Source organism: Dasypus novemcinctus, chromosome 3, assembly GCF_030445035.2.
Source record: "Dasypus novemcinctus isolate mDasNov1 chromosome 3, mDasNov1.1.hap2, whole genome shotgun sequence".
NCBI lineage: Eukaryota > Metazoa > Chordata > Mammalia > Cingulata > Dasypodidae > Dasypus > Dasypus novemcinctus.
This window is the reverse complement of record NC_080675.1, coordinates 76,723,920-77,572,551: the sequence shown is the minus strand read 5'-3', so window position 1 is coordinate 77,572,551 and position 848,632 is coordinate 76,723,920. Positions and strand designations below refer to the sequence as shown.

At 37.1% G+C, this 848,632-nt stretch overlaps 3 protein-coding genes and 3 pseudogenes across 14 annotated transcripts; 4 read left to right on the top strand and 2 right to left on the bottom strand.

Annotated features, from left to right (window-relative positions):
- The first annotated feature begins 9,683 nt into the window (after positions 1-9,683).
- On the top strand, positions 9,684-387,203 carry MIPOL1 (mirror-image polydactyly 1). Of its 12 annotated transcripts, none has more exons than XM_071213961.1 (14): positions 9,684-9,839; positions 75,124-75,167; positions 95,077-95,149; positions 101,535-101,613; positions 121,623-121,851; positions 123,452-123,587; positions 124,865-124,970; positions 153,142-153,271; positions 173,156-173,189; positions 173,448-173,618; positions 218,124-218,231; positions 275,539-275,633; positions 337,552-337,782; positions 383,145-387,203. In XM_071213961.1, the coding sequence occupies exons 4-14, from the start codon at positions 101,595-101,597 to the stop codon at positions 383,209-383,211; spliced, it is 1,326 nt and encodes a 441-aa protein (XP_071070062.1). In that variant the 5' UTR covers positions 9,684-9,839; positions 75,124-75,167; positions 95,077-95,149; positions 101,535-101,594; the 3' UTR covers positions 383,212-387,203. The 12 variants fall into 12 exon arrangements, with proteins under 12 accessions (XP_071070062.1, XP_071070061.1, XP_004465840.1 ...); XM_071213960.1 differs by lacking the exon at positions 75,124-75,167 and adding an exon at positions 10,312-10,381; XM_004465783.3 differs by lacking the exon at positions 75,124-75,167.
- LOC131276267 (large ribosomal subunit protein uL13-like) lies at positions 386,304-403,658 on the bottom strand (annotated as a pseudogene).
- Positions 403,659-408,016: 4,358 nt separating this feature from the next.
- TTC6 (tetratricopeptide repeat domain 6) lies at positions 408,017-785,917 on the top strand. Its single transcript, XM_071213958.1, has 32 exons — positions 408,017-408,576; positions 478,686-479,660; positions 567,010-567,102; positions 572,262-572,474; positions 578,010-578,137; positions 581,169-581,363; positions 629,157-629,298; positions 657,611-657,715; positions 671,756-671,851; positions 680,708-680,782; positions 683,068-683,441; positions 699,650-700,112; positions 700,996-701,125; positions 702,290-702,462; positions 704,683-704,819; positions 730,733-730,902; positions 733,415-733,535; positions 735,475-735,625; positions 739,938-740,020; positions 740,898-740,974; positions 741,392-741,552; positions 750,039-750,173; positions 751,951-752,100; positions 753,570-753,710; positions 756,474-756,587; positions 760,090-760,209; positions 764,983-765,056; positions 771,234-771,444; positions 774,885-775,037; positions 775,872-776,042; positions 785,070-785,295; positions 785,729-785,917. Exons 2-32 carry the CDS (start codon positions 478,701-478,703, stop codon positions 785,863-785,865), a joined length of 5,679 nt encoding a protein of 1,892 aa, XP_071070059.1. The 5' UTR covers positions 408,017-408,576; positions 478,686-478,700; the 3' UTR covers positions 785,866-785,917.
- On the top strand, positions 417,417-420,397 carry LOC139437652 (tigger transposable element-derived protein 1-like; annotated as a pseudogene).
- Positions 442,524-448,786, bottom strand: FOXA1 (forkhead box A1). The gene is made up of 2 exons (XM_004453838.4): positions 447,540-448,786; positions 442,524-445,224 (listed from the first exon to the last, which is right to left on the bottom strand). The coding sequence occupies exons 1-2, from the start codon at positions 447,609-447,611 to the stop codon at positions 443,887-443,889; spliced, it is 1,410 nt and encodes a 469-aa protein (XP_004453895.1). The 5' UTR covers positions 447,612-448,786; the 3' UTR covers positions 442,524-443,886.
- Positions 492,726-493,509, top strand: LOC139438667 (alpha- and gamma-adaptin-binding protein p34 pseudogene; annotated as a pseudogene).
- Positions 785,918-848,632: the final 62,715 nt, after the last annotated feature.

Genomic DNA, 848,632 nt, shown 5'->3' with positions numbered 1-848,632 from the left:
CAAGTTTTAATTTTCTCCTCTACTTAGATATTTTTAAGTCCTTATATTGTTTGACCATCCCTCATTCTATAGTTGACTACTCTTACTCTTTGTAATAATAAATTTTATTTTTAGAGAAGTTTAGATTTACAGAACAATTACACCAAAAATATAGGAATTCCCATATAACCCCCCGCACCCAAACCACTTCCCCTATGTGGCAGTTTGAGATTATTTTGTGAATCCCCAAAAAGAGAAAGATCATGTTTTTAAACTAACCTATACCTGTGGGTGTAAAACCCTTTGATTGTATTAAATTCAGTTGTGGGTCCTTTAGTTGTGTTACTTGGTAAGATAAGTTTAGGGCTTTTGATTGGTTTACGTCAGGGGGGCATGATTCTTGTTGAGCCCCTACCTTCTTGCTGGGTTTAATAAAAATGGAGACACAGAGAAAGAGGGTCAATTAAGCACAAAGCCCCCAAGAGGCTGGGCCCATGGAGAAGCTCAAGAGGAGATGGAGACAATGGACTAAATTAGATTTATTATTATTCTACTATAGACTTATTATTTTTCCAGCAATGGAAGAACTTCTGTCATTGATATAAAGGCAGTGCTCATCAGAGGTTCTTAGGGGAAGGAGAGGGAAGAATAGGTATAACATGGGGGCATTTTGGGGCATAGAAATTGTCTTGCATGACATTGCAATGATGGATACAGGCCATTATACCTTTTGTTAAAACCTGTAAAATCATGCAGGGCAGATTGTAAACTATAATGTAAACTATACTCCATGGTTAGTAACAATGCTTCATTATGTGTTCATCAATTGTAACAAATGTACCACACTAATGAAAGATGCTGTTAATGTGGGAAAGTGTGGGAGGGGGAGGGAGTGGGGCATATGGGAATCGCCTATATTTCTGATCTAACATTTATGTAATCTAAAGTTTCATTAAAAAAAAGGAGATGATAAACCCAGAGGGGAAGACTGAGACCTCAGCAGAGATTGATGGCCAACTTGCTTTGCCACATGCCCAGACAACAGAACTAATAGTAGCTGATTTTGGTGAGAAAGTACCTTTTATGGTGCATTTGTCTGAACTTTTAATGGCCTTTGAACTGTAAGCTTTTACCCCAGATAAATCCCCTTTATAAAAATCTACCCATTTCTAGTACTTTGCATCAGCAGCCCTTTGGCAAACCGAAATAGAAAATGGCACCAGGAGAGTAGAGTCATGCTGCTGCAATGACCAAAAATGCTGTAACGGTTTTATAAGTGGGTAAGTGGTGTTTTTTGGGAGGAACTATAAGATACTTGATAGAAAAGGCCTAGTTTGCTTTGAAGAGACTATTGGTAGGAATATGGACCCAATAGTTATTTCCAATAAGGCCTTAGAAGGAAATGATGAAACTATTATTGGAAACTAGGGTAAAGGTGATCCTTGTTTTAATGTTGCAGAGAACTTAACAAAATTGAGTCCTGATGTTTGATGGAAACAGAATTTGAAAATGATGAGCTTGGACATTTAGCTGAGGAGATTTCCAAAGTAAATGTGGAAAAACGTGGCCTGGCTTCTCCTTGCAGCTTATGGCACAATGCGAGAAGAGATAAGATGAGAGCTAAATTGGTAAGCACAAAGAAATCATTAGTGTGGTAAATTTGTTAAAACTGATGAACCAATATTGAAGCATTGCTACTAACTAAAGTCTATAGTTTACATTGTGGCTTACACTTCATGCTGCACAGTTTTATATGCTTTGACAAGTGTGTAATGTTGTGTGCCTGTCATTGCAGTATCTTAATGAACAATTTCACTGCCCTAAGAAAACCCTGTGTTCCACTTATTCATCCCTCCCCCATTTTTATGTACCCCTGGTAACCACTATCTTTATATCAGTGTTACAGATTTGTCCCTTAACACAAGATATTTGCAATATCAACAAATCTACTTTGGTCCATGGTTATGCTCCCCTCTTATGTTCGTTCATTCCTCAGTCTTAATGGATTTGGAATGATATCCACTCCAACTGCATCAGGCTGTGAGGGAACTTAGATATTATGGGGCAGGTGAAATTGTTTTGCTTGCCATTGTGGATATTCCTTGTTTTTTTTGGAATGGGGTCTACTCTTTCTTTCATATCTGATACTCCCCATTTAAAATTGTTTCCTTCTACTTCTTTGCTCTTTACCTTGTCTCCTTTGAAGGCTAGTCCTTCTCTACCTGACACTTAAATGTTGGAATTCTCGTCCTAAGCCCTCTTTTATTATTCTATAGAGAATCTTTTGGTCATTAACTTCCACAGCTTCAGTTATCTTCTATATACTGATGCCTCCTACCTCTAATCTACATATCTCCACTAAACTCCACACTGAGCCCATTTCTCCTTATTTACCTCACCTGTAACTCAAATTGAACTTAGGCAAAAGTCTATCTTATTTACGCTCCTCTTTGACTCTAACATCCCTTTTTCTTTCTGTTATCACTCAAACTTTTATCCTCATCCTTCTTATACTTCTTCTAATCTGTCCCCGAATCAGAGCCCTCTCCAATTTCTCAAATTCTCCTGCTAGACTCCTGATGATGTGGTTTATCATCAACAAGCATCTTGTCCCTGAATATTTACTTCACCTTCTTGTTCTAATTGAAAAGTGTTTCCCCTGAAGACACTAATTTCCTTTCTTTCTTCTCAGGGGAAGGTTTATTTCCTACATGTTCACTTCCCATCTGGATGTGGGGTGGATGTCTTCCAGCTCTCCATTCAAAACTATTTCTGCTACTTTTACATAAAAAAAAATACCTCCTTTGAAGTTTGTCACTTCAGATCATAACATTACCTCTCTGATTCATCTTTCTACTTCAGGTAACTCTCTGGGGATGGCCAATATGGATGACATATTCAAAATTCTAATGTCAAGAACTGTGAAAGGTTGAGATTTTACCCTAGTTGTAGCTCACAAGTTAGCCAACCACAGTTTCATAGATTCTGGCAGAAGACATGAGCCTCATGAGTCAGAGACAAAAAAACTTTATTGATCATGACACAACAGGTATCATGAGCTTCAGGTTTTCATCAGTTCTACTTGGCCCTTCTTTCCCACACCAAGTCACATGGTGGCAATACAAATGCAGGCCCAGGTGGATGCTGCACACATGGTGGATTTATGTCAGAGCTGAGAAAGCTAGAGCTTAGAGGATTCTCAGTCTTATAAGGAGGATATTAACAAACCTGTCCAGCCTTTGCTTCAGAGGAAGACATTATATATATTACACTAGTCAAGGAACAAATATGTCTGCTACATTGGGGGAAGACATTATCTCTGTCTTTCATAACTATTTGCTATAAAAAATATCCTTGAAAAGGTAGTCCAAAACAAAAGTTATTAAAAGACATGCAGAAATGCAAGAGGCACATGGAGAACTGTCTTCCAAGACCTGGACCCTCGCCTTCTATGATCTTTTCTTTACCAAGTTCCTGACTTTCTTTCACTCCTGGATCTTGTTATCAGTAAATTAAGAACATCTCCAAAGCACTGATTTTAAGCATACCAACTTTGACTACCATCTCTTATCTTTCCAGCATACTCTCTCAAAACCAACTGCAGGGACTGAGCCTCCCACATGGAAGGTATTAGAAAATGTACTGTCTCTAAACCAATTCTCTGTTCCTCATCACAGATATATATTCAAAGAAGTAGCTGTACAGCATTTGCTGTTTCTTCTTCTCTTCTCTTCAATCCACTTTAAAGTAGATTCCCGTCTGACCAATTCACATGCAGAAATAAATGAATCTAGAGACTGACCTCATACCTTTAACAAAAATTAACTCAAAATGGATTATAGGCCTAAATATAAAATACAAACTATAAAACTTCTAGAAGATAACACAGGAGAAAATCTAGGTGGCCTTGGGCTTGGTGATAAATTTTTAGATACAATAGCAAGAGCACAATTCATGAAAGAAAAAAATTATGTTTGATATCATTAAAATAAAAAATGTCAGATTTGTGAAAGACACTATAAAGAAGATAGGAAGACAAGCCACAAACTGGGGAAAAATATTTGCAAAACATATATGTTACCAAAATATATAAGGAATTCTTAAAACTCAAAAGTAAGAAAACAGCCCAGTTACAAAGTGGGCAAAATATCTCAACAGATATCTCACCAAAAAAGACACACAGCAAATAAACATGTAAAAGATGCTCAGCATCATATGTTATTAAGGAATTGCAAATTAAAACAATGAGATACTACTGTATACCTATTAGAATGTCTAAAATCCAAAAGCAAATGACAATATCAAATGTTGATGAGGATGTGGAGCAATAGGAATGCTCATTCATTGCTGGTAGGAAGGCAGTTTGGCAGTTTCTTACATAACTAAACATAAATTTTTTTTTTTTTTAAGATTTATTATTTCTCCCCTCCTCCCCAGTTGTTTGTGCTCACTGTCTGCTCTCTATGTCTGTTCATCTTCTTTTTAGGAGGCACAGGGAACCAAACCTGGGACCTCCCATGTGGAAGGGAACTGCCCAGTCGCTTGAGCTACATCTGCTCCCTGCTTGTTGGGTCTCTCATGTCATCTTGTTGCATCATCATGTTACATTGGCTCACTGCCACCAGCCCACTGCATCAGTCCATCGTGTCAGCCTGCTGAGTTGCTTGTCTTCTTTAGGAGGCACTGGCAATTGAACCTGGGACCTCCCATGTGGTAGGTGGACACCCAACTGCTTAAGCCACATAATCTTACCATGCAATCCAGTTATTGTGATCATAGGTATTTACCCAAATTAGCTGAAACTGTATGTCCACACAAAAACCTGCATGTGAATTTTTGTAGCAACTTTATTTATCACTGCCCAAACTACAAGCAACAACATGCCCTTCGAAAGGTGAACGGATAAACAACTATGGTACATCCATACAATGGGATATTATTCAGCTATGACAAGTAATGAATGAAAAAAAGAAAAATAATGAACTATCAAGCCACAGAAAGACATGGAGGAGTCTTAAATGTATATTGCTTAGTGAAATGAGCCTGTCTGAAAAGGTTACATACTTTATGATTCCAACTATGTGACATGGTGGAAAAGAAAAAACTATAGAGACAGTAAAAATAATAATAGTTACCAGAGTTTTAGTGGGGGTTGTGGGGAGAGAGGGATGAATAGGTGGAGCACAGGGGATTTTTAGGGCAATGAAACTATTCTGTATGATACTGTAATGTAATGCATTTGTCAAAACCCATAGAACTGTATAACATAAAGAGTGAGCCCTTATGTAAACTATGGACTTTACTTAATACTGTATCAATATTGGTTTATTAATTGTAACAAAAGTACCAAAGTAATGCAAGAGGTTAATAATATGAGAAACTGTGAGAGGGGTGGGAAGATTTGGTATATGGGGATTCTCTACTATCTCAAATTTCTGTGAACTTAAAACTGATCTAAAAAATAAAGACTATTAACTTAAAAGAAATAAATCATAATCCTTTAGATAGATGGCTTATAACAGGGTTACTATAATACATTAGAATACTATGGGACTTGATTTGAAATTTTAATAGTAGTTTTAACTATCACTTCTATGCTAATTATTCCCATGTCTTTTATCCAGTAAGACCACTTCCTTGAATACAAGTTGTATGTCTAATGGACTGCTGGAAAGCTCCTCTTAGATATTCCCCTAAGAACTCAAATCCAATCTATTCAAAATTGAACTTACTTATTCACTCATTTGCTTAATATCATCACCTCCCTCTTCCTCAACCATCCCTTTACTAAATTCTGCAAACTTTATTTCTTCTTCATAAATCCATCCTTTTCCATCCAACCTGTCCTATCTCATACCTTTTGACATTTTCCACCTGGATTAAGTATTCTTGTCACCTTGGGATTTGATTCTGAAATTCATTCTCCAAATTAACAATAGAATGATTTACCCAAAGTGCAACTCTGATCACATTACATCCCTGTTTAACTTTCAATTCCCAGTAACTATAGAATCAAGTTCAAGGTACTTAAAATGAAATGAAAGGCATCCCATAATCTCTCCAACCCTCTTTTCCACCACTTTTCTCCTTAAATTCTATATTGTCGTAATACTAAAGTGCTTACAAATCTTTGTAGTATCTCCTATTCATACTGATTCATCTACAAGGAATCCATTTGCCCAGCACCCCATTCCCACCTCTTCACCTGGCTGCCCTATTCATCCTTCTAGCTGACTCAGGCATTATCTCCTCCAGATATTCCCTGATTCTGTCTTCCTCATTTCTAAGCCTCCTTCTCTCAAAAGCATTTATTAGTTTACATAACATTACCAACTAATGGTGTGCATAATTTTCATTCATTACTTTATTTCCATAACCAAAGAGAGTGCCTGGCACATTTAAGCCCGATATTTGTGGGCTTGAGAGTATTCCTGATCTGACATTCCTTTGCTCCCTATAATGAAAGAGGGGTTCATATTCTTTTTTCCTCTCATTCTCATACTTATTTCTGCAAAGCCAAATTTATAGGAGGGATGAGGACTTGAAAGGAGGAAAGAAAGCCCTAACTATTCTCTTCCCTTTCTTATAGACAGGCAACTTTTAGCAGGATGGAGAGTAAAGAAATGTTTATGTGGATTGTATTAGTCAGCCAAAGGGGTGCTGATGCAAAATACCAGAAATTGGTTGGTTTTTATAAAGGGTATTTATTTGGGGTAGAAGCTTACAATCACAAGGCCCCAAAGAGTCCAACTTGAGGTACCATAAGAGGTACTTTCTCGGGAAGCGGACTTGGCCTAGTGGTTAGGGTGTCCGTCTACCACATGGGAGGTCTGCGGTTCAAACCCTGGGCCTCCTTGACCCATGTGGAGCTGGCCCATGCGCAGTGCTGATGCGCGCAAGGAGTGCCATGCGCAAGGAGTGCTGTGCCACGCAGGGGTGTCCCCCGTGTAGGGGAGCCCCGCATGTAAGGAGTGCGCCCCATAAGGAGAGCCGCCCAGCCTGAAAGAAAGTGCAGCCTGCCCAGGAATGGCGGCACCCACATGGAGAGCTGACACAAGGTGATGCAACTAAAAGAGACACAGATTCCCGTGCCGCTGACAACAACAGAAGCGGACAAAAAAGAACACGCAGCAAATGGACACAGAGAAAAGACAACTGACGGGGACTGGGGAAGGGGAGAAAAATAAATAAAGATAAATTAAAAAAATAAAATAAAAGAGGTACTTTCTCACCCGAAGTCATTGATGACATGTTGGACCAAGATGGTGTGTGATGTCTGCCTTCCGTCGTCCTCTTAAGACTCTGTGGTCCCAGTTTCTTCCAATATCAGCTGTAGGCTGGGACAAGTCTCTTCTCTCTCTCAGGGCTCATTTCTCTCCAGGCTTAGCTGCTCAGGGCTGTGATCTTAGCAGCTGCAAACTGTCAGGGGAACAGCTAGTCTCTCTTTCCCCGGCCTCTGCTGTGTCTAATGGAGTCTTCTGTCTCTCCTCAAGTAGCTCCTTCTCTGCATATTTATTAATACTTCCAGGACTCCAGCCTCAAAAACTCCAACTAACTCCTCTGCTCAGTTGTTTTCTCTGTGAGTCCCTGCCTACTTGGGACATCCTTCTGACCTGGCACAATCAAAGCCTTAATCATTATTTAATCAAGTAAAAGCAAAACCTCTGAATTTAATACAACCTAATACACCTAGAGGAACAGATCAGTTTACAAACACAATCCAGTATCTGTTTTTGGAATTCATAAACAATATCAAACTGCTACATGGATGATGGTGGTAGTGGAGAGGGGAGGGAAAAAATTAGCTATTGTGGTGTGAAAAACTTAGGAAAAGAGCAGAAAAGAGCTAACTACCTCAGGTCACTGGAAGGAATAGGTAGAATGAGGCCTACTGTTGGAACTCACTGCATAAAAAGTGGGGGGAGCAAAAATCAAACAATTTACTGAAAGGAAAAAAACCATTTGATTTGTTTTTACTCTGGAGACTTTTAGCACCCAGATAATGAACTTTTAAAAAATGAGGATTGATGTTCCTTTACTTAAAGAAAAATAGTAAAATCTCTCTCTCTAAATTTATGCTATCAGTTCATTATTTGCTTTGAACTTTCTCAATATTGTAGTCACTATCTCTTCTTATTTCTGGTTATTCCCTTGCTAGGATAAGCAAGTTTTTCTCATTTTATACATATTTTGATTTAGCCTTCAACTTTTGCACATTCTTCCTGGTTCAAGTGCCCTTCCCATCCATGTAACAAACTACGCCATTCTTCTTTGTTTCATATAATTAAAAAAAAAAAAGGTTTATTTTTAAAATTTATTTCTCTCCCCTTCCCTCCCCTGGTTGTCTGCTCTCTGTGTCCATTTGCTGTGCATTCTTCTGTGACCGCTTCTATCCTTATCAGTGGCACCGGGAATCTGTTTCTTTTTGTTGCATCATCTTGTGTCAGCTTTCTGTGTGTGCGGTGCCATTCCGGGGCAGGCTGCGCTTTCTTTTGTGCTGGGCGGCTCTCCTTATGGGGCGCGCTCCTTACAGGGCACACTCCTTGCGCGTGGGGCTCCCCTACATGGGGGACGCCCCTGCGTGGCATGGGACTCCTTGCGTGCATCAGCACTGCGCACGGGCCAGCTCCACACGGGTCAAGGAGGCCTGGGGTTTGAACCGCGGACCTCTCAGGTGGTAGGCAGATGCCCTAACCACTGGGCCAAGGTAACTTCCCTGTTTCATATAATTTTATGGTACCTTGTTTATATCCACAACTATCTGATTCAGACCCTGATTGGCAAAAATGTAATTCAAAGCAAAACCTATAGCAAAGCCCCTCAGAGCAGTGTACCTTCATTACAACATAAATAATAGACAGGATTTTGTAATTATATTTTGTTCCAATTAATTCACATCCAATTTTTCGTCTATTTTTTTTCCAGTTCCTAACTACTAAAATATAAGTTAATGTTCCTTTCATTAACATCTAATCACTCTAACTTGGTAACCCATCGTTACTTCATGTTATACCTAGGGATGTGTAAAAAAAAACACTGTTGCTTATTATCCAGAATATAGAAGAGTACCTGGTACATACTATGTGTTCAAAAATTATTTCCTGTCTGAAGGAATGAATAACAGGAGATAAAAGTGACATTTATAAAAGCAATACTTTATTCTGTGGAACCAGAAAACCATATTTGAATTACTAGTAGTTAAGTATCCCAGTTTCTTTCTGTTTCAACACCGAAGTACAATGAAGAGAGGACTTTACACGCCCTTTCCCCTCCGCCCATGCCCCGCCTCATTCTCATCCCGCTTTCGCTCCCTAAACCACACACAGAACCGTACACCCGCGCGCACACCCCCTCACACCATGATTCTGCCAGCTCGGGTGGTGACTCCGTAAAGTTAAAGGTCCCAATTCGCATTTTTATTTTCTTCCTTTTTTCATGACGCGTTTATTCCCTCGTCTTCTCAGATCAGGCTGTGTTCAGACAATATGTCCCTCTCCTAGAATCGGCCTGTCCTCTCTGACTCCACTACAGCGCTTTGATCCAGCAGCTACATTAACCCCACAACCGCCTACTTCCTCCGCCTAAGTCTACAGTGGACTTTGCAAGCTCCCTCCCTCTCCTAGAAACTCCGCCCCGAGGCCGGGCGGCGTGGCTTGCGCATGCCCATGCGTGCCTTCTCCTCCTCCCCCGCCGCGCCCCGCCCCGTCGCTCCCGGACACGCGCCTTCTCGCGCGGGTGATCCGGGAGTCCGGAGGCGGCGAGAGAGCGGCGATTGGTTGTCGCTGTGTCTGCGCCTCCTGTTTGAGAAACTGGGGGAGTGCGCGAAGCCGGTTACCCGGGAGGTGCTGTGGGCATCCCAGGTAAAAGAGGTGCTGGGAGATTTGGGCTACCCTGGAAGGATAGAGTGGGCAGAGACGAGCCCTGGAATTTCCGGCCGCAGCCTTTTAGTAGAAGCAGGGGCCGCTCGGAATCTGCACCCGGGGAATGTTTGTTTACTGCGCGCGGCCTGGGGTTGATGGGGTGTACTCCAAGGTCAGCGTCGTGGGGTCCTCAGGTGAAATTTAAAAACTTTCTGGGCGGCATATTCTCCTGTTATCTTTTACAAGAGATCAGTAGGCTTAGCGTTTATTGAAGGGTGTAGGTTTTAGTTTGCTTGTTTTTTCCCTTAAGTCGCGATCTCTTAGAGGATTCTGGTCCTTGTTCAAGCTCTGACTCTGTGCCCTTGAGGGAGTCGTTCACTCGTTTTTTATTTTAGTTCTCACACTTGTAAATTTGGGTAGAGTGCAGTGTTGTAGAAAGCTACTGTTACCGTTTTTTTTTTTTTTGGTTCAGAATGTCTGCGGGCTCACATTTTTCTGACCAGAGAGTGACAGCACCCAGCACTGTTTGTGAAGTACTTTGAGTAAGTTCGAGGGATGGAAGGAACAGTAAACAAAGATAGCATTATTAGACAAAGATGGTAGAAAGGACCAACGTTTTACAAGTTTAGATTTCTTTGAAAACCTCCTTTGACCATTTTATGCAGATTAAATCACATATTAGACAAAGGTAAACCAAAACAAAACGAACTAAAACAAAAAAACTATGCTTCAAGGATGTTTCTTTTTACCCCACATAACTTTAGCATGCTATCACAAATTATCGGCTTTTCAGAATTTCTCCTTGAAATATTCAAATAATCATGGATATCCTAGGAAATAATATGCTGATAAAATTAATTAAAACAAAGCTGACTTTAATATGTAAGGTAAAAGTAATTAAGATACTTCATTGGTGAAAGATGATGGCAAATCAGGAAGGTAGAGGGAAATATACACAATTTTCCTTCAAAGGCATAGAATTTATAGAAAAATGTTTAGTGTGTTAATTTTTAAACTTTAATATGCATACAGAAAAGTGCATGAATCATAAGTGTACAGCCTACCAAAATTTCCTGAAGTGTACATACCCATGTAACTACTATCTAGATCAAGAAAGAACAGAAGGCTCACCCATGTCTCCTTTCCAAAGGAATCCATTGTCCTGATTTCTAACATTATGGTTGAGTTTTATTGTCTGTTGAATTTATGTAAATGGACTCATACTGTCCTTTGTATCCGACTTTTGCTCAGTATTTGTGGGAGTCATACAAGGTATGTAACATTAATTTGTTCATTCTAATGCTGTGTAGTATTTGATCCAAGTTTTGGTGATTTGTCAATAGGGAGGCTTATAAACATTTTTGTAAGTATTTTGGTTAACCAATGTATATATTTTTTGGGGTAAAATGGTTGTATTATAGGATATGCAGTTATTTAGATTTAGTATATACTACCAAAAGTTATTCAAATTGGTTATGTCAGTTTATACTACTGCTAGTAGTGCCTGAGAATTCTGGTTCCTCTAAATCCCTTCAATACCTAATATTGCCCTATCTTTTTCATTTTTATCATGCTGGTACATATATAGTAACTTCACTTTTTGCTTTTGTTTTTTTTTTTAAGATTTATTTATTTATTTCTCTCCCCTTACCCCCACCCCCACCCCCACGCCGGTTGTCTGTTCTGTCTATTTGCTGTGTCTTCTTTTGTCTGCTTCTGTTGTTGTAAGTGGCATGGGAATCTGTGTTTCGTTTTGTTGCATCACCTTGTTGTGTCAGCTCTCCGTGTGTGTGGCACCATTCTTGGGCAGGCTGCACTTTCTTTCGCTCTGGGTGGCCTTCCTTATGGGGAGGACTCCTTATGTGTGGGGCTCCCCTATGTGTGGGACTCCTTTCGCTCCTCAGCACTGCGCATGGGCCAGCTCCACACGGGTCAAGGAGGCCCGGGTTTTGAACCACGGACATCCCATGTGGTAGATGGACGCCCTAACCACTGGGCCAGGTACGCTTCCCTAAATATCTGTTTTTTTCTTGTTATTTATTGCTGTATAGCATTTTATCCCAAAATAGCTTAAAACAACTGCCATGTTACTATTTCTCATGATTCTGTGTTTTGACTGGTACTTGGCTGACCAGTATTTCTGCTGATCTTGCATCATATGGTGACTGAGATTGAAATGCCCAAGATGCCTTTCTCACATATCAGGCACTTGGCCTGGAAGGCTGGGATGTCTTATTCTTACTTCATGTAGTCTTTTCATGTGACTAGGTTGGGCTTTTTACTTGGTGTCTGGATCCTAAGAGCCAGACTTCCAAGAGGACAAATCTCAGTGTACAAGAACTTAATCCTGCCTTTGCTTGTATTTTGCTTACTAATGTCCTATTGACCAAGCCTAGTTAGGGCCCCGCCAACATAATAATCAAGGATAACTATCAAGATTGTCAATAGTCAGTCAACATCGGTTTACATTTACTCACATATTAACCCATTCCATTATTTTTCATTCTTCTCCACAGATGTACGGTTTTCTCTTGGATCATTTTATTTTTTTCCTGAGGAAGTTTTAGTATTTCTTTCAGTTAAATTTTTTTGCTAACAAATTCTCCAAGTTTATTGTTGAAATAGTTTATATTGAAATAGTTTGACATTCAACAAGTTACAAAAATATAACACAAATTTCCTGTGTAGTCTTTACCCAGCTTCCTCCAGTGACAATATCCTATATAACTGCAGTACGTTAGCTAAGCCAGAAATTGGCATTGGTACAATATTATTTACTTACATACAATCTTATTTGGATTTCATTACTTTTTATATGCTCTCTGTTTTTGGGAGAAGAGGGATATACTTCTATGAAATTTTATTACGTGTAGATTCATGTAACCATATATACACAAATCAGCATAGGTAGAGAAGATTTGAACACTACCATAAACAATAAAAGTCCTCTTTTGTTACCTGTTAATAGTCATGCTGTTCCCCAAGCAAGCCCTATTCCCTAGCAGCCACAGATCTGTTTTCTATCACTATAACTTAGTCACTTTGTGTTTATTATATAAATACAATTATATAGTGTATAACCCTTTGAAAGGACTTTTTTTTAACTTAGTAAAATGCCCTTGAGGTACATCCAAGTATTTCCTCCTTTATCAATAATCCATTCCTTTTTATTGCTGAGTAGTATTCCATTGTTTGGATTTATCTCAGTTTGTTTATCCATTCATTCTTTGAAGGGCATTTGGCTGTTTTTCAGTTTTTAGCTAGCACTGACAAAGCTACTGTGAACATTTGTGTACTTGTTTTTGTATGAACATGAATTTTAATTTTTCTAGAATAAGTGCATAGGTATACAATTATTAGATCACATTGTAAATGTATTTTAACTTTATAAGAAACTGTCAAATTGTTTTCCACAATTGTGTACCAGTTTACATTCCCATCAGCTGTATATGAGAAATCCCATATCTCTACAACCTAGTTAGCATTTGATATTTTAATTTTTTTATTTTAGCCATTCTAATAGGTGTAAGTATTGTACCTCTTTTTTGCTTGTGGTAAAATACATGTAACATAAAATCTATTATTTTAGCCATGTTAAATTATACAATTTAGTATCATTAAGTACATCGACAATGTTGTGCAACCATCCTCACTATCTAGTTACAGAACTATTTCATCCATAAAGGATAAACAGTTATTCCCATTCCCATACTTCCCTGGCAACCACTAATGTACTTCCTATCTCTGTGAATCTGCCTATTTAGGATATTTTGTTTAAATAGAATCTTAGTTTATGGTCTTTGTGTATGGCTTCTTTCATTTCACTTAATGTTTTCAAGGTTCATCCTTGTTGCAGCATGTATCCTTGTTGCAGCATGTATCAGTACATGTATCAGTACATGTATCAGTACATCATTCCTTTTTTTCAGCTGTTGTATGGACATTCCACATTTTGTTTATCCATTCATCAGTTAATGGACATTTGGGTTGTTTTGCCTGAGTTCCTGTTTTCAGTTCTTCTGAGAATATAGCTAGGAGTAGACTTGCTAGGTCATATGGAAATTCTATCTTTAATTTATTGAAAAACCGCAAAATGGTTTCCACAGTGGCTATACCATTTTACATTCCTACCAGCAATGTGCAGGATTCTACTTTCTAAACATCTCCCCCAAGACTTGTTATTTTCTAATTTTTTTGATAATTTTCTTAGTGGGTATAGTTTTGATCTTCATTTCCCTAATGACTAATGATGTTGAACAAGGTGCTTATTGGCCATTTGTCTTCTTTGAAGAAATGTCCATTCATCTCCTTTGCCCATTTTTAAGTTGGGTCATTTGTCTTTTGTGTTATTGAGTTGTAGGAGTGCTTTATTCTGGATACTAATACTTTATCAGATATGTGATTTGCAAATATTTTCTCCCATTCTCTTGGTAGTCTTTTGCTTTTTTGGTATTTTTTTAGTTTTGATGAAAAATCAGTTTATATGTACAACCTTATAATATATAATTTAATATTCTTTCAGGTGACAATACTTTTTTCTTAAATGTACAATGAGAAGAAAGTCAAAATTGCTTTTTACGTTTTATATGACTTTTAAGAAAACACTATTTTGTGGCCCATTTACCTTAAATATTAAAAACATAAAAAAATTATCTAAATCAGGGATCAAGAATTTTGGTCTGTGAGCCCAAATCTGGCTTGCCACTTGTTTTTGTACAACGTACAAAGTAACAATGGATTTACATTTTTAAATTGTTTCAAAAAATTGTTCTGTTGTATATAAAAAATTATATGAAATTCAAATTTTGTTTTTCACAATTAAAGTTTATTAGAACACAGCCACAGTCACGAGTCTAAGTATTGTCTATGGCTGCTTTTTATGCTACAACTGTAGGAGTAGTTATGATAGATACCATATGACCTTGACAGTTTAAAATGCTTACGATCTATACCTTTTTTATAAAAAGTTTCCTGACCCCTCCTCTGGTTTATGGTTATTATCATTATAATGATATACAGCCAGTTTTCAATGTTAACTGTTTGATTTTATTCTTCAGGGGGAATGGTACTTGATTCAAGATGAATTCTTGCTCTTTTGAATATTCTGAATCCTTTTGAATTCTGAATATTAAAGATGCTACTGATAAATTGCTTAATCTGAACTTTATTAGCTGTCCCCCCCACCATGTATATAAATTTCTTCATTTTTGTGGACATTTGCAAGCATGGAGAAATACTTCTAGTGAGATTATGAAACAATTTCCTTTTTTGGTTATGGTTGTTTTCATGGTTTTCCCCCTTTTTATTTTATTTTGGTGATTCATCTATTAAACTTCCTTTGATAGTTACCTGCTTTTATTTTTTTTAAGAGTGGGTGATAGGTTGTTCTCAACTGCATCTAAAAGAATAACCTTAAGTGTTAGTAATGATAATATCAGGCATTGTAGGTTTCTCTAAGAATAGGGAAGAAATGTAGTTATATAAAAATAACCTTGTATGAGATAAGAAATGGTTCATGACTTACTCATGAATCATCACCCAGGTTTCATCAGATATATGTTTTCCAGGGCCTATGTATATGGCATGTAGTGCCTGTCCTTTCTATTAATGGACATAGGCTTAAATGCTGAATTCATTTTAGGACTTATTGGCTGTTATATATCTCCTGGATATCGATATCTAGTATAGCACTGTAAAAGATAGAGCTGTGCTGTGAATAAATTCATGACTTGACTTTTTGGATTTTTTCTTTTTTCTCACACTTTGCTGTTTTTCAGATACATACTTGTTCCTCTGATTTTTATTCTAGTCTACAATATTTATCATATAAAATATTTACGTGTACTGTTCTTTTATTTTTAAAATAGATAAGAAATATGCCAATGCTTTATTGCAGAATTTTAAACAATACAGCATTATATAAACCTAAAAGCATAATATCATTCCACTTTGCTCCCAGAGTAATTATTTTTCATAGTTTGGAATGTATCCTTTGAGACCTTTCTTAATACATTTCCTTACACATGCATATATATTCAGACACATGGTTTTGATTTGTTTGCTTTTAAAATTTTAATATAAAAATTGTTACACTTTGTTGTACAACTTTCCTTTTATCATTTCATAATATCTTAGAGACTTTTCTTTCTAAGTATATGTATGCATAGTGTTCATAGTATGTAAATACCATAGTTCCATCTAATCAGACCTTAACTGGTAGACATTTATACTGTTCCTAATTTTTTTAATATTTCAAACTATACTGCAGTTTATATTGTATGTATATACTTGCACCCTTTGCTAAAAGCATAGATTTCTAGAAGTGGAATTATGGAATCAAAAGAGTTTGTACATTTAAAGCTTTAATTGATATTCTGGGACATTCGTTGTATTTTTTTAATGACATAATTATTTATAAAAATGATGCGTGCTGCTTATAAACTCTTCAGACAACATAGGTACATAAAAAGATGACAGCAAAACATTACCCCAGATTCTATCACCTTGAAACAGCCATCACCAAAAATCAGGTGTATATCGTGCTAAGAATGCTCATTTAAAAAAAAAAAGACCCATAGGCACATGTTTGGGAAGTTTCATAACACAGATGAAAAGAAAATTCTGAAGGATTCAAAAGAGAAAAAACAAAAACAGGATACTAATAAAGAATTGAATAATACCAATATCAGTCTTCTTAACTGCTTTATTGGCTACTAGATAGCAGTATTGCAATGATTTCAAAATTTTGAGGGAAAATACTTTTCAATCCCCAAACGTGTGTCTAGTTAATGATTAGTGAGGTATAGAGGTAAAATAAATACATTTTCAGGCATGAAAAGCCTAAGAAGTTTCTTGAAGTTATGCTCTAGCAAAAAAAGAAGTGAAAGAAAGACTTGGAGTATCAGAAATAGGAGATCCAGACAAGGAAAACAGTGAAATGATGTTCCAGGAGGAACAGCTGTGTAGCTGTTCTAGAGGACGATCAGTCCAGATTAGAATCCTCCAAGGAAGGAGGTTTCCAAGAAATAAAGGAGATATAAGAGATCTTACAATTGTCTAGGCCTGGAATGTTTTCTATTGTAAGATTTTTAAACTATGAATTCAATTTCTTTAATAGATATGTCTAATATGGTATCTATCTCTTATTAAGTTAACTTAGGTTGATTATATCTGACAAGGAATTTGTCCTTTTCCTCTAAGCTGTCAAATTTATGAGAATGAAATTGTTTGTAATATTGACTTTTTATCTTTTTAATGCCCATAGGATCTAATTGATATTCCCTCTTTTCTTCTTGGCATTGGTAACTTATTATCTTAATCAGTCTGGCTAGAGGTTTACCAATTTCATTGATTTTTTCAGAGAATCAGTTTTTGGTTTCAATGATTTTTCTCTTTTGTTTCTTCAATTTAATTTTATTTCTGCTCTTTACCTTTTCCTTCCTTTTGCTTGCTTTGTATTTAATTTTATCTTTGTTTTCTATACTTTTTCAAGGGGAAACTTAAGTCATTGTTACAAGGTTTTATTTATTATTTAATACTGTAATATTCCCTCTAAGCACTTATGTAACTTCATTCCTCAAATTTCGATGTTTTGTTTTCATTTTTATGAAGTTGAAAATATTTTTCACTTTCCCTTTTGACTCCTGTTTTGACCCATGGGAGGTATTTGGGCATTTTCCAGATATGTTTTGGTTATCAATTTTTAGTTTATTTTAGTGTGGTAATATAACATATTTTGAAATCAATCAATTTCAACTTTTATAAATTTGTTGATGTTTGCTTTTTGACCTAGAGTATAGTCTGTTTTGATAAATGTGCCTTATATTCTTGAAAGGATTGTGTAGTCTTCTGTTGAGTGGAATTTTCTTTAAATGTCAGGTCACATTGTATAATAGTGTTAAATGTTCTATATCCATACTGGTTTCTTTTTTTTTCTTTTCTTTTTTAATGTATTTTTTATTTTTTAAAAAGATACTTAGATTACACAAACTGCTACACAAATATAAGGGATTCCCATATGCCCCACTCCCCACACCTCCCACCCTTCCCCACATTAACAACTTCTTTCATTAGTGTCGTGCATTCATTACAATTGCAGAACACATTCGGAGCATTGCCACTTAGCATGGTTTAACTTACTTTGTAGTTTACACTCTTTCTCACTCAATTCTGTAGGTTATATATAATGGTCTGTATCTGTCATTGCAGCATCATTCAGGACAATTCCAAGTCCCCAAAATGCCCCCATATTACACCTCTTTTTGCCTCTCCCTGCTTTCAGTACCTCCAGTGGCCACTGTCTCCATATCAATGATATAATTTCTTTTATTGCAAGAATCACAATAAGTTTATAGTAGAATACCAGTAACTCAGCTCTAGTCTGTATTTTATTCCCCAATCCTGAAGATTCTGGGATGGTGATACCCAGTCCACACCTAATTGAGAGGGGGCCTCAATCCCATAGGCTGATGGGTGGGACTTTCTTGCTTGCAGTTGTGGACTCTCTCAGTTCCTTGGTATGGTGGTTGTCCATCCTCACCACCTTGTTAGGTTTTCTGGGTGAGTCCAATGAATTGGAGACTAGGTGTTGCAACTCTGCTGAGGCTCAGGACCCAACTGGCACATGGACAGTCCAGAGATTAAAGTCTCTTGGAGGTACACCAACCAACTCCAGCACCAATTGTAGGTTCAAATAGAAGGGACAGAAGAGGCATGCGTGGAGAAGTCACATCTGAGTCCCACACTGTCACACTTGGGTACACAAACTCTAAAGTACGGCCAGTGGCAAGGCACTAAACTCCAGAGCTATCTGTCATGAATGTAGGACCTGAGTGTCTCCAGAGCCCTCAGGAACCCCGTTGTTTGGGGGTAGTATCTACTTTGGCAAACTGTGAGATCCTGCTGAAACATGTATAAGAGTTACCTCTGGAATGACCTCCCGGCTCACTTTGAAGTCTCTTAGTCATATAAACTCATTTGTCTTTACCTTTCCCCATTTTTATTCAAGGTCTTTTCCCATGCATTCTAATTGGTGCTGGGTAGCAATCCCTTGGTGCCCAGGAGGCTCATCCCTGGGAGTTATGTCCTATGCTGGGGGAAAGGTAATGCATTTATATGCTGAGTTTGGTTTAGAGAGATGCCACATTTGATGGACATGGAGACTCTCAGGAGGTAACTCTTAGGCATCCTACAGTACTAGGCTAAGTTGCAATTTCAGGAGCAAAGGCTCCTAAGCATAGTTGTCAATATCAAGGGCCCATTAATAGACCATCCTTCTTCACTAGTCATTGCCCTTGTACTTGGGGGATTGTTGCTGTTCCATTGGAGAATGTGGTAGAGCTCCACAGGATGGGAATTCAATATTCTTTCTATTATTGTGCAGATCTACGCCCACTGTGACAATGCCACATGAATGTTTGAACACATTTATGTACCTTATATGTATGCCCAGGTGAACTTCCTCCTGTGTATCCCCCATCCCTGACACCCCACACCAATGATCCTCCCCTGCCACAGTTGTAATAAACCCTTCTGTGATCTGATCCAAAATTTCTTCAAAAATGAAGCCAAGAATATTGTCAAATACAATTAATAGGAAAAGGAAATAATGATAGGTTTAAACATAAATAAAATACATAATCTAGAAAAACAAACTAAAATAAAATTTAAGAATTGGAATATTAAAATAATGAAAAATACTAAAAAAAATTTATTTTGACATTTTGCTTTTCATCACTGGAATATCTTTTGTCCTGTATGTACAGTGACATTTTCTTCCATTTCTTCCCCAGTGACTTAATTTTTTTCATTTTGTCTTCAGAGAAGTTTTAGGTCACAGTAAAGTCACATACAGAACACAGGGAACTCCCATATACTCAACATCCTCCCCCTTTTCCCCTTCCCGTATCAATAACCTTTTTATACGTGAATGGTACATTTGTTACAACTAATGTACAAATATTGAAACATAGCCATTATCCATGGTCAATGGTTTACATTGTCCGTACTGGTTTTCTGACTAGTATTCTGATGATTACTGAGAGAGGAGTGTTGATGTTTCCAACTCTAATTGGATTTCTCTGTTGCTTGTTTCATTAGTCTTTGCCTCATGTATTTTGGAGGTACTCTTTTAAATGCTTACACATTTAGAATTATATATGTTGTTTGGGTGAATTAAATCCTTTAATTACTTTTTTGGTCTTGCTAATATTCCTTGTTTTACTTTGATATTAATATAGCCCTTCCTGCTTTTGTTTGATTAGTGTTTGCATGCTCTTTTAAAGACTGGTTTTTATTTGTTTATCCTCCCCCTCCGCCCCCCCCCCCGCCCTTTTTGCAGTTGCTGTCTCTGCGTCTATTAGTTGCGTGCTCTCTGTATCTGCTCATATTCTGTTTAGGAGGCACCTTATCTGCTCATATTCTGTTTAGGAGGCACCTAAACCTGAACCTGGGACCTCCTGTTTGGTAGGGGGGCACCCAATTGCTTGAGCTACCTCCATTCCCTGCTTATTTTGTCTCCCATTGTGTTTCCTCGATGTGTCTCCTCATTGTGTTATTTTTTTGCGTCAGCTTGCTATGCCAGCCTGTTGGGTCAACTTGCTGTCTTGCTCATCTTCTTTAGGAGGCATTGGGAACTGAACTTGGGACCTCCCATATGGTAGGTGGGTGCCCTACTGCTTGAGCCACATCTGCTTCCCTGTGTTTGCATGCTTTTTGCATTGTGCTTTATTGTTACAAGCAGTATATAGTTAGAAAAGAGTAATTTGTGGAATATTTTCATTTTGTGTGCTTTTTTGTTATGCATTGATTTTGAATAACATTTTGATTTTAGGAAATACCTTGTCGGTGTTACCAAATATAATTTTATGTTAAAGTACAAGGATATAAGTGTTCATAACATAATAGAAACATTTTTGCATTATTACTTTAGTTCTTGAATGGAATTTGCTTAGTAATTTCTTATAGAAGCTATTTACATTTGAGTACTGAAATATTTTTCTTGAAGTCTCAACTATTTGCATATAAACCAGAAAACATTTAAATTCTTTTTTTATGAAGTATTTTCCACAGTGTGACACACCTGTCATTTAAGTAGTGTCTTTTGAAACTAATAGTACTTTAATACTTGTAATATATTTTAAATTTATTGTAAATTGATGCCACTTCTTTAACTTATGTCAAACAGCTTATTGACGGTGTGGAAGCTGCAGATACTGTGTACCATAGCTTTTGATATTTCAAAGTAGAATTTTTATTCAGTGGCATGCGCTGGCACAGTGGGCAAGATTATTTTCATTCATCTAAGTAAGTGAATGTTAGTTTTGGAAATTCATATATAAAAACTCACTGGGTTTCTTTGTGATTCTTTATGGTAAGAAACTCAGGGCTCAGGATTTTAATGTCTTAATTTCTGTTGACTTTATTTCATGCAGGCGATTAATTTTCATCTTACTTTAAGTTAAAATCTGCATACATATACACATAAGTTTTTATTTGTTAACCATTTGCGTGAAAACCTCATTTAAAAAGTATTTTGTTGCAGGGTTACTAACTGGTTGGTTCTGGAAGCTCATGGTCTAGATGTGAATGCCTTGAAAAATTAGAGAAAATTACTTATTTTCTTCACTAAAGATTTTTGAAATAGTTTTTCTTCTAAAATATGCTTTTAATTTTAGGAAGTACTTTATGAGAAACTAAAGACTATATTACTATATTAGTTTCCTAGGGCTACCATAACAAAAGTAGCAAAACAGTCACTTAAAACCACAGAAATTTATTCTATCACAGTTCTGGGATCTAAAATCAAGTTGTTATAAGGTCCATGCTCCCTCCTAACTTCTAGGGAGGATGATCTTTGCCTCTTTCACCTTCTGGTAACTCCAGGTTTTCCTTGGATTGTGACAACATAACTTTAATCTCTACCTTCATCTTCACATGATCGTTCTCTTTTTGTGTCTGCAAGTCTGGTCCAAATTTCCTAAGGAATTTGGAATTAGGATTTACTCTAATCCATTGTGACATCATCTTAATTTTATTATATTACATTTGCAAAAACTCTATTTCTGAAGGTCACATTTTACGGTTCTGGGTGGACCTGAAAAGGGTGTGTGGGGGCATTATTCAACCCAGTACATTTACCTGTAAGTGAATAATAAGTTTAGACTATTCTTTTTTTTTTTTTTTTAAAGATTTATTTTTATTTATTTAATTCCCCTCCCCTCCCCCGGTTGTCTGTTTTCTGTGTCTTTTTGCTGCGTCTTGTTTCTTTGTCCGCTTCTGTTGTTGTCAGCGGCACGGGAAGTGTGGGCGGCGCCACTCCTTCGCTGGGCGGCTCTCCTCATGGGTGCACTCCTTGCGCGTGGGGCTCCCCTACGCGGGGGACACCCCTGCGTGGCAGGGCACTCTTGCGCGCATCAGCACTGCGCATGGGCCAGCTCCACACGGGTCAAGGAGGCCCGGAGCTTGAACCGCGCGCGCGGGCCTCCCATGTGGTAGACAGACGCCCTAACCACTGGGCCAAAGTCCTTTTCCCTAGACTATTCTTTAACATATGGCACATTTAATATTAAGGGGACTAAAAGGAACTGCCACATAGGTGTTCATTGTAGTGCTATTTATAAAAGAGAAAACAATGATATTGCCATCCAATAGAATAGTAAATGACCATTGAAGTGATGGTTAAAAGAAAAATATTTATGATATACCATTATATTGAGAAAATCAAGTATCTCAGTTGTAGAGATTGAGTACATACATTTAAATATGTGAAACAAACTACAAGGGGAATGCACTAAGATTTTAAGAGTATTTTATATTTTGGTGATTATAAGGCGTGATCTTTTTCCTTTCTTTCTACTTTTGTTTTTGTATATTCTGGCCTGATTATGATGGGATAGTCATTTGGGCAATGCTTAGAATGGTAGATATTCTATTCTAGGTTTTGGTTTTGCTCTCCTGATTGCTCTAACTGTGTTTATCGAGAAATTCTGGGATATTGAAAAAGTATGCTACCTCTACCACCATTTTCCCAGAGACCTCCTGCCTTTCTTATAAAAGAGAGATTTATTCAGTTTAAAAGTTTGTCCTTTTAGAAAGTATGTCCTGCTAAAATTTCATATTTTATGAAAGACGGGTCATTGTAGATGGTGGTTGCTTCTTTTTTATTTTTTTTTTAAAGTTCTTTATAAAATAAAATCTGGCAACACATTTTGTTTTGTTTTTTAGTAGTTTGTGAAATCTAAAGTTTTGTGATGAGTTCTGTCCTAAAACAAGAAAAAATGTGGTTTGCCAAAGGCTGTAGATTTCATAAGTGGCAGTACCTATATTTAATGATTCCACAAAAATGAATCCTGAACTAGAGACTAGAGACACTGAGGAAAAAGGTCTCTGTTCAGAAAGTGTTTTATCCATCAGCTAACATACTTCCATGCTGGGTTGGGACTTTATCTGGGTGGAATCAGAATCCCACCAAGGAGATGGAGTTATACTTTTGGGCAGGTTCCTGATCATCAAGAATTCAGTTTCCAGTTAATTCATGACTGTGATCCCATCTCTTTTAAATTTCTTCTGTAAGCGAAGTTGAAAAATATCTCTGAGCATGCTAAGTACATTGAGAACTGGATAATTCACAAAGCTATGTATCAGTTTCCTATTGCTGCTGTAACAAGTTACTACAAATTTAGTGGCCTAAAACAACACAAATTTGTTATCTTACGGTTCTGGAGGTAAGAAGTCTGAAATGTTTCTCACTAAGCTAAAATGAGGGTATCAGGCTGTGTTCCTTTTTGGGGTCTGTTTCTTGCCTTTTCCAGCTCCTAAGGGATTCCTGCTATTCAAATGAAACAGTACCTTTCTCCAATGGGGTAGTCAATATGCATTTTATAGTCTGTTCATGTATTAAATCATGTATTAAATTTATTCAGTGTAGTTAATTATTTTATTCAGCTAGCACATAGTCTCTGTGTACTTTCTCCCCATGTCTGGGATTTGGAAATGGTGAGACTGAACAGAGACATAGCCAAGGTCTAAAAAAATGAAGCCTGTGTATGTGTATGTATAAATGTGTATTTGTGTATTTTCAGGAGAGGAGATGGGTTGAGCTCAGGATTAGAGAAACCCAGGTACCACCAAATGACTGTTGATTTCTCCTGTTTATTATTACGCTACCAAGAAACTCCTGGTCAACATTGTTTGTCGGGGAGCAGGGTTGGCATTCTCTTTGAGTATTAGAATAGAAAAGGCTATGTTGCACAGCCTCCAAATCTCCCTGATTTGACAACACAAGTTTATTTCTCACCCATGTAGAATTGACTCAGAGATTAAACCATCTCAACATGTGGCTTCCAAGGTTGGTGTGGGGTGGGAAGAGAGGACTAGAGGAATTCATAGAAAGCTATTAATGGTGAGTCTTGAAAGTGGCCTGCATCAATTCTGCCCACACTACTTTGGCCAAGACTCAGTTACATGCCCCAAATGTATAAAGAAGGCTGAGAAATGCAGGTTTTCTGCATGAACTAGTCAGGGTTCTCTAGGGAAACAGAACTGACAGGATATTTATATTTATTTGTATTTATATGTTATGTAAATATTATGAGATTATAGGAATTGGCTCATATGACTGTGGGGATTGGCAAATTCAAATTCCATAGAGCAGGCTGCAAGCTGGGAACTCCGATGAAGGGTTTCAATGAATTCCCCAGGAGAAGCTACTGGCTAAAGTAGAGATGGAAATTCTCCCTTCTAACAGCTGAAATCATCACTTCTCCTTTTAAGGCCTCCAACTGATTGGATGAGACCTCTCTCATTGTTGAAGGCAATCTCCTTAGTTTATTGTAGATATAATCAGCCATAGATAACAATTAACGGATTTATGTTTTAAATCGATGGAATATACTCATAGTAACAATCAGGCTAGTGCTTGCTTGACTAAACAATTGGACACATAAACTGGCCCAGTTGGCACATTAACTTAACCGTTACTCTGCCAATTTGGGAATGGGAACTGGTGTAGTTGTAATTCGTCCAGTGTGGGGTTTTAGAAGGGGAGAGGATAGAAGAGAGAAATGTCAGTCAGATCTCATCCCAGCAGGGGTTTTGTTCTACTCTGACATTACCTAATGGCACCTGCAGCTTAAACAATTGCTGCTAATTTCTGTATTGGCAGGGCAGAAAAGAATTGTCTTAAACTATTGTGAGGGAAAGAGAAGAGCCACACAGATTTTTCTCTAACCTGTTCTTTCATCATGAGTGTTTGCTCTCCACCCAAGTCAGGAGTCCTCCCCTCTCCATTTCCTACTTCAAGGCATTTGACACTTTCTAGGATTTCTTGAAGTTTTTGGTTGGTTCCTTATTTCCATGATTCCTTTTCTCTTCTCTAGTTTTTCTAGGTTGATTTTAGGGGAGAGTCAGCAACCTTTTGTAATTCACTGTCTTAAGAGGACCTAGAAACTTCCTTAATTTAGAAATAAAACATCTTTAGGAAAAATACAACCTTTTCTTAACTGAGGGGGAAAAGGTCTGTTTCATTTCTGTTTCTTCCTCCCCCTTCCCCTGCTCTGTTTTTTTTTTTTTTTCCCTCCCTTGTCTGTATCCATTTGCTGTGTGATCTTCTGTGTCTGTTTCTCTTTTTTTGTTTTCTCCTCTAGGATTCACCAGAATTCGATTCTGGGGAACCGATGTGGAGAGAGGTTCCCCGTTACTTGCACCACTCGTTCCTGGTTTCTTTTGTACCTTGCCTTGAGTCTCCCCTTTGTCTCTCTTTTTCTGTGTCATCATCTTGCTGTGTGGCTTGCCGTACAGGCCTGCCTTTACCAGAAGGCCCCAGGGCTTGAACCTGGGTCCTCCATATGAAAGATGGAAGCCCAATCATTTGACCCACATCCACCTCCCTGTTTCTTTTCTTGTCCCTGTTACTAGAAAGAATAAACAGTTTATTCTTAGGCTGTGATGGTAACTTCAATCAACTAATATCTTTGGGTATCTGGAAGTCAAACAGTTTGATTTGACAAAATAAGACCCCTGACAAATAAAGAAAATTTACAATGTTGACTACGTTAAAAGTTTCTACAATATTCCTGCAATTTCATAGAAAGCATTACCTTAGCTTGTTCATTTAAAACATATAATCTGGGAAGCTGATGTGGCTCAAGCAGCTGGACTCCTGCCTACCATATGGGAGGTCCCAGGTTCGGTTCCTGGTGCCTTCTAAAGAAGATGAGCGAGATGGTGAGCTGACACAACAAGATCATGCAACAAGATGTCACAGTGAGATGATGCAATGAAGAGACACAACACAGAAACACAATGAGAGACACAACAAACAGGAAGCAGTGGTGGCTCAAGTGATTATGCAATTATGCACCTTTCTCTCACATGGGAGGCCCTGGGTTTAGTTCCTGGTGTCTCCTAAAAAAAGATGAGCAGACAGCAAGTGCAAACAATGAAGTGAGTCACATGAATTTTTTGTGCATATAAAAGTTATTTTTGTACTGTAATGTAGTCTATTAAGTGTAAAATAGTATAATGTCTAAAAAACAATGTACATACTTTAATTAAAAAATATTTTATTGCTAAAAATGCTAACCATTATCTTAACCTCGAGTGAGTTGTATAGTCTTTTTGCTGATGGAGGGTCTTGCCTTAATGTTGGTGGCTACACTGATCAGAGTGGTGGTTACTAAAGGTTGGGGTGGCTATGGCAATTTCTTAAATTAAGAAAACAGTGAAATTTGCTGCATTTATTGGCTCTTCCTTTCACAAAAGATTTCTCTGTAGCATGCAATACTGTTTAACAGCATTTTACCCACACTAGAACTTCTTTCAAAATTAGGTTCAGTCATCTCACATCCTGCCTCTGCTTTATCAACTAACTTAATGTAATATTCTAAATGTTTTGTTGCCATTTCACAGTGTTCATAGTATCTTAACTAGGAGTAGATTCCATTTCAAGAAATCATTTTCTTTGCTCATCCATAAGAAGTAACTCCTCATTCGTTCAAGTTTTATCAGGAGATGGTAGCAATTCAGTCACATCTTCAGGCTTCTCTTATAATTCTAATTCTAGTTCATAGCATCTACAATTACTTCCTCCACTGAAGTCTTGATTCCCTCAAAGTCATCCATGAGACTTGGAATCAACTTCTTTGACCTCCTCCCATGAATCACAAATGTTCTTACTAGCCTTTAGAGTGGTCAGTCCCTTCCAGAAGGTTTTCAACTTACTGTGCCCAGATCCATCAGAGAAATCACTATCTGTGGCAGCTACATCCTTAGAAATATGTTTCTTAAAGAATAAAACTTGAAAGTTGAAATGACTCCTTGATCCATGGGCTGCAGAATGGATGTTGTATTAGCAGACTTAAAAACAACATTCTTCTCGTTGTACATATCTATCAGAGAGACCTCTTGAGTGACTAGGTGCATTGTCAATGAGCTGTAATGTTTTGAAAGGAATCTTTTTTTCTGAGAAGTAGGTCTCAACAATGGGCTTAAAATATTTTTAAACCTTGTTGTAAACAGATCTGCTGTCTTCCAGGCTTTGTTCTGTTTATAGAGCATAGGCAGGGTAGATTTAGCATAATTTTTAAGGGTCCTAGGATTTTTGGAATGGTAAAAGAACACTGGCTTCAACTTAAAAGTCACCAGCTGTATTAGTCCCTAAAAAGAGAGTCAGCCTGTCCTTTGAAGCTTTGAAGCCAGGCATTGACTTTTCCTCTCTTCAGCAAGAAATTCCTAGATGGCATATTTTAATATAATGCTGCTTCTTCTACACTGAAGTTCTGTTGTTTAGTGTAGCCGCCTTCATGATTATCTTACCTAGATCTTATGGATAACTTGCTACAGCTTCTGCGTTAGCATGTGTGGCTTTACCTTGCTCTTTTATGTTATGGAGACAGCATCTTTCCTTAAACCTCATGCATGAGTCTCTACCAGTTTCAAATTTTTCTTCTGCAGCTTCCTCACTTCTCTCAGCTTTCCTGGTTTTGAAGAGAGAGCATGGCTCTGGATTAGGCTTTGGCTTGAGAGAATGTTGTGGTTGGTTTGATCTCTCCATACCACTAAGTCTTTTTTCTTATTAGCAGTAAGACTGTTTTGCTTTCTTATCACTGTTGTAGCACTTTTAATTTCCTTTAAGCACTCTTCCTTTGCATTCACAGCTTGGCTAACTCTTTGGCGCAAAAGACCTAACTTTTAGCCTGTCTCAGCTTTTAACATGCCTTCCTCAATAAGCTTAATCATCTAGCTTTTGATTTTAAGTGAGAGAGGTGGGACTCTTCCTTTTACTCGTACATTTAGAGGACATTGTAGGGTTATTAATTGGCCTAATTTCAATATTGTTGTGTCTCAGGGAACAGGGTGGCCTGAAGAAAGGGAGAGAGATGGGGGGAAAGGAACACATGCAACATTTATTTATTAAGTTCGCTGTCTTATATAGGTGCAATTTGTGGCTCCCCAAAACAATGGCAACAGTAATATCAGTTTTCTTTAATTAGGGAGGCAGACATGGCTTAACTGATCAAGCAGCCGCCTACTATATGGGAGTTCCAGGGTTCGAACCCAGGGCCTCCTGGCCCATGTGGCGAGCTGGCCCACATGCAGTGCTGCCGCGTGCAAGGAGTGCTGTGCCATGCAGGGGTGTCCCCTGCATAGGGGAGCCCCATGTGCAAGGAGTACGCCCTGTGTTGAGCTGCCCCATGCAAAAAAAGCTCAGCCTACCCAGGAGTGGCGCTGCACACACAAAGAGCTGACACAGTAAGATTATGCAACAAAAAGAGACACAGATTCCCAGTGCTGCCGAGAATGCAAGTGGACACAGAAGAACACACAGTGAATGGACACAGAGCAGACAGTGGGTGGGGGGGGGGGGGGGGGGGGAGTGGGGAGGAAGGGAAAGAAATAAATAAAATAACTCTTTTAGAAAAAAATTTTTTCATTAATCACATTATCATAACAGATAAAATAATGAAAAAGTTTGAAATATTGGGAGAAATACTAAAATGTGACCCAGAGACAAAGAGTACATGCTATTGGAAAAATGGACCAATAGACTTGCTCAATGCAGGGTTACCACAAACCTTTAACTTGTGAGAAAAGCAGTATCTGTGGAGTGCAGTAAAAGGAAAGGGCAATAAGGTGGTTATGTTTGAATTGGTGATAAATTTCTTGAATAAACTGTGCTTAAGATGATTACCTAAGTGTTCATAGGAAATATGCTTGAAAGTATTATGATGTGTATAACCTGCTCTCAAATGTTCAGAAAACTGATAAGATTATAGATAGATATGTAGATAGAAAAAAGAAAGAATGATATGACAAAGGTGACAAAATGTTAAAATTGGTGGATTTGGATATATGGTAGCGGTGAGGGTTGTTGGAGTTTTTTGTACAGGGCTTGTATCATTTTCACAACTGTCCTGTAACTTCGAAATTATTTCAAAGTAAAAAGTTAAAAAGTAGATATATTTATTTTGCAGTTTGAGATTATCCAAAATCCAAAAAAGATAAGAATTATGTTTCTAAACTGGTCTGTACCTCAGGACGTGATGCCCTTTGATTGTATTAGAGTCAGTGGAGATTGTCTTTGATTAAATTATGTTAAGGTTAGGGCTTTGATTCTACCACATCACTCCCTTGGTGGGCTGATAAGAACTGGCATTTACTCAAGAAGACACAGAAGAAGATAGGAAGAGAGAGAGCCCCATAAACAAGGTAGAAAAGAGAACTTTGATACTGTGGACCCCAGAAGAGAGGTGAGCTGTTTGCCTGATAGTTTGCAGCTGAGCAAACCTCAAGGAACAAGCCATATGCCAGCCTGTAGCTGAGAGAGAGGAAGTCTGAATCCTTGCAGAGATCGCTTGCCATCTTGCTTCAATATGTGGCAACAGACTAGGTGAGAAAATAACCTTAAGTTGGACTGTTTATGGCCTTAAAACTAAAACCTTGCACCCCAAATAAATAACCTTTATAAAAGTCAACAGATTTCTAGTACTTTGCATCAGCCCTCTTTGGCTGAATAATACAGTTTAAGAATAGTTATTTTAGAGAAAATGCTTACGTATAATTATTTGTCTGCTATAACATTAATATAAATTTTTATTAAATTTTAACAAGATAACAAAAAAATTTCGTATTATTAGTGAGGAAAAGTAAAAATACTGTTTAGAAACCCTGTTTGTTTTTTTTTAAACTCTATATCCCTACATTTTTATTTTGACCATAGGAACTTTGAACAGAGTTTCATGTTGGCATCTCTTTACAGGATATTGCTATATACTTGTATTTTTGAGGAGGAACTTTTGAATATTTTTTCCTCTTTTTATGACAATATGAATACTCAGTTCTTTTTGGCAACATTAACTGAGACTATTTTTCCTGTGAAGAAAAAAACCAATTTGCAGGGTAAAAAATCTTGCTTTTTCAAGTTTTAGTATGTTGTGCTGTTTTTGAAGTAAGGTGTTCAGAGTGGTGGTATAATAAATGTTATTAAATCCAGGCAGATTGAAGTTAATGAGAAATTAAATGTTTAAGCATTAACTAAATGTTAGTGATATGGTTAATTTTTAACACATTTATTTGTATTTATTTTTTATTTGTGTTAAATTATTTATTTTTAAGATTAATTTTTATTTATTCTCCCTCCTCCTTGTTGTTTGTGCTTGCTTTTTGCTCTCTGGGTACATTTATTGTGCGCTCTCTGTGTCTGCTTGTCTTCTCTTTAGGAGGCACCAGGAACTGAACTTGAGCCACCTTAGCTCTCTGCTTTGTTGTGTCTCTTATTGTCTTTCCTCTTTTGTATCTCCTTGTTGCATCAGCTCCACATGTCTACTTGTTCCGCCAGCTTGCTGTCTTGTTCATCTTCTCCAGGAGGAACTGGGGACTGAACCTGTGATCTCCCATGTGGTAGGCAGGGGCTCAACTGCTTGAGTCACATCCACTTCCCTATTTGTGTTTAAATTTCTAGGTTTCCTCTTTTAACACCAAATATTTCTTCTGCTACTAATAAAAGAGAACATATTTGATAACATCTAATTTATTACTTCTCTTTTCCTTCTAAAAGGAAAATTTGATTATGTTGAGAAAATCCAGAGATTCAAAAATATCATTAATCAAATGAAAATATTTGGTCATAATATTTTTTTTAAAGATTTATTTATTTCTCTCCTCTTCTCCCCCCCCCCCAATTGTCTGCTCTCTGTGTCCATTTGCTGTGTATTCTTCTGTGACCACTTCTATCCTTATCAGTGGCACCGGAAATCTGTGTTTCTTTTTGTTGCGTCATTTTGCTGTGTCAGCTCTCCGTATGTGCAGCGCCATTCTTGGGCAGGCTGCACTTTCTTTCCTGCTGGGTGGCTCTCCTTACAGGGCACACTCCTTGCGCGTGGGGCTCCCCTACGCGGGGGACACTCCTGCATGGCAGGGCATTCCTTGTGCACATCAGCACTGCACACGGGCCAGCTCCACACGGGTCAAGGAGGCCCAGGGTTTGAACCGCTGACCTCCAGTGTGGTAGGTGAACGCTCTATCCGTTGGGCCAAGTCTGCCTCCCTGTTTATAATATTGATTAGGAAAATATATTTGTAAATTATATGTTGTAATAGAAAGCTGCCATTTTTAAAGTTAAGCTTTGTTAGGCTTAGTGACTGACACATAAGTTCTGGAATGGTTATTTCTCTACTAGGTGGAGTTGTTTACTAATGATATTGTGCTATAACAAAGGACATATGATGAGATTAGGTTAAGGCTAAATTTAAATAAACCAATTTATTAATAAGTTTAAAGAATTAGTCCATTACTTGGTATAGTTGTAGGTAAATATAATTTTATCCATTTTATAAAAAATGTTATTTATCAGCCATTGGTTGGAAATGTGTATAGTTGATTTTCTAGTAGAGTTGGTAAATTCCTCTCTTATACTTTCAGTTAGTACCCTAGCAGTCAAAAGTGGTTTCTTATACTTTGATCAATATCCTAGTGGCCAAAAATTATCAAGAATATTGAAATGATCTCAGATACCTTCCACATAACCTATTTACCAGAATAAATAAAGTTTGGCATTCCCTTAGGTATGCCCGTGGTATGCTCAGTGCTCAATACTAGTGATCCTTTGTAGATGATTCTTTGTTCACTAGTTGAGTTGAATTGTATACTTACGAAGAGTCAGTTGTGTTTCTTCCCAAACCTCTTTATTCTAATTGTTTTTGTGATCATAGTTATATACATGTCATAAATCTAAAGAAACTAACGGAAGTATCATTATAAAACATTCTGTGGAAACTAAGTTGAATGTTTTGGAACACTCAGTAAAAGATGAATTGCTAAAAACTATTACTATCAAATTAGGTTTGAGTGAGAAAGCTGTGAATGAATAAAAAAGATGAGAGATTCTGCACTTGTTTCCGAGGCAGAAAATGCTTGGAATTCTGTACAAAACGTGCTTTTATTTAAAGTTGTAATTATAAATGCATAAGTTTCACATTTTGGTACTTAATACCGAGAAAGAGTTTTCCAGGATATTTTACTTGCAATGCCAGAAGTGAATGTCTTAAGTGAAAGGTTAAAATTTAAAAATTTTCTTAATTGCTTAATAGTTTTATAATTTGTTTCTCCCTTAGACACAAATAAAATCAGAAATGGGGGGGGGGGGGCGCATTCTGACTGACCCCCCAGAAATAAGAGCGATCATAAGAGGATACTATGAACAACAGTATTGAACTGTATTGAAGAAGAAAAATCACATGATACTCTTGATTGATGCAGAAAAGGCATTTGACAAAACACAGAACCTCTTTTTTGATAAAAGCATTCCATAAGATAGGAATAGAAGGAAAGCTTCTGAATTTGGTAAAATTCATATATGAAAAACATATAGCTAGCATTGTACATATTGGTAAAAGACGGAAAGCTTTCCCACTTTCAGACAAGGATGCCCACTGTCACCATTGTTATTCAGTATTGCGCTGGAGGTTCTAGCTAGAGCATTTAGGCTAGATAAAGAATTAAAAGTGGCGGTGGACTTGGCCCAGTGGTTAGGGCTTCCACCTACCACATGGGAGGTCCACGGTTCAAACCGGGGCCTCCTTGACCTGTGTGGGGCTGGCCCATGTGCAGTGCTGATGCGCACAAGGAGTGCCTTGCCATGCAGGGGTGTCCCCCACGTAGGGGAACCCCATGCGCAAGGTGTGTGCCGCATAAGGAGAGCTGCCCAGTGTGAAAGAAGGTGCAGCCTGCCCAGGAATGGTGCTGCACACATGGAGAACTGACACAACAAGATGATGCAACCAAAAAGAGAAAACACAGATTCCCGTGCTGCTGACAACAACCGAAGCAGACAAAGAAGATGCAGCAAATAGACAGAACAGACAACCAGGGTGGGGGGAGGGAGGGGAGAGAAATAAATAAATAAATAAATAAATCTTAAAAAAAAAAAAAGAATTAAAAGTCACCCAAATAGGAAAGGAGGAAGTCAAACTTTCACTCTTTCTTGGGGAATGATCCTGTATCTAGAATCTCCTGAAAATTCAAGACAAAGCTGCTAGAACTAACAGACAAGGTAAGTGAAGTGGTGGGATACAAGATTAATATGCAAAAATCAATTGCGTTTCTGTATACTACTGATGTGCAATCTGAGGAGGGAATCAGAAAAAAAAATTCCATTTTATAATAGTGACTGAAAAAATCAAACATTTAGAAATAAACTTAACCAAGGACATAAAGATTCTGTTTTCAGAAAACTACAAAACATTGCTAAAAGAAATCAAAGGTGATGTAAATAAATGGAAGGACATTCCATGTTAATGGATTGGAAGACTAAATATCATTACGATGTCAGTTTATCCAAACTGATTTACAGATTCAATGCAATCCCCCCAAAAATCTCAACAGCTTTTTTTGCAGAAATGGAAAAATCATTCAAATTTATTTGGATGGGTAAAGGTCTCTGAATAGCCAAAAATGTCTTCAAAAAGAACAAAGTTGGAAGACTCTCACTTCTGGAGTTACCTAGCTCCAGTGATAAAAGCAGCATGGTACTGGCATAAAAACAGACACATTGACCAATGGAACTGAATCAGGAACTCAGAAATAGATCCTCACTACAGTGAAGTGATTTCTGATAAGGCGGTTAAGCCCTCCAAGCTGGGCCAGAAACGGTATATTCAACATATGGTGCTGGGAGAACTGGATATCCATATCCAAAAGAAAGAAAGGGGATCCCTGTCTCATACGTTATACATAATTGAACCCAAAATGGATCAAGGACCTAAATTTAAAAGGTACAGACATAAAACTAGAAGAAATTGTAGGAAAGATCTGGTGGTAGGTGGTAGTTTCTTAAGCCTTATAACCAAAGCACAAGCAACAAAAGAAAAATACATAAATAGGACCTCAAAATCACTTCTGCACCTCAAAGGACTTTGTAAAAAGGGTATAAAGGCAGCAGACTCAATGGAAGAAAATATTTGGCAATCACATAACCCATAAGGTCTTAATATCCTGATATACAAAGAGATCATACAACTCAATGATAAAAAGACAAGCTACTTTATTAAAAAATGGGCCAAATACTTGAAAGGACAATTTTCTCAAGAAGAAATACAAATGGTGAACCAATACATGAAAAAATGCTCAACATTACTAGTGACTAGGGAAATGCAGATCAAAACTACAATGAGATATCATTTCATACCTATTAACCTGGCTGCTATTAAAAAGGCAGAAAACTGTCAGTGTTGGAGAGGATGTAGAGAGATAGGAATGCTTTTTCACTGTTGGTGGGCATGTAAAATGGCACAGCCACTGTGGAGGACTCTTTGGCAGTTCCTAAGGAAGTTGTAAAAAGACTTGCTATTATTAGGCAATACCATTACTAGGTATATACCCAGAAGAACTGAGAGCAGAGACATGAACAGACATCTGCACACCAATATTCATAGCAGTGTTATTCACGATTGCCAAAAGTTGGAAAGAACCCAGGTGTCCATCACCTGATCAATGGGTAAACAAATTGTGGTGTATGCACACGATGGAATATTATGCAGCAGTAAGAAGAAAAGTCGTGAGACATATGACAGCATGGATGAACCTGAAGGGCATGTTGTGTGAATCAAGCCAGACACAAAAAGAAAAATACTGTTTGTGCTATTATGAACTAAATATATTGTATAAATTTATGGAGTTAATAATTAGAATATAGGCCACCAGAAAATAGAAGGAGGGTAGAGAATGAAAAGCTGAGGGTTAATCTGTGCAGAATTGGTAAAAAGATTGTTTGTAAATCTTTGGAAATGAATAGAAATTGTAGCAATTTGATATTATCGATGAATTTCAAAAAGAAATATTGTATTATGTTTGTAAACTGGTCTTTTCCTCTGGGCATATGAGATTATATTGGATTCAGAGGTTTACTTTATTACTTAATCAAGTAAACCTCTTGTGTCAATAGGGCATTGAGTCCCTGCCCCTTGGTGGGTAGATACTTACAGATAAAAGGCATGGCAAAAGACAGAGTTAGAGAATTTTTGATGTTGGAATTTGATGCTGATAAGCTGGAGCGCCAGGAAGTAAACTCACAGAGGAAAGAGAAGGAAGCCCCAGGAAGAGAGGAACCATGGGCCCAGGAAGAAGCAAGCCCTGGGAAGAGAGGAACTCCGAACCCAGAAAGAAGCAAGACCCTGAAAGGGAGGAACCTAGGAAGCCTTAACCCTCTCAGATATTGGCAGCTATATGTTCCAACATGTGAAAATAGACTTTGGTGAGGAAAATAACTTATGCTTTATGGCCTGGTATCTGTAAGCTCCTACCCCAAATAAATACTCTTTATAAAAACCAACCAATTTCTGGTATTTTGCATCAGCACCCTTTTGGCTGACTAATACAGAAAAGGTGAAAACATATCATGGTGTTTGTAACTAGCAAAGCAATTATATGTGTATGACAGTCTAAGGTCATGTATATTACTAGAAGAAAAGCTAAAAACTGTAGCATGGGACTGTATAAGATAGTAAAACCTCCTGTGAATGAATATACATGATATTGCATATATAAGACTTTTTACAAAATGTAAGCACAAATATACTAGAGAGAAGGAAAAAGAATAGCTACGTATGGTAGGGTAAGCACAGGGAGATCGAGAAGTGATGAGTTTTGTTTGCTTGTTTATTTTTTGTTTATTAGAATAATGAGAGTGCTCTAAGAATGATTGAAGTGATGAATACAGAAATATGTGATTACACTGAATACCTTTGATTGTACACTTTGGATGAATTTATGCTTTATTAATATGTGTCAAAATTGATTTGTTTAAATTTGCTTCTCCTGTAATATTACTATCTTACTATCATTTGTAATGCATGTGTTGACTATTATTTAAAATAAAGCAAATGAAAAGTAGCAACAGAGTACAAATTATGGAATCAATAATGTAAGTAAAAAAAAGCAATGTCAGTTTTTCTAGGTATTTAGATGGAAGAAAATAAAACTAATACTTTATTAAAGGCTGCAGATAACACTGCTTTTTCAGTCTTAATTTTGAGTAACTGTAAATGGTTTCTGTCTTTCATTGCAATTTTATGATCCATTGCCACATTGTATTTTAGCCAGAGGTTTTGAAATTTACTCCTTAAGTTCATAGGCTTCTTCAAGTATCAGTAGCAAGGGATCATCTTCCTCCAGATGTGGAAGAAAGGCAGTTCAAGCATTCCTCTCTAATAGTTCTTCCTTCCCTGCTCTGGTAGACAACTATAATCTTGTCATTTTTTAAAAATGTAGTGGATTTTTTCTACTTTTATTGAAAGAATATGAGACTAGGAGACAGAAGGTCTAGAATTTTAGTCCTAGAATCTAGAACCTAGAACAAAATATTTGCTGAACAAATTAGTGAATGAATGTTTTTCTACTTAACCATTGTGAAAGCATAGCCTGGTGATTTAACCTTTCTTTGAACCTTATCTTTAACATGAGATTTATTAACTCAACATATATTTCTTGAGTATTATGTCAGTAAAGACAGTGAGAAAAATAAGCCTCCTTCAAGATAATCAGACTGCTTAATTGGGAGAGACAAGTAAATAATATGTATTGTCACAAGTGCTCCAATAGAGTACGTATAGGTAGAGCTGGACCTAGGCAAGTGGGAAGTCCCATAAACCTGTATTGGTCAAATATTCATTTAGTGGGTAGAAGGTTAAAATACTAATTTTCTCTCACTAGTGGAAGAAGTGAACGTTTCTGAAAAAGGTTTTGCAAAAACAGTTTTCACTTTTATGCAGTTCATATTTTCACTTTTGAACCAATGGTTTCTTGGTAAGCATATAAGTAAGTTTCAAAATTAGATAATAAAATAAGTACCAGGGAAATATTATGAATTGTTTTCAGAATTTTAACTGCCTGCAAGTACATGTGTAGTAGACACCGTCTAGGAATATTTTAAAATTTCCACGCAAGGAAAGACTGACATCTGGGAAACTTAGTTAATTGCTGTCATATTTCTAATTTATCTTTAGTGGCCCTCAGAGATTGCTTACCTCCCATTTACTACCGTATGCCATCCACCTAAGTGGCTTGCCTACATTTAATTTGAACTGAATGAATACTTTATAATTTTGAGTTTTCCAATCCATGTCTATGGTAAATCTCACTAATTTTGGCTTTATACCTCTCAATGAAGTTTTATCATTTTCTCCCAAGGAGTCTTGCTCTGTTGTGATGACAAGAACCTTCACTGTTAACTGAAAAGAACCATGGGTAGTCAAGAGTCTTTATTCTAGTATCAAAGAAACAGTTTTTTATGTTTAAGCAGGACTGCATGCTGAATTTTATCAGATGCTTTATTTGCATCTATTTTTCCCTATCCTTTGATATTTTCTAAGTTTTAATTCTTTAAATTTTGATTCTACTTGCTTCATATCTCAGAATATGGTCAATGTAATATCCTTTGTGCTTAAAAAGAATGTGTATTCTGGATGTTGGGTACAGCATTAATGTATGTTTATGTTTGCTAGGTCAAGTTTCTTAATATATATGAAGCTTGTATATAATCTTACTGGTCTTTTGTCTTATTCCATCATCATGGATTTGTCCACTTTCTCCTTGAGGTTCTATCCATTTCTGCTATACTTTTATATATAGGCAATGTTATGGAATTATAGACATTTATAATTCTTGGGTTATCCTTATAAATCGAACCTTTATTTTGAAATGACTTTCTATCTTAAAGTTTTTTTTCTCAAAATAATGTAACTACAGATCTTTTGCTTGTTATTTGCATGTGTATTTTTTTATATCCCTTTTTTTCCTTTAACTTTCTGAACCTTTCATTTTAGATGAATTTTGTAAACATCATGTAGTTGGACTTTTAAAAATATAATCTTACAATATCTTAAGTTTATATTTTAAATTATCAAGCAGATTGACTTTTCTTTTGTTGTATAGTTGTATAAAATTTTTGAGAAATAAGGATTTACCTAACCATACCTATAATCAGGATACTGAAAAAATAATTCCATCATCTCCAAAAACTTCCTGGTGCTATCCTGTTATAGTTGCACCCTCTCCCCTGTCCCCTACTCCACACCCTGTCATTAATCGTCCATCTCATATGTTTTCTCATTCCAAGAATGTTACATAAATGGAATCATGAGGTAACTATTTGTGGCTGACTTTTTTTTTTTTTAGCTTAATGTCTTTGAGGATCATCCAATTGTTGTATGGATCATAGTTTGTTCTTTTTTATTGCTGAGTAGTATACCGTTGTATGGATGTACCACAGTTTGTTTATTCATCTGATGAAGGGCAATGGAATTGTTTCCAGTTTTTGGCTATGAAAAATAAAGATACTATGAACATTTGTGTTTAGGTTTTGTGTGAATATATGTTTTCATTTCTTTAGACTAAATACCCAGGAATGGGATTGCTGGGTCATGTGCTTAAATGTATGTTTAACTTTCTAAGAAAGTGCCAAACTGTTTTCTGGAATAGGTGTGCCATTTTGCATTCCCACGAGTAATTTATGAGAATTTCACATATTTCCTCATCTTTGACAGCACTTGCTATTGTCAATATTATTTTTCTTTCAGGCATTCAAATATGTGTGTAGGGGTATTTCACTGTGGTTTTAATTAGCATTTCTCTAATGGCTGATTATATTAAGCATCTTTGCATGTGCTTGTCAACCTTATATCCTTTTTAGTGAATTATTTATTCAAGTCCTTTGACTATGTTTTCTTGTTTTGACTCTTGACAGTTCTTGACATTTTCTGAGTACAAGCCCTTTGTCAAGTTCATGATTTGTAAATATTTTCCCATTCTATTAATATAATGTCTTTTAATCCATTTGACAGCTTCTTGACAGAGAAATTTTTATAAAGACTTATTTACCAATTTTTTCTTTTGTGGGTCATGCTTTTGATGTCATATCTAAAAAGTCTGATAAAGATTTCTTTTAGTTTTCTTATAATAATTATTTTTAATTAGGGTGAGTTGTCTAAAAATTTTTTATAGATTTACTGCTTACATCTAGATCTGTGACCCAGTTTTAATTCATCTCTGTATAATGTGCAAGTTTTAGGTTGAAGTTAATTTTTTTTTTTTGGCACATGGATGACTAGTTGTTCCAACATCATTTGTTGGAAGACCATCCTCTCTCCATTCAGTTACTTTTGCACCTTTGTCAAAGGTCAAATGACTTTATTCCTTTGGGTCTACTTCTGGTGTCCCTATTATCTCTCATTGACTGTGTCTTTCCTTTTGCCAATACCACATTGTCTTGATTATGGTAGCTTTATAGTAAGTCTTAAAATTGAGTAGTGTGTTTTCTCCAACTTTTTTTTTTTTTTAAGAATTGTGTTAGCAGTATTAGTTCCTTTGAGCTTTTCATATAAATTTTAGAATCACTTTATATATATATCCACCAAAAAAATTCCTGCTGGGATTTTTACTGGTATTTCTTTAGAGATATGAATCACCTTGGGGAAAATTGCCATCTTTATTTGGTAAGTCTTTCTTGAACAGGGTATGTTTCTCCACTTATTTAGGTTTTGTTTTCATCAGTATAGTTTTCAACATACAGATTCTATACTGCCTAAGTGTCTCACTTTGGAAGTTATTATAAAAAATATTGTTTCTTTCATTTCCATTTTAGATGTTCATTGCTTGTATGTAGAAATAGGATTGATTTTTGCGTGTTGACTTTGTATCCTGCAACCTTGCAAAACTCACTTAGTTCTGTGAGAATTTTTGTTTTGTGTATAGGTACCCTGTGTGAGTTTGAAGGTTTTTATGGGTCCCAGAAAAGATCATGTTCTTGAAGCTAATCCATTCTTGTGGCTGTAAGATGCTTTGATTGGATTAGATTCAGTTTGGGGCTTTTCGTTGGATTACTTCTGTGAGGCATGACCCAGGGTGGGTCTTGGTCCTCTTGCTGAAGTCCTTTATAAACGGAGAGAGGAAAAGCTGCAGACACAGAAAACAAGAAATAAGTGGCAGAGACAGAGAAACCCTGAGAGGCTCAGAGTGTTCCCAAGAGACTGGAATCAGCAGAGCACAAAGACACGGAAACCTCTTAGAGGCTGAGCGAGGCTTAGAGGATTGGAGAGAGACAAACCATATGCCTGTTCGCCCAGCCATATGCCTGAGGTCAGGGACACAGTAAGCTTGGAGACGAAGGCAGAGACTCCAGATTGGACAACCACCATTGTGTCTTGCCACATGGCATGAGTCCAGGATGCTAGCAGCTGACCTTTGATGAGACAGCATCTCTGATGACACTTTGATTTGGATATTTTCACAGTCTCAGCTTTTAATCCCATAATTTCCCGTTGTAAAAGCCAACCCATTTCTTTTATATTGCTCGTAGCAGCTTTTAGCAAACTCAGATACCCTGGGATTTTCTGCTTAGATAACCTTGCTGTTTGTGAATATGAACAGGTTCATTTTTTTTTTCTTCCTTTCCTCTGTGTATGCTGTTCTTAACTATTGCTCTGGCTAAGATTACCAATAAATGTACTGTTAAATAGGAGAGGTGAGAGTGGTTAGATACCCCTGCCTTAATTACTCCTGACATTGGGGGAAAGTGTTCAGTTACAGCGTTTTGCCATTAAGTATGATGCTAGCTTTAGAATTTTTGTAGGTGCCATTCATCAGGTTGAGAATCTTCCTCTTATTCTTAGTTTGCTTAGAGTTTTCATAATGAATGGTGGTGTTTTTAGCAAGGATTGTTTTTTCTTGCTTAGTATATTAATGTAGTGGATTAAATCATTGATTTTTGAACATTGAACTAGCCTGAAAAGTCTTTGTTTCACCTTGGATTTTGAAAAATATTTTTCTGGCTGTAGAATTTTATTTTATTTTTTTAATTTTTAATTTTTAAAAATTTATTGAAATATAGCACAAATTTTAGATTGACATCTTTTTCTTTCAGTACTTAAAGTAGTCACTCTACTTTCTTCTCTCTTGCATTGTTGATGAGAAATCCGCTGTTATCCTTATCTTTGTTCCTCTACATGTAACTTCTTTTTTCTTTTTCTGGTTTTAAGAATTTGTCTCTAATATTGGTTTTGAGAACTTTGATTGTGATATGCCATTATATCATTTTCTTTTTCTTTTATTTTTTGGTACTTGAACTTTGTTCAACTTCTTGGATCTGTGGTTTTATAGTTTTATGCTGTGAGTACTGTTTTCTTTGCTTGTCTAATAATTCTGTTGTATATTTTTTTTAATTAGAGAAATTGTAGGTTTACAGAAAAATCATGCAGATACAGAGTTCCCATATGCCTCACTCACACGAACAGTTTTCCCTATTATTAACACTCGGTATTAGTGTGGTGCATTTATTAGAATTGATGAAACAGTATTATTATATAGTGCCCATAGCTTACATCAGGGTTCACTGTATTGTACAGTTCTCTTTAAAAACATTTTTTAATTCTGGTAATATATTTACAACCTAAAATTTCCCATTTTAACCACGTTCAAATGTACAATTTAGTTGTGTTAATTACATGCACAATGTTACACTATTATCACCATCATCCATTACTAAAACTTCCATTGAAGAGTGTTGTTATTTTCCTAGGAGGCAACTAATTTTTTGGGTATAAGCTACAAACTGACATTTCAGTATTGAGTGTTAGCTGCTGTCCTTACCTAGTTCTTTCTTTTTTAAAAAATTTCTCTCCCCTTCCCCCCCACCCCCCAATGCCAGTTGTCTGTTCTCTATGTCCATTCATGTGTGTTCTTCTTTTTTTTTTTTGGCATATTCTTTTTTTTTTTTTAAGATTATTTATTTATTTCTCTCCCCCTCCCCCCCCACCCCAGTTGTCTGTTCTCTGTGTCCATTTGCTGCGTCCTCTTTGTCCGCTGCTGTTGTTGTCAGCGGCATGGCAATCTGTGTTTCTTTTTGTTGCATCATCTTTTGTGTCAACTCTCCATGTGTGCGGCACCATTCCTGGGCAGGCTGCGCTCCCCGCGCACATCAGCACTGCGCACGGGCCAGCTCCACACAGGTCCAGGAGGCCCGGAGTTTGAACGGCAGACCTCCCATGTGGTAGACGGATGCCCTTACCACTGGGCCAAGTCCGCGGCCTGTGTGTTCTTCTATGTCCGCTTCTATCCTCATCAGCAGCACAGGGAATCTGTGTTTCTTTTTGTTGCATCATCTTGTTGTGTCAGCTCTCCGTGTGGGCAGCACCATTCTTAGGCAGGCTGCACTTTCTTTTGCATGGGGCAGCTCTCCTTACAGGGCGCACTCCTTGCGCATGGGGCTCCCCTGCGCGGGGGACACCCCTGCATGGCAGGGCACTCCTTGCACTGCGCATGGGCCAGCTCCACATGGATCAAGGAGGCCCAGGGTTTGAACCGCAGACTGCCCATGTAGTAGGCGGACGCCCTATCCATTGGGCCAAGTCTGCTTCCCCTTACACAGTTCTTAATCTTTCACATGCTGTTCTTTTTAGCCCAGTCACTGGGCTATGTAGTTTGTATGGCCTATGTAGTTTGGTGGTCAAGCAAAGATTTGAGTGATAATCAGGTTTTGGAACTCATACTTTTTTGTTTTCCTTGTGTCACCTTAATTTCCCACTGCTCTGCCATATCTTGGGCTCTATCCTCTGACAGTTTTAGCTTCAGCCTTGTTTTCTTGTAGCCTTGCTACCTACTGTTTGGGGAGTACACTCAGTTAACAAAGCAAAAGTTTCCTAAATCTCACCCATTGTGGCTCTGTCTTTCAAGGATAGTCTACTTTTTGGTCCCTCCACCCTTCCCTCCCTCCCTATCTCTGTGTTTGCAAGAGATTTGGGCAGAGTTTATACTCAGGTTTAGATTTCCACTGCTTCTGTAAATCTCTTGCAGTCAGGGTCTTCTCTCACATTTTCAGCTCTTCTAGTCTTGAACTTTATTCTCAGTGATCTCAAGCAAACAAGGTTGTGATCATTGTTTGACTGACATAGCAGTGAAGGTTGGGAACAAACCTGCTTTGGTTTTTTTCAACCAAAAAAACCCCATAAACTCATAATTCTTAGCTCTTGAAGTTCCAGTTTTTCAAGATTAGTCTGTTTTTTCCCAAATTGGGATACGTTCCCGTGTCTTTATTATGCCCAGATTTTGTAATTATCTCTTGTAAAGTTTGTTCAGCCACTTCAATCTGTTGCCATTACTGCAAGTTACCACACATTTAACTTTATCTTTTGGTGGTTATATTTTTTTAATAGAGGTTTCACTTTCTTTTCATATCTGCTAGGATGACTTTTTTTTTTAAAGATTTATTTTTATTTATTTCTCTCCCCTTCCCCCACCTAGTTGTTCTCTGTGTCCATTTGCTGCATGTTCTTTTTTGTCCGCTTCTGTTGTCAGTGGCAGCAGAATCTGTGTTTCTTTTTGTTGTGTCATCTTGCTGTGTCAGCTCTCCATGTGGGCGGCACCATTTTTGGGCAGGCTGCTCTTTCTTTCGTGCTGGGCAGCTCTTCTTATGGGGCGCACTCCTTGCGCATGGGGCTCCCCTACCGGGGGGACACCCCTGCACGGCAGGGTACTCCTTGCGTGCATCAGCACTGCGAATGGGCCAGCTCCACACGGGTCAAGGAGGCTGGGGGTTTGAACTGCGGACCTCCCATGTAGTAGGCGGATGCCCTGTCCATTGGGCCAAGTCTGTTCCCTAGGATCACCTTTTTTTTTTTAGCTCTTACATTTACTATAATACATTTGGCCCTGAAGTTACACTTATATATATACATATATTTAGTTGAACAGTTGTTTTTTTTGTCTTTATTTTTTTAATATTACATTAAAAAAATACGAGGTCCCCATATACTCCCCACCCCCCTCACCCTTCTCCTCCCTCCATAACAACAACCTCCATCATCATGAGACATTCATTGCATTTAGTGAATACATCTCTGAGCACCACTGCACCTCATGGTCAATGGTCCATATCATAGCCCACACACTCCCACAGTCCACTCAGTGGGCCATGGGAGGACAAGCAGTGTCCGGTAACTGTCCCTGCAGCACCACCCAGGACAACTCCAAGTCCCAAAAATGCCCCCACATCACATCTCTTCCTCCCACTCCCTACCCCCAGCAGCCACCATGGCCACTTTCTCCACACCAATGCCACATTTTCTTTGATTACTAATCACAATAGTACATGAATAGAATATCAGTAACTCCACTCTAATCCATACTCTATTCCTCCATCCTGTGGACCTTAGAATGGTTGTATCCACTCCACATCTATATCAAGAGGGGGCCTAGATTCCAGATGGATGCTGGATGCAATTCTCCTGCTTTCAATTGTAGGCACTCTTGACTCCCTGGTGTGGTGGTTGACCTTCAGCTCCATGTTAGCCGAGTGGGGTAAGTTCAATAAACCAGAGAGTAGGAGTTGCAAGTCTGTTGAGGCTTAGGGCCTGGCTATCACATGGTCAGTCCAGAGATTCAGGTGCCCTGGGTATACATTAAACCCCAGCGCCAACTATAGTTCTGGTAAAAGTAACAGGAGAAACTTGTGGACAAAGATAGGATCACTTTTTATTGCTTCATGTTCCCTGCAGTTATTTTACAGTTTGTCCTTATTTATTTAAACATAACAAACCTGTTTTTGTTATTTATGTCTTATAACTGCAAATGCTGAAGTATTTGTAGCTTATTTTTGCAGTCTCTTTTTATTCTGGTGGTTTTCTATTTTAGTGCATTATTTCTTGTGTACTAAGACAACAAGAAATTTGTGACTGCGCTGTTCATTGTTCATTAAAAGGTTTGTGTGTTTGTGTGTGGGGGCAGTCTTTGATGCTCAGCATGAATCTCTTTTCTCCAGATATTTCTTTCACTTGTGCCAGTTGCCAAAGGATACTATCATTCTAGATCCATTTAATTATAAATTTAATGTTTGACATTTAAAGAAGACATGCAATACTCTTTTTTTTTCCAAGGAGGTACCGGGGATTGAACCTGGGATTGTGACCTTGTACATGGAAAGCAGGTGCTCAGTCACTGAGCTATATCCAATACCTGCATGATATTCTTTATTGTAAATCCCACATAAGCTGCTGATTCACACATACTGCTTTCAATGTTTTTTTTTCTGAACTCTTATATTCCTAGCTAATGTATGGTTGCACTTGATGAAGGAATGTATTTCTGATATGAATGTTGATTGTATTTTCACTTATATCAATAAGTAAAATGAAAGTGAAATCAATGAAGATGACTGTCAGAACTTTATTCCTTTATCAATTAGGTGAATGGTGTATTTGCTGAATCAGACTTTTGAAACTGTAAAAAAATTTTCTGAATGCTTTATTATTCACAAAGTAACAGCTATGAACATTACCCACTTTTACATTGAATCAGCATTTTTAACATTTCCCCCATCACTTTCTTAAGTCTAGACAACCATTTTGAATTATTTGTGTTGAATTTTAAGTTTGGGTCCAGGTGGAGGTCAGGTATGACACAATGGGAAACCAAAGCCATAATACATGAGAAAAGATAATTTGTTACCCACATGGCCCAGAGAGAGGAATGCCATGAGAGGTTAACAGGAAATGCGATTAACTCAGGTGGCTCAGTGAGCAGGTGGGGAATACACAAGTAGAACAAGAGGGACCCATGGGTTTATGTCTTTATAGTGGTCCAGGATGGAGGTTAGTAGATATTCTGTGAGAGTCAAGGGTTGGTTAATTTAAAGCAAACATACATGAAGAGATGAAGGGACTGGGGTTGTGAAGGCGGTGGGGATGGCTAGCTCATCAAATTCAGGACCAACTTTGAGTTTTGGTTGAAGTATGTGTGTTTACTTTGGGTAGTGGCCACAGGTGCAGGTTTGGGTTCTGGGGAGTTCATGCCCCAAGGCTGAAAAGTTGCTTATTAACTAAGCTAAAAGTCAGTTTTGAGCTGACTGGCTTAGCCAAAGTAAGAGGGATGCTGAGGCAGCACTAAAAATTTTTTGATAGTCATGATGACAATTGACAAAACAATAAATCAAATCTTGATTGGTAGCTTTGCTCATTTCTGTTGTATAAATACTTCTACCATGGTGTCACTGAATATGCAGTTTGGAGGCAATGGACACACCATTATGTAGTATTTCCATCATTCATGTAACAGATGTGAATAAGTTCAAGAACTTGTGTAACAGTAAGTGTTATAAAATAATTAGGAAATTATGTGTTTTCAGTATTTAATACCTTTATTTTTGAGAATCTATTACCGTGTTAGTCAGCCAAAGGGGTGCTTATGCAAAATACCAGAAATTGGTTGGTTTTTAGAAAGGGTATTTATTTGGGGTAGGAGCTTACAGATACCAGGCCATAAAGCATAAGTTACTTCCCTCACCAGAGTCTCTTTCCACGTGTTGGGGCAAGATGTCTGCGGACGTCTGTGAGGTTTCTCCCTTCCACAGCCGCCTTTTTCCTGGGCTCAGGGTTCCTGTCTTTCTGGGGCTTGCTTTTGTTTCTTCTGTGAGCTTACTTCCTGGGGCTCCAGCTTAGGGCTTCAGCATCAAACTCCACCATCAAAAACCCACAACTCTGTCCTTTGACATGCCTTTTATCTATGAGTCCCCCTCCACCAAAGGGCGGGGTCTCAATGCCCTACTGGAACAAGAGTTTTACTTGATTAAGTAATCAAGTAAATATAATCTAATATATTCCAATTAGATTCAAATCCAGTGTAATCTAATATGTCCAGAGAAAAAGACCAGTTTACAAACATCCAATATTTCTTTTTGGAATTCATCAGTATTATCAAACTGCTACAATTTCCTTTGTTTTTTTATAGGGAGATATTTAACAAATGTTTTAAAAATGTACAAAACACCCTGTACCACAAGGTAAAAACTTTGCTTCCCTCGCTCCCTGTAACACAGGAAGGTCGATCCTGGAAAGGCCGACTGAGTACTTTGATAATCCAAAGAAACCACATGGAGAAGACAGCAGCAGTCACACCATTTATTATTCACATGTCCAGTCCCAATGACAGCTGGTCAGGCAGTTTCTGTATCATACAATGGGAAGACAAAAATTAAATAAGGCTAGACAGGGAAACGGACTTTGGCCCAGTGGTTAGGGCATCCGTCTACCACATGGGAGGTCCGCGGTTCAAACCCCGGGCCTCCTTGACCCTTGTGGAGCTGGCCCATGCGCAGTGCTGATGCACGCAAGGAGTGCCGTGCCACCCAGGGGTGTCCCCCGCGTAGGGGAGCCCCACGCGCAAGGAGTGCACCCCGTAAGGAGAGCCGCCCAGCGCGAAAGAAAATGCAGCCTGCCGAGGAATGGCGCCGCCCACACTTCCCGTGCTGCTGACGACAACAGAAGCGGACAAAGAAACAAGACGCAGCAAAAAGACACAGAAAAACAGACAACCGGGGGAGGGGAGGGAAATTAAATAAATAAAAATAAATCTTTAAAAAAAAAAAAAAAAAATAAGGCTAGACAGCACAAAGAAGGAGTTTTAACTAATGCACAGAGCAGCTCAAAGGTGCACATAGCTTAGTAAATAATTAACAGTGAGAGGCTGCATGTACACAACAGTCAGAGGCCACATGTATGCAACAGTGAGGGGCAGCACATATGCAGGTTAATGATTACTATGCCTAGAGTCCTGTGTGACTGTAGTGGAACCTTCCAGGATGGATTGCTGGCCAATTCTACCCCACCCTTTCCAGCAGTCTACACAGATAAATAGTGGGAGGGGGAAGTGGACATTTGATGTCTCTACCCTTCACCACTATGCCCCTTCTGCCTTTCATTATATGTGTAAATCTTCTGAGATGCCACCCAAGCAGTTAGGGCATTGAAACATTGCATTTAGATTTTATAATAACAATATAAAAGACTACAGAATAATAGTGATAACATACATACAATATTGAACACTAATGCTTGACAGTGAAATTATACAATTCAGGGGTAACAATTTCATTTTATAGACTTTTGTTTTTTCACACAGATGGGGGCAGATTATGCTGGCCTAACAGTCTGTAAGTGGGAATGTTGAGGCAGATGCCCTCATGAAGGTCTAGGGCCACACTACTGAGATCCAAGAAAGAGCAGAGTGCCACCAAAGGAAAAGTGAACATTGTGGCTGCCAAACCCAGTGGCAGCAGTTTTTAGCTGCCTGTTACTCGTCAACCACTCGTGGGTGTCACCCTTGAGTGTCTATCATGCTCACTCTAACAAATGCAACAATTACCTCACCACATGGGACATACTAGCAAAGTAGACTTCAGTAACATGATGGCAAGTGTATTATATCGGTACCTTCCCACTCTCAGAAGGGGCAAGGTATGCTTTCATTGCTGCAGATTCTACCATGGGACTCTTGTAACCAGCCAGCTATCTGCTGCCTAAAAATATAAGTATCTTATAATGGGATGCCAGCCCAGATTGACAGTGATCAAGAAACTATTTACCAGTCACCTCATCCAGTCTTAAAACTATGGGACTTTCTATGGAAAGATGAATAGCTTTTTAAAGAAACAGATAAAAAATGATAAGGGATCTTTACAACAATGTATTAAGTTTAAGTGTGACCCCTCTGATGATCTCCCGACTCTTTTGGAGTCTTATAGCCATATAAACTCATTTTTCCTTCCCATTTCACCCTTTTATTCAAGGAAGAAAAGCAGTTTTTAACACCTGATATTACACATAGGCTGAGATATTCTCCTAGTCTGAGTTGACCCTTTTATTCAAGGTCATTGTCTAATTACATCATCAGGTGGTGCTTGGTAGTAATCCCTCGGTACCAGGGAGGCTCATCTCCAGGAGTCATATCCCACGTTTGGGGGAAGGTAATGCATTTACATGCTGAGTTTGGCTTCGAGAATGGCCACATTTGAGCAACATGGAGGCTCCTCTTAGGCACTAGGCCTAGTTCATTCATATTTCAGGCATACAGGCTCATAAGCATAGTCATCAGTATCAAGGGCTCATTGTGACCATCTTTCTTTATTGGTCTTTGCCATTGCACTTGGGAGCTTGTTGCTGTTCCATTGGGGAATGTGATAGAGCTCCCCTGGCTAGGAATTCAGCGCTCCCTCAGTTGTCTTTTTTAACTGTAACTACTATGAAAATATCCAAACATTTTTATGTACCCTGTGTACATGCCCTGGAGAACTCCTAACCATGTACCCCCCATCAATAATACCCCACACCAGTGTTTTTCCCCTACAATAGTTGAACCTCTCTGTGGTCCAAAATTTTTTCAAAAATGAAGCCTAATATATTGTCAAGTTCCATTAATAATAAAATGGAATATAGAAAATGGATTTAAACATAGTATCCTATATTGTATATGTGTGAATTACTGTGATCTAAAACTTTTGTGAAGACAAACTTAATAATTAGAAAAAGAAAAAAAGGATGTAGACACTGAGGAAGAAAGGAAAAAAATTGCCTTGCCACTGTACATACAGGGCAATACCTATTGCAGTGATGAAAGGCAAGACATCAAAAATAAAGCTTTTTCCTTTTTTCATTTTTTTGATACCCCAGTTTATTTTTACTTTAGTTTTTCTAAATGAGTATGTATTCTATATTTTTAAAAGCAGGCACACAAAAGCTGCTAGCATTTTTTCTTTTATTTTTTAGTGGGGTTGTCCAGTTCAAAAGTTACTAAACTTTAACAGCACTAATTTTATCAGTGTGGCTATCCAGGCCCAATTAGAATGGAAAAAACCACAACATTAATGTTGCTAAGTTTTTCTACTCTTCCGGCAGTTTAATTCTATCAGCCCCTACTAGCCCACAGCCACACCATTCAGGCAGCAGGAGGTTTGCAGAATTGCTGCTGAAATATTTTATCTTAGTTAACTCTTCAACAGAATGTTTTCTTATAAGCAGGGTTTCATAGACAAGTGCCTTATTTAGCACTTCTGCTTGTATGTGTGATATAGGATTCCTTTGCACAAGTGGCTTAACATGATTTACATTCTTCTGTAGTTTCTACATTTGAATCACTATCCCCTTCTTACCTACTTGCTTAGAGAGACCTGTCACTAAGGCAGAGGTGAAAGTCTGCAAATTCCTTTCTAGTTGTAATTCTTCTTTCTTTTAACCCTAGCATATTGACAGACCATTATCTGCACCTGTTCCATTGCTTCCCCTGATTTCTTAGTTAAATCTTCCTTCTGATCTACTTGTGTTAGTTGGAGATCCAGTTCCAGCCTTATCTCCTCCTCCAGTTGCCTTGCTCTTGCTTCAGCTGCTAACTGCTTTTAGTACTATCAAGCAAGGCAAGGAGGAAGGGCCACACAGCGGCTGCAGCGACTGCACATTGCTCTTTCTTCTTAATAAAAGTTCTCTTTACTCTCTTCTCTAACTGCACTACTCCAGTGAGAGTGTATGGGGTGTCTGTCAACTCCCTCACAGGTCCCCAAGTGTTTACCAGCTGGGCAAGCTCATACCACATTGACGTCACGGCCACCCCGGAATTTCCCCTGCAGACTCTTCTGTGTACTGTAGGGTCTCCCCTACAGTGTCTGGAGTGGCTGACATGCTTTCAACTGCCTTATCCCTGATGACATTCTCTGGTATATCCTGCTGGCTATGCCAATTGTAAAGCAGGAAGGTCGAGTCCAGAAAGGCTGACTGAATACTTTGATATTCCAGAGAAACCACATGGAGAGGACAGCAGCAGTCATGCCATTTAATTTACTCACATGTCCAGTTACCATACCATATGGTGGGAAGACAAAGATTATATAGGACTAGACAGCACAAGGAAGGGGTTTAACTAATGCATAGAGCAGCTCAGGGCTGCACATAGCCTAGTAAATGATTAACAGTGAGAGGCTGCACGTGTGCAACAGTCAGAGGCCACATGTATGCAAGAGTGAAGGGCAGCACATACGCAGGTTAATGATTACTATACCTAGAGTACTGTGTGCACTGTAGCAGAACCTTCCAGAATGGATTGCTGACCAATTCCACCCCACCCTTTCCAGCAGTCTATACAGATAACTAGTGGGAAGCGGAAGCAGGCATTTGATGTCCCTACACCCCCCATCCCTGGTAACCTCTAAGATACCTTTTGTCTCTGAATTTCCTGACTAGATCTCTCATATCAGTGATATCATAGAACATTTATCTTTTTGCCATGCTTATTTCACTGAGCATAATGTTTTCAGGTTTCTTCCATGTTGTAGCGTGTCTTAGAACTTCATTCCTTGTTATGACCAAATAATGTTTCATTGCTCATACATTCATTTATTAAAGGATATTTTGGGTTGTTTCTATCCTTTGGCTATTGTGAATAATGCTTCTATAAATGTTGGTGTACAGGTATCTGTTTGAGACCCTGTTTTCACTTTCTTTGGTGATATACCTAGGAATGGAAATGCCAGTTCTTATGGTAATTCTATATTCAATTTTATGAGGAACTTCTGTGTTCCTTTCCACAGTTGCTGTATCATTTTACTTTGAAACCAAAATGTTGTAAGAGTTCCGATTTTTTCCTTCCTCTCCGACACATATCATTTTCCATTAAAAAAAATATATATATATATATGTATATATATCCATCCTTGTGATTGTGAAGTAGTATCAGACATTTTTTTTCCTGCTCCTTTCTTTGTCTCTTGTCCTTTTAGAACTCCAGTGATGGGTATGCTGGTGTGCTTGATGGTATCCCATGTGCTCCTCAGGCTCTTTTCATTATTTTTTTCTTTTTTCTCACACTGGGTTATTTTGATTCTCTTGTCTTCATGGTCACTGATCATTTCTTCTGCCTATTCAAATCTGTTGTTGAATCCATATAGTCAGTTTTTCATTTCTAGTTTCATTTTCAACTACTTTGCAGCTTCAAAATTTATTTGGTTCCCTTTTATAATTTCTATTTTATTCAGACAATGTTTTCCTCATTTCTTTTAGAGGATTCCTTTAGCTCATCAAACATATATAAAACCATTGATTTAAAGTCTTTGACTAATAGTTCCATGTATGTATTTCCTCAAGGATGGTTTCTGGCAAATTCTTTTAGTCTGGTGAATGGGACCATTCTTTCCTGTTTCTTTGTGTGTTTTGTATTTTCTTGTGGACATTTTGAGCATTATGTTGTTAGAACTCTGGAAATCTATTACAACTCCTCTGGGATTGCTAGTTTTTTTAGTTTTTGAGGGCTGGAACCATCAATTTGTGACTTTTCCAAACAGATTTTGCTCTCAAATGGGGAATGGAATGAGAAAAGTGGGGGGGGGGGGGGGGGGGGGACGGGAATAAATCCTGCCTCTTTAAGACTTCTCTGCTGCTTTTGCCTTAGGAGGTTTGAAACAATGTTCCTCCCTTGGAGCCAGCTCCTGAGCAATCATAAGTAGCTGATCAAAAGTAGTAATAAGGTATCAAACCACACATCCCAGATTTTGGAGGTGTAAATCCTTATAGTCCACCCTGGTACAGCCAGTTGTGCCAGGTGTCTGCCTGTCATGTCTTTGGGGGATGAGGGATGATAGCAGCTACTGGAGGGTGAAATGTACCAGTATTTATTGCAATTTACCAGCCTCTTAGTCCGGGTCTCCTTGGATGCTGCATGTGTCCCATTAGATTCCAGAATTCCAGAATAGTTAATTCAGCTAGTTCCTGCCAGTTCAATAGCGTTTTGGTGGAGGGACCAATTCCTGGAGCTTCCTGCTTTACCATGTTGCCACAATACTTTTTTTGTAAATAAAGTCTTTTTGAACAGAGTCATGCACATTCATTTATATGTTGTTTATGGCTACTTTCTTGCTACAATGGCAGAGTTGACCTACAAAGCTTAAAACATTTGGTATCTGGGCTTTTTCAGAGTAAGCTTGCCAGCCTCTGCTTTAGATAAATACTGTACGTTGGCCAATAATTGATATACTACAAAGAGTTCTAGACTTGTAGTCCAGGGTTCTAAATTTGCCATTGTTTGTTTCTTTAATTAGACTTGTAGTCAAGAAATCTAAATTTGCCATTGTTTGGTTCTTTGTCTTTTGCCAGGGCTGCTCTGACAAATACCACACAATAGGTTGGCTTAAACATTGGGAATTTATTGTTTCATGGTTTTGGGCCTAGAAGTCCAAAATCAAGGTCTTGGCAGATATGCTTTCTCCCAGAGTCTGTAGCATTCTTTTGCTAGCTTGTCGGAGTTCTTGGGGTTCTGTGGTTTGGATCTCTGCCTTCCTCACATGAAATCTGCCAGATTCTCTTGTTTTCCTGACTTCTGGCTTTTACTGACTGTCTGCATCTGGTTTCCCTCTGCCTTATAAGGACTTCAGTCATATAGATTTAGGCTCTGCCCTGATTCAATTTGGCCTCATCTAAATAGGATATTTTGAAGATCCCATTCACAAATGAGTCCATACCTTAACTAATAACTCTTCAAAGGTCCTCATTACAAATGGGTTCTCACCTGCAGGTATGTGGATTAGAACTTGAATGTCTATTTTATGAGGGACATGATTCAGTCTCTAATAAGGGAAATTGTTTTATCTTCCTAACCTGATTTTCTTCATCTGTATGATGGGATACTACTTTTATTAGTCACAGTTGATCAGAAAACTAGAACCAACAGGGTATATAATTTTTTTAATAAGGAATTGACTCATCTGATCATGGGGCTGGCAAGTCTGAATTCTGTAGGAGAAGCTGCAGGCTGGATGTTCAAATCATTAATCCACATTCTTCCAGAGAAGCTGGCTGGCTCGAAATACTGGCAAGAACTAATGTTGAAGTCGAGGCAGGAATTTTTCTTCTAACCTGTGAAATCCTAAATTCTGTTTTTTTAAGACTTCCAGATGATTGAATGAGATTACCCATATTACTGAGGTGAGATTACCCTCATTACTGAGGATAGTCTTCTTTATTGACTGGAGATGGCAGTCGATTGTAGATGTAAATCCCATCTATGAAATACTTCACAGTTAACAAGTAGGCCCTATTTGACAAACCGCTGGACACCATAACCTAGCCAACCTGACACATGAAATTAAATATCACGTTATTAAATGATTCGTAAAGTCCTTTCAACTTCTGAAGTCCTGAGAAATGTTGTAATATAAGGGTTTAAGAACCTGTTGGCAAGCATGAGTAGATATAAAACAAATGTGCAGATGGACCAGAAAATGATAGAGATGCAGAGATTTTCTTAGGGTTTAATAAATGTAGGGCTCTTCTTTTGCAAATCTAATCTGTTCCTGAAAATTTGTTAAATTGTGAATTTTTATAATAGTAGGAGAGTCTGTGTTCCATTGTATTAAATGGAACATAGGCTAAATAATGTGTTATTAGCCCATCACCAAACCCTAACCACACATTCCCCAAATATCACTAAAATACTCTTCTAAAACCTGGATCGTGATTGCTGGGGTCTGAGACAGGCCCCTCAGTCAGAGTGGGAGAGTCAGGGTTGTTAGCAAAGAAGAAGGCATGCGGAGCTGTGGGGAGTTTATGCATATTGAGTTTATTCCATGGTTCTACTCCTTTAAGCTTTCTTTATTCTCTCCACTCCTCTGTTTCCATGGGAGCTGCTTTTATGTTATTACTATCAGAGTATATGATTGGCTCTTACAGTGGCATACTATCATGTTACATATACAGATTAGCTGGTGTATGGGTCAGTTGGAATCAGGTCCACCCCGGAAGCTGAGTATAGTTTTGCTGTGTCACTGGATGTGGCCAAGAAGTATCCAGGATGCTTAGGCTGTTTAACTCTTGGGCTCTAGCTGCCCCTACAGTGATATATAGTTGTTGTCATATTATGACACTTAAAATACCACTTACCTAAGTGTATAGTACTTTATGAACTCAATAGTGGGCATGTAATATAGTATGGCATGTAATTATGCTTTCCTCCTACACTTAATGTGTACTGTTTTGTAGTGTATGATGAAATACTTAAAGATACATTATGGATTTCAAGTAGTACTTAGAATAATCAAACGGTTCAAAGAAGAGGTTACTACAGATTGAAGAGTTATCTTTCAGCTAAAATATTTCATAGATCATGATTTATAAGGAGTACTGGTTAAGGTCATACTGTCTTAGGCATCCTTTAGGAGTATATTAGTCAGCCAGACGGGTGCTAATGTAAAATACCAGAAATCTGTTAGGTTTATAAAAGGTATTTATCTGGGATAGAAGCTTCCAGTTACCAGGACATAAAACATAAGGTCCCTCACCAAAGTTTCTTGCCATGTGTTGGAGCAGGATAGCTGCCGACTTCAGCCTTCCTCTTCCTCTTAAGACTCCGTGGCCCCAGCTTCTTCCAGTATCAGCTGTAGGCTGGGATATTTTGTCTCTCTCCTGGGACTCATTTCTGTCCGGGCTCACCTGCTCTGTTTTCTCCACAAGGTTAGCTTTAGGTTCTTTAGGCTTTTTCTTTCTCCCCCGGCTTAATTCTCTCCGGCTCAGCTGTTCTGCTCCCTCCACAAGGCCAGCTGGGAACTATTCAGGTGAATGGCTCAGCTCGTGTCTCTCTTCCTGTGGGCTCTGCCCTAAGGAGCTGTCTCTGTTCTTCTGTGTTCTTCTCCTGTGTGTTTACTTCCTGGGAGCCAATATCTAAAACTCCCAACTCTGTCCTTTGCCATGTCCTTTTCCCTACTGACATGGCCAAATCAAAGCCTTAATCATTATTTAATCAAGTAAAAGTGAAACCTCTGAATCCAATACAATCTAATGTGCAAACAGGTCAGTTTACAAACAATACAATACCTATTTTTGGAATTCATAAACAATATCCAACTGCTACAAGGAGGGCGAAACCAAATTATCGGTCAGTTTAACTCTCTCCTTCGCAGTCCACTACCTCTCCCGTATCAGTATCTCTTTGCCACATATTTCTCAGTCATCTTCTCATGATTTGTCTTAAAAGGGTAACCATACTTATATCCCAGTGGTCACCAGGACATGAGCCATTCAATTGCAATTATATTCTTCACAGGTCTTTTAAAAACATTTGACTATGCATGTACAGGGTACCGACATAGACATATACCTTGTAATAATCAAAGGAACAAAAGAAGTTTTCAACACAGTAAGCTGCAGAATGCATGTACAGGGTACCGACATAGACATATACCTTGTAATAATCAAAGGAACAAAAGAAGTTTTCAACACAGTAAGCTGCAGAATATTTTTGCCTTCATATCCCTCATTTTCCCACTGGTTCATCCTGAGGCAGTAACACAGTATACCAGTTGTCTACTACCTATAGTCTGCCCCACCTGATTCAAAGATAGAATCTTTGTTACGTGCTACAGAGGAACCACTGTGATAACATAACCACCATAATCTACAACCATTTGGATAGTCATTAAGACACTGTTCTTTTATAGCCTTTCTCCAGATCACCTAGGTAGAATCTTCAGGTGCTTGTTATAATTTGGCATTGGTTCAATTTTCTTTTTCTTTGGAATACAGGACAGCTCTGTCAGTATTGTTCTTTTGATCTGAAAAGTTTTCATGGGAAATGAATAACATTCTTCTTTGGTCTCATAACCCATTTCTTTGCTACTTTTTAACATTGACTACTTTTCCTTTTTGTTCCCACTTATTATCCATTTCAGCCTCTACTTTTCCTCCCTGGGTGGGATGCTCTAGTTTTGACTATACTACCTAGTCAGTCATAGGGTAGCAGTTGCAGCAGCCTTGCCAGGACTTCTGCTTTTGTTTGTTCCTGGAGCAACTTTGACAGGTACAGAATTACAGTACTATCTCTTGCTTGGTAATGAAGCATCATTTACCGTTGATCTCAATTTAGCTGCATGCAGTGAAGTTGTGAGCCACTTCAAAATGCTTTTTGAATGAGTACAATCAAGTTCAGCCCTATGGATAATGTCATGTGCAGTAATATCTCCCTCTGCTGGTACATGTAAGTACTATCCTGGTCCTGGTTCAACTGGGTTAAACAAGATAAAAGAAAAATTTTGTTTGGTAGCAAAGATGTAAAGTTGTCAGTTGTATCACCCCCATTCCCTCATTGCCATTTCGAGATCCTAGAAACCTTTCCAGTGGAGTCCCCTCTGTACTTCCTGTCATATTTAATATAAGAACACAGTGGCCAAATTGAACTAGAGAACTTTGATACCTTTATCTCATTTTAAATAGCAAATACCAATTTTAATTTTTAATTGCCCATTCTAATTTTCAATGAGACCATTACTTTGAGGGTGATAATGAATATGCTCTGTTTGTGTAATATTTTATTTGCCAAGTTTTGTACATAAGTAGCAATCAAAGGAACTGTATCAAGGACCAAACTGATAAATTACTTCTCTTTTCCAGGTCTTTAATTGAATCTCAGCAGTTGCTTTGGTTATGGGATAAGTAAAACCTGGAATACATTAAATGTCAATTCCAGTTACCCTTCATATGTAGCTCCCTAGTTCCACTGGTAGAGGTCTAATGTAGTCCATCTGCCAACTTCTTAAAAGAGAAGCTCTCACACCTTTATTGTTTTGATTTTTGTTGTAATTGGGTTTTTTTTGGGTTTTTTTGGATGAGGTGTTTGGTGTCGCAGGTAATTTTTTCGTGGTGTCTCTAAGCTGCTCTCCTTTCCTGTTCTACATTGATTCTTGCATGACATTTGCTTTATATCCCACCAACCAGTGAAAACCCATATCTGCAATAACATTGAAAAGAATGTAGCAAGATCTAATATTGTAACAGTGAACTTCTTCAAACTAGTAGCTCACATGATGTTCAACAGGTGTTGCTTTGTTTTCCTTGAAAATGTAAAAAATACTCCATGACTCCCCTATGAGTTTGCTGCTGTGCTCTGGCATGCTTTGACACACAGTTTGGGAATCAGGCCATAGTCATCTTCAGACCGCTCATGTTGACTGTTAACAAAGTTTTACATTATATCTGTGCAGGAAGAATATATTATCCTTTGTCTTATCTTTGCATTGCTTGTGTTCTCTAATTCATGAACAGCTAGGAGGTTAATTCCAGAAGTATACCTACGGTATTTGCCTTAGTATTACAACCCTCTTCAAAGCTAGCATTTTCAATTTTTCACTCCCCCTCAAGGATTTCTATAACATATGTGGGTGGTTTTTAATTGCTCAATTATCTTGGGCTAATTATCTGACCATACATGCATACAAAGGAATATCCAGACCTTTTCTCAAAGGTCCAAGCCTAATTCCTCTTGTATCACTTAAGTACACAGTTTTCACTATGGCCCATCTTCCATCATGAGTTTTGCTGTCTGAAAGCTATGTACAACTGATTTCCAGAAACATCCCCATCCTCCATTATATAATAATGTGCTGGTATGTGTTTAAGGACTGGATTTCTGGGGGGAAATAAGCCCCACTGGATCTCTGGGGGGAAATAAGCCCCTATTTGTACCTTTTGTCATTTTTGGTGGTATAAACAGTCCCGCTGTGGCCCATTTCAGGTTAGAACCATGGCTTCATTGATCTTGGCTTTGGGAAGAGACTCAAATGGTTTTTTTTGGTTTGTTTTTTGTTTTTAAGGATTTATTTCTCCCCGCCCCTCCTCATTGTCTGCTCTCTTTGTCTGCTTGCTGTGCATTCTTCTGTATCTGCTTGTCTTTTCTTTAGGGTGGCACTGGGAACCGATCCTGGGACTTTCCAGAGTAGGAGTGAGGTGCTTAATCTCCTGCGCCACTTCAGCTCCCTGGTCTGCTGCATCTCTTATTGTCTCTCCTCTGTGTCTCTTTTTGTTGTGTCATTTTGCTGCACCAGCTCTCTTCACAGGCCAGCACTCTCGTGCAGGCCAGCACTCTGCTTGGGCCAGCTCTCTGCATGGGCCTGCTTGCCTTCACCAGAGGCCCCGGAAATTGAACCCTAGACCTCCCATATGGTAGATGGGATCCCAATTGCTTGAGCTACATCTGCTTCCCCAGATGGTTCGAGAACTGGCTTCAGTACCCCACTACAAATAGGGAACTCCTGTTGTTAAACCAAGTGGACTGCTCTCTCCATATAGCAATCAAACTCTCCATACAGAAATCCTGAGAGGACATTTCTGTCACTGGCCTGAAAGATGGTGAAATGCCTATTTTTGAATGCAGTGAACTCTTCCTCATCTTACCCTTAGAGCATGCTTGTGCATATAACATTTCAATTTTATCAAACAGCTCTGCTGAGATGCCTTTCTTATTTGAAAGACTTTTTGACAGCATCCAGGATATGATGCTGTTTTTCTTACCCCTGGATTCCAGATAATTCCTATTATTAACACTATGTATTAGTATTGTACATTCATTATAGTTCATGAAAGCACCCTCTCATGTTTTACTGTTAACCACAGTCCATCTTCTACCATGGTTCACTGTGTTATACAGTCCCATGCTTTGTACATTCTATCCAAAGTGTGCACTCAATGGCTGTTATTTTCATAAGTGTTGTGCAGTCATTGCCTCAGTAAATTTTTGAACATTTTTCTTAATCTAAAAGAAAATTCCCATACCCCCTATTATTGATCCTTAGTATTGGTATAGTACCTTCTTTGACATGTTTTTTTTTCAAATGCCATTCTATGAGGTGTGAGATGATATCTCCTTGTCATTTGATTTGCATTTACCTAATAGTGAAATTGAACATTTTTACATGTGCTTTTTCTCCATTTGTTTTTCCTATTGGTAAAAATGTCTATTTAAGTCTTTTGCCCATTTTTTAATTGAGTTGCTTGCTTTTTTGTTGAGTTGTATGATCTCTTTATATAGCATAGAAATCAGACCTTTATCAGATATATGTGGTTTCTAAATATTTTCTCCCATTGAGTGGGTTGACTTTACAACTTCTTGATGTCTGTCCTCCCTCTCTCCCTCGTTGTTTTTGTGCTTACTGTGTGCTGTCTGTGTTTGTTCATCCTGTGCTCTCTGTGTTTGCTCGTCTTCTTTTTAGGAGGCACCAGAAAACAAACCCAGAACCTTCCATGTAGGAGGGAGATGCCCAATTACTTGAGCCACCTCCACTCCCTGATTGTTATAGCTTTCATTGTGTTTCCTCATTGCATCTCCTTCAGTCATCTTGTTGTGTCATCTTGTTGCATCAGCTCATGGCACCAGCCTTTTGGCATCAGCTTGCTGTCTTGCTCATCTTCTTTAGGAGGCACCAGAAACTGAACCTGGGACCTCCCAAGTGGTAGGCAGGCACCCAACTGCTTGAACCACATTCACTTTCCCTTGATGAAGTCCATTGAAGCACAAAAGTGTTTAAGTTTGAAGAGGTACCAGTTTTCTATTTTTCCTTCCATTGCTCATGATTTCAGTGTAAGATTTAAGAAACAACCTTCTACTACCAGGTCTTGAAGATATTTTCCAACATTTTCTTCTAGGAGTTTTGTGGTTTTAGCTTTTATATTTAGGCCAGGAGTTTTATGGTCCTAGCTTTTATATTTAGGTCTTTGATCCATTTCAAAGTAATTTTTTGATAAAGTGTGAGGTAGGGGTCCTCTTTCTTTCTTTTGCATATGGATATTCAGTTCTCCCAACACCATTTGTTGAATAGACTGTTCTGACAAAGCTGGGTGGGTTTGATAGCCTTGTCAAAAATCACTTGACTGTAGATGTGAGGGTCTGTTTCTGAACAATCAGTTCATTTTCATTGGTCTAAGTTTTTTTTATATGTGAGCACCATGCTCTTTTTACCACTGTAGCTAGGTAATATGATTCAAAATCTGTAAATGAGTGTTCTCCAACTTTGTTCTTCATTGGTAAGATTTTTCTGGCTATTCAGGGTCCCTTATCCTTCCAAATAAATTTGATAATTGGGTTTTCCATTTATTTTAAAAAGGCTGTTGGAATTTTTATTGAGATTGCATTAAATCTTTATATCAGTTTGGATAGAATTGGTGTCATAACCATATTTAGTCTTCTAATCCATGAATGTGGGATGTTATTCCATTTATTAAGGTTTTCTTTGATTTCTTTTAGCAATGCATTGTAGTTTTCTGGATATAAGTACTTTATGTCCTTGGTTAAATTTATTCCTAAATATTTGATTCTTTTCGTTGCTATTGTAAATGGAATCCGCCCCCCCCACTTCCTTCTCAGATTATTCATTTACTAGCGTGTAGAGACATTACTGATTAATCTTTTATCCTGCCACTCTGTTGATTCAATCATTAGCTCTAGTAGCTTTGTTGTAGATTTTTCAGGATTTTCTAGGTATAAGATCATATCTGTGAATAGTGCAAAGTTTACTTCTTCCTTTCCAATTTGGATGCCTTTTATTTCTTTTTCTTGCCTGATTATTCTGGCTAGAACCTTTAATAGTATATTGAACAATATTGATGACAATGGGCATCCGTGCCTTATTTCTGTTGTCAACGGGAAAGCTTTCAGTCTTTGACCGTTGAGTACAATGTTAGCTGTGGGTTTTCCATATATGCCCTTTATCATGTTGAGAGAGTTTCCTTCCATTCCTATCTTCTGGATTGTTTTTATCAAGAAAGGATGTTGGATTTTATCAAATACCTTCTCTTTACCAATTGAGATGATCATGTGATTTTTCTTCTTTGATTTATTAATGTGTTGTATCACGCTGATTTATTTTCTTGTGTTGAACCACCCTCACTTGCCTGGGGTAAAACCCACTTGATCATCATGAATAATTATTTTTTGTGTGTTTTTGGATTCAGTTAGCGAGTGATTTGTTGAGGATTTTTACATCCATATTCATTAGGGAAATGGGTCAGTAATTTTCTGGCTTTGGTAATAGGGTGATATTGGCTTCATAGAATGAGCTTGGTAGTGTTAATTCCTGTTCAGTTTTTTGGAAGAGTTTGAATAAGATTAGTATTAAATCTTCTCTGGATGTTTGGTAGGATTCACCTGTGAAATCATCTGGTCCTGGCTTTTCATTTTGGGAAGTTGTTTGATGACTCTTTCAATCTCTTTGCTTGTGATTGGTTTGTTGAGGTATTCTGTTTTTTCCAGGTTCAGTGTAGGTTGTTTGTTTGTTCTAGGAAATTTTCCATTTTATCTACATTGTCTAGTGTGTTGTCGTATAGTTGTTCATAGTACCCTCTTATAATTTCTTTTATTTCTTGGGGTCAGTAGTATGTTCCCCTTCTCATTTCTGATTTTATTTATTTCCATCTTCTCTTTTTTTTCTTTGTTAGTCTAACTAAGAGTTTGTCAATTTTGTTCTTCTTCAAGAACTAACTTTTGGTTTTGATAATTGTTTCTATTGTTTGTTTTTTGTTCTCAATTTAATTTATTTCTGCTCTGATCTTAGTTATTTCATTTCTTCTGTTTGCTTTGGCATAGTTTGCTGTTCTTTTTCTACTTCCTTCAGCTTTGTAGTTAGGTTGTTGATTTTAGCTCTTTCTTCTTTTTTAATGTAAGTATTGAGGGCTATAAATTTTCCTTTCAGTCCTTCTTTCGCTGCATCCCATAGGTTCGGATATGTTGTATTCTCATTTTCATTCATCTTGAGATATTTATTGATTTCTCTTGCATTTTCTTCTTTGACCCACTGATTATTTAATAGTGTATTGTTTAATCTCCTTATATTTGAATTTTCCCTTTTTGTGTCTGTTGTTGACTTCCAGCTTTATTCCATTATGATCTGAGAAAGTGCTTTGTATAATTTCCATCTTTTAAAATTGATTGAGGGAAACGGATATGGCTCAACCACTTGGACTCCTGTCTACCATATAGGAGGTCCAGGGTTCGACGCCCAGCGCCTCCTGGTGATGGGAAGCTGGCCCATGCGGAGTGCTGGCCCATGTGGGAATGCTGCCCCACGTAGGAGTGCTGGCTGACACAGAGAGCCCGTGCAGCAAGATGATGCAACAAAAGACACAGAGGAGAGTAAATAAGAAGATGTAGCAGAACAGGGAGCTGAGGTGGCGCAAAAGAGTAATCACCTCTCTCCCACTCTGGAAGGTCCCAGGATCAGTTCCCAGGATCAGTTCCCGGAGCCATCTAATGAGAATATAAGCAGATGCAGAAGAACACACAGGGAATGGACACAGAGAGCAGACAATGGGGGAATGGGGAGGGGGGAGAAATCTTAAAAAAAAAATTGAGTTTCCTTTGTGACTGAACATATTGTCTCTCCTGAAGAATGATCCATTAGCACTTGAGAAGAATATATTCCCTGCTGTTTTGGGTGCAATGTTCTGTATATGTCTATTAGATTTTGTTTGTTAATTTTATTATTTAAGCTGTTTTTTTATTGATCTTCTGCCTGTATAATCAATCCAGTGATAAGAGTGGTGTATTAAGTCTCCAACTATTATAGTAGAGACATCTATTTCTCCCTTCAGTTTTGCCTCTGTTTGCCTCATGTAATTTTGGGCATCCTTTTTAGGTGTATATGCATTAATGACTTTTATTTCCTCCGGGGACTTGCCCCTTCTATTAGTATATAATGATCTTCCTTGTCTGTAGTAACAGCTTTGTTTTTAAAATTATTTCATCTCATATAAATATGACTATTCTAGCCCAGCCTTTTTTTTTTTTTTTTTGTATGAGTGGAATATCTTTTTCCAGCCCTTCACTTTCAATCTGTTTGTATCTTTGTGTTGAAGATGAGTCTCTTCTAGAGAGCATGTAGATGGGTTATGCTTTCTTATGCATTCTGCTAGTGTCTTTTGATTGGGATGCTTAATCCATTAATGTTCAATATTATTATGCTATAGGCATTTCTTACTTCACCCATTTTGATTTTTGGGTTTTATCTGTCATATCTTGTTTTCACCACTGGTTTTACACTTTCAGTTACTTTTAGTGATGTAATCTTTATTACTAGACTTTTTTCCAGGCTTCTTACTCCTGTGTTTTCTTTTCAGGCTGTACCACTCCCTTTAATATTTCCTGCAGAGCTGGTCTCTTGGTTTCAAACTCTCTCAGTTTCTTTTTATCCATGAGTATTCTAAATGCGCTCTTATTTTTGAAAGATAGTCCTGTTGGATATAAGATTTTTGGCTTGTGGTTTTTCTTCTCCAGTATCTTACATTTATCATTCCTCTGCCTTCTTGCCTCTCTGATGTCTGATGAGAAATCTCATTGGGCATCCCTTATATGTGATGCATTGCTTTTCTCTTGCTGCTCTCAAGATTCTTTCTTTATCTTTGGCCTTTGACATTCTGATTACTGTGTGTTTCAGTGTAGGTCTGTTTGGTTATATTTGGATGGGAGTATGTTGCACTTCTTGGAAATGGATATCTGTGTCCTTCAATAAGGTTGGGAAATTTTCTACCATTATTTCCTCAAATATTCCTTCTGTGTTTTCTCCTACTCTTCTCCTTCTGGGACACCCATGACATGTATGTGTGCATGTCTCTTTCTGCCATTTAATTCCCTGAGACCCTGTTCAATTTTTTCCATTCTTTCCTTTACCTATTCTTTTGTATGTTTGCTTTCAGAGGCTCTGTCTTCAATTCACTGATCATGGGACCTTGCATGTAGGAAAGAGGCGCTTAATCGCTTGAGCGACCTCTGCTCCCTGCTTTATTGTGTCTCTCATTGTCTTTCCTCTTTGTGTCTCCTTGTGTCATCTCATTGCATCAGCTTGCCATGCCTGCTCATTGTGCCAGCTTGCTATCTTGCTTGTCTTCTCCAGGAGGCACCGGGAACTGAACCGAGGACCTCCCATGTGGTATGTGGGAGCTCAATCCTTTGAACTACGTGCACTTGCCCCAGTGTCTTCTTGATGTCCTTAATCTTTTAGACCATCTCATTGAATTTATCAATGAAATTTATTTGGATGTCTATGATTGTCTCAATTCCTTTTTTGCAGGTTTCTCAGCATCTGATTTACTAGATATCTTTATTCTTGACCCCTTTACTTTCTTTAGTCTAGGGCTCTCTATTTGATTGACTTTGTGCTACAGCCCTTGTTTGATACTTGGTTCAAATTAATTTAAAAGTTTATAGTGGCTCGTATTTAGACCTGAACTTTTAAGCTTTCATCTGTTTCTTGCAGTTTTCCCTTGCTGGTTGCATAATAGGAGCTGAAGATGTGGTTGGTAGTGTAATCTATGGAGTTGGAAGCTTCCCACATTGCCCCAGAAACCAGTGAAGCTTCTTCCAGCTTTCTCTTCTGATTGGGTTAGGGATGAAACCAAAGCCATGTGCAGTAATCCAGTCTGTGCAGGCCAAGACACTATGTAGTTGTCTGGAGAGACTGATGAAGTTCACTCCCCTCCTCCCCAGCCTGAGGCAGGGATGGAGCCACAAGTGTGGGAAGCAAATTATGCCTTGTGATGTAAAACTGACTGCACTTGCCCAGGTAGACTAAGTACCAACGCTCTTCCTCCCCTGCCAGTGTGGGTATGAAGCCTCCACGTGCCCAGCAATCTAGTCCATGCTTGCCATAAGTGACTGCATATGCCTGGAGAGGGTGAGGAAGCACTGTCCCTCCTTCTGCTCTTTCAGGGTAGGGATAGAGCCAAGATGTGTCCAATAATCTAGTTTTTGTGGGCCAAAAATTCCTACAGTTGCCTGAAGAGGTTGAGGAAACCCCACTCCCCTCCTATCCTATTGGGAATGGAGATGTATCCACAGGTTTGCCCACCAGTCTGTGCAGCCTGTGCAGGCTGAAAGCAACTGCACTTTCCCAGAGAGGCTAAGGGCACGCTATCCCTCTTCCTCTCTCCTATAATATTGGGGTTTATAATTACCTAAATGGTTATCTTTACTGTGGCCTTTATTTCTTCATGCCACTTTGAATCACTGTCTAGTGTCCTTTCCTTTCAGTGTGAGGAATTCCTTTTTAGCATTGCTTATAGAGTAGGTCTAATGGTGATGAGCTCCCTTAGCTTTGGTTTATCTGGGAATGTCTTAATCTTTCCACTATTTTTGATAGAAAATCTCACCAGATAAAGAATTCTTGGTTGGAAGTTTTTGAGCACTTGAAGTATTTCAGTCCCCTGTCATCTTGCCTCCATGGTTTCTGATAAGAAGTCAGCACTTAATCTAATTGGGACTCCTTGTACATAACACATTGCTTTTCTCTTGCAGCTTTCCGAAATTTCTTCTTAATCTTTGCATTTGATAGTGTGGTCAATATATGATTGGGTATATTTTTCTTCATGTTTATCCTTCTGGTTTTCTCTGGGATTCTTGGATGTGCATGTTCATCTCTTTTGCTAAGTTTAGGAAATTCCCTGTCATTATTTCTTTGGAAATTCCTCCTTCCCATTTTTCTCTCTTTTCTCCTTCTGTGATTTCCATAATGTGTGTATTGGAACACTTGATGGTGTCCTGGAAGTGTCTTATCACATTTTAAAACTATTTTTTCTTTCTGCTCCTCAGCCTGACTCATTTCAAGTTTTTTTGTCTTTGAGTTCACTGATACTTTGGCCCACTCTAATCTGCTCTTGATACCTACTTGGGTATTTTTCATTTCAGTTATTGTTTACTTCAACTCCAGTAGTTCTGTTTACTTTTAAAATTGTATCTCTTTTCTAAGATTCTCATATTGCTTATTCATTGTTTTCCTGATATTCTTTAGTTCTTTATCTTTATTTTCCTTCATCTCCTTGTACATTTTTAAGATTTTTTTAAAGGCTTTTTATGGTCGGTCCACATTCTGGTATCCTTCCTTGGCATTTTCTATATTTTTATACTCTTCCTTTGGGTGGGCCATCTTTTACTATTTCTTTTTTTTTGGTCTTATACTCTTTTGTTGTACACTTTACATTTTAATATTTTAAAATGTTAGCTCTGGGGGAAGCGGCTGTGGCTCAATCAGTTGGGATCCCATCTACCATATGGGAGGCCCTGGGTTCATGTCCCGCGGCCTCCTTGTGAAGGCAGGCTTGCTGGCAAGTGCCGTGGAATTCCGCCTGGCCCGCGGGCGCCATGGAGTATCGACTCAGCAAGGTGACGCAACAACAAAAAAAAGGGAGACAAGCAAAAACACAGAAGAGCGCGCAGAGAGTGGACACAGAGAGCAGACAACGGGCAAGCTGCAAGTGGGGGGGAATAAATAAAAATAAATCAGACACAGAATAATGCGCAGCGAGTGGACACAGAGAGCAGAGAGCAAGCAAAAAGCTGCAAGGGGAGAGGGGGAGAATGTTAGCGCTGGGGTTTTTTCCCTGAGATATTTGTTTCTTGATTTTGTAAAAACAACTTTAAGACCAATTTTCTTGAGCTTTTAGCTCTCCTGTCAGGAAGGTCTATCTGAGGTGAATGCAATGTGCAGGGTTTTTCCCTGTCTTTCTGGGCCTGTGACTTTTCCTGGCCTTTTGTTTGTTAGTTGTTTTGGAATTCCCTGTTTACAGGAGTTTGCTTGTCACCTCTGTTTTCCAGGAGACAGACCTTCCTCTCCCAGTTGTGTGAAGCCAGCAAGCCTTTGCTCCAAATAGTCTACTTCTGTAGTATCATACCCTGTTTTCATTGTTTCAAGTTGCTTTTGCCTGGAGGTCAATTTCTGGAAAGAGTGGCACTCCAGAGAGAATTTTCCCAAGTCAGTCTTTCCTGGCTGAAACAACCAGGGGCCCATGATGGGCGCACAGAGCAGCTCCAAAATGTCTTGGGGACGGGTCAGCAAGGTTACCAAGATCTTCTTCCATGGCTCCTACAGTTGCACTTTCTTAGCCTACCCAGCAATGCAGCCCTTTCACCTAACTGTCCCCCATAACCCTTAGGAAGCATGTCATCTTTCATCTCCTCTGTCATGGCCTTTGTAAGTGGCAGTTTAAGACAATGGCTGCTGCTGCCTCTGTCCAGGGTGGGTTGAAGCAATGGCTGCTCTCCAAGCCAGGCCCCCCAGTGATCTGAAGTTGATAAGCAAAAGCTGTTTTCAGTAATCAGCTATGCCACCTCTGATTTTGGGGAAAAGGATTTTTATGTCCCTTTCTGTCACCAGGGAGCTAACCAGGGACAGTTCCCTGTGGCAACCTGCCACAAGAGTGGGGGATTGACCCCAGTAACTTCATGGAGAGGACAACTTACTTTCTTACTTTCTTTACTGTAATTTATCAGCCTCTTCTTCCTGCTCTTCCTTGGATACTGAACAGTGTTCTTCTGGCCTTTGCAGTTTCAAAATAGTTGCTTCAAACAGTTCCTGCCTGTTTAATAATAGTTGTTCTGATGGGAGGACTAAGTCCCTATTTTATCATCTTCCCATAATCTCTTCCCTTTCCAGAACTTTTGATTATAGCTACAATGGTGTATATATATGATATATAATGACTTCTCATTATGGCTTTAATTTCTTTTGCTCAGTGATGTTGGGCAACATTTTGCATGTTAAATGTCATTCTTATTTATCCTTGTCAAATGACTGTTCAGTTTATTTGCATATTTTAGTGTGTTGTCTTTTAATATTGTTTATATGAGTTTTTAAAATATGTTTTGAATATGAGTCCTTTTTCAATTAAATATGCTGTAAATCTCTTCTCCCATTCTGTTGCTTGCTTTTCCATTCTCATATTGGTATTTTTATTTCTCTTTTTAAAATTATTGTTGTTATTATCTTTAAAGAAGTTTAGATTACATAAATGTTATATTGAAAATACAGTGGATAGTGGATTCCCATATAACTCCCTCCCTCCCCCTCCTACACTTTTCCCCATTAATTACATCTTTCATTAGTGTGGTACATTTGTTACAATTGATGAGCACATGTTAAAGTATAGCTACTAACCGTGATCTGTAGTTTACATTATGGCTTACACTTTGCATCTCACAATTTCATAGGCTTTGACAAAATGTATAATGGCTTATATCCATCATTACAATGTGTTGTAGAACAAATCTCATGTCCCAGAAGTGCCCCATATTAACACCTATTTTTCTCTGTCCCCTCAGAACCTCTGGTGACCACTGCTTTTATATCAATGTTACAGGTTTTTCCATTGCTAGAATATTGATGTCTACTTTAGTCCATAGTTGCATTCCCTCTTATGTTTGTTCATTCTTCAGTCTTGAGTATTTTGGAATTGTGATGCCCACTCTGTTCTAGTTGAGAGGGAGCTTAGATCCCATGGGGCAGATGGATGGAACTGTTTTGCTTGCAGTTGTAGATAGCCTCTGTTTTTGGGATCGGTGTTTCCATCATCATCTTTTTGTTAGTCGTCCTGAGTGAGTATGATAAATTGCAGAGTAGGTGTCAGGCAACTATGCTGAGATTCAGGGCTCAAATGGCATATGAAAGAGCTGAAACATTTAAGTCTCTGGGACACATATTTAATGGATATAGTGCTAATTATAGGTTCAAATAAAAGAGGCATGTATTAGTAAGCCAAAGGGGGTGTTGATGTAAAATACCAGAAATTTGTTGGTTTTTTTTAAAGGGTATTTATTTGGGAGCTTACAGATACCAGGCCATAACGCATAAGCTACTTCCCTCACCAAAGTCTGTTTTCACGTTTTCACATGTTGGAGCAAGGTGTCTGCCCATGTCTGCCAGGGTTCAGGCTTCCTGGGTTCCTCCCTTCCTAGGGCTTGCTTCTCTATCCTCTGTGTGCTTACTTCTTGGAACTCCAACTTAAGGCTTCAGCATCAAACTCCAACGTCAAAACTCCAGCATCAAAAACCCTCACCTCTGTCCTTCGCCATGCCTTTTATCTTAGAGTCCCCACCCACCAAGGGGTAGGTACTCAACACCGTACTGACACAGTATAGTCTCATATGCCCAGAGGAAAAGATCAGTTTACAAACATAATCCAGTATTTCTTTTTGGAAATCATCAATAATATCAAATTGCTACAGGGCATAAGAAGCATATGTAGGATAATTATAAATGAGTCCAACTCTAATACGTTGCGGGGATAGGTTATATATTCCAAGGTAAGGTCCACTAACAGGGTGCCAAATTCCTGGTGTTGTCTGCCCTGACTCTAGTGCCCAGATGTCTCTAGAGCCCTCAGGAGCAATCCTTGTTGAGGCACTGTTTACTGTGGCAGTCCTGAGACCCTTCCAAGACATGTGTAAGTGTAACCTCTGGAATGACCTCTGGACTCACTTTTAAATCTCTTAGCCATAAAAACTCATTTGTATTTAATATTTACTCCTTTTGATCAAGGTCTTTTTGATCAAGGTCTTTTTCCAGATGCTTTGCTAGCTGGCACTTGGTGATAATTCCTTACTGCCAGGGAGGCTCATCTCCCCCCATGCCGGGTTGAATGGACTGAGTTTATATGCGGACTTTGGCTTAGATACCACATTAGAGCAACAAGGAGGCTTTCAGGAGGTAACTTTCAAGCCATATATAATACTAGACTAAGTTTCAGTTTCCCAGGAACAAGGTTCATAAGACAAGCATTAATATCAAACACCTGGTGTATTGGTCTGTCCTCCTTCGTTAGGTACTGCCTATGTACTCTAGGGATTCTTGCCACTTTATTAGATAACGTAGCAGGACTCCCCAGGATAGGGATTCAATGTTCTTTGGTTATTGTGCAGGTCTCTACCCACTGAGATAATACCCCATGACAACCTGAATACATTTATATTCCACAGAGGCTTTCCCCAGCTGCACCTCTCCCCACACATCCCCCCCACCACTGTCACTGTGTACCAGTGATCCTCCCCTGCCACAGTTGCAACTCTTCTGCAATCCAAAACCTCCCCAAAAACAAAGCCCCCAAAAATAAAAATAAAAAAAACAAAACCTCTCCTTTTATTGTTGCTTGCTTTTCCATTCTCATATTGGTACTTTTTTGATAAAAATCTTAATTTTAATGAAGTCCAATTATTTACTCTTTTCTAATTGGTGTTTTGTATCCTGCTTAAGAAATCCATCCATAAGTCAATAGGATATTTTCCTTTGTTTTCTTGTATAAGCAGGATTTTTTACTTTTAGGTCCATGGTATATCTCATTAATTTTGTGGTATGTTATGAGGCAGGGTTTAAGGGTAATTTTTTCCATATTGATATCTGTGACAGTTTGATGTTTTTTGTGGATTCCAGAAAAGATCATGTTCTTGGAGCTAATCCATTCCTGTGGGTGTAGGAATCTTTGATTGTATTGGATTCAGTTGGGGATCCTTTCATTGGATTATTCTGTGAGGCATGACCCTGGATGGGTCTTGGTCCTCTTGCTGGAGTCTTTTCTAAAAGGAGGACTGAAAGCAGCAGACATGGAGAGAAGGAACCCAGGAGCTCAGAGAGGAACCCGGGAGAAAGGAAGTCACAGGCAGAGCAGCCAGAAGTAGAAGCAACAAGACCCAGAAGAGAAGCATTGCCTCCATGTGCCTTGCCATCTGAGAGAGGAGTCCAGGATTGCCAGCTGCTGACCTTCAGTAAGACCATTTCTAATGATGCCTTGGTTTGGACATTTTCACAGCCTCAGAACTGTAAGCTTTTAATCTAATATATTCCCATTATAAAAGCCAACCCATTTCTGCTATATTGCTCCCAGCAGCTTTTAGGTATCTGAAATTGAATTTGGTGCCAGGAACATGGGGTGCTGCTATGGAAATACCAAAAATGTTGGAATGATTTTATTGATGGGTAATGGGTAGATTCTGAAACAATTTTGAGGTGCTTGATAGAAATGCTCAGATTATTTTGAAGAGACTTTTGGTAAAAATGTCGACATGAAAGTTACTTCTGATGAGGTCTGTAGCAGTTTGATATTATTTATGAATTTTAAAAAAGATATTATGTTTGTAAACTGGTCTCTTTCTCTGGGTGTGATACCCTTTGAATGCATTAGACTCTGCTGGCATATCTTGATTAACTTAATCAAGATTAATCTAATTAATTAATTAATTATTGGTTTAAGATTAGGGCTTTTATACGATCATGTCCATAGGGTTTGGCTCAGGGTTGAGACCCTGCCCCCTTGGTGGGCTGATATAAACAGTCACCCAAGAACAAATGCAGGAGACCCAGGAAGAGAGAGTGAGTTCCAAAAACAAGGCAGAGGAGAACTTTGATCCTGTGGCCCCAGGAAGAAAGATGAGCCATTCGCCTGATAGTTTGCAGCTGAGACTGGAAAGAAATAAGCCCTGTGCCAGCCTGTAGCTAAGAGAGAGGAAGACTGAAACGTCACAGAGCTCGCCTGCCATCCTCCTTCAAAATGTGGCAATTGACTTTGGTGAGAAAACAACCTGAATTTGACTCTAGGACCTTGTAACTAAGTTTTTACCCCAAATAAATACCCTTTATAAAAGCCAACAGATTTCTGGTACTTTGCATCAGCATCCCTTGGGCTGACTAATACAAGGCTTTAGAGTGAAATGATGACTGTGTCATTGCAAACTGCAAGTAACGTGTTCCTTGCTTTAAAGTGGCAGAGGACTTGACAAAATGGATTCCTGCTGTTTGATGAAAGGCAGAATTTGAAAGTGACAAGCTTGGATATTTAATTAAGAAGATATCCAAATTAAATATAGAAAGTGTAACCTGGCTTCTCTTTGAAGTTTATAGCAATATGTGAGAGGAATGGGATAAGCTGAGACCTGAACTCCTAGGCACAAAGAACCCATAAATTACTGGTTTGGGAAATTCCAAGCTTCCAGAAATTGATTCCCCTGGAATAGGGCCCCATGTGAGGACTTAACTGAATATGGAACCAGCCAATTTTTTTCAGTACAAGCCAGGATTGGAGATGCATTTACCTGGAAAGGATTTGTGGAAAGTCCCATTGTCTGCTGGCTGGGACCCTTGTGAACTGCGTGCAAAACCACTAAGCCTTGTGCAAGATCTGTATGATTGTCAGCCTGAACTTAAAGAGATAGGAAAGGGAGAGATTGAAAAATGAATTCAAAAGCAAAACCGTGGAAGCTGAGGTATGGGCTTAAGACATCTTCTTGGGAAATGTGTGTGGAAAGCATGAGTTTGCCCTAGCATTTGAAGAGGATAGGCCTTCTGCTCCATTGTTCAGGGCCGGTGCTGCTACCCCAGGCTTTACAGAGGGTGGAGCATAATTTTCCCGGGGTTGGGGAAAAGTAGGTTGCCATTCCATTGTTCTGAGGGAGTTGGACCTGTTACCCCATAGATTGGGAAGAGTGTAGCTATCACCCTAGTCTTTTCTCAGGGTTGTGACCTAGAGTTAGGTGGCTACCCAGATGCTTGATGAGGGTAGAGCTGAGAAGATGGCTACTGGGCAAGCCCTTGAAAGGTATGGGACTCCCTCTCCAAGTGACCCTGAGGAGAAGAAAGCAGCTTTCTATACATGACTTTCAGATTTTGAAATCTAATGGAGTATGCCCTGTAGATTTTTGGACCTGCTTGGGACATGGGACCCCTGTTTTCCTTCCACTTTCTCCCTATGGTAATGGAAACATTTAAACTAGGATTCCTTTGTATATTGGAAGTAGATATCTTATTTTCTAAGTTTCACAAGTCTACAGCCAGAGGGGAATTTGACCCAAGATGGACTACATGCCTATAACTGATTTTTATGAGATTTTGTACTTAGCTTTGATACTGAAATGATTTAAGGGTTTTTGAAATACTGTGAAGGACTGATGTATTTTGCATATGGAAAGAACATATCTTTTTGGGATCCAGAGGTTGAGTGTGACAGTTTGAAGGTGTTTCTTGATCCCAGAAAAGATCATATTCTTGCAGCAAATCCATTCTTGTGGATGTGGGCCCTTTGATTGGATTGGATTCAGTTGGGGAGCCTTTGATTGTATTACTTTGGTGCAGTGTTACCTAGGGTGGGTCTTGGACCTCTTGTTGGAGTCTTTTATAAACAGAGGACTAAAAGCAGCCGACACACAGAGAATAAGCTGCAGATACACAGAGAGAACACAGGATCTCAGAGAGGATCCTGGGAGAAGGAAGCCACAGATGGAGCAGCCAGAAGCTGTAACAAGACCAAGAAGAGAAGCATGTGCCTCCATGTGCCTTGCCATCTGAGAGGGAAGTCCAGGATTGCTGGATTCCAACCTTCGGTGAGGCAGTATTTCTGATGATACCCTGATTTGGACATTTTCACAGCCTCAGAACTGGGGACTTTTATTCTAATAAATTCCCATTATAAATGCCAACCCATTTTTACTTTTTTGCTTTCAGCAGCTTTTAGCAATTCAAATATCCATGTGACCCTACATCATTTATTTAAAAACATCACCTTGTCTTCCCTAAATTAACTGGATCCTTTGCCATAAATCAGGTGACCATATATATGTATGGGTCTATGTAGCAGTTTGATATGGTTATGAATTCCAAAAATAGATATTGGATAATGTTTGTAACCTGATCTTTACCTGGGTGTGATTAAGTTATGATTAGGGCTTTGATTGGGCCACATCATGAGATGGGGACTCACAGGTAAAAGGACAGAGTTGAGGGGTTTTGATGTTGGGAGTTTGATGCTGAAGCCTTAAGCTGGAGCCCCAGGAAGTAAGCTCATAGAGGAAAGAGAAGCAAGCCCCAGGAAGAGAGGAACCATGAGCCCAGGAAGAAGTAAGTCCTGGGAAGAGAAGAACCTTGAACCCAGAGAGAAGCAAGACCCTGGAAGGGAGGAACCCAGGAAGCCTGAACCCTTGCAGACATTGGAAGACATCTTGCTCCAACACATGAAAATAGACTTTGGTGAGGGAATTAACTTATGCTTTATGACCTGATATCTGCTTAAGCTCCTACCCCAAATAAATACCCTTTATAAAAACCAATGAATTTCTGGTATTTTGTATCAGCACCCCTTTGGCTGATTATTATTAGTCTTTTTATGGTCTCTTTAGTCTATTGATCTATCTTTGTATCTTGCATCATGTCATGTATCCTAATGACTAACTTTATAGAAATAAGTAGACTGTCTTGGAAGCAAGAAGTTAAAATGTTTTTATTAGCAGATGGCATTATCATATAGGTATGTAATCCTTAGGATTCTATAGTAAAGTGGTAGAACTTAGAAATGAATTTAGCAAAGTTGTAAGGTTCAAAGTCCATATGTAAAATTCAGTTTAAATTTAAATTTAATTTTTATTTTTTTAGGAGGTATCGGAAAATGAACCCAGGACCTTGTACATGGGAAGCAGGTACTCAAATGAGTGTGACTGAGCTACAGCTGCTCCCAGTTTTATTTTTATATACTAGGAAGGAGTATTTGGAAAAATAAAATAAGAACAAATAAATATATAATTTTGAGGAAATATACATATACATATATACATACCTACATACATATATATGTATATATGTATTAGCCAAAATGGTGCCGATGCAAAATACCAGAAATTTGTTGGCTTTTATAAAGGGTATTTATTTGGGGTAGAAGCTTACAGTTACCAGACCATAAAGCATTAAGTTACTTACCTCACCAAAGTCTGTTGCCACGTGTTAGAACAAGATGGCTGCAGACGTTCAGCCTTCCTCTTCCTCTTAAGGCGCTATGGTCCCAGCTTCTTCCAGTATCAGCTGTAGGCTGAGATTAGTTTCTCTCTCCTGGGGCTCATTTCTCTCTGGGCTCAGCTGGTCTGCTCTCTCCTGTGGTGGCTTGCTTGGTCGGTGGCGGTGGGGTCTGGCTGCGGACGAGGGGTCGGTCCAGCTTTGGACGAGGGGTCGGTCTGGCTTGGGAGGAGGGGTCGGTCCGGCTTGGGACGAGGGGTCGGTCCGGCAGCAGACGAGGGGTCGGTCTCACAGGGGTTGCGCGGTTCGGCTGATGGGGTCACCCGGCGAAGCCGGCGACGAAGGGGTCGCCCGGCGAAGTCGGCGACGAACTGGGGACAAGGGAGGCCAGGCCCTTGTCGGGGGCTCTCAGGACTGGAGGGCACACGGCAGAAGAACTACCGCGGAGACGAGGTAAACACGCAGGTCCAACTTTATTGAGGAAGTGGCTACAGTTTTATAGGGGCTGGGGAAGGCTGATTGGTCGAAGTTATGCCGTGTTCTGATTGGCTGCCGCAAGCAGTTACTGGGGAGAAAGGTCAGTGGGAGGTACTGGAAGGGGGAGGGGTGGTTAGGGATTGGCTGTTGCTGTTGCTGGGGGAAGTGGCAGGGTTTAGGGATTGGTGGCTGCTGTTGCTGGGGTGGAGGGCAGACTTGAGTTTCCCGCCTTGTGCCTGGCTGTTGCTGCTGGGGGGGGGGAGGCAGACTGGAATTTTCCGCCCTGCGCCTGCACAGGGAGAAAGAAGAAGAAGGGTGTTGCCTCATAAGGCATCGTGTGGCGCTATCCGGGAGGAGGGGCGGCCGCGGAAGCATGGCTGCCGAGAAGGGGAAACCACTCTGCGCCCATGCCGAGCTCCCTTCAGGGGTGGCGGTGAGTCCGACCAGCCACCCTATTATGGGGGCAGCGGCTTGGAATTAGGCCTACTGCGGCTGCTCCCCCGCCAGGCCAGCAAACCACACTTCAGCTTGAGGGGTGACCGCATCTCCCATATGTTTACTTCCTGGGCTCTAGTTCAAAACTCCAACTTCCCTTCTTTGCTGTGTGATTTCTCTGTGATTTCCTGCCCACAGGTGGGCGGGGACTCAATATCCTACTGAGTGGTCCAATCAAAGCCTTAATCATTTTTTAATCAAGTAAAAGTGAATCCTCTGAATTCAGTATAATCTAATATGCAGCAAACCAGTTTATAACATAACCCAATGTATATTTTTGTAATTCATAAGCTATCAAATTGCTACAATATATCTTTTTTTTTTAGGAAGTACGAGGGCTTGAACCTAGGACCTTGTGCATGGGAAGCACATGCTCAACCACTGAGCTACATCTGCTCCCCAATGAGAGTTGGTTTTTCCATTTGTTTATTTTTGTTTTAGGAGGTATCAGAGATTGAACCCAGGACTTTGTACATGGGAAGCAGGCGCTCAACCAGTTGAGCTACATCCGCTCCCCTAACAATTATATTTTACAGTATTGTATTAGTCAGCAAAAGAGATGCTGATGCAAAGTAGCAGAAATCTGTTTAAAAGGATATATATTTGGGGTAAAAACTTACAAGGCCCTAAAGAGTCCAACTCAAGGTACCATAAGAGGTACTTTTCCTACCCAAGTCAGTTGCCAGAAGTTGGAGTTAGGGGGGTGCCTAGTCTCTCCTTCCTTCTTCTTCTTAAGGATCCATGGGCCCAGCTACTTCTGATCTCAGTGATAGGCTGGCATAGGGCTTCCTCAGAGCATATGTTCTGTTCTTTTCAGCTGCAAACTATCAGGCATATGGCTCATATCTCTTCCCGGGACTGCAGGAGTTTTCTCCTTTGCCATGTCTGTGGAACTCTCTTTCTTCCTATACTGACTTCTGTGTGTCTTCTTGAGTGAGTATCCATTTATATAGCCTACCAAGGTTGTGGGGATTTAAACTGAGTTACACTATACTAGTGTGGTTGAATCAAAGCCCTAATCTTAACATAATTTAATCAAAGACATCTCAGCTGTATCTAATACAGTCAAAGGGGATCATGCCCAGAACAGACCAGTATACAACATAATTTTCATTTTTGGAATTCATAAATAATATCAAACTGCTGGAATATCATAAAAAATGCAAAATACTTGGGGGTAAATTTTATTAAATATGTTCAAGGCTTTTACAAAGAAAGGTATAAAACATTGCTGAGAGAAATTAAAGATGGCATAAATAAATGGAGAGATGTACTTTTTTAATGGATTGGATGGCTTACTATGGCTAACTTTTTCATTTCTTAATTGTTCTACTTTAAAATTCCAGCTTGCTTTTTTTAAAAAAAATTACAAGCCCATTTTAATGTTTATATGAAAATGCTGATAATAACATTAGAAAAAGAACAGAGTTAAATGACTTTACCTGATTTTAAGAGTTACTGCAAAGCTTACATAATCAAGAGAGTTCGTTTCAGTGAAAGGATAGACATGAAATCTTGTAAGAACCCAGAAATAGACATGCACATATATAGTCAATTGATTTTCAACAAAGGTGCCAAGGCAATTCAATGGGACAAAATACTGTTTTTAGCAAATGATCCTGGAATAACTGGATATCCAGTTGGGAATGGGGTGGGGAAGAACCTTACCGCTTACCTCATGACTATTTGCAAAATTTGAAATTAGTCCACCTAATTGTAAAGCCTAAGCCAGTAAAAATTTTTCTAGGAAGATAAACAGCAAAGAAAGTTGTTTAGGTTGGTAAATATTTATTGGAACACTAAGAGTATTAAACACAAAAGGAAAAAATGATAAATCGGACTTCTTTAAAATAAAAATGTCTTCCCACATAACACTGTTAACTATTAATAAATGTACAGGCAACCTATAGACTGAAAAAATACTAGTAATACATAAATCTGTTAGAGGACTTGTATTCAGAATATATAAAGAACTTTTTTTAAAATAGATTAAAAAATTTTATAGATACATAGATCATACAAAATGTTACATTAAAAATGTAAGAGGATCACATATACCCTCACTCCCCATCTCCCCCCCCACTCCTCCCACATGACCAAATTCTTTCATCAGTGTGGCACATTCATTGCATTTGATGGATATATTTTGGAGACTGCTACACTGCGTGGATTATAGTTTACATTGTAGTTTACACTTTCTCCTAGTTCATCAAGTGGGTTATGGCAGAATATATGATATCCTGCATTTGTTTCTGCCGTATCATTCAGGACAACTCCAAGTCCTGAAAATGCCCCCATATCACACCTCTACTTCCCTCTCCCTGCCCTGAGCAATTCCTGTGGTGCCAGGGAGGCTCATCCCTGGAGTCATGTCCCAAGCTGGGGGAGAAAGTAATGTATTTATGTGCTGAGTTTGGCTTAGAGAGTGGCCACATTTGAGCAACATGGAGACTCTCAGGAGGTAACTCTTAGGCACCCTGCAGCTCTGGGCCTACTTGAAATTTCCAGCACGCAGGCTCCTAAGCATAGTCATCAGTATCAAGGGCCCATTATTGGGCCATCCTTCTTCACTGCTGAATTCAATTAATAGGAAAATGAAATAGCGATAAGTTTAAAGATTAGAAATAAAATACATAATAATTTAGAAAAACTAAAATAAAGTAAAAATAAATTGGGGTATTAAAAAATGAAAAATACCATAAGAAATTTTTTTTGACGTTTTACCTTTCATCACTATAATAGGTGTTGTCCTGTATGTACAGTGGCAAGGCAATCTCTTCCATTTCTTCCTCAATGTCTACATCCTTCTTTTTTTTTATTATGTCTTCAAAAAAAGTTTTAGGTCACAGTAAAGTCACATATAGAATATAGGGAACCCCCATATACTCAACATCTAACCCTTTTCCCCCTTCCCTGGCAATGATCTTTTTACATGTGGATATTACGTTTGCTGCAACTGATGTACAGATATTGAAACATAGCTACCAACCGTGGTACCATTATAGTTTACATTATGGTTTACATTTTAGACTGTATACTTTTATAAATTTTTGGTGAAGTTTAACATAGCCTGTATCCATCATTGCAGGATCAACATAGAACACTTCCATTGTCCCCCAGTTACCCCTCTTCCAACTATTCTATTCCTCTCACCCCCTCCCCTCAGGGCCCACAGTGACAACCATGCTTCACTGCTTGAAGGACAAGATTACTAGAAACTTGCAACAATTCTGAGGGCTTAACACACTAGTCTGTCCTCTCCAATTCAGAGTGACCCATGCTCTTGAGAGATACCCTCCCCTCTGTTTGAGAATATCAAACCTCCCCAGGATGGGAATTCAACACCTTCCTGCTCATTGTATGGGTCTCCACCCATTGATATAACACACTATGACATGATGAGCACTCACACACTCCCTAGAAGTCTACCACATGTGCACCCTGTGACAGATGCCCCAGTCAAACACTTTAAACCAGTAACCCTTCCTTATTATATTTTCTGAAGTTTCTCAACATTATAGTTTCAACCACATAGTCAACCATCTCCTGTGTTCACCTGCTCCCCCCAATCCTCCCCCCAATTCCATGGACCAACTGACCCATCCTCCCAAACCTACCCTCCTCAAGCCTACAAAGCCCAATCCAATAGTATCCCTATGCCCCCATCTTCTCCCTTCACTGTATATCTACTTACCTCAACTTTATCATAGATTTAGCCTATGTGGGCGTTGGTTCACTCCCTTCCTCTTCCCTCCCCTTCCCCCCCCCCCCCCTATTTTCTATAAGCCTATCTTCCAGTCTCTGGCTCTCTGAGACAGCTTGATTTGCTTAATTCATGTCAGAGAGTCATTCAGTACTTGTCCTTCAATGTCTGGCTTGCTTTGCTCAACATAAAGTCCTCAGGGTTCATCCATGTTATCCCATGTGTTAGTACTGTTTTCCTTCTTACTGCTGAGTAGTATTCCATTGTATGTATATACCACATTTTGTTTAACCATTCATCTGTTGATGGGTATTTGGGTTGATTCCAACTTTTCGCAATAGTGAATAATTCTGTTGTGAACATTGGTGGCATATATCGGTTTGTGTCCTTGTTTTCAGTTCTTCCAGGTATGTACCCAACAGTGGAATTGCTGGATCATATGGCAAATCTATGGCTAGTTTTTTGAGGAACCGCCAAACTGTCCTCTAGAATGGCTGGATCCTTCTACATTCCCACCAGCAGTGGATGAGGACTCCCATTCCTCCACATCCTCTCCAACACTTGTAGTCCTCTGTTTTTTTAATAGCTGCAAGTATAATGAGTGTAAGATGGTATTTCATTGTAGTTTTGATTTGCATTTCCCTAATAGCTAGTGATGTTGAGCATCTTTTCATGTGCTTTTTAGCCATTTGTATTTCTTCTTTGGAGAAGCGTCTGTTCAAATCTCTTGCCCATTTTTTAAATGGGTTGTTTGTCTTTTTATTTTTGAGATACAGGATTTCTTCATATATGCTGAATATTAGACTCCTATCAGCTATATGGTTACCAAATATTTTCTCCCTTTGGGTAGGCTGTCTTTTCACTTTCTTGATAAACTGCTTTGAGATACAAAAGGCTTTAATTTTAAGGAGGTCCCATTTATCTGTTTTTTCTTTCTCTGCTTGTGCTTTGAATATGAAGTTCATGAAGCCATTTCCTATTAACAAGGTCCTATAGATGCTTCCCTACATTGTCTTCCAAGATCTTCATGGTCTTGGCTCTTATATTTAGATCTTTGACCCATCTTGAGATTATTTTTGTATAAGGTGTGAGATGGTAATCCTCTCTTATTCTTTTGTGTATGGATATCCAGTTCTCCAAGCACCATTTGTTGAAGAGGCCATTCTCTCCCAGTTGTGTGGACTTTCTACCCTTGTCAAATATCAGATGACTGTATATGCAAGGATCTATATCTGAACTCTCAGTTTGGTTCCATTGGTCAGTATGTCTGTCCTTGTGCCAATACCATGCTGTTTTAATCACTATAGCTTTATATATGGTTTAAAGTTAGGTAATGTGATACTTCCAGTTTCATTTTTCTTTTTCATATGTCTTTGGCTATTCAGGGCCTTTTTCCCTTCCAAATCAATTTCATAGTTAGTGTTTCCAGTTCAGTAAAAAATGCTGTTGATTTTTATTGGGATTGCATTAAATCTGTAGATCAGTTTCAGTAAGATAGAAATCTTAATGATATTTACTCTTCCTATCTATCCATGAACAGGGAATATTCTTCCATTTATTTAAGTTGTCTTTGACTTCCTTTAACAGTATTGTGTAGTTTTCTGTGTATAAGTCTCTTACATCTTTTGTTAAATTTATTCCTAGGTATTTGATTTTTTAATTTATTATATTGTAAACAGTATTTTTTTTTCTTGATTTCTTCCTCAGATTGTTCATTATTGGTATACAGAAATGCTACTGATTTTTACATATTGATCTTATAACCTGCAACTTTACTGAACTCATTTATAAGCTCTAGAAGCTCTGTTGTAGATTTCTCAGGGCTTTCTATGTGTTGGATCATGACATCTGCAAATAGTGAAATTTTGACTTCTTTCTTTCCAATTTGAATGCCTTTTATATCTGTTTCTTGCCTCAGTGCTCAAGCAAGGACTTGTAACACAGTGTTAAATAGGAGGGGTGATAGTGGGCATCCTTGTCTTGTTCCTGATCTTAGAGGGAAAGATTTTAGGATTTCACCATTGTAAATGATGTTTCCTGTGGGTTTTTCATATATACCCTTGATCATGTTTAGAAAGTTTCCTTCTATTCCAATCTTTTGCAGTGTTTTTATCAGGATAGGGTGCTGTATTTTGTCAAATGCTTTTTCTGCATCTATAGATATGATCATGTGGTTTTTCCCCTTCGATCTGTTTATGTGGTATATTACATTGATTGATTTTCTTTTGTTGAGCCATCCTTGCATACCAGGGATGAAACCCACTCGTTATGGTGTATAATTCATTCCATGTGTTTGTCGAATACGATTAGCAAGTATTTTGTTGTGGGTTTTATCATGAAGGTTCATTAGAGAGATTGGTCTGTAATTTTCTGGTGTTGTCTCTGTTTGGCTTTTGTATTACGGTAATGTTGGCATCATAGAATGAGTTAGGCAATATTCCTTCTGTTTTGATTTTTTGGAAGATTTTAAGCAAGGCTGGTGTTAGTTCTTTCTAGAATGTTTCCTAGAATTCACCTGTGAGTCCATCTGGCCCTGGGCTCTTCTTAGTTGGGAGGTTTTTAATGACTGAGTCTATTTCTTTACTTGTGATTGGTTTGTTGAGATCATCAATTTCTTCTTTTGTCAATGTAGGCTGCTTATGTGTTTCTAGGAATTTGACCATTTCCTCCAAATTGTCCTTCTTGTTGGCTTATAGTTTTTCAAAGTATCCTCTTATGATAGTCTTTATTTCTGTGGGGTCAGTGCTGATATCCCCTTTCTCATTTCTTATTTTGTGTATTTGTATCTTCTCTCCTTTTTTGTTAGTCTAGGTAAGGGTTTGTCAGTTTTATTGATCTTATCAAAGAACTAGCTTTTTAAAAAATTTTTTCTAGTGCTTTATTTTCTATTTCATTTAGTTCTGCTCTGATCTTTGTTATTTCTTTCTTCTTCCTTTGGGGTTTGTTTTTTTACTAATTCATCCAAGTGTGCAGTTAGGTCTCCAATTTTAGCTCTTCTTTTTTGATGTATGAATTTCCCTCTCAGTACAGCTTTTGCTGAACCCCATAAGTTTTGGTATGTTGTGTTGTCATTTTCATTAGTTTCAAGGTAGTTACTGATTTCTTTTGAGAATCCTCCTTGACCCATTGTTTGTCTAAGAGTGTGTGCTTAACTTCCATATCTTTGTGCGTAATCTGGGTCTCTGGCCCTTGTAGATTTCCAGCTTCATTCCACTGGTCAATGAAATTATTTTGTATGATTTCAACCTTTCTGAATTCATTGAAACTTTCTTTGTGGCCTAGCATGTGGTCTGTCTTGGAGAATGATCCATGTGCACATGACAAGAATGTATATCCTGCTGTATTTGGGTGTAGTGCTCTGTATATGTGTATTAGGTCCATATCCTCTAATATGTCATTCAAAGTCTTTGTTTCTTTTTTGATTTTCTGTTGAGATGTTCTCTCTAATCGTGATAATGGTATATTAAAATTACCCACTATAATTGTAGAGGCATCTTTTCCTCCACTTAGTTTTTCTGGTGTTTGCCTCACGTAGTTTTAGGTGCCCTGATTAGGTGCATAAATGTTTATGATTGTTCTTTCTTCTTGAAAGCTTACCCCTTTTACCAATATGTAATGTCCATATTTGTCTCTCTGAATAGTTTTGTATGTAAAGTCTATTTTGTTGGATATTAGTATAGCTACTCCTGCCCTTTTTTTAGGTAATTGTTTGCTTATAAGATTGTTTTCCAGATGTTCATTTTCAACCTCCTTGAATCCCTGCATCTAAGGTAGGTTTCTTATATAGATGGATCATATTTCCTTATCCATTTTGCCCATCTGTGTTTATTGACAGATGAGTTTAATCCATTAAATTCAATGTTATTACGCTAAAGGAATTACATATATTAGCCGTATTTTCTTTAGATTTGTGTTTGTCATATGTTGTTTTTATGTCTCTTTTTTTCTTTTTAGTTGTTCTTACATTGTCCTCCAACTCTGTCTTTCCTGTTTTTTTCTTTTCTCCTGCAGAACTCCCTTTAGTATTTCTTGAAGGGCAGGTTTCTTATTGGCCTACTCTCTTAGTTTGTTTATTTGTGAATATTTTGAACTCACCATCATTTTTGAATGCCTGCTTTGCTGGATAGAGTATTCTTGTCTGGAAATTTTTTCTTTTAGTACCTTGCCTATGTCATACCACTGCCTTCTTGCCTCTGTGGTTTCAAATGAGAAATCAGCACTTAGTCTTGAGTTTCCCTTGTATGTGTTGGTTCTTTTTTCTCTTGCTGCCTTCAGTATTTTCTCTTTGTCTTGAGCATTGGATAATTTGACAAGTATATGTCTTCGGGTAGGCCTGTTGGGATTTATACTGTTTGGGGTGCACTGCACTTCTTGGACATGTGCATCTGTTTCCTTCAGTAGGTTTGAGAAGTTTTCAGCCATGATTCCCTCCAACACCCCTTATGTCCCCCTTTCCCTTCTCTTCTCCTTCTGGAATGCATATAATATGTATGTTTGTGTGTTTTGTGTTGTCATTCAAATCCCTAATGCCCTCCTGGATTTTTTCTATCTTTTATCTATCAGTTCTACAATGTTTGATTTTGGTTGTACTGTCTTCCACATCACTAATTCTTTCCTCTGCTTCTTCAAATCTGTTGTTATTTGCTGAGAGTGTATTTTTGATTTCTTGAATTGTGCCATTCATCACCATCATATCTGTTATCTTTTTGTGTATGTTTACAATTTCTTCAATATGTTGTCCAAGTGTTTTCTTAATATCCTTAATCTCTTCCTTCACTTCATTAAGTTGGTCCGTGATATTTGTTTGGAGAGCTTTGATTAGTTGTTAAATGTTCTGTTCCTCTTCCTGGTTTTTAATTTGTTCATTGAACTGGGCCATGTCTTCCTGATTATTGGTGTGGTTTGTAATTTTTTGTTGTGTCTGGTCATCACATTATCTTGGTGGGTTTGTTCAGTTCATTAGCTTCTCCCTCTAGTCTCAGATTTTTTTAGGTGCTGTTTTTCTGTGTAAGTTTTCTCTTTGATACTTCGTTCTTCTTCTGTTTCTTTGTTGTTGTTGAAGTTACCTTGAAGGAAAAAGATTAGGGCCAGGGAAAGCAAAAGACCTAAGAAAAGAAAAAGTATAAGTAGGATTGGTAGTAAATGTAACAGAAGAACCATATTAAGACCTAGGAGACTAAATTTTAAACTCATGTAAGTAGTGTGTAGTTATCGGAATAAGAAAGTGGAGTACTTACAGTGAATTGGGAAACTGAATATGGACAGGAGTATAGTATGATTTAAAAGGCTAGCATGATCAGGAGAGAGGGAAAGAGAAAAAGGACAGAAACATAAAGAGTTAATGAAAGATAGAAAACAGAATAGAAGTGTTAGAAATAAAAGACCAGAAAAATTGGGAGCTAAACAATGAGGTGGAATATTAGAGCAACAAGGTAGAAGGTAGAAACATGTAGGAAGGAAAAGAGAAAGCCTTGGTAGCCAAAATCAGTATACACAGAAAAGAGGAAATTGAGAAGGAGGAAGCACAGCAAACAATAAACAAGCTTGCAGCACCTAATCAAAAAAAGAAAAAAAAGAAAAGAAAGGGTGGGGGGATAAAGAGGAAGGAAAGACAAGATAACAAGAAAAAAAAAAGCAAACACAAGCCCTCAAGCGAGGAGTCAACCAAACAAACAATTAAAAAACCAGACTTCCCTCTTTAAGCTCTTATTTAGGGAAAATAAGAGGCCCAAGGGAAGCTAATACAAGGATCATATCTATGTTTTCCCTGTCTCAAAGTATCAGGTAACATCCCAGTGGGTCCTAGTCCTAAGAGGAGCTGGGAACTGAATCTGAGACCGTGCACATTCAAGACTGAAATTCCTCCTCTGAGCCAAACCCTCCTTTCCTGTCAACCTGCTCCTCAAAAAAGTCCCCTTTCAGGGGCAGGATTGACTCTTTGCAGTTGAATAAATTGATTAGGAATCTGTCCTTCCCCCTTTCTCCCTTTCTCACTTCCCTCTCTCTCAGAGCAGCAAGAAGCCCATGTGATAACTCCTCTCCAAAATTCAAATGGGACCCTAGTGAACCAAATCGCCACAGAAAATAAAGTAATGACTCTCAGTCTCTTTGAGAGAGAGGACCCATACCTTGTTGGGAATCCTAAATATGCTCTTGGAAGCCTACCAAGTGCTTCCTACTGTCCCCCTCCCTTAGGTGTGTTGCACAGGACTAGTTAATTGCCTGGCTCCATCTTCTCCCAGACGTAACCCACAGAGGTTAGGAAATCCGGCTGTCTCAGCAAATTTGCCTCTCCCCGCTTCCTGGTTTCCTCAAGCCAGCTGATATGCTCCTCAAAGCCCAAAACGGGAGTCCAGACAATTGAACCTGCACTCATAGGACTCCTCCCTATGCTTCACCAGAACCCTCCCACTCAGGCGGAGTTTTTTTTCTTTCAGTGGTGTGCCCAGTGAGGTTCTGGGAAAGCCACAGCTTCTTGCCCTGGGGGAAGGGCAGAAACCTGTAATTTTACCTTGAGCTATTGCTTTTTATGTCCAGCAGCCTCCTGCTTTCTGGGTTCCCAGAACAGCTCTCTCAGGTAGGATTTTGTCCCCGCTCAGCCATTTTTTTTGTAGGAGAGATGATATGGGTGCACTTACTCTGATGCCATCTTTACCCACCTCTAATAAAGAACTCTTAATAGTTATTAATAAGAAAAAAAAATAGCCCAAAGAGTTGAATAGACACTTTATATATATTTATATATTAAAAGAAAATATATAAATGGCAATAAGCACTTAAAAAGATGGATAACATCATTAATTAGGTTAATGCAAATTAAAACTTCAATGAGATACAACTGCATGCACAACTGAAAGGCCAAATTTAGAAAAACCAGCCACACAAAGTGTTAGTGAGGATGTGGAGCAACTATAATTCTTAAGGCTGGTGGTTGTGTAAAATGGTGCAGTCACCGAAGAAAACAATTTGATGATTAATAAAATTAATAATGTTCAGCAATTCCATTCTGGGTATTTTTCCAAGAGAAATATTGAAAATACATGTCTACAAAAAGGTTTGTACCAGAACATTCATTACTGCTTTATTCATAAATAGTCAGCAACTGGAAATACTCATATCTATCAACAGATGAATGGGCAAACAAATTGCAGTAAATTTGAAGCTTTTTGCCGATCCCAGAAAAGATTATGTCCTTAGAGCCTATCCATTCCTGTGCAAGTAAACCTATTGGAGGTGAGAACTCTTGATTAAATTACTTCTGTTTAGGGCCTTTGATTAGATTGCAATCTCAGGGTGGGTATTAATCCTCTTACTGGAGTCTTTTATAAATGGAGGAGTAAAAGCAGCAGAAATAGGAAAAAAGATGCAGAGACAGAGAAACCCCAAGAGGCTGAGATATCCCAGATGTCAGAGCCTAGAATCAGCAGAGCACAGAGGCACAGAAAGAGTCCCCTGAGAAGCTGAGAGAGATGAAGAGTGGAGGAGAGTGGAGAGATGAGCCATGTTTTTTATTGCCCACACCTGTGCTTGGAGAGAAAGTAAGCATAGAGGAGAAGGCAGAGAGCTGCCATTATGCCCTGCCAGGTCCTGATCACCCACCGCTGCAACTTGGTAAGACAGCTTCTCTTGATAATGCCTTGATTTGGACAATAATGCCTTCCATGGCCTCAGAACTGTAAGCTTTCAGCCTGGTAAATTCCCATTATAAAAGCCGTTTCACTTCGGGTATATTGCTTACAGCATCTTTTAGCAAACTAAAACAAGTATATTCATATAATACAATGGAATACTATTGAGCAATAGAAAGGAACAACCAGCTGTTTTATACAACTTGAATGAATTTCAAAACCTTAATGCTGAGTGAAAGAATTAAAAGTATATGCTATATGATTCTATTTATATGAAACTCTAGAAGTGACATCAAATGTATTTAGCAAAAAAACCACACATTAGGGGTTACCTGGGGTTTGTAAGTGGGGTAGATTTACTGCAAAGGTGTATGAGGAAACTTTTTGATCGCATTGTCTGTTATACCCTTGTAGATAGTTTTCAAAGCTCATCAAATGTACACTTAAAATAGATGTATTGGGAGCAGACGTGGCTCAAGTGGTTGAGTGCCTGCCTCCCACATGGGAGTTCCCAGGTTCACTTCCTGGTGTTTCCTGAAAAACCAAATAACCAACAAGCAAAAGAAACGAAAAAACCAACTCAGGGAAGCCTGAAGCAATGAGCTTCAGCACTGGCCCTCCCACATACGAAGTGCCAGGTTCAGCCCCCGGTAACTTAAAAAAAAAAGAAATCTTGTATTTATTTAATGTAAATTATATCTCAAAGTTGAGTTTTAAGTTAAAAGAAATAAAGTTGTTTAGTTGAATCTTAAGAGTGATGAAAATATTAATGTGTTTACTGTAACTCACAATTTTGAACTATACGTCATGAACAGAACTGTGGTGAATATGGGTTGGATAAAGTAATGTGATATATATGATTTCATCCAACCAACTGTAAAGAAAAGTTAGATTAGGAAGGATCATGATTACTATTTGAAGTTTTGTTTTAACTGAACTTTGTTCTCGTCATATTTTCGGTAATGAAACTTGGTCATCTAGTGGCATGAAACTTTCTTATATTAAAAAATATCTTTCCTTGTTTTATTTGCCCATTTTTTAGAGTCTATCTCCTCTTTTTTGAACAAATTGCTCCTGGAGCTTTCTTAATCCCTCTGGTTTGGAAAGATTTCCCTGTATGCTTGGTGTATAGGTATTATCTTGTGCTTTCCCTCAATATGACCCTGGGAATTTCTTTCAATTCTTTTTTGTAGTGGACTCCTTGTTTCCAGAAACCAGTGTCTTCCTCTTTTTTTGCTTTCCTTTCTTGTTTTGGTGGAATATATCCTCTACCAGGGTGGGATGAAGTGGATTTTTTAAAATGTTCTTTTTATCTGTCTTTATAAAGAAATACTTTATAGAGTAGAACTGCACTAATATGTATTTCCTTTGCTCTGTCTCTTTTCTGTGAGAACCAAGGCTGCAGACTGCACTATATCTTCTCAACTTTCTGTGGTTTTTGTATTCTGCCATTTATTTTGATTTTTGACAGTTTTGTCCAAGTTTACTGGCAAGAAGCGTACAAGAAATAATGCTGGACCTACTGTAAAAAATGAAGAAACAGCATCATGCTGGATGTTAACATGTAGTTATAATGATGACTACGTAAAGGTTGAGGAAGGAGGGTAAAGATCAACAGGCTTAGAATTGTTGAACTTTGATATTATGAAGAGCATTGTATGTATCATTCTATAATTTGCAGCTAACAAAACAATGGAAATGTGCCATAATTTCAGGAAAAAAAAAAAGAAAAAGAAAAAGCATTGCCAGAAGTTGATGCCAGGAATAAATCTCCATTCAATTTATGTGATATTGATCCTTTCTAACTCTGATTCACTTATTCTTTTCCAGGGATGTATTTTCCATACTAATTGAAGTACGATTTATTTACTTCTCTTTCTAATCTTCCCTTCTGTAACCCTTATTGACATATATTAGACTTTTTATTTTATCATTTGACCCGACCCGCGGGTCAGTCGAACCAAGACCTGAGGGAGGGAGCGGGAATGAAAGGGACAAGAGACACAAAGAATGGAGACAAGACAGGATTCTGATCAAGTTTCAGTTATTGAGGGTCAATCAGGGGTATTTATAGCCAGGGACGAATGAGGTTTCGTGCCACAGATCTGATTGGTCCACGTCACGAAGTCTTTTTGCCGACGTTTCAAAACAACGGTCTGAGTGGCATGAGGATAGAAACGTAATTACTACAGGGAGGGTGGGGAAACGGAAACTTAACCGGGTTAGTATCTAGAAATAGCGCTTAGCAACAAGATGGCCAATACAACACCAGTGCCAGAGGCAGCTTCCCACAATCATTTATGTTTCAACTTCTCTTTCATATTTCCCAACTCTGTTTCTTTGTGCTATATGCTGGGTAATTTCTTCAATTCTGCCTTCCATATAATTAATTCTTGTTTACCTGTTCCCTAGTTTTTACTTCATTTATTCAGTCTTCTACTTCAAGGAATATATTTTTCACTTCGTAATTTCTATTTAGTTCTTTTTCATACATAGATTTACTTAACAACCCACTGCTCTTATTTCATGGATTGTATTCCTTTATCTATTTGGCAAATTTTTAAAATTCCCATTTTAAAGATTGATTTCAGATTGCTTTGTTATTTATGGTTATTCAAGTGAATTCTTCTGCTGCCCATCCCCCAGCTTTGCTTTTATGCTGGTACTGTTTTTCCTTATATCAGACTTCCTGAAATGTCAAATATGTATATTTGTTATGTTAAGCTGGAGTGTGTGGTTATGAGGCTCTTAATCAGTTTTATGTTGGTTGATTGGTCTAAGTACAGATTTGGATTACCTGCTCCACCTGATCTTAGGTAGATGTAGATACTTGGTGGGGGCCTTATGTATGAGTTGAAGCAAGTGCTTTAAGATCATCTCATTGCTTTTTTTGTTTGTGTATAGAATATTTTATTACAAATGTGATATTAATATTTTGTAGGCTGATTTCCTTCCAACATTATAACTAACTCTCTTTGCATAGCAATAAACATGAATCTACATTATTATTTTTGAAGTCCAATTTATCTTTTATTTTTTTAACAAATCAGTTTTATTGATATGTATTAATAAAGCGTACAGCCATCCAAAATGTGTAGTCAGTAGTATTAGGTATAATCACATAGTTGTGAATTCACCACTTCAGTCATTTTTAGAGCATTTTCATTATTCCAATAATAATAATTCTTACTGCTTTTTAAGGAAGGGTAGAGTCAATGTAGTTTAACCCTAGCCCTTAAAGCCTATTTGGTCTCAACATTCTTGTGGAATACTTTGCTTTAAGTCCAACACTCTAACTGGTTGTGGTTTGATTTTGATGTATAGATGATGTTTTCCTTTCTTTCAAGTTTGTCTATGTTCAGAAAAATATATTTTAAATATTTTAGTTAAGCTTGCAAGGTTTGAAATGGTAGGTGTCAGGGACATTGTGGCAAATAATTCTTTCAACTGGAGTGAGATTTGAGTTCGCAGGCCCTCAAATAGAAAGTAAAAAAAAAATTCAACTGGATGTGAGACCTGATCTATGATAAGGTATCATTTCACCCTGGTGAAAGATTACAGATATACTCCTTTCTTTCACTGAATGTTAAAGAGTTATTTACTTAAATACTTTATTTTAAAATTGTGATTAATTATAAATATTACCTAAATTTGTTGGCTCTAGTAAAGGTGTAGCACCTATTAAATGATAAAAGGTGCTGAAATTTTGAGACATAGTAATATAATCATTGTTACTCTCTCTGCTTATGAATTTTTAGTGAACGTCACAATCTTTGTTAATTAAAAAATATATTGTGCATCTACAAGGAAGTATGACTGTTGTACAATGAAAAGTAGCTCATCTACAGTGAAAATAAACATCTTTTAAAATAAAATTAGGCATGGGAATAAAATATAGACTAGAGTATACTTACTGGTATTCTACTATAAACTTATTGTGATTCTAACAATGAAAGAAATTAAATCATTGATGTGGAGACAGTGTCCACTGGAACTGCTGAATTTAGGGAGAGGGAAAAAGAGGTGTAATAATGGGGTCCTTTGCAGGCCTTGGAATTGACCTGAATGACATTTCAATGACAAATACAGGCCAATCTATATACTGTCATAACTTACAGAATTGAGTGGGAGAGAATGTAAACTACAATGTGTTTATAATCCATGTTTAGTGGCTGTGCTCCAAAATTTATTCATCAGTTACAGTGAATGTACCATACTAATGAAAGAAGTTATTAATGTAGGGAAAAGTGGGCGGTGTGGAGAGTGGGGCATATGGGAATCCCTTATATTTTTTTAATGTAACATTTTATGTAATCTAAGTATCTTTTAAAAATATATTTTAAAAATTTAGGAAATATTTTAGATTCATATAATTAATGACTTTTATCAAATGATAAATTTGATTACTTACATTGTATGTTAGTAGCATTAACTAACTAGGATGTTGCTTCAAGGTGTAGCACTTGGTTTCGAAGTAGCCTTGGGAAAAATATTTGCTAAAGGAGACAGAATGTACCTACCTTGTTGCCCATATGCACTAGGTAGTTGGTAATGGACTTAGCTTTAGGAATTTGTTAAATATAAGGTCAGGGATTAATTCTAAAGCATTTTGAAAAATACATGTTCCTCAGCTGATAATATTTTCTTTGTAGTTCCCACATGCTGCAATGAAATTTATAGGCATTTCTCTAAATGACATACAGTATAGAATCCGTGTATGTATGTTTATAAAAAACATTGTGCAGTATTTGTTCACAGTATTTTCTGTGTGTGTGTATAAAATATATATCAAACATGAGATAATGATTTTTTTAAATTTTGTAAAAGTTTTATTTGGACAACAATTTGCAAATCAGACAGTGCCAAACTGAAAAGTGGTAAGAAGTTCCTATTGATGGGGTTTTGATATCATTATAATATAATATAAAAATGAGTGTTTACTTTTTGTATTGCTCTGTATTAGTTAGGGTTCTTTAGGGAAACAGAATCAATAGTCGAAATTTGTCAATAATATGGGATCTTATAAGAGTCTCTTACATGACTGTGGGGATGCGCAAGTTCAGGTTCTGTAGGTAGGCTGTAAACTAGGGGCTTTGATGAAAGTCTAATGAAGGTTTATGATGAGTTTCTGGGAGATCTTGGTTGTTCAAAGATGAGCTGGGGAATTCTCTCTGAGTGTTGAAATTACTTCCTTTTTAAGGCATTCAGCTGATTGGATAAAGCTCCACTCATTGGTGACAGCAATCTTCCTGATTGATGTAGATGTAATTAACTATCTATGCTAACTTACAGGTGACTAAAGTCCATAAATGTTCTTGTCTTACAGTTAGCCCAGTGCTTGCTTGACCAAACAACTGGCCCCAGATTACTGGCCGAATTGACACATGAGCCTAACCATCACAAGCTCTATACAATTAAATAACTTATTGGAATACTCATTGCTAGTTCTGTGAAAGATTATTCAACTCATTTTGTTAAAAATAAATTGTACAGTATATTTTAAACTATTGTGGAAATTTCAAATATATATACAAGGGTAGATAAGTAGAATAATGAACTCCTGTGTACCCATTAGGAATCCTCAACAGTTATCGTTCGTGGTTCATGTTGGTTAATCTTGTTTTATCTACACTTCCATATTTTGATTGCTCTGTGAACCCTACCCCCAACTTCTACCTACCTCTGACCCAGAGTAATACTTATTAGTTAGTGTTATTTACTTCCATAAGGCAGCATATGGTGTGTTTTTGTTATTTTTCAATAGTTTTAACATTTATGATATAGTAGGGTTCAGTTTAACCTACTACCATCCCCTTTTGGTGTGGTTTATAAAAGATTTTCTTGTGGAATTAATAGTGTAAAATGTCAGGTTACTGTTAGAGCCATTTCACTATAATCATGATTTTATTACTTAAATTAGTATATCAGACACAATTTTCTTGAGAGAGGTGAAATTCTTCTCTTTTTAAAAATGAAAGATAGGGTCTTTGGAAATGTCTTCCCATAATCAACACCTTCTTAATTTATTTAATACTTTGGAATTCTATGCAGTTGTACTACTATTGGTTTTTTAGGTAACATTTTAAATTCAGTCACTATTTTATTTTGAGTATTTTGAGAATACAGAACAATGTATTTTCTGAAACAGATTTCTTATAAGTATATACTTCTGTGTCCTAATAAAATCTTTATAGTATGGGAAAAATATAATTTATAGTTGAAATTATCCCATAATTTTCTGAGGTTGTAAAAGTAACAAAAATAATTGCTTTCTAAAGAAAATTTCTGTATAAAGAGAATTTCTGTATATAGTTTTCCTTCTTACTGTAGTTTTCTTCTACGTGACTATGGAATATTTATTTTAGGGTCATACTCATAATTTTCATTAAAAAATCATTTATTAAGAATGACATGAGATTATATAAGCCTTTGTAGTTTCTCAGAAAAATGAATAGTGGGAGCTGTTACTTGATGTTGAATAAGAAATTAGAGCTATAAGCTTAGCATTCATTTTATTATCTTTAAAGATTTTATTATCTTTAAAGTTACTAGTAATTGTGTTCTATAATCTGTAAGTTTTTTTTTTAATATCACAGTGTCAAAAGTGTAATACGTAGGTTGTGGTGCAGCACAATAAATGGGAATGACTGGATAGAGTATTACTTATAAAATTGTTGTTAAGTGTTTCAAAATATAAATTGTTATTAGAGTATGTTTATTTTACTGGAGTATATTTGTCTCTGTTAGTGTCTTTTTGTTAGTACTTACGTTTAAACTATAGAAACCAAAAAGAATTACGAAACAGCTTTAGTTCAGCTTGAGAAAATCTGCTAGTAACCATTATGGTGTTTGATGAACAAATTAAGACCTTATATATTATTTTTACTATATTTTAGAAAGACCTTTTCTGATAGCTATTGTTTTATTTGATTTCAAGTGACTACTCACTTCGATTGTCACTTATAGATTGATTTAACTTGCTCTAATACTTTTTTTACCGTAGATTTGCTAAGAACTTCAGTTGGTTTTGTGGAAATATAAGCGTTTGTATGAAGGAGTGTGTCATTGCATCAGAACTTGGCACCCATACAGATATTAAGAAAACAGGCTGTTTCTTCCCTGGAGAACATATTTTATAAACTGACTTTGTTTTTATATTCTGTACCATGTTAGATTAAGTGATTTACTTTAGTTTGGCCTTGGGCAAAACATTTTAGGATATTTTAGAAAATCTTGGTATCTGATTAGCCCTCTAAAAGTAATACTAGTTTAAAGTTTTGCTTTTTTTGTCCGTAGGCTATGCAGTGCCATATCCAGTCTGAAAGTGTCATTTGCAACTGGCAATGAAGACTATTACAATATTTAAATGGTATGTTGTTTTGTCCTCCAAACTTTAAAAATGTGAAAGTCATGTATTAATATTTTAAACACTAAATGCTTCTTTTCTCTTAATTTGATATGCTTATTTAAGCATGACTTTCAGTGATTAGAAATAATTCAGTTTTTTTTATTAGTAATTTTTTGATTACTAAAGCATATGAGGGGAACTGTGACAGGCATACAATAGTCATAATATAGAGCAATTTATTTTTATTATGAACTCTTTAAACGTTAGTTTCTGAACATTGACTATTATAAATTGTCCCCAATTGAACAATGCAATGTCAGGAAAGTCTTTCATACATTTTGAACTTTTCTATTCCAAAAACTTGGACTTCTCTCTTTTAATAACTTACTAGATATTTCAAAGTTATTTCTTTTAATATTCCTGCCATATATGTGTTTATTTTATACTTTTCACTCTACTTAAACCAACCAGCCAAGCAAGCACGCAAGCAAACAACTCTACCAAAGTATAATTATAAAAGGTTAATTTGGCAATAATAATTTTTTCAGAACTTTAAAGGAGTTGCAAAGATTATATCCTATATATTCATTTTGGATGTCACAAAAAGTGTCATATGGCTTTTTTCACAGTGTCCTATTAAATTCCAAAATTATTAATAAATAATACAATTGCACAGATAGATGAAATATAAATGTTTCTTCCCTTCATTTTGTAAACTTGGCTCACCCCCACCCCATCAACTCTTAGGCTTTTTCCTCAAAATAACTACTATGTGTCCTTCTAGAAAAAACACTTTGCTGCTTATTCAAACATGTCTGTATATGTAATTTTTTTCATTTTTCTTTTCTTTTTTTTTCCCGTGTTCTTATGTACCTATATGGTTCCAGTTAAAGATATATTTTGGGCAGGAGATTTGTTTGTGTGATTCACCATCTTAAGTCTAAGCCCTAGAACAATGTCCGGCCTATAAGTAAATAGGTGCTTAACAAATGTTTGTTGAAATAATCTTACACATATTGTACATATGAATCTCTGGCATTTGTGGTTTTTGTCTGATTGTACCACAGTTTTTTTTTCCAATTCTCTATTGGTGGAAATTTATGTTATTTCTAGTTTTCTGCTGATTATCAATTCATATGTCCATCTGTCCATCAAATATATACTAAGTACCTATTGTGTGCCAGACACTCTTCTAGGAATACAGAATGCAGGAGAAAATCAAGGTCCCTGCTTGCATGCAACTTACATATATAGTGTTGGTTGAGATGCATCAAAATCAATGAAATAAAACAAATCAGTTTCATGAAGACAGTAGCATAGGGTAATATGATGATAGAGGAGTTTCTTCTTTGGTTAGAATGACTGGGTAAAACCTTTTTTTTTTTTTTTTTTAAAAGATTTATTTATTTATTTATTTCTCTCCCCTTTCCCCCTACCGCAGTTGTCTGTTCTCTGTGTCTATTTGCTGTGTCTTCTTTGTCCGCTTCTGTTGTTTGCAGCGGCAGGGGAATCTGTTTTTCTTTTTGTTGCATCATCTTGTTGTGTCAACTTTCCGTGTGGGTGGCACCATTCTTAGTCAGGCTGCACTTTCTTTTGCGCTGGGCGGTTCTCCTTGTGGGGCGCACTCCTTGCATATGGGGCTCCCCTACATGGGGGACACCCCTGCGTGGCAGGGCAGTCCTTGAGCGCATCAGCACTGCGCATGGGCCAGCCCCACCGGGTCAAGGAGACCCTGGGTTTGAACCGCGGACCTCCTATGTGGTAGACGGATGCCCTAACCACTGGGCCAAGTCTGCTTCCCTGGGCAAAACTTTTTAAAAACGGTTGAAGAAATAATTTTTTGAACAAGGCCTGCATGATGAGAAAAGTGGTTTAGAGATCTAGAAAACAATTCTGGGTAGAGGGAATAACAAGTATAAAAGCTTTTTGGCATATTAAGCTTTGTTCCTTCTTTGAGGAACAAATAGAAGTCCAAAATGACTGGACCATAAGTGAGTATATGCTCTTACAAATAAATACTTACGTGAATTTCTTTGTATATAATGATACGTTCTGCATGTTTTTCTAAGTATTTTTAGTAGTGGAACTGAAGGATCAAATAATATATACAGTCTTAATTTTGATTGCTATGGTGCAGGTCCACTTTTAATCTCTTATCTTTTTTCCCCAACCTAACACTCCTCTTGCTTTCCCTGGCTTTAAGGAACTTAGGTTTCTTGAAACTTGGTAGAGGGTGAGCTGTGATGTGAGGCACATAGGGTCAAAGGAATTCTTTTTGGAAGAGGATGTGCAAGGGGCTGTGAATATTTGAGAGTTTTTAATAATAAGATGAAAATCCAGCAGTAGAATATATGCTTATATGTGTTGTGATATAGAATAATCGACTCTTAGAAAGACAGTGCTTTTCATTGGCCATGTCATGAAACCATTTCATGCAGATATTACCAACATTTCTTAATCAAGGAAATAACAAAATTTACAGTTGCTTAAAGAGTAATAGTTGGAAAAGGTATAGTATAAGTGATTCCTAGATTCACACAACAGGATTTAATTTATACAAGCGTGTGCTTAAACTAGAGTCCTGAAAAAAATTCTGTCAACTGAAGTCAGCCAAAAAGCTTTGCCAGAATGTGGCTTTTATGGAGGAAAGTGAGAAGGGCATCTCCTATTTAAAACAACTTTTTAAAAACCTTGGAAGCTGTCACATTGGAAAATTAATTCCCATTTTTAAATACCTTTTTATCAAAAAAAGCATTTGTTTTTTAAGTAGAAATGCCAGAATTACTTATAATTTCTTAGGCATATGTTAGAAATTTTAGACTGGTCAAGGAACAAATTTTGTTTCATGAACTGTTTTCTCAAGTTATATTTGACAGCATTGAGTTGTTTGTTTAAGTTTTTTCAATCTACATTTTTTGATGTGTATAAATATAGGAAATTTTGGCAGATATATTGAGAATCCCATGTATAGAGAGAGGAGGAGTATACAGTTTGTTTAATTATTATTTTTCCTTCTACTTAATGAGACTCACTTCCTTTGATACTTAAAAATACGGAGGAATGGGTTTAGGAGTCTGTGATCAAAAATAATTTAATCTAAGTTAATATGGTAAGTTCCTTTTGTTAGTGTTTTCTCTTACTCTTTTTTTTTTTCTTTTTTAAACATGGTCGATTTGTTTCACCACAACTTACAAACAAAACATTAATTGGAAATTGATTTTGGTTTACTTCTAGAATTGGTATTTACTAGTAATATCGAAGGAATTAGTATTTTGTCTCTAATGTAATAAGCTAGCATTTTGATTAAGAAACCTAGTTTATCTGATTAATTGTATACTACAGAATCATCACACTAATTTTAATGTGAATATATAATTTTAGATTAAAAACAAGTTCTTTGATATCAACTCTTCACGGAGAGTGTAAGGATGGAAATTAGTATTTTATTAGTATTAATCCTTTGTCCTAATGAGGATAGGAGTGTAAAATATCTTGCATATTTACAGATATCTTGCGTTTCTATTATAGTATGTAGATATGTTTTATTGTTTAAATCATTAGAACATCTCATTTTTGCATAAGAATATGTAAATGTTCGATTAAATCTCTTTTTTAAGATTTTTCCAGTTTAATGTCTGAATCCAAATTCATAAAGAGTTGGAAAAATGAGATGTCTGAGCTATAGGATTCACAGGGATTTCATATGAAGCCTATTTAATCGGGATAACACTGTTATTAATATTCATAATGTCAGCTGGAACACAAATGACAGTCTATGGGGCCTTAAATTTTTACTTGGTGAATTTATTAAAAGTAGCTTAAAAAATTAATGGAATTTAAGTAAAGTTGGCAACTATGAAAAAATGTTAGCAGAAAAAAATCTCTGTTAGAACTTTCTTTAAGATCACTTTGCACTGACGTTTTTTGACATATTTCATTGGTACTTAAAGAAGAACGATGCATGAATGGTCATTTAAGAGGATTTAGACACATTGGCACATTAATTTTTACATGAATAATAAGTACTTTCCAAAAGCAATTAACTTACAGTGTACAAGATATGAATTGAAAAATAAGACTGTGACATCAAAGGGCAAAGTAAATGTGCTGTACATTTTAAACTTGGTGGCAGGACTTTTTAATATTTTGATTTATTTTATTTTTATAGTTTTCCCAGGATGTAACCTAGAATATGGTTATTTTAAAGCATTTGAAAGCAAATTAGAAAGACAATAATTTAATGCTTCCCCCAACCTCCATTATTGGTAGTGTTTCACATTATCCTCTGCAAATACCATTTGCATTTATTTATTGGAGAATTAAACATTTGCTGTGTTATTGGCAATATTTTATCAGAGAAGATGTTCAATACTGTGAAAAGGCAAAGGAACAATACTGACTGGGTTTACTGCAACAAATACATTAGTTTTTAACGCAGACTTATTGGTTATACCTATACATAACTTAAAAGTATAATAAAGAAGCTTCTGAAAGTTTATTGTCAAAAATTTATGTGAGAACCGTCTGAGTAGTATACAAGTAAATTTGTACTGAATTTTAGCCTAAGAAAGTGAGAATATTGGAATGGCTTAAATAAAAACTGGATGCATTTTATTTTGTGTAGTACCTGTTACTTAACCTTTTAAAATATGCTTCTATTGGTAGTTAATACAACAGTGTTCAAATTTTTATTTTTATTGTTGAGGTTCATTAAAAACAATTTTAAACCATTACGTAAAGTCACAGTGCTACTGATTATTCTGTATATTTTTCAGAGGTTATTTTTCTGTGGAAAATTTATTAGTTATTATCTATAACAATAAAGTGAGGCTTTACCTATGAGAAGACACAGGTGTTGGTCTGGCAGTACAGTTGGGTACCAGAGGTTTCACTTGTTTCTCTCCCAGCGTTTTATGTGAATAATATAGTTTTCATCAGAAGGTATAAGAATTGCCTGGTATGTTTTGGTACTTACACCCAGAGCTTTTTGGGAAAATAGTTAATTATCTGGGTATCTAAATTATAATATAAGCCATATATTAAAATTTTTGTTTATGGAATGAAATTAATTGATACACTGGTTATTACTAATTTTTGTAGTTGGCTTTAAAAAAGTTAGCGTGTTTTTTTTTTGGTCTCTGAGATATTCACTAAAATGCCCAGGAGAGGGCAGCATTTTACTGTGTCAGGCTCGAAAGAATTTGCCCTGCCTAGACTGTCAATGTTTCTTGTAATTACTCCCAGTATATTTGTTGCTTGCTTATGAATTAACTTGCATTTATGGAACTAAATCATTCCAATCATTTAATTACACCTGAGGAGCTGAACTATAATTGCTTGCTTCCAACTAGGATCTGATATGGCTTGAGCAGTATTAATTTCATGTTTACTTTTCTGAGTGCTAAAAGCATTAAAATGATTGTGCAATGGGATTACATTTTACTAATTGCTGGCATTCATTAGCTGGGTAAATGATGAGGAAGAGTGACTGTATATTGCAGAGGGATAAAATTATGGTTTTAAATAGTATATTACTAGGCACATTAAGGCCTGTAAGACATGTTTTAAAATACTCCAGAGGTTATTAAAGACTGTATTTTCTACATGTCTTGATATATGAATCTCTTATTAAAAGACTGCAATTATTATTAACCTTTTTGGGCAATATGTAGGGAAATGGCTTCATTGACTGGAACATATTTCTTTGATATTAATAACTTCCTATATTTTCAGCTAATCCGAAAGTAAATGAGGAACTTAGAAAAAAATTGCCAACTCCATATCAACATATTTAGATAGATTGGAAAAGGAGATGCTTACTAGAGCTTTATTTGAGGGTTTTTTAAAGAACACAAGGTTCTAGCTTTGAGGTAAATCTAATTTTATTCTCCTGAAAAGCTCGCAACAAAATACTTGCATAGCTTTTCATATTTAATATTAAATCCAAAGAGAAATGCTAGTAATTCCACAAGTTAGTGAGGGCATTTATTTTTAAAATTAGAATAGCATTATTAAATTACTTCTGTAAGTTTTATATGAGTATGTACATAGTAAATTCAAATTAATCCATTAAATGTAAGTTTTTTGTTGTAAAATTTATGGCAAATATAGTGAAAATTTTATTTTTCTTTCATATTTGAAGTTATAGATGGAGAAGACTTAAATAAATTAAATGGTCTTACACCCAAAAGAGTAAAGATGTCTAGAATTTTAACCTGAACTGTTTTTACTAAAATATATGTGAAGGAAAAAAAAAACTTTTTTTTTTGAGAAAAAGATTTAATTTCACCTGTTGAAATACACAGTTAATTGTCCTATTATAAATCCCTGTTAAACAAAGGTAAAATTTAGGTGTGTTCTGATACATCGTTTTAAGTTTATTTATCTAGAGTTGGCTTTATTTTAGCATCAAATCTTGGAGCAAAATTCAGACACACTGCCAGAGTAAACAAGAACAGAAGTACAAATGGAGGAATGGTCAAAAGGTAAGGACTTTTAAGGTATTAATACCAAACCCAAGGTGTTGTGCTAGTTCAAGGCACTGAATAAAGTATATATGATCTAACTAGTATATTAGACAGAGGCAAACTGACACACACATACACAAAGAGATACACACAAAGGCATCTTTATATTGAAAATTGAAAAAGAGACACCCAGAAAAAGACATGCAGAGGAGATGAACATACAGAGAGAAAGAGCACATGCAAAGAAATAGATATTGAGACAGAAGTAGGAAGAAAAGACAAGCAGAAAGAAAGAAAACATACACACAAAGACAGAAAAAGGGGACTAAGAAAATAACAGGTAGAGAGACACACAGAATACGTAGAGAAAGAAAGAAACACAGTTAAAGACACACAGAGGAAAACACAGGGAGAGAGATACTCAGATACTCAGAGACATAGACATGCAAGGAGACGCACACGTAAAGACTGACAGAGAAAGAGAGAGATACCAGAGTAAGAGAGACAGTAAGAATGACACAGACATGGAGTGAGGGAGAGATACAGAGAGAATAGGGATAAAAGACACAGAGACACAAGCATTCTCACAGACATATGCAGAGAAAGATACATATAGAGACACAGAGACAAGAGACTCACAGTGAAAGAAACACATACACATATACAGACAGACGACAGGCACCCCCCCCCCCCTTCCCAGATGAACAAGACAGAAAGAGAAGGACACTGGAGAAAAAGAGGTAATAGAGAGGGAAACATGCAAACCCATAAAGTGAGGAGGGAGAGGTAGAGAAGAGAGTAAGAGAGACAGACATGTACATAGAAACAGAGGTTAAAAAGAGAAACATACACCTATACTTACAGAGAAACATACAGATAGATGCATAAAGAGGGACACATACAGAGACATACATAGAGACACATGCACACCGAGAGTGACACACAGAGGCACTCATAAAAAGAGATTTGCACATAGCTAGAGATACACACAGAGACAGAGAGATCAGAGACAGAGAGCCACGCAGAGCCAGAGATGTGCAGAGTTGTGTAGATGGAAACAGAGGCACTCAGAGGCAAAGAGGCACAGAGAGAAAAAAATATACATGAATATGCATAAGCAGAGCAGCATAACCTGACTGATAGAGAATAGACAGAAACTGTTTGAAAAACTTTATGAAAGGCAGAGACAGACAGAGGCAGCCTGAAAAACAGGTAGAAGATAGATAGATAATCAGAGTCTGCATATGTGTACTCATGCATGAGGGAAAGGTTTAAAAAAAATTATTTTTTGGTTTGTTTTTTTTTCTTGGGGACTGTTATTGTAAAATGTTGCAAATTTGGAATCTTTGGAAAATGAATCATTCTCAATATATAATATATTTAGTGGTAGGTTTAAATATTTATGTACTTATTTTTTATTTCCTCTTAATTTTATTATTTTAAAAGTAGAATCCTTGCTAAAACATATTGCCTACATCTTTCACTTTTTTTGATTCCTCTTCTCTTGAATCCCCTGACAGGGTTCCTTGTTTCAGCACATAATCGACCATGTTCTTACCTTTTCTAGAAGGCTTAAGGACATTTTGGGGCACTACTCTACAACATTGTATAATTAATAATAATTGCACATTCTTTTGGGTTATAGAAGGATGCTATGCTTTCAGGCTACCTTTTAAAAAAATTTCTGCCTTTGGTTTTGATTTCCATATTGTTTTAAATTTTCTTGCTGTTTGTACTTACCATTAGCAACCTTTCTCTTGCATGTGACTTTGGGTTATTTGCTGTGAGTATAGAATCCAGGCAACTGATTGCATTGTGTACAAAACAAACAAAACAATAGTAAATAATATCTGAGTGAGGTAGAAGTTTATAATTCACAGTTAATAGTATTAACTTAAGGACTTTGTGGCACGTAATTCTGGTCCAATTATTTTACATCAGGTTTGTGATGAGGATGTATTGGTGTGGAGCTGGGAACTAATTTGTTTTAACTCTTTATTTATTTATTTAAATAAGTAAGAAACATTCCCCTTTCTTGAAAGCACTTAAAACATTTATATTAAATTTATATATTGAAATAAGAAAAAAGGGAGTAAATAATGATGCCTCTGTTGCTTATGCTCCCTATTCATAGATCACATTGCTGTGAAAGTCATACTGTCAAAATTAGAGGTAAAAGGATCTTTAAAGAGCCAAAGGAACCATTTTTAATAAGAGCCTAGAGGTTAGAGAGGAAATACTTTTCATAAATATAGACTAACCATTACTGGTGTTAAGGAAGGGACACACTAAAGCTCTAGAACACTTAGGAAAAGGAAGGTTTTTAAGGTTGAAGATAAATAGTTTGCAGAAGACACAGATTACTAACAGAGGTGGCCAAAAACATCATTAAGAAAATTTGCATTTTACAAGTATTTTTTAAATATGGGAAATAGGGATAAGGTATGAGGGAGTGGTAATGAAACATTTTTAAGAAATAAAACAGTTAAGGGCAAGTTCTTTTGAGTTTTGTGATATCTGATTTGTTGAAACAGTAAAATCTCACACGGTCATCCACTTGATAGCAAGGCTGAAGCATTTAGCTTAAAATACAAATGACTTCAAAGCTTTATCTTGCACTAATGTTCATGGTCTGCTCTGGTAAATAGTTTTTTAAATTTAATATTATTTTACTTATTTTTATGAAATTGAGCTAATTAAGTACTTGTATTTCCTCAAAATGCCTTTAAGAAGAAAATGCCAATAGGTAGATTAATGTATTTCCAATTTAAAATATAAGAGCCATAAATTTCAGTTATGAAAGTGAGTAAAAAGTATCTTGATGGTCCCAGATGTGAAAAATTAATAATTAGTCTGACTTGCTTCTTACAGAGCTCATTATAAGGAGTATTTAAGTGGCCATTCTTTTCCTAGCTTTACTGTAGAAACATTGCTGAAATATTTTAAGTCAAAGAGTCAATGAGATATATAATGTAACAGATAGAACCATTTCCATTTTTCTTTGTTTTTTTTTTTTTGCCTCTAATGACAATTTGGAAAATGTAAAATTAAGGTTGGTAGGTGGGATGAGTGAAGTCATCTCAAAGTGTCTGAATTTGTCATCTTCAAAATTTGTTTAGGTTTCTTTAAGAAATTAAAAGCTACTCTGAATAAATAAACTTTAACTTGATGAAAGCAAAATGTGAGTGAATAAATAAGTGAGAATTAGCAACATCTTGGAACCTCTTAAGAAGTTAATGCTAATTTGCCCTATTTCTGAAAACTTTCTTTTCAGGGTTCTTTTTTCCCCTGCTGTCTTAGGAAGAAAATGGAATGTCATAATTAAAGGTGTTTGTACTTATGTAAAGTTAACCTTAGAAAGATCATGAGTTGTGATATGATTGGTTGTTTAACTTTTTGTTGAACTTGCTTATTATTTACTTTCCTGTATTAGAGAAATAGCACAGGGCTTAGAAATCTCTTATGCGTAATTATTTGGAATAGCATGATAAATTTCTAAATATTTCTTATTAAATTTTGGTGTTTTTAAAAAATAAGTTAGCAGAAACATCTAATTATTATATAGTACACAAAAATTCAATGGAAATAGTTTACATATTTATGGATAAACATGTTTGCAATAAGTTTATATTCTTAGAAAAATGTAGGTAAAAATTAGATCCAGACCAGTTACGTTTAGAAAACTGTGAAATTTTTTAAAATTTAGAACCTTTAGGGGTCAGTGTTCCCTAAGAAAGGTTAAAAAGGTTATTGTGCCTATCAAAGTTAAATATTGTCCGCTATATTTTAAATATTTCTTACCAACTGAAGATAAGAAATGGCAGGAATCCTATATGTAGTTTGAAAATGCTTTAGACAAAAGCTTTTCAATTGTATGAGTTTCTTCAATATTTTTTTTCTTTGGTTTATTATTTCAGGAAATCATTATTTTTGATATAAATTTTATACACAGAGTAGTTAATTTATATATTATCTAAATTTAGATATGCATCACATTTTTTAAAGCAAATTTTCCTTTAAGCCTACAAGATGAACATGATTCTAAATCAGAAATATTGTATTCATCTGAAATGAGAAAAACTTTAGGAAAAACCACTTTTCTATGTTAATAGAACTCTTACCGTTTATTGGAAGCTAGCAAATATTTTTTTTTAAATCGTATCTTTAATTTAAGAGAAAGCAATATTGCTACTCTTTATTTTAGAATTAGATTAACAATTATTTTGTAGTCTTGATTCTTAAGTTTTTCTATAGGACAAAATAAATAGGATTAAAATCTAGTGAAAAGGAACTTGAAAGTGGTTGGTTTGTTTATTATTTAGTCTGAGTCCTGTTTATTTTTGCTTGTCGTTTTTGAACCTGTGTGCCACCATTAACCTCTTTTATTATTTGCTACTGCTGCTGTTTTGCATTGGTCTTTTTCTCTTGGACAAAGTACAAATTCTTTTTATGGTTACCTTTTGTCCATTATTGTGTAACAATTGTATCTAAAACTATTGCATTATTTGTAAGTGTTCTATAAGAATAGACATCTAGAGAAACAATATAGAAAAACATCTATGATGCTCTTAAATGTCTTTAATCATTATAACTAAAATATGATTGTAGAATTTCTTATGTTAATAAACTGTTTTATGTTTAGTGTGGAGAGGAAGGGGATGGCAAGTTCCTTAAAATGGATATCTGTTTTGGCTCAAGGAAGTTGGCAAAAAATTTCCTAGGTGTAATGATTATATACTCCTTGAAATTCAAGATATTGGAAATATCTAGATTAATAATCAGTCTGTGTTAAATTTCAATATCTTTAAAGTTGTATTTAACATTTGTCTTTCTAATAAGTATATTTTCCCTAAATAGGTAATTTAATGTTTTTTGAAGACTTACCACAGAAGGTAAATTATACTGAAAAACTAGTGAATTTTAATAGTTGCATTGAAGTGTTATAGTAGAAAGAACAGGGTTTTTAAAAAATATTTTTATTGTCTTTTTTTTTTAAAGATACATAGATCACACAAAATGTTACATTAAAAAATGTAAGAGGTTTCCATATACCCCAGTCCCCACAACCCCCACTCCTCCCACATGAACAACCCCTTTCATCAGTGTGGCACAATTGTTGCATTTGATGAATACATTTTGGAGCAGTGCTACACAGCATGGATTATAGTTTATATTGTAGTTTACACTCTCCCAGTCCATTCAGTGAGTTATAGCAGCATATACAATGTCTTGCATCTGTCCCTGCAGTATCATTCAGGACAACTTCAAGTCCTGAAAATGCCCCCATACCATACCTCTTCTTTCCCTCTCCCTGCCCTCAGCAACTCCCGTGGCCACAGTCTCCACATCAATGATACACTTTCTTCCATTGCTAGAGTCAAAATAATTCTATAGTAGAATACCAGTAAGTCCACTCTAATCCATATTTTATTCTTCCATCCTGAGCACCTTGGGATGGCAATGTGCAATCCACCTCTAAATCAAGAGGAGTTTTAGAATCCCGCATGGCTGATGGATGGAATTCCAACGAACAGGATTTTGAAGCTAGATAAACCTGTGTTCCAGTTCTTTAATATTTTATTTATTACCTACCTGGCCTTTGATGCAATGCTCTTAACTATTATGAACTTCATTTTCTTCTTTGAAAATAGGGAGATAATTTCTTTAGTGCTGTTGTAGATAATAGAGATGGTGTATGTAAAGGCCCTAATATGCCTCAAACAGGAAATTAGTTAATGAGTTTATTTCATATGTATTTTATATACTAGAGTAATTATTTTCACTGATATAGGTAGTGGTGGTGGTTTTAACAGATCCCTGCGAATAGGTTTTTATATTTTACGGAGCCTAAATAAATGATGGTGGTAGTTGTCATTGTTAGTCCATCCAGATAAAAAAGGTAAGTCTATAAAAAATTTTCAAAGTATTAAGAAGCATAATACTAGTACTTGAAAGTTACTAGTTTCATAAATGGTTCTTTTAAATATAATTTTCAGAATATCATAGAAATTTTATTTTTCAAAGTGGTATAGCTTATATGAAGTAGATTTGATAGAATGTATTACAAAATAAATGTTATTCAGTTAGAATAAAATCTAATTTTGTCTGTATTCACATTCCAGTTGTAATAAAAAATCTTCAGATGAATGGCATCACAAAATATATTATGTATCCTTTTTTGGGACAAGTTTGAATTTAAGAATGCATGTTTTATTTTCTAGATGAAATAGAGGAGTTAAAAAAGAACATAGCTGAGGTTGATTAAATTTATTGTTTAACTCCATAGGACCTAGTTAATAGAGAGTAGCTTCTCACATATGACCATCTTTATACTTGAGAGGGTAGTTTAGAATCAGTGGCAGCTGACCAACAAGGATTGATTGATTTCTAGAAGAAAGACTGAGGCTACTCTTCTAAGAATGACTGAGTTTATACTCCTTTGTAAAAAGAAAAAAACATTTCTGTTATTTTAAATGTTTACTTAAATAAATGGAATTCTGGGCTTCTTTTTTCTTTTTCTTTTTAAATATGAGTGATTCTGTTACTATTCTTGGCCTTAGAAGAAAAATGGAATGAAAAAAATATTTATTACAAGGGCAACTTAGTTTTCTAACTGGTTATAGTTTGTTTTAAACTCTGCTTTGATATTCATCATTTCTGATGTAAATAATTCACCTTACTATATTTACACCATAGTTTCTCGAGGGAAAAGTTTGTGAGATAATAAGAGCTATTTCTTTCTCTCTCTCTTTCTGTTTCTGTCTTTCAATAAATTTAGCACTGTAGGTCAGTTGAGGCTGGAATTCTTACTGTACCTTTGGTCCTCCTTTTTGTAGATATTATAATTACTAAGAAGAATTAGCATGTAAAACTGGCAAATTTCCTTTTTTAATAGATTCTCTCCAATTTCTCTGCTCTTGGTGGGATCCTCTATGTATACTATATGACTATTTCTTTTGTTTAAGGAAATACCAACTCTTCTCTTAATATGGAAGCTCTTTCAAACTTATTTGTGGCCTTGAAAATATGAAATGATATTTTGAAATTGAAAAAAAAACTACTTGGCAATTCCAAAAGTTTTTTGTTTTGTTTTAAATTCTCCAACCTTAAGTGCCTGAGTTCTTCAATAAAATTGCTCATTCACTTCTGGTTATGGCCTTTTCATGCCAGAACATTTCCTAGAATACATATGAATCTTAATTTAATGTTTTTGAATCTTTAACTTTCTAGAAATTAGAATTTCAGTTTATTACCTTTAAAATGACTGTGGCAATATTTATTCCTTTTAGTATAATTGTTATAAAGTTTTGTTGATTTTGGATATCTCAATATATATTGTTGTAGCCACTGGTATTTAGGGGTATTTACAGAGATGGTCCAAGTTGCTTGACTGTTTGTTTAGTGGTCTGGTGTGACTTCCTGGATTTATAAATACTTTTTTTTTTTTCATAAATGGCAAAATTATGTATTTTAATGTATGTTTACTCACAGTTCTTGTTCGTAAATTGCTCTATAATAGTTAAACAAAAAACTTGGGAGGGTCATCAAATACTCCATCTTTTTTAGAACTTTAGAATCAACCTATTATATAGGACATTATTATGCTTTGGGGAGAAGTTTCAGATACAGTTTATTTGTGTTTTCCCTTTTTCATGTGTTTTCCCCTTGGGAATATGAAAAGCAAACATAAAATAAACTAGTCTTCATAATTTTGAAATTGGTTGTGTAGATTACTTTATAGTCTGAATGATTCAATTAAAAATAGTATATAATCTGTAACTTTTGAGTAAAATTAATAATCCCTTGCCAAAAGGTAAAATTATGCTAGCAAGATGTAGGGTAAAATAAAAAAATAATTTAAAAAAATAATTTACTTTTCATTTCTATCTTTTTTATTCTCGTTTTCACCTATTGTAAACCTTTGGTGCTGTAAAATTATGATGCTACCAGGTAAGGAGTTAGAAATGATTGGTTCATATTGATAAAATATACTTGTTGCCTAGGAACTGAAGTTTTGCTAATTTTACATATATTTAAATTAAAATACAGTTTTCGCTGGCTCTACCTACAGTAATTTGATGTACTCCAAAATTAACTGGCATAGTATGTTTATTGATTTAAGCATTTTTCATACAGAAATACGAACAAAGTTAAGCCTAAAATATTCTTATTTCCTTCTTTAATTAACATCCTTTGTCCCACCCTGTTATCACAAATTTTAGATTAATAGGTTAGTATAGGTAAGGGCATTTATTATTAGTTTCCTTGAACCAACAGCATGTGTTAAAGGAAATATGATAGGAAAGACAGACTTGTATACAAATTTTAGGATTTGGAATATGGAGTATATACTGTTCTGTGCTTTTGCCACAGATTAATGTGAGTGTAAAGATTTTACCATTTGAAATAATTCTATTTAAAGCAGAATAGGTAGTTAAAAATGTTTATCAAGAAAACAAATGTTCCAAAATTTGGAGTCATTGGCAGCCTCCTAGTCAATTACTTTTAAGAGTTCAAAGTTTAAAAAAAAGAAAAAAACAATAATATTTACAGTTTAGGAAATGTTTGTTTCCTTTCAGAAAATTTCATTACCTATATTTTATAATTAACCATTACAGAGCTAATACCAGGGTAAGGCTTCATTAGCCCAGGTAAGATAAGCAAAGACGAAACAAAAATTTTCATTAAAAAAGCACTCCTTGATCCCCTGAGAATGCGCTAAGACTAGTGCCAGAGACTTCCTCTGCATTTTTAATGGCCCTTTCGCTTTCTATGATGTCCTAAATTGGACCTTTATTACTTTTTACTTTTTGAAAAATTTATGCCCCTCCTCCAGGTAATTTGAAATGAATCCATTGATAAACTCCAATAAAGTTTCAAAAATTCTTTACTCTTCTCAGGCTTTTTTGTCTCAATACTTTTGTTTGAAGTTTAAGATACTGACTGTAACAAGGGACTGGTGAGGCTAGAGTGTCACTGACTAACAAGGCACAGCAGATTAATGAAATGGGAGCCCCTACCTTTTCCTTTTTATGCTTTTGGGTCCCCCCCCCCCCCCCAGGAGGTAAATGGTGAATTTGAATAAAACACACATCATTTGCATAGAAAGTTATATAATGATGCCATATAGAGTAATATGATTTCCTAAAATCTTATTATTTAAAGTAACTTGAATTACAATGAGATAAACAGAATATTTACCCATCCCTTATGAGCTGCTGCTGATATGTAAATTTATTCTTCTACTTTGCACAAATATACTTTTGAGCTACTGCTTAAACACTTTTAGGTCCTTAGTCAAACAGTTTTAACGATGCTTCCAATATTATGAAAGTGTGACATTTGATGAATGTCTCATATAGTTTTGATATCTGGGCACATGACAGCAAAAAAATTGAACACTGGTTTGTCATGCAACACCTAGACAATTTATAATTTTACTGTTTATATCCATCTTGACATTTTTTATCTGCCAAAGGCAGGTTTCATTTGGAATCTTAATCTGAGATTTATTTGGTGGATCTGGAAATCATAGCTAGGGTTCCCACAGGAAATGGTCCATCTACCAACAGATTAAATGGCAGTCCTGCAGTTGTTAGGGGAGCTCTGCATTTAACACACATGCATACTCATTCAGTCAGCACTGTGGAGAAAAATTAAAGTAGTAACCCAGGTTTAGGAACAATGTAGCTAAAAAGTCCCATATTTGCTGAATGACAAAGGGTTATATAGCAGCATTTCATTTTATTATTCGTGCTTGAATTTCTTGTTTGCTTTGTTGAGTCTGCTGACGAATACTAATAAATGCCTGCAACAATCCAGACGAGAGATGCCTGGCAACAAAGCTATGCTGTGGACCTCCCTGATCTTCTCCAGTTCACAACCTGACCTTTTGAAAAATTGGCTGGGCTAAGCTGTAGAATTTGGGTGTAATGGTTATTGTTAACTCCAGCTTTAGGATTTATTAATTTGTGTGATCAAGACTTACCTATACTTCAAAGTTTCAAAAGACCAAACACAATCATCCATCCATTAGAACTAACATTGTGTTTCAGTGATTCCCACTTAGTATCTGACTGGTGATTCCTCTGTTTTGATGTTTTCAGAGTGTAAGGATTGTAAAAATGCTCTTATATAAAATAAGAGGCACATATAAATCAAATCTATTTTTTCCCTTTATAGTTATTATTGAGAAAGTCCTATCCAGCAATGATTTATGGACTTAATGAATTCACAATTGGTATGTGTTTATAGTTAAATAATATAGTTATTAAACCTATTTTGCTCGCAGTTATAGAAAGTTAAGACTTATCCCATTCATTCATGTTTTCAATTGCCTTATAGAAATTATTTCTATGATGAGAATATTTCAGAAAGGCCAAAAGAGTTAAAAGTAACTAAATTATATATCATTGGGAGAAAAAAGAATAAAAATTGTGTGTGATAGTTAATTAAGATTTAAGACAGTTTTCAGAGCCATTTTAGCCTAATTAATATTCGTGATGTTTTAAATAGGGCAATGTAAGTTTTAAACAACCTTTGTTTAGTGTTATATGTTAATTAGGTAGCCCTAAGCTTTAGGCCTTCATATGGTAAGGATGTCGAAAAGCTTAAACAGTATAGAACTTCACAAATGCTTATATACTTTGAATACTATTTACACAGAAATCTAAACTTTTTCCAAATAGAATGAATATTGATATGTTCATGATTATGTAAGACTTGAAACAAAAACTTTTAAAAATTTGGTGTAATACCACCATTTAAAATAGCTTTATAATAGAAAACAAAATGTCAATAAAGTAATTTCCATGAAAAGCCAAGGAACAATTAGGAACATGGTATTCTAGGGCATTGAATTGTTATAATCAAAGATAAAATAACCTTATTACTTCTTTTTGACATGTGTGTTTATCTAGATATACAACCATGTAAAGGAGTATAAGGGGTGCAGTTTATTTTGGATGTATAATTCTAATGCCCAAATTATGTGATATTGACAGGTTTCATAGTTTTCTGTTCAGTGGCAGATTTATCGACTTTATAAAGCTTTATTTCAAAATCTTATAGCTACATATCACATCTATCTTTCATATGTTTTTTGACTCCCCCTTTATGTTTATAAATATAATGCATCTTACTAGAACTGCATCAGAATCTATGAATCCATATCTGCTTTCCTTTATAGTAGCCACATGAGGCTGTTACGCACTTGAAATGTGGCTAGTGCAAATTGAGATATACCATAAGTATAGTACAAAAAAAGAATGTAAAATTTATCAGTAATAATTTTTATATTGATTGCATGTTGAAATGATAATTTTTTAAATAAATATATGAACATTAATTAAACTCTTTTTTAATTACTGGTTTTCTGGGGGGTCTTTTTTTTTATTTTTAGAGGTACCGGAAATTTAATCCAGGACCTTGTACATGGGAAGCAGGTGCTCAACCACTGAGCTACATCCACTCTCCTCTAGTTACTTTTTAATGTGGCTCCTAGAAGTTTTAAAATTATATTAGGGGCTTGCATCTGTATTTCTTCCCATTGATTAATTTCATTTCAGTAAATAGAAGGTCTAATATAGCCACAGGTTTTTGTGTGTTTTTTTTAAAATGTGGTTTAGAAGATAAGTTTGCATAGCTTACAGTCTGAAAAGGGAGCAACTATGGGGTGATAAGATGAAACTGTATATACCACATCTATGTAATTCTGTTTCTACAATTCGTCCAACTGTGACACATTCATGTTAACTTGGTTATGAGATTGAAAAATAGGCAAAGGTAAATTATTCTCTTGCAATTTCGTTTTTGCTTTATGTGGAGACAAAAGTACATGTGGAAGATGTTTTTCAAGTTGAGATGAAGTATGCAGACCAATGAAAGTGAATGTTGTAGTTTTTTTTTCTCTTAATGGCTGTTCAAACTGAAAAACAATTAAATCCTTGAGAGAGTTAGTACACAGTAGCTAAGTATCAAGTCTGCTTTTTTTAAGGCAAGGCTCCAAAGTTACCTAATTTCCTGTGACCCCTAAATTTATTCTCTGAAGGATAAGTGCCTATGATCTACTTGCTGTGATCCTTACTAATATCAAATGCCATTTTATTTTTCAATCCCATGTCTTCTAATATTTTAATAAAAAATGTTAATTTTTTCTGAAGATTTTTCTGCATAGTTGATAACTTTTTCTTGAAGAAAAAATTTAATGACTGCATAATAGCTTGGTAGATTTGGGTAGCTGTACTGATTTTAGCTGCACAACTCTGTGATGGCCATAGATCATCAAATAAATTTGTCTAGGAAACTGAGACATTTTAAATTTTGAAAGCTAGGATAATACCTCTGATAATAGATGTCCTTGATTTTATTCTTAATACTTGAGAGAAATTAAAGATATACCTTTAAATTGAGATAAATTAATGATATGTTTGAATTGAAAGTTTGAATGTGATCTCAAGATGATGATACTTGTGATCTCAACGAAAGGAAGGAGAAATTAAACAGGGAAACAAGATTTAAGCCAATCAGATTTTAACAGATAATAATACCTAATATTTATTGAGTGTGCTTTTTGTGCTAACATTTTTTAAGAGATTTATGTTAATTTAAATATTTTAATCCTCATTACTACCTTTTGAGGCAGGTACTATTACATACATTTTACATGTAGGGAAATTGATAAGAGATGTTAAATAATTTGCAAAAGGTCTTTTAGCTAAGTGGTAGAACCACAATTGAGACCCTGCAGTCTGGCTTCAGAAGCCATCCATGCACTTTGGTTTTGTCTGGAAGGTCTAAAACACATCAGTGTTTTCTTTGGACATTCTTAACTTTTCTCTTGTATATACTAATATTAGGTCATTTGGCAGAAGTTTCTGATGTGTTTTTCTTTTATCTATGGTAGAATACAAAAACACGATGAAATTCATCTATGTGGAAAACTAACCTTCTTCCCTACAAAAAGGAAATAAGTAGTAGGAAATAAATAACATTTATACACACATACACCCACAGAGAGAGAGAGAAAGAGAGGGAGAACCTACATTTAACTTAAGGTATTGGTAGAAGTCATTCAGAGTCACGAGTTGCTTTTGTTCATACTTGAACTAATGTTCATAAAAATCCTTAACCATTGAAAAAAGAGATCTTTTGTTTAAAATGTGGGACTATTCTAATAATTCTATCACATCAGATTTATACTCTTAATAGCAAAAAGCATGTTTTATCATTTTGATAATTTATATATATGATGGTGTTAGACATTATAGAAAAGAAAGAAGTAGTAAAAACAAGGCTTTTGCTCTTTGTGGTTTTATAAAATCATATGTAAAGCTATAAAAGATGAAAAATTTTAAGAAGTGGTGGCCAGTCATGTTATCAGGAGTGGGAAATACTGACAAATTGCTTCCATTATAATTCACTTTAGCTATAAATACTCTGAAGTAGCCCCTGCATCTTTAGAGATGAGAGATCCATTTATGTGAATGTACTTGCCTACAGTACTTCTATCCCCCTTTCTTTTTTCTATCCCTGACCTCTTAGGTAGCTGGGATGTTGCTATTCTGAGTAACCCTGGTAGGATCCCGAGAGACAATTCTAGCTCAACCACTCTGAAGAAACAGCTCTGTCAACAGTATTGACCCCCCAGGGGAGCATCAAATCCGTTTACACAGATACCAGTTGTCACAAACTATTTACAAAGCCTGGCAGGACAGAATTTCTCAGCTTCTAAGAATCCCTATTTTATTCTAGCCATCTCCTCACTTCTGTATAGTAGTTGCAAAAGGAAATAACAATTGTTTTGGGCCAAGAGTCAGATATCTTTGGTAGCATCAATTTAACTCAGTATATTATTATACATTAATATATAATTGTCTGGAGAATTGAATTCAAAGAGAATCCCAAAGCTTTCTTTCCTGGAATAGTACATAGTATCTTAAAACTGCTAACTTTGTAGACTATAGAACTGAGGGTGTAATAGCAGCATATTGGCATCGAGATAGTTGGCAATACTGATAGCTCCAGAAGTAAAGAGAATTCGTTAGATCAAGTAAATGGTCCATTGAAAACAACATGAAGGTCACAGAGAGATACAAGGTCTTCACAACATATAATGCAGCTAGTCTAGGCACATGTATTTAGTATTAAGATTCAAAAAAAGATAATTTTATTAAGTCCACCTTGTTTGCCAAATGAATAAACTATCTCTTAAGTAATAGTGGTTGGTAGCATTTTAGAGGAATACCTAGTTGTAGTCTTCTATAATGCCACTTTCAGATGGTTGCAGGATAAATGTATATGGCAATGATAGCATTAGATAGTAATAGCAAATTTGGGAAATCATTTTTTTAACTTGAAGTGGTTAAATTTTTATGTCCAAATTAAAATGTTGACTGAAGAGCAAATGAAGTAAATTAAGGGCTTGGTGATTGTCATCAAAAAATTTCCTGTTGCTTAACTTTGTGAAAAAAAAAGACTTTATAGACTTAGGAATTTTATTTATTTATTTATTTTTAAAGATTTATTTTATTTATCCCCCCCTTGCCACTTGCTTACTGTCTGCTCTCTGTGTCCATTCACTCACATTCTTCTGTGTCTGCTTGTCTCGCTTTGATGCATCACCTTTCTGCACCAGCTCTCCGCAGGCACTGGCTGTCAGCTCTCTGGGGTCACGGGCCAGCTTGCCTTCACAAGGAGGCCCTGGGAATCGAACCCTGGGCCTCCCATATGGTAGACGGGAGCCCAATCGATCGAGCCACAGCCACTTTCCAACTTAAAAATTTTAAAGAAGAGACTGATAATTTATTTTCAAGTCCACATGGAGAAATGAATTTAAATAGTATTGAGAGAATTTGGTTTGTCATTTGCTAGAACACTTACCAATGATGTTGAAGTCATCTGAAGCAGATTACTAACAAAGGTTATTGAGTTTCTATTTCAAATCACATGACCGAGAGAAAGAGAGAGAGAGAGGCAGGCATCAATAGAATTTTTTTTTTTTGAGGTGCCAGGGATTGAACTCAGGACCTCTTATGTGGAAAACCTGCACTCAACCATGGACCCACATCAGCTCCCTTGAGTTGGTTTTTTCATTTGTTTGCTTGTTGTTTATTGTTTGTTTGTTTTTAGGAAGCATGAGGTGAACCTGAAACCTTCCATGTGGGAAGCAGGCACTCAACCATTTCAGCCACATCCACTCCCCAGTAGAATGGTTTTAATCTTTCATCTACATAGAGTTAAGAATTTCAATAAATAATTAATGTCTTTCTGTTTAACATTTATCTAATTTTTTGTTTTTAATTGACCAGTTTCCTAAACAGACCTATAACTTCACTTATTGAACATTTTATTGACTTATATGTTTATATTTCTATGTGCAATTCTATTTCAAGTGATGGGACAATACAAACAGCTCAAGTAAAGCTTTTGTACCTTCATCCCATTATCACTTCATAAAGATCCTTCTCCTGGGCTGCAGAGTTAGATAGATGAACTAGCTGGGTTAGGGAGGTGGGGGGGGGAGGCATGTGTGTAGGTGGGTAGATGGGTACATATAGAGAGAATGAATAATAAAGAATGATAAAATGTTAGCATTTAGGGAATCTGGGTGAAGGATATGCAGGAATTCTTTGTACTATTTTTTTAAACAGTTTTTGTAATACTGAAATTATTTCAAAAGCTAAAAATAATCACTCAATTATGTACTGTCGGTTCTTGTCAGCTTCCTCATCTCTTGTCTTTGTCTTCATTAGTCATTAATGTCTTTTGCATTTGGCTCTCATTTCTCCTCTCCATTTACTGCCATTTTTCTGAATGACATCAGTATCTTCAAGGATAAGTCTTTCAACACCCTAATTCCTTGATTTTCCTCTTTCACCATCAATCTATTCATTATCGTCATTCACCACCAATCTATTTCTCCTTCACCATCAATCTATTTCATCAACCCATTCCTAGATGACCACATCTTGGACTTTGACTTTACCTATTGCTCGTTTTAGAAATTTTCTTTCCCTGACTCTTAATATCTTGCCCTTTGAATGCAGGAAATATCTCTGTTCTTCCTAAATCTTTTCCTTCTCCTCTGTACTTCTTCCTATTCTTCTTCTCTTCTTATTCTTAAACAGTTTGTCAGCATTTTCTTTTCATCGCCTAACTAGAACCATTTGGCAGTTCATTACTTTGCGTATTCCTGGTTGTCCTTCTTTTGGAAATAGATGCCTTTGTGTGGTCTTTCCAGAGTGTTTCAGTAGACTGTCGGTATGCCTAGCAGATTAAGTATTTGGTCTCTGTAGCCATAGTATAGTCATAACTACATTGATTTCAAATCAGACTCATATGCCTTTCACTCTGTACTACAAAGTCCTTGAAGGGTAAGTCTGAGTCATCTTTGTTTTCTCACTATCTATCAGAAGCTACATCATACTCTAGATTCTCCATGAATGATTATTACAATAATAAATTACTTATTTAGAGGGGTCAGACTTCTTACAAATGACTGAATTCTGAAATAGGTAAATGCAGTATGGCAGAGTAGAAAGCACATTGAGAGCATTCAGAGAATTTAAGCAATAATTTGCTGAAATCATATTTGCCAAAATAGTTTAATTCCAAAAAAAAGTTAGCATTTGCCCTTTTGGTCCAAAAAAAGGCAAGCAGGTGGGAAAGTTTTATGTATCTGCCTTGTTTAAAATAAAATTAATTCCCAGTAGAAGAATGTGGATAGTCTGATTTGCAGAGCAGACTCCAAATGTCTTATGAACAGTTTTTAATTAGGAATCTAGATGCTCTTACTGCAGAACAAACTTAGAATACCCAGAAATAATCAGAACCAAATCACACAGAGTATAAGGCCCTCGAAAATATTAAACATGATGGATTTAGAAGTGTGTCAGAATGCGATGGGTTTATTTTAATAATACGTCACAGGCTTATAATTACTGAGATCCAGAAGGGATCCGCAAAGAGTCCTCTTAGCTGGGAATCTCCTACATCTGCTCTAAGATTTTGGAGACGATAGCACAGTCATAGGTGAAATGGCAGTGATTATCAAAAGTTTAAGAGATAACAAAAGGACCTGAGCTTAAATCTGAAATAAGAAAGAGAGCTATAAAACCAGTAAACAAATAGCAAGTGTAGCTATTAGGGATGGGGTTAAGTAAACACTAGAGGTTAGGAATAAAAAGTTGAAAGGAGAAAGATGCTGAACTAGATGCAAAAATACAGAGCTAATGACAAGGAACAAGTGGTAGATAACGTCAAATATGGTTTCAGAAGCAGGTCACAGAGTCAAGACTTCAGAGTCTGAAGCAGTTGGTGTATTGTAATGGGAGTTGGGGGCCTTTTTAGCTGGCAGTGCTCTGTGCCTCATCCTTTACACTTTTGCAGAATCTCTGCACCTCATACACTAAAGAATAACGTGAGCCCTAATGGTTAATTTTCAATATGTTTATTGAGACAATTTTTGCTCTTTTTGGTATTGCTGTCAGTAACTGTAATTTCTTGCATTCAAATTACTTATAAAGTTACATTTTAACGTTAGAAAATCATAGAAATAGACATAGAAGTATTCCTTAGTGTCAATTTATAAAATACCCTTACTCAAATTATGGACGTCCTATTCTGTTGATACCTATCCTAGAAAAATAGGATGGTGAACATCTTAAGCAAACCAAGTGAGTTTTGAAATGTCAAAAACCAAAATAATCTTAAGATATAAAATTTCTGTCCCAATAATTGTTAAAGTTTAAGTCAAAACAAAATATAATGTTGAAAGTTAATCCATAGCACATCGTGTGCAATTATGACAGCACGTTTTCTCTTCCAACTCCCTCCAAGTGAAATCAAGAGTTATTTACGAAAACAAATGTTTCTGATTTAACTTACAGCCATGACCATTAAAAATAATATCTAGTACTTGGTGTTCATAACTATCTAGTTTCATCATATATACAACCAGAGAATTTCTCATTAAAGAATGAGTATGAGAGGTACCTTATTTAGAAGTACCCCTCCGTTTTCTTTTATTCTAAAACAATTTCTTTATTCTGCCACAAGATTTCAAGTTTAGTAGGTTGGAAAAGGCATCACCAACAAGAAAGTGAAGGTCATCTACTTTTTAAAGTTTAAGAATTATTTGCTATTAATAATAAACTAGTTAAAATCAGTATTTACACCAGTTGATGATTTACCAATGTAAGAGTTTGTATGTGTGAGAGAGAGACATAGAGACAGAGGTTTTTCTCCTCAAAACTTCACTATAGCATTAAATATGCACTATTCCTTTGAAATAATATTTGCTGATTATAGTTTAAAATAGTTTTTATGAAATAGCCAGGATTTTGAAATAGATTTTGTAATGTGCAATATATGTCTGAAAAATGGTGTATAGAAATAATAATTCTTAAAATGTATCATTATAATATGATAGTGGTGATTACAAAAATAATAGCTAACAGGATATATTGATGTGCCAAATACTTTGAGTACTTTAACTCAGTCCTCACAATTCAGTGAAGTAAGTGCTGTTATACTGCCATTTGCAAATAAACTGTGGCACAGATCGGTTAAGTAACTTGCCCAAAGTTATGCAGCTTGGCAAAGCTAGAATTCAGATCTAGGTTCTCTGTACCAGAGGCTTGTGCATTTTTTTTTAAGTCAACTTCAAAAATTAAAATATCAGTCAAAAGACAGCATAACAAATTATGGAAATATTACTTTAAAAAAATTTGTAAAGGCACATTTATCCAATTTAATTCTAAAAACAAACTCAGTTATTTCTCCAGTGTTCAGAAAGATACCTAAATGAGCACACATTGGCTAAATGACATAACCAAAGTCTCCTTGTTAATGAAATAAATTCATATCTCATAAAACTAAACTCATATTCTTTTTTTGACCTTTAGTAGTAACTTCTTTGCCATTGCTTACAAAGCTATACAATATTACTGTTAACTATAGTCTGTAAATTACATTAGTTGTATTTTCCCATTTATCACCATTTCTTAACACCTTGTAATAGAGGAACATTTTTAAAATATTTTATTCTCATACATTGTCTTTCAGTCCCATACATTTTGTTATTTTCCTTTTCATGCTTTCATATTCTTCTTTGTGCTCACCAGTGCCTTCTCCACCCCCCTGCACCCATGGCTCCCTTGTCTGATTGCTTGTTATTTGTTTGTTCGTTCTTTCTTTTTTTTTTGCTCATTGTCTACTCATTGCTTTTTTCTTGCTGTTTTTTTGCTCCATGTCTGATCATTGTTTGTCTTTTTTAGGAGGCACCGGAAATCAAACCCAGGACCTCCTATATGGGAGGAGTGTACTCTACTGCTTGAGCCACATGTGCTTCGCCAGAGAAACATTTTTGATTCTTGTATTTATATCATTAACCACAACCTTTATCTACCACCAAAATCACTATGTTATACAGTTCCTAGGATATCCTCTGCTTGTCTTTCAGTTAACTGATAGGAACTAAATATTATGAGTAAACTTACAGAGTTAAATTATAGAGTATAGGTTAGTAAGAGACAGAATGAGAAACTGATATTCATGCATATTTTTAACTTACTTTTTCTGAGAAATCTAGAAAAGTAATCTAGAAAAAATACCTTTAAGCCATTGGTTCCCAACCTTTGTTATACTCTGGGGAGTTTCAAAATCATGACTGGGTTCTACTCTGAGAGATACTTATTTAATTAGTATAAGATATGATCTGTACCATAGAATTTTTGAAACTTTTAGGTTATTCTAACAAGCAGCTATTGTTGTCAATCACTGTCCTAAAGTCAATAGACTTTTAGGAATTGGAATAGGAGTTGGAATCTGGAATTGGAAATACTAATGGCAAAATCTGCAACATTGCATGCTTATCTGATTACAATAGGAATGAAGTTATTAAAGTATGTGTTTAACGCTATGAAAACATTTACTTTCACAAAAATATTCCTGTGATTAAATAATTTAATATGCAGCTATGGTATTTCAAATACCACTTTTTTTTTTTTTAATATATATATATACAGATACAGCCCATAGTTATCTCGAACCAGAAACTGAGGGGAAAAAAAGTACACAACCAGATGAGCTACTGAGTATGAATTCTGCAGGAAGCATGCATCAGATATTCAGTCAAATAGTTAATGAAGTCACATATGAGGACACAGAACTACCGGGGCAGAGGTCAAAGAATTTTGAGGTCATCAGTTCCTGTGCAAGTGAAGAGACAGATTATTGCAGTACTGAAAAGTCCAAGTAAGTGCTAGCAGTCTAAGACTTAGAAAGTAAAATCAGGAGAACTTTCTCTTCCTTCTTTTTTTTTTTTTCTTTCTTTCTTTTTCTGTGGACTAAATTTGACATATCATTTACTTAACATTTGAGGAATCTGCCAAGGTTTTCTCTGGTTTCCATTGCATTGTTGTAATGAGTCTAGATAACTGAATGAAAAAGTAAAGATGAGTTTGAAGGGCAAAAGTTTTATTTGTTTCTTGTTGAATATTTTTTTATTTGATCTTTCATTCTGAATTTGGAAATTATTGTTAAACTGATAGAAATGTGGTATGATTCATTAGAGTTTAAAAACTGGCAGCCCCTAGAAAAATTAAGCCCAAAGATGTGTTTTGGTTAGTATAATATTTCTTTTAAATGATTTCAAATACTTTTAGAAGATCCTTATATTCTCCCATTTGTCTTCCAGCTATTCTGCATTCTGCAGCTTTTACCCCCATTCACATTTCCCCATGAAGGGATTTGAATTCATGACACCTGTAACGTTTACCTATGGAATTAAAGTGCTTTGGTTATTTGTCATGTGCAGTGAAAATATTATTACACTTTTCCAATGAACAATTAATATAATTATATTTTCAGCCCAGCCACAAGTCATATTTTATAGGATACTTAACTGAGTTTTATAGGACTACAGCTATTTCTGTTTACTTAAAAATTATTCAGTTATTTATTCATCTGGTTTTAATTAGTTTAATATAAAAATGTTGAAGTGGATAAATTAATATGTTCCCATCTCTTAGCAATTAGAATCAGTGATGTTGCTCTTAGTGTTGCATTTGTAAGGGAGTGGATAAATGAAGAAGGGATAAACATTTCATAAGCAGATGAGAAAAATAAATAGGAGAGATGGGGCTAAAGCCAGGTTATAAGAGATCTAGTGTAATTGCAACAGAAGACATACATGATAGGTATAGCTGCACTGACTCTTCCAGGCATCACTGCTTAATTTATTCTTGGTGACTCTGAGATTTACCTGTTCTTACAAATTTAATATAATGCCTTCACAAAACAACCCATGTCTTCTCCCTTTCCTTCCCTTATAGTACCCACTAACAAGTTAATACTGTTCTTAACTATTTTACAAAATGTTAAAAAATATTTTCGTTTTAATTTACTATTGAATGTTACAGAAATAGGTTTTGGTTTTTCTTATGTCTTGAATTTAACAATGAAAATATATTGTCAACTGACTTTATAAAAAAGTCTGATTTTTGTTCCAAGTTTCAGAAAAGTAAGAAATATATCTAGAATCCTGACTAGATACAGAAATTGAATTAATATCCACAACCCCTGAAACCTGAATTATTTGTTTAGTATACTTGTTTATAAATGGCACATGTTTTCCACAAATTTAGCTCTCAGTTGATTAACATATTTCTATGAAATTGATATATTTTTTCTTTTTTCATATTATTTGCTTTCAGTACATAAGAGAAATTTAAAATTGGATGATTATATTATTATTAAAAATAAATTTGTCTCCTCTATTTGTAGGGTAGAATTTTTATAGCCTGTATAGTAGAAATTGTATGTACATATTACTTAATAGTTTTCTTTATTACAGCATTATGGAACATAGAAATAATGATTTGCATTATGAATTCTTGACTCCTTGTCAAGTTACTTCAGACTTAAATAAAGAGACAACAATTGCATTTCTTCTAAAAGAATTGGACATTCTCAGAACAACCAATAAAAAGGTACTAAATAGAAAGTCTGATGATTAAACTGTATGGTTTTTGCTTTCAACCTACTAAGTGTGCTTTGGTGCCCATCATAATCCAATTATATTGTATATGCTAATAAATTTAACAGTAACTTTATGTCATTGCCCGTTGCTCCATTGGGGTATGGTTGAGTTGAAGGACTGACTATAGAAAATAATTTTTTATTTTTTTGCTTTCCTGCCTTGCTGGTTTGCAGTACTACTTCCTTCTTCATAAATCTCTGGTACCTTGGAAAAAAAAAAAAGTTCATACAAGTTTTTTTGTAGTTCCTTCAGAATTATGGAGAATGAGAATTATGTATTAGTTTCATGTTACTTTATTAACTTTTAAAAATTAATATCTGTGCCCTGTTTTTCATTTCAATTATATATATAATTAAAGTAGCAGGACTTGACAGTATTGCTCTTTACCTTACATTCTCTTATACCATTGCATTTTGCCCTATCCAATGTCATGTTTTATCTTCTTCTCTGACTTTTTTCTGTTTATAGTCCTTTGAGCATAACTACCTTTAATGCTCATATTTGGTGTCTTTTTTTTTTTTTTTAACCTCTACATACTCTGTGATTTCAGTATTCTAGTTGCTTGACCTAATCAACCTGAAGCATGATGTTAGGAATATTGATCTTTCTGAAGGAAACCACAAAATGACAAAAGCATAGGTAGAAGTTAAAAAAAGGACATTTGGAGGTGTTCTGTATGAGAGTGTGAGATACTTTACTTTCATTTAGCATTTTTTTATTACATGCTTATTATGAGCTAGGTGCCAGTGCTAATTTAAATGGAATATGATAGGACAGCCTTCTCTTAAAGGGAGATTTGTGTCAGATATTAAGATTATTATCTTAATTAACTTTGTTTCAAAATATTAAATTACTAAATGAAACTGTAAAGCTGTGTTTATGATTTTATTAGTGTAGTCCCTTCAAAATCTTTTGCTTTAAGACAAAAGAACAGATAAGATTACTTTCTGAAGTAATTTTTGATAATGTTCCTCTTAATTCCAGTTGCCTGTATTTATAAACTAATGTATAAATTAAATCTATATTAAAATATTTTCAAAATTACTATATTAGTATATGTAATTTTTATAAAATATCTTAAAACCTTTAAATATTTTTATTATGTTTTTAAGTCCTGAAATGTAATATTATGTAAGGGTTTAGAAAAAACAAAGCTTTAATTTGAGTTTCATTATACTTGTTCAGGAAATTTTTCAGAAAAAAATGTTTCCTTTCAATATGTTTCAGCTTCAACAAAAATTGACTGAAGAAGATAAAGAACAGAGAAAACTAAAGCTTAAGCTGGAACTCCAAGAGAAAGCAACAGAAGCTAAAATTGCTGAAAAGACAGCAGGTATAGTAGATGGCCTTAAGATTCATATACAAGGTTCATATAATAATATGATGACTTGGTGAGTACTAACATATTTGCTAAAGGAGGGGAAGATCTGTCTCTCTCTTTTTTTTTTGGCTTCTTAGAAAATAGGTGGCTTTAACATCCTGGTACTGGTATTAGTGAGAGCTTTACCTGTATTCATACTGATTTGGGCATTAAATGCATTGTTAACACCATGTCAATCCAATCACAAAAAGGTTGTTTGTTTTGTTGGAAGGGCCTGAACAAACAAGGGGAAATAATGATTACCAGTGGCTCTACCTTTCAACCAGCAGTTCAAATACCACTTATTGTTTTAGCTTTTTGAGAGGAAATACTTCTCCTTTGTATGGAGATAGTCATACATTCATTGCCAGTAGAAACCTACATTTAATTCAAAAAGTCTGTTTTGTAAAATTAATAAGTTTTCATCTGATGATGTAAATGACAAAGGTAATACGTTCCCTGAGAATATTAAAGTGAGATGTTGCCAAAGGTTAAAATTATGAATGACTTACGTATATTTTGGAGTCTGTCTTTATTCACAGGTCTTTGCAAGGAGAAATTATTTTACCATAGCTGAGATTTGTTACAGATATAATCATATCTTTCTCAGTAGGCTGTGATTGCCATAACAGTTTTAGTGTGTTAGAGAAATTTCATAGCATAACAGATATTAAGATTCAGCAACATTCTAGAGATCACGTTTCTATATCAATTTGAATAATTTTAAGAAACAACTATATTTTGTGATTAGTCTGAGATTATAATCATACCTTATAAGTTATTTACACTGATCACAAATGTGAAAGAATTTGATATTTTAGGTTAGAGATCCGATTAAAAAGTCTAGCCTATCTTCAAAATATTACTATGGAAAATAGAACTAAATATCACTGAAAATATAAGCAAAATAACCATTAATAAATACTGCAGCTGAACACTAGATGGTTACTTTTCTGATATTAAAATACCAGAAAGTTCATATTTCTTTTAGTGAGGAAATGTTAGAGTAAGATATTTTAAAGGAAATTAACAGTATGTTGAAAATGAGTATTTCAAATATAAATTTGGAACGATTTGGAAGTTTCTTAAATTTTTTAGAGACAGGTATAAACTAATTGCTAGGATGGTGTTATAAGAAGTACATTTGTTTTAATTTGCGTATTTAATTTAGAGTATGTCTTACAGAAGTAATTTTTAAAATTTGGGTCATCATGACTTACTGAAAATCATGAACTAATATGTTTGCATAGCCTACCTATTTCTTGGAGGGGGAACTCATTTAGTGATAATATTTATTCTACCTTAAACTTTTTTATAATATTGCTAAATATATTATAAATATATAGTTACAGCTTCCTAAATTGATGAAAATAACAGTGCTATACAGTTTCCTTGGAACAAAGCAATATAATTAAATGATGTAGGTCCAACCACTTTGTTACAAATATGACACGAAGTTAAATTTCCCCAAATTTAAAAAATGTATAAATTTTCAAAATATATATTTACTTTTTAATGTTTCAGTTCTGTCTTACAAAAAGGGATTAAAGATCCTTTATTTGTGTTATTAGAGTATTATTGTACTATGTCAAGATGAAAAATATGCAGAATTGTTTAAGAAATCCGTGAAACTACATGAAATTTAATAACTGATTTTTGAAGTGCTCTGGAACTTTTTCATATTTTTTCAAATATGTGCTCAAATAAACTTATCTTCTACCTGATCAGTGCCATGTGCAATTAAAAAACAAAACAACAGGTATGTCCGTACTTTTACAGAAAGAGGAACATTATAGGACTATGATTACATATAATAATGCTTCATTCAGTGTCATGTGAAAGAACAAATAACCACATAAGCATAATTGTTTGTTTCTATCACTGCTTATTTTTGTATTAAAAATAAAAAGTGTATTTACCGAAGTATAGTGTAAACATTCACATGCATAATGTACTTAAGCCAAATATAAATGTTTAAAAAAATCTACTCCAAATGAAAAGAAATACTTGTAAAAATCTCTGAACCAAACATTGGAAATAGCAAATAGGATACAAAAATGTATGTCTATAGAGTTAAAAAATAAAATATTAATTAAAATGTGAGCTACACTAAGGAAATGGGAACCAAAGATTTATATACAAGGATATTATCTCAGTATTAGCTAGCAAGAGGAATCTAATTTAAGTAAAGGATTATTTGGTACTTTTAAGCTGTGAGACATCATGCAATAATTGAAATCCATTTTTAATATTATTTGATAATATTAAAAAAACTTCATTAGTCAATATTAAGTGAAAGAAGTAGGAAGAATTATTGTATTATAATAAATTTTGTTTAGAAGGATATATATATATATTATAAAATGAGAAACAAAGTTTAGTGGACTTTAAGTGTTTTAGCTAACAATTTTTTGCCTTTTTCCGGTTTTCCATAATGAGTTTGGATTAGATTTGGAATTAGAATAAGTAAACATTATTTGTAATAGATGTGATACTGCTTTTTTAAATTACTTCTTATCTAATCTTAAAATAATTCCTGGGCTAAGTTTCAGATATAAAGGCCACAAATCAAAGTTTTATGAAATCCTTGTGAAGGATATGATCAAGTCTCGCTGTAGTTCCTATGCCATTTTTTTCTTATCTTTCAGATTTCCCCCTTGTTTTTATATCTTTATGTGCATAATGTAACTTGCATTATGTATTTACTAGTCCAGCTTGTCTTCACAGCTTATTGTATAATTTATAAGAATAAGAAACCTGTATAGTCAAAACCACATAAAATAAAAGACACCCATTTCTCGAGAAGCAGTTTGAAGCAATGGAAAGAACAAAAGCTATGGAGTCAGATTGATGCAGGTTTAAATCACAAGTTTGACACTGAATATTGACTGTGCCTTTGGGCAAGTTCCTTAATCTCTGCAAGCCTATTTTCCTACATGTAGAATGTGAATATTAGGTAATTCACAAGGTTATTTTAAGAATGAGAGATAACATATACCTAGTAAATAACTGATAAGTTGTAGTGGATATTAAGATCATTTTATTTTTCCTGTTATGATAGTCTTAAACCTTTGATAATGTCATGATTGCCAGAAGTCTTAAAATTTTTTTTGTTTATCTTTTAATTAAAAATTAATGATTTGTTAGATTTTAAAAAGGAAATGAGATGAAATAAAAATTTGAAACAAAGGGTTCAATGGTGAGGAAAATTTTTATTGAGATATATATGTATTAGCATTGATCATCTTACTTAAGTGTGAACCTGAAATAAAGGAGATGGGTCACAAAGAGTTTGGGCTTTAATCCATTGTGTACCTATAATAAATCTTCATGTAGACTATATTCTCCTCTTCAAGCCTGCTTCCATTTCTCCCTGATGATTCTTACATAATGTGACTACTGTCATTCTAATGTGATCTGAGAGTTTGAAACTCATTTGTGTCCTCTATTATGAGAAAATCTCAGATGGCTGGCCCTTTTACCTTCCCCTCCTTTTCTTACATCACACCTTTATCATCATTGTCGTCATTATTTAGTATTTTACAGGAACTACACTAACTTCTGTACAAATGGAGCAAGATATTTATTGAGGGTCTTTTATCTACTAGGCACTGAGTTAGGCACTGAATATACTTCAGTGAATAAGAATGATATCTTAAGTGTTTCTTTTTGGCTATAGTTACTTCTCAATCATAGTAACAGTTGTACGGGGTAGTGGTTAAAAGTTCAAACTTTGGATTCAAACCTTTGTTCTGCTCTTTTCACTACTTGAGCAAATGACAACCTCATTAACTTTGGTTAAAACCTACATTATAGATTGCTGTGGCGTTTAAGTGGGATAATGTTTATGCAGTCCTTAACCCAAAGAAGATGCTCAATAAATGGTATTAAAATTATGATGGTAAGATGTTGATGATAATGTCACCATCGTGTTTTCTCAGACTTCTTGATATAATAGAGGACATGTTCAATGTGTTCATAATAGCTTATTTATATTGGTTTGTTTCACAAAGACTTTACTTGTGTGTCTTTTTAAAAAATAGTTTATTAAACATATTTTAATAATTTGCTCATCACTGTTAGTATTTTTCCTTGATTTTCAGATGTATTTTTTTTTAGAATTTTGAGGAAAGATATTTTTTAAAGGACTACAAAAAAGAAAGGAAAAAAGCATGATAACTAGTTTCTATTTAACATAGGTTAAACTATGTTGCTTTGCTCATTCTCTGTATATTAACATTGGGAAAATTTTTCTTAACATACCCATTTAGGACTTTTTATTGTGTTGAAATTATATGTGGGGATAATATTATTTGATAATTATTAGCTTGTATGATTTTTAAATATTGCAAAATATTTTATAGAAGAACAGCAAAACATTGACTATTTGTCACAGGTATTTCTTCTCACCTAAATAGAGTTATTAAACCATGAATATTTCAAATTTTGGTTTTGTTAAATTGACTATAAAAATAAATTGTATTGGATGACCTGATTTGTACCATTAATTTATTCTTATAGTAGTGATATGGTTGTAACTTTTAAAAAGACCTTGTTCACTTAAACCTTTTCTTTTTCCTAAACAGTCTTAGTGAAAATTGTCTAATGTGAAGGGTAACTCTTTAATTTTTATTATTCTATTACATTTTCAATACACAGCTAATGTTTACATTTCACATGAAAGTGTATTTAAATTGTTTTTCTTATAAGTTACTTTTCTGATATTTAAAATATTGATGTTTCTTTAAAAGCCACACTCTTCTGTTTCTTAAAAACTCACACTATAGTCTCTGCTTTAGATGTTAGTTATTTTCCTTTCTCGCATGTCATCCATTAAAGATTAGTTGTGGAAGGTTGGAGCATGGAGAGATTATGAATGACAGAGCAACTCCTGTAGAATAATAATCAGTTTTTGGTATTTAATGCTGTTTGACTTTTGCAGACACATTTCTTATTAACCTTTGGTACAAAGAGAAATCCAGGTTCCTGATATCTCATGGAGAAGATGAATTTGAGATCCTCTTCCAATTAAATTGAAATAAGGCCAATATTGGGTTTTAGCCAAAAGGACTTCTTAGTTCCTAAGTATTGTGTTTATAAATCAATCAATCTCTCTTTCTCTACCTACATACCTACTTACCTAGCTATTCCTCTTCCTACATTTTATTCATCTATCAATCATCTATCTTAACATATAATTCAATGTTTATATACATAATTGCCTTGCTTTCACTGATGGTACAAGCGTTTAATCTGCTTTTTTTTCTTTACACATAGATTCTTTTCTGTCAGTCCAAATTTAGACTAATATTTTGCAAATACAAAAATATTGCCAAGCCTTTATTATTACAGAATATGCTTGTTTGTTTTTGGTGGTAAGGAGAGGAATTTACTTGATTGTCCAACTGATCAATATATAGGTTCCCTGAAACTTATAATTTTAATTTATCTATAAATTACAGAAAGTTAAAATATAACTTTAAAGAGTAGATATGTAATCCACCATTAGAGCAGATATATTAAGAGATCCAAATGAATGAACATGGAAAAAAATTGTTGTATAGTAGGATATCTTTATGTTGTTAAGAAGATTATTCATTGCTGTATATTATCTCTCACATTCTGTCAACCAGTTCATGATTAAGAAGGCAGAGTGAGTTTTATATGCCAAAAGAATAGAAAATAACATTATTTACTATTAGAAAAAAATATATATATCGGAATCCCACTTTTTGCTTATGTAGTGGGCATTAGTAAAATACGATAACCTTTAATTTAATACATGAATGCCTTAAATTACATTTATTAAGTATATATTATATATTTACATATAAATATATATTTAATTTGGAAGTAAAAAAGGATTCAAGAACATAACTGACAATTTCAGATAAAAACAGAAAGATCTGTCTCTATTAAATATAGTAGGTAATAATATTAATAGGTAGAATGTTGATTATATTACCATCTTTGGCTGCAGAGTCCTATGAATATGAATTGGTATTAATAAGGTCAAATGCTCCGTGAGATAATGCTTGAGGGTAGAGTGTGACCAGTTTTGTTTCCTTCCTCTATAGAAAAGTGTTTATTTTTTTCCCTTCTGGAAAAACAGAACAAAACCTGAATAGAGAAACAATTAAATAACTAACAATTAGAAACTATTTTATTAGGTATGGTTTACGAAGGAATTTAACATGATATTTCAGTTATTTGAGAGTATGTAATGTAATTAATATATTTAAAGCATAAAATGCAAATATAAAAGAAAATGATTTTAATAATTTTTCAAATGTTTGATTATTGACACTACAGGGAAATAATCTTGGAAAAAGGTTAGGTAGCAGTTATATTTCGCAATGTTTTCATATTGATATGTATTAAATTTACATGTAAGTATTCTGTGCTGTAATAAGTCAAGTACCTGTTAAGATTGTATTTCTAAAGTACGTAAAATAATTTATACTGATTTTTATGTGTCAGAGACAAGCATATGTTAAATGTCTGAGTATAAATATAGAGCAGATTTTTTAAAGTGTTCTTATATGGTTTTAGGCTTATTTATACTTAATATATGTATACAGTAATTGAGAGTGTAGAAACAGTTCTTATTTGTATAGATTTGAAACAAACTTAAATTTTGTTAAATTTCCTAATTAATCTTTAAAACTTTTATACTGTCAGGATACATTTATAGCACAGTTACAGAACTAAGTTTGACAGCATATATTGTTTAAAAGGCTGACTTTTAATGTTGTATTCATACTTGCGGAATTTTTTCTGAAGTAATTACCTATGTGTATACGTAAAGATTTGTGTGCACAGATGTTCATTACACTGTTATTTATATGGTGAAAAACTGAGAGCAGTGTAAAATCTAAAATTAGGAACATCTTAGTTGAATAAAATTCCACATACTATTTTATGTTTCTTGAAAAATACTGAAAATATGAGAACATATCCTGTGAATTTTATTTTTATTTTTTTTATTCCCGACCTCCCTGTTCCCCTGATGTCTGCTTTCAATGTCTATTTGCTGTGTATTCTCCTGTGTCTGCTTGTATTCTCATTAGGCAACTCTGGGAACCGATCCTGGGACCTTCCAGAGTGGGAGAGAGTCAGTTATCTCTTTCATCACCATAGCTCCCCTGTTCTGCTATGTCTTCTTTTCTCTCCTCTGTGTCTCTTGTAGCATCATCTCGCTGCACCAGCTCTCCGCGTTGGCTGGCACTCCTGTGCCTGGCAGCTTTCCTGCACGGGACAACATTCCCACACAGGGCAGCACTCCTGGGCGGGGCCACATTCCCCCACGGGCCAGGCACTCTGTGTAGGCCAGCTCGCCACTTGGGCCATCTTGTGCTCACCAGGAGGCTCTGGGGACCGAGCCCTGGACCTCCTATGTTGTAGACAGGAGCCCAGTTGGTTGAGCCACATCGGTTTCCCCTGTGAATTTTAAATATCCACAGAAAGTTAGAAAATTATGCAGTTTGTCTTCTCCGAATTTTTACTTTTTCTTTGTATTAGTGTATTAAGCTATTATTTTTTAATCAGAAAATATATTTTAAAATAGTTATGTGCGCTGCTGAAAATTCAAACCCAGATTTGGATTTGAAAAATATAATAGTATGCTCTGTAGAAGAAATTCTAGAAGGGTAAGTTGAATTCAGTATTGTAATTGTAAAAATAGAAACATCAGATTATTTGAAAGAAATTTGGTTAATTTTCTACTGGTGTAGGGCATTTAGCATCTATGATAAAATTTCCAATTTCAAATGCAACAAACAAGATATTACAATTTTTTAAAGGAAAATTATAAAAAGACATAATGTTTGCGGTCTTAGAATATATGTGGTATCTTTCTAAAACACGTTATTATAATATTTCTTATTTGCAAAGAATCCACTTAGGATCATTATAAATATCTTCAAATGGTTATTGCTCATATAAGCAGTAAGTGTAGATATTCATAGAATCTGAGATCATTTCATATATAGTAAAAGGTCTGTCTTTTGCAAAATTATTGTCTATAGTACATTTGTTGCTTAGAATTTTGGAACATGAGTTGTATTCAGTGATTATTTGATATGTTTCAAATCCTAATGATTTCTTCAGCTTTTTAAATTTACATAATAACCTTGGGGGTGTTAAAAACAGATTCTTTTCCCTGGGAAATATCTATCCAAATTGTTATTTAGAGAATTATGTCCTACTGCTTAAACTAGAATGATTTTCAATATGCTGTCTCACTTCTGTATTTTAAAAATAGTTTGAGAATTGCAGTATATGGGTGTGTCAATAGACTTGTGTTCTACTAAGGAAATATGTACTTTGCCTTTACTCAATGAACTCATACTTGGTATGGTTCAACTTATTCATATTAGTTTTACCTATATTAGAAAACAATTAGCTTATTAAAAAAATTTGAATATTTGGTGGGGAACGGGGGTTATCCTCTCTGAATCTTTCTCATTTGACTAAGAATTATAGGATATTTGATAACCATGTTTAAAAATGGAGATATCCAAATATTATTGTAAACACCCAATGATTTGTTTTACCTACAATATAAGTATTTTACTTGGTTGGCTTACATAGTAGCTAATAATATTTGTTAATGTAATTTAACTGCTGTGAACCTTTACTGAACAAATATTGAAATTTATTCAAGTCAAAGAAAGAGAATCTCTAATGACTTTTGTTAAAGCTTCTATTTAATAGTTAAGGATAAAAGTTTGTATGACATACGAGATGCAATTAACAGTAGATTTTACATTTAATAAAAAGAAAGAAGCATGCGTATTTGCTTTATTCATTCCATCATAATTTGCATTAGAGCTGTGGGTGTTTAATGAGCAAATTCCAACTAAAATGCTATATTGATTTTCTAGTGAACTTTGTAATAGTCATCTACCTTGGAAAAGCTCAGTGTTTACAATTAAATTTTCTTTACTAAAAATGTTTGAGAGTTGCATATTGATCCCTTGAAAGGATCAGGTTTTTCATAACCAACAAATTTCACATATACGATGTTAAAAAATTGTCACTGAATACCTTAATTTTGGAAGAATTTTCTCATTCTTTCTAAAATGTATAACCAGATTATATATATATATATTTTTTTCTTAAATTTAAAAATTAACCTTAGAGTACTCAAAAGATAATTTCTTTTAAATATACATGCTATATACATCTTTAGATTTGAAATAGCACCATTAGAGGAAAAAATGTTTTCTCTTGATCACACAGGACCAAATAAGCCCTCTTTGTTAATCACTTACCTTTAAGCACAGAGATAACTAGACTATTATTAAAGCCCTTGATATTGCTAGTCTTCCCTTTTTTCATCAGGTGATACTGCATATAAAGTGGAACACAGCTTATATTAAATGTCACTTTATAAAGATCTCATCACACTTTACAGAAGTCATTGAAAGTCTATTGGCATTTAAGATTTAGTAATTAGTGTTTTAGTCTTTCAATATAGCAGAATATTTCAAGGCAATACTATATACCTGTTAATCTGTACCAAGAACACTATTTAGCTTCATTTTGCAATCCTATATGGCCCAGTGTAAAAAATTGAGAATATCATGATATTATGTATAAATTAGTGTATGGAATGAGTTCTGAAAATGTTTTTCTTTCAGTTACTATTTCTAATTTTTACATGCCAATAAAATGTAGAATATTAGGAATTTTGAATAGAATATTTACTTTTTAATGATTGTTCCAAATTAATCAAAATTCCATTTCTAATGTGACTAGGAATGAAGTTGAATTGTGATTCTGTGGGTTGATGTTAGTGGAGGAATAGAGCTAACATTTGTTGAGAATCAACTTATTTGGCTGAGGGATTGGCCATATTGTCTAATTAAATTTTCCCTTACAACTATAACTGATGGTATTATATCCATTTTATATACTTGAACTGTGGCAAATGCTTTAAGAAATCATGAGTGCCTAACTTTAGTGCGTTAACACTTTGATCTGAATCAAAGCCCATATTCTTCCCAATACACTGTCTTGCTTTCTCTGAGCTGTTGCTAGTGTTCTTCCTGGGAGGTGATTGTTTAGAAATAGAAGGGAAAAATAAAATTCATTGTTGCATAATTCACATGGGGCTGAAGTTTCTTTCAAACCAGCAGGATGAATTGATTTATGATAGCAGAATAGTATAGTCACATGGTGATAATGAAACTACCTTAAAATAAGAAATAAAACTATGAAAATTGTGCTGTGAAGTACTGGTTCTTCCAAAAGATATGTTCTTAACAAAAATCACTTAAACTTTTCTAAACTGTCAAAAGAAGCATTCAATTTTACGTATACCTGATTGTTTTCAGCACAGTTTATCATATAGTTTGTCAGTTAACCTGTTGATAGAAATTTGACTTGTTTCCAGTTTGACCATTATAAGTATAAATGGTAAAAATATTCATGATCAAATCTTTGTATGACATATGCTTTAATTTCTCTTGGAAAAAATCCAGTCATTTAGTAGGTACATTTAACTTTTTTATTATTATGTTTTATTGTCATATATATTTTTTATTAGAGAAGTTGTGAACTTACAAAACAATCATGAATAATATGCAGAATTCCCATACATCACCCCTCCGCCAGTACCTTGCATTGTTGTGGAACATTTGTTCAGATTATGAGAGAACATCATCAGAGTATCACTACTAATCAAGGTCCATAGCTTACATTCAGTATGTTTTTCCTTATTATTCCCTGATTATTATACCATGTTTTAGTATTATACATTTGTTATAGTTCATGAGAGAACACTCTGTATTGTTAACCAACCAGTCCATTTTCCACCATATGGTTCACTGTGTTATACAGTCCATGCCTTGTACATTCAATTCAAAGTGTACACTCAGTGGCTCTCACTTTCATAAGTATTGTGCAGTCATTGCTACAGTAAATTTTGAATGTTTACCTTAGTCCAAAAGAAAAAACTCGTACTCCCCTGTTTTTGACCCTTAGCGTTGATATAGTCCCTTCTTTCACAATGATGCAAGAACATTACAATATTGCTGTGAACTAGAGGTCGTAAGTTACATTCATTGCTTTTTGCATTCCTCACCATGTTCTTACCACCTTGTAATAGTGACATACGTTTGTTCTAATTCATAGACGAACGTTCTTGTATTTATACTATTAACCATAATCCTCATTCACCTCTGGGTTCGCTATATTTTTTAGTTCCTAGATTATCCTCTAGCTTTCTTTCAGTTGACATTTACATCCCTAAACTACCCCTTTCAGCCACAATCCATTTATAAACCAGCCATGTTAGTTATACTCACTTTAATGTGTTACCATCAACTCTATTTCCACATTTTTATAGTCAAGTTAATTAAAAATTCTACATACATTAAGTATCTACCTGTTCGCAGCCCTCATCTTCACTCCTAGTAACCTATAGTCTAGGTTTTAACTTTGCTTATTCTTTGTATTTAGTTCATATTAATGTGAGGCCATACAATATTTGTCCTTTTGTGTCTGGCTAATTTCATTCAGCATCATGTCCTCAAGATTCATCCACGTTGTCATATGAATCCCAATTTCATTTCATCTTACTGCAGCATAGTGTGACATTGTATGTATATACTATACTTTGTTTATCCATTCCTCCATTGATGGACACTTGGGTTGTATCCATCTTTTGGCAATTGTGAATAATGCTGCTATGAACATCAGTGTGCAAATGTATGTTTTTGTTACTATTTTCATTTCTTCTGGGTATATTCCTAGTAGAAGGATTGCTGGATCATATCACAGTTCTATATTTAGCTTCCTGAGGAACCACCAAATTGTCTTCCACAGAGGCTGCACCATTCTACATTCCCACCAACAATGAAGGAGTGTTCCAATTTCTCCACAAGCTCTCCAGCACTTGTAGTGTCCTGTTTTTTAAATGGGCATTCTGTGAAGTGTGATATATCTCATTGTAGTTTTGAATTGCATTTCCCTAATAACTAGTGATAATTGAACATTTTTTCATGTCCTTTTTTGCCTTTTGTATTTCCTCAGGAGAAATGTCTTTTTGAGACTTTTGCCCATTTTAAAATTGGATTGCTTGCTTTTATTGTTGAATTGTATGATCTCTTTATATACATTGTGAATCAAGCCCTTATTGCATATATGGTTTCCAAAAATTTACTCCCCATTGAGTGGACTGCCTTTTTACCTTCTTGGCAGATTCCTTTGAAGCACAAAAGTTTGAGGAGGTCCTGTTTATCCATGTTTTCTTTCATTGCCTGTGCTTTTGGTATAAGGTTTAAGAAACCACCACCTACCACCAGATCTTGAAGATGCTTCCCTACATTTTCTTGTAGGAGTTTTATGGTTCTAGCTTTTATGTTTAGATCTTTGGTCCATTTTGAATTAATTTGTGTGTAAGGTATGAGATAGGAGTCTTCTTTCTTTCTTTTCAATAGGGATGTCCAGTTTTTCCAGCACAATTAGTTGAATAGACTGTTCTGGCCCAGCTGTTATTGACAGCCTTGTGAAAAATCACTTGACCATAGATGTGAGGGTGTGTTTCTGAACCACTAATTCATTTCCATTGCTCTATATGTCTTATTTTTATGCAAGTACCATGCTTTTTTTTTTTTTTTAAACCACTGTAGCTAGGTAGCTAGGTAATATGGTTTAAAATACAGAAGTGGGAATACTCCCAACTTTGTTCTTCGTTTTTAAAGATGTTTCTGTCTATTCAGGTCCCCTTACCCTTCCAAATAAATTCAATAATTGGGTTTTCCATTTCTTTAAAAAAGGCTGTTGAAATTTTTATCAGGATTGCACTGAATCTGTAAATCAATTTGGGTAGCATTAACATCTTAATGATATTTTGTCTTCCAATTCATGAACATGGAAAGTTATCCATTTATTTAGGTCTTTTTGGATTTGCTTTAGCAATGCATTGTAGTTTTCTGAATACAAGTGCTTTATGTCCTTGGTTAAATTTACTCCTAAATATTTGATTCTTTTAGTCACTTGTAAATGGAATTTTTTTCCAGACTTCCTCCTCAGATTGTTCATTACTACTGTATAGAAACATTACTGATTTTCCATATTATTCTTGTATCCTGCCACTCTGCTGAACTTATTAGCTCTAGTAGCTTTTTTTTGTAGATTTTTCAGGGTTTTCTAGGTATAGGATCATATCAGTGAATAATGAAAGTTTTGCTTCTTCCTCTTAAATTTGGATGTGTGTTTTTTTTTTCTTGCATGTTTGCTTTAGCTGTTAGAACCTCTAGCACTATATTAAACAGCAGCAGTGACAGTGGGTATCCTTGCCTTGTTCCCAATCTCAATGGTAAAACTTTCAGTTTTGCACTATTGAGTACAATGTTACCTGTGGGTTTTTCATATATGCCCTTTATCACATTGAGAGAAATTCCTTCAATTCCTATTTTTGGAATACTTTTTATCATGAAAGGATGCTGAATTTTGTCAAATGCCTTTTGCGCATCAATAGAAATGATCATGTGATTTTTCCCTTTGGTTTATTAATATGATGTATTACACTGGTTGATTTTCTTGTTTTGAATCAAACTTGCATGCCTTGGGTAAAACCCACTTGATCATGATGAATTATTCTTTTATTGTGTTGTTGGAGTCAGTTTGCAAGTATTTTGTTGAGGATTTTTGTATCTATATTCATTAGGGATATAGGTCTGTAATTTCCTTTTTTTGTAATATCTTTATCTTGGTTTTGTATTAGGGTGATATTGACTTCATAGAATGAGCATGGTAACATTATTTCCTGTTCAATGTTCTTTGGAAGAGTTTGAGTAAGCTTGGTATTAAACTTCTTTGAATGCTTGGCAGAATTCACCTGTGAAACCATCTGGTCCTGGGCTTTTCATTTTGGGGAATTGTTTAATGACTGTTTACATTTCTTTACTTTGGTTTGTTGAGCTTTTCAGTTTCTTCTAGTGTCACTGTGTGGTGTTTTTTTTTTTCACTCGTCAATTTCAGCTGCTCTGTCTTCGATATCACTTATTATTTCTTCTGTCATTTCAAGTCTGCTTTTTTATGCCTCTGATGTGTCTTTTGTCTCACCTATTGTATCTTTCATTCCCATGAGCTCTGTTAATTTTCTGTTCAGGATTTCAAATTCTTCTGTGTGCTCACTCAATGTCTTCTTGATGTCATTTATCTCTTTAGTTATATTGCCTTTCAACTTATTAATTTGATTTTGAAAATTTGTGCACATCTTGCTAATTAGTTCTCTCAAGTCTTGTCTCTCTTCTGGGGCTTTGATATATTCCTTTTCTTGAACTGTCTTCCATTTTCTTAGTATAGCTTGTAATTTTTTGCTGATGTGTAGGCCTCTGATTAGGACATAGTTTATTCCAATGCTCAGTTTCTTCTTAGGGATTTAGTGGCAGAAGGCTGTGTGTTACCACTGCTCTTTGATTCTTTGTTCAATCTGGACTGTTAGGGTTATCCCTGCTAGTTGCTCACACCTGGGCTCTGGATCCAATAATTGGTTGCAGACCCACTTCCTAAGACCTTGGGGAGGGAAGCTGTAAAGGCCGGAGCAAGCCTTTCTTATTTTTAATTTTCTCACATGCACTTCCTTGAACTGCCAGCAGTCAGAGCTCTTTGGCAACTCTCAGTTCACTGCCTGGTCTGAGTGTATTTTTTGGGACACTGACTGGATCAATGTGATAGAGCTTCCTGCCTTGAGGCTAAGGGCTTTGTAATTCAAAATTTCTCATAGCCAGTTCTTCAGCCTTATCTGGTGGCCTCTCCCTTTTCCCCAGGTAGGAAATATTTCCACTTTCTCTGAGTCCTCAACAATGAACCCTGGATAATAGGTAAGAAGATTGGGAGGGTTGTATATCTTTAGCCCCTTACTCTCTCCCAAGGCAAACAATGGTGGGGCCCCACCACCTGGAAGGGCTCCTGGGACACAGAGGACCAAATCTGTGGGTCAAATGCTGAGTCAGCTTTAGTCTGTGTCCCTTTCTTTCCCCTTTCCTGGGGCAGTGGATCCCTGGGGCCCTCTCTGTAGCCAGCCCAGAGGCCTGAGAATTCTAAAGTGTCTTTAGTGTGGGGAGGGTCCTGGCAGCAACAGCCACAGTTCTGTCATCGTGATTCCCCTCCTTTGTCCCTTTCTCCTTTAGGTAGGTCCAGCCTTTGCCTGATGTCCTAAACTCTCAATCTTTTCTTTCAGGCTATTTTAGCCTATCCTCTAGCTATTTTTCTGGAGGAGAAGAGTGTCCTGTCTTTCTAGTCCACCATTTCCTGGAAGTCCAGGTTGTTCATATGTTCCTAGGAACTTTTCCATTTTATCTATATTGTCTAGTTTGCTGGCATACAGTTGTTCGTAGTATACTTTATGATCCCTTTTATTTCTTTGGGATCAGTAGTAATGTCCCCAATTCCATTTCTGTTGTCATTTGCGTCTTTTTTTTTTCTTTGTTTTTCTGGTGAATTGCCCCTTTTATTAATATATAATGCCCTTCCTTGTTGCTAATAAAAGCTTTCCTATTAAAGTCTATTTCATCTGATGTAAGTATAGCTATTCCAGCTTTGCGTGTGTGTGTGTGGGGGGAGGGTTCTGTATGCCTGGAATATCCTTTTCTAGCCTTTCAGTCAATTTGTATTATGGGTTTAAAGTAGCTCTCTTGTAGACAGCATATAAATGGTTCATATTTTATTATCCATTCTGCCAGTTTGTGTCTTCTGATTGGGAAGTTTAATCCATTGACATTCAATGTTATTACCATAAAGGCAGTTCTTCACCCATTTTGTCCTTTGGGTTTTGTATGCCATATCTTATTTTTAATCACTCTTTTTAGTTACTTTCACTGATGTCATCTTCATTTCTAGAGTCTCTTCTAAGCCTCTTTCTCTTGCCTTTTCAGGCTGTAGCACAACCTTTAGTATTTCCTGCAGGGCTGGTCTCTTGATTACACACACTCTCAGTTTCTCTTTATCATGTATCTTGGTGTAGGTCTATTTGGATTCATTTAATGGGAGTACACTCTGTTTCTTGGACATGGATATCTGTACCCTGTTGGATTTTTTCCATTCTTTTATCCATTTTTTCCTTCTTTAAGGATTTCCTTCTTTAAGGATTATGGGGGATTTAACCTGGATCCTCCTATCTTGTATATGCAAAGCAGGCACTCAACCACTGAGCTACACCCACTCCCCTCTCTGTTCTTTTCACTCTTGGAGTATCTGTCATGTACTTCTTCAAATCTGCTATTATATGACTCCAGTATATTTTTAATTTCATTTGTTGTACCTTCCTTTTTCGTAAGATCTGCTGTTTTTCTGTATATACTTTCAAATTTTTTTGTGCTCACTCAGTGTCTTCTTATCCTTAGTCTCTTTAGCCATCTCATTGAATTTATTAAGGACATTTGTTTGAACATCTATGATTAGTTGTCTCAACTCTTTTATTTTATGGAGCCTTAGTTTGTTCCTTTGACTAGACCATATCTCCCTGTTTCTTAATATGGATTGTAATTTTTTGTTGCCATCTCTGCATCTGATTTCCCTCATGTATTTATTCTGGGCTCAGGTTCCCTCTTTAGTCTAGGGCTTTCTGTTTGATGGGCTTTGTGCTGCAGTCCTTCTTTGATACTTGATTCAAATTAATTTCAAACTTTATAGCGGCTCATGTTTAGCCAATCTGTATTTTTTAGCTCTTTTTAATTTGTTTTCTTGCCCTTTTCTTGCTGCTAGTGGAGCAGGAGCCGAGGAGATAGAGGCTGAAGCTGCCCTTTTGACCCAGGAACTAGTGAAGCTTCTCCCAACTTTTCCCCCTGCCAGGGGTAGGGATGGAGCCACAGCAGTGTGCAGTAATCCAAGCCTTGTAGGCCAAGACCATCTGTAGTTGCCCAGACAGAATGATGAAGTTCCTTGCCCTTCTTCCCTTGCCTGGAGCAGGAATGGATCTGTAGGTATGGGCAGTAAACTAAGCCGTGTGGGTCAAAACTCTTTTACAGACAGACTGATGAAGCACTGACTCCTCCCCTCCCCTGCCAGGGGTGGGGAGGGAGCCACAGATGTGCTAAAAAATCTAGTCTCTGCAGGTTGAAAGTGACTGCAGTTGCTTGGAGAGGGTGATGGTCCAGTGTCCCTCCTACTGCTCTATCAGGATTGGGGATAAAACCACTGATGTGCCCACTAAGCTAGTCCATGCAGGCTGAAAGCAACTGCAGTTGGCCCTCAGAGGCTGAGGGAGCACTATCCGTCTTCTTCCCTGTTGGGGCAGGTTTAGGTCCACAAATGTATCCACCAGTCTGGTCCATGATGGCCAAAAGCAGCTGCAATTGCTCAGAGAGACTGAGGGAGCACTATCTTTCTCTCTGCTATGACAGGGATGGAGCCACAGATGTTTCTAACAGTCTAGTCAGTGCAGACAGAAAGTGCCTGCAGTTGCCAGATAGGCTGGGGAAAACCAACCCTCTCCTGTCTTATTAGGGGTGGGGATAGAGGCACAGATGTGCAATAATCTAGTCTGTGTGGGCTGAAAGCACCTGCAGTTGTTGGAGAAGGTAAAGAAACACCACTCCCACTCCCGTCCTTTTGGGGGTGGGATTGTAGCTACATAGGTGCCCAAAATTCACAATCTAGTCCATATGGGCCAAAATCGACTACATTTGCCTGGACAGACTGGTACAAGTTCCTCCCTGGTTCCTCCCTGCCAGAGGCTGGAAGAAGCCAGTCCCTACCTTCACTGTGATTTTCAATCAGTTCTGCTTCCCATCATGCTAAGGGCAGAGTTAAAATGGAGACTATTGGCCTCTTTCTGTCTTGGACAGGCTTAAACTTTAGCTTTTCTTAGAATTGGACTTTAGTCATCCAAATTTATGGATCAGTAGCTGAAGTCAGTGCCTGACTTTCTCTTCCTCCTCTGTTTTTTGGAAATTGAGCTTCTAACGCCAGCCAGGGAATAGCTCCTGTGGTATCTAGCTGTGCTAGTGGGGCATGAGCACCAGTCTCCATGGTGTGGAGTACTCTACTTACAAATCTTCATTGCAGATGGGCATCTCATTCAGTTCTTCCAAAGGATGATGCATGATGTTTTTCTGGTTTCCTGGGTCCCCCCAAACAGGTGGTTTAGATAGCTTTGGCTGATTACTAACTGCATTCTAAGATGAGCTGACTTTTGGAGCTCCCTACTCTACTGTCATCTTGCCCCTCCTCCTCCATGTTAAACTTTTGATGTTTGTACCATCTACATTTCTACTAGCAGTATATGAGAGTTTAGTTTCTTCACATTCTTGGCAATAATTGCTAAAATCAATCTTAATTTTATCCAGTTAAATATGTATATGATAGTTTTTTCATTGTGTTTTAATTTCCCTAATGACTAAAGATGTGCACCTGTTAATGTGCTTATTTGCCGTCTGTATAACTACTTTGATAGAGTCTGTTTAGATCTTTTGCCTATATTTTAATTAGGTTGTATGTTTCCTTAATTGATGAGTTTTTAGTGATGCTTTATGTATTCTGGATGCTAGCCTTTTATCAGATATTTGCTTTACAGTTATTTTTTTACAGTACATGACTTGTCTTCACTCTCTTATTAGTGTCTTTTTGAAGAGCAGGAAACTTTAATTGAATTATTTTGCTGTCCAGTTTATCAATTTTATTAATGGCTTATGCATTGGTATCTTAACTAAGAAATCTTTGCCTAACCCAAGCACAGAGGCTTTCTCATATTTTCTTTCAGAAATTTTACAGTTTTTGGTTGTACATTTAAGTTTGTGATTCATTCTGTGTAATGTAAAGTTGGTTTACCATTTGAAAATCAATCAATGTAATTTACTAAATTAATAAACCAAGAAAAGAAAAATCATATGATAATCTTAGTAGGCCCAGAAAAGGCATGTGATAAAATCTAACATCTTGAGTGAGCTTGGATAATTAGCAGCTTTCAAGGAACTTGTCCATTTCATATGTTGGTAAATTTATTGGTATAGCATTGTTCATAATAGTCCCTTATCTTACTATCTGTAGAATCTGTTGTAATGTCACCTTTTTCACTGCTGATGTGTATAAATTTTTGTCTTTTGATTTTTCCCTGATTAAGTAGAAGTTTATTAAATTCATTGATATTCTCAAAAGACCAGTTATTGTTGTGATTAATTTTCTCTATTGATTTTTTAGTTTTCAATTTTATTTATTTCTGTTCCTTATTGCTTTCTTCTTTCTGCTTGGTTTGAAATTATTTTTCTTTCTTTTCTATCTTCTTGCACAAACTTAGATTATTGAATTTGAGATCTTCTAATGCTGTAAATATCCCTTTAACCACTGCTTTAGCTCCATCACACAGTATTTGATGTATATTCATTCTTTTTTTAGTACAAAATATTTTCTTATTTTCCTGGAGACTTCCTATTTGATACATTGATTATTTAGAAATGTTTAAAGGTTTATCTGTAATCCTTTGTGTTTGTTTTCTACTTTAATTCTTTTATGGTCAGAAACAATACTTTGTATGATTTCTGTTTGTTTGTTTTTAATTTGAAGGTTTAATTTTTGACTGAAAATTTGGTATATCTGACTTAATTCTTCTACATGCACTTGAAAAGAATGTATATTCTGTTGTTGCTGTGTGAGATGTTTTAAAAATGTCAATTAGATCCTCCTGCTTGATAGTATCCTTCAGTTTTTTTATGTTCTTGGTCATTTCCTGTCTGCTCTTTCTGTTAGAGAGTACTGAAATCTCCAAATATAATTGTGCATTTGTTTTATTTTTCCCATCATTTCTGTCACTTTTTTCTTCAGATAAATGCATACACATTTAGACATGTAGTCTCTTTGGTTATGTGACCCTTTCATAAATTTGGTAATTTTCTTTGCTCCAAAGTCTACTTTATCTGAATTAATTTGGCCATGCCAACTTTCTTTTGGTTTCTTTTTGTGTTGTATATATTTTTTTACATCCTTTTATTTTTTTGCCTACCTGTGTCATTATATTTGAAGTGAGTTCTTATAGACATATAGTTGGATCATTTTTAAAAATCCAAACTGATAATCTGTCTTTTAATTTGTGTGTTTGAGTGATATATTTAGATTAATTGGCACCATTTTATTATTTGATTTTTTTTGTTGTTGCTTTCTTTTCTTTCTGCCTTATTTTAGGGTATGTGACCTTTTTTAGTCTTCTGTTTTGATTTATCAACTATGAGTTTTGGACTGTATCCCTTAGAATATATTTTTAGTGGTCGCTCTAAGTATTGCAAAATAAATATTTAACTTTTCACAATTTATTTAGAATCAGTATTTTACCACTTCAATTGGAATATAGACATATTATCATAATATAGTTTACTTTAATCTCTTCCTTTTTTTTTTTTTTGGTTATCTTATATATTACATGTATATATATTGAAAACCCCACCAAACAATGCTTTTTTGCTTTCAGCAACCAAGCATATTATAAAGAAGTGAAGAATTGTCTATCCTTTTTTTTTTTTTTCTGTTATTTATGATGTTCAGCGTTTCCTTTTGTTATAATTTCTCTTCTCTCTGAAGAATTTTCTTTACCAGTCATTTTGGAACAGTTCTGCTGGTTATGCATTCCATTAGTTTTCCTTCATCTGAGAATGTCTTTATATCACCTTCATCCCTGGAGGATATTTTTACGGTATGTAGAGTTCTGAGTTTATGACTCTTTTCTTTCAATACCTTAAACTATAATCCATGCTTAGTGGTAATGCTCCAGAATGTGTTCATCAATCGTAATAAATGTATCACACTAATGAAGGATGTTGTTGATGTGGGAAAATGTGGCGGGGTAGGGAGCAGGGCATGTGGGAATCCCCTGTATTTTTTTATATAACATTTATGTAATCGAAGTACCTTTAAAAAATGTATATTAAAAAAATGCATTGCCTCTTCTTCCTGGTCTCTGTGGTTTCTGATGATATATCTGTGGTCATTTGAATCCTTCTTTTCTCATAGACAAGCATTGTTTTTTTCTGATTGGGATTATAATATGTCTAGGTTCTTTGCATTTATCCTGTTTGGATTCTCTTGTCTTATGTCTTATGTAGGTTTATGTCTTTTGCAAATTTGGTTATTTTTTAACTCTTATTTCCTCAAATATTTTTTAACAATATGCTCTTTTCACCTTAAGGATCTCTGATGATTTTTTCCCCCTACCATTCTCTGAGATTGTTTGTTTGGTTTTTGGTACTTTTTCTCTCTCTGATTCAGACTATGATTTATATTGATCTGTCTTTAAATTCACTGACTCCTTTTTCTGTCATCTTTTGTTATTTTTTTGAGGCTATTCAGTAAGTTATTTCAGTTGTAATTTTTAGTTCAAAAATTTTTATTTGGTTCTCTTTATTTCTTTTTAGATACTTTTTCTTTAACCTTCTTTCAAGAATGTTCAAAGCTATTCTGCTTATTTGTTGTATTTTTATAAAAAGTTCCTAAGTGTTCTGCTCATTTTCATAATACCTACGTTAGTCTTTGTCAGGTAATTCAAACACCTATGTCATCTTGGTGTGCTACTCTCTTGCTTTTCTCATGTGAGTTGAGATTTTTGTGGTTTTTAAAATTTCAAGTAATTTTGCATTCTGTCATGAACAATTTGAATATTATGAGACTCTGGGTCTTGTTTACATCCTGTTGATAATATTTTAGCTCACAGTCAATCTCATTAGGTTCAGGCAGCAACTTCTGACCTTTTCTCTGGACTGTGGTTCTGATGTCACTTAACTTTTTGAAGCCTTTGCAGTGCTATTCAAATCTCTTTTGTATTTATGTCTACTAGTGATCAGTCTGGGACCTGGTTTGAATTTTATTTATGTTCTTAGTTCTCAAGATTTTTGCTACACTAATTAGGATCAGATCCAGGCATGTGCAGGGGAGGGCTGAGTACAGGAGTTCATTAATAATTTTATGGTATTGCTTTCCTGGGCTCCTCCTTCTCTTTCTCTCTTTATTTTCTGGATCTTTGGGCCTCCGCCTTTTCATTCTCTGGCATTAACCACTGACTTTCATGGTTGTAGTACAGTGAGGGGAAGACAAACAGAAAAAAACAGTGTTTGACACCCTCCCTGGAGCTGCAGCCCCATCAAATGAGATAGATTCTTTTGTCTCATAATTTTGTCTCCTTTACTTACCCATTGCCAACTGAGTTCATGGTTGAGCTGTTGGCTGCTGCCTTCCTGTGAGACTGCCTAGGTGTTGAGCTTTAGTAATTTCCTTTTCCCCTATCCTGCTAGAACCATAGTGTTTCTTCTGCAACTCTATCTCTGTATGTGTATCACAGTGCACACTTCAAGGTTTTGGACTATCTTGAGTTCAGGCTTTAAGATATCAAAGGAAAATTAAGTGTTAAGCTCATGGCCAGTTCAGTGGTTGTTTGAATTCGGACAGTCTTTGTTAGTTTGTCTGCTGTTTAATTTATAGAGACCTCAAATAGCTGCGCCTTGTATTCTTTCCAGGTTTTCAGTTTCATTCATTTGGAGAGAGTGTTTGGCATGTGTTTCTCCATCTCATCCAGAACCATAATTTTTTTCTACTTGTTTTGTTTCCCATATCCTCTTATTTTGAATTAGTTGAATATTTTAAATGATTTTATTTAGTGTCTTTTATTGCCTTATTAGCTGTAACTCTTTGTTTTGTTATTTTGGTGGTTGATTTAGGTTTTATAGTATGCATATGTAACTTATTATACATACCTTTTAGTAATATTGTACTATTTCACATATAGTATGAAAACTTTTCAGTAATATACTTTCACTTTTCCTATCCTACCTTTGGGCTATTGTTCTCATACATTTTTTAAAAAAGAATTTATTTATTTTTCCCCTCCCCACCCTGCTGTTTTTGCTATCTGTATCTAATTCTCTGTGTGATCATCTGTTATCTATTTCTTTTTTTTTGTCTTCTCATCTTTCTCCTCTAGGATTCAGAGGGGTTCGATCCTGCAGACCTCTCATGTGGAGAGAGGTTCCCTGTCAATTGTGCCATCTCAGTTCCTGGTCTCTGCTATGCTTCACCTTGACTATCCCCTTCGTCTCTGTCTCGTTGCATCATCATCTTGCTCAACGTGACTTACTTCGGTGGACATTGGCTCAACACATGGGCACTCTTTTTTTTTTTTTTTTTTAAAGATTTTATTTTTATTTATTTAATTCCCGTCCCCTCCCTGGTTGTCTGTTTTCTGTGTCTTTTTGCTGCGTCTTGTTTTCTTTTGTCCGCTTCTGTTGTTGTCAGCGGCACGGGAAGTGTGGGCGGCGCCATTCCTGGGCAGGCTGCTCCCTCCTTCGCGCTGGGCGGCTCTCCTTATGGGTGCACTCCTTGCGCGTGGGGCTCCCCTACGCGGGGGACACCCCTGTGTAGCACGGCACTCCTTGCGCGCATCAGCACTGCGCATGGGCCAGCTCCACACGGGTCAAGGAGGCCCGGGGCTTGAACCGCGAACCTCCCATGTGGTAGACGGACGCCCTAACCACTGGGCCAAAATCCGTTTCCCCACATGGGCACTCTTGTGGGCACTTGGCTCACCATGCAGTCACTTGCACGGGCACTTGACTCACCACACAGGCACTGGCATTCCACACAGGCACGCTTTCTCTTCTTTGTTACCAGGATGTCCCAGGTATCGAACCTGGGTCCTTCTGTATGGTCAGCAGAGGCCTTATCACTTGAGCCACATCTATTTCCCTGTTCTCATATATTTTATTTTTACTTATCTAAGAAACCTCATGCTACATTATTATTTTTGTTTGTATTTTAAAATTTTAATAATTTAAATCATTTTTACCCATGTCGGTGCCATTTTAAATTATTTTTTACTACTTTATACACATCCATATTTCCATTGGTATCATTTTCTTTCCCTTTGAAGGATTTCCATTAATAGTCCTTGTAGATCTGCTGCTGATGAATTCTTTCTGCTTTTTTTTCCCTTAATATCTAAAAAAGCCTATTTCACCTTTATGTTTGAAATATTTTTCTCATTCTTTATAGAATTTCTGGCTTGACTGTTTTTGTCTTAGTATTTTTTTTTTTAAGATTTTTTATTTATTTCTCTCCCCTTCCCCACCCCCATTGTCTGCTCTCTGTGTTCTTCTGTAACTGCTTCTATCCTTATCAGTGGCAACAGGAATCTGTGTTTCTTTTTGTTGTGTCATCTTGTTGTGTCAGCTCTCCATGTATGTGGTATGTGGCGCCATTCGTGGGCAGACTGCACTTTTTTTCATGCTGGGCAGCTCTCCCCACGGGGCGCCCTCCTTGCACATGGGGCTCCCCTACGTGGGGGACACCCCTGTGTGGCACAGCACTGTGCATGGGCCAGCTCCACACGGGTCAAGGAGACCCGGGGTTTAAACTGCAGACCTCCCATGTGGTAGGCAGACGCTGTATCCTTTGGGCCAAGTCTGCTTCCCTGTCTTAGTATTTTAAAGGCATTGTTTCACTCTCTTCTCGTATGCATTATTTCCAACAAGAAATCTGCTATTATCCTTCTCTCTCTCTCTCTTTTTTTTAAGATTTATTTATTTCTCCCTCACCCCTTGTTGTTTGTGCTCACTGTCTGCTTTCCATGTTAGTTCATTGTGTGCTCATCGTCTTTAGGAGGCACTGAGAACCCAGCCCAAGACCTCCCATGTGACAGGCAGGGGCCCAACTGCTTGAGCCACATGCATTTCCCTATCCTTGTCTTTGTTCCTCTGGATGTGATGTCTTTTTCACTCTTGATGTTCTTAAAAATTTGTGGTTAGTATTGGTATTGTACAGTTTAATTACAGTATGCCTTGATGTTCTTCGTGTTTCCTGTGGGTTTGTTGAGTATCTTGGATCTGTCAGATTATAGTTTCCACCAAATATAGTTAATTTTTAGCCTTTGCTCCTTCATATATATATATGTATGTATGTTTATTTTTTTTTTTTACCCCGGCCACCTCCTTTTTAATCAGAAACTCCCCTTACATGTGCATAAGGCCTTTTGAAATTGTCCCATGGTTCATTGGAATTCTCTTCCATGCAAATAAAATTCTATTCTTCACTTTTTTGTTTTGGATATTTCTACATTGTCTTTAAGTTCATCTTTCCCCCTGCAATATCTAATCTATTAATCCCATCCAATGTATTTTTATCTCATACTTTGTAGTTTTCATCTCTAGAAATTTGTTTTGCTTCATTTTATACCTTTCCTATCTCTTTTTAACTTTTTGAATATATGGAATACAATTTTAATAACTTTTTAGTGTCTTTTCCTACGAAGTCATACATCTTTATCTGTTTTGGTCAGTTTAGTTGATTTTTCTCTTTACTATTTGGGTGCCAGGCATTATGAATTTTACCATTTTAAGTGGTAGGTATTTTTGTATTCTTATAAAATATTCCTGAGTTTTGTTCTTAGTTGTAGTTAAGTTTCTTGGAAACAGATCGCCTCTTTTCAGATATCGTGCTTTTAAGATTTATTAGGTTGCACTAGAGCAGTTTCTAAAATACATATCTGATTGAGTTGTTTCTAGTATGGAAGACCTTCGGTATAATATCCAGACTCTAGGATAACATGTCTACTTATTTCTAGATAGTTATTAATAAAAGTTCCAGGGAATGGGTTATTCCTGTAAGCTGTTGATGAGAATTCTTGCTTAGATAGTTACTATACTTTCTAACTGGTCTCATTGCTTCTACTCTTGCCCATCTACAGACTATTTCTCAGCTAGAAGCTAGAATATTCCTTTTCAAACATAAATTTTTTTCCTGTCATTTCCTTGCTCAGAACCCTCTAATGGTTTCTAGCACATATAAATGATATCTAAAATCCTAAATACATTTTTCAAGGCCTAACATGATCTCCCATATCTCTTACTCTCACTCATGGAGGTCCAGCCACATTGGTCTTGCTGTTCATTTGTGTTTGTTATTTCTTTGCTTTGTCTACCTTCATATATTCATTAGCTAATATGACATCTTTCCCTTTAATTGACAAAGTGCTCAAATTTTACTTAAGGTCTTTTATGCCACTTCTAAAATAGTAATTTGTTCTATTCCCCCTGTCAAATTTCTCTTTATTTTCTTATATATCCTTATTTTTCTTCAAAACCTTTGCTACCTGTAAGCTATCAGACTCTCCATCCATCCATCAACTCATCCGTCCATTTATCTATATTCCACCTATCATCTCTCTAAGTTTTCTTTCTCATAATATTCCTTGTAATAGAATATGTCCTCTAGGATGATAAGGACTTTGTTTAGACCACTATATTCATAAACCTTAAAAGCTCAAGAGATTTGGCTCCTGCCCTATTGCATGGCATATCCCAGGTTCAGTTTCCAGTGCCTCCTGGAGAAGACAAGCAAGACAGCAAGCTGGTGCAATGGTCAGGCTAGCTGATGCAACAAGATGGTGCAAGAAGGAGACACAAAGAGGAATAGAGAAGCAGATATGGCTCAAGCAATTGGGCTCTTGTCTCCCACATGGGAGGTCCCTGGTTTGGTTTCCAGTGCCTTCTAAAGAAACAAGGAAGACAGACAGCAAGTGCAAATAGTGGGTGGGGGAGGGGGGATAAAATAAATAAATCTTTTTTTTTTTAAATGGATGAATGGCTGTTACATAAGCTTGATGAATATTTGGTAAATGAATTAATGACATCTTTCCAAAAACATGTAGCTCTAATTCTTTCATTTTACTGGCTGGTTTCATTCCTGCTCATGTTGATGGACACTTGGGTTACTTCTAAGTTTTTGCTATTTCTTTTAAATTAAATAACTTTATTTCAAATTCAAGAAAATAGATAGAGGTTAAAAGATGCTCAACAACTTATGGAAACATTGCTCCTAAAAAGTTCTATGTAGCCTTTATGTCATCTAATTCCAACTACCAACTCAGTTATTCCTCCAGTGTTCAGAAATATACACAGACGAGCACAGGTTAGTCAAATGACTTAGAGTCTCCTTATCAATGAAAAAGATACATATATAACATTTAATTTATAGGCTATAGTTAATAACAACATTGTAATGTTTTTGTAGCAAGGGCAAAGTTGGTACTATTAATGCTAAAGGTAAAAAAAAAAAGAATATGGGAGGGAAGCGGACTTGGCCCAATGGATAGGGTGTCTGCCTACCACATGGGAAGTCCGCAGTTCAAACCCTGGGCCTCCTTGACCCGTGTGATAAGCTGGTCCATGCGCAGTGCTGATGCGCACAAGGAGTGCCGTGCCGCTCAGGGGTGCCCCCCGCGTCGAGGAGCCCCATGCGCAAGGAGTGTGTCCCATAAGGAGAGCCGCCCAGTGTGAAAGAAAGTGCAGCCTGCCCAAGAGTGGTGCCACACACTCGGAGAGCTGACACAACAAGATGACGCAACAAAAAGAAAAACAGATCTCCGGTGCCTCTGATAAGGATAGAAGTGGTCAGGCAATAACACATAGCGAATGGACACAGAGAGCAAACAACAGGGGGTAGGGGGAAGGGGAGAGAAATAAATTTTTTAAAAATCTTAAAAAAAGTGTATGGGGTTTGGTTTTATGTGATGTGATTATGATTAAGCAGTTTTTTCTACATGTTTGCCATTAAGAACATTTTTGCAGGGAACAATGTAGTTTAAGTGATTGAGAGCCCATTTCCAGGGTCCAAGATCCCAGGTTTGATCCTTGGTACCTCCTAAAAGAAAACAAATGATAAAACCAGCTCTCACTGAGGAGTGGATATAGCTCAGTAGTTGAGTGCCTGCTTCCCATGTAAGAGATCCTAGGTACCTCCTTAAAAAACATTGCTGCAATACAAAATTTTTATACTTTTTAAATTTTTTACATTTGCAGGAATTTCTCTAGATCACATACCAAAGAGGATAATTGTTAGGTTGTACGTTAGGCTTATCTTCAACTTTAATAAATGTTGTCAAATTATCCCCTGGTAGTTGTAAAAATATATGCTCCTATAAATCAACAGTATATAAGGGAGTTTCCTTTATTCCATAGCCTCACATTTGTAATTAGAGTTTTTGATTTTTGCTATTTTATGGATGTAAAATGGTATCAATTTTGTAGTAGTTTTTAAAAAATGTTTTCTGAAGGTATTGCTCTTTCCTCAAAGTAACTGAACTACTTTTGCTTTTTGTTTTTGCTTAAAAGTATTCATTTCTCATATTCACTAATTAATTGTGGATTGTATATTTTGGTAGCTCTGGTTGAAGAAGTATGTTTGGCACAGAGGGAACGTGATGAAGCTATTATGTCGAGACTGCGATTAGCCAATGAGGAGAGAGATGAAGCTATCTCACGAGTCAAGCATATGGAAATGTCTCTAAAAGCGTATGTACACATTTAAAATTATCTATGATATAAGCATTTATAAAATACATGATTATGTAGTGGTATCATATTTAAGAGTATTACTCATTTTATATAGTATTCTAGGAAATTCCATACCCCCAATGTCTTTTTCTTTTTTTTTCTTCTTTTTTTTAATTACGTCTCTCTCTTCCCCTTTCCCCGTTGTCTGCCCTCTGTGTCCATTTGCTGTGTGTTCTTCAGCGTCTGCTTGTATTGTCAGGTGGCACCGGGAAACTGCATCTCTTTTATGTTGCTTCATCTTGCTGCATCAGCTTTTCATGGGTGCGGTGCCACTCCTGAGTGGATTTTGCTTTTTTCACGTGGGGCGGCTCTCCTTGCGGGGTGCACTCCTTGCATGTGGGGCACCCCTACGTGGGGGCGCCCCTGCATGGCATGGCATTCCTTGCATGCAGCAGCACTGCACATGGGCCAGCTTACCACACAGGTCAGGAGGCCTTGGGTATCGAACCCTGGACCCTCCATATGGTAGGTGGACCCTCTATCAGTTGAGCCCCGTCCGCTTCCCTCCCAATGTCTTTTTTCAAAATCTTTGGCATTATTCTAGTAGTTGAAATGTCAGGGATAACTTTTTTAAAAAAAGGCACTTCTGTAAAGTACACTTTCCTTACTTTATAATTCTGTTGTGGATGTCTTTATCCTACCTTCCTTTGAGACTCTTCTTTCTTCTTCTTACTATCTTATTTTATTTTAGCAATCTGGGTACTTACACTGCTCTCGGTATATTATCTCCACTATTTTCTATCTCTAGGTTATTTAGCGTGGCTCTTAAATGTTAGTGATCCCTAGAATAAGGTGGAAGCTTTAAGTATTTTAACAAACTATCCAGTTGATTCTGATATAGGTATATAATGAACCACATTTAAAGAAACAGTGCCTTAGAAATAAATACATTCAAATTTCAATGTGCACATGAATCACCTGGGGATATTGTGAGAATGCAGATTCTAGTTCTGTAGGACTGGAATGGGGCCTGAGATTCTGGATTTCTAACAAGTTTCCAGGTGGTGTGAATACTGCTTGTCTAAGGAATAGGCGTTTAGTCATCTAGAAATAGGTTACCTGTAAGAACAGAATTAGTAGTTTAATGTTTTATAACGATCAGTTATACTTACTGTGTGTTTGCTGTGCTCACATTGTGCTTGACTCTGGTGGGGGTAAGAATAAAGTACTAAGTAAAAAATGGTTCATTAGAGAAAATACTAAAGTCATTAAATAATACATGGCAATGTTCAAACTGTGATTAGGTAACATGATTTATTTTTTGTTTTTGAAGACTGATAGAAGTCATTTTTAACTCATGAATGATAGAAATAAAGAAACAAAAAAATTCACCTTAATTCCACACTCCTGCTCCCAAATAACCATTGGTATCATTATGGAAACATTATTCCAAATATTTCTCTTTGCTTATATACTTAATGCTATTATCTATAAGGATGCTTGGTAGTTGAATGAATGTATAGATAGAATTAATTTAATAAAAATCAAATCATTCTCTACATACTGCTTTATTCAAGAGGTAGTATAGTATGGAGGTTAAAAGGACAGATTCTGGAGTCTAGTCATTTGTGTTCAGATCCTGCTCTGCTACTTCCTAGCTGTGCAGTCTCTCTGAGATTCCATTTTTCTTTTACAAAATGGGTATAATGATGCTTATCTTATAGATTGTTATGAGAACTAAATGACTTAAACACTGAAAAGTGCCTGCTTATAGCAAATGCTGTATATGTGTTCCTTAATTTAAGAGTAATAGTAAATTGAAGTGAAACTGAAGAAATTTCTGAAGTTAATGCAATGTTTTCTCTAGATACAATATGTTAATTCCCTAAGAATCCCTCTAAAGGTAAGAAAAGAGACTGAAAAATGTTAAGGTAATGGATTCATCAATATATTTCATGCAGTGTTTCAACTAAACAGTATCATTTGATACTATGCTATACTTAGCTACAAAATAAATAAGCACTTTTTAACTTCCTCCTTTTTTCTTTTTCTTTCAATATTTTTACTTTTAAAATATCTTTAAAGGTTGTATTACGTTCTTTAGCTAAAGTACCCCCTGTTGTTTAAACTTAATTTTATTTTTAAAGGGCTTTAATAATCATTACTGGAATTTTTATCATAAATGGCATTTCTATAAACTGAGTTCTTTATTGTGGAGGTTACTGCATGACTGAATTTCATTTCCAAACAGTTTTTTGAGGAAAGACTGGTTGTGTGTTGCTCTTATAATGTAATTGATTGTGTATAAAATCCTTGTGTCAAATATTCTTTCCTTCTAAACGTTGTGAAAATGTTCATCTCTTATCTTCTTTCTTTGAGTTTTCTAAAAAGTCTGTTTTGTGTTTTTTTTTCCCTCTCCCTTGTGGTTGGTTTTTTAAATCTGCCTGGATATCTGAAGGATTCTTTCTTTATTCTTGAAGTAGAACTTAATCAGGAAGTTTGTGTTGATCATTCTGTAATAACATTTCTGAGACCACAGCATGGCCTTTTAAAGTACTATTTTGAGTCTTCATTTCTGGGAAATTATGTATTTGTGAATTTTCTTTACCATTTGTTAGGTTTTCTATTTTAGGGACTCCAGTTATCGTTATATTAGCACTTTTGTTCTCATCTGTTACCTGCTCCATAATTATTTTAATCTCTTTTTCCCTGAATTCACTGATTTTCTGAAGCCTTTATATTAATAATTCCAATTGCCGCTTTCTCTTCCGTTATTTCCAGTTCATTTATTAAATTTTCATAGTATTTATTTTTTGTCCTTAATTTGTTTCCTTAAGTCTTCAATTTGCATTTTCATTACATTCTGTTGTTTTAGTTCTTCTCTTTGAACATTGTATTATTGAATTCATGTTATTATGTTCTTCTAAATTTGGCAACCACTGGTAAAAAAAACTTTTTCTTCTTTCTCGTGATTTGTGTTTTATGTTACGATCTTTGTCTCTTTTGCATGATATGTTTTGTGATGTATTTGAAGTATGTGTGCAGTTGCAATGTCGTTTGTTTTCAACTTGCTCTTCTTTAAAATAGGCAGTCTGCCATCTAATTGGAAACTTACTTGCCTTCTCCTCTAAATAACTGTTTCTTGATTGGTTTTTGCTTCCTTTGTCACCTTTCTTTTTAGCCTTCAAAAATAGGGTGAGGATGGACATTGGGAAGGCTGTGTACTCCATTTGTTGGAGGATCTAGCCTCTACTTTCTCTTACAGGATTTTGTTTGGTATCTTGCAGGAGGGTTCACTCTATCTGGTCTTGTGTATGTCCGGATTCCATGGGCTTCACACATTTAGGCTTTCTTTTGTTCCACCCTGATAGTGAAAAATGGCCAGTCTTGATGGATTCTTGTTTCCTATGTATAGAATCTTCAGTAATACTAGTTTCTCCTCTGGGCTGTCTACTTATCTCATTAGTCTCTCAGATTATTTGCAGATTAGATGGTATCCCTGGAAAGTTCTCAGGATTTGATTAACTATCTTTTTTAATACCCCTTTTCATGGGTAAAAGTAAGAAGAGTTAGGTGAACCTAGCTAAAATAATTTCTCCACCTCCAACCCCTTTCCCACTTTTAAAAATTACTGTATGAGGTTCTACTTCCTTTACTATTTGATTAATTTTTATCTTCTGTTCATGTAGTTACATGGTACAGGAAATATATTTCTGTGTTTAAATTTCATCCCACTCTCTTTACTTAGACTTCCAATTTTTTTTAAATGTTTTTTATTTTAGAATTGTTTTTCATTTTCAGAAAAGTTATGAAGATAGTAGAGAGTTCCTGTATACCTCTCATCTAGTTCCCCTTATTATTAACATCTTATATGACTACAGATGTTTATCACAAAGGAAAGACTAGTATTAATACATAACTATTAAGTAAATTTCATCTTTTATTCAGATTTCACTAGTTTTTCCCTGATGTTCTTTTTATGTTCCAGGATCCTTTTCAGGATACTACATTACATTTAGATGTCAGGACTTCTTAGTGTCCTCTGGTGTGTGGCAATTTCTTATACTTTCCTTGTTTTTTAATGGTCTTGACATTTTGGAGGAAGGTTGTCAAGTATTTTGTAGAATTTTTCTCAATTTTGGTTTGTCTGAAAATTTTCTCATGGTTAGATTGGGGCTATGGGTTTTTTTTTTTCCTGGCTGCAAAAACCAATACCATGCAGTGGGTTGGCTTAAACAGAAGGAAATTTTTGGCTCATAGTTTTGAGGTTAGAAGATGCCCCAAATCAAGGCATCATCCAGATGACGCTTTCACCTGGAAGACTAGGGCATTCTAGGGCTGGTCCTTGCCTTTTCTGTTACATGATAATGCATTCCATAGCTTCTCCTGGCCTGTCAATTCCATTGACTTCAGCTCCTGGCTACTCCCTGCTGCTTTTTTCCTCTTGGACTTCCCGTTTATAAAGAACTCCAGTAATCCAAATTAAAATTTAAAAAACTAATACATTTGAGCCATACTTTAACTGAAGTTGTATCTTGAAGAGATCTTATTTACAGTGCTTCCACAACCACAGGAATGGATTCATTTAAAGGTCATGTTTTCCTGGGGTACATAGCTCTAGAGCACCACTTGAATTTTGGATATGAACACAACACAAGTGAAATGCCATTCTCATCATTATTTTAAGAGTTCATGCTATCAGAATGACTTTTCAACAATGGTTTAACCTTTGGCAATGGATAGTGGTGATGGTAACACAATATTGTGAATGTAATTAGCAGCACTGATTATATATTTGAATGTGTTAAAAAGGTGGAAATTTTAGGTTGTATATATGTTACTAGAAAATAATTTTTTTTGAAAAAAGCTGTATTAATAAAGATGGTATATACTGGTATAAAGATAAACATAAAGATCAGTGCAACAGAGTAGAAAACCAAGAAATAGAACCACATATCTCTGGTCAACAGATTTGGACAAAATACCAAGTCTATTCAATTGGGGGAAAATAATCCTTTCATCTAATAGTTCTGGAAAATCTAGATATCTTTGTGGCCAAAAGATAGGAAAGATAAAGTTTTCTTAAAGAAACAAAAAAGCGTGAACCACAAATGAAAGTATTATAAGTTGGACTTCATCAACTTTTATTTTTTACAAATAAAAAATTTGTATTGCTAAAAAATCACAGTAAATTGTTTTACATTCTCTTCACAAAGTCCTTTGATGCTCAAATTTTTTTAATTTTGAGGAGTCCCATTTGTCTATTTTTTTTTGTTGCTTGTGCTTTGGATATAAAGTCTCAGAAACTATTGCCTACCACAAAATCTTGAAGATGATTCTCTACATTTTATTCTGTGAGTTTCATATTCCTGGTTCTTATTATTTTTATTTTTTGCCTTTGAGAATAATTTTCTTCTTTTTTTTTAAACCTTTATTTTAAAAGAAGTGTTAGTTTGCATAAATGTTACATTGGAAGTATAGGGGATTCACATATATCCCACCCTCTCCCCTTTCCACACTTTCCCCCACTAACAACATCTTTCATGAGTATGGTACACTTGTTATAATTGATCACATATTGAAGAATTGCTACAAACCATGGTCTATAGTTTACATTATGGTTTACAGTCTACACTGCACAATTTTATAGTTTTGGCAAAATGTATAATGGCCTGTGTCTGTCATTGCGATATCAGGCAAAACCATTCCAGCATCCCCAAAATGCTCATGTTACACCTGTTTTCCCTCTCCCTCCCCTCAGAACCTCTGGTAACTACCGTCTTTATATCTTATGTTACAAGTTCTTCCATTACTAGAATAATAATAATAATAATACATAGTTGTATTCCCTTCTTATGTTTGTTCATTACTTAGTCTTGAGGACTTTGGGATGGAGATGCTTACTCTGTTTCCAATTGAGAGGTTGCTTACTTCCCATGGGGCAGATGAATGAAACTGTTTTGTTTGCAGTTGTACATACTCTCTGTTTTTGGGGGATGGGTATTGTCCATCATCATCCTTTAGTTAGTTGTCCTGGGTGAGTCTGCTGAACTGGAGAGTAGGTATCGACTACAACCCTGGTGAGATTCAGGGTTCAACTGGCTTATGAACAGCTGGAAAATTTAAGTCTTTGGGACATATATTTAACAGGTATAATGCTAATTATAGGTTTAGATAATCATGTGGGAAAATTATATTTATGTGTTTGATCCATTTTGAGTTAATTTTTATATTTGGTGTGAGATAGGGGTCTTCTTTCAATCTTTCACATATGGACATCCAGTTCTCCCATCATTTGTTGATGAGATTTGGCAGCCCTGTCAAAAATCAATTGATCAGGGAAGCGGCTGTGACTCAATTAGTTGAGCTCCTGTCTACCTTTTGGGAGGCCCTGGGTTCACGTCCCGGGCCCTCCTTGTGAAGGCAGGCTCGCCCGGGCGCCACGGAGTGCTACCGACCCACCAGCACCATGGAGAGCCAACTCAGCAAGGTGATGCAACAAAAAGGGAGACAAGCAAAAAAGCAAAAAAAAAAAAAAAACACAGAAGAGCATGCAGCAAATGGACACAGAGAGCAGACAACAAGCAAACCGCAAGGGAGCTAGGGAAATAATAAATAAATACAGACACAGAAGAACGCACAGCAAATGGACACAGAGAGCAGACAGCAAGGAAAAAAAAAAAGCCACATAGGGGGGTGGAGGACTAAAAAGAAATCAATTGACCATAGATGGTGAAGGTCTATTTCTGAATTCCCAATTTTATTCCATTGGTCAATAGATCTATTCTTATGCTGGCACAATGCTGTTTTGACCACTGTAGCTTTGTAATAGTCTTTAAAGATAGGAAGTATGATTCTTCCAAATTCTTCTTTTTCAAAATTTTTTTGGTATTTGGGACCCTTAGCCTTCCAAATCCATTTGATAATTGGCTTTACACTTCTGCAAAGTAAGCTGTTGGAATTTTGGTTGGGATTGTGTTTAATCTGTAAATCAATTTGGGTAGAATTGACATGTTAGTGATATTTAGTCTTCGTACCCATGAACACAGAATGTCCTTTCATTTATTTAGGTCTTCTTTGATTTCTTTTAGGAATGTTTTGTTGTTTGCTGAATACAAGTCCTTTCTTCTCTGGTTAGATTTATTCTTTGATATGTGATTCTTTTAGTTGCTATTGTAAATTGAACTTTTTTCTTGATTTCTTCTTCATGTTGCTTATTTCTAGAGTATAGAAACACTGCAGATTTTTATGTGTTAATCTTGTATCCACCCAATTTGCTGAATTTGTTTATTAGCTCTAGTAACTTTGTTGTAGATTTCTCAGATCTTTCTATACATAGGATCATGTCATCTGCAAATAGGTAAAATTTTACTTATTCCTTTCAAATTTCAGAGGCCTTTTATTTCTTTTTTTGCCTAACTGCTCTAGCTAGTGCTTCTAGCAGTGTCAAATAACAGTCATGACAGTGGGCATCCTTATCTTGTTCCACATCTTAGGGGGAAAGCTTTCAGTCTTTCACCATTGAGTATGTTGTTAGCTGTGGACTTTTCGTATATGCCGTTTATCCTGTTAAGGAAGTGTTTCCTTCTATTCCTGTTTTTCTAAAAATTTTTTGTCAAGAAAGGACGCTGTATTTTGTCAAATGCCTTTTCTGTGTCAATAGAGATAATCATGTACCTTTTCCCTTTTGTTTTGTTAGTTTGGTTCATACGTTAATTCATTTTCTTGTGTTGAGCACCCTTGCATACCTGGAATAAAACCGATGTGATCTTGGTGAGTAATTCTTTAAATATGCTATTTAAGATTCACTTTGCAAATATTTAGTTGAGGATGGGAGAAAATATTTGGAAACCACATATTCAATAAGGGTTTAATATCCAGAATATATAAAGAAATCCTACAACTCAACAATAAAAAAGGCAACCCCATTGAAAAGTAGTACACTTTAAAAAAAGTGCTATCAGCAATCATAACAAATGTTGCACACCAGTGCAAGGTGTTGTGATGGGGTGTGCAAATCCTATATTTTATATGCGATTGTTTTATAAACTTATAATGTCCCTAATAAAAAAATATTAAAGAAAATGAGAAGGGAAAACACAGACTGAGAGAAAACAGTTGCAATACATATATCTCACAAAGGACTTGTATCCAAAAAATGTAAAGAAACTTACAACTCAATAGTAAGAAGACAAAGAAGCCAATTTAAAAAAAAAAAAGTTTTCAGCTGGTATTTCACGCCAAGAAAATGTGAATGGCTACTAAACACATGAAAAGTTGCTCAACATGATTAGTTAGAAGGAAAATGCAAATAAAGCACTTAATGATATCTAACCAAGTCTGTAAAGGACATGTATACAAGAAAGTACAAAACATTGCTAAAGGAATTCAAAGAAGGCCTAAATAAATGGTAGGTCATTCTGTTTTCATAGATTGTGCTACTAAATATCATCAAGATGTCAGTCTTACCCAAAGCAATTTATAGATTCCACTCAATCTCAGTCAAAATCCCAACAACTTTCTTTGCAGAAATGGAAAAGCCAATCATCAAATTTATATGGAAAAGTAAAGGACCTTTAGTAGCTAAAGCCATCTTGAAAAAGAATGAATTTGGGAGACTCACACTAATAACTGATTTTAAAACTTATTACAAAGCCCAGTAATAAAAAACAACATAAAACTGCCACAAGGACTTACAGACCAGTGGAATCAGATTGAGAGCTCAGAAATCAACCTTCACATTTATGGCCAATTGATTTTTGACAAGATGGCAAACCCCCTCAATTGGGAAAGAATAGTCTCTTCAGTAAATGGTGCTGGGAGAACTGAATGTCTGTTTGGAAAATAAGGATGATCCCTGTCTCACACTTTATACAAAAATAAACTCAAAATGGATCAAAGACCTAAATATAAGAGCCAGAACTAACAAACTTCTTAAAGAAAACATATATATATATATATGGTAACATAATAATGATCTTAAAAATCCTTGGAACTACATCACACAATGAACCCTGGGTTAAGCCATAGACTATAGTTAATAATACAATTATAAAAAATGTGCTTTTATCACTCATAACAAGTGTTCCTTACCAATACAACATGTTAATAATAGGGTAGTATATGGGAATCATGTATTTTATACATGATTTCCTTGTAAACCCACAACTTCTCTAATAATGAAAAAAAAAACTTAATGAGATACTACTTCACACTTAATAGTAAGGTCAAAATTTTAAAAACTCAATCTCCAGCATTAGTAACAATGTGGAGCTACTGGTACTCTCATACTAGATGAAGTAGACGTTGTTCCAACTACTTTGGAAAACAGTTTGGCAATGTCTTATAAAAGTAAATAAATACTTACACAGCCAGGCAATTCTACCCAAAAGAAAACATACCCACTTCATTTCTTGAATACAAATATTTAAACTAGCTTTTTTCACAATGTTATGAACTAGAAACAACCCAAATGTCCATCATCAGGTGAATGGATAAACATATTTGGATATATCCATTTAATGGAATACTACTCAGCAATAAAAAGGAATAAACTACCAATGCAAGCAGCAACATAGATGGATCTTAAAAGCATGTTGAGAGCAATAAGTCAGACATAAAAGAGTGCATATGCTATAAATTCTACTTATGTGCAGTTCCAGGAATGGGAAAACTAAGCTGTCATGACAGAAAGCAGAAAGCAGTGGCTGTCTGGGGCCAGGGGTATTGGTATGCAGGAGATTGACTTCAAAGGGGTATGGATACTTTTCAAGGTTGAGGAAATTGTTCTATATGTTGATTGTGGTGGTATTTATATGGGTGAATAAAGGTCACTGAATTATATAATTAATATATCTTCATTTTATTTTGTGTAGTTTTTTTTTGATAAAGTTTATTTTCTATTAATTTTTTTTAAAAGAGTACACACTATCAACATGACTTAGTACCAGTGATTTTAACCAGGAACTGTTTGCCAGGTTTCTTCATCATAAAGTTACTTCCCCCAATTCCCTTTCCATACTCTACTCTTTGGAAACAAATCACTAGGAGCAACCCATACTCAAAGGTGGTGGGAGCGTCACGGTAAGTTTTATCTCCTGAAGAAGAGAATATCTACATAAATTCTTTGAAATTTTTTTGAACATGAGATTTATCTCTTTTTCCCCATTTACTATTTTTATTCAATTTTTTAGTTATTTCAGTGTGGACTTGTAGATATTTATTTTATACTTTGGATTAGTACTGTATTATTAATTTTGTTGCTCAGATTATTCCAGTTTTTTGAGTGCTCCTGCAGATGGGCTCCTATATTTCTTTGACATATCTCCATCTTTTTAAGTTTTGGCACTGTCTTTCTCTTTGGCATTGCAAGATACTCCAAGGTCTTCCTGTATTTTCCATGCCACACCCTTGTAGCCATTTCTACAAGGAGATCTGATTCCCTTTATTTTTAAGACCTATTTATTTATTTATGTAATTATTTAGTTATTTTTCTACCCCCCCCACCCCCACCCTGTTTTCTGTCTGCTCTCTCTGTTCATTTGCTGTGTCTGCTTGTCTTCTCTTTAGGCAGCACAAGGAACTGATGCTGGGATCTTCCAGAGTGGAAGAAAGATGCTCAATCTTTTATGCCACCTCAGCTCCCTGGTCTGCTGTGTCTCTTATTGTCTCTCCTCTGTGTTTCCTTTTGTTGCATCATCTTGCTATGCTAGCTACCTGCTCAGGCCAGCACTCCTGTGTGGGCCAGCTCTCTGCGTGGGCCACTCTGCATGGGCCAGTTTGCCTTCACCAGGAGGACCCAGAATTTGAACTCTGGACCTCTGATATGGTAGACAGGAGCCCAATTGCTTGAGCCACATCCGCTTTCCCTGATTACTTTTATTAGAGAACTGGGAGTCCTCGTTCTTGGGGTGTAACTAATTCTAGGCCCTCTGAGTGGACAGAGCTAGGAAATATATGCATATGCTAGCTGAAACATACACACATATCTATAATTATTTGTGTTTCTATCCACCCATTTCTGTATTAAGCTAAACATGAGTTAATTCTGTCTCCAACTGTAATCTAGTACTACATCATTTATTCTAGCCTTCCCCACTTTGCATATCTGTAACTTCCATTTCCAAAAGTGGGAAACCTGCCTTCCACCAGCCACCCTCTATTTACTTATTTATTCAACTCCATTATACATGTACACCTCTTTCAAAATCATTAAGCCTTACTCCTGTGAACAAGTTTACCAATTAAAGCACACTTTTTATTTTCAGTCCCTTTTAGTCTTTAGTCCTCGTTTCCAACCAATACACCAATTCCAAAGTTACTTAGTTGGGGTTCCTCCTTAAGCAAGGCTATGCCAAATATTTTTAATAAAGTTATGTTCCTTTGTCACAATCTGCATTTTATCCTGGGATCCCTGGACCTCTGGGTTAATTTTATTTGCATTCTTTAAGGTTCTCTCTTCATACTGTAAAGTTCTGGGTTTTAACAAATGCATAATGATATATGAAGAGTAGTACAGTACTTTCACAATCTCCTGGGGAAGATAGTAGCTCAAGTGGTTGAGTGCTTGCTTCCCATGTATGAGGTCCCAGGTTTGATCCCTGGTACCTCACCAAAACAAAACAAACACACAAGAATAACTCAGGGGAGCTGGTGTAGCTCAGTGGTTGAGTGCCAGCTTCCTACATATGAGATCCCAGATTTAATCCCTGGCCCCAGTACCTAAAAAAAAAACCCAAAAACTAAAACAAAAAAATACCTCCTTGTGCTTCCTCAAGTCAAATACTCCCTCCTTCCCAAACCCCTGGCAACCACTGATTTGTTTTCTGTTCCTATTGTTTTGCTTTTTTAGAATGTCATATAAATGAAATTGGACAATATATAGCCATTTGAGTCTGGCTTCTTTCAGTTAGCAAAATGTGTCCATGTTTTGCCTGAATTAATAGCCTGTGCCTTTTTATCACTGAATATTTGATTACAAGAATGTACCACAGTTTATTCATTAAATTACACAAGGGATTTCTTGGTTGCTTCCAGTTTCAGTGAAATTGCTGTAAGCATTTTTATGCAGGTTTTTATGTGGACATATGTATTCAGATCAGTTGTGTAAACCTAGTAGTATGACTGCTAGCTTCTATGTTAATGTCTGTATTAACTTTATAAGAAACTGCCAAACTCTTCCAAAGTAGCTGTGCCATTGTGCATTCTCACCTGCAGTGAATCAGAGGTACTATTGCTCTGCATCCTTGCCACCATTTGGAATGTTGTTTGTGGATGTATTTTTTGCCATTCTAATAGATTTGTATAAGTATTGCATTATCTTATTTTGCCTTTCCTTAATGACAAATGATATTGAGCACCTTTTTGTATGTTTATTTGCCATCTCTAAAGTTTTTCTTTGTTTTGTCAATTTTATCAAATTGGTTTTGTATTTTTAGGTTTGAGTTTTAAGGTTTATATGTATATAATCTGAGTACAAGCCTTTCTGAGAAATGCGGTTTGCAAATATTTTCTTCCAGTCCATTTATTTTCATTCTCTTAACAGTGTATTTGGCAGAAAAAAAGTTTTTACTTTTGGTAAAGCCCAATTATCAATTTTTTCATTCATAGATTATGCTTTCGGTATTAAATCTAAAAACTCATTGCCAAATCCAAGGTTTGGGTTTTCCCTCTCCTAAGTTTTCTTCTAGAAGTTATAAGTTTTGTGTTTTCCATTTAGTTCTGTGATCGATTTTGACTTAAATTTTGCATAAGGTGTGAGGTATGTGTGGAGGTTCATTGTTTTTTTTTCCTTAATGAACATTCTGTTGTTCTAACACAATTGAACAGGATGTTATTTTTTAATTGAATTACTTTTATACATTTGTCAAAAATTAGTGGGCTAGGGGAAAAGATATAGCTCAATGGTAGACCACATATGAGGTCCTGACTTCAATCCCCGGTGCCTCCTTAAAAAAAAGAATAGTTGGCTATCTTTGGGTCAAATTCTGGGCTCTCTGTTCTATATCTTTCATCTATATATCTTTTCTTCCAACAATACCATACAGCCTTGATTACTGAAGCTTTATGTAAGTCTTAAAATCAGATGTTGTCAGTCCTCCAACTTTGCTCTTCTTTTACAGAATTGCTTTTGCCATTCTTGCCCCTTTGCCATTCCATATACCTTTTAGAATTCATCTGTTTATATCTGCAAAAGTTCTTGTTGACATCAAAAGTTTTAAACATTCTTTTCTTCAAAGTAGGTGCCTTGTTACTTATTTCAGTAATCTAATCATTATAATATTAGAACTCTAGAAATTTGCAAGTCCTATTCACTTTATCAGCTGCTGAACGGTTTGGTATTATTTTTACATCTAATTTATGGTGATAAATTCTGTTATCTAGATTTCACCAAGTTTATTCATGACATTTAGTTCTAGATGAATTTTGACATTGTTCATAAATCAAAATCACCCCTGAATGATAACAGTCAGTCTTTCATACAATTCACAACCTTTTTGTGGTAGGTGATATTAGGGATTTGTAGGTTAGAAAGCTTAGAGCAGTTAACTGCTTACCAAAGACTCCTAAATTCCATTAATTGCTCTTTGTCACGTTTTTCTACCTCAGATTTACACAAGCCTGTGCACAATGGTACTAATATATTCATCCTTGAGACTTGATCCTCCTTAATCCTCAGTCTTGATCAGTGGCACAATTACCTACCCACATATCGAAGCCAAAACTTCTTTTTAGAAACCATGTTAAATTGGTCTCTTAGTTTTGTTCCTTCTGTCTCTTCAACGGAAAGTCCTGAGTCAAGCCTATCCTTCTCTAACTTTTGTCAGAGCCTTTTGGATTTCGTTCTTTGTAGCATTAATATTAAGGGAGAAATTGGAAAGGAGGAAAAGGGAAATGACTACTCTTTTTAACTAATTAATCCATTCAGCAAATATTAAATGTATAGTCTGTGTCAAGCACACTGAAACTTGCTGGGGACATAGCCTTAATGTCCCTGTTTAGTTAGAAAGATTGACATTAAGTAAATAATTGAATAAATATTTAAAATATTTATTGATGACTATTATTGATTCCTAGGAACAATTTATAAAAAGTTTCCTAATATATCATATTTTTTGGGATTCAGGTGAGGGTCAGGAAAAGTTCCATATACAATGCAAAAATAACAAAAAAAGAAGTGTATGTCAGTATAGTTTTAAACGGTACTGTGCAGCATCCTTTTTCCTTCTCATCTGAGTCTATAGGTTCTGAACCTTCAAGTGTGCATTTTAGAATAAATTCTAAATGTAGAACTGATTCATAATTAAGGTTGCATGATTGAAAGGCATATTTTGAAGTGTTCAGTATAAAATGAAATTATATTATTTCAAATCTCCTTTTGCTCTTAATTCCCTATTTCTTGCCTCCTATAATATTCAAATGCCTTCCATCTTTTTTGTCATCTTCGCTACTTTTGATCCACTTTGTGACTCTCTTATAATGTCTTTTATCTGCCTTGCCTTACTTCCCTTTAATCTTTAGTGCACTTTTCCCCTTTTTTCCCCTTCTTTTGTCCTCTATCCACAACTATAAAAAAAGTAGAAATAATTCAAGTTAAAATGACTATATACGCATACTAATATACAAGTTGTGTAGTATATTACAGATTTTGAGTGCTTTATAATCTTTTTTCATTCTCTTTGTGTTGTTGATATTTTTCTTTTTAACATATAAAGGTTAACAGATAAGAGAGATAAAAAGCAAACAATATGGAATTTTCTGATTAGTAGATCACTAGTTCTTTTTATGATTTCAGGTTTAAGTTTTGCTTCCTACCTCTGAACAAGGTAAATGACTATAGGTTCAGGAAGGGAAAAGCTGATATTGACTGATTTAGGGATAAATCAAGAAATGTGACATTTCATGCATGGCTGTTTTCTCTTAGAGTGCAAGCCTGTCAGTCAGAATTTGCACTGTATAGGAAATCAATTGAAACTTGAGCCCATGGACATTTACATCAGCAAAATTCTTACTAATTATCTTGACTATGTCACTTTAGAATTGTGTAGGCATATTTTAGAGTTGAAGAAAGGTTTAAAGTCTTCTCTATAACTGTAAACTTCATATTAATGAGATATAATTTAAAGTTTGTCAGCCACATTTCATATAATTATTTTAAGTCTTTATTTAAACCAATATAAAACATTATGGTTTACATGCTTTAGTATCTCCATAAAGTCATTTCATATAGAAAGTTAAGTGTTTTGTATACTGTTTTAAATTGTCTTATTTAAAGTATGTTTTTTTAAAATTTTAGGTTGTCTTATATGATAGAATTGTTGTAGGCCTGCATTTAATTTTTTGGAAACCACTGTTTTTGAATTTTAATCTTTAACTAGATATTTGTGCTCTCCTGCCCCGCCAGCGGGTGTACGGAGACCACGAGGACAACAGGGTACCCGAGAGAGGGAGTGGGCAGATGGCGGGGAAGAACCACTCAGAGCCGCACCATGGTGTGTCATCTTCTTCCGTTTATTCTTTTTGTACAGACCAAGCTTATATAGCATCTTAAGCATTCGTGTTGCAAGAGGATTGGTCAGGGCTGGAACAAGACCTTATATGGCTTGGAAAGTGTTCCGGGGGAAAAAGGGGCGGGGAGAGGGCAGGAAGCAGGGGGAAACAGTGCTGAATCATGCCGCCCGCCATTTTTTCTACTGATGTGGGGCGGTCCGCAAAATGGCGGGCACGCCCCCAACAGATATTGAATGATCCAGTTCAGAAAAATAAATATACTGCATTGGTACTTACAGTGTATTAATGTTAAAGATCTAAATTCCTATACTCTATATCAGGAGTTGGCAAACTAAGGATCTGTGGTGCAAATTTAGCCTGCCACCTATTTTTGTAAATAAAGTTTTTTAAAACTTGGCTACACCCTATCATTTACATATTATCTTTGGATACCTTTGTGCAATAAGGGCCAAGTTGAACAATTGTGCAATAAGGGCCAAATGTATGTTATATGACCCTTTATAAGAAAAGTTTGCTGACCTCTGCTCTCTATAATATAGTTGAGACTAAATTAGGAAGTAGTCGATCTTTGATATGTGACAAATGCTTCCTGAGACTTGTATTTTTTTTATTTTTTATTTTTTTAAAGATTTATTTTTTATTAATTTTTCTCCCTTCCCGCACCCCCCCCCACCCAAGTTGTCTGCTCTCTGTGTCCATTCACTGTGTGTTCTTCTGTGACCACTTCTATCCTTATCAGCGGCACAGGGAATCTGTGTTTCTTTTTGTTGCGTCATCTTGTTGTGTCAGCTCTCCGTGTGTGCGGCACCATTCTTGGGCAGGCTGCACTTTCTTTCACGCTGGGTGGTTCTCCTTACGGGGCGCACTCCTTGCACGTGGGGCTCCCCAGCGTGGGGGACACCCCTACATGGCAGGGCACTCCTTGCATGCATCAGCACTGTGCATGGGCCAGCTCCACATGGGTCAAGGAGGCCCAGGGTTTGAATTGCAGACCTTCCATGTGGTGGTAGGTGGACGCCCTATCCATTGGGCCAAGTCTGCTTACCCTGAGACTTTTAAAGAAATACATATAGAGAAATGGATCAGATCTTTCTTTTTCCAGATTCATGTTTCTATTGAAAGTTACTTGTTTCCTATGTAAATTTTCAAATCACAAATTAACCTTTTTTTAAAATTTTCTGTAAATTTTTCTCTTGGTGGTCATTTATCACTATATCTACAGCAACTGTAGACAAAAATAATAAAATGAGGCTGGATTCCAAATGCTAACTGGTTCACTTGGCTCACCTCTGGCCTCCATGCTAGACCTAGAACATTAGCCTGACCAAAACATGATTCAAATTCATGCATCAGAAAAATGATAAATAACCATATAAAATGGACCTTTAGAAACAATCACATGAATTATTTAAAGTCTGAATTCTAAATTCATATGCCAAGGATATACTCTATTTCTTTTTTTAACTTAGCTAACGTATGAGTGGCTCTTCATAAGAAAATTTTATTTTGAGGTGTTTTTTTTTTTTTAATTTTAGTTGTTAGCCTAGAGTGTTAACTTTTGACTGAATATCAGACAGGTGTTCATTTAAAGCATTAAACTTTTTACATGCTGCTCTTTAAAGTAATAATGCTTCATACTGTAGTGCTTGAAGATAAGTTATAAATATTCCATAGAAATTCCATATACTTTTTGTTGTTTTGATTATTTGGCATATGCAAATTAGGTAGCCTACTTACACTGTTTTCCTTGTGTAATTCTTTGAAACTGAAAATAGAATTACTAACCTAGAGAACTAAATATAATTTCTTTTGCAAAGATTCCCAGGAATCTACCAATCTTAATATTTAATTATCATGTATTTGATCACATTTTAAATAATGAAGTTTGACAAAATGGTTGTGAAACTAATACAAATTAAAATTGAATTTTATTTCGAAATTGCCTGAACCAGCAGTTTTAGTCTAACTTCATCTAAAATGACCATTAAGATAAATACTCCTTACTACATATGGTTTCCTTAAAAATCCTATTTAACCACCAATAACTGATGGAAAAATGTTATTGGTGTTCTTTTAAATAATTTTAAATACTTTTAAATAGTTTTACTCCAAATCTCAAAATGTTTAAGAATTTCATTATCATATGCGTCTCTGGTATGTTCTCTGAGTAAAGTAGAAGTGGTTATTTTCACAGTTCCTTTGGTATAAGCCTTTATGAAGCAGGATCTTTGAATCTTGTTAAGTTATTTTGGGAGAAAATGATAAAAGGTAAAGATTTATGCCTTTATTGAAGTGACAATCCAAGGGGACATTAGTTGTTTGATACACATTAAATATATATGGGAAGCAAATTTGGCCCAACAGATAGGGAGTACACCTACCACATGGGAGGTGCAAGGTTCAAACCCATCACACTCCTGACCCATGTGATGAACTGGCCCATGCGCAGTGCTGATGTGTGCGAAGAGTGCCGTGCCACACAGGAGTGTCCCCCGTGTGGGGCAGTGCGCCCCATAAGAAGATCCGCTCAGCGCGAAAAAAGTACAGCCTACCCAGGAATGGTGCTGCACACATGGAGAGCTGACGCAGCAAGATGACGGAACAAAAATGAGACACAGATTCCAGGTGCCTGAGAAGAATACAAGCAGACACAGAAAAACACACAGCGGATGGACACAGAAAGCAGACAACTGAGGGCGGGGAAGGGGAGAGAAATAAATCTTAAAAAAAAAAATATATATATATATATATATATATATATGATTTAAAAGTTCTATGCCCTGCTATTAATTTTTACCATTTAAGATGTATGGAAGAGTTGTTTGATATGATTTTTTTTTTTTTTGCCTGTTTAAATAGCATGTTCTAAAATTTATGCTTTCTCTCCGTTAGTGTAGTGATGTCATTTAATTGTATAGGTTGGAATAATTTTGTAATGTATTTATTGAAGGCCTTTGATTATCTTCCTAGTATTGTTTTTTTTTTTTGGTCATAGATGTTAAATCATAGCAGCACAGAAATGTAAGAGAGAGAGAGGAAGGAAGGAAGAGAGAGAGGGAGGGAGAGAATGGAAGGAGGAAATGGGAAAAACAGGAACATGAGTATCTGCACTTTTTAGTAGAATTTTAAGATCTTTGAGACTAATTCTAGAACATATATCATTCCATTAATACATGTACAGATTTTCTGTTAATTTAATTGTTGCTTAAATTATATTAGAGGCAGCGGACTTGGCCCAGTGGTTAGGGCATCCGCCTACCATATGGGAGGTCCGCGCCTCAAATCCCGGGCCTCCTTGACCTGTGTGGAGCTGGCCCATGCATAGTGCTAATGTGCGCAAGGAGTGCCGTGCCACGCAGGGGTGTCCCCAGCCTAGGGGAGCCCCACGCGCAAGGAGTGTGCCCCATAAGGAGAGCCACCCAGCGTGAAAGAAAGTGCAGTCTGCCCAGGAATGGTGCCGCACACACGGAGAGCTGACACAGCAAGATGACACAACAAAAAGAAAAACAGATTCCCGTGTTGCTGACAACAACAGAAGTGGACAAAGAAGACGCAGCAAATAGACACAGAGAACAGACAGCCTGGGTGGGGGAGGGGAGGGGAGAGAAATAAATAAATAAATACATCTTTTTAAAAAATTTATTTTAGAGATATTTTCTAAGAATAATTTCAGAGTACTTATCATTTAGAGCTCTTTCCTTTACCTCTGGTGTATTCCTTTGACTCATCAACATAAACATTTTGGCAAGTTCTGACTTTTATAAGATAAAATGCATTCATTAGGGAACCAATTTACTTTGTCTTTAAACTGAATAATTATACATATGATATAAAAAAGGAAAACTATACTATTAGTCATTCAAAATCCTGTTCCAGTTTGTTCAGCCTTTCTACATAGGATATTTGTTTTCGCAAGTAGATAGCAGCAAGAGATTTTCTGATCAAATTTTGTGGTGATTATTTGTCATTGCTTTTGAGGGAACATAGTTAAACTTTGTAATAAATATACTTATTTGTGATGATGTGCATAAAAGAGAGGAAATACAGTTTCTGATAAAAATTGAAAGTCCAGGAATAAATATAATGATGAGAATGAGTGCTCCTATCACTGGGGAACTTTCTTCATCTAAGCACATATGAACAGTTGATCCTTGTAGTCATATATACCAGTAAACATTAATAACTTAACAGTCTGAAGTCAGTGCAGAAGATATGGAGCATTATTGAAAGATGGAGTCGAGCAGGTGGCACTTTAATATGTTCAGTGTCATGGTTGACTCTAAAGACTAGTCGAATGAAATTACTTGAGGTTCTAAAGATTTAAAAAGCGAACTCATTTTGCTGCACTGAGGAAATGCTACTGATCAGGCTTTCTGTGTCCCTTTTTTCTAGGCTAGAAAATATTAACCCTGAAGAAAATGACATGGTAAGCCATTCTCTGAGGAGATTTCTTGATGTCAGTCTTATATCTTAGAGGCTTAAGTTCAATTGAGTGGGTTTCAGGAACTAAGATGTGGGAAAAAGAAAAATTGACACACTAATAATGTACATCTTTGCTGCAATATGAAAATTCAATAACTTCACTCAGTCAATTTACAATTCACATGTGCCTATTAATTAAAACCTATATTAAATAAAATATATTAAAACTTCATGTCTGACTAACATATTATGGTGTTGGTAGACATTACAGGAATTACTGAACAGAATAAACAATGCAGACACAGGGATAGCTATTCGGCAGAATGGAGCTGTAATTGTGGATAGAGTCTACAAGACCAAAGAATGTAAAAAGAGAATAACTGCAGAAGAAATGAATGCAGTGATAGAAGAACGGAACGCTGCTTTGTCTCAGGTAACTCTGCATGTATCTGAAAAAGCATATACTCAGATTACTTCTCCCTCCTTTTTTACCATGAAAAAAAAATTACTTTTCCTTAGTAATTCTTAATTCACACTAGTTTTTAGCATGGAATTAATTTCAAAATGATTAGAAATATTAAGGTAATTGTATATTTTATTATACTACTATTTAAATATATTCACCCTAATTTTTAAATAAAACTGTTGTTATAAGTATTTAGTTAATTCTGTGAAGTCATCATTTTTTATGAGACTCATTAGGGTCTTGGTTTTGTGAGGCCTGAGATTATATCTTTAATATTGCTTTATTCCCATTGCCTAATTTTAATGCCCTTTTGTAAACATTGAAAAAGAATCAAATTATTAATGTTTTTTTTTTCTGTCCATTACCTTAACCTTCTTGCTCTAACAAACCTGATTACCTCTCTGAGGATACTGCTTCCACTGCAGTGATCTGAAGTAGGGATTCGTCCACACCAGTTATATCACTAGACTTGTAAGATTGTTTCTCATTAGTCCTTTTAGACCAGGTGTCTAGTTGTCTGCCTAGACACCTTTGGAGGACTATTTTATCTCTTCTCCTTTCTCCTCTGTTATCTAATCCCTTCACCCCAAACAAAAAGAGAACAGGTCCTCACAATTTCATCTACTACCCTACTTGCGTATGTACCCACATACTCTGTCTTCTTTATTTTACTGTGTATGGATCAATGCCCCAACTTTTATTCTAGGGCAATCTCTGTACTTCTGTGCTAATTCGCATCTTTTCATGCCTCCTAAAGATTAACCCTTAACCAGCTCTTCTTCCTGTCTCCTACTTCATGAACTGCTTCCTATTTCTTCATTACTGTCACCATCCAAAATGCTTTACTATCTCCCATGGAGGCTAGATGAAAGTTTTGATAAGTTTTGGTCTACTTCAGGCTCACTCTGTATTTTAGATGAGGCCTCTGGGCTGTCAAACTGAGAAATGAGTATTCCCCAAGCCTCTCTATTCCTGGCAGATCCTGTACTCTAATCTTTGTCCCCTTTGCATTGTAAGACTGTGGAAAAATCCCACTACTCTTTTCAGAGGACTCAGCTTCTTAACCTCCCATCCTGGACAGGTTTGGAATTTGGCAAATGATTTGAGGGGGAAGCTAGGCTCACATCTCCAATTTTGTCATTTAAGCCCTGTAAACTGCCAAAAGTTAGACTAGTTTCTGTCCTCCCACAGGGGCCCTCTTCCTAGGCAAAGCCTGATTTCTCAGCCCCTCGCTCATGTCTAGAATCTGCAAAACTCCCAGAGGAAAATAAGTGACTGTAGATTCTCAAATCTCCTCTCTCCAGTTAACCCCTCTTTAGAATCTTAGGCACTCAAGTAATTGTTGCATCAACAGCCCTCTGATGCCTTTAAAGCAGTGATTTTTGTATTTAATTTGGCTCTTTTTGTTCTTGGCTGTAGTGTTGGTCTGCACAAATGATTCTTTCCTACCTAGAAGTAGAAGCCTATCTTCAGGCTAGAATTGGAAGAGGCACTTGAAATTTTAAAATAATCAATTGTTTCACCGTATTATACCCTACCGAGTATATTCAATTTCAGATCATCCCGTAGATTGCTGAAGAGATAGGCACAGCTGTTTTGTGTGCTTGGAAACAAATATTATAGTATAAACTCAAATATTTGACCTTTTAAATCATTTATTTTCTTAGGTTGCCTAAAAATAAATATATGGAGCATAATTAAATATTGACTGCCACCCATTCCCTCTTCTCTTTGCCCACACTGCCTTTTTGGCATAAAAAGATAAAAGACATCAACATTTGGTAATATTTGCAAGCATGTCTTTATTTATAAATAGATATTATGTACCATGCAGTATGTATATATGGTTATGTTTTATGGAGAAGCAGAAGTAGTTACTTATTTTGATTATTTATATTATATATATTTGTTTCATTTATTTATTGTCTACATTTATTTTGTATCTGTATACTTGGAAAGTCCCTTGACTCAAGTTGTATCCATTTTGGTTTTTATGTAATAATCATTCTATGTTTAAACTTAACTTTTTCTGAATGGTACCTATTTTTAGCTTGATTTTTTTAAAAAACCTTTTTAGAGTTACAGAAAAATTTCAAAAATAGTACAGTACAGAGGGTTCCTTTATACTCTGCACTCATTTCAGTTTTCCTTAACTTTATTGTTTTTTATTACTATGGTATATTTGTCAAAAGTAGCAAACCAATAGTACACGACTATTAACTCATCTCTGGGTTTTACTCAGATTTCACCAGTTTTTCATTAATATTCTTATGTTTCAGGATCCAGTCCAGGGTATCACACTGTACTTAGTTGTCATGTTTTCTCAGTCTTCTCTGGTCTGTGACAATCAGTCTTTTTTTTTTTTCCATGACTTTGACAGTTTCAAGGAGTGCTGGTAGTTCGTAGAATGTTTTTCAATTTGGGATTGTCTGATTTTTTTTTTATTAGACTGAGATTATGAGATTTTTGGAAAGAATACCACAGAGATTTTTATCTTAGTTTTAAAGAATTATTTAGCATTGGATAATTTCTGATTATACTGTGTCTTCTGTAAAATGCCAGAGAGCTGTTGAAAATATTTAAATTCAGTAAGAATTTCATGATTTTGATACATTTGTCATCTTATTTTGCAAATGAATTAAAATCATTTGTATACTTGAACTAATAACCTAGTTAGAATCCTTTTCAGATAAAATTTTATCTTTTTCAGATGAATCTTTATTGAATGAATATTTACTTTTTAATTTTTTATTGATGAATCCTTGTTTATTCTAATTTTTTTCTCATTTCTATCTTAAAATGAGAACTGAAAGACTTAAATTCTTTTACAGGACAAATTTAACATGTTATAATTGGCATTTTTTGGGTCAAAGAATTATCTTTCCAACCAGTGCTTCATTCTTTGTCATTTTATTGGTCTAGGCATGCTCATATATTTTATTGAGATTATAGAAATACCTCAAAATAGAGGATAAAGCTAGGAATGTCCATTCCTTCACTATCTTCCTTTCTTAGGATTTTTCAGTTTATCCTTCTATACAAACATAAAATTTTGAGTTTTAAGTGGAAACATTTTCATAAAGTCATAGCATTTTAAGTTACATAGAACCTTAGAGGCCATTTATTTAAATTATCTGGGAAGCAGTTTTGGCCCAACGGGATAGGGCCTCCGCCTAACTCGTGGGAGGTCCAAGGTTCAAACCCAGGGCTTCCTGACCCATGTGCTGAGCTGGCCCATGCGTGGCACAGGAGTGCTGTGCCACGCAGGGGTGTCCCCCATGTAGGGGAGCCCCACGCATAAAGAGTGCACCCCGTGAGGCCCGCAGTTCAAACCCCAGGCCTCCTTGACCCGTGTGGAGCTGGCCCATGCGCAGTGCTGATGCGCGCAAGGAGTGCCGTGCCACACAGAGGTGTCCCCAGCGAAGGGGAGCCCCACGCGCAAGGAGTGCACCCATAAGGAGAGCCGCCCAGCGCGAAGGAGGGAGCAGCCTGCCGAGGAATGGCGCCGCCCACACTTCCCGTGCCGCTGACGACAACAGAAGCGGACAGAGAAACAAGACACAGCAAAAAGACACAGAAAACAGACAACCAGGGGGAGGGGGGGAATTAAATAAATAAAAATAAATCTTTAAAAAAAAAAAAAAAAAGAGTGCGCCCCGTAAGGAGAGCCAGCCAGGCGAAAAAAGTGCAGCCTGCCAGGAATGGTGCCGCATTCTTGCTGACGCAAGAAGATGACTCAACAACAAAGAGACACAGATTCCGGGTGCCATTGACAAGAATACAGGCGGACACAGAAAAACATGCAGCGAATGGACACAGAGAGCAGACAATTGGGAAGGGGGGAGAGAGAGAAATAAATAAAAAATAAATCTTTAATAAATAAATAATCTACTAAATTGAGCACTCCTATCTATGGCAGTTTTCAATTTAGCCAGACATCCGTCTTTTCTTAATATCTAGCCATTTATATCTAGAGCATTTGGCTGATAAATGATATTGAAGCACATAAATTGAAATATCTGTATTACCAGTAATGTCCTAAGTCAGACAGGCTAGGCTTAGAGCCATTATTGTCTCTAAGGCACACACCAAAAAGGAAAACAAAAATTGGAGCTAGCCAGGATTGGTGGATTTAGCTTTGACAGCTGATTTTATTGGGAGCTACAGTAATCCAGATAACCATTCCTAGGGGTTCTGGCAAAATTAGAATAGCTTTAGGCTACTTTTTATGTCCAAGAACTTGCATAGATTTGAGGAGGGGCTGGCAGCAGGAGGCTTTGGGCCTATTGATACTTGTAGTTGATGATATAGATTTTTTTTGTAGGATCCCAGCTAGAGCCTAGCATATTAGCTGAGTGGTCCAACCCCTGAAACCTGAAATTAGCAAAAGCTAGTTGTGGTTAAAGGGATTTGAAAATGGGCTTTAGCCAAAAGGACTGGGAAGTAGGGAGGGTTGGTAAAATAAAGTATATTCAAAACACCACAGCAAAAGTCTTGTCACAAAGATTTGGGATTCAGCAGGGATGAGGGAAGAAAGTGGTAGTCTGTATGCACATGGATGTTTGGAATCTATTCTAAGCATAAGGCATAATATCTGTGACTATAGCCTAATTTCATCCCTGCCTAGTAATAAGGCTGGGGCTTTGAGTATATTGCCAGGTTTGATCCAATTAGTTCAGGAATGCAAAGCAGAGGTAGCAGGCTAAAAATTTTAGGCAAGGGCAGAAACTACCACTATTTTCTTTTTTTTTAAGTTAAATATCTCAGCATGCTTTAATATAACCTGGCTTCTTCAAAACCTTTTACTTTTATGTCTCCTAGATGTTAGTTTCCTCTTGTTGGTCTGTCAAGGCTGAATGAATATAAGGTGATCATGCATTCTTATTTTATTAGCACAGAATCTTAACTCTCTATTATTCTAAGAAAATGAGTCATTCCCAATATCTAAAATTTATAGGTAACCGAATATCAACCCTTTAAATGTGCACTTCTATTTTTTTTGTTGTTGGTTGTTGAAAATATTGTCAAAACATTTATGTCCCTCCTTTTAAACAGAATAAAATGATCACAGTTTTTTTTGATAATTTAGTGACTTCATTTTTGTCAAATGCCATAAAGATAACAGTGAATCCAGATGTATTCAAAGTCTAGAGTTAACAATATAAAAACCATTGAAGAGAACAAGAAAGATGGTGGCAGAGTAAGAAGCTCCTAGAGTCAGCTCCTGCTACAGGGTAGTTAGTAAACACCCAGAGCTCTATGGAGCTAGCTGAAGTACCTGTTTTGGGGGCTCCAGGAGGCAAGAAGAGCATCCTGCAACATTCTTGAAGGAATGGAAGGAGGAGGCTGCCCATCTGCAGAGAAGACTTGTAAGTAGAGTATGCCACGCCACAGAGGCTGGTGCCCATCCTCCCCTGCAGGCACAAGCCACCTTGGGAGCTGTTTCGCAGCTGGAATTGGATGCTCCACTTCCCAAAAATGGGAGAGGAAGAGATGGTTGGACACCAACTTCAGCTACTGATTAGTATAATTCAGCGTGGTAAAATATAAGCCTGAGAACAGCTAAAGTTTGAGCCTGTCCAAGTCAGAAAGAGGCCGGTAGCCACCATCTTAACTCTGCACCTGGCACGAGGGGAAGCGGGGCAGACTGAAAATCCCAGTGCTGGTGGACACCAGCTTCTCTCCATCCAGATCAGATTGTAGCTCTAGCCTAGTCCCCAATGCCACCTCCAGCAGGGAGGAAACTGTGGGGACCTGCACGAGCCTCTCTGGGGAATTACCAGCCAAGCCACAGAGGCCAGTGATTATCATACTGTGGCGGCACAAGCTGCCCCAGGAGCTGTTCTGTGGCTGGAATTGGAAGCTCCATTTCCCAAAAACAGGGGAGGAGGACATGATTGCCTGCTGATTTCAGCTACTAATTGGTGGACTCAACTGGCTAAGGTATAACCCTGAGAACAGTTGGTGTGTGAAACTGCCGAAGTCAGAAAGAGGCTGGTGGCTGCCATTTTGACTACACGCCCATCCTGAGGGGTAGCCCAGCTGACCGAAAATCACAGTGACCATAGGACCAGTTTCTTTCACTGAGATTGGCTTTCAGCCCTTGACTAGGCTTCAGCCCCACCTCTGGCAGGGAGGAGGGTGAGGAGCCCTGTACCAGCCTATACAGGTAACTGCGGTACATTTGGCTGGCAATGACTGAATAATCGAAAGTCTACAGGGGCAACTGCAGTCATCTAGGACCCACAGTGCATAGATTGCTGCCCACACCTGCAGCTCCATCCCCACCCCAGACAGGGGAGAAAGGGACGAGAAGCTTCATCAGTCTCTCTGGGCAACCACAGTCTAGGCCTGCACGACTTGGGTTATTCCACACAGATGTGATTCTGTCCCTATCCCTGGCAAAGGAGGAAGTTGGGAAAAGCTTCATCGGTCCCTGGGGCAATGAGGGCAATTTGAGCCTCCACAATTTATAGCACAAATTACAACCTTGGCTTCTCCTGTTCAGCCAGCAAGGGAGAAAGGGCAGGAAGCCTTAAACTAGGAGAAAAAGTACACCCAGAATAAGTACTCTAGTAATCCAGATGCCAAGACACCAACAAAAAATTACAGTTCATACCAAAAAACAGGAAACTATGGCCCAGTTAAAGGAACAAGATAAGCCTCCAGATGACGTAAAGGAGTTGAGACAACTAATCATAGATGTTCAAACATCTTAATAAAATTGAATGAGATAGCTAAAGAGATTAAGGATATTAAGAAGACACTGGATGAACACAAAGAATTTGAAAGCATACATAGAAAAATAGCAGATCTTATGGGAATGAAAGGTACAATCAATGAAATTAAAAAAACATTGGAATCATTTAATAGCAGATTCGAAGAAGCAGAAGAAAGGATTGCTGAGCTTGAAGAAATGGCCTTTGAAAGTAAACATACAAAGAACAGATGAAGAAAAGAATGGAAGGGAAACGGACTTGGCCCAGTGGTTAGGGCATCGGTCTACCACATGGGAGGTCCGCGCTTCAAACCCCGGGCCTCCTTGACCCGTGTGGAGCTGGCCCATGCGCAGTGCTGATTCACGCAAGGAGTGCTGCGCCACGCAGGGGTGTCCCCAGCGTAGGGGAGCCCACGCGCAAGGAGTGCACCCGTAAGGAGAGCCGCCCAGCGCAAAAGAAAGTGCAGCCTGCCCAGGAATGGCACCGCCCACACTTCCCATGCCGCTGACGACAACAGAAGCGGACAAAGAAACAAGACGCAGCAGATAGACACAGAGAGCAGACAACAGGGCGGGGGGTGGGGATTAAATAAATCTTTAAAAAAAAAAAAAAGAAAAGAATGCAAAAAATTGTACAAGGTCTCAGGGAACTAAATGACAGCAAAAGGTATGCAAACATACCTGTCATTGGTGTCCAAGAAAGAGAAGAGAAAGGAAAAGGGTCAGAAGGAATATTTGAAGAAATAATGGTAGAAAATTTCCCAGCCCTATTGAAGGACATAGATATTCATGTCCAAGAAGCACAACATACTCCCATCCGAAAAAATCCGAATAGACCAACTCTGAGACAGATACTCATCAGAATGCCAAATGCCAAAGACAAAGAGAGACTTCTGAGAACAGTAAGAGAATAGCAATGCATAATATATAAGTGATACCCAATAAGATTAAGTGCTGATTTCTCACTAGAAACCATGGAGACAAGAAGACAGTGGTCTTATATATTTAAGATACTATGAGAGGGAAGCGAACTTGGCCCAGTGGATAGGGCGTCTGTCTACCACGTGGGAGGTCCACAGTTCAAACCCCGGGCCTCCTTGGCCCGTTGGGAGCTGGCCCACACCCAGTGCTGATGCACGCAAGGAATGCCCTGCCACACAGGGGTGCCCCCGTGTAGGGGAGCCCCATGCACAAGGAGTGTGCCCCGTAAGGAGAGCTGCCCAGCGTGAAAGAAAGTGCAGCCTGCCCAGGAATGGTGCTGCACATACGGAGAGCTGACACACAAGATGATGCAACAACAAAAAAAGAAAAAACACAAATTCCTGTGCTTCTGACAGCAACAGAAGCGGACAAAGAAGAACACTCAGCAAATGGACACAGAGAGCAGACAACGGGGCAGGGCGGGGGGCGGGGGGAGGTCGGACGGGAAGATGAGAGAAATAAAAAAAAAAAAAACTATATGAGAGAAAATCTTCCTGCCAAGAATCTTATATCCCAACAAGACTGTCTTTCGAAAATGAGGGTGAGGTTAGAATATTCATAGGTAAACAGAAATAGAGAATTTCTAAGCAAGAGACCAGATTTTCAGGAAATGCTAAAGGGTGTGTTAGAGTCTGAAAAGAAAAGACAGAAAAGAGAGGCCTCAAAGAGAGTCTACGAAATGAAGATTATATCAATAAAAGTAACTAAAGTGTCTAAAGAGTAGTGAAAATAAAACATGATAAAATTCAAATAGGAATAAACTTAACCAACAATGTAAAGCACTTGTATTCAGAAAACTGCAACTCAGTGTTAAAAGAAATCAAAAAAGGCCTAAATAATTGGAAGAACAATTCTATGCTCATGGATTAGAAGACTAGATATCATTAAGATGTCAATTCTACTCAAATTGATATATGGATTCAATGCATTTCTGATAAAAATTCCACTAGCATTAGAAAAAAATTGAAAACATGATCCTCAAATTTATTTGGAAGGCAAGGGGTCCTGAATAGCCAGAAACATCATAAAAAGGAAAAGCGAACCCTCATCTCCAGACTGTAAATCATAATACCTACCTGTAGTGGTAAAAACAGCATGGTACTGGCATGAAGACTGACACATAGACCAATGGAACCAAATTTATGGTTCAGAAACAGACCCTCACAAGTATGGTCAACTGATTTTTGACTAGCCTGTCAAGCCCACACAGACAAAACAGTCCATTCAACAAATGGTGCTGAAAGAATTGCATATCCATAGCCGAAAGAAGGAAGGAGGACCTCTGTCTCACACCTTATCCAAAAATTAACTCAAAATGGATAAAAAACCTAAAAATAAAAGCAAGAACCATAAAATTTCTAGAACAAATTGTAGGAAAATAACTTCAAGACCTCATGGTCGGTGGTAGATTATTAAAGGAGATAGGAGTACTGAGATGGACTACTGATGTTTAATGTATGTAGAAGTTTTAATTAGCTTTACTGTAAAAGTGTGGAAATGCATAGAGTAGATGGTAACACATAATGAGTAACAGCTAGTTTATAAATGGGGATGTGGCTGAAAATGGTAGTCTAAGTATGTAAACGCCAATTGACAGAATGCTAGAGAATAATCTAGGAACTGAATAGCACAGTCAATCAAGAGGTAGATGAGAATTGTGGTTGATGGTACAGTGCAAGAGTGTCCTTTGTGAACAAGAGCAAATGTATATCACTACTGTAGGGTGTTGGGAATGTGGAGAAGCGTGGGAAAAATACAACTGGAGTGACCTATGGACTGTGGTTAGCAGTAATATAATATTCTTGCATCTATGTGAAAGATATACTGTGTTGATAATGAGGCAGTATGGAAAATGTGAGTCAAATGTACACTATGAACATGGTAACAATCAGTTGATATTATCTTACCTATAGCAAATATTCCACCACAGTGTGGTGTGTTGATGGAGGGGTGTTGTTTGGGAATTCTGCACATGTGCATGATTGTTTTGTGAGTTCACAGCAATAATAATACACATATATACACATGTTGCCTCCCACCCCTAAGTAATAGGGATAAGACCTTGAAGAGGAGGAGGATGCAATTAAATGATGTGGGAGGATTTCCTTTTTTTAAGTTGGAGGTTCTGGGACATATGGTTGGTATATCAATAAAAATGAACCAGGAAAGAATGAAAAGGTGATGTTTTAAGGGAGAAAGAGAAAAAATTTTCAGAATCAAAGGTTGGAGTAGATGACTATATTGAGAAGGGATAGGATTTAGATCATAATTGGAAGTTACCTTTTGCTGGATGTTTTTTTTTCATTGTTACAGAGGAATACGATGAATTTGATGGATACAAATGCTGGGAAGTAGGTAAATTTGGTGGTGTGAAGATTGGGGTTGGGGACATGCATCCCTTTTCTTAATGTAAAAATTGTTAGTTTTTTCTCTCAGTGTGATGGTTAGTGGGTGGTGCTGGAGATTTTAAAAAAGGAGACAATTTGAAATATTTGTCTTGGTGAGTGGTAAATGAATGTAACTTAGAAAATGCAGGATGGCGAGGCAGAGCTGCCTGCCCCTTTGAGAAGGAGGGTAATGAATTTAAAGTGAAATCTGTCAGGAAAGTTGTTATGATTTCTTCTACCAACATTCAGATCCTCAGTATAGTTTGATATTGTAGATATTTGACTCTAACTAGGGCTTTTGATGGGTGATGGGCGGGGAATCGTGTGTACCGTATAATTTCCTTTTGGTTAAGAGACAGAGGGCCTGATGAGTGAAGTAGAAGGAAACTGAAGAGAGTGTGCTATCTCAGAAGCAAAATGCTAGGTAGGGAAAAACTGACAAATCCATGAATTGGGTATCTTGGTTTGTTAACTGTAATGAGTTGTAATAAAGAGAAAAGAAAGACACTTGAAATGAAGAACTTGAAGATAATATAATTATTAGGGTCAATGTATTCCACATGTTTTTCTATGTAATTGTTAATAAGATTTAGAGGAAAGACCTAAATGGTGGTATAATAACACAATGAATAAGCCACACCCAAAAGTGACAAAGGAAAGGGAACACATCTGAGGAAAAAGTATGAATGGTTTAAAAATTGAAGGGAATTTTCTTTCTTTACCTCTCTTTTTTGTACACAGTATAGAAATTAAGGTCTGATAAGATAAATATAATGAAATTTATGTTTTAAGAGCCTAAAGTCTGCTAAAACATTTCTTGGGCTGTTTATGAACTTCTTATTTGATATTTCATGTGACCAAAGGTAATTGAGAAAAAAAACAGTTTTAGATTAGGGAATGTAGTGTAAGCCAATAAACTCACTTGAAGAGCAAACCCAGAATCTTGGCCAGTGATGAAACCATCAAAGTTAATCATGTGCTTTTACAGAGGAAATGCTTAAATAACATAGTTCCTTAATGTCTCCTTTTATTAATGTTGCCTTCACTCTGTCTCACAGTTAGAATAGTGCTTATCATGTAAAATAGATATGAAATAATGGTTTGTTAAATTATTAGAAGTTTGACAATAAGTTTATTCTTTTTTTTTTAAAGATTTATTTATTTATTTCTCTCCCCTCCCCCCCATCCCAGTTGTCTGTTCTCTGTGTCTATTTTCTGCGTCTTCTTTGTCCGCTTCTGTTGTTGTCAGTGGCATTGGGAATCTGTGTTTCTTTTTGTTGTGTCATCTTGTTGTGTCAGTTCTCCATGTGTGCGGCACCATTCCTGGGCAGGCTGCACTTTCTTTCGTGCTGGGCGGCTCTCCTTATGGGGCGCACTCCTTGTGCATGGGGCTCCCCGATGTGGGGGACACCCCTGCGTGGCAGGGCACTCCTTGCGCACATCAGCACTGCACATGGGCCAGCTCCACACAGGTCAAGGAGGCCCGGGGTTTGAACCGCGGACCTCCCATGTGGTAGATGGATGCCCTAACCACTGGGCCAAGTCCGCCGCCAATAATAAGTTTATTCTTAAAAAATCATTTAGAGTTTCATTTTTCAGGAAAAGTAGGAAGCATGTTTAAAATTATTATAGTGTCTGTAAAATTTTTAATTTTCCCCATCAATTTGCTAATTTACCTTCCTCTTTATCACATAATTATTTGCATGTGTGTTTTTTCCAATCCGTCTTGCTAAAATATATTGTTAATATTTCATCTAGTCTAATAATACTTCTTTTTTCTTATTATAGAAGTTTTACAACTTTTTGAAAGTAAAGTTAACTTTGGGAAGGATGAGCAAACATATGAAAAAACTGCCCATAAACTCACTTTTTAGAATAATTATGTATACATTCTTTAACTTTTTTCAATGCATATTAAGTCCTAAATACTACCATCTAACCGACTTTTCACTAATTGATTTTACATTTTGTCAGAAATTGTTATATTATTATAATGTGGAAGTGTTAAGGTTTCTTGAACTCATCTGCTAATTTTTAGGTTTTGGGTTTTTTTTCCTACTTTTTGATAGTGTGAACATTTTTGTAGCTAAACTTTTATGTACATCCATGATTATTTCCTTACGGAAGATTCCTAGAAGTGGAAATGCTGGATAAAAGGATATAAACATTTAAAAATAAATACATATTTCCAAATTTCCTTCTTAAAAAAGTTGTACCAAGAAATGCTATTTGAGACTTCTTTCAAGGAGGCTTTGAGTGAATAAAATACTAAAGCGGTTGGGCTTTATTCTCCATTAGTGCAAATTTTCTGGTGGTTTTGAATTTTCTCATGATACCTAAAGTGCTTTTTCTTCAGGAAGATTTCTGGTCAGCACTCCATAAAGTGACTTGAGTAGTATAAGACTAGGGCTGAAGAGACCAGTTGGAAACCTTTTAATAATAGTTTAAACAAGAGGTGGGTCTAAATGAGAAACAGAGCCAAATGAATATGATCACTATGAAAGTAAAAGACAAAATACATTGTATTTGTTTTTTTTCCCAATGGAAGTATAATTTGCAGTAAAGTGTGCAAGCCTTAAGTGAAGGTCTTCATGAATTTTTACATATGTATATTCCTATGTAAGCAGCACCAGGTCAAAATAGAGAACATTTCCAGTGTCCTTAAGTTTCTTTGTCTTTTCCCAGTCTAATCCCTCATTTAGGGTAATCACTATTTTTACTTCTATTGCCATAGATCATTTGCCTGTTTTTAAACTTCTTATTAAAGTGAATCATATGCCTGTTTTCATTTTTATTTTTTCACTTTTTTTATTTTTTAAAAGACACGTTGATTACCTAAATGTTAGAGAATATATAGGAGATTCCCATATGCCCTGTTCCCCACACCCCCCACATTTTCCCACATTAAGAACATCTTTCATCAGTATGGTACATTCACTGCAATTGATAAACACATTTTGAAGCTTTGCCACTAAGCATGGATTATACTTTCCGTTGTAGTTACACTCTCTCCCTTTTAACCCTGTAGGTTATGGCCAGATATATAATGGCCTGTATCTGTCATTGTAATGTCATTCAGGATGATTTCCAAGTCCCAAAAATGCCCCCTATTGCATCTGTGTTTTCCTCTCCCTAACCCCAGAACATCCAGGGTCACTGCCTTTACAACAGTAGTATTTCTTCCATTGCTAGAATTGCAGTAAGTCTATAGTAGAATAGTAGTAAGTTTATTTTAGTCCATAGTTCGTTTCCTAATCCTGAGGACTCTGGGATGGTGATATCCACTCTGCCATTAATTGAGTAGGGGCTTTGATCCCATGCATCCGATGGATTGGACTCTCTTGATTGCAGCTGTAGGCATTCTCAGTTCCTTGGTATGTTGTTTGTCCATCATCCCCTCCCTGTTAGTTGTCCTAGGTGAGTCCATTGAACTGGAGAGTAGGTTTTGCAACTCTGTTGAGATTCAGGGCTCAATTGGCCCATGGACAGTCCAAAGATTTAAGTCTCTTGGATGTACACCTACCAACTCTGGTATTAATTATAGGTTCAAATAGGACAGAAGAGTCATGCATAGGGAAACCACTGCTGAGTCTGTCACACTGTGGAGCATAAATGCCAAATTAAGGCCCTCTGGCAAGGGCCAAATTCCTGAGCTATCTGCCCTGACTACAGTGTCTGGATGGCTCCCTATCCCTGAGGAGCTTCGTTATTTGGGGTAGTATCTACTTTGACTGTCAATGAGATCCTGTTGAGATGTGCATAAGCGCTGCCGCTGGGATGGCCTCCCAACTTACTATGAAGTCTCTTAGCCATACAAACTCATTGGTCTTTAGCTTTTCCCCCTTTTGGTCAAGGTCTTCCTCCCCCTTTCCCCCCGATGCATTGCTTTTTGGTACTTTGGTAGCAATCCTTCAGTGCCAGGGAGGCTTATACCTGGGAGTCATGTTCCACACTGGGGGGAACTTACTGCTTTTATATGCTGAGTTTGGCTTAGAGAGAGCGATCCAAAATATAAACCATAATGTGAGCCATTGATGATGGTTTGGAGCTATGTTTCAATATTTGTGCGTCAGTTGTAACAAATGTACCATCCACACACAAAATGTTATTGATGGGCAAGTGGAGGGGAGGGGGAAAGGGGGAACACGTTGGGTATATGGGAATCCCATGTGTTATGTATGTGACTCTACTGTAACCTAAAACTTCTTTGAAGAAAATATGAAAAAAAAGTAAGACACTGGGGCAATAAATGGAAGAAAATGTCACTGTCATTGTGCATACAGGACAACAGTCTTATAGTGGTGAAAGGCAAAATGTAAAAAAAGTTTGCTTTAAATGTTTTTTCATTATTCTTTAATACACCAATTTTTAAAATATTACTTTATTTTTCCTTTTTACTGATTTTTATGTACTTATGTATAAAACTATCATTATTTTCTTATTTTTTTGTATTTTATTTTCTTATTGTATTTGGCTATTTTATTGGCTTCATTTTTTAAGAGGTTTTATTTTTTTTTTAAGATTTTTTATTTATTTCTCTCCCCTTGCTCCCCCCTCCCCCCACTCCCCTGTTGTCTGCTCTTTGTGAACATTCACTGTGTTCTTCTGTGTCTCCTTGCATTCTTGTCTGCGGCACCAGGAATCTGTGTCTTTTTTTGTTATGTCATCTTGCTACATCACCTTTCCATGTGTGCAGCACCACTCCTGGGCAGGCTGCGCTTTTTTTGCGTGGGGTGGCTCTCCTCCCAGGGCGCCCTCCTTGCATGTGGGGCTCCCCTACACAGGGGCACCCCTGCATGGCACGGCATTCCTTGCGCACATCAGTACTTCAAGTGGGCATGCTCACCACATGGGTCAGGAGGCCCTGGGTTTGAACCCTGGACCTCCCGTATGGTAGGTGGACGCTCTATCAGTTGAGCCACTTCTCTTAAGAGGTTTTAGATCACAGAAGGGTTACAACTGTGGCAGGGGAGGATCATTGGTGTGGATTGTCAGTGAGGGGGATTTCATGGGAGGAAGTTCACCTGGGTGTACACTTAAGGCTTATAAATGTGTTCACATGTTCATGGGGCATTGTCATGGTGGGTGGAGATTCATAAATAACCAAAAGAACATCAGATTCTCATCCGGGGAACTCTGCTGCATTCTCTAATGAAACAATAAGAATGCCTCAAGTATGGGGAAAATGACTTGTGAAGAAGGATGGTCCATTGAAGGACCCTTGATATTGATGACTATGCTTATGAGCATTTGCTCTTGAAATTGAAACTTAGCCTAGTGACATGGGGTGCCTAAGAATTACCTACTGAGAACTTCCTTGTTACTCAAACATGCCTGTTTTTTGGTTTTTTTTTTAAAGATTATTTATTCCTCCCCTATCCCCACCCCCCGCTGTCTGCTTTCTGTGTCCATTTGCTTTGCGTTCTTCTGTGTCTGCTTATCTTCTCTTTAAGCCACACCAGGAACTGTTCCTGGAACCTCCCAGAATGAGAGAGAGGTGCTCAATCTCTTGTGCCACCTCAGTTCCCTGGTCTGCTGCATCTTTTATTGTCTCTTCTCCGTGTCTCTTTTTGCATCATCTTGATGCACCAGCTCTCCGCTCAGGCCAGCTTGCCATGCCAGCTAGCACTCCTGAGCAGGCCAGCTCTCCACACAGGCCAGTTTGCCTTCACCAGGAGGCCCCGGGAATCAAACCCTGGACCTCCCATATGGTAAAAGGGGGTCCAGTCACTTAAGCCACATCCACTTCCCAATATGCATGTTTTTTAAATGTCATATTAAAGTGAATTGTATGATTTGTATTTCTTTGTGTCTGACTTGTTTCACCCAAGGTATTACCTGTGCGATTGATTTGTATTATTGTATCAGTAATTTTTCTTTTTCATTGTTGTATAACATTCTATTGAGTGAATATACCATAATTTATTTACATATTCACTAGATGATAGAAAATCAGGTTGCTTCCAGTTTGGAGTTATTATGAATGAAGTATTATAGATACACATGTGTATTGGGCAAGCATTCATTTCTTTTGGTACATATATATAGGAGAAGAATAACTGAGTTTAGCTTTAATAGGTACTGCCAGACATTTTCCCAAAGTTGTGCCAATGTACAATCACATAGGGAATGTAAGAGAGTTGCCCCAGTGTAGAGTGTCACTACTTGATATCATTGTTCACTTTTAATTTCTATCATTCTAATGGGCATGCAATGTTACTCATTGTGGTTTTAGTTTGTATTTCCATGACTATTGATGTTGAGAACCTTTTCACATGTGTATTGTCCATTTTGGTTTCCCCTTTTGTGAAGTCTATTCAAGGCTTTTGCCCATTTTTTAATTGGGTTGTCTATCTTTTTCTTATTGATTATATAATGTGGATATAAATAATTGTATATCTTTGACTTATATTTTAACTCTCTTAATGGTATCTTTAGATGGCAAAATTTTTTTTATCCCCCCTTCCTTGAGGCTTTTTGCCCGCTGTCTGCTCTTTGTCCATTTGCTGTACATTCTTCTGTGTTTGTATTTATTTTTATTTTTATTCCCCTCCCCCTTGCGGCTTGCTTGTTGTCTACTCTCTGTGTCCATCCGCTGCACGCTCTTCTGTGTTTTTTTACTTGTCTCCCTTTTTTTGTTGTTGTTGCGTCACCTTGCTGAGTCAGCACTCCGCCGTGCTTGCAGGCCTGCGGCGCTCTGCAGCATGAGAGCAAGCCTGCTTTTGTAAGGAGGCCCCAGGACACGAACCCAGGGCCTCTCATATGGTAGACAGAAGCCCAACTGATTGAGCTACAGCTGCTTCCCAACTAATGTTTTAATTTAATGTTTTAACAAGTCCAATTTATCATTGTTTCCAATGTTTAATATATTCTGTATTCTATTTAAGAAACTCTTGCCATTCCTACAGTAATGAAGATAATCTATTGTGTTTTCTTTTAGAAACTCTATTACTTTAGCCTTCAAATTTAGGTCTATGATATTTTTCAAATTAATTTTTGTTTGATCAAGATACATTTTCTTCATAAGTATGTCCAGTTTACTTGATCCAGCATCACCAGCTGGGTAAATTGCAGTTGAGCCCTTGTAATAAATCAGGAAGCTGTATATATGTCGGTCTGTTTCTGGACTGTTGAATTCCATTGGTGCAGTTTTGTATCCTTGCACTATAACCACACTATGTCTTCATTTTTGTGGCATTATAATAGGTTTTGATTTGTGGTAGTATAAAGATCCAGCTCCATTGTTACTCCTCAGAATTTCATTGGCTATTATACATGTAAGTTTGAGAATCAGCTTGTCATTCTCCATAAAAAAATCTGTTTGATGGGGATTGCATGGAATCTAAAGAGCAAGTAAAGGAACATTTACACCTGAGCAATATTGAGTCTTCCAAATCGTGACTATACCCGTCCATGTAATTTGGTCATATTTAATTTATCTTAGAAGTGTTTTACAGTATTCTGTGTAAAGGTTTTATCTATCTTTCTTTTCATCTATTCTTATATTTAACAGTTTTTTTGTTTTTATAAATGGCATTTTTCTAAAATATAGAGATACAAGTGATTTTTGCATCTGAATATTGAATACAGCAATCTTGCTAAATTCACTTACTATTTCTCCATGTTGGTTTGTAATGTATTTTGGGTTTTCTGATAGCACATTCATGTCATCTATAAATAATGGTAGTTTTGTTACTTTCTTTTTCATCCTTATTCCTTTATTTACTGTCTTACTGAAATGCCTATGACTTCCAGTTTAATGTTAAATAGAAACTGTGAGAATGAACATCATTTTCTTGTTCCCAAACTCAGGCAGAAATAGATCACTATTTTACCATTAGGAAGTTCTTAGACTCTTCCTAGTTTGCTGAAAGTTTTTTATCAAGTGGAGATTAGATTCTATCCATTGTTTTTCTTCATTTTATTAAGATGATTTTATGATTTTTCTCCTTGGCAACTTTTTATGCATATATTCATGGTAATTTCTGATTTATAATTTTCCTTAGTTTACTGTCCTTATGTTTTGGTAAAAGATTATGCATACTTCATGAAATGAGTTGCAAAAGTGTTCCTGTTTTTCTATACTCTGTGTAAGTTTGTGTTAAATTGACATTTTTTCTTGCTATCCCTTCGGACAAGATCACCGATGAAGTCATGTAGGCCTTAGAACAGTGCTTCTCAGTGGGGGTGGGAGGTGGAAATTGGGAAAGATTTTGCTTCCAGGGATATTTTCCAGTATCTTAGGAGACACTTTTGGTTGTTAAAACTGGGGCAAATTGCTGTCTTTAGTGGGTAGAGACCAGAGATGGTGCTAAACATCCTGCAATGCACAAAATAGCCAACTACAACAGAGAATTATGTAGCCCAAAATGTCAGTAGTACCAAGGTTAAGAAACCCTGGCCAGACCTTTTATGTCTTCAGTTTTATTACATGTCTGTTTTCCTTTCTCTAGGTTTAATTTACTGTTTTTTTCTAGCATTTTCAGTCAAAAACCTAATGATTGATTTTTCAAAATTACTTCAATCTATGTCTATACTGATATGTTTATGTATTTAAAATTATTAATTTTTCATTACTCATTGCTTTAGCTGCATCCACAGGTTTTGACGTGTTGCATTTCATTATTATATACCTCAAAATATTTTTCAGTTTCCATTGTGATTTTTTTTCTTTGACCCATGAATCGTTTAGAAATGTGTTGCTTAATATTTAAATATCTGGGGAAGCAGACTTGGCCCAATGGAAAGGGCATCTGCCTACTACATGGGAGGTCCACGGTTCAAACCCCGGGTCTCCCTGACCCATGTGGAGCTGGCCCATGCACAGTGCTGATGCACGCAAGGAGTGCCATGCCACGCAGGGGTGTCCCCCATGTAGGGGAGCCCCACGCGCAAGGAATGTGCCCTCTAAGGAGAGCCACCCAGCGCAAAAGAAAGTACAGCCTGCCCAAGAACGGGGCCACACACGCGGAGAGCTGACACAGCAAGATGAGGCAACAAAAAGAAACACAGATTCCCAGTGCTGCTGATAAGGATAGAAGCTGTCACAGAAGAACATGCAGTGAATGGACACAGAGAGCAGACAGCTGGGGGCGGGGGGGGAAGGAGAGAAAAAAATAAAAAAACAAATCTTTTAAAAAAATTTAAGTATCTGGAAATTTTCTAGTTATCTCTAGAAATTTCTAGTTATTTCTAGGAGGAATTTAATTCCATGGTGGTGCCAGAACATAAATGGTATGATTTTAATCCTTAAAAATTTATTGGTATTTGTCTTATGACCCAAGAATATATTCTATTCTCTTAGATGATTGAGCCACATACCATTCTAAAGATTTTATATTCTACATGTTTTAGACATGGTGTTCTCTATATGTCATTTAGGCCAATTAGGTTAATAATCTTTTTAAAGACTTCTGTATTCATAGATGTATTGTCTGATTTTTATATCAATTACCGAGAGAGATTTATAAATTATCTAGTGATTATTATGGATTTCCTCCTTTTATGTCTGTCAATTTTTGTTTTATATATTTTGAAGCCATGTTATTAGGTGCATAGATCTTTAGGATTGCTATACCCTCCTGTTCAATAGACTGTTTTATCATTATGAAATGCCCATTTTTATCGTTTATAATACATCATCTCTTAAAGTCTGTGTAAATGTTTGAATGTCATATCCTTTTCCATTGTTGCTTTCAACATTTTCCCCAACTATGTATTATGAAAATTTTCAGACATACAAAAGTGAGAAGCATTTTGCAGTAAACATCTGTGTTCACCCAGATTCTATTAATATTTTTCTAAACTTGAATTTTCATTATCCGCCCATTTATCCATCTTTCTCTCTATTTGTTAGTACATCTCACTTATTTGGTGCTTTTCAAGTAACTGTAGGCATCAATACATTTGGCTCCTAAATACTTCAGTAAAGCATATGAGTAGCTAAAGTTTGATACTGTTACAGTTTTTTCTTTTAATTTAAAAATTACATATACGAAATGTACAAACTCTAAGCATGCATTCTCTTAATTTTTATAAATGCATTTGACAAATGTGTAACCACCACCACAATCATCATATAGAATATTCCCATCATACCAGAAAGTTTCTTCATGCCGTTTCCAATCAATCCATGCTTCCAAACACCAGTGACAATCACTGATCAGATTTTTTGTACACCATGGTTTAGTTGTATCTTTTCTAGAAAGTTGTATGTTTAAGATCACCATATATCTAGTATGATCATATTTTTGGCATTTTTTTTTCTATTCTTGTGCATGTAAGAAATGTCTTTTCTAAGCTTGCATCTTTTGAGTAATCTGGTCAGTGTGGTCAATTAGGGCAGCGAGCCAATCTGAAAGTAACAAGGCTTTAATCATTTACTGGTATCATGCAAGCAGGAGGCAAAAATAAGCGCCAGCTCCCCAGTGTTCCATTTTTCCCCCATTGAGTGGCACCAGGCCATAGTCAGAGGGATGGAAAGCAGATGGGGGAATCATCTCTGCCAAGGAGCACTGAACAAAAAGCCTATTGCCTCTTTTTGGACCTGTGGGTCAGGAGGAAGGAAAGGGGAAAAGGCTAGGATTGGAAAAGTACTGAGTCAGAGTAGAGAAAAATACCTAAGCTGAGGTCCCTCTTAAATAAGGAAGCCTCTGAATGGAGGCACCTGAGTGCGACAGTGAGGCGGAGGGGAAGGTGGGGGGGGGGGGGGAATTGACTGCACTTTCTTCCAGAAAACTGCTGTACACAGTCTGGTGTAGGGACAGCAACTTCCCCCCCATGATGCCTGCCAGGCAATCTTTATAATTGCCTAAAATCTGTCCTGAAAGAGTACATGTAGGATTTTGGCCTCGGGCCAGATGGTGCTGTTAAGGACTGGCATTTTTTGTTTGTTTGGATTTTCTTTATTTTATGAAATAAGTCTAAGTTTTCTGTTTTTTCCATGTATTAATTTATCTAGTACATTATGCTTTAAAGTTTATCACTTCTAAAGATTTACCTACAGGTTTAGCATTTTAATATGCTTGAGATATCACAAGCTGAAATTTCCCTTAAAAATTAGTCTTTACCAGCATTACATATAGCACTATTTTTTTGTATAATAGACTGTATTAATTACATAATACCATTTTCTTTTGAATGTGTTAGTGTTAATAATAAACCCACCCTAGACTTTGAAGAAGAGGCAACATTCTTCTAGCAGCAAATGATATAAGACGGCAAAAAGAGTTCATTTGAGCCATGAACTCAGTATGAATAGAGCTTTTAATTGGTATGTCTGTCTAAATGTTGTGGAACCTGTATCATATACTTTTTTTTTTTTTTAAAGATTTATTTATTTATTTAATTTCCCCCCCTCCCCTGGTTGTCTGTTCTTGGTGTCTATTTGCTGCATCTTGTTTCTTTGTCCGCTTCTGTTCGGCGCCATTCCTGGGCAGGCTGCACTTTCTTTCACGCTGGGCGGCTCTCCTAACGGGCGCACTCCTTGCGCATGGGGCTCCCGCACGCGGGGGACACCCTTGCGTGGCACGGCACTCCTTGCGCGCATCAGCACTGCGCATGGCCAGCTCCACACGGGTCAAGGAGGCCCGGGGTTTGAACCGCGGACCTCCCATATGGTAGACGGACGCCCTAACCACTGGGCCAAAGTCCGTTTCCCTGTATCATATACTTTTGTCATGAAAGCATCTTTACTCTGAAGATTGGAATTTATAAAAGTAATTGAAATTTTATATTAGTATCATTAGAAAATGAATTGAAAGTTCACATCATAAACTGTCATTTATGTATATAAATTCAAGTTGGTGTGGTTTTCTTTCTTTAATACATCTCTTAATTTCACAGGAATTTTTCAAACATTTTAGTAGATTTTATTTACACAAACTTTTATCTTCAAAAACACAATTACATCCTAACAAATAGCACAATTTCCTCCTATACTTAAACACAAATATGTCAGGTAGAATGTAATGATATATGAATATATCATTCATATTGAAACTTATCTTTAGTAAAAAGTATCAGGACACATTAAAATAAAACTTTCTTTCTCAGTGCAGTATATCAAGGCCTCTACTCTTTTGAAAAAGCACTCTGTGACCGTACTTGTACATTTGCATATAGGTCTGTTTTATTAATTGCTACTTGACTCATCTATCATAGTTCTAAGCTCTGGGATCACAAAAAGATCAGACTTCCAAACCACTTCCTAAAATTAATTTAAATGTTTAATGTCAAAATCTTGAAAAGATTTAGGGAAAAATGATTTTTATTATTACTAGTAACCTGTTTCAGTATTGTAATCCCATGAGAACGGTATATGTTAACTCATCATTAATATTACATAGCTCATGGTGATAAAAATTTCTAATCTTATAAATAGGTTAAAATCTGTAATAAAATATACTTTTAAATTCTAATTTCTTTAGAAACCTTTTTCCATAAATATCTATAAATCATAAATAATTTATTGATTTTCATTAGTGTGTTTGTAAATTTGTTGAGTTTTGATAGATGCATATACCCATGTAACTCCATCACCATAAGAATAAAAAACATTTCTATCAGCCCAGAAAAATCTTTTAATTCATATTCTTGCCCTATTCCCCTGACTCACCCAAATAATTTTTCTGATTTTTTTAAACCATAGATTTTGCTTTGCCTTATCTAGAACTTCATATAAGTCTATCATACAATGTCTGCCTTTTTTTACTCAGCACAATATTTGATTCATCCATATTGTTCTGTGTATCAGTAGTTCCTTTTTATTGCTAAGTAATATTTCATTGTATGATAATACATTTATTATTATTCTGTTGGACATTTTTTTTGCCATTTTTTAAATTATGAATATTATATTAGCATGTTGTACAAGTCTTTATATGGATATACATTTTCATTTTTCTTGATAAATACCTAAGAATGAAATTGCTGAATCATAGAATAGGTACATATTTGTTTTTAAAAAGGAAATGCCAGTTTTTAATCAAAAGTGATTTTATCATTTTACACACTCATCAGCAATTTATGGGAGTTCCGGTTGCTCCACATTCTCATCAACATTGGTATTGTCAGTATTTTTAATTTTAACAATTTTAGTAGGGATGTAATTGTATTTCATTATGGTTTTAATTTACATCTCTCAGTAACTAATGATTTTGAACATTTTTTTTTTCACATTTATTCAACTAATATATTTAAGCAACTGGGAAGTATTTCTAAGGGTTTGTAACTATAATTTTAATGGTTACAAACTGTAGCAGGTATACAAAAACTTATAATGTTCATACTTAAATCAACATATCAGAATTATATTCACTTTGAACATTTTTTTGATGTAGTTATTGACCATTCATATATCTTCCATTTTAAAATATCCATTCAAGTCTTGTCTTTTTTTATATTTAATTGGATGGTTTGTCTTTTTATTATAGATTTGAAGGAGTCCTTTGTATATTGTGGATAAAGTCTATTATAAGATATATGTACTACAAATATTTTCTATCTTTTAATGGACAGAAGTGTACTTTTTTTTTTTCCCCCGAGGTACTGAAACTGGGGATTGAACCCAGGACCTCATATGTGGAAAGCCAATGCTCAACTACTGGGTCACATCAACTCCCCTGAGTTGGATTTTTCATTGGTTTCCTTGTTTGATTGATTTTTAGTTTTTGAGAAGGCACTGGAAACCAAACCCGGGGCCCTCCATGTGGGAAGCAGGCACCCACCTGCTTGAGCTCTATCTGCTCCCCTGTAAAATTTTAATGAGGTCTAATTTATCAGTTTTTATGTGTTCTGCATAAGAAATCTTTCCTTATTCGTAGATTGCAAAGATATTATCCTACGTTTTGATCTGTAAGTGTTATTGTTTTAATTTTTACTTTCAGTCTGTGATTTACTTTGAGTTAGTTTTTGAATATGGGTATAAGGTAAGGATTGAGATACATTTTTTCTTTTTGACAGAAGAATACCAAGTTGTAACAGTATTTGTTGAAAAGATCACCCCCTCCCCCACCATTGAATGACTTTAGTGCCTGTAGCAGTGTGATACAGTTTATGAATTCCAAACAAGATAGCAGATTATGTTTGTAAACTGGTCTGTACCTGGGCATGATTAAATTATGATCAGGGCTTTGATTGGGCCGTATCAGTAAGGTGTTGGTGGGTGGAGACTCACAGATAAAAGGTATTTCAAAGGACAGAGTTGAGTTTTGAAGTTGCAGTTTTAATGTTGTAGTTCTTGATGCTGGAGTTTTGAGCTGGAGCCCAGGAAGTGAACACACAGAACACAGAGGAAAAGAGACAGCCCCTTAGACACGGCAGAAGCCCTGGGGAGAGAGACAGAGCCGGTTGTGTGATAGTCTACAGCTGGCCTTGTGGAGAGAGGCAAAGCCTTGAGAGCCTCATAGTCTACACTGACCTTCTTGAAAAAACAGAGGAGTGGGCCCAGAGAGAAATGAACCCTGGAAGAGAGGAATCCAGGAAGCTTGAACCTTGGCAGGTGTCAGCAGCCATCTTGTTCCAACATATGGCAGTAGACCTTGGTGAGGGAAGTGACTTATCTTTATGCCTGGTAGCTGTAAGCTTCAGGCCCAAATAAATACCCTTTATAAAAACCAACCCATTTCTGGTATTTTGCATCAGCACCCCTTTGGCTGACTAATACAGTGCCTTTTCTTTTTAATTAACGGAGCATGTTTGTGTGTGTCTGTTCCTGGACATGCTATTTTTTTCTGATGTTCTATTTTCCTTCCCTAATTGGATTGCTGTAGTTTTCCACTGACTTTAATCAGGGACGTCGGAATACGAGATGTCCTGTATTCCTAGAGATCTCCTGTATTCCAGACATACTCCTGTATGTTCCCATTGTGTAGTAGCAGTCCACTTTCCCCTTAGTAGTCATGATCATTCACCACAGCCAGTACTGTAACTTTCTTCCTTGCCTGTTGTTTAGAGACATGAAGAATGCTGAGTAGCCACATGGAAGTTGACTTCCAGTTAAACTGAATCATTGTTAGGTTCTCAGGTGGAAGCGTTTCTCCCTTTGGGACTAAGTCTTTGAGATCAGCATAGACTAAGGTTATAGGGATGGGAAGCAAAATTTTGCTAGTGGATCACTAGGGTAATAGTGAGTGGTGTCACTCTGGTTTCCACCCCTTGATTCCTCTACCCATGAATCCAGGCTATGGGAGAAACAGCCTCACATTCTGGGTGTTGAATTAGAGCATATTCTGCATCCTGAAGCATACTGCCCCCCCCCCATAAGATATTAGCACTTAGTTGGCACTGTAGCTGAATCTTCAAAAGATCATTCCACTGTTCTAATAAGTCAGTTGCTTAAGGTTCATGGGGGACATGGTCAGACTAGTGAATCCCATGAGCATAGCTCATTGCTGCACTTCATTTGTTGTAAAGTGAATTCCTTCATCAGAAGCAATGGTGTGTGGTATATTATGGCAGTGGTTAAGGCATTCTCTAAGTGCACTGATGTTATTTTTGAAGAAAGATGGCATGCGGGAAAGAAAAATCCAAACCCAGAGAAAGTATTTATTCCAGTAAAGATAGTGGGTTGAATTTTCTTTCTGTAGTGGGTTCAATTTTTGCCTCCCCTTCCCCGTCAAAGATGTCTACATCCTAATCCTCAGAACATATACATATGACCTTATTTGGAAAAAGGGTCTTTGAAGATATAATTAGGTTAAGGGTCTTAAGATGTGATCATCCTATATTATTTGGGTGCACCCTGTATCTAATTACAAGTATCCCTACAAGAGAAGAGCAGAGATTTTGAGACAAAAAAAGAGGAGAAGGTCATGTAAAGACAGAGTCAGAGATGGAAATTATGCAGCCTCAAGCTAAGGAATCCCTGGAACCACCAGAAGCTATCAATAGCAAGGAAGAATTTTTCCTTAAAGCCTTTGGAGGAATTGTGACCTGCTGACATCTTGATTTCAGACTCTGCCCTCTAGAAATACGAGAATAAATTTATGTTGCTTTAAACCATGCAATTTATAGTCATTTGTTATGGAAGCCCTAGGAAACTAACACACATTAAAGATGGAAGCATTCCAATGTGATCAACCTGCCATCATTCTTTGAGTTGTGCATACTGGTCTGTGATGCCATATTTGGGGCTCATTTTTGGTCTCTGCTGCTGGCAGAATGGACATTGAGTAGTGGCTCTAGTCAGATCAGCCTTGGTGAGTAGAAATTCGTGTTGCTGAGTTCATATATAAACTCCATGCCTGCCACCATGTCCATTTTTTTTCATGAACTCATTGATCAGTGACAGGAGAATGGCAGGGAAAAAGACTGATTTATATGCACAGAATGGGTCATCCTATTCACTTGATTGTTGAAATCCTCCTTTGCTGAGGTCACCTTTGTTGAACCTTCACATGTGAATGCTTTACCTTAAAATGTAAATTATATTTCAAAAAAATTTTGTGATGTAAAGAACTAAAGAGGTGATAACTTATAGTGAAAATTGAAAAGAACCCCCACCCCTTTGCTTAAGTGAGTGCTGAATATTTTTTATAGTCTGAGAAGGAAGGAAAGGGCTTTATGGCAGAATCCTTAATTTGGCAAAGCCTTAGAGAAGGCAGGAAGAAATGAACTCAGACAACAGATAAAGGAGTGATGATCAAAATAAATAAATTCATTTATGAGTGGCTAGAGATGGAAGTCAGAATTTTATGCTTAATGCCATTCATTTCTTATTTGATGTACGTTATTTATTGGAATTAGGAGGTAAAGAGTAGGATTTAGGGTCTTGAGATGAGGAAAACTTCTGTAGAGAAAGGAGAAAAATCAAGGTAAGAATAAGTGAAAGCTGTGGATTGATTATTCAAGGAATGGAACTGTTTAAGACAGTGAACCATGTAGCGGAATATGGACTGTATTTGACAGTACAAATATGAGACTATTCTCTCATGAACTATAGTAATTGTACACTACTATTGCAGGGTGTAATAATGGGGTGGGGGGTATGGACAAAATATACCAAATGTAAGCTATGGACCAGTTACTGTTAATAATCCAATGATGTTCTCTCATTATCTGTAACAAATGTTCCACAACAATGTAAGTTGTTAGTGGAGGGGTTATGTGTGGGAATTCTGCATATCAGGCATGATTGTTTTGTAAACTCATGACTTCTCTAATAGATATACATATATATTACAAAAAAAAATAAGTGAAAGGATTACTATGCAGCATTTCATGTAAAGGTGGAAATAATAAATTCAAGCAGTCTTTAACTTATATTAACAGTTGAGAAAATGGGTATTTACTCAGTCCTACCAGAAGCCACTCTAACATCTAAGATTACAAGATATTTATCCTGAGTTGAAGATTGGCAAGGTCTCTAGTGTAAGAAATTGAGGATGCCCATGAAAATGTCTGAAATAGTGAACCAGGTGGTCTAGCAAAGAGAAAAGGGAATCTTGAAAGAAACTAATAAAGATAGTGCTCTTTTTATAGAGCAGTTTTAATAGGAAGGTAAAAGAATAGAAATTTGAGAGCTAGGAATACAGTGGGAATTAAATATTAAAGCGACCTAAGAGCAGAGTGCTAGTTACAGGCATTGTTTTAAAGGAAAATTTGTTAAAATAAAGGGTCAAGAAATTATGGAGTTAGTGTCTTAGATAGGTGACCATTGTTTTTATCTGAAATATTAGCAGGGAATTTTTTTTTTAAACTATGGAAAAGTAAATTTGGTTGTCCATAGCTCACAGTGGAACAAATGAGAAGCAACTCATCTATATCAGTGCTTTTCATATTACCTGTGGTGAAGGGTCCCCCTCCCCCATTTAAATTTCCTAATGGGTTTTAGACCACTATTTTTATTAAAAAAGAATTACCAAAAAATATCAACATAGAATAACCAAACACTTACTCTGTGATTGGGTTCAACAGATGTAAAATAAATCTGTCAAATTCCTAAGCAATTTCTAATTGCTTACTTCCAATTTTTATACTAGCTTCATTGCAGTAATGAACGTTTCTGACCAGTACTAGTCCCAGGACCACACTGAGTAGCACTGCTGTAAATCAACAGCAGAAACTTCAGAAGTGGAAGGGTCATTTAATGAAGGATCAGTGTATTGGAAATGGCAGTTGGTAACCAGGAAAATGGAGACCCTTTTTTCTGTTTCTAAAATAAGTATGAAGAAGAATGTACAAGAAGGAACATTCTCTATTAGTGAGGGTCCAAAGGGAAATGTCACAGGAAATAAAGTGATTTTTCTATTGAGTTGAGACAAAGTGGTTACGTGTAAGAATATATGGAAGTATGTTGGTGATGACAAAGTACTTCCAAATACCACAGAGGACAGAACTGCAAGGAAAATAGATAAGGGGAAGACCTAAGTCCAGAGGAAAATTAACAGTTTTATGGACATAGTTGACTTGAATGGGTTGAATATAATGAAGGCTATTTTTCATTGATTTTCCTTGAAGTTATGCCTGTTAGATGGTTTGGATATGTTCCTACCCTTGCATGTACACATCAATAAAATAATTTTTAAAACATATAAAAATAAAAGCAAATATACGTAAATGATTGACTTTAATGAAAAAAGTAGAAAGTATTCTGAGAACTGGCCTAAGTTCCCAAAGTTTTTTTACAGCAGTCAGTGAATCAGTCCACAAGTATTTACTGGTTTCTTCAAAAACAACTGGAGTCTAATCTTTCAGAGGATAGCTTATGTAATATTTAACCTGTTGAACCTTTGATTTGCCGTACTATTTCTTAGTTTTTGTCTTCTTGTAATCTTAGAAGCTAGAGTGGCTTCTGTTAGGATTTAACTAATGTTTGGGGACACACATTATACATCAAGAAAATTAAGAATGAGCACCTAAGTAATTGACAGCTCTATTGAGATTGCAACATTTATAATGGTAAACATATAAAGTTTGCAAACCAGCAGGAAGCATCTGTGATTCCAGGAATACAATAACTGAACAAGAGCTTAATAAACTATTAAACTGTGGCTATAATCCAGTGAGTAATAATACTGTTTTCTGAACTCTGCTTTATATTTTAAAATGGTATAAGAAACATCTCTGTCCTTTTGTGCAATAACTGCCAACTTAGCATTTAGGTTATACTGTTGTTTGTTTATGGATTTTGAGAAAATCCATTGAAGTTTACTTAAGAACCAACTCATTACAATGGTATTATTTACTGAATTTTGTTTTCCTGACCATCAGCTTACTGCAGGGTTCAGCATTGCAAGGTTATAACTGTACAAAAAGGATAGAAATACCACATCCTAGTAGTTGCATATATGCATGTACCAGAGAATTAAAGTCATCATCTTAAAAAATGAATGCTTTATAGCCCTGAAGAGATTGTAGAAAATGACCAAGCTAGATCAGACCCCTCATGTGATAATTTGATAATCCTTATTTTAATCATATAAAATATTCTACATTTTAATTTCGTTCTTGTGATTAATATATTAAGTTCCAGATATGCAGTACTTTCCCAGTATAATTCATATCAAAACAAAACATTCAGAACTGTTCTAAAATGTTCACTTTTACTAAATCCGAAAAAAAAATAGTTAATGAATTAACTTTTAATGAACTAGTAAAATTGTTGATCTTAAAAGCTTTTAGATGACCATCTTAAACAGTGAAATCTGGAAATTAGAAAAATACAAACCCAGTGTCATTACCTTTACTCAAAGATATTTCTAGCATATCTTTAATGTATTACATATAATTTTTAATACATATAATTAATAATTATTATTATAATTAAGTCATTATTTAGACATGAGATATTCTACCCTTGGTGTTTGGATTGTCTGTTCTTGTTAGACTTGAGAACTATTCCTGATCAAGAAGCTGTGGTGGGGCGGCGGACTTGGCCCAGTGGTTAGGGCGTCAATCTACCACATGGGAGGTCCGCAGTTCAAACCCTGGGCCTCCTTGACCCGTGTGGAGCTGGCCCATGCGCAGTGCTGATGTGATGTGCGCAAAAGGAGTGCCCTGCCACGCAGGGGTGTCCCCCGCGTAGGGGAGCCCCACCTGCAAGGAGTGCACCCCATAAGGAGAGCCGCCAAGCACAAAAGAAAGTGCAGCCTGCCCAGGAATGGTGCCACACACACGGAGAACTGACACAACAAGATGATACAACAAAAAGATATACAGATTCCAAGTGCACTGACAACAACAGAAGCAGATAAAGAAGACGCAGCAAATAGACACAGAGAACAGACAACGGCCGGGGGGGTGGGGCCAGGGGGGATAAATAAATAAATCTCAAAAAAAAAAGCTGTGGTAGAAAGAGTATCTCTTAACAGAACATCATATACTGCTTAAATCAAGAGACAATGTAGGGAAACGGACTTGGCCCAGTGGTTAGTGCATCCGTCTACCACATGGGAGGTCCGCGGTTCAAACCCCGGGCCTCCTTGACCCATGTGGAGCTGGCCCATGCGCAGTGCTGATGCGCACAAGGAGTGCCCTGCTACGCAGGGGTGTCCCCCGCGTAGGGGAGCCCCACGCGCAAGGAGTGCACCCCATAAGGAGAGCCGCCCAGCGAGAAAGAAAGTACAGCCTGCCCAGGAATGTCGCTGCCCACACTTCCCATGCCACTGACAACAGAAGCGGCAAAGAAACAAGACGCAGCAAATAGACACCCAGAACACACAACTGGGGGAGGGGGGGAATTAAATAAATAAAAAAAATAAATCTTTAAAAAAAAAAAGAGAGAGACAATGTAGCTTCTGTTTTTGGACCTCCTCCATTTTTTGGCAGCCTGTTTAGATTACCTCCTTGGGCTTACCATCCCCTTCATTTCCCCCCTGAACTTGGTGGCAGAATATATAGCCAGGTAGACTACACAGTCAGAGAATTAAGATGCTAGGGAGAAGAGATCAGAGAGGAATGGGCTGCACAGACAGTTGCTGAGTAGTTTTATCTGGATTTTGTGTTCAGGGAAGGGTTAGTTGAATTTAAAGGACTAAGAGCAGACATCTGGGATATATTGAATTTTTCTGTTTTTGTCCCATGTATTATTATTACCAGTTCAAATATTAGGGATTGTTTCTAAATGTGTTCAAATTAAAATCCAGAAAAGGTGTTATTTTATAACTCATCACTTTGTTAAATTCAGTAAACACATTTGTTGGTTAGCTGTCTCCAGTTATTAGATGCTAATTAAAGACCATTAATAGAGGCCCCTCATTGTAATTTACTAAAGTTGTCAGTTTACCTGTTGTACAAATCCTGGGGTGGGGGAGGGAATTCTAAGGAGATATGTAGGAATTTCTGTACATAATTTCATTCCCTCTTAACTATTCAAGAAAATCACCACCTTTAACAGATAGTAAGACAAGATATATTGAACAACTTATAGGAAATTGGGGGGGGGGTGGAATTGCCTTCAATGTTAAAGCAGTTTGGGGCAAATGTAAGCTTACCGTGTCCAGTCAGATAATCAGATTTTGTACTACAGGAACCTTTTCTATATAGTAAAAAATTTCTTTTGGTCCCTTGAAAACCAATAGAGGCTTTTTACCTTGGTGCAGTAACTGGTACCTGTCTTGCCATCCTGCTATAAGCAACTAAAACTGGACAAAATATATGAAAAACAAGCTGCATTGGAATGTAAAGAGGTAATCTCAATGATTGCCCTGGTTGTGTGTGTAGGTACTTGTTTGCTAATTCAGGTACCACCCTGGCAGTGTGGCTATCTTGCTTCTTTAAAGAAAGAGAAACTTAGGGGTGGGCCTTTGAAGCAGCTAGAATTTGCAAGTGATGGTACTAAATGAGTGGAAGCTATGTGTGTGGGGTGGGGCCAGGCACCAGAAATCTTCAGTCCTTGGCAAGGGCTATGTATATAGGGTTTCATAGCACATGGTTTAGAAGAGATTGTCTTCTAAGGTCTGCAGGTCTGAGAGGTAAATGGGAAAGTTGCAGCCTGGCCTAACCAGAGCAGAGAGTAGAGAAACATTGATGAGCACCTGAGGCATTCAGCTGATTTCAGTAGAACTTTCTACAATGATGGAAATGTTTCCTGTGCTGTTCAATTTGATAGCCATGAGACATATGTGGCTCTTGAGCACTTGAAATGTAGCTGGTACAAAAGAATATTTGAATTCTAAATTTTATTTCAGATTAATTAGTATACATTTAAATTTAAATAGTCCCATGAAGCTCAAGGCTACTGTGTCAGATAGAGCAGCTCTAGAGTAAGGGCCAGGTCATTGGACTCTAGTTCAAACCTGGAATAGACCTATCCAAATAAATTATAAAACCAAGGCTGAAAGAACTAAAGAAGTCGAACCATAACTGTCTGCTAAATCAACATTCTTTAAAAGCAAACAGCAACAATTTAGATGGCTTACTGTGTACAATCCACGTTATCCAGCATATAATTAAAAATACTAGACATATGAAGTAAGAAATTGTGACCCATAACATAATTAAAGAGAAATAAAAGGTCAGTCAAAATAAGTCTTATGGAACCTCAGCATGTCAGAATTTGCAGAAATTTACTTGAAAGCAACCATTCTCTTTCTTAAAGGACTTAAAGGGAAAGATGGTAAAAATGAGTGAACTGATGGGGAGTTTCAGCAAAGAAATAAAAATTCTAAAAAGGGACCTAATAGAAGTTGTAGAACTGAAAATACATCTGAAGTGGAAAAGCAACAACTCCCACTGAAATCTGAAAACTATCCAGATTTTCTGTTTCCTTTTGTGTCAGTTTGATAAGTTGTGTTTTTCAAGGAATTTGTCCTTCTCATTTAGGTTATGAGTCATTTCATAAAATATTAATAGATGAGCAATTAAATTAAAAGTAAGATGGTAGACCTAAACCTATCTATATCAGTAATTACATTTGTACAAGAAACAGGTAAGTTCAAAGTAAAAGGATAGAAAAGGTGATACGCAAATAATAGGCAGAAGAAAGCTACTGTGGGCAACCAGCAAGATGGTGGTGGAATAAGGAATGTCTAGAGTCAGCTCCTGCTAAAGGGTAGTTAGTAAACACCCAGGGCTATTTAAAGCACCTGTTTGGGGCCTCCAGGAGACCAGGAGAGCATCCTGCAACATCCTTGAAGGAATGGACGGAGGAGACTACTCATCTGCATAGAAGATTCATAAGTAAAGCACTTCACACCACAGAGGCTGGTGCCCATCCTCGACTGGAGGCACAGGCCACCTCAGGAGCTATTCTGCAGCTGGATTTGGAAGCTCCACTTCCCAAAAATGGGGGAGCAAGAGACAGACAGCGGACTGAAAATCACAGTGCTGGTAGGGACCGGCTGCTTTCCATCCAGGTCCGATTGCAGCTCTAGCATAAGCCCCAGCCCCACCTCTGGCAGGGAAGAAGCAGAGGGGACCTGCACCAGCTTATCTGGGAAATTAGAGGCCATGCCACAGAGGTCAGTGATCATCCTACTTTGGTAGTGCAAGCCATCCCAGGAGCTATTCTGTGGCTGGAATTGGAAGCTCCATTTCCCAAAAACGGGAGAAAGAGATGGTTGGCCACCAACTTCAGCTACTGATTAGTAAATTCAGCAGGCTAAAGTATAATCCTAAGAACAGCTTAAGTTTGAGCCTGTGCACGTCAGAAAGAGGCCAATAGCCCTCATCTTAACTCCCCACCTGGCATGAGGGGAAGGCGGGCTGACCGAAAATCACAGTGACAGTAGGGACTGGTTTCTTATACCCAGAGCAGCCTGCAGCCCTAGCCTGGGCTTCAACCCCACCTCTGGCAGGGAGGAAGCTGGCAGGCCCTGCACCAGTCTGTGCAGGTAACTGCAGGCACATTTGGCTGGTACAGACTGAATAATCAGAAGTCTACTGGGGCAACTGCCATCATCTAGAACCTGCACTGCATAGATTGCTGCCTACACCTGCAGCTCCATCCCTGCCCTGGGCAGCAGAGAAAGGGACGTGAAACTTCATCAGTCTCTCTGGGCAATGACAGTCTAGGCCTGCATGACTTGGATTATTCCACAGAGCTGTGACTCTGTCCCTACCCCTGGCAAAGGAGAAAGTTGGGAGAAGCTTCATTGGTCCCTGGGGCAATGAGGGCGGCTTGAGCTCCACAGCTTATAGTCCCACTACATCCTTGGCTCCTCTGTACAACCAGCAAGGGAGAAAGGGCAGAAAGCCCTAAACTAAAGAGAAAAGCTGCACCCAGAATAATTACTCTAGTGCCATATGCCAAGACACCAACAAAAAATTACAGTCAACACCAAGAAACAGGAAGATATGACCCAGTTAAAGGAAAAAGATAAGCCTCCAGATGTCTTAAAGGAGTTGAGACAGCTAATCATAGATGTTCAAACAAATCTCCCTAATAAATTCAATGAGATGGCTAAAGAGAATAAATATATTAAGAAAACATTGGATGAGCACGAAGAATAATTTGAAAGCATACATAGAAAAATAGATCTTAGGGGAATCAAAGGCACAATAAATGAAATAAAATACATTGGAATCATATAATAGCAGATTTGAGGAGGCAGAAGAAAGACTTGGTGAGGTTGAAGAAATGGCATCTGAAAGCAAACATATGAAAACCAGATAAAAAAAGAATGGAAAAATTTGAACAAGGTTTCAGGGAACTAAATGACAGCAAGAGACATGTAAGTATACATGTCATTGATGTTCCAGGAGGAGAAGGGAAAAGGGGCAGAAGGAATATTTGAAGAAATAATGGTAGAAAATTTCCCAACCCTTTTGAAGGACATAGATATCCCTGTCCAAGAAGCACAACGTACTCCCATCTGAAAAATCTGAATAGATTAACTCTGAGACACATAATAATCAGAATCTCAAATGCCAAAGACAAAGAGAATTCTGAGAATAGCAAGAGAAAAGCAATGCATAACATATAAGGGATACCAAATAAGATTAAGTGCTGATTTCTCACCAGAAACCATGGAGGCAAGAAGACAGTGGTCTAATATATTTAAGATCCTACAAGAGAAGCTTCCATCCAAGAATCTTATATCTGGCAAGATTGTCTTTAAGAAATGAAGATGAGTTTAGAATATTCACAGATAAAAAATGAGTGAATTTCTGACCGAAAGACTGGATTTTCAGGAAATACTAAAGGGTGTGCTAGAGCCTGAAAAGAAAAGACAGGAGAGGCCTGAAAGAGAGTCCAGAAATGAAGATTTTTATCAATTAAAGTAACTAAAAGTGTCAAAAGAGTGGTGAAAATAAAATATGACAGATAAAACCCAAATATTCAGGAATAAACTTTACCAATGATGTAAAGCACTTGTATTCAGAAAACTACAACTCAGTGTTAAAATATATCAAAAGCCTAAATAATTGGAAGAACATTCCATGCTTACATATTGGAAGACTAAATATCATTAAGATGTCGGTTCTACTCAAAATGATATACAGATTCAATGCAATCCTGAAAAATTTCCACTAGCATATTTTAAGTAAATTGAAAACATGATTATCAAATTTATTTGGAAAGATAAAGGCTTCTGAATAGCCAGAAACATCTTAAAAAGGAAAATGAGGTTGGAGGATTCTCATCTCCAGACTTTAAATCATATTACATAGCTACAGTGATGAAAACAGCATGGTACTGGCATAAAGACAGACACGTAGACCAATGAAAACAAGTCGATGGTTCAGAAACATACATTCACTTGTATGGTCAAGTGATTTTTGACTAGCCTGTCAAACCCACCCACCTCGGGCAGAACAGTCCATTCAGCAAACGGTGCTGAGAGAATCAGATATCCATAGCCAAAGGAAGGAAAGATGATCCAAAAAACAATTCATAATGGATCAAAAATCTAAAAATAAAAGCAACCATAAAGCTTATAGAAGAAAATGTAGGAAAATATCTTCAAGACCGGGTATGTTTTAATTAGTTTTAATTAGCTTTACTGTAAAAGTATGGAAATGTATAGAGTGCATGGTAACACAGTGAGTAATAGCTAGTTTATAAATGGGCTGAAAATGGTAGTCAAGGGATGTAAATGTCAATTGACAGACTGCTAGAGAATGATCTATGAACTGAATAGCACAGTAAGCCCAGAGGTGGGGGAGAATTTTGGTTGATGGTACAAATGCAAGAGTGTCCTTTGTTATCTAGAGCAAATGTTCATCACTGTTGGAGGGTGGTGGAAATGTGGAGAAGCATGGAAAAAATACAACTGGAGTGACGTGTGAACTGTGGTTAGCAGTAAAAATGTAATATTCTTCCATCTATGCCAAAGATGTACTGTGTTGATAATGGGGCAGTATGGTTAATGTGTGCCAAATGTACACTATGGATGTGGTAACAATCAAATGATATTATCTTATAATATATAACAAATGTTCCACCACAGTGTGGTGTATTGTTAGAGGGGTGTTTCTGGGAACTCTGCACATATGAATGATTATTTTGTAAGTTTACAACTTTTGTTATAAAAACATATTTAAAAAATAGTAATTGGGTGGGTTAGGAGAAAAATGCACCAAATGTAAGATAAGGACTATAATTAGTAGTAAGATTTTGACAATATTCTTTCATAATTTGTATCAAATGTCTCACAACAATGCAAGGTGTTGGTGAAGGATTAATGTATGAGACCCCTGTATGATGTTATGCACATCTGCTTTGTAAGTTCACAACTTTTACTATACACTTATTTATGTATGTTCATATATAAATGATGTAAAGATGATAATAGGATGTGTTAGGGGAATAGACTTTGGTTAGTAGTAATATTTTGACGATGCTCTTTAATCGTTAGTTAAAAATGTTTAACAACAATGCAAGCTATTGGTAGTAGGATGAGGTATGAAAGTCCTGTGTGTTGTAATATATTGACCGGGCCCACAGGTCAAACAAACCGGTACCTGAAAGAGGGAGTGGGAATTGGGGGACAAGAGGCGAGAGAAACGGAGACAAGACAGGATTCTGATCAAGTCTCTGTTTATTGAGGGTAGAGCATCAGAATATATACTAAGGGGAGGGTATTAGCAGGGGGTGATAGGCTGATGAAGCGGCTCTTCCATATAAGGCAATAAAATGCTGTTACACCACTTGCTATAGGTTGCGAGTCTTCAATGCTGGTCATGGCTTCAACATCTTGTTGAGCAGGCGCGACACTTTTTGCCCGGGAAACTGGGGAAAGGGGAAGAAGAAGGCGGAAGCACGGGGGTGGAGTAGGCGTAGTTATGAAAACCGCCATGTTGCTGGAGACCACAAATGCACGTAGCTCCGGGCGGCTCCCCACAATATATGTTTGTTTTCTAAGATCACAACTATTATTATACACATATCATTTATGTATGTTTATGTATGAGTGATATACTTCAATAAATTTTTTATTAAAAACTGCTATGGCTATATTAATATCTGACAAGTTAGGCTTTATAGTTAAGGAGTATTATGAGAGATTAAAGTGAACATTTCATCAGAAAGACATGAAAATCCCAAATAGTTGTATACATAATAACAGTTCTGAAGCAAAAACTGATAAAATTAAAGGGAGAAATACACAATTTAACATTCATAGTTGATGTCAACGTGCTGTCCATAATTAATAGAACATTTAGACAGAATTCATTAAGGTATAGAAGAATACACATTCTTTTCAAGTTCATGTGAAAAGGATGTATGCTGAATCATGAAATATGTCACAATAAATTTCAAAAGATTGAAATTATAAGGAGAATATATTCTGTCCATAAAGGATATTAATAAGCATAAGCTATCTAGGAAATCCCTAAATTTATTTGGGAATTAGTGCCCTTTAAGGAATCTGAGGGCCAGTGAAAGTAGGAAAGGAAATTTTAAAAATATTACAAACTTAAGTTTACAGAATACAATGTATCAAAAATTTAGCTAGGGAAGCGAACTTGGCCCGGTGGATAGGGTGTCCGCCTACCACATGGGAGATGCGCGGTTCAAACCCTGGGCCTCCTTCACTTGTGTGGAGCTGGCCCACGCGCAGTGCTGATACGCGCAAGGGGTGCCCTGCCAGGCAGGGGTGTCCCCCGAGTAGGGCAGCCCCACGCGTAAGGAGTGCACCCCTTAGGGAGAGCCACCAAGCGCAAAAGAAAGTGCAGCCTGCCCACTAATGGCGCCACACACATGGAGAACTGACGCCGCAAGATGATGCAACAAAAAGAGACACAGATTCCCATGCTGCTGACAACAACAGAATCGGACAAAAGAACACGCAGCAAAATGGACAGAGAGAACAGACAACTGGGGCGGGCAGGGGGAGGGGAAGGGGAGAGAAACAAATAAAAAATGTTAAAAAAATTAGCTAAAGCATTGCTTCTAGGAAAATTTATGTAGCTTTCATTGCTTACATTAGGAAAAATACTCAAAATTAATAATTTTCAGAAGAAAGAAAAAGAGCCAACTAAGCCCAAAGTAATTTTAACAAGGTAATAAAAAGAGCAGAAGTTAAATGAAATAGTAACAAAAGCAGTAGAGAAAAACAGTAAGCCAAATATGGTTTTCATGAAAAGATTAAAATTGGTAAACTCTAGTACAATTGATCAAGAAAAAGGAGAAAACAGAAATAGCAATATTAGGAATGCAAGAGATTATAATTTCTACATATATTAAAAGGATAAAATGGGAGAAAGATGAAAAGCTTAGTGATAATTCATTTGATAGCCTAGGTGGACAAATTCCTTGAAAAATGCAACTAACCAAAACTTCAGATTTTCTGTTTCCTCTCATGTCAGTTTGGTAAATTGTATTTTTCAAAGAATTTGGCCTTCTCATTTAAGTTATGAGTCATTTCACAAAATAATAAAATTTACAACCAATTAAAATTTTATATCAAATTATAAAGGGTCTAGAATAGCTAAAACAATTGTGGAAAAGAATAAAATTTAAAGATTCCATACTAACTTATTTCAAGACTTAATCTAAAATGAACATAATCAGGATGGTGTGACTTATGCATTTACAAATCAGTGAAACGGTGTAGAGAGTCCAGAAATCCACTCATGCAAATAATTTTTTCATTTTTAACAGCTTTACTTTAATTCACATACCATGCCATTCAGTTATTTAGATTGTATATTGAATGGTTTTTAGTATATTTACAGGGTTGTGCAACTATCACTAAAATTTTAGAACATTTGTATTACCCCCAAAAGAAACACTGAATTCATTAATAGTTATTCCTCATCTCCCTCAAGACCCACTCTGCTCCACTGGCCCCAGCCCTAGGCCACCACTAATCTACTATCTGTCTCCATAGACTTGCCTATTATGGATAATTCACATAAATATAATCATATAATATGTGGTGTTTTGCAACTGGCTTCTTTCACTTAATATGATGTTTTCAAGATTCATCCATGTTGTAGCATGTATTATTCCTCTTTTTGATGAACAATAACTAGATACACTGCATCTTGTTTATTCATCAGTTGATGGACTTTGAAGTTTCCACTTTTCAGCTTTTATGAATAATACTGTTATGAGCATTAGTGTACAAGTTTTTGCATGGACAAAAACATCAACTGATATAGTAGCTTCCTGTGTGGACTTTATGTTTCTGCTCTTGACCCCAATAATTTGTATTTCCACATAATTGCCAAAGTGGTCTTTGAAACTTGAATATCTGCTCAGAACCTCCCACAATTTTCTATCAGCAGACTAAAATCTAAATTATTTACAATAATCTATAGGATTCTGTGTGATCTGACCATACCCAACTCTGATCTCTTACCATTTTTCTTCTTGATTTCATTTCTCATATCTATACCTTCGAGTGGAATTGCTGGGTCATATGGTTACTCTATGTTTTGTGTTTTCAGGAACTGTTAAACTGTAATCCAAAGTGACTTCACTAGTTTAAATTTCCACCAACAATGTGTGAAGGTTCCAGTCGTTCTATATCTTTGCCAATGCTTATTATTAGATGTCTTTTTAAATCATAGCCATCATAGTAGGTATGAAGTAGTAGCTCATTGTCATATAAGCAGTCCTGGTTCACAGTATAAGTTTAACTAGTAGCTATTTTGGTTAATATTGTCTGTATGGTGTATGGCATACTATTTAGGGCTTGTTGATAAACTGAATTATACTGCCTGAATTTGAATCCTCCTAGCTCATATGGTTCACAAGAATATTACTGATTTAATACATATGATGTGCTTAGAACTTGGCACATACTAATTTCTCACTAAGAGTTGAGATAACCTGTTAACAATATATGTTATTGCTACTATTAAAAATATATTGTGTTAATTTTGATGTTAATATCATTAACAATAAATGTTATATTATTCATTCTGAGAGAGACCAAACCATGATTTTCAAATGAATAGTTCTTTATGAATACATCTGACATAATAACCTTAAAAAGTAATATCTAAGAATAATATTTATAATATAGCAACCAAAATAAATACCTCTATACATCTTGGTACCTTTTTAAATAATTAACTGTCATATTTACTCTGTGATATAAAATATTTCTTCAATTTTATTTAAAATATGAATGTAAATTACTGTATTTGTTACTGGATCCCAAGTTAATTAATTTCATATGCTATTTTGGGTATGAACATAGGGATTATAATATATACATATAAAGAAACATTATTGCTCGGCACGTTGCCTGGTTGGTATGGATACATTGCTCAGTGTATAGTTATTGAACAATTTAGTTATATATACACATATATAAATACATGTGTATATAAATATGGATATATATATCAGCTGCAACTTGTAGTTTCAGGTATGCGTTCAAGTATTTTTTTTAATTCTTGGGGTTTTTAAAGCCTCTATTATATAAATATTCATTTAAACTGAGTTGATACTTTATCAGGCTTTGAAGAAAAAAGTTACCTTTTAGAATTTAAAAGGTCATTACATGTTATTCTATGTGGGGAAACATTCTAATTGTTTTTTAAACTAAAATGAAGTTATTTGTTTTACCTCTTTATGTGAAAAGGAATAAAAAGTTTTTATGTAATCCTAAGTGCTTCCCAGTGCCTACAGTTCAAAGTACATAGTTCACATTTACACCAAAGTTGAGTTTCTATTTTTAATGGAAGAGCCTGATACTGCTTTTGTCTGCAAACAAAAAATACTAGGTCAGTTTTCCTGGAGGATTTCCCAGTTTTGTTGATTGCATCCCTATTATGTCATTTAACTTGTTCATCTGTTCTCTCTTTTCTTATAAATATGCTGATTAGATCTAGAGTTTTGATCAGATTAAATTTTTTATTGGCAAGACTATTTTATAGGTGATATAGTGTTTTTCCACCAGGAAACACATCAAGTGGTGCTTCTTTCTGAGTTGTTAGCAGTTCTCATTGTCTAATTCTCTTGACTTATTAACAGTTCCAAAATGGCGATGTTCTAATTATAACATTCCTTTTTTGTTTATTAGCTGGAATACTTCTGTAAAAGAGAAACCTTCTTCCCTACAGTTGATTACCTAGTGGTAAAGGATGGATAAATGCTTGGTTCAGTATTATCCTCCAACAATGACAATTCATTTTAAAATTGTTGGTCATTTTAAATTCCTTAAACCCAAAATATAAGTGTGCAGTTATTATCCTTATTGGTTCTCAAATTGTTTTATCTCTAGCTAGTAAGTAGTTTTCCAGATTTGTTCAAAAGTCCTTTCTGATTCTCTTTGGTATTTCTTAGTTATATGGTCTGACCAAATGTTCCAGGATCATCTTGTGTATTTCTTGCAGCAGAACTAGAGCATATATTCAAGAAGTTCTTATTCCTTTTAGTAGCAGATCTTACTTGAAAACCACAGTCCAGATTCTAGGGGTCCTCATTCTCAGTGGGGTTCCCATTATTTCTAGCCTTTTTCAGTGGGCAGAACTAGGAAATACACACACACATCTTTTAAAGATAAAGTTCTTCATGTCTTCATATCAATACTTCCATTTTCTATTCTGAACTAAAGAGTTTTTACTCAGTTTCTTTTATTGTATATCTGGGTTTTGTTTTGTGTTTTTTTTTTTGTCTCCCATGTGAAAATACCTGTACTCAAGGACACTGTGACTGCTAGATTACATTTATCACACAGTACACACAACAACAGTCCCAGAATAACAGTAACAACACTACGACTAAACATTGATTACTGTAAACAATTAAAAAAATTTTTTTTGCTAATTGCTATGTCTTAAAGTCAATAGGAATAGTTGTCTCTGTGTGATTATGCTAAGTCGATATACCAGGTTCATTTGCTTTTGAACTTGAGGAATTGTTTTTTTCTTGAATTGTGTTTCATAATTATATAAAATATTTTCATGGTCCAAAGACAAATTTATAAGACATATACATGTCAACAACATAGTATATTCAGAGAATTCTTATTTTTATCTCTGATCCCTGTTTCTAATGTTAATTTTAAGATTTATCCTTCCACCATTTAAGTTTTATATGTATGTAGGCATATATTCACAGTATATACACACTTTTCCCCATTCAATTTTTTTTAATTGAACAATATATTTTGGAGGTTGCTTCATAATATAGGTAAGCCTATTTACGTTTACTAATTAACTGCTATGTTTGACCACAGTTCTGTCATATTGTTTTATGTTATATTCATAATGTATGTCTTATTTAAAGTCTTTTAATATGTAATCTTTCATTTTCTAACTCTTTTTTAATATTTTAGAAAATTTGCATTTTATTCTGATTACTTTCATGCCACTACCTTTAATATATAATTTTTAAAATGGTGTTATCTGTTGGATTCCTTCTTTAAGAAATTTTATAACTAGCTGGGAAACTTTCTATTCCCTTTCCCCTCTGTCAGTATCTGATTTAAGGGAATATTCTTCACTTTCATTTAATAAACGTGAAGTAGTGAGCAAGTTAATTTTAGTTTTCTTATACTCTTTCAATTCCCTTCCTCTATCTTCCACACTTTTATTAATTGTAAGGTATCCATATTGTCAGAGTATGTAGCCATTAACTGTAAAACTCTACTCGTAATAATCATCATTTAGTCTTAGTCTCTAGGTAAAAAATTTATTTAATGTTCACCACCAGAACATAAATAAATGTATCTCCACTCATTTTGATTGCTTGAAGTTTGTCTTCTAATAGATTGCTCTGGAAGGTTCCATTGAAACAGTAATGTCTGTCTTTCGTATTTGTTACGAAATACGACCTTGATAAAGGTCAGTTTATCAATATCATTAACATCATTACTTAATTTAAGTCCATATCATGAGTCTGGTAAGACTTGTTCTTTGGAAAGGATTTGTTTATTACTCAAGGTTTAGAAATATTGATCTAGACAGTGTAATATTATGGAGATGAAATGCAAAGTAGAACAATGTTAGAGTAGTAAAAATACCGATTTGGATTAAGGCTGAATCATAATAAGGAATCTTTTTGATTCTTACAACAACTAATCATCTGTGAAACAATCTGCAAATAACTTTATCCAGGTTTTTAATCAATATGTACACTTATTGCTTGTTATTTAATTATCACAATTAAAAAATAAAGGAATGGTTTCTTTAACTTTTTTGTTTATAAGGACTGATTTTTAACTTTTTCTGAAACATGAGTTTAGTACTTTATTCCTTTAGTCAACCACCAATGTCTTCCTATTGTCCCAATTTGCAACATATCAGTTTATATCCTGTACAATTATTGTGTTAAAATGGTTGATATATTCATATTAAAGCTTGTATATTAATATTACAGTCTTGTATTCAAATGATACTTCAATAATTTTTTGAAGATAGAATTTTTTTAGTCTCATCTGTACTTTTATTTATAATTTCTATTGTTGGTGTTTTCTTATATTCCAAGTAAGTCAATGTGTCATTTCACATGTTTATCACTTGTTTTACTTAAAAATAAGTTTTGTCAAAACAGGAGAAATTAATTTGTTTCCTTCTTCGTTTCTACATCTTTTAGCACTCTTTGGCTATTACTTTTTCTTCCTACAAAATTGTTTTTTTTAGATATTTCTAAAAACCTGAAAGATGTCTTAATATATTTGTATGATAATTTTTATTTATAAAAAATTAATAAAAATTTACCATAATAAATCATATAGTTTATTTAGACATCAAAGTGTATTTCAGAAAGCATGATTAGGAGAATGCTTTTATTCAACTAGAGATATATAATAAAAACCATTTGAGTTATAAGGAAAATCATTTTAAATATACATTGAACTTAATTTTATAAAAGTAAGTATTATGATATATATAATCATAGTTAGATTAGTAAAAGAATGAAAATCACAATTGAATTACTGAAGTGCTATAAATATTAGTTTGTATTAGATATTACTTTAAACAATATTCTTGTTACAAAAAATACCCTGTTTTATATAGAATACAATGATATTATTTAGTTTGGTGGGGAAAAATGCTGTAACTCCTTTACTTAATGGGATTCTTCCCTTGTGACAGTGCAAATGCCTAGAGCAGGAGCTTCATCATCTCAAAGAGCAGAACCAGACTTCAGCAAACACCGTGAGACATCTGACTGCTGAAAACAATCAAGAACGTGCTCTGAAGGTAAATCTCCATTCCTTCTTGCAGGCAAATTAAGGTTGTAAGCCCTTGGTGCCAGCTTTCTATGCTGCATATATCAGTTGTGTACATTTCAGCAGAAGTGAGCTGTGGTGTTTGCCAACAACTTCTTCTTTAAACACAGATACAGCACCCTTCTGTTATGGTATTATTTTATTTTGTGTATGTAGACATGAAAACAGCATATTTTCTGAATTTCGAGTGATGGTATAGAAATAACTTTAAGTAGATGTTCATTCTGTATCTCTGTTTTTATAATATATTATTAACTTTTTGTTAATTAAAAGTGGTCTCAATTAAAGAAAAAATTTTAAATATTGGGTCTTATTTTTGCTTCAGTATTTATCACAGTAATTTTTAAATGACTGGTAATATTTATAACTCACAGAACTGATACACCTTTTCAAGTATGTGTATGTTTGAGAATCAAGGATATGTTTAGAGTATTACGTATAAGAAAAGAATATATGAAAGATAATATATGCTAAAACTTGAAAAAATTAAAGCTTGTATCTCCTTGTCCTATAGATCTATGAAAAGAACATTATTTCAGTTCTACTAATCATGCTTTATCTTAAGATGCTCATGACTTTCCATTCTTTTTTTCTTTGCTCAGTTCTCAGCAGAGTGCCAGGGACATAGTAGGTACTCACTGAATGCTATTTAGATCATAAATGCTCTTTTTATTTTTTTGTTACTTTGTTTCTAAATATTCTTTTTAACTTACATCATTTTGATCTTTTAAATGGTTATAGAGAGGAAGACAGAGGTATACTTTTCCCTTTTTTTAAAAAAAATTCATTTATTAAAGTTTGTTTCCCTCTTTGTGATAACCACCTATTCTGAAGGCAGTGCTATCTTTTTAGGTCATTTAGTAAACATGAATGTAAAATAGTTCATCTAAATAATATAGTCTGAGATGTCTTTGTTTTAGTTTTTCATAGAATGAGCAAAGATATAACTTGAAATTCTGAGTAAACTAGAATCTTTGAATGTCTACGTATTTAGACTTTGAAGGCTAAATTCATAGAAGATATTTTAATTATTTGAAGAATACTTTCCAAAGTATGGTTTGATTAACAAAATATGGTGAACTACTTATTGGATCATCCAATAAATTGTTATGATTTGCATTAGTTGTGGTAAAATTTTAGAACTAATAAAAACAGTTGTGCCAAGTTGAAATTATATTACTAAAAATTTTAATTTGAAATTTCATGGCTGTTGTTCATATTTTCCAACTTATGACTTAGAAGTCATTTATCCTAAGAACTTTTTGATTCCTGAATTTGCAAATATCTTAATATTCAAAAGAAAGATATGTTTGAATCACATTTCTCTTTAGAGTCTTATCATTATTCACATCACAAGCTAACTAGCTTTTCAATTTTCATTAAAGTTTTCTCACTCAATGTACATTTTTCATTAATAATATATTTCCTTTTGCAAATTATTGCCTAAGTCATGATGGGTAGAAAACACCAAATCCATGGTGAAATGCTAGTATTACAGGTTAACAAGGCTCATTGACCAGTTAAATGTACCAGCCAAATCACAAATTTGGCATATCTCCATGGACTTAAGAATCAGTTTTAAATGTTAAATATTTCACAACATTTTTATTGTATTACAAAACATTTGAACTCCAAAAGCAGAAGTGTAATAATACATGGAAATATAAACCTTTTTAACTAAAATTCCATTTTCTCTAAAATCTGCTAACCTAAGATTTAGTGACAGTTCTTTATTTCATAATTTATGTAGTCTGAAAATGACAATATAGCTTATATACATTAGATACTTTAATGACAAATATCCCTGGAAAATATAGTTTTTATATTATTAGTAATACCACTGATTCTATAGAGTTTTTCTTTTTAAAATTTTTTTTAACTCTTATTTTTTATGCACTTCAGTTTTTTGTCTTTTTTTTAAAGATAACATTTTTCTTAATATGTAGCTAATATTTTTTGATAGAAGCAAGTAAAGAAGAACGCAAAGCCCTACCTTTTAATTCCTCTACTTAAATTCACTTTCTAGGTGATTTCATTCAGTCTTATGGCTCTAAATACTATATGCTGATGACTCTAAATTTAAATTTCCAGTCCTAGTCTCTCTCCTGAGCTTCAGAATTATATATATGTAATTGGCTATTTATCACTTCTTTTTCAGTATTAAAAAAACCTCACACCTAACAACTGAAACAGAACTTTCAGTTTTGTTCCTCACCCAGTATTTTCCATTTTAGAAAATGTATTACTCTTTATCCTCCCCCCACACCCTCACAACATACTTCAAGTCCTAGTCAATCTACCTTTTAAACATATCTGGGTTCAAATCACATTCCACTTCTTATATTGTTGACTCCTTAACCCAGGCCAACAATATTTCCCATCTCAGTTACTACAAGAGCTTCTTGCCTGGCCTTGATGTTTCTTCACTTGACCCGGCTAGTCTGTGTCTCTACATAATAGCCAGTGATCTTTGAAAATCAAATCATATCTGCTCAAAATCTCCCAAGACTTTCCATCATCACATCGACTAAAATCCAAACTTTTTACAATAACTCATAAAGTTTTGCCTAACTCTGATCTCTTCTGCCACTTTTCTGTTTGATTTCTTTGCCTTAAATGCTAGACATACTGGCTTTGCTGCATTTTCTGTAATATATACACATTTATTCCTTATCACTTTTGAAAATCTGTTCTCTGTGCATTTGTGACCTATATTTGCTGTCAGTAAATCCAGAATTTTGCATGCTAATTTAGTTTTAATTTGTCAAGGATTTTGTTTTGGTACTATAATAATCACTGAGAGAGAACAAAAAAGAAATACTAGACGTGGTCTCTGCTGTCAAGGAGCTTACATTTTATTAGCTGGTAAAAAAAAAGTATTCAATGAACAGAGAAGATTCATCATTTTTGTTGTATAGTCAGAAAAGAAATGCTGTCAAGAGGATTGTATTGTATTTTGTTGTCTTAAAATTATTTTTTTGCGGTATATTACAGAGAAATATCACTAAGCCAGAATCATCTACCAAAATTGAGAAAAATGGTGACATTTAGACGTGGAAAAAAAATGTGTGGTCTGGGAGAAGTCAAATTTTTCTATTAAATGTGTTTAACTTCATTTTGAAATTTCGTTTGCAGTAGGTTTTTAATAACTTATTGTTTAATATACCTTCTGTTCTTTTCTGTTGAACTTATAGATAGTATAAAACTATAAATTAGAAAGGAAAAAATTATATGTTGCTGTAATTTTTTTTTAATTAACCCCAAGGAGGTTACTGTTTATGAACAAAATTCATGTACACTTGTAAAACTGAAGGTGATGTTTTAAAGGTAGTTTCTGTAACATATGATAATTATCAGCTTTAGGTGTCATATTTTATGTACTCTATGTAATATGGCTAATTCCATTTAAAAAGTGACCTAAAATTAAAATTCCAACAAAAAAAAATCCAGTTTATTAAGTATATATTCAAGTAGTTGCATGATCTTCATTCTGACATATTTGGTAGTATGTTTATGTTAAATTTAATTAAATGGTAGTTGTTATTTATGGAGAGAAATTGATTTACATCTCTAAGGGGCTATTAAAATGAGAAGGAAAGTTGTAGACCAAAAGTTCCCTTAAAGTTGAAAGTAAAACAAAGCAAAAACTGTACATCCATAAGTAGAAATCTTTTTAAACTGTGGTCTATAAAATGTAAAGTGATGTGTAAGCAAAACCAATTAATCCTGAAAAATATACTACATTAAAATCTTTTCTAGTTTCTCATCTTTTTTGCAAAAGTCTTGGGTTTTTCTGTGTTGTAGAGTAAGGATGGAAGGAAAGACTCATTTTTTTTTTAACTTTCTTATCAACCCAATCTTTCTTTACCTTCTGTGTTCATTTTAACTCTTAAAATTGTCTGTCTTGCCTAACACTGACTTTGAATAAGTTTTTAGTTATTTTATACCATTTTTCTTCATGTGAAACCTTAAATTTATTAAGAAAATTAGGTCAGTTATGATTTATCTGCTTTATTTTGAATCTTTTGTTTCTTGAAAAATATTCTTATGTTTCTGGATGTTCTTCATTTGGTGTTTTATTATGAATAATAAGTTTATTATCAATCTATATGGTGAATAACCTCTGGTCGTCGCATTTCTGAGCATTGTGATTATGTTTTATAATTCACTTAAGATGTCATTTTTCGTTTGTTAATTGAGTTATCATTTACTTATTATTTAAATAAGCTTTAGGGGTAGTTAAAAAAAAGGGTCACCGTCTATAGGAGCTTTCAATCTATTAATATTTCTAATATTTTATCATGAACAGTACTGCTATTTCTGTGTGTGATTTTTTAAATTGTCTTTTTTTTTTTTTTTAAAGATACATAGATCACATAAAATGCCACATTAAAAAATATAAGAGGTTCCCATATACCCCACGCTCCCATTCTTCCCATATCAACCTCTTTCTTTCATCATTGTGGCACAATCATTGCATTTGGTGAAGACATTCTGGAACACTGCTGCATTACATGGATTATAGTTTACAATGTAGATTACACTCTCCCCAGTCCATTCAGTGGGTTATGGCAGGATATATAATGTCCAGCAAAAAATAAGCCTGGGCAAGGTGAGACCTGAAGAATTCATCCTTTATTTCATTGCTTTACAGTAAAATTCCTAGGGGAAATTAGTCCTAGAGATATGTTTGGAAAAAGTCAGATTAATGGTGGTACATATATATTACATAGAACTTTAAAAAAGAAAATTTTTGAAATTTCACATAAATAACCATAGAAAAGCCATACAATTACCGTGTAAAGAAATATATATTTTAATCTTGTACCATTCATAGTAATTTCTCTGCTTATTTTAATAATCCCAACATTCTTTCTAAGTTATTTTTATGGTAGAGCATAAAATTAGATTATTTGTTCTCATGTCTAATTTTTTTTTTAAGATTTTTTTTTTAAATTTCTCTCCCCTTCCTCCCCCCAGTTGTCTGCTCTCTGTGTCCATTCCCTGTGTGTTCTTCTGTGACTGCTTCTATCCTTCTCAGTGGCACCGGGAATTTGTGTTTCTTTTTGTTACATCATCTTCTGTCAGCTCTCTTTGTGTGTGGTGCCATTCTTGGGCAGGCTGCACTTTCTTTCGCACTGGGTGGCTCTCCTTATGGGGCGCACTCTGTCCCGGCCAGCGGGACGATCAACGGGAGCTCTAGATCCTTTGAGGGAAGAATGGTATGGGACAAGAGACACAAAGAACGACAGCAAGACAGTATTCTGATCAAGCTGCAAAATTTTATTGAGGGGACAGAGCATATATACTCTAGGGAGGAGGGAGGTGGTGGGTAAGGATAGGTGGCAGTCTGGGATTGGCAGCTGCTGTTGCTAGGGCGGAAGGCAGACAGGTGGGTAAGCACTTTTGGCGCAAACTAGTTCCGCAAAGAAGGGAGAGGGTGACCTAAGCTATTGTTGTATCAGTCTGGGCGGCCATGTTACCGGCATTGCTGAAAGGTAGATTCTATGCATGCTGCCTTAATCACCCACAACAGCACTCCTTGCACGTGGGGCTTCCCTACGCGGGGGACACCCCTGCGTGGCATGGCACTCCTTGTGTGCATCAGTACTGCGCATGGGCCCACTCCACACGAGTCAAGGAAACCGGGGGTTGAACTGCAGACCTCCCATGTGGTAGGTGGATGCCCTAACCATTGGTCCAATTCCACTTCCCTCATCTCTAATTTTTGAAGTAATGTGGTATTATTCTAATTTAATTTGCTAGACATGACACTGTTTCTCTAGTCATATATGTGTTTCCAATTTCCCATTTTAACAATGCACATATTTCTTCAGTATCTACGGTGCTTGGAAGACTTGGGTATTTATTTGTTTTAATTTTGTCTTCATTTTCAATATTTGTGCCCAATTAAAGCTTTCTAGAGGGATTTCCATTCTGTGCTAAAGTTTATTGGCTCTTGATTTCAGCAATAGAGTATCAGGAATTCTAGTTTTTCATTATTGGCTTAAAAATATGGATAGAAAAAGGTTTTTGTTCATTTTATCATTTGCTGTTCAGAGGTCATTGCAGAATAAACTTTTTTTAAAAAAGTCTAGATAAATATCAAGCACTATTCATAGTGGCCTCTCTCTAAGCCAAACCCAGCATATAAAGTCACTACCTTCCTCCTGAAGTGGGACATGCATCCCAGGAATGAGCCTCCCTGACACTGAGGGATTACTACCAAGTGCCAGCTAGCCATGCAATTAGAAGAAAACCTTGATCAAATGGGGGGAAAGGTAAAAACAAATTAATTTATATGACTAAGAGACTTCAAAATGAGTTAGGAGGTCATTCCAGAGGTTACGCTTATGCACATCTCAGCAGAACCTCATTGACTGCCAAAGTAAATACTACCTTGAGACACTATAGGCAGGGTCTATAGCTCAAGAGTTAGGCACCTTGCCAGTTGTCCCTACTTTGAAATTTATGCTTCCCACTGTGACTGATTTGGACTCAGTTATGGTTTCCTTATACACAGCTCTTCTGACACTTCTATTTGAACCTGTAGTTAGTACTAGAGTTGCTAGGTATGTGTCCCAGCGAGTTAAATCTTTGGGCTATCCATGTGCCAGTGGGCCCTGATTCTCAGCAGAGTTTGCAATACCTATTCTCCAGTTCATTGAACTGACCTAGGATAACTAACAGAATAATGATGTTTTTAATAATAAAATCATATATTGAGATGAATTGCTAGTCATTTTTAGGACCATTCTAATGTATTATACTATCTGTGATATGCCCAGAAAATACCACCCTTCTATTGTCAGCAGAATATGGCTTTGGGTTATTTTCTAGTAGCTAATCTAGTAAGAGATTTGTTGTTGTTGTTTTTGCTCATTATATATATATATATATATATTTTTTTAACTTGATAGATTTCTTTTTTAAGATTTATTTTTTTGTTTCTCCCCTTCTCTGCCCGCCCCCCGCCCCCCGCCCCCAGTTGTCTGCTCTGTGTGTCCATTTGCTGTGTGTTCTTCTTTATCTGCATGTATTTTTGTCAGCAGCACCAGGAATCTGTGACTCTTTTTGTTGCATTATCTTGCTGCGTCAGCTCTCTGTGTGTGTGGTGCCAGTCCTGGGCAGGCTGCACTTTTTTTTGCACTGGGTGGCTCTCCTTATGGGGTGCACTCCTTGTGCGTGGAGCTCCCTTCCATGGGGGACACCACTGCATGGCACGGTACTCCTTGTGCACATCAGCACTGCGCATGGGCCTGCTCATCACATGGGTCAGGAGGCCCTGGGTTTGAACCCTGGACCTCCCATGTGGTAGGCGGATGCTCTATCCGTTGAGCCAAATCTGCTTCCCTAGATTGTGAATTAAAAATTTTTCCTCTTCCTTTTACTCACTCTGCTGCATGGGAAAAGGCACTTGTCTGAGTATTGTTTTCTATATTTGTATGATAATATAGCAGGAATATTGTTAGATTGAAGTGGTACAGTGTATGTGCAGTCTATTTGTAAACTGTGACATATTATGCCAGAATTACATGGGTGTTATGTGATACACCTGGTCTGGGCATTAAGAGACCTGTATTTGGCTCTTGACTCTTTCATGAACAAACTATATGATCTTCATCATATATTTTTTTCCCTTTGGCTCTCAGGGGCCCCAGGGCTTTATTTAAATTTTTAAAAATTTAATTGAAATATATCCCTCATACATAAACAATAAATGCATAATAGTTGTGAACCATCATATTATTTTAAATCTTCACAATGAGGGAGTTGTATAACATTCAAAGTCATTTAATCTGTAAAACACTGATTTTAGAATTTGTATTGATAGACCATATTTATATTTATTTATTCAACACTATATATTTCTAAGATGGTCTCAATTCAGGCCCACATAGATTCTGAATTTAGGGAAGAACAATCACCCTTCAAACTAGTATAGTCATAGAAAGGTTAACCAGATAATATTCTTTAAACCTTTGAGTACATAGAACTACACACACACACACACACACACACACAAGTGCATGTAAGACTGGTGAAATCTGAATAAGCTCTGTACTGTTTCCTGATATAGATACAATACTGTGGTTGTATGTTAACCATTGAGGGAAGTTGGCTGGAGGGCACACAGACCTCTGTACAATTTTTTGCAACCCTTATGAAGATATAATTATTTCAAAATAGAAAGTTATATTTTTTAAAAAGTGAACCACTAAGTCCAACCCACACTCAAGGGGAAGGATTATGAAGGGCATGAATAACAGCAGGCAGAGCTGATTAGGAGCCATTTTAGAGATTGCCTGTCACAACTTGGATGTATATAAATATCTGAAACTTAACATTTCAAAACTCCTGGTCTCACCCTCTGTGTTAGGGTTCATCAGAAAATAGAGCCAACAGGATTCTGTATGTAAATTTATTTTAAAGAAGTCTATGTACCAATTTTAAGAAATTATTTCACACAATTGAGGGCTTGGCAAGTCAAAAATCCATAGGAGAGGCCTGTAGGTTGTAAAATCAGAGATGTAGATAGTGTAGAGGCTAATTTCTCCTTCCTTCTGGAACCCTCAGTTTTTTGTTTTTAAGGCCTCCAACTGAATGGATGAGATCTATCCTCAGTGAGGATACTTTCCTTTACTTTAAGTCATTGATTGTAGATGCTAATGATGTCTACAAGATAACTCCACAATATCTAAGCCAGTATTTGACCAAATAACTGGACACCATAACCTAACCAAATTGACATATTAAAATTACCATTACACCCACCATACTTGTTCAGTCTGTAAACTACCTGAGAAGAACATCCCTATCCTTCCAGTTGCTCAGGCCAGAATCTTGGCATTATCCTTGACTTTGCTCTCTTTCTCATGTGCCACATCCTATCTCTAAACAAATTCTCTTGGCTCTACTTTTAGTATGTATTGAGAATCCAGTCACTTCTCACCAGTTCCAGGCTCCATTATCTTTTGTCTGGATTATCATAAAAGCCTTCTAATGGTTATCTGTTACTGTCTTGCCCTGATCAGTTCTCAGCACAGCATCCTGAACGATCCTATTAAAATGTAAATTAGATTTGTTACTCCTGCGCTAAGAACCTTCTGTTCCTTGACATTTCACTCAAAGGAAAAGCCTGCAAGACCTCTTCATCTGACCCTCAGTTACCTCCCTGACATAATACTCCATTTCAGTCAGTGGAACCTCCTGCTGTTCCTCAAACATACCAGGCATGCTTCCATCATAGGGCCATTGTACCTTCTCAGTGAGGCTTACCTGACCACCCTATTTTAAATCTCATCCCATACCCCATATCAGAATTTCCTTTCTTTCTTCCCTGCTTTTTTTCCAAAGGATTTATCATCATCTACTAGGTACATATTTTACTTATTTATTATATTTATTATCTATTTTCCTGATAGGAATGTATGCTTCATGAGGTCAGGGATTTTTGTTTATTTTGTACTTTTCTGTATCAAGTGATGGTATTAAAAATATTTGACAGTAGATATGACAAGGATACTGATCAATTAGAGCAGATACCAGCTGTACCTGTGCATATCAGCTGAAAAATAGCCCTGGCTATGTCTCCTACATGAGTGCTTGGCATTTAGTAGAATAGATATATAGCATATTTTTATTCAATATATAGAATAAATATTTGTTGAATGAATGCAATTTAGTATCCTGCTTTCCTACTTAATATTTCATAAGCATATTCCAGTTAAGTTAAATACTCATTATAAAAATACATTAAAATGCTACATAAGGGGAGTGAATATGGCTCAAGTGGTTGAACGCCTGCATCCCACATGGGAAGTCCTGGGTTCGGTTCCCAGTACCTCCTAAAAACAAACAAAAACAACAATAAGAAAAATAAAAAATAAAAAACAACTCAAGGGAGCTGATGTGGCTCAGTGGTTGAGCGTCAGTTTCCCACATACAAGGTCCCTGGTTCAATCCCCGACCCTGGGACTGCAAAAAAAAAAAAAGGCTACATAATTTGCAATGCATAAATATACCATAATTTTTTAAAAAGATTTATTTATTTTATTTATTTCTCTCCCCTTCCCCCCTCCCGCCCCAGTTGCCTGTTTTCTGTGTCTATTTGCTGCGTGTTCTTCTTTGTTTGCTTCTGTTGTTGTCAGCAGCACGGGAATCTGTGTTTCTTTTTGTTGCATCATCTTGTTGTATCAGCTCTCTACGTGTGCAGCGCCATTCCTGGGCAGGCTGTACTTTCTTTCACACTGCGCGGCTCTCCTTACAGGGCTCACTCCTTGCACGAGGTTCCCCTACGCAGGGGACAAGGAGTCCCAGGGTTTGAACCGCGGACCTCCCATGTAGTAGACGGATGCCCTAACCACTGGGCCAAGTCCACTTCCGAATATTGCATAATTTTTTTTAACTCTATGATTTCATTTATATACAGTCTGAAATGACATTGTTTCAAAATAAAAAGTTATTTAAAATGTGTAAATGTTCCCCACTGGCAGTGAAAAATTGCTAATATAGAAAGAAAATTTTAATATCCGCGTTTCCCCTCACTGTTCCTAAATGTATCGAATTAATCTTGAATAGAAATTACAGTAGTGGCTATCCCTGTCTTTTAGCTAATTTTACTGGGAATGGTTTCAACATTTCACCAATTAGTTTGATATTTACCATGTAAATTTATATTTACCTTCGTATTTTAAATTATCTATTTGATAGTTCCAATATATAGGTCCTCTCTGAGTCTGGTTTCCTGATTGCTTTATCTTTTGACAATATTTCTTTGGTTTAGTTTGGTTTGCCTTATTTGAGAGTCTAGTAATTTTTTATTGAATGCTGAATATTGTGAATAGAGCAAAGGTTCTCTGGTTAATAATGTGAGCATTGAGTTGATCCATTCAAGAGTTAAGCTGGATTTGGGTTTTGTTTTTGCTGTGGATACTGCCATGCATCATAGGTTTCTAATTGCTGTTGCCTTACAGTTAGAGTGGAAGAAGGTCCTGAAGGATATCTTTCAGTGTTCATGTTCCATCCTTCACTTTGAGTTGGCTTATATGCTTATATTCTCTACAGTCTTGTACTTCTCCCAAAAGAAGATATTTTATAGGCTGGCCTTGTGGGACAGAGAGTTCTCTGTTTCTTTCTTAGACAGTCCTTGTATACTTGGGGTGGCAGTATCTCAACATTCCTTCTCATGACAGCCCAACTGCCTTGTATTATGTTGGAGGTCTTGTGCAGGAGAGAATTTCCTGCCCCTTCTCCAGTGGATGGAGATATCTAATGGTTTTGGTATAGGACACTGGGCATAGGTCTGTTTCCTGCCACTCATAAAGAAATAGAGGGATTTTTTTCTTCTGCCATTCACCAGCCACAGTGGGATTTTCCCTGTGCCTGGAGATTTTGCTGCCCCTCTCTCAGCCACATAGGGCTTTTGCTTCCATTTACTGAAGGGTCTGGGCAACGGGAGATATTGTTCCTTTTCCACAGCAGCAGCCAATGTCTACCCCTACCCCTGCATGCCTGCACCCCTGAGGGAGGCTATCTCTGGTCTCTTATCAAGCCCTTGATATTTCTCATGAGTACCCTGTAGAGATGTCTGAAGTAGAGCCTATCAGTGAGTCCAAACCCCCCTTCTGTCCAGAGATTCCTTTAGGCTCTATATGATTATAGCAGCACATACTTGGCAGTAAGAAACTGCTGATTTCTTACCAGAATATATGACTGGTAATATATTTGCCAATACTCTACCTTAAGTGTGCTAGTCTGTGCATTCCATTTCTCCTTAGAGGGGCTTTTCCCTCATTGAAATTCAGACTGTTCTGGTGCCCTGTGACTTTGATTGTATAATGGACTTGAGAAATAAATATGACTTTGTAAGGTATTTGGCTTTCCTTGCTGTTAGAAGTAGAACATCTACTGTTAGATTTTAATGAATATCTTTATCATATTTAAGTAGTTTACTTATAGAACTATTTTCTAAAAGTTTTATTAGTTGATGTAAAAAGTGATATTGAAAAAAAGGTATATTGAGTTCTTGGTATGGAACAATTCATTGAATAAATTGTGTTCAAATGTATTCATTTTTTTTTAATACTGTCAGATTTGATTCATCATTGTTTTCTTGTGAAATTTTTGTATTATATTTATAATAATCTATCCTCAAATGGCACTTACTGAGTACCAGCCACTGTTTCCTTTGTCCTTTCAATTCCTTAAATTTTCTTTGTTTACCGTTTGATTTTATCTTTATTCTCTCTTCTTACTGTCATTTGGTTTACTTTGTTGTTTTTCTATTTTTTAACATTAATTTGCTCATTTCAGTCATTTTAAAAAATAATAAAATAATATGGGACTACACATTTTACTCTGATTAATTCCAACTTTGTCTTTTAGTTCTGGGGGAAAAGTATTCTTTTTTTTTTTTAATTATAACCTAGATAATTTAATTCTGTTTCAACTTTTGGTTTGATACGGGATCATTTAGGAATATAATTTAATTACCTACATTTTAAAATATATTAATGTTTTATTTCTTGCTAAGTAAATAATATTTTTTTCCCAATTTCAACACCTGGAGAAAACAAATTTCATTCTCTGTTCACAGGGTAAGAGGTTCAATATATATTCAATTGAACTCATATTATTCAGGTCCCTTATAGTTATTATTTTTTATTGACTGTCAAATTCTGAGGGAAGAGTATTAAATTCTTCCATTCTAATTGAGTTTTTATTAATCTCCCATGTTTCTAGGATTTATTTTGCTTTATACATTTGACTGATCTATTATTTGCTGCATAAATTTTCATGATTATTATGTCTTTTTGGGCTATACATATGCATTCTGCCAATACATAAAACTCTTCTTTGTCAGGCTTAAAGCTTTAGACCTTATATTCACTTGTTCTGATATAGGCATCATCACTACTTTTTTTATTTTTTTTTTATTTTTTATTTATTTCTCTTCCCTTCCCGCCACCCCCCCCCCAGTTGTCTACTTTCTGTGTCCATTCTCTGTGTGTTCTTCTGTGACTGCTTCTATCCTTATCAGCAGCACCAGGAATCTGTGTTTCTTTTTGTCACATCATCTTGTTGTGTCAGCTCCCCATGTGTGCGGCACCATTCTTGGGCAGGCTGCACTTTCTTTTGCACTGGGCGGCTCTCCTTACGGGGCGCACTCCTTGTGTGTGGGGCTCCCATACACGAGGGACTCCCCTGCATGGCACAGCACTCCTTGTGCGCATCAGCACTGCGCATGGGCCAGCTCCACATGGGTCAAGGAGGCCTGGGGTTTGAACCACAGACCTCCCATGTGGTAGGCGGACTCCCTATCCATTGGGCCAAGTCCGCTTCCCCACCCTCTTTTTATCTTCCATTTACCTATTGTAGTGGTGTTCCTTAGCAGTAATTATGTTGCTCAGAGTTTATTTGCCCATCACCAGACTTTTATAATCCTAGTTGTCCTGTAAGAAACCAATCATCCTCCATCCTCAGATGTGCTTTTGTTTGAGGTGATATTACTCTGGTCTCAGGCCTGCCTAATCAAAACATCCAATTCTGTTGGCCACAGTGATTATTTCAGAAATGGGTACATATACCATTCAAAGCCGATGACTCCAGGCTTTTTTCCTTATGTGGTTATGAATTATATTAGAATAACTTACCCATTTATCATATATATCTTTCTGTAACTCAGTGGAGATCTGCATCATCCTTTTATTGGCTACATAGGATCCCAGTGCCTCCATACACAATAGTTAAATTATATAACAGTTCATTATTTTCAGACATCTTGATTTTCAATATTTTGATATATTGATAATATTTTCAGTATTATAAATAAGTTTGAAAAGTGTCCTTGTATGTACATCTTTCACTTAGTGCATAAGTGACCATATAGTGGGAAGTACAGGGGCAAGAAATTAGTTTGGAGAGAGAACCAAAGCAAATCTTTTAGTTTAAACCATAGACATGTATGGAAATATTCAGCAGTCAGATTTGGAAGAATAAGAGAAATGAGAGAAGGATAAAATGATAGTGAATCCAACATTTAAGTGATACACACATCCAAAGTATAGTTGCAAAGGAGACTGAAGGATAACCAGAAAGATAGGAAGATGACCAAGAGGTTGTTATCAAAGAATCCAGAATAGGATAAAATTTCATGTAGGGAGTGGTTAATAGCGTCAAATGTTCTAGAGAAGTCAGGTAAATCAAAAGTGTCCATTTGATTTGGCCATTGTTAGGGCAAGTGATTTGTCATTGTAGTTTCAGTGCAGAGGTCATGGTAGAAATCTTGACTCCAGTGAGTTGGAAAATAAATGAGAAGTTTAAAAAGTAGGAAAAAAAATGTAGATTATTCTTTGAGGAACTAACGTATGAAGAAAATGTATGAGGGTTAGAATATAATATGAATGTAACATTGAGGTGCATTTGTTTTACAGAATTGGGTGTTTAGCAGATATTTTTATTGTCTTTTCAAATGTGTTTACGTATCTCCCAACCATTGTCCTTCTATAGAAATCTGATGCATGACTGTCTGACCCAAAGCTCGCCAGTGATCTTGTCTGTATGGCCTGGTTCAAAGATTGTTCTCTCAATAATTTCCCATTGGGAAACAGAGATAATGGTCCAGTTAGCTTTGAATGCTGAGCTGAACAGTCCTGAAGTAGGCTTAGATGAGGTTGGTTGCAATGGACCATGTGCAATCTGAAGTTATAAAGCAGCTATTTGGAAAAAACAGAAAGGAGTCATTACATAAAGAAAACACATACTTAGGAACTCTGAACAAGGGAGATGGAGAAAATTTCTGCCTTGTTTCCTGAAAGTGTTCTGTTCCCTTGCCAGGCTTTGTTTTCCTTACAGTAAGTTTTTTTCTAGACAGCTTGTCTTTCTTTACAAGCAAGAGACTCAGCTAAACCAGGTTTACAGTCTTTACCTACAGAATGGGAAACTGCCAAGACAACATTCATTATGGGCTTTCTGGAATGAGCAGTTACACTGAAAGGTGGCTCTTTAAATAACAGAACCAGATTTAGCAAAATCATCAAAACCCATGGAAGTACATGAAATCCATCAACACATAATAAAAACTGAATGAGTTTCAGGTAGAACAACTGTGAACTATAACTTCTGCTATCGAAGGAATCCAGTATTATTATGGGAAACTCACAAGTTACAAATGCAGTACTTGTGAATACCTGGATTTAATTGTCCTTAGTATTGACTGCTAATGATATTTTTCTAATCTTGAGTTTCACAGTCAGTATTATTTTAGGAATTTGATATTTAATTTGATAAATAATAATAGAAATATATAATTATATTCCAAGCTTCCTACAGGCAGTTTTATACATTTTGTAAAGTGCCAAAAAATTAATCAAAATGAGTACTTGAACAAACTCATACATTTACAATAGGATTCTGAATTTTAAGCATACCTGACAGATTTATTATTATGAGACTGGTATTAGATATATCCTGGAACCCTTTTTCCAGTCTTGTAACACCTGGCTTTGGACCTGGTATTTCCTCTTGCTAAATACTCACTATTACCTATTCCCCTGTTGTTTTGCACAGCTAATACCTACTCATCCTTCATCTTTTAGCCACAGTACTCTTATCTATGGCCAAACTGAAGAGGGATTAAGGTGATAGAATGGAATTGTTTTAATAACAAAATGAATACTGACCTGAGAAAAAAATGGAATATTAGAAAAATTGTCAGTACTCCCAGGCCTTCCTGTCAGACCTTTCCTACCTGTGCCCACATCAGCATTTCACCTTCAGTCCTACCTCCCTCCTTAACTTCTGTTCTCACTTATTATCTCCCTCACCCCTTTTCCTGCCCTGTTGATTTTTAGTATTACACTGGCCAAGATGATGTAGAAGAGCAGATGTCCATGATATATTGTTAACAACAGTATCCTGAGTACCTTTAAAAGCAAATCATAACTGATGGCCAGTTGATTAGTAGTTAGGTAATGGATATAGACTAATGTTCTTAACAGAGCCATGATCAAAATCTTCAAAGTAATAAGTCTAGACCTGACCCAAAGCCCACTGATATGGAATATATCAATCTGAACTTGAAGACCTGCTGACATTGACTGTGTGTTTGAAAAGTAAAGTAGGAACAAAATATTTCCCTTTCTTTTAGGCATATGGATTTTTTCTCATTTTTAAACCAATGCATTTTGTTTTCTACCAATTTTACTTTTTCATTTTCATTCTATTAGTTTAATTTCTACTTAATTTCAGTATTAGGCTGATGCCAGAATTTTGCTGGCATTATCAGTTTATAATATTTTTAATATTTTCCTTTGTAATTAGGGGTAAATTGGTTGAGGCTGCATAGGGAATGCTGGTTAAATGGTAGTTTTTTTTCTTTGTTTTAGCCTTTTCCAGTGATCAAATACTACATAAGTTTCCCTTAAAGTGCTTTAGAATACATGACTTAATAAATTCTCTTATAAATTGCAGTATAGTAATGCTCTAAAAAGGTTGGTGCAGTCCAGATGGTTACCTAAAATATTATGAAATTTAATTTGATGAATTTTTTAAAATTACATTTCCTTTCCAAACTAAAATATATATTTTTTCAAGAAAACAAACTTTAATCCTTCATAAACAGTTCACTTACTTTAGCTACTAAGTAAAATGTTTCTGATTTGAGGAGAAGCAGTTGAATCATTCATTAGACACTACATAAAATTCCAATAAATGTAACTAAATTTATCAGCTTAGTTTTCTGTTCCAAACAATCCATATTCAAGGCTTTTTGACACGATGTTGATTTTCAGAAAGAGTTTTTATCAATGCATCTATTAGAACTTTAATATACATGTTTATTATTTAAAAATGATCATTCACTAATTGATATAACTCCAGTATACCAAAATAAGTTCATTGTGTTGTTCAGTGTTGCTTACTTTTCCTGTTATGTTGATGCATTAAAACAGATATTAAATTTTATCATTAATTCAGTGCCTGGTCTCTCATCAAATCCCCTTAATTACAAATTGACTCCAAGGATTACACAGCATGGATTTTAATTTTAACTGAAACAAAAAGGCAGCTTGAAAAATTACTCTAGCCATATTACCTCATAGACACATTTTAAAAGAGTCTGCCATTTATTGCTTAGTATTTAAAGTTGAATACAAGTGCATAACACCAACATTTTTATTCTTTTGTATTTATATTAAATACATATCCTAGACTATATTTCACCATCTTGAAAAAAAATTATATTTTTGGGTGAATAGCTGCTTCTAAGAGTTTTTATAACTTATATAAAGTCGTTTTCTTAGAAAATGTTAAGTTTGAATCTTGCACAACCACGGATATATATGAATGATGTTTATATTATCTTGTACTTCTACTTCCTTAATAATTTCATAAGATCTTACAGTGTAGTTTTATATTTTCTGTGGAAATGTTTCCAGTATAATTGAGTATCCACTTTCCAGCATCATTTGTGGTTTATGAATAGTGACATCTTCACTTTTGATACTTGCTATTTTACTTTATAGTCCAGAATCACTTTTATGCATTTTACTTTCAAGATATATCAACATTGCTGTCCTTCTTCTTAAAAGTGCTAAATTTTTAAAACTTTAAGTTTCGTTACAGAAATTATCCACTTTCAATATTGTGGTAACTGTTGATTTCTGTTAGAATCAGAGGATGATGAAATTGTCATATTACAGTGATTAAAAGTTACATTGTTCATTTCCTTTTTTTCCTGTACATGTTGGTTGGCTTTTAACTCTGAGATTGTTCTTCAAAAATTCACTTATTTATTCTGAATAATTTCTGTAATCTAATTGTATCAGTTACTTGTATTTATACCTAGATCCATAAGTTTTCAGGTAATCACTATATTTTTGAAAGAACAAGAAATAATTACTAAAAAGGCCCAAGTACTCAGAGATAAATCATTTTTTATTAAATTCTTTCGCTTTAATTACCTTTAACTTTTGAGAGGCCCTTAAAAAAAAAGTAGTGTTCTTTTCAAGTAAGCAACTGTTTGTTGCATATCATATATTTTTGTTAGTTTGATTATAAATAGCATTCCTGTATGAGTTGTTGTTAAACTAGATTTTTATGTCCTGAAAGATATTTAGTGTACAAATTAGCTCATCATGGCAGAGGAAAAAATAAATTGCCTAGAAACAGATTGTTTATGTAATATTAGATGGTAATATAAAGTAACAAAAGCAAGGAAATTAACTTCTAAGACTGACACACTGCCCTTTCCTTGCTCCTTTGTGCCTATAGGTATCATATGTGTGTCAATATCAAAGTACAGTGGACTCAGTAAAGAATTGTCTTAATTCTAAATTTCTTAGCTTGGTTGGTTTATGTTACAACTTAACTTTATTATTTTGCTTCTTAATGCTATGTAATGTTCTTCACATATGAGACAAAGCTGTGCTTGGGTGGATTTAAACAAGATGGTAAAAGTTTATTTGCTTTTCTCTTATTTACAATTGGTTGCCTCTAGTTAGCCAAATATCATGTAGCTCTGATAGTCTTTGCATTTTGAAAAAATGTAGTCATATGAAAATCGTATTCATTTTTTAAATTAATTTTGATTCCTTTTTATTTTGTTTTCTCATTTTCTTACCATTTTGAAAGGGATATATATCTTTTTATTAAAAAATAGAGCAAAAGAAACTACTGGTGTTTTACTAGAAATAATGAAATACACAAGTATGATTTCACAAATCGGTTCCCATTTCTCTTCCACAAAAGACTTACTTGTGAACTCTTGTGGGTAACCTAAACCTTCCAGAATAACTTCCAAGATAAGTAATTTGGGATCTGATAAATACTTCATCATTTTCTTGATAACTCCTGTTTCTTGACAGTTATGTTAAAAGGTAAAGAATTCATTCTACTTTGGTTTTTTATATTCCTTAGTTAAATAGTAGCTTATTGATTTTTAAATTCATTTGATATTGTTATAAGGACTAGCTTACTTCAATATTTGAAAGTTGATTACACTTATTTCTGTAACTCCATGTTTTGTAGCAGATTGGAAATTATTTTGCTTTCTGTTTTTCTCCATAAAAGATTTTTTCTACTTCTATTTAAGTATCCATCAAGACACATAGTTTTCTGAAAAAGAATTATATATCCTAAAGCTTTGAATTTTTCTTAGTCTAAATATCTCCTTACATGGTAACCAAAGGTACTTAACTACTTTTTTAAAAGAATCATATTCATTTCTGATATATATGCTAAACAACACAGGAACAAAGCAGATATTTTCTGTAAAAATAATAAAAATTAAATAGAGTAAATGATTTAAACATGGTCAAAAAGATTTTACTCTAAAAAACTAAACAAAATGGTATAAAATATGGTAGAGGGGGGTGTAAGTTTGGGGTGTGGTAATTCTCTAATAAATTCTACTTTTATGTAATTAATATTAAATTAACTACATTTAAAAGTAGTGAAAAAGTGATCTATTTGCTGGAGATTTGCAAAACAGTACGTTAAGCTCTTACTTATTTTGAGGTGTTGAAAGGTGAAACATTTGACATTTTCTTTTCGGACAGTGTTTAAAAAACAGGGTGGGAGAGAGGCGTTGCCACATCAGAGTTAAGGGTGTTTGTGGTTGTCCGTGGCAGCAGCTCTAGTTTTAAAACACCTGTGTTTACTTTCCAGCTTTTCAGAATCTGCCTGAAAGTGGCCTAAGTAAGAATGGCACAGGCCTGCATGATGGCTGGGTTTTTAAATAATAGGTAAAAAGAAGTAAATTTTATAGTTTTTCTTACTTTTTTTTTCTTTTTTACTTTTGTTCACTGACTAGAAAAGCTGGTGAAGGATTGTACAAATGTATTTTTATTTATAATTTAAAGAAGTTTGTGAAAAAATGAAAAAAATTCACAAGCCTTTTGGGGGAGAAATGAAACAAAAATTCAGAAACCATATGTGGATTAACATGTATTATATTATTTTATTAATTTATTATCCTTTAGAAGGAATTTCTCAGTTTTTACCTTTGTATTTTTTTTATCATTTTTAAACATATTTATAAATCTACAAATGTAATTTTCCTTTTGCTAATTTATTTCTCAGTGTTTTATCTAACTAAGCTTATAGATTGATGATTCAGCTTACCTATCATTGCTTAGCTGGCCAATGTGTCCAATTTACAGACATGTTTTTTTTTTTCTACACGTACTATTTTATGACATTCAAATGACCTCCACATATTTTATCAACTTAAATATTCTCAAGACTTAGACTAATAACATTGTTTTCACTGAATTGTTTCATAATTTTTCATTTCCAGACCACTAATTCTTTATTATGGTAGACACAAGCCAGATATCCTGTATTTTGTAATACTTCGACATTCATATTCTTGATTATAGTAGCAAGACATTTCCACAAGTTCACAGTTAATGTCAAGCCTGTTTGACATATAAAAGGAATCATTCTGTCTTTTGACAGGAGATTGTTGTCCTTTATTTGCCCATATATCTAGTTTTTAACATTTGAGGTATTAGAAACCCTTCTGAAAAGTAAATGCAAGCTTTGAATCTTCTCTCTGGTAACATGTACATACAGCAAACTTGGTGTATAATTAAAAGGAGTGTATTCCCTACTAAGCCCTTCCATGAATCTTAGGTTAAGAACCCCTATTCTAGGTCTTATTTTCTTTAGATCAAGATTTCTTAACCAGGGGTCCGTGAGCTTGAATTGAAATTCAAGAAAACATTATTCTTGTGGGGATGTGTTCGTGCAGGTGTGATATATTTATTAAATAATACATAGTATAGTGTGGACTTAGTAATGGAGCTGTGGTTTTCACCTGACTGGCAAAGGGGTCCATGGAACAAAAAAGTTAAGAACCCCTGCTTTAGATAGTTGTAAATTTTTAGATTTTTTCTTTAGAATAGTTGTTTAGGTAATTGTTAACATAGTTGATCACAGAGAAGCACTGAGTCAAATATAGAGTACTGTTTAAGTGCTTAGTTGATAACATGTCACTGTGCTGGTTATTGAACATAAAGCAGTCATTATGTTCCTCTAGGAGGCTTAAATATAAATAGGATTTTAACAATGGAGTTCATATCCCATGGTGGCTACATAGATATCTGAGTCCTAATCCTAGCCCCTCTGGATTTGAAATACAAATTATAATTTCTCATTTTTCAGAGGCAAGTGGCAGTTATTTCAATTATATTATTAAAAAGTAAATTCGAATAGTATTATTGCATAAAAACTGAAAAAATGATGTTTTGACTTCAAGAAGTTAATCATTTTGGTATAGGAAACCATCTAGGTAGAAAACACTCAGCTGCAGACAGCATGTAGGGGTATTTTAAGATAATAATGAAACCCTGAGGCAAGTTGCTTTATTAATTGAGGTTTGAATATATTAAAGCATTCATAAAAACAAATATAAAGGTTTTTTAAGCATAGTTGAAAAGTAGTAAAATTTTAAGTGACAAGTTATATAACAACTGAAATATATTAACAAGGATTTCTAATGATACACTATTGTATATAGTTTAATGTAGACTGGAAGAAGATCTCTTTGAGTCAGATGAAACTTCTGAGAAAAAGGATAATTTTATTTAAGATCCTCTAGTTTTCATTCTTTCTGGACTACTGATGAGGAAGTAAAAGAGAGAAAAGAGTCTTTTAGTGCTGTCCTACATTTCCAGAAACTCTCAAATTGCTTAAGTCATGAAACCTGATACAGTATTTCCACTGGGTATGTCACTTTTGTCCCTATGGCAGTTCCCATCAATTAATGAGTATATTATTTGTGATCTATGTTTCAGCCTAACTCATGTATATACACTTTATTGTATAATATAAGATTTTTAATTCTAGCAGGAAAATTTAACATGTGTATCTGTCTTGAGGACATTTTCCGATTCCCAAGTTATAATGCTGTAGTTCTGCCTGCAATTATAGCAGGTTTTCTCAATCTTAAACCTATCAGTCCTCTTTTTGTATTCATTGTAAAATATTGTGTGTTTTAATTTGTACTTCCCTAAAACTAATATTTTCCAATGTACGTCTAAACGTGAAATGGGAACACTTTTAAAATCCAAAAGAGAGTTGAAAATATAAAATAAGATTTGAGGTAGAAATTAGGTTAAGTAAGCCAAGAGGAGAGAAAACCAAAAATACGACTTGTAACAATGAAAATGTTTGCTGATTATTAGAGAAATATGTATTTTCTTTTCCAGAAAGAAATAAATGGGAACAGAAAAAAAAAAATTAAATCAGATACCAGAAAAGACATTATGTAAGAATTCTTAGTGTAACGGTTTAAGAAACATTGTTGAAATCTCTTTATTTTTTCATTTTTATTTTTTTAAGATTTATTTATTTTATTTATTTCTCTCTCCTTCCCCGCTCCTGCCCCAGTTGTCTGTTTTCTGTGTCTATTTGCTGCGTGGTCTTCTTTGTCCGCTTCTGTTGTCAGCGGGACGGGAATCTGTGTTTCTTTTTGTCATATTGTTGTGTCAGCTCTCCGTGTGTGCGGCGCCATTCCTGGGCAGGCTGAACTTTCTTTCACGCTGGGCAGCTCTCTTTACGGGGCGCACTCCTTGCACGTGGGGCTCCCCTACACGGGGGCACCCCTATGCGGCACGGCACTCCTTGCGCACATCAGCACTGCGTGTGGGCCAGCTCCACATGGGTCAAGGAGGCCCAGGGTTTGAACCACGGACCTCCCATATGGTAAACGGACACTCTAACCATTGGACCAAGTCTGCTTACCAGACTCTCATTTTAGAAAGGATTAAAAATAAAACTTGAATTAATTAGCATTCTTGGAGAACCTCTGTTATTATTAAAAAGACTATCATTGACATTAATCACCCATAAGCCTTTTTATTTCACCTTATTGACTGCCTTTCAAAAATGCATTAATATATTTTTTTGCCATAGTAAATTCTGTAAACTGAATGTAATTGTATCAGATAGGCTATACCAATTGAAAAGATCTGAAAACTACATAAAAAAATTGCTTACACAAAAATGAAACCTCTTCACATGACTGAAAAGACCAGAATAGGGCTAATTTCCAGAAGCTGCTTTTTATTTGTTTTTATTTTTGTTTCAGTCAATTTTATTGAGGTATAATTTACATATAATAAAATGCAGCTACTTAATGTGTACAGTCCAAATGCGTTTTGACAGGAATAGTGCATTTGTGAAACCACTGCCATACTCAAGATATGAAATCTTTCTATCCCCCCCACGAGATTGTTTATGCCACCTGTCAGCCTATACCTCTCTCCACCTCCAACCCCATGCAACTATGCATCTGTGTTTTGTCATTATAGATGAGTTTGCATTTTCTGGGATGTTATATGAGTAGAATCATGCAATATGTACTCTTTTGTGTCTGCCCTTTTTCAGGGTGATATTTTAAGACTCAAGACATGTTGTATGTGTAAATAGTTCATTCTTTTTTTACTTCAAGAGAGTCTTGCTCAAGACTAAAAAGGTTTTGTTCTGGCTTGAAGTTATGTTTCTTTTGCTCTGTTTATTGGTTTTATTTTCAGGTTATATGGAGTTAAAGACTGTGGCCATTACGCTTTGAGAGAATCCAAAATGAAAGAAAAAGTTATTTCTCAGAAATACAAACAGAAATCCTTGAATTGGGGCTTATTAGCTTGGATTGGCCTGTTTTTGGGTCGGGCTTAATCAGTTACTTCTTAACTAATTGCTGTGGCCAAAGAATATAATATACTTACAACTTTAGAAAAATCAAGGCCTACCCCTAAAGTTTGGCTAAGAGTGAGGGGAAAATGGTTTTCCAAAAGAAATTTGAGATGTTGGTTTACCAGAAGACTGGGGAAAGAAAGAAGGGTGGCAAAAACCAACAAACCAAAACACTGTATACTATATGCTGTAATAATAGGTCTACTTTATATGACCCAAAAAATCTGTTCTGATACATAGGAAAGCTGGATTTACCTTTCATTTCTTACAGAAAGTTAATCAGTTTTAACATATGCATAATATATAATATATATTTATACTCATTTATATCTATATACATATATTATGACTAAAGACATGGTTTATATGAGATAGATTTATGCTTTTCAAACTGGATTATTCCATTACAGTCTGTCAATTTGGGTCTGTATTCTCTTTCATCTCTATTTTTATTGCATATATTCTACATTTTACTATCTTAGAATTGCTTTTTGATTCTTGAAAATCCATCTTTTTCTAAAGGCTTTAGCTTTTAGTTCTGCTTTTGGATGGGATCAAGTGGTTTATACCAACCAGCATTCCTGTTAAGTACAATTAAAGAAATTATTTGTTTGATGGTATGAGGGAGCAGTTGCAATAATGAGAACTGGAGAGGCTAAGATAGTAGAAGTACAAAACCTGAAAGATTATTTTTGCAGTCACTTTTACACTGTAGGCATATGCTGATTATCTGCCAGCAGGAATTTGAATATTCTAGCTTTATACTTATGCTAACGTACAGAAAATCCAGCAGATTTTTGATGGAGATATTGGCATCAAGCACAGATCCAGTATTGCTTTCTGGACATCCAGGGCTGAACAAGGTAGGTTAAAAACATTTTTTTAAAGTGTCTGTAAAGCAGAATAGATTTTACAGCAGTTTTATGAAAACCAGAGGCTATAAACTGGCATCTACTTCCACAGAACTTCATTGGACTTAAGTGATCAACCTTCACTCAATATGCCTATCAGAGGTAAGGCTGAACTCTCCAAAGAAAATAGTGTCTAGAATCTCTTACAGTTTTTTGTAAACAAAAGCAACTATTCATTTGAAAATTACTAGACACACAAAAAGATAAGACTACTTGAGGAAAACCAAGAGAAAACTATACTATATAAACTGATTCAAAGTTGACCAAGAGAAAACTATGCTATATAAATTGATTCAAAGTTGATGCAAATACTGGAGTTAGCAGACCAGGACTTTATAATAGCTATAATTGAAATATTTATAAAGGTAGAGGAAAGGAAGAAGAAAATAGATGAAAAGTTGAAGCATTTTACCAGAAAATTGTATATCTATGAAAGAATCAAATGGAAAGTCTAGAATTGTAGAACACAATATTTGAAACTATAGATTGGTTAAATAGGTATAGCAGACAAGATTAGCAAGCTAGATAACAGGCCAATAGTAAAATTTTAAATTGAAGCACAGCAAGAAAAAAGAATTGAGGAAAAACAACAAAGCTAAAAAACAAAACAAAAACAGGTGGGGTCTGTTAATCTAACATATGTATAATTGGAGTCCCTAAAACAGAGAAGAAAAACAATGAGGCAGAAACAATATTTGAATAGATACTAGCCAAAATTTTTCCAAAACTGATGAAGACTTTCAAACAAATTCTTTTAGTTCTAAGAATTCGAAGCAGAATTAAACATACATGTACACATTCATGCACACCCATATATAAACGTAAGGAAAACATGGTAAAAGCTATAAACATCAGCGAAGAGGAGAAAATCTTAAAACCAGACTGAGGTAAAAAGACATACTACTTTAAAAGAATAGCAGTAAGACTGCAGAATTCTTGATAGAAATAATGAAAGCCAGAAGATAGTACAATGACATTTTTAAAGTTCTGGAAAAAAGACAATGTAGAATTCTATACCCAGTTTAAATTTCCTTCAAAGTAGAAAATGAAATATAAATATTTTTTCAAATACTGAACTGCTTGCTGTTTGCCTTAAAAGAGTAGTAAAAGGAATTCTTCAGACAAATGGAAAATGATTCCAGACATAAACATAGAATGCAGGAAGGAATGAAGAGCAACTAGAAAAATAAATACTTGGGTAAATATTAAAATATTGACAAACGTAACCTATTTAAAACAATAATATCTTCTTGGGATTAACGTGCAAGAAGAATTCAAATACATGATAGCAGTAACACCAAATATGAGAGGTCAGTAATGGTATCACATGTTCCAAGGTTCTAACATTACTGGGTAAGTGATAGGTATGATCATTCATGTTCAACTTATAGGTAGGAAAAACAAGTTGGAATTTCTAAGTAACCAAAAGAAGTATGTTTAAGAAGTAATAAAGGGAGAAAGTATTATAACAAAATATACCTGAATAATCCAAGAGAAGATAATAAGAAAAAAAGGAACACAAAAGTCAGGTCTGAGAGAAACCAAAAATTGATATTGTAAATATAATCCTAAACATAGCATTAATTTGCTAAATTAAATGGACTAAATACTCCAATTACAAGCAAGGATTGTTGGACTATATAACAAAACAAAACCCAACCATGCACTGCTTAAAAGAAATACATCTTAAATTTTAAAAGGCACAGGGAAACGGACTTTGGCCCAGTAGTTAGGGCGTCCGTCTACCACATGGGAGGTTCGTGGTTCAAGCCCCGGGCCTCCTTGACCCGTGTGGAGCTGGCCCATGCGCAGGGCTGATGCGCACAGGGAGTGCCCTGCTACACAGGGGTGTCCCCCGCGTAGGGGAGCCCCACGCGCAAGGAGTGCACCCATAAGGAGAGCCGCCCAGCGCGAAGGAGGGAGCAGCCTGCCCAGGAATGGCGCCACCCACACTTCCCGTGCCGCTGACGACAACAGAAGCGGACAAAGAAACAAGATGCAGCAAAAAGACACAGAAAACAGACAACCGGGGGAGGGGAGGGAAATTAAATAAATAAAAATAAATCTTTAAAAAAAAAAAAATTTAAAAGGCACAAAAGGTTGAAAGTCACAGGATGGAAAATATACACCATGCAAATGTTAAAAGAAATCTGAGATAATTATAAAAACAAAGTAGACTTTATGTCAAAAGAATCATTTTTAGAAATAAGTTTGTATAATTATTAAACAAAATTAAACAAGTTCCATTTCTTCTGTGGGATTTCTTGTAGATTTACATGTTTCTAAAACAAAGATTTATGGCAGGGATGCTGATGTGACCAAAAGGCTCTTTGTTCCTTTAGCACCAGCTATTATCTCCTATTACCAGAATTTCCTGTAACCCAGTTTGGGAATGATGGCATTTTAGAGGTTCCAGTGTGGTCCGAAGTATAGATCCATCACAGATTTATACTATTATCTTTTTGGGGTGGAAGGAAGGCCACCAGATACATACAATCCAGTTATCTATTTTCTATTGTTAAGCTGCTCTGAAAATAATAAATAATATAATGTATAAAAATAATCACATAATTGAGCCAATTGACTATTGACTGTAGATTTATCTATAATCTCCATTTTGTCCTCAGTGACCCTTAATAATTCTTTCACCACTTCCTCTGTAGTAACCTTTCCTAACTTATATTGATTGTTCTTTCGGGACCCTTAGCCTACTGTAAACTTGGCTCTTAACTTCAGAGAGAAAATAGGGTCTAGTAAGTATGAACGCTCAACCTCTCATCTTCATTTCCTTTGTTCCAATCTCAGAGAAGACGGTATCTCTACTTACTTGCTGCTGACCTCAATCACCTGTCAAGTTTGCATGACAGTGGTTTCCAAATGCTAGTCTATGAATCAGTTGTGTACCAAAATCACCTAGAGAACCTTTTGAAAATACAGATTTTGAGGCTCTGACCTCAGAGGGTCTGATTCAGTAGGTGATAGGGCCTGGATATCTGGAATTTTGATGTATTGGTTAATTCTTTTCATGGTGGCTTATGGAGGGTAAATGTTTTTGAGTTTGAAGAAGTACAGTTTATCAAATTTTTAAAAACTTTATTTCAACTTCAAAAAATAAAAAGGCAGCTTAACAAATTATGGAAGCATTACTTTAAAAATCATATTTAATCCTAATAACAAACTTAGTTGTTTCTCCAGTGTTCAGAAAGATGAATAAATGAGCATGGATTGGTTAAATGACATGACCAAGATATCCTTATTAATGAAGAAAATGAAAGGAAAAAAAATGCTTGAACATATTCACACCTCATAAAACTAAATCCCTTATTCTTTTTTTTTTTTTTACTACCTTTAAACTTCTTTGCCTTTGCTGCAAAAATGTTGCAATATTACTCTTAACTATAGACTCTAAGTTACTCTGGTTGTGTTTTTTCTATGTATCACCATATTCTTAATAGCTTATAATAGAGAAAAATTCTTGTATTTATATTATTAACTTCAATCCTCATCTACAGCCAAAATCCCTGTATTATACAGGCCCTAGATTATCCTCTAGCTATCTTTCAGTTAACATTAACCTCTCTGCCTATCCTTTTCAGCCACAATCACATTTATCAATCAGCAGTGGTAGTTATACTGATTATAATGTGTTAACGTCAATTCTGTCCCAAATGTTTAATGGCTTGTGCTTTTGATGTTATGTCTAATAAGTCTGCCTAACTCTAGGTCATGAAGATATTCTTCTTAATTTTCTTCTAAAGCTTTTATAGGTTTACATTTAAATCTGTGACCCATTTTGAATTAGTATTTATCTAAGGTATAAGACTTAGGTTCAAAGTTTTTGTTTTTCATATGGATGGCCAACTGTTCTAACCCATTTTTTGAAAAAACTATACTTTCTCCATTGAATTGGTTTTGTACCTTTATTAAAAGACAATTGACCATATTTGTGTGAGTCAGTTTCTGGACTAGTTAAATCTGCTTTATTTGTCTATGCATCCTTTTACAATACCACACTGTCTTGATTGTTGTGGCTTTATAGTAAGTCTTAAATTTGGGTGGTGTGATTACTCCAACTTTATTCTTCTTTTCAAAAGTCTTTTAACTATTCAAGTTTCTTTGCCTTTCCATATAAAATTTAAAATTAGCTTGTCTATATCTACAAAAAAATCTTGCTGGAAGTTTGATAGGAATTGATCTAGAGATAAGTTCAGGGAAAGTATTTTTTTCCAATGCCAAGTATTCCCATCAAGTATTCCCATCCATGAATATGATATGTCTTTTATTTAGGGCTTTTTAAAATTTCTTTAATTAGCATAGTTTTCAGCAAATATGTCCTATACTTGTTTTCTTAGATTTACACCTCAGTATTTAATTCTTTGGAGGTGTTACAAATGATATTTTTAAAAAAATTTTGGTTGCCAGTTGCACATTCCTAGCAATCGAAATACTATTTAATTTTGTATGTTTATCTTGCATCTTTGATGAACTCAGTTATTTTTAAAAATTATAGGGTTTTTTGGACATCTTTTTCATAGATTCCTTGAAATTTTGAATATAGACAATCATGTTATCTGCAAAAAGGAACATTTTACTTTTTCTTTTCCAATATGTATGTCTTTTTTTTTTTCCTTGCTTTATTGTACTGGCTATAGCTCATGGCACTATGAGGACTGTATCTTAGGGGGAAGACATTCATTCATTCACCATTAAGTATGATGTTAGGTGTAGGTTTTTTGTAAATATCTTTTTTGCAAATGAAGAATTTCTATGCTCTGACTAGTTTACTGAGAGTTTTTATTATGAATGGATATTGAACTTTGTCATGTCTTTTCTGCATACATTGGTGTGATCAAGTGCAGTTTTATTTAAACTGTTAATAATAAACCAGCTTTACATTGTTAGGATAAATCCCACTTGGTCTTTTTATATATTGTTGGAATCAGTTTGTTAATATTTAGGGGGGGGGTTGCATTTGTGTTCAAGTGCTTTGTCAGATAATTCCAACATTTGTGTTGTCTTGGTATCAGCTTCTGCTGATTGTTTTTCTAGGCAAATTGAGATTTTCCTGGTTTTGCATATGCTAAGTAATTTGGATTCCATCTGGGTGATTTTGCTTATTATGTTATAAGACTGTGGGTCTTGTTTAAATGGTATGGAGAATCTTGATATTTTTGTTTTTGCACACAACCAACACGTTTAGATTCATGCCACAAGTTACAATCTACATTTTATGGGGTATTTGGATGTGTGTTTGCCACCCAGCTGTTATTCGGGGACCTACATGATGGACTATCTGTTAGTTTCCAAAGTCTTTGGTATGCTATTTAGGATTAGATCCATGCATGCACAATTCAGGTGTGAGCCCAGAGTTTCTAAACAACTATGGGGTTACTTTCCCAAGCTCCTTTCTCTGTGAGCCCGTACTCTCCAGTTTCCTGTAGCTCCTTTTTTTAATCCGCCAGCCAAAAAGCTGAGGTTTTTATTTACCACACTCTTCCTTGCACTTCTGATTACCCTGTCCATATCTGGGGCCATGTGGCAGAGAACAAGAAGTGGAAAATGGTCAACTCAGTACTGGTTTGTTCCTTGCGCGTGGGGCTCCCCTACGCGGGATTCTTATCTTCCCATCTGCCTGCTGTTTATCTCTCCCAGTCCTCAAATAGCTGCTCCATGCATTCTATCCAGGTTTTATACCTATAGTCGGTAGAAAAGAGAGGAAGGAGTATACTTACTCTTTCTTACTCTGAACTAGAATCCTTATTCATCAGTTATAATTCCCTTTCTCATGTTTTCAGTCTCTTACTCTCTTCTGGCTTCTCAAGTGCCTATAAGATGAATTTCAAGTATCATCATAAAAACACCCCATTCTTGGTACCACCCTATCTTTCTCCTTCCTGACCACTCTTTTTAGCAGAATAGGCAATGTTCACAGGCACCTTGAATTTGCTGTTTCCCCTTTGGTACATTATAATCAGTCACCTGCCCTCACTACTCCACTGAAACATCTCAGACAAAGATCACCTAATAATTTCATAATTACAAAATCAGTAGACTCTTTTAGTTTTACTTATTGAGCACTTGATGTTATTACGCATCTTCTGTAAATCTTGCCCCCTCTAACTTTTTGTCTCCTTTTTCTGTTGCTCTTTTTCTGATAATTCCATTACTATTTAAATTTGTATGACTCCTTAGGATAATGTCTTTGACCCTCTTCTCAAGCTATATGATTTCCTTGGTTTCATCTACCACTAATATGCTTTCAACTTCATCTTCTTATTTCCAGTCTTAGTTTACCCTTTATCATTCTCTGTGATTCTTACTATCCTAAATAACTGTCACATTGATCTACTTGCAGCTTTCTGACTATACTGTGTTTCTTTGTGGATTATACCTTTACATGTGCTTTTTTTTTTTAAAGATTTATTTATTTTATTTAATTCCCCCCCCCCCCCTCCCCCGGTTGTCTGTTTTCTGTGTCTATTTGCTGCGTCTTGTTCCTTTGTCCGCTTCTGTTGTGGTCAGCGGCTCAGGAATTGTGGGCGGTGCCATTCCTGGGCAGGCTGCACTTTCTTTCGCGCTGGGCGGCTCTCCTTACAGGGGCATTCCTTGTGCGTGGGGCTCCCCTACGCGGGGGACACCCTGCATGGCAGGGCACTCCTTGCGCGCATCAGCACTGCGCATGGGCCAGCTCCACACGGGTCAGGGAGGCCCGGGGTTTGAACCATGGACCTCCCATGTGGTAGACGGATGCCCTAACCACTGGGCCAAGTTCGTTTCCTACGTGTGCTTTTCTTCTGCCTTGAACACATGTTCCTCTAACTCATCCTTCAAAACTCTACTGGGTAAAAATAACTCTACATGGGAAAAAATAAGACATAATTTATAGAATATAGTTAACAACAATATTGTAATATTTTTATAGCAAAAGCAAAGAAGGTACTATATTAATGCTAAAGGTACGAAAAAGAATATGGAGGTTGGTTTTGTGAGATGAATGTAATTAAGCATTTTTTTCTCCTCTTTTTTTTTATTATAAGGAGACCTTGACTATGTCCTTTGTTCATATCTGTGTATCTTTCTGAACACCGAAGGAACAATTGTTTGTTGGTGGAATTAGATGAGATAACAGTGCCTGAATAGGAAAAAAAAAAAAAGACCTCTACTGGGATTTTATCACTTCTCCCCACTCAGTTTGAGAATATTTATTCTTCCCCTTTAGGTTCCCTTTCTCACATAACATTTTTCTCATAATTGCAGTTTATTTTCCTGGGTACACAGTAGTCTTTAAGAGTAGAAATTATATGTCTTATTTCTGTATATCCATTGCATCACATATTGTTTAACATAAAACTATTCAGTAAATATTTTGGATTGAATAGAAACTGGGAGGACAGTTAAGATGGTACTACAGGAATCTCCATGACAGACGATGGGAATAGGAAAGAATAAGTGAGACATTTTGAAATAGATAGCAAATCTTGTTAACTTGCTCCCTGAATATTGAAAATGAGAGGTTTAATACATCTTCAGGTTTTGAAGACTGGGTCATTGGAGAAATGGTACTGTCACTGATAAAAAATAGGAAATTGAGAGGTTGGTTTGATTTTGGATACAAATGAATTTAGAATGCTGACTTTAAAGCATAAGGAAGGTATATAGTTGGTATTAGAAGATATCAGGACTGGAGCTTATTGATAAGGACAGGACAAAGTGAACACTCTGAGAGACCTATACTAATTCCCTATGGAATCACCAAAAGGATATTTTGCCACTTGTACAGAAGCAAAATAAGCACAACTTTACAAGGTTTGGACTAAGAATAGACAAATAAGCAATGAGAGATGAATTCAGTGAAAGTGTAACTTTAACGAGAAAGTACTGGTAGTATTGCCTAGTGAAAATCAATCTAACTTGGTTCTGTTTGCAAGCAGGAAATAGTGAATAATGAATTAAGTGAATCGTGTTTGTTTTTACTATTTTTTTACTATGATTGCCTGAGGTCTAATGGATCCTCACCGATCTTGGAAAGTAACTCCCTCTTTCCAGTTAATAATTGTGCTGTAAGAGAAATTCACCAGTCTTCTTATGAAAAGAAACTACTACTCTTGCTCATCACATACTATTACTATGACAGTTTTGAAATTTGATGAGGGAACAAATATTAGTTGATTGAATAGGCATGAGAGGCTACGTGTTATTCAGGGAGTTTGATTGCTTTGGGTGGAAAGAGCACATTGTAACATGTAGTTGGCCCCAATTCTTTTATTGAAGAGTCAAAAAGATATTTTGATGGAATGTGATTTTTTTAATGTCAGAGTTTTAAAAAATATAGGTGATTTGAATAATAAAATGATCAGGGACAAAAATCTAATTAGAAAAGCAAATGGAGGAACACTGAACAAAAACAGAAAGAAATGGAATAAAATGATAAGAAACAAAGAACACCTAATATGTGGAAAACAGGAATATCTATAGAACAGAAAAGAGTAGATTGAGAGAAACTATATTCAAAGAAATAATGAAAAAATTTTCCTAAGCTGAAGAAAGACTTGAGTTATCTGATTTAAAGTGCATGGCCAGGACTGTATAGAAAAACAATTTTAATGACATCTTTACATAAGTAAATTTATGTTTATTTGTTATATATATGAATATATCTTAGGAAAATATCTGTACTCTAATGGTGAAAAGAAAGTGTTATACTTATCTAATGTAAAATTGATTTACAAAGGAAAGAATATCAGACTGGCATTAAATTTCTCACCTGCAACAGTGGAAAGTAGGTTGGCAGAATTATGTTTATAAACCTGGAGGAAAAGACTATACTTTAAACATCCCATATCTAGTAAAAAAATACCATTTTGTAAAGAAGGTGAAAAGGTTTTTTTTAACAAGTAAGTCTAAGAAAGTACCTATTTATCCTTTCTGGAGAAATTACTTAAGTATTATGGCCAAAAGATAATTAAATCAAAACAGATTTTAAAGCTACATACAAATAAGAAAAATCCAAAACATGGCATGGAACTAGAGTTTTAAACTATTACAAGTATAAAAGTGGGAGGAGGTGAGGATGGAAGAAATAAATGGAGAAGATGCTAAAAGACCTTTTTCTGGTTTTAAATTTTTCCTTTATCAGGTTTATCAATCATGAGATGATACAAAACTGGAGTTAGTGTCTTAAATATGAGATTCTGTAAAAGCAAATTGATTATTTCAGTTAAGAGACTAGATTTTCCTATTCTTTGGGATATATATGTGTCTTAATTTGCCATAACAAAGTACCACACACTGGGTGGCTTAAAACAACAGAATTTTACTGTCTCACAGTTCTGGAGGCTAGAAATGCAAAATCAAGTTGTCAGCAGGGCCATGTTCCTCTGAAGTCTGTAGGGAAGAATCTTTCCTTATCTCCCTTCTACCTACAGGTGGTGACTTCCTGGCAATCCATGGCATTTGATCACATGATATATTCTTCCCTCTGTTTCGGATTCTCTCCTTATAAAGACACAAGCCATATTGACTCTTATCTTCAAATAAGGTCACATTTACAGGACTGGGATTTAGTACTTCAATATGTCTTTCTAGGGACACAATTCAAACTATAACAGTATGCTAGAATAAAGAAATCCTGTCTTTATTTTTAAAATTTACTTCCTTGAGCAGTTATTAAACAAAGGTATCTTTCTGATTTTTTAGTATTTTTTATTCACTCAAAATGTTTAATGAGCACTTATTTTATGCTGCATGCCGGGAATATAAAAAGGAAAAGAAATTTGCCAGTTATTGAGGAGATAAATGTACCAAAAAATGCATATATAATTAGGTGAGTGCTGTAATAGATATATACAGAAGGTGAAGTGAAGCATAGGAAAAAAAAATAGCTATTTGAGGGAGATGTGAAAAGCTTAACTGAGGAAATATATGAAAGTCTGCCAATTAACAAAATGGAAAAAGCTTGCTGAAAAGTGTGAATATATTAATGTTATGAATGAGAAAACACAGGTATTTATCATATGTAATTTAACCATACATGAAATTCTTACATTGAAATGCATTGAAATTGGTGGGAAAATGAGACATCTCAGATACCCCCTTTTGAAACCATCAATGAATACTTCAGTACTGTTCTGAGTTAATGCCTGGGTACATTTACATTTCAAAAATGGCAGCACTTAGAGGAATTATGTACAAAAATTACATGTTCACTATACATTGACAGTTTTGTTGTTTTTCCTCTCAAAGGAGAGAGGATATTATATATACATCCTGGTTTATTTTTATAAAGCAATGAGCTTAGAAACATGACTTCAAATGAGTTTTCATGCTGATTTCTCTCTTTAAGTCACCTATGACGTAATGATTAAAGGACAGTCTTCTTGCTTTAGTAGTAGCCATGCTGCCCTGCATGCCTACTAAGACGTGGTAGCCTTATCGATGGTAATCCAACCCATTCTTTTCCACAGAGAAGAGAAATGCATGATAGCCTGCTATATCACTTGCATACTTTTCCAATATTCCTGCCTAGTGCAGAGGGAAAGGAAGGCTGTTCCAATGGAAGATAATTGCTCTTACTACTACTGTGTTGAGAAATTAGGTCTTAGAATTGAGAAATCGCAGAATAAATTCTATTATCTAATAAAGATTTTCAAATATGAAATCTCAGTTTGTTCCTTACACATTGTTGTTACCTTCTGTATATCAGGGGATTCTCTGTAAATTCTAGATCTTAAATATTATGAGTTCTAGTGGGAAGTTAGTTTCATAGAGATGGATAACCTTTTTTTTTTTTTAATGTATGATGTGCTTATCTATCTTGTTTGTCATTATATAAATATTGAAATCCCTATTTTAGGAAACAGTTATGTACACTGGTGAAAAAGTTTGCTAGCTAATATTTTTTTTATAGCAGCATCCATAGTGCCCAAATGGAAACCCAACAATACTGCCTTAGAAAGTTTGTTTTTATTACTTTTTATTACAACCTCTTTGGGTTAAATAATTTATTTAAATATTTTTAATGTTTCCATCTGTATTAATTGTCCTGATGCCTAACCGAGGCGTCCAGTACTGATAATCAGTGGGATTTTCTATTTAAAGCTGGAAGAACAAGCTGCTTATGATGACCCAACAGAGGCATGAGGAAGGTTTTTGAAAAGGGTGTATTCATCCAGCTCTAATCCTTGTTTTCAGAAAGGCACTGTCTTTAAGTGTTCTCTAATTAGTGAATAGATATGGTTGTAAATTCTTGTAGACACCTCTTTTGTAAGACAGAGATGGATTGCCTGGCTTGTTTAAATCTTAGTTTTACATTTCTTTTTTAAATGAAGTTTTAATGTGAACATCTGAAAATAAAAAAAAGTAAAAGTTATTTTAAAACATGTACTTATTGCTGTTTTATTTGTATGATCCATTGTGATTTCTTTTTTATCATAATTAGAGACAAGTATTTTATATCATTAAATGGTCTCTACAAAATAAATTGTGGTTTTGTTTTGTTTTTTCTGCTTGCTTGCTTGTTTGCTTTGCTGATCTCTTTGTATACATAAAATAATGTTTGCCGATATGAAATAAATTCTTTTTTTGGTTTGGTAAAATTGCTTCTATCAGTCACCCAGGAAATGTAAGCTACGGAACAAGACACTGATATTTAGGGATAGCAGGAGGAAATATATTGCTTCAGTGAACTGAATATAAAACATGACCAATGAAAACACCTGGAAATAAAAAAGAACAGATTTTAGTTATGCTTCTCTTTTTCAAAGAACTTAAGTGCTTAGCTATTATTGTTAGTACTAAAGAAGTAAGTTGGCAGTGACATTTGAAATATGATAAATAAAAGCCTACAGAATGTCTGCTTCTACTTTTAGCACTTGTCTGATTCCTCCTCCAGAAATTGCGTAATAGAAACTACTGTACAGTTAATGCTACTTGATATATCAACCTTACTTCTTTTAAGTGTATCCTCTCTATTAATATATAATGATAAAACCATGGTTATTGAAATGGCCAAAGTTATTGAAACTGAGGGATAGGAGGTTTTTGCCTTTATCACCTGTATTATTAATTGGAGATAATTACTGCAGAGCAGCTGGCTGTTGGTTTTAGGGAGCATCAATTGTTCTTCTCTCCCAGCTGTTGACTAATAAGGGTAGTCAACACATCTGTTTCAACAGCTGGTAATTAACAAAAGCCTAATTGCAGCAACTCTTTTAACATCCAATCTGTGAAAGAGAAGGGATGTAGAGGAATATTATTTACTTTGTACTTTGCATTTTCTGAGACCAGTTTCTTTCTCCTTTCTCCCCCAACTTTTTTTTTTCTTTTTTTACTTTGAACACCACTGCCTTTGTATGAAACATTGAATGGCAGGAGAACACAATATGGTAATCCAGAGCTTAACTTTTTCAGATCTTTGTTGGTGTTTCTTATTGCAACATTTCTTTGCTAACTTGCAAGATAAAATGGATCAAAAGCATTTTGAGTAGTTCCATCCAACAGTTAAAATTCACAGCAGTATGCCCTAGGCTGTGTTGCTGTTGTCAGCAGCATCCAAAAGGAAACAGGGAATTCTTTTTTCTTATGTTTTCACATGCTTAGGAAAAAAATAAAATAAAATAATTTCCAGATTTAGAAAGACTATTTGTATACAGAATTTTTGCTTAAATTATTGCATATATTGATTAAAATAAATGAAGTTAGACTTAACAAGCCCTTTACTTTGGGTATAAAACTATTGAAACTGCATTTCTTAAAAATTGTAGTCTTGCCTATGTTAGTCCCATTATGTCAGCCTAAAATATTTAAGAATATTTTCAGTATATTCATATTGATTGGTCTTTAATTTAAATTGTGATTTGGTCTTTCTGAATATTTAATTGAGATAACTTCTGTTATTTCTTAATGATTTTTATAATAAACTGGAAGTTTATTGCTTTGGTCTTAGAGACCTGGATAAAACTGTTCCACAAATGAAAGGCTTAATAAATTAACGTTCTTTCAGTACTCTTAATTATGAACTGTTTCAGCAAAACTACCTTTATATAGCCTTAGTTATAGGCGTTTTTATTTAGACTTTTTTACCATTATAAGTTTAGCTTATAATGCATATATCAAAAGTCAGTTTGTCTCCTGTTTTTATATTTACCATGTAAAATATAACTTCATAAACTGTTATTTTCCTCTCCCGGAGAATTTTTTTTTTCAGTTATCATGACTAATTTTTCTATTGCTCGTTTACATTTACATTTTACATTTTCTTTGTAGCCTCTATAAAAACTTTTTGATAAATGAAAAATTTATTTTTATTAATTAGAGATCACATAATCATACTGATTCTCCTTTGAATGCAGTCATAAAACTTTAGAGTAATGTTAAGGTAATTTGATAGATAATGATTATGGTACTTATTTGATATGAGTATCCAAAAAGTTCTTTCTTATAATGTTATTTAGTCCTTTTCACTTGATTAAAGTCTCCACAAAGTTTTCAGTTGGCAATATTTCTCTGCAGGCAGTTCTTTAATTGTCTGTTAGGTATGTTGAAAGGTATAGGAGAAATTCTACCCAAGTGCTTGCCATGGACTGAATTGCAGATTGCATAATTTCAAAAATTTTTGCTGGCAAGACAGGTTTAGTTCAGCAGGTGTTCAGGTCATGAAGTGTACTATAGGTACAGTGAAAAAAAAATACACAATCCTAAACAAATAAACAAAATACTGTTGGCTAAAATTCTAACTAAATAGAAGGTCACTGGCATGTAGAGAAATGTTTACTATGAAAGTACAAAGGAGGAGAATATTGTCATTTTGGGAAATGTTTGCTTCTTGAGTTTAAATAAGAATTTAATTTTCTCTGTGTGCTCATGTTCTTAGGTAGTACCAGAGAAATTGAAAGGATTGTATCATGCTTAAGAAAGGAGAATGGACTTGGAGGGGATGGGGAGGGGGCACAACATTCTAGCTGATGTTTTAAGTGTTTTTGCATATAAACTATTTATTCTGAGAAAATGATCTCAGGGATAGGCGATGGTAGAAAGAAATTCAATAATCGAATAGATGTTTTCTGGACACCACAAGTACTACATGATTAACCTATTTTTCTGGATGTAAACGAGGCAAATATTAAACACTGGATGGATTAGTGAGGCTGAGGAGATGATCAATGGTTTTGTACATTTCATTATGAATGACTTTTGGAGTCTTAGCAAGATATGTCAAGAACCAGACATTTAACTTCCATTAAACCAGTAACAAATTTAAGTGTCTTCTGAGGTAGAGCTCATTCAACCTAAATGATATAAGGAAAAGAGAACACCTCCGCATTTGAATTAATGGACAAATAAATGGTTTGACAAAGATATTAAATTAGGGAGGCGGACTTGGCCCAATGGATGGGGCGTCCGCCTACCCCATGGGAGGTCCGCGGTTCAAATCCCGGGCCTCCTTGACCCGTGTGGAGCTGGCCCATGCGCAGTGCTGGTGCACGCTGGGAGTGCCTTGCCGTGCAGGGGTGTTCCCCACATAGGCGAGCCCCACTCATGGGGAGTGTGCCCCGAGAGGAGACCCGCCCAGCATGAAGGAGAGTGCAGCCTGCCCAGGAATGGCGCCACGCATGCGGAGAGCTGATGCAGCAGGATGATGCGACGGAGGGAGACATAGATTCCTGGTGCCACTGATAAGGATGGAAGCGGTCACAGGGGAGCGCACGGCGAATGGACACAGAGAGCAGACAGCTGGGGGCGGGGGAGTGGAGAGAAATAAATAAAAAATAATTAAAAAAAAAAGATATTACTCATGGCTTAAAAAGTATATAATATCAGATACTAAAAATAAAAAGCTTTCAAACTAAATTGTAGTGTGCAGGAAAAAAGCTAAAAATTGGAGTGAGTAACGTCATGTTTTTGCTCCACCAAATTATGGAAGTTGAACCAGAGGCAACTTTCACTCCAGTAGTAAACAAACAGAATGGCCACAACTGCACTAGTAGCAAATATCTACTGCAGCAGTTTGATCTTCATTTGGAATCCTAATTCTTGAACCAGCAGCAAGGCTAAGAAGCTGAACCAGAAACTCCTGCATTAATCCAGGCCTCTTGAACTTTCTCTAGAAATTATGTCTGGTTCCCTGCTGAAACAGACAAAAATCCTTCTCAGAGGAAGCCATCCCCAATTTATTCCATTGAGAATCCCATAGAAAATTACTAAGAAAACATGAGTTCATAATCAAAAGTCAATCAAGGGGGAGCAGATATGGCTCAAGCAGTTGAGTTCCCACCTCCCACCTGGGAGGTCTGGGTTTAGTTCCTGGTGCATCCAGAAAAAACAAAAATAAGCAAAACAAACAAAAATACCAACTCAGGGAAGCCAGTGTGGCTCAGTGGTTGAGCACCAGCTTCCCACATACAAGGTCCCAGGTTCAATCCCCGGCCCCCAGTACCTCAAAAAAAGAAAGGAAAAAGATAAGTTAAGGGGAGTGGATGTATTATACCTCAGTGGTTGAGTGCCTGCCTCCTAATCTCTGGTACCTCCAAATTAATTAAATAAATTAAATAAATAAATATATCACAATACATTTTTTTAAAAAGTCAAGCACATGAAGGAGAAAACCATCACATGTGACAGTAAACACAGCAAACTCAAAGGATACAACTAACAAAAAAGGTGTGATATAAAGAATATAGGATATTTATGCATGAAATGTTTAAATGAATATGTTTAAATATTTAAATGAATGTCACAACCATAAATAAGCCACAAGCATCTTCTAGGAAATACCAGACAGATCTGAAAAAGAGCCAAATGCAAGTTCTAGAAATACCAAAAAAAATTAAAAGGAGCTAAAGCATTCCAGGACAGCTTAACCAGATTATACACAGCTAAAGAAAGAATTAGTGAGCCGGAAGGCATATGAATTGCAATTTATATGTAAAATAACCCACAATACAACACAGAGAGATGAAAGAAAAATTAAGAGGTTTAGGGTAAGGTAGTCTTAAAAAAAAGCATTCAATTGGGCTCCCAGAAGAACAGAATAAAGGAAAAAAGACAGCCCAGGAAAAGCAATATTAGAACTAGTAATGACTAAGAATTTTCTAAAACTGATAGAAGACACCCATCTACAGAAAGATTAAAAATAAATCCATATCTAATCACTTCTTAATGAAATTTAAAAATTCTAACATCAAATGGACAACCATAAAAGTAGTCAGCCAGAGGGGAAAGACAGATTACTTTCAAATGAGCAATGATTAGATTTCCAGATGACTTCTCAACAGAACATGATTAGATTTACAGATGACTTCTCAACAGAACAGTGGAACTTAGGAGACATTGGAATAATGCCTTCAATGTGCCAAAGGAAAATAACTCCCCTTCTAGAATTATACTACTCAGCATGAATTTTCTTCAGGAATGGATATGAAATAAAGACACTGGCCAGAAAAACAAAACAAAACAAAATACTTTGTCACCTTCATCTTTCAAGGGCTGTTGTTTGGGCATGATCCTATTAGAAGGTTAGGGACCAAGAAGGAATGGCATGTGCAAAAGTAAAGGGACAAGGGAAGCGGACTTGGCCCAATGGATAGAGCGTCCACCTACCACATGGGAGGTCTGCAGTTCAAACCCTGGGCCTCCTTGACCCATGTGGAGCTGGCCCATGCGCGGTGCTGATGCACGCAAGGAGTGCAGTGTCACTCAGGGGTGTCCCCCGCGTAGGGGAGCCCCACACACAAGGAGTGCACCCCATAAGGAGAGCCACCCAGTGCAAAAGAAAGTGCAGCCTGCCCAAGAATGGCGCCATACACACGGAGAGCTGACACAACAAGATGACGCAACAAAAAGAAACACAGATTCCCTGTGCTGCTGATGAGGATAGAAGCAGTCACAGAAGAACACACAGCGAATGATACAGAGAGCAGATAACTGGGGGCAGGGGGTGGGGGGAAGAGAGGGAAATAAATCTTTAAAAAAAAAGTAAAGGTACAAATATAAATGAACATTGATTCAACAAAACAGAATTAATAATGTTCCTTGGAGAGTAGAACTATATAAAAAGAAAGACTTGGAATACGTTTTTTAAAGTGATTTATAGACCAAGAGGGGAGTCCATAGAGGTAACTCTATTAAGGTCTTCTCCGTGTTCAGGAGTAGAAGATATTGGCTAATATTATATTTTTGATAATTCAAAGTTTCATTTTATAAAATCTTATAAATATTTTTGTAGATAGTATAAGTTGGATTGGATTTTTAATAAAATCACTAAAATTACAGGTTTGTAATCCCTTATCAGCAATGCTAACATCCAAAAGCTCTGAAAAATAGAAATTTTGGGATATAGAAACTCATTGATGGAAAACCTAAGTGAAATGAAATCTTCATTGGTCTCATTTAATGTAAATATTTACATTTTGCTATTTCATTATGGGATATTTCCGGGCCCCCCTAGAATTACTGTATAATATGCAATATATGCAACTTAAAATTTTCTAAAATCTGAAAAAATTAGAATTATAAAACATATCTGGCCCTGGTGATTTTGTGTAAGTCATTATGGACACGTGATTGATATGAAATATTTTCATTTAAAATGGCTTCTTTTAGACTCACCAAAAAAGGACAATGGTTTTTTTTATCTTAATGGAATTCCTATTATTATTTTTACTTCTCTTGTAAGAATTTATGAGTCAAAGATAAGAGTTAGGAAATACTAGAGAAGATAAACTCTAAAGACCTTAAAGTAATTTTATGACTGGCATAGGTTCTAGGCAGTCTTATTGTTGTGGGCCAATCTAAAGCATATAAAACATATAAACACCTTTAGATGGTTGAGTTAAATTGTAGTTAACTTTTTTACATAATGTTATAGCATCTAGATATTTAAATATACATTGATTTTTATTTTACAATCTTTTCATGTTTAGCCAGTTTTAAAAAAAAAGTTAAGTCCCAATCATTTGTAGGCCTTTGAAAAGTCTCTTAGCTTTAAGCATCATATTTATAAGATAAGACAGTCCAATAAAGCCTCTAAGTCTTAGGAATTGCCTTGTTTCCCGATTTCTCATTCCAACCAGATATTCTCACTTGATCCCACCTGTGGTCTCGTACCCACATGTGCTTTGGGACCAGCTCTTACCCCGAGTGTGATAGGTAGACTAATGGCCCCCACAATTTCTACTCCTAGAAACCTGTGAAAATAGGTTATTTGGCAAAGAGGAATTAAGTTTGCTAATCATCTAACCTTGAGATGGGAAGATTATTTTGGATTATTATGAAGGTCAATATAATAGAAAGGTCCTAATAAAAAGAAGGAGGCAGAAGAAAGAGAACCATTCCCATTCCCATTTTCTTTTTCATCAGGGAAATCTGAAGTTAAGAAAGTTCACGCTGCTATTAAATATCAGAGCCTGGATTGTACATGGGGTTTCTTATTTGAAAATTTTCCATTTACTGGACTGCTAATATTTTTCAAAATGGTTTCACATAGGTTCATATAATTTTATCCACTCAGCAATGCTTTAACTTAACAGAGAAGTAATTATTATTTTCATTTTACATATGAGAACAGTAGCCAACTCTGGAGGAGCAGTAGCTCTAATATTTAGGTATTTTGTAGGGAGGGGGAACTATTGTAAAATCACAAAAATTATGTTGAAAGAAACTTCTGAGATTCTAATTAACCATTTATTAATATTCTCTGCACCATCACTGAAAAATGTTATTATTCTGCTTGAATACTTCTAGGGACTTGTAGGCACAGGTTTTTGAGGGACTGGAGGTTTATACAATTTGGGGAGATCCACTTTAAGAAAAAGAGCACAAAATTATAAGTAAAAAGGAGAAATGAGAATGTGGAAGTCATCTCAAGGAAAACTTGGAAACTTTGAGATTCAGATTATTTTCTTCTGAGACCACCTTAGACAATTTGCTAGAAATTCTTCCTGGTTTCTCTTCCCCACCATATAACTCTCTGCAGTTCTCAGCACTCACTAGGACCCCATAACAAGTGAGTGGCCTTGAATGTGAGTTTCACAGCTTAAGAGTAAATCTGCCTTTGGTGGCATGGAGTTCACTACTAACTAAGAGGCCATTTTTTAAAATAGAAGAATAATTTTTAGGGAGCAGATGTGGCTCAAGAGATTGAGTGCCTGCCTCCCATGTGGGAACTCCGAGTTCAGTTCCCAGTACCTCCTGAGGAAAAAAAAAAAAAGGCAAAATGAATGAGGAAAGGAAAAAAAAAACCCAACTCGAGGAAGCCAATGTGCCTCAGTGATTGAGTGCCAACTTCCCACTTGTGAGATCCCAGGTTCATTCCCCAGAACCTCAGTAAATAATAATTTTTATATGAAGTGTACAAACCATAACTATCACCACCTAGAAAAAGATATGGAACACTTTCACTTACCCAGGGGGTTCCCTTGTGCTCCTTCCCAGGCAGAACATTTCTAGGGCAACAAATATTTTGACTTCTATGATACAGACTGGTTTTACCTCTTCTTGACCTTCATATAAATGAAATTGTGTAGTATGTGCTTTTTTGTTTCTGACTTCTTTTGTTCAATACGATACCTGTAAGATTTATCCTTATAAACATTCTTATACGTGTTGTTTGGTAGGCATAAGCTTTCATTTTTGTGAGGTATATACCAGGAGTTTAATTGCTGGGTCATAGATTATAGGTATTGTCAGAGTTTCCCAAAGGTGTTATACTAATTTATACTCCCACCAGTAATTTAAGAGAATTCCAGTCATTTAACATCCTAGCCAATACCTCTTAGTACTATCATTTTAATTTTGGTTATTCTTTAGGGTGGGGTGTAGTGATATATTAGGATTTAAATTTTATTTTCCTTGATAACTAATGATGTTGACTAGATTTTCATGTTTATTGGCCATGTGGATATTTTCTTCTGTGAAATATCTGTTCAAGTTTTTTCTTTCATCACTTTGAATATTTCATCCCATTGCCTCAGGACTCAAGGGTTTCTCATAAGAAATCAGTTCTTAAACTTATTATAAATGATGAGTAACTTCTCTCACTGTTTTCAAGGGTTTTTTTTGTGTGTGTGTGTATGGTTTTTGTTTTGTTTTGTTTTGTTTTTTGGAGGTACTGGGGATTGACCCCAGGACCTCATATATGGGAAACAGGCAATCAACCACTTAGCAGCATCCACTCCCCCTTGTGTTTGTGTTTGTGTTTGACTGCTAAGGTAGAAACATAATTACGTGTTTATACATCTATATTTTTTCGTTTCGTGTTTGGAAAACATCAAAGAATTGCTTTGGGGAGAAAATGTCCCTTAATACGAGGAACTAGGATTGAATGGTTTGAACAGTATAAGAGTGACCACAGTCAAGAATTGTAGTGGAATAAATAGTGTTCAAGCTACAAATTATGACTTGGAAGCCAAGTAGATTTAGAAATGGGACATTAAAATGGTGATATCAAAATTTAGAGTGTCAGAAAAAATGGAGTCACAAAACTGTGAAAATTAGGCCAACAATGTCTTTATCAAGTAGTAGAACATAGATACAAGCATAGTTAGAAGAAACACCTAGAGGTTAGTGTTTATAGATCCAAACAGAACAGGCAGAAACTAAAAGTGACTAGACATAGGTATAGATTCAAGATGAAGGCAAGTACTAGGAAACAAGCACAGAATGGAATTCAGGCTAGTTGACTGAGAATGGTGTCTTAAAACCTAGAACAAACTCACGAAACAAGCAGAATAAATAGCTGCTATATCATTGCTTGATCCCATTGGAGCATTTTTTTTCTCTTTCCCTTCTTTACCCACGCACAAGGTGAAACTTGTACTACACCTCTACTCCTGGCCCCCAAACAAAATACAGCATTTGAGAGAAATTGTCATCATACTCATAAGTGTTATTCCTTAAGTTAAGTTATATTTTATTATAGATATTTCTGAAAACCCATAGATTACTTTTTGTCAAGAGTATGCAAAGTTGAGGAAAACACTATCAATGGCCTTTTGTCACTAAATGTATTAACACCCAAGAACTATGCGTATGCCCCCAAGAAAGACTTGGATGCTATATTAAGATAGCTGTGTGAGTTATTATAAAAGATAATTCTTATACCACTTTCTTGAAATAAGGTTAGGTAATATGGCCTGTTAATAATAATTAGCACCAGATTAAAAAGCACAAAGTGTTGCCTAGTGTTTATAGCATTGTAATTAAGAAAATGGACTTTGGAGCCAGACTTCTTAAGTTCAACTCCTGACTCCTCCACTCACTAGCTGGGAGGCCTTTGGTAAGTTATTTAATATTTTCTTCATCTGTAAAATAGAAATAATCAAAATAGCTACTACACAGATATATTGTGAAGATTAAGTAAATGAGTATATATAATGGACTTAGAATACTTCCTCTTGATATTCATATGTATAAAACTATAGCATCATATTGTAACTTGACTTAGAAGAAGGTCAGGGTTTGTTGCCATGTTCTGCCACTCATTAAAGACATTTTGTATAATTAACAAACTCCTACATCTTACTTTCTTTTCCTGTCTTCCTAAAATAATGGAAATGGGATTATTCATTTATTCATTCAATAAGTGTTTATGCTCCTACTATCTCAAGCTAGTCTTTTGTAAACTACCCATCACTATGCATATTTAAGATATTATTATAACTGCTGATACTGGTATTGATAATAAACAGCATTCAGCTTAAAGAAAGATATCCCTTAAAATTAAGTATTGAAGTGTTTTATCTTTTTAAGATGTTCATTAAAATCCCATGACATATATTAAAAAGAGATTCTTGAGAAATGCCACATTTTGTATATGAGTTTTGTTGGGAAGGAAAATCACATGATCTATTGCATAGAACAGAAATGTGTTCATACATTACCTTAGTCAATCAGGTATCATTGTAAAAAAAATACATAGAATCATGAGGAAAACCATAAACAAAAGGCCTTATAAGGGCTCATATCTTTCAAGATGTGAAAAGGTTTTTGGAATACAATTTAGATCTACACTGAATTTTTATTTCTTGACCTGTTTTGCTGCAAATCTCCATTGCTTCCTTATATGCTGAACCACCGATTTGATGATTCAGCTATTTTTGTTCTCCTAATATTTATTTAGCAAACACTGATTAAAGCACTTACTATGTGTCAGTCACCATTTTTAAGTGCTTTACAGATATTAACTCATTTTTCTCACACATCATCCATCTAAGATGTAGAGTACAATTACCCCAATTTTTGTATGTGAGGAAGTTGAGGCGCGTAAAGACAAACTTGGCAACCTCAAACTATTTGTAAGCAGTAGAACCAGAATAGAATCTCAGTCATTTTGGTTCCGCAGTTTATGCTCTTAATCGCTGTGCTGTGCTGTCTTTCTGGAGTACTTCTCTGTACACTCCCTTTCTGTTTCATGGCTTCTGCTTTCTAGCTATGAACCACTTTTTGACTATGAATGTTTTGATTTCTGCTTCCATTGTAAACTTTTCTATCCTCTCTCATGTCAGACCACTTCATAGATCCTTAAATAGTCCATACATGACTGCTTTTGAGTGAGGATTCTGATCATCCCTGGTCTGATAAATCAGGTGGCATGACATGAGGATAAAACATAATAACCTCTAAAAAAACAACTCTACAGAGTGATACAGTGGGGTAAGCAACCCAAGTCTTCCTAGTAGAGCAGCCATAACTGGCAGGAGCCAAAATTGATACCTCAGTCATTTTTATCCTTCTTGTTCTAGCTTGTAATTTTTTAGATACCCTTTTCCAAGGTATTAATTATATTTCTTTTCTACTAGGTACTTAACCTGCTAGGGTTAAAACATAGAATACACGGGTATTGCAGCCATATTGTTTAAGCAATTACCTAATTAGACATATGGTTTGAAAATGTCTACTTAGATATCTTATAGCTGTGTTTAATAGTGTCAAAGTATAGCACAGTCATATATATTTATGGCTACTCTGTAAAATAATTCTGTTAAAACAGTGAATATACATATTAAATTATGCTATATTGAAATGCAGTTTTGTTTGGATACTTGTAGTCTAATTCCAACTTTTCCTCTAACCAACTGTGAAACCTCTGACAATTTCTGAGTGTTTCTCAGAAATATCATAACAATTTCTTTATCCATAAAAGTAGGAGACTTAGTATGACCCCTAAGATCCTTTCCAGGTCTAAAATTTACTTGGTTCTGTGATTTAATTTGTACTGTATGATTCTGTATTTAGTAGATACCACACATAATGTCATATGCCTCTGTTCTCTATAGTGTGTGTGTGTGAGTGTGTGTGTATGTATAGTACAAAGGGTTGTCCTATTTAGATGTCACTACTCAAGATTTTAAGAATCTTAATATTTTAACAGATGTTTAAGAAATTTTCCAAACATTGTTTAACCAATCTTTTTTTTTCAATAACTTAAAGTATAGTAAGAGGATACTGAAGATGTAAAACACACTTTGATTAGTATGTAAACTTCCATCACTGTGAATAACTCTTTTATCAAATATTCATTATTCACCTGGAATTCAGTGGCTTCTTTCAAGTTTTTAGGAAACACCTATTCCATGTGGAAAGCACCTCCAGGTTGTAATCAAAACTTGAAAGCTTTCCCTATGTAGAAAACAAAAGAAAAGATAAAAAATGTTGCAGCTTTTTATTTAATGAAGAATTGTGTTCAAGATAAAAGGACAAGGTGGATTTTTGTGTGTGGGCAGGGTGGGGAAATGAGAAAAATTTTAAAACACATGCTGCAGGCAGGGAATGATAGTTGGTGTTGCTTAGAAGGGAACTTCATTGTATTAGAGGTGGGGAATGTATTATGTCAAGAACCACTGATGCCAAGATGCATATGTTTTAGCACTGCTGGATGCTTGCCTCAAGAAGTTGTCGGACAAGTATAATTAGGAATATTTTCGTACATAAAATTATGGTATGTTTAAAAAATCAGTAGCATCTTAGATTTAATGAAATTTGGTAGTAAGTTTATAAAACGTATTGGTTTAGAGGGCTTGTAAAGTATAATTGTGATTATATATGCTTAGAAATATTTTCTGATAAATAGTAATATCAATTTTGGAGAACATGTCTTAGTCAAGAAGACACATTTTTTTGTAGACAAATTTTGGTGAGGGAAGCAGCAGAATGTTTTTATATTGTTACTACTGGTAGAGATGACCCAGTAACAATTTGAATATGACAATGAAGCAGAAGATCCATCTAAGACTAAATACAATCCTGACTCTACTTAGCCCAATTACTAAGACTATATACACAGATGACCTAGTTACTCCTCCTTCATGCCAGTGACAGTATATGAATCCAAAACAAATGGAAATAATTCAAATAATTACCAGAAGCACAGTAACATTTTTAATTTGGTGGGGAGGGATTAAGGTAAAGTTTTGGAGGAGCTTAAGTAAAGAATAAGTAAAATTGTAGAAGGGCTTCAGTGACATATAAAAAGCCAACATGTTCAAAAGTATCTGGTATATATCAGCTTGTCCTTTCCCTGCAAGTGTGGCTGTGGCATTTATAAATGAATCAGTTATTTTTGAACCCATAATTTGCATTGTTTTTCTAATTCATGAATGTTTTTGTCTATCTTACGTTCTTTTTAAAATATATATATGTAAACTTTATTTTTAAAGAGGTTTTAGATTACAAAAAAGTTACATTGAAAGTAGGAAGGATTTCCATATACCTCCCTCCCTCTCCTACATCAGCCCCTATTTTTTTAAAATGTAGTACCACAATTTATCACGATGTATCTGTAAAATCCAGTCATTAAAAAAAATGCACATTTAAAAAATGACTCACTTGTGGTAAGGATTAACCTACCTACAGTAATAAATCTAAAAAATAAAAGCATCATTGGTGAACTTAATCAGTACTTCACACACCTAACAGATACAGAAGGAGGCAACTACCATTGTATAACTTCTTTAAAGCCCAAAACTTAAGCACAAATTAGAATTAAGAGAAACTTGACAATGCTCACATTTGCATGCATTTTTGGCTGAACTTTCAAAGATTCCACATATAACAAAACCACAATTTTGAACCAAAATGAATATTAAAAACATTTAAGCCTTGTAACAGACTTACTCTACAGAACCAAGGAAAACAGAGTTAATAGGAACAGCAGTATATTTCTAGGAGAGTAAGTATTCACTTATTTCCTTTATCATAAAACAAAAGTAAATGAGTCAACATTTTAACACCGACCAAGTTATTTACTATTCAAGAATTTGCTTTTCGAGTTGTGTCGTTAAAATGTTCCCATCCATTTAATTGGATTAAATTAAATGTATACATCAAAAACATTTTGATGTTTTTGAATTCTAATCTTAAGTATAAACCGTAACTTAGCAAACATAGTGTAAGCACTATACAATAATGCTACCATTTAGATTTATGTGTATCATCTGAAAAACTTACCTGATAAACAGTAGTTTTGCCCTGTCTCTCCAAAATAAATGTCTCTGTGTCTAAAACTTTGAATGATAATTTAAAAAGACAGATTCAGATAATTCATGCTATGCATTTTCCTTCATCGGCCTTTGATAAAAACCGAGCCATCTGGTATTGAAGCACCATCTTCCTTCACAGTTGCAGTCTCTACAGACCCAGAAGCAGACAAAATAACTATCATTATATTTGTTGAAGCTGTCTTCTTTTTCTCAGCAGTAGCTGCAAAAACACTAACAATCTCATCACTTTCAAAGTCAAAGTCAGGAATTGACTTTGGTGAGAATACTGTTACTTCTGTTGATGATTCACTCTTTTTAATCCTTTCTGCCACTTTCTGCTGCTCCTGGAGTATTCTTTCCCAAGAAGTCTTTTTTCCCTATTTCAGGGTTCAGTGGATAGATGTGATGGACAATTGATAACTTCAAATTGCTTCAAACATTTTGCCTTTGGCTCTCTTGTCATAGTATTCTATTGTGTATCTTATCCTTTAGTTTACCCTTCCTAATAATCTTCGTTTCTAAATTCTTCTCTAAATCTCTCACCTTTGTTTATTCCTTTTAGACTGCAGCACCCCGTTTAGTATCTCTCACAAATCTGGTCTTTTGGCAGCATATTCTATCAATTTTTGTTTGTCTATGAAGACTTTGAGGGAAACGGACTTGGCCCAGTGGTTAGGGCATCCGTCTACCACCTGGGAGGTCCGCGGTTCAAACCCCGGGCCTCCTTGACCCGTGAGGAGCTGGCCCATGCACAGTGCTGATGCGTGCAAGGAGTGCCGTGCCATGCAGGGGTGTCCCCCACATAGGGGAGCCCCATGCGCAAGGAGTACACCCCGTAAGGAGAGCTGCCCAGCGCAAAAGAAAGTGCAGCCTGCCCAGGAATGGTGCTGCCCACACTTCCCGTGCCGCTGACGACAACAGAAGCAGACAAAAGAAACAAGATGCAGCAAATAGACACAGAGAACAGACAACCGGGGGAGGGGGGAATTAAATAAAAATAAATAAATCTATGAAGACTTTGAACTCACCCTTGTTTTTGAAGGACAGCTTTGCCGAATACAGAATTCTTGGCTGGCAGTTTTTCAGTACCTTAAATATATCATACCACTTTCTTCTCTCTTCCATGATTTCTGATGAAAGGTTGGCACTTAATCTTACCAAGTGTCCCTTGTATGTGATGCTTTGCTTTTCTCTTGCTGCTTCCAGAATCCTCTCCATTTGTCTTCTGAATAGTAGGTTATCTCATGGTAGGTCTACTTGGATACATTTTGTTTGGAGGCATTGTCCTTCTTGGATATTGATATTTATGTTCTTGGTTATTATTTCCTCAAATATACTTTCTGCCCCTTTTCCATTCTTTTCTCCTTCTGTTTGTGCATTTTGCATTGTCATTCAATTCCCTGAGACTTTCATTTTTTCCATTCTCTTTCTGTTTTCCTCTCTTTTCTGGCTCAGATGTTCTGCCTTTGAAATCACTAATTCTGTGATTTCATATCTGCTCTTATGTTCCTCTAACGTATTTTTAATCTCATCCATCTTGTCTTTCATTCCCATAAGGTTTCTTACTTTTTATTGCAGGCTTTTTAATTGTTCTTTGTGCTCTCCCAGTGTTGTCTTATTATCCTTTATTTCTTTAGTCATATTTTCTTGTAATGCTTTGAAGTGATTTAGGTGAATTATGTGATTATCACAGATTAATTGTACAAAATCCTGTATTTCTTCAGAACATTTGTTTTTTTCTTTGGGCTGGGCCATCTCTTCCTATTTCCTAGTATGGCTTGTTATTTTTTGCTGATATCTAGGCATCTGAATGTGTTGGTGTATTTACTCTGATGACTAATTTCTCTCTATTGTTTTTTTTTCCACTGCTCTTTTTTGATATTTGGTTCAACTTATTCTCAGTCTTTAAAATTGTCCAGCTTAAGTTTTCGAAATTGGACCAGCAACTCAGTAGTGGGGCGCAGATTTTCATCCAGGAGTTGGATACAGAGACCAGTTTTTGTCCATGCAGTTTCCAGACAGGCCAGCAGATGGTGCTAGTCAGCTCACTTTCCATGGAGGCGTTTCAGTCTCCACTTTGCTTGTGTTCCTGGGTTGAATCTCCAGATTAAAAGTGGCACTGCTGGCCGAATTCACTGGAAAAAAGCACCCCTATTGCCCCTCCCATTTCCCTTGAAACAGCTAAAAGGAAGGAAGTTTTCTGTTCCCCTCTCATTCTGTTACAGTGAGACAGGGCTTTTATCCCAGCTTAATATATCTTGGAGGTGGGGGAGGGGAGCCTTTCCTGGCTGCCTTCTGGGCTTAGTAACTCACTTTTGTCTTTTCAGTTTCTTCAGGAGAGGTCCCTTGCCCTCCTATGAGTTGCGTAGCACTGTCCTGGTCTGCTGACCCCCAAAAATCAGTTCCCTCATATAACTTTTGGCTCTTCCTCTGTAGTTTTTGTGAAAGCATTCAGCTCTGCCTGTTAGTCCATCACCATCTTCCCACAATCTTACCATAGGTTCTTGAGAACAGAGTATATTATACTTCTATGTTATTATAAATAACATAGGTATATGTATATATATGATGCCCAGAATGTTGTCATTCCATCTCCTGGTAACCTGTATTCTAGATTCTGATTCTACGAGTTTGTTTATTCTCATTATTTCATATCATACAATATTTGTCCTTTTGTTTCTGGCTAAGTTCACTCATATGATGTCTTCCGAGTTCATCATGAAAAACAGAGATAATAAGAATTATTTCATAGGCTGGCTGTGAGGAGAGATTATAGAAATATATTTCAGGCCCTTGGTGTAGTGCCCAGTGCAAGGTAGGCATTTTAAAAGTAGCATTACTAATGTAATTAAGCATAAATGCTTTAAGCTTATATCAATTTCAGTAACAAGTTTAACAGTCTCACATATTTACCACATAACCCAGCAAACCTGCTTCTAGGTATTTACCCAAAAGTAAGGAAGGCATATTTCCACACACTGAGCCGTATTCATATATTTATAGCAGCTATATTAATAATTACCCAAAACTGGAAACCACCCAAATGTCCATCAACCAGTGAGTGGATATACAGATTGTAGTACATCTACATGATAGAATACTACTCAGTGATAAAAAGGAATGAACTACTGATGTATAAATGAATAAAATGGATGAATCTCAAATGCATTATGTTAAGTGAAAGAAGCTTTACTCAAAGGCTGAATACTGTATGATTCCATTTATAAAACATTCTAGAAAAGGCAAAGCTATAGGTACAAAAATCATTAGTTGCAGGGGCTGTTACAAGTAGTGAACAAGGAAACATTTTCAGGTTATGAAAATTTTCTATATCTTGATCATGATGGTTGTTACACGAATGTATAAATCTGTCAAAATTTACAGGACTGCACACCTAAAATGAATAATTTTTACTCTGTAAATTATAACACAATAAGCCTAACTTAAAAAAATTCATCCATGTGTACACTTACATGATTTCCATGATTTTCTACATGCATATTTTACTTTGATATAAAGTTTTACTTAGAAATGTGACTAACAGTAGAAAAAGTATTATACTTTTATAAAATGTGTGCCTAAAGCTTTGACAATGTATATCACATATATATATATATAGTTGAAAATGTAATTCGGTATAAGTCAGAGAGTAAAAGAGAGCAAACAAAAAAGGATGCTAAACATAAAACATGAAATAATATGTAGAAATAGTACAACAATTTTGTCATCACAAAATGCATGTATAAAGGTAAATATTATCACATTGCATACATGTGATGATATGTCAGAAACTGGCCAAAAAATCAATTGTCTATGAAATATGAAGAGTATTATTTATGTAAAATTTTAAAACCTGTAAATAATTATATTATCTAAAAGCACTTAATATAAGTGAACACTAGGTAATACCACTTTTTAAAGCACTGTAGTAAAAGTATAAAATATTTTTTTAAATAACTCAAATTCATGGAAGTGATTAACTTTTGGATTGGTAGTAAAAGAAGGGAAAGGTTCTAGTGAATGTGATATTTGGGTTATGGTATAGGGTAGAGGATTATTTTGTTTTTCTTATCTGAAACAAAATAGCAAAAAAAGGTTTCAATTTAAATCAAGGTTTTTAGCAAAAACCTAGAATGCTATCAATTCTGTAAATAAATATTTTTTTGCAGATAAACTGTTAATTGTTAATCTCAGGATACAGAATTAGTGCAGTTGGAGGTGGGAGAGAAATTTACTCTTCATGTATGCATATTATACTGTTTGAGTTTTATTGTTTGTTTTTTTAATGTGTTTATGTGTATACTCAAATGCATGCACTTTTTGTAAAGGTGATTGCTAGAAATATAGCTAATAAGCTGTGTGAAAAACAGGAAAAATACCTTATTTCCTAATTTCCTTAATATTTTTATATGAAATTAATTTTTTACATATAGTCTCATGGAAACATATGATAGTGAATCTAGGGAAGCGGATTTGGCTCAACTGATAGAGCGTCTGCCTACCAGGACCTCCTGACCCATGTGGTAAGCTGGCCGACACACAATGCTGATGGTGCAAAGACTGCCATGCTTCACAGGGGTGTGCCCCGCGTAGGGGAGCCCCACATGCAAGAAGTGCGCCCTGCAGGGAAAGCAACCCTACACAAAAAAAAAAAGCACAGCCTGCCCAGGAGTGGCATCACACACACAGAGCTGACATAGCAAGATGACACAACAAAAAGAGACAAGGATTCCCAATGCTGCTGACAAGAGTGCAAGCAGACACAGAAGAACACACAGCAAATGGACGCAGAGAGCAACGGGGGAGGCGGGGGGGAAGGAGAGAGAAAAAAAATTTTTAATCTTGGAAAAAAAAAAACAGTGAATCTAGGAAGCAGATGTAGCTCAAGCAGTTGAGCACCTGCTTCCCACATGGGATGTCGCAGGTTCGGTTTCTGGTGCCTCCTTAAAAAAACAAACAAGCAGACAAACAAAAGAGTCAATTCAAGGGAGCCAAAGTGGCTAAGTGTTGAATGCCAACTTCCCAAATACGAGGTCTCAGGTTCAATCCCCAGCCTTGATTCCTCAAAAAAAAAAAAAAAAGACTCTAGGAAATGCAGTAGAAGTAAACAGCACACACAAATTAGTTAGAGGAAGACCAGGGTATGGAACTAGATCTATTTTCTGGCATTTTGGGATCTTTGGGTGCAAATGATGTCATCAGGAATCATTTTTCTTCCCCTCTTTAACACTGAACCAATCTTTAGGTGGTGGAGAATAAACCTCATTCTAGCCACAAAGACTGGACTGGATCACAGTCACTGTGGAATAGGGTGAGGGTATTTCCCCATAATGGAATGATGCCCAGATAAGCATATATCTGATACAGTAAAGGAAGGAGATTTTAAAGCCAGAAAGTTTTAGTAACCTTAAACACAAGTGCCAGGACCCAAACAGAAGATTAAACTGGGAATTAAGATAGTGAGTGAATTGCTTTGAAGTAACACCAAATCTCCAGCCAAATAAATGTGGGAGGAGAAAATGAAATGTTCAGAATTATCTAAAGAATGGGAGTTTCAGTAAAGTGCTCACAATTTCATTTTCATTGTGGAAATTTCTTAGGCAAGACTGGCATTTCCCTGGTAGGACATTTTCTTTTTGCAGAGTATAAATTTGAAAATAAGTTTCTAAGGTATTTAGTATTGTCACAGATTTACTTGGCTAATTCTCTCTTACCTGCCCAATAGTTGATATTCCTTAAATATATGGAACAAGATGTCTGTGATATGTCATTTTTTGTGGATTCTTTTTAACTTGTCATTAATCATTTAAATTATCATTTCTGTCTTATTTTATAGTTTATTGAAAATTGGCAAAGGTTAATTATTGGCATCAAGAACAAATCAACCATTTTATTTTAAATGCTTTTTACTAGTTTTGGGAATGTTGCATCTTTAATTATGGAATAAAGTATAGTAAAGTAAACATTCAAACATTGTTAAATTTAATTATGAAGTAACTTTTTGTTAGAATTTGAATAGTCCAGATAGACAATAAGTTAATATCTTAGTGCCTATATTTATATGCAGAGATCCAAACTACTGGATGTTTTTATAATGCTCCATTATTAAAATAGAAAAGTGGTATTACCTAATGTTCACTTATATTAAATTAATTATCCTGTAATTAAGATATTAAGATTTTCCTTATGACTGCACTTTTATGCAAGAAAATAATTCCAATGAAATCACGAGTTAAGCAAAATTAATAAATATCTGCCTCCAAACTTTCAATTATACTTTAATTATTGGAATTTGTATAGGTTGTGAAGTTTGTAACAATTTGCTCTGTGTTATCTATGGAACACTGTATAAAGGGAAAGGAATCTTTTCATGCAAATTAAACATTGGATGCACAGAATTAAAACCTGACTTACTAGTACCATATTTTAAAAGTTGTGTTCAAAACTCTTTTTGACGATGCCCAAAATCCAGTGGGGATGAGAAAGAGAAAAGTGGCAAATTCTTTTTAAATTACTGGTTTGAACTCTATTGAAAAAATTGATAGCAGACCTTTTAAATTTTGAATATTGTAGTCAGGGGAGTCATTACCATCCCTTGAATAAAATATCTTTAGCTTTAAATGTTGCAGTCATTTCCCCTGTAAGGATTTTTATTTTCCAGCAGAAAAGGAATTGAAAAGGTTAAATCATATCTGTAAAAATCAAGTTGTAGTCTTGTGAATTTTTTATGTGAAATATTGAAGATGGCCTGGCAACATATTTAGAATTTTCTGAGCTTTATTATTAATAAAGTTAAAAGGAAATCTAGTGTGAGTAAGCCGTGGAGCCACATTAAATTCATATGTAAAACATCCATTGTGCTTATCTCTACTCTAGATATTGCTCTGAACCCATGTTCCACATTTTTAATTCTGTGTATAAAGTTAAACATTGCAGAAGGGCATATAAACTTAACTGATGATACAGATAAATAAGTTTAAAGTTTAGTAATGAGCAAGTTGGTAAATTTAATGTTATGTCTTTAGTATTTAAATTATTAATATAATTGGACTATTTTGTGGTAACTTATGAAACACTGCTAGAAATATTGCTAGATTTTAAAACTCCCACAAACTTAAGTCTCCTGTTCATACTCTAGTACTGTATTTTAACACACCAAAATTAATACTGAATTTTCTTAAAATATTACTTGCAGGCAAAGTTGTTATCTATGCAACAAGCCAGAGAAACTGTGGTTTATCAGTACAAAAAACTGGAAGAAGAAATCCAGACACTTCGAGTTTACTACAGGTAAAATTATTTTTAGCCTGGAGTAAAATAAAAGTAGTTAGTTTAAGAAATGTTTCTACTTAGTTTTACAACAGTGATTGAGGATATACCTCAGTGAAATTAAACATTATCCACATAAAGCATCTTTGTAATTTTCAAATGATTCAGGCATAAAACATCCATTATTCTACCTCTTTCCTTCCTACATTTAGTAAAGTGAAAGTTTACACTCCCATCAGAATTATAGGATTTATGTAACCCATTTCCAGTTGTTTGAATGGAACTTGGTTACTGTTGAGTAGTGTCCACCTCGATGCCAACTCTAAAGTGATGATATATATTTTTAAGTAGTCTATTATTACTTCACAACAACCTCTCACTTATTTTAAGTTTCTAAAGGAATGTTACTAAAGGATTTTTAACATATTAATTTATGCTCCAGAAGTAGTTGTGTAATCAATTCAGTAGGTTCACAACTGTCATTTTTAATGAAAAAAAAAAGAATATAGAAAGTGTCAGAGTGTATCACATCTAGTAAGAGACAATATTGTTTTGTGATAAATTTGTCAATTTTGTGTTGCTGAGAGAGAAAGAGAAAAAGGTAAGGTTATGTGTTGAGTTATATGTAAAGTGAGTATTCTCACAGTGGGTCATGATAAGAACTCTTTTTCAAAGACTTCTTTTTTATCTATATGAATCTAACAGCTTTATGATCTCTTCTAATTAATGGATTAGCAATTACTGGCTCAAAATACCCTTCTCACTGCTACTTAGAAAAAGAAGTTGCTAATAATATAATAGTCAAAGCTACCGGGATTTGCAGTTAGACATCCATTACCTTTTTGACCCTATATAAATGAACCATACCAAGCCCATTTCCTTTTTGTAAGACAGGAATAATAGTACTTATCTCATAGGGTTGTTTTAAGTATGTACAACTCTTAGCACAGTATTTTTTTTTTTTTTTTGGTTATTGCTAGTGATTAAGGAATGTTAAAATCTCTTTCTTTCTTTCTTTCTTTTTAATTATCTTTTTTTAAAGCTAATAGAGCACACAAAATGTTACATTAAAAAACATAAGAGGTTCCCATATACCCCACTCCCTAATCCCTACCCCCATCAATTTTTTAAATTATACTTTTTGAAGATACATAGATCACAAAAAATGTTACATTCAAAAAAATATAAGAGGTTCCCATATAACCCCCACCCCCCCCTCACCCCACTCCTCCCTCATCAACTACCTCTTTCATCGTTGTGGCACATTCATTGGATTTGGTGAATACATTTTGGAGCACTGCTGCACTGCATGGATTATAGTTTACATTGTAGTTTACACTCTCCCCCAGTCCATTCAGTGGGTTATGGCAGGATATATAATGTCCAGCATCTGTCCCTGCAATATCATTTAGGACAACTCCAAGTCCTGATAATGCCCCTACAACATATCTCTTCTTCCCTCTCCCTGCCCTCGGCAATTACCGTGCCCACTTGCTCTACATCAGTGCTACAATTTCTTCCATTACTAGTCACAATAGTTCCACAGTAAAATATCAGTAAGTCCACTCTAATCCATAATTTATTCCTCCATCCTGTGGACCCTGGGATGGTGATGTTCACTCCACCTCTATCTTGAGAGGGGGCTTAGATTCCATATGGATGATGGATGCAGTTCTCCTGCTTGCAGTTGTAGGCACTCTCAGTTCCCTGGTATAGTGGTTGACCATCTTCACCTCCCTATTAGCTGACCTGAGGTAACTAGAAAGAGACCTTAAATAAAAGGGTCAACTCAGACCAGCAGAATATCTCAGCCTGCTTGTAGGATCATGTGTTAAAAACTGCTTTTTGACCTTGAATAAAAGAAGGAAATGGCAAAGACAAATGAGTTTATGTGGCTTAGAGTCTTCAAAAAAGAGTTGGAAGGTCATCAGAGGGGTCACACTTAACACACACCTTAGGACTCCAGAGACAGCCATAGTAGATACAACCCCCAGTATTGGTTCTCCTGAGGGCTACAGAGGCACACAGGTTCTATGGTCATGGCAGATGGCTCTGGAGTTCAGTGCCATGTCAGTGGGCCCTACTTTGGAGTTTGTGTTCCTGAGTGTGATAAAGTTGGACCCATATGTGACCTTTCTACATATGCCTCTTCTGTCATGTTTACTGAACCTGTGGTTGGCACTAGGGTTGGTGTATAGTCAGGAAACTTGAATCTCTGGGCTGTCCATATCCCGGCTGGGCTCTGAGCCTCAGCAAAGTTTCCACTCCTACCCTCTGGTTCAATGGACTTACCAAAATCTATTTCTTTTAAAGAAGTTAAAGAGGTAAGAGAGTCTAAAGTAAGATATCCCTGAAGCCAAAAAAGGAGATTTCCAAAAAGTAAAAAATGGAAGGTAAATATCCCTAACAGGTTAAGTAAGATAAGGACTAAAAGTATCTTTTGTGTTTTTAATTAGGTGACCACTAGTGACCTCCCCAAGAGGAGTTTCAGTAGAGTTGTAGAGAAGCCAGTTTTCTCTGAACTGAAGAGTGAATAAGAGGTAAAGAAGCATAGCAGTTTAAACTATAGAGTGATCCTTGAAGAAACTTTAAAAAGTGGTAGTGTTAGCTGAGAAGAAAGGAAAGTAGGTTATAGGTTTTGTTTTTTGTTTTAGAAAAATGGTAAAAACTTGAGTATGTTTATCAGCTAAATGGAAGGAACCCATCATAAAGAATTGCTCCATGGAACAAGATTTTGGCGGAGGTAGGAAGAGATGGAAGAGATGGAAGAGTTGAACAAAAAGATGATCTCTTTGTGGGCATAAGACGGGAGTTAAAAAGGAAAGAATAGTAATTGTAAATAAATTCGAGCCCACAATTAATGGTTTCATTTTTTTCCCCTGTAAAATTGGGGTAGTGTCATCTTCTGAGAGTGAGAGGACAGGAGGTTTTGAAAGGAATGACAGATTCAGAGCAACTACTCAAGGAAATGGGAGAGGGAATGGAATAACGGCAAAGAAAAGAACAAAGTGAAGCAATTCTGAAGACTTAACTGGGGATGGATGCCATAAATGTGTATGAGTTTTAGTTTGTACAGGTGTGTTTAATTTTCTTTAACATAGTTAACTATCCTTATATAGCAGACAGAAGGCAAAGGATTTAAATGATTCAATATTATGGATTTCCAGGAGTAAAAGAACAGAGTGCAGAGAAGTTGAGGGTAGTAACAAGAAAGTTGTCGAAATGATGAATAGGCAAGACTATTTATAGGGCTGGAAATAAAGCTGAAGTGAATAAAAATAATAAAGTGAAATAAAAAGTAAGAATCCAAAAACCATAGATCTTGAGAAAATCATCAAGTAAATATAGTGAAATAAGAAAATTTTTAAGAGTTGAAAGTATAGGGGGTTGTCTGAAAGTAGGATGTTGCTGATTTAAGGTCTCAGTCCTGAGCAATGGTGGTGTTTGAGGCATTGCCTTAAAGGTGAATAATTGAAATTAAAAGGAGGGTGGGGTCAGCAGATATGAAAAAGTCAAAGACTTGTGAAACTAAAGTATTGAATATCCATTTAAATGTTGTCTTTCAAAATGTTGGTATATGTTGTAGTGCTCACTATGAAGGCCTTAATAGAAAATGTCTGAAAAATGGATAAAAACTATATGTCGAAATAGAGTGGCATGTAGTCAAGTGTATCAAAAGAAGAAACCTCTATAGTTTATGATTCATAGAAGAATGTTTACTATCCACACAAGAGAAGTTGAGGAAAGTTGCATTCTTTAGGTAGATCCATATTTCTATCAAGACAAAAACGTATAGAGAATGTTCCATGAGATTATACAGAAATTAATTTTAAAAGAATCTGGGTAGGGGAGCGGCAGTAACTTAGTGGTTGAGTGCCTGCTTCCCATATACAAGGTCTCGTATTCAGTCGCTGGTACTGCCTAAAAAAAACGTGGGTAATATCCATAAGGTGTTGTAGTTTTCCAGGAGGGGAGAGGAAAATATCAAAAACAAACAAGCTTAAGTTTCTTGGAAACTCAGGTTCTCGTTTAATTTTATTTAAATGAAAATAAACAATATTTCTTACACACCTGAATAGATGGAGGTTACAAATCCATATCTAAGCACAACTAATTCATAGAGGTATTTGGCTTTTCTGAAAGTTTCCTATGTTATAGATGAGAAAAAAGTTCCATTTTTAAGTAAAGGAACCTGAAATTAATTGTGTAATTTCATGTAACTATTGAAGAACTGAGTTTGTGGATTATGTTTATTATGTTTAGCCAACTTTAAGAAAAATATATAGTTATTCAAAAAGTTCAAAGTATACATGTATATTTTCATATTGAAAGAAATTATTTACCAATAATTAATAAAAAACAAGTAAGAAAAATATAGGAATAAAATAGCAAGCTGGAGCCAGAAGTGAGTCAGGATACAGCTTACATGTATATCACAAAGAAACAAAAGAGCTAAACCTCAAGTCTGACTCAGCTTCCTAACAGCAGAATCAGAGGAGGTTTTATGATTATTTATTAGTTTCAGGAGTAGATTAAAATATGCGACGACTTTGCCTTTGCCTTTAATTTTATCAATTAGTGATAATGACCTCGTCTTTTTTCTTTCCACAAATCATTTTCTTTTGCTGGGTTAGACTAAGAAGTACTATTGCTGTAAACATTTCATTTCTTTATATGGAACATGTAATTGATTTTTATTTTTCTGAGTTTCTCTATTCTGTCTGCTTCCCTTGAATTTTGGAAGACTTTGCTCAGAAAAGAAAATGTTGGCCTTTTGTTTCCTTTGGCATAGTTGGGGACAGGGGCAAGTGAGGAGGGTGCTTAAGGATACAAACTTTTATAATTAATTGATACCTTTCCACATTAAAGCAGAAGGGATAGCAGGAGAGGCAGGAGAGGAATAACAGTACAACAATTTAAAATACATTTCACGTATTTCAAAACTGCTGTTAGTAAAGTATTATTTCCTTATTATTGCTTTGTCAAATACTGAATTCATTTGCAACATTGCATCCATTGCTTCATTAATCCAATTCTGAACAATTTCATCAAGGAAGAATTTTAAACTTGTAGGGGTTAGATTTTATTTAGTAATGATTTTTTTCCTGTTGTTGTAAACCTGTAGTACTGCATTCCTAAATTCAAGAGGCATAATAATGACAAACTCTTTTCTAATTGAAGGAATGCCCAAGTTTCAATGTTTGCTATTTTATAGAACTTCCTTATATTTCCTTTTGCTTAAAGAATGTGTAATTAAAGAAAGTGTAAATTAAAGTGTTTAAACAAAAATTAGAGCCTGTTGTTTGTTGCCAGTAGAATAGGATTTAATATACATACTTATCATAACAGCAGAAAACATTTTAATTTTTTTTAAATATTTTGTGTGATTATATGTATGAAGTTGTGATATCATTCAGACCATAGTAAATTTTGCATTTTAGTCAGACCAATAATCTTGCATAGAGTGCTCCACATTTAAAGTAGTATGCTTCCTATGATTGTACTAGTGTTTTTAAAAAAATAAGTAAGAATACGTTTTTGACGTAAACTGGGCTAAGCATAAACCCTGTTTACTGGGTTCATAAAAACACATCAAAACCACATAAACTATAAGTAGAAGTCATGGAAAATATATTCAAAAAGAGCGAAAGTCAAATTTTTTTCTCTTTATAAACTTTATTCGATATGGGCCTTTTTCTTTTCATATACATTTTTTGTCTGTATGTGTGCCATCCTTAGCAATCAGAAACTGCCACTGCCACTAGGGTCTGTCTGTTAACTTTTTTCATGTGGTAACAGTTTTTCATTGAATCATATGCTCTTTCTGTGAGCACTATGCATTGGTAAGACAGTCAACAGTGATTATAATATACAAATCCTAGTCATAAAACATTTTTCTCAGTGCAAATTCCCCATCTACAGTAAGGTTGAACACTTGATCCTGACCTCATTAGTGCTTTGTTCTCCTCACCTGTGCTGATTGTCCTACCTAATGACATAAAAATTTTGTCATATCTATATTTTCTACAGGAATTAACTTTCCACAGAATTTTTTATGGTGCTCTACTGCAAAAGCAGTAATAGAAAGAATGCAAGTTCTGAATTCTACTTCCGTCTTTGCAATCTGTCAGGTTTGTTTGTTTTAACATAGGCAAGTTCCAACATTTCTAGGTTTTAGTTTCTTTAACTTTGACACTAGAGGTTTCTTCTAGTACCAACATTTTACGAAATTTGTATTCCCTTCATATGCGCTAGATTAAATTTTTGTTCAGATATTTTAAAATCAAGAACTGTCCTGTCTTCTTATGCCATTAAGTTGTGCCTTTTTGGAAAGTTCAGGGCTTTTTTAATGTCCACCCAGCTTTACCTTTACTATTAGAGCCACTATTATATATATTCTTGGTTCTGGAGTGCAAAAAAGATAAAGGAAAATTACAACAAAGTTTTAAAAATGATGATTTTCATTTTCTCTAAGAATAAGGGTAAAATTCAATATAAATAGTTTGCAACTGCTGATTGTTTTACTGTAAAATGGCTAGCCTCTTCTTTTAAGAGCATTTAATATTTTGTCATTTAATTGTATGCCTAGCAAAATTACACCAGAGTTAGTATTAGAAAGAATTTGCCAATTATAGATCCTGGGGTTTGCCATTTAATAACATTATTTCTATCTACTTGAGAAAAATTTAATTTTATAATTTCTTAAATGAAAAATTACAGTGTTTCCTTTGGTCTTGGCACTCAAAAATCACCATCAATAGTTCTAGAGATACCAGTTGCTTCCTTCATAAGTAATCTCTGATTTGTCCTTTTACCAATTTTAATCAGTTACCAAATTTTGCTAGATTTTTCTTTGCAACAGCTGTCATTTTTGCATTCTTATTTTGCATACATATATAATTTTGTGCCCAGGTTTTTCTTGCTGCTTTGTCTACTTGTTACCATTCACTTCTCCTCTTAAGCATCCTGAAACATTATTTTCAGACTCTCATTCAGCCAATAATACCAAGTTACCTATGCAGTAAATCCCAAACTCTTATCCTAATATTCATGAACTTCTTGATATTTCTACCACCTCTATTTCTGATTTAATATCCCACCAATCATCTTTTTAGCCAGTGGTTTCATCATATTTGTGTCACTGGTTCCAGTACACTGCCTCATATATAGTAGACACTAAACATATATTTGTTATACTGAATTGACTATTATTTATATTTCCAAACTGGTTCGTTTCTTATTTCCTGGACACACCCAACAATTTCCCACTTTAATTCTTATGTTACCTACTCCTCCTGGAATATTCAATCTCCACCTATCAGATTCTTATTGAAACTTCAAAACACTGTTTAAATACGAGCTATTCCATTAATCCATTTTCCTATCTTTCCAACCAGAAGTGGCCTCATTCTACTTTAACTTTCCACCATAGTTATTCACAGTGGTAGTCTCACAGTTCATGTCCCATGCTTACCTGTACAATTGTTATATGTGTCTTAATTCCCTTACTAAGGCTTCTATTCTTTACATATGGCAGGCCTTCAGTAAATATTTGTCAAACAAAAGAATAAAAATCAAATTTACCACTTGATTAAAAGTTTCTTCAAATAAAAAACCTCTTTCTCACAGTGGTATTCTATGCAATGCATATAATAAGAACTTAGTGATAAGTGCTAGAATGAATGAAGATGTTGGGTGATACCATCTAGGTTAGACATTTACAGGGGAATGGAGCAAAATGGGAACCCCATGTAATAAAACAGGTATATCTCCTGTCAACAAAGTTTCTTTTTTTCCAGACCTGTAGTGTTAAAATTTGGAAACTACCAGCAGAAACATTTATTTGGGTTTCACCTTTTTTGAAATTTAGAATTTAAAAAAATTTTAAAAAAATGTTTTTAAAACAGCAAGATCATTATTCAATACAGCATTATTTCTTATAAGTGAAAAAAAGTCACCATCTTTCCTGTAAATGTTTTGCTTGCTTTACACAGTATTTTAAAAAATTAAACTACTTGCCAAAGTAAAAACTGGAAGATCTGCCAGTTCTAAGGGTAGGACCCTTAGAATTATGGCATGGCATGTGCATCCCAACACTTAGCTGGACCTAAGTTGATACTGCCTTCTTTAAATGGAGTATGTATTCTCCATTTCACCATGTTTCCCATCCTGCCTACTTCATGCATTAAAATAATTTACCTGAATCCTATAGGCATTTTAGTATGTGACCCCAGATGTATGTTGTGATATTACTTCTTTTAAAAGGTATATTTGCACACAAAGACATATACACTGGTCCCTGGCTACCTGTTTACCTTCATTTCTTAACGTGCTTCTCCTCTTACTTCAACTCCAGTCTCATTAGCCCCTTTACTATTGGTTTGCTTAAACATTTCAAGCATGCTCTCATCTCAGGGCCTTGACAAATGTTTCCTCTGCCTGGTATACTGTACCCCCAGAATGTCACAGGAATCTGCTCCTTCACTTTATTCTATTTCTTGCTTAAATTTATCTGACCACACTACTTTAAAATAGCCTACTTCCAAACTGCATCCCCTTCCTTTATTTTTCTTCATAATATGCTTACCTACTCCACACTATATATTTATTTGTTGATTGTCCTCTAGAATGTATGTTCTGCAAGGACAGGGACTTTGTTTTTTGTACATCTGACACCTAGAGCAGTGGTTGCAAATTTTGATGCTCAGTAAAAATTTGTTGATTGAATGAATATACATATATATTTAAACATTATGACACATCAGAAACTTATCTGGAAAGTAGTAATGAGTCTAGCTGTCAGATTTGTGTTTGTATGGTAATAGGAGAGGTTTTAATTTTCATTTCATGTTAAAGTATTTGAATTTTTATGTGCATGTATTACTTTTGTAGTAAAAGTGAGTCTGTAATTTTTAAAAGTCCTTTTCTGTAATAACATGCACAATTTAAATTTGATGCTTAGAAAGTCATCTATGAAAATAATTCTGTAATGCCTACATCTTTTGTATATATAAATATGTATGTTCAGATGACAAGTTCATTTTGTTTAATAGACTATATTTTTTTGTGATTTGTGAAAGACAAGAAATATAAGGGAATTAAAATCCAAATGAAGATTCACCTACAGTATGGAACTATTACCTATAATGATAATCCTACCTATATTTTAGGTTTGTCAAATATTTGAAACTAATTTTTAAAATAGTTTGCCTTGCAACAATTCAAGCAACTTTTCAAAATGTAAAAAATTATGGAAAATGTTACCAACTTTAAGAGAAGTATTAACCCTAAAATTCTTCTGCCATTTGGTAGAAGGAGGGGCCCATGACAGATTAGTGAGCTAGAAGGTATTTTTTTGTAATTTCAATCCTGTAAACATTAACTATAGCCAGAATGACAATGACAAGAGAGAATTACTTCATCTTTCAAGAGACCTCATTCAGTACAATTAGATTTATTTCGGATATCTGAATTATCAATGTTTTGGCCTTTTTATGCATGGAATGTGTATATTATTAAATGCATTAAGGTTTTCATCGATTTTAAACTAGTTTAAAATATTTGGCAAATGGAAATAATAGCTAATTATTGAAGAGATTTGTTCAAAAACATTCTGATTCATTGATTTTATAAACAATAAATAATAACGTTAGCATACAGAACAAGATATAATAAATTGACATCTTTGGGTTCCTCTTGATTTCTATAAACTTTATAATGCCACTGCTGTCATAAAGAGCTTAGTAAATATTGGCTGATGATGATAATGATCCAACAATACTTTAAGACACTGGCAGTACAGTCAGATATCCGGGACTTAACCTTGTTATTTTGCCATGGGGCCCTTCCACCAGAGCCTCTCCCAAAAGGATAAATGTTTACCTACAGTTAGGCATTTAAATGTGTAAATATTCCAGATTCAATTATATATGAAGTAGCGAGTTTTCATTGAAGTCATGAAGTAATTGTTCCCTAAAGTTTAAGCTGATGTTCCAAAAGATTTCAAAGGTCAAAATAAATGTGATTGAATGTTTACCCCTTAATTCTAAACAACAACAAAAAAAGGTGTTTTATATACTCAGATAAGTATAAAATGATTGTGCTCCATTGACTACTCCAACCCCAATTTTTTTTGAAACTTATGGATTTATTAGGGTTTAATTTACTATTTTTCTGAGTTTTAAGTTTTAAATGTTGTAAAGTATGTCTTGTTCTTTAGGGCATCTAAAAGTTTTATGACTTAATATTCTATTAATAATAGTACCAGTTATTTCTCCAAATGTTTTATACAACTTCCTTGTTCTGATTGAATCAGAACAGAATTCTGTTGCTATGTGAAACAATCAGGAAGTTCAAAAACCTAGGGAATTTTTTTTTTTTTTAGTTTTTTTCTCAGGATTGAAAAAAAAAGAAATTATTACTTTTAAAGAGCCCCTACATTTAAAAAAATACATGGTATTTTTAGAGAAGTTTTAGATTACAGAAAAGTTAAATCAAAAGTATAGGGGATTCCCATACTACCCCCACTTTACCACATATACATTTTCTCCTGTTATGTACATCTTAACATTAGCATGGAACATTTTTTACAATTGCTGAACCAATACTGAAGCACTGCTACTAAGCAAAATTTATAGTTTATGGTTTACATACACTTTGCACTATATAGTTTTATATGTTTTGACAAATGTATATTATGTATCTGTCATTGCAGTATCCCACAGAACAATTCCAATGTCCTAAAAATGCCCTGTGTTCCACCTATTCATCCCTCCCCCACCCCTCTGAACCTCTGGTAACCCCTGTCTTTCTGTCAATGTTACAGGTTCTTCTGTTACTACATGATAATACCTACAGTGACAATAAAACTACATTGATCCATGGTTACTCTCCCCCTTTAGGTTTGCTCATTACTCAGTCTTGAGGAATTTGAGATGATGTCCACTTTGACAACTTGGGACTGAGAGGGGCTTAGATATTACGGAGTAGATAAAAGGAAATATTTTGCTTGCAGTTGTAAATTCTCCCCGTTTTTGGGAGAGGATGGGAAGAGCCGCTACCTTTTATCCTTCCTCATTCTTCCATCCAATTTATGAACCTGAATAATAAAAAAGAAACTCTTTTCCAACTCCTAAAGATAAACTATATAATCATAAATATACATTAAACAATAGGTTCTCATGTGATATAATCATTATATTTGTACTCCACTCTCCTTTTAAAAGTTATTTCATAGTAAAAGTTCCTCCTCTGGATAAAAACTTGGGATGTATCATAAATTTTCAGCTAATTCTTAGATTATAAAGAGTCTTGTTGTTGCTATTAGTCATAAACACTTTCTCAATCCAGAAATTAGAATTTCCTGTCCCATGTAATAATAAAACTTCTAACTTCAATCAAAATGGTAGTTTCTCTAGCTCTTCCAACTAGGTTCTGTGATGAGCTGGCAGCTTATATTGAGAAAAGGACTGTGGTGGATTCTTCTGCATTTACCTCCCGTCCCAGCTTCTAACCAAAGAGGGGCCAGGAGAGGTAAATGGAGCTCATAAGGTCTCGCCAGACTGAATTTTTAATAAGATGTCCCCACATTCATACTGATGTTCAAATTTGAAATTTTCTCTTGGTGTTTTATTTGGTTCTTTTTTTTCCCTTTAAACAAGTCAATTTTATTGATACATATTAATAAAGCAAACAGTCCATCCAAAGTGTACCATCAGTGGTATTTGGTATAATCACAGTTGTGCATTATTAGAGCATTTTCATTATTCTAATAATAATGATAAACACAAAACAGACAAACAAAAACTCATCACACCTCAATCTCTCTGTGCTTTCCCTACTGTACATAGCTGCTGTCTGTTTCTGTCTCTCTAGTTTATCTGTATTTATATTTTTTGTAGATGGAGTCAAACAATAGGTAGTACCGTGTATCTAATTTCTTTCCCTTAATTTATTTCCTCTTTTTTTTACCCTTATTTTGAAGATTAATATATGACTACATACTTCTGTCCATAGTTTGCTTTGGCTCTATTTTTACCTGATATTAGCATCTTGTAACAGTAATATACTTTTGTTCATTTTCAAAGAAAAACAGTCTTATATATGCGGTATTACCCATATTCATAGTTTAGTTTTATTAGACATTTCTACATCATACAAAGAATTTATTTCAATCCATGAAAAGTTTTAATTTTCCTATCAAGGTTGGATAGCTACTCTGAACTGTAAATGCTATGTCCTGACTTTTGATTTTTAACATATTTCTTTTTGGTTTATAGTTAGTTACATGATTAAAAGTTGATATCAGTAGAATTAATTTAAATTATAATTCATAATAAGGAAAAGAAGTTTAAAATTACTGTACTTGAGTCTTTGGTTTTTTATTTGTAAAATTTTTATTTTGCATTCCTTTATTGTTGAGATATAGTGTTTTAATTTAGAACGAACATGACAGCAAAACAGATGGTACAGATTCTGACTTCCTAGCTGAGACCTTTGACAGGTATTACCTCTCTATGCCTCAATTTCCTATAAAATAGGAATTATAATAATACAAGCCTAATATTGTTGGGAAAAATCAAATTAAATAAGGCATGTCAAATGTTTTTTATGGAGCCTGGGTACAGAGTTAGGTATTTAATAGCAACCATTATAGCTAAACTCCCTATGCTAAGTTTCTATTAAATCATCATTAGATTCTTTTCAAGATTCTGTGTATTTCCATTTTTTTTTACTTTTATAGGCTCAAAATACAATAAAACAATTGCAAGATGAAATTGTTCAGTTTCTCTTTGGGAACAAGTCATTCAATGGAATTAGGTTTGTTTTGTTTTGTTTTGTTTTGTTTTTCCTTGTTACATGGCACTTAAAACAACATTTAGTCAAAATAATGTGTTTAAACTTTGAACTGGCCCTTAATGATCAACACCTTATTTCCAGGAGTTATTTATTCACAAAGAAGCTTTTTTTTTTTAAGATGTATTTTTTATGTATTTCTCCTCCCCTTCCCCGTATTGTCTGCTCTCTGTGTCCATTTGCTGTGTGTTCTTCTGTGTCTGCTTGTATTCTCATTAGGCAGCTCTGGGAACCAATCCTGGGACCTTCTGGAGTGGGAGAGGGGCGATTACTCTCTTGCACCAGCTCAACTCCCCGTTCTGCTGTATCTTCTTATTTTCTCTCCTTTGTGTCTTTTGTTGCATCATCTTGCTGCTCCAGTTCTCAATGTCAGCTGGCACTCCTGCGCGGGGCGGCTTTCCCGCACTGGGCAGCAATCCCATGCAGGGGAGAACTTCTGTGTGGCGTGGCATTCCAGCACGGGCCAGCACTCCATGTGGGCCAGCTCATCACGTGGGCCAGCTTGCCCTCACCAGGAGGCCCTGGGAATCAAACTCTGGACGTCCTATATGGTAGACAGGAGCCCAATTGGTTGAGCCACATCTGTTTCCCAACACACAGAAACATTTTAATTTAGGGAACTGTATTGAGAGTTAGAAATTTAATAGTTTTTCATCATTTTTATTCTAATGTATTAAAAATATTTCCATATACCCATTCTAAATAACCAATTCCCGAATGTTTTCCATTAAAAAATGTATTCCAGAAAATTATAAGAATGCCTTTTTAATGCTATGTTTCTAATTCTTTCTAGCTTTTATCCTGGAGTTTGGTGTATATGTTATCTTCTTTAATTCCTTTAACATACTTGTAAGCTGTTATCCCTTTTTATATACGGGAAAACTAAAACACAGAGAGATGAACTAACCCAGCAGTCACGGAAGCATAACTACTATCTAACCCATCTGAAACTTTGTCCTTTTAGTCTATCTAGTGACAGCTTTCCCCATCTCTACCCCCACCTCCCTCAGAATACTGCTGAGGCAAAACTGGTACTTCAGCATTATTTTCCTGATTTGGTTATGCTTGATATGTTTATTGCACAAAACACGCCATTAAGATCACATTAAAGGCGTGTTCAAACAGTAAAAGAATTTGACCTGCTTTGGAGTTTAACAGTCTTTGTCTGTGTTCAACCAAACTATACAAATTATAACCGCAGTCAACGTCTGGACATATAAATAGAATACCTCTGAATAATTGTTTTATGAGAACCTCTAAGATCTTACATTATATCATATATCAGGCTGCAAAAGGCAAATAAATACATACACAAAAGTAATTTCATCCACACAATCATATACTTTTTATTAGTAAGTTGTAATATTAATATTGTTTTGTCAATCTCTAGCACAATCACCTACATAACAATAAAAGTAGTTATTAATCAAATGGCCATTTTCAGTTCCATATGAATTTAAGAGCCCACTATGTACTAAGGACTGTGCAGTCTCCCATGGAAAATAGAGTAACAAAGAATAAAATTAATGGAGAGAAAAACATTTACCAAATTGAGCATATAAGATGGTATGCTGTTAAATGAAATAATTGGACATTGGAATAAAATGTCACAGAAGGGAGAGAATATTGTGGGCTGGAATAGATATGGTTTCGTGGAATGCTTGGGAATTGAAGTGTGAATAAATAGGAATCTGATAGAAGAGAAGACAAGGGAAAAAGACACTCTACCTTGGAAGAACAGTATAAGCAAAAGTGAAGAGGTTAGAATGTACGTATTATGTTACATTATGAAACAGAAACTTGCAGGACTTTGAATCTATCATTCATTTAATTTTAATTTTGCTTCTGTATTTTTTTGGGAACCTTGGGAATCTGAAACTTATTCTTAAAAACATCAACAATAAAATTTATATTCTAAAGTAGTATACTCTCTGTAATTTGTATAAAATTTAAAGCATTGTGAAAGTTTAAATGAATTTTTAAAAACTTTTTATCTCAGTACTTCTTTTCTTTCTTTTTTTTTTAAGATTTATTTTTCATTTATTCTCCCCACCTACCCACCCCCGCCAGTTGTCTGCTCTCAATGTCCACTCGCTGTGTTCTTCTGTGACCACTTACATCCTTATCAGCGGCACCAGGAATCTGTGTTTCTTTTTTGTTGTGTCAGCTCTGTTGTGTGCGGCACCATTCCTGGGCAGGCTGCACTTTCTTTCCCGCTGGGTGGCTCTCCTTACAGGTCGCACTCCTTGAGTGTGGGGCTCCCCTATGCAGGGGACATCATTGCGTGGCAGGGCACTCCTTACACACATCAGTACTGCACATGGGCCAGCTCCACACAGGTCAAGGAAGCCCGAGGTTTGAACTGCGGACCTCCCATGTGGTAGGTGGATGCCCTATCCATTGGGCCAAGTCTGTTTCCCTATCTTAGCACTTCTATTCAACATTGTATTAGAAGTTCTAGCTAGGGCAACTAGGCAAAAAATAAAATGCCATCCAAATTGGAAAGGAATAAGAAAAACAGTCTTTATTCACAGATGACAAGATCTTGTATATAGAAATTCCTAGGGAGTCCACACCAAAAAATACTATTGAGGATACAAGAGCAACACACAAATATCAGTTCTGTTTCTACATACTAGCAATGAAAAATCTGAAAATAAAATTAAAACAATTCCACTTAACAACAGTATCAAAAGGAATAAAATACTAAGAATAGATTTACCCAACGAAGTTCAAAGCTCGAATACTGAAAATTATAAAAGATTACTAAAATCATTGGAAAAAGACCTAAGTTAATGGAGAAGTGCACAAAGTTCATGGTTGGGAAGACTCAGTATTTCTAAGTGATCTGTAGATTAAATTCTTTTTTAATAAAAATTCTACCAATCTTTACTGTAGATATTGACAAGCTACTTCTAAAATTTTTATGAAAATATAAATGATTTAGAATAGCCGAAACGATTTTATAAAAGCCATTGTTGGAGGAATTATGCTACTTGATTTCAAGACATGTACCATAAAGCCACAGCCTTCAAGAAGGGGTGGTATTGGCTAAAGGATAGATATATGCATTATTGAAATAGAATAGAAGATCCCACATCTATATCAACTTATTTTCAACAATGAAGACAAGGCACTTCATAGGAGAAAGGAATGTCTATTCAACAAATGGTGATAAAACAACTAGATAACTGTTTTTAAAAATAGCATTCACTCTTACCTTGTATCATTCGCTACCTTGAAATGGATCATAGTCTTAAAATTACAAAGCTTCTCAAGGATGGAGACTTCTTCATATTTGGTATTGTATTCTTGCACCTTACATAATATCCAGATGTAGTAGGTGCTATTAATAAATACTTGCACAATGGATAAATGACTAGACTCTAATTTTGGTTTTTGCTTGTAATTTCAGTGAGGGATATTTATCACACTTTTACAAGGCCTCTACAAACTTTATATTTTATCTTTAATAACCTAGGTTCTAGTTCCCTCGTTACACTGTGTTGTCTGGATAGCTTCCAATCATAGCTTCAAGATGCACTTACCTGGCACTGAAATGCTTCACTGTTTCACAGATCCTTCTTTGTGTTATTGCATTTGTATGTGATTGAAACTACAAGGATAAGTACATGTTAAATAGAGTACCAAAAGGCAGCACAATGATATGTGCTAGTGGATAATTCAGCACTATTTGTTGATGCTGCTGATTTGCTTTTTAATCCTACTGGCAGCTAGAGTCAACATGACATGTTCATTTATCCTAATATTTTAATTCCAGTGAGGTCTCTGTTCTGTAGTAATATAGATATAAGGTAACTATTGTGTTCAAAGAACTTTTAAAGGTTGTTGGTATCTATCTTTTCAATGTATGTGTAGATAAGCTGCAATTAATGTTGGTAGGTGACTTAAAGGTTTAAGATGACCTGGTCATTAACACAGTAGAGCATGGCTGGAGTCAAAGTTCAGGATACCTGATGGTAGATTTAATAAAACAGTACTTAAAGAAACAGACTGTACAATAGGATAATACCCTAATCCCAGGGCTGCAAAAAAGGTATGCTCTTAAATTAAAAACAAAAGCAAGATTTGATCACTTACTAGCTGTTGATCTTGGGCCAGTCACTGAATCTCCCTGAGCTGCTGGTTTGTTTGTGACCAAAGAATATAGTGGGTGTGAAAATAATTCATTAATAAAGTCTAAATCATGGGAGGGGTGTGGGGTGTGGGAAGTAGGGTATATGGGAACCTCATATTTTATAATGTAACATTTTGTATGATCTATGTATCTTTAGAAAATAATAAATAAAAAATGTTTTTTTATTTTAAAAGTCTAAATCAATGCTAAAAATAAAAAATCTACCCAAATTAAAATCCTTTTCTCTAAAACCCTTTTTTATAACATTACTTCAGTCACTATACTGAGAGAAACCCTCAACTGCTAATTGTCCTTTACAACTCTTCAATACCGTCCTTTTTTTTTTCTTCCCTTTTTTCATAGTATCTTTATCTAATTTTGGTGTTAGCTTTAGATTATAAGTGGAACTGTCTTGCTTGCATTTGTAGATACTTGCTGCTTCTTGAGATGGGAGTTGTCCATCATCATCCTTTTGTTAGTTGTCCTGGGTAAATCCAGTGTATTGGAGAGTTTGTGTTTCAACTCTGCTGAGATTCAGGGTTCGACTGGCATATGAACAGACTGAAGATTTAAGTCTCTGGGACATATATTTAATGAGTGTAGTGCTAATTATAGTTTCAAATAAAAGGAGCAAAAGGCACCTTAGCTTGAAACTGGTCTTCCTAAATGTCATAGTTTTATTTATACAGTGCCCACAGTGTGATTGGCATGAAATTATATTTGTTTTAGTTGATGTTTTTATAAATAGGTTTTAATATATAATAAAATTATTTTTACTTGTCTAAACTCTACTTATTAAATTTTTTTTTATTTTTCAAGGAGTATTTGATTTGCCAATAAATAATTGTGAATAGCCATAATTTTGTGCCTGGAAAAATATTTAGCAACTTCTTTTGTTAGCATAATAAATACTCTTAAAATCCTTACAAGGAAGTTAATGTCATTGTTTGCTAAGCTGTTACCTTTTAAAAATCAGTGTGGTAAGGATAGTGTGAAAGTGCAAGAGGAGAAAAACTTCTTAAAGGGATTTTATTTTTTTAAAGATTTATTTATTTATTTAATTCCCCCCCCCCCCTCCCCTGGTTGTCTGTTCTCGGTGTCTATTTGCTGCATCTTGTTTCTTTGTCCGCTTCTGTTGTCGTCAGCGGCACGGGAAGTGTGGGCGGCGCCATTCCTGGGCAGGCTGCTCTTTCTTTTCACGCTGGAGGGCTTTCCTCACTGGAGCACTCCTTGCGCGTGGGGCTCCCCTACGCGGGGGACACCCTTGCGTGGCCCGGCACTCCTTGCGCGCATCAGCACTGCGCATGGCCAGCTCCACACGGGTCAAGGAGGCCCGGGGTTTGAACCGCGGCCCTCCCATATGGTAGACGGACGCCCTAACCACTGGGCCAAAGTCCGTTTCCCTTAAAGGGATTTTAGAGAACTAAAGTCTTCCTTTGTACTGTTAATTATGTTAAAAAGAGCAACAGGGGGTCTTAAATTTCAAAATCAGGATTCTGATTCTTTCATATATATGGAGATCACTTACAGTTTTTGCATTAATCAATTTTTCTTTTGCATTTTTTTATACTCCCCCCCCCCCCTTTGCGGCTTGCTTGCTGTCTGTTCTGTGTCCATTTACTGTGCGTTCTTCTGTGTGTCTGTATTTTATTTTTATTTATCCCCCCCTTGCAGCTTGCATGTTGTTTTGCTCTTTGTGTCCATTCGCTGTGCACTCTTCTATGTTTTTTACTTATCTCCCTTTTTGTTGCATCACCTTACTGAGTCGGCTCTCCGCAGTGCTTGCGAGCTGGCAGCTCTCCACGGCGTGCGGGCGAGCCTGCCTTCACAAGGAGGCCCCAGAACGTGAACCCAGGGCCTCTCATATGGTAGACAGAAGCCCAACTGATTGAGCCACAGTCGCTTCCCTTCATTAATCAATTTTTATAAAAAAAATATGTACTGTGTTCATATTCCATGATAGATACTTTCCCTTGTCTTCAAGTTTAAATTTTTCAGATATTTATTTTTATGTCACACTTCAAAAATTTCTAACTCATATTTGGCTCCATATACTTTTACAAAAGAACCATCCTAAAAGAATTTCAGGTTCATGCCAGCAATAAAGGTAATGACAGCAAGACCATATTCTTTCTTTTGTCATCCAAGGAGTATTTTTCACATTCTATGTATCAGTACTTCCTCAGTCAGCCTGCCAAAAATTTTGCCATGTCAAAATCATTTCTATTAATAAAAACCAATAGGTCTTTTCCATTTCTTTTAATCACCTTGTTCATTGATGCTACCATTTTATTAAAAAGGCAAGAAATTTTTGGCATACATAATCTACAAATGATTGACAAAATGCAATAAAATAAAGTCATGGCATTTATTTATATTGTAGTTTACTTATGTTTATCAGTGTAAACATTGACAAAATGCAGTTGTAGAAAATATTACAATAGTAGATATATGGTTACTCTTACTGTCCCAAATACTACTAAAAAGTTATTAACAAGGTGAATGAAGATGAATAATTTGAATTTTCTCTCCTTTCCTCCACCTGATTCTCAGTGGAATTATTAATAGTAATGAAGGGAAGTAATTAAAAGCTAGGCAACCCTGACCTGTGAATCCACAAATCGGATTTATACTGTTAATTTTTTATGTCAATTCATTGTATGGCATTTATGATTTATTTAATTTAGATAGTATGTGACTGTGTGAATTGTTCATTCTCTTTGATACATCACATATCTTGTCCTGAAACTTATTATAAATTTAGTGATTTCAGCATCAAAAGAAATGAAACCATTAGAAATTTCAATGATAAAGATTTATTAGCCTTAAATTTTTTTCTGTCTTTATTTTAGATCCATATTGTTGACTGGCATCAAAGGAATTTCATTTAACCTAAAAGTAAATATTAATAGTATAAATACATTTCTATCATTTATATCCTGTCAGATAAAAGATGTCATTGTGGAAGGAAAAATGTCTCCCACCTCACTACTCCTCAGCCTGAGTTCTTCTATACTGTTTTTGTTGGAGAAGTTTGTTTTGTTTTTAATGTTTCTGGTAGTTACTTTCATAACTCAGTCTAGATAATATGTGCATATCATTAATTTTTTATTATCTTGTGCCAACTATATATCATGACTGAAAGACCAGCAAAGTAAGGATTTAGCTTTTTTCCTTTCCTTCCCTCAGTGTTAGCTCTTTTATGTTACTTTGTATTTTTTTCTCTCCCTTTCCCCCCACCCCCGCCCCAGTTGTCTGTTCTCTGTGTCTGTTTGCTGCGTGTTCTTCTCTGTCCGCTTCTGTTGTTGCAGTGGCACGAGAATCTGTTTCTTTTTGTTGTATCATTTTGTTGTGTAAGCTCTCCATGTGTGTGCGGCACCATTCCTGGGCAGGCTGAACTCTCTTTTGTGCTGAGCGGCTCTCCCCATGGGGCACACTCCTTACATGTGCGGCTCCCCTATGTGGAGACACCCCTGCATGGCAGGGCACTCCTTGCACACATCAGCACTGCACATGAGCCAGCTCCACACAGGTCAAGGAAGCCCAGGGTTTGAACTGCAGACCTCCCATGTGGTAGACAGATGCCCTAACCACTGGGCCAAGTCCACTTCTTTCTTTTTTGTTATTTTGAATTTTTCTGTTACTTACTTGTGTGTGTTGATTTGTATCTCCTAAAAAGGTTTGTTGAGTCCTGTTACTTAGTATCTATGAATGTGATCTTTGGAAATAAGGTCTTTGAGGAGGTAATCAAGTTAAGGTGAGGTCATACTTGATTAGGGTGGGCTCTAAATCCAATGACTGATGTCCTTATAAAAGAGATTTGAAGACGCAAAGGGAAGAAGACAATGTGAAGGCAGAGGCAGAAAATGCAGTTATGCTGCCGCAAACCAAGGATTGCCTGCAGCCATCAGAAGCTAGAAGAGACAAGGAAGGATTCTTGCCAAATCTTCAGAGGGAGCTTGGCCTTGCTAACATCTTGATTTCAGACTTACACTCTTCAGAACTATGGGAGAATTCATTTTTGTTGTTTCAAGCCATGTAGTTTACAATACCTAGTTACAGCAGCCCTAGGAAACTACTACACTTACTTAGTACCTTTAATTAATTTACTTAAAGCCTGTATTGCTCACTTCAACACATTTCAGCGACATCTGTTGGCTCCCTACTTTTTTTTCGTGTTTTTTCTCCATTTTTTTTTTTTTACTTTTTATTTTGAAATAACTTCACCTTACAGGAACATTGCAAAAATAAATACAAAATCAATACATTTAGCCCCATTATACCCCCTCACCCAGATATGCAGATTTAGAAAACTTTTAGTGTTTTGGTAAAAAGATTTACCAACTTTTAGTATTTTGCAACATTTTTCCCTTCCTTCCTTCCTTCCTCTTTCCCTCCCTCCATCCCTTCCTTTCTTCTTTCCTTCCCTAAACATTTGAGAGAAGGTTGCATGCATCTTGTTCCTCTAGCACTTAACACTTCCAGGTACATTTCCAGTGAACAAGGACACTCACTATGTAAGTAGAGCTATCAAGTTCAAGAAATTTAACATTGATATAAAGCCTACAGTCCATAGTCCAATTTTTTCACTTGTTCTAGTAATATCCTTTTTTTCTGGGTAGGTTGAAAAGCTCTGATTTTTTAACATACATGTAACAAATTTTCCCCCATTAACCACATGTAGATAGATAATCAGTGCTGTTAATTACACAGTGTTGTGCTACCATCATCATTGTCCATTATCAGAATTTTTCCATCACCCCAAACAGAAATATGGTACCGATTAAGCTTTAACACCCCATTCCCTACCCTTTCATCAGCCCATAGTAACTTGTATTCTTGTTTCTGACTTATAATTTGCCTGTCCTAATTATTTCATATCCATGAGATCATACAATATGTGTCCTTTTGTGTCTGGGTTATTTTACTCAACACTGTGTTGCAAGATTCATCCATGTTGTCACATTGTTCCTTTTCCCAGCTGCATAATATTTCATTTTATACATATACAGCACATTTTATCCATTCTTCAGTTGATGGGCAGTTGGTTTGCTTCCATCTTTTTGCAATTGTGAATAATGCCATTATGAACATTGGTGTGCAAATACCTGTTCAAGTCCCTGCTTTCAATTCTTTGGGGTATATACCTAGAAGTAGGGTTGACAGTCCTGTGGTAAATCTATACTTAACTTTCTGAAGAACTGCCAAACTGTCTTGCATAGCAACTGCACCATTTTACGTTCCCACCAATAATTAATGAGTGTTCCTATTTTTTTCACACTTATAATTTTCTGCTTTTTAATAGTAGCTATTCTAATGGGTGTGCAATAATATTTTTATTATGGTTTTGATTTGCAGTTCTCTAATAGCTAATGATTTTTAGTATTTTTTCACATATTTATTGACCATCTGTATACCTTCTTTAGAGAAATGTCTGTTAGGGCCTTTTGCCCATTTTTTAATTGGGTCGTTTGTCTTTTTATTGTTGACTTGTAGGAATTCTTTATAAATGCTGGGTATTAAACACTCATCAAATATATTCTCCCTGGGAAACGGACTTTGGCCCAGTGGTTAGGGCGTCCGTCTACCATATGGGAGGTCCGCGGTTCAAACCCCGGGCCTCCTTGACCCGTGTGGAGCTGGCCATGCGCAGCGCTGATGCGCGCAAGGAGTGCCGTGCCACGCAAGGGTGTCCCCCGCGTGGGGGAGCCCCACGTGCAAGGAGTGCGCCCGTGAGGAGAGCCGCCCAGCGTGAAAAGAAAGAGCAGCCTGCCCAGGAATGGCACCGCCCACACTTCCCGTGCCGCTGACGACAACAGAAGCGGACAAAGAAACAAGACGCAGCAAATAGACACCAAGAACAGACAACCAGGGGAGGGGGGGAAATTAAATAAATAAATAAATCTTTAAAAATAAATAAATAAATATATATATATATATATATATATATATATATTTTCTCCCTTTCTATATGTTATCTTTTTACTTTCATGTTGAAGTCCTTTGATGCACAAAATGTTTTTCTTTTGAGGAGGTTCAATTTATCTTTTGTTTTTTTGTTGCATATGCTTTTTACGTGAATTCTAAGAAACCATTGCCTAAAACAAGGTCCTAAAGATGCTTCTGTATGTTTTCTTCTAAGAGTTTTACAGTCCTAGTTCTTATATTTAGGTCTTTGATCCATTTTGAGTTCATTTTTGAACATAGTGTGAGGTAGGGGTTCACTCTCATTTTTTTGCATAAGAGCATTCAGTTTTCCCAGCACCATTTGTTGAAGAGACTATTCTTTCCCAATTGAGTGGACTTGGCACTCTTATTAAAAATCAATTTGGGGAGCGAATGTAGCTCAAGTGGTTGAGTGACTGCTTCCCATGTATGGGGTCCCTGGTTTGATCCCTGGTACCTCCTTAAAAAAAAAAACAAAAAGCATCTTCTAGGGAGCCAATGTGTCTCAGTAGTTGAGTGCTAGCTTCCCACATACGAGGTCTGGGGTTCAATCCCCAGCCCCAGTACCTAAAAGAAAAGGAAAAAAAAATCAATTGACCATAGACATGAGTGTCTCTTTCTAGATTGTCAGTTCAATTCCATCTGTATATATATCTGTCCTTGTGCCAGTACCATGCTATTTTGACCACTGTAGCTTTGCATTAAGTTTATAAATTGCAAAGTGTGAGTGCTCTGATATCCTTCTTTTTAAAGATTATTTTTTCTCTTCAGGGTCCCTTTCAAATAAATTTAATGCTTTGCTTTTCCGTTTTTGCAAAGAAAGATGCTAGAATTTTTTTATTGGGATTGTGTTGAATCTGTATATTACTCTGGGTAGATTTGACATCTTGACAATATTTAGTCTTCTAATCCATGAGCATGGAATGTACTTCCATTTATTTAGGCCTTCTTTGATTTTTTTTTAGCAATGTTTTGTAGTTTTCCTTGTATAGGTCCTCTACATCTTGATTAAATTTATTCCTAGATATTTGGTTCTTTTAGTTGCTATAGTCAATAAATTTTTTTCTTAATTTCATCTTCAGGTTGTGCATTACTTGTGTATGACTCCTTACTTCTTGAAAAAGCATATAAATTAGCCTTCATTTCCATTTGTACTATCTTCACGTCCTTTCACCTTTGTATTCCCACTTACTATCAAGCCATACTTTTACAATGTCAATTATTATCATTAATTAGTTCCCTGCATCTACGTCAAATTCTTCATTGCTTTGTAAACAAGTTGATGCTAAAATATGAAAACCAAGAAGCAATATTATTGACTCCACTGATTAATACAATATTCGATGATTACAGTTCCCTTCTTTTGAGTTGAATTTATCAATTAGTGAGCCAAAGGAGAATGTTCTTTGGGTCAAGACAAAAGAATGTTTAAAATACGCCAAGTACTTAAAATCTTACCAAATTTTGTTTGGTTCTTACATGATGTTTTTCATCTTGACTGAAATTTCTAATTGCCTTTTTTTTGGGGGGGAGGGAATCTTTGACTTTTATTATTTCAACTTTTTCTCTCCTTTTATTTGGTTTTACGACTGCTGTACCACTGTCAACTGAGGATTTCTCTTCAGTGCTCTACTGTGGTTGTTTCACTATTCCTAGAACTCCTGGTCTTCTCTCTTGCTTTATTCTCTCTTTAAGTAATTTCTGAACAAAAAGTAGATGGTAGGTAAGTTCTCTGAATATAGAACACAATTTTGAACATTATAACTCCTTAAACTTTCAGGATTTTGCACTTTTCTTTTCCTGCTTCTAGTAACTAACTCTAGATTGATTCAGAATCATTCTTTTTCCATTGTAGGTTTTTTTCCTCTTGGATAATATTAGAAAAATTTTCCCTATGCAATTTCAGAAAAAGTGAATCTTTTTCATTTATTGTGATCTCTTCTTAGTGCATGCTGTCTAGTTTGTGATTCTTGTCTTATAGCTCTGAGAAATGGTCTTTAAGATGATTTATTATTTTTCTACCCATATCTGTTAGTATTAATTTTTTCTTACTTTTGTGACCTGAATTGTCTGTTCCTTTGAGGATCAGTTTTCCTGTTATTTCCCTTGTTCTTTCTTTTCGTTCTCTGATTCTCCTTATATGTCTTTTCATAAATAAGAGAAAGGGCTAGCTAAGTATGTGATGTTGACTTCATTAGTTGTTGTGTATGTAGGTCTGTAGTTTCTACATTCTTCCCTTTGTGGGAATTCTGCTGGGTAGCACTGTATGGGTTGGAATGGAGAACACAAGCTGGTAGAATCACTCTAATTTTAAGGTGGGGGTTAAAGAATTACCAAAGTGCTAAAATGAGAATGTTTAACTTGGGAGTTGTAGCAGTTTGATGTGGTTGTGAATTCCAGAAATAGATATTGGATTATGTTTGTAAGCTGGTCTGTACCTGGGAGTGATTAAGTTATGATTAGGGCTTTGATTGGGCCATGTCATTAGTGCATTAGCCCCACCAAGGGACGGGGACTCACAGATAAAAGGCATGGCAAAGGAGAGTTAAGTGTTCTTAATGTTGGAGTTTTGATGTTGGAGTTTGATATTGAAGTCTTAAGCTGGAGCCCCAGGGGAAAGAGACAGAACCGTTTGCCTGATAGTCAACAACTGACCTTGTGGAGAGAGGCAAAGCCTAGAGAGCCTCATAGTCTACAACTGATCTTGTGGAGAAAACAGGAGCTGAGCCCAGAAGAATCCAGGAAGCCTGAACCCTCGCAGATGACAGCAGCCATCTTGCTCCAACACGTGAAAATAGACTTTGGTGAGGGAAGTAACTTATTCTTTATGACCTGGTATCTGTAAGCTTCTACCCCAAATAAATACCCTTTATAAAAACCAACCAAATTCTGGTATTTTGCATCAGCCCCCTTTTGGCTGACTATTACAGATTAGTCAGATTTGCTTTCTCCAGCAGGTCAGTGAATTTCATTAGCAAAAACATGGCAGGCTTTTTGCTTTTAGTAAACATCAATTTTATAGAAACCTTCAATTAATCCTCCTGTTCTAAGACCTATTTCTTACCCCTGCTCTCCTTTATACCAGTTGCCTTTGTTCCTTCCAAGGATTCCATTGTGTAGATTAGCATCTCCTCCTCCAGAGTTCTCATGAAATATATTCTAGGAAGATGCTTTTTCACCTCTTTTCATCTGTTGACATGCATCAACTTTCTCTCTTCCAGAAATATATTTAAATTTCTTATTAGGGATGATTACTACTTCTACTCCCTTCTTTCTTCTCTTCCCTCTTATGGGTTTAGTTCTTTATAAACTTTGATGCTTTTATTTTTGTGTGATCTCGGGATGGATAGGAGGCAAAAATACATGTGATGGTATATATATATTAGCTTCCAAAAATAAGCAAATGATTGGAGAGGTAATTCATATTTTCCACACTATTGAATTAACTTTTTTATTGAAGTTTATCATTCATACGTGAATATCCATAAACAATAAGTATAAAGTATAAGTTGTGAACTTACAAAACAAGCATGCATATCATCATACAGGGCTCCATACCTTACTCTACCACCCACACCTTGCATTGTTTTGAAACAATTGTTACAAACTTTGAAAAAGCATCTTCAAAATATTACCACTAACTGTAGCTGAAGTCTTACATTTGGTGTATTTTCCCCCAACCCACCCGGTTAATGACACTCTGTATTAGTATTATATATTTGTTATATTTCATGAGAGAATGTTCTCATGTTTGTTCTGTTAATCATAGCCCAACTCTGTGATGAATATGAGAGCCACTGAGTGTACACTTCGAATGGATTGTACAAAGCATGGGACTGTATAGCACAATGATTCCTGTGATTGAAGACGGACTCTGAAGCTTTTTAAAATAAGTTTTTATTTAAAAATAATGAAAAACAGGGAAAAAAGAAATTATCATCCAGCCACCTTAAAAACCAGGACGTATGCATAAATTTTTCATTCTGTAGACATTTGAATACATTTAAAATACATTTGATCTGAACGTGAATGTTTATCAGTATCTGAATTTATAAAGAAGCTTTGTACCCTAATTTAAAAAAAGAAACTATCTATTTAAGAAGTTAATGAAGTGGATTTACAGTTGGATCTATGAAGTTACTTCATTCATCAGATTGTAGTTTTAAATAGGAATTCTGATTTATTTATTGCCTTGACTCAAATTTCTCTAAAAATATATTTTTAAAGTATATGTCCAAATTTATTGGTCATCAAGATGGATATTCTCTATGAAGTTCTTCTTGGCACCTCTTTCCCAGGGCAGTATTAGCTATTATGCTTTGTACATACTGCTATTCAATCCAGCACTTCTGTCATAAAACCTATAAACAGTTATTCTCCTTCCTTATTCACCTGTGTGCCACTTCCATATTAAAATCAAACTCCTTGATAGTGTCTTATTCATCTGTGTACCTTATCTCCACTGTCTAGCATATGGTATAGGTACTCAACGAACATTTATGGAAGGAAAAGAAGATTGCTATTACAACAACCTTTTAAGTGTCCTAGAAGCCAGTGCCTCTTCTACTTGTGTACATTTGAGGTTTTTTAAAAATGATTTTCTAATTCCTAAATGAAAGTTTGCTTCAAATGTGATATAATTTCTTTAGTTTGGTTAAAGATTAGCCATCAAAATTTTCTACATCTTTATCATGGGTGACACATTCACCAGCCCTTTTGTGTAAGTTTCTTTCACAAACATATGCTTAACAATGAGCTTTACTGCATTGACTCTGATTTTTGTACATGGAAGTGTAGTTGATTATCCCCCATGATAGCCATAGGTTGTTTAATGAAAGGACATGTGTTTATGATAGAAAAAGAATTGACACCCAATAGATTTTAAAAATCAAAAGATGGCTTAGATAATACAGAGGACTGTTTTTGAGGAAGGAAACTGTATAAAATATTCTGCTGAAATAAATCATTATGAACTTTAAAGTTCTTTTGTCAGTGCTCTTTGCCTAGCACTTTACCATTAAAGGTTTGAGATGAAAAGAAAAGAGATGTGGCTACTCAAAAGTCTTTCTTTTCAATACAGTTGGAATAACAAAGTATGAAATCTGGAATTCATCCAAGTGTTAGTTATTGACACCTTAAATATGATTTTCAAATGTAGGCTTGCACTTATTAAAAATTTAATATAGTAGAAAAGCATGAATTATAGAAATAGTCTAATGAGTATGAACAACAAATGAAAACTTGATTAAAGGTAGCCATATCAAGCTTTCTTCACTTGAATTGCCAGCTCCTGAATAATGCTTTGATTTAGTTTGAACCTTTTGTATGTAACAATTTTTATGCAAGTTACTACAATTCTTTCTGAATAATATAGGTCATCAGAAGTTCATTTGTAGGTAGGGCAGCTGTAGTACTTTGGGGGACTGTCTTAATAGATCCGTTTCATTAATTGTCATGAATTTTTTATTAGCAAAACCAGTACATCAGGTTTAGCCAGCTGAAAAACTGTTCTCATAGTTGTTATCTTCATTGTCAAAAAGAATATTGTGAAAATAGGGAATTATTGCACATGCATTAACTCTTGATTAAACAGAGGAAAGGTGCTATACATGAACAATAACTTAGGGGCATATTATCAAGTTGACATTGAGTGTTTCAGTGTGTAACTCCCATTAACTTTAAAACTCTGTGCTTTAATTTTAGTGCCTTCCAGTTAGAAGTAATGCCAGGGCTATCTATTAGGTAGAGTTAATGGGATTAATGTCAGGTAGGAGGACATTTCATTCTTTTCTTCCTTAAGCTTTAGTCCTTAGGTGTTTTGGTTAAGCATACTTCTAAGGAATTGCCACTCAGAAACCAAGCAGTGGTACTAAGCGTCAGGAATGGATTACAAAAGAAATGATGTTACCAAGTGCATTTTAGTGACCAATGGAACTAAACTTCCCCTCCCCCCTTGTGGCTTGCTTTTTGTCTGTTCTCTGTGTCCATTTGCTGCGTGCTCTTCTGTTTTTGCTGGTCTCCCTTTTCCATTGGGTCACCTTGCTAAGTCGGCTCTCCAAGGTGCTTGCGGGCTGGGTGGTGCTTCACAGCATGCAGGTGAGCTGCCTTCACGAGAAGGCCCTGGGACGCAAACCCAGGGCCTCCCATGTGGTAGACAGGAACCCAACTGATTGACCTACAACCGCTTCCCCAGTTAAGTAATTTGCTCAAAGCCTTATGGAGAATAATTGGAGGAGCCCGGGTCCTTTAACTATAAACCCTATAGTCTTGTCAACTCTTAATTACTGCTCATGATCCTGTTGCTGAAAGTGATAACAAAATTGTGCTAAGATAAAAACTAAATGAAAATATGTAGTTTCATTGTAAAGTGCTATTTCGTTATGTGAGAGCTATGTGTAAGAAACATCTATGTATGAATTCATGTGTGAAATGCAGTATCGTTAAAGTGCTAACTAAGAAATAAGTCATTTATTTTCTCTCAGAACTGAGTATATGTAGGTAGTAAATAAATAATTTTGATTATTTCATTTACAATATCAGTAAAAAGGCAGTGTGCTAGAAAAAAAAGTTAATATAATTTTTTAATAACTTTTTTTAGCAATATTTTCATTGTTTGTAATGATAGTTGTTCTATAACAGTCTTTTCCATGGACTGTCTCCACTTACTATTCTGATTTTCTTCTGGACATTTCAAGATAACTCAGAATGCCTAAAACTGAAGGCAGTAACGTTCTTTATAAAACTGCTCTTTCTTCTGAACTCCTGTGAGTCAAGAGAGTCCACCAGTTCTCCTTGAATCTGCTTTCTCTTTTCTATCCTTATTGCCAATAATCTGTTCAGACCCTCATTATGTCTCATTTGAGCTACTGAAATAACCTCCTAATAATTTCTCTATGGACAATATTGTTTTCTTTATATCCATTCCCCACAAATTAACTCTAAGTTATGATTAACCAAAATTAGAGTAAATGCTATAGGTGACACCTTGTTGTTTGTGCTTATTATGGGCCATATTTCTGGGTGAAGTACAATATATGTAGATGCACTTCATTTAATCTTGTAAAAAAAAAAACTGTGAGAGCAATATTATCTTCTCCATTTCACGAGAAAGGAACTGAACCTAGAGATGTTAACATGCATAGAATTTATCTAATATAGACAGTGACCATTTTCAAACATATACTGCCTGATTGCACTTACTTACTCTTTCCTGACTGCTATTACTCTTCTTAAAACAATTCAGTAATAGTCCTCCATTCCCACAAGATAAAGTTATATTTCATTAGGCTCTTAATGATCCAACCCATAACAGTTGATGTTCCCACCACACCAAACTGCTTGTAGTATACTGTTCTTTTTCTTACCACTGTGCTTTTGCTCATGCTGTCCTCATGCTTTTATTTTTTAAGGAGGTACTGGGGATTGAACCCAGGACCTCTTACATGGGAAGCATTCACTCAACCACTGAGCTCCATCTATCCCAAGTGAAAGTTGGTTTTTCATTTGTTTATTTCTTTGTTTTTAGGAGGTACTGGGGATCAAACCCAGGATCCTTGTACAAGGGAAGCAGGCATTCAACCACTTGAGCTGCATCCACTTCTCACAAGGCTTTTGTTTTTCTTCAGCAATTATTCTCTTCTGAATAACCTAATGCCACGCTTACCACCCATTCATCAGCCACATTAAGTATACCTATTCTCTGCTCCCAAACAGTAGTTTAATTATCTGTCTTCTCAGGTGCACTCTGTATTTCTTAAAGGTAGAAATGCTCTTATTCAGTTTTGTAACACCAGAATCACTAATGTGTTTGACACATTTATAGATACTCAGATATTTTTGAAATGCATACATTTTTAGAAATTTAGTCTTATTCATAAAAAGGTACATGATTTTAATTTTTTAAATGTATTTCATTGTGATAGTTAGAATTTGGGGAATTCATTTTTTACCAATTGGATTTATTCTATTTATGTCATTTTCTCATTAAAATAATCATTATTGTCATCTCTTTGTTGTGTTTCAGTAAATTACAAGAAAATAGATGTACTGACATTATTGCAGAATTCCTGCCTCATTACCATCTTATAGAAGAAAATGCATGATATTAATATTGGTAGCTCTTTACTAGTGGACTCATCGTACCAATAGCAGGGACAAACAAAATAAACAAGCTGAAGACAGTTTTCAATGCTTTACCCATTCAAATTAGTCTCCTCTCATGTTTTTCCTTAGTTTTTTCCTACTTAAATTTTTCTTTCAAACAGTATATATATTTTTTTGAATAGTGAATAAGATCAGATACATATTTCCCAACCTAAATAAATGTAGCTAAATGCTATTTGTCAATATATTTCCCAAATAAAGAACAAATTACAGTTTAGAACCACGTTTATACTTCTGTTATGGGTAAGTTCAATACATAATCATAATAGGAGCTAATAAAATGAAAACCAAGCATATTCCAGCTATGAATTTTCAAATATAGGAAATACAATTTTGCTTATTGGAAGGGGCCTAACATTCTTTTTAACAATAAGCTCAGCAGCAGTATCATTTTACCCTAATCTACTATTTCAGTCCATTGCCGTTAAATATAGAACTATAAGGCATAAAAATTGCCCCACCACATCATTTACTATTAGTTTATTGGGTTGGTTTGTATTCATTTGTTTATTTTGATTATTTACTCACTTCAAAAAGATTTAGTAGTTGAATTTGTTACTCCCAAATGTAAACCTTTTATAGGCAGTATGATTACCAAAATGTAGATGAATATATTGCAGTATTAAAAACTAATATTGGGGAGTAGAGGTGGCTCAAGCAGTTGGTTAAATGCTCACCTTCTACTTGGGAGTCCCAGGTTCAGTTCCTAGTGCCTCCTGAAAAAAAAAAAAAAACAAGCAAAACAAATGAAAAAAACCAGCTCAGAAAAGTGCATGTAGCTCAGTGGTTGAGCACCAGCTTACCACATACAAGGTCCCGAGTTTAATCCCTGGTCCCTGGTACCTCAAAAAAACAAAAAAACAAAAACTAGTATTTATGACTTCAGGCTTCTGTTAATATCAAATCTTTGTCCTATTTTTTTCTTATAAGAATATATATCTTATAAATCTTTTGGAAAATAAGCATATATCACTGAAAACTGAGTAATTGTTTTTACATTTGAATAGTTCTTGACAATTGTAACTAATAGTCTTTGTAATATTTGTGTAATATTCAAATATATCTTTTACTATTCAGAAAGATACATTATAGTAATATATAGTTTTATGTCAGAAAATTTATTCCAGAAATACATATACTATAAACAAGAGCACTTATTGTGAAAATATAAAATTTCAAATAAGGAAGCAGATGTGGCTCAAGCGATTGAGCTCCCACCTGCCACTTAGGAGGTTCTGGGTTCAGTTCCCAGTGCCTCCTGGAGAAGGCAAGCTGGTGCAACAGGCAGGTGCAGCGACCTAATGCAACAAGATGGTGCAACAAAGAGACACAAAGGAAAGACAATGAAAGACACAACAAACCAGGGAGCTTAAGCACTTGACCACCTCTGTCCCACATGAATGGTCCCAGGTTCAGTTCCCTGTGCCAAAGATGAACAGACATAGAAAGCACACAGCAAATGGACACAGAGAGCAGACAGTGAATGCAAACAACAAGGGGTGGGAGGATAAATAAAAATAAATCAAAAAAATTTTTTTCTAATAAAGTGTTATAAAAAACAAATTAGGGGAGTGGATGTAGCTCAAGCAGTTGAGTGCCTGCTTTCCAAGTACGAGGTCCTGGGTTCAATTCCCAGTACCTTCTAAAAAAATGAATTGGAATCTGAGAGTCTTAGTGTAGAGGCTAGAGTCGGAAATGATTGAGAGATAAGAGCCTCTTGGACAAGTTCTATGGATGAGGTCTCCAGATGAGTCTTTACTGCAGCTAGATAAACATCATTCTGCAAGTTCTGTGAGAGTAGGATCTTGATCTATTTCATTCACTGCTCTATCCGCAGTGTCTACGACAATATATAACACAAAGTAGATTCCCTGTAAATATTGGTTGAATGAATAAGTGAAGACAATAAGAATGAGCATGTCCTCAACCAGACCCAAGAGGTTCCACCTACTGACCTTCCAGCAATCAGGACACAAGTTATTCTCTTTGGCTTTCAAGAACTATTTTGAAGGAGAGAGTGGAGGGCACTATGTCTCCCTTATAACATAATTTCCTCCCCCTCCTCCACTTTATCAAGATCTGAAGTTTCCAAATTAGGACTAACCATATTTGCAATCCCATAATGAGTTAAACATTTTCAGCAAAAGTTCTTTCCTTCTACCATGCCTGCATATGCAACTCCATCTAGGTGGAACACCCTTTATTTCCCCTTGTTTGATATTCAGTAGTTCCTACATTTTTCTCAAGAATCAGCTTGGACATCACTTCTTCCAAAAAGCCCTCTCTCATCTCTCACATCTGGGTTAAGTGCCCCTTCAATCTACTTTATTAGCTTCTTATGCTTGTCTTTTGCAATTTTCCAAACACAGTTTCTGCGTAGGTATATTAAAAGATTTAAAATGTAATTCTCTGTAGTTTCACATGACATTTTATTTGGTTTCAGACGTTAGCTGGCTGGTAAAGTGTAGTTAATCCAGTTTGACATTATACATTATAAGATACAATTTTGCATGAGACAATTTTTTTAAATTTTTACTTTTTAATTGTACCTACTTCAGAAGCAATATATTCAATTTACATTTTTCCGTTTATATGAGTTATTAGTTTTCTGTGCAACGAGTTAATTAGCAGCATATTTTCAATTTATTCCAGTGAAGTTTTTGTGTCTGTTTTAAATTAAGCCCTCAGGCATCTACACAATGGCCTACCCCTAATTCTGGTCTGATCTGGATCCCTGACCAAAATTTGAAAAGTAGGGAAATATCATTATGTCATGTAACATTTGAGAGATTAGATCAATATAGAGTTGTTGTCTTCAAGAGACATAAACCAGAACTAACAATTTAAAAACACTCATATTCTATGCCACTTTCTCATTTTCCAAACTTTTGATATACTGAAATCAGCAATGTACAAAATGAAACTCTTGTTTAAGTTTGAGCATCATTCCTTGTTCTCTTAAAGTATATAATACCGTATTATTAAATAATCCTTAGACAGGATTTGGGAGGGGGGCACAACCAGTAATAAGTAAAAATTTAACCTCTTATGTCACTGATGTTTTTAAGCAATTTTTTGAGATATTCATATACCATGTAATCCATTCAATGTGTACATTCATGGGTTTTGGTGTAATCAGAGTTGTGCATTAATCACCACAATCTATATTAGAGAATTTTCATTACTCCAAAAAGAAACCCCACCTCCACCACTTAGTCATAACCTTTCAATGTCACTGATACTAGGAAGCTGTTTCTCTGCTTTACACCATCCAGGTAAGGCAAAAAATATATAACAAAGTAAAATAAACACATGATCCCAGTATTGCTAAATACAGCACTACCAACTCAAATCTGTAACACATTTGTAATAGTTTCCATTCTGAAAACTTTAACCTTTTTACTCTAATACTTCTTTATTTTCAACTTAAACTCTTTTCATATAGGATACATCCTGAGGGTTCATTAATTTAGTGCAATGCTTTGAGTCACCAGCTTTTATTTGATACTAAGGGGGAAAAAATTGTGGCTCTCTACAATTAGACTATTAAAACACATGCTGCACTTCCCGTGCCACTGACGACAACAGAAGCAGACAAAGAAACAAGACACAGCAAATAGACACAGAGAACAGACAACCGGGGGAGAGGGGGAAATTAAATAAATAAATAAATCTTTAAAAAAAAACAAAACAAAAAACACATGCTGCATAATTCAGTCAGCATTTAGTAAGTGTATTAAATTTTTAGACTGAAATTGTGCAGACCATTTCTCCTTCTAGATTGAAAAAATGTGTTAATTTCCTTTAAAATCTATGAGAATGACATAGGCATTTGTAAATATAAAGAAATCAGCCTCATTTTTAGAAAGAACTTAAAAAATTATCAAATATACTAATAAAAATTAAGTCTGAAGAAATTTCTTCCTATTTATAAAACAAAACTGCCAGATTTTCTGCCTAGCCAGAAGGTGAAACATGGGTGCCTAAAATCCTATAGATAATTAAAAAGGTAAAAATGTTAAACCCAATCTTTACTATTTCGAATAAAAAATAAAAATTCAAATGTCTTCTGATTTTTACAGAGTATATGGTAACCCCATAGCAACAGGAACTTTTTAACATGCCCTTATGACAGCGGCTGTGTGACAGGTTTTGAACAAGTCAAGTGTAATGTTTAGTAAACTAAAAAGAGTTGGGTTATTTTATACTCTTGAGTTGGCATTTTACCAAGTAGAAAAGTTTGGTTGGTATTTTTATTAACCTTTCTTATGTTTAAGTGACATCATACTGATTTAAATGGGCACTGTTTTATGTTTATTCTCATTTGTTCTTTTCTAAGCAATATATTCAAGAAAATGAAATGATTCAAATGCTTTTACACCTCCACAATATAGTGCTGAGCAAATTATTTATGGAAGACAAGGCAAGATAAAGTTGCTTTTAAGAGTGCTTTAGCATATCAGTTTGATAACTAGCAAAACACCTTTACTGCCATTAAATATTTACCAAGACTTTGCTTTGGGGAGTAGGGTAGTTTAGTGCAACAAATTTGACTCTATGCAATGCCATTGATTAGCTATCAGAAGGTCATAGTTAATAAGTAACTTTAGGTATTACAGAGCACTCCACATTCTTGTCAAATCTTTTCTCTGAAGATGACCTAAAAAAGTCAGTTACAACCAGCGTTCACCCCACCAGTGATTGCACAAGCACAACTATGAAAGAAAGCCAGGCGAATCAGTTGAGCAGTACTTGGGCAATCTTTCCTAGTGTTTGTTGTCATTGCTGCTGGACTTTAGAACTGAACATGTTTGCATTTAATTAGAAAGGGCACAGTTTATAGCACAGTAGCTATCAATATCAGATCAGAATTGATTTCCGCTTTCTCCCCAGTGATTGTTTCCTTAAAGCTAATTAAAAAAGGCATATAACCAAATGACTGACATAAATTTTAAAGCAAAGTAAACAGTATTCCTTGAAGAGCAAAATAAAAGTAAATGACATCCTGATTACTAGCTACATTTTTAAAAAGAATTCTGATACCTGTGAATGTGAAGTAATGCATGTTTTAGTTTATCAGTCTGCTGATATACCAAGTATTCTCTTTTGAATAACTTGTAATGAATGCTTTACTGAGTACTTTAGCTCTCAAAGAAACAATAATCTTACTTTTATCTCTGTAATCCCTAGAATATGTAGATAAAGCAGTCTGATAGAGGCTTGAGTTGATTTGTTCAGGTCTTCAATTTTCAGATATGGTAAAGAGAAACTGTCAGAAAGTATAACAAAATTAATAACAGATTGATTTCCTCTTCAAGTAAGATATATAGAACACATGTATAATTTGCTAAAATTAAGGAATCATCCTGGTATTTTTCTGCAATTATCATAGCCAAAATTATCAATAAAATTAATTATGATAAATTAATGACAAAAGATCATTTCTTATAACTCTCCATCCATTTACTTGTAAAGAGACCTGCTTTAAATTTTACCAACTAACACTTATTGGTGATTATACTAAGTTTTGATGAAATAATTTATATAGAAAAAATGATTCTCTTCTATGGAAAATAGGGGCGAAGTAGAGGATCCCTAGGAGAATTATGTCACAGTCCTCCTTCCTTTTCTATAGAATCTGCTATATAAGCCAACCTCCAAAATGAAAGGCCGTGAAAACACAAGGAAATACAGAATGATTCAAATGGAAGCAGACCTTAGGAAGCATTAGTTAATTCACAAATATTTATTAAACATTCTTCAAGGCACTAAAGATAAAATGGTGACCTTCAAAAGGTCAGAGATTTTTATCTGTTTTGGTCACTGCTGTCCCCAAGCATTTACTATGTACTTGACACATAGGGTATTTATGTATAGTTCCTCAATAAATATTCACTGAATGAATGACACATTTTAAGTGTTATTTCAATACAAGCAAATGTTCAGTCAGCCACCAGGGGGGCCTCCAGTAGCACTGGTTGCCAATTCCAAGGAAAATTGCTGAAATCCACAATGGTGCTATAGTAATGAGTGTCATTTTTAAATCCCCCTCCAGGATAGAACAGGCCATAGAAGTTATTTGCTTAGTAGTTTACTTTTCTTTCTTTCATTTCCTGTGTTCAGAAAACAGTCAACCTGTACTCCACATCAGGTAACTATAGACCATTACTAAATATCCATAACTTGTATTCTGCAGGGTACTTAACCAATCATAAAGATTCTTGGCAGCCATTGGAAGATAAAAGTTAAGAATTACAATGAAACAGACCTAAGGAACCTTATTCAACAATTCCACAAATTATTTATAAAACCCTATTCTAGGCATTAGAAATGAAATATTTTTTTTTTCAAGTATTTCATGGTGCTTACTAAATAGTCGAAAGGTCAAAGTACTTTGGGAGCATATGAGAGGAGTACCTAATTTGGAAAACAGGTAAGACTTCTCATATCAAAGCTGAGATCTAAAGGATAAATGGGAACTAGTTAAGTAAAAGGGGGAATATTATGAGTATTCTAGGGGATGTGAGAGTTGTTCATCCTGGTGGAATATAGAGATGACTAGGTAAATGATAAAGCATGGGCTGGAAAAAAATAGACAAGCGCTTTGTAAAGGATGTTTAATGACCTTTAAATTTATCCTAGTGGTAGCAAGGGGTCATTGAAGTTTTTAATCCAGGGAGTGATACATTGATATTTGTAATTTAGAAAACTCAAGGCAAGGAACAAGTGAAAAGACTATTGCGGTAATCCACTTAAGAAAATGATGGTACTCTAAATTAAGATAATGGCCATGGGGATGGAAAGAAATAGAAAAAGATTTAGAAGTTTAAATCAACAGGACTGATTATTTTGTGAAGTTGGAGATGGAGGTTAAGTATAGTGGGTCTTGAACAACTGAATAGATGGTAGTTCCCAGTGTAGAGGGAGCAAGGGAAAGAGCTGATTTGAAGAGTTGTATAAGGTGAGATCATGACTTCAGTATTAGACATATCAAGTTGTGTATGCTTGCAGTGGCCAAGTGGAAGTGTCCATCAGGTGTTTATATAGGTCTGGTGTTCAGAACAGAAATCTGAGCTGGAAAGACATACTTCAGAATTAGGGATCATGATCTATATAGGTGGTTAGTAAAGCCATGGGAGTGAGTGGGATGACATCAAAAAAAAAGAAGGTAGAATAAGAGAAAACCCAACAATTCAGAGTTGAGTAGAGGAAACAAAGTCTCCAAAGGAGATTGATAAGTGTCAAGAAAAGTAAACAGAAAGCCGGATGTATTATCATGGAAAGTATGGAAAAAAGACATTTCCAGAAAGCATTGGCTTCAAATAGGTCAAATAAGAAAAGGATTGAAAAGTACTTTATATTTAGCAACAAGATCATCAGAGCAGTTGTGGACAAAGACAACTTGATTCTAAATGAGATTATGCCAAACTAAGCCCAAGAGAAAGTCCATCTTTTAGACCATGCTGGCATACCTTTATAACTTAGTATGTCAGACTCTCTGGTAGAAAAGAGAATTTTCATAGGTTGTATATCTGGCCCAGGTAACTAAAAGGTAAATTTCAAAACTATTGTATTTTCTAGATTTAAGCCTTAGTATAATTTTTCTTCTTGAAATACCAGAGCCATTCCACTCAGATAAGGAGTAAGTTGTGGGCCACCAATTAGAGGCCATTTGTCCTTCCAGGTAACAGGAATACTTTGGCTATACAAAACATCCCCTAGCCAGAATAATTTTTTTTTAAAGGCAAACCTCATGATAATCATTCTCATGTCCCAAAAATGCCCTATATGATCTAGCCTCCACCACTTTTTAGCTTATCTTTGAATACCAGCCTTACTGGGTTTCATTTATCTCTTCTGCTATCCTTTCTCTTACCATAGTGCTTTTGCACATACTATGCCCTATGCCTAAAATCCTTCTTCAATCCCTTCCTCTAGTTAATACCTTCTTTTATCTTTAAATCTCAACTTAAATGACACATCCCTTCCTTTACAGCATTTATAATAATTTGAAATGTGTTTGTTTGGGTCACCCTAGCAAAGTGGCCAGCACACTGTGTTTGTTTGGGTCACCACAGCAAAGTGGCCCCATATCTTTTTGTGACTTAGTAGTTCATTACTTTTTATTTCTGAATAATATTTCACTGTATAGATGTACCACAATTTGTTTATCCATTCACATATTGAAGGACATCTTGGTTGCAGTTTTTGGCAATTATGAGTAAATCTGCTATAAATATTCATTTGCAGGTTTTTGTGTGTACATGAGAGTCTTCAATTGTGAAAATACCTAGAAGTACAATTATTAGATTGTATTTAACCGTTTAGCTCTGAAACTACCAAACTGCTTTCCAAAGTGGCTGTACTCATTTAAATTGTACTCAGCAATGAGAGTTCCTTTATTCCTCATCTTTCTCACTATTTAATAATGTCGTTTTGGGGATATTAGCCATTGTAATAGATATGTAGTAGTATCTCATTGTTGCTTAATTTGCAATTCCCTAATTACAAATGATGTTAAAACATCTTTTGATATGTTTATTTGCTATCTATATATCTTCTTTGGTGAGGTGTGTTTTGAAATTATGTTGTTTGTTTTAGAGTTGTGTTTTAAGGGGTCTTTGTATAGTTTGAATGCATTTCCTTTATCAGATACATGTCTTGGAAATATTTTCTCCCAGCTTATAGGTAGTCTTTTCATTTTCTTAACAGCATTTTTCACTGAGCAGAGTTTTTATTTTAATAAAGCCCAACTTACCAATTTTTCTTTCAATGATGTGCTTTTGATAAAGTCATCGTCAAACCCAAGGTCACCTAGGTTTTCTCTTATGCTGTCTCATAAAACTTTCGTTGTTTTGCATTTTACATTTAGATGCATGTCTAGATTTTTTTTATTTGCATATTGATGTCCGATTGTTTTAGCACCTTTTGTTGAAAAGATTATGCTTTCTGCGTTGAATTGTTTTTTCTCCCTTCTAAAAGATAACTTGCATTTGTGTGGCTCTATTCTCTTCCATTGATCTATTCTTCTATTCTTTTACCAATACCATGCTGTCTTACTATGATATCTTTGTAGTAAGTCATTAAGTTGAATAATGTCAGTTCTCAGTTTTGTTCTTCTTTTTTGGTATTGTGTGAACTATTCTGAATCTTTTAACTTTTTCATTTAAACTTTACAATCAGTTTGTTGATATCCACAAAATAACTTGCTGGGATTTTTGATTGGGATTTCATTGAATCAATAGTCCAAATTGACAAGAAGTGACTTCATCACAATATAAGGCTTCCTACCCAAGAACATGGAATATTTCCCCATTTATTTAGAGCTTTCATTTATTTTTTGTGTAGTTTTCCTCATATAGATCCTGTACTGTTTTGTTAAATTTATATCTTAGTGTTTTATTTTTAGTATTTTTGGTACTAATGTAAATGGTATTGTGTGGTGAGGGTTTTTTGTTATTAATTTTTTATTTTTTTATAACATCAATTTTATTGATACATATTATTAAAGTGTACAGTTCATCCAAAGTGTATAGTTTATCTGGTGTAATCATATAGTGTGCATTCATTACTTCAATTATTATTAGAGCATTTTCCTTTATTCAATGATAATAAACAAAAACAAATAAAAAAATTCTTTACCTCTCAATCTCTTTATTTCCCCTGCTGTACATAGCTTCTATTTCTGACTGTTCTTGCACAATTCTTTATTTACTAAGCAGTTTTATTGAGATATACTCCCATACCATACAATCTATCTAAAGTATCTAATCAGTGGCTTTAAGTATAATCACAGTGTTGTCTGTGCATCACCACAGAAAATTTTAGAATTATTTCATTACTCCAAAAATAAAAACTCCACACCAATTAGCATGTCTTCCCTAGCCCTATATAATCACTGATCAAATTTTATCTTTATAAATAGATTTCTATTCACATTTTATATAAATGGAATCAAGCAATATCTTACACAATATATTTAGTTGATAGTAACATGATCATACAGTATTTGTCCTTTTGTGCCTGGCTTACTTCACTCAACATAGTGTTCTCCAGGTTCATCTGTTGTCATATGCTTTACAACTTCATTTCTTTTTACAGCTGCATAATATTCCACCGTGTGAATACACCAAAGTTTGATTATCCGTTCATTAGTTGATGGACACCTTTGTTGTTTCCAACTTTTAGCAATCGTGAATAACACCGCTATGAACATTGGTGTGCAGATGTGTATTTGTGTCACTGCCCTCAGTTCTTCCAGTATATACACAATAGTGGTATTCATGCGTCTTGTGGCAAATCTATATTCAGCTTTTTTAGGAACTGCCAAACAGTCCTCCACAGTGATTGTGTCATTCTGCATTCCCACCAGCAGTAAATAAGCATTCCTATTGCTCCACATCCTCTCCAACACTTGTAGTTCTCATCTTTTTAATAGTGACCATTCTGATAGGTGTGAAATGATATCTCATTGTGGTTTTGATTTGCATTTCCCTAATCATTAATGATGTTGAACATTTTTTCATGTGTATGTGCCATTTGTATTTCTTCTTTGGACAAATGTCTATTCAAGTCTTTCACCCATTTTTAAATCAGGTAGTTTGTCTTTTTATTGTTGAGTTGTATCATCTCTTTATATATCATGGATAGTAAATCCTTATTGGACATGTGATTTCCAAATATTTCTCCATTATGTTGGCTGCCCTTTTACCCTTTGGACAAGATCCTGTAAAGTGCAAAAGTGTTTAATTTTGAGTGGTCTCATTTATCTATTTTTCCTTTTGTTGTGTGTCCTTTGGGTGTAAGGTCCAAGATGTTCATGATGTAAAAGTCTTTTGATATGCTGTTGGATTCGATTTTTTATTTTTAGTTTTTTGATCCACTTTGATTCTATTTGCAAGTATTTTATTGAGAATTTTTGCATCTATGTTCATTAGAGAGATTTGTCTGTAATCTTATTTTCTTGTAGTATCTTTAGATGGCTTTGTTATTTGGGTGATGTTGGCTTCACTAAATGTGTTGGGTAATTTTCCTTCCTCTTCAATTTTTTAGGAGAGTTTAAATAGAATTGGTGATAGTTCTTTTCAGAATGCTTGGTAGAATTAACCAGTGAAGCTGTCTAGTCCTGGACTTTTCTTTGTTGGGAGATTTTTGATGACAGATTCAAACTCTTTAATGTTATCGATTTGTTAAGTTCTTGTATTTCTTGTAGTGTCAGTGTTGGTTTGCTTTTCCTAGGAATTTGTCCATTTCATCTAGGTTGTCTAGTTGTTGGGATACAATTTCTCATAATATCCTCTTTCGGATCCTTTTTATTTCTGTGGAGTCAATCATAACCTACCCCCTTCCATTTCTAATTGTAATTACTTTCATCTTCTCTCTTTTATTTTTCTTAATCTAGCAAGGGGTTTGCCAATTTTATTGATCTTCTCAAAGACCCAGCTTTTGTTTTTGTTGGTTTTCTCTGTTGTTTTTGTTGTTGTTATCAATTTCCTTTATTTCTGCTCTCTAATCTTTAATATTTCTTTCCTTCTGCTTGCTTACAGATTGGCTTGCTGTTCTTTTTCTAGTTTCTCCAGTTGTTCATTAAAATCTTTGAGTTTAGCTCCTTCTTCTTTTTTAATATACCCATTCAGGACTGTAAATTTCCCTCTAAAGACTGCCTTCACTGTGTCCCATAAGTTTTGATAAGTTGTGTTCTCATTTTCATTTGTCTGAATATATTTACTGATTTCACTTGCAATTTCCTCTTTGTCATGAGATGTTAGTTACAAATTATGGAAGAATATTGTCAAAATCTTACTATTAATCATAGGCCTTATCTTAACATTTGGTGTGTTTTTCCCCCAACCCACCCTATTATTATTTTTTAAATTTTTTTTATGACAGAAGTTGTAAACTTATAAAACAATCATGCACATATACAGAATTCCCAAACAATACCCCTCCATCAACACACCACAATGTGTGTTGTCACAATGTGGTGTGTCATTTGTTACAGATAAAATAATGCCATCTGATTATTGCCATGTCCATGGTGTACATTTGGCTCACATTTTCCATACTGCCTAAGTATCAACACAGTACATCTTTTGCATAGATGCAAGTATATTATTACTACTAACCACAGTCCATAGGTCACTCCAGCTGTATTTTTCCCATGCTTCTCCACATTCCCAACACCCTGCAGTAGTGATATACATTTACTCTAGCTAACAAAGGACACTCCTGCATCTGTACCATCAAGCACAGTTCTCATCTACCTCTTGGTTTATGTGCTACCCAGTTCCTAGATTATTCTCTAGCATTCTGTCAGTTGGCATTTACATAACTAGACTACCATTTTCGGGCACATCCCCATTTATAAACTAGCTGTTATTCACTATGTGTTACCATCTACTCTATACATTTACACACTTTTACAGTAAAGCTAATTAAAACTTCTACATACATTAAACATCAGTTCACTCAGTCCTCCTCTTATCTCCTTTAAGAATCCACCACCTACCAACAGGTTTTGAAGATATTTTCGAATAATTTCTTCTAGAAGTTTTATGGTTCTTGCTTTTATTTTTAGTTTTTTGATCCACTTTGAGTTAATTTTTGGATAAGGCGTGAGATAGGGGTCATCTTTCCTTCTTTCAGCTATGGACTTCCAATTCTTTCAGCACCATTTGTTGAATGGATTGTTCTGCCTGAGCTGTGTGAGTTTGACACTTGAGTCAAAAATCACTTGACCATACCTGCGAGGGTCTGTTTCTGAACCATAAATTCAGTTCCATTGGTCTGTTGTGCCTGTCTTTAGGCCTACCATGCTGTTTTTACCAATATAGGTAGGTATTATGATTTAAAGTCTGGAGATGAGGGTTCACTTTTCCTTTTTATGATGTTTCTGGCTATTCAAGACTCCTTACCCTTCCAAATAAATTTAATGATCATGTTTTCAATTTTTTCTTTAATGCTGGTGGAATTTTTATAGGGATTGCATTAAATCTGTATATCAATTTGAGTAGAATTGACATCTTAATGACATTTAGTCTTCCTTTCCATGAGCATGGAATGTTCTCCCAGTTATTTAGGGCTTTTTTAAAATTTGTTTTAACATTGAGTTGCAGTTTTCTGAATACAAATGCTTTACATCATTGGTTAAGTTTATTCCTGACTATTTGAGTTTTATCTGTCATATTTTATTTTCACCACTCTTTTGACACTTTTAGTTACTTTTATTGATATAATCTTCATTTCTAGGCTCTCTTCCAGGCCCCTTTCTTCCGTCTTTTCTTTTCAGGCTCTTGCATACCCTTTAGTATTTCCTGAAATTCTGGTCTCTTGCTTAGAAATTCTCTCAGTATTTGTTTATCTGTGAATATTCTAATTTTGCCCTCATTTTTGAAAGACATTCTTGGTGGATATAAGATTCTTGGCTGGAAGTTTTTCTCTTGTAGTATCTTAAATATATCAGACCTCTGTCTTCTCGCCTCTATGGTTTCTGGTGAGAAATCAGCACGTAGTCTTATTGGATATCCCTTATATGCTATGCATTGCTTTTCTCTTGCTGCTCTCAGAATTCTCTTTGTCTTTGGCCTTTTACATTCTGATGCGTATGTGTCTCGGAGTTGATCTATTTGGAATTTTTGAGACGAGAGTACGTTGTGCTTCTTGGACGGGGTATCTATGTCCTTCAGTAGGGTTGGGAAATTTTCTACCATTATTTCTTTAAATATTCCTTCTGCCCCTTTTCCCTTCTCTTCTCCTTCTGGGACACCCATGACATGTATGTGTGCATGCCTTTTGCTGTCATTTAGTTTCCTGAGACCTTGTTCAATTTTTTCCATTCTTTTCTTCGTCTCTTCTTTTGTATGTTCACTTTTGGAGGCCAGTTCTTAAAGCTCACCAATCCTTTCTTCTGCCTCCTCAAATCTATTATATGATTCCCATGTTTTTTAAATTTCATTGATTGCACCTTTCATTCCCATAATATCTGCTATTTTTCTATGTATGCTTTCAAATTTTTCTTTGTGTTCATCTAATGTCTTCTTAATATCCTTAATTTCTTTATCCATCTCATTGAGTTTATTAAAGAGATTTGTTTGAACATCTATAATTAGTTGTCTCAACTCCATTATGTCATCTGGAGGCTTATCTTGTTCCTTTAAGTGGGCTACAGCTTCCTGTTTCATGGTGTGGATTGTAATTTTTTCTTGGTGTCTTCGCATCTGGCTTACTAGAGTATTTTTTCTGGGTGCAGTTTTTCCCTTTAGTTTAGGGCTTCCTATCCTTTCTCCCTTGCTGGTTGTGCAGTAAGAGCCAAGCATGTAGTTGATGCTGTAAGCTGTGGAGACTCAAGCTGCCCTCATTGCACTAGGGACCAATGAAGCTTCTTCCAACTTTCTCCTTTGCCAGGGGTAGGGACAGACTCACAGATGTGTGGAATAATCCAAGTGCAAGCCTAGACTGTGGTTGCCCAGAGAGACTGATGAAGCTTCACATCCCTTTCTCTCCTGCCTGGGGCAGAGATGGAGCTGCAGGTGTGGGCAGCAATCTATACAGTGTGGGTCCAAGATGACCGCAGTTGCCCTAGTAGATTTCTGATTTTCAGTCTATGCCAGCCAAAGTTCCCTGCATTTACCTGTATAGGCTGGAGCAGAGCTCCTCAGCCTCCTCCCTCCCAGAGGCGGTGCTGAAGCCTAGGGCTAGGCTGATCCATGTGAAAGAAACTGGTTCCTGCCAATACAGAGAGTTTCAGTCAGCCGGACTTCCCCTCAGGCTGGGGGCAAAGTCAAACTGGCAGCTACTGGCCTCTTTCTGACTTGGGCTGGTTCACACCCCAGCTGTTCCCAGGTTACATCTTAAGCCAGCTGAGTCTATCAATCAGTAGCCAAAATCGGCAGCCAACCATCTCCTCCTCCCCTATTTCTGGGAAATGGTGCTTCCAATTCCAGCCACAGAAGAGCTCCTGGGGTGGCTCATGCCATCAGAGTAGGATAATCACAAGCCTCCACAGCTTGGCCAGTAATTTCCCAGAAACCCTGGTGCAGGTCCCCGCAGCTTCCTCCCTGCTGGAGGTGGCACTGGGGCCTAGGCTATAGCTGTAATATGATCTGAATCGGAAGAAGCCAGTCCCCACCAGCACTGGGATTTTCATTCCGCCCCACTTCCTCATTCCAGACACGGAGTGAAGATGGTGGCTCCGGCCTCTTTCCGACCTGGAGAGGCTCAAACTTTAGCTGTTCTCAGGATCATACTGTAGCCCATTAATTTCCTCATCATACCTGAAATTGGTGCCCAACTGTCTTTCCCTCCCCCGTTTTTGGGAAGTGGAGCTTTCAATTCCAGCCGCAGAGCAGCTTCCTAGGCGGCTTGTACTTCTAGTGGAGGATGGGCACTGGTCTCCAGGGCATGAAGTGCTCTACTTATGAATCTTCTCTGCAGATGGGCAGTCTCCTCCTTCTTCTCCTTCAAGGATGTTGCAGGATGCTCTTCTGATCTCCTGGAGCCCCCAAACAGGTACTTCAGCTAGTTCCAGAGAGCTCTGGGTGTTTGCTAACTGCAATGTAGCAGGAGCTGTCTCTAGGAGCTCCTTACTCTGCCGCCATCTTGCTGGTTCTCTCTTATTTACTCTTAATATCCCCACATGCACTTCTTTGGTCTGCCAGCAGATAATATTCTTTGGCAGCCCTCTCAGTTCAATGCCTGGTTCAAAGTATGTTTGCTGCCAACAGATGCTGGATCAGTGTGATAGAGGTTCCAGCCTGGTGACTAAGAACCTTGTAATTCAAACTTTCTCAGCCTTCTGTGACAACCTCCTCCCTTTTCCCAGTTAGGAAATAGTTCCTCTCCCCTCTGCATCCTCAATAATGAGTCCCAATTAGTAGAGAGGGCGATTGGGAGGGTCAGATCTCTTTAGTCCTGAACTGACTGCCAAGGCAAACTGGTGGAGTCCCCCTGGCCTCGAAGGTCCCGTGGGACACAGCAGACCAAATTTGTGGGTTAAAAGCTGGGTCAGCCTAAGGCTGTGTACCTCTCTCTTCCCTTTCCTGGGGTGATAGATCCCTGGAGCCCTCTCTACCTGTAGCCAAACCAGAGGCCTTAGAATTCTAAAGTGACTTTAGACTGGGGGATGGTGCCAGCAGTAGAAGCTGCTGGTTTTAACTCAGTTTTGCTGTTGAAATTCTTTTCCTTTGTTCCTCTCTCTTCTGGGCAGTATCCAGCCTTCACGTATGTCCTAAACCCTAGAAGACTTTTTCCCAGGTTGTTTCAGCCTGTTTGCTAGCTATTTTTCTGGGAAAGAAGAGACTCCATGTCTTTCTAGTCTACCATCTTCCCAAAAGTCCCCAGTATTGTGTTTTTATTTCAAGTTTCAGTCATTCATTAATGTTATATATGAAAGCAACTGACTTTTGTATATATTTTTATGTAGACATTATGTCATCTGTGAACAAAAGGAGTTTTATTTCTTCCTTCCCAACTCATATACATTTTATTGCCTTTTCTTGTCTAATTGCATTAGCTAAGACTTCCAGTAAGAGTTTCAAATATGAGTAGTGAGCAGGGACATCCTTGTCTTGTTCCCAGTGTTAGGGTGAATCATATAATTTCTCACAATTAACTGTGATGTTTTTAAGTTGTATGTTTTTGTTGATGTTCTTTATCAAGTTGAGGAAAGTCCCCTCTATTCCTACTTTTGCTGAGAGTTTTTATTATGAATGGTGTTGAATTTTGCCAGATGCTTTTTTATCCATCTATTGATATGATATCTGATCTTCTCCTTTAGTCTATTGATATGATGAGTTGCATTAATTGATTTTTTTTTTTTAAGATTTATTTATTTTATTTAATTTCCCCCCCCCTCCCCTGGTTGTCTGTTCTTGGTGTCTATTTGCTGTGTCTTGTTTCTTTGTCCGCTTCTGTTGTCGTCAGCGGCACGGGAAGTGTGGGCGGCGCCATTCCTGGGCAGGCTGCTCTTTCTTTTCACGCTGGGCGGCTTTCCTCACGGGCGCACTCCTTGCGCGTGGGGCTCCCCCACGTGGGGGACACCCTTGCATGGCACGGCACTCCTTGCGCACATCAGCGCTGCGCATGGCCAGCTCCACACGGGTCAAGGAGGCCCGGGGTTTGAACCACGGACCTCCCATATGGTAGACGGACGCCCTAACCACTGGGCCAAAGTCCGTTTCCCAACATTAATTGATTTTTGAATGTTGTGTCAGACTTGCATATGTGGAGTAAATCCCACATGACCGTGGTTTATAATTTTTTTTGTATATTGTCAGATTCAACGTGGCAATACTTTGTTGACAATTTTTGCATCTGTGTTCTTGAGAAATGTTCATCTGTAGTTTTCCTTTCTTGTAATTTCTTGGAAAACTTGGCTTCAGTATTGGGAAGCAGTCTCTTTATTTCTGTGATCTGGAGGAGATTGTATAGAATTGATATTATTTTTCAAATACTTGATAGAACTTACCAGTAAAATCATGTGGGCTTGGTGCTTTCTTTTTGAAATGTCTTTTTTTTTTTTTAAGATTTATCCTATTTGTTTCTCTCCCCCCGACCCCAATGCTGTTGTCTGCTCTCTGTGTCCATTTGCTATGTGTTCTTCTTTGTTTGCATTCTTGTCATGCAGCACTGGGAAATAGTGTCCCTTTTTTGTTGAGTCATCTTGCTGCATCAGCTCTCTGTGTGTGCAGCGTCACTCCAGGGCGGGCTGCGCTTTCTTCATGTGGGGCAGCTCTCTGTGCAGGGTGCACTCCTTGCTCATGGGGCACCCCTTTGCAGGGAACACCCCTGTGTGGCACAGCACTCCTTGCACACAGCAGCACTGCGTGTGGGCCAGCTCACCACACGGGTCAGGAGGCCCTGGGTATAGAACCCTGGACCCTCCATATGGTAGGCAGATGCTCTATCTGTTGAGCCACAACCACTTCCCAGAAATGTCATTGATTATTGATTCAATTTCACTAGTAGATATAAGCCTATTCAAATTATCTACTTCTCCTTATATGTTTTAGTAGTTTGTGTCTTTCAAGAAATTGGGCCATTTCATCTACATTATCAAATTTTAGACAGATATTTCTTCAGAATATCCCTTCACTATCCTTTTAATATCAATGGGATCAGTAGGTATGACCCCTCTTTCATTTATTAATCATTTGTGCCTTCTCTGTCTTTTTCTTGGTTAGTCTGTATAGAAGCTTACCAATCTTAATGGTTGTGGTAGGCTGAAAAATGGTCCTCCAAAAGATATTCATGTGAAACCCCTGAAACCTGTCAATCTTCACTTAAATGTGCTGAGGGAAGGGAAGATGTGATTAAGTTAAGTATCTTCAGAGGAGGACTGTGTCCCTGATTATCCAAGTAGACCCTAAATGCAATCACGTGTATCCCTATAAGGGAGAGGCAGAGGGAGTTTTGAGAGAGACACACACACAGAAGAGTAGTCTATGTGAAGACAGAGGCAGAAATCTCTGTTGTGTGTTGGCAACCACTATGCCAATAGTTAACAGAAGCTGGAAAAGACAAGAGAATCTCCCCTAGAGCTTCTGGAGGGAGCACAGCCCTGTTGACACCTTGATTTCAGACTTCAAGCCTCCAGAAATGTGAGAGAATAAATTTCTTAATTAATAAATAATAAATACTGGGTGCAATGTACCAGAAATGTGTTGGCTTCTATAATGGGAATTTATTAGGATAAAAGCTTACAGTTCTAACATTGTTCCATAACAATGTAAGGTGTTGGTGGAGGGGTGATGTATAGGAATTCTGCACATTATACATGATTGTTTTGTAAGCTCACAACTTCTCTAATTAAAAGAAAAAAGAACAGAATTTTTAATTAAAAAGCTTACAGTTCTGAAGCACTGAAAATGTCCAAATCAAGGCATCATCAGGAGGTCCTGTCTCACCAGGCTGCAGCTGGGGTAATCAGGCATATGGCAGGGCATAATGGCAGCTGTGCCAGTCTCTGCATTTTCTAACAGGCCTATTTTCTCCCTGAACTCAACTGTCATTTCTCCCTTCTTCTCTGGGCCTTGTCTTTGGCCTCTTGGGGCCTCTTTCCATGCCTCTGTGCCCTGCTTATTCTGGTCTCCAGGACCCCTCAGCCTCTTGGGGTTTCTCTGCTATCTTTTTCTGTTTCTTAGGTTTTTATTCCTCTGCTTATAAAGGACTCCAGGAAAAGGATTAATACCTACCCTGGGCCATGTTCTACTGAAGTTTTCTAATCAAAAGGTCTCATCTACAATAGGTTTATAGGAACAGGAATGGATTAACCTAAGGACATGATCTTCTGGGGTCTACCCAACTTTAAACCGCCACAATAACTTATAGTTGTTTCTTATTTTTTTTATCTACTCTGACAGTCTCTATCTTTTAAGTGCCATATTTAGGCCACTCACATTTAGAGTGATTATTGATATAGTTATATTAATATCTATCAAGGTTGTAGTGTTTTCTATTTTGTTGCACTTATTGTTTTCCTCTTTTTATTCCTTATCTGGTTTTAATTGATCATTTTTTATGATTCTCTTTTCTCTCTTAGCATAGTACTTTTACTTCTTTTTTACAAATTTCAATGTTTGCCCTAGAGTTTTCAATATATATCTACAACTAATCCAAGTCCACCTTCAAATAAAAATTTACTGATTAATGTGTAGTACAGGTACCTTATAATAGTGGTTCCAGTTAACTCTCTCCCACCCTATATAGTATTGCTGTCATTCATTTCACTTATCCATATGTTATAATCACCCAAAACATTGTGCTATTATTTTTAACAGTGATCTATTAAATCAATTAAGAATAAGAAAAGTAAAAGATTTTATTTTACCTTCATTTATTCCTTCTCTGATGCTCTTCCTGTATTAAGTGGATCTCAGTTTCTGACCCAAATCATTTTCCTTCTCTCTGAAGAACTTCATTAAACATTTCTTACAAAGCAGGTCTCTTAGGGCAAATTTCCCTCATTTCTATTTGTCTAAGAAAGCCTTTTATTTTCCCTTCAATTTTACTTTTAAAGGATAATTTCTCTGGATATAGACTTCTGGGTGGAGTTTTTTCTTTCAGCACTTAAATATTTCACTCCACTCTCTTCTTGCTTGCATGATTTCAGAAGAGAGATCCAGTGTAATTCATATCATTTTTCTTCTGTAGATAAGGATTTTTCTCTTTTTTTTAATCTGACTTCTTTCAAGGTATTCTTTTGGTCTTTGGTTTTTCTGCAGTTTGAATACATATGGCTTGGTGTAGTTTTTTGGTATTTATCCTGCTTGGTGTTCTCTGATCTTCCTTGATCTGTGATTCCGAGTCTGCCATTTACTTTGGAAAATCTTCAATTATTATTACGTCAAATACGTTTTCTTCTTCTTCCTCTCTTTCCTTTTCTTTTGTTATTTTTGTTATTTATATATTTTATCTTTTGTAATAGTTCTTGGATATTCCATTCCATTTTTTCCATTCTTTTTTTTTTTTCTTTGCATTTTAGTTTGGGATAGTTCTGATTTCATGTCTTCAAGCACACTGATTGTTTCCTCAACCATGTTGAGTCTACAGATGAGCCCATTAGTGGCATTCTTCATTTCTGTACAGTGTTTCCTTTTTATTTTTTTCCTAGTGTTTCAGTAGTTCTGCCTATATACCCATCTATTCTTACTTGCTGTGTACATTGTCTCTTTGCACCCGTGACATATTAATCAGTTATTTTAAATTATCTAGTTCATAATTTCAAAATCTATATCATATCTAAGTCTGATCCTGATACTTGCTTGTCTCTTCAGGCTATGTTTTTTCTTGGTTTTTAGTATGCCTTGTGATTTTTTGTTATTTATGGTAATAAGAACTGAGGTGATCAGGTTTTTACTGTGAGTGTTTATGTTAATCTGTCTAGGAGTTTGGCTATATTTAAGGTTTGCTATAGCTCTAGGTGTCACAGGCTTCAATTTCCTCTAGTTTGAAAGAAAATAATAAGAAACTCATTTAAACTTGTATAAACCATAAACAATAAAATATTCCTTACAGCTCTCTCAGTTGTAATCCACTGTTATTTTACTGAATCCCTGCTGATGTGGTGGTAAGTTGTTGGGAAGGGGAAGTAAGTGTTCTATACTCTTATGATTATATTTCAGGGTTTTTATTAATGGGCCTGAGTCTCTGGGCTGTGACTTAAGAAGAGTTTCTTAGCTTTTTTTTCCCCTCCTTTTATATGAGACAGGAAGGCTAGAGGGTTCTGGAGTGTAATTGCCTTTCCCCCAGGTCAGACAAGGCTCTTCAAAGTAGTCTTCCTTGAGAGCAGTCTTTTCTTATGGAGAAAGTCTTTTCTTATGGCAGATATCAAAATGGTTACTTTTTTCCCTGGATGTGTTTCAAAATGGTTAGTTTTACATTCCTCTTGCAAGAAGCATAAGGGGATTTTTCCTCAGTCTTCAGATATTCTCTATAAGAGATATCTGGTGGGGCTTTTATTGATAAAACTCAAAAAAGTGTGGGGGTTTCTGTGAGACTGGGCCCTCAGAAGTTTTGAACTCACAGTCTAGTCTACACTCAGGTTTCAGCAATTTGTCAATAATGTATTCCTACCTCTTACTGGCTCCAGTGGCTTCTGTTCCATATAAACTGATCTCAGCTGGGATTTTCAATATTTGTGTATCTTTCCCATTTTTAGGGTGGTAATTTGTCCTTTGACTTCAGTTCTCTGATTGATCTTCAAAAAGTCATTTATTTTCAGTTTGTTTAGCCTTTTTCTTGTGAAGATGGCATTGATGTCTTCCTAGCACTTCATGTGTTGGAGCTAAAACTGGAAGCTCCTCCTGCTTTTTGCTTGTTTGTTTTTATTTGCATAATTCCTCTTCAATCAGATATTTCTCATTACCTAAATACCTAAATAAATTACCTAAATAAATTACCTAAATAAATATTTCTCAAAACCTAAATACATCATTTCATGTTTGTATTTTCTCACTTTATTCAATCAAAATATTTTTTATTCTATCCTCTTCAATTTTTCATATACCTGAAATTTTGGCAATCGTTTTTATATTTTCAATGGAATCTTTAATAAAAATGCTATCAAAGACAAGAATAGGGGCAAACTTCTATGCTTTTTCTTTAAAGGCTTTTCCTTTAGATTGAAATATATAGATATTCAGGTTCATCTGACTTCCTTAAACCCTGGCAACTACTAATCTGTTCTCCATTTGTATAATTTTGTCATTTCAAGAACGCATTCTATGGAAAGGTTACTCTTGAGATTAACTTTGTTCTCTCAGCAGTAATTCTCTGAGGATAGATCCAGAGTGGTGGATATATTGGTAATTACTGTTTTCCAAGGACTTGTTTCATTTATTCTAATTCCCTTTTTTTTTAAGTGTGCAAGGTCTTCAGTAATATCTGCTGTTTTGTTTCTAATATTGGGAATTGTGCTATCTCTTTTTTCTTTGTCAGTCTTGCTAGATGTTTGTCAATTTTCTTGCTCTCTCAAAAAAACAAGTTTTTGTTTCATTGATTTTTCTCTACCTTTTCTGTTTTCGGTTTCATTGTTTCTCCTCTTGTCTTCATTTTCTTCTTCTGCTTGCTTTGCATTTATTTTGTTCTTCTTTTCCTAAGTTCTTGAGGTAGTTCAGATTATTGATTTGATACTTTCTTTTTCTTATGTAAGCATTTAGTGCTAAAAATTTCCCTATCAGCACTGCTTTAGCTGATGACCCACAAATTTTGATGTTATATTTTCATTTTCATTCAATTCCAAGTTTTTTTTTTTAATTTCCCTTGAGACTTCCTCTTTGCACCATGCGTTATTTAGAAATGTGTTGTTTAGTTTCCAAGTGTATAGGAATTTTCCTGGTATGTTGCTGATATCTCTTTCTAGTTTTTATTCCATTGTGGACAGAGAAAGCACTCTGTGTGATTTCAGTTCTTTTAAATTGGTTGAGGTTTCTTTTATGGTCCAAAACATGCTCTATCTTAGTATATGTTATGTGGACATTTGAGAAGGGTGTACATTGTGCTTTTGGTGGGTGCAATGTTCTATAAATGTGAATTCGATCCTGTTCATTGATGTTGTTTGTTTTTCTATATCTTTGCAGGAGTAATTCTCCAACATTTTTCAGATAGTTGAGATCCAGCTATAATTGTGGATTTGCCTATTTCTCCTTTAAGTTCTCAGTTTTTGCTTCAATTTCATTTGCTGCATACACATATAAGATTGCTATGTATTTTTGATGGATTCTCTCTTTTATCCTAATATGATGTTCCTCTGTGTCTTTGTTAACTTTCTTTGCTATGAAGCCCATTTTGTCTGATACTACTATAGCAACCCCTACTTTCCTTTTATTAATGTTTGCGTGCTCTATCTTTTTCTATCATTTTGCTTTCAGTTTGCCTATTTTGTAATTTGAAATGAGTTTCTTGTAGACAACATATGGTTAGGTCAAGTTTTTAAATCCACTCTGCCAATTGCTGTCTTTTATTGGTGTATTTAGACCATTTACATTTAAGTTAGGATTTGAGTCTACCTTTTTTTTCTGTTTGTTCTCTCTTTTAGAAAATTTCTGTTTTATTTTTCCTGCCTTTCTATGGGTTATATGAACATATGTTAGAATTCCGTTTTTTTTTTTGTAGTGTTTTTTAGTGTATCTCTTTGTATACCCTTTTTAGTCATTGCTGTAGGCATTAAATTACATATAACATCGCAGTTTACTAAGATCCTTGTTTTGCCAGTTACAGTTAGTTATAGAACTTAGCTCCTTTACATCCCTTTACCTTTCTCATTTGTAATTCCTCTACATACATTTTGAACCACATCAGACAATATTATAACTTTTGCTCGCCATCAAACATTATTTTTAAAAATCATGAGGAGAAGGAATGCCTATTGTATTTCTTCATATTTCTGCTTACCATATTCTTTATTACTGACATTCCAAGTTTCCTTCTTTTATATTTGCTTTCTATTTAAAGAACTTCCCTTAGCCATTCTTTGAAGGTAGATATGCTCATGAGAAATTCCATTCATTTATCTTTACCTGGAATATCTTGATTTTCCCTTCATTTTTAAAGCATGTTTTTACTGGGCATGCAATTCTGGGTTGACAGTTCCTTTCTTTCAGTCCTTGAAAAATATTGGGCCACTTTCTTCTAGACTTGTGGGAAGTTTTTTGTTGGTTTTTTTTAAAAAATTTATTTTATTTATTTATCCCCCCACCTTGTTGTTTGTGCTTGCTTTCTGCTCTCTGTGTCCACTCACTGTGTACTTGTCTTCTCTTCATGCTCATCTTCTCTTTAGAAGGCACAGCAAACCGAACCCAGGACCTCCCATGTGGTAGGTAGGTAGCTCAGTCACTTGAGCCACATCCACTTCCCCTGGACTTGTAGTTTTCAGTGAGAAATCCACTGTCCTTATAATTGTTTTTTCTTTATAGGTATCATGTCATATTTCTCTGGCTGCTTTCAAGATCTCATCTTTGTTTTTAGTTTTCAGAGTTTTAGTTACAATGCATCCTGGCATGGATTTCTTTGGGTTTTCCCTTTTTGGGGTTAGCTCATCTTCTCGATCTTTCCACATTTGGAAAGTTTTCTGCCATTTTTTCTTCTAGTACTTGTTAATCCTCACCCTGTTTTTCTTCTAACCCCGGGACCCTGATGACAAAAATATTATACCTTTTGGTATAGTTCCATACGTTCCTAAGGCTCTGGTTTTTTTGTTTTTGTTTTTTTTTTCAGTCTTAATTTCTCTTTTACAGTTGGGGCAATTTCTTTTGTTCTGTCTGCCAGTTCACCATTTCTTTCTTCTTTTAGTGTAATTTTGCTCTCAAACCTACACATTGGGAATTTTTATTTCAGTGTTATGTTTTTCAGTTAAAGTTTCCATTTCTTTCTTCTTTATACCATACCTTCTTTTTCTCCTTCTTCCTGGAAGTCAACATTTGCCTTCTGTTAAATTTACAGGCAAGTTTTTAATTTTATTTCCAGTTTTGGCTGGTATTCCATTGAATTTATGTTGTATTACATTGTATTTATGTGTTATATGATAATATTTCATATTGACTTTGTTGCCTATATTCTGTGCAGTGCTATGTAAATGTGAGTGAGTTTGTGAGTACAACATCCTACACCTCTCCTTCCATGATGACCAGATTCATGAAGCATGTAATACATTCTTGGACCAACAGGAACTAACTCTCCAAGAATTTTTGAGTACTGTAAAACATTTAATAATTAGATATAAAAAATGAATCCCTAGAATTAGTTATGCATAGATTACTGTTTCTTTTCTAGTAAATGAATTCAACAAATATTTAGATACATTCAGCACTAACTGACTTCCATTACATTAAAAAAATTAATTTCCTTTCTGAAATAACTTTAACAAGTTATTTCATAAAATGGAATGAACTGAGATTACAGAGACCACAGATCATTGGAATCACTTGATTGACCTATAAATTAATTCTCCTCAACCACACTCTTAATCATACTGAATGTATTTTCTTTTATCTGGAGACATTCAGAATTATGGCCTACTGTACTGGAGAATAAACTGATTTCCTCAAAAATAGGGAAAGAAGTCAACTATTATTTGTTTGAAAGGAAGTAAAAGTAGAACACTGTCTTCTCAGGAAATGTGTACCTAGGAAGAAGTAGCACATACTTCTGCCTTTCATACTTGATCTGGTTTTTTTAAATTTTTATTCAGTCAAACAAGCTAAGCCTGCCCTTTTTTTCACAACTTAAGAATGTTATCAGTAAGTGAATAAAGGTTGAGAAAACTAGTTTACCTCTCCTAAATCATGAAAAACTTGTTGAAACAGGCAGTAGATATTCATCAAAATATTTATCAGATATTTTAGTATTGTGTAAGATTTTATAGTTAGTTAGATATAAATTATTTCTTTAAAACTATAAATGAATGAATGCCTCTTCTTTGCCAGATATTGTGCTAGATGTTTTTTATATATGGATCACCTCTTTAATTCTCATAGCAACTCAATGATATTTCTGTTTTAGAGTTGAGGAATTTTTGACTGGTGGTGGGTAGGGGTGAGTATTTTTCCCAAAGGACCCAGAGTAAATAGAAAACCAGAAATTTGAATCTATCTTCTGAAGTTCAAATCTAGCACCTTTCATCTATACCAGGATTGGCACCCTTGACATAATGAACTGGATCATTCTTTGTTGTGGGTGGCTAGCCTCTCCACTGTAGTATGTTTAACAGCATCCCTAGCCTCTACCCACTAGATGCCAGTAGACCCAACTACCCAGTTGTGACAACCAAAAATGTCTCTAGAGATGGCAAAATGTCCCCTGGTTGGCAAAAATCACCCCCAATTAAGAACCACTTATATGTACTATGGTATCTAACCTCTAAAATGATTAATCTAAAAACACTTATCCAACCAAAATAGCAAATATGAAGCATACTGTGGACTAAGAAATTATCATCAGTATAGCATAAGCAGAAGAATGTCAATATGTTGTAGAATGATGAGTAAAGTAATCTCCTATAAGGAATAAATAAGAAGATGACAAGAGAAGAAGCCAGGTAAATCAATACTTAGTATAAATGGAAAAATACTAATTACAAGAATAAGTAAAATATATGTATGACATTATAATTGAAAGGGAGTTCAACAACTGAGTAAGCAGATAAGCAGAAGAGAACAGAAATATCTGCAGGCAAGTCATATTAGTGAGACATATATCTGAGACTACCAAAATATTTTAAGCTAAAGCAGGAACCAGGAAAACTATCAGGACATCAGAACAGAAAATACTGAAATTAAGAAACACAACAGGGAAGCGGACTTGGCCCAGTGGTTAGGGCATCTGCCTACCACTCGGGAGGTCCGCAGTTCAAACCCCGGGCCTCCTTGACCCGTGTGGAACTGGTCCACAAGCAGTGCTGATGCGGGCAAGGAGTGCCATGCCACACAGGGGTGTCCCCACATAGGGGAGCCCCACACGCAAGGAGTGCACCCCATAAGGAGAGCCAGCCAGCATGAAAGAAAGTGCAGCCTGCCCAGGAATGGCGCCACACACATGGAGAACTGACACAACAAGATGATGCAACAAAAAGAAACACAGATTCCCGTGCCGCTGACAACAGAAGCGGACAAAGAAGAACACACAACAAATAGACACAGCGAACAGACAACTGGGGGGGAAAGGGAGAGGGAAAAAAAAAAACACAACAGAAAGGAAATTTGTTGTATGCTACTTACTGGAATAATGCCCACTGAAGTGTGTTGTCCACCTTGGCCTTTCTTTGGAATCAGTGAGATGAACAGAGTAGGGGATACCGTTGTCTCATTTGACGTGAGTTATGATTATGATAATATGAAATATTGCCAAGTAAAAGTATTAATAAAATCTTACTTTCTATACTTAGAAAAATTGAATTCATTAAGAATTACATAATTTTTAAATTGGAAAGCAGAGTTAACTCAATCTTTATTATGGTATTACCTCATGGCTATGCCACTTTAGCTGGTGAACAGAAAACAGTTACCATCCTTTGTTAATATTGTGTGATCCACAGTTTGTTACATCCTTTGGAACTTCTGAGTGTGATTTATTGACTTTTTTGGTGTTATTTTATCATTTATTCTTCCTATAATTTAAAATATTTCCTACAAATGTCATTTACATGTTAACTTGTAATGTTACTGCCATGCTAAAAACCATATCTGAAAATAAATAACTTTGGAACAAAGGTTAAATATGATACAACTCTCTGAAGAAAGCTATACAGTTTTGCCCTCTTGTTAATTTACAAAAGAATACTCTGAAATATTAGAGAGAATTCTGAAGTTTAAAAAAAGCAGAAATGTGTTTCTGTGGTTACAGACTTATATTTACTTGGAATTTATCCTTCCCATTTCACCTTCATTTCAATAGGAAATTTTCCCTAGAATTATGAACATTATATTTATGCAACTTCTTAAGGAATGTTTTCTTCCCATTTAATTAAACTGTCCTATATAAATGGAGTATTTGGAATGTTGGAATTGGGGAAGTAAAGGTACATCATCACAGGATGGGACTGAAAAAATGGAAATTATCATAACTTCTAAGAAGGATGAAAGTGAAGTCTATCAGACAAATATATAATGAGGGGGACTTTCAAATTTCAATTAAGATATAAGAGGTTTCTCCAAGGAAGTGGTATTTATTCTGAGACCTAATGTATGAATAGGAGTTAAGCAAGTAGAAGTGTGGAAGGAATGATGTTCCATACAAAGACCTTAAGCAGGGAAAAGCTTTAAGTACTTCAAAAGCTGAATGTGTGACTAAAAAGTGAGGAGACAGAGCCCAGATGATGCAGGGCTTTATAGACCAGGGCAAGTATAAAGGAGTGTTCCAGCACAGGGACTCTGGAGAAGGACTAAATGGCACAAATTCTGACTCTTTTGGGTGTGCAAAGGTGATTAAATTATTACTTAGTTTGTTTCTTCAGCAGTAAAAAAGGAATATTAATAGGACTTCTTATACAGGTTGATGTGAGGTTTCGTGAGTTAATATATGTAATTTGTGGTTACGTTTAGAGATTTATTGAGTATAATGAGATTCTGTTGTAAGATTTTGAGTAGCATTATCTAATTTATGCTTTAAAATGGTCACTCTACTACTGCTTCTGTTTGAAAAATCCTTCATGGGTATTAGCTGAATACAAAATATATGTTCATTTTCCTGTATGTCATTTAAAATGTAATTAGCAATTAAAACATAAGTAATAAAAATGAAAAAGCAGAGCAGGTGTAGCTCAGTGGTTGAGTGCCTGCTTTGCTGTGCAAGGCCCCAGGTTCAATCCCCAGTCCCTCCTATTTAAAAAATTAAAATAAGTAATGTTTTATATCTCAAAAATAAGAGACTTGCCTTTTTTAAGGTTTTTGTGTCTTATTTTGCGTATTTTAAATTTCTATTTTGCTTGGCTCTTTAAACTAGATAAAGAGGGTAGCCTAAAGGAAATTGGACTTTAGAACAAGAGAGATGCAGAAAGTATGAGAGGACTTGGAAGGAGCTGGAAAATGGGTGAGATGAGGCTTTAGGTATATGGACTGGGAGGAAAAACTGAGAAGAAATTAAAGGGTTAGATAAATTGAAGACTTTACAAATATGGCACTATACACCATTCTTATTTTATATATAGTAACTGTTTTGGTTTCTGTAGGCTGCTTTTAAGCAAATACCATGAAATGGTTTGGCTTCAACAATAAGTGTCTTTTAGCTCAAAGTTTTGAGGCTAATAGGAAGTCCAAATCAAGGCATCATCACGGTGATGCTTTCTCCCCAAAGACTAGCATTCTGGGGCTAGCTGCTGGCAATCCTTGGCTCCTCTGTCTCATGGCAAGGCACTTGGTGGCATCTCCTGGTCTCTCCCTTCTCTGGATTTCTTTGATTTCAGCTTTTTACTTCCTGTGGCTTTCTCTCTGCCTGAATTTCACTTATAAAGGACTTATAAAGGACTCCAGTAATAGGATTAAGGATCGTTTTGATTGAGGTGTGGGCCAACACCTTCTTAACTGAAGTAACCTTCTCAAAAGGTCCTACTTACAATGGGTCCACACTCACAAGAATGGATTAAATTTAAGAACATGTTTTCCTAGGATGCATACAGCTTCAAACCACCACAGTGATCAGGTGACCAAAGTTAGGAACAGTCTCTTTTTAGGGACTAATTTGAATCCTGAAGTGGAATGCTGTTTCTCATGTCCCTCTTATTTCTATATGCCACTTTCTCCAAAGTGAACACATTTTAAGACTTTTAGATAACTTAAAAATTTATAATTACTTTACTTTTAGCAGTTGTAAATAAAGCATCAGAGTCTATGTATTTGTCTACTACTAAAGTTCCCTGACTTGCTTTTTTTGCACCTTTATTACTTTCTTTATTCACATTATCAACCTGTAGTATATAGTTACACTATTTTACTTCAAACCTCCAATAGACATATCCTTTGTATGCATATACTGAAATGACTTTATTTAATAAAAAAAAAAAAGGAACATCTCCTGTGTGGATTTTATATTTCCCTTATTAAATATTTATATTTTCAAAATGTCTTTATTTAATTGAGTGAAGTGCTTGGTGCCATTTCAGAATAACCTCAGGTGGTAGGTGTAATGACATATCAAAGATTTGACCTTTAGCATTTTAGGATTCTATTTGTCTGAATTTTATTCTGCATTCATTTAGTCTTAATTTGTATGCTCTTCCTCTGTATGATTTAATGAGTGGATGTATTTACCATAAGAATAATTAACAAAAAGAAAATATATCTGAATACATATCATTTCTATGCAGTTTTATAGATAGTGATATTAACTTCATTTATATCTCAACTGTGACAAGTAGAAAATGCTGTGTATAGGGCTGATCTGTATTTGCACAAACCTCATTCATTCTCATTAAGTGCTTAGCATGATAACCCCTGAACCTTCTAAACTGATGCCTATTTTCTTCTCACTCTTTGCAGTCATCCTTTTATATTCTTTTATTTATCCAGAGATACTTTATTTTCCAATTCCTAGCTATTCCTTTTAAATAAAATTGGTATAATATTTACACTGATATAACTCAATTAACATCCTACAGCATCTTTTTGTTAGCTTCTATGATCATAGCTAGTCACTCGTCTGGGTAGCTTTCAGCCTAGAAGCAAAGAAATAGAATAATTATCAATTATAATATTGTGAATTTTTAAATGTTTTCATTCACTGATTTAAATATTTAAAAATATATTTGAAAGGGTATTTATTTATTGAATTGATTTTTAGTAAAATGAAGATTTTCGTTAATTAGATGATTGATCAATCAGCCAAATACATATTATTTTTGCCTTTTCTCAGTTTACACAAATCTTTATCCCAAGAAGAAAATCTGAAGGATCAATTTAACCATACTCTTAATGTCTATGAAGAAGCTTTGAAAAACAGAGAGAACATTGTTTCCATCACTCAACAGCAAAATGAGGAACTGGCTACACAACTGCAGCAAGCTCTGACAGAGCGAGCAAACATGGAATTACAACTTCAGCATGCCATAGACGCCTCTCAAATAGCCAATGAAAAAGTTCATAAGTAAGTAAAATGAGTTTGTATTATTTCAAAAACCTGAAACAAAACAAAACCAAAAAATAGCTTTCTTTTGGCACCCAAATAATGTATTATTTATTATTCATACTGCTGATAGTTTAAGACAATAGATTGAACCAAATGAACTTTTTCTTAGATTGCTTCTCATATCTATTCTCAGCTTCAAAAAGACATTATCTTGAGAATCTTGTTACTATTTAAGAGAATCCATTTTGTTTAATGACTGATCTTCATCAGTTCTCCAAGGCCATACTATTTAATTTCACTGTTCATAATTATATTTACTTTGAATGGGCTTTGCGTTTTTATTAAAGTGTAAATAAGTCTGCATAAGTCAGTCCTTATGACAGCTAGCAGAATGTTAACAAATAACTTACCAGGCAAAGATGTCACTTGTTAATTTATGGGACTTGAACATTTTTATAGAATTTTCTTTGGCAGCTTTAGTATACTAGAACTTGTCATTTTAACTGAACCTTTCTTTTTCTGTTGTTAACAGCAGTACATCATTCATGTACCTTAAATTTCCTTAAATTTAATCACCTTAAATTTCCAAAATATACCTTTTTCCTTTTTTCCCCCAGTTTTATAGTATGAAGTAATTCTAAATTCACAATTTCTTCTCAGGACTTCTTATTTGAAAATAAATCATCCCAACTATTGCCCCAACATCCCTGAATTTATATTTTGATTAATAGCCCATGATCAGATAAATCTATCATAAAGATCATTTTTAAATAGTTTACAAATTATATATATTAAGGTTTACTAACAGTGTATTAAACCTTGTTTTATGTAAATATGTGTTTTTGTAGGTTTAAACGTTAGGTTTATATTTCTTGAACAACTATATACCATTATTCTTTTTTTTTTAATTATCTTTTTTTAAAAGTTAAAAGATCACACAAAATCCAGTTTTTCTTAAAGTACATTAACATTCTAAGAACATCATGATAAATAGTTGGAGCTCATTTCATTATAGGTGGCAATCAGTTTTTTTTTACCATCAGTGTCTGATTTAGCTCTCTTTGCTCAAAAGTCTACAAAGAAATATAAATTTCAAAGTCTTCTTTACATGGAATCCTTTCTATACATGACTAAAAGTATATGTTCACTAAAAGTGGTTTTGAGATATCAACTAGATTTCCAAAAATTTTTGAAATGTCAACTTTTTTTTATCCCATCCCATCAGTTATCATTATCAATTTGTAAAAGAAAGAACTTTTTACACAAGAAGTAGGAATAATAACATCATTTTAGATAATGTTTTAAACTGAATATGTTTAATCTTATCGACAACTCCCTCTGCCATCCTGATTTGCACATTTAACTACAGACTGTAACTTTTTAATGAACTGGCACCAATCCATAGAATAGAATTTAAGCACAACTATGTTATTTTACAAGAATTAAATGTTAAATCTCTTCTAGTTTCCAACAATAACATGTAGATCAAATATTATCAGGCACTCTTTTTTTTTTTTAAATTCAACCCACTCTTAGTTTAGTTTCTCAGTTGCTAAAACATATACCACACAATGGATTGTTAACAACAGATATTTATTGGCTTCTGATTTCACAGGTTAGAAGGCTTACTTCCTCCAAGGGTTGGTATTTTCTGGCTGTCCGGCCATCTTTAAGGTTCCTTGGCTTTTCCATTACATGGCAAAACAATGGCGTCTTTTCCTTTTTCTTACTGGTTCCGTTGACTTCCAGCTTCTGGCTGTTCCCGGTGGCTTCTCTCTGTGTTTCACTTTCATTCTGCTTATAAAGGATTCCACTAATCTGGATTAAAGAAGATCTTATTTACAGTGGGTCCATAAACACAGGACCAGAGGGTGAGATGTGAATATACCTTTTGTGGGGAATATGCTCCAATCCCCAACAACTGTATTTTATTTTCAATTATCCTCAATTAGGCATAGTATATCTCCATTGCAGTTAATATCGACATCAGCTTATTTTATTGAATTTAATAGGAAAACCTTCCTGAAAGTCAAATTGTTAGATGGCATTAAGGGTCTGCATGTAATCTCAAATTACCGTTATTAGCAAATATTTTTGAAAGTCCTCTGTAAATATGTCAGTATCCCAAGAAATATTTAAAATTTTAACTCAAAAAGTCAATTCTGCCTTTATAGCCAATTTTCTTGAAGGGCTGATGTATAATCATAATCTCTAATTTCTCAGTTCCCATTTACTCCCCTATTTACCTCATATACGATGACTGGCTCTTACATTGTAGTTATTATTCTTAAGAGTACCAGTAATTTCCTAATTTCTAAATTCGGTTGCCCATTTTTATTAAGTTAATATATGTCACAGTAAAAAATAAAGATGCTCATATGTCTTCAGCTATATAGGATAGTGATTAAAATCACAACTGGATTCAGAATGATTCAGTATGTGAACTTGGTCATTTTATTTTAACACACTGTATTAATGTTTCCTTATATGTAAAATGTGGATCCACCTTATAATGTTGTGAGAATTAGCTATAATGCTTTCAGAACAATGCATCCCACATAGTTCGTCCTTCTCTTGTCATATCATTCCACACTTCACTACCACATTCCTCAGAAGTGTTTTGCTTCTTCAACATTAAATGCATTTATATATCTTGATCCCTCTGCTTGAAGCCTTTTGTCCCTTTCCACCATGGAAAAGTGGACATGGTGGCTGATGGGTATGGGGAAAGGCAGGAAGAGATGAGAGGTGGAGGCGTCTTTGGGACATGGAGCTGCCCTGGATGGTGCTTCAGAGGCAATCACCGGACATTGTATATCCTCACAGGGCCCACTGGATGGAATGGGGGAGAGTATGGGCCTTGATGTGGACCATTGACTATGAGGTGCAGAGGTGCCCAAAGATGTACTTACCAAATCCAATGGATGTGTCATGATGATGGGAGGGAGTGTTGCTGGGGGGGGGAGAGGTGGGGTGGGGGGGTGGGGTTGAATGGGACCTCACATATATATTTTTAATGTAATATTATTACAAAGTCAATAAAATAAAAAAATTTAAAAAAAGAAAAATAAAATAAAAACAAAATAAAACAAAAACAAACAAACAAAAAAAAAAGAAACGTATTCTCCAATGTTTAGTGCAACATAGAGAATAGAAAACATGGCTTTATAGTCAGACAGATCTGTTTGAATCCCTGATTTCCTATTTATTGCCTGTGAGACTTTAGCCAAATTATTTGACCCCTCCAAACAACAGTTCCTCAGATAAAAAATTAAGACAATCATGCCTGCTTTACAGGCAGTGTTATAAAGAATAAATTGGATAGCATATAAAATTTCTAGTAAAATGTCGGGTACTTTATTATAAGCGTTCTATAAATTACATTCATATCATCATAATATCAGAATAGCAAGACCATCCCAATTGCCTCTTCTGTATAAAGTTTTCCCCAACTTCCTAGAAAGTAAAATCACATAGTCCTTTGTGTTGTCATGGTATTTTGTTACAAAATTTATTATTAGAAACTTTTCAGTCAGCTGTGTTCTCATTTAGTTGGCCTTTATAGCCTACTGCCATAACACAAAGATGTCGATTGTGTTATATTATAATTTATGTATTTATTGTTTTTCATACTAGAGTGTGTGAGATCCTTGAGAGTTAAGAACCTCGTCTTAGTCTCTTTTGCATTCCTAACAATTTATATGATATATTGTGTACCTATTAACGCTCTTTTTTTTTTTGTATTTATTTTTTTAATATTACATTCAAAAAATATGAGGTCCCCATATACCCCCTACCCCCCTCATCCACTCCTCCCCCCATAACAACAATCTCCTCCATCATCATCAGACATTCATTGCATTTGGTGAATACATCTCTGAGCACTGCTGCACCTCATGATCAGTGGTCCACATCACAGCCCACACTCTCCCACATTCCATCCAGTGGGCCATGGGAGGACATACAATGTCCGGTAACTGTCCCTGCAGCACCACCCAGGACAACTCCAAGTCCCAAAAATGCCCCTACATCTCATCTCTTCCTCCCATTCCCTACCCTTAGCAGCCACAATGGCCACTTTCTCCACACCAAAGCCACATTTTCTTCGATTACTGATCACAGTAGTTCATGAATAGATTATCAGTAAATCCACTCTAATCCATACTCTATTCCTCCTTCCTGTGGACCTTGGAATGGTTGTATCCACTCCACATCTATGTCAAGAGGGGCCTTAGATTCCACATGAAAGCTGGATGCAATTTTGAAACCCTCTCTTCTCTTGGATTCCCTGGCACTGTTTTCCTGCTTTCTGCTGCTTCTAATATTTCTCTCACTGTTCCTACTTCATTTCTTTCTGGGAATCTACATCTCATAGCCACCATTAAATATTGGTTTCTCCAACTTATTCTTTATCTTTTACTTCTACATACTTCACAGGAACTGCCTTTCTATTTCCATAAGCTTCATCTACTATTAGCCAAATAAATTCCAAATCTTTATCTTAACCTGTCTCCCAAGATCTAGTACCATGTTTCCAAAACTGTATTCTCCACTACTATAAAAATAAACTCCTCCCCATTCTGCTGTATCGGTTAATGGACTTCAGCAGCTTCAGCATTGTCCTTGTTCCCTCATTCTTTCTTGTTTTTCTTATGCAGTGTGCTGCCAATCCCTGTTTCGTCTACTGCTTATATATCTTCTGATTCCTTCAAACCCATCTTCACTTGTTAATTCAGGCCCCCATCATCCCTCATTCAGACTATTAGAATAATCATAAAATTAGTCTACCTGCCTCTAGCTCTCTGAAGATCGTCTTCCTCACTGCCACCATAGTTAATTTTTCTTAAACATAAATCGTATCATCTTATTTTGCTATTTAAAATCTTTTAGAGGCCCTTCAACTCCTATGAGATAAAGTTAAAAAAGAAACAACACAAAACACATAACATGATATATGAGACCTATTCCTGGCATTCTCCCATAGTTTTAGTATTTCCTACCATGACCTCTATCACAGCATCTTTGTTCATATGGTTTCTTCTTCTTAGAGCACATTCCTCCCTTTTAGTGCCTCACCAAATCTTTGTTTTCCTTAAAGTCTAGTTCAAACTTTCTGTCTTAACTGGCTTCTTTCAACTAATTGTTCATTTTCTCATTTTTTATTTCCTTCCAACTCAGTGCCCAAAGATTACCTCTTTCATAGAAAAGTATAACCTTTATTGCTAGTCCTGCCCATGTGTCCTCACTGGCACTACCATTCCTGTACCTTTCCTAGGAACTGGGATCACTTACTTTATACTCACCAGATTTTTTAAATCTTTTTGACAATTTTATTGACACATAATTCATATACCAAACAATTCACTCATTTCAAGTGCCCAGTTCAGTGGTTGTTAGCATAGCCACAGATACATGCATCCATCATCCATTAATTTTAGATTATTTTTATTACCTCAAAAAACATGCCCATATCATTTAGCTGTTTCCCTCCTATTTCCCAATCCTGTCCCTAGCCCTAAGCAACCATAATCTACTCTCTGTCTCTATATATTTCCCTATTCTAGACATTTCATATGAATGGAATGATAATATGTGTTCTTTTGTAATTGGCTTCTTTCACCTAGCACAGTGGGTTTTTTGGTTGGTTTGTTTTTTCTCTCCCCCTACCCCGCCCCCCCCCACCCTGCTGTTTTGCTCTTTGTCCATTTGCTGTGTGATCTTCTCTGTCTGTTTCTTTTTGTCTTCTCGTTTAACATAGAATTTTTAAGGCTCATCCATGTATAGCATGCAATAGTATTCCATTCTTTTTTATGACTAAATAATGATCCATCATATGGATATATCATATTTTGTTTATCCATTGTCAATTGATGGACACTTTGATTATTTCCACCTTTGACAATTATGGCTAATGCTGCTATAAACATTCATGTATATCTCTTTTTATAGACAAATGTTTTTGTTTCTCTTGGGTGTATACCTAGGAGTAGAATTGTTGGGTCTTATGGTAGCTGTGTTTATTACCTGAGGACCTACTAGATTATTTTCCAAAGCAGCTGTACCATTTTACATATCCGCCAGTAGCGTCTGAGAGTTCTGATTTCTCAACTACATCACCAGCACTTGTTATTATGTGACTTTTTGATACTAACCATCCTAGTGGGTGTGAATTGGTATCACATTATAGTTTCAATTTGCATTTTTCTGATGCCTTGTGAGGTAAGGGTACAACTTCATTCTGTTGCATGTGGTTATCCATTTGTCCAGCACCGTTTGTTTAACTTTTCTTTCCAGTCTGGGTGTCTTTTATTTCTTTTTCTTGCCTAATTGGCCTGACAGTAACCTCCAGTACAATGCTTAATAGAAGACTCAAGAACTACTTGTGGCCTTGTTTCTCATGTATTGCTCCTGATCTTAGGGGAAAAGCATCCAGTCTTTCATCATTAAATATGATGTTAGGTGTAGTCTTTTTGTAGATTCCCTTTATAAGATTAAAAAATTTCCCTTCTGTTCCTAGTTTGTTGAGTGTTTTAGTATGAATTTTTTGTCACATGCTTTTTCTGCACATTGAGATGATCGAAGGTCTACTTCCTGTGGCCTAGAGCAAAAGTTTTCCCAAAGTATTTTAAAAATACATCCAACTATCACTGTATGTTGTCAGAATGTTTTGAAATTACTACAGATTACTGGATATACTAGATAAAAGCTTTTCTTGGGGAAAAAGTCAGTTACTACCTACAGTGATTCCTTATTAACTATAATTAGTAAATGCTTTTAGTAAAGACTTATAATTAGTAAATTCTCCCTGACTTAAATCCCTACTATTGGTCTATCTCAGTGGAAATGTAAAACAATTGACCATCATTCTTCATGAAATAACAATTCATATGTAATGATAATTGATGTTACCATTTCACTTCTAACCTTTGCTTCATCCTAAGTAATTCCAATAGTATTAATCTTTTCTTATAGGTCCTATCTTATTACACAAAAATAATTTTTACATTGAAATTTTGTCACATATCATCTTTATTATGGGCCAGATTTATGTAGATATGATTCACATCCCCTCATAAACTGTAACTATGTAGTGAATAGATCAGACAGATAAATGTCAGAAAATATTGTAAACTTTTAAACATATTTTCAAGAAAAATGTATCAACTGTTTCCATTTTTACTTCTTGCCATACTTTAAAAAAGATCAGCTTACTCAAAATTTATATGGTCCTGGTAATGTAGAATTTTTAGAGCATAATCCAATTATCAATGATCAATATAAATTCTTTCCACTGGTAGATTTTAAAGTAGTAAATGGCTTTTCGCTATTTAGGGCATCCTACATTTATGAGTGGTATTGACAGAAAAAATAAAATGAAATCACATAAAGCTACCAAAATCTTTCCTACCTCTTAGCCAAATATTGATTTCTATGAAGTTGTTGAGGTTACAAAGAAATTGTGAATTCTTAGCCTGGTCTTCCTGCTTAACTACTGTCTATAGTTCTCTTCGTGGTGTCTGGGGAGTCACCATAGTGTCACACAAGGGTTCTTAGCGTAAAGCAAACATACTTTCCACAAACTCAGCTGCTTAATCTGTTTGCAGGTTGAATTATAAAATGGGTAGATGACTCTGATGCTGGGAAGAGGAACAGACCATTTGTACAGTTTCTTGATTAAAAGGGGGAAAAAACCTGCTACTGTCTTTTTTTTCAAAGTCTACTATTTTCATCAAAAGATTTCACTCAACTTTTTAGTTTCATTGCAAGCTCTAGAATCTTATTTTAACCATAATGAGAAGTGATTGTACCAAAACTAAGTAGCATACTATGAAAACATCATTTTTTAAAAATAATTACATTGTCTTTCATTAAAATTATTCTGCTTCTTGCCAACTTTCCCTGTGATTTTTTTCTATAGATTCTTGTTTGGACTACAAGTACCAAAGCAACATGAGACATATCTGAATACTTTATAAATACTTGCTGATTTAAACTGATGAACACCTTTTCATTAATTCAATTTAGACATCATTTAATAAAGCTGGCCTTCATCTATTAGTACTATTAATAAATAGGAGGACATTTAACTTTTCTGGAAATTGTTCTTCAAAATACTTTTTGTGTTTGAACTTTAGAAGCCCTGTGAAATATAATATATGCCTCAGCAAATAATAGGTCAAATTGTTAATTTCTTCATAATAGTTAATTTCCCATGATAGTTTACCTTCGAATGGCTTCCCAAGTCAGCTTTGGAAGGACCTTCTAAATTTAGATGTAATTAGATTTAGCTTTATTGTTATTTGTATTTAGAATATGGTCAGTTGACTCCTAAGCAGTCATCAGATATGCAGCATTTGACATGATTAATGCTTATTCTTGGACACATGATAAACTTCTGGGTTTTTGAATCATAAAACATGTTTTTAAATTATTTAAATACATTTTTAACTTAAGAAATACAAGACTTGTTATACTCTGTCAAAGATATATATTTTATATTATCAATTCCTATATATATTTGTATAATGGATCACCTTTTTCATACATTGAGTGTATAAAGTAGATGTCTTTAGAGCTGTTTTTTTCATACATAGAGAAACCTCCCATGTTTGGCAAGCATATAATTATATTCATTTATATAGAAAAGCTAAAGAAATTGGGCTTACAACTTAAAATTTAAGAAATATCCCACTTTAACATAAAGAAGAAACATAGCTTCAATTGTCTAGCTCACTCCTTGCTTCTTGAGAAGATTATTGTAGGTTTTTTAGGATTGGAATTTAACCCAGAATTTGAGAAATTTCAACGGAACAGAAAGTAAGAATCTAGGCAAAAGAAGAAAAGGAGTTCTCTAACCCTACAAATCTGTACTTTCTCTGTGAACACCCCGGTAATAATTAACCTTATAGATTGAATAATGAAAGCATGAAAGTAGGCACTGAAAAATTGCAGAAACCAAAATTGCAACTTTTGGCTTCTTATAGTTGAGTTACTTCTTAGTTACAGAAGTTGTCTTTCAATAAATGATCTAGTTTTTGGCTAGTATACATTTCTACATCCTAGGATAGATAAAACATATTTCAAATGAGCACAATAGAGAGGCAAGAAAAATGAAGAATTAAAATGAAAGAGATCCATACTGTCTTGGTTTAGGACTAACTAAAATGCAGGGGATCCTATTATTTCTCAATAATCCCAGAGGTACAGTGATTAAGTCAGAGACAGAGTTTCTATCATTTTAAGGAAATAATAGAATCCACTTATGATGATAATGTATATTTTAACTAGAACATGACAGGCAAAGAAAAACAAAACAAAAAACAGGAGTTCTTATACCTCAAAGACATAAAAGTGATTTTCCATATATATTTATATATGAAATGTAATTTCTTTGGAGTGGCTGTATGAGCTAACAATTATCCTCTTCCTCGATTCTGTTCTTAGTTCCAATCATAGGCCTTCTTACTATTATTCTTACTATTCTTCTATTTGTTTTATATAGCGCCTGGGTAAAATAGGAGAACTCATCCATTTTATCTAAGAATCACTTAAGAAATTGTGAAAATAAGATATATAAAGTAATGTGAACTCCTTAGGGGAAAATAACAATATTAATTGTTAGTTTACTTTAGAATTTTTATAGTAGTGAACAGAATAAAGTAGCTATTGTAGAAATCAGATTTTTAGAAGTTTTCATCATTCCTGCTTGTATGTTACTCTACTGTGTTATATCTGATAATGCACTCAGAACTTCTCCCTTTTGCTCAATCTATCCTTAAACACATAGGTTGGATCTACCAGTTAGTATAGAAAATGTCTACATTTTTATTTAAACCAGGATCTTGTTTTATTTTAATAAATTTTCAGTATCCTTGTCTAAAGTCTGATGTATACTGTTACACAATTAAATTGTTCAGACAAATATTGTTAAACCCTCCTACTAGGTATAACTTTTATATAGTATAGATTTTATTCCCAAAATTTAACTGGAAAAAAAAACTGAATTGAACCCAAAAGCAAGCAGAAATACAAATTTCTTTTGGATTCTAAGATTTAATGTTTGCTTGTTTTTCCCCCACTAGGTCAGTGATTTGCCCGTGTATATATTGGGCCCTCAATAAATTTATAGAATGAAAGAATACTTCAGTGTAATTTTTTTGATGGTGAAATCATAAGCATTGTCCTTAGATAAACTTAATTTTTGATCATTTATATTTAAAGGAAAAAATTCATTCTCTAACAATATTGTAGATACTAGCAGTTGAAGTATATCTCCTCATCTTTTTTCCTTGTATTATATTATTCTTGAACAACTCAACAGAAACTTTTTTCATCAATTATTAATCTAAGTATAAGGAAAATAGTTATACTATTGTAGATGACTTTTTCATGTTTCTGTAGAAAAACTGGCTAAAAGTGGAAAATAAGACTCCAAAAATTACATCCTAAACAGTATTTTGGAGCTTACTAAATTTCATTTTAATTTTTTAATTGCTTTAGCATTTACACTGAAAAACGAATAGTTCTTGGAGCATCATCATTTATCTTTTCCTTTTGCTATATGTATACAACAATATCCTGAAAGCATATGAAAGTGTATATTATTTTTCTTTATGTTACCATTTGCTATATAACAAACTACATAATGATAGAAATGGCATAGATTTAAGGATCCTGATCCTTAAGTTAAACTAATCTACCTTCTGAGCTAAATTGTACATATTTCACATCGTTGTTCCAAGACAACGTTCTCCACTACTGACTGGAGGGCCTAATCTTTCCCAGAATGATGAGAGTAGCACAGTTCAAGAACAAGAATGAATCTCTGTATAATCACACCACAATGTGAGGTGACCCTAAGACAGAGAACTGACCAGATACACATATGGGTTTTAGGAAGACTTTCTGATGCTCTCTTTTTAACACAGCTGTGAGAATAATGTGACTAAGAACCAATAGTCATTCTTGAGTAAAGCTGGCAAAGGAAACCAAGAGGAGAAGAGAATTTAACACATGGGTGTAAGAGAGAGTAAGGCTTCATTGATGCAATCCGAGGGGAATGCCTAATGACTGTAAGAATCAAACTTGGCAATGAAACACAAAGCTCTTTTCATCAATTCAAAAGCAGACTCTAAAGCTGCAGATGGTCACCTCCAGCCTTGTCTATTCAGTGTGGGGTTTTATAAAATGGCACTTTGGTGAATACTAATAGATCAAAACAAAGATTTAATAACGTAAAGATGTGGTGTTCGTTTTTAAATGAGTATACAGGTCATTGTCTCCGAAAAGGATGAAAAGAGTACCTTTTATGTGTGGGTCTAAAGTCTTTTTGTTATTTTTCAACTTAAGAAATAGATGGCAACTTTAGTCTGCAGCTTGTGTGTTACAGTGAACAGTTTACATTACTTTAAAAAATTAAGGTTCTACTCATTGCATATATTTCTGCTCACTGATTTTATTGCTTGTCAGAGTTCTCTCAATTTATAAAGTTTGTTAATGTCCTCTGATATCTTCTTCAAGCTCACTTGATAGGATAAATATATTTTGCGATTCTCCTACTTAATCAAATGAAGTAAAAATTTAAGCCAAAACATTTTATACTTGAAATAGAACTATTTTTTTTTTTTACCTTTTAGAGAATGCAAAAAAATGCTGTTTAGTACAAAGGAAGTTTTTGAACTTTAATCCAGTTTTGAAATTGTTTTTGCTACTTTTCATTTGATTTTCTAAGATTTTTAGAAATGTATAATAATTGTTTATGTATTAAAAGATAATTCACTATATTCAACTTGATACTAAGGTATACATAACTAAATCTTACTAAATATGGTCTTTTTCCTGAATAAGTTATATTATTAGACTTGGTTAGCACTTTTTAGTTTGTGAAATTCTTGAGCTTAACCAAACAAATCAAGTTTTATTATCAAAAATAAACTTCCATTTATGTCATAAAATTTGTATTTAAATTACTTAATATAAATTTCCTATTTCTGCTATTTGCGATTTAAATACAGTGAGTAAATCTGTACTCCTAATTCTTTTTTCTAGCAAGTGACTCTAACTATAATAAATTGAAACATTGGAATTATAAATTAAAGGAGAGGCAACTTAATATCTAGTAGAAATATCAGTGAACTAACAGAAGCATTTACTATCATTAACTAGGTATGTATAAGTTATTAAATTCTTTTTCTTCTCAGTTTCCTCATATATAAAATGAACCTAACACTATATGCCCTACCTATTTCAAAACATGACTAAGAAGATCAAATTAGATACATGTGCATGAAAGTGATTTGAAAAGTATTATACAATCTATAAATATGTCATGAACTGAAAAATATCTTCTACTTACAATATACATTTTAAAATAAAAATTATAATCACCTCATTAGAACCAGTTTAAGTAAGGAGAAAAAATTTTAGCCTCAGATATAAGTACCATGTAACTTTTGAAAAAGTTTCTTCACATGAATTTCGGACATCACATAAAAAGGGTTCTGCGCATTTTTGTACATTCCTTATGGGTATGCAAAATGAAAAATCCCTTATGGAAGAGAATGCATTTACCATTGACTGAGGAAGATTACTTCAAAGAATCTATCCTGATTGTATACTTGTATGACCATGAAACAACATAAGAATTACAGTATTACTTTTAATAGCAAACCCAAATGTTCATCAGTAGGAGAGTGATTGAATAGATTATAGGCACATCAACATGGTAGAGTACAATTCAGCCATAAAAAAGAATAAGGAAAATATTATAAACTGATATTAAGTGATTTCCAGGGCATATTGTCAACTTTAAAAAATAAATTATATGTAATATGCTACCTTTTATGTAAAAAGTAGTAATAAAGGGGACAGAAAGGATAAACCAGAAACTAATGAAAATAATTATTTTTGGAGGTTGATGGGAAAGAGATGCAGGCATAGAGATGGGATTGCAACTTCTCTGATTATACCTTTTTGTATAGTTTTAAGTTTTGAACCTTGTAAATATTTTACATATCAAATTTTAAAAAGATAAAAAAGCCAACTCTGAAAGTAAATAGGGGAGCAGGTATAACTCAGTGGTTGGAGCTCCTGCTTCCCATGTATGATGTCCCAGGTTGCATCCTTGGTACCACCTTAAAAAAGAAAAAAGAAAAAACACAGAAAGTAAATAGAAGTAGAAATAAATAAACCTAACTGTATATCAAATTGATAAGATACTTATATAGAGGAAATAATTAATTCAAGTATTTTTTTAATCAGTACTCTGTACATCATTAGTGGCATGTATTCTAAGGACAAACACAAATGCAAAGAAATCTTAAACTTTGCTGAATGTGTATTGCAATCAGTACTGTTGGAATTAATTTTTGAAATTATTTTATGTATTTTTTGGGTAAAGCAAATAAGTAAATAAATATTAGGTGCCAAGATGTTCATTGCAAATAAATAGAATTAAGAAAAAGAAACTATGATATTAATTTGAATTGGAAATATCATTATAAACTCATGATTTAAAAATTTGTATATTTCCTAGCTTTGTCCACTGATAAGGTGTTAGTAGCATTGAACACGTTTTTGTTTTTAAAAGTACCCAGATTTTAGGTTTTAAGTACCATTTCCCATTTTTAAAGTACTAAACCTTCTTGGGAAAATGGCTGATTCTAGATCTGGGACTGGCAAAGTACAAGGTGAGTCTGGATATCTTTTTACATAGAAACCAGCCTTCCACTGAAAAAATTGGGGGCAATTTGTATATGAAAGAAAGAACTATATTTCGTTGTAGCATACTAAAATTTTACAGTCCACAAAAATACCTTTTTTAAAATGCCAGTTAATAAATGTATATATATGGGGGAAACAGATTTGGCCCAACAGATAAGGCATCCACCAGTTGGAAGGTCCAAGGTTCAAACCCAGGACCTCCTTACCCATGTGATGAGCTGGCCCACGCACAGTGCTAATGTGGGCAAGGAGTGCTGTGCCACTCAGGAGTGTCCCCCATGTAGGGGAGCCCCACGTGCAAGGAGTGCACCCCATAAGGAGAGCCACCCAGCTCGAAAAAAGTGCAGCCTGCCCTAGAATGGTGCCGCACACATGGAGAGCTGACACAGCAAGATGATGCAACAAAACAAGACGCAGACTCTGGGTGACTCTGACAAGAATACAAGAGGACACAGAATACACAGCGAATGGACACAGAAAGCAGACAACTAGGGGGACTGGGAAGGGGAGAGAAATAAATAAAAAATCTTTAAAAAAAATAAACAATAAACAAATGTAGATGGAAGGATAGAATTTAAAAATCACCACCTTATAATTGCCAGTGTAACTAATTCAGGCAAGGACCATTATCAGCTTTAAAAGAAGCTACTTTGGTGCTAGAAACAGTCTAAATAGTTTAGAAAAAAGTTACTATTAACATATACCAATAGTTTAAGGCTTAAAGTAAAAATTGGGCTTAGACAAGGGGATTTAGGATGTCAATGCTATCAAACAATGTTTAGGGATTTATTATTAAAAATTACTTTAGAAATTTTTCTAACTCAAATATTCTGTGCTTATGTCAATGATAGGCCTACACCATTAAAATTTTATCAAAATTCCCTTTAAAGAAATATACTAAAAGGTAAAGAAGTTTTACCTTAGAGACTTTGTCAGCATTAGACTAGGTACTGATCCTTTCTTTGTTTCAAATTCTGTGTTGTGTTTAGCATATTTAATTTATATTTTTAAAAACATTGCTTTAAAATATCAGTTATCTTTATTACTGAGTTTTTAGTATCCCCTTAAATTTTGTACTCAATATAAGATCTTTATTTAAAACCTCATTCTAGCCCTGGCCCTGAATGAATACTCTACTTCATAAAAGATGAGAAAGTCACTTTTGGGACTAGAGACAGGGGTGGGGGGGCCCACTCCTAGTTTATCCTCATTCCAAAAATAATAGTAATTGTAACTTACTATGTTACCCAAGCTGATAGTCAGAAGTGATAGTGGCAGTATAGATTTGAACAATTGTGGTTCTTCCCACCTGTGGAATTTAGCCAGGTTTTAATTATATACTGTCCACAAAAGCCTGCAACTTTCTGAATTCCTATTTCTCCTTTCATGGTCAACACCTTCCCATCTTTGTCAACTGTTGCTGTATCTCTCTTTCAATTATCTTTCACACTCTGTAGATCAGTCATCATATCTATTAAATACTGTGTTCCTGATGGCATTCTATACCCTGTGTTTATTTCAGTTTCAGAATATACAATTTCTGTGAATCAAAGATCAGGTACAGAAATGACTGTGATGACGCCATATTATTAAATTAAATATTATTTCTACTTTTAGGCCCAGGCTTAGTCTGAAGTTTGAAGTTGCATTGATATATTATCTTTCTTAGTCTTCCAAAGGATGTTGCTAGTATTTTGAATTAAACTTGAAAAAGATTTATTAATTCCCTGTTAATCAAAATTTGAAATGTTGACATTGGAAATTTCATTCACTGCTAATTATATATGACTTTTATGAAAGTTAAGAATGACAGAATCCTGTATTTTTAAGTTTAATACTAATCTAAAGTCCTATGAAAACAATATTGAGTAGTTTAATAAGATACCTTAATAAAACAAACCAGTTACTCTAGCTTGCTGCTTTTTACTTGGCAGTATAAAAATCGGTCACTCACTTCCTCCATCATTAATTGAAGCTTCTGGTTTACGCTGACCAAAAATCTTAAAGTTAGAGCAAAGTTTCCCAACCTTTCTTAACTCTTTAATCCTTTTAACAGTAATATATATATTCCTCTAGGTAGTGTTTTAAACATCCTTTTTACATTGGTATAAGATAATTATTTAAATGTACATTGCTTTATACATTTTATTTAAATACAGTGTTCAATATTCATAATATGTAACATCACATGGTGTTTGACTTAGTTAAGCTATGTAAGAAAAAATGTATTAAACTTTATAATAGTATATTATGTTTGGTTTAGGGTCTGAATATAGATAGGAAAGTAGCTTAAAAGTTAATAACATGTTATGCCATTAACTAGAAGCATGTGTGATATTTGGAATTCTGAACATTTTGCTTTAATAATGAAATAGTGGTGGTTTTCAGCCTCCATTCACTAGAATAATTTCCCCAAATACCATGTTGTAGTCATTTTGATATTGACTCCAGTATATAAAAAAATTAAATTTTAATTATTCAAGTTTTTCTTTCTTTACCCTTATTTTTAAGTAATAACTACTAAATAGGTGATGTGAAAAGTTAGATCAAATTAATACAATTTATAGGAGTGAACTTAAAGAATTATTTTGTTCCTTATTAATTTGTATTTCAACACAAATATACCTTGTGCCTCCTCTAAGTATTCAGTGATTCATTAGACACAGAAATTAAAATATGATAAAAATATATGTTCACCAGCTATGTTTAGCTGAGTCTTGATCATGCTCCACTGATCTTTGCTTAACCTCCACCTTGATCATTCATATGTTTTCAGAAGTCCTGAAACTTTTCCATTTTAAAAGGAAAAAGTTTAATAATAAATTCGTGCCTTGGCCTCAAAAATAGAACTCAGAATAAAGATGTTATTATTACCTTTGTCTACATGATCTCCTGTGAATTTTTTTAAGGGATCCTAGTTCTTCATACTTTTTTAAAATATATATTTTTATTACAGAAGTTGTAAATTTACAAAACAGTCAAGCACATGTGTAGAATTCCCATAAAACTACCCTTCAGCAACAGACCACACAGTTGTGGAATGTTTATTACAGATTATGAAATAATATCATCAGACTGTTACCACTAACTATGATCCATAGCACACATTTGGCATATTTTTTCCATACCTGCCTATTATTAACACAGTACATCTTTGGCATTGATGCAAGAATATTTAAAGTACTGCTGTTAACCATAGTCCATACATTACGTTAATTGTATTTTTCCCATGTTTCTCCACTCCCATGAATTTTGAAATTACAAAATGAAGAAAAAATTTCCTTGTGTACTTTTGCACACCCTTTTTACTCTTATCAATTTAAGCACATTTTTATGTTGTTTAATAAACATGTATTTCCTGAAAAGGATATTTGAAATTATTTTCATTATTTATTAACCAAAAAGCCCCATAAATATGTATTTAAGCCAAATAAATTGCCTGAATTAATTAAATTAGGATACAAGTTACTGAAAGAAAGGAATCATTTACTGGAGAAATTACATGTTGCATCATATTAAATAAATGTTCAAGGATTTTTTTTACATGTCTTCAAGTAAGAGAACATTTTCAAAAGGGAGAAATTTAATAGTTTATTATAGAATAACTGTCTTAAAATACTAAGTAGATATGATTCTCATCATGGATAAGGTGTACAACTGTAAAACCTAATTTTGTTTGTGTTAATGGACTTTCTAAATATTGATCTTTATGCTAGTCCAGTTTATGCCATTTATCTTTCTTATGCTAACATTATTATTTTGCTCTGAAGTATTCTACAAGTTGTTGTGATACCAATCCCAGAGTTAACTTTTCTAGTTTACTGAGTAAGCTTAGTATATTCTGTAACTTCAGTCAATAAAAAAAAAATCTTGTTGTAATATACACAATACCATCTCTATGCAGTATCTATAAGCAAACTGAATGAACACAAAGGTGAAAAAAAAAGTTATATTGTGATTATATTTACTTTGAAAACATTTGACTTTGATAGAATACATCATTTATTGTTCAGTAGGAATTGGTTGTAGTAGTGCTCATAATTTTTTAAATAATGAATATAGTGAGTAGTAAAACAATAAAATGTTTATATCCCAGGAATACATTTAAGTAATTATTCTGAAGAGCTACGTGTTAGTGGTATCTTTGAGTAAATTAATAGATACAAATCATATTTCTCGTTTAGGGAGTGAAACTGGGACCTGTTGATAAATATTTTATTCTTAGTAATTGAATTTTATATTGGCTTCACACATTTTCTATACCATATAATGACAGCAAAAATGCAGTAAAAACTCAAATATAATTTTATTTAAGTAGCAATTTAAACACATATTTTTCTTAAAGCTCCAGAAAACAGTTAGAGGAATGCAGTAACAGGGTGTTTTAGTTTCCTAGGCTGCTCAAAGCAGGTACAATGAAATGCATTGACTTTAACAATGAGAATTTATTAACGGACCAGCTTACAGTTTTGAGGCTGAGAAAAATGTCCCAACCAAGGCATCATCAAGGCAGTGTTTTCTTCCCAATGACCTGCCTGCTGGCAATCCTTGGCTCTTCTACCACATGGCAAGATCCATGGCAGTGTCTCACCCTTCTCTTCCAGGTTTCTTAATTTCTTCTTCTTCCTTCTGTGGCTTTCCTTTTCCTTTTCCATGTATTCATCCAGTTTATAAAGAACTCCAGTAAAAGGATTAAGACCCACCCTGAGCCACACCTTAGCTGAAGTAGCCTCATCTCATCCAAAGGTCTTTCTTACAGTAGGTTTATACCCACAGTAATGGGTTAAATTTGAGAACATGGTTTTTTGGGAGGCATATACAGTTCCAAACCACCACACAGGGTGAGTACTTACCAAAAAAGTCTTAGGGAAGCAGACTTGGCCCAGTGGATAGGACGTCAAACCCTGGGCCTCCTTGGCCTGTGTGGAGCTGGCCCACGCACAGTGCTGATGCGCACAAGGAGTGCCATGCCACGCAAGGAGAGCCGCCCAGCGTGAAAGAAAGTTCAACCTGCCCAGGAATGGCGCCGCACACACGGAGAGCTGACACAACAAGATGAAGCAACAAAAAGAAACACAGTTTCCCTTGCTGCTGACAACAACAGAAGCAGACAAAGACAAGAACACGCAGCAAATAGAAACAGAAAACAGACAACTGGGGCAGGGGGTGTGGGAGGAAAGGGAGAGAGATAAATAAATAAAAAATCTTTGAAAAAAATAAAGTCTTAAAATTGTCTCAGCAGGATCCCAGAGACAGCCAAAGTCAATACAACCCCAGGTACTGGTGCTCCTGAGGGCTACGGAGACACACAGGTTCTACGGTCATGGCAGATGGCTCTGGAGTTCAGTACCTTGTCAGTGGGCCCTGCTTTGGAATTTGTGTTCCTGAATATGATGGAGTTGGACTCAGATGTGACCTTTCTACACATGCCTCTTCTGTCACTTTTACCAAACCTGTGATTGGCGCTGGGGTTGGTGTATACTCAGGAGACTTGAATCTCTGGACTGGCCATGTGCCAGCTGGGTCCTGAGCCTCAGCAGAGTTGCAATACCTACTCTCCCGTTCATTGGACTTACCCAGGTCAGCTAACAGGGAGGTGAAAATGGTCAACCACCATGGGAAGCAGACTTGGCCCAGTAGTTAAAGCATCTGTCTACCACATGGGAGGTCCGTGGTTCAAACCCCGGGCCTCCATGACCCGTGTGGAGATGGCCCACACGCAGTGCTGATGCGCGCAAGGAGTGCCGTGCCACACAGGGGTGTCCCCCATGTAGGGGAGCCCCATGCACAGGAAGTGCGCCCCGTAAGAAGAGCCGCCCAGCACGAAAGAAAGTGTGGCCTGCCCAGGAATGGCGCTGCACACACAGAGAGCTGACACTACAAGATGACGCAACAAAAAGAAACACAGATTCCCGTGCCGCTGACAACAACAGAAGTGGACAAAGAACATGTAGCAAATAGACACAGAGAACAGACAACTGGGGCGGGGGAGAAGGGGAGAGAAGTAAATAAATAAATCTTTAAAAAAAAAAAAGGTCAACCACCACACCAGGGAACTAAGAATGCCTACAACTGAAAGCAGGAAAAGCACATATATCAGCCATGTAGGATGTAAGCACCCCCTCGATTTAGAGGAGGAGTGAACATCACCATCCCAGGGTCCACAGGATGAAGGAATAAAATACGGATTACACAGGCTCAGGGTGGGGGGAGGTAAGAAAAAAATATATGGATTAGAGGGATTTAGTGATATTCTACTATAGAACTATTGTGACTCTAGCAATGGAAGAAATTATATCATTGATGTGGAGACAGTGGCCACAGTAGTTGCTTAGGGCAGGGAGAGGGAAGAAGAGATGTGATGTGTGGGCATTTTCAGGATGTGTAGTTGTCCTAAATGATATTGCAGGGACAGATGCTGGACATTATATATCTTGCCATAACCCACTGAATGGACTGGGGGAGAGTGTAAACTACAATAAACTATAATCCATGTGGTGCAGCAGTGCTCCAAAATATATTCACCAAATGCAGTGAATGTGCCATTGTTGTAGAATTTCAGAGAGATTCAATTATTTGCGTATAGAAAGGCCAGGACTCAGGAATGATTTTGAGAAGGAAAAAAATGGTTTACTGACAGCCGCCGGACTCCGGAGCTTTCTGTTTCAAGCCCGAGCCCCGAACAAGATTTTCAAGTTCCTTTTATACAGGGTGGGGAGGCAAATGGTGCTTTTATCAAAGAAAACTGCTTTCTTCGTTAGTTAAGTCTCTGCCTGAGTACCAGGTAGGTTTTGAGTTAACATATCGCTCACACCTCAGGTGAGCTTGAATTAGCATCTTGCCCACATTATGTCTGGATGCAACCTTGAATACACATTCAGTCTTACATCCTTTCTGAACATTCAAAACCCATATCACTTAACTGGGTTTCTAGAGACTAGGCACACTTGGATACAGAACTAGATGATTTTGAATTTATGCACAGGCTATATTATATTTCCCATTCGAGGCCAAGTCCAAGTTCCTTTAAGTTTCAGCATCACTACCATCAGAGTTTTCCTGGACTGGCTGGTAGGTATATAGAGTTGGCATTGCTAAATTGCCTCCTGGGACTGGAGTCATTGCCATGGTCACCAAGAGCAGGACTGCAGCCTCTTACCATTTCACACCCACAAGTCAGGACAGACAGTTTAGGTTAAGGTTATCTCTGAAGAGACAAAGAGCCTCCCTACCCATAGCCCACATCATTTTCCCCCCTTATGCCAAAGTTTAACTTGCTAAGCTTTGGCATAATTATTGTTGGAGCTGTGAGGTGGATGGGTGTTTGTTGTTTTGATTGATTACTTATCAATTTTCAGTGTAGCATCCAGGAGCCTGTTCCCAGAAGTTTAGAAGTTTTCACTCTGGGCAGTAGAATCATGGGGCAGGGGCCCTTCTGCAGTCATCCCGGGGCCACCGGCACCCACGGAGATCTCCAGCCAGGCTCCAGATCCATCTATCAATCCTGTTCTACTCTTAAAGAGTTTATACCTTTAATCTTAAAGGGGTGCTGAAGGGAGATGATCTCTATTCTGTAACTGCTTTCTGCTGGCCATGGGCTGTAGTCATTGCCTAACAAGGTGTAAAACTCTATTTTATTTTAACTGGAGGAAGATGGATCTGGCCTTCTCCACGAAGTTAGATGAAGTTTTCATATGGTTAATACGATGCTCATTCTGAAAGAAACAAACTTAATTAAAATCTTGGAATACCCGGTTTTAAAAGAGGACATTGGATTACAGGGGTAGGCAAGGTCAGGTGCATATAAAGATGGCACCCCTTTTTAAAAGCTGATGGGAACAGTATATATATATTTTTTTTTTTCTAAGTTATTTATTATCAGAGAGAAATTGCAATAGATACTTAGCTTTGTTTGAAGACACATTTCAAGCTGTTTAATGATTGGCACTCATGCTCTGTCAGATGCTCCTGGTGAACTGGCACCCTTTGGACAATTGGTTTCATTCAGGATTAGTACACCAAGTTGGAAATTTTTTAGTTTTTTTAGCTGTGGGAGTGATCAGAACTACAGAATAAAGGTTTTCTTTTACATTTTGGTTTTAATTGTACAATTCTGGTAATTTTGTTAATAGGTGGCTCATTATTAGCAAGCAAGCCTCATTTTTGCTACAGAGTAGAGTACAGTAGAATAGTAAGTTGACTGAACCTGGCTGAGACTGCCACCGTATTCTAAAGACATGTTTATTAACTGTTTAGAAAATGAATTTACCAGGAATTTAACATGTCTAATATACTTTTGCACTTGATCTAAAATAGAAAAGATAATGTTATAATTATTAGGCATATATTTAGTACAGAATAAAAGTACAGCACTTAATATTAACTAATGTATTACTTAATGCATAAGGATTTAGAGTTGCAATTAATAGTTTTAAGTTTCAGGTTTGTAATACTTTATATGTTATCTCTCCATGGAAGCAGGCCATAATGCCAATTGTGTTTAAGTTTTACTTACAGTATCCTGGTATCATGGCTCCACTTACTATGTTCTTCACATAGTGAGCAAGTCGTAGCACCATTGATCCTAGAGAGTTTCCAGTATTCTACCGGCCTGGTGCATAGTGCTCTCTGGCACTATGGAACAGTGCCAGTCTGGAGGTGATAACCATTGTACACTTGGCTGTACTGAGTTATCATTGGCTGCTGCAGGAGCTTGAAACTGCAATGTAGTTTCCATCAACTTCAGGAGCAGAACCAGAGGCTGATACAGCAAATATTTCTAATTGAGGGGCCAGTGACCAGCCTAGCCAATAACTCACATGGAGAGGCAACCTGTAATGTATTCAAGGCCTGGTTTGAATGCACAAAAGAGTTTGACAATGTTAAAATTTATTCCTTGTTTTTATATATATTTTAAACACTTTAATGCAACACATCATATATCAAATGACTGTTTACTTATACAATGTTACTATTAAGATAATCGTAGGTATTTTACTTTAGTAATAGAGGGAAAAAAGTATATTTCATTATTAATTTGAAAACAGAAGATTCCCAATAGAATCAAGATAACTTTTTATTACCATTTACTTAAAAATGCACCTTGTGGTGGCCTTGACAGGTTTTATTATCATGAAGTTATTCTTTGCCACCAGTACTAATCCAAGTTTTTAGTTAACAATGACTTTTAGAACTAGAACTATTTAAACGTTTTCAGTTTGGAAGATGTTTTACAAACTCTTTATAATTGACTACAACATTGACTAGTTACCTGATATTTAAATAAACTTATTAAATTACAATTACTAACCAAAGAAATTTATTTTATTTATTTAAGAGAGCATATCTACAATCTTTCTTCTTTAGCTTAATTTCATTAACGTGAACTTATAATTTTTATTACTCTAAAGATTTTGTACATATAATGTTAATTTATTTAATGGGTATTTTATAAATGAAGGGAGATTATACCCAAGCTAAATAAAATTGAAACCATTATAGTTATGCAAGGAATGTTCTCTTTTTTCCTTACAGGAAGCTAAAAACTTCTTTTCTTTGTTTAAGTTGTGAAAATGAATAATTTTTAAAAGCATACTAACTACCAGGTTTCAAAACACATTACACAATTACTTAATTTGTTTAATCATAGTCCAGGAAAGTTTTCTCCATAGTTTTTATGGGCTTTTTTTTACTTCCTGAAATTTGTCAACAGAACTACTAACTACTATTATTTTATGGCTGATAAAAGGTTTAAACTGGGAAATTACAGGGCAAAGTGATTCTTAATTCCCCAGCTTAGTAGATAGGTTTAATATACTACACCTAGTCCTACCCTCAAAGCTCTTGCAAAGAGGAGGCCCTTCCCCAATAGTTCCTATAATTAGGTGTCTATATGACCTTTCCATCCTGCTTAGTTTAATTTGGGCTCCAGGAATATTATTCACATATATAACTGCATATTTAATTTTCAACAATTTGAATAGAGCCCTTTTAAGAATTTTCACTTATTAATTTGACACTATCATCCTGATGTATGAAGACATACACCGAGCAAACGGGCAGACATAAATAGAGTTAGACACAGAAACTCAACTCATTGATGTTACTTTTATTTTGCATAATTTTATACACTGTTTAACTTAACTTGAGTTCCAAAAATATATATTACTTATATAAATGCATATTTAACCTCAACAATTTGAGCAAATAGGCAGACATGAATAGTTTGACACAGACACATAACTTTAGTTACTTAAAACTTCCATTTTTTATAAAATAAGTGTGACTGCAAAACATTTCAAAGACTCCTGAAACTTTCCTTAATTTGCACTATGACTGTGCGGTTTTACACTATGACCATGCAGATTTACACAACAATTCTGTTTCTTAACTAATGGATTGTAAGCAAAATGTTCCCAATGTTTTAACACAATTTTCTTCTGTTTCAGAACTTTATCTTTTACCTTGAATTTAACAGCATTTTCAATAAGCAACAAGATTAATTCTATGTATATTTACTGAGGCTATTTGAAGCCTCAGGTAGACAGACTGGTTTCTCTATGAATTGCCACTCTTAGGAACACTGACAGTTAAGGTAGGAGACTTCCTTTTTTTTCCCCCAGTCCTTGGAGATAATAAAACTCCAGTGGTTGTATAACTTCAAGGGCTAAGTATTCTACCAGGCAGCAATTTAGTTTACACTTGGATTCATGAGAGAAAGCAGGGTTACTAATACTAGTAGGACAGGAGGCAGGGATATCTCCAAGTATGCCTTTCCCTGGGCTATAGGGGCAGAAGCTGTTATGAAATAACCATAGGCAAAGGCAACGGGTGAGGCTAGGTTTGACGTAACCATAAAGGAAGGTAAGGTTAGTTTAGAATTTACACTTACAATAATAGTTTCAGGCTAAATTTACCCAGTTATTTCGGTTATTATCTTTCTGCTGTTTTATAATGTAAATGCATCTATTAATGATCTTAACTCTTAGTTACAGTTTTTATTAATTTTTTTAACCTTAAGGTGAATTGGATACCTTTATTAATTAAGCTACAAGAATTTTATTAGTAACAATTCTGTGAAGTCCTGCCTTTTCTTAGTAATGGAACAAATTCTCACCTGCAATTATGCATTTAATTCAACAGGAAGAAAGTATTGGCATTTAAAGATTTAATTTAAACTACGTTTTTACCTGTTTTTACCATGAATTCTTAGGTGCCAGCAACTGACAAAAGCCAAACACAGATTTCAAAGTGGCATTTCATTCCTTTTTTTTTCTTTTTCTTCGGTAGTCTCACAACCCTGAAGTTCCCAGCCAGACCATTGAAAAGGCTATCAAGTGATTAGAGGTCTATTGTTTCAAGCGATAGCCTCCTTTCTTCAGACAACTTTACAGTTTTAAAACATTTCAAAGTATTTCTACGGTTTTACAGAGAGAGAGAGATTCAGAAAAGTAAAGAGCCTGGGCAGAATGTAAATGTATTTCAGTTTTTGACACCCTAGGGAGGGAACTTTACTGCATTTATTTTGATCCTGCTTTTCATCCCCTTCACCTCTCCCCTTCCAGGCATTCGGGTGCACAACAATCAAATAGGAATGTGGCTTATGAATAGAAGGTGTGGACTCACTGGAAAGGGGCAAGCCGCTCCCCTCTTTCCAGCTTTCTGCCAAAATGGGCAGAAAGAACCTACTCAAATTCGGCACCCCTCCTGAGGACCAAGCCACCCTGACTGGGGCAGCCCCAACAAACCCGGGTGCATGGCACAGACACAGACAGCCCCCAGCCCTGGCAAAGGGGTGGACCAGAGACAAGGCAGCAGGGCATGCACAAACATCCAGACTCCACAGTATTGCCCCATAATCAATTCACCCCCTTGCCAATGGCAAGGGAGGGTTACAGCTCAATTAAATTCCTCCACTTTACATAACCACACAACTCTATCACCAGCATTGAGCTGACACAGACAGAAGCACAAAGGTCACTAATCTGACCCACAAGTTCTTTATATATATATTTTCCACATGGCTGCCCCCGCAGCCATCTCAAACCTTAGAGAGAACACTTAACATTAACATCTGGTATGAAGACAATTCATTCACAATTCAGCACCATAACAAAAGATTCCAGCTAGACCTTTTTCACTGTTTAACTTTACACCCGGACCAAGCTTCACTAGAAAAGTGGATCCATTTTCCTGTAACCAAGTTTTTTTTTTTAATCCAGACCAATTTCCAGGATGTTAGGACTCGAACCAATAAACATCCCTTCTTATTATACTCAAGCCTCCACTCCTTCAGTAGATATAAGACCAGTACCAGATTCTAACATGCAGTTAGACAAACCCAAAACACCAGGCTTTTCTCTGGTTTTCCTCTTTTTTCCAGACCTAGAGAGAAATGCTTCCCCTCAATTTTCTGGGGCTACTAGGGTTCTCTCGGGAGGTGATCAGCCTCCCTCCCTAGCAGTTAAAGCTAGGGTTCTCCAGACTGTGCTCACCCGGGAAGTCTTACCTTCTTCCATTTTCAGAGTTCTTTTTCGTTCCCAGAATCTTTCTCTTCAGACCTTCCATTGCCCTTTATTTTTGTCAAGGATTCTGGTGGAGCCCACATCTTTTCTGGATTAAATTTAATCCAGGGGTGCCCAGATTTGGGGTTCATCCAAGTCCTCCCGGCTTCCTCGGGGATTTGGAAGGGGCAGCAAAATGCTACCATCTCTGGCCTTTGTTTGCAATCCCGGACGAGCTCCCAAAAATGTTGTAGAATTTCAGAGAGGTTCAATTATTTATGCATAGAAAGGCCAGGACTCAGGAATGATATTGAGAAGGAAAAATGGTTTGTTGATGGCCAGCTGGACTCAAGAGCTTTCTGTTTCAAACCCAAGCCCCGAACAAGATTTTCAAGTTCCTTTTATACAGGGTGGGGAGGCAAATGGTGCTTTTATCAAAGAAAACTGCTTTCTTTGTTAGTTAAGTCTCTGCCTGAGTACCAGGTAGGTTTTGAGTTAACATATCGCTCACACCTCAGGTGAGCTTGAATTAGCATCTTGCCCACATTATGTCTGGATGCAACCTTGAATACACATTCAGTCTTACATCCTTTCTGAACATTCAAAACCCATATCACTTAACTGGGTTTCTAGAGACTAGGCACACTTGGATACAGAACTAGATGATTTTGAATTTATGCACAGGCTATATTATATTTCCCATTCGAGGCCAAGTCCAAGTTCCTTTAAGTTTCAGCATCACTACCATCAGAGTTTTCCTGGACTGGCTGGTAGGTATATAGAGTTGGCATTGCTAAATTGCCTCCTGGGACTGGAGTCATTGCCATGGTCACCAAGAGCAGGACTGCAGCCTCTTACCATTTCACACCCACAAGTCAGGACAGACAGTTTAGGTTAAGGTTATCTCTGAAGAGACAAAGAGCCTCCAACCCATAGCGCACATTGCCATAGTGATGAAAGAGGTTGTTAATGTGTGTGATGGGGGGAGGTTATATGAGAACCTCTTATATTTTTTAATGTAACATTTTTTGTGATCTATGTATCTTTTTTAAAAAAAGACAATAAAAAATGTAAAAAAAAAACAAAACTGGATATTGTAGTAGCATGCTGGCCCCTCTCCCACCCCTCACTGGCATGCCATGCCCACACTTGTAGTCAGGATCCCTGGCCCTGGTTACAGAGAGAACAGTGTAACCCCAGTGCACATGCTGGAAGCATGTATGTCTAACCCAGTCTCTCTGGTGGTGGTCTGAGGGACTCTTTGTCCCAGAACTTGTCCTGCATATAGAAAGCAGCTCAGAGAAGCTGTATACTGTGGGAGAGAAGTCAAATCATGCTGCCTGACGTAAAGAATTGCTGGCTGTAGGACCCTGCAGTGCCAGACCATGAGGTAACTGTTTCCTAGGGAAGAGGAAACATTTGTAACCGTGTTCTTGGGGCAATTCCTAAGGCCACATGCACATGCCCAAAACAAGATGCATGCACAGAAAGGATAAAAGAGGCTACTAAATTTTGGCTTTGAGCTATTCTCATACAACCCATTGTGTGGATAAACCCTGAAGGAGAGTACCTGTACAGGTCAATCAGCAAGACCAAGAAAAGTGTTTACTTTTTTTCCTCCTTTTTTTATTAGCTCCTGGGATTCAAGGAAACTCTGTCATACCACTAGCTGGATACAAGCTTAAGGAAATTAGACATCATAGAGTCTAAATTTCAGTTATAACTCTTTAAAATACCAAAATTTCCAGGTTTCACCAAAAGATGGCAAAGCATACAAAGAAACACGAAGTACTGGCCCAGGCAAAGGAGAAGATTAAAGCATTAGAAACCATCAACAAAGAGGAGCAGACCTGGACATACTAGAAAAAGCCTTTTTTTTTAAATGGTCCTAAAATTGTCAAAGAACTAAAGGAAAACATGGACAAAAACACTAAAGGAAATTAAAAAGACAGTAGGTGAACACAAAGAGAGTATCAATAGAGAGATTTTGTATTTCAGATTGTTGTTGGATTTTCTCTAGGTTCTTGCCTATGTTACATAAAAGAATTTAAGAACATGCCAGTTTAGTTAGGCCAGTAGTTTATTAAGGAAAGTAGAGAAAAGGAGAAAATAACAGATTATGGGTTCCCAGATATACTTTTGGGCTGTTCCAGGCAGAAGAAAAAAAAGGGCCAGTTTGGCCTCTGCAGTTGCTTGCTTTTTAAGCCATTAATTATTTCTCCCATTTGCTAATTTTCAGGGGAAGGGTCCCAATTGTTTGCTGTTTTGATTGATTACTCCATATGTTAGCTCCCAGGCTGAAGGGGGGTGGGGTGGGTGGTGTTCAATGATAAGGCCCCTTGGGAATATCCATGGTTTTTCTTAATTCCAGATGAACTCTCGTTCTAAATTGGGGGCGTGGGGGAAGTTGTTGTGGAATTCTTCCAGCAGCCATCTGGTGGGGGTTCTTTCTCTCAGGAGGGTTTCTGGCAGGTTCCATGGCCACATGTTTCACAGCCATGTTTTTCTGCCAATCATCTTCCCATTCCCTATGACTAGCCTGCCTCAAGATCTCTTTGTCATTGATGATGATGCTAATGCTGTTAATGATAATTTTTTTTCAATTCGGTGGCAATCAAAATTCATTAAAAAGCAAGTAGTAAAATATCAGTATTTGAACACTGAAGTTTATTTTGAAAAGACAAATGTTACCATTAGCATGAAAAATTACTAAAAAATAACTTTTCAAAGAAATAATAATAAGCATACGATTATTGCAGTTGACAAATGCTAAAATATTTTGGTGAAATCAGACTAAAGATAGCTTTAAATAATGGAATGAGTAGTTGAAGATTGAGAGAGTAGTACCTACATTTTTCTGAAGTGTCTTGAATTATTTATAGGTACTTAGAAAATTTTTTGAAGCTTATAAATTTATTCTACTCTCTAATTCAATTATTATTTTAGTCAGTTGCCTATTATGCACCAAGCACTGAGGTAGAAAACAGTAATCACAGTAAATAAGATTTAAAAAATCAGTTCTTGCCATCACTGAACCTATAGTTCGATATGGGTAAGGGATAGAGTATAAGTAAGTAAGAATTACAGTAGGGAAGTATGGAGGTACTGTTGTGTCATTTAGGAAGAATACCTATCTCAGACTTAGGTAGATCAGGGAACTACCCAAATTGGGGAAAGGCATATATGTTCTTTTAACTCTCTGGGTTATGTTGCTAGGAGTCTTGATTACCTGCTAGTATGCCATAAAAAGGAGTCTAAAGTTAAAGATTTGCCCTCCAAAAAATATGATTTTAAAATATTGGATTGCTACAGGATATGTACAATATTGCACACTACTAAAGAAATAGTAACACAGAACCTAACTAGGTCTGCAGTCCCTCATGTAAAGCCCTTGGGGTTATATGTATTTCAGAATTTAGAATTTTTCTAATTTTATAAAGGTAATATGGTCTATATACTCTCTTTACTTTATAACACCTTCAGTTCTAGAGAAGCATCCTGTAATCAAACACAAATATTTCTGCTGTGAAAGATATGGATTGTCACAGTAAATCAACTCAGGTTGTGCTACTACATGTGTTTACAGCAAATTTAGTTAAAATCTTTGGATTTTTGCAAAACTTTCTGAATTTTTAAATTGTACATAAATGAATGTGAATATCTATAGCCTAGTTGTCCATAAAAAGATAGTTGTAGCAGAGCAGATGCAGTTCAAGCAATTGAGTACCTACTTCCCACATAGGAGGTCCTGGGTTTGGTTCCCGGTGCCGCCTAAAAACAAAAATAAACAACAACCAAACAAATGAAAAAATCAACTCAGGGAAGCCAATGTGGCTCGATGGTTGAGCACCAGATTTGTACTTACAAGGTCCTGGATTCAATCTCCAGCCCTAGCACCTTTTTTTAAAAAAAAAAGGTTTAGCTGATAAATTAACAGAAAACATAGCCAATGAATATTTTACATTCTTTTTTATGCCTGTAATAATAACAATCGATGACATTAAGACAAGGATCTCAATTCAATTTAATCCATTCCTATATGATAGTGTATTGACTATTCGTCAAGTATGTGGAATATCAATGGGAAAAATTAGAGATTATAGCAGAACAAAAGTTCCATTTTCCATCAGTGATGTGGATCAAACCTGGGACATTCCAGACAAAGACTTTTTAAAAAATGGTTTAGATAGTTCAAAGAACTAAAAGAAAATATGGACAAAGAACTAAAGTTAACCAGGAAAGCAATAAGTGAACCCAAAGAGAATATCAATAGAGAATGGAAATTATAGAAAGGAACCAGAGCTGAAGACCACAGTAACATAAATTAAAAATTCCGTAGAGGGGTTCAACACCAGATTGGAGCTGGCAGAGGAAAAATCAGTGAACTTGAAAATAAGTCAATTGGAATCGTCCACTCTGAGGAGGAAAAAGAGGAAAGGATAAAGAAAAGTGAACAGAGCTTGAGAAACCTGTGGAACACCATAAAGTGCACCAATATACATATTGTGGGAGTCTCAGAGAAGAAAAAGGGGCAGAGAAAATATTCAAGGAAATAATGACTGAAAACATTCCAAATTTAAGAAAAGACATGAATATATACATCAGATATGCTCATTGAACTCCAAACAGGATAAACCCAAATAGACCCACACCATGCCATGTTATAATCAAACTAGGATGCCAAAGATAACAAGAGAATTCTGAAAGCCACAAGAAGGAAACAATGTGTAATGTACAGGGAGTCTCAATAAGATTAAGTGCCAATTTCTCAGGGGAAATTGTTGAGTCAGAAGGCAGTGGGAATACATATTGAAAGTGCTGAAAGCAAAAAATTTCCACCCAAGTATTCTGTATCCCACAAAACTAGCTTTCAAAAATGAAAGAGGGGAAGCTATAGGAAGGAGATGGCTCTTCCACCAAAAAATCCCATCACCTGCGGCTGAGGTTTTATTTTAAATATATTTCTGATGTTTAAAGCTAAAATAAGAATGAGAAGGTTCATACATTAAGAGGAAGAAAAAGTACGACTTCCTGGTGCCACCCCTCCCTTCCATGCAGGTCCCAAGGCCGCACCTTCCACCTATGCCCGTGGCTGAGCTCACAGCTGCCCTTGGTCTTGGGGTCATTGTTGGCATCAGGATGGCTGAAATCATGGTGAATTTACTTCAGATTGTATGGGACCACTGGGTTCATATACTTGTCCCTATGGGATTTGTCTTTGGATGTTATTTAGACAGAGAGAAGGATGAAGTTAACTGCTTTCTGGAACAAGAGCATACCATTTAAAGGGGACTTGAGACCCAATGAACAAGTTACCTGGAAGTAGAGACTGTGACTGAATTACAGAGTGTTTCTATTTTAGAAGTTATGGGAAGGGAGCAGATATAGCTCAGTGATCGAGCACCTGCTTCCCATGTACAAGGTCCTGGGTTCAAACCGTGATACCTCCTGAAAAAAAAAAAAAGATTCAAAATTATTAAACAAAAAAAAACACTGTGGGAGAAAGAAAATACGTTGATCATTTGAAAAAAAGCTGAGGGAGGAAGTAAGATATTCCTAGATAAACACAAGTCGAAGGATTTCATCACCACTGACCTGCTCTGTAAGAAATGCTAAAGAGAGTTTTGCAGGTTGAAAGGAAAGGACACTAGACAATTGACTGAAGCCACATGATGAAATTAAGATTTCTGGCAAAGATAATGGCATGGGTAAATATAAATATCAGTGCTGTTGTTTTTTGTTTGTAAACTCCACTTTTCACTTCCTACAAAATCTAGAAGGCAAATGCATAAAATAAACTGATAAATCAATGGTTTTGGACTCATAATGTATAAATAGTAATTTGTAGCAGGAACTCCATAAAGATGTGAGACATAGTTTATGTGTGGTGTTGAAGTTGTTAAGTTAGTATCAAAATTAACTAGATTGTTATAGATTTAGGGTGTTAAATTTAAGACCTATGGTAACCACAAAGAAAATAGCAAAGAATATGCAAACTCATAGAGACAGAAAGTAGAGTACAGGTTACAAGGGATTTAAGGGTAGGAGCAATGGAAAGGTAATGCAAAATGAGTGTAAGGTTTCTGTTTGGAATAAAGGGAAAGTTAGAGTAATGGATGGTGAGTGGCGAGGGTACTGCAACATTGTGAATGTGATTAATTCCACTGAATGGTATGCTTGGGAGGGATTAGGATGAGAAGTTTTATGTTGTGTATATGTTTCCACAATTTTAAAAATGAAAGAAAGAGAAACTAAATTGATAATGGCAATTAAATGCAATGCAGATACTAGATGAGCTCAACAAATGGAGGAGAAAATGCTCAAAAGGATATTGGCCACACGGTGGCTGCTGGGGGTAGGGAGTGGGAGGAAGAGATGTGATGTGGGGGCGTTTTCGGGGTTGGAGTTGTCCTGGGTGATGCTGCAGGGACAGTTACCAGACATTGTATGTCCTCCCATGGCCCACTGGGTGGACTGTGGGAGAGTGTGGGCTATAATGTGGACTATTGACAATGAGGTGCAGCAGTGCTCAGAGATGTATTCACCAAATGCAATGAATGTCTCATGATTATTGAGGAGGTTGTTGTTATGGGGGGAGGAGTGGGGTGAGGGTTGGGGGGTATATGGGGACCTCATATTTTTTTAATATAACATTAAAAAATAAAGACAAAAAAAAGAAAAAAAGGATATTGGGACATAATAAAATGTGGAATATAGATTGTAAGTTTTATATTAATGTTAAATTTCTTCAACTTGATAACTGCACTTAAGGCAATTACATAAATGAATGTCCTTGTTCTTAGGTATTGCACATGGAAGTCTTAAATGTATACAACATACTCTCAAATGTTTACAAAATAGATTAATATAGAGAGAAATAGATGGATAGATAGAATGCTGGAACAAACATGGCAATACCTTGTTTGTAAGAAATGTGCATGGGAAACGGACTTGGCCCAGTGCTTAGGGCGTCCGTCTACCACATGGGAGGTCTGCAGTTCAAACTCCGGGCCTCCTTGACCTGTGTGGAGCTGACCCATGCGCAGCGCTGATGCGCGCGAGGAGTGCCCTGCCACGCAGGGGTGTCCCCCGCGTAGGGGAGCCCCACGCACAAGGAGTGTGCCCCGTAAGGAGAGCCACCCAGCGCGAAAGAAAGTGCAGCCTGCCCAGGAATGGCGCCGCCCACACTTCCCGTGCCGCTGACACAACAGAAGCGGACAAAAGAAACAAAGCACAACAAATAGACACAGAGAACAGACAACTGGGGAAGGGGGGGAATTAAATAAATAAAATAAAATCTTTAAAAAAAAAAAGAAATGTACATGGAAGTATTATGTGTTCAAGGAGTATGATGTATACAATCTACTCTTAAATATCCAGGAAAAAGAAAGAAATTGGCAGGAGGGAGAGAGAGGGGTAGAGGAAAGTGGAAGGAAGAGAGGGAAGGCTAAAGAGGCAAAATGTTAAAATTAGTGGATCTGGGCATTGGGGGGTGAGGTTATGGTGGTATTCTCTATATGGAGTTTGTATTATTTTACAACTGTGCTGTAAGTTCTAGATTATTACAAAGTATAGAGTTTGAAAAATTAATGTTTATGGACAGAAGAATCATCAAAAAAATTGATAAATCTTTTTTAGTTTATTTTTAGAGCAGTTTTAGATTTACAGAAATATTGTACAATAATTAACAATTATAACAAATGTTACACTAATGACATCTTGCAATAGTGTGAAACAGTATTGATTCATTGTTATTACTAAAATCCATATTTTACATTAGGCCTCACTCTTTGTTTTATACACATCTATACATTTTGAAAAACATATGATAGTATAGTATCTTGCAGAGGAGTTTCACTGCCCTAAAATTTCCCTGTGCTCTACCTTTCCATCCCTTCCTAAAACCTCCTCCCTCCCACCCTGGCAGCCTCTGATCTTTTTACTATCTCTATAGTTTTACCTTTTCTGCAATATCATGTAGTCAAAACTGTGTAATATGTAACCCTTTCAGACTGGCTTCTTTCATGTAGAAGTATGCATTTAAGTTTCCTTATGTGTATTCTTAGCTTGATGGTTCATTTCTTTTACCATTGAATAATAGTCCATTATACGGACTTAACCACAGTTTATCCATTCACCTGTTGAAGGACATTTTGGTTGCTTCCAGATTTTGGCAATTATGAAAAAAACTGCTATAAATATATACATGCGGTTTTTTGTGTGCACATGTTTTCAGCTCAGTGGATAAATACCTAGGAGTGCAATTTTTGGATTGTATGATAAGCCTATGTTCAACTTTGTACAAAAATACCAAACTGTCTTCAAAACTTGCTATACCATTTTGCATTCCCTTCAGCAGTGAGTGAGAGTGTGTTGCTCTGCATCCTTGCCAGCATTTGATGTTGTCAATAAATTTTTTTTTATCATATGACCTTTATGTAACTTGCTAAATGTTAGCCTTCCCAAGTTTATGTCAACCCGCTTGTCAGGGTAATTGTTGTATATGCTGATTTATGATACCAGAAGATTTAGTAACTGTATTAGTCAGCCAAAGGGGGTGCTGATGCAAAATATCAAAAATCTGCTGGCCATTATAAAGGGTATTTATTTGGGGCAAGAGCTTATAGATACCAGGCCCTAAAGCATAAGTTACTTCCTTCACCAAAGTCCATCTTCATATGTTGGAGCAAGATGGCTGCTGATGTCTGTGAGGGTTCAAGCTTCCTGGGATCCTCTCTTCCAGGTTTCTTGCTTCTTGCTGGGCTCAGGGTTCCTGTCTTCCTGAGGCTTGCTTCTCTTTCCTCTGTGTGCTTACTTCCAAGGGGAAGGAACTCAATGCCCTAATGGCATGGCCGAATCAAAGCCCTAATCATAACTTAATCACACCCAGGTACAGACCAGATTACAAACATAATCCAGTATATATTTTTGGAAATCATAACCATATCAAACTGCTACAGTAACTTAAGTGACTTAAGATAAATTCATTATGAGAGATTTGTCACAAGTAGGAGCTTTTTATATTTCAAATTTCCCAAGTTTTTCTTTTTTGCTAATAGAATTTCACGAGTTTGTTAAATTTGAAATTCAGTGAGATGCATAACCACCTATTTGTTAGGTTAAGTAAAAAGGAAAAAGCAAATATCACACACTAAAGGGTTTTTTGAAAGACAGATGTGTGATTTTCCCTGGAAAAGATTTCTGTTTCTTTGTTTTTGTTTTTGTCTTCTGTTTTAAATAAGCTCCAGCTAGTTTTTAGGGATGGCCTCTGAAGAAAAGACAAACTGTAGAAACAATTAAATTTGTTTTAGAGCACAAATTCTCATTGAAGGCCAAATACAAGTTATTTTGACCCCCTCCCCATCACTTCTTTCTTTATAATTCTGTAAATATGATCACTGCTTTAAGCAAATAATTTGCCTATTCATAACACTGTAACATTTGGTAGAGAGTCAGAACACATACAAACTTTAAAAAAAAAGGGGGGTGGGGACTGATTTAACTCAACTGATAGAGCATCTGCCTACTATATGGGAGGTCCAGGGTTCAAACCCAGGGCCTCCTGGCCCATGTGGTGAGCTGGCCCACACCCAATGCTGCCACTCGCAAGGAGTGCCATGCTACACAGGAGCCCCATATGCAAGGAGTGCTCCCACAAGGAGAGCCACCCCATGCAAAAAAAGCCCAGCCCACCCAGGAGTGGCGCCACACACACTAAGAGCTGACGCAGCAAAATGATGCAACAAAAAGAGACTCAGATTCCTGGTACCACTGAGAATGCAAGTGGACACAGAAGACCACACTGTAAATGGACACAAGAGAGCAGGCAGTGGGGGATGGGGGGGGGGGGTTGGGAGAGAAATAAATAGAAATAATAAATCTTTTTTTTAAAAAAAAGCCTGTCTAAACCTGTGACACCCCCTGAAGAAATTGCTCAAGTTGTTACAATTTCTGCAAACGGAGACAAAGAAATTGGCATCATTTCTGATGCAATGATAAAGGTTAGAAGAAAGGGTGTCATCATAGTAAAGGATAGAAAAACATTGAATTAGAAATTATTAAAGACATAAAATTTGATTGGGTTTATATTTCTCCATACTTTTTTAATACATCAGAAGGTCAGAAATGTGAATTCCAGGATGCCTGTGTTCTAGCGTGCAATCCATTGCACCTGCTCTTGAAATTGCCAATGCTCACAATGCCCTTGGTCATAGTTGCTGAAGATGTTGATGGAGAAGCTTTAAGTACACTTGCTCTGAATAGGCTGAAAGTTGGTCTTCAGGTTGTAGCTGTCAAAGCTCCAGGTTTTAGCAACAATAAAACCAGCTTAAAGACATGGCTATTGCTGTTAGTGGTATGCTGTTTGGTGAAAAAAGGGGTTGAATCTAATCCTTCAAGATGCTTGGCCTCATAATTTGGGAGAAGTTGGAAAGGTCATTGTGACCAAAGATGATGCCATGCTCTTGAAAGGAAAAGGTAAAGTTCAAATTGAAAAACATTTTCAAGAAATCATTGAGCACTTAGATATCACAACTAGTAAATACTCAAAGGAAAAACTGTGAACATTTAGTAAAATTTTTAGATGGAGTAGCTGTGCTGAAGGTTGGTCGAACAAGTGATGTGGAAATGAACAAAAAGAAAGGCAGAGGGAAGCAGACTTGGCCCAATGGTTAGGGCATCCATCTACCACATGGGAGGTCCACAGTTCAAACTCTGGGCCTCCTTGACCTGTGTGGAGCTGGCCCATGCACAGTGCTGATGCGCGCAAGGAGTGCCATGCCACGCAGGGGTGTCCCCCGCGTAGGGGAGCCCCACGCGCAAGGAGTGCGCCCCATAAGGAGAGCCACCCAGCATGAAAGAAAGTGCAGCCTGCCTAAGAATGGCACTGCCCACACGGAGAAATGATACAACAAGATGACATAGCAAAAAGAAACACAGATTCCCATGCCGCTGACAACAACAGAAGCGGACAAAAGAAGACATAGCAAATAGACACAGAGAACAGACAACCGGGGTGGGGGGTAAGGGGAGAGAAATGAATAAATAAATCTTTTTTGAAAAAAGATGTAATCTGAGACAATAACAATATAAAGGAAGAGAGACAGATATATAGGAGTAGAGAGTTTTATACTGCTGAAATTAGGTTGGTACTAGTGGAACTAGGTATTATTAGTTTAAGATATTAATTGTAATTACAAAGGTAAACACTAAATAAATATAGAGATAAAGAAGGGAATCAAAATGGTACACTCAAAACAGCAGCTAAAAAAGGCAGTAATAGTGTAATTGAGGAAAAGCACATACAGAAAAGAAATAGCTAAACAGCAGAATTAAATCTTTCCTTTTTAATTACTACCTTAAGGGTCAATACATTAAAGTCCCCTATTAAAGGTAGAGATTGACATGCTGGATGAAAAAGCATGATCCATCTCTGTGTTGTCTGTAAGAGATTCAGTTTACGTATAGAAGCACAAAGTGATTGAAAGTAAAAGGATGGGAAATGATATTCCATGAAAACAGTAATTGGAAGAGACCTGGAGCAGCTACATTATTGTCAGACAAAAAAGAATTTAAGTCAAAAAAGTTTACATGAGAAAAAGAAGTATATATTAATAAAAGGTTCAATCCAGCAAAAAGATAAAATGACTATAAACATATATGCATCTCACAACAGAGCGCAAAAATAAATGAAGAAAACTTGACATAATTGAGGAGAGAAATAGATAGTTCTACAATAATAGATGGGACTTAATATACCACTTTCAATTATTGATACATCTCCACAGAATATCAATAAGGCAATAGAAAACTTGAGCAACACTATTATCCATTTAGACCTAATGGACGTATGTAGAGCACGCCACTTTACAACAACAGAATACACATTCTTCTCAAGTGCAGGTGGAACATTTTTCTTATGTTAGGCCACAAATCAAATCTTAATAAATTTTAAAATATTGAAATCATGCAAAGTATCTTCTTGGACTAAAATAGAATGAAGCTAGAAATCAGTAACAAAAAGAAAACTGGAAACTTTAAAAATGTGGAAGTTAATCAGCACACTGTTAAACAACCCATGCATCAAAGAAGAAATCACAAGGGAAATTGGGAAATACATTGAGATTGAGTGAAAATGAAAACACAACCTACCAAAACTTATGGGATGCAGGGAAGGCAGTGCTAAGTGGGAAATTTATAGCTCTAAATGCCTGTGTTAAAAAGGAAGATAGATCACAAATCAATAACCTAATTTCACACCTAAAGAAAAATAGAACAAGAAGAACAAACAAAACCCAAAGTTAGTAGAAGGAAAGATATAATAATGATCAGAGCCAAGATAAATGAAATAAAAACTAGAAAAACAATAGAAAGAATCAACAAAACCAAAAGTTGGTGTTTTGAAAAGTTGAATAAAATCAGCAAGCCTTTAGCCAGACCAACAAAGAGAGGACAAATATAACTAATATCAGGATGAAAATGGGGACATTACTACCATCCTTACAGAAGTAAAAAGGATTATAGGTGATGCTGTGAACAATTATATGCTTAACAAATTTGAAAACTTGGTTGAAATGGACAGATTCCTTGAAACATGCCAATTACCTAACCTGATGCAAAAAGAATTAGAAAATCTAAACAGACCTATAACAAGTAAATAGATTGAATTATAAACCTCCCAACTAAGAAAAGTCCAGTACTAGATAGTTTTGCTGCTGAATTCTACTAAACCTTTAAAGAAGATTTAACATTAATCCTTCTCAAACTCTTCCAAAAATAGAAGAGGAAGGATTAGTCATTCTGAGGTCAGTATTACCTGATACCAAAGCCAGATTAACACAGCACAAGAAAAGAAAATTACAGTTCAATATCCTTTATGAATATAGAGACCAAAATCCTTAACAAAATACTAGGAAACTAAATCCAACAGTATATTGCAAGGATTATATACCATGACCAGTGGGATTTATTCCAAGAAAACAAGAATAGTTCAACATAAGAAAATCAACTAATTTAATACACCACATTAATAATAGAATGAAGGAAAAAAGCATATAATTAATTAATGCAGAAAAGACATTTGACAAAATCCAACATCCTTTCAGGATAAAAACACTCAAAAAACTAGGTATAGAAGGGAACTCTCTGAACATGGTAAAGGTCATTTAGAATAACTCCCAGCAAATATACTCTGTGGTGAAAGACTAGTTTTCCCCCTAAGATCAGGAAGAAAACAAGGTTGCTTGCTGTCACCACGGTTATTTATAATTGTACTAGAAGCTCCAACTAGAGCAATTAAGCAAGAGAAAGAAATAAAAGGCATCTAAGTTGGAAAGGAAGAAGTAAAACTTTCCCAACTGTCAAATGGGATGATCCTAATTAGAAATTCAAAAACAAATTTTTTTCATTAAAAAAAAAGAAAACCCTACAAGAAAGCTACTAGAACTAATGAACAGATTCAGCAAAGTTGCAGTATAAATGATAAACAAGCAGATGTCAGTTGGGTTTCTATATGCCAGTAATGAACATTGCATTAGCTAAGAGGGGCACTGATACAAAGTACCAGAAATCTGCTGGCTTTTAAAAGGATATTTATTTGGGGTATAGAGTTACAAGCACCTAAACAGTCCAACTCCAGTTTGATTTCTCACCAAAGTCAGTTGCCACATGTTGAAACAAGATGGTGGTCGATTTCTCCTGGTCTGTCCTTCCTTCTTCCTCTTAAGACTCCATGGGCCCAGCTTCTTCCAATCTCAGCTGTAGGCTGGCATAGGGCTCCTCTCTCAGGGCTTGTCAGCTGTGCTATTCTCTTCACAAGTCAGCTATAAAGTATCGGGTGAATGGCTCATCTCTCCCTGGGGCTCCAGGATTAAAACTGACAAAAATCTCTCTTCTTCTGTATCTTCTTCTCTGTCTGTTTAAATCAGCACACCAAGAGAGTGGGGACTTAAACTGAGTTATACCCTATTGACATGGTCAAATCAAGCCCTAATTTTAATATAATTTAATCAAAGACATATCAGCTGAATCTAATACAATCAAAGGGTATCATGCCCAAAGGAACAGACCAGTTTACAAACATAATCTCTCTTTTTGGAATTCATAAATAATCTAAAATTGCCACAAACATGAAAAGGAAATCCGAAAAACAATCCCATATACAATAGCATCTAAAACAATAAAATGCCTAAGAATAAATTTAATGAAGGACATGGAAGACTTGTATATTGAACACTATAAAACATTGCAGGAAGAAATTAAACAAGACCTAAATAAATGAAAAGATATCCCATGTTCATAGATTGGAAGACTTAATCTTGTTAAGATATCAGTACCGCCTGTTTTAAATGTGAATGTTCTTTCTTTTTTTCTCTTTTCAATTCATCCTTTTTCCATTTGATATTCCCTTATTTGTAAGCATGTAATGTGTGTTATTTTGTGAGTATGTATATGTGTACTTTCATGAGCATGTATATGTGCATTTTTAGTGACTTTTCTGACCTGTCTAGTAGAGGGAAGATTATTATCCATCTCTCTTGGATTCCCCTAGTTCTTTCACCTTGAAAAAAATGCCAAACATGTTTTATAGGGTGACTTCATTGCCTAAATAATATGAATGTTTTTTCTGGAGAAGAAAATGTTTGGTCGATTGTGAATACAAAAATATTTTCAAAAGTGGAGTCAATATTAAGATTTTCACTTTGGTACAATTCATTTGATTGATGAGGAATTTGTCCTGTTTTCACTTCTTTCTATTAGGCTGTCCCGTTGTCAATAAAAGTAATTCAGGCCCACAAAAATTCAGAAATAAGCCTTAAAAGTCACAGCACTTGTATAGGCAGTGTAGCACATGAGGAACATCAGCAGCTTGGCAGGTAGACCTAGAATCACAACACAGCTCCAAAACTCACTGGCTATATGGCTTTGATCAAATTACCCTCTATATCCTTAATTTTGTCATCTGATAATATCTACTTCATAGAGTTAAAATGAAAATTAAATATGTGCATAAATTATTCTCATAGTTCCTGGCACATAGTCTGAATGCATTAAATATTATTTACCTTTGGAAATAATACTACCATAGTCCTTAAGAGGAAAAGTGGTAGTAAACCAAATGGGAAAATTAATAAATAATTTATGGCTTATCTTGGTGGAAAATTATGCATTCCATTATAGTGTGTGTGTGTATATGTATATGTATGTATGTATATAGAGTTACATAGAAAACATGAAAATAATGTTTCAATTCAGGATAGAAAACTATTTAAAATATAAATATTTCTCAAATTTATATAGAAATTGTATTATAGCAAATAATACTTTGTAACTTTTATTTCCTAATTGTGTACAATGTCATGGATTTGCTTTCTAATATAGTATTTCTAAAATAGTAGTTGAAATTGGGAAGCAGACTTGGCCCAGTGGTTAGGGCAGCTGTCTACCACGTGGGAGGTCCGCGGTTCAAACCCCGGGCCTCCTTGACCCATGTGGAGCTGGCCCATGCACAGTGCTGATGAACGCAAGGAGTGCCCTGCCACACAGGGGTGTCCCGCGCCGGGGAGCTCCTTGGGAGCTCCACGCGCAAGGAGTGCGCCCCGTAAGGAGAGCCGCCCAGCGAGAAAGAAAGTGCAACCTGCCCAGGAATGGTGCCGCACACATGGAGAGCTAACACAACAAGATGACGCAACCAAAAGAAACAGATTTCCATGCCGCTGACAACAACAGAAGCGGACAAAGAACACACAGCAAATAGACACAAAGAACAGACAACTGGGGCGGGGAGGAGAAGGGGAGAGAAATAAATCTTTAAATAAAATAAAATAAAATAGTAGCTGAAATCAGCAAGTACTTTCTCAATTTAAATAAGAACATGAGGGGGAAAATTTAAAGATATTATTAAAACAATCCATTGTGCCATACTTCTAAATGTGTAGCTCTCTGGTAACTCAAACCCTAGTGGGAAAAGCTCTGAACTAAACAAGGATACAAACCTAGTATTTGTCACTGTCTTACCTCAGAACCTTGTATAAGTGTTTACTTCTGTACTTCAGTTTCTTCATACTTAAAATACAGAAATCCGAATCCTATCCCAGCCCTGTTTCATGAACCATTTGGAGAAAATATCTCTAAGTAATATGTAAAGCAATTGGAACCTATTTTAGAGAGCTGCATAATTTTTTTAAAGGATATTATTGATTTGGATGGTAAAGGATAGCCTGCAGGCAAAGCCTGCAAAGTACTTCAACAGACAAACACACCTACCTTCCTGTTAGCACATCCCACGTTTGGCAGGTGTATTCCATTCCTTACAAAGGGAATAGGTACTTCATTGTGTTTCAAAAGACAGTAACCTTTTGCAAAAATAGTAATTGACATTTTTCTCATTTCTGAGATCAAATTTTCATACATCATTCAACCTGGATAAACTGAGAATGTGCTTAATCTAGTAATTGTTGAAATGTAGTAGAGACATTGCAAAACATCATATTTAAGTATTTCCTCCTAACTTCTTACCTTAGCAAGATTAAGAGTTCTAAATAGAAAGATGTCCTAATATATTTTTTTAAAGAAAAAAGAGGAGTCTTATCTGTAAAGGAGAAGCCAAAATAATAGTTTCATTTCAGTAATATGGTATTAATTCGATTCTGAATTTATAATAATAACCATTATTAAATAAAAAGCAAATGTAAATTGCTTTTACATTATGAGGAAGTTTTTAAAAATATTTAATAGTGAAATTATATTGTATGGGAAGGATATCGTTAAATAAATAGCAATATTTTCTGGCTTTTAACACAATATATAAAAAGAAATACTATTAGTGGCTCATCATTTGTTAACAGTTAATTCAAGTTACTCTTGGATTTTACAATAACTCCAGTTCACTTTAAGAATATTCTGTATTTCATACTGTAGTTCTCCGATTCATTGAGTGCTAGTTTTCTTCCTCCTTCCCCAATTCAAATTAGTGAAACTTTGCTTTAAAGGATTTAGGTAATCCTAACCTTATATTTATTTTGGGTATTTGTGCCACTATTCTCAAGCTATTTTAGTGGATGTGTAATTTTTTTTAAGATTTTTTTTTTAATTTCTCTCCCCTCCCCCACCCCAGTTGTCTGCTCTCTGTGTCCATTTGCTGTCTGTTCTTCTGTAACCGCTTCTATCCTTATCAGTGGCACCGGGAATCAGTGTTTCTTTTTGGTGCGTCATCTTGCTGTGTCAGCTCTCCGTGTGCGGCACCATTCTTGGGCAGGCTGCACTTGCTTTTGCGCTGGGTGGCTCTCCTTACAGGGAGCACTCCTTGTGCATGGGTCTCCCCAACATGGGTGACACCCTTGCGTGACACTGCGCTCCTTACGTGCATCAGCACTGCACATGGGCCAGCTCCACACTGGTCAAGGAGACCCAGGGTTTGAACTGCAGACCTCCCATATGGTAGGCGGACATCTTATCCATTGAGCCAAGTCCGTTTCCCATGGATGTATAATATTTATGTATAATTTATAGTTGAGAAATTTGTAGTAAAAAGCAAGATTCATCTTTTTATTTTATGATAATTATTTTCTCAAAGAAAATAATTTTGATGCACTGAATTATTTTGTCTCATATTCCTGCTTTCAGTTAATGGAACCTCTTGATATATACAGAATCATCCAATTAACTTGAACCAGTTTTCAGTGCAATTGATTAATCCATTCCTTACTGATACCCTCAAACTATCTAAACCAGTATATATGATGCAAAGAAAACCCTCATTTTTAAAGTGTCCCACTCTGTGCTGTGTTTATTTACAAAGGACCCTTGTGCATAGATTCATATAAATGAAGCTAAATGTGATACAGACTAGGCTATGTCATTCAACAATGTACGAGAGGGGGAAATTGTGTAATGAAAGCTGCTGGGCATGATTTTCACTTATAAGGAAGATTTCAAGAAAGATTTGGGTTGAGGCTTTAGGTCTTCAGTAGAAAACATTTTAAAAAATCATGGGGAAGCAGATGTGGCTCAAGGAGTTCGGCTCCCACCTACCATATGGGAGGTATAGAGTTCGATGCCCAGGGCCTCCTGGTGAAGGCAAGCTGGCTTGTGTGGCAAACTGGCCCATGTGGAGTGCTGGGCCACACAGAGAGCTGGTATGGCAAAATGACACAACAAAAAGAGACACAGGAGAAACAATAAGAGACACAGCAGATCAGGGAGCTGAGATAGCACAAGAGAATGATCACTACTCTCCCACTCTGGCAGATCCCAGGATTGGTTCCCGGAGCTGCCTAATGAGAATATAAGCAAACACAGAAGAACACACAGTGAATGGACACAGAAAGCAAACAACAGGGGGCTGGAGGGGGGAGAGAAATCTTTATTTTAAAAAAAATTATTTTAAAAAAATCATGGTCTGATACTCTCATTTTTTGTCAAGCAAAACTCATTGATTCACATGAACATTATCTCCTTCCCATAGAGTACCCTACATACTGTAGAATAGGCTTCTGAACTCTAGTTTCAGTTTATTTGATGGTTTTTTATTTTTGCTTTTGTTTTTTTTTAGGAGTTACCAGGGTTTGACATGGGGGAAGCAGGTGCTCAACCACTGAGCTATATCTGCTCCTCAGTGGAGTTGGTTTGTTCATTTATTTGTTTGTTTTGTTTTTAGGAGGTACTGGAGATCTAACTTGGCCTCCTACATAAGAAGCAGGCGCTCAACCACTTGAGCTACATCCACTCCATATTTGATGGTTTTTAATCATTGAAAAATAACCTTTCTTCAACTGAAAAGCTTTGAAGAATATAGGCAATTCCTAGCCTATTTCAAGTACTCAGAAACAGAAACTTTTTCATTATAGTATTGAAAGTCTGGGTTTATTAGTGTCCAATCATTTGTATATATTTCAATTTTTTCATGCTACTGGGATATGAAGTTTTTCCCACCCAACTCCTGGTTTTATTTTCATCAGGTAACTTGGCATACTCTCCTTTTATTTATAATATCTGTGTATAATATATAAGACCAAAAAATGCTTTGTTCTTAACATGACTACCAGGACTGCTTGGTCACAGGCAAATACTGTCCTTTTTCAGCCAAAATATTCCTAAAAATAATCATACATTTTATTTTCTTTCTTCCCTCCCATTCTCTCCCTTCCCCCAACTTAGATTGGAAAGGTTGGTGGATGTCCTGAGGAAGAAGGTTGGAACAGGGACCATTAGGACAGTGATCTGACGGAAAAAACGACAATCTGGGGAACCGATCACATCTGGTGACCAGGCTGCTTCATTCAACACTGTGTAAACACTAAAACCTTAACTTAGCAAACAGTTGTTAGAAGTGGGACACTCCAGCCACATTCCAAGCTGAGATAAAATCAAATCACAAATGTTTAACCACTTTGCTGCTCAGTTATTTATCCAAATGTATTAACTATAGAACTTTACCATTGGGTAGTTAAAATTGTAGCTTATTTTGTAACTATTTTATATTTCAGTGAATTTTAATATATATTTTTTTTACTGAGAGACCATTATAGAAACATGGTAAGTTTGGTCAGCATCATATCTTCACATATGGCCTTTTCAGAATCAAAATGCAGCAAAGTAAATATTGTCAAAACCTTAACCTACTATGTTAGGTCAAACTTCAAACACACGCAGATTTCTATATATAATATATTTCTTAACCAATGAGAGAGGCTCAGACTTAAGAGTAAATAATCTTCCTTCAATGCACACCTGTAATCTTTGTTAATATTATAGAATATTAAGTATAGATGCCAAGAATTAAATGCATAAGCTTGCTTTAATAAGAGCTTGTTACATTAAAATTACACTCATGAAGACATGATTTTTGTAAGTAAAGGAGACTGTTTTCAATAAAAACAGGAGATTGTTAAGGTGTACTTACAAATTATATTGTCAGTGTTTTTAATATGTTGGGACACTTTTTTGCTTGAAAATCAGCATGTGCCAGCCTGCCTCTACCTAAAAGAGAGGAGATTATCAAACTGATAAGCATTCTTTTTTATTATCTTAATTTAGATTGACATTTGAATTTTTGATGAGGAGAGGAGTCTAATTGTGTGTTATACAGTGAAATTATAATGTGAAAATATAAAGACTTAAAAGTGAACAACTTGGTTCAGGTTACCTACTTTTTTCTTTTATTTAAGAAATAACTAAAAAATTACAGCAAAGCATATGAAATTATGAATAAAATTGAGGTGTTGTGTTTTGGGCTATAGGAAAAATAAATTACTTTTTTTTAGATTGAATAAATGAGAGGCCAGTAGCAACTGGTTTTGCCTAGAATAGAATGAAATAGTTAGGTAGAGATTGAATCAGTAAAAATGTAAGCAAGTCTGTACATTTTTTTATTCATCCTTATCATTGAAGTCTCAAATAAATTAATGCTTCTCTCTTTCTCTATCACTGGTGATTATCTGAATTTTTTCTACTCTGCAGGAAAAGGTAAGGTGTTTCTCATTGGTGACAAAAGAATCTTAATGCTAATAAACCCTGTATCTTTCTTATTAAATCTGTATCCATTAAATTAACTGGCAGAACCATCCCATTGAGTTCAAATTTTGAATTTACTTGTGCTGCCTGCTTGTAAATGATTTTTAAACTAAGAGAATTAGAAAATAAATTAGGGGACAACCATGGTTAAAAATAAACTGACTGGATTTGCTTTATAACAATAATTCTTTCCTAAAGAGAATTATAGTCTCTCATAAACCAGTGATAAGATATGTCCCCATAAGTATATAAATAGAAGAAATTTTTAGTAATGTGATCAGGCATGGAGTCTTATCTCTGGGCTCTAATTAAAACCTGTAACACCTCTCTACATTTAAGAACAGACCCTTTTAAAAGCCATCTAAAAGGTACAATTAGGTAAAGAAAAACAGTTTTGTTTGTGTGTGTGTATGTGTGTGTTTGTTTCCTTGTTTGTTTTTTCACATACTGTGGAAGACTAGTCCATTTCTGAATCTTCCTTTTAAAAATTTCAAGGACACTTGACTTTTCAACTTAGTCCTGAAGAACACAGACTTTTCTTGAATTATTTTGCTTGAGATTACGGAAAACACAATGTATTATATAAAAGCATTTTACCATTTTCAGACATCTTTTTCTGTACCTAATGATCTGATTTAAGGTTAATTTCTATAATCAAAATTCAGATGAACATTTTTTGGTACTCGGTATTATAAAGTTAAAATCACTATACAATTCTAACACCCACTGTTGTTCAATGTAGACAACTTGTCAGAAATATCACACATCCCCTTGAAAGAGAGTTGTCCACAAAATTACAAATGCAAAGTATTACAGTCTAATATTATCATTGATGGACTCCTTGTACTTATAAATGTCTACAAACAATGTTTCAGTATAATCTTTACATTTTTTTTTTAAGATTTGTTTTTTATTTATTTCTTTCCCCTTCCTGCCACCCCTCATTGTCTGCTCTCTGTGTCTATTCACTGTGTGTTCTTCTGTGCCCGCTTGTATTCTTGTCAGCGGCACCAGGAATCTGCGTCTCTTTTTGTTGTGTCATCTTGCTGTATCAATTCTCCCTGTGTGCAGCACCATTCCTGGGCAGGCTGCACTTTTTTTGTGCAGGTCGGCTCTCCTTGCAGGGTGCACTCCTTGCACGTGGCACTCCCCTACGCGGGGAACACCCATGCATGGCACGGAACTCCTTGCACTCATAAGGACTGTACATGGGCCAGCTCACCAAATGGGTCAGGAGGCCCTGGGTTTGAACCCTTGATCTCCCATATTGTAGGCGAACACTCTATCCGTTGAGCCAAATCCACTTCCCTTTACTTTTTTGTATGAAGGAATAACCTGGCTCTCTGTAGATTAGTTCTTTGTAGACTCAAAAATAATGCACCTTCAGAAATATTTCACACTGCTCAGATATGTTACCATGACTTTGCTTTATTTTTAATTCCTATCATAACATGAGAATCCACTTCTCCATGTAACAATAAGGAGTTCTGAGTAAAAGAAAAGGATAGTACAAACATTTGTAGCACTTGAGGATTCACAAAGTCCTTTCACATCTGTTTTTTCATTTGATCCTATCGACAACCATGTAGTAATAAATATTATATATTTATCATCATCCACATAATGATGATAATTCTAGTTTTATTGTTATTAGTTGAAGTTCATTTTACAGATGAGGAAATAGACCCAGAGAAGCTGGGACTATGTCAGGAACTGGCTAGGAATTACAACTGAGGTGTTTTTTTTAAGGGGGCGGTGGGTTTTGTTTTGGTTTTTTTACGGAATAAACAGTTTTTATTGGGCTCAGACCAGGAGTCCTGGGGTCTTGAGAACCTCTATGTATTTGTAAGCTTTCTTCACATTCTTTTTGGACTGTTTCTGCAGCCTCATGAGCTGCATCTTCTTTCTGTAACAAGTCTTGGCCTTCTTTTCCTCTTCTTCTCCAGGGTGGCTGTCACAGCCTGGTACTTCCAGCCAACCTTTTGAGTTTGGCACCCCAGGTAGCCAAATTCACATGTGGGCTTCAGACATAAAACCTTAAAGGCAGCAGGAACTACCAACTGCTTTTTCTTGTCATAGTGGGACAAGATCCCATCGAACACCATGAGGTGGTCCAGGATGGCCTGGCCACACTTGATCTTGTGGTGTAGCATGCCTTGTACGGTCCAGTTGGAGGCCCAGAAGTAGTAGAGGCCACAGGACTGGGTAGTATTCATGTACCTGTGGAAGGACAGGTACTTGAGCTTATTTTTGATGCCTTTGCAGTACACCAACACCTCCTTCCAGCCCAAAAGTACCTGCTTGGCCACAATAGACACCAAATGGCTGAGGAGATGGCCTCGGCCATATTGCACCAGGACCTGCCCCTTCAGCGGTTACCTGGGAAAGCACAACTGAGGTCTTATGACTAAATCCCATGCCACAGCAGATCTCCAAACCGTTCCATAACAACAACAACAAAAATAAAAGATTTTAACTCTTGTAGTTTTTGCTATTATTGTACCATTTCTTTTATATACATACATATTAATTCTCTAGCAATCAAGATAGTATGTTTCTCTCAATGAAGTACAGTAATATGAACTTTCTGTGTAAATAGCATCACATTATTACTACCTCTGTATAGTATACAAGCAACATTTTTCCCTGCACTAATTAGCTATATTGTGACAATTCATTGTTAATAAAAATAATCTTGACTTATTTTGTACTGTATTTTTAATTTGGTTTGTGTTGACACCGACAGTGTAGTTTTATTAAACGGTAGTTTAAATTTAAATGCTCATTCTATCTCCTAAAGGAACTGTTAGAGATAAAGCCAGTCATAAGCAAGTTATAATTATAAGCAAGATATAAGCAATTATAGTAGGTTGTTAGTTAATTATTAATATATGACTAAATGTAATTATATTTTTACAAATAAGCTATTATATTAAAAGTATTTGAAATATTTTAATATATTATCTAATGAAATATTTTGCATATTTTTTTAAGTGAGAAAGTTGATCCTTTGTATATTTTCCTATTGAAGTTAACTGAAGAATCTTTATCTGTTAGATAAATCTTTTTATCTGGTAGAATTAATTTATGTCACAAAAATGTTAGAATAGTAACATCCTGTAGTTTTAATATTGGATATAGTGGCATAGAATTTTAAAAGATCAAAATTTTTCACATCATAATTACTTTTAGAGTTTGCTATTTTTAAATATTTATGTTTAATGAGGCATGAGATGGTAAAATAACCATAACTTACACATTTTGTCCTCTCATATATGGTTTGCATGAAACCCAAATTTTTCAGACAATAATGTGTTGTTGATAATTATTATCTACAGTTGATAATTATTATAGAAATAGATAAATTATTATTTATCTCTATATACAGTTCTATATACCTTGTCTGTTTGTATATATACAAAGACATACACATACTGAAAAATTACATTTGCCTTTTTAAAAATTGATTTATGTGCCAGCTGTTAGGCTTCAGTGATTTTAGCATTTTGTTCATGTTTTATTGGAAATGCACGTGGCTTCTGAGGCTTTCAAACAAATACATGAAATGGTTGAAAGATTTATATTGCTTGTGCTTAGCTAAATATGTCATCTCTAGAGAAGATGTAGTTTATTTTGGCACTGTTTTTAAGACTCAAATACTTTAAACATTTGTTAAGTTGGAGCTTGCACATTTGAACCAGTGGCATATGTTCCAGAATAGCATCTCAAGTTACTAAACTTTTTGTAATTCCTTTTATTAGAATAATCTTTTTTAAAAAAGTTTTATTTTCCTTTTTATTGTGTACTTTGGGTTATATTACATTAATAAAAGTTGAAGTTATTTTTATTGTAGGGCTTAATACAATCCGATAAATATATAATTTTGAAGATTAGAACATTGTATGCTATTGATATTCCTTTGCATAAATCTTAATATTCTTATTTTTTATTATTTTACAAATAGTGTTTAGGAGTATACTAGTACTTTGAAAGCCACCAGTTTCTTGACTATCTGATTATTAACAAAAGTGCATTTTAATGCACAAACTCAAATAATTTAAAACACGTATTCATATTTTATTCACAGAAAATCCCTTTTTGCAAATCCTACAGTTTTCAGTGCATTCATTTACTGGTATGTACTAATAATACATATTACAGTAAGGAAACAGATTTAAGTTCAGCTTCAATCTGCATCTCACCTCCTTAACAAGTTTATTAAGGATAAAAGCAGTAAGAACATCAAAAAATAGTGCAGGGACAAATGTTCATAGCATTATTCACAATTGCCAAAAGATGGAAACAACACAAGAGTCCATCAGCAGCTGATGAACGAACAAACAAAATGTGCTTTATACATGGGATGGAATACTATGCTGCTGTAAAAAGAAGTGAAATTGGGACATGGATGATAACATGGATGAACCTTGCAGACATTATGCTGAGTGAAATAATCCAGACACAAAAGGAAAAATATTGTATGGTCTCACTAGTATGAACTAAATATGAAAAGTGAACACATGGAGTTAAAATCTAGAGTATAGGTTATTAGAGATAGGAGGACTGAGATGGGGAACTTATGCTTAATGTCTGTAGTAGTTTTAATTAGCTTGGCCATAAAAATGTGGTAATGAATAGAGTTGATAGAATACATTATACAAGTATAATTAACACAGCTGGTTTGTAAATGGGATTGTGGCTGAAAGGGGTAATCTATAAATGTCAACTGGAAGAAAACTAGAGAAGAATCTAGGGACTGAATTACATAGTGAACCCAGAGATAGATGACAATTGTGGCTAACAGTACAAATACAAAACTGTTCTTCTATGAGCTAGAACATATGTACATCACTATTACAAGGTGGTAAGGAAGTGAAGCTACATGAGAAAAATACATAATGTAACCTATGGGCTATAGTTAGCAATATTGTAATATTCTTGCATCAAAGTCAAAGAAGTACTGTGTTAGTAATTGGGGGGTATGGAAAAACTATACTGGATATATTCATACACCATAATTAAAAGTAATAGTCTGATGCTCTTATGTCATAATCTAACAAATGTAATGTGTTGGTGGAGGGATGTTATATGGGAAATCTGCACATTTGCATTATTGTTTTGTAAGTTCATAACTTCTCTAATAAAAAATATATATTTAGGGGAGCAGAAGTGCTTCAAGCAGTTGAGCACCTGCTTCTCACATGGGAGGTCCTAGGTACAGTTCCTGGTATCTCCTCAAAAAATAAGGAAACAATAAGAAAAAAGCAAAAAACAAGTCAGTGGTTGAGCACCATTATCCCACATGCAAGGTCCCAGGTTCAATTACCTTAAAAAGATAGATAGATAGATAGATAGATAGATAGATAGATAGATAGATAGATAGATAGATAGATAGATAGATAGATAGACAGATAGAATATATATATTTATACAAATAATGCTGGGAGAACTGGATAACCATATGCAAAAGAATGAAGGTGGACCCCTACCTCACCCATATACAAAACCTAACTCAAAATGAATCAAAGACCTAAGTATGTATATGAACTAAAACTATAAAACTCCTAGAAGAAAACACTAGGGAAACATTTTCTATACTCTCTGTTAGGCAGTGTTTCTTGGGCACTAGCAACAAAAGAAAAGATAAATGAGACTTCATCAAAATTAAAAACTTTCTTACATCAAAGGACTTTATCAAGGAAGTGAAAAGATAATGTACAGAATGGGAGAAAATATTTGGAAATCATATATCTGATAAGAGCTTAATACCCAGAATATATAAAGAACTCCAACAACAACAACAAAAACAGTCCAATTGAAAAATGAGAAAAAGACTTAGATATTTCTCCAAAAAAGCATACAAATAGCCAGTAAACATATGAATATATTTAGTGTCATTAGCCATAAGGGAAATGCAAATCAAAACCACAATGTGATAGTATTTCACAACCGCTAGAATGGCTACTTTTTTTTTAATGATTTTGTCTTTTTTTTCGCTGCCCCCCACCCCATTGTTTTCCACTTGCTGTCTGCTCTGTGTCCACTCGCTATGTGTTCTTTCTGTGACTTCCAGTGTAGGAGAGAGGCACTCAATTGCTTGAGCCACCTCATCTCTCTGGTCTGCTGTGCCAGCTCTCTGCAGTGTGGGCCATCAGCTTTGCACATGTGGGTCACCAGCTCAGGGCAGCTTGCCTTCACCGCAAGGCCCCAGGAATCAAACCCCAGGCCTCCCATATTGTAGACAGGAGCCCAATTGCTTGAGCCTCATCCACTTCCCAATTATTTTAAGAGTTATTTTATTTCTCTCACACATTCACCCCCTCCCCCCATTGTTTGCACTCACTGTATGCTCTGTGTCCATTTGTTATACACTCTCTGAGTCTGCTCATTTCTCTTAAGAAGGCACTGGGAACAAAGCCAAGGACCTCCCATGTGGGAAATAGGCTCCCAGTCGCTTGAGCCACCTCCACTCCCTGCTTTCTCGTGTGTTTCATTGTGTTTCCTTGTTGAGTCATCTTTTTGTGTCAGTTCCCCATGCCAGCCCATTGCTCCAGCCCATTGGGTCAGCTCACTCTCTTGCTTGTCTTCTCTAGGAGGCACAGGAACCAAACCCAGGACCTCCCATGTGGTAGGTGGGTGACCAAATGCTTGAGCCACATCGCTTTCGGCTACTATTTTTAAAAATGGGAAAATTACAAGTGATGGAAAGGATGTGGAGAAATAGGAATACTTGTTTGTTGTTGGGGATGTAAAGTGGTACAGCCACTGTGGAAAACAGTTTAGTGATTCCTCAGAAAGTTAAGTATAGAATTAACCATAGTTAAGTATAGAAGTAAGTATAGAATTAACCAGAAGTCTGGGTCATACTAGAAATCAGTTGATTTCTCCTCTGAAACCATGGATGCAAAAAGGCAGTGGAAAGATATAGTAAAGGAGCTAAAAGAAAAAACTTACAGCCAAAAATTCTCTATCCAGCAAACCTGGCATTCAAAAATGAGGGAGAGCTCAAAATACTCACAGATAAACAGAAATTAAGTGAATATGTCAATAAGAAAAGTGCACTTCAAAAAATACTAAAGGGAGTTCTGCAGATTGAAAGGAAAAAAACAGGAGAGGAGAGTGTAAGAACAACTAAAAAGATGAAATTTGAGAAATAAAACTATTTAGCATATATAAACCTAAAGAAAATATGGCTAATGTAAGTAATTCCTTTACAGATATAATACTGATTGTTAATGGATTAAACTCACCAGTCAAAAACACAGATGGGCAGAATGGATAAGGAAATATGGCCCATCTATATGCTGTCTATAAGAAACCCACCTTAAACCCAGGTATGCAAGGAGGCTGAAAGTGAATGGTTGGAAAACAATTTTACAAGCAAAAAATAACCAAAAAAAAAGGGTGGGAGTAGCTAAACTAATATTGGGCAAAATAGACTTTAAATGCAAGACTATTGTAAGAGACAAAAAAGGACACTATATACTAATAAAATGGGTAATCCAGCAGGAGGAAGAAGAATCAAACATTTCTGCACCTAACCAGGGTGCCTCAAAATACACAAGGCAAACACTGGGAAAAAATGGAGAAATAGATGCCTCTACAATTATAGTAGGGGACTTTAATAAACACCATTATCACCATTAGACAGAACATATTGACAGAGACCCAATAAAGATACAAAGAATTTGAATACTACATTGGAGGACCTAGACCTCATAGACATATACAGAACATTACACCCAAATACACTGGGATATACTTTCTTCTCAAGTGCACATGGATCATTCTCCAGGATAGACCACATACTAGGCCACAGAAAAACTCTCAATGAATTCAAAAAGATTGAAATTTTTGAATTTTGAAATTGTGGTCAATTTCTCTGACCACAATGGAATGAAGCTCTAAATCTCTAAGGGGCAGAGACCCAGATTAGGCACAAAGATATGGAAGTTAAACAACATACTCTTAGACAAACAGTGGATCAAGGAGAAATCTCAAAAGAAATCCGTAACTACCTTGAAATGAATGAAAATTACAACACAATGTATCAACACCTATGGGATTCAGCAAAAGCAATACTGAGAGGGAAATTCATAGCCATAAATGCCTATAATCAAAAAGAAGAAATAGCTAAAATCAAAGCCCTAACTGCACACCTGGAGGAATCAGAAAAAGAACAACAAACTAATCCCAAAGGAAGTAGAAAAAAGAAAATAAAAAAGATAAGAGCAGAAATAAATGAAATTGAAAATAAGTAAGCACTAGAAAAAATAAAACCAAAGCCTGGTTCTTTGAGAAAATGAATAAAATTGCCAAACCCTTAGCTAGACTAACAAAGGAAAAAAGAAAGAAGATGAAAATACATAAAATAAGAAAGGGAGAGGATAGCACCACTGACCCCACAGAAATAAAGAGTATCATAAGAGGCTATTTTGAAAAATTATATGACAACAAGATGAATAATGTAAAAGAAATGGAGAAAGTCCTAGAAACACACAAGCAGTCCACATTGTCAAAAGAAGAAATTGATAAACTCAACAGACCAATTATAACTAATGAGATAGACTTACTCATTAAAAGCCTCCCAACTAAGAAGAGCCCAGACCAGACAGCTTCATGGTGAGTTTTACCAAACATTCTGGAAATAACTAACACCAATCCTGCTTAAACTCTTAAAAAAAAAAAATTATATATATATATAATATACACACACACACAGAAGTGAAGGGAAAATTGCCTTATTCATTCTGTGATGCTAACATCACCCTAATATTAAAGCCCAACAAAGATGCCACAAGAAAGGAAAACTATAGACCAATCTCTGAAAGGAAACTAAATGCTAAAATCCTCAATAAAATACTTGCTAAATGTTTTCAACAACAGATGGAATTATACACCATGACAAAAAGGGTTTTATCCCTGGTATGCAAGGATAGTTCAACATAAAGAAATCAGTCAATGTAATACACCACATAAACAGATTGAAAGAAAAAAACCACAGAAAAAGCATTCAACAAAATACAGCAAACTTTCCTGATAAAAACACTACAAAAATAGGAATAGAAGGAAACTTCCTCAACATGATAAAGGATATATATGAAAAACCCACAGCTTACATCATAGTCAATGGTGAAATCCTAAAATTTTCCCTCTAAGATCAAGAACAAGACAAGGATGCCCACTTTCACTTCTTCTATTTAACACTTTGTTAGAAGTACTTGCCCAAACAATTAGGCAAGAAAAAGATACAAAAGGCAACCAAATTGGAAAGGAAGAAGTAAAAATTTCCCTATTTCCAAACAACATGATCCTATATAAAGTCCTGGGAAAGTCCTGAGAAAGTCCTGAGAAATCTACTACAAAGCTTCTAGAGCTTATAAATTAGTTCAGTAAAGTTGCAGGTTATAAGATCAATGTGCGAAAATCAGTAGCATTTCTGTACACCAATAATGAGCAATTTGTGGACGAAATCAAGAAAATAATCCCATTTACAATAGCAACTTAAAGAATCCAATACCTAGGAATAAATTTTACTAAAGATATACATGATTTATATGCAGGAAACTACACAACCCTGTTAAAGGAAATCTAAGAAGTCTTAAATAAATGAATGTTCCCTGTTCATGGATAGGAATACTAAACATCATTAAGGTATCTATCCAACACAAACTGATCTACAGATTTAATGCAATCCCAATAAAAATCACACAGCATTTTTTTTACTGAATTGGGAAAACTATGAAATTTATTTGGAAGGTCAAGAGGCCCTGAATAGCCAAAGACATATCAAAAAAGACAAATGAAATAGGAGGAGTCACTACCTGACTTTAAAATGTACTAAAAGCTAGAGTTGTCACACTGCATGGTTTTGGCACAAGGATAGACATACTGAACAATGGAACTGATCTGAGAGTTCTGATATAGATCCTTGCATATATAGTCATCCGATATTTGACAAGGCCACCAAGTCCACACAACTGGGAGAAAAATGGCCTCTCCAACAAATGGTGCTTGGAGAACTGGATATCCATATCCAAAAGAATGAGAACAGGACACCATCTCACACCTTATACAAAAATTAACTCGGGGAAACGGACTTGGCTCAGTGGTTAGGGCATCTGTCTACCACATGGGAGGTCCGTGGTTCAAACGCCGGTCCTCCTTGACCCGTGTGGAGCTGGCCCATGCGCAGTGCTGATGCGCACAAGGAGTGCCGTGCCACGCAGGGGTGTCCCCTGCGTAGGGGAGCCCCAGGCGCAAGGAGTGCACCCATAAGGAGAGCCGCCCAGCGCGAAAGAAAGTGCAGCCTGCCCAGGAATGGTGCCGCCCACACTTCCCGTGCCGCTGACGACAACAGAAGCGGACAAAGAAACAAGACACAGCAAATAGACACAGAGAACAGACAACCGGGGGAGGGGAGGGAATTAAATAAATAAATCTTTTAAAAAAAAATTAACTCAAGATAGATCAAAGATCAAAATATAAGAGGTAGGACCATAAAGACCTTGGAAGATAATGTAGGGAAGCATCTATAGGATCATATATTAGGAAATAGTTTCATGAATTTTACACCCAAAGCTTGAACAACAAAAAGAAAAAATAGATAAATGAGACCTCCTCAAAAACCTTTTGCACCTCAAAGCAGTTTATCAAGAAAGTGAAAAGACAGCCTACCCAATGGGAGAAAATATTTGGTAACCATATGTCTGATAGGAGTCTCATATCCAGCATATATGAAGAAATCCTGTATCTCAAAAATAAAAAAGACAACCCATTTTAAAAATGGGCAAGAGATTTGAACAGTTGCTTCTCCAAAGAAGAAATACAAATGACTGAAAAGCAAATGAAAAGATGCTCAACATCACTAGCTATTAGGGAAATGCAAATCAAAACTGCAATGAGATACCATCTTACACCCATTAGACTGGTGGCTATTGAAAAATCAGAGAACTACAAGTGTTGGACGGGATGTGGAGGAATGGGAACCCTCATCCACAGCTGATAGGAATGTAGAAGGATCCAGCCATTGTGGAAGACAGTTTGGCAATTCCTCAAAAAAGTAGCTATAGGTTTGCCATATGACCCAGCAATTCCACTGCTGGGTAAAAACTCAGAAGAAATGAAAACAAGGACACAAACTGATATATGCACACCAATGTTCATGGCAGCATTATTCACTATTGCCAAAACTTGGAATCAACCTAATTGCCTATCAACAGATGAATAAATAAACAAATTGTGGTATATACATACAATGGAATACTACTCAGCTATAAGAAGGAATACAGTACTACACATGGGATAACAAGGATGAATCTTTTTTTTAAATTTTTATTATTACCTTTTTTAAAAAGATACATAATTCACATAAAATGTTACAGTAAAAAATATAAGAGGTCCCAACCCCCACTACTCCCGCATCGGCAACCGCTTTCATTAGTGTGGCACATTCATTGCATTTGATGAGAACATTTTGGAGCATTACTACACAGCATGGACCACAGCTTACGTTGTAGTTTACACTCTCTCCCAGTCCATTCAGTGGGTTATAACAGGATATATAGTATATCCTGCATGCATCCCTGCAATATCATTGAGGACAACTCCAAGTCTTGAAAATGCCCTAATATCACATCTCTTTTCTTCTCCTTGCCTTCAGCAACTCCCATGGCCACTGTCTCCACATCAATGATATAATTTATTCCATTGCTAGAGTCACAATATTTCCGTAGTAGAATACCAATAAATCCAGTCTCATCCATATTTTATTCCTCCATCTTGAAGACACTGGGATGGTGATGTCCACTCCACCTCTAAATCAAGAGGGGCCTTAGATCCCACATGGCTGATGGATGGAATTCTCCTGCCTGCAGCTGTTAACTCAGTTCTCTGGTGTGATTGTTGACCATACTCATCTCCCTGTTAACTGACCTGGGAAAGTCCAACAAACCAGAGAATAGGTGTAACTCTGCTGAGGCTCAGGGCCCAGTTGACACAAAGACAGTCCAAAGATTCAAGTCTCCTGAGTATATACCAACCCCAGTCCCAACTACAGGTTCAGTAAGAGTGACAGAAGAGGCATGCATAGAGAGGTCATCTGAGTCCAACTCCACATTCAGGAGCACAAATTCCAAAGTAGCGCCCATGGCAAGGCACTGAACTCCAGAGTCATCTGTCATGACTGTAGGGCCTGGGTGTCTCTGTAGACCTCAGGAACACCACTACTTGGGGTTGTATCTACTTTGACTGTCTCTGAGACCCTTAAGAGATGTGCATAAGCACGACCCCTCTGATGACGTCCCACTCATTTTGAGTGGGTCTTTTTTTTTTTAAGATTTATTTCATTTATTTCTCTCTCTGCCCCCCCCCATTGTCTGCTCTCTGTGTCCATTCACTGTGTGTCGCTGTGTGTTCTTCTGCATCCACTTGCATTATCAGGTGGCACTGGGAAACTGCATCTCTTTTTTGTTGTTGTTGCATCATCTTGCTGTGTCAGCTCTCCATGTGTGCAGTGCCACTCCTGGGCCAGTTGTGCTTTTTTCAAGCGGCGCGGCTCTCCTTGTGGGGTGCACTCCTTGCATGTGGGGCTCCCCTACGTGGGGGACACCCCTGTGTGGCAGTACACTCCTTGAGTGTGTCAGCACTGTGCATGGGCCAGCTCACCACATGGGTCAGGAGGCCCTGGGGATCAAACCTTGGACCCTCCATATGGTAGACGGATGCTGTATCAGTTGAGCCACATCCACTTCCCTTGAGTGGGTCTTGATCATGGATAAATCCGGAAGATCTTACGTTGAGTGAAGCAAGCCAGGGATTGAAGGACAAATACTACATGACCTGTCTGATATAAAATAAGCAAATGCCTGCTGTTGCAGAGAGATAGAGATTGGAAGATAGGCTTATAGGAAATAGGGGAGGAGAGGAAGGTTGTGAGCCCACACCCACATGGGCAAAATGTACGATAAATTGGAGGTAAGTAGTTGTGCAGTGGAGGGATAAGATGGGGGGGGTATAAGGATACTATTGGGTTTAACTTTGCAGGCTTGAGGGGGCTAGGGTTGGGAAGATGTTTCAGATGGTCCTTGGAATTGGAGGGAGGGTTGTGGGGGAGCAGGTGAGCAAGAGAGATTGTCACATACATGGTTGAAACTATAATGTTAAGAAAACTCTTTGGAAAATACAATAAGGAAGGGTTATAGGTTTAAGGTGTTTGATGGGGGCATCTGGAACAGGGTGCACCTGGGGCATGCTTCTAGGAAGTGTGTGAGTGCTCATCTTGTCAGAGTGTGTTATATCAATGGGTGGAGACCCATACAATGAGCAGGAAGGTGTTGTACCCCCATCCGGGGAGGCCTGATGTTCTCAAACAGAGGGGAGAGTATCTCTCGAGAGCATGGGTATCTCCCCATGGGGGAGGACAGGCTAGTGTGTCAAGCCCTCAGCATTTTTGCAGGTATCTATGAATCTTGTCCTTCAGGTAGTGAAGCTTAGTTGTCACTGTGGGCCCCTTGGGGAGGGGAGGAGGAATAGAGTAGATGGAAGAGGGGGTAACTGGTGGGCAATGGAGGTGTTCTGCTAGATCGTGCAGTGATAGATGCAGGCCATGTTAAATTTCAACAAAAGTTTGTAGAGGTGTATAGTCTAAAATAATGTAACCAAAAATTTATAAAAATGTACAGTCTAAAATGTAAATCATAACGTAACCATGGTTGGTAGCTATGTTTCAATATTTGTACATTAGTTCTAGCAAATATAACATCCACATGTAAAAAGATCATTGCTGGGGAGTGGGGAGGAGTGGGGGGACATTGGGTATGTGAGAGCCTCCTGTATTCTACATGTGACTTTATTGTGACCTAAAACTTTTTTGAAGACATAAAAAAAAAAAGATGTAAGACACTGAGGAAGAAATGAAAGAGATTGCCTTGCCTCTGTACATACAGGACACCACCTATTACAGTGATGAAAGGCAAATGTCAAAAAAATTTTTATAATAATTTTCATTTTTTAATACCCCAATTTATTTTTTACTTTAGTTTTTCTAAATTATTATGTATTTTATTTCTAATCTTTAAATCTATCATTACTATTTCATTTCCCTTTTAATTGAATTTGGCAATATATTGGCTTAATTTTTGAAGTTTTGGATCACAAAGGGGTTCAAAGGGGACGAGCATTGGTGTAGGTGTCATTGATGGGGGATGCATGGGTGGGAGGGAGTTCACCAGGGCATGCATATAGGGTACATAGATATGTTCAGATGTTCGTTGGGTATTGACATAGTGGGTAGAGTTTCACACAACAATTGAGGGAGTGCTGAGTTCCCATCCTGGGGAGCTCTGTCACATTCCCCAAAGGAAAAGCAATAATCCCCCAAGTGCAAGGGCAAAGACCAGTGAAGAAGGATGGTCCAATGAGGCCCAGAGCCTTAGCAGAACTGCAACACCTACTCTCCACTTCACTGGACTTTCCCAGGTCAGCTAACAAGGAGGTGAGGATAGTCAACCACCACACCAAGTAACCGAGAGTCTACAACTGCAAGCAGGAGAATCCCATCCATCAGTCATGTGGGATCTAAGCCCCCTCTCAGTTTAGAGGTGGAGTGGGCATCAACATCCCGGGATCCTCAGGATGGAGGAATAAAATATGGATTAGAGTGGACTTACTGATATTCTACTATAGAATTATTGTGACCCTAGCAATGGAAGAAATTATGACATTGATATGGAGATAGTGGCCACGGGAGTTGCTGAAGGCAGGGAGAGGGAAAAAGATATGTGATATGGGGACATTTTTAGGACTTGGAGTTGTCCTGAATGATATCCCAGGGACAGATGCAGGACATTATGTATCCTGCCATAACCCACTGAATGGACTGGGAGAGAGTGTAAACTACAACATAAACTATAATCCATGCTGTGTAGCAGTGCTCCAAAATGTATTCATCAAATGCAATGAATGAACCACACTAGTGAAAGAAGTTGTTGATGTGGGAGGAGTGGGGGGTGTGGGGAATGGGGTCTACGGGAACCTCAATTTTTTAATGTAACATTGTGTGTGATCTATGTATCTTTTAAAAAAAAGATAATACAGAAAAAAAGTTTGTCAAAAAAGTGAAAAGGCAACCTATCAATGGGAGAAAATATTTGGTAACCTTATATTTAATAGGGGCCTAATATCCAGCATATATAAAGAAATTCTACTCTTTGAAAATAAAAAGACAAACAACCCATTTATAAAATGGGCAAGAGATTTGAATAGATGCTTCTCCAAAGAAAAAATTCAAATGTCTATAGGGAAGGAAAGAAAAACAAAGTATCAATGAGCATAGGACAATTTCAAGTGGCCTAATGTACTTAGAATAGTAGTTCTAGAAGGAGAGGAAAGAGAGGTGGGAACAAAAAGTCACTGGAAAAAATAATGGCCAAAATTTTGCTAGATCTGATAAATACTATTGAGGTGAGGAGCCCCCGCTTCTCTAGACAGGGGGCTCGGGGTGGGGAGGCGCAGGCGTGAGAGGACGCACAGTGACTCGAAGGACAACTGCGGAGATGAGGCGGATGGCGCAGGTCTACTTTATTGAGGAAGTACAAGCACTTTTATAGAGTATGAAGAGAGGGGATTGGTGGAGGGTGATTGGGTTCTGATAGGCTAGATTAGCTGTTGTTACCTTATAAGGGCATAGAAGCAGAGCTCGTCTACTAGGCTGGTCAGTAGTTACTAGGGAGAGCCTAAATTTGAGAGGGCTGAGCTGGATAGCTCGCTGATAGGTGGAAGAGAGCAGGCGTGTCTTTACGAGGTAGGAGGCCCTGAGATTGGCCCAGACGGAGGTGGTGTGAGGCGGCTTGCGTGAGTTTCCCCTGCGGGGAGGCGTAGGTGCATACCTGTCCTGAGGGGCCAACCAAGGGAGGCGTATTTCGTGCCTCAGACCTCGGAGGCGGCCAGTTCTGAGAGCCAAACTTTTGCATGCTTGCCCTCATACTATAGCCCCTATAAACCCTCATATATGAGAAGCTGAACAAACCACAAGCACAGAAACATTTAGAAAATTTTATCATAGTACATTGGTTAAAACAAGTGACAAAGTGAAAATCTTTAAAGCAGCCAGAGGACACATTATGTACAGAGAACAAAGATAAGAATGGCAGCAGACTTCTTGGATATCAACAAGCCAGAGACAGTGGAGCAACATGTTTAAAATACTGAAAGAATGGAGCAGTTGCAGCTCAATGGTTGAGTGCCTGCTTCACATGTATGAGGTTCCAGGTTCAATCCCTGGTACCAATTTAAAAAAATACTGAAAGAAAAAAAGCAAATTTCTTAGCCTAGAATTCTACATTTAGGGAAAAAAAAAAAACCTTAAAATGAAGGCAAAATAAAGACTTTTTCAGGCTTACAAAAGTTGATAGACTTCATCATCAAACAGCCCTGCACTATTAAAATGCTAAAGAAATACTTCAGGCAGAAAGAAAATGGTATCAGATGGAAATTTTCAAGGCCTGGTTGAAGGTCCATATCAAAATTGCATTTGCTTCTGCCAGTCACCTGGGAACAAGTACAGGCTTTGGACTACTTTAAGTTCTTAATTTGAATTTTATTGAGTCACTAGATAGTGCTAATTTGTGTTAAAAACCACTTGAGGGTTGGCTTGTGGTTATAGATTCATATGGAAATACTTTTCTCCATTTATAACCTGGGTTCAAGATTTTTCCCCATGGCTGGCCCCTGGGCTTTCTTCCCTATCCCCTACATCTTAGAAGGCCATGAAAACAAAACTCAGCTAGCCACCATCTAAGGCAAATAGCTTCAAAGTGGAAACTGCCTTTAATTCTTCACTTACCTCTGAGGGTTCCTGTTTTACTTAGGGTTTGGCCTTGGGATATTCCTCGCCAGCATTTTTAGGTGTTTATTGTGGGACATTCTGGGTCTATCATACCATCATAGCAAGAACAGTGGTTAGGGCTGAATTTTGTTCAGTTCATACATACACACAGATGTATATATATAAATAAACTGCTAATAAAATGCTTCAAATTTAGTATAACATGTTTGCAATATTAAAATGAGTAGATAATATATTTATCTTCCATGATGGAAATTAGATCGATAATTGCAGCTCTCTGATCCCACTAAGAACTTCAAGAATTTTTTTATTAAAGAAAAGAAACTGATTGAATAATTCAAATTAGCCTGGGCAAGAAAACTACTGCCTAAACTGAAATGTTTGAGTCATGAGCCATGTGCCACTTTGGTTTATTTGCAGCCAAAAGGTTCAGAATCCTTAGTCAATTAACCATGTTGTTTGGGAGGGTCTGCTTGTCCTGAATAAGAGCTGCCTGATGATGAGTAAGAGGTATCTGTGACACACAAGTTCAGACCTTGCAATTCTTTTTGTTGTTTGAACTTTCTTCACTGTTGTAGCTAAGGATCCGGCATGGAATTTAAACACTTGTGTGGTAACTCCATTCCTTCATCCATTGTATTGTTAAGCTCTAGCTAACGAACTTTTAACACTCACTCCATGTAAGGCAAAACTTAGAACAGTAGCAATCAATATTTCTGGTTTTACAATTAAAACCATATTATTTATATGTCTAGGAAAGTAAGGTGCTCTTGCCTGTCTAGTCCAACTGCTCCCCAAAAAGTAGCCTTCATAATATGTATGAAAACTAAAATAAATAAGCCAAGAAGCACCTAGGAAAGTTTATTTGAGGAATTATTTTCATTTCAAAAATTATGCCTACTGTAGTAGAACTTCAGAGAACATACCTGTTTTAGAACTTCAGAAAACATACCTGTTTTAAAACTTAGAAACTTTGCCTAAAATAGAGGAACCAAAATTACATAATATTTGAGCAGGCAAGCACTGTGAAAGGCACTGGTCAAGTATTCTCTGTGTCTTGTGACTCATTTATTCCATGCCAATGATTATTGTTGCTTAGGGAGATTCTCTTGATATGTCTCAAGGAATGTTCTTCAGGCCCTTATAGATGATATACACATTGGCTTGCCATAGACTTTTTTTTTTTTTTAATTTTATGCTTCATTTTGTTTCTAAACATACTGTTTTGAATCCAAAACCAGGTAACTGCAAGATAGGAGACTGAATTTCTTCTCTAACTTATAAATGAGCTCCAAAGATAATTCTGGGAGAGGCAATTCACATATAGTTTGAGCAATGATATAATTTGACATAAAACATATCAATGTTATTGCTTTGAAAAATAACATTTGCTTAAATGTGTACACTGATTGTTAACTTCTTATTACTTCATTGTCTTACCTCTTTGCAAAATTAGATTATTTTTGCATTTTATTTCCTTAAGCTATAGTCATATTATAAAGAGTAATTGAATACTATAGGAAACAGAGGAGAATGAATATGTAATCTTGCATATCAAATAGAAGTGAGAAAAAATTTTATATCAGAAATTTTCTTTCAATTAAAAGCTCAATCATATAAAAACAATTTGTTTCTGCATTTATAAAATTGCAACAATTTTTTCAAGAAATATAGCAATATTGTAAACAAAGTTTAAAAATTGCAACTATTATTGTAAAGCACAGAAAGATATCACAGTGACTTTAATTTCTATAATCAAAGTTTGGAATATGTGTATATTTGTGAAAAAAATATATATACAGTTTTTAAAAAGTTTTAGAAAAGTAATCTGCTTCAAGTTATATATTACATTTATCTTGGCCCGTATTTGATATTTTTAAATAGACAATCGCCCAAATCATTTATAGAAATTCTGTACCACATCATTTTGTTTTCTTCTGCATGGCAAGAAAATTGATAAAAGTGACTCTCATTCATAGCAAACCAATATCTTAGACCCTTTGGTCCAAACACATTCTCCCTTTTCAGTTCCTGCTCCATACTTTCATTCTTTAATTCACCTGTCACTTTTAATCCCCTACCCAATCACCTTCACTTGTTTAAATCCAATTCATCATTCTACATGCCACCCCCTACATGAAGCTTTCTCTAATTCCCCTCCCCCATCCTACCAACACATTGGAGTTAATCTCCAAAGTAGGGCCCACTGGCAAGGCACTGGACTCCAGAACCATCTGCCATGTCCGTAGGACCTGGATGTCTCCGTAGCCCTTAGGAGCACCACTACCTGGGATTGTGTCTACTTTGACCATCTCTGAGATCCTGCCAAGACGTGCATAAGCGCAACTCCTCTGGTGACCTCCTGACTCATTTTGAAGTCTCTAGCCATATAAAGTCATTTGTCTTTACCATTTCCCCCTTTTATTCAAGGTCTTTTTCTAGATGCATCACCAGCTAGAGCTTGGTAGTATTCCCTCAGCACCAGGGAGGCTATTCCCCAGGAATCACGTCCCACACTGGGGGGAAGGTAATGCATGTATATGCTAAATTTGGCTTAGAGAGTGGCCACATTTGAGCAACATGCAGGCTCTCAGAAGGTAATTGTTAGGCACCTTGCAGCTCTAGGCCTAGTTCATATTTCAGGCCACAGGCTCATAAGCATAGTAATCAGTATTAAGAGCCTATCATTGGACCATCCTTCTTCACTAGTCTTTGCCCTTGCACCTGGGAGATTGTTGCTGTTCCATCGGGGAATGCGACAGAGCTCCCCAGGATGGGAACACAGCACTCCCTCAGTTGTTGTGCAAAACTCTATCCCCTATGTTTATACTCGATGAACATATCTATATACCGTATATGTGTGCTGTGGTGAACTCCCTCCCACCCATGCATCCCCCATCAATGACACCCCACAGTAATACTCCTCCCTGCCATAGTTGAACCCCTTTGTGATGCGAAACTTCTTCAAAAATTAAGCCTAATATATTGCAAGATTCAATTAATAGGAAAATGAAGCAGTAATGATGAGTTTAAAGATTAGAAATAAAATAAATAATTTAGAAAAACTAAAATAAAGTAAAAAATAAATTGGGGTATTAAAAAATGAAAAATATCATTAAAATTTTTTTTTGACATTTTGCCTTTCATCACTGTAATGGGTGTTGTCCTGTAGGTCCAGTGGCAAGGCAGTCTCTTCCATTTCTTTTTTATTATGTCTTCAGGAAAGTTTTAGGTCATAGTAATGTCACATATAGAATATAGGAGACTCCCATATACCCAACATCCTCCCCCTTTTCCCTCTTCCCCAGCAATGATCTTTTTTACATGGGAATGTTATATTTGCTACAACTGATGTACAAGTACTGAAACATAGCTACTAACCATGGTTACATTATGGTTTGCATTATGGTTTACATTTTAGACTGTACACTTCTATAAATTTTTGGTGAAATTTAACATGCCCTGCATCCATCATTGCACGATCATGCAGAACACTTCCATTGCCCATCAGTTACCCCCTCTTCCATCTATTCTATTCCTCTCTCCTCCTCCCCTCAGGGCCCACAAGCTTCACTGCTTGAAGGACACGATTTATAGATACTTGCAACAATGCTGAGAGCCTGAAACACTAGTCTGTCCTCCCACATTGGGAGCCACCCATGCTCTCATGAGACATCCTCTCCTCAGTTTGAGAATATCAGGCCTCCCCAGGATAGGGTACAACACCCCATTGTATGCTCATTGTAGGGGTCTCCACCCACTGACACAACACACTATGACATAATGAGCACTCACACACTCCCTAGAAGCCTGCCCCAGGTGCACCCTGTGCCAGATGCCCCCCATCAAACATGTTAAACCAGTAACACTTCCTTATTATATTTTCTAAAGCGTTTTCTCAACTTTATAGTTTCAGCCATGTACCTGATAATCTCCCATGTTCGGTGATTTGGTTTGGTTTGGTATTTTTAATCAGAATGTCTTATGTTGCAAATAGATTTTGGTCTCAGAGTCCAAAGTTTAAAATTTCACTCTACAGTAAAGTAAAGAACTATGTTTATTTTATTGACTAGAAAGTTTTTATAAAATTTTCATCAAGATCCCTCTTGACAACTTAAATCCTTGTTCAACAACAGCAATAACTAAATTGTTTTCTGGAATCAAATATGTCCAAATTCAGACCAAGAGAGGAAAATTTGCAAAGAAGGTATAAACCAGTGCGATACATATGTTGCTGCAATCTACTTTAACTCATTACTTCAAATGCAGTGGTCCACCCCCCCATTTCCTAACAGTAACCAAATTTTTCTAAATTCTAATTCCTTTATGATTCCTTCAGATTTTGCTTTCTGGTTATATATTACTCTTCCGTATTTTAAGACATTTAAGGTCAAAAATAAATTGGGGAAGCAGATTTGGCTCAACTGATATAGCATCCAGCTACCACATGGGAGGTCCAGGGTTCAAACCCAGGGCCTCCTGACCCATGTGGTGAGCTGGCCCACGCACAGTGCTGATGCACACAAGGAGTTCCATGCCATGCAGGGGTGTCCCCCGCATAGGAGAGCTCCACATGCAAGGAATGTGCTCTGCAAGGAGAGCCGCCCCGTGCAAAAGAAGAGTAGCCTGCCCAGGAGAGGCGTCGCATGCAAGGAGAGCTGACACAGCAAGATGATGCAATGAAAAGAGACAGATTTCCAGTGCCGTTGACAAGAATGCAAGCAGACATAGAAGAACACACAGGGAATGGACACAGAGAGCACACGATGGGGGATACGGGGGAGAAATAAAAAATAAATCTTAAAAAAAAATAATTTTTATTGTATATGAACATTAGCCACCAAGCCAATTATTAATTTGGCACATTCTTCTGACAGGTAAAAAGTTCATATGTAGTTACTAATTTTATTTTGCCTCTACTTCATTTTCCACTTACTTACATCATGTAGCTTGTTGAATGAAAATCTTAAAGCTTAAAAACTACATTCTTTGGGAAGCAGACTTGGTCCAATGGATAGGGTGTCCGCCTACCACATGGGAGGCCCACAGTTCAAACCCCGAGCCTCCTTGACCCATGTGGAGCTGGCCCATGTGTGGTGCTGATGCGCGCAAGGAGTGCCATGCTACACAGGGGTGTCCCCCGCGTAGAGGAGCTCCACATGCAAGGGGTGCGCCCCGTAAGGAGAGCCACCCAGCACGAAAGAAAGTGCAGCCTGCCCAGGAATGGTGCTGCACGCATGCACGGAGAGCTGACACAAGATGATGCAACAAAAAGAAACACAGATTCCCGGTGCCGCTGATAAGGATAGAAGTGGTCACAGAAGAACACACAGCAAATGGACACAGAGAGCAGACAACTGGGGGAAGGCGGGGAGGGAAGGGGCGAGAAATTAAAAAAAAAAACTACATTCTTCAATATGTAGGTAAGTTGTATCAAACGCTTTCTGAAACTCTCAAATGTAATAGTCAGAGCATTCTACTTGTATGATCACAGCATTTATACACTGAAAACCTTTAAATACCATAAAGAAGAGTTTCTTCTCATACATCTGTCCTATGTCTAATGAAATTATATTTTTCAATATTATATGTCTTTCTTCTAAATTGCTCTTAGTATGTACCTCACACATAGCTAACTATCTTGGTTATAACTGATTTCTTGCAGAGTGATTCACTTTTGACAACAGAATTTTGTTTATGATTTTCTAGGAAATATAACTTCTCTACGCACTAAGGAACAGTAAACCAAAACTACCAACATTATTTACCATGTTGAAAAATTAAAATCATCTTACTGAACAGTGTTCAAATGCTGGCATATGACCAAATGAGTCATCATCTTTATATTGAAGTAGCAAAAAGGTTAAGGCACTACCTGTGTTCAGACTTAATTTTTATTGAAATTTCATCAGACAATAAGGAAAATACTATAGATTCTTGGCTTTTATCTTAAACATCTGAAGTTCTCTTAGCTAATAAATTTTTTCTTAGAATTTTATATCTTTACTCCTAAGATCTCCAATCTCTTTGAAAGCAGTTAATTAAAAGACACGACCCCTTATAGGATGCTTCACATTGGGTAAATTGAGGGTGGAGGAATTAAAGAACATTTCTAATATGGCCTAAACAGACATTTTCAGAGCTAGAAGTACAAAGGAATATCCATCCCTAAGTATTTTTAATTTGCCAACCATGCTGCTTCCCTATCTGTTGTCAAAAGCTGAAACTTTTTGCCATTATGGTTAATGTTTTGACAGATTTTATCATAAACTTTGCTGTTGCAAATTTGCATTGAGCAAAAACTTAACATGTAAGCCCAGAAACAGTTTATATTGGTGATGATCGGAAAGGAAAATAAATCAATTATGCTCCTTTGAATGACAGGAGTATAGAGTTTAACTCTTTAATAAGTATACATTACTTGAAATTCGGGAAAAATTCTCATTCTTTCTGTTCCGGGATCCTAGATTTGTCAATAAAACCTTGAATAAACACTTTTGTGGATATCACAAAGGAAAATATACCAAAGGAAATATATATGGCTTATATGCTTATAAATTTTATAATCAAAATATTATCCCTAATTTTTTATAAAGTGAAAAGATCTTTTGCCTAAATATACGGAGTCAAGAAATTAAACCCACAACAGGTGGATCAAGTGACTCAAAAACCATGAAACAACCACTTTATTTCCAAATAATTTATTGAATGCTTTTCAGTTAGACCCTATTTTATGGTGCCTGTCATTTATTATTTTATAACTACTTCCAGTATTTTATTAACAATACTCTAATCATGGCTATTCATAACAGCCTGCAGATCTAGATTTTTTTCTTTCTTAAACATCTTCAATGACCATGACCATTAATATTTACTCATAAATGCATTTGTACACAGGCCCAACCACAGCACATCAGGGGATAAAAAAGTTGTTACCCAGTTCTTTACCTTAGAATAAATCAAATCAACAAATATTTATTGAATGTCTACTGTGTGCAAATAGCCCTAGATAGGTCAGCTTTTAAAAGCCATCCAACTTTTCACATTGACAAATCAAAACAGTATTATTTCTAGCATTGCAGAAGCCACTTCTACAGTCCTTAAGACGACAAGGTATATGAGGACCCTGAAATTACTTGGGGATAATGCAAAACAAGGAAGAGAAGGCTAATATCCAGGGTGAAGAGAGGAGAAAGAGTGACCTAAAATGTCTTCAATGGACTGCATCATGTATGTATGTGTATATGTGTATGTGTGTGTTCATGAGTTTACGTGTATGAATGTATATTTTGTGTTTGTGTATACATACAAAGAGAAGAATGAGTGAATTTGGGAGAAAAAGATTGTTAAAGAGATATAGGAATGAGGATGCACATTCAAATCTGAGTTTTGCTTTTAAAATAGGCTTGCCTACTGTTGTTAAGCCCTACACAAAAACAAAATATATCATGTATAATAGAAAGATTACTCAACTTAGAATCAGGAGCTCCAAATTTTAAGACCTTGTTTGCCCTAAAGTCTATTATGAGATAAGCTCAACACTCCAAAGACGTATTAGTTTTTAAAGTGATTTCTACATTTGATACTATAGGAAATTGTCATAGGAGCCTAGCTAAAAAGTTAATTTTATCATAAATAAGAGAACCTACTTAAAAGCTCATTTTAAAGTTTCCAACTGTTATTAGAAACTAAGTAAAAATTACCAGTAAGAGACAAAACATGTGCATTTTATTAATGTACACTGTTCTATGCATTTCATTTCATTAATCTGTAAAATGGTTAAATGGTTAAAAAGCAAAATAGACAAAAGGACAAATATTGTATGATCTCACTGATATGAAATAATTAGAATAAGCAAACTCATAAAGTTAGAATCTAGAATATAGGTTACCAGGGGATGGGGTGGGGATACGGAATGGAAAGTTAAGGCTTAAAATTTACAGAGTTCCTATTTGGAATGATGGAAATGTGTTGGTAATGGATGGTAGTGATGGTAGCACACTATTGTGAACATAATGAGCAGGACTGAAGTATGTATCTGAATGTGGTTAAAAAGGAAAATGTTAGATTGTACAAATGGTAGCAGAAAAAATTTGTTTTTAAGCCATAGAGCTATACTACACAAATGGACTATAGTTAAGAGTACAATGTGCTATCATCAATTGAAACAAATGTTCTACACCAATGCAGGTTGTTAATAATAGGGTGATATATGGGAATCCTGTATTTTATGTATGGTTTTTCTGTGAACCCACAACTTCTCTAATAAAAAAAAAAAAGACTTTTATGTAAAATGACAAAATATACTATGTATCCGCATCAAATAATTAAATGTATTTCCTTAGTGCGATATAAAGGGAGGCAGGTGATGATTTTCAGCTTGGCAAAAAGAAATTAATCCTGACTACTTTGCATAGAAGGTATATATATATCTATATATATATATATAGGACATTGGAGATAATGTCATTGACATTCTCATGGTAAATGTTACCAATTTTAAAATATTTGTTTAGGAGAACTAATTTCTAAATATTAATTTTTCTCCCTATTTAAATGCTAAGTTTAATTTCTAATAAAGTCAAAACTGTAAATAACCTTTAAAGCAGCAGCTTTTATTTATCCTAAAGTGCCTGAAAATAACTCCTCAATTTTTGTGTGAAACAAAACTGTTATGGTTCTATTATAATTCCAAGTTTATGGATCTCTTAAGAAACTCTCGGTTATTAAGAGCACCTTGAAGCACAGGAATCTTCTTGTATTGCTGTTTTTAATTATTTTAATTATTTGGTCCTTTGCTTGTCTGGTTGCTATTTATTTTCAAAGTAAACCCCAAATTTTCCTTAGTAGATTTTGGATTTCTCCTCAGGTACAGTCTTTCTCTTCTAGGTCAACCCTACTATTGGCCTTCTTCAACACCGTAAGGACTTTCAGTGTGTGACTACATTAATTTGGTTTCTTTCATTTATTTTCTTCCTATGTTGTAATTAATTCTAAATAAAATTTCACTTAGGCGATCCAGATCTAAAGCATATGTTCATAAAGAAATATTATCTTTCGAGTTTTTTCCAATTCTGTCTTCATCTTTTCTCTTCCTTTGAGTAGAATTCCGAAACCTAAGCCCCTGTAGTTATCTTTGACCTAGCCTGGATTTCCCTGCCCCCTTGTGGTGTTCCATTCTGAATAGTTAATTGATTTCTGAAATTTGGATTTGGTATTACATAGCCTAAGAAGAGAAACCTCATTACCTTTGTCCAGTAGTCTAGAGTCAGAAAAGTTCTCTTCTGGTGGTCACAGGCTACCATTAAAAAAAAAAAAGGAGTTTATTTGTTTTATTTAATGCAGAGCAGAGAAAGGATATTGGTCACTGTAATGAAATAAGTACCTTGGAATAAATGATGATATGATACTCGATTTTGCTAGTATTAGTGGCCTGCAGATTGAAAAAGATGTTTTTCAAAAATTCTTGTAAGCAACGTAAACTCAAGTTTATTCTATATATCTTTTTAGTGTGTGGCTGTGGGGGAGACACTATTCTACTTTATTGAAATTTTAAATAAATATCCTAAGCTTTTCATTAAGAATGAATTTATAGATTAAAAAAATCAATGAAATCTTGCATAGTTTATCCCAAATGAGTTTGGAATAACTGACATAAATAGGTTATTTCCCTCTCTCAAAAAAGAATTCCTTCTTCACAAGCCACAGGGCTCATTTTTATGTTGTCAATTAAAATCAAAAGAACCTACACATGGAAAGAATATATATGTTTTTTCAGTGAGTGAATTTACTGTACAACAAATTCATATTCAGAGACATTTTGTAAGAATAAGGACTTAAAATTAGGCCTCTACTTGATAAAGAATAATATAAAGATAAAAGAAAGGAAAAGGTGGAAGAAAAGCACAATTTACATAAATAAACTCTGTCCTTCTTAGAAGGAAGAGATAGATTAATAAATTATTGTTAGGAAGACCCCAAGTAAACTTTTTAAAGATATAATTTTTCTAACTGTGAAATAAATATTTCTAGCAGAAGAGTTCTCTCTTTCAATGCTGTTTGTACTCACCATTCCCCACTCTCCATCCCCACCCAAGCCTGCCTTGATTAATAGTACTACCCATTAATGTGGCATCTTTAAATTGTGTCTTGTCACTTCACCTAAGATCTATAAGAAGAAGCAATATACCAGCTTTAGTAAAGCTATTTGAAGACCAGCTCCCAAATTTCAAGTACCCTCTGCTCCTTTGCAGTTTCTCCTCTTACATTTGTAACAGTTGACCTACTAACAGGTTCCCAGAAACACAGGTTCAAATTTTGGCAGGCTTACCTCACCTCTTTGTCCTTCCAAAGTACATAAATGCTAAACAGTGTTCACAGTGAGGAAGGGAGAGTCATTCCAATGAGACTTTTAAAACCAAGACCCTTTCTACTCCAAAGTTACTGCCACCATCTCCAAAGGAATAAAGTTTTGTGAGTGTGCCCTTGGCATAATTTCTTCAGCCTGGATTAAACACAGGTGACTGAAACTCTGCCTTATCTCCACAGGGCATTAGTCACTCTATAAAAGTTAAATTTATTATGAAATGCTTTGTTTGTGTTAACATATATCTTCTCTGGGAAGTTGGAAACAAAGGCATGTCCTTTAAGACTCTATATGGGGAAAAACACATCCTCCTTTGGAATTTAACCTTAATTTGAACCAAGATCTGTGAAAGAAAAGCACTTTAGTGTATTGTTCCCTTGCTCCACCCCTCCATCCCCTTATCTAAATGGCGTTACTGTTGCTTCATGTTTTTTAACTCTTCGAATTCCAAACTCTGCCTTCCTGAGTTTACAAAAGTTTATCTTAGAAGAACAGTGCATTAAAATAATTGTGGCAAACAATTATACTTTGCTTTTAATAATAAGTGGTTTTATGTAAAACATTATTCTGATTTCTTTAAAATTCAATAAAACATAGCCAGTTTATACTTACACATTTTCAATGTCCATTTTTTTGTTTTAACAAGTGGTATATTATAAAGAATTTTTATTTCCTAAATATTTAATTTCCTAAAACACCATCTGTAAGGTTCTCTTACTAGCAAACATTGTCACATAAGTATAGTGCACACTTTGTGACAAGTAAAGAACAATTAGATGTCAGAAAACTTACATTAGGAATCATGGTGAGGTGCTATCTTGAAAGACCAATTTTTTACCTCTTTTTTTCTTTTGGTCTGTTTGTAAAGTCTTTGTAATGCTTCCCATGTCCCTAAAGCCATGGATGCTCCAGTGCTCCTTTTCAAAAGCAAAAGCTCCATTGCTGCTATCCTATGATCACAGTTTGTAAGCACTAAAGAAAATATTTCAAAAAGAAAACATTTTAATATTACACTTTAAAAATTATTTCTTACATGAATGTTTAAAATGTCTTTAATACCATCTACCAACAAACTTATCAGCAGCCAAATGATTTTCCTTCTCTTTTTTAAGGAGTTATCTGGGAATGAACCCAGGACCTCATAAGTGGAAAATAGGTGGTCAATCACTGAACTACATCAGCTCCCCAATGAGAGTTCTTTCATTTTTGTTTTTAGGAGGTGCTGGGGTTCGAACCCAGGACATCCTCCATGGGAAGCAGGCACTTAAACACTTGAACTACATCCACTCCCACTTTATTGGTTTTTTGTTACTTTAAGGAAAATCATAATTTAAACCCAAATATAAGCTTAGCAACACAGTTATTTTGTTTAAAATATGCACATGCTTTTAAAATGGATCTTGCACTCAACCTTCTCCCCAAAATAACAATCTTCAGTATTTTTAAATTTAAAATTTCTTGGCAAAAAATAAATAAATAAACTTAACAAAACATTCACAGTTTCTTTTGGTCACATATTTCTTTATCTCATAGTGTATAACATTGAAACAATAATATAGAAATTAGTTTGGTAGATATGTTTAAAAATATGGATGTAATGATTCATTATATCACGAATAATACCAAATAAGTGTATCATAGTTCTCCACCTCAACCCCACCTACATTTATTTATTCCACCCTAAGTAACCCTATATGAGTATCTATAAGGCTCAGTCTCCACCACTTGTTAGAACTTGATTATATGCTGTCATTGTTATTTAAATTTATAATATGTATCTTATTTCTTCATGGAAATTATAAACTTAAATGGATGAAATAATGATCTGACTTTTGGAATACTTTATCTGTCAGACTCTAAATTCTTGGTTCTCTTGGACTTTGCACTGCTTTAGATACTAGTTTAATACAACCTTCCTTAAGAGATAATAGCCCTGTAACTCTATTACCTTACCTAATACTGCCCCCAAACTGTTCTGTGGTTGATTTTGGATGATTATCTTCATGACATATATAGATGCCTGTTTAGTTATATCATTCATTCATGAGAGCTAAAAGGTGAGGAAGAACTAAAAATAACTCCAAACTGCCAAAATTATTGATGTTGGTAAATCACGAAGTGTTTGCAAAACCGGATTAGAGAGATTAAATGTGTGTATGTATGTATATAACACTGTAGACAAAAGTGAAAAAAGTGAAAAGTTTGGTCTTTTCGTGTTATCTTTATTGACCATGAGTTATATTACTAGATAAAAATGTTAGATAAAATTGATAAAATTAGATATTATGGATGAAATGTTCATAGAAGGTATTTATTTTTATTGATTATTGATTATCTTTGAATTTCTGGCTAACTAGAACATGTTGAGCAAAGGAGACACTCAAAAATATTTAAGTTAAATCAAAATAGTCTCTCCCAATGAAATTGCAATACAGTAGAGTCAGGAGAATATGGATAACTGGAGCAATAGAGTGAGGACCAATTCTATAATGTATAAGCTGTTCTGATGTATTAATTGTTTAGTGGCTTACAATTAGGCAAAAGTAGTGATTTAAGATGAAATGTTAATATTCTGATTATATTTGGAAGTCCTCAGAGGACATTTTATATTCTGATTATATTTGGAGTTTTTAGTATTTTTTCTAAAAGTATTCTTGAAGAGAGGATTGAAAATGATAATAGAGGTTGGTGTGCACTTATTTATGTGTTTATTTTTAACCAGCAACTTAGGCAACACCATACCAGGTGCTGGGGATACAAAGATGACTAAGACATAGTCTCTATGCTCATGAAAATCACAGTCCAGAGGAAATGTCATAGCTGTAAACAATTATAATACAGTATGTTAGCTACCATAATAGTGGTAGATAAAAAGTACTTTGGCAGGACAGGTAAAAAGGCACCATGCACTAGCTATAACATTAAGGAAGGCTTGCCAGAGGAGATGGTATTTGCACTAAGTGCCATGGGAGCTATTTCTGCTGAATAAGAGAGAGAAGCCAGATTAAAGTGAATTGAGATGAATAAGAGATGTTGAAATGGAGACTGAATCAAGACTATTTTTTCCAAAGAATTGCCTTCTACTTTTCTTGCTGTTCCTGAAGAGATTTAATAATGAATTACACATTGTCTAGCCCAATAAAGTGCCAATGATAGTAATGGATTTTTTTGTTGAGTGTCAGTGAATAAATTGCATACCCCTTATACCATCTCAGTAACAGGAATCCTTCCAACAAGAGATTTAGCACTTGAAGATTCTAGTTGTATCACTTTTTCAGCTTAAAATGTTACTGGAAAAATATATATTCAACTTCCCTGTATTTATCCTCAGCTCCATGATTTCCACTGAGAGATTCGGGAAGTTAAAGTATTCATCAAATCTTTCCACGTTATGCCTATTACCACCTTACTTAGCTGTTGACCATACTACAACTTCCACCTTAAAAAGTTCACTTAGCTCCAGCCACTTCCCTCTTTCAATCCATCCTATGTGTGTTAGCTTTGAACACAGACTCAGATTCTATTTCTTTTCAGATTTCTTACCTTCTGTTGATTGCTTCACTGGACATTATAAAACTATTTAAAACTAACACACTTCCACTTCTTCCTTAACCTCCCATCTTCTATTTGCCAACAAAATGTCCTTTATCTCTAGAACATTGTAACTCTTCGCTTCAACCAGCACAACTTGCTACCTATTTCCAGCTATCTAGAACCCAGCTTAAAATCTGTCTGCAGGAGAGTTTTCTGATTAACCTAGATTCATTTATCACAGTTATTTTCTATATATTACTCCAACTACTGTATTAATTTGAATTAAATATATATTTGTACAATTTGCCTCTCTGTGAGGCAAGAACATTATAAGGACGTTATCTAATCCAAAATCTGTAAACTCCAATAGGAATCCTGTGATCTGATCTATACTCTACATGTGAGGGTTTGTTCATAACGTTAATCTGTAGTTTCCTGCCTTTACATTCAAGTTAAGACAAACATACTAGAACAAGTAATACCCAGGTCTCAACTCTTTCAGAATCACGACATAAACCAAGTGATCTTTTTAGTCAATCAAAGTTTATTAAAAAATAAATGCTACAGAATTACCATATTACCTAGCAATCCCATTTCTAGGAATATAACCAAAAGAATTAAAAGCAGGGACTCAAACAGATATTTGCTCACCAATGTTCATAGAAGCATTATTCACAATTGCCTAAAGATGGAAACAACCAACGTGTTCAACAACAGATAAATGGAAAAACCGAATGTGGTATACACATACAATGGAATATTATTCAGCTGTAAAAAATGAAGTTTTAATACATCTGTCAACATGGATGAACCTTGAAAAAAACATGTTGAGTGAAATAAGCCAGACACGAGAGGAAAATACTGTATGTTCTCACTTATTAATTAGGATATGCAAATTCATAATCAGAAAGTAGGTTACAGGAGTTCTTAACCTTTTTGTTCCACAGACCCCTTTGCAAATCAGGTGAAAGCCACAGACCCCTTACTAAATCAACACCATACTTTGTATTATTTAACAAATATATCACACCTGCACCAACATGTCCTCACAATAATGTGTTCTTTTTAATTTCAATTCAAGCTTACAGATACCTTGTTAAAAACCCTTGTACTAAAACATAGGTTACTGCATCTAGGGAGCAGGTAGAAAATAGGGAATTAATGCTTAACTGATACAGAGCTTCTGTTTGGGATGATGGAAACATTTTGACAATCGATAATGATGATGGCAGCATAGCATTGAGAATGAAATTAACAGTGCTGCATTGTATATTTGAATGTGGTTAGAAGGAGGAATTTTAGGTTGTATATATGTTACCAGAATAAAAATTTAAAATAAATAAATAAATACTACTATAATTATGACATCAATTATATATCAACCCATAAAATATGGGAAAGAAAGTGAGTTTGAGGTTTGAACACAAGGTATTCAAGAGGATTTCATGACAATCACCAAGACTTGACAGGCAGAGATTCAGGTTTAGAACATAATAATGAAACCTCTTCTGCCTCTGGATAAGACAGAGTGGCTAGGATCAGATTAACCCACTCACTGAAAATAATTATAAAACTTGGACAAATACAAAGCAAAACAAAACAAAATCTGATGGCACCGAAGAGCAACCAGCACAACCAGGATCTGCTGGCCAAGATCCTAGAGAGAAGAAAAACATTTTGAGGTTAGCTCTTCATTTGCATAACAAAGGCAGCATCCTGCAGTTTGTGCCAGTTTTACTGAACTAGGGAAACCATACAGGCATACCTCATTTTACTGCACTTGGGTTTTATTGTGCTTGCAGATCCTGCACTTTTTATAAATTGAAGGTTTGTAGCAACCCTCCATTGTGTGAGTCTATTCGTACCATTTTCCAACAGCCAAGTTCTCAGTTCATGTCTCTGTGCCACATTTTGGTAATTCTTGCAATATTTCAAACTTTTATTATTATTATATCTGTTATGATGATCTGTGACCAGCAGTCTTTGATGCTACTCTGGAAATTATTTTGGGGTGCCTTGAGCTGGGCCCATGTAAGACCAAGAACTTAATAAATGTGTATTTTCTGACTGCTCCATGGACTGGCTATACCTCATATCTCTTCCTCTCCTCAGGTTTCCAGATTCCCTGAGACAAAACAATATTGAAATTAGGCCAGTTAATAAACCTGCAATGGACTCTAAGTGCTTAAGTAAAAGGAAAAGTAGAATGTCTTTAGCTTTAAAGCAAATGCTAGAAATGATTAAGCTTAGTGTGAAAGTAATGTCAAAAGCCAAGAAAGGTCAAAAGCTAGGCCTCTTGGGCCAAACAGCCAAGCTGTGAAAGCAAAGGAAAAGTTCTTGAAGGAAATTAAAAGTGCTACTCGAGTAAACACGCTAATGATAAGAGAGCAAAGCAACCTTGCTGCTGATATGGGGAAAGCATTAATGGTCTGGATAGGAGATCAAACCAACCATAATATTCCCTTAAGCCAAAGCCTAATTCAGAGCAAGACCCTAACTCTTCAATTATGTACAGGTTGAGAGAGATGAGGAAGCTGCAGAAGAAAAATTTGAAGTTAGCAGAAGTTGGTTCTTGAGGTTTAAGGAAACAAGTCATCTCTATAACATGGAAGTGCACGGTGAAACAGCAAATGCTGATGTAGAAGCTGCAGCAAGTTATCCAGAAGATCTAGCTGAGATAATTGATGAAGGTGGCTACACTAAACAACAGATTTTCAATGTGGATGAAACAGCCTTATATGGGAAGAATATGCTATGTAGGGCTTTCCTAGCTAGAAAGGAGGAGTCAATACCTGGCTTCAAAGCTTTAAAGGAGAGACTGACTCTCTTGTTAGGGTCTAATGCAGCTAGTGACTTTAAGGAGAAGCCAATGTTCATTTTCCATTCTGAAATTCCTAGGACCCTTAAGAATTATGCTTAATCTATTCTGGATGAAAAAAAGCCTGGATGACAACACAGCTGTTTACCACATGGTATGCTGAATATTTGAAGTTCATGATTGACATCTACTTCTCAGAAAAAAATTCCTTTTGAAATATTACTGCTCATCGACAATGCAATCTAATATATCCAGAGAAACAGAACAGTTTACAAACACAATTTAATATCTATTTTTGGAATTCATAAACAATATCAAACTGCTATACCTGCTAACACAACATCCATTCTGCAGCCCATGGATCAAGTAGTCATTTCAGTTTTCAAGTCTAATTCTTTAAGAAATACATTTTGCAGGTCTATAACTGCTATAGACAGTAATTCCTCTGATGGATCTCAGCAAAGTAAATTGAAAACATTCCGGTAAGGATTCACCATTCTAGATGCCATTAAAGACTTCCATGATTCATGGGAGGAGATCAAAATATCAACATTAAAAGGAGTTTGGAAGAAGTTGATTCCAAGACTCATGGATAACTTTGAGGGGTTCAATTTTTAGTGGAGAAAGTAACTGCAGATGTGGTGTAAATAGAAAGAGAAATAGAATTAGCAGTAGAGCCAAAAGATGTGACTGAGGGAAGCGGACTTGGCCCAATGGATAGGGTATCCACCTATGCAATGGGAGGTCCATGGTTCAAACCCCAGGCCTCCTTGACCTGTGTGGAGCTGGCCCATGTGCAGTGCTGATGCGCGCAAGGAGTGCCGTGCCACACAGGGGTGTCCCTCACATAGGGGAGCCCCACGTGCAAGGAGTGCGCCCCATAAGGAGAGCTGCCCATCGTGAAAGACAGTGCAGCCTGCTCAAGAATGGCACCACACACACACAGAGCTGACAGAACAAGATGACGCAACCAAAAGAAACACAGATTCCCGTTGCACTGATAAGGATAGAAGCGGTCACAGAGGAACACAGTTAATGGACACAAAAAGCAGACAACTGGGGGGGAGGGGGAAGGGGAGAGAAATAAACAAACAAATAAATAAATCTTTAAAAAAAGATGTTACTAAATTGCTGCAATCTCATGATCGATCTTGAATGGAGAAGTTGCTTCTTATGAATGAGCAAAAAAAGTGGTTTCTTGAGCTAGAATCTACTCCTGGTGAACAGGCTGTGAACACTGTTGAAATGACAATAAAATATTTAGAATATTACATGAATTTAGTTGATAAATCAGTGGCAGAAGTTGAGAGGATTGACTCCAACTTTGAAAGAAGTTGTACTCTGGGTAAAATACTGTTAAACATCAGAGCATGCTACAGAGAAATCTTTTGTGAAAGGAAGAGTCAATTAATGTGGCAAACTTCATTGTTGTCTTATTTTAAGAAATTGTAACAGCCACCTAAACCTTCAGCAACCACCACCCTAATCAGTCAGCAGCCATGAACATCAAGACAAAACCCTCCACCAGCAAAAAATATTACAGCTTGCTCAAGTTTAGGTGATGGTTAGTATTTTTTGCAATAAAGTTTTTTTTTAAATTAAGGTATGTACATTGTTTTTTAAACATAATGCTATTTCACACTTAGCATTAGATTTCAGTACAGTATAAACATTACTTTTATATGCACTGGGAAACCAAAAAATTCATGTAACTTGCTTTATTGCAAAATTTGCTTTATTGCAGTGGTCTGGTATGCTCATAATGGAGTTCATGAGTAAATTAAGCAACTATGACATGAGGGACCAAGATCTGGAAAAAGAGACTGCAGACAGTTGAGACCAACATTCTATGTACAATTTTCCCTCAAGGCATTTTCTTATCTCTAAACTGCTGGACCCAGGAAAAAACACAGAGAAACCAAATAAAAAGCACTTCCTAAGAAAATGAAAAACCTAGAAGAGAATTTTCTAGAGAAACAAAATTTGGAGAACAATTCACACCAAAAAGAAGTAAGAATAAGCTTTTGATTTAGAGCCTGTAAAGGCTATGTCACAGGAATAAGACCAAATTGTAAATAGACCAGCCTCAATTACATCGAGGTGATCTTCCCAAACTCTGTCATCAAAACAAAATTAAATTATCTATATAAGAAGACAATATTAGCTAGAATCCATAGTACTTCACTTATGCAAATTTCAGAATCAATTAAAAATTTTCAGACATGCCTGGAAATAAAACCAATGATGAAAATGAAGAGGAAAAAAACAACCAGACAATAGAAACAGACCCTCAAGTGACCTCAGATATTGGAGTTAACAGACACAGGCTTTAAAATAATTATGATCAAATATGTTCAAGAAGATTGATATTTAAAAGGAATATATGGAAAACTTAGAACTGAAATACATATGGACTAAAGTTAAGAATTCAATAGATAGTTTAGTATATTAGACCCAGCAGAAAAGAGAATTAGTGAACTTAAAGAAAGGCCAGTAGAAAATATCCTAATTGAAGAGGAGAAAGGAAAAAGAATGGACAAAGCATAACATATGAAGACATATGAGACATGGTGAAATGACCTAACATAAGTGTAACTGGAATCTCAGAAGAGAGAAAATGGAGTTAAAGTCAATATTTGTAGTAATATTGACCAAGAATTTTCAAAAACTGATGAATGATACCATGCCACCAATACAAGAGACTCTACAAATCCAAACAAGGGAGTGGATATGGCTTGAGCAGTTGAGCACCTGCTTCCCATATAAGAGGTCCCAGGTTAGTTCCTGGTGCCTCCAAAATAAACACACACAACAAACAAATGAAAAGACCAACTCAGGGGAGCCAATGCACTGGCTTCCCACATGCAAGGTCCCAGGTTCAATTTTTTTAAAAATCCAAACAAGATATATATAAAGAAAACCAGGCACATCTTAATGCAACTGCTGAAATACAAAGATAAACAGAGAAATCTTATAAACAACCAGAAAGAAATCACCACTACACTTAGGCTATAGAAAATCACAAGAGACTGTCATGCCACTTTAACAAGGAGAAAAAACCTGGATTATCTACAAGGTCATAATTTTTGAGCTCATGAGAAAGCTGAAATCACAAGACAAGCAGGTAAACTAAATCCCAAAGAATGAGCTCCTCTGAGGTGAAATAAGACACTTTATATGAACTGTTTCATCTTTGGCAGAGCATGGGAGAAAGAGGTAGTAGCCATAAAGCAGTTAAGACACAAAAAAAAAAGATTAAAACTTTAACAACAACAACAAGAAACTCTAACAAACCTTAAAGGCCATGTGTGGGTTAGCATGACAGTTCAGAATCCCTGTAGTCCCAGAACACAAGGGATGTGTGCACATACATCTCAGTATTTTTCATGGGTCTCTACCAGGTACTCATAAGACTGAGAGAAGGGCAGGAACCTGAGAGAATAGCCCTCAGTGGCACAGATGTGCAAGGCCTGCCAAAGTTTGAAGGTAGAGCAAGAATACCTGGAGAAGTTCATTCATGTTGCAGACCCTTTATGAATGCAAAGCGATGATTGACTGCAGCTAGGAAAGGGCATTAAAATCCACCTGAACTCTAGACCCTCCACTGGTAAGAAGCAAAATCCACATACCATGTGGAGAGAGGCAATAAATCTACATATACCTTGGACCAGAAACTTCTTGGACCTGATAAAAGCTGTATACCACTGGGGGAAGGACAGGAACCATCCCACCCCCTAGTCCCAGGCAATGGTTGACTGATACTTGGGAAGGGGCAAGAAACCATTCACACCCAAGATACCTACACAAATTCAAGATAGAGTTTGGAGGAAAATGCAGGGAACCTGCCTGTGCTCTAGACCAGGGGTTCTTAACCAGGGGTCTGTGAGCTTGAATTTTTAAAAATCAACTTATTATCTTTATTTTCTCTGATCTCTAACTGAAATCTAGCATTTCCTTCACTTATGAATGTAAGCAATAAAAAATTACAGTAGTATTCATTTTACCTGACTGGCAAAGTGGAACAAAAAATGGTAAGAATGGGAAGCAGACTTGGCTCAGTGGGCAGGGCGTCCATCTACCACATGGGAAGTCCACAGTTCAAACCCGAGGCCTTCTTGACCCGTGTGGAGCTGGCCCATGCGCAGTGCTGATGTGCGCAAGGAGCGCCATGCCACGCAGGGGTGTCCCCCGCATAGGGGAGCCCCAAGCCCAAGGAGTGCACCCTGTAAGGAGAGTTGCCCAGTGCAAAAGAAAGTGCAGCCTGCCCAAGAATGGCGCTGCACACACAGAGAGCAGACGCAACAAAATGACACAACAAAAAGAAACACAGATTCCCATGCCGCTGACAACAACAGAAGCGGACAGAAAAGAACATGGCAGCAAATGGACACAGAGAACAGACAACTGGGGGGTGGTTGGGGGGGAAGGGAGAGAAATAAATAAAATAAATCTTAAAAAAAAAAAAGAGCTGAGAGTTGTTTATTAAAAAAAAAAAAAAAGGTAAGAACCCCTGCACTGAGTGGGAGGCAGACACTATCTGCCACTGGAAAAGGAGGGGAAGGAACATAGAAAATCCTACTCCTGAGGCTCAGGCGCACAGGGCCAGCCTAAGACTGAGATTGGAGCAGAACTAAGAAACCGTTCTCCTGCCCCCACCATGGGTATTAGGAATTAAAAGGTAAAAGCAGTCTACTGCTGGGGGAGGAATAAGAATGTAGAGAGAGACTTCCTCTGTGCTGCAGGCATGCAGAACCTGCTGAAATCTGAGTGGGGAGCAGGGGAACTGAAAGAAATCCTCCAGCACTCCAGACCTCAAACTAGATACTAGGTAGTGGTTGTCCAGTCTACCACTGGAGTAATTTCAAGGCTGTGGTACAATAAAACACAATTCACTGCAAAAAACGACTAAATGGATTCAAATCCCTGCACTAACAGCCTGACAGAAGTACCTCAGTCTCTACTGTCTTTTACACACAATATCTGGCATTTAATAAAAACCTTACCAGATACATTAAAAATTAGGGAAAAATGACATATTTAAAACAATAAAGTAGTCACCAGAAGAAGATCCAGAGATGGTGCAGATTTTGGAACTATCAGACAAAGACATATAAATATATATCTGGATAAAAGACATATATATATATATCTGGATAAAAGAAATATTACTTTTAGCAATAGCAATTTAGCAATTTAGCAATAGCAATAATAAGACTGACAGCTGGGTTCTCAGAGAAATAACAGAAACCACAGTAGAAAAATAGTGCTGGAAAGAAAAATTCAACAACGTAGAATTAAATACCCAGCCAAAAAAAAAAAAAAAAAAAATGAGAGAATAATATCACAATCAGACCTATACTAAGGAAATTCTAAAGGGTGTTGATTAGCAAAGGAAAGTGATCACAGAGGGAAATATGGTAGTATAGAAAAGAATGAGAGCACCAAAAAGGGCAAATATATAAGATAGGATAAATTATTATTGACTGTTTAAAAAATAATAATAGAAACATATCTATTAAATCTGTTAAATATAGCACAAATTTGTGGTGAAGGATTGACTCTGTAGGCCCTAATAGTTAGCCCTGGAGTAAACTTCCCCTTAGAAATGGTTATCCAAGTGGTCATCTAGTCTACATCTGAACATTCAATGTTGAGAAGCTCACTACTTCCAGAGGTAACCATGTTACAAATGTCTTTGTATTAAGCTGTAATATGTAATCTTCTAATTTCTACTCTCTAGCCCTAATTCTGCCCTCTACAATTCCATGCAATAAATGATTCTAATCCCTCTCACACATGGCTTGAAAGTAACTATAATAGCCTCCAACTGTAATAGATTTTTTTTTTTTTATTCTGTAGACAAACATCCCCAGTCCAAACCATCCTTCACAAGACAAGGATCATTTCTCATCCATATCCAGAATCTTCTCTTCTAAATGTACCTTACTTTCTCTCTGTTTTTCAAAATATAGATCCCAACGTGAAATGCAATCCTGTAGTGACCAGGGCAGTCTTGTTTTCCCTATTCCATGTGTGCAGCCTAAAGTGGCATTATATTTTATAAAGTGGGAAAATCATGTTATTTATTCATATATAATTACTAATTTTACTGCTGTCAAAAGCTCTGGCTTCAAAAGATTATGACTTGTTTGAGTTCGTTGCAGCTGTTTTTCAGAAATATTCGCTTAGAAATGGTGTAGATAAAGAATTGGTCAGAGAGAGTCTGGAAGCTATTTCAACAGATAGCTGAGGATGCTGTGGACTAAAATTGTGACTTCTGAATGACAAGGAAGGGAAAATTGGGGTATTGGGTGGTGGGGAGCATATTAATTAATTGGCAATAGTAAAATGAATGGAGTTGATGAGGGCTATGATTAGAATTTAGGAGGGGTGCCTGATTACTGAGGAAATCTAGTTGTTTTAATTTAAATATATTGTATATTTATGGAAATACCTTGTAGGCAGGTCTAGATATAAGACAGGAGTTTGTGTTAGAAGACAGGGGTGGACTTTTACCTTGATACATGATCGTTCAAGCCATGAGACAAAGGAACAAAGGGCCTTTCAATGTTCTCTAGCCCAAGAGTACCAGGGATCTATGTGTAGCTGAACAAGTTAGATTTATTGCTCATTGCAAATAAGGGAGACCAGATACTATGGGAAATTGTGGGGCATTTCATTAAGAAAGAGGTAGAAAGGACTTATTATGGATTTGGGGCTTGTGTTAGGTGACTGCAAGGAGGGCTCAAGAAAGTGGGACTTCAGATTGGATGCTGTCAAGACATGGGGGTTGTGTTAGTCAGCCAAAGGGCTGCTGATGCAAAATATCAGAAATCTATTGGTTTTTATAAAGGTATTTATTTGGGACAGAATCTTACAGTCAGGAGACTATAAAGCATAAGTTACTTCCCTTACCAAAGTCTGTTGCCATGTGTTGGAGCAAGATGACAGGCAAAGGCTGTGAGGATTCAGCCTTTCTCCTCCTGAGGCTCCATGGTCCCAGCTTCTTCCAATCTCAGCTGCAGCTGGGACAAGTCTCATCTCTCTCCCAGGCTCGTTTCTCTCTGGGCTCAACTGCTCTGTTTTCTCCACAAGGCCAGCTGTGGACTATGAGGCTCTCTAGGCTTTGTCTTGCTCCCCCGGGGGTGGATTCTCTCCAGGCTCAGCTGCTCTGCTCCCTCTACAAGGCCAGCTGTGAACTCTCAGGCAAACAGCTCATCTCTCTTCATCTCTGCTGTGTCTAAGGAGCCATCTCTATTCCTCTGTGTTCTTCTCCTGTGTGTTTAGTTCCTGGGGTTCCAGCATCCACAACTCCCAACTCTGTCCTTTGCCGTGTTTTTATCTATGTGTCCCCACCCACCAAGGGGCAGGGATTCAACACTCTACTGACGTGGTCCAATAAAAGCCCTGATCATAATTTAATCAAAAAGTGAAACCTCAGACAGACAATTTACAAACGTAATCCAATGTCTGTTTTTGGAATTCATAAACAATATCAAACTGCTACAGGGGTGATTCTATGATTTGATACCTTAATAAATTTTGTCTAGGAGAATAGATTGGAGTTAAGTCTAAAGTTTTAATTTGTAAAGAGGCAACATAATTCATATTGGTAGGATGGTTGAATGTTTGGTATTTTAGTGATTTGCATGTAACTTTGTTTTTTGTTTTTTGGGTTTTTTTTTATTTTTTTTTATTGACTTTGTAATAATATTACATTAAAAATAGTTGTCCTGGATAGTGCTTCACGGACAATTACGGGACACTGTAGATCCCCCCAGGGCCCACTGGATGGAACGTGAGAGAGTCTGGGCTATGATGTGGACCATTGACTATGGGGTGCAGTGATGTTCAGAGATGAACTTACCAGGTGCAATGGATGTATCACGATGATGGGAGAGAGTGTTGCTGTGGGGGGAGTGGGGGGCGGGGGCGGTGGGGTTGAATGGGACCTCATATATTTTTTTAATGTAATTAAAAAATAATAATAATAAATAAATATTAAAATATATATATATATATGTGAGGTCCCATTCAACCCCACCCCACCCCCTCTCCCCCCCCCAACAACACTCGTTCCCATCATCATGACACATCCATTGGATTTGGTAAGTACATCTTTGGGCACCTCTGCACCTCATAGACAATGGTTCACATCATGGCCCATACTCTCCTCCATTCCATCCAGTGGGCCCTGTGAGGATTTACAATGTCCGGTGATTACCTCTGAAGCACCATCCAGGGCAGCTCCATGTCCCAAAGACGCCTCCACCTCTCATCTCTTCCTGCCTTTCCCCATACCCATCAGCCACCTTGTCCACTTTTCCCAATCCAATGCCACCTCTTCTATGTGGTCACTGGATTGGTTGTGTCCATTGCACCTCTATGTCAAGAGGAGGCTCAGATTCCACATGGATGCTGGATGCAATCCTCCCATTTTCAGTTGTAATCACTCTAGGCTCCATGGTGTGGTGGTTGTCCTTCTTCAACTCCATCTTAGCTGAGTGTGGTAAGTCCAATAGATCAGATTGTAGGTGCTGGAGTCTGCTGAGGCTCAGGACCTGGCTATCACATTGTCAGTCCAGAGATTCAAATCCCCTAAATATATCTTAAACCCCAACATTAACTGCACCTCCAGCACATTAGCATGAAAGTCTTATGAAGGGAGATCCCATCTGAGTCCAGATTCATCACACATAAACACCATTTCCAAAGAGGGGCCATCTGCCCTGGTAGTTAACCCCATCGGCCATGACCATAACTCCCATGGGTCTCTTTAGCCCTCAAAGGAACCAATATCTGGGGGTTGTATCTGCTTTATCTGTCTCTCTGACTCTGCTCAGTTGTGCATGAGGGCAATCCTTCTGCCAGCCTCCAGACTCTTTTTTAGAAACTCGTAGCCATATAAACTCATTTCTCCTTTCCATTTCCCCCTTACTTTAGGTCAAACAGCATTTTAAAGTCATGGTATTTTATGTAGACATGGATATTCTGCTGATCCGCATTGAACCTTCCGTATAAGGTCATTTTCCAGTTGCATCATCAGTTGGTAGTTGATAGTGGTCCCTCGTTGCCAGGGAGGCTCATCCCCGGGTGTCATGTCCCATGCTGGGGGGAAGGCATTGCATTTACATGCTGAGTTTGGCTTCAAGACTGGCCACATTTGAGTAACATGAAGGCTGACAGGAGGAAATTCCCAGGCACAATGTTGCTCTAGGCCTTGTTCTTATTTTAGGTTTATCAGCTCACAAGCATAGTCATTAGCATCAGGGGCTCACTGTTGAACCCTCACTCCCTCCCGGTCCCTGCCGCTGTACCTGGGAGACTGTCGCTGCTCCCCTAGGGACCACGACAGAGCACCACTGGCCAGGAACCCAGTACCCCCCCTACTGTGGTTTTTAATTGTTGCCACTATGAGTATATCCAAACATTACCATGCACCCTGGACATATGTTCTGTACAGCTCCCTGTCAGCCATATATCACCTGTCATTGGTATCCCATACCAGTATCCCTCCATTGCCATTGTTGAAACACTCTGTGATCCAGAACTCCCCGAAATTTGAAGCCCAATATAATGTCATGATCCCTTACTAGGGAATGGCATATAGCGATGGGTTTAAAGGATAGATAAAGAACTTGGATAAAGTTAGATAAAGAACTTAGATAAAGAATGTTGACTGGGAAACGGACTTTGGCCCTGTGGTTAGGGCGTCCGTCTACCATATGGGAGGTCCGCGGTTCAAACCCCGGACCTCCTTGACCCGTGTGGAGCTGGCCATGCGCAGTGCTGATGCGCGCAAGGAGTGCCGTGCCACGCAAAGGTGTCCCCCGCGTGGGGGAGCCCCACGCGCAAGGAGTGCGCCCGTGAGGAAAGCCGCCCAGCGTGAAAAGAAAGAGCAGCCTGCCCAGGAATGATGCCGCCCACACTTCCCATGCCGCTGACGACAACAGAAGCGGACAAAGAAACAAGATTCAGCAAATAGACACCAAGAACAGACAACCAGGGGAGGGGGAGAATTAAATAAATAAATAAATCTTTAAAAAAAAAAAAAAAGAATGTTGACTTGAAAAAATTCCACATCCTATCTTTTTCTTTTTTTTTTCCCCCCCCCCCAATCCGCTTTTCTTCACAGGAGTCCTAGACCACAGTAATGTATATATATAATATACAGCACTCCCACACATCCACCAGAAAACCTTTTCCCTTCCACAGTGATACTCTTACGCCCTATTCATATCATATTTACTTAAAGTGATGTACAGAGTCTGAGACATTAGCTTTCTAACAAGGTGACATCTGTGCTTACATTATGGTGCATACTTTAGGATACACAGTTCTTTACATTTTTAGTTATCCTATGTTTTACATTATGGTTTACATTATCAGTCTGTCATCTCCTATATGTTATGGTGTAATATTACATGTTTTATATCCATCCTTGTGTACTCTCAAGAAACTCCTCTCTTACCCCCCATTTACTTTGGTTCCACACATTTAACGTCCATTTTCCCTTCCACCTTGGTGCCCACAGTGACAGCCAACCTCCGTTTCCTGAGGAGCCACTTCCAGAGATAGATGGAATAGTGTTCAGGGCCTAACTTGCTCAACTGCCCCAATGCCCTGGGAGCCACCCTTTCTCTTGAGGGATACAGTTCCCTCTATTTGATGGCATTAGTCCTCCCCAGGATGTGGGTCCACCCCCACTCTCACTACTTGGGTTTCTACCCCATGGTGTCACCCACTCTGGCAGAATGAGCATTTAGACATTCCCCAGGAGCCCGTCCTGCATCAGACCCTCCCCTCCGAGCATTCTAAACAGGTAACCCTCTTTATTATATTTTGGTATGATTTTCTCGGCATTTTACTCTCCACCAACACCTGACCCTCTCCTGTGTTCGTATGCTGCCCCTCCCTCCCCCCACTTTTGGGCAACGTTACCCATCCATCCCTCCCCAGCCACCCTCAAACCCGCAAAGCCCCAACCAAAGGCAACCCCTTGCCCCCCTTTTATCTCTTCTTTGTGTTCATACTTACCACCATCTCGTCTTAAATTCCACCCCTGCAGACATCAGCTCATATCCTTCCTCCACCCTCCGATTTCCTGTAAGCCTATCGTTCAGTCTCTTGCTATCTAGGGCAGCTTGTTTATTTCATATCATTGAGGTCATGTAGTATTTGTCCTTCAATGTCTGGGTTGCTTCACTCAACAGAAGGTTCTCAAGATTCATCCATGTTATCACATGTGTTTGTAGTGTGTTTGTTCTTACAGCCGAGTAGTATTCCATTGTGTGTATATACCACATTTTATTGATCCACTCATCTGTTGATGGGCATTTGGGTTGATTCCAACTTTTGGCAATAGTGAACAATGCTGCTATGAACATTGGTGTACATATATCGGTTTGTGTCCTTGTTTTCAGTTCTGCTGGGTATATACCCAGCAGTGGTATTGCTGGGTCATATGGCATATCTATGGCTAGTTTTTTGAGAAACCGCCATACTGTCCTCCAGAATGGTTGGATCCTTCTGCATTCCCACCAGCAGTGGATGAGTGTTCCCCTTCCTTCACATCCTCTCCAGCACTTGTATTCTTCTGTTTTTTTCATAGCTGCCAATCTTATGGGTGTAAGATGGTATCTCATTGCAGTTTTGATTTGCATTTCCCTGATAGCTAGAGATTTGGAACATTTTTTCATGAGCTTTCTTGCCATTTGTATTTCTTCTTCGGAGAAGTGTCTGTTTAAGTCTTTTTCCCATTTTTTAAATGGGTTGTTTATCTTTTTATTTTCAAGATATAGGAGTTCTTTATATATGCAAGTTATAAGTTTCTTATCAGATATATGATTGCCAAATATTTTCTCCCACTGTGTGGGCTCCCTTTTTACTTTCTTGACAAACTCCTTTGAGGTGCAGAAGGCTTTAATTTTGAGGAAGTCCCATTTATCTATTAGTTCTTTTGCTGCTCGTGCTTTTGGTGAGATATTCATAAATCCATTTCCTATTACAAGGTCCTGTAGATGTTTCCCTACACTGCTTTCTAAGGTTTTTATGGTCCTGGCTCTTATATTTAGGTCTTTGATCCATCTTGAGTTGATCTTTGTATAAGGTGTGAGATGGTAATCCTCTTTCATTCTTCTACATATGGCTATCCAGTTCTCCAGACACCATTTGTTGAATAGGCCACTCTCTCCCAGTTGAGAGGGTTTGGTGGCTTTATCGAATATTATGTGGTTGTATATGTGAGGTTCTATATCAGAGCTTTCAATTCGATTCCATTGGTCTATGTGTCTCTCCTTATGCCAATACCATGCTGTTTTCACCACCGTAGCTTTATAGTATGTTTTGAAGTCAGGTTGTAACTTTGTTTTTGTCTATACTTGACAAACTAAAAAGTGGTCTTATTTTTGTCTCATTTCTACATGGTTACAGTGCTTTGCCTAAAGTTGGTGTCCCATAAGATATGTTTGGCAGGAGAATACCCAGGCCTAGATGTGAGTAACAGTCCAGCTCTTAAAAACACAAAAGCCTGGCTGTATGTGCCAAGCCAGTTTCCAGATGTTAGAGACCAATACATAGTCTCAGTTTATAGTGGAGATTGATGTAGAAAATGAAGACTTCCCAGAGATAAAGAAGTAGTCAAGGGTAGAGTGCTTGTACCAAGGAGTCCTTCCCAGGAGAATGTTTTAACGTTGCTAAGAATATTCAGAACAGTTAAGATCATTTGAAACTCAGGGGAAAAAATAAGTAAGAAAGACAGTTGAACTAAGGGAAAAACTGATGATCTTCAAGAAAGAAATTTGAGTCATAAGTCAGACTGCAAGGTTATAGAGAAGTAGAGACTATGGGTGAAAACCACTCATTTGAAAAATTTGGCAGGAAAGCCAATTTAAGGAAATTTCCCCCCCTAAAACAGAGGTGACCATTACATGTGTGATCATTGAGAAGTCGCCATTAGAAAAAGAAACTTTGACTATGCTAGCAAAGCAGTGAAAAACAGACAACAGTAGGGTTAAGAACACCTGCTGATATGTTTGTCTTGGAAAGGAGGAAGGAACTTGTTCTTCCAAACCTAAGGAAGGGTATTGGCATAGAAATTGAAATCTTGGGTTGGAATATGGGACAGAGGAAGGAAAGAATCACAGAAGAAATCATCTTTTTTTTCTTCTTCAGTTAAGTTAAAAAGAAGATCATCTGGCAAGATTTAGGAGAAAGGAAGATGAAGAAACCTGGAAAAGATTTAAGTCAGCTACTAAGCAGGTGCTTAGTGAATCAACAAAAGATACTGTTTTCTATTACATCATGTATCTGATTAAAGAACAAAATGCAACTGTTGCTGTACATTGAGATTTATGGAGGATTTAGGATTGAGAATCCTTTTAGTCTCTCAAGCAAAATGGGATGGTTGTATAAGAGCAGTATAAACAAATCTTTTTTCTTGGAATACCCATTCTAGATTAAATATTATTTGATATTATACAAATAATTTGGAAACTTTTTGGGGGGTTTTAGACTGTCTCCCAAAAGAAAAGGCCTTGCTGTTTTCAAAAGCTAAACAGAACATCAACCAGGGGCAATTGCCACCCAGAAGATGGAGTTCCATAGTATCCAGAGCAAAGAAAATTAGTTTTTCCACCCAAAGTCATAAAAATGGACTCCCCACTCACATTTGCATTCTCTGTTTATGTGTCTCTAAATAACTAGATGCCTTGCTCATTTCTGGTATTAGGTGTGATTGAGAGATAACTCCCTCAGTAGCAGCAGCAGCAGCAGGAGTTTCTGTGCATGCTATAGCTCCATGCTCTTGTGAGCATCAAAAGGAGATGAAGCCTGATTAACCATTTTGAAATCTATCAGATGAGGAGAAGTCCTTACAAAACAACTTTTATACGCTTTAATTAAAAACGTGTTCCGGCAGCTCAGAGCTGAATGGGCTTCAGGGGGGAGCAGGGCTGAGCCCGTTGCTATGACAACACCAAATCTTTTCAGGCCTGGCTCTTCCCTAGCACCTTCTGTTTAGCTTTTTCCAGCCATTAATTTGCCTCTGCCCCTTCTCTCACTCCCTCAGTCTGCTGGTCGGTGTATCTATACAGTTAACCCAACACCTTCTGCCACCTCTACTATGTAATTCTCCCTCCCTCCATTTTCTTCATCTTTTCTCTCCCTTGTATATCCTGGCAATTTCTAGTTTCTGTTCCTCTTGAGAACAAGTTTGCCCAACTGAGTTAAAAAGAAAAAACTAATAACTAAAAATAAAACTAAAAATAAATTTGTTTTGGTTACAATGAAGTAATCATTGTTTCCTATCCCTCAAGATAAAACCATACAACACATGCCACTATTTTCTACATTTTTTTAATGTTCAGGTTGAACACTGCCTACTACTTTCTGTTGAAGCCAAGTCTAAAATAGAAAGGGCCATGTTTTACTCTGTTGAAGTTAATTTGTGCATATTATTAAACTATCGCGTTATTTCACAAACAGTATCAACTGGTAACAATAGTGAGTGTAAAAAGACTCTAAAATATGTATTTAAAATTTTTCTGAAAAATGCAGAACTTATGTAAGAAGGCTCTTGGAACATTTTTTAAGTTGTACTCATTTTACAGAGACTTAAATAATATCCAGTACTGTCATTTGTTGTATCATATGAACCAAAATTGGGTAGAACTTGCCCTACTTGAGACCCAATGGTCAACTTGAGGGAAGCTGATATCTATGGACTTATGTAGACTATAATTATATAACTTCTTAATGTTATTCCTGAAGAAAGTCATCAGAGGCCTTACAACCTTTCATTTTTATTACAATTCCAATTTTTCCTTTCAACTACTTTAGTTTATAAGATAAGATAGGTCAGTCGGCTGCTTGGGAGATCATTTCTCATTTGCTCTCACCATTTAACCCACAACCTTATCTTGCTTTGATTATACTTCCAAAGTGAGTAATATTTCAGATTAAAAAGTATTTCCTTTCTAATTGCCTCTCTTAGTACAGATGTTGTGCCTTAAGAGACAGGTGAAGTGTGGAGGGTTAACCTAAGACAAGCCACTGCCCTGTGGTCACTGTAGACAGAATGGGCAAATCCTTCCGAGCCTTGGGAGCTGAGTCCAGTTCTGAGACTGAGACTCGAAATCAAAATGCAGCTTGCCAGCTCCAGCTTCTGCATCTCCGAAACTGAAATAATTTTAAATAAAGTTTTACTTTACCTTAGAAGCATTACTTTGAACAGCCTCAGTCTCTTTACTATATAAAACTCTGTTATAACATATTCCTAATAAACTATATACCAATCTGTGGGCCATAAGTAACAAGCATTCTGAAATCTCTCCAGTATGAGGAACAGTTTTCTTTTAAATTAACCCCCAGCCACTCCTTCTCCTGCTTTCTAGGTTCTGTCCTTGTAATTTAAGAATTTATCACATTTTAGGAAGCTGAAGTCCTATGGCTTCTTACCATGTCATATTTAAAAGGTAAAGAGGCTGCATGACCCAGACTTTGGGGGGCTACCTCACAGAAGGACCAAATCTCCTATTTATAATGTTGGCATGCTGGCAAAGAAACTATTGAGTTTTAAATTTAGCACCCCTGACCCCACCACTTCTTTAAGTATGAATATTAGAAAACTAAATGCTTACATGTGTTAAAGGTGTTTTCCCACCTGGGGCACTTTCTTTGGCTCAATCTTAGGTGGGAACTAAGGAAAGTAAATGTGTATTGATTGACTAACTGAATACTTAAAGAGACAGGCATTCAGGTTTGTGAAACAAGTTGAGACCTAATAAAAATGGTTCCTCAAAGAGTCATACTTAAAATGCAAGCAAATTTTTTACCTTAATATCTGAGAAGTATTCAACTGGCAAAATGTTTTGCACTGTGAACATAGAGCTTCTCCATTACATCAATAAACGCAGGAAGTGGGAGTCCTTCAATGCTTGACATTTAAATCTATCCTGGACCTGGCCTAGGAGTATTCTGCGGGCAATAAATCCTGCACTAAAGTTGCAGGCAAATAAAGTAGAACACATAACAAGTCATTTCTGTCCTCATTTTCTATGGTCCCATCTTTCTATGAATCTTAAGGTGAAAGCGTGCTTTGGAGTCAAACTTCAGATAACACTGAATTCTCATTTCTACTGAAATGCTTTATATGGCCTTTCTACCTCTCCTCCCTCCAGTTCTGTTTCACAGCCAAAGACTCTATGCAAAAGTCATGCTATCTTTTGTTTAGCAATTCATCCATCCTATGGTGCTCTGCTCACCTGAATTCACATAATCCTTCATGTGTGCTCGGGCACTAGACAAATTGTTTTATAAACCACAGGACTGTCCCATAGCTTCCATAGTCTGGTGGATATATGTCAAATTAAAAAATTTGTTGGTTATTGATTTGAATATATTGTTAGTCACAGAATAGTTCTTGCACAGGTCTATAGTGCAATCACTTTAAAGTCCTCAAAAATATCATGAAAATTAATTTCAAAATAGCTTTACCTATGTATAGCTTATTCTAATCATACATGTTATGTTAAACTGTTATTCAGATTGCTAAATAGGTGTAAAATCTAAATCATTCCCATTTTTACTCTGTACAAATGCCTTTCTCTCTCCAGTATCTCTAAGCAAGTGATAATGAGCAGGCAGTCTAACAGGTGTGGAATATGTGTGCCACAATTTAGGACAAAGATCAAATCTCCACTTGACCTTGCAAAGGGGATTTTATGAAAGGTGGCTTAAGTAAGTCACCACACTGTAAATGAACTACTCATCAAGTTTCAAACTAATTCTTTAACAAGCTAGTAAAAAGTAAGGAGAGGGTCCAGAAGAGGAATCACTCATTCTTTGATAATTTAATGTAGGTTTCTGGAATTAAATAACTCAACCAAAAGAGTAGGATTACCCATAGACTATTAGAAACTTGGGATAACTGCAAGGTAAATATTTTACAACCTTTCGGAGGTAAATTAAAACTATGAAAATTTCATAAAAGTAAATATATGTTTTAATGTAAATTATATTCAAGATGTTGCTGTATAAGACAGAAAGAAAGAAAAAGAAAAGAGGAAAAAACTTTTCTCTTTGGTCTTACGTACCACAGTGGAATTTTTTCCCCCAAGTGCCTAGGCCTGAAAATTGATGGTTGTGTTTAGAATTCCATGGGCCAGATATGTAAAGGTTACTCCACTTAATGCTGAGGAAAATTAATAAGTAAATCCCTCTTTCTCCTCAGGAGAACAACACCTAACTGAAAAGTCTTAAATGTGAAACTTTTTTCCTGGTTTACCCAAAATCAGATCACTTTTTACTGCTTTCTTACTTTGGGCAAGGTCTTGTTGACATTCTTCTAATCCAATATATCTAATTTTGTGTTTGTGTGACACATGTACTCCATAGCATGTGTGCTGACTCTAAATCTCTGAAGAGAAGGGTGCAGTTTGGAACTGCCACGACAAATTGGCGAGGACTGACTAATCCACAAGTCCACCGCCATACAGCTTCCGTAAGTGTTGGGGGTGGGGTAGGGGGAGTACTTTAAATTCTGTGGGTTTTTAAAAATGATTATTCTTTCGTGACTGAAATAAAACTGCAATATATATCCTTCCCAGTAATGGGTGGAGGGTGGGTGGGAAATAGTTATGAAGGAAGCATGTCCTGTGACTGATTAAACTCTCGTTTTAGAAAAGAAGCTTTCTTTGAGCACGATTCTTAGTCCCCCTCTCTCTCTACACAGACACACACACAGTCAAAACACGTGATAGTGGTCCCTGTTTGTCCTCTGTTTTCACCTCCCCACACTCGGAACTGCAGAAGGCCGGGCAGAGAGTGGCTGAAAGGGCAGGGATGGCGGCGCAACCCCGGGGGAGGCGCTCGCGACTGTGGCGCTGCCCCAGGCAGGGTGTGCGGGTCCCAGAGCGAAGAAGGAGGCGCAGCACAGCCGGAGCCCGAACTCCCGCACCTCGGGGCCGGCCGTGGGGCCGGGCGGTCCTGGCCCAGGCCGTGGGCGCCGTTCCGTAGTCAGGGAGGATGGCGGGTTTGGAAGCTCCTAGAGAGAGCCTAGGCGGAGGGGACTCCGGGGCCCCGGCAGTTTAAAGCCCCGCTTATCCGTGCTGGGCTGCGAGCAAAGCCGGCTCCAACCAAAGGCGGCGCCGCGGCGCACCCAGCCAGGGCTGCAGAGTGGCTCTCCCGGCCAGCTCGCCCGAGGCGCCCAGGACTGCAGCTGGAGGCCGGGAGCGAGCAAAGTAAACACCCAGCTGGCTGGGCCTCGCGGGGAGGGTTGCACAGGGAAAAACGAAAAATAAATCAAATGAGAGAGCCGCTCCGCCCCCTTGCCTGCGCGGCCTCGGCCGGCGGCGCCACGGGTCCTGCAGCCTCCCGGCCGGCCCGTGACCCCCGCACGAAGGGGGCGCCGCAGCCCGGCCTGCAGGAGCCCGAGCTGCTCCTCCACGCCGGGGTCCAGGAGCGCGCCTCGACTGCCCGCCCCTCCCGGCCGGGCCCCGCGGGCGGGACAGAGCCCTGCCTTGCTCTTTTCGTCGGCCAAGCACAATTGCGTTATTGGAGATAATGAATTCAATCCCCATCAAAGGGCATTAGGCTCGTCCCAGCCCTGGAGTTGCCGATGCTTTTTTTTAAACCAAGAATGAAAGACTGGGGATAAAAAAAAATTCTCTGGGGGAGCCTTTCCCCTGATCGCCGCTTTTGAAGTAAAGTGGCCCGGGCATTGTTGTTCACCTCGCGGCCCATACGGCTGAAGAAATCCCGGGCTTTTGATGGGCTGAGAACCGCCTAGGCAATGAGCGCCACGTCGGGCCGCGCGGCCTGCGGGCAGCATATGTCCCGGGCGCGCGGGCACTGTGTGGCGGGCGAGGCCCAGGCCGGGCGGGGAGGAGAGGGGGCCCTGCCGCGCGCTCAGGCCCCGGCCGCGCGGAAAGACGAGGCCCGCACCCAGCGGCAGGGACCGGGGAGTCGCCTTTCCGCGAGCCCACCTCGAGGCAAGGGGCGGGGGTTCCGTCTGTGGTTAACCCTTTACGACCTCCGACTGTGAGGCCAGACAGCCCTTTTGGAGTTGAGGACGGGGAAGGCAGGGGTCTCTGAGGGCAGCGGGCCAGGGTGGCTGGAAGTCTTTCCAGTTTTAACCATTGGGACCCAGCATCCAAGGTGGGTGGCGTAGCTAGGGCTTGCTTGTCTGCGAGGGTGAAAACCTCAGAGAGGTGAATGCCCACAACACGCAGACGGGATTTTTCACCTGCGACCAGAGGACACGACGTAGTACCGCCGCTGCCGAGCTCGGGGCGTGGAGGGTCGAACCCTCGGCAGCAGGCGCGCGACCGGCTCGGCCAGCAGGGAGTTTCTCCAGCGCCCGAGGCAACCTGCGGCGTAATTTCAAGCCCAGGACAGCGTATTGACGCAGGTCACCTTTTCAACAAACTTGTAGCAGGCATTTAATTAATTTTCATCGACACCCAAAGTGAACTTTCTCCAGCTCCATTCGCTTTCCCCCGGCCTGCTTCTCGACACTCTGGCCCAAGGGTCAATAACCACTGCTGTTGGGTTCCCTTCCCCGCCCGCCCCACCCACAGTCCCCTCCTCCCGTTCTGGAAGGACCCGGCTTACGCGCCCCATTAATATATTAGCCAGGCATAACACAAAGGAAGCGCGTGCAAGCAGAAGGCAGTGATTCCTGGGAGAGGCTAGGAAGTCTTGATGTTGCCGGGTACTGCAGCTCATTGCAGCCTGAGCTCGTGGATCGGAGGACGCGGCGCAGTTGCCCCTCGGAGTTGCTCCGCTGCTGGATTGAGCGTTTGGAGCTGGGGCTGCAGGAGTGAAGCACTGAGGCTCCCAGGTACCGGGAGCTTACAGGGACCCAGAGCGAGGGGGAACGTACCACAAAAACGCTCCGGTCACCTGAGTCACATAAAGGAAAGCCCTCTCCTGGAGCACAGCTCTAAGGCGAGCGCCTAATTCCTCCCTCACGTAGAAAGGGCCCTTAAAATAAATACCTAAACGAAACAAACCACCACAAAGTCCCTTACTTTCTTCCTATTAAATTGTCTGTGTTTTAAAATAACAACTCCTTGGGTGTGTGTGGAAAAATAACACTGACGCGGGACATGATTAGACAAGCAAAGGAGTAACCAAAATTTCACCGGAGAGCGAGGAAACGAAATGACGAGGCTTTTTTCTGTTCAGTGCCTCGTTGTTCCTTATTCCCAGGTAATGCTGTTAGGGGGATTTCCAGGCTGATTTTCTTGGTTTCGGAAATATGTATATATAGCAGTTATCTCGAAGGATTAGAGAGAAGTAGGAAGTCAGTCCAGGGCATCCCTGCACTGACAATCAGGTGTGCAGCCGTTGGCACTAGCCAAATTTGATCTCACTACGACTTGACCAGCATCCCACCTGGATTCTGAGGTCCTCAAGCACTTATTTCATTTAAACCTTTCCTTCCCAGATTTTGATGGAGAATATTTTGCCATGTACTCTAAATTGATAAGAACATAGAGAACCCCAAAATATTATGAGACGGCTTCGAGAAGATAGGAGCCTCCCTATTCCGGGGCTGCAAAGTGGTGGGGAACTCGCTCTCACCAGGAGCGTTGCTCTTTCTCTGAGGTGACACAACTACATACTTAGAGAAATTAGGACGTTTGATAACAAAAAGAAGATAGCAAGTGTTTGGGGTGAGGATTTCTCCGGGTTAAAAAAAAATGTTTGTAATAGAAAAATGCATGCGTTTTATAGCATAAAATTGAACCTGCATGGGTATTTTCCCACCTCATATTGCTTGCTAGAAGGTGGCTGAAAGAAGTAGGGGAAAGAAAAAAAAAAGGCGAAACTGCAGCCTGAACTATCCAAAGTTCAAGGACTTGAGCTGGGTGGGAGCTGAAAGGAGAAACACCACTGAAACATTTATGGTCCCAAACCTCACTATTGGAAGGAAAAATAAACCCAGAAAATTTAAAGTAATCTATTGTTACATGTTTTTTTGATACATTAAATAGGATTAAGGGTAGAAAATAAAACTTGCCCAATTGGCTATTTTTTAAAAAATCCTATCCTTCCCAAAATGGATTCTATATCTTAACAGGAAAGATTGTAAAATCTTCCATGCTGTTTCATTTTCTTCCATTCTTACTCTCACGAGTATTTACTGGTGCTAATGATTCTTTTTTTTGGGGAAAATCTTATTTTTAAACTTCAGTATAATTTGATTACCTACTCAGCCCGAGGTAGCTTTCAAAATGCCTTTTTTTTTTTGCACAAATTATATTGAAGTAAATCGGTATTACTTAAATCCAGTTAGTTGCAAAACACCTATTAGTACAATTCACAAGCAATTACAATTCAAACTTTGAAAGCAAAATATTACAAATTTGTTATATATAAAACAATGTAAGCAATTTTATTTTTTGATAAATTGTTTCTTGATATATCAAGGTATCACATCAAAATACATTTTAGCTAAATGTTCCGGAATATTACTGCTAAATCAACAGAAAACCAATTGATCTTGAGGAAAGGTTAATTAAATTGGACTGTAGGTCACCTACTTTGGTCTGCATTTAAAGGAATTTGTATTGATCGGAAAGTTTTTGCAAAGAAGTTTAATAATCATTTCCACGGAAATTGAGATCAATTTTTAAAATGCCAAAACAAGGTTTGTAAAATTTATCACTTCAGGAATTCTTTTCTGTTATGGCTCATTCAAATCCGTTAGAATCCTGAGAAAAATAATGTTTTTAAAAAAATACTTTCAGTGAAATCAGTCTTGGGTAGGGGCTTTAGGCAATGAAAGCAGAAGTTAAGAACTTTAATAGGATTTTGTTTGTTTGAAACCCTCCTCCCATAATAATTCTAACCAGTTTATTCTGCTGTGAGAGGGCTCAAGAGGGGACAATGGAAAATTATTTTTAGCTTTGATTTAAACACCGAATTAGCCATCGTGTAGAAAATTGACTCAGCTGCCTCCTACTTGGGAACACTTGTGAGTTGTTTAAATTCTGGTGAATGGAACCGGTGACCGTTTCTCCTTCCCCATGTTTAGTTTTCTTCTCTTTTTAGTATGTTAAAAATGTCTCAGGCCCGCCCTTGTAAGCGCAAGGTGAAAGTAACATTTGAAGCTCTGCTCCCCAGGACCATCACCCTCACTCCCAAAACACCCCCTCCCCGCTTTCTCTGCCCTCCGTGTGTGCGCGGTGGAGGAGTCAGGGACCCCGGGCGCCTCGCCGCTTTCCTCTTGGGTCGGTCAGAGTTTCCCTCCTCAATCCCTCCCCCTCCCCCTGGAGACCCCTCCCCCACCCCGGGCGAAATTCCTAAATAAAGCGAGCCCGGTGGACCGCGGCGCAGCGGTCAGCATCCCGTTTCTCGCCAGCCGCAGCATCCCAGGTGAAGAAAGAGAGAAACTCGAGGACTGAAAGCGGGGACGAGGGGGCGGGAAGGCGGCGCGCTCCGAGAGGCTCCAGCTCGCCTTCGGAACCACAGATGTTAGCCTCCTGGCCCCGGGGCGCGGCGCCCCAACCCCGGGCGTTCCGGCGTTTGTGTGTCCGGGTTTCCGAGGAAGGGATTACGCAGCGGGAGCAGCCGCGGCAACGCCGGCCACACGGCCGCAGGAACGGTAACGAGGTGACTGGCCTTCTTTGTTGACTTTTGGGTCTCGGGCTCAGCAGAAGATTTATTCGCTAGGAGGAGAAAATGCCCAAACAATGAAGAACTAACTGCACTTGTCACCTCGAGATGCTTGCTGTCCTCCGCAGCTCCCCTTCCCTGGCAACCGGCTGTCCCAGCCCCCAATCCGCGCTCGCTTCCCCGCGCGGGTCGGCGATCGCCCAGACGTGGCAGAGGGCGCGCTCAGAAAATCGCGCGAGGGACCCGCGAGGCCCGAAGTGGGCTGCAGGGCGCCTCTGCGCCTAGGGAAGCCCCGGCCGTCCCAGCTTCCCAGGCAGGTCTCCAAAATGGCCTCGGCCGCAAACCCGCGGCGCTGGGCACGTCGCCTCCCGCCACCCCAGGAAACACCTCCGCCGAGTGCGAGAGCAGGGCTTCAGCTGGCCTAAGCCTGGTGGGATGAAGGCCAGATATTGCTACTGCTAATATGTTCAAAGAGAAGGGAGCTATCACGAGAGGAACCGCACAAAGTGAGACGCTTTAGAGTCACTGGGGCCAGGCAAAATTTCCGAGGCCCAAACTCACGCCTTCATACTACTACTCAGAACGCTTGTCTACACGCTATGTAAATATGAGTAACTGTTGGGGTTGAAAGCTTTTTCCTCGCTGGTTTTTTTGGTTTTGTTTTGTTTTTTTAAGGTCCCTCTGAGGCCTCCAAATTAGGTTTTGAAATTACTGAAACCGGTAATTTCCCTCCCCTCCTCCTCATTAGATGAAGTGAAAGTGGGGGTTTGAGATTTCTGGATTTTTCTCAGATGCTACCCCTTCTCTCATCTGGGGAGGCAATTACGCGATAATTAAGGGACTCACACAGCTCTTTTTATCTTGTCCGCAGTGTGGAGTGGGACTATCAAAGTATAGCCTGTCCAAGTTCAAACCCTGGCTAGGATGGAGTTCATACACAAGGGCTCAGACCCGGCTAGACTCTGCTTGGGCTGGTGTTGTTATTGTTGATGTCAATCCGAACAAGACTTACAAAGAAATAGGTGGACTGGAAAGTGAGCCTACTATCAAAGGAGATTAATGATTTTGTGATCCCAAGCAACTGTGGGGTGTGAAGTTGCTTTTAAATGCTTCTTAGAAGGCAAACAAATCATCAGCTTTAAATTCTAGGAACAATATTTTTAGGAACAGTATTTAACAAAACACATATTTCACAACATGCAAAATAGTAGCTATCCTGAAATGTATTGGTGGAACAAAGCTTCCCCTGCAGGAGTGAGTTAACTCCCCTGCCTCTAATCCCTCCCAAAGCTATACTGATGGTTAAGTTTTGTTTCTCTTTTAATGAGAAGAGGCTTCAGGATTCTCTGTGGTAGACAACTTAATTTTATCAGCCATTTCTCAGTATTTTATTCTCAATCAAAAACTTCTTGAATAAAGAAAAATGATGCATTCCATATGGATGGGGTGGTGGTGGTATTTAAATTAATAATATCTGATTTTGTGGAAAGACTTGATGGAAACACAGAAGGTTTAAGCCCATGTCCAAAATTGAGCTAAGCATTACTGGAGAATAAAAAATCTTAAAAACTCACTTCTTGTGATATTTAAATCAACTTACCTTACTGAAGGTTTGATATCAAATTTCTTATTCAATTTCTTTAATTTAATTTCTTTTCCAATGGAATTTCTTTAACTGCTTTTCACTAGCCATATCTTCATTTAATAAACATAGACCAAACAATTTTGTTTTAGATTATCTGTCTTTTTGTCATTTATTTTCAGTTCTGGATTTGGAATATCATATTCCGAGTATCCATTTTGGATTTAATTAAGTGAAGGAAAGTAACAGAAATCCTTTTTTGTTAACATTTGATTTATTTAAAGTCCTTAACTGCAAATGATCAAGAACATACTCCACGGCTTAAAATCTGTTATCATTTTCGTTATTTGAATCAAAATATTTTCAATTACAATCACACTGATAAAAATGAACATTTTAATTGGTAATTTAACCATCATTTAAAGCAATTTCAACTGTAAAGAAAAAAAAAAGAATAAACCATGCAATAAATTAAGAACATTGAGAAAGCAAAGAGAATAATAATGAAACCTGTCTGGCTATACTAACACCATGTCCAACTGTGGAAAGTGCATTAACACTGGATGAAACAAGCACACAATGGCAATAATTAAAATGGCCACAATCAACTGGATTTTGGAACCTTGGACCCAATTTTGAAATACAGCTCCCTAAAACTTATTTCTCCTCCAACATTGTAATATTCCCTTTTGTTCTTGGATAAACCTTCTTTAAATGATATACATACATTGAAACTAAGATTATACATGTTATGTGACCTCAGAATGACATGACCATGGCACTCTGCAAAGCAAAGAGCAGGTTTCTTGAGGAGGGCAATTCTTGCGTAATCCAGGGCCATATGTGGGTGGAGATGAGGGGGGAATAGAGGGGTGTTCTTCGTAACTTCCTGATCAGGCAACTCTTGAAAATGTAGCATGTAAATCACCTACCTGTTTTTTTCTACATGTTATGTACATGTGCATAAATAAGCCGGTACACAATATATATGTAATTCATTTAAGACATCTGCTATCTGAATGTTATCAGATATGTCAGCTGAAAAAAATGGCTCTGATGTTTATAATCTGTTTATGTTTTGCTGCATAACAGCAGTATTATCCCTCAATACTTTTAAGAGCCTTTAGTGTTAACTTGTTTCTTCACCATTTCAATTCTTAAGGTTGAGTATTGCCACAGTCCTGTAAACTCGTGGGGGTTAGGTAAGAAGGGGGAAAAAGCACAAACAAATATTTTACAAGTTTGACCATTTTTCTTTTTTAAATACACCCTTCACAGACTAGAACGTGTCTGGAGGGGAAGAGGGAAGGAAGGGAGAAGGGGAAGGAAGGAGGAAGCTATATATACAATCGTGGATCATTCAACTCTGCAGGAAAAAAAAATTGTTGCTATGGGATGCTTGTCCTTGTAATAATATACACAATCCATTTTCAGTACAATAACAGAGTAACAGTCCTTTGCACTGGGGTAAAGATTGTGCACAAAAAGTAAAATAAAAATAGTTGGGATTTTATTATGTTGTTGGTCTGATATGTGCGGTTTTGTTTGCTTGCTGTTGATATTTTTCTCTCCTGCTACCAAGCATGGCCATGCCAGACAAACCCCCAGTTTTGGGAGCTAGGAAGTGTTTAGGACAGGTCTGGAATACACACCTTGGTAGTAGGCCGGCTCCAGGGCTGAAGGCTCGATGGGGCTCCTGGTGGCCACGGAGGCACTGCCGAGCGGCAGGCTGGCTGGCAACGTGGCACCGTAGGGCGAGTACTGCAGTGCCTGTTCATATGCCTTGAAGTCCAGCTTGTGCTGCTGCTCCGAAGAGGACATGAGGTTGTTGATGGAGAAGGGGTGGTTGAAGGAGTAGTGCGGGTCCCCTTTCAGGTGAAGTTGGGACTCGTGGGGTGCTAGGCCATGCGCCGGGTGGGAAGGGGGCACAGACGCCAGTGCCCCTGGCCCGGAGCTGATGGGAGGCGCAGCTGACGAGGCCGGAGTCTTCAGCTCCGAGGCGCCCCCTGTCGCCGCCGCCCCGCTGTGGTCCAGAGTCTGGGGGCTGGCGGCGGGCCCCGGGGCGGGTGCGCCATCTAGCTGGCCCGCCTTGCCGTGCACGCCCCGGTGAAGGGGCGAGTCGGCGCTGGGGTTGGAGGAGCCGGAGGGGTCCTTGCGGCTCTCAGGGCCGCCCTTGGCGCCGCCGCCCCCGGCCCCGCCTCCGCCCCCGGCCCCCGGCTGCTTCTCGCACTTGAAGCGCTTCTGGCGGCGCAAGTAGCAGCCGTTCTCGAACATGTTGCCGGAGTCCGGGTGCAGCGTCCAGTAGGAGCCCTTGCCCGGCTTGTCCGGGGAGCGCGCCACCTTGACGAAGCAGTCGTTGAAGGAGAGCGAGTGGCGGATGGAGTTCTGCCACCGCTGCTGGTTCTGCCGGTAGTAGGGGAAGAGGTCCATGATCCACTGGTAGATCTCGCTCAGCGTGAGCATCTTGCTGGGCGCCTGCTGGATGGCCATGGTGATGAGCGAGATGTACGAGTAGGGCGGCTTGGCGTGAGGGTAGCTGCGCTTGAACGTCTTGGCGTCGCCGGCGGCGGCGGCGCGGCTGCGGCCCAGGTTGGACGGCGCGTAGGCCATGGGGCTCATGCACGGGTTCATGGCCGCGTAGGGGCCCAGGCCGTTCATGGAGGCGGCGGGCTGCGCGCCCACGGCGCCCATGCCGCTCGGGCTCAGCGCCGCGCCCATGGCCGTCACGCCCGCCGCCGTCATGCTGTTCATGGCGCCCGCGGAGCCCCCCGGCATGCCCGCCACGGCGCCGGGGCTGAGCCCCGCGCCCAGGCCTGGGTTGGCGTAGGACATGTTGAACGAGGCCGGGGTCATGTTGCCGCTCGTGCTCATGGTGTTCATGGTCATATAGGTGTTCATGGAGTTCATGGAGCCTAGGCCCGAGTTCATGTTGCTGACTGGGACCGAGGAGTAGGCCTGGAGCGGAGACAGCGAAGGGCAGAGGCCCCGAAAGGCGGAGTTAGTGGCGGGCACTGGCGGGCTGGAGGCCCGCGGGGCGTGAAGCCCGGAAGAGCGGAGAGCACTTCTGCAAACCACGGGCCCACCCGCCACCACCCGAGGTTAGCCGTCGGCAGCCCTCCCTAGACCCAGCCAAGAGAGGTCATGCACCGCAGGGGGTAAAGCCTAGCGCTGCAGGGATAAAAGACAAGCCCTCACAGAAAATATGTCCCTGGGAGGATATGTAATCGCCTTACACTCCAGGCCCGGGGCCGCTTCCAGGGCCCATCCACTACCTCCCTGCACACCACGCGCTGTCTCAAGTCTCCACCCCAGACAGCCCACTGGGGCAAACTGTCGTTAAAACTTTGGAAATAGAATTAATCTCTGACCCTTAGTCACTGCAGACCAAAGGTGCCGTGGGCTCAGAAGCACAGCCGGGCTGACCACGCAGCGGCCTTGGCCGTCCGGGTGGCTGTTAAACTCTCCATGATAGAAGAAATCGCCCATGGCTGTGTGACCCCCTGAATCATTCGTTTCCCTACATCGGACTTCATTGTCCTAGGAGTTTTCGACAAATGGTGGCTTTTCGTTTTTTATTATTTGAAGTAGTGTTTTCCACCTTCTTGTAGTAACTGTAATATTAACATGGAAACCCTTAAGTTAAATAAGGTTTGGAAAAATAAAAAGAAATCTGCAACAGGAAACGGGGGCAGGGAGGTGTGCATTATAATATAAATACATTATATGCATTTAACATGTAACTTTACATGTGCAGCTCCGCAAGCTGTTTGAAAAGTTGCCTTAATTTCATCGTTACCTATTTCCGGTCCCCTAACTTTTGAAAAAAGGACGTGACGAATTGTGTTGAACTCATTTTTTTTCCATATACTTATCTGTTGCTGCGGGTCATTTTAAAGCCTGGCCTTTGAAACTATATGACTAGTTTTGAGCAATTTATAATTCAAAAATCAAACTCTACTTATTTTATCGTAATGCTATTCTACTTCCCAATTCTCAATTTTAACCTGTATAAGAAAGCTCTTTAGCTAGGGGACTTAATTGGTGACTCAAGATAACTGAATCAGAATTAAACCTCTGCAAGAGTTCTGAGCTCCCTTTAAAATCATAAGCACGGTAGGCCCTACTCAATAGCAATTTGGGACCACTCTAGACTTTAAAAAACATACAGAGTACAGAAATATATAATCTACTCATCTGATAATTTAAAAGAGAACAGTGATGTGTTTAAATTTATTTTATCGGCAAATATAACCCCACTTGAAAACACAAAAGGTGAATAAATGGATTTAAATAATACACTATATGCTATGGTATGCAAATAACCTGAGGTAAGTTTTGAAATATACAAGTCTAAATAAATAACACCTGAAACTATTTCCAGGGTCTGTATTTTTTGTTCACGTTTTCAAGTATATTTTTTACTTTGACGTTTATTTTGTTCTCCTTTCCCCCAGATTATCCAAGGCAGTTTCAATAAGTTTTCAATAATGGTAATTAAACTTTTGGGGGGTAACCACCAGCTGTTTAAGATAAATACTTTTAATAGGTGGTGCCCCTGGTTTTTTTTAAAAGAAAAACCTGGTTTTTCTAGCAGTCCTTTTGTGCACACTGAAAAATAAACCCCATGAACGTGCTACCAAGGGGACAATGAAGAGAAACAGGTTCTCAGCCCGGAGTCCTGGAAGAACATGTAGCTCGCACCAGCGCCACCCAGCGGTTCTAGAGAAGAATGCGCACACTTCTTTCCCAGAGAGGGCTTTTGAGGAAGAATAAGTTTTACAAAATTTCGGAATTGTTTCAGTACTAAACGACCAACTTAGCGACAGAGCGCTTTCATCAGAAAGCATCTTCGAACTAAAGGGCGGGACAAAGAGGCAGCCCTGCAGGCGCCCTCTGGTTTTCTTATCTCCTGCTCGTGTCCGTGCCCGCCAGCCAACTCCGGGCCCCCGGGGCCAGGCTTCGGTTCCCGCTCTCCTCCGGGAAGGCGCAAGTGCTTCCTGGAGCGGGCGCGACCAAAGCCCTGAAGTTCCCTAAAATCCTCTCACTCGCTCCGAGTGCCGGGACCCAGCCTCCCCCGCGGGGCAGCGGGGCAGTCGGTCCCGGTTCAAGGCCCCGCCAAAGCTGGGCGGGAGCCACACGGCGCGGGCAGCCGTGGCACCCGAGAGGCACCTCCAGCTCGCCAGCCGTCCCTCCTGTCCGGCGCTCGCCTCTCTCCCCGGCCTCCCCTGGCGAAGGCTCTGGGAGCGCTCCGCCGCCTACCCGCCTCTCACCTCCTGCGTGTCCGCGTAGTAGCTGTTCCAGTCGCTGCTCTCATGCCCTTCCATCTTCACAGTCCCTAACATCCTGGAGTCACCTTGCCCGATGCAACCATCCAGCCCTGTGCGGAGCGACGGGCGGCCGCGCGGCGCGAGGCGGGGGCGGGGAGCTGAGCAGCTGCAGTCACCCGAGCGCCCGCGCCGGCCCAAAGCCACCCCAGCGAGGAGGAAGCCGGGCGCTGCGGGGCGCGGCGTGTGCGGCTGAGGCGCAGCGGGCGGGGGCAGCGCCGGGGGCAGGCGGCGGCCGCCGAGCGCGGCGCCGGGGAGCGCCTCCGCGGGAAGTGAGCGGGCGGCCTCTGCGAAGCGAGTGCAGTTGAGCTGATGTGGATCTTACGTCGCCCGAGTGCCCACCTCCCTGTCCTCTCCCCATTTGTCCGCCACACAAAGACGCTCGCACCTACAAAGCCCGAGGTGCACCTGCGAGGCTGCAGCCCGCCCGCCAGTCCAGCCGCCGCGCCTCCCGCCCCACCGCGTCGCCGCTGCGCGCTCCCCCAGACCCCCTCCCACGGTGCTCCCTCCCCCAAACCCGGCCTTCACTTTGTTTACAAAGGAGTGTAATTGGTTTGAGCCTGGAGCCTAGGGGAAGAGGGACTTGGGGTGGGGGTGGGGTGTAACCCCCTCTGGAAGCGAAAAAAAGAAAAATAGGCGGGGCCGGGCGGGCTCTGCATGGGAACCGCGCAGCCCGAGAGTGCTGGGGGCAGTGGCGTCGGAGCCCAGCTTGCAGGGCTTTGCCGGCTAAGGGCCATCAAGGTCCCTCTCCCGGGGCACCCACATCTTCCAGAGGCCCGGACTGCATCCTGATCCCGAGCCACTCCTGCCCGTCTCTCTGCTCTCTGCTCCCTGCCCCGCACTCCAATTCCTGACCCAAATTTCAACCCCGGGAGACTGGAAAGTCTGGCCTTTTTTTTTTTTTTTTTCCTCTCCCCTTCTTTTCTCTCCTGGACTTCAGGTTAGAAAAGAGAGAAAGGCCCACTTTTGCCCCGTCAGTAGAAACCCGGTCATCTGAGTCAGCCGAGCCGGGTGACGTTAGGCCGACCCCAGCTCCAGGCTAGCAGAGCGGAGGCGCTGCCACGAAACCCGTACCTGCGGCTAAGAGCAGGTGAGTCACCGCACCGTTTTATATCTTTATGACATAACTTTTTTTTTTCCGCCTCGGTCCGCTCCACTCCCCTTGTCATCTGTAGCGATCATAAAGAGGAAGAAACTGAGAGCAGATGTCTGTGTGATAGGGCAGTCCGACCGACTCGGGCCGTCCTCCCTCCGCCCGGCTCCTCCTCCTGCCCCCCTTCCCGCGGGCTTGGGGACTGAGCTGGAGGCAACCGTCTGGTTTCTGATAGGGAAAGGTCAGGGGGAGGGGACCTCTTCCTGAACTCGAGCGTTAGCTGGGAGAGCAAAGGCATCGGCTCAGGAACGCATCTGCCTGGCTAAAGGGGTGCCAGGCAAAAGCCAGCGGCTGTCCGCGGGGGTGCCTGGTCCTGTCTGACCTGGAGAGACAGGACTAGGACCCCAGGCCCTAGCTTAGCTCTTAATTGGTCCTGGGCGCTGGTAGGAAATTCTCCCAATCAAAGCCTGTTGGCTCCTACGAGGCCCTGGTATCAGATTGCCCACGAGTCCTGGGGACTGGGATCAACTAATGTGACTGTTTGGGTGGGAAGGCGCTAAGTAGGTCTGATCCGTTGGAAGACGAGGCGTGTGTGCCTGAGTGTGTGTGTTTCTGGATCAGTGTGTGACTGTATATGTGTTGGAGTGTGTGTGTGTTTCTGAGAAAGACTGTTTCTGAATGTGATTGTGCTTGTGACTGTCTGTGACCATGTGTGTGGTGTACTGCCTGTGGAGCCACCAGGTGTCCTTAAGTAGAAATAAAATAAAATCTTTCTAAAGTGACTAAGATTCCACAAAATATTCTTGTTTTACAAAGTTTTAAAAAAATGTTATTAATCTCATTTTAGAAATGTGTTTTAACTTGTCTTTCAGATACCTTATTTTTTTTCTGTGTTCTTTGTTCTTTTAAATCTTTCTTCCTTGAAATCTGGCAAGAGAAGCACGTTAAATCCTTGAACTAAACAAATCTCTTAAATCAGCAGGGGAGCACGAGAGGGTGAAGATGTGCAGTTAAGGAAATAAAATAAGATAAAAGCATTGGATTACAATTCCCTTTTTTTAACTAAAAAAAGGGGGTGCGCAGATTGTAAGGAAAGGAATGAGAGTGAAATTAAATCCACCTGGAGTTTAGCAGAGCAAGAGCCCTCCCCAACGATGCCGGCCCCTATGACTGTAAGTGGGTTACATCAGTTTGTGTAAGTGACTCTGCGAGTTTGTCGGTCTGCACACATTTCTCAGGGCGAGAGGGTCAGAAACTAATTCTTTTGGGCAAAGTTTCCAACAGCAGCGGGACCTCAGTTCCATTTGTAAAGTACACGGATGCTTAGCTTCCTCCGCGTGATTCTGGGGGACTTTCAGCGCTAATGAGCTTCCTCGTTCCTTCCCGCGGTAATTCTCCAACGCCCTCTTGGCTCTTCAACAATGTTGAGCATGACTACGGTATTTTCTGTGGGTAGTAACAACTTAGTGATAGCTTTTATTCAGCAGAAAAAGCTAGTGCTTTAAGGGAAAAAAACCACAATTCTGTCGTATTAAAAGGGGTCAATTAAAATATCACACACTTCAGCTCTTTTAGCCTACTTCCCTAAATTACTAGGCCTCATCTTAAAAAAAAAAAAAGTCTATATAAGGTTTTAAAAAAAAGCCCGTGATTTATAGCCTGATGGCCAAAACAAAGTTTTTCTCGGGTTCCTCCAGGGCACAGGACCTACCGAAGGTGCAGAGTAGACTCTCTAACCGCCAACGTTAGAGGCTTGATTTGGCCCTGGAATTCCCGCGGTCACAGCGCCTCCTGTCGTGTGGAGCGAGCGCTGACTGCTCCGGCGGCCGCCCTCTGAGAGCACCGCCAGACGTGGCTGGATTCAATTTCGCACTTTTCCCGCAGCCAAGGATTTCGGTTCTTATAGCTGACTGCCCGAGACCAAGAAGAAGACGAAGAAAAGGTGGCAGCTCGGTTAGCTCCCTTGCCTCTCTACATCTCAGTGGCCCCCTTCGGAGACACCTAAAAATTTAGGAGGTAAAGTTCTAGTGTACACAGATGACCGCTAGTTTCCAATAGGTTTAAAAGCGAACCAAAAGGGTCTTGTCAGGTCTTTTGATTTGGAAAAGTAAATCAATTAAATAATAATTTTAAAAAATTATTGCCTCGGATTGCTGGCCACTCGGCACCCGGTCGACCTGGCCGGTCGCCCCAGTCTGTTCTCGCTCAACGTCTTCTCCCAAATAGGTCCTGTTTTGATGTTTTGCAAAGATTGTGCTGCTCTTTTGGGGGGGGATCTTGCCTTCAGCCCAGGGGAGAATGAGTGGATTCCGGGCGGGGGACCCACGAGAGTAGTCATGTGGGGCTCCTGGGGCGAACCTGGCCAAATTCGCCTGGGCGATGACGGGTAGGACCCTGGGGCAGTAAGGATATCGCAAAGCTCGAGCTCTAGGGTTGGAGAAGCCGGAGCGGCGGAAACCAAGGGTGCATGGATACTCTTGGCGGCCGAGGGCGCAGGAAACGACTCCGCCCTTCCCGGAAGCTGCGCCCTCCGCGGCCTGGGGCCTGGGCACCCCGCGCAGTCTGGCGGGAGAGGGGAGCGGTACACCATCTATCCATCAAACTCGGCCAACTCCGCTTCCCGGTCCCGATGTTAAAGGACAGGAACCCCTTCCGCAGGGAGAAGCAGAGAGCGACTAAGGTGAAAGGCGGAAGGGAAGGCCCTGGGCTCGCGTCCCGGGAGCAGCCTGCGGCCTCTCGCGACTCCCGTTTCTTCCCTTTTAGCGTGTCCCCAGGAGCCTCTCTGCACTGCCCCTTTCCTTCATCGACCCATCCCCGTCAAGGCTGAGGATAGGTCTCATCTGCGGTGGCCCAGCCACGCTCGGTGCTGGGTGACCTGAACGTCCCCGGGGGCCCCCAACCTCCACCCAGAGAAGAAGCGTCGATCCTCCTTCTGAGGGAGAGAATCAGAGGTAATGAAACCTAAGACCTGTTGTCTTCAACATGGTCCAAATCCGACCCCTACAGAGCTCCGCATCAGTTAAGGACTGAGCAAGGCCCGGGGCGCTGGCAGAGACTGCTGGCACTTGCGTGTGCCTGGCTTCCGCGTGCTTTGTTGGGTGCCCGGGCCGAGGGAAGGGGCCCAGGCGCCGCGAGAGGGCAGACCGACCCCAGCGCCTGCCTTCAGCCTCCTCGGAGCCCAGGCCTACGGGATCTACTGCAGACGGGACCGGCCTGAGGCGCAGGGAACCGGAAGGCGTTCGGCAAGGAGAAGCACGGGTCCGGGCCAGAGTCCAAGCTTCTCCTTATTTGCCTCTCACTTTTCACTTCCTTTCTTTTTCTTTCCTTTTCCTTTTCCTTCTTTCTTCCTACTTTCTTCTCTCCCTCCTTCCAACATTAAAACATTAGTTAGCGAATTTATTAACAAGTCACTAGGAGTACCACCCCCCAGTAGGTGGGGCTCCCGGGACCACCTAGTGCGCCTTGTCCGGCAGCTCAGTGCAGAGTCTACGGTTCCCGGCCGCGCCCCACACACAGTCAGAGATTTAGCTTACTTTACTGAAAAAAAGGTGTTTTTTTTTTTTTTTTTAAACAAAACAAACAAACACGAAAACCCTCAACTCGTCGCGGTTAGGGTTGTTCCTTCCTCTGCTGCCCCTGGAGCCGCCGCGGGGTTTCTGCAGGGCCCGGGATGCGGGCCTGACTCGCCCGCAGCCGGATGTGTGAGCCGGAGCTGCTCCCCACCCGGCCTACTCCGCGGGCGACAGAACCCGCCCTCTGGCAGAGAGCAAGCGACTCCCAGCCAAAATCAACTTGCATTTTCATGTATTCAAATGAGCAAGGTTGGGAAGGGCGACTTCTCCCAGCCTGGGAAGAAGTAAGTGCCCTGGGCGATCTCCGCGGAGAACGGGAACTTCCCTCCCTAGGTCCGGGGAGCAGGCAAGGAGCCCCCGCCCAGGCTGGGGTCCCCGCGGCCGTCGCGCGTCTCCTAGCGGCCGTATCCGCCGCGATACCGGCTGCTCTATTCACGTCGGTCAGTGTCAGCTCCAGGACGTGACCAGCCCCAGCAGGTCCCCCTTCACCCTTCCGAGCTCCCCAGGAGCGCCATCTCCCCTCCGTTGTGCCCACACTTTTCTCTGAGTTTTCAGTCTGCTTGAAAACCGCTAGGGGCCTTGGGGAGGAATTGGAAATACACGCTCAACACACTGAGATGGGAAACCAGCGGGTTACACGGCACCTCTTAGGTCTGAGTCAAAGCAGAAAAGGACGACTGGGCGAGGCCCTACTGTGTGCCACAGACTGGGCGGGGCGCTTTGAGATCTCGGTGTTTCCCCAGCGGCTGCTCCTGCGTGCAAGGGCTGGGAGTCCGGAAGCCTGGGAGAGAGGGTAGGTTAGTCCCTTGACTCCTCCGCAGCGGCAGAAGCCGAGGGCCTCTGAAACCTCAACGAATTTCATCTTTTGCCTCGAGGCTGGCAGCTTAGACCTAAATCCTTCCTGAACGGTTGCCTAGTGTTGAGCCTCGCCACCCCCCACCTCCCACCCCCAGGAGCTTTCCCACGGCCCCCGCAGCCTTCCCTGGTGGTTTAACTTTGGCTATTCAAATGTGATTACCCTCAAATTTACATAGCTCTAATAAATGGTTTTGCAACAATCATATAAATCATATCCTCCACTTGGAAAAATGAAACCCTACAAATGTGTTTTAGTCAGTATTTTGTCGTTGTATTAGCTTTCTGATTTCCCCCTAATTTTAAAGCTGTGCTTTGGGCTGATAAAAAGACTAACTTATTAACAGGACTGGAAGGAGTTCACATTCGTTGTTAAAATTAATATTCGATTGGAGAGCACAGTTGGGTGGGTGTTTCTGGGACTTTTTGCGGCTACCCCAGAGCAAACATGAGAGGAAAGTTTCGTTTTAGAGATAGTGCATTTGTCTGAAGTTGTTTGATTTTCTTTGTCCCAAAGACCATAAGGCAAACAAAAACAAAAACAAAAACAAAACAGTGGTTAACTCACCTTGCAGTAAGTTTGCTTCTAAAGTCTATGAATCTCGAAACACTATGACCAGACCTCCTTGGCAGCATTTACTCATCCGGATCAGAGATTTGCAGGAACTTTGGGCCACCTTCAGAATGCTGCAGTTTGGTCGCCTGCTATTAATGGATCGAAGTAAAGAAATCCGATAGCCTGCCAGCCGCCACCATGGGGCATTACCTATGCTGGCAAGTCCTGAAGCATCCTTCCTGGTTAACCTGGAGGCTTTTGCCCTCCTCAAGTGAGGTCTGAGCTCACACCTTGCTCTAGATTCCTGACTGGCTCTTAGCACTCTCCGACAGCATATTCCATTTGTTTGTACATTTTTTCACTTTCTGCTCCTCCCCCCCCCCCCCACTGGACTGCAAGCTCCGAGAGGACAGGAACAGCGGTAGCCCCCGCTGTCACAGCAGGACTTGGTGCATAGTAGAATTTCAATAAAGATGTATTGAGTTAATCCATGAAGTTACTCCAACAAGGTTGGCGTCCAGGGAAGAATGCCCGAGTCTAGAAAGCTATCCATCGCCTCCAAAGTCAGCAAATGAGAAGACATGCGGAAGGTGTCTGGGTCGGGTCTGTTGGGAAAACAAAGTGCTTGTGGATTGAATGGACTGACTGAGGGACAAATACACGAATAGATGGAAGGATGTTTCTGGCAGAATGAACAGGGTTTCAGAGCCCTGGGACCACCCAGGGGACTACTAGTACTGGATCTTTCCCAGATATCAATGCTTGATTTTATTAACCAAAATCATCGGAGTGAGGCGATCAATTCAGAAATAGCCTCTTCCCGTACCTGGCCTTGCGCAGAATCAGCCGCGGCCCTTTGCCCATCTAGGCGATAGACGTGTAACCCAAGGCAAATATTTCACTTTTCCCAGCAGTGAAAGGCAGCAGCCGCCCCTTTCAATAGCAGATATTGATTAAAAGTTAAAGAACCCCATCCAACTTTCCATTGAAGTGTTTCTCACACAGGTGTAAAGGAAACGTCTGTTTAAATTGGCGAACAAGTAAAGTCAAGCCCACGCACTGAGAAAGGAAGGTATTGCAGCTGGGCTCTCTGTTGGCCCGGGACTCCCGCGCTCCGAGCGCTGCGTTTCAGCCCCTACGCTGGGGAGGCGGGAGGGGGCCCGCCTGGGGCTGGGATCACCCGCAGGGCGGGGATTGCTTGCCTGGAGTTACAGCCTGTGTCAGGCCGCTTAGGGCGCCAGTGCGGTGACAGCGCATCTGAAGTTACCAAGCATTGACCTTAATTGCCAGCGGGTTTTTAGGACACAAAGCATTTTATTCCACACGCCCTCCCTGGGTATATAAATTTTCGTAAAGGACCACGAAACCCTCTCAGAACCTGCCGCATTGGTGCATGGTGTTAACTGGAGACATTGTGAGTCCACTTCTGAAGTTTTACTTGCGTTGAAAGCTGTCGTTGGGGTGTCACTGGTGGGAGGAAGGACGTCCTGTAGCCAGGGAAGCCTCCCGGCTGCGCCATCCCCTAGCAGCCTTTAGGGTCTTCAGTCCCCCCACCCCCGCACTAGCCGTGTGTGGGGCTAAGGCCCCTGGCGCCCGGGTTTGGAGTGTGGCCCGCATCTGCACCGCAACCTCCTGGCTCTCTGACCACGCGCTCTTCTCGCAGCACGCCCCAACCAGACCTTGGTGCCGCGGTCAGGAGAGGGGCTTGGAATCCGGGACGCTCCTTGGAGACTCAGGACCCGAGCTCTAGCACCTCTGGGGTAGTTTTATTTTCTTTGGAATACTTTCGAGGACGCACTCGGGCGGGGGTGAATCCCACTCCCCTCATCCCACTCTTCTTCCACCCCAAATTCTTACATTAGAATCGCCGGCCTTCTGACCCCTTCATGACCCTTTCTCCTCCCACACCCCTACCAAGAGAAGTGGTTTCAATAAATAAAGCCCGGTGCTCGGGTTGAAGGTCAGTTTACACTGGAGCAGGAGTTTCTAAAACTCCTGCAGGTGCAGGAATGGGAAAAACCAGGCCACCGTCCCAAGAGATAAGAGAGGGAGGGGCGAGAGTGAAAGACCCTATGAGGAAATGCAGACGGGACCTTAGAACTGAAGGAGGTGGTGTTGTGGGCATTTAGTCAGGAGCTTGATCCCAGTCCTTTCTGACCTTGAATTTGCAGCGGAACCCGAGCAGACCCACTGGGCCTCAGCCTCCTCCTTTTCTAAAAGAGAAGCTGGGACCCGATGCCCTCATTCCGGCATTGTAGGAACAACCCGGAGTGGCCCGCTCTCCTTACAAGGAGACTTACAGGTCAGGAACAGAGTCAAGGCTGATGACCCCGCCCGAAGTAACACAAATCGTGCGAACCTAGGCTGGGGCAGGGAGAGGCACAGTCCTTGGAAAGGCGAAGCATCTCCTAGAGGGCACCAAGACTCTGGGGAGAACTGGTACTGCAAAGAAGAGTTCACTCCTTTTTGGTAAATATCTAGTTTTATGGTCTGTTTCATGGTAAATTTTGGGCAAAAGCCTTTCGCGTTTCACTTCCCACCATGTCCAAAAACCAATAGCAGCAGGGGAGAGAGAGGAGCGTGTTCTTTGAATTTGCACGCCCTGGCAAAGCCTCCTTAGGGAGGCGGCGGCGGCCGCGGCGCAGCTTCTTGCACACTCCTTTCCAGAGGGCTGGCGCCCCTCGGGCTGCTACCGGATGAGGCTGAGGTTCTCTGAGACTTAGTGTCTCTCACTAGACCGACTCCAAACCTGACATGTTTAGCAATCAGCAAGGACAGTTGGTGTGTGTCTGAGAGCGCCCAGTTGGGAATCAGACTTGGATTCGAACTCTACTCTACGGGAGACTTGCCTTTCCTGAGCCTGTTTCTGGACTGTAAAATGGGCACGACACTAGTAGTCTATTATACAGTAGACTGAAGAGTAAATGCACAGTAAATGGTAACAAAAATAAAAAGCCTCTAAAAACTCTATAGCATGTGTGGTGCTGGACGCTGAGAGCAGCTGGTGATGCAGACGGGCAACCCAGGCGCCTTCCCCCCTCCCAGGTATTTCGTGTGTACTCACCAGTCCCGTGCCCTGCGTGGTTGCGGTGGGTGGGGAGGAGGGAGCTCGAGCGTGGGAACTTCAGCGTTTAACTGGGACCCTGCCTTCCGGAACCCCGTCCCCAGCAGTTGGGCACCGCTTCAGCCCTGCAAATGAAAAGCACCACACGAAAATGGGAAGCCTATATCAGGACCACCTTAAAGTGCTTCTGGGGGAAGGAGGTAGGGTGAAGAGGCTCCAGCTCCTGGCCTCCCACCCTCTAGGTGCTACAGAACCCAGCAGGACGAATGGTCCCACCTCCACTCCTCTCCAAAGGGAGGGAGGTCTAGCTCCAGGTGCAGCGTGTGGCTCCCTTTGGGGCCTCGAGATGGCCATCCAGATCCAGGCTCCCTAACTGGACCTGCAGACTTTAGGACTCTCTGGCCTCTCCAAGGCAACCACCATCGCCCTGGTATGGTGACCTCAGGCAAAGCCCAGGTTCAGAGAAGCCACTATGGGAGAGGTGGAAGAGGGGTAGGAGGAAGAAGTTGAACCTGTGCTTCAGAGTGGCTACTCTGCACTCAGCACCTGAACCTGGGGAGCACTGGGAGGAGAAAGCAGGACCTTGTTTTCTGTTAGACTCTTTCTGCTTCCTCTCCTGATCCCCTCTTCACGTCCATGCTCTCTCATGGGCAGAGGAGGAAGGAACACCTAGGCTTATTTGGAGAAATATCTTTTAGACATTTTCCAAAATCCTTGAAATCCAAGATGATGTGGCAGCAAGGAAGCTTTAGTTGATGTCTTTTAGAATTATTGGATTTAAATTCCCTAAAAAAGTTTCTTTTTGGGAGTTCAAGTCCACCTGAAATGTAACAAGCACACTCGAGTTTAGGTGGGTCCTTCAAATAATAAAGACCCCAAATATTCCTGTGCATGTGCAAGAAAGCTTAGTGAAGTGTGGATACTTAGACAATCAGTATGAAAAGACCATATCACTGAAGAGTTTTGACAGATATAGGTCCATTTGCTGAGATGAAGATTCATCAGTTGATTAACATCTCCTACTGAGGAGGCCTGGGAGGGCTGCAGTTGGTCTGTGGATCCAGAGGCTTTCATGAAAAATGCCCCACATATTTCAGACAGGGGCTTGGATGGGCTGAGGAGGCCCTGCATACAAGGTTCTAATAGGTCTTTGAATTATGTTTCAATTAGTAATCAGAATTCAGACAGATGAAATGAAATATTTCCTTTACTGGAGAAGAGAGAAACAACACATCTTCAAAGCTTATTAATTTTCCTTGGTTTGGTGTTGGGGGAGGTGTGTAAGTAGGAAGAGGGATGGCACACAGAAGTCTCAGGCAGTGATCTCTGGCTAAATGTAGCTTCTGTTTTTACAGCTTACTTAGGGAGAGCTGTTAGTTTTTCTAAGCATAAACTGGGCATTGGTTCTCTAAGCTCAATGTTTAGGCTACAAAGCACATATAACTGTCTCACATACCTACCTTTAGAAAAGGAATGGTTCTGATCTCAATCTCAGCAAAACCTCCAATGCATTGCCACACTTGAAAACACCTAAGCAAAGCCCTTTGCAAGTGCAAAATATAACTGGAATGTGAAATACCAGCGGCTTCTTCCAAGAAAAATAAATCCTTAATTCTCAGCCAGATACACCTGCTTTGGACTAGGCTGCTTAATGTTATTTGTATCTTTTCTTTTCAGATGGGTTGTTTTCACTAACAGGGCTTTCTTTCTGCTCAGTGCTTTCTATTTTTATCTTACCTTAAGAACCCTGAGATCAGGCAGGGCGCCAGACTTCTGATGCACCCAAAGGAAGGGTGGTGACTGGTGTCCCAGAGACCCATTCCTGAATTCCATAATCTCAGGAATTAGAACCATTTCGGAGTTAAGGGCGAAATGCCTGGCATATGTTAATTAGATCATCCTCGGGAAAGTGGGTTTAGCAGGCTGCTTAGTGAAGGAAGGCTGCTGGTAATCAATGCCAGGGGAAATCCCTAAGGCAGGGGCAGGTGTTTCAATACAGCAGTTTCTAAGGAATGGACAACTTTGGGTGGGGAACTCCGCTGGCCATTTTCTGTTATTCTCCCAAGCTCCCTCCTCCATCCTGCTCTCTGCCCCCAAAAGCTGACCCACATTGCCTCTCTTCCTTGCCTTTGGGCTTCCAATTGGAGGTGTTGGTGCAGAAATGAAGCACAGGAGGATAGAGCTGTAGGAGTGTGTATTCCACACCGCCCACCTCCCCCCATCACTGTGGCTTTGTAGGACAACTCCTGTCAGTCACTCTTTCATGGCTCCAGCTCACGCCACACTCTAACACCTCTCTTTTTTCCCCCCTCTTTGCCCCTTTAGATCAAGGTTGGTAATACTTCCCTGCTGTTGCTAGATCTTGGGTGATTCTCTCGTTAGTTTCTCTTAACCCCACCCATGCTCATTCACTTCAATCCTCCCCCCCCCCCCCCCAGTTAAACCTTTTTGAGCATGCCATTTGTTTCCTGTGGGGAACTAACTGCTACAGAGAAGAATGAACACTCATAGAAGTGAAATCTGATGTATTTCAATCCTTTTTGTGTCATCCTTGTTTTTGTTCTGTGACTCCTCAAAAAGCTCTTTTCCTTTCCCATTGCCCTCTTGGAGTGAAACACAGGATCCAAGATTTCTGTTATGGCTGCTTCCTGCAGGCAAGGCTGTCTCTGGGTCTAGCAGAGAGGCAAACTCTGAGTTTGTTTTATATTTACAACTTTCTTTTGATTTGCATTTGATACCATTGTTAAAATAATTGATGATAAACCCAAATATTGATATTATCCAAGATTTTTTGACATTTGATGTGCTTATCTTTACCATAAATCAAGGACTAAGACTTTGGATAGTGGTCAGTAGTGTTAATGGAACCAGACACTAACCTGGATCCAGTAACCAAAGGGCTGGTGGGAAATATTCATATACATTCCCCAAGGCCTGAGCATCTTTGCTGGGCCATACAAGAGATAATGCCGGCCACGGTTTCTTATAACTTCTTATCTAAATCTCATGCCCTTGATCTCAAGATTCACTTTATGAGTTGGGTTAAAAGCAAAAAGCATGGAAACTTACTCCTGAAAATGTACCCTTAACTGGCATGTAGTGTAGATATCTAGTTAAAAACATTAAAAAAAACCCAAAAAACAAAAAAACTTTAGTCTCGTGATTCAGCATTATTTGTTTAAACATAGTAAGAACAAGAGTGCTAAGTAAGCAGCCAGTTAAGCCTGGCAAAAGCGACCAATCTAGGAGGCTGCAGTCCAGGAAGCTATTTGGGACAAGCGTCCTCTGAAGTGAGTCAGTGACCTCCCTGGAGCTCAACGCTCTAGGCCAAAGTGCGTAGGGTGGGCGCTAAGTCCGCGGGGGTGCGGGAGGGGGCGGAGCAAGGCGTGCGGTTTGTTGCTAGGCGACGGAACGCGTCCTTTCTTCCCACCTGGTGGGTCAGAGCCCTCCCGCCCCTAGGCTGCCCAAAGGCGGGTTGGAGACCCTGCCCACCGGCGGCTCTGGTGTTGAACTCCCTGCCACCCGAGTGGGAGAAGAGGAGTTCCTGGAGTCGGGTAAGAGGACGCGGCCTGGGGCATGAATGGCTTGGTCTGGGAGGCGGCAGGAAGGCCAGGCTGAGACTTCTGGGCGGGGCAGTTGTCGCCTTGATTCAGCTTTTCTCACCTATTGGGGTAAATTCTGGGACCTCCCAAAAATCCGGGCAGAAGATGGGAATGACGTTGGAGAAGGGACTGGGGCTCGGTTCTGGGCTGGGGCTGCTACCGGGATTGGGGCCGGAGTTAAGGTCTAACTTCCTGGGAAAATGAGCATGGGCTTGAGGCAGAGTTGGAGGGAGTGAAAACCCAGTGGAAGAGAAAGGCGGACTGTGTAGGACCAGGATATTCGGAGAAGAAAGAACAGGGTTGGAAGGCAAAAGAGGGGAGGAGTCAGAGAGGGTAGGATGAAAGCAGTGAAGGGAATTTAATTTCCATCTTCCTGACCACCTCAGTTATGCTATCCCTTGTCAGGGACTGGTTGTTCTGGGCAAACCTTAAACATCAATTTGGTGACCTCCCCAACCGTAGTCAGTGTGTCTAATTTCAATGTTTCCTGAGCTTGAAGTCTTTGGGGGGGGCAATGGGACACTGTAGGCTTAATGCCAGGATTATTTGGCCTTGAAGGCCACAGACCCAAATTGAACCTATTGCAGATTATCACGAAGGGGTTTAAAATCGATCAAGAGAGTTTATTTTTTTTAAACAGACAATTATATAAGCTTAACATTTTTTTTCTCCCATTTATAACATTATAGAGGTATAATTTATAAACAATGTATTTAAAGTCTGGTGTTTTCTTTTTGGTTTCTTAATGGTGTCTTTTGAAGAACAAAAGGTTTTTAATGTTAATAAAGTACAACTGATCAATTTTTTGCTTTTATGGTTTCTATTCTAGAAAACTTTACCTACTCCAAAGTAAAAAAATATTTCTCCTATGCTTTCTTGTAAATGTTTTTTAGTTTTAGGGTTTGGTTTAATTTTTAATGCACAATGACACATTCCAGCGTAAATTTTGTTTGGTTTCAGGCAAACATCAGGTTATTTTCTTTATCTTACACATATTCAGTTGATCCACCATCTTTTTTTTTTTTTTTTTTTTTTTTTAAATCAGAATTCCTTACTGATTGAATTGCCTTGGCACATTTGCAGAAAATCAGTTGACCAAGCATGGGTCTATTTTTCCATCCCTGTTCTGTTCCATTGATAATACAGTTCAGCCTTTTGCCAACATCTTTGCCTTGATTACTCTAGCTTTTTAGTAAGTTTTGAAAATGGATAATCTTTTTAAAAAGTCACTTTACCTATTTTAGGTCCCTTGCATTTCTGTATAAATTTTAGATTTGACTTGTGATTTCTATTAAAAAAAAGCCTACTGGAATTTTGATTTGGAATGCACTGAACCTGTAGAATTATTTGGGGGAGAACTGCAATATATCTCTGTTTTTTCTTAATAATGTTTTGTAGTTTTCATTGTAGAGTTTTTTGACGTCTTTTGTCATATTAATTCTTAAGTATTTTATGTCTTTTTTGCATTATTGTAAATTGAACTAAAAACTATTTTCCAATTGTTTGCTACTAGAAGTTAAGTTTACAATTTATTTTGTACATTGGCCTTTTGTTGTGGAACCTTGATACACACACTCATTAGTCCTAGTAGTTATTTTGTAGATTTTCTAGGATTTTTAATCTAAAAATAAGGTTACATGCAAATACGGAGAGTTTTATTTTCATTTCTGATCTTTGTTCCTTTTATTTCTTTTTCTTGCCATGTTGCAGTGGCTAGGACCTCCAGTACCATGTTGAATAGATGTGGTTTAAGAGTGGGCATTCCTGCCTTGTTTCCAATTTTAAGGAAAAAACATATTTAAAAAAATAGATTCTTTCCATTATATTGAGAGATTCCCTTTGATTTATAGTTTGCTGGGAGTTAATTTACCTTTAGTATCATGAATGGGTTTGAGTTTTGTCAAATGATTTTCCACTATTGAAATGATCTTTTTTTTTTATTATTGTGAATTATTTTGATTGATTTTCAAATGTTAAGCCAATTTTTCAAGCCTTGGATAAAGTCTCTTTGGTCAACATGTATTACCTTTTGTAACAGTTTCGGATTTTATTTGCTAATATTTTGTTAAGGATTTTTGCATTTATATTCATGAGAGATATTGGCATTTAATTTTCTTGTTTTTAAATATCTTTTAAAAGGTTTGGTACTAGGACAGTGTGGTCTCATAAAATAAGAGTTCCTCCTCTATTTTCTGAAAACAATTGCATAAGACTGGTGTTGTTTCTTTCTTGAATTCTTGAAAGAACCACCTGATTTCTTTGTGGCAAGATTTTTTGATAATGAATTCAAATTCTTTCATGTAGGGATATTCAAATTTTCTATTTCTAAAGCTAATTCTGGGCAGTTTCAATTTTCAAAGAATTTGTCCATTTCATCTAAATAATTGGATTTTTTGGCATAAAGTTGCTTATCATAGTCTCTTATTACTCTTTAATATCTCTAGGATCTATAGTGAAAATTCCTTTTTTATTCTTGATACTGGTGATCTTTGTTCTCTCCCTTTTATTTTTGAATAGTTATGCTTGGGGTTTTTCAATTTTGTGGATAAGTTAAAAGAACCAGCTCTTGGCTTTGTTAATTTTTTCGATTATTTTTCTTCTTTTTTATTTTATTGATTTATGTTTTTATATTTATTATTTCCTTCTATTTATTTTGAGTTTGCTTTACTCTTCTTTATCTAGCTATCAGGTGGAATCTTAGGCTATTGATTTTAGATCTTTTTTTTTTTAAATTTAAGCATTTAAAGAGATGTTTCCTTCTGATCATTGCTTTAGCTTTACCCACATTCTGATATATTTTATTTTAATTATTATTCAGGCAAAATATTTTCAAATATTTAATAAGCTTTTGTATCCCATCTTATCTATTACCTTTTTACATTAAAAAAAAAAAACTTCTTAGGGAAGTGGATGTGGCTCAAGTGATAAGGCTACTGCCTACCATATGGGAGGACCCAGGTTTGATCCTGGGGCCTCCTGGTAAAAAAGAAGAAGATAAAGTGTGCCTGTGTGGCGAGCCAGTGCCTGTGTGGTGAGCCAGTGCCTGTGGGGCAAGCCAGTGCCCACATGGTGAGCTGAGTGTAAGCCAGTGCCCGTGCAAGTGAGCCCTGCATCAAGATGATGATGCAACAAATGAGAGACAAAGGGGAGTGTCAAGGTGAAGTGCAGAAAACCAGGAATGAGGTGGTTCAATTGATGGGGAAACTCTCCACATCAGAGGTCCCCAGGATCCAATACTGGTGAATCCTAGGGGAGAAAAATGAGATGAGAAGACCAAAAAGAGAAACAGATACAGAAGATCACACAGTGAATGGATACAGAAAGCAAAAACAGCAGGGGAGGGGGGAGTGAGGAGGGGGAAGGGGAAATAAAATAAATAAATTATTAAAAAAATTTTTTATTTTGAAATATGTTCAAACTTAGAGAGCTATGAAAAATAATACAAAGACCATACAGAGAACTTCATCATACCCCTACCCAGAAACCCAGATTCATAAATTTTAACCTTTTGCCACATTTGCCATATCATTCTGTCCATCCATCCATTTCTGTCTATTTTGTCAGTCCATTTTCCAAACACTTGAGTGTAGGCCATACACTCATGCTCCTGGAACACAACACTGCCATGTACATTTCCTAAGAACAAGGATATTCACCTATGTAATCACCTTAAGTGCAATTATCTAGTTCAAGCAAATTTTCCCCATTACATGCCCTTTAATGGATCTGATAATTTGAGATACGTACATTGGAGAAATTTTCTTAAATTTCCCAAGTATTAATCCATCATATTGCCAGAAATGGAAGTCCATAATAAACTAACTTTCCCTTTCTTCCTCCATCCCCTCCCTTCTGTGGTTTAATTTAGGGTTCACTGTTTGTGTTATGCAGTTCCATGCAATTTTAAATTTGTTTTTTTTTTTTTAGAGAAGTTGTGGATTTACAAAACATGCATGCATAAAATGAAGGATTCTCATATACCACCTCACCACCAACAGGTTGCTTTTGGTATGGAACCTTTGTTACAATTGATGAAAGCACTTTTTTGTAACTGTACTGTTTTTTGAAACTAATTACCTTTGTTACAATTGATGAGAGATTATTAAAAAAGTACTATTAACTATTGTCTGTAGTTTACATTAGGTGTATTTTTCCCATAGACCACCCTATTATTAACATCTTGTATCAGTGTTATACACTTGTTATAATTCATGAAAGAACATTCTTATACTATTAACTATAGGCCTTCATCTATAGTAGGGTTCACTGTGTTATATAGTCATATGTTTTATCTTTTCATTTTTATTCTAGTAATATATAAATCCTAAAGTTTCGCCTTTTAACCAAATTCACTTATATAATTCAGTGCTGTTAATTACAAAATACATTCATTCCATCATAATATCCCAAAAGTCTTAAATCATTTCAGAAACAATGTTTAGTATAAAGGCTCATCAAAATAATTTATAAGTGTGGTCTGTCCTGGGGCAAAATTCCTCTGCAGCTAAGGATCTAAAAAACCTTATTTTTAAAAAATAAATCTTTAAAAAAAAAGTAATCTGCTTCCAATATACAATGGAGGGACAATTATAGGATAAACATTCCCATTCCCATAGGGAGAAATTTGAAGGAAAACAGGGATCATGGAATCCCATACAATTGTGAAACCCTGTAGGGTATACTCCATTAGATTTCAAGGTCTGAGAGTCATCGGTGGAATGGTGTTTTGTCCTCTGGGACTGATGGAGTGGCAGATTCACCCTTTCCAAGTGCTTGTGCAGTGTCATGCTCTCCCCAAATACTGGGGTGCTACTCTCCCAAATACTGGTGTGATGATTCCACCTTTAACAAGTATCAGGGTGACTGCCAGACTCTACACAATCTCCAGGGAATAATAATGCTTGACCCTCTCTGAAGACTGGGGTGGCAGCACTTTTCCTGAACAATGAGGCAGAAGGCCCACCCTCTCCAAGTGCTTTCCACACACATGGGTGGATCTGCTCTCTTGGTGTCAGAAGATGTCTTTGGTCCAGACCTCAGCTTCCATAGTCCTACCCTCAAAGTGATTTTTTCCATCAATCTGTCTCTTTTCTGATCCTTTTAGTCCAGGCTGCCAATGGTTCCATTCATGCACATCTCACGAAATCTTGTTGAATTTATCAATAAATAAAAAAAAAAAAATCTTTAAAAAAAAAAAAGCTTGTTGATTTTGCACATAGTCCACAGGTTTCCAAACCATTAGACAAGAGAACTTTCCACAAATCCTTTCTGGATAACTGCATTTCCAGTCCTGACATGCTGAAATGACTGACTTGACTCCAGGTTTAGTTAAACCTTCACGTGGAATATTATACTCTGGGGACTTGCTTTCTAGAAGCTCAGAATTTTCCAAGCCATCACTTTCTGATTTCTTTGTGTCTGGGAGTTCAATTCTCAGCATATACCTTTCCTCTCATATTTTATTGTAAGCTGCAAGGAGAAAACAGGCTGTACTTTCCACATTTAGCTTCAAAATCTCATCAACTAAATATCCAATTTCATCACTTTCAATTTCTGCCTTCCATCTGATATTAGAATTGAATTTTGCCAAATTCGATGTCACTTTAAAGCACAGGTCATCTTTCTTCCAGTTTGCAATGACACAGTCATCATATCTACAGCCTCATTGGAAGTATTTTTGGCATCCACATTTCTACTAACAGTCTCTTCAAAGCAATCTAGGTTTTCACAATTTTTCCAGCTACCCATTAGCTGTCTGTTTAGTTGCATTTTTAAAAAAATTGTGGGAACATATATGCAATATAAACTTTCCCATCTCAACAGCTTCAAAGAATACCATTCAATGGGATTAATCACATTCACAATTGTGGTACTCTCCCAACCTTCCATTACTAAAACTTTTCAATTTCCCCAATCAGAAAACCTACACAATTATGCATTAACTCTCCATTCTCCCTGCCCTCTACCCCTGGTATCTTTTTTAAAAATAATTCTTTTTTTTTATTTTTAAAGAAGGTTTAGATTATATAAATGTTACATAAAAAATATAAGGAATTCCCATATGCCCCACTCTCTTCCCTTCCCACACTTTCCCACATCAACAACATCCCTCATCAGTGTGGTATCTTTGTTACAATTCATGAACCCATATTGAAGCATTGCTACTAACCATGGACTACAATTCATATTATAGTTAACACTTTGTCCCACACAATTTTCTAAGGTATGACAAAATATACAATGGCCTGTATCTGTCACTGCAATTTCATGCAGAACAAATCCAATGTCCTGAAAATGCCCCTGTATTACACCTATTTTTCCCTCTCCCTTCCCTCAGACACTCTGGTGGCCACTGGCTTTACATCAATGATAGGAGCTTTTCCATTGCTAGAATAATAATAAGTCTAATTTAGCCCATTGTTCATTCCCCAATCTTGAGGATTTTGGGATGGTGATGCCCACTCTGCTTCTAACTGAGAGGGGGATTAGATCCCATGGGGCAGATGGATGGAATTATCTTGCTTGCAGTTGTAGACAGTCTCATTGTTGGGATGGGCATTGTTCATTATCATCTCCTTGTTAGTTGTCCTGGGTGAGTTCAATGAACTAGTGAGTAGGTGCTGCAACTCTGCTCAACTGGCACATGGATGGACCAAAGATTTAAGTCTCTGGGACATATATTTAACAAGTATGTGCTAATTATATGTTCAAATAAAAGGGGCAGAAGAGCCATGTGTAAAGAACCTATAAATGAGTCTAACTCTATTATACTGGGGGGCATAAATTCCAAAGTAAAGTCCACTAAGAGGGTGCTGAATTGTTGAGCTGTCTGTCCTGGTTATAGTTTCTGGATATCTCTAGAGCCCTCAGAAGCCCTGCTATTTGAGGCACTGCTTACTGTGGCAGTCAATGAGATCCTGCTGAGACGTGCATAAGCATAACTTCTGGAATGACTTCCCTACTCACTTTGAAGTCTCTTAGCCATAAAAACACATTTGTATTTACCATTTCCCCTTTTGGCCAAGTTCTTTTTCCAGATGCATTGCTAGTTGGCACTTAGTAATAATCTCTCAGTGCCAGGTAGGTTTATTCCCAGGAGGCATGTCCCATGCCAAGGGGAAGGTAGTGCATTTATATTCTGAGTTTGGCTTAGAGAGAGACCACATTTCAGCAACAAGGAGGCTTTCAGGAGGCACACCCCTGGTATCTTGTACACTTATTTCTATATCTATATTCTGATATTTTCTTTGTGGCTGCCATGGAGCTTAAATTTAACATCCTAAATCTACAATTATCTGATTTGCTTTGATACCAACTTAACTTCAATAGTATATGCAAACTACATTAATGTAACCCTCTATCTCCCTACCTTTATGTAGTTCTTGTCACAAATTACATATTTATACATTATGAGTCCAAAACCACTGATATTTATTTATTTATTTATTTATTTATTTATTTATTTATTTATTTATCCCCCACCCCCCCGCCCCGGTTGTCTGTTCTCTGTGTCTATTTGCTGTGTCGTCTTCTTTGTCCGCTTCTGTTGTTGTTAGCGGCACGAGAATCTGTGTTTCTTTTTGTTGTGTCATCTTGTTGTGTCAGCTCTCCATGTGTGTGGCGCCATTCCTGGGCAGGCTGCACTTTCTTTCGCGCTGGGCGACTCTCCTTACGGGGCGCACTCCTTGTGCATGGGGCTCCCCTACACGGGGGACACTCCTGCATGGCAGGGCACTCCTTGCGCACATCAGCACTGTGCATAGGCCGGCTCCACACAAGGAGGCTTGGGGTTTGAACTGCAGACCTACCACGTGGTAGACGGATGCCTTAACCTGGGCTAAGTCTGCTTCCCTAGGACCATTTTTAAAAAGATTTTTTCTTGTTTGTCCCAGGTCTGGTACTGTACTTTCTATTTCTTTGTATGTCTTTTTGCTGAAACCTGGAACTTTTAATATTTTAATGTATTACTGAAATTTAGACTGCGTCATCTGTTCTTTAATCTTGTACTCATCTAGTTTATGACTGAGTTTTCCTTGAATCCCAGGAGTTAACAAAAATAAAGAAAGAAAAAAACGGAAAACTTTTCCAGTCTTGCTGATTGACTTATGCAAGTGCTCTCCTTCAGGGCTTAGCCACACAACGGGTTATATGAGAATAGCTCCAGGCCAAATTGCAGGGGCCTACTTTATCCTTTCTGTTCATGCGTCTTGTCTGGGGCATGTGAATGTGGTCCTAGGAATTCCCCAATGTACATGGTTATAAATGTTCCCTCTTCCCTTGGAAACAGTGTCCCCATGGTCCTGGGCACTGCAGGGCATGCCACACAGCAAGCAATCCCTTACCTTATCCTTAGCATGACTTGACTGCTCTCCCCGCTCTCTGTGAGCTGCCTTTTATATGGCACAAGTTCTGGGACAGTGAGGCCCTCAGGCTACCACCAGCGAGATTGGGCCGGACACATGCTCCCAGCATGTTCATGAGGGTCACCCTGCTCCCTCTGGAAGTGGGGCCATGGGACCATACTAGGAGCTTGGGCATGCCAGTGAGGGGTGGGAGAGGGGCCAGCTGAGGTACCACTATATTCTACTGCTTATTTTTTTTAAGATTCATTTTTATTTACTTATTTCTCCCAATCCCCCTTGTTGTTTTGTGCTCCCTGTCTGCTCTTTGTTCGTCTTTTTTTAGGAGGCACTGGGAACCCAACCCAGGATGTCCCATGTGGGAGGGAGTCACCCAATCACTTCAGCCACCTCTGTTCCCTGCTTGCTATGTCTCTTATTGTGTTGCTTTGCTGTGTCTCTTCTTCTTTTTATTTTTTTTAAAGATTTATTTATTTATTTATTTCTATCCCTTCTCCCCCACCCTGGTTGTCTGTTCTCTGTGTCTATTGGCTGCGTCTTCTTTGTCCGCTTCTGTTGTTGTCAGTGGCACGGGAATCTGTGTTTCTTTTTGCTGTGTCATCTTGTTGTGTCATTTCTCTGTGTGTGCGGTGCCATTCCTGGGCAGGCTGCACTTTCTTTCGCACTGGGCGGCTCTCCTTACAGGGCGCACTCCTTACGCGTGGGTCTCCCCTATGCGGGGGACACCCCTGTGTGACAGGGCACTCCTTGCGCACATCAGCACTGTGCATGGACCAGCTCCACACGGGTCAAGGAGGCCCGGGGTTTGAACTGCAGACCTCTCATGTGGTAGACGGACTCCCTAACCACTGGGCCAAGTCCACCGCCAGTGTCTCTTCTTTGAGTATCTTGCTGTGTGGTCTTGTTGTGTCAGCTCACTGTGCTAGCTTGCTTTCTTGCTTATCTTCTTTAGGAGGCACTGGGAACCAAACCCAGGACCTTCCATGTTGTATGCTTGAGCCACATCCGCTTCTCCCTATTGTATTTAAGAAGGCTTTGTCTTGATTCAGTACTAGCCCTTTTACTGCAGTCCTTTAACTGTTTTCTGAAGTGTTGAGAAAGATGTTTTTGCCAGTTCTTGCTGATTGTTCAAAGATTCTATGGCAGGACAGAGCCCTGAAACATCTTAGTCTGTCATCTTAATCCTCTGCTTCTTTTATATTAATTTAAAAAATGGTCTCTCTAGGAATTACAATATACATCCTTAACTTTTCAGTCTATGTGGAGTTTTTTTTCCTTAAGATTTATTATTTTTTATTTATTTCTCACCCCCCACCCCCCCTTGTCTGTGTATGCTTGTATTCTTGTCAGCGGTACTGGGAATCTGTGTCTCTTTTTGTTGCGTCGTCTTGCTGTGCCAACTCTCCATGTGTGCGGCATCACTCCTGGGTGGGCTGCGCTTTTCCCCATGGGGTGGCTCTCCATGTGGGCTGCACTCCTTGCATCTGGGGCTCCCCTATGCGGGGGACACCCCTGTGTGGCATGGCACTCCTTGTGTGCAGCAGCACTATGTGTGGGCTAGCTCACCACACAGGCCAGAAGGCCCTGGGTTTGAACCCTGAACCTTCCATATGGTAGGTGGACGCTCTATCAGTTGAGCCAAATCTGCTTCTCTTTCTGTAGAGTTAATAGTGAACTAGTTCATATAAAATGGAGAAACCTTACAGTTCCCTTACCTGCCCCTCTCCTGGATTTTTGGTTGCCATATGTATTACACCTAAGTACACAAACACCTCACCAGACAATATTATAATTTTTCATAAAATTAAAAACTTAGGAGAAAAAATGGCCTTTACATTTACCCAAATGTATGACATTTCTGATCTTCTTCATTCATTCCTGAATATCCAAGTTTCCCTCTGGTGTAATTTCCCTTTAGCCTGAAGAAATTTCTTTAGCATTTCATTTAATTTAGGCCGCTGTGGAATAATTCTCTTAATTTTCCTTTGAATATGTCTTCCTATTACATTTATTTTTTAAGGATATATTTGCTAGACATAGAATTCTGGATTGACAAATTTTTTGTCTTTTAGCACTTTACAGGCCTTGTTTCACTCTGGGTCTCAGTGGTCTCTGTGGGAGGTTCACAGTCATTTGAATAAATTTTCTCTGTACAGTATTGTTTTTCCCTGTTTTTTTTTTTTCAGGATTTTATCTTTATTTTTGTTTTTCAGCAGTTTATGATGTGGATGCATATGGTTTTCTTGAATTTCTTCTTGGGATTTACTAAACTTCTTGAGTCTATAGATTTGTCTTTCTCCAAATTCAGTAAGTTCTCAGACATTATTTCTTCAAATATTTTTTTCTGCCCATTCATTCTGTCCTCTCCTTTTGGGTTACTCATATTCAGACCTTTTGATATTGTTTCACAGGTCTCTGAGGCTTTTTTTTTTTAAAGCCTTTTTCTTTCTTTTCTTTTACTGGATAATTTGGGTTGATGTATCTTCCAGTTTACTGACTTTTCTCTGACATCTCCATTCTCCTATTAAGCCAGTTCAGTCAAATTTTTACTAAAAATACTAAAGTTTCCACATGTAAACATTCTGTTTTCTTTTTCTCTGTAGAGATTTTCTTTTTAATCATTGCTAGGAAATTCTCCATTACGTCATTGAACATAGTTATACTAGCTGCTTTAAAGTTCTTGTTTAATAATTTCAACATCTGGGTCATCTCTGGACTGGCATTTTTTGATTATTTTTTTCCTTGTGAAAGGGTCACGTTTTCTTGGATCTTTTTTTTTTAATAATTTTTTTCTTCCCCTCCCCCTCCCTGCTGTTTTTGCTGTCTGTGTCCATTTGCTGTGTGATCTTCTATATCTATTTCTCTTCTCATCTTTCTCCTCTAGGATTCACCGAGATTTGATCCTGGGGACCTCTGATGTGAAGAGAGGTTCCCTGTCAATGGTGCCACCTCAGTTCCTGGTCTCTGATGCACTTCACCTTGACTCTCTCCTTCGTCTGTCTTTTTGTTGCATCATCATCTTGCTGCATGATTCATTTGCATGGTCACTGGCTCACTGTGCAGGCATGCTTTCTCTTCTTTTTCACCAGGAGGCCCCAGGGGTCAAACCTGCATTCTCCCATATGGTAGGCAGAGGCCTTATCACTTGAGCATATTCGCTTTCCTCTTGGATCTTTTTATGCCAAATATTTTAAAATTATATCCTGGACATTGTGAATATTATGTCATGTAACTCTGAGTGCCGCTATATCTCCTCTGAAGAATGCTGATTTTTTTTTTTAGCAGGCAATTCACCAGGTTCTACTCACTAAAAGGTGTATATCACTCTTCGTGGTCAGAGGTTCAAATCTTAGTTCAGCTCTTCCACCTTTCTTGTGCTACTTTGAATGTCCCACATAGGTATGGTTCAAAGGTTGATCTGAGACTTCTCTAGAACTGGAATTAGGGGATTACCTTCTCTGACTTTCCTTTTGGTATTCCCCTTTCTCTATAGAGTGATGCTTGCTGACTGAGTTCCTTTCTCAGTTTCTTTTGGCCAGAATGAGCAAAATGCTTTATAGCAAAGGGTTTGCCAACTGTACTATGCCATTGTGCAACTGTGGACTGCCATTATGGCGAATTCATAAAAAATCTGGCTCTTACCTCCTGGCCAGTTGTTTCCATGAATTTTGATTTTGTTTTGCTTTTTGGATTACTATCCAAATGAAAACACTTTTATTTTACACTTAAGTAAGATTGAAAAAGCAATCTTTAAGAATAAACACTTTGCCTATCCAAAGTAATTTTTTTTATGTTTTTAAAATTTGTTGGAGATGGTGTAGGTTTACAGAAGAATAATGAAGAAAATAGAGTTCCCGTATACCCCGCCCCCATTGTTAATACCTTGCATTAGTTTGTTTCCACAAGTTTTGACACTGCTCCACAATCTGCCTGCTTTTGTTTACTCCCTCAGGTAGTTGTTTTTTCTATTTTGTCCAGAGTTTATAAGTTATTAGGTGGGAATTGGACTATAAGGTGTACATGTGGAAGTCTAACTAATTCATTTAGAAGTTGAGAGCACGTGACATTTAATATGTCAAAAGCATGATGACAATAAAACAAGCCTTTCATGGGCTCTGGCTCAAGCATTTGAGCTCCCATTCACCATTTGGAGGACTTGGGTTTGAACCCTGGGACCTCCTGATAAAAAAAGAAAACAGGTGTCTCAGATCTGCGCAGGAGGTGCAGGCTCCTGAGTGGTGAAGTGACGCACCAAAAAGGCGATGATGCAACTAGATTAAGAAAAAAAAAAAGACTTTCATTTCCCAATTTTGGTTATTAAGCAATTAGGTGAAGGAAGTGTCCAAGAAGGAAGGATGGAAAATGGGGAGAAGACCAAGGAAGGGAGAGAATTTTGTTGTGCCTTTAGCTGTCATCTATATACATATAATGTATGTATATTCTTGAAGGCTGTGTGCATAGTCTAGATGCTGGTTATAAAGAGTTGAATAAGTAAAGTTTTTATAGTAAGTGAAACTTCCATAGGCTTTGTTTCTGAGCTTGAAAACAGCTTTTCTCTATTTTCTGTATCCTTCTTAAGAGGTGCAATATAAGTGTTAGTTATTATTATTTATATTAGGATTAAAGGCAGCAAAACAAGTAAGGAAAATGTAGTAAAATAGGAATATATCAGTTTTATACTAGTCTCTTATCAAAATTGTTAAAGGTGTATGCTTCCTTTTAGGTTTTTCTGTGGGTTTTAATAAGATACAAACCTATCTAGATCCTGCCACTAGTATTTTCAAAAGCAAATTTTTGTTTTCAGGATATTTTTATTTTCCTTGAAATGTTCAATATATGACTGGATGAAATAGACTATCATAGGGCTTAGAAGTTTCTTTTGGGACTTTAATGTGTACACTGGAAGTTGGTGTTGGCATGAAATTTAGGAAGTAAATTGAAATAATATTTGACCATGGACCCAGGAGAACCCAAACCTGCCCTTAATGGGTTATTCCCTCCTACTGAGATGTCTGGGACTACATATGGCAAGAGGTCAAGACCAGGTAAATCACATTACCAGCTAGGGCTTTGGCCCCCGTTTTCAATGTAATGCTCTGATCAGCTAGACCTACCACTCCAAGGGCTTCTTTTCTTGTGCAAGGTGGGTTTAAGTACCTTGGAACCCAGCTATCTGAAGATCTGCTGTATTTCTGCTTTAGCTTATGTCCTAGAGCAGAGTTTAGGGTCTTCTGTTCCAATGGAAGGAGCAGCCACAAGGGCAAGAACCAGAGAATCACAAAGGAACCTGCCTCAAAAGCCTAGGGAATTGATACAGTCAGCTCCCTGGAGCTCCGACTGTTTTTGGATTGATCATTTCCTCCCAGGTTTGACCAGCCCTTGTGGCAGAGGAGAGAAGGCTGACTCCCGCCTTTCTGACCACCTCACTGCCAGGCCTGGAGACTCCCTGTGGAAGAGAAAGAAAAAGGCACAGAGTTCCAATAATTTGGAGAGAAGAGGACAGTGAAATTACTGCTCAGGCTACAAAGATTTCAGCTCATTTTGTCTCAATTTTAAGGGTTGGAAAAACAAGTCAGCCGAGATTCTGAGCAGCAGGCTGAATACCTTTAATCCTTTCTCCTTTCAGACAGCTATGTTATTTATCCTTGAGTATATCCAAATTAGTCTCTTTCTTTTGGCAACTTGTTGCCATGAAAAAGAGGACATCTTATTTTCTCATAAGATTGGATATTTTAAGATCATTTTACATCTTTTGTACTGTTAAGAGGTCAGTGAGGAAATAAAGACTCCAAGTTTTGATGGACTGACTCAACACTGAGATATCACCTACCTTTAAACACAAGAGAAGTTCCTGCCAAATTTAGAAGTTCTATTAGTTATTGGGTTTTTTAGATACAAAGAGCACCTTTACTATTAAGAAGTCAAGGCAATGTACTGAGAAATGTTAAACAATGAACACTTGTTAAACTTCAATAGCAAACTTAGGAGAAATTGGGAAGGAAGGTAAAGCAGGAACTAAGAAACCAAAGGGAAGTACAATTGGGAGAGCCATCAGATTCTCATCAGGTTTTTATGTTTCTGGTCTGGGCTCTGTTCCAGTTACCACCTTTCTACCTTTCATAGGAAGAAATGCAGATGGTATCTGTGTGAATATATTATCAACTGCGCAAGCAATAACAGCCGAAACACTAGTAGGAAGATTATACAGCATTTTTAAAATAAGGCAACTTCCTTAAGGGCATTAGAAATCATTTCTAATGATTATATAGTATGACCTCGACAACAGGCAACGGATTATTATTCTCACTTTTTAATATGAACCCTTGGTATGATTAGAATTGAATAGTACAAGGCCTAATCAGTGGTAGAACTGAGAAGAGAAAGAAAGCCTGTTGATTGCCAAATAACGTAGCAGGGCCTTTGGTTTGAGAGTCAGCAGTGAATACTTTAGAATTAAAAGTAACCTGACTCAATATGCAGGATAAATAGGATGTTTTCTTTATACTGACCATGTTACCAGAGAAATGAAGACTTTTAATAGTAAAGATAGTTCTTTTGTGAGTTGGTACAAGTCCAACCAAGAAATATGGATAATTGATAAGCAAAGAAATGCAAATTAAAATAAGAAAACATTTTTCACATTTAAGTCTTTAATCCATCTGGATTTATTTGGGTGCATGGCATTAAAGGGGATGTAATACTTCTCCCCACAAAGAGTTAGCCAATTCCTCAGCACAATTTATTGAATAATTCTTCCTTTTATCATCAATTTAATACTGCCTTTAAAATTTAAAAACTCAGATTATTCTTTTTTTTTCTTCACTTTTTCTGTCTACCTATTGGTTCTAGCAGTTGCATCTCAGTTTTGATTCTTTTATCAGTACACATTTTAATTATCTTATTGGACAAGTGCTCCCTTGTTTCCCTTTCTCAAATTTTTGACTAATTTTCCCACTAAGGAACACTATCTGTTCTCTATTTAGTTGAGTCTTTCTTTTATGTTCCTCAATAAAGTTAAAAGATTATTAATGTAATTTCAGCACATTTGTTGTTATATTTATTCCTAGATATTTATTCTTTGCATAACATTATAAATGGAATTTTGCTGTTATATTTTCTATTGGATTATATATGCTATTGGAAACCATTGGCATATATATATATATATTTCTGAAGAGTTCTTCAGTTCTTGGGTTTTCTAGGTAGATAATCATGTCTAAAAAGAATAATAATGATAGTTCTGAGGTGTATCTACTTTATCATCTTATTTTTTTCCAAAGAAACTTAGCCTTGGATTTTGTGAAAACACACACACACACCGAAACTACCACTGTTTTTCTAATTTGTTATTTTCTGCTTTTATTATCATTTTAGCTTTGCTTCTTGGAACTCTCTTCTTGATTTCTGTTAAACTCTTTTCTCCCCATGTTCCTAATTCTCTGACTGCTCTTGCTCCTCCCACCTCCATATGTAACTGTGCAACAGACTCTGTCATTGGCCTCTTCTCTTTGTATCTCCTGTAGCAGGGCTTTTGGCAATGACCTCAGAGTTTTCAATGTAAAATCAACATAAGATCATAGATAGCTGACCCTGCTGAATAGAAGTTTTATTATGCACTTTCGGCCAAAACTTCATCAAGTTAATTTGAAGTCCCTATGGATTTAATTGTTCCCATTTATTCCTAATTATTGGCCAGGTCTTTCAGTTTTACCTTGTTATGTTTCTAAGATTTTTCCTTCTGGTCTATTACCAAGGCCATGGCCTAGGGCTCAAGTGACAGAGACCCTATTTACTTTCTCTGCTTTTATTCTTTCTTCCACTTGATATGACTATCTTCCAAGTATCTGCTATTATCAAGCCATTTTTGCGTTAGAAATTTTTAGTGGCTTCTATTAGCCCACAGAAAAAGGAGAAACACCTGGCATTCAAGGCCCCATGATCTGGCTGCAGCCTACTTTGTGGCTGACCTCCTTCCCTCCCTTCATGCCTTGAGGAAAGGGGGCTTGAGTCATGGGGGGTGATGTGTGGGACCACTGTGAGAATGAAGAGGCCACTGCTACCCAGACGCAGGAGCAGGAATTTGCCCCAAATCCTTCATTTTGCTAAAGCCTTCATTTTGTTCAAGAGAAATTACAAATCTGGATTTTTATGTGAAAATCTCCCAATTTAAAATTGTTGGCTATTCTTTTAGTATCCTATGCTGCTCAAAGCAGATATCATGAAATGTGTTCAGCCTAAACAATGGACATATATTCACTTAGTTTTGAGGCTGGGAGAATGTCCAACTCAAGACATCATCAGAGTGATATTTTCTTCCTGAAGCCCACAATCCTTGGCTCCTCAGCCACATGCAAAGGCACAGGAGTCTGCTGGTCTCTCCCTTCTCTTCTGGGTTTCATTGCTTTCAGCTTCTTGCTTCTGTGGCTCTCTCCCTCCCTCCTCTCTCTCTCTCTCTGTATTCATTTCTTTATAAAGGACTCCAGCAATAGGATCAATACCCATCCTGAATGAGGTAGATCACACCTTAATGAAGTAGTCGCATCAAAAGTTCTTACTTACAAGGGGTGCTCCTGGGGGCTCTAGAGACATCTAGACATTATAGCAGGGCAGACAACCCCAGGAGATCAGCACCCCATTGGTGGCCCTTACCTTGGAATATGTAATAACCCATCTCTCCCAATGTATCAGTTAGACTCATTTATAATTTTCCTACACAATGTTCTTTTGCCCCATTTATTTGAACCTATAATTAGCACTATACCCATTAAATATATGTTCCAGAGACTTAAATCTTCCAGCTGTTCATACACAATTTGAGCCCTGAATCTCAGCAGTGTTGCAGCCAACACCCCCTTTCCAGTTCATAGGACTCATCCAGGACAACTAACAAAAGGATGATGATGAACAATGCCCATCTGAAGTAGCGAGTATCTACAACTACAAGCAAGACAGTTCCATCCATCTGCCCCATGGGATCTAAGCCCCCTTTCAATCTGAAGCAGAGTGGGAATCACCATCCCTAAATCCTCACGACAGAGGAACAAATAAACAGAAGGGGGAATGCCACTATGGATAAAGTAGACTGAATGTAAGAACGTGTAACATTGATATAAAAGTAGTGATCACCAGAGGTTCTGAGGAGAGGAAAAGAGAAGAATAGGTATAACTTGGGCATTGTTGAGACATTGGAATTGTTCTGTATGATATTGCAATGATGGATACAAGCCAGTATATTTCGTCAAAACTATAAAACTATGCAGGGTAACGTGTAAAACATAATGTAAGTTATAGACCATGCTTAGTAGCAATGCTTCAATATGTGTTCATCAATTGTAAAAAATGTTCCACTCCAATGAAAGATGTTGATGTGGGGAAGTGTGGGAGGGGGAGGAAGTGGGCATGTGGAATTCCCTATATTTTCCATGTAACATTTATGTAATCTAAAGTTCCTTTAAAAATAAAGAAAAAAATGTGAAGAAAAAACTTACAATGGGTCCACACCCACAGGAATGGGTTAGCTTTAAGAGTATGTTTTTCTGGGGTACATCTATTTTCAAATCACTGCAGCTATGAATTCATATTTTTAAAAAACTGAGCAGGTGAAAAACATGTCTGTGGGCTGGATCCAGGTCACAGGTCATGGTTGATGACCTTTTCTATCCTAGTTGAGTTACTTTAAATTTTTCATGTTTATGTCTAGAAGTTATGTTTCCTGCGTGGAATTGGAACATTGCATTTTAGTCAAAAGAAAAGTTTTGATAAATCAAATGGGGATTTGAGAAACTCCCACTGAAAAAAATTATTGCTTTAGGGGTTTTTCATGGTTTCTGTGAAAAGGTCAATAGATGGGTATAAAACTACAGAACTTAATACTACCCACTTGTGCCCCAAGGAGCACAGTGAATGTTCCATCGTGAGAAGCTTGGATGAGCTGGATTTTATTTATTTTATATACATATTCATTCCCCGCTCCCCACCCTTGTTTCACAGGTCAAATTTGTCAAGATGTCCTCGATTCCAAAGCACTTTGGACTGAAATACAGAGAAGAATTGTGCATGCATAAAGAGCTCGAGAAGGTTCGCAAAGAGACGAAAAAGGATTTTCTCCGATTCAAGCAGACGTTGGCCTCCAAGCCAGCTATAGATGAAGGCCCTGTCCACGGTCCTCGGCCTCCCCGCTTCCAGGCTCTAGGTCGGACCAGCCCTGGGGAAAAGGAGCACATTTCCCACGCTGGGCCTGGAAAACCGTCAGGGTCGCCTCGGGCTAAGGTCCCTGGGACCCCTGCTGCAGCCCTCTTGCAGGAGGCGCCCCGAGGTGTACTGCACCCGGCGGGCCCGGGGGAGGCGGCGGCGCCCGCGCAGACCCGGCCGTTTCGGCCCCAGGACTTTTACTTGCGAAGCTCGGCGTACCTCCGGCACCCGCCTCCGAGGAAGCCGCCGGTCATAGCCCCGGGGGCCGGCACGGCGAGGCCCGCGGTCCTGCTGCCACCGCGCGCGCCTCCCCTGAAGCCGGGGGCTCGCCTGGGCGGGCTCAGCCCCCAGCCCGCGGCCTCCAGGCCCGTCCCCGAGCTGGCCCCGGGGCGCGACGCGGGCGCCGAGACGGCTCCGCCCGCAGAGGTGCGCAAAGCCCGGCAGAGGCTGACCAGCGCCACGGAGTCCAGCGAGGACAGCGACGCGGAGGCGGCGACCCGGCGGGGCCGAGTGAGGATTTGCACCCACCCCCTGAGCGACGTCCAGGAGCCTCGGGAAGCGGCCGGGCCCGACGTTTCCAGAACAGTCGGCAAGAGCCTCCTGCCGAGCGACGCGCTGGAGGCGGGCCCGGCGCTGCTGCCCGCGCGCGCGGTGCCCACGTCCATAGAGGAGATCATAGCCTCGCTGCAGTCAGAGGCCCAGCGCGCCTCGGACCAGACCATCAGAGAGCTCATCCAGAGCGTGCTCGGCCAGAACTACGACCTTAACATGGAAGTAGGTGACCCGCAACCAGAGTAATAGTTCTCCTGGGTAAATGTTACTTTAGGCAAGTTACATATACACACGCAAACATACAAGATATATAATTTATATACACACACAAAAATATATATGTATATGTATATTCACATTTATTTCAATGCATATGGTGCTATGTTGTGTTAGAACACCAAAGCCAAACAAAACACTGGGGAATTACTCTACTTTGAATCTTGTTCTTTTACGTGGAGGGAGTGCATCCTCATTTCAAAGGAAAAGAAATGAAGAGCATTAGTTGTAGACCTGAGTAGTACATCACTTGTGGCCTTCTCTTTCAAAAACTTTGTGACTATTTAATGTTGAAATAATGGAACAGATGTTTTATATGAAAAACTCAATCTTTTACTAACAGTTAATCATTATTAGTAGTGAATTACACAGAAAGTAAATTTATATCCTAAGAAGAAAATCAATATATTAAGAGGTTGAATTTATAAAAGTTTCATATTTTCAATAAAAACAATTCTCTAGAAACATTTTTTTCCCCCTTTACTTTCTAGACCTTCCCAATTACAGAGATTTATAAGTGCTTCTGTGTGCCAAGCATTTTTGTCCCAACAATAACCCCAACCTTTGGAAACCAGTAAAAGCCTCATTTTACATAGGAGGCCTCCTAGATTTAGTGAAAGGATTGTCCCAGGGTCCTTCAACTAGTGCACGCAGAGGTGGATTCCACCCCAGGCAGTTGCTCCTCAGAGGCTGAACTTGAACGACGCCCAGGATGGTCCATTTACTGTTTTTGATATGTCCCTGGCAAGAAGCTGGATAGAGTCATAGTTTAAGATATTTTGTCCCTTATATAGATTTAATTCTGGCGGGAACATTAAAACCAAAACAGTAACAAGGGAACCTGAGGCCCAAACTCAAAGAAAGAGAAAGAAGAGGAGACATTGTCTTTTTTGAGAATGACAATGAGAATGACAGTGGTAAGAGCGAAGAAGATCCTATTACTGTTCTTGGCTGCAGCACCAAAACCCCCTGTGAGGATACAGAAAACTGCTGCCACGTTATGTCGTTAAAATAGTTTTGGCTCCAGAATACACTCTTGGCTGTGATTTAAGGAATGTGATCATAAAGCCCATTAGGGAAAAGAACAAGTATGAACAAGAGTCCCTCAATGTCGCTTTTGACCTAATGCTTGTGGGCAGGGAACTTAAAAGTTCTGATTTAAGACCCACCCTGTCCATGGTTATTGCACAAGGTCAATGTGATGGCTTGGGCTGTTTTATAATGGGCATTTTTATTTAGGGTTTCTGTGGGTCTAATAGAAAAACACATTAGGGATGCCCACTGAAGAGTCTTAGCAGAGAAAGGAAAGGTCTGTGACCCTGTGAGAAGGGGCCCTCTGAGATAGTCAAAGTATTTGACAGGAGGTGGGACCAGTGTTAGAAAGTGACTCAGTCGTGCTGTGCAGTTGGGGAAAGTTAGACTTTAGAGCTGGGTCCAATAAGACAATACATTTTGAAGGGTTCAAATAGAATTAGGGATATAAGAAGGGAGTGTTTCAAATGACAAATGAACATGGGAACGATGTATTCTGTTCTTTCTGGTATTTAGTACTGTAATAGTCAGGGTTCTCAAGAGAAACAGAACTGATAGATATATGCATATGCATATGTTAAGACATTTATTTTTAGGAATTGACACATGTGATCGTGGGATTGGCAATTTCCAATTGGGTAGGACAGGTTGAATTTTGTAGGGAGGAGAAATTCCGGTAATTGTCATGCTGAAGCCTAGAGTCTGAATTTCTTACGGGAAGCTGGCAAGGCTGGAAATTCCAGTAAGACGTTATGCTGAAATCTTTTTTGAATCTGAAATCTGTGTGAGAGGCCAGCAGGCAGGAAGCTCTAGAAAGGAGTAGATGGTATAGTCTTGAGGAAGAATTTCTTCTTGTCTCTGGAACCCTCAGTTCCTTGCTCTTAAGGTCTCCAACTGATTGGACTAAGGCCACCCTCTTTATCAAAGGTATCTCCTTTATTTAAAGTCCACTGCCTGTATATAGATGCTAATTCCATCTATGAAATACTTTCACAGCAACATCTAGGCTAGTGTTTGGCCAAACAACTGGATGCTATAACCTAGCCAAGTTGGATACTAAAATTAATTGTCACAAGTCCTCTTGTATATCCTTTTTTTTTTTTGGTATTTCAGTTACCTGAATTGTTTCTGTGAGAATGGCATGGAGCATGGACTGTGACAGAATTAGGATCTGGAGCCAGCCGCACTGTGTTCTAGGACTTGAACAATTTCAAATGTCTCAGTCCCATCTCTGCCTTTCATTTTCCTGATGGTTTTTTTTAGTGCAGCCTGGATTCTGTGCTTGTTTTTTAGTTTTGTCTCCTCTCACCACATGCAACGATTCCAGCAGACTAAGCTTTGCATTATTTTGAGTAAACGGTGGTTTTACTAGGGTAAGAAAGAAACAATGGGAGGAATTTGTTGAAATGGGAGTGAGTGAGTAGGTAAAAGACAGCAATAAACATGCAAATGTAATAGGGGCATCTAAATTATGGTTTTGCAAATTCTTGAGGAGATTAGAATAGGCCATTTGCTCTAAACACTTGGGAGTTTTTATAGACTAAGATCTCTCCAGGAAAAGCAAGGAATATGGCTCTTCACTTTAGAAATCTTATCTTGGAGCCATACATCAAGCCCTAGAAGGAAAACCAAAGGTAACATAGTCTTGGCAGGCTGCATTTCTCTGTTTAGAGGTTTGGCAAGGCTATTCCAGACCTAGCATTCGGTGTTCCACAAACAGTTACATGGGCTGAGAGGTGCATAGGATATCTGAAGATTAAATTTAGCTGCTAACTTCAGATCAGTCATCTAAACCAGGTTTTCTCAACCTGCTATCGACATTAAAAAAAAAAAGATTTATTTCTTTCTTTCTTTCTTTCCCCTTCCCTCCCCGTCCTGGTTGTCTGTTGTTCTCTGTGACTATTTGCTGCGTCTTCTTCTTTGTCCGCTTCTATTGTCAGCGGCATGGGAATCTGTGTTTCTTTTTGTTGTTATCTTGCTGTGTCAGCTCTGCGTGTGTGTGGCACCATTCCTGAGCAGGCTGCACTTTCTTTTGCGCTGGGCGGCTCTCCTTAAGGGGCGCACTCCTAGCGCGTGGGGATCCCCTATGCGGGGGACACCCCTGCGTGGCAGGGCACTCCTTGCGTGCATCAGCACTGCGCATGGGACAGCTCCACACTGGTCAAGGAGGCCCGGGGTTTAAACCGGGAACCTCCCATGTGGTAGACGGACACCCTAACCACTGGGCCAAGTCCACTTCCCTGATATTGACATTTTGGGCAGAATAATTCTTCATTGTGGGAGACTATCCTGCGTGTGGTAGGATATTTAGCAGTGGCCTCTACCCACTAGATGAAAGAAGCACCCCCACCCCAATTCATGAAAATAAAAAATGTTTCTAGATATTTCCAAATGAGCCTTTGGGAGGCCATCCCTCCATTTGCATATATATATTCCCACCCAGCAGGGGGGATAGAAATGTTATAAGGTCCTATGTTTGTTTTATTTAGGAACTCATTATTATTATTATTTTTTTTAGGTTAGGAGATGTTTTACTTGAAAATAGAGTTGAAAACACTCTCATTATCATAACTGAGTGTTAATTTTCTTCGTTTTGTCATAAATAACATTCAGATTTTTAAAATTTATTTTTTAATAGTACATTCAGAAAATATGAGGTCCCCATATACGCTCCACCCCACTCACCCCTCTCCTCCCCCCATAACAACAGTCACCTCCATCATCATGAGACATTCATTGCGTTTGGTGAATACATCTCTGAGCACTGCTGCACCTCATGGTCAATGGTCCACATCATAGCCTACACTCTCCCACATTCCACCCAGTGGGCCATGGGAGGACATACAATGTCCGGTAACTGTCCCTGAAGCACCACCCAGGACAACTCCAAGCCCCGAAAATGCCCCCACATCTCATCTCTTCCTCCCACTCCCTACCCCCAGCAGCCACCATGGCCACTTTCTCCACACCAATGCCACATTTTCTTTGATTACTAATCACAATAGTTCATGAATAGAATATCAGTAAGTCCACTCTAATCCATACTCTATTCCTCCATCCTGTGGACCTTAGAATGGTTGTGTCCACTCCACATCTATGTCAAGAGGGGGCTTAGATTCCAGATGGATGCTGGATGCAATTCTCCTGCTTTCAGTTGCAGGCAGTCTTGGCTCCCTGGTGTGGTGGTTGACCTTCTTCACCTCCATGTTAGATGAGTGGGGTAAGTCCAATAAACCAGAGTGTAGGAGTTGCAAGTCTGCTGAGGCTCAGGGCCTGGCTATCACATGGTCAGTCCAGAGATTCAGGTCCCCTGGGTATACATTAAACCCCAGCACCAACTACAGTTCCAGTAAAAATGAAAGGAGAGACTTGTGGGCAAAGATCACATCTAAGTCCAGGTCTATCACACAGAAACACAAACTCCAAAGTAGGGCCAACTGACATGGCACTGAACTCCATCTGCCATGACCATAGAACCTGTGGGTCTCTGTAGCCCTCAGCAGAACCAATACCTGGGGTTGTATCTACTTTATCTGTCTCTGGGACTCTGCTCAGTTGTGCATAAGGGCAACCCCTCTGACAACCTCCCGGCTCTTTTTGAAGACTCATAGCCATATAAACTCATTTGTCCTTTCCATTTCCCCCTTTTCTTCAGGTCAAAAAGCATTTTTAACTCCTGGTATTATATGTAGACTGAGATAGTCTGCTGGTCTGAGTTGACCATCTTATTCAAGGTCATTTTCTAGTTACTTCATCAGCTGGTACTTGGTAGTAATCCCTTGGTGCCAGGGAGGCTCATCCCTGGGATTCATGTCCCATGCTGGGGGGGAACTCATTATTATATCACTCACAAAATACATACCTTCTAATTATATTAGGCTGGAATTCAGAGATCAACTTCCAAATGTTAACTGAGGATGAAGGAGGCAGCTCATCTTTGCTTTTGTCATGCATGGTTGTTTTTGGTCATAAAGGTTTAAAAAAAAAAAAGCCTTAACATGACCCAAATAAGAGGGAATTCATATTCCAAGATCTGCTATGAGCAAATAAAGTATAGTCCACAAGAAAAGTTTGTTTCATAAAACTTATTCCTACTTCCAATTCGGGGAAGATGAAATAGATGTACTTTTCTCTATTCCTCCTGTTATGTACAGATAAAAACCTTGGACATTGTTTGTTTCCCAGCCGCTAAAACAAATACCATACAGTGGGTTGGCTTGACTGTCTGTCCTTTGAATGCCTAAAAGCCATGTTCTACTCACATGCAAAATACGTTCATTCCACCACAACATCTCCAAAGACTTAAGTCATTTTGGTGACAATGCTAAGTACAAGGTTTATCAAAATCAGGATATGATTCATCCTAGGGGCAAAATTCTTCTATCTGAAGGACCTGTGAAACTTAGCTTCTAATATGCAATGGTGGGACAGCATATCATAAACATTCTCATTTCACAAGGGGGATATTGGAAGGAAAACAGGGGCCACTGGTCCCAAACAAGTCTGAAACTCACAGGGAAAACTCTATTAGGTTTCTGAGCATTGGGGTAGAGGCCAAGCTCTCTGCCAATGCTGGGGCACAGGCTCCACCTTCTCTGAGCAGTAGGGTAGAGGCACTGTCCCTGAACAATGGGGCACAAGGCCCACCCACTCCAAGTGCCAGGGCAGATGACTTGTCCCTCTTAATTTCAAGGGTGAACCTACCCTTTCCATACTTGTGGGTTGGCCTGCTCCCTTTGCCTGAGGAGATCTTTTTGTTGCCCTGAAATGGCTGACTGGGTCCAAGTTCAGCCATACCCTTTAGCAAAGGGTTGTTCAGTTAAATGTGCACATGGAGCCCTCTCCTCTGGGGACTCATTTTCTGAATGCTTAGGGAGGTCCCTGATAGAGTCACTTCCGGCTCTAGTCTTAGAGCTCACTATCTGGGTAGGCCAGGAAGTTTCCAAATTATTTACTGCTGGTTTCCTTGTGCTTGACAGTTTAATATTCAGTTTATCGGGGTGGCAGACTTGGCACAGTGGTTAGTGCGTCCGCCTACCACATGGGAGGGCCACGGTTCAAACCCCGGGCCTCCTTGACCCATGTGGGGCTGGCCCACGTGCAGTGCTGATGTGTGTAAGGAGTGCCCTGCCACACAGGGGTGTACCCCGCATAGGGGAGCCCCACGCGCAAGGAGTGCGCCCCGTAAGGAGAGCTGCCCAGTGCGAAAGAAAGTGCAGCCTGCGCAGGAATGGCACTGCACACACGGAGAACTGATGCAACAAGATGATGCAACAAGATGACACAACAAAAAGAAAGACAGATTCCCGTGCCGCTGACAACAACAGAGGCGGACAAAGAAGACGCAGCAAATAGATGCAGAGAACAGGCAACCGGGGTGGGGAGGGAGGGGAGAGAAATAAATAAATAAATAAATCTTTTAAAAAAATATTCAGTTTATCTCTTTCTTTTCTCATTTCACTATAAACTGCAAGGAGAAATGAGACTGTGCCTTTCAGACTTAGCTTGGAACCTCATCAGCTAAATATACAAGTTCATTGCTTTCAAGTTCTGCCTTCCATCCAATATCAGAATGCAATTTTGCCAAGTCCTCTGCCACTATAACAAGGATTGCCCTTCTTTCAATTTCCAATGGTACAGACATCATTTCCTTCTAAAGTCTTGCCAGAAGTACCTTTAGTGTCCATATTTCTACCAACATTTGGTCATGATGAACTATGTATTCTCTAACATGACACAAACTTTTTCTAAAGTCCTCACTCATTTTTGAGCCCTCACAATTCTTCTAGCCTCTACCCATTATCCAATTCCAAAGCCATTTACACATTTATAGGTATTTACAATAACAGCACCCCACTTTCCAGAACTAAAACTGTTTAAGTTTCTTAGCTGCTAAAACAAATGCTATACAATGGGATGGCTTAACAAAAGGAATTTATTGGCTCCAGTAATTTGATTTAAGACCCTACCTGATTCAGTTGGATCACACCTTAAATGAGGTGATTTCTTGAAGAGATCTTATTTACAATGGATCTCTTCACCAGAATGAAGACCAAATCCAAGAACATGTCCAAACTGGGTATATTAGTCAGACAAAGGGGTGCTGATGCAAAATACCAGAAATCTGTTGGCTTTTATAAAAGGTATTTATTTGGGGTAGAAGGTAATGACCAGGCCATAAAGTGTAAGTTACTTCCCTCACCAAAGTCTGTTGCCATGTATTGGAGCAGGATGGCTGCCAGCATCTGCAAGGGTTCACATTTCCTCTTTCTCTTAAGGCTCCATGGTCCCAGCTTCTTCCAATATCAGCTGTAGGCTGGGATAAGTGTTGTCTCTCTGGACTCAGCTGCTCTGCTTTCTCCACAAGGCCAGCTGTAAACTATCAGGTGAACTGCTCATCTCTCTTTCCAGAGCCTCTGCTGTGTCTAATGGAGCCCTCTCTCTTTCCTTATATATCTTCTTCTCTATGTATTTACTTCCCGGGACTCCAGCATTAAAACTGCCTTGTGTCCTCTTTCTCCTTGTCTATACTTCCCCAGCTCCACATCAAAGCTCTACCTTTCTTCTCTGCCGTGTCACCCACCAAGGGGGTTGGAACCTTAGTGTTCTATTGACATGGCCCAATCAAAGCATTAATCATTATTTGATCAAGTAAAAGTTAAACCTCAGAATCCAGTCCAATCTAATATGCCCAGAAGGACAGCTCAGATAAAAAAACATAATCCATATCTATTTTTGGAATTCATAAACAATATCATACTACTACACTGGGGAACACAAAAGAATCCATCACTGACGTCATATATAAAACAAACATAAGAAGACTCTGAGAGGTGGAGAGAATCCAGATGAGCTAAGGACCTTAGTATGCAAAGAACAACATGAGGATAAGTTCTCTATTTTTAAAATTTTTATTTTATTTTTTGTGTGGGTATGGGTGTGGGTGTTTGTATGTTTCTCTCATGTATCCTAGACATGGAGCTAAAGAATCTGGCAACCTAAAATGTTAATGGTCATAGTAAGAAAAGCCCCAATGAAAGTCCATTTTCTTTAGCCAAAGGATCAAAAAAGGGACAACCTACAAAGACAGAAAGCTTTTAGACAACTGTGGTAGTTTGGTATTGTTTATGAATTCCAAAAATAGATATTGGATTGTGTTTATAAACTAGTCTGTTCCTCTGGGCATATTAGATTGTATTAGATTCAGAGGTTCACTTTTACTTTATTAAATCAAGATTAGGGTTTTTATTTGACCATATCATTAGGGTGATTCAGATTGAGTCCACACCCATGCCCCCATTTGTGGGCTATATAAACAGATTCTCAATCAAAGACAGGAAAGTAAATACATGGAGAAGGAGAACACAGAGAGCTTAGAGTTTTTATTCTGGAGCCCTGGGGAGAGATCAGAGCCATTCACCTGATAGTTTACAGCTGGCCTTGTGGAGAGAGCAGAGCAACTGAGCCCAGAAAGAGAAGTGCTCCAGGAAGAGAGGAGCCTTATACCAGCCTACAGGTGATATTAGAAGAAGCTGGGACCGTGGAGCCTTAAGTGGAAGAGGAAGGTTGAACCCTCACAGAGACTGGCAGCCATCTTGCTCCAACACATGATAAAAGACTTTGGTGAGGGAAATAACTTACTCTTTATGGCCTAGTAAATATAAGCTTCTACCCCAAAAAATACCCTTTATAAAAGCCAACAGATTTCTGGTATTTTGCATCTGCATCCTTTGGCTGACAAATACAACAATAACTGCTTTATTCCAGCCAAACATGGCAGAAAAACCTGTGGCCCCACCTCTAAAAGCAATGGCTGAGTGAGGAAACTAGACTTCCAATCTCACCAAGCTGTAATGAGGCACTCCAATCTCTCCTTGCTGGGGTGGTGTCACCCTGATGAGATGGTGTCAGTGTAGAGTCAAGACTTTTATCATTGCCCAGTGATAGAGGATACCCTCTCTCCTCTCTCCCCTCACTTTGGTGTCTGTGGAGGCCATGTGGAGAAAAATAATGAGACAGTCTTAACCCCCCCCCCCCCCCAATAAGGGCGGTATCAACAGAGGCCTAATGGAGAGCCAGAACTCCCACTTCCCTACCCCTGGTGTCAACAGATGCTGAGTGGGGAACTTGGACTTCAACCCCTACCTGGCAGTAATAAGGCAGGACACACCCAGCACTTTCCCTACTGGAGTGGTGTCAAAGGCAGCCAGCTTAAACAGAAGGTTTAAATAAGCTCCAGAAACTCATGGCATAGCACCTCAAGTATCTAGGATTTAAGGGAAAATTCATGTTTCATACCAAGGGCCAGGAACATTTCAACTTTAAAGAAAAAAATAAATAGATGCTGTAGCAGTCAGCCAAAAGGTATGCTCATGCAATGTACCAGAAATCTGTTGGCTTTTATAGAAGGTATTTATTTGGGGTAAAAGCTTACAGTTACAAGGCCCTAAAGAGTCCAACCCAAGGTACCATAAGAGGTACTTCTTCAACCAAAGTCTGTTGGCATGTGTTGAAGCAAGATGGTGGGTGATGCCTGTGAGGGTTCAGCCTTCCTCTTTCCTCCTAAGGCTCCATGGTCCCAGCTTCTTCTGATCTCAGCTACAGGCTGGCATAGGGCTTGTCTCTCCACCTGGGGCTTGTTTCTTTCCTGGTTCAGCTGCTCTGGTCTCTTCACAAGGTCAGCTGTAAACTATCAGGAGAATGGCTCAACTCTCTTCCTGGGTCCTCTGCCCTGTCTATGAAGTTGTCTTTCTTCCTCTGCAGATCTTTTCTCTGTATCTGCTTCTATGTTCTTGATTGAGTGTCCATTATATAGCCCAACAAGGGGGTGGGGCTCAAATCTGCACACCCTAATGAAGTCTAATCAAAGCTCTAATCTTTAACATAATCAAGTGAATGTAAAGCCTTTGAATTTAAATCAATCAAAGGGTATCAAGCCCAGAGGAACAGACCAGTTTACAAATATAATCTATATCTCTTTTTGGAATTCATGAATAATATCAGACTGCCACAGATGCCAACATTGAGATGGCAGTGATATTAGAATTATATTACAAAGATTTAAAAGCAGGATAAAATGCCTCAATTAGTAATTACAAACACTCTTGAAACAAATGAAAAAGTAGGAAGTCTCAGCAGAGAAATAGAAAGTCTCAGGAAAGAAACAAAAGATATAAAGAACCAAAGAAGGAAGTAGAGGGGGCCCAAGTGATTGGGCTTCCACTTACCATATGGAGGACCCAGGTTCAATCCCTGGGGCCTTCTGGTAAAAAAAAAAAAAAAAAAAAGGTGTGCCTGTGCCGTGAGCCAGTGCCTGTGTGGCAACCTGTGTGGCAAGCCAGTGCCCGTGTGGCAAGCCAAGTGCCTGTGTGGTGAGCCAGTGCCCGTGTGGTGAGCCATGCAACAAGATGACACAACAAAAAAAGGGATGAAAGGGAGAGTCCAGGTGAGACGCAACAGAAACCAGGAACTGAGGTGGTACAAGTGACAGGGAACCTCTCTCCACTTTGGAGGTCTCCAGGATTGAATCCTGGTGAATCTTAGAGGAGAAAATGAAGAGAAGACAAAAAGAGAAACAGACACAGAAGATCACGTGGTGAATGGACACAGATAGCAAAAACTGCGGGAGCAGGGAGAAGAACCAAAGGCATGTATAAAACTGAAAAATTCAACATCTGAAATAAAAACTCAATGGATGGGCTCACCAGCTGAATGGAGTGGACAAAAGAAAGAATTAGTAAACTTGAAGATAGAACAATACCATTTACACAATCAAAAGAGAGACAGTAGACTACAATGAAAAATAACAGGTTCAAGAACCTCTGATACTATAACAAAAGATCTAACATGCATGTCATTGGAGTCCAGGAAGGAGAGAAAAAAGAGGGCCGAACTGAAAAATTACTCAAATAACTAATGGCTGAAAATGTTCTAAGTTTGATGAGATATAAACCTACACATTCACAAAACTCAGCAAACCCCAAACAGGATATACCTAAAGAAATATAGACCAAGAAACAATAGTCAAATGTATGAAAATTTAAGATTTTGGAACAAATCTTGAGAGCAGCGAGAGAAACAACATGCTACTTATAAGGAAAAAAAAAAACACTTTGAATTTCAGCAGATTTCTCATCAGAAACCATGGAGGTCAGAAGGAAGCATACATAACATTTTTCAAGTGCCGAAAGGAAAGAACTGTGAACCTAGATTTCTATATCTAATGAAAGTATTCTTCAGGAATGAAGGGAAATCAAGACCTTGACAGATGAATGAAAGCTAAGAAAATTTGTTGCTAGCAGTCTTACATTTAAAGGATGGCTAAAGGAAGTTCTCTAAACAGAAAGGAAATGACTTAACAAAAAAGGATTCTTGGAGCATCAGGAAGAAAGAAAGAAAATGGTAAAGAAAAATATGTTTGAATGCAATAGACTTACTTTCTTCTCTTGAGTTTTCTAAATGATTATTGACTTTTGAAGCAAAAACAATAATATTATAAATCGGGGAGGGTAAAGGGACATAAAGGAGATAAGTCTTCTATATTTTCTTCAAATTGGCAAAATGACACTAGTAGACTGTGATAAGTTATGTACATATAATGTAACACTTAGAGAAATGAGGAGACACACACAAAGACACTCTAGATAAATAAAAAATAAAATTCTAAAAATATTAGCCTCTAAGAAGGCAGGAAAAAGAAAATAGAACAAAAAACCAATGAACAAACAAAAAACAATAAATAAAATGGCAGACCTAAGCTCTAATATGTTAATAATTACATTAAATGTAAGTGATCTAAATATACCAATTAAAAGACAAATATTGGCATGGGGATATATTGTCTAAAATAAAACTCTTTTCAAGTATTATGATACAGGCAGGTTGAAAGTCAAAGGATGAAAAAATACATAGTATCCACACATTAATCAAATGGAAGCACAAATGTCTATATTAATATCAGATAAAATTGATCCCAGAGCAAAGAAAATTATCAGAGATAAAGAGGGACATTAAATTGTGATAAAGGAGTAAATCCACCAAGGAGACATAGCAATTCTGAATGTATAGGCCACAAACAACAGAGCTTAAATATGTGAAGTAAAAACTAAAGGAGGTTTAGACAATTCCACTATTACAGCTGGGGACTTCAACATCCCTCTCAACAATTGCTAGAATAACTTAACAAAAATCCCTTCGACCCAACCAGAAGGAGCTAATCAACATTTATAGAACACTGCACACAATGGAAGAATATGCATTATTTCCAAATATCCATGGAACATTTACTAAGATAGACCATAAAGCAAATTTAGAAGAATTGAAATCATACCCATATATTCTCTGACTACAATGGAATTAAACTAGTAATCAATAACAATGATAATAGGAAAATCCCCAAACACTTGGAAACTAAACAATGCAGTTCTAAATAATTTATAAACCAAAGTGAAAGTCTCAGAGAAAAAAATACACTGACCTGAATTAAAGGAAAATACAGGAGCAAGTGTAGCTCAAGTGGTTGAGTAAGTGCTTACCATGTGTGAGGTGCTGGGTTTAATCCCTGGTAACACCTAAAAAAAAAAAAAGCAAAACAAAAACCCAGCATGTCAAAATTTATGGAAGACAGCTAAAGTAGGGCTGAGGGGGAAATTTATAGCACTAAACGCACACATTAGGAAAAAGGAAAAGTGTTAAATGAATAAATGTAACCTCCTACCTACTGCTGTAATGGATAGATTACAGAAACAAGTAACAAAATATCTATTTTGAAGAAAAGTGTTTAAAAGCATTTGATCCCGGGAACAGGCTTGCTAGTGCAGCTACTGCTGTGGGCGTCCCCTGTGCGCTTGTCACCAGCTGCTCCTCCGCCTTCACTGGCAACTGGCTGGTTCAACATATACTTGGAACAGAAGATATTATCACAGAAGTGACTTCCAATGATGCTGTGAGATTGTATCCCTGGACTATTGATAATAAATACTATTCAGCAGATATCAATCTATGTGTGGTGCCCAACAGATTTCTCATCACTGCAGAGATTGCAGAGTCTGACCAAGCATTTGTGGTATACTTTGACAGCATGCAAAGATCTGGTCTTGATAGTGTTTCCTCATGGCTTCCACTGGCAGAAGCATGGTTACCTGAGGTGATGATCTTGGTCTGTGACAGAGTGTCAGAAAATGGTGTAAACCGGCAAAAAGCTCAAGAATGGTGTATCAAGCATGGCTTTGAATTGGTAGAACTTAGTCCAGAGGAGTTGCCTGAGGAGGATGATGACTTCCCAGAATTTACAGGAGTAAAGCGAATTGTGCAAGCTTTGAATGCCAATGTCTGGTCCAACGTAGTAATGAAGAATGATAGGAACCAAGGCTTTAGTCTTAGCTCATTAGCTGGAGCAAACCATACCATTGGGTCAGCAGAGACGGATCATTCAGAGCCCCATTTGCCAGCAGCAGATAGAACTGAATCCCTCTTGGATCATCGGGGTGGTGCATCTGATGCAGCAGATGCCCAGGTCGATAGTACTATGGATCCTATGTTAGACTTGGACATTCAAAAATTAGCCAGTGTTACTACTGGAGGAGGAGATTTGGAGAATTTTGAAAGACTATTTTCAAAGTTAAAGGAAATGAAAGATAAGGCTGCAACGCATCCTTATGAGCAAAGAAAGTTGCATGCAGAAAAGGTGGCCAAAGCATTCTGGATGGCAATTGGGGGAGACAGAGATGAAATTGAAGACCTTTCATCTGATGAAGAAAATTAAATCATTCATAATGGGGTTTGACTAACCAAGATGCTACTCCCTTTATCTGAGTTAAGGGAATATTTCCCTACTCAACACAGTTATATTTTGCTGAAATTCCCATTATGATGTTGACCATCTGGCTTGTTTCTAGGATTTCCTTAATTTTAGATTTTAGTAAAGATTTGAGGAATTGTTTCTCTCTCAGTATGTTATGAGATAGTAAGGAGTATAATGATTATAAGGAGTCACAGTTTTTCAGATGTACTTTTTTGTTCTAGGAACAGGGTAGATAGAATGAAGTCTCTGTGATTTGTCTAAGTTAAGGAAGAAGAAGAAAACCACTATGCCATTCCTGGTAAGCTTTCTAAATAGCATTCCCTGCATTCAAACTTGGTTATCACAGAGCTGGAGCTTGTGCCACCTTCCCTGGATGCTTTGGATTTTCTGGTTGAGTGTTGTTTTACTGTTTTCAAGGAGCATGCTCTTCTGACCTGAGATGCTTTGATGGGAAGAAAGGAGGCAGCTGCAGTTGTAATCTGCACTATGCTATAGGTGGGGGCAAAGTCAGTGGCCCCAGGTTAGTCTCTAACTAAAAAAAACACCTGTTTCTAGGCTTTTCATTTGAGGTATAGTGTCTGAGCTCCTTCTGGAAAGTACTGAAAAATCAGCGTGAATTTTTCACTTTGATAAGGATAAAACAAACCTCTCTACAAGAGCGTTGTGGTGTGTGTGTGTGTGTGTGTGTGAGAGAGAGAACCTTAAGTAATTCCTAAATTAGCTATGGAAACATATGTGATCATACACCAGGATTTTTGCAGTAGCATTATCCTGAAGAAACTCTTCTCCCTTAGAGTTTTTCCCTACTACTTGAGATGTCAGAGCTGTGTTGTCACACAATATACCCTCACAACAAACTGTTTCCCCCTCTTTCTTTTTGAAAGCCAAACAGAGATCACTGCCAAAGAAGTGACACTAAGGGGTGGGTGAGGTGGGGAAGGACATGAAATGTTGGGCAATGAATTCCTGAGCATCTTGGGGGTTGACTGTTCCTCTCTCACTTCCCAGGGCTCCCACCCCCAGGCAACATCCTTTGTTCTTTATCCTTTGAGAGGTCAAGGTCGTGCTTGAGGGGGGGTCAGCCTCAGGGGAACCTGAAGAGAAAGTTTCCAAAGGAAGAGTGGAACGTACAGCAAATAAAATCCTTATTTCTGTTTTTTTATGTTGATACTTTTTAAAATGACTTATGATTAATGCCAAGGGTCTAAACTGCTGACAGAAGACAGAGTGAGGACTGGTTGTGGGCTTGTGGATACGAACCCGCTCGCCCAGTGTGGAAGAAACACAGGTTAGGTCATAAGCACAGAAATACTTCATACCCCCTCCGAGGACCACCTTATGAGCTAGCAGCCCCTGAAGTAAATGACAGAAGGAAAGGAGTGCTGCAAGTTCAAGACCATGGCAGCCACACAGAGGGAAAGTTTCAGGAGGGTTAAAACATTCAAGAAAAGGTATTCCAGGGGACTTTGAAAGCTATCTTCCTTGGTGACCTTTATTTTAGTTCTTTTTTTTTATTGTTCTGAAGGACTGGGCAACTACAGCTTTTTCTAATATGTTTTCCCTAACTATGTGGCCAAATGTACTTTCTAAAACCTTCCATGTTCCACCTTTCATTTTGCAACCCCAGAGCCAACTCCCCTACATTCCTCAAATAATGATGTAGCAGGTGATGAACTATAGTTGCCCAGTCCTTCAGAACAATAAAAAAAGAACTTGCAGCACTCCTTTCCTTCTGTCATTTACAAATACTGGTTTGAATTCTTGCTTTCATTTATTTTGGGTATTTACCCAGAAGTGGGATTGCCAGACATATGGTAATTCTATACCTAGCTTTCTGAGGAGTTGCCAAACTGTCTTGCACAGTGGCTCTACCCCTTTACATTCCCACCAGCAATGAATATTTCTATTTCTCCATATCCTTTCCAAAACTTGTAATTAAAAAAAATAGTAGTCATTTTAGTAGGTGTGAATTGATGTCTCACTATGATTTTGATTTACATTTCCCTAATAACTAATGATGTTGAACATTTTTTCATTGTTTTTGAGTCATTTGTATATCCTTTTTGGAGAAATGTCTATTTAAGTCTCTTGTCCAGTTTTAAAATGGGTTCCTTATTTTTTTATTGTTTGAGTTGTGGGATTTCTTTATATATTCTGGATATTAAACCTTTATTGGATATGTGGTTTCCAACTATTTTCTCCCACTGAGTAGATTGTCTTTCTACTTTTATGATAAAGTCTTTTGATACAAAAAAGATTTAAATTTTGATACAGTCCCATTTACATGTTTTTTTTTTGTTGTTGTTGTTGCTGTTATTGTTGTTTTACTTTGGGTATAAAGTCTAAAAAACCATTGCCCAACACAAGAGTCTGAAGATGCATCTCTATGCTTTCTTCCAGGAGTTTTACAGCTGGTTTTTATGTTTAATCTTTGATCATTTTGAGTTAATTGTTATGTATGGTGTGAAGTAGGGTTCTACCTTCATTCTTTTGCAGATGGATATCCAGTTCTCCAGCACCATTTGTTGAAGAAACTATTCTTTCCCAATTGAGTGGCCTTGGAAGCCTTGTCAAAAAATCAGTTGGCCATAGATGTGAGGGTCTATTTCTGAACTCTCAATTCTATTCCATTAATCTATGTACTAGCACTATCCTTGAACGAGTACCATGCTGTTACGACCACTGTTGCTTTGCCATAATTTTTGAAGTCAGGATTTTATTCTTTATTTTCACAATTATTTTTGGCTCTTTGGGGCCCCTTACCATTGCAAATAAATTTGATAACTAGCTTTTCCATTTCTGCAAGTAGGTTGTTGGAATTTTGATTTTGATTACATTGAATCTTTAAATCAGTTTTGGTAGATTTAACATCTCAGTAATATTTAGTCTTCCAGCCCATGAGCATGGAATGTCCTTTCATTTATTTAGCTCTTCTTTGATTTCTTTTAGCAAAGTTTTATAGTTTTTCATGTATAAGTCCTTTACCTCTGTATTAGCCTGCCAAAGGACTGTCAATGCAAAGTACCAGAAATCTGTTGGCTTTATAAAGGGTATTTATTTTGGGTAAAAGGTTACAGTTATAAGGTGGTAAAAAGCCCAACTCAAGATTGCTTTCTCACCAAAATCCATTGCCATGTGTTGAAACAAGATGGTCACTGATCTCTGGCTGGTCTCTGCCTTCCCCTCTGGGCTTCCTCTTCCTCTTGAGGCTCCACTGCCCTGTTTCCTCCCTATTTCAGCTGCAGGCTGGCATGTCTTCGTAATCAGTCTCAGCTGTTCTTTACAATCTCAGCTATAAGCTGTCAGGCAAAATGAGTCATCTCTCCCCAGCACTTCAGCTGCTTGAGGCTTCTTCTTTCTGTCACATGACTGGATAAAAAATGACAGAGCTCTCTCTTTCCCTGTGTCTGTCTCAGTAAGTGTACATTTATATCAGACCTATCAGAGGAGCAGGGATTAAACCTGAGTTGCACTCATTGACCTGGTCAAATCAAAAGCCCTAATTTTAACAGATAATCTAATCAAAGACACTTCAGCTGAATTTAATGCAATCAAAGGGTATCAAACCCAGAGGAATAGGTTAGTTTATAAACATAATCTTCCTCTTTTTTGGATTCATAAAATAATCTCAAACTGCTACAACATCCATGGTTTAATTTATTCCTAGATATTTGATTCTTTTAGTTGCTAACGTAATTGGAATTTTTTCCTAGAGTTCCTTCTCAGGTTGCTCATTACTAGTGTATAGAAACTACTGATTTTTGCATGTTGATCTTGTACCCTGCAAATTTGCTGAATTTGTTTATCAGCTCTAGGAATTTTGTAGTAGATTTTTTGGAACTTTTTATATATAATGGATCACATCATCTGTAAATAATGGAAGTTATGCTACTTCCTTTCCAATTTGGATGCCTTTTTTTTTTTCTTTTTCTTGCCTAACTGCTTTGGCTAGAACTTCCAATACAATGTTGAATAACAGTGGTGACAGTGCGCATCCTTGTCTTGTTCCAGATCTTAGAGGCAAAGCTTTAAGTCTTTCACCAGTGAGTATGATGCTAGTAGTCGGTTTTTATATATGCCTTTTATCATGTTGATGAAGATTCCTATTCTTAGTTTCTAAGTTTTTATCAAGAAAGAATGTTGGATTTTGTCAAATACCTTGTCTGTGTCAATTGAGATGACTATGTGCTTTTTTTTTTTTCACCTTCATTCTGTTAATGTGTATTACATTAATCAATTTTCTTATGTTAAACCACCCTTGCTTACTTGGGATATATCCCACTTCATCACAGTGTGTAATTCTTATAATGTGCTACTTAAGAGTGTGCTATATAATTTCCATACATTTTATGGATTTTCTCTGCCCGTTATTGATTTCCAGCTTTATTTCATTATGGTCAGAGTAGATGCTTTGTCTAATTTCAATCTTTTTAAATTTATTACTGGTTTTGTGACCCAACATGTGGTCTATCCTGGAGAACAATCCATGTGCACTTGAGAAGAATGTATATCCTGCTGTTTTGAGAGTACAATATTCTGTATATGCCTGTTAGGTCCACTATCAGGAAGTATGCCTGTTTTTAAAAAAGATTTATTTACTTATTCCCCCTTACCCATTGTTTTTGCACTTATCTGCTCTCTGTGTCCATTCACTGTGTGTTCTTGTCTTCTCTTTAGGCAGCACCAAGAACTGATCCTGGGACCTTCTGGAGTGGGAGAGAGGTGCTCAACCTCTTGCGCCACCTCAGCTCCCTGGCCTGCTGTGTCTCTTACTGTCTCTCCTCTTTGTCTCTTTTTGTTGTGTCATCTTGCTGCGCCAGCTCTCTGTGTAGGCCAGCACTCCATGTGGGTCAGCATTCCTGCATGGGCCAGCACTTTGCCTGAGGCAAGCTCACCACGTGGGCCAGCTTGCCTTCACCAGGAGGCCCCGGGAATCGAATGCTGGACCTCCCATATGGTAGATCACTTGAACCACATCTGCTTCCCATGGTGTATGCCTTTTTAAATTCAATTGTATTCTAACTCTTATACCAAATTAGGGTAGAGTTACATATTGAGGATACAGTATTATTTGCCGTTATCCGTTTATTTCTCTTTAATGAAGAGCTTCACTTCTTCACACCGTGCCAAGCCATTCTTCCCTCCTTTTTCCCTATCACTCTGAAGAAGGACCTTTACTGAATCTTGAAGGGCAGGTCTTTTGGTAATGCAGTTTCTCGGTTTCATTTACCTACGAATGTTTTAAACTTGCCCTCATTTTTGAAGGGCAGTTTTGCTGGGTAAAGAATTTTTGGCTGGCAGTGTTTCTCTTTCAGTACTTCAAATTTATTAGACCACTGCCTTCTTGCCTCCGTGGTTTCTGGTGAGAAATCATCACTTAGTTATTGGGGATCCCTTGTATGTGATGAAATGCTTTTCTCTTGTTCTTTCAGAATTCTCTCTTTATCCTTGTCATTTGATATTCTGATGAGTATATGTTTCAGAGTAAGTCTGTTAGCGTTTATTCTGTTTGAAGTACCTTGCACTTCTTGGACATGTGTATTTCTGTCTTTTTTTTAAGAGTGGGAAATTAAAAAAAAATAGTTTTAAAAGATACATAGATCAAACAAAATGTTACATAAAAAATATAGGGGATTCCCATATGCCCCACTTCCCACATACCCCATTTTTCCCACACTGACAACTTCTTTCACTAGTGTGGCACATTCATTGCAATTGATGAATACATTTTGGAGCACTGCTATACAACATGAATTATAGTTTACATTGTAGTTTGTACTCTCTCCCAGTTCATTCGGTAGGTTATGGCAGGATATATAATGTCCTACATCTGTGATATCATTCAGGACAACTTCAAGTCCCAAAAATGCCCCCATATTACACCTCTTTTTTCCTCTCCCTGCCCTCAGTAACTCCAGTGGACACTGTCTCCACATCAATGATATAATTTTTCCATTGCTAGAATCACAATAATTCTATAGTAGGATACGAGTAAGTCCACTCTAGTCCGTATTTTATTCCCCAATCCTGTAGACTTTGGGATGGTGATGTCCATTTCATCTCTTATTTGATAGGGGCCTTTGATCCCACATGGCTGACAGATGGGACTCTCCTGCTTGAAGTTGTAGACTCTCTCGATTCCTTGGTTTGGTGGTTGTCCATCCTCACCTCTTTGTTAGCTGTCCTGGGTGAGTCTAATGAACAGGAGAGTAGGTGTTGCAACTCCACTGAGGTTCAGGGCCCAGCTGGCACATGGACTTCCCAGAGATTCAAGTCTCCTGGACATACACCCACTAATATCAGTGCCAACCACAGGTTCAATAAAAGGGATGGAAGATGCATGTGTAGAGAAGTCACATCTGAGACCAACTCTGTCACACTTGGGAGCACAAACTCCAAAGTAGGGCCCAACTGGCAAGGCATTGGCAAGGCACCAAACTCTGGAGCCAAGAACTATAGGATCTGGGTGTCTTCATAGACCTCAGGAGCACCACTACCTGGGGTAGTATCTACTTTGGCTGTCTATGAGATTCTGTTGAGATGTGCATAAGTGCCACCCCTCTGATGACCTCCCAACTCATTTTGAAGTCTCTTAGCTCATTTGTCTTTACTATTTCCCCCTTTTATTCAAGATCTTTTTTCAGTTGCATCACCAGCCGGTGCTTAGTAGTAATTCCTTGGTGCCAGGGAGGCTCATCCCTGGGAGTAATGTCCCATGCTGGGGGGAAGGTAATGTATTTATATGCTGAGTTTGGCTTAGAGAGTGGCCACATTTGAGCAAAAAGGAGGCTCTTAGGAGGTAACTCTTAGGCACCCTGCAATTCTAGGCCACGTTGAAATTTCAAACACAAAAGGCTCATAAGCATAGTCATCAGTATCAAGGGCCCATCAATGGACCACCCTTCTTCACTGGTCATTCCCCCTGCACTTGGGGGATTGTTTCTGCTCCATTGGAGAATGCCACAGAGCTCCCCAGGATGGGAACCCAGCATTCCTTCAGTGTTACATGAATCTCTACCCACTGTGGCAATACCCAGTGAACATCTAAACATATCAACATACCTTATATGCATGCCTAGGTGAACTCCCTCCCATGCATCCCCCATCAATGATGCCCCACACCAATGCTTCTCCACTGCAGTAGTTGAATCCCTCTGTGATCCAAAACTTCTTAAAAAATGAAGCCAAATATATTGCCAAATTCAAATAATAGGAAAATGAGATGGTAATGATAGGTTTAAACATGAGAAATAAAATTCATAATTTAGAAAAACTAAAATAAAGTGAAAAATAAATTGGGTTATTAAATAAAAAATATTAATTTTTTTTACTTTTTGCCTTTCAACCCTGTAATAGCTATTGTCCTGTATATATAGTGCCAGTTTCTTCCATTTCTTTCTCTGTGTCTTACTTTATTTTTTTTTTTTCCATTATGTCTTCAAGGAAGTTTTAGGTCACAGTAAAGTCGCACACAGAATATAGGGAACTCCCATATACCCAACATCCTCTCCCTTTCCCCCTTCCCTATTAACAATCTTTTTACATGTGGCTAGTACATTTGTTACAACTGATGTACAAATATTGAAACATAGCTACTTACCATGGTCAGTAGTTCACATGATGGTTTACATTTTAAGAGTGGGAGTTTTTTGCCATTGTTTCCTCAAATATTTTTTTCTCTCCCTTTCTCCTTCTCTTCTTTTGGGATTCCCATAATACTTATTTTTATACACTTCGTGCTGTCACTGAAGTCCCTGAGAAACTTCAATTTTTTTCTCTATCTGGTCTTCTGATTGTATTATATCAATTGTCTTGTCTTTTATTTCAGTGATTCTTTCTTCTGTATGTTCAAATCTTCTGTCATGTGCCTCTAATGTATTTTTTCATCTTAAAAACAATTTATTGATGTATATCATTCATACATGAACATATATAAACAATATGTGTATAGTAAAAGTTGTGAACTTACAAAAACAAACATGCATAACACCATACAGGGCTTCCATATATCACCCCACCATTTTTGTGAAACATTTGTAACAAATCATGAAAGAGCATCATCAAAGTATTGCAACTAACTATAGTCCATATCTTACATATGGTGTATTTTCCCCCATTCACTCTTTTTTTTTTGTTCATAAGCCATACAATTTATATCAAGTGTATGTCAGTAGCATTTGGTATATTTACTGAGTTGTGTATTCATCACTTCAATCAGTATTAGACCATTTTCATTATTCCAAAACAAAACAAAACAAAACAAAACCAACAACAAAAAACAAACCACTATCATACCCATATTTTAGCACTACTACTTGCAAATACTATGATGTGCTTTCACCATTTCTATTCATTTCCAAACATTTACAAATAACTTTTTACCAATTCAGCACAGATTATACCTCAGCTTTCCATTTTCTGTCCACATTCTTTTCTCTGGTGCATTATATTCTAGCTATATTTAGTTCATAAGAGTGAAGTCATACACTATTTTTCCTATTGTGCCTGGCTTGTTTCATTCAACATAATATACTCCAGGTTTATCCACTTTGGCATATGCTTCATGACTTCATTTCTTCTTACAGTTGCACAATATTCCATACCACAGTTTCCTTACCCATTCATCAGTTGATGGGCACCTGGGTTGTTTCCATCTTTTGGCAATTGTGAATAATGCTGCTATGGACGTTGATGTGCAGATGTCTGTCTGTGTCACTGCTCTTAGTTCTGGGTATATAGCTAGTAGTGATATTGCCAGGTCACATGGTAGTTCTATATCTAACTTCCTTAGGAACTGCCAAACAGACTTCTAGAGTGGCTGTATCATTCTACATTCCCACCAACAGTGAATAAGCTTTCCTATCTCTCCACATCTTCTCCAACACTTGTACTTTCCCACTTTTTAATAGTGGCTTCTGGTGGGTATGAAATGATTTCTTATTGTAGCTTTGATTTGCATTTCCCTAATAGCAAGTGATGCTGAGCTTTTTTTTTTTTTTTTTTTGGCCATTTGTATTTCTTCTTTAGAAAAATGTCTATTTAGGTCTTTTGCCCATTTAAAAAAATCTGTAAAAAATTTGTCTTTTTATTGTTGAGTTATAGAATCTCTTTATATATAATAGATTTTAAACCCTTATTAGATTTTTTCTTTTTTTTTCTTTTAGTTCTCTCCCCTTCCTCCCCCCCCGCCAGTTGTCTGCTCTCTGTGTCCACCCACCGTGAGCTCTTCTGTGACTGCTTCCATCCTTATAGTGGCACCTGGAATCTGCGTCTCACTTTTGTTGTGTCATCTTGTAGTGTCAGCTCTCCGTGTGTATGGCACCACTCCTGGGCAGGCTGCACTTTTCTTCGCGCTGGGTGGCTCTCCCTACGGGGTGCACTCCGTGTGCGTGGGGCTCCCCTACGTGGGGGACACCCCTGCGTGGCACAGCACTCCCTGCATGCATCAGCACTGCGGGTGGGCCAGCTCCACACGGGTCAAGGAGGCCTGGGGTTTGAACCGTGGACCTCCCATGTGGTAGACAGACACCGCATCCATTGGGCCAAGTCCGCCTCCCCCTTATTAGATTTTTTGATTTCCAAATCTTTTCTCCCGTTGAGTAGGCTGCCTTTTTTACCTTTGTCACAAATGTTTTGAGGTGCAGAAGTGTTTAGTTTGAGGAGGTCCCATTTAGCTATTTTTTTTTCTTTTGTTACTTGTGCTTTCACTGTAAGGTTTAAGAGACTCCAGCTTCCTAATAGGTCTTATAGATGTTTCTCTTCATTATCTTCTAGGAGTTTTGTTGTCCTGGCTTTTATGTACAGGTCTTTGATCCATTTTGAATTGTATGAGAAGTGAGATAGGGATCCTCTTTCATTCTTTTGGTTATGGATACCCAGTTTTCCCAGAACCATTTATTGAAAAGAATGTTCTGTCCCAGAAAAGTGGACTTGGCAGGCTTGCTAAAACTCAGTTGATCATAGAGGTAAGTATATATTTCTGAACACTCAATTCAATTTATGGTTATACCATGCTATTTTGACCACTGTAGCTTTATAATACACTTCACGGTCAGTCCTTTGACCTCACTCTTCTTTTTAAGGATGTTTTTGGCTATTTGGGACCCTTTTCTTTCCAAATAAATTTGCCAATTGGCTTTTCTATCTCTGTAAAGTAGGTCGTTGGAATTTTGATTGGTGTTGCACTGAATCTATAAATCAACTTGAGTAGAATTGACATCTTCATGATGTTTATAGTCTTCTGTTCCAAGAACATGGAAGTCCTTCTATTTGTTTAGGTCTTCTTTGATTCCTTTTGGCAGTGCTTTGTAGTTTTCTGAATACAGGTCCTTTACAGTCATGGTTAAATGAATTCCTACATATTTGAGTCTTTTTGTTGCTATTTTAAATGGAATTTTTTTCTTTATTTCATCCTCAGCTTGCTCATTACTGAGCAAATGCTACTGACTTTTGTGATTTGATCTTATATCATGCCAATTTGCTGAACTTATTTATTAGCTTAAATAGCTTTGTCATAGACATTTAAGAATTTTCTAAATAGAGGATCATGTCATCTGCAAATATTGAGAGTTTTACTTCCTCCTCCTCTTTGGATGCCTTTAATTTCTTTTCTTGTCTAATTGTTCAGGCTAGAACTTCTAGTACAATTTGAATAATGATGGTGACAGTGGACATCCTTGTTTTGTTCCTGGTCTTAGAGGGAAAGATTTCAACCATTCCCAATTGAGTACGATGTTGGCTGCGAGTTTTCCATATATGCTTTTTATCATATTGAGGAATTTTCCTTCTATTCCTGTCTTTTGAAGTATTTTGAAAAAAGATTAATTAATTAATTCCCCCCTCATTGTTTTTGTGCTTGCTGTCTGCTTCCTGTGTCCATTTACTATGTGTTCTTCAGTGTCTGCTTGTCTTCTCTTTAGGCAGCACTGGGAACCAATCCTCGGACCTTCTGGAGTGGGAGAGAGGCACTCAGTCTCTTGTGCTACCTCACTCCCTGGTCTGCTGCATCTCTTATTGTCTCTTCTGTGTCTCTTTTTTTTCCTAAGATTAAAAAAAGTTATTTCTTTTCCCCACCCCATTGTCTGTTCTCTGTGTCCATTTGCTGTGTGTTCTTCTGTGTCCCCTTGGATTCTTGTCAGCAGCACTGGGAATCTGTGTCTCTTTTTTGTTGCATTGTCTTCCTGTGTCAGCTCTCCATGTGTGCAGTGCCACACCTGGGCAGGCTGGACTTTCTTCATGCAGGGCAACGCTCCTTACGGGGCATACTCCTTGCGCATGGGGCTCCCTGAAACAGGGGACACCGCTGCGTGGTAGGGCACTCCTTAGGCGCATCAGCACTGTGAGTGGGCCAGCTCACCACACGGGTCAGGAGACCCTGGGTTTGGACCCTGGACCTCCCATGTGGTAGGCATATGCTCTATCCGTTGAGCCAAATCTGCTTCCTGCTGTGTCTGTTTTGTGTCATCTTGCTGCACCAGTTTTCCTCATGGACCAGCACTCTTGTGCAGGCCAACACTCCTGCATGGGCCAGATTGCCTTTATCAGGAGGCCCTGGGAATCAAACCCTGGACCTCCTATATGGTAGGTAGAAGCCCAATTGCTTGAACCACATCTCCTTCCCTTGAAGTGTTTTTATCAAGAAAGGATTCTGGATTTTGTTAAATGCTTTTCTGTATCAACTGAGATGATTGTGTGTGTTTTTTTCCTTCAGTTTGTTAATGCGATGCATTATGTTGAACCAGCCTTGAATACCATGAACAAATCCCACTTGGTCATGGTGTATAAGTCTTTTGATATGCCATTGGATTCTATTTGCAAGTGTTTTGTTAAGAACTTTTGCATCTATGTTCCCTGGAAAGATTTGTCTGTGGTTTTATTTTCTTGTAATGTCTTTATCTGGCTTTGATAATAAGGTGATGTTGGCTTCATACAATGTCTTGGGTAATTTTCCTTCCTATTCTGTTTTTTGGGAGAGTTAAAAGAATTCTTTTCAAAATGTTTGGTAGAATTCACCTGTGAAGCCATCTGGTTCTGTACTTCTTTGTTGGGAGATTTTGATTTTTGATGATGAATTCAATCTCTTTAAATGTGATAGATTTTTATTTCTTGTAGCACCAGTGTAGGCTGTTTGTACATTTCTAGGAATTTGTCCATTTCATCTAGGTTGTCTAGTTTATTGGCATATGGTATTTCTTAATATTCTCTTATGATCCTTTTTATTTCTTTGGGGTCTGTTGTAATTCCCCCCCTTTCATTTCTGATTGCATTTATTTGCATCTTTTTCTCTTTCTTTCTATGTTCATCTAGCTAGGGGTTTGCCAATTTTATTGATCTCTTAAAGAACCAGCTTTTGGTTTTGATTTTCTCTCTGTGTTTTTATTGTCAATTTCATTTATTTCTCCTCTAATCTTTTTTTTAAAAGATTTATTTATTTTATTTCTCTCCCCTTCCCCCCCGCCCCAGTTGTCTGTTCTCTGTGTCTATTTGCTGGGTGTTCTTCTTTAACCACTTCTGTTGTTGTCAGTGGCACGGGAATCTATGTTTCTTTTTGTTGCTGAATCTTGTTGTGTCAGCTCTCTGTGTGTGCGGCACCATTCCTGGGCAGGCTGAACTTTCTTTCGAGCTGGGAGGCTTTCCTTATGGGGCGCACTCCTTGCACGTGGGGCTTCCCTATGTGGGGACACCCTTGAGTGGCACAGTACTCACTGCGTGCATCAGCACTCCTTGCGTGCATCAGCACTGCGCGTGGGCCAGCTCCACACAGGTCAAGGAGGCCTGGCGTTTGAACCACGGACCTCCCATGTGGTAGACAGATGCCCTAACCACTGGGCCAAGTCTGCTTCCCATCTCCTCTAATCTTTATTATTTCTTTCCTTCTTCTTGCTTTGGGATTGGTTTGCTGTTCTTTTTCTAGTTCCTCTAGTTGTTCAATTGGGTCTTTGATTTTTAGGTCTTTCTTCTTTTTAATATAGGCTTTTAGGACTATAAATTTCCCTCTCAAAATTGCCTTCGCTTTATCCTTTAATTTTTTTTTTCAGTAAAAAATTTATTGAAGTATATCACTCGTGCATAAACAGTAAGTGTATAATAGTTGTGAATTTACAAAACAAAAATTATAACATCATACAGGGCTCTCATAACTCACTCTACCACCAATAGCTTGCATTGTTGTTAAGCCTTTTCAACTAATGATTAAAAAGCATTGTCAAAATATTACTACTAAACAAAATATTTTCCCCCTAACCAACCCTATTATTATTATTATCTTTATATCATTTATGTATGAACATACATAAACGATTAAGTGTATGGTAAAAGTTGTAAACTTACAAAGCAAACATGCATAACATCATAACAGGGGTCTCATACATCAACCCTCCACCAATATCTTGCATTGTCATGAGACGTTTGTTACAAATTATGAAAGAATGTTGTCAAAATGTTACTACCAATCATAGTCCTTGTCTTACATTTGGTGTGTTTTTCCCCTAACCCACTCTATTATTATTTTTTAAATGTATTTTTTATGACAGAAGTTGTAAACTTATAAAACAATCATGTACATGTGCAGAATTCCCAAACAACCCACCTGTATATCACAACAACTCAACAATAATATCATCTGATTGTTACCATGCCCATAGTGTACATTTGGCTCACATTTTCCTTACTGCCTCAGTATCAACACAGTACATCTTTCACATAGATGCAAGAATATTATATTATTACTACTAACCACAGTCCATAGGTCACTCCAGCTGTATTTTTCCCATGCTTCTCCACATTCCCAACACTCTGCAGCAGTGATATACATTTGCTCTAGCTTACAAAGGGCACTCTTGCTTCTGTACCATCAACCACAATTCTTACCCACCTCTTGGTTTACTGTGCTATCCAGTTCCTAGATTATTCTCTAGCATTCTGTCAATTGGCATTTACATAACTAGACTACCATTTTCAGTCGCATCCCCATTTAGAAACTAGCTGTTACTACTGTGTGTTACCATCTACTCTATAAATTTCCACACCTTTACAGTAAAGGTAATTAAAACTTCGATTTGCATTAAGCATCAGTAGTCCAGTCAGTCCTCCTCTTATCTCATTTAAGAATCCACCACCTATCACCAGGTGTTGAAGATATTTTCCAATAATTTCTTCTAGAAGTTTTATGGTTCTTGCTTTTATTTTTATTTTTTTAATCCATTTTGAGTTAATTTTTGGATAAGGTGTGAGATAGGGGTCCTCTTTCCTTCTTTCAGCTATGCACACCCAATATTTTCAGCACCATTTGTTGAATGGATTGTTCTGCCCGAGCTGTGAGTTTGACAGGCTAGTCAAAAATCATTTGACCATACCTGTGAGGGTCTGTTTCTGAACCATAAATTTGGTTCCATTGGTATATTGTGCCTGTCTTTAGGCCAGTACCATGTTGTTTTTACCACTATAGGTAGGTATTATGTTTGAGGAGTTTAGTCCGTTCACATTCAATGATATTACTGTAAATGCATTATTTATTTCCATCATTTTATTCTTTGGTTTTTATATGTGATATCTTAATTTTCATCTGTCTTTTTACTCTTTTGGTTATCCATTTGCTATTCTTTCTTCTATACTCTCCTCCAAGCCTCTCTCTCCTGTCTTTTTCTTTCAGACTCTAAGGCTTCCTTTAATATTTCCTACAAAGGTGGATTCTTTTTTTTACCACCTCTCTTAGTTTTTGTTTGTTTGTGAATATTTTATGCTCCTCTTCATATTTGGAGTACAATTTTACTGCATAAAGAATTCTCATTTTGGATGTTTTTTCTCTTTCAGTATCTTAATTGTTTCATACCATAGCCATCTTATCTGTATGGTTTCTGATGAGAAATCTAGACCAAGTATTACTGGGTGTTTATTGTATGTGGTTTGCTTCTCCCTTGCTGATTTCAGAATTTTCTCTTTATCTTTGATGTTTGACATTCTGAGTAGTATGTGTCTTGAAGTAGATCTATTCAAATTTATTCTGATTAGGATACACTGAGCTTTTTGGACATGATAGTTCATTTCTTTCATGAGAGTTGAAAAATTTTCAGGTATTATTTCCTCAAATACTCTTTTTTGCCCCTTTTCCCTACTCTTATCATTCTGGAACTCGCATGACACTTATTTTGTTGCATTTCATGTTGCCATTCAACTACCTGAGCCCATGCTCAATTTTTTTTTTTTTATTAATTTCTCTCCGTGTTCTTTCCTCTCTTCAATTTCAGCTGTTCTCTCTTTGGTATCACTTATTCTTTCTTCTCTGATTTTGAGTATGCTGTTGTGTCTAATGTGTCTTTGTTACGATCTGTTTTTAAAGAAGATACACAGATCACACAAAATGTTACATTAAAAAATATGAGAGGTTCCCATATATCCCACTCCCCACACCCCCCACTCCTCCACATCGACAACTTCTTTCTTTAGTGTGGTACATTCATTGCATTTGATGAATACATTTTGGAGCATAGCCACACAACATGGATTATAGTTTATGTTGTAGTTTACACTCTCTCACAGTCCATTCAGTGGATTATGGCAGGATATATAATGTCCTGCATCTGTCCCTGCAATATAATTGAGGATAACGCAAGTCCTGAAAATGTCCCAATATCACACCTCTTTTTCTCTCTCCCTGCCTTCAGCACCTCCCGTGGCCACTGTCTCCACATCAGTGATACAATTTCTTCCATTGTTAGAGTCACAATAATTCTATAGTAGAATACCAGTAAGTCCACTCTAATCCATATTTTATTCCTCCATCCTGAGGACCCTGGGATGGCAATGTTCACTCCACCTCTAAACCGAGAGGGGGCTTAGATCCCACATGGCTGATGGATGAAATTCTCTTGCTTATAGCTGTAGATTCTCTTGTTTCCCTGGTGTGGTGGTAGACCATCTTCATCTCCCTGTTAGCTGACCTGGGTAAGTCCAACTAACCAGAGAGTGTTGCAACTCTGCTGAGGCTCAGGGTGCACCTGGCACATAGATAGTCCAGAGATTCAAGTACCCTGAGTAGACACCCACCCCAGCACCAACCACAGGTTCAGTAAAAGTGACAGAAGAGGCATGCATAGAGAGGTCATATTTGAGACTCACTCCACCACACTCAGGAGCACAAATTCCAAAGTAGGGCCCACTGGTAAGGCACTGAACTCCAGAGCCATCTGTCATGACTGTAGGATCTGGGTGTCTCTGTAGTCCTCAGGAGCACCTGAGGTATATTTACTTTGGCTGTCTCTGAGACCCTTAAGAGATGTGCATAAGCACGACCCCTCTGATGACCTCCCACTCATTTTGACGCCTCTTACCCATATAAACTTATTTGTCTTTACCATTTCCCCCTTTTATTCAAGGTTTTTTTCTAGTTGCCTCATAAGCTTGTGCTTAGTAGTAATCCCTTGGTGCCAGGGAAGCTCATCTGCGGGGGTCTTGTCCCACGCTGGGGAGAATGTAATGCATTTACATGCTGAGTTTGGTTTAGAGAGTGGCCACATTTGAGCAACATGGAGGCTCTCAGGAGGTAACTCTTAGGCACTCTGCAGCTCTAGGCCTAGTTGAAATTTCTATCACACAGCTCATAAGTATAGTCATCAGTATCAAGGCCCATCATTGGACCATCTTTCTTCACTAGTCTTTGCCCTTGTACTTGGGGGATTGTTGCTGATCCACTGGGAAGGGGGACAGAGTTTCCAAGAATGGGAATTCAGCACTCCCTCAGTTGTCATGTGAAACTCTACCCCCTATGTCAATACCCAATGAACATATGAACATATCTATATACCCTATATGCATGTCCTGGAGAACTCCCTCCCACCCATGCATCCCCCGTCAATGGTACCTCACATCAGTGCTCCTTCCCTGCCATAGTTGAACCCCTCTGTGATCCAAAACTTCTTCAAAAATGAAGTCTAATTTATTGCTAAATTCAGTTAATAGGAAAATGAAATAGTAGTGATAGGTTTAAACAATGGAAATAGAATACATAGTAATTTAGAAAAACTAAAGTAAAAAATAAATTGGGGTATAAAAAATGAAAAATATAAATTTTTTTTGACATTTTGCTTTTCATCACTGTAATAATAGGTGTTGCCTTGTATGTACAGTGGCAAGGCAGTCTCTTCCATTTCTTCCTCAGTGTCTACATCCTTTTTTTTTTTTTAATTATGTCTTCAAAAAAGTTTCAGTTGCAGTAAAGTCACAAATAGAATATAGGGAACTCCCATATACCCAACATTGAACCATTTTCCCCCTTCCCCAGCAATGATCTTTTTATATGTGGATGTTACATTTGCTGCAACTGATGTACAGATATTGAAACATAGCTACTAACCATGACTCCATTATGGTTTATACTATGGTTTACATTTTAGACTATACACCTTTGTACATTTTTGGTGGTATTTAACATGGCCTGTATCCATCACTGCAGGATCATGCAGAACACTTCCATTGCCCTCCAGTTAGCCTCTTCCAACTATTCTATTCCTCTCTCCCCTTCCCCTCATGGCCCACAGCTACAACCAAGCTTCATTCCTTGAAGGACAATATTCATAGACTCTTGCAACAATGCTGAGGGCTTGACACACTAGTCTGTCCTTCCCCATTGAGAGCCACCCATGCTCTCAAGAGACACCCTCCCCTCTGTTTGGGAACATCAGGCCTCCCCAAGATTGGAGTATAATACCTTCCCGCTCATTGTATGGATATCCACTCACTGATATAATACAATCTGACATGATGAGCTCTCACACACTCCCTAAAAGCCTGCCCCAGGTGTACCCTGTGCCAATATGCCCCCTGTCAAACACCCTATACCAGAAACCTTTCCTTATTATATTTTCTAGGGAGTTTTCTCGACATTATAGTTTGAACCACATACCCAACAATCTCCCGTGTTCATTTGTACTGCCCCAACCCTACCTCCAGTTCTTTGGACTATCTGACCCATCCTCCCAACCTTAGCCCCCCTCAAGCCTCCAAAGCCCAACCCAATAGTACCCTATGCCCCTGTCCTATCTCTTCACTGCACTACTACTTACCTCCACTTTATCATAGATTTTGCTCATGGGGGTGTTGGCTCACAAACTTCCTCCCCGCCCCCCCCCCCATTTCCTGTTAGCCTATCTTCCAGTCTCTAGCTCTCTGAGACAGCTTGATTTACTTAATTCATATCAGAGAGGTCATGTAGTATTTGTCCTTCAATGCCTGGCTTGCTTCACTCAACAGAAGGTCCTCAAGATTCAACCATGTTATCCCATGTGTTAGTACTGTATTCCTTCTTACAGCTGAGTAGTATTCCATTGTATGTATATACCACATTTTGTTTATCCATTCATCGGTTGATGGGCATTTGGGTTGATTCCAACTTTCGGCAATAGTGAATAATGCTGCTATGAACATTGGTGTGCATATATTGGTTTGTGTCCTTCTAGTGTGTTTTTGATCTCACTTAATCATGTTTCTCATTTCCATGAGCTCTGTTACTTTTCTATTCAGGTTTTCAAATCATTCTTTGTGCCTACTCAATGTCTTCTTGATTTTGTTTATCTCTTTAGCAATATTGTCTTTCAACTCATTAATTTGATTTTGGAAATTTGTGTGCATCTCATTAATTAGTTGTCTCAAATCTTGCATGCCTTCTGGGGTTTGATATAGTCCTTTTCTTGGGCCATGTCTTCCATTTTCTTAGTATGGCTCATAATTTTTTGCCAGTGTCTAGGCATCTGATTAGGATGGCACATTTACTCAGTTCTCTCTTTTGTAGGGATTTCTCTCTCTTTTGTAGGGATTTAGTGGTAGGAGGTTGTATGTTGCTGCTGTTCTTTGATTCTTGGTTCAACCCATGTCTTTAGGATTGTCCCTCTTAGTTGCTCAAAACTGGACCTTGGGGAGGGAGGCTGTGAGGGTGGGAAAAAGCCTCTCTCATTTACTTTTTATTTCCTCATGTGCACTTCCTTTGTTTGCCAGCAGATGGTGCTCTTTGACAGCCCTCTTTGTCAATGCCTGGTTAGAGTGTGTCTACTGCAACATGACCTGGATCACTGTTATAGATTCCTCCCTGGAGGCAAGAGCCTTGTAATTCACACTTTCTCAGAGACAGTTCTTCAACCTTTGCTGCCTACTTCCTCCCTTTTCCAGCGTTGGAAATACACTCCCCTCTGCATCCTCAACAATCAGTCCCAGTTAGTAGAGAGGGAGATTGAGAGGGCCAGATCCATTTAGTCCCAGATCTCTTCAGTCTTGAGTTGATTCCCAAGGCAAGCAACGGCACGTCCTGGAAGGGCTTGTGGGACACAGCAGACCAAATTTGTTGTCAAAAGCTGAAGCAGCCTTAGGCTGTGTTGCTCTCTCTTCCCTTTTCTGGGGAGGTGCATCCTCAGCAATCGGTCCTGGTCAGTAGAGAAGGAGACTGAGAGGGTCAGAACTCTTTAGTCCTGTGCCGGCTCCCTGGGAAACAATGGTGTGACTCCACCTGGCCTGGTGGCACGCAGAAGACCAAATTTGTGGGTCAAATGCTGATTTGGCCTTAAGCTAAGGCCCTCTTTCTCCCCTTTCCTGGGGAGGTGGATCTCTGGGAACCCCTCTTATCTGTAACCACCAGCCCAGAGGCCTGAGTATTCAAACATGTCTTTAGTGTAGAGGAGGGTGCTGGCTGTAGTAGCTGCTGCTTTTAACTCACAGTTTTGCTGTCGTGATTCTTTTCCTTTGTCCCTCTCTCTTCTGGGTGATGTCCATCCTTCCCCTGGTGTCCTAAACCCTAGAAGATCTTTTTGCAGGATGTTTTTGCCTGTTCTCTGGCTATTTTTCTGGGAGAGAAGACAATCCTGTGTCTTTCTAGTCAGCCATCTTCCCAGAAGTCCATAACTGTTTTTTGGGTTTTTAAAAAAAGATTTATTTATTTCTTTCCCCCTGCCTCATTGTTTGTACTCCTTGTCTATTCTCTATGTCTGTTCATTGTGTGCTTGTCTTTTTTTTAGGAGGCACCAGGAACTGAACCCGGGACCTCCCACTTGGGAGGGAGGTGCCCAGTGGCTTGAGCCACCTCTACTCCCACTTGTTGTTTCTCATTGTGTTTCCTTGTTGTGTCTCTTTGTTGTGTCATCTCATTGCCTCATCTTGTTGTATCAGCTTGCCATGCCAGCCCGACATGTCAGTCCCTGTTTTGCTTGTCTTCTTTAGAAGACACCAGGAACAGAACCTGGGAACTTCCTTTAAGTAGACTGGCACCCAACTGCTCAAGCCATGTCTGCTTCCCAAAATTGTTTTTAATATGCTGTTGGATTCAATTTGCAAGTATTTTCTTGGAAATTTTTGCATTTATGTTCATTAGGGAGATTGGTCTGTAATTTATTTTTCTTGTAGTATCTTTACCTGGCTTTGGTATTAGCATGATGCTAGCTTCACAAAATGGGTTGCGTAATTTTCCCTTCTTTTCAAATTTTTGGAAGAGTTTAAACTGGATTGATGTTAATTTTTCTCAAAATGTTTGGTAGAATTCACCTGTGAAGCCATCTAGATGGTCCTGGACTTTTTTTTTTTTTTTGAAGATTTTTGAATCAATCTCTTGAGTTGTGATTGGTTTGTTGAGTTCCTGTGTTTCTTGTTGAGTCAGTGTATGTCGTACATTTTTAGGGATTTGTCCATTTGTCTAATTTCTTGACATACAGTTTCTTGTATTATCCTCTTATTATCCTTTTTATTTCTTTGGGGTCAGATCTAATGTCCTCCCTTTCATTCTTGGTTTTACTTATTTGCATCTTTTCTCTTTTTTCTTTTGTTAGTCTTGCTAAGGATTTGTTGATTTTACTCATTTTCTCAAAGAACCAGCTTTTGGTTTTGTTGATAATCTCTCTCTTTTTTAAAATTTCATTTATTCCTGCTCTAATCTTTGTTATTTTTTTCTTTCATATGTCATATCTTATTTTTGTCCATCTTTTTACCTTTTTGGTTACCTTTTTGGATAGTCTTCACTTCTACACTTTCCTCCAAGACCTTCTCTCTTCTCTTTTCTGGCTGCAGAACTCCCTTTAATGTTTCCTGTGGAGATGGATCTTGTTTATGAACTCTTTTAGTTTCTGTTTATCTGTGAATATTAAAAGGACAGTTTTGCTAGATAAAGAACTCTTGGGTGGCAGTTTTTCTCTTTCAGTACCATAATTATGTCATACCACTGCTTCTTTGTTTCCATGGTTTCAGAAGAGAAATCCTCACTAAGTCTTATTGGACGTCCCTTGTATGTGATGTTTCATGTTTCCCCTGCTGTTTTCAGTATTTCTCTTTATCTTTGGGACTTGGCATTCTTCGTGTATGTGTTTTGGGGGTAGGCCTATTTGGATTTATTCTAATTGAAGTACGCTATGTTTCTGGGACACATATAGTCGCTCCTTTCAGGAGATTTGGGAAATTTTCAGCCATTAGTTCCTCAAATACTCTTGCTGTCCCCTTTCCCTTTTAGTCTCCTTCTGGAACTCCCATAAAAAATATATTGGTGTGCTTCATGTTATCATTCAATTACCTGAGCCCCTGCTCAATTTTTCCAATTTTTTTCTTTTTCTTTCTGTTCTTCTTTGTTTTCAATTTCAGTTGTTCTTTCCTATACATTGCTGATTCTTTCTTTCTTGATTTCAAATCTGCTCTTGTGACTCTTTTTTATTTTTCAGGAGGTACTCGGGATTGAGCCCAGGACCTTGTTCACAGAAGCAGGCACTCAACTATTGAGCTATATCTGGTCCCCAGTGAGAGTTGTGATTTTTTTTTTAAGGAGGTAATGGGGATCAAACCTGGAACCTCATTCATAGGAAGCAGGTGCTCAACCACCTGAGCTACATCCACTCCCTCTATTATAGGTGTTCTTTTTTTCCTCTATTTTATTTTATTTCATTATTTATTTTATTTATTCCCATCCCCCACCACCTGTGTTCACTGTCTGCTTTCTCTGTCCATTTGTTTCATGTTCCTCTGTGTCTTCTTGTCTTCTCTTCTTGTCTTCTCTTTAGGAGGCACCAGGAACAGATCCCAGGACCTCTGACGTGGGAGAGAGGCATTCAATTGGTTGAGCCATCTCAGCTCCCAGGTTTGTTGTGGCTCTTACTGTCTTCCCTCTGCATCTCTATTTTAAAAAAAATTTTTTTTTAGTTGCATCATCCTGGTGCATCAGCTTGCAGTGCTGGGCAGCTCACTGCACATGGGCCAACTCTCTGTGGTGCAGGCCAGCTCTCTGTGGTGCAGGCCAGCTCTCCTTCATGAGAAGGCACTGGGAACCAAACCCAGGACCCCCCCATGTGGTAGATAGGAACCCAGTCACTTGAACCATATCAACTTCCCAGGGTCTCTTTTTTCAAAAATTAAAAAATTTCTTGAAAAGATACTTAAATTACATAAATGTTACATAAAAATGTAGGGGATTCCCATATGCCACATTCCTTACTCCTCCCACACTTTCCCACATTAACAACATCCTTCATTAGTGTGGTACATTTGTTACAACTGAAGAACACATATTGCAGCATTGCCACTAAGTGTGGATTATAGTTTATATTATAGTTTAAACTCTCTCCAACCCAATTTTGTAAGTTATGACAATATATATAATGGCCTGTATCTGTCATTGCATTGTCATTCAGGACAATTCCAATGTCCCGAAAACGCCCCCATATTCCACCTATTTTCCCCTTTCCATCCCCTTAGAAACTCTGGTGGCCACTGCCTCCACATCAGTGATAAAGGTTCTTCCATATCTAGAATAACATTAAGTCTATAATAAAATAAAAGTAAGTATACTCTAGTCCATCATTCATTCCCCAATCCTGAGGATTCAGGGATGGTGATGCCCACTCTATCTCTGTCTAATTGAGAGAGGGCTTCGATTCCATGGGCAGATGGATGGAACTATTTTGCTTTAGTTGTAGACTCTCTCTGTTCCTTGGGATGATCATTATCCATCATCGTTTCCTTCTTAGTTATCCTGGATGAGTCCAATGAACTGGAGAGTAGGTATTGCAACTCTGTTGAGATGCAGGGCCTGACTGGCACATGGAAAGCCCAAAGATTTAAGTCTCTTGAACATAAACCTATCAACTCTAGTATTAAATATAAGTTCAGCTATAAGGGGCAGAAGAGCTATGTTAGGGAAATCACAACTGAGTCCAATTCTGTCACACTGGAGAGCATAAATTCCAAATTAGGGCCCACTGGCACAGCATCAGACTCCTGAGCTGTCAGCCCCACTATAGTGTCTGGATGTCTCCAGAGCCCTCAGGAGCCCTGCTATTTGAGGCAATATTTACTGTGGCAGTCAATGAGATGTGCTGCTCAACCACTTGAGCTACATCTGCTCCCGCTGTTGCAGGGGTTCTTAACAAGAGGTCTGTGAGCTTGAATTGAAATTCAAAAAAACATTTTTCTTGTGGGAATGTGTCAGTGCAGGTGTGATATGTTTATTAAATAATACTCAGTATAGTGTGGACTTAGTAAGGGGTCCATGGTTTTTACCTGACTGGGAAAGGGGTCAATGGAACAAAAAGCATTAAGAACCCCTGCTGTATCTTATTCTCACTTATTGTGTCTTTCATTCCCATAATCTGTTATCTTTCTATCCAAGATTTCAAATTTTTCTTTGTGCTCACTCACTTAATATCTTCTTAATGTCTTTTGTTTCCTTAGCCATATTGTCCTTCAACTCTATGATTTGATTTAAAAGAATTGTATGAACCTCATCTACTAGCTGTTCAAGTCCTGTGTCTCATCTGGAACTTTGCGTTGTTCCTTTGCCTGAGTCATGCTTCCTTTTTCTTTGTATAACTTGTAATTTTTTTGCTGATGTCTAGGCATCTGATTCTACTGCTAAGTTTACTCTGATGTTCAGTTTTTCTCTCTTGCCTAGTTATTTACTGTTAAGTAGCTGTGTGCCACCACTGTTCTTTAACTCTTCTTCAACTTGTTCTAGATATTTAGAATTGCCCATTTAAATGCTTAAATGAGGGCTAAAGACCCCGTAATGGGGTGCAGGCCACTTTCCCAGGGCCTTGGAGAAGGTGGCAGTAGAGACATTCCTTGCCTCTTATTATTTATTTATTTATTATTATTATTTGTCTTGTTTGTGCACTTTTATGGTGTGACCAGCAGATGGTGGTTTTTGGCAGATTTCTCAGCTCAGACCCCAGCTGTTAGGGGGGAATGCATTCAGTGTAACTCCTCAGGTGGGTGGGTGGTACAGAAGCAGTGTCCTTAGGGGTGGCCAAGCTTCACAAACAAACTTTCTCAGAGGCTGTTCTCTACCCTTGGCCCTCTGCCTCATCAGCAGTCAGCCTGGTGCAGCAGAGAGGGTGTTTGAGAAGGCAAATTTTCTTTAGCTCCCTGCTCTCAGGGCAAACAATGTTATGATCCCCCTTGCCCTGGAAGCGTGGAACCCCTCCAATGTAGCAGACCAAGTTCACTGGCCAAAATCTGAATTTATGTAGTCTGTGTCCCTCCTTCTCCCCTTTCTTGGGGAAGAGGACTGCTGCAACCCCCTCAGTCCACAGCCACTGCAGTCCACAGCTGCTGCAGTCTGCAGACTGCTATTTGTTCTGCAGGTGGGGGGATGCGTGCCAGCTCTACTCATGGAATTTTTCAGCCAGCTGAGACTCCTTTCCTTTGCCCCTCTCTTTTCTGAGTGATGTCTCACCTTCTTCAGGTGTCCTGAGCCCCATAGTAGTCCTCTAGACAATCTCCTGGCAAAACCTGACCTCTAGCTACTAATATTCTTTTTATTTTTTAAGATTTATTTTATTCTGCACCCCCGACTCTGTTGTTTGTGCTCGCTGTCTGCTCTCTGTGACTGTTCGTTGTGTGCTCTTTGTGTCTGCTCATCTTTTTTTTTTTTTTAGTAGGCACCAGGAGTAGAACCTGGGACCTCCCATGTGGGAGGGAGGTACCCAATAGCTTGAGCCATCTCTGCTCCTTGTTTGTTGTGTCTCTCATTGTGTTTCCTCATTGTGTCTCCTCATTGCATCACCTCCTTGCTTCAGCTCTCCATGCCAGTCCCTTGCATCTGTCTTGCTTGTCTTCTTTAGGAGGCATTGGGAACTGACTCTGGGACTTCACATTTGGTAGGCAGGCTCCTAACTGCTAACCACATCCACTTCCCTATTAATATTCTTTTATTGATCTCTAGTCATTTGTTGCCAAGTAGGAATTTAGGCCCAAAGTGTGAGATATTCCAGTTTTTACCTCCAGACTACTGCTTGCTGCTGGGAGTCCTCAATGGCAGGATGCTTGGAGCTTTTATAGAGGGTCTAGGTAGGCAGGTGGTTCTGGGATACCTATTTTTTTTGTGAATTGAGTGTCCCCTCCTCAAAGATTCTCTTTACAGACTATTCTTAATGAATTTTCCTTCTTTGCTGAGCTTCAGATCTTCCAAGATCTTGACTGCTGGGAAGCATAAGGCAGAGGGAGGGAATACCACCTGTGCCTGTGCCTGCGCCCATGGGGTGGCCACCTGAGAAACCTGGGAGCAGAGGCAGAAAGTCCCGAGTCAGGATGGAGCAGAGTGGTGACCCACTGTGTATTTTTCACCTTCATCATTGTGTCTTTCATCCCTATACTTCGTTATGTTTCTTTTTAAACTTCCTAATTCTTCTTTTTGTTCACGTATTGTCTTCTTAATATCGTTTAGTTGTATAACCACCATTAATTTATTTCTATCCATATTTTCCTTCATCTCCTTAAATTGTTTTAGGTGATTTTTTTGAACTTCTTTGAGCGGATGCAGCAAATACAGCAGATACAGCAAATCTGTATCTGCTTTGAAGGTTTAATTTCTTCCCTTGACTGACTCGTATCTTTCTATTTCTTAGCATGGTTTATAATTTTTAGCTAATGTCTAGGTATCTGATTATTTTGGTGTGCTAACTCTGAAGGTCAGTTTTTCCTGTTTGCCTAAGGTTTCATTGTATATTGGCTATGTCCTCTTTGACATTTGGTCCACCTTTTACTGGACCTTTAGAGTAGTCCATGTTTAATTGTTTAGATTTTCTCAACATTTTTGTACCTTGTTTTTGCCCTGGATATGCAGTACAACTTTTAAGATTGCCCTTTCATTTGCAGCTGTTTCACTGGCAGGAGAAAGTTCCTTTCCTCTGTTCGGTCACCTGGAATCCTCATGTGTTCTGTTTGTTTTTGTGCAGAATTTTCTCCCTAGCTCCTAGGTCTTGTTTAATAAATTCTCTCCCTCACTCATTGTCCTGTTTTCATTACAGTCTTCAGTCCTGGAACTGGTCCTGCCTTGCAATAGTTCAGTCCCCCCTTACCCACTTTATTTCTTTGAGGCTCTTCTGACTTCAGTTACTTCTCCATTAAGGTATCCTACCCCAGGGAGCCAGATGATGGCCAATCCAGAAAGATCAGTTTTTTGTTTCAGTTCTCCAGCTATCAGACTGGGCTGAGTGTGTGCATTGCTTGCCAGCAGTTCTGCCATGGGCTCTTTTTTTTCCTGGGACAACTTTTGTATCTTGCCTTCCTCAGCCACTTGTGTTCTGCCCTGGGTCTGGGTCTCTCCTGACGTGGGTCCCTGTGCCTGGATATGTGTGAGTGTCTAACTCGCTTCATATACCTCCCAGCTGCATAGGACTGAGTGAGTGTGGAGGGGTCCAGACTGGCAGGTCCAGAACATAAATCTCCTAGCTGTTTTTTTCTTTTTCCTTGATTCAGCATTTGTGGAATCTTTTTCCTGTCTTTATTGCTTTCCAGAGTTTCCAGAGTTGAATTTGTCCTTTTTAAGTTATTTCTGAGGGGACACTTTTCCAGGGGATCCCTGACATTGCCATGTTGATGACATCTTTCAATTTTGTTTTTATTTATATTTTCCAAACAGTTACTGGCACCAGAACTCAAAGAGATGGAAAATCCAGGGATGCTGGGTCATGATTGAGGGTGCTGTCCCCACATTCCAGCTCAACTGACTTTTTTTTTTTTTTAAGATTTATTTATTTATTTAATTCCCCCCTCCCCCGGTTGTCTGTTCTCTGTGTCTATTTGCTGCGTCTTGTTTCTTTGTCTGCTTCTGTTGTCGTTAGCGGCTCGGGAAGTGTGGGCGGCGCCATTCCTGGGCAGGCTGCACTTTCTTTCGTGCTGGGCGGCTCTCCCTACGGGGCGCACTCCTTGCGCGTGGGGCTCCCCCACGCGGGGGACACCCCTGCGTGGCAGGGCACTCCTTGCGCGCATCAGCAGTGCACATGGGCCAGTTCCACACGGGTCAAGGAGGCCCGGGGTTTGAATCGCGGACCTCCCATGTGGTAGACGGATGCCCTAACCACTGGGCCAAGTCCGTTTCCCTCAAATGACTTTTGATAAAGGTGCAAAAGCAATTCAATGGAGGAACAATAACCTTTTCAACAAATTATATTGGAGCAAATGGACATACAAACCTAAAACATGAGTGTCAACCCAAGCCTCTCACACTACAAAAATTAACTCAAGTGGCTCATGAACTTAAATGTAAAACATAAAACTACCATTTTGGAAGAAAAATAGAACATCTTTGGGATCTAGGTCTAGGCAAAGAGGGCTTAAATATGTCACCTAAAGCATAATCCATAGAGGAAAAATTGACAAATTGTACTTCATCAAAATGAGAATTTTTTACCTGTGAAATACTCTGTTAAGGGGATGAAAAACCAAGCAACAGAATTGGAGAAAATATTTGCAAACTAAATATCCAGTAAAGGACTAGAATCTTAGAATCTAGAATTTCTAAAAAAAATCTTTCAAAACTGAAAAGTGAAAAATCAAATAATTCAATTAGAAAATGAGCAAAACACAATAGACATTTCATTGAAGAGGACATAAAGATGATAAATGAGCACATGAAAAGATGTTCCATATTATTAGTTATTAGGAAAAGTTAAACTAAAACCACAATGAGATATCACCACGTGTATCTGTATGGCTAAAATTAAAAAAAAGTAGTGACAGAACCAAATGCTAGCAATGTGCAGAAAACTGGACCATTGTAAACTGCTGGTGGGGAGTGTAAAATTTTACAGTCTTGCTGGAAAAACAATTTGACAGTTCTTAAAGACGTAAGCATGCAACCACAATATGATTTAGCAATTGCATTTCTCCTGGGTGTTTATTCCAGAGAATGAAAACTTATGTTCACATGAACACCTGTAGATGAATGTTGCTTCATTAGTTTTATAACCAACAACTGGAAACAACCCAGATGTCCTTCAAGGAATAAATAGTTACAGGCATACTTCAGATATATTGTGGATTTTGTTCCAGACCATTGCAATAAAGTGAGTCACAAATTTTTAAATTATCCAGTGCATATTAAACATATGTTTACACTATACTGTCATCTATTAAGTGTGCAATAGAATTATACCTAAAAATGTACTAACTTAATTTAACATTACCTTATTGCTAAAAAATCCTAACCATCTTGTAAGCCTTTAGCAAGTTGTGATCTTTTGCTGGTGGAGAGTATTGTCTCTATGTTGATGGTTGCTGACTGATCAGGATAGTGGTGGCTGAAAGTGGGATGGTTGTGGCAATTTCTTATAATAAGACAACAATGAAGTTTGCCATATTTATTGACTCTTCCTTTGATAAAAGATTTCTCTGTAGCATGCTGTTGGATAGTGTTTTACCCATGGTAGAACTTTTTTCAAAATTGTAGTTAATCCTCCTAACCCTGCCACTGATTTATCAACTAAATTGATATAATATTCTAAATCCTTTGTTGTCATTTCAACAATGTTCACACATCTTCACCAGGAATAGATTCCATCTCAAGAAACCACTCTTTAATCATCCACAAGAGGCAAGTCCTTATCCATTTGAATTTATTTTATCATGAGATTGCAGCAATTCAGTCATATTTTCAGGCTCCACTTCTAATTCTAGTTCTCTTTCTATTTCCACCACATCTTCAGTTACTTTTTCCACTGAAATTTTGAGCCCCTCAAAGTCACCCATGAGTCATGGAATCAACTTCTTCCAAACTCCTGTTAATGTTGATATTTTGACCTCCTTCCAAGATTCACAAATGTTCTTAATGGTATTTAGAATGGTGAATTCTTTCCAGAAGGTTTTCAATTTACTTTGCCTAGATTCATTAGAAGAATCACTATCTATGGCAGCTATTGCCTTCTGAAATGTATAAAGAATGAGACTTGAAAGTAGAAATTACTCCTTGATCCATGGGCTGCAGAATGGATGTTGTGTTAGCAGGCATATAAACAACATTCATCTTGTACATCTCTGTCACAGCCCTTGGGTGACCAGGTGCATTGTCTATGAGCAGTAATACTTTGAAAGGAATCTTTTTTCTGAGTCATAGGTCTCAATGTGGGTTTCAGATATTCATAGTGAAACAGATGTACTGTCATCCCATCCTTGTTATTCCATTTATAGTGGACAGGCAGAGTAGATTTAGCATAATCCTTAAGGGTCCAAGCAGTTTCAGAATGGTAAATGAACTTTGGCTTCTCCTTAAAGCCACCAGCTACATAGGCCCTAACAAGAGAATCAGTCTGTCCTTTGAAGCTTTGCAGCCAGGCATTGACTTCTCCTCTCTAGCTAGGAAAGTCCTAGATATCATATTCTTAAAATATAAACCAGTTTCATCTATCTTGTAAATCTGTTGTTTAGTGTAGCCATCTTCATCAATTATCTTAGCTATTTCTTTGGGATAACTTGCTGCAGCTTCTGCATCAATACTTGCTGCTACCCCTTGCACTTTTACGTTATGGAGATGCCTTCTTTCCTTAAACCTCACCAGCCATCCTCTGGTAGCTTCAAATTTTTCTTCTGCAGCTTTCTCAGTTCCTTCAGTTTGGAGAGAATTAAAGAGAGTTAGAGCCTTGTCTGGATTAGGCTTTGGTTTAAGGGGATGATAAGGCTGGTTTGATCTCCTTTCAAGACCATTAAAATTTTCTCCATATCAAAAATAAAGCTGTTTTGCTCTCATATCATTTGTGTGTGCACTGGAGTAGCACTTTTAATTTCTTTGAAGCACTTTTCCTTTGCCTTCACAACTTGGCTGTTTGTCATAAGAGACCTAGCTTTCGACCTGTCTCAGCTTTCAACATGCCTTTCTCACTAAGCTTAATCATTTCTGTCATTTGATTTTAAAGTGAGAGATATTTTAACTCTTCCTTTCACTTGAACACTTAGAGTCCATTGTGTTATTAATTGGCCTAATTTCAATATTATTGCATCACAGGGAATAAGGAGACCTGAGGAGAGGGAGTCAGATGGGGGAATGGCTGTTGGATGGAGCAGTCAGAACATACCCAGCAGTAATCAATTAAGTTTGCCATCTTATATGGACACGGTGCATGGTGCCCCAAAACAATGACAATAGTAACATCAAAGGTCACTGGTAGATCACCATAACAGATATAATAATAAAAAAGTCAGACATATTGCAGTTACAAAAATGTGGCAGAGACATGAAGTGAGCATTTACTGTTGGAAAGTTGGCCCTGATAGACTTGCTTGACATAGGGTTGTCACCTTCGATATGTAAAAAATGCGATATCTGCTAAGCCCAATAAAGTGAAGTACAATAAAATGAGGTATGCCTGTATATTACTCATCAATAAAAAGAAATATAGTCTTGATATCCACAACAACCTGGATGAATCTCTACAGCATTATGCTGCATCAAAAAAGCCAATATCAAAAAGTATTCATGATTCCATTTATAACATTTTTGAAATGACAAAATTATAAATATCAATAGAGAACAGATTTGTGATTGCCAGGGATTAAGGACGGGCTCTGGTGGTAGTGGTGGGAGGGAAGTTGTTGTGGCATGAGGAATCCTTGTGGTGATGAAACTGTTCTGTGTCTTTATTGTATCTACATCAATATCCTGGCTGTGATATTGTAGTACAGTTTTGCAAGATGCCATTAGGGAGAACTGAGCAAAGAGTACATGTGATCTCTATTATTTCTTACAATGCCATATGAACCTCAATTATTGGAAAGACTTTAATGAAAAATGTAACGTTCTTTATAAAAATGCATGCCTCTTTTTCCAAGTTATAGGGAAAACATTATCTTTTCATCTGAAACTCTCAACTCCCCTGAGGAAACCAATATTTTTTGTTCTTTTCCTTTCCACACATCTCAGTTCCTAGTACAAATGTGTTTATAATATATGCAGACATACATAGTTTTTCTTTACAAAAAATAAGAACATACTTAATGCACATTATTCTGCAACTAACTTTTTGACTTATATCAATGAACATAGATCAATATGTATACCTTCTAATTCGTATTTTTAACAGTTGCATATTATTCCATTATCTTTAAACATTTACTTGGGTATTTGCTTTCCAAATGTCATCTTTCCTTACTCTAGGAACACATTTTTGCTCATTAGAGGTATAAATGAAGGGCCCTAACAGGGCCTGTCAGGGAAATGCTATCTGTATTATTTGAATGACACTAGTACCATTCAAAGAGACTGGTCTTGGCAAATCTTTTCTAGTTAAATGACAGACAAATTTATTACATTTGCCTCTTAAACATTGCTTTCATGCAATACTTTTTTGTCTTCATAGATGTAGCAGCTTAAGCTAGAACAAATGATATAATAATTAAGAAGTTTCACTCCTAATGATTGCCAAATTGATTTACAGTTTTCTTCCTATCATTTAAAAATCTCTCAGGATATTTGAATGCTTTCAGTAAATACAAAATACTTATATATTAAATTTTCATTCAGATTTTTAAAATGGAGAATAATTTATTTACGTTAGTTCTTGAAGGAAAAGTCCTATATATAACTTTATCTTGTTTGATTAAATTAATGATTTTGAAACAAATTAGAAATTTCAAAATAAACTTATACTGTGTTGGATGTAATTCCATCTTCCTTTCCATGATGATTTTTTTCCAAGATTGGAACACAAAGTTACTTGAAAAACGAAATGCTAATAAATTGTAGAAGTCAGATGTACTTTTTTTTTTTTTTTTTCTATTTCTTGGTACAGATTCTGCCCTAGGAATGATTTTTGTTTTTGGCTGTCTTGTAAAGTTGAGTCTCACAATTTAGACTATAAAGGACAAAGGTCAGGTACATTTGAATCTTGAAAGTAATCCCTTTTCACGTTTAAGTAAGACCTGCACATGTGAGGTAACAGGAAAAATGTAAAAATGTGGAGTGGATGTGGTGGCTCAAGCAGTTGGGCACCCATCGCCCACATGGGAAGTCCCAGGTTTGGTTTCCAGTGCTTCCTGAAGAAGACAAACAAGACAGCAAGCTGACCTAAAGGGCTGGCACAGTGAGCTGATGCAACAAGGAGATGAAAAGCAGGGAGTGGATATGGCTTAAGTGATTGGGTGCCTTCCTCCCACATGGGAGGTCCCGGGTTTGGTTCCCAGTGCCTCCTAAAAGATGATGAGCAGACACAGAGAGAGCACACAATGAATAGACACAGAGAGCTGGGGCACACGGCATATGGAGGCGGGGCTGGGGGGGGGGGAGAAATAAATAAATAAATCTTGAAAAACAATGTTACCGATGATTGCTTTCCCTGACTGTTTCAGATACACTTATTTGAGTATTTAGGATGACAGCATATTTTTTTCCTGTGGATTGTTTTCAACACTTAACTCATATTCTCAGTGTGGACATTTTAAAATGTTTTTAAATTATAAGGACTGGTCCAAGGCCTTAGAATCCCCTTTTGTTTGGGGGTGGGGTAGGACATTTCTTTATCAGCTGCTTTGTTAAAATCTAGCATTAATTGCTGCCTTAACCTTCTATGGTGTTAGTCAATTTTAAGGGCAGTTTTAATGATATCATCAAGTCTTGATTTTCATTTATTTTGTGTAATATTAAAGGAAAGAGTTTATATAATTTAAAACAATTGCTGTCAGGTCTTAGATTAATATGGTAACCTTGGAAGCATCTTTTTTTTTTTTTTTTTTTAAACATTCATGATTTTTCAGCTACAGATTTTAGTTCTAAGGAACTTTTTTTTTTTTTTTAAAGATTTATTTATTTATTTATTTAATTCCCCCCCGGTTGTCTGTTCTTGGTGTCTGTTTGCTGCGTCTTGTTTCTTTGTCCGCTTCTGTTGTCGTCAGCGGGAAGTGTGGGCAGCGCCATTCCTCAGCAGGCTGCTCTTTCTTTTCACGCTGGGCGGCTCTCCTCACTGGCGCACTCCTTGCGCGTGGGGCTCCCTCACGCGGGGGACACCCTTGCGTGGCACGGCACTCCTTGCGCGCATCAGCACTGCGCATGGCCAGCTCCACATGGGTCAAGGAGGCCCGGGGTTTGAACTGCGGACCTCCCATATGGTAGACGGACGCCCTAACCACTGGGCCAAAGTCCGTTTCCCAGAAGCATCTTGAACTAACTGAATATCCCATTTAGGTTATACCTTGACTGGAAAGCGAATTTTTTTTTTATTACTGAAAAGCACGGTGTTTAGTTGTGATTTAAGTCAGTCATTCCATAGTTGTAAACAGCCTGAAGCTAGGCAGCTGTATTCTTTACAGTGCCTGTTTTAAAACAGAATAGGTAAACATGTGGGTTTTAAGGATGGGTAGATAAATAGTTTTGACAGTAAAATCATAATCTTGAAAACTAGCCAACCATGATCATGTTTAGTCATCTCTTATTCCAAGTGAAAGCAGTCTAACAGAGTAGGTATGTAGGATGGATCCTTCATTTGGGGGAGGGGTATCCTTTAACCAAGTACTTGGTTTTCTTAATCCATTGCAAAGTGGCTGTAGGGGAGAGGGATGGCTTGACAGCATTAGCTATATTTATTTTCTTTATGTGTTTTTATGAGCATGGTGGGGGGGGGGGGTGGTTTAACTTCTTAGTTTATTACATTGCAAGTGAAAAGAATACATTTTCATTTTTATACATTTTCTTTTGGGGTGTTTTACTTAATATTATCATACGGAAAATAATTTTCAGAATCCTGGTGATAAACTTCCTCATAATGTTTCCTTACCCTCATTTTACCATTAATATAATGCCACAGAGTTGGAAGGGAACCTAATTAACTTTATATTTTAGATAGCAAAACTGAGACCCAATGAGAGAAATTGATTTTTACAGGGTAATGCAGCCAATTAGCATTGTTGGAACTAGAACCCATTTAATTCTTCTGAAGGCCAGCTCCGAATTGTTTTTGTTCTTATTACCTCATTCTAATGGAACTTTCCTCTCTTTTCCCCTGACCATCCCTTCCTTTTTTTTCCCTCTCACTGCCTTAAGACATAGAGCCTAGGTATTCAGAATTAATTTCAGACGCATTGTGACGACTTTGCAGTAGTGAGGGGACCATCGCAATCCCCCGTGCTGAGATGGCCTCTATAGCCTCTTCGCCGATCTGAGCTACACACATCTGGGCTGGGGGAGGGCTGCGAGAGGCTGGGATTTACTGCTCCTGTGGTGGTGGTAGAGGTGTAGGGAGATGGATGGGACTCAGCCTGGGCACCTATGGTGATTTGAGATTATTTTATGGATCCCAAAAAGAGAAATATTATGTTTGCCAATTAATCTATTCTTCTGGGTGTGATACCGTTTGATTGCATTAAACTCAGCTGAGGTATCTTTGATTAGATTACCTGGTAAAATTAGGGCTTTTCCCCCACTGTTTTATTATTATTTTTAAAGAAGCTTTATTTTTTTAATTTTTTAATTTTTTTAATTTGGTGTGGCTTATTCTTTTTTTTTTAAATTTTTTTATTTATTTTTTAAAAATATTACATTCAAAAAATATGAGGTCCCATTCAACCCCACCGCCCCCACCCCGCCACTCCCCCCACAGCAACACTCTCTCCCATCATCATGACACATCCATTGCATTTGGTAAGTATATCTCTGGGCATTACTGCACCTCGTGGTCAATGGTCCACCTCATAGCCCATACTCTCCTAAAGAAGCTTTAGATTACATAAATGTTACATTGAAAATATAGGGGATTCCCATATACCTCACCTCTTCCCCTTCCACACTTTCCCCCATTAACAACATCTTTCACGAGTGTGGTACATTTGTTACAATTGATAAACACATATTGAAGCATTGTTACTAACCATTAACAATTTACATTATAGTTTATACTTTGTCCTGCACAACTTTGTAAGTTAGGACAAAACATACAATAGCCTGCATCTGTCACTGCAGTGTCATGCAGAACAATTCCAATGCCCTCCAAATGTCCTACTTTACACCTATTCTTCCCTCTCCCTCCTCAAACTAGGGCTTTTGATTTGACTAGGTCAATGGGTGAGACTCAGGTTGAATCTCCGCCCCTTTGCTGGGTCTGATATAAATGGACAATCACATAGACAGACACTTAGGAAGAGAGAGCTCTGTCAGTTTTTTTTTTTAAAGATTTATTATTATTTTTATTTCTCTCCCCTTCCACACTCTGCCCACCCCCCCAGTTGTCTCCTCTCTGTGTACATTCGCTGCATGTTCTTCTATGACCGCTTCTACCCGCAGCACCGAGAATCTGTGTTTCTTTTTGTTGTGTCATCTTGTTGTGTCAGCTCTCGGTGTGTGCAGCGCCACTCCTTGGCAGGCTGCACTTTCTTTTGCGCTGGGCAGCTCTCCATACAGGGCGCACTTCTTGTGCATGGGTATCCCCTACGCGGGGGACACCCCTGTGTGGCTCAGCACTTCTTGCACGCATCAGCACTGCACATGGGCCAGCTCCACACGGGTCAAGGAGGCCTGGGGTTTGAACCGCAGACCTCCCATGTGGTAGATGGACACCCTATCCATTGGACCAAGTCTGCTTCCCCTTTGTCAGTTTTGATCCTGCCATGTTACAGAAAGGAGAAAGCTCAAACAGCTGAAGCTCCATTCACCTGATGGTTTACAGCCGATCTGGGTAGAGAGCAGAACAGCTAAGACTAATATAGAAGGCCTGGAAAGAAGTAAGCCCTATGTCAAGAGAGAGAGGACTACAGGATCACTTAAGCATGAAGCCTTAAGAGGCTGGGCCCACAGAGCCTCTAGAGGAAGAAGAAGCCCAGAGGGAAGGCAGAGTCCAGCCAGAGATCTGTGACCATCTTGCTTCAAACCCTGACAACTGACTTTGGTGAGAAAGCAACTTTGAGCTGGACGTTTTACAGCCTTGTAACTGTAAGGTTTTACCCCAAATAAGTACTCTTCATAAAAGCCAATAGATTTCTGGTGACTTTGTACCAGCAGCCCTTTGGCAGACTAATACAGTACCTAAGATATCACATTTTGTCATCAGAGTGGGGGGATTAATGTGAAATGAATTACAGGTAGTGATGACATTAGTAGTTGGTTATATAATCACTAAGCTGACTTGTTCTCAAAGTGAAGAAATACCTGCAAGTACTTTCCCTTCTTATCCCCATGGATATGGGTTATGAGTCTGCATCCTTTTTAGGAAGAAGAATTGCTTTTGACGTACTTGAAATCTTAATATCTGTGATGGGTTATGGCCTTGCTGAGAATCCTAGACTTGAAAGAATGGAGTATCAGTAATCTAACCAGGAACTCCCCAAACCAGGAGGAAAAGCCAGTATTTGGGTATTACCTAAGTAGGTCTTCACGATTGCTATGATCACATGGTGAATTGTTAATTGGCATACTGGTCATCAGATTTAGTGTCTTCATAATAAGTAAAATCCTCTGCACCTTTTACCTCTTCACCTTTTAAAAAGTAGTCTATCTTCTCTTTATACCTCACAAGTAATACAATAATAAATAAAATTCCTCTCCTTTATTGGCTTACTACAAATTTATTAGGCACACAGGAGCAGATTATGATAAAGCCAGACCTCATCATCTCATCCATATTTTCCCTCAAGCACATCTCCAGTCCCAAGCTTTTTATCTCTCAGTCATTGGAAATAGGGTTATGAAGAATGAAAGATTGAGACAGCTGAGACAATTTTCATTGTTCTGATTTCATTATGTGGTGGAGACCTGCCTAGTTGTACAGTCTTTGAAAATCAATTATTACACTGGAAAGTGATTATTAAACAGTTTACTGAATTATGGCTTTTAAGCATTACTCTGTTCTGTTGCTCTTTAGGGTTAAATGAAAAAGCTTATTAAATATCCATTTACAATGGAATCTTTGAAAATGCTAAATGGAATGCATAATTCATATGGGCTGTCACTACTACAAAGCCAAATCAGTTTAACCAAATATCAAGTAACAAGGAAATGGGAGTAAGTAACAGTCCTAATAGAACCAGTTCTGGGAAACTCATGGGTCTGAATAATCAGAAAATCCAAAATAATAATAATAGAGAAATAGAAATAATTTATTTCTTGGAAAAAAGTCATGCAAAAAGGAAATCTAGGAGTGATATGGTAGTCCACTGGGTCAGGGCTCCAGGATCCTATTTTCTTATTGCTCTGCTGACTGGCTTTCATTCCCAAGGTTATCTCAAGGTCCAATAGTGCTTCTCCAGCCATCAAATCTGTATTATAGCCAGTAGGAAGGTGTTAAACATTAAAGATGTGTCTAAAGTTGCCCATCACTTCTGTGCTTATCTTATTAGCAAGAACTTAGCCACATCTAACTGCAAAAGAGAATTTAAAATGAAGTCACTATTCTCGGAAACCATGTGCCAAGGTCAACATTCTATTACTATGGAGCAGGGTAAAAGATATTGAGTAGTTTCTGTTATAGGCTCTAATGGTGATGTACCTTCCACAGAGACCTTGGCAGTTCAAAGGGTTATTCACTCCTTCAGCAAATGTTTATTGAGTAATGTAGTGGGTTGAATTTTGTACCCTGGTTTGGACATGTTCTTGCTCTTGGTCTGCATTCTGGTGATTTGGATTCGTTGTAAATAAGATCTCTTCAAAATGGTGCTTCATTTAAGGTATGACCCAACTAAATCAGCTTGGGGTTTAATCTGGATGGCTGGATTGCATTATAAGCAGAGTGAAAATCAGAGAGAGAGGGAAACCATGAGGAGCAGCTGGAAGTCAGAAGCCAGTGGAACCCAGAGGAGAAATGAGAAGATGCCTTCATGTGCATTGCCATGTGAAGGAAAAGTCAAGAAACTCCCCAAATTGCTGGCCAGCCAAAAGATACAGACCCCAGGAGGAAGCAAGCTTTCTAGCTTCTGAAAGTGTCAGCCAATAAATTACTGTTAAGCAAACCCATTGAATGGCATTTGTTTTAGGAGCTAGGAAACCAAAACAAACACTTTCAATATCCTGCAATATACTTGGCACTAAGACTTGAAAGATTTCGAATGTGACACAGTTTTTACCTTTAATGAGTTGGGCAACATAACAGGGGAACTAGCAGACAGTGGAAGATGGTGGAGAAAGCCCTAGGTTTGGAGGTAGATAACCTAGTTTGAGATCCTTAATTTGCAGTTTATTTGTCCCTTAATTTATTGGTGCCTCAGTTTTCTCACCTATGCAATGGAGTTAATATTATCTTACAATGCTGCAGGAACAAAATGGTCTTAAATAAGATAACACATATTAAATATACGGCACTTTTAAAAGGCTCTTAGTACACACTGCTACACTGGATCCCAGTACATCTGAACCATCTACATTCCCACCAGAAATGAGAACAAATCTCTGTTTCTTTATATCATTATTGGCATTGTGCACTTAGTTATTTTAATCTTTGCTAATTTGCTGGGCCAGTGGCTTTCCAGTACTTTTCTTTTGTGAAAAACTTTCTTTAAATGAAATATTCAGTGTAAGATCAGTATTCCAAACATTTCATAGCATGGCAGCTGTATCTAGATTGTGAATGGGGGACCTGGAGCTTATTTGCTCAGTTCGTCTCCCACTAACATACCCATTGGTCCTTAAGACATTCATCCATTATTTGACATTATTGGGTGCCTAACACTGGGCAACAGCAATGAACAAGTGAAGTCTCTGCTCTCTTAGGGCAGGGAGTAAATGAATATATCAGTAATATCTCAGAGACAATGAGTGCCATAAAAAAGAGTAATCCAGGATAAGAGAATCAGCAGATGAACCAGTGCAGTGATTCTCAATTCTATCAGACCCAACACTCTCTTCTTAATGCATACACTTTTTATATATTTATATATTATGTGTTATCATGCACCTACCCACACAATGTCAAAATTAATATAATGCCTATCCTTAAGTTACAAGAAAAATGAGAGTAATTTATAATTGTTATAATTATAAATAATTACACTGGAAGATATAATGAAATTGTTAGCTACATTTAGTGAATGTATTTTGGGTGGGAAGATCAGGAGCCATAATGTACAAGAAGGAGAGGAATAATAAATAAAAGTAGAGTGCAGATGGCACTAGGATGTGTGTTGGGATAAGTAATAACAGACTGAAGTATGTAAGAGAAGATGGGAAATTACCTTAAGTAAGTAGAAATGTACACCAAGACTAATTAAAGACTTTTGAGATGAGAAAAAATGAGAAGTTACGGTGTGTTACGAGAGCTGGACCCCTTTATAAATGTAATGTCAAATAAATCCCTGTTGTGACGTGGGACAGAGCGACAAAGTATCAAAGGAAACATATCTTCCAAGTTGAAATCTCAGCCACATGTCAGTACACATTCAGTGTCTGGTACTTAAAAAGACCTGGAAGGCCATATCTTTTATAAATGAAGAGACTGTAAAATGGACTGGCACAAGGAAAGAATACAAGAAGCCAATGAAGAAATAGTCTTCTGTGGGCAATTTCAGAGACAGACAGTAAAACAGCAAGCCATTTAAAATTAAATAAATAACATCTTACTCTGATGACTCCAAATCTTTCTAGCCCTAACCTCTCCCCTGAACCCTCGATTTGTATCTGACTGCCATTTGACATTTACTCTTGGAAGTAGATTGGGCCCTTCAAATGTAACATGAAATGGGAAGAGACAGTCAAGGTTTATAAGGGCAGATAGAAATGAGAAAAGGCCCAAAGACTAAGAGCCCTGGGATACTCCATGGTTTGAGGCAGGAAGCAGAGGTGGAATAAACAAAATCAGCGAGGAGAGAGTGTATATGGTATGTCAGAAACCAAGTGAAGAAAGCATTTCAAGAAGGGTGCAATAACACTGTCAAGTACTGTTGATAGCTCAAGTAAGATGAGGACTACAAAGTTTAAGGATAACCTGAATAACTGTAAGGTTTAACTCTACACCCACACATACCTGCCTTACAGATTTTATTGCTCTTGTGAATGGGATGTCTTTTCTATTTACATTTTCAAATTGTTTGTTATTATCATATTGCTTTTACTATGTTAACAATGTATCCAGAACCTTGCTTTTATTTATGCCAACATTTTGCTGGTAGAATTTCTAGTTTAATAAAATGGGTGCTTAACACACGTGGCAATAGTGGGCATCCTTCTTTTATTCCTGACTTTAAAACCAAGGATTCTAGAGTTTCACCACTAAATATGATGTTTACTATAGTTTTTTTTTTTAAAGATCTATTTTTATTTATTTCTCCCCTCCCCGCTGTTGTCTGCTCTGTGTTCATTCGCTGTGTGTTCTTCTGCGTCTGCTTGTATTATCAGGCAGCACTGGGAAACTCCGTCCCTTTCTGTTGCATCATCTTGTTGTGTCAGCTCTCCGTGTGTGTGGCACCACTCCTGGGTGGGCTGTGCTTTTTTCACGCAGGGTGGCTCTCCTTGCGGGGCGCCCTCCTTGCGCGTGGGGCTCCCCTACACAGGGGACTCCCCTGCATGGCACGGCACTCCTTGCATGCACTGCGCATGGGCCAGTTTACCACATGGGTCAGGAGGCCCTAGATATTGACCCCTGGACCCCTCATCTGGTAGATGGATGTTCTATTAGTTGAGCCATGTCTGCTTCCCTACTACAGTTTTTGATAAATATACTTTATAAGGTTTGCTTACCTTCTCAGTTTTTAAGAATTTTTGTAATGAACAAGTGTTGAATTTTGTTGAATATTTTTTTTCTGATTACATTGAGATAATCATATTTTTCCTCCTTAATTTGGTATTGTGATATATTAGTTGATCTAAACTACCCCTGCATTCTAGTAAAAATGCTCTTGGTTATGCCGCAGAATGTTTTTATACACTGATGATTTCTATTATGGTTTGTGCATCTGTGTTCATAAGTGAGATTGATGTGTACTTTTCTTGTACTGTCCTTGTCCTTTTCTGGTATCAAAATCATACTAGCCTCATAAATTGGATGCATTCTTTCTTTTTCTGTTGTCTCCTTTTTTCTCTTTGTATGAGAGGAATTCTTTGTTCCTTGAAAGTATGGTAATTTTTACCTGTAACATTTCTAGACTGGTGTCTTTTGGGTGAAGAGAGATTTAAAAATATTATTTAAATTTCTTTATTAATTATTAATTTACCCAGGTTTTCACACTCCCTTCCCCCAGGGCACTTTTTTGATTCATGTATTTCTAGACAGTTAACTCATTTTATGCAAGTTTTTCCCATTTCCTGGCATAAAGTTATTCATAGATTATTTTTTCTTATTCTGTGGCTTAGGCTTTTAATTTTATAGGAGTCTGCCTCAGCATGTAGGGGGCATGAATCTTGTTCTGTAAGTGCAGATGTGCAAGAAGTATGTTTATTTCTCTAGAACTCAATTTAGTCTTTATTTTGAGTTCGTTCTATCAGGAGCCTTGGGCATTTCGGGGATTTACCTCCCCAAGGGGAATCCTCAAGGTTATCCTTAAGGTCATGTGCCAGGCTGCCCTCTGCCAAGACATCCTGGTGCTCCACTTTGGTCCTCCCTCCGTCTTTAGTCCATACCGGTCCCTGCCCAGTGGCCTCTTCTTCCTGTCACTAAGACTTCTTCGGTTTCCCCGGCTCTCTGATCTGCATTTGCCACTCTTGGTCACAGACATCGTTTTCTGTTCTCAGCCATGCTGGGGTTGGTAAACTCTGAGATTACCTAAAACTCCATTTACCTTGATATTCCACATGACCATTTCTCCCCGGGGATCTTGTTTTTTTGTGTTGTACATGGGAAGTGGTTGCTAGTCTTTTCCACTCTCATTTCCCCAAACACTTGTCTCTTTGTCTCCTTTGGGCTTGGCCCTGGGGAGCTGGGTGTGAATTAGGATCTCAGTGACCCTACAGTTTTCTACATCATCATCACCCTGCCAATGTACCCTGTCCCAGGAATCCAATTCTTTTCTTGAGGCAGAGGGAGGAAATCTTAAACTCATCATGTTTTCTCCCAAATCATTTGTCCCGATTCTATGTTCTTTCTATTTCACTTAAGGCCAAAGGTTTTGAAACTGGGAAGCCAGGAAAATACTCTTGTTTGATTCCTTTGTATTCTGCTCTAGTGCCTTTTACTTGAGGACATGGGCCTAAAATGGTGAAGCTGGGTGAAGGGCGAATGCTGTGCATGTGCGTTGGAGAGAAGTGTCAGTGGGTATTCAGGACTATTTCTCCAGCCTCTTCATTTGACAGATTAGGAACCTGGATTCAGAGAATTATCTGATTAGTGGTGGAGCAGAGACCAGTCCCAATATCCTGACTCCTACTCTTGTATAGTTTGATTTTATATATTGTCTTCCAGTTACTTGAAGATTTAACGGAGTTTGGGTTTTATAATCTGATAGATATTTCAACTAGAGTTTTAAATACATTGCAATTACCATCATGAGGGACCCTTGGCAAATTAATCATTTTAAATGCTGAGTTTTCTTGGAAATAAAGGGTTCAGGCTATTCCTTTTTATGTTTACTATTTCAGAAGAAACATTTTCTAAAATCTGTTTCACTCTCTCTGCTTTGTAAAGACAGGTGCAACTTGTTCCTCCTTGCAGTCCTAGCACCTAGAACAGGTATGCCCCAACAGAGGTGCTAAATGGAACCTTTTCTTGAGGACAAAGGGCACCATTTTGGATGTTGATTCTTTATACTATGCTATAATATATTGATGCCCAAGGTCTTATTGGGTGGCTGAGATGTTTGCCCCACACCCTATATTCCACTTTGCTTTGAGTTCTTTTGTTTTCTTTTTATAATTTTTGTTTCTTCCTTCCCATTAGGCTGACACCTGTCTCTAGTTTAACTCTGTGTTTCTGTGTGATCTAAGCAGCCCCTCTCTCATAGTTCTCTGACTAATATTTTATTCCTATTCTGCTGATGGCTTAGAAACTAGATAAATTAGCCTGGTAATATTGTTTGTAAAGTGAGACTAAATAACCTTGAAGGAAGGTCCTCAAAAGCTTTTATATGGGGGGAACCTGTGCTGACATTTCTTTTGCCTGCTCCAAGGCCTTTTTTGCTTATGTCCTGCTTCCTGCCTGGGTGTGATCAGTGAGTTTGCTGTGCTAGACCCGTGATGTCTGCGCACTGCATAGCTACACTGACGAGGTGAGGAATAACTGCTTTTTTCCCTTTTATTCAGAGGGACTGTAAAATGATTTTGCATTTGAATAAGTCAAATTCTCTGCATGGAACTATTATACGTTGCAAATAAGAATTAAAACACACACACCACACACACATAAACCGTAGAACCACAGGATACCTTTGGGCAATTTGATTATTTCAGATGCAAACTATAGTGCTGGCCTTGGGGGCTTTTTGAACCACAGCTGTCAGTTCAAACAAAACTCCAAACCTAATTAAACTTTTGTTGGATGGGGTGCCGGTTTGAGAACTGGTTGGGCAGCTTTTAAAACTAATGACGCAGTTCTTCACCAGAAAACAAATACAAGTATTAATGCTTAGTACATATATTCTTTACGGCTAACTGTAAGGTCTTAGTTTTTGGAAAATGGAGACAAGTTCCTGGACACAGATTAAATTGTAATGTTTGCAAATTTTCTTCACTTAATCATTACATTATGAAGTCGAGGTGAAGTTAATTTCCCCAGACACCTCCCTCCCCTCTCCTCTCCTTTCCTTTTTCTCTTTCTCTCTCTCAATACAATTTATAAATTGTTCAGTGTCACTATCCACTTGAATATTTAAACAGTCAGCCTTTTCAGTGTTCACTTGGCCCTTAGAAGAAAATGAATCTTTATATGTATATATAATATATTATATATACATATTGTCCATGATTCATTTTCTTGGTCATTTATGAAAACACTGAATTTTTTTCATAAATATTCAAGCGCCTTCTATATCCCTAATCTATATGTATATATATTAGCATATAAAAATAAAAGGATTATTTCTGCCTGTGAGTGGTTGAGTATGGCTCAGGCCAGGCTGGGGTAAAGCTAGGGTGGGGTGCAGACTCGAGGGAAATGAAGCTGGAATAACCTTGCAAAGGAGTTTGTGTTTGATTTGGATGGTGTTGGAGTGCCCCTGTAGGATTTTAGCCAGGGGAGTGATATGATATACTTCATGTTTTAGAAAGAGTATTCTGGTGGCAGTACCAGTAAGGACTGGTGGGGAAAGTAAGGGTTAGGAGGCTGGAGTATTCATACGTAAAGAAATGAAAAATGTGTGAATTAAGGCCTGGGCAGTGTGACTGGAACAGGGCACGGAGCAGGGCACGAGTTAGGCAGACAGCAAGAGCTGTTCAAGGGAAAGACTCACAATGTGGTGGCTGTGATGACATTAAGCCATTAAGCTAACAATAGGAAATTGCTGTTTTTATAGGTAAAACATGATTAAATCCAATTCCCTAATCCATGTCAGCATATCGAGAAGCTCTGGTGAGGACCTGATCAGAGAATAATTTGCCGGAAGCTTGGCTGTGACAGAAATAAAATTGGACCATAGCTGGAAGACGTTATAGGGATTTTCTTTTAAAGGATATTTATTGCTGAGAGGAAAGATCTTGTGGAAAGGGGGAGGTTGAATACAGAAGGAGAAGAAATGAATTTAACGTGTCTTTTTGCTTGTTTGTTTTATTGCTTTATTTTTTGTGCTTTATTTTTAATTTAATTTCAATTTGGTCAAAGTAATACATAAACATATTTTAAAAAGTCATCCTGTACTCCCCATAGACAACCACTTTTCAACCTTTTAGCAATTTTTTCTTCTATATATTTCTAAATCATATTAATGCCTATTCTTGATTTTTTCCACTGTATCAGATAGTACCCACTGATTCCTATTATGAAATATGATGATTTAATGCTTTTACTACCACTCACCCCTGCCCCATGGTACATACACTTTCCCTTCCCATCCTTCCAATATAGTTAATTAAAATTTTTGATATTTGTAGTATTAGATTTAAGTAAATATCACACATAACACTTCCTTTCTTGAGTAACTACTTAATGATTGCAAAAGTGTTTTTCTTTAATTATTTTGTTTTTATGTATACATCAGTAATTTATCCTTAAACTCTTTGATACAAGTGTAAACCAAATCTCTTAATATGTTGAGTTACTTCAGATAATCGCTCATATTCTTTTCCTTTTTTTTTTTTTTTTAAGGACATTCCTTTTGGAGTCTTTTGGTCTCTGGGTGCATTTGAGATTAATTTCCTTCTGGGCTTGCTGCTTTGCTGTGGCCCTGGCATTTGCCTTCATCATCTGTTGTTTGGCTCCTATATCTTCTTTCTTGATTTACTTGCTTTCTAGCACCTTCCCAAGAAAAGGTGCATAGGAGGCAAAAAATTTTTTTTGAAATCTTGCATGTGTGAAAATTTAATTATTTTACCTTTACCTAAAACAATAGTTTGACTGGTAGAATTCCAGGTTGAAAATAATTCTACTCAGAATTTTGGAAGTATTGTTTCATCTTCTAACATCTGTGGTTGCAGGTGAGAAAACTAGTGATGTTTTCATTCCTTTTCCTTTTTAGTGACGTTTTTCCTCTCTCTAAAAGTTTTTCTTATCTCCAATTTTCTGAAATTTCACCACAACATGCCTTGATGTAGCCCAATTTCCTTTCATTTGTGATTGGTCCTCAGTGGCCCTTTCATTCTAAGTCATATACTTCAGTTTTGGGAAATTTCCTTTCATTATTTCTTTAAAAAAATCTCCCCTTTGTGTGTGGGTTTTTTTTTCCCCCTTAAATTCTCTCTTTCTGTTTTTTGGATGTTGGACCTCTGGAGTGATTCTCTTATTTTTATATATTTCTCCCCTATTTTCCTCCTCCTCATCTCCTCTTTGTTCTGGGAGAATTTTCTCAATTTTAGCCTCCATATGTGCATTAATGTATTCTTTCCTGCTCGCATATTGTGTTTTAATACTTGCTGTTCTTCTGGTGTATTTGGCTGCATGTAAGGGGACCTAGGGAGTCTGTTTTCAGCTGCAATGGCACCTTTACTTCTGGAGTTTGGGGTCCCAGATTCCTAAATCTTTCTGAAAATCTGTAGTATGAATTGATTTGTTTCTGGTCTTTCATTTTTGTAAAACATGGCTAACACTCCATAAAGTTGTTGATAAAATAATAAGAAAATATTTATGTAGCATTCCTTGCCAGTTAGTTTATCAATGCTTGTTGCTTTTAATGTGCACATTCATTTACTTGTTTTTCCACTGGCTACTTACTATGTGCATTGCAATAGTAACACATAAGAATAAATAACCTTCTTGTAGAATACATTTTGAGGTTTTTACTATCAAGTCATGTCCAAAATAAACTTCCTTTAATATATTTGTTCCTAATTAAAGAGTGTTTATCCAAAGACATGTCTTCCTATAGTTACAACTTTTTAAAAGTAGTTGTTTCTATAGATGCTTTTTGAAAATCCTCTTTCTATTGGGAAGATATTAAACAGAACTGTAAGAAATAAAAGTGGGAACTGACAATTGTCACTCAGGGATAAATAATTTTTTTCTTTTCATTTAGTTGCATGCATTTAAGAGACAATATTTAGTTCATATCTTGATAAAACTTAAATTGATTTAAATAATAGTGCTTTTAGAAAGATTAAGCCATGTACTTGAGTCACTGAAAAATTGAAAAGGAAATAATGGTAGATTTTGTAATTAACTGTAATCTACTAATGTTAATCTGAAGATTATACTTTTCCATTTAACTTGTTCCTTATATAATTTCTAAATTCATATTGGCCAAGTGTATGATTTCATTTCCCTGTGAATGGGCTTGGGAATGTAGTGAGTCAGTCGTTCTGGCTGTTCTCAGAGTTTGCATTCTCAGAGTTACTGTCACCAACTTCTACTCCCAGCTCTTTAACCACTTGTTTGTCTAGGGTAGCAGACCTAGAGGTTTGGTCATAAAGACCAGAAACCTAAGAATCAGGGTCAAATACTGCCCTTGAATTATAATACTCAAAAGATAAATATTTGTAATAAAAACATGTAGTTTATCTAAAATAAATAAACTGAATGATACCTAGAAGAGCAAAGATTAAAAAAGAAAAAAATTCTAAATACAAATGAGTAGTTTCTCACCTTAATTCTTGTATTTTTAATTTTTGCCTACTGAATTTTATGCTATTTCTAGAAATTTAAAAATAAAACCTCATTTCAATTTCTATGTTAATGCTATTTTGCTAGCATGGTAATAATATGAACCATGATATCTTGAATTTATAGGGTATGAACAGCCAACTGGGTTAATCTTTCTGTCCAGACTCAGCTTTGAGTCAATTTGAAATAACCTTCCTTTTCCTTGAACTTTCTGCTATGTCTATAATGAAAGCATGTGATATCCTGGTTCTAGATTTTTGTTTTCCTAACAGCCCCTCCCAATCTTACTCAGCATGACTCAGCACCATCAAGGGGCCCAAAATACTCTGAATAGGGACCCACAGAAGATAATGAAATGAAATTGTGGACTTCTAGAAATGCAAAAACATTATTCAGAAACATTTTTTTAACAAATCAATTTTATTGGTACACTATTAATAAAGCATAAATCCATCCAAAATGTACAATCAATAGTATTGAAATAATCACATAGTTGTGCATTAATTACTTCAATCATTATTAGGCCATTTTCATTATTCCAATAATAATAATAAAAACCAACCAACCAACCAAACAAAACTCATCATCTCTTAATCTCTCTGTACTTTCCCTGCTGTACATAGCTGCTATTCTGTTACTGTCTCTCTAGTTTGTGTTTAACAGACTTATATATGCAATATTACTCATATTTATATTTCACATGAGGTTTCACTGTTATACAGTCTCATGTTACATTTTTTAGATTTCCTTCTACTAATATATATGTGCTTAGACTTTCCCTTTCAACCACTCTTATACCCGTATAATAGCTCTGCTAATCACAAATACCATCATGTGCTCTCACCATTTCCATTCCTTTCCAAAGATTTACAAACAGGTTTTTAACCAATTATATACTGATTAACCCTCAACTTTCCATTCTCTATTTCCTGGTGACCTATATTCTAATTATTAGCTCCATAAATTTACACAATATATTTCATTCATAACAGCACAATCATACAATATTTGTCCTTTTGTATCTGACTTGCTTCACTCAACATAATGTCCATGTTGTCATATGCTTCGTGACGTCACTTCTTAGAGCTGCATAATATTCCATTGTGTGTATACACCACTGTTTGTTCATCCATTCTTTAGTTGATGGACACTTGGGTTGGTTTCATCTTTGGCAATCGTGAATAACACCACTTTAAACATTGGTGTACAGGTGTCTGTTCTTCTTGCTATATACCTAGTAGTGGTATTGCCAGGTCACATGGCAAATCTATATTCAACTTCCTCAGGAATTGCCAAACAGTCCTCCACAGTAGCTGTGCCATTCTACGACCCTCCCCCACCCAACAGTGAACAAGTGTTCCTATCTCTCCACATCCTCTCCAACACTTGTAGTTTTCTGACTTATTATTAGTGGCCATCCTAATAAGTATGAAATGATACCTCCCTGTAGTTTTGATTTGCATGTCCCTAATTACTAGTGATGTTGAACATTTTTTTTTCACTTGTTTTTTTTGCCATTTGTATTTCTTCTTTGGACAATTGCCTATTCAAGTCTTTTGCCCATTTTTTAATCAGGTAGTTTGTCTTTTACTTGTTGAGTTGTAGTATCTCTTTATGTCATGGATTTGTGATTTCCAAATATTTTCTCCCTTTGAATAGGCTGCTTTTCACCCTTTTGACAAAGGCTTTTGAGATGCAAAAGTGTTTAATTTTGAGGAGATCCCATTTATTCTTTTGTTGCTTGTGCTTTGGGTGTAAAGTTTAAGAAACTACCACCTACCACAAGATCTTGAAGATGTTTTCCTACATTTTCTTCTAGGAGTTTTATGGTTGTAGCTTTCATATTTAGGTTCTTGATCCACATTGAGTTAAGTTTTGTATAAGGTATGAGAAAGGGATTCTCTTTCTTTCTTTTGGATATGACTATCCAGCTCTCTTAGCACCATTTGTTGAATATACTATTCTGGCCTAGATGGGAGGGCTCGATGGCCTTGTCAAAAATCACTTTATTGTAGATGTGAGGGTCTATTTCTGAGTTCTAGATTCAGTTCTACTGGCCAATCTGTCTGTCTATAAGCCAGCACCATGCTGGTTTCTTCTTCTTTAAACTGTAGCTAAGAGGGAAGTGGCTTTGGCTCAACTGATAGAACATCCGCCTACCACATGGGAGGTCCACGGTTCAAACCCAGGGCATCCTGACCCGTGTGGTGAGCTGGCCCATGCCCAGTGCTGATACACATAAGGAGTGCTGTGCCACGCAGGGGTGTCCTCCATATAGGGGAACCCCATGCACAAGGAGTGCACCCTGCAAGGAGAGCTGCCCTGCGCAAAAAGAGTGCAGCCTGCCCAGGAGTGGCTTTGCGCACTTGGAGAGCTGACGCAGCAAGATGATGCACCAAAAAGAGACACAGATTCCTGGTGCCACTGACAAGAATGCAAGTGGACACAGAAGAGCACACAGTAGATGGACAAAGAGAGCAGGCAATGGGGTGGGGGGAAAAAGAAAGGAAATAAATAAAAAAGAAAACTAAATCTTTAAAATAAAAAACAAAAAAACAAACCCCCCACAAAACTGTAGTTAAGCAATATGCTTTAAATTCAGGAAGTGAGAGTCCTCCAACTTTTTCCTTTTTAAGACATTTTTTGCTCTTTGGGGCCCTTTACCTTTCGAAAATAAATTTGATTATTGGCTTTTCCAGTTTTGCGAAAAACGCTGTTGAGATTTTTATTGGATTTGTGTTGAATCTGTAAACCAGTTTGAATAGAATTGACATCTTAATGACATTTAGTCTTCAGCCCATGAACATGGAATGTCCTTCCATTTATTTAAGTCTTCTTCAATTTCTTTTACCAATGTTCTGTAGTTTTCTGAATACAGGTCCTTTATGTTCTTGGTTAAATTTATTCCTAAATATTTGATTCTGCTGGTTGTGAGTATAAATAGAATTTTTTTTTCTGATTTCCTCCTCAGATTGCACATCAGTAGTGCATAGAAATGCTATTGATTTTTTTTTGCATATTAATCTTGTATTCTGCCACATAGCTGAACTTATCTATTACTTCTAGCAGCTTTTTTTCTGGATTTTTCAGGATTTTCTAGCTATAGGATCATGTCATTAGCCAATAGTCAAAGTTTGCAAAGTTTGACTTCTTCCTTTCCTATTTGGGTGCCTTTTATTTGTTTATCTAGCCTAATTGCTCTAGCGAGAACTTCCAGCACAATATTGAATAAGAGTGGTGACAGTGGGTGTCCTTGTCTTGTTCCTGATCTCATAAGAAGCTTTCAGTCTTTCACCATTGAGTACAATGCTAGCTGTGGGCTTTTCTAATATGCACTTAACCATATTGAGAAAGCCTCCTATTCCTATCATTGGAGTATTTTTTTAATCAATGAAGGGTGCTGTATTTTGTCAAATGCCTTTTCTGCATCAATTTATTAATGTGGTTTATTACACTAATTGATTTTCTTGTATTGAACTACCCTTGCATGCCTTGGATAAAACCTACTTGATTTTGGAGTATAATTCTTTTAATGTGCTTTTGGATATGGTTTGCAAGTATTTTGTTAAGGATTTTTGCATTTATATTCATTAGGATTATTGGTCTGTAATTTTTTTCCCCCAAAGTATCTTTATCTGGTTTTTGGTATTAGGGTGATGCTGGCTTCATAGAATGAGTTTGGTTGTGTTCTTTCCTGTTCGATATTTTTGAACAGTTGAACAAGATTAGTATTAGAGCATCTTTGAATGTTTGGTAGAATTCACCTGTGAAGCCATCTGACCCTGGGCTTTTCATCTTTGGAAGATTTTTTAAATGACTATTTCAATCAATTTACCTGTGATTGGTTTACTAAGGTCTTCTGTTTCTTTTAGGGTCAGTGTAGGTTGTTTGTATATTTCTAGGAATTTGTCCATCTTGTCTACATTGTCTAGTTTTTTTTTTGGTGTACAGTTGTTCATGGTATCCTCTTTTGATCACTCTCATTTCTGCAGTGGTAATTTTCCCCCTGTCCTGTCTGATTTTATTTATTTGCATCTTCTCTCTTTTTCTTTGTCATTTTAACCAAAAGCGTTTGTTGACTTTGTTGATCTTCTCAATGAACCAACTTTTGCTTTTGTTAATTTTCTTTATTGATTTTTATTCTGGATTTCATTTATTTCTGTTCTGATCTTTACTATTTCTTTCCTTCAGCTTAGTTTGGGATTCTTTTACTGGTCTTTTTCTAGTTCCTTCAGGTGTGCAGTTAGATTCAATTTTAGCTCTTTCTTCTTTTTTAGTGTAAGCGTAGAGGTCTGTAAATTTCTCTCTCAGCACTACCATTGCATTGCCCCATATGTTTTGATATTTTTTGTTCTAATTTTCATTTGTCTCAAGATATTTGCTGAATTCTGCAGTTTCTTCTTTGATCAACTGATTATTTAAGAGTGTGTTGCTTAATCTCCACATATTAATGAATTTTCCCTTTTTCCATCCATTATTGATTTTCAGCTTCATTCTGTTTTGGTCAGAGAAAATGTTTTGTATAATTTCAGTGTTTTTATATTTCTTGAGTCTTGTCTCATATCTGAACATATGGTTTCTCCTGGAGAAGTATACATGAGCAATTGAGAAGAATGTATATCCTACTGTTTTGGGGTGTAATGCTCTATCAATATCTGTAGGTCTAGTTCATTTATCATTATTCAAGCTTTCTGTTTCTTTATCCTCTGCTTAGATGTTCTATCCAATACTGAGAATGGTGCATTGAAGTCACCAATTATTATTGTAGAGACATCTATTTCTCCTCTCAGTTTTTCAAGTGTGTGCCTCATATATCTTGGGGTACCCAGCTAGGTGCATAAATATGTACTATAGCTATTTCTTCTTGGTGAATTGCCCCTTTTATAAATATATGATGACCTTCCTCATCCGTTAGAGCAGTTTTGCAAATAAAATCTATTTTGTCAGACATTAGTATTGCTGCTCCTGCTTTTTTTTTGGTTACTATTTGCATGGAATATCTTTTTTCCAACATTTAATTTCAACCTTGTGTTCTTATGTCTGAGGTGAGTCTCTTGTAGACAGCATGTTGATGGCTTCTTTTTAAATAACTCCATTCTGTCACTCTATATCTTTGATTGGGGAGTTCAAGCCATTAATATTTAATGTTATTACAACAAAGGCATTACTTACTTCATCTATTTCATACTATGACTTTCCTAGTCATATCTTACTATTATCTGTCTTTAATTTGCCCTTCCTAATAATCTTCATTTCTATACTCTTATGCAAGTCTCTTGCCCTTGTTTTTTCCTTTCAGGCTGCAGCCCTCCCTTTAGTATCTCTTGTAATTCTAGTCTTTTTGTAGTATACTCTCATTTTTTGTTTGTCTGTGAAGATTTTAAACTTGCCATCATTTTTGAAGGACTGTTTTGCCTGATACAGAATTCTTTTTTTTTTTAAAGATTTATTTATTTATATTTATTTCTCTCCCCTTCCCCCCCCCTCCCCGGTTGTCTGTTCTCTATGTCTATCCGCTGCATCTTCCCTGTCCGCTTCTGTTGTTGTCAGCAGTACAGGAATCTGTGTTTCTCTTTGTTGAGTCATCTTGTCGTGTCAGCTCTCCATGTGTGCGGCACCATTCCTGGGCAGGCTGCACTTTCTTTTGTGCTGGGAAGCTCTTCTTATGGAATGCACTCCTTGAGCATGGGGCTCCCCTACACAGGGACACCCCTGCGTGGCAGGGCACTCCTTGTGCACATCAGCACTGCACATGGGCCAGCTGCACACAGGTCAAGGAGGCCTGGGGTTTGAACCACGGACCTCCCATGTGGTAGACGGACGCCCTAACCACTGGGCCAAGTCTGCCGCCATGATATAGAATTTTTGATTGGCAGTTTTTCATTTTCAGTACTTGAAATACATCATACTACTTTCTTTTCACCTCCTTGGTTTCTGATGAAAGGTTGACTCTTAATCTTATTGAGGTTCCCTTCTATGTGATGCTTTTCTTTTCTTATGTTGCTTTCAGGATTCTCTCTTTATTTCTAATATTTGTCATTCTCAGTAGTAGTTGTCTTGGAGTAGGTCTATTTGTATTTATTCTGTTTTGGGTGTGTTAATTGATATTTATGTTTTTCATAAGTATTGGGCAGGTTTTGGTCATTATTTCCTCAAATATCCTTTCTGCTCCATGTCCATTCTGGGACACCGATAACATGTATGTTCATGTGTTTCATGTTGTCATTCAATCCCCTGAGATCCTGTTCTATTTTTTCCATTCTTTTCTCTTTCTGTTCTCCTGTCTTTTCCAGTTTGCATATTCTGTCCTCAAAATCACTAATTCTGTCTTTGATCAATTCAAATTTGTTGTTATGTGCCTCTTAATCTCATCTGTTGTGCCTTTCATTCCCATAAACTCTGTTACTGTTCTTTACAGGTTTTAAAATTGTTCTTTATGGTCACTTAGTGTGTTCTTAATATCTGATGTTTTTTGTTATATTTTCCTTCAATTCTTTGAATTGATTTAGGAGATTTATGTGTTTATCATTGATTAGTTGTCTTAACTCCTGTATCTTGTCAAGATATTTGTTTTTTTGCTATGGCTGTTCCATCTCTTCCTGTTTCCTAGTATGGCTTATAATTTTTTGTTAGTGTCTATTCATATGAATATGTTGGTGAATTTACTCTGATGCTCAATTTCTCACTCTTGCCTAGGGTTTTTTTTTTTCCCCCCACAACTCTTCTTTGATTTTTTGATTCAACTTACTCTCAGTCTTTAAAATTGCCCATCTTAAGTTATCAGAATGTGGCCAGGGACTTACTAATGTGATGGAGATTTTTTTTCAAGGGTAGGGTAGAGAGAGACCTAAGTCAATTTTTCTTGCAATTTCCTGGCCCACCAGCAGATGATGCACATGGATGAACCTCTCCATGATGGTGTTTCTTTCAATCTCTGCTTTCCTATATTTCTGGTTTGGCAAGAGCTAAGATTCAAAGTGAGTTCTGCTGGCTGAATTCACTGAAGAGAAGCCCTCTAACTCATCCTCCCTCTTCCCTTGTAACAGTTTACAAGGTAGGAGATATCTCTTCCTCTCTGTTTTCTTCAGTGAGCCACGGGTTTTATACCAGCTTTAATGTCTTTAGGGTTGGGGATAGGAGCTCTTTCTAGCCACCACATGGGGGTTTGGTAACTTATATTTGTTGTTTCTGGTTCTTTGTCTCTTTGTCCCTTAGCCCTCCTTGGAGTTGTGCAGCAGTGTCCTGGTCAACTGACCTCCAAAGTAGATTGCTTGGACAGCTTTTAGCCCTTTCTCCATTGTTTTTGTGAGAAAGTTCAGCCCTGCCTGCCTACTCTGATACCATTTTCCCAGAATTCTAGTCAGAAACATTAATCTGACAGTATCATCATCCAATATTTCATTAGTGTACATTTTATTTAAAGATTTACTTTTATTTACTTATCCCTGCCCCCCATTGTTTGCATTCACTGTCTGCTCTCTGTGTCCATTTGCTGTGTGTTCTCTGTGTCTGCTTGTCCTCTCTTTAGGAGGTACTGGCAACCAAACCTGGGACTTCTCATGTGGAAGAGAGGTGCTCAGTCACCTGAGCCCCCTCAGCTCCCTGGTTTGTTGTGTCTCTCATTGTTTTTCTTCTTTGTATCTCTTGTTGCATCATCTTGTGTCAGCTCACTGCACCTGCCCACAGCACTAGCTCACCTTCTCCAGGAGGCACTGGGAACCAAACCCAGGACATCCTATGTGGCAGACAGAAGCCCAATTTCTTGAGCCACGTCCACTTCCCTCATTAGTGTACATTAATAAGGGACTTTGCTATAAAGCTATTCTTCTTTGTAGTCCATAACTAAAGATGGTATATCTTTAGACTCAACCTTTCTTAACTTCAGGTTATTAAAAAATTTGTTAAATTGGAATAAGAGCAACTATCACATGGGTTTGTTGTGAGAACTAAAAGAAATAGTGTTTGTAAAGGGTTCACCAATGCTTGATATATTATAAGGGCTCAATAATTGTTACCTCTCAGCCCATAGCACATTCTATGGCTTGTCTCTTGTCAAGTATCCATCTTTTGGGAGTGGTTTGGAGCGCTTGGAAACAACCAAATGTCATTCAGAGCAGTGTTTTATGAATATAATGGATTTGAACAGTTTGATTGGTGTAAAACCACCCTGGGTCAAAAATCCAGGTATCGCAGTGAAGAAGAAAGACAAATTTTCTTTTATGGATGACATACATTCTCTGAAGGCAATTCTAAAAGATATTTCTAAAATTATAAAAAGTAAGTGTATAACTACCAAAATGGGCTCCTTTCAAGTAGTTGGCAACCTCGGGAATGCCAAAAGGAACAGCTTTTATTGACCAGCTATTATATTCCAGGGACTGTGGTACAGATTCTACCCTTAGGATAGAGTGGGAGAGACAGGTTTCACACTCACACATATTTTTTTTTTAAAGGAGGAACCAGGGATTGAACCTGGGACCCTGTATGTGGAAGGCAGATTCTCAACCACTGAGCTATACCTGCTCCCTCTCTCACATTTTTGCAAACTGTATGGTGACGTGAGAGCCTGTGCAATGGGTAGTTTACCTAGTGAGTGACATCACTGTGTGTGTGTGTGTATGTGTGTGTGTGCCACTGTGCTGTGGGGAATGAATTGCAGTGGTGGTAGTTGTGCAGAGTGGATGTGAGTTATAATATTTAAGAGGCTATCATAAGGGTTCTAAAATTTTTAGGCAGCAAATTTAACAGTTTGGTGATGAGGGAAAAGGGAGATGTAAAGGATGGCTCCTAGTTTTTGCAATTTGCAGCTGGCTTTCCCAGATGGGGAATACTAGGAAGGAACCAGGTTTTGTAGAGAACTAGGAAAGGACTGTAAAGTACTAAGGATGGCTGATCCTAAAAACACATTCTAATCAGAATGGAATGACATAAATACTAAATAGAAGTACAGATGATGTGCTGTCTGAAGAACAAATTCTGTGTGAACATTCAAAGATGAGTGGCCTTTCAATGAAACATAGTTTTCAAAAGTCCTTTTTTTATACCTTGGAAACTTTCTTAAAAAAAAAAAAAGAACCAGGTTATATGAGAAAGCTGTACATTCTGCTTTTATGTAGATCTACAACTTCTCTAACTAAAAAAAAGATCCCCTCTCCACTTAAAAGACACCCAAAAAGCAAAAGGACAGAACTTACTTATCTAGCTATGCTACCTGCCACTGTTTGACTGTCTTTAAAAGTCAGAAGATTGTCATTATGGAAGCTAATTGTGGAGTTTCATCTTATAAGAGGGCTAGGTTCCAAGATCAGCACTAACGGATTTGGCCCAATGGATAGGGCATCTGCCTACCACATGGGAGGTCCAGGGTTCAAACCCAGGGCCTCCTGACCCATGTGATGAGCTGGGCCACGTGCAGTGCTGATGAGTGCAAGGAGTGCCCTTCTACACAGGGGTGTCCCCCACATAGAGGACACCCAAGCTTAAGGAGTGCACCCTGTAAGGAGAGCTGCCCAGCGTGAAAGAAGTGCAGTCTGCCCAGAAATGGCACCACACACACAGAGAGCTGACTCAGCAAGATGACACAACAAAAATGAGACACAGATTCTGGGTGCCACTGACAAGAATACAAGCAGACACAGAAGAACACTCAGTGAATGGACACAGAGAGCAGACAACTGGGGGGGGGCGGGAAGAGGGGGAAGGGGAGAGAAATAAATAAAAACTAAATCTTAAAAAAAAAAAGAAAAAATGATACATAGTCAAATTACCTCGAACATCCTAAAGACAAATCTGACAGAACTGCCTGTTCTCTCAGAAGATAGAGCCTTTCTTATGGGGTTCCGTCTCATCATGTTTGGTTCCCTCATTCTTTGGGATGTTTCCCTTGTGACCTTCCATACTCATTTATTTTATTTTTTCTTAACGGTTTATTTTTTATTTATTTCTCTCCCCTTCCCTACCCTACCCCCAGTTGTCTGCTCTCTGTGTTAATTGTGGTCTTCTTGTGTCCGCTTGTATTCTTGTCAGCATCACCTGGAATCTGTATCTTGTTTTTGTTGCAACACCTTGATGCATCAGCTCTCCATGTGTGTGGTGCCACTCATGGGCACGCTGCACTTTTATCACACTGAGCGGTTCCTTACGGGGCGCAATCCTTGCGTGTGGGGCTCCCCTATGTGGTGAACACTCCTGCGTGGCACGGCACTCCTTCCGCGCATCAGCACTGCTCATGGGCCAGCTCATCACCTGGGTCAGGAGGCCCAGGGTTTGAACCTCGGACCTCTCATGTGGTAGGCAGATGACTATCCATTGGGCCAAATCCGCTTCCCTCCATACTCATTTAGAATCTGGGAAATCTGTCCTATTAGACTTTGCCAGACTTACCCAAACATATCTGAATCCCATTTAAACTCAAGATGAGGCTTCCTATATTTAAAAAACTTAAGGAATGTTTTTTTATTAATCTTTTTGCTTGATTTGTAAACGTATGCTTAAGGAAAGGAGACTTGGAGTTAATAATATTCTTTAAAATCTTATTTTCATTGACTGTGCCTTAAGTTAGGCCTTTATTATCTCTCACTGGGATTCTTCATCATCTTCAGGGCCAATTCCCTTTCCCAGTTTTTACCTGCACTTGTATTATGTTATTTTCTCACCAGACACTTGTATTGTTATTTTTCTCACTAAAATTCTGGCTATTGCCAGTAGGCTACTGCCTACTGACCACAGGAGAGACTCCAACTCCAAAGCATACATAATACAGATGGCCCTTCATGATTTGACTTAACTTGCCTTGTTTTTTTCTCTTGCTGTATAATATCATTCATTAACTGTATCAATCAGCTATGCTATTTAGTTTCCTTGGCTGCTCAAGCAAGTACCATGCAATGGGTTGACATAAAATTTGAAATTTATTAGGCCATGGTTTTGAGGCTAAAAGCAAGTTCAAATCAAGGCATCATCAAGGTGATGCTTTCTCTCCAAAGACTGTGGTGTTCTAGAGCTGGCTGCCAATGATTTTTGGTCCTTAGCTTGTCACATGACAAGGCAAATGGTGGCGTCTCCTGGTCTCATCCTTCTTTTTCATGTTCTGCTATTGTTCAGTTCTGGCTGCTCTCTCTGTCTGTCTTAATTTCACTCTGCTTATAAAAGACTCCAAAAAAAGACTGACTCATCCTGATTGAATTGAGCTACACCTTAACTCAAGTAGGTCCATCAGAAGGTCTTACTTTCAGGGATGGATTAAGTTTAAGAACGTTTTTCTGGGGTACATACATTTCCAAACCACCTCACTGCTTATCAAACTACTCCCAAAACTCAGTGACTTAAAGCAATATTTTTATAGTGCTCACATCTGTGGATTGGCTGGGGTCAGCTAATCTAGGCTGGGGCTTGCGTATGTGTCTTTTAGTCAGTTGCTTTTTAATTTTTTTTAATTTTTTTAAAGATTTATTTATTTATTTAATTTCCCCCCCTCCCCTGGTTGTCTGTTCTTGGTGTCTATTTGCTGCGTCTTGTTTCTTTGTCCGCTTCTGTCTTTGTCCGCTTCTGTTGTCGTCAGCGGCATGGGAAGTGTGGGTGGCGCCATTCCTGGGCAGGCTGCTCTTTCTTTTCACGCTGGGCGGCTCTCCTTACGGGGCGCACTCCTTGCGCGTGGGGCTCCCCTACGTGGGGGACACCCTTGCGTGGCACGGCACTCCTTGCGCGCATCAGCACTGCGCATGGGCCAGCTCCACACGGGTCAAGGAGGCCCAGGGTTTGAACCGCGGACCTCCCATGTGGTAGACGGACGCCCTAACCACTGGGCCAAAGTCCGTTTCCCAGTCAGTTGCTTTTTTAATGCATCCATGGGGTAGCTGAGGATTCTGTCCTGACTGGAGACTTTAGCTGGAGCAACTCTGTGTGTCTTCCTTCTGGTACCAACAGCTAGACCAGACATATACATCAATGTTTTCACTCTTGAACCAGTGGCTAGACCAGGCATACCCTTCTCATAGTCATAGCAGAGGCTCAAGAAAGCAACATGCAAGACCTCTTGTGTTATCGGCTCAGAATTGGCACATCATTTCTTCATCATTTTATTGGCCAAAGCAAGTCACATGGATGAATCCAAAGTTGAGAGGCAGGAAATTATACTTTGTCTTTAGATGGGAAAATTGCAGTCACACGGCAAAAGGTATAGATAGTGTAAGAGACCATTAATGCACTTTATCAGACTAGTCATCTACTCTCTTTTTAATTTCCTAAATACATCATGTTGTTTACGAAAGTGGGTGGTAAGAATTCATTGTCTCACCATGGCTGGAGGAAGCCCAGGTAGCCTATTCTTGCTAAAAGACTTCTTCCTGCTTCTTGGTCTTATGATGACTTTGGTGCCCTGTTCCATATATTCTGTGGTTCCTGACAGCCTTTCAGCACTACCTAGATAGCAAGAGTCTGTTTCTGATGCTTCCAACTTGACTGAGTCACTTGTTGACTTGAATAAGCTCCATGCTGTCACTCAGAGATTAGCTTGTTTGTTTCAGGGACTTAGCAAGGTGGGAGGAGGGAAATAAAGGATTTAGATAGCATTGTACAAGTTCCCACAACATCATATAAACCAAAGAAATACAGTGTTTTCACTTTTAAATTAGAAGTTGCCTCTCAGCAAAGCCATCTTAGAAAATCAAGCAAGCTCATACTACCAGAGGGTTCAGCACCATCCCTCAGAAGTGGGGCTGGAGGGAGGGGGGGAGGGGCTCATGTGAAGATCCTTCCTTCCTAGTTCCACTTCTCTGCAGTAGTGCTATATGTGTGCCTCCTCCAGGGGACCTGAAAATAGGCCCAAGGAGACTTCATTCTCTTGGAATGCCCTTTGAATCTACTGGACACAGTTCCTGCCTTTTTCTTAAGGCCCACTTAAAGGAAGTGCTGACTTTACTCTCTTTGATCTGCCCCCACCTTTCCCCAACTCCATGGTTCATATTTACTTTGTGCTTCTCTATGATGTCTATTGTTGTTATTTATCTACACACTGATATATATTTCATCTAGGCTTAAATACCTAAGTGATCAGAATTGAGTCTTTTTTGTTTTTCTGTTTTTAATAGGATGGATCAAATGAATGCTAAATTTATTTTATACAACCATAACCAACCTGAAGGCAAGGTTATCTTTTGTCTTTTTATCCCTTACATCACCTTACATAACCCACTGGATTTGGTAGCCACTCTGTAAATAAATATTTTTCGAATGATGTAAATAAAATTATACTTAGTTTTGGAGTCCTGGATTTTATTCTCAAAGTATTTATGTTATTAAATCATATGTGAGATTAGGAGGCTTCAGGGAATATTCTCATGGATTCTCTTTTCAATTGATGATTCCTACTTCCAGATCCATATGATAAAGTTTGAAGGAGCTGGAATTTAATATGGAAAAGAGATAATTGAAGGCTGATTATTAATTGTCTTTTAAGGATGATATTAATAATTCTTCATCTCAGCTAAGGAAGGTGTATACATTGCATTAGATACAAACACAAATTCCTGTTATTGTATGTAGATTTTTAAAAAAATTCTTTTTTCTTTTCTTTTTTTTCATTTCTTCTTTCTTTTTTGTATATAGATTTTATTCCTGAGAGATTTACAGAATTTTCTTCATTGGTTTTATTTAATAGCACAGAGAATCAGGTTGTTGGTGTGGGCTTATGACACATCCTGCTTCTAGTAAACTACTTCTCTGTAGTTTGCTAATTTTCACAAATACTATAGCAATGGCGCATGGAATGTGTTCTTTAAAGTTCTTGACAATGTAATTAAATGTTAGATGATAATATTTCATGATGTATGGATCATTATGTGGGATAAAGAAGGGCTTATTAAGTATCACCCACTATATATTGCTAAGGCACATACTTTTTGTTTTGTTTAAGGATCTAGTGCAAAATTACTTCACTTTTTAGTTGATTCTCTTAAGCAGTTTTTTTTTTTTTGGAAAAAGGCTGAGAAAAATTATGTGATAATAGGTAATGAGGAAGAAAACACATTTAATTAAAATATAATTTTTTAAGATTTTGAGATTTTAGGTTCCCTAGGAAATGCCATGCAAAGAATGAAGATCTAGAGTTTCACCTTTAGAGTCTATTTTAGTTATTTATTTCTGTATAACAAATCACCTTAAAATTTAGCAGCTTAAAACAATAAATATTTATTATTTCATACAGTTTCTCTGGGTCAGGAATCCAGGAGCAGCTTAGCCATGTGGTCTGACTTGAGGTCTTTCATGGGCTTGTGACCAAGATCTTGTTTGGGGCTGCTGTCACTTGAAGGCTTGATTGGGGTTGGAGGATCTGTTTCTGAGACGACTCACTCATAAGACTGGCAAGTTGGTGCTGGCTGTTGGCAGGAGATCTCGATTCCTCACATCATACAGGACTGCTTGAGTGTCCTCATGACATGGCAGCTGACCTCCCCCAGAGCAAGTGATCTAGGAGTGAATGAAGTGGACGTTGCAATATCATATATGACCTAGCCACACACTCTCATTTCTGGGGTGGGAGGGGACTACTTAAAGGTTTGAATAAGAGGTAAGACCAGTGGGGGCCATCTTGGATTCTGGTTATTAGAACCTTTTGGTAATGAGATATCTGAGTAGAACCACAAATGTTTTTATTGAATATCAGGATAAGTTAGCTGTGTATAAATTTTATTCAGTTACATTTTTTGAATGGTTTTATAATAGGAAATATTAAAGAAAATTTATTATTTCAAAGACAGAAAATATGGAAAGTTTTTCAGATTTAGTATATTTGAGAAAAAGTAGCAAATATGTTTTCATTCTTCTTCTGTTTGTAACTTTAAAGGTTTAATTTTACAGATTCCTACTGGCTAAATAAATGAAAGCAGTGTAAGAACTTTCCAAATTTATTGACATAGGTATGCAATTATTTTTAATTATTAGAGTATGAAATAAGAACTGCCTGTTTTGCTTCCCACAAGAACTCAGCTCTCCCCCTATTTACCTTTCAATGGCATAATTGAAATGGGTACATTCTGTGATGTTTGTGCTCCTATCCTCATCTCTCCATAAAAACTAGATTTCTATTGAATGTGATATTGTGCATAATAATTATATCTGAAGGAACACATTCTTTTGTATTTTGAGAGAAATTATTTTAAGTTTGTTAGTTTTGTCTGTCTAATTAAAGGGATAGAATCTAGACTTCTATTTCTAGCCTTGAAGTGCTATAGCATAGTGCCATTCACATGGCTGGTGTAACCCAGTAAATAGGCGGTGCTTAATTCATAGGCCTGCCGTATCTGACACAGCAGATACTATCACCAAAAGGAGGCATATAAGCTCAGATTTCTTTATGTGTTCCTGAAAGAGATACCCTGGATTTTGTGTTGTCTTATCTACTATGAATGTTAAAGAGTGAATAATGTGGATGTGGCTCAACTGATAGAGTGTTCGCCTACCATATAGGAGGTCCAGGGTTCGGCCCCAGGGCCTCCTGGCCCACGTGGTGAGCTGGCCCACATGCAGTGTTGCCAGCACCAGGAGTGCCATGCCATGCAGGAGTGTCCCCTGTGTAGGGGAGCCCCACACGCAAGGAGTGTGCCCCCCAAAGAGATCTGTCCCCATGCGAAAAAAGTGCAGCCCACCCAGGAGTGGCACCTCACACACGGAGAGCTGATGCAGCAAGATGATACAACAAAAAGAGATAGATCCCTGGTGCTGCTGAGAATGCAAGTGGACACAGAAGAACACGCAGAGAATGGGCACAAAAGAGTAGACAATGGAGGGGGGGGCAGAGGGGGGGATTAAATAAAATAAATCCTTAAAAAACAAGAGTGAATAATGGTGCATTATCCAATCATAGACTTGTTTTAAACACACTTTTCATGAATGTCTCAATAATTTTTTTATGCTGTATAGAGGACCAATCAGAAAAGGTTATATAAAAAGTGGAAATTCTACCTGCAATGCAGTGATTATGGAAACATTTTAGTTTTTGAAGAGGCTTAATGGACTATATTCTGGTAGGACTTTGAGGAAGAGAGGCCATGAATGTTTAGATGCAGATAGAACTTGTGACAATTTTGATGTTTCAATTTATGTGGCAGACAGATATTCAAGTTCTGTCTTTTCAAATCACATTTTTCAGAACTGACAGTTCTACTGATTACAGGGTCCAGCCATCCAGAACAATCATATAAAATGTTTAATTAAAAAAAAACCCAATGTGGTAAGAATGAATGCAAAGCAGCCCTGACACATTCTTGTGCCTGAAAGCAAGATTCTACAGGCCAATGCCATCAGGGTTTTGCCTAAGGGAGAAAGTCAATGCAAATCAGGGCAGTTTCTCAAGAAAGTAACTTGTACAGACAAGTATTTGTTTAAAGCCTTTTCTTTCCTTTGAAACTTGAACTTCATAGTAAGTTATTTAAAAGCAGTGCTCCTTGAATAAGTGCTGACGAAACCATGTAAGGATATGAGTTAGAAGCACTCTTTCAGCCCTCATCTTCGTGGCCAGGGTCATTTGGGGAGAACCTGGATTGCAGGAGGGAGGTAGGGGAAGTTGCTCTTCCCAACCCCTCTTTTAATAAGGGTTGAAAAAATATTTATGCATGCCTCAGAGGCTAGGGGAACACTGTCACTTCTGTTGTTGGCCCATCTGCTTGAAAAGGTTTAGGGGAAAGACTTTGTGCTCTATTTTGAATACTGGGCAGCACACTTCTGTGCTCATAGTTCTGGTTTGAGTGTCTGTAGAATTCAGGCTTCCTTCACACATTACTTATCTTTCAAGTTCCTTCCCGCTCTGACATTTTGGATTCTAAGATGGATGCCACAGGTAGATGCTGCTTGCTCTGTGAAACACATGAAAAATATGTCTGGGATTTTGAAGCTGGTCTGCCTACAGGGTTATAAATTTACAAGTATTTATGGAGTATTTGAAATTTGTTCAGCATTGTTGCAGATCCTCGGAAAGATGTAGACATAAACTCGTTATAGTTTATGGTTCAGTTAGACAAAATATTAATTATAGTTCTTAAAATCATTTCTTTTTCCTCCTAAATTTTTTTTATCCCTATTAGATTCTTATTTCCTTATATCCAAGTGGATCATACCCTCTGCTAAACCCATTAGTCCTCCCCCATCTCTCCCCTCCCTCCTCCCTTTTGCTTTCTTCTTTAGGTCAAGGGCAGGCCCAAATTATAAATGTTGATTACCTTACCCCTGGGTGCCTGGCTTCATGAAGGTCCTGTCACTGGCAGATAACCGATGCATTGTATGACTGCCCAAAACTCATCCAACCTATTTAAAACATGTACACACACACAATTATTGCTGGGTATCCGAGAAGTGCTCTATTTTTTTTGAGTGTAAAAGCTTGAATATATATAAATATTTCTCAGAGTGCAGTTGCAGACCATCTGTATTAGAACCAAGCTCAGTTGTTGTTAAAAATGGAGCTTGCTCAGGTCTCATTCCAACCTCACCAAATGGACATCATTGAGAGTGAAGTTTGGGGAATCTGCATTTCAAACAAGACCCTCAGAGTGTTTCTTTGGCAAGGGAAGAACTGTAATTATGGAAATCTTAGAGAACTTAGCTTAGAGTTAGAGGTGACCATTATCTCTCAACTCCTTGGTGGTAATAATTAAAACCATACAAGGGCAACCTCAAGTAACATAATTTGTAACATAATTTGGCCATTAAGCCTCTTTTGCTTTCTTCTTCTCCTCCTTTAATCCTTCTTGAATTAATATTGATATGGGGTATGAGCTACAATTCTGTGAATCTTAGTCATTACCCTAAAAGGATCCCCATGCTTTCTATCAGCATTCCACAGTGATTCTCAGCTAAGGGAGGGAGTTGAGACATGCCAGAACCTACATTCCAGATTATGGTGCACCTTTCTCTTCCTCACTGAAATTATGCTTCTAAATGGATTTTTTTTCCTGTAGCCAGCTTACTGTCACGTGAGGAATACCTTACACTCCTCATTAATTTTTGGTGTCTTGTTTACCACATAGTAAATTCTTGTACATTTTAGAATCTGTTTCTGAGCAGTGTCTTTTGTGACTTTTTTTTTTTATTTTAAAGATTTATTTATTTATTTATTTATTTCTCTCCCCTCCGCGCCCCCCCCCCCACCCCGGTTGTCTGTTCTCTGTGTCTATTTGCTGCGTCTTCTTCTTTGTCTGCTACTGTTGTTGTCAGTGGCATGGGAATCTGTGTTTCTTTTTGTTGCGTCATCTTGCTGCATCCGCTCTCTGTGTGTGCGGCACCACTCCTGGGTGGGCTGTGCTTTTTTGTCTGGGGCGGCTCTCCTTGCGAGGCACACTCCTTGTGCATGGGGCTCCCCTACATGGGGGACACCCCTGCATGGCATGGCACTCCTTGAGCATGGCAGCACTGCACATGGGCCAGCTCACCACACGGGTCAGGAGGCCCTGGGTTCGAACTCTGGACCTCCCATATGGTAGACGGATACTCTATCAGTTGAGCCACGTCCGCTTCCCATCCTCTACCTATTTTTTAACAAAAATTTAATGTGAATAATATTAGTTATGGTTATATTTACAATATTTTCTGTTTTATAGGTATTATCTTGTTTAATCCTCAGAATAACCATATAAGGTACATACTAGTATTATCCTCATTTCACAAAACTAAGTCTCAGAGAGATTAAATAACTTGAGGCTGCTCTAAAGTCACTGAATCAGAATTTGAATCCAAGCAGATTCTTGTGAGTCATACTGCCTTCCATGTAGTTTTAACTTGAGACCATCATCAAGGGAGATGCTGACTTTCAGTTTAAATGAGGTATTGTTTATCATGTTGAAAAAGAATTCTTATTTTTCTAATTTGCTAAGCATTTTTATCAGGAAAGGATTTTCAGCTTTATCAAATTCCCTTTTAGCATCCATGGAGAAGATATATTTTTTTCACTTTACTTACTGTTGCCCTCCTCCTTTGTGAACTTATTGCCATAGAAATGACATCTTTAGATATTGTGTGCCCATCAACACACAAGATTTATAATTATTGGTTTAGGCTATTGTCTTTTAAATCAGATGGGAAAAAAAAATTACCAAAAAAATTGTGTTTGTATTATCTGTTATATTTACCCATGTAGTTACCTTTAAGGTACTATTTATTTTTCATGAGAATTTGAGTTACTGTCTGGTTTCCTTTCATTTCATTTCAGCCTCAAGGTGTCCTTTTAGCGCTGCTAGTGACAAACTCTCAGGTTTTGTTTTCTGGAAATATCTTAATTTTTCCTTGGTTTTTGAAGAATCATTTTGCCAGATATAGAATTCTTGGTTGACAGTCTTTCTTCTGACACTTTGAGTATTTTATCCCACTGTCTTCTGGTCTCCATGGTTTCCAATGAGAAATTAGCTGTTAATCTTGAGGATCCCTTGTATGTGATGAGTTGCTTTTCTCTTGCTGCTTTCAAGATTCTCTTTTTGTCTTTGTCTTTCAACAGTTTAACAATTTGATTATGATATATCTAAGTGTGGATCACTCTCTCCAAGAGTGTGTCTTGGATCTTTATGTTTTTCATCAACTTTGAAGCTTTTTGACATGATTTCTTCAAATATTCTTTATCTTCTTTTTCTGGTACTTCCATTTGGCTTAACAGTGTCCCATAAACTTCTGATAAAAATGCTTCTGAGGATTTGTTCAGTTTTCTTTATTCTTTGTTTTTTCTGTTTCTCAGACTGGATAATTTCATTTGACCTATTATCAAGTTCACTGATACTTTCTTCTGATTATTCAGATCTGCACCTCTAGTGAATTTTTCATTTTCAATTATTATACTTTTCAACTCCATTGTTTCTATATGGTTCATTTTATCATTTCTATTTCCTTATTGATATTTCTATCTGGTGGGACATTGTCCTCAAACTTTCCTTCCATTCTTTGCCCATGATTTCCTTTAGTTCTTTGAACATATTTAAAATAGACAATTTTTAGTAAGTCCAACATCTGGGTTTCCTCAGGAACAGTTCCTATTGATTGCTTTTTTCCCCCTGTGTTGTGTCATACATGTTTGTTTTTTGTATGCTTCATAATTTTTATTGAAAACTAGACATTTCAAATAATAATATGGCAATTCTGGAGATCAGATCCTCCCATTTCCCTAGGATTTGTTATTGTTGCTGTTTACTGCTGCTGCAGGTGTTGCTGTTATTCTTGCAACTTTTTTGATTTAGTGACTTTCTTTAAATAATTTTGTAAAATCTGTATTCTCTGTTGTGTGGCCACTCAAGAATCTGTTTGGTTAGCTTAGTGTCTGCTCATGATTGAACATAGATTTCTTCTAGTACCTGGAACCAGTTAAGTCTCCCAGCCTTAGTTGAGGGGTTATCTTATGTATTGGGACATGCCTTCAGTGCTCAGGCAAACAGTTTACAATTCTGTGTTAGCCTTCATTTCCTGCCTTCATAGAGCCTTACCATTCAGAGGTGAAAAGCTAGGGCCTTCATAGATCTTTCCTGATATTGTGTTCAGCCTTGGGCATGCCCCAGTCCTATGCATCTAGCCATCTAGATTCCTAGGAATATATCTGCACTTTTCAAAAATCCTATGGACATCTTATTCCCCCTGATTTTCCTCTTAAGCTTTTTGGTTAGTCTATTGTTTGTTCTGTTATCCACTGCTTCCGGCAGCCATAACATTAAAACATCCCATCCCCTGAGAAAAAGACTTTCTCTGCACTAGGCAAGCTCTGAGTCAAGTCAAATAAAGATAGTATGCAAGTGGGGTCTTCTAGAAAACCACCAGGCAGGTCAAACAATGACAATGCTTTGAGAATGAGGTTTTGAAAGCACTTCAGATCTGTTATGCTCCCTCTGACTGCTGCCAGGCTTCCCCAGGAATGCAGGCTTTTTTCCCTTGTCTACTCTGTAGCTGGAGAGTGGGGGATGGGACTGGGGCAAGGTAATACACCACAAAGATCAACATTTCTTACCAGATTCAGATATTTCTTTTGAATAAATGCTCCCCAGGTTGCTATAAGCCTTTTATTGATCAAATCATGTACCCCAGAAAAACATGTTCAAGTCCTAACCCCTAACTAATCCTGTGGATATGAACTCATTTGTAAATAGGATCTTTGAAGATCCTATTGTTTAAGGTGAAGCCGAACTGAAACGCAGTGGGCTTTAATCCAATGTGACTGGAGTCCTTATAAGCAGAGATTATTTGGACACATTAGTAGGAGACAGAAGGAGACCCGCAACTACATGATGGAGGCAGAGATTGAGTTATGGATTGGTGGCAGGCCACCACCAGAATGCTATAGACCTCAGGGAAATCATGATCCTGGTGGCACCTTGAATTTGAACTTCTAGCATCCTAAGCCTACTAGTCTGTGGTACTTTGTTACAGCAGTCTTGGCAAACTAAGACAAAGCTTTTCAACAAAAACCTGTGAGACAAACAAAGAAATATGAAAGTATACACCCTCCCCCATACACAGAGAAAAAAGCAATCAATAAAAACTGTCCCTGAGAAAGCCCAGACATTGGACTTTTAGGTAAAAACTTAAAATTTCAGTGTTGTTGTGAGTTTTCATATAGTATTTGCCTTTGTATTTAATTTGTCAGGAGTTAGAGTGGTTGTTTTGGCTCTCCTGTGGCCATTTTAAACTGGCGTTTTCTGCTCAACATAATGTTTGTGAGAGCATTCATTTTGTTGCTCCTATAAGTAGCTTGTTATTATTTTGAGAAAAGGATCTTAACTGACTATTGCTGGTGTGAAATTTTTTGTTGTTGTTGATTTCTACTAGATGTGCTTTGTTTTCTCTAATATGGTCTAATATTTTTCAGTTGATTTTCTTTTATTTCCTAAGTGTATGGTTATATAATATATAAATAGTGACAATTTGACCTACCTTACATTGTTTATACCACTTATTATTTTTCATATTGCATTGTTTCTCATAATGTTTGGTGTAGGAGTTTGCAGATATTTCTTTTAGGGTTAGGAAAATTTTCTTCTATTTCTAGTACATTTTTATCTCTGAAATTGGTGTTGAATTTTATAAGTGATTTTTCTCAGCATTTATGGGGATAAGTGTATGGATTTCTATGTTAATCTGTTAATCTAATAAATTAATAATAAATAATCCATGCAGTTCTGGGAAAACTTTCCTTGATCAAAAGGTATTGTTTCTAAATTCACTGCTTGATTTGATTTGTGCATATTTTATTTTGGATTTTTGCATTTAAGTTCTCAAGTGAGGCAAGCTGTAGGTTTCTTTCTTGAGGTATTTCTTATCCGTCTTTGACATCATTATGTTTCCCACTTAGAAAGTGTTGAGAAAATTTTCTAATGTATTTTTATTATGAAACATTTCAAATGTAGAACATGTACTCATCACTCAGATTTGTCAAAATTTCATATGTTGCCTCATTTACTTTAGATTTTTAATAAAAAATTATAGATAGAGCTATTTGTTCCACTCTCCAATATTTCCCTCCCTCTTCAGAGGTGAACAATATCTTGAATTTGGTTTTATCATTCTCATGTTTTTATATTTTACAATGTATTTAGAAGCATAAGAGTATAAGGAATTATTTGTAGGCATTCACATTTGGTTTATAGAGAGTATATTTATTATAAATTTCTGGAGCCAGGTCATCTTTGAAATTTCCAATGATAATTGTTGACATACCTTTTCCCTTTTCAGCTCTTGTCAGTTTTTCTTTTATGTATTTTGAATTTTGATGATTAGGATATATTTTTACATCATCTTAATGACTTCATTCTTTTATTATTATGAAATGATCCTGTTTTTCCTGGTAATATTCCTGTTTATTAAATCTACTTTGTCTGATATTATATTACCACTCAAGCTTTATTATGATTAATGTTTGTTATATCTTCTTTCACCAGTTTACTTTTAACCTATATATGTCTTTATACTATAGTAAACATACAGTAGGTTCTTGTTTTCTTTTAAAGCATTCTGACAATCTTTGTCTTTTAATTGGAGTGCCTAGATTGTTTACATGTAATTACTGTGTGGTTGGGCTTAAATTTACCATCTTGCTATTTCTATTTTCCTCTCTACCTACCCTCTTTTGAACTGAGTATTTTTTTTTTTTTTTTTAGCATTTCATGCTATTATCTATACTATTAGCTTATTACCCATACCTCTTTGTTTTATTTTTTAAATGGTTACTTTGGCTTACAACTTGCGTATTTAACTTATCCCAATTAAATAATAATATTCCATTTCACATGTAGTATAAGAACCTTATAGCAATATTCTTCCTTTTCCCTAAATCTTTTTCCCATCCTTGTGCTATTATTAATGCTTATTCATGTTATAAATATCACTAAAGGTTATTTGTTTAAACCGTTAATTATATTTTAAAGAAAAAATTAAAAAGGAAAATGTTTTCTATGTTTACACACATATTTGCCATTTATATTCCTCTTATTTTCATTGTATACATTTAGGTTTTAATCTGGTATCATTTTTCTTCTGCCTGAAGGACTTCCTTTAACATTTCTTATAGTGCAGGTTTGATGACAATTAATTTTTCCACTCTGTGCTGAAAAATTCTTTACTTCACCTTTGATTTTCAAAAGATATATTTGCTGGATACAGAATTGATGGTTGGCAGTATCTTCCAGTACAAATACTACAAATATGTTGCCTCATTGTCTTCTGGCTTGCATATTTCTGACAAGAAGTCTATGATTTTAAGTCTCTGGTAATTAAACTGCAGTAATTCTTTTACTGGTTTTCAGCATTTCGATTATGATGAACTTGGTGTTTATTTGGGGTAGAAGCTTACAGTTACCAGGACATAAAGTATAAGTTACTTCCCTCACCAAAGTCTTTTGCCACATGTTGGAACAAGATGGCTGCTGACGCCTGCCCGGGTTCAGGCTTATTGGGTTCCTTTCTTCCCAAGGCTTGCTTCTCTCTGGGCTTAGGGCTCCTCTCTTCCTGTGGCTTCCTTCTCTTTCCTCACAGCCAAGCTCCTCTGTGTGTTTACTTCCCAGGGCTCCAGCTGAAGACTCCAGCATCAAAACTCCAACAACAAAAACTTCAACTTCAAAACCCTTTGATGCAATATTCTTTGTGCTTTTCTGCTTGGATTTCACTGAGCTTCTTGAATCAGGGTATTGTCATCAAATTTGGAACATTTTTGGCCATTTTTTGGTGCAAATTTTTCCTGCTCCCTTCTACCTCCCTTTCTGAATCTCCAATTAAATATTTGTTAGATTGATTATTCATTTCATTTCAGTTTTATTACTTTCTGTGATTAGTTTTGGATAGTTTCTACTGCTATACCTTCAAGTTAACTGATATTTTCTTCTGTAATGTCTTTACTGTTGCTCCCATTCAGTGAATTTTTTATTTCAGATAATGTATGTTTTATCTCTAGAAGTTCCATTTGATTCTACCTTTCTCTTATATTTATGTTTTCCTTTAACTTTGCACATTTATACTACTTATATTAGTCTTTAATATCCTTGTCTACTAATTCCAACATCTCTGTCCTAGGTCTCTTTCTACTAACTTTTTTTCCCTCTTCGTTATGGGTCACATATTTCTCTTTCTTCACGTGACTAGTAACTTTTAAAAAATTTATTTAATTTATTAATTTAATTAATTTATTTCTCCCCACCCCCTGGTTGTTTGCATTCTCTGTTTGTTGTGTGCTGTTCCTCTTTTTTACAGGAGGCACTGGGAACCAAACCTGGGACCTCCCCTGATGTGGGAAGGAAGCACCTAGTTGCTGGGGCCACCATTGCTCCCTGCTTTGTTGTTTCTCTCATTATGTCTCTTGTTGTGTCATCTTGTTGCATCATCTCATTGTATCAGCTTGCTCTTGCTCATTTTCTTTAGGAGGCACTGGGAACCAAGCCAGACCTACCATGTAGTAGGTGGGAGCTCAATTGCTTGAGCCACATCTGCTTCCTGACTAGTAACTTTTGATTGGATGCTGCACATTATGTGAATTTTTACATTGTAGAGTACTAGATTTTGTTGTCTTTCTTTAAAGAGTATTGGAGCTTGTTCTGATAAGCTGTTAAAATACTTGATGATCAGCTTGATCCTTTCGAGAATTACTTTTAAGCTTTGTTAGAGCAAGTACAGAGAAACCTTCACTCTAGGTCTATACAGACTTCTGGCCTTTTATCTCCATGCACCTCCCTCTTCTCCAGTACTGTGCCTTATATATTCTAGGCTTACAAATTCTCACTCAGATTTCTGTCTCTTCAGATCAGTGAGGCTCCAGGCTCTGTTTGGTTTCTTCCTCCTTGCGTTGTAGTCTAGAAATTGTGTCAGGAAGGAAGCTGAGGTGACTGTGGATCTTACTTTCTTTGTTTTCATTCAGTCAGATATCACAGTACTGTACTGCCTAATTCCAATGTCTTAAAGGAGTCATTTCTTATATTTTGTCCAATTTTCTAGTTATTTGTGACAAGATGGTAGGAGTAGAAGCCAATGGCCTGAGTGGGACTCTTTTAATGGCACAAATAAAAGGAAGAAAAACAAGAGTTTTAAAGCACCATCAGTATTTATATCTTGCTATTGGCATTATTAAAAGGCTACAGGTGAAAGGGGTCTTAAAAAGTTTTAAAGTTGAATGCATCATTTTAAAGATGATAAAACTGAGGTGAAGAGAAGCAAAATAACTTGCTTGTTGATGTCTGGTCTGTAGATCACCTAGAACCTGGATCTCTTAATTCCTGGTTCCATGCAGGTCACTGTAGTGTGCTATCTTATTGCCACCTCAATTTTGTAGAGAGTATATCATTCCAACTGTCATTAGTCATGGTAAAAATGATATTAACTGTCCAGTGAACTTGTGTATATTCATATTTTTTCTTGCTCTTGGTTGGGTTAAGTTCTAGTTTTGGTTTTTTCTTTCTTATGTAGTTGTTTAGGAGCATTGTCAGAATATCTGGTATATTACCTAATTGACTTATTAAATCTGATGGTGTATCTCCAGATAATAACAATTTAAAAAGCTGTGAACTTGTAGTGAATAGAAAAATATTTTTATTGTGTCTTTTGTTCTATAATTCTCATTAACAGCATTATATTGAGTAACTTTTTGATGTATTGAATAATGTGCCTCTGTGATTTTTAATAATTGGCATTATTTTAATTATTTCCTCCCCCCCTGAAGGATGCTTCTTTAATGGGAAAAATACAGTTGCACAAAGCATCTCAGATGCAAGCAGAGCAAGGATTACAGAAAAGTGTTGAAGAACTTCAAATGGTAAAGTCTTTAATAAAAAACCTTCTTGCCTATATTAGAATAATTGTCTGCCTCCTATTGCTCAAAGGTTTCTTTAGAGAGTATTTAAAAAAAAAAACTCTTGTGATTTACTTTAGAGGTGTACTTAACTCCTAGCACATTTAACCCAATACCACATTGGGTACCCTATTTTGGCCCACTTCTGTTGCCTTTCCATAGACCTTCTGAGCTAAGGCCCAAAACATGTTTCAAAAGGGAAAGAATGAACAACTCTTCTGGCCTAGAGAGAATGAGATCTAGGAGGTGGTTGATGAATTAATAAAAATTTATTAGTTTCTAAGAAAGCATCACCTTACCCTTTATTTAGCTAAAAGAATTGTTAAAAGAATTGACAATCACCGTACCTCTTTTGGTCAGTGACTTTTTACGAGGAAGCCTTCCACTTCCTTAGAGGTCAAATGCCTTTTATCTTTTAATCTGGCCATGGTAGAAAGGCTCCTCCATGGTATGGTTCATTCCAGACAAAACTTTTGGTGGTGGCTCATCTGTGCCAGGCAGCGGAACTCGGTCTGTCTGACCTACCTGTCCCTTAGCCCTAGACGTTGTCTCTGGCAGTTCCTGGGCTGTGATTTGCCAGTGTTCTCCCATCCCAGAGTGCCCAAGATGCACCTGGTACTCTGCCTCAGAACATGGAGGCCTCATTTGTGGATATCTCAGTGCCACAGGCCAAAGCTCTATTTCTTTGATATGACTTGTTTTCCTTTTTTAAAGAAAGGAGTTTTCTCAGTGTCATGACTTTTTTCTTTTTAAGTACCCACCATTTTGAATATGAGATTTTGAACCACCACTGAGAATGATTTCTTTATGTAAGCACACAAAAATAAAAAATATCAAGGAATTTATTCATTCATTCCTTCTCTTACTATGTGCCAGTCATTGTTTTAGAGATGGTTGACACAAAGATAAAAAAGACATTTCTTACCCTTGAGGAAGTCATTGTAGGAACTGACAGTTACATAAAGAGAGAGACAGCGTAAAATACTATGTGATGAATATCTTAATAGAGACTAATTACATAGTAGAGAAAAAAATTGAAATAATTTTATTTTTTCATTCATAAATAACTACTGAGCTTCTACAATGTGCTAAGAGCTTGAGACATGAAAGATAAGAGAGACAATTCCTTTTAAAAAGTGTTTTCAAACTTTAAGGTTTTAAAGTTCTCAAACTTTTGTGTCTCAGAACCCCTTGACACTATTAAAAATTATTTCAGAAACCCAAGAGTTTGTTTATCAACTAATATTTTGTTATATCAACTAATATTTACCATATTAGAAATTAAAATTGTGAAAAATTAACTATTTTAATATTTTTAAAATTATATAGTAACATAATTATATAGTAACATAAATAACATTTTAAATGAAAAATAACTATTTTCCAAAACAAAAAAATTTAGTGAGAAGTATGGGATTGTCTTACATTTTTGCAAGTGGCTGGTTTAATATCTTCACTGTCTGGTTTAAAGGAGAGAACTAGATTCTCATATCTGCTTTTATATTAAATCTGTTGCAATATGTTGTTTTGATTATAATATCATAATAATTCTGACCTTACACAAGTTTGGAAAGGGAGTCATATTTTAATACCCCTTCTACAAAATATTGATACCCTTCTTTCTTACACTCAAGCTCTACAAATGGTAATTTCAGAAACATTTCAGAAATGTTTCAAAACGACATCTGTTAGTTGCAATGTAGAATCTAAAATCAGATAAATGAACTTTTTTAATAACATACATTAAAATCCATTGATCTACTTTGCACGTTGTAACTGCACATATAGGACAACAGATTTCACAGTGATGAAAGGCAAAATATCAAAAAAATTTTAAAAATATTTTTTCATTATTTTTTATCCCAGATTTTAATTTTTAAATTTTAACTTTTAAAATTTCTGCATTTTATTTATTCTTAAAACTGTCATTATTATTTCATTTTCTTATTAATTGTATTTGACTATTTTATTGGTTTCATTTTTGAAGCAGTTTTGGATCACAGAAATGTTACAACTGTGGCAGTGGAGGATCACTGGTGTGGGTTGTCAGTGATGGGGGAGTCATGGGAGGAAGCTTGCCTGGGCATACATATAAGGCATATAAATGTGTTAACATTGTTCATGGGGCATTGTCAGGGTGGGTGGAGATTCATACAATCACGGAAGGAATATCAAATTCCCGTCCTGTGGAGTTCTGCCACATTCTCTAATGAATCAGCAGGAATCCCCCGAGTACAGGGACAATGACCAGTGAAGGAGGATGGTGCATTGACGGGCCCTTGGTATCGATGGGTGTGCATATTATCCTTTACTCCTGAAATGGAAACTTAGCCTAGTATTATAGAGTGCCTAAGAATGGATTTTTTTATATTCCTGCATGATTTTGTAACCTCATGAATTAGTAATTAAAAATCTATTGGTTCACTGCTTTACCCACCATTGCTCTTCCATCATCTGCAAATGTCAGTGCAGTGAAAAAAGCAATTAATTTTGTCTTAGTATAATTATTAAAATAGTTATGATATTGCAGAACTCCTGAAAGACATCTTGAGGAGCCTCAGTGGTCTGTGGACCACATTTTGAATACCACTATTCTATCGGGTAAAGGGGAAAGAGAGTAAGAGGGTCCCCTTTGGAACCATACTGTCTAGGTTCAAACACAGCTTTGCTACTTTCTCACAGTGTCACCTTGGGAAAGTTACTTAACTTTTCTAAGCCTCACTTTCCTCATCCATAAAATGGGGTTGAAAACAGTTTCTACTTCATGAGGCTGAGGGAAGATTAAAATTCAATGCAGGGCCCACTTGCCACATGGGCCAGTGCTGGCCTGCACGGAGTGCTGGCCTGCATAGAGTACTGCCCCGCACAGGAGTGCTGGCCCACACAGAGAGCTGGCACAGCAAGATGACACAACAAAAAGAGACACAGAGGAGAGATAATAAGAAATGCAGAGGACCAGGGAGCTGAGGTGGCACAAGAGAATGATCCCCTCTCTCCCACTCTGGAAGGTCCCAGGGTTGGTTCCTGGAGCCGCCTACTAAGAATAAAAGCAGACACAGAAGAACACACAGCAAATGGACATAGAGAGCAGACAATGGAGGGAGGGGAGAGAAATAAATAAATAAAAATCCTTAAAAACAAAACAAAAATTCCATGCAGGAAGAGGAAAAAAACAGGTGTAAAAGGGGGCATTTTCAAGACTTGAGGATTTTCCTGAATGACATTACAATGACAGATACAGGCCATTACATATCTTGCCATAACCTGTAAAACTGTGGGAGAGAGTGTAAACTGCAATGTAAACTTTAATCCATGCTTAGTGGCAGTGCTCCAAAATGTTTTCATCAATTGTAACAAATATACCACACTAATGAAGGATGTTGTTAATGTAGGAAAATGTGGGAAGTGTAGGGAGCAGGGCCTGTGGAAATCCCGTATGTTTTCATGTAACATTTATGTAATCCAAATATCTTTAAAGAAATACATATATATATATTAAAGAAATAATAAAAGAATCTTAATATACAGAAAAATTCAATGAGATAATGATCAATAAATGTTGGCAATTGTGCTTATTACTTAGACAATTGTGATACAGGGTGAGACATGCAAAACAGAGGCACGGCAGAGAGCAGTAGTCATAGCACCAGGGCAAATTTTGTGGAGGAGTACAGTTCACTGGGTGAACTGCAGCTAGAGGACTACTACTATTACCCCCTTCCCAAACTTGCTTGCTTTCTTGTGTTTTCTATTTTTGTGAGTGGTACCTTCATTTACTCAATCTCCCAAATTAGAATCCTGGGAGAGTGTGTTGAGGAAGCCAGAAGCAGAGCAATTAAAAAAAAAAGGAGTGCTCAACAGTGCCCCAAACTGAGGAATATGAAATTAATGAGTTTTTCACAGGTAGATGGTGTAGGTGCAGGGTCAGTTGTACATACCATCCCAGTTTATCTATTCTGCCATTTTTTGGAAAGGGTTTTATTGTCTGTTTAACCAATGGGGAAAATGAGGCTAAAAAAGGTTAGGTAACTTGACCAAGACCATACATCTCTCAATTGGCACTTTCAGGATTTGGATTCATTCTTTTCTGGTTCCAAATCTCTTACTCTTTCTACAACACTATCCAATAGATTTATAAAAACATGAACTCAAGATTAAAGTTTCATTTTGTAAACTTTAAATTTCTTGGTCCCAGAGTCTCTTCTTGCATAGTAAAGAACTATTGTGTTTTTATAGTATTTGGTAATACTGTATTCCATCTTTACCCTTTAGCTTACTTATTATTTTTAGGAAATGAGTGTACCAAAGAACAAAAGATTCAACTGCATTTTAAAGTCATTCTATAGAATTCAGTTGTTTCTGTAAATCAGACTGGTTTTATCATTGTATTCTCAGTACTCCATAATCCCAATTAATCTTGGTTTAAATTGGGTAATGCCCAAATATGGCCATAAAGTGGTTTTCATAAGACCAGGTGAGATACAGATGGAAGTAAATGAGACATTTTTAAACAACACAAAAATCGGGTGTGGGGATGAGAATTTGTGGCTTTTTTACTTAGGCTCAGAATGGAGCTGGGTTGATGGGTGGCCTTCTGAGATCTTGGTCAGTACTTCAGCTTCTCCCTCTGGAACTGAGGTCAGGTTTCTGGAAGAGCAGCTGGTTAGCAGACATCCATTTATCAGGCCTAAAAAATCAAAAGTTTGGGCAGGGCTCAACTGTCTTAGTTGACATGAAGTGATCTGAAAGCCAAGCTGCAAGAATGAAAGTTAGAACCAGCCAGCAGTGCCTTTTTTGTTGAATGAATATTAGATCTCGACTCTCTGTGATATGGGGTGGAGTCAGGGTCAGATTGTAGACTTGTCTATTACCTTAAGGTTTGTGTGTAACAACTGTGGAGTTGTTTTCTGAGATGAGGGTTGAGGAAAATAATTTGCCTGCCTTCATTTTGCTTAAGTCAATTTGAGTTTCTCTTTCTAAATCATCAGAGAAAGGTTACCACCTCTGCTTAATTTCAGACATGTCTTTTCATATTCATTTTGCTCTTGGATGGAAAGCACCGCATGACTTAAAACTTTTAAGGACTAATAAAAAGAACATTCTTTTATGTTTACTTTTCCCAGCAAACTCTGCTTGAGGAACTTCCTGAAGCTGTATCGAGTATTTTTCAGATTGAACAAGAGGATATATCTGAATGGGGAGTCTCAGAAGTAGGAAGCATACTATTCAAACCTCAGGAAATTTCAGAAGTTCAACCAGCAGAGGAGTCACAGAAACCTTCAGAAAATGGACAACCCACAGGTGTTTCAAAAGTAGTCAAGCAGATATCTTTAAAGGTAAAAAGCTATTTATGTTGCGGACTCCTTGAGTTATGAGAGTTGAGAATGTGAAAATGTGAGGAAATGGCCTAGACAGAGGCCAAAGCCATGGGAGGTGGGTCACCCTGAAAAAGTGGGTCCCAGAGGTGCAAATTGCCCATTTGGGAAAAGGGGACATCCATTTATTGAGGGCTTTTCATTTCAAACCTGATTGCAACTACAGGGAGAGAGGACAGGCTTTCAGAAATACCAAGAATCTTCTAGTTACCATCTTGAGGAAGTCAAGAAGTGTAGACTAGGGTCCAAGACTGAATGAATTTTGTAACTTATAACTTTCCTCCATTTAGGCTTATCCTAATGCTAGAGTCTTTTTCCTGTTGTGAGGGTGCTCCCAAGATTCAGCTTTTTTTTGTATCATTTTAATCCCTTTTTTTTTTTTACCACATCTGCATGTCACCTTACCATTATTTACTTAATACATTAGAAAAAGTCACTTTTTGATTTACATAAATAAAGTTATTTACAATATGTTATCAGGATTAAAAAAACCTACTTTTCACTGTGCCACAGACATTATCTCAATTATCACTAGGGTCCCCTCCTTGACTGATTCAGAAGGATGCCCCTTCTTGGATAAACAAACTTCCTGGTCAATTACTCTCTTTCTGGGCCCCCTCAGCCCCCCAATCACCAAATTCCTACCATGCTTCACCCAAGTCTACAGGCCATTACCAGTTCTTCATTTTTTATCCAAGACAAGAACTCTGAAACCTTGGCTTTATCTGTGACCTTTCCCTTTCCTTGACTTTCACATATAATTGGTTTCCAAGGCCTCGATATTTCCCACACATCACTGCTTATATTTTTTTCTTCTCTTTTACAATTGCCCTCATCCTACTCTGAAGCATGGTGACCTTATGTATGGATTGGTGCAATTGTCTTCTGTTTTTTCTTAATTTCCCAAGCCCTAGCTTCCTAATTAGTTTCATCCTACATGACACTAACATATTGATCTTCCAGGAAATAATAGGTTATAAGGAGTATCCGCAAGTAATAGTTGGACAGAGAAAATTCACCGCTGCTGTCAGGGATAAAGAAGTTATCATGTGGATGGTAACTGACCCCATCAGAAGGTGTGTGCTGTTTCCAAAGTATGCACCTGGGATATGAAATGAAACGTGCCAAGGCTAAGTGATCCCATTGTTAACTATTCCAGGTGAATTCTGTCTGTTAGGCTGACACCTTTTAAGTGTGGGGACCTAGAAAGCAAATTTAAAATTTATGCTATCTTGGTGTAAAGGGGCTTGTGAGCATAGCTAGGATTTGCTTCTCTTCTTCTACCTGAACACAGGGACTTTGGAAACAAAAAGTAGAAATGAGAGATAAATAGTTAGCTATTAAGTGTTTTAAAGAATGAAATTGAATTTCTAGACAGTGGCTTAACTACTATGGCTTGTCAAGAATTTCTAATCCCTTGTTGGATACATCCCATAACATTATTTCATTTGACTTGTGGCTGTTATTAAATATTATTAATAAATTATGCAAAATTATTATTATTTTTAAAAAGAGGCAATCCCTTCCTATGGTGACTAGAACATATTGCTTACCATTGCCAGCCACTTTGCTAAGTGTTTTACATCTATTATCTTACTTACTTCTAATAACTCTATTACCCTCATTTCACAGCTGAAAACTGAGTCATAGAGAAGATAAATAAGTTGCCCAAGTACAAATATCTACTTAAGTTGTAAAGGCGGGACTTGAATTGAGGTCCTCTAATTTTGGAACTCTTTACCATTTTGCAACACTGCCCTTTTGAAACAGCTAAGCAGAGGTCTGGTTAAGTACAAAAACACAGACTGTCAGCTACAAGGGATGGCTAGGTATGGGTATGCCTTACCAAACTAGGAAGAATGGTTTGAACAGAGAGACTTGGAGAATGAGTTAAGAGGACTCTAAACTGAAAAAGAGGTGTTTCAAGGAAGGAGAAGAGAATGTTCAATAAGATCTTCTGGTTTATTATGGGATATTATGGCACCAAGCGTGAAAAGTATTCCTGTGACTGATCCCACCAAGTCCTCACTGAGTATCATGTATTTATTTGTTTTAATAGCTCAAGATCAATTATTAGCCATGAACTTTACCCTGTATATGGACATTTGAGGCCATGAAGTTAATCTCTAGCATTTCTGGCACAGGAATGTGTTAACAATATACTCCTGCAAGACTGGTCAGAATTGGAGGGAAAAGAAACATAACTTTATAAACAGATAATAGAACTGGCACAGAGATGTAATAGAGGAGCAATGCAGGTCTTTAGCTACCCATACACACTACAGAATGTCTCATTCAGTAAGTAAAGGTAGAGAACTTGATAAATCCTTACCTTATTGACCTTTTCTGCACTCAGAAACTGATTACTGCAATAAAGTTCTAAGTCATGACCAACAAAATAGAGAAATTATATAGAAATAATGAGAATCCTGTGAAGAAATGACTGACACAATAGCCAGTGAGAGGATTGTTGAGCATTTTAGGAGGGAGAAATGGCAGTAAAAACCTGTAAAAGATATAAATATGATGACATGACCTGAGGTTTCAAGTTGGAAGGAAGTTTAAGAGGTGGGGGAAGCCCCAAACACCCAAATTCTCACAAAACAAGTATGAGTGATCTATTACAATTAGAGTTTTAAAAATATAGAGAAACGAAAGAAGAGATGTATATCCATAGATAAATATGAGAGTGGCATGTGGCTATAACAATAATACCAAGAAGACTAAGATCCAAAATAGGTTGATGCCCGTGAATAATGCTAACAACAAAAAGTATTTTTCATGTTGGTTTTGCAGCAAAGAGAAAAAAAGGAAGGATAACCTTGTCATTATGGATGAATAGTGTGATGAAAACAGATGACAGCACTGCCTTAACTTATTTTATGAACAAGGTTGAGGTTTTAAATAAACAGAAATATGACAAAGAGAAAAGGAAACTGATAAACTCCTTTGCTTCTCTTAAAGCTGACAAAGAGAATGATCTTTAGTTTATGAAGCAGTCAAAAGGAATTGATAAAAAGAAACTTGAAGCCCAAGATTGGTAAAAGATTTTGAGCTAGCCTTGATAGGTTTAAGCCTGTTGTTTTAGACACACTGATTCCTGCAAATGAGGTCTTTGCATCCTCTGTAAGCAGCGACTTGAGTTGCTGCTGCAGTGGGAGAGGTGCTAGAAGCCTGAAGACTAAGATCTGAATTTTATCATTTTTTTGGGTAAAGTTGTGGTTTCCACAATGTATGCACTGAGCCTGGACAAAACTCCAGAATAATTAAAAGATCATTGAAAGGAATGTGAGTATGAACGCTTATAAAAGGGAGCAGTAGCCATTTTGTACTAGCATGGGTTCCCTAAGGACACGTCATGGAAGATCAACCATGTTTCTTTTCCTAGGTTACTAGATTGAACATCAGAAAAGTGTTAGTACTGGTGTTCAACACAAGAGCCTTATGGTGAAGAGCACAGGCTCTGGTGCCAGATTGCTGGAGATGGAATCCTTACTCTGCCATTTACTAGCAGGGTAACCTCCAGCAAATCACTGAGCTTCTTATCTGTCCTTATCTGTGAAGTGGGGATATTGGCAGTGCCTACCTCGGATTGTTGTCGTAAGGATTATATGTGATATTGAAATATAAAGCACTTAGAACAATGCTTGGCACACAAGAAAATTCAATGCAATTAATTATTATCCTCTGGATTTTGGCAGTTCACTTATGAAAGTTTGACAATGATAGTTTTGTAGACAAGATTGTAGTCAGGCAAACAGCGAGGTAGATTTGTAATTAATTATCCAAAGGATGCACATTAATGGGTGAAAGTTCCTAGTGGGGAGCAGTAGGGCTGTGACCATTTCAGTATATTTCCCAAACTTGGATGGTGGAAGTCCTACTGATTGGATTTGCAGATAAATACCCAAAACTTGATGGGTAAAATTTGGTTGGTCAGATCTCACATGAAATTTAATTGGGAGAAATATAAATATGGTTCTGCCCATGGTCCCACAAACTGAGAAGATATGGGATGACGTGACAACAGTAATAGTAAACAACTCCTGAGTTTTAGACTAAAATGTAGTTTTGAGATAGGAAGATAAATGCAATCATAGCTTGCGTTGATTGAGAAATACCATAAAAGGGGATCATCTTTCTCCTGCTGATCTGATCACATCGCACTTCAAATATTTGTTCAGATCTGGGTGTTCCACCTCAGGAGGGACACTGACAAATTGAAGCCTGGAAGAAAGCATTCAAGATGACAAAGCACGATACTTCAAAATCATGTCATGTGATATAAATTTAGGCAAATGGGGATGTTTATCTGGGGGAAAGCATGCCCAGGGGAGTCAACCGTATTAAAATATTTCACTGTCTAAAAGATGGAAGAGAGCTAGATTGTGCTTGTATGGTTCCTGAGGTTTTAACTGAGACTACTGATGGATGAAAATTTTTAGATTCAATATAATGAAAGAAAGGAAAGGAAGGAGGGAGGGAGGGAAGAAGGAAAGGAACAAGAAAGGAAAGAAGGAAGGAAGGAAGGAAAGAAGGAAAAAAGAAGGAAGGTAGGTAGGAAAGAAATTCTAATAACTAGAATAGTTTCAAAGAGAAAGTGGACTGCTTTAGGATGTATTCAGTTTCTCTGTTCCTGACTGTTTTCAAGTCAGGTTTGGATGACCACTTGGTAGAGATACCATAGAGGGAAATGAAACATTAACTGAGTGGTTAGATAGAATGTGTTGTGTTCCTTGAGCTTTCATTATTTTTCATCACTCCCTAAACCAAGAAGTCTCTCTCTACTAGTGTGTCAAGCTCAAACTCTCTACCTAATTTGTAAGAATCTCCATTATCTGGCCTCCTACTTCCTTAACCATATCTTCCCCAAAGAGAGCCTCCCGGCTTGCTTTCTTCCTTATATCTAGGCTCAAAACAAACAAACAAAAATACAGAGAAAAATATCTTTAGATGAACCATTACCATGAATTCTGCATATTTTCTAGGAAGGCTAGGAAAAACAGTGCTCCCACTACCTATAATGATTAAAAGGCAATTATTTATGAAACATTAATGTATTTGATTTTTCCCAAGCAGTAGTAATAGAAAATAATACACCTGTAAGAAGTAAAAATTGATTAACATTGTTCAAAATAGTTATATAAAAGGCATTAAGATTCTTGTAGCTTGTGCTTACAACCACCAGTCATGCCAAACTTTAAGAGATTAAGGCTAAGTTCTATTAAAAATACCAATCAAGAAGAATAGACTTACAGAGGGAAAATATTGTATTTCCTTTTTAATGTTTTAAGGCAATAAATTAAAACACTATGAATAAGTAGTAATATTTTTATTGCTATGACAGTGTATATGAATTTAGAGAAAAATAATTTCAACTTTAGGCTATATATTGTTACAAAATATACATAGAAATTAGGAGTTTAAATATGAGATTAACCATTGGATAACTCTGTTATAACTTTCCTTAACAGCACCCCTTATATTTTTTAAAAGGTGAAATCATCGGAATTATTACAAATCAGAGGAAAAGAAGTTAAGCGAGTACGAAAAAGTAAATTAGGAATTCCACAGCAGAAACCAAAGTCTTTAAAACCCTCGTGGGATCAAAAACTATCTAAGAAGTAACTTCCTTAAATTTACAAATTTTACTACCTGAAGAGAAGTTATTCAGTAGAAAAATTAAATTTTTAGAAACTCATAAATGAGATCTGAGTTAAGCCTTCTCCCAAAAGAGTTGGTGATGGATTTTGCAGTTATGATACATATGCTATGCTCCATGCTTCTTTCTATTCTTGTTTTGATCAATGCACTCACTTTGGTGGTGCAACAACAGCCAGAATAGTTAGAATAAAAAGAGCTGTTTGTGAGACTAAGGACAATTAAATGTTATTAGCATATTAGAGTTGATTTTTTTGGTCTGATTTGGATTAACTGTTTATATATATATATACACACACACATATATATATACACACATATATATATTTATTTTTAATGATGAAGCAAAATGAAAGACAACACAAAATGAGCATAGGCTAATTAATCTGGTAAATTAGAGGGCATTGCTTTTATTTCCCACTGTTTCATGTTTCATTTCATACCCGCCCCCCCATTTTTTTAGCAGAGTTGCCTACTATATAGGAGTACAACTATAATTTTGAATAGTAGTGTGTAAACGCAATTTAGATTATACTTTACCTTTTGCCATTCACTTTGTTGAAACTCTAATTTTCTCCTCATTTCACCACTAGGTCTTTATGGCTTAGTTTATTCTAGATTTTTCTTCATTTAACTCTTTATGGAGGTTTAAAGAAGCTTTAATTATTAGCTTTTGTTGTTGCTTAGGGCACTGAAAGGTGTGCTAGACATGGAAGACAACCCTTTTATAGCCAGCCTTGAGTTTGTAAATGGATATTACTTACAATTAAGTAGCTGAGAATAGACTCATGGGAAAAGAATTCCAAAGTTTACGAAACAGTCAAATTGGCATTTAAGTGACCCTGTACATGCCATTGCTTATCTGTCTTGCTTTAAGCTCATTTAGTTAGTGAGATTATGTATTAAAACAAATAATGACAGCAGACAACAAGTATTTTACCTTCAATAAATAGTTACTGTCAGATTATCAATGGTGCAGAAAGTTCTTGATTTTTTTTTGCTAAAAATCCTTGCATTTAGTGCATTAAGCAAAGTAGTGTGGCCACACACAGAGTCAGTCTTTTCTTTTTTATGTCTTAGTGTTTCAAAGAATGACAAATAGTCCTGCTTAAGGAGAGTGTGCTATAAAAACACACAGCCCTTCTTGAACATACCAAAAATATTTGTAGCTTTTATTGATATATATATAGTACTATTTTAATTCATTGTAAGTTGAACTGGAAATTTTTGTTAAAGAAAAACAAGTATGAGCTGCAGAGGAATAAAAATTATGACTTAAGAATCTACAATATGAGGAGAATTTTGGAAAAAATATTTCTGAAAATGTTTTTATCACTGCTTCTCTTTTCTTTCCCCCCTTCCCTCCCTCCCTCCCTTCCTTCCTGCCTAACTTTTCTCACCAGGGACTAGTCCTCATAGTGAGTTGTTTTACTGGGAATCCAGCCGTCTATTGAAAACACGTTGTCATTTAGCTCAAAAACCAAGGGATAGTCATTTACTGAGCTATATGATTAAGGTGTTATGAGGAGCGTAGGAATTCAAATTGGTTGTGCTGCTTTTTCAAGGAAAAAAAATATCTGAAATGTAGTATTAAGAACATTCCACTAGCCAGGACCTGTTCCCAAGTAGAATGATGATATAGATGTGCTTATTATCAGAGCTCACCTTCCTCTTCTCTTTAAAAAAAGTCTTTTAGTCTTTTCTCAGGAACCCAGAGTGCCCTGCTGCCCTGGCTGCCTGGATGCACCTTTTCACACCACAGTTGGGTTTCTAATTTGAGAGGTAGATGGAGAATTGGGATAGTGTAGATTTTTAAAAACTTGCACAAGGGACAAGCAATTTCGAGAATGCGTCGTTAACATTGTCAGCTGTGTCTTGGAGGTCATAGAGAACACTATCTTTAAAAGTTCTTTTGATTTGATGAAAAGAAGGCCATTGAGTTAATGGAAGGGTATAGCTTTAAGTAGGGAGGTGTGGGGATGGAGCAGTGGTAGATAAGGGCCACTTCCCCCTCAGAGGTCATTGATAGGCATTAACAGGAAAGACATTTGGCTTATCCTCAGCAATGTTTTGTTTGGATTCTAGGAGTTACTCACCCATTTTGGGACCTATCTAAAATAAGCCCACACCAAAATAAGGATATGAATACCTCCCATATAGGACCACCGTGAGAGTTAAAGAGAGTGTGTTTGAAGCACCTAGCACAGAGCCTGACACATAGTAGTTGCTCAATAAGTATGTGTTGATTGGATAGCAAGTGGCACTGGAGATTAAGAAAGCAGATTTTCCGATCCCTTTCTCTACTTTGAAAGGCAGAGAGAAGCAAGCGCCAGCAGAGTGTAAAGCACTGGTTCCTAACAAGGGGTCTGTGAGGTTATTGAAATTCAAAAAACGTTTTTCTTGTGGGGATGTGTTGGTATGGATGCGATATATTTATTAAACAATACACAGTATAGTGTGGACTTAGTTACGGGTCTGTGGTTTTCATCCGATTGGCAAACGGGTTTGTGGAACAAAAAATGTTAAGAACCCCTGGTGTAAAGAGAGTTACCACACTGATTTAGGGAGACCGGAGGTTCCAACTAGGCTAGTTAATGAATAATGTACTGCATTGTTCTACTTCTTCAGGGACATTAGCCTTTGAGTAGAGTTCCAGAGGAGTAATGCTTGATGCCTGGATCTGTTATCACTGACTCAGAGAATTCAAGAGAATAAGAGGTTTAGAGTGGGATGCAGTGAGTTTGATTTTAGATGTTGAGGTACCTGAGAGACATGTTCAGCAGATAGTTGGATATATGAGTTTGAAGCTCAGGTCAGTGGTCTGAGACTGTTATAGTAAATTTGTTAACAAACCATTATTATAATTTTAAATCATAACTTTAAATACATTTAGACTTAATTTGTAGAGCCTGAGCTAAACTATTGAAATAAAATGTATTTTATATCTAAAGACTGGAAGATAATAAAAAGCCCACTTTCTTTTCTCCTTCGTAGTGTTCCACGAGCTCACCCTGTCCTTAACCATCACGAGCTGTGCACCACTGTCCCCGCCCAGGGACTACCCACTGCCTTGCACCTGGCTTCTCGAGTGTTTCATACGGCTGACAGGAAAGGCCACAATGCTCTCCTTGGAATATTTGGAACATCTTTCTCAGATGATTGCTCTACAGATGAAGAACAGAGAGATAGGTAAGAGTTCCACCAGTAATTTTATTTTAAAGTAGATATAAGCTGACTTGATTCTCTTCTAGGAGTAGAAGAGGAGTAGGTTTTTGCTCTTTCCCATTCCTTTTCCAGTGCGCTCAGAGACTAGGTCAGTGTTTCCTTTTTGCCATTATGACCATGAACCACCACTGAACATGACCTACTATTTGTGTAGTGGTTGATAGTTCTCAAAGATTGCCACATGCATTATCTTACATGTTCTTCATAACTACTCAGTGGAAACTGTGGCTCATAAAAGTTAAACAAGTTTGCCAGGCTTATTCATCTAAGAAAATCACAGATTTGGGACTTGAACCCAGTCTTTTGTACCAGATTTCACTATCTTTGGACATGAATGGGTCCAGGGACCATGTACAGAATCATTGACTTTTGGAGTTCTTTCCATTTCCCCTGTGTCCCACTTTCCTTTGGAATCTGTGGATTCTTTCGTGGGAGAGTCTATGATATATAGCATCCTCAAGAGAGAGGAGAAAAGAGAAGGGAGTTAACATTTATTTAACAGTAACTGTATTCCAAGCTCTCTGCTGTATGCTATTTAGATCTTAAACTTTAAGGAAGAATTTGTAATTTCCATTTTATTCATGAAGAAATCGAGGCTCTGTAAGATTAGGTAATTTGCCCAAGATCTTTCTGGGTAGTGGGTAAAATCCAGATTTGCTTAACTTGGTTTTTCTTAACTTTTTTTTCATTATCACTCCCAAAAGGAGCCTGTTTAGATTCCCTCCCCCCAGTTGTCCTTCACCATGAAGAGTGTTCTTAATTGATTTTTATAAAAGTTTGTTCTCATGGATATATTAGATCTAGGCAAAAAAGACATTTTTAGGATTTGTTTATCTATGATAACTTTATCCAGCTAAAATCTTTTAGTTTTAATTTATTAGGTCAATGTTTGCTAACTTTTTGAAAAATAATCATATGTTAAAAATTTTGGAAATTTCAGAACTGCTTCATCATCTCCAGTATAAAATAGTAGTTCCTCATGACATCTCTTTGGAAGGGTTCTTAAAAGCCTAAAGCTGGAGTGGAAAATAAAGACATAAACATTGTCTGGTAATCAAGAAATGATATTTTGAGCCTTTTCTGTAGAACTCTACAAGTCAAGCATAATTTTGAAGACTTAACAGCGTCTATTACTCATGCAAGGTGTTAAAAATGTCGGTTTCTTTCCAATTAAAAATTTTTTTTTTCTTCAAGTAGATGTCACTTTCATTTTCCAAGAAACTCAATAAATGTTGATGATAATTTTTGGCAATTTGTTCTAGGTATCAAATAAGAAGTTAATTTAGGTACTGAATATTTAATTCTTTAGCATCCATATCTTGAAGATTACCTTGCTAAACATGGTGTAAACTTTCCAAAATACATGTCTTCTGAGCTTACAAGTTTGGAGAAATATGTTTTTTTCTGCACTAATAACTGTCCTCAAGAAAGGTAATTGTAAACAAAAAACGAATACCCTTTCATTTGTGGTTTTTTTTTTTGATGTGTGTGTGTGTGTGTGTAATGAGCAGTTAACTCCAAAGTATACGACTACTGGAGATTATGTGATTTCAATGCTTTCCTGTTTTGGTGCATTGCAGTTTTTATTTGTGGCAAACAGCAAGGACATTTTAGTGGTGTAGCAAGGGTACATACTTAGTTTATTTGAAATAGGAATGTGCTATTCACATTTCTGTTTATTTTGCCAAACAAAAACTCTGATGAAAACTATAGAAACATTCCACATTGACCATGTTTTTACTTTTAAAATTAACTTCAAAATTGTAAAGAGAAGTTTATAGACATTAATTAGAATTCTTGACATGGAATTTTTAGATTTTGAGTTTTAAAATCAAGGAAACCATTAAAAGTTGCCATTAAGCATTCAGATTAATGTTAACAGTTTGGTGAACAGCTTTCCAGACATCTCTGTATATGTACATGTTTAAGCCATACATGGCTGTCTGTAAACTGAATTTTTTCATGATATTCACTAATTTAACCAAGTTGCAATGTTGAAAAATTTTTAGGAGTGAGATGATTGATTCACATTTTTGGTTTAAAATTTTTAATGCATATTGCTCTATTTTTTTCCAGAAAAATTGTACTAATTTATACTCCTATTAAAAATTTGTAACATTGTTCCTTTCCTTACACCCTTGCAAACTACTAATTGTCAATCTTTTTTGATTTTTTCTAAGATGATGAAAAATGCTTCTTTTTCATTTTAAATTTTATCTTCAGTCATGTTGAGCATATTTTTAGATGTCTTTGGGCTATCTGATTTTTTCTTTTTTGAGAATCACTAGTTTTTATACCATTGAGTTGTAATTCATCACTGTCTTATTGATTTGTAAGTGATTTTTTGTACTAAAGATTTTAATTTTTTCCAATTAGGAGGAAAGATTTCAGTCTTTCATCATTGAGTGTATATTAGCTATGGGTTTTTTATATATGTTCTTTATTATAATATATTGACGAAGTTTCCATATATTCTTTAAAAAATTTTTTTTTTTTTAAAGATTTATTTTATTTTATTTAATTCCCCCCACCCCCAGGTGTCTGTTCTCTGTGTCTATTTGCTGCGTCTTGTTTCTTTGTCCGCTTCTGTTGTCATCAGCTGCATGGGAAGTGTGGGCGGTGTCATTCCTGGGCAGGATGCACTTTCTTTCGTGCTGGGCGGTTCTCCTTACGGGGCGCACTCCTTGCGCGTAGGGCTCCCCTACGCGGGGACACCCCTGCGTGGCAGGGCACTCCTTGTGCGCATCAGCACTGCGCATGGGCCAGCTCCACATGGGTCAAGGAGGCCCGGGGTTTGAACTGTGGACCTCCCATGTGGTAGATGGATGCCCTAACCACTGGGCCAAGTCCGTTTCCCTAAAAATTGTTTTTAAATTCTATTTTTAAATTATCTTTATATTCTTAGTTTCATGAGTGTTTTATCAAGAAGAGGTGCTGGGTTTTGTCAAAGGGCCTTTTCTTGGTTAATTGAGATGATCATGTGGCTTTATTCCTTTGTTCTATTAATGTGGTGTATTACATTAATTGATTTCCTTACGTTGAGCCTCTCTTGCAGACCTGGGATAAGTTCCACTTGATCATGGTGTATAATTCTTTTAATGTGCTATTGTATTTGGTTTGCTATATTTTATTGAAATTTATTTCTTTTATATTCATGAGGGATATTGGTTTGTAATTTTCTTTTCTTGTGGTATCTTTATCTGGCTTTGGTATTAGGGTGATGGTGGCCTCACAGAATGACTTAGGGAGTGCTTCCTCCTCTATAATTTTTTTTTTGGAAAAGCTTTAGCAGTTTTGGTGTTAGTTCTTCTTGGCATGTTTGGAAAATTTCACCAGTGAAACCATCTGGTCCTGGACTTTACTTTGTTGGGAGGTTTGTAATTGCAACTCTTTTCTTGTTATTGGTCTGTTGATATCTATTTCTTTTTGAGTCAGTGTATGTAGTTGGTGTCTTCCTAGGAATTTGTTCATTTCAGCAGGTTATATAATTTGTAGGTGTAAGTTGTATCTAAATTATAATCCTTTTTATTTCTGTGAGGTTATTGGTAATGTCCCACTTTCATTCCTTAATTTAGAAATTTGTATCTTCTCTTTTTTCTTTGCTAGTAAAAAGGATTGTTGATTTTATTGATCTTATCAAAGAATCAATTTTTGGTTTCACTGAGTCTCTATATTGTGTTTATTTATTTATTTCACTTGGATTTGATCCTGGGGACCTCTGAAGTGGAGAGACGTTCCCTGTCAATTGCCCCTCCTCAGTTCCTGGTTTCTGCTGTGTTTCACCTTGACTGTCCCTTTGTCTCTCTGTTGATGTGTCATCATCTTGTTGCATGACTCACTTGTGCGGGCACTGGCTCACCATGTGGGCACTCGCGCTTACCATGCAGGCACTCGTGCTTACCATGCAGGCACTCGCGCTTACCATGCAGACACTCTCGCATGTACTGGCTCGCCATGTGGGCACACTTTCTCCCCTTCTTTGTCACCAGGAGGACCCAGGGATTGAATATGGGTCCACCCATATGATAGTTGGAAGCTCTATTTGAGCCACATCTGCTTCCCTCTATACTGTTTTTTAATTCCCTATTTCATTCACCTCTTCTCAAAGTATCAACTTTTGGTTTCATTGATTCTCTATATTGTTTTTTATCCCCTTTTTCATTGATCTCTAATAATTGTTTTCCCCTTCCTTCTGCTTACTTTGGGTTTAGTTTGCTCTTCTTTTTCCAGTCCTCCAATGGTGAGGTCAGGTTTCTGACTTGAGATCTCCTTTTCCACATATTTGTGAATTTTCCAGTTATCCCATTGTTCTTGATTTCTAGTTCATTCCATTGTGGTTAGAGAAGATATATTGTATGATTTCAATATTTTTTAATTTATTGAGACTTATTTTGTGACTTAAGATATGGATAACCTTGTGCACTAGTAAAGAATGTGTATCGTGCTGCTGTTGGGTGAAGTGTTCTATACATGTCTGTTAGGTCTAGTTTTATAGTAGTGATCAAGTCTTCTAATAGTATTACTATTTTTTATATACTTAAAATTTTTTTTAAAGATACTTAGATTACATAAAAAATATGGGGGATTTCTATATTTCTATATGCCCCACTCACTACCCCTTCCACATTTTCTCACATTAACAATGTCCTTCATTAGTGTGGTACATTTGTTAAAATTGATGAACATGTTTTGGAGCATTGCCTCTAAGTGTGGATTTTAGTTTACATTGTAGCTTACACTCACTCCTGCACAATTTTGTAAGTTATGACAAGATATATAATGGCCTTTATCTGTCATCGCAGTGTCATTCAGGACAATTCCCAAGTCCCCAAAATGCCCCCATATTACACATATTTTTCTCTCTCCCTCAGAACCTCCAGTGGCCATTGCCTCCACATCAATGATAAAAGTTCTTCCATTGCTAGAATCACAATAAGTCTATAGTAGAATAACAGTAAGTCTATTCTAGTCCATTGATCATTCCCCAATCCTGAGGGTTCTGGCATGGTGATGTCCACTCCACCTCTAATTGAGAGGGAGCTTTCATCCCATGGGGCAGATGGATGGGCTTATCTTGCTTGTAGTTACAGACTCTCTCTGTTCCTTGGCATAGTCATTGTCCATCATTATCTCCTTGTTAGTTGTCCTTGGTGAGTCCAGTGAATTGGATAGGTGTTGCAACTCTGTTGAGATTCAGGGCCTATCTGGCACAGGGAGAGCCCAAAGATTTAAGTCTCTTGGACATATACCTATTAATTCTACTAACTATAGATTCAAATACAAGGGACAAAAGAGCTATGTGTAGGGAAATCACAACTGAGTCCAACTCCATCACACTGGGGAGCATAAATTCCAAAGAGGGTCCTACTGGCAGGGTGCCAAACTTCTGAGCTGTCTGCCCTGACTGTGGTGTCTGGATGTCTCCATTATTTGAGGCAATATTTACTTTGGCAGTCAATGAGATCCTGCTGAGACGTGCATAAGCGTAACCTCTGGAATGACCTCCTGACTCACTTTGAAGTCTCTTAGCCATATAAACCCATTTGTCAAGATCAAGGTATTTTTGACCTTTTGGTCAAGGTCTTTCTCCAGTTGCATTGCTAGTTGGTGCTTGGTAATAATCCTTCAGTGCCAGGGAGACTCATCCCTGGGATTCATGTCCCAAGCTGGGGGGAAGGAAATGCATTTATATGCTGAGTTCGGCTTAGAGAGAGGCCACATTTGAGCAACAAGGAGGCTCTCAGGAGCTAACTCTTAGGCAATCTATACTACTAGGCAATACTATAATACTATAATACTAAGTTTCAATTTCAAAAGTAAAGGTTCATAAGCACAGCCATCAATACCAAGGGCTTGTCAATACGCCATCCTCCTTCACTAGTTACTGCCCCTATACTCGGGATTCTTGCTGTCCCATTAGAGAATGTGTCAGAGCTCCCCAGGATAGGAATTCAGTATTCTCTCAGTTATTGTGTTTGGATCTCCACCCACTATGACGATGCCTCATGAACACCTGAACCCATTCATGTGCCTAATAGGTATGCCACAGGCGAATCTCCTCCTGTGCCTCCTCTATCACTTATACCCCACACCAGTGATTCTCTGCTGCCATAGTTGTAACCCTACTGTGATCCAAAACTTCTTCAAAAATGAAGCCAACAAAATAAACAAATACAATTAAGAAAATGAAATAATTATGATAATTTTAAAAATAAATAAAATATAAAAAATTAAACAATTTTTGAAATAATATAAAAATAAAATTTTTTTTGGAAATTATGTCTTTCATCACTGTAAGATCTGTTGTCTTGTATGTACAGTGACATTTTCTTCCATTTATTCACCCAGTGTCTTATTTTTTCCATTTTGTCTTCAAAGAAGCTTTAGGTTACAGAAAAGTCACATACAGAATATAGGAGATTCTCATATACCCAGCATCATCCCCCTTTCCCCTATTAATATTTTACGTGTGGATGGTACATTTGTTACAATTGATGTATAAATATTGAAACATTGCTGCTAACCATGGTCAATGATTTACATTATGGTTTACATTTTGGACCATACACTTGTATAAATTTTGATGAAATTTAACATGACCTGTATCCATCATTGCAAGATCATGTAGAACAATTCCATCACCCACAAAATGCCCCATGATCCATCTATTCTATTCCTCCTTCCCCTTCCCATGGCAACCAAGCTTCACTCCTTGAAGAACAAGATTCATAGTTACTTGTAACAACATTGGGGGCTTGACATACTGGCCTGTCATCCCCTATTAGACACTGCCTATGCTCTCCAGAGACTCCCACCCCTCTATTTGAGAAAGTAGCAGGACTCCCCAGGATGGGAATCTCACACTTTCCTGCTCATTATGTGAGTCTCCACCCACTGATACAACACACTATGACAAGATAAACACTCACATACTCCCTAGAAATCTGCCCAGGTGTGCCCTGTCCTGCATGTCCCCCAAATCCCACACCCTAAACAAGTAACCCTCCCCTGCCATATTTGCCAAAAGAGCCTTTCTAACATTGTAGTTTCAACCACATACCCACAAATCCTGAGTTCACCTGGTCCCTCCCTCACTCTCCCCATCCTAACCCTCTCACAGACAAGCACCATCCAACCCATACCATCACTGCACCACTGTCATGCCCATCCACTGCATAACTATACCTTTCCACCTTGTCATAGATTTTGCCCATATGGGCATTGGCTCATAACACTCTTTTCCCATTCTGTCTCCTGTAAATCTCTCATTCAAACTCTAACTCTGTGAGTCTGCCGATTTGCTTAATTCTTACCAGTGAGGTCATGTAATATTTGTCCTTCAGTGCCTGGCTGGCTTCACTCAACATAAGGTCTTGAAGATTCATCCATGCTATCCCATGCATTAATACTGCATTCCTTCTTACAGCTGAGTAATATTCCATTGTATGTATATATCACATTTGCTTGTCCATTCATCTGTTGATGGACATTTGAGTTGTTTCCAACTTTTGGCAACAGTGAATAATGCTGCTGTGAATATTGGTGTGCATATATCTGTGTCCCTGCTTTCAATTCTTTGGGGTACATACCCAGTAGTGGGTTTGCTGGATCATATGACAGTTCTATAGTTAGCTTCCTGAGGAACCACCAAACTGTCCTCCACAATGGCTGCATCATTTTACATTCTCACCAGCAATGGATAAGGGTTACCATTTCTCCACATCCTCTCCAACACTTGTAGCCCTCTGTTTTTAAATGGCCACCAGTCTAAAGGGTGTAAGATGCTATCTCACTGTAGTTTTGATTTGCATTTCCCTAATAGCTTGCTTGTGAAGTTGAACATTTTTCATGTGCTTTTTTAGCCATTTGAAGTGTCTATTCAAATCACTTGCCCATTTAAAAAAATTAGTTGTTTGTCTTTTCATTTTTGAGGTGTAGAATTTATTTATATATCCTGGATATTAGGTGCCTATCAGATATATGGTTACTAAATATTTTCTCCCATTGAGTAGGCTACCTTTTCACTTTCTTGAAAAACTCTTTTGAGGTGGGTTCCATTTATCTATTTTTCTTTCTTTGCTCATACTTTGGGTGTAAAGTTCATGAAACTATTTCCTAATTCAAGATCCTATAGATGCTTCCCTATAGTATCTTCTAAAATCTTTATGGCCTTGGATCTTTCTTCCATCTTGAGTTATTTTATATAAGATTTGAAATGGTATTCCTCTCTCATTCTTTTGGGTATGGATGTCCAGTTCTCCAAGCACCATTTCTTGAAGAGACCATTCTCTCCCAGTTGGGTGGGCTTGGTGGTCTTGTTGAATATCAGTTGACTGTATATGTGAGACTCTATATCAGAACTCTCAATTTGGTTCCATTGGTCAGTATGTCAATCCTTGTGCCAACACCATGCAGTTTCGACCACTGTAGCTTTGCAGTATGTTTTAAAGTCAGGTAGTGTGATTCCTCCAATTTCCTTTTTCTTTTTCAATGTGTCTTTGGCTATTCGGGGCTCCTTACCCTTTCAAATAAACTTCATAGTTAGCTTTTCCAATTCAGTAAAAAATGCTGTGGTAATTTTTATTGGTATTGCTTTAAATCTGTAAATCAGTCTGGGTAGGATAGACATCTTAATGATGTTTAGCCTTCCTATCCATGTACAGGAAGTACTCTTCCATTTATTTAGGTTTTCTTTGATTTCCTTTAACAGTGTTGTGGAGTTTTGTTCATCCTAGTCATTTACATCTTTAGTTAAATTTATTCCTAGGTATTTGATTCTTTCAGCTGCTATTGTAAATGGGATTTTTTCTTGATTTTCTCCTCAGATTGCTCATTATTAGTGTAAAGAAATGCTACTGATTTTTGCACATTAATCTTATAACCTGCCACTTTACTGAACTCATAAGTTCTAGAAGCTCTGTTGTAGATTTCCCAGGGCTTTCTATGTATAGGATCATGTCATCTGCAAATAACGAAATTTTTACTTCTTTCTTTCCAATTTGGATGCCTTTTATATCTTTTTCTTGCCTAAGGATTTGAGCAAGTACTTCTATCACAATGTTAAATAAGAGCCTTGACAGTGAGCATCCTTGTCTTGCTCTAGATCTTTGAGGGATTTCACCATTGAATATGATGTTAGCTGTGGGTTTTGCATATATGCCTTTTATCATGTTGAGGAAGTTTCCTTCTATTCCTGTCATTTGAAGTGTTTTTATCAGGGAAGGATGCTGTATTTTATCAAACTTTTTTTCTGCATCTGTAGAGATGATCATGTAATTTTTTCCTTTTGATCTCTTTATATGGTATATTACATTGATTGATTTCCTTACGTTGAGTCATACTTGCATACCAGGGATGAAACTCACTTGGTCATGGTGTATAATTTGTTTGATGTTTTTGTTGAATATGGTTAGCAAATATTTTGTTGAGGATTTTAGCATCTAGGTTCATTAGAGAGATTGGCCTAAAATTTTCCTTTCTTGTGGCATCTTTTGCTTTGGTATTAGGGTAATGTTGGCATCATAGAATGAGTTAGGCAATGTTCCCCCACTTCTATTTTTTGGAAGAGTTTGAGCAGGTTTGGTGTTAGTTCTTTCTGGAATGTTTGTTAGAATTCATTTGTGAAGTCCTCTGGTCCTGAGCCCTTCTTAGTTGGGAAGTTTTTGATGACTAATTCAATTTCATTACTTGTGATTGGTCCATTGAGTTAATCAATTTCTTCTTTCATCAATGTAGGCTGCTTTTGTGTTTCTAGGAATTTGACCATTTCCTCTAAATTATCAATCTTGTTGCATACAAATTTTCAAATTATCCTCTTATGATACTCTTTATTTCTGTGGGGTCAGTAGTGATATCCCCTTCCTCATTTCTTATTTTATGTATTTGCATCTTCTCTCTTTTTTTCTTTGTTAGTCTAGTTAAGGGTTTGTCAGTTTTGTTAATCTTCTCAAAGAGTCAGCTTTTGTTTTGTTTATTTTTTTTTAGTGCTTTCTTATTTTCAATTTCATTTAGCTCTGCTCTAATCTTTGTTATTTTCTTCTTTCTACTTGCTTTGGGATTAGTTTATTGTTCTTTTTCTAAATTCTCCTGGTGTGCAGTTAGGACTTTGATTTTAGCTCTTTATTCTTTTTTAATGTAGGCATTTATGGACATGAATTTCCCTCTCAGCACTGCTTTTGCTGCATCTCATACATATTGATATGTTTTTTTTTTCACTTTCATTCATTTCAAGGTAGTTACTGATTTCTTTTGCAAGTTTCTCCTTGACCCATTGGTTGTCTGAGAGCATGTTGTTTAACTTCCATATCTTTTGCCTAATCTGGTTCTCTGGTCCTTACTGATTTCTAACTTCATTCATTGTGGTTAGAGAAATTACATTGTATAATTTTGATCTTTCTGAATTTATTGAGAGTTGTTTTGTGGCCCAGCATGTGGTCTATCCTGGAGAATGATCCATGTGCATTCAAGAAGAATATATATCTTGTTGTATTTGGGTGTGATGTTCTGTGTATGTCTATTATGTCCAGATTTTCTTAATTATTATTCAAGGTCTCTGTGTCTTTGTTGATCCACTGTTGAGATATTCTGTCTAATATGATAATGGTGTTTTAAATTCCCCAACTATAATTGTAGAGGAATCTATTTTTCCACTTAGTTTTTCCAATGCTTACCTCGTGTATTTTGAGTACCCTGGTTAGGTGCTTTAATTTTTAAAATAATTGTTATTTCTTCTTGATAGATTACCCCATTTATTAATATATAGTGTTCTTCTTTGTCTCTTACAATAGTTTTGCATTTAAAGTCTATTTTGTCCAATATTATTATAGCTACTCCTGCCCTTTTCTGATTGTTTGCATGTAACATTGTTTTCCAATCATTCATTTTCAGCCTCCTTGCATCCGTGGGCCTAAAGTGAGTTTCTTGTAGACAACATACAGATGGGTCATATTTTCTCATCCATTCTGTGAATCTGTATCTCTTCATTGGAGAGTTTAATCCATTAATGTTCAGTGTTTTCACTGTCAAGGAATTATTTGCATTAACTGTATTTTCTTTAGGTTTATGTATGCCATATGTCGTTTAAATTCTCTTTTTATCTTTTTAGTTATTCTTACCAATAATCTTTCCTACACTCTCCTCCAACCCTCTCTAGTTTTTTCCTTTCGACCTGCAGAACCACTTTTAGTATGTCTTGGAGGGTAGGTTTCTTGCTGACAAACTCTTAATTTCTGTTTATCTGTGAATATTTTGAACTGGCCCTCATTGTTGAGTGCCCACCCAGCTGGAAACAGAATTCTTGGCTGACAGTTTTTTTTCTTTTAGCACCTCGACTGTGTCATACCACTGCCTTCTTGCCTCCATGGTTTCAGATGAGAAATCAGCATTTAATCCTATTGATCTTCCCTTATATGTTATGGATCACTTTTCTCTTGCTACTTTCAGTATTCTCTTAGTCTTGCACATTGGACAATTGGATAAATACATGTCTTGGGGTATGTCTGTTAGGATTTATACTGTTTGGGGTGCACTGTACTTCCTGGGCATGTACATCTATGTCCTTCAAAAGCACTGGGAAATTTTCAGCCATTATTTCCTCCAATACTCCTTCTTACCCATTTCTCTTCTCTTCTTCCTCTGGGATGCCTATAATGCTTATCTTTGTGTGTTTTGGGTTGGCGTTCAGATTCCTAAGTCCTTTAAATTTTTTCTCTTTATCTTTTTGTTCTACTATTTGTCTGTTTTCAGAAATACTGTCTTCAACATCACTGATTCTTTCCTCTGCCTATTCAAATCTGCTGTTATGTGCTTCCAGTGTATTTTTGATTTCTTGCATTGTGCTATTCATCACCATTATATCTGTTATCTTTTTATGTATTTTTAAAATTTCTTCAGTATGTTCTCTCAGTGTCTTCTTAATATCCTTTATCTCTTCCTTCACTTCATTAAGTTGATTCATAGTATTTGTTTTGATTTCCTTGATTGGTTGTTTCAAATTCTGCACCTCTTCCTGTTCTTCAGTTTGTTAGTCTGGGCTATGTCATCCTGTTTCTTAGTTGGCTTGTAATTGTTTGTTGGTTCCTAGGCATCTGTTTATCTTGATGGGCTTAATTGATTGGTTAGCTTCTCTTTCTTCTCTAGGGTTTTATTTTGCTGTTTCTTTGTGTGTGGTAAGGTTACTTTTTGATACTTGGTTCCTCTTATTCTGTATCTTTGCAGTTGTCTGTGTTCCCTTGGAAAAAAATATTAGGACCAGAGAAAAGGAAAGATAGAAGAGGAAAAGAGTAATAGTATTAATAATACAGAAAAGGTAGAAGAGGAACCATATAAGAGCTAGGAAGCTAAGCAATGTGTGTAAAAAAATCATAAAAAAAAGGAAATAAGAATAAAAAGAAGTGAAAAGAGAAAAATTTAACAAACAAAATAGGGAGAAAAAACAGAGTAACTTTAAAGGTTGGACAGATGAGGGGAAAAATAAAAGAAGAAACAAAATAGAGAGAAAAAAAGCATGAATTAGAAGATAGGACAGATGAGAAGAGAATAGAAGGAAAAAAAAAGGAGAGAGAAAAAGATAAAATGAAGAAGTGGTGGAATGAAAGAAAAGCAAGAAGTCAGAAGACAGAAGAGTGAAGGAAAGAAGAGAAAGTAGGATGATAAAACAAATAAAAGAAAAAAGGAAAACAAAGAAAGGGAAAAGAGCAAATAAGAAACAAAATAGCAACAAAAAAACCACTCAGGAAAACAACCTTTCCTCTTAGGCCTTTAGGGACCTTCTCAGGCTGCTGGTGCACATCAATTAATCATCCTGCAGCCTTCTCTCCACAGGTGTTTTAGCAAATAAAATAAAGGAAAAAACAAAAAACAAAAAAAAGAAAAAGAAAAAAACTTCTAAAACCATAAAACAATACCACAGAAACTCAGTCTGTAAGTTCCCTATCATAAGGTGCTAGGTGTGTGCTTTATCTCTCTCCAAATCCCTTCTCTTAAGAGGTACTGGGATTCAAATCAGAGACCATCTACATGCAAGACAGGGGTTCCCCCTGCAATACAACAGCTCCATAGACTAAGTAGTGTTTTGAAAGCTTATCTGGCTCTTCCTACCCCCATTTCCCTTAGATGAGTTGGTCTTCTAACCATTTTCAGGGGCGGGGCTAGTTAGATGTCTATCTCTGTTCCCTCCCTGACCAAATTCCTCTCTCCCAGGAGGCTGGGTGTGATGGCCTCCTGTCTCCCCAGGGCCACCTCAAGTGCTGGCTGGTATCCTCCCCAAGATTCAATGGGAACTCAGGTGGTCAAACCCACCAATAGGAAATCACTCTCCACCCTTTGCCAGACCCCTCTTCCTTTCAGGGAATATTCCCTCCCACTCAACTGGCTGGTGAGAACCAGAGGTTCCATGGAGGCTATTTGCCTTGAGGGTGGGGCTTACCTGCCTGCTGTTTCCAGTCACAGGGGTGAGGAACTCATGGTTTTCCCTTGGGCTCTTTATCTCTTTATCCTGCTCACTCCTGGATGATGCCCTTCAGCATCCTGCTCTGTGGATTCGCAAAACAGTTCACTCAGGTAGGTTTTTGCCCCTTCTCTGCCAGTTTTGCAAAAGAGTTGAGCAATGCCTACCTTCAACAATGCCATTTTCCTGGAACTCAAGTCTTCTATTACTATCTTCTGTTTTATCCTTTATTGAAAGTGGTGTATGAGAGTCTGCTACTATTAATATTGAATCATCTATTTCCCCCTTCAGATCTGTCAATATTTGCTTCATCTATCTGGGCCTTTGCCTTGATGTGCATACATATTTATAATTGTTATAATTTCTTAATTGAATTGACCCCTTTATCAGTTATAGTGACCTTCTTTGTCCCGCAAAATAGTTGTTGAATTAAAGTTCATTTTATTCCATATTAGTGTAACCATCCTGGTTCTCTTTTGTTTACTATTTGCATGGAATATTTTTTCACATTCTTTCACTTTCAATACGCTTTTATCTTTAAATTTAAGGTGAGTCTCTTGTAAACAGCATGCAGTTGGGTCATGCTTTTTTATCTATTCTGCCAATCTCTACCTTTTGACTGGAGAGCTTAATCAATTACATATAAAGTAACTACTGATAATGCAGGTGTTTCTTCTGCCATTTTGCTACTTGATCTTTGAAAGTCTTACATCTTTTTAAATTGTCAGTTCTTCAATTAATGCCTACCCTCACATATTTACTTTTCTGTAATGCACCATTTTGCAAACTCTTCTGCTTTCTTTCTGAATATAGTTTTTATATATTATCTTTGTATTTACCATGGGTCTTAAAATTAACATCCTAAATCTATAACAGTCATGCTTGATTTGATACCAATTTAACTTCAATAGGATACACATACACTGTTCCTATACTGCTCTGTCCCCCACCTTTTTGTATACTTGCTACAAATTATATCTTTATACTTTGTATTTTAAAAAACCATTTATTTTTTCATTACGTCTTATGTATTTGCATTTTAGAACCTGTAAGAGGTAGAAAGTGAGTTACATACCAAAAATACTATAAAGTAGTTAAGGCATTTATAGTCAGCCATGTATTTTCCTTTACTGGAGATCTTTATTTCTTTATGCCACTTTGTTCTGTTGTCTAGTGTCCTTTCCTTTCAGTCTAAAAAACTCCCTTTAGCATTGCTTGTAGGGCAGGTTTCATAATAACTTCCTCAGCTTTTTGTTATCTGGTGTATTAGTCGGCCAAAGGGGTGCTGATGCAAAGTACCAGAAATCTGTTGGCTTTTATAAAGGGTATTTATTTGGGGCAAAAGGTTATAGTTACAAGGCCCTAAAGAGTCCAGCCTAAGGTTGCTTTCTCACCATAGTAATTTGCCATGTGTTGAAGCAAGATGGCAGGTGATCTCTGTCTGAGCTCTCAGGGCTTCCTCTATCAGTCTCTGCCATAGGGATCGTTTCTTTCCAGGTCTTCTCAATTGCTCAGCTTCTCTGTTCTCTTCTGCTGCAAACTATTGGGTGAATGGCTCATCTTCCCTGGACATTAGCTGTTTGAGCCTTCTCCTTTCTATCACATGACAAAGTTCTCTCCTTTGGCATCTGTGGAGCTCTCTCTCTTCCCACGTGTCTTCTTGAGTGAGTGTCTCTTATCAGCCCACCAAGGGGATCGGGACTCAATCTGAGTCTTGCCCTTCTGATGTGGTCGAATTAAAGCCCTAATCTTAACAGATAATTTAAACAAGACATGTCATCCAAATCTAATGCATTCAAAGGGTATCATTCCCAAAGGAATAGATTAGTTTATTCCTAAATATTTGATTCTTTTGTCACTGTTATAAGTGGAATTTTTTTCTGATTTCCTCCTCAGATTGCATATCAGTAAGATATAGAAAAGCTATTGATGTTGTGTATTAATCTTGTATCCTGCCACTTTGCTCAACACATCTATTAGTTCTAGTAGCTTTGTTGTGGATATTTCAGGATTTTCTAGCTGTAGGATCATGTCATTTGTGAATAAAGTTTGACTTCTTCCTTTCTTATTTGGGTGTCTTTTATTTCTTTGTCTAGCCTAATTGCTCTAGCTAGAACTTCTAGCACAATATTGAGTAATAATGGTGACAGTGGGCATCCTTGTCTTGTTCCTGATCTCAGTGGGAACGCTTTCAGTCTTTCAACATTGAATACAATGCTATCTCTAGGTTTTTCATATATGCATTTTGCCATATTGAGAAAGCTTCCTTCTTTTCCTTTCTTTTGGAGTCCTTTTTATCAAGAAAGGGTGCAGTATTTTGTCAGATACCTTTTCTCTATCAATAGAGAGGATCATGTGATTTTTCTTCTTCAATTATCAATGTGGTTTATTACACTAATTAATTTTCTTGTGTTGAAGGACCCTTGCATACCTGGGATAAAACCCACTTGATCATGGCATATAATTCTTTTTTTTTTTTTGTCTTTTTTTTTTTGGTCTTTACTTTTTTAATGTTACATTAAAAAAATATGAGGTCCCCAAAAATCCCCCATTCCCCTCACCCCACACCTCTACCCATAACAACAACCTCCGCCATCATCATGAGACATTCATTGCATTTGGTGAATACATCTCTGAGCACCGCTGCACCTCATGGTCAGTGGTCCACACTGTAGCTCACACTCTCCCACAGTCTACCCAATGGGCCATGGGAGGACATACAATGTCTGGTAACTGTCCCTGCAGCACCACCCAGGACAACTCCAACCCCTGAAAATGCCCCCACATCACATCTCTTCCTCCCACTCCCTACTCCCAGCAGCCACTATGGCCACTTTCTCCACACCGATCCCACATTTTCTTCGATTACTAATCACAATAGTTCATGATTCTTTTAATGTGATTGTGGATTTGGCTTGAAAGTATTTTGTTGAGGATTTTTGCATTTATATTCATTAGAGATATTGGTCTGTATTTTCTTTTTTCATAGTATCTTTATCTGGTTTTGATATTAGGGTGATGTTGGCTTCATAGAACAAGTTTGGTTGTGTTATTTCCTGTTCAATTTTTTGGGAGGGCTTGAACAAGATTTGTATTGTTGAGTTGTAGTTTCTCTTTATATATCATGGCTATTAAGCTATCATCAGATTTGCAATTTCCAAATATTTTCTCCCATTGAATTGGCTGCCTTTTCACCCTTTTGAGAAAGTCTCTTGAGATGCAGTAGTGTTTAATTTTGAGGAGGCCCCATTTACCTTTTCTTTTGTTGCCTCAGCTTTGGGTTTAAGATTTAAGAAAGTACCACATACCACAAGATCTTGAAGATGTTTTCCTACATTTTTAAATAGGAGTTTTATAGTTGTAGCTTTTATATTTACGTCCTTGACCCACATTGAGTTAAATTTTGTATAAGGTGTGAAAAAGGGATCCTCTTTCTTTCTTTTGATATGGATATCCAGCTCTCCCAGCACCATTTGTTGAATACACTGTTCTGATCTAGCAGGGAGGACTTGATGGCCTTGTCAAAATCACTTGACTGTAGACATGAAGGTCTATTTCCGAATTCTAGATTCAGTTCCATTGGTCAATCTGTCTATAAGCCAGCACCAGGTTTTTTGTTTTTTTGTTTTTTTTTTTTTTAACTGCTGTAGCTAAGTAATATGCTTTAAATTCAGGAAGTGAGAGTCCTCCAACATTGTTTTTCTTTTTTAAGACTTTTTTTTTTTTGCTATTCAGGGCCCCTTACTTTTCCAAATAAATTTTATTATTGGCTTTTCCATTTTTGCAAAAAATGCTGTTGAGATTTTTATTGGGTTTGGTTTGAATTTGTAAATCAGTTTGAGTAGAATCGAGATCTTAATAACATTTAGTCTTTCAGTCCATGAACATGGAATGTCCTTCCATTTATTTAGTCTCCAGTTTCTTTTAGCAATGTTCTGTAGTTTCCTGAACACAGGTCCTTTATGTCCTTGATTAAATTTACTCCTAAATATTTGATCTTTAGGTCATGATATAAATGGAATTTTTTTTCTAATTTCCTCCTCAGATTGCACATCAGTAGTGTATAGAAACACATTGATTTTCTGCATATTAATCTTGTATCCTGCTACTTTGCTGAACTCATCTTTTAGTTCTAGTGACTTTGTTGTAGATTTTTCAGGATTTTCTAGGTATAGGATCATATTATCAGCAAATAGTGAAAGTCTGACTTCTTTGTTTCCTATTTAGGAAACTTTTATTTCTTTATCTAGCCTAATTGTTCCAGCTAGAACTTCTAGCACAATATTGAAAGAGTGGTGACATTGGGCATCCTTGTCTTGTTCCTGATCTCCATGAGAAAGCTTTCAGTCTTTTATCCTTGAATACAATGCTAGCTAAGAGCTAGTCACATATGCACTTTGCTATATTGAAAAGGTTTCCATCTATTCCTATATTTTGGAGTGCTTTTTTTTTTTAATCAATGAAGGGTGCTGTATTTTGGCACATGCCATTTTTGCACCAATGGAGAGGATGTTGTGATTTTTCTTCTCCAATTTATCAATGTGGTCTATTATACTAATTGATATTCTTGTGTTGAACCCAACTTGCATACCTAGGATAAAATCCACTTGATTGTGATGTATAATTCTTTAAATGTGATTTTGGATTTAGTTTGCAAATATTTTGTTCAGAAATTTTTGCATCCATATTCATTAGGGATATTGGTCTGTAATTTTCTTTTTTGGTAGTATCTATATGGTTTTGGTGTTAAGATGGTGTTGGCTTAATAGTTTGGTTGTATTCTTTCCTGTTTAATTTTTTGGAACAGCTTGATTAAGATTGGTATTTGTTTGTCTTTGAAAGATTGGTATTCACCTGTGAAGCCATCTGTTCCTGGGCTTTTCATCTCTGGGAAGCTTTTGAGACTATTTCAATCTCATCACTTGTTATTGGTTTATTGATGTCTTCTATTTCTTCTAGGGTCAGTGTAGGTGGTTCATGTGTTTCTAGGAATTTGTCCATCTTACCTGCATTGTCTAGTTTTTGGCTTAGAGGTTTTCATAATAGCCTCTTATAGTGTCTCTTATTTCTACAGGGTCAGTGACTATGACCCCCTCTCATTTCTGATTTTATTTATTTGTATTGGCTCTCTTTTTTTCTTTTTCAGTGTAGCTAAGGGTTTGTCAATTTTGTTGATCTTTTCAAAGAACCAACTTTTGGTTTTGTTGATTCTATTTTTTTCTCTTGATTTCATTTATTTTTGCTCTGATCTTTACTATTTCTTTCCCTCAGCTTGGTTTGGGATTCATTTGCTGTTTTTTTCTAGTTCCTACAGTTGTGTAGTTAGATCTTCAATTTTTAGCTTTTTCTTCTTTTTAAATGTAAGTATTGAGGGTTATAAGTTTCTCTCTCAGCACTGCCTTTGCAGTGTCCCATATTTTTGACATGTTGTATTCCCATTTTCATTGTCTCAAGATATTTGCTGAATTCTTTTGCAATTTATTCTTAGACCCACTGATTATTTAAGAGTATATTGTTTAATCTTATATTTATGGCTCTTTTCCATTTTTCCATCCATTACTGTTTTCTAGCTTCATTCTTTTATGATTAGAGAAAGTGTTTTTTTAAATAATTTCAATGTTTTAAAATTTACGGAGTCATTTTGTGACCTAACATATGATCTGTTCTGGAGAATGATCTATGATTGCTTGAAAATAATGTATAGCCTGCTGTTTTGGGTATAATGCTTTATAAATGTCTCTTTGGTCTAGTTCATTTATTGTATTATTCAAGCTCTCTGTTTCTTTATTTATTGTCTGTCCAGATGTTCTATCCAATAATGAAAGTTGTATTGATTTCTTCAACATTATTGTAGAAACATCTCTCTCTCCCTTCAGTTTTGCCAGTGTGTGCCAATGTGTATCTTGGGGCACCCAGGTTAGGTGCAAAAATTTCTTCTTGGTAAATTGCCCATTTTATTAATATTTAATGACCTTCTTCATCTGTTATAACAGTTTTGTATTTGAAATCTACTTTGTCTGATTTTAGTATCTCTACTCCAGCTCTTTTTTGGTTACTATTTGCATAGACTATCCTTTTCCAACCTTTCACTTTTAACTTGGTTGTGTCCTTACTTTGAGGTGAATCTCTTGTAGACAGCATAAGGATAGCTCATTTTTTCAATCCATTCTATCAGTCTATGTCTTTTGACTTGGGGAGTTCAAGCCATTACCCTTCAATGTTATTACTGTAAAGGCATTTTTTACTTCATCCGTATTTTCCTCTCTAATTATGTTGTTATATCTGTATTTTTACCCTTTAATTTATCCTTCCTGATAATGTATACACTCTCTCCAAGTCTCTTGCCCTTGTTTTTTCCTTTCAGGCTACAGCACTCCCTTTAATATCTCTTATAATTCTGGTCTTTTAGTAACATATTTTATCAGTTTTTGTTTGTCTATGAAGACTTTGAACTCACCCTCATTTTTAAAGGATAGTTTCGCTGGATAAAAAATTCTTGGTTGGCAGTTTTTCTTTTTTAGTACCTTAATTATATTATACAACTTTCTTCTCATCTCCATGGTTTCTGATGATAGGTTGGCACCTAATCCTATTGGGGTTCCAATGAATTTAATGCTATTCTTTTCTTTTGCTGCTTTCAGAATCCTTTCTTTATCTCTGATATTTGTCATTCTGAATAACAGGTCTCTCAGGGTAGGTATATTTGAATTTATTCCATTTGGAATGTGTTGTCCTTTTTGGATTTTGATATTTATGTCTTTCATAAGGGTTGGGAAGTTTTCAGTCATTTTTTCCTTAAATATTCTTTTTGCCCCTTTTCCATCTGCTTCTCTTTCTGGGACACCAATAATGCATATGTTTGTACATTTCATGTTGTCCTTCAATTCCCTGAGGAGCAGTTCCATTTTTTCCATTCTCTTCTCTTTCTGTTCTCCTGTCTTTTCCAGTTTGGATGTTCAGTTTTTGAAATCACTAATTCTGTCTTTGAGCAATTAAAATTTGCCCTTATGTGCCTCTAAAGTATTTTTAATCTCATCCACTGTGTCTTTCATTCCCAAAAGATCTGTTACTTTTCTTTGCAGGCTTTCAAATTGTTCTTTATGCTCACCTAGTGTCCTCCTAATATCCTTTATATGTTTAGTCATATTTTCCTTCAATTCTTTGAATTGATTTAGTAGTTTGTGTGGTTATCATTGATTAGTTATCTTAAATCCAGTATCTACTTAGGATATTTGGTTTGTTACTTTGGCTGGGCCATCTCTTCCTGCTTCCTATTTTTGGTGATGTCTAGGCATCTGAATATGTTGGTGAATTTACTCTGATGGCCAATTTCTCCCTCTTGCTCATTGTTGTTGTTTTTTCCCCACAGCTCTTCTTTGATATTTGGTTCAATTTGTTTTAAGTCTTTTAAAATTACCCAGCTTAAGTTATTAAAATTGGGCCAGGGATTCACTATGGGTTGCAGTTTTCTCCCAGGAGTTTGGATTAAGAACACTGGGCAGTTTTTATCCTTGCAATTCCCTGGCTGTCCAGCTGAGAGTAGCCATTGGTTCACCTTTCCACGACGGTGTTTCTTTCAATCTCTGCTTTCCTGTGTTTTGCTCTGGCCACAGCTGAGATTCAATGTGGGCTCTGCTGGCTGAATTCCCTGAAGAGAAACTACATGACTTCCTATCCTGTAAAAGCTTTTCCTTGTAAAAGCTTACAGAGAGGCAGATGTCTGTTTCCCTGTCAGTTGGCTTCAGTGAGCCAGAGGATTTGTCCTGGCTTAATGTCTTGAGATTGGGGGATGGGAGCCCTTCCCTGATGCTGCAGGGTTTGGTAACTCACATTTGTTGTTTTGGGTTCATCATGTCTCTGTCCTGTGCCCTCATAGAAGTTGTGTAGCACTGTCCTTGTGTGTTGGAGATTTGGACCCGAAGGGTATCAGGAATGAAAGAAAGAGAAATGGGGGAAGGAACGAGTGAGAGAGCTGGGATCAGGGGGTCTGTGAGTAATAACTCCTCAGACAACTTTATTGTTTACAAGGGGCTCTCTATATACCCCAGTCTACACGACAACAAGCAGGAACATGTAGTCTGTATGACAACAAGCAGTAACGCATAACCTACGTGACATCAAGCAGCACATGCAGTTAACTATCAGCATTACCCATAGTCTAAGGAATTTAAAAAAATCTTATCTCAAGGTACAAAGTCTAAATGTTCTATTCACTACAAAAGGTATGTGCTCATCTTTTCTTTCAGCCTTTAACAGCTTTATCCTATTTGCCGGGACTCTTAATTACTGCATTCCTTAGCTTGCAAGCATAGCCATGGAGACAGCACGTCTCTACTTGTGAGACCACTGTGCCTCAGTTTCCAACACTTGTCTACTAACTTTCAAAGCAGGTACCTCAGACAGCTTTTGTTCCTTTTCCTGTTGTTATGTGAGAGTTGATCCCTGCCTGCCTACTCTAGCACCATATTCCTGGAAAATCATCATGTCACTTTTATAATTAAAAACTGGAAACAGCTAAATTGTTCATCAATAGAAGATTCTTTATGGTGAATCCAAATGATTGGGTGCATTGAAATTGTGATAAAGAAAGGTATATGCTCAAATGGGGTGGTGCTAAATATATAAACAGATGTGTGAAAATATGCAATCTTTTTGTGTTTAAGGAAATTAAAAAAACTGTTAATTGTACTTTCATTTTCGTTGTAGATTGTACACCAAATCCACAAATGTGAAATTATTTTTGTCCCATTAATCTCTTTTTTTCCTTGAAATTTACTTTGTCAGTGTGTTTGCCCTTTCTTTTATTTTTACAGGTTTTTTTGTCCCTTGTAGATTGTATTGTCTTGGATATTTTTAAGGACAATCAGAAATTAGTTTTCTTATACTAGCTTGGTTTACCCATATTCATTTTTCATCATATCAGTTGTGCTTGGTCTTATTCTTGTCATTTTATTTTATATCCCCTCTCTTTCTATTTTGCTGTTTTCTATAATTTGTCATATTTGCCAACATTTGTCTGTTTTCATTTGTTTGTATCACTTTATAATAGCTAATGTTATGGGAAAGAAATCTGAAACCAGTCTGTTTTTATGATCTTTACATGCAATCTGTTTCTCCCCCACTCCTCCTAGATGCCTATAGGATTTTAAATTTTGCTTTAAATTAAATAACTTCACTAGCATATATTTGGGAGTGAATTGCTTTGTAGTTAATATTTCCTGGTATATGGAATGCCCTTTTGAAATGTTTTGATAGGTTTTCAGCTTGATATTTATTCTATTATATTTTCAGTAGCGTTTCCATCCTATGGTGCATTTCTTCAGGAATATCAATTAGCCATGTGACAGATCTTCATCATACAGCCTTTTTATTTAAGTATCTGTGATTACATTTATCTCTCAAACTTGTGTTCCACATTCTGTGTTGCAAATTTTGAAAATGCCTCCCAATTTGCATTTTAATACTGCTATGGCATTATTTTTCTTGTTTTATTCTTTTTTAAAAAAACAATCATTTCTTATTGTCTTTTTAAAAAGAAGATAAATAGATCACACAAAATGTTATGTTAAAAAGAGTTCCCACATACTCCATTCCCTACCCCTCCCCAAGCCTGCCACATTAACATCCCCTTATATCAGTGAGGTACTCTCATTGCATTTGAAGAATACAACCTGGAGCACTGCCACACCACAGGGACCATAGCTTACATGTAGTTCACACTCTCCCCCAGTCCATCCAGGGGTTTATGGCAGAATAAACAATGCCATCCATCTGTCCCTGCAGTGTTGTTCAGGACAACTCCAAGTCCTGAAAATGCCTGATATCACACTTCTTTCTCCCTCTCCCTGCCTTCAGCAACTCCCGTGGCCACCATCTCCACATCAATGGTACATTTTCTTCCATTGCTAGAGTCACAACAGTTCTATAACAGAATACCAGCAAGTCCACTCCAATCCATTTTATTTTCTTTTATTCTTAATGTTGTTAGTCTCTTAAGAAAAATATCAGTCTTTTGCTGTATCTGAACTTTTAACACTTGTTTTATGTAAACATTAAAAAAAATTTCCTTATGAGTACAAAGCAGATCCTTTCTAAAATATTCTTTGATTGCTCTAATATTTTTGAAAGGGTATTTGTCTATAATTCCTTGAATGTTAAATTTCTTTCTTATACTCTACAGACTCTTTACAGCATTCACACTGGATATTCTGTTTACTCAACTTTGAATGGATATAGGCCATTTCTGGTGGCCAAAAGTAAGGATCAGATAGATTAACCTGACATTTCTCTACTGTTCATTAGAATACTAATTTTAGATACTAAGCTGGAGAACCAGAAGATGCAGGTTTATATTACAAATTCAGTCATTCAGAATCCTGAAAGGTGTTGGGATTTTCAGAATCCTGAAAACTGTTGCTTCTACAGTTTTTCTTTATGATTGTTAAAATTACTACTAGAAGCTGAACTTATCTTTTTGAGTTTTTTGTTTGGTAAAGATTCTTCTAGACTTTCTTCTATGCATGGACATGTAGTATGTATGCATACATTTTGCAAAAAATGACATTATAGATTCTGTTTTGACACTTTATATTCCTCTGAACATATTATTTTAAAAGCTGAAAGACAGCCACATGGGTAATTATTCTGATTTACTACCATACTATTTAATTTAACTTTGCTTCCATTGAAAAGAATTTATGCCAACCCTCCAAATAGAGGAGTGACTATTGAATAGGAAAACAAAAAATGCACTGAAGTATAATACATGACATTTATTGTACAATTTAGTATTAAGAACAATTCTATATAACAGATAAAAGCATCCTATTTCCCAAAAGAAGACCATGCAGCTTTGAGTTCAAAGTTTAAGTGACTAGTCCAACTTTGTACATCTGGTGAAGGCTAAGATTCAAACCCAGGTCTCTCTGATTTGACATATGGTTTCCATTATACCCCACTGCTTTGTGAACTTGTGAAAGACCCTCTCATTATTTCTCTCTTCTTCATTTTGAGTTCTATCCTCATCCCATTTTCAGGACCATTCTTGACCTAAGCTGGGAAGAATTTGAGGAGCTCTAGTTGAATAATCTAAGGTAAACATATTTTAGTCACATTTTATTGTTTGGATTTGACCCATTATGACTCTGTTTTGGAAATAGAGTGGTGGTCTTTTCTTACAAGTGCTTGGTCTTTCTTAGGAACTGAAATCCTGTTTCTGAGCCTTAACCCAAGGCTAGAACCTTACTAACTATGGGAGACTTTCCTAATGTTTAGCTACTGAAAGCTTTCACATCTCTGAATACGACCTGGTTTTGTATGCCCCATCATTGGTTGTCCCATACAAGAATGTGGCATTGTCCCATGCTAGACCTTTCTGATGCCATTGTTGTACTGCAGCATTGACTGTGGTCTTTTGCACTACACTTAGAATATTGTGCTTTCTCTGCTGTGTACATCTTTCTATCATTGGTTACTGGGTCTGACCTTCCCTCACCAACACCTGGTTTGCTCAATGCCTGACATTCCTCAGTTGTCCAGTCTAATTACTAGCCCCATCCCTGTCCCTTAGTTGGCCTTGGTCCTTGCTGTATAGTCCAGGCAGAGACCTAAGATGATATAGTAAAGAGCATAAGACTTAATCCCTGTTCAAGTTCTAGCTGGTGAGGTAAGTGTCATAGAGGCACTTATCAGAACTGTAAAAGAGCTTAACATTCCTCTCACCAGACCTTCTCATATTAGGAATGAGGAAAGTGAGGCAAAGTTTTACACCCCAAATCACAGTTGGTGGAATAGTCAGAACTAGAATTAATCATAACCTCAATTAGATTTCTATTATGTACAATTTCAGCAAAGCCCCTATACTTAAGTTAGCTGTAAGCATTTAAAAGAATACAGATTGTGATGATAAAAAATCATTTCAGTCTGCATTATCAACGTTTGATAAGATAATTAAGTTATCATATTTTGCTTTAATATGGCAATACCAAAAAAGAAAATATTTGGAAATCTGTATGATTCCATAATTGCCAATATGTGAAAGCTGGATTTTTTTTTAAAGCACAGCAATGTCATTCCACCAGATGTCACTATTTGTCTGTAGCAATGGAGCTAACAATGACAAAAAGAAAACCCCCCCTCCCTAATCATATTTTGTAAAGAATTTGTATGTAGTATACACTTTTTCTTATAGAGACTTCTTATTTTATTAATACTGTATTCCTTGATTTTTAAGCATACTGACTATTTATATGCTTCTGCTGCAGATTTAACACAAAAAATTAAATGACTAAAAACATTATTTGTGAATTATTGTCTTCAAGATGATGAACTCCTAAAGTCTTTTCCAGGCCAAGGAGTCTGCTTTTAAAAACAACATTCCTTGTAAGACACTCTTTTCCTAATTGTGGGTTGTGACCTAATAAAATGGGTTGTGAAATCATTTTAATGAGTTGATATCAGCACTTTTAAAAAATGATGGAGTCTTGGATAGAACACTGTAATGCATGTACGTCTTACTTTGGTGAAAACTTTGTAAGTTCTGAGTCAAGATATAAAACACATATTTTGTAGGCTGCTGTCAAAGAAGTTTGAAAAACATTTACTTTAAGCTGCGAGCACCCTTAAAATATCTATGCACACATCTGTGAGCTACATAAAAGTAACTGTTAGCTTCATCCTGTAAAGCTCCTTCAAGCTTAAAAATTAAAAAAAAAATACTTTCAAACTTACAGGACAGTTTCAAAGATAATACAAATTCCATTACATATTACTATTCCCAAGATACTCAGATCCACCAATTATAACATTTTGCCACATTTGTCATATTATTCTAGTTTTGGTATCTATCATCTATCTATCCATCATCTACCAACCTATTTCTCAAACCATTTTCTGAACATATAAATGTAGGTTATATATATCATGCTTCTTAAATGCTTAATACTACCATGTACACTTCCTAAGAACAAAGCTATTTCCTTATGCAGTCACACTAAGTGCAGTTATCACGTTCAAGAAATTTAACATTGATGTAAAGCTTACAATCTATATTACAATTTTTCATATGTACTAGTAATGTCCCTTTGAACCTTTTCTGCTCCCTTGCTAGATCCCACCCATGATCATGCATTACATTTAATTGTTATTGTCTCTTCAATTGTTCTTTTAAAAATATTATATGAGCATGCATAAAACAAATTTTTCCATCTCAAACACTGCCAAATACATCATTCAATTGGATTAATCACATTCACAATATGGCAGTACCCTCACCACATTCCATTACTAAAATGTTACCATCTCCCCAAACAGAAACCCTATACCCATTGTTTATTAACTCCCCATTCCTCCTGCCCCCAGCCCCTGGCAACCTGTAACTCTATTTTTTGTCTCTAAGAGCTTGGTATATTCTGATATTTTCTTTGTAGTTACCAAGGGGCTTAAATTTAACACCCTAAATCTGTAACAATTTCATTTGCTTTGATACCAACTTAATTTCAATGGTATACACAAACTATGTTCCTACACCCCTCTGACTCCCCACCTTTTTGTAGTTCTTGCATAACTTATACGATTATACATTATGAGTCCTAAACCACTGATTTATCATTATGATTTGTGCATTTGCCTTTTAGATCCTGTAGGAAGTAAAAATGGGGTTACAAACAAAAAGGACAATAATATTGACTTTTTTTTTTTTTTTAGTATTGGAATTTGTATCTACTCCTGTGGTTATCCTTACCAGAGATCTTTATTTTTTTATGCAATTTCTATTGTCTTTTCAATCTGCAGAACTCTCTTTAACATCTTTGGTAGGGCTGGTCAAATGGTGACAAAGTTCCTCAGATTTTGTTTATCTGAGAATGTCTTGATAATACCTTCATTTTAAAAAAATACTTCATGTAAGTTTAAAAAATGTTATTTATTTATTTTTAAAAGATACATAGCTCACATACAATTTACATTAAAAAATACAGGAGATTCCCATATACCCCACTCCCACACCCCCCACTTTTCCCACATCAGCAACTTTTTTCATTAGTGTAGTACATCATTGCATTTGATGAATACATTTTGGAGCACTGCTACATAGCATGGATTATAGTTTACATTGTACTTTACACTCTCTCCCAGTAAGTCCACTCTAATCCATATTTTATTCCTCCATCATGAGGATCCTGGGATGGTGATGCCCACTCCACATCTAAATTGAGAGGGAGCTTAGATCCCACATGACTGATGGATGGGATTCTCCTGCTTGCAGTTGTAGACTCTCTTGTTTCCTTGGTGTGGTGGTTGACCATCCTCACCTCCTTGTTAGCTGACCTGGGTAAGTCCAATGAACTGGAAAGTAGGTGTTGCAACTCTGCTGAGGCTCAGGGCCCAGCTGGCAGTTTGACAGCCCAGAGATTTAAGTCTCCTGGGCATACACCAACTCCAGTGTCAACCATGGGTTCAATAAAAGGGAGAGAAGAGGCATGTGTAGAGAAGTTATATTTGAGTCCAACTCCATCACACTCAGGCACACAAATTCAAAAGTAGGGTCCAATGGCAAGGCACCAAACTCTGAAGCCATCTGCCATGACTGTAGGACCTGAATGTCTCTGTAACACTCAGGATCACCACTACCTGGGATAGTATCTACTTTGGCTGTCTCTGAGATCCTGCTGAGCATGCATAAGTGCAACCTCTCTGATGACCTCCCAACTCATTTTGAAGTCTCTTAGCCCTATAAACTCATTTGTCTTTACCATTTCCCCCTTTTACCTAAGGTCTTTTTCCAGTTGCATCACCAGCTGGTGCTTGGTAGTAATCCCTCAGCACCAGGGAGGCTCATCCCTGGGAGTCATGTCTCATGCTGTGGGGAAGGTAATGCATTTATATGCTGCATTTGGCTTAGAGAGTGCATGCCTTCATTTTTTTTTTTTTAAAGATTTCTTTATTTATTTAATTCCCCCCCTCCCCCGGTTGTCTGTTCTCTGTGTCTATTTGCTGTGTCTTGTTTCTTTGTCCGCTTCTGTTGTCATCAGCGGCACGGGAAGTGTGGGCGGCACCAATCCTGGGTAGGATGCACTTTCTTTCATGCTGGGCGGCTCTCCTTGTGGGGTGCACTCCTTGTGCGTGGGGCTCCCCTACGCGGGGGACACCCCTGTGTGGCAGGGCACTCCTTGCGCACATCAGCACTGCGCATGGGCCAGCTCCACACAGGTCAAGGAGGCCCGGGTTTGAACCGCGGACCTCCCATGTGGTAGACAGACGCCCTAACCACTGGGCCAAGTCTGTTTCCCCATGCCTTCATTTTTGAAAGTCAGTTTTGCTGAATATAGAATTCTTAGGTGGCAATTTTTTGCTTTCAGCACTTTAAATATATCATTCCACTGCCTTCTTACCTCCATGATTTCCAATGAGAAATCAGCACTTATTTTTATTGAGGTTCCCTTGTGTGTGACACTTTGCTTCTCTCTTGCAACTTTTGGAATTCTCTATTTTTCCACAGTTTGATTTTTTAATATACCATGGTGTGGGTCTATTTAAGTTTATTCATTGGAGCTCACTGAGCATGTCAGATGTGTATATTAATGTCTTTTGTTAAATTTGAGAAGTTTTGAGCCATTATTTCTTTGCCTATTTTCTCTGTTCCTTTCTCTTTCCCACATGCATATATTGATTTTCTTGATGGTGTTCCACAACTTCATCAGGCTTTGTTCTCTTTTATTCTTTCTTCTCTCTATTACTAAGACTGAGTGATTTCATTTGTCCTATCTTCAAGTTCACTGATTCTTTCCTCTGTCATTTACAATCATTGAACGCCTCTAGGGAATTTAACATTTCTCTTTTTGTGGTCTTCAGCTCTGTTTGGTTCCTTTTTATAATTTTTATGTCTTTCTTGATATTCTTTGTATTCATCTATTGTTTTCCTAATTTCCTTTAGTTCTTTGTCCATGTTTTCCTTGAGCTCTTTGAAACTATTTAGGACCATTTTTAAAAAGTCTTTGTCTGGAATGTCTCAGGTCTTGTCTTCCTCACTGATGGTCTCTCATCCCTTAATATTCTTCTTTGCCTTTGCTATCACTTCCTTTTTCTTTGTATGTTTTGTAGCCTTTTATTGAAATCTGGATATTTTGGTAATATATGATTTATCATTGAAATTTAGAACCTGAGGCAACTCTTCCTTAAGCTCACATCCACCTAGTATTAAGACAGAGCTTTCCTTGAATGTCAGGAAGTAACAAAAAAAAAAAAAAAAAAAAAAAGGAGAAGAAGAAAAAAGAAAACACCTTTCCCATTCTTTGCAGATTGACTTATGTGAGTTATCTGTAATGAGTTTATCCATACAGTGAGTTAGTTCCAGGCCAATGCATAAGGATCCCACTGATCCTTTCTGTGCATGCATCTTGTCTGGGTCCTAGGAATTCCTTAATTTACATGATTCTGTATGTCCCATTTTCTCTAGGAACCAGTTTCCTCATTGTCCTGGGCAATGCACTAATGTCCTACAGTCAGCAATTCCTTGCCTCAGACAGTAGAACTTGAATGCTCTTCCCCAACATTCTATAGGAGAGTTCTGTGAGCCACCTTTATATGCAGGGAAAGTTCTGGGACAGTGAGTCTCTCAAGCCACCACAAGACAGATAGGGTAGATATACATGCCCCCAGAAGGTGCATGTGGGTTACTCTGCTTCCTTTGAAATAGAGATCAAGTATCTGCACTGGAAACACTGGTCAACTCCTTGCTAAGCTTAAGAGGGATGGGGGACAGGGGCAGCATGGTAGGGCACCATGAGATCATACCACATTTAAATTTTTAAAAAATATTTTTATTTTTTAAGTAGGATAATTGAAGGATTAATTTACATACAGTAGATTTGCCCCTTTTAAGCATATAGCTTGATGAGTTTTGACAAAGTATACAGACACAAAACTATCCCCACAGCCAAGATAGCCCTGCAAAATGTTTCCCCATGACTTCATTCATTTAAAACTTTTTTACTAAAGTATATCATTCAATCATGAACATACATAAACAATAGGTATATAATAAAAGTTATGAACTTACAAAACAAACATGTATAACCTCATTCAGGGCTCCCATATATTACCACACTACCAACATCTTGCATTGTTGAGGAACATGTGTTACAAATTATGAAAGAGCATCATCAAAATATTACTATAATTATAGTCCATATCTTACATTTGGTGCACTTTTTTCCCAACCCACCCTATTATTAAGACCCTGTATTAGTATTATGTATTTGCTATAGTTCATGAAAGAATGTTCTCATATTTGCTCTGTTACCCACAGTTCATCTTCCATCATGGATTCACTGTGTTATACAGTATTGTGCCTTCTATTATCCATTCAGTGTATACACAGTGGCTCTCATTTTCATTAGAGTTGTGCTGTCATCACCTCAGTCAATTTTAGAACATTTTCATTACTACAAAAGGAGTAATCCCATACTTCCTTATACCCCCCTATTGTTGACCCTTAGAATTGATATAGTATCTTCTTTGCCATTGCTGCAAAACTATTATATACTGTTAACTATCATCCACGAGTTACATTAGTTGTAATTTTTCCATGTATCACCATATTCTTAATACTTTGTAATAGAACAACATTCTTATATTCATGCTATTAACCACAATCTTCGACACTACTGAAACCACTGTTATACAGTCCCTATATTGTCTTCTATCTTCCTCTCTATTGACATTTATGCCCCTAGACTACCCCTTTCAGCCACAATAACATTTATAAATCAGCCAGAAGGAGAGGAAGCACATACACTCTCTCACGATGTGGGTGAGATCCTACCACTTTTAAGTAGCTTTATGTGTGTGTGTGTGTGAGAGAGAGAGAGGGCACGTGCCCTGTTACTCCAGTCTGTTACTGTGGAACCATTTTCTGGAGCTTTGAGAAAGATATTCTGCCAGTTCTTGCTTGTTGCTCAAAGCTTCTGTGGGAGGTTGAAGTGCTGACATATTTCAGTATGCCATTTTGACTGGGGCAAGGCCTCTCACTAAAGTTTTTCTGTCCCAAGGGGCAAGATAAATTTACTAAGGAAGTTATAACAAAGATACAATGGGGAAGTTTCCTGTTACAATCATACCAAGTTGGGTAGAGGGTAGGTGGAGAGAGAATCCTTCTCCACACCTTGAAACAGGCTGTGGCCCCATGGGAGACTGATATTGACTGGGAGAGTTTTAATTTTTTTATAGAGAAGTAAGCTTGTTTCCTTTATTCAGTCACGTCAATGCTAATAATAATCACTATAATAGCAACCACTTACTGAGTGTATACTCTATACAAAGCTCTTCACATGTATTGTTTCTAATCACAGACACTGAAAGACAATCACTCTTCCCATTCATAGATCTGGAAACTGATATTTAGGGGGGAAAAGTGACTTACCTAACATGGCACAGCAAGTGGTCAAATTGGAGTATAATCCTGGCTTTTAAACTCATTCCAAAGTCTGGGTGTTCCCACTGTAACAGTGATTTTGAAGCTTTCCTGAGCCTGAGGACTGCTTGGGGTACTTGATAAGTGTGTAAATTGCCAGTCTGTCTTCCAAACCTACTGAGTTAGAATCTCCAGAGGAGCAGTTTGGGAAGCCATAGATTTGACAAGTATCCTAAGCTATTCTTTTGATCAGGCTGTTTTAGGAAATATTGCAATACATTAGTGATTCTCAACTTTCAGCATGTATCAAAATCATCTACAGATCTGGTAAAAACACAGACAGCTAGTCTTACCCACAGAGCTTTTGTCCACTAAGCCTGTGGTGGGACTCAACTTTGTAAAAAGTTCCTATGTGATGCTGAGGCTGCTGGTTTGGGAATGACACTTTGAGAACCACTGCAGTATATTATGCTGACATATGATTCTCATTTCCCCAGGGGAGGGTCCGAGACTGACTTTGGCTGTGAGACTTCTCCTTTTTCAGCCCAAATTCAACAACGGTTATTTGGTATCTTCAGGAGACAGAAAAAGGACTAAGATTCACTTTTTCTCTCATAACCAGTCAATAATCTACTGTGAAAAATATATATACAATAGAATGTATATTAAATAATGAAAAAGCAGATCAAATGCAGCAAGAAAACTAGGAAGTCAGAGATGAATTTTGACTGTGGGAGGAGATTTGTAAAGGTGTCATGGAGGAATTAAGATATTAGTGGACTTTTGCTTTCATCATTTTCATTTCACACACCATACTCTACTATAATTGCCTGTTGGTTTGACTGTCTCTTATATTGCCCCTGTGGTAAGCCCAGCATCTGGGACACCTCTTGCATAGTTAATGTAGGTTGGGCCAAGGTTGGGGTTGAAGGGTAAAGTTTGCAAGGTGGGCCGTGCCCAGACTGTAGAGTACCCTGACTGCCCAGACTGAGGAGCCCAGGTAGTAATTACTACTATATGTAGTTATTAAAATGTTTAGAGAGGGAGTGGCTGATGATAACTTTGGTAGGAGTACATAGCACAGAACAGAGAAGGGAGAGTCTGGAGGTAATGGACCTGCAAAGATGAAATCCTGGACTCAGATGCAAGAAAATTCAATGAGCAGAAGAGACACTGTAGAGAGAAAATGAAGAGGAATAGTGATTACTGTTGGGAGCAAGGGAGAGGTTGGTAGTGAAGAAATTTCATCTGAACCATTGAGACAGTAGTGTTTTCCAAAAGGGAGAACTAGGAAATGTTGGTTCTGTTTTTTGGAAAGAATGAAGGAAGCAGGGCAAGTCTGGAGAAAATGTATACAAAGTATGTGATTCATCTTTGTCAAACAGGCACAGTTCCTAGCCTTAGGTAGTCTTTTCACTAAGGTACTCATTTATGTTTACTGAGCTATATACTCTAAAATGTCTAAAGGCTTCTTCCCTTTTCCTTCCAACCAACCCAAACTTCTTTTTTTTCAGTGTGCTTTTGGAAAGTGAAGGAGCAAAAGACAATATGATGTAAATGTTTTCGGTTTTGGGCTGAAAAGAGACTATAGAAGTGCCTCAAGGTAGCTTCTTAAGTCACTTTCATCTTCATGCTTCCCCACCTGATTATAGAAAAAAATTTTTTAAAGATGTATTTTTTTATTTATTTCTCTCCCCTCCCCCCCCCCAGTTGTCTGTTCTCTGTGTCTTTTTGCATCTCCTTCTTTGTCCACTTCTGTTGTTGTCAGCAGCATGGGAATCTGTGTTTCTTTTTGTTGTGTCCTCGTGTTGTGTCAGCTCTCCATGTGTGTGGCGCCATTCCTGGACAGGCTGCACTTTCTTTCACACTGGGCAGCTCTCCTTACGGGGCACACTCCTTGTGCATGGGGCCCCCTATGCGGGGACACCCCTGCGTGGCACGGCACTCCTTGTGCGCATCAGCACTGCGCATGGACCAGCTCCACGCGGGTCAAGGAGGCCTGGGGTTTGAACTGCAGACCTCCCATGTGGTAGACAGACACCCTAACCACTGGATCAAGTCCGTTGCCTGATTGTAGAAATTGATTTTGATGTATGTACTCTCTTGGTTCATTCTCCTGATCACCATATCTTATCTTCCTTTGTTTTTCTGGATATATCAGTCAGGATTCACTTGTAGAAAATAGAAACATCTTTAGCTATTTTGTAAAATAAGAGACTTAGTAAAGGGAAATACGTGATTATAAAATCAATAGAAAGGTTGGAAAAATGGGGTCTAGTTAGGGTGTCCAGAGATGAGACCCACACGTAATCCTAAACTGGACTGCTAAGGGAGTCGTTCCTCCTGGCACAGTCAGGAAGGTGGGAAATCTGGAAACCAACACTGGATTGCTGATTTTAGCAACATGGCACCTTAGCTAAGACTCAGGGATCAGGTTGCCACTATTGTCACACTATGTCATAGTGTGCCACACTATGATAGGCTCACTGGCAAAAAAATGGCAAACCAAGTTTGGCTGACCAAGATGATGGTGTAAAGTGCTCCAGAGTTCCATTTCCCAACATAATCTTTGAGCAACTAGCAACAACTGGCAAAGCCATCTTCTTCAAAACCCCAGAAAAGAGTTCAAGGGTAGCAGTAACTAGGTGAGTGCTGAGTCAATAAAATGTGACTTAAAACTGGTAGGAGAAGGCTGTGGAAACTTTGCTGGTCCCTCCCCAGCCATCTTCCCTGGTTTGGTGTGGAGCTAGCCTGCACTCTTGTTTTGGGTCCCCGGCACTGTTCTGGAAGGAACAGAGTAACTCCTACATGCATCCAGGGAGCCTGTTTACGTTGGTGCCAGTCTGTCAGCTGGCAGACTGAAAGAGTGAACAAGGACACTGATCTCTGGTTTGCCCTTCTGGAACTGACCCTACAGACATAAGCACCTTGTAAACAACTAAAGCAGTGTGAGAATTAAGTCAAAGTGGCCAGGGGCAAAAGATTACCTGCTTTAAGATAAACAGTAAAAGTACCCAGGAGGAAGGAAAGTCTTTTTCATAATGAATATAGAGGGCATTTGGATTACAGTGAACAGGGGAATTCTTAAGGCCATGGGTCCAAGCCCAGAACAAGATGCAGGCTTAGAACAGGGGGAGAGGCCCATGGCCCACTGGATGGAACGTGGGAGAGTGTGGGCTATGGTGTAGACCACTGGCCATGGGGTGCAGTGATGCCCAGAGATGTACTCACCAGATGCAGTGAATGTGTCATGATGATGGGGGAGAGTGTTACTGTGGGGGGAGTGGTGGGGTGGGGGTGGTGGGGGTGAATGGGGACCTTATAATTTTTGAATGTAATATTAAAAAAAAAAAAAAAGAACAGGGGGAGAGGAACATGCATTTTCACCTTGGTTTGATCATCTTGATAAAAGGGAGAAATTCTGAAGAAGAGCACTAACCAATGTAGAACAAATTTCCAAAGGCTGAAAGGTGGTTTTTGCATTTGTTTGTTTGTTAGCTCCTGGAAAGCAAGGACATCTCTGTCATATCTCTATCTGAACACAAACTTAAGGAACAGACTGCTCAGGGACTAAGTGTAAGTGTGCAATAAATGATTACAAGACAAATAAACAGGAAATGATGGCCTATCCAAAGGAACAATATAGAACTTTAAAAATCATCGATGAAGAATACAAGACTGTGGACATATCACATAAATACTTTAAAAATTATCTTCAGTATGCTCAAAGAGATTAAAGAAACTGAAATTTTAAAAAGAACCAAACACAAATACTGGAGTTGAAGACCACAATAACGGAAATGAAAAATTCCTTAGAGGGTTTTAACAGCAGATTAAAACTGACAGAAGAAAGAATCAGTAACTCAAAGAAAAGGCAAATTGAAAATATCAGGCTGAGGAACAGAAAGAGAAAAGAATGAAAAAGCTAACAGAGCCTAAGAGAACTGTGGGACACCATCAAATGTACCAATATATACTTTATGGAAGTCCGAGAAAGAGAAGAAAGTGTCAGAAGGATTTTATTCAAAGAATTAATGGCGGAAAACTTTCACAATTTAATGAAAGACATGAATATAAATATTGAAGAAGTCCAGTGAACCCAAAAAGGATAAATTTAGAGAAGCATTCCCAGATACACTGTAGTCAATTGTTCAAATGCCAAGAATAGGAGAGAATTCTGAAAGCTGCAAGAGAAAAGCAGCGTGCTATGTATGGGAAACTGCAGTAAGATTAGGTGTTTTTTTCTCAGTACAGAGGAGATAAGAGGCAGTAGGACAAAATATTTAAAGAGCTTAAATAATTGCCAACCAAAAATTTTATATCCGGGGAGACTGTCATTCAAGCTGAGGGTGAGATTAAGACATTCCCAGATAAATGAAAGCTGAGGGAATTTAGCACTAGATCTGCCCAATGCTAATGGGAATTCTTAAGACTGAAAGTAAAGAACACTAGGCAGTTGATCAAAGCAACTTAAAGAAATAAAGACCTCCAGTAAATATAACCATATGGGTAATTATAAATGCCAGTACTGGTGTATCTTATTTATTTACTTATTTATTTAAGATTTATTTTATTTCTCTCCCTTCCCCTCCCCGCCCTGCTGTTGTCTGCTCTCTTGTGTCCATTTGCTGTGTGTTCTTCTATGTCCACTTGCATTCTCAGCAGCACTTGGAATCTGTGTCTCTTTTTGTTGTGTTGTCTTGCTGCATCAGCTTTCCGTGTGTGTGTGGTGCCACTCCTAGGCAGGCTGTGCTTTTTTCGCGCAGGGCAGCTCTCTTTGCGGGATGCACTTCTTGCGTGTGGGACTCCCCAGCACGGGGGACACCCTTGTGTGGCATGGCACTCCTTGCACATGGCAGCACTGCATATGGGCCAGCTTACCACATGGGCCAGGAGGCCCTGGGTTTGAACCCTGAACCTCCTATATGGTAGGCGAATGCACTATCAGTTGAGCCACATCCTCTTCTTGTATCATATTTATTTGTATGTAACTACACTTTTTACTACTTATAGGTACTAAATTGCAAATACACAGGAATTAATGATAAATCTATGGTTTTGGACATACAAGGAAAAAGTTATAAATTGTAACAAGTTCAACAAATGGTGGTGGAACAGAGAGGTACAGAAAGAGTATTTTTGTATAGTGTTGAAGTTAATTTGGTATTAAACCAAACATGATTGTTACACATTTAGGATGTGAAGGATAAGCTGTTGCATCTGGCCCCTCCTATGACCAAAAAAGAGGCACAACACTCAGTAGATCTGTTTGGGTATTGGAGACAACATATTCCTCATTTGGGTGTGCTACTCCAGCCTATTTACTGAGTGACCAGAAAAGCTGCTAGTTTTGATTGTGGACCAGAACACGAGGAGGATCTGTGACAGGTTCAGATTGCTGTGCAAGCTGCACTGCCACGTGGACCATACGATCCAGCAGATCTAGTGGTGCTGGAACTGTCGGTGGCAACTAGAGTTGCTGTCTGGAGCTTTGACAGGCCCCTATAGGAGAATTACAATGCAGATCTTTAGGATTTTGGAGTAAGTTCCTGCCATCCTCTGCAGATAACTACTCTCCTTTTGAGAAACAGCATTTTGCCTGCTACTGGGCCTTAGGAGAGATGGAATACTTAACCATGGGCCACCAAATTACCATGAGACCTGAGTTGCCTATCATGGGCTGGGTGTTGTCTGACAACCAAACCATTAAGTTAGGCAGGAACAGCAGCACTCCATAATAAAGAGAAAGTGGTATAAACAAGGTAGGGCTTGAGTGGGTCCTGAAGGCACAAATAAGTTACATGAGGAAGTAGTCCAAATGCCCATGGTCACCATTCCTTCCATGTTACTTTCTCTTTCCAATCCACAGCTATGGCCTTTTGGGGAGTTCCTTACAATCAGTTGACCGAGGAAGAGAAAACTCAGGCCTGGTTTACAGATGGTTTTACATGATATGCAGGTACCACCCAAAAGTGGACCACTGCAGCACTGCAGCCCCTTTCTGGGACATGCCCGAAGGACAGTGATGAGGTCAAATCCTCCCAATGGGCAAAACTTTGAGCAGTGCACCTAGTTGTTAATTTTGCTTGGAAGAAGAAATGGCCAGAGGTGCATTTGTACAGATTCATGGGTTGTTGCCAATGGTTTTAATGGATGGTCAGGAATTTGGAAGGAACATGATTGGAAAATTGGTGTCAAAGATGTCTGGAGAAGAGGTATATGGGTAGATCTTTCCGAGTGGGTAAAAAACATGAAAATATTTGTGTCACACATCCCCAGAGGGGATTCAGCAGAGGAAGAGGAAGAGTTTAATAATCAAGTGGGTAAGATGACCTGCTCTGTGGCTAATGCTTAGCCTCTTTCCCCAGCCATTCCTGTCATTGCCCAGTGGGTTCAAGAACAAACTGGCCATGGAGGTAGGGATGGAGGTTATGCATGGGGTCAGCAACATGGACTTCTCTTCACTATAGCCACTGCTCAGTGCCCAATCTCCCAACAGCAGAGACCCACACTCAGCCCCCAATATGGCACCATTCCCGGAGGTGATCAGCCTGCTACCTGATGGCTGGTTGATTACACTGGATCACTTCCATCATGGAAGAACAGCAATTTGTTTTAATTGGAATAGACACATATTCCAGATATGGGTTTGCCTTCCCTGCACACAATACTTCTTCCAAAACTACCATCAGTGGAGTTACCAAATGTCTTATCCACTGCCATGGCATTCCACACAGTATAGCTTTTGATCAAGTAACCCACCTCACAGCAAATATGGTGGGAATGGACACATGCTCATGGAATTCACTGGTCTTACTGTGTTCCGCATCATCCTGAAGCAGTAGGATTGATAGAATGGTAAAATGGCCTTTTGAAGACTCAGTTATGGTGCCAACTAGGTGGCAATGCTATGCAGGGCTAGGGTAACATTCTCTAGGAGACTGTGTATACTCTAAATCAGCATCCACTCTATGGTGCTGTTTCTCCCATAGCCAGGATTCACAGGTCCAGGAACCAAGGGTGGAAATGGGAGTGGTATCACTCATATTGCCCATAGTGATCCACTAGGAAAAATTTTGCTTCCTTTTCCTGCAACCTTAAGCTCTGCTGGTTTACAGATCTTAGATACAGAAGGAGGAGTGCTTCCACCAGGGAACACAACAATGACTCTATTGATCTGGAAGTTAAGACTGCCACCTGCCCACTTTGCCTCTGAATCAATAGGCAAAGAGGGGAATTACTGTACTGTCTTGTATGATTAATCCTGACTATCAAGGGGAAATAGAACGACACCCATAATGAAGTAAAGAAGAGTTTGTCTATAGAGTACAGGATATCCCCTGAGGTATCTTTGTATCCTCACGCTCTGTGATTAAAGTCAATGGAAAATTGCAAAAACCCAATCCAGGCAAGACTACCAATGGCTCAGAGACTTCAGGAATGAAGGTTTGGGTTATCCTACCAAGCAAAGAACCATGGCTGAGATTCTTATTGAGGGTAATGGGGACATGGAATGGGTAGTGGAAGAAGGTAGTGATAAATATGAACTTCAACCATGTGACCAGTTACAGAAATGAGAACTGTAATTGTCATGAACATGTCTTCTCCATTTTAACTATGACTATGTATGTACATGAAACAAATATCTGTTTTCCTCCCTAACTTTTCCCCTTATTATATGATATAAGTTGTATTATTTTCATGTTATAATATTTAAGGATGTTAAGCGTACATATTACCTAAGGACTTGCAACCTACTGTGGAGGGAATTAATGCTTTCCCATTTATATGCAGGACAGTTGAATAGTTTTTTTTTTTTTGTGTGTGTGTGTGTATATATATATATATGTTAATGTTTTTATTTAGAGACTAAGTATGGTTTAAAGTAATGTGTATGGCTGCCAAGTTGACAAAGGGTGGTTGGTGATGGTTAGACAAATATGTCGACTTGGCCAGGTAATGGTTCCCAGTTGTTTGGTCAAGCAAGCACTGGACATTGTAATACAAGAACATTTCTCAGACTTTGTCATTGTGAGTTGATTGCATAGATGACTGATTACATCTACAATCAATCAAAGAGATTGCCATCATCAGTGAGTGATGTCTTATCCAATCAGTTGAAGGCCTTAAAAGGGGAAGTGGTTTCAGCATTTAGAGGGACTTTCCAGCTCCACTTTGGATAGCCAGCATCTCCTGGGAACTTATCAAAGACCTTCATTGGGGCCCCTGGTTTGCAGCCTACCTGTGGAATTTGGACTCATGCATCCCTGTGTTTGTGTGAGAGAATTAAAAAAATCTCATACCATTTACAGATATCTCCTGTTGGTTCTGCTTCCCTAAAGAACCCTTACTAATACAAAACTCTTGCTTTGTAAGTAGTTACTTTAAATGTAAATGGATTAAAATTTCATTCAAATGGCAGAGATTGGCAGAATGGATAAAGTAGCATGACCCAACTCTATGCTGTTTACAGGAGACTCACATTCAAAGACACAAGTATGTTGAAAGTGAAAGAATGGAAAAAATTCCATGAAAATTGTAACAATAAGAAAACTGTGGTGGTTATATTAATATGCGATAAAATAGAGTTTATGTATAAAACTGCTACAAGGGATAAAAAAAGATACTATATACTGGTAGAGGGGTCTTCTACAGGAAGACATAGCAAATAAAAACATATTTGCATATATATGGCAGAGCTCCAGAATATATGAAGCAAATATTGAAGATTTGAAGGGAGAAATAGGCAGTTATTCATTAATAATAGGAAACTTCAACATGCCACTTTCAATAAAGGATAGAACATCTAGGAAGAAGCTAATAATAAAAGACTAGGTCAATACTATAAACCACCATTAGACCTAACACTTTACCCAGCAGTAGCACAATACACATTCTTTTCTAGTGAGTGCATGCAGGTCATCCTTCAGGCTAGACCATGTCTTAGGTCACAAAACAAATCTCAATAAATTCAAACATATTGAAATCATGCAATGTATCTTCTCTAACCACAGTGGAATGAAACTAGAAATCAAGAAGAGAGGGATAACTGGAAAATTCTTGAATATGTGGAAATTAAACAACACACATTAAACAACCAGTGGGTCAAAGAAGAAATCACAAGGAAAATTAGGAAATATTTTGAGGCCAATGAAAAGGAAAACACAATATACCAAAACTTATGGGATACAGCGAAGGCAGTGCTGAGAGTGAAATTTATAGTGAAACATTAAAATCATTAAAATCATTAAAATCACACACACAAAAAAACTTCATACTAGAGGAACTAGTAAAGAATAGCAAACTAAACCCAAAAAGAACAGAAGGAAGGAAAAAAACAAAGATCAGAACAGAAACAAATGAAATAGGGAATAAGCAAAATAGAGAATCAATGATATCAAAAGTCAATTCTTTGAGAAGATCAATAAATTGACAAACCTTTAGCTACACTGACAAAGAAAACAGAGAAGATATAAATAGCTCTAATCAGGAATGAAAGGGATAACATCACTACCAAACATACATAAATAAAAAGGATTATAAGGGGATACTATGAATGAATTGTATGCCAAAAAATTAGAAAATCTAATGAAATAGACAAATTCCTAGAAACACAACTACATGCACTGACTGACTCAAGAAGTAGAAAGTCTCAACAGACCAATAATAAGGAAAGAGTTTGAATCAGTAATCATAAAATTTTCAAACATTCCCAGAATTAACACCAAAACTGCTAAAGCTTTCCTCAAAAAATTGTAGAGGAGGAAACACTCCCTAACTCATTCTATGAGGCCATCATCACCCTAATACCAAATCCAGATAAAGATACCACAAGAAAAGAAAATTACAGACCAATATCCCTCATGAATATAGATGTAAAAATCCTAAACAAAATACTAGCAAACCAAGTTCATCAGCACATTAAAAGAATTACACAGGGAAACGGACTTTGGCCCAGTGGTTAGGGCGTCCGTCTACCATATGGGAGGTCCGCGGTTCAAACCCCGGGCCTCCTTGACCCGTGTGGAGCTGGCCATGCGCAGCGCTGATGCGCGCAAGGAGTGCCCTGCCATGCAAGGGTGTCCCCCGCGTGGGGGAGCCCCACGCGCAAGGAGTGCGCCCGTGAGGAAAGCCGCCCAGCGTGAAAAGAAAGTGCAGCCTGCCCAGGAATGGTGCCGCCCACACTTCCCGTGCCGCTGATGACAACAGAAGCGGACAAAGAAACAAGACGCAGCAAACAGACACCAAGAACAGACAACCAGGGGAGGGGGGGAAATTAAATAAATAAATAAATCTTAAAAAAAAAAAAAAAAGAATTACACAACATGATAAAGGGAGATTTACCCTGGATATGCAAGGGTAGTTCAGCATAAGAAAATCAAGTAATTTAATACATTAATAGAACAAAGGAAAAAAAACCCACACCACCATCTCAGTTGGAAAAAACCCTTTGACAAAATCTAACACCGTCCTGATTAAGACCCTCAAAAATTAGGAATATAAGGAAACTTCCTCAATATGTTAAAGGGCATATATGAAATACCTACAGCTAATACATACACAACATTGAAAGACTGAACACTTTCCCTCAAGATGAGGAACAAGACAAAGAAGCCTATTGTCACCACTATCATTCAACATTGTACTGAAAGTTCTAGACTCAGCATTTATGCAAGAAAAAGAAATAAAAGGCATCCAGATAGGGAAGGAAGAAGTATAACTTTCCCTAATTGCAGTGACATGGTCATTTATACAGAAATTCCTGAAAAGTGCACAACAAAGTTATTAGAGCTAATGAACAAATTCATCAAAGTGGCAGGATACAAGATAAACATGCAAAAATCAGTAGTGTTTCTATATTCTATACTCTAGTAATGAACAATCTGGAGAGCTATTTAAAAAAGACGAATCTGCTTACAATAGCAACTAAAATGGTCAAATATATAGGAATAAATTTAACTAAGGATGTAAAGGACTTAGAAATGGAAAACTATAAAACATTTCTAAAAGAGATTAAAGAGGCCTAAATTATGTAAGAAAATTCTGCATTCATGTATCGGGAGACTAAATATTGTTAAGATGTGAATCCTATCCCAAGTGACTAACAGATTCAATGCAATCCCAATAGAAATTTCAACAGCCTTCTTTGTTGAATGGAAAAATCAATTATCAAATTTATATGGAAGGATAAATAGCCAATGACATCTTGAAAAAGAATAAAAAAAACCTGGAGGACTCTCACTTTCCACATATTAAACTTACTATAATGCTATAGTAATGAAAACAGGTGGTACTGGCCCAAGGAAAGACATATAGACCAATGGAATCAAATTGAGAGTTCAGAAATAAACCCTCACATTCACGGCAACTTGATTTTTGACAAGGTTACCAAGTCCACTGAATGGGGAAAGAGTAGTGTCTTTAATAAATGGTGCTGGAAAAATGGATATCTGTATGTCGAAGAATGAAGGTATAACCCTAACTCACACCATATATAAAAATTAACTCAAAATGGATCAAAGACCTGAAAATATAAGAATCAAAACTAGAAGATACATAGGGAAACATTTTGAGGACCTTGTGTGTGGCAATGGTTTCTTAGACTTTACACCAAATGCTCAAGCAACAACAGCAACAAAATAGATAAATGAGACTTCATCAAAATTGAAAACTTCTGTACATCAAAGGACTTTCAATGAAAGTAAAAAAGCAGCTTACAGAACAGGAGAAACTATTTGGAAACCACATATCTGATTAAGGTTAACTATTCAGAATATGTAAAGAAATCTTAGAGGTTAGCAACAAAAAGACAACCCATCAAAAGTGGGGAAAAGACTTGAATAATCATTTCTCTAAAGATGTATACAAATGGCCAACAAACACTGTAAATATCCTCAACATTATTAACCATTAAGAAATTCAAAATCAAAATGACAATGTGATACTATTTCATACTCACTAGACTGGCTACTCATAAAAAAACAAAAGGAAAACAGCCAGTGTTGGAGAGTATATGGTGAAATAAAAACACTCATTCATTGTTGGTGGTAATCTAAAATGGAGTAGTCTCTGTCGAAAACAGTTTGGCTGTTCTTCAGAAAGTCAGTATGAAATTACCATATGACCTAGCAATCCCACTTCTAGGAATATACCTGAACAAATTGAAAGCAGGGTGTGGCAGTTTGATATTATTTATGAATTCCAGAAAGAGATATGGATTATGTTTGTAAATTGGTCTGTTCCTCTGGTTGTGATGACCCTTTGATTGTTTTAGATTCAGCTGAGACATCTGATTAAATTAAGCCAGATGTCTGAGTAAGATTAGGGCTTTGATTCAACCACGTCATTAGAGAGTGACTCAGCACCGAGTCCCAGCCCCCTTGTTGGGTTGATAAAACAGACTCTCACACAGAAGCAGATACACAGCAGAGCATAGAAAAAGACACAGCTGGAGCCCTAGATGAGACATTCATCTACTAGTTTAAAGTTGACCTTGTGAAGAGAACAGAGCAGCTGAGCCCAGGAAGAGAGACAATCCCTCTAGTTTACAGCTGAGGTTGGAAGAAGCTGGGCCCACAGAGCCTGAAAAGGAAGGAGGAAGGCTGAGCCCTCGCAGACATCACCCCTCATCTTGCTTCAACATGTGGCAACAGACTTTGGGTGAGGAAGTACCTCTCATGGTACCTTGAGTTGGACTTCTTAGGACCTTGTAACTGTAAGCTTTTACCCTAAAGAAATACCCTTTATAAAAGTCAACAAATTTCTGGTACTTTGCATTAGCACCCCTTTGGCTGACTAATACACAGAGACTTAAACAGATATTTACCCCTCATCTTCATAACAGCGTTATTCAAAGTTGCCAAAATGTGGAAGCAACCTAAGTGTCCATCAACAGATGAATGGATAAGCAAAATGTGTTACATACACAAAAAAGGATATTATTTGGCCAGAAAAAAAAGTGAAGTTCTGATACATGTGATCACATGGATGAACCTGAAGACATCATGTTGAGTGAAATAAACCATGCAGAAAAGGAAAATATTGTATGATCTCACTTATATGAAATCATTAAGATATGCAAATTTATGAGTCAGAAGTTTTATCAGGAGCTGGCATAAGGGTAAGGAATGGGAATTTAATAGATAACTGGTACAGAGTTTCTGTTGTGGTTGTGTTTACTAAAAGTTGCTGAAAGCAATGTACCAGAAATGGGTTGACTTTTACAATGGGGTTTATTGTCTTGCAAGTTTACAATTTCAAGGTTGAGAAGAGTGTCCAAATCAAGGCCTCATCAGGTAACACTCTTCCTGAAGACCAGCTGTATGTGCTCCTGGACTCTTCTGTCACATGGGAAGGCACATGGCAGAGTCTGCTTGTCTCTGCCTTCTGCTCTGGGCTCCATTGCTTTCAGTTTCTGGCTGGTCCATCTGTGGCTTTCTCTTTCAGCTTCTGTGGGTTCATTTCTGGGCCTCTGTGTCCTTCTGTCTCTCTGTATTCATCCTGTTTATAAAGGACACCAGTTAAGAGGATTAGACCCATACTTTGTCATGCCTCACTGAAGTAATCTAACCAAAAGGCCCATAACTGAGATAATCTAATCAAAAGTTCTCACCTACAATAATTTCACACCCACAGGAATGAATTAGCTCTAAGGATATGACCTTTTCTGGGGTCCATAAAAGCCTCAAATTACCACAGTAGTAATGGAAATGTTTTAGTAGAGGATCATGTTAAGGTAACACAACACTGTGAAAGTAATTAATAGCACTATATTGTATATTTGACTGTGACTAAAATGGGAAATTTCAGGTTGTAAATACATTACTAGAATAAAAACTTTAAAAACCATAGGGCACTACAGTACAAACAGTGAACCCTAATGTAAATTATGGACTACATCATTTAGTCATATAATTGAAATATTATTGTTTTATCAATTGTAACAAAAGTACCACACAAATGCAAATTTTAATAATAGGGAAAACTCTGTGTGTGTGTAGGGTATATGGGAACTGTGTACTTTCTACATAATTTTTTTTTGTGTAAACCTACAATTCCTCTGATAAAAGCTATATATATATCTGGCAAACTTCAGAAAATAATGTCAACCCACAGAAGAAGTAACTTCAACACTGCTACAGAAAAATGGAAAGTTGCCATGCATGTGCTTGCCAAAAGAAACATCAGCAACTTCTGCCTTCCAAAGAGTATGTGAGTACATCTGAGCAGTGGATTTTAAGTCACATCAAGAACCTGGGCTGCAGGAGTGCTTTTAATTCTACATCCTCTGCTGTTCAGGAAATCATATTAGAAGAAGGATGGAAAGAGTATTGATTGGAAGTCTGTTATATTCACCACATTGATCATTGAACTTTACTTTTCGTTGAATTCAGATATTTGACTAGGTGAGGTGAGCCTTATTTCATGATTATACTTTTGGGAAAGCCCTATCTTCTCCACCAAAGCTGTTGGTGGGTCTAATTCTTCAGATCTAGTATGCCAGAATCTATGAATTTCAGCATACTTTTTTGTAACTGTGGCAGTTTGAGATTATTTATGAATTCCAAAAAGATTATGTTTGTAAACTGGTCTGTTCCTCTGGGAGTGACACCCTTTGATTGTATTAGAATCAGCTGAGATTAAATTATGTTAAGATTAGGATTTACATGTCAGTAGAGTATAACTCAGTTTAAGTCCCTGCCTGCTTGGTGGGCTGTATAAATGGACACTCAGCCAAGAAGAGATACACAGAGGAAGGGAGCTCCATGGACATGGAAGAGGATGCTCTGGCCCTGGGAAGAGAGATGAGCCATTTGCCTGATAGTTTGCAGCTGAAGGAAACAGAACATCTGAGCCTTAAGCCAGCCTATAGCTCATATGGGAAGATGCTGGGCCCACAGAGCCTGAAGAGGAAGAATGAAGGAGACAGGCAGACATCACCTGCCATCTTGCTTCAACATGTGGCAACAGACTTTGGTGAGAAAATACCTCCTATGGTGCCTTGAGCTGGACTTTTTAGGGCCTTGTAACTGTAAGCTTTTACCCCAAATAAATAAAATATAAAATCCAACAGATTTCTGGTACTTGGCATCAGCACACCTTTGGCTAATACAGTAATGAACCTCAGTTGGGTTTGTGTATGCTTAGTCTTCATATTTGATGGCTCCTAAAGTATGATTGTTCATATAATGATATATAAAAAAAAAACTGGATGGAATTTTGTCTCTAAATATTCCCATGTGAAATTAATAAAGCTATATTTGGTTTAGGCCCACTTAATATTCATTTTATATCTCTTTTACAAAGTGTTGCAATGCAAAACTAATGTATTTGCATGCAGTCTATATGTGAAACATTAATGACACATTTATCTTTAAATTTTGATTTATGCCATTATTTATTTGCCTTAAGGCTTTTTTAGGGGATATATTTTATATCTTCTGTTTATATTCATATGTATTTGTAGCTTGCAGCCTAGAAGGGACAATTTAATGCTAAATCAGGTTTTGTTCAGTCAGCAAGATATGAATCCAAAAGAGAAAACCTTAATGTGAGATGGCAATTCTGTCTAAGTCTAAGTCTAAGAAAAACTGTTTTCTGTGAGCTAGCTGTTGGGAGCAGATTAGTGATCAGCAGATGGAGAACTTTTTGCCTCTTTCCAAATGGGCTTTCATAGGGATAATTTACTATTCCAATGGAATAGAACAAAAGCACATAAAAGTTACAACTACAATGCCTTCAGAACCAAACATAAATTATTTTTGGATTATTTCCCATTTTGGATTATCTGACTTCTACACAATCTCTGGTTAGCACTGATATCAAACATTAATTTAATTCAGCAGAAGAATGCTTTATCAATGATTTAAAAACAAGTTTGTTGTTTTTTATCACATTGTAGAATATTGCATGGAATTCCTGTTTTGGGTGACCATCAAGAATATGTCACTGCTCCTCCAGCAACACCAGAGAGATTACCTGAATTGACACAAGGAACTGGATACCGTGCTCACAAACCACAGATGCTACTCTTGGGAGAGGAAGTAAGAACTTCCTTTAATATTAATTTTTCTCTACCACTGAGCTTCACAAACTTTCAGTCTAAGTTCTCCTGTACAGTCTTAAAAATGACTGAGGAACTCAGGGAACTTTGGTTTATGTGGGTTATATCTATTGACATTTACTATATTAGCAATTAAAACAAAATACTTATTAATTAAAATAGCAGTAGTAAAGTGATGTATGTTAACATAAATACCATATTATCTGAAAACTATATTTTTGGAACAAAATATTTAGTGAGAAAATTAGGATTTTTTTTTGCAAGTCTTTTAAATGATTGGCTTAACAAGAGACAGCTGGAATGCTCAGTTCTGCTTCTGCATTCAATTTTGTGATAGGTTGTTTTGGTTGAAATATATGAAAAAAATCTAGTCTCACACAAATATGTCATTAGAAAATGAAAGATTATTTACATAGCCTTTTTATGTAATTATGGATACACTTCTTTGATAATACACCAAAGCTTAGTAAATGGTAGTTTCTGAAAAGTTATTTGTGACTTTTTGTGTGATATATTTATCTTTAAAAAAAAAACAATTAAAAAAATTAAAGGAAAAATAATTATTTGTGAGACTTCCACTTCTGAGGAAGATGGAGAAGTACTTTTGCCTGTTCTTTCCACTAAATGCAATAAAACCTTGGCAATAAGAGTATAAGAAGGGAAGTGGATTTGGCTCAACTGATAGAGCATCCACCTACCACATAGGAGGTCCAGGGTTCAAGCCCAGGGCCTCCTGACCCATGTGGTGAGCTGGCTCACGTGCAGTGCTGAGGCACACAAGGAATGCCATGCCATCCAGGGGTGTGCCCTTCATAAGGGAGCCTCACACTCAAGGAGTTTACCCCATATGAGAAAAGCACAGCCTGCCCAGGAGTGGTGCCACACACATGCAGAGCTGACACAGTAAGACGATGCAACAAAAAGAGACACAGATTCCTGGTGTTGCTGACAAGAATGTGAGTGGACACAGAAGAACACACAGCAAATGGACACAGAGAGCAGACAACTGGGGGGTGGGCAGGGAAGGGGAGAGAAATAAATAAAAAATAAATCTTTTAAAAAATACGAGTATAAGAAAACCCTGAAAGATGAAGAGAAGTCACACTGGCTAGAAACCTCAGGTCCCAAAAAATGGCATGGTGGTAAGTTCTATGGGTTTTATTTTTGCTTCATGTTTCCTAAACTTGGAGCTGAAGAAAATGGTAATCTGAAAATGCCAACAGGTAAAGAAAAAAATGCTCAACAAAAGCCTCCTCTCTCTAGCAAAAGGACCAGGCAAGGGGCAATGTATCATGGCAATAAACTTTTAGACATTAAATGCTATACTCTAGAGCCAAATACCACAGACAAAACAGTGGCCCCACCTTTACCCACACCAGCAAAGACTGAAAGGAGAGCTTAGACTTCTACCCTTACCAGACTCTAATGAGGTGCCCTAACTTTCCTGTTGGATTTGTCAGAGAAAGCTGAGCATGGAGCTGAGATATGCATCTTAATATGGCAATATTGAGCCTTCTTCTCTTTAGTATCAGTGGAGACCACATGGGGATCCTGGACTTCCACCCTCAGCCAACAATAAAGAGCACCCTTCCTCCATCTCTAGTAGTGTCAGAGGAGGCCCAGTGGAGGGTCAATACTTCATCATCACCCACTGTAATTTTGAGGTCACCCCCTTAGTGTTAGTAGAGGCCTTGTGGGGCACAGTAATCAGGGATCCCTACCTTTCCCAGTGATGGAGGTATCAGTGGATGCCTAGCAGCAAGCCAGAATTTCCAACCTACCCAGCAGTAGCAAAGAGACTTTCCACCCCTTCATGATTCAAAATCAATGTAGATTGAGTGGAGAAGAAATGTAGACTGAGTGGAAAAGTTGGACATTCTATGCTCATCAGGAAGTGAAGAGACAGCACTACCCCTTCCCTTGTCAGTGGTTTTAGAGGATGTCAGTTGAAACAGAAGATTTAAATAAGATACAGAGTCCTATAGCATAATATTCAAAATTGCCAAGTTTCAAGTGAAAATCATTCATCATACTAAGAACCAGGATAATCCCAATCTAAATGAAAAAAGACAATAAAAAGATGCCAACACTGAGATGACAGAGATATGAGAATTATCTGACAAATTTTAAAGCAACACACAAAAAATGCTCATTAAGCAATTATGAACATGCTTGAAACAAATAAAAAAAATAGAAAGATTCTGCAATGAAATAAAAAGTGTTAGTAAAGAAATAGAATACATAAAAAGAGGCAAATGGACATTTTAGAATTAAAAATACAATAACAGAAATTAAAACCTTAGTGGATGGGCTCAAAAGTAGAGACATGAAAGAGTCAGTGAACCTGAAGACAGAACAACAGAAGTTACTCAAACTGAACAACAGAGAGAAAATTGACTGGTGGATATAACAAAAGATCTAACATTTGTGTCATTGGAGACCCAGGAGAAGAAAAAGAGGGGGAAAGACTGAAAAATGGCTCAAAGAAATAATGGCTGAAAACTCCCCAAATTTGGCCAAAGGCATAAATCTGGGAAGATGAGTGAACTCCAAACACAACTTCCCAAATTTGGCAAAAGGTATAAACCCAGGGAAGTGAATAGACTCCAAACAGGAAAAAAAAAAAAGCCTGAAAAAAAGTAGACATCAAGACACATAATAGTCAAACTTATGAAAAGTTAAGAAAAAGAAAAATTTTGAAAGCAGCAAAAAGAGAAATGACATGTTACTTAAAGGGGAAAAATAATTTGAATGGCAATAGGTTTTTCATCAAAACCACAGAGATCAGAAGGAAGTGCCACAACATTTTTCAAATGCTGCTGGAAAACAACCATAAACCTGGAATCCTATATCCATAGAAAATGTCCTTAAGGAATGAAGGGAAATCAGGACATTGTCAGATGAAATTACTATGAGAATTTGTCACCAACAGACCTACTCTAAAAGAATGGCCAGAAGAAGTTCTTTAAACAAAAATAAAATGATAAACAATTTTTTTTTTAAATAACAAGAAGGGAGAATGAACACGTAAAGCAAAAATATTGGTACATACAATAAGCTTTCCTACTTTTGCATTTTCTAAATTATGTGTGTTGTAGCAAAAATTATCACACTGTTGTGGTTGTAAATATATACATAGGAAAGATTTAGGACAATTGTGGTATAAATGGGGAACAATAAAGTGAATAAATGAAAGAGGTTGTTGATGTGGGAGGAGTAGGATGGTGGTGGGGGATATATGGGAACCTCTTATATTTTCTAATATAACATTTTTTGTAATCTATGTATCTTCAAAAATACAATTGAAAAACATGATGGGGGTGGAAGTGTGGGAAGTGAGGAATATGGGAATCTTTTATGTTTTTTAATGTAATGTTTTGTGATCTATTAACTTTAAAAAATAATTAAAAAAATAAAATAAAGAACAATTAAAAGACAGAGCTTGACATAGTGGATTAAAGAACATGACTCAACCACATATTATCCAAAAAAAAATTCACTTTAAATATAACAATATAGATAGGTTGAAGTAAAAAGGATAGAAAAAGATATATCATGCAAATATTAATCAAGGGAAATCAGGTATATTAATATCAGATAAAGTAGAATAATTATATGCCTAAACATCAGCCAAAAATTATAAGCTATACCAAGAAAAATGAACCTATAGCTCAGTCAAGGGAAGAAATAAAAAACTTCAGAGGAAACACAGACTTTGGAACAACTAATCAAAGAAGTTTGAACAAATGTCCTAAATCAATACAAGGAGATGGTGGAATATATGGTTAGAAATAAACAATGCTGAATATAGAGCTGTAGCAGTTTGATATTAATTATGAATTCCAAAAACAGATATTTGATTATGTTTGTAAACTGGTCTGTTCCTCTGGATGTGATACCCTTTGATTGTATTAGATTTAGCTGAGACGTCTTTGATTAAATCATGTTATGATTAGGGCTTTGATTTGACGATATCAGTAGAGTGACTCAGAGTTGAGTCCCTGCCCCCTTGGTGGATTATATAAATGGATGCTCAATCAAGAACACAGAAAAGTAGATACATAGAGAAGATACATAGAGGAAGAGAGACGGCTCCATAGACACGGCAGAGATCCTAGGAAGAGAGGTAAGACATTCACCTGAAAGTTACAGCTGATTTTGTGAGGAGAATAGAGCAGCTGAGCCCAGAAAGAAATGAGCCCTTCAGCCTATGGCTGAGATCAGAAGAAACTGGACCTATGGAACCTTAAGAGAGAAGAGGAAGACTGAACCCTCACAGACATACCCACCATCTTGCTTCAACATGTGGCAACAGATTTTGAGTGAGGAAGTACCTCTTATGGTTCCTTGAGTTGGACTCTTTGGGGCCTTGTAACTCTAAGCTTTTACCCCAAATAAATATCCATTATAAAAGCAACAGATTCCTGGTACTTTGCATCCGCACCCCTCTGTCTGATTATAACAAGAGCTAAAGGATATTAAGAAAAAAATGTGTGAACAAAAAGAAATAGAACATTTTAAAAGATACATAGAAATTATAGGGATTATAGGCACAATTATGGAGATTAAAAATACACTAGAGGTATACCACAGCAGATTTTAACAGGCAGAAGAACCAGTGAACTAGAAGACAAGACAATAAAAATCATACAGTCAGAAGAACAGATAGAGAAAAGAATAGGAAAAAGTGAGCAGTGTGTACAGAACTTGTGTGACAGCATGAGCACACTAACAGGCACATGGGAAATCCCAGAAAGAGAAGAGAAGGGAAAAAGGGCAGAAAGAATATTTTAGGAAAAATTCCACAATTTAACAACTCTTATGAAAAACATAAATATACATGCCCAAGAAATGCAATGTACTCCAAACAGAATAAAGCCAAATAGATCTAATCCAAGACATGTACTAATCAGAATTTCAAGTGCCAAAGATAAAGAGAATTCTGAAAGCAGCAAGGAAAAACAATCTGTCACATAAAAGTGATCCTCAATGCAACTAAGTGCTAATTTCTCATTAGAAACCATTAAGGCAAGAAGGCAGTCATATGACATATTTAAGGTACAGAAGTAGAAAAATGTCAGCCGCCAATTTTTTATCTGGAAAAACTACTTCAGAAATGAGGGAGAGTTTAAAACATTCAAAGATAAACAGAACTGAGACAGTTTGTCACCCAAATATTTGCCCCACAAGAATTACTAAATGGAGCACTTCAGGATGAAAAGAAAAGACAGGAGAGTGACTTGGAGCAGTGTGAAAAAGTGAAGGTTTTCAGTAAACATAACTAAATGGGTAAATGCAAAACCCAATGGCACTGTATCTTGAATATATAACTCTAACCTTTAATTTCTATAAGAGTTACAATTGAATAAGTCATAGTCATATTTCCTGATAATGGACACACAAAATATAAAGAGGAATATGGGACAAAAAACAACATAAAGAGGGAAAATGGGATATGGAAGAAGAGAACATGTATACTATTAAAGTTAAGTTGGTATCTTTTCAAATTAAGTAGCTTCTAAGTGTAGGTTGCATAATACAAATCCTGGGGTAACCACATAGAAAATATTTTAAAAATGTACAGCAGGATCTCACAGACTGCCAAAGTAGATACTATCCCAAGTAGTGGGGCTCCTGAGGGCTCTGGAGACACCCAGGTTCTACGGCCATGGCAGATAGCTCCAGAGTTTGGTTCCTTGCCAGTGGTCCCTACTTTGGAGCTTGTGCTCCCAAGTGTTGACAGATATAACTTCTCTACACATGCCTTTTCTGTCCCTTTTATTTGAACATTTAATTGGTACTGGAGTTGGTAGGTGTGCTTCCAAGAGACTTGAATCCCATGTGCCAGCTGGGCCCTGAGCCTCAGTGGGGTTGCAACACCTATTCTCCATTTGATTGGACTCACCCAGGACAACTAACAAGGAGGTAAGGATGGACAACCACCACACCAAGAAACTGAGAAAGTCTACAACTGCAAGCAAGAGAGGCCTATCCATTAGCTCTATGGGACTGAATTCCCCTCTCAATTACCATCCCAGAATCCTCAGGATTGGGGAATAAAATATGGACTAGAATGGACTTACTGGTATTCTACTGTAGACTTATTGTGATTCTAGCAATGGAAGAAATTATATGATATTTTAAAAAGATTTATTTATTTTTATTTATTTCTCTCCCCTTCTCCCCCTACCTGGTTGTCTGTTCTCTGTGTCTATTTGCTGCATCTTCTTTGTCCGCTTCTGTTGTTGTCAGTGGCATAGGAATCTGTGTTTCTTTTTGTTGCGTTATCTTGTTGTGTCAGCTCTGTGTGTGTGTGGCGCCATTCCTGGGCAGGCTGCATTTCTTTTTGTGCTGGGTGGCTCTCCTTACGGGGTGCACTCCTTGCGCATGGGGCTCCCCTACGAGGGGGACACCCCTGCGTGGCAGGGCACTCCTTGCGTGCATCAGCACTGCACATGGGCCAGCTCCACATGGGTCAAGGAGGCCTGGGTTTTGAACCGCGGATCTCCCATGTGGTAGACGATGCCCTAACCACTGGGCCAAGTCTGCCACCTGAAATTATTTGATTGATGTGGAGACAGTGGCCACTTGAGGTGCTAAAGTCAGGGAGAGGGACAAAAAGATGTAATATGGGGGCATTTTCAGGACTTAAAGCTGTCCTGAGTGACACTGCAGTGACAGATATGGGTCATTATATATAACCATAACCTACATAATTGAGTGGGTGAGAGTGTAAACTACAATGTAAACTATAATCCATGCTTAGTGGCAGTGCTCCAAAATGTGTTCATCATTTGCATTGAATGTACCACACTAATGAAAGAAGTTCTTAATGTGGGGAAAAGTGGGAGGTGTGGGGAAGTGGGGCATATGGGAATCCCTTATATTTTTTTATGTAACATTTTATGTAATCTAAGTGTCTTTTAAACATAAATAATAATGTATTTAAAAAATACAGCATAAATCCATAAAGAAAATATACAGAAACAAAAGTGAGAAAGGGATCTGTTAAATACATTACAAAAGATCAACCATATAGAAACGTAGCCTGCAGTAAAAGAAAAGGAGACATGAGAGATATAAGAAATATACAAACCAAAGGACAAAATGGCTATAGTAAAGACAGCCTTCATAGTAATTATGCCGAAGATCAAAGGATTAAACTCCAAAGATACAAATTCTTTCAGTTTCTGTTTATCTGTGAATGTTTTAAAAGATGGGAAGTATGAATAAAAAGCATAGTCTACCTCCATGCTAGTTACAGCAGACTCAAGGAGGACCTGAAGACACAAGATGAAAGTAAAAGAATGGAAAAAGATAATCCATGCAAATAGTAACCAGAAGAAACCTGGGATAGCTATAATAATATGAGACAAAATAGGCTTTTAGTCAAAAGCTGTTCCAAGGGACAAAGAAAGACATTATATGTTAATAAAAGAAGATATAACACCAAGAAGATATAACAACCATAAGTATTTATGCACCTAACCATGTGTTCCAAAGTACATGAGGCAAATATTTGAAAAACTGAAGGGAGAAATAGAAACTTCTACAATCTTAGTTGGGGACTTCAATACACCATTCTCATCAATACATAGATCATCTAAACACAAGATCAAAGGGAAACAGAGAACTTGAATAATACAATAAATGAAAAAGACCCAATAGACATGTGCAGAACATTACACTTCAAAAGAGTGGGATATATATTCTTCTCAATTGCACATGGATCATTCTTCAGGATAGACCACTTTTTGGGTCACAAAACAAGTTTCAAAAAATAAAAGTTTGAAATTATACAAACTTCTTCTCTGACAACAATGGAACAAAGTTGGAAATCAATAGCAGGCAGAGAACTGAAAAATCCACAAATATATGGAAGTTAAATAACAATTTTCAACAATCATTGGGTCAAAGCAGTAGTCAGAAGGGAAATCAGTAAATATTTTGGTATGAATGAAAATGAGATCACAACATATCAAAACTTATGGGATGTAGTAAAAGCAGTACTGAGAGGGAAATTCATAGCCCAAAATACTTACATTAAAAAAGAAGAAATAATAAAAAAGATGAAAGTTAAAATCAAAGACCTACCTGCACACTTGAAGGAACTAGAAAAGGAACAGCAAACATGAGGAAGGAAATAGCAAAAGATTGGAACAGAAATAATAAAATAGAGAACAAAAAACATTGAAAACATTCAAAAAACCAAAAGTGAAATATTTGAAAAGATCAATATAATTGATAAACCTTTAGCAAGACTGACAAAGAACAAAAGAGAGAAGATACAAATAAATTAAATCAGAAATGAGAGGGAGATATTACTACTGACCCCATTGAAATAAAAATATTCATAAGAGTATAGTATGATAAACTGTATGCCAAAAATTAGATAACCTAAATGAAATGGACATATTCATAGAAAGACATAAATAACCTACACTGATGCCAGAAGAAATTGATCTCAGTAGACCAATTACAAGTAAGGAGATTGAATCAGTAATCAAAAACCTCCCCAAAAGGAAAAAGCCCTGGACCAGATGGCTTCACAGGTGAATTAATACTAATCCGGCTTAAACTCTTTCAAAATATTTAACAGGAAGGAACACTACCCAGTGCATTCTATCAGGCCAATATCTCTCTAATATCAAAGCCAAACAAAGAAAATTACAGGCTGATTTCTCTTATGAACAGAGATTTACCTTCAATAAAATACAGGCTAATTGAATCCAACAGCACATTAAAAGAATTTACATCTTACTTTCAACCAATACCTGACAATCTCCTATGTTCGTATGTTGCCCCTCCCTCCCCCCAATTTCTTGGGCAATATTACCCATCCGCCCATCCCTAGCCCCCCTCAAACCCACAAAGCCCCACCCAAAGGTAACCCTATGCCCCCATTTTATCTCTTCCTTGTGCACATACTTACTGCCAGCTTATCATAGATTTCGCCCATGTAGATGTCAGCTTACATCCTTCCTCTACCCCCCGATTTCCTGTAAGCCTATCATCCAGTCTCTAGCTCTCTGAGGCAGCTTGCTTATTTCATATCATTGAGGTCGTGTAGTATTTGTCCTTCAATGCCTGGGTTGCTTCACTCAACATAAGGTTCTCAAGATTCATCCATGTTATCACGTGTGTTTGTAGTGTATTTGTTCTTAAAGCCGAGTAGTATTTCATTGTATGTATATACCACATTTTATTGATCCACTCATCTGTTGATGGGCATTTGGGTTGATTCCAACTTTTGGCGATAGTGAACAATGCTGCTATGAAAATTGGTGTGCATATATCGGTTTGTGTCCTTGTTTTCAGTTCTGCTGGGTATATACCCAGCAGTGGTATTGCTGGGTCATATGGCAAATCTATGGTTAGTTTTTTGAGAAACCACCAAACTGTCCTCCAGAATGGTTGGATCCTTCTGCATTCCCACCAGCAGTGGATGAGTGTTCCCATTTCTTCACATCCTCTCCAGCATTTGTATTCTTCTGTATTTTTCATAGCTGCCAATCTTAATGGGAGTAAGATGGTATCTCACTGTAGTTTTGATTTGCATTTCCCTGATAGCCAAAGATTTGGAGCATTTTTTCATGTGCTTTTTAGCCATTTGTATTTCTTCTTTGGAGAAATGTCTGTTTAAATCTTTTTCCCATTTTTTAAATGGGTTGTTTATCTTTTTATTTTCAAGATACAGGAGTTCTTTATATATGCAAGTTATAAGTCTCTTATTGGATATATGGTTGCCAAATATTTTCTCCCATTGTGTAGGTTCCCTTTTTACTTTCTTGACAAACTCCTTTGAGGTGCAGAAGGCTTTAATTTTGAGGAAGTCTCATTTATCTATTAAAACCTTTTCAAAATATAATTAGGAAAGTTACCTGTCTAAGATACTCAAAGGGGATAATCTGATGCAGGACAGACTCCTAGGGAATATCTGAATGCTCATTTTGCCAGAGAGGGTTATACCATTGGATAGAGACCCATATAATGAGAGTGAAGGTAGACCCACATCCTGGGGAGGACTAATACCATCAAATAGAGGAAACTGTATCTCTCAAGAGACAGGGTGGCTCCCAGGGCATTAGGGCAGTTGAGCAAGTCAAGCCTTCAACACTGTTGCAAGTATCGCTGAACATGGCTCCTCAAGAAATGAAGATTGACTGTCACTGTGGGCCCCAAGGGGAGGGAGAAATAGATATTGAATAGATGGAACCAAAGTAAATGTGAGGGCAAAAGAAGTGTTTCACAAGAGTACACAAGGATGGCTATAAAACATGTAATATTACACCAAAAACATATAGGGGACGACAGACTAATAATGTAAACCATAATGTAAAACATAGGAAAACTAAAAAACTTAGGAAACTGTATAGCCTAAAGTATGAACCACAATGTAAACACAAATGTTACCTTGTATGAAAGCTATTGTCTCAATATCTGTACATCAGTTTCAGTAAATATGGTATGAATAAGTTAAAAGATTATCGCTGTGGAAGGGAAAAGGTCTTATAATGGATATGTGGGAATACTTGAGGCAGGGCCTCGCAGCAGGTAAGACCGACGCGAGTGATGCTCACGGAGACTGGCTGATGGCGCAGGTCCACTTTATTAAGGAAGTGATCAGACTTTTATAGAGGGTAAGGCAACGTGAGTGTACGCTATTGGAGGATGTGTTGTGGCATTGCGATTAGTGCGCATAAGCTGTTACTAGGGAGAGAGTCTGAAGCAAAGGGCCTGGCACTGGCGCTGTGGCTGGCACTTTGGAGTGGGCTTTCAAGGAGGCGGATTATCTACCTCATACTTGATGCCTGCAGGGGAGGCCCGTATCAACCTCAGACCCTGGTTTCAGCTACTTGCGCCAGCCATATTTTTGCCTGCCTGCGGACCCTTCCCTCAGTACTGTATATTGTATAGATGAATTACTGCGATCTAGGGCTCTTGTGAAGAGAAGATCAATAATTAGGAAAAAAGAAAAGAAAAAGATAGGATGTAGAATGTTTCCAAATCAATATGTATTCTATATCTAACCTTTAAACTCATCGCTATATTCCATTTTACTAGTAAGGGAACCTGACATTATACTGGGCTTCACTTTTCAGGAAGTTTTGGATCACAGAGTGTTTCAACAATGGCAGTGGAGGAATACTGGTATGGGATGTTATTGAAGGGGACATATGGTTGACAGGGAGTTATACAGGGCATGTGTCCAGGGTGCATGGAAATGTTTGGATATACTCATAGTGAAAACAATTAAAAACAACAGCTGGGGGTGGGTACTGGGTTCCTGGCTGGAGAGGGCTCTGTCATGGTCCCTAGGGGAGCAGCAGCAGTCCCCTAGGTGCAACGGCAAGGACCAGAAAGGAATGAGGGTCCAACAGTGAGCCCCTGATACTAATGACTATGCTTGTGAGCCTATACACCTGAAATAAGAACAAGGCCTAGAGCAGCACTGTGCCTGGGAGTTCCCTCCTGACAGCCTCCGTGTTACTCAAATGTGGTCAGTCTCAAAGCCAAACTCAGCATGTAAATGCAATGCCTTCCCTCCAGCATAGGACATGACACCCGGCGATGAGCCTCCCTGGCACCGAGGGATCACTACCAAGTACCAGCTGATGATGTAACTAGAAAACGACCTTGAATCAAAGGTTCAACATGGACCAGCAGAATATCCCTGTCTACATATAATAACAGGAGTTAAAAATGCTGTTTGACCTAATGTAAGGGGGAAATGGAAAGGACAAATGAGTTGATATGGCTATGAGTCTCTAAAAAAGAGTCTGGAGGTTGTCAGAAGGATTGCCCTTATGCACACCTGAGCAGAGTCTCAGAGACAGATAAAGTAGATACAACCCCAGGTATTGGTCCTTTTGAGGGCTAGAAGGACCCACAGGTTCTATGGTCTTGGCAGATGGAGTTCACTGCCATGTCAGGTGGCCCTTCTTTGGAGCTGGTGTTTCTGCGTGATGGAGCTGGACTCAGATGGGATCTCTTTCCACAAGCCTTTCATGCTACTTTACTGGAATTGTAGTTGGTACTGGGGTTTAAGATACATCTAGGGGATTTGAATCTCTGGACTGACAATATGATAGCCAGGCCCTGAGCCTCAACAGACTTCAGCTCCTACACTCTGATTTATTGGACTTACCCCACTCAGCTAACATAGAGTTGAAGAATGCCAACCACCACACCATAGAGCCTAGAATGTCTACAACTGAAAGCAGGAGGATTGCATCCAGTATCCATGTGGAATCTAAGTCCCCTCTTGACATAGATGTGGAATGGACACAACCAAGCCAATGTCCACAGGAAGGAGGAATACAGTAAGGATTAGAGTGGACTTAATGATATCCTATTCATGAACTACTGTGGTTAATAATCGAGAAAATGTGGCATTGGTGTGGAAAAAGTGGCCATGGTGGCTGCTGGGTGTGGGGAATGGGAGGAAGAGATGAGATGTGGAGGCGTTTTTGGGACTTGGAGTTGTCCTGGGTGGTGCTCCAGGGACAATTTCCAGACATTGTATGTCCTCCTATGGCCCACTGGATGGAACGTGGGAGAGTGTGGACTATGGTGTGGATCACAGGACATGGGGTGCAGTGATGCCCAGAGATGTACTCACCAGATGCAATGGATGTGTCATGATGATGGGGGAGAGTGTTACTGTGGGGGGAGTGGTGGTGTGGTGGTGATGGGGGTGAATGGGGACCTCATATTTTTTGAATGTAATATTTTTTAAAAAAATGAATAAATTGAGTGGAATTTGGGGAAAAAAAAGAATTTACATCATGATCAAGTGGGATTTATCCTAGGTATAATAAGGGTGGGTCAATATAAAATCAATTAATATAGAACACCACATTAATGAATGAAGGGTAAAAACAGAGAGTCTTCTCAATTGATGTAAAAAAGTCATTAGACAAAAATCCAGCATCATTTTTGGATAAAAACACTTAGAAAAACAGGAATAGGCTTCTTCAACATAAGGGGCATATATGAAAAACCCACTGCAAACATCATACTCAATGGTGAAAGATTGAAAGCTTTCCCTCTAGGATATGGAACAAGACAAGGATGTCCACTGTCACTACTGTTCTTCAATATTGTACTGGATGTTTTAGCCAGAATAATTAGGCAAGGAAAAAAAATAAAAGGCATCCAAATTGGAAAAGAAGAAGTAAAACTTTCACTATTTACAGATGACATGATCCTATATAAAATTATGAAAAATCTACAACAAGGCTACTAGAGCTAATAAATGAATTCAGCAAAGTGGAGGACACAAGATCAACATGTAAAAATCAGTAGTGTTTCTATATACTTGTCATAAGAAATCTGGGGAGGAAATAGAGAAAAAATCCCATTTAAAGCAGCAACTGAAAGAATCAGTTATCTAGAAACACTTCACCAAGATGTCAGTTCTACCCAACATGATTTACAGATTCAATGCAATCAAAATTCCCAAAGCCTTCTTTGGAGAAATGGAAAAGCCAATCATCAAATTTCTTTGGAAGGGCAAGGGAACCCAAATATCGAAAACCATCGTAGACAAGAATAAAGTTGGAGGACTCATAGTTCCTAACTTTAAAACCTATTACAAAGTTTCAGTGGTCAAAACATCATGGTGCTTTAATAGGAATAGACCTAGAGACAAAATGGAGTCAAACTGAGAATTTAAAAATATACCCTCACATCTATGGCCAACTGATTTTTTAAAAATATATTTTAAATTTATTTTTAAAAGATATATAGATCACACAAATATTACATAAAAAATATAAGGGATTCCCATATGCCCCACTCCCCACACCCCCCACTTTTCCCACATCAACAACTTCTTTCATTAGTGTGGTACATTCATTGCAATTGATAAACACATTTTGGAGTACTACTACACAGCATGGATTCTAGTTTACATTGTAGTTTACATTCTCTCCCAGGTCATTTGGTAGGTTATGGCAGGATATATAATGTCCTGCATTTGTCCCTCCAATGTCATTCAGGGTAACTCCAAGTCCCGAAAATGCCCCCATATTACACTTCTCTTTCCCTCTCCCTGCCTTCAGCAACTTCAGTTGGCCAATTGAATTTTGACAAGGATGACAAGTCCACTCAATTTGGAAAGAATAGTCTTTTCAACAAATTGTGCTGAGGTACTTGGATAACCAAGCGGACCCCTATCTTACACTATATACAAATATGAACTCAAAATGGATCAAAGACCTAAATATAGGAACTATTACTATATTAGCCAAAGGGTGCTGATACAAAATACCAGAAATCTGTTGGCTTTTATAAAGGGTATTTATTTGAGATAGAAGCTTACAGTTACCAGGCCATAGAGGGTAAGTTACTTCCCTCAACAGTCTACTGCCATGTGTTGGAGCAAGATGGCTGCCGACATCAGCATAGGTTCAGGCTTCCTGGGTTCCTCTCTTCCCAGGCTTGCCTCTCTCTAAGTTCAGCTGCTCATTCTCTGGTCTCTGCAGCTGCAAATTATTAGGCTAATGGCTTGAGTCTTTCCAGGGCCTTCTCTCTTTCTCAGGACCAAGCTCTTCTGTGTGCTTATTTCCCAGGTCTGCGGCTCAAAACTCCAGCCTCCCTTCTTTCCAGTGCATCCCCACCCACCAAGGGGGCGGGGATGCAACGTCTTTCTGATGTGACCCAATAAAAGCCTTAGTCATTATTTAATCAAGTAAAAGTAAAACCTCTGAATCCAATATACTCTAATATACCCAGAAGAAAAGACCAGTTTACAAACATAACCCAAAATTACTTTTTGGAATTCATCAATAATATCAAAATACTACAAGTACTATAAAACTCAGAGAAGAAAATGTATGGGAGTATCTTCAGGATCTTTTAGGCAATGTCTTCATAAGACTTTATATGCTGGAACAGCAGCAAAAGAAAAGTAGGTAAATGGACTTCCTTAAAATTAAAACTTTTGTGCATTAAAGGATTTTATAATAAAATTGAAAAAACCTACTCAATGGGAGAAAATATTTGGAAAACACATATCTGATAAGAGTTTAATATCCAGAATATAAAAAAAGGCTGTAATTCAGTAATATAAATGTAAACAACCTATTAAAAAAAGGCCAAAAGCTTTGAATAGATATTTCTCCAAAGGGGGTATCGTGAGGTTAAAAAGCAAGTGAGAAGATGCTGAACATCATTTGTTATTAGGCAAATGGAAATTAAATCCACTATGAGATACCATTTCATACCCACTAGAAAGGCTACTATTAAAAAACAGAAAATTACAAGTGTTGGAGAGGATGTGGAGAAATAGGAATTCTTTCATGGCTGGTAGTAATGTAAAATGATACAGCTACTGTAGAAGACAGTTTAGCAGTTCCTCAGAAAGTTAAGTGTAGAATTATCATATTACATGGCAATTTCACTCTTAGATAAATCTCCAAAAGAATTGTAGGCAGTGTCTTGAACAGATATTTGCACACCAATGTTAATAATGACATTATTCACAACTGCCAAAAGATGGAAGCAACCCAGGTGTGCACCAACTGATGAAAGGATAAACAATATATGATACATACATACCATGAAATATTATTTAGTCATAAAAAGGAATGAAGTTCTGATATATGTAACAACATGGATGAACTTTGAAGACATCACGTTGAGTGAAACAAGTCAGACACAAAAGGACAAATACTGTATGATCTCACTGATACGAAATAATTGGAATTAGCAAACTCATAGAGTCAGAATTTGGAGTATAGGTTATCAGTGGTCATGTTGAGGGTAGGTAATGGGGAGTGAATGCTTGACTTGTACAGAGTTTCTATTTGGGTTGATTGTAAGGTTTTGTTAGTGGTAGTGGGTGGTAATAGCACAACATTGTGAATATAATTAACAGAACTGAATTAAATATGTGAATGGTTAAAAGAGGAATTTTTAGGTTTTATATATGTTACTCTAATAAAAATAAATGAGCCCATCACATAGGATTGTACAACATAAATATAGAGGATGGACTATAGTAAACACAATTATAACTAATAGTACAATTATAAAATACTCCTTCATGAATGGTGATGAGTATATCACATTAATGCAAGATGTTAATAATAAGGGAGTATGTGGAAACTCTATTTTATGCATGACTTTTTTGTAAATCTACAGTTTTTCTAATTACAATAAAAAAGAATCCATCAAACCAGAAAGCCAAAAAAGGAGGTGATGGGGAGGAGAAACACAGGTATAGGTGGAACTGCTGATTAAAGCTTGAAAGAATGATTCAGGCATCAAACTGAGGAGTTAAGATGAATTAGGTAGACAATGAAACTTATGAACATGAAACTGAAAGAATAGAATGAGCAGGGGACTATCTCACAGAATTGGTGAAACTCTATATTATGTGCTGGGAGAAATGTTTCATCCTATTTTCCATGAAAGAAAGAGTTGGTGAAGAACATAGCTGTAAATCACAGCAAAAAGATTGTTTATTTGGGTTTATTTGAGTTTCATTCTTGTTTGTATCTCTGCCTACTCTGTATGCCACTCAATGTGGCTGGGGTAAAACATACAGGAATTAAAACTTATATAGAAAGGCAAAATAACTAGAATAGCCAAACCATTTTGAAAAGGAAGAATAAAGTCAGAGGAGTCAGTCTACTTGATTTCCAGGCTTATTCTTTAGGTGCAGTAATCAAGACTGTGTGTTATTTGCAGAGGAATAGATACATGTATCAGTGGAACACAATAGAAAGCCCAGAAATAAACTTACACAAATATGCCAAACTGATTTTTGACACAGGTAAACTCAAAATGCATCACAGAATTAAAGTAAAATATAAAACTCTAAAACTAAAAAACACATAGCAGAAAATATTTGGGGTTTGGAGCTAGGCTAAGTGTTCTTAGATTTTATGCCAAAAAAAACTATCCATGAAAGGAAAAATTGATAAATTGGATGACATCAAAATTTTGCTTTGCAAAAGGATAGAAAGATAAGCTACGGACTAGGAAAAAATACTTGTAAATCACATATCCAGCAAAGGACTAATAACTAGAATTATAAAGAACTTTCAAAACTCAACAGTAAACATCACAATAATTTAATAGGTATTTTACCCTATAGTATATAAAAATGACAATAAGCTCATGAAAATATGTTAAACTTCTTTAACTACTAGGGAAATGCAAATATGGCAGTTTGAGATTATTTATGAATCCCAAAAATATATTAGATTCAGCTGACATGTCTTGATTAAATTATCCATTAAGATTAGGGCTTTGATTAGACCATGACAAAAGAGCATGACTCAGATTGAGACCTCACTATCTTGTGGGCTGATATAAACTGACACTCATTCAAGAAGACGCATGGAAGAGGAGAGAGTGCTATCATTTGATCCTGGGTCCCTGGAGACAGCTAAGCCATTTGCCTGGTAATTTGCAGCTGAAGAGAATAGAGTAGCTGAGAAATCCTGGAAAGAAATGAGCCCTATGAAAGACTGATAGGAAACCCTAAGAGATGAAGCCTATGCCAGCCTACAGCTGAGATCTGAAGAAGCTGGGACCATGGAACCTTAAGAGGAAGAAGGAAATAGAGACCTGCCATCTTGCTTCAATGTATGCCAGCTGACTTTAGTAAGACTTGAGTTGGACTCTTTAGGGCCTTGTAACTGTAAGCTTTTACCCCAAATAAATATCCTTTATAAAATTCAACAGATTTCTGGTGCTTTGCACCAGCACCCCTTTGGCTGACTAATACAGCACATTAAAACACAATGAAATATCACTATGGGATAGTTAATATATAAAAAATGGTGTCACCCACAAATGCTAGGGAGGATCCAGAAAAGCTAGATTACTTATACACGGTTAGTCTGGAAAATAGTTTTGCAGTTTCTTTTATATATATATATATATATATTTTTTTTTTTAATTTATTTTATTTTATTCATTTTTAAAAAATATTACATTAAAAAAATATGAGGTCCCCATTCACCCCCACTGCCCCCACCCCACAACTCCCCCCACAGCAACACTCTCCCCCATCATCATGACACATCCATTGCATTTGGTGAGTACATCTCTGGGCATCGCTGCACCTCATGGTCAATGGTCCACATCATAGCCCATACTCTCCCACGTTCCATCCAGTGGGCCATGGGAGGATCTACAATGCCTGGTAATTGTCCCTGCAGCACCACCCAGGACAACTCCAAGTCCCGAAAACGCCTCCACATCTCATCTCTTCCTCCCATTCCCCGCACCCAGCAGCCACCATGGCCACTTTTCCCACACCAATGCCACATTTTCTCTGTGGACCTTTGATTGGTTGTGTCCATTCCACATCTATGTCAAGAGGGGGCTTAGATTCCACATGGATACTGGATGCAATTGTCCTACTTTCAGTTGTAGACACTCTAGGCTCTATGGTGTGGTGGTTGGCATTCTTCAACTCCATGTTAGCTGAGTGGGGTAAGTCCAATAAATCAGAGTGTAGGAGCTGAAGTCTGTTGAGGCTTAGGGCCTGGCTATCATATTGTTAGTCCAGAGATTCAAATCCCCTAGATATATCTTAAACCCTAGTACCAACTACAATTCCAGTAAAGTAGCATGAAAGGCTTGTGGAAAGAGATCCCATCTGAGTCCAGCTCCATCACGCAGAAACACCAGCTCCAAAGAAGGGCCAACTGACTTGGCAGTGAACTCCATCTGCCATGACCATAGAACCTGTGGGTCTCTTTAGCCCTCAACAGAACTAATACCTGGGGTTGTATCTACTTTATCTGTCTCTGAGACTCTGCTCAGGTGTGCATAAGGGCAATCCTTCTGACAACCTCCAGACTCTTTTTTAGAGACTCATAGCCATATCAACTCATTTGTCCTTTCCATTTCCCCCTTACATTAGGTCAAACAGCATTTTTAACTCCTGTTATTATATGTAGACAGGGATATTCTGCTGGTCCATGTTGAACCTTTGATTCAAGGTCGTTTTCTAGTTACATCATCAGCTGGTACTTGGTAGTGATCCCTCGGTGCCAGGGAGGCTCATCGCCGGGTGTCATGTCCTATGCTGGAGGGAAGGCATTGCATTTACATGCTGAGTTTGGCTTTGAGACTGACCACATTTGAGTAACACGGAGGCTGTCAGGAGGGAACTCCCAGGCACAGTGCTGCTCTAGGCCTTGTTCTTATTTCAGGTGTATAGGCTCACAAGCATAGTCATTAGTATCAGGGGCTCACTGTTGGACCCTCATTCCTTTCTGGTCCTTGCCTTTGCACCTGGGGGACTGCTGCTTCTCCCCTAGGGACCATGACAGAGCCCTCTCCAGCCAGGAACCCAGTACCCACCCCCAGCTGTTGTTTTTAATTGTTTTCACTATGAGTATATCCAAACATTTCCATGCACCCTGGACACATGCCCTGTATAACTCCCTGTCAACCATATGTCCCCTTCAATAACATCCCATACCAGTATTCCTCCACTGCAATTATTGAACCACTCTGTGATCCAAAACTTCCTGAAAAGTGAAGCCCAGTATAATGTCAGGTTCCCTTACTAGTAAAATGGAATATAGCGATGAGTTTAAAGGTTAGATATAGAATACATATTGATTTGGAAACATTCTACATCCTATCTTTTTTTTTTCTTTTTTCCTAATTATTGAACTTCTCTACACAAGAGCCCTAGATCACAATAATTCATATATACAATATACGGTATTCCCACATATCCATTATAAAACCTTTTCCCTTCCACAGCGAAAATCTTTTAACTTATTCATACCATATTTACTGAAACTGATGTACAGATATTGAGACAATAGCTTTCAAACAAGGTAACATTTGTGTTTACATTGTGGTTTATACTTTAGGCTATAGAGTTTTCTAAATTTTTAAATTATCCTATGTTTTACATTATGGTTTACATTATTAGTCTGTCGTCCCCTATATGTTTTTGGTGTAATTACATGTTTTATAGCCATCCTTGTGTACTCTTGTGAAACACTTCTTTTGCCCTCACATTTTCTTTGGTTCCATCTATTCTATATCTATTTCCTCCTCCCCTTGGGGCCCACAGTGACAGTCAATCTTAATTTCTTGAGGAGCCATGTTCAGAGATACTTGCAACAGTGTTGAGGGCTTGACTTGCTCAACTGCCCTAATGCCCTGGGAGCCACCCTTTCTCTTGAGAGATACAGTTTCCTCTATTTGATGGCATTAGTCCTCCCCAGGATGTGGGTCTACCTTCACTCTCATTATATTGGTCTCTATCCAATGGTATAACCCTCTCTGGCAAAATGAGCATTCATATATTCCCTAGGAGTCTGTCCTGTGTCAGATTATCTCCTTTGAGTATCTTAGACAGGTAACTTTCCTAATTATATTTTGAAAAGGTTTTCTCAGCATTATACTCTCAACCAATTTCTTATAAAGCTAAACATGCAACTACTGTAGGACCTAACAATTGTGTTCCTCAGCATTTATCTCATAGAAATGAGAATTTATGATCACACAATCACTTGTACACAAATATTTCCAGCAGTTCTATTCATAAAAGCCCCAACTACATGAAGAAATCTTCAGGGAATAAGGCTGAAAATCCAATTCTAAAGATTACGTATTATATAATTTCATTATATAACATTCTTGAAATGACATCACTATAGAAAAAGAACAGATTAGTGGTTGCAGTATCTGTTGGGGATGGGGATATGGGAAGGAAAATGGGTATGGCTATAAAAGGACAACATGAGGGATCCTTGTGGTGATAGAAATGTTCTTGATATGGACACTTTCATGGCCTCATAACGGTAATCTTTTAACCTAATAAATCCCCATTGTGAAAGCCAAACCATTTCTGGCATATTGCTCCCAGCAGATTTTAGCAAACTAAAATAGAAATATGGTACCAGAAGAGTAGGGTGTGTGCTGCTATGTAAATACCAAAAATGTTGGAAAAATATTATAAATGGGTAGGAGGTAGATTTTGGAAAAAATTGTGAGATGTTTGATCTTGATGCTAGATTGCTTTGATGCTAGATGCTTGATGCTAGATTGCTTTGCATATACTGTTGGTAGACATGTGGACGCTAAAGATACTTCTGATGAAGTCTTAGGCAGAAACAATGAATGTGTCATTGCAAACTGAAAGAAAGGTGATCCTTGTTTTAACATGGCAGAGAACTTGGTAAAATTGTGTTCTCATGTTGGATGGAAGGCAGAATTTGAAAATGACAAGCTTGAATACTTAGCTGAGGAGATTTCTAAATTACACGGAAAAGTGCTGCCTGACTTCTCCTTGAAGCTTATAGTAAAATGAGAGAGGGAAGGGATAAGCTGAGAACTGAATTTCTGGGGACAAAGAAACCACAATTGTTGGTTTCTAGAAAATTGTTGGTTTCTGAGCTTCTAGAAAACAAATCCCCAGAGAATAATTCCCCATATGAGGATTTAATTGAACTTGGAATCAGCCAGTCGTTTCACTGTAAGTCAGGACTGGAAATGCATTTATCCAGGAGGGATCTGTGGAGAGTCCTACTATCTGAAAGCTTGGGCCCATTTCCTGCATATGAAACCAAGTTTTTTTTGTGTGTGCGTGAGATCGATATGAACAGGACCATTGCCAGTCTGTAATGAAAGGGATGGAAAGGGACAGATTGAAGGAAAAAGGGCTTCAAAGGAAGTACATGGAAGTTGAGGTTTGGCCTGAAGACATCTTCTCTGGCTCTGAGAGTGAACCCACCCATTTTTGTGGAAAGGGTGAGTATAGCCCTGGAGCTTGGAGAGAGTGGGCCTCTGTCCCATTGTTCAGGGAGAGTGTTGCTGCAGAAGGCTTCTGAGAAGGTGGAGAACATTCCTGGGGACTGGGGAGAGTTTGGCCCCACCCCACTGTTCTGCGGGATTTGAACCTGTGACCTGGAGATTGGGGAGAGTCTGGTGTCACCTCTATGTTCTCAGGGTGAGGCCTGAAGCTCGGCTGCCACCCAGGTGCTAGATGAGGCTGTGCCCAAGAACATAGCTGCTGGGAAAGCCATTGGAAACGGTGGGGCTACCACTCCACTGGGCCCTGAGGACAAGATGTCATTCTATAGATGACTCTCAGACCTTGAGATCTAATGGAGGATGCTCTGCAGGTTTTTGGAACTGTTTGAGACTCTTGTCTTCCTTCCAATTTCTCCCTATGGCAATGGGAACATTTATCCCGTGACTACCCCTCCTTTGTATATTGGAAGTAGATAACTTGTTTTGTAAATTTCATGGCTCCACAGCCAGAGGAGAATTTGCTCAAAGCCAGACAAAGCTGTAACTGATTTTGATAAGAAATGCATTTAATATTGTTACTGAAATGATTTAAGGCTTTTTGAAATATGCAATATTCCATATTGCATATGGAAAGAACATGTATTTTTGGGGTCCCCAGGGTGGAATGTGTCAGTTTGAAACTTTTGTGGACCCCAGATAATCTTGCCTTAGGGTTAATCCATTCCTATGGATTATGTGTGTAGAGCTATTGTAGATGAGACCTTTTGATTAAATCAACTCAGTTAAGGTCTATTGATTAAATTGCATGAACAAGGGTGGGTCTTTTTTTTTTTTTAAGATTTATTTTTATTTATTTCTCTCCCCTTCCTCCACCCCCCCCCCCAGTTGTCTGTTCTCTGTACCCATTTGCTGCGTGTTCTTTGTCCGCTTCTGTTGTTGTCAGCGGCATGGGAATCTGTGTTTCTTTTTGTTGCGTCATCTTGCTGTGTCAGCTCTCCCTGTGTGCAGCGCCATTCTTGGGTAGGCTGAACTTTCTTTCATGCTGGGCGGCTCTCCTTATGTGGCGCACTCCTTGCACGTGGGGCTCCCCTATGTGGGGACACACCTGCATGGCAGGGCACTCCTTGTGCACATCAGCACTGCGCTTGGGCCAGCTGCACACGGGTCAGGGAGGCCCGAGGTTTGAACTGCGGACCTCCCATGTGGTAGACGGACGCCCCAACCACTGGGCCAAGTCTGCTTCCCCAGGGCAGGTCTTAAACCTCTTACTGGAGTCCTTTCTAAATGGAGGAATAGAAAGCTACAAAGATAGGAAAAAGCTGCAGAGATAGTGAGGAACCCAGAAGCTGAGACATAAGTCCTGGGAATCAGAAGCCAAACTCAACAGAACACAGAAGCCGAGAGGAAGCCACTTTAGCCAAAAGCTGAAAGCAGTGAGACTTGGAGGAGAAGGAAGAGACGAGTAGACAATACTATGTGCCTGAATGTCCACAGCTGCAGCTTGGGGAGAAAGGGCTCTCCTGGTGATGCATTGATTTGGACACTCTGAGGGCCTCAGAACTATAAGCTTTTAAACTAATAAATCCCTATTGTAAAAGCCAACCCATTTCTGGTATACTGTCCCCAGCAGCTTTTAACAAACTAAAACAATCTTCAAATATTAACACATTTCACTATATATACAATGTTAAAATATCATATTTTTAGTATTATCAGAAAATTCTCCTAAAGTATTAGAAATCTGGGCAGCTCATGATGACAGACACAATTTTTCCAAAAATCTTATTTTTGTTCAAATTCTTTCATTGGCCCAACTACTCTCAGTTGTTTTATTTGAACAGATAGATATGCTTTATTTATTTTCAAGAAAATGCTTGCCACATATCCAATGTGAATAACCATTGTTTGATGTTCATTCTCTCCAAAAGAAATCATGGCTAATTCAGTTCACAACACAAACAATAGCACATGTGCTTTTCCTCAAAACAACCAATATACATCACCATGGCCACAGATGTGCTTCATGTGTACTTCCATTTAGTCACAACTTGAACTTAAAGGTTGAGATTTAATAAATTAACGTTTTTCCTGTTTCCTCATGAGCATTTTCAAGGCATGACTGCCTTGATTCATGCTAAGTTGGCACCATCAGCTTTACCCACCTTTTCCCCCACCATCAGTATAAATGTCAACACAGTGAATAAAGCAAATAATTATGGAAATAATTTTAAAGCCACAGATGCCTTGAAAATGTTTTGGGGTCTCCAGGGCCCCAGACCACATTTTGAAAGTCATTGTCCTTCCTTGTGTTTCATTTATACGACACCCTATTTAAACCCTGAAACAAATTTTGCATGTCTCTTGGTTAGTGAAGAGAATATTCTGATTCTGGGTCATCGGTATGAACATGAGTTACTGTATTGTGTTGTCACCTACATCCTTTTGGAACATACTTGCATAGGGAATAGCCCTAGGGGCTATAGAGGTGATGTTGCACAAAATTAACTCCGATTGCTTTATAGTTAGATTCAGCTTCCTGTGTAAACTCTACTCTCCTGTCAGCTTCTAGTGTCTAGCAAACTTTTCAATTTCTAATCATTTTCCTAGATCTCCTCTTAAAAAGAACTGAGCATTGCTTGAGGAGCCAGTTTGCTGTGATGTATTTTTTCATTGTTTTACTTCGATAAATTTTCTTCTGAAAGTACATCTGTGCTTTACCTTGAGTGCAAAGTTCAGCCATTTAGTGACAGTTCCCCTGGCCCCTCCAACCCTGAGGCTTGTATTTTGCTAACTTCTAGTGAGATGATTTTGTTCTGGATGCTTAAAGACTTGGAAGTCTGTCTACTATAAGAGAGGAAGTATAGTATTTTATGTGAAGTATCATTTGAAAACCTGAAATCCTCTTAATTTCTAGGTGATCTTTGGAAGAAGAATTGCCATGTGATTTTGGAAGAGTTTATTCATCTTTTAGCAAGGCTCTAGGTCTATTTGGCATAAAGTGATGCAGTATATGCCAGCAAGACAGAGGATGTGTGAGACTGAAAACTTAATTTTAAATTCCTACTTTGGACAAATAAAACTGGCCACTGGGAAATCAGCCTTTCCTTAAATACTGTTAGTAGATGAGAAACGTGATCAAATGTACGGGAAGATTGAAGTATATCTCTGGCTAGAAATAAAAGTCCTCAAGATTCAATGACATTCTACAATTGTGAATCTTTATTTACTAATGTGAACCTTTTTGTATTAATATAGATAGTCTGTGTAACATCCACATTCCAGGAGATGTCACTGTAAGGGTTCGTAGTGATTCTAAGAGTGATGTTTGCAAGTTGATGCTTTAAAATCATTTGAGCTTGTTTCAATGGTGAATCATTTTGGGAAAAACACATAGTCCAATTAAATATCACTGAAAGTCAATGAAAACATTAAAGGAAACTTTATCAATAATACCATGGATTCCAATACCTATTATTTTGAAATTTAACTATGTTTTCTTCAATTTCTTATCATGAATGCAGGATTAATATTTTTCCCTCCCAACTATTTTTAATTACTTTTTCTTTGTTTGCTTTATTATTATTTTTGCATAATAAACTTTACAGAGAAACTGCAAATACAGTATAAAGAATTCCCATATACCTCACACCCAGTTTCCCCTATTATTAACATCTGTAGTGAGTTGAATAGTGAACCCCCAAAAATATGGCCAAGTCCTAACCCCTGTGCCTGTGAATGTGATCTTATTTGGAAATAAAGTTTTGCAGATGTAATTAAGGATCTTGGGTTGAGATCATTCTGGATCGAGGGTGGGCCTTTAAAATGAGAGAGACAGAGGGGAAAGCCGTGTGAAGATGGAGGCAGATATTGGGCTTATGCTGTCATGAGCCAAGGAATGGCAGAGATTGCCTGGAGCCCCCTGGAATCCAGGAGACAGGCATTGAACTAATTCTTTCTGAGGGTGTCCAAAAGGAACCAACCCTACTAACACTTAATTTCAGACTTCTGGCCTCCAGAACTGTGATAGGATGAATTTATGCTGTTTTAAGCCATCTAGTTTGTGATGATTTATTGCAGCAGCTCTAGGAAATGAAAATATCTTAGAATAATGTGGAACATTTGTTAAAATTATAGATACATTATTAACTGAAGTCTATATTCAGATTTCCTCAGTTTTTACCTGTCTTTTTTTTGTTCTAGGGTCCCATCCAGGACAGAATCCTCATGGTTATGAGTTTCTGACTTTCCTTGTTTTTGAGGACCTTGAAAGTTTTCGGGAGTAATGGTTGGGTATTTGGTAGAATGTTCCTCAGTTGGGATTTGCCTGATGTTTTTCTGAAGATGAGACTGGGTTGTGTGATTTTGGGGGAAGACCAGTGAGATTAAGTACCATTTTATCACATCATTCCAAGGGTACATACCATCAACGTGATTTATGATTGTTATTTACTTTGCTCAACCTGCTGAGGGGGTGCTTGCCAGGTGTCTCCATGTAAAGTTACTCTTTTTATCTCTCTTTTCCATACTGCACACTTAGAAGGAGTTCACTATGCACGGTCCACTTGAGGAATTATGCTCTGTACAGGCAGAGTATTTATAATAGTTAGAGTTCTGCGTAGGAGATTTGTCTATTCTCCATTTATTTATTCATATCAGAATGGGCTCATAGATGTTTATTTTATATTAATATTTTGGGTTATAATCTAATCCTACTTTATATATGTTCTTTTGCTCAAATTGTTTCAGCTTTGGCCATTAAGAGCTATTTCAGTTGGCTCTTGTGTCCCTTTTGACATAGCCCCAACATTGTGAGTGTTTTTTGAACATTTACTTAATTTATGGCACTATGAAATATTCCAGACTCATCTTGTATATTTCCTGCCCCAGTCCTAAAATCAGCCATTTCTACAAAGAACCCAATTTCATTTATAGGAAAATGAGATTAGAAACCAAGATTCGGACAATAGGTGTGCTCATTGCTACTGGGATGTTGTTGCTTCTAGGTCCTCTCAGCTAACAGAGCAAGGCAATGTATTACTAACCTGTGTATATTTGCATTTTTATAATGTTTCCGTGTGTAACCATCTTTATGTGTGTGAACACAAATAAAAATAAAAATATAAATATATTAAGCTAAGCATGAGATCATACTGAGTTGATGTACCAGTTCTAATCCATTAGCACATTACATGGATCATTTTAGTTTCTTCTGCTTACTTTTCCTTAAGCAGTGAGAAAGCTGGCTTCTGCCATCCTTCATCCATTTGCTTAATTTTAAAATTCCAGTATACATACAGAAGTATCAGAATTAACCCATACCTTCTTGAGATATAACTTTAACAAATAAAGCTAAGTACAGTTTCTTTTGCCTGTAGTTTTGTAGGCTTCACTCATTTCCAGAGTTATGGTGAGCATCTTTTTCCCCACCCACTTCAGTGAGGTTATTTCATATATTTGTAATACAGTTAGTTTGCTTTGTTACCTTCTATATTTCATCTTTGCATTATTCCTGACCTCCTAAATGATTTTAAAAATTTCTGTACATTCAAAGTTCATTCTTTGTCCTGTGAAGTTCAATGGGCTTTGACAAATACATAATTTCATGTACTGACAAATTATAGAATAGTCACCTCCTTAAAAAACTCCTATGCCTGATTAATAATTATTTGGAAAAATTTTAAAGAGTCACAGAAGAACAGAAACCAAATTAACAAACACCTGGGTATATGTGATCAAGAATTTGTAAATTTTAACATTTTGTCATACTTGTTTCATATTTTTTAAAATAAGAGAAATCTTAAAATTCATTAAATTATACCTCTTGTACTTCTGAATTCTGTTTCTCTTCTTCCCTACATAGGGGTAGTTACTGTCATGACTGGTTTTTCCAATTCATGATTTTATACTTTAATAGATGTGTTTGTGACCCTGAACATTAAATGGTATAGTTTTGTATGGTCTAGATGCATAGACATATAAATGAAACCATTTTGCATGCATCTTTCTAAAACTTGCTTATTTTACTCTCAGTACTGTTTCTAAGATCCATATGCGAGTCATAATTCTTGTGTTTTAGCAACTTTGTAGTGTTTAGTTATATGGCTATGCCACATTTGATTTGTCTGTTTACCTATTAATGGATATTTAGGTTGGGCTTTGTTTTTTGCTATTTCATATGCTGCCTGAACCTTCTTGTACATATCTCTTCATGCATGTGCATAAGAATTTCCCTAGGATATATAGTAGCAAGTGAAATTGCTGGGTCATATGGCATGCACATTTTCTGTTTCACTAGAAATGGCCAATTTGTCTTGTGGTGTGGTTCTGTTGATTTCCTCACATCCTTGATTTCACTTGGTATTGCCAACTTTACAATTCTGTCAACATGATGGGTATGACGAGTTGTCTTTCTCAGAATTCCAGATGCTTTGGAACCAGTCAGTCTCTTTCTTATCAACAAGAAACAATTTTGACAGGAGTTTGGGTTTTCACCTCTGGGATCTATTTGTTACCGGTTCTAATATCTTTTTATGTTATTTTCAAAGGTATCTTTTTATCCAGGACTTACGAAGTTGTTTTGGAATCCAACTGCACCCAAATTCTCTGTTCCAGTATCTGTCATGAAGGAAACTTTATATCCAAAATATGAGGTAATATACTGTTATTGTTGTTTAATAATCAAATTGTAGAATTGATTATGATATTGAGTTTTATTGGACAGTTATGTAAATTGTCAGTCAACTAAATTGCTATCATGAGGAATGACTGGATGGCCTTATAGAAATTATATATATTTATATATATGTGTACACAACATACACATGTATATTATTATATGTATACATGTACATATTAGAACATTATATATATTTCTAAAAATTGTACTAATCCATGCTACTTTAACCAGTAAGAAGAATATTATTTGACTGAGGTTTCAAGGTATAAAGCAACTTGGGCTTGTTTAAGTAATCCTTATGCTATTCTCATTTTCTTTTAAAAGTGTAATCTTTAAAAAAATCTTTTTAGTTAGGGAAGCAAATTTAATCTTTGTGCTTGACAAACTACTATAGTCATACTAGTACAGAAGCATTCTTTTTCTTTTTTGCAAGATTTATAATATAGTATCCTCTAGCTGTTAAATATCATAGGCTAATAAGCAAGTAAAATATATGAATTCAATCTACCCACCTGGTTAACCTATCCAGAAGTCATGCTTCATTTCACTAAAAACAAAAACAAAAACAAAAAACTTTTGGATTAATTATTAATTCAATTTTTGACCTCTGATATTTGAATTATTTCTGTCTTTATTTGGTTATTGACTTCCTCCTTCTTTCCATAGAACACTGACATTTTTTCTATTTTCTTGAGTTGAAAATTTAATTTCTCCATCTTCTTTTTTAAGTTAAATGAGTAATTTATGAATTTTCTTCTGTGTAATACATTGACCTTATTTAATAAATATTTATGGTGTCTTTAACTTTATTTCCTAAATAACTTTTATTGGAATTATCATTTCCTCTTTTTTTTTTTTTTTGAAGGAGATACTGGGGATTGAACCCAGGACCTCATACATGGGAAGCAGGTGCTCAACCACTTGAGCTACATACACTCCCCTCATTTTCTTTTTTTTTTCTCCCCCCCATTTCCTTTTGATATGTTACGTATGTAGGAAAATGTTTTTATTCTCTCATTTAACTTGTAGTTATTTTGTTTAAATTTTGTTCTTAATTTCTGATTTTACCTTATTATCATAGAAAATATGTTCTTTAGAATACCAGTTGATATTTGCTTTGTGATGTCCTATATATTCCACTGTGTGTCTATTAATCCTGTGATAATTATATGTAGTTACCATTTTCACTTTGTGACAGGGCTAAGCAGAACACATACTTCGGAATCAGACTCCTGGATTTGAATTCCACTTACCTGTATTAGTGTCTTAAATTCTCAAAGTCTGTTTTCTTGTATGTAAAGTGGGTGTTCTGAATATTTAATGAAAGACTATATGGATAGGATATTGCCTGATAATTAATAATGGTTCATTTAATAATAGCTATAATATTGTTATATTATTATCCTTTTTCTGTGCCATGTTTCTTGTATTTTATTATTTTATTTAAAAAAGACTATGCTAAATTGGGGTTTTTCAATGCAATTATGATTTGTCTATTTCTCCATGTTTAACAGTTTTTACTTTGTGATTAGAAGCTATTTTATCTTTATTGTGAGTTTAGCAATGTTTTATTTTTGTAACAGATTTTGTGTCATTAATTTTAAATGACCCTCCCGAATATATTTAATGCCTGAATTCTCCTCTCTCTCATATGGCCAGCCTGTGTTCTTTTTTGTTTGTGTTCAGTGATATTTTTATTTTAAACCTTTATTTGATGGTCTTGTTTGTTTTGGTTTTAGATGTGCCTTATCAATGGCATATGTTTGCTTTGGTCTTACTAGGAATAGTTATTACATTTAGTTTTATCAAAATTTTTAGTGTGGAGATATATATATACATGAAGTTGCATATTTTAACCATATTCAAGTATAAAATTCAGTGGCATTAATTCCATTCACAATGTTGTGCTACCATCACCACCATTATCAAAACTTTTTCATCACTCCAAACAGAATCTCTGTATCCATTAAGCAGTAATTCCTCATTCTCCACCCCTGATAACCTGTAATCTACTTTCTGTGTCTATGAATTTGTGTATTTGGGATATTTCAAATAAGTGGAATTAAACAGTAGTTTACTTTTTATGTCTGGCTTATTTCACTCAACACTATGTCTTCAGGGTTCATTCATGTTGTGGTCTGAATCAGAGCTTCATTCCTTTGTATGGCTGAATAATATTCTATTGTGTGTACACACTATGTTTTGTCTATCCATCTGTTGATTGTCATAGATTGTTTTCACCTTTTGCCTGTTGTGAATAATGCTGCTATGAACTTCGGTAGAAAAATATGTTTGGGTCTTTTCTTTCAGTTATTTTGGGTATATATCTAGAAGTGGAATTGCTGGGTCATATGGTAATTCTATATTTAACTTTCTGAGGAACTATCAAACTGTTTTCCATAGCAACTGCATGATTTATAGTCAACCACCAATGTACTGGGTCCCTATTTCTCTGCATCCTCACCAACCCTTGTTCTTTTGTTTTTATTAAAAATAACAGCCATTCTCGTGGGTGTGAAGTAATATCTCATTATGGTTTTGATCACATTTTCCTAACTGCTAATTGTGTTGAGAATTTTATTTTATTTTGTGGTTTCTGTCTTTAAATTTTTTTCTTTCTGCTCTGTCTTTTGTTAAGTTCTCTAGGTTTTCTTTGTTTTTATTTTCTTTACCAATATAACTATCTGTGCTAATTTCAGAGTGGCAAAGCCTATTAAAATTACTTAAGAAATTTCATGAGTAGCATGTGAATGATTTCTTATAATAAAAAATCAAACAATAGAAATGTATGGTGATAAAGAGTATCCCCCAATCTTTAATGTTGTCCTTCCCCAGTTCTCTTCAACCTGAGGCTAACCATTGTTAAATACAATGTGTGCACACATTCAGATATTTTTTATTTACATTTGTGTGATGCAGGCATATGCAAGTTAATGCTTTTACATATGTGGAATCATATAATTTATATTGCTCTGCATCTTGATTTTTTTCATTTAATTTTTATCCTTTTTTGTTATTGTAACCATAATATTCTGTGGCATGTTTCCAATAATTTTTTAAAAATAAAATTTGCCCATTTATATATATTTTGATTTCTGATTTTTTTGTTTTATTCTGCCATTTATTTAATCTTTTTTAAATTGACTCCACCTTTTGTTTCATTTTATCCTTTTATTTAATTTTTCTTTTTGGTTCATTTTTTTCATTGAGTGATTTGGATATAATATAGTCTGACTCTCTTTTTTCATAATCATTAAAAAAAAATTAACCCATACTTAAACACATTTCTTATGAATGGCAAGAGTTATTCAGAATCTATATTGTTCTTCCATGAAGGAAAAGGACTTTAAAAATATTTCACTTCACTCCTTCCTGTGTCTGCCTGCAGTCTGGCAAACTGAGTTTGTTAAACCCAGATAAATTTTATTTTTCGCTTTGTGCAGCAATAGTTACTCATATTTAGCTGTACATTTTACTGATTTGTTTTCTTACCACTTTATCTTACATCATTCCTTTTCTTCTAATCATTTTTGTTTTGCTCAATAGATTTTTGATTATTTTTTTCAGGAAATATCTATAAGTGGTAAAGTTTCAGAGTCCTTTCATTCAAGGATATGTTTTTATTTTGTCCTTCCTGTTATATTCTAATTTAACGTGGTATAAAATTCTCTTTTTCTAATTATTTTCCAGGCAGCATCCAGGGCTATGGGAAGTAGTCAGACACTGTAAGGTTTCTCTTTCGTTCTGCTGGGCACTTCATGGGCTTGTGTCTTTTTTCACTGCATTTCTTCATTGTTCATTCATCAAATAAAATTAGGCTTATCACCCACTATGTGCTAGCCATTGTTCTAGGGGCTGGAGATGCAAGTGGTGAAAAACAAAGTTACTACTCTCATGGAGCTTACCTTCTAGTATGAGGGACAGATACAGTAAATATGTAAATATGTTTCAGGTGGTAGTGAAGTGCTATGAAGAAGGTTATCATTTATGGCATCTCTGTTGGGGTGACAATTGAGCAGAGATCTGAATGACTTGGAAGAGGAAGTTGTATATGTAGGAATAGCATGCTCAAGCCAGAGACAACAGCCAAAATAACAGCCCCAAGGCAAAGGTAAGCTTAGGGGTGTTTGAGGAACTGCATGGAGGCTGATTTGACTGAATGGAGTGAGTAATTCAGGAGAGTGAATGGGTGTGACATTGAAGAGGTGGCAGAAGGAGCACTGATGGTGGAAAGGGCAGATCATATAGGCCATGGAAGAATTTTGGTTATTATACAGCTCTATGGGAAACCATCGAATAGTTTTGAACAGAGGAGTGACGTGATCTGAGTTACATTTTATAGGGATCATTCTGGCTACTCCGTTGAGAGCAGACTTTATGGAGGCAAGTGTAGAAGCAGGGAACCTATTAGGGACCTATTGCAGGAGTTCAGAAGAGAGGTGTTTGTAGTTTGGACTAGGAGGATGGTGGTAGAGCAGTGAGAAGTGTTATGATTCTGGCTGTATTTACATGGTAGAACTTTTGAATATTCTGTTGGATAGATGTTGGGTGTATGAGTGAAAAGGAAAATTCAAAGTTGACTCCAAATGGAGGACAAAGAACTACATAGGAGAAAATTGTTAACATTTACTGAAATGAGAAAAACTGGGAGGAGCAGGGTTGGAAAGGAAATACTGAGGTCAATTTTGGACATGTCACATTTCAGATGCCTCTTAGACGTTTAAGTATAGTCATGGACAGTAGGATATAGGAGCTTAGATTTCATATGATAACTTGGAGCTGGAGATAGACATTTATCTGCCTATGAAGTCATCCAGGTGGTGAGTACAGAGAGAATTGTTCCAAACACTGAGCTCTGGACTCTCCAATGTTTAGCATGGAGAACATGAGGAACCAGGAAAGGACACTCAGAAAAGTCATCCTACCACATAGGAACAGAACCAAGAGGAAATGGTTTCCCAGAGAAGCAGACACCTATCAACTGTGTCAAATTCTGATATGTTAAAAAGGACGAAGCCTGAAAATTTATCATTGGTAACATTATGACTGTGAATTGAGCAGTTTCAGTTGAGTGATGAGTATGAAAGCATGATTAGAATGATTTCAATAGAGAATGGAAGGGGAGGAAGTAGGTACAATGTGTCTTTTAGGTGCTTTGCTGTGCAGTGGAGTAGAGAAATGGGGTTGTAGTTGAAAGGGAAGACTAGGCTTGTGGGTGAGAGATTATAGCCTGTTTGTACAGTCATGGGAATGATTCAATAGAGAAGCAGAAACTGATATATCATCAGAATTTAGGAGGATGAGGATTCAAGAGACCAGAGTATTGGAAGGATTATCTATGAGGACATACAGATCCTAATAATTACTACAGGAGTTCCTTTGATTATCCAGTTCACTGATTCATTCTTTATCTGTATTCATTATGCCATTTAGAATATCGATTTGAGTTTTTCAAATTTCTTTTAAAATTTCCTAGATATCATGCATGTGCTCTCTCTCTGAAGCAATTGTATTTATTTTAATATTTCCTTCTGTTTTATTCTTTAATGCCTTTTTCTTGGTACTAGTTTTTGTCTGTCACATTTGATCCCACTCAATCATGGTGTTGCTTTTTTTCTCAAAATTTTTTATATTCTTGGTTGCCACTCACATTTTGCAGATTATTATTGTCCTCATAGTAATCTGAGTCTGTTCTTGTTCAGGGCTATGGTTTCCTCTGACATTATTCTCTGTCAATCACATTTTATTGCTTTTATGTCTTTCAGGAATTTCTAAAAATGGCTCTTGTTTGCTCTTTTTTAAACTTCCTTTTTAATTATGAAAGAAAGAAAATACACATATACAAAAGTACATTTAAAATAGTCATAAGCTAACTCCCAGATAACCACCACCAGGTCAGGAAATAGAGCATTTCCAGTTCCCCAGCAGACCCCATGATTCCTATCCTGTCCACCACCTCCTTCCTAAATACATAGTTTTTAAAAAATTAAAACAATTTTTAAAATATATTCTTGATGTGATAACTTTGTCAGTTATGTCTCCTCTCCCTTTCTGCTTCTCTTTTCATTCTCATAATAGTGTGTTTAAAGAACAGAATTTCTTATTTTAATATAGGTAAATTTATTAATCTTTCCCTTTATTGTTAATGCTTCTTATGTCATGTTGAGAAGTCTTTCCCAACCCTGAATTTGTGTCAAGTTTTGGTATCGAGGTTATGCTAGTCTCATAAGTTAGTTGGAAAATGTAAGCTCTTTTTCTATACTCTGAAAGAATTTGTGTCAGATTGGAATCACTTCTTTAAATGTTTGGTAGAACTCACCCATTAAGCCATTAGGGCCTGGAGTTTCTTTTTCTTTTTCTCTACTCCTTTCCTTCCCTCTCTTCCCCCCTCCCTCCTTCCTTCCCTCTCTCCCTACAGAGGGTAGTTTTATAATTTCCAGATTGGTTTAGAAATAATTATAGAATGATTCAGATTTTCTGTTTCTACTAATAGGTGTTTTTCTAGAAATTTGTCTATTTATATGCATATAAAGTCTTTTCGGCATAAAGTTGCTTATAATATCTTCTTATTAGCTATTTGATGTCTGTAGATTCTGTCTCTCTTTTATTCCTTTTAATATTTTCTTGCATCTTCTCTCACTTTTTCTTGATTACTATTATCATTTTTATTATTCTTTTTGAAGAACTAACATTTGACTTTGTTGATCTTCTCCATTAAATGTCTGTATTCTATTTTATTTATTTCTTCCCTTATCTTTCCTACTTCCTTACTTCTACCTTCCCTCTACTTTCCTGGCTTTATTTTATAACAGTATAATATATATTATTCCTTTTTAAAAATTCCTTGAGAGGGTGTTTGGCTAATTTTTTATTTTTCTGCATTTCTAACACTTGCATTTAAGGTTATAAATTTTTCTCTTAAGTTCTGCTTGTATGCCACAAATTTTGAAATGTTATATTCTCATTTTCATTCAATTAAAAATATGTTCTAATTACCATTAAGATATATTCTTTGACTCATATGCTATTTTTAGGTATTTTTCTTAATTTCTAAACATGTATAAAATTTCCAGTTATCATTTTATTATTGAGTTATACTATGATTGCCTTGTGACAGAGAATACACAATGTGTGATTGTAATCTGTTAAAATTTACTGATACTTGCTCTATGGTCTAGCTTTTAGTCAATTAAAAATGTTTCATATATGTTTACTAAGAATATAATTTATGTTTTATTGAGTATAGTTTAAAAATTAATTGTAATAAGTAATATTGTCTTATTGAACTTTTTGTCTGCTTGTTCTATTGATTACAGAGAGATGTTAAAATCTTCCACTGTGATGTGGATTTTTCTATAACTTCTTGGAAGGTTGTCAATTTTTAATTTTTTTATTTTGATACCATGTTGTTAGATGATTACTAATTTAGAATTGTTAAACCTTTCTTGTGACTTGAGGCTTTCAATTAAGATATGAACTTCTTTGCTCTTAATAAATATTTTTACCTTAAAATATATCTTTGTGTACTATTAATACATTGATACTTATTTCTTCTGTTTAATATTTGTTCCTTTATATCAAACCTTTCTAGATTGTTATAGTTTAGATATGTATTTTATAAACAACATAAAATTAGATTAAAACAAATATAACCATTTGCGAATTTTTTGGTGTGTGTTTTAATTAGATCATATTTAAATTTATATCTCCTTATTTTATTTTTATTTTCTTTATCTGTTCTATGTTTCTTTTTCTTTGTTTTCTTGTTTGCCAATTAGTTGGATAGATTTTGTTTTATCATTCTTTTTTTCCTGTACTCTTTTGGAAATTGTACACATTGTTTCTTATTCTTATGGTGGTTTCCCTGGAATATGCATTTTTAACTTTTAAATATCTAATATTAATAACTACATTTTTGCTCTTCCAGGAAAATACAATGACGTTAGAACCCTTTAATTCCATTTACCTTTTCTTGACTTAATTTCCTTTTACTTTCATATACTTTTAGATCCATATCTTTTATTTATTTTATTATTATATTTTAAAGATTTATTTATTTATTTCTCTCCCCTTCCCCACCGCCCCGTTGTCTGTTCTCTGTGTCTATTTGCTGCATCTTTGTCCACTTCTGTTGTCAGCGGCATGGGAATCTGTGTTTCTTTTGCTGCGTCATCTTGTGTGTCAGTTCTCTGTGTGTGCGGCGCCATTCCTGGGCAGGCTGCACTTCCTTTCACGCTGGGCGGCTCTCCTTACAGGGCGCACTCCTTGCGTGTGGAGCTCCCCTATGCGGGGGTACCTCTGCGTGGCAGGGCACTCCTTGCGCACATCAGCACTGCACATGGGCCAGCTCCACGTGGGTCAAGGAGGCCCGTGGTTTGAACTGCGGACCTCCCATGTGGTAGACAGACGCCCTAACCACTGGGCTAAGTCTGCTGCCTAGATCCATATCTTTTAAAACCCTACAAGGCATTATTTATTATTTTGTACAGTTAATATTTCTTAAAATTTATGGATATATTTATTTCTTTTTGATTTTTTTTTTCTTCTAGTGTCTCAGATTCTTCTAACTGCAGTTGTTTTACTCTATGCGTAAAGTACATTCTTTAGAATTTCCTATCTTGGGAGAGAAGTTTGAAATTACTGAAAATGTTTTTAAATTACTTCATTCTTTTTTTTTTAAAGATTTATTTATTTATTTTATTTCTCTCCCTTCCTCTCCCCCCGCCCTGCTGCTTTTGTTGTCTGTATCCATTTGCCGTGTGGTCTTCTGTATCTATTTCTCTTTCTCTCTTTTTTTCCTTTTGGTCTTCTCATTTTTTCTCCTCTAGGATTCACTGGGATTTGATGTTGGGGACCTCTGATGTGGAGAGAGGTTCCCTATTAGCTGCATCACCTCAGGTCCTGGTTTCTGCTTCGCTTCAGCTTGACTCTCTCCTTTGTCTCTCTTTTGTTGTGTCATCATCTTGCTATGTGACTCACTTATGCAGGCACCGACTCACCATGTGAGCACTCTCGTCATGCAGGCACTCAGATCGCCACGTGGGCACTGGCTCACTGCACAGGCACGCTTTCTCTTCTTTTTCACCAAGAGGCCCCAGAGATCAAACCCTGGTCCTTCCATATGGTAGGTGGAAGCCCTATCACTTGAGCCACATCCACTTCCCAAATTACTTCATTTTTGAGAGGTGCTTTATCTGGATATAATATTATAGACCAGTTCTCTGGTCTCCTGGCTACTAAAAAGTTTTTCTCTTTTTGTCCCTACAGTTTCACTATGATGTGTGTCTTAGTTTGCCACAGGGCTGCTGATGCAAAGTACCAGAAATGAATTGGCTTTTTAAAAAAAGATATATTATTTATTTATTTCCCCCTCCCACCTCATTGTTTGAGCTTGCTGTCTGCTCTCTGTGTCTGTTTGTTGTGTGCAGTCTGTGTCTGCTTGTCTTCTGTTTAGGAGGTACTGAGAACTGAACCCAGGACCTCACGTGTGGAATGGAGGTACCTAATCGCTTGAGCCACCTCTTCTCCCTGCTTGCTGTGTTTCTTATTGTGTTTCCTCATTGTGTCATCTTGTGGCATCATCTTGTTGTGTCAGTTCACTGCACCAACCCTTCGTGCCAGCTTGCTGTCTTACTCATCTTCTTTAGAAGGCACAGAAACTGAATCGGGGACCTCCCATGTGGTCGGTGGGTACCCAACTCCTTGAACCACATCCTCTTCCCTGGGTTGGCTTTTATAATGGGAAATTTATTAGGGGTAAAACTTACAGTTCCAAGCCTATGAAAATGTTCAAAGCGAGTCCTCTGTGTGAGATGCTTTCTCACCAAAGTCAGCTACTGGTGATCCTGGTATCCTGCCATGTGATAAGGCAAAGATAGCAGCCAATCTCTTCCAAGGTCTTTGCCTTCCCTTTGGGCTCACTGTCTCCTGAAGTCCAGTTATGGCAATCAAGCATATGACTGGTCTCCTTCCAGGCCTTCTCTCTCAGACTTGGCTAGTCCTCTTTCTTCCTGAGACCAGCTGTGGCTGAACAAGCATATAGATAGTTTCTTCAGCCTTGAGCCTTGGAGACCTCATTCTGTGCCTTTGTACTCTGCTGATTTTAGACCCTGGGACCTATCTCAGCCTCTCTGGGCTTCTCCATCTCCCTGAAGTCCTGTCTCTCACATGGCATGATGGCAGCTTCCTTTCTCTTTGTCTCTCCCTCTCTCTGTCTCCATTTTTATCAGACCCAGCAAGAAGGTGGAGACACAACCTATATTATGCCTCACTGATGTAGTCCAATCAAAAGCAAACTAATAGAGTAATCTAATCAAGGTCCCTTAACAGAACCAATTGAGATCAAAGGATCTCATACCCATTAGAATGAATTAGTTAAAAAACATAATCTCTTTTTGGGATTCGCCAAATTCAATCTGTCACAATGTGTCTAGGTATAGATTTCTTTTTATCATGTTTTGGAATCATGGGATTTTAAAATCTGGAGTTTGATGCCTTTAATCAGATATGGAAAAATTTTAGTCATTATCTTTTCATGTATTGCTTCTGTTCATTCTCTCTCTCATTTTCTAGGATTTCATATGTATTAGCTCTCTCTCTCTCTTTTTTTTTTCTTTCTCTCTCTTGATATTGTATTCTGGACAGTTTCTTCTGACCTGTATCATAGCTCAGGTTCACTAATTTTCTCTTCAGTTGTGTCTAATATACTGTTAAACACGTCCACTGTTTTTTTTTTAGGAGGTATTGGGGATTGATCCCAGGACCTCATACATGGGAACCAAGTGCTCAGCCATTGAGCTACATCTTCTCCCTAGTGAGTTGGTTTTTTCATTTTTTTGTTTTGTTTTTAGGAAGTACTAGGGATTGAACCCAGGACCTTGTACATGGGAAGCAGGCGCTCAACCACTTCAGCTATACCCACTCCCCCCACTGTTATTTTTAATTTTGCCTTTTCATTTTCCCATTTTAGAATTTATATTTTTGTCCCCAACTCTGTTATATAAATGTTATTGTTTCTTATTCTCTCAGATATTTTCAAGCCTAACTTTTTAAGCATAGTAAACAATTTTTAAAAAAAGTCTGTGTTGTGTTTTATAATTCCAGCATCTAAAGATTTTGTGAATTTTTTCTCTACTTTTTGTTGTTTATGTTGGTACTTGCTAATTGTGTGTGTGTTTTTTTTTTAAGACATTCCCTAAGGTTTTAAAAAAAGTATTTATTTATTTCCCCCTCCCCCTCCCCCTCCCCCTGTCCATCACCCTGATGTTTTTGCTGTCTGTGTCCATTTGCCGTGTGATCTTCTGTATCTATTTCTCTTTTTTTTGTCTTCTCATCTTTTCTCCTCTAGGATTCACCAGGATTTGATCCTGGGGACCTCTGATGTGAAGAGAGGTTCCCTCTCACCTGCACCACCTTAGTTCCTGTTTCTGCCGTGCTTCACCTTGACTCTCCCCTTCGTCTATCTTTTGTTGTGCCATCATCCTGCTGTGTGACTCACTTGTGCAGGCACTGGCTCACCATGTGGGCACATGGCTTGCCACATGGGCACCTGCGTGGGCACTCAACTTGCCATGCGGGCACCTGTGTGGGCACTTGGCTCGCCAGGTGGGCACTCACATGGGCACCCAGCTCACCACACAGGCAAGCTTTCTCTCTCTCTCTTTTTTTTTTAATCAAGAGGCCCCAGGGATCAAACCCAGGTCCTCCCATATGGTAGGGGGAAGCCCTATCACTTGAGCCACATCTGCTTCCCACTAGTTATGTTTTGTTTCTTTGTGACCTGCCTGTCTTTAATTGTTTATCACTGTACTTAAAGCATCATTTTTAGGAAACACTTAAGGACTTAGAATGGCAGCTCCTTCCTTCAGAGAAATTCTTTTTTTTGTGAAAAATCTGTGTCTTTACTACTCAGAGACAGTCTTAATATAAGTTTTAATCTTGAGTTTCTCTGACTACCCTCTTGACAGAGACCAGTCTGCAAATTCACACAAAGATTGGTTTACTTCCATTCACTCTTAAATCTGAAGGTTTAAATCTGTGGCCTCCCAGTTTTCATATATTTATTATCAGAATCCACACCTTAGATAGATTCTGAGCTTCTATTTCTGTCACCTTTGCTCCAAGAAGTTGTCAAAGCTGTAGCTCAGATTGGCAGCTGTTTTGGAATGTATCTTGAGAATACTGGTCTTACATTTCCAGGCTTTTGCCTTTTCTTAAATTTTAGCCCAGAATATATTTATCATCTTATTAGCTCTTTGATGCTTTGAAGATGATGTTTTTCATAATACATGTGGTTTTCTTAGTTGTCCTCAGCAGAATTACCTAGTCTGCTATAATTAGACAGAAATCATGATTAACTTTCAAGGTAACAAAATTGTTTCCATTTTCATCAGTGTCTCAACTTTTATCTCATGCATATTAACTTGAGCAAAATCCCTGGAGTAGAACAGGGGAATTTTTTTATATCAGCTAGCATGTAAGCAATACACAATGCCCTCTCAAGTCACATTAGTTTAGGCGATCTTTTGGCAGGTGCCGATATATAAATCACTTTCTTTTCTTAAAAAACAACCATTGAAGTTTCTGATCTAACAGATGATGTGTCTAACTGCTAAAGTTATAGGCCTATCTTACCTCTATTTCATAGTCTATGGTTATTAGAGTTAAATTAGAATCTTTGTGAATAATATGTGGGCCCACTTCTCCCATAATGAAAGCTGGATATGGATATTCAGAGGTTATTTTGAAGTTAAATAAGGCAAAGTGGCAACTGTAGGAAGAAGAATGGCATTAAAGTCAGAAAGCTTGAATTCCAATCCTGACCCTACATTTTCAAATCCATGCAGCTCTATATGGGAGCCACAAGCTCGTGAACACTGCCATTTTCAACTTTAGAATGTTATTTAGGAAATGCAAGCCTTTTACAAAATAAATAATTTGAAACAGGTAAAAAAGCAATCGTTGACTATTAGTAAATTCTGTTGTTTTGAAATCTATAAAGTACAATATTAAGGTTTTTTCATTGTTGTTAAAAACATTCTTTGACATATGTAATAGCTACTCTTTCATCCTATTTGAATATCTCCTGTAAGCACATGGCAAATTATTTGTAAATCTGTATATCATGTAGTTAGTGTCTGAAGAGTAATGATGGAACTACCATGTATCTTTCTGCTATATCCAGTAACTCTCTTACATTACATTGTGCTAAAACTACTTTCTGAAAATTCAATGCTTGTGATTCCTAAATTACCCATAGCCTTCTCCATATCTGTTCCATTGTCAGTGATAATAGCATGACATGTTTATTAAAAACTGAATTTCTATTCAATAAATATTTCTTTAGTTTGAAATATTATTTATTTGAGAAAAAAAATTAAAGCAGCAGTATGATTGAATTCATCATTAATACACCAGCCTGTCAAACTTAGGTCTTGTAGTTATTTCTGCAATCTAAATATCTGATTACAAGATAGAGAAGTAGTACATTTAGTAATAATCCTAAGTATTGAAGTAGTCTTTACCTTTATAACAATAAATGTACATCTATAACTTAACTGAATGATAGAATTCTAGCTATAAAATATTTAAGGAGATTTTTATTCCAATGTACATTTAGAAAGTTTACTTGTATTTGACAGCGGATAGTCAGGGACTGAAATAAATCCAAATGATATGCCTTGTTCATTATCCCGATGTTGATAAGTTAAATAGATTCAGTTCTAAAGTATGAGATCACAGGTTATTGGTCATGCCTTAGATTAAGGGATGCCAGAAATAATGTACAGATAACCATTTAACTGAAGGCCAACACTGAAGCCAAATTGAAAGTTTTGGCCAAATGCTAAGGCTGTAGTTAGGCATCAAAACATTTCTGGTAAGTGCTTCCTAGAATCCGACACATTCCATACATATGATATTTTAGTCATAATATTGGTCTATGAAGTAACAATTGATCATAAGTCTTTTTAGGTATTCCACAAAATAATTGGACTGTTATTTTTCTTGAATATAGAGTGTTCAAACAAGCAAAATTTTAGTTGAGAAATTTTCATCTGACAGCAAGAAAAGTGTCATCTCTTTAAATCAGTATTCCAGAAGAAATTATGAGGTATGTATGTTATGAATTTTGGTTGCTCCTTTATCTGCTTAAGTCCAGAAATTATTTCTAGTAATTCCAAAACTATTTCTTGGTGCATCTTTACTCCAGGAAAGGGCTCAGACTACTCACTGGTGTCTGTGCTGGGGACATATGTTCTCATCTTCAAATATGCTATGGTTATGACATTCAGAAGATGTTCACCAACCAACAGCAGGATATCTGCTGTGAGTTTTTGTAACATACATAAAATTTTCATATTTTCCCTCATCTATTACTTTTTGCCTAGGACTTTAATGATCAAAGGAACATGTTTGTGAGCAATTTGACAAAATGGGGAGCTGTTTATTGTCAGCAACAATAAAAATGTTTGATTTATATGGTGATTAGACTCATGCTCATGGCTCTATTATCATTACTGTGTGACCAAGTACACTAAGTAATAAAGTGGGAGACAAAAAGAGATAGTGATTGAGGGAAGAAAAGAGGTTTGAAATGCGTATAAATAGTTTAATAACTTTATGGGGGAAAAAAAGGAAATTGTTTTTATTCTCATTTGTGCCTTCAGCCCTCTATTCCCCTTGATGATATCTTGGGGTGCTGAATGCTATATAGCAGAGGGTCTCAGTGCCTTAGGACAAATTCAACCCCTATTGTAGCCACTTATGTAGGTTAAAAATGTCCCTGTGCCTCTTCCCTTGTACCCCATCAATCAGCCAATACTTTTTTTGAGGGTAGTATTTCTAATATAAGCCACTTAATTACTATTTCCTTTGTAGAACTTACCAAATAATTGTCCTTAGGCAAATTGGTCTCTTTATACCTCACCAGCCTGGGTCTTATCTTTCTTGCTCACATCACCTAATATAGTAACTGTCACATACACAAAAATGAACCAGAAGAATATCCAGAGAAGATAGTGAAGTAGGGAGCCCCAAGACTCAGTTCTACCACTAAAACACTATTAAACAAACAGGAACAGCCTGAAATAACCATTTTGAAATTGCAGAGGCCAGAAGAACACTGTACAGCATTCAGGGAAGAGAAAGAGAAAGAGGCTAATAAATATTATGGTAAAGACCAGTAAATCGCTTTCTCTATATGGTGGCTACCAGCACCCGTTCCCCACTCTTGCAGTAGGCTACCACAGGGTCCAGTCACTAGTTTAGCTGCTGCTGACGGAATGGGACCTAAATATCCTCTTCTGCAAGAACAGGGTTGTTCACAACTGATCACTGATCATGGCTTTTGATTAGCAAATTTGGATCACTGGTCCTGGCTCTGAGGGCAGCTACTGTTTCAACCCACCCCTGATAAATGTGGTGGCAGCCATTGTTTCAGCCTTTTCCAGACAGTGGCAGAGGTGGGGAAGATTTAAGACCAAGGGCTTCCTTGGGGGAGTGAAAGTTTAGCTGACGACCAGGAAAATTCAGCTCTAGGGAGCTGTAAGACAAGTCGTTGGTGCCTTTCTTGACCTCTCCCACAGGCACTGTGCCTCATTCTTGGGTTGCTGGCCCTGATTTGGCCTGGAAAGACCTAATTGGGAATATACTCCCCAGAGTAATTCTTCTCCCAGAATTTTCCCTCCAGGAAAAACAGCATGAAATTACAAAAAGGAGTTTAAAAAACTATAGAGATGGACTGTCTGGGACAGAGGCTTGCCAGCTTCAGAACCCAGGAGAGGGAAGTTTGTTCCCTCAGAAACAGAGGCGACAACTAAACTCCTGTTGACAGGGGAACTGACTAGACAGAGGCCCAGAAAGACAGGGAAAACACTGCACAGTATGTTTGCCTTGGGCAGACCTTCCTGATAGGTAGGCCGAAGCTCAAGAAAATCACTGACCATGAGCTGGTTGCAAAACAGACATCTCATAGAATAAACTCTAGAGTTAACATTTTAAAGTATTAAAGGAACTAAATAGAACTATTGAAGTTGAGGGCTACAATACTTGAAATGAGAAATGCCCAGGAGGATTTCAGGAGCAGATTGGAGTTGGCAGAAGAAAAGTATCAATGAACTTGAAGACAAGACACATGTAATGAATCAGGCCAACATGCAGAAAGAATAAAAGAAATATTAAAAACAAAAACAGCCAAAGACAGCTATGGGGACACCACCAAGTGTACCAATATATGCATTATTGAAGTCCCAGAAGGAGAAAGAGAGAAAGGGGCTGAAGGAATATTCAAAGAAATAATGAGAAAGAACTTTCCAAACTTAGCAAAAGACGTGAATATCCAGGGAAATGGATTTGGCTCAACTGATAGAGCATCCACCTACCACATGGGAAGTCCAGGGTTCAAACCCAGGGCCTCCTGACCCATGTGGAGCTGGCCCATGCGCAGTGCTGATGAGTGCAAGGAATGCCATGCCCCAAAGGGGTGTCCCCCGTGTAGGGAAGCCCCACGTGCAAGGAATGCACCCCATAAGGAGAACCGCCCCACATGAAAATAGTGCAGCCTGCCCAGGAGTGGCGCTGCACACACGGAGAGCTGACACAGAAAGATGATGCAACAAAAAGAGACACAGATTCCCAGTGCCTCTGACAAGAATATAAGTGGACACAGAAGAACATGCAGTAAATGGTCACAGAAAACAGACAACTGGAGGGGAGGGGAAAGGGACAGAAATAAATAAAAAATAAATCTTAAAAAAAAGACATAATATTCACATCCACAAAGTTCAAGAACACCGAACAAGATAGATATGAAGAAAAACACAACCTATCATATTTTGATTATTCTATCAAATGTAAAGGACAAGGCAAGAGTTCTGAAAACTGCAAGAGAAAGGCAACATTCTATACAAAGGAGTTCCAATAAAACTGAGTGCCAATTTGTCATCAGAAACCATGAAGGTAAGAAGGCAGTGCATTGAAATGCTTAAAGTGCTGAAGGAGAACTGCCAGTCAAGAATTTTCTCTTCCAAAAGTGAGGGAGAAATTAAGACATTCTCAGATAGACAAAAGCTGAGGGAATACATCATTATTAGACCTGCCTACAAACAATGCTAAAGGGAGTTCTTCAGACTGAAATGAAGGACACTAGGCAGGGGTTCAAAGCAGCATAAAGAAATAAAGACCTGTGGTAAAGGTAACCATTTGGATAACTATAAATGCCAGTATTATTGTATTAATACTGCTTGGAATGTAACTCCACTTCTTATTTCCTACAGGTGCTAAAATGCAAATGCATAAAAAGTAATGATAAACCTAGACCTAGGTGTTTGGACATACAATGTACAAAGATATAAGTTATAATAATTACAAAAAATGGTGAGGGGGACAGAAGGGCATAGGAAAAGTATATGTGCATGCTCTTGAAGTTAAATTGGTATCAAACCAAATATAATTGTTATATAATTAGGATGCTAAATTTTGACCATATTGTGCTGGTTTGAATCTTTTGAAAATTATGTTCTTAAACTAACCCATTCATGTGCATGTAATCCTAGTTATGTGGGATCTTTTGGTTAGATTCAATGAAGGAATCTTTTGATTATATGACTTTTGACTAGATCACTTCAGTTAAGGGTCTTTGATTAGATTGTTGGACCTAGGATGGATCCTAATTCTTTTACTGAAGTCCTATATTAACAGAGGACTAAAAGCAGAGAAACAGAAAAAGTGACAGTGACAGAGAGAAATCACAGACGGAGCAGCGTGAAGCAGAACTAGCCACAGGCCTGTAAGAGAGGGGAGGGATGAGTGGGCCACCATTATGCCTTGCCAGATGCCTGATTATCCACAGCTGAGCTTGGAGAGAAGGCATCTTAAGATGACTCTGCCGTTTGCCTAATCACTCACAGCAGCAGTTTGGTGACACAGTAACTATTGATCATGCCTTGATTTGGACATTTTCAAAGCCTTGGAACTGTAAGCTTTTACAGTTATAAATTCCCATTTTACATAGCAGCCCATTTCTGGTATGTTGTACTAGCAGACTTTAAAAAACTAAAAAACCTATGGTAACCGCAAGGAAAACAGATGAAAAATATGTCCAGATAGAAATCAAAAGGTACTCAATATGGCACAACAGAGGAAAGCAAATACATATAAAAGTAGGCTTTAATGGAAGCAAGGGGCAAAAAAGGTATGACTTACAAAGGCTAAATAGCAAAATGGCAGAAGAAAGACCTTTACTAGTAGCACTTTAAATATAGATAGATTAAGCTCTCCAATCAAAAGTCAGACATTGGCAGAATGGATAAAAAAGCATGGCCCAACTCCATGCTTTATGAAAGAGACTTACCTTAAAGGCCAAGGTACAAGTAAGTTGATGATGAAAGGATGGGACAAAATATACTATGCAAGTAGTAACCAAAAGAGATCCGGTATGAATATACTAATATTGGATAAAATTGACTTTAAGTAAAAAACAGTAATGAGGGTCAAAGATGGTTGTTACATACTGATAAAGGGACAATTCAATAGGAAGATGTAACAATTAGCAGAACCACAAAATTTATGAAGCAAATACTGACAGATTTGAAAGGAGAAATGGATGGTTTCACACTAACAGTGGGAGACTTTAACACACTACTCTCAATAATGGTTATGACATCTAGTCAGAAAATCAATAAAGAAGTATTGGAATTGAATGATACCCTAAACCGACTAGACCCAATAGGTATATATAGAACATTGCACCCAATGAAAACAGAATACACATTCTTCTCAAGTACACATGGATCATTCTCCAGGATAGGCCATGTATCAGGCCACAAAAGAAGTCTCAATAAATAAAAAAATATTGAAATCATACAGTGTATATTCTCTGACCAAGTGGGATGAAATTAGAAATCAATAACAGAGGGAAAAAGATAAAATTCACAAATATGTGAAGATTAAACAACATATTCTTAACAAATTTTTTAGTATTTAATTTTTTAATTTTGATTTTTTATTAAATTGTCTTTTTTATAAGGTACATAGATCACAAAAAATGTTACACTAAAAAATATAAGAGGTTCTCACATATCCCATACCCCACAACCCCACTCCTCTCACATCAACAACCTCTTTCATCATTGTGGCACATTCATTGCATTTGGTGAATACATTTTGGAGCACTGTGCCCCATATGGATTACAGTTTACATTGTAGTTTACAGTACATTCAGTGGGTTATGGCAGGATATATAATGTCCAGCATCTGTCTCTGCAATATCATTTAGGTCAACTCCAATTCCTGAAAATGCCCGCACATCTCATCTCTTCTTCCCTCTCCCAGCCCTCAGCAACTACCGTGGCCACTCAACCTCTATATAGCGACGGGGCTTAGATCCCACATGGTCAATGGATACAATTCTTCTGCTTGGAGTTGTAGGCACTCTCCGTTCCCAAGTGTGGTGGTTGACTATCTTCACCTCCCTGTTAGCCGACCTGTGCAAGTCCAACAAACCAGAGAGTAGGAGCTGCAACTCTGCTGAGGCTCAGGGCCCAGCTGGTACATGGCTAGTCTAGAGATTGAAGTCACCTGGGTATACACCAACCCCAGTGCCAACCACAGGTTCAGTAAAAGTGACAGAAGAGGCATGTATAGAAAGTTCACTTCTGAGTCCAACTCCATCACACTCAGGAACACAAATTCCAAAGTAGGGCCCACTGACAAGGCACTGAACTCGAGAGCCAACCACCATGATTGTAGAACCTGTGTCTCCATTGCCCTCAGGAGTACCAGTACCTGGGGTTGTATCTACTTTGGCTATCTCTGGGATGCTACTGAGGCGTGCATAAGTGTGACCCCTCTGATGACCTCCTGACTCTTTTTTGAAGACTCTTTGCCATGTATACTCATTTGTCTTTACCATTTCCCCCTTTTATTCAAGATCTTTTTCTAGTTGTATCACTAGTTAGTGATAAACAACATATTCTTAAATAAAGAAATGGTTAAAGAGGAAATCAGAAGTAAAATTAGGAAGTACATCGAGACAAATGAAAATGAAAATACAACATACTAAAACTTAATGGGATGCAGTGAAGGCAACGGTGAGAGGGAAATTTATAGCTTTAAGTGCTTACAGTAAAAAAGAAGAAAGACTTCAAATCAGAGACCTAACCTCGAAACTGGAAGAAGTAGAAAGAGAAGAGAAAACTAAACTCAAAGCAAGCAGAAGGAAGGAATTAAAGATTAAGAGTGGCGATAAATGAGATAGAATAAAAAGACAGTAGAATTAACAAAACCAAGAGTTGTTTCTTTGAAAAGATCAACAAAATTGACAAACCTTTAGCTAGACTGACAAGGAAAAAATGAGAGAGGTTACAAATAACGAAAATCAGACACGAAAAGAATGACATTACTACTGATTCCATTGAGATACAGAGGACTATAAGTGGATACTATGAACAACTGTATGCCAATACATTAGATAACCTAGATGAAATGGACAAATTCTTAGAAACATACAAATTATCCACCCTGACCTCAAGAAGAAATAGAAGATATCAAACAAACCAATTACTAGCAAGGAGATTGAATATGTAATCAGAAACCTCCCAACAAAGAAAAATCCAGTACCAGATGACTTGACAGGGGAATTCTACCAAACATGCCAAGAAGATTCAACTCCAATTTTGCTCAAACTCTTCCAAAAAGGAGACAACACTCCCTAACTCATTCTACGGGGCTAACATCACCCTCATACCAAAGCAGGATAAAGATACCACAAGAAAAGAAAATTACAGAACAATATCTCTTATGAATGTAGATGAAAAAGCCTCAACAAAAGAACTAGCAAACCGAATCCAATGGCTTATTAGAAGAATTATATATCATGATCAAGTGGGATTTATCCTTGGTAGGCAAGGTTGGTCCAACATAAAAAAATTAATTAATGTAATATACAACATCAAGAGAATGAAGGAAATAAAAACACATGATCATCTTAATGGATGCAGAAAAGACATTTTCTTGATAAAAACTCTTAGAACACTAGTAATAGGAGACTTCCTCAACATGATAAAGGGAACATATGAAAATCCCAAAACTACATCACACTTAATGGTGAAAGACTGAAAGCTTTCCCTCTAAGATCAAGAATAAGACAAGGATGCTCACTGTCACCACTGGTATTCATCATTGTACTCTCCCAGGAGAGAGGTTAGGGATAGGGAATAGGAAGTTAGGGCTTAAAAAGTACAGGATTCCTATTTGGAATGAGAAAAATGTTTTCATAATTGATGGTGGTGTGGTAGCACAACACTGTGAACGCAAGTAATAGCACTGAACTATGTATCTGAATATGATGAAAAGGGAGAATGTTAGATTGTATGTATAGTAACAAAAATTTTAAAGATATCCATGGAATTGCACAACACAGTGATCCCTAAGGTAAACCATGGACTTTAATTAATAGTATAAATACAAAAATTTTCTATCATCAATTGTAACAAAATGTTAAGGTGTTGGTGGTGGGGTGGTATATGGGAATCCTGTATTTTATGCATGATTGTTCTGTGTACCCAGAACTTCTCCAATAAAGAAATTTTAAAAATTGAATCAACAAATGCCAATTTTCTGGTATAGAATGCCATTTGCACTTTCTAGACTATTATATCAGTCCCGTTTCTAGGAGATGCTTCTTCCAAACCATCTTTCCTGACTGCTTCCTGCTACATTCCTAAAACACAGGTATGATTATGTCACTTATCTCCCAATAAACACTTCATAACTCAATCTGCCAAAAAAAGTAAAAATGCATTAACTAAGCCTCAAACCTGCCCTCAACTATTTTCTATCTTATCTTCTATTATACCTATTATACCTCTGTTTCCATGTAACCCCAGTATACCCTTTATTCTGCGGCACCAGAGTCCTGGTGGACTAAAATTCCCAGCACTTTGACACTTCTCTGCACTGTTTTAGTCTGTTCTCTTGGCTTGGAATGTTCTCAGCCCCTTTTCAGTCTATGGAAGTGCCACTGCCTTTCACAGACCAGCTCTGAGGTTACCTCTTCAAGCTGGCCTATCTAGGTTTCCCCCTTTCAGACTGACTTATCCCTCTCCTGTGTTCTCCTTGCATGATTCATGCCATTTTTACAGCCATTACCGTACTTGCTTTATATTATAGTTATTTCATTATGTCTGTTTCCACTGTTGTTTTGTTTGAGGGCATGGACCATGACATTTTCTTTGCACTCTCCTCTGTTTAGTATGCTTCCCAGCTCTTTTGATCTATTAGGATAGTAACCCATATTATTTGTATGGTTCCCTGGAGTAAAAGGATAAGGATGCTCATTAGTAGAAGTGATTGTCCAGGGAACAGTAGCTGTCTCTGGTACCTCGAGGGCAGCCCAGAGGCTAAGGGGATTAAGGGCACATTAATACACACCTGTGCCTCTTACACCAGCCAGGCAGCCTGTGGCCTTGCACCTTGCCCATAGCAGGTACTTAGTATGTGCTTGTTATAGCAAGTCAAATTTTTAAAAGCAAGATCATTACCATTTTTATATACTTTTCTAAATTGGTTGATGGATTTTAAGTTCTGCTCCTCTCTCTTTTGAAATTAGGGACATTCAAAAGAACTTGTTTCGTAATTAGTATTTCTACATTTCATTAATTTACCTAACCACAATTATCATCAGCTAACTGTCATATTTTCATTTACCAAAAAGCATCTATGGCCAATGTGCATTTCTCATTATTTTACAGAATTTCTTCTTTTTGAAACAAATCAATTTTATTGATACATATTAATAAAGCATACAATTCATCCAAAGTTTACAAGTCATTGATTTGTATTTGATATAATCACGTAGTTGTGTGTTCAACACTTCAATCATTATTAGAGCATTTTCATTATTTCAATCATAATAATAAACAAAAAACAGACAAGAAAATTTCTCACCTCTCAATCTCTCTATTTACAGACTTTCTTACTAAGAAAATCGGCATCACTTGACAGTATCAAAATATGTTTCAGGGCACAATCTCCACCATTAAAGGTATTGTAATTTTTCAGTTTTAATTATTCAAAAATATTTATAGTATGGTCAGTTGATTCACTCAGAGTTGATTGCATATTTATATTCAAGTTTATATATGATCGTCCCTATGATACTGGGTTTGGTGGTGCCACCTGAAGATTTTCAACAGCTCTTAGAAGATGCTTTTATATTCATAATTTGACTTTACCTGATATATTATAAATCAAGTCACTCATAATATTGCATATGGCTCACATTTTAAAATGCTTTCAGGGACACTGTTTCGTTTGACCTCAAGCCTTACAATATCCCTGAAAGGAAGGCCCTTGTTTTAGGCATTTAAAATCATGGGCCAGAAAATGATAGATGGCAGATTTAACCCTGTGGCTCTTCTTACCAAATGTGGTGCCTTTCCTTCTACCTTCCTGAGTGGTGGGTTCTTGCCCATTCAGTGTCACTAACATCCAGCTTCCAGTTTTGTTTTTTCTCTTTTTGAAACCCCACAGTCAATTTCCTTGTTTCTCTGGTTCACTTGCTTTTAGCCTGCTCAAATAAATTGATCCTACTTCCTGTTTCGTTTCTAACATTGTGCTAGCTTCTGCCTTTTTATTGACTTTTTGATTCCTCTGTTTCTTATCCCTTTGCACTGATACTGTCTTTAGGACTTTTCTTCTCTGATGCCTGTATTTTCTCAACCTGCCTCACCTACAACAGCTTCTATTGTCACCATTATGGGAATTCCTAAAACTATAATTTACGAGGGTCTTTTCATGTTGTTTTTGAGGTTCTTGAGATGTTTGTTTTGTTTTGCATTTTGTTTCTTTTTTATTTTTGTGGGGCTGAGGGATGTTAGAAGTTGCTGAAGAAGAAGCTAGGAAGTGGCACTTTGCAGATACAGTGAAGTCCTTGAGGGACTCATGTCCTGGGCATGGCCAGAGAGAGCCAGTAGCAGATTTTGATGTGGGAGGTGACAGGAGGGACCAGCAGGGTGGACAAGATGAACCCGAAGGTAGGAAGGGAGTAGAGGGCATTTACACATTCTAAGGGATGCAGCAGAGCTTGCAGGAAACCCAGCTTGCTAAAATACTGCTGTGATTTTTTTTTTGACAGAACACATGTGTTTTACCACCCCTAGTCAGGAAGCACCATTTAAATCATTCTGGTAGCTCTGCTTCATGGTTTTGGAATTCTGCCAGTGATTTCTTCTCTGGTATTCTAAGAAGTGTACACTACCTCTCTGCATAATTCATATCTAGTCAGCAGGTGGTGATTATGAGAATCTTATATTCAACTTTTTTTCAGGCACATATGTTTCTTGATATATATATATGTATGTACATATATAATATATTTTATGTATTTATTCTCTACTTAATTACACACTGAACTATATATAGTTAGAGATAGAGGAAAGTGTAATCCTCTAGAGAGGGTCAATATCTCTGCCTATTATATTTTAGTTCACCTTAAAGTACATAACCAGCTTATGTAAAGTTGTTATATTTGAAATTTGGGCTCAAATTCACTATAAAAAACCCACCTCTGTAGCAATTTATTAGTTGTTAGCAAAATGAAATGCACTTAGTTTATTAACAATAACTCAATAATCAGGAAATCCTATCTCAAAGGATTGGAAGTAATCTCTTTTTTATTAGCAGTAAGTTTTATTGGAGTTTCAAGTATTAATGTATTTATAATTATTATAAATTATTTTAATTACTGATGTATTATAAAATTAATTAATGTTATTAAAATCAAGTTGATTCTCTAATGATTAGATAAGATGAAGTTGTATATATGGCAGGAATTCTGTTATTTAAGCTTATAAATACAGAATTGAAAGTTATTGTGGAGAATATTTGAATAGTATTATATAGAAATTCAATGTTAAAGTGTTTTAGAAAATAGACTCACAAATCGTTTTTATAGGATAAGCTATTTTAATAGTTTTTGCCTGTTCTACCATTTTTTTTGTATTAAAAGTAAAAATAGAGCATGTAATATAAAAAGTATTCTCTTTCAATTGAATATATAAAATCATAATTAATGCATATCTACTGTAGCCTGTCTTTTATATATACCTAACAAAATGTCATATGATCAACTCAATTATTGTGCTTTGCTTTAACTAGCCCATTATTAACTGTATAAGCTTACTTTCTGAATAACCTTATGAATATATATATTTTAAATTTTCAATAAAGTTATCAAATACATTAATAGCAATTGTAACTAAATTCATTTTAAATGGACAGCAACTAAATAGATAATATACATATTTTCTTTTTTTTTTTTTCTTACAGAGAGCAAAATCTGCGGTTGAATTGAGGAAGGAGGAAACTACAGCTCCATTACAGATCCAGAATGATGCACAAAGCAATATAAAAGGGGTGATGTTTCAGAAAAGGAAGGGTTTGGAGCGTCAGATTGCTGAGCAAATTAAGTCTAAGGAACCTACCACTGAGAAAGAAAATATAGAAATTACCTTAGAAAACATGCAGGACAGACAAAGTTTGAGAAATCTGTCTGTTTATCTCATTGAAGCATCTAGAAAAGCTGGCATTAGCTACATTGTTTATCCCAAGAAAAAGAAAATGCTATGGAACAAAGGATTGAGTTTTGAAAAATTTACAAGTGTGTGTGAAGAGTTAGCCAAGCCTCCACAAATTCTTAAAAGGTTTTGGTCAATCAAAAATTATTATTATATAATTATATATATAACTATTATATTTTAAGATATGCATTGTGCTTTTGCTCTTATTTTTATAATCTCAACCATTGAAGTAATTTTATTCTCCACTGAAAATACGCTGAACTCTTAGCTAAAGGACAAACCCTAATTTTTAAATATATGAATATGTAATAGTATTGGAATGGTTCAAACTATAATTTAAAGGTGGAGCTGATTTAAGAACATGAAGTAAATCTAAATCCACTTGATGGCAAAGCAAAATCTTTCTGTGGAAAGAAAAAATTATCTATTGAATTATTTGTTTGGTGATTTAGCACTGATAAACAACTCCCATGCAAAACAAGTACCGCCCATTCAAAAATCGAAGTAAATTGCTCCTATTTAACTCTTTTCAAAATTTATATTATGAAGTCTATTAACAAATCTAGATAAACTATTTTTAAAACTTTTAAAATTTAATTTAATCATTCATACATGAACATCCATAAATAATGTGTATAGTGTAAGTTGTAAACTTACAGAACAAACATGCATATCATCACATTGGGCACCCATATGTTACCCCACCACCACCACCTTGCATTGTTAGGAAACAATTGTTACAAAACGATGAAAGAGCATGTTCAAGACATTACTACTAACTATAGCCGAGATCTTACATTTAGTGTATTTCCCCCCAAACCCACCCTTCTATTGGTACCCTGTATGCATATTATAGTTCATGAGAGAATGTTCTCATATTTGTTCTGTTATTCACAATCCATCATTCACCATTGGATTCCCTGTGTTATACACATTCGTTGTACAATCATTCAAAGAGTCACTCAGTAGCTGTCATTTTCATCACAGGGTTGTGCTGTTATCACCTGTCAATTTTAGATTTCCATTACTCCAAAAGGAAAAATCCCATACTCCCTTATATCCACCTATTGTTGTCCCTTAGAATTGATGTAGTATCTTCTTTGCCATTGCAGCAAAAATATTACAATATTACTGTTAACTATAACCCATAAGTTACATTAATTATAATTTTCCCATGTATCTCCATGTTCTTAACAACTTATAAAAGAACATTCTTATACTATTAATGACAATCTTCATCCACCACCAAAATCACTATGTTATACAGTCAAATTCTATATACATTATGCATCAGCTTCCAATCTCAACCCACATTCAATTTTCTACTAACCTGTACTTTAGTGATTACCTCTGTGAGTTTACTCAGTGTTTTAGTTCTTATTAGAAAGTCCATACAATATTTGTCCTTTTGTGTTGACTTATTTCACTCAACATAATCTCCTCAACATTCATCCATATTGTCATATGCATACTGATTTCAGTTCTTACAGGTGAATAATATTCCATTGTATGTATATACCACATTTTGTTTATCCATGCATTTGTTGATGGATACTTGGGTTGTTTTCATATTTTAGCAATTGTGCATAGTGCTACTATGAACATCAGTGTGCAAATGTCAGTTCGCATTCTTCCTTTCTGTTCTCCTGAATATATTCCTAGTAATGGAATTGCCGGATTATATGGCATTCTTTATTTAGTTTTCTGAGAAGCCACCAAACTGTCTTCCACAAAGGCTGCACCATTCTATATTCCCACCAACAGCAAAGGAGTATTCCTATTTTTTCATGTTCTCTCTAGCACTTACCTTTTTATAAGGTGTAAAATATCTCAGTGTAGTTTTGATCTGCATTTCCCTAATAGCTAATGACGTTGAACATTTTTTCATGTGCTTTTTGATCATGTGTATTTCCTTTTTGGAAAAATGTCTATTTATGGCTTTGGCCCATTTTTTGTCTTTTTTTATCATTGGATTGTATGATCTCTTTATATAACATGGCTATCAAACCCTTATTGGATATGAAGTTTCCAAATATTTTCTCCCATTGAGTAGGCTCTCTTTTCACTTTCTTGACAAAGTCCTTTGAAGCACAAAAGTGTTTAAGTTTGAGGAGGTCCTATTTATCTATTTTTTCTTCCCTTGTTCATGCTTTGAGTGCAAGGTCTAAGAGACCACTGCCTACCGAAAGATCTTGAAGATGTTTCTCTATATCTTCTTCTAGGATTTTTCAAATGCTTTTGCCTATTGGGTTGTACTTTCCCTTCCAAATGTATTTGGCAATTGCCTTTTCTATTTTTGTAAAGTAGCCTTTGGAATTTTGATTGGTATTGCATTGAATCTATAAATCAGTCTGGGTAGGATTTATATCTTTACAATATTTAGTCTTCCAATCCATGAACTTTCCATTTGTTTATGTCTTCATTGATTTCTTTTATCATTGCTTTGTGGTTTTCTGCATGTAGGTTCTGTAAGGCTTTGGTTAAATTGATTCCTAGGTATTTGAGTCTTTTTTTTGCTAGAGTAAATGGAATTTTGTACCTGATTTCCTACTCAGGTTGTTCCATACTAGTGTACAAAAAATTACTGATTTTTACGTGTTAATTTTGCATCCTACTACTTTGCTGAATATTTGTTAGCTCAATTAGCTTTGTCATAGACATTTCAGAACTTTCTAAATATAGGATCATGTCATCTGCAAATAGTGAGAGTTTTGCTTCTTTTTATTTGGATGCCTTTTATTTATTTTTCTTTTCTAATTGCTCTAGGTAGAACTTCTAGGACAATGTTGAACAATGATGAGAATGGGCATCCTTGTCTTTTTCCTGAGAGAAAAGTTTTCAACCTTTCCACACTGAGTATGATATTGGCTGTGGGTTTTCCATATATGCCCTTTGTCATACTGAGGAATTTTCCTTCTATTCCTATCTTTTGTGTGTGTTTTTATCAAGAAAGAATGCTGGATTTTGTTGATTGTCTTTTTTGCATTGATCAAGATGATCATGTGGTTTTATTCCCTCAGTTTGTTAAATGTGGGGTAGTATGTTAATCGATTTTCTTGTGTTGAACCACACTTTATACGTGGGATAAAACCCACTTGATCATGGTATATAATTTTTTTAATGTACTGTTGGATTTGATTAGCAATTTTTTGTTGAGGGTTTCTGCATCTATATTCATTCAAGAAATTGATCTGTAATTTCTTTTTTATTATTATCCTTATCTGGCTTTGATACTAGGGTATTGTTGACTTCTTAGAAAGAGTTTGGTAGCATTCTCTCCTGTTCTATTTTTTAGAAGAGTTTGAGCAATATTACTATTCTTTTTTGAACGCTTGGAATGATTCACTTGTGAAGCCATTTGGTCCTGGGTTTTTCATTTTTGGGAGGTTTTGCTAACTATTTCAATCTCTTTACTTGTGATTGGTTTGTTGAGGTATTCTATTTCTTCTAGAAGAAGGGTCAGTGTAGGCTGTACATGTGTTTCTAGGAATTTGTCCATTTTGTCTACATTGTCCAGTTTGTTGGCATACAATTGTTCATAGTATCCTCATCTCTTTATTTCTGTGGGGTCAGTGGTAATGAACCCCCCTCTCATTTCTGATTTTATCTATTTGCATCTTCTCTCTTTTTCTCTTTGTCAGTCTAGCTAAGGGTTTGTCAATTTTGTTGATCTTTTCAAAGAAACAACTTTTGGTTTTGTTGATTCTCTCTATTGTTTTGTTTGTTCTCAATTTCATTTATTTCTGCTCTAATTTTTATTTCTTTCCTTATATTTACTTTGGGATTAATTTACACTTTTTCTAGTTCCTCAAAGTGTGCAGTTTTAGCTCTTTATTCATTTCTTTTTTAAAGACTTATTTTTTATTTATTTCTCTCTCCTCACCCCCTTCCCCTGTTGTTTGCTTTCTGTGTCCATTTGCTGTGTGTTCTTCTGTGTCCGCTTGCATTCTTGTCAGCAGCACCAGGAATCTGTGCCTCTTTTTGTCGCGTCATCTTGCTGTGTCAGCTCTCCATGTGTGTGGCACCACTCCTGGGCAGGCTGCACTTTCTTCAGTTGGGGGGCGGCTCTCCTTGCAGGGAGCACTCCTTGCATGTGGGGCTCCCCTATGTGGGGGACACCCCTGCTTGGCACGGCACTCCTTGTGCACATCAGCACTGTGCATGGGCCAGCTCACCACATGGGTCAGGAGGCCCTGGGTTTGAACTCTGGACCTCCCATATGGTAGGCAGACGCTCTATCAGTTGAGCCAAATCTGCTTCCCACTTTATTCTTTTTTAATGTAAGCACTGAGGAGTATAAATTTTCCTCTTGGCCCTGCCTTTGCTATATCCATAGGTTTTTATATGTTGTTTCCTTGTTTTCATTTGACTTGAGATATTTACTGATTTCTCTTCAATTTCTTTAACCCACTGATTGTATGAGTGCATTGTTAAACTTTCATATGTTTTTGAGTTTTCCCATTCTCTATCTATTGTTGATTTCCAGGTTCATTCCATTATGTTCAGAGATAGTGCTTTGTATGATTTCAATTTTTTAAAAAAATATTGACACTTGTTTTGTGACCCAACATATAGTCTGTCTTGGAGAAAGGTCTATGAGCATTTGAAAAGAATGTATAGCCTGCTCTTTTGGGGTGCAATGTTTGATATATGTCTATGAGGTAGTTTATTTATTATATTTTTCAGTTTCTCTGTTTTCTTATTGACCCTTTGTCCAGTTGTTCTAGCCAAAGATGAGAGTGTTGTATTAAAATCTCCAACTATTATTGTGGACATATCTATTCCTCTTTTCAGTTTTGCAGGTGTGTGCCTCATATATTTTGGGGCACTCTGGTTAGGTAGATATGTATTTATTGTTATTTCTTCTTGGTGAATTACTTTTTATTAATATTTAAGGTCCTTCTTCATCTCTTATAGCAGTTTTGTATTTGAAGTCTGTTTTGTCTATTACTTTCGCTACTCCAGCTCTTTTCTGAATACTGTTTGCATGGAATATCTTCTTCCAACTTCTTACTTTCAGTCTGTTTGTGTTCTTGCATGTAAGGTGAGTCTCTTTAGACAGCATATAACTTGCTGATTTTTTTTTTAAGCCATTCTTCCAGTCTGTGTGTTTTGATTGAGGAGTTCAATCCATTAACATATGATGTTATTACTATAAAGGCATTACTACTTTGTCCATTATATCTGGACTTTCCATTGACTTATCTTACTGTAGCAGTTTGGCATTTTTTATGAATTCCAAAAATAGTTATTGGATTATGTTTGTAAACTGGTGTGTCAGAGATATCACCTTTAATTGATTAAATTATGATTAGGACTTTGATTGAGCCATGTCAGTAGAGCATTGAGTTCCTGCCTCTTGGTGGGCAGGGACTCACAGAGAAAAGACATGGCAAAGAACAGAGATGGAATTTTTTGAGTTGAAATCTGGGAAATAAGCACACAGATAAGCAGAACAGCTGAGCCCAGAGAGAAACAAGCCCCAGGAAGAGTGGAACCCAGGAAGCCTGAACCTTCACGGAAATCAGCAGCCATCTTGCTCCAACATGTGGCAATAGACTTTGGTGAAGGAAGTAACTTATGCTTTAATGGCTGGTAGCTGTAAGCTTCTATCCCACATATTCTTTATAAAAACCAACAGATTTCTGTTATTTTGCATCCACACCCCTTTGGCTGACTAATGCATTTACTATTACCTGTCTTTTTATCCTTTTTGTTATCCTTACTAATAATCTTAATTTCAACACTTTTCTCCAGTCCTTTTTCTCCTGTCTTTTACTTTCAGGTTGCAGCACTCCCTTTCATATCTCTTGTAAATCTGGTATCTTGGTGACATACTCTATTAGTTTTTGTTTATATGTGAAGACCTTAAACTCATCCTCTTTGTTTTGAAGGACAGCTTTGCCAGATAAATAATTCTTGGCTGGCACTTTTTTCTTTCAGGACCTTTAATATATCATACCACTGCTTTCTTGCCTCTGTGGTTTCTGATGAGAAATTGGTACTTAGTCTAATTGTGCATCCCTTGCATGTTATGAATAGCTTTTCACTTGTTGCTTTTAGAATTCTCTCTTTATGTCTTGCACTTGACATTCTGCATAGTAGGTGCTTTGGTGTAGGCCTATTTGGATTTATGCTATTTGGAGTGCATTGTCCTTCTTGGATATTGATATTTATGTCTTTCATAAGGGTTGGGAAATTTTTGGCCAGTATTTCCTCAAATATTTTTTCTGCCCCTTTTCCACTCTCTTCTCCTTTTGGGATACCTATAACATGCATGCTTGTGCATTTCACGTTTTCATTCAATTCCCTGACACTTTTCCCAGTTTTTCCATTCTTTTCTCTTTCTGTTGTCTTATCAAATTCAGGTTGTCTTATCAAATTATTCTGTCCTCAATCAAATCAAATCTGCTATTATATGCCTCAAATGTATTTTTAAATTTCTTCCATTGTCTTTCATTCCCATAAGACCTGTTACTTTTCTTTGCAAACTTTCAAATTCTTTGTGTTTAACTAGTTTCTTCTTAATATCCATAATTCTTAAGCCATCTCATTGAATTTACTAAGATTTGTTTGGATATGTGTGATTAGTTGTCTCAAATCTTGTGTTTCATCTGAGTGTTTAATTTGTTCCCGTGGCTAGTACATGTCTTCCTGTTTCTTAGTATTGCTTGTAATTTTGCTGGGGCCCAGTGCATAGTAGCCCTTCTAGGTGGGTGGGGTGAATCTACCTGCACTGCCTTTGAGTGAGTGTGAGCTTCCCCTCCTTCCAGCAGGCATTGTAGTCCAGTGTGACTCTGCCTGCTCTGCATCCAATTTCCACTCCTGGGTGTGGGGGCCTAAGAAGTGGCTTTCCAAACTGGGAGCAGTGGATCTGATCCCTACCATGCTGGGGTACTGGTGTGTTTTTCAGTCACCCCTGCTTCCATTCCTGCTGTGGGTGGAGACAGCATAAATGCTGCTGGCTTCTTGGTGGCTTGGGTAGTTTTAAAACTCAGCTGTGCTCAAGATTGGAATCCAGGTAGCCAAATTTGACAATCAACAGCTGTAGTTGATGCCAGGCTATTTCCCTTTCCCTACTTTTGGGAAAGAGAACTTCTGCTTCCAGCTTGGGAGTGGGTCTGGAGTTGCCTGCCTCACCAGTAGGGGTTGGACAACTCTCCCTGCAATATAGAGGAATCTACTCACAAATCTTCACTGCAGATGGTCAGTCTCCTCTTCCCATTCTTCTCTGGATGGTGCACATGTGTTCTGGCCTCCAGAGTCTCCCAAACAGTTTATATGGACAGATCCTGGCTGCTTATTAGTTGCCCTGAGGGATGAGCTGATTGTTAATGCTTTCTACTCTGTCACAGTCTTAGGTCTTCTCCTAGACAAACTGTTTTTTGTATGTTGTGTCCTCTTATTCAGGGATTGACACCTGGAAATAATTTATTTTGTCCTTAGTTGGAGGTAACTCTATCTAGCATGTTAAAAAAAATATAGAGGGGGAGCTCAATTGGTTGAGCTCCTGCTTCCCATATGCAAGGCCATAGGTTCTATCTCTGGTACTTCCTAAAAACAAACAACCAAATGAAAAAAACCAAAAACAACTCCTATTGGGGAGCAGGTGTAGCTCAGTGGTTGAGTGCCTGCTTCCCATGTATCAGGTCCTGGGTTCAATCCCTGGTACCTCCTACAGAAAAAAAAAATACAGAGGGACTTAACAACTGAAATTCCAGCTGTGTTCATGTTTAAGAGTTCAGGATTTAACTTTCTTATACCCCCAGTGTTGTGCAAAATAATTTCAAAAACACTGGGCTTTCTCTTTATGTGTCTCCAGGTCATGCAGAAATCACTAAATTTACACCCTTTTGAAAAGTAAAGACCTTACTGGTAATACAGAACCATAAATATTTTATTCACTTAATGCTTATCAAGACTTGCTGGTTCTGCAAAAGTGTTATTTATCTTTTGGTACAGTGATTTACTGCTTCCTGGAAAACAGGGAAATATAAGCCAATAAAATTGTGAGTTACAGAGTGGAAAGAAGCCATTCCTAGTGGACAATGCTACTGCAGTCCCAAATCCTCTGTATGCTTATGTTTCCCCTGCAACAAATATTGTATCTGGAAGCTCTTTTGTTAGCTCATCTTTAGAAGACCACAAGTAGGCATTTCTCGGTTGGTTAATCTTTTAGATTAGAACAAGAAATGTCTTTATACATTATTGATACATTTGCTAATTTCAAAGTATCACAAATCTTCATCTTAGAAAGGTCCATTATTAAATATAGCACTATTCCAGCCATGACATGTGGCTTCTATCTTTATAAAGGATATAAGCAGATGAAACAGTGCTTCTATAGGGTGTTATGCTGCTTATTGACTCTTTGTCATTTTGATATTTAACATTTTAACATTTAAGGGATTTATTTTTCTTTTATTTGAATTTATAATTTGTATCCGTTGTCAACAAGGTGTAATTTAGGGATGTGCCACAGGATGAGCCTTTTGGTTGAGACAATGAAATTAACTGTGGGAGTGTTCATCTAAGCTAGTACATTAGTACAGCTTTCCTATCTTTTTTAAAAAAATCTTATTTCAACCAACTTACCATCTAAGAGTAGATGTATAATAATTGTGCTATTTTAAGACAAAATTTGCAGAGTAACTTTTAAAATAGTATTATTCCTAGTGTTGAGTTTGAATCTTTTTTTAAACTAATCTTATCTTGGTAACTTAGAAATATCATTCTTACAATTTTATATTTGGCCTGTTTAAGCACACTCATCCTGACTTCCTTATTGGTTAGAAGCAGTCTATATACATTTTCATATATTAGGTAAAATCTTGTGGTATACCTATACAATGGAATATTATTTAACTATAAAAAGGAATGAAGTACTGATACATGTTACAACATGAATGGACCTTGAAACATATTACTAAGTGACAGAAGCCTGAAACAAATGGCCATTTATTGTATAAGTCTGTTTATATGAAATATTAAGAATAGGAAAACCCACATAAGCAGGAAGTTGATTAGTGGTTACCAAAGGCTAAGGAGAGTGGAGAATGAGGAGTGACTGCTAATGCTAATGTATACGATGTTTCTTTCTGGAGTGAGGAAATGTTCTGGAATTAGATAGTGGTGATAGCTGTACAGTTATGATTTGGATACTTTATAATGGTAATTATTTTTTATGTGAATTATATCTCAATAAAATTGTTACAAAAACAAAAGAATATATGGGACTTGAGGAACTCATGTGTTTGGAGGGATATTGGTCTACGATTTCTCTTCTTTTCCTTTTCCCTCCCTCCTTCCTTTTCTCCCCTCCTTCTTCCCTCCCTCCTTTCCTTCCTTCTCTCTCTCCCCCCTCCCCTCTTTCAATGGTGTTTACATCAGGTTTTGGTAGTAGGGTTATGCTGGCCTCATAAAATGAGTTGTTTCTTCCTCAAATATTAGATAGAATTTACCACTGAAATCTATTTAGCCTGATGGTTTCTTTATGTGAAGGTTTTTTTTAAAAAAATCAATTTTATTTTACCTATTAATAAAGCATAAATACATTCAATGGTATTTGGTGTAATTACCTATTTGTGAATTCATCATATGAGAAGGTTTTTGATAACTAATTTAATTTTTAAATAGATACAAGATTATTCAGATTTTTTGTTTCTCCTTGTGTCACTTTTGGTTAGTTGTATTTTTCATGAAATTTGTCCATTTTATCTAAGTTGTCCATTTTGTTTCCAAAAAGTTGTTTGTAATATTCTATCATTGTCCTTTTAATGCCTGTTTTGATAACCTCTTCAATCTTGATTTTGATAATTTGTGTTCCTTCTTCTTTTTCTTGAACAGTCTAATTAATTATTAGCTTTGGCTTTAGTATTTCTGTCATCGTCTGTTATATATTTCAATGACTTCTTTTATCTTTATTGTTTCCTTCTTTCCATTTATTTTGGATTTTCTTCATTCTTTATTTTCTAGCATCTAAAGGTAAAACTTTAGATCTTCATGTTCAGATTTCTGCTTTTTAAATCTAAGCATTGAAAGCTATAAGCTGTCCAATCTCTACTTCAGTTGCATCAGACAAATTTTGAAAGTTGTGTGTTTATATTCTTTCAGTTCAAAGTGTTTTCTGCTTTTACTTGTGACTTCTTTTTTGACCTAGACGTTATTTAGAAGTGTGTTATGCATCAAATATTTGGGATTTTTCTAAATATGGTTATTGAATTCTAATTTAATCCCATTTTGGTCAGAGAAGATGCTCTGTATGATTACAATCTATTAAAAACAATTGAGATTGTTTTACGGCCCAGGATATGTACTGTCTTGGTGAATGTACCATGTACAATTGCAAAGAATATATATTCTGCAGTTGTTGGGTGTAGTGTTGGAAATCTATCAATTAGATCAAGGTGGTTCATATTGTTGTATATATGTTATAAGGGGTTGATTTCTATTTTAGTTATATTTATTGCTGAGAGCAGTGTTTGAAAATATCCTGCTGTAATTGTGGAAATGTCTGTTTCTTCCTTAATCTCTGCCAATTTTTGCTTTGTGTTTACTAAAGCTCTGTTATTAGGTACATATACATTTATAATTCTTATTTATTCCTAATGAATTAATTTTCCTTTTTATCATTATGAAATATCTCTCTTTATCTGTAGTAATACACTTTGTCTTGAAGCCTATTGTATTTGATATAAATACAGCCATTTCAGCCTTCTTATCTTACAGTTTCCATGATATATCTTTTCCTATCCATTTACTTTCAACATATCTGTGTCTTTATATTTAAAGTTCATATTTTGTAGGCAGCATATGGTTAGGCCTTTCAATTTTTTTTTCACTCTGATAAGTGTTACCTTTTAGTGAAGAATGTAGCCCAATACTGTTTAATGTAATTATTGTTATGAATGGATTTTAGGTTTTCCATTTTATTATTTGTTTTCTGACTCTGCCCTCTGAATTTTTATTTCTGTTCCCATTATCCTTCCTCTTTTGCATTATTTGAATACTTTTTAGTAGTTCATTTAATTTTATCTATTGGCTTTAAAGTATTATTTGTAATTTTTAGTGGTTATTCTTGATATTAAAGTATACATTTTTAACCTTTCACAACCTACTTTGGGTTAATATTGTACCACTGAACTAAGATACAGAAACCAGGTAAAAACACAGGCTCCTTAATTAACCCTTCCCTACCATTCTTTATGTTATAATTGTCATCTGCATGATATGCATATAACATTGAGAACCTCATCAGACAATATTATAAATATTACTTTAAATTGTCATATATATTTTAAAGAACTTAAGTGGAAAAATTAATCTTTTTATAGCTACTTATATATTTACCATTTATGATGCTTTTATTTCAAAAAAATTTTTAATTGTGGTAACATTCTTTATTTATTCTTAGATATCCAAGTTTGCCCTGGTATTTCCCTTCATTTTTAAATGTTTCTTTTAGTGTAGATCTACTGGTGACAAATTCTCTTAGTTTTTTCTTATCTGAAAATGTCTTCAGTTTCCCACAGTTTCTGATAAAAAAATCTGTGGTTATCGAATTGTTCCTCTTTTTGTAATGAACTGTTTTACTCTGGTGCTTATTAATTTCTTTACAGCAGTATTTATGGTGTGTCTAAGCTTTCCTTGAATTTATCCAGTTTAAGATTCACTGAGCTCCTTCAATCTGCAAATTTATGTCTTTCACTATATTTGACACACATCCACACACACAAACACTAAATTTTGTTTTCCTCCAATCTTTCTTCTTTCTTCCTAGGACTCCTATTAGTCCAAATGGATCTATTAATATTGTCCTGTTCTTTGAGACTCTCCTCATTTTTCAGAATAGATAATTAATATTAATCTATCTCCAAATTCTCTGACTCCTTTCTGTCATCTCCATTCTATTATTAAGCCCATCAAGAAAATTTTTATAATTTCAAATCTTTTACTTTTCAGTTCTAAACTTTCCATTTAGTTCTCTTGTAGGTTTTTTAAAAAAAGATTTATTTATTTATTTCTCTCCCCTCCCACTCCCCGCCCAGTTGTCTGTTCTCTGTGTCCATTTGCTGTGTGTTCTTCTTTGTCCACTTCTGTTGTTTTCAGCGACATGGGAATCTGTATTTCTTTTTGTTGCGTCATCTTGCTGTGTCAGTTCTCCGTGTGTGCGGTGCCATTCCTGGGCAGGTTGAACTTTCTTTTGTGCTGGGCGGCTCTCCTTACAGGGTGCAGTCCTTGCGCGTGGGGCTCCCCTATGCGGGGACACCCCTGCGTGGCACGGCACTCCTTGCTTGCATCAGTGCTGCATGTGGGCCAGCTTCACACGGGTCAGGGAGGCCCAGGGTTTGCGGTGGACCTCCCATGTGGTAGACGAATGCCCTATCCACTGGGTCAAGTCCGCTTCCCTCCTGTAGGCTTTTAAAAGTTTTGTATGTTTCTCTGCTGAGATTTCTTATTCATTTACCCCTTTCAAGTGTATTGTGGTTGTTAGACTAACGTGTCAACTCAGCCAGGTAATGGTGTCTGGTTTTTGGTCAGGCAAGTACTGGGCTAATTGAAATATAAGAACATTGCATTAACTTAATCATCAGAGACTTGGTTGCATAGATGGCTGATTACATCTATAATCAACCAAGGAGATTGCTGTCAGCAGTGAGTGAAGTCTCACCCAATCAGTCGAAGGCCTTAAAAAAGAAAGTGATTTCAGCATTCAGAGAGAATTTCCAGCTCTACTTAAGAAAGCCAGTATCTCCTGGGAACTTACCAAGGACCTTCATCTGAGACCCTGGTTTGTAGCCTGCTCTGTGGAATTTGGACTTGTGCATCCCCATGGTCACATGAGAGAATTTTATAAAATCTCATAGTATTTACATATATCTCCTCTCAGTTCTGTTTCCCCAGAGAACCCTGACTAATACATGTATTTTCTGTTACATCATAGAATATAGGTATAAAAGCTGCTTTGAAGTTTTTTGTATCCTAATTCCAATATCTTGGTCATCTTGGGTTTGGCATGTGCTCATTGTCTTTTCCCTATAGTAGGGGTTACAGTTTCCTGGCATTTTGTCTAGACATTTTGATTTGTACCTGGACATTTTAATGTCATGTTTTGTGAAATTCTGATCTTGTTATTGTCTTTTGGGGGAATGCTGATGTGTTTGTTTTCACATGTCATGAATCCAGTTGGGTTCAAATTATCTTTGGGTACTATTTTGAATCTCAATACAATTCCTTAAAACTTTGCTATACTGTTTTGGCCAGTTCCACACATGAATGATTCAGGATTTAGGCTAAGATATGTATAGAATTAGAGGATGCCTCATTCAACTCTCTTCCTGCTGGTGTTTCCTTCTTGCTCTTGATTGACTATATTCATTCTTTGGTTTCTCTGCCTAGTAAACTTTCAGATTATCAAAGTTTTAGCCCCTTGAATCTGGCTGTTTTAAATCTGTATCCATTCCTGATACAAGCCATAGAAGGAAAAACAGTTGTGAAGCTTATCCCACGCCAGTTGCTTCTCCAAGGTTTGGCTCCCATCACATTCTTCTTGCCTTTGTTTACTCTTAAGAATCCTCAGGTAGTTGGTTTTTTTTTTTTTTTTTTGAATAATTTTCCAGAGTTTATCACTGTTATAAATGTGAGGGGTATGCTATAGGAGGCTTACCCCATCATAACGGAATCAGGACCTGAGTGTGTTTTTAATGATTTTTTTCTTTAAAACATTTATTGAAGTATATTGTCCATACATGAATGTACACAAACAATAAATGTTTAGTAAAAGTTGTGACCTTACAAAACAAACATGCATATCATCATACAGGGCTCCCATACATCACCCCACCAATACCTTGCCTTGCTGTGAAACATTTGTTACACACTATGAAAGAACATCGTCAAAATATTACTAACTATAGTCCATATCTTACATTTGGTGTATTTTTTTCCTCCAAGACACCCAATTATTAACACCCTGTTAGTATTATATGTTTGTTATAGTTCATGAGAGAATCTTCTCATATTTGTTCTATAAACCACACTCCATCTTCCCCCACAGGATTCCCTGTGTTATACAGGCCCATGGTTTGTACAGTTCTTCAAAGTGTACACCCAGCGGCTCTCATTTTAATTATAGAGTTGTGCTGTCATCACTTCAGTCAATTTTATTAGCACCATGCTCTAACCAACTGAGCTAACCAGCCAGCCACTTCAGTCAATTTTAGAATGTTTTCATTACTCCAGAAGGAAAATTCCTATTCCTATTGCTCTACTTAGAATTGGTATAATATCTTCTTTGCCATTGCTGCAAAAATATTACAATATTACTGTTAACTCTCATCTATAAATTACATTAGTTGTAATTTTCTGATGTGTCACCATATTATTAGCAATTTGTAAAAGAAGAACATTCTTATATTTAATATGATTTTTAAAATGAGAGATAACAGAGCATATTTATAAGATAACAGGAATGATCTAATGGAGAGGGAACAATTTATGATGTGTAAAAATCAGGATTTTTTGTAAGAGTGATGCCCAGAGAAGACAAAAGTGGCTGGGATATAGGTTGCAGGTGACAGAATGGAACTTCCAGAGAAGAGTCCTCTCACTGTAAATAGAAGGAAGATTGAATTGTAGAGGTGCATGTGATTTTGTAGATTTTGTTAGAGAAATTTCAAGTTCTGCTAGCATCTATATCTTTATTGAAGATGAAGTTTATCAGCTGAAAGTAAAGAGTTTGAGGAACTACAGCTTTTAATTCAGATTTTTTTCTTTTAAGGAGGTACTGGGGATTGAACCAAGGACCTCATACATGGTGGGAAGCCCTTCCACTGAAGGGCTGGAAAGTGCAATGGCCTTCAGGCTCACTCATGGATGATATGGCTGGAGAACAGGCAATGAAGGGAAAGGGTAGTGGCACCAGAGATATGGGCAGGGACTTCACCATTTAGAGCCTTGTAACTATGGTGAAAGTATGGTTTGCATGCTAAGTTCCAGTGAAAGCTCTTGGATAGGGTGACATTATCTGATATGTATATATAAAAAGACCCATGCTGACTGCCATATGGAGGATGGATTAGATGAAGGGCAAAAGTAGAACCAAAGGACTTAGAAATTATTGTACCAAGTGTAATAGCAGATGGATGCTTGCAGTAGGATGAGAGAGGAATGGATAGTGTCAGAAAGTAAGGAAAGGAGAGAAAATGGACTTTCTTAACTTTTATTCTCCTAGTATTTAGCACTAGGTTTTTCTTGTAGTATACACTCAGTAAATATCTGTGAAATGATTGGTGATAAAACATTTTTTTCTTCCAGTAGATGCATTTATCCTTCTATATCCTTAGCTAGTATGTACTAGTCATACAGTAAATGTTGCTGAATGAAGAATATGAGGGTAAGTGGACTTGGCTCAATGGATAAGGCATCCATCTACCACATGGGAGGTCCGCGGTCCAAATTCAGGACCTCCTTGACCCATGTGGAGCTGGCCCACGTGCAGTGCTGATGTGCACAAGGAGTGCCGTGCCATGCAGGGGTGTCCCCCGCGTAGGGGAGCCCCATGCATAAGGAGTGCGCCCTATAAGGAGAGCCGCCCAGCAGTAAAGAAAGTCCAGCCTGCCAAGGAGTGGGCGGCACACACGGAGAGCTGACGCAGCAAGATGATGCAACAAGAGGAAACACAGATTCCCATGCCGCTGACAAGAATAGAGGCGGACACAAAAAAACACACAGTGAATCGACACAGAGAACAGACAACTGGGGGGGGGGGCGGTGAAAGAGATAAATAAATACAAAATAAATAAATCTTAAAAAAAAGAATATGAGAAGGATAATCCTGGAATTGTAGCAATTGAAAGCATAATAGGTGTTATCTACTTTAATCCAAAAAAAAAAAAATCGCTTACTAAAGAGAGGTAAAGTGTGGGATGTTTATTTGGTAGCCTGCTGTGTAGTCAAATCCTTCCTTTTGCCACTTCCTCAAGTTCATGTACTCTCCAGCCCCTTAGACCGCATTTCCTTTTTTACATTATGTTTTATCTCTTTAATTCTCTATTGTAATTACTTTTTTGGGGAGAGGGAAGACTGTAAAATGAACCTGAAAGGAATATATCAGTACTCTACGGAAATTACATCTTTAGAAACAGCATGTTTTGGTTTTGTAAACTCTACAGAGCTGCTTCAAAGGGTTACCATTTTAATGAATGAAAGGAAGATTTGGTTGCATAAAAAATATCATGTACTATAATAATAAATACTATTTTTGTGATAGTTTATTGATTATAAAGATAATTATATTTCTGTAACTTAAAAGTCATTCTTTTTAACACTAGATCACAGTCTCATGGAATCCTGCTTGAACAGAAGAAATATTTGTTCAAAGTTCCATTGTATGAACGTCAAATTCGGAGTCCGAGCCTACCTGTGTGTTTAAATTTTGAAGAATTTATCCAAAGTAAGGGAGGAATTCCAAAAAATACTGATCAACGGAAATGGATTATTGATCTGTGGTTTAAGTATAAATCTCAGAGGATAGCTGAAAGAGAGGATGTTGCTAAAGTATCTTTTTATAAAGACCGGCCTGCAGAAGAGAAAGAACCTCCAAGATTAGAATTAAGTGATTTCTTGGGGTCCAATCTTCCTCCAGAAATCATTAAATATTATGAATCTGAAGTGGAGCTCTTGACCGAAGAAATAAATAATAAGAAAACAAAATCTGCGTTTTTATACTGTAGGCGTGGAGCTATTTGTAGGAAACTGGGCAAGTTACAGAGTGCCATGAATGATCTGCAAGAAGTATGTTTATCTACTCAATATAACAATATTCACAGTTTATGCTTTTTAAAATTATACAGGAATTTTTAAAAACAAATCAATCTTATTGATACATTTTAACAAAGCATAAATCCATCCAAAGGGTATGATAAATGGTGTTTGGAACAATCACATAGCTGTGCATTCGTCACTTCAGTCATTTCTACGGCATTTTCATTATCCCAGAAACAATAATAATAATAATAAACAAAACCAACGAACCAACCAACCAAACAAAACTCATGACCTCTGATTCATTCTATGCCATCCCCGCCATACATAGCTGCTATTCTGTTTCCCTCTCTCTAGTGCATTTGTACTTAATCTTGTAAAAGTCTTCCATATGCAATATCACCCATATATGTATTTTACATGAGGTTTCACTCTGTTATACAGACCCATATTACATTTTTCAGTTTTTCTTCTAGTAGTATAACTGTCCTTAGACTTTCCCTTTCAACACTGTCATATCCATAAAATAGCTCTGCTAGTCACAAACACCATGATGTGCTCTCACCATTTCCATTCCTTTCCAAAGACTTACAAACAACCTTTTAACCAGTTTTGCACAGACTATTCAGCTTTCCAGTCTCTACCCTCATTCTATTTTCTGGTGACCTATGTTCTAATTATTATGAGGACTTTGAATGAATGTTTATAGTATAATGTAGGATTGTGAAAATAAGTATAATTATTGGCATCTTCAAATAATAAAATACTTGATTTTATTTGTTAGATTGTAGGTATTATTTTATAATATTCACTTAGCAAGACTTGAGGATCAATAGTGTTTGAAAAATCTATGTTAGGATATCTTCCTTTAGCAAATCAACTTCTGTTGAATTTATATATATATTTTTTCTAGGCTATATTCCTGGAGCCAATGTTTCTCAATGCCTATTGGCACAGGCATTTCATTTATCTTTTCCAAGACAAAATTAATGATGCTTTGGATGACTTGAATTTTATAAATAAGTATAATAAAAATAATGCAGGTAGGTTGTCCGTGGAGACGGTTATATTATCTATATCTTTGTCTAAGATTTTGCCTTTTATTGGTATTAAAATATACATAAATGAGTAGATATATAAGCCCTAAATAAAATGGTTGTGACTTTCCCAAGTTAAATTTTTTACTTTTGATTTTGTAAATTCTGGATTCATAGAATCTTACTTTGTTTTCAGAATACTCATCATGGTTTGATATAAAAATGTCATTGATAAACATTACAGTAAATTTTGGCTCCATATTGCTCATCTCAGAAGAATAATAGTAATTTAAAAAATTTTAGTTCTAGAAGTGATTCACAAATCATTTCCCGACCACAGCTCCCTGAATCACTGTTGCACTCACTGTTCCCAGAACTTTTTGGGTGGATGAAAGCTATGCCTTTCCTCTTATGAGCCATCCTCAGAATATGAAAATGTCATTCTCGTCTTTGTATGCCCCACACCCACAATATACCCCTGAAATATGAGATGTGCTTATTTAATTTTTTTTCTTCTTTTTTTAAAATGTTACATTAAAAAAATATGAGGCTCCCATATACCCCCCACGCCCTCTCACCCCACTCCCCTTACATCAACAACTTCTTTCATCATCGTGGCACATTCATTGCATTTTGGAGCACTGCTGCACCACATGGATAGTGGTTTACATTGTAATTTACACTTTCCCCCAGTCCACCCAGTGGACTGTGGTAGGACATACAATGTCCAGCATCTGTCCGTGTAGTACCATGAGTGCACATTTTGTCATAGTGGGTTATATCACTGGGTGGAGACCCATACAATGAGAGGGAAGGTATACCCACATCCTGGGGAGGATTGATGTTCTCAGAGGGAATTGTATTAAATGTTTTTTGATCTTTGATAATCTCCTTACAATTTTGTGCCATCAATATCTAACTTTTTCTGACAATTCAAAAGTATGATACCTTTCAGACATACAAAAAGGCAAAAGAGAATTTTTGTCACTGTAGATTGAGAATACTTTTAACTGCAGATGAGTATTTACTCAGCTTTTGAGAACAAATTAGGCATTGTGGAAATTTTTTAAAAATTAAATATTTTGGAGGCAGAGGGATTAATCTTTAAAATTTTCATAGTTAAAAATAAGAAACATAATACTAAATTTTACCTTTTACAATCTCCTTTAGATGTATATTTGTCAAAGGCTGAAATTTTCAAAAAAAAAGGTGACATTTCTTTGGCAATTCTAAACTATACCCAAGCAATTAAGTGCAAGCCCACAAATGCTGATATCTATTTCAAGAGGGGTGAGATGTATGAAATATCAAACAGAGTACTGGCCATTGATGACTTTTCTAAAGTAAGCTTTAACACATATATACTGCCATTTTTGTACTTTAGATCATTATATTCTCATGCTGATACTATAGCAAAATTTTGAAAGCCTTTTCATAGAATTGTAATGAATTTATTATAACTTAGGGGCTAGGACCTGTATTGCTGGAATTTATACTAGCGACTATGTTGACTGCATTTTTAAATTGGTAAGTGAGTATATGCACATCAAAGATTTGAGGGGAAGGAATATTGCTACAACTTTGAGAGCACCTGCCTTTTCAGCTCTCTCCTCTTGAACCAGGAAACAGTTGTTGAAAAGACTGTTGAAAAATTTTTTTCCCTTCAAGCAATAGAGAATTTTTTCCCACTTTTTCACTCTTGAGACAAAGCTGATTCTCTTCAGCAGTGAACCTGTCTGCTCACAAAGAAGTTGTGTTCATGGGTTAGTTCACTCACTCGCTCACAAATACTTGTTAACTAATACACTGTACTATGTAGTGGGAAATGATGGAGATTAAAACAGACATGCTTCCTCTTTAGATGGAAATTATAGTTTAAAAGAAAGGACAGAGGTTAAAGAAATAAACACATACATAAATACATAGTTACAAGTTATGATGAGTGCTATGAAGGTAAGGAAAGTGGTGGCAAGGAAGGCTAATTTATATTTGGTTGGGGAATGCACCTTGAGGAAATGAACTAGCTAAACTGGACATGAGTCTAGAGTCAGAACAAAATATTCCCCTGATTGCAGCAGAGTTGTAATTGTGATCTCCTGGCTCTTAACTCTAAATTCTTAGCTCCTATTACAATTGAGAATTTAGGAGAAATTACTTAAATAATTTCCTTTCCATGTTTCCAACTGTCCTGTTTCTTAATCCATGATGGTTACCCATACACCTGACATTTTTCTGCTTGAAAAGAATATTTGTAAGTTTGGCAACTTCTGTGTAGAAATGGTTAAAAGTCTCTTTTGAAGATTTTTGGAATTATCTACTAGTTTAGATTGATTATTTATTCTGTTTGTTTCCTCTACCTGGCACCAGTAGTTTTAAAAATCAATTAAAGCAGTACCTTGAGGTCTGCAAGTTTCCAAACCTTTAACATTATTTTGTTTTAAAAATACTTAGTAGGAGCAGGTGTAGCTCAGTGGTTGAGTGCCTGCTTCACTTGTACAAGGTCCTGTGTTCAAACCCCCGATACCTCCTTAAAAACAAAAACAAAACAGCAACAACAAAAGCTTAGTAATCTCTTTTGAACTTCAGCTGCTTTTCACTTCCAATATGTGATTTGCCTTTTACAACTGAGTATATAATTATTTAGTCAGTTCACTATATTACCTTGCATATAAATGTGAAACGAATGAACCATGCTGGTTTAGTTTCCTTGACTGCGCTAGCAAACACCATGCAATGGGTGATTTTAAACAATGAGAATTTATTGGCTCACTCTTTGAGGCTGGGAAAAGCCCAAAATCAAGGCGTCATTAAGGCGATGCTTTCTTATCTAGGGCTGGCTGCCAGCAATCCTTGGTCCTTAGTTTTTGTGTCACATGGTAGGTAATGCACATGGTGACTTCTGGCCTTTTTCTTCTCTGCTGTGTTTCCTGGACCTATAGCTTCTTGATTCCTGTGGCTCTCTGTATGTCTGAATTTTATTCAGCTTATAAAGGACTCCAGTAATAGGGTTAAGACCCGTCCTGATTGAGTTGGGCCACACCCAAACTAAAGTAACCTTATCAAAAGGTCCTACTTACCATGGGTTCACACAAAGGAATGGATTAAATTCAGGAAAATGTTTTTATGGAGTACATTGCTACAAACCACTACACATGCCATTACCAATTCATTTCTTTTCACCATTTTAATGACTGGATTAATCCATTTTTAAAATTGAATCAGCCTTAATGTGATCTAATGTGTATCATATTTAGTTGGGTTCAATATAACCCCATTCTACTTGGACTTACACATTTTTTTCAGTACAACTACAGTGGACCAAAGCCTTGCCTTCTTGTATATGCTGTATTATTTATCTCAGAAAACCTTGTTTGTTTATTTTTTCTCTAGAACTTGATGAGGAAGGGACATGGCCTTGATTAGTTGCAAATATGAAAGTTTTGGAATCTTAAAGTGATTGCTTTTATGTATTCTGAAGTTGAAAGTGTGCTAGGAGATCATATACTTTTCTTAGTTTTTTTTTCCATTAAATGTTTGTGTGCCTCCCTTCCCCCTCCATGTAGTGTATTTTTTATGATCCCCAAAGAACAGATGCCTTATTGAAACGTGGGAAGTATTACTATGAAAATGAAAACTGGATTGCAGCTATACATGATTTTACAGACTTGTTAAATATAGATCATCAAAATTCTCAAGCACGGTAAGAATTATTTTAGATGTTTTTGGAATTATTTTTAGAAATACACAGGGAAGAAAACTGGTTGAAATATATCAGGTACCCTTTTAATAATAATGAATAAATTTTCAGTGTCTCCAGCGAATGAAAAGCCTTACCTGTTCCTTAACAGTACTGGGTAATTTAACAGGCATAAAATGACTATTTCCTAAATAGTAGTTAGGTTATCCAGTTTTAAAGCATTGGCCCACTACCTATGTTTTTCTTCCTTGTATTTCTTTTTCATATCCTTTTTGCTCATTGAATACAGAGAGCTGTTCTTAAAGAATTCTATGGTATAATTTTGTAATTTAGATATTAAACTTTCTGTCAACCTTACTGTGCATAATGCATTTCCTTTTTTGTTGTTCTCCTTTAAATCTAAGTTTTGTTTTGAAGATGTGTATATAGTCATACCTGCCCATTTTTTTCACTTGCAATTTTTGTTTAGTTTTAAACCATTTTCATAGTGGAATAAAAAATGCATGCAGAAAAATGTACAAAATAGAAATTTACATTTTAATACGTAAGTACCATGTGATCATCATCAGGTTAGAAAATAGAACATTTCCAGCACCCTAGAAAGCCCCCCTGTGTGCCTCTTTTCCCCCAGAAGATACCCACTCATGATACTTTTATTTTAATCATTATTTCTTTGTATTTCTTTATAGCTTTGTCACATAGGTATGTGTCCTTAAACATGCTTAATTTAGATTTTTAAAAAATTTTGTAAATGAAGTCATAATGTAGGTATCCTTTTGTGTCTAATTTCTTTTGATAGTTATTATGCACTATTGTATGTGGCTCTGGTTTGTTCATTTTAATTTTGCATACTATTCAATTGCATGAATATGTTATCTGTTCCACTATTGATGGACATTTGAGTGTTTCTAGTTTTTTATAATTATGAGTACTATTTCCACGAACGATGTTGTACATGTCTCTTGGTGCGCACATGCATGCATTTCTATTGTATGTACTACAACTAAGGAGTAGAGTGCAAGTGTTCAGCTGTAAGCCTAAACAGATTTTCCAGATGTTTGTACGACCAATAGTGTATACAGGTTACAACCAGTACTAGGTATTATATACCTCATTAGGTATAATAAAATTTTAGTATTAGGTATAATAAATTTTTTTATTAGAGAAGTTTATTAGAGAAGTTTACACACTGATCCTGGATAAAATACAATATTCTCATACACTACCCCACCACCAACACCTTATATTGGTGTGAACGTTTGTTAAAACTGATGATAGCATTTTTATGTAATTGTATTATTTTTTAACAGGTGTTACCTTCGCTACAATTGATGAAAGATTATTGAAATAGTACTATTAACTATTTTACGCAGTTTACATTAAGTGTATTTTTCCTATATACCACCCTATTATTAACACCTTGTATTAGTGTCTTACTTTTGTTATAATTTGTGAAAGAACATTCTTATACTTGTACTATGAACTGTAGTCCCTCCTCTACAATAGGGCTCACTGTGTTATAAAGTCCTGTTTTATCTTTAATTTTTATCCTAAAAACATATATGACCTAAAGTTTCCCCTTTTCATCACATTAACATATATAATTCAATGCTCCTAATTAACTCACCATAATGTGCTACCATAACCACCATCCATTTCCAAACTTTTACAATCAACCTAAATAAAAATTCTGCACAAATTAAGCATTAACTCCCCATTCTCTAGCCCAATATAGACCCTGGTAATCTATATTCAGTGTGATCATATGATATTTATTCTTTTGTTTCTGGCTTATTTCATGCAGCATAATGTCTTCAGTGTTCAACCATGTTGTTACATATATCGGAACTTCATTCCTCTTTACAGCCCAACAATATTCCATTGTATGTATATACCACATTTTGTTTATCTGTTCATTGGCTTACGGACACTTGTTCTATCTTTTGGCAATTGTGAATAATGCCGCTATGAACACTGGTGTGAAAATATCTGTTTGAATCCCTGTTTTCATTCTTCTGGGAATATATTGTATGACCTCATCTAGTAGTGGGATTTCCTTGCCAGGTGGTTATTCTATACTTAGCTTCTTACAGAATTGCCAACCTGTCTTCCTTAGCAACTGCACCATTTTACATTCCTCCAGCAATGAATGAGTGTTCCTATTTCTCCACAGTATCTCCAACACTTGTAGTTGTCTGTTTCATTTTTTTTTTTTTAAATAGTAGCCAGTCTAATGTGTGTGACGTGATATCTCCATGTGGTTTTGGTTTGCATTTCTGTAATAACTAATGATGTTGAGCATATTTTCTTGTGTTTTTTATCCACTTGTATATCCTTTTTGGAGAAATGTCTATTCAAATCTTTTGCTCATTTTAAAATAGAATTGTTTGCCTTTTTGTTGTTAAGTTTTAGGATTTCTCTATATATTCTGGATATTAAGCCCATATCAGACACATAGTTTCCAAATATTTTCTGTCATTGAATGATTTATCTTTTCACCTTTGTGACATCTTTTGATGCACTAAAGTTTTTAATTTTGAGGAGGTCCTATTTATCTATCTTTTCTTTCATTGGTTTTGCTTTGGTTGTAAGAAACTGTGGCCTAACACAAGATCCTGAAAATGCTTCCTACATTTTCTTCTAGGAGTTTAATAGTCATGGTTCTTATATTTAGGCCTTTTATCTATTTTGAATTAATTTTTGTGTATTGTGTGAGATAGGGGTCCTCTTTCATTCTTTTGCATATGGGCTATCCAATTATCTCAGCACCATTTGTTGAAGAGACTATTTTTTCCCAACTGAGTGGGTTTGGAAGTCTTGTCAAAAATCAATTGGCCATAGATGTCAGGGTCTATTTCAGAACTCTCAGTTTAATTCCATTGGTCAATATACCTATCATTGTGCCAATATCATGCTGTTTTGACCACTGTGACTTTGCAATATGCTTTAAAGTCAGGAAAGGTGAGTCTTTCAACTTTGTTCTTATTTTTCAAGATGTTTTTGACTATTTGGGGACTTTTAGCCTTCCAAATAAATTTGATAATTGGCTTTCCCATTCCTGCAAATAAAGCTGTTTTAATTTTGATTTGAATTGCTTTAACTCTATAAGTCATTTTGGGTAGATTCACTTAATGATATCTAGTCTTCCAATCCATGAACATGGAATGTCCTTCCATTTCTTCAGATCTTCTTTGATTTCTTTTAGCAAAGTTTTGAGATTTTTCATGTTTAAGTCCTCTACATTCTTGGTTAAATTTATTCCTAGATATTTGATTCTTTTTTTTTTTTTTTAAAGATTTATTTATTTATTTAATCTCCCCTCTCCCCCGGTTCTCTGTGTTTATTTGCTGCGTCTCGTTTCTTTGTCTGCTTCTGTTGTCCTCAGCGGCACGGGAAGTGTGTGCGGTGCCATTCCTGGGCAGGCTGCACTTTCTTTCATGCTGGGCGGCTCTCCTTACGGGGTGCATTCCTTGCGCGTGGGGCTCCCCTACGCGGGGGACACCCCTGCGTGGCAGGGCACTCCTTGCGCGCATCAGCACTGCGCATGGGCCAGCTCCACACGGGTCAAGGAGGCCCGGGGTTTGAACCGCGGACCTCCCATGTGGTAGACGGCCGCCCTAACCACTGGGCCAAGTTTGTTTCCCAATATTTGATTCTTTTGGTTGCTATTGTAAATGAAATTTTTCTTGATTTCCTCCTCAGATTGCTCATTACTAGTGTATAGAAACACTAATGATTTTTGTGTGTTAACCTTGTACCCTCCATGTTTGCTGAATTCATTTATTAGCTCTAGGAGTTTTGTTGTAGATTTTCTGGGACCTTCTCAATGTAAGATCTTATCATCTGCAAATAGTGAAAAGTTTGCTACTTCCTTCCAATATGGATGCCTTTTATTTCTTTATCTTGCCTAACTTCTCTGGCTAGAACTTCCAGTACAATGTCAAATAACAGTAGTGACATTGGGCATCTTAGTCTTGTTCTTAATCTTAGAGGGAAAGCTTTCAGTCTTTGACTATTGAGTCTGATGTTTGCAGTGGGTTCTTCATTATATGTCCTCAATCATGTTGAGGAAGTTTCCTTTTATTCCTATTTTTTGATTGCTTATTTGCATCTTCCTATTTTTTTCTTTTTCAGTCTAGCTAAGGATTTTTTAATTTCATTGATCTTTTCAAAAACTAACTTTTTGTTTTGTTAATTCCATTGTTTTTTTATTCTCAATTTCATATTTTCTGCTCAAACTTTGTTATTTATTTCCTTCTGCTTGCTTTGGAATTAGTTTGCTGATCTTTTTCTAGTTCCTCCAGGTGTGCAGTTAGGTCTTTGATTTTATCTCTTTCTTCTTTGTTAGTGTAAGTGTTTAGGACTATAAATTTCCCTCTTTGTACTGGCTTTGAAGCATCCCATACATTTTTTTCCAACCCATACATTTTGATATGTTGTGTTCTATTATAGTTTTTATTTGTCTCAAAATATTTCTGATTACCCTGGCAATTTTTGTTTTTACCACTGACTGTTTGAATGTATTATTTAACTTCCATATATTTGTGGATTTTCTAGTTCTGGCTATTATTAATTTCCAGCTTCATTCCATTATGGTCAGAAGAAGATGCTTTGTATAATTTCAATCTTTTTAAATTTATTGAGACTTGTTTTGGGCTTCAATATGTGGTCTGTCCTGGAGTTTGGCCCATGTGCACTTGAGAAGAATGTACATCCTATTGTTTGGGGGTACAATGTTCTGTATTTGACTGTTAGATCTAGTTCATTTATCATATGGAAGTTCTTTGTTTCTCTATTGATCTTCAGTTTAGATGCTCTTTCTATAGATCAGAGTGGTGTATTAAAGACTATTATTGTTGAGGTGTCTATTTCTCTCATCTGTTTGCCTCATGTATTTTGGGTTACAGTGGTTAGGTGCATAAATATTTATGACTGCTATTTCTTCTTGGTGGATTGCCCCTTTTATTAATATATCATAGCTTTTTTCTCTTATAACAGTCTATTTTGTCTGATATTACTATAGCTATCATAGTTTTTTTGTTTGTTTTTGGTTACTATTTACATGGAATATATATTTCAAACATTTCACTTTCAACCCATTTGTGTCTTTGGATCTAAGGTGAGTCTCTTGTAAACAACATATAGTTGAACCATATGTATTTACCCATTCTGTACCTCTGTTTTTTGATTGAGGAGTTTAATCCATTAATGTTCAGTGTTGTCATTAAAAATGCAATACTTACTTCAGTCATTTTGTCCTTTGATTTTTATATGCTGTGTCTTTTTTTTTTGTTTCTTTTCCTTTATTGCAATTTCCTTTTTGTGATCTTTTGTGATGTATTTGACTGATCCTGTCTTCATTTCTGTTTCTGTATATTTTAAAAATACTTTCTTTGTGGTTTCCTTGGAGTTTAATTGCACAACCTACATCTATCACCTACTAATTTGAAAAGATACCAACTTAGCTTCAATAGTATACGTGGTCTCTCAGTTAAGAGGTGGAGTGGGCATCACCATCCCAGAGTCCTCAGGATAGGAGAATAAAATATGGGCTAGAGTGGACTTACTGGTGTTCTACAATAGAATTATTGTGATTCTAGCAATGGAAAACATTATATAATTGATGTGGAGACAGTGGCCACTGAAATTGCTGAGGGCAGGGGGAGGGATAAAGAGGTATTATATGGGGGCATTTTCAGGACTTGGAGTTGTCCTGAATGATATTGTAGGGACAGGGCAGGACATTATATATCCTACCATAACCCACTGATTGGACTGGGAGAGAGCATAAACTACAATGTAAACTATAATCCATGCTCCAAAATGGATTCATCAACTGAAATCAATGTACCACACTAATAAAAGAAGTTGTTGATGTGTGTGATGTGGGGAAAGTGGGGATTTTGGCGAGTGGGGCATGTGGGAATCTCCCGTATTTTTTTTAATGTAACATTTTGTTGAATCTATGTATCTTTTAAAAATAAATAAATAAATACAAAAAATAGTATACACTTTCTCTGCTACCATATCCCTCTGTTTCCCCTCTTTATGTTGTCCCATTTTACCTCTTTATATTTTATGTGTCTATTAACAGGAAATATGCCTTTTTTCCTAGTTGATTCCTGTTAGGAATTAAGGTGTATCATTGTATAGTGAGGATATAGTACTATGGGTTTTGCATTTATCCTTTTAGTCATCCTGACTGATAATCTTCATTTATTCACATTACTCCAAGTCACTATCTCTTGTCTTTTCCCTTTTACCTGCAGAACTCCTTTAGTAATTCTTACAGGGCCAGCCTCTTGTTGATGAACTCTGTCAGTTTCTGTTTATCTGTGAATATTTTAAACTCTCCCTCATTTTTGAAGGCCAGTTTTACAGGATAAAGACTCTTGTCTGGCAGTTTTTCTCTTTCTGTATCTTATATCATACCACTGCCATCTTGCCTCGCTGGTTTCTGCTGAGAAACAGCAATTAGTGTTGTTGAGGATCTTTTTTTTATATGACTATTTGCTTTTCTCTTGCTGATTTCAGAATTCTCTCTTTGTCTTTGGCATTTGATAGTCTGACTAGTATGTGTCTAGGAGTAGATCTTCTAGGATTTATTCTCTTTGGCATATGTTGTTTTTCATGCACCTATATATTTATGTCTTTCATAAAGTTGGGAAATTTTTGGCCATTATCTCCTCAAATATTATCTTTGCCCCTTTCCTTTTCCCCTTCTTTTCTCCTTTTGGGATACTGTAGTTAGTCAGGGTTCTTTAGGGAAACAGAATCAACAGGGATATCTGACAATAGTAAGAGTTTATCAGAGTCTCTCTGACTCTGTGGGGCTGTGGGGATGCACAAGTCCAGGTTCCACAGGCAGGCTGCTACCAGGAGCTCTGATGAAAGTCCATTGAAGATTCTTGATGAATTCTGGGAGATGTTGGCTGTTCAAAGATGAGCTGGGAAATTCTCTCTCAATGCTGGAATCACTTCCCCTTTTACGGGATTCAACTGATTGGGTTAAGCATCACTCATTGCTGATGGAAATCTCCCTGACTGATGTAATTACAGCCAGCTATCTATGATTTACCACTGCAGTAAAGTCAATGGTGACTAAAGTCCATAAATGCCCTTGTATTACAGTTAGCCAAGTGCTTGTCATGACCAAACAACTGGGCACAATTACCTGGCTGAGTTGACACAATAGCCTAACCATCACAGATACCAAATGATGTATATGTTTGTGCACTTTGTGCTATCAATCAAATCCCTGAAACACTGCTTAAATTTTTTTCTATTCTTTTCTCTATCTGTTCTTCTGACAGTATGATTTTGACTGTCCTGTTTTCTAGTTTGCTGATTCTTTCTTATGCCTGTTCAAATCTACTCTTGTATGCATCTAGTGTATTTTATTTTATTTTTCTTGTTTCTCCCCCTCCCCCCCCCCATTGTCTGCTCTCTGTGTCCATTTTTCTCTGAGTTCTTCTGTGTCTGTTGTATTCTCATTAGGTGGCTCTGGGAACCCATCTTGGGACCTTCTGGAGTAGGAGAGAGGCAATCATTCTCTTGGTCCACCTCAGCTCCCTAGTTTGCTGTGTCTCATACTGTCTCTTGTCTGTGTCTCTTTTTTTTGTTGTGTCATCTTGCTGCATCAGCTCTCCATGTGGGCAGCACCACTCCTGGGTGGGCTGCACTCCTTGTGTGGGGGCCACTCTTTGCGCAGGTGGCACCCCTGTGCAGGGCAACACTCCTTGTGTGTGGCAGTACTCCATGTGGACCAGCTTGCCACATGGGCCAGGATGCCCTGGGTATCAAACATTGGACCTCCTATATGGTAAGTGGAATCTCACATCTACTTCCCTATCTAGTGTACTTTAAATCTTTACTTTTGTGACTTTCATTCCCATAATTTATTTTCTTTTTATACATTCAAATTCTTCTTTATGCTCACTCATTGTCCTCCTAATAGCCTTTATATCTTTTTGCACATTTTCCTTCATCTCCTTGAATTGATTTATAAGATATTCTTGAACTTCTCTGACTAGTTGTTCCAAAGTCTTTGTCTTCTCTGAAGTTTTGACATGTTCCTTTGGCTGGGTTATATCTTCCATTTCTTAGTATGGCTTGTAATTTTTTGCTGATGTCTAGGCATCTGATTATTTTGCTGCATTAACTCTGAAGGTCAGTCTCTCCCTTTTGTCCAAGGCTTTATTTATTGTTGATTGTATTATGACACTTCTTTGGTGTTTGTTCCAATTTATTCTAGATCTTTTGGTTAGTTTGTGGTTAACTTATCAGATTTTCTTAGCTCTTCTTCGTCTGGTTCTTGCCCTGAATATGTGGTACAATTTCTAATATTGCAATTTTTATGTAATTATGTAAACTCTGGGATAGTTTTCTTTTCCTCTGTTTCTTCTCCAAGAATCTTGATCTGTTGTGTTTGTTTTTGTGCAGTGTTGTTCCCAATTCCTATGATCTATTTAAATTCTCTCCCTGACTCAGTACCCTGTTTTCCTTACTTTTTTTCAGTTTGGGCACTCTCCTGTTTTATAGCAATTCAGTTTAATCCCCTCCCTTCCCCCCACTCCCCACTTTTCCCTTTGAGACTTTTCTGTCTCTTTTTTCCTTTCTAGTAGGGTACACTGTCCTGGGGAGCCAGGTTGGGTCAATCCAGAAAGGTATGCCATTCCAGAAAAGTCTGTTTTTCATTTAGGTGGTCCAGCTAAAAGAAACTGGGTTGCACAACACTTGCCAGCTGTGGTTTTACCATGGTCTCTGTCTCTCTTATTTTTCTTCTTGAGGGCCCTTTTGTATGCAGCACTCCTTAGCAGCCTGTATTCTGCCTGGGTATGTGGACTTGGGTCCTTATGCCTGGTTATATGTGAGGTTCTATGGTTGCTGTTTGTGGCTCTATAGTCTGTGTCCCCAGTGGGAGGGATCTAGGCCACTGCCTCTGAGAATATCCGAAGCTGTACAGGACTGAGTAAGAGAGGGAGTGGACTGGTGGGTCTGGGATGGAAGTTTCCTACCTGATATTTTTCTTTCTCTTCGATTCAGTGCTTGTGTAGTCCTTCTCCACTCTACCATCCTCTAGAGTTCTAAGCAATTAGGATTTTTCCTTTTGCTGATTCTTGAAGTCTTTCCAGAGGATGTCATCAACTGAACTCATTAGGTTTTCATTTTTCATTTTCTTCAATACTAACAAGACTGTGCTTTTTCATATTTATTAACCATTTGAATTTCCTCTTTTGCCATTAATGTCTCTTGGTTTGTCTGTCTTTTTTCTTATTAATTTGTGTAAGTTCTTATATATTCTTGATATATGCCTTTTGTTGGTTATATCTGAGGCAAATATTTATCCCATTCAGGTTTGCCACTGCTGTCTTTCATAATTATTATCTTTTGGTATTCAGGGTTTGTAAATATGATGTGGTCTAGCTTATCAACATTTTTCTTTAATGTTAGTGCTTTCTCTTTAAGAAATTTGTCCTATCCTGACATGTAGGTGTTACTCTATATGATCTTATAAAAGTTTTGTTGTTTTGTATTTCAAATCTAGATTTACAATACACCTGGAATGAATTTTTGTATATGGTGTGAAGGAAGGATCAAATTTCGTTTTTTCCATGTGCATATCCAATTCTCCCAACAACATTAATGGAAAGGTGGCCCTTTACCTTTGCTCTGCAGTATTAGCTTTATAAGAAATCAAGATTTACAAATGGATAGACCTCTTTCTGAACCCTTTTTTATATTACTTTGGTCTTTTTATCTATTCTTACATCAATAATATACTGTCTTAATTGCTGTAGTTTCATAAAAAGTATTGATATACAGTAGAACAAATCCTTTGATCTCTTCGGGATTGTTATAGCTTGTCTTGGCTTTTTGTATTTTTAAGCACACACTTTGTTAGGTTGAACTACATGAAAACTGACTTTAAATGTGAAAATGGTAAAATTTACAAATTTTATGCAGGTAACAGAATCAGCTTGTTAAATTCCACAGTAACCCCTCTTTATTTTGATTAAAGTTTCAGTGACTTTAAAAACAGTAGGGGCAAGCAGACTAGGCCCAATGGCTAGGGCTTCCGCCTACCACGTGGGAGGTCTGCGATGCAAACCCTGGGCCTCCTTGACCTGTTTGGAGCTGGCCCATGCACAGTGCTGATGCGTGTGAAGGAGTGCCCTGCCATGCAGGGGTGTCCCCCGCGTAGTGGAGCCCCATGAGCAAGGAGTGCGCCCCATAAGGACAGCCGCCCAGCAAGCGCGAAAGAAAGTACAGCCTGCCCAAGAATGGCGCAGCCCACACAGAGAGGTGACACAACAAGATGATGCAACAAAAAGAATCACAGATTCCCGGGGGGCCGCTGATAAGGATAGAAGCGGTCACAGAAGAACACACAGCGAATGGACACAGAAAGCAGACAACTGGGGAACTGGGGGCAGGGGCTGGGGGGGAAGGGGGGAGAAATAAATAAAAAATAATCTTTAAAAAAAAACAGTAGGGGAAAAGTCAACATTTTAGCAATATTGTAGTATGTGGTCTATTAGTCAGAGCTCTCCAGAGAAATAACACCAATAGGATATAGATGATTTATTTTAAGGAAATGGCTCATGCAGTCGTGGGGCCTGGCAGGTTCTAATTTTATAGGGGCAGGCTGGAAGGCTGGAAATTCCAGTAAGATTTTATATTAAAGTCCAGAGGCAGAAATTCCTGATCCTTGTAGCTATCACTTCTATTTATTAAGATCAACTGACTGGATGAAGCCCACTCATATTATGGGGTAATCTCCTTTACTTAAGGTCAACTAATTGTAGTTGCTTATCCTATCTATGAAATATCTCCAAAGCAACAACTAGGCCAGTGTTTGATCAAAGAACTGGAGATAATAACCTTAGCCCAGTTGACACATAAAATTAACCATCACACCATCCATGTAGATGGTTTATCCTCCTAATTTTTAGAACTTCATTCATTTTCTCTATAATATTTCATAATTTTCTGTAAAGAAGACTTACACACTTTTTTTGCTTAATTTATTCCTTGTCATTTGTTGTTATTTTGTACTATTTTAGATATTATTTTAGTATAATTTTATTTTTAACTTTTTGTTGCTGGTATATAACAAGGCAATTGATATATTTATATTGACCTTTTAATCCAAAAATCTGCCTAACATTATGAGATATAATAATTTATCTGTAGATTCTTTTGGATTTGCTCCATATGCACTCACATAATCCAGCAAATAATACCAGTTTTATTTTCCAATACTAAAACATTTTGAACCTGTTTTTTCTGCTTCCATTCTTGGGATATTGAACAGAAATGGTGATAGTAGGGCAACGGTGATGGTTCGGCTCATGTGACAACTTGGCCAGGTAATGGTGCCTCATTGGTTAAGAAAGCATTGGCTTAATCGTTGCTGTCAGGACATTTCATGGACTTAAATCATTAGTAAATTTGATTGCATCTACAAATGATTACATCTATAATTAACTGAGGTGATTGCCTTCAGCAAAGAGATACACTTATCCTCACAGTTGGAGGCCTTCAAAAGAGAAATGATCATTTTCGTAGTCAGAAAAGAGAATTTCCATCTCAACTTCTGCCAGACAGCCTCTCCTGGAGAATTTATTGAAATCCTTCATTGGAGTTCCCAGCTTGCAGTATGCCCTACAGAATTTGGACTTATGCAACCCCACGGTCACATGAGACAATTTTATTAAATCTCATGATAATTAAAGATATCTCCTTTGGTTCTGTTTCCCTAGAGAACCCTCATATAGCATAGTACTGGGAGTAGTTCCTCAGAATCAGAAACTTAAAAGTGGAACTTCCGAATTGGTTCTGGGGTTTTTGCAATTGGCTCTCTACCCTGCCTAGATTCAGAGACACTAATGACTATATTTCCAATAATCAAGATCCCAATGATAGTCCACAGCATGAGCTGGCAGTAGAGATGTGTAAAATATCACCACTGTATATAGCTACTCACATGCTTATCAGAGGCTTTGGGTGAGAGTGTTTTTGACACTGTAACAGAATTTTGTGGAATTAAAACTCCACATGATGTCGGCTGTGAGTAGTTCCTGAGAAACAAAAACTAAACACACTGGATACAGTTTTAAAAGAGAGGGATGAGCTAAAGTCTTCAAATTTGCAACTTAAGCGCTGCATGAAAGATGTGAAGATATTTTTTTAGAGTTAGAACCAGAGCTTTAGTGTAGCTTATATGCTTCCTGACCTTTCATCAATATACACATCTGCGAAAGAGTCCACGCAGAGGCTACAGGCAATACAAGACTATTTCCCTTGCTGCATCAGCACTAACCAGTTGTCTAAATAGCAGCTACAGACACAACACATGGAAGGCTGATTATACAGCTATGGGACAACTGTCAGCCATCTTGAAACTAGTACTTAGGATCACAGAACAGTATTCAAAATTAGGTTTCCCCAGTTTTAGAAATCTAAAGTTTTACATGGAGATTTTTTTCTAAGTGCCTGAAAGGTTTTGGGTAATGACTTCTCTGCTCCACTAAGTAAAGCAAAGCAGCAGGGGTTTGCAGAGATTAGTGCCTTCATTAAGGACATGAAGGATGCAGGAGAGGTGATTCCCACCACATCCTTGTTCAACTCTCCTATTTGGTTTGTGAGAATAAAGATGGATCTTGGATCTTGGAATAAAGATGGATTATCATTATCTTAACCAGGTGGCGAATTCACGTGCTGCTGCTCTTTCAGATGTATCATTGCTTGAGCAAATCAACACACCCCTTGGTACCTGGTATATGGCTATTGACCTGGAAAATGCTTTGTTTCTCAATTGCTAATATTAGGGTGGTACAAAAGTAATTGCTGTCTTGCATTGTTGAAATTTGCTGTTTGATATTGGAATACATACTTAAATAAATGTGGTTATGTTATACATCATTTTAATGTGCATTTCTTGCTTTATGTTTTTTTTTGCTATGACTTTTTACTTGCTGTTTATTTTATATTTATTTTAGACTATGGAAAGGATATTAAACAAAAAGCAAATTTGAGTGATTTTCTTATTTGAGTTCAAAATGGGTCATAAAGCAGTGGTGATAACTTGCAACATCAACAAAGCATTTGGCCAGGAACTGCTAATGAAATGCAGTGGTGATTCAAAACATTTTGCAAAGGAGACAGGAGCCTTGAAGATGAGGAGCCAGCCATCAGAAGTTGACAACGACCAATTGAGAGCAATCATCAAAAGCTGATCCTCTTACACTACATGAGAAGTTGCCGAAGAACTCAATGTCGACCATTCAATGGTCCTTCAGCATTTGAAGCAGATTGGAAAGGTGAAAAAGCTTGATAAGTGGGTGCCTCATGAGCTGACCCAAAATAAAAAATATCAGTTTTGAAGTGTCATCTTCTATTATTCTATGAAACAACAACAAACCACTTCTCGATTGGATTGTGATGTGTGACAAAAAGTGGATTTTATATGACAACCAGCAATGACCAGCTCAGTGGTTGCACTGAGAAGAAGCTCCAAAGCACTTTCCAAAGCCAAACTTGCACCGAAAAAAGGTCATGGCCACTGTTTGGTGGTCTGCTGCCAGTCTGATGCACTACATCTTTCTGAATCCCAGTGAAACTATTACATCTGAAAAGTAATCTCAGCACATCAATGAGATGCTCTGAAAACTGCAACACCTCAGCCAGCATTGGTCAACAGAAAGGGCCCAATTCTTCTCCACCACAACGCCTGACTGCACTTCACACAACCAACCCTTCAAAAGTTGAATGAATTGGGCTACGAGGTTTTGCCTCATCTGCCATATTCACTTGACCTCTAGCAATCAACTTTCACTTCTTCAAGCATCTCAGCAACTTTTTGCAGGGAAAACACTTCCACAACCAGCAGGATGCAGAAAATGCTCTCCAAGAGTTTGTCAAATTCTGAAGCATGGATTTTTATACTACAGGAATAAACAAACTTATTTCTCATTGGCAAAAATGTGTTGATTGTGTTGGTTCCTATTTTGATTAATAAAGATGTGTTTGAGCCTAGTTATAATGATTTAAAATTCATGGTCCAACACCACAATTCCTTTTGCACCAATCTAATAGTAAGGACTCCTAGAAATAGTATGCTTCCATGTAAGTACTGCAAGGCCAGCAATATACCTTCACTGTACTACCTCAGGGATATACCAACTCTCCAACTCTATGTCATAATTTTGTTCACAGGGACTTCAATCACCTCTTACTTCCACAAGACATCATACTGGTGAATTATATTCATGATATCATGTTGATTGGACCTACTGAGCAAGAAGTAGCAACTACTCAAGACTTATTGGTGAGGCATTCGGATGTCAGAGAATGGGAAACAAATCCAACAAAAATATAGGGGCCTTTGTCTTCAGTGAAGCTTCTAGGTGTCTAGAAGTGTGGGACATTAAGGATAACCTGGGAAGTGGTCTTGGCCCAGTGGTTAGGGTGTCTATCTACCACATGGGAGGTCCGCAGTTCAAACCCCGGCCCTTCTTGACCCGTGTGGAGCTGGCCCATGTGCAGTGCTGATGCATGCAAGGAGTGCCATGCCACGCAGGGGTGTCCCCTGTGTAGGGGAGCCCCACGCACAAGGAGTGCGCCCTGTAAGGAGAGTTGCCCAGAGCTAAAGAAAGTGCAGCCTGCCCAAGAATGGTGCCCAAGAATGGCGCCGCACACACGGAGAGTTGATGCAGCAAGATGACGCAACAAAAAGAGACATAGATTCCTGTGCCACTGATAACAACAGAAGTGGACAAAAACATAAACATGCAGCAAATGGACACAGAAAATAGACAACGGGATGGGGGGGAAGGGGAGAGAAATTTTTTAAAAAATCTTAAAAAAAAAAGAAAAAGAAAAAAACTTGCTCTTTAAAAAAAAAAAAAAGGATAACCTGTGGCATTTGGCTCCTCCAATGATCAAAAAAGAGGCACAAAAGCTGGTTGGCCTCTTTGGATTTGGGAGACAACTTTTCCTCATTTGGGTGTGCTACTCCAGTCCACTTACCGAGTGACGAGAAAAGCTGGAAGTTTCAAGTGGGGACCAGAACAAGAGGAGGCTCCATGACAGGTCCATGCTTCTGTGCAAGCTGCTTTGTCACTTGGGCCATGTTATCCAACAAATCCAATGGTGCATAAAATATCAGTGGCAAGTAGAGATTCTGTCTGGAACCTTTATCAGGCCCCTATAGGAGAATCACAATGCAGAACTTTAGAATTTTGGAGCAAATCTTTTCCATTATCTGCAAATTCCTTCTCTCCTTTTGAGAGACTGCTTTTGGCTTGCTCCTGGGCCTTTGTAGAGACCAAATGCTTAACTATGGGCTACCAAGTTACCATGAGACCAGAGTTGCCTATCATGAGCTGGGTATTGTCTGACCCACAAAACCGTAAAGTTAGGCAGGAACAGCAGCATTCCATAATAAAGTGGAAATGGTATAAATGAGATAGGGCTCGAGTGGGTCCTGAAGGCATAAATAAGTTACATGAAGATATGTTATAAATGTCCATGGTCACCACTCCTACCATGTTACCTTCTCTTTCCCAGCCACAACTTTGGCCTCTTGGGGAGTCCCTTATAATCAGTTGACTGAGGAAGAGCAAACCCAGGCCTGGTTTGCAGATGTTTGTGCGTGATATGCAGGTACCACCCAAAAGTGGACAGTTGTGGCACTGCAGCCCCTTTCTGGGACATCCCTGAAAAACAGTGGTGAGAGCAAATCCTCCCACAGGGCAGAACATTGATCAGTGAACCTGGTTGTTCATTTTGCTTGGAAGAAGAAATGGCCAGAGATGTGTTTGTACACTGATTCATGGGCTGTTGCCAATGGTTTTGGTCAGGAATTTATAAGGAACATGGTTAGAAAATTGGGTGATAAAGAGGTTTGGAGAAGAAGTGTATGTATAGACCTTTCTGAGTGGACAAAAAACATGAAAATATTTGTGTCCCACATGAATGCTCACTAGAGGCTGACTTCAGCAGAGGATGATTTTAATAATCAAGGGGATAAGATGACCCACTCTGTGATTAGTGCTCAGCCTCTTTCCCCAGCCACTCTTGTCACTGCCCAGTGGGCTCACAAACAACCTGGCCACAGAGGTAGGGATGGAGGTTATACATGGCCTCAGCAACATGGACTTCTTACCATGGTTAACTTGGCAGTCAGCTACTGCTGAGTGTCCAATCTCCCAACAGCAGAGACCTACACTCAGCCCTCAATATGGCACCATTCCCTGAGGTGATCAGCCTGCTACCTGGTGGCAGATTGATTACATTGGATCACTTCTATCACAGAAGGGGCAGTGATTTGTTTTAACTGGAATAGACACATACTCCAGAGAAGAGTTTGCCTTCCCTATACACAATGCTCTGCCAAAATACCATCCATGGACTTACATATGATGTATGGGAATGGGCACATGATCATGGAATCCACTGGTCTTAGCATGTTCTCCATCATCTTGAAGCAGCTGATTGATAGAATGGTGGAATGGCCTTTTGAAGACTCATTTACAGTATCAGCTATGTGGCAATACTTTGCAAGCTGGGGTAATGTTCTCCAGGAAGCTGTAATGTATGCTCTAAATCAGCATCCATTCTATGGTGCTATTTCCCCCAGAGCCAGGATTCACAGATCCATGAATCAAGGGATAGAATGGGAGTGGCACAACCCACCATTATGCCTAGTGATCCATTAGAAAAATTTTCGCTTTATGTTCTTGGAAACTTAAGCTCTGCTGGTCTACAAGTCTTAGTTCCAAGAGGAGTAATACTTCCACCAGGAGACACAACAATGATTCCATTGAACTGGAAGTTAAGACTGCCACCTGCCAACTTTGCGTTTCTCATTCCTCTCAATCAAAGGCAATGTAGGGAATTACTGGTTTGGCTGGGGTGACTGATCCTGACTATCAAGGGAAAATAGGACTACAACTGCACAATGGCGGCAAAGAAGAGTTTGCCTGGAATAAAGGAAATCCCCTAAGGTGTCTTAGTATGCCCTGGTATTAAAGTCAATGGAAAACTGCAACAACCCAGTATAGGCAGGACTACCAATGACCCAGAAACTTCAGGACTAAAGGTTTGGGTTACCTCACCCGGCAAAGAACCACAGCCAGCTGAGGGTAAAGGGAACGTGGAACGGGTAGTAAAGAAGGTAGTGATAAATATGACCATGTGACCAATTACAGAAATGAGGTCTGTAATGGTTATAAATATTTCTTCCTTGTTTTATGAGTATATTTTTATATGTACATAAAGCATCCTTGTTTCTTCCTTATCTTATCCCCTTATTATATGACATAAATTGTATTCATTTCATGTCAGAATATTTAAGTTATAGGATATCAAGTTTAAGAGTGATAGTACCCAAGGAGTTGTACTGAATTCTGCTGAGATTTAGTGTGTTTCCAGTTGTATGCAGGACAATTGAGGATGAAGGTGAAAAATGTCTTATTATTTTTATTTAGAGATTAAATATAGTTTAAGATTATGTGTATATGGCCAGCCAAGTTGACAAGGGATGAACTGTAATGCTTAGACTCAAGTGTCAACTTGGCCAGGTAATGCTGCCCAGTTGTTTGGTCAAGGAAGCACTGGCATAATTATTACTATGATGACATTTCATGGACTTAAATCATTAGTAAAGTGATTGCATCTATGAACGATTAGAACTACAATCAACTGAGGAGATTGCCTTCAGCAAGGAGAGAAATCTCATACTCTCAGTTGAAAGCCTTAAAAAGAGAAGTGATGATTTCAGCAGTCAGAAGAGAGAATTTTCTCTACTTCTGTCAGCTAGCCTCTCGTGGAGAATTTATTGAAAACCTTCACTGGAGTTTCCAGCTTGCAGCCTGCCCTCCAGGATTTGGACTTGTGCATCTTGATAGTCTTGTGAGACAGTTTTATAAAATCTCATATTTACAGATATCTCCTGAATTTTTCTGTTTCCCTAGAGAACCCTGAATAATACGGCATCCCTGTCTTGTTCCCAACCTCAAAGGGAAAGATGGGGAAGCTGATTTGGCTCAACTGATAGAGTGTCCACCTACCACATGAGAGGTCCAGGGTTCAAAGCCAGGGTCTCCTGACCCGTGTGGTGAGCTGGCCCATGCGCAGTGCTGATGCACGCAAGTAGGGCCCTGCCACGCAGGGGTGTCCCCTGCATCAGGGAGCCCCATTCCCCATAAGGAGAGCCACCCCACGTGAAAAAAAGTGCAGCCTGCCCAGGAGTGGCACTGCACACATGGAGAGCTGATGCAGCAAGATGACACAACAAAAAGAGATTCCTGGTGCCACTGACAAGAATCCAAGCGGACACAGAAGAACACACAGTGAATGGACACAGAGAGCAGACAACTGGGAGGGGAAGGGAGAGAAATAAACAAAAAAATAAATCTTTAAAAAAAAAGAAAAAAGGGAAAGATGTCAACATTTTACTATTAGGCAATGTGGTTAATTTTGGGGTGTGGGGTGGGGTGGCTAATATTTTCATATTATATGTCTTTCCCATCTTTTATTTTTAAACTAGCTGTGTTATTTTGCTTTAAAAATTTCTCTTGAAAACAGCATATGCTGGCATTTCATTTTTTAACCGATATGACAATGTTTAACTTTTAAGTGTGCGTATGTTACACTCATATTTACTCATGTACAAACTTTCTGAGTGCTTTCTATTTTTATGTCTACTCTATGCTCTTTTTTTCTTTCCTTCTTACTGCCTTTTGCTTTTTAAGCATATTTTATATTTCCATCTTTCCTTATATTAGTTTTGAAATTATATTCTTTCCTATTACTCTTTTAGGATTACTCTAGAGACTACTACATGCTCATGACTTATCAAAATATAATGTTACCTCATATATTTGACTTTTTCTTGAAAGAAATAAAAAAACTTAAAGCACTTTCCTTTCACCCATTTTCCTATTTATTTGCTATTGGTATACTTTAATTCTTTATATATATATTTAACTTGCAAGCTGTTATTATATTTTTACAGTATATATTTACCTCATATTTTCCTTTTGGTGGTGGTTTGTTTTTTACTGCATCTTTGACCTCTTATCTAGCATAATTTTCCTTTTGTATTTCCTTTTCTTTAAGGCACATCTGTTGATAAAAAGTCATTCCAATTTTTGTTTGTCTAAAAAATCTCTATTTCTCCTTTGTTCTTAAAGGATATTTCTGCTTGACATGTCATTCTAGTTTGGCATTTATTTTCTTTTTAGCACTCTGTATTTATCAATAGATGTTATCTAGATTCCTCTTTTTTTTTTGATGGAGAAATCACTTGACAGTAAATGCTTTCAAAAAATATATATTTTTCTCCTCACTGTTTAAAAACTTTTCTCATTGTCTTTGGATTTCAGCCATTTTTCTGTACTGTTTCTTAGTAGTGCTTATGTTTCATAGGGTTTTATGACTATGTGGCTGAATGTCTTTAGCCGTTTCAAATAATTCCCAATTATTGTCTCATCAAACATTGCCCTGACATTCTTTCCTTTTTCTGCTGTGATTCCAATTACATATATGTTAGACCTTCTCACTATGTCCTTAGGTCTATAACTATGCCTTCGGTATCTTCCATCTTTTTGTCTCACAATGTGTCATTCTATATATTTTATTTTGACCTGTCTTCCAGTTTACTCATTCTCCCTTTAGTGGTTTGTAATTTGCAATTATGCACCTTTATTAGTTTTTTAATTCCAGTGGTAAAATCTCTGTGATAACTCCTACATATATAGCTCTTGTGCGGTTTCTATTATCTCCTATTTTTGATACGTTTAATTTATGTAGATTTAAAAAAATCCATGCATACTTAGCTATTTTCTTTTAATTAGAGAAGTTGTGGGGCTACAAAAAGATCATTAAAATCTTACATTAATGTGGAATATTTGTTATAATTCATGAAAGAACATTTTTGTAATTGTACTAGTAACTATATCATATCATTTGCAATAGGCTTAACTGTTTGTGCTCTCTAGTCCTAGTTTTTAAAAAATTTCTGTTCTACTACCATATATACAACCTAAATTTTACTCTTTTAATGACATTCACATGTATGTACTGTTAATTCGGTGCTGTTAATGGTATTCAAAATGTTGTGCTACCTTCACCACCATCCGTTACCAAAACTTTATAATCAACCCAAATAGAAATATCGTACAATTTAATCATTACCTCTCCAATCCCTACCCCAACTCTGGCCTCTGGTAAACTATATTCTGGATTTTGAATATATGAGACACAGGAGAAACCTTGATTGCTTCTACCTTTTGTCAGTTGTGAATAATTCCACCATGAACATAGGAATGCAAATATCTGTTTGAGTCCCTGCCTTCAAATATTTTGGTTATATACCTAAAGGTGGGTTTGCTGGGTCATACGGTAATTCTATACATAACTTTCAAAGGAATTGGCCAACTGTCTTCTACAGTAGCTGCATCATTTTACCTTTCCCCCCAAAACAAATGATGATTCCTATTTTTCCACATCCTCTCCATTACTTGCTTTTTCTGTTTTTTTTTTTTCTGAATAGTAGCCAATTTTAATGTGTGTGAAATGGTATCTCCCTGTGGTTTTAATTTGTGTTTCTGTATTAGCTAATGATGTCAAGCATCTTTTCATGTGCTTTTTAGCCATTTATATATGATCTTTGGAGAAAGGTTTATTCAAGTCTTTTGTCCATTTTTAAAATGGGTTGTTTGTCTTTTTACTGTTGAGCTGTAGGATTTCTTTATATATCTGGATATTAAGCCATTTTTGGATATGAGGTTTCTAAGTATTTTTTCCCATTGAGTAGGTTGTCTTTTCTCTTTTATGGTAAAGCCCTTTGATGCACAAAAGGTTTTAATTTTGAGGAAGTCCAATTTATCTGCTTTTTCTTTTGTTACTTGAGCATTGGGTCTTAAGTCAAAGAAACCATTGCCTAACACAAAGTCATGAATATGCTTCCCTACATTTTGTCTAGGAGTTTTATAGTCCAGTTTTTATATTTAGGTCTCATCCATTTTGATTTAATTTTATGTATATCTTGTGAGATGAGGGTTCTTCTTTTGCATATGATTATCAAGTTCTTCTAGGACCAGTTGTTGAAAAAACTATTCTTTTGCAATTCAGTGGATGTGGCAGCCTATAAAAAATCAATTGGCTATACATGTCAGGTCTGTTTCTGAACTCTCAATCCAGTTCCTTTGGACTTTGTATCTGTCCTTGTGCCAGTATCATGCTGTTTTGACCACTGTGGCTTTGTAATGTCTTTCAAAGTCAGGAAGGGTGAGTCCTCCAGCATTGTTCTTTTTCAAGATGGTTTGATTATTTAGGGACTTTATCTTCCAAATGAATCTTATGATTGCCTTTCCATTTCTGCAAAGAAGGCTATTGGAATTTTGAAACATTTATTTAGGTCTTCTTTGATTTCTTTTAGCAAAGTTTTGAAGTTCTCCATGTATAAGTTCTTTATATTCTTGGTCAAATTTATTCCTAGATATATTCTTTTATTTGTTATTATAAATGTATTTTTTTTCTTGATTTCATCCTCAGATCGCTCATTACTAGTCTATAGAAACGCTACTGACTTTTGTGTATTGATATTGCATCCTCCATTTGCTGAATTCATTTATTAGTGCTAGTATCTTTGTTGCAGATTTTTCAGGACTTTTAATATATAGGATCATGTCATATGCAAATAGTACAAGTCTTACTTCTTCCTTTCCAAGTTGGATGCCTTTTGTGTCTTTTTCTTGCCTTATGCTCTGGCTAAAACTTCCAGTTAACCAGAAGACAGTGGGATGACATAAAATGCTATAAGGAAAATAAAAAAACCCAAAAACTTGTCAACCAGAATTCTATATCTGGCAAAACTATCTTTTAAAAATGAAGAAATTAAGACATTCCAAAGTAAACAAAAACTGAGGCGATTGTCACTAATCGTTCTTACTTACAAGAAATGCTAATGCGAGTCCTTCAGGCTGAAATGGAAAACATTAAACAGTAACTTGAAGCCAAAGAATACCATGAAAGTAAAAAAGAGGTAACTTTATAGTAATATTATATTTTGAATGTGTACCAACTTTTTTTCCCTAAGATCTTAAAAGGCAAATGCATAGAAATAATAATTATAAATACACATTAATGGGCACATGATGTTTGAAGATATAATTTGTGACAATAATGACATAAAGTATGGGGGCATAGGCTATATAAGAGCAAAGGTTTTGTATCCTACTGAAATTAAGATGGCATTAATTCAAACTAGATATTTATAATTTAAGATGTTAATTGTTATTCTCAGGGAAACAACTAAGAAAATAACAAAAATATACATACAGTAAAGAAACAGGAAGAAAAAAGGATACACCACAATAAAATCAATTAAACAGAAAAGAATGCAGTAATGGAGGAGTTAAGGGTCAAAAAATATAGATAAGACATATAGAAAATAAACAGCAAAATGAATCTTCCTTTTCAGTAATTACTAGCTACTGCCACCTGGGCCGAAGGATACCAATGAGAGCTGGCTTTGAAAATAGTCCATGTATTTTAGAAAGTTTAGAAGGCCACATATAAACCCAGGGTTGGGTACAATGCTCAGGAAAGACCTGAGAAGACTCTAAGCTCTCACCTCTGTCTGATTTTCAGGCACCATGCAAGCAAAAGTAACAACTAAGGGAAAGACTGAGAGATTTAGTTTGTTTTGTTGTTGTTGCTGCTGCTTGTTTGTTTATTTCAATTTCAGGCATTTATCGAAATTTCTGTCAAATTACTGAATGATGTTAACCTTATGGAACAGGGCTTCAGTAGCCAAACATGATAAACAATAAAGACCTTACAAAATAAGTTCCAAAACATCCCTAAACAAAAAAACAACATGAACAACAATAAGAAGCAACAACAAACCCTAGGGAGAAAAAAGAATCTCATTTCCAGAGATTCCACAATATAGTACTCAAAATGGCTAATTTTCAACAAAAAATTGGAAGGTACACAAAGAAATGAGAAAATAGTGTCCATAACAAAAAAAAATGCAGTAAGTAGAAACAGCCCTGAGGAAGCCCAGGCATTAGACTTACTAGACAAAAACTTTAAATTAACCATCTTAAATATGCTCAGAGAGCTGAAGGAAACCAGTGATGATGAACTAAAGTAACACAGGAAAATGATTCCTCACCCAACAGAGAATATCAACATAGAGAAAGAAATTTAAAAAAACAAAGAAATTAAGGAGTTGAAAAGTATAATAACTAAATGGAAAAATTTACCTGCAGATTTGAGCAAGAAAAAGAAAGAATCAGCAAATTTGAAGACAGGTCAATTGAGACAACCCAGTATAAGAAGTAGAAAGAAAAAAACAAGTACAAACAAGCAGACCTTAAGACACCTACAGGAAACCACCCAGTGTACTAACAATTGCATAACGGCTCCCCTGAGTTGGTTTTTTCTTTTGTTTGCTTGTTTTTTTTAATTTTTTTTTATTTTTAGGAGTCACCAGGAACTGAATCTGAGATTTCCCATGTGGGAAGTAGGAGCTCATCTGCTTGAGCCACATCCATTCCCTCCATATGCTTTTTTGTTCTCTGGAAGTTTGAAAGTATTCATCTATATATTCATTCCAATTCACAGTCATTTGTTTAGAGGGCAAACTTGTTTGAAACCCTTTCAATATTTTTCTCTTGTTTGTCTATTCTGGTTGTCTACTTGATTTATAGGGAAGGATCAAATTGGTTAGAGAAGAACAAGAAAGTTAATTCAAGGTATTTTAAGATGTTTCTGTCTCATAAAGAGTTTCATAAGACATTTAAAAGAATTTGACATCATTCCATTGGCATTAGGGAGCCATTGATAGTTTTTGAGAAGAGATATCTTTATTATCTGATAATTGAATCTTATCACATTAAAGCTAGGGATGGAGTGCAATAGTAGGCCAGGTGTGAGCTAATGAATTTCTGAAGTATTATATCTGTGGAAATGAAAGCAGGAACAAATGCAAAAGTCAGTGCATTTGAAGAACTAACATTACTTAATGGCATGATACTAGAACATTGCTAAATATTTTTCTGGAAGATTTTTATGTTTAGAATCGTATATATTTAAAGATAGTAACATTCTTTAGCAATCAGTAGTGTTTAAAATTAATCAAATATAGCATGCTTTTAACCATTAGAAAGTAAATAAAACATTTCTTAAAAGGTGAGGTGAAAGGTATTTTCCTCCAGGATAAAATATCCTGGTTTCAAGATGCTCTGTGCCTTTGAAAGACCTCTGTTATTAGTCTGTCAATATACTGGTTGTGCTCTTTTCCCCAGATTACCACTGCTTTTAAAATATAACCTTCTTGAACACCTGTTTATCCTCCTCCTGGATTTATTTTAACTTCTTCAGTACAGGCAACCAGAAGTGTCTTCCTCCTGGTTTTCCTTAAGTGTTATCTTTATTTCATTTCTAAAAGCTCACTTACTTTATTTTTATTTATTTATTTATTTCAGAGAAACTTTGGATAATGTAAATTTTACATAAAAAATATAGGGGATACCCATCTGCCCCACCCCCTCCCTCTCCCACACTTTCCCACATTAACAACGTCCTTCATTAGTGTGGTATGTTTGTTACAATTGATGAACACATAGTGAAGCGTTGCCACTAACCGTGGATTATAGTTTACATTATAGTTTGCACTCTGTCCCATGCAATTTTGTAAGTTATGACAAAATATATAATATTCAGAACAATTCCAATGTCCCCAAAATGACCCCATTTTACATCTATTTTTCCCTCTCCCTTCCTTCAGAACCTCTGGTGGCCACTGCCTCTGCATTCTGCATGAATAATAAAAGTTTTTCCATTGCTAGAATAACAATAAGTCCATAATAGAATAATAGGAAGTCTCTTTTAGTCCATCTTTCACTTCCCAATCTTGAGGATTTTGGGATGGTGATGCCCACTAAGCCTCTAATTGAGAGGGGGCTTAGATCCCATTGGGAAGGTGGATGGAACTCTTGTTTGCAGTTGCAGACTCTTTCTGTTCTTTGCAATGGGTGTTGTCCATTATCATCACCTTGTTAGCTTTCCTGGGTGAGTTCAATGAACTGGAGAGTAGGTGTTGCAACTCTGCTGAGACTTAGGGCCAAACTAGCACATAGATGGACCAAAGATATATTCTCTGGAGCATACACCTATCAAGTATAGCACCAAGTATAATAGAAAGGGCAGAAGAGCCATGTGTCGAGAAACCACAAATGAATCCAACTCTTAAAAACTGATATACTTTATATTGTTAACTAATTGAAAATGAGCTTTTTATCAATTGAAATAGGTCAATGATTATTTTGAAATTAGAGTCATAAGTTAATAGGGAAAGAGCCCAATTCACAACTGATATAATAGTTTTCATCCTTCAAAGATCAGACCCCCATTTATTTGAATATATCTTCAATGCCAGAGAAAACACCATAACAGCTTCCAGCCCACTGGGGACAATTTCCTACAAAACAGATTCAGTTGTCTTTTTAGAGAAGGGGAGCAATTTGGTATAAATTAGTGTCTAACACATTTTGAGTATTCAACAAATAATAAAAGTAAATAAAGCTTGTATTTATTGAAATGCCTCCCTGATAAATGCAAGAAATAACATAAAATTAATAAACATATAATTTATATATAGCGAGTAATAATAATCATGTAATTTTGTGATTGTATACAATAAAATATAAATGATTTGTTTATAAAAATATTATCATTTTTACTATTAACCTCATGACTAAATTCTCTAGAGAAGCAAGCAAAAACAATCACAAATTATTATTTACATATAAAATTAGTTTTAGGTATTTACCAAAAAGAGAAAATTCATATTTTGCAGTACATGGTAAAATGAACTTTTTTCTTTTCCTTAGGACATACCGAGGTAGAGCATATTTTAAACGGCATTTCTATAAACAAGCAACTCAAGACCTTTCAGCTGCAATTCACTTAGATCCTAATAACTGGTTAGCGCTGTATTTTCGAGCCTGCTTATTTCGAAAGACTAACCCATCTAGAGCACTACAGGATTATAGTGTTTCAGGTACTTTTTCTTCAACTGCAGATATATAGGAGTCTTATCTGAGGTTCAGCTGGTCACTTTCATGGAGTAAAATACTGATGTGGCATGACTAATGTAATCTGTGTTTATTATATATGAATATACATATTTATGTCTATTTATCTATAGTTCTCTATACCACTATAAGCTACCATGTTTAGCTAGAAATGTTTCTAATATGCAGTGGTATGTGAGGTGTTTGTGAATGTGTGTGTGTAACTGTGGCAAGGGGAATAGCATATCAAATTTCTTTCTATATATTGAGTCCTGAAGATTTTTCTGGAATGTCAGATCTATTTCCCAGTCAGCTTGTTAAATTGAATGGCTGTGGTAGGTTGTGTCCTACTCCATAGATCAATTCCACTGATTAGTCAAACTTAGTTTAACTAATAATATCCTCAGTAGGTAGAGGACATCCACAACTAAAGTGGCCACTTTCTCCTTGCCCTCTACAACACATTCCCATTATATGCATGTTGTCCAGTAAACAGTTTTTAACTGAGTGAACAATCTCATCCTGGCTGGCAAAGTTCAGCCTAAACCCTGCACTCTAATAGTCACTTTGTTTGACTGTGTTCAAAGTGCTAGAATTCCATTATCCTGGATGAGGTAGTATCCAAAGATTAAGAGACAACTAGACTCCTTCAAGGAGAATAAATAACTCCTCAGTGGAGGATATCTAAGATAATTGTTACTTGACTGTCTCTAACTCCATTAGCTTTCTGAGGTCACTCTTTCCTTTTATATTCAAATAAAATAACTCAAATCCCATTCCATATGCTGAGAGGAGCCCTGGTGTTCTCCTAAACATTTCCGAGGATTCTTGGGGGAGAGAACTGAGGATTCCTGTTAAGTGCTTTTGTAATTGTGCATCTAATTTGATTATGCTCTCTGTTTGATTCTCCGTCTTTGTTCACCCTCTCATGTCTTATGGCTACTGTTCTGTCCCCAGTCTTTCCTTCATCCACAAATTAACACATACATATTGTGTAGAATAATCTGATAAACATTTACTAGTTCAGAGAAGAAAGTACAGAACACAAACTTAAATTGAAGATCAAACACCTCTAATTCTGTAATTTATCTGTCTCTGTCAGCCCTGTCCACCTTTCATCTGCACCCCTGGCCTAGAGGCTTCTTTCTCATATTTCCCTCCTCTACAAGTTTTGAAATCCTCACCTCCTCTCTTCCCTACTATTTTATTATTTAGAGCAAACAAACTTTATTTTGACCTCAAGTCTTTTCTATAGGCCACTTACAAGGAATTTCATCTTCCACAACTAAAAAGGGTCTCAGGATATTTTTCTAATTAATACTAATAATAATATCTAAAATTTATTGTGAACTCTACTCCATGCCAAGTGCTGTTCTAAGTGCTATATATGGAGTATTTCAAGAAATATTCACAATAATGCTATGAAGGAGGTAATGTCATCCTTATTTTACTGATAAGAAAACTGAGACTCAAAGACACTAAGTAATTTTAAGTTTTTTTTCCATAAGAAGAATATTCCCATTTTTCTAGAGCTACAGTTGACTTTTTCCTTGTTGGTCAATCACACCACAAACTGAGCAGACAGATTGCCTTCAAATGATTATTTACTTAATCTTGTATGATCATTGCTTATACCCAGTACTCCTGCCAAAGTCCAGTACTGTAAATGTTTGTGTCCTAGACTGTGAACATTATGCACATTTTGGGGAAAACTTTCCCTCCTAGGTCAGAACAGGCTTGAGAATCCTAGAAGACATGGGGCCAAAACCATGTGGAAAACCCACCAAATATTCAAGTAGATTTTCAAAAGTGAAAGGGAATCAGTAAACGAGGAAGCATGAGATGGCCTCTTTATTGTTGAGAGTCACCCGCCTGGAGTCCTGGGAGGAGGCTGTCTTGCTTCTGTTACTCGGAACATGCATGGTCAAGATGCCTGCCTTAACTCCAAGTTCTGTTTGCTTTGAAATAGACTTTTTACTTTGGCCTATGTATGTTAGCTTGACCTCTGCCTTCTTTCCTGGTCTGGGCATATACCAGAGACTGCTACTTGGTCAGTAACAGTGTCTTCCTAATAATAAAGGGGCCATTAAAAGCTTTGGCACTCTTCTGGTTGCAATCCACTGAAGTGAATATGGAGATTTAAATTCTGGATGCATCTTTACCATTAACTTGCATCATGACCATGAACAATGTACCTAGCCCCTTAGAACCTTAATCTCCTTATCTATAAATTGGGTGGTCTGTTCTGGATTACCATCAGGATTTCTTCCAGATCTAATGAATTTGTGAACCATAATAGCCTTACTGTGATGGGAACAAATACATTTTGGTGTACTGTAATACTATTTTTTCACTTACTAAATAAGTATAGTCATTGTAGATATCTTTTATTTCGTATAAAGTTAGAAAAGAAATTAAACAATAGGAAGAGTAGAGACTAAAATATAATTCAAATATGGTTTTTCTAAACTGGAATAATTATATGCTTTTATTTTTAAGCTCTCATAAATGATGGCTATGAGAATCTTAGTTGTTTTCTACATCGGGGCATACTCTACGCTGATCTAAAGAATTGGTTTATGGCAATATGTGACTTTGAAACTGTTATTTCTCTGGAAAGGTATGTTTTCCTTTTCATAGTTACTGGTTTCATTTTTGTATAAAATTAAGAAAAAACTGACTTAAGACAAAAATTTTTTTATCATCATTGATAACCTTGTACAAAAGGAGGCAATTATAAAGTCATTCTACAATTAGACTCGTTCTCAACATCTGTTTGCTTTAAATGCTTTTGCAAATTTTAGAGACTGAATGCGTTTGAGAGGAGTTAGATAAGCCCATGGATCAGCAAGTTTTGAAGAGGAAGTTGCGTTGCCCAGAGTAGAGCTTATTGAAGGTAACTTCATGGTAAACTGCCATCAGGTTTAAAATAGTGACAAAATATTCTGCTTGATATATCATTGCTCTGCAAAACATATATGACTCAATGGGAGGAAACCCACTGTTAAGTACATATAACTTGATTTTTTTGAGCGAAACAAAGGAAAAAAGCCAATACTATTTTTTGTCTTTATTTTTTTTAATGTTACATTAAAAAAATATGAGGTCCCCATATACTCTCCACCCCCCTCCCTCACCCCTCTCCTCCCATAACAACAACCTCCTCCATCATCATGGGACATTCATTGCACTTGGGGAATACATCTCTGAGTACTGCTGCACCATATGGTCAATGGTCCACATTATAGTTTACACTCTTCCCCAGTCCACCCAGTGGGCCATGGGAGGACATACAATGTCCAGTAACTGTCCCTGCAATACCACTCAGGACAACTTCAAGTCCTGAAAATGCCCACACATCACATCTCTTCTTCCCACTCCCTACCCTCAGCAGCTAGCTACCATGGCCACTTTCTCCATGTCAAGCTACATTTTCTTCGATTACTAATCACAATAGTTCCAGAATAGAATATCAGTAAATCCACTCTAATCCATATTCTATTCCTCCATCCTGTGGACCTTGGGGTGGTTATGTCTACTCCACCTCTGTATTGAGAGGGGGCTTAGATTCCACATGGATGCTGGATGCAATTCTCCTGCCTTCAGTTGTAGGCAATCTTGGCTCCCTGGTGTGGTGAAAAGCCAAAACTATGTAGAACATAAATTCAGGAAGAAACACAGATTGAAAGTGACACACATTAGTCAGACAGCCAAGCTGTAAAACATACTTTAAACCATTCCCTTTCTTTCTAATGAAGCATTCCTCAAAATGGAAGGTATTAGAAATAGGAAATAATTCTGTGCCAATTAGCAGACTGCTTACTGGGCTCATCAAAGGTAAACTTTGAACCTGACTCAGGAAAGTCCTGAAACATGACTCCATAATGACCACAATGTTTTTCTTTTGGACATTTTGAATCATAAAGGGAAAAGAGAGTTTCAGTTGCAAGGAGTCAAAAAGTAGGTCATAGGAATTTGATGTCTTTTAGACAAAGGATCAGGACTTCTATGTAATTTAGCTATAGGATTTGTGGTTTCCTTATTTGAAAATGGCAGCCTCAAGCAAGGTAATTTCTACGGTTATTTTTGTACTAAAAATTGTTGATTCTAAGAGAAAAACAACATCTATTTGAGACAAAACAGTAACTGGGTTAATATGTAGGTGGAGAGGATATTTAACCTTAGAACAACATTGTCTCTCACTATTTCTCACTGTTAGTCAAGGGGACTATAACCCAAGGCAAAGACTTTTGAGGTGAGGAAAACTAGGTTTGTATTTCCAGATAAGTCAAGAGTAAGTCAAAGAAATGTATAGTATCGTTACGAGTCAAGTAAGTGTCAGAAATTCTGTTCCTAGTACAGACTCTCTCAATGTTAATTCCCTATCAAGGATTTTATAAAGGTGTTTGCAATTTTTAATAGAGAGTAGTTAACTGATTTATTCTATTTTAATAAAACATTAACAGAAGCCCCTGATGTATTTCATTAGGTCAATTCATAATTGGACAATATTTCGGAATGATTAAAAATATAACAATTTTACTTTCTTTTTTATTCAGAACTTTTCCATTGGCTTATATAAATATTGGCCTTATACATCTGCTCTACCTGGAAAACTACATTGAAGCCATTTGGCAGTTTTCTGAGGCCATTAGAATTGATCCTTTATATATTCAGAGCTATATTTGTAGAGCAGAAAGCTATCATAAGGTATTTAAGGTTTGAGAACCTAAAATTTTAAAAAATTTTAATGTTCTGAGAATTAAACACCATTTAAAATACATTAATATGTTATTTTCTTCAACTAATTGTAGAGGCTATTGCATTTATAAATGATAAATGTTAAGCATCTATAGTTAACTGTAGTTACACAATTATAAAACCTCTACTTATGAGGTATGCATTATTATGTCTTTCTTTTTTTTTTTTCTGTACCTGTACTTTCCTTATTACAAAAGCAATATGTGCTTGTTGTAGGTAATGTATGTATGTAAATAAGAATAACTTTTAAAACATCCATAGATTTATTCTCTAGAGATAACAGTTGTTAACATTTTGGCCCGGTGGTTGTATGTGTGTATGTGTACTTTCCTTTAAATTTTGTTTAATTTTTATAAGTTACTTAAATAAAAAATGTATGTAAATGTAATAATGTAATATGTCCTTAGCGCAACAAGTTCAAGCAATACAATAAATAGTAAAAGCTTCCTGATTCCAACCAAATCTGACTTCTCAGAGATAACCACTGTTAACTCTTGTCTCTACCCTTCAAAATAAATCCCTCTTTTCCCCACACCACCACTAACCCACCCTGTCCAGGACACTATCATTTCTCAACAGGATTATTGCAGTAGCCTCCTGGTCATGTTTCTTGCTTCTGCTCATAACTCCTTTTCAATGTATTTTCCACATAAAAGCCACAGTGATCCTGTTAAAACATAAGCCGGATTATTTCACTTCCTTGATCAAAGCCCTTACATAGCTCCCCTTTGCACTCAGAATAAAAGCAAAATCCTTCCAAAGGTCTCCAAGACCCACATTACCTTTCTGTCCTCACTTCCTACAAGTCCTTGGTCATACTACTTTAGTCACACTGGCTTCAGTCAGGATAGGCTAGGTAATGCTGTGGTAAAAAGCAACCTCAAAATGGCAGTGTTAAAATAAGAAAGGAGGGTTCACTGGAGGCTCTGCTCTGCATTGTGCACATTTCAGGACCCAGGCTGATGTAACAGCTACTATGGGAACATTGCCAGTTGTCAGGGGAGAGGAAAAGGAGAACACTGGAAGATCTTTTCACCTGCAGTTAAAGGTCCTGGCTAAGAAACAGCACATATTTTGTCCTGGATGGTCAGGAAGTACAGTCTTACTATGTGCCTGGAGGGGGAGAGCTCGATGTATTTGGTGAACAGTATTAATCACTCTCATGGCATCTTTTTGTTCAGAAAATCTTTGACTCATTCTCCTGCTCTAAACAAAACCACACACTTTCTACCCAAAAGTACTCATGACCTAAAAGTACTCATTTGTCACAGTTTTCAAGTTTAAAGACCAGGTGATATACTACAAGTTTAGATGTATAAAGTTGAGGATGGTTTATGGTTCAGCTATATGTCAATCTCTATTGGTTTTTCTCTTAGCATGAAGACTTATAAAGACTTATATGAAGAACTTTTAAGCAAAAAGAGGGGCAGAAAATATCATGGGTAGTATAGAAATAGGATGGTTACAGTACATGCTGTCACTCAGAAAGGAGAATTAGAACACACAGAAGCCACTGGCCCATAACATTTCTTCAGTCTTGCTAGAATGTCCTAATGAGGGTTTGGAGTTATTGAGATGAGGAGGTCCAGGATATACCCTCTAAAGTCACTTCCTCTATGGCCAATATAAGGCCACTTCCAGGCCTTATAGTTTAAAAGATGTGGGAGAAAAAGCAGCTTCCTCTTAGGAGCACTACAGGAAGCAGGGTCCTCAGGAGAGAGCCAATGTTCAGTTGAAAATAAAGGTGAAAGAAACATTCAAAAGAAAGGTTAAGGAGGAAATTTTTGCCACTTATACACAGAATTCAAGAAACATAATGAAAGGGTTTTAGGAGTTGGGGAGTATATTAGTCAGCCAAACCAGTGCTGATGCGAAATACCAGAAATCAGTTGTTTTTTATAAAGGGTGTTTATTTGGGGTAGAAGCTTACAGTTACCAGGCCATAAAGCGTAAGTTACTGCCATCATCAAAGTCTTTTGCCTTGGGTTGCAGCAAGATGGCTGCTGACATCTGTCAGGGTTCAGGCTTCCTGGGTTCCTCTTCCTGAGGTTTGTTTCTCTCTGGGCTCAGCTCCCATTTTCTCCACAAAGTCAGCTGCAGACTATCAGGCGACTGGCTCTATCTCTATCTCTGGGATTTGATTCTCTGTAGGCTCAGCTCATCTGCTCCACTGTATGCTTACTTCCTGGGCTCCAGCTCAGAACTCCAGCATCAAAAACTCCAACTCTATCTTTTGCCATACCTTTCACCTGTGAGTCCCCATTCCTTGGTGGGTGGGGACTCAACACCCTGCTAATGTGGCCCAATCAAAGCTCTAATCATAATTTAATTACACTCAGGTACAGACCTGTTTACAAATATAATCCAATATCTATTTTTGGAATTCATAAACCATATCAAACTGCTACAGGGAGGGATAGGAGATAGGGTGGAATAGAGGACATGCAAAGCTTTATGGGAGATCAGAGGGTGGGAGACAAGGGTAGCCTGGGTGGGTTTATTGTGGTGAGTGACAGAGACCTCTAGAAGGAAAGAACAGACTAAGAGCTGTCCTGGTAGACTCAATGAGATGGCAAGGCTGTGAATATGGAAAGCCAAGAAGGGGTGGGTGGTTGGGGCTCCCTCTTGAGCTCCACCTATAAAATGGAGGAAACACAGATTAGTCCTATCCAAAGTCCTTACCTTCCTAATGATGGAGGGAGACAACCCAGGGCAGGTTTAGTTTTGCCCCAATGAAAATTTGCTCTTGACTCCTTTTGGGAAGGTTTGAAAGGAATACTGGTCCTTTTGCACAACCTCCCTTTTGATGAAGCTAAGGTCCTCTGGGGAAGTTGAGAGTTCCTCTAAGCACACAAAGAAACTCAAACACTAACATGTTAGCAGAGTAAAAAGATTTCTTGCTCTGAGGGGCAAAATCTCTAGATAGTAATGGTTGAATAAATTGTGTGTAATTCACACCATAGACTATTATGGAGTCAATAATAAATTAGAGCTGTGTCAACTGACTTGGAGGGATTCCATGAGATATTTTTGAGTAAGAAAAACAAGAGTGTAAAGTGTGTGTGATCTGACCCAATAAATAAAACAATCACAAATCAAACCATGTAAATGTGTACAGAAGAATATGCTCCTACTGCATGGGTCCAGCCTCCAGGGTAAAGCAAACTGAAGGCTGCCAGGAGAGTTCCTACCCCAGGGTATCTTGTAAAAATCAAATGGTGAGCTTCCATCTCCTTCCAGTCCAGGATTTCTTCAATACACAGATATGTACAGTTGGTAGAGTAGGTGGAGTGATGTGGTCATTTGACTGGATGATTTATGATTTACACAAAGCTGAGCAAGTTCTGCAACAGTGGGGACTCAACACCCTACTGATGTGGCCCAATCAGTTCAGTTCCACAGAAGTTCTCAAATTTATTTGCATAAATTTCAAACTCACTCCTTTTGGGTATCCTCTTTTGACTCCACTCACTATCTCCTTCAGACTGTTTGAACCATTTCAGCAGGTAAAGCCAACTTCCATGAACAAATTATTTTGTGTATTCTCTTTGCACCATCATGTCATAATAAAAGTGATTGGTCATCCCAGGTTAATTTTGCTGTGCTCTGTGCAGGCCTTCTTTTGTGATAACTCCCAATGGTATTTGGTTTTTGCCCTCAAATTTGTACAACCTGATTATGCTTTTAAGCCCAGTATTATGGAAAGAATATTTTTCATTATGTGTTGATGTTAAATGGACCTCTTTTTCCATCATTATTGTATTTTGTTTCTTCATTCATTCATTTACTCATTAATTTGGGTACAAGTCTGTTGTCCCTCACTTATTTTCAAGAGAAATTGACTTTCGTGTTTTATTTCAGTCTTCTTCACATGCTAATTTCATAGCATGTGTAAAGTTTGCTGAAAAGGGTGATAAGATTGAGGGGGCAAGGTTGGAAAGCCAAATAATAAAAGAAAAGAAACACATGCATACTCCAACCAGAATGTATGATATATATTTATGTAAAAAATTATCTATGTGGGTACGTTTAGTCATTCTTCAAAAGTAAAGATAAATGATTTTAAAAATCCAAAAGACTGCATCATAACCATTTTTTTTTACTTGTCTGTATCCCATTTGTTTAGATGATTATTTAAAAAAGCATGTGTGTTAGGAGATATTCCTGCAAAATTTCCATAGTGAAGGGTGGGAGGGAATAAACATCATAAAGAAAGCAATCACTATTATCGGGAGCTAAGTTTCTGTTTATCACTTAACAGTTGCATAAATGGAAACAGGCGGTAAAAGATTTATCTCGTGCTATCCACCTTCAACCTGATGGAATTCAATTATATATAATAAGGTATGAGTATAGAAATAGAATTATTCTTGGGATAATCTAGCATCTGACCTAATTATTGGGATCTTTAATTCTCTCTTGACTCTTCTAATCTCCTTGTTTTACACTTAGTTAATGGCAGTCTCTCAACCAGCAACCCAGATATAGTTATCATTTTTATTAAACTACATAAGATAACCAAGTCTTTCCCTTTGTTTTGTCTCTGCATTGAAACATAGCATCTAATATTTAAGTTCTTAGAGGCTTCTTTAAATGACTGGCTATATAGTTAAGATATTTTGAAAAGTTGTTTTTTGCTCACAAAGGAGTACCAAACATAAACCTCACCTAATTCTGTTAAAAAAATAAAGGCACACTGACTTGCAGTTCAAATGTAATACTTAGAGCTTGGTATAAAGGGACCCTTTGGTCCCTATCAGTCATCACCGCTAAAAATATGTTATAACTTCTAAGGTTTATAAACCTGGGTAAATGGTATGCAATGAATGCAGCAACGCTTTGTGATACAGGCTTGCTATATCTTTTAACTCTCAAACCACATTTTAGCAATTTATGAAAATACTTCCACCTTTTTAAGTGTTGTGAACTTTATATTTTATAATTTCTTAGCAGAGTATAACATTTTAAATACAGATAATTGCAAAGAGGTATTTAAGTACTTTTCTTTCAATATCATATTTCTTAAAATGTTTTCTTATCATGTCACCATGCTAATTGGTCTATTTATGTAAAAATCTAATCTTCAAATTGTTTTTGTGTATATACATAAGTATATTTGAATGAATATATTTTAATATTAACATTTTAGCAACTGCTTATAAGAAACTTTATTTTGGAAAAGTAATTTTAATCATTTAGAAAAAGCTATTATTTCTTTCAGAGGACAATATCTTCTTACAATGAGGCGTTATGATCTTGCAAAGTTCACTATTTATCAAGTAGCAGAAATGAACAAAGGTAAATATAATTAAATAGAAAAATTATAATTGTCTTAACTTAAAAAGAAATACCTCTAACATTTTTAAGCTACTTGCAATAACTATACATGGATAGCATGAGGGTTCACTTAAAAGTCATGAATTTTGAGATTTTAAAACTGTAGCTTCACATGTGCACTATCAATTAGTAAATGAATTCATAACACTGTGAATTGTGTGAGAGAAATTATTATAGGAAATAGGCCTACAATTTTACTTTTCTGTTTGTAATTGGAATGTCTTATTGTTTGTTGGTAGTAAACAAATTTTAGTATATTAATTTTATTCATATTATAAAGTAAGATTAACAAATTGCTTGAATTCCTTAATCTCATTATATTCTCAATCCTTGTCAAAGGTGTCACAAAACATTGATAAACTTTTCCTTTCCTTTTAGGTCTCATTGAGTTGAGTCCTATACAGCAAGCACTCATTTACTCATTTTGTGAAAACCATGGCAAGGCCATTCAGGTTTTAAATGTGATCACTTTGAGCAAGCCTGAGATAACCATGTATGCCCTATTAGCAAAAGCCCAGATGAAGGCCAAGCGAAACAAGGTGAAAAGTTCCCTAAATTACGTTCCCTGAATCTCTTAGAGAAACTGATATATTGTGCTTAGTGTGACTGCTTAAATATTTTTTATAAAACTAGTATTAAAATTTTTAATAAATTCTGCTAATTAACTTTGTGATTGCTTCCGTTTTTGTTTTCTTGTTTGTTTTTTTGCTTTTAAGAATAGGGCTGCTTTAAATATTCTTTTTGGGGCTTCTCTTAATATGCAGAGTAGTTTTGCAGGCTACATTCCTAGGAGCAGAATTGCTAGCATGTAGAGAAAGTAAAGGTTCAACTTTTGAGGAAATGACACATTGTCCTATATAGGGTTAAACCAATTTATTCTCCCACCTTCAGTATATGTGTGATCCTTTTTATCTGCATCCTTACAATAATTGGTATTGTCAGACTTTATTTCTGCCAATCTAGTGGATTAAAAACTAGTGTCTCATTTCTCAGTTTGAGCATCAGTTTGGGCATCTCGTTATAGGTTCTTTAGCAGCTCATGTATCCCATTCTGTGAATTGCCTGTATACATCTTTGTTGGTTTGCTGGATTGTCTTTTGCTTATTGAATTATGGGCAATTGAAAAATAAATTCTGCATACTAATCCTTGGTCATTATATGTGTACCACATATCTTCTTGAAATTTGTGGCTTCATTATGAATCACTACGATCTACTGATATTGAATCATTCATTTTTAAAATGGTGTCTTTTGATTAACAGAGGCTAATTTTAATGTAGTTAAGCCTATCTATCTTATATTTATGGTCAGGATTTTAAAAAAATTCTTGGTTAAGAAGTCCTTCCCTTCACTGAGGTCATAAAGATATTCTTCCACATTTTCATCTAACAGTTTGAAAATTTTGCATTTTCCATTTAAGAACTTACTCTGTCTTAAATCAGTTTTTTTTAAGGGTGAGATAATGATCACATTTCAGTTGTTGACATATGCATATTCAAATGTTTCAGCATCATTTATTAAGTAGTGCTTCATAACCAAAGAGCTGTAGTGCTACATCTATCATACTGCAAGTTTTCTTGTATGTGTGGATCTGATTCTGGGCACTCTATTCTGTTCCTTTGATCAATTTTTTTTTTCGGTCTCTGGCTAATTAAGTACAATGTCTTAATCACTATAGCTTGATTTTAATTGTTGATATCTGGTGGAGCAAGTCCTCATGCAGTAATCTTCTCATGGAAATTCCTGGTAGTTAATCTTGGGTCTTTACTCCTCCATAAACATTTTATATTCAGCTTGTCAAGATCCATTAAAAGCCCTGATTGGATTTTAATGGAAATCATATATTGAATCTTCAGATTATTTTAGGGAGAATGGGCACCTTTAATGATATTGAATCCTTCTGTTTATGAACATGTGATATGTCTTCCCATTTTTTTTACTTTTAAATAGATTTTACACATCTCTTTTAATATTTATTCCTAGAAATTCTTATAGTTTTTGTTTCTATCATAAAAGGCATATTAAAGTATTTTCTGTTTTCTGCTGGTTTATAGAAATAAAATTGATTTTTGAATATTTGTCTAACCAGTCATCTTGCCAAACTCTTATTTCTGATAATGTGTCTGATTATTTTGGTTACACAAGTAGAAAATTATGTCATCTATAAGTAATGACAGATGACCATTTCATCTAAAGTTTCAAATTTATTGGCATAAAGTTGTTCAAAGTATCACTTATCATTTTATCTCTTCCGTATAACACTCTTTGTGCTTATTTATGACTTTACTCTTTTATTCTTGATTAATCTGGTCAGAAATCTGTCTTTACAAAGAATTAACTTTTAGCTTTGTTATCTTCTTTGTTTACTTTTGTTTTTTGTTATTTTGAAATCTGACCTTAACTTTATTATATTCTTTCTGCTACTTTTTTTTGAAAGGGGTATTCTTTTATTTATTAATATTTTAAAATTTCAATTGGATGTTCATTTAGTTAATTTTCAACCTTTCTTCTTTTCTAATATAAGCATTTAAGACTATATGTATTCAAGTACCAATTTTGCTGGATCTGATAAGCAAGTTCTTTAAAATTTACAGGACAATTACTTTTTTTTGACACAGGAGTTCTTGAAAGTTTTTTTTTTAAACTCCATTTGCATTGTGGAGATGATTCGTTTTGATACCAATTCTTCTAAATGTGTTCAGAATTATTTATAGCCTAGTTTTGTAAATCTTCCATATATGCTTTGGAAAAATATATGATTTCTAATTATTGAATGTGCTTTACAAGTTCCTTAGATTTGGCTTTTTAATGTATTGTTCAAAATAACTGTATTTTTAACCTAATTCACCTATTAATAACTGAAGTATGCTCAAGTCTCCACAATGATGTGTCAATTTCTATTTCTTTCAATTTTTGCTTTATTTGATTTGAGGCTATTTTGTTATCGACACACAGCTTTAGAATTGTTACAGCTTCCTGATGAATTAAAAAGTAACCCACTCTATTCCTAGTAACACTTTTTCTCTTAATGTCTACTTTGATAGTACACTTGCTTTATTTTGATTAGTATTTCTAAAGTATGTCTTTTTCTATCCTTTTATTTTTAGTTTTTCCATATCTTAGATTTTAGGTGTATCTTTTATAAACAGTTTATAACAGAATTTTAAAAATTCCATTCTGATAGTATCTTTGCTTCGTCTGGCAAATTTGGTAGATTTGGTACCTGTGATTCTTAGATTTGTATTTTTTTCTCTCATTTTAGTTTTTATTTATGTTTTTTCTTCTTTTCCAATGCTTCTTTCTTTTCATAACCCTCTAGCACCTTTTATTTTTTGGATTGAGGTTTTTAATTTCTGAAAATTTCCTTATGTCATTTATCCCTTTGTTCTTTTGTAATTTGTTCTATTTGTGTTATTTTAGTCATTACTCTTGAAATGCTGCCGTGCTTATTAAGCAAAGTCTGAAACTAAACAATATTGTATTCTCTCTCCTGAGTAATAAAAGGACATAGAATTCTCTAACTTTTATTACTCACCTCCCAACTCACACACTCTTTGTGTCCAGTCTTAGTTCTATGCTTTTTTAACTTTATAAATTATAATACAAAATGAAATAACTACTATTTTATACAATGTTTATATTTACATGTTTCCATTTTATTTGCTTACCACTTACTATACATCAGACTGTCCTCTGATCATTTCTATTTTTTTCCCAAAGGAAAATGAACATCTTTCAATTGTTAAATCTTTCATTTTGTTTATTTTACAACAAAATTTTAAGCTTGCAGTTATTTTTCTCAACACTTTGAAGGTAATATTACCCTGTGTTTTGACATCTGTTCCTGGTGATGAGAAGTCTGTTATCAGATTATCTTTCTTTCTAAAAAATAGTCTTTCTTGTATCTTTGGTTACTTTAAAAACATAATTTTTGTCTCTAGTGTTCTACAGTTTCATGACAAGTTGTAAACCTGTTTATTTCTTTTTATTTTCCTGCTTCTGTGATAGGCTGTGGTTCCTGAATCTGTGGATTCATGTCTTTCATCCATTCTGAAAAATTGTCATCCATTATTTTTCAAATATTGTCTCTCATTCTATTTTTATCTTTCTGGGACTTTGATGGGATGTAAATTGGATTTTTCTAGTCTCCATTATCATAGCTTATCGTTTGTATTTTTAAATATCGCTTCATTTTACGTAATTTTTTCAAGTTTATCTCCAGGTTCAGAAATTATTTCTTTAGTTTTGTCTTTTTTTATTTCAAGAATCATTTTCACTTCTAGAAGTCCCATTTGATTGTTTTCAAAACGTTCTAGTCATTTCTGATTTTCTCCTTTTGTTTCATCTGCAATTTCAAACATTTCTTTAAATGTCTTATAAACATTTATGTTGTACCTGACAGTTCTAATATTTGCATTTCTCAGATATCAAAGCCTGTTCTTTGTTAGATTTGCCTGTTCTCACTCATAGTCATTTGCCTTTTTCTGTGCTCTTGATCTTTGTTTATAAGCTTTTGCTTGTAGGAATCTGTAGGGATCCAAAGGTTTAAACTGAGGCCATTTTCCTCCAGATAGGATTTGTGCCCACTACTGCAGGAGCCAGAGCATACCACTGGCCTGGGATTACTCTGGCCCCCTTAGCACTCCAGTTCAGTGAAGGAGTGCCAGACTCCTCTCCTCTTCCTTGCTGCTGACCTCAATGGGCAGTATCCAGATTGTCATGATGCTGTAGGCATGTTCCATCAGTGCAACCCCTCCCCTTTTTCTGCCTACCATGTAGCACTTCAGCCATAGGTTTTGGTGTCTGTGTGTGTGTGACATCTCCTAGAAAGTTTGTGCTAGGAATTTTCTTCTGAAACATGTGGTCTGCCATTCTCCTGGAGGCATCCTGTCTAAACTCTGAGTTGAGTATTGTTCACACATATTACTTTGTATTGTGAAACTCTGAGGAATGGTTTGGGTGAAGTGGCATTCTTTGAAATGATTGCTTTTGTTGATGTTGTAAAACCTTATCCAGTAAGTGTTTTTTGTTTTCTATAGAATGGGAGATTTGGATTGCTGTTAAGGAGACATGGAAGAGTCTAGTTATTGGTACCTGAACTTCCTATCCATATCTAGGTTTGTAGGTCCTTTTTTTTTTGATGGATCCTCAATAATACAAGGCTTATCTGGAGAACAAATAACAAGAATAACAGTAATAAGCAACTGTTGTTGCTTAAACACCTGGTGTGCATCAGGAAGGATTTCATTTCACTTACACAGCAACCTGTGATAAAAAAAATTGACATCTCTTCCACCCTACCAGGAATTTAAATCATTGGATGAGAGTGTGGGTTCTGGAGCCAGACTTCCTGGATTCAAGTCCCTGCTCTGCAGTGTGACAGCAGTGAACCCTGGGCAAGTTATTCTACCTCTCTAATTCTCAGCTGTTTTATATTAAAATATATATACTTAGAATCTACCTTGTGAGATTTATGTGGGGGCTAAATGAGTGAAATCAAGTAAATATTTAATGCTTAATATTTGGCACATGGTACACATTTAATAAATATTAGCCATTATTATTTCTTGTTTTACTCCATAATGTATTTTTAGCTTCTCCTTCTTTACAGGCTTCATCCCATAAACATTGGATCATGCATAAATATTTTTCACTAAAAAGAGAACTCTTCCCTATTTTTGCCACCTTTACCTCCCAGATTATTGACTCTTTCCTCTTATCTCTGGTACAACCAAATTTTAGAAAACATTTCTATATTTATTATCTTTATTTCCTTACTTTCCACTCATTCTGCCACACACTACAATCTAGCTTTTATGTTTTCATGGTGGACACATCGTAAAATGACCTCAAATTAGCCATGCCCTCGCATAACCTCAGTGTGGGTGGGACCTGTGACTTGCTTCTAACCAATAGAGTTCGGAAAAGTTGGTAGGATGCCACCCCCTTGATTATGTTATGTTAGTGTTTAGTTTCCTAGGCTGCTCAAGCAAATACCATGAAATGAGTCAGATTAAACAATGGGAATTTATTTGCGCACAATTTGAGGATGGGAAAAAGTCCAAATCAAAGCATCATCAAGGTGATGCTTTCATCAAGGTGATGCTGTGGAGTTCAAGGGCTGGCTGCCAGTGAGTCTTGGTCCTAACTTGCCACATAGCAGGTACATGCGGTTTCTCCTGGTCTTTTCCTTCTCTTCCAGATTCTGTTGATACTTGGCTTCTTGCTTCTTGAGGCTTTCTCTCATTCTGTCTGACTTTCATTCTCTTATAAAGGATGCCTGATTGGGCTCAGCCACACATGAACTGAAATAACCTCATCAAAATGTCCTACTTACAATAGGTTCACATACACAGGACTGGATTAGATTTAAGCACATTTTTTTCTGGGGTACATATGGCTTTGAAACACCATCATCATATAAGATTCCCTGCAAGCAGACTGTAGAGAGATTCTCCTCCTGACCTGCAAGAAGCAAATTGTCAGGCTGCATGACTGCCTAGGGAGAGGGCCATGTGTCAGGGAAGTGGGGTGGCCCCTAGGACCTGAGGGCATCTTCTACATGATAGCCATCTAGAAGCATGATCCTGTTCATACAGCTGCAAATAAATGAATTCTGTCAACAACCTAAATGAGGAGAAAGAGATTCTCCTGAGTTGAGTTTCCAGATGAAAATGCAGGTCAGCTGATACCCTGCTTGCAGCCTTGTGAGACCCAGATCGGAGGACCCAGCTAAACCTTGTTTGAACTCTTGACATGAGGAAATGTGAAATAGTAATTGTGGGTAGCTTTAAGGTGATAAACTGGTGGTCATTTAATTCTCAGCAATAGACAATGAATATGCTTATGGTTTGGAATGAACTGCTACTACCCATTTTATTAATGACTCCCTTATTGTGAATTCAGTGGTCTTTTCTCAATGTATATCTTTGCCTATTTTTCTTCCACATTTGAAGTTGTTGGTCTCTCCATCCTTTTAGAAATAACAGTTTCCTTACCCTCCCCATTCTTTATTTGCACTGGCCAGTGTGCTGGGGTCACCTTTGATTGCTTCTTCTCCATCAAGTCAATAAGTTCTTTTTTTGGTTCTGCTTTCTAAGTATCTCCAGATCTACTCACTTCAGGACATTTAAAAAAATTTTTTCCTTGATTTACAGCAAAAGTGTTTTCCTCCTCCAAGACTCTGTCTACAGAGCAGTCGCATGGCTGTTTTCACAATGTAAATACATCTTACCTGTAAGCCTCACCAAGGCTCCCTTAGGATACCTGTTAGAGTACTGAAGGAGAAGAAGATGGGGCATCAACTAGAGGGGCAATCAAGAGGAAGTGAAGATTTGTTAATTCCAATTTGAATGAGATTGAAAAATTGCATTGTTTTATGGACTCAAGGAGATAGTAAGGGGCCATGATCCAAAAGAGGAAGGAACTAATAATGGTTTGAGCTCAGGTGGGGAGAAGGAGATGGGGTCAAGGACACAGCTTGAAGAATTTGTTCCAAAAAGGAGAAAAAAAGAAACCTTTCACATACAGGACACAAAAAGGTGAAAATGGATGAAGTTATAGATACCTTGAAAAGCAGAAAGAAGGAAAATCGGGGAGGTGATCTGTTATCTTTATGGCAAGGCCATGTGCTGAGAGTGAGGATGGGTGTAGAGATGGGTTGTAAACATGTCGAGTAGCTACTAAAGGAGAGCAAGAAAGGAAGTTTAGCATATCTACATTAAATCTCATTGTTTTTCTGGCACTTTAATGCAATTAAGAAAATGGGCTAAAGGGTTAGTTGATTGTCAAATGTCATTTCTGATGGCATTGGATTATTTTTTCCATTAATGAGTTTCAACTATTTTGACTAAATAATTTAAAAGTGTGATTTTTGATAATAGTTTATTTTCTGGTGCCAATGGCACCTCATTAAGAACACCACAGGACAAAATAAAGGTTGATTAAGATTGCACCAGATATTATCATGTCCTTTACTGCTAAGTGGCATTGGAATATTTCATTCAGGAAAATTATTAGGAAATTGGATGTAAATTAGGCATTAATGTCTGACTTAAAACTATAATAAAATAGGCTTTAAAATTTTGAAATTATGAAAATCCTTGTGTACAAGCCTGCTAAGTACCAGCTCTCAGGAAAGACACCTAGCTGGTTTGTGCTGAGAGCTGACTCCCCGGCTTGGTCCTCTTCTTGTGGTGTACCAACCAGGTCTGGGACTTTTCTCAGGTCTGTGTGTCCTCATGGGAAGTAAGAGTAGGGCTGTGTATCAGTCTGCCAAAGGCGTGCCGATGCAAAGCAACAGAAACTGTTGGCTTTTATAAAGGGTATTTATTTGGGGTAAAAGTTTACAGTCCCAAGGCTATGGAAAGCAAAGAGGTACTTTCTCACCAAAGTCACCTGCCACTTGTGGAAGAAAGATGGTAGGCGATTTCTGCCCCGTTTCAGCCTTCCCTTCTTGGTCTCTTCTTTCTCTGAGCCTCTGTGGGCCCAGCTTCTCCCCGATCTCAGCTGCAGGCTGGCATAGGGCTTGTCTCTCAGGGCTTCCTATATCAGTCTCAGCTTTCTTCTCAAGGTCAGCTGTAAGCTATTAGGCAAATGGTCCATCTCTCCCAGGGCTTTAGCTGTTTAAGCCTTCTTTCTGTCAAATGGCAAGATTAAAAATGACAAAGTTCTCTCCTCTGGATGTCTTCTTATGTCTGTCTGTCCCTTTATATCAGAGCCACCAAGGAGGTGGGTATTCAACCTGAGTCATGCCTTACTGATGTGGTCAAATAAAACAAAACAACCTATTGTTAACAGGTAATTTAATCAAAGACACCTTGACTGAATTTAATACAATCAAAGATTTCACACCCAGAGGAATAGATGAGTTTGCAAACATAATCTTTCTCTTTTTGGGATTCATAAAATAATCTCAAATTGTCACAGGCCTTGTGCTTAGAGTTTTTTCTAACATTTAGGGCTATAATGCTAAATAAACACTATAAAGAATTATTCTGACTCCTCCCCTTTTTAATTATTATAGGAAGCTGTGAGGACTTTTAAAAAGGCTTTGGATGTGTTTTCTCATTCTGATAAAGGACCAAATACCACAGTGGCTTCAGCAGACTGTCTGTATAACTTGGGCCTCTGTTACATGGAGGAAGGCAATTTACAAATGGTATTTTGTATATTTAGGAGTATAGTTTATTAGTGAATTCTGAAATCTATTGCTTGCATTCAACTCTGTTTCTGAAGCCTACTTATACAGTGACTAGTTCAAAGCTTCTCATAAAGCCTGGCAGTGTTGTGTGGCATTGACTTAGAGTTGGTATGCACCCTGCAAAATCTAGTATATTGCTTTATTTAATCAAAACACTTTATCTGGCACTTTATTTAGTAGTAACGAAATACTAAAGACTAACGTGTGTTTTCTATCAAAACAATAAATCTAATTGTAAAATTCTGCAAAATAATTTTTGTAATGTCAGTATGAGTTTATTAAATGAACAAGCACTTTGAAGTGAGAACTTAATGTGAGATAAATGGAAAATTATTAGTACATTCTTTTGCCTCTCTTATTGACTAAGCAATTGAACAATTCAATTCAAATTGGGTTGAAACTTGTTATTAGAATGGCCAGTTTCATTGAAAACCAGTTGATTCGATTATGTTTTTATACAGTCTCAAGTTATTTTATATAATTGTCCACTTCAAAATTTATTGTGTATATGATATATATGTAAAATAATATTGCCCAGTGGTTAATGTTAGATATTCCACAACTCCACCTCTACACACATAGATACATACATACACACACAGACAGACATGGTTATATTCCTTATATTCATAGGCATGGACAGTATCCTAAACTTGCATCTCTATAACCTTGAAAAAAAGTAAGACTTGACTAGCTCCATTAAGAAATGCAGAAGTGAATGTAGCTCAAGTGGCTGAGGACTTGTTTCCCATGTATGAGGTCCTGGGTTCAATACCTGATACCTCCTTAAAAAAATGCCAGTAAATATATAAAATTAATTACAAATCTTTTCCTAGTTTATAGTTGTGTGTGTGTATATGTGACAACCAGAACAAACACAGCTTTGCTTTACAATCTTGAGATGAATTTTGGAGTTTCACTGTTCTGAAATTTCATCACTATGTATTTGATATATTTCTTTGAACTTTCGTGGGAAATATACTTGTAATTTCTTTGATGTAACACAATCTGAAGAATAATGGTAAAAATTACTTTCTCAATGAGATTATAACCTGATTTTTGGTTTTCTGGCTGCTAAAACAAATGCCATGCAATGGGTTGGCTTAAAAATTGGAAATTTATTGGTTAATGGTTTTGAGGGTAGGAGAAGTTCAAAATCACTTTCTAGATGACTGGATTTCTGTGACTGGTTACTGGCAATCCTAGGTTCTTGGCTTTTCCTTCATATGGCAGTGTACAAGGTGGCCTCTCCTGGTGTCTCTCTTTTCTTCCAGTGGTTCTGTTGACTTCTAGCTTCTGGCTGTTCCCTGTGGCTTTCTCCCTGTGTGTCTGAATTTCATTCTGTTTATAAAGGACCCCAGTAATAGGATAAGGTCCATCCTGATTCAGCTGGAACCACACCTTAATTGAAGTAGCCTTATCAAAAAGTCCATTTTACAATGAGTTCACATCCACAGGATGAATTACGTTTAAGAACTTAAAGCCACCAGAGCTAACAACATGGATTGTGTAGATATTAGTTTGGAAATAAGGAGACCTCTAGATTATAAGAATAATGCTAGCTTGTTCATGCATTTTATTTTTTGTTTGCCCCTCAACGATCATTAGGAGGAATGTCTTTATTATAAAATGATCAAACAATTAGTGAAAACTTAAAAAAAGGTTACATAATGTAATTTAACATTTCAAAGTAATCTCACCAAGTGGTTTACTTTTTAATGATATACTTTTCCAGGCTTATGATTCTTTTACAAAAGCTGTGAAAGCAAATCCTGAATGTGCAGAAGCCTTTTATCAAAGAGGGCTTTGTAAAGTAAAACTCCAAAAGGATAACTCGATCCTGGATTTTAATTATGCAATAACCCTCAATCCAAAATATTACCAGGTATTAAATGAACAATTTCAGTCATTTCAATAGTGTGTTAATTATGCTGAAATTATTTAATCCTTTATATGCTATTGTTACTAGATATCAACTGCTGGTTACTTTGCTTACTTTTCATTCAATTATATATATAAATGATATTTACTTGCTGTATTGTTCAACATTCCAAGTCAATCTCCTCTTGGACTTGGGTGACATTCAAATGTTGGAACATATGTTTGGACAGGTTGTTATGAGTCCTCTTTCACTCTTCCCCAGCTATGTCCATGAGCAGATCCCGGACCTCTGCAGAGGAGAGGTCTAAAACCCCTTGATGAGTGCAGTGGTCCATAGAAGCTTGACTCCAGATGATGACATGAAAGTGCAAGCAGTTACAATGGCTTCTGATGGCCATTTGACAGCTGCTTTAGCATTTCTGCTGCAATACCTAGACCAATTAGGGGTCATATATAAAGCAGTACATGGCAAATTGAATGGTTATTCATAAACCATGGAATGGTTTATTTTGATGGATGGCGTACTTCTGCAATCAAGCTGTATAAAAAGGGATTGTCCCCAAAGCCATCCCTGAAGTAAATCTGTTACTGTTAACTTCACTGTATCTGTCATTTTTCCACAAGCATCCAATATTCTTTAAACAAGCGCAGGATTTCAGGGCAGTCTAGAGGTCTCTCTCTCACAAAGAATTCATGTCTGGTTGGCTCATGCCATGGTTTTTCAAGCCCTCTTGGTCCTTCCCAGCCAACAATTTTGATAACCCAGTAATCTGTATTTTTTCTTTGAACTAAAAGAATTATTTGTAAAGGGGATATTATGTCTTCAAATGTGCTTTGTGAACTATGCTATACATAAATATTGTTAGGATTTTAATGCAGCTATTATAATTTTACATACTATATTATTATTTTTATGTACTTTTTGCTTTGCTATCATATTGATTCCTACCTTTTAATAAAGACATTGTAGAGACAACACAAAATTCAATTGGTAAAGTTTGATGGGATCCTGACTTTAAAAGTGTATTCAAGGACTTTTAGTTTTCACAATTGGGGAAATTTGAATATGGACTAAATATTAGATGATTTTAGGGAATTACTGTTTATTTTCTTAGATATATAATGGTAGTATGTTTAGGTAGGAGAATGTCCTTCACAGGAGATGCATGCTGAAAATTTGAGGCCAAGTATTAGATATCTCACAACATACTTTCAAATAGTTCACAAAAAAAATAGATAAAACAAATATGGCAAAATGCTAATAATTATTGAATCCAGGGGGTGGGTATATGGCTATTATTTCAATTATTCTGTGTTTGAAAATTTTCATGATAAAAGAGTAGGAAAAAACTCTATATTTTATACCACATTTGTGGGGCATAGATCTTTTCAAAGTACCATATATTTTGTTAGAATTGATGCTGTTACTAAAGCACCCTTTCCTGCTTTCCTCCTCTCTTTTTTCTGAAAAAGGCATATTTAAGTCGAGTAGCCTACTATGGCTTAAAAGGCAGATACTCCAAAGCAATCTTGAATTGTAATGAAGCCATAAAAATTTACCCTGAGAGTGTGCGTGCCTTCCTCTACAGAGGAGTTCTGAAATATTACAACAAGGTAGGCCATTTCCTGCCTTGTTAACTGAGATTTTAGAGCAGGTAGATTCTTAAGATGCCAAATAGGGAGCCCTTTTTTTATTCCTCTGTGATAGGAGAATCGCTCTGGTGTGAAAGGCAGAACTACATAGAATACTTTATACTTTCACAATGCATGAAAAGGGATTGGGCTAATGACTATGCTTGTGAGCTGATAAGCCTAAAATAAGAACAAGGCCTAGAGCAACATTGTGCCTGGGAATTTCCTCCTGTCAGCCTTCATGTTACTCAAATGTGGCCGGTCTCGAAGCCAAACTCAGCATGTAAATGCAATGCCTTCCCCCCAGCGTGGGACATGACACCCGGGGATGAGCCTCCCTGGCACCGAGGGACCACTATCAACTACCAACTGATGATGCAACTGGAAAATGACCTTATACGGAAGGTTCAATGTGGATCAGCAGAATATCCCTGTCTACATAAAATAACATGACTTTAAAATGCTGTTTGACCTAAAGTAAGGGGGAAATGGAAAAGAGAAATGAGTTTATATGGCTACGAGTTTCTAAAAAAGAGTCTGGAGGCTGGCAGAAGGATTGCCCTCATGCACAACTGAGCAGAGTCAGAGAGACAGATAAAGCAGATACAACCCCCAGATATCGGTTCCTTCCAGGGCTAAAGAGACCCATGAGAGTTATGGTCATGGCCGATGGGGTTAACTACCAGGTCAGATGGCCCCTTTTTGGAACTGGTGTTTATGTGTGATGAATCTGGACTCAGATGGGATCTTCCTTCATAAGACTTTCATGCTAAGGTGATGGAGGTGCAGTTAATGTTGGGGTTTAAGATATATTTAGCGGATTTGAATCTCTGGACTGACAATGTGATAGCCAGGTCCTGAGCCTCAACAGACTCCAGCACCTACAATATGATTTTTTGGACTTATCACACTCAGCTAAGATGGAGTTGAAGAAGGACAACCACCACACCATGGAGCCTAGAGTGATTACAACTGAAAGTGGGAGGATTGCATCCAACATCCATGTGGAATCTGAGCCTCCTCTTGACATAGAGGTGCAATGGACACAACCAATCCAATGTCCACATAGAAGAGGTGGCATTGGATTGGGAAAAGTGGACATGGTGGCTGATGGGTATGGGGAAAGGCAGGAAGAGATGAGAGGTGGAGGCGTCTTTGGGACATGGAGCTGCCCTGGATGGTGCTTCAGAGGCAATCACCAGACATTGTAAATCCTCACAGGGCCCACTGGATGGAATGGAGGAGAGTATGGGCCATGATGTGGACCATTGACTATGAGGTGCAGAGGTGACCAAAGATGTACTTACCAAATCCAATGGATGTGTCATGATGATGGTGGGAACGAGTGTTGCTGGGGGGGGGGGGGGGAGGGAGAGGTGGGGGGGGGGGGTTGAATGGGACCTCACATATATATTTTTAATGTAATATTATTACAAAATCAATAAAAAAAAAAAATAGAAAAAAAAAGAAAAAAAAAAGAGTAAAAAAAGAGGTGAGGAATGCACAAATCTGTATAGTTATACTAAAGTACACTTTGGATAGATTATATGGTATGTAACTATATTTCAATAAAACTGCTTTTAAAACTTGGGGCAAAAAAAAAAAAAAAGAAAAGGGATTGGGACTCATAATTTTTTACAATATAGTGGTATTAATTTTTGACATTTATATTTAAAATAATGTTCATTTTTATTAAGAAAGTAAAAAAAAATATTACATAGTATATATTAATTGTAGAGAATTTGGAAAATACAGAAGTAAAGGAGAAGGTTAAAATCACTTATTATCCCATCATAAAATGATAACTCCTAAGAGCATTTAGGTGTATTTGCATTTGTCTTTTTATTTTCCTAATAATCTATGACAGATAGCTACAAAAATTTGGATTGTTATTTATATAATTTTGTTTTGTGTCCTGGTTTTTAAAAATGATTGCATAATATTCCATCATAATTTTTTTAAACAACTTTATTGGTGGACATTTATATTGTTTTCAAGTTTTTACTGTTTTACTATTTAAACTGTTGCAGTTATGCACAACTGAATACAAAATCGTTGAGTTTATGATTACTTCCTAAATGGAAATTACTGGGTCACAGAGTGTGAGCTCTACTTACCAATTGACATCTTATATTGCATGGAATACTTTGTTTCTCCCTACTTTTCTTTTCTGACCTTTCTTTGTAGTTATTTCATAAGAATTAGTTTGCAAATAACACCTTAAAGCAAAAGTAAGATCTTGCATTACATGTTAATTCCATGAAAATTACTGCCTGTAGAAATGGATGATATAAGGTATCCAAAAAGAATCAAAGATGAAGCAAAAGGGAATGTGGGTAGAAAACATTATAATAATGTGATATGATAGCACAAATGACAGAAGCAAGCAAGCTCTGATGAATATTTCCTAGATGAATGTGGCTTGCTTCTCTTTTACCAATAAGAAGTATAATTTTCTCCTTATCATATAGCAACGTTGGTAATAAGATAATAGTCTAAGTTGAAATTGTTTGTGGATTTAATTTTATGTGTTATGTATTTAAGTATATAAAAGTAACTATAATAATTCCTACGAGGAGATCTCCTTAATTAACTCTGAAATATTAGCTAAATTGTCTTAATGTTACAGATGATACACAGAATGGTTGAATGTGTGCTCCAAAATGATAGAATGAAGAATTTATTTTACAATTAAATTTCAGTCTGTTATAGCTATACTTCTCAACTAATTGTTACTTTTTGCAGACTTATAAGCTAGCAATTACAGATTTAACTACAGCTATCAATATGGACAAAAACAGTTATGTAGCATTTTATAACAGAGCAATATGTTACACCAAAATAAAGGAACTTCAAATGGTAAGACTACCATTTTAATAAACAACATGTTTATAGAATTTTTATGATTTAAAGTACACATTGTACCAGTTAGCATCTTTTATGTTTGGATGGATTTCTGTTAAAATTATACGTAAAGCATTCTCTCATTACCTTTGTTATAATTTTGAAAAATAATTCCTATGGAAATACACACACGTGAAATCTTGAGAAGCCAAAAAATGCTTTCAAAGAACATGTAATTTCTTTGCAAATGCTCAATAAATGTTTTTATATAATCCCTGCAATAATTCAAATGTAAAATTCATTTTACAATCCTTATATAAGCACTTAAAATACATTACATAGTTAATTCTCATTCTAGTAATTCTCATTTGTTTCTACTGATCACACTACAACCAGAATTTTTAAGCAGTAGTCACTAGCAATAACGTTGTTTAAAATTTCAGTGCTAACTAAAACGGTTTGTGGAGGTCATTTTCATATAGTGGCCGGACCACAGACAGAGCAGGGATCCTTTGACTCCGGGGACCAGTGACCAGGACTAGCCCATCTATTGTGGAGACCCAAATCATGGTTACAGCAAACCCTTTTCTCCATTTGTCATGGTCCAGCTCCTGCCTCTGCAAAACCTCTTTTATGTTTTCTAATATTACTCCCTCTCTTCCATCCCCTTTGTTGTTTAGACCTTTTTCAGTCAGGAGTCCTCAGTGGGGAGGCAGGTGGTCTGTGGTCTCTGTTTTGTCCCTCCTCTTGTTTCTCTTTCTCTGCTATCCATTTTTCTCCCCTTAGTTTCTAACCCACTTCTGCAGTAAATGAAGCTTACCTTTGAAAGACCTTCCCTTGTGTCACGTCTGCTTCCCTGTGTCGGCACACTCCCTAATCTCCTTGAAATTTGAACAGTAACTCTGTTTAAAACATTTAAAAATTTAGATATTTACATGCTATGGGAAGGAAGAAGTTGGGAAAACATTGTTTCTACGTAAGAGGACATAGAATTCCTGGTAACCAGATTATCAGGTTCCCTCCAGAAATGTTGACAAAGGACTAATTTTTAACAAGGAGTTCTCAAGATTCTAGGAGCAAATTAAAGGATCATTTATCAGAGTGACCCGCACAGCAGGAGTCTTTGACAGCTTCCTCTCCACCCCCTCTCCTTTCTAGTAACCTTGAAGCTACAAACAATGGGCTGGGGGTGTGGGGGTGTGGCAGGAACTCCCATTTTTATCTCAGGTACTAAAAGAGCCACTGCCCTGCTAATAAAGAAAATGCAAAATACCTAAGTAAAAGGAGTTTGAATTAAAATAATAAGTTATTGGTGATTTTAGTGCTGCTCGTTTTACAGTTGGGGAAATGGAAGTAGGGAGAGGTTAGAAAACTTATCCCGGTAACACAGGGAGTTAGACACCTGCGTGGGTGCTCACAGGTTTGTTTGCTTCTGGGTTAGCAGCCTTTCGGTGGCCTGTAAAACCGTCTGACCTCCAGCGAGTGTACTGGATGCCATTTACCGGGTTTATCTCCGACTTTTTTGTCTACCTTCACCTCTTTCTCCTTACTCCTGCCAGAACTAAGCTGAAAAAACCCAAGTTACCTTTCTGCAGAAAATGAACTTAGACGTTTTTTCTAAGACACGCTTTCATAAAAGCCAAGCAAAGGTGAATTCTGGATCCTATATTAACAAAAAATGTCACAATTACTACTTACTTGGGGTTTATTATGTGACAATTACTGGGCTAAATGTATCACCAACATACAATTAATATATTTTTAAGTGGACCTTTATAGCAATATGATGAAATATTGCAGATGAGGAAACTTATGTTAAGCCTTATGTTAAGAAACTTTCCCAAGACCACAGAGTTTTAGTAGCAGAGACATGACCCAGATCCAGAATAGGCCAAAACCCTGTCAGCATCTTAATCCCAAACTTTGTGCTCACCCCACTTTACTGATCTTGATGAAATCTCATTTCCCTGCTGATGCTTCTTCTTGTACCACATATGCAGCTGGCTCAGTGGATCTCTAAGGCATCTTACAAGTTTCACATTTTGTGATTCTGCAAAAGGAAAATTTAGACATTTTTTAGGTTAACATTCTAGTTTTCTCCCCCATATAGTTCTAATTATTTTTATAGTCCTGGCAATACTTATTTATCATTATGTCACAATATACATATAGGATATTTAATCACACAGTTCTTTTAGGCACTTGAGTACCTAATCATGAAACACCAGAGGAGGACAAATGAGCAAATAGTAAAATACTATTTATTTGCCATTTTCAGTTAGCATGTAGTACAGACATATAAGATTTGGCCCTTTTCTGATCAAGCCATATGGCTCTTTTGAATAAAATGTTCAGGAGGAAAATTGCTTAAGAGATTCAGTTCCAACCCAAATTTGGGATTCTTCTAGTACTTGATGGAGAATCAATAACTGGTATGAATTTGTTTACTCAGTGAATAAAAAAATAAATAAAGATAATGAATGGAGAAATGCTCTCTGAGTTGACTAATTCTCAGTTGAGACTTATGTCTTTTAGAGATGAGTATACCTATCAAAATATTTTGAAGTAATTTTCCAACAGTATTTGTTAGTTTTATGAAGGCCCATTTTTTACTGATTCACAATTTATTCATTCAACAAAAATTTATTGAATACCAATAACTATGTTCCAGGTGCCATAGTTGTTACTGGGCTACAATAATGAACAAAATGGAAAAGGTCTGCTCTCATAGAGCTTAAATTTCAATGAGGAAAATAAACAATAGAAATTAAATGTCAAATGGTAATAAGTGCTTTGCTTTAAAGTCAACACTCATTAGATGAAACTACTGAGGGAGTTTTGCATCCCCTCTTCTGATCCATATACAAATGAAAATATAGTGATTAACATGGGAAACGGACTTTGGCCCAGTGGGTAGGGCGTCCGTCTACCATATGGGAGGTCCGCGGTTCAAACCCCGGGCCTCCTTGACCCGTGTGGAGCTGGCCATGCGCAGTGCTGATGCGCGCAAGGAGTGCCGTGCCACGCAAGGGTGTCCCCTGCGTGGGGGAGTCCCACGCACAAGGAGTGCGCCCGTGAGGAAAGCCGCCCAGCGTGAAAAGAAAAGTGCAGCCTGCCCAGGAATGGCGCCGCCCACACTTCCCGTGCCGCTGACGACAACAGAAGCGGACAAAGAAACAAGACGCAGCGAATAGACACCAAGAACAGACAACCAGGGGAGGGGGGGAAATTAAATAAATAAATGAATCTTTAAAAAAAAAAAAAAAAAAAAATATAGTGATTAACAAATAACATGTGGAATGTAAGCACAATGTACACCACTGACTAAAAAGTAGTTGTGTCACAATAAGAGGGTCCTTCAAATCTAACAAATGATAACTTTTGGTTGCAAGTTGTAAGTGAAATAAAAGAACTAACTATAAGGTCCTATTTTGGGCATAAGCACATTTGTCCATGATTAGTGAAGTATGGTCCTAAAGAGTTAAATCTAGGTTGCAAGTGATTACTTTATTTTTAGGCATTAATAGATTATGGAGTTGTGCTTCTTCTTGACGCTGGAGAATCTATAACATTGAATACCTTCATCAATCGTGGACTTATCTACACAGAGCTAGAGCAGTATGGCTTTGCATTAGAGGTAAATCTTCCTGTTTAAGTATAAAAATTAAACCATTTGATTCTGTATGTTTACTTCTGAAAACTAATGAGCAAGTCTTTTTTTGGCTCTCAAATGGCAATATTAATGAGGAGTAACTCAATTTTAGGAAGAATTGTATTGAAATAATTTGAATGACTAGTAGAATGTTTGCAAAAAATGTGTATTTTTACTTTTTACTTTTGGTTACAGATAAATAGCCACTGCATTAAAATAGTTTCTGATTTGATGAAATACATTATCAAGACATTCATCTCCAACAAGGAAGTATCTTCACTATATACAAAACTCAATTATTTGGCAAAAAAGTATTTATGCATCATTCACTTTGAGGCTTGGTGTTAGCTTTTTCTCATTCACAATTTCCATCATTTCCCATTGAAAATACATCAAAATAAATGTGCTTATTTCAAACAGTGGGCAAAATAACTGCTCAAAATAGGAAACTGGGAATGGACTTTTAATATTAATGGTACAGGGCATTCAGAATGGCAATAGAAGATAACATATGCAGTATATTAAAAATAGTGTAAAATGTATTTCATTATAGACTAAACAAATTTCATCATTCTCATTTTCATTTTTTATTTTTTTTGACTAATTTAAGATAACTTGGAAATTAAGATTAAGAGACCCAATGCAAAAATTTAATCGCCATTTGAGATTTGCATTTAAATCATAGTTCTACCTCTTTAATTTTGAGGAACTGCAAATGATATTATATAGTGGAGTTTCCTATTCATTTAACCTCCAAAGATGCCTTGTATTATTTTTGTACCTATGGATTTGTCTTTTGAGGTTATGCTCAACAGAATCATTTACTTATTATTATGGAAGTATCTGAGAATCCTTATTTTAGGCATGTCACACTCTATGATGAAATTTAATTTCATCCATTGCATTCCTTTAGACTTTTCTATGTGCTGAAAATATCTTTGAGACTTTGAGGCATACCTATTGGAATAGCTTAAAAAAAAAAACCCTCAAATAAAAACAAAAGCCAAAAAAAGCCAAATCAAAAGTCCACTGACAATTCTAAGTGTTGGTAAGAATGAGAAGTAACTGGTGGAATGCAAAACGATGTAGACACCATGGAAAAACGATTTTGCAGTTTCTTTTAAAGTTAAGAATACAATCACCTTTTAACCTAGTAATCCTACTCCTATGTATTCACCCTAGAGAAATGAACATTTATTTTCACACAAACTCTTGTATATGAATATAGACACATTTTTGTAATTGCCCCAAACTGGAAATGACTCCAGTATCCTTCGATGTGTGAATGGATAAATAACCTGTGGCACATCCACAAAAAGAAAGCTAGATTCAAAAGGCTATAAATCATATGATTCCTTTTATATGATATTCTGAAACATACAAAACTATAGGGACAGAGAAGACACTGACTGGCGTTAACCAGGGATGGAGGTGGAATTAGGAATTGGGTACAAAAGGGGTACCACAGGGGTATGGGAATGTTCTGTATCCTGATTGTGGTGGTGATTCTATTTGTTAAAACTCACAGAATTGTAGACCCAAGAACACCTTAAAATTGATTATGTAAATTGAAAAATAAATTTAAAAAATTAAAAAAGATTCAGGCAAAGGAAGAATCAATGGAGGAATCTAAGACTGAGTAATAAGGTGGGGAGTAGATGAAGAACAAAAAGTGAAGAACCTTAAAACCCATCTAGGAAAAAGTTGGAAGGATTGATTAACAGAGATGTCTAGTAAGATGAGTGCTGAAAACGGATTAATGAATTGATAGTTGCATAACCTTCATAGGAACACTTTGATCAGGAGGCAGAGAGCAGCATCTAAACTGGCATTGATTGAGAAGTTGATGGTTAATCTTATTAGATTAAGAACATTTGTTTATCTCCCCTCCCTCTTGAGAGCCTACCCTAAGGACAGTAAAGGAATAAAAAAGGCAGAAAAGAATAGGAGGTGTGTGGTGTGGTGCTGTGACAGTGATACTATAAGCATGGTGTTTAGAATTTGAAAGTAAAGCAGAGAAGAGACAATGGTGAGATGTAAAAATGATTGCCTTTGGGGAGTGGGATTTAGGGGATAAAGAGAGGTGGGAGAGGAGATTCCTACATTAGCATCAGAAGCCTTGTAGTTTCCTTAGACCTTATACAGTATATATACTGATTTCTTTCATGAGAATAAAAATAAAATAAAATGTATTTAGAGGCAGCTTACAAATTACACAATAAAATTGGTCTTATTAAACAACAAGAATAACCAGAAGTTAATGCGGGCTGTGAACTGGAGACAATGAGTATTGACTACGCTTTTAAGGAGATTAGTAGTGATAGGATCTAGAAAGATATTGCCTTGAAAGCTGTTAGGTCAGGGCAAGTGAGACAAGGACTAAAGATAACAAAACAAGGAATATTACAGAGCGAATTTCCAGAGGAAATGTGAAGGAATGAGGTCAAGAACCCATGGTCTGACATAGGAAGACAGTGTGGGTATTTTAGTTTTCTTTAACTGCTCAAGCAAATACCATCCATTCTCATTGGCTTAAATAATGAGAATTATTGGCTCACAGTTTGAGGCTAGGAGAAGTCCAAATCGAGGCATTCCCAGAACCTGGTGTTCTGGGCCTGGCTGCTGGTTATCCTTGGTCCTGGGCTTCTCTGTCACATGGCAATGCACACGGCAGCCTTTCGGGGTCTCCCCCTTCTCTTCCAGGTTCCACTGACTTTAACTTTTGGCTGTTTTCTCTGTGGTTTTCATTCTGCTTAAAAAAAGACTCTAGTAATAGGATTAAGACCCATCCTGATTGAGTTGGGCCTCACCTTAAATGAAGTATCCTCATAAAAAAATCCTTCTTATAATGGATTCACATGCACAGGAATGGATTAAGTTTAAAAACATGTTTTTTTCTGGGGTACATAGCTCTAAACCACCACAGTGGATGAGGGTCATTACAAACAAATTGATCAGTGGAGGGAATGTAGTGGAGAGAGTTTGTTTAGGATATGAATGACTTTGGAGGTTTGTTATTTTTGATCCTGGTGTTATAGAGACAATATAGAAGAGAAAAATTATAAAACTATAGTTAGCTTTATTTTAGTTAATGCTAATAATCAGCATTTATGTCTAGTACTGATAATTAGTTCCTAATGACCTTGTAGCATAATAATAATTCATATAATTTAATAAGCCAAGAAGACTTTTGTTAAGTTTTATCTGATTACAAAACTAAACTTGGTATTCTCAGCCTTTTAAGTTCCTGGTCATGCCTCAAAACCCTCAAAATTTATGGGAATATATGTAATAAATCTCTCCTACACTTGTGAATTTGTCTCCATTTTAGCAAAAATCTCGATTAGGTTGTTTTTACTTAGGTAGTACATTTCTCATTTTCTTCTAAATATCAAAATATGCTGCATGAATCCAAGTTGGGAGTCCACATTTACAGATCAGGCTGTGCCTAATGCTTCCTCCTCTAGTAGGATCCCAGAATGCCCAGTTTGGCTCTTCTACTCCCTCTTCCAACTCCTGTAACAGCAGAAAATCCACCCTACCCTCATCTTATCCTGCTCCACAAGACAACCAGCCTCCTCCCTCTAATGCAACCGGGAGAGAGAGAGAGAGAGACTGAAACTCTTATGGTAAGCTCCTCCCTAGTTGGATGGGTGGAAACCAGACACCTGCTCTTTGAGGCTAAAATTTAGGTTGCTGGTGTCCTAGCCTCCACAATGAGATTCTGGAGGTATTTCCTTTTGCCACTTTGCAGAAATTTCATTTACCTTGGTCAAATGACATCATAACCAAAACTGCCCATCAAGATTCCTGTTGAAGCAATCCTCTGGGAAGAAGCAGGGACATTTTCGTTCCTTTATAGGCTCCTGGACTCTCATGTTTGGAAGAATTCTTCCCACATTACAAAAAAACATTAAATTTAATCTTTATCCCATATTGTAGAGTGAGTTGCAATTGACATGATCTTTTGGTTTGTAGATATTGATTTAAATATTTTATTAATTTCAATTTAGCAATGTTATTCTTTTTTTGTTTCAGGTATTATCTATTTTTGTAGGGATTTGAAAAGTTTTTAGGCTCCAGACACTGTGTCCCTGGTGCCTAATAGAGGAGAGAGTCCTGGGCCACAGTAGCAGACTTGCCACTATTAATTCTCTTAAAGAGCCTCTTCTCTAGGACCATTGGGCCCATGCCAGCATCTGTTCCTAACTTCGAATCTTAAGATTTGAGTTCTCATTCCTTCCTCTTAGATCCCTGGAGAAAACTATACATTTCTCCCCATAAATGTGAATGTCAGGGCTGGGAGTGGATTTAGCTTATCCACACAAAAGTCCTTGGGCCAGGTGCCTGTTTGTCTACTGTCATTTAACTCCAAAGGTTCTCTTCAGGTGAATTTCCATTTCTATCCAGGTGGGAAAGTCTTTGGCAGTGTTTGCTGGGGAAAAATAATAATTAAAAAAATGTAAATAAGATCCCCCATTACACACAGAAGAGCAAAACCACAGGAAAAACTCTTGTTCTTGAAGTGGAGACCGGTAGCACAAGATCCTGAGTGAGTTTACAGTAAATGGGTGTCCTCTGCTCCATTCTTTCTTGCTCAGTGTAAAACCATGAAGAAAAAATGATGTTTTAGAAAAAGACACATTTCAATGCTTGTATTAAGCATATTCATGGTTGAATCAAAGTTGAAAAGGAAGTTTAAGAAAAGAACAGAAGATAATATTGCAAAATTAACAAAAATTTTCGAAATTGTTTCAGGATTTTAAACAAGCTGCTCTGATAAGCCAGACTAATGTGAACCTTTGTCAAGCTGTTGCCATGTGCCATCACAGGTATGGAATACAATTTATGTTGATGTGAAAGCAAATGGGATCACCCAGTTTATCAAATTTATCTAATTACAGCCCCGTAAGTAAGCCAGGAAGGATGAGCAAAAACAGAGGGAAATGTGTGGAGGCGACAGTACAAAAATGAGTTCAGACACAAAGTAATGTTTAGAATTCCCTGCATTAAAAAAAAGGAATCCCCTGCACAGAAGTGGGGATCACCTAAATGTGCCACTAGCACCCTTTGAATAAACTATTTTAGCCAAGCCAACAAGGAAATACCTGGGTCATGAGATTGGGGGATAGCTACCTCATTAAATATGACTTAATTTATATTTACCTCATAGGATACCCCATATATAGGATAAAGGACGTGGTTAATACACAGAATAAATTTACACATAGCTCAAAATATCTAAGAATAAAATCAACGTATTTATTTTACCCATAAAATGGAACTAATTTCTTAAAACCTTATTTACTGAGAGTGATTTAAAAAAATAATGTATTTTCAAGAAAATTTAGCATTTAAAAACAATTCTAAATCTAAAAGCAATGAAAGCAATACCAATGCATATCTACAAAATACAATATACTGTGTAAAAGCACATTACTTAAAACCTTATTACCCATTTCTGGGATTGTTATAAAAATAAGTAAGTTGTAGAAGGAGGGAAAAGAACAGTTTACATAAGACTGAAATATAGAAGATGATCTGCTTAAAATATATGCTGAAATAATCTTACAGTACAGTAGATGAACTTTGCTAACCATAATGTTTACATTTTTGCATATACATTTGACATCCAAATATTAGTTTTTGTTCATTTTGCTTTTAAAAGCATAGAAATTTAGCACATGAGGGTTTTAATGTGGAAAAATGTATTTGATCAAGCAGTGGTTCCCAGCAATAATTTTTCATGAGAGAAACAATAATAGCAAATGCAGTTAATTTGGAGGGGGAAATTAGGATAGTTCATAAATTATGTAGACATGGCTGTGTAAATATCCAGTTTAGAGAATAGAATATAATTTGAATTATTTAGGAAATCAACATTCTTCTTTCTTCCCTCAGGACATATGTGGTACAGCTACGTCTCCCCACAAGATATATATTTATATATTGCTTAACCTGAACTTGTGAAGTTAAAAGTCTTTTGGGTTAAAAGTCTTAAACTAGTTCCTGACCTTTAAGTTTATACCCAGCAAGAAACATAGTCTCCTGTTATTTTAATCCAGCAAACTTCGTGCCACCCATCTCTTCAAGTAATTGTCATTCTTAAGAAGAGATGGAATAATGATGACTGATGTGTTTGTTTTGGAGGGTAGGTGCAGACCAACAATGTATGCATTTGATTGCATTCTCTTAATACTGAAAACAGACTTCAAAATTTCCCTCAATCTCCTTCCTATAGTCAGCAACTATCAGAGTCAGTAAATTTCTCTGTTGTTAGATCACAATCTCTTTTATGAAATCTAATCACTGGGTATGTATAGCTGAATCTCCTTCAGCTGATACTACTTTGCAATACCAAATAACCAACTTTTTTTAGCCAACTAGAATCTTTATTGCCTTTCAATAAAAGTAGAATTTAACTCAACGATAAAGCCCTGATAATTCATAGTCCAAATTCCATATGTTTTCTATTTTAACAGATTTACTGAATTTAACAAGCAGGAATCTTTAGTAATTGGTTATATTTATTTCAGGAGAAATGCTTTTGCTTTTCGAGGCAAGTAATGTAGTAATAACATTTATACACAGCGGTGGTTTGTAAGTATGGTAAGACACCTTTGGCATCTTACAGTGGGGAAAGAAAATTTTTCCCATTCGGAAAGTTTGAAAAAAGGAATAAACCTTTAAATTTTAGGGCTTTGATCTTTGAACTCTTGGGGTTGCAGACGTTTGAAGTATGTCTTTGTATATCTTTGGTTCTCACTCTTTTGGTTGCTAGGAGACGGCATTCCTTAGGCTGAATATCCTACTTGTTGCCCAATATAGTCACCAAGAGTGTTATGGTAGAGTTATTTTTTAGATCTTTGTGAAAAAAAATCTTAAGATTTAAAGGTATCTATCTATATATAACAGAGAAATTCTGATTATTTAGTTCTGTATGTACTTTTTACTTCAGCACATTTATTATTTTACTGTTCTTATATTTGCACCAAATATTTTTGAATCTTTGACTCTGTGAGCCACATTCTTTAGTTTTGGGAGGTATTTGTGATTTATTTGTACAACTCAGTAGGGCACATCTGGTCATGTATGTGATTAATTTGGAAAATGCAGCGGGCTTTTGTGTACATGGCCTGGTCTGTAAGCTCAGCACATGATACAGAATGAATAGGACACTTTAATGAGAATCCTAAACCTTCAGCTAGTGATTGCGTTACTTTAGATTTATACAAATGCATTTTATTTTAGAAAAACTCTTTTAATACACTTTTATATTAGTGGTAACTGATGCTTAACAATTTATGTCTCAGTGAGCATGTTTCCTGATGGGGCATAGATCCTCCGACACATTTTCCATTAGCTGCCATGTAGTTAACTCAACCTATAGGACATTGTGTGATTAAGTCAGATTTTAAATTTGGGTTCCGGAGAAGGAGAAACAGAGGCCATAATGCATAAGAAAAGATAATTCATTACTCACAAGTCCCAGAAAAAAAGGGGTGCCATGAGGGTTCTACGGGAAGTGCCATCATCTTGGATAGCTCAGCCAGCAAGTGGGGAGCAGACTGACAGAGGGAGAGGGACCTGTGGGCTTGTGCCTTTATTGTGGTCCAGGGGTGGAAGTTGGTAGATTTCTTGCAAGAGACAAGTATTGGTTCATTTAAAGCAGGGGTTCTTAACTAGGGGTCCATGGAAAGATTTCAGGGGGTCTGCAAGCTTGAATTTTTAAAAAATCAACTTATCTTTATTTTCTCTGACCTCTAACTGAGATCTAGCATTTCCTTCATGTATGAATATATGCAATAAATAAATTACACTTGTATTCATTTCACCTGGCAAAGAGGTCCATGGGGAAAAAAGGTTAGGAACTTCTGACTTAAAGCATAAGCATGCAAAAAGGGAAAGGGACTGGGGGTTCAAGGGTGGTGGGGATGATGGGCTTATAGTTTGGGACCACCTGTAGGTTTTGGGTAAGGTGTGTGTGTGGTGGCCACAGATGTGGGTTTGGGCTCTGGGAAAGTTTACATCCCGGGTGGGACAACTGCTTATTAACTAGGCCAAGGGCCAGTGTTGAGGCAAGTGGCTTAGGCAAGTAAGACGGATGCCGAGGCCACACACAAAAGTTTTTGGTAATTATAACAATGGTACACATATCTTTAGCAAGATGAAATTGCTGTTTCTATAATGGCCTCTGTTTTTTTGTTTTTTTTTTCCCTTGTCTTTTGGTGCAGGGAGTTGGGGAAATCTCTTGCTTTGGTACTGTCACCTCCTCTGGACTTGATTTTAGTCAATATCCAGCTGTAAATTGAGAGGTTTGCTAGGTGGCTTTTAAGATCCCTTTCCAGCTTTAAGGTTTAGTGATTATTTACTTAGACCAAATTGACTAGGTACTCATTAAACATTAGCACTGGTAATTAAATAGCTATAGAAAAATAGTATCAATCATAACTTTTGGTAATTCAAAACTTACATGACATGGTGAGCTTCAAGTCACTGCCTCATTTAAAAAACTTCAGCAGGCTTTACAAAGAATGAGATTATATCTTATAAACCATATATTTGAATATGTAATCACAAAGGTTTTTTAATCTCCCTCTGGGTGAGAAGGGGCACTTTGTAGGATGCAATTTGGATGTCAGTGTATTAGAAGCATTTCAATGATTTGTGGGGAAAATATTAGAGAACTGAGATTGTCCTGGAAATTTCAGTTTACATGGTCACCATAGGTATGTATCATAAAGAAATACTTTACCACCTATAGATAGACATACTGAGTCCTATAAAACCTAAGGATAAAATGCACTTTCTATAAAATAACCATGAGCTAATTATCCTTAATAAATAACTTATGTTGCTAGGGTTAGAATTATTTCTGTAATACAGAGAGAAGGCAGCTATAGAGGCATTATGACCCTATATCCAGTGAACTTTTACTTCTCAAATATTGCGAATTTTCAGGAAAGGGGATCACAGTTTCATTGTAAACTACCTGAGGAAACTGAGCTTATTTTCTCAGTAACAGACCACAGAGTAAACTCAAAAGACACTAACTGCTTGTATGTGTCAATGTTAACTTTGACCAGTCTGTAATGTCAGAAGCTGAGCTTTGCTAGTGCTTCACTGTTGATTCTTGCATGATCTCCTAGCAGAACACATAGTGCACTAATTTTGGGTAGTGTTTGACAAAACATGGAACAAATATCATGGGTACCTCAATTAGGTTTTATACTCTGTGGACAAGCAAAAACAAAACAAAACAAAACACAAGATCGAATCGCATTGTGAGAAACTGAATTACTTTTCAGTTTCAAACTGAATTCTTTCTCAAATATCTGATTATGTAAAGGAAATTCTCAACCAGGAGCCAGTCTTTAACATCTTTCTACCATTAAACTTCCTTCGTAATAGAGGGAGCAGCCTGCAGGTTCAGTTTTCTGCAGACTACAGCATCTAGGTATAATTTTTGATTATTTTTAGGGTTGCTTTCTATTTACAGCATGAGATAATGGCTTTTCTATTTATGGTAGTGATAGTAAGTTGCCTTTTTAAATAAATTTTAGAAAGTGAGTTGATTTAATAAAAATATTAAGTAAATATTAGTGCAGATAGAACATAAGGCAATGTCATGAAACAGAGGCTGAAGTTCGGAAAGCAACTGTTTTAAGTGATACTCCTAAGTAATATCTAGGAGCTAATGGTTTCTTAAACAGTTACCCTGGGTTCCATGTATTTTATAATGGAAAAATCTGCAAAAGTAGCAATATGTCCTGTTAAATTTTGAAACCTATTTGAGAAGTTATAAAAAGAAAGTCAGAAAGGTAGTATTTGTAGGGTTAAGGTCTCTGTGCTAGGGTTTTTTCCCACATGCTCTCATTTGATCCTCATAACAACCTTGCCAAAATAGTGTTACTTGCATGTTTGGTTCTGAACTCCAATCCCTTCTGATTGTGCTAGAGAGGTACTTGATTCCTGGCTCTTTGGTGCCAACTGCAGGTACAGGTGAAGAATGAATGGTGGAGATGAGGCTTACCCAAGTGTGAACCCCAGGTGTTCCCTCTGTGCAGACTTTGATCAGGACGATGTCTTCTATGCTATTTACTATGTGCTAACTTTTCTGAGCCTTGATTTTCTTTTCATTTGTCAAATGGAGATAATTGTCACTAGCTGACAGAGCTCCTGGAAGGATAAGTGAAACAGCACATGTAAAACATTTGGAACAGTAACTGGCAAGTAAGCAGTTACTAGTGTTAGCTTTTTCACTCTATTTTTTTTTTTTAATTCCAGGCTCTTTCCATGCCAAATGAAGTTAAACATAATTATTAGATATACACGTGAAATGAAGATGTGATTTTATGTGCCCATGAACGAATGTTTTATTCCTTCAAAACTTCAACCACAAGAGCATAAATAGGGAAGATAGAAAGGGAGAGTTATCATTTAGCCACATACTTTCACAATTTAATAAATAAAGTTTTTTTCCCTCTTCCTTTTTCTTGTGATATTCACAGTGAAATAGGTTGCCTTTATAGAAGATCTGTCTTAAGGACCCCATTTCATGAAAATTTGGTTCCTTTCATTGTATAAGGAAACACTAAATACATATATGCACACATTTATTTTAAATTTGCTATAAGTAGTCTATTTAATCAATAAAAGCATGTGCTTTTCTATATTGGTAACCGATAACTTTTAAAACAGGTTCAGGAATGCCATTCAGACTTCTCTAATTATGAAAAAAGAATTCCAGAAATTCCAGAACAGCAGTCGGGTACATTCTGTTGTAAAACTGGCTCTTACCTTGGCTCTTTACCTTTATCTCAAACTTCAAATAACCTGTCAGACTTTCTCAGGTCATATGGTCTTACCCATCTACCTCCTAACATGGAAAATAAAATTGAAAGATTTTTTTTAGTAAGGGTTAATACAAATCATTGTGAAAAAATAATACATGGAAAAGCACTTAGACAATTTACCAAGAGACATAAATATTTTTATTTATTTTTCAGAATTAAAGAGTTTGAAGAAGCTGTCCATTTCTTCACCTGGGCTCTTAAAATTAATCCACATTTTCTGGATGCATATGTAGGACGGGGAAATTCTTACATGGAATACGGTCATGACGCAGCTACCAAGCAAGCACAAAAGGACTTTCTGAAAGCGTTGCATTTTAATCCAATGTACACAAAAGCCAGAATTAGTTTAGGCTATAATTTGCAGGTAATATTATATAACACCATTTTAAGCTATGAAAACACCTTTTCGACTAAAGAAAGGATATATTTGGCTCTTTACTAAGATGGGAGTAAATGCTATTTCTTTAGTTATGAAAATTTTACCTTTCCCTTATTTTTAGTATACAGAGAAGCGGTGAGAAACAGGGGTTCAATTAATTATGGGGAGCCTGCCTGGATGAGTGTAGGGACCTGGTATGCTAATCAGATGATGATTTTTTTTTTAGACTTGAGTTCCTTAATAGCTGTACCTCTCCCACCATCACTTCCACACTTAGAAACAATTTTTAAAGTTTGTTTAATGAATTTCAGATACAAACCTGGTGAACATTTGTTTCACTACCTTATACCTGAGTGCCTTAAGTTTTGCCTTATTGAATTCATCAAAAACTAAAGGGAATAAACAATGTTTGAAAGTTTAGCAGTGGGCTGCAGCCATATGATGGGTCAGACAGCCACTGTACAGGGACTTCTGAATTCAGGTCATCTTTCAAATGGAATGAATTAGAACATGTTGGAAAGGCAAGAGGCAAGGCGTTGGTCCTTCCAGCAAGTTGGAAAACTGAGTGCTTGTTACTCTGTTTGTTGTCAGGCAGTTTTCAGAGTAATTTCTGGGACACTCTGATCTGACCCATGTCCTGAAATTTCTTAATTCACCAAGCTATTTGCATTAATTTGCACTAATAAAAGATGTGCTTACAATCTTAGAATAAAGTGCTAAATGTGCCATATTTTCCATGAAATTGGACTGAGTAAGCTTAAAACATTCTTGTTTGTTTTTAAAGATTTATTTTTTATTTCTCTCTCTCCCCTTCCCTGTCCCCCTCCCCCCAGTTGTCTGCTCTCTGTGTCCTTTCGCTGTGTATTCTTCTGTGTCCATTTGTATTCTTGTCAGAAGCACTGGGAATCTGTGTCTCTTTTTGTTGCATCATCTTGCTGTGTCAGCTCTCCGTGTGTTCAGTGCCACTCCTAGGCAGCCTGCACATTTTTTTGCGCTGGGTGGCTTTCCTTACAGGGCTCACTCTTTGCGTGTGGGGATCCCGTATGCGGGGGACATCCCTGCATGGCACAGCACTCCTTGCGCACATCAGCACTGCACATGGGCCAGCTCACCACATGGGCCAGGAGGCTCAGGATTTGAACCTTGGACCTCCCATGTGGTAGGCAGACACTCTATCCATTGAGCCAAATCTGCTTCCCAAATCATTGACTTTTTATCCCTTTTAATACTGACAATTTTAAATAATGGACAAAGAGCATGTTTACATTATTGCAATTTACAGAAATCCCTGCTAATAATCAGCTGTTTAGGTTGATTGCTGTTTCATTTGAGTTTGACTGATTTGAGACTAAATATATTGTAGGTGGTTGTTGGGTTGGAGGTTATAGTGAGGTATGTCCCAAAACTTGTTAATAGAGGAAATGAGTTTGCCTTTGAATTTTAAACATAACTTAGCTCTTTTTGAATCACAGTAGAAATTTGCAAGGTCAATTTAAAGAGACAGGGTGATTTATAGAGCAGCTAAAACTGATTGCAATCCAGTGAAATGTGTTAACATCATCACTTATTGCTTTCAACAGGCATATTACTGAGCACCTACTATAGGGCAGGAACTGCTCTCAGCCTAGGGTACAGCAATGAACAAAATGTACTTGATTCTTCTTGAAGAGTTTGCTATTTAGTGAAGAAATGGGATCAAACTACCATATGAATAATTATTTAAATATAATCATGATGAGTGCAAGAAAGGAAAAGAATGGGTGGACAATTCAGAGCAAGGGGACTAACTTTGTTTGAGGGGCCAGAAAATACTTCCTGAGAAAGTAGCATTTAAATTAAAGCTTAAAAGGCTAATAATTAGTCAGGGGTAGGACTTGGGGATAGGATACAGTGGTCTGGATGGACAGAATAGTTCATTAGAAATCTTGTCGAGGTGAGCAGGTATAGCTCAGGGGTTGAGTGCCTGCTTTGCATGTATGAGGTCCTGAGTGAAATCCCTGGTCCTCCTAAAAAAATGCTCTTCAACTATCTGAATCCATACTGATGTTAACTATCTGAATAAATGAGGAAGACAGAAGATAAAGTCTTAAAAAAAAAGAAATCTTGTTGAGAAAGAGATTGAAGGCTCACGTTTACCGAATGCCATGGGCAAGGAGAGAGTGGTGTGAGATGAAGCTAGAGAATTGAACAAGGGTTGGGTTTGAAGGTGTTGTAGACCAGATAAAAATGTGAATAGTATTAACCAGAGGAATGACATGAGATTTGTTTGTTATGAAGTTCCCACTAGTATATATCAATCTTAAAGAGGATTGAAAGGCATATAAATCAGAAGAAGGCTTGAATCAGAAAAGGAAGGACTGAGAAAGGAAGAACTAAAAAAGGAAGGTTATAGAGGTCTATCCAAAGTTCTATCTAGGGTAAAGAGTGTGTTCTTCAACAAATACTTATAGAATCCCCTACTATACGAGTGAGGAAATCAGATATCATTGGTAACAGATGACAGATAAAATCTTATTGTGAACTATTTGCAGCTTAATATTCTAATAATCTAATCTCACTTTGCCTGATTCCTTGTTTATCAAATGAACTTTGGATGATGATGTGGATTTCCATGTAGTTTACCCAGTAGGCAAAGATTTGCTGGTCATAGAATAGTGTCTAGTTCTCTAACTAGTTATATTTCTTATTAGTCTTATGTGAGAGTCACTGGACTCAGCTTGGTTAGAGTGAGTCAGCTTCTGAGATTCTGGCAAGTTGGGTTTTGATGTCATAAGAATAAAGGACAGGTCTTGGACCATGCTGAATCGATCAACTCAGTGCCTTCTTGTGGTGAGGCTTAGTATCTGGGTATCTGACATCATTCTATTAACAGTTTCCTCTCCTGACCTGTTTTCATTTTTCCATTTAGCACTGAGTTTGGTATAAACAGATACTTGGTAGATTTGCATGCATTTTCCATGGAATATGTATAGTGATCTTAAATACCAGATGCTGGTATGATTTATCAAAATATGTTTTACACCATTAACTCATTTATTTATTTATTCGACACATATTTATTTTATTATGTGCCAGGCACTGGAGATTCCTGTCTGAGTGTGTGGAGCCCATTGTAAATTTTGCAGCCCTTGTCAGAAGCATTGGTATTGCACATGGTGGATATAATTTTATGTTGACCAAGACTGGTATGAAATGAATCTGACAATGAAATGTATTTCAATTAACTGAAATTTCAACAAAAATACTCAGATGTAATTTGTCAATTAAATGTACAGAATATAGTTGCTTTCTTGGTTAAAATATCTTAGATTTTCTACAATATAAATATACCCTTACTACAAGTTTCATTTGATTGGATTAGAATTATAAACATTTGTCATGTTATGGACTATTTCCTACTTCATGTAAATAAAAAATTATTTTAGGCTCAAGGGAAATTCCAGAAAGCTTGGAATCACTTTACTATCACCATGGAAATTGATCCAAAGAGCTGCTTAGCCTATGAAGGAAGAGCTGTGGTCTGTCTTCAGATGGGTAATAATTTTGCTGCAGTTCAGGATATCAATGCTGCTATAAAGGTAAAAATCCACTTAGATTATATTGTCATTAGCATAAATTAATACCATCAAAAATAGGTTCAACTTAAAAGTTCTCTGTTACCTTTTTAAAAGTCACTGGTAGAGAAAATGACTTTTTTTCCCCCAAGTGATTCCTAGGGTAAAGAGTTACTATGGCTTTCCAATTTTATAAACCTAAATGCATTTAAAATTCAAAAACAAATTCCTGATAAAAACTCACTTCTCTTAGTAAATAAATGAAGCCTATAATTTCATGGAACATCAGAATTTTTTTACAATACAAAATGAATGCACAGTATAGAATAATATTCTTGGTTTAAAGGAACTAAAAATAGAACGAACTAAATTCTTGTTGCAGTGAAATGACAAATAAAAATATCAGGTTTTGAATACAGTGACAGAAAAACCTTCCCTTTTCTTCTAGAACTTTTGGGTTTTGTGTTGGTAGATTTGAGTAGTGCTACAATGTTTGAGATGAGAAAAAGGATAACTGCTACTACATAGGACAAATAAACATGTTACCCATTCAATTTAATTTCTTCTCTACGTTAACAGTAGCTAAATAGATAAGCTATTCCCATGTCTATTCCTTGGAAAGGAACTGAGTAAAGCAGTAAGATTATTTGATTATTGCAATCAATCAACAAAATGTTGACATTGAACCAACTTCCTGCAGAGTTCTTTCTCAAAATATTTGCTCTAATGGGGTTTTATCTGCACTATAAAATTACTAGTTTCCCACAAGTTAGATTTCCTAACATTCATTTTTGCAGGCTTGAAATTGGAGATAAGCACCAGTCCCAGATGCTAAATACACATACTATTATATTGCAGATCAATACTACAGCAGAATTCTTAACAAACCGTGGTGTGATTCATGAGTTTATGGGTCAAAAACAGAATGCAATGAAAGACTATCAAGCAGCAATTTCTCTAAATCCTAAGTATGCTCTGGCTTACTTTAATGCAGGAAATATCTACTTTCACCACAGGCAGTTTTCCCAGGTAATGTCTTTTCCTTAACATTTTCTTTTTGACACGAAATGCTTCATGCAATGTGTAGTTTCAAAATGCAATCTTTACATCCGAATAGACCAATCTTGCATTACCTCTTCTTTTAAGAAAATGTTCTCTTCACAAAAAAAGTTTAGAATTATTTATGAAATGTTTACACCTCTATGTATTTATTCTTCTCTTTATCACCAACTATTCAACTTTTGTCCAGTAGATACTCATTTGCACGTCCCCAAGTGTTGCACTGACATCCTGTGGTGAATTTTCACCAACTTTCCAGCATGGAATCCTCTACTTTCCCCCACCCAGCTAAACCTCAGATTTCCTTCAAGACCTACTTCTAGATATGATTATCTATCTTTTCTAAGTTTTAGTCATATGAGCACGTGACTGGGAGTAAGAAGACCTGGGTTTTAGTTCTGATCTTGTGTGAACCTAATGTGAATAAGCAGAGCTGGGGTTCAGTTCTGATTTCGTCTGACCTAACCCTCTTTGGACCTCACTCATAATATCTGAAATAACTGTTGGGCTAGTAGATGATATTTTTCAAAAATTTATCTGAATTGGTAGTGTTTGCATGATTCAAAATCTTAATTTTTAAATTTCGACTTTTTATTTATATTCACTCTTTTGTTCTGCTTTCCTTCAGTTTGACTTGCTGTTCTCTGTCTAACTACTTGAGTCAGAAGCTTACTTCATTTATTGTCACCCTTTCATTTTTATTGTGATAAGCCTTTTTTTCTCCTGACAACTGCTTTAGCAGTATTTCATATATTTTGGTTTGTAGTACTTTTATTACTAATGTTTTTTTCCAAAATTCTGTAACTGCAGTTTGTATTTCCCTTTGACTCAAGAACAAATTAATAGGGTGTGTAAAATTTCCAGGTGGAAGAGCTTTTGTATTTTCTAAAATTTGAAGTTTATTGAGTTGTAATGTGGTCTAATATGTGACAATTTTTTTGAATAATATATGGGTCTTTCCAGAGAAAGTTTCTACTGTAAGGATGTAGAATTAAACATGTAATTATAAGGTCTATCTTATTAATTACATATTTAGTCTATATCCATTTTTTTCCACTTAGTTCATGTTGGACTGACAAAGATTTTTATTATTCATGTTCCTATATGTTTCTTCTCACATCTCTTATAGTTCTGCTTTATAAAAATTTCTGCTCTAATTTCATGTGTGGTTATTCATACTTATTAAATACACATCATAAATTTTAGTCTTCAGCATCATAAATGCTCTTCTTTTTTTCTTTTAATGCTTTTTGGACCAAATTCTATTTTATCTGATATGAAAGCCATGATCTCTGATTTCTTTTAGTTTGCTTTTGTCTGGTGTTCCTTAGCCCTTCTCTTTATTTTCAATGTTTAGAAAGCTTTGTGTTAAGTGTGTCCCTTTTTTAGAATATAGATTTGGATTTTGCTTTAAGAGCCAATTTGAAAATATTTTTTTAAAATATGTGTGTTAAGCCCACTTACATTTTTGGCATGATCATTATGTTTGGTCTTAGCTTTGTTATTTTATATTGTGCTTTCTATTTATGTGTGTTTTCAAAGCATTTTATTATGTGGTCTGTTTTCATTGAATTTTTCATAGTTTTTATGATATTTAGGAAGATATGTATTTTTGCTTTAGTGATTATCTTTATAAAAATACCTGTATATGGGGTACCTTTACTTCCTCATTTCTTAGTTTCTCTACTATAAGCAACAATAAAATTATTTCCTTCAGTACTTCTTCCTCTCATTCATTATTCAACTTTAGATAATAGTATTCTCTCTTTCTGAAATTTATCTTTGTATTCTAAAGTATGCTTGAGCTGAATGTGGCAATTTGTTGTGTCAGCTCACTTTCCACTCTCTCTCTCTGTTCTCCCATTTTATTGTGTTTCATTATTCTTACATTGCCAGAGAATTTATTTTTTGCACACTATTTTCTTAATTTAATTGCACAGTTTAGTTTTAGTTCCCCAATTTCAATGTATTCAATTGTAATTAGCAGGCTTTAGGCCAAGGTCCCCTCAACCCCATCAATAATTTCTGGGTTGTTGGAAATTTGTCCTCTAGTAGAATTCTGAAGAAGTGCTCATGAGAACAATATTTTCTGAATTTTTTGCATGTTCATAGTTGTCTGTCTACAGCCTTTATACCTTAAGGATTGCATGTCTGGGTTTAAAATTCTTGGCTCATATTTTCTTTCCTTGAGTCTAAGTATTGCACCACTGTTTTCTGGTGTTACGTGTTGTTGACAAGAATTTCATGCAAGACTGGTTTTCTTTCTCTTTTAAATGACTTATTATTTTTGCCAGGATAACCAAAGATTTTTTTTTTTTAATAAAAAGTTTTACTAAGATATGTCTTTGGGGTCAATTTTGCTGGGTATGCAGTATGCATTTTCAACATGTAAGTTACAGAAAAGTTTTGTTGAATTGCAATTTAAATAAATATATATATATATTGTTTTCTTCATGAGAATCCCAATTATACATGTGTTAAGTGTCCTTTGACTTCTATATACCTATTATTTTTTCTCAAATGCTTTTTATCTCTAATTTATTTGCTGTTTCTTGCTCATACTAACCTTCTAAATTTTTCCTGTGTTTTCTTAGTAATCTATTATCCTTTATTTCTGATTTATCTTTTCTTAGCTATAATTACTCCCTTATCATTTTTTTTCTATTGCATTTTTACATTTTATGTTATAATTTTCATCAGTCTTATAGCAATGTTTTTTTTTCTGGTGAATAATTATGTTTCCAAAGTAAAGTTGTTATTTTTCATCCTTGTGTTTACAATGAAGACAGGAAAATTAGTTTTCTGTTATTCCTATTTGAATGAGATAAACATTTCCTCTGGACTGAAAGTAGAAATTATTGTGGTAAACAGAATGATGGGCCACAATAGCTTTACAAGTTGGCCTCCCTCTGATGTTGGTGATAAAGGACTAAAATATGGCTATTCTAGTCCAGCCTGGTTTAGGAAGTCTTCTACCTCTAGCTCTGTATTTCTTAGAACTTTTCTTGGCTCCTGTCTTCTAAGATGATATACTCACTTTTTTTTTCCGCCCCCCCCTTGTGGCTTTTTGTGTGCTGTCTGCTGTTTGTGTCCATTCGCTGTGCCTTCTTCTGTGTCTGTATTTATTTATCTTTTTTCCCTTCCCCCCTTGTGGCTTGCTTGCTGTGTCCGTCGCTGCATTCTTCAGTGTTTTTTGCTTGTTTCCCTTTTTTGTGCTGCATCACCTTGCTGAGTGGGCACTCCACAGTGCTTGCGAGCCAGGTGGCTCTCCGCGGCATGCAGGCAAGCCTGCCTTTACAAGGAGGCCCTGGCACGCGAACCCAGGGCTTCCCATATATACTTCCCACAGCCACTTCCCAATATATACTCACTTTTTAAAAATTTTTGTTTGTTTGCTGGCATTTTCTGGGACCTTCTGTATTGCCCTCTGCCACCCAATAGAGCCACCATACTCCTTAATGAAATGATCTTTAAGGCACTTTTATCTGCTAAGATGCTGTGGTTCTGTTCAGCAAACATTTCCTCATTGCACATGACTCTTAATTTATTCAATTTCTGTATGTTTATGCTGTACCTGCCCTAGAGCAGACATTAATAATCTCTTGAGGAGTCAGAGCTGAGCAGACAAGGAAGGCTTCTTTTCTGATGTAGCATCTGTTTTATTGGAGGACGATATAGGAAATAAAAAGGAAATAAGTAAACAAGAAAAGACATAGTGATAAATGTCTAGTACCACCCTATGCAAGCATTATTTCATCAGTTTTAGCAGATGTGTAAGATCATACATGATTGCCTGGGTAGAGAGTATGGATGGGGAGAAGGGGCTTATTAAGAAGCAAGCCCTGGGTAACATGGATGTTTAGTAGTGGGAAGAGAGGAGATGTCAGAAAGGAGAAGGAGGCATTCAGCCTGGATGATGGGAATCAAAGCAGGAGAAGATGGTGTCACCTAGAAAGTAGCATGGTTTAAGAAGATAAAAGGTCAAATTTTGTTTAGAGGTCAAATAAGACGAGGATGGATAGGGTTGCTGATGACTTTGGCAAGAACATTGTTTGAGGAGCAGTGGAGATAGAGACTTGAATGGGAAGGGCTGTGGAGAGAATTTGCGGGGAAGAATTAGAGACAGTGACTATAGACAACATATTCCAGAAATCTTGCTGCGAAAAAGAGTAGTGAAATGGAGGTGGTAGCTGGAGTGGCTTTGGGGTTGAGGTTTTATTTTTAAAAGATGAATGATACTGACTCATTTACTATGTCAATGAGAAGGATCTAGCATAAAGGGAGAAATTACTGTAGGAGAGAGTGATGGGAATAATTAGGAGCAAAATCTTTGAGAATTTGATGGGGTTAGAGTTCAGAAGCTGTAGGGTGACCTTTGATAGGACCAAGACATGTCATCTGTTGTTTCATGAAGGAAAGAAGAGGATTTGGGCAAAGTTGAATGCAACTGGATAGATTTTGGTAGTGGGCATTCCTGCCTATTGATTTTATTTTCTCTTTGTGATAAGAATATGTTATCAGTTGAGAGTCGGGGTGGGAGCTTGGAGTTTTACGAGGAAGGAGATGGTGTGAAATAATTGTTTTGGAGAGTGAGAAAGTGAATGTACTAGGGAAGTGTAGTAAGATATAGAGTCCTAATTTGAGATTTATGATTAGGAATTTAAAGTGGGATCTTGATTCTATCCTGGTCTGTATATAATTATTGCTGTATAGATCTAATACTGCTTTAGTCACTCTACAATTGTTTCTCTATGTTGATCTCTTACCTCCTCAGTCCAACTTGATTGTAATCTCTTTAGGGGCAGGAACCATGCTTTGCAGTGTTCTCCTACATATCCTCTCTCAGAAAGCCCATCTGTTCCCATGGTTTATACTACTTGTCAGTCTATGCCTTTCTTCTGAGCTCCTGACCCATATTTATCATCTGCTACTAAAACTAGATACTAAAACTATAAATGAATTGATCTTCATGTCTAGTACCTTCATTCCAGCTCTTCTTCATATAAACGATCTTTCAATTTAAGATATCATCTTCCATGAAGTTATCTGAGTAAGAACATCAGAGTTAAATATGACTCTCTCTTCCTCATCTTTTTCATCTAATTGTTCATCAAGTCCTGTCAATTTACCTTCTTTATTTTTTTCTCTAATATGTCCCCTCCATTTTGTTCCCACTGCTATTGCTATGGTTTAGTCTTAACCTATTCAAAGTTAGATAATGACTTTCAACAGCTCACTGACCTGTGATTAGCCTGGTTGACCTCAGTAGTGAAGCTAGATGCTGGAACACAGTTATCTAAGGGATACTTTTTTTAAAAGGCATGAATAAGAGCTCAAGATCTCAGTGGGCAGCTGGGAAGCTAACTTTTCCCAGGCCGACAGACCAATGTCAACTGCTTTAAACTTCCATCTCAGACCACTCTGTGGCTGGGTTCCAGCAATATTTCCTTGGGCTGTAGAGTTGGTTAATGAGATTAAGACAAACAAAGTGCACAGTTCAGTTTCTTATTTCCACAGATGTTTAAGAACCCTGTGAGAGGGAGCCCCTCATCTTTTAAACTTGCCTTTAATGATGCTATGGGTATCATGTATGACCCATAGGGTTCATATATGACTCCATTTGGTTAGACCTAAAGTATAGTTTGATTCCCTGTCCCGTCCCCCCCCACCCCCAACCCCTTTACTAGCACAGCTCTATTCCCCACAAATTGTAGACCCATTATTTTGGCATCTAAAATGTATTCCATCTTGTTTTGATATACTGAATGCTTGGGCTTCTCAGTGTGACTACTCCCTCCAGGAACAAGCAGGCATTGAGCATAGCTATACAGCTATTCCACTAGGCTCTGGGCCTCTTTGTGGAGAAAATGGCTTCAATTTACTCTTCTACTTTGTTTTTAGCTAGTCTGAAAGGATGATTTAGAGTCAGGAAAAAGAATCCCTCAATAGATCAACTAATAATCTCTAGATGGTTAAAACACATAAGTATTCTGGCTTCTTTTAACTTCAATTTGTGACTTAATGATTTGAAACTACATTTAGATGAGCTAAATGTATCCCACCATAAGAGAAAAGAATAAATGTAGGTAACCTAGTTTATTATCATGAACTGTAAGCAACTATTAAAAATAGCTGGGTCTGTTTTCTAATTACAGACATAAGGGTATGAGACCAATTAATAAAAAAATCTGGGGCATCTATTGTTGTAGGTGTGTTTGGCCTCTAGTTGATCTATAAGAAATACTCCTATATTTCAAGTAACTTCATCCAATTTATAAGTTTTCATTTTATAACCATTAATAACATATTTTGGAAGCTAGAATGGAAATTTACATTGTTCAATGTTAGGCATGCTATTGGAATTTTGCTGAGTACTTTTCTCTTAGCTGAAGGTAGGGGTTTGTTCCTACCTGATTCAAGTCATGCTTTTGTGATATGGAGTTGTGTGGCTTTATTATTGGTGTATTAAAATGAAGCCTACATTGAGGAGGCATCTTACGACTCATAAAGAGAGAAGGAACTTCACGATTTGTATCAGAAGCACATATCAGAACCACAAGTTTTATAAGGTGTCTGAAGACATGAAAAAAGAATTGCAAAGAACCAATTCATTCTTTTACAGCCAGATTATATACTATGAGAAGAAAGTTCAGGAAAGGAGACTGGTAGCTTTGTGCACTGACAGAAAGCTCAATGAGCTAAGAAAGGAAAATGAGTCCTGCAGGGAAATACTGATTCAAGTAGAGTTGATGCTCCAGTTTTTCCCAGGTGACACTCTTGCCCCTAATGTTCCAACTGCAATCTTCAGGAGGCTGAAGGTTTGTTTCACTTTTCATAGCTGCTGACTGCTGCCCATCCTTAACTACAACGAGGCACCTGCCAGGTTATCGCTCTTTAAACGTAATTTTAATTAATCTCATTTAATTTAACTGCTGTCACTTAATTGATTTTATTATTGAACTTTGGCATTACTATACATTCTAGTGTCATAATGTACAAATAAACATGTGTTTAATTAAAAAAAAAGAAGCCTAAATTACTTTCTGAAGAAAGTTTTGGTCCTGCCTTGAGTGACTCATTTCTGGTGGCTGTGATCTTTCCCCATTTCTGGTGGTGTCCAGCTTTCTTTTCAGAAATGAATTCTTTTTAAGCTTTTCTCAGAAGAGTGCCAATTCTGTCACATCTCAATGGATCCTTAAACTATACGTATCCATAGCATAGAATAGCTGCCATCCAAGGATGAAACAGAGAACACAATCTGGGTCTTATTGACTCTCAAAAGTCATAGAGTCCTCAAAACTCATGGTGTATTGCCTGAAGGTTATGTCGTCTCTCCATTTCTAGACACAAATTATAATGAGAACTATTGTTCTCATTGATCAAATCCTTACTATTTTCTGCATATTGTTCTCAGTATTTTACATGTATTAGCTCATTTAATTCTCACAACATCACTGGAAGTAAAGTTACAGGGAAATTGAGGCAAAGTTTTAGTAACTGACTTAAAGTCAAGTATATATAGAGAGCAAGTGTTACAAACAGGATTTGAGCAAAGCAACTGGAGTCCAGAGTCTGGACTTTTAACTACCATGCTGTTGTATTTCCTGTCACCCATAATGGAAGTAAATTGAAGACAGAACCTTGGAGAATATTATTGTAAAGATGGCAAACAAGAGTTCAAGGAAGAAGGCCAAGAGAAAATGTTCAGAGAGGCAGGAGAAAAACCAGAGAGACTCCCTGTTCAAGGGCAGAGAGAGTTTTAAGAAAGAAGGAAAGAGCAAGAGTGTCCATGCTGCAGAGATGTCATGGAAGAAAAGAACTAGAAAATGTCTGTTAGGCTGGAGGACCTTACTAAGAACAGAACTCATGGAATAGAAGGAGGTAGAAGCCAGATTGTGGTGGGTGGGAAAAAAATTGAGTTGTAAGGAATTGGAGATAGCAAGCCATACTATTAAAAATAACTTTCCTTTCAGGGTAAGTTTAATGTCAGAGTCAAACTATTATGCATGAGGTATAGAAGAGATTCCTCTTTTGAGGAGCATGATGTTTAATCAGTGTCTCAAACTAACTTGTGGTGAAGAATCAATTTTTCAAAATTTCAAATTTATTATAGATCAGTACATTATTAAGATGAAATAAAAATGAGTTATTGAAAAAATGGTCATGTATTTGAATGCCATAGCAATGTCAAAATGTTATAGAAGTTATTGGTCATTACTCTTAATTTTCGTACTTACCTCTGTGCAGAACGGTAGCAAATGTTTCTCAGACCAACACTCTAATTGGATCTGCAGACCACACTTTGTCCTTACTAGCTCTGTGACAAGTTATGAATAATCTAGAGTCTTTGATCTTCTGAAAAAACTAATTTTTTCCTGTCCCTCTTTCCTTCCCTTCCTTCCGTATATTTTTCGTAGTATATGTGTTTATCCTTTTGGTATGACTTAGATCCTTATTTATAAAATTCATATTAGCTCTTAAAGCCTCTGTTTTTATATGCAAAGTGATATTTTCTAATTTATATTTTGTCTTCTTGCTGTGGTCATCTTCTTTTCTAATTTTACCTCTAATCTTAAAGCCTCTGTTTTTATATGCAAAGTGATATTTTCTAATTTATATTTTGTCTTCTTGCTGTGGTCATCTTTTCTAATTTTACCATCTAATTTTCTAATTTTACAAGGATGCAGGTATGGGTAAGAAGAGGGGGGATAGTGGGAGCATTTCAATCCAACAGGGAGGAGTATTCTATCACTGCCATTGTTTAGAATTGCTGACACATGGTGACAATAAAAAGCAGACTGACTTTTAGTCAGGTTTATTATTGTTTTAAACATTCCCTACAGACAATGCGCTCCTTATTGTCTGAATCTAGGATGGAACCCTTCCACTGCCCCTCTTGGTACACACCTGGCCTTAATTTTATATTAAGAGTAAAAGTGTTTTATATTACTGCATATTAAAATATATTTAAATGAGCATTATCTTTATGTTTTATAGGCTAATGATTATTTTTCAAAGGCTCTAAAGTTTGATCCAGGAAATGAATGTGTTCTTATGAATCGCGCTATTACAAATACAATTTTAAGGAAATATAAAGAAGCAAAAGAAGATTTTGCAAATGCAATTGAAAGCCGTCCCTTTTGGGCTGCATTATATTTTAACAGAGCAAATTTCTACTGCTGTTTAAAGCAATATGAAATAGCTGAGGAAGACCTTAGTAAAGGTATTTTTTTTTTTTTATAATTTCTTGTTAAGGTTGTAGTAGTTGTGTTTGTTTTTGGACTGCAAAAGAAGAAAATCATCAGGTCTATTTGCCTAGATAAACTTACCTAAGAATTATGTTTTTTAGGTATCATGTTTCTAATGTAATCAGTATAAATTCCTTTATGTAATATCTTAACTTAGGGCTTTGGTAAGTTGAAATATAGAAAATTATTAGGATATCATACACAAACAATGGTGGCATTTTGAAGAAAGATATTGTACCGTGTTTCCTTGAGTGAGTTTTCTTAGAAAGATCCAATATTTTTAATTTAACTAGTTATTACACTTGAAGAAAAATGTTTTCAGATAAAAAACTAAGCAAATTTTAAATTTTGACAATTTTTAAGTGCTAGCACAAAATATATCTTGAAATTTGTTTTTCTCTTTTGCAGCCCTGTCTTTGCATCCTAATGATGCTGCAGCATATAATCTCAGAGCAGAAGTTCGTGGTAAAATAGGTCTGATTGAGGAAGCTATTGCTGATTATAACCAAGCACTTGATCTTCAAGAATATGCCTCAATTATATGATTACATAGACCTGTAGTCATTCACAAGCTGAAACTGAAATATCTTAGTTGTTTAAAAGTTTACACTATCGTCATTATTGTATTCATTGTGCCTAATTTTGTATACAACCCTTTGCTGCATTTAGGCAAAGTATTTACATTACATATTAATTATAAAATTTGTAGAACATTTTCTTTGTACTTGAAATACCTCAATAATTGAATTTCTTCATACAATGGAGAATTTAAATGGGAATGTTTCTTAAGGAATATAAACACCTAAAATATTTACTTTAAATATTGTGGGAAAGTGTCACCTACCTTTTCATCAGTCCCTGTTCAAAATGCATTCAACAGTATGGAGATTAAAAAAAAAAATAAACATAGAGCTGGTGACTATAGAGACACTGAAGTCAAGTACATTTGCTTTTCTTCCTTTAAACAACACATAAGCGGGCCTGAGTTCTTCCTGGTGCCAGTGGTGGTCTTATGGCAGGTAAACAGGTTTCTTTCTCACATGTTGCCTCCCTTCCAGGGCAGTGCCTAGAAAGCTTTTGAGCATCTCATTTTGAGATAGTCGCCTCTGCCTCTTCAACACACATTTTGTAAACATGTATACAAAGCTCTTTACATTTATAATTAGGGCTTCATAGCAGTTGAGATGTAAAAATAAATTAAAACAGCTAAAAACGTCTTTATAGAATGTTCCTAAGAGAACCTTGAACGAACTAGAAGAGCCCTTCCCTTTGCCGCACTGATAATGACAAGGCTTCCTGGCTGTTAGGTCATTCAGATTTGTTTCACTTGGAACCTCTGTAAATCCAGCTTCCTTGTTATTTGGTATGAGGCACTAGTTTTTCACCACAGAAAGTTCTTTTTAGTTTGGAAGCCACTTATGGGGATGCTTCAGACTATTTCATGATGATTTTCTTGGTGTGATATGTGGGGCCACCTGAAGGTAGGGTCATCCCTGGTGAGTTATTTCATTTGGCGCATCCGACAAGTGAGGGGTCTTCTTGCCCTTGCTTGTCTCCAGACTCCTTTATCTCAGCCCCACCCAGAGATGAGTTCAGACCCACTTCATGCATCAGCAGTCAACCCCTTGCCTCCTACCTGTGCCCTATAACTCTGGCCTGCTGCTCTGGGGCTGGGTTGATGCTGAGGCAGTAGATGATGTGGGATTTTCTTATTGCCACCCATGTACACCATGGATGTATAGGGGACCAAAATCCTTGTGGGATGACACTTTGACCCGTGGGAGAAAGGAACTGGTAGCTAAATTATTCTCCATTCCATCAGGGCACTCAGTTTATATAGCTTCCTTCAGGATGGTCCTGGGAGAGTAAGCAGTCAATTGTACTTACTGGTGGCCAGCTTTAAAAAGACACCCTGGATAGATACTCCCATCTTTCCAGCCTCTCTCCCTTTTTCACCACCCCTGCAAAATTTGCCTCAGGCTCTCTTTTCTTGGGGAGCTGGTCAATGCAATTAGTAATTTAATAATTTTTCTCTGATTACAAAAGAAATGCATATTTATTACAGATAACCTCTAAATTACAGAAGTGTGTAAAATTGAAACTAAAAGCCATTTATAATCCTACCACTTTTTCTTCTTTTATCTTGATGTGGATGAAAAACAAGGTAAAAATCTCTCACTTCTTTTTCTCCCTCCAATTTTATCTCCCAGAGATAACCATCAATAAAAATCATGTGTGTGTATAAGTGTGCGTATTCATAAATTGTACATAAATGAAAATTAACCAATAAGCCCTGCAATGGTGGGGGGTTTATAGGTTTAGTCCATGTATTGAAGGTATCAATAATACAAAAAGCTAATGAGAAGAAGACTTTGAATCTGATCTAGACATTTTTTTCTTCTTCCCATAGGGTCTTCAGTGCCTGATATAGCTCCAATGGTCTCCTGGGAGTCATTTTCTCTCTTGGTCTCCATCCTCCATCCACTCCTGCTCTCACACCCTTTATCTGCCTTGGATCTTTGTAATCCTTAGAGTGGAACACATACAGTATAGAGCAAATATTTTCCTAGATAGTATTGGTCATTTTGCATGTTTATAATTTTTATGTGGTGATGCCAAAATATCCACACTCCACTAATTTGAAGGTTTGATATTATTTATGAATTCCAAAAAGAGATCTTGATTATGTTTTTAAACTGATCTGTTCCTCTGGGTATGATACCTTTGACTGATTATATTCAAAGGCTTTACGTTTACTTGATTAAATCGAGAATAGGGTTTTGATTTGACCATGTCATTAGGGCATGCAAGTTGAGTTCCCACCCCTTTGGTGGGCTATAGAAACAATCAATCAAAGAGGACATGAAAGAAGATACACAGGAGAAGATACATGGGAATAGAAGCACTCTATAACATGATGTCTTCAAGAGGAGAAACTTGATCCTGGGGCCCGGGAGAGAGAAAAGACATTTGCCTGATAGTTTGAAGAAACCAGAGCACTGAGCAGCTAGTAATGTTTGAAAAGAAATGAGCCCTCTAGCCTACAGCTGAGATCTGAAGAAGCTGGACCCATGGATCCTTCAGCAAGAGAGGAAAGCTGAACCCTCATAGACATCAGTACCATCTTGCTTCAAGATGTGGCAAGACTTTGGTGAGAAAAGTAATATTGAGTTGGACTCTTTAGGGCCTTGTAACTGTAAGCTTTTACCCCAAATAAATATCCTTTACAGAAGCTAACAGATTTCTGTATTTTGCATCAACAGCCCTTTTGGCTGACTAAAACACAGGGTGTGGTGAGTTCAATTATGTACTCTGACTTAGACATGTTGTAAATGCATATCTAAATGCCTGTCCTATGCAGGTGAACCCATTGGTAAATAGGATCTCTTGAAGATGTTCTTTTAGCTTATTTTTTCTTAAACAAACAAATTCAGACATAGTAAGAGAAAGCAATGGGAAGGAGTCAAAGTCAGAAGTCAGTGGCAATCCAGAAGAGAAAAGAGAGGACATTGCCATGTGGTAGGAAACAGAGATGCAAGCCCAGGAACCCCAAGGACTGTGTTACTTTAACAACCTAGGGAGAAAGTAAGGCGTGTAGCCTCTGAAACCGTGAGCTAACAAAATCCTATTGTTGAGTGAACCCATTGTGTGATATTTGCCTTAGCAGCCAGGTAAACTAAAACAGGAGATGGAATGAAAGGGATAAAGGACATTTTTTTCTCTCTCTTTTCTTCTTGTGTATATGCATGTGCAACAGAGTTCTGCTTTTTAAAATTTCTCTGCTTTTGAATACCGAAACATTGGAATTGTCCTGAATGACATTGCAATGAAGGATACAGGCCATTATGTATTTTTTCATAACTTACAAAATTGGGTGGGACAGAGCGTAAACTGTAATGTGAACAATAACCACACTTAGTGACAGTGCTCCAATATGTGTTCATCAATTGTAACAAATGTACTACACTAATGAAGGATGTTGTTGATGTGGAAAAGTGTGGGAAAGGGAGGGAGGGAGCATATGGGAATCCCCCATATTTTTTCTGTAACATTTATGTAATCTAAAGTATTTAAAAAATTAAAAAAGTAAAAGAAAGAAAAAGAAAATGAAAATCATGTGCTACATAATGTTCTGCTTCACCCACTTTTTAGAGTTTAATACTAAGAGTAGCCTATCTTATTCCTTTTTAAGAAAATTTTTTATTAGAGAAGTTGTAAATGTGCAGAAAAATTATGCATAAAATACAGAATTCCCATTTACCACCCTATTGTTAACAGGTTGCATTAATATGTGACCTTTGGTACAATTGAGGAATACATTTTTATTGCACTATGAATGATAAGCCATGGTTTACATTAGTTTTCTCTGTGTTGTACAGTCTAATTAAAAAAAAATTGCTCTAGTAACATATATACAACCTAAAATGTCCCCATTTAACCACTTCTAAATGTATATATTTCAGTGCTATTAATAATGTTCACAGTGTTGTGGTACCATCACCATCATCCATTACCAACACTTTTCCATCATTCCAAATAGAAACACTGTTCAGTTAAAGCATTGACTCCCCAGTCCCTATCCCCACCCCAGCCCCTCACTGTAACCTCTATTTTAGATTCTGACTCTATGAATTTACTTATTCTAATTATTTCATATTAGTGAGATAATATTTGTCCTTTTGTGTCTGACTTATTTATATAACATGATGTCTTCAAGTCTCTTCCATGTTGCATGTATTAGGAATTCATTCCTTCTAAAGGCATAATAATATCTATCTATCTATCTATCTATCTATCTATCTATCTATCTACCTATCTAATCTATCTTTCTCACAGTTTGTTTATCCATTTATCAGGTGATAGACACTAGTGTTGCTTCCACCATTTAGCATTTGGGAATATGGCCATTATGAATATCAGTGTGCAAATACCTGTTCAAGTTCCTGTTTTCAGATTTTTTGTTATATACCTTGTAGTAGGATTGCCAGGTCATATGGCAATTCTATATTTAAGAATACTGTAGAACTGCCAAACTGTCCTCCCCAGTGGCTGTACCATTTAGCATTCCCACCAATAATGAATGGCTGTTGCTATTTCTCCACATCTTCTCCAACAACTTGTAATTTTCCATTTTTTAAATAGTAGTCATTCTTTTGGGCATGAAATAGTATCCTATTGTAGTTTTGATTTGCCTTTCTCTGATGACTAATGATGTTGAGCAACTTTTCATGTGCTTTTTGGCCATTTTTATGTCTTTTGTGAAGAAATGTCTATTCAAGGCTTTTGCTCATTTTTAAATTGGTTGTTTTTTTGTTGCTGAGTTTTAGGATTTCTTTATGTTCTGGATATTAAACACTTACTAGATGTGTAGTTTCCAAATATTTCATCCCATTGTGTAAGTTGTCATTTTACTTTCATGATTAAGTCCTTTGAGGCACAAAAGTTTTAAATGTTGATGAGGTCCCATTTATCTATTTTTTCTTTTGTTGTTTGATTGTTGTGTGCAAAATCTAAGAAACCATTGCCCAACATAATGTCCTGAAGATGCTTGCCTATGTTTTCTTTTAGGGGATTTATAATTTTGGTTCTTCTATTTTAAGTATTTGATCCAATTTGAGTTCATTTGTCATAGTGTGAGGCAGGGTCCGCCTTCATTCTTTTGCACATGGATCCAATTTTTCCTGCACCATTGTTGAAGAGAGTATTCTTTCCCAAATGAGTGGCCTTGGCATACTTGTCAAGTCAGGTGGCCATAAACATGAGGGTATATTTCTGAACTCTCAATTTGAGTCCATTAGTCTATATGTCTGTCCTTGTCTTAGTACCTTGCTGTTTTGATTACTATGGCTATGCAATAAGTTTTAAGATCAGGAAGTATGAGCCCTCTAACTTCCACTAATGCTTACTTTCATATTTATTTGATATTTTTTATTGTACCATATTGAGACCCTTCTCATTTCTTTCTTGATATATTTTTCGTATATTTCTTTGTGGTTACCATGAGGCTTAAATTTAAAATCCTAAATTTATAAATCATTTTTTATTTGATACCAACTTAACTTCAATAGCATATACATACACTGCTCATATATCCCCCACCCTTGTACCTTTTTTCTGTACTTGTCACAAATTATATCTTTGTACATTGTATGTTCAAAATCATAGATTTATTATTACTTTTTATGGATTTGAATTTTAGTGCCTGTAAAAAGTAAGAAGTGGAGTCACACATCAAAAAAATACAAAACAATAACCCTGGTATTTGTAATTTACTCAATTTTTGCTGGAGGTTTTAATTTCTTTATGCCACTTTGGTCCACTGTGTGGTGAACTTTTAGTCTGAAGAACTCCCTTTAACATCTAGGGCATGTCTAGTAATAACGAACTCCTTCAGTCTTTGTTTATCAGGAAATGGCTTAATCTTTCCCTCATTTTTGAAAGAAAGTCTCACTGGATATAAAATTCTTGGTTGACAGTTGTTTCCTCTCAATGCCTTAAGTAGTTCCGCCCACTGCCTCCTGGCCTCCATGGTTTCTGACAAGAAATAGGCTGTTAATCTAATTGGGGCTTCCTTGTACATGACACATTGCTTTTCTCTTGCAGCTTTTAGAACTCTTTGTTCTTTGCATTCGAACTTTTGACCACCATGTTCCAGGGTGTACTTTTCTTCATGTTTATCCTGTCTGGTATCTGATGGTCTTCTTGGATATGCATTTCCATGTCTTTTGCCAAGTATATTCATAGTCCGATCTTCTTTATTGATATTTTCTGGATGTTTATCTTCTTCCTTTGGATGAGCCATAATTTCTGTTGCTTTTTTTTTTTGCCTTATACTCTTTTGTTGCACACTGTACATTTTAATATTTTAAAATAGACTATTTAATCCCTCAGCAGTCTGTGTGAGTTTGTATCCAGTTTGTAATGTGACTGAGATTTTCTTGAGTACCAGTAGCTAACAAAACCAAAGAAACTAATGGAAAAAAAACCCCAAAAACCACGTTCATAGTCTTTGCTAATTGGCTTTGCATTGGTTAATGCTTTTCTTCAGAGTTTAGCCTTCCTATCAAGAAGGTCAGGCCAAGGCAAAAGCAAGTGGAAGGTTCTGCCTGTCTTTTCTGGGCCTGTGTCTTATCCTGGACTTGTGCTTGTCAGTGGCCTTCAGAGTTCCCTGATTACAGGAATTTGAATGAACCCACTCTAGAACTTCTGCTCCTAGTGCTCCACTGCAGGACTTAAAGCAGGTAAACCTTTGCTCCACATTTTTTATATAGCTCTCCGTGTCTCAAGCTGCTTTTGCCTGGAGGGCAAATTCTGGAAGTGGGACAAGCAGGAGAGGAGTTTCCTAGGTCAGTCTATCCAGGCTGGAATAAAGCCAGGGACCCATGACGTGAGCCTGGACCTGTGCCACACAGCCCTGGGCCAGCCAGCAAGGGTACCAGGAGCTTCTCCTATGGCTCTTTCAAGCTACATTTTCTTGATTTGTTATTTGCCCAATAAATGTAGCCCTTTAACTGTTTTATATGTAAGACTTTTGAGGAAGTCTTAAGTTTACTCTACCACTTTTGCAAGGGGCCTGTTGGAACAACGACCATCCTCAGAGCTGGGCTCCCAGTGATCTGAATGAGCTAATCAAAAGCATTGTTTGGTGATGGGACTGTGCCCCTATAAATTTTAGAGAATTAGGTTTTTACATTCCACCCTGGCACCAGCAAGCTGTTCTAAGGGCCAGAGTTTGATACCTCACTACTGTCTGGCATGATATTGTGGAATGGACACTGGTAGCCACTGCTCAGGGAATGCATTTTACTAGTATTTACTGTGATTTACCAGCCTCTTCCTTCTATTCTTCCTTGACTGTTATATAGTGTCCTACTAGATCTGGAGTTTAAAAATAGATGACCCAGACTGATCCTGCCTGTTTAATAGTTAATCTGGTGATGGGACTGATTCCTGGAGTTTCCTACTCCACTATCTTCCCCCAGTCCTTCCATCTTATTCTTTTTATTGGCTGCATAGTATTAATTTCCAAGTGGTTTCATTTCTGGGTAGTTTTTTTTGTTGTTCTTTGTTTGTTTTTTGTTATTGATGATCTGAATCATCCATCCTGGAGAACACAATCCTGTGTGACTAAATTTGCTGCAAATGTATTCACATAGTCTCAGTTAGGGCCCCACTGTGGTTCAATGATCCTCTCTTTCATAGCGTACCTCCTGAGTAACATTCCTTCTGGTGGCTACCCCAAACCATTTCCATTACACCCTTAAAAAAAATAGGTAATGAATTCTAGAATTCTGTGGATAATGAGTTCTCAATGTATCCTTGCACCGCCATTGGTCACGGTATATTCTCAACGTGTCTTGTTCTCCAGGTCAGTGTCCCTTTTCTCTTGTTCAGGAGAGGAGTTATTCCTCTTCCCCAAGGTGAATATTTCCTATTGCATTGGCACTTTATTTTCTCAGTCTTTCTCTCAATCTCTTCTCTATCAGTTCCTCCATCTTTGCCAATAAACCTGTTTTGTTCTCTCCAGTCTCTGTCTGTCTGTCTTTCTGTCTCTTTGTCTCTCTCTCACACACATAAGCCTGTGCATACCACATAGAATCTTCTTTGGGTATTTTGGCCTCTTAGAGACCCTGGGTGGATTTTCTCTTCTCTTTTGTTACCCTCAAAAATTTTAAGAGAATGCTATGTGCATGATGTATTAACATCTTCACTGCCTGCTCTCCAGTTCACATTTGTCTCTTTAATAAAGAGTTATTTTTTTAAAAAATAACTTTATTTCAAATTCAAAGAAATGGGGGAGTGGGTATAGCTTAGTGGTTGAGCACTTGCTTCACATGTATGAGGTCCTAGATTCAATCCCTGGTATCTCCTAAAAAAAATTCAAAGAAATAAAATAACAGAAAAAAGTACTCAACAAGTTACAAAAACAGTACTCCTAAAAAGTTCTTTTCAGGCACTTTTATCTAATTCCAACTAACTCAGTTGTTCCTCTAGTGTTCAGAAACATATACAATGAACACAGATTAACTAAAAAACATAGTTGAGGTCTCCTTATAAATGAAAAAAATGAAAAGAAAAAAATGCTTAATTGCATTCTCATCTCACAAAACCAAATCCCATATTCTTTTTTTACCTTTAGCTTTAATATAATACCAATTTTGCTTTTGCTACAAGAACATTACAATGTTGTTAACTAAAGTCCATAATTTACATTAGTTATATTTTTCCCATGTAGAACCACATTCTTAACACCGTGCAGTAGAAGAATATTCCTGTATTTATATTGTTAACCACAATCCTCATTTATGTCCAAAAGCAGTTATATATACTTAGTTATTTCCCCCAACTGTCCTACAACTAGCAATAATCTTCTTAGACTTCTTGTTTCAACCACATCCATAAATCAACAACATTTGTTAAATTCATTATAATGTGTTACCATCAAGTCCAACCATTACCACATATTTACATTTGACCTTATTAAACATTCTACATACATGCAGCATCGCTTCTGCCTTCTCATCTCACATTCCATCTCCCACCAACCTTCACTTCATAGTCCAACTCCATAAATCTACATTGTATTTAGTTTATATCAGTGAGACCATAAAATAATCATCCTTTTCTGTCTGGCTTATTTCACTCAATGTAATATTGTCAAGGTTCCTCCATGTTGTCATGTGCTTCCGCTACTAATTTCTTCATAAAACTGAATAATATTCCATCATATGAATATATGCCTTGTTTATCCATTCATTGGTTGACAGACACTTAGTTTGCCTCCATCTTTTAGCAATTGTGTATAATGCTACTATGAACATCAGTGAGCAAGTATCTGTTTGCATCCTTGCTTTCAGTTCTTCTGAATATTTTCTTAGTAGCAAGACTCCTGGATCATATGGCAGTTCTATACTTAGTTTCCTGAGGAACCATTATATTGTCTTCAATAGAGGCTGCACCATTTTACACTCCCACCAACAGTGAAGGAGTGTTCCTGTTTTTTCACATTCTCTCTGGCACTTGTAGTTTTTATTTTTTAAAGATTTATTTTTTATCTATTTTTCTCCCCTCCTTCCCCACCCCGGTTGTCTGTTCTCTGTGTCTGTCTATTTGCTGCGTTTTCTTCTTTGTCTGCTTCTGTTGTCAGTGGCATGGGAATCTGTGTTTCTTTTTGTTGCATCATCTCGTTGTGTCAGCTCTCCGTGTGTGCGGCACCATTCCTGGGCAGGCTGCACTTTCTTTCGCGCTGGGTGACTCTCCTTACGGGGTGCACTCCTTGCGCGTGGGGCTCCCCTATGCAGGGGACACCCCTGCATGGCATGGCACTCCTTGCGTGCATCAGCACTGTGCATGGGCCAGCTCCACATGGGTCAAGGAGGCCTGGGGTTTGCACTGCAGACCTCCCATGTGGACGCCCTAACCACTGGGCCAAATTTTAAAAATAATGGCCAGTCTATATGGTGTGAGATGATATCTCATTGTTTTTATCTGCATTTCCCTAATAGCTAGTGATGTTGACCATCTATTCATGAGTCTTTTGGCCATTTGGATTTCCACTTTAGAAAAATGCCTATTCAATTATATTGCCCATTTTTAAATTAGGTTGCTTGTAACTTGTTGTTAAGTTGTGTAATCTCTTTATATAACATGGAGATCAATTCCTTATCAGATATATAGTTTCCAAGCTTTTTTCCAATTGAGTAGGCTTCCTTTTTACTTTCTTGACAAAATCTTTTGAAGAACAAAACTGTTTAATTTTGAGGCAGTCCCATTTTCTCTATTTTTTCTTTTATTGCTTGTGTTTTGGTGTTAGGTCCAAGAGACCACAATCAACCACAAGATCTTGAAGATGTTTCCCTACATTTTTCTTCTAGGAGTTTTATGGTTCTAGTTTTTATATTTAGGTCCTTGGTTTATTTTGAATTAAGTTTTGTGTAAGGTTTGAGATTTGGGTCCTCTTTCTTTCTTTTTGATATAGGTATCCAGTTTTCCTAGTACCATTTGTTGAAAAGGCTGTTCTGACCCAGTTGAGTGGGTTTGACAGCACTTTCAAAAAAATCACTTGACCATACATATGAGGGTCTATTTCTGAACTCTCAATTTGATTTCACTGGTCAATCTCTCTTTATGCTAGTACCAAGCTGTTTTTACATCTATACCTATATAATATAGTTTAAACCTGGAATTGAGAGTCCTCCAACTTCATTCTTCTTTTTAAAGATATTTTTGACTATTTGGGGACCCTTTCCCTTCCAGATAAATTTGATAATTAGCTTTTCCAATTCTACAAAGAAGAATATTGGAATTTAAAACTCAGAATTGTGTTAATTCTGTATATCACTTTGGGTAGCATTGACATCTTAATAATATTTAGTCTTCCAATCCATGAATATGGTATATCCTTTAATTATTTAGATCATAGTTTTCTTTTAGCAATATTTTGTAGTTTTCTGAATACATGTCCTTTGAACAGGGTCTCAGGGAATAGAATGACAATATGGAATGCATAAACATATGCATTATAGGTATCCCAGAAGGAGAAGAGAATGGGAATGGGTAGAAAGAATATTTGAGGAAATAATGATTGAAAATTTCCCAACCCTTGTGAAGGACATGAATATTAATATTTAAGAATGATAATGTACACCAAAGAGAATCCTAATTGACCTACTCTGAGATATCTGCTATTCAGATTGTCAAAGGCCAAAGATAAAGAGAGGATTTTGAGAGCAGCAAAGAGAAAAGCAATGCATACTTACAAAGGAGCCTCAATTAGGCTAAGTGCCAATCTTTCATCAGAAACCATGGAGGCAAGAAGGGGAATAGTTGCTGTTCTTTTTCTGAATCCTCCAGGTGTTCAGTTCTTTGATTTTAACTCTTTCTTATTTAATATAAGAATTGAGGGCTATAAATTTCCCTCTCAGCACTGCCTTTGCTGTGTCCCATAACTTTTGGAGGAAAACAATAATAAAAACTAGGGCAGAAATAAATGAAACAGGGAATAAAAAAAATAGAGAAAATCAATGGAACTAAAGTTGGCTCTTTGAGAAGAACAACAAAATTGATAAGCCCTTAGTTAGATTAACAAAGGAAAAAAAAAGAGAAGATGCAAATAAATAAAATTAGAAATGAGAAGGCTGCTGTTACCACTGACCCAGCAGAAATAAGAGTGATCATAACAGGATACTATGAACAACTCTATGCCACCAAACTAGACAACATTGATGAAATAGACAAATTTCTGGAAACACATGAATATACCACATTGACCCTAGAAGGAATAGAATAACTCAATAAACCAATCACAAATTAAGAAATGGAAACAGTTAGCAAAAACCTCCCCAAAACAAAAAGTCCAGCTTCCTGGAGCTCTCACCAAAGCCACAGTGGCAGCAGAAAATAGTGATGGGAGTATCAAAGACACCATCGTGAATATTCTCATGTACAACCTCTATTCCCACACTCTGCAACACTGTCCACACCACTGGCTGCTGCAAGATAAGTGCTGGATCTATGCAATTCCCTTGTGACTTAACACTCCTCTTTCCCTCCTGCCAATCTTTGACAAGACTTCATATAGAACTGCTCTAAAAAAAGAAAAATTCACAGGTGAGTTATACCAATCATTTAGAGAAGATCTAATACTAATGTTGCTCAAACTCTTCCAAAAAAACTGAACAGGAAGGAACTCTATCAAATTCATTCTATGAAACTAACATCACCCTAATACAAAGCCAAATAAAGATATTATGGAAAAAGAAAATTACAGGCCAATTTCTTTAATGAATGTAGATGGAAAAATCCTCAACAAAATACTTGTTAACTGAATTCAAAAACATGTAAAACAGTTTATACATCATGATCAAGTGGGGCTTTATATGCAAGGTATGCAAGGGTGGTTCAACATCAGAAAATCAATCAGTGTAATACATCATATTAATAAATTGAAGAAGAAAAACCATATGATGATTTCAATTGATGCAGAAAATGTGTTTGACAAAATACAGCACCCTTTCTTGATAAAAACTCTACAAAAGATTGGAATGGAAGGAAACTTTCTCAATATGATAAAGCGCATACATGAAAATCCCACAGCTAACATTGTACTCAATGGAGAAAGACTGAAAGCTTTCCCACTGAGTTCAGGAACAAGACAAGGATGCCCACTGTCCCCACTGTTATTCGATATGGGGCTAGAAGTTCTAGCTGGAACAATAAGGCAAAAAAATGAAATAAATCGCACCCAAATAGGAAAGGAAAGAAGTAAAACATTCATTATTTACTGATAATATGATCCTATACCTAGAAAATCCTGAAAAATCCACAAAAACCTTTTAGAACTTAAAGATGATCTCAGGAAAATGGCAGAATACAAGATTAAAAATCAATATCATTCCTTTACACTACTAATGAGCAATCTGAGGAGAAAGTCAGAAAAAATTCCATGTACAATAGCAACTAAAATAAAAAATATTTAGGAATAAAATGAAACAAAGAGTCATTCTTTTCAGTTATACTTGACCTCCCTTTTGTGAAGACAGAGAGCTTTTGTTAAGGCCCATTCATCTGATCTGTTTAGCGTGTGATGAGTTTGATTTTCTTTTACCCTTGTATTTTGAATCTCTTTTCTCCTCTGACTTCTGTAGCCTGTACTGTGCTGGTTCTCCATCCACCAATTTTGCCACTGTTTCTCACCATCACGTCTTCCACCATGTAAAGGTGAGAATTCCATAGGGATTTACTTTCGACCTTTAATCTTTTCTTCTATACTCTTCCAGGGAGATTTTTGATATTCCTTGGTTTTAATTTATCCCTCTAAGCAGATATCGTCTCAAATTTGATATCCAGCCTTAACTTTTCCCCATAGTTTGCTTCTCATTTTTTGCTATCGGCTGCAAAACTTCATCTGGGCAATCCATCAGCATCTGAGAGTCTCTGAATTCCTTTTCATCCATGAGTGAATCCTCCCATACTGTTTAGTTTTACTTCTCATAATAAGCCTGAAATGTCAATGGTATCATTGGACCTTTATTGTTGACCTCTAATTAACTACCAAATCTTTTAAAATAAATAAAAAAAAAACATTTCAGCCATCCATTTATTATTTTCTAATCCCTCTGCTCCATTTGCTTCAAGGCTCCTAACCAAGCTCTTCAACTGAAGATTTCTCCCTCTTCCATCTTGCTTTGACTAAGTTGCTTCACAGGGCAAACAATTCCAATGACTCTCATTGCCTGTGGAATCAAGTTTTCACTCTTTGTCTAGCATTAAGGATCCTCTACTGATCCCATTTATATTACTGTGTTCTCCTTCCACCATTTCCCCATGAAAATTCTCATCCAGCCTCTCTCCAGCTCTGTAACTCTGTCCTGATATTCAGTCTGAAGGAAAGACCTCTTGTTTAACATCTTTGCCTATATACGTTTTCCCCTGCTCAGAATCCATCTTATATGCCTCTTCCTCAGTGATGCTTTCTTAGATTCAGTCCTCCAGAAGCTGATCCCAAGACAGGGATTTTAGTCCAAGTAGTTTCTTTGGGAGGAGATCCAAGCAAGCTTCAGTAGGAGAGGAAGGAGGTGAGGCAGAGAAGGAAAGGAAGACAATAAAGGGTATATTATAGAGGCAGTTATGCTGTAGGCAACTGGGACCCAAACCCATTGGGGAAGTGAGGTAATTGTACCCCTGAAAGGGAGGGAAGTGAGGTATTTATCCTCCAACACCTGTCATTAACTGTAGGTTGCAATTCAGACCCCTGAAGTTTAGACATGCCTCATGCATGGGCTGAGAGAAATGTTTCAGGTGCAGCATTGTAGGAGCTTCTGGTAGGATGCTGTCAGTAAGTCCAGAAACTGTGGGTGCTGAGGGGATATGTGCCAGGGGACTAGCTCTGCTGTGATGACTTCGCCTATCTTCCCAGTTAGACATGATTAGTCCCAGGATGTTGTCATGGCTCTTATTTTGTATCATTCCCAGCAGTTATCATGTCCTGCTTAATGTTGTAATTATTTGCGTGTTGTTTTATATGCATCACTTAACCAAGAAATCCTTGCAATTGAGGACGAATGCATCTATATATTTGTATTAGTCAGCCAAAGGGGTACTGATGCAAAATACCAGAAATACATTGACTTTTATCAAAGGGTATTTATTTGGGTAGAAGCTTACAGTTACCAGGCCATAAAGTTTAAGTTTCTTCCCTCACCAAAGTCTGTTTCCAGGTGTTGGAGCAAGATGGCTGCCAATGTCTGCAAGGGTTCAGCCTTCTTTCTCCTAAGGCTCTGTGGCCCCAGTTTCTTCTAACCACAATTGTAGGCTGGGATAAATCTCATCTCTCTCCTGGAGCTCATCTCTCTTTGGGCTCAGTTGCTCTGTTCTCTTCACAAGGTCAGCTGCAGACTATCAGACTCTCTGTCTTCCTGGGCTTCTGCCATGTCTATCGAGCCATCTCTATTCCTCAGTGTTCTTCTCGTTTGTATTTATTTTCTGGAGCACCAGCTTCAAAAACTCTAACTAACTCCTCTGCTGTGTAGTTTTCCACCAAGGGGGCAGGAACTCAATGCCTTACTGACATGGCCCAATCAAAACCCTAATCATAATTTAATCAAGCAAAAGTGAAACCTCTGAAGATAATACAATCTACTATGCCCAGAGGAACAGACCAGTTTACAAACATTATACAATATCTATTTTTGGAATTCATAAATAATACCTAACTGCTACAATATCTTTGTGTCTTTCACTGTGATCAGCACAATGCCTTACAGTTAATTTTTGTGTATGTACAGTAAGTGAATAAAGAAGTCTTTCTTAACTTGGGCAGAGAATACCAAAATGATTCCATTTAATTTCTAGGAAGACCAACAGATTAAAGCAGAAGTAAGAGGACAGAGTAGATTTGATGACTATTGCCCTTAGAGGAAGGAGTCCAAGGCCCTGCTCTCCTCTGAAGCCAGCCACTTCACGGTCCCTTACTGGGAGAAGTTGCCATGCATGGGTCCAGGTTCTAGGACACAGCTGGACTCCCATTTTCTAGGAAGATACTGGGTATTGGTTGTCACAGAGGGGATGACAGGAGAGGTTAGGCATCTCAAGGTCTGTCCTCAAGAGCCTGCCTGTTCATTCTCTTTGTCTCTTCTTTTTCCCATAGCTGAGTCAAGTGTAGAGAGAAATTCATGTTTGGTTGTTGGAGGAAGGAGATCCCTTGTCCTCTAGTTCAGGTTGTGTGCTTTGGCCCATTCTTTATCAGGGGTCTCTTCTTGGGGATTTGGCATCCAAGAGCAGATAACAAAAAATTGCACGTTCCTTTTCATTGTTCTTTTGGGGGATGTATATCTTCTTTAGAAGCAGCAGGGGGAGGGGTGATTATGGACTAAATCAGGATTCATGTATTACTGGGCAGGTCAGAATTCCTTCCAGTCACTCTATAATCACACCCCAATTAAAACCTTTCACTGTGCGGGTATACTGGGTAACACCTGTGAGTCTTCAGAAATAAGAATGAAAATTAACTTGAAACTAGAGTGATGCAAAGGTTATCTTCCTAAAAAAAAAAGGTCTAGTAGATCACTTAATGATCCTAGTTTCACTTGGTCTAAAATCTACTGATTTATCTCCTAATTCTTCTGCCTACCCTTAGCTTTCATGATCAAAGTGTCGCACCTAGTGGCTAAATATGGACTCTACAAGTCCAGATCCTGGGTTCAAGACTCAGCTCTGCCACCTACTAGATATGTGACCTCAGCAATTTATTAATCCTCTCTGTGTCTCAGTTTCTGCATCTTCCAAATAGGAATAATAGTGTTACCTCTCTTGTGGTGCTATTGTAAAGCACGTGCAACAGAGTTAATGCTCAGTAGATCTTATTTGGGATTATGAAGTGCTTATGTGTGCTTTCTATATACCAGGCACTTGTGCAAAATTTCACAACAACCTTATGAGGTAGACATCATTAACCCTATTTTCCATATGAAGAATCCAAGGATATGGGAGGTTAAAAAACTTGTCCATAGACACACAAAGTAGTAGATTGTATATCTCAACCTATGCCTATTTGATATAGTTGTCTGCAACCTTCAGCATTTGATTGAGTGCCTCTATATGGAAGTACTGCATCACTAGTCCATGCCAACCACTGCTATGGCTTCCCTGGGACTTGCTATGGTCTTGTTTATAGCCCAGTGCCTGTCAGGACACCAGGCCATGTGCTTGGTAGTTTCAGTTACCTAAAACACTGTGGGGAGCAGATAGAGCTCAAGTGGTTGAGAGTGCCTACTTCCCATGAACGAGGTCCGGGATTAAATCCCTGGTACCTCCTACAAACAAACAAACAAACTGTGCTCATCTTCCTTTGGATTTAACCATTTTGGGCTTTCTTAGTCTTAGATCTCTGGTGATTCCTATGTCAGATGCAGCTTATATTTAGTCTCTGGCATCTGAGCAGTTGTCTTTCTTCAGTATGTCTGGCTAGGGGCCTGGTCAGCTTGTCCTGATTCTCTAGGGATGCAAAGGACAATAGGGCATTAGACTTTCCACATGGTAAAATACATGCATTATATGCTATTCTAAACTGGGTACCATCATGAATTAAAACCTGACATGTCTATTTATTACTTTAAGCACTTATACAATTCTTTTTCTTTGTTAATTGCATTTTTTTTCTCCCCTAGAGTATAAGCTCTATGGCTCTATGAGGACAGAGGCTTTGTCCTTTTTGTTTAATGCTGCATCTCCAATGGGTATAGTGTCTGGCAGGTAATAGATCAACTAGAAATATTTGTTAAATAAATAAATAACAAATGTGATTAATCAATATAATATTGTGCAGCTATTTTGGTGAATGTTTACTTGTTCCTTCATATTTCTTTCATGTCTTCCCATTACAGAGAGACTGAAAAGCTAAAAATTTTGTCCTCCCAGATGTCTTTGCAGCCAATGTTTCTGATGTGACTTATTTTCTACCACTTTGATGCAATCCCATGAGGCCTGAGTTAAAACTGAGTTAAGTGGGGAGAGAGGGGGCATTATGCAAGGCACTCTTCTGCTGGTGGTAACCCGATAGTGTTTGGGTGCCTCCAGAGTAGGGTTGTTAAGATGTAGTATTAAAAATACAGGAAACCTTGTTAAGGTTGAATTCCAGATAAACGTTGAATAATTTAGGGCACCCAATTAAATACAGAATGCCAAGGTATATCCCAATTTCAAACAAACAACCAATATTCTTTTAGCATAAGCACCTCCCAAATATTGTTAGAGACACACTTATCTAAAAAGTATTCATTGTTTATTAGAAATTCAAATATAACTGGTTGTCCTTTGTTTTACCTGGTAACCCTATTATGAAGCCAACCATCATGGCCACGGGTTTTTCCAGACCCTGGATGGATTCTGTTTACCTGGAGTCAAGAGTTGCTGTGCCCAACTCTTGCTTGCCCAGCTTCCTCTTTATGTAGAGTGGCATCTCCATCAGTAGGGCCAATTTTGCATGAGTGCTCTGATGGCTCAGCCTAGATTCTACTGCTCCCGCCTTCCAGTGATGTTGTGAGCACCCATTTCCTTCTATACAATCCTTTTCAGCTTAGAGAACGAGAGTTGCTTGTGTTATCTGGAACTGAACTCTGATGATACTGGGAGAGTAAGAGTAAAAGCATATATATTTTGTTGCAACGAGCTATCTACATAGTTTGGTCATGTGCAGAAGTAGATAACTAAAGTTTGAAAATAATAACTGTGTTAATCATTATTTTTAGCATTTCCTATAAGCCAGGTATAGCATTCCATGCCTCACAGACATTACCTCTACTGTCTCAACAAACTTGTGAGAAGGTAAGTATCATTAGATGAGGAAATGGAGTCTCAGAAAAATTGACTTATACACTCAGGGTCACATGCTTAGTAGATGATGGAGTTGAGAATGAAATCTTTATTCTACTTTCATGGTCTATACTCTTCCTGCTTCTTTTAACCTAGAACTAAACAAAATAAACTCATAGTCTATTAAGCCATCTTTATCAGACTAATATTAAATCTCTCTTTCTCCTTCCCTAATGATGTTTAATGCAGAAAGAAGATTGCCAGTCTTTTATTAAACATTTCTTCTTGTACTGGCATATATATGTGCCCACATCTATATCACTCTCTATCTACCTATCTAATGTATTTTTTGATAAGTGTACTATAGTAGTAAGATTATCTGGAGATTTTTATTTGAAATACAATCATTTTTTAATATTTTATGGTTTCATTTTTTTAAGAAGGTACCGGGAATTGAACCTGGAAGCTCGCACATGGAAGCAGGCACTCAAACCATTGAGCTACACCCACGCCCCCTAGTGTCATTTTTTAATAGTAAAGGCCAGATAGGAATTGACAAGGGAAAGGTCAATGTGCAGCCAGTAAGAAAAGGGAGCAAAAGGAAAACAACATTTGTGCCAGACACTCATATATGGCTTAAGGACATTTTCAATGTCAATGAAGCAGGTATTTATTCTCTTTTTAAAGAAGAAAAATATGAGTTACAGAAAGGTTAAACAGTTTAGTACACCCTCCCCCATATAACAATGTTACTCATACTTTGTATTACATTTAACTTTTATTTCATCAATATATTTTTAAAATTGACTCACTTGTAGTAATTGAATTCATTTTTAAAGAATGAATGTACAAATATAAATACATAAGTATTAAAATTTGTCCTTGTTCTGTTGAAAATCATCATTTTTCTACCAGTGTTACTTACATCACATTTTGGGAAACAGTGTACTCCAGAGAATTGCTTAATGTGTGCAGCTGGAAAAGTGGTCAGAGTGAGGCAAGGAAAAGCATATAATGCCTGCTGAGATGTGTGAGGGAGAGAGAATGAACAAGAAGCATAAAATGATTGACACCTGGACAGGCAGGTTGGAGCCGGAAGCAGTAATCTTGAGCTTTGAGAGTCTCAGTCTACATTCTTAGCATGTTGAAACAATAAGATCTTACTCCCAGAGGTTCTCCAATGTCATAAAAATATTTTGTTAGTCAATGTCTTAGAAGCATTGACTTCCACAAATAACAGGAAACTTAATGGGTATCTTACTACAAGGTCCCAGGCAATATTTAACATCTCTCCCTTTTCCTACCCATCTTTGTTTGGCTTGTTTAATCTCATGATGGAATTCCATTCCCTACCCGAGAAACTGATTTAGATCTTCTTACATAACACCACTACCTAACCATTTGCAACACACTTCATATCTGTATATCCTTGTTTGACAGCTGTCTTCTCCACTGTACTGGAAACTATGGGAGCAAGGATTATGCCTATCTTGTTCACCACTGTATCCCCAATGCTTATTTGCAGTTCCTGGTACATAGTGGTGCTTCATATATATTTGATGATATTATTAATATTTAAATAGTATGCAAGTCAGAGCACTCAGTCTTTTGACATTATGATCCAATACACTAGGGATATATGCTTTGGTCATTTTCTACAATAAAGAGATCATCCTGTGAGTCTTGGTAAGCTCAGAATCTTCCAAGATCAAGGCAATGACAACATCCATTCTCAATGTTTTTTTAAGCTTCCCTGAGAGAAGAGAGGCCCTTAACTTCCACCTATATAACTTTCATATTGCCTAACTTACATGCACACAGATGCACACACACACATGCAACATAAGGCACCCTTAGGACACAAGATAAGATTAACCTTAGAAAATAAAATTAGGGAAAATCAAGACTTCAGGGACAAGATCAATGCTTTGTAAAAATGGCCCACACTAAGGATTAGACAACAAATAGATGGTGAAAACAGAACTCTTTCAAGGTGACAAGAGAGTAATTTCTGAAATCATGATGTAGCAACATCTCAAGGCAGTCATTGTAATCTTTATAATTGAATGATGCTATAACATAATCAAGGTGTAACCCAAATCAAGTAGAGTGAATAAGTCTATAAGCAGATTTTAATGACTACACTTTCTTATGAAATGTTGCATTAATGAAGGAGCATTGTGTGTGCTGAATCTAGAATGGGGAGGCAGAGAGGTCAGAGTGCAAGCATTTATACATGTTCACAGCTCTTTCTGTTGAAGAAGGGGTGCTCTAAGCAGTGAATAGAAACATTTTGGTCTTTTGACTTATCAATGTTTGGCAAATTCCCATAGTGTAAAGGGATCATCCCATTGCTGTAACTTGAGTCCAATAAATCATTAAGATCATTCAACTAATATTTTTCTCTTAGTTTCTAATTCCACCCAGGAAAACTAATTATAATTTCGTTTTCCAATGTGGACTTATAGAAACATATGTATAGTGTGATTCCATGTTTTGTAAAATAAAATTATATATATGTGCAAAAGATATCTATTATAGTTCACAAAAGTCTTAAATGATTTTTATATACCAAACTTTAATAGCGAGTGCCTATGGAGAAAGGGATGGATGGAATAAGGTTTGTTGGTAGGGGGTGTGGGGACGTTACAGAGATCCTCAGTTTGCCTTTCTGCTTTGGATGCTTCGGCTTTCTCTTATTTTTTTAAGTCATTAAGTCTTAGTTTTATAATATGGAAAATATAAAACCATCTCTCTCACCCAACTGATACAGCTTGTTTGGAGGCAATATCTAAGACTATGAAAGACCCACATTGCTTTTTTACCCAGGGTGCTGACAGTGGACTCTGAGCCAGAACTGGCAGAGGTGGGGGTCCCCTTCACAGGTTGAACTGGTTTAGGCAGAGCCTGTCCACAAAGGATCTCAAGTCCAAGTTTGCACCATGATCTTCTCTTAGGAAAAACTTAACCTTAGAAAAAAGTCTTTTCTCTAAAATACATAGAGTAATGGTCATAGTTATTTAAATTTCCAAGGAAAAGATAAAATTTGCTCTCTAAACCTGTGGATCAGTTGGCTTCATTTATTTCCCAGTATGACACTTTCATTTATTTGCAAAAGGAAGAAGATTTTTAGTTTGCATGTTGATATGTGATTTTACTTTGAATTCTTCTCTGAAAGTAGAAAGATCTCCAAAGCCTATGATAAAAAGAAAGGAAAAATCACTGGAAAGTTTGTCTTAATCTATCTATCAACTTTGAATGGAGAAAAGAACCTTAAGAGACCAGTGGTTATTATGCGAGTGATACTTAGACAATTTCATAACCATCACTTATAAGTAATACCGTGAAAAAAGCATTTATGTTCCAAATATAAAAATGCTCCTTAATCTTACTTCAACTGGTTAATAGGTTACACAATTGCATTTATTGCTACAATATATTTTTTTTGTCATTTGGTACTTTAAAGTACAATTTTTATTTATGAAGGGAAGACCAAAGGAAAAGATTCCTAATTGTTTTGCATGAAGTATTTCTTTTTTCCTATAACCTTCCCATAGGTTTCCTATATGAGTCTATAAATCAACTTAGCTTGACTTTTATTTAGGTGAAGAAAGAAAAAGTCACTGGGAATTTATCTTAAGTAATATTTTATGACATTCTGATGGTTACATGTTTTTTTTTTTTTATAAAGCTTGTTGTAAGTCACAATATTCTGAATTTATTAGACTGGGAGACCTCCATTTGCTTTATAAGCTAGGAACAAATCTTGCTTTTGAATTTGAAGACCAAGATAAGAATTTTAGTGCCTAAGTTAAAGTGTTTTATTACACAAAAACGGGGGATGAGTCTTTTTTTTCCTTAAAAAGGATTGAGCTGTGACTTTATCAAACTCTTGGAGCCCTATTCAGAATATTTACAAATTCTATAGTAGAACTCTGCACCTTTGAAATGTGGGAGACATCTCAACACAATTTTTCTGGTTGCAATTTACACTGAATAATGTATGAGTTGTGTAATCGCTCTGCAGAGCATTCTCATTTCTACTCAGTGCTGGCTTTCCTAGTATTGCACCTTCTGCTTTCAATTCCTAGCCTGTGTGTTTACTATATTGGATCTTTGGTGGTTGTGTGGACAAGGTGAGGGAAGAAGAAAAGTTTGAGAATTGAAAATCCTTTGGGATCCAGCAAATGCTTTAATACCCCAGACTTATTCACTGTTGCATGGTTGTGAAATGTGATTTTTACATAGAACTTTCCTCTAGGAAAGACTCGAGATTTTCTAAATCTGGCATGTTTCTCCCACCAGGGGAGTAAGTGGACAGCCAAGAGATATTACTTTTACTTGAGGAGTGTTAGATGGAAGTGGAGGGGGTTGTTGGGGGAGTAGAGTAGAATTTAAGTAATTTAATTTAAAAAATCAAAACATTTTTACATAAAAAGATCCAGCTATGTCATGGAATGGAACTTTTAACAGCTCACGTGAATCTTAATGGTAAAGCAGAAAGCTTTGAAGATATTTCTCCTCCTTCGGTGCCTGCTTTGGGATGTGCTGCAGATCCACAGGGATCAGCATTCACGTCAGTCTCCTCCATCCACTCCCTGGGAAAGAAGCAACAGCAAAAATTCGCCAGCACAGCTCAGCAACAAAATATGGTTCCGGAGGCTCCATGTGCAGCAGGTGCTTACTGAAGCGTCACAAAGAGTTCTTATCCTCATTTACAGATGAAGACTCTGAGCTTTGGAGAAATCAAGTGTCTGGTGGAGATCCCACACTTAAGGGCGGAGCCAAGATACAAATCTAGACAATCTTAGAAGTTTGATAGACACCATTTCAGGAATACTTTGTAATAGAAATCCCAACAAAGCAGCGTTAAAAAAAAGAGGCCGAAGGTTCTCTCTGAGGTTCTTAAAGGTTTCTCCTATAATGCATTCTTGACTACCTAGATATAGACTGGTCCATTTCTCAAAGTACTTTCACTGATACTTGTTTTTCTTTATTGTTCAAGTGCAAGTTCCACATCTATTTAGAAGCATTCTCTGCTGTGCTCTATGGAGAAAAATAATATTTTATTAAGTGTGTATTAAGGGCCAGACCTTTACTAAGTGCTTTGTATGCATTACCATTTTTAATTATGACAGCAACCTCATGACGTTATTAAAATTAATATGCCCATTGTACAGATTAAGAAAACTGAAGCAGAAAGCGATTGCGTAATTTGCCTAAATCACACATCCAGGAAAGGGTACAGCAGCTTGATTAGACGGCCTTCTGCTCTTTGCCACGATTCTAAACTGGAGATTGAGGAGAAGCACGGAGACGCCAGCCCTCCACAGAGGAGCTGGCTCCTCCACACCTCGACACGCGCTTTCCGTGAACACTGTCTCTTGACACCCCAGACACTATTATCCTTAAGGATTTCCGGAACGCCGTTTCTTATCCTCTGTTTGCAATACCTAGACCTAAACTGGGTAACTCAATTTTCTTTTAAAATGAGGAAGATTTGAGGATAAAATGCAACCTTAAACTTAATAATTAACCTCACCTTGCTAAAAAGGTTGCAGCTTCCACTGAGCAGGAACTTTATTTTCAGATGCTAAATCTTTCCTATCTTTATCCCTGGAAGTTTATAGGAAAAAGTAAGGAAGCTCTGAGAGGAAATGGCTAAGCCTGATCTTGCTTTGTAAAAAGGACAAGACTTTTAAGAGAAATTTCTACCATTAAGCTCGCCCGTGGCTCACTGGCAATAAATGACAGTCTTTTAAAAATGGCAACAGCTCATCGAATTCTTGTGCGTGAAGCGGAGAAGAACTTGAGCAATTTCTCCACACTTGTAATGTCAAGAGGAGTCACACTCAGAGACCTCTGTTATAAAGGGGGAATTGTTTATGGTTATTGAAAAAATCGTCATGGAACCTGTCTATCAAACTTTATGAAATGTGTGAGTTACTCAGGTATCAGCTTTTTGGATCTAATTTTCTTTCCAGAGCATTCAGAATCAAACCCTTTCCTTACTGACTGCTTTCATGCTGAAAACATAGAGCTGTTTTGCTCTTTCTTTTTCTTCCTTTCCTCTCTGTTTTAATTGAGTCTCTTCTTTTTTCTTTCCCTGATCCCCTATTCTGACATAATAGTCTACCTCAGGTTTTCTCAAAGTGGCGTCTCTGGTCCCTCTGCAGCAGAATTAGCTGGGTTGCTTATTTAAAAATGCTCATTTCAGGACTTACCTCAACTGTCCTCTATCAGAATCTCTGGGCTGGAGTCCAGGAATCTCATTCATTGAGCTCCTGAGGAGATTCGTACCCACGCAGGAGTCAGAGGAGGTCTAGTCCTGTGGTTTTCGAACTTAGTCATAGAGAATTTCTGAATCATTAGCTTTGGCGTGTGGCCCAAGAACTTGCATTTTTGACGAGTTCCTGGGTGATGCTAATGATGCTGGTTTGGAAACCCCACCTCGAGGACCACTGCTTTAGTCTAGAAGTTCTGAAAAAAGATTTTTTTTTAAACAAAGCTTGCCCTAAAGTGTTAAAGGCTAAATATATTGGTTGTAGAAATACGTGTGACAAAACATTCAAACTTCTATCTGTGCTGCTATCTGCACTGTTGCACCTCTGCATATTCAACCTCACTCATCCCTCACAGGGTGACTCCCACCTCCTTCAAGAAGCCCTCCTTGATTTACACAGTTGTGAATCAGCTCTTTCCTCAGCACCTCTCACCCCCAACTTTTCACTTGTTTGTGCTTGAGGACATTGATTCTTTTCTACATGACAGTAGAGCTATTTGTGTTTAGGGGAAGATGTTTCATCTTAAATACAAGGTTTGTGCTTTTTCAAAAAATTCTGTTTTGCTTGATAGTCCATAGAGTAGGGATGGGCACTTAGCTGATGCTCAACAGATGCTTGATTAAAGAATGCTTATTGTAAGTATGTTTTTAATTCCTTTAAATTACAACCAAACAGTTAATGTTTCTTATTTTCCATTCAAAGGATCTGTCTTCACAGCAATGATGGTCATTTTAAAATTTAATTTAGCTGAGAAGGTAGGTAGTTCTTGAGATGAGCCTCTTTATAGTAAAAAACCATTAACATCCAAGGGACATTCCGTGAGGGCACTGAGACTTCTCTATTCTCTGGCAACTTAAAGTGTGGTCCCTGACCAGCAGTACCACCTTAGCTGGGAGGTTGCTAGAAATGTAGAATCTTGAGCCCCGCCCCACACCCACAGAACAGAATCTGTATGTGTTTTCTATGCACATTAAATTTTAAGAAGCCCTGCAGTATTCGGGAAAGTTTCCTTTTGATGGAAAGAAAGTTCTTAAAAATAGTGACAAGTCAGTACTGGAATCTTTACTATTCGTGATTATAGGTTTATTTAAAAAATTTTGTTTTGAAAGATACCCCATGGTAGCTGGCAATTCTGCTGGGATTTTTAACCATCATCAAAGGTTCTTGTTAAATGGGCTCCATATTGTGCTAGACACTATTAAAGAAACTATGAATCTGAGCTTTACCACAAAACCAGAAATCATTGATGTGGGCAAGCAACATTAAGGCATAATTAAACATATGAAGCATAAATATGCAGCATCAATATAACATGAGTGGATATGTTTTTGAAATTTCTTTATTATTCATCACCTATAATTAATATTTATTTGGTTTGAGTGATTTCAAAACAAGGTATTTTTTTAAGCTACTTGGCTATAGAAATTTGATATCAAACAGTATTCTAGGCTGATGGTATAAAGATTGATATTCCTGAGTATCTTCCCAATCTATCTCAATTGGTAATGAAGAAGAATAAATATCTTTTGACATGGAAAATTAATTACACTATGTAATACCCAATAAAGACAACTTCTCTTTCATATTCATTTATAGAATAATTCGTGTCATGTATAAATGGGTCAAGCATTAAAGGCATAATAAACAGTTTTAAGCAAATTGTCAAAAATAAGAGAAACCATTTAAATGCTTCATATTAAAATGTTTACTCTAATACTAAACATTCATTTAAGCTTATTTGAGATTACTGTACTTAGAATATTGATCTTTCTTGCTCCCCAGTGAATGGATTATGCAATATTTAATGTGTGGGGCTTACGTAGGATATAAACTGTCTTGGTTAATAAGATCTCTTTCCTGCAATGACAGTTGTGATTCTCAAAAGATGCTCATTAGGAGGGTCAGAGGCTTCTTTGAAAACTTGTTCAATAAATGGGTAAGTGTATTGGCAAGGCTGTTGAAGGAGTTGAGAAACTTTATGTATCTTTTTCATTACTGTGTTCCTTTTCATTTCTCTGGAAGGTTTTATATGATATAATTTAACCAAAGAAGAACAGTGTCATTAAAAAGCTATTTAGGATATGAATGATAATACAGGCTGTAAACATTCTGCTCCCTAGGCACGAGTGTCTTAGAACAAGTAAATGTACCAGTTAATTATAAGCATATCTTTTCCATTTTACATGATATCATAGCATTTGGATGAATTATTTCTTTTCTGTTGAAGATTTTACTTTTAAATGGTCTACTTACTATCTGTATTATTGCTGTTAAACTTCTAGCACTTAATAATTAATATATTATTCATAACAATTTTGCTTCACTGATATCTGTATTTGAGATGGTGGAATTGCAAACAGCCAGTGCATGCTACCATTTCAAATATGATAAGATGACCTTGTTCTTTATAAGCAGAAATGAAATAATATCCACCTCTTCTTTATGGGAATATTAAAACCTCTTCAAATTTGCTATCTACTCTTCTGAGTAATACAAAGATCAGATTTCTAAACCATCAAGACAATAAAGCATGCGCTTTATTTTCCCATGAAGAATTTAACTTTCTTTCTTTTCTTCCTTTCTTCAACAAAAAAAACAAAGAAATCCTCAATCAGTAACAGCATGCATAGCACATAGCAAGCATTTGATGCAGGTTTGTTGAAATAAGTAAACAACATTTGGAGAAAAATGTTTGATTCCCCCAAAAGGAGCAGGATTTAAAACATAGCTGTGGATTTCTGTAATTCCATAGCAGAAAGACAGTGCTAACAGCCAGGATATTGAAAAGTTAAGTATGTTTATATCAGTAATAATTAGTAGACATGTATTTCAGTCATGCATTAATATACTTAATTCAGAGTAGTAAATTTCTACATAAATTCATATACATTCCTTGACCTCACTCTATGTTAGTTTTTGAATTAAAAGTAAAATAAGATTGTTTCCAGAGATGAAATACTTCAAAAAACTGGGCACTTTTTTTTTCTAAAGTGCATATCTGGACTTAGGTTTAGAATTGCATGTCTGGAAAAACTATTCATAATCTGCTTTTCTCCCCTTTTCTTTTATTTCTGAATGTATTTATTTTGGCCAGCTGGCGAGACAGATCTTTTTCAGGGGCTCAGCCTTCCAGTCTGAGTGTGGTTCTCCAAAACCAATCTTTGGATCAAATTCCTGTCTTACTCGCTCTGGTGTCTGAACAGTGCTGATGTCACAGGGACATGGTGACCCACTTGTTTGTCCCAAATGTCTGGTGGCTTGCCAAGTAAAGAGCTTATCTAGGCTACCACACACTCCCCTGCCTCACCAGGGGAGAGAGGTTGGGGTAAGATCCTTGGGGAACCTGTCTCACCTTTGTACCTGCTATGCCAGTTGTTTAATATGAAAGAAGACACAGAGGTCTAATAATAATGATAATAATAATAATAATAATAAATGGTTCCTTACTCCCTCCTTTGACTTTTACCTTGTCTAGCCTTGTTGGTCCTGCTCACACAAGGCAGAGGCTGGCACTGAGTTATCCTTGCTTTTGAAATATTCCATGGCTTTTATTCTGGGGGAAGAAAACTATAAAATTTGATTCTATTCATGGTGGAATTGTATTTTTTCTAATAGGGTTCCAAGATTTTGGATTAAGTTTGGACCATCAGCATCACAGTCACCCTTAGAAATAACCCTGGACATTCCCTGAGAAAGGGCAAATAGGATGCTTTGACTAGAAACCTCAGACTGGGCGAGCTGAAGGAGGGGTTTTCACTGCTCTGCAGCTGCAACGGTGACACAAGAGCCAGAGGATCTTCCCGGGGTTCTATACCTCACACTCCCTAACTTGGAGAGTGGGGGACGGGGGGGAGTCTCAGCTAACGTGGTAGTGAAACAGAGACTTTCTGCTCTTGAAATTCTTGAGCACGTCTTCCTCTTTCCTCCTTTTGTGGTTATCTACAGACAAAATTACCACTTTTCACTTTCCCTGCTTGAAATAGAGAAGGCCTCATGGGTGTGGTAGAAAGGGAGCCGGTCTGGGAGTTAGAATTAGGATTTCCAGTCCCTTTACCAGCTGTGTGACCTAAGTGAGCTGTTCTGAACCTGATTTCTTATCTGCAGAATAGGTCTTCAAGTTCCTTCTAGCCTTAAGGTCTATGGATTTGATGGGAATAATACCTGCTCAGCCTACCTGACTGGGTTGTTGTGGGAATTTAAGGAGATCATATTTATGAACTACTTTGTAAAACTCTCTACAAAAAGATTAAGGAACATGATACTATTAATTCCCTCTGAAGAATCAAAATAGCTTGCAATTTACTTTTAATCTTCAAGACTGTGTATATATCTTTTGTATTTAGACCTTTAATGATGTTCACCATAATGCAAAACAAACGAAGAGACTAATCTCTCTCTCACTAGATGTTACTCCAAGTGTCATTCTAAAGCAATGGGCTGGAGAGAAGGTTTTTTTTTTTTTTTTTTTTTTTTTAAACAGAGGTAAAATTAATTCCAGGAACACAGGTTTCTGGACTTTTTTTTTCTACCGCTTTCAAAGTTGTGAAAAGCAGTTTACTATTTCACTCCAGAGATTGCTTAAACAGAGCTGGGACTCAATATTTTGGGAGAGGAAAGAGTTCTATGGCTAAAACAACCCAAAGCCAAGGAAACTGAGTAAATGAGGGCCAGTGAGTGGTGGTTGCAAGAGAAATGAACTCAGAGCCCAAAGGGAAATAATGGCACATTTTTAATCCAGCTGTCACTGTTCAGGCACAACAGCAATAAATCAGCTCCTGTGTCCAGTTGTGGCATTACAGGAATGTTTTCTTTAATTCTGATTCACAGAGTAAGACTGAAATCAGTAACTAAGGAATAACCAATATGCACCAAATATTTTATATACATAAACATATGGATAGCTACTAGCTTAGGCTAACTAGAAACTTTAAAGCAGTTGAGAGTACAATAGAAGAAAATAAGAATGCACTTTAGAGCTAGAGAATTGCTCTCTTGCTTTAATTCTTCACCATCACTAGCTTCTTAACTGGACTGTGTACTTCCGCGGGCGGGAGCCATGTCTTCTGGCCTTTTTCACATTCCCTCCCTTACTCTAATGGCATATGACAATTCTGAGCTCGTACTAGTCGCTCCATAACTTCGTTGGTGAAGAGGTGGATGCTCAGAGAGAAGAGAGAATGGAAATGGGAACTCTCATTCTTACTCCTATCTCTCCAGTGTCCCTGAGTTTTTACCTAATGGTTAGAGCTGAGAGTTAAGCGCTGTCCTCCCAATTGCTAGGAAAACTTGGCAAGCTGGTATCAAGTGCGTTGGGGAGGAGGGTCCCAAAGAAGTCCCCCGCTTTCTGCCCACTGCTTCATGTGATGAATTCTAGAAGACTTCATGATTAACCAGCCTTAGGTGGAGGTGCAGTTGAAAAGTGAGGGTCTTTTTTTTTTAGAATACAATTTCTGGGGAGTGGGACAGATAAAATGAAGGGACCAGCAGTGTTTATAATGGTACTGAAATTTAATTTCAGTGCTGACCTTTTATTTGACATTTTAGATAATGCTATGGATATGCTCAGCTATTTGTTCTTAACATATTTTTCATCTTTTGGGGGGGCACTAATCTACTTAAATTCAAAGTCAATAAAAGAATAAAGTAAAATTTGGCTTTAAAAAATTACCCTTTTGAAAAAATAGCTCATTGACAATAGCAACAAAATATGCAATGCATATGGATTAACTTAAGAAATGTGCAAAACCTATATGATAGAAGTATAAAATTTTACTATGAGGCAAAAAAATGTTGGAAAGAAAGATCATGTTCTGAGAAAGGAAGAGAATATTATATAGATATTAATTCTTTCCAAATTAATATATAATGCTAAAAATTCTTTTAAAATATCAATAGATTATATTTTTTAGAACTTGACAACATAATTCTAAACTTTATCTTGAAAGAACAAATTGGAAAATGTTCAAAAGCTTGAAAACACTAAAGGCTGTTGATGTGGAGCAAAGGAGACTCTGTAGGAGAATAAATGAATAAACACTCTGGAAAGCAATTGAGCAATGCCTAGTATATACATCCTACAAGCCAGCAATTCTACTCCTAAGTATATATCACAGAGAAACTCCTACATGTACATGCACAGGGAATAATGTTCACAGCAAAAGAAACCATGCAAATACTCATTTACAAGAGAATGGATAAATAATTAAAATGATAATTTCCTTTCATAGAATAGGTTATTATGCAAAAATTAAAGTGAATGAACTAAAGCTACATATGTCAATTACACAGAATTTGCAAGCCTATATATTAAACAAAAAAAAAAGGATACTTAAGAATATGCTTGGCATGACAGTTTGAATTTGGTGAATCCCCGAAAGAGAAAGATATATTTTTGACTAATCCATTCCTATGGGTGTGAGACCCTTTTGATTGGATTACATCAGTGAGGTGTGACTCAGGTTGAGTTTCCACGCTCTTGCTGGGTCTGATATAAATGGAGACACAGAGAGGAACATGAACATAGGAAAAGGAAGCCGTCATTTTTGACCCTGCAATGTGAGAGAAGGCTCAAGGATCACTAGCAGTCAAAGCTTAAGCACAAAGCTCCAAAGAGCAGCTCAAGTTTGAGGAGATGAGCCCAGACTACAGAGATGAGCCCAGCCATATGCCTTATCGCCATGTGGCCAGATGCCAGGATCAACAGTAGTTGATTCTGGTGAGAAAGCATCTTTGATGATGCCTTGATTTGGACATTTTATGGCCTTGGAACTGTAAACTTTTACCCCAAATAAATCCCCGTTATAAAAGCCGACACATTTCTGGTACTGTGCATCAGCAGCCCTGTGGGAAGCTAAGACACGGGGTGTGATAATATTTATAAAAAGTTTAAAAAATGCTAAACAATTTATATGTTGTTTAGGAATATATACATATGTAGTCAGCGTATAAATAAATTCAAGACCCTGATACATGCCAAATGAGTTCTTCTCTTGGGGGAGGAGAAATTGGGGAGGGATAACATACATCAACTATATTACTAATATGAATATAAAATATTCAGTGTAACTAATTAAAGACATGCAAATTGAAGCATATATTTCACCTATAAAATAGGCAAATAATAAAATATTGTTATATCTAGTATTGAAGAAAATGGTCATTTTCATTTATTGCAGAAAGGAAATTAAATTGGTCTAATTTTTTTTTCTGGAAGAAGACTTGGCAAACTTTAAAATATGTCTATACTTTGGCTTCAGAGTTAGACTTCTATAAATTGATCCTAAAGAAATGAGTGTAAATATAACCAAATATTTGGCATCAGCATGCTCACCAGTGTTCTGCGTTTAAAATTGAACAATGGAAACAATCTAAACGAACAAAAGTATATTTGTTTGAATGAATTATGGTATATTTATAAAATTGCTGTTAAATGTGCTATATGGCACAGATGAATAGTTATTGCCTAGAAAGATGTTCACAATATATTGTTCAATAAAACAAGCTAACTACAAAATAATGTGTAAACAGTATCCTGCTAGATATTTATATAACAATGTATTAACAGTTACTATCTCTGAATGATGGGGTTATTTATTTTCTTCATTTTGCTCACATGCATTTGTGCTAATTTTCCAATAACAAGGACGTATTGTCATGGTTTTGAAAAAAGAAAAAAATACATTTAATATTTGTAGTTCCTGTTTATTTAAAAACTATAAAGCAGTTCTGAAATTAAAGCAAACATTCATGAACTGCCGAGTCATTTCCTATAAAAAGAGATTATTACATTTGAGTACAACTAACATGTGTTGGCTAGATTTCAGGTAGTGCTGACTATTGCTCCCGTTTCATGTTTTTAAAATGTGTGAAATATAGTGTATTGAGTTTATGGAAAGTTTAAGGAAAGTTTAAGATTCATAATGTCTGTATGCTTTTGTGAGTTTTACATAATTAACAAGGAATATGACCCTGTAGAAAAAAGATTTTCATTGGTTTTCAGGAATAAGTTGTACATAATGACAGAAAGTTATTTGAGGAAATTAAGAATATGTACAGGGGCTTGTGGGCTATGAGATCGACCTGGGGTGATTTCTGACTGCCCTAGTCAGCCCTAGTCAGAAAGATTTCCCAGATATGATCCTTGTTGGTAAGCAGGGGTGAGAATCATTTTGTATGAAATTAGTGAGTCACTGTCTTCTGCCCTACCCCTTTTCCAGCAGGTTGACCTTCCCAATTATGACTGACATATCCTGCTATTTAAATGAATTTTCACTCCCTGAGCTCCCAACAAAATTGCTTGAGAGAGTATTCCAGACAGTAGGAAGAAATAAGTTTGGGATTGAAAAATGGGTGATATTCGTCTTGCTCATGCTACTGGATATTACTGTAACAGGAGTTACTTTGAAGTTTGATCTTGAACTTCAATCTATATACAAGAGTGGAATATTTTCCTTTTTCAAGAAAAGTATGTCCTACATTTCTCTCCTGAATACCAAGTTGTTCCTTCTTGAGAATCCCTTCTGTGCCACATTTGTCTGCAACAATTTGATATCAACATTTATCTCCTCCACAAAATCCTTCCTAATCTTCCTGATCTATGGAGATCGCCTCTCTCTCACACCTGAACCAATGAAGATTTTTTTTACTATACAACGAAACTCACCAAATTCTATCCTGTCATATAGATATTTGTGTACATGTATAGTGATTATTATAATCTTTTATTTTTTTAATTTATTTTTTGTTTTTTATATTTAAAGATTTATTTTTATTTCTTTCTCTCCACTTCTCCCTCATCTGCCCCAGTTGTCTGCTCTCTGTGTTCATTCACTGTGTGTTTTTCTGTGTCCATTTATATTCTTGTCAGCGGCACCAGGAATCTGTGTCTCTTTTTGTTGCGTCATCTTGCTGCATCAGCTCTCCTGGACAGTCTGGACTTTCTTTTGTGTGGGGAGGCTCTCCTTATGGGGCTCACTCCTTGTGTGTGGGGTTCCCCTATGCAGGAGACACCCCTGCGTGGCATGGCACTCCTTGCACTTATCAGCACTTTGCGTGGGCCAACTCACCACATGGGTCAGGAGGTCCTGGGTTTGAACCCTGTACCTCCCGTGCAGTAGGCAGATGCTCTATCAGTTGAGCTAAATCTGCTTCCCAGTATAAGTTTTAGAGGGCAGGACCTGTGTATAAATTAATTTTTGTTTTGCAAAACACTTAGCTTTGTGGCTTGAAATAGAAGCATGCGTTGAATGAATGAATGAATTAAATACCTGACTAGCATTGTAGCCACCAATTCCCTGAGATCATCTCCTTCTCATTTGTGTTTACTGGGTCATACTGGCCTGAGGTAACAGCTGGGCATCCTGTTAACAGTATAACATATTTTTGACTCTTGCCTCCATCACTCCAAAGGGGCTTTAGGTTCCCTCAGTGTCTCACAGTAAATTCTGGGGTCTCTGGGTGCCATGTCATCATGGGACTTCATAAATAAATGCTGTGGGCTGTTTAATTAGCAGCTGTGGCCACTTCCTCTAAAGCACTGCCTTCGTTTGGTGACCTGTCTGGTAAAGGACTCTGTTACTAGTTAAAACTGCTTGTAGGTTCTCACCAATAGTCACCCCTTCTGTGTATCCCTTTACTTATCCTGCCACAGGCCAGACTCCATGAGTATGTAGCGATTGCTCCTGGGAAATCTGGACCACGAGGGGTGGGGGACTGCACTGCTGCTCTACACCCACCCTCTGGAGTAGCCCTCCCTCCAGCTTTTTTCATTGATCTTTTCATTCTCCTTCTATTTGCATTATGAGTTCTTTGTGCTCACAGCGAGGAGTCTTAAAAAATAGAAAAGACATCAGTGTCATCCATATACTTAAACCTCGACAGCAATTTAGAAATAACTGAAGTATTCTGAGATAATCATTTCCATTTTAAAACCTCCAGTGAGGGAGGCTTACTATAAACTATCAGTTAGCTGATTAAAAAACAAATAACCCTGATTCCTCATAACCATTCTCCTCTGCGGTGAACTAAATGCTTTGTGCTCCTTCCTGCACTGTCTATGAACTGCCTTTCAGTAGGTTTGGAAATTTTGGCTTCAGGGCGGTACCACAACTTCACTGAGTTGAAGATAGTATGTCCCTCCACACTACTGACTGAGTGAGTAAAATGTCACTCAGGGGCAGGGAAGTATTTGGGGTTCTAGGGTGGGGGGAGTGGGGAAAAGAAAACCACCTCTGCAGCCAAGTCAGCACAAAAAGGCATCATTTCTCCTCCACGATAAAGAGAGCAGATGACTTACCGTTTTGTTCATCATTTCCTTTGAGCTGCTACCCTCTCTCCTACTCTGGCAAGTGCATGAGTTTGGCAGGGAGCTTGGCAAGCATTTTACAAGTCAGTAAAGGTTAAGGTACAGTGAAGGCTGTTTAGTGCAGAATTGTAAATATTTGTTAAAAGGTTTGTGGAGCTGCTTCTTTTGATACCTCTAATCCACCGAGACAGAAATAACTTCAAAGCCATGCCTAGTCTGACTTGGTCCTCAACCAAAGGAAAAGATCAGCTACTGCTAAAATATGTTTTCACTCACAGCCAGGCAGCCTGCTGTAGCAGGCGTCCTGGAGTATGAATCATAATTTAATTGTCTTTGGGTACTTGCACATCTGCTTAGGAACGTCAACAGGGCAGGAGCTGAGCTGCATGAATAAATGTGAAGGAGCCTTTAGTTTACACCGTTCCATGCTGTCAACAGCGGAACGAGAAGTGAGGTTTATGTCTTCAAAAGGATGGGCTGAGCCAGCTCCTCTGGCCCAGGGGACAGGGAGGCTTCATTGCTGCACTACTTGGAGGGAGAATGATGCTACACTTCAGCGCATCTCTAGAGATTTCAGAATGGGGATTTCCAGTTGTCCTTTTAGACCCCAGGTCTGAAGAGTTCACAGGTGGAGGAGAGGAAAGAGAATTTGAAGCTATTCTACAATTGCAGATGGCTTTAGGAATTTTGGTAAAAGTTTTTTTCATATTTTAAGTTTCTGTGAGCAATTGCTATCGAATCCAGTTTCTTTTTTTCTTCTTCTATCTCAAAATGATACTCTTATTTTCAATCTCGTAGGGGCTTATTTATTTCCAGTATAATGAAGAACAGACGAGAGAGTGAAATATTATTTATGTTGCCATCTATAGGGAGAAAAAAAGATTGCATGAACTTTACCATGTCTGACTAATGAACACTTATTAAAAGTGAACAGAGGTGTTTTTTTTTACACCTTCTGTTCTTTTCAACCTTACCACCTTAAATATTTAATTCCTATTATTATCACTACTATTTCTATAGCCTACACTACCCATCTCTAATCACGGATCATTGGCTACAAACAAGTATAAATCTACTCTGTTACATTTTATATGTAAATTATTAACATCATTCAATTTCATTTAACAGTTCAAGAAGTGTTGGAAGTTTTGGAAAATCTCTCAACTAAAGTCAGCTTCTTCCCAAATTAATGCCACTAGCATTAATTGAGACCTGACCATATCCACCCAGCCACTTTCAACCAGAAGATTCAGGTATACATTTTCATGCAAACAAAAACTGAGTTTACTGCTTAAAATGATGTTTGTTGGTAGCATTTAAACACTTGGATCATTCTCTGATAGATGATGGGCATCAGATACTGCCTGAAAGGACTTCTACAGCATTAGATAGGACCTGGTTGCACTTTGAAATCCCCAAGATATTTTTTAAAAAATTAGCAAAACCTGTGCCCAGAACTTCTGATTAAATTGATCTAGGGTGAGACACAGGCAGGAAGGCATTTGAAAAGCTCCCGGGTGATTTTAGTGGACAGCCATGATTGAGGACCTTTGGTCTGTGATTAGGGGGCTACAGAGCTGAGGGATAAAGCAATAATAATGCCCACCCTCTCCACATTTTCAGATCTGTTTACCAGTTTGGCAGTGATTGAAGATAGCAGACAAGAGAAAACATTGTTATAACTTTTGACAATCTTCTTTGTCAAAAGAAGAGACTCATTTTCTTTCAAAGAGTCCATAATTTTGAATACTTTCTCCTATAACTATGGAGATCCCAAAAATACAGAAATGGTCACTTGTAAGGAAGCACTGTTTGCTGAGTGAAATAAGGCATGTTGGAAAGCCTGGGCCAGAGTCTTGGCTCTTATTCTCTCAATCTTGGTTTCCCATTTTTGTCAAAAGTGAATTTTGTCTTGTATCTCATAGGATTATTGTGGGAGTTAAAATTATTATAATAAAACACTTATCACACAGTATGCACTCAATAAGTAATATTTCTCATAATATGGTTGCCAGCAATAAAAGAAGAATCATGAGACTTTTTAAAAGAAATATATTTTAGAGTCCAATAATAATTTCATTCAATCATTTATTCAAGATATTTATTGAGTATTGAGTAAGTATAATGTGCAAACAACTCTGCTAGGGATATGTTATAGAAAAGAGACACAGTGTCTACACTGATGGCTCTTACGGTCTGGTGGGTAGGTTAGAATAGAGAAGAAGGAAAGAAGAGGATGATATCTAGTCTTTTAGCTGAAAGGACTGGATTCTTGTTGCTTTGACCATGAAACACATCTGCCAGGAAAATCTACTTGAGGAGTGGGGATAAGCTGCAAAGGTAGATACCACAAACTAGATTATGTTGTTCCATGTATCTATTGCTGTATAAAAAACCATCCCCAAAGTTAGCAGCTTATAGCAGTAATTTACAATTCTCTATCACGGTTCTAAAGGTTGACAAGGCTCAGCTGGGCTGTCTCACATGGGACTTCTTGTGCAGTTACAGTCAGGCGGTGGTTGGGGCTGGTGTCATCTGAAGGTTCTACAAGGCTGGACATCCAAAATGTCTTACTAGCATGGTAAGTATTTGATACTGTTGGTAGGGAGCATGGATGGGACTGTCAACCAGAGTGCCAATACCTTGTCTCCCCATAAATCTTGGACTTCTTGCAACATAGCTATTGGATTCCTGGAAGGAGCCTCCCAAGAGTGAGTTTCCCAAGAGACTCAGGTGGAAGCTGCAAGGATTCTTACAACCCCAGCTTGGAAAACTCACAAGACCATTTCTGCCACGCTCTGTCCGTTAACAAAGTAACAGGCCAGTGCATATGTAAGAGGGAAGGGACTACACAAGGGTATGGATTCCAAGAGACAGGGTTTACTGGGGGTGCAGGATGGGCAAGCAGCTTTGGAGACAAGCTACCACATGAGCCTTCAAATAACTGGAAGAATGGCTGTGGAGTGGGAGAGACTAGAACAGGATTCAGATTTGGAAGGCATTGGTATAGAAACAGGAAGAAGATCACATTTTGGGGGGCTCTTACAATTATTTAGTGGGAGAAAGAACTGAGCCATTAATAGAGGTCATAGGTGGCAGGAGAAGAATGAGGCCGGTCTAAAGTCGTGGATGTCAATTTAGGGGAGTGTTTCATCAAGAAGGATGCTATTAGAGTCAAATGTCACAGTTTGTGAAGAAAGATAGCTGATAAACGTCTTCCTGATTGAACTGAAAGAGGGTCACTGGGTCAAAGGACAGTATAATCAACATGTGCTGGGAATTTGAGTTTAGAGGATATAATCATCAGCTGGCTTGTTCCAGGAGGACTTCATGAAGGAAGTAAGGCCTGAGCTGGTCTTTGAAAGATATTTCTAGGGAATGCACTCTGGGAAGTATATCCTAGTTGTATGTCTGTAGTGGTGACAGAGAGTAGCCATCTGTTCATCAAAGCTCTTTCCTCTTCTTCTTGGACATTGCACTAGACTATATTACATGATGCCATGTGCCTGAGCTCTGATATGTGCCACCTCCAGGTCTGGCCTATAACAATCTCCCACATCTGATACTACACATTCTCTCTTCATTTGGAGTGGCCCTGGAGGCCATCAGTTGAGGACAGTGGTGTCACGAGATGGAAGAATCCTGCATCCTTGAATCATTACTTGGAGGAGAGCTGTCTGCCAAGTAGGAATACCTGTTTTGGATTTTGAGTGAATACAAAATAAACTTCTTTTGTGTTAGGCCACTGACATTTTTGATTTATCTCTTATAACATCTAGAAGTGAAAGACATGTTTGAAAGGCAAGAAACAGATTGTTGAGTCCAGGGAGGACAACGGGAAATAAGAAAAATGGGAGAAAAATTTGGAAAGTAGGTGACAGCCAGATTATGGAGGACTTCAGACTCAGGACAAAATGCTTGGATTTTTATATCATTTTATCTTACATTTGTACTTTCACACTTAAAAAACACTTTGCCTTCAGTGTTTTTTTTAAAAACTTGTAACAGCCCCACGAGGCAGATATGAATAATACATTTAACAGATGGTGAAATTTAGGCTAAAAGCAATTAAGTGATTAGACTAAGGTCACAAAAGTATTCAAGCACAAAGCTAAGATCTGAACCCAGTTGGCTGATGTGACGTCTAATAGTCTTTTACTATAATATGTCTGACTCTTATGGCCAATCATCAGACACCACACCAAAAAGTTTATTTGTTCAAGATAGATTCTAAGTATTATTATTTTGGTAGCAGCTTTTGGGGTGAATTAGCAGAGCAGTGATTCTAATTCGTGAGCTTCTGAGGTCAGCCAGGAGCAAAAAAATGAGAAACTTGAATTAAGATGATAGTACATGAGAAGAAAAGGAAGGTCAGGATTAAGTTTTATGAAGCAAAAATCTACAGGTCCTGGTACCTGTGTGTGAGGGACCAGGCAGGGTAGACACTCTGCAGCTACTATTTAGCTTCAAGTATGTCTTGGCATCTTTGACAAAATGGTATGAAACGCCCCCGAGGAGTGAATTTGCCCGGAAACTTTTGTTTTTCTTGGAAAGAGGAGGACTGTGCTACATTGCGTCATGGTGGAGAGTGCCTATTCCATTCCCAGGACCTTCATCTAGATCTGAGATGGGCAGAAAGAAGAACAGAAGGCAGAAGCTGATGGAGTTGTCTTTATGAGAGGTTTTATAAGATAAGGGCCAAATCTGGCTCTTTAAGGGCCCAGAAAACAAAGTGTGTGACAAGGGGCTAGAATGAAAGGCATCATCCCATTTTTGTTGTGGGGACAGCATGGCTCTCATCCTATGATGATGGAAGAGGGAGTGTGTTTTTTGGCATCTGGTACATTTTGCAGCTTTGGGAGCCTGGGTATAGCCCTGGGGTCAGGATTGGCATCCCCTCAGAAGGTGTTTGTTTTGGGTGTATTGTGTCCCTCATAAAAACATGTTCAAGTCCTAAACCCTGGTCTCAGGGATGTGACCCTATTTGGAAATAAAGTCTTCAAAGATGTGATTAGTTTAGGTCAAATTAGATTAGGTTGGGCCCTAAATCATTGGTGTCCTTATAAGAAAAGGGAAACTTGGATGCAGACAGAAGGGAGAATACCACGTGATGAAGGAAGCAGCTGCAAACCAAGGAAGGCCAAGGATAGCAGCAGCCCCCAAGGCAGAGGCAAAGAGGGAGCTTCTCCAAAGGGCTTCAGAGGGAGCATGGCCCTGGAGGAAATTTGATTTTAGACTTCTATCCTTCAGAGCTGCAAGACCAAACATTCCTGTTGTTTTAAGCCACCCAGTTTGTGCTACTTGGCTACAGCCGCTCTGGGAAACTATGACTGCCAATCTGGGTGGCACCTATGATCATGTGGAATAAGTAAGTACGGACATCGTGTCCACACATGAGGGACACTGCTAGGAAGTCTCAGGAACACCTTGTTGGAGTGAGAGGAGGGTCCTGCAGATGGAGACAGTGGGCAAGCAAAATCAGAATCATTGCCATTGATGTAATTATGTGTCTCTGAAGGTTGGTGAGTCCTGGGGACATTTGGATCCGATTGGGACCCACATTGAGAATATTAATATATAATTTAGTGAGGAGACACGTTCCATACACGAGATAGGGATCATTTAAGGATTGGGACCTGAACAACAAAAATGAGCTTATTCATACAAATGTAACTTAATCCTTACCCTTTTAAGCTTTTGTGCCTCCTTACTTGATGGAACTTGGCCTGGCAGCATCCTTGGTGTTTAAGAGGTTATATTTTCAGAAAATAAGAATCCTTTTTTTTCCCCTTGAATGTTTCAAAATGCTTTCATGGTATGTGAAGAAAGCCACTTGATTAAAGCGTTTGTAGTTTATGTTAAATCCCTTTCTTCTTTCCAAAGAATTCAAGGCCCTGGCACAAACTAAAAGGGTTAAACTACACCTGGCCCTTTCATTGTGTCATTTCATGAGCAACAAATACTGTGAGCAAAATCCAAAATATGAGCCTTCTTGTGAGTACCTGATAGTTTCCCTCCCTTCCTCCCGTACTCCGCCCCATGCATCTCACCATGTAAAATACGTTACTCATTTATCAAGAGCTGGGTGGTGATGAAGCAAATCACTGGTTTTGTCACCCCTTCATTAGTAAAGTGGGAGAAAACCTGTATAGACTAAACTTCTGCACATTAATCCATCTGTTTAACCACCCCTGTTCTTTGTAAAGGTCCTACTTTTGTCTATTCCTTCTGGGTTTGAGATGCAGATGGAAAGGGCTGGCTATTTAAACACACAAAACCCATCTATACCTTGAGTTAAGGTGAAACCATCCGAGGCCACACACTATTCTTTTTCTTGCTTTGAGAATCATTACCCCAGGCATCTGCCTCATTCTCATTTGTTATCCTCCTCAAATAAATAGCTCCCAAGGGAGAGGGAAGCAGCAATGCACCTTTTCCCTGGGTCTAAGGGACCCAGCTTATTTTGATAGATTGCCCCATTAAAGCAAGTCTATTTACTTAAAAACAGACTGCCAGACTTCTATAAACACCAGCAGTAGAGAAACAGTACTGTTCCTTGTTCTCAGCCCAGCTATTATCCATGTTGTTTAGAGCGTTTTAGGTTTTGGACTGGAGGACTGAGACTTGGAGAGCAATGCTGCCACATTTCCTGCAGTAGCTGCTTCTGGCACTCTGAGTTTTGCAGAATCCCTACTCTTCAGGAGGGAAGCCAATGTTATTTTTAGGCAAGAATGCAAAGCAAACTTGAATGCTGAAGGAAATAAGTTGGCAGAGCATGTTATCCAGGCCATCAACAGTATAATACTCATTTAATTTTGCCCATTTGTTTTATCCTTTGCATAATCTGCTTTAAAGCAAAATCAGTACAAATAATTAATTCATTCATCAAGTATTTATTGAAGATTTATGAATTCCAGGCACCCTTCAAGGCAGTAAGGATAGGGAATTTAACAAAAAATAGACATTGCTCTTGTGAGGCTTACATTCTGGTGAATAAAAATGAGAGAAAAAAATTTATAGCATATTAGGTGAAAATAATGCAGTTAAGCATAAAATTATACCATTTCAAATATTTTAAAAAGTGATGTCATGTCACTTAAAGTTCATAACTATATATTTAAGTATCATGTTCAACTATACCAGCAATTAAACATATTTCAACGTTTGCATCACCTCATCTAATCATGACAATAACTCTGTGAGATGGGTATGTATGATTTTTTATTCTACATGGTAGATCTAAGGTTCTGAATGTGTTGTGTAAGTCCAAGATCACTGACTCAGCTCAAACTCAATTACTCTGAACAGAAAAACTGAAATAGCAAAGCCAAATTCCATTGATCAGATGAGTTTCATAATTTTGAAATAATACTGGTAAAAAAATTAAGAACTCAAGGATAATAATTGCTCTGTCAGTTTTAAGGGAGTAGGGGATGCAAAGAGATTAATAAATGATGCCACTATCTATCACCTTCTCTGAATACCTTCAAACTCTGCCCCTTAGTGAGACAGCTACCCAAGAAACCTGAGACTGGAATGTGATACCAAGTGGTGTGAAACCAGCATCACACTTCTCTGAGTTGTAGTAAGATGTGGTGAAAAGATCATTGTGTTTACAATTGAAGTTCATGAGTCTGAGTTGAATCCATGACTTGACCTGGAGACTGCAGTTATTGGGAGAGTATCTGGGGGGAAGTATGGGTTCTACAAAATCTAGAAACTAAAAATTCAATGTTTCCTTTAAGTGGCAAAGTCCTGCAATGAGGAGGAACTGCTGAGTGTAGAATGGAGATTGAGGACAGGAATAGTCATGGGAAAGGAATGAGAAGTTGTGTATGGGAATAGAGAATAAGAGAGGGGAGCAGAGGAACTATGTCTCAGAAATTTCATGACTTTAACATTTATCTGTTTTCAAAAACATTAGAAGAGGAAACTCTAGATCTAAGAAACTAGAAAAGCTACCTGGATTTACCCCTCCCTCCTATTAGTGCACTAGAACTAATTTCTCTGAAAAATTAGCACAGAAATGGATTGTAGGTGAATCTCATACAAAGTTGTTATTACAAAGGGAGAAATAAAAAGCAGAATAATGTCTCTACTCAACAATTTCTCTACTTTGTGGAAAATAGAAACATTATTCCAGCAGACATGCTTACAGAACAGATGATAAATATAACCTGATATTTAAGGATAAGCAAAAAGACATTCAGAATTGGATAGAAACTATGAAAGAATAATTGAAGTTAGAAAAGCTTACAAGTGAGAATCGAGGAAAAGGACATTTAAATGAGAGGTAACAGAATCCACAAAAGCAGTAAAAATAAAAGCTAAAAATTCAGAAATGAAGACAAAACTAGAAGGAAAAAAAAAAGCCAAGAAATACAATGGATACTGCTTTAAGAGAGTAAGGGGGAAATTTTTTAAAAAAATCAACAAGAAATAAAGGAGAGAGAAAGGATTTTGAAGACAGATCACTCTTGCAAAGAAGATCCAATATACATATTTTAGGAGACCCCATAGAAGAAAACAGAATTAATGCACAACAACAAATTCTATAATCTATAGGTGAAGAAAACTTTCCTGGAATAGAAGTTAATTTGAAAACTCATAGTGAAAGGGAAAATACTTTGGAAACAGACCTTCCCCCACCAAGACAAAAACAAAAACAAAAAACAATTACCAATACTGATATACTTCTTACATAGTCTTGTAAGAGTATTGGATTTGAAAGAGAAAGGAAAACAATCCTTTGGGCATCCAAGTGAAAAAAAAATTCATGTTTTAGGAAAAGAAAATCAAATTTTTATCAGATAATTTAAGAAAAATTCTTTATGGCAAAAAAACAATGGAATAGCATATTTGAGATATTCAAGGAAAGAAAATGTAAGGTATAGAGTTTACATCCACCCAAAATGACCTTCAAGTATAAAGACTTTAGACATGCTGATAGGATCCATGCATAGCTTTAGAAAACATTGGTCTCATGAATCTTTCCTGAGGAATCTATTAGTGCTTCTTAGGCAACCAACAACGACTAGAGAGGCATTGACATAAAGACTGGTGGAAATTATAGGAGGATATGTTCTACTAAATTAAGGAAATAAACTAAAGTGGAGAAAGGATGGGATTCAGAAAATGTGGGATCATACACATAAAAAAGATACTGAGAATAATATGACAAGTTCACTATGTGGAAAACTGTCTTGGAGAAGAGGCAATATACAGAGGTGTTAGAAGATCTGGGACCATTTGATTAGATATGCAAAGAAAACTAAGCAAATGAAAAAAATGAGGCAATAATTAATTATAATATAAAAAGGTTGTATAAGAAATTAAATATAATTATAGTATATAAAGACTTATTAATGAATAATATTTATATAGTCATAATGATGGAAAAAACAAATATAATTAAAAAGACGATAAAATTATATTTGGAGAATAAAGAAGGGAATGAGAGAGTGTAATTGAATTAATATCCTAATCCATCACAGTATGAAATCAATAGTTATTGAATCAATTAATAGGATTCCAAGTAATACTGTGCATATTATTTAGAAATATGGAAGAAAACATAGAGAAGAAACAATAAAAGAGGTCAAAGTCATTGTTCTGGGGGGAAGGGATATGGACAATAAAGGGGGGCAAGAGACTGTCCTATTTGATTTTTTATCCAATTTGCATATAATCTTTGATAAATCAAAATTTTAGAAAAAGAGCAAAGTCTCTATTGAGCCCTGGCTTTCAGACCAAAGCACTTCACTCCCCTACACATGCCCTATTGCTTCTCTTCTTCGTTGGTGACCAGCCATCTCTTCGTGGACTCTGTCTTCCCTTTCACTTCCTAATACTTTGTCTACGGATATAGACTGTTTCAGTTTCTTCAGTCTGAACATGAACCACTGGCCTTATAGAATGTTAAGGTTGGAAATGCTCATTAGAGATCACCCTTTGCACTTCCTTATGATTTATGAATGGGGAAACCAAGGCTGAAAATTAGTGAGTGACTGGCCCAAGAACACTTCTCAGTTGTAGCACCTTAATTGAATTTGGGGTCTTTTGACTCCTGATTGGTGTTCTTTCCACAGCTACGAAGTGCACACTCCTGTGAATTTATTCTGGCCCGTGTGAACATCTCCCTCCATGCTGCTGATTCTCTTAGTGTCCTCCTTTTCCAGTGGCACTTTTACCTACGCCATGTTTTTAGCTTTATTGGAATTGCTTTTGGAGTGAGTTTTCTCCCTTGGGGAGTCCTTTGTAATTTACCCGGACCTCTGCTGCCCTCTGCTGGCAAAAGCTGACTTCGCTACTCCTCTTCATGCCCAGGCCCCAACAGGAACTAATAAACCTTCTTTGTGATTCCCAGTGAGGAAAAGTTTTGCTTCAGGGTATGATTGTGCCCTCTGCCCTGTGCCAACCTGGATTGATCAGTCCTGCCTGTTCTAGTCCCTTTCCTGGTACATAAAGTGTGGCCCTTGAACTGGCATCGTAGATATGACAGAGGAACCTCTTAGAAATACAGAATGTTGAGCCAACTCTGACATTTACTAAGCCACAGTCTGCATTTTAACTAAATTCCCAAGTAATTCAAATGCACATTAAAATTTGTAGAGTTCTGCCATGGATCAACTACACTCCTGGAAAAAATGGAGATAAATCTTATCTACTTAATTTTCTCTGATCACTCTAATTCCTGTTGCTCTCTGGTTACCTGGTGTATCCATTTCCTGGTTACACATACCATTCAAACGGTTGGCTTTAACCATGGAAATTTATTGGCTCGAGTTTTGAGGCTAGGAGACATCCAAAATAGTGGTATCAGCAAGGCAATGCTTTCTCCTCGAAGAATGTGGCATTCGGGGGCTGGCTGCCAGTGATCCTTAGTCTCTGGCTTTTCTGTCACATGGCAATGCACATGCGGAGACTTCTTCTTTCTCTTCTGGGTTCCATTTACTTCCAGCTTCTTGCTTCTCTTGTGGCTTCTCTTTCTGTGTCCAATTTCCTTTATAAGGACTTCAGTCATATTGGATCAAGGCCCTTCCTCATCCAGTTTGGGCACACTAAGTAATAACATCTTTAAAGGTTCTAGTTACAAATGGGCTCACACCCACAGTGACCTGAACCAGAATAAGGGCTTGGGATGCTTTTACTGGGGAGACATGACTCAGTCTCCAATACTTGGTAATGAAGAACTCTTGCCCAGATGCTTTTGTCTGTTCTTTTTCTGCCAGGATGACTGCCTCATAACAAAAACAGGAAGTAGCACACAGGGAATTCTAAATTTTAAAAATCCACTACATTTAAAAGCTGAAATGGGAGAAAAGCCCTATTTTGGCTTTGAGGATAGACTAAAAATTTCCATAAGTTTTAAAAGATCTGTCCTCATTATCATTTACAAAGTCTTTGTATATAACTGCAGTGGGTATTTGGAAAACACTAGGGGATTTTCAGAATGCTAAAAATATGATCAGTTACTAATGGTAATGCCTTCCATGTTCTCCCACACAACTTCATTCATTCATTCTCAGGCATTTGGTCAGCAAAAGTTTTTCTGAGCACTCACTATGAATCAGGTACTGCGTAAGGAGCTGAGGATTCCTGTTTTCATGGATCTTCTGGTCTAATGTGGAAGATATCCATGAAACAAGTTATTATTTAATAACAATTGTATCAAGTTCCAGAAGGAAACATGCAGGGTGATGGGAGATAAAGTTGGTGTCCTAGAAAAATGGACAATTAAACCAAGACTTGAGGATACTGGAGTTGGTAAGGGGAACGAGGGAAAAGGGCATTTTAGGCAAAGAAGGTTCTGAGAGGAGCAGGCATTGGGTGGGAGTACAAGGAAGGTGGGTGTGGTGGGAGAACAGAGATAGAGAGGAGTAGTCCTGCGAGAGGGGGCCTGTGAGGTTTGGGGCCCCAAATTGTGCAGGTTTCAGTAAGACCTGGACATAGTTGATAAGAAAAATGAAAGTCCGGCAGTGATGTGGTATGATCTTTTCCTTCTCACTGATCATGCTGTTGCTCACCTAGATCGGCCAGACCCTAGGTCTCCAGGTCATGGTGCCATTTAAGGTAGGGCCTGTCTTTGGACTGAGAGCAAGCTCTGTGCCCTGCAAGGGCTCATTTGTTTCATTCTCACCTGCTCCTCATCCCAAGCGGTACCTTCTCAGGATGCTAAACCGCTTATGCCCTTACATAAGCTGCCATTACAGCCACGTCCCGTTGCTCGGATCCAGCTCCCCCTCTTCCACTCTCTAACATCACAGTTCATACTAGAGTCACGAGGTTCCGTGGAATCCCCAGCACAGGCCCTTTCTTTTTTTGTCTGGCTAACCACCTGCTCCAAAACTCCAAATGTACTCCAGTGAGTACATTTGACTTAGTCTCTGAAATTTTTTCTCCATAGTATGTTTTGATTCCATATCAATTGATATTTGTTCTTTGAAAATAAGCCTCTGATGTATAAAGGTTAAGGATACTTTTCTCTAGGTTTTAAGCAGAAGCTGGTGCCAGTTTGATAGAGCTACTGGAAAGGGAAGTTAAAGGGAGAGTTCTTTGACAAGAATTACCTCAAAAGTATGATTTTGCTTAATGAGAGGTTTTACTGCAGGAGCAAGAACTCAAACTCTTTCAGGAGGAAAAGGCTGGTTGTTAGAATAGAAGGAAGGTGATATTGTTCTATAGTTGAAAATGGAATTTGTTTTGAAAACAACTAGGCAGAAATTGTGATGATAAAAGAGTCAAAATAAAGGTGTTACAAAGATTTTATTATGTATTGAAGTCTGGCTTTCTTTGGTTCTACATTTTGCTATCAGGGAAAATCATTTAGTGAAAAGTATTATTTACTTTTTCCTAACATATATAAATAACTATTTTTTTACGTAAATATCACTGACATAGCAGCATTAATGTCTGTCTTTGCCATGGGCAGCCAAGCCAAGCCCACTGACTGGATACCTGAGTTCCAGAGATGTCTCAAGAAGCTCGAGGACTCTCTTAGAATGCAAACTGAAGAGGGTCTGTGGTTCCTAAAAAAAGTTTCTCCTAACTCTCATCGAGCACTGCCCTGACTACACCAGTACCTATAGCTCTGAGTTGAAGCTAGGAATCAGACTTAACAATTTTAGCCTCCTACCATATATTTCAAAGGATACTGTAAAATCCTCAGGCCCAGCTGACTGTGCACGATTCGTTCATTTCTATGGGTGCCTACATAAATAAGCTCATGCCATATAGCATGCTGGGGCTTTGGAGTAAAATCACACAATGACAGGTCATAACTGCAAGAACTATGAGAATCAGTGAGTGCCTAGGCTCTACTCAAACTTTCTATAAGCCACCAAATGAGTAGGATATTTATCTCTCAGCTGAAGCCTATTCAAGTCACTTTCTAGCAGAAAAATGCTTTCCTCCTTCCCCACCCCAAGAGCTATCATTTCTTTTTACATTTCCTTCCTTGGACCAGATCCCCTGCTACCAGAAGAATGTGGGAGCAAGATTGCAGAGCCACGTTCTGAGAACACCATTTATCAGGTGAACTTCCAGGTTTGGGGGCCATTGAAATCAATGACAATTCTAGCGGAACTGAAAATATTTTTCCTGCAGGCAGATAGCTAAGGGAAAAGGTACTAATATGGTAATAAAGGTAATAATTTAGTAAAATATGTGATTTTCTTTAGATTTTCTTTGCTTTCTCCTGTGAGATTTCTATTTGTGCCCTTTCTGTGTCTACTCTTTTGTTTCTGTGTACAAGAAAAAAAACGTGTTCCTATTCTGATTGGTGTGAAAAGTAAGCCAGGCTGGAGTCTTGGCATTCGCCATCAACTGTTACTTCCTTACAATGAAATACTTATGGGGGAAGAGGTATGCAGAATAAATAAAATTGGGTGAGGGCTAAAAGAACCAGCAACAAAGGAAGTGACTACATTGAGTACGTTTAAAATGCCCTTTTATCTATAGGGGTCCAGATAACAAACTAACCTCTGAAAGCCACGTTCATGGCTCGTTAAAAGCCAGAGCTGGAAAAAAACTACAAATACTGTTTACCTATTTCTCACCCCACCGCTCTGGTTGATCTTAAGAATTTAGGACTACCACAGTGGAGAAGACAGAAGATTTACACAGTCACCAGATTCTCAGTGGCTGAACCAGTGCTCAAACCTGGCAGTCTGGTGCTAGTGCTTCCTCTGAGATTTAGTGCCACCCAGGGTTAAGAGAAGGGAGAACGTGGACTGATGTCATCAGGTTTCTTGGATCAGCAGGGTTGCAGCTGCTTCCAGAATTGTGAGTGGACAGGTCCAGAAGCAGAGGCTGGAAGGGCCTTCCAGGGAGGGAAGGAGGACCCCAGCTATGGTGAGGGGAGGGGCGGTAAGGAGACACACACTGGGAGGCCAGCGTGTTCTGATGGGAAGAGATGGACTTTGGCATTATATCCACCTTGCTTCTAGTTCTCAATCAGTCACTTACTTACCCTCATCAACTTCCCTGAGCCTCAGTTTCCTCATCTGTAACTTGAAGGGAATCAATATCTTCAACAATGAGTTGTAATAGAGATATAATACATTCAGTGTCTAATACAGAAGCTGCCACATCGCAGGTGCCCAACAAAAGGAAGTCAATACTATGTTATTTTTAAAGCTGTGTTAGGAAAAGTTTGAATTCATACAGGACAGCTATCATAGAAGGCCTTGCCAATCAGGTAACAGAGTATACCACATAACCTAGTAAAAACTTGGGAAGTGAAATATAACCTTTGTGCCACTGTTTTGAAACCACGATTATGACTAATTTATGGTCACTAATCAATATAGTGGGTAGAGACAAGTATTTTTTTTAATGAAATAGAGCTGGAATTGAAATTTTAGAGTTCATCAGGGGTTAATAAAACATTGTGTCCTGATTTTCTTGATTTCGTTTGTGTATTTTTTTTATCTCTATTTTACATATTTGGGTGTAGGGTCACTACATAAGATTTATTTCTTACTGTGAATTGTGGTTAAAAAAAAAAAGCTTTAAAAGCCACAGATTGAGGTGGTGTTTCCTCTACTTATTTCACATGTCCAGGTACGTAATCACTTGCCAGCAAAACCCAGGGCAATTTTGAAACGCTGACCTTGTAGTTAGCGTGGGTTTTAAACTATGGCAGAGTAAGACTGTGGGGAATTTATCTGGCTTTAGCTGGTTGGGTTACAAAGGCATAATAAGGAGACCCATGCCACACAACATGAGGGAAGAGAATTCCTTTGTAAGAGCCACATTTTACCGTTTTTGACCCAAGAAGCAGTGAGGTGAAACTTGCTCTAAACCTGGGTAACGTACCTTTTGCAAGTCTTTTAGAAAGTTTGTGCCAGTCCAATAGTTCCTAAGGAAAGTAAATACATGGGAAATAATCATTCTTATATAATAGAAATACTATTTCTAATTTTGCTAAATGAAAGGTGTTTCCCCCCGCTCCCCCCAAAAAAGCTATCTTTTTTCCCCCTGCCAGTATTACCTCCTAATCTAATCATATTGGGTCTGTAGACTTTCCTCATTCTTAGGAGGAAAGATCTGGTTCTTCTTGTCACTGGCAACTCTAAAAGGAAAATTAAAAAAGGTGAAGGGTGAAGTTGGAGGTGGGAAAGTGAAAATGTTTAATAATTACCATTTAACAATGTCAATCTGAAAATAACTCTGTCCTGAATGGTTCTTTGAGTAAGATTTCTTTTTGCTTTCTATTAAGACAGGATATCATTCTGCTGCCTCAACTCCTAGTATCCATTAGCCAATCTTTCCCGGTCCACACAGAAGTAATTAGCTACAGTTCAGATCTGATCTCTACAAGGCCTGCAGTGACTTTGTTCCCAAAGTTCTGTTTCTAAGGGGAAGTTATTATTGCCTTCTAACTACTCACCCTCCAGGAAGCCGTTGTGGTGTCTTCCCCCTAGTTTCACGTTCTTGCCTCATTGCTCTGTTTGACCACTGAAAAACATCCCCTCTTCCCACTGGCACGGTGATTTGAGAAGGTGACCCCATTCACCTTGTCTTCATTTCATAACTTATGTTTTCCTCCATGCTCTCCAGTAATTACCTTAATCTTGGACCTTTTTGGGGCTGGTGATTTCCTAGACCTCCCAAGCCCTACTTCCATCTACTAAAGAGATTCTGTTCTCCTTTTACTTAAGGCTAGGAAATTGTCTCTTTCTCGCTCTCTTTTTAAAATAAAGGAATGACTTTCATTTATTTATTTTTTCATTGCATTTTTTCTTCCCCTCCCCCTCCTGCCCTGCTGTTTTTGCCATCTATGTCCTTTCACTGTGTGATCTTCTGTATCTATTTCTCTTTTTGTCTTCTTGTCTTTCTCCTCTAGGATTCACAGCGATTCAATCCTGGGGACCTCTGATGTAGAGAGAGGTTCCCCATCAATTGTGCAACCTCAGTTCCTGTGCTTCACCTTGACTCCCCTTCCTCTCTCTTTGGTTGCATCATCATCTTGCTGCATGATTCACTGGGGCAGACACTGGCTCACTGTGCAGACACTTAGCTTGCTGTGCAGACACTTGGTTCACCATGTGGGCACCCATGTGGGCACTCGACTTACCACACGGGCACTCGGCTCACTGTGTGGGCACTTGGCCCACTTCATGGGCGCTCAGCTTGCCACGCGGGCACTGGCTTGCCACACAGGCATGCTTTCTCTTTTTTTTTTTTTTTTCCACCAGGAAGCCCCAGGGATCAAACCCGGGTCTTCCCAAATGGTAGGTGGAGGTACATTTACTTCCCAGGAAATTGTCTCTTGACAATCTGTTTTTGTTTTTTTCCCATTAAAATCTCCTTAATGCAACTCACTGCTTCTAGAACAACTTCCTACTTCCTGAATGCCAGATCTCATTTCTCCTTCTTTGGAGATATTTTCCAATACTACTTTTCAACAGAGCAAAATGTGAACTGGCTGCCTGGGACTCAAGCTGCACACTTGTGGCAAGGATGGGAGAGGCTCAATCTAGCAGTGGCCCCAGCCCCAAGACTCCTGAACTATTCTATTTAGCTATTTGACACTGTTTAAAAAATACCTTGATCATGAATTCTTTTTGTGTGAGTGATGGTATGAGGCAAAATATCCCTTGGTAAGAGAGACTTTCCATCTTTCAGCTTCTCCAAATATTGATTCATTGCACATTCAAAATATTTCTGACTCCTTAATTTGAAGACATAAGCGTAACATATGGAATCTTCCAATCAGTCATTTTCTTAGAAGAAATACATGGACTGGAATAACATTACTGAAAAAAAGTAGACTGAAATGCCCTTTCTCTTCTAACACCGTGATTTGGAATCAGGAAAAATGAGGCAGTCCATTTCCCTCTGAGTGCTTCCTCATTTGCACTGCAGCTGGCTCGGAGTCCAGCTAACATGTTAGGAATTGTGCCAGGTGCTATAGATAACATTCACCCCGACAAACCCGAAAGGTAGAGATAATTTTTTCAAGTTTTCCTGATTGGAAGCAGCTCAGAGAAGTTAAATGGCCTCTCTGGTGTAACAGCTAGCAAGCCATGGAGGAGATATATAAACTAGATTCCTTGGTCTGGAAAGACAGAACCTTTTCTACCATTTACAGATGTTTACTTGACCAGTTTTGTATTTTCAGTATCTAAAGTCTCTGGTATGGAGCATTTGATAGGTGGCTAATCCAAATTCAAGTGTGAATTTCAAAGACTTAGTATGAAAATAAGAATGTACATTTTCTTCTTAGTAACTTTTAAAATATTTATTACATGTTGAAATGATATTTTAGGTATATTGGGTTAATTATAAATAAAATATATTATTAAAATTAATTTCACATGTTTCTTTTTAATTTTTTAATGTGACTGCTAGAAAATTTAAAATTACATTTGTGGCTTGCATTACATTTCTGTAAGAAGTGCTGACCTAAACAGAATGTGAGAGGAAGATTGATAAATTTTTTTATCCTGTGTGTCCTCAGATGACTTTGTTGATTGGTGCCAGCCTGGGAGCTGGTGAATGTGGCACACGCAGCTTCTCTGCACTTGTACGTGAAGCTCCTCCTCTGCTTCGGGAGTCTGAGTCTTCAGTATCTGCAGAGGCTCATCCCTTCAGCTCAAGGTCAGTGAGACATTTGGCTCTTATGCAGATGTCCCATTTTCCTGGTTGGCCATGTGCCAGGCTGTCTGTCTGCTGTTGTGTTGTACTGTCTCTCAGCCACCAAAGTCAATGTTACCTTGTTCCCCTACAGATCTTTGTGAGACAGTTCATGGGGAGTTTTTGGCCCTAAAGGGCTTGGCAAATGACTTGTGTGCCTTTAGAAATGGTGCCAGATGCCCTGTGGTGCCTACTGTGGCTGTAGTGAAAATCAAAGTATCTTCTATCACCTTCCAAAGTCTACACACAGACATTTCACTGCCTTGACCTATATCTCAGTACCTCTTTGGCTTCAAGTTCACATTCTTTGTTGTCTTGCATATCTTGAATAAGCTTTTCAGAGACCCAACCAAATCCTGGATTATGAATTCCTTTGTAGGACTGAGTGAAGAAACAAATGATAAACAATGGGTTATTTTACTGACAAGACTGGCTGCCTATGTAAAATCCTTTTTTTTTAAAAAATTTAAGTTGAACAAAACTCTTCATCATATGTACTTAATTCATTCTATTACATACTTCTTCATTCATTGATGCAGCATGAACCATGCACTAGGCACTGCAGGTGACCCAAATAATACATGCTCCCTACCGTCAAAGTGCTCTGCAAGCCACACATGCAGATGAACACAACAAGAGGTTAAATGTGAATTTGTATTTGGGTGGGACCAGCAGAGTGCTTTCTGGACTCTAGAGTTGGAAAGAAACTTTCCTTGAGTTCTTACAGGGAAAACTCTCATAAAAGAGGTACAGTTTTGGTTGCATTTTCAGGAGTCAAGAGCAGGTATTCAAGGAAAAAGGAAGAACATGCTTGGGTAACAGTGGGGCTCAATAGCTGGGATGGAATATGGTATTCAGGAATGGCAGGAGCAGGGGCAAAGTCAGGAAGTTAGGTGGAGATCAGATTAAAGGCATTTCTTCAATTCTTGCTCTGTACTTTTTTTCATTTACAATGTTAGGAAAAAAATCAATGTGAAGACACATATACAATAAACTAATATAACTTAATAAAACCTATAAGACAAGGGAGAGGCAAACTAAAATAGGGCAATAAGACAAGGGAAAGAAAAGGACAGATGACATGACTGAGTAAAAACTCTGTCTATGAACTTCCTCGTGGTCGAAGTAAAAAGGGAGGTAAGACTGGTATTGTGATGATTACTGTCCATGAGGAAAAGGTAGTTCTTTAGAAGAACAAAATTTAGTACCAAATTTAGAAGACATCTTTGACATGTGCTGAGTAATGCATAGAAAAATTCCTTAGCTTTACAGATTTATCTTAACATCGCTTAAAAATTCAGAGGGAAATATGCAGAAGATGGTGCTTTTCAGAGTTCAATGTGCATGGAATCTACTATAAAATCAGTAGGCCTGAAATTCAACATTTCTAGCAAGGGCCAGCTACTGGAAAAGTATTAGAATCATGAAAAATGCTACTTACAATATCATTTTATTGTAACTAAAAGTGTCCTCATTTATTACTCTTTCAATGTGGAGTCAGAGCCTTTTCTTTTCATTGAAATCTTAGTGAAGGATGCTTCTAAAGCTCTACATTTTTAGCAATTTTTTCAATTTTTATTGTTGTGTAGTACAAAGTTAGTTTTAGAGAAATTTTAGTAACTAATTTATTGAGTGTATTGAAAGCAATTAATTAAGTTTTCACAGAAAACAACTAATCTCTTTTTATCCTCATATTTTTTTTAAAGATTTATTTATTTATTTATTTCCCCTCCCCCAACACCCTGGTTGTCTGTTTTCTGTGTCTATTTGCTGCGTCTTCTTCTTTGTCCGCTTCTGTTGTTGTCCGTGGCACGGGAATCTGTGTTTCTTTTTGTTGCGTCATCGTGTTTGTCAGCTCTCCATGTGTGCGGCGCCATTCCTGGGCAGGCTGCACTTTCTTTTGTGCTGGGTGGCTCTCCTTATGGGCAGCACTCCTTGCGCATGGGGCTCCACTATGCGGGGGACACCCCTGCGTGGCAGGGCACTCCTTGCGCACATCAGCACTGCTCATGCGCCAGCTCCACACGGGTCAAGGAGGCCCGGGGTTTGAACCGCCCTAACCACTGGGCCAAGTCTGCTTCCTTTACCCTCATATTTTGACACTTTACATAATATTTAAGCAAATTATAATAACAAAATTAATGAGCATATTTATATACACTACTCTCTATTTGGAGGATATACATATATATATATATATCTTCTATGTTTCTATATATCCACTCTTAACCCTGGTTATCTTTGGTATTAAGTTTAATTGGGCAGGCAGTGGTAGGAAGAAAGGAGATCATATAATATGGTACCTGGATAATTTTTTTTAAAAGAAAAAATCTTGGAAAGACTCAATATTTGGAAAAATTAAAATAATAGTGGAAGGTGACAATGATAAAACATAGTAAAATATTTTTTTGACCAAGCATGTTGGGGGCTATGACCTTATAAAAATATCAGCAGCCTTTGGGGAAAAAAAGGGAGAGAGAGACATTGTTTTAATTTACTGACTGCCAAAGCAAATACTATGCAAAGGGTTGGCTTAAAGAATGAGAATTTACTGGCTCACAGTTTTGAGGCTAGGAGAAGTCCAAATTAAAGGCATCATCAAGGCAATGTTTTCTCCCAGAAGACTAGGGGTTCTTAACCTGGGGTCCATGGGGCCCCAAGGGGTCTGTGGAAAGACTTCAGTGGTTCTGTGAGCTTGAATTGAAAAAACCAACTTACTGTCTTTATTTTCTCTGACCTCTAACTGAAATCTAGCATTTCCTTCATTTATGAATGCATGCAATAAATTACAGTCAAATTCATTTCATATCACATTATAGTTGCATATCTCGAAAAATCACTCTCATCTGTACTTCAAAATTACGGTAGTTGTCAGACCCAACGCTAGATTACACATGATCACCGTCCTGCTGTGTACAAACTATTGTGTGACAGTTGGTCAACCATCAGACAACACAGAATAGGTAACAAACAGAAGATCTCCTGAGTGGTGTCTTTGATCTTTTGAAGCATAGGGGTGTAATTTTGTGAGGATCACAGGATTGGCACAAGTTCTAAACATTGAACATTTCACTCTGCATAGTTATAATTAATGTAACTATAATGAAAAAAAATACAAAGCAAAAAATATAACCTCAAGAAATAAAACATGCCTGAAATACATAACACATTTAGCATATGCTGCATGATTATTAGCATTTTAGACCGAACCACTCGTGTTCAAAATTTGTTAACTGTGACTTCAGTCACTCAGTTTTAGGTAAACAATCATAGAGTAGAAACACAGTTATGAGGTTATAATTAATAATCAAAACACGAAAAATGACAGGTCGAAATTGTCATATGTGAAGAACACAAAGATGCTTGCACATTTTCCCAGACATGCCACCATTGCCACCATTGTCATGCAGAGAAAATGCTTGTTACTTCTCCCACCAGCTCAAGAAATCTGTTACCTAATCTGTGCTGACAACTCAATGCCTAGTAGTCAGTGGTTCATCTACCAAATGATGAAGTCAAGCATTCTCACTTTGGTTGCTCAGTGATTACATTTCATTCAAGTATTTCCCTATATACAACTGTTCATTAACAAATAAATGAAAGTAGGTAAGTTGTTTTCATTGATTGTCAAACTTTAAAAAAAACCGGTCAGTTTAAATGAGAATTCGTAACTTTTCATAAGTATCCATGTTAAATGTAGATAGACACACTGGCTACGAGTATAAATCAGGCACACCCACCGTGAGTTTGTCCATCCATGTAATCAATATTTATTTTTTTCAGTTGCTAATACTGTGATGTATAACCATCTGTGATCCTAGTGATATCTACAAAGGTCCACATGCATTATACGTTTTTCTTTTGCCACTAGGTTTCTAGGAAGGTTCTAAAATCCATGCGACTTTATGCACAATCCTAGGAAAAACTGAATTCCAGAAAGAACACAAATCCTGATCTGCTGTAATATGCATATCTGAGAGTTAGAAATTACTTATTTACATGCATAGTTATCAAACAAATTACTTAAAACCTTTCAAAATACCGGGTGTTAAAAACTGTCAATTAAGTTACATATTTTATTTTGCAGACATTTAAGTTGAAATGTCAAAGAAAAGGAAGTATGATGAAAGTTATTTATTATTTGGTTTTACTTGTATTAATGAACCTGACAAAACTCAAAAACCAGTGTTTTTGTGCTGAAAATGACTGAACAGATATTGAATCGTGTTAGGTTACTGGGCATTAAAATTATGGGAAAGCTGTAAAATATAATTTTGAATAACCCTAAAATTTAATTTAATGCCAGTGTTGAGTGTTGTAAAACTATCTGCCACTACATTCTGAGAAAGAGTCTGTGGTTTTTACCTGACTGGCAAAGGGGTCCACAGAACAAAACAGTTCAAGAACCCCTGCAGAAGATTGTGGTATTCTGGGGCTGGCTGCCAGCAATCCTTGATCCTTGGATTTTCTGTCACATAGCAATGCACAAGATGGCTTTCCTTGCTTCCACTTCCCTTGACTTTCAGCTTTTGGCTTTCTCTCTCTGTGAGACCTTCCCTAAAAAGCCTTCAATAATAAGATTAAGAGGGAAGCGGATTTGCCTTAGCTGATAGAGCACCTGCCTACCACGTGGGAAGTCCAGTGTTCAAACCCAGAGCCTCCTGACCCACGTTGTAAGCTGGCCCATGTGCAGTGCTGATGTGCACAAGGAGTGCTGCGCCATGCAAGGGTGTCCCCCATGTAGGGGAGCCCCACGTGCAAGGAGTGCACCCCATAAGGAAAGCCGCCTGCCCAGGAGTGTCACCACACACACGGAGAGCTGACACAGCAAGATGATGCGACAAAAAAGAGACACAGAGTCCTGGTGCTTTGACAAGAATACAAGAGGACAAAGAAGAACACACAGCGAATGGACACAGAGAGCAGACAATGGGGGGGGGGGGAGGGAAAGAGAGAAAGAAATAAAAAATAAATCTTAAAAAAAAAAAGATTAAGAGCCATCCTGATTCAGCTGGGCCACACCTTAACTGAAGTAACCTCATCCAAGAGTTCACACTCACAGGAATGGATTAAGTTTAAGAACAAGTTTTCCTGGGGACATAGGTGCTTTCTTCCATGACACCAAACCACCACATATGTGATAGCAAATGGTGGTTGGTGTCATGGAAGAAAGCACCATTTGGAGGCACAGTTCATAGCTGGGTCTCCTCTTCCTACTTATCCACTTACTGTGAGGCCTTGGGCCACTTAACATCTCTATGTATTGGTTTCCTCATGTGTAAAATGAGGATAACTTCCTCTCAGGGTGGTTATAATAAAAGAATTGATTCACAAGGCGCATCCAGAACACTGCTTAGCTCGTGGTAAGTGCTTAAGAAACTTTGCCTAGTTAGTAAAAGGGTCCTCGTTTCCACTAATTTAGGGGCTGATATGGTGTAGCACAAGGCAGACAACCTCCCCTCCCCACCAGCAGAGGGGAGGGTCCCTTGACTTGCTTTTTTAGCATCTCTGCTTCTCTCAATTACCTGGGAAGTCTAAAAATACATATTTCATAACTGATCAGTACAAACGGCTGAATGGCGTAGAGATCTGGGAACAAGTGTCGTCATGAGTCATATTGGACGGAGCTCAGATCTTGGCTCCACCACTTAATAGCCTTCATCTTTGTTTGCTGAAAAATAAACAGGTCTCCAGACTCCAGCTGGGGTGCTATTTGCACTTATGGAGAGAGGGAAAACAATAGGCTATCCTCTTTCCTCAGTTGACATTTGCCTTAATAAACTGTACTACTGGTCCTCAGAAAGTCAAGGCATTTAGTTGTTTTTCTAGATTTCTAAGAAATGTTGCAAGTTTGCATATCTCAAAGTGGCTCCTTGACTTTACACTAAATTACTAGACAATTTTAGGGTCGCTTAAAGTGACTTGCCCATTGTACCCCTTTCATTGCAAATGGCAGGAGGGGACGATGCCTTTAATTTTGCTGAGGACAAATGTTTACAGACCCTACCTGAACTTTTGAGGCAGAGAGAATTCTGAGAGAACTCAGAATTTCCCATTATTCCACTGGGCACCCTTTGTCTTAATCCTTCCCGAATACAGCCTCTCCCTTTTCTTTACAGAATATTGTTGCCATGGTGTAGAATGAGTTGCTCTGGGGCTCACATTGACTCTGCCAGGGTCACCGTGCATTAAGGGCTTTGGGACAAAGCCAGACCCCCTAGTCCTGACCTTCCAAATCCCCTCACGGAGTACATACGTGGTCGCACAACACTTTAACCTCTCTCCTTTTTTTTTCTTTCTGTTCATTTTCCCTCCCTTTTTTTCTTTCAGTTGTTATCTCCATTCTCTTCCCCTTGTTTTGAGCATTTCCTATGTTATTTTCCTTCTTGTTTCCTATGTAGCCCACTCACTAATAATTTGTCCACAATTTTACATTTGTGTTATTAATAAGATCATGATGTGTGCTCAAAAACAGACAACATAGTGTGTTTTCTCAGATAAAGTTATCTTTAATAAGCTAGAGCAGACTTAGTCTGATTGCCTTTCCCCCATTAAATTGTATTCACCATTCTTCTTAAATGCTTCACAGCGTCTTTGAGAAATAACCATCTTTGGGGAATGAGCTGTAATTTTTTGGGAGAATTAGCTTTAGTAAACACTTCAATACTCTCGTGGTAAGACACGAAGCAAGATTTGTTTCTGTCCCTGTGTGTTTAAGAATTTAAGTGTAAAAGCAGTAGCATTTTTCCTAGCGGATGGTTGCCTGGGAGTTAAAATACTTCTGATGATTCAGGGGAGTTTCTTTGGCTGTTTGTTGGTTAATGACTGTTGTGGCAAATATTTATATATTCTGTTATTGACACTTGAAGCTGCACATGGGGCATAGTGGTCAGGTTTCTGTAGTAGGAGCAAAAAAGTGGCAGCTTTATAAAGATCTTTCATTCTCTTTCTCAGGATTGCTTCATTGTTTGTCATTTCAAAATATTAGTGAGGATTTAGGGAACTAATCTTGTTCTCTAATTAGATGAAATTGGAGGCAGAGTGCTGCAGCCATAAATGATCTTTGAGGTGTTACTAATTCAACTAAATCTCAGATGCTCGCTTTGTGTGGCCTGTTGATGCTATTATTCTAGTGAAGAAGGGTTGGGGAGATTGGGAGTGATTAAGGAAATTGGTTTTTCTTACAATGCAATGATAACACTTGAGTGTCATATAAAAACAATAGTAACTTCCAAAGTCAAGATGGGTCATCCAGCAGTGAACTATTACTCACTGCAGTCTCCCCGATTTGGATCATTAAGTGCTCAGCTACATAAGGAAGCAATAAATTACTAATTTGAGCTGATAAGGGTAATGTTCTTGTCTAGCATTTAGACTGGCATACAGATCCCTGCCCTGTCTTGGCAATGTTCCCTGGGACACTGGCTTCCCGGGAGAGAGGTGGCCTTTCTCCAGGGAGCAGAGGCAGGAAAGAGGCAACTGCCTAGTCATCTCTAGGCAGTGTCAATAATCAAGGCTCCAGGGCTGTGCTAGTCTTTATCTTCATCAAGACTGTGCCTAGGTTGGTTTTCTTAGCCTTCATTTGATGAAATTAGCCATCCAAAGAAGTATTGAGAATTTGCATCTCTTTGAATTTCATTTCTCCTTAAAATCTGTCTCTTGGCCTTGTGTAATAGCCCCTACATTTTGTTTCTTATAGGGATGCTGGCTTTGCTGGGGGAGGAGGGTCATTCACTATTATCTCAGTAATTGGAAGGATTGAAAAACACAAACATGATTTGTACTTATATAGTAGGTAATAAAGTTACAAGGATGCTTCACAGACTAAAGATTCCACACTTCCCTCTGATGGGTCTGGCAAATTTATTTATAGTAATTGACAGCAGGTTATGGCCAACACTTTGGGGTCCGTTTCATCAGAGCCCAGCCCAGTCCGTCAGCTCTGGGGCAGCTTCAGCTCCATAGAGGCTCCACTGAGGCTCTAAGAGATAGTGAAGCCTCTTTCTTATAGGGAACCTGACGGCAGTTTCAGGAGCAGCTGTGTGTCCTCTAATAAGCAGGGCTCAGTACTTAAAATTAAATCTGATGCTCTGGGTTTGTACTTGGTGAATCCAAAATATTGAACTCTTATAATGTAATTATGATATTGTAACTGTATATGACACCATGATTTTTTCAAAATGTTCCTTAAATAAACCCTTTTTATGTAGAAGTTTTAATAAAGTTTATTTTTTAATAAAAATATTGGCCATATCATATACCGAAAATTTCCACCTACATTTTGAGAAGAACAGGATGATCTTTAACCTTTTGCAAAAATGGTCACTCAGCTGTTAAATGTCCAAAAAGTGGTATCAAATTCCAGAAAGGACCAAAAATAGGGTTTAAGAAGGCTTGGTTTGCATACTGGATCCTATTTGAATGACCTCAATGTCAAAGTAGCATGATTATGTACCTACTATGTACATGACAAAAATTCATTTCCAGTATATATTGTTAAGTTAAAAACAAAAATGAGGTGCTGAAATTGCATATAATATGCTACCTTTTGTGTATGACAGGATGAAAAACGAGAACATATATTTGATTGCTTGTATTTGCAAAGAAATCCTGGAAGGGTAAACAAGAAACTAATAAAAATGGAGAAATGGAGTGGATGGGGATAGAGGTGGGCAGGACTTCTCAGGGTATACCTTTATATTGCTTTGATTTTTGAACCATGTAAATGTATCACCTATTCAAGAATAAAGGCGTTAAGAAGTAAAAACAAAGATTTTTTTCTGGAAAACTTAAATGCCAGTGGAATATTTGGTAGAAAGACGTAAAGTGTGACTTGAATGTAGGGCTAATATTGTGATGTAGTAGAAAGTGTCTGAGAAGCAGGGGACGTGGGTTCAGATCCCAGTTTTGCTACAAATTATTTTGATTTTGTTTCACGTTGGATTGTCAAATAGGCTTAGAGGGTGATGTCATTTGGGTTTATGATTAAATATGGAAAAGGCTTCCTGGACTATTGCATTGAGAAAGATTTTAAGGCCATGTTCAGGTTCAGTAGGAAAGTACTTAATTGATTAGTGATCTCTACCGTGGGTCTGGGATGGGAGAAAGGCAACATGCATGCCTTAATTTGTCCTTGTTGTAAATTTTTTTTTTTTCATCATCTGCAAGACTGGGGGCTAAGATTGGATGAACTTTAAGGTTCTTTATGATTCTAAAATGTTAATAATAAATACAAGATATTTCAAAGGTATTAAATGAGGGAAGAGGCCTGGGTGGAGTGGGGTGGGTGGGCCGCCACAGTGGACCTGTGGTCTTATAGTTAGAGATGGAGAAAATTGCCTTAAGAGAAAGCTAAGGTAAGTTTTTCGGAAAAGTTCTATCCAACTGTTGGTGAACAGGCATCTCAGATCCAGGCTGAAATCACCTACCATAAGTACTACTTACTCATCTAGTTGGAAGGTAGTTAGGGCAATGATGCAACATTTTGCAGATAATTTGCAGAAAGTGATTCTTGGAATATGGCAAGCTTAACAACCCCTATCCTCACTTCTATTTCAAGGAACAGAAGTACAACTACAGGGAGCATGCTGTTGGAAACTGGAGGTGCCTCTGAGGTTGCCAGTTTCTTGTGATACTGTAGAAGTGCTAAGCGACTGTTGGAAAAGGAGAGGGCTTATCTCTCCTCAGGTCTGGGGTGAGTATGACAGATTTTGTGGGTCCTTCAGGGCCCAGGCTGTGGATCTTCTTGGAAAGAAGTTGCCCTGTCTACTTGTT

Excerpts from the sequence above, each read along its gene's own strand:
- MIPOL1 (XM_071213959.1), top strand. The coding sequence starts at position 111,805 with ATGATTTATGGACTTAATGAATTCACAATTG. Across the intron at positions 173,619-218,123 it reads GGAACGCTGCTTTGTCTCAG|TGCAAATGCCTAGAGCAGGA; the intron begins GTAACTCTGCAT and ends CCCTTGTGACAG. Across the intron at positions 275,634-337,551 it reads ACACTTCGAGTTTACTACAG|TTTACACAAATCTTTATCCC; the intron begins GTAAAATTATTT and ends GCCTTTTCTCAG.
- FOXA1 (XM_004453838.4), bottom strand. The coding sequence starts at position 447,611 with ATGTTAGGGACTGTGAAGATGGAAGGGCATGAGAGCAGCGACTGGAAC. Across the intron at positions 445,225-447,539 it reads ACTACGCGGACACGCAGGAG|GCCTACTCCTCGGTCCCAGT; the intron begins GTGAGAGGCGGG and ends TCTCCGCTCCAG.
- TTC6 (XM_071213958.1), top strand. The coding sequence starts at position 478,701 with ATGTCCTCGATTCCAAAGCACTTTGGACTGAAATACAGAGAAGAATTG. Across the intron at positions 704,820-730,732 it reads CATCAAAATTCTCAAGCACG|GACATACCGAGGTAGAGCAT; the intron begins GTAAGAATTATT and ends TCTTTTCCTTAG. Across the intron at positions 730,903-733,414 it reads ACAGGATTATAGTGTTTCAG|CTCTCATAAATGATGGCTAT; the intron begins GTACTTTTTCTT and ends TTTATTTTTAAG.